Source organism: Neovison vison, chromosome 6, assembly GCF_020171115.1.
Source record: "Neovison vison isolate M4711 chromosome 6, ASM_NN_V1, whole genome shotgun sequence".
NCBI lineage: Eukaryota > Metazoa > Chordata > Mammalia > Carnivora > Mustelidae > Neogale > Neogale vison.
Genome location: NC_058096.1, coordinates 60,962,366 through 62,115,798, shown reverse-complemented (window position 1 = coordinate 62,115,798; position 1,153,433 = coordinate 60,962,366). Strand labels below are relative to the sequence as shown.

At 37.5% G+C, this 1,153,433-nt stretch overlaps 2 protein-coding genes across 12 annotated transcripts; one reads left to right on the top strand and one right to left on the bottom strand.

The window, feature by feature from the left end:
- Nucleotides 1-368,561: 368,561 nt before the first annotated feature.
- Nucleotides 368,562-1,151,163, top strand: ZBTB20 (zinc finger and BTB domain containing 20). Of its 11 annotated transcripts, none has more exons than XM_044251429.1 (13): nt 368,562-368,629; nt 370,679-370,773; nt 525,545-525,596; nt 592,992-593,037; nt 690,133-690,206; nt 799,450-799,497; nt 917,270-917,369; nt 991,927-991,966; nt 1,101,659-1,101,759; nt 1,109,519-1,109,682; nt 1,110,058-1,110,245; nt 1,137,638-1,139,242; nt 1,150,368-1,151,163. In XM_044251429.1, the coding sequence occupies exons 10-13, from the start codon at nt 1,109,672-1,109,674 to the stop codon at nt 1,150,787-1,150,789; spliced, it is 2,226 nt and encodes a 741-aa protein (XP_044107364.1). In that variant the 5' UTR covers nt 368,562-368,629; nt 370,679-370,773; nt 525,545-525,596; nt 592,992-593,037; nt 690,133-690,206; nt 799,450-799,497; nt 917,270-917,369; nt 991,927-991,966; nt 1,101,659-1,101,759; nt 1,109,519-1,109,671; the 3' UTR covers nt 1,150,790-1,151,163. The 11 variants fall into 11 exon arrangements, 10 of the variants coding, with proteins under 10 accessions (XP_044107364.1, XP_044107355.1, XP_044107354.1 ...); XM_044251420.1 differs by adding an exon at nt 699,383-699,543 and having other exon boundaries at nt 1,109,519-1,110,245; XM_044251419.1 differs by having other exon boundaries at nt 1,109,519-1,110,245.
- Nucleotides 653,210-653,829, bottom strand: LOC122908523 (protein C10-like). The gene has a single exon (XM_044251430.1). The coding sequence runs from the start codon at nt 653,802-653,804 to the stop codon at nt 653,487-653,489; it is 318 nt and encodes a 105-aa protein (XP_044107365.1). The 5' UTR covers nt 653,805-653,829; the 3' UTR covers nt 653,210-653,486.
- Nucleotides 1,151,164-1,153,433: the final 2,270 nt, after the last annotated feature.

Sequence of the window (1,153,433 nt, the reverse complement as noted above, 5' to 3'; positions counted from 1 at the left end):
CACTTTTTCTTTCCATCTCCTAATGTCCTTCATGTTATTCCTTATGCTCCACAAGTAAGTGAAACCATATGATAATTGACTCTCTCTGCTTGACTTATTTCACCCAGCATAATCTCCTCTAGTCCCATCCATGTTGATTCAAAAGTTGGGTATTTATCCTTTCTGATAGCTATGTAATATTCCATTGTACATATGGAGCACATCTTCTTTATCCATTCATCTATTGAAGGGCCTCTCTGCTCTTTCCACAGTTTGCTGATTGTGGACATTGCTGCAATGAACACTGGGGTACATATAGCCCTTCTTTTACTAAATCTGTAGCTTTGGGGTAAATACCCAGTAGTGCAATTGCAGGATTATAGGTAACTCTACTTTTACTTTTTAAAGAAATCTCCACACTGTTTCCAAAGTGGCTGCACCAACTTGCATTCCCATCAAGAGTGTAAGAGGGTTCCCCTTTCTCCACATCCTCTCCAACACCTTTTGTTTCCTGTTCTGATAATTTTGGCCATTCTAACTGGTGTAAGGGGTATCTCAGTGAGGTTTTTATTTGAATTTCCCTGATGGCTAATGATGATGAACATTTTTTTATGTGTTTGATAGCCATTTGTATGTCTTCTTTAGAGAAGTGTCTGTTCATGTTTTCTGCCCATTTTTTGATGTGATTCTCTGTTTTTTGGGTGTTGAGTTTGAGGAGTTCTTTATAGATCTTGGATAGACTGATATCAAGGAATGAGATTGAAGCAGTGATCAAAAACCTCCCAAAAAACAAGAGCCTAGGGCCTGATAGATTCCCTGGGGAATTCTACCAAACATTCAAAGAAGAAATAATACCTATTCTCCTGAAGCTGTTTCAAAACATAGAAAGAGAAGGAAGACTTCCAGACTCTTTCTCTGAAGCCAGCATTACCTTGATCCCCAAACCACGCAAAGACCCCATCAAAAAGGAGAATTACAGACCAATATCCCTGATGAATATGGATGCCAAGATTCTCAACAAGATCCTAGCTAATAGGATCCAAATGTACATTAAAAAGATTATCCACCATGACCAGGCAGGATTTATCCATGGGATGCAAGGGTGGTTCAACATTCACAAATCAATCAATGTGATAGGACAAGTTAATAAGAGAAGAGAAAAGAACCACATGGTCCTCTCAATTGATGCAGAAAAAGCATTTGACAAGATACACCAGCCATTCCTAATTAAAACTCTTCAAAGTACAGGGACAGAGGGAACATTCCCCAACTTCATAAAACCTCCCTATGAAAAACCCACAGTGAATATCATTCTCAATGGGGAAAAGCTGACAGCCTTCCCTTTGAGACCAGGAACACGACAAGGATGCCCACTCTCACCACTGTTGTTCAACATAGTACTAGAAGTCCTAGCAACTGCAATCGGGCAACAAAAAGAAAGAAAAGGTATTCAAATTGGCAAAGAAGAAGTCAAACTCTCTCTCTTCACAGATGACATGGTACTTTATGTGGAAAACCCAAAAGACTCCACACCCAAACTACCAGAACTCATACAGCAATTCAGTAATGTGGCAGGATACAAAATCAATGTATAGAAATCAGTTGCTTTCTTATACACCAACAATGAAAATATAGAAAGGGAAATTAGAGAATCAATTCCATTTAGCACCAAGAACCGTAAGACACCTCGGAATAAACCTAACCAAACAGGTAAAGGATCTGGTACTTGAGGAACTACAGAACACTCATGAAATAAATGGAAGAAGACACAAGAAGATGGAAAAGCATTCCATGCTAATGAATTGGAAGAATAAACATTGTTAAAATGTCTATACTGCCTAGAGCAATCTATACTTTCAATGTCATCCTGATCAAAATTCCAGCATTTTTCAAAGTGCTGGAACAAACAATCCTAAAATTTACATGAAACCAGAAAAGACCCTGAATTGCTAAGGAAATGTTGAAAAAGAAAAACAAAGCTGGGGCATCACGCTGCCCGATTTCAAGCTTTACTACAAAGCTGTGACCACCAAGACAGCATGGTACTGGCACAAAAACAGACCCACAGACCAAAGGAACAGAGTAGAGAGTCCAGATATAGACCCACAACTCTATGGTCATATAATCTTTAACAAAGCAGGAAAAAATGTCCAGTGGGAAAAAGATGGTTTCTTCAATAAATGGTCCTGGGAAAATTGGACAGCTATCTATAGAAGAATGAAACTCAACCATTCTCTTACACCATACACAAAGATAAAGTTGAAGTGGATGAAAGACCTCATTGTGAGCCAGGAATCTATCAAAATCCTAGAGGAGAACACAGGCAGTAACCTCTTTGACATTGGCCACAGCAACTTCTTCCAAGATATGTGTCCAAACGCAAAGGAAACAAAGGGAAAATGAACTTTTGGGACTTCATCAAGATAAAAAGCTTCTGCACAGCAAAGGAAATAGTCAACAAAATAAAGAGGCAACCCACAGAATGGGAAAAGATATTCAAAAATTTCTATCATATTCTTGCAAAGGCAGAATGACCTGAGGCTGGTCATGAGGAAACATCAGAGAAGCCCAGGTTGAGGGTCATTCTGAAGACCTCCAGTTTCCTATCAAACTTCCTACAATCATGGAAATGTCTTATGGTTATGCTGTCCCATTTGGTAACTATGAACCACATATGGTTATTGAATGCTTGAAATTGTTACTATGACTGAAAATGGTATAATTAATTTTATTTAATATAAAGTAATTTTAATTTGAATAACAAATGTGGCTAGTGGCTGCCATATTGAGCAGCTGAACTGCAGACCTTGCACTGTCTGTTGAAAATGTGAAAGACAGGAAATGAATGAGGAATTGTACACAGATTGGAAGAGACTAAAAAGACATGATAACTAAATACAAGGATTTCCTGGATGCCATCCTGGACCAGAAGAAAGGAAGAGTCATCACTGGGACAGTGTGCAAAATTGAATAGGATCTGTGTTTTGGATAAAAGTATGGTGTTATCACTGATTTCTTGACTTAAAGGCTTGTACAATGGTTGGGTAGGTAAGTGTCCCTGATTTGGTAAATTGGAGTGTTTTGGGTAATGGGGAAGACTGTTTTCAGTTTGCTCTCAAATAGTTAACAAAAGACTAATGATAATGGAATTAGAATACATTATGTATATAGATGTGTAAATGTCTATGTATGTATATATATACACACATGTATATATGGAAATATATGTATATGATGTAAATGTATGCACGTTTTTGACATACATACGGAGAGATGGAGAGAGGAGGAGGGAAGGAGATAGAGTGATGGAGAAAAATACAGTGAATTGTTAACAGCAAGAAATCTGTGTGAAGAGAGTATAGATGCCCTTTGAATTGTACTTCAAGTTTGAAATTATTTCATAAAAATTTAAAGAAGAATTAATATTAATAAAAGTCCTCTGGATGTTTGCCTTTATTTGTCTTTAACCAACAACAGTCATTCTTTCATTCATTCAACAAGCATTTATTAAGTATATGGTTTGTGTAAAGTACTTTAGGGGATACTCAAATGAATAAAATAGTTCTCTGTCCTTAGGGAATGTATAGCCCATGAGACGTGATCAAACATATTCAAAATCATTACACAAAGCAATGTGAAAAATATTAAAAAAGAAGGGCAGTAAGTACAGTGCGAATTTATTTTTTTCTATATGACTTTATATTACACAAAGAGTGAATCTACATTACACAGAAAGAAAGCATATTTGAAGTAGTTTATCTGCCTCAAAGGATAGCAAAGTTTTTTCAGATGAGGATGGTGTAAGTGGTTAGTCTAGTCAGCGTAAATAGGATCTATCACTGAAGAAACTTGAGGAACCTAAGCCAAAAATAATGACAAAGCTCAAATCCCTTCTACAGCAAGCTCACAGGTAGCCCTGCATCCTGGCTTGAATACTTCCAGGGACAGAGAAATCACTACCCTGCATAAAGCAGCTCATTCTGTCATCAGATTTATCCCTAAGGAAAAACTTCCTTATTCTAAACCAAAGTCTGTCTACGTATCTCTCACCCAATCCTGTTGGTCCTACATCTTCCATTTTGGGGCCATAAAGAGCAAATCTGACCCCTGCTCTTCATCTGTATGACAATTCTCTGCACAATTTAAAACAGCTGAATCCTCTTTTCTCCAAACTAAATCATAAATCCTCAATTTTTTTGAGGCTCCTCATGATCTTATTCATAGTTCTTTGAACATATAAAGACCTTTCTTTATCTTTCTTAAAGTATGATGAGCCTAAATGAGTTCAACATTCTTCATGTCATGAGCATAGTATTCAACAATGGTTCACTGGCTCCTGCTTTTAAGACAGGTATATGTCTACTAATAGACCCTGAGGTATTTTTGCTTTGAAGAAAGACCATAGCATGAGGCAGACTCACATAGAGCCTACAAATTACTAAAAGCTCTCCTGATTGGATTGTCTCCCATATTATTATTGGGTACTTGGCTTTTTAGGACCCAGTGTGGACCTCACATTTTATCTCTATTATGTGGATTTTCTTAGCATTCAACCAGCACTCTAGTTTGTGGAGATCCTTTTGGGTCCCAACTTGACATCCAAAATGTTTTATATCCTTCCTGGCTTTATATCATTTTTAATTGTAATGAGATTAATCACTATGTGGTTACTATTAAAATTTAATTGTAATAATTACTGTAAAAATAAATTAGAAAATGATTTATATTAAGAGATAAATCACAAAAGATATTAAAATATGGAATTATGAACATGAATGAAAAGATCTGGGTGTATATGATGAGAAATAGAGAAAGAGAACACATTGGAGAGAGAATCATAAACTAAGCAATTGGTAAAGGAAAGAGGAACAGGAATTCTACCCATGTGTCAAAAGCAATTACTCCAGAGAGAGGCACAGCTGTAACTGCCCCTGGATCCTAAGGCAGTTAATAACAAGAGCTATTTTACACTGATTCCACTTGATAAGATACTGAGACATACCAGCCAAAACTGGGGTACCTGAGCTATTGTAAATAAGGCCTTAAATCTAGTGCCTAAAAATTTCAATGATTCTTCTACCACCTAAAGACAGACTCCATATATGGCAGACAATACTCTCTACATCTGGGCCAGGCCTTATGTTTTGCCACTTTTCTCTGCGTGGAAAAATTGAATGTATATACACTAGACTCCAAATGTAAGAAGTGACTTACAGTTTCCAGAACAGATCAAACTCTGTTTGCCTCCACACCTTTGGACATGTTGGCACCCTTCCCTCCTTTGCTTGAGAAAATCTTCATTCAAGGCTTAATTAAGACACCATTTACTTTCAAAATATCTATGTTCCCTCCTCACAATCTTCATTTATTTGCCATGTCTATCCATTTCACACATATGTGTGATGGAGGATTTCTTTTATTAAATTACAATGATCTCTTTGTGTTTCTTTAAAAGCACCTGCAAGAAGGCTAACAGAGTATCTGGCATATACTAGATGGTCAACTGATGTGTGCTGAATGACTGAATGACTGGGGGGGGGGGACCCACAGAATATCAGCCTGGAATCATGTTTTTGTATTAGTTAGGAGTCTTGGTTGCCAGTATGAGACACCAACTCAAGTTAGTTTAACCATAATAATGTATGAAGGGGAGTTAGAGAAGTGTCTCTTAGAGATTCCAGGAAAGAAAGAAGCCAGATCCCTGGAAGGTCTGAAGCCAGTACTTGACAAAGCATTAGGAACATTTTCATTCTCTTTTATTCTTGCTTTTTGCAGATCATTGACTTTAGTCTTCTTTCTGGCTACAGAATAGCTTTTTGCACTCCTGTGACAGTTTCCACCATTTACATCTGGGTGTTCTATCCGCATGTCATGGCTAACTCACAATCCCTCTGTTCCACTTCAAATGTCTGGGGAGGAGATGCGATTGATCCAGGTTGTACCGGGTATCTCTCATTATCTAGTTGGTGAAGATCCAGAAGGAGGGGGCAGCACTGTGCAAATAAAGGCAGCTGGTGAGTAGTCCACTCCACATGTTAAAGTAGGTGAGGGCATTCTCAGAGAAGGGAGAGGTGTACACCCAAACACAAGCCATCAAGTCAGCCAAAGAATGCAGCGAATTGCTGCAAGGAGGGGAGCTTTGGTTAATAAGCTTGGATTTTACAAAAAGGGATTCTCTGGGGTTTTGATATTGAAATAGTAATAAAAGTTGACCCTTTTTCTTTCCTTTTTAACAATGGTTGGTCTATGGCTAACCTATCTCAAGCATCCACTAACTCAGGTTGTTATGAATTATGTTTGTAGGAGTCTAGAATACAAAGGTGTGTGTAAGTGGGAGGAACATCTTGGAGTGAAACTTAGTGATGAAATCTGCATTTTATGTCCACTGGTGATTTGTTCTGCATTTTCCCCCTAATGTTTTATATTGTATAAGACTCAACTAATTTTTTTGATGATATATTTAAAGAATAGTGAGCAATTGATTTTGCTGGAGCATAGAGTATGTGAAGAGAGTGACAGAATATAAAAGTTCCAAAGTTAGTCTAGACAGCTAAGTTAAGAATCCTTAGTTTATTTGAAAGAATTTTGGAAGTGTTGAACATTGTGGCTTGGGGAAACGTCATGATCGGAACTAGGTTTGCTGTGACGGGGTACAGAGAATGAAAAAAATTAGAAGATGATGAGTTAAGAGTCTGTTGTATTTGGGCAGAAAATGATAAAAACAAACAAACAAACAAAACAAAACAAAAAACCAACCCTGTGCTTACATGGTAGCAGAAGAAACAGAAGGAAAGGGATGAGAAATGCAACCCGTTTGAGTCAAGATACATTTCTGAATTTATGAAAATTATGACCTTTCCCCCCATAGGTTCACAGACTTCTAAATAAAGCCCATTCATGACCCTACATTACAAGCCTCAGGATTTGAAGTTTGTACCTCTTAATTCCCTTATCTATTTCACCCATCCCCCTGCCAACCTCTCCTTTGAGAGGTCCTGGAGGTAATGTAAAACAATAGGAAGAATTTTGGAACCCATCAGATGTGGAGGATAGAGAGTTTGAGTCAAAGATGCTGTGACAGGTTCAAGCCTTTGATGACCAGAAAAAGCATATTGCCAGAAACAGAAACTAGAAGGAAACTGGAAGTCAAATAGACAAGCAAGCCTTACTGTGTGGGGTGGGTGTGGAAGATGCCATGTCTGGTTTAAACGCTGCCTGAGATTCTTATGGGACAACCATGTGGACGTAGGGTGGATACCTATATTTGTTTGAACACCTACTATTTTCCATGTATATTAACTCACTGATGTATATTAACTCACTGAAGGGTCACTCAATTCCTAGGAGAAAGCATTTTCTTCCTTTGACACATGAAGCCTCTGAGGCTCTGAGATTTCGTCAACATGTCCTTCAGTCCATTAAACAGCAGGTGGACTTGTGGTCTCGATGTGCTGGACCACAGACCCGTCCTCTACAGTCCCAGAGTGCCTCCCTGCAGGTGGTTGCGAAGACCAGGCTGGGGCTTAAAAGTGCCATTCTAGTCAGCACCAGAGAGCTTAGACCAGAGGTATTCTGCAATTTTTTTGTGTGTTTGTCTGGCCTCCACCTGGACGTTATACATTCTTTAAGGGCAGACTTGGGATCATAAATTTCACTTGCCTCCTTCCACAGGGCCTCCTGCAGTTCTAGACACAGAAGAGGCCTCACTGAATACCCAGATTGATCAGGGATTCGGATCCCTGGTGATAACTACACAGCATCTACACTTTGAGGTTGTAATCCTCATGAATCATTCATCTGGAGGCCTCCCTCTCCTTGAGTCCAGCGGCAGGAATAATATAGGAGGGGAAGATGATGATGTTGAAATAATAGCAAAGTAACCAGTTTCATTCTCCACCCTTAAGACCTCTGAACCTGTGTCCTTTTCCTCATGGAAATGCAGAGGAACGATGCCTGGCCATGCTTGCTGGAGGCTTTCAGCGTCCCTGCATTACGGTATCAGTGCTCCCACCACATGTCTTCACCATTCTTTCCTGCACTATTCATTAAATACCCCAGCCATGACTGAGCTATCTGGGAACATTTTTTTTTTTTTTTTTTTTTTTTTGTGTAACTCTCTCTTTTTTTTTTTTCCAATTTATTTATTTTCAGAAAAACAGTATTCATTATTTTTTCACCACACCCAGTGCTCCATGCAAGCTGTGCCCTCTATAATACCCACCACCTGGTACCCCAACCTCCCACCCCCCCGCCACTTCAAACCCCTCAGATTGTTTTTCAGAGTCTATAGTCTCTCATGGTTCATCTCCCCTTCCAATTTACCCAAAAGCACATACCCTCCCCAATGTCCATAACCCTACCCCCCTTCTCCCAACCCCCCTCCCCCCAGCAACCCACAGTTTGTTTCGTGAGATTAAGAGTCACTTATGGTTTGTCTCCCTCCCTATCCCATCTTGTATCTGGGAACATTTGACCAATTCAAGTTTGTTGAACTCTTGCTGCTGTCGGGAATTAACGAGTGGCTACTTCCTACCTGAGATAGGGAATTTAAGAAGTGATTTGCAGAGATCATCAGACAACACGAGAGAGCTATTGGGACATTAGCACGCTTTTTAGGAATAAAAGCAATTTAAAATTGTCAGCTAGACTAGTTTTTTCCCCTATGGTTTCCTAAAGAGCATAATGCTACCAGTAAGAAGAGCTACCATTTAATTGTCTTCTCTACTATTTTGGGAGCTCACTAGTGCTTTAAATATGTTGATCTGTTTAAAAAGAAAGCTGGTTTCCCTGGGAAAATGTCTGGGTTACTCTAAAGTCTATGCAACAAAGCAGAGACGGGTGTAAAGGAGGTGGGATAGGGAACCACCTGTACAGCTTAGAGACCGAGCTACTTAGAGGTCCCTAGGTCCACACATCCCTAAAACCCTTTATGTTATGGCGACTCAATGTCCCAATATTAACAACATCATGTTTCTGTCTTGTTTCCTTTTATATCCCCTGCACCTGAAAGATAATAGGTGCTCAAAAATATATATTGAGTGGAGAAACAAATGAATCATTGCATGAAGGATTCCAGGCAAGTTCTTTCATCCATAGCAAACATGGAAGGGATTTTAAGCTGACTGCTCTGAGCAATAAGGAAAAGCAACATTTGCTCAAGTATGGCATGCTATTCATCTTTCAAATGCTGTATCCCATCAGTAGAGAGTGTCTGTTTTTAAATGGTAAATGTCTCTCTACTAGCAAAGACATATTCAGCTCTTGGCAATAGTTTAGAACACAGAGGGATTCCAGTTATCAAATCCCTTTCTGCCCAGATATCTAGCTGAGGCAAGACTACAGTCAGAGAGTTGAAAGGGGAGAAGGGGAGATAGGCATGCGGTTCTAGGATTCAAAGAAGAACCAGGGAAAGAGGCTCTGCTTGCATTTTTCTACCACTACTGCCTAATCTAGGGCCCCAAGCTGTAGCTGGTTTGAGGAGAATTCAGAGGCCCAGAGGCCATGAATTGGGCCTCAAGAGGAAGCACTGAAAACATAACCCTGAACGGTTCCACTGCTGAGAAACCTCAGGGCATGCAGGGTGAGCCAAAATGAGCTTCTGCCAAGAGCAGCTGTCACAGCAGCAGAGAGCAGCCACTGGAAGTTCACTGAGGAGAGAATGGCTAAGGACATTTTACTCTAGAGATATCCATCCTCTCTGTAACCTACCAAACTAGAGAAAATTAGAAATGATAGACCAGCTATAATTCTCCTCCCTGATAAAAGACAATGACAAATACCTGCTGAGTAAGTGAGTGAGGCCAGGGAAAAGAAGATCATATATATAATGGTTCGTTTGCAACTCTGCTTGTATTCCAATATCTTTAGAGGGTAGCAAAAAAAAAAAAAAAAAAAAAGCAGAGGCTATAAATACCAAAGGGAGACATAGCTAACTGTTCACCAAATTTTCATTTTCTTCTTATCCTTGGCCCATAAACAGACTAAATATCTTCACTTTCTTGCATTAGTTCTAACTTAAATAATTTCAACAGAGTATGGATGGAAGGGAAATATGCCAATTTAGGGCCAAGGTGTTGTAGGAAGCGGATGTGCTCTCTCCATACTCTTTCCCATCTGTATTCAGCCAATGAGGGATGACAAAGTCCTGGAGGATGGCAGAGCCATGATTCAGAAGAAGCCTTGGTTCTTCTGGAGAAGAACCTGGAGAAAGCCAGGTGCTGTCCAGAAACATTGATCTTGGACTGTGGACTGTGTGAATGAACAAAAAATAGCTTTTTGTATGGAGCCAGTGTGCAATCTGGGTCTGTTTGTTACAACAGCCTGGCTCATCTTAACCTAACACATGGTCTAAAATGTATCCCCCAGAATTATGACAAGAGATGATTGAACAAAGTTCAGGAGGAAGAAGACAAGATCCCTTGGAGAGGAAGGCTCAGCCTCTATGATTACACATGCTATGGAGGAAAATTATCATCTGCAAGGGACATTTTCTGAAGTAATCTCTCCCTTTCCCAAGAGTGACTTACAGACTTCTGGCTGGTGTCATCAGAGTGCTGGGAGAGAGTGCAATGAACATCGAAGAGTGGGTGTGATGAAATTCACCAAAGCATAATTGCTCAAGGATGAACTGGAAAACTGAGTGTCTAAGTCTACAAACCTAGATTTAGACCCCAGAGTTCAAATGGAAAACAAAAACATGGGGAGCTTTAGCACAGCCAAACCAAATCTTCCTGCACACATCACTGCCTCTAGCTTCTTGTTCATATGGTGGAGAAAAGAGAATATTACAACAGAAAAATTCATGCTAGCTACATCTCAACTTCCAGTCCCTTAAGGTAAATTACGTAGAGGTATCAGATTCCTTTAGGTATCCAAAATGGTCAAATTCTACCTGTAAAACCCAGAAAGCAATCTGCCTTAGGGTTTTGGAACATGGTGTCAAGAGACGGGCTTCCAGGACTTACTAAAGCTATAACAACAAATTTATTATAATATCACTAAAAGGTTGTTCCCAACTTTGGATTCCCAGGATCATAATAAATCCCCAAAGTATGAATGGAGAAGGGAGCTAACGAACTATTTTCAGATTTTTAGAAAGCCCTAATAGAATCAATTATATTTATCAGAGATCATGCTGCAGTAACTATTTAAAGCACTTAGGTTTTTTGACTTGACCAGAAATACATCATCTAAGCATGACAGCAACACTTATTATCTTATGTTTATCAGAAACTCTGATCAACCATTTTAGATGTGTTAAATTAAAATAAGCTAAAAAATATTAATTATTATTAGACTAAACCTTTTGCAGCATGGTGCATATTATTTAAGACTAATAACAAAAAGTCCTCTTGTTGAGAAAAGGGTTAACCAGATTCAAAAGTCAGGACAGGACTAAGACATTTAGCCCTTTAGATCCAAAGGAAAAAAATCAATTTCTTCAGTCTATCCTGAACACTTCAGTATACCTGAATTTTTCATTGGCATTCTAAGAAAATTAGTAAGAAATCCTACCAACGTGTAGATATCAGGAGGGAAGGGGTAGCATGATCAGGGAAAGAGAAAGCTATGGATAGATAGATAGATAGATAGATAGATAGATTGTGATTATATATCCCTGTTTAATAACTGGAGATAGAACTATTTTAGGTGTGCTCTTCTCCTCTGTGGGAATAAACGAAGACCACACAACTAAGAATAATTAGGCTATTATTCAGACCATGCTACACAGCAAAGAATTCAGCCGAATGTTTACAGCAGCAGTGTTCATGATAGCCAAACTATGGAAAGAACCTGGATGTCCATCAACAGATGAATGGATAAAGAAGATGTGAGATATATATATGTAAAATCTCCATAGTATTCCATTGTGTCCATATATGTGCATACAATGGAATACTATGCAGCTATCAAAAACCTGAAATCTTGCCATTTGCAATGACGTGGATGGAACTAGAGGGTATTATGCTGAGTAAAGTCAATTAGAGAAAGACAATTATCATATGATCTCTCTGATATGAGGAATTTTGAGAGGCATGGTGGGGGCTCATGGGGGGGTTAAGGAGGGAAAAAATGAAACAAGATGGGACCAGGGAGGGAGACAAACCATAAGAAATTCTTAATCTCCAGAAACAAACTGAGGGTTGCTGGGGGTGGGAGGGGAGGAATAGGGTGGCTGTGTTACGGACATTGGGGAGGGTACGTACTATGGTGAGTGCTGTGAATTGTGTAAGACTGTTAATGTTAATAAAAAATAAGAAAGAAAGAATTCAGCCATGATCACTCACATTTGGCAGAGACTAAAAGGCAAGCAGGGGAACAGAAAGGTTTACAGTGGAAAAGGGGAAGACTTCAGGTCTGTTCTGATTGGAGGTTGTTAATACAGGGAAGGTGGAGGTGGACTCACTAGATTCAGGGCATCCTGTGTGATGGGTCTGGGAAGCATATTTGGCTTTCTCTCTTTTTAGTCCTGAATTGGAAGTAGGGAGTGGCAGGACAAAAATTAGGGATGCTGCAGTCACTGACCAAGTCCTGAATTTTCTGGAATGACTGCCGCAGAGACTGACTGACGTTTGGCTACTTGTCCTCGTTGCTGCAGAGGTTGAAGGTCAGGAATGTATTATCATACGGCATCTGGCTGTCGTTCATTTGTATACAATCACACGTTTCCCTCTGACACACATTCTATGACCCAGTTTTATGCCAGGGCTTTCACTTTTTTCTCCACTTTCTACTGCCTCCTATTTCTACCAGCTCCCCATTTTTTTGTCATCAGCCTTTTAAATGCAATTCCCCCAACCTGGATAGTCCTGTACCTTTACATGATATTAAACACTGTCCTCACCCAAATGGGCAACTTAAGCCTCATTGCCAGTCATTAAGGTTTTCTTTGATAATGTTTACTTTGAGTAGTTTTACTTTTCTCTATATTCCCGCTGCATTTAGAATTTGTGGCATGTCATTAAACATTTGATTATAAAATGTTTTTAACTGATTTTCATTAATTTGTACATGTTAATCTTACCTCCCCAACCAGATTATAAATTGAATACTGGTATTATAGCTTATACTCTCTTCTTTTACTTCATGATACTTTGTAGTGCTGCAGGTAGTAAATACTCAGAAGGTAGTTGTTAATTAAATACTATCTATATATGCTCTTCAATTGAAGGGATAAAAAGAAGTGACTCATCTTTCTATCTATTACCATTCCAGGTGCTAATTTCATCCTCAATCGCTCCGATTTTCTTAGAACCAGGAGATTTTGTACACTAAAGTTTGAGGGCCCTTTTCTAGCATCAAGTGAAAAGGAGAAAATACTTTAGTGATTTTTTTTTTTCAACTTCTAAGCCCTGTATAGCAGTGAACCTTTTGAACAATTCATGAGATACATATTGGGTTTTTCAGCAAGGAAGATATAGGGTGATAGAAGGCAAGAAAATATAAAAGTCAAAAGGTTCCCTGAACACGAGGGGAAAGAAATGAGAACTCACATGACAAGCCTGATGAGTATGGATATTTTTCTAATGATAATTTCCTATTTCTTTTTTTTTTAAAGACCTTATTTATTTATTTGACACGGAAAGATGTCACAAGTAGGCAGAGAGGTAGGCAGAGAGAGAGGAGGAAGCAGACCCCTGCTAAGCAGAGAGCCTGATGCAGGGCTCCATCCCAGGAACCTGGGGTCATGACCTGAGCTGAAGGCAGAGGACTAACCCACTGAGCCACCCAGGTGCCCCGAGAATTTCCTGTTTCTGAGGGCACTTCAGATAAATTAAGAATAGCAGCTAGAAAAGAATCAAAGAGGAGAAGTTGTAAATAGTTTTTTATCCAAAACCAAAGCAAGACTATTGATATTCCATGTTCGGTGTGTGGAGAATCCAACCTAGTCTGTGCCTGAGAAACGGTTGACTGAAGCAGCTCTTTCTAGCTGGGGGGAGCACCAGTGGTGTGCTAGTGAGGCTCTTATCTGCTCAAGAGAGTCAACTGTAGGATATTCAAAAATTTCCTAGCCAGTTGTTAAATCACTGGTAGCCTGGACTCAGCCATGTTGGGAATACACTAAGAAATTAGCAAACTCTACAAATCAGGGGTTTTTCATTTTCTAGCACACTGGTAGCAGAGAGTAGGGTCATACATTCCCCTTTCCAGAGAGCACCCATCAGGGAGGTGGGGGAAAGGGGTGACCTGATGAAACCTGCATTTTCTACCTTCCATGAAGGTAGGTCAAAAGTATACAGTGTTAGAGCTAGATGAGATCTTAGAGGAACTGAAGTCTGGAAATGAGAGGTAGATTGCCCAAGATCATGTAGCTGGCTGGATCAAATAGAAAGTCTGAAGAAACATCCAGTTTTCTTACCCTCACCCATTACTTTCTGGAAATGAATATAGTGTCTGATTATTCAGGATGGTATATTTTCCTCCCTGCTTCCTCTCACATCAAGGAAAGCTCCTGCTGGTAAGACCAGATCACTCTCTTGTGTCAGAGCCCAGCTCATAAAATGCTATTAAGTGAATTACTGATGACCTAATTCCCAGCTGCAGGACACATTCCATTAGAGGTAGGCTGGCTGCCAAGTAGTGTCAGCAATGGCTGGATGGCAGGAGTGATTGAAACCATCCTGCCTTGGGTGGGTGGGCCTCAGAGAGTGCAGTTCATGGTGGGGAGGAGGCGCTCCTATTCCCCAACATCAGTCCTAGGTCTCTTTCTGGGAACTGAATTCATCAGCTTCAGAGAGAACTTTCTTGCAATAACAAGGGTCACTATTATAGAAGCAACTAGAGGTAGTGTTTCACATCCTATGTATTGAGAACATTACAAGATTTAACTGCTATCGCCCATAGCACCAAGTTCTATAAATTTTTTTTTTTGTCTGTCCACATCACTATTTCCTTCTTGCTTGTCTTTATTTTCAGGCTGTCCATCCTATCTCTATGTTTCCTTTTCATAAAGCACAATGAGTTCCTAGTTGGTGATATGATGGGGAAGAGTAGGAGCAATACTGTCTTTTTATTTTTAATTGACTCAGTACTCCACAAATAAGAGCTGGGAAAGTATTTGAGGGAAAAATATATCATAAAAAAATTAGATAAGTCCCATGTTGGTCATTTTATAACTGCTATTTTCTGCTCATAAAATGGGTACAAAGGTTAAATAAGATAAGCACTTTGTAAGCTGTAACACAAAAATCTAAATGTAAAAATGTTGTTAGAAGTTCAAGGAAAAATGGGAAAGTGTTTAAATTTGAAAAGAAATTTTGGATACCGTTAGCCTTTACAAGTGTCGGAAAGGGTGTAGCAGAACTAACAGTGGACCCAGATGCTAATGTTGGCTTCATCTCTAATCAACTCCGATATTAGACAAGTCACTCAGGTCCCCTTGACTCCTGTTTTCTCATCTGTGAAACAGGAAACCAGACTGGATAACCACCAGATCCTTACCAGCTCTGAAATTTCTATCTTTATGTCAAGATGAAAATAAATTGGAAGATCCTAACCTGCTTATTAAGTGCTTCAGACCTGTTCTATTTAGTCTTTCTCGTTTCATCTCTTGTTTTTCTACTTCTTTTCTATCTTCTTCATCTTTCTAGTTTTTATGTCTCATTTTCTTCTTTATAATTTTATTTTGTCTCCACTGCCTCTGCTTCTACCTATTGGTGGTGTCAGCTGGGCACTTCCTAAATTACCAAGCTCATTTCCAGAAACTGTCATTCCATATTGACTACCACTACAAAAAGATAGAAGTACATTTGACTGTGTTTGGATAAATGAGGTACCCATGTGTCTGTGGGTGTTTATTTGAAATTAAAAAGCCAAAAAGTTTTATTCAATTATCCAGAAGCTTGGCAGAATGGCCTTAAAATAAACTAGGAGTCCAAAGATTCTGTGGCAAACCATGTGCCTGAGGATGAAAAATTAATAAGAATGAAATTAAGTAGATTCTTGGCATTCTATGCTTTTATGTTTTTTCATCTAAAAATTACTAATACTCTACTGTATTGCCAAAACTCCAGCGAGATGTTTTTATGATAGATATGTTCCTTAACCCACTGAGAGTAAGACCTAGAAAACAAGCCCTTGGTAACCGACATCTCAATGATACACAAACTATGACTAGTTTGAGAACATATGGCTTTCCTTCTCTCTCCCTTCTAAGAAATAATTGCCCCCTTTTCATCCCTTTACCTCTTGATCTCTTCATCCAAAGGCTTAAAGCCACGAATTAGCCTTTGGCTTCCTTGTCCTTTAATTTATTCCTCAATTTTTCCTAATTTTGGAAGGAAAACTAAAGGCTCATAACTGTAAGGTATGCACTCTATTCAGGCCATAAGTGATAGGTATTTCAAAAATTTCTCCAGGATTTGTGATGCTGTCACTCATCTCTTCATTGTTACGTGCCAGGAGTCTGAAAAGGAGCCCAAGTGGCGCCAATGCCTGCTGCGTTTCAGCCCTACCTCAACTAGACAAGCTTCTCAGTGCCCTTTAAGCTCATATAGTTCTTATTCAGCCTGAACCCATATACTTTTTCAAGCATTCTTTCTCACAATTCTAGCCTCTGGGTCCATTTTAAAATGAAAACATTAAACCTTGAACTTGTAATACCAAAATATTGTGGTTTAGTGAGTGGTAAAAATGGAATAGAGGCCAAGCAAAGCTAAGACCATTATAAATTGCAGCAATAGAAATAACTCATGGGGGGGGGGTGGATGGAAAACCAGTTCACTATGCCACTTGGCAGACAATTTTACCAAATTGGCATTTTATATATCAGGCCATTTGTAAAACTTTTTTTCTAGTCTACCCCTATAGAAGTTTTCCCTGTATTTCTCTGTTTCATATCTATTATAAAAGGCTAGGCCACAGAGGCATTTCATACAAACTATTCTTTTCTATCTGGTATTATAATTAATTTCACCTCTCTTGGATTTCCCATGGTGTCCATTACCTGCTGCTTGTCACCATGGGTCATTTGTGAATGCATCTGCCTCCCCAATCAGAGCATAGGCGTCTTGAAGGCAAAGAGAATTTCACTCCTTTTGCGTGCCCTTGGCTCATAGTAGACCTCAGAAAGTGTTTATGAAATGGAATTGGTTTCTCTTTGTAAGACCAGCAGGCACTCTGATGGCTTATAATGGCTTTTTCTTTTTTCAAAGACTTCCTTTTTTGGAGCACACTGCACGTGACCCCAGTTATCTAGGGCAGTAAGTAATGTTCGAGTGATTATAGCAGAAAGCTGAGAATCCACCAGTGCTCTGGGAGTTGCAGCCAGAGATCAGCAGAGCCACCTGCTTAATATTTTAAAGAAGAGGCGCGGCCCTTTCATAGAGGTTTCTGCCTTCGATCCCCTCTGAGTATTCATCACGCAGCCACATTTAACATTCACTAGGTCAGACCTTTATTAAAGCTGACATCATCTAAACCCTTGTGCAATTCAATCTTAGCATAGATTCTGCCCAACCACTACCCCCCCTTCCTACCCTCCCCAAACCTTTTGCTAGGGATTCAGCCAATAAGCAGCAGGTAATGCAGAGCCCGAGCTTTTATACAGTGACATTACAGGGGGAAAGGTGGTGGAGAGTGAAAGAGGTGTGGCCCCCTCCTACACCAGCAGAGAACCTACAACACTTGAGACGTTCGGCCGAATGAAAAGTCTCTCTTGCTTCCTGGAAATGAAGCTGAGCAGCGTTAACAGCTGGGAGTCCCCACAAGGAAAGGGGGTTCGCAGTTGTCTGTGTAATTCTGTCCCTTACAACCCGAAATCAGAAATGAGTCTTTAGAAGATACTTCTTATGCTTGAAATAAGCACCCCTCTGCCTCCTGCTGCCTTCTTTCTGATTTCTCCTGAGAGCCCGAGGTGACTGCGTTCAGGGATTTTTCTATTCCCCTGTTTGAGTCCTTGAACGCTCACAGGCTCACCTCCATCATTCTCCCTACTCCCGTTTCCTCCCCTCCTTTTACTATCCCTTCCCCCACTTTCCTCATTTAAATACAAATGCTCAGGTTTCCGGCCGCAGAGAAGTCGACCAGACGTCACGTAGTGTCTCCATGGAAACCAGGAGGGCGCCGAGGTCTCCTGCAGCCGGCGCCGGATTCCGGGTAGAGGCGTGGCAGGGTCTGGGTGTGCTACTCCAAGACCTTCAAAATATGGATGTGAACCTGATGAGGACTAAACTGCATTCAGACAGAGAAGACGTAAAATCGGGTAGAAACGGAAGGGGCTAACAGATGAGATGCCCTCTCAATTTTGGTTTCAACCTAGGAACCCTCAGAAAAGATGAAGTCCAAGAAATCCCCAGGGTCCTTCCACTGGTCAATTTCTCATGCAACCGACAGAACTCAGCCCTAAGTGAAGAATGCTTAGGGGAGTCAGTTTCTGAGTTTACCTACATTGAAGCAGCCACACTTTACTCAAACAAAACACTTCCCTGAAAGCACTAAAAATGAGTAAGAGAGCCAACATCATTGCACTCCTCCAGTGTGCCTAGACATTTGGCATATGATACTTCATTTTATCTTCAGGAAGGTGGCGTTAGGACCCCTATTTTACAGACTAGAAAACTGGCTCAGACATGTTACTCTTCTAAACTGATATTTAGTAAGGGCAGGGATTTGAACCCAGATCTACGATCACCAAAGTCCAGACTCTTTTCCAGCTATAGTCTAAATTTCCTGGTCTTATATTTTGTTTCCTAAGTAATTTACTGTAAGGGAATCTCTCCTACTTTTTCAATGGAAGGAAATAACCATCATGACAGGTGTTCACAAAAAGACTGGAGCCGATATCCAAGAAAACTGGATTGGGTCCGAGAAGATCTGGAAGTAACAGAGTTGGGGACAGCTGCAATGGGGTGACAGTCCAAGCATGGATCTGATGATGTGTGTTCTTATTTTTTTTTAAGATCTTATTTATTTATTTAAGAGGGAGAAAGAACACAAATAGGGAGGAGGGGCAGAGAGAGAGGGAAAAGCAGACACCCCTCTCCCCAAGTTGAGCAGGAAGTCCCATGCTGGACTTGATCCCAGGATCCAGGATCATGACCTGAGCCCAAGGCAGATGCTTCACTGACTAAGCCACCCAGGCACCTCCGATGATGTATATTCTTAGAGAAGTGGTTGGAATGCTGCACAAGAGATGGTGGTTGATAGTTATTCTGTCCATAGCTTCACATCTGATACAAAGTCTTAGAGAAAACTGGACCCCAGAGCAGTTATATCATGCTGGATTTCTATTTCTTCTCCTCTTGTTTGATAGAACACATCCCAATTTTCCTTTGGTTCTTTTCCTTATCATATTAAGGATCCCTGTACTATAGCTGATCCTTGAACATGGGTTTGAATTGTGTGGGTCCACTTATACGTGTTTTTTTTTTTGTTTTTTTGTTTTGTTTTTGTTTTGCCATACAGCACTGTAAATGCATTTTCTCTGCTTAATGGTTTTCTTAACATTTTCTTTTCTCTAACTTACCTTATGGTAAGAATGCAAGATATAATACATACTCTGAAAATGTGTTAGTTGACCATTTCTGCTATTGGTAAGACTTCTGGTCAATAGTAGGCTATAAGTAGTTAAGTTCTTGGGGAGTCAAAAGTTATAAGCAGATTTCTGACTATGCAGGGGGCAGGGCCCTAACCCTCAAGTCATTCAAGGGTCAACTGTAGTTTTCTATGTGCTTTAACAAATCACAAATTTGTTGGCTTAAAACAACATAAATTTATTATCTTAACAGTTCTGGACCTCAGAAGTCTCATGGGACTGAAACCAAGATGTTGGTAGCACTTGGTTCCTTCTGGGGGCTCTAAAGGAAGACTCAGTTTGTGCCTTTTCCAGCTCCTAGAAGCTTCCTTGGCTCAAAACCCTATTTCCTCATGGAAACCAGAAACAGCATCACTCCCACCTCCATGGTCACAACTTCCCTGGCCCTGACCTTCCTGCCTCCTTCTTTTACCCATTGTGATTAAATGGGACCAATTTAGATAATCCAGGATAATCTCTCCATCTCAAGATCCTTCATTTAATTACATCTGCAAAGTCCCTTTTACTATACAGAGTAATATATTCACAGGTCTGGGGAATTAGGATATGAATGTCTTTTTTTGGGGGGAGAGCATTATTGCACATACCACAAACCACACGTCCTTTCTGTTATAAAAATAACAGAATGCCTTCTGTCCTCTTTACTTGTCACCCAATTTATCTGTGTCCATAACAGCCAAGTTTTTGTTTTGTTTTGTTTTTACAAAAATTAATCCATATTTACTATCTCTGTGTCCTCTCCTACTATTTACTTAGCTCTCCACCACAAGTGACTTCTGTTCTCTTTGTGATATAAAAACTGTCCCATCTAAGTTTAAAATTACCTTCAGATTGTCACTGTCATTTGATATTTACTAGTCTTAATTCTACTTGTCAGCAGCCTTCGACTTTGTTGAACATTTTCTTCTTTGTGAAACTCTGTCTACCCTTGGGTTCTAAGACAGTATGCCTCCTTATTCTTCCTTTCCCTGCCTCACTCTTTGACTTCCTCTACTAAGTCTTTTTTGTGGACTTCTCATTATCCGTCTGTCCTTAAACCCTAGAATGTTTTCCAGAGTCTTGCTCTGTGGTCTGCAGACCTGCAGAATCAGTATCACCTAGCAGCTTGTTCTAAATGATGAATATCAGGCTCACCCCAGACCTACTAAATCAAAACTGAAGATCCCCAGGTGACTACACAACAGTACAACTTGAAAAATAGCCTAGAATTTTGTATTTTATTCCTTAACATAGTCCCTGGGAAATCTGATCAACTACCCAATTTCTAGCCACAAGTTCCAAATTGACATCATCAGCATAAAATCACACTTTGTATATGGAGCTATATTTGTATATGGAACATCTTTCTCTAGATGTTTCACAGGCACTGCAAACTCACCTCATTCACAAGGAACCCATCATCTCCAATCCCCCATGTTCCCTGTTTCTGTCAACAAGTTTTTTGCCCAAGTACCCAACCCAGAACATACACCCTGTCCTTTCCTCATCCCCACATTCACACTGCCATCTTGTCATGTCACTTCTCAGAAGTACCTTCTTGCATCTCCAAGTCCAACCATTGGAGCATGTCATAATTGTATCATCTATTACTTCTTAGCTAGTGTCCCTGTGGGCAATTATAGCAGAGTGTCAGAACCTCCCCACAACTGCCACTCCCAGTGTCTGGAGGCTTTCTGAAACATACACACAACTTGATCAGAGCAGTATCTTGTCTTAACTCTCCTCCCCTCATCATATGCAAATAATATCTTAATTCTTCAGCACAATGACAGAGGCCCTCTTGATTTGGTCTTTTTCTTTCTTATCAGCATCCCCTCTCCACACACTGATTCTTCATAATATGCATCATTTGCACCATATATCGTCATGCTTCTTTAGCTTGTGTAATCCCTGCTGCGTACATACTCGCCCCAACATTTTCAAATTGAGAAATTCTTACTAAATCCCTTGAAACTGAGCTGAGCCACCATGAAGTTTTCCCTCACTCTAATCTCTTCTCATTCCCAGCAGAAATGGGGTATTTGCTCCTTTATGAATACCTATGCTTCTTTTTACATAGATACACACACATATGTATATACTTCTTATCTGGTGATTATAACACTTATCACAATATTTTGAAACTGGAACTGCTTGTTTATATTGAAAACTTCCCAAGACGGTGTTCGGTTTTTGTTTTTGTTTTGTTTTCTCATTACATATCTCTAAATCCTTACCAGTTAGCATACTCCCTAGCCCATCTTAGGCATTCAATGAATGTTTAATAAATTAATGAATCAAATAGACAGTGGATTAGTTGATCAACTGATCAAACAGCAGCCCCCAAGTCTCAGATTACAGTGGCATGAAAATAGGGATGTTTGGACACACTCAGCCCACTCAGTGCTCTACCAGCAACTTTAATTGGAAGGAATCCTCAAGGCAGTCCTTTTAAGAGTGTCCAGATACTCAAATAAACACCATAGTATAATAATACTTTCTCTGGTTTTTAGATTATCTCCTAAATTAGCTGGCCGGCTAAATGACTTAAATATAAATCTGACTGCTACAACATGATTAGAATTCAGCTGCTTGGCTTTACATGGAAAAATGTTTGTTTGAAATATAGAGTGTGGTTGATTTATAGTTACATATTTCTTAAGAAATTGGTGGGTTTCTACTGTGTGGGCATCCCAGCCACTGGATGTCTGGTCACACTCAGTAGGAATATGCTGCTTGCTGCATAAATGAAAAGGTCCCGTCACTATGGCTATCTGTCTGGAGCAGAGGTACACCCTTAGCCCATGAAGTCACCATAGTATCTGCTGGGACTTACTACGAAAGGGTCTCTCCCTCCTGTGGTTAGACAAGGAAGGTCATGGTTTCTGTGGGGAGCTTCAGGCTGCCATGGCAACTCCCAGTCTTTTCTGCACTTTCTATTTGTGCTATTTCACTAGGAGAGGTAGAAAGCTGTAATCTTTTCTCCCTCCCTCTTCCCCCTCCCTTTCTTCTCCACTGGGTCTGGGATGGACAGAGGTTAGCATTAAATTCTGCTTACAATTTTCTTTTCTTTCTTTCTTTTTTTTTTTAAGATTTTATTTATTTGACAGACAGAAATCACAAGTAGGCAGAGAGGCAGTCAGAGAAAGAGAGGAGGAAGCAGGCTCCCTACTAAGCAGAGAGCCCGATGTAGGGCTCCATCCCAGAACCCTGGGATCATGACCCAAGCCCAAGGCAGAGGCTTTAACCCACTGAGCCACCAGACGCCCCTCTTGCTTAAAATTTTCTACACCTTGTGAGACATTGTCCAAGTCCTACTGATAGAGACAAAAACAAAAACAAAAACAAAAACCCCAAAAAACAAAACAAAACCAAAAAAACCCACCAAAAAAAAAAAAAAAAAAAAAGCAAAAGCAAAAGCAAACCAGGATTCTACTTCTTTCTCTGGAACATTGTAAACTCTTAATCAAAACAACATACAGTCTTATAGACAGGGATCTTCTATTTTCAGTAGTCAAAATGCAGAGTGGGAGGAAAGGGAGTCAAGGTAAGTAAGGTAGGGAGAAACTAACTGGGCAAAAACCAGCTACAAAGATAAGCTGATGGTATGCCTAATCCGTTTTAGTACAGAACTGCTAGAGTTGTAGAAGGTCCTAGGGCAGGGGTTGTTAAACATGTCTGCACACTAGTACACATGCGGGGGCTTTTAGAGACATAGGTACCCCGCCACAGACCATACTAGAACCAAACAAGGATGACTCCGTGTGGTCAGCCTCAGGGAAAACCAGAGGAGAGAATGAAAATAAGAAGTTTGAAACAAAATGTTATGAGGGATAAAAACCAAATCAAGGACTTTTTACAGGAGCAAAAGGCTGGTAGGAAAAGCTAAAGTAGGCTATCAGGACAGAGAAAAAAAGGAATGGATGGTTATATCAATACAGTAAAATCAAGGCCTAAGAAGTCAGAAGTAAAATAAAAGTAGAAGTGGCCCCCAAATTAGGTTAGGATATAAATAAATACTGGTACTATACATAACCCCTGCCTCAGTGCTGAGTCTTGGTTGCCCCCTCTCTCTTTTGGATTGGTTGCCTTTCTCTGCTTCTGCAGAGTTTTTAATTGTATTCTACCATTTTCTACTTTTTGAACCATTATCTGCCTCTTTACATGTTCAAATCCCCAAAGCCTAGTACTTCCTTGCAAAGAATAGGTGTTCAAAATCTTTTTTTGAATGATGTACTCAAGAACCAATATTTACAGCGCTATACTGGAGAGTATAATCAGGGCTAGGCAGTCAAAAGTTTTCACGGAGAAGGACACATTCCCAGCCCTGTCCTCGATAAGTAGCGATGAGATGCCTCCATGCATTCTTAACAAAACCAGTGCCTCCGCTTCTGGGGGACATCAACTAAATTTGCACTGCTGTTTCGGAGGCCCGGAATCAATATTGGCTTTCTTCCATTCTATCGGGAGGCTCAGTAGTACCTAGAGTACAAATAGGTTGATAATTCTGTAACAAAAATATATAATTCTTCCCCAGTTTTCAATTCATTCAGTCACTCAACAGACCTTTTACAAAAGCGAGGAATTACATTAAATATTTGGAGATACAATGATCATTGTGTTTGTGTATTATGGATGTATTTTTTTTTTAAATTTATATATTTGAGAGAGAAAGAGTAGAAGACTGAAAGCACAAGCAGGGGGTGAGAGGGGCAGAAGGAGAGGGAGATGCAGGCTCCCTGCTGAACAGGTCCTGAGCTAAAGGCAGATGCTTAACTCACTGAGCCACCCAGGTGCTCCATGGGTGTACTGTTTCAATGTTGAAATGGGATCTTGTATAATACATAAAAATATGGATACTTACAGATAATAGTTTATGTCCAATTATATATCATAATTTAAATTTTAATTGTATAGAAGGTGGTATATATCAAGAACTGTGAAGGGCCCAAGATTTTGCCCAACTTGTAGGCTAAAAAATTACCTGCCATAGTTTTACAGATATTGGCAGAGTGAGAGACAAAAGATTTTATGACTCACAGTACATCAGGTGGAATGAGATTCATGTTTGTGTCAGTTCCCTGTGTCTTCTAAGACTCCCAAGGGAGACACAGATAGACATAGAGGAATGCTGGGAGGTAACTGTTGGTGTTTTTTGTTTGCTTTGTTTTGTTGTTTTGTTTTGTTTTGTCACAGCTGAGGAACCCTGAGCTTAAGCAACTCCAATCTTTTATGATGGGCTACAAGCAAACCTACCCAGCATTTACCCAGGAGGAAGACACTATCTAGACAAACCTGCTGTCTTCTCCGGAGTAAGTCACTATCTCAATTTTCCAAGGCTGTTTGCTCTATACATCCTTGAAAAGATAGTCTAGAACAAAAAGTTGTCAGTATTTCTGCTCACAGAACATGCAGAAATACAAAGGATTCACGGAAGGCTGTCTCCTAATAGTGTGACAGTAGAGGTGAGTGTGAGGATGGGTAGATGAAGAGGAGGGAGATAAAAAGGAGGAGGGAATTGACAAAAGCAGATAACCAAAAAGTAAAGCTAGCACAGCTAGGATAAGAAATTCTAGGTCTAATAAAGAGCAGGTGCTAGAGAAAAGCACGTAGGAAGGAGGACATATACTTGAATCATGGAGAGAGAATAACTCAGAAGATTTAAGTGGGAAATAGAGACTCTAAGAAGCTTCTTAGGGAATAGAGAGATCACCGGAAAGAGCATCTTCAGGTTGCATTGCTAGCTTGAAAGGACCATGTTTCTTCCAAAATCATGTTGCTAAGAAACAGTACCTAGCAAATCTGGGAGTAAACCAGGCTAAAGATAAAAAAGGAAAGCCAAGTTATCTCCGTAGCTATTACAAAGATACACACTAAGCCTACCCCACTCTACTTGTAATGCATTGACTTACTATAGATGTGAGGGGTGGATGTTTACCGGGGTGGTGTCCAGCTTTTTGGAGAGTCTTAGTTCTACCCAGTTTGAGGATCAGCCATCTGACCCCTCTACCTCATCATAGCTCCTCCATTTCAGGGGCTGAGTGGTCTAGGTTATGGAAAGGGGAAAGGGTTTGGCACATTTAGGGTTGATACTTACAACTATAACAAGCAGTCCAAAAACCTTATAGAGGTTTATCCCAATAAATGTCATCTCTTATTTACAAAATCTATACCTAATATTCCTTAACAGGTGGTATATTAATCAGCTTTCCTGCATCCACAAACAATCCTAAAATCTCAGTGATGGTGGCTGCAGGTTGACTGCAGACTCTGTGTCTCTGTTTAAATCCATTTGGCTCTACTCAATATGTCTTTTTATTCCCCAACCCAAGCTAAAGAATAAATGTCTGTGTGGTATGTACCATTTTCATTGCAGGAGGTAGAAGCAGAGAAAAAAATGGAAAAAAAAAAAAAAACCAAAAACCTGGCAGAATCTCACAGTGCTTCCTAAAGCTTCTGGAAGCTGGTAGCATATATATCATGTATGCTCACATTTCTTTTCCTCAAGTAATGACACAGCTGTGCTTAACAGCAATAGGTGGGATTCTCACAGGGAAGTGAATATATCTGTGAACAATAACATAACTAACAATGAGTAGTTTTCTTGGGAAATTTTTCTTCAAATTGTCCCTCAGGGATCTTTCCTCTGTATTGTGTTAGCACCATTGTTTGGGGTGTCTGTGAGATGGAAAGAAAAGTAGCTAGCAGGAAACCTGCTAGAAAGTAATATTCAGGAGGTGTGTGTGTGGAGGAAGGGACGTTTCTAAGCCAAAAATAAGTTCAAAGAGAAATATCCAGGGAGGGAAGAGGTAGTCAAAGGCATGGCTTGGGACCATATGACCATGGGGCCCTGTGGGTTGGGTCATTCAGGACACTCAGAGAAATTTTCCTGAAAATGAGACAGAGAAAAGTCATCCACAATTTGTTTTTCTGTCCCTAGGAGTTGATTGTCTGCCCCAGGCGAGGACGAGTAGACAGAATCCCTCTCTGTCCCAGCCACCAGCAGGGAATCCTTCGCCGGCTGTGTTTCTGAAGCCCAGCATTTTGGTTCCTTCAGCCACTTGGGTGGGTACACAGATGTCCTTCACCGTGTAATCATGAGTAGTTCTTCAATGAACTTTTATCTTTGTATTTACTACATGGCCCAAGTGCACAGAGGAAGTAGAAAAGAAAGGAAAGGCAGTAAGGGAATTAGTCACAGGATGATCTTTGTTGAAGAAAGAACTTCATTTTTATCTCTGGGTAGAGACAACAGAAAATTCAGACCGAGAGCAAGCAGGGAGCAGAAGGTACATGGCAGAACCATCAGACTTTAGAGATGACTCTTGCCCTTGCCTGGAGAGCTACTTCCTAACTCATCACTCAGGTAAGTAAGAGGGCTGTGTAGCTAGAGTAAGATTCAAATATGCAACAGGACATTGAGGAAATCCTTTGCTCACCAGTGCCCCTATGTATGTATCCTCTAGTCCCTATCCAACTTCTAAACTCCCATGTCCACAGTGCAGATATGCAAAGATTCATTATTTGCCTATTTATTTGTTTAATTACCTCACTTCAACATCCAGCTCAAATTGAAATCTGAAAGCTATTTAAATTGCCCCATTATTCTAGTTAAATCCCAGAGCTTATGGGAATAATGGGGGAGGCTGCGTGCATTTGGACCTGGCCCTTTAGCTGAAATTACATGTGTGCATCAATGGCCTTGTGTCCCTTCACTTCTTTATACCTTCTCTCCAAAACATTGCTCTGTTGGTTCCTTGGCTATTTAAATATCATTACAATTCTAGCCACATGTGAGTTTTTGACATTCTGAATGAACAATTTGCTTGCATATCCTAAATGGGTGGGAGATTGAAGATACTCTGGAGGGTGACAGTACATGGGACAACATGGTTTGTGAGACTCAATCGGTCATCTTTGTAAAAGGTTTGGAAGCAGCCGTGCCTCAGGGGATTCACAGAATGCCATATAAAATCCAAATGGCTCATAAGGAATTAGTGCTGTGTTTGGTAGGCTGCCTTACAAGTAGATCATATGAGGACCCAGACCCTACCTGTTTGGGGACACCTTCCTCCTCCACTAGAGGCTCAAATTTCTCTCTACACGGGCTGTGAGCAAGCAGAGACCCAGTCATGGATTATGACATGGGCCTAGAAAATGGCACCAACCATGCCTGCCCATATTCCTTTGGCCAGAACTCAGCACATGACATCACCTACCCAAGATCGGGAGGGGGGGGGAAGGAAGTTGAGTAATGTAATCCATTACTTAGAAAGGACAGGAATTTAATGAACAACTAGTCAGTGTTTGTAACAGGCTAGTCCTAGAATTCAGAATGCAGTCAAAGCGTCCTCACTTTGGATCCTCAGAATTCACAAATTATTGCCAGATATTTTCTTTCCTTCTGTTTTTCTGGGTGATGCTACTGCCCGAGAATCTTCAGTAAGCATGTAGAAATCCCAAGGGACAGGCCTCCTTCCCACCCATTCATCTCTCTTCCCACCCTTCACCCCAGCTGGTGAAGATATTGCTGATGGTAGTCCAGTGTTGCTAAGGGTGGGTTGGGGTAAGGAGCTGTTATAAAATACTGCTTGATACACTGAATTTTTAGCATTACCACTGTCCATCTACTTTTCCAACTTCTTCCATAGCTACAGTATTCTAGAGTTAATTTCTTCCTGTTTTCTTAGTCTATGGCCTGAGCTTTTTTAAAACACCAGTGCCCACCCTCAAGGTTTCCTGCCACTCACCCTATGGGCATGACTGCATGCCAACGGAGGATATGAAACAGACTTAAAAATAGTACTTCTGTCCCCACCCATAAGTTTCAAAAGAATAGGTATAGGGATATTCTTGTGCAAGATAAAATTGGTGCCTCTCCTCTGCCCTCAGCTTCCCCTTCATTTCTAATTGCTTCCTTCCTCCCACTGTTTTCCAGACTATCTGAATTGTATCAGTCCCAGGCATATGGGAAAGTGGGTACCACCGGATGGCTATTGTCAGTTAGGAAATAGCTACCATCCAAACACTGTTTGCTAATGATCATATTTAATGTGATAAAATGGATGTGAATATTAAGTTTGAACCATCTCGGCACCGTCTCAGATTAAAAAGAAAAATTAAAAAAACAGACATGAGAACTGACAGCTTTGCATAAACCTCTTTCTTTCTATTTTCTGTAATTCTGACATATTCACATTTCGCTAAATAAGAGTGAACACCACCATCCGCCCACTCACCAGGCGTTCACTTTATATATAGCTATAGATATTCAATGCAAAACAAAGCAAAAAAGGATTCATGTAACATAGAGTTGTGGTGAGGTTTTGAGCAAAGCAGGGGCTAACATTTTTATATTTAATTTTCAGTCCTGGCCTTGGTTCTATAGTACGTTCTTGGTTAAGGCACTACACATCCTTGTCCTTCAGCTTCTTGTTCATTCATTCATTCACTCATGCATTCAATATTTTTTATGTACTCTCTGAATATCTGAAACTGCTAGGTTCTGGGGATACAGAGTAGAGTGATACGGGGCTCAAAGTCTCATGGTTGCTATTATAGAAGTATATAATAATAAATGTTATCTCTGGGGATGAGAGAGTGAGAAAAGACTCTATAGCCCTGATGGTTCTTGGAAGATGAGATATTATCTACACAGAAGACTCTACCTTAACGTACGTTTATACCGAGCGCTCACCGTGGGCTAGTGCTGTCTGGGGGGTACCACGAATGTGATGGGAGCTAAGGCTACGGAAATTGTTAGGGTTTCAATTTATTATTTATTTATTTATTTTTTATTTTTTTATTTTTTTTTTTAAAGATTTTATTTATTTATTTGACAGAGAGAGATCACAAGCAGGCAGAGAGGCAGGCAGAGAGAGAGAGGAGGAAGCAGGCTCCCTGCTGAGCAGAGAGCCCGATGCGGGACTCGATCCCAGGACCCTGAGATCATGACCTGAGCCGAAGGCAGCGGCCCAACCCACTGAGCCACCCAGGCGCCCTAGGGTTTCAATTTAGAAGGCGTTCTATCTCATGCATGGATTTGGGCCTCCTGGTCTGAAGACTGTGGGTAGAGAGTCACAGGATAGTGTCTCGGAACTACTCTCCTACTCACCACCACGGTGAAACAGAAAGGATCAGGTGGCTTCAGAGGTTATGCCACTATTTGGCAACACATTTATTTATTCGCTCTCAGGTCCTTAGCTTCATACATGAGGTATTTCTGGGCCTTTTTCAAATGGTCGAGGTCATTCAGATCTATTTGTGTTCTCACCCTGAACACATTCCACATTTCAATCGTGGTGAGAGAAAACATTGCTCTTGGCTTAGAGTTGCACTCTTCATTTCTTTCCACTCCCTGGGTCTTGGGAAGTCCCTAAATTCAAACCTCATGGAGCTTAATTTGAGGGTTCTGAGAGGTCTGACTCCTAAAATGAGGTAATGTATCACAGCATATGCCTTGGATTTTTTGTAGGCACCCAAGCTCAGAATGTGAGCAGAAAGACATGAACGGTCCTTAAGCTTGTCTTCCAAGAGTGTGGGCCTAGCATCTTAAACAGGTTACATTCGGTTGCAGTTCACAGTGAGACTCCCTGCCCTTCCTCTCCAGGTCTGGACACAACTCACTGACCCCAACCACTGACCACTGAAACTCTCATTTCAAATAAATTCTGGACTAACCGTCACCTAATTCTGGCCTCAATAAGGTGATTCTTCAGAAAGCATGTTTTCCATGGAACAATTTAAATGTAATAGTTTCTTGTGACCAACCAAGAAGGCCCACTTCCTTCTCTCAGCCCTGTCGCTTATACTCAGATACCCCAGTAGTCCTGGGAAACATTCAAGCTTAAAAGACAGCCTCACATGGATCTCCTCCATAGTTGTGCAGGGAAGGCTCAGGCTCTGCCCCTACGCCCACGCTTCCCCCAGAGACATTGGGTCTGGAGTGCTTTCCTTATTACCATCCACTGTGCATGTTCTCTACCGTGCCAGTGAGAACAGGCTGAGCCAGTCCCCTCTGGGTGGGATAGTGGGAATTGCTTGCCTCAAGCTGTCTGATAGCCTGCAGCCAAGGATGCCAGCAGCTGACTCCCAGGAAGTCCACAGAGCTATGTTTGAAGGTTCAGCAACAGACTCAATTTTCCTCCATACTGGCTCCTGTGGGTAGAGGGCTGGGGCAACACTTTTGGCAGGAAGTAGCCTCCCTTTTCTCTTTTTCTCCCACCCTGACCAACGTTTATCTGAGTTGGGGAGAGTGTTTTGTTTTTAGCAGGCTGAGTTAAAATGGAAAATGCGCTGAGAAATGCCAGTCCACATTGATCTCAAGTGTATCTAAGTAACACCTCCTATGTTTTAAAGCTCCTTAGCTAGTGTTCTCTGAACCAGGCCTCCAGCATCACAGAACCTGTCTTACTGACCTCAGAGACCTTCAGGAGGGTGACTGCCCAGGCTCTCCAGTTCTCTTTTTGTGCAAAGTCTTGCTTAAGAAGGTTTAGGCATTCAGAACAAAGATCAAAGAGTTAATCAGTTTGGAGATGCCACTGAGCTCAACACAGGCTCAGGAGGGGAGCCTCTGAGACATTCCATTTGACTCTAGCATTTCCTGGGCTCATGAATTGGGTGTTTTTGAAGCACCACAGTGGTCTTCCCTGTTTGGGATTTACATGCTTCTCTGCTAGCACTAGACTAGTACAAGAAAAGCACTCCCCACCCCCAAACCTTGTGTCAATAATAATTTCCTTTAGAGACAAGAGAAAAACTTGTTTAAGAGTGGTGGGTGAGTGTTCCTTCTAGCTGCAAATAGGACCCTTCTCCCCAAATATATTTGTATACTTGTTATGTCATCCAGGATCCAGAGCTCTCCCCTTAGAAATGAGGTGATTTTTTTTTCTTTTTCTTTTTCTTTTTTTTTTTTAAAGAAAGCTGGATCAAGAAGGATGGTTTTGTGGTTCATGTTTCATGGCCCTCTTGGGGAAAATAATGAGGGTCAACAGCCTGCAGCATCTTAAAAAATAACATCAGAATCACTACCCTGCTGGTGTAGTAGCCATGAAAAACTTTCATCTTCAGTGGTTCTCATTCAGCTCTTCTGATGCCTTCTATCTTCAAGTCTTAATCATGGATTACAGGTTACTCTGCCATGTCCAGCACTTAGTGTTTCTTTCTGACCTCCTGAACTACTCTGTTGGTGACAAAGGGCCATCTAGAATTAAGTAAAAGTGACATGGGGAAAAATGCTTGGGTCTAGTCTGTGTGTGCCATTATGTCTGTGATGTAACCTAAGCTGCAGCCAGACTCCCATGTTAACACCATCACAAATGGTACCACCTGTGACAACAGCATCCTCCCTGTCCTATTCAACTCACAGCCACCTGCATGCTAATGCTCCTAGCAACTTCCCTGACTGGTGTCCCATGGGCTGTTCTTGGAGTTATAGCTGTCCTGGAAATTTGCAAAAAGTTCTTGGTGCAGGGCACCTGGGTGGCTCAGTCAGTTAAGCATCTGCCTTCAGCTCAGGTCATGATCCCAGAGTCTTGGGATTGAGTCCTGCATCCAGGCTCCTTGCTCAGTGACATGTTTTCTTCTCCCTCTCCCTCTGCCCCTCCTCCTTGCTTTCTTTCTCTCTCTTCAATCAATCAATCAGTAAATCAATCAATCAATCTTTAAAAAAAAAAAAAAGTTCTTGGTGCAAATGAAGAGATGGGTCTACTTTTTTAAAGACCAGACAACCAAGGGGCTCAGGTCCCAGGTGTAGGCAACCTGAAAGTCCCTCTTGCAGGAAGACAGTAACTAACTGCAAAGAATTCTGACTCAGGTTTCCTGGGCTCATCCATAGTGTACTTCATAGGGCAACCAGTAACCTTAAGGCCTTTTTATCTCTTGATACCAGTATTTACCATTTTGTTTCAATAAGTGATTACTCAATGCCCACTATCTGGCGGACATTATATAAGGTCAGTAGTTCTCAAATTTCAGCTTGCACCAGAATTTTCTGAAGGCTTAATAAAACACATATTGCCATTGTCCCATGGCCAGAATTTTAATTTAGATCAGGGTAGGATCTAATTTGTGCTTCTGAGAAGTTTCCAGATGATAATTATGCTGCCAATCCAAGGACTACACTTTGAGAACCTCTATACTATCTCAAACACACACACACACACACACACACACACACACAAATCTGTATGCTCCTGAAAATTAGATTATTTTCTTTTCTATCACAATAGCAACCTTGATGGCCCATTAAAACTAGAGTTCAGTATTAGCATGAGGAAAGCTGGCTTCTCTCTTCCTCAGAGCAAGATGGACTTTATCTTCAAAAAAACCATAATTCCTTGATCTTCATTCCCTGGAAGATGAAATAATCTCACCTCTCCCACAGAATGAATTAAATCATTCCTTATAATGGTTATAAAGAATAAGACAAAAGAAGTTAAACCTTCATTTTAAAACCGGTAAACACTCATTTTCTTCCACAAGGCTTTTGGGAAAAATTCTTTTGTAAAGGAGGTATTGGAAGATAGGAAAGCCAGTTAGAAGACAATTATCGCAAGCTTGGCCAATAAAAGATCAAATTCTGATTTAAGAGAAGAGTAGTGGAGGTAGCTAACAGGGTGGCCCATGAGAGAAGCTACACAGGTAGAAGTAGCTGCACCTACCCACTCATCTAGAATGTAGAGTAAGAGTGAGCGTGATGTCAAGAGCGATTTTCAGATTTTTGTCTCGGAAGTCATTCACTATACTGAAATTCATCAAACTTGAAAGAAAACAAGACTGGGAAAAAGAAGTTAGCTCAATTTTGAGGTTCCTTACACTACCAAGATGGCAAAGTTCTACTAGACAGTTTATCTGAGGAAGTAGAGCTCAGGGTGAATTCTAGGTGCAGATAAACACTTATGAGCTGTAGCTTATATATAGCAGCACCAGAAGACGGCAGTGGAAGAGACACTAAAGTCACAAATCATGACACATCACCACTGAATGAGTGGACGGAAAACATCTACAGAGAAGACTGACAAAGATTACCAAAAAAGGAGAACAAGAAGAGAACAATATTTCAGAAGCCAAAGGAGAAACTGCTTTTAAGAGAGAAGTGCACATTATGTCTACCACCATAGAGAAACCCAACAGGTTGAAAATGAAAAAGAGTTCATTTGAGTGGGCAGTGAGGTCATCATGCAGCCTTGTTGAAGAGTGAGGGATAGACATTTAATGTTAGTAGGACTAGAGTGAGAGGGACTGAAATAGGAAGGGAGGTAAGTGTACAAAATTCTTTTGAGTAGCTTGACTGTGAAGTGAAGAACATAGATGTTGTAATTTTTGGAGAAAAGGATTTTTTTTTTCCCATGGGAGGCTGTAAGATCTATAAATTAAGGGGAAGAATCCAGGTGAAGAAGATGAAAAGCTTGAAACACAGGTAGGAAAAAGAGAGATACCAAACAAATGAGAATGGCCAAGAACAACAGCAACAAAAACCATGTAGATTCTCTGTGAGCAGGAGGTATATCTCTTCCTTGACACTTAAAGGGGGAAAAAATTAGGTTAAATGCACTAATTGCTCTATCTGTACAAAGCTGAGGAAATCTGCAATGAATAATCTCTAACATTTTAATGAAGTAGGAGGCAAAGTTGCTTACTGAGATAGAAAGAGCTCCAACAGACAGTCTGCAAGGAGAGAACTTTGGAGAAATCACTGTGGGGAGTGGAAGAGTCCACCAGGGACACACGAGAAAAAAATTAGAGTTGTGCTGAGAGCCCACATAGTGGACCAGAACATGAATTAGTAATGACACCTTTTTCTCAACAGGATTCCATAGTCCAAGTAAGGAGTGGACAAGAAGGAGTGAAGGATGACTTAGTGGGTGGTCTACAACATCAGAATGACAACAGAGCTACAAAATGAAGGGTGCTGGAAGAAAAGAAAAAGCCTAATGTTGGACCATGGAATCTAGTATACTTATGGAAGTAGATGAAACTATGAATGGAATGATGGACTCAGAGAAGAGGCAGGGTTCAAAATGTTGGAGAGTGTGAAGCTAAGAACCTAAGAGAGAGGAGAAATAGTGCTCATAACTGGTGTACTTATTATTTTATATTTATATGACACTGTGATCTAAATGTTGTTTAATATTAATTTGTTGAATCTATATGATAACCCAATGAACCACTGTTATGGTTATAGCCCCCAATTTATAAATGCAAAGATCTGAGTCATGAGAAATTTACTTGCCTAAGACCATACAGATCTAAACGGAAGAGCTCGAATTTTAACCTAGGCAATTTAGTTATAGAAGTTGAACTGGTAATACTTCATGCTGCCTCTCCTTGATGCTTTAGATTTCAGAGTTGCTTTAGGCCAACAGCTGTCAATCTTGACTGCACCTTAGATTTAGCAAGTCAAAACTCAGAATTTCTGGGATGGGATCTAGGGATCAATGTATTATAAAACTCCCCAGGGGATTGCAACATGCATGCAAGGGTGAGAACCACTAATCCTAGACCTAAATAAAGAAGCAGCACAAGTTTATAGGATGATATTAATGAACAAATCAAAGTGAAAAAAACCCAACCAAGAAAATGCCACTACCTGGGTGGGATCTAGTAGAATTCAGAACCTTAAAGGACAATTAGATGGCATACCAATTAAAAATGGGGAGAAAGGCAAACATCAAGATGATAATCTCTAGAAAATAGTGACAAAAATTAATGCCCAACTTCTAACTCCTCCCCCTGAATACAGGAGAAGCTTTTATCCTTGGGTTCAGCACTACATGAAACAACTATGTGATTACCACAAGCCAGAGTACAGATCTCTTCAGTTTGGTACCAGGGCAAGATAGGGCTGTCTGCTACTTCCACTTGTGCAACCTAAAATGAAGTCTGCCAACCAATAAACTCACACAGGTACTTAGAAAGCAAATACCCTCAGAAGAAACAAGCCTAAATAATTATGTAAGAAACCCATTCCAGCTGATGTAACTCTTAAGTATATTAATAACCCACTACAGATGACCAAAGCATGTTTCATTTCAGTTAAGATTGTAACATTCATATACCACAAAAGAAAAGCAAAAGCACTACAGTTAAACTGAGATGTAGTATTAATTGTAAATTGCATCCTGATTTCAAAGATATAAAAATCTGAAAAAAAAAAAAGGAATGAGCATCTAAGAACTGATTATATTCATAATTGAGGAAAACTAGTAGCACACAAAAAAAGAAAGAAGAATCACAATAACAAAACCACTGACCTCAAAATGAAGAGGAATAATTCAGAATTGAAAAATACTTTATTTAGTATGCTCAGAGAGATTTAAGGAGGTATTGATTCTGTAAAATAAAAATAGGCTCCTATAGCAAAAAAAAAAAAAATCTGAGTGTGAGTAAGAATTTTTGGAAATTTAGAACCTGATCAACAATTTTTTTAAAAAGGGCAATAAAAGGGCTAAAATAAACACTTGAAGAAATTTCCCAGAATGTAAAGCAACATATACAAGGATAGAAAATTTAATAGAAAAGTTGAAAACTAGAAAATACTTGTAGGATACCCAACACATAATCTAATGCATGTTCTCCAAAGAAGGAAGAGAGAAAATGGAAGGGAGGAATAAATTTTAAAATAATAGAATACATTGTTTAGAACTGAAGCAGGATCCAAATCTTCAGATTCAGGGCTGCTAGAATGACAAGCAGGGTAAAAGAAAATTTAAACTTCAAAAATAGAGGGAAAAGATTTCTAAAAGCTTTCAAGAGAAAAAGGGTGTGTGTGTTGTTAACAAAAGAGTAATGAGCAGATTGGCACCAGACCTCTAATCAGTATCACTAGATACCAAAAGCAATGCAGTAAATGCCTTTTCTTTTCTCTCTCTCTCTCTATCAGGCATGCGCGCGCACACACACACACACACACACACATCACATCACATCACATAAACATAGAATATTATACTCAGAGTATCAGAAAAGCATGAGGGCAAAGTCATAATATTTTAGGCATACAATCACCTCTTATCTTTTATCCACTACTTCTGAAAGATATTTCTTTTGGAAGTACTACAGCAAACTGAAAGAGAATCCAAAAAAGAGCAATACATAGGTTTCTAGAACCAATGGGTTAAACCAAAGGTATGAGAGGTAAAAATCCCAGCGTGACTACTGAGAATAAGGCTGAAAGTAACTGAGCCAAATAAGAATAGATAATTAAAGAATCCTGAAAAAAATACGTTTCCAGCAAGAAAATGAATTTTCTATAATAAATAGTATAATCAGGACATTTAGGGATTGAGTGAATTATATGATTCTTTTAGCAACAATGAAATATTTAAAAAGTTAGAAATTTGAGAAAAAAATGAAATTATGGTATATACTTGAAGCAAACCAAAACGAGTCATGATTTTGAGTAACTGTTGGAGAATACTAAGAGTTTTTTGCTAGAGGTATATTCTTCTACAAGAGGTTCTAGTTTTTGACTCAAAGAGAATAATACCCTCTCCACAGGTACATTCACACTTACTTCATCTTAAATGAATAATATTTACAAAATTTATTGAATTTCAATTCTTAGAATCAACTCCACAAACAAAACACAGAAATACAATGGGTACTGGTTTTTTTTTACTTTACATGGTGAAGAGTCAAGAAATAGAATCTACAGGGGCACCTGGGTGGCTCAGTGGGTTAAGCCTTTGCCTTCAGCTCAGGTCATGATTCTAGGGTTCTGGGATTGAGCCCCGCATTGGGCTCTCTGCTCAGCTGCGAGCCTGCTTCCCTCTCTCTCTCAGCCTGCCTCTCTGCCTACTTGTGATCTCTCTCTCTGTCAAATAAATAAAATCTTAAAAAAAAATCTGTTAAAAAAAAGAAATAGTACCTACATATAAAGGTAGATATAGATGGATAGAAAGCTATAGTATGTGTGTATATAAATTTTTAAATCTAATGTTTGAAGTTATAAAGACAAATGATAGAAGAGTTAAAAAAATTAAAATAAGCATAAAAAGAGAAGAGTATAAATGGGCTAAACTTTATCTTTTATATCTTGTACACAGAGATAACTGTGTAGAGTTGTTAAAAAAAAAAACAGTAGAGACAGAGTATATTATTTAGAGTAAAGGAGCTCACTAATAGTAGATCTAAAAATAAAAAAAGCCCCGAATAGACTACTTGTTGGAAGTAAGATTGTGGAAGGGGGAAAAGAGAGTTTTTTTTTATTTCATACCTATAAATGATGCTTAGGTTTTTATTACCATTGCTTTCATGGTTAAAAAAATTAATAGTCAAGATGACAGTAAACATAAATGGCTACAAAAGTGAAAGTTTGTACCTAGGCATTTCCCAGTTTCCCACAGCTGTAAGGTGAACCCTGATAACTGATGTGCGGATAATCCATAGTCATATAACCAGAAGATGTGGATCTTCTGTATTGTACAATGGCTTATTTTGTTACCCACTACCACCCAAACAGGCGAATTGATTTTTCCTTATTCTCTGATCCACTAGTGGGGGTACTAATGAGCAGCAAAATGACCAAAAGGAAAGCTACTATTGGAAGGAAAAGAAGGGTGTGGTGCACAAACAATGAATTTTGGAACACTGAAAAAGAAAAAATAAAGAAGAACCTTTTTGAAAGATCTTACTGATCCTCTGACTTGAAAACGAGTTCCTGACTTGGGAGCTGTTTCAGGCATGCCTGCCTACCCTAATTCAGAGCCTCTTTACCCAACTGGAAGGATGGATCCCTCTAGGAACCTGGTAGCAATTTAATATGGCCTATAGCATCATGAAGCTGATTTGGAGGTCAGAGTTAGGGTAGATCTACTGTAAAACTCCACTAACTCCAATAAAACCCTAATAGCCCAGTTTGGAGCAAAGCACGGGAAGTGAGCTTGAAGACGCACTGCATCACAGGTGGGGCTCAAAAGGACTTTCATGACTGAGGATTAAGTGAGATTAGCAAATAAAGTCATACCACGCTTTCAGTGGAGTCTTGGGTAAACTCTGATGCAGAGCCTTTTATTGAACAAGTACCAAATGCCTCTCACATTGTATCTGACTGTTTAGTGATCAGTTGAGTGGAATGTTATGTGAAGGAACAAGGAGCCCTACTGGCTAATATGAGAGTACAGACAGGGAAGGCTTACCTTCCCATCTGCTGCTTCTGGCACTCATTAGTCACACTGGCATTCAGGAGCCCGCAGACAGGTGCGAGAAATGGTTGGAGATGGAAGCTACAGAAAAGAAAGAAAAGGAAGGTATTTTTCTTAGACAATTTTAACATGTGCTATTGATGACTACTCTATCAGACAAACATATATTTTTGTTCCCTAAGTTCCTACTCCATCCCTGAACCTGAGGAGGCAAGTGTATGGAAATTTTAGAATAACTGTCTTATCCGTGCTCTTAGCCATTAATAACTCAGAATTGAAGTCTAATCTCAGGATAACCTACCATGAGATCAAGAACACCTGTTAATGATTATAGAATGGTTATGCACATCTGGCTTAATTTTCTATTACCTGATTTAAAAAAAAAAAAAAGGATATACTACACCGAATCATTACCAGATGCCTAAAAATCTTACTGCACACTAGAATAGCAAGGTTTTCCTATAGGAAATACTGGAGTTTGTACAATTTAAGACCACAGGGAAAGGGACACGCTAGTGTATTGCTAATAGAGGAGTAGTGAGTAAGAGCATTGCATTTGACTTCTGCCGAATCTCAGTACTGCCACTTGCTTTGGGATGGCTACCTCTTCAGGTCTGAATTTTCTTGTCCCATTTTATATTTAAAAGGCTAAACTAGACTACTTCTAACATTCTTTACATATCTAAGATTACATAACAGTATGTAAATTTTGAAGGATAACTTTTTACATTGCTTAATACAGAGAGCTGAAATGTTGGAAGGGTAGGGTTAAAGTGCAATCACAATGAAGTTATTTATTGAATGAAACGGAGAGGACATGGTTGTGATGAGAGGCTTAACTTGCAAAACTCAGAAGACAGACTTAGTAACTGAATAATGCATAACTGTAACTTATTTGATTCAATTATAGTTTCACCCCTCAGATTCCTTTGCACTAAAGTAAAATAATCATGTCATGCCCTTTACAATAGAACATTTCACACTGCTGGAGACAACACAAGGTAGTGATATCCGAAGAGGTACAAAAGGGGGAAAGACCTTGAGCCCCAGTGTCGAAATCTCTGAAGGAGAAAGTAACACAGGGCAGAAAGTAGTGGTGACAGGAACTTACCCCAAGAATCAGAGAACTTTCTTTTTGTCGGGGTGAATGGGAAAAGGAAAGGAGAGAAGAGGGGCTGTTTTATTGTAATTAATTATAAAAAGAAAGCAAAAAGATGGGAAGATTTTGAGCTCAAAATTCTTAACAAAGGGAAGAACCAGTATCTCCATGGCCTCCCATCCTCCACCCCCAACCAACACCATTATCATTTCATAACCTCATTGGCAATTATTTGCTGCAATGTGGCACTCTGAAAGGTTAGATTCAACCTATAATCTACACAAAGTAAAAAATTTCAACTGAAATCCCTTTTGCCCACTTCTTGTTCTACATTAGTCTCATTTTCCTAGCTCTTCTTGTCACATGAACCAAAAAACATCTGCATTGGAGAGTCTAACATCACTCTTAATAATGCCTAGATGCTGATTTAACATAATGAAATATTTATTTTATCTCAAGGAATGATAAAATATATGAGATGTTCCTAAAACATCCAAATCAAGAGAAAATTGAGCCAAATTATCAAAATGGATGGTCTGTAAGTTTCAAAGAATGTATATGGAAGTCTCCTTCATATAATAACTATCTACAGGATACATTGGATGGCCTCCTCTGAAAAGAATAGATTACTTAATGAATTATTTTGGCAGTTGGTAATAAACTGTCTTCAGCCATCATTATTGGTAATCTCTTTAACTGATTTAAATCTTTTTAGTTAAATCTCATCGTGTTTATACTTCACTTCTCACATCGAGGCTCATGGAAAAGCAAAGACCACTTATGTTTATTTGTATTGCATAAAGATCCCTGTGCCTAGTGGTAATAGCTTAATCACCACCTAAGTACTTGGATTTGCTGACCTACGCATTATTTAACAACTCAGAAATTCTGATTTGATTACTCTGTTATTTATTTATTTATTTTTTTACTCTGGTTATTTTTAAATTTGATTAGTTCATTTGCTATTATGTCTAAATATCAACCTCATAAAACTGCTTCAATGAACAGGTGAGAATCATTTGTAATAAATGTTTTCTTTTTGCATGTCCATAGACAATAGCAAAGGCACTGAAAATACTTTTTCTATGATATTGTTTACCAAAATGTTTAGCAAACATTTTTGTAGACATTGTTATTATAAATCTAAATCCATGTATTCAAATTAATAGGTTATTAATGTAATACCAGAATTAGCTATTTGGATTAAAATAAGGATAATTAATTTTTTAATTTAAAAATATTTGTTTAAGATTTCATTTATTTATTTGACAAAGAGAGAGATCACAGTAGGCAGAGAGGCAGGCAGAGAGAGAGAGAGAAGCAGGCTCCCTGCTGAGCAGAGAGCCCGATGTGGGTCTTGATCCCAAGACTCTGAATCATGACCTGAGCCAAAGGCAGAGGCTTAATCCACTGAGCCACCCAGGCGCCCCTAAAATACGGATAATTTATTTAATCCCACACCCAGAGTGTCATAACACAAATGACAAACAAGGTTATTTCCTGACCTTTTGAGGTAGACCAATACTTTTCCAGCAGTTTTTCATAGCAGTGGGACCTTTTGAAAATAAAATATGTAAAGATAATTTCAAAAAAGGGGCACCTGAGTGGCTCAGTTGGTTGAAAGTCCAGCTCTTGGTTTCAGCTCAGGTCACGATCTCAGGGTTATGGGGTTGAGTCCTGCATCTGGTGGCATGTTCACAAGGAGGCTGCTTGAGATTCTCTTTCTCCCTCATTCGCCCTGCCCCTCCGCCTGCTCACTTTCTCTCTCCAATAAATATTCTTTAAGGTAATAATTTCAAATGAAGTTGATAAGTTTGTTTTTGACATGAAATTGTCTCATGATATCAAATTTGCAAGAATAACTTATACATTCCACTAAGGAGAACACAGAAAATTAAGTTGGTAACTACAAAATCTTTACCTCAACAATATATTTTATTTTGATACTTGATGGTAGAAAAATATCTGACTCACAAGGCTAAGAAATAGCAAAGAACTAGAGTTGGTTTTTTTTTTAAGATTGCTTTTCATCATGATATTTCTCAATTAAATCCATCCAGAAACCTAAAAACAGATGAATAAAAGCATTTTCATTCAAAAGTATAAACACTAAAATTATCCAAACAATAGGATTGTCCTAAAATGATTTCCGTGATCATCTACTCTTAAGAATCATACTATTGTAACAATTTTAAAAACCATTTGCTCTAATGTATGGCATATATTGATGATATAATTCTGCAATTGGCCCATCAGTAAATCAGGCCCAATCAGACATTATTGAATTGGATAGCCCAAATTGGTAATGGTTGAATCAAAAATTACTCTCTCAGAGGCAGTGGAAATCACCTGAATTTCATGGAACAAAAGTCATTTACTGCTAGGAAGAAGACAGTTCTCTTTTGTGTCTGAAAGGTAGGCATAATAAGGAAGCAGAAGCAAGAACAGGCACATGACATGGCCTGTCTCACCCGTTTCAAAGGATTTTCACATCATCCTCTCTTCTTTTGCCAGGAATATAACAGATATAAATGGTTATGCTGCCCTCCCAAATGCAGACAAGGATTTCTCAACAAGTAGAAATTGTATTAAAAACTTATAAGTTATACTATGTTTGTAACTTGTAAGTTATAATTTATATACTTCATATCATAAACATTATTTATAATTATTGTAAATTATAATTTATAATACAATTATTAATATGATAAAACAAATGTATAATTAATTTACAATACTTTATATAATACATATAAATATAATATTATTATAAATATATATAGAACTTACAATTTGTAATGCAATGCAAATTCTGAAGTTTTGGGAGGAGAATTAATAAGTAGAATAATTAATTATATTCCCATTATTAACTATTTAAAGGTTATGACATTATATAAATTTTTCAGTTTTCAAAAAAATCCCACGTAGCTGTGCTATGTGAAATTACAATGGTTGCTTTCTGTGTTCTCTAACGAATTTACACAATTTACTGCTACTAAATGACAGGTGTTCTAAGACACATATACTTTTTTTTTTTTTTAAGATTTTATTTATTTATTTGACAGAGAGAGATCACAAGTAGGCAGAGAGGCAGGCAGAGAGAGAGAGAGGAGGAAGCAGGCCCCCCGTCGAGCAGAGAGCCTGATGCGGGACTCGAGCCCAGGACCCTGAGACCATGACCTGAGCCGAAGGCAGTGGCCCAACCTATTGAGCCACCCAGGCGCCCCAGACACATATGCTTTTTAAAATTCACTTATTTCTTATCATAACTTACGTCTCACTTCATGAGTTAAAAAGTCATTAGTTCCAACACCCATCATGATAAAAATTCTCAGTAAACTAGGAATAGAGAGAAACCTCGGCTTGATGAAGAATATCACCAAAAAGTCAACAGCTTAATGGTAAGAAATTTGAAACTCTTCCACAAAGATCAGGAACAAGGCAAGGATATATCTTCTCAACACTACTTTTTAGCATTGGTACTAGATATCCTAGCTAATGCAATAAGAACATAATGCAAAAAGAACCTAAAAGGAAATAAAAGTTATACAGATTGGGAAGGAAGAAATAAGACCATCTTTGTTCACAGGTGATAAGACTGTGCATTTGGAAAATCTGAAAGAATCAGTAAAAACTCCTGGAACTAATAAGCAATTCTAGCAAGGTTGTAGGATACAAGGTTAATATACAAAAGCCAACTGCTTTCCTAATACAGCAATGAATGAGTGGAATTTTAAATAAAAAAAACAAATAGCACTCACATTAGCATCCTCCAAAAATGCAATACTTAGGTACAAATCTAACAAAACATGTTTAAGGCCTATATGAAGAAAACGCCAAAACTCTAATGAGCAAAATACAAAAATAAATACATGGAGAGATATTTCATGTTCATGGATAGGAACACTCAATATTGTCACCATGTCAGGTTTTTCCAACTTGAGCTATAGATTTAATGCAATCCCAGTAAAAAGCTCAACAAGATATCTTGGAGAGATCAACAAAATGAAGCAGATGACCCAGAAGAGCCAACATAATATGGAAGGAGAACAAAGTTAGAGGACTGACACAATTTGACTTTTAAGTCTTCCTACAAGGCTATAGCAATCAAAACAGCATGATATTGGTAGAAGAATAGACAAACAGATGAATAAACAGAATAGAGAGCCCAGAAACAGACCCACATAAATAGAGTCAACTGATGTTTGACAAAGGAGCAAAGGCAATACAACGAAGAAAGATAGTTCAACAAAGGGTGCTCTAACAACTGGACATCCCAGGCAAAACCAAACAAACAAAAAACAAAAATAAAAACAAAAAAACTAAACACAAATTTTATATCCTTCATAAAAATTAACTCAAAATGGATCACAGACCTAGATGTAAAATGCAATACTATAAAGCTACTAGAAGGTAACATAGGAGGAAATCTAAATAACTTTAGATTTGGCAATAGTTTTTTGGATATGACATCAAAGGCATGATCCATGAAAGAAATAATTGATAAACTAAAATTAAAATTTAATAAAATTTCTGCTCTGCAAAGTACACTGTCAAGAGAATGAGAAGACAAACAACAGATGGGGAGAAAAGATTTGCAAAGGACCTGATACAGGTCTGTTATCTAAAATATACAAAAATTTTTTTTTGTTGTTGTTGTTAATTACTTTTATTAACATATAATGTATGATTTGCCCCAGGGTTACAGGTCTGTGAATCGCCAGGCTTACATACTTCACAGCACACACCATATCACATACCCTCCCCCATGTCCATAACCCAACCTCCCTCTCCATACCCCCACTACCCCCAGCAACACTCAGTTTGTTTTGTGAGATTAAGAGTCTCTTATGGTTTGTCTCCCTCCCGATCCCATCTTGTTTCCTTTTTTCCTTCCCTAACCTCCCAAACCCCCCACTCTGCCTCTCAAATTCCTCATATCAGGGAGATCATATGATAATTGTCTTTTTATAATTGACTTATTTCACTAAGCATGATACCCTCTAGTTCCATCCACATCATTGCAAATGGCAAGATTTTATTTCTTTTGATGGCTGCATAGTATTCCATTGTATTTATATACCACCTCTTCTTTATCCATTCATCTGTTGATAGACATCTAGGTTCTTTCCATAGTTTGGCTATTGTGGACATTGCTGCTATAAACACTTGGGTGCGTGTGCCTCTTCAGATTACTACATTTGTGTCTTTAGGGTAAATACCCAGTAGTGCGATTGCTGGGTTGTAGGGTAGCTCTATTTTCAACATTTTTAGGAACATCCATGCTATTTTCCAGACTGGCTGCACCAGCTTGCATTCCCACCAACAGTATAGGAGGGTTCCCTTCCTCTGCATCCTCTCCAACAATTGCTGTTTCCTGACTTGTTCATTTTAGCCATTCTGACTGGTGTGAAGTGGTTTTGATTTGTATTTCTCTGATGCTGAGTGATGTGGAGCACTTCTTCATGTGTCTGTTGGCCATTTGGATGTCTTCTTTGCTGAAATGTCTGTTCATGTCCTCTGCCCATTTCTTGATTGGATTATTTGTTCTTTGGGTGTTGAGTTTGATAAGTTCTTTTGGATAGTAGGCCTTTATCTGATATGTCATTTGCAAATATCTTCTCCCATTCTGTCAGTTGTCTTTTGGTTTGGTTGACTTTCCTTTGCTGTGCAAAAGCTTTTTATCTTGAAGTCCCAATAGTTCATTTTTGCTCTTGCTTCCCTTGCCTTTGGCGATGTTTCTAAGAAGAAGCTGCTGTGGCTGAGGTAGAAGAGATTGCTACCTGTGTTCTCCTCAAGAATTTTGATAGAGTCCTATCTCACATTGAGGTCTTTCATCCATTTTGAGTCTGTTTTTGTGTGTGGTATAAGGAAATGGTCCAGTTTCATTTTTCTGCATGTGACTGTCCAATTTTTCCAACATCACTTGTTGAAGAGACGGTCTTTTTTCCATTGGACATTCTTCCTTGCTTTGTCGAAGATTAGTTGACCATAGGGTTGAGGGTCTATTTCTGGGTTCTCTATTCTGTGTGTCTGTTTCTGTGCCAGTACCATAAAGTCTTGATGGTTACAGCTTTGTAATAGAGCTTGAATTCAGGAATTGTGATTCCGCCAACTTTGGCTTTCTTTTTAAACATTCCTCTGGCTATTTGGGATCTTTTCTGGTTCCATATAAATTTTAGGATTATTTGTTCCATTTCTTTGAAAAAATTGATGGGGATTGCATTAAATATGTAGATTGCTTTAGGTAGCATAGACATTTTCACAATATTTGTTCTTCCAGTACATGAGCATGGAACGTTTTTCCATTTCTTATACAAAGAATTCTTAAAACTCAACAATAAGAAAACAATTTGATTAAAAAATGGGCAAAGACCTTAACAGACACCTCAGCAAAGAGGATATACAGATGCCACACAGCATATGAAAACATGCCCCACATCATATGGAAATGATCATTATATCAGGGAAAAATGAATTAAAACAATGAGATACTACTGTACGCCCATCAGAATGGCCAAAATCTGGGGACACCTGGGTGGCTCAGTTGGTTAAGCGGCTGCCTTCAGCTCAGGTCATAATCCCAGCGTCCTGGGATCGAGTCCCACATTGGGCTCCTTGCTCAGCAGGGAGCTTGCTTCTCTCTCTGTCTCTTCCTGCCACTCTGTCTGCATGTGCTCACTCTCTCTCTCTGACAAATAAATAAATAAAATCTTAAAAAAAAAAAAAAAAAAGAATGGCCAAAATCTTGAATACTGACAAAACCAAAGTTTGGCAAGGATGTGGAGCAATAGAAACCCTCATTCATTGCTGGTAGAAATGCAAGTGATATAGCCACTTTAGAAGACAGTTTGGTGGTTACTTATAAGACTAAATATATTCTTTCCATATGATCCAGCAATCATGCTCCTTGATATGTACCTGAAGTAGTTGAGAACTCTGTCCATGCAAATCTCATACACATGGATGTTCGGGAGAGTTCCATGCACAACTGCCAAAACTTGGAAGCAACTGACATGTCCCTTCCATAGGTGAATGCATTAATAAACTGTGGAGCGTCTAGATAGTAGAATAAATGAGCTCTCAAGCCATGAAAAGAATGAGGGAGACTTAAATGTATATTAATAAGTGAAAGAAGCTGATCCTAAAAAGTTACATAGTGTATGAATTCGACTATATGACATTCTGTAAAAATCAACACTACAGAGACAGTAAAAAGAGTGGTATTTGCCAGGAGGAAGGGAAGAGGAATGGGCAGAGTAGAGAGGACTTCTACTGCAGTGAATTTACTCTGTATGATACTATAATGGTGGATATATATCATTATAAAATTTTCCAAACCCACAGAGTGAAACAATGTAAACTATGGACTTAAGTGATAATGATATATGAATTTAGGTTCATCAATTGTAACAAATGTGCCACTCTGGTCAAGAATGTTGTCAATGGGTTGGGGCGCCTGGGTGGCTCAGTGGGTTAAGCTGCTGCCTTCGGCTCAGGTCATGATCTCAGGGTCCTGGGATCGAGTCCCGCATCGGGCTCTCTGCTCTGCAGGGAGCCTGCTTCCTCCTCTCTCTCTCTCTGCCTGCCTCTCTGCCTACTTGTAATCTCTCTCTGTCAAATAAATAAATAAAATCTTTAAAAAAAAAAAAAAAGAATGTTGTTAATGGGGAAGGTTTTATGTTGCATGTGGAGTGTCGGGGAGTAACTGGGAAATCTTTGCATACTTGTTCAATACTTCTGTGAACCTAAAACTTCTCTAAAAATAGATTAAAAAAATTTTTTTATCTCCTTAAAAAAAAAAAAAAGGTCATTAGCTGTGGTTGCTGGCTCTTCTGGGGTAGGGGTGTGTGTGTGTGTGTGTGTGTGTGTGTGTGATTTGTTTTATAGAAAAGTGTCACTTTATTGGCACCCTTGTAATATGCCCTTGGTATTATCTGGCTGTGTTAGTTCAGGGCTGACTCCACTCATCAGATGTTTTGTGGATTTCTCACACATCCCCTTCTAAATGCTGCGGTTTCCCACCTGAAGCTCCCTTTACAGTATAAATGCATCTTTCCAAGCTGATTACTTTATCCCTCCATTAGCCCTAGGTTGGTTGGCTGGTGTCTCCTAACTCTGCCAGGCAATGCCCATAAGCAGCATCTAAGACAACCCCAAGGAAGTTCACACCAAGCCCACATTCCCACATCTTTAGCCTACACACTCTGGGCATGAAGACTGTCCCAGAGATCACTACCACTCTTTGCTTTCTATGAGAGTTCACACCAAGCCCACATTCCCACATCTTTAGCCCACACACTCTGGGCATGAAGACTGTCCCAGAGATCACTACCACTCTTTGCTTTCTATGAGAGTAAGCAGATCTAGACATGGGCTCAAGCATGAGTCAGACACAAGCTTCCAGTTCCTTAAACTGTAGAAAAGTTACTTTTAAGCTCTTTGATTGATCCCATTGAAGTCTCTCACACCTGCAAAGTAGGAGGAACCTGCCCCACTCTCCCAAGGCAGCCATTCACCTTGGGCAAGGTGAACACAGTGAATTCATATGATTTGAATGTCTCTCTAGGGAAAACTTTTCTTAAATTCTCAACTTCCTTTCTCTAGGCCACTAGGTCTCCTTTAAAGCTGAAAGTATGTGGTCAGGTAAGGGTCATAAAACCAGTATTTTCAAGCCTCCTTTGCAAATTTTGGGGACAGGGTGCATCATTTCACTTTGGACTATGAATTCAGAATTTGCCACTTTTCTTTCAGCTCTGAACTTTCTAGGCACTCAGTATTAGTTTGAAAGAGATTCCTTTTAACATCTTGCTATCTATAAAGGTCTTTTTTTTATAATAAGTCCCAAATTTACAAGTAATACATAAAGTTTCCATACTCATGTGTGTGTAGTCATCAACCACATGAGTGCCTCCTAAACTAGGAGTGGAGCAAGCACCAGATATGCCTGAGCCTTGCTTGGCCTTTCAATTGTCTCTGTAGACAAATGCTGCAGAGATGTGTGGCTGTGCATTTTTCTGTAAAACACTAGCATGAAACTAGACTTTTCCAAATCTACGACATGTCACACAAAGCTCAAATTTATGCATGGTAATGATAGCAAAAGCATTATTCATATCATTGCACAAAACCCAGCTCCTCTGACAATATAAGTAATAGGCATGGTCTCTAATGTATTAACATATATAGCATGTTTGAGTGTGTAGAGTATCATTTACTGTAAGATTGCAGCTCTGAGAACTAAAATGCATTTAAAGAACAAAATTTTAAATCAAACAGTTGTATAACAAGGTACAGAGGAGAGAAGATAGTGGCTTTCAATTACTTTATTTAAACATTATTTAAAAATCTGCTAAGCTCTTTGGCACATTTCTATTATCAGCATAATTTATTAAAATAGGTATGATAAAGTCCTTACAATCTTTAGAAGTTGAGGTCTGTAATGTGTGAGTAAATCAATAACCAGTAAATAAATACAGAGTGGAAATTCCAATTTTGGATTTGTGATTTGCTTATTTGAAAATGTCCTTGTATCCACAATTGTCTCTAAATCCCATGAAATGCAGAAATATTTACAAGTACTCAAAATGGTAGCCAGATGAATAAAACTGAGCCAATCTAAAGAGTTTCATTAAAGGGAGTTTCCTTCTTTTAATCCCTCTGCATGTACACTTTTTTGCTATATTCATCTTCCATAGGAGTCAGCAGTCATTTTTCCATCCCTGGAGCAAGAATGCTCCACTATGTTCAGTGTCTTAAGACAAATTCTGCCGTTCCAGCCGACTTTTATCTCAATGTTATTAAATTCCTAATCTGATATCTAATATCACGTATCAAGAAGATGGTAGAAATTCTACCCAAATAGTAGAAAGTGTAAGAGTGAAATTGAAGTAGGCTTAAGACTAGTTACATTGGAGAGAAGCATTATTACTGTGTGGAACTAAAATAAATGTAGAAGTTCCAAAAGTGGAAATTATGTATTCTTGCAATGTATGGTGTAAAAGAGCATATATGATCTAGGATAATCCCAGTGAGCAAGGAGAAGGTAGTAGCCCACTCAATGTTAGAATGACCTTGGTTGTTAATTAGTCACATAGGATCTGCCCTGGATGTTAAATGTTAGAATCATAAAGGCTTTCATGGCTAATGTTGCACCTAGATTGTTATTGTTAATACACAGCTTGTGGAATCATTCACACTCTCTATCAGCCTAGTATTTCTAGGATTGAAGATATCATGCAGGCAAAAAAGAAGGAAAAGACTTTAGCCTGAAAAATTAGGGTTTTTTAGCCAGTACAAAAGCATGACACAATGCGGCATTTCAATTGAGTTGTAGAGCTATGTGAGAAGTTAAACTTGATGAGATAGATAGAAAAAAAATTGAAGAATTAAAGAGAGGCAAGACTTCTCTTTCATCTCTTACTGCCAATGTGGCCCTTTATTTTTTCTTGTCAGTTCATGCTAAAAATTTTTGAAAAGTGAAAAACGAAGAGACACTTTGTGGCACAGTTGGTTGAGTAGCCGGCTCTTGATGTCAGCTCAGGTCATCTCAGGGTCCTGGGATCAGGCCCTACCCTCAGCGGGGAGTCTGCTTGAGGATTCTCTCTCTCCGTCTGCCACTCCCCCATGTTCTCTCTCTCTCTCTCTCTCATCAGATAGAAAATCTTTTAAAAAAATTTTTTAAGTGGAAATGAAAATGATATTTGGAGATGCAGCTAAGATGAATCATAGCGCCACGTGCTAATAGCACTAGTAATCAGAGAAAAGGATCTATACATTGAAAAGGGGGAACAAAGTCCAACATTGCAAAGTCCAAAGTCAAAGTGGGGATTGCAGAAGAGAAATGCAATTATCCTGAAGGTATTAATTTGGTGCCTACATCAGGAGTTTTTTTGTTTGGTATTATTTTGCCTTTTATTTTAATTTTTGCTTGGACTTTTGAGAAGATGGTCATAGTGGTGAGAGAACTCAAAAAACATCCTCTTGGAATGATGGAATGACCCAAAGGAGTAAAGAGGGATCCGGGAGGAATCAGTCTTCGAAAGCATGACCCTGAAACCCTGGCATTTCTTCTCCAGGAGCTGATAAATGGCCAGCTCTTACCCAGGCACTTCCAGAGACTGTCACATGGTTATAGTTATTAGAAAAATCCTCCACAAACTGAGTTACAATTTTTCTTCTTCTCACTTCCCAATATTAATCTTCATTCTGTCTTCTGGACCTATACAGAATAATCACAATACTTTTTTTTTTTTTCCCAGAAGAACAACCTGAACAAACTTGGAGAAAGAAGTCAGGGCAAAATAGCCAAGTGATGGGACCGTTCGTGATGAGAAAGTAATTTCTCAGGTAGATCTAACTTTGAAAGGGAGAACTGAGAAAGATGCTGGAATGGAGAGAGGAAGCTGAAAGCTCATTTTCCAAATGAAGGGAATTTACAATAAAACACAAAAACAAAGTGGTACACTTATAAATAGAACTTGGAAGAAGGGGATCTGGTGATAGCATGAAGAATTTAGAAGAAAGAAAAATATACTTACAATTCAATTAGAGAGACAGGAAATATGTAATAAGCATAATGAATATATTACATTGAAGCTAAAATCAAGCTATGATATATCCCTGCCATTAAATCATGATTTTTATGGTAAGTATTCTAATTTTAAGTTTTGGAGTATTAAATGATATCGTGAACTGAATTCATGTTCATTCTGCAGGAGAAAACATGGAAGGAGAAATTAAGCAGCATTATGAGCAGCTCCAGGAGAAGGATAAACCAATGTGGTAGACAGACTGGCCCCCACAGTATCTGCCTCATGGTATTCATGCCTTTGCCTATCCTCTGTCCTTGAGCATAGGTGGAACCAGTGACTTGCTTCCACAGCAAAGGTAATAGGGTGTACACAGTTACATACATGAGATTGCTTTATCTGCTTTGCAAAAAGACTCCCTTCTCCTTTCTAGTAGGCTGCCATTTGGTGAACTGTGTTGGTAGAGGTCTGCAGAGTTGGAATGTGAGGATGGCCTTCAGCTAACAACCAGGAACAGACTTGATGCTCAGAGTGCAGAAGCCCACAAGCAACTGAATTCTGCCTGCAGATACATGAGCAAGGGAGCAGATCCTTCCCCTGATGAAATCACAGCCCAGCTCACACCTCAAGTGCTGCCTTGCAGAGGAGTCAACTGAGTCATGCTTGAATTCCTAACCCATGGAATCTACAAGATAGTATCTATGTGTTGTTTTTATCTGCTACCCTTGTTAGAGTATTGTCCAATAGCAACGAATAAATAATGTTACAGTTCAATGTGCTTCAGGTGAAGGAGCCATAGGAAGAACAACTGGCAACTGGACTATGACATTCTCAAACAGTCAGCTGTACTCTGGACTAGACTGCTCTAGACTTCCACAGGGGCTTGCAGTTGGGTCTTTTACTATTGATACCAAGAATCTGATTAATAAATACATGTCTTTATGTTTATTCAGCGCACTGAACTTACTTACTACAAAAGTTCCCTCTGAGAGTAGGGAGCGTGACTGGACAACACTGGATACTTCTTCAACAGAGAAGTACTCCTGCATACAGAGGAGTCAAAGCCTGACCAGAGGGTAAGTCTTATTTCTAAGAATGGAAGGGAGAAGAGGAGAAAAGAAAACAAGAAAATAAATTAGAAGGTATAAGGTATATAACACTGTAGATTTTAGAACAGTTTAATAGTGAAAATTTCTTAAAGATTAAACATGTTCATTGACAATACATGTAATGAAAATTCATGTGTGTGAAAATACTTCAAACCATTAAGGAGCTAGTTACTTGTGAGTTAGCATTATTTCCTAGAATTTGCCACAGTAGGTATTATTCAGGTCCCTGATTTCTGATTTCTTCTTTTTTTTCTCTCTGTAGTTTTCTTGTCTTTGGATTATTTTACTGGACTTGAGTCTGGGACTATTTATATTAATAGATGATTATTATCCCCTTGTTCAGTAGGACAAGCAATACTCTTACTCCCCCAATAATAATAATGAGATGCATCTCTGCCTCCAGGAGGCATTGCTATTTTCACACACACAAAACAGTATTCAGATCTCTCTTACTTATCAGCTCTCTCTTATTAAGTTTTGAAATCCAGCTGGTTGGGAAGGTTCCTGCTCTTTTTATCAAGCCTCAAAGGACTGGAAAAGAAGTGGGCAGCAAAAAGAATATCCTTTCTTCAGTTATGGAGATTAGAAACAACTTGCCTCGCACTTAGTTATCTTATAAGCTTCAGGGTAGAGAAAAATAAGTCCAAAAGAAGTTGAGTCCCCATGACCATGGAAATCATAAAGAACGAGGGCACAAAAGGTAGAATACTTTTTTACTAAAGGCAATAATTTCAAGAAGTCCAAATAAAGGATAACAAACAATCTTTAGTGTTAATCCCATCTTTTCCTAACCTACAGAAATCATTATTGAAGCAAAATACCACTAACTGAAGGAAAACAATTTTTAAGTGTTCTCACGTGAGAGTTTAGTGTTTGCTTACGTAATGATCTATACTGATGATGCCTGCATAGGGATCTGTATTCCTATTTACAGGAGAGATGACTCGGCTTTTATTTGTAAATTCTAAGGACATCCCATGTTTGCACCTAAACATCAGATTAGTCCTTCGATAGTTTCATTTCTGAATCTCAACCCAATTTTAATAAAATAAGGTTTATTTCTTCTATTGTGACCCCAGCCTCCTTTATATGCATTTTCTAGGAATGTGGTCCCTACTTACTTCATCTCACCTCTTTTCCAGCCAAGTTCCCATGTTAGGTTTTCTGGGAAGGTAGTTTTTCCTGTTAGTTCCCAGAGGACATTTTGGAACCCAGAATCCTTACACTGGATGCATACTGAGTCTCCTAACAGCTGTTTTTTCCTAATGATTCCTGCCCTGCCTGTACCTCCTATTTAATAACAACTGGGAGGCCACTAACCATCTGTCCCTAAAATTCTCTCCCTGGTTGAGCTCTCCCTAGATTGTCCATCTAGGAAATCATCAAGCTTCTGGGGTGTAGGGACATTCACAAATCACAAGTTATTCTGAGAACAGAAACAACAACAAAAAAAACAATTTATTTTGCACCACTGTCTAAAACACATTAATCCCAAATATTCCCAGTTTGGCCAGAGAAATTCTCTTATGTAAAGAATGTTTCATAGAACTTAAACCATTGTCCATTAGGAAGTAGGATATAGCAGAAAAATCAGTGACTTTGGAATGAGAACTGGATTTAAGTCTTGGCTTTGTCACTTACTGTGGGATCTTGATCTAACCTTACTGTACCCCTCTGAGCCCCAGTTTCATCATGGAGCTAATGATAAAAGCTTCCACTACCTATATCTGAAACATGAAAACAAAATTATAAAAATTGCTCCATAGACTGCTAAATTCTGTGTGCAGGACATTATAAATAATGTAATTCTATTCTACATAGAATAGATTGGTATTTCTAAAATAGGCATAACATGATGCAACATGTTATAACAGTGCAAGTAACTCTTTCCAGTCTTTTAAGCAGTTTTATTGAGCTATAACTTCTAGATTATAAACTTCATCCATTAAAGTGTAAAACTCAATGGTTTTAGTATATTCAGTGTTGTGTGATAATCCAATTTTAGAACACTTCATCACCCCAAAAAGAAACTTGTAACATACCTGTTAGCACTCGTTCCCCCACCTCACTCTTCCCTCCAGCCAGAGGCAATTACTAATCTCCTTTCTGTCCCCAGATTTACTATTGTAGGATGTTTCATACAATATGTGGTTTGTTGAGACTGGCAACTTTCACTTGGAATAACTGTTTTGTAGCATATATCAGTATATGGTAATTTTATTTCTAATTTTTTGAGGAACTGTCAAACTGCATGACCCATTTTAAATTCCCACCAACAGTGTCCAAGGTTCTAATGTCTCCATATCCTCACCAATGCTTGTTATTTTTGGTTTCTTTGCTAATTGCCAGCCTAATGGACGTAAAGCAGTATCTCATTGTGCATCTGATTTTCATTTCCTTAACGATCAGTGCGGGCAAACATCTTTTCATATGCTTATTGGAGAAATGTCTATTCAAGTCCTTTGCCCACTTTTTCATTGAATTATTTTTGTTGTTGAGTTTTAGGAGTTCCCTGATACTTCATTCCTTTTTCTTATAGAATAGTATTCCATTGTATAACCATGTTACATATGTTCTTCCATTTCCAACCATTTATTTTTATTTTTTTTAAGATTTTATTTATTTATTTGACAGAGAGAGCTAGATCACAAGTAGCTAGAGAGGCAGGCAGAGAGGGGGAAGCAGGTTCCCCACTGAGCAGAGAGCCCAATGTGGGGTTTGATCCCAGGACCCTGAGATCATGACCTGAACCAAAGACAGAGGCTAAACCCACTGAGCAACCCAAGCACTCCACCAACCTTTTAAAATTAGAAATTTTTTTAGTAGTATGAACAACAGCACAAAGGGATAGACACTGAACATCCTCACATGTTCACTATTATAAGAAAATTATGTATTCATTCAACAAACACCTGACAAACATCTCCAATATATCAAGCCCATTGGTAGCCATGCAATTTTCATGAAGGAATAGATTTGGGGTCATAATATATGTAAATATTCCAAACATCTCATTCTTGTACCAATAATATATACTCCAGGATTTCTGTTCATGATACCTGCAAGTCTATATTTTAAACAAGTCTTCAAATGGATACAAATATTATGCCTGATTCTTTGGGCAAAACTTTTCTAAAATCTGAGCAAGATAAAGTGATAGACTCTGTGTAGGCATAGTCAATGAGTCACTGTATCTCATAGTAGCTCCAGTGAATAGACAGAGTGGAAAATGTCATTATAAACTGTGTTATCTGTTCAACTAGTTTTTATAAAAGCATGCAGAATGGGTAAGAATAAATACATTGCAAGTTACAAAACATGTGAAATCCTATAAAAGATAAAGATGTAAAATATCTGAGTAGATTCCTGGTCCTGAGTAGATTCATTTTCTGTTAAAACAAAAAAAAACCCAGTAAAATCTTAACTGATTCAAAACGTCTGGAGGAAGAAGAATGTTAGTGAATGTAACTTGTGGCTTATAATACATGAAAGAAACTATGTTTTAATTGCTTTTAATTTTCCAGAAAAGCTCAACTTTGGGAACATACTGCCCCAGCACTAGCTGCACAGAAATAAATTTGGACTAAAGAAGACTTTACAAATAACGTTTCAAACACAGCACAAGCAGTGGTGGTTTCTCCTCATGTCGCAATTACATCTCTTTCGAGGTAGGTTGCTTTCCCAGTTCTGTTAAATGGGTAAATCGTTTCCTCAGCCAGGTGTTTAGTCTTCTCACTCCACTTGTTAGCTCAACCTGTTCCTGAAGAAAATGGACACCCTGCCTAGCTGTCTTCCAGCCAGTGAGGAATCGGACTTGGCAATGTTTTAGATCTCTCTTCATCCCGAGATGTTCTAGGTCAGGGGCTGCATAGCATAAATTAATGAATTTCTACTGGTACTACAAACCTGAATTAAAACATTCTCCCATATTTTCTACAACTGAATCTTTTTTTTTTTTTAAGATTTTATTTATTTATGAGAGAGAGAGTGCACAAGCAGGATAAGGAGAGGAAGAGGGAGAAGCAGACTCCCCACTGAGCAGGAAGCCCTGGGGGGACTGGATCCTGGGATCCCGAGTTCATGACCCCAGCTGAAGGCAGAGGTTTAACCAACTGAGCCACTCAGGTGCCCCGACTAAACATTCTTTCAGCACTTACTTGCACCCTTTACAAAGAGCAGGGATTGGTAACCTTTTCTATGTTTTAACGTAAAGGTTTTAGGCTTTGTGGGTCAGTCTCTGCTGTAACTGCTCATGTCTGTAGGTGGCCAGAATCCAACCATTGTAAGTATATGAAGAAATGGTGCTTCTGTGTTCCAGTAAAGTTGACTTACAAAAGCAGGTGGCAGGTCATGGTTCGCCAGCTTCTACTCTGTGGACATAATCTTTGTAGAAGGGACACACATTTCTGGAGATGGAAGTGCTAGCTCAGTACTAACCAAAGCAGAGTACATTGTAATCACTTTGTTCCTTTGGGGAGGTGGCCTCTTCATCTTTCAGTGGAAATTGGCTCTTGATGTTTCTTTAAGCTTTCACAAGATTTCTTCTTGATACCTTACATATACTGTTGGTCAATCCTGATATTTAGGACACTCGTCATAATGTCAAAGCTCCCCTAACACTTCCTAAATGCCTGTGTCCCGAACCCTTTGTTCCTGATCACTTCCTTGAAGGTGAAGAGAACAGCCTCTGCAAAACCTGCATGCTGCGATTCAGTGTTAATAGCACGAGAGCTGGGGCACCTGGGTGGCTCAGTGGGTTAAAGCCTCTGCCTTCAGCTCAGATCATGATCCCAGGGTCCTGGCATCAAGCCCCACATTGGGCTCTCTGCTCGGCAGGGGGCCTGCATCTCCTCCTCTCTCTCTGCCTGCCTCTTTATCTACTTGTGATCTCTCTGTCAAATAAATAAATAAAATATTAAAAAAAAAACTTAAAAAAAAAAAAGCACGAGAGTTGTCGCAAAGGAAGGCAAATGGAGGACAGAGTTGTGTCAGCTACAAGAGTCTAAAACTCCTCCTGAGAGGACAACAGAGTGGCAGACGGAGAGGCTGCGCTGAGAAAACAGCTATACTTTAAAAAAAGTTACCTTAGGATGCTACAGAAGGGTACTCATTCATTGGGAGCATCTACAATACAATGTGCTAACTTCATTAGCCTCAAGTCTACAAGACGGCTGTGCTAGCTCCCAGTGGTCACCAGAGAGTTCTGCAATAAAAGTATCTATGTATATATAAACAAGGGCAGTGCACTGACTTCTTGGATATGTATCTAGTGTTTAAAGGAAATCATTTCAGAGACATACAGTGTTACATCACCTCAGGAATGTGCAGAGATCAAAGGGGTCCAGACTTGTGACACTTAGAGCAAGTTGCCTAGTAGAAAGTAAAATCCTCATACTCCCGAACTGTGTAATAGAGTAACCTTTAAAATGAGGAAAGTATATTTAAATAGGTATGCTTCAGAAGTTTGTGGTCAGCTGGAAGGCAACCATTTTATAAAGAATTGGGTGAGATGCACACTTTAGTCACAGGGCTAGAGCTGAGATGTGGTGTGTGCGGTACTGACAGATTTTGTCCAAATTTCAGAGGAAGTGACTTAGGTAAGGTAGGTCAGAGATCACAAAGAATCCAGAGAGTCTTCTGGAATCCTGTGACACTGTTCTAGAAGAGTAATTAAAGAGTTATGGACTGTAGCAGGTATTATGTAGATAGCAGGGATGGATGGAGGGATGGACCCAGGTAGAAATTCTCCACCAAGACAAACCCAAAGCACAAAGATAGTGAGTGTACAAGGCTGGAGGAAAGCTCAACATAATGAAATAATATCTTGCTCCAAAAATAAACCACCAGAGCTGTTAACATGCAGTATCTTGCTTTGAATGTCAAGCAACTTTCTGCAGGACCTTGTAAGGATGATATCACTGAAACACCAAAGTCAGCCTCTGAAATGGAGCCCTCCTTTCATACTGCAGAAGAAACCTCAGAGATCCTAAAAGAAACTAAAACTTTACTTCAAAAATTTGCTTTGAGGTCTGAAAATAAAACAAGATATATTCCAAACTCTGAAAGGACTGATCTAAACCACTAGAGAGCTAGTCCTAATTTTAAAACCTAATGGCATGAAGCCAAGCTTCTGCTGGTGCCCTTAACCAGGCAAGGAACAGCGTGTAAGTAAAAAGGGCAGCAGATCACTAGCGGGCACATTCGTCTCAGAACGTACTGACAATTGGTCGGGACTTTTTCCCCTCATTGTTCTTATTACCTCCATCCGGCTCTTAGCTCTTTATGCTAATGTGTGAACACAGAAAATTCTCACTGAATACACATTCTCATTCTCTCTTTCTCCTTCTCTCTCACTATTTTCCTTAATTTTCCCTTTCTATTTCTACTTTCCTTTTTTTAATTTATTTTTTATTTATTTGTCAGAGAGTGAGAGAGATGCATGGATAAGCAGGGGTAAGCATCTGGCAGAAAGAGAAGCAGGCTCCTCGCTGAGCAAGGAGTTCAATGCGGGACTCCATACCAGGACCCCGGGATCATGACCTGAGCAAAGGGCAGATGCTTAACTGACTGAGCAACCCAGGTTATCTCTCTACTTTCCTTTTAAAATCCTCTTCTCTACTTTTGTAATTTTCTCCTCTCCTTTATCCATTTCCCTTCCCCATCACTGTATGTCTTTCTCTTTTCCCAAACTTTAAGGTTACACCATATTTTTAATTATTTCTTATGATTACTAGATTGACAGAACTCTGTTTCTAATTTTAAAGTAAATTGTATAATGTACATACACACACACACACACACACAATGTTATACTGTTCTTCAAAAACAGAAGAAAATGTAGTTGATTTTGTGCGTGGGACATTCTTCTGCTCTTTTCTTGTTTCTTTCTGAGGTCCCCCATCACATAGCATCTGGGCTATAAGGAGTAGCACCTGAACTATGAATCTGCTGCTGACCTTTCAAAAGATCAATACATATCCACATTAGCCTTTTTTTTAATCCTCTGAAATGAATGGAAACGGATGCCAAATTTTCCCTTTGCAAGCATAAGCATTTTTAGAAGGTGAGAGGAAAGGAGCTGTTCAATGTTATATTTTACAAAATTAAACAACCTGGCACCTTGGCACAGCACTCAGGGAAAATATATCATGCTTCTGAAAGAGTCTTTTCTAGTATCATTATCTTCTCCAGCCACACAGCATCTAAACACTCCTTCCATCAGGACAGTCCAGGCCACTGTGCACAGTACAGAGACCTAGCATAGTATACCACTTCTTATCTCACAACCTATTTCTGGGCTCATTTATATGCATGGAAAAGTGGGTTTCTATCCCCTGGAGAGTTGGCAGGCATCCTGCGGTCTGAGTCCTCTTGTCCCTGAACATTAGACACTCTGTTGCCAATGAAAAGCCGCCAGAGAAATCATGTAGATCGACAGTCTTGGAAATTTCACTTTTATCTCAAGTCGATTAGCAGGTTTTGTTTTTTTTTTTTTTTTCCCATTCCTACTGTCAGCACAGAAAGATGACAAGTTAAGGGAAATGTAAAGTAAATGCTGATGGAAAGCAACTTAGAAAGCAAGACTCAGGCAGTTCAGTTTTCAGTAGTAAAAAGACATATTTCTACCACTGATTTCTCTCCCACAAAAGATGGTAGAGACTCTGGCAATTGTTGCTGGAAAGTGAAGTTCTCTAAGATGAATTTCACTTTACTACTGTCTTTTATTTTGAAATAGGGGTATGTTATGCTAGAACACTTCAATTTCCCTCTTTTCAGCACCAAAGCTCTTAAGCTGGGACCTATATAAACTGGCTTCACGGTCCTGCCTATGTATGTCCCAAAGTCTATTCCTACCTCTTCCACTGGACTAAACTTCTCTCAGGTGTTGTCATTAATCTCCTATTTGTCAAGTCCGATTTCGCCTCAGTGTTAGTCCTCCTGATCTCTTTATGACCTTTTTTTTTTTTTTTAAGATTTTATTTACTTATTTGACAGAGGGAGATCACAAGTAGGCAGAGAGGCCGGCAGAGAGAGGGGGAAGCAGGCTCCCCGCTGAGCAGAGAGCCCGATGTGGGGCTCGATCCCAGGACCCCAAGATCATGACCCGAGCCGAAGGCAGAGGCTTAACCCACTGAGCCACCCGGGCGCCCCTCTTTATGACCTTTGACGCTGTCCACCTGCTCCTTGATTCTAGGTCTTCTCTTGGTTTCCATGATATTTATTGCATATTGGTAAGTGATTTTCCTTGAAAATAGTCCAGCAGTAATGCTTTATAAAGGATTGGTTTCAAGTAATTCCTTAAGAAAGGATATGACACAACCAGAGAAAAAGTATTTGGAAATACAACTTCAATGATTCCATAACCACAACTGGTCCAAAATATCTTCAACATCAAAATTAACATAACAATTGATCCGCCTTGATTTCCTATTTATATGCGGGCAGCATGCATTTCACAGGCATATAAAGAGATCTGGTCCCTAGATAAAATTGTAAAATAAAACAAATTCCCTTGATAAAATTGTGTAATAAAACTAATTTCCTTGGTGCCCTCCACGTTTCTTGGAAGAGTTCTTAGGCTGAAAAGGTAAAATCCTACAAAGGAGTGCCTTGCACAGGGTCACCTTCTTCCACAGTCTTCCAAGATCCAAGATCCCATTTTCATCTTCCCCCTCCTATTCTTCCTTTGCTTACCTCTCCAATTAACCTTCAACAGCTAACCAAAAAAGTTATTCGATTATCGTGGTAGAAACTATGTGTACCAGGATATAAATGAGTTCAGTATCCTTAAAAATGTGTCTGCTTTTAAAATATGAGCTACTTAACACCCTTGAATGTCTGGTTTTTGAGCTGTCAGAATCTGAGATTGACTATCTCATATAAGTCCTCAGTTGACTCCTCAAAACTTAATCACAAGGAAGAGGTTCATCAATTCCCCTCTACCTTACTATGCTTTGAAGAGCAAGGAGAGAGAAGCATTGTTTTCAAAGTCATTGCAGTCACCCACTGAGTAATACTCGGTTCAGTATCTTTAAGCCACCCTTCCTTCTGCCACTATGAGGGGAGGGTATTACATCCCATCTAGTTTTGTCAGTTCAACTTTCATGTTTTGATTTGCTAAGAATTTTTCTAAGTACTATTATTTGTGATAAAAATAAAAATAACAACAACACATCAGTCTTTTACCTCAAGAAGCATTCGTCAATTTTCCATTTTCATCGTTCTAAGAGGGAGATGAGCAAACATTTTTTAAAAGGTCCAGGTAAGGGGTGCCTGGGTGGCTCAGAGGGTTAAGCCTCTGCCTTTGGTTCAGGTCATGGCCTCCGGGTCCTGGGTTCAAGCCCCACATTGGGCTCTCTGCTGGGCAGGGAGCCTGCTTCCCCCTCTCTCTCTGCTGCTTCTGTGCCTACTTGTGATCTCTCTCTCTCTTTGTCAAATAAATAAATAAAATCTTTAAAAAAAAAAAAAGTCCAGATAATAAATATTTCAGCCTTTGTTGACCAAGAGGCAAAATCAAAGCTATTTTATACATATTTATATAACAAGAGAGAAAACAAAGTTCCACACATATTTTATTCATGAAATTAAGAACTTTATAAACATTGAAATTTGAATTTCATATGATTTTTATGTGGCACCAAAATATTCTTTAAATTTCTTCCTTCAACCATCTAAAAATGTAAAAACCATTCATCAAAACAGACTGGGAGGTCCTACAAAACACACTGGGAGGGATGCATGGGTGGGGATGGGGGCAGAGTGGTAGATTTGACTGTAGTTTGTTGAAATCTGTTTTTGAAAACACCTCAGATTGTACAAATGCACTCATTTAAGTCCTTATCTTTAACAGAATAAAACTTACTATCAAATACCTTTGAACTGGGTACCTCTGATTTTGTATCCCTGTCTTCTTTGCTTCTGAATGCAGATTTCATTCTTGGCTACTGCAGACGGGTCTTCTCTAGAAGGTGGAGAGTATGGTTGCAGGCAGCTTTAGGCTTACATGCCAGCTTACCAACCTCGGGAAGAGGGTTTCCCCTACTCTGGTTCTGTATATAAAAACCCAGGGAGGATCACTGTAGCTGATGCTGTCAGAACTTCACCCACATCTCTCTCAGGGTCAGGTCCATTTTTTATGCACATGTCTCCTAGTGTCTGTCACTCTTAACAGCCAACACCTGCATCTCTTTGTTGGAGGAATTGCCCTGAGGCAATTGTTCCTCAGTGGAACAGCTGGGCCTGCCCACACAGACTGCTAGACATGTCTCAAAAAATATGTCCCTGGCAGGTAGCCTTTAGACAATGACTGATAGGTGTAGAAATATACTCTAGCTCACTGAACTGAAAGTGAGGTATAGCCTGCACAGTTTCCAGAGCTTTCCTATGGGGTTGAGCCAAAGGTACCTATGTAGAAAAGCGATAACACAACAGGTCTAAAACTGCTAGCCTTAAAAAGTTCCTCTTGCAAGGTTAGCCCTGAGCTAGGATCTGGAAACTTGGGTATCAGAAGAGTTTCCACCATTAACTGTACCTAAGCTGTTGATACACACAATAGGGTTAATGCTGAACACGTGCTTTCCTTCTGGGAGCTTGGAACTTTGGTAAGTGCCTGGCAGTGGGTGCCTATGTGACCAGCTCCCAATAAAGCTTCGGGCACTGAGCCTTTAATGATCTTCCCTGGTTGACAACATTTCATAAGTGTTGTCACAGTTTATTGACTGGAGAAATGGAGTGTCATGTGGGACCCCACTGAAGGATCACTGTAGAAAGCTTTTGTGTGGTTTCCTCTGAACCTCATCCTAAACACCCATTTTCTTTTAGCTCAATTTGCTCTGTATCCTTTCACCTTAAAAAATCTTAGCTGTGCACGTGACTATATGCTCGGTCCTGTGAATCCTCCTAGTGAACCATCAAACCTGGGAGTGGTCTTAGAGACCCCTGACACAGTACTCTTCCGAGGACCCTGCTTGACACTATTTGCTCAGTGTTCTCTCCTTCCCAGTTCTACTTTTGTCCACTCTGACTTTCCTCTAGATCTTTCCTGGGATATTTTCACCAATAAATCATTTTGATAGCACTCCTCATCTCAGGGTATACTTCTGGGGAACCCAACCCAAGACAGTTTCTGATCATTTTGAGCCTTAAGCAATGACTGTAATCAGAAAAAACAAGGTGCTCTGACTGTCTAAACCCTGACATGTGGCTCCTATCCATGGCCAGGGAGAAAGGCCTTTCACCGGAAGTAGGGGAGAGGGAGGGCAGGGGCTGGACAAACACAAGTAATAGATAAACCAGAGATGATGTGGCCTTTCCTTAGATCTAAAGACCTAATTACTAATACAGTATGATATCCTTGAGGGAATATCCTCATCTGAAAACACCTTTCTTCTTTACTGGCCATTTTTTCACACAGTGAGATTTTATTACCTCACAAGAGTGATGGTATATGTAATAAGAAAAGAATCAAAGCTTTGTTGAAATGAAGATGCTTGCCCTTTTGCAAACCATGCTCACAGCTAAATGACTTGCATCTCAAAAACTAGCTTTTCAGCCTCTAACTCAGGTTTGTGCCTTAGAAAAATGACAACTTGCTTTGTATCACAAAATTTCAGTGGAAACTCTGAACATTAAATCCATAACATCCAAAGATATATTTGACTTAATTTATCAAGCTACAATTCCATTATGAAATTTATAGATCTTTAAATAGTACTGCTAACTAGGTAGAGTATCACACCCCAGAGACATCCCATCCATACTCATAAGCATTTTCTTAGTAGGTGTTTCCTTCCTACCTTTCAACCACATACTCCTGGAGCATCTGCCCTTTTTTGTTTTTTGTCTTTCTTAACTAGGATTTATTTTATGCATTTGTCAAACAGTCTGATAATAAAAGAAATACATTCACACTAGAAACATTTCAAAAGATACAGATAGGCACAAAATGAAAGTAAACGTCATTCATAATCTCATCTACCAGAGATACACGTGGTTAAGGCTTTTTAATGATTTGCTTACCAAAAAAGAGGCTCATATGCCTAATGACTAACACCATCTCGTCATTCACTTTTTTACACTTAAAAAATATGGAACGAGCATCTTCCTAGTACTTACAGGAACTTCCTAGTACTTCCTAGTACTTATAGTATTTCCTAGTACCATAATAATAGCACAGAAAGCTACATCATGTCTTTTTACAATGGCCACATAGCCCTCTATGTTATGACTGTCACCATTAATTTAACTATTTTCTTATAAATGGTGACATTTAGGTTGCTTCTAATTTTTCATTACCCAAACAACTGTGTGGTAAATATCATGGTACATATTTCTTAAAGAATTTGTAAGAGTATTACTATAGGATACATTCCTTCAAGTTGACTGGTTGAATCAAAACATATATACATTTTAATCTTAAAATAATTTCAAAATGGGCTCAAAAAAGGCTAGACCCATTTTAATCCCTTAGCTAGTGGACAAAAGTACCAATTTCTCCTCACCAACATTAAGTATTCTAGGTCTCTACAAACTTTTTCAATATGATACAAAATATATTTATACTTTAAATGTCCATGTTTTGATAATTTAGTGGTTTTAAGTATCTTTCTAATGGTCTGTTGATCATCTCTATGCCTACCACGATATATTTTTGGGTCACTTAATTTTCCTTTTTTAAAATTAGACTAATCACTTTTTCCTAATAGGAGCATTTTACAAATTTTGGATATTAATCCTTTATCATTCATATGTAATATAATGTTTTTCCTATTTTCATTTGTCCTTTAGTGATTTTATGCAAATTTTTTTAATTCCAGACTCAGATTTTCCTGTTAACCATTTCTTTTTTATTTTACTCCTATTGTTTCTCACTTTCTTATCATATAATAAAGGGCTTTCCCACTTCCATATTACAAAAATATCTCCTGCATTTAGTTTAAAATATTTGAACTGTTTATTTATAAAATAAATAAAACAAAACCGATACAATGCATGCATCTCTTTGCGTCACTTTATTTCTACTTCCAAGCTTCACCCTTAATATACGTGTCCCTTATCATCAAATCCCACTTAATCATCACTTTGTCTAGCTAAGTACATTTCTTTCCTTTCATCTTTGCTCAAAGCCAATCCTTCATTCTCATAAATTCCTTATCTGAATTTCACCCAATTTACCTAATTGGTCCCTCTCTATCCTTCTAAGGCTTAAGGGAGCGAGCATGCTTTTTCAAGTGCAGATTCATTAGTTACATGCAGAGGATGAGTGCTGCCCTTTTCACATAATGCTTTCCTTTCCAACTAAATTAATGGGGCCATGTTCTTGCCCTATCACACAAAAATTCCAAGAGGCACTCATGTTTCTATATTTCCCTTATAATGCATCTAGTGTGCTCCAAACTGAAGCACTGTCGCATCTCTACTTTTGTCCTCACCTCAACTGGGTTTGCCCTCTTGACTTCCTTACCTATGTTAATGGCACCTACTTATCTACAGTAGTAGTGTCCCAGGGCTGCCATAACGAAGTACCACAAACTAGATGTCTTCAACAACAGAAATTTATTCTCTTAGTTCTGGAGGCCAGGAGTCCAAAATCAGTATGTTGGAAGGGCTAGTTCCTTCTAAGGGTTATGAATAAGAAATCTATTCCATGCTTCTCTCCTAGGTCTAGTGTGTTACTAATGATCTCTGGTATTCCTTGGCTTATGGGAGCAGCACCCTAATTTCTGCCTTTATTTTCACCTGGCTCTCTGTTTGCCACCTACATCCACAATTCCCCTTTTTATAAGGATATCGTATTGTTTTAAGGGTCCACCCTACTCCAGTATGACTGCATCTTAACTAACTACATGTGTAATAACTCTGTTTCCAAAGAAGCTCACATTCTGAGGTATTAAAAGTTTGGACTTCAACATGGAAATTTGGCGGAGAGCACAAATAACATATAACATACAGGGCTAAAGCTACATCTTTGTCACTTCCCTTTTCAACCTTCCACTCCTTACCAATATCAGATAGCCCCCTACCCCCAAGTCCTGCACAGGGTCCTATTATCATCCCTATTTTGCTATCCAAATGTTTAGGTTCTTGGTACCCAGTCCTGAACGAGTACAAAAACCTCTTAATTTCCACCACTCAATTTACCCTACACCCTAGAAATATACTGATCATCTTAAGATGCCATTATATAAATGGTATAATTTATAGTATTATAGTATATTTTTAGTATAAATGGTAAAATTTTAGTGACTTTTCATTACCTATAATATAAAATACAAGTTTTAGCTTACCTTGGCATTCCAGTGATTCTTAGCCTTGGCATCCCTAAAATCAAAGCCTGAGACAGGGATTAGGATTCATGTCATTTAATTTTGGATGAGAGCTTGGACAACATAACTGTGATCTCTCAGGTGTGAAACCAGAAAGGATGAAATGGCAATTCAAGGATGTGTTATTGAGCAGGTTAATTACTTGGTAACCTGATCCAGTCCTCTTATGGAATCTCTGAGGCTCCATGGAGAACAGGTCTCAGAAATGCTCACGTGATGGGCAATGCTCTCAATTCTCTACTGTTGGTCCAAGGTTGCTCATACTTGTGTCAAAATGGTTAAGCAGGGGTGGCTTAGTTGCACATGAGTGGCTTAGTCAGTTGAGGATCCGACTCTTGGTTTTGGGTCAGGTCATGATCTCAGGGTCCTGGGATTAGGCCCAGCCTCTGGCTCCACATTTAGCATGGAGTCTGCTAGAGATTCTCCCTCTACCCCTCAACCCCCACCACTCACACATGCTCTCCAAAATAAACAAATAAGAAGGAAGAGGAGCAACATGGTGGAGAAGTAGGAGACCCTATTTCAACTGGTCCCCTAAAGTGAACTAATTATCTACCAGAAGACTCTGAACACCCATGAAATCAGCCTGAGATGTAGGATTATACACTTCTGGATCTCTACGGGGCAGAAAACACCAGTGGAGAAGTAGAGTGGAGTGGGAATGATCAGACTGATATTGCAGGATAAACAGAAGGGGGAGGGAGCCACCAGAAGTGACCCACTGGAAATTAATATCCCAATACAAGGGTGCCCTGTGATTAGGGACCATCATTAACTTGGAGTCTGGTTAAAAGCACTCCAAAAGAGCAAAAGATCTTAAGGGTCAACTGCTGGAATTGGGCGGTCATGGGCACGGGCCTAAGCCCATGGTTCCAAGCCCATGTTCCCAGAAGGGTCACTGCCGGTGGCCACCCATGTCAGAGAGAGTGCGGTGGAGCCCCCAGAGTTGTGTGGCTTGCACCACGGATCACCTGGGCACACACCCACCCCCGCATGAGGGAGTCTGGTGACAGTGCCAGCCTGCACTTCCTAGAACTTTTGTGTACTCCGTGACCGGAGTCAGACCTACTCCCTGCCAACACCTGAGAAAGCTCCATGTGGGTACCAGCTAGCAGTCTCTAGAATCGGCTGAGGGTCTAGACTCTCCCACCTGGGGCTTGAAGGAACTCAGTGCGATCTCTGGTCAGGATCCCTCCATGCAACCTATGCAACTGTGAAGTCTGGATCCTAGACAGCAGTCCTGGCAAAGGCAGCCACCAGAAGCAGGCTCCCTGGACCAATATTGCTCGTGGTTTTAGTGGTACAGGGGTGCAGAGATTAGCGGGTGCTTTGGGCGACCCCTGAGACTGTGGCTGGAGACATGCACTGCCTGTGGGAGGCTGCACGGCTCAGCGGAGAGAGGGGAGTCTGTGTTCTGGACCACCCAGTGCTTCTCTCTGAGATGGAGGTCTGGGTGCAGTTTGCTTTCCACTAAACCTCCAAAAAGCCGCAAAAAGCCGCCAAAGAAAAAAACACCTCCAGAGAACAAAAGCTTGAAAAACCAGTTTCCACAGAATCCAGCCCCTCCCTTGATAGGGAGCAGGAGGACTCAACCCAAACACAACTGACTAAAAAACGATGCCACAGTCCCGTTCCCCAGAAATCCAGTCAAAAGAAGGAGAGGACAACCATCACGGGGTCCTCATAAAACTGTAAAACTTCAATATCAGGGAAAAACGATATATTAAGCTCCCGGCATTGCCCTAACCCTAACCCTAACCCTAACCCTTTAGGGCAATGCCGGGAGCTTAATATATCGTTTTTCCCTGATATTGAAGTTTTACAGTTTTATGAGGACCCCGTGATGGTTGTCCTCTTTACTTTTAATTTGTTCTCACTATTCTTGTTCTTTTTGATTTTTTTTAACCCACTTAGCATTACAACTAGAGGTTTAATACAACATATTCCATAATAACCTTTTAACTTGAACTTTTTTCATACATATACCTCTGTTTTTCTTTTTCTTTTCTATTTTTTTAATATACATATAGATATAAGCTTCAAGGTAATCCTCTTATCCTAATCAATTCTATCCCTAAATAAAAACCAGTTTTGTTCTCCTTTTATCTCTGGAAAGTTGAGTCCTTTAGCAAAGATATCAAGACACACCAAAGAAGAATCAAAATAACCTTCCTTGACCACATCGAGGTTTTATAACCACCCTCCCATATTTTTCTTCTGTCAGTATTTCTGTGTATTGGTTTTGTTCTGGCATTATATAAGTCCTATCCTTGGGGTTTCTTTTGGCTGGGTTCTTTATTTTTTTTCTTGTCATTTACTTTTGTCAGTCTTTTTGTTTATCCATTTTTGTTTGTTTGCCTTATAAATCTTACCTTTGGGGCCCATTCTGCTTGGATCGTTTCTTTTTTCCCTCACTCTTTCTCCTTCTCTCTTTCTTTTTTCTTTCTTTTTGGTGGTGACTTTTGATTGCTCAGAAGCATTCCAGGGTGCACCTTGCCTGGATTATAATTGACATATACAGCTATACATCCTCTCAACCACCTCTCACCAAAATGATTAGGAGGAGGAACACTCAACAGAGGAAAAATTCAGAGACTGTGCCCTCTCCATCAGAACTATTTGATATGGACATAAACAGTATGTCAGAAAGGGAATTCAGGGTAACAATTATCCAGGCAATGGCTATACTGGAAAAAACCATTAGTGACAACATAGAATCTCTAAGGACAGAAGTGAAAGCCACCCGGGAAGAAGTTAAAAATGCTATCAATGAGATCCAATCTAATCTAAATACTCTGACAGCTAGGGTAAGGAGGCAGAAGATAGAATTAGTGATCTAGAGGACAAATTGATAGAGGAAAAAAGATCAGGAGGAGGCATGGAAGAAACAGCTTAGAAACCATAAAACAGAATTAGGGAAATAAATAACACCATGAAACATTCCAGCATCAGAATTATTTGTATCCCTGAGGAGATGGAGAAAGAGAGAAGACTGGGGGGCCTGGGTGGCTCAGTGGGTTAAAGCCTCTGCCTTTGGCTCGGGTCATGGTCTCAGGGTACTGGGATCAAGCCCTGCATCGGGCTCTCTGCTTGGCAGGGAGCCTTCCTCCCTCTCTCCCTGCCTGCCTCTCTGCCTACTTGTGATCTCTGTATGTCAAATAAATAAATAATATCTTAAAGAGAGAGAGAGAAGACTAGAAGATATAGTTGAACAAATTCTGGATGAAAATTTTCCCAATCTGGGGAATGGAAACAATATTCGTGTCCTAGAGATAGAGAGAACACCCACCTCCCCCCCAAGAACAACAAATTTAGAAAGACCTCGAGGCACTTGATTGTGAGACTGACAAATCATAATTTTAGACAAGAGCTTTTGAGAGCAGCTGGGGGAAGAGACTCCTTACTGACAGAGGAAGCTCCATCAGAATAACATCAGACTTGTCCCCAGAAATCTTGCAAGACAGAAAGAGCTGGCAAGACATATTCAGGGCACTAAATGAGAAGAGCATGAAGCTAAGAATAGTTTATCTAGCAAGGCTGACATTCAAAATGGATGGAGAGATAAAGAGCTTCCAGGACTGGCAAGATTTAAAGAGTATGTGACCACCAAGCCATCACTACAAGAAAGGGGGGGGGTTCTATAAAAGAAGAAAAAACCCAAGAGTGACACAGAAGAGAAATTTACGGAGAAAATCTGTAGAAACAAGAACTTCACAGGCAACATGATGTCAATAAAAATGTATCTTTCAATAATCACTCTCAATGTGAACAGCCTAAACACTCCCTAAAACAGCACAGGGTTGCAGATTGGATAAAATGACAGGACCCGTCCATATGTTGTCTACAAGAGACCCATTTGAAACCTAAGGATACATCCAGACTGAAAGTGAAGTGCTGGAGAATCATCTTTCATGCCAATGTGCCTCAAAAGAAATCTGGGGTAGCAATTCTCATATCAGGTAAATTAGATTTTAAACTAAAGACCATAGTCAAAGATAAAGAAGGACACTACATCATTCTTAAAGGGTTTATCCACCAAGAAGATCTAACAATTGTAATTATTTATGCCCCCAATATGGGAGCAGCCAACTACATAAGGAAACTGTTAATCAAGATAAAGAGTCATATTGATATGAATACATTAATAGTAGGGGATCTTAACATGCCACTCTCAGTAATAACAGATCATTCAAACAGAAAATCAATGAAGAAATGATCATTGAATGATACATTGGACCAGATGGACCTCTTAGATATATATAGAACATTCCATCCTAAAACAACAGAATACTCATTCTTCTAGAAGCACACATGGAACTTTCTCCAGAATAGACCACATACTGGGTTACAAATCAGGGCTCAACTAATATCAAAAGATTGATATTAGTCCCTGCATATTCTCAGACCACAATTCTTTGAAACTGGAACTCAACCCAAGAAAAATTCTGGAAGGAATCAAATTCTTGGAACCTAAAGACCACCTTGCTTAAGAATGTTTGGATCAACCAGGAAATCAAAGAAGAACTTAAACAATTCATGGAAAGCAATGAAAATGAAGAAACTTCAGTCCAAAACCTATGGGATATGGCAAAGTCAGTCCTAAGGGGGAAATACATAGTCATCCTAGCCTCTCTCAAAAAAACTGAAAAATCCAGAATACACCAGCTCTCTTTATACCTTAAAGAACTGGAGAATCAACAACAAATTAATCCAACCCCACATATAAGAAGGGAAATAATCAAGATTAGAGCAGAGATCAATAAGATAGAAACTAGAGATACAGTAGAACACATCAACAAAACTAGAAGCTGGGTTTTTGAAAGAATCAATAAGATCGATAAACCATTGGCCAAACTAATCCAAAGAAAAGAAAGAGGACCAGATTAATAAAATTATGAATGGAAAGGGAGAGACCACCAAGGAAGTGGAATCATCATAAATTATTATCAGCAGTTATTTGCCAATAAGTTAAGCAACATAGACGAAATGGATGCATTCCTGGAAAGCTATAAACTTCCAAAACTGAATCAGGAAGAAATTGACAACCTGAGTAGACCAATATCTAGTAACAATATTGAAGCAGGGATCAAAAACCTCCCAAAAAACAAGAGCCCAGGACCTGACAGATTCCCTGGAGACAGATTTCCTGGAGAATTCTACCAAACATTCAAAGAAGAAATAATACCCATTTCTCCTGAAGGTGTTTCAAAAAATAGAAACAGAAGGAAAACTTCCAGCATTACTCTGATCCCAAAACCAGGCAAAGACCCTGCCAAAAAGGAGAATTTTAGCCCAATATCCCTGATGAATATGGATGCCAAGATTCTCAACAAGATCCTAGCTAATAGGATCCAAATGTACATTAAAAAGATTATCCACCATGATCAGGTGGGATTTATCCATGGAATGCAAGGGTGGTTCAACATTCACAAATCAATCAATGTGATAGGACAAGTTAATAAGAGAAGAGAGAAGAACCACATGGTCCTCTCGATAGATGCAGAAAAAGCATTTGACAAGATACACCAGCCATTCCTAATTAAAACTCTTCAAAGTATAGGGACAGAGGGAACATTCCTCAACTTCATAAAACCTCCCTATGAAAAACCCACAGTGAATATCATTCTCAATGGGGAAAAGCTGACAGCCTTTCCTTTGAGACCAGGAACACAACAAGGATGCCCACTCTCACCACTGTTGTTCAACATAGTACTAGAAGTCCTAGCAACAGCAATCAGACAACAAAAAGAAATAAAAGGTATTCAAATTGGCAAAGAAGAAGTCAAACTCTCTCTACACAGATGACATGATACTTTATATGGAAAACCCAAAAGACTCCACACCCAAAGTACTAGAACTCATACAGCAATTCAGTAATGTGGCAGGATACAAAAATCAATGTACAGAAATCAGTTGCTTTCTTACATACTAACAATGAAACTATAATGAAACTATTGAAAGGGAAATTAGAGAATCAATTCCATTTCCTATAGCACCAAGAACCATAACATATTTTGGAATAAACGTAACCAAAGGGGTAAAGGATCTGTACTTCAGGAACTACAAAACACTCATGAAAGAAATTGAAGAAGACACAAAAAGATGGAAAAGCATTCCATGCTCATGGTTTCAAAGAATAAACATTGTTAAAATGTCTATATTGGCTAGAGCAATCTATACTTTCAATGCCATCCCAATAAAAAATCAACTGGCATTTTTCAAAGTGCTGAAACAAACAGTCCTAAAATTTATATGGAACCAGAAGAGACCCCAAATCACTAAGGAAATGTTGAAAAAGAAAAAAAAAAACCCTGGGGACATCACATTGACAGACTTCAAGTTTTACTACAAAGCTGTGATCACCAAGACAGGATGGTACTGGCACAAAAACAGACCCATAAACCAGCAGAACAAAGTAAAGGGCCCAGATATGGACCCTCAACTCTGTGGTCAAATAATCTTCAACAAAGCAGGAAAAATATACAGCGGAAAAAAAGACAGTCTGTTCAATAAATGATGCTGGGAAAATTGGACAGCTATGTATAGAAGAATGAAACTTGACCATTCTCTCACACCATACACAAAGATAAACTCAAAATGGAGCTGTGTACCAGAGACAGAGATGCTTGGTCACAGGCTGGGTAAACTCAGATCATGGACGGAGGCCAGGGAGACAGGAGTGATTGAGCGTTTTTCACTGAGGGCACACTGAGGTGTGGGAACCCGAGCTCTCCGCTCCTCCGGGCTGGAAATTGGGAGGCTGCCATTTTCATTCCTGTCCTCCAGAACTCTATGGAAAGAGCTCAGAGAACAAAAGCTCACAAAAGCGAACCAGAGCGGATTACTTAGCCTGGCCCATGGTAAGGGCGGTGCAATTCCGCCTCAGGCAAAGACACGTGAGAATCACTACAACAGGTCCCTCCCCCAGAAGATCAACAAGAAATCCAGCCAAGACCATATTCATTTACCAAAGAGAGCAACGGAATTCCAAAGGAGGAGAAAGCAAAGCATGGAATTCATGGATTTCTCATGATTCTTTAGTCTTGCAGCTAATTAATTTTTTTTATTTTATTTTTTTTCTTCTGCTATTTTTTTTAACTTTTACCCTTTCCTCTTTTAATGTTTTTTAACTAGTTTATCTTAACAATACCTTTCATTAAAAAAAATCTTTTGAACCTTCATTATTATAGTCATATATTATCCTTCATTGTACCTAACTTTATTTTTTGTATACACATAGGGTTTTTTCCTTCTAAAAAATTTGGGATACAACTTCTTCTAATAGATCAAAATATACCCTAATCTAGCTTCAGGCTTGTTCTAGTCTCCAGCCTGAGCAAATTCACTCGACTTTCTTTTCCTTTATTCTCCCAACCAACTGACTTTATCAACTCCTTTTTTAGAAATTAAAAAAAAAAATTTTTCATCTTCATAGGCATATTCCATCCCTTCATTGTGTTTACCCTTATATATGTTTTCCATTCTTTAAAATTTTGGGAGGTAGTTTCTTCTAAGAGACCAAAATACTCCCCAAATTAAGTAATTAAGTGGGTGACCCTGTTCTAGTCACCAGTTGAATATATATATTCTTTTTTATATATTTTCTTTATTTGTTTTATTTTTCAATTTTTTTTTTCTGAACTTCTTTTTATCCCCTTCCTCACCCCCATGATTTGGGGTCTTTTCTGATTTGGTTAAAGTACATTTTCCTGAGGTCTTTACCACCCTTTTAGCATTTTATTTGCTCCTTCATATATTCCTATCTGGACAAAATGACAAGGTGGAAAAACTCACCACAATAAAAAGAACAAGAAGCAGTACCAAAGCCTAGGGACCTAATCTATACAAACACTGGTAATATGTCAGATCAAGAGTTCAAAATGACGATTCTCAAGGTTCTAGCCAGGCTCAAAAAGGCATGGAAGATATTAGAGAAACCCTCTCCAGAGAGATAAAAGCCCTTTCTGGAGAAATAAAAGAACTAAAATCTAACCAAGTTGAAATAAAAAAAGCTATTAATGAGTTGCAATAAAAAATGGAGGCTCTTACTGCTAGGATAAATGAGGCAAAAGATAGAATTAGTGATATAGAAGACCAAATGACAGAGAATAAAGAAGCTGAGCAAAAGAGAGACAAACAAATACTGGACCATGAGGGGAGAATTCGAGAGATAAGTGACACCATAAGACGAAACAACATTAGAATAATTGGGATTCCAGAAGAAGAAGAAAGAGAGAGGGGAGGAGAAGATATATTGGAGACAATTATTGGAGAGAATTTCCCTAGTATGGCAAAGGGAACAAGTATCAAAATCCAGGAGGTACAGTGAACCCCCCTCAAAATCAATAAGAATAGGTCCACACTCCATCACCTGGTAGTAAAATTTACAAGTCTTAGCGACAAAGAGAAAATCCTGAAAGGAGCCTGGGACAAGGAATCTGTAACATACAATGGTAAAAACGGTAGATTGGTAGCAGACTTATCCATAGAGACCTGGCAGGCCAGAAAGAACTGGCATGATATGTTCAGAGCAGTAATGAGAAAAGCATGCAGCCAAGAATACTATATCCAGCTAGGCTATCATTGAAAATAGAAGGAGAGATAAAAAGCTTCCAGGACAAACAAAAAATGAAATAATTCACAAACAACAAAGCAGCTCTATAGGAAATATTGAAAGGGGTCCTCTAAGCAAAGAGAGACCCTAAAAGTAGTAGATTAGAAAGGAACAGAGGCAATATACAATAACAGTCACCTTACAGGCAATACAATGGCACTAAATTCATATCACTCAATAGTTACCCTGAATGTAAATGGGCTAAATGCCCCAATCAAAAGACACAGGGTGTCAAAATGGATTAAAAAAAAAAAAATAATAAGACCCATCACTATGCTATCTGCAAAAAGCTCATTTTAGAGCTAAAGACACCTCCAGATTTAAAGTGAGGGAGTGGAAAACAATTTACCATGCTAATGAACATCAGAAGAAAGCTGGGGTGGCAATCCTTATATCTGATTATTTAGATTTTAAGCAAAGACTATATACTAAGAGATGAGGAAAGACACTATATCATACTCAAAGGGTCTGTCCAACAAGAGGCTATAACAATTTTAAATAAACATGGGAACAGCCAACTATATAAACCAATTAATAACAAAATCAAAGAAACACATTGACAATAATACAATAATGATAGGGGACTTTAACACTCCCCTCACTGAAATGGACAGATCATCCAAGCAAAAGATCAACAAGGAAATAAAGGCCTTAAATGACACACTGGACCAGATGGACATCACAGGTATATTCAGAACATTCCATGCCAAAGCAACAGAATACACATTCTTCTCTAGTGCACATGGAACATTCTCCAGAATAGATCAAATCCTGGGTCACAAATCAGGTCTCAACCGGTATCAAAAGATTGGGATCATTCCCTGCACATTTTCAGACCACAATGCTCTGAAGCTAGAACTCAATCACAAGAGGAAATTTGGAAAGAACCCAAATACATGGAGACTAAAGAGCATCCTTCTAAAGAATGAATGGGTCAACCAGGAAATTAAAGAAGAATTGAAAAAATTCATAGAAACAAATGATAATGCAAACACAACTGTTCAAAATCTGTGGGACACAGCAAAGGCAGTCCTGAGAGGAAAATACATAGTGATACAAGTCTTCTTCAAGAAACAAGAAAGGTCTCAAATACACAACCTAACCCTACACCTAAAGGAGTTGGAGAAAGAACAACAAAGAAAACCTAAACTCAGCAGGAGAAGAGAAATAATAAAGATCAGAGCAGAAATCAATGAAACAGAAACCAAAGAAACACTAGAACAAATCAATGAAACTAGGAACTGGTTCTTTGAAAGAATTAATAAGATTGATAACCCCCTGGCCAGACTTATCAAAAAGAAAAGAGAAAAGACCCAATTCAATAAAATCATGAATGAAAGAGGAGAGATCACAACCAACACCAAAGAAATACAAACGATTATAAGAACATACTATGAGCAACTCTACACCAACAAATTTGACAATCTGGAAGAAATGGGTGCATTCATAGAGACATATAAACTACCACAACTGAACCAGGAAGAAATAGAAAACCTGAACAGACCCATAACCAGTAAGGAGATTGAAACAGTCATTAAAAATCTCCAAACAAACAAAAGCCCAGGGCCAGACGGCTTCCCAGGGGAATTCTACCAAACAATTAAAGAAGAACTAATTCCTATTCTCCTGAAACTGTTCCAATTTAAAATAGAAATGGAAGGAAAACTTCCAAAGTCATGTTATGAGGCCAGCATCACCTTGATCCCAAAACTAGACAAGGATCCCATCAAAAAAGAGAATTACAGACCAATATCCTTGATGAACACAGATGTGAAAATTCTTACCAAAATACTAGCCAATAGGAACCAAAAGGACATTAAAAGGATTATCCACCACAAACAAGTGGGATTTATTCCAGAGCTGCAAGGTTGGTTCCACATCCGAAAATCAATCAATGGGATATAATACATTAATAAAAGAAAGAACAAGAACCATGCAATACTCTCAATAGATGCTGAAAAAGCATTTGACAAAGTACAGCATCCCTTCCTGATCAAAACTCTTCAAAGTGTAGGGATAGAGGGTACATACCTCAATATTATCAAAGCCACCTATGAAAAACCCACTGTGAATATCTTTGTCAATGGAGAAAAACTGAAAGCTTTTTTGCTAAGGTCAGGAACATGGCAGGGATGTCCATTATCATCTGCTATTGAATAGCAGTTAATACTGCTATTCAACATAGTACTAGAAGTCCTAGCCTCAGCAATCAGACAAGAAAAAGAAATTAAAGTCATCCAAATTGGCAAAGAAGTGGTCAAACTATCACTCTTTGCAGATGATATGATACTTTATGTGGAAAACCCAAAAGACTCCACTCCAAATCTGCTAGAACTTATAAAGGAATTCAGTAAAGTGTCATAAAATCAATGCACAGAAATCAGTTGCATTTCTATACACCAACAACAAGACAGAAAAAAGAGAAATTAAGGAGTCAATCCCATTTACAATTGCACCCCAAACCATACGATACCCAAGAATAAACCTAACCAGAGGCAAAGAATCTATACTGAGAAAACTATAAAATAATCACAAAATAAATTGAGGAAGACACAAAGAAATGGAAATATGTTCCATGCTCATGGATTGGAAGAACAAATATTGTGAAAATGTCTATGCTACCTAAAGCGATCTACATATTTAATGCAATCCTTATCAAAATCCCATCTATTTTTTTCAAAGAAATGGAACAAATAATCCAAAAATTTATATGGAACCAGAAAAGACCTTGAATAGCCAAAGGAATATTGAAAAAGAAAGCCAAAATGGTGGCATCACAATTCCAGACTTCAAGCTCTATTACAAAGCTGTCACCATCAAGACAGTATGGTACTGGCACAAATACAGACACATAGATCAATGGAACAGAATAGAGAGCCCAGAAATAGACCCTCAACTCTATGGTCAACTGATCTTTGACAAAGCAGGAAAGAATGTCCAATGGAAAAAAGACAGCCTCTTCAACAAATGGTGTTGGGAAAATTGGACAGACACATGCAGAAAAATGAAATTGGACCATTTCCTTATACCACACACAAAAATAGACTCAAAATGGATGGAGGACCTCAATGTAAGAAAGGAATCCATCAAAATCTTTGAGGAGAACACAGGCAGAAACCTCTTCGACCTCAGCGGCCCCTAGGCCACTGTTCTTCCTAGGAACACTGCCAAAGGCAAGGGAAGCAAGGGCAAAAATGAACTATTGGGATTTCATCAAGATCAAAAGCTTTTGCACAGCAAAGGAAACAGTTAACAAAACCAAAAGACAACTGACAGAATGGGAGAAGATATTTGCAAATAACATATCAGATAAAGGGCTAGTACCCAAAATCTATAAAGAGCTTAGCAAACTCAACACCCAAAGAACAAATAATCCAATCAAGAAATGGGCAGAAGACATGAAAAGATATTTCTGCAAAGAAGACATCCAGATGGCCAACAGACACATGAAAAACTGCTCCACATCACTCGGCATCAGGGAAATACAAATCAAAACCACAATGATATACCACCTCACACCAGTCAGAATGGCTAAAATTAACAAGTCAGAAATGACAGATGCTGGCGAGGATGTGGAGAAAGGGGAACCCTCTTACAATGTTGGTGGGAATGCAAGCTGGTGCAGCCAGTCTGGAAAACAGCATGGAGGTTTCTCAAAAAGTTGAAAATAGAGCTACCCTATGATCCAGCAATTGCACTACTGAGTATTTACCCTAAAGATACAAATGAAGTGATCTAAAGGGGCACATGCACCCGAATGTTTGTAGCAGCAATGTCCACAATAGCCAAGCTAGGAAAGAACCTAGATGTCCATTAACAGATGAATGGATAAAGAAGATGTGGTATATAAATATAATGGAATACAATGCAGCCATCAAAAGAAATGAAATCTTGCCATTTGTGATGACATGGATGGAACTAGAGGGTATTATGCTTAGCAAAATAAGTCAATAGGAGAAAGACAGCTATCATATGATCTCCCTGATATGAGGAAGTCGTAATGCAACATGGGTGGTTTGGGGGGTAGGAAAAGAATAAATGAAACAAGATGGGATCGGGAGGGAGACAAACCATAAGAGACTCTTAATCTTGCGGAACAAATTGAGGATTGCTGGGGGGAGGGGTGGAGGTAGAGGGTGGTGGGGTTATGGACATTGTGGGGGGTGTGTGCTGTGGTGAGTGCTGTGAAGTGTGTAAATCTGGTGATTCACAGACCTGTACCCCTGGTGCTAAAAATACATTATATGTTTATTAAATAAAAATGTAATTAAAAAAAGAAATTAAAAATAGAGCTTCCCTATGATTCTGCAATCCCACTACTGGGTATTTACCCCAATGATACAGATGTAGTGAAAAGAAGGGCCTTTTGTACCCCAATGTTCATAGCAGCAATGGCTATAGTCGCCAAACTATGGAAAGAACAAAGATGCCTTTCACCAGATGAATACATAAAGAAGATATGGTCCATATATACAATGGAGTATTATGCCTCCATCAGAAAGGATGAATACCCAACTTTTGTATCAACATGGATGGGACTGGAAGAGATTGTGCTGATTGAAATAAGTCAAGCAGAGAGAGTCAATTCTCATACAGTTTCACTTACTTGTGGAGCATAAGGAATAAATGGAGAACATTAGGAGATGAAGAGGGGAGGTGAGTTGGGGGAAATATGAGGGAGAGACAAACCATGATAGATTGTGGACTCTGAGAAACAAACTGAGCGATTTGGAGGGAAGGGAGATGGGGCATGAGTGAACCTGGTGGTGAGTATTGTGGAGGGCACATATTGCATGGAGCACTGGGTGTGGTGCATAAACAATGAATTTTGGGACACTGAAGAAAATTAAATTAAAAATAAAATAAACAAATAAAATCTTAAAAAAAAAAAAAAAGAAGAATGGTTATGCAGGTTTTGCAGGCAGCCCCATGGGCCACAGGTGCCCCAAATCAGGAGGTAAGAAATGTGTGATGAAGCTGACTTGAGGCAACTGTGAGTTTATATCTTTTTGCAGCTGGTTGCAGGTGTGATGGCTACAGTAAATGGGTGAGCCAATATGATGTGAAGTGTATATCCAATGCAAGTGCGGAGAAATACAGCCTTTGCCTCTATCAGAGTTATGTACCCTCCAAAGCCCATGTTCATAATCTCTGCAGGGAGACCACAGATGAAGTAGCCTCAGGGAAGATTCCTTCTTGCACAGAAAATAGATGCCAGTTTTCTGGAGTGAAATTTAAAACTTTTCTTGGCCACTGCCTATGATAAACATATGGAATTTATGGCACTGATGCTGGTAAGGTCTTTACAAGAAACAGGGAGCAGAAAAGAAGGCAGAGATGTGGGTAGTAAGATTATGTGTTTGTTCTCTTTGGGGAATGTTGAGTTCAAAATGTCACAGGGCAGTTCAGATGGAAATGTTCATCAAACAGTGAGGCATTAGTCTAGGAACTGAGGCATGGAACTGAAAATTGAAACTAAAAATTAGAATGCCATCTGTAAAGATGTCTTAATAAGGGGGAAAAAAGGGCAGAAACATGGCTGAGATTATCAATGGAAATTCAAGGGGAAAAGAAAGAACAAAGCCAAATAAAATAATTTAAGTAACATTTACATGTAGAGTTTGGAAAGATAAGTATCATAGAATGAATCATAAAGTAGACGAATAACTCGGGGAATTAAAAGAAAGTTGGTCACAGAAGTCAAGACAAAGAATTTTGAGGAGGAAGAAGCCAATAATGCCAAATTCTATCAAGCTGCAAAGGAACGGAGTACAAATAAGTCCCCAGTTATGGGTCATCTATGCCGGTAAACCAAGTGGGGTTAGTTGGGAGCAAATATCCAGATGATTCCATAAAACAATCCAGCTGATTCCATAAAATATACTGAATGGCTGCCAAGTACTCAGTGGTGTGCTGAAACTTCATGTACCCCCTCAAGAACCTTACATTATAGTTGGGAATGTAAGAATAGAACATGTAACATCAGATAACATAATTAAGTATGTCTACTTAACATTTTAGGGGTTTAGAGACAGTTGGCTTTGTAGTATAGTATCCATCATATAAAAGTTCCATAATTGTTTAAGGAAACCTTTTGAAATATTTGGAGAATTAAAGGCAATTCTAAGAGATGATGCAGAGATCACGTGTGCTTTTTGCTCAGTTTCCTCTAATGTTAACATCTTGTAAAACTATAGTACAATTCACAACCAGGATATTGACATTGATAGTCAAGATACGGAACATTTCCTTTCTTTTCTATTGCTGAGTCAGTTTTCCATGGTGTAGCTTTACCTCAGTATTTTTTTTAACCTCTGCCCACTTGGGTTGTTTCCAGTTTGGGCTACTAGAAATAAAGCTACATAAATAAGCTAAACATTTGTGCACAGGTTTTTATGTGAACACATCTTCACCTCTCTGAGATAAACAGCCAGGGATGCAACTGCTGTGTCTGATTGTAGTTTCATGTTTAGTTTTTAAAGAAACTGCCAAACTGAGTGGCTGTACATTTTATATTCCCATCAGCAATTTATGAATGACCCAGGTTTCCCACAACCTTGCTAGCATTTGGTCTTGCCACCTCCTATTGTGCCTTAGTCATTCTGATAGATCTACAGTGATTCCTCATTGTGCTCTTTATAGTGTCTAATAATGTTGAACATTTTTTATGTGTTCATTTGCCATCTGAAAAATCTTTGGTGAGATTTCTTTTGACCATGCTCTACTTGAACTGTTTATTTTTAGACTGTCAGATTTTGAGAATTCTTTATATATTCTAGACACTAACATGCCAAATATGTGATTTGCAAACTTTTCCCCATCCTGTAGTATGCTTTTCATCTATGTAACCATCTTTTGTGAAGCAAAAGTTTTTAGTTTTGATGAAGTACAATTTTTCCCCCTACGGTTCATATTTGATGTCAAGACTAAGAACTCTAAACATTTGTTTAGGTAAACAAATGTTTATCTTTTCACCCTAAATCCTGAAGATTTTCTTATATATTTTTTCCTTAAAGATTTATAGTCTGGCATTTAACCTTTAAGTCTGTGATGCATTTTGAGTTAAATTTTCAAGAAGTGTGAGACTTCTTTAGTTTTTTTTGGTTTAGGTACTAATGTTCAGTTGCTTCTAGAACTTTTATTGAAAAGCGATCTTTCTTATTTTGCTTTTGTACTTTAGGCAAAAAGCAGATGAGTTGTTTTTGTGGGCATATTTTCAGCTTTTCTATTGTGTCTATGATCCATGTATCTATTCCTCCATCAATGCCACACTGTCTTGATTACTATAGCCATATAATAGGACTTCAAATTGGGTAGGCTGATTACTCTCACTTTCTTCTTCTTTTACCTATTCTACTTTCTTTTGCTTTTCCATGCAAATTTTTGAATAGTATTATCTGTATACAAAAAGTATAACTGGGATTTTGACAAAAATTACATTAAACTTGTAATTCAATTTGGGAAGAACTGAAATCTTTATCGAATCTTCTTCCAAATCCATGCACCTGTATGTGCCTCCATTTATTTAATCATCTTTAATTTCTTTCATCAGTGTTAGGTAGTTTTCATCATACAAATCCTGTTCATGAAAACTTTGTACCTAAGCATATCAATTTTTGGACAATTGTAAATGGTATTGTTATTATTATATAATGACATTATATATCATATAATGAATAGTATATATAGAATATATGATTATAAATGGTATTATTAATATCTGTGTATTCATTGCTTATATACAGCAATAAAATGGATGAGTATTTTTTCTGTATTCTCTGACCCTATAGAACTCCCTTAGATCTTGAGTTTTGTTTTCTGAAGATTTATCAGGTTTTTCTACATTGATAATGATGCCATTTGTAAATAGGAGTAGTTTAACTTCTTCCTTTTTGATCTGTATTCCATTTTCTTTTATTGATTGTATTGCACTAAGTAGAACTTCTAGCACTACGCTGAATTAAAAGAAGAGAGAATGAACATCCTTACCCTGTTTTTGATCTTAGGGGTAAGGTAATAGGTCTTTTACTGTTAGGTATAATGGCAGCTGTTGGTTACTTTGTAAATGCTATTTATCAAGTTCAGGAAATTCCTCTCTATTCCTATTTTTCTGAGAAGTTTTATCAATAAATGGATGTTAAATATATCTTTAAAAAAGGTTTTATTTATTTATTTGACAGAGAGAGACACAAAGAGAGAGGGAACACTCACAGAGGGAGTGAGAGAGGGAGAAGTGGGCTTCCTGCAGAGCAGGGAGCCGGATGTGGGACTCAATCCCAGACCCCGGGATTATGACCTGAGCTAAAGGCAGACACTTACCGACTGAGCCACCCAGGCACCCTGGATATTAACTATATTAAATACATTATAATTTAAAATATCATTCACTAATTCATATGTTTGGACCTATTTCAATTTTATATTATTACAGAAATACTTGGGAAAAGCCTCAGGGCAAAGGAGAGACTTGAAAAGGCTAGATGGCAGAGGGAGATGAATAAATCCAAGTGAGAGAAATGCTATGAGCAGTGACTCAGGAAAAACAGACCATTGAGGGGGGCAAAGAGAGAGACAATTTTATTTCTGAATTGTTCAGATTGACTGTGCATACATCTAATTAACTATTTGTCAGGTGCCACTGTATTCAGTCTGTTTTATCTTTAGAGCTTCCTTAAAACATATAACCTCAAATAAGTCATTAAAACAGATAAATCTATTAGAAAAACTAGGGACTAGGGACATAAAAGACAAATGATGGGCACTATTATTGCTACTTATTGGGTAGTACCTTGGTTAAAACCCCTGTTCTCTCTGATCCACTTCTCCAATATTTGTGAGATAGTATGATAATAAAACACCAAGCTCACTGGGTCCTTGAGAATATCAGTTGGTGCACTTTAAACACAGGCCTTCTCTTCAAAACATTTGATCAATTATTTGGCCATTTTCAACAACATTTGGCACTATGCCAAGTCTTTTATGGTTTTAAAAAATGTTCAGCTTTTAATTTATGTATTTTTTTCCTGTCCAAAACATACAAAATTGAAGTTTTAAAAATTTTACTGAGGTATAATTTATATAAAAAATACATATTCTTGTTGAGTTTGGATGTATGCATATGCCCATGTTACCATCACCACAAAACATATCCATCACTTCCATATTTTGTGGGGTTTTTTTTTTTTTTTGTATTGCATGTGTGTGTTAAGAACATTTAACATGTGACCTATCCTCTTGCCATATTTTAAAGCACACAAAATCATATTGTTGAGTATAGGTACTATGTTGTACAGCAAATCACTAGAACTTACTCCTCTTATATAACTGAAACTTTATGTCCCTTGAGCAAAAATCACCCATTTTCCCTTCTTTCCAGCCCCTGGTTTTATAAATAATAGAAAAGTCAAATTGCTTATTCCATACTGTTTTTCCCAGTGCTTTATTATTTCATTTTGAATCGTTTAACACTTTCAATATCTAATTTTTGGGGGAGTTTGGATTTGCTCCTCCCTCCATTTAATGCTATATGCTATTAACATGAAACAAATCTCTTTCCAGAAAATTTTTATACACTGGTCTGTGTGTGAGATATAGAATCTTTCAAAAGTCACTTTCTCAAGAACACTCCTAATGAAGCAATTTGTAAATAAGATAAGAGTAAAAGGAAGTACTCTCCATATGAAATCAATTACATTAGCTTCCAAATATAAAGGGGTGGCCCTGGGGCAGTTTTAGTTTTGTTCTCTGGAATAATGAGTATTTAACATCTGATTAAAGACAATCTGGCCCTGGGACAAGTTTTATACTCTCTCAACAAACACTATAACTTCTCTTTCTTTCTGCTCCTGCTTTATAGAAGAAAGGAATAGGCAAACTAAGACAGAGTATTGAAAGCCATATAGAATTACATAAGTGGTAGTCTATAATAAAAGAATGATTTAAGCCAATATAAGAACATACTGAAACAGAGATGTGTTTAGTAATTTAGATACCAAGATTAACCTAATTTTTACATCTACCTACCATCCCAAAGTGTATATCACCATCTTTAGTTTCTCAACATATAGAACAGTGCCTGGCAAATGGTGGGCTTTTGATGAAGAGTTGTGAAATGAATTAAACAATCAATGAGTAAAAAGAAAAAAATAAATCTGAGATTAGCTAGATATAGGTATTTTAATAGAAATCTTGGAATTGTATTTAAATTCTATTAAGCAAGTGTTGCTAAGAACTAAACCACAGGGATCTACTATATATTACCTGAGTAAAAGGGCATAAAAAAGAATGAAAATGTAAAGAAGAATAAAGCCCTTCTTGACCACACTTGCTTTAATTTCTTCATTAAACTTACCACTTTCTGACATTGTATTATATATTCATCTACCTATGTTTATTATCTGTATCTCTCTGTATCTGTATCTGTAAGATATTATTATCTGTATCTCTCTGTATCTGTAAGAATTTTATCTTACTACTAATACCTCTTGTATATAATAAGGTACACAATATAGATTTACCAGATTAAAAAGGGGTTGAGGGAGTCTTGTATATAATGACAAGGGAAGATCTAGAAAACATACAAAAAAAAAAAAAAAGCACCATTCTTAATATGTGAGTAGGAAGGCCAAGCTGTGGTTGAGGGGCTATATTCTCATTTTAATGTATATGCCCCTGCTTTGCTTGAAGTTTTGGAAATAAGTATATAATTGAATATTTGGCAATTAAAAAAACTGTATTTCTAAAAAAAAATCCAATTTTTATCTTGTATAATTGTTTTATATCCAAATCGCACAAAATATATTTTGAAAATAACATAGAATGATGGTTATTCTACATTCTTTTTTCCCATGTTTTCTAATTTTATTTCTAATACGCAATTACCTAAACTTGGTTCTTTTTTTTTTTTCTTTTTTTTGCCAATTTGATCATTTAACAAACACTTGGCTAATACAAGACAGTGAGTTGGAGTCTTAAAGCACTACAAAATTGAGTAGAATTTATGCATATAAGAGCTTGGAAGTTGTCACTCCCAACCTTACAGCATGAAAAAAAGCTGAAAAGAAATTAAATATTACTGACTTTTCTTCAGCAGGTCCATCAAAGTCACAGGGCAAATGATTGCCTGAAATCTGGGGAGAGAAGTAAATAAGAAGAATGACAGTCAGATCATCTTACCTGGAGTAGGACCCTCTAGAGTTAGTAACTGAAAGAGATGCTTAAATGGCAATTTTGATTAATTACTGGTGGCTAAGTGTAGACTATTGTAAGAGTGAGAAGATTTAGAAACTATATTCTTAGGGGTGAAGGGCATGCTTTAATGGATTTGTACCTTCAAGAGCTCCAAGAGGTTTTCATGGTGAAGAGACAAGAAAAAAGTCACTTCATTTCTCTGGCAAGGGGAAGAGAAAAGTGACCATTTGCAAATATGCTCAGAGCATTCTCCATAACAAAGTTTTGCTCCCCAATGGAAAAAAAGAAGACTTTATCATAATCTGTATTTCATCTTGAGAGAGGGACATTCTCCTGACTCTCTCTCCCCTTCCTGTTATATGTAAAGGTAAGGTAGAGGAAGTGGGAAGGGATTGAGGGATAATGGTGAAAAATATTTGTGAAGATCATAGCCTATTGACCCAGGTTTATTAAAAGACTGAAAATTAATCACAAGATTGTAGGATAACTCCCATCTCCCACTCCATATCACCACATTTACAGGGCTTCAATATAGTAGCGGTGGATTATATTTAAGGAGCTGCTCACTAATTGTGGAATATAAGAAATGGGGCAGAGGTTCATAGGGGAAGGGAGGGAAAACTGAATGGGAAGTGAGCACAGAAGGAGAAAAATCATGAGAGACTCAACTACACGAAACCAACTGAGGGCTACTGGAGGGGAGGTAGAAGTGGGGCTAGGGTATTATGGTGATGGACATTAAAGAGGGCCCTTGATGTAATGAGCACTGGGTTTTATATACAACTGATGAATTACTGAACTCTGCATTTGAAACTAATGATGTACTACTATATGTTGGCTAATTGAATTTAAATTAAAAAAATATAAAAATTTAAAAAAAAAAGTAAAAGAACTGCAAACCTTAACTCTTTAAAGAAGTTGGTCTAAGTACATCAGTTAAAGACAAAGATTACCAGAGTGAATAAACAACAAGTCCCAACTATATACGTTCTCTACAAAAAACCTGCTTTAAATATAAATACATAAATAGGTTAAAAGTAAAGATATGGAGAAAGATATAAGCAAGTAGGAGTAGCTCTCTTAATTTTAAATTAATCAGACTTCAGGAAAAGGAAAGTTATCAGTGATAAAGAGAGGCATTACATAATATAAGGGGGTTAATTGTCTAAGAAGACATTATAATCATTAATGAGCACGCACCCAACAGATAGTTGAAATATATGAGTAGAAAACTGATAGAATATTGTAGCTTGAGGGTAAAAATCTCTTTTTCAGAAATTGGTACATTAAGAAGGCAAAAATCATTAATGATAGAGTTGACTCAGATAGTACTAACTGACATTTACAGAATTTTTGACCCAACAACATCAGAATACAAATTTTTCTTAAGCTCATGCAGAGAATTCACCAAGGTAGAACACATGTAGGGCCATAAAATACATTTTAACAAATTTAAAAAAATGTAAATCATGTAAAGCATGTTCTCAGATCTTAACTGACTTAACATAGAAATCAATAATAGAAAGGTATCTGGAAAATCCTCAAATATTTGGAGATTAAACAACACACTGCTAAATAACACATAGAAAATGAAATCTAAAGAGAACTGAAAAATATTTGGGAACTAAATAAAAACACAGCTTAGCAAAATTTGTGGGATTCAGTGAAAGCAGTACATAAAGGAAAATTCATAACCTTGAAATTGATATGTTTGAAAAGAAACAGATCACAGATTAGTAGCCTAGGCTTCTACCTTAGGGACTAAAGAAAGAAATATAAGCCAAAGACAAGAAGAAGAAAAATAATAAAAGTTAGAGTAGATAACTCAAATTGGAAGCATACCATTAAAATACAATTAGACTGATAAACTTCTAGTCATGTTAACTAGGAAAAAGAAGGAGGAGGAGGAGGAGGAGGAGACACAAATTATTTATATCAGAAATAAGAGATTTTCATTACTACTGATGCACTGACATTAAAAGGATAATAAAAATCTACTATGAACATCTCTATAACCACACATTTGATATCTTAGATAAAATAGGCCCATTCCTTCAAAGATGCAAACTATGAACATTCATAAGAGAACAGCTAAATAATCCAAATCAGCCTATATCTATTTTTTTTTCTTAAAGATTTTTTATTTATTTGTCAGAGAGAGAGAGAGGGAGAGCGAGCGAGCACAGGCAGACAGAATGGCAGGCAGAGGCAGAAGCAGGCTCCCCGCCGAGCAAGGAGCCCGACGTGGGACTTGATCCCAGACGCTGGGATCATGACCTGGGCCGAAGGCAGCTGCTTAACCAACTGAGCCACCCAGGCGTCCCTATATCTATTAAAGGTATTAAATCAATAGTGAATAAAAGTACCAACCCAGATGACTTGATTAGTGAATTCTACCAATGAAGAAATAAATGATACCAATTCTCTACAATCTCTTCCAGAAATTAGAAGGGAGAGAGACTAGTTTCTATTTTGTTCTATGAGACCAGCATTACCCTAATACCCAAACCAGAAAAAGATATAAGAATGGAAAACTATAGATCAGTATAAATTTTTTTCTGTATATTTTTTCATTTTTTATTTTTTATTTTTTATAAACATATATTTTTATCTCCAAGGGTACAGGTCTGTGAGTCGCCAGGTATACACACTTCACAGCACTCACCAAAGCACATACCCTCCCCAATGTCCATAAACCCACCCCCCTTCTCCTAACCTCCCTCCCCCCAGCAACCCTCAGTTTGTTTTGTGAGATTAAGAGTCACTTATGGTTTGTCTCCCTCCCAATCCCATTTTGTTTCATTGATTCTTCTCCTACCCACTTAAGCCCCCATGTTGCATCACCACTTCCTCATATCAGGGAGATCATATGAAAGTTGTCTTTCTCTGCTTGACTTATTTCACTAAGCATGATATGCTCTAGTTCCATCCATGTTGTCGCAAATGGCAAGATTTCATTTCTTTTGATGGCTGCATAGTATTCCATTGTGTATATATAACACATCTTCTGTATCCACTCATCTGTTGATGGACATCTAGGTTCTTTCCATAGTTTGGCTATTGTGGACATTGCTGCTATAAACATTCGGGTGCATGTGCCCCTTTGGATCACCACGTTTGTATCTTTAGGGTAAATACCTAGTAGTGCAATTGCTGGGTCATAGGGCAATTCTATTTTCAACATTTTGAGGAACCTCCATGCTGTTTTCCAGAGTGGTTGCACCAGCTTGCATTCCCACCAACAGTGTAGGAGGGTTCCCCTTTCTCTGCATCCGCGCCAGCATCTGTCATTTCCTGACTTGTTGATTTTAGCCATTCTGACTGGTGTGAGGTGATATCTCATTGTGGTTTTGATTTGTATTTCCCTGATGCCGAGTGATGTGGAGCAGTTTTTCATGTGTCTGTTGGCCATCTGGATGTCTTCTTTGCAGAAATGTCTGTTCATGTCTTCTGCCCATTTCTTGATTGGATTATTTGTTCTTTGGGTGTTGAGTTTGCTAAGTTCTTTATAGATTTTGGACACTAGTCCTTTATCTGATATGTCGTTTGCAAATATCTTCTCCCATTCTGTCAGTTGTCTTTTGATTTTGTTAACTGTTTCCTTTGCTGTGCAAAAGCTTTTGATCTTGATGAAATCCCAATAGTTCATTTTTGCCCTTGCTTCCCTTGCCTTTGGCAATGTTCCTAGGAAGATGTTGCTGCGGCTGAGGTCGAAGAGGTTGCTGCCTGTGTTCTCCTCAAGGATTTTGATGGATTCCTTTCTCACATTGAGGTCCTTCATCTATTTTGAGTCTATTTTTGTGTGTGGTGTAAGGAAAGGGTCCAATTTCATTTTTCTGCATGTGTCTGTCCAATTTTCCCAACACCATTTGTTGAAGAGGCTGTCTTTTTTCCATTGGACATTCTTTCCTGCTTTGTCAAAGATTAGTTGACCATAGAGTTGAGGGTCTATTTCTGGGCTTTCTATTCTGTTCCACTGATCTATGTGTCTGTTTTTGTGCCAGTACCATGCTGTCTTGATGATGACAGCTTTGTAATAGAGCTTGAAGTCTGGAATTGTGATGCCACCAACTTTGGCTTTCTTTTTCAATATCCCTTTGGCTATTCGAGGTCTTTTCTTGATCCATATAAATTTTAGAATTATTTGTTCCATTTCTTTGAAAAAGATGGATGGTACTTTGATAGGAATTGCATTAAATGTGTAGATTGCTTTAGGTAGCATAGACATTTTCACAATATTTATTCTTCCAATCCAGGAGCATGGAACATTTTTCCATTTCTTTGTGTCTTCCTCAATTTCTTTCATGAGTACTTTATAGTTTTCTGAGTATAGATTCTGTGCCTCTTTGGTTAGGTTTATTCCTAGGTATCTTATGGTTTGGGGTGCAATTGTAAATGAGATTGACTCCTTAATTTCTCTTTCTTCTGTCTTATTGTTGGTGTAGAGAAATGCAACTGATTTCTGTGCATTGATTTTATATCCTGACACTTTACTGAATTCCTTTATAAGTTCTAGCAGTTTTGGAGTGGAGTCTTTTGGGTTTTCCACATATAGTATCATATCATCTGCGAACAGTGATAGTTTGACCTCTTCTTTGGATGCCTTTGATTTCCTTTTGTTGTCTGATTGCTGAGGCTAGGACTTCTAGTACTATGTTGAATAGCAGTGGTGATAATGGACATCCCTGTCGTGTTCCTGACCTTAGCAGAAAAGCTTTCAGTTTTTCTCCATTGAGAATGATATTTGTGGTGGGTTTTTCATAGATGGCTTTGATGATATTGAGGTATGTGCCCTCTATCCCTACACTTTGAAGGGTTTTGATCAGGAAGGGATGCTGTACTTTGTCAAATGCTTTTTCAGCATCTATTGAGAGTATTGCATGGTTCTTGTTCTTTCTTTTATTGATGTGTTGTATCACATTAATTGATTTGCGGATGTTGAACCAACCTTGCAGCCCTGGAATAAATCCCACTTGGTCGTGGTGAATAATCCTTTTAATGTACTGTTGAATCCTATTGGCTAGTATTTTGGTGAGAATTTTCGCATCTGTGTTCATCAAGGATATTGGTCTATAGCTCTCTTTTTTGATGGGATCCTTGTCTAGTTTTGGGATCAAGGTGATGCTGGCCTCATAACATGACTTTGGAAGTTTTCCTTCCATTTCTATTTTTTGGAACAGTTTCAGGAGAATAGGAATTAGTTCTTCTTTAAATGTTTGGTAGAATTCCCCCGGGAAGCCGTCTGGCCCTGGGCTTTTGTTTGTTTGGAGATTTTTAATGACTGTTTCAATCTCCTTACTGGTTATGGGTCTGTTCAGGTTTTCTATTTCTTCCTGGTTCAGTTGTGGTAGTTTATATGTCTCTATGAATGCACCCATTTCTTCCAGATTGTCAAATTTGTTGGCGTAGAGTTGCTCATAGTATGTTCTTATAATTGTCTGTATGTCTTTGGTGTTGGTTGTGATCTCTCCTCTTTCATTCATGATTTTATTGAATTGGGTCTTTTCTCTTTTCTTTTTGATAAGTCTGGCCAGGGGTTTAGCCATTTTATTAATTCTTTCAAAGAACCAGTTCCTAGTTTCATTGATTTGTTCTATTGTTTTTTTTTTTTTTTTTGGTTTCTATTTCATTGATTTCTGCTCTGATCTTTATGATTTCTCTTCTCCTGCTGGGCTTACGGTTCCTTTCTTGTTCTTTCTCCAGCTCCTGTAGGTGTAGGGTTAGGTTGTGTACCTGAGATCTTTCTTGTTTCTTGAGAAAGGCTTATACTGCTATATATTTTCCTCTCAGGACTGCCTTTGTTGTGTCCCACAGATTTTGAACCATTGTATTTTTATTATCATTTATTTCCATGATTTTTTTCAATTCTTCTTTAATTTCCTGTTTGACCCATGCATTCTTTAGAAGGATGCTGTTTAGTCTCCATGTATTTGGGTTCTTTCCAAACTTCCTCTTGTGGTTGAGTTCTAGTTCAGAGCATTGTGGTCTGAAAATATGCAGGGAATGATCCCAATCTTTTGATACCGGTTGAGTCCTGATTTAGGACCGAGGATGTGATCTCTTCTGGAGAATGTTCCATGTGCACTAGAGAAGAATGTGTATTCTGTTGCTTTGGGATGAAATGTTCTGAATATATCTGTGATGTCCATCTGGTCCAGTGTGTCATTTAAGGCCTTTATTTCCTTGTTGATCTTTTGCTTGGATGATCTGTCCATTTCAGTGAGGGGAGTGTTAAAGTTCCCTACTATTATTGTATTATTGTTGATGTGTTTCTTTGATTTTGTTATTAATTGGTTTATATAGTTGGCTGCTCCCACGTTGGGGGCATAGATATTTAAAATTGTTAGATCTTCTTGTTGGACAGACCCTTTGAGTATGATATAGTGTCCTTCCTCATCTCTTATTATAGTCTTTGGCTTAAAATCTAATTGATCTGATATAAGGATTGCCACTCCTGCTTTCTCCTGATGTCCATTAGCATGGTAAATTCTTTTCCACCCCCTCACTTTAAATCTGGAGGTGTCCTCAGGCTTAAAATGAGTTTCTTGGAGGCAACATATAGATGGGTTTCGTTTTTTTTTTATTCTGATACCCTGTGTCTTTTGATTAGGGCATTTAGCCCATTAACATTCAGGGTAACTATTGAGAGATATGAATTTAGTGCCATTGTATTGCCTGTAAGGTGACTGTTACTGTATATTGTCTCTGTTCCTTTTTAATCTACCACTTGTAGGCTCTCTCTTTGCTTAGAGGACCCCTTTCAATATTTCCTGTAGAGCTGGTTTGGTGTTTGCAAATTCTTTCCGTTTTTGTTTGTCCTGGAAGCTTTTAATCTCTCCTTCTATTTTCAATGATAGCCTAGCTGGATATAGTATTCTTGGCTGCATGTTTTTCTCGTTTAGTGCTCAGAAAATATCATGCCAGCTCTTTGTGGCCTGCCAGGTCTCTGTGGATAAGTCAGCTGCCAATCTAATATTTTTACCATTGTATGTTACAGACTTCTTTTTCCGGGCTGCTTTCAGGATTTTCTCTTTGTCACTAAGACTTGTAAATTTTACTATTAGGTGACGGGGTGTGGGCCTATTCTTATTGATTTTGAGGGGTGTTCTCTGAACCTCCTGAATTTTGATGCTCATTCCCTTTGACATATTGGGGAAATTCTCCCCAATAATTCTCTCCAGTATACCTTCTGCTCCCCTCTCTCTTTCTTCTTCTTCTGGAATCCCAATTATTCTAATGTTGTTTCGTCTTATGGTGTCACTTATCTCTCGAATTCTCCCCTCGTGGTCCAGTAGCTGTTTGTCCCTCTTTTGCTCAGCTTCTTTATTCTCTGTCATTTGGTTTTCTATATCGCTAATTCTTTCTTCTGCCTCATTTATCCTAGCAGTGAGAGCCTCCATTTTTGATTGCACCTCATTAATAGCTTTTTTGAATTCAACTTGGTTAGATTTTAGTTCTTTTATTTCTCCAGAAAGGGCTTTTATATCTCCCGAGAGGGTTTCTCTAAGAGGGTTTCTCTAAGTCCCATCTGCCTGACCTCCGGCCCCGCTCTGAACTCACCGAGCCTGCAACCCGTTCAAGGTAACCCCCAGCTGTGAGCTTACTGTCGGCTCTGTCTCTGTAGCCAGCTTTCCTGTTCCAGTACCCGCAAGCTCTGCGACACTCAGACACCCCCGATTCTTCTGTCACCCTGCGGGACCTGAGGCCACGCTGACTCCACTGGGCTTCGCCCCGGTTAGCCTGTGGAGTGATGTCCCTCAGCGGAACAGACTTTTAAAAGTCCTGATTTTGTGCTCCGTTTCTCCGCCGCTTGCCAGGAGCCGGCCCCTTCCCCCAGGGTCTATCTTCCCGTCACTTTGGATTCACTTCTCCGCCAGTCCTACCTTTCAGAAAGTGATTGTTTTTCTGTTTCTAGAATTGCTGTTCTTCTTCTCTTCGATCTGCAGGTGTTTGCAATCTTTAGATAACCTATCTAGCTGATCTCCTGCTAGCTGAAGTAGTCTCAGCCTGCTACTTCTCCACCATCTTGACTCCTCTAGACCAGTATAAATAAATCCTAAACAAAACATCAGCAAATCAAATCCAACAATGTATAAAATGAATTTAAAACCAGAACCAAGAAGAATTTATTCTAGGTATGCAACACTGGTTCAGCATTTGGTGAAAATCAGTTAATATAATCCACCACATGAACATAGTAAGGAAGAGAAAATATATGATCACATCAATTGGTAAAGTATTTGACAAAATCCAACACCTATTCATTATAAAAACTGTGAGTAAACTAGGGATATATAGGAACTTCTTCAACCTGATAAAGACTATCTACCAAAAACCTATAGGTAACATATTTAAGGGTGAGAAACTGGGGTCTTTCCCTCTGGTTAGGAAAAACCAAGCATATATGCTCTCACCATTCTTATTCAGCATCATACTGGAAGCTCTAGCCAGTCTAAGCAAACAAAAGGGGAGAAATGTGAACAGATTTGGGAAAAAAATAAATTAAAAAAATAAAAATTTAAAAATTAAAAAAGAAAAAACATTGACTATGTGAACAAACCTAAAGAGTTGAAAGAAAAAAGAAAAAAACAAAAAATCATTTGGAACTAATAAGCAATTATGGCAAGATCTCAGAAGACAAGTCTCAAATACAAAAATCCTTTGTTTTCCTATATACCAGCAATGAACAGTTATAATTTGAAATTAAGAAGATGATACCATTTAAAATAGCAACAAAGACTACAATTCTTAGGTTTAAATCCAATGATATATGTATAGGATCTCTATGTGGGAAACTAAAGAAAATTTTTTCAATCTTTGAAAGATTTTATTTCTTTTTTTATTAATTATTTTTATTAACATATAATGTATGATTTTCCCCAGGGGTACAGGTCTGTGAATTGTCAGGCTTACACACGTCACAACACTCACTGTATCACATACCTTCCCCAATATTCAAAACCCAACCACCCTCTCCATAACCTCCCTCCCCACAGCAACCCTCAGTTTGTTTTGTGAGATTAAGAGTCTCTTATGGTTTGTCTCCCTCCTGATCCCATCTTGTTTCATTTTTTCCTTTTCTATCCCCCAACCCCCCCACTCTGCCTCTCAAATTCCTCATATCAGGGAGATCATATGATATTTCTCTTTCTCTGATTGACTTATTTCACTCAACATCATACCCTCTAGTGCCATCCACGTCATTGCAAAGGGCAAGATTTCATTTCTTTTGATGGCTGCATAGTATTCCATTGTATTTCTATACCACATCATCTTTATTCATTTATCTGTTGATATACATCTAGCTTCTTTCCATAGCTTGGCTATTGTGGACATTGCTGCTCTAAACTTTTGGGTATATGTGCCCCTTTGGATCACTACATTTGTATCTTTAGGGTAAACACCCAGTAGTGTGATGGCTGGATCATAGGGTAGCTTTATGGAAACTAGAGAATTCTGATGAAGGATCTAAACAGATAGATATTCTTGACTTTGTTAAGCTGTCAATTCTTCCCAGCTCTTCTATATAGTCAATACAATTTGAATCCAAATCTCAATAAGCTATTTTTGTATGTCTCTATAAAGTGATTCCAAAGTTTGTATGAAAAGGCACAAGACCTGAATACAATTGCCAACAAAATACTGAAGGACAAAATTGAAGACTGGCACTGTCTGGCTTCGAAACTTATTGTAAGCTATAGGATCAGAACAGTGTATTATTGAAAGAATCGGAATTTGGGGGCTCCTGGGTGGCTCAGTGGGTTAAAGCCTCTGCTTTCAGCTCAGGTCATGATCCCAGGGTCCTGGGATTGAACCCCGCATTGGGCTCTCTGCTCAGCAGGGAGCCTGCTTCTTCCTCTCTCTCTGCCTGCCTCTCTGCCTACTTGTGATCTCTGTCAAATAAATAAATAAAATCTTAAAAGAAAAAGAATATGAATGTTGATAAATGGATCAAAATAGAGTCCAGAAATAGGGCTCCACATCCCTAAGGGGCTTAGTCAGTTAAGCATCTGACTCTTGGATTTGGCTCATCTCCTGATCTCATGGTTCATGAGATGGAGTCCCACATCAGGCTCCCCTCTCAGTGGGAATCTGCTTGGACATTCTCTCCCTCCTCTGCCCTTTCCCCAACTCTCTCTCTCTCCTCCCCTTCTCAAATAATAAATCTTAAAAAAAAAAAAAGAAAAGAAAAAAAAAGAAATGGAGCCCCACAAATGCAGTCAACTAATCTTTGACAAAGACAGAAGGACAATTTAATGGGGACAAGATAGTCAACAAATGGTGCTGACCAATTAGATGTTCATTTGCAAAAATAAATAAATAAATGAATAATAATAATAATCTAGATGCAGACTTCATACTTTCAAAAAATTGACTGAAAATGAATCATATACTTACATATAAAATTCAGAATCATAAAACTTCTAGAACACATGAGAGAAAATCTAGGTGCCTTGGGTTTAGCAGTAAGTTTTTAGATACAACAAAAGGACAACCAATTAAAGAAAATAATTAGAAAGTTGGGCTTTACTGAAATTAAAAACTTCGACTCAGTGAAAGACATGGCTAAGAGAATGAAGAGACAAGCCACAGACTGGCAAAACATGTTCTTAAAACACATAACTGGTAAAGATCTTATATCCAAAATACAAAAAGAATTCTTAAAAATTCAGTAGTAAGAAAGCAACCCCAATTTAAAAATGGGCAAAAGATCTGAACAGACACCTCACCAAATAAGATAATGGTAAACCAGAATACAAAAAGACACTCAACATCATATGTCATCGGGTAATTGCATATTAAACAACAATGAGACACCACTACACACCAATTAGATTAGCTAAAATCAAAAACACTGACAACAGCAAATGCTGGTAAGGATTTGGAGCAACAGGAACTCTCATTTTTTACAGGTGGGTACACAAAATGGTACTCCTAATTTGGAAGGCAGTTTAGCAGTTTCAAACTTTAGAAGATAAATTCAGTCTTACCATATGATTCAGCAATTACACTCCAAGATGTTCACCCTGATTTGAAAAATTATATTCACACAAAAACTCAGCACACAAATGTTTATAGAAACTTTATTCAGAATAACCACAAACCCGAAGTAACCCAGATGTCCTTCAATAGGTACATGGATAAACAAAGAAAGTGTGGTATATTTAGAAAATAGAATTTTTCAGCAATAAAAAGAAAAGAGCTAACAAACCATGGAAAGACACAAGAGAATCTTAAATGGTGGAGCAAGGACAGCCAGTCTGAAAAGGCTACAAATGATTTTAATTATATGACATTTTGTAAAAGGCAAAACTACAGAGATAATAAAAACATCAGTGGTTACCAAGAATTGGGGAAAAGGAAAAGGGTCAAAAACATGAAGAACAGGGGATTTTTATGGCAATAAAACTATACTATATAACACCAGGCATTGTTTGTTTGTTTGTTTTCTCCCCCAAACTTACAGAACTTTACAGCACAAAGCATGAACATTAATATATGCAAATTTAAAAAACCTATCTAGAAGGTAAGAAGATCTTATAAAGGAAGGCAGATTGGGACGAGAAGACTTAACTGTACTGATTATAAATGTATGGAAAAAGCTTACTGAAGGAGGTGGGGGAGCGCTAAACAACTTTGAAAAGTAGTAGAGCCTGTAAGACTAGCGGCCAAAGGAATTTGCACATAGCACTGTAGTCTTTTTGATAGAGTTGTCCTCATGGTGGTATAGGCAAAAAATTCTGAAACCACTGTCTATGTATACTGGAATTGACCAAAAAAGTAAGTGGAGGGTAGTTACCACTAGAGTGTAAATTTACAGATAAACAGGAAAATGAGGCTAGCATGAGCCATGTGGAAACAGATTAAAGCTAGAGCTATCAATATGAACTCATATTTAGCTTAATATAGATACAAATGGTTATATACAGAAATACTTCTAGATATGTGTATATATCTGGGTTATGTTACATACATGCATTTCTTTGCTATGTCTGCTAACATGATCTAAAAGCAACCACACACCAGTAAAATTGGGCATACTTAGCCCCAGCCCTTAGTAACAAAGACCAATAAAGAAACTAGGGCTTTTTAAAGAAGTGGCTGATTTGGGTACTGAGGCAGGAAATATCCAAGATATGCCTAGAGCATCTACAGTGCCAGCAGATAGGGAAGCTCTCAAAGATCAAGCAACAATAAAACCCCCTACACTGGTGGGGATATATTGAAGAGAGAAGCAGGAACCAACTGGAAGAACTCCTAATGGTCAAAGCTGAAACAATTTGAGAAATAAAGTGCTATTGGACTATAACACACAATGTAAAATAAATATCCAAGAGTCCATACTGACATAAACTGTTGAGTAAATTAAAAAGTAGGAAGAAGAGAAATCTCTCTTGCAGAAAAGTTCCAAATGATTTATGTAGATACTCTGCCTTCCATAAATCACCATTCCTAAGTACAGGTCACATACAGTGGCATCCTTTCAAATAGTATAAGTTGGGAATGGGAATGGGACAGGAGGTACATAACTTTACAGTAAAAAATCTTGAAAAACAATACCTTAGCTAAAGTGAACAAATATATATCAATAGTGATAAATCACATTAATATTGTGTACTTCTAATATGATGTAATGACAATGGTTCTTGGAGGTCTTCCTCCCACAAAACCTCTAACACCAGTCTAACCATCGGGAAAACATCAAATGCCACTAGAGGAGCATCCTAGAAAACATTTGATCACTACCCTTCAAAACTACCAAGGTCATCAAAAACAAGGAAAATCTAAAAACTCTCACAGCCAAAAGTAGGCTATGGAGACATGAATACCACGATATGCTATTTTTATGGGATCTCAGAACAGAAAAAGACACTTAGTCAAAAACTAAGGAAATCTGGGTAAACTATGTGTAAGGGCCTATTTAGCCAGAGCAATTCCATCCAGTTAAACAGTGATTTTTGTTGTTTATGCAGTAAAACTTAAACTCACCCTGCCCCCCATGGTGGGGGGGGGACTTACATAAAAGCAACCCAACACTATGAACTTACTTAGTACTAATGCATCAATAGTGGTTCATTAAGTGTATATAGCAAATGTATCACAACAATGTAAGATATTAATAGGAGAAATTGAAGAGGTATATAGAAACTATATGTACTACATTCTTAATTTTTCTGTAAATATAAGGCTATTCTTAAAAATAGTCTATTTAAAAAATCTGGTTAGAGGGCCATATAATGGACATTTTAAAAAACTGATTAAAACTTTTTTGTGGTGAAAAGGAACAAAAACATAGTTTTTTTTTTTTTAAGATTTTTTTTTTTAAAGATTTTATTTATTTATTTGACAGAGAGAGATCACAGTAGACAGAGAGGCAGGCAGAGAGAGAGAGAGAGGGAAGCAGGCTCCCCGCTGAGCAGGGAGCCCGATGCGGGACTCTATCCCAGGACCCTGAGATCATGACCTGAGCTGAAGGCAGCGGCTTAACCCACTGAGCCACCCAGGTTTTGACCTCAGATGCTTATAATGACTGTGAGAGAATTAGAGACAATAAGTACAGAATAAAACAGTTCTATTTATAAAGAGTCAAACAGTACAAAAGAATGGAAATAAGGGAATTAACAGGAGAAAAGACATTCTAAATTGAAGAAAACACACACACATACACAAAAAACTGGTTGGGAGACTAGTTTGGGTGAAGAATGGTTCTGAGTGGTAAAAGAAATAGAAATGAATTTAGAACCAAACTGCACAAATCTATGAGTACTGAATTTACATAGTAATTTATCAAGAATTACAGTATTTATACTGCTCACCAATGCTGTTTAAGACCCACACTTTCAATAAAAGAGTTTTATTTTTTGCTGAAATTTTTTCACATCTAGAAGAACTTTATGGAGCAGAGTTACACTTTGGGTTAGACAAGATAAATGAAGTATTTTGGAGTAGGTTAGAATTCTTCCAACTCCAAAGTTATAGAGAAAAAAATTGCTTAAGTTTTAGAAATAAAAATTAAAGTTTGCAGGCTAGTATAAAGTCATTATGTAATGTTTAATTATTAATATTTCTCCTGTTTATGTCATCTCTATTCTCCTGTAAGAGTATAATGTCTTTTTAATGAAGGATCAAGCATAGTGTTATCTAGATTGTTTTAACTGAAATACAAAAAAAGCAAACGATTTCCAAATGTTTACTTAATACCTCAAAAAAGCAGTTACTAGGGCACCTGGGTGGCTCAGTTGGTTAAGTGTTTACCTTCGCCTCTGGTAATCTAGGCGATTAGATTCCATGGGAATCCTGGGATCAAGGATCCCAGGGATTAAGCCCTGTACTGGGCCCCCTGCTCAGTGGGGAGGCTGTTTCTCCCTCTCTCTCTGCCCCCTCCCCCGATTAATGTTCTCTCTCTCTCTCTCTTGCTTTTTCTTTCTCTCAAGTAAGGAAATAAAATCTTCAAAAAAAAAAAAAAAACAGTTACTCAGGGCATACATATAGTGACTCAAAATAGAGCTTTTAAAATTATAGTTGGTTAAAAATTTGGAATCAAAAAGAGCTGAATTTTAAACCTGTTTCCACCAAGCCTATGTGACCTTGAGTGAATTATATCACCTATTTAAGCCCCATTTTTGTCTTCTGTAAGTTGAGGACAATAGTCTTTCCTTCAGTTTTCTTATGAAATTTAAATGAGAAAATATGTATATAATCTATCTCAACTTCTGGCACATAGTAAGCCCCAATGAATGTCAGGTATTATTATTTTAAAATAATAATTAATAAGGCAATTCACCAATGCTCTATAATAGTATTCATTGTTTTGCATCATGCCTTTCTATATGTGGATATAAATAACGTTCTAGTAAAAGGCATGGGTGAATCCACTCCTACATTTTATAAGCCTCACTTGGCAAAGCTCTGAACTTCTAATGTTGATAGCCAGCATTCTTGGATGGCCTCTTTGTCAGCTGGTTTGTATGATAAATAAAGGAACACAACACCATTCTCTCCCATCTCATCTGGGAACTAAGATGCTGCCACTACCTCTGCCTTGTGGGATATTACGTGGAATAAAGTGCAATTCATTAAAGGTTAAAGGCACAGTGATTCCAAGAACACAGGGTGATGATTCAAGTCCAAACTTGTTTTTAAAATGCAGCACCTCACAAATAATGAAACCAGGAGTGGTGTGAATGCAAGGAGATATTACACCAGATGATCCCCACAGTCATTGTCATTTTTATGTGCAGGGAAAGCCCAGGTTTCCAGAACGTAGGAACAGCATTGGATAATCAGTAAGCAGAGCATCTATGACAAGAGGTTTCTGGAAGCACCCTCCCCCACCCCTTTTTTTTTTTTTTAGCATTTTAAATTCAGAGTCCATTCATCACACACTCAGAAGATTTTCCTCCATATAAAGCAATGACAAAATCTAGGTGAGCATTCCTGGAAATGGACAATATTTTATATTTTTTGTTGCAGACTACCAGCTGTATGTTAGTCTCTAATTTTATGAGGACACCGTTACAAAAATGGTGGTTTCAGAATACAAACATGGGGTAGGAGGACACTTAAATATGTGGAAAGAATAGTCTATATGTCAACTAAGAAGAGACTAGAAAAAGAAATGGAAAACAAAGGGAAACTTATGAGAGATCTACCTTTAAAGGGGTAATTAAAAAGATGGAACAAAAATAAAAGTATGTAAGGGAAGGTTTGAGGTTGTGCCTGGTCACCTACATGTTGTGCTTGAGAAATAAAACACCAAAGAGAAAAGAAAGCAAAAGAAGAAAGAACATGTCTGAAGGGACACTACATTTTTAAATTGAAGCCATAAATTATACCTGGAATGTCCCTAGAGACCTGTAAATAGGAAACTGAAAGCATTTCCTTCTATTTTACAAGTACAATAAACTTTATCAGCTTTTAGTATTGGAAACTTGTGCAATATTTATAGGCTGCTTACTTCCGTTGTTATTCAGGAGATAGTATCAGGAGGCTAATGAAAAAGAAAATTGGGGTGGGGTTAGGGGTCTTTTCTCCTCCTGCCCAACAATCAGGACTTATCATAAAGATTTATCACTTTGCTTCCTGGCCCATGCACCAGAGCCAACATAGCGTGGTCTGTCTAGCCGGTGATATAATTGGATTGGTCAGAGGTACACAGCTTGCTGGATGTACAGAAGGTCATTACAGGTAGAACTCCTTGCACCTGAACAATAACCAGTGTGCTCTACACCTCCAGTGAGGAAGCATTACTAGACGAAAGACTGAGCAAAAAAGACACTCTGCGTCATTGGCCAGATCAAGAAAGAGAGCTTCCTTGCAAAGCCTCCATTTACCGGAAATCTTCAACCACCTGTCAGTATCAACAGTCATGACACTCTGGACCATAAGAGCAGGCAGGTGTCAACTTAAACGTGGTAAAAGACAGTTAGTTTATCCAGGACTTAAATCTCTATCATGAAAATTTCAACTTGCGAATTGAGCACCATAAATTTAAAACCTAGCCACTCTCAAACAACCTTTATAAAATTCTTCCCAGTGTCCCTATATTTCCAGGGTGCCAAAATGTTCTTGCCAGGTAGCAAGTATTTATGTGGCCTCCGCAGACTCCCCAAACATTTCAGGGCTTATGTGGGTAGTGGTTGCTTCCACTCCCAAATCTTTATAGAAGTTTGTATAGATCGTTAATTGTTTTTCACCTTTTCTCCAACTGGCACTGTCTTGTTCTAGTTATTCATGTAGCAAAACTGTTCATGATTTTGTCTCAAGCTGTTACTAAACCTCTCTTCATGTACCTATTGCTCATATCTGAGTAATAGCCAGTGTTTGAATAAATTTTGGAAATTCAGAATAAAAACCCACAAATTTTGCTTTAACATTTTCTATAACTGCCAGGAATTTATTAAAAAACAATTCAAAAACACTTAAAAATCTCCAATCCTTTGGCAGTCTGCTTTGTGGAGAATTAATATTAAATGTAAAAATAACTGTATCCTTGAAACAAATAACACATTGTATGTTAATCAGAAAGACGATTATCATATGATCTCCCCCCTGATATGAAGAGTTTGAGAGGCAGGATGGGAGGTTGTGGGGGATAAAGGGAAAATGAAACAAGATGGGATCAGGAGGAAGACAAACCATAAGAGACTCTTAACCTCATGAAACAAACTGAGGGTTGCTGGGGGTAAGGGGGTGGGGATAGGGTGGCCGGGTTATGGACACTGGGGAGGGTATGTGCTATGGTGAGTGCTGTGAAATGTGTAAGCCTGATGATTCACAGACCTGTACCCCTGGGGCAAATATTACATTATATGTTAATAAAAAATTAGAAAATATATAAGAACCTAAAAAAAGGTTCATTTTAAGAAATTTTAAAAAATTAAATTAAATTAAATGTAAAAACAAAGAGAAGAAAGTCAGATCAATGTAAGTCATGAATATGTTCTACAAATCCAATTGGGAGACAATTGCAGAGAAGTCTACACAGAAAAGCCTTACTTGAAGTTATTAGAGACACATGTACCAGAAGCCGACAGCCAATGGTAAACTTTGGGTCAGCTGATCCTCACAGGGACAAATACTGCACATAGGGATTGTGTAAGTCACTTCATTTCACACCCAAATCTCTACAGTTTTCTAAGTGTCACAACCTAGAGTCAAATCAGGGTGTGCTGTTAGCCAGACTAATAGTTGCTAAGATCTTAGACACCAAGAACAAAGTCTATGCAATACTCTTTTACCACCCCTAGCACTGCATTGAGAAATATATGTAAAGACATTTGTTTTGATCTTTTTGCTTTTTGGATGCTTTTTATTTTAGTTTGGATGGACATCTTCATGGTTTCCTCTGGGTCCACTTCACTAAAACAACCCAAGAACAGTGAAAGAGAGTGGAAGGTTTTATTATCATGACTTTATACCTGCTAGTCCCAATGTAAAACAAGGTTCCAAATCTCTGGTCCATTCCAGAGTCCCCCAAACGCTAAGAAATTAGGATCTGTGCTGGAATTTGGAGCAGCTGTTTTGGAGATTATTGAAGGTTGTGAGGAATCCTGTTTAGGTCTGCATGTTCCAGTCTATCCTGGGAAGTTCGTGGAGTCTGATTTCACTCAAATTCCCACTAGAATGAATGCAGTGCTTAATTGTAATGAGATGCACTAACTGAATAAGACTGATAAATTCATCGAGAAAGTTAAATACTTGATTATTTGATGCTAAACAGCAACTAAGTATTGTCCCAATTTTTCCTCATAGCTTAAAATGTGTATCTATCAATTCAAACTTTTGGTTTTCTGACTACATATTAGCATTCTAACAGCAATGGTTACTACACACATACATGGCAAGCCTTGTGTGGAAGAAGTCTAAGCAAGAGTGAAAGCCCTAAAACTGTAATTTCAAGGCCAACACGAAGTCAGAGGAAATTGAGCATCAGGGCAGCTTGTCTGAGTCTGGTGCAGTTCTCTCTATTGGAGCTTCCAAGCCACGTGCGGCTTTTTTCGCTATGAAACCTGTAGTGTTTTAAGAATTCTCATTTCAACAGCAGGAAATTACATTAGATGAAATCCTATGAAGGACTCAGGAGTCTGAGGCTATTTTGGCTAAGAGAAATTGCAAACATAGCTCCCAAGTCGCCTTTCTGAAAGGGACGTGCCCCACAGCTAGCTATGTGTGACTGAGCTCATTTTATTAAGCAAAATTTCTCTTTCATCTATAATTGATTACATAAGAATCCAAACAGCTGTACCCTTCTTGGGCACAGAGAAGGTGCCATATTTCTTTATACTCAAAGTCTAAGGTCCCAGGAAATCAGTTCACCTAATCATTGATTCTATCTACTCTCACTCAGCGCTTTTAAAATGTTGGTATGAACAGCTAAACTAACTTTTTCAATTACTCAGAGAAGCATTTGCTGTATTTCCCAGAAGAAGAAATGAAAGATGTGTTTTAGAAGCCAGTGAGTAGATCACAAACACTCAAAGAGTCGTCATTTATTTATTTATTATTTGTGAAATAGCAGCTACTTAGTGCAGGGATAGACTTAGAAAAAGGCATAGATCTTAGTCAAGAAGCTAATGACCTATGTCAGACAGACAGAACAATTTAGTCATAAAATGTATCTGCAAAAAGGTAGATCTTAAAACTCAAGTTAGAGTGGTGCCTTGAATTCTTTTCAATTTGGAAGGGTTAGTGGAGGAAAAACTTTAATGATAGAGAAGCAATGAGGCTATTCACCAAGGAAATAAGGAATTGAGTTACCCAGAAGGATCAGAGACTCTTTTATGATTTTATTCACTTATTTGATTCGCAGAATTTGTCACTTCTTGACAATATACTGATTATATCATACCTCCCTACCCTGCTCCACAATACATTATAGTCATTTTCTTAAACACGGAAGTCAGTTCTTATTCCTATTAGAGTGCATGTACACAGTATGTGCTCAGTAAACACTTATTGAATGAATAAATAAATGAAAGCTTAGTTCTTTCAAGGATTGTATGAACTCTGGGAGACATGATAAGTCTTGAACAAAGTTTTTTTGTTGTTGTTTTGTTTGTTTTTAAGCGTGCTGAGGGAACAAGCTTGAGCAAGCAGAGCTAGATAGCCTATGGAGAGGAAACTAGCAAACAGCCCCAACAAGGTACAGAGAAGGAATACATTGCACTAGTATTTAATACCCAATTTCTCTTGCCATATTTTGGAGAGATTTCAACAAAAACATAAACTGCTTTTCAGTGATTACATTGATACTGGCTTTGAGCTCCTTATAAAGCTGGGCTTGGACATGAAAGTCGTTTTATTTGGGTCATACATACGCAACTTAATTTGCACTTTACAACGTTCCTTAAAGATTTCATGAAGATATCTGAATAGTTACAGAAATGTTTTCACATTTTCATAATTCATTAACAACAGAACTGTATATAGTTCATCCCTAGGCAGTTTATGAGTAATAGGAGCTAGATTGGAAATGGGTGGGAAGAAGAGCCACCAGGATAGAGGGGGCACCAAAAAGAAAAAAAGAGACAAAACTAAAAGTACAATTTTGTATCTTCTCCATGGTTCTCTATGCTGGCTGTGTAGACACTAAACTTAAGGAGCTAAGGCATGTGTCTGAATTGTGTGGTTAGCGCCTCTGTAATGTTCCAAAGCAGCCAGCTCCCCATGTACTTACTGAATGTCAACATTAGCCATACTTCATTTGTTTTCTAGGGTAAACTCACAAGTTAGGCTCTAGAGGTATACCCGCCTGTACTTCTGTTCCAACTCCCAGAATAGAACAGAAAGGATAAGCAGCCTATGGAATCCACAGCTTGACTGGGTATAAACTGAGGGGATAATGACAAGGGGTACACCAGGGCTCTAGTGGTGGGAAGCAAGGTAAAACTGGATTGAGTTCATTGTGACCCTCACTAATAAGCAGATGTTCTGGTAACTCATTTTGTCTATTTCCCACAATGCTGTTTTTCAGATTCAGAGTAAGCTTCTAAATATGTTTTCCACTCCACCTTTCCAATAATTTGGCAATGACACAGGAAGCTGATTTGTGAAAATCCATCTCTATCTTAATAGTATGTCATGGGAATCTTGACTTATGGGATACCAAATTCAGGTTTCTCCTCAGCAGGATTCTGACTAGAAATAACACTGTAACCATAGAAACCTACTCGATGAATGGTCATGGGAGAAATGACATCACAATACCATTCAAAAAAGAAAAAAAGCAGAGAGAATTCCCTGCCAAATTTGATATAGAGAGGATTATTTCTCAACCCAAAAGCACTGTAAAATGCTCAGGTAGAATTCTGAGTTTTTTCTGACTCTCACAAGTAGACATCATTTAACACTTCATTTATTCAAAAAATATTTTTTTGAATGCCAGCCACAGCCCAGACACTGTTCTAGGCTCTGCAGTAAATGAAGCTGACCAGGGGATAGATGCACAGAATAACCCAGGGAAAGGAGATGGAGCATTATGACATTGCAAGAGGATCTATGATATTTATTTTAAGTGGTGACCGAGAAAGACCATAATGACATGGTGACAATTAAGCAAACGCCTGCGGAAGGGAGGAAACCAACAAAGCAGATTTCTCCTTCTGGCCAGAGAGAATAGTATGTGTAAAGGTCCTGTAGTGGGAAGACTTTTTGGGCATTGGAGCAAAACTTAAGAGGCTGGTGATCCCAGAATAGAGTAAAGGAGGGTGAACCAGTTGGGTGACAAGAGGGTGGTAGTGAGCTTTGATGAGGCAGGAATGCAACTAGAAGAGACTTGGCCTTTTACTTTGAGTGACAAAGGAACTGTTTGGAGGATTTAACCGGAGGAATAATATGATCTGTCTTGGTTTTTGAAGAGTTACATTAGGTGCTATATGAAGGTTAAATTGTAGTGGGGCTTAGGTGAGAGGCAGGAAGACCAATTAAAGGCCTAATTACAATAATCCAGAAGACAGAAGATAGTGACTTGGGGCAGGAAGGTCACAATACACAAAGCAATAGCAGGATTCTCAATATATTTTGAAGGCAGAACTGACAGGATTTGCCAACAAAATGAACGAGTGTGTCTAGCACAGTGCATTATGGGCACATGAATGAATAAATAAGTTCTGGTCAAATGTAAACAATCAATCAAATCCAAATTGCTTATTTTTTTTCCCCAGAGAAAATTAAAACTTAGATTAGTAAAATTACTTGCTTATTTATTCATTTGGTCTATGGATTTGTCTTTGAATTACTCACAGCCTCTGCTTTTATTGCCAGGTTCTACCTCATGGCCCACTGTGTAGATTCTTTCAGCTTTGCTTCTACTTTTTTTTTTTTTTAAAGATTTTTCATCTATTTATTTGGCAGAGAGAGAGAGAGATCACAAGTAGGCAGAGCAGCAGGCAGAGACAGAGGGGAAGCAGGCTCCCCGCTGAGCAGAGAGCCCGACGCGGGGCTGGATCCCAGGACCCTGAGATCATGACCTGAGCCGAAGGCAGAGGCTTTAACCCACTGAGCCACCCAGGTGCCCCTGCTTCTACTCTTAATTTACCCATGCTTGTAACTTCTAATTCAAATTCTCAAGAGAGGAAAGAGAGAGAATCTGATTGCCCCAGTATGCAGAGTTGTACATTTAAGGGTAAAGGTCTTAACATAGGGTGTTGGCAACCCACTCTTCTCAAAAAGGCTGTGGTTGGGGTAAGGGAAGAAAGGAAGTTAAAAGGTGAAATCCATAGCCAAAACCTACTGTTATATAACCCTTCTAGATATTAGCAGTTTAACATTCCATCCTCCCTTGCCTCTGCAACATTCTGAATGGCCTTTACTTATCTCTGACCCACCCTCTCCTTTGGCAAACACTTCTTTTCCCATTTACTCTTATGTATCAGTGTTCCAAAGGTTCTGTCCTGGTTCCTACTCTCCTTCTAAAAAATGCTTGAGCAGATTTCTGCATAATCAAAAGAAACCCTTGAAACCAAATGTGTACTATCTAAAAAAATAAATGTACTAAATTTCCCCATAGACATATTTTAATTGTTTCAAACATATGTTGGATTTTCTGTTGTAATTAGAACTTTAAAGTTAAAAAAGAGTTCTCATATGTTAAAAAAAAAAAAAAGATGGACACTTGTACACTTTCCATAGTAACCTTATCCTCATTCCCAGCTTTTGTTACTATCTGAAAACCAGTGACTCCCAAATCTACATCCCACTTACTTAACATATATGTAGAGAGAAAGAAGTAAGTGTCAGACACATGGCTATTCATTGTGGTTACTGCAATGATTAAGATACAATCTCTCTCTCAAGAAGCTCATAGTCTGGTAGAAGAAAATGATCAGGAAGTGGGTAATTATAGAGTGTGAGAAGTCCCCATTTGGAGGCAAGCACAGAGGGCAGTAAGTGTCGGAATTCTTTAAGGAACTTAAAGGATCATGGAGAACTTTTCAGAAGAAGGGATAGCTAGTTGATATCCAAAAGATAAGCAAGCATTGGTAAGATCAGTAGTTTTAAGCCATCATTATGCATCAGAAACATCAAGGGAGCCTTTGGAAAATATAGATGTTAGGGCTCCATGCCCAGAGATTCTGATTTCATCGCTTCAGGGATAGGTGCTCAGAATTTTTTTTTTTTAAGCAATTAAGTAATTTTAATGGGAAGGAAGAGTTGAAAATCACTGGCTTAGGTAAAGCTGAAGACAGGCAAGGGCACTTCAAGCTGACATATGAGCATGTTGAAAAGCCTGAAAGCAGTAAGAGCACTTACCTCAGGTCTAGTTGCTTAGAAAACAGACTCTGAGGTATATATTTGCATGAGGGTTATTTATAAAGGAACACTTTTTTAGAACAACACCAATATAAGAACAAGAGAAGAGGACTGGGTCAAAGGAGAAACTGACAGAGAACTATGGGAGGTTTGGAGCTGGGATATCCATTAATATTTGTTTGCATCATGACAAGATGCACCCTTGCTTCATCAAGTGATTCAATTAGACTGCCCCTGGGAGAAGGTATGGCTTGGACGAGGCAGCTCCCTTCAATTTTCAGAGAGCATATCAGCTATAGCTTATCAACAACAACTGTGGGATGAGTACGTTTCTTCTGAAGAAGGGATCTAGGTGTTACATCCCAGCATCCAATATGGGCCACCCTTGTACCACTTAGTGTCACCTGATACATATAGAAAGTCATTCCATCTGAAAAGAGCTCCTTCAAGTGTCTGGGTAGTCTCTCTTGCTGGAGAAATTTACAAGAGGAAAGTGAGTAAGGTGAGTGTCAGCCATTCCCAACAAGGTTGGTCTTAAGATTGAAATTGACACTCATTGTCTCCTTCTTCTATGATCCATTCCAAATTCCTTTCACCCTACTCTGGCACTTCTCATAGTCTAGGTGGCTTACCTAGTAGGATCGCTTAGACAGTCATCATTGAGTTCCTGGCCCCTGGTAACCATACCATACATGTAGCTGCTATACTTGTCCATTTCTTTCTTTTTTTAAAAAAAAAAAAATATTTTATTTATTTATTTATTTAATAGAGAGAGAGAGAGAGAGAGAGTGAGCAAGCACTCAAAGAAGTGGGTGGAAGGTCAGAGAGGGAGAAGCAAACTCTCTGCTGAGCAGAGAGCCTGACATGGGGCTAAACCTGGGCTGAAGGCAAATGCTTAATCAACTGAGTCACCCACGTACCTCTGTGCTTGTCCATTTCTTGACTAAAGTCAGTAGAATAGATTACTTGAGTACCAACTTCATTCTTTCTGTGTAGGGTAGCCTTACCTATTGTGTAGGGTAGCCTTACCTCCTCCTAATGATCAGTCAATGACCTCTACCAGTATTGTGCTTCCTTTCCTTGCTTGCTAAACTTTGGTTACCATGTGGTAGTCATAGCTTAAAGTTTAATGGGACTTTTAAAGGGAGAATAAGAGATCCTTCCTTTAGGATCCAGGACTTAGTATAGACCCACAGAGCCATGAATACATGATTGAGAATAATACACTCCTTAACTGAATCACCAGGACTGATAAGTGGAGTCATCCTGGACCCATTAGGGAACAGAGTCATATAACGGTCTTTGTTACTACTATGAAGATGGTGCCCCAACCTCATAGACTATCATCTTCAAGCCAACAACTCAGCTGCTCTTTCAAAAGTCAATTCCATCATTCTCAGACCTACAACTTCTAATTAGTACAGAATGGAATAGGCCCAATGTATACTCACTCGGTCATGTGCCCACTGCTGCAACATCATTGTTTGGTCTGAGGCTACGCTAAACAGTATATAGTGTGGGTAGATCAAATATTCAAGTATTTTTTCTTTTTTTTATTCTTGTAAACCTTCTTATGGTGCTGCTAGAAGGGGCCCTGTAGGAAAGAAAGGGAACCTATCCCAGAGTATGTCTCTTTCCCAGTGGAAATGAATTATTAACTTCCAGGATAGAAAGATTCCAATGTAATCAACTAATCACCAAGTAGCTGGTTGGTGTCCTTTAGGGATGATGCTCATAGAGACTCAGCATTGGTCTCTGTTGCTGGCAGGCTGGAGAATTAGCAGTGGTAGTAGCTTCATCAGTCTTAGTCAGTGAGGATGTATGCCATTGAGCCAATTTCTTTGACAATCCAAGTCCATTCATGCATCCATTATGCCAACACTAGAGTAGCCAGTAACAGAAACTGGATGACATCAACTGGCCGAGTCATTTTGTCTACCCAGCTACTTGGTTATTTAGTGTTTCTTCCTTGGTAAATGCTCTAAGGATTACTATGAAATGCAAAGACATTCAAAGTTCATCTCTATTGCTACAGGCAGATGCACATACCTCTTTTCCAGACCTCTTTGTCCAATTTTTCCTTCAATTATTTTTCTCCTTCCAATCCTGCAACCAAACAGGTCACTTCCTATACATTCCTATTTATCTTACTTCCAGCCATTTTTTCCTTCCTTTCCCTGCCCCCGAAAGAGGTAGAGAAATAGCTGTGACCCTCTGAAGCTGTACTCAGTGGGAGGATTGCCCCATATTGCTGACTTTCTGGGCATACCTGAAATGGAGCTATATTTTCAGCTTGGACCCACATACAAAGCCAATTCACCAATGAACCAGATTTGTCCTTTTCCTCCTATATCAGTGGGCCAGCCCCACTGGGTCCTAGGTACATGGCAAAAGTTATTTTTTAAATGATACCTTGATCTCTAGCTGTTTACTGCAGACGGCATAGCTTTGCTCTAAAATCCTAGGAGTTCTCTTTGCAATTTATCAATTAGGGCTGACCACAAACCTCAGACAGCATCTTTTCCATCACAGATACATACCACTATTTCTACAGGACCATCTGTGCCAGACTTGCTGCAGAATTCTTTCCTGCTCTGGGCCTTAATCAAAGCTAGTAGTCCTTCTGTGCCACTTGGTGAATGGATTGAAATAATATTTTCCAGTATGAAATATGCCATACCCAGGGTGCAAAGAAACCTTAAAAGTATTGTGCTTCTTTCTTAAGGGTAGAAGATACAAGATGCATTAATCTCTCCTTTTCTTTGGAAAGAATATCCTGGCATGTCCCAGATGACTATACTCCTAAAAACATACATGTCAGAGCCCTGAATCTTCATTAGATTTATCTCCAATTCTTTGGAGTGCATGTGTCTTACCAAGCAAGGCCTCCACTGTATTTGCTATTTCTTTCTCATGCAATCCAAGTGACATGTCACTGACATAAGTAGACTGATAATGTTCTGAAGAATAGATTCTAGGTCCCTTTGGATTGTATTATACCAGAGGACAAGAGAGTTACCAGAGTCTGGGGCAAGACCATTATATATGGCTATCCAGTCCACATGAACACAGATCACTTGTGATCCTTCTTCCTAAAAGGAATGGAAAAGATTCCATTGCCAGATTAGTTGCTACATATCATAGATCAGAAGCTGTGTTAATCTACTCAAGCAAAGATATCACACACAGCATAGCAGTTGCAATGGGGGCTACTACTTATGGAGTTGCAGAAGTCCACTCTCACCTTCACAGACCCACCTGTTTTTTTGTAGAAGTCATACTAATGATTGAAATAGAGGACATGATACCACCCATGAATTCATTAGTTTGCTCACAGAGAGCCAAGTAATCTTGCCAGGCTGAAAGAGGGATGTGCCAGTCCAAAGACAAAGAACCAGTATAGCAGTCCTTCCAACTACCAACTATGTCCCAATTTTACATCTAGGAATCAGAGAAATGATTATGTAGTGAGTCAACGGACCTAGTGAACTCACTGAGAGATAGAACTAGACCAGGCTTCCACTTATTAATTGGCTCCTATGTGCTTCTCCTCTAATTGATGCCATAATGATCCTGAGGTCCCGGATATCACTATTAACTTAGACCCTGTCTACAAACTTAATCAAAATAACTGGCTGTTCTCCTTTTTCCCAGGGCATGATTATTCTAATAGTCATAGGTACCTGGAGGAAGTACTAAGGCAATCATTATCACATGTGCTTAATAAGGGGTTGCAGGTCTCTCACTCCTGGAGAACTGACTTCTCTTTAAGTAATGGGATCTGGGCCCCAGAGAACTGGCTCAGTTTCCAGAAACTGAACAAGTGATTTTGATTTTTTATTGAGGTAAGTTCGCAACCTCCTGATTATCTATCTGACTCCTTTGATTGCATACATAGAGCATACCTTTGCTGACTGCCTGTGGTATACTGTGTTCTATTAGCCATTTCCTTGGCCCTCTTTGGGTCAGGCCTCCCTGGCTATTATTCAGACTGGCCACTTATGATCATTGTGACTACTTTGCTTTTAATAGTGAAGTGCCACCACCTGGCCTCTATTATCTTGCCATTGTCTTTATTGTTCTCAGGGTTCCCAACCCTATGCCAGCATCTTCCATTGTCAGCCATTGCCTACAGAGAACAGTCACTACTGAGTATCTCATTTATGCTGGTGCCTCTCTCATCAGTGCATCCTTTATCACTCTGGTAAATGGAGTGTCCAGTGGACCTTTAAGTGAAACCTGGTTAGCAAATGGATTTTGTGCTTTGCATAGTACAGCCACACCAGCACACCTACTTCTCTAAACCCTTTGATTTCTTCTTTTATCGTATGCCAGACAATGTCTGGTACCTTAAGTTAGTGTGCACCAAAGCTCTTTCCAAGCTTCTAGGAGCCATTCTAGCTACATGTTACCACTATCTCCTGGGTCCTTGACAGGGTATTAAGTCCTACACTAATGGAGAATGTTCCATATAAATTCTCCCTTATCCAAACTTATGTTTTTGCCCTCATTCCCCCACACCTTTTGCCTTGATCCAGAATCTCAGGATCAAGTCCATACTTTCTCTCTTGGTTCTATTAATACATGTTGATGCTGGCCAGTTTCTCCAGCTCTTTCAGTGTGCAGTAACTTTTTTTTTTTTGCTAGTAGACCAAACATTTCCACAGCCAGTTATGTTCTATCTTTAACCTAGTTAATGGTCTGGTGGCAAGAGGGAAGGTGGAGATAGATGAGGGGAGGTATAGAAGTATATGTTATTTTGCAATCTTACAAGCAAAAAGAAGAGATAACTTTTAACAAAAAGGAATAGGGTACTTCTATGGATTCAGAGGAAACAGGATTCAAGATTTTCAAGGGCATCAACCTAGATAATGCCATCTTAAATCTCAGAGCCTCACTCCTTTGCAATGAAGGCCATGGACTTGGCAAGGCAGATTTGCCAGGTTGACAAATTTATCTTCTCTGGAACTCTTCTGTACTTAAAATCGCATTCTAGCTTTGATCCTCAGATCTTCTACCCGTAGGCCTTCTGGTTCTCTTGCTTTGTCTTAAATTTGAGATTAATCACTCTCAGTCATTCATTGCTTTTCTCTAATGTCTGATAGCATCCAAGAAAGCCATGTGATTCCATGGTCTCTATATTGACTACTTTCCTAGAACCTCTTAATCTCCTGAGACAATACACCTTCCAGGACATTCTCTTTTGGTTTCCATCCCAGTTTACCACTGAAGAAAGATATAACTTTTGCACTGTTCTAGCATTCCAGGAGTTATCAAAATTCCACCTGCCACCAGTAATGGGGTTCTCCTTTCCAGCTAGCCAAAGGACAATATAACTTCAAAATCCCATTTTAAAGCTGCTAAGACAATTCTGGTAACAACTGTTTTAAGTCAGATTTCCCAGGAAACAGTCTATGTGGCAGAATGTGAATATAGATTTAGGGAGAGGACTCTCAGGAAGAAAAAAAAAAAAAAAAGACTTGTAAAGGAGGAAGAGGAGTAGAGGTAAAAGTTTGAACAGCAAGACAGTTCCAACAAAGAAAGACTCAGCCAGTCCTATGGGGGAGGCTCTGAGTTGGAATGGCTTTCAGAGCTGTCCATTTTGAGTACTAGGCTTTTCACCCCTGCATTGACCAGTCTTGAAATGCAGATTGCTTCTGGAGTGAGGTGTGACTTTCTGCATGACAACTCCCTCTAGTAGAAGGCAATTCCTTTAGAAATTCTCAGCTATCTGTGGGCAAAAGCCAGCACTTCTGGTAGTTACAGAAATGAATGCCTTGATCCCAAAGGAAAGATACATGTGAGAGACCACAGGATTTATCAGAGCATGTGTTTTTGCCAAATTGGTAAGTAGTTCAGTAGGGCTCAACATAGAGAGGGAGAGGGGTATAAAAGAAGTCCAGATGAGATGTGCAAGCAGTTACCAGATCAGGAAAAGCCTTTGTCCTGTAATGGCAGCCTCCAAAGAGCAGAAATACTCAATGGGTACTTGGACATAAAATCTGGAATTCAAGAGCAAGATCTTGCTCTGGAGTTCCTTATGTCTGAGACATTGAGTTGAGAGTCATTAAGGAAAGCCAGTGACCTGAGTGTCTATTCCAGCTCTTTCCCTATTACCTCAAGTCCTCTGAACCTTAATTTGCTTATCTAGAAAACCCTCCCTGGTTGTTAGGAAGAATGAAAGGGGTGATTCATATGAAGCACTTCAACAGAGCTCTCTGAAAACATGCAACCTTTACATGGCATACTAAACCACTTCCAGCTTTGTTCTCAAGTCAACCAAAGGACTGATCCTGAACTGACAAAACTTCTATTGCTATTTATCCTTTAAAAATACCCATGAAATAAGTGTGTGTGCCTGGTTGAAGGGATCTTTATTATGTACTATTTGTCTTTCATAGCTGGGAGAACTGAAGGCTGAGCTGTTAAGCTCCTTGAAGTCCCACTGCAGGATGAGTCAGGATAAACAATTCAGATCCTTAAACTCCGCTGGGCCTGTAACCACCAAACTCACAACCTACTGGGAAAAGGAAAGGACACTGATGTATCATGTTAATCCTATAACAGATGAAAGGAACTTCAGGGTCATCTTTCTGAGATGATTGCCCAGGGGTTAGGCCCCAGGTGTTGAGACGAGCAGACGTTCTAAGGTTTATTGAAAAGAATGTGACAGGGATGCATTATCAGGTGACGGGGTGATGAGGTTGGGGACAAGATTGCACCTTGGCTCTGAGGCCAGCCTCAGGTTGAAGGAGGCAGTGTGTGAGACACCCTGGTGGGCGTGAAGAATTTTCAGTGACTCCTCTCTGGAGCGAAGAGGCAAGCTGATGAGCTTCAGGTCTAAGGCAGAAACCTCCCTCTCCTGGGTCTAATCAGTTTTTAGGTTTCTTGCCTACTTAGAAACGCTGCCTTTTTTTTTTTTTTTTTTTTTTAAATATATAAATGTTTCAGGGAGGGAGAGGGGGAGCTGGAAATCCCAGCTTTGTTGCATTCAAGACAAAGCTACAAATATAACTCAGATGATAAAGAGTGGGCATCCAAATAGTGCTTTGTGGGGAAGGGGAAGAAACGTTGAAAGGAGAAGGATGGGCTGGAGGGAGAACGTGAGGAGGAGAGACAGCAACTATCAAACAGAAAGATTTATCTATTTTCTGAGAAAAGAGGAGGCAAGGTGAAAGCAGAGCTTGCTAATATAAATGTCTGCTGTAAGCCTGAACTTCAGAGTAGTGAAAACACTCCTTGATTAAAAAAGAAAAAGAAAACAGTCGCCAAACTGCCTTTTGTCTCCATCAGGGTTTCTTTTTCATTATAAGCCTAACCTCTCTTTTTGGAGTAGAGCTGAAATTGGGAAATAATATAAATCAGGGCTTCTCCCTCCACCCTACCCCCAAAACCACTCTACCCCCCAAACTGAACATTTAGGAGCACACAACTGATAATAATCATCTGCAGAGTCTCCTGGATATTCATATTTTATGGACGACCTATGAAGATTTTAATCCAGTAGGTCTGCAAATGGCATCCAGGACAATGCCTTTTAAGCCAGGTCCCTAGTGATGCCGATGTGAGGGGGCCAATGACTATACTATGGAGAATACCGTTCTGCATGGTCAGTGACCATCTCCACCTTAACCCAAGACTCAGGGACATGTAGAGGAAATAAATACATGTTTATATGGCCAATCCAAATTAAAAAACAAAAACAGAATAAGAACAGCACTATCAACATCTGAAAATATATGTTAACAATACTGAACTTAAAATAAAAAGCTTAGAAAAAAAAAAAAAAAAAGAACAGCACTATCAGTATAGACACTTCTTTTCTTTGAAGGGTTTCTTCTAAATTAGGATACAAAGATAATCTGCCTCCAACTAATTCCCATTTCTCTCCTAGAAGATAAACTTTAAAGTCAGAAGCTTTATTTTTACCTTCAAAAAAAAAAAAATACTAAAACTTCGTGTATACTCTTATGGGGACAGTGTACAATCCGAGCCCCAGACTGCTCTCCTCATTTCTCAAAAGCACATAGAACTGCCAGATCCCTTAAGAAAAAGGGTAAACTAATTTTATCCCAAAATAATGCAGAATGGAAACATAAAATGGCCAAGATTGTTTCAGTAGAGATTATTTTTCTCATCGTTGTTTTTCTTCTATTTGATTTTACTTTTAAATAATAATATTAGGCCAAATTTAATTTCTGTCTTCTTAGTTATTAACCACCCAGGAAAGCTTTCTCTTCTTCGATTCGTTGGCTAAAACTGATACTGCATTAGCAGTTTGATAAGGAAAGCTGGATCCAGCATTGACTTTTTAATAACTCAGAGTTGTAAGAGTGTGGCAATAACCATTATAAACACACATGCCTCCTGGGCACGCTATTGAGACTAGATTCTACAGGCCTCTGAAGGTTCTCAGAGAGGACCCGTCTACCTCTGTAAATCCAGGTCCTTGGAATTTTGGCCAGACACTGTAAGGCTCATCAGTGATCATTCCATTTCATGTTCAAAAATGCTTGTGTATCTCTGATCTTAGTTAAGTAGAAGAAACTGTGTCTTGAATCCAAATCCTCTTCTAAATGCTACAGCATTTCTTTTCTTCGTTGTACAACAGAACTTCTTAAAAGAATTCCTTTGCCTGCAGTCTTTCCTTATTGCCCTTCTTAGTTTTCAACTCAGTGCAATCTCATTTGCAATCCACCACTGCTTTGGAACCCTTCCTGCTAAGGTCATCAGTGTTTTCAAATCCAATGGTTCCATCTCCTACATATCTACCCTGACCTCTGGGCAACCATCAGTAGTTACTGCTCCTTTCTCTGACTTTTTGATACCAGCCTCTCTTGTTTTCCTCTGGCTTTATGGGTTTTCTTTATTATATTCTTATTTGGGGGCACGTCCTTCGCTGCTTGCTTCACCTCCTCTAGATGTGGGAGTTCCTTGGCCCTCTGCATTTATCTATCTCTATTCTCCCAGGTGATTTCATCCAGCTGCATCATTAAAATACCATCTACGGCCCAATTACGCCACAATCTATACCTGGTATACACAATCTATACCAGTCCTCAGTTCTGACCCCTTCTCTGCATTACAACCTAATGTATTCAACTTCCTACGTACATGCATTAGATCCAAACGAAACTCTCAGTCCCCCCAAATATTATATCCCACATCTCCCCTCAGTTTACAGGCCCCCATTCACCCACTTGCACAGTCCCAAACCTAGCTGCTGTTTTTGATTCTGCCTCCTTTTGTCACTGTCTGGATCCAATCTCTCTAACTGCACTGTCTACATTAGTGCAAGCTACTAGCACCTTTCGACTACGTTGCTGCATTAGCTCCTGTCTGCCACTTTGCTTGTATCTTTATCTCCCTATATCAACTGTCTACAAAACAACAGGATGATCTTTTAAAAATCAAAGACTGCTCCCTTGTTTTGCACTGGCTTCCAAGTTCCTCCTCAAGGTCTTCAAGACCCTACATGACTTTGATCCTTTCTAGGACCCTCTTCTCTCCCTTGCTTAATCTTTCCACATTAATCTTTCTGCTAGTTTTCGTTAAAACTCCAAACTCAGTGCACCTGGGTGGCACAGTCGGTTAAGTGTCCGACTTTTGGTTTCAGTTGTGATCTCAGGTCATGAGAGATCAAGCCCTGTGTTGGACTCTGTGCTTGGCACAAAGTCTGCTTGAGATTCTCTCTCCCTCTTCCTGCCCCTCTTGCTTGTACTCTCTCTTTATCCCTCTCTCTCTCTAATAAATAAATAAATAAATAAATAAATAAATAAATCTTTTTAAAAAAGATTTAAATCTTGGGGCACGTGGGTGGCTCAGTGGGTTAGGCTTTTGCTTTCGGCTCAGGTCATGATCTAGGGGTCCTGGGATCGAGCCCTGCATCAGTCTCTCTGCTCAGCAGGGAGCCTGCTTCTTCCTCTCTCTCTGCCTGCCTCTCTGCCTACTTGTGATCTCTGTCTGCCCAATAAATAAATAAAATCTTAAAAAAAAAAAAAGGAAAAAAAAGATTTATTTATTTATTTAACAGAGAGATACACAGCAAGAGCGGGAACACAAGCAGAGGGTGTGAGAGAGGGAGAAGTAGGCTTCCCACCAAACAGGGAACCCAAAGCGGGGCTCCATCCCAGTACCCTGGGATCATGACCCAAGCCAAAGGCAGACAGTTAATGACTGAGCCACCCAGACACCCCAATAAATAAATCTTAAGAAAAAAACAAAAACCCTGTAAGTTCATTTCCACTGCATGATTTTCAACCATGGCTTCCTCTGTCTAAAACACCGTTTCCCTGTCTCTTCATGTGATTAACTATTTCTCATCATTTGAATCTTCGTTCACTTGTCACTTCCTCTAAGAACCCTTTTTGCTACCCTAGGTACTACCCAGATACACTGTCACATCACCTTGTTTTGTCTTCTGTGTGGCACATATCATGACCTAAAATCTCATTTATTTGTTCATGGCCTATCTATCTCCCATGCCCACTAGACTGTAAGTTCCATGAGAGCAGTAACCAGTGTTCAGGTTACTGCCTGGCAGGCAATAAGACATAAAAAATATTGAGTTTTAAATTTTAGAATGATCATACAAATCATGCATTGCATTAAAAGCCATAGAATGTTGGCAATGAATGATCCCTTTAGAATGTCTTTTATTTTATGTATGGCACTGGGTCCTGGTTGAGGCCTACCTAAAACTTGAGTAATCTGAAGGACTATCATAAATTGCTGGGTGGGAAGCTTCTTGGTGTCTGTTTTAATGATTTGCATTAGTGGAAGATATCGTTAAAAAGAAAGTTTGTGAGAAAAATCCAAAGAATTCAGGAGCAACTCTGGAGTGAGAGTAATGAGATGAAAGAGGGAAGACAGTTTCTCAGTCAAACCTGAAGCTCTAGGGACCAAGGGAGTTACTCCTGTGGAAGGGAGTTGCCAGTTTGGTTTGTTGTTTTGTTTTGTTTTTTGTTTTTAGGAATTTTGTAAAGCAAAAAAACAAACCAACCAAACAAACAAACAAACAAAAAACCAAACAACAATAACAAAAAAACCCCATAAGCAATGTTAATTTAGTGCCCAGGTGGCAGAGTGGGCCACTGCATTGGGAAAAGGCCATCTCAACATCTCTGTTCCTCTGTGGCTCCCAGTGCAGTGTGGAAAACACTGATCCCTGGGACATTTGAAGAGTGTGCAGCTTTGGGAGATACCAGAAACAGTTCTCTGGGCAGAAAGTCAGGATCCTCCCTTCTTGGCTCCTTAGGATTGGCTCTTGTCTTGGGCTACCATGTTTAAAAATGGCCGTGGCAGAACGAGGCACTATCTCCTTTCTCATTCACGTCCAGTGGGAAGACAGTGAAAGTTCATTGGTAGGAATTCTAGGGAAAAAAACTCACCCTATTTTCTCAGCTTTGATCCCAAAGGGGATGGGCACCCCTGCAAACTAAGATTGGGAACTGTGAGAAGACTGTGGCAAGTGATTGCTTTCCATTCATTCATTGGCACTTACTGAGCACCTACCATGTTCCAATGGTGAACAAAGTGTACACAATCCTTTCAGCTGTAGCAAGAGGCTTACAATTTCAAAACCACAGACTCTATGGCTCTATCTTGGGTAACTACTCATTTCTGGAAATGGGGGAATGTGCCCAGGGTGAATCTTTTCCATACCACAGGGGAGAGGAAGGGACAGTGCAGTTCTTCTCATTTGTAAGTCTGGCATGATATGATTCCCCTGCTACAAAAAGCTACAATCACCCAGAGCAAGCATGACCTTTCCCCTGAACTCAGAGGTTGTCAGCTGCTGCAACTCTTTGTTTTCCCCCACTCTCCAAGCAGTGTTTGGAGAGTAAGGAGATCGAGAGGGCAGACATATGGATTGGGGGGTTATGGCTTCCTCTAGACACTGGAGGAACTTTGGCTATGCCCTCTTGACAGGGGAGCATTCACTGCATTTTAACAGAATGCTCTTCTCTGCAGATATGTCATTTTCGGGCTAGTGGACAAGTGAGGTATCAGAAGAAAGAATGCTGATAGAGGTTTGGCTAAAGGCAAGAGAGCTGACAAACATTTCCCTTCTGAGGCAGGGGGAAAACACCCGCATCAAGGATAAGTAGCTTGCTTGAGAAAAGTCAAAGTCAAAATGGAGTATGAATTATTGATTTTCAGTAAGTCAGGAACTAATATTCTACTTTTACCCTCACTCCATGTTCTCTAATTTTGGCAATAATTCAACAGCCTCTTTCATGTCCAGAAGCCAACCCTCAAACACCACTCATTATTTTTCTTTTATCCTCCTTTTTCATTCTCTTTATTTTCTCTCCTTCCCTTTCATCCCCTCTCCCCCTCCCATTCACATTTCTCTCATTCTCTTGCTCCCTTCTTTTCCCATCTTTTTGCTTTAGGATGTTTCCTAGCAACAGCTATTTCAATTTTAAAAGGATGGGAAGGGCCACCAGTGTTGCCAAGGTTACCAGTATTTCCTGCTGTCATCTCAGGAAGTAACTTGTGTGTCTGATCACAATGGAATCAGATACCCCAACGGACACCTTCCTTGCTATGCTGCCTGTCTCCTCAACATCCAGATAATGAGAAGGTCTTCTACAGCAAAAAGTTTTGCCAAACTATTTCATAGTGTTTTAGATGTTATCATTAGTGAGAAACTAATCTATAACCCAGATGTTTACAGAAAAGTTTAGGGAAATGTAAAATAATGATAACGACAATAATTAAATTTTAAAATCATTTTAGAGGGCATCAATTCTATTCATTTGAGATATATCATCAGACTTCCAATAGCAAAATAACAATATTGTTGGTCAACAGAGCCCATATAGTGATAATGAATCAACATCAGATAAATTGCCTTTTAAAAATACAATAATCATAGTAATTTGTACCTATATCCATCATTCAGGTGTTGTATCCACTTTAAAAGACAGAAATCTCCAAAACTAACCACCATTATAAAAAATTAAAAATTCATTTGGCGGGATCTTTTCTATTAGTCATAAAAAAATAGATTAGTGTCCAGAAACTAATTCAAAGACTGTTTACATCAGGCCTAGAGCACAAACATGAGGCCCAGAAGACCGAAGACCAGCCTCCATGTGTGGCCCTAGGTCTAAACTCACATTACCTAGATCACTCAGGCTAAAACATCTATGACTTCTCTATGTCATTGCACCCTACATTGGCATACCCCCCTTACAAAACCCTCAAACTTCCTTATTTCATTTCCATGATGACTATGTAAGGATGCACTTTCCCCATTTTATAGACAATCAAACTAAAAGCCAGGGACTTTGAGTCACTTAGTGGCAGAAGACTGGCACCAAGCCTTCTGACTCCTAACTCATGGAAAGAAATAATTTCTTCCCACCAGATGCTGATGAAATAGTACCTATGCATGGCTTCTTCCCCTGCTCCTTACTAGTTCCTCCTAAAAGCATTTGCTGCATAAATCACTTGTGCATGAATCCTCCTCTGGGGTCAGCTTTTTGGGAGCCCAACTCTTCCAACTCCTATCACAGTCCTCTTTCTCCATGACTCCAACTCTCTCTATTCCCATCCCTTGATCCTTCATGACAGGGGTTGGTAATGATTGCCACTGTTGCTAGCTCTAGCATGCTTTCTCAGGCTTGGCGCCTCTCTTAACTCTGCTCACACTCACTCTTTTAGTTCTTTAGTTGAAGTCACATGAGGTACCTTAGTTGGTTTCTGTTTAATGCAGATACCATAACTATTAGAGCCTCTTTACTGATCTCCCCAATTTCACTTTTACGTTTCCTCTCCCTCAATCCCTTCTCTATAGACTGGCTGGAGTGATATTTTGAGAGCCTTAACTAGATCACATCATTCCCCACTTAAAACCATCAATTGGGGGCACCTGAGTGGCTCAGTTGGTTGAGCAACAGCCTTCCACTAAGGTCATGATCCCAGGATTTCGGGATGGAGTCCCGCATCAGGCTCCCAGCTCCAAGGGGAGTCTGTTTCTCCCTCTGACCTTCCCCCCTCTCATGCTCTCTCTCTCATTGTCTCTCTCTCAAATAAATAAATAAAAATCTTAAAAAAAAAAATTTTAAAAACCCATCAATTGATCCCCATCATGCACAGATAATGTCCCAGCTCCCTGCCATCATGGAGTTCTTTCATGCTTCAGCTGTATCTTTAGCCACAGCTCTGACTACTTCTTTCTTGATATACTTACATTGCAGCAATACCAAACTACATGTCATTCCCAACACAGACCAGGGTTGCATCTTACCTCTGTGCTTTGGTTCAGTTCATGATGTTCTAGAACGGTACTGTGCTCTCTTCTCCTCCAAATGTCATTCATCAATTCCTCCAGTTCAAGCAAGCATCATCTCTCCAGGAAGACTGTGGTTGCTGGAAGATACAGATTCTTCATTTATTAATTTTTATACCATCCATTTCAGCCTGACACAGAATAGAAAGCAAACTGAATGAATGGCATTCAAGGAGTGAAAATAGCTACTTCTGCACTAAAAATACCTTTATAAACACTCAACTATTATTGGAGGTATCTTTGAGAAGTGAACCAATGATGTTAATAATTGCCATTTACTTGTGCCAACTCTGTACCAGACACCTAATGTATAATACTATTATTTAATCTTCACGACAAATATAAGGTCTCATTATCCTTTTTTTAAAAACTGAGAAAAACAAAGCTCACAAAGATAAGAAATGTCCCTTAGGTCACACAGCTAATAAGGGATGGACTTGGGATCTGAGTACTTGTATTTCTATCTTCACTCCAGGACTGTGCTCTCCCCTTTACAGAGAAGCATCTATATCATGATGTAAAGTAAAACCATACCTATGACTTCACAGGGACCAACCCCTCACTTCATTCCATTCCCACCCTTCTGGTCACCATGAAGAAGAGAGACACTGATTGGTTTCATATACCCATGTTTATATTAAAGTCACAAAACTTCAGCAGCATAACCAATGCTCTATCTACGCATCCATTTCTAGCTATTCTCGAAGGCATTTTGTTTGGTCGCATTTCATCTAAAGAGATGGCAGAACCAGAGACAGGCAGATATTTACACAGAACAAACAAATCCTTCCTATATACCATACACAATAAAATACTCATGGAACATTACTTCCCTGCAAGAGCTACTATGACAGCCCGCATTCCCATGAACATCTTTTACCGGTTCTCCATAGGACTCAGCAAGGCCCTGATCACATGCTGGTCACACACACAGAGGCAGATTCAGACAATTAAAGTTGTGATTTGTTTTCACTACCATCAAAACTTGATAACTAAATGGTAGCAGTGGTTAATGTAGCATTTTATAAGCAACAGTGAATTACCCATGGTTAGTGACTAATAATAAATTAGTATTGTTATACTTGACACACACAAAAATGTCTACAGATGGGAGATCATGTCACAAACATGAAAAAGAGAAAGTTGGAATCAGGTTCCACAAAAATTACAGAACAGGTAACTCAAAAAAACAGATCTGCCTGCTTTTGACTTATGCGTAGCTCAGAGTCTCCTTCTCCACTTAGTGATGTGGCTGCCACCACAGGGAGATGGCCCTTCTCTGCCCCCTCACACTCCAGTGAAGGGATAAACTTGTATTGGCTCTGCCTAGGACTTTACTGGTTTTCTTACTAAAAATTCTGTATTTACTTCTGAAAATTTGGCTTCCAGTTATGGTTAACTGTGGGAGGCAGAATACTGGCTTCACAAAGATGTCTGAATCTTATTCCCTGGAACCTGTGAGTATGTTCACTGACATGAAAGGGACTTGGCAAATATAAGGATCTTGAGGGAGGCCCTACCCAATCTGGGTTCTTAAAACCAGAGAACTTTTTCTGGCTATAGCCAGAGACCCATGTGGCTGCAAAGAATGGTCCCAGAAAATGCAACATTGTTGCCTTGAAGACAGAGGAAGGATCCCTCTAGAAACTGGAAAAAGCAATGAAATGGATTCTTTTCACACCTCCAGAAAGAAAAACAGTCCTGCTAAAATTTTATTTCAGCCCAGTGAGACCCGCATTGGAGTTCTGATCAATGGAACCGAAAAGATAATAAATGTGTTGTTTTAAGCTATAAGTTTGTGGTAGTTTGTTATGGTAGCAATTAAAAAAAAACAAAAAACAAAAAACTAATACAGGAGCCAACTCATCTGAGTTTGCCCAAGACTGTCCAAGACTTAAAACTAAAAACCCTGAAGGTCCCGGACAAACCAGGACAGTTTGTCACGCGACCCCCATTTTTCGTTCCCAGTACTGGGCTGTAGAATTCTCCATCAATACTTAGGTACCCTCGGATGAAATTACCTGGCTTCTCAAAAGATACCCTTAAAGCAACGATTCCCAAACATGAGTGTGAATCAGAATCACCTGGAGGACTTGTTTAAAACACATTGCTAGACCCATCCCCAGAGTTTCTGATTTAGTGGATCAAGAATGAAGCCTCAGAGTTTACATCTCTAACATGTCCTAGGGACATAATGATGTGCTTCTGGGGATACTTTTCAACCACTGTCCTAAGAGACAAAGACCTCAGGGACAACCATGAACTGAGTTTCATCTGTTCACACACTATGCCAGGCATAGATCAAAATGAGATGGGTTTGTGGCAGATATTAACCATTAGAGCTGACCAAATACACAATCTGAGATCTTCTTGATGTGCTAGAACATGTTTGGAACACTTCTATTTCTGCCTTTTATAAATCTTTGGGCCCTGGGCAAGTTACCTACTACTTTAACTCTCAGAATTGGAGCTAAACTATGTAAAGCAGGTGGCTTGGTGTTTACCATATGACATTGCTCAATAAATGAACAGCCAAGTGAGAAGCCAGTCGTTACCAAAGTATCATTCACACAGCTCAGACACCTAATAAGAATGCAGAAGGGAAAGGTGGTTCTTTGCCATTCACCCTTGGTGTGAAAATCTGAAGTCTTTGTTATACTACATAAATTCAGCAAATTCCCACCACCATTTGAACAAAATATATAGGTTTCCTGGATTCTCCTATTTTTCATTTATTCAGAAACATGTCTAAAGACCCTCTTATGTACAAATCACCAAGTTAAATGCTGTAGTCTCTTTGAAGTCTAAAATTCATCAATTATTCAACAAATATGTATTAAGAACTTGCACAGTATGCCAAACATTACAATGGGCAGGATGACAGAAAAGATCTGTGCTCCCAGAGAACTCATATTTCAAGGAAGCTAAACAGTGAAGAAAAGAGAGGAGAGGAGAAAAGAGAGGAATGAGAAGGTCAGTAATGTTTATGACAAGATAAAACTTGCCAGGGAGGGGCGCCTGGGTGGCTCAGTGGGTTGAGCTGCTGCCTTTGGCTCGGGTTGTGATCTCAGGATCCTGGGATCGAGTCCCGCATTGGGCTCTCTGCTCAGCGGGGAGCCTGCTTCCCTCTCTCTCTCTGCCTGACTCCCCATCTACTTGTGATTTCTCTCTGTCAAATAAATACATAAAATCTTAAAAAAAAAAAAAAAAGAACTTGCCAGGGATTGCCTTATAATAAAAAGGTAGTTTGAGATGTCCTGTATCAGGAGGTGGCATTTGAGCTGAGACCTGAACATCTAGGGGAAATCATTGCAGAGGAACAGCTAGTATACTCTAAGAAGGAAACAGCTTGGTATATACAAAAAGTAGCCAAAGGAAGAATAATGTGGATAGATCATATTATGCAATGGGGAGAGATAGGAGATAGGAGGATTCTGTGAGTCTATGATGTTGTAGATCCTGGGTTGGCATGGATCATCTTCTGAAAGGAGGAAGCTTTATTAGGAAGGGAAAAAAAAAACCGATTTTAAGGTGTAATTTCCATCCGTGGTTAGTTTCTGATGTCTGTTATTCTGATGTCTGATCTGATTTCTGCTTGTAGGAGGCATATGTTACTGTGAGTCAAACATCTCTTTTTCCTCTCCTAGGAAAGGAAGCAGTTCTCCCATTCCTGCCCTCTGGTTGGTTGGGGTAAAATTCTAATAGGAAGGTAAATAGTGTAGGCAAAACCAGTCATAAATTTTCCTGGTGTTTTCCTAAATCAAATTAATGGGAACAGCTCTTTTTCCTCGCAAGTCATGGAGCTATAAAGATAAACTCCTGGGTCAGCTTCTAGACATGGTTGCGGCCTCATAGAGAAAGCTGGTATTAATGAATGAAAAGAGAGGATCAGAGCTCAAGTATGGGGAGACAGAGATAGAGAGCTGAGGCCTTCCCTTCTCTAGATGAAGACCACAGGACCCTTCTCCCACTAGTGCCATAGTTTGATTCCCTGAGCCAAAAAGTTTCCCTATGGTTTAAGATAGCTTGAGAAAGGTTTCCATCATTTCAACCATTCTTACTGTTAGACTATACATGACATCACCTTAAACCCGAGTGTTTCCCAATTCCTGTCTTCCTGGTCTTGCCCCAGCCTTCCCAGGCATCCAACCTCCATATTTACAGCTTTCCTTGATTCGACCAAAGCTGAGAAGGAGGCGAACATAGCTGTTAGAACCAGACCTTTCAAGAAACGGATTTGTGACTGAACTTCTGCTCATTTTAGGCTAACTATGTGGCCTAAGTCAAGTCAAGTCACTGAACCGACCTGAGTTCCAGTTCCTTTGCCTGGAAAGAATTGGAGATAACACGAGTGCTTGCCCACAGCTAAGTACAACCCTTTTGGACTGCGAGATGCAGAAGCTAAGTGAGATAATGAAAGCAAAGCACACGGTACCATATGTGGTCGCCTTCATTAGAACTCAGCATTCAGATGCTCCTGGTGCCCCTTAACTTGCCTTTGGGGTTTGCTTTCTGCAACTGTCCAAAAGGAATAAAATTTCTTCATTCTTTTCATTTTCTCCCCCACTAGTGCCCTACTGACTGGATTATCAGTCCATAATCTATAAAAAGAAAATTGGACTGTGTGCCCATGTACATCTAAGTAACACTGAGGTGTGTGACCCCCCCGGTGCTGGTGCCGCATCCTTGAGATCACTGGTGCTATCATGATTCGCCGTGTCACTGCTCTGACATGAGAAAGGGTGAGGCTGTCTACACACAGTTTTACAAAGTGATAGGTGTACAGAATTGAACTATGAAGCTGTTCTACTACTGGAAGTGTTGACAAGATAATATATGCAAAGCATTTGGTGTGCTTGGAAGGCAGGTATGAGCAAAATACAAAGTGGGATTAATTATTGATTATCTGTGGGAAGGAGGAATAGAGAAGCAGAAACCCATACTTCTCTCTTGGCATATTTTACATTCTGCCTTGTGTTGCAATTATTTCCCTATCAGACTGTAAACTCTGAGATGAGGGGCTTTGCCTTATGAATTGTTGTATCTCCTATAATCCCTGGAAAATAGGAGGTTTCCAACAAATGTTGGTTAAATGAACGTCAAACGAATAACTAGAATACATGGTTAATAACAAAACAGCAATTACTTTGTGTGAAATAAAGAATAAGCAAGTAAGAAGTCAGTGTGACATTGTGAGAGAAGAAAAAGCTTTAAGTTCAAATCCAAGTTCTTCCATTCGTTGGTTTTATAAACTTAGGTCAATACTTGATATATTTTATCTTTCTTTTCATCTAACTAATAGGAAGTTCAATGCCCATTTGGCACATTTTTGATGAGGATTAAGTATAACAATGCCAAGAACTGCTATAAATGATAATATAATTATTTGTAGAATCCTAATGCTTCTAGTTATATTCTAGGTAATTCTGTTTGTATCTCTCTGCTCAACCAGGTTAATTCTCTGAATGGCCTTGGTCAGATGCTTCCTTAAAATGGCCTGTTTCCCTCAATTACAAGTGGAGAACATTGCATCCTGAACTCTTTTTCTTTCTCTTATTTTAAATGTAATTAAATCAACATTCTAGGCCAAGTTAAAAAAAAAAAAAAGACTTCACACTTACTGTACTACAACTGGGCATATCTCCTGCTTTGGTCAGGCATTCCAGATGGCTGTTGTATTCCCTTGGCTGTTCCTTTGCTTGTGAGGTTTTTCTGGGATTGAGTTTGTTCCTAAGAGGCATCAAAGCCCCTTGATAAAACATGGCAGGTGTTCTTTAAAATGCTCTTTAAATTTATCACTCAGTTAAAAAAATGCATAAGAAGCAAATAAATCTGTTTGTGGATCCAACTCAGGAAGAAACTAGAGTGAGAGCACAGATAATTCACTAGGAAGTTGCTCACTAGGCCCAGCAAACTCTCAATCCTCCAGATATTTTTGCTTTGACTTAGGAAGGCAGCAAGGTGTTACTACCCCCACCCTCCATGATGAATGCTCCGTATAACTAGCAAGTCATCCACATCTTTATTCTAGGTCAATTCCAGAGAATTTCTGATAGGCTACCAGATGGAAAATTCAGGGTTTTGGAAAAGTGAGGGGGCGAGGGATGAAGGGCTTCCATTAGCCTGAACTCTGAATAGAGCTCATAAAACCGTATCATATATCAATGGTGGTTGACCCTTCTGGTGAAACACCTTTTTTGTACCTCACTATAGTAAAAAGAAATCATAGTCTTCAATTTTGAAGCACCACACAGGGATGCCTGGCTGGAGTTGGTAGAGCATGCAACTCTTGATCTTGGGGTTGCGAGTTCAAGCCCTGTGTTGGGTATAGAAAAAAAAAAATCCAAATTTGAAGCACCACACAAAGCCTTCCCTAATATAGTGTCCCAGGTACAGGGAAAAGGGAATTTATTAAAAACATTCCTGTTTTCTCTTTTACACTCACACAATTATCATACAATACTTCTGCCACCAGAGGTGTGGGCCTTCTATGTATCAAATAATTTTCTGACATCGTTAGGTATCCTATAATTCAATTCAATTCTGACACTGTCTACCTGGGGTCAGGATGTATCCCACAGTTGAAGGGCTCAAACTCACAAGACTGCCCCAACTTCAGACAATAATTGCAAGTTGTAGGTTGTCACCCTTACTTTTGACCAACTGGCTCTAAATAGGGACTCCCATAACCCCTCCTTAGGTTTGATAATTCACTAGAATGGCTTATAGAACTCAGAGAAACACTTATCTACAGTCACTGGTTTATTATCAAGGCTATAATAAAAAATATGAGTAAATAGCCAGATGAAGAGATCGATAGGGTGAGGTCTAGAAAGGTCCTGAGCTCAGGAGCTTCTGTCCCTGTGCCATTGAAGTGTGCCACCTTCCTGGCATATAGACTTGCTCATCAACCCAGAAGCTCTCCAAACCTGGCAACTTTGGGAATTTTTATGGAGGCTTCATTGTGTAGGCAGAAAGGATCTTTATCTCAATCTCCAGGCCCCTCTTCTTCCCAGTAGATGAGGAATAGACCTGAAAGTCCCAACCTTCAAATCATGGCTTAATCATTCTGGAGACTAGATCCCATCCTAAAGCTATCTAGAAGCCCACCAAAAGTCACCTCATTAGAGCAGAAGACAATTTGTAAATTCCAAGGGATTTAGAAGCTCTGTAACAGGAACTGGAGTCAAAGACCAAATATCAGAAAAATGTTCCTACTATTCTTAACACTTAGGAAATTATAAGGGTTTTAGCTTTGTGCCAAAAACTGGAGATCAAGACCAATACATATATTTTCTATTATTTCACAGAATTTAACCACTCTATAAATAAAATACATAAAAGCAGAGTTGATACAGATGAAATAGGAGAGTCCTTTAGATTCTGTCTTTAGCTCAATTTTCTAAAAGTCAGTCTCCCATGAGCAAGCAATTGGTCAAATGACCAGCTAAAAGAATACATGTGCTGTGTAGTTTTCGTCTTCATACAGCATTTTAAGAAATGTCCAATTTGTTTCTGACCAAGCTCCCTTCTGCAGCAGCTAGAGAAAGCAGACAATAATGGGGTTTTTTGGAAGATTTCATGAGTCACAGCTGTGATGAAGAACCTTTCCTATAGCCAGGAATTCTGTGGCCTGATCCACCTCTCTCCCCACCACCATCACCATGGGTACAATGAGTCCATTGTTCGTGATAGGGGACTGTTTATCGTATAATCTGTGGGTGACTCCCAGTTTGGTCACCACCCCTTCCCAAGCTTCCAGGGCTCTTGTGCTATTTCCTGGCTACCCAAGAATCTCATCACGGTGTCTATCTAGATTCTAGCTTCCTGCCATAGCTGTCCATTTCCCTTGACCATGGTCCCTAATACCCTTCTCTTCTCTCGTGCCTTAAAACCTATTTGTTTTCCAAGGTGAAAGCTAGTTACACTGATAAATGGAATGTATTACTCCTTCTAGGAGGCATATTCATATTTTAGTGAGTGGCTTAACAGAGGAACAGCCTATAAATACTAAAATAATAAATAGCTCTCATTTATTGTGCATATAATACACATCAGGCACCAAGAACCACTTTACATCCATTATTTCTATTCTGTACCAAAATCACACAGGGAGTATATTTGCCATTTTACAGAATGAGGAAACTGAAGCAATTTGCCTGAGGTCACAGATCCAGTAATGGACAAAGCTAGAAAATGATTCTGGGTCTATCTAGTTTGATCTGATTGAGCATCTCTAATGCAGGACTTGAGGAAATAAACAATAATCACAAAGCGCTTTCAATGCCATAACAGTAAAGTAACTTGAGGGTAAATAGGGTTCTCAATGACTTTTATATCACACTTCACTGAAGCTTCTCTCCTCCATGTTGGTATAGGCAGCTCTTCTCGTCAAGTCAATCTTGATCTAAACTAAATGCTTTACTGGTCATCAATTCCAAGGTAAACAGATCTAAAGAGCTCTCTTGATCTCAAATCCCTATAGGTTCTGAACATAGAGTTTCTCTGCTTTCTCCAGTTTAGAAACGAGGATCTTATAGGACAATTTATAAAGGATTGAGAAGTCAGTTGAAAGACAGAATTCCATTAAAGCTGAGGATCAAGCCTGCTGAGCTAAAGGTACAGCTCTTTGTGACCATGGCCGTGGCCAGGTAACCCAGGAAAGCACAGCTTGGTCTATACAGAGAAATAGGATGAGACCTGTAAGGAAGGTAGACTTGGTAAATTCTCAAGAAGAAAAAGATGTAAGCCAAGAAGAGCAGGGCAGTGAATTCAGAAATGATTAGTCTTCAAGGAATCTCCAAAGCTCAGAAAAGCTGGAAGTTCTATTTAGGCAACTGCTTTTTGGTTTTATTAAGAACAAAGATTCTCACTACAGCGTATCATGCTTAGCGAAATAAGTCAAGCGGAGAAAGACAACTATCATATGATCTCCCTGATATGAGGAAGTGATGATGCAACATGGGGGCTTAAGTGGGTAGGAGAAGAATCCATGAAACAAGATGGGATAGGGAGGGAGACAAACCATAAGTGACTTAATCTCACGAAACAAACTGTGGGTTGCTGGGGGGAGGGGGGTTGGGAGAAGGGGGGTAGGGTTATGGACATTGGGGAGGGTATGTGCTTTTGGGTAAATTGGAAGGGGAGGTGAACCATGAGAGACTATGGACTCTGAAAAACAATCTGAGGGGTTTGAAGTGGCGGGGGAGTGGGAGGTTGGGGTACCAGGTGGTGGGTATTATAGAGGGCACGGCTTGCATGGAGCACTGGGTGTGGTGAAAAAATAATGAATACTGTTTTTCTGAAAATAAATAAATTGGAAAAAAAAAGTCACTAGCAAAAAAAAAAAAAAAAAAAAAAAGAACAAAGATTCTCACACCCCTAGAAAGGCAGAGTTTATTGTATCTAAGACAATAATCGTGAGAGTATCTATCTCTGCTGACATTGTACTGGAAAAGGTATGAGAAAGAAGAATATTAAAATATGTCCCTAAGGCAAAGCTAAAAAGGAGGATACCAAAGACATTGGGTTGTGGTTGTCAAAGGGCACAGCACCATATCCCCCTACCTGCCATAACTTGCATCCAACCAACTACCCATCTCCCAACACACACTCCCTTTCCCCAACCTACTCCACTGAACTGGAATATAGGGAGCATCTTTTTCATTGAAGGCCTTGATGCATTAAACAAAGGCTTGGCTCTGTGGTATTTCCTAAACACTTAGAATCACAGAGTTGCAAATATAGGCTTTTCATTCAAACAGCAGTTTCAATCACCTCTGAATTCTTGAAAGTCTCTCAAAGTCAAACCTTTGCTTCATGAGTCCCACTACAAAGTCTATGAACTTAAAAATAGCAGTCTAGAACATTCGGAGACTGTATTCTACTGACTACTTCGTATGCATTCTCTAATCCTCGTGGATACCCTCTGAGATAAGTATTATTATTCCTGTTTTACAGATGAGAAAACCGAGGCCTAGAAAGCTTAATCAGGCTGGAATATTCAAGAAGTTCTGACTGCAAAGCCCATGCTGGTATTTACCCTATTGCCTCTCACTTGCTTTCTACTAGGACAGGTGAAAGCCAGAGTCTGGTTTCACCTTTATAACACTGGTGCATGCAGACACCCTGTCGTTTCCTGGAAATCAGAGTGGGTAGAAAGCCAGGGAAGGCAACCACCCCATACAGGGGAAATTCTGGTCTTTTTAATAAATCTAATGAGATGATAACAAACAAGGAAATGGCCTTACAGAGTGGGTGGAGTCAGTCTATTTCCTGCAGGCAATAACAAACTAGATCCCTAAGGCTGGTAGAGTTGCCATATGGAGAAGATATGGAACGACTCATATTTGGAGAGCTGTCACAATGTGGACTATCTCTTACTGAGTCCCAAATCTGCCACTTATTAATTGTGTGACTTTGGTGAGGTCACAGCCTCTCTGAGTACTAGTTTCCTCATCTGTGAAATGATAATCACCGTGCCTGCCTCAGGCCTGCTATAGAACTCCACAGCAGAACACATGCAAATCAACTAAAACACGGCAAGTGCTCTGGCAAAATTGGCTATTTTAAATTTTAAGTTATTTCCAGTTCCATGGAGATTTCCTTTAAGTTCTACATCCTGTTCTGTCTGTCTCCCTGTGTCTCACTATGCCACAGTTTTCAATATTCAAGGATAGAATGATTTCTTTGTGATAAATCATTCAAACAAGTGAGTTAAAAAAAAAATGCCATATTAAAGAGACCAGGATGCTCAGAGTGACAGCTAGTGGCACCTCTGACAGCAGCTCAGGGTACCACCTTCTTTTTACACCAAGGGCCTCAGGAATCCTGAGCCAGGAGGCAGGGAATCCTGCTGTTTGCTCCTGGTTTTCATCTCTGCAGGCCGACTGATGTTCAGGGAGAGCAAACTCTCCCCATTTGCCCTGGGGGGGGGCGATGCTTAATTATGCACCATGCTTCTGATTTCCCTCTGGAAGGCTGGCGCCAGGGCCTAAACTCAGCTCTCCCCCAAATCTCCAGAGACACAGGCTCCTGGAAAGCCTCAGCCATCGCCCCTCCCCCACCATGCATGCGCACACAAAGGCTCACAGCCCGGACCCCGCCCCCCCCAACACAGACAGACAATGGCTGTTGGCATCAGTTCAACCCCACCCAATACTACCGCTCTGGGACAGGGATGGACAGTCAGGAAGACAGGAGGGGACTGGAGAGGCGCTGCTCTTCGCAGAATAGCTCTCAGGGCCCTGACCAAGCCTGTTTTAAATATTCCATTCACATGCCTAGTCTACCACTGCACTGGTAGTGTTTCCGTGGTGAGCAGGCCATGATTTTCATATTTCTTCTTCGTGCTTTTAGAGCTCTTGCCTTATAGGAAAAATCTCCCTTCCCCCCAACCCAGTCTGGTATTACCCCTGAGAACATTCCTGACTAAGGCTGTTTCCAGCTTGCATCCCCTGCCCCCTCCTTCTATTGCTTGGAGAAACTGTATAGTGAAAATTCAGAAAATATTTCATCCCCTTAGGAAAAAGCGATTTGAATGTTTTAGCAAGGAAATCACTTCAAAAGCATTTGCTTCCACCCACCCCCTCCAGCAGCCTGCGAAGCCAGGAAATGAAGGCAGATTCTACAGGACAGACATCATCAGAGAGTAAATCGACACCCTAGGGACTGCAGCAAGGGCCATTCTGTTGCTTAAACACCCAGCCACAGCCCATTAAATGGGGCTGGTTTAACCAAATCACAGGGCTTTCCTCTGGGCTTCTAACCCCAAGGGCTCCCTTTACTCCCAAGGGGCTGTCCGCAGCATCTTTCCCTCTAGTGTCTGCAGATTTCATCCATATGGTTTCCATTTCTCTTTCACAAAGTGGATAATGTTGACTCTGCTAAAGAAGAGGAGTCTCCAATTCAGTGTCATGGCACCTGCTACCAGCATCACATGCATTGCCGGCTAAATTGATCCTGACCACGTGCTTACATTGTCAGTTTGATTTTCTCTTCTTCCTTCCTCCCTCCCTTCTCTGCCACCCTCCTTCCTTCCCTCCTTTCTTAGAAAGAATGGAAGCTAGAAAGAGGTGAAAGAGATAACAAGTAAAATTATGACCTGTTTCTTTCAAATCACTGGCTCTGATCAGCCTTTAAAGCAGAGACCAATCTTGAGCTTTCTATGAAAGACTGTGGGTTTCTGTCACCGGGAGAGAGGAAAACCTGGGCACACACTTTAAGATGAATAACCCCAGGCCCCAGCCCAGACCGATTCAAACAGTCTGCACTTTAACAAGATCTCCAAGTGATCAGAACACAAGTTGAGGTTTGAGAAGCACCAGTCTATGGGGTGGTGACACATCATTATTTCTTCACCATAAACCCACACTAAGTCATAGCGAACAATCTCTGCTGCTCTGTGTATAAAATTACCAAGTTCAGGGGTCTACTGACAGTATATACATAGGATTTTGCACAGGCTCCATGAGCTATAGGGGGCTGGCGTGTGGGGAACCAAAGCACTGGGAAGGGGCCCATAGACTCTACACTCACTGACTCTAGAAGCCGGTGCTGCCCAATAGGTCCGTTTTAGCTGAGAAGACTTGGGCTGCCCCAAGCCAGGTTTTATCAGCTGCTTCAGAGCCTGTGAGTGCCTGCTGACCCCGGCATTGTGGAAACAACCCCAGACCAGAAATCAGCAGACCTGGATTCAAAGTCTCCTTTCTTCTCATCCTGGTTTTGGACAAATTACCAGATCTATCCTCAGTTTCTTCATCTCTACAGTGAGACCCTTAATACCGGCTTAGTTTGCCACACAAGTTAATTGTGAGGATCCCATGAAACAGCATATTTCAAAACACTGTAAACCATGGAGCAATAATTACTATTTGTTATTGCTAATTAGTATAGAATCATAGAACAGAGGCAGCTTCAGATTGGAAGAAAATTAATAGATCCAATCTTCTTCCTTAAATAGGAATCCTTTCTTGCTAGTGAAAGGAGAAATCACCAGCTGATTCTCTCCTGTAACCTCTGGGAAAAAAAGAATAAAAGAATGGATGGATGAATGGATGAATGAACATCTGTTGAGCCTAGTTACTGTGTTAGGTGTTTTTGCATATATTCCACAGATGCTCACGAGAGTGGAAACACACAGATATCCTGGGTGGATGCTGTGATGTACCATCCCCTTTAGTAGGAGCGAAGGACTCACTCTTCTAGCTACCAGGAGTGCTGCTGGCAGAAAGTGCTCAATTATTGCTTGCTTCGGGATATTATTTAGGCTCAAGAGAGTTGCTTTACCACAGGCTGCACCAACAACTCCTCAACACAAGGTATCAAAGGCCCAACTTTCTTCTCCAACTCAAGATGGCTCTGAAGAATTATCCCATCTGTGTTTTCCACTGAGGCAGCATCAAAGCTCTACTTGTCCCACTGCTCAGTACTGCTTCCCTTCTGTCCCTTCTCTAGGGATTCATCCCAAGAGCATTCCCTAATAACCACCTGCTTGATAATCTCCACCTCAGAGGCTGCTTCCCAGAGAACCCATGCTCATTTCTTATGCTTTGAGCCTGTCTTGCTGACCACGCACATTCAGTGAACAGCCTCGGGATCAGAGACTATCAGAGACTCATAGTGAAATGGAGACTATTCTTTCGAAGTTGAAAGAAAACTTGGGGATCATTTCACCCAACCACTTCATTTCATAGAAAAGATTGAGTTTACATATTCCGACTTAGGTCACCTTGCTAGTTAATGACAGAGACAAAACCAAACCCCAGCTCTCCCTCCTAATGATATGGTATTTTTTTTCTACTGAACAAGGACACTGCCCTCAAAAGAGAAAAGGCTTAGCACTACACCTGAGGATGAATGTAGCACTCGACATTAACTTACAAAATTGAAGAACAAAGCATTTAGGAACAAACACACCTGTCATAGTTTTTGGTATGTTTTCAAAAACAGATATAGTAACATGTTAAAATATTACTGGTTTCCCGTTCTTTTGTAAGATAGATAGCCAGGTACATCAGTTTGGTTGGGCCAGCCGCCATTGTTGATGACGTATTTGGGTTGGGAGGTGACCCAGGACAGATTCAGCAGGCTCTGTTCTGAGATCTCATAGGGCCCGCTACAGGTAAACATAAATTTTAAGGTGTCTAAAATAATTTATGTGATTTATTATCCTTCTGTAAGGCAAAATGATTATAATGTAGACTCTGGGTTAAGACACAGAGCAGGCCTGGAGAACGAACAATGAGAGCTCCAAGAGAGAGCTAAGAAAAGTCGGGACACTTATGGTTCTTCTGAGCTTGTAAATAGGGCATGGCAACTTTTCTTTCTGTAACAGATGTTACAGTCTCTCTTCTGTATACCCAGAATACCCTGTACAGTCTTGATAATGTACTGACTACACTGGATTATGATGATTCCTTATGGCCCTATCTTCCCCACTAAACAGAGTTCTTTAGAGTCAAACACCAGGCTTCCTCACCTGAGTACTGAATGAGATGTTGGCCAAATGTATGGGTAGTTGAATGAATGAGTAATGTTATTTATGGCCTCCTCATTCTTTCCTCAAAATATCTTGCCCATAAAAGCCATTTAGGGTCTGAGGATTTTATGAGTGTTGAAACAGAGAGGGACTTTGACAATTATCTTGTGTTATCCCAAATGTTTTACATATTAGGAAAGGAAGCCAGAGGGCTGAAGATGTGGAAAGACTATGACTTAATGCTATCAAAAGAATCATGTTCTGTTAGGGTTAAATGTTTAAAAAGAGTAAATAGGACCCACATTTTAATAGTCCACATTTTTGTCACTTTCCCTAGATAAAGATTTCCAGTTCTTTCTTCTTATGTTTTAAATCTCCCCAGTGAAACCCGCAATATACCTTATGGTCTAAACCTCATGATAAAACAAGAGAAACAGGGCCCAAAGTTACATTCATAGACTAGGGTCTTCTGCCATTGATCCTTCTGCTTGTGTGAGATGGAATGGAGCGCAGCTGGAATGCCTACCTTGGTCTTATTAAACAGGGAGCTAATCTGATCAGAGGTTTGACTTAACTGAGGCTGACTACATTTCCTCAGGGTTTTTGCTGTCCCTGAGGAGGAGGGGAGTCAGGAAGCAAATCAGAAATATAAGTGCTTTCACTGAGGCATACCTGGATTTGCAATTCAATTCAGCAAAGAGAAGAAAAACAAAAACAAAACCAAAGATGGAATAGACTACAGGGTTGAGGCTGAATGCCACAGGGTCACTGGGCTCCTTAGCAGTAGTGACTATTCAGAGGGTAGGGAGTCATTGACCTAGGGCAGGGTAAGAAGCACCAAATGTATTCTGTCGCTCTGGAGAGAGAAGTGGCTCCTGGAAAATGGTGAAGATTGCATCACTGGTTTAATTAGCAGAAGGAGCTGGACTGAGACTAGCTGGGGTAATCCTATGCACTGAGATTGTCTCAAACACCTCCAGCTTCTACTGTTGTTATGACTGGGGATTATCAAAGCCAAGCCAGGTGGAACTGGATAATCACAGAAATATTATCAGTCTGTTGTTTTTTGAGTTTGATTTTGTACTGTTACCAGGTTCCAAAAATGTGCTTTGCATGAAAGTATTTTTTATTGCTAGCATTAATAACGTACTTTTGAGGAGCTCAAAAGATAGTGCCAGCCAAAAAAATGGCATCAGGTCCCTGACAGTAAAGCTCAGAATACAGGTAGGCTTCCAAAAGACTAGAGGTCAGGCACCCCAGGAGTGGGGGAGCTTTCAGCAGTAGAAAATGTGGAATTAAGAAACTGCAAGATGAGAAGAAAGTAGTTGAGTGTCAAGAAGCCTTCTTTTGCATTAATTTAATTCGAGAAACAATTTACGGGTATTTATCCAAATTGCCATTTGATAAAGAATTAAGTGGCATAACTTTACTACCTGATTATTAAACGCAAGAGCTGAAACATTTTCTACACCAGACCAAATGCTTGTCTGATCATAAAACTGGAGGGACCAGTATTAAAATTCCTCCCCCTGGGATATCCTAGAGCTGTGAGGTACACCTTCCATGTATCCACCCAATGGAGACAAAATGGCACAAACTGTAATAAACTCACTTTGTTTAGGCAGAATAGGATACCAGAAGTATCCAGCATATCCCCCGAAAGACCACAAATCAAGTATAATAAACTTAATTATGCTTAACATTTGAGTAACCCTTTACATTCAAAATGCTTCTGTGGCCCTATGAGTTTCTTGCAGTTACTGCAACAAGTATGACAGCATTATTATATTCGTTTTTCCACCATATCTCTTTCCCTACTGTCATATTAATTAATGGAAAAAGCTACGTAGGTAAGTGTAGGGCCCAGATTTGCTCATTAGTTTGAGGGTATTCATTTCTTTAGAACCCAAAGCCCAGAATTTAATTTTAGACATGTGCTTTTTGAATCCAAACCACTCTCTATGCACAGTAGAGAATCTGTCCACCAGGACAGTTCATCCTGGGGAATGAAGGCTCTCAGGACATCTGCCCCTGTCACCACTGATCAATTCAGGCAAATCACTGCAACTAAATACAGCCAGAGGAGCCAAAGAGGACCATTAGTGTTCCAGTCCAAGAGTTACAATATAACCAGCAGATAATTCATACCATGTTGAATCAGCCAAAATAGAGCACACTATACTTCATCATCATGGGCTTTTGCACAATCAAATGACAGGTCCTGAAACAAAGCCAGGGAGGCATAAAGAGGAGATAAAAAGCTGCCCTTACACCCTACTATTTCATGAGACCTACCTAGAAATGATTTCTAGAAAAATCAGTTAAAAGAGTCATCAGCCTCAAGACACTTGATATGACTCCTGTTGTCTTTAGAAATATTTCTATAACTCTTCTGTAAGACAACTTTCCTTAGATCTTTGGCACAAGAAAAAAAAGTTTAAGAATGTGGCTCAGTGGGTTGGGCCACTGCCTTCGGCTCGGGTCGTGATCTCAGGGTCGTGGGATCGAGTCCCGCGTCGGGCTCTCTGCTCGGCTGGGGGCCTGCTTCCCTTCCTCTCTCTCTGCCTGCCTCTCTGTCTACTGTGATCTCTCTCTGTCAAATAAAGAAATAAAATCTTAAAAAAAAAAAAAGAATGTATGTCAAATATATCTAATATTGGTTATATCTGGAGAATAAAGTTGTGGGAGTACTTTTCTATGATTCATAATGTTTCAATTTTAAAATACTATGTATTAACCAGAAAATATCAATAAAGACAAAGAGAGACAGAGAGACACACAAACACAGAGATGGATCGACCACATAGGCTCAAGGCCAATGCTATCACTAGGATAATGCTGTGAAAGAACCAAAACTCAAAGTCAGAGAGATAATTTGGTTTGTCAAAAGTCACACAGCTAGTTTGCAGCAAAACTAGCTTATTGAGTTGACCCAAACTATTGAAGTTTTCCTCTTAGTGTCCCTGTGGTTAAAGAATGGCAGATAACTCTAAAGACACTTCTGGTTGTGATAACCCATGGTTCTAGCAAGTGGAAGGTAATTTGAAAATATCATCCCCAAAAGGTCATATTATCTCAAATGAGAAATGTTTGTGAGTGACAGGGATTACTATTAATAATTATTCCTAGGTACCAAGTATAAACCAGAACCCCCTAGGCATACTGGGTTGTATGGTGATCCTGTCCTTAATAGATGATCCATTTGCAGACCTTCATTAGGATTTCAAAATGTATATGTCTAGCTGCCAATATTTCGGAAGGCAAGAGGTGAAACAAAAGGAAATAAACTTCAGTCTGTTAGTACCTTTCCAACACTTTTGGAAACGTATGAAATAGGGGACAAAACCTGGGCAGTTCGCAGTCTATCTGTTAACTAACTAATGGAGTTAAGAATTAGACTAAAACATTAACGAGTTCTAGACTAGGACTATATGCACTGAGGTGCGAAGAAGTAAAAACAGTGATGGGGGAAGATTCTGGGTGGAAGAAAGAGGGATAGAAGACTGATGATCAATAGTGAGTCTAGTCACATGATCCCCTCAAAGGTAGTATTTGTAACAAAATCGCAAAAATAATTGCTCAGGCAACAGAGTAAGTGGATGACATTGATAAAATATTATCAAAGCAAACATCACTCCTCACTGTGACAGGGGAAGTGCTGAAATGTAAGGATGCAGGCAGATATCACTTTCATATGTCCTGGTTTACAGACTGTTAAATTCCCAGCCATGATAATACATATTCATGGGAGGTTGGAAGTTAAATAAATATAATTTGAGCAAGCCAATTCTCTGTGGTATGCTTTCTGTAACGGATAAAAAGCTAACTGGAATGATTAGTCATTGTAGAAATAAGGCATTGATCATGTAATAATAATAAGACTGAGCTTCCAAACAGCATGAAGCACTATTCAAAAGCAATCAAAGATACCATGTCATTTCATCCTCTTAGCAGACTTGAGAGGCAGGAATTACATTGTTGTCTCAATTTTATAAGCGAGATGATGGCCCAGGGCAATTAAATAACCATGCTGATTGTTTTACCTTTACTGGTGAAACTAGAACTAGAACCCACTTCTCCTGAGCTCCTGTTCACCTCAAAATCCAATTCATTGTACTTGATGCCTGGAAAAGAAGTGACCTCAAGAAGGCTGTGGGTTTAGTGACTTCTGACCATCCCTTTTGGCCCAAGTCCATCTTTTTGGTTTTCATATCCTCTAGGGATAACCCACCTCACTCAGCCCCTTACCATTCACCATCTGACCTGCCATGCTCTCTGAAAATTGCAACTGTGTTTTACCTTTGGAGTAACCAAATTCAATTATAGTTTGTGCCTTTGTGTTTCCTCAGCCTTTTTTCCTACACAAATTGATGGTGACAGCAGCGATACCAATTCAATTACATACCATCTTCTGGTTCCCAGTAATGATTCTGAGTAGGTCAACAGAGACCAGCTAGGAACAAGAATGACCGTGAATTAAAAGGAAGGATAAAGAGTGAAAGCCTGAATTAGAAACCCATTTTCACTTACTGGGAAAATTGAAGCCAGCTTCCCTCAAAGAATAAGCAGGGTAAATCATGGAAAGAGAAAGGAAAGAGTAGTTTGGTCAATTTACATAAGAGGATTTCTGGAAAGGATTAAGAGGCTTTTACAATTGTCTTGCCCTTGTGAGCAAAACCTAAGGGGTACCAAATAAAATAATATCCTATCGAACAACTGGGAGTTGTAACAAACATGTCATGAATGAGTCGATTATTTTTGGCATTTTAATTCACTGAAAACTATTTGGGAACCGAGCTCTCACCATGTAGCAGGTCTTTCTAGAATTGAGTGGAGCTACTGCCAGGAACAGATTAACAATGTCCCTGCCCCCAGGGTGATTACATTCCAATGGACACAGATGGTTGATGTAAGTACTCTGAAGAAAAAACAAAGAAAGGTAAAGGAGCAGATAGTCACATGACAGAGACAAGCTAATTTGGTAAAGGGGTTAAAGGAGGGCCTCTCCAGGTGGTGACATTGGAAAAATAAATGAATTGAGGGCCAAACATGTGACACACACCACCAGATTCTTTGAGGGCCAAACAGTAATGCCATTTAATTGTTTAACCTTTGTGTGTTTCACTAGCACAGACTTTAAAGGTTACTATTTTTATAACTATAATCCACCCTAAAAATGACCATAAGTGCCCAAACAAGAAATTGTTGTCTTTCAAAAACTAAACTGAACCCTCCACAAAGATGGAGGCAATTTATCAAATGGAGTGATTTTTTTTTTTCTCTCGTGACTGTTTTTTAGAAACCAAGTCCTAAATAGTCTCCCTTGCCCTAGTGGATGTACCTGATTGTCTACTCATGGGCAGCTACTTTCCTTTTTGTGTTCACAGACTATTTTTTATGAGTGTCCACATTGTTTATATAGGGAAAAAATAGCTCATAATCAATAATCTGTTCTGTCATTTTTTACTAAATCAGAGTTTTGATTTGCACATAATAAATCAGCTCATACTTCCATTTTATGTCAATTCAACAAATATCTGTGGTATAAATACTATTAGCAGGATAATGCGCTAAGCACAAAATGGGAGAAAAAAATGAATAAAACACTATCTTTGCTCTTAGACAACATACAACATAGTCTAGTAGACAAGTACACAAATAGCTATAATAGGAAGAATTATGTTCCCCAAATAATATATATTTTTTTAAGTTGAGAGAAGTGCAGATGAGGAATATAAATGGTTTCACAGAGGAGGAAAGACTTCAGATGAGCTTTGAGAGCAGGTTAGGATTTCAAACTGTGAAAGGAGAACCAGGAAGCATTTCAGAGCAAAGCAGCACCATAAATATATTAATGAAGGAAGAAAGAGTCTGGGCGTGTTCCAAGAAGGACAAATACTCCAGTCTGATGGACATGAAGGTCATTAGGAGTAAATTTGTGTTAAGTAGATTAAATAGTGATAATGGGCTAGGACATTATTAAAAGCCTAGGATGCTGAAAGACAATGGGAGCCTCCAAAGAGTTTGAAGTGGGAATGTCTCTAGGTGGATCTAGTACAGATTGGGAAGAAAGAGACATAAGATGGGAAACTGGTGAGGAATGTACTTCTAAGGTGCAGATGGGAGGTGGTGCAAGTCTGAAGTAGAGCGAGGGCACTAGGAACAATACTTTTTTGAAGAGAAACATAAACTTGTGATTGTACAATTGATGGGTCTTGGCAACCGATTAGATGTGAGGCAAGACTGAGAAGGTATAAAAGATAACTGAGAAGGGGCACCTGGCCGGCTCAGTAGAACACATGACATCTTGATCTCAGGGTTGTGAGTTCAAGCCCCATGTAGGGCACTGAGTTTACTTAAAGAGATAATTGAGAAAATAATGTCCCCTTTGGGGGAAAGATATTAAGAGGAAGAGTTTCAATATTTGAATATTGAGTATTTCCAGACCATGCAGTTGAAGAGAAGCAGGTGAAAATCTGGGATTGAATCTTCAGGGAGATTTGGTAGAAAAAATCTTTTTAGATGTGAGAGTTGTGGCCATGGGAGGGAACCAGGATATTGGAGGTAAAAACTGTAGAGAGCAAAGTGTCTGATCTTGGGGCAGTATTTTTTTGTTAGGCACAGCAGGAAAAAAACCAGAGAAGGGAAGAAATAAGAAGTCATTAAAGGTAGGATAGCAACTTAATTATAGAAACCCAAGGAAATGACAATTTCAAGGAAAAAAATTATAGTCAATAGTACCAGATGTGACTTTGAGATCAGGGAGGCATGGAACCACAGGATTTACTACTCTGTGATGGAGGAAAACTTGTTTGAAGTAGGGTAAGTGTAAGCACATGTATCCACAAAGGAAAAGGAAGGAGAGAGCTTCTGTAAAAAGTAAAAGGGTAAAAATTCTTAATGCAGCCCTAGAGGAAAGGAATAAATTAACATTTATCCCATGTTTACTTTGGCCCAACACTATGCAGGACACATTTATGTTTAATTATTTAGTTCCCACATCAACACTGTGAAAAAGGTATTATTATTATTTTCCATTCAAGACAAAAATCTAGGGTGCAAGGAGGTTAAATAAGTTGCCCTAGGACATACATCTAGGTCCACAACAGGCCTGAAATTCTAGCCCCTGTGAAGACTGGGCTCAAGGCCATCCCTTCTCCATGACGCCATGACACCACTGTGAGGCAGGAGACCTAAAACCAGGTGCACTATTTCCACAGGCAAGAAGACAAGCACTTCCTCCTGAGAAATAGGAACAAAAGAGAAGGGTGATAAAATACATATTAAAGAGGAAGTCATCCACTGCAAGTGACCCATTAGAAAACAGAAGAAAAATTAATTTGACGTTTGCAAAGTACGGGAGGCAAGAGATTCTATGATGGTAGCAGTTGCATAACCGAAACAACTTACTGTTGGGTCCACGGTCAAAGGAACGAAACTGATACAAAGCAAAGGTCAAGCAAAGCTTTATTTCCCGCCAAGCATTGAGAATCAAACTGACCCGCCAGGGCAGTCTCTTACAAAGAGGCGACCCCTCCCTGCCTTACAGACTAACTTTAATAGAGCAAAAGCCATGTGGTTGGGACTGGCCACACACAGGTGGCCAATGAGATTGTAACACACAGAGAAAGCTGCACAGTCATGGTAGGTCCCAAACGGGTGGCCAGTTGAATTACAGTTCACTCCACAGTAGCTATTTGAACAATCACCTTGGTCAGAATTGGTGCCCAAAAGGCGCCCAAAGGGTGGGGCCCATACTCCTTGGTACCTAGGGAGACAGTACGTATGCTCCACTGATTGGAGCATCCTCCACCTGACCTGACCTGACTCATCCCTGCATTTGGGCCGTTATCTCCACCTGACCTGACCCACCCTTGTATTTGGGCTTTGTTACCTGGGACTGGTTTGTAAGTTCCCCTGGGGGGGTGGGCAGGGTCAGTTTAAGTTTTACTGCATAAACAAAATCACTGTTTAACCAGATGGAATCACTCTGGCTAAATAGACCCTTACACTACCATGTGTTATAGGCTGGAAAAGGAGCTAGAAGCTAGAGCAGCCTTGGAGGAAGAGGAGTAGAGAGCCTGTAGATCATGCGAATGAAACAGAAGGAAAAGAAAGACACAAAGTTGTAATCACATTAGGGATTTTGAGCTCAAGATCAGGAGTGTGGGGCCATTTTTAGTGAGGTAGCAAGAATTGAAAAAAATTAAAGGCAGGCACCAGGGTATTTAGTACAAAGCCTCAACCACAATGGCTGAATCTTTTTTTTTTCTTTTTAAAGATTTTATTTGTTCATTTGACAGAGAGAGATCACAAGTAGATGGAGAGGCAGGCAGAGAGAGAGAGAGAGAGGGAAGCAGGCTCCCTGCTGAGCAGAACGCCTGATGCAGGACTCGATCCCAGGACCCTGAGATCATGACCTGAGCCGAAGGCAGTGGCTTAACCCACTGAGCCACCCAGGTGCCCACAATGGCTGAATCTTATAGAGGACTAAATCACAAGAAATGTCGAGTCGAAAAAAACATGAATAAGTAAGTAAATGATAACTGTAATTCACACATTGAATACAGAGGTGGAAGTTTTCCAGAATATGAGATTTCTATAACAAGGAAAGAAAGAAGGTGGGCAGCATGATCAAATGGAAGAAACTTAATGATGACGTCACCATGGGAGAGTGGACTAAAAGTAACCACAGGGAAGCAAGGATATACTGACCTCTTCTCTGGTGATGAGATGCACCTGGCTGCATTAGGATACAAATGATATCCCTGAAGAAAATGCCAAAAAATTGGCCGAATCTCTGTGGGCAGGTTTGAAGACAAAGGGAATTTATCTACAATCAAAGGACACAGGAAAGGAACTTGTCTAGGGATGGATAGAACCTAAGGGGGCCTTTTAAATGCAACAGGTCAACTAAATAGGGATGCAGGTATTAGGGAGGAGAATTCACACATAGGGTTAGGTCCTGAACAAACATTAGAGGAGCAGAGTCAGAAAGTAAGCTAGAGGGACTTAGCAGTAGAGCTGGATAAGCCCAAGTAATTGATTTATGTAGGCAATTGTGGAACTAAAGAGCTCCAGTTTTCTCAAAGATGTATTTATTTGTGAGAAAGATAGATTGAGAGAAAGAGAGAACACACAAGCAAAGGAGAGGGAGGCAGAAGGAGAAGCAGGCAGTGGGAGAAGTAGACTCCTGATTGAGCAGGAATCCTGATGCAGAACTCCATCCCAGGATCCAGGGATCACGACCTGAGCCAAAGGCAGCTGCTTAATGACTGAACCACCCAGGCATCCTGGGCCAGTTTTCTTTCTTTTTTTTTTTTAAAGTATTTATTTTTATTTATTTAATAATTAATTATTTTTATATTAACATATAATGTATTATTGGTCCCAGGGGTACAGGTCTGTGAATCATCAGGTTTATACATTTCATAGCACTCATCCTAGCACATACCTTCCCCAATGTCCATCATCCAGCCACCCTATCCCTCCCTCCCATCCCCCAGCAACCCTCAGTTTGTTTCACGAGATTAAGAGTCTCGGTTTGTCTCCCTCCTGGTCCCATCTTGTTTCATTTTTTCCCTCCCTACCTCCCATAACCCTCTGGCCCTGCCTCTCAAATTTCTCATATCAGAGAGATCATATGATAATTATCTTTCTCTAATTGACTTATTTCACATAGCATTAATACTCTCTAGTTTCATCCACGTCATTGCAAATGGCAAGATTTGGGGTTTTTTGATGGTTGCATGGTATTCCATTGTATACCACCTCTTCTTTATCCATTTGTCTGTTGATGGATGCCTAGGTTCTTTCCATAGTTTGCCTATTGTGGATATTGCTGCTATAAACATCCGGGTGCATGTCCTCCTTCGAATCACTACATTTGTATCTTTAGGGTAACTACCTAGTAGTGCAATTGCTGGGTTGTAGGGTAGCTTTATTTTCAACTTTTTGAGGTACCTCCATGCATGTTTTCCAGACTGGCTGCACCAGCTTGCATTCCCACCAAAAGTGTAAGAGGGCTCCCCTTTCTCTGCGTCCTAACCAATATCTGTTGTTTCCTGACTTGTTAATTTTAGCCATTCTGACTGGTGTGAGGTGGTATCTCACTGTGGTTTTGATTTGTATTTCCCTGATGGTGAGTAATGTTGAGCACTTTTTTATGTGTTTTTTGGCCATTTGGATGTCTTCGTTGCAGAAATGTCTGTTCATGTCTTCTGCCCATTTCTTGATTGGATTATTTGTTCTTTGGGTGTTGATTTTGGTAAGTTCTTTATAGATTTTGGATACTAGCCCTTTATCTGATATGTCATTTGCGAATACCTTCTCCCACTCTGTCAGTTGTCTTTTAGTTTTGTTGACTGTTTCCTTTGCTGTGCAAAAGCTTTTGATCTTGATGAAGTCCCAATAGTTCATTTTTGCCCTTGCTTCCCTTGCTTTTCTGTCCCAGGTTTGTTTTGTTTTGTTTTGTTTTGTTAATTTGATACAGAGAGAGAGCACAGGCAGGCAGAGTGGCAGGCAGAGGGAGAGGGAGAAGCAGGCTCCCCACTGAGCAAGGAGCCCAATGCAGGACTTGATTGCATGACCCTGGGATCATGATCTGAGCTGATGGCAGATGCTTAACTGACTGAGCTACCCAGGCATCCCCTGCCCCAGTTTTCTAATAGAAGTGGCAAAGCAATAGGGGAAGGAGAACTTGGTGCTTTACAAACTTTCCTCTCTAAGCCCTTTATCATACTGATAAGGATCCATACTTCCTGCTGGGAAATAAAGGAGGGCTAAAGGAACCGTATGAAGAGAACCACATGGTTGTTTGATGTCTCAGTGGTTAGGTTCACAGAAGTGACAATTGTTCAGGACTTCAGCTACTGTCTCTTTCCAAATGATGTCACTATTACTGTTTTTCTTTAGTGAACTTATCACACCTAGGGTTTTATTTATTTTATTTTGTTTTTTTATTCTCTATGTTCCTCCCCCATGTCCCACTACATTAGCTAAATGGGGTCAGAAACTTTGATTAACTCCTTGTAAGTCCCTAGCACCTAGAACAATGCTTAGTATACAGGTGATATTCAATCAATGTTGACTGGCATTTGATTGAGCGAATTAAAAAATAAAATAGTGGCCAAATGATAGTAGTAGTCATATAAAAATGTCTAATAGACAGTCCCTGCTTAAATAATAATCTCATGAAATAGGAGAAACACATCAATAAACAGTATAAGACTATGGAGGTGTGAAAGAGGGTGTGATCAATTCTGCTTTGGTGGGGGTCCTCAGAGAAAAGATTGCAGAGTAGAGAAATTGATCTCCCAAATTCAGTGCTCTTACACCAGGAGAAACAAGCCTGTCCAGGGGGGTGAAGATAAAACTTGAAAACTTCTAATTATTTTCACTTCTATTTTTATGAAGGTTTTGATATTTGTGTGTGTGTGTGTGTGTGTGTGTGTATACATCTTTTTGAATATGTAAATTAACATACCTAAATTTCAGTTGCATGCTCTTACTTTTTGTCTCCTGGAATGCACAACTAAAATGTCATCCGTAGACTAGGGGATGAGAACCCTGAGCCACATCTTGAAAGAAAACTAAAAATGGGCCTTCCAATTAGAAGTGAGACAGGGCATTCCAGAATGAAAGCAACAGCTTTCATGGATCTATGAAAAATCAAGAGCTATTCTGAGAACTGTAAGACATTCATATGTCTGGGCATTATTATGAACACAGGGAACAGAAAATAAGCTGGAAAGCTATTCTACTGGAAAAGGGGAATTGTCAATAAAGCTATAAGCAAAGGAAGGCAAAATGAGATTTTTATGTAAATTAGATTATTCACATCAATGAAAAATGAATTTGAAGGATAAAGAACTAGAGGTCTAAACACAAGAATTATTTTAGTAGTTTGGGTTAGAAATGATTCAGGCCTAAATAAGTGCTGGTTTACAAGGTAGAGAGAAACAGATTTAGAACATATTTTGAGAGGGGTGTCTGGGTGGCTCAGTTGGTTAAGTGTCTTCTTCAGCTCAGGTCATGATTTCAGGGTCCTGGGATTGGGTCCCATATGAGGCTCTCTGCTCAGCAGGGCGTCTGCTTCTCCCTCCCACTCTCCCTCCCTCTCTCTTTCTCTCTCAAATAAATAAAAATCTTAAGAAAAAAAGGACACATTTTGAGGTAAAATTGTCAAGTCTTGGAGATAACTGGATATGGGTTATATGTCACTGAAAATAAAGTTCAGCTGTCAAAACAGAGACCTAAAAATAAGTACGTCTAAAGAGGAAAGTATACTTATGTTCCATATGATACAATTTAGCCTGGGACTGGCTCACTTTCATCAGGAGCCCAGCCCCTTCCATTACTCCACTCTGCCATCCCTGATGTAGACCTTATTCCTCATCATCAAACATGGCTGCTGGAGCCTGAATCATCATCTCCATGTTACAGGCAGAATAATGGAGGAAGGGCAAAATCTGTGCCTGCTTCTTGTCTTTACAGAAGACTTTATAGAAGACTTCTGCCTACATTTGGCTACATTTCAGTAGCCAAAGCTCAGACATGTTTCTAGGTGTATCCGCTGGGAAAGGTAAGGCGGGGAAACATAATCTTTATTCCACGTACCAGAATAAACACTTTTGTTCTTCATTAAAGAAGGGAAGAGTAGAGGCAACTGGGTGGTTCTGTCAGTGAAGCATCTGCCTTCAGCTCAGGTCATGATCAGGGTCCTGGGATTGAGTCCCATGTTGGGCTCTCTGCTCAGTGGGTGGTCTGCTTCTGCCTCTCCCTCTGCTCCTCACCCCTGCTCATCCTCTCTCTCTCAAATAAATAAACAAAATCTTTAAAAATAAATAAATAAAAGGGGGAAGAGGAGAAGATATTGGATGGCAATCAGCACTCTATTAGAGAGTAAAGGAAAGAATCATGGATAAATTCCAAGCTTCTAGGTTTAGTACTCACTAGATTGTGGTGACACCAACTAAAAGTGACACTTTAAAAGGAGGAGGAAGTTGAACTCCAAGATGAGTTCATTTTTGAGTGTTGAATTTACAGTAGCTGCAAGACATACAAGTAAAAATGTCTAACAGCAATTAGACACTAAAGAATGGCCCAGAATTAGATTTGGATGCCAGCAATGTATGAGCTAAGATGACCAAGAAAGAATGTACAGAATGAGAACTGTGAGCTGAGGACAGAATCTTGGTTGATGGGCAGGATGGGAGGAGTTGCCAACACTTAGAAGGCTCAAAAAGGGAAAAAGCCTATAAAGGAACCATAGAGGCTACTGTCAAAGTTTCAGGAGAATAGTCTGTACTATAATCCAAAGGATAGAATAGGCAGTTCTGTGTAATGCAGCAGAAAGACAAAATGTAAAGACTGATGGAGGAAAAAGCCATTGAATGCCCTGATTAGAAGTCATGGATAGCACTGAGAGCAATTTCATGGGAGTGGAAGGAGCTGAAGCTAGATGAGCTGTCAATCAGACTTGAGGAGGTAGGGATGATGATCAGAGCTTCGCAAATCTTATGGGGCAACCTAGTCACCTAGGGCTTTGGTCGAAAATGCGAACCTGGGGGCTCCTGGGTGGCTCAGTGGGTTGAGCCACTGCCTTCTGCTCAGGTCATGATCTCAGGGTCCTGGGATCAAGCCCCGTGTCAGATTCTCTGCTTAGCGGAGAGCCTGCTTCCCGCACTCTCTCTCTCTGCCTGCCTCTCTGCCTACTTGTGATCTCTGTCAAATAAATAAATTAAAAAAAAATATATGCGGGGCGCCTGGGTAGCTCAGTGGGTTAAGCTGCTGCCTTTGGCTCGGGCCATGATCTCAGGGTCCTGGGATCAAGTCCTGCATTGGGCTCTCTGCTCAGCAGGGAGCCTGCTTCCTCCTCTCTCTCTGCCTGCCTCTCCGTCTGTTTGTGATCTCTCTCTGTCAAATAAATAAATAAAATCTTTAAAAAAAAAAATGTGAACCTGGTGGTGGGTATGAGGGAGGGCATGTATTGCATGGAACACTCGGTGTGGTACATAAGCAATGAATTTTGGAACACTGGAAAAAATAAAAGAAGAAAAAGAAAAATTCAAACACACACACACACACACACACACACACGAGGGCAGGCTCCAGATTCTCCATTCCTCACAAGTTTTTAGTGACTCGCAGAGTGCTCGTCAGCAGACCACACTCTGGTGAGGCTGTGGAGCAGTGGTTCTCAAACATTAGTGTGCATCAGTATCACCTATGGACTTGCTACAGCAGATTTCTGGACCCCTCCCCAGAGTGTCTGATTCATAGTCTTAGAGGGGGAAGAGAGGGAGTTCATCGAGATTACTGCCTTCATTTTACAATTGATAGTAGTGCCAATGTATTCACATTCTTATTGTATTAAACAAAGACGTCCACTATCGGGTGGTTTCATACATAATCTCAAGTTTTCCCTCTAGGTTTTTGCCACCTTAGCCTGAATCATAAACATATGGCAATTCTTATTCAGCCAACCATCTGCACCTAGTTTCACAGTCTGTAAGTACAATCAATATGTAATACTAAGAAATTAAAATATCCTAGTATCCCTAGCCAGAACAGTCTCCCTATCTTAAAGGAATGTTTTCTTCTTAGCTGGAAAAATCAACCTACTCTACTCAATTTCTTGTTTGTTGTCTGAGTCAAAATTATTGGGTTACCTACTGATTACCAGACCTGGCCAATTAGTCTGATTATCTCATCACATATTTTTCAACTTCTCCAGCTGTGAGAGTTACTTTTCATGTTGACTCTTTCAATAAAGAGCTCCCCAAGCTGAGACAAATGATGAGTAAAGTGATAAACACCCACTAGCAATTTAACCTGAATACGGACTTAGAGCAGCATAATGGTACAATTGAATCATGGATAGGATTGAGGAAAGGAATTGCCATGCTGTATTTTGAAGGCTCTGAAGAAGGACTCGGTCAGCTCTTGGCACATGTAAATGAAATTGGTGCAAATTGAATGTCATTATTATTACATGACAGACAGATAGGATTACTCTGAGAAAATATCAACTGTTATTAGATTTATTTATCTATGTCATTGAGGAGGAGAAATGAGAAGAACAATCTGGCAAAGAAATAGGATACAAAGATGAACAGGACTGGCCCTCTTTGAAAGAATATATAACCTAATATTGTCTATCCCTTATTTCTACCTCTTCAGGGAAAGGCAGTGATACTGATGAGGCCTGTTTTGCCACAGTTCCCATCTATGCTCAGAGCGGACAGAAGGGCAGAAGATCTGCCAAAACTCACAGTTCCAGCTTCTTGTATGTGGTCTCCTAGTTTTTAAGGGACAAAGTGGTTATGTTCCAAAGAGCAACCCCCATAGAAAAAAAAAAACCAAAAAACAAAAAAACTTAACCTGATGTTTTAAGTCTTTAATGAGGGCCACTTCTCTAGGAATGGTCACTTTAGGCTTTTACTCCCTCACCTAAGAAGGAGCCACCTGAGAAGCTTCCTGGGAAAAGAATTGTCTTTGTATAGTTCGGAAAATGAAAAATATCTTTATCGTTGAGACCATGCCTGCATTAACAAGGTGGCTGGCCACCACCCTGTGCCTTGTTCAAAGCCTGCATTCTCTCCAGGCCTCCATCCTGCCCTCCCCAACCCCCGCTCCCACCCCAGCTTGCTATCTGATCAGTGAGATTCTCTGTGTCTCTTCGTAAAGGTCATGGAATCCTAACAGCTGTAAAACACACTGAAGGGGGATTAACTAGCTTGATTCCTGCCTACTGGCTGCAATACATGACTCAGAATGAGAATCTCAGATTAGTACTGCAGATCATCATCCCAGATGCTAGGAAATTCAGACACCTGTGTAACCTCTCTTAGGAAACGAGTGATCAATATCATTTTCTCAAAGCTCATGGGAAGAATCAATAATGAAGTGCTCAAAATTCCCTGATGGAGATGTTCCGTTTCAGCCACAAATGTTCTAAAGACAGTTATAAGGACCAAAATTCATTCAGTGACACAATGTCTCTTGATTTTCTAGAGACTACATCTAAGATCAACATCGGAAGAGATTGGATGTGGGCAAAAGAAAGAAAAAAAATAACACCACAAGACAATTTTTTAAATTAATTAAAATAAAGCATAAACCACAGCTGATTTTCAGTCATTTGGATGAATCTGTGAGCTTGGCTAGATCAGGCAGTTTGAAGTGTGGTATACACCTAAGGAGTTTGGGAGCAGCAACGTGTTTACTTGTGCTTAAATAGAAACATAGATAGCTAGTCCAAGCAAGAACTTCCTCCACAGAAACTGCAAATAACCCATCCCCAGGCTGCCAACTCAAGGCTTATTTTAGCACGAGTAAGTAGGAACAGGATGCCCGGCCAGTCCAGGAGAATTTAGGGGTGCTCTTCCCACACACCAGGCACTCATTAGCATGTCTACTCAGTTTCTCAACTGCGTAACAGCTGCAAACAGACAATAGTGGGAAACTGTCACAGAGAAAGAAAAAAAATGTACTGGAAAAGGCTGTTAATGAAGAAAAGGTGGAGGGGGATGTTCTCTTTAGAAAGAAATGCAACTCTTCGACAGAAGAAAAAGTTTAGTAACAGAGTTTTGAGGGAAAACAACTCAAAAAAATTACAGTAAAATATATTGTCATCCTGCTCATTATGTTGAAACCACAGTCACTTGTTCCTCAAGCATTTATTGAGCACCTACTAAGTACAATGTACCTTACTGGATGCTACATAAAGAAAATAAATTAAGCCATTCCAATCCTTCAGCAAGCGGCATTTAATCACCAGGATAAAATATGTATAATCAACAACTACTACGCAAAATCTTGAATTTCAGTCACTTGGAACATACCAGCCATTCAGAACTGTTACCTTATAAGGCACACTTCCAGGTGAGCCTAAAAGGATGACAACTTAAGATGCTACCCTTGAGTCTGGATAGAATGTTACTTTTTTTTTTTTTTCTCATTTGTTTTTTTAAGTAGGCTCCATGCAGAGCCTCACACAGGCCTTGAACTCACAACCCTGAGATCAAGACCTGAGTGAAGATCAAGAGTCAGATGCTTAACAGTCTAAACCACCCAGGCACCCCATGTTAAATGTAGATTGTGGACTCGGGTTGTCTTTTTTCATTCTCCTTTGCTTAAAACAAATCAGCTCGGGAAAATGTCCTTCTGTTTATTCGTCGTTGACTCCCACCACAAGCTACAGATTATTCTCCCAACAGAGTTAAAAGTTACTATCTAGAATCATGCTGGTAAGAACACTGGGCAATGAAAATGAGGTAAAAGCCATTCTAAACAAAAGAGAACCAGGAAAAGCAAGGCAAATATAACTAGCACTCCTGGGCACCTAATGGGAAAAAAATGTTAACAAAAAAAATAAAAAAAGGAAAATCATTATAGAATTAAAAATCAGATCACATTTGATGAGAAACAGAGAACAAGAACAACTTACTGGTTGATCATATTATTCTCAATCATCAACTTATGAGGCAGTGATAGGAGTCCCATTTCACAGAAGTAATGGATACTTGAATGGGTCCATAAGCAGACAGACAGGAAGTTGCAGAATCAGAATTCACCTAATAGCCAATGAACCAACCACTCTGCCATATGAACTCCCATTTTATGGAAACTGCAAGTAGATAGTGATAGCAATGGATTCCTGAGATTTCCATTCTATGCCCATGTTTCTTCTCTTACCATAGATTGGGCCATGAGTCTCAAGCTTCTGTAGGCAAAGAACCAGCACAGAGTCTAAGTCAAGAGCGTGTCCAGTCCGTAGAAGTTGCAGACATTGCTATTTGCCATCATTCTCAACTCGCCCAACTCCATTATTTCCCTCTTTTGGGACAGTCATGTCAGAACCTTTGCTTTTCTGGGTAGGCCAGAGTGACTTGAAAAAAATAAATCACAGCAATCACAAATGATGCCCTGAAGCACAGAGACCCAGCTCACACCTTCAGGAACGAGGTCCCTTCTTTGGAGCAGCCTCAGAACATCCAGCCAACAGCTACCTACCCCTTTGGTGTCTGCAGAAAAGAGTTCAGGGTCCAGAGCTCACACATGCCCTTAAATAGAGGGAAGTAGAGGATAAGAAATGCAATATTCATCTGAGGCACAGAGTAATGCCACCTCTGTCTGTCTGCAGTTTTCAATGACTAATTTGAACCACTAAGAAAATCAAGGTTGGAGACTTAAGTAAAAAGCATGATAGGAAACATCCTGGTTTCTCACATTTTTTAAAGCCTGACTCTGAAATCAATTTGCCTAGTGTGTGGATGTGCATAAATGCTAATGTTTGAAAGAAGCAACTCCTGGAAAGGAGGCTTTGTGGCTTTTAAGCTCCAAGCTGAGTTTGTCTCCTAATACACCCAGAGAACGTATCCAAGGAGGCTTGACGAGGAGAGTGCCAGTGGAGTGGAGATGTGCTTCATGCAGATGCCACTGATGAATCACTGGGAGTTAAGATATAGATTGGATGATGGGTGGCAGATGGAATGAGGTACGTCAAATTGCTTTTCTCCTATAGATTATCGGATTAACAAGAAAGCAGCAGGCAAGTGGTAAACTGGTGTAACAAATTGCTATCATAAAGTAAATTTTTTTTTAAACTTATCCCAGGCTCTGAGAGCCGTCAGCCCTGTGGAGGGGTCCTTGAAGCAGGAATATCCTTCTGAAATGGTAGTACAGAGAATCTTCTCCACACTTCTCCTCATCTCCTCACTACTGTACTTCTGTGCATTCTGGTGAGGGGAAGTGGAAGGGAGAGGGCCAGGCTGCAGAGGATAATTAATTAATGAATGTGGCTATTAGCAGGTGCATGCCTTGCCCAGTAAATGATAAATGGGGGTTTATATCACTGCATTCTGGCAACCAATTCTGGTTGCAATCAATACTGTCCCCAACTTTTTTTTTCTTTGCTTCCAACTTTTTATTTTGAAAAATTTCAGACCTACAGAAGGCTGCTACTACAGAAAGCTAGTAATGATCACCTGATACTATTACAAGATACACCAATTGTTAATATTTTGCTGTGCTTATTTTCGCTTTCATTTTCCTTCACACTTTTTGGTGAATTATTAAGTGGGAGACATCAGAAATGCTTAACCCCTAAATTCCATAGTATGCATCTCCTGCGAACAGGGTCAATCAACATATCCATAATAGAATTTATCATTTTCAAAAAAAATTTGGTCTTGATGTGAATTATATAAGATACAATCCCTGTTCAAAATTCCCAAATTGTCCAATACCTTTTATAACTTTTTTAAAAATCCAGAATACAAATAAAAATTACGCACCATTTAGTCATCATGTCTCCTTAGTAATTTTTATTCTAGAACCACGCCTGCCTCCTCTCCCCCACCCCCTTTTTTAACTTTTAAGACACTGACATTTTGAAAAGTCTAGACCAGTTGTTTTGTAGGCAATTTCTCAATTTAGATTTTTTTTTTCCCTGATTGCTTCCTCGTGACTAGAATAAGGTTAATTATTTTCACCAGGAGAGTCCTTCCAAGAGACATAGGTTGTAAGTTTGTCAAACTTAGTGATTGTATATTTGATCATTTGTTTCAAATGATGCTGCCAGATTTCTCCAATGTAAGTATACCATGTTCCCTCTATAATTACTAAATAGTTCAGAAACTGGGTGATTATGAAGACCAACATTTTACACAATAGTTTTAGCATGCTTTGATGAGTTTTGCTTGAATCAATTATTACAACAGTAATAGAAAAATCATTATTTTATATTCTTCCTATATTTATGGTTGCTTTTCTTCTGTAGAAATAAAGCTTGCTTTCTTCTCTACATCTAGCCCCATTGTTTTTGGTATGATTATGTCCTCATGCAATTTTACAAGTAAATCTACTGTACTCCATTCCCACCATTATTTCTTCTCATATTCTAGTTGTCCAAATGTGATCAATCTGGTTTTCATATTTTTTGACATTTTACTACCAGTGCTTGAGCATTTCTTTACTTTTTGGTGCAATGTAATGTTGCAGGCTCACCTTGTACTCCACTGTCTCAGAATCAGGCAGTTTTCCAGGGAGTCTTGATTTCTTTGCATGGGAAATAGTAGTTAGAAACCAAAATCGGGATGATAAGTACATTCATTGCTACTGAGGTATAATTACTTCTAAGCCCTTTCTTTGAACCTGGCAAGAGAATATGTATTTTTATAAAGTCACGAGTTCATGACTTTATTGATAAAGTCCAATTATCAATACCTCCAATTATAATTGGAGGTATTGATACCTCCAATTATAATCCAACCAACTTCTTCCCCCTTCTATTTTTTTCTCCACTTCTTTAACATGAGAACTCCATTCCCCCAAACATGCATACAATTGCTCATTTGCTCAATTCTATAATATAAACAAAATAGTTTCAAACTACCAACAACAGTTTATCTGTAGGAAAAAACCCACTGAAGGTGGGATGTAGTCAGAGTACAGTGTTCAACATTCACCTGAAATTAATTCTGATTTTACTTCTTGTGTTCTTATCAATTTGATATATAATTCAATTCATGTGTTTCCGTTTGTGTTAAATTTTAGGATTTTACTACACACTTGATGAATTAATGTGGTTTAACAGTCAAAACTAGATTGAAAGGTAAATTTAGAAAGGTATCATTTATTATTGCTTCCATCCATTCTCAACAGCTGATCAATTTCTCTAGTCTCTCTGTTAACTATCTTGTGTTCCTTTTGAAGATATTTGATATTTTCTCTTCTTTCTTACAAAAATGGTAGTGTACTGTTTTGCTCTTTTTCATTCAATATACTTTGAAATTAAAGCTGCTTTCTAGGGGTGCCTGGGTGGCTCAGTGGGTTGGGCCTCTGTCTTCAGCTCAGGTCATGATCCTGGGGTGCTGGGATCGAGCCCCACATCGGGCTCTCTGCTCGACGGGGACCTGCTTCCTCCTCTCTCTCTCTGCCTGCCTCTCTGCCTACTTGTGATCTCTCTGTCCAATAAATAAATAAAATCTTTAAAAAAGAAAAAAAGCTGCTTTCTAAATCTTCTGATTCTGTTCTATTCAACTTCTCAGGTAATGAAATCCTATCTCTGCTCTAGGTAAAATTAGTGGTTCCTGCAAAAAGGAATTATGAATATGAAAGAGAGTAGGTCTATGTTAACTTTCTAACTGAAACAGGGATTTATGTGCATGTATTACACTTAATAGAATTCTAAGTGTGGTTCAAATTACCCCCTGAGGTAATAGGTAAGGGTGCTCATTAAAAATTCTTATTCCAAGGCCCTACTAAATCAAACTCTCCAAAGGGTACAGCTCAGGAATCTGAATTTTAAAACTGCCAGATAACTGCAAGGACCTTCAGAAAAACATAGGCTGTTGTAAATGGAATAAATGACAGGGAAAGCCACAAACATGCCTTATCATGACAAAGTCTTTTCACATGAGTGTTTAGGAAGGTTGCCTCTGAGAGAATGGATTCTTCTTCTTCTTCTTTTTTTTTTTTTTTTTTTTTTTTTTTAGTTTCTTTCAGAGAAAGCTCTCAGCACCTGTCCTCTGCTGGAGTCAGCCAGGTAGACAAATTCTGTATCCCTGTCAGATCTTTGAGACTAATTAGGCAGCTAGATGGAGCATACTAGAACCACATTGCCCCTTTCTGTAACCAGTAAATCTCAGGGAACACAGTGACACTCCAAATGTTCAGGTTCCAATCTCTGCTACATTTCAGCCAATGGAAATGTGGAAACAGGTGGGTGATAATTTAAATATCACAAAACCCTACTGCTTCCGTTGTTTCTCCCACCTTCCCTAACCCCTTCATATTTTCCCAAAATAGTATGATTTGAAAACGCCTAAGGAACACTATCCCATCTAAAATTAGCTGTTTTATAAAAGATAGGAGATATTCTTTGGGAGAAGGTCAAGGAGATGAACCATTTATTCCATTCTGAAGCTGTGAAAGTTGAGAGGCAGAGAGACAGTGGGGATGAGAGGATGACTGGCTGAAGCAGCTTCCTGTCACTGGGATGACCGGCTGGAGCAGCTTCCTGTCACTGGGAGAGCCCTTCACAACACTGTCCAGTAGTAAACCAGCTCTTCAATAACTCGGTCTTAACAGCCAGTGTTTATCAAGCACCTACTATGAGACAAGAACTTTGCTATGCGTTTTATCTATTTTAGCTCATTTAATCTTGCAGATAATATCACCATCTGTCTCTTGCAGGTGAATAAACTGCAAATTAAAGATGTTGTTACTTGCCCTGATATATATCATGAAGCAAAAGCTAAAGACTTAGCTATGTTGCTATCACCAGAACCAAGCCCCTGACTGCTACACAACCAAAAAGTTCCTTCAGAAACGTGATTCTTTAGGATACTAACCTGGGTGCCCAGCATCTCAGTCTGCTGACTGCCTGCGTAAGGATCTTCACCTAACACTCCATAGGATTTCCTTTCCAATTCCAAGGAGGCAAAGACCCAGGAAATTTGGTTGTGGCCTTAGCAAACCCACCATGCTTGCTTTGGGCTTGGTGTCCTCATTCCGTAAAAACAAGAGGGATGGATAAAAATTTTTTAAATAATCATTTTCCCTTTCACTTCTGATAGCTCAGACTCCAAATGCCAGATTCCTGATTCACATTATCAAACCAAGATTTAAATAGTTTTGTTTTCTTCCTCTTTATTGTTTTAATATTTTAATGTTCCCCTCTTTATTCCCAAAGGCATTTGAATTCCAAAAGAGGCTAATGTATTAACTCTAAAAAATGAGTCTCTAATAGTGGAATTTTCCAGGCAGAGAACCCAGTGAGTATTGGAAAGCTGTTGTATCCTGATTATACTTCTTTTCCCCTTCTGAGATGACTGTGTTCAGGAAATGCTCTCTGAGAGAAGGCTGGATAAAATGGGAACCAGGCACAGCAATCTGAAACAGAGTTGGCAGAAAAGAGGTGAGAAAACAGGGCCCACAAGCCAGCTGGCATAGATGGCAGGGGTCCCTCCCAGGCATCAGAGATTCAGGGGAACCATAGAAACCATATGTGTGAGAAACACTGGCAGAAGAGGGATAGCATATCAGAATCGTCTCCACATGGGGGTAAATCCCAGGAGATTTGATATAATGGTGGTTTCCAGTACTCTTGTCTTCCAGTACGGGGGAGCAGAAACTCCCCTGCACCCTACCCGCTAATGAGACAAGAACCACTTCTCTTGGCCTGACCCCTGTGTGGTTTCTCCTGGTTCAGGAAGTCCTCAGTGGATGATTAGCTGACTAGAAATGACCTCTGTTTCCATCCGCAAATTGTAAGTTTCATGAGGACAAGACAGACATATTGTTATTCTTCACAGCTCTGTGCTCTTCTACATAGCAGGTACTAACTGTACACTGTATTAAAGGAACAATAGAGAATGAAAGTTTTAAGTTGCAGAAACCCAATTTGTATTCCAGGTGAAATGAGGCAACATGTAAACTTAGTTCTTTTTAATATTGTTCGTAATTCATTCAATCATTCAACAAATATCTTTTGATTGCTTCCTCTGTACCAGGCACTTTACTAGAAAATTGAGGCTATAGCAGTAAACAAGATAGGCCCTAAATCCTGCCCTCTTAGAGTTGATTACATAGTGGTGGAAGCAGGGAATAAACATGTAAACAAATAAGAATTTCAGATGAGATTGTGAGTAAAGTTGTGGTACTGTGACAAATCAGAAAAATATATTTTTGGTCATTTAGATGACCAAAATATGTTTCTCATATATATATTTTGTCTTCCTCCAAGGTTTCTGGCTCATAGTTCCCAAAGTCCTTGGAATTTCCTAAGTGATGAGTGCTGAAGGTATCTTTCATTATGTTAATGAAGTGGCTTTTTGAAAGTACCTAAGGATGGGGACTGGTTGCCAGTGGAGTCAACCATGTGGTTAGAAATTGGATTTTTTAGTTCTACTCCCTGACCTCTAGGGAGCAGGGAGAGGGGCTGGAGGTTGATTCAATCACCAATGGCCAATGATTTAATTAATCCTGCCAATTTAATGAAGTTTCCATAAAACCCCAAAAGGACAGGGTTTGGAGAGCTTTGGTGAACACTCAGAGACTTAGGGAAGTGGTGTACTCTGAGACCGAAGGGAAGCTCTCTGGGCCCTTTGGCCCTGCCTGGTCCTACACATCTCTAACATCTGGCCATTCCTGACTTACATCTTTTTATAATAAACCAGTGATCGAGCAAGTAAAAGGTTTTTCTGAGTTCTGTAAGTCACTCGAGTAAATTAATGGAACTTGAGGAGGCAGTCATGGGAACCTCCAATCTGTAGCCAATTGGCCAGAAGTATAGGTAACAACATGGGCTTGCAACTGGCATCTGAAGTGGGGGTGCAGGACAGTCTTGTGACATTGAACGCTTAACATGTGGGATCTGATGTTATTTCCAGGTAGGTAGTGTCAGAATTAAGTTGAATTATGAGACACTGAGCTGATGTTGAGAGTCTTGCTTGTTTGTAGTGGGGAAAAAACTCACTCCTCACATTGGAATTGGGTCCAGGAGACCTAAGGAAAAATGAAGCCAGATACAGAAAGTGATCGAGGTACGAAAGAGAAGGTACCTTTGGAGTATCTGGGAAGACCTGTGAGCAAATGAAAGATTAAGGAATTGTAAGTGTGTTGGACATGGCCTCTAAGGAGGGTCTCAGAAAAAGTTAACATTATTTCTAAATTCATCAAGAGCTTTTGATAATAGTTATAAAAGCAATATGTATATGTGCTAAAAATATTTCTATAGCATAGGATATAAAAAAGCACTGTCCTCCCCAAACTACTACTTATTGGAATACTGTTAACCATTTTCTTCTGTATTTTTATAAATATTTTCTATCTATATATATATAGTAGTCTGTCCCCCCCCACCAACCATGGTTTTGCTTTCTGAGCTTTCAGTTACCCTAGGTTCACCCTGGTCTAGAAGCAGAAAATGCTCCTCCTGACGAATCATCAGAAAGTTAGTGGTAGTTTAACACTACATCACAAGGCCTACATTTTTCACCTCACTTCATCTCATCCTGTAGGCATTTGATCATCTCATATCACAAGAAGGGTGATATTGGGAAGGTATTTGGAGAAGGTGGGAGAGATTCATGTAAATTTTATTATAGTATATTGTTATAATTATTCTATTATTAATTATTGGTGTTAATCTCTTACTGTGTGTAATTCATCAGTTAAACTTTACCATAGGTGTGTATGCATAGGAAAAAAAAGTTGTATATAGGATTCCGTACTCTCTGCATATTTCAATCATCTACTTGGGGGGCACAAGTAAGGACGACTACTATAGCAATGCATATATATGAATGGCCTTTCTATGCAAATGAAATTTCATTTGCTTACTCTTCAGAACCACTCAGATATCCTTTCAAGAAAGAACTCCTCGCCCAGTAGCAAGACTTCATAAACTGATAGCCTCTGGCTTTTAAGGTGGGCCTCAGCTCATGAGTCAATATGGTTGCATCAGTGACTGAGCCAGACAATGGAAAAAAGGCCTTCTACCCAACTGAGGCTTCTCTAATAAGGCACATTTACATTACATCTGTTTTTGCTTTGCTTTGTTATTAAAAACAATGGAGCAATTAGCATCTTTAAACATGTGTCTTCAGACAGGAGTGCCTGTTTTTCTCCACCCTCTATTACTGTTTAGTATCTAACTTTTAATCTGTGCCAATCTGATAGAAGAAAAATGGCACTTCGCTAACATTTTAATTTGTAACTTCCTAATTATGAATACTAGGTCAGAATTATTTTATACTCTCAACTCACCATTCGGATTTACCCATGAACCTCCTCTTTGTGTTCTTTGCCCTTTTCCTACCAAATTTTTGGATCTTTTTCTTATTGATTTGTTGGAGTGTTTTGTAAAAGAAATGAACAATTTCCCACAAATGTTGTAAATATTTGTCACTGTTTCTTGTTTGATTTTTAAGTTTTTAATGGCATTTCTCCCCTCCCCCACCATTCAATAGTTTTAATTTGCATATAACTTATCTATTTTTAAGATGCAAATTTATCTATTTTTTTCAATATAGCTTCTAGGTTTCGTAACATGATTATAAAGTTCTTCTCAGCTCTAATATTTTCAGAATTGGTACTTATTTAATATCTTTAGCTTTTTCCCCTTTAAAATTGGTGTTTTCATCTGCAATTCATTTTGATGTAAGTAGTGAGGTAGGATTTCAGCTTTTTCTCACCAAATTATCCCTCATCATTTCTGACAATCCCTCTCTTCTATACTAATTCTAGGTTCCTCTTTCATAATAAACTAAAGCTATATATATCTATTTGGGTTTATTTCTGGACTTTATATTCTAATCCACTCACCTATTTTAGAATTCTTCACTGATACCCAAACTGTTTTTTATTATTATTGATTTAATCATCTTCTAATAGCTACTAGGAACTAAACCCTCTAACTAAATCCAGAACCAATGTGAGTTGGGTCCTTGGTGAATCGAAACTGTACCAGGTGGAGTTGTCGCACAAAGTAAACTTTATTTGCAGCATATAAGGAGATCCAAGATGGTTTTCCAAGCTCTGACTCCCGGAGCAAGGGTGAATGGATTCCTTTCATTTAGAGTTAAGATGAATCTTTAGATAAAGAGGCCTTGTCATTGGATGTAGAGGTTGCCATAGGCTGGGGCAGGTGTGTATCTAAACATACATTGTATGTTATGTAAATGAGGCTTATGCTCCTCCTTGGGTGGAGATTTTAGTATTATAATGAGATAAACATAGTTATCAGTCATTCTAGAGGTCAGGCCATGGTCCGTCTGCGCAGGTGAGAGTTAGGGGTTAAGCTCAAACTGGTCAGGATGATCTGGGCTGGGTGGAGTTCTTGTCAGGGCAGTTGCTAATACTGAACAGGCAGTTTGACTTTCCATTTGCCTGAATTAAAAGATGAGCTGGAAAGAGGAGCTTAAGGAAAAATGTGGGACAAAAATCAGTGAGTACAAGCAGGTGGGCAGTCAAGGTCAGGTCTTGGGGTCTAGCTGGTGACATAATTTTTAAACTCTTTAAATTCTCTTCTTTCTTTAGAATCTCTCTGGTTAAGCACTCATGTTTATTATCAATGTTACTTTTTTACATTCTTTTCCAAGGATAAGTTTTCCTTTTGGGTGAGTAGTGAAAATGTGAATCTAAAACTAATTCAATTTTTCCTTTATTTTTCCAGGTTAAGGTCAGTATTATTTCAAGTTCTCCCTCCAAATTTTACTATTTCAAATGATAGAATTGGATTTCTAGGGTAAACAAGCTTTCCCTACTATACTATAGTGTTAGAAGATGTTAACACTGAGAGGAAGAAACTGAGTAAAAGATACATAGATTCTCTCTGCCTTTTTTCCCTTAAAATTGCATGTGAATCTATAATTACCTCAAACCTATAGCTTCAACTAGTGCAATGTGCCTGATACATAGTATCTGCTCATAAAAGTTACCTTCCTGCCTCATTCCCTATATCCTTTCAATACAATTTTTTTAAGGTTTTATTTATTTGATAGAGAGAGAAAGAGAAAGTACACAAGCAAGTGGAGCAGCAGGAAAAGGAGAAGGAGAGGCAGGCTCCCCGCTGTTACAATGTGGGGCTCGATCCTAGGACACTGGGATTATGACCTGAGTAGAAGGCGGATGCTTAATCCATTGAGTCACCCACGTGCCCCTTCAACACAACTTCTTAAATGCATTCTTCATTTTCTTGGGGAGACATTCATAAATATGTCTCTAAGGCAAATTCAGTTAGCTTTGAGCTGAACTAGAAAATTGGTGTTATACCCCCACGTCTCCACAAGAGTGAACTGATTTGAAAAACAGATATAGCAATTCAGAAGTGAATATGCATTACTTCTCTTCAGTCTGTAGAAATCTTACTTCAAAAACTGTTTAACTTTCTTGTTTAAAATATCCTGTGTAAGACATGAAGGGCCTTTGATCTGAACCAGTGTAAATGTGAAACCAGCTGCTGGTAGCAACAATCTGGTAGGTTAATGTCCTTTCTATTTTGGGGGGAATCAATGATACATATTCTGGTTAAAAAAAATAAAAATAAAAAAGACTGTTCTTCTGCTCTGCTAAAAGATGAGCAAGGATAAGATATAAATTCAGCAGAAATACATATTGGGAAACCTCCCTAGTGTTGGTCAGATTGGAGATTAGTCCAGACAAAATCAGTGGTTGTGCCTGACTCATCTCACAGTGTAAACAGGTCTCGGGACAGAAGAGAGAAAAAACTAGAAAAATAGACAACCAAGATGAGGGTTTGAACAAAACGACTAATGGCAAATAGAGGTAACTCTCTAATGCTGCCAAGAGTTTATCATAGAGAAACAGAGAAGGTACAATCACTGTCCCCTACAAGAAACAGCCCCAATGGCTTTTTTTTTTTTAAATTAACATATAATGTATTATTTGCCCCAGCAGTACAGGTCTGTGAATCATCAGACTTACACATTTCACAGCACTCACCATAGCACATACCCTCCCCAATGTCCATAACCCAGCCACCCTATCCCAACCACCCACCTCCCCAGGAACCCTCAGTTTGTTTTGTGAAATTAAGAGTCTCTTATGATTTGTCTCCCTCTCTGATTTCATCTTGTTTCATTTTTTTCCCAATGACCTCTGACACCAAAATAATCAAAGCTAAATCTCAAATTTCAATAGGGAATTAGATTCAGATTTGAGTGAACAATCTGTCCAAAGCCTATTACTAGACCAGGAATAGGTTAAACTATGTCTAACTGTCATTAGAAGAGTGTAAGAAAAGTACCAGTTTCTTCCATGGGCATTTATTTCCACAGGAAAAAACTTCAGAAGTTGTTGTCAAATTTTTATCTCTCATACTGGCCAACAATAAGTTCAAGAGCTTATTAGAGTCCATTGTCTTTGATATGAAGACACTAAATGGCAGATCTTTTTCTATCTCCATATAACAATCCAAGTCTTGGGTGTTGGGAAGAGAAGACAAAAGAAAATGGTCTTTGGAGTAAAAAAAAAAAAAACCTGTTTTATGTCATAACTTACCTATTCCTAGTAGCTATGGAATCCTGAGGAATTTACCTAGACTCTTATGAGTCTTTTTCTTAATTTACAAAATGAGTAGTAAAAGGGGAGCAGTTGCGACTCCTGATCAGAGGGTTGTGAATTTGAGCCCCATGTTGGGCATAGAGATTATGTAAATAAGGAAAAAAACAGAAATAAATAAAATGAGTAGTATATTACTAACCAATAATATCTCATGGGGGACTAGATGCAGATAATATATACAAAATGGTCAGCACCCTGCAGTCACACAGCAGGAACACAGAGAATGGTTAGGGCTTTTATGATCTTGGCACACTCCAACTCCCTGTGGCCAAACATTTGTCTCCACGTGTAGCTTCTTTAGGTCATAAATAAACCTATTTTCCAAATTGATATAAAATTCAAAGAGTTATGTCAGACAATGCCACAGTTTCCTTCCCTCAGAGATGATCCTTTGCTTTCAAAAGTTCAGGCTAAATTCCTGCTGAGGTAGTTGTGGCTTCAGGTGTTAGTCCTTCCTTTGTATTGGCAGCATTTTAACCAGATTCTCACTCATTAATTCAGTCATTCAACAGCCCATCTATTATGGCTCAGGCACTGTGTTAGGTCAGGAAATATATAAATTAATAAGATCATCACTGCTTTCAAGGAGCCCATAATGACTGAACATAAGAAAAATATGTTTACAGATGTTAATTAAGACATTTACTTTCTATGATAGAATTAAATTTAGAAAGATATGCATGTATATATGTTTTATAGTAAATTTATTTATCTCCTATATCATGGGTCTGGTTAATAAAATAGAAACCATGCCAGTTATTTTAATAGAATTTATATAGGGATTTACTTAAACAGGTTTTGGAGGACTAGAACAAGGCAAAAGAGAACACCAAGATAACATAGAAGCAGAGACTGCAGAAAGCTACCAACCCTAGGGCTGGAGTAACAAAGGGTAACAGGTTCTCAGACCAAAAAAGTTTGGTGGGAGGCCTCACAGAGCTGAGAGCAGTGTTCTGAGGGAGATCACTGCCCAGCTAGTGCTGATGACTCAGGTGCTCTGAGGGATCCATGTGGAGCTAGGACCTAGCTACTAAGGGCATTTGTGAGGAAGAAGGCTGAGTATGGAAGTAGGGAACAAACTGCTGCTGGAACTTGCCCTTGTGGCTGGGACAAAGAGCCATGCCCAAGTGACAGTGAGATGAACAGGAATAGGAAGCCAACAGGAAGAAGCATGACCCTTTCTTTTTCCTCCTCCTGCCTTCCGGTCTCCCCCTAGTATTCTTTGTTGGCAGAGCCTATGAGAGTCAGCTGGTAAAGCAGCAACATGGTGAGCAGGGTCCCAGCACAGCATCAAAGAACAGGGTATAGAAGAGTAATCTGAAAAATGAGAGCTTAATAGCCAGCACACCATTTTATTTGCAACACTCTGTTATTTGCCTGTAATTCTGCTCACTGTTGCCTTGGGCCAACTTCAATAATGATATGCTTTTATGTATCCATTGAGCTAGGTAAAAAAAGAAAAATTTGAAAAAAGAAGACTCAGTAACAGTCAGGAAACCTAGGAGTCAAGGTGGCAGAGGAGTAGCAGGCTGAGATGACATCAGGTAGCAGGAGATCAACTAGATAGTTTATCAAAATATTCTGAACACCTACAAATCCAACAGGAGATAGAAGAGAAGAAAAGCAGCAATTCTAGGAATAGAAAATCGACCACTTTCTGAAAGGTAGGACCTGCAGAGAAGTGAATCCAAAGTGACGGGGAGATAGATCACAGGGGGAGGGGCTGGCTCCCAGCAAGCAGTGGAGCAATGGAGCACAAAATCAGAACTTTTAAAAGTCTGCTCCACTGAGGGGCATTGCTTCAGAGGCTAAACCAGGGTGAAGCCCATATGGGGACAGAGTGGTCTCACGTCCCATGGGGTCACAAAAGGGTTGGTGGTGTCTTAGTGTCCCAGAGCTCACAGGTACTAGAGTGGGGAAGCCAGCTACAGAGATGGAACTGAGGAGTAAGCTCTCAACTTGGGGTTACCTTAAATTGTGATCCATGGCACAGTCAGACCACTGCTCTTTGAAGAGGGACCCCACAAGTGGCAGATCCAGGGAGACCCCCCAGAAGAGCAGCAGGGATGTGCTGGGTTTGGAGTGTCCAGGCAGGACTGTGTGCCAGAGACAGAGATGCTTGGTCATAGGCTGGGTGAGCTTAGAGCACAGCCAGGGGGCAGGGAGACAGGAGTGATTGAGTGCTTTTCTCCAAGGACGCACTGAGGAGTGGGGTCCCAAGCTCTCAGCTCCTTTGGGCCAGAGATTCAGAGGCCCCCATTTTCATTCCCATCCTCCAAAACTCTATGCAAAGTGTTCAGAGAACAAAAGTTCCTGAAAGCGAACCCAAGCAGATTACTCAGCCAGGCCCCTGGCAGGGGCAGTGTAATTCCACCTCAGGCAAAGACACTTGAGATTCACTACAACAGGCCCCTCCCCCAGAAGATCAGCAAGAAATTCAACCAAGACCAAGTTCACTTATCAAGGAGAACAGCAGAACTCCAGAGGAGGAGAAAGCAAACCTCATGATTCTTTAGTCTTGCAAAGTTATTTATTTTTTTTAAATTTTTTTTTCTTATTCTAATTTTTTTAACTTTTACTCTTTCCTCTTTTAACATTTTTTAACCAGTTTAACAATATCTTTCATTAAAAAAATATCTTTTTGAAACTTCATTATTATAGTCATATTTTATCCTTCATTGTATCTAACTCTATTTTTTGTATACACACAGGGTTTTTTCTTCTAAAAAAATTTGGGATCCAACTTCTTCTAATAGATCAAAATATACCCTAAATCTAGCACAGGGCTTTGTTCTAGTCTCCAGTCTCAGCAAATTCTCTCCACTCTCTCTTTCTTTCTTTCCTCAACCAACTTATCAACTCCTTTTTTAGAATTAAAAAAAAAAAATTTATCTTTATAATCATATTCCATCCCTTCATCGTGTTTACACTTACTGTGTGTGTGTGTGTGTGTGTGTGTGTGTGTGTGTGTATATATGTTTTTCTTTCTTTAAAATTTTGGGAGGTAGTTTCTACTAAGAGACAAAAATACTCCCAAAATTAAGTAGGTGGCTCTGTTCTATTCACCAGTCTAATCTATATATATTTTATTTTTTTTCTTTTTCTTTAATTTTTTTTTTCTGAACTTCGTTTTACCCCCTTTCTTCCCCCCACAATTTGGTATCTCTTCTGATTTGGTTAACACACATTTTCCTGGGGTCTTTGTCACCCTTTTCGTATTTTATTCTCTCCATATATTTTTATCTGGATAAATGACAAGGTAGAAAAACTCACCAAAAAAAAAAAAAAAAAAAAGAAAGAAAGAAAAAAAAACAAGAGGCAGTACCAGGCTAGGAACCTAATCAATATGGACATTGGTAATATGTCAGATCTAAAGTTCAGAATGATGATTCTCAAGGTGCTAGCTGGACTTGAAAAAGGCATGGAAGATATTAGAGAAATCCCATCTGGAGAAAAAAAAAGCCCTTTCTGGAGAAATAAAAGAACTAAAATCTAACCAAGTTGAAATTTAAAAAAGCTATTAATGAGGTACAATCAAATTGAGGCTCTTACTGCTAGGATAAATGAGACAGAAGAGAGAATTAATGATATAGAAGACCAAATGACAGAGAATAAAGAAGCTGAGCAAAAGAGAGACAAACAACTACTGGACCACGAGGGGAGAATTCGAGAGATAAGTGACACCATAAGATGAAACAACATTAGAATAATTGGGATTCCATAAAAGGAAGAAAGAGAAAGGGGAGCAGAAGGTATATTGGAGCAAATTATTGTAGAGAATTTCCCTAATATGGCAAAGGGAACAAGCATCAAAATCCAGAAGGCACAGAAAACTGCCCTTAAAATCAAAAAGAATAGGTACACACCCTGTCATTTAATAGTAAAAGTTACAAATCTTAGTGACAAAGAGAAAATTCTGAAAGCAGCCCAGGACAAGAAGTCTGTAACATACAATGGTAAAAATATTAGATTGGCAGCAGACTTATCCATAGAGACCTGGCAGGCCAGAAAGAACTGGCATGATATATTCAGAGCAGTAATGAGAAAAACATGCAGCCAAGAATACTATATCCAGTTAGTCTATCACTGAAAATGGAAGGGGAGATAAAAAGTTTCCAGGACAAACAAAAATTGAATTTGTAAACACCAAGCAGCTCTACAGGATATATTGAAAGGGGTCCTCTAACCAAAGAGAGAGCCTAAATGTAGTAGACCAGAAAGGAACAGAGACAATATACAGTAATAGTCACCTTACAGGAAATACAATGGCACTAAATTCATATCTCTCAATAGTTACCCTGAATGAAAATGGGCTAAATGCCCCAATCAAAAGACACAGGGTATCAGAATAAATAAAAAACAAAACCCATCAATATGCCATCTGCAAAAAACTCATTTTAGACCCAAAGACACCTCCAGATTTAAAGTGAGGGGATGGAGTGCTCGCTTCGGCAGCACATATACTAAAGTGAGGGGATGGAAAGCAATTTACCATGCTAATGGACATCAAAAGAAAGCTGGTGGCAATCCTTATATCAGATCAAGTGGATTTTAAGCCAAAGGTTATAATAAGAGATGAGGAAGGACACTATATCATACTTAAAGGGTCTGTCCAACAAGAAGATCTAACAATTTTAAATATCTAAACCTCTAACATGGGAGCAGCCAATTTTATAAATCAATTAATAACAAAATCAAAGAAACACATCGACAATAATACAAAAATAGTAGGGGACTTAACACTTCCCTCACTGAAATGGACAGATCATCCAAGCAAAAGATCAACAAGGAAATAAAGGCCTTAAATGACACACTGGACCTGATGGACATCACAGATAAATTCAGAACATTCCATGCCAAAGCAACAGAATACACATTCTTCTCTAGTGCACATGGAACATTCTCCAGAATAGATCACATCCTGGGTCATAAATCAGGTCTCAACCGGTCCAAAAGATTGGAATCATTCCCTGCATATTTTCAGACCACGATGCTCTGAAGCTAGAACTCAACCACAAGAGGAAATTTGGAAAGAACCCAAATAAATGGAGACTAAAGAGCATCCTTCTAAAGAATGAATGGAACCAAGAAATTAAAGAAGAATTCAAAAAATTCATGGAAACAAATGATAATGAAAATACAACAGTTCAAAATCTGTGGGACACACCAAAGGCAGTCCTGAGAGGAAAATATATAGCAATAAGAGCCTTTTTCAAGAAACATGAAAGTTCTCAAATACACAACCTAACCCTACACCTAAAGGAGTTGGAGAAAGAACAACAAAGAAAACCTAAACCCAGCAGGAGAAGAGAAATAATAAAGATCAGAGCAGAAATCAATGAAATAGAAACCAAAAAAAAAAAAAAAAAACAAAAAAAAAACAAATCAATGAAACTAGGAGCTGGTTCTTTGAAAGAATTAATAAGATTGATAAACCCCTGGCCAGACTTATCAAAAAGAAAAGAGAAAGGACCCAAATAAATAAAACCATGAATGTAAAAGGAGAGATCACAACCAACACCAAAGAAATACAAACAATTATAAGAATATATTATGAGGAACTATATGCCAGCAAATTTGACAATCTGAAAGAAATGGTTGCATTCCTAGAGAAATATAAACTACCACTACAGAACCAGGAAGAAATAGAAAACCTGAACAGAGCTATAACCAGTAAGGAGATTGAAGCAGTCATCAAAAATCTCCCAAAAAGCAAGAACTCAGGGCCAGACAGCTTCCCAGGGGAATTCTACCAAACATTTAAAGAAGAATTAATTTCTACTCTCCTGAAACTGTTTCAAAAAATAGAAATGGAAGGAAAACTTCCAAACTCATTTGATGAGACCAGCATTACCTTGATCTTGATCCCAAAACCAGACAAAGATCCCATCAAAAAAGAGAATTATAAACCATTATCCTTGATGAACACAGATGTGAAAATTCTAACCAAAATACTAGTCAATAGGATCCAAAAGTACATTAAAAGGATTATTCACCACAACCAAGTAGGATTTATTTCAGGACTGCAAGATTGGTTCAACATCTGCAAATCAATCAATGGGATGCAATACATTAATAAAAGAAAGAACAAGAACCATATGATATTCTCAATAGATGCTGAAAAAGCATTTGACGATGTATAGCATCCTTTCCTGATCAAAACTCTTCAATGTGTAGGGATAAAGGGTACATACCTCAATATCATCAAAGCCATCTATGAAAAACCCACAGCGAATATCATTCTCAATGGTGAGAAACTGAGAGCTTTTCTGCGAAGGTCAGGAACAAAGCAATGTCCATTATCACCACTGCTATTCAACATAGTACTAGAAGTCCTAGCCTCAGTAACCAGAGAACAAAAAAAATTAAAGGCATCCAAATCGGCAAAGAAGAAGTCAAACTATCACTCTTTGCAAATGATAGGATACTTTATGTGGAAAACTCAAAAGACTCCACTCCAAATCTGCTAGAACTTGTAAAGGAATTCAGTAAAGTGTCAGGATATAAAATCAATGCTTAGAAATCAGTTGCATTTCTATACACCAACAACAAGACAGAAAAAAGAGAAATTGAGTCAGTAAGAGCCTTTTACAATTGCACCCCAAACCACAAGATACCCAAGAATAAACCTAACCAGAGTTGCATTTCTATACACCAACAACAAGACAGAAAAAAGAGAAATTAAGGAGTCAATAAGAGCCATTTACAATTGTACCCCAAACCATAAGATACCCAAGAATAAACCTAACCAGAGACAAAGAATCTGTACTGAGAAAACTATAAAGTAATCATGAAAGAAATTGAGGAAGACACAAAGAAATGGAAAAATGTTCCATGCTCATGGATTGGAAGAACAAATATTGTGAAAATGTCTATGCTACCTAAAGCAATCTACACATTTAATGCAATCCCTATCAAAATCCCATCAATTTTTTTCAAAGAAATGGAACAAATAATCCAAATATATGGAACCAGAAAAGATGTCAAATAGCCAGAAGAATATTGAAAAAGAAAGCCAAAGTTGGTAGCATCACAATTCCAGAATTCAAGCTCTATTACAAAGCTGTCATCATCAAGACAGTATGATACTGGCACAAAAACAGTAACATACATCAATGGAACAGAATAGAGAGCCCAGAAATAGACCCTCAACTCTATGGTCAACTAATCTTCGACAAAGCAGAAAAGAATGCCCAATGGAAAAAATACAGTCTCTTCAACAACTGGTGTTGGGAAAATTGGACAGCCACATGCAGAAGAATGAACTAGACCATTTCCTTACTCCACAGATGAAAATAGATTCAAAATGGATGAAGGATCTCAATGTGAGAAAGGAATCTATCACAATCCTTGAGGAGAGCACAGGCAGCAACCTCTTCAACCTCAGCCACAGAAACTTCTTCCTAGGAACATTGCCAAAGACAAGGGAAGCAGGGGCAAAAAGGAACTATTGCAACTTCATCAAGATCAAAAGCTTTTGTACAGCAAAGGAAACAGTCATCACAACCAAAAGACAGCTGACCGAATGGGAGAAGATATTTGCAAACAACATATAACATAAAGGGCTATTATCCAAAATCTATAAAGAACTTATCAAAATCAACACCCAAAGAACAAATAATCCAATCAATAAATGGGCAGAAGACATGAACAGACATTTCTGCAAAGAAGACATCCAGATGGCCACAGACACATGAAAAAGTGCTTCCCCTCACTTGGCATCAGGGAAATACAAATCAAAACCACAATGAGATACCATCTCACAGCAGTCAGAATGGCTAAAATTAACAAATCAGGAAATGACAGATGCTGGTGAGGATGCAGAGAAAGGGAAGCCCTCCTACACTGTTGGTGGGAATGCAAGCTGGTGCAGCCAGTCTGGAAAATAGTATGGAGGTTCCTCAAAAAGTTGAAAATAGAGCTACCCTACAACCCAGCAATTGCACTACTAGGTATTTACCCTAAAGATAAAAATGTAGTGATCTGAAGAGGCATGTGCACCCAAATGTTTATAGCAGCAATGTCCACAATAGCCAAACTATGGAAAGAACCTAGATGTCCATCAATAAATGAATGGCTAAGGAAGAGGTGGTATATAAATACAATAGAATACTATGCAGCCATCAAAAGAAATGAAATCTTGCCATTTGTGATGACATGGATGGAACTAGAGGATATTATGCTTAGTGAAATAAGTCAGTCAGAGAAAGACAATTATCATATGATCTCCCTGACATGAGGAAGTTGAGAGGCAACGTGGGGGGCTTGGGGATAGGAAACAAATAAATATAACAAGATGGGATCAGGAGGGAGACAAACCATAAGAGACTCTTAATCTCACAAAACAAACTGAGTGTTGCCAGGGGGAGGCGGGTAGGGAGAGGGTGGTTGGATTATGGTCATTGAAGAAAGTATGTGCTATGGTGAGTACTGTGAAGAGTGTAAACCTGGCAATTCACAGACCTGTAACCCTGGGGCTAATAATACATTATATGTTAACAAAAAAATTTTTTTTAAAAAATTGGGAAACCTAGACCTTAGGACTTGCCCTGCCAGTATGTGGTAATTAAAATACAAAAACAAAAACAAACTTAAAAAAATAATATAAATTTTGTGTTGTTTTGGAAGGAATCAAAGATCACCTAATCTTGTCAACTTGCTTTACAGAATACTTTAGTAATCTGATATAACACAAGTTATTCACTATCTATATGTAACCTGTTTTGTTTTTCTATGAAACAGGAGTGCTGTCATAAATGTCCAAAATATGGTTTGTCCATCTCACCACTCTGCCACCATTTTCCCCACCAACCACACCCAATCATTCAGTAATTTATAATGTTTAGTTATATTAGGCAGTATGCTAAGCCCTGAATATGGAGTTCCTGTCTTCAGGACTACTGTGATCTACAGAGGAGACAGAAGGACAAGTAGCAGATTATGATTGTTTTAGATATTCTGATGGGATGCATGCAGAGAACATTAGGTAAATTAATGGAGGATCATTTAATCCAAACTAAATGTGGAGCTTGAGTTGAAACTTGAGGGAAGAACCTGAATTAGCTGAGGAGAATAGGAAGAAAAGAAACAGAAAGCCATTCCAGGTAGAAGGAACAGCATGTGCAAAGATTAGGTTGTGAGGAAGTTGTTTTCAGTCCCCAACAGGGCATGAAGCCAAGACAGATCACAATGTGTGTCATTATAGTTTCAGCTGCAATTAAGAAATTCCTAGATAGCACTATTTTAAAAGCACTATTATTTCACATAATGAGAAATCCAAAAGAAGCCAGTTCTAGAAGTGGCTAATTAGGCAATTAACCTAACTTAACAATATTGAGCTTCCTCCTTTGCGATTCTTTATGAATTTCCTCTTTTGTGATTCTCTGGCCTCTTCTCATAGCTGCAAGCATCATATCCTCAAAGTGAAAAGAAAAGGCAGACCTTTCTCCTGACCCATCTCTTTCTTTAACCAGGGAGAAATATCCTTCCTAAAAGCCTTTATAGAGTCTGAGTTCCTTCCTCCCTCCCTCCCTCCCTCTAGGAAAAAAAAAAAAAAAAAGAGTCTAGTATAAGAGCTTGCATGGAGGTAGTTATTTTGGGGAGAAGAGCTAGGATAAGTGGAACCAGGGAGAATGCAAGTCGGTGGGAGGGAGCATTATTAAACTGGCTACCAGCATAAGCACTTGTGGCTGGGTCCTGCTGAAGTCCTCTGAAGAAACACGTAGACTGCCCCTCGCGGTTTTTAGTCCAAGACAGAAGAAGGGAACATATGTCTACCAGCTCCTGTCCCCCATTTGACCAAGGCTGAACTCGGTTTCACTTCCAGTTGTAGGAATACATGAATATTCATATTGTTCCCACAGGGAGGTACAGAGATGGTCCAAGGCAGAAAGCAAGGAATTCATGGAGACAAAAATGCTATGAGATATACTGGGATGCATATCTGCTTTTTAGAGCAAAGGCCAGGGAAAGGGGGGCTGAGAGAATGTAAGGCAGCACTTACAAGGTCTGGCACACCTCCCAGTAGGCTTTTCCTCAGTCTCCACTGGTAAGGATCACACACCACAGCCCATCCCAGAACTACAAAGGAGGGTGGAGAACAGTGATAATACAGGGCTGCGGATTTACCTTCCAAAATGTCCCATCAATAGATAATGCTTAATATTGGGGGTAAAAAAAAAAAGGAGCAGCAATTTAGGCATATTTAAAATATAGAGGTGTATCTCTAAAGAAACAGTTCTAAGTGCTGACAGAATTTGCAACTGCAGAGTAGGAAATGGGGATGCAGAACAATGTAAATTTTTTATGTCTTATTATCTTTCACTCCTTAAATAAAGTTCATGTTTGACTTTGATTAAAGAATTATTCAATTTAAAAACTGTATGTGGGAGCTAAAAGAAACTGTGTAACTTACATAATTCACATGCTTTATACCTTTGCAAGACATTGGTGGCCCTTAAAATGACCTTAGGAAGAGCAAAATATACTGTAGTGCCTAGCCTATAGTGGAGAGTCAAAAATGCTTAAAAAAGAAATGGAAAGAGGGAAGGAAAGCATGGAGGGCTGAGGGAAAAAACAACCAGCATCACCAGCTCAGTCTTCTGGTGCAGTGGAAAGGTATCCATACATAGCATAACCAGCCCGGGGCTTTCAGTTTAGAGATTTTGCTATATTTTTCTTACAATAAAGACAAGAAGGGAAGTCTTGGACTTAGTTTAATCTTTTTGTTTTTGATTCCAAGTGGATGAAATTAAGTAACAGTATCATGCTAGAGTCTTAAATATCAAGACACATAAAGAACTCCTCTGATAAACACTTATTGTCCCAGGCAACAAAATAGCCAACAATCATCCTTGCCAGATCTTAGTTATTTAGTCTTCAAATGCTGCTACATAAATTCTTCAGTAAACAGTAGATGAAAAATGAAAAAGATGATAATTCTCTTCAGCAAAAAGCAAGTAGTCAATGAATTTCTGAATACACTGGAATATCCTTTAATACAATGACATGCTGAATTCCATCTTTGTGTCCTCAGTGCTTACTATGATGCCTTGCATGTAGGAGGCACTTTATAAATTATTCCTGAAGTGACTTAAACTGTATTGAATGGTGGAATGAACTTGGCATGCTGCCCAGTTGTTCTATTCCACATTTACTCTTGCCTTTATTTATATCTTACACTTGTGTGAAGACTGGCAAGTTTTCTGAATTCCTTGCTGCAGACTTCAGTAATGACAAAGAAGAGAAAGAAGAGGAAGGATGAAGGGGGAGAGGTGAAAAATGGAGGGGAGAAAGAAAGAAAAAGGAGAATGGGGAAGGAAGAGGAGGGAAGAGAAATGGAACTGAAGCTTTGAGTAGGGTCCTTGAGGAGGAACTGGGGGTAGAAGAGAGTGGACTATAGGTAATTACAATCATTCTCTGGACATTCTTCAGCTAGTGGATTGAAGGAGGCTACTTCTATTTATACAACTTCTCAGTATCTTCAAACGTCCCTGTCCCCTTCCCACTCATTTTTTTAAAAATTTCCCAATTGTGAGTTTTTATCTTTAAAAAAGTCTATTGTCTTGATCTTCTAATTTCTTTACTTTTCAAATTCTTAGCACAAAACTTATATCAAATAGTTTGGCTTAGGTGTCATGGAAAACTTCATCAGGCTTCCCAAGTCTGATGGAGTAGATTAAAAGGGAATCTTCAGCACAGGCTAAATACAATGATTCAGCAATGGAATGATGTAAACAAAAATACTAGACTATAGAAAACTGAAGCATAGGGACCACTGAGTGGCACAGTCCACTGAGGGTCAGCCTTCAGTTCAGATCAGGATCTGAGGGTCCTGGGACTGAGCCCCATGTTGGGCTCTTTACTCGGTGGGGAGTCTGCCTGTCCCTCTTCCTCTGCCTCCTCCCCCCAGCTTGTTCTCTCTCTCAAATAAATAAAATCTTTTTAAAGAAAGCCCAAAATACATTCTCTTCTCTCCATCCTCAGCATTATTGTTCTCAATCATTAGTACACTAGTCTCTCACCAGGATTCCCTGCCTCAACTTGCCTGTATCTTACCCATTCTCATCTGGACACAATGCATTCATTCAACAAAAGCTTCCTAGAGGCCTACTAAGTGCCTAGCTCTGCTCTTGTTTCTGGACATTACCTTGCATGCAGTGTGATACCACTAAAATGTGAATTTGCTCATGTGATTCTTTTGTTTCAAATTCAATTTTCCAGTGTCTAGGGTCCTTAGAATAAAATCCAAGCCCCACAGTATAGCTTACTGGGGTCTCCATGTCACAGCCCGGTCTACCTTGTCATTGGCATTTCCTGCCATTCTCCCTTACCCCACTCTCAGTTCATTTCCCAGTGATATTCGACCATTTGCAATTCCTCCACTTCAGTCCATCACTCACACTAATATTTCAAAACACACTGCTGGTGTTTTCTCCTCTGAGAAACTTTCTTTGACCCTGTCCTACTGCCCTACCAGACTTAGGTGCTTCTCTCCTCTTTACTCCCTACATCTGCACTTACCTCTGACATAGCACACACCATGTGTATTTGTCAGTTTACATGTCTACCTGTCCCCCAAGACATTGAACTCTTTATGAGAACATGCCTTATTTTAGCATCCCTGGTTCTTAACATGTAGTAAGTGCTTAATAAATATTTGTTCACTGAATTTTTAGATAGTTAGGTGTCTATGAGATGACACTGTGAACATTCACTGTTTAAAAGGAAATATATTTCTTTCATGGTTTCATGGTTTGAGATCAGTGGGAAAAGTAAGCAAAAATAGATGAAGGGAGAGAAGCCGTTTAAGACTGCTTATCTATTTTAATTAAAGAGAAAGTCACACCTTTCTTGTGAAAGAGGTGAAAGAGAGAAGGAAAAGCATTAAGAAAGTAATTTGTGCCCTATTTTCACAGAAGTCTGAAGCAATTGGAAAAGGCACTATAGGTGTTGTAATAGCCTGAAGGAGAGATGGTATTGATGTTGTTATTGTTTCATATATATTGAGAATGAAGGCAAGTGATTAAGTTATGACGGAGAAGCAATAACTTTACCCAGGTTATGATAGGTAGGGCTGGTACCCCCAGAAACCTGATTATAGTTTTTTGCTATATTAAGTTAGCAGTGCTGAGCACAGTGCACCTGTTTTCCACCTCTTGCCCTGACTAACAATTTTCTTTTTGCATTCTGGAGACTGCCATTCCGTAGAAGCACCTGATTAAGTGAGCAATGAACAAAATTAGATAATGATACGGCATCCAAATGAGTCAGTGAGAATTCAGCCAAACCACACTCTGAACCTTAGGAAAACTATTTGCAACAAGCCATATTTATGCAGAAATGGGGAGGGGTAGGAAGCATAACGTAATCAGTATTCAATGTGATTGTGTTGGTTCGGTTAGGAAAACCTTACTAAATGTGTCAGAAATCTCATCGAACTTGGCATGAGGTAGATCTGCCATCTTCATTCTAATCAGCTGATCCTGCAGAACCATAAAACATGGAGCTGAAGCAAGCCTCTGGGATATCCTGGTCCAATTTTCTCATTTTAAAGCTGAAGAAACCAAAGCCTAAAGATGTTAAGAAGAGTTTTACTTGTAATTCACTTTGCATGTCCTCCTTTTATGGTCCAAATTAGTGAAAATTATCTCCCTACATTTCAAATGCACTAATCTTAGTTCAGACAGGATAGCACAGTTCACAAAACCTCTTGGGTGATTTCTCTGCTCCCATCACAATGGCTACATTTCCAAGCTGCCACTTTCCTGTCTTATCATCATGGATTTATATATATTAATGTCAGACTAAATAGGGAGACTACGTGTGTGTCTATACAAATTATCGTCTTTGGTAAAGACAAAGGTAAATTCTTGTCTTTGATGGAGTCTTTATCCCTAAATGCTTTAACTCGGTTAGCCTTTGTTACTTGGAAAGAAGAGTCAGAAAAAGGAGTTTGCCAACATCTGTGAAGGCCCACAAATATAGTCATAGAATAAAACTTGCAGGCAACCAAGTAATACCCTTTCCAGAACTTCTAACAGACAACCGAACTTCTAAAGAAAATATGTTGGGGTCAGAAATCAATGATGCAGCTATTAAAAATAATCTCAACCCTATTCTTCTTTTCTTAGGCTGTAATGCTATACTTGTAGGTAACCGAGAAACAAAAACCTTCTTCTTAATCTTGGAATTAAGTCTTTTTAAAATATAGGCCTGGGAGAAGGATCCAGGCTAATTCTTCTTAGATTGGAGAGCCCAGGATATTAAGTGTCTAGCGTTAGAAGGACACACAGAGCTAATCCAGACTGTCAGTGAAGTTTTAGGGAGTTGCTCAAGCCAGAAGAGGCAGTTTGGATTTCATATTCTGTTGTCTGTTCAGGTAGTGTCCTTTCTGCTGAATCCAGAGAATTCTTGCCAATTTGGACAGCGATACTTTGTAGTGTGGATTTCTTCCCAGGGAAGCTGGATAGCTACCAACTCCTGATTCACAGAGGACTATCTCCACTCCTGAGTTTTCTCTTGGTCATGAAGCACACAAAATTAAGTTTGAAAGAAATTCACACAAGGGAAAGTGGTACCAGCAAAAGCTACCAATGGTATAAATAGAGAAGATGGACTACCAGATGGTTTGAGAAGTACAAATTAGGTCAACTTTGGAAAAAAGACTGGAGCAGTGGTACAGGGAGAGCTGAACTTCACCTTGACATCCTCCTAGCTCTACATTATGCCTCTTTACTAATTATTGATGCATTAATTAAATAATTGACAAGTTTATTAAGCATCAGCTATATGCAAGATGTGCTAGGCACTGCCCCTTTGAGGGCTACTCATGCCCTCAAAGAGTACAGTTGAATACAAAAGACAACAAAACATGCAAAGTAGAACATGATCAAAATCAATAAGGTGTTATTTTAGGTGAGATGGAAGCTGTGAGAGTTTGTGTGTTTCAGAAAAAGAACCATGAGACTTGAGCTAGAATTGAACAATGGTGTGGCAGACACCAGTTGCTACTTAATATCCATTTTCCTCTTTATACTTAGGAAAAGACATCTAATTCTGTTTGTATGGAGACCAAATCAAGAAACAACATTTCCCAGCATAGTATATACCTACCTGTAGCCATGTGATTATGTTCTGACCAATGAGGTCCAAGCAAATTGGGTGTAGACAACCAGAACAGCTGCTTAAAATGACACCAATCAACAGGCAGAGTACTAGTTTTTATACTTTTATCTTTCCTTCTTTCTCTGGCCTGACACTTTAGCATGATGACTGAATGATAGAGGCCACTTTGAATCAGAAGATAGAAGTCACATTCTAGGATGGTAGAGCAAAAGGGGCATAAGTAGAGAATTTGCAGTCTTTCAAGGTTAAAAGTTTTGATATGGGGATTCCAAAATTGTAGGTTGACTAATCATTAAAAAAAAAAAATTCTCAAAACAGGGTAGGATGAGCTTTTATGAGGTTTATTTTTATCTTTTTTTAAAGATTTAGTTTATTTATTTGACAGAGAGAGACACAACGAGAGAGGGAACACAAGAAGTGGGAGTGGAGAGAGAGAAGCAGGCTTCCCACAGAGCAAGGAGCCTGATGTGGGACTCAATCCCAGCACCAAGGGATCATGACCTGAGCCCAAGGCAGACGCTTAATAACTGAGTCACCTAGGTGCCCTTTAATGTGTTTAAATATAAAACTGGAAAAATTCTTCTTCCATTATGATTTTATGAGGAAGCAGTAATCTTATAATTAACTGTAAGCTGAATGAACTTAACATGAAGAAAAATTCACATATTGTCCTTATTTTTTATTTCAGTAGGGACCAGCAACAATCCTTTTAGACAGAAGCAGCAGCAGCAGAAGTCTATACATACAAGGGTTTGGAAAACTGCCCTCGGATTTTGGAAATTTAATTCCAGAGTAGTATTTTCCCTAATGTGAGATTTAAAATGATTTTTTTTAAAAGATTTTATTTATTTATTTGACATAAAATGATTTTGATTGGAAGAGAATTAACTATTTAATAGATGCCAGATGATTTAATAAATAAGATTATTTGGGGTGGTAAATAAGGTTTCACAGTACACTTCAACTGGGCAAAAAATAACACTGAGTCACATAGTGGAAAAAAGTTATCCTGCCCTTTTTTCTGTTTTCCTTCAGTTCCTCTGATTGGAGAAAGTCTTAATTTGGTACTGGTTCATCAGTGATCCAACACTAAAGTAACCTCCCATTTCACAAAGAGGAAGTGGATATCAATATCAGAGTCTGGCAAAAGTACTGTTAAGAACAGTTAAAATATAATTAGCACTGCTGTTTCCATTATATTTTTATGTAGCGCCACCTTATTTTTCTCATAAAATGTTTTCTATTTAAACTAGTGATAAAAAGTTTCCCTTTAAAACATTTTTTTAAAAAGAGATTTTATTTATTTGACAGACAGAGATCACAAGTAGGCAGAAAGGCAGGCAGAGAGAGAGGGCAAGCGGGTCCCTGACGAGCAGAAAGCCTGAGATCATGACGTGAGCCAAAGGCAGAGGCTTAACCCACTGAGCCACCCAGGTGCCCCTTAAAACATATGTATATAAAGTTCTTAAAAAGTCAGTCTATTTAAGAAAATACATTAAGCAGCTAATCACATAATGGTACTTGACTATACCAAAACTCAAGCAGCTGCGACATGAATTATTGAGTAAATGGAAATTTAATTACGTAAGGGCCACAAAGAGTTACCTGGCAGATGGCTTCACCCTGGAAACCTGAACAACCAATGAAAGGGAACAACCTGGCTCTGCCAGAAGACCTTGTCTCATCTTTGACTTCTCTTTGGCCTCACGTTTCCTGACTCCATTGCCCTGATCTGGTTAATTTGACTCTAAATCTTATCTAGTTTTTATCCAAAACGCTGTATTGCTGTGAAGACTGTGCTCATTCAAATCCTCCTTGTCCAGTCCTGGGCTACTACCCAGATAGCTGACTTAATTTATTCTTCCTGGTAGGTAGACTGTGCCCTGTTCTGAGCTCTTAAGGACATCTGTACTAGTACATTCCCTCCTCTTAGTTAAATTGAACTCCATGTGAGGATTTACTGTTGATCTGAGACCTAACAAGTACTATTGAACTTGCACTTGAAATTTAAGAGGACAGATTACAATTAACACATCTTTCAGAAAAGCAAGGAAAAAACATTTTATATTCTATAATCTCATTGAACTATCCAGTTCAGTTTAGCCTTATTATTAGCTGTATCCTTCTACAAACTAGATATTTTCCCCAAATGTTATCTTAACAAAAAAGATTTTGATTCCATGAAATAAATGATCATTAAAGCTTCTATAGCCAAACCAAACAAAAATTTCCTCCTAGTAGATCCTAGAGAAATATTCCCTTTCTTCTGCTTTATGAAGTCCATCAAAACTCCTTCAAGTTTTCAAATAAAATTCCTTCTCTGGCTCCAGAATCTCACACTTATTTTACTGGCTCTTAAGTTTTGTGAAGATGGCAGGTTGAAAGGGTCCTTAAGGTTATCTAATTAACCTCTCATTCAATGTTTAAACTTTTACAAGTCTATATGGAAATAGCTTTCACCTAAAGATATGCTCTCCCACTTGAGAGTTTGAAAACAGTTTTTGTTTTTCTAAAAGTGATGAGACCGCACTGGGATATCTTTACACTTAGGCTGAGGTTTCTTTGAGTCTGAGAGATGGATGGCTAGGGTTGGTGATTTGTGATATCTATGGCATTGTAACCATTTTTCTTATTGGAAAACTAGCTGACCCACATAGAGATTAACTGATGACTTGGCCTCTTTATTACCCTGAACCAAAGAGTCACACAGACCAAATACTAACAATTATCATAGTAAAACAGTTATTTGGAGTGGATTTTTGTCCTGCAAAGGTTCATATGAAACTGGAAACATGTAAGTTATCACAAGGTTTCAATGTTGCCTTTTAATAAAGCTAAGTATTTGGCTATAGCTCTTGGTTTCCATTCAAAAGAGAATAAAAGAGAATATTTAATAGATTTAGGTAATTATGTCAGACATTTTCATATATCTTATTTAACCATAATAGTTGGCAGGAATTCAGTTTGAAGTACTTTGCTCAAGGTCACATAGCTAGTAAATGGTTGATCTGTGACTTAAAAATTTTTTTAAAAGATTTTAATGATTTATTTGACAGAGATCACAAGTGGCCAGAGAGGCAGGCAGATAGAGAGGGGGAAGCAGGCTCCCTGCTGAGCAGAGAGCCCAATGTGGGGCTCCATCTCAGGACCCTGGGATCATGACCTAAGCTGAAGGCAGAGGCTTAACCCATTGAGCCACCCAGGTGCCCTGATCTGTGACTTCAAGATTTAACTGTAATGGTGGATACATGACATTATAGATTTGTCTAAATCCATGGAACATACATATGAAGAGTGGACCCTAATGTAAGCTATAGACTTCAGTTAATAATAATATATAGATATTTTAATCAATTTTAATAAATGCACCATATTAATTCAAGATGTTAATAATAGGAGAAACTGTGAGAATGCACAGGAAGTCTATACTTTCTGCTCAAGTTTTTGTAAACCTAAAACTGCTATTAAAGTCATTTAAAAGATAATAAAAACAATAAAAGTTTCACATATATTTAACTGTCTAAATATTCCCCTCTAAATTCACTCTAATCAGGTTTTCCATGGTGTCACTTCTCCAGCGACATTGACCTAATCATGGTCACCCAAGACCTCCATATTGTTACATCTAATTCTCAATCCTCATCATACCTAATTTCTTAATAGCATTAGATACAGTAATCAAAACCTCTTTATTGAAACACTTCTTCACTTAGCTTCAAGGTGTCACATTCGTTTGGTTTTCTCCTCTTCTCTGGACCCTCCTTCTGCCTCTGCTGGTTTCTTCTTTTGTCTCTGACTTCTTAATTTTGGAGGATCCCAGAGCCTAGTTCTTTTAGCTTCCTTATTTCCCTATCTACCTCACTTCTTTAGTTCTATTTAATCCAATGATTTTAAATTTCAACTTTATGCTGATGATTCTCAATTTCTTATGTCCAGAGATTGGGTCTTACCCTAACTTTAGACTTACATAAATAACTGTTTAACATCTTATATAAGACTTCTCCAGAGGGGCACCTGGGTGGCTAACTGGGTTAAGCCTCTGCCTTTGGCTCAGGTCATGATCTCAGGATTCTGGGATCTAGCCCCAAATCAGGCACTCTGCTCAGTGGGGAGCCTGCTTCCCTCTCCCCCTCTGCCTGCCTTTCTGCCTATTTGTGATCTCTCTCTCTCTCTCTCTGTCAAATAAACAAACTCTTAAAAAAAAAAAGACTTCTCCAGAGGAACAGAACCAATTATTTATTATAAGGAATTGGCTCACATGATTATGGGGACTGGAAATCCAAGTCTGCAGTATGCGCTAATAGGCAGAAACCCAAGAAAGCCAATGGTGTAGATGAAGATGAAGTCTAAAGGCAGTCTATTCAGGCCTTCAACTTACTGGATGAAGCCCTTTCACATTATGAAGGGCAATCTGCTTTACCCAAAGTTCACTGATATAAATGTCAATCTCATCTAAAAATACCCTCCTCAAGTTGTCAAGTAAAATTAACCATTACACATCTCAAATATAACTTGATCAAATCTGTTCTGTCTGCTTTCTTTCCCCAACTCAATAAGAGCTCCATCCTTGCACTTGCCTGTGTCCAAACCTGTGAAGTAATTCTCAGTTTGTCCTTTCTCTTACACCCTGTGTCTAGTTCCTTCTCTCTACCACCGCTGATAGTACCCTGATCCACGCTTTTATCATCTCCTACCAGGATTATAGTGAGGGCTTCTTTTTTTTTTTAAAGATTTTATTTATTTGTCAGAGAGAGAGAGAGCGAGCACAGGCAGACAGAATGGCAGGCAGAGGCAGAGGGAGGAGCAGGCTCCCTGCCAAGCAAGGAGCCCGATGTGGGACTCGATCCCAGGACGCCGGGATCATGACCTGAGCTGAAGGCAGCTGCTTAACCAACTGAGCCACCCAGGCGTCCCTAGTGAGGGCTTCTTAACAACTGTTCCCTGGTTGTTTCTCTTAGTCTCCTCCTTAGTGTGCATTCCTGTTTTTCAAATGGTATTGTTCATGCAATCACCTGGGGCTCTAGTTGAAGGCAGACTGATTTAGTAGGTCTGGGGTGGGGCCTGCGAGTCTCCCTTTCTAACCTCCTCCAGGAAATGCTGATATTCCCAGTTCACAGACAACACTCTGAATGGAAGAAGTCAGAGTAATACCTTTAGAAACAAATGAAGTCATATTTCTCCTGTGCTCAAAGTAATCCAATAGCTTCCCATCTCACTCAATGTAGAAGTCATACTCGTTGCAATGGCCTACATTCCTAAATGATCCAATTTCCCCTCTCTCCACGGCCCCTACCTTTCTCACCACCTACTACTACTCTCTGCCCTTGCACATTCCACTTCAGCCACATTAGTCTCCTCAGTGTTTCTCAAATAAGGGAGACAAGATCCTGCCTTGGGCTTTTCCACTATCTGGGCCCTCTGACTGAAAGTCCCCTCCCCAACAAGCTCCTTTGCCTTGGAGTTCTGACTCAGTTGCTGCATTACCCCAGGGAGTTCTACCTCACCACCCTTCTTAAAACTGAAAGTACCTTCTCCTCCTCTGGTGCTTCCATCCTCCCTGCCCAACTTAATTTTTCTCCATATGCTGTAACTTGCTCCTTAACTATACTCCCTACCTCCACCATCAAGATATAAACCCCTTGAGGGGCACCTGGGTGGCTCAGTGGGTTAAGCCGCTGCCTTCGGCTCAGGTCATGATCTCAGGGTCCTGGGATTGAGTCCCGCATCGGGCTCGCTGCTCAGCAGGGAGCCTGCTTCCTCCTCTCTCTCTGCCTGCCTCTCTGCCTGCTTGTGATCTCTGTCTGTCAAATAAATAAATAAAATCTTAAAAAAAAAAAAGATATAAACCCCTTGAGGGCAAGGATTTTCTTCTATGTTCTCACTCAACCAACTGACAATAGTGCCTTGCACCTGGAAGATAGACTCTCAACCATTTATTAAATAAATGAATTCCAAAGGCCATGCTTGTTTTGGGCAAGCATGTTCAGACTGTCTCCACAAATCAAAAACTTAACAAAGCTTCAAAAAAGTAAGATTCAAAAGAAAGCCCTCATATAACTATCCAAATTCAGAAATGAATACAATTTTCATTTAAAAAGATAAACGCAGGGGCACCTGGGTGGCTCAGTAGGTTAAAGCCTCTGCCTTCGGCTCAGGTCATAATTCCAGGGTCCTGGGATCGAGCCCCGCATCGGGCTCTCTGCTCAGCGGGGGGCCTATTCCCATCCTCTCTCTGCCTGCCTCTCTGTCTACTTGTGATCTCTGTCTGTCAAATAAATAAATAAAACCTTAAAAAAAAAGATAAATGCAGGTAATGCTAATTAAATATATATAGTTAATGCCACCAATGTAGCACAAGGCTATGCAATATAATACACAGTGTGAGCTTGCTCTTATTAAAATACATACTGCATGCAAAAAGAGAAAGGTAAAATATTAAGTGTTAGCCGTGATGACTCATGGGTAACAAATACTCCTAGATTTCCCAACATTTTTATAAAAATATAAATTGGTAGTAAAGATTTTAATCTGTGCAATGTAATTCTATAATGTCAAAATTTAAACAATTATAGTTCCATTTATGGCGTGCTAAAATAGAAATAAGCTGCTACATTAATCCAGGTTCTTTGTTTTAAAACTCAGAGCCCATCTAGTTATTTCAAGCAGAGGATAAACTGATGGAAGAGGAAGATCACAGGCTCTCCAGAACCTCATAGCCAGAAAAATCAGGCTAAGGCTCAGGTCTGAGGTTGATTAGCCCTGAATTAGAGCCAGATCACTCCATCAGTTCCCTGAAGCTGTGATCTGCCCATTTCAGGGCAAAGGCAGACAGCACAGTTCTCACAGCCTAGGAGACCCAGACAGTCGCCATACCAGTAACTCCAACATGCTCCCTCTCCATGTCCCTCCACCACACCCCACCAACATGGCCAGCAACAGAAATTCTAAGCAGCACCCCTTCTTAGGTTATAGCCTCTACTCATGGCAAGGGAATCTAATATAGGAAATTAACAAAATGTAAGAAAAGCATTTAAGAAGCATTGAGCAACCAGTTATGACACAAATCTAATCTGAGTCGAGTCTGCCAAACTCAGCTCTCAGACCCTCCAACTTTTAGATCTCTGGGTTCAAAGCAGCTCTGTGCAAGAGTGTGTTTAATGCTAGCTCTCTGGGCTAGGGAACACCTGCTTTCTAGCATTTGCCACTTTCCATGCTGTCAATACTCCTCAAATGGCTGACTTCTGCTACCCACATGTCATCACTGAATTCTGGGTCTGGGGAAGAGATGTATAGCAGCACTCCTTTCCAAAGTATTTCCACAGAGATAACAGATAAAAATATCCTCAAGAGCAGAACTAATAGTGAAATACAGTAAAATAATTAGGAACTGATAATCTTGGAGTGCTTATTTTTAAAAAATAATTTATTTAATTGAAAGTTACATAACTTAATAAATGATGTTTAACACCTGGCTCATAGGTTTTCTGAAAATTAAAAAATTAGCTCTTGAGAGTCATAATAGTCAAATCCAGCATACGATAGACTCAAAGTAGATGATTTTTTTTTTAACATAGCTGGTATCTGCATATTCTTAGACTTCACAAATTGTAAGGTTTCCTTTTTCTTTTTTTTTTTTTTAAGATTTTATTTATTTATTTGTCAGAGAGAGAGGGAGAGAGAGTGAGCACAGGCAGGCAGAGAGGCAGGCAGAGGGAGAAGCAGGCTCCCTGCCGAGCAAGGAGCCCGATGTGGGACTCGATCCCAGGATGCTGGGATCATGACCTGAGCTGAAGGCAGCTGCTTAACCAACTGAGCCACCCAGGCGTCCCGGTTTCCTTTTTCTGAACTAGATAATCTCCTCCTTTAAGTTTAAACATTCCTAATGTATTCTTAAAGAAAGGAAATGGAGTTCCTATTACTTTCTTTGATTTCTTCCCATTGCCATTGGGCATCAGACTTAATTTTTTGAGTGCCTAATCTAGGGCTTTAGATATTCTGGTAAACATACTATTTCTTCTTGCCACAGGCTTGACTTAATGCTGTACCTCTTATCTCTGACTTGGCATCAAGTCATACCTCATTCCTCAAAATGTGTCAAAATCCACCTAGCTCGGTGATCCATCTGATAGATATTAGGGATTGGTGTGTTTACTCAATTATAAAAATAAGTTTTATACATTGCTCAAAATTTGGTGGACACGTAAGCTGTAGCACAGATTGAAGACCACAAATTTGTTGGGATTCAGATTCATTTATCTCCTCTAAGGGAGTCTTAGAACCTTTTCGATTCATGTTATCAATTGGGCACTCTAGTCACTACCATATGTGTATCCAAATATCACCATAAACACACACATTCAGTATCATTCTCTACCTTAAAGCAGTAGCTAATGGAAACTGGAGTTCAGGATTCATGACTGTGATTCTCAAAGGGCAGCAGTGAATTAGCAGACACAAATAATTCTGGCAACTTTTCCCTGTTATTCTAAGACACCTATGATTAGTCAAAATGAATCTAGCTATTTCCTCTCCTGATCTAGAGAGCTAGAATCCCTATAATTTCCACCTTCATTTGAAGGACAAAGACTGACATAGATTTATAGGAAAATAGAGGTCAGGTTGTGTTAGCCTTTGAACACAACAAAGAGGACCCATCATCGGTATAGGCATTTACTTTTGTTTACCCAGCGGTCAGGATGGGTTTTTACTCATCTAGTTTACACATTCTCATTTGGTAACTTTTTAAATCATACCTTGGATCTGTAAGGCTTTAGCCTGAAACTGGAGGATGGAGGGGAGGGTAGGTTATGACCTGGACTAAAGACAACACAAAGCCCTCCTCATGGCCTTGGCCTTCGCCTTATCAGCCTAATACTCTCACCTGAGAGAAACTTTATGAAACATAGAGAAACCCATGTTTTCTATGTTTCTATGAAACATAGAAAAACCATGGATCTTAGAGTCAAACACACCTAGAATGGAATCCCATTTTTGCTACTCACAAGCTATGCCTCATTGAAAAACCTATTCAAACTCCGAGTTACTCATTTTTTCATTTAAACTGAGGCAAGTAATAGTACTCCTTCCCACATTTGTGTAGGTGTGTGTGTATCGATCGGGAGACAGCACATGTTAAATAAGGTAATATATTGGAAAGTACCTGCCATGGTACCTGGCACCAAACAGGGGTTCAATTGCTAATTCGTTTTTCTTCTTTCTTTAGAACCAAACCAGAATGCTGAAAATGTTCTCTCTGACTCCTTCAGTCATGCTGGCAAAACCCTGCCCCTTTCAATCAGAAACACATGAACAAATAAAAAGTCCAATGTGGACAAATCTGTATGTTCTTTTTAAAGCAATAAAAATGAACTTCACCTTTACGGGACCTTTAACTGCTCACCAACAATGACTGCATTGTTTTTAGCCACCGCATAACTGTTCATGTGTGATGTGGAAGAGAGGTGGGTATTTTTCCAAAGTACAAATGTTATAAATACTTTGAGTACATGAATAATGCATATCCAGTTACTACCTGTCTGCTAGAATAATGTCATTTGTAAGAGCAGGATTTGGAGAATAATCAGAAGATAGAGACATTGGTAGTGAATAAACCTCTTCCCAATTTGAGGTATATCATGTAGATCCCCTTTTATTGGGATGTTATGCATTTTTTGAACAAAATAGAGCTCACTTCATAGGTCGTAGGATATTGGCATAGGTGTTTGTTGAGATGTTGAGATGAGGGACTTGTTTATGTCTCTTTTGTCTATAGGTAGAAAATTCTCAAGCAGCTTGTGCTTTTTTGTAATTTCCTGTTGCCTCGGATAGTGCTGGCCACATAGGAAGTAAATTCCATTGATTAGAAGTGAATGAGTCAGAAGCCAGAAATCTGACCAAGAATCAAAGAGCAGAATGAGTCAGAGAGGAATGGGAAGAGGCAGGGCTTGAGGGGAGAAGTAGGAGGAAGAGAAAGGAAAAACTAACGTTTGGAGATAAGAACTATTCTGGAGGAGGCAACCACTTGGTGATGCAGGCCTACTAAAATCCAGCAATCCCTCTCTGAAGCGTTAGCGAAAAAAAAAAATTCTATTTTATGTTGTCCTGTGAAAGTAAAGAGAGACCTAATTGTATTTGGATACTCCTATTAGCCTCTTCAGCTCCTTCTGGCCATTGCTCAACTTATCAATGATGCCTCCTTTGACAACTCTACTTAGAATCTGTCACCACCATTGGGACCACAATCCATCTTAGCATTTCCCATAACTTTAATTATTTCACTTTTTTCTCCACAGAACTTATCCTCATTCAGCATGCTCCAGATTATACATTCCCCTTTTATAACGTTGGTTTGTAACCACAGAATTTTTTCCCACTATTATTTGTCAATATGCAGATGCCTAACATGTGTTGAACAGTGGAAGAATGAACTAATGAATGGATGGATAAACTGAATGTCTGCTGTACCCCTGGTACTATGCTAAGTAGGTACTGGCAGTAGACAATGAGGCAGGCCCCCTTCTCTCGAAGTGTTTATAAAGGCAGACAAGTAAAATGATAGTCTCCAAAAGTTATGATTAGTGTCCTGGGCATTATGGTACAAGGAAATGAGGGTTTCTATGGGAGCACAGAGGTGAGACCTCTAACTTTGAAGGATATGGGAGGCTCAGGGAAGTCTCCCTCCAATGAGTGAAGTCTGAACTGGGACCTGGAGAATAGGTAGAAGTTAGATACTAAAGAAAGAAAAACTCGCTAGTTCTGCAACAGATGTCTTGGGTATAAATAGACGATTAACCTGAGGTGTAAGTCCCACTGTTTCATGCAAACTCTTACCTCTGCAGGCTTTAATGAGCAAGGAGAGACTGGCCATCAAAACTGGGTAGAATGACAGTTTCTGAAGCTGAAAATTAAAAATGAACTTATCTGTACAATTGAGTAAACACACCAGTCCCTCATATCTGTCAGATGGATCACCAAGCTAGGTGGATTTTGACACATTTTGAGGAATGAGGTATGACTTGATGCCAAGTCAGAGATAAGAAGTACAACATTAAGTCAAGCCTGTGGCAAGGAGAAATAGTAAGTTTACCAGAATATCTGGAACTTTATTTTGTAAGGAAATGGAATCAGTGTCACAGTGCTAATGCCCAATGAAGAGCTCTTGAAAGGGGATAAAGGTAAAGCTTAGGAGTGAAGCCAGAATTTACCTCTAGGGCCTTAGTTCTATTTATCCATCCATTGATTCTATTAATAAATGTTACTAAGAATTTGCTATATTTGATGAATGGGGACCAGTCCTGGATAGAAAGAATACTGGCAATAAACAACCGTGGAGCTCAACCAGCGCTTGGAGTCAAATGTGAAGAGCATCATAATGTACCACATTTCTCCAGGTCATGTGTGTGTGTCTCTCACCTATAGAGGGCCCACTGGGGACATTCAGTGTCTTGTAACTTTTAATTACTGATGAGCCTCTGGCAGGTGTGGCTTGCCCTAATGGACTGAAGATGTTTCAGGTGCTTTTAGTTCTCTCTGGAAAAGTGCCCCGGTCAATGGCAACCCTCTTTAATTGGGCTTTTATCAGGCCCTTTTCTGCTTCCTCAAAGAAGAGGCAGCTATTGGAATGAGATCAGTACAGGTTTTAGGGAGTGCTGACACATGCTTGTAGAGGTGAATAGAATTGGATGGCTTCTTTTGCTATCATTGAAAATCACTTGCTGGAATGAATTGGACATGGATCAGCCACAAGGGCTGTATTATTGATGGATGACACAAATGAATTCATAGCCTATTGATTGTATCTCCTCTTTATTTTGAAAATATTGTATGACCAGCAGTTTGAGGCCTTACCTCTGTGCAGGACATTTGGGAGAACTGGTTACCCCAGGAGTGAATGGGCAGCTGCTTACTTTACTACTACAGGTGCCTTAGTTTGCTAGGGCTGCCTCAAGAAAGTACCACAAATGGGATGGCTTAAACAACAGAAATTTATTGTCTCGGTTCCAGAGGCTAAACCAAGACTGAGTTTGCCGCCTTCTGAGAGCTATGAGACAGAATCTGTTCTACACTTCTAAATCTCTTCCGGTATTTGTTAGCAACTTTTGGTGTTCCTCAGCTTACAGAAACATTATTGTGATCTCTGTCTTCATCTTCACATGGTCTTCTCCCTGTTATGTATGTGTCCAAATGTCACCATATAATAAGGACACCAGCTATATTGTATTAGGGAAATACTCTTCTCCCACATGATCTCATCTTAAATAATTACATCTGCATAACCTTACTTCCCAATTAGGTAACATTTTGAGGTACCGGGGTTTAAAACTTCAGTATATAAACTTTGGTGGGGGCATAGAATGTGATCCAACCTGTGACAACAGGGAAAAAATAGACAGGGGTCACAGCCTGCTTCACGGAATGAGTATAATAGGCCACAACCATGACTGTAACTCCACAGATAAACCTCACAAAAATTTCAAACACAGCTCAGATATCTATGTAATACAAAACAAGTTATTTGCTCCTTTCCAAGTTGTCAATTCTCTGTCGCGGCCATTTTATCGAACCTGAGAAATCTGTTTTTTAAGGTTTACTTGTCGAAGTACTTAACTAAATAGGTCACTGAGGTGGAACAATTTGCTTTAGTAATATTTATATCCTATTTTTCCTATTTGTTCCATTGTAATATCGCAGGCATATTTATAGAAAACACTCATATATAATGAAACAAAATAAGAGCTACAGAAAATACTTTTAAGTCACATTTTTCATAGAAGAGTTTTATTTAAAAAATATTAATCAAAAGACTGTAGTAAATGCAAAGGAGATACTAACATGAAGCTATTAACTCATCCCAGATGCTAAGTAGATTTATCTGCCTCTTATGGTGGTCCTCTTGGTAGTTTGGCTGAGATTGTCACCAGCCTCAAGCTACACTAACATTTCTAATTCTGCCTTCAGGATACATCGTCTACTCTTTAATATTTTACCTCATTATTGGAACTTAGTAGCTGCTTCCCTCAAACATCTGCCCAGGAGATTTGCAGAGTTGTTAGGAGGAGATGATAAGACCTAATTTAAGAGCTGAAATATCTGATCCTTGCTTACTGTTGGAGCTCAGCCTAAAATCTGCTAGGACATGTGGTTGTCTAGCAACCAACTAATGTCCTATAATGATCTACAAATTGATGCCTGTGCTGAATGAATGTTCTAGTCCAAACCCAAAGCTTTATATAGTTAATTGAAAGCTAATGTCCTCATTAGTGGCTGATAGAAGGCTCAACAAGTGTAGTTTGCATGTGTTAAGTGTTGAATATTTATTAGATATGTTGTTTAATACAGAGTAGGAGGAACTGGACAACCCATCTGGTGGCAACTGTGAAAACGAAATGGTAGTTTGGAATTGTTCAATGCCTGAATGTGTTCAGGAAAGTTAATGCCCACCCCACTGTTCATGACAACTGCTTTAATCTACATCACATCTTCTTGGTTCTGGACTTCCTCCCCCCCCACCCCACCCCCCACTTATTAGGCTCCCAGTATTATGAAGTCTGGACTGCTTCCAACCTGGCAGGTAGTGCTCAAACTTCCATTCCCTGTCTGTCATCTACAGTTCATTGTAAAATGAGCAGAAAGAAAATGTACATTTGTAGATGGTATCCATAAGGTCCTGTGGTTGATATTAAAATAATGGTAAATTTAATATACATTAAAATGTAAGAATATTATGTTTGCCTTAATTTCTGCTCACACAACTACCCTGAGCTTCCAGAAGTCACCCTGACATATTCGTCTTTTGCTGAATTTTTTTTAAAATCTCAGTTTAAAAGAGAGAGCTACTTTAAGAAAAATCTGCTAAAGCCTAAATAAGTGATTAGTACTTGCGAAATTATTCAGTTGGTATACTGATGGTCTATTTTGAATTTAGAATTATGCTAGATTCTGTGGGAGATAAAGGAGAAGTAATCCATGCCACTTCTCCCTCATCACCAAGGAACCCAACTTCTTATCACAAACATGGAACGATTTAAAGTAGGATCCCCAATTATTCCCTGTACCCAATTCCATAATAAACCACTCCTTCCACAGTGCCCCTAAGAGCCTACGTCTATTATGTAGACTCCATAATAGCCTTACGTAAGTCTATCTGTTCTCATAAGTTTTCTTCAGGTCAAGGACAGTGTTTTTACCATAAGGAGCCAGCATGGGTGAATATAGTACCCAAAACATAGTAGGTGCTTAATAAATATTTGCTGAATGAATAAATGATTCTTTTCTACTTTCTCATCCAGCCTGAGTTGATTAATATATTTGTGATGCTTCTAGCTAAGCTTAAAGATAGCCCTATGTGAAATTAATGCCCTTAGTTGGTGTCAAAACTCTGCCTTATTAGTAACCTCAACTAATCAACCCAAATATCAAATCAACCCATCAGCAAAAATTAGTATCTTTTTGGTGACCTTGGGTGGCTTTGGGTGGCTTTATAAGTACTGCCCAACAAAGCCTGAGAAAATATAAATGTTCTATGTCTATACTGTCCACTATAGCAGCCACTAGTCATATGTGGCTGGTGTGACTAAGGAACTAAAGGTTTAATTTTATTTAATTGCAATTAATTTACATTCAAATAGCTACATACCATATTAGCTCACACAGTTCTTTATGGTGCAGAATGAAAATGAAATAATAATATAACTGCTATGGATCAGGATCATTCTCTCTCACTCTCCTACACACACACACACACACACACACAAAACTGTGGGACATCATTACAGTCATTTCTTGAAGAATGAAAACAAAAGTCAGCTAGTAACTGATAAGTGACAGCAAGAAAAGGAAACTCCTGATGTTAACTCCACAATCCTTACTGAATCTTCCAAAGTCTTTTCAAAATAACCACCGACTTTTCCTTAGGACCTCAAATTCAAATTTCCAGCCAGTCAGATGACTATTTATTTGGTTTCCATACATATATTCCATATTACTATTTATTTTGGTTTCCGTGTGTGTGTGTGTGTGTGTATACATACATATAGTATTTGTCTTTCTCCAGATGGCTTATTTCACTTAGCATTATACCCTCTAGATCCATTCATGTTTTTACAAATGGCAAGAATTCATTTATTTTTTATGGCTGAGTAATACTCTGCTGTATGTATGTATATACCACATCTTCTTTACCCATGCATCTAGTGATGAACACTTGGGTTGCTTCCATTGTAAAGTGTAAATAATACTGTAAAAAATGTAAGGGTTTTGTTTTAGTGTTTTCGAATTAGCGTTTTTGTTTTCTTTGAGTAAATACCTAGTAGTAGAATTACTGGATTATACAGTAATTCTATTTTTAAATTTTCTGGGAAACTCTATACTGTTTTCCACAGTGGCTGTACTACTTTGCATTCCTACCAATAGTGCATGAAGGTTCCTTATTCTCCACATCCTCGCCAATGCTTATTGTTTTTTGTGTTTCTTATTTTAGCCATTCTGACAGGTGTGAGGTACTATCTTGCTATGGATTTGATTTGCATTTCTGTGATGAGGAGTGATGTTGAGCATCTTTTCTTTTGTCTGTTGGCCATCTGGATGTCTTCTCTGAAGAAATACTCATGTCTTTTGCCTATTTTTAAATTGGATTATTTGCGGTTTGTTTGGTGTTGAGCTGTAGAAGTTCTTCATATATTTTGGATACTAACCTTTTATGGGATATGTCATTTGCAAATATCTGCTCCCGTTCAGTAGGTAGACTTTGAATTTTGTTGACTGTTTCCTTTGCTGTGCAGAAGATTTTATTTTTAGGTAATCCCAATAGTTATCTTTGCTTTTGTTTCCCTTGCCTGAGGAGACATGTATAGAAAAATACTGCTATAGCCAATGTCAGAGAAATTACTGCCTGTGTTCTCCTCTAGGAGTTTTATGGTTTCACATCTCACATTTAGGTCCTTCACCCACTTTGAGCTTATTTTTGTGTGTGGCTTAAGAAAGGAGTCCAGTTTCATTTTTTTGTTGCTGTCCAGTTTTCCCAATACCATTTGGAGACCATCTTTTTTCCACTATGTACTCTGGCCTCCTTTGTCAAAAATTAATTGACAATATGATCGTGGGTATATTTCTGGGCCCTCTATTCCATTCTATTGATCTGTGTGTCTATTTTGTGCTAGTGCCATATTGTTTTGATGACTACAGCTTTGCAGTATATCTTGAAATCTGGGATTATGATACCTCCAGTTTTGTTCTTTTACAAGATTGCTTTGACTATTCAGGGTTTTTTGTGGTTCCATACAAATTTTAGGATTATTTATTCTAGCTCTATAAAAAATGCTCTTGGTATTTTGATAGGAATTGCATTATTTGTAAATTGCCTTTATGTAGAATGGATATTTTAACAATATTTGTCCTTCCAAACCATGAACATGGGATATCTTTCCATTTTGTGTGTGTGTCATTTTCAGTTTCTTCCATCAATATTTTATAGCTCCCAGAGTTATAGGTCTTCCTTCTCCTTGGTTAAGTTTATTCTTGGGTATTTTATTATTTTTGGTGCAATTATAAGTGGGATTGTTTTCTTAATTTCTCTTTCTGATGATTCATTATTAACATATAGAAATGTAGTGCATTTCTCTATGTTGATTTTGTATCCTGTGACCCTACTGAATTCATTTATCCATTCTAGTAGTTTTTTTGGTGGTCTCATTAGAGTCTTCTATATAGAGTATCATGTCATCTTCAAATAATGAAAGTTTTGCTTCTTCCCTACCAATTTGGATGCCTTTTCTTTTTCTTGTCTGATTGATGGGGCTATGACTTCCAGTACTATGTCAAATCAAAGTGGAGAAAGTAGAAATTCTTGTCTTATTCCTGATGTTGGGGGGAAAGTTTTAAGTTTTTCATCCTTGAGTATGATGTTAGCTGTGGATTTTTCATATATGGCCTTTATTATATTGAGGTATGTTCCTCTAAATCTACTCTTTTGAAAGCTTTTTATCATGAATGGATGTCATACTTTGTCAAATGCTTTTCCTGCATCCATTGAAATGATCATATAGAGTTTTATCCTTTATTATTGATGAGATATATCACATTATTGATTTGTGAACACTGAACCACTTTTGCATCTCAGGAATAAATCCCACTTGACTGAGGTGAATGATTTTTGTAAAGTATTGTTGGATTTAGTTTGCTATTTTGTTGAGGATTTTTGCATCTATGTTCATTAGAGATACTGACCTGTGGTTCTCTTTTTTTCTAGTGATCTCTATCTAGTTTTGGTATTAAGGTTATGCTGACCTCATAGAATGAATTTGGAAGCTTTCCTTCCTCTTCTAGTTTTTGAAATGTTTTGAGAAGAATAGGCATTAACTCTTCTTTAAATGTTTGTAGAATTCACCTGTGAACCCACATGGTCCTGAACTTTTGTTTGTTGGGAGTTTTTGGATTACTGATTCAATTTCATTGCTGATAACTTTTCTATTCACATTTCCTATTTCTTTCTGATTCAGTTTTGGGGAGGTTTATATTTCTAAGAATTTATCCATTGTCCAATTTGTTGGCATATAATTTTTATAATATTTTCTTATAATCTTTTGTATCTCTGTGCTGTTGGTTGTTATTTCTCCTTTTTCATTTCTGATTTTTTTCTGAATATAGCTAAAGGTTTATCAATTTTATTGTTTCAATGAATCAGCTCCTAGTTTCATTGATCTGTTCTATTGTTTTTTGTTTTTATTTTCTACAAATGAAGTAGAAAATAAAAACAAAAAACAATAGACATTTTTGCTAGTCTAATCTTTATTATTTCTTTCCCCCTACTGGTTTGGAGTTTTATTTCTTCTTTTTTTCTATCTCCTTTAGATGTAATGATAGGTGTTTGAGATTTCTCTTGATTCTTGATGTAGGCCTGTATTGCTATAAATTTACCTCTTAGTTTAGCTTTTGCTATATCCTCAAAGTTTTGGACCACTCACTGTGTTTTCATTTTCATTTGTCTCCAAGTATTTTGTTATTACCTCTTTGATTTCCTGGTTGGCCCACTCTTTATTTCATAGCATGTTATCTAATTTCCATGTATTTTTTATTTTCTTAGATTTTTTTCCTTGTGCTTGATTTCTTGTTTCATATTTCATATATTTCATTGTGGCCAGAAAAAAAATGTGTGATATGACTTCAATCTTCTTAAATCTGTTGAAATTTGTTCTGTGGCCTAATATGTGATATCTTATGGACAATGTTACATATGCACTTGAAAAGAACATGGGTTTGCTGTTTTAGGATGGAATGTTCTAAATATCTGTTAGATCCATCTGGTCCAAAATGTAATTCAAAGCTACTCTCCTTGTTGATTTTCTGTTTGGATGATCTATCCATTGATGTAAGTGGGATGTCAAAGTTCTTCACCATTACTATATTACTACTGATTACTTCCTTTATGTTTGTTATTAGCTGCTTTATGTATTTGGGTGCTCCCATGTTGGGTTCATAAATATTTACAATTGTTATATCTTCTTGTTCTTTTTCCCTTTCTGACAATATAGTGTCATTCTTTGTCTCTTGTTAGTCTTTATTTTAAAGTCTACATTGTCTAATATAAGTATTGCTACCTGGTTTTCCTTTCATTACCATTTGCATGATAAATGCTCTTCTATCTCTTTGCTTTTAATCTGCATGTGTCTTTAGGTCTGAAATGAGTCTCTAGGTGTCAGAATATAGATGGGTCCTTCTGTTTTTTATTCATTCTGTCACCCTGTGCCTTTTGCTTGGAACATTTTGTCCATTTATATTCAAAGTAATTATTGATAGGTATGTACTTATTGCCATGTTGTTCACCTGTTTTATGGTTATTTTTGTAGTAGTTCTCTGTTCCTTTCTTCTCTTGCGCTCTTCTCTCACAGTTTGCTTGCTTTCTTTAGTGATATACTTAGATTCCTTTCTCTTTATTTTTCATATATTACTCATTTTTGATTTGTGGTTATCATTACATCTGCACATCTTATGCACATAACATCTTATGCATACATTATAGTCTATAATAAGTTGATGGTTGCTTAAATTTGAAGCTATTTCTTACTCCTTTCCCCTCCATGTTTTAGATATACAGTGTCATACTTTACATCCTTTACTTTGTGATCCCTTCACTGATTTTTATAGATATACTTAATTTTACTACTTTTGTGCTTTCTACTTTCCTTATTCCTCTTTACAGTCTATCTTTTCCACTCAAAAATTCTCCTTTAACATTTCTTGTAGGGCTGGTTTAGTAGTCATGAATTCCTTTAACTTTTGTTTTTCTGAAAAACTCTTTCTTTTTTCTCTATTCTGAATGATAGCCTTTCTGGACAGAGTATTTTGAGTATTTTTAGCTGAAGTTGTTTTGGTTTTTTTTTTTTTCCTTTCAGCACTTTGAATATAGCATGCCATTCTCTTTGGTCTGTAAAGTTTCTGCTGAAAAATCAGCTGATAGTCTCATGGTTTCCCTTGTATGTAACTGTTTTCTTTCCTCGTGCTGCTTTTGAATTTATCACATCACCACTATTTTTGACATTTTATTTCTGTGTGTCTTGGTGTGGACCTCCTTGTGTTTGTTAGTTGGGGGCTCTCTGTGCCTCCAGGATCTAGATTTTGGTTTCCTACCCCAGATTCAGGAATTTTTCAGCTATTATTTCTTCAAATAAGTTTTTTGTCCCATTTTATCTCTTACCTTTCTGGGATTCCTATAACATAGATATTATTATACTTGATGGTGTCACTAAGTTCCCTAAGTCTCTCTTCATTTTTTATTATTTTTTATTTTTTCTCCTGTTCAGCTTCATTGTTTTCCATTACTCTGTCCACCAGATCACTGATCTGTTGCTGTTCTTTCTCTAGTCTACTATTTATTCCATCTAGTGTATTTTCAATTCCAGTTATTGAGTTCATCATTCTGATTGGTTCTTTTTAATGTTTTCTGTCTCTTTGTTAAGGGTCTCAATGAGGTCCTCCACTTTTTTCTCAAGTCCAGTGAGTTTTATGACCACACTTTAAATTCTTTATCAGGCATATTATTATCTGTTTCATCTAGCTTTTTTGCTGTGATTTTGTCCTGTTGTTTCATTTGGGATATAGTCTCCTCATTTTATCTGATTCTCTGTGTTGTTTCATTGTTAGGAAAGTCAGCTATGTTTCCTTGAATGGCTTTAAAAGTAATTGTCATGAAGAAGAGGTCCTTTAGTGCCCTGTAGTACAATGTTCCATTCACTAAAACCTGGCACTTCAGGGATGTCTCCTATGTATGTATGTGTGCCCTACTATTGTGGTTGAGCCACTTTTGTCTTCAGCATAGTCATTTTCTGCCTGGCTCTTTTGCCTGCTGTGGGAAGGATTTAGTCCCTATATTGTTAGTGGGCCATGTTGGGTTTGAGCTGAGTCAGACTAGGAGTTTGCCATAGATGCAGTAGCACCAAAGTGCCAGGTGCTTTCCCTATATTGTATCCTGAGAATTTTTTGTTTGTTTCAGAACCAGCCCACTGCTAGCACTCAATTGGATGGATGTGTGTGCTTGCTTTCTCCTCTTACCTGGAGTCCCACTGGCCCCACTTGGGGCTGCTTGCACATTGCCAGGCTTCTGGTACTGTTTTGGATATCTCCAGCCAAGTGCATATCAGAGGGGACAGGTCTGCAGGAGAACAAGAGGGTGACATGCACTGTGTTAGAAAGTCAGTGGACGGTGTTGTTGCTGTGCTAGTTTCTGCAGGTGTCCATGCATGTAGGCTGGGCAGGGGGGAGGGAAAGAGAACCTGCCAGTTCTTCTGTTCCTGGAAAAGTCTCCCAATGATCTCTGTCCCTCCAGCACATGCTCTGAGATTAGTAAACAAATCTCCCTCCTGTATACCCTGGGTGTTTTTTCAAATTGCTGCCTCTATGCTGTATCTCAGTGGGACTCTTTGTTGTGATGTCTCATTAAGGGCAGGGACTCCACCCTCCCAGCTCTCCCAGAGCTGAGCCCACTGATTTTTAAAGCTCCAGGTGTTAAGCCTGACTGAATGTGAGAACTCACAATATTTGGCCCCTTTGGTTTTCAAAGCCAAATGTTGGAGCAGGAGGGAGGTTCATCTTCCCTCTACCTGAAGTGCCTGGGGTGTCTGTTTCTTTCTTCTCTTCATAATCACAGCATCCCTCCCTCCAGTGGACAGTCCTCTGGGTCCATTTAGCTCCATACCACATCTCTGCCCTTTCTACACTCTTCAATGTGGCCTCTTCTCTACCTTTAGTGGCAGAAAGTCTATTCTGCCAGTCTTCATGTCACTTTCTGGGTTATTTATACTGACATGGGTGTTATCTAGTTGTATCCATGGGAAGAGGTGAGTTTAGCCTTCTCCTAACCCACCATCTTCCCTGAAAGTCTGAAAGCTTTTTAAAAAAAATTTTTTAAAGTTTTGTTTATTTATTTTAGAGAGAGAGAGTATGACTGAGGGGGGGAAGGGGGGAGACAAGTAGACTGTGTGCTGAGGGCAGTCCAGATTAGGGGTTCAATCCATCCCGTGACCCTCAGATCATGACCTGAACCAAAACCAAGAGTCAGACACTAAACAACTGAGCCACTCAGCCACTCCAGAAAGCTTTAAAAAACAAAACAAAACAAAACAAAAAAAACAATATTGTTGAGATATAATTCATAGACCAGAAAATTCAGCATTTAAAGTACACAATTTTGTGTTTTCTTTGTATATTCACAGAATTGTGCAACCATCATCATGATCTAATTCCAGAACATTTTCATCCACCTCAAATTTCATCACCTCCATTAGCAGTTACTTCATTTCCTCCCACCCAGAGCCACAGGTAACCACTGATTTATTTCCTCTTTCTATGGGTTTGCCTTTTCTGGACAGCTCATATAAATGGAATCATATAATATGTAGTCATTTGCAACTGGCTTCTTTCACTGAGCATAGTATTTTCAAGGTTTATTCATATTGTAGCATGTGTCAGTAATACATTCCTTTTTATTTTCAAACAAGAGTCCACTGTATGGACATACTCCATTTTATTCGTCCATTCATCAATTGATGGATATTTGGGTTATATCCACTTTTCGCTACTATAAATGATATTGCTATGAACATTTGTGTACCAGTTTTGTGTGAACATATGTTTTCATTTCTTTTGGGTATAGACTTAAGAGTGAAATTGTTGAGTCATATGGTAAATCTATGTTTAACATTTTCAGGAACTGCCGAAATGGTTTTCCAAATGTACTATTTTACATTCCCATCAGCAACATATGAGGGTTCCAATTTCTCCACATGCAGTAGGACCCATTCTTATATCTTACTACATGAAACAGTTCAATAAAGGGGAATTTCACTGAAACATGAAATACAAGGAAGACTTTCCAAAAGTTAACTTGTAGTGTTGGTGAATTTTTCTACAATGACAAAGGAAAAGTTCTATACCTGATATTTGGCCAATTTAAGTCCTGCTCTGGAGAACATCTCATCAACATCAGAGGTGCTTTCTCCAAATGAATATTATTATCACTAATATCAGCTAGTGATATTATTATCACTAGCTACCTTCATAGCTATTACTATTTAAAAAAAATATCAAAACTAGTGGTCACTAACCACGTTGAAAGGTTACATTTTGTCACGATCACTTTCTATCTAAATTTTCTAAATGGCGGACATTTCAAACAATGTTCTCCACATTTCCCTCCAAAAAAACAAAAACAAGAACAAAAACCATCTCCTGGCAAAACTGGGCATTGTGTACCTAAAGTCTGTAATCTGTAAGTCTTTGATGTAAAAATGTTTACTTTAGATATTACAGCATATTTCATGGTGCCTAGCAAAATGCTGCACATTGGGAACTTGGTAAACACTTAATGAAGGGAGGAAGGAGGGAGAGAGGGAAGAAAAAAGAAGGTAAAGAAAAGGGAAGGAAGAAAGGAAGAGAATAAGGAAGTCAATTAAGAAATTTAAGGATGCCCCTGGGAAACAAAGTAATTCACTAGAGTATAAGCATATTTAGAAAGTGTACAAAAATTAAGTACCTCTAAAGTGTACTGTAAAATACCATAATATGTGAAGCTTCATCAATATCTGCCCATATATGACTAGAGATGATTATAGCTGAATTTAAATAACCTGATAGATACTTGTTTCAATGACTAATAGAAATCTGGGATCTAGGGAAATGATAATACATTATTTCTAGACTCATCACAAAATGGGGAGGACTGGGCACCAAACTTAAACAGATTAGTATAAGAAAGTGTTACTGCGGGTGCCTGGGTGGCTCAGTGGGTTAAGCCGCTGCCTTCGGCTCAGGTCATGATCTCAGGGTCCTGGGATCAAGTCCTGCATCGGGCTCTCTGCTCAGCAGGGAGCCTGCTTCCTCCTCTCTCTCTTTGCCTGCCTCTCTGCCTACTTGTAATCTCTCTCTGTCAAATAAATAAATAAAATCTTAAAAAAATAAAAGAAAGTGTTACTGCTGAATGGGATAAAAGAGAGAAAGTTCTAAAAATTATAACCCTTGAGAACTTGTAGAAAAATATGACTTTGCAAACTTTGAAATTCCCAGATATAAAGCAGAGAGATTCCAACAGCCATCACTTTCAGTCTTAGGAAAACTCTCACCATTAAGTTTGGTCTGTGTAAAGGAGAAATATACATAAAGTAGAGGCATAATGATTAAGGGATCAAGAGACCTGAGTGTAGAAGAGTTCTTTTCAATACCAAAACTATACAACAGACATCAAGAGATCATTGTGTGAAAAACAAGCCTCTCCTCAAATATCAAATGCCCACATCCTTCAAGCCAATCTTCTCCTTTAACAACCTTCCATCATCTAGAGTTCAAACTGTAAAGAATTCAATGAACTAATATGTATGAAGTACTATATTTACTCCTTCCAGGTGTATTTATAATTTATTTAGAGTTAGTACCTTCTGGCCAAGTAAATGATGCTCATTGGTACTCACCAAAGTGTTAGTGAGTGTCAGATAAAGAGATGCATTTTGAGTAGTCTGGGGAAGAAGTGTGGAGAATATGGCAGACAGGAACCCCTGAGAACATGCAACTCAGTCACCCTCACCATCTATTGCCAAGTAATTGCTACACATGTGATTGGGGGTAAACATGCTCTGTACTAAGTAGATACTGAAGCTATCAATTAATCGTACTACAGAGACACGATAGGATATTGAAGGACCAAGAAAATTTGAGGAAGTATAGAATGTTGGCAAGGGAAGAATTCATAAGTCAATTCTAGTTCCTAGAGTCAGAGTCAGGAGACATGGATTTGAGGCCAACTATGACAAAATATTTGTATAATTCATGTTTTGTTTGTGTTGTTATCTACAGTGTTAAAGCATCATTTTTTAGAAGGTAAAATCATGTTACTCATACAAATACAAAATGAACCCGTGTCCCAGATTTTAATGAGGGAGCCAGTAAGATAAAACAGCTAGTTCAAAAGAGAACTCAAAGGCCACACAACCATAGTCAGATAGGGAATGCTGAACCTATAAATGCAAAACAAGTACAACTGATCTGTAGCCATAGGGTGGTAATCAATTGCACTCTATCAGATGCATTTTTTAAAATATTTTATTTATTTATTTGACAGACATAGGTCACAAGTAGGCAGAGAGGCAGGTGGGGGGAGGAGGGGGGAAGCAGGTTCCTCGCTGAACAGAGAGCCCTATGTGGGGCTGGATCCCGGAACCCTGGGGTCATGACCTGAGCCAAAGGCAGAGGCTGTAATCCACTGAGCCATGTAGGCACCCCTATCAGATGCATTTCTATAGACAGGGATTTTTTGCTTTACTAGCAGTCTTTTATAAATTAACCTTTATTTTGGCAAAGTTGTAAAGTATCCCTATCAAATATAAGAACGAATGAGGGTACCCACCAAATTTTACTCTTTTTACTCTTTTCCTTATACTAGGTTAGATGATCTCTCAGACTCTTTCTAATACTAATATTCAATTAGTGTACCTAATCAATAAAGGGGAAAGTAAAGAGAAGAAAAAAGAGTAAATCAATGAACTGAGAAGTCTCAAAAAAAAAAAAACTTTCACGCTGGTAATTTAGTCTTGTCAGTAATAACCTTCCTCTTATCTCACATTTCAGAACTGTGTACTTACTATTACTAGATACCATACTAGTTTCAACAGAAAGGGGGAAAAACATAAATCACAACAGATTCTACATTTATTATACTCATGGATAGCAAAACCTTCACTGCATACTCACGGGATGCTAATGAAATACCATGATCCTTGGTTGAAGTAAAATTTGTTCTTGGTTAGACTGACAAGAATAATTAATGCTTCTATAGAACGAGACCTGATCCTAGTTACTTTATGTCACATGCAAGAAAATTCCCTTATCCACTCCTCCCTTGTCTGTGGTTAATATTGAGTTATGAATCACACAATGACAGCCCTGCAGAGACAGGCGACGTGGGGGCTGAGCTAACCCTGCAACACGAAGCACAGCCAGGGCTGCTGGAAATAGCATGTTCACCTTCCCAGAGTACACCTGTGCAGAATTTCCGAAAGAGGTTTTTATTCAAAAGAAGGACATCAACCCCCGCCCCCCCCAAAAAAAAGAGTGAGAAGGATATCCAGGCTTTTCTGAGGCCAGAGGTTAAAGTAGCATTTGTATGCTCTCTAGCCAGATAGACTTCTCTCCCATGCACACCCATCCCTTTTTTGTTTCTCTCTCTCCAATTAGGGCATGCCATCTAGGAGCAGGCCACACCATGAGTGCTATGACTGAAAGGAACAATTACATGGAGCTCACACAGAAGCTGTTTAAATTAGTATCTTTAAATTTGATAACATTTATTAAATACTTCCTCTGTGTCGGGCACACTCTAGTCATTATCTCATTTAATCCACCCAACCAGCCCATGGGGTAGGCTCTGATATTATCTCATCTTATAAGCGAAGGCCTTGATTAATTTGCCTGAAGTCCCGTAGCTAAAAAATGGAAAAATCAGGACTCAAACCTGGGTCTGGTTGATAGGAGACTTCACACTGTTAAGCACTGGGCACATAGCTTCATGCCCACCATTCCTCCCTAGTGAGCCCTAACCATACTCAATGGCAGGTAAAGAGCAATCCTACTTCCCTCAGAAAGGTTAGTGGTAGATTATTTTCTAGTCCTCTGTGCTGAGCATGGCCAGGCACTCTGTCCAGGCTGCAGTAAACTTCCATCCAGTAAACCGCTCAGCCTCCTGCTCAGTGTCATTTTTTTCCCTCAAGGAGCCCTCCCTAATGAAGAGAGGGAAGCAAGATTTGCTTTTTTTTTTTTTTTTTTTTTTTAAACCAAAGTTTGTTCTGGACAGTAGAGTTTTCTTTGGGAAGAATAAGTAGATACCATGAGGTCCGAGAATTCATTGCAAGATTTCACAACCCTATGTATTAGAATTCCATAATTCCTACTATAAGAAATTCTTTCCTTTGTAGCAAGCATCTCTAGGCAATGGAATTAGATCAGATTTTGAAGGAAGACAAATCTCACCAGCATCCTTTACCAAATGTGTAAGTTCCTGACCTCTCCTGAGGCCATTCTGTCACCTGTGAAAGGATAACCTAGTGATTGAGAAAAGTTGGTTGTTTAAATTTACCCATTTAAATGCTAATTTATCTGAAATTACTACCACTTTATTGTGACTTAATTTTTAAGATAGTCTTTCTCTTTAATAGATCTTGCGGAAATGGCTGTTTTGGTAGAAAAAGGAAAACTCAAAAATTCAAAGACTAAAAAGAGAGGTGACAAAATTATCAGAAATACTGTTTCCCTGGGGCACCTGGGTGGCTCAGGTGGTTAAGCATCCGCCTTTGGTTCAGGTCATGATCCCGCGGTCCTGGGATTGGGCCCTCCTGTATCAGGCTCTCTGCTCAGTAAGGAGCCTGTTTCTCCCTCTTCCTCCACTGCCCTCCCCTCCACCCCCATGACACTCCCTGTCAAATAAATAAATAAAATCTTTAAAAAATAACAAAAAAAAAAAAAACCAGTTTCCCTAAATCACAAAAATTACCTCAAAAGGATTTCTTCAAAATCTACATCACATGTGATAAAGAGAGGAGATGAGAGAAAGGACTTAATACAAAGGATTTGACAATGCAAAGAACACTAAAGTATATGTTTATTGCCTGGACAAAATCTCTTCTCAGATTGTGCAATATCACCTTCAGCATTTATATACATCTTGGACACAGCAGGTATTCAGGACCACTCAGAGCCCTAGGGCAACATTATATTTAAATAGTCATCACTGTATCTTTAAAATGGAGATGCTTCATTGATATTTCATTGTTTTTCACTTACAAAAGAAAAATAGTTGGTACATCAACCAGCTAGCAGAATAACACAGCAGTGAGTCAAAAGACTAAGTATAAGCCCAGAAGACTATTGAGGATAAAAAAAAAAAAAAAAAGCAATATAGGAACCATCATCTATCATTTCCCCTTCCAGCCCATCTTGTCACCAGTATCACTCCCCCACACACATACACTCATGTCCAGTATTTTTTACTATAACAAAGGAATAGAAGGCTTAACTAAACTATGTGTATGGCTGTGTACGATTCACTTCTCTGTTAATTAAGACTGGTGTCTTGCATTGTTGGACTCCCAGGGATTCCCCATGGCCCAACCTGTCACTAGCTCTGTATCACTTCTTTTCCACTGCTCAGTGTCTTTTCTCCCTGATGCCCATATTGGAAAGAAATTAAAAAATAATTATAATGGATGAGTCTATTTTGTTTGTGCTTCAAAGAGCTTCTGAAAATAAAGCCCATAGAGGAAGAACATTACTAGGATGATTCTACATTTAACCAAGATCTGTGGACTCCCAGTTGAGAAAAATGGCCTAAACATCACAGTGAATGTTTATCGAGAGCTTACAGGTATGCAAATACTGGATTTTTATTTTTCTGGGCAGTCACAACTTCAGACAGAAACAAAGGCACCTTTTTATTGAGGAAAAAGGCATTGGGATAGAAGTAAAAAAAACAGGGATTTTCTTCCAGAATCTAATATATTCCACTTCAACCCCTTCTGAGTTCTTCCCTTTGAATTGGATCTACCTGACAGCTTCAAAGGGTTATGGTGAGAATCAAGAGAGATACTATTTAGAAAAATGCTTTATAATCTGTGAAGTATTAGGGAAATATTAAACTGCACATAAAATTGTTATATTAACAAAAATAAACATACCCTGGAAATTTAATGAAACCAAGATGAATGCCAGTATTGCAAATAATTCCCCCATCTTAAAAAATGTACAACAGCAAGAGACAAAGCAAATATTTAAGTAAGACTTTCAGGATCTGTGTAGTTAGCTATGCTCACCCACTAGCAAAGCATCTCACTACTCCACCTCAATCTCCCAGTACACATCTCCAATCCACAGCTCAGCAAAAGTACAATATATGTCAATTTCCAGTATTGCTTATGAACATCAGAAAATGCAACATCAAACCCACTCATGTCAAAAGCTGAAGAATGGTGGCAGACAGGGTGTTTCCAAAGATAAGTGTAATTAGCACACAATGCCAAAACTTCTCCAAATTATTTCTACCAGTCTAACCCTTCCAGTCTATCTCACAAGTGTGATATGGTATGAGAATACCCTGGGGAACAAGGAGTATTTTTTCCCTACCACCAAATTTCCAAGGTGGGAATGATGGGTATTCTAATTATTAGAAACATGCTTTAACTATTGAAAATAAGGAAAACTATATAGACTGTGCTAATTGCTATTTAAATTACATCATTTAAAATACAACAGTTTAATGAAAGTAGAAAAATTTATAACATGAAATTTTTTTGTATTTTAATGTAAGTTAAGCCAATAATAACACCTTAATCACACCATTTCTACCTGGCTGACATTTTTTGTGCTATCTACATGTAAATGTCAATATATGTCATTTTGCTTCATTTGTGGCAAATGCTCCCTTTGGGGTAACTCCATGTTTCACATTGATTACTATTTCCCTGATAACTATACCCAACACATAAGAGTAGGTTCTATAAGCTATGTCTGAGAACCTATCTCCAGTTGTATTTGATTAATCTAATGGACATCTATACCTAAATTATCTCCTAAGAATTTATACTTTTGAACTAATGGGATAGAATTACTTTGGGCCAAGTATTGGTGCTTTGGAGAAACTGTCTATTAACTAAGGTCTCTAGAGCCTCTCTAGAACCTATTCTTCTCAACAGCTGCTTATTCAATTCTTGCTTGAATCTGTAAAATAGTCTAGTGTGTGTCTAATGAATTCCTTTTCAGCTTAAGTCTTTTAAAGTTAACATAGCTACTTGCAATAAAGAATTCTAATATAGAAATTATTATGTAAGTTTCTTTTTCCTTTGCTTATTGTAATTGGCAGAATTCTAAAATGACCACTTGGGATTCTCACACCCTGGTATATACTCCCTATATAATCCCCTCCCCTTCAGTGTAGGTAAAACCTGTGAATAGGATATCATTCCTGTGATTAGGGTAGTAATCAGTTGACTTTAACTTAATAAAAAAAGGATATCCTCCTGTGTGCCTGACCCAATCAAGTAAGCTTTTAAAAGACATTGGCACCTTTCCAAAGTTATAGAGATTTGAAGGGCCTATGGAGAGGTCATGTGACAATGAAGTGTGAGTGGCCTCTGAAACCTGAGTGTAGCATTTGGTTGAGAGCCAGCAGGAATGTGAGAGCCTCAGTCCTACAACCACAACCACCACAAGACTGAATTCTGCCAAAAATCACATAAGCAAGAAGACTCCAAGCTCCAGGAAAGAATATAACCTAGTCAACACTTTGAACTTTGAGAAAAGACCTAGCTAGCCAAGACCCAGAATCCTGACCCACAAAAACTGTGAGATAATAAATTTATGTTGCTTGTAAGCCACTAACTTTGTGAGAATTTATTATACAGCAATAGAAAACCAATAACAGTTATCCGTTACTTTGTCTGAGATTACTTGTGCTTTCTTTTCCTATATCTGCAATTATTTGAAAATTGTCATAGCTTTCAGTGACTATACCACTGAAACAATCTCTTACTTTATGCTCTCTCTCTTCTTTCCCCTTCTCCTATCTCTTCCATTGACACCTCTGTCCATACTTGGTTCAGCATTCCTGAGAGGCTAGGCCAATCAGCCAGGGTCAGGAGAAAAGAAATTGTGGTTCAGGACCTTGGACAGTAGCCCATGTGCTGCCCACCAATCCCTTCCTCCGTACCTGTGCTCTTCATCTTGACTAGTTATGGTTCCCTCAAGCATATGAATTATGTTGTGCTTTCTGTCATTCTTTCCATTTCATGCTATCTGTCCTGACAACCTACAATTAGAAAATCAGTGGAGGAATAAGACCTCTACACAGGTCATTGTTTGCCTTTGTTCATTGTTTACACCTATTTTCCCCAGGAAATTTTCTGTACTAGTCCAGCTTGCACTGACTTTTCTCACACATTATGTTTTACAGTACTTGTATACTTTATACAGCTGACCTAGATTACCTTAATCCCTTCCCTCCATTGACTGTTCTCTTTTCTTAACATGGTTATAACTAATTCCTTAGGGGAAGGAACCACATTTTATACATTAGTATAACTTTGAATACAGATTGGTCTTTACTGGCTGATGGGCAATACATAATATCTTTATTTTTGGTCTCAGAGAAAAAACTAAAAAAAAAATTGATGAGGAAGGATTTCCACCTACTGGAAATATATAATCCTCTTGGTGTGGACAGGACCTGTGAATATAATGGGAATTAAAACCACCAAATTATGATTTTGTGACACATCTATTCATTAAATTCTATCTTAGATCCAGTTCTAAAAAGATAAGGGCTGGATTTGAAGAACTGAAGAAATAAACTCATAGACACTGAGCAGTTCTACACCCAAACTTCCTCAAACACCAAAATGATATGACTAACACAGAGACAAAGGGTTACATCAGAGTGAACAAATTTCCCTGGGGACTCCTCCTGTTTCTTGGGGGTGGGGTGTCAAGAGGGCTGGTGTTCACAGTCAGCATGAGGAAAGGAATAAACCAGATCAGAGTGTTTGAAAAAGAGTCTCCCATGATTTTATTTAGTTTCTACAGGAATAGCCGTGAAAATGCCCGGAAACAACTTAAGCTTCCAGATAGGGAAAATTATGCTCCTTAACAAGCAGCATTACACAGATTCATTGTAAGGATTCTGAGTACTGAAATTCTTGCTTATGTGGATCCCTCTATTTCTGAATGTCTGCCTCAGGTTACACAACTCTTTATCTGACTGCATTGCATGACCTAAGCATTTTCTATTTCTGTCATTTTAAGGGTATTCTGACAACAGACATGACTATATTATGCCATACATTTAGGGGGGTTAGTTCTTTAGTTACTATACAATCTTTTCAAAGCTTACAAGAAAATAAAAACTTGTCTTCAAGAAAAGGTGGTGCATGTAAACATGTAATACAACATGAGAAGTGACACAACAGAAATATGAACAAATTTCTGTGGTAGAATAGACAAGGGGAACCCCCACTCCCGCAACTGCCAGGGAAGGTTTTAGGTTAGAAGTTAAATAACAGAATAAATTGGAAAAATCATATGAATAGAAGTTTAAAAAGTTAGATATTTTGTGGGGGGATATTGAAATAGAGGAAGCTATACTTGTGGGGAAAGGGAGTATATGGGAAATCTCTTGACCTTCCTCAATTTTGCTCTGAATGTAAAACAGCTTTTTAAAGTCTTTATTAAAAAGCAAATGAATAAACAATTAAATATCAAGAATTTGGATAGTTTTACAAATGGCACCTCATCAAAAAATAAATACATAAAAATTTCTGAACTAAAACATGTAATGTGGGGGGAAACCCCAAGATTTATTAAAAAGACTGCATGTGCCAAGGACTTGTTAAGAATGGTGAGGATGGGGGCACCTGGGTGGCTGAGTTGGTTAAGGGACTGTCTCTTGATTTTGGCTCAGATCATGATCTCAGGGTCATGAGATCAAGCCCCACATCCAGCTCCAGGCTCAGCAAGTCGTCTGCTTGAGAGTCTCTTTCCCTTTCCCTCTGCCCCTCCCCTCCTTTACCCTTTACCCCCTCACACTCAGTAAATAAATAAATAAAATCTAAAAAACAAAACAAAACAACGGAACAGTGAGGGTAAGGAGTCTTGTTACTGAGTTTAGAGTCAGATGGCATTGCCTGTCTTTCCTCAGACCATTTTTCCATACTTCTCTTCTACAGGGACCACTCTTGAGTGGGTGTTTTTGTGTTTTTTTTTTCTAAAATGTCAGACTAGGATGACACTGATCCAAACAGACACCAACACAGAATTGCAGAGGAAGCCCCACTGAGTCGGCGGCTGGCAAAGGAGGACACCAATAAAGGCACAATGGAAGCCATGAAATGCAGGAAGTGTGTGGGCAGAGGTGCGTGGGAAAGGATGTCAACACCATGAGTCAATGCCCGAGGACAGGTGGGGGTGGTCATACACAAAGAGAAGACAGAGGCAGATGGCCCAATATGGAAATGAATGGAAGAGATGAACTGAAACACAGATGTATGGATGTTAAGTTACAGGATACAGAAGAAGGAAGAGAATGAGAAGCAAGCAGAGTCCAAGAAGTACATGGTAGCAGAGGTTCAAAAATAGAGAGAGACACAGAGAGATTATCCACAATGTCAGTGCAGTGGGGCACAACTCCATGGTTGGACTCTGGGTTTCACAACACTGTCCATTCAGCATGTTCTATGGAACACCATGCCCTAGAAATATTTTCCACCTTTTACAGGACAAGACCTTTTCTCTGCTTGCTCTCCCCCTCCATATCTTCTGCCATTCCTCCTCTCCATTGTGAGATTTCAGCAATATTTCTTTGACCTTGAAAGCACACATATAAAAAGTAACCCATTATGACCAATCCAATAATTTTAATGAATTTCATGACTTTCTGATGGGGGAATTGGAACTTGTAGAAGGGAAATGTTTAGCCAATTCTTTAAAGGTAACTGTCAACTGAGAAGAGAGGCACATTAATTATACTCTTGTGATCAAGCAACAATCACTATTAGAGTAGCCGAGAACTGGGCAAGCAGTATCTGTGGCTATATTTAGCTAAGAGACAATTTCGACTTTGCACTCTAGTTCAGCCCATCACATCAAAGAGGAATTGAACAGCAGCACCATCAGGACTCCTGATTGCAGCTACAGCATAATGCTGTGATCAGATGCAAGAGTCCTTTCTGGACTTTAAAGACCGGCCACAGAAGCGTGGAGACAGAGCAGCATAGCTTCTTACTAACAGGAAAAAACTTAACTCCAGTAGGAGACAGGGGCAACAGAAAAATAGCTTTTTTTCCCTTCTCTCTGCAATTTCTAAAGTCATATTTTCTCCCTGAGACTTTAGGAAAATATGTGTTTTTTCCCAAATACTGTAAAATCATACAATGTTCCAATGACATGAACCTATCTACAGAGGTAATTTAGCCCATATCCTACTTACAGAAGATATCTTCAAACCGAAAAGAAAATTAGGCCATACAAATCCTTCATTTGGTCACTAGATTTATGATAACATATTGCTGAATTCTTCTCCAGGATAGCAGTTTCAAGCTGCAGGAAAGGTGTAGGAGACTGGGCTGGATTCCAGGTGGGTAAAAATATGCCTAAGAGACTTTTGAAATATCACATCCCAGGGTGAAATCAAGTCTAAGAACCAATCAAAACATCAATCCAACGGAGCTGGGAAAAGAAGCAGAAATGAGATAGGAAACGATGTATTCAAGACAATGGGGTCCATCCTAGGGATGGACAGGAAAGAGATTCAGGGCCCTAGGGTATAGAACTCATTCCTCTAAACCACCTGAGCAGAGAGAGAGCTAGGAGCAAGGGCCAGGTGGCACCATTCCTTGAACACTTTACACTGTCTAAAAATTACAACTTGGTTAGGCTACCCATTCCATTGCTAGGTACCTCTGATTACCAGAATAGATGATCACAAGATCAAGCCAGGAAGTTCTGCCTTCTCCCAGTTGTCTCTTATTATCACATTTATCTTTCTGAAGCAGCAGACCTTGCCTGTACTTTTCTTTATTCAATCCAAGCCTTATTCTTAGGTTTTGGGTTTTTTTCTCCTCCCAGACTGAGCTCCCACCGGACTTTTGCTTTCCTCAACTATTTTTCCAGGTGCCTGATTCTCTTTTTTGTATTCATTTGGATGTTCTTCTTGCCACTCTGAGTGTAGGTCCCCATTAAACAAGCTGAGTTTGCACATAATCTATAAAGCCATTTTAGTTTCTAACTAGATCCCCTCTTCTCCTTCTCATATAAATTATTCACAATTGTATTCAGAATTTCTTTTTCAAGAGTTCTAAACCTTTGAGCTAAAGAATAGTATTTTGTTAGATTGTTTACTATGGAAGCAAGGATAATCACAGTTCTAAGGTGCAGAGAGGGCATGCCTTGATGGCCAAATAAATACTACTATAGATGTTCCCTTCTAGGCAGCCCTGGAGACAGTCATGTGGAGGCTGAGCTGGGCCCACTCACTGGGTTAGTGTTTTGCTTCTGCTGACAAGGCTTTCAAGATGAGGGATTCTAATTTTCACTTCAACAAAATCACAATCTGAATGAGTCATGGGTATTTGGGTGGCTTTAGAGTAGGTAAAATCAAAAATGTCAAGTCCACAAATGTTAAAAGCCAACAGCAGGGATGAAAACACAAATGTTTACAGGAGCCAGGCAGGAAACATAAATGAGTAACTCAGGATGGGTGTAAGGCAACAGCAAGCAGTAAAGGTTATGTTTAATTGGGAAGGAATAATAGTCATCGTCAAAACAAACACAGATATGGCACTTACATTGTACCAGCACAGGTCGAAGGGCTTTACATATATTAACTTAGTTAATCCTCAAGACATTCCTATGAAGGAGGGGTATTATCTGCCAGTTATTACCTGCTGACTTAAAGGTAGGAAAACTGAAACACAAAAAATTTGAGTTACAAGCACATATCCCCATATAAAGGGGACATGTTGTACTCAAGTCCCACTAATTGTTGCCATTAAGATCACTGAACCAATACTGTCAAATCTGTTTTTGCAAGGTAAAAGTTCAAGTTTGTATGTGAAATCTTGGTTTTAAGTTATGGATCTTAATCTTTACACACTTTATGGTCCAAACACGTATAGCATTCAGCCCAAAGGACACTCATCTGTGTTTCTGGTATTTGGCAAATTTTCATAAAGTGATCTCCTCAAGAATGACATCTCCGCAATTAGCACTTTCTGCATTTTCTTTCTGGAAAACTATCAGAAAAGACAAGACTAAGAATTCCTTATGAATGAACAGATGAAAAACCACATGAACAAATATATAAATAAAAGAAAAATGTCCAAGTCATAAGCCCTTTGAGTAGATACATACACCACACTACTGCTAAATAAGAACCACAGTTTTGAAATTCCAGAATGGCACCAAAAAACCAATGGTAAGGCAGCAACATCTTCGACCTCAGCCACAGCAACTTCTTCCTAGAAACATCACCAAAGACAAAGGAAGCAAGGGCAAAAATGAACTACTGGGACATCATCATCTGCACAGCAAAGGAAACAGTCAACAAAACCAAAAGACAACTGACGGAATGGGAGAAGATATTCGCAACTGACCTATCAGATAAAGGGCTCGTACCCAAAATCTATAAAGAACTTATCAAACTCAACACCCAAAGAACAAATAATCCAATCAAGAAATGGGAAGAAGACATGAACAGACATTTCTGCAAAGAAGACATCCAGATGGCCTATACACACGTGAAAAAGTGCTCCATGTCACTGGGCATCAGGGAAATACAAATCAAAACCACAATGAGATACCACCTCAAACCAGTCAGAATGGCTAAAATTAACAAGTCAGGATATGACAGATGCTGGCAAGGATGTGGAGAAAGGGGAACCTCCTACACTTTTGGTGGGAATGCAAGCTAGTGCAACCACTCTGGAAAATAGCAAGGAGGTTCCTCAAAAAATCGAAAACAGGGGTGCCTGGGTGGCTCAGTGGGTTAAAGCCTCTGCCTTTGGCTCAGGTCATGATCTCAGGATCCTGGGATCGAGCCCCGCATCGATCTCTGCGGATCTCTGCTCCACAGGGAGCCTGCTTCCTCCTCTCTCTCTGCCTGCCTCTCTGCCTAGTTGTGATTTCTCTCTGTCAAATAAATAAAATATTTTAAAAAAATCGAAAACAGAGCTACCCTATGACCCAGCAATTGCCCTACTGGGTATTTACCCCAACAGTACAAATGTAGTGATCTGAAGGAGCACGTGCACCCAAATGTTTATAGCAGCAATGTCCACAATAGCCAAACTATGGAAAGAACCTAGATGTCCATCAACAGATGAATGGATAAAGAAGAGGTGGTATATATCTACAATGGAATACTATGCAGCCATCAAGAAAACCAAAATCTTGCCATTTGCAATGATGTGTTTGGAACTAGAGGGTATTATGCAGTGAAATAAGTCAATCAAAGAAAGACAATTCTCTATCATCTTTCTGATATGAGCAGTTTGGGGTTAGTCAGGGGAGGGGAAAAAAATGAAACAAGATGGGACCGGAGGGGCACCTGGGTGGCTCAGTGGGTAAAAGTCTCTGCCTTCGGCTCAGGTCATGATCTCAGGTCCTGGGATCGAGCCCCGCATCAGGCTCTCTGCTCCACAGGGATCCTGCTTCCTCCCCTCTCTCTCTGCCTACTTGTGATTTCTCTCTCTCTGTCAAATAAAATCTTTAAAAAAAAAAAAAAGATGGGACCGGAGAGGGAGACAAGCCATAAGAGACTCTTAATCTCACGAAACAGACTGAAGGTTGCTTGAGGGGAAGGGGGGGATGGGGTGGTTGGGTGATGGACATTGGGGAGGGTATGTGCTATGGTGAGTGCTGTGAATTGTGTAAGACTGGTGATTCACAGACCTGCACCCCTGAAGCAAATAATACATTATATGTTATAAAACAAACAAACAAACAAAACCCCTATGTGTATGGCAAATAGAGGGGCATCCAGTGAGTAATATGCATCTTTTATAACTGAGATTTTCAAATTCATTTCTGAACCTTCTACAAACCCAGTGCATTACAACCATCCCCACTTCCTTTCCCTCCTTTAATCCACTCCCAGATGAGATGGTGCTGAAGCCAAGGGATCACTTTCCAATCTACCTATTATTCTAGCCCACTCCATTCCCCTATACCTAAAAACTCTCCAACCATCCAAGGAGTTCAGTTATACTCCAAAACATCCCTTCTGGATATCTTGACCTTTCCAGAGTGGGGGAAAAAATAAATTCCTCTCGGGAAGATCATACAATGAAAAGACAGTGAAGGTCATAGAGTCCAGCTCCCTCCTCATTTTTTTTTTTTTTAGATTTTATTAATTTATTTGAGAGAGAGGGAGAGAGTGTGCAAGTGCATAAGCAGGGGGAGTGAGAGAGGGAGAGGCCGACACCCCGCTGAGCAGGGTGACTGGATCAGATATGGGACTGGATCCCAGGACCCTGAGACCATGACCCTAGCCAAAGGAAGAAGCTTAACTTGACAGAGCCACTCAGGTGCCCCACAGCAACTTCCTTTTAAAGGGTAAAATAATTAAGGTGTACAGAGATAAATCAACTGTGCAAGAGTTTATTCTACAAGCAATCTGTGAGCCTCATCCCGGTATTCTATCGGATGACTAGTTGGTTTACCATTTTGGGAACTTGTGGAAGAATTTTAACATATCCTAAAAGCAAATATATGCAAAAATCCAGGTAACTTTTTATTTCTCAATTTAATGCTTTTCCTTGACCCTGATACCCCCCATTTTCTTCCCCTGGGTAACCACTACTCATTCATTGTTCAAGCACAAATTACGAGTACTTACGGTGAGCCTTCTCAGACACCCTTTCCTTATAACATGTTCAACTGAGATGTTGCCTCTTTGTGCCTTACTTTCATCAGCATTCTCATTACTCTGTTCCACATGAATCTTTAGGTGTTTTCCCTGCTCCTCCCAAATCCAAAAGGATGGGCCTTTTATTGCTGTAAACATGGGGCCTGGCAAGTTACCCACAGATGCACAGTGAGCTGTCAGAAAAAGTTAGTTTAATGAATGGATGAGTAAATGCACTTCTCCGCCCTTTGGGAGACACAAGGGAGAGCGGATATCTCTACCAAGATGCTGAATGCCTAGATAAGAAAATACTTCCTCAGTGACCTTAGCAAAAAAATGAATCTCTTCCACTAAACAATTTCTTTCTCTGACGATGGACTCTAAAAGAAAGTGTGATTATTTTACTAAGGATGACTCAAGCACCTATAATACCCATTGATTTTTTACAGATAATTTGTTCTGTTTGAACATGGGCTCCTGTAGAGGGTCCTCGGCAGGAAGGAAAAGAACAAATTTAACATAAGAAGTCTTGAAAAAGACCTGCAAAATCTTGAGCACTGAAAACTACAAAACATTATTGAAAGAAATTAAAGAAAAATTAAATTGTTTAGGCTTGGTCCTCACACAAGGTACAGGTTAGAACTGGGTTTGCTTACCTCCTAAAAATTAGCTACTGTTGGGTCAGAAATCTGTATAATGCTTGTCTGATGGTGTTTTGAGGCACATTTGTGCATGTTTGTATACTTCATTTTGTTTCCCTCTTATTTTTCCCTGGACCATTCAGCAAAGCTCTTTTTCTAAAATTCATCTGATCTCAGCTGTTATAAAGGCAGAGAGTAGTTTTGCCAATGCTTGTGTCATAAAGAAAGAGAGAGCAGTGGTGTCAGCAGAAATAAAAAAAACTCAAAAGCCTGATAACCTATCTTTTGAACACCAAGATGGGTTAGAGAATATAAAAACACGATTTTTCATATACATCCTTAATATGTTTTGTACTTAGCACTTTCTTTCAATCCTCATGACCACAAACTCTATTCTGAATTCTCTATTCAGAATTGTCCCAATTTGTACCATTCCATTATCTCCTCACTCGTCTCCCAGACTCCAAATCTCACCCCTCCCATCCTCACATCCTCTAATCCATTCACATTATGCTTTGTAGTAATCTCTCTGAAAAATTCTTCTATTCATGACTAAGTTAAGCTTCAGCAGCATTCTCTAAAAGTTCTTCAACATCTTCTTGAGGCCACTATTATCATGACACTAAAACCAAAGATATCACAAGAAAACAAAAAAATTGATATCACATATAAATATAGATACAGACATCCTTAATGAAACACTAGCAAACTCAATCTAGTAAAATCTAAATAGGATTATATACCATGAACAAGGTATATTATCACAGAAATGCAAGGTTGCTGCAATATATGAAAATAAATCATACATGACATATTAATAATGGACAAAAACCATATGATTACCTCAGTAGACACACACACACAAATCTTGTGATAAATCCAACAACTTTTCATGATTGGAAAAAACAAACAAACAAACTAGGAATATAAAGGAACTTCCTCAATCTTATAAAAAATCCTCTATTAAAAACCCATCATTAAAATTGTACTTAATGGTGAAAGACTGAATGCTTTCTGCCTAATATGAGGAAGGAAGAAGTAAATCACTTTTGCTATTTCTAGGCAAAACTGTACTGGAGGTTCTACCCAGAAAAACTGGGCAAGAAAAGAAAATAAGAAGTATCCAGATTGGAAAAGAAGTAAAATGATCTCTATTTGCAGGTGACATGATCCAACATATTAAAAAATCCACCTGAAACTATTAAAACTAATAAATTATTTCAGCAATGTTAAAATGATCTTTTAACTAGTAAAATATCATAATATAAAAATCAATTGTATTTTTATATACTAGCAATGAGCAATCTTAAAGGAAGCCATTTTTTTAAATGGTACCAAAAAGAATAAAACTACCTGGGAATAAATTTAACATAAGAAGTCTTGAAAAAGACTGCAAAGTCTTGAGCACTGAAAACTACAAAACATTATTGAAAGAAATTAAAGAAGGAGGCTGGGGTAAATTGGAAGGGGAGGTGAATCATGAGAGACTATGGACTCTGAAAAATAATCTGAGGCGTTTGAAGTGACGGGGGGGAGTGGGAGGTCGGGGTACCAGGTGCTCGGGGTTACCTTACGGATTGCATGGAGCACTGGGTGTGGTGAAAAAATAATGATACTGTTATGCTGAAAGTAAATAAATGAAAAAAAATTAAAGAAAAATTAAATAAATGTTTAAATAATTAAATAACCCAAGTTTATGGGTTAGAAGATGTAATACTATTATGATAGCAATACATTGCAAGTTGATCTAAAAATCCAACAAAATACTGATTAAAAATTCAGCTCTATTTCATGCAGAAATTGACAAGATGGTCATAGAGTTTATATGGAAATGTAAGAACAAAATTGGAGGACTTAAATGTTCTAATTTCAAAACTTTCTGTAAAGCTATAGTAACCAAGAAAAGTGATAGTGGTGTAAGGTGAGATACATACATTAATGAAACAGAACTCAGATTTCAAAACTAAATCTTTACATTATGGTCAACTGGTCTTCAACAAGGTGTCAAGATAATGCAAAAGGGAAAGAAGACCTTTCAACAAATGATACTGGGAGAACAGAATATCTTCGTGAAAAAGAATGGTGCTAGAATCTTAACTCATTCCATATACAAAAATTAACTCAAAATAGAAAAAAACTAGTATAAAATCTAAAACTATAAAACTCTTAGAGGAAACCATAGGAGTAAGTCTTTATGACTTTGGATGAGGCGATAATTTCTCAGATATGGTGTCTAAAGTACAAATGACAGAAGACAAAATAGATGAATTAGACTTCATTGGAATTGAAAATGTTTTTGTTTCAAAGGTTACCATCAAGAAAGTGAAAGAAATAACCCATGAAAGGGGAGAAAATAGTCATAAATCCCTATATCTAGTAAAAGACTTGTATTCAGAACACAAAAAGAACTCCTACAACTCAACAATTTAAAAGACTTAAAACCCAATTTTAAAATGGTATAATGGACTTAACAGGTACCACCCCACCCCCCAACCCTCAAATTCATATGTTGAAGCCCTAACTCTTAATTGGACTATGTTTGGAGAGGGGGGCTTTACAGAAGTAAAATAAAGTTAAATGAAGTCTTAAGGGTGGGACCCTAATCCAATAAGGCTGGTGTCCTTATAAGAAGAGTTTTGCTTACCTAACTTCCTCTCTCATCATTTCAACACATTTATCTATTTTCTCTTAGAAGTAGGCATTCTCATCTTTATCTTCCTGGAAATCCATTTTCATTCTTTCATACCCAGTTCCAGGGCCATTTTCTCTGTATTACTCCCAGCAGACTTGGTTACATTTTAATTTATGCCCATGCTGTACATTTTACATGTTTCTGAGCATCTAATTATTTTTAAGGATGTTAGAAAATTCTTCCTTTATGGTCGAACAATAAGGGTGTTCAAAAGATTTCTTTAAAGTTCACCATTTCAGGGGGGGGGAGTCAAGATGGCAGAGAAGTAGCAGGCTGAGACTACTTCAGCTAGCAGGAGATCAGCTAGATAGCTTATCTTAAGATTGCAAACACCTACAAATCCATCAACAGATCAAAGAGAAGAAGAACAGCAATTCTAGAAACAGAAAAACAACCACTTTCTGAAAGGTAGGACTGGCGGAGAAGTGAATCCAAAGCGACAGGAAGATAGACCCCGGGGGGAGGGGCCGGCTCCTGGCAAGTGGCGGACCAACGGAGCACAAAAACAGGACTTTTAAAAGTCTGTTCCGTTGAGGTACATTGCTCCAGAGGCTAAACTGGGGTGAAGCCCACAAGAGGTCAGTGTGGCCTCAGGTCCCGCAGGGTCACAGAAGGATCGGAAGTGTCTGAGTGTCACAGAGCTTACAGGTATTAGAACGAGGAAGCCGGCTACAGAGACAAGAGCTGACAGTGAGCTCAGTGCTCGGGGTTACCTTGAACCGGTCACAGGCTCGGTGAACTCGGAGCGTGGCCGGAGGTCAGTCAGACGGGAGTTACTGGGTGCTGTTCTCTGTGGGCACACTGAGGAATGGGGCCCCGGGCTCTCGGCTCCTCCGGGTCAGAGACCAGGAGGCCGCCATTTGTATTCCCGTCATCCGGAACTCTACGGACAGAGCTCAGGGAACAAAAGCTCCTGAAAGCAAACCCGAGCGGATTACTCAGCCCGGCCCCTGGTAAGGGCGGTGCAATTCCGCCTGGGGCAAAGACACTTGAGAACCACTACAACAGGCCCCTCCCCCAGAAGATGAACAAGAAATCCAGCCAAGACCAAGTTCACCTACCAAGGAGAGCAGCAGAATTCCAGAGGAGGAGAAAGCAAAGCATAGAACTCATGGCTTTCTCCTTAAGATTCTTTAGTCTTGCCGTTAATTATTTTTTTTTCTTTTTCATTTTTTTTTCTCTTCTTCTGCTAAAATTTTTTTAACTTTTACCCTTTTCTTTTTTAACATTTTTTAACAAGTTTACCTAATATATATATATATATATATTTTCTTTTTTATATTTTTCTTTGTTTCCTTTTATAAATTCTTTTCTTTCTTTCTTTTTTTGTTTTGTTTTTTGTTTTGTTTTGTTTTGTTTTTTCTTTCTTTCTTGCTGAACCTCTTTTTATCCCCATTCTCCCCCCTCACGATTTGGGATCTCTTCTGATTTGGTTAAAGCATATTTTCCTGGGGTTGTATTAGTATTTTACTTGCTCCTTCATATACTCTTATCCGGATAAAATGACAAGGCGGAAAAATTCACCACAAAAAAAAGAACAAGAGGCAGTACCGAAGGCTAGGGACCTAATCAATACAGACATTGGTAATATGTCAGATCTAGAGTTCAGAATGACAATTCTCAAGGTTCTAGCCGGGTTCGAAGAAGGCATGGAAGATATTAGAGAAACCCTCTTGGGAGATATAAAAGCCCTTTCTGGAGAAATAAAAGAACTAAAATCTAACCAAGTTGAAATTAAAAAAGCTATTAAAGAGGTGCAATCAAAACTGGAGGCTCTCACTGCTAGGATAAATGAGGCAGAAGAAAGAATTAGCGATATAGAAGACCAAATGACAGAGAATAAAGAAGCTGAGCAAAAGAGGGACAAACAGCTACTGGACCACAAGGGGAGAATTCGAGAGATAAGTGACACCATAAGATGAAACAACATTAGAATAATTGGGATTCCAGAAGAAGAAGAAAGAGAGAGGGGAGCAGAAGGTATACTGGAGAGAATTCTTGGGGAGAATTTCACCAATATGGCAAAGGGAACAAGCATCAAAATCGAGGAAGTGCAGAGAACACCCCTCAAAATCAATAAGAATAGGCCCACACCCCATCACCTAATAGTATAATTTACAAGTCTTAGTGACAAAGAGAAAATCCTGAAAGCAGGTCAGAACAAGAAGTCTGTAACATACAATGGTAAAAATATTAGATTGGCAGCAGACTTATCCACAGAGACCTAGCAGGCCAGAAAGAGCTGGCATGATATATTCAGAGCACTAAACGAAAAAAACATGCAGCCAAGAATACTATATCCAGCTAGGCTATCAATGAAAATAGAAGGAGAGATTTAAAACTTCCAGGACAAACAAAAACTGAAAGAATTTGCAAACACCAAACCAGCTCTACAGGAAATATTGAAAGGGGTCCTCTAAGCAAAGAGAGAGCCTATAAGTAGTAGATCAGAAAGGAACAGAGACAGTAAGAGTCACCGTGCAGGCAATACAATGGCACTAAATTCATATCTCTCAATAGTTACCCTGAATGTTAATGGGCTAAATGCCCCAATCAAAAGACACAGGGTATCAGAATGGATAAAAAAACACAACCCATCTATATGTTGCCTCCAAGAAACTCATTTTAAACCCGAAGACACCTCCAGATTTAAAGTGAAGGGGTGGAAAAGAATTTACTACCATGCTAATGGACATCAGAAGAAAGCAGGAGTGGCAATCCTTATATCAGATCAATTAGATTTTAAGCCAAAGACTATAATAAGAGATGAGGAAGGACACTATATCATACTCAAAGGGTCTGTCCAACAAGAAGATCTAACAATTTTAAATGTCTATGCCCCCAACGTGGAAGCAGCCAACTATATAAACCAATTAATAACAAAGTCAAAGAAACACATCAACAATAATACAATAATAGTAGGGGACTTTAACACTCCCCTCACTGAAATGGACAGATCATCCAAGCAAAAGATCAACAAGGAAATAAAGGCCTTAAATGACACACTGGACCAGATGGACATCACAGATATATTCAGAACATTTCATCCCAAAGCAACAGAATACACATTCTTCTCTAGTGCACATGGAACATTCTCCAGAAGAGATCACATCCTTGGTCCTAAATCAGGACTCAACCGGTATCAAAAGATTGGGATCATTGCCTGCATATTTTCAGACCACAACGCTCTGAAGCTAGAACTCAACCACAAGAGGAAGTTTGGAAGGAACCCAAATACATGGAGACTAAAGAGCATCCTTCTAAAGAATGAATGGGTCAAACAGGAAATTAAAGAAGAATTGAAAAAAATTATGGAAACAAATGATAATGAAAACACAACAGTTCAAAATCTGTGGGACACACAAAGGCAATCCTGAGAGGAAAATATATAGCAGTACAAGTCTTTCTCAAGAAACAAGAAAAGTCTCAAATACACAACCTAACCCTACACCTAAAGGAGCTGGAAAAAGAACAAGAAAGAATTCCTAAACCCAGCAGGAGAAGAGAAATCATAAAGATCAGAGCAGAAATCAATGAAATAGAAACCAAAAAAAAAAAAAACCAATAGAACAAATCAATGAAACTAGGAGCTGGTTCTTTGAAAGAATTAATAAGATTGATAACCCCCTGGCCAGACCTATCAAAAAGAAAAGAGAAAGGACCCAAATAAATAAAATCATGAATGAAAGAGAAGAGATCACAACTAACACCAAAGAAATACAGACAATTATAAGAGCATACTATGAGCAACTGTACACCAACAAATTTGATAATCTGGAAGAAATGGATGCATTCCTAGAAACATATAAACTACCACAATTGAACCAGGAAGAAATAGAAAGCCTGAACAGACCCATAACCAGTAAGGAGATTGAAACAGTCATTAAAAATCTCCAAACAAACAAAAGCCCAGGGCCAGATGGCTTCCCGGGGGAATTCTACCAAACATTTAAAGAAGAACTAATTCCTATTCTCCTGAAACTGTTCCAAAAAATAGAAATGGAAGGAAAACTTCCAAACTCATGTTATGAGGCCAGCATCACCTTGATCCCCAAACCAGACAAGGATCCCATCAAAAAAGAGAGCTATAGACCAATATCCTTGATGAACATGGATGCAAAAATTCTCACCAAAATACTAGCCAATAGGATTCAACAGTACATTAAAAGGATTATTCACCACGACCAAGTGGGATTTATTCCAGGGCTGCAAGGTTGGTTCAACATCCGCAAATCAATCAATGTGATACAACACATCAATAAAAGAAAGAACAAGAACCATATGATACTCTCTATAGAAGCTGAAAAAGCATTTGACAAAGTACAACATCTCTTCCTGATCAAAACTCTTCAAAGTGTAGGGATAGAGGGCACATACCTCAATATTACCAAAGCCATTTATGAAAAACCCACCGCAAATATCATTCTCAATGGAGAAAAACTGAAAGCTTTTCTGCTAAGGTCAGGAACATGGCAGGGATGTCCATTATCACCACTGCTATTCAACATAGTACTAGAAGTCCCAGCCTCAGCAATCAGACAACAAAAGGAAATCAAAGGCATCCAAAGAAGAGGTCAAACTATCACTCTTCGCAGATGATATGATACTATATGTGGAAAACCCAAAAGACTCCACTCCAAAACTGCTGGAACTTGTACAGGAATTCAGTAAAGTGTCAGGATATAAAATCAATGCACAGAAATCAGTTGCATTTCTCTACACCAACAACAAGACAGAAGAAAGAGAAATTAAGGAGTCAATCCCATTTACAATTGCACCCCAAACCATACGATTCCTAGGAATAAACCTAACCAAAGAGGCTAGGAGTCTATACTCAGAAAACTAAAAAGTACTCATAAAAGAAATTGAGGAAGACACAAAGAAATGGAAAAATGTTCCATGCTCCTGGATTGGAAGAATAAATATTGTGAAAATGTCTATGCTACCTAAAGCAATCTACACATTTAATGCAATTCCTATCAAAGTACCATCCATCTTTTTCAAAGAAATGGAACAAATAATCCTAAAATTTATATGGAATAAGAAAAGACCTCGAATAGCCAAAGGGATATTGAAAAAGAAAGCCAAAGTTGGTGGCATCACAATTCCGGACTTTAAGCTCTATTACAAAGCTGTCATCATCAAGACAGCATGGTACTGGCACAAAAACAGATACATAGATCAATGGAACAGAATAGAAAGCCCAGAAATAGACCCTCAAATCTATGGTCAACCAATCTTCGGCAAAGCAGGAAAGAATGTCCAATGGAAAAAAGACAGCCTCTTCAATAAATGGTGTTGGGAAAATTGGACAGCCATATGCAGAAAAATGAAATTGAACCATTTCCTTACACCACACATGAAAATAGACTCAAAATGGATGAAGGACCTCAATGTGAGAAAGGAATCCATCAAAATCCTTGAGGAGAACACAGGCAGCAACCTCTTCAACCTCAGCCGCAGCAACATCTTCCTAGGAACATCACCAAAGGCAAGGGAAGCAAGGGCAAAAATGAACTTTTGGGATTTTATCAAGATCAAAAGCTTTTGCACAGCAAAGGAAACAGTTAACAAAATCAAAAGACAACTGACAGAATGGGAGAAGATATTTGCAAATGACATATCAGATAAAGGACTAGTGTCCAAAATCTATAAAGAACTTAGCAAACTCAACATCCAAAGAACAAATAATCCAATCAAGAAATAGGCAGAGGACATGAACAGACATTTCTGCAAAGAAGATATCCAGATGGCCAACAGACACATGAAAAAGTGCTCCATATCACTCGGCATCAGGGAAATACAAATCAAAACCACAATGAGATATCACCTCACACCAGTCAGAATGGCTAAAATCAACAAGTCAGGAAATGACAGATGCTGGTGAGGATATGGAGAAAGGGGAACCCTCCTACACTGTTGGTGGGAATGCAAGCTGGTGCAACCTCTCTGGAAAACAACATGGAGGTTCCTCAAAATGTTGAAAATAGAACTGCCCTATGACCCAGCAATTGCACTACTGGGTATTTACCCTAAAAATACAAACGTAGTGATCCAAAGGGGCACGTGCACCCGAATGTTTATAGCAGCAATGTCCACAGTAGTCAAACCATGGAAAGAACCTAGATGTCCATCAACAGATGAGTGGATAAAGAAGATGTGGTATATATACACAATGGAATACTATGCAGCCATCAAAAGAAATGAAATCTTGCCATTTGCGACGACGTGGATGGAACTAGAGCGTATCATGCTTAGCGAAATAAGTCAAGCAGAGAAAGACAACTATCATATGATCTCCCTGATATGAGGAAGTGGTGATGCAACATGGGGGCTAAGGAGGTAGGAGAAGAATAAGTGAAACAAGATGGGATTGGAAGGGAGACAAACCATAAGTGACTCTTAATCTCACAAAACAAACTGAGGGTTGCTGGGGGGAGGGAGGTTTGGAGAAGGGGGGTGGGGTTATGGACATTGGGGAGGGTATGTGCTATGGTGAGTGCTGTGAAGTGTGTAAACCTGGCGATTCACAGACCTGTACCCCTGGGGATAAAAATATATGTTTATTAAAAATAAAAAATTAAAAAAAGTTCACCATTTCAAAAAATCATGGTGTATCAACATAAATGAAATTCCATCCTGTTTGGCATTTGTTGATAATGTACTGCAAATGACCAGTTGATGCTATGATGCCTTACTTGTGCAATAAAGACACACAGCATGGACTTCAATGGAGAGACTGGAAATCAATTTGTCAGAAACTACTTCATTTTATGAAAATATTGTAAACTTCATGGAGAATATGCACATGTTACTGAGCAGGAATAATTGTGTATTGAAAGTTGAAAGCTACCATATCACTAAATGACAGGTTTTCAAAAGGTCAGTTCCATATGGTGTCTGCAGATGCTGTTCCAACAAATCCTGATTCTATGTACATTTCCCCATGTCTTTATCTTCATATAAAATGGGTATTTTCTGGTAAACAAATACAGAATATACTTTTTAGTGCTGCATCATGCCAGTTCCATCTTTCAGGGAAAGGATATACACCTCAAAGCCTGAATTTCTAGTATGATAGACCATAAAATGTATTCATTCTATTAGCATCACTACATTTTTATATTTTTATATAATTTTGTTTTCCAAATTCAGGTCAATTGTATTAATACATTTTTACTTCTATTAACTTAATACATTCATTAATACAATGGAATTATATTAAAGTCTTCTAAGATAAATATACAAGTATCTATGGCTAGATAGACTGCAAATAAAGTATTGGTTAGTTTTCTAGATACAATCAAGATTAAAAATAGTCATCACACTAATTTTTCTTGGTGTGTCTCGAAAACAAGAATTCAGTTTTCGAGACACAGTTTTGTGTATTCATTGATACACAAACGACTGCCTGGGTGGCTCAGTGGGTTAAGCCGCTGCCTTCGGCTCAGGTCATGATCTCAGGGTCCTGGAATCGAGTCCCGCGTCGGGCTCTCTGCTCAGCGGGGAGCCTGCTTCCTCCTCTCTCTGTCTGCCTGCTTCTCTGCCTACTTGTGATCTCTCTCTGTCAAATAAATAAATAAAATCTTTAAAAAAAAAAGAATAGATATAAAAAGATCTCAATTCCCTCTTTTTACCAAAAGACATCATGGGTAATAAAGTATAACTGAGTTGTAACAGGAAGCATTATTGGGCCCAGAGGCAGGTTCGATCTATGGCTGGCATAAGAGCAAGGTAAACACACTGTAACTAACACTTCCATTGAATTTATAAAGTTTAGAAGTCACATTCACAGACCTTGTCTCATTTCATTCTCCTAATATAACCTCTGATATTAGTAATGTAGTTGTAAAGAAATAAAGTTGGGTTTTTATCTCCATCCTATAGGTGAAAAAGCTAAAGCCAGGGAGGTTGAATAAATTCTACAAGGTCAAAAAGTCATCCACAGAACAAGAACCCAAATTTACTGCCTCCTTTCTGGAGCTCTTGGCCACTTCCCCATTGTTAAGCTGCAGAGCCCTGTGAAATGAAAGGGATGGCAAATGTGTTTAAGTACTCCAGGGTTGGAGAATACAACCTGGGGATTATATTCAGGTACAAGGTCTATAGTCTCTATGACTCCTGAGGCTCTGTGCCAGGTGCTGTGAAATCAGTGATAAGATAATAAGATGTGATGATATGCTTTTATATTTCCTAATGCAATTTGATGTGTTATGACAGAAGGAAGCCATGGAGCTAATGACAAGTGATATTAACATATACAGAGTATTGAAAGGGTAATTAAGAAATAAAAGATAAGCCAAGGAATATACATGAGATTCCTTTCCTTCTCCAAGAGAAAAAAGGAAAAGTACCTTAAAACCAAACTCTTTATGGATGGAGAGGATTTCTATTCTTGACCTATCATTACAAAAATAACAATAAACCTTAAGATACACTGATGTCCTGCCTACCATCAAGTTACAAGTTTGATTACATGATCTACTATTGATCCAGCTTTTTTTTTTTTTTTTTAGGCTCAACTCTCTCTTTCTTGGACTACTGAGTTTTGTAAGATTGATACCTATTCTGTAAAGTGCTACAAAACCTTTATATTTTTAAACTTACCATTTTAAGTTTAAAAAATGTCTTAGTCGTCTCAGGTTGCCCTAACAATATACCTAGACTTGCTGGCTTAAACAACAAAAATTTATTTTCTCACAGTCTGAAGACTAAACATTCACAATGAAGGTGCTGGAAATTTTAATTTCTGGTGCAAGGCCCCTTTCCTGGCTTACAGACAGCCACCATCTCATTTTGTCATTACATGATGTTCCATGGTGCATGTGAGCTCCAGTGTGTCTTTTCTAATAAAGGACACTAAGCCAGGGTCCCACTCTTATGACCTCACTTAACTGTAATTACTTCTTTAAAAAACCTTTCTCAAAATATAGCCTGTTAGAAGTTGGGACTTCTATGTATGAATTTTGGGAGGACACAAATATTTGGCCAGTAACAAATACTTCCTCTTAAAATATTGAATTTTTTGAAAATCATGTTCAGCCTACTTCTGATTTTCAAATTTTAAAACCTTTGGTTTTATTTGCCTTCAGACTTGATTTTTCCAAGCAATAAGATTTATCATTTATCCAAATCCTTTTTATTAGTTTAGCATCCCTTCTCTGGTTCTACTGCCTTTTGATGTCAGCTTCACTAAAATATAATTCACATATAATAAAACACACCTATTTTAAGTGTACAGTTTAATGAATATTGCTAAATGTATACAGCTGTATAACCACATCACAATCAAGAAATAGAACATTTCTTTCATTCTAAAACTCCCTAATGTCTCTTAGCATTAATTACCACACTCATTGCACCAGGCAATCACTGATCTACTTTCTCTCTCTATAAATTAAATCTACCTTTTCTCCTTATTTCACCTCTGGAATATTATTTACTTTTTTGTGTTTGGCTTCTTTCACATGGTATGTTTTTGAAATACACTCATGTTATTGCATATGTCAGTTTCTCTGTCCATTACTGTATAGTATTCCTGTATTTGTGTGCCATATAAACATCAAATACATAGGTCACAGCTTGTCCACTGCCGTATTGATAGATGTTTGGGTTGCTTCTAATTTTGTGTTATTACATATAAAGCCACTATGAATATTTGCATGAATCTTTGTGTAGACTATGCTTATAGTTCTCTTGGGCAAATTTCTGGGAGAAGAACTGGTGGGCTGCAATGTATTATGTGTAACTTTATAAGAAATGAGCAAACGGTTTGTGAAAAGTGGTTGTCACCTTTTATCTTTTCACCAACCAGGTGTAAGTGTTCCAATTGCTATATTCTCCATAATACTTGGTACGGTCACCCTTCTAAAATTTTAGCCATTCTAGTAAGTATGCAGTATTTTTAACTTTTTTTTCTTTTTAAAGAGAGAGAGCATGCAAGCATGTGCACACGTGTGAGCAAGGGGTGGTGGGGGGAGGAGAGACTCTTCAACAGGCTCCATGGCCAGTGCAGAGCCAGACTCCGCTCCATCTCACAACCCTGATATCATGACCTGTACTGAAATCAAGAGCCCAACACTTAGCCAACTGAGCTACCCATGTATCCTAGCTTACATTTCAATGAAGGAAAAAATATTAAACAGTTTCAAACATTTATTGGCCATCCACATATTCTCTTTTGTGAAAACTACCTGCAACTCATTTTAAATATATGTTATGCACATTCAATATATGCATTGTGGATATTTTCTCCCAGTCTTTGTCTTGTCTTTTCATTTTATTATAAAGAGAATGAAGCTCTAATTTTGATGGCATCCAATTATCAAGTTTTTTAGTTCATGATGTTACCTTAAGAAGTCTTCATATCGTCTCAAGTTGTGAAGGTTTTCTCTTACATTTCAGTGGTTGTATAGATTTGGTTATGTTTAGGTTTTTGATAAATTTAGACTTAATATTTGTGTATTGTTTAAGGTAACAATCGGCTCCAATTCCAAATTAACATCTGTTTTTTCCTAGTACCTTTTATTTAAAAGAGTATGCTCTCCCTCATTGAATTGCCTAGGTATCTTTGTAAAAAGTGTATTGAACATATGTATGTGGGTCTATTTCTAGTCTTCTGATCAATATATTGAACCCCACACAATAACACACAATGTTGATTACTACAGCCTGGTGGTAAATACTGAAACCAAGAAGTAGAAGCCCTGTCAAATTGCTAATAATTTAAAAACCTGTTTTGACTATTCCAGAAACTTTGCATTTCCATGTAAAAGTTATAATTAGGCCACTGATTTCTTCTTTAAAAAGTCTAAAATTTTTGAGATCTCATTGAATCTATAGATCAGTTTGGGGACAGCTGGCATTTTATTGAGTCTTTGGACATCTTTAGACGGATATTGTTTAGCCTCCTCTCAGGTGGAAGTGAAATTTTCTTGCAGCTTTCTATAGTTTAGCAGAAGTGATAACTCTGGATTTTTTTACATTGTCCCATTCTATGTCTATTGTTTTGTTCTGTTTTGATTTAATCACTGTGTATGTTTGTAACTATTTTACAGTTTTTGTCTATTAATTCTAGCATTCTGTATCTATTCTGTTTCTATTAAATTAATTTTTCTCCTGGTAGTAAGTCAGTTTTTCTTTTGTATCATATCTTCCAAATTTTTGTTGGATGTTAAACATAGTTTTATATTGTTTAGTGCCTGGATTTTATCCCTTTCTTTAAAGAGCGTTGAATTTTGCCCTTATAAGAATTAAGCTTAGTTGTAGATCCTTTTGCGGGTTGTTTCTTGGCTTTCTAACAATGAGGAGATCCAAAGTGTCCTTTACTCTAAGGACTGTTTATTCTTACTACTAAGCTGAAAACCCTTTAGGTGTAATTCTTATGAATACTTCAGGTATTCAACAAAGAGTCTATGCTCTGGCTGGTTAAAATTCGAATGTGGCCCAGTTCTGTGATAGCTCCTGGAATTGTTCAGGTTAAGTCTCCCCAGCAGTACTTGCCTAGCCATGTAGAATTGGGCTTAAATTATGCACAGACTCATAATTATCAACATACATAAGGGTCCCTATGCAAATTTTTGGAGCTCCTTTTATACATAGTTCCTCTCTATCCAATTCTCTGCTACACAAATTTTGGATATTGTCTTCATCTTTCAACCTCTGATCTCTGTCTCTTTCATTCAGTGATCACATCAGGCTTTGCTTTTTCTCTTCCTAGATTATGATCTATGGAAGATCAAGAGTGTAAGCTGCGGCTATCATAGGGCTCACCTCATTTGTTTGCCTTCTATGGGAATCACAATCCTATACTCATTTCCAGTTATCTGCTGGATTACAGTAAGAGGACAAGTTGGAACAAATTACTCTGGCATGGCCAAGGCAGAAGTCCCTTCAACTTGCTATCATTTTTAAATGTTTATAGAGTCATGCAGTATAAACCCATGACAGTTTGTTATTATGCTGAGATGGAACTTCCTAATTAAATATCATTCTTTTCTAGATGATACCTGGCACATCATCAAAATTTTTGCCATATTTAGAAAATCCACATAGATTCCTTCATGGAATGATTTGTGGTTTGTATTATATTTGTAAGTGATCATCTACTTGGAATTTCTTCATTCTTTATGAAATGGAATGTGCCAAAAGGGATTGAATTTCATATTTTTTCTTATAGTGGGCAAGGAGCCAAACACCTACAAAATCGCTTGTAAAATCTTCCTTAGGACAAACACTTTTGACTCTTGACAATAGCTTCCTTTAGAAAGGTAGTTGTAGGAATCCTTGAGTCATCAAAGATAGCCTCTTTCAAGAGGGTGATTAAATAACTCCACTATTTGAAGAAAAATGAGTAATAAAACCATTTTGTTTGAAAGGTTTAAGAAGAGAATTTTGATACAAAAGATAAGTTCCAGAAAGGGAATCCCAGCACCAGCTACTCCCTGAAAGGTGACATTAAGCTGAGTGCTAAGGCTGAAGTTTCAGAACCCCAAGCGTGGAGCGCTCTACTATAAGCCTGGATGAGTATAGTCAAATAAGCTGCATAAGACCAGTCTTCATCTGTGGAATCATTTGGCAGGAAGAAGCAACACTGACAGTATATTAATCAGACCCTAGTTTTCTTTCATGAGAGTAGTAGGCCAGCTCCCCTGTGGGATTGTGCAGGTAGATTATAACAGTAAATCCTAGTGATCTTTGGACATTTCAAAAGATCTTGATTTCCTGCTAAAAGCAAAAGTGGAGGTTCAAGAGGTTAATCAAAAATATAAAGTTGTAGGACTATACATGTGCACTACAACTATAGCACATTTCATATTACCTATAGACTTGAGCATATTAGATTATCATAAAAAGTTTCTGTACAGTATTTACATATAATTAAAAACCTATAATTTGCACAAAAAATTCTGTAACATCCTTAATAGTTCATACTAGAGAAATTATCCTTACAAGAGTTAGCTTTGAAAAATATTTAACTTTCTAAAGTAAGAAATATATAACTCCATGTGGTACTGTGATGTGTATAATGATATTTTCTATTTCTGTGATTAGAAGCAAGGGGTCAGTCTATACTCACTTCTGATTAAAAAAAAAAGCTGCTAAATACAGTGTTCAGTTATCTCTCACTTCCAATGAAAGGAAGCTACCTGGTATAGATAGATTTTATTGTATTTTACTTTATGTAGAGAAATGAGTATTATGGTTTTTAAAGAATAAATGGAATGAGGGATTCAGTAAGATTTTATATAATCTTAATTAACAAAGAGGGTTGCAAAAATGGCAAGGAATAGAAATACTATTTAAAACTAAGTGTCTGATTAATAAAATAAGAATGAGTATATTAGATATACAGGGGTAAAAGTATAAGACGTTTAACGTTCACTTTCTCTTTAACTCTTTCAAATGTTTGTCTTCTTTCTTAACCTCTTTCCAGAGCTTTAAATTCATATGTTCACTTGCCTACTTGACCTGTGTACTGAAGTACTTAATAGAGAGCCTAAATTTAACATATCCAAAATGAAATTCAATTTCCACCTCTGCCCACACTAGACCACTTGGTTCCTCCAGGAGTGTCCTCTATGGCTCCTACTTGCCCACGCTAAAAATCTAAGAGTCATTCCTAAACTTTCCAGTGAAGATCATTCAACATAAGGCTACTCTTTCCATCATGTTTTCCACTTGACTGCTTCCATGTGTTAACCTTCCCCCTTTCACCAAAGAATTTCAAATCTAATTTGAATTCTTTAGTGAAGAGAAACAACAATGTCCCCTTCTAGTATCAAGCAGATGATTTCCCATTTTCTGACCCAGAGTCAAGTTCAATGGGGTTTATCCCCCATTGCTTCTCTCAAGTCCCCTCAGCTAAATCAAGGCAGCACTTTCCAAAACTACCTGCTAGCGCTATATGTGTACTAGGTGTATTTGTTTACTATGATAGCTATAACAAATTACCCTAATCTTAGTGGCTTAAAAAAACAGAAATTCATTCTTTCATAGTTCTACAGGCCAGAAGTCTAAAGTCAGTTTTACTGGGCCAATCTCAAGGTGTCAACAGAGCCATTCTCCCTCTAGATGTTCTAGGGAAGAATCTATTCCTTGCCTCTTCCAGCTTCTGATGGCTGCCAGCATTCTTCAGTTTGCAGATGTGTCAAGTCCCATCTCTGCCTCTCTATATATGATTACATTTAGGTCCCACCTGGATAATCTAAAAATTTCCCCATCTCAAAATTATTTATTTATTCACATCTGCAACTGATTCACCCCCCCTTTTTTTGCTGTAGAAGGTAAAATTCCCCTGTTCTAGGGATTAGAATATGGATATCTCTTGGAAGAGAGTATTCTTCAGCTTACCACATTCATGCTAATATTTCAAACAATAACTTTAAACATATCACTGGATCGGATGAAGAGAACTAGGGCTGGATTCCAAATCTAACTCCAATTTTCTATTTGTATATCTAGAAGTTGAATTGATATTATCTTCCCTAGATATAGTTGAGTATAATCCTTTTTAATATTTTTCTCAACCTATCATCTCCATTCTTACCTATAACACAATTATAAATAATCAGTGTTTATATTAATTACTACAGATAATTTATTCTTTTGGGATTATTCTAGACTTGTCAGTTCCTGTCAAAGAAGGCATGCATACTGAGAGTTTCACTCAGTGAGTTAAAAATCAAATCCATCTTCTTTACCAACAGAATGTCTCATAGAGAATCTTTCTCATTAACTTTATTTTTCCAAAGGAAAATTATACCCTACATGTGGTATCTTATATCACCCTTCTTTTATGTTATTTGGAAAAACATAGTCATTTATTTTTATTTCTAGTCACTTGACAGTCAGATCTTTCAAATGCCTATTTTTGAAATAAATTTATGCTACCCTGCAAAGGAGCTCCGGTTTGCCCAAATAACCATTAAGTTTAATATCATGGATTGAGAAAGTTCAGGTAGCGCAAAGATCCTCATCTGTGGTCATATAGCACCAGGGTTTCAGTTCTGCTGCCATTTTCCCAACTCGAGTTTCCTCAACTGCTTCTATAGAGCAATGTTGCTAAGAGAATTAAATAAGTATATTTTGTGAATCACAAAATACCATTAAAATTATAATTGTGGTTACCTTTGAGATCCTTCCTATAGATGTCTTTGAAACAGGGTTTTATTTCATATGATCCTCTATTCATTAATTGGCACTTATTCATTAATTAAACACTTCCTGAATACCCATTGTATATTAGACATTGTTCTTGATGTTAGAGACACAAGAGTAAAGACAATACAAGAGGTAAATAAATTACCTCCGTGGCACTTGCATTCTAATAGAGACCCTCAAACTCTAAAATTCTACCCTTTAGAGACTTGCTGAAAAATTGCTATTTCTGAAGTCTGTTTTATTCTGATTTTTGGAGAGTCACACTTGTACTCATTGTTCATTCACTCAGATTATTGGGCATCTACAATGTGTGGGACTTTACTATGGAGGCATTCATAAAAATAACGGTCCCTTCCCTTAAGTGACTTAATCTAGTAGGTGAAATAATAATCCAGCAATTCTACTACAAAGAGAAAAAGTAAGAGCAGCTCCTAAGAGAGAACATCCAGCCCAGGCCAGGGTATCTAGTATTCTCAGAGGTGATAATATCTAACCCTGGGTCTTGAAGGATGAACAGGATTGATGAAGGAGAGGTCAGACAGGCACTGTGTAGCAGGTAATGTCAGGATAAGTAGTTCATGTGGTCATTTGAGAGGCTGCAGGTGAAAACCTTGTGGCATAGGACCGTGCAATAACACAACATTCAAAAAACATTCCTCACAAATTTTGGGATGGGTTCTCCTTTCTGTCCTCCCCAATAATAAACTACTCAGCAGTCTCAGTTTGAAATTATAATCAAGATTTAATACCTTGTGAACTGACATGCTAAGTAAATGCCCTACTTTATTTTCTAATTGAAGAACTGAATGGGGAATCAGAATATGCTCAGTTGGGTACGTCAGCAAGGCCTTTGTGAGTGTGTGTGTGTGTGTGTGTATGTGTATGCGTGTGTTTCTTTTTAAAATTATTTTTATTAACATATTATGTATTATTTGCCTCAGGGGTACAGGTCTGTGAATCATCAGGCTTACACATTTCACAGCACTCACCATAACACATATTCTCCCCAATGTCCATAATCCAACTACCACCAGCAACCCTCAGTTTGTTTCATGAGATTAAGAGTCTCTATGGTTTGTCTCTCTTCTGATCATATCTTGTTTCATTTTATCTTTCCCTACTCCCCAAGCTGCTTCTCATTTTCCTCATATCAGAGAGATCATATGAAAATTGTCTTTCTCTGATTGACTTATTTCACTTAGCATAATACTCTCTAGTCCCATCCACGTCATTGCAAATGGCAAGATTTCATTTCTTTTGATAGCCACATAGTACACTATTGTAGATATATACCACCTCTTCTTTATCCATTCATCTGTAGATGGACATCTAGGTTCTTTCCAGTTTGGCTATTATGGACATTGCTGCTATAAACAGGGTGCACATGCCCCTTCACATCCCTACATTTGTATCTTTAGAGTAAATACCCAGTACTGCAATTGCTGGATCATAGGGTAGCTCTGTTTTCAACTTTTTGAGGAACCTCTGTACTGTTTTCCAGAGTGGCTGCAACAGCTTGCATTCTCACCAACAGTGTAGGAGGGTTACTTTTCCTCTGCATCCTTGCCAGCATCTGACATTTCCTGACATGTTAATTTTAGCCATTCTGACTGGTGTGAGGTGGTATCTCACTGTGATTTTGATTTGTATTTCCCTGATGCCGAGTGGTGTTGAGCACTTTTTCATGTGTCTGTTGGCCATCTGGATGTCTTCTTTGCAGAAATATCTGTTCATGTCTTCTGTCCATTTCTTGATTGGATTATTTGTTCTTTGGGTGTTGAGTTTGATAAGTTCTTTATATATTTTGAATACTAGCCCTTTATCTGATGTCATTTGTGAATACCTTCTCCATTCTGTCAGTTATCTTATGGTTTTGTTGACTGTTTCCTTTGCTGTGCAGAAGCTTTTGATCTTGATGAAATCCCAATAGTTCATTTTTGCCCTTGCTTCTCTTGCCTTTGGTGATGTTTCTAGGAAGAAGTTGCTGTGGCTGAGGTCAAAGAGGTTTCTGCCTGTGTTCTCCTCAAGGATTTTGATGGATTCCTTTCCAACATTGAGGACTTTCATCCATTTTGAGTTCATTTTTGTGTGTGGTATAAGGAAATGGTCCAGTTTCATTTTTTTGCATGCGGCTGTCCAATTTTCCCAACACCATTTGTTGAAGAGGCTGTCTTCTTTCTATTGGACATTCTATCTTCCTTTGTCGAAGATTAGACCATAGAGTTGACTGTAGAGCTGAGGGTCTATTTCTGGGCTCTCTATATGGTTACACTGATCTACATGCCTGTTTTTGTGCCAGTACCATACTGTCTTGATGATTACAACTTTGTAATAAAGCTTGAAGTCTGGAATTGTGATGCCACCAACTTTGGCTTTCTTTTTCAACACTCCCCTGGCTATTTGAGGTCTTTTCTGGTTCCATATAAATTTTAAGGTTATTTGTTCCATTTCTCTGAAAAAAAATGGATGGAATTTTGATAGGGATTGCATTAAACATGTAGATTGCTTTAGGTAGCATAGACATTTTCCAATATTTGTTCTTCCAATCCTTGAACATGGAAAAATTTCCATTTCTTTGTGTCCTCCTCAATTTCTTTCATGAGTACTTTATAGTTTTCTGAGTACAGATTCTTTGCCTCTTTGGTCAGGTTTATTCCTGGGTATCTTGTGATTTTGGGGGCAGTTGTAAATTGGATCAACTCTTTAATTTCTCTTTCTTCTGTCTTGTTATTGGTGTATAGAAATGCAACTCATTTTTGTGCATTGATTTTATATCCTGACACTTGACTGAATTCCTGTATGATTTCTGGCAGTCTTGGAGTGGAGTCTTTCAGGTTTTCCACATAAAGTATCATATAATCTGCAAAGAGTGAGAGTTTGACTTCTTTGCTGACTTGGATTCCTTTAATTTCTTTTTGTTGTCTGATTGCTGAGGCTAGACTTCTAGTACTATGTTGAATAACAGTGGTGATATAGTGGACATTCCTGCTGTGTTCCTGACCTTAGGGGTAAAGCTCTCAGTTCTTCCCCATTGAGAATGATATTTGCTGTGGGTTTTTCATAGATGGCTTTGATGATATTGAGGTATGTACCACTTATCCCAACACTTTGAAGAGTTTTGATCAAGAAAGGATGCTATACTTTGTCAGATGCTTTTTCAGCATCTATTGAGAGTATCACATGGTTCTTGTTCTTTCTTTTATTAATGTATTGTATCACATTGATTGATTTGCAAATGTTGAACCAGCCTTGCAGTCTAGGAATAAATCCCACTTGGTTTTGGTGAATAATCCTTTTAATGTACTGTTGGATCCTATTCGCTAGTATTTTGGAGAGAATTTTTGCATCTGTGTTCATCAAGGATATTGGTCAGTTATTCTGCTTTTTGGTAGGGGCTTTGTCTAGTTTTGGAATCAAGGTAATGCTAGCCTCATCAAATGAGTTTGGAAGTTTTCCTTCCATTTCCATTTTTTGGAACAGTTTCAGGAGAATATGTATTAATTCTTCTTTAAATGTTTGGTAGAATCCCCCTAAGAAGCGTCTGGCCCTGAGATTTTGTTTTTGGGAGATTTTTGATGACTGCTTCAATCTCCTTACTGGTTATGACTCTGTTTGGGTTTTCTATTTCTTCCTGGTTCAGTTTTGGTAATTTATAGGTCTCTATACGGAGTGCATCCATTTCTTTCAGATTGTCAAATTTGGTGAGGTGTAGTTCCTCATAATATTTTCTTATAATTATTTGTATTTTTTTGGTGTTGGTTGTGATCTCTCCTCTTTCATTCATGATTTTATTTATTTGAGTCCTTTTTCTTTTCTTTTTGATAAGTCTGGCCAGGGTTTTATCAATTTCATTAATTCTTTCAAAGAACCAGCTCCTAGTTTTGTTGATTTGTACTACTGTTCTTTTTGTTTCTATTTCATTGATTTCTGCTCTGATCTTTATTATTTCTCTTCTCCTGCTGGGTTTAGGCTTTCTTTGTTGTTCTTTCTCCAGCTCCTTTAGGTTAGGGTTAGGTTGTGTACTTGAGAGACAGGCTTGTATTATTATATATTTTCCTCTCGGTTCTACCTTTGCTGTGTCCCAAATATTTTGAACAGCTGTGTTTTCATTTTCATTTGTTTCCATAAATTTTAAAAATTCTTCTTTAATTCCTGGTTGACCCATTCATTCTTTAGTAGGATGCTCTTTAGCCTCCTTATTTGAGTTTTTTCCAGCTTTCCTCTTGTGATTGAGTTCTAGCTTCAGAGCAGTGGTCTGAAAATACGCAGGGAATGATCCCAGTCTTTTGGTATCACCTAAGACCTAATTTGTGACCCAGGATGTGATCTATTTTGGAGAATGTTTCATGTGCTCTAGAGAAGAATGTGTATTCTGTTGTTTTGGGATGGAATGTTCTGAATATATCTGTGATGTCCATCTGGTCCACTGTGTCATTTAAAGCCATTATTTCCCTGTTGATCTTTTGCTTGGATGATCTGTTCATTTCAGTCAGGGGGGTGTTAAAGCCCCCTACTATTATTGTATTATTGTTGATGTATTTCTTTGATTTTGTTATCAATCGGTTTATAAAATTGGCTGCTCCTATGTTAGAAGTATAGGTATTTAAGATTGTTAGATCTTCTTGTTGGACAGACCCTTTAAGTATGACATAGTGTCCTTCCTCATCTCTTATCATAACCTTTGGCTCAAAATCTAATTGATCTGATATAAGGATTGCCACCCCAGCTTTCCTTTGATGTCCATTAGCATGGTAAATTGTTTTCCATCCCTTCACTTTAAATCTGGAGGTGTCTTTGGGTCTAAAATGAGTTTCTTGCAGATAGCATATTGATGGGTCTTGTTTTTTTATCCATTCTGATACCCTGTGTCTTTTGATTGGGGCATTTAGCCCATTTACATCCAGGACAACTATTGAAAGATACAAATTTAGTGCCATTGTATTGCCAGTAAGATGACTGTTACTGTATATTGTCTCTCTTCCTTTCTGGTCTCCTACTTTTAGGCTTTCTCTTTGCTTAGAAGACCCCTTTCAATATTTCCTATAGGGCTGGTTTGGTGTTTGCAAATTCTTTTAATTTTTGTTTGTCCTGGAAGATTTTTTTTTAATCTCTCCTTCTATTTTCAATAACAGCCTAACTGGATATAGTATTCTTGCCTGCATATTTTTCTCATTTAGTGCTCTGAATATATCATGCCAGTTCATTCTGGCCTGCCAGATCTCTGTGGATAAGTCTGCTGCCATTCTAATATTTTTACCATTGTATGTTACAGACTTCTTGTTCTGACCTGCTTTCAGGATTTTTTCTTTGTCACTGAGACTTGTAAGATGACAGGGTGTGGACTGATTTTTATTGATTTTTGAGGCAGGTTTTCTGTGCCTACTGGATTTTGATGCTTGTTCCCTTTGCCATATTAGGGAAATTCTCTGTTATAGTTTGTTCCAATATACCTTCTGGCCCTCTCTCTCTCTTTCTTCTTCTCAGGGATCCCAATTATTCTAATGTTGTTTCGTCTTATGGTATCACTTATCTCTTGAATTCTCCCCTCGTGGTCCAGTAGTTGTTTGTTTCTATTTTGCTCAGCTTCATTATTCTCCCTCATTTGGTCTTCTATATTACTAGTTCTCTCTTCTGCCTCATTTATCCTAGCAATAAGAGCCTCCATTTTTTATTGCACCACATTAATAGCTTTTTTGATTTCAACTTGGTTAGATTTTAGTTCTTTTATTTCTCCAGAAAGGGATTTTCTAATATCTTCCATGCCTTTTTCGAGCCTAGCTAGCAGCTTGATAATTGTCATTCTGAACTCTAGTTCTGACATATTGCCAATGTCTGTATCGATTAGGTCCCTAGATGTTGGTACTGCATCTTGTTCTTTTTTTTGTGGTGAGTTTTTCCACCTTGTCATTTTATCCAGATATTAATACATGAATGAGAGAATAAAATACTAGAATAATGGTAAAGACCCCAGAAAAATATTTGCTAACCAAATCAACAGGGACCTGAAACTAGGGGGAGAAGAAAGGGGAAAAAATAGAAATAAAAATAAAGAAACAAATTAAGTAAGTAAGTAAATAAATAAATAATTGGTGGTGAATACAACAGTGCCACCCACTTGATTTTGGTTGTATTCTGTTCTCTTAGACGACACTACCTCCTAAAATTTTAAAGAAAGAAAAACTTATATATATATAAAAATAAGGGTAAACATGATGAAGGGATGGAATATAACTGTAAAGATGAAAATTAAATCATTCCTTTTCTAAAAAAGGAATTGATAAGATAAGTTGGTAGGAAATAAAAAACAAAAGAGGAGAGACTGTGATTAGACTGGAGACTGGAACAAAGGCATGTGCTAGTTTTAGGGTATATTATGATCTATTAGAATAAATTGTATCCCAGTATTTTAAAGAAAAAAATACCTATTGTGTACAAAAAATAAGGTTAAATACAATGAAGGAATAAAATATGACTATAACAATGAAAATTTAAAGAGTTTTTTTTTAAAAAAAAAGGTATTGTTAAGAGGCACCTGTGTGGCTCAGTGGGTTAAAGCCTCTGCCTTCAGCTCAGGTCATGATCACAGGGTCCTGGGATCGAGCCCCACATTGAGCTTTCTTCTCAGCAGGGAGCCTGCTTCCCCCTCTCTCTGCCTGCCTTTCTGCATACTTGTGATATCTGTCTGTCAAATAAATAAATAAAATCTGAAAAAAAGGTATTGTTAAAGTAAAATAGTTAAAAAAAATTTAAAAGAGGAAACATTAAAAAATAGAATAAGAAAAAATAAAAATAAATTAACTTTGCAAAACTAAAGAATCACCATGAATTCTATGTGTTGCTTTTCCCTTTCTCTGGAGTTCTGGAGGAGTTCTGATGATTGGTGAACTTGGTTTGGCTAGATGTTCTTGCTGATCTTCTGAGGGAGGGGCCTGTTGCAGTGATTCTCAAATGTCTTTGCCCCAGGCAGAATAGCACCACCCTTGCCAGTGGCCAGGCTAAGTAACCTGCTCAGGTTCACCTGGGGAACTTTTGTTCCCTGAGCGCTTTCTGTACAGCTTTGGAGGATGGGAATGAAAATGGTGGCCTCCCAATCTCTGGTCCAGTGGAGCCGAGAGCTTGGAGTCTGACTTGTCATTGTGTCCTCAAAGAAAAGCAGTCAATCCCTCTTGTCTTCCTGGCCTCCAGTTGCACTCTCTGCTCTCTTGGTCTGTGACCGAACCTTTCTATCTCTGGCACACAGCCCCATTTGGAGTTTCCAAACCCAGCAGATTCCTGCCACATGCTCCTGCACCACTCTCCCAGAGGAGAAAGGAGGAGGTCTCTGTGGTTCTGCACTTGTGGGCTCCCTGCTCAAAGAGCAGTGGCCCAACTGTGGCTTGGATAATGGCTTAAACCTTGGATAATGGCTTAAGGTAACCCTGAGCTGAGAGCTCACTCCTCAGCTCCAGCTCCATCTCTGCTGCCAGCTTCCACACTCCAATATCTGGCAGCTCTCCCACACTCTGACACCCCCTGGTCTTTCTGTGACCCCATAGGTCCTGAGACCACACTGTCCCCATGAGGTCTCCACCCCCACTTAGCCTCCGGCTCAACGTCCCTTAGGGAGCAGACTTTTACAAGTTCTGAATTTGTGCTCTGCTGCTCCACCGCTTCTGGGAGCCAGTCCTTTCCCCCACAGTCTATCTTCCTGTCCCTTCAGATTCACTTCTCCACACATCCTACCTTTCAGAAAGTGCTCAATATTCTGCTCCTAGAATTAAAGCAGAATTGCTAGAATTCTGATCTTCTTCCATCACCTGTTGAGTTTGTAGGTGTTTGGAATGATTTGATAACTATTTAGATGAACTCCTGGGACCTAATGCTCTTTCAGTCTGCTACTTCTCTGCCATCTTGCTTCTTCCCAGCAAGACCTTTTTGACACTATCTCTACTTGGTAAGACTAGGCAGGTTTTTCGTCTCAGAACTGTCTTTGACGTTTGTCTTGATACATACTTCTAAATGACTGGCCTGTAATTTCTTATAATTCCCTTGACTAATGGAAACAACTGGAGCAGAGTTAAGAATGCTAAAGGAGAGTATATAGATTCAGTATATAGATTCAGCTACATTTTGGCAGTAGTAGTAACTAGAGCAATTCTAATGCCATTCACTCATCAGTTATTTTTCATTTCCAGTTTAGCAAATTCACATTGTATTACTTGGAAGGCTGCTGATTAACTTTGTATCCTTCGTTCTACCATTAGTTCAGCTGCATATTTATTTGGGAAAATATTATTTTTGTATAATTGCCCCAATTATATTTTTGTATAGTTTTTACTTATCTTAGGATTCTTCACCTTGGACTTCTCCTGTCTTGCATTTTGTAAAAGCTACATATTGTAAAACTGTCTGTTGAGTGACTGAAGTTTATCCTGAATTATGTCTGGATTCTAATGTGGTTCTAATGCCTTTTTATGGCCTGTTTGTGCTGGACTAAGGATTATCAAGAGTGTGGTATTGGTAGAAATCTGACAGTTTTATGCCCTTCTTCAAAAAGACAGAATTATCTCATTTTTTTTATGGGAACACAGGTAGTAATTATCCATTGGTTTGTTGACTGGATGTAAAACATGGCTTTGTTATGATGATGGCTTCTGTAGAAGTGTCATCCTTTGATTCAACCTTGAAGGACCAGATTAAGCTAGTTAAGCTTGGCACTGAGTCTTGAACTAAATCACTAACCCCATAAAGTATTCAATGAAGGGTATGGTTTTAAGATAAGAAAGATCCTCTTCTCCATTCCTCTCTGTGGAGAGGACTGGCAATCCTTCATTTGAAGTGTTAAGAATGGTCTTGGTTGTGTGATTTATCATAAGAACTGGTTCTTGGTGCTCTTTCCAATACCTCTCCTTTATTATGAATTGATCTCACACCTCCACATTTTACTGATATAATTTGTTCCATCCAGATCCTCTGAACCACTATGATTGGTTTCTTTTTCAACTGAATACATCTGGGATTTAAAACTCCCCTCTTGTTGACATAGTGCACCAAAAACTATAGCACTGGAGCAGAGAACACTTATCACAACAAAAAAGATAATCAATATAAGATATTTGGATTGGACAGAGAGCTACAATATGCTACAGACCGTGCCAGAATTTGGAGGGGACAAAATCATCTGAGGAAGAGCTATCAATCACTTCAAGGCTGTGTTTCTGTAGTGCTGTCACCAGGATGGTAAAGTAGGAGCTTCCAGCTTCTGTCCCCATACAAAGACTAATTAGACAACAATATAGGAAAAAATGGCATTGGAAGAGCTTTGGAATCCACTTAAACTTCAGAAACATACTGAGGAAAAGTTGAGACTACTTCATGACAAAGGAAATAACAGTCTCATTTTGCTCATATCATCACATTCCCTAGGAATTTGTTGCTCGATGACAAAAAAGAGAACTTCCCAACAAGAAGCAGTTCCCTTCATGGGGAAAGGGAAAGTGAGGTGAGTGATCAGGTTCCCCAGACTTTCTAGATATTGCATAAGAGAACCCAAAAAAGAACCCACTTCATTTCCATCCCCAGGGACAAGCAAAGCTGGGATAAATAGATAGCCGGGAGCAAAGAAGAAAAGGAAGAGCTACCAATACTATCCACATAGCAGAAGTGACTGCATCTCCCACTGACCAGCTCTGCAGACAATCCCAGTAGGCTTTCAGTACTGAAGAAACTCATAGAATAGCTGCTATGGACCCCTCTGTAATTCTCACTGGGTTTTTGCATGAGACATTCATATTTACTAATGGAAGACACTGGAGTCTCTCCCTCATTCTTTCTGCCCAACCGCTGGAGCCTAGGACCTGCAGAAGCAGCCAGTCCAGGCCTCTGAACCTACCTGAGTACAAGATGACAGCTTACAGTCAGGCAACTGACCCCCACTGTCACGTGTACAATGATGGCAAGATCCTGCAGCCATGGAAATATGTTGAGAGTCATGGCCCCAACAGCCTCTTTTGGGCCTGGATTCAGCCCTGTCTCCAATGCACCACTGGGCTCACCAGCAACTAGCCAACACCACCCTCCAACTGTCCAACTGCATGCCCTTACCCAACCCGCATCACTGGCATCCATTGCAATGCACAATCTCATGGGGAGACTAGGCAGCCACAGTTAGTTCAACATATGAAAACCAATTAGTGCGATGTACTAATAGAAGGAAACATAAAAACCATATAATTATGTCAATAGATGCCAAAAAAGCATTTGACAAAATTCAATATCCATTTATAATAAAAACTTTCAACAAACTTGGTATGGAATAACTATACCCCAACATAAGAAAGTCCATATATGACAAACCCATGCTAACATTTTACTCAATGGTGAAAGGTTGAAAATTATCCCTATAAGATCAGGAATGAGAAGAGGGTCCACTCTCACCACTAATATTCAACATAGTACTGAAAAGCTTAGACAGAACAATCAGGCAAGAAAAAGAAAAGGCCTCCAAATTGTAAAGAAGTAAAATTGTTTCTGCTGATAACATGATCTTATATAGAGAAAATTATAAAGATTTCAAAAAAAAACTTGTTAGAACTAATCAATGAATTCAGTAAAGTTTCAGGATAAAAAAAAATCAACACACACAAATAGGTTGCATTTCTATATTCTACCATTGGATTATCTGTAAAAGAAACAGAGAAAATTATCCCATTTATAATAGTATCAGAAATAATAAAATAACAAGGAATATCTTTAACCAAGAAATGGAAAAATCCATACACCAAAAAAAAAAAAAGACACTGATGAAACAAATTGCAGACAACACAAATAAATGGAAAGATACTCATATTCATGAATTAGAAGAGTTAATACTGTTAAAACATCCATACTACCTAAAGCTATCTATGGATTCAATGCAATCTCTAACAAAATGCCAATGCATTTTTCATCGAAATAGAAAAAAAAATCCTAAAATTTGTATGGAACAACAAAAGATCCTGAACAACCAAAGCAATCTTAAGAAACTAAAAACATCACACTTCCTGATTTCAAACTCTATTATAAGCTGTAATAATCAAAACAATATGGAACTGGCATAAAAACAGACACATAGTTTGAAATCAGGTTTGGGAACCATATGATTTCACTTATATGTGGAATCTAAAAAAACAAAACAAATGAACAAACAAAACAGACTCAGATACAGAAAACAAGCTGTGGTTATAAGAGGGGGCAGGAATTGGGAGAGGTAGGATGAAATAGAAAAAGGGGATTAAGAGGTACAAACTTCTAGTCCTGAAATGAAGTTGTGGGGATGCAATATACAGCATCGGGAACATAGTTAATAATATTATAATAACTGTGTGATGACAGATGGTAACTAGACATACAGAGATCATTTTGCAATGTAGAAAATACTAAATCACTATGGAAACACACCTGAAGCTAATAGAATATTTGTCAACGATATTTCAATTAAAACACACACACACACACACACACAGACCAGAGGAACAGAATCAAGATCTCAGAATCAAACACACACGTATTCCGTGTGAACTAACATTTGACAAGGGAGCCTAGAATACTAAATGGAGGAAGGACAGTCTCTTCAACAAATAGTGTTGAGAAAACTAGATAAATACATGCAAACGGATAAAACTACACCCCACCTTAAACCATTCCAAAAAAAAAAAGAAAGATTAACTCAAAATGGATTAAGGACTTAACTGTTAAGTCTTAAAACTAAGACTCCTAGAAGAAAACACAGTGTAAAAGCTCCATTTATCTTGACAACAATTTTTAAAGCACAGGCAACAACAACAGAAATAAAGTGGGACAACATCAAACTAAAAGCTTCTGCATAGCCAAAGAAGCAATCAGCAAAATTAAAAGGCAACCTAAGAATGGGAGAAAATATTTCCAAACCATAGATCTGATAAAAGGCTAATACTCAAATTACATAAAGAACTCATACAACTCCAAAGCAACAACGACAACAAAAAATCAATCTGATTAAAAAAATAGGCAGAGGACATTAATATGTTTCCAAAGAAGACATATAAATGACCAAAAAGTACAGGAAAATGTGCTTAGCATCACTAATTGTCAGAGCAATGCAAATCAAGACCATAATGAGATATTACCTCTTACCTGCTAGAATGGCTGTTATCAAAAAGACAAGAGATAGCAAATGTTGGTGAAGATGTGGAGAAAAGGCAACCCTGGTACTTTATTATTGGGAATATAAACTGCTACAGCCATGTAGCAAACAATATGGAGGTTCCTCAAAAATCAAAACTAGAACTACCATATGATTCAGCAATCCCACCTCTGGGTATATACCCAAAGAAGGTAAAATTACTACCTTTAAGAGAAATCCATGCTCCCATGGTCATTGCAGCATTATTCATAGTAGCCAAGATATGGAAACAACCTAAGTATCCATCATTGGATAAAGATACACACACACACACACACACACACACACAGGAATATTATTTAGCTATAGAAAGAACATCTTGCCATTTGGGCAAGATGGATAGAATTTGAGGGCACTGTACTAGGTAAAATAAGCCAGGCAGAGAAAGACAAAAACTGCATGGTATCACTTATATGTGGAATCTTTAAAAAAAAAGAAAAAAAAGACACAATATATACTTAAATATATAGAAAAAGTAGAATGGTGGTTTGCCAGAAGCTTAAATGGGGGAGATATTGGTCAAAGAGTATAGACTTTTTTTAAAGTAGTTAAAAGATGAATGTACTGTGCCAAAAGATGGACTTTTTGTAAAAAGTCAGAAGATGAATAAGTTTGAGGGGTCTAATTTATGCCATGGATTCTATAGTTAATATATTGTGTATCTGAAAGTAGGGCTTTAATGTTCTTGCCATAACAGTAACAACAAATGGTAATTACATAAGGCGAAGGATGTGTTAACCAACCTCATTTCAGTCAATATTTCACAATATACCTGTGTATCAAATCATCACAATATAACTTAAAACGTTACCAATTTTATCTCAGTAAAGCTGCGGGAAAAGAAAATATGGAAACCAATGAGAATGAAGACACTTCGGTCCAAAACCTATGGGATACGGCAAAGGCAGTCCTAAGGGGAAAATACATAGCCATCCAAGCCTCCCTCAAAAAAATTGAAAAATCTAGAACACAACAGCTGTCTCTACACCTTAAAGAACTGGAGAATCAACAACAAATCAAACCAACTCCACACATAAGAAGGGAAACCATCAAGATTAGAGCTGAGATCAATGAGGTAGAAACCAGAGATACAGTAGAACATATCAATGAAACTAGAAGCTGGTTTTTTGAAAGAATCAATAAGATCGATAAACCATTGGTGACACTAATCCAAAAGAAAAGAGAGAAAGCCCAAATTCATAAAATTATGAATGAAAAGGGAGAGATCACAACTAACACCAAGGAAGTAGAAACAATCATCAGAAGTTATTATCAACAGTTATATGCCAATAAGCTTAGCAACCTAGATGAAATGGATGCATTCCTGGAAAAGAAAATAAATGATTAGCAAACTTCTTAACAGTGTACAAAGGCAGGTCTTGAAATATTTCACAAAATATTTGAAATATCCCTTAGATAAAATTATTAATAAAAGCTGGAATTGTAGTCTATAAGACCAAAAAAAAAAAGGCTAGGTTTCCACCAACTAAAATTTGGCATAGTGCCAGGTAGCAGTTATGCTATAGTAAAACAAAATGGAACAAGAGCAAATGTAGGATACTACATCTGAACTAGAGAAGGTTGACTCTGAGTCCCACTTGTGAATGGTTATCCTCTGTTCCTCTCTGAGGAAAAACTGGAAATTTGTATTAGATCTCATCACACATCCCTTAGTTTTCTCAAGGTGGGTGTGTTAGTTTTCATTGTTGTAACACATTACCACAAACTTGGTGGCTTAAAACACCATAAACTTACTATCTAACAGTTCTGACAGTCAAAAGTCTGGGGCTATGTTCTTTCTGGAAACTCTAGGGGAGAGTATTTCCTTGCCTTTTTCAGTTTTTAGAAGCTGCCCACATACTCCAACCTATGCTTCTATCTTCACGTCTTCCTGTCTGATTCTGACCCTCCTGTTCCCTGTCTTACGACACGTATGATCACACTGAGCTCTCTTAGACAAAGTACGATAACCTCCCAATTTCAAGATCCTTCATCACATGTACAAAGTGCTTTTTACTACATAAGGTAATATATTCACAGGCTCCAAAGATTAAGACTTAGATATCTTTGAGGGACACTATTCAACCTACCACAGTGGAGTGAACTCTCAGTTCTTTTCAGACTGAGGATTAGTTAGGAAGAGTCAACAAATCATTTTCATCCTTGTAGTCTATTGTTTCTCAACCTGGCTTGGATTTGCTTGTGGTGTGCAACAGTGAAATCTGAGTAAGCAACATCCCATGTAAAATTGTTCTAGTAAGATTTTTATCTAAAACTCATGTGTGAATACATTCCTTCATTCAAGTCACTGATACAAATTTTGAACTGCGAAGGACAGAGCCATATTCTAGTCAAATGGAGACACCGCTCCTTAAATATTAAAAAAACAGCTATTAGACAAGTTACTAATTAATCTAATAATCCATGAAGTGTTTTAAGCATCTTATCCTAAATAGCATGAAGGAAAAATAACCAAATGCTACATTTAAATTAACAGGTACTTGCATTCCCACCAACAGTGTAAGAGGGTTCCCCTTTCTCCACATCCTCTCCAACACATGTTGTTTCCTGTTTTGTTAATTTTGGCCATTCTAACTGGTGTAAGGTGATATCTCAATGTGGTTTTAATTTCACTGTTGGTGGGAATGCAAGTTGGTGCAGCCTCTTTGGAGAACAGTGTGGAGATTCCTCAAGAAATTAAAAATAGAGCTTCCCTACGACCCTGCAATTGCACTCCTGGGTATTTACCCCAAAGATACAGATGTCGTGAAAAGAAGGGCCATCTGTACCCCAATGTTTATAGCAGCAATGGCCACAGTCGCCAAACTATGGAAAGAACCAAGATGCCCTTCAACGGATGAATGGATAAGGAAGATGTGGTCCATATACACTATGGAGTATTATGCCTCCATCAAAAAGGACGAATATCCAACTTTTGTAGCAACATGGACGGGACTGGAAGAGATTATGCTGAGTGAAATCAGTCAAGCAGAGAGAGTCAATTATCATATGGTTTCACTCATTTGTGGAGCATAACCAATAGCATGGAGGACAAGGGGCTTTAGAGAGGAGAAGGGAATTTGGGTAAATTGGAAGGGGAGGTGAACCATGAGAGACTATGGACTCTGAAAAACAGTCTGAGGGGTTTGAAGTGGCGGGGGGGGTGGGAGGTTGGGGTACCAGGTGGTGGGTATTATAGAGGGCACAGCTTGCATGGAGCACTGGGTGTGGTGAAAAAATAATGAATACTGTTTTTCTGAAAATAAATAAATTGGGAAAATAAAATAAAATAAAATAAAATATTAGAAACCTTGAAAAAAAAATAAATTAACAGGTACTGAATCAATGATATTTCCCAAATTAGCAATCAAAATCACAACTTTAAAATGATAAGAAATCAACATGTTTCACCCATACTTGATGAATGCATATTTGTTCCTATTGATCATCTCATTCTTCTCCAAAAGTTTATAAGCCTTCTACTTAAAATTTAATTCCAAATGTTGATAAGTATTAAAATTCAGGTGCTTAGTTAATACTTTCTGGCATTGACACATCTCCCTTTAAAAAGTGAAATAGCATATGAAAATCTCAGATTTCTTATACTCCTCATTAATGCCATGGACCTTTAACAACTTCTTATTCTACATAGTAGAATAATCATTTGGTTATCTTTTTCTTTCTAAAGCTTAACCCTATTCACTTCGCCTGTGCTTTAGGCTTCTCAGTGCTTTTCTTATATTCTTGTCATTCTTTTATATTTATCTTTTATTATATGTCTATGTCTTTTGTAAAAGTCTTTTATACACCTGGATATAGAACGGAATACCTATGCAACTATATTATTTTCCTTAGATGTCTTTTCTTTTGCCTTTCTCTTTGAACTTTCCCAAACTTTTGTACAGTCCCAATTACATGTAGAGAGCTTTCTACCCTTCATCTATTTTCCCTTTCAGAGTCAAGGAAGCATTTTAACAATTGGCTTTTAAAGTCTAGGGCACATGAATAACTAAATCCAGTATTCCTTTTCTTTGGTATTAGGCATTTACTATTATATTAGTTATCAGTTTTTCCTTCTTAGTTTCCTTCAAGTCTAGGATGGTATATGCCTATATTAAATCTTTTACTTTCTCAGTAACAAATTGTCTCATAGTCAGAAATTTATCAGATGCCCTCCTTTTGGCCAAATTAGACTTCCAACAGATTTCAAGAGAGCTGAAGTCTCCTGAAACACCAATATCTATTTTTAGAAACTGGCATTATAAGAAACTTACTTTGTCTGTTGAGGAAATCTGTGAAACAACACCCATTATCATTTCAACTTAGTTCTCTTTCTGTATCATCCAACTGCCTTCTGCCTGGCTTATGAACAAAAGTTCATGAATTTGCACATAGTTTATATTTTTCCTGGGAGGAGCTTCTCTCTACCTATTTCTAGTGGCTGCATTCCTGCCTACAATCTAAAAATATTGAACTTACTAATGTCTAAAATTGTATTTACTTCTTTGACAACACACTGGGTTCAATTTATTACCCATTTAGGGTCCTAATTATTTATCAATTTAAGGCCCAAGTATCTTTTAGGATGTTTCTATGATACTTTCACTTGATAATCCCTTTTGATGATAACCATTTCTAAAAATGGTACCACTGCATACAGCTGACGCTAAATAGAATCTGCACACATATGCAGACACGGCACAAAGCCTACCAATGAGAAATAAATTCTGGCACATTTGCCCAGTGGAATATTATGGCTTTATAAAATAACAAGTATGTGGGTGATGTCGACACATGAAAATAACTACAGCCCCGCATATGGAAAATGTTATAAGCAGTAGATCACCATACTGATTCCAACTATGTAAAAGTGAATACATAGAAATTAACCACAATTAGATCATTTGGAGAATGTAAATAGTTGATGTTTAGCATCAATAGCAGCTTCAAGGAATCAAGATTTTAAAACTGCAACTAAATAACCAAGATGTTCATATCACATACGTACAATGATACAAATTTATACAGTTAAGTCCACTCCAATGTAATCATTAGGTTGACTCAGATGTAATAGTTGAAGCACTGAAATTCTTTTTTTTTTTTTTTAATATTTATTTATTTGATAGAAACACAGTAAGAGAGGGAACACAAGCAGGGGGAGTAAGAGAGGGAGAAGCAGGCTGCCAGCTGAGCAGGGAACCCTCTGGGGCTCCATCACAGGCTCTGGGCTCATGACCTGAGCTGAAGGCAGACGCTTAATGACTGAGCCACCAAGGCACCCCAAATCACTGAAATTCTTGTGAAATAACTGGGACCAAAGGAAAAAAAATAGTTCATCTTTTATTTTTAATCTTTTATATGTACATGCATGCACACATGCCTGCATGTGTGTGTAACCAGAAAGATCAAAGATTTTAATTGGTGGGTTCATGAACTCCTAAGTTTCTCGAATGCAGCCAAAACTAACCTGCATCAGACGTTAGACTCTTTGGGGGGTTTTTTTGTTGTTGTCTTGTTCTGTTTTTACATAAAGGGCATTCCTGGTCCTGTCCAGGCTACACCAACCACAAACGCTGGAGCCTGGGACTCTTTTGTTGACATTCACCTGAGCTGATTCATAGGCATTTTAAAATTTAAGAGCTATAACTTATTATGAAAAATATCAAGGGATCCATTAACCCCAAATCCTGAGTATATGATCATTTCTTGTGATTGTCATTAGGTTTTTATTGAGTTCACGACTCCCAAAGGCTAGACAGAGCCAAGAGAAATTTTGAGATACCTCTCTCTCAAGCATATTTTTCTACTACAATACATGTGGTTAAGTTCTGGATGGCCCAGTATGCTTCGAGAGATAAAAAAAGAAGCCTCATTCCCAACTTCCTTTTGAAAAGCAACAGTTTTCATTTGAGAAACAATCCTTTCCACTTTTAGGCTCAAGTAAGATTTACTAATGGAATGAATCATCTGAAAGCTTTACCACACAGACTGATCAAGTCCAGAATTGGATTTGACATTAACAGGTCTGATTTTCCACAGTGAGAAGCCCTGTTGTTTAATAATGTAGGATTGTGAGTTATGCCTACAATATTTACCACAGATCTAAAAACCTTTCCAGAAATAATACAGATATTAGACAGCAATCTATATCATTGAGGATATTAAGAGTTTTTCTTTTAGAAATGGCAATTCTTAGATAGCAGTTATCTTTAGCACAACAAAATTTATGGCTCTGAAAATGATCAAGTTTTGTTCCAAGTTACTTTGAGACTATGGACTTCAAGCTTGATTATGATGCTGTGATGGGAATAATTTTGAGGGGAGAGAGTGAGCATATTTTGTATTTGGAGGCCAGTGAATAGACTGTGGTAGGCTGAAAAATGAAATCACATGTTACAGTTCTTTACATCAAGGAATCTATTTTTCAACTTCTCATACTGGGTAATCTCATGATTTACTTTGACCACTAGAATTTAACCAATTCTGGCATCTGGGCTGCAGCTTCCAAATTTGCCTTTAGAACACTCTACTTCTGCAGACTAAGCTACCAAATGAGAGATTGCATAGAGGAAAAGAACTAGCTTGCCAACATCAAGGCCCTAGACATGTAAATAAGACCATCTTAGACCTTCTGCCTATGACTGAAAAAGAATATGACTGCAGCTGCATGAGTGACCTCAGGGAAGACCAGCACAAAAATCATCCAGGTGATGCCAGCAAACACAGAATTTTGAAATGTACTAAATCACTGTCATTTTAAGCCAATAAAATTTTGGAGTATTTTGTTATGTAGCAATAAGTAATGCATGTTACAACTTTGTATTAAGGAAGTAGGAATAAAAACATAGGAAGTCTTAGAATATGTTTTAAGAACACTAACTTTTTGCAGTAGACAAGATTATAAGCTTCAAGGACGGACTTGTCCAAGAGTGTGGCGTGCAGTTAGCAGACAGCCTCCAAATGTCTGCTCCTTCAGTGTTTATCTCAGTTGCTGAGAAATGCCTCTCCCAAGGTCATGCCTTTTCTAGGGCTGCCCATGTTCAATGGCTGAATGAGATGGAACTACAAAGCCCACAATTTCAGTCCAAAAGGTGAAATGCTGATGGGCGTTTCTTCCTCAACTAGAGCTTCCCACTGGGTTTGCCCAAGGCTTCTAAACAAGTTTGTGAGAATGGTTGTATTAGGGGAAGTTTCTTTGGGGTTGTAGACTGTGATGGCAAACATTACCCCCAAAGGGGCCAGCTTCTAGGTTCACTCTGATGAGGATTCCCATCATGTTCCCTTGAGACTACTACTACAAGGTATGACGGGGAAGCGATGAGATAAGTCTCTACTTACTGGCCTCAGACTGCCATGTTCTTGCCAGTTAGGCAAAGAAGGAAGTTCTCACTACTTACTTGGCCCCATTAGACTTTTCAGCTTTGTTACTCATAGCACAGGAGTGAAAAAACAAATTGGACCCTGTCTTGAGATTGCACTGATTTGTTTAAAAAAATAGATTAGCTTTCTCAGAATATTGAGCTACCTACCAAGGTTTTTCAAATCATTTAATCTTAATGATGACTCATTAAGATGTTTATTCTATTTAAAAACAAAACAAAAAACAGATAAACAAACAAAAAAACCCCAACAACCTGAAACTGAGTTACTCAAGGTCATACAGGTATTCAGTGATATAGGAAGATTTCAACCCTGGTCTGTCTGACTCTTTAGCTCAGTGTTCTTTCTGCTGGCTCACTGCCCTTACAGCAGGGGCTGAGCACTGCCTGAAAAAGGAGTACAATGTGACTGAAGAATGGGCGTGGCCCAAAGGCCTACCATGCATAAATCTCTTTGTTACAACTAAGTGAGAAAGAGAGGAAAAGGGAAAGACACGCAAAAAGAATGTGCCAGAAAAGAAAGAAAAGGGAAAGAGGATAATTAAACTAGTCAACTTCATGGGGGGAGGATGGAAGGGTGGCCATAACAGGAAAGGCTTGATAGAAGCCTATAGAGTCTTACAAAAGTTGGGAGGAATGAATATAAGAGCCCCAACACTCTGATAGGTAAGACTTTAGATCTACCCTAAAACATGAAGTAGTTAATTCTAGGACAAATAAGAAGTACCACTTTATTGATTGAACTAAAGAACTCATTATCCCATTGAAATACTGGCTAAGAATGTAAGAGTTGTAAGAAATTTTCATGAGCATCAGATCTTCAATGATTTCATGAAGGAACCAAAGAAATTTGGGGTAGGGGTGGAAAGAGAAACCCATAATGCCCAGTTCCCACAGCCCTCTCCTGGTTCTCAGCCAGAGGCAGAATTCTGGGCAAAATGGACCTTACCTGACCTAGTTTAGCATTTCCTGTATTCATTTACCTGCTTCTGGGAGGAAGAATATGCTGCTCTGGCAGAATTTGTCCTGACGAGGCTTTGGATTCAATTTCCACACACTGAAAATAATCTCCCTTTCTTTCTCCCTTAAAGACAGAGTTTGTGTCCTTGTCTCAAGGTTGCCTGTTTGCTGTGTGGGGTAGGAGTAGTCCAGGGGCATCTGAGCTCCTTCCTTCCTCAACTCCCAGGGCAGTGTCCCTGTACAGTCCAAACCCTCCTAACTTGGGTTTAAGTCCTAGATTTTTTCAAATAAAAACCTCATTTCGGCCCCTCAGTTGTGCCTGTGGTAAAGGGGGTTACATTTTTCATTCTCCCTCTACCACTGGGAGTTCAATAGATTTTTGTTCTCTCCTCATCTCCTGCCCCGCCCCTCTGGGGCTGAAGGCTTGAGGTTTAAGTCTCTCTTGAAGAAATGGCCATGCTTCATTTAATCCCACTGCAGCCAGACTGCTGTGGGTGTCATGCTTCTGATGAGACATTAAATCAAGGTAAACATTAATCCCCCAGGCTGAAGCATCTACGAATAGAAGAAAAATGTGGCTTCACCTCACAGGAAACACCACAGTCAATCGAGACCCTCTACTTTGTTTCCCAGACCTCCTCCCAGCGCCCCCCAATCTCAAGAATATATATAAAATGCTCCCTCTGGAAATATATTAGAAGCCACATTTAATTTGGTGGCGAAAATATTTTCACAAATCATGCCTGAATACAAAAAGCTTCTGACAAGACAAAAATAAACACATTTTTTTGCATGAGAACAGAGTACTTCTGCTTACAACAAAGAAGACCAAGATAACCTATATTCCTGCATGACGTAGGTGCGGGGCAGTGTAATGGGATGCAGACTCAATGGGCAATCCTGCAATCCAGTTAAGTCACATAAAAAGAGTAAATCCAATTTGAGGAAAGATCGAGGAGGTACCAGTTCAGGATTTCAACTGCAGACTATCTTGCTCTTGATGTTTTAATTTTTCATGTTTTGTTCTAATTCACCTGGAACTTTGATGATCATTGAGGACATATTTTTTAAACTAATTTTACCAGCACTGCTATTTGGAAAATTATTTTTTATTCTGACATAAAACATTCATCCCAGGCCTGTATCTATATCCCTCTGTTCCACTGCTTTGCCCACTGATTCCCACGCCAGTGCCACATTGCTTTGATTATTGTGGTCTACTGTGTGTTTTAATACCTGATAGCCGAAGTCTACTTCATTTTTAAAGTTTTCATTGCTATTCTTATCCATTTATTCTTCCACATTAAAAATTCATTTTGTCAAGTTCAAATAAATAAATCTCAATGGGATTTTGATTGCTATTGATTTTGGAAAGAACTGATATGTTGCCCTGAAATATATCTCCATGAGATAAGTCCTTTCTTAAAAATGTTTCTCATTTAACATTTGTGAACAATACCATCTTCATTAGTCAAGAATTTTTGGTTACCAGAAATAGAAACTTGAGTCATCTTTAAAAGGGAGCAGGGGGTGCTATATCCAATTAACCCCAAATTGATCATAGTTACATATATAAATTCTAAAACTATAAAGTGTCTAGAAAAAAACAAAACAGCAAAATTTTCTATGGACTTGAGTTTACCAAAGTATTAGAGAGGACACAAAAAGCATAAACCATAAAATAAAACAACTGATAAACTGAATTTGTTCAAAATTTAAAGCTTCTGTTCTTTGAAAAACACCTCTAAAAAAATTAAAAGACATGTCACACACTGAAAGTAAATATTTGCAAAATGTAAATTTGTTAAAGGACTTGTATTTAGGGTATATTCTCATAGAACAGTAATAAGAAAATAAACAAAAAATGGGCAAAATATTTGATCAGACACTCCACTAAAGATAAAGGTATGTAAATGGCCAATGAGCACATGGAAAGATGCTTAACATCATTTTTCATTGAAATCATAGTAAGATTTCACTGCACATATTAGAATCAGTCAAATTTTAAAAATATACATCAGATTCTGGTAAGAAAGCAGTACAATGGGAATTTTCATTCCTCATGGTAACACAAAAAGGTATAGCCACTTTGAAATACAGTTTGGAAGTTTCTTGTAACATTAAATATATATTTACCATATAAATATATATTTACCATATAGCTCAGCATTCCTACATTTATTTACCTAAGAGAAATGAAAACATAAGTCCATACAAAAACCTGTATGCAATTATTTATTGTGGCTTTCTGCATAATTACCAAAAGCTGGAAACAGTCCACATGCCCACGAACCAGTAAATGTACAAACAAATTGTGATATATCCATACAATGAAATACTACTTAGCAGTAAAAAGGAACAAACCATTAACCGTTGCAGCAATGAGGATGGATCTCAAATGCATTCAACCAAGTTAAAAAAGTAATGCTCAAAGGCTATACGTACTTAGGGATTCCATTTACTTATCATTGCGGAAAAGGCAAAACTGTAGGGGCAGGATCATAAATCAGTGGTTACCGGGGGAAGGGTGGAAGGAGACACATTACACAGAACTTGTAGAACTTCCTGGGGTGATAAAAATATTCTGTATTTTGATTGTGGTAGTGACCATACAGTCTTTACACGCTGATCAAAATTCATGGAACTATCCATCTACAGGGTGAATTTTAATGCATATAAATTACACCCAAATAAGTATGTTCTAAGGGGAGAGAGGTATTTATTGTTCATACAGTTAAGAAGCCTGGGTGTTTTCTGGTTTCAGAGGTATTTGGAGCTGAGTACTTCAGCAAGGTCCTTAGCCATAGGTCTCTCACCCTTCCTTCCTCCACACTGACTCTTTCCAAGTGGTCCACCTCCATCTTACCGTCATCTTTATAGCTCACAAACCCAGAACGGGATCCTCTCTCTTTTCCTGTAAAGTATTTTTCTGTAAGAATTCCCCCAGCAGGACACTGATTGGCCCTACTTAGGGCTCACATCCATCTCTAGTCAATGAACATCTGGGCCCTGGACAATGATGTACCCTGACTGGTCACCTTGAGTGGTTTGCTCATCCCTGTAGCAGGAAAGATGGGCACACCAGAATTGCTCAATGTGGTAGAGGAGCAGTTTCCAAAGGAAGGGGAGCCAGGCAGACAAAACAACAGATGTTCTGACACCTTCATTCTAGATTACCACATAGATGTGATCTGTCTGCTGCTCTTTTGTTCAGCGATACACAGGCCTCCCTCTTACAAGCTGTGTTCCAAGGAATCTGCACAACATGTTTTAGTGATTTCCATCTTATAGTTTTAGGCTCTCACTTGCAATACATCATCTGCTATGGATAGGTCTCTTAACCTTCCCCCCTTTCTCTGCATCAGCTCCACCTAGGGTCAGTGGGTTGGAATGTCTCCTCCATGCTGAGAGACTGCCTTTAGGGCAGAATGCATTCCACCCCTTCCAGTTGACCTGCCATTGTGGTGACAGCAGTCCAAAGAAGTAACAGTGCTGTCCAAATTTGCCTGGTTCTCAGTGGATCCGCCGAGCAGTAGCCCTGACACACAGAAAGAGAGGACAAGCCCAACAGGTGAGTTAGACTGACCGGGGTAATTAATCTCACCACGCAAACCTAACCCACACACATGCCACTAAAGCTTTCTTTCAAGTGCAGAAACTGATTACATTGTATGATTTTTTTCTTAGGTCCCTCAGAAGCAGTTACATGTTTGGAAGAAACTTTAGAGACAACTTAGTATGAAAGTCTCATTTTACACATGAGAACAGAAACCTTGAGTGCTTCTTGCCCATGAGCTTGGACTAGAACCTGTGTCTCCTGAGGTATTGACTTGTGCCCTCACCTCTACTTTCTGATGCTTCTCTTTTTCTCAGATTTCCTTCAAGCTAATGATTTGCTCTGAACACTTCTATCACAAATGAATGTAAAGGTTTTGAAATGCAAACCATTCAAGGTTGCCACCTACTTAGTAATAAATTATGTTAGTCTGTTATCCTACAGGATGTAGAATCTAGCGAGCTTGAATTTCAGTCCTCATTATAAAAATTATTAGCTGGGTGACCTTTGTAACTTACCCAACCTTTTCTCACCTATAAAGGGGAAGATAATAGTATCTCCTTCAGAGGGATATTATGCAGAATAAATAAGATTTTTAAACATTTAGTTTAATACCTAATGTGTTGTCCTACTAAACAAAATTATCTATCCTTTGCTCTTTGGTCTATGTTTCTGTACTAGTCAAAAGATAAGGTTTAGAAAGGAGGAAAAAGCAAAGAACTTTCCAGACAATGACCCTAGTAGGATGAAGGCATCCTTCACTGTATTCTCATAACAACAGACTGTCACAACCATAGGACTTAAAATAGAAATAAAGAATAGGAAAGTGTGATTGCAGGATTTATAGAGATATTTTGATACATGTGCCCAGAGGCATTTAAAAAATATGGCCTTGTTTTGCAAAATTTAAAAAAAAATGAAGTGAATACATTAGTGATAAAGATGGCACCACAGTAAAACCCAATGGATACATTTAGAAATGATTTTCAAGAAAACTCTAAAGCTCTCAGGGTACAGGCTATTTAGTCAAGTGGGAAGTATTGTTTCAAGTAACTTGAAATTACTCGATGAAATTGAGAGATGAAAAACTCCAGTCACGGACAGTTTTGGAATTCTGGATTTATAAGGATATTTAAGGAGCCTGAAAGGGATACTTTTATTGCCTGATAAAGCAGTGTGTGTGTGTGTGTGTGTGTGTGTGTGTGTGTGTGTTTCTGTGTTTAGTAGGCAGCAAGTACAGGCATGGGTACAATGTGTGGGCATGGGGACTACTAAAAAATATCTGAGGGACTGAGTATAAAGCAAAGGATAGGATTTCAGCAATTATGGAAATCATCTGATGGTTTTTAAACTGTGATTTACACAGATCTGAAAACTCTGAGTTGGGATCTCTAGTGAATGATCTAAGAGAAAGAATAAAAAGCAAGTTTAACTAGAAGCCCCTGTACTCCTCTCAACCAAAGTGATTCACTCTGCTTTGGACTTGAGTTATGGAGATTGGTTTCCATAGAACACCTGAAACAAAGGACTCCAACATTTATCTCAGAAAAATTGTGAAGGATTTCTAAATGGACAAAAATAGATTATTGGGATTCTTTTTAAGTCCTTTCAGGTTATTTTACTTGGAGAAGCCTGAACTTTCTATTGTTTTTGAGATATTTTACAACTCTATCAGTTTCAAAATACTTAGAAGGCAAATTATTTGGGGGATGGTGAAATAATGCCTTGTGGATACGAACAAGCTTTGCATCTGTTTGTAAACTTATTTATTACCAATACAGTATATGATCTTTGAATTATATGGGGAACTAATTGTTGCATCTTAACAGCTCCCTCATTAAATGAGTTAAATAGAAGTCTTTGACACGTGCTTATTTTATATTAGTATGAGATTCATAAGTTACATTTTTAATTGTCTTTTAAAACTTACAAACAATTGGCAGCTACTGATAGAAACATAATTCAAAAAGAAGTGGCAGCCTACTGAATCTAAGTAGCTTGCTGAAGTGACAATAAATTGTTAGTGTCTGTACTATAACTATAATTCCAATTTCACAACTCCCTGTCCAGTGTCAACACTGATCACAGAGATAAACTGATGAGGAAATTTAAACTTCTTAATACAGAAAGATTTCCTAAATGTCAAAGTGTAAAGGTAAAAATTAAATTTCTCACATATAATGAAATTAGCTTTGTCTTAGCTGAGAATACGTATACGAAATTTGATTTAAACTTTAAAGAACCTTTCTAGACTGAAAACAAATTATTCTTTACTCTCCCAAGGGAGACCTCTGGTCTGTACAAACTCTCTGGGTCTAAAGGAGTGACTCTCATCATTTTTAATGCATGAACACACATGATGGATGAGCCACATGTGTGACACACTCCATGGGCACAGATATGGTGGTCTATCCATCACATACAAACTCCCACACACTGGGTAACTTCCCTTTCTTTCTATACCATAGAGCATATCAGAATGCAAATGAATAGATGACTATTAAGGGTTTATTCTGAAATAGATATTTTGAAAAGGCAAATCACTGGGTAGAACTGGGTATTTTACCACTTATAAGGAATAAATCATCTGACCATATTTCACAACCTGGGACTCAGTAGGTTACTTCACCTCCATGGTTGATCATCACTGGTTCCGAGAGAGGTTAACCCCTCTTTCGGATAAAAGGAGCAGAAACATGCACGATCCATAAATAAAGTGGAAATGCACAAGGAAAGAAAAACAATGTAAGAGAAAACAAACTTCAAAAGACAATTAGAACTGAAAGAAAATGGATTTCTAAGGGAGGGTCCTAGACAAGAAAGGATTAAAGGAGAGAAATAGAGAAAGATAAAGACCACATGAAGCCAAACCAGTAAAAAACTGATTCCAAAGTAAGTCTTTAAAAATATTTTATGTTTTCTGATGTAGAAAGTCTATACTCCTGTTATGGATTAAGCTATGCCCCTCTTCCGAAAAACCCTAATATGTTGACATCCTAATCCCCAGTACCTCACAATGTGATTTTTTTTTTTTTTTTGGAAGTAGGGTCTGTACAGAGGTAGTACTGTTAAAGTGAGGTTGTTAGGGTAGGCTCTAATCCAGTAGGGCTGGTATCTTTATGAAAAGGGGAAATTGGAAATAGACATGCACGCAAGTAGAATACCCCGTGAAGATAAAGGTAGAAATCAGAGTGGTATCTCTACCCGCCAAGGAACACCAAAGATTGCCAGCAAACGACCAGAAACTAGGAGGCATGAAACACGTCTCCCTCACGACCCTTAGAAGGAAGCAACCCTGCTGACACAGCAATTGCAGACTCTTAGTCCACAGAACTGTGAAACAATTTCTGCTGCTGAAAGCACCCAGTGTTTGCTACTCTATTACGGCAGCCCTACCAAACGAATACACTTCCAAGGCAATTGCCGTGGTCCTCAAAAAGATGCGCCCATGTCCATCTGTCAGAGAAGATGGCACTCTCTGCTATGGATCTAGAAATTGGAGAGACTTAGGAGCTGGATAGTCAGGAAACCAACAGCTGAACAGAGACTGCCAATTAGTGAAAAAGGAGGAAAATGAGACATTATGTGTATCCAAAACACATTAAAATAATAGGGTTACCAAGTGTTTCTAAGGTTCAGAATTTCATTCTTAGCAGCAAATAGGTCAGGCAAGGTGGAGTCCAGGATAAGTCTGTTAAGTCAGGCTTGTCCAGAAGTTGGGTTCTCTCCACGTCTGAAATACTATTGAGAATGGGAGTACCTAGAGCTGGAATGGTCATTTTCTGGGTAAAACAGAACAAAATTAAAATGTATGTTAACTTTTAACTATTCTCCTTGAAAACATGACTGAGCTCAGCTCTGGAAGTCTACACCAGTAACAAATAAAGAGTTATACTACTGTTCTCACTTATAGAACTTCTGGCCATTATATCTCTACATGGGAGTCCTCACACACCTTTCAAACAGGGAGAAGGGACTACTGGCGTTATCAAAATTGTGGATTAAACAAAAAATCCAATGTGTGTAAGAGTACACGAGGACAAAGAATATAATGATTCCTAAAGCTAGAAAACGTTAAAAACAGGAAAGACTGAGCAGTGAAAAGTGTATTTAACCTCAAAAGTATATGCATCAAGGGGCACCTGGGTGGCTTGGTCAGTGAAGCCTCTGCCTTCAGCTCAGGTCATGACCTCAGGGTCCTGGGATCAAGCCCCACATTGGACTCCCGACTCAGTGTGGAGTCTGCTTCTCACTCTCTTTCTCTCTCTCTCTCTCTCTCTCTCTCTCTGCTGCTCCCTCTGTTTATACTGTCTAATAAATAAATAAAATATTTTTTAAAAAAGTATATGTATCAAGAAAGTACAAGAATAATCATATACAATTATATAAAATGATTTGGCAAAGGTCGCAGTGAATTACAAGACTAGTCTGACAATACTGAGCTACTATATTATCATGTGAAAACTTCCTACCACCAACCATCCCTTCAGTCATCCCAGAATCTTGTTTTCCTGCAACAGTTCTCTACTGTCAACAAGGCATGACTACTGTTCCCTTATGTAGACATGGTCAGTATTACTATGGAAAGCAGTGATAACAGACACACTGTCCTTCCTTGAAAATGAATAAATGATTTTCTTGACTGTCACTTGTTAAATAGTTGTTACCAAACTTGTATCACAGTTCTGGTTATGCAAGATTTTCTATTCTGCAACGTGCCCTATAGACATTACGCCCTCTCTGAGCCATTATCCCTCTTTGCTTTTCTCCTTTCCTTGATCTTCACTTCTTTACTTCATTCTTTACTTCACTTCTTTACTTCATTCTCCCTTCTACTAGTTGCATTCACCTCCTAAATCACATGAATTTTAGAGCCCATTCTCCTGCTTCTCCAGAATGTGGTCAGTGGTCCCAGCACCAGTCCAGACAGACCCTCTCTTTTCATTAGGCCCATATCTTAGGTACCCTAACCTTTATTTTTCAAAAAGAGTAACAACACAATAAAAAAAAGAGTGAACTAAAAATGTTAAAAAAAAAAAAAAAAAAGAGTACTCTGATCCTAGCAGCCTTTACCCCATAGCTGGATAAATAATTGGGGTAGATGTCTCTTGATGGGGAGGAAACTCAGGTTCCTTCTTAGTATCTTTAAGCATTCACAGCCTTACTTCTATCTGAGACAAGTAAAACCATCTTCACTTGCCCATTTCTACCACCTCTCTCTCTTCCCTTATTCTTACTCCTCACTACTCTTGTCACAATGAGCATGGGGCTGGAAATCAAAACCCTGGATTTAAGTCCTAACCATTTTTTTTTTCTCTATAGAAGAACAATTTAGGAAAATCCTTTAGCTTTTTTTTTTTAATATTCTCACCTGTAAAATGGGATTTTATCATCAACCCTACACACAAAATTATTGTGACATTGCCTCAAAATGCCTGATCTGACTGAAAGTCAGCATTAGTTAGAAAAATTAGTATATTAATGAGATATTAGATGTTTTACAATCTTGCCTGAGAGAAGTCTATGAGCTGGAGGTAGGGGAACCAAACCTCATGTAAAAATTCAGAAGAAGTCCAGGTAAGAGAATATTGACCAGAAAGTGGTGTCAGATTTTGAAATGTTAAACAAATGAAAGAAAAAGATTGCAAAATTAAGACTATCTGAGGAAAGTCTGAGGAAGATGGCATTTGCCTAAAATAAATAAAAGTTTCAGGTCATGCCACTGCCCCTTTCTGGAATTCTATTCTTACTTCCTCCTACTGAGCCAAATTTTTTCCAGATGATAATTCCAGCCAACATTAACCTTGCCTCTTCCTGACATCCAGGTGCACAGAAGATCTGGATCATTTACTTGGTCCCTTAATTAATAGGTTATTGCATAGTGTCTTGGTTTCTAGGCATTTCATGTTACTATTCAAGCACTTCTTAGATCACAAGATTTATAGCAGTCCACAGGGCTCAGCACAGTGTTCCACATATTAAATGTTATGCCAGCCCTCTGTCCTTGCATGCTATCCTACGATGCTTTCACACATCTGCTTTTCTTTCCTAGCCTTTGTGTCTGTCTAGGAAAAGCCAATTTCCTCAAGTTTTCTTCTAGATCTTAGAAAATCCATTCCAAAGTATTTTTTCTTCTATATACTCATAATTTTATTCCCCCCCCTTTTGTTTTTTTTGCCGTGTTTCTCCATACTCACCACATTGGCTCCTACTATCTCCCTGCACAGTTAAGCACTGGATGAATCCTCTTTTCAGATATACAACTGATCCGGGTTGATGTCTATAACTTGTGTTTCTATAAACTTCTGTTGGGCTGAAATAACCCACTTCCTGCCATTCTGATACTTGAAACAGGTACTCCCCTGCTTTTTGATGGTTTGCATCATACTGTTCCACTTTTACAAAAGACCCACTAAGAACCTGTTTTCATTAACAAAAATTCGAAGGGTGATGTTTTTAGGAAAACAGGTAGAAAGTAAAAATGCCATTCAACATTGGTTTTGCAGCAAGTATAAAGGCAGAGTGTACCAGAGCAGTGAGACTGGCTTGGCCAAGCTTCTTTCCCAGAAACTATACACAGCATCAGACTGTCATAGCTTTCAACAGTGTCTCTGAGCATCTGGCTTTATTCTGTGTATCTCATAGCAAAATGTATCCTGAGGTACAAGAAAAGCCTAAGAGAGGTTATTTTTGAGATCTGAGAATGCTCAAAAATTTTTCATATAAACTAATGGTAATTACTTTGCTTTACACCATTTTTTACAAAAGATTTCACAGGAACACTATTTTTAATTTTCATTTACATAGAATTAACATGTAGTGTGTTATTATTTTCAGAGGTGGAGTTCAGTAATTCATCAGTCATATACAATAGCCAGTGCTCTTTACATCACGTGGCCTCCTTAATGCCCATCACCCAGTTACCCCATCTCCCCACTCCTCTCCCCTCCAGCAACCCTCAGTTTGTTTCCTATGGTTAAGAGTCTCTTTTGGTTTGTCTCCTTCTCTGATTTTATCTTATTTTATTTTTCTTTTTTTTTTTCCAATTTATTTATTTTCAGAAAAACAGTATTCATTATTTTTTCACCACACCCAGTGCTCCATGCAAGCTGTGCCCTCTATAATACCCACCACCTGGTACCCCAACCTCCCACCCCCCCCGCCACTTCAAACCCCTCAGATTGTTTTTCAGAGTCCATAGTCTCTCATGGTTCATCTCCCCTTCCAATTTACCCAAAAGCACATACCCTCCCCAATGTCCATAACCCTACCCCCCTTCTCCCAACCCCCCTCCCCCAGCAACCCACAGTTTGTTTCGTGAGATTAAGAGTCACTTATGGTTTGTCTCCCTCCCTATCCCATCTTGTTTCATGGATTCTTCTCCTACCCACTTAAGCCCCCATGTTGCATCACCACTCCCTCATATTAGGGAGATCATATGATAGTTGTCTTTCTCCGCTTGACTTATTTCGCTAAGCATGATACGCTCTAGTTCCATCCATGTTGTCGCAAATGGCAAGATTTCGTTTCTTTTGATGGCTGCATAGTATTCCATTGTGTATATATACCACATCTTCTTGATCCATTCATCTGTTGATGGACATCTAGGTTCTTTCCATAGTTTGGCTATTGTGGACATTGCTGCTATAAACATTCAGGTGCACGTGCCCCTTTGGATCACTACGTTTGTATCTTTAGGGTAAATTCCCAGTAGTGCAATTGCTGGGTCATAGGGTAGTTCTATTTTCAACATTTTGAGGAACCTCCATGCTGTTTTCCAGAGGGGTTGCACCAGCTTGCATTCCCACCAACAGTGTAGGAGGGTTCCCCTTTCTCCGCATCCTCGCCAGCATCTGTCATTTCCTGACTTGTTGATTTTAGCCATTCTGACTGGTGTGAGGTGATATCTCATTGTGGTTTTGATTTGTATTTCCCTGATGCCGAGTGATATGGAGCACTTTTTCATGTGTCTATTGGCCATCTGGATGTCTTCTTTGCAGAAATGTCTGTTCATGTCCTCTGCCCATTTCTTGATTGGATTATTTGTTCTTTGGGTGTTGAGTTTGTTAAGTTCTTTATAGATTTTGGACACTAGTCCTTTATCTGATATGTCATTTGCAAATATCTTCTCCCATTCTGTCAGTTGTCTTTTGGTTTTGTTAACTGTTTCCTTTGCTGTGCAAAAGCTTTTGATTTTGATGAAATCCCAAAAGTTCATTTTTGCCCTTGCTTCCCTTGCCTTTGGCGATGTTCCTAGGAAGATGTTGCTGCGGCTGAGGTCGAAGAGGTTGCTGCCTGTGTTTTCCTCAAGGATTTTTCCCTCCCTTCCTCTGTGCTTCTATTTCGTTTCTTAAATTCCATATATGAGTGAGATCATAAGATAATGTTTTTTCTCTGATTGACTTAGTTCCCTTAGCATAATACCCTTTAGTTCCATCCACATCGTTGCAAATGGGAAGATTTCATTTATTCTTGGATGGCCGCACAATATTCCATCATACGCACACCCCACATCTTCTTTATCCATTCATCTGTTGAAGGACATCTGGGTTCTTTCCGCAGTTTGGCTACTGTGGACAGTGCTGCTATAAACACTGGGGGGTGGGGGGCGCGGAGAGGTAGGTGCCTGGATCACTACATTTGTATCTTTAGGGTAAATACCTAATATTGTAATTGCTGGGTCATGGGTAGTTCTACTTTTAACTTTTTGAGGAACCTCCATACTACTTTTCAGAGTAGCTGCACCAACTTGCATTCCCACTAACAATGTAAGAGGATTTCCCCTTTCTCCACATGCTTACCAACATCTGTTGTTTCCTGACTTGTTAATTTTAGCCATTCTGAATGGTATGAAGTGCTATCTCATTGGGGTTTTGATTGTATTCCCTGATGCGGAGAGGAACACTCTAGCTTTAGATATTGGGGGGAAACCTGTATACTAGCCAGCACTCTCCTTTCCCTCAACTATACTAATATTATACCTGTGGATACTATGCTTCCCGTGATGCAATGCTTTATCTCCCAACTTCCTTATTATTTTCCCCCCCTTTTTTTTTCTGGTGTTACAGATTCTAACTTGATCTAAAGAAGAGGAGTCTTCAAAACAATGTGAATATACTTAAAGCTACTGAACCATACACTGAAAAAACAGTTAACATGGTAAATGTTATGTGCTTTTTACCACAATTCAAGAAAACATAAAAAAGAGAATGAGCTCTTGACCAGGTTCAAGGAAGAGGAAAAAGAGAAGACAGCATTAGGGCAACCCCCAAAAGTAGCAGATAAGTGGCAGAGGGTAGCTGCTCAAGTTTATATTTGAAACAAAACTAGCTTTTTTTTTTTTTTAAGATTTTATTTATTTACTTATTTGACAGAGAGAAATCACATGTAGATGGAGAGGCAGGCAGAGAGAGAGAGAGAGAGAGAGAGAAGCAGGCTCCCTGCTGAGCAGAGAGCCCGATATGGGACTCGATCCCAGGACCCTGAGATCATGACCCGAGCCGAAGGCAGCGGCTTAACCCACTGAGCCACCCAGGCGCCCACAAAACTAGCTTTTATGAAAAGAGAGGCAGACCACAGTTAGGTGAGGAAGGAGGAAGGAAGGTCTTCCTAAGTCTGTTCAGTTGAACATAACAAAGGCAAACCCCTGAGTCTTTCAATGTTGAACCAAAAACAGTGTAGCTAATGGAAATTCCTTCAGATTCCAGCAATAAGTGGATTGTCAGTGTCATTGCAAATTTTCACCTTTTTCTCACCTCCATAGGGATATCAATAAGGAAGAGACAACTTCATTGGGAGCCAATATCATGTTGCTGTTTTACAGAAGTCCCTTTTAAAACCTCATTAGACAAATTTCAAATCAACTTTCGTGTTTAAAATTTTTCAACTTAGAAAAAAAAAAACAGGGGCGCCTGGGTGGCTCAGTTGGTTGGACAACTGCCTTCAGCTCAGGTCATGATCCTGGAGTCCCAGGATCAAGTCCCACATCGGGGTCCCAGCTCCATGGGGAGTCTGCTTCTCCCTCTGACCTTCTCCTCGCTCATGTTCTCTCTCACTGTCTCTCTCTCAAATAAATAAATAAAATCTTTTAAAGAAAAAAGAAAAAGAAAAAAAAAAAAGCAGCCTGCTATGAAATCCCTGAAAAATTTAGAAACCCATTAGAAAGGGAGTAGAGGAAGCTCTGAACTATCAAGATGGGAAACAAGATGTTCCAGGCATTTTCAAACATTTAAAGCACAGTCTAATAACAAGGGACAAGAAGAAGACAATGCAAAGAGCCATCCTGGTAAATAAAATTCTTCTGCAACCAGCTTAAGGGAATAACTGTCTTCAGTGCTGGCCTAATGAGGGGTAGATTGTTCATTAGCATGTAGTCAACATTCTGTTACAGTTTCCAGCTGTGTAAGGGACTTGAAGAAGAGAATAAGCCAAGACAGTCCACTATTCTCCAGAACCATCAATCCGTGTATAAAGATTATGGCTTCTAGAAAAATATAATCACTCATTCCACAAATATTTACTATATATCCACAGAATCAGGTTTACCTCTTAAATGAGATCAAGCAGCTACTTCCATGGCAATAACAGGGAATTTCATCACTTCTTAATCAGAAGCCACCTTTCTTAACTTTCCACCCAAAAGGCAATGTTCCCATTAATACTAAACCCACCAGTTAATACTGCTTTTCTTATATTATATTATATTATATTATATATATTATATTATATTATATTATATTATATTAATTAGCTTATATTAACTAGCTACCAGTTTATATTATGTTAATTAGCTTATATTGACTAGCTACCAGCTTCTGAGGCAAGAAGAAGGAATCCAATCAAAAGGCAAGTCACACTAGTAGATATTTTTATCTTTATTTAAGTTGGTTTTACTGGGATCCGACCGTATAAAACCATCACATAGGTGCTGTGACATACACAGCAGAAGAAAAAGACACAATTTAGTCTTCAAAGGAACTTCGTATTGGAGAGGGAAAACTCACCTTAGCCCAAGAATCTATGGGAGAAAAACAATAGAGGGGGCAGTTGATAATGGATTAAATTGGTGGAAGTTTGTCTCAGGATGGTGTCCGGCGTGCTATCTCAACCCTCTCAAATCCTGGCTCAGCAGTGAGGACACTCTTAGAACCTTGCTTTGATCTACTGACTGGAGAAGAGGGTGTACAGAGGTGTTGCTTTTGATTCCATTCCAGCTGCCCCCATTTCTCTATCAAAGTTTGAGGGCTGGAGGAAGGTCTGATCCTGGGTAATTAACACTTGGAAATCAGAAGGAAGTCCTGACAAAGAGAAGTGTACCCCCTTATCAGTTTAACAAGAACACAGACCCGCTTAACGCACTCAATTCCAAGTACCACAGAACATAGCAAAGGCCTTGCAATGATGCACTATTAGGTGAGTAGTCTCAGGGAAAAGTAAACATGACTATCCACTGTGTGACAGGTTGATTCATTTAGTCACCTAACTGTTTCTTGAGGACCTTCTACATGCCAATCTCTGGGTCTAGGTAAGATGCTAGACAAGCCTACAACCTAGGATCGAACCAAACCATCTAAAACAGATCTTCCAAATGCCTTATTATCCACGTGTCTCACCCTTACAGGGACGCATCTAGACTGAAACGGTCTAATTCTCAGTGATTTGGACCTGTTCAGCCTTTGACCTTTGGCTTTCTTTTATTGCCAGTGACATTAAGGATTTTTCAAGATATTACCTATGTTATTAGAAACCATTAGTCACAAAATTAGAATTCATTAGCAGGCAGATAATGTGCTTGCTACTATGATGTATGGGCCTATCTTTATCCTGCAGTATAACATATCTGCTTCATCAAGGCAGGAACAGGACGATCTTTCATCTGGATGAAATAGCCTTGAAAGCTTCGTCACTGCAGTGCAGCAAGAAGCTACTAAAATGGTTCTTCCTAGCCTCTTTTTGCTGATTAAAAAAAAAAAAAAAAAAAAAAAGCCTGCACCACCTCCCAAGGGCTTCCATGCAGTTGCTATAGCAACACTACATCTGAGTCAGAACTATTAACGATCACCATGGCAACAAGTGTCTCACTTGCCATTTCCAGAAACTCATTGCGTTTGGACTAGAATCATCACACCATGTAAAAAGGGGTGGAGTTTTGCTCTCACTAGGAAACAGGATACGGTCTCCAAATAACTTATCCAAAAAAACTGTTTCAAATAAAAGGAATTATAAGGGAATCATGCTGTCATAAGCTGATTATCCTCTTTTCTGAAACATTATACTTTAATGGAAATGGTTAATATGTTAAGATGGTAGATTCACTTTTCCCCCTAGGATTCCATAGAATCTTTGGTATGTAAAAAGTTCCTATTTTTTTCTACATTCTCAGAACTGTTTTAGTGCTCTTGCCCAGATCTTTTTTGTCCCTGCTAATTTCCCTTCCTTCACTCTGTCAGACACCCTCCTGAATATTTAGCAGACCAAAATCCTTTAGAGAGCTGTGGATCACACTTGTCAATTTAGATGCAACAGAAGGGATCACATGTATTTCTGAAATTGCACCAATAATGGAGTGTGTGATACTCCATCATGAGAAGTGGTCATAGTTGAGCCATGGGCACACCCTGTTTCCCTTTACACACAAGATGGTGAGATGGTAAGAATGGGCAGTGTCCAGATTTTCATCCAGAGTGTGGCCTCCACAAGTGGTTAGACATGGAGAAGAATCAACACACCACTGCTCCAGTCTAAGAGCTACTGGATCATCTTTGTACTCCTGTCACCTCACTTCCCTAGATGTCCCAGAACACATCTTCACCTCCTGATCCCAGGACCCTCATCATTCCATGTCCTGTCATGTCACACAGTGAATTTTCTTGGAATTTGCAACCTGGATCAGTTGTTACGGCCAGATAACTTTGACCAATAGCTTTCAGAACAGGTTTTTCATGTGTATGGATCAAACAAAAAATGTGCAAAAACAAATTTTCCAAAACCAAAAGCCCAATTACATAAAATTCCAAAGTGAAAACAAGCATTCCGTGTTCTGATATGCCCTTTCTTCTCTCAGAGCTCTCACACCCTGAGGATTGAAGGTAGGCTCCAGAACAAGGGAATTTTAATGCAGAGGCCATCACTGTACCAGGATGGGAAAAGGGAAATTGAGGGAACCCTTCTTTCCACTGCGAAGCCTAGATTATTGACTCTTCATGCCTAGGAGGAGGGGAGAGGCAGGCAAAACTGAAGTGTCTCAGTAAGTCAATGTGATAGAAGTCCTTGAGGAAAGACTCGCCGTCTTGCTGTTGAGAAGTTAAAAGAACTCCAAGGTCAGGGTGACATGAGGCTGAAAGTTGAGGGCCATCCTGTAGCCCAGGGGTCAACAGTCATTCAGGAAGAAAAAAATGTTGCAGTTTTGTAATAAACCCATCTCTGAATGAGGCTCTCATTCCCCTGACTCTGGATACACCAAAAAATACAAATTGAACCTTCTACTCCAGAAAATGCAAGTGATACTAGAATATTCATATTTACTGTTGCCTCTGAAATTCTGTAGTTTATCTACAGATTACTTAATTTTTTAAATAATTCTTTTCCCATGTTCTAAATGAAAGCAAGCCAAAGACTCTTCTCCAGGAAAGAAAATTATGGTTTTTATGACAGGGTGTAAGCAGTCAAATTGAAAGTTCAGCTACATAGCAGTATAAAGGGCTTTGTCTGGGAGACTCCTACTCTGACTGGCATTTGCCATGGTTCTTTGTGTACCCAAGGGTAAGTAAATAGTCGGAGCACCAGCTTTGGATTCAAATCCCTTGTTCCTTTCTTTACTAGTTGTTAGATCACGGTGAGGCATGTGACTTGATCATACTGATCACATTTTTTTCTTCATCTTTGAGACAGAGCCAATTCTAGTTCACAGAATTGTTCCAGTGACTATATGAACTAATACATAACACGCCTAGAGCAGGAAAAAAAAAAAAGTATATTTTATAATGAACCCACCTCTGAGTGTTACTCAAGACTACTGGTACTCAATAAACATACTGTAATTGGATTTAGCTTGTTTCTATACTCAGTTTCCTACTCATACAGATATAAATTTTTTTTGCTTTAAAAATCGCTCATTAACTGGATTCATTCATCTCTTCATTCAACAGAACTTATCTCTGAGAGGCAGAGACAAGATGTAGGCCTTGCCTTGTAGGAGTTATAATCAAGAATGTTGAGAAGAGGAGTAGAGGAGGGAAAACATTGCCAATGAGATTTCAGCTTTGGAACTGAAGTGATTTTTTTTCCCAACTGGGTGAAGTAGTTCTGCATTCATCTTTGTGGATTGCTCTCCTTCTCAAACACAACTTTTAATAGGTAAAAATACCCATGGGCTTTTGTACTCCATTTGTGAAGCTATAGCCTAGGTTGTCCCAATACTGCCATTAAAATTGCCTAGTATAAAGTGTGTGCTACTCTTGGTTATAAAAATAAAAGTTCCCTATAGACTAGAACTTGGCAAACATAGTTTGATTAAGTTGGGCTATTTTTATTTTATGCTCAAAGGGAAGCAATGTGCCCTCGTGAATCAAGCTGTTTTGAAGTCACAAAATGGGAGTTTTCATTCCGACTCTGCCACTCAGTTATATTCGGAAGGTTCCTCAGTTTTTTTTCCCCATTTGAAAAAAGTGGAGAATAGTTCCCACCCCCTGTATTTTATTATAATGAAGGTGAGTAATGTTAAACGTTATAATGAATCCTAATCCTAATTCTTTCACATGTGGTCTCCGAATGAGAACTGGGATATACTGGATATACTGGTTCTGCTGCTTTCTTGTCCTACAAAACAAGAACAAGTGAATATAATCAATCCAGCCCAGCTTGGCCACATGCAAACAGACCTACCGAGTTCAGAGATGGAATCTTCTACAAGAATTCAGACATGTTTGGCCACAGTGAAAGATCAAGTAGGTAGAGAGAGGGGAGCTCCTCCTCTGAGCTCCAGTGCAGACATTCTGTTTTGTTATTTGTGCATTGCCATAGATTTTTCACAGATTTCCTTCTCACAGCAATTCCCAACATTAGGAAATAAATTGCTCTGAGATATACTCTGCCTTCATTTCCTCTTTCACGGAAGCTCAGGGAAAACAGCAAATAAGATTTATCACACACCCACCCCTAAGGCCAAAATCCTTAGTTATCACCATCTCAAGTCCTTCTGATAGAGGCCATTCTGGGCAAAATCAGCTGTACCACTGGCCTGACAAGGCAGTGACACTGTCCAGGTCTATCCTGGACTGGGAAGTCCTGTGAAAACAGCTGGTTGCTGGAAGTCGGCAGTAAATCTCAATGACAGAATTCTGCTTTTCTCCACAGTCTTTCCTGGTCTCTCCAGCTTGAAGATTCTTACAAAACCTTCAAATCTGTTTATCTGGCAAACTCTTCAGAAAGGTTACGTGTTCTCTGTGGGGAAAAACTCCACCTTATGTTTGTTTTCCTTATAGCAGCTAAGACAAATAACTTACATGCCCCTGTTAATAAATGTTTTGATTTTAGGGTTCTATAGAGACAAAAAATTGAAATACTTGCTGACTGCTGCTGATATATAGAGAAGGAAAATGATTCCATCTGGGGACAGGGCTTCGCAGTTTGCTTTGCAACCTCGCCTACTGAAAATGGGTGTTTGAGGTATATATATACTGAATTAAGAGCTCTCTAGTTATTTTGCCTTATGTATATGAATTTATAAGGCCAACGGCACAGATGACTCAACTCCATATTAATTAATCAAGCTGGGACAAGATGAAGTAAAGATCAGAAACATGGGCAAGAACAACAACATTGAAGTATTATCATTGTCCCTAGGATTTAGACCTTCCCAATGTTATCATACCATATTCAAATTGATTGTTACTACTAGAGATCCACCCTAGACGTGATGGTCCCTCTGACCCTCTGCTAGATAGTCATCCTCAGAATTTCAGTTTAAAAAAAAAAAAAAAACAATTAGGGTTCTTTCTTTGTGAGCAACAGAAATAGCTCTGGTGAATTTGAGCAAGAATTGTACTATTGGAAAGTAACCGGGCAACGCACATAATCAAACAGAAGGCCGAAGAGCCCAACTTAGACCAATTAAAAACCAGGTAGCTCCCCAAAGTCTCAGCATTATCTCCATAGATGCTTCAAATGAGTAGGTGGGGGGTTTGTTTTGTTTAGGCCGAGAGAGTGGTTAGCTAAGTTGAGGGCACGTGCTCACTGCCTAGCTATCCTAGAAAGAGCATCTAGGAGGAGGGATGTCCAGGAAGCCCATGATTCCATAGAAACAGTATGGGCACCTGAATTCAACAACCCACCAAAAATGCACCCAATGTAGGGAGAGAATTCATCCCCTTCTACCCTCCAAAGTATCCAGAAGTTTCAAGCAATGGAAAGAAGGATATTGTGTGCCTCCAAAACAACAAGCATCTTACAACAACCAACTCCCACTTTCTCTTCTGCAGTAGAGGTGGGATTGGACCTACTCTAAGTCCATAGCCCTTAATGGAAGAAGTGGGGAAATTATGTGTGCCTGCTGTTTAGAACCTTGCTAATGAATTTGACCATAAGCTAGCCTAATTTTCCCAGTGCTATATTCACACATGCTTCTGAAATGACAATTCTGCCTGTTCTCCTTGTGTCCCTCTGTATCACAGCATGCAATCCAGGTGCTCAGTTTAGTAACATTTTGCAACACTGATACTATCTCCACCTGCTTTGCTTAGAAGAGGATGATAAGCAAAATGACAGTGGCAGCTTTTAATATTTTCCAAGCTTAACAAAGGAAGGAGGATTCTGTAATATTAACATGCAGTTGGACTGGAATAAGCAACTAAAGCAACTGGCTATGCAAGGTTTATGATGTTTAAACTCCCACCAAGTTTCTATCAACTCTCCATATGTCTCCTGGTCATTGGGAGCCAAGTTCAGCATTTACAAAAATCAGGGCAATGCCTTTTCTGGTCATGATACCTGTAAGCAAGCAAATAATGAAGATGACCTACTATTCCCCAAACTGGCATGTTTAGTAGCAGTCATCCAGAAAACATGCCAGACAGCTAAGACAGGACTTGCATTCATACAAGGCTTCGAAAGAAAGATTCTGCGTGTCCATGTTCTGCAATTTCTCTCCAATATTTACACATTAGAATATGACAGCATAATGTATATTTACTCTGATTACTAGGTCATTTTCACTTCCCAGCTATTTGGCTGATAATTGCTATCCACTGTGTTTCCTAAATGCTAAATGAGCAACACGCTAGTGCTGATGAAAGTTGTATGTGCCATTTTAGTGCTGTGCCAGGAAAAGAAGTTGGAACCACAGGGGTGCCAACTGCAGAGGGTTTCTCTGTACTGACCCAACCTTACGTCCTCATGTTTTCATTCAATGCTTCAGAAGTTACAGCTTCAGGTACACATTTAAAGGACTAGAAATGATTTTGAGGATTCATTTATGCTCATGGCTAGCCAACAAACTAAATCCAAAGGATCCTGAATTGTCATGTTTTAATTGGTTCTTTATAGAGAATACACAATCCAAATCATTGCCAACTCTTTCTTCTATTCTATGCATTTATAGGCCAAATTTTGGTTATCATTCCTGCTGGTTTCCCAGGACTTCAGATGTCTGTACCAACCATACATACACACAGCTATGCTTTAAGATGTGGCATTTCCTGCCCAATAAAAACCCTTTGAAAAAAGTCTTTCCCCCAAACTCTGATGTTAGATGCACCCTATCTGCAAATTTCCAGGCCTAGGAAAAAGGAAAGAAGAAGAAGAAGATAAAAGCTGAGGATATCATGAGTGGCTTTGTTTCCTGAAGTTTTGGGTAAAGATCAGTAACAGCACTGCAGTGTGACCTAATGAGTTTCATCTGCTTCTGGTTTCAGGGGAGAATACATTCAGACATAGGTTTGCAGAATTGTGAGGAATAAAGAAATCAAACACTAAGGAGTTGAAGCAGAGAGTAAACCCACATGTCCTTCATAAATAAAGCTCCATGCCCACCTGTTCAACTGTAGTCCTACCTTCCCAGTGAGGTGCAGAGTGTTCTAGAATGACCAGAGGCCAGGGTACAATGTCAGGAAGGGGGGCAAAGCAAGGCTTGGTATTCGGCAACTCTGTTCAGGGTAGGCTACAAAATGGATAATTAATTCCAGGGCTTGCCCCACAGGTACATGAACTAGGCAAATATTATTAGATGATTAGGTTTGGTAGTTTCAGATTATGGTTGCAGAGGGGACTTGGCAACAAAGAAAACTTAATGTAATTATTTTTTTTAAGTCACAGGAGAAAAGAGACACATGGTTGTTTTAAAAGAGTATCCTAAATTGAGGTGCCTGGGTGGCACAGTCAGTCAAGCCTCAGACTCTGGATTATGGCTCAGGTAAGGGTGGTGAGATCCAGCCCTGGTCCCTGGGTCAGGCAACTTCCTCAGCAGGGAATCTGCTTCTCTACCTCTACCCTCTCCCAAACACACACATGTTCTCTCTCAAATAAATATTTTTTAAGAAGTGTCATAAATTCAAGAGTAAGTATTCTGCCACACATGCAGTTTGAAAAGTTAGAAACAGAGTAGTACTACTAATGACAGCAATAAAAGCTACTCCACAACACTACCTTTCCCAACTTTTTCATTTCACCCTTACTTCAACCTCCAAGTTCCTTCTTTGCACAGGACTATCTTACCCGGACATACAGACTATAATTACAAGATAGACATTAGCCACCATGCACTCTGTTTGGGGCTTCAGATATTCCTGGTGCATCTTGATTTAACCTTTTGTCTTTCTTATTGGTTTGCTTGCCTGAAACTTCACAGAAAGATAATTAGGCTTGATAAGAACATTTGATTTCCATTTCATTTTTACAAGTTAAGCAAGACATTAGATCCCCCAAGGCCTTGGCATCTTCATTTGTAGAGGAACATCTAATATGCCCAACTCACAGGATTATTTTAGGAATCAAGAGAAGAATACAAAAGACGCTTGATAAATTCCAAAGTGAAAAACCAATGGGAGTTGATGCTCTATGTTTTCTTGACTTTGGAAAATTTGGAAAAGAAAGAAATGCAAACATGGACAACTTCTTTTCTCACATGCACAGCTTTAAATCAGAGCTAAAGACTTTCTTTCCTCATTTCTGTGCACACACCTAGGGCAGCTCCCCTCCACTAAGGTGGCAGAATCTGTCACATTCATCTCATTCTCTGATTCTTTGAATCCAGCAAATCCATGGGACATGGAAATTCTGAGCATATACTATTGCCCAGATAGATGCCTTTCTACATTCCTTTGAGTAGGTCTTCCAAGGAGTGTGCCACGTTCATCTATACACACAAGCACACACACACAAATACTTCCTAGTCTGATGTTCAGTTATTTCTGGATGCTCTCTTTCAATGCTCAAGAGGGACTGCTAGGAAACCATTGTGTCAAAATGAGGACAACACAAAAAGCAGCATTCCACAGGACAGAAGAATACCTTGGATTTATGGTAGGCACAGACTCTGGTGATTGGTGGGTATCTCTTCAGGTCTCCTCAGGTCTGGATCTCTCATTATTTTGCTGGTTTTTTGATCTGTGTTTTTCTCAAACCCATTCCATCGGCACAGGCAATAGGGAGTATTCCCAGGCATAAGCATCAAGGTATTTATCAGTCTTCGGTGTGTGGTTGAGCTGTGTTCTCACCCTTCCTGGGAACTCAGAAGTACTTCCCCATTAAAGGAAGATCTACGGTAGCTAACTAATAACAGTCCCAAATGTTAACTCAGAGGACCTGCTTTACTCATTGGTTTCATCCTGACATGCCTGGATTTGGAATGCTGCAGCATCTCTGTCCACGCACATTTTCCATGAGACCTAGAAGTGTTGCTAAAAGGGACTTGGAGTGGAGGCTATGGTAGATGAAAGAGAACAGATACTGGAAAGCTACACAAAGTCCACTAATGCAGGGCCCACTCAAGATTCCTGGTCCCCATTCCAGTGCTCTTCCTATAATACCTGGTTTGCATTTGCTACACGCATCTCATCTATTAGATTTTCTTGTCTGAAAGAGGAATTTTAAAATCTTAGGAACAGAAAAGTTAGAGGCCTGGAAATTACCCAGAAGGCAGGGCTGTGGGTGGCAGGGAGCCAGCACAGGATGAGCCTGGTAAGCACTTCTGTCTTTCCTTGAGTAGCGGAAAGAGTTCAATCGCATTCATCAAAGATTAAAGTGCTTTGAGCTGCCCCTCCAGAGCACTTGGAAAGAGATGCCTTCTCTCTCATCCAGAGTAGCTGAAGTTTTTCCATCTATTAATTTTCTACATCTGGTATAGTTTTTTCAACTTTCCACCAGAGCTTCCTCTTAAAAACGATTGGTCAATCAGAAACATCCACCTTTCCTTCTCTGAAGGAAAGGAAGGTCAGGAAGCGGGGGAGGGGGTAGGTCTATCTGAGTTGGGGGGGGGAGCTAAGATTCGCTTTGTTTTTAAAACCCCTGGTTTCCTGCTCTGTATCATGTACCTGTGAAAATTTATCTGTAAAAACTAAGTAGAATGACTTGGGAGGAAAAAACCTGAAGCATTCAAGCCTGAGAGAATGCATGAGTCTGAACCAGGTTCAACTCATTTCAACAAGTATTGATGGACTGCCTACAATGTACTATCACAGGGGTAGCAGGCTAAAAAGCAAAAAACCTATGGAGAGGAGAGCGATTAAGGCTCTCTCACCTTTCATCCTTGGTGCCCTTTTATACCCGAATCTTGATTGACAGCTGACTGACAGCTCAGGAATTATAAGAAATTTTTGTTGGGAATTTTGCCTTCAGAGTATCTATTCCCCCTACTCCTGCCAATAGGATAACGATTTTCCTCGGGAAAATCCCCCCTTCTAGGCTCAATCAACATTTGTTACAATTGATTCCATCACCAGTAACAGGGGACAAAATGTGATGTGAGCTAAAGTGATCGGACCATGACATTCCCCTAGCTAGGGCGATTGGTTCAGGAGAGGGCACATGATTATCAGAGGAGTCTGGGCTAATACTGAGACTATTTTCCAGAGCCACCAGGAGACACCCTCTCTCTTTGGAAGTTTCTGAGAGCACAGATTAAAGGCCTGAAGCTGCTGGCAACTACACCTCCATAAAAGGAGTCTGCCTGAGAAACCTAACTAATCCAGAGACAAGCACCAGAAGAAAGAATCCCAAAATCACCATTTGAACCCTCAGAACCACCTCTTCCAAAAGCCATCCCCCTTGGAATTCCCAAATACTTGAAAGAATTTTGTGGGGTGCATCTGGCTGCCTCAGTTGGAAGGGTATGTGACTCTTGTTATGAGTCTGAGCCCTGTGTTGGGTATAGAAATTACTAAATATAAGCTTTAAAAATTTTTTTTTCTTTTTTGTAACCCAGCTTGAATTGGATATATTGTCACTCACAATTCAAAGGATACTTACAAACTTATTTCTAAATTTGACAAATTACCCCAAAGGATATCAATATTTCTTCTGTTACCCTTAGTTAATTGATACAAAAGATAATCATTAAAAAATCATATTTATTATTTTTAAATATAGTCGCATAAGCATGTAACTTAATATACCTTCCCATCAGAAGGAACCCACAAGTGAAGACCAACTCTTGTTTGTTAATTTGGAGTAAAGTGACTACACTTAAAACCACTGACCAAGAATGTACGTTCATAGGTAAGGAGAATGAATATCAGGTTGTGTGTCTTAATAGGCACCTTTGCCAATGGTTTTGTTAACCGCTTTTACCTGATATCTCTTAATAGAAGCACATCATAATATAAGCATATGGGGGCACTCCTCTCCCCCCACTACATGCAGTGAGGGACTAATTGAATTCCAAGGGACTGACAAATCTGCTCCCTTGCTCTAAAATATCCTGAGACAATATTAATTTATCTACCACAGTAGCATAAAGCTCACCATCCCTATGAAACTACTTAATTACAGAATGTTTACTATCTTCCAGCCACCATGCCAAGAGTTTTACATGCCAAACACTTCACAAATCTCTATTATGAATCCTATTAAAAATTAGAAAACGGAGATTCCTAAAAATTGAATACCTTAACCAAAGGTTAGTTAGAAATGGAGTGCTGGATATGAGACCATGTCCATATGATCCCAAACCTATAACCTCAACTATATTATTCTCAGCCCATAATATTCTCACCTTCCCATCTTTTGCTCAACAGAATCTTGAGCCAACTAATTCAATTCAATTTCTTGAGGTTTTTTAGTTTTGCTCTGCCCCCCACACTATTCTTTCCTCACCTCATTGCTAGGATTCCCCAGCTCTTCAAACTTTGATGATTTAATCCATCTCCAAGAGCAACTACCCAGGGAAACTCAGCATTGGTGTGTGTGGGAGGGTGGGGAAGGTAAGGAGGAAAGAGTATACAAGGGGTCCTCAAGTCCTTTGTAACCCACTGTCCTATTACAAACTCATCATCTTCCTCTTTAAATCAATTCCTCCTCTAAAGCACCAAAGCTCAGGTTATTGGGATAGCTTCCTCAAATGAAGGATCATTTAACCAGCTGCTAAATTCTGCAAATTCTCCCTTTAAAATTACTCCTGTTATTTTCTAATCCTACCACCACCTTTGTTGTACTACCTTTTCTCCTTAGGACTACTACAAGTTCTTCCTATCCAGTTTGTTTCTGATCTTTCCCTTCTCAACTCCTCCTGGAGGATAACCTCAAAGACCCTTTTTATCCATTATTAGCCAGCTTAAAAAAAAACAAAACAAAACTTCACCTTCTCCCATTGTTTAACAGATGATTTTTTTTTTTAGAAGTTTTAACATAGCTTCTAAGAACTTCCATAAACTGGCCCCTGTCTACTTCTCTCTTCCTTTACCTCCCTTCCCACATAGCTTTTAATTTGGTTGCTGGCCTCTAAAACTCAGCTTGCTTTCTCAACTCTGTGATCTCATTTACATTGTTTACTCTGCAGAAGATACACTTTCCCTTGTCTCCCCCCACAGCGATACTATTTCATCCATAAGGACTGAGGTTATATTCCATTTCTTCTGAAATGCCAATCAAAAATTACTCTTCTTCTTCTGAACACGTAGCTTACCAAGATCACTACTTCCTTGATACTTATTCCATATTGCCCGCACTACAACAATGCAGATGGGGGACTTCATCCTCTCCACCATGTATTAAACTTCTAAAAGCAGAACTGAAAACTTAACACATCCCTATGCACCAATATAGCACCTGGCCTGGTGCCTTGTCTATAAGATACTACACACTAACTGAATAAATGAAATAAATGAGTAAAATGCTAGGGTAGTCAACATCCAAGATGGCCCCTAAGGATTCCTGCCTCCTGGTATTCATGCCCTCCTGTCATCCTCTGCCACACTGAATAACCAATAAAATAATAGAATGCAGCTTCAGAGGTGAAGTCATAAAAGACATTTGGAACATCAAGAGTGACCATAATATAAGCTATGGACTTTGGGTGATTAGGATGTGTCAAGGTAGGTTCATCAGTTGTAACAAATGTACTTCTCTGGTGGGGTATATTGAGAATGGGGCAAGCTATGCATGTATGAAGGCAGGGAGTATACAGAAAAATCTGTATTTTTCCCCTTAATTTTGCTATCAAACTAAAACTGCTCTAAAATAATTTAGTCTTTAAAAAAAAGATATTGTGGCTTCCACCTTGTGTTGTGTTTCATGACTTGTTCTTGGAGAGGGGAGCAACTATGTCATAAGGATTCTCAGGCAGTCATACAGGTTGGCCAAATGGTGGGGATCCTAACCTTTCTGTCCACAGCTAGCACCAACTTGTCTAGTAAACAAATGAGCCATCTTGAGAGTGGATCCTCCAACCCTAGTCAAGTCTCAGATGACTGTAACACCAGCCAACATCTTGACTATACTCTTCTGAGATGGAATCACCCAGCTCAGCTGCTCTAAAATTCCTAACTCTCAGAAGCTATGATATAATAGGTCTATGGTCTTAAGATCCTAAATTTCATGATAATTTGTTACAAAGCAATACATAACTAATACATTAGTCCATCATGGTATTGATAAGCACAAGACTAAGAAAGTCCAAAAAAATTGAGGAGAAATATCTGAAATATCTGAATATCTAAGTTATGCATGCATGGTTTCTTTATTGCTAGAGACCATGAATGAAAGAGTGTTTCCAATATCCAGATCTCTGTACATGTTTCTGATCTGTGAGCCATATCTCTGGGTAATTTGTTATACTAATTATCAAGCATAAAATAAATACTAGGAACTCTCATTTGTTTAGATTTCCTATATACATGCAGAAACTGTTCTAAGATTTTCCCCCAACAACCTCAGGATATAGGAACTGTCATTATCCCCATTTTACAGAAGACGCCACTGAGGCACATATGGCCTTGCTCAAGGCTCCTGATCTGGGAGGTGGCAGAGCTGGCTTTGCCTCTAGACAGCCTGGATTTATACCCCACACTCTGAATCACTGCTGTATGAAATATAATTCTTTTATGGTTTGACAATATATACAACATTTTTTTAAAAGATTTTAATTATTTATTTGATAGACAGAGATCACAAGTAGGCAGAAATAGAGGGAAGTAGACTCCCTGCTGAGCAGAGAGCCTGACATGGGGCTCCATCCCAGGACCCTGAGACCATGACCCGAGCCGAAGGCAGAGGCTTAACCCACTGAGCCACCCAGGTGCCCCATACAACATTTTATAGAAATCATTTAGAGTATTAAAATTAAGTTTATTTAAAATTGGTGGCTAAAATCAACTCCTAGATTGGACCCAGCGACCTTCATTTGGTTACAAGATGGTTTTACTTTACTTCTTTTGATAGTTAAAATCATGAAATAAAGCTGAGAGGCTGTCTTACTCTGAATTCCCTTAAGTGACTCCTCTCGAAGCCTTGAGTGTATTTATCTCCAGCCTAGTGGGATTTGAAGCATCCTTTGATTCAAGTTGGGTGCATCAAACAGTGATGTTTGAATCCAGACTGCAATCATTGATTTTCTAAATACAATTCAATCTATGTTATTCTTTTGTTGAAATCTAGAAGGAACATGGTAAACAAAAAGAAAGTACAATTTGGGAGATATTTTCATTCAGCCTATTTTCAACAAATTCTCTTCAAAATCCCAAGAAAGATAGAAAAATCTATAAGACCCTGTCCTCAAGGAGTTTACACACTAAGAGTTATAGATTGATTATAACAACTTTCCATTATCACTAAAAATTTAAAAATTGTCTATTGTGTTTAATATATATATAATTGTTTTGTTTTGTTTTCATTGCAAACATCCAACAAAATCTTCTACAGAATGGCTCATGGAATAGAAAACCAAAAGATCCCTTTGCAATATTCTTGATACAAACTTATCCAATAAATGCAGTGAGTATTTTGAAGATGTATTTTTTTAAAATACTATACATATGATAAATACATGCTTATCTGAAGTAGTAGAAAAAAGGGGTGCCTGGGTGGTTCAGTTGGTAAGGGTAAAACACTTGATTTCAGCTCATGATCTCAGGGTTGTGAGATCAGGCATCATATTGGGCTCTGCACTTGGCAGGGAAGTCTGCTTAAGAGTCGCTCAATCTCCCTCTCCCTCTGTCCCTCCCCTCCTGAAAGAAAGGAAGTAGTAGTAGCAGCAGTGGTTGTAGTAGCAATAATAGCAGCAGTGGTAGGAGTAAAAAAGACAAAGATACTAAAAAAAAAAAGTCTCTTCCTTCACCCTTCCTCCATTTCCACTCTCTCCTAAGCCAACTAGTTAGTTTCTTGCCATACCTTGCCCCACACCCAAGGATTTTCTTTTTTTTTTTTTTTTTTTTTTCAATTTCACTATTTATATTTTATTTTTTTTTCCCAATTTATTTATTTTCAGAAAAACAGTATTCATTATTTTTTCACCACACCCAGTGCTCCATGCAAGCTGTGCCCTCTATAATACCCACCACCTGGTACCCCAACCTCCCACCCCCCCGCCACTTCAAACCCCTCAGACTGTTTTTCAGAGGATTTTCAAGCAGAAGTATACATAGTGTTTTGTGGTGGCTGTCATTGCTTTATAAAAATGGGATCGCAAGAATTATAACCTTTCAGTGACTACTGTTCCTTATAGTATATTATAGACATTCCATCAAGTCAATGGATAAAAGAGTTAACTCATTCCCGGTAAAAGCTGCATAATAGTCTAAAATTATGTATTAGTTTATTCTGCCATTCTTTTGTTGATGGCCATCCAGCTCTTCTCTAGATATTTGTCATTATAACTAGCACCACAATTAAACATTCCTGTACATATGGCTTAGATTCTGCTCCTATTTCTGTAAGATGAAGCTCTATGGGAGTAGGAGAGGTCACTGGGTCATGAATATGTGTTTTTAAGTTTCAGTGGAAATATCTAAGTTATTTTTCATGTCTACATTATAGTACTTCACATTGCCAGGTGCCAAAGCAATCTATTCTATATCCTTGCCAGCACTAGAGTGTCTGATTCAATAGTTTAGGTTAATGCGGAGCTAAGGGGAAAGACCTGGAATTCCCCTTAAAGAGGATCCACACAGAAGCCAAACCTACGATTGCAGACTATCTGTGGCCATTCAGCTGAGCACAAGACAAATGCTGAGGTCCAAGTTGGATGGATTTTCTCCTTCCTGCTACAAGGGAGGTCCTGCCTGACCTCTTGGATTTGCTTCATATCCAAACATAACTTGAGACTTCACTGAATTCCTTCTGAACTTTCAGGATACCTGTAAGCCCCTGAAACAGATGGTGTGCACCTAGATACCCAAAAGCCAATCGGTAACAGCTTGCGTTGTGAAGTCCTCAGCACATGTGTTTGGACAAGATTGAAGAGTGTGAAAACCACCCCCATTACAAAATCATTTTAAAAAATATCTCCAATGGGCCATTTAATTTCCCCAAAACGAAGAGCATATTACAAAGATTTTTAATGTTATAGAGTCAATTATTATTTCAGTATAGTTTCAGGAATCAGGAATTTTATAAGGATATAAATGTCTATAGTGAATTAGAAGGGCTGGTTTTAGCATCTAGATAGCTGAGACACGGTAGCTCATTCATTTAGTGAAAGAGTGTTACTACTTCAGAATATTACTCAAACTGATTCCTCTCAGCTTCAAATACTTCTAACCAAATGGAAAGTTAAAAACTACCCGGGGATATTTAAAAAATTATCAGCCTCTATCTTTATAATGTGTTTGGAGAGTTTTCTTCTAGAAATATCCTTCTAATAACCAACAATGGATTGGGATTCAAAAGAAAAAAAAAAAAGGAAGAAAAATGCTTTAGCCTAGAAAAATGTACCAGTCCCTGCTGTAGAAAAAAATCATAGCTTGGCCTTGGTCTTGGTCTGTACCTTCATTCCAATTCCAAACTAGAATACTAGACTGTATTGTTCCTTATCTCTCAGTATGCCAAGAAACCAATTATGTTAAATAATATCACCTGAAGGGATTTTTCCAGAGTCACTGGAGAAAGATCAATGCAGTAACGAAGGACCTTAAATGCCAATATATTAGTTTTAGGAAGAACATTATTTTTAAAACATAGTTTTGTTAAATATTTTTCAAAAACAGACTCAAACACTAACATTTTATAACAATATTCCTATTGTGATCCTTTGGTGTAAGAGCAGTTGAAAAATATAGCAGGACAAGCAATAAAGCATAAATACCAAATATTTACTGAAATAATATTTCAAGGAAAACATAAGGCTCTTATATCAATCCAAAGGGACTTGTTTAACTGACTACAACCTTTAATATAAATATCAATCAGATGGGTTGGATATTTACTCCCTCCACTTCCCACATACTGCAAAAAGCTACACATTTTTCTGACTCACATAAATAATAAATTGTCCTTGGTACAAAGATGAGCCTTTATTGTTCGATCCCTCAATCAAAATGCAAGTGCCAAAATGAAAACTATATCCCCAGGCAAGAAAAGGGTGCGCTTTAGGAGATATGGGATTTAAAACAAAATTAATACTGTAAAGTACGAAAAGAAAAGATTGAAATATATATCAGGGGAATAAGATCTAAATAACTTAACATTAGCAAGGGATCCTGTGAGAAAATAATGAGCTATTTAAAACATATGTGCAGAACTCACCACAGGCAGCATTTCTTCAAAGGAAGGGGAAAAGCTTGATCTGGTCAGGGCAATGCCTCTAATGCCGAAATTTCTGGGTTCTATTTCACATTATGCCACTGAGTTTGCTGTAAGGACTTGAAGCAGACACTGCCTGTTGGTGGGGTCCCAAGTATTTTCATGTACCCCTTCTCAATATTCATCCACTTAAGCTATGCTGTAAACAGCCCTGGTAAAGCCAAAACCAAAAACATTATTTAATAGAGTTCCCAATAGGAAATATCCAATAAATACAGCCTATTTCTCGAGTTTGCATTATGTCAAAACAAACAAACAAACCAGCAAAAACAAAACCATAAACACATGCACATGTACAGTCTCTGGAGAGAAGGAGGTAACACTTGTTTCTTCAAAGAGCTTCTTGGTTGATGGAAACATATTGATAGTCCCTCCCTGTCTGTACCCTCTCTATCCCTCCTTCATACCCTCAAATAAGAGATGGCTGACTTAAATTGTCCAAATAGAGGACACTCACAGCCCCTTCCAAATGCTGAAAATTCCAAAATGAATTAGGAATGGCCTTCAGGTTCCTTTTTGGACATTCATTGTCCCAGGAATTTGGAGATTTAAGATTTGCTACAAATATCCATACTCTCATCCACCTTACTTAGATCTCTCAACTTTGCATTCTCTTCTGCTACTCAAGGGTGTGTGAGGCCTGAGCTGTAATATCCAAGCCTGGGTTTTAGCTGGAAGGTGAAAATGATACAAGTGAGCCTTTCAGTTTCTTTTGTTTTAGCCCAGTCAATATACATTGCTTGGGAAAGGGTTTCTCCAGAGTCCTGCTAAATGTACCACGATTCTGCTTTGGAGTCTGGATCCAAAGCTCCAGTTGATAGCATATTAGTTTTTGATTCTCCTCCTTTGTGAAAATATTTCTTGGAATCTTCCTAATTGAGAATGTCCAGTAAAGACTTGGATATGGATACTTTAAGTCTCTTAGCCAAATACCATCATTATGCTATTTTAACAGCATAAAGCATAGTTAACTTGCATACCATTTTTGACATGATTCTTGTACAAAAAATGCAAACCATAATGTCAGCGTTTAAGTAAATACTTACAAATTTTCTAGGAGTTGTAGGTGGAGTCTTCTATTATCCTAGCAATAAAGCTAGTGGCCCCAGATTAAGTAGTTTCTAGTTGGATAGGGAACCACTTCTCTGAAACTTTTGCAGAGTGTAGACTGCCTAGGGCATGGTTTTTGCTAAGACCAGGAGACCAGAGACCGTGCCAGGACAATTTCCTGAGCAACTGTGGGACCCCTAAGGAATGAGTCATATTAGGTAATAACATGCCTCCCCTTAGCCTTTTTGAGAGAATTATGTAACTCCCAAACCCTTTCTGGTATTACTTTCTCTACCAATTATCTTAAAATGTGGATCATATTCAACAAATCTCTATTACTGAAAGTCTGGTATTTCTAGAACTCCAACCAATGGGCTGCTAATAGGAAGTCATAACCTCCCTCACCAAGTAGTCTCTATAAAAGCCAACTACAATTTTCCTTAAGGAGACTGACAGGTCCTTTTCTCATTTTATTGTGATTTAGGTCCATAGAATGTATTGTGATTTATGTCCATAGAATATCCAAAGAATCTCTGACCTCCAAGTACAAATAGTCTTTGGCTCAATCTAGTAGTTCTTCCTTCTGTTCCTAGAGGTTTGGCTATTACTGGCTTCTAGTTCTCCTGCTTTTGCAGGCTTTCCACTTCCACAAGGTATAGAGCAATGTTCCCAGGCCTTTATTCTTCCACATTATACATTTCTGTCCATCAGCCACTCACCTTAACATTCCCAAAGTCTCCCTTCTTCTACTACTCAGCTTCTAAGTCTCCTCGCTAGCCCAATTATTCTATGGCTAAAGCTCCAGCTTTGTTAGCTTCCCTTGAGAACATGTATGTACCTTCTAAGCCTTCTGAAGGAGTTTTGGGAGATGCTTTGCAATCATTCAAGAGTCATCAGGTAAAACCATTCCTCCTGGTGTCTCATATTATCACTTCCCTATATAGGTGTTCCTTGATACTGCGACAGGCAAAAAACCACTACTCTTATTTAGGTTACTGATTCTTCTGGGTGATAAAGGTGCTTGAAGCCCTTCACTATCTCTCAGTGCCCTCCAAACCCAGATTTACTAGGGGTTTGGCAATAAGGCCTTGTTAGTTGTCCCTAATATCTGCTCTCCTTTCTTCTCAGTCCATGACTACCTAATTAAGGACCTTTCTTAGGCTTCATTGTAGATGAAGATGAATGTGTTCATTGTTACCAACTCAGACCACTGGAATGTGAGAAGTGTTGTGTCCCTTCCAGGTCTTGCTTCTAAACAATTGGACAAGCAGTCCTCTGGCTTCTTCCCACTGGCTGTCAAGGAGATGGAAAGAAATGGAACTTCTCTCTTAAACCCAGTTGGCAGCACTGTTTTGAGAGAGAGAGAGAAAAAAAAAAAAAACCCTCTTATTTAAACTACTATATTTGGGGGCACCTGGGTGGCTCAGTCAGTTGAGCATCTGCCTTCGGCTCAGGTCATGATCCCAGGGTCCTGGGATGGAGCCCTGTGTCTGCTTCTCCCCTTCCCTCTGCCTGCTGCTCCCCCTGCTTGTGTGTTCTCTCTCTCTCTCTCTCTCTCTCTAAAAAATAAATATTGAGCTCTGTTTGTAACAGAAATTTTAATCTGTAAATAGAAAATTTCCCTCCAATTTATGTTCGTATTCGCTCTCCCAATCCTGTAAGCAGTATAGTTTTCCAAGACAAATAAGTAAGCCCAACTCTAACAATAATCCTTGATTATACAATTCTAGCATAAAGGATCTAGAAGGTGGCAAATAATAGTTTTATAACCCTCTGGGTCAACAAAGAGATAGACTACAATGCTTTTAACTGTTGAGATCTCTATTCTGCATGTTAAGCTCAAGAAGTTTTCAAGCATCCCATATTCTTCCTTTACAAGCGGTCTAATTCAGTATCCTATTGTGTCAGAACTGTAACGGAGTTTTCTTTAGTAGATGTGATTGTCTGAAGAGAGAAACAACTATGCCTCTCTTTAGAAGAAATGTAGGCATGACACCCAATCACACATCCCCCAAACGAAACCCAGAAGAGGAATTTGCTGACCAGTGATGAAAATTGCCCCCATACAGCTTCTAAATTTTTCCTTTGCATCTCTGGCTGAGTATTAAGGTTGACCCCTTGAAGGGAGATAGGCTGCAGTATTTTTCTGTCCATTGGTGATAAGGACTGCTATTTTCTCTGTGGGATACACAAGGAGATGATTTGCTGTAGCCCCCATTATTTATAAAATAGAGTTAACCATATGCTCTCATTTGAGGTAATAATCTGTCTCAATAATTACATCACATCTTTTTTTACCCTTTCCACCTTCTTCCTAGAGGGTCTTCTAACATATCACATCATCCTAGAGGTGACCCATAACTTTTAGGTAGTGAAAGTGGAAGAAAACATGGGGGCTTTTATAGCAGTTATGATCCAGGAAATATTGTGATGTCAACTCTTTGGGCTATATGGAGATATTCCCCTGGGATTTTTTTTTTTTCTTTTAAGAGGATCCTATGAGCCAGTTTGAGAAGTACTTCTTCAGGGGACACAGACTCATCATGAGACATTACTAGCAACCATTGTCTGAATCTCAGTCTCCCTGTATTAGAAATTGTGACTGGAGACAGAGAAATCCCTTACCAAGGAGCTTTCGAAAGAGAGGAAATGAAATGTAAATTTGTTCTACATTTCCCAACATCTGCTTCCAACATTTAGGATGCCTTCTAGGAACATGCTAACATCCTTTCATCTCTGTTATCATCTTACTTATTATCTCATAACAACAACCCGGAGTTCTATATGTCACTCTACAGATCATTCTAAAGAAGCCATCCCTCCCTTTTTTCATGTTCTCCCCTCCTACTGCCTCCAGTGCCATCTGTAGTATACAGTACTACCTATAGATTGATCTGAAATACACCATTCTGTCCGTGCTGTCCAAAATCCATACCGATCATAACTGATACACATCAATTCCAATATGTTTCACAATCTGTCATGCATATGCCATTTCACTAAACACTTCCAGTGAATGGAATAATAAATGCTGCCTTCTTTTTTTAAACGTTGAGTACAAGATAACAACAATTATTGTTCTCCAGTTCCTTGCATTATGGCTGGCATAACACATCGATAAATCAGTACTCCACAGGGTGACAAGAAACATTGGGACCATTTTGGAGACCAACCATAAGTCCATTTATTAAACTTCTTGCATTACTATTCAACACTAAATCTTTGGAGGCAGAAGGCTTTTTGGCTGCTTCAATATATACTCCTTTCTGACTTAATTGCCCTAGCACAGTCATTCTAATGAAACGTTCCAAAAGGACAGAGGCTTTGTGAAAAAAAATACCCTCATAAACACTAAAATGACTTCTGTACCCAGCTTCACCGTGTATGATTCCTTAAAAACAACTGATAACCAACTCCATAAAGGTGAGAGCCTATATATTGATATTCACATGCACAAACTTACAGGATTTTTATATTGTTCTTCCAAGAGCTATTCACTGTGCATCCCCTCCCCCTCCACCAAGCAGTATACTCTGCTGGAATACTGGAAGGCTGTACCCCTTTAGCAATCCCAAAACAACATCTCAGTGCTATAGCCTGCTCTTTTGATCAGTTCCTTTTCAATTCAGTGTTTAAATAGTTCACTAGCTGATACCGGAAGGGAAAACAGAGAAAAACAAAATTCTTTGAGTTGCTTTCATAGTTGGAATTATAGGATATAGAAATTAATGATCCTAAAGAATGCACATTTTAATACATCATGATGTTGAAACACTCCAATCTATACTGACACACACAGAACTGGAATACAAAGTACTTCCGGTAGGAAAAACAACATCAGCAACAACAACAAAAAAAACCAAAAACGATAGAGAACAGTGTTTTGCTGCTTTTAAATAAACCAGTCAAATAGTTCAGCCTGAAAGGCTGAGTGTGTCAGCGTGAGATAATCCTGCCCTGTTTTCCTCTCTCCTGCTTCTCCAGGGAAATGACTCACACCTGGTCACTGCCCTTGATATGATGTTTGATATTCTAAATTCCCATCAGCCCCACACAGCTAGAATGATGTCAGCACAGTTGACATTGTTAGATCCCTGCTCTGCTTACATCAACTCCCTGTCGCTCGGGAGTCAGATGAGTGTGGCAAAGGGGAGAAGGCATCGTCTTCTTAGCAACCAAGCCCACATAGTCAGAATCCAAAAATGACATCTGGCACTTTGCTTTGGGGATTTCCAGCACTTCCCAGAATTTCAGCCAGATTGGAATACTGTGGCTTGGAATTAAAAATGTATTACTTCTCCTCTTCCCATCAGAATGAGTATACTTTTATAACACTTGAGAACAAAATGCTAATCACTGGAGCACTTTTTACCATAGTCCTCACCCCATTATTTTCTCAATTCTTCTGGGATACCCTTCATTGACTATTTAGAAAGAATCTTACTTCTGGTTAAAATGGGAAAGCTAAAATGAAACTGTCTTATCATCCTTCTGCCTTAAATCAAAGATATGTATAATACAATCAAACTGGATGGAAAAATAGAAATGATTGGGCTGATTATATTAATCATTTCTTATAATTATTCTAATACAGTGTGGCAATATTTTTGTGTCTTATAAGCTATATTATACCCATCTAGCAAAAATATACAATAACACAATGAACTCAAACAATTGCAACCAACAGAGATTTAATCATATTTAATCATATTGATTATTTGGGGGAGATGGGAAGGGGAAGACTTTAGGAAAGAGACCCAAGAGGACATTTTAGAAAGTGCTGAGCTGTGCCAGAAGACCTGTGGTAGGACCATACAACTATTCTATAGCTGTCAGAATTTCCAACAGTGGAGACAGTCTACCCTCCCAAACCAGACTAAATGATTGTGGGTATCTTGACTTCATGTCAATGGTCCCAATTATTTTGTAGCTCTCTGTTCACTTATTTATTCATCCAACAGGTGTTTCTGGGTAGGATCCCTGCCTCCGTGACACTTAGAGACAAATGGGAAAGTTAGGTAAATAGCCAGACAACTACAGTATTTTGTTATCAGTGCTCTCATAAGAAATAAACCCAGGGTGCAGAGAGCAGGGATAACCGGAGCCCAAGAGAATCTGGAGCCCAGATAGGAGACATCCTCAAGGGCAGCTTGAGTCTTCATAATTCTCTGTTGTAATACAAATGATTTTCTTAAGTCCTGACACCTTATCCATCAAACCCTACTTCCAAGACTTTTAACAAGACAGCTCATTTGCCAAGCTACCTTAAGCAACCATATCCCACAAAATGAGAATCAGGTACTACATTTGGCTTCCCATGGCAGGGAAAATGATAAGATTTCAGAGAACTTGCTTTTCATATCTCAAGATATCAATAGGCGGGGGCTATTGGTTGGGGGATATATACAGAACCTTGTAGTTCCCTAACCCCTCAGCAAGATTACTTTGGAAGTCACATTGTCATTGCTTCTTTACTTATCCCTCCCCTTCAAGGGACTGAATGCTTTGAAAGTATAGTGATTCTACCTTACTTACCCCACAGTATCCTATAGAAATCCCCCCAGGCTGACTTAGGCCCTGGAGAACAGAGGACGCTTAGTAAATATGGTTGTTGAATATTTTGTTTTATGCTTCTACATCTCTTCCTGATTTGAACCCTGGCTTTACCTCTGTAGTTTAGAGCAGTGTCTCTTCACCATTTTCAAATACTAGTCTACAGAGAGAATGGCTGGGCTCATAAGACACACTGTTATAAAGGCTGCTCTAGAGTCCCAGCTGTGAGCCCCAGGCCCTACCTCTTGTCCCAGAACCTCATCAGCCACAGCCTAACCCTCCCAAGGGCTCAGGGGACTCACATCAGGGCCTAGCTGAAGCTCCTCCATTGGGAAGTGCTTCTGATTTAGAGAATTAAAAAGGGAAAACAAGTTAACCTTCCACTTGGCTTTTTGTTCCCCAGCTTTTCAAAATTTTTCAGTGTTTGCCCTATTCATTTTCAGTTTAAGAATATGGTTGTTTTGGAACACTTGAGCATTACTGGTTGGAATATAAAATGCTGTAGCCACTGTGGTGAACAGTATGGTGGTTTCTCATATAACTAAACACAGAATTACCATGCAATCCAGTAATTCCACTTCTGGTTATATACCCCAAAGAACTAGAAGCAAGGACTAAACCAATGTTTGTATATGCATGTTCAAAGTATTAGAAGGATCTATCAATGAATGGAAGAACAAACAAAATATGGTACATACAATGGAATATTATTTAGCCTTAAAAAGAAAATCCTGACACATGCCACAACATGGATGAACCCTAAAGACATTATAAGTGAAATAAGCTAGTCACAAAAAGACAAATACTATAAAATTCCACTTATATGAGATACCTAGAGTAGTAAAATTCAGAGGTAGAAAAAAAATTGGTATTTGCCAGGGATTCAAGAGACCGGGCAATGGAGAGTTATTATATAATGAATATGGAATTTCAGTTTGGAAAGGTAAAAATTCTAGAGATGGATGGTGGTGTGGTCACAGAGCAAAGTGAATGTGCTTAATGACAGAACCATTTGCTAAAAATGGTTAAAACAGTAAATGTTTAAATTTTTACATATATGTAAAATATATATACATACACATATATATAAAGTATGTTACCATAATAAAAGCTTTTAAAATGGTGTATTCAAAACACTTAAAATGATAATTATTACTATACTATGTATGGAATGATTAATGGGATGCTTGGATGCACTGTTCATTTGTCCAGACATCAGGGAAGGCACTTTGTTTCTCATCTTACAAAGTAAAGATTGTCAATAAGTGTTCATTAGTCTCAACCCCAACCCCTGCCCATCATTACTACCACCAGTGTCTGTTGTCCAGATGGGTCCCTAATATTCTACACATTATGAAATTCTCAAGTCATTTAGAACAGAGCAAAACTTGACTTCTTTGTCATAAGCGCAGACCCATACACTTTTCCATCCTCTACTTCTGCCTTAAATTTTTAATAAAATGTGATTGATTAACATTCAAATGCAAACACAAAAGCCTTGATCGACCTGCACTTACACTGATCAATGCTTCCAAGAAATGCAAAAGCTCTAGTCCCTTAAAAATGAAACACAGTTTTGGACTGACAGATTTTCATAGTGTGCCTTAGCATTAGATTAACACTTTTCTCATGATGTGTTTACATAGCACAGCACAGAGTTTAACATGACTCAAAGAGCCTATTCTTTTGCTCATTTCACTTGCTGCCTTTCCAAGTAAAAATGACGCGTTGTGTGTTTCTCTCTCACCCAGCCTCTATGCCTTCTTCCTCACCTTCATCTTAGATTCTTAATTTAGAGTCCCATTTCTTATTCCTGGATAAGAAAATCAAATTGAGGACAGGTTAAAGAATAATCTTGTTGGGAGTCAGCAGAGGGCAGAAACTGGCCGACAAAAAGTATCCAAATCTAAAGCCACAAAAACTTCTATGATCAACCCAGGAAAAAGGGTGAGGAACATGATTATCCTAAACACAGAGTTTGGAATTTTAATCTCTTGAAGGCACTATATGTAACTGAGACAATGCAATATGGAGCTTATACTTTCATTGTCTCATCGCTGTAGTTTCAACCTCTTTCAAACTGCCCAGCACATAGTAGAGCTTCAATTCCATGCCATAGCACCACCTTCTTCCAAATCAGTGACAGTAGTCACGGAAAACAAGTTGCTTAGTAGAGGGAAATGTAATCAACTTTTAACTTATCTACAATACTTTCTATACATCACTGAGACCTGGCCCCAAAGGGTTAGAAAAGGTTCCCTGGAAGAATTACTATCCACGTGAAAAAATCACCATCATCATCATTAAATAGGAGTGGGTAAGGAGGAGTTTGAGATTTGTCCTGTGTAATGGAGAATGATTTAAAGGTTTTAAGCAGGCATGGGATATGACCAGAGTTATATTTGGAAAGATCTGCCATTTGGAGATGAAACTGAATTGAAAAAGAAGAAAAAGAATATAGTGAGATTAATAATTTTTTTAATACAAAGTGCTTCTTGGGCAACGTTTTGGAGGATAAAAATTTGGTCATGGGGAAGCCCTAAAGGTTCACTGGGTCCCATAACAAATTGTGGTCTATCTTGGGCCATAAACAACTTAAAGCCAGGGATGACCCCCAAACTAGACTAAGCCTGCTCATACTTATTCTGCATCTAAAGAACTGGCCCAGCTCCCAGAGGGTATCTTCGCTTTCTAACTTTTTATGGGACTCCCTTCCTGGTTGTTCCACAGATGCCTCAAATCCAACATGCTTTAGACCAATGGCATTTTTCTGTCCCCTCTCCCTCCCAGACCACAGCTATGCATCCCATCAATGAAAAGCATTATCTTCTCTCCCAGGGTCTGAAAGCCAGGAATCTTTGTTGTCCTAGATTTCTATACACACACACACACACACGTACACACACCACACACCCTTCATTCTGTCTCCTAAATACCTCTTTAAATTCTTCTTTTCTGACCCCATTGATTGTGCCATAGTCCAGACCCCATCATCTTTAATTTCAACTATAGTAACAATTGCTACAAGGCATCACTGCACTCAGTCTCAACCGGGAATCCCCTGCCTACACCGTTGCTGCATTGAACTTTCCGATACACAAATCCAGTCACGCTACTCCCCAGTTTAAAATCCTGCAATGACAAACCAACTGAAACTCTAATTCCTTCATACAGCTCTAATTCTTCTTGCAGTTCTTGACTCCCCCCGCTAAGCTGTCTGTTTAGCATCATCTAGTGACCCCCAACTTCAGCCCTCCAACCTTAATTACCATCTCCGATTGAGAAACTCTTACTCAAAATGTTAAACTCCACTTCCAATGTCAATTTTCCTGTGCCTTGAAAGGAATTAGCCACTCTTTTAGCTCTGTGTTTGAAAAGCACTTATAATATGTTAAGGTTTAACATTATTGCTATTGATTGTAATTATTCATTAACATGCCTTCCTCCTACCCCCCAAATCCTAGGTCTTAAATCTGGTTCCACTGGCTCCAGGATGAGATTTTTTGGTGGGGGAAGGTTCCATGTGCCTTCAAATAGAATGCATAATTTTTTTTTAAGGATTTTATTTATTTGTCAGAAAGAGAGAGAGCCTAAGCAGTGGGAGCAGCAGGCAGAGCTGGCAGAAGGAGAAGCAGGCTCCCTGCCAAGCAGGGAGCCCGAAGTGGGACTCAGTCCCAGGGTCCTGGGATCATGACCTGAGTGAAGTCAGATGCTTAACTGACTGAGCCACCCAGGCGTCCAAAATAACATGCATAATTCTGTGTGCAAGTGTAAGTCCACAGACACAGACAACTTTCATCAGCTCTCAAAAGGTGTCTATGACCTAAAAAAAGTTAAATATCCATTATTGCCCTAAAACATGAGCTTTTTAAGGGCACCGAATATATTGTGTGCTTTTTTGTATAACCAGTTTATTGAAGAGTCTGATCTCAGCAGGGCATAAACATGAAACAGTTTTATTTTTCTCTAATCCTTACTTTGAACTATGTTCTGTCAAATCTTCCTTTCCTGCTCTTTAATGACATCTCAGATTTTATAGCTTTCTGCTCTCCCCCAGTTATTAAAAAGACCAGTTCAGTTGTTTGGCTCCTGATTCAAACAAACCAACTCTAAAAACACATCTTTGAAATAGTCAAAGAATTTGACTATGGACTGGTATTAAAGAATATCATAAAATCATTAATACTGCTGAGTATAATAAAATTTTAATATCTTTAAGTTCCTATGCATTGGAGATATATACAGCAGGGTTTTTGATAAAAACTAGGAGATACTTGGGATTTTATAATACTTCAAACAATACATTGATAATCATTATAGTTGGAAAATAGGTATATGGGTATTAATATCATTCCAATGTTATCTAAAATGTCATTCTCACTCATATCCAGTGGTATACTAGTAAATGTTTGAAAACCAGCTTTATAGGGGGGAAAAAAAGAAAGAAAAAGAAAAGCCCTGGTTTGGAGCATTAACCAATTCTCATAGTGTAAATACTACCATGGCCAAGTCCAAGTAACCTATGTGATATCACTGAATTCAGAGTTGGGGAAAATGCACAGAAATGCATGACTTAGATAGCATTTCCAAGATACCTGTTATAGTAAATGTAAATAAGAACATAAAGTAAAATGCAGTAAAACAATTAAGAAGTAATGAGCTTCGAGTATTTATTGCCTTTGTTTTCATACACTTTAATAGTAAATTAGCCATTACCAAGAATTAGGTTGCACTAACTGCTCACAATATTCCCCAAAATTTAACAATTGCCTTTCATGAACTGAAAGGAGCCAGCTCTGAAACACCATGGCAACACCCTCCCCTTTCTCAACCACCTGATACAATTAAAGTTAAGAACCACCTCTCTCACCTGAACATCTCCCCCTCTCCTCCCTCATTCCTGGGAACACACCCAGTTCTTTTCCTTCAGGCATAACTAGCCAGGGAAAGGGAAAGAGCAATCACTCCCCTCCATCTGCCACTCTACCTTTAGGTCCCTTGGACTCCTTGATTTGGGAGTGCCCTTTGGAGGACATCCTCATTGGCTGTCTTCCTGAACCCCATGTTTGTCTCAAAGTACTTACGCACATAAAGCCAGAATTTAAAAAGTGTTTCCACCCCTCATAAAGTAATAGTCTAAGTTTTCACCTATTTTCAAGCAGGAGGAAGAGAGAAACATTTTTTTTCCTAATAAATACTCTTAGGGTATTGAGGCCTTAAATTACTGAGTGAGCAGCACCCTGTTGGCTTAAACTTAAGCACAACATATCCATTTAGTGGTTAGAACCACTTAAAAATTTTAAAGTAATCCAATCCATGCTATTACTCACACTTGTCTTTTTCATATTCTAAATCCTGTGACTTCAATTCAACAATGAAAAAAACCATAATATATATTCGCACATCCCAACTGAGATGACAAGATTTACTTTGACCACTTTTCCCCAGAATAACATCACACATTTTATTTTATTTCATTTTTTGAAGATTTTATTTATTTGAAACACACAGTGAAAGAGGGAACACAAGCAGGGGCAGTGGGAGAGGGAAAAGCAGGCTTCCCACTGAGCAGGGAGCCCAGTGTGGGGCTGGGATCACAACCTGAGCCCAAAGGCAGATACTCAATGACTGAGCCACCCAGGAGCCCAGCATCATGCATTTTAGGGAGAAGGAAGAGACCCAGAGTTACACCAGCACAGCATTTTATCATCACTAAAACCAACAAATTTACTAACCAGTACATACCACACTTCCTACTCTTTCTTCAGTTTTTACTCAATTGAAACAGTACAAATTTACATGGATTTCCATGGTATAAATCAATTCTGAGAAGGCACCCCTAAACCACTTGGCTTACCGACAGGTGACTCATCTATACACATCGTAGACCATACTGCCATAGTCACAGACCGACAATGCTGGAAGGACTATCTAGCTGCCATCTTAATCCCCAGAGATTTTAAATTCATTTCAGAGTACACACACACACACACACACACACACACAGTCCAGCTAGTCAGTAATAAGAAATATTAGCTAGAATGAAACCCACTTATATAAATCTCATTTAATACTCAATTCTACTAAGTATTTGCCCCAAATCACAGTCTTCCAAATCTGGGGCTTCACTCTGGTCTGCTGACCTGATGATCAGCACCACAACCAGCACTACTTAAAAGCCCACATTTCAAGCTTCATTCGTGCAACTCCACAAAGGAGCAAGACACAAGCCCTGACACCCATTGGAGTAAGTAAAATCTTAAGCTCTTCCATTCCCCCAGGCTCTCCTAAACCCATGTAAAAATGAAGGTCAAAAAAGCAGTGATCTATTTTGATGTGTGGTAGTCTTACCTGTTACTACTACCACGTGTGTCAGAAGGGGTCTATAAACTAACCCATATGGTGCAGGTCAGGAGGACCTGTTAGGCTCTTCCAGCCTCCACCCCTCATCTCTGGTTTGCTGCTGAAGCCCCATCACCTAGAATGGGCCTGGACCAGCATTAGCAGCTCAAGAAATGTGTTGACTGTATAGAAACGACTCAGATGAGAAAGAATTTGAACACAGCAAGCTGCCTTAGTGCAAGATACGGGGCTCCTCTTGTGTTCTCGCATACCGATCTAAAATGAGGGGGTGGGGTGGGGACTCCTTCACACAAGAGAAGGCAATCGTAAGCTCAACAAATATGCTGCATTGCAGAAGCACAGGGTGAGATGTTGAACTGAGGAAGCAAAAGAGTAAACGTGGCTTTCCTTCTCCCAAATAAATGGTCCTTGCTTTTTACGGCCTTTATGCTGAACATTATTTAAAATATTACTGAAGAATGCAGCTAGGCTGCTGTGAGATAGTCATTCATTTGAGAATTCCCCAGAGGCTTCTAAACAAGTATGCATGATAATTTTATGTATTTATTTTTGATGGAGGCTTTCAAGGTTTGTGCCCTTGTCCTCAGCAATTTTTTAATGAGTGTATCTGTTACCTCTGAGGAAGACAATTGCTACAACTGCTTGTGATGGTTCCTCATTGACATTCAGGAAGGATCTCAGAGATACTGAGCTTAAAAGAGAATCTGTATAGCCAGCCTGTCAGGAAATAAATGACCCTGTGTGAGCGGCAGGTTGTGGACAGTTCTGCCCCAGAAGGTGGTGGTAAAAATCAAGGAAGACATACAACATACTCTGGAAACTGAAATGACTCAAAGGGATGAAAGGTCATTGAAGTGGTAAGAATGGTGCCAAATTAATACATTTGCTCTCATTTTTTACCTTCATTTTTAAAAAGATTTTATTTCCTTTTTTTATTTTTTAGTTTTTTCAAGAGAGAGACACCATGAATGGGGGACTGGAGCAGAAGGAGAAGCAGGCTCTCCACTGAGCAGGACACCAAATGAGGAACTCAATCCCAGGACCCTGGGATCATGACTTGAGCCAAAGGCAGATGCTTAACTGACTGAGCCACCCAGGTGCCCCTACCTTTTTTTTTTTTTTTTCAAATCAGAGACTAAAATGGAAACTTAGGCTAACAGTCCAAGCAAAGGGATGCTGGGCTCTTACCCAAGTTGGTGCAGGAAACCCAAAACAGAGCAGCAGGGCAAGTATTCATCTCACAAGATGGCTGTGACGTCACTAAAAACCTGATAAGCACAGTGCTTACCCTATTTCAAGAGAATCTCACCTATTGGGAGGATAACAGCTTTTTTTTCTTTTTAAACCATAACTGGAATGGGATTGATATATACGGGGGTGGGGGGGAAGAAACAGTCAAAGTCATTGTCACTAAATCCTGCGAGCCAAAGCACTCTTATTCTAGCATTCTAATCAGCACCTAATCATTCTCAGTTTGTGTACAATTCTAACACGTTTGTGTCTTCATGGTTTATAAAGCCATAGTATACTACAAGCAACAAATTTTTATCAGCAAGAAGACCTACTTGATCAAACGCCATATATTGACAGTGGTGAGAAAAGACATGTGTCGTGTCCACGATATGAAAGACAATGAAGAGTGGATACATACTCAAATATCATTGCAATCTAGACAGCGTAATGTAGAAATGAGTGCCTGGTGTACCATGATGGCCCTTAAGGGCACCACTGCTCTGCAGAATAATCATTGACATGCACAAGGAGGACATGCAGTCATCAAGAAAAGGTTAAATAATGTTCAGCCTTCTTTAATTAAGAAGGCAACAAAATGTACAATCCATTTTTGAACTATTTCTTTAATAAAAGACCTTAAGTTTTACATAAAATTTTAAGCAGATAAATCTGTTACCTAAAATGACTTATTTCTGAATGATTCCAACTCCCTGAAACTATTATGAACTCTGTGTTGTCATCTTCAACATTCCTAACCTTGTTCTCAGGGTAGAAGACCATCTGTGCCCTTCCAAGAATCTGAAATTAGTTCTTTCCTTCTCGCTTCACATTTTAGTTAAGTGATCCAGCCCTTCTCTTTAAACCTATGCCAGGGATCATAGCACTTGTGGTCACCAAAACTCCAGGCTATGTAGCTAGACCTACCTAGTACCTAGTGAGACCTAATCACTGCATCAGTGAGCCTATGGTGCTGGGAGTCATTAGGGATATGAAGCAGGGTGCAGGGATGGATTAGTAAAGGAGAAACCAGATGAGCACAATTACAGGTTATAGCCTGCTATGGGCTGATCTAAATTTCCCACCCCTCAATTCCTAGGTTTGAACACTAACTCCCAATGTGATAGCTTATAAACTAATTATAATTAGTTAAATTAGTTAATTAATTAAATTAGTTAATTGAGTTAAAAAACTCAATTCCTAGGTTTGAACACTAACTCCCAATGTGATAGCTTTTAGAGATGGGGCCTTGGGGAAGATAACTAGGTTTAGATGAAGTCATGTTGGTGGGGTCCTCATGATCAGATTCATGTTCTTATAAAACACCAGAGAGCTGGCTCCTCATCCCCACCCCATCCTACCCTCCCTGCCATGTTGAGGATGCAGCAAGAAGTACCATTGACAAGCCTGAAAGAGTTCTCACCAGAGCCCAACCATGCTAGCACCCTAATCTCAGACTTCCCAGACACTGGAACTGTAAGGAATTTTTTAGTTATCCAATCTATGGTATTTGTTATAGCAGCTTGAGCAGACTAACACATACCTGCTCCACATGACCATACCCAGCAAACTTTTATTCACTGTTTGCTATCATACCTTTAGAAAAGAATCTCAAGTTTTCACCTTTCCATCTGTAGGAAAGCATGGGAAGGAAGCAATCTCCCCAGGGAGGGGGCAGGGCAAAGGAGTGAATGATGAGGCTCATCATTCCATATGTGTTTTCATCAACTCTTTGCTCCAGCAGTCTTTTGCTCTGCCCTCATAGTCCCCTGTGGACACCAGCACTGGCAGTCTGGGCCTCTGTAGTGAAGGAGCTGGTAATAATAATCTCTCTCTTAGGAGAAGGGAAAGAGCAAAATGTAAACCACAGACAGTAACGAATAGCAGTGTTACTGGTAATAAGGCAGATTTCCACCACAGGTAAGTTTTTTTCAAATATGATCAGATAATCAAAAAGATTCCTGAAAGGGGTTACTCCTAAAATTAAAAATAAACTCAAACATTTGGGGTGCTCATTGAAAAGAAACCAAAGTTTGATCCATTGTGAGCCTCCCCTCAGGGTGAAGTCAGAAAAGTCTTGAAAGGCCATGGGGAAAAGTTGGGTTCACGTCAAAACTGAGTGTAAAGGCACCCCCATGTCAACTGGATCTCCTGGAGCCTCCAAGATTTTCAAATGCTTGCCATCCTGAATATCCAAAATATTACCAAGATAACCTGTTAATAAAACAAATCTCACTTTGGTAAGAGAAAAAACTGCCTTGACAGTCTTAGTAGCATTCAGAGGAGAAAGAGAGAAGATAGATTTATTGAGATTTTAGTCTGATTTAAAGCACATCCTTCAGTGAAAAGGTTCAGTTAGAACTGGATAGGAATCATTAGATGGTGGTTTAGGGCTCATAGACAAAGCAAAAGAGGTATTTTTTTTTAAAAGATTTTATTTATTTATTTGACAGACAGAGATCATAAGTAGGCAGAGAGGCAGGCAGAGAGAGAGGAAGGGAAGCAGGCTCCCTGCTGAGCAGAGAGCCCGATGCGGGACTCAATCCCAGGACCCCGGGATCATGACCTGAGCCGAAGGGAGAGGCTTTAACCCACTGAGCCACCCAGGCGCCCCAGCAAAACAGGTATTTTAAAGTGAAGCATTCTGAGGTTTTGAGGTATAAATGGTCTTTGATATTTCTTATTAAAGACTTGATGGGTCTTTCAGGTAATTCCTGGAATGAACAAGAAAGTTCTAACTTTCGTCTTCCTGGACAAGAGCATCTTGGTGAAGAGTAGAATGTGCTACTACAAAACAAGGCACTTTGGCATGAGTATTATTTTGAGCCAGAAGGCTATGGAGAAGCAGCAGATACAAGGAAAAGCCTTCTTTCCTGCCCCTATTTGTCTAAAAGTAATAAATCATTTGTATTACTGTCACTGGAGACAACTCTAGACTTACAGTGCAGAGATGGCATCAGAGGAATCTCATAACTTTACTAACCAGCCCTTATCTTTCATTAATTTCCCCATGTATTTGCCTTCCTATGGTTTGCTTCCTCTAGAACCTCAAAGATCTTTATATTGCCACTCTTCTAAAAATTCACTATTCTTTTGTTAAGACACTGCCTAAGCCCAAGTTCTCACCACCCGCTTTGAGTTACTCATCTGAGTGCTTCCATTTGTAAGTAAAGTGAAATACAGGGCCTCAGGTGGAGAATCTAGGAGAGTACAGGGAAAAAAGTTTCTTCCCTTACACAGGGATAATAAGGTAATATTGATGACAAAAGCAAAGAGTAAAGTCAGTTTATTTGTAGAAATAAGTTCTGTGGATGGCTTCCATTCTCAGTCCACAATGCCCCTAATTATATTCAGTTTTATACATGATGATTTCCCACCTAATAAATTGCAAGCCCTTTCAGAGCAGAGATTATACTTCCCTTCAAAACTTGCCCATCGTCTTTTATGGCCCCGCACATTGTTTCAGCGTCAAAATCATCATCTCTAAGACATGTGTAACTTCTAGAAGTTTCTATAATTCCCAACCCTTCTGGTAACCAAAAAAGCTACTACACAAGATAATGAGAAACACCAGTTGTGGGTTTTCCTAAATGAAAAACCGAAATTATCTTGGATTTCCTGAGCATGTTCAATATAATTCATTCAGAGAGCACATGTTTTGAGCTAATTTTAACATGGATTGATTGTTAAGACTTCTCAATTGTTTGCAAAACAGTGCTAAAATAAGATAGCTTGGGTATGTAAAAGTGTATTGTATTTCTTCCCCAGCAGTGCTAAGTGTTTAAAAATCACAATTGTAAAAATTCCATTTCAGTGTGTCTTTATTTTTATTACACCAGTTTGTCATCAGCAAAACACTGTGAAGTTTCCTGAGGAGAGAAGAGTTCCTTTGCATTAGAAAATGCCTAAGAAATGTTTGTAATTATAATGGTTATTTCAGATCCTACATTAGTCACAGGTGCCCCACAGATGACCTTTCCTACGACCCTTTTAGATCTTATAAAATGCTTCTCTTCTAGGAGTGATGTTGATTTTTCTTTTCTCACTTTCATTGTAGTTTATGTGTCACTTCATCAAATATTATAATTTACCTCAAATTCCTTTCCTTATAAGTTGATGGGAGGAAAAAAGGCTAGAAATGCTGCCTCAAGAGGTATGGGAGATAAGGTGAGCCTTTACCTGCTATTAAAATCTTGAATGCTTTGACTACAATTTGGAAGATAAATTCCAACAGTTGTATTTCCCAAAATGTGGCAGATAGTAATCAATAAATGTGTGAAAAGGTCACCTTCATTGCATAACTTTGAGAAAGCTGAATTAAACAAAGTTAAATAGATGACTGGATTTCTAGAGTACTTCATATGTTCTGAGGGGGATTTCTATGAAGTGTTTTCCCAGGTAATGTGTAAAATAGAACACTCTTCCACAGAATATTTCTTAGGACAACATTTAAAGAAAAACCATTGGTAAACACAGGGATAAAGAATTAGCAAATGATTCCAGGTTATGCTTCCCTTCTTTATCAAAAGCAGATGAAATTAATCTTACTAATTAGTCCCATGACTTTGTAGGAATTAGCTAAATAAGGAGAGTTATATACCTGTCCCTCATCATTTGCTGTGGTGAAGGGTAAAAAAAGTATTTTTGTTAGATGGTCTAAAAGAAGATGCCCATTCCTAGTGGTCCCACCTCTAGGAAAGTGGAAAAGGCAATGGGTCAGCTTCACCCCTATGGACTAAGTGAAAAATCATTTGTTAATACACTGGCATAACAACTTCCTTATAGGATTTTCAGCACGACGCTTGGCTCATAGGAAGTGGTGAAAGAGTGGGAACTGCTATAATCACATCAAGAGCATCCTACCCTTTCCACCTATTCAGGGCACGTCATCTAGGCTTCTAATCTAGAGCAACTGCATCCCCACTGCTCTATCCCTAACCCCATCTGCTAATTCTTCAGACTGCATCTGAATTACCTTTCAGAAATGCTTATCTGAACATAGAATAAAGTTCACCTACTCCATAGAATAAAGTTCAGATGCTTGCATGCAGGAAGGTCTCTCTGTCAAGAGTCTACCTTTCCAAGTTTATCTTCCACCATTTGCCTGGTTCCATAGTCTCTACCTTTCAGCTCTACTGCCACTCATCCACCTGAAGACACTACACATTCTCATCATTGGTCTGTTTAGTCATATCATATGCTCAAAATGAGATAGTCTTCCCTCAAACTGTAAAAAATCTTCAAGGCCAACTTAATTGCTACCTAGCCTTGATATCCCCAGTCAAACATAATCACTTACCCCTCTCTGCTCCCACATACTTTTTACCTCTATTATTGCATGCCTCACACATTCTCATATAACAATTACTTGCACAAGTATATTCCAGGTATTACTCAGAACTGGCTGTTGTAGGTGAGAGAAACCGGATTTGAACTTGCTTCGGTAAGAAACATGGAAATTAAATTGGAACTATCCTGGGTCACTCGTGTAGTTTACAGAATAAATAATCAAACTTCAAAAATACCAGACTTCTGGGGAAAAAAATTGCAACTACAGACAAAAATGCCACCAGAATTTTGTTCCAAAGACAAACATGCATCATGGTTTTTCTCTGGGGGTGGGATTTCCTTTTCTCTGTGAGGTATATGGAGGTAAAATTTGTATATAACAAAATACACCTGTTTTTGTTACACAGTTCTAGGAGTGGCAACAAACACATGCAGCCCTAAAACCACCATTATATGCAAAATATAGAATAACTTGATGACCTTCCAAAACCACCCCATGTCCTTGTACTCAAACTCTCCCTGCAACCTCAGTCCCAGGCAACCACTGATTTGCTTTCTCTCCCCAGTTTTGCCTTGTCCAGAATGTCATATAAAACCATTCCGTATGTAGTCCGAGTCTGACTTCTTTTGCTGAGCATAATGGTTTCGGAGATTGATCCATGATGTTGCAGGTATCAGTAGTTTCTTGATCCTGTCTTATTAACTAGGAGCTCGTGTATTGCTGAACAGGAGTGGTATGAATGGATATCACTGTTTTCTTTCCCAATCTTGGAGGAAAAGATTTCAGTAATTTGCTATTAAGTACAATGTTAGCTGTTCCATTATTTTTTTTGTACATGCCCTTCATGGGGTGGACTAAGTCTCCTTCTATTCCCGATTTGCTGAGAGTTTTTGTTTTATAAACCACAAGGGGATATTGAATTTTATAGTTTATAAATTGTAAATATATAGTTTTTTCATTAGTCTGCTGATATGATGAATTCTATGGATTCATTTTCAAATGTTGAACCAGCCTTGCATTTACAGGATAAACTCCATTAGTCATAACAGATTATCCTTTTTATATAATGGATTCAATTTTCTAATATTTTGATGATTTTAGCATCTGCTCATGAGGAATAATTTGTAATACTTTGTCTGGTTTTAGTATTATGGTAAAATGAGTTGACAAATATCCCCTCTTCTATTTTCTGGAAGATTACATATAGATTTGGCATTTTTTCTTTCCTAAAAGCTGAAGTACCACATTTAGTAAATACAGGATAACCTGGGTTATCTATTCTTGCGGAGTTTTCGTAGACTTGGAAGACAAAGACTATGTCATTCAGTTATTGACTGTATGGACATAGAGTAGTTTGTAATAATCCCCTACACTTTTAATGTCTAAAGAATAATGAGTGACGTTTCCTCTTTCATTGCTGATATTAGACATTTTTTTCATCTTCTCTTCTCCCCTCCCCTTGGCTCAGTTTGGGTTTATCAAGTCATTGATCTTTTCAAAGTGCCAGCTTTTTGTTTCATTGATTCTCTATTTTCTCATTTTTAATTTCTTTGATTTCTACTTTGTTATTTTCCCCTTTGTTCTCTTTACTTTGAGTTTTAACTTTTCTTTTTCTAGATTCTTAGATTACATCACAGATTCAAAACTTTTTGTAATATAAGCATTTAATTCTATAAAATGTACATATAACATTGCTCCAGACACACCCCACAAATTTTCATGTTTTGCATTATTTTCATTTAATTCAAAATATCTTCTAATTTCCTTTATCTTTAACCCATGGATTATCTAGAAGCAGAGTTTACTTTCTAAAATATGTGAGGATTTTTTAGATATCTTCCTGTTATAGATTTCTAACTTAGACCCATTATGGTTAGAGAAAGTACTCTGTAATTTCAATCTTTTAAATTTCCCTAGGTTTGTTTTAATAACCCAGAACACAATCTACTTTGATGAAGGATTCATAAGCATTTGAACTGAATGCATATTCTCTTGTTGGGTAGACAGTTCTATAAATGTCAACTAGGTCAAGTTGGTTTATAGTATTCATGTCTTTCACATCTTTACTGATTTTATCTTCTCTCAATTACTGAGTGTTGAATTCTCTAGCTATAATTGTAGATTTATCTATATTTGCTTCCAGTTCTAGCAACTCTTGCTTCATGTAAACTGAGACGTGTAGGTACATATATATTTAGGATTGTTATGACTTCTTAGAGATTGAATTCTTTGTCATTATATAATATGCATGAGTAGTTTTAAAGTCCATCACTATTTCCTCACTCAGAGGTCATGAGCAATGCCAGACCCTGAGTCTCACATTTTGGCTTCCATTGCCAAAGAATGACTCTCAAGTTAAATGGACTCAAACTGACCAATGGTTTGAGTTAGGCACTCGACCCAGGAGTTACATCTATAAAAATATAGCATCTACCCTATAAATTCCATGGTTGGAATGAGACAAGGAACAATTCATGAGGATGGATGCTGGGAAAAAAGCACCAAAGTATCTACCATACACCCTTTTAAATTATAAAAGTTTTTAAGTGGTGATGCTTGTCATATTGGTCATGTTCATCCTACAGAATCTAGCAAAATGTCTACGAAAGGAGGTTTGGCCAAGGCCTTTGTTTTGACTGCCTTGCTTCTTCCTCTGCCCAACCCTATTTCCTTTCCTCCCATAACAGGTGTAAATGCTGTGAGCACTTCTTGGTACATTTCCTGCACACTAACCTCCACTCCAGAGTCTGCTTTCCAGGAACTTAACCTGTGATACAATTTCTTTAAGAATCTATTAAAAGATAGAACTTTGCATAGAATAATAAACACTGACTTTTATAAAATTTAGGATATTCAGAGCACTCGGATTCTTACCATGAACCCTAAGAGAACAGTTTAAGCCTCTTGTTTTGTAGAATCTTAGGCCCAGAGTTATTTGTAATTTGCCTAAGGTCATATGATAGCTCAATGAAAAAATGAGAACCAAATCCTTGTTTCTAGTCACATAGCCATTTACATTTTCCATCTTGAAAAATTTGGAGCATTTGCCTATTTCTACACTTTTACTCAAATTAATAATCTATTATGGAAAATGTGTTCCAGGCATGTTAATGTTTGTTCTTATTATCTCATTTAATCCTCAGAGGAAACTTGTGAAGTAGACACAATTATCCCTATTTTGCAAATAAAGGAAGTGAAGCCTTTCCAGAATAATTTTCTAGAGGTAGAAGAGCCAACATTTTTTGTTTCTCTATAGAGACAGTTCTCAACAGCAATACTGCATATGCACATTGAAAACACTTTTGTGTAAAATACATTTTGTTGATTTTTCCACATATTACAAACCCATACAGTAGGAGGGTTTTTCAGATTTCACAAAATCTGAAAACCTGAACTCATTCCAAATGGTTGGTTTATTAACTCAGCATAACTGAGTGCTTTCTACAAGCCAGGAGTCTCAATCAATGACCAAGATATGGTCTCTGCCTATACAATATTTAAGTCTAGCAGGGAAACAGACATTATTGTAAGAATAAATTTAGTTTAATTTATGCTGTTTCATTTTTATATCAAGTCATGGTGAAAAAAAAAAAAAAAGCCACAGAATGCTATAATGGAATTTACCAAGGGGACCTAAAGTAGAGTAAGAGGGTAAGGGGAGATTTTCCTAAGGGCCAATATTCACTCTGAGAACTAAGAATGAGTACAGGTGAGTCCAGTGAAACAAGATGTGGTACTGTATTTGGCAGGTGAAATAGGGATGGATGAGCCAGGTCTCTGTTTCAGTGAAAGATAACCAGGGCTATATCAGGGTTCTGAGTGGCTTTGACTATCCAGGCCCCCATCTGTTCTGTTTTGAGCATGTTTTACCTTTTTGGAACCATGTTTTTACAGTGTTTGTTCTCTCAGTCCTATAATTACTCTGCTTGATGAATGGAAATGAAATACTGTTAGTTCTCCTTTTCTTTCTGATAAAGGCACTCATCTCTGTAGGACTTGACAAAAATACAGAAGCAGGCTTTATCCCACTCCACCACCTAACACAGCTATATTATACCTCCCACTCAGCCTCTTCATTCATTTAAGTAATGATTACCTTCTATGGTCCTCATTTGGAAAGGCAAATCCTCCTAGGGGTGAATGAAGCCCCTAAATCTGGCCAAATGATCTGATTACATCTTGTGCTTTCCTTAGGACCCCAATGAACAGGTGTCAGCAAACTGTCCCCTACGTTGGAAAGACTGTGAATTCGACGTAGCACAAGACTCAGGACGTGGTTTCCCCTGCTCTGTGATTGTGAAGGCTTCACTTCAGTCTTTGGTACTTTGTTGTGTCACTCAGAAGAAAAGTGAAGAATAGTGTTTATGCCATTGATAAAGGTGTTTTCCACTCCCCCGCGGAATAGCCAGGCATTCCCCCAGCCAGCCAAGTGACCGTCAGATCTAAGAATACGCTTGGAGCTACTCGATCTCAAGCTCAGCCCTATCCGGGGCCCACTTGATGAGAAGGGACATTTCTATTGCATGATCCTATGGTCTAAATTTATTGTGTGACCTGAAAAACTGGGAAGAGACAAGACATTCACAAGAATTAGGGAGAAAAAGGATTTTTCAGAGAGCTTCAGATTTTAAAAGAGATTGCGCAGGCCTTATTTTTCTCCACTGTAAAATAAGGTAATGGAACGAGGTGACTTCAAAGATGTCCTCCATTTAAGGTAACCAACTTTCCCCAGCTTGCCTGAGGTGGTCCTGATTTTAAAGTTGAAAGCCTCAAATCCCAGAGATCCCCTCAGTTCCTGGCAGCCAAAGAAAGGTACTCACCCAGCGTTCTCTGCTGGTCAGTGAGGACGTTCTAATTCTTCACTTGATACACATTTAAATTTATGTTTCACTTAAATGCCAACAATTCTCCACTTCACGATGTTTAACTTCAACAGAAATACAAACATTTTTGTCTTCTCTCTCACATGGGCTTTATTTTTTTTTTAATTGTTCAATGTTTTTATTTTTTTGAAGTGTTTTGGTTTTTTTTTGTTTTGTTTTTTCTTTTTTGGTCAGAAAGAGAGAGCATGTGTCAGCTCACAAGCAGGGGAAACAGCAAGCAGGGAGCAGCAAGCAGAGGGAGAAGCAGGCTTCCCACTGAGCAAGGAGCCCAATGCAGGACTCATCCCAGGACCCTAGGATCATGGCCTAAGCCAAAGGCAGATGCTTAATCGACTGAATCACCCAGGCATTCCAATTGTTCAGTGTTTGTTAGCACTCATTTGCCTAAATTAACAGTCTCAAAGATTGAGGTTTTATTTTACCTTGTGAAATTCTTGGATACACCACACGGTGTATTTTAACTCTGTGTGTCGTGGTATCGTCTACAAGTGGCAAACCACAGTGACATGACGTCATCAGTGATCTTCCCAAGAGCTGCTCTCCCAGCATCATTTATCTGACAGGGCAAAGCACGTCACTAAATCTAAAACAAAAGGTCACAGGTATCTGTTACTGCTACAAAAATTATTAGCCGTTCTTTATATTAACGTGTTTCTGTGACTCTTCCAAATGCATTCCTACTCTCCACTCAGAAAGGAAGCAATGACCTCATGCTTAGCTACTATTCTGAAATCAGTCATAGTGACTAAAACCCTTGTTTTCTTCACAAAAGAGAAATCAGATGACCTTTGCTCTGACCTTTGGCTTGATATTTACAAAAGCTAATATGGGGTGGGCAAGTGTCCTTTATCATTCAGGGACATTTGGTTAAGGTCTAGTCTTTAAAAAAAGAGTAAAGGTGCTGGTTAGAGCCGCATACAGTGTGATAAAATCTAGAAATGGATAGTTAATTTTGAATTTTGGCCATCAACATCAATTTCCTCAAAACCAATCAAGTAGAACACAGAGGCAATATAAGTCAGTCATTAAAATCGGCGTTTTGACTAACAAATCAGAATCGGTCATCTGGTGATCTGGTGGTTAGAGGTCATAGAGATACTCAGTCAGACAGCTTTAGCATTAAACCTCTCATTTTCCACCATCCACCCTTTGCTCCTGCATCAGCAAGAAAGGAACTGCAGGCAACTGTGTATTACTAAAACTCTAAAGGTTATTTGGCTAATAAAGAGAAGAATGCCCTGAAGATTGAGCGCAATTACGGATCCCCATAGTGCACAGAGCTTGTTTACCTTTAATATAGTCTTTATGCTCATAAAAAAAATTTTTAAAGGGTAAAAATTCAGAAGAGGAAAAAAAAAAAAAAAGCATTTGGTAATTCAAACAATAATGGAGGCACACAGCATTCCTTTCTCCCCAGGCTTCCCCAGACAATCTTTTTCTCAGGGTTAGAGGTCTGATTCCTTTTGTTCATTCCAGCCACCGCCCGTTAGCAATCTGAGTCTGAGCAAGACTGCCACGCCCAATCATGGGACAAAGACAGAAATAGGGGAACTCTGGGCACCGAGACAGCCTGGCTTTATTTATAGATGTGCAATATATTGGTCTCAGTGACATGAAGGTGCAAGTCAGTTGCTATCTCTGCAAATGAACAATTAAAACACGGGGCTTAAAATATATGTATGCTCTAAAATGCTATCTGATCGAAGTATTCTTTTCCTAGAAAGAAAGGGATGTGGCCAAAGCGGGCTCGGATTTTCAGAAAAAGGGTGAATGCTGCCCCCTTTTGACTGTTAAGAGTCATAGATACCATAAGCCTTAAGCCTGAAACCTAATGCAATAGATAGACTGTAGGAATAAAGATCTTGTTTCTGTCTGATCGGATTTCTGTGAGAAACCTGATTAAATCTTAGCAACTGGAGAGCAGAAGGGGGTTCAAAGTTCAACCAGTAAGATTCTTAATGGGCCTTTTCTAGCTTCCTGCAAGATTGGCCATCCTTCATCTGGGCTCCTTCCTCATTTTAGTTGTGCCTCTTTTTATAGACTCAACTCTGCCTGAATAATCATTTGAGTTTACTACTGGGTTTTCTCCCCCTGGTGATAGGCTCCTTGTGAGCCTGGGCCATGTCTATTTGCCTAAGTATTGGAGTACCTACAAAGACTTGTGCATAGTGGGTGCTCAATAAATGTTTATTGAAAGCAAAGGTCTGAGATCAAGATCATAATCTAGTTATGAATGGCTCTCTGAGCGAAGAGAAGGAGTCCATGTGGGCCTTAAAATCAGGATACTCACGTAAGTAGCATCATACTTTAATCCAGGAACTCTAAACTCTACGTACACATTCCCAATAGAGGCTATGCTTATTTATAGATTACACAGATCTACTGCTAAACTGTTCTATATTCACATATACACACAAAAAAATGGAGATTAAAAACTGAGTCATACTACACACAGGCATAACGCCCCATGAAATAAACCAGACACAAAAGAGTGCATTTCTGTAGCATTCCCTTGATATAAAACTCAAAAAAAGGCAAAACTAACTTATAGCATTAGGAGTCAGGATTGTGATTATCTTGAGGTGGGGGGCAGTACATACTAGAAGGAAAATAGGGGTGACTTCTAGAATACTACTGTGGTTTTATTTCTCGATCTTGATGCTGGCTAGGCAAATGTGTTTAGTTTGTAAAAATTCATTAAGTTATACACTGAGGATATGTGCACCTATCTATATAGTATACTTTACTAAAAAAGATTTTGAACAGTATTTTCTCAAATTCCAGGAGATGGTCTTGCATTATTTCCTAGGATCCAAACGCCTCCCCGCCCTCATTTGGGATATGTCTGCTTTAATTAACAAAACTAATCAGATTCCTTTGGCTCCTGGTCAGACATATAAAAATCCATATATACAAATCTCTAGCAGGAAAGTCGTTGCTTCAGCTTCCAGTTGTTACAGCAACTACAGGACACCGATCCTTTTTTTTTTTTTTTTTTTTTTTTTTTAAAGATTTTATTTATTTATTTAACAGAGAGAAACCACAAGTAGACGGAGAGGCAGGCAGAGAGAGAGAGAGGGAAGCAGGCTCCCTGCTGAGCAGAGAGCCCGATGCGGGACTCGATCCCAGGACCCTGGGATCATGACCTGAGCCGAAGGCAGCGGCTTAACCCACTGAGCCACCCAGGCGCCCCCAGGACACCGATCCTTGAAGAAGGCTTGTTTATCTTCCTCCCCCCTCAGGTCCCTAAGATACCACTTCAGACTTGGGAAAGTCATTTCATGCATGTGAGTCCATCTTCAGGGGTGAAGGAGAACACTTTCACAATAAAGAACCTCAAGTTTGCCTCCCACAGCCTCACATTTCTCATATCTAAAACCGGAAGTAGACTTCATGGCTTTGTGGGAAAGATTTGCTTCATTAAAATGCAAAGAGGACCGGACCTGGCAATTTGTTGACTCTTTAATAAATATAAGAAATATCCTAAGTTAGGAAAAAGTTCCTGCTCAGTCAGGGACCCAAATCCTAGACCTCGTTCTGCCAGCCATTATGGTGGAACCTTAGGTACCTCACTAAATAGATATTAGTTACTTCAACTATAAAATGACCAGATAGCCTTTAAGTCACCAAGGTGAACACTTACATGTGAATAAAGACTAAAAGAACAATCCAAACTCTGCCAGCCAGTGAGCAGAGGTTCCATTTATCCCTGCTGCATGATCAGAATTTTATGACTTGCTGGCCAGTCACTTTCTTGGCTTTTCACTTTATTACTACAATTTCCTGTGATAGTATAATTTCCTGTTTTCTCCCCTGCCTTCCTTTTACCTTACTTAACGACATTGTGTTGCTGGACCATAAAGTTTTAAAGGAAAGGACTCAGAGGAGACTTTAAGCCCTTTGTGACGGACTGGTTAGTTCTAACAGGACGTGTCCTCTGACACACTAGAGGAAAATTACGGAAGAGCAAACAAAAACGTGTTGGCCTGTGTTGAAAGGTACGGCAAGGAAAGGATATTTTAGAAGGAAGGATGTTATTAAATTTGCAGAAGCTAAGCAAAACAATGCGAACTAATTGCTATAAAAAAAATAAACTGGAGATGATGCTATTCAAGAAAAATCTAGAGTATTTTAAGCCTAAGAAAGCCAGCTTGAAAAACAGGAGTTTAGATATCAAGTATAAGTCTGCTTTTAGAGAATAATCAAGTCCTCAAAGCAAAGAGGAGCGCTGCTCAAGGTAGAAGAACACAATTCCAGAAAAATACACTGGTGCCAAACATAAATATTTAATAAGACTGCAAGTATGTGAAAAGCTGTAAAGGGGTCAGGAGCTATATAAAGATGCTGCACACTGTTCCAGACTCTGGAATAAGTGAATAGAACTAAAAGACAAACAAAGGACTATGGATTTGTTGATATGCAGCCTTTCAGATTTATCTCATTAATATTCTTGCGACAAGGGTTGAGTAAAAGATTAGACTATATATTAAGGGCAGTGTGATGGATGAATAGAATTGCAAAGACTATAAGAAAATGGGAAATTAGAGTCAGCTTTCAAAGACAGTAAGAGTAACAGAAGCAACACAAGATAAGTATCCCTGTAGAAAAGAACAGATTTAAGAAGAAAAAAAAAAGGCATTTTCACTGGGGAAGGCTGAGAGGCCAACGCAAATGCCAGAACTGTCCATGAGAAATGTCAGGACCTTGATGAGCAAGGCCACCTCCCAGTTGGAGGGCAGCTGCTTTATGCTTACTTTAGAGAATCCACCATTTGAAAATTACCTAGATTCGGGTGCATAAATGCCTTTAATAAATGATTTCTTCAGAGTATCAGACTCTGTTATATAAGGCAATCTTTTTCTGGATGGCAGAAAATCAAGTCCTAAAGCTGTATATTCCATTCCTACCTATGGGAAACACTGCTAAGCGTGTGTTCCAAAAGCGCAAAAACTAAGAGGTGAAATATCTGCTGCACCAGTGCTTCTCCAGCTATATTGTAAATATGAACCACATGGGGGTCTTGTGAAAACGCAGATCCTGATTCATCAAGTCTGGAGCCGGAGCTTCCTCATTTATAAGAAGCTTCTGGTGATGCCCATACCTGCATAATGGTCTATGGGCTAGACTTTTCGTAGTAAACACGTTTTTTTTTTTTTTTTTTAAAGATCTTTTTTTAAAATTTTTAATGTAATCTTCACCCCCAACATAGGGCTCAAACTCATGGCCCTGAGATCAAGAGTTGTATGCTCCACAGACTAAGCCAGCCAGGTACCCGAAACATGCACATTTTACAAGGGGAAAGAAACATCGGTAGTATGAACATATACCAAATGACCATTAATTCCAGCTAGAAGCTGAATGCTTCCTTTAGCAAACAAAGGTAACTAGATTTACAGCTGATCCTTGAACAACATGGGTTTTGGGGAGTCAAGTTATACACAGAGTTCTGACTGCACGAGGGTCAGCACTTCTAACCCCCATGTTGTTTGAGGGTCAGTTGCAATTCCAGCCCTCCAGAAGTTCACTATTTGAAGATCTTTCATTGTTTCTAGTTGTCCGTATGACCAGGCACCATATAAATAATGGTGCTTACAGCAGCACAGAGACAGGGACCTGACTGACAGGGTGGGGAAAGAAAAATAAACAGCTTCTACAAAAGCACAGGGGCCAGGAACCATAGTTCCCCCACTGGCATCCCAGCTACTCTCCCAGGGGTCAAACCCTCTCCCAGTCACTTTAAAACATTGCTGGTTTCTCCACCATTCCTCAGAGGCTCCATCTTTTAGGTTCCTGGACCCAATTCCAAATTTGGAGGGAGGAGTTCCTACAACAATAAACAATTCTCCAACACCACCTGGGTGTCCTACCATTCAACTCCTTCTGACACTATCTTCCCAGAGACTGCATCAGATTCCCGAGGGTTCAGTTCTACAAGATCACTGCTGCCAGCATGTGTGCCCATGTCCCCCCCTCCCCTCACACCCCGCACATACTTCAGAAGTCAGTCACAGCCTAGCTTGTTACCTGGGCTTTTGACCAACAGGCAACCAATCACAGGTTCCCATGAGCCCCTCCTTGGGTTCAATTAGCTTGCTAGAGCAGCTCACAGAACTTAGGGAAACAGTTTACTTATATTTGCCAGTTTCATGTAAAAGAATCATCAAGGATACAAATGAACATACCCAGAGAAGGAATGTGGTGAGGAGCACTTCCCTGCCCTCTCCAGGGGCACGACTCTCCCTGCACCCCATGTTCACCAACCTGGAAGCTCTCTGAACCCTGTCCTGTTGGGTTTATATGGAGGCTTCTTAACAGAGGCCAGATTGATTCAATCTTTGGTCACCAGTAATTGATTCAGTGGTGGTTGGGGCGGGGGAGGGTCTGAAAGTTTCAACCCTCCTTTCTCCAGGTTCTTTCTGGCAACCCTCCCCCATCCTTAGGTGGGTTCCAAAAGTGGCCTCATTAACATAACAGACACCTTTGTAAGCTCACTTCGGAAATTCCAAGGCTTTTAGGTGCTCTGTGCCAGAAACAGGATGAAGACCAAATATATACTTCTTATTATAAATCTCAGTATCACAGTCCAGAACACACTTACCTGCCTCAGTTGGGCAGAAGGCGGGAGGAGTTCCTGCTTCCTACTGCATGCTGGCTTTTGCCCACTCTTCTGTCACAAGACTCCGCTCCCACTGGCATGGTCTTGTAAAACCTGGTATTAAATAGTCACTTATGTCAGGAGTTTAAAATGGAGCTCAGAAGCCAACAAAGAGGTGTGCCTTATGCACCTCCTCACCAGGTGGAGCCGGGAACTTCTGACCTGGACCAAACTGAAAACACTCCAGGGAATCAGCACAAACACCTGCAACTTCCTACAGTAACAGACTTTTGGCTTAGTGAGAGCCTTATCAACCAATTAGGTTTAGACAGGGTTTAGTTTTCCGTCACCAACACCAATCAAAGGTCTTGGTAAACAACATCCACAAGCACTCTCATTTTGTCCACTAATTTCCCTGACTTTTGCTCCCTAGGGGATCACTATTTGGGCTGCTGCCCAAATCTGTGCACCCTGAATTACAAGACTTTGATCCAAATAAATGCATTTGCCTACTTACTGCCTGACAAATTTGGGTTGACAGTCTTCCTTTGTGTCCCGTCCTCACTCCTAAAGATTTGCTTCTATCCTTACCTCCTTTCCCCTGCCTTCCATCACCATATTCGGTCCCCATTCCTGCCTCCAGATCCTAGTTGCACAGCAAAATGCCACAGTAAGAATGGATATCGCTACAGCAGAGACCACTTTAATTGTGAAAAGACCCAGTACCCAACTGAAATGCTTTAAGTGCGTTAGAAAAAATAAAATTCTACAAAATGTAATTCATATTGTATTGAATTGTATTGAATTGGGTATTGAATTGTATCTCAAATCCAGGTTATACAAGCCATGGCAGTTACCAGAACGAGCCCTGGTCACAAGCATACCTTAATTATTAAGGGGAACTACTTTCTCAAATGTCAACAACATCTAAATGGTCAAGTACAACATCTTTTCTTTCTACATTGACTTTTGTGATATTAGATACTATGGGTTCTCCTTTGGGTATTAGTTTTCCATTGCTGTCACAACAAATTGCCCCAAACTTAGCTGCTTAAAACAGCCATTTATTACCTCACAATGAGTGGGTCAGAGGTCTTGGCACAGAAGAGTTCACCAGGATTCTCTGCTCAGGGCCTCACAAGGCAGAAACCAGGGATCAGGCTCACCTCTTACCTGAAGGCTCAGAAGATTCCACTTCCAAACTCATTTTGGTTGTTGACAGAATTCAATTCCTTGTGGCTGGAGGGACTCAGTTCCCTCTTTTCTTGACTAAAACAAGCCCCGTCATCCTTATACCCACATGGGAATTTCTTTCTTTCTTTTTTTTTTTTTTTAAAGATTTTATTTATGACAGAGAGAGATCACAAGTAGGCACAGAGAGAGAGAGAGAGGAGGAAGCAGGCTCCCTGCCGAGCAGAGAGCCAGATGCGGGACTCGATCTCAGAACTCTGAGATCATGACCTGAGCTGAAGGCAGAGGCTTAACCCACTGAGCCACCCAGGTGCCCCCATATGGGAATTTCTAATGCTTCTTTGACCTGAAGCATCCAACTTCTCCTCTAACTTCTCCCTTCTATCAGAAAGAGCATGCTCTCTCTTCCTAAGGGCACCTATATTTAGATTAGGTCCACCTGGATATCAGGATAAGCTCCCTATATTAAGACCCCTGATTAAGAGCCAAAATTACTTCTTCAAAATCCATTTTTGCTACCTAAGGTAAAAAATTCATAAGAGTAACCCCAGGTGGTAAAAGTTATCATGAGGGCCAAAATTTTGCCTAATACATTCTACATCACTGCAACTTATTGTTCATCTCTCCCTCTCCTAAAGTTTTCAAATCTGAGTGCATACCACAATCGCCTGGAGAACATTATGAAAATCTGATGCCCAGCCCCTAAAACCAACTAAGGTAGAATCTCTGGGAGTGAGACCTGCCTCAGCAGTTTCTAAAAGTTCTCCAGATGATCCTAATGGCAGCCCAAACTGAACCACTGATCACTCTTACCTGGATTAGTTTATTAATTGATGTGCTTTTAACCATCACCTCTATGATAATCCTTCTCTGATCTGCACCTTCATCTCTGGACCCTCTTGCATTCCAGACCCAAATCGCCAGAACACCTACTCATGAGGAAATCAGCCCCTCCATGATCATTAGACCTTCATGTCACAAGTTCTAAAAATGTCAGTCACAGCTGAAAATGATCTTTAATATCTGTATCTCCTAGGAAACTGCTATAACTCCTTCATAGAAACAATATTTTTACTTATATGTTCCCTTATAACCTAACATACTTTTGAATGGATGCTGTCAGTACCTTTTACAAAAAGACACTTGAAGTTTGCTTACCCATAACAAAGTCCTTTTCTCCTTTAATACTGAGTAGTCATTTGGTTCCGTATTGCCCACCTGAATGTTTCTGGAGAGTTCTTCCTCTCCCCATGGCTAATACAAAGCAAGTCTCAGAGAAGCCCAAGGATATAGTTTTGTATAAAATAAAGCATGTAATCTGAACATTTTAAGGAACGAGGGTATGATAGTTCTCAGCCTTTGGCTGGGGAAACTCCCTCCTTCCTTGGGTAATGCCAACCTTATGAACTATAATCTTGATTTTAAACTCTGAGTATGTTTTCCCCCAGAACACTCTAGAATGATTCAATGTAGATATCCTATAATGTCTTCAAATTCAACATATCTAACACAAATTCACCAACTAGTGTGTGGATTATTCAATTGGCGAACTAGACTACATAACTAAAATATTTTTTACCAGAGATTAACTTTACACAGAGCTCTCAACTGAGTCGAATGTTATTTGAAGAAAACAACGGGCATCCACTCTCCACAGATATAGATTTATTTATTTGTTTGTTTCAGGTTAAATTTTCAGAAAATTACATATCCTCCAGGAAGCTAAGAACAATTATTACATTCGTCAATTAACATTGTTTTTGTACGATGAAAATGTTAATATTACAATCAAAGAAGCAATATAGCCCATTGTTTAAAACGCTAGTCCTACAACCAAACTGCTTGAGTACAATTTTCAGTGTTACTTCTTTGTGATCTCAGACAAGTTCCTCATTTTTCTAGACTTCTTTCTCATCTGCAAATTAAGATAATAATGGTAAATTTTTAATGGTGGTGGTTCTGAAACTTAAATGAGATAATGCATGATAAAGCACTTACAATAAGCATTTTTAAAAAGCTGCCATTAAAAAACAAAAAAGGTGAATTGCTTTGAAAGATTCTTATTTATTTTAATTGAGAGAAAGAGGGAGCATGTAAGCACACCCATAAGTGTGGGGGAGGGGCAGAGGGAAAGACTCCCAAGCAGACTCCCTGCTGTGGCTGGAGCCTGACATGGGGCTCCATCTCACCACCCCCAGATCATGAGCTGAGTCCAAACCAAGAGTCTGATGCTTAACCAACTGAGCTACCCAGGCACGCCATGTATTTTTTTTTTAATTAAAAAAAAATGTTATATACTGAGTTATAATGTTATAAATGTTATATACTGTTATATATGTTATATAAATGTTATATAATGAGACTTATTTAGCTTAACCCTATGCAAATATTATCACCAAATTAAGATGACAGTCTAGCAGAGTAAAAGAACAAAACAGATTGCCTGGTTCAGATGCTAGCTCTGACACTTATCAACTATGTGACCTGATGTAAAAGTGCGTAACCATTTCCTCACCTGTGCACCTGGGGTAATATTAGAACCTATCTCATGGGGCTATCTTCAGATTAAGACAGTTAGCATTTGTAAAGAATTTAGAACAAGACTTGGCACATACTAAGAACTATGTAACCATTTACTATATTTTAAAATAATTAATTTCTCAACTTTTACCAAGGTTTAATAGAGTCAATATAATAGTAACTAAATAATTTATATATTCAAATTTATGAACTTAGTAACTTTTAGTTACTTTCTAAAAGACAGAGTTTATCATTTCTTTTCACATTCTCTCTTCTTATATTTTGGAAATTGGCAACTCTTTCTGAAAATTTCTTTCTTAAATTTCTAATGATAAAGCAATTGAAAAATTAATATCAATATTCAAATCACCTTAAAAATAACTTTGATTTGGTCTCAAGTTTCTATTTTTCCTTAAACTGATCTTTTTGGTTCTGGGATTTTGTTGAAAATTATTTCATATATCTCTGGAGTAAAATATTCTTTCTATCTTCAGAACAAAAAGTTAATTTAGTTAAAATTACCTAAGAAAAATGAAGCTTCATGTATATCCTCCCCCTTTACTCTAAGAATGAGATTAAAAACCATTGAAATCTTTGTATCTATATAGTTTTGTCTACTTAGCAGATTGAAATACAACTTTTAAATACTAAAGATATAAGAACTGAATGTGTAAGTATGCCTGGGTGGCTCAGTCAGTTAAGCAGCTGCCTTTGGCTCAGGTCATGATCCCAGGGTCCTGGGATCTAATCCTCTGTCAGGTTCCTTGTTCAGCAGGGAGCCTACTTCAGCCTCTGCCTGGTGCTACCCCTGTTTGTGCACGCACTCTCTCTAACAAATAAATGAATAAAATCTTAAAAAAAAAAAACAAACCACACAACTGAATGTGTAGGAAGTCTTTTGTTGAGAATATCTTCTGATTAGAACTCAAATCTTGAGATATCTTTTATTTCAATAAAACGGCATCTGTTGATTTTGTAATACAGTTTCCATGTTCTAAAATTGTTTTTCTTCCTCCAGTATTCCCAATTATCTTCAGGTCAAGATTTCTAGTTTATTTCTATTTCCTTTCTTCCTTTCTTCCTTTCCTGTTCTGTTGTTTTTTTTTTTCCATTACTTTGTTTTTATAAACCAAAATGTATTTTTGATCTATTTATAATAATAGTCCTTATACTTTATTTTAGTCCATGTATAGATTTTCTTGACATTTTCACTTTCTGTATATGCTAAGCACAGCATTTCTGTATTACATATTTCGTATTACATAATATCAATTGTTCCATTATTTGAGGACAAAAAAAAAACCCTAAAATTCAGTTACTTTACTTAATAACATTACTATTTCTTCTTCAAAAGTATATGTGTATAATTATTGATATTTGTTTTGCAGGTGTTTGGAAACCTTTTACTTTATAATCTTTTCTTTCTCCTCTTTCTCATTTAAAAAAATTAATTTATTCAGGCATGACCACTTTGCATCATTTAGCACTACATTACTCTCTCATAGATCTAGACCACTTTGCACATTACTATATAAAAGTTATAGATCCTCTTTAAATTCTTGGAGCATCTTCTCAAATTGTAAAAGCCTCAAAAACAAAAACAAAATAAAAGAAAAAAGTATTTTTGGGGGGGAACAATTCTGTGTCTGTGGTCGCCTTCAGATGTGTCTCACAGTCCTCCCCCTCCAACTATAGCACATGTAACCCACCAAGGTTCCCCCTACAATGTTTTGAGATCCACCTCTGTGGTTGCCCTGAGGCCATGCTTTCCAAGGGCTCCTTCCAGCCATACTGAACTGGTAGGAATACTAACAGGTCCATTCCTACATCTGCAAGCCAACTTTGGCTCTAGAAGCCCTCAGTGGTCCTTGCTTAGGCTGTTCTGCCATCTAGGATGCTTTCAACAAACTTCTTTCCTTTTGTCCTTCACGTAAGAGTCGGACTTGCATCTTTTGTGATAGCTCACTCCTCCACCATTTTCTCACACCAGCCCTTTCCCTAATTAAATACATTTAAGGAATCCCTTCTCGTCCTCTGTGTCTTAGAGGAAACAAACTAACATGTTGCCAAATACATAGATATATATATTTGGAAATGCCTACTATGTAGGTATGATGCCAAATATAATGGGTTCCCTAAAAGGAAACAAGGAAAAAGCAGTACACACACCATAAAGCATTGCTCTACTTAGGTCTTTAGTTCACAATTCAGTAAATTTATTCCATTCTAAATTAATCTGCCTTTTGCGGGTGGGAGTGAGTACCGCATGTGGTAGAGGGATGAGGTCGGTATGATTTCCCATCCACAAATCAGTCTGCCTTTTATTAGCTTCCTATTGTGTTTAAAATACAAACTTCTTATCACAGCCACAAAGCTCTGTAAGGATCAGGTCCCTGCCTGCATCTCCAACCGTATTTGGAACGATTATCACCCCCATTCTCTGTCCTAAGTACACTGACACTTCACTTCCTCGAACACACTAAGCCCTCTCCTCTGCCTCAGAGTTTTCCTTCAGGCTGATTTTCCAGCCTGAATCCCTCCTGCCTCCACTCTATCTGGTTAACTTCTGCATCTTTCAGTTCCTAACTTATATATCCTTCATCAGAGGCTTTCCTTGCCCCCTACCTCACAAAATCAAAGTTATAAGACCATATTGCTTTTTTTTTTTTAAAGATTTTTATTTATTTATCAGAGAGAGAGAGAGGGAGAGAGAGCGAGCACAGGCAGACAGAATGGCAGGCAGAGGCAGAGGGAGAAGCAGGCTCCCTGCTGAGCAAGGAGTCCGATGTGGGACTCGATCCCACGACGCTGGGATCATGACGTGAGCCGAAGGCAGCTGCCTAACCAACTGAGCCACCCAGGCGTCCCGACCATATTGCTTTTCTAATAGATTGTTGTCTTGACCTCTTAACACTATTTGCAACTATAATTACTGTATTCTATTGTGTCTTAAATACCCACTGGATTATAATTAGTGAGCTGTCAGGAACCATGACTATTTTGTTTCCCTTTGTATAAAGTGTCATATAGGGGCACCTGGATGGCTCAGTTGGTTGGGCCACTGCCTTCAGCTGAGGTCATGACCCCAGAGTCCTGAGATGGAGTCTTGCATTGGGCTCCCAGCTCCAGGGGTTGTCTGCTTCCCCCTCTGACCTTCTGCCCTCTTGTGCTCTCTCATTCTCTCTCTTCCTCAAACAAATAAAAAAAAAATCTGTAAAAATAAATAAATAAATAAATAAATAATAAATAGAGTGTCATACAGTTCCTAGTAGTATCTATCCTATCCATTCAAGTTGAATGAATGAAAGAACATAGTTCTTAAAACATTTTTTGAACAACTAGGGTCATGTAGCTTGATGGAGTATTGTGCTTATTCTACTTTCTGATAATGAAGTAAGAAAACCTTAGCCACACTACAGGATACCTTTTGGCCTATATCCCATAAAATGTATACAGTATATGTCATCATAAAATCCCAGAGATACATGTTTATCTTCTTAGTAACCAGATTACATGTTTCCACATTTTCTGGCTTGTATAAAAGTGGTGGTAACTGTTACCTGCTCAAATCCTTAAGCACTATTCTGGAAAAACTTCTCTACACTGATATCTGATATCTATCTCCCACTTGTCATTATTCCAGAGAGTAGACATAGTCTTTCAAATTGTTCTTAATTTGATTAGCAGTGACAGATACTCCCTGATAACAGTAATTTCTTAAAATCCAGCATTAAAAGATTATTTTCCTCTATGGAGAACATTTTAACAGTTCAGTCAAAATTGTAAAAGCATATTGACCAAGCAATCCACTGAGGAATACTATACTGTCTTATCAACTAATTATTCCCATTTGAATTACTAAATTTACCCTTTGCTGATATCCTAATCCACACAGGTTTCATACACATCCTGGAACTGTCTACATAGCAACTCAATTAGCAGTCTTTCCTTCTGTGACAAATGTCTATCTCTGCTCTGTCTATCATCTCATTTTTGTTAAAGTTGGTAATAAATTAGTGAGGCTGCATTCACTAGAACAGGATTCCAATCCTGTAATCTCCAAGTAAGAAAAGTCTCAAGTCCTCTGTGAGAGAAAAAAGAATGCCTTCATCTCAACTGGGAGATTCCTAGCCCTTCCATACATCAGCATTATTATTCTACATGTTTGAGAGTAGAAATCTTATCTCTGTTGTGACTGTCTCACTTGTAGAAAACCAACAGGTAAAGGCTTGGACTTTTAGAAGTCCTCACAGAGCCATATAAAGCTTTCATTTCCATCAGTGTTCTGCCTCCTTCCCCAGAACACAGAGTTGTGTAAGAAGTTCAGTCCCGCAACACAGCAGCATTCGCAAGCGTCTTCGTTATCTCCTTCTTTTCTTCTTTAATTTAATAAAAATTTTTATTAACATATAATGTATTATTACCCACAGGGGTACAGGTCTATGAATCGCCAGATTTACACACATCACAGTACTCACCATGGCACATACCTTCCCCAATGTCCATAACCCAACCACACTTTCCCTACCCGCCACCCCCAGCAACCCTCAGTTTGTTTTGTGAGATTAAGAATCTCTTATAGTTTGTCTCCTTCCCGATCCCATCTTGTTCCATTTATTTCTTCCCTACCCACCAACCCCCCCACGTTGCCTTTCAACTTCCTCATATCAGGGAGATCATATAATTGTCTTTCTCTGATTGACTTATTTCACTAAGCATGATACCCTCTAGTTCATCCACATCATTATCTCATTCTTTCTCAGACCTTCAGCAATGTGTCCCAACCCACATAGACTCTGTGCTCAGGCATGCAATTCTCTAAATAGCAAGAAAAAGGCAATGAAAGAGTTAGCCAGAGCAGAGAACTGAGCAAAGGGAATTAAGGTGGCAGTAGGGCTGGTCTCAAAGAGGAGTATAAATTCAAACCTAGTCCTGGCTGATGCCGATATGCTTAGGAGACTCTTAGGAAGACAGGGAACTATACAGAGAGTCTCTGAATCACTGGGGAAATATATTGGTTGTAGTTAGGTTAATCCAGGTTGAAAGAGGACCTAAAAACAAGGGCCAGCCCACAGGAAAAGCAGATTAACAGAAAAAAGAAAGAGAATCAGAGCACCGGGTAAACGGTGTATATATATTAAGCTAAGGCTACCGTCCCAGCAGGAAGCTGGACTGCACACCAAAAAGGAAGCTGAAACCCTGGCATATGGACTAGTTACATATGTTGAACATTACTGGGCAGATTGCCCCTCACTGCAAAAGCAGGTGGCAATGAGCTTTGCCCAGGATACTAAAATTCAGACTAAAGGCCACAGACTATTCCAGACCTTATTCACTTGTTAATTTAAGCAATTAAATCTGGTCTCCACTGGTTCAGGTTGTTGCAGAATTGAGACTATTGGAAAAAGGGCATTAGAGCTTGCAACTGGACAAGACTGAGAAAGCAAGTAAGCAATTCATATCCCAGAGTAAATGAAGGCAAAAGGACTAGAAGATACTTACATGCCTATAGAACTCACATATACTACTTCACAGAAACTAAAATGCTGCCTTTCTATGGCAGAATGTATTGAGTGATTAAAAAGAAAATCTCTGTTCATCGTTTTTTCCTTTGTCCTTGTGAACACTCCCACATCTTTTAATTATAAGATCTCTCAGATACAGGTCCCTTATATAAAGTTTTTATTAATGCTTTGGTGTCTCTATTTCCCTCCTGAAAACAGGTTTAAAAATGAATGATAAACAATTCATTTGGCTAACTGAAATATTGCAAGCTATCTATTTTATTTTTTTTTAAGATTTTATTTATTTATTTGACAGAGATCACAAGTAGGCAGAGAGGCAGGCAGAGAAAGAGGGAGGGGCAGGCTCCATGCTAAGCGGAAAACCAGATGAGGGGCTTGATCCCAGGACCCTGGGATCATGACCTGAGCCAAAGGCAGAGGCTTTAACCCACTGAGCCACCCAGGTGCCCCTATCCATTCTATTTCCTTACTGAAGGTACACAAGGTATCCATAATAACTCTCTACAGTGAAAGCAAGTATCTTTGCTCAGGCTGCTATTACAAATTGCCATAGTCTAGGTAGCTTCAACAAAAATTTCTATTTCACACAGTTTGGAGGCTGGAAAGTCCAAGACCGAGGTGTAGGCATTTTCAGTTCTGCTGAGAGCCACTTAATGGTTGTCTTCTCTTCATATCCTCCCATACAGGCTCTTACCCTACTTCTTATAAGGGCACCAATCTTAAGCATGAGGCTTCCATCCTCAAAACCTAATTATTTTTCAAAGACCTCACATTCTTATACTATCATATTGAGGGATAAGATTTCAAAATACAAGTTTTGGAGGACACAAATATTTAGTCCACAACAACATAATAATCTGTCTAGCTGCTTGCCTTGATATCTCCCTTCCATACTCTGCTACGGTCACTTGAAGGCCACCAAGATGTGTTCTCTTCTGGCTGGGAAAAATCAAGAAGCTCAGGTGACAGCCAACCTACCTTACTACTAGTTTGGTCCTAAGTTCTTTGGGAAGGGCCTTGAGCTTTGAAATTGGGAGTAATTTAATGTATAGGTAATTAGTGACATAAGTGGTTAGCAGTATAAGTAGTAGTAGTAAATTAGTAGTAATAACTGAGATCCTGTCTCACTTCTGTGACCAAACCCTCATTTCCTACCATAGTTCGAGTAATTGGGTCTATCTTGTTTACTGCACCTAAATGATTTTATTGATCATATATTTCTTCATTCATTCATTCAAGAACTAGTAATTGAAATCTAGTCTATGATAAGCATATTCTAAGTGGAATACAACAGGTGAGTAAACAGAATCCTTATCCTTGGGACTTATATTCTAAATGAAAAGTTATTAGGGAGAGAATTATAGCTGAAGAAGTGTATACACAGAGGAAAGTGAAACAAGATGAAGTAAGAGAGATTTAGTAAAGAGTCAGATCACATAAGGTTATGTAGATCATGGTAGGGAGTTTGGATTTTATGTTTTGTGGGATGGGAAGCTACTGAGCAGTTCTGAACATGAAAGTAACATGATCTGGTATACATTTGAAAAGAATCACTCTGGCTGCTGTGTGGAAAAAAGTAGAGTGGAAGCAATAAGAAGGATTAGGAATCCTTTGCAGTTGACCAAGGAAAGATGGTACTCGTTTAGACTAGCATGAGATGAAAAGTGTTTGAGATGAAAAGTGATTGATTTCTAGCTGGATTTTTAAGGCAGAACTGACAGAACTTGTTAGTGTATTGAACATAAGACAGGAACAAAAGAAACTGGGAATGATTCCTAGAGTATTTACCTGAGCAACTGCAGGAAAAGACGTGCCATTTGCTATAGGAAAATCAAGTTTGGGAGGCTCAATTTTGGATTTTGAAGATGTTAACTTTGAGATGCCTACCAGACATTCAGATGAAGATATCAATTAGGAAGTTGGACAGAGCCTAGAAGATGAGGGAAGAGTCATGCTGCTAGAGATATTTGAGAGTCACCAGTAGTTTTGTATAAACTTTCAAGGAAATATATGTTACAATGCTTTCAGGGAAGAATTTATTTCCCTGTGATGAAAATATGGTGTTTCTTGGCAATATAAGTCCTAACATAGAGCCTGTAATTGTTATATTCTTTTGGTTGCAGGCATCAGCAACTCTTCCTGGAAAGTGCAAGCAAAAAGAGGAAATGTATTGAAAGAAAACTTTGGTTCTCTCACAGAATGAAAGAAAAAGTTGAACTCTCAACTCAAGAAGGGCAGTACAAGGCTTCACCTTTGTGGTAAAAGTTTGATAACATTAATACCATTCAGTTCAATGAGTTTAAGTCCACCAGGGTCCTAGTAATGCCTTGCAAAGCCATGTCTTCCCACATTCAATTCCTCCATCTATTAAACAAAAGGTTGGAATAAATCGTCGCTATTAAAAGTGTAGTTTTTTGACCAACACCTTATTTGGTATGTGAATCTCTGGTCACACACCATAGACTATCATTCAGAATTTTCATTTAACAAGATTTCCAAGTGATTCATAGGCATATTAAAGTTTGAGAAACACAGAACCAAATGATGATCTGAACTGGTCAGGTGTTTCATATATTAGCTACATTGAGGAAAGTTCGTTGGATTCCTACCCATTTCTATTCAGTTGGTTGACTGTCCAACTTTTGATTTTAGCTCAGGTCATGATCTCAGGGTTCTGAGAGCCCACATTGTCCTCAGTCCTGAGCATGGAGTCTGTGTAAGATTCTCTCTCCCTCTCCCTTTGCCCCTCCCCACCCCACCTGTGCTCTCTATCTCTGTCAAAAAAAAAAGAAAAAGAATTACAGGCATGCCTGGGTGGCTTAGTCGGTTAAGTGTCCAACTCTTGATCTCAGCTCAGGTCTTCAGGTCTTAATCTCAGGGTCATGAGCTCAAGCCCCACACTGGGCTCTATGTTGAGTGTAGAGCCTACTTAAAAAAAATAGAATTACAAATGGTTTTGTATTAAATGATCATAAACAGTTAAATTGTATGCTTAGTGTACACCTTGATTATATACAGGTAGGTATGTTATATCTTGTAGAAACATGATAAAGTTCTAGCTATACATCTCATGACCTTCCTTTCCAGGAAGTTTAGAATTACTTTTCAGGCAAACTTCTACTCTGGTGATCCATATATTTTTTATATATCATGCAGTCCTATAAAACTCATAGATTTGATATCTTGATTGTGTCCATGTGCTCTGAATGAGTGTTTTATTTACACCATATAGTTGCTTTCATTGATCAGAATTCTGCATTTGTAATGTTCTATTATTTGTATTATTTTGTCATACTTTTGACATTATTCTTGAAAACTCACACTATCTACCGATTATAAGAATAATAGGAATGAGAGGAAACCTATAAATATTAATGCTATTTGAGGGAAAGGCATAACAATTGTTATCTGAGGGAAGTAAACATTGGCAAGTCATTAAAATTTTGGCTCAGAATGTGGTCCAGAAAGCCAACAGATCTTGAAATGGAACGTAACCTTTTTATGAACTCATAGTCCTTAAACAACTTGCATGATCCCTTAAATAATCATGTCCAAAATTTTCTCTTAGAAATATATCTAGTAGATATGATTTAAAGAAAATAGGTCAACTTTTTAGAGTAGACTATTGAAACTTACTCATAGCACTGTTTGTTAAAATGTGACCCTTAAATCTTTTATATTAGAATCACCTGGGAAGCTTATTAAACTACAGAACCAGACCTACTAAATCAGAATCTCTGAGGGTGGGGTCCAAGTCTGCATTTAAAATAGGTGAGTCTTATCACACTAAAGATGGAAAATTACTGTATTAAACATTTAGATTTTCAAGTTTGGTTTTCCATTGATGTTAGTGTCAACTTCCAATGACCAAGCAAAGAGTTCACCTTTATTGTTTCACATTCTATTTGTTCAGACTCTCCATGCTTCATAATGGTATGACATTTTGACAAATGCATGGCTTAATTTTTTCCCCTATTTTTCCAAAGGCTTTAAATGGATATTTCTTCTTGATAACTCATTAAGACAATATGTGCCAAGGCATAGCACTTCCAGAACACCAAAGAATAATGTCTTGGCCAGGATTGAGGATCACTTTTTATAGAGGATCACTGATCCACAGTTGTTGGGGAGGGAGAAAAATGTAAGGAAAACCAGAAAAGAAAATATTAATTTAATATTTTAAAGTAGACAAGTATTCATCTTTTTAAAAATTTAAGAAAACTCTTCAAAAAAAATTGATGCAACTCCATTATTTTTTATCACACATACTTCTTAAATCCACAATAAAGAAGATGGAAGTTCTCTCATTATCTTATACCCCATATAAAATAATATGAATATTTCTATAGTTCCTTAACAGTGCTTAGCACATAGAAAGTACATACTGTCGGGGTGCCTGGGTGGCTCAGTGGGTTAAAGCTCTGCCTTTGGCTCAGATCATGATCTCAGGGGCCTGGGAATGAGCCCCACATTGGGCTCTCTGCTCATCAGGGAGCCTGCTTCCTCTCTCTCTCTGCCTGCCTCTCTGCCTACTTGTGATCTCTGCCTGTCAAATAAATAAATAAAATCTTAAAAAAAAAAAAAAGGAAAGTACATACTGTCTCTCTCTGTCTTCCTCTATATATATGTGTGTGTGACTATACATAGTTTGAATAAATAAATGCATCTACAATGTGTACATTTTCACACACTTTTTTGAAACTGATTATTTTCCAGTTATCAATACCACAGGATTTTTCTGTAGCAATAGAAATCTAATACTCTATTGTATTTGATGTGTCATAATTCATTTAACCAATCCCCTGCTAATGGTCATTTACTTTCAATTTTGTAGTGCTAAAAGCAATTCTGAAATAAACCATTACACAATTGTCTGGTTTTTTTTAATTTTTAACTTTTTTAAAGATTTTATTTATTAGTTTGACAGAGAAAGACACAGGGAGAGAGAGAACAGGAGCATGGGGAGTGGGAGAGATGCAGGGCTTGATCTAGGACGCTGGGATCATGACCTGAGCTGAAGGTAGACGCTTAATGACTGAGCCACCCAGGTGCCCCAGTTGTCTGGTTTTTGAGGGGACAAATTACTAAAATGGAATTGCTGAATCAAAGTTTATGTATCTTTAAAACCTTAATACATATTGTCCTCCTGAAATGTTGATCCAATGCCATTATGATTTATAACTGACTATTCTCCCACAATGGGTATCTTTGTCACTCTGATAGCCAATAAATATAATCTCATTATTTAAATTTGTATGTACCTAATTACTAATGAGAATATATCCATTTTATAAATTTTTAGCCCACTTATTTCTTTTATGTACTGTCTGTTCATTTTTCTAGTGGCATGGAACAGGAAATTTTAATTCCTAATTAGTAAGTATAATACCATATAAATCATAAAAGACAAGTTATTTGTAACAAACTGAAATCAAATAAAAGTTGAAAAAGCTACATAAAATGAAACACAGAAAAAGAAAGTGAGAGAGGAGAACAAAGTCATATAAGCAGAGGGATACATTGAAACGGGCATAGAAATCGAGAACACAAACTTCTGTCAATCTACATGGACACACAGACAAACAGACACATAGATACAGCGACGTGTGGAGAGCCGCATTGGTAAAGCACAGATGGAGACCAAATGTAAATGGAGACACCCAAAGAAAAAGTAGAGTAGGCACACATGCATAGGGCCAGAGAGTGATAGATGCGTATACACAGCAATATATAGAGAGAAAGTCACCTAAAAAAAGATAGCATGAACTCACGGAAAAAAAAAAAATCTGTACACAAAAATCCAGAACAGAGAGATGCAAGAAAAGATATGCAGAAAGTAGACCTAGCAACATGAAGATAGGCAAAATCAGAGAGGTGCCTTTCATGAATTAAAACCCCATAATTTGGTTGTAAAAAATATACTTACTAAGGCCTTTTAAGTGTATATGGCCTTATCAACAAAGTTAATATGCCCTGTTTTTTTCTTCTGCAGATCTGCATGATCTAAAATCAAGATACAATCACAGACTTAGATTTCCCTCTTTATTTTTAAAAAACACAAAGAGGTACCCTACTAATAACACATACACTAAATTCTTGTTTTAGCTGTTCCATGTAAACACACACATAAAGTATTCATTTTGTTTCTTCATTTAGATATAGTTATGAAACAGGAAACTTTAAAAAGTGATGTAAATCCTGGGGTACCTAGGTGGCTCAGTGAGTTAAAGCCTCTGCCTTCGGCTCAGGTCATGGTCTCGGGGTCCTGGAATCGGCCCCCCAGTTGGGCCCTCTGCTCAGCAGGGAGCCTGCTTCCCCCTCTCTCTCTGCCTGCCTCTCTGCCTACTTGTGATCTCTCTCTGTCTGTGTCAAATAAATAAATAAGATCTTAAAAAAAAAAAAAAGTGATGTAAATCCTATATAGGAACCTTAGGTCTCACTAAAACTGCTCCTTTTACTAAATCCTAATGCCAAAATCATCCTAACAAATCTACTGTTTCCTAAATTACTGCTGGGAAAGAGATGAAGGAAAGAGCTAAAATAACAACTGGGATTCAAGCATCTGAACAGATTACAGTAAAGCTAATCTAATTTGTTCATGACGTTCTTTTCTCTGAGAAGGAAGAAAGTTCAAACACCCCTTGTTGTCACAGCCACCCTACCAGAGAGTTAATCAAAGCGGACGGCATGGAAATTCTATCAAACACTCATCAATCAACCATTATGAATGACCAAAAACAAACAAACAAAAAGACTTAACTAGAAAACCATCAATTCAGCCTTGCTATACAGACACCGCCAAAGTATTGCAGGGAGGCATAAATATTTTGAAATATGTTTAAATAATGTGTCCTGACTGCCAGTAAAATTTTTCCAAGCAAATGTTATTGAAAATGTTTGGGCTATCCACAAATGTTTTTACAAGCATTCCTACTAGGCGACTACTGAAGCCTCAGAAAAAATTCTGGCCAACAGGAGAATTCATAAGAAAGAAGTGCTGAGTCGAAAGTGACCCAAGGAAATCCAGTCAGGAATATCTGAGCTGTTGGGATGATTCAAAAACAAATGCAGGTTTCATGGAAGCTCTAGAAACAAATAGCTACGGGTAAAAACAAACATTTGGACAGTGAGGACACACCCAACAAAAATGTTTGTTTGCTGATACTAACATTTTATTTGGCACATATTTGCCAGAGCAGAAGCGGGCAAAAATAAGATAAATGCAAACATCTCACAGAAGGCAAAATCACAGTAAATTTATAAGTGTAAGAAATATGAGAACATTTGTTTACTGAACAGAGAGCAAAAAATAGATATTTATGGCTTAGTTAAAGTAATGACAATTTTACTAGCCTAAGTCCAGAAGCCCCCCCAAAATCCCTAAATATTAATTCTGTTGTACATTACTGCAGCTTTTACATTCGTGCAGTGCAGCAGAGTTCTTTTCAATTCACTCACATAACAATCCTCTGAGATCAGCTGATGACTAATATTATTATCTTTATTTTACAGATGAAATATGTTAGCTAAGTAGGGCTGTTCCTTGTCCCTTCTCTCATATTTGCCTCCCAAAAAATATTTATGCCATACACTATTGACTTAGATCGAGAAAATAACTCAGATGATATAGGAGAGAAACTAGGAATTGTAGGAAAATATAAAAGCTTATTTATTGGTGTGTTTCTTTAATAGCAACTTTTAGAACGCCTATTGTCCACTCTGTATTCATCCTATATCATACTCACTATCAGATTAAGTGTTACAATACATAAAATACTATTTATTTTTCCATTTTTCTCCCTCAATTCCTTGATCTAACCAGACCCCAGTTCTAAATGTTGTAGACAGAAGCCCAGGCTCAGACACAGCTCTCTCCACACTATTCTGACCTCGGATTTCTGATATTCTTTCCCTTCTATTTCTCTTTTCCCTCCTACCTTTAAAAGTAGTCCATTTCATAGGTTCTGGTATCACTTTTGTTCTTCCATGCTGATTCCTTGCTAACTCCAATCCTTCCCAGGCTTCACTGGTAGACTGGGAAGAGAGGGAGAGTACCTTTATCCTCGTACCACTTGTCTCATAGCCAAACCCTTCATTTCCAGCTGCATAACGGAGATCTCCATTGGTGTTCTCCATTAGCATACCTAATTCAAAATGTCTAAAAATACTCATCAATTTCCCCCCAACAACAAGCCAACTCTCCTCCATGTTCATGGATGGCAATACCATCAACTATAGAACAAATGTTTGTATCTCCCCCAAATCCATATTGAAACCCAATCCCCAGTGCAATCCTACTTGGAGATGGGGTCTTTCAGACATGATTAGGGTCAGGTGGGTGAAGCCCCCTAGAATGGCATGAGAGCCCTTACAAAAGAGAACCCAGAGAGCTCGGTTGTTTCCTTTCCAGGTGAGAACACGGTGAGAAACCGAAGTCTATGAACCGAGAAAGATCTCCCACCAGACACCAAACCTGCTGACAACTTAATAGCAGGCTTCCAGCCTGCAGAACCAAAAGAAATTTCTGTTGTTTATTAGCCACCCAGTCTACGGTATTTTGTTATAGCAGCCCAAATAGGCTAAGGCATCACCCTTCTAATCACCTTCTAAATATTCCTCCAGCTCCCACTGTCTATAGATCTGTTCACTAAATCCTATTGATTTTACCTCCTAAATACCTGTAACAAACAACATTCCTTCTTGATTTTCACCAGCACTATTCCAGGTCAACCACAAAAATCATCAATTTAAAATTAATATTAATATCATTTTACAATCTTTTCAATTAGTCATCTTCATACTCCAGCAAACTGAACTGCTTTCTACATTCAGAGTGGATTCTACACTTTCAACTTGTGGATTTTTGTTCAAGGTCTTTACTTGAACACTGGAGTGTTTACAGCTCTCATCTCCACTTATCCAACTTCTTGCATTCTTTATGATATAAACTAGTCATTATGTATTTGGGATATTCTTGTGTAATGCTGTGTAATAACTTTCTTTAATCTTTTAAAATTGGGTTCTAAATATTTTCCTGTGTCATTAAATTTTTTCAAACATATCATTTTCAGTGACTGTGAGTAATTTCTCACTTGGCGTTAAACATTTTCCTGTTGTTGGCCATTTATATTGTTAAATTTGGTTTTGCTATTATAAGTAATAGTTTAGTGAATATGTTTTATTACATAAATAATTCTTCACATCACAGATTAATTCCTCAGGTTAAATTCCCAGAATTATTTTGAGTTTAAAAGATATGAATGTTTTAAAAACTCTTTATACATATCCATGGTCAAATGTCTTCTATAAAAAGAGTTCTGATTTAAAACTTTCAACAGAACTCACACAATTGTGAGATGACTGTTTTCTCCAAATCCTCATCAACATTGGGAATTCTCACTGTTTTTAATTTGCCTATTCTAGGAATTAAAATTAGGACGTAATTATATTTAAATCTATATTTCTTTGGTTATTGATTATGGTAGTAATTATCATTGCTGAGTTTTAATACCTTATATATTTCTCAACTGTTTGTAAATCTCATTTTACAAAATGCCTGTTAGTGTTCTTTGTCTATTTTTCATTACAGCATTCATCTTGTTCTGATTTTATTATAAATATTACTTTCTTTCTCTGAATTGTTTACCATGTCCTTAAAATTTTTTATGTACAAAATTAAAAATAAATTTTAATGTAGTCTAATCATTTGGGTTTGTTTATTGCTAAAATCCATTGAAAGATTTTCTCTTACTACAATGCAGGCTAAATTTTCCTAAATAACCTTCTTATTTGTCCATTTCTCTTAATCACACTCAAATCTCCATCATCTTTCTATTCTTGCCTTTATAGTTAAATCTTTATAATCTCATCAATTGCAATAATGTCCTATCTTCCAGCATACTTTTCTGGCTCCATAGTAATTTACTTTTCATAGGGAAATCACAGACATCTTTTTACATTTGTTAATCTGACTGGATCTTTCCCCAGTTTAAAAATCCCCAATGACTTCCTATGGTTCTCAGGGTAAAAAATAAAATCCTTCGCAAGATGGTATGCAGTATGGAACTTGCCTAACTAGCTACCTATCCCATCACACTCCCCACTGGTTTCTATTTTTAGTTGGCTTAACATCTTTCCACAGATGGCCTTCACATGGACGGCTTGCTTTGCCCACTGTGGTCCTTTTAACTCTTTTCCCACCTAACCTACCTACCTAAAATCCTTGAGGTCTTTGCTGAACTGCCATTTCCTCCAGTTAGTCTTCTCTAACTCAGTATAATTGTGTTGTCACTGTTGTAAACAATAGCTACCCTCTCAAACAGACTGTAAACTCTGTGAGGGCATCTATAATGTTTGACCTCCTCAACACTATTCTTAGTGCCTACTAAAATGATCAAAAGTATGTATTAAAAGAAAAAGGGAGAACATGTTATTTTACCAGTGCTACACTATTTTAATAAATATAGCTTTATAATAAGTTGTAAAATCAGGTTGGATAATCATTACATTTATTTTATTTTTAAAATGTAGCTTGCATATCTTTGCTTGTTTATTTTAAATGGTAAGACATTTCATCTAATTTAAGAAGAATGTTACTTGTATATTTGGAATGATTTTGAAACTATAAATACATGTGGGCAGAAAAGATACCTTGATATTTGTTCCTCTGACCCAGGAGTATGACAGGCTCTGCATTATTTAAGTCTTCTTTTACCTTCTTATTTAGAAAAATTATTCATCTAGAAGCTGCATATTTTTTAATTTTGGGAAATTTTATACATTTTTTGTTATTAAGAATGAGACCTTTCTTCAAGTATTTTATAATAAACTTTTATCTTAGTCAAGTTTTACATTTAAATAATGTATTGTGAAGATAATAGAGCTCTTCTTTACGTCTCACTCCTTTCCCTCTGTTATTAACATCTTATATTAGTATGGTTCATTTGTCATAATTAATGAACCAATACTAGCATGTCATCATTAACTAAAGACCATGCTTTATTTAGGTTTCCTTTGCTTTTACCTATGTCTTTTTTCTGTTCCAGGATACTACATTATAATCAGTAGTCACGTCTCCTTTGGCTCTTCTTGTTGTGATGGTTTCTCAAACTTTCCTTGGGTTTGATGACCTTGACAGTTTTGAGGATACTGCTCAGGTATTTTGTAGAATGTCCTTCAGCTGGTATTGGTCTGTTGTTTTTCTCTAATCATTGATTACATTAGAGTAATGTGTTTGGGGGAAGGAATCCACAGAGCTTAAGCAATATTCTCCTCACATCATATCAAGGGCACATAGTGCCAATATGATTTGTCACTATTGATGTTAAGCTGAGTCACCTGGCTTGAGGTAGTATTAGTCAGGTTCCTCTACTGTCAAGTTACCCTTTTTAGTCTCCTTTTCCATACCACCTACTCTCTGGAAGAATCTCTTCTTATATTTTTAACTGAATATTTTTTTATATAATTGAAGGTTTATCGACTTTAGCATTGATACACTATTTTAAAAGAAATTATCAAAACATTTATCATTTATAAAATATCAATGAGAAATCAAAGTACTCACATAAACAATGCTCAAGGAAATCTAATTGCTTAATCTCATTTTACAAAAATAGACTTACTTTGCTGTGGCTTAGCAATATTTCTATAATTTCTGGAAATACTGAAATTATGATTCTAATATATTTAATGATTTTATAAAATTAGAATAAAAATTCATGGCAAATATCACATTATAAGACCCAAGGAAAGCCACTCTGAATAAAATTTGACTCATTCAGAGGCACTGATCCTGTATATAAACAAAAAGCAACTTACCCATCTATGTGCCTAATGTGCTTACTGTGGTAGATTATTTGATTCTTCACCAAATATTTCAGTTCCTCTGTATCAGTTGTGTATTGCTATATAAGAGATTATCCCCACAACTTAGGGGCTTAAAACAATAAACACTTAATATCTCACACTTTCTGTGGATCAGAAATGTGATGGCTTAGCTGAGTCTTCCACCCATGGTCTCACACTGGGTTGCAATCAAGTTGTCAGGCAGAGCTAAAGTCATTTCAAGATTCAACTGAAGGCAAAACTGCTTCCACAGTCACTCAATGGTTGTTGGAAGGATCCAGTTCCTTGTTAGCTATGGGACTTAGTAGGAGGCTCTCAGTTCTGTGCAGGCTGTTGGCCAGAGGTCACTCTCATTTCCTAGTCACAAAGGCTTCTCCAACATGCCATCTTGCTTCATCAATGTGAACAACCCAAGAAGACAAGAGAAAGAATGAGAAAGTGCCACCAAGAGAAAGAGTATTAGCAAGATAGAAGTAATAATTATGGAAGGCCTATCCCATTACTTTGCTGAATTCTATTTATGAGGAGCCAGTCACTAAATCCAGTCCAGACCCTAAGGGAAGGGATGACACAGGGTGTGAGTACCAGAGGGCATGACCATTAGGAACCATTTTCAGAAACTGCCTGTCATATCATCTCAGTGATGTTCTGCTAGAGGAGGATTACACAGCCCTATCTTGTTGCACAAAGAAGTGACCATAGTACTAGCTTTGGCTCATGTAACCCAGACAAAAATAACACATTTTATAATGTTTTCAAGCATTTAAAACCCTATGTTATGAAAACTGCCTCAGAGAGACTGGGACTTCTAGAATGGTAGAGTGAGTAGCTTGGCAAATCCTCCCCCCAAAAAGCAACAAGAAATCTAGACACTTAGAAAAAAAATACTCTAACTATGAAAATTAACCAAAGGCATACAATTAAGAAACATCTATTCGAGAAAAACTATCAAGTCTTGGGAAGTACCATGGAGTTAATGGCATTCTAGCCAGGAGATGCTCCGACACCATCCCCAGGACAGGCAGGCCATGAACACTATTATCTTCACAGCCCAAGTGGACTGACTTGATATGGAACAGAGTGGAAAGTGTCTATGTCCAGGGCACTGTCAAAAACAATAGTGATCTTGGTGACATTTAGGAGGGACAAGATCACAGGTTGCCTTAAGTTGTGATTAAGGTTAGGGCAAGCAGACTCATGGGTATTGAGGGGGGCACGATTGCATGGAACACTGGTTGTTATACACAAACAATGCATCACGGAACTCTACATCAAAAACTAGTGATGTACTGTACAGTGACTAACATAACATTTAAAAAAAAGGTTAGGGCAAGCAATAGACTGGCAGACTTGTTAGAACCTAATAGGGAGAATGAAGAGTAACATAGCTTTCTTCATACTAAACACACAAATTAACTCAAAATGGAGTTTAGACCTAAATATAAGCATTAAAACTCTAAAACTTGTAGAGGAAGATTCAATGGAAAATCTTCATGACCTTGGGTTAGGCACAGAGTTCTTAGATGTGACAGCAAAGCATACTTTATAAAAGAAAGAAGTAGTTGATAAATTGGATTTTGTAAAAACAACATTTTGAGGGGCTTCAAAAAACACAAAGATAATGAAAAAACAAGCTACGAACAGGGAAAATCTGCCCGTCATATGTCTGGTAAAGATTTTATGCAGAATATACAAATAACTTAAAATTCAGTAAGAAGAGGACAAGTTAAAACACTGGTGAAGGATTTGAATAGATACTTCACCAAAGAGATGGTTAATAAGCACCTGAAAAGATGCTTAATGACTTAGTCATTTGAACAAAAAACTGCAACAAAATACCGCTCCATATCACTGGAATGCCTAGGATAAAAAAGGCAAAAAATAACAACTGTTGGTGAAGACAGGAAGAAAGTGGAACCCTGGTGTACTTGTGGTGGGAATATAAAATGGCTAGTCACTTTGTAAAAGTTTGGCAGTTTCTTAAAAAGTTACACATGAGGGACGCCTGGGTGGCGCAGTTGGTTGGACGACTGCCTTCGGCTCAGGGCGTGATCCTGGAGTCCCGGGATCGAGTCCCACATCAGGCTCCCAGCTCCATGGGGAGTCTGCTTCGTTCTCTGACCTTCTCCTCGCTCATGCTCTCTCTCACTGTCTCTCTCAAATAAATAAATAAATAAATAAATAAATAAATAAAGTTACACATGAATTTATCTTACAACCCAGCAAGGCTACTCCTGGGTATCTATCCAAGATAGATGAAAACATGTCCACACAAATCTTGTACATTGAGGTATGCAGCAGCTTCGTAGGCAACAGCCAAAAACCTGAAACAACACAAATGTCCATCAGCTGATGAAGAGCTACAAATGTGATACATCCATACAACAGAAAATTATTTAAAAAGGAAGCAAACTACTATACATACTGTGGCCTAGAACCTCAAAGACAGGCTGAAAGAATTAGACATGGAAGATTCATATTGCATGCCCCCTTAATACAGAATAGCCCTAAAAGGCAAGTTTTTAGACAGAAAGATTGATGGTTGCCCCAGGGCTGGGGGCACAAATGTGGGTTCACTGTAAATGGGGACTGGAGATTTCCTGGGAATGACAAAAATGAAACGTTCTAAAACTGGATTGCAGTGATCCGTTGTATGGCTCTGTAAATTTCCTAAAAATCATTAACTTGGGTGAATTTATGGAAAAGAAATTGTACCTCAATAGAGCTGTTTTTTAAAAGTAAAAAGTCTGTGTTGGTGTAAGTCTCTCTTCTCTGTATCAAGATGACCATTTATGTTCCAGATAAACTTTACTTCAACAGCCTGAGTTGCAAAATGAAGACTTGAGGAGCAGAGCTGTAAGTAAACCATGATAGATGTGAATAAGAAAACAACCTTTGTTACTGTAAGCCACCAAGATTTAGGCATAACAGAACCTACCCAAGTACATTTATTTTTTAAAAAATGCATTATGGCATACTTACGTTAAATTCTTCCATGAAAAATTTTCATTTAAGAAGTAAAATTGTTATTAAATTTTTTTGTAGTTTCGTAACTTTACAGTTCTTTAAATTAAAAATACAAGACTTTCTGTAATGGTTTATTGTTTCATGCAACTCTAAATCATATGATAAAATTATTTATACATATTTTCAAAACACCTTACTTATGAATAGGAATATCCTAATGAACAAAATCAACACAGCCCCTATCTTCACAAATCTTATAGTCTAAAAAACTGTTTATTTTCTGTAAGCTTTGTATAATCTATTACAAATGGATTCTAATTTTATTTTCATATTAATATCAATTCCTTTTTTAAAATAAAGAAACAGTAATTGTCCTTTCAGTCTAAATTTCTGTGACAATCACTTGACTTACCAGGTAATTTTTAAGTTGTAGTCAGTTTTTATTTCCACCAGCAGGTGGAACCCTTTAGATTTATTTTATCTAACAGCAATACAGGTCTTTGTGATTTTTCATTTTTAAGAATTATTTTTTCTTTCACTTAATCTTTATTTCTAGAACAGAACTAAGTGACAGTAGGCAAGAATGGTCATTCCACATTCCAAAAAATGTCTCTACATTAATAGAATGCGCATCAGCATATTCAATTAAACTTTTAAGTTCACAGACACTTAGTCATGGAACACTAGTCATGGGGTAAAAGCTTAAGATAGACTCTATACTTGCAATGGAGAAAAAATGCATATTAGATAAGTTTTTTAAATTTATTTTTTAATTTAAATTCAGTTTATTAACATATATATTTGTTTCAGGGATCTGTGATTCATCAGTCTTACATAATACCCAGTGCTCATATAAGCTAAAATTTAAGAGGCTTCTTTCTCTCCATCAGAGGTTGACAATCTTTGTAAAGGATAAGGCAGTGAATATTTTAGTCTTTATGGGGCTTAGGGTACCAAAACTACTCCAATTTGCTGTTGTAGCCCATTATAGGCACCATAAACAATGAGCAAAGCTGTGTTCCAATAATACTCCATCTATAATAGGTGGGCAGATTTGGTCTTTGAGCTATAGTTTGTCCAGCCCTGGTTCAGGCCAGTGGCTCTCACACTTGGGCATGCATCAGAATCACCTGGGGGTCTTGCTGAAACAGATTTCAAGGCAGCATCTCCAGATATTGATGAGGCAGGTCTCTAGAGGGGTTCGAGGAACTGTATTTCTAGCAAGTTTGCTGTGTGATGCTACCGGTCTTTGAAACACACTTTACTCAGGAAACCCTACTTTGGGCACTATTTCACAATTTCTGCTGCTGTGTTTTTGCAACATTTCAAAATAATTAAAATAGACTTTTTCTTAACATAAACATTATAAGATTTCTTAAAGAGATCATTTGACAGGGGAAAAGGTGGAGTAGGTGAGAAGTAAGACTGTGTTGTGACTTCTGGTTCAGTCATCACCATCTATTACAGTGCTGAGTTATTTTGTAATTGTGGGTGATGCTATAGAAAACACATTTTGCATAGAGTCACAAGCTGGAAATGTGCTGACAGTGCAGAAAGGTGGAAAAGGAAGACACTGCTTTCATCTTGATATAATTTCTGTATTTTTAATGCATATTTTTACATAATTAAAGTCATATTATAATGTTATATATAATATTAAGATCATACTATTACATAATATATGAATATGTAATTCATAATGCATTATGAATATATTATGACATGACTATTATAATAGGATATATAATATATTAAGGTCATATTATAATATATAATTTATTATATAAATTATATAGAAATACATATAATGTATGTTAATTATATACTATATATTATAATATGACATATTGCATCTAATCTAATATAATATGATATGATCTTAATTGCCGTGTGATGCTACCGGCTAAGACCGGTAGCATCACTATAGCCTATCCAACATTGAGAATCTCAGGCAGTTTTCTTAATTTATATATAAAACAGATAGGGCTCAACTTTCCCTATCATATTACAAAAGAATCTGTTTATCCCTTCTATCTCTAGCACAAACTCTATCTCATAGTCCCTTTCACCCTCTCTCATTCTTCCCACTCCCATCACATACAGGCAAACACAATTGCAAGATAACCTGGCTTCAGGCCCAAACACTGCCTAAGGTTGCATCCTCTCTGGTGTTGCCTTACCTGGCAGAAACACTCACATGCATCTCTGCAAAGGTGCAGAGCAAAAGCCCCACTCACAGGCAAATCTACACCAGAGTATGGCACTCCAAAGAATGGTCAAGGGACAGGGTTCTCCAGCACTGCAGCTGTCCCTTCCCCCAGTGCACAGCAGAGGTTCAGTTGAGCTATGGTTGCTGGGTGGAAGCCAATCAGCACAGGGAAAGGAAAGGATGATCAAAATTCTACATGAAGTCACAGATGTGCTCCCATGCGTAAACCTGCCCCTGTCCAAGAAAATTTCTCCCTGAATATTGAATAGAGAATAGGTGAACTTTATAAGCTTCTGCTTGGCTCAGCTTTGAAATTTGTTTTTGACAAGCTTATGGAGAAACATTGAAAGAATCCTGTTGTCAGGAGAAATGAAAACTCAGAAGTGTTCTGTGCTGATAGACAACTGAAGAGCAGATGAGAAAGAAGCTGTCCCTTAAAATGCCAGGACTGATAGATGACAAATTATGTCAAATTCTTCCTCTACTCCCTTCCCATGGACTGCTGGGAGAAAAGGGGTGTAACCCCAAAGTGATTAAGTTTCCACCATGCAGCAGAACGGAGTCTGAAAGTTGAAATAAAGTTTGGTTGAGAAATAAGAGATGAGAGTTATATTTCTTGCAAGCTGGCTATGTGGACTGAGATTCTAGCCCAAATTCCTGTCATTTTCTTTTTTCTTTTTTTTTTTTTTAGATTTTATTTATTTGACAGAGAGAGGTCACAAGTAGGCAGAGAGGCAGGCAGAGAGAGAGGAGGAAGCAGGCTCCCTGCTGAGCAGAGAGCCCGATGCGGGACTCAATCCCAGGACCCTGAGATCATGACCTGAGCCGAAGGCAGCGGCTCAACCCACTGAGCCACCCAGGCGCCCCTCCTGTCATTTTCTGATACTCTGCCACCCTGTATGATCCCAGGCTCTGTGGCTTTAGCCTCCATGAAAAAGATCTTCGGAACTGATGATGGATAAAATCGAGGTGAAACCAGGTCTACACAGTATGAATGTTTTCAAATAACTGGCTTGCTGGTGGAAACAATATTACACTGTGTGTTCAACTGAGTTAATGGTTAAGGGAAACCCAAATAGTTGATCCACAAGGTCACTATGATCGCATTCTTGACAGCCCGACCGAATTCACAGAGAATAAAAGCACCAGAACCAAGTTTCTGTATTTATATTACTTGCTTGAACTTTATGATGAAAAACATAAAACTGTTCTGAGTTATTTTAACATTAAACACATTCATCCTTGGAATTGGAAAATGCTAATGCTTTCCTATGTCCATATGCTGAATAAAATTGAAAGTAAACAGAGCTAGCATATTTTGGGAGTTGCTACTATAGTCATCAAACCAATTAAAAATTCACTTCAAGGTGGTTATTATAGTAGTATTTGTTGTTATTTATATGTCTGAAGAAAAGACACTTCTGTAGTAGTATACTTATACTACATATATTAACAATATAAAAGGAAGTGAGAAAACTTCATAAATGCCAGAATTGTTTCTTAAGTCCTAAACTGTTCAGAATCAACATCTTTAAAAATTTTTTTTGAAGATTTTTATTGATTTATTTGAGGGAGAGAGAATATGTGAGTGAGAGAGAGAGCACAAGTAGGAGAAGTAGCAGAGGGAAAGGGAGAAGCAGACTCTCCACTGAGCAAGGAGCCCAATGTAGGGCTGGATCCCAGGATCCTGAGATCATGACCTGAACAGAAGGCAAACACTGAACCAACTGAGCCACCCAGGTACGCCAGAATCAATGTCTTAAGGATGAAATCCTTTCTGCACCATTATAAGTTTAACATTTTCAAGTAAAATTATGTGTGTGGTCATAAAAGCATAATAAATTAAGAATAATAATGTTTGATTGTCTGACTCATATCTATATGAGTCTTTATGTGACCAGATTGCCATAGCCTACTCATAAATTAAAAAGCTTTTAAGGAATTAATAGTACAGTTTGTCCTAGGCTATAATACAGTTTATGGTTTCTAACATATTTACCAGTTTAAAGGGAAAATAGAAGTTCTATTGTAAAAACCATACCTCTGTTATGCTAAATATTATCCTAAAATATTTTATAGCCTAAGACTTTGCTAGGAATTTTCTCAGCCAGTTAACATTTTCCCATAATTAATAGTTGTTTTATTTTAGGAATTTTGTCTGTTCAACTAAAGGTAAACAGATAGAAGACAGAGAAAATGTTGTACCTTGTTCTTTATAGTTCTAAGAATCATGTACTTCTTCAGGTTTGAGCCATTATACATGTCAGAAAGCTTTACATGTACTCTTCTCTTTTTCTTGAAGACACATTAACCATAGAGTACCAAAAAGGGTTATTTAAATAAAAGCAAGCTGAAAGTATTAAGAAGTGTGTGAAAGGAAAATACCAGTACTGGCTATTATGCTTACAAATGCTGCAAACACAGCAATGGTTGTCATTTTTGCCTTGTGCCATGACAAGTGATGGCTATGATGAGTCTTTGTGTGGTCTCAGCCTTCTCCAGGATGATGTTAACAGTTACACTGACATGCCCAACCAGCCTTACAAACCCAAGATCTTTCCCCAGAGGAAGTCCTGTTCTTGGATCCTGGATTCTGGCCCAAGTCACAGCTGAAATTCCATATTTACTTCCTAACCCCATAAATATCTATGTTGTTTGCATTTTCTACAGCTATCCATGAGTATTGTTTAACATTATGGAAAGGTATGAGAGTCTTGGCTACCTATAGATTTGCCCTTCCAATAGATGCATGGCATGCCTTCCCTTGTGGTTATATTGCCTGGTTTTATAACCATTACATTGGCCTTCTTAGTCATACTTAAAGCCTAGAGTAGCAGGGATTGAGATTTCTGTATATTGTATGTACTTATACAAGGAGACACATCCTTCCATATTGGAATTTTTTTGTTTGATCAGTCTTTTGAGTTGTCTGCAATCTCTTTGTTTTGGGCTTTAAGCGAACCACTTCTGGAAGAAAGTCTGTGGCACTTTGAGCCACTGCCACAAAACCGTTCTGGCTGAAGCTTCCACATCCTCAGGCTTATTTTGAAGAACTAAGGGAAGTCTGTGGCACTTTGAGTGCCTGCCATTCCCACAAACCCATTCTGGTTAAAGCTTCCATGGCCACAGACTTATACTGAAGAAATCTGCCTGTGTCGGTCAGCTTGTGCTGTGTGACAAAGATCTTTAAACTTCAGCAACATTTATTTAGCACATGTGGGTTGACGAGAGGTTAGCTGATCTAGAAGAGCCGAGGGGAGTGAGGCAGTTAGGACACTTACACTCTGCAGGTCTCTCATTCTTTTCCTGGATCCAGCAGACTGGCGGAGGTGTTTGCTATGACAATGACAAAAGCACGCAAAGATTTAAAAAAAAAAAAAAAAAAAGCAAGTCCTCTTGACTTAGGCTTACCAATGACACAGTGCCACTTCTGTCTCACTCCTCTGGCCAAAATAAGTCACATGCCCACATCCCAAATCAAAGAATGAGAAAATATATTGTACCTTTTTAGCAGGAAGAATGTGAAGTCTTATGGCAAACAGCACAAATACAGGGAAAGGTAAAGAGCTAGAGCCAATAATACAATTTATCACACAGCCACCAGCTTTTCCTTACCCACAAATTACCTTGCTGAGAACCCCAGGATTACACTATCTTTGTATCACTGAGTTATGAATTAGCATCTGATCCAATAGCAGCTAAATAGCCCTCATATATGTTCTTTATTAATTGTAACTATTATTATTAGGATTTTAATGCACATTAGATCTGACTAATGTTTCAAAATTCTGAGAAGAATAAGCCTAGTTCTCTAACAGTCACTAGTGTGTGATGCTGGGCAAATGTTTAGAACTTTCTGTGTCTCATTGTTGCCATTTGTAAAGCAGCAATGGAAAAAATAGTATCTACCACATGAGATTGTTGTGAGAATTCAAATAGATAAATATTATGTGCTTAAAACAGGGGTCAGTCACTTTTTCTGAAAAGGGCCAGACGGTAAATATTTTAAGGGTTTATGGACTGTAGGGTCTCTGCTGCAGCCTCTCAGCCCGGTTGTTGTAGGGCAAAAGCAGCCATAGACAATGTGTAAACAAATGGGAGTGGCTGTATTCCAATAAAACCTTATTTACAAAAACAGGTAGCAGACTGGATTTGAACAGGGCCAATCTGTGGAGTTTGTCCAGCACTGACTTAGAAGATGATTGGCACATAATAAGTTCTAAATAAATCTCAGCAATTTTTTGGGCAATTTTTATAATTATGTGGTGTCACAGCAGGTACGAGGAAGTAGACCAAAACTGATGAACAAAAGTTTTTCAGGAAACTTTAATGTTTGGTTTGAGTTACTTTCCCCTATAAACGAAGATGATGGTTCTCACTGGCAACTTACAAAGACCAATGAAGAAATTGGAAATCTATGCAGATAACAGGTCCTTTTTTCCTCATAATAGAAGTCATGCCTCTATTGAAGAAGTACCCAGAATGGTACAGAATCCCACCCAATTGCCAGTATATACCAGAGGTCCCTGAAAGAGCTCTTGAAAGGACAGTATACAGTATTCTTTTTTTTTTTTTAAGATTTTTTTTTATTTATTTGACAGACAGAGATCACAAGTAGGCAGAGAGGCAGGCAGAGAGAGAGGGGAAAGCAGGCTCCCCGCTGAGCAGAGAGCCCGATGCGGGGCTCGATCCCAGGACCCTGAGATCATGACCTGAGCCGAAGGCAGAGGCTTAACCCACTGAGCCACCCAGGTGCCCCAGTATACAGTATTCTTGATGGTGCCTGGGGGATCCTACAATTCTGACCAATGTGGAGGTACAACTAGAATTAGAGTCTAGGTTCCCTCACAAACTTTCTTCAGTATTCAATCCTAGAGAATTTCAGATAAGCATATCAGCATTTCAGACTTTGAAGGAAGGAAAGCCAAAACTAAGCCCCATCCAAGAAGGGAGGCTTGATAATTTCTTTGGTGTGAAAGGGAAAATGGAAATGAACAATTTTTGTTACATCTGCACAGTACTTCTTTTCGAAGTATTGACTTCCTCAACCCTGGCAACAATAAATTTACAAAGAGAAAGATGCTTTATTTCTAAAATGGGATCCATCTCCTTGATTTGTTCTGGAGTAGGCTTTTGGGGGAGGTTTTATCCTGAAAATTTTGTATGAGGGAACTAAATAAAATATTTCCCGTCTATGTGCCTGGCCTAACCATAAGTAGAAGCCAAGGAAATTTCTCTGTACCTTCCCTGGAGCAGTAAGAAACTGTACTTCTAATTCTTTCTCTTTGCTGGGAATTCTCCCACTTCCTTCTTTTTAGTTCACGTGGGAATGGCAATGTAGTTAGCGTATGCCTATCTCCACTTGGAGATCACATCTCTGCATAAAGACCCACTCAATTAGTAGGGAAAAAAAAAAAACAAACCTGCTTCTGGCTTCACCACCACAACTAGAAAATTAGTCCTTAATCAGACTAATTAAATGCTATAAGTGTTTTTGGGCTCACAGTCAAAATTTTAAAAGTTATATTAAAAATGTGTCCCAGTTACTATGGCTAAAGATAAAGGCTGTTTTGTAGCTATTACTGAGGCACCCCAACACTTTTATATTAGAATCCCTTCTCCCTACTCTCTACAATCTAGACTCTTGCTCACTGTTCAGGACAAAATTCAAATGCCTATTTGCCATGAAATCTCACTAGGCTAAGAATTCCACCTTCTTTAATGTCACACTGCATTTATTAGCAATATGCTTAACTGTTGTTTTCATGTTGTTTCTGCTGTCCCCTGCCACACACTCACAATGCCTTGTGGAAAAGGCAGCCCAAGGGAGGAGTGCCTTCACAGATCATTCCTCCAAACAGCAGGCTCATGTACCCCTTTGGCCAATGGCTGGGGAGTAGAACTCAAGCTCAATGAAGTTTGAATTAATTAGCTAAGTCTAATAGATTCTCTCTCAGGAATTTGAACTCAAACTCTACAAAAGAAGAAAGTGAGAGAAAAACAGAGAAAAATAGACCCAGAGAGTAGTCATATCCCATTAATTAATGGTAGACTATTGGTGCTAGGGTCCTACCAGATGCCTTGAATTCAGGACAAGTCTCCAGCCCTTATCTTCCTATAACACCATGGCATGGATCTTTATCCTGGAGTTCCATGAGATTCCATCTCTCTTATTCAGGGTCCTGGGATCGAGTCCCGCATCGGGTTCTCTGCTCAGCAGGGAGCCTGCTTCCTCCTCTCTCTCTCTGCCTGCCTCTCTGCCTACTTGTGATCTCTGTCAAATAAATAAATAAAATCTTTATTACATGAATTCTAATGAAAACCCCCAGTGAATCTCCAGGACTGGAAATGAAAATATCTAACTAAAACACTAGCCATATGCTCTCCCGTGTCTTTTATTGCAAATTGCATATCTGGTTGTTGTTTGTTTGTTTGTTTGTTTTTTAATTTACTGAGACCATCAGCTCTTTGAAGGCAGAGATATTATTTATCTTCCCAAAGGAGCTAGCCCAGCCTTCAGACACATTGAGAGCCCCCCAGGAAGAACATATTAAATTGGAGTGACAACCAATCCCAACATTCTTTCTAAAACCAATTTAAAAATTATTCTTAATGTATCTGTTATATCTGTTTTCAGTAATGACAGCTGAATACTTTCTTTCAGATATAAGATGTCCTATAAGATTTCTTCCCAGACAGCCGAAAGAACAGAACAGTTTATCAAATCTATTATATTTTCCTGCATTTAATTTACTTACACTAGAGACAAGAGAATCAGCCAACTTCTTTAAACCACTACTCTGTATTCATAGCACCAAATGTTCTGCTGGCAAAACTTTTCATCCCTTGGTTCTTTGCACAAATAAAAATCATACCTGGAGGTGAAAAAAGTACCATGAAGAGGAAGAGTGAGAAATGAGAGTGATCTAAAAAAATATCAGGTAAGTGTATCCTCAGTTGTTTGAATGCCCCACCATTAGCCACATCCACCTTAGGGAACAGAAGCAGGGGGTAGGGTATTATCGCTCAGCCTTCATCTCCACACTGCATTCTGACAACACACTAGAGGCTCATTATATACAAGTTTACAGAGTAACTCTGCAAGGCTTTAGTTTTCCTCGAGTCTGTGATGTTTTGACATTTCAAACTATTAATCTTTAATAGAAAAGATAAATCAAAGGCAGGTTACCTTGGAAGGATTTTATTTAGCAATATTCTTAAATTACATCTCATAACTTTGATCTGTCCCTGGAAGTCTATACTTGAATCTAGAACTTTCACAAAATTTTAAAGCTTTAACTTTTAAAATACTTAATAAAGATGCAAGAAAAACAATCACATATTTTTAAAATGTATCCAGGATCAAATTGCTTGTACTATTTATTCTAATTAATAAAAAAAAGAAAAATTGCATAAAAGTGGACTATCCTATTCTGTATGTCCTTTCATTAGAATCAAGTCCCTCTTTCAGCCATCACTGTGTTTCTGCCCTTTGTAAGCTATGCTAAATCTTGCATTTTAGGAAAGAATTGGGAGAAACAGTCATTTCCTACCAAATTCCTAATACATGATTTATTCTCTTCTAGCTTTTGTTTCTAGAAAAACAGATACTGCTTCCTTCTGTGTAAGAAATGCTGTTGCTACAAGACTCAATTTCCCCCCTCCCACTAGAAAATATTACCTAATCTTTTCAGACTCTAAATAAAAATTCAGCTGTTAGTACTCAAGAAGTTTAAAATGTTATTTTTCTAATTATGTGTCTAGGACATGAGACAAGAACTTCCAGCTTCCATCTAGAAGTTAAAATAGAGCAATCGGAGATGTGATTTGTAAGTATTTTGTGGTACACAGCTATTGTTTGTCCTGCTGCTAAAATTCGTCTCTGCCTGTGAAGATCCACTCACTCTCCTCTTTCAGTCTAGTGGGGCCTATATAAGCCTGAGACAATGGAACTCTCCAATGGGAAAATCCTTCAAAACTTTTGCTGGAACAATAAAGAAGTATGCATTCTGTGCTGTGGTTGTGGATATTAACTTTTCCAGTATCCATCTCACTTATCACCTGTTACATAGCAGGCATTTGGCTCGGATGGGACCTTTACCACCCCCAACACCAGATATGGGTCCTGATTAGTATGAGCCAATCAGAAGAATTCCTATCTGTCTAGCCGGAAATATTGGTTCCAGGATGGGTGATGATGTAAGCTGGTCCTAACAGAATTGAAATGCAGTATTTCCATCCAATCACTGAGGGAAAAGATTTGTTCTCTTACTCTGACTGATGTGCTATGAATCTGTGAGGCCTAGGACCCTAAAAAGGACTAAGAAAATCCCAGAGAGTTTGACTAAATCACATCCCAAACTGTACTACACCTGGATGTCTATCTGTTATGTGATCTAGTACACTTATTATTTAAACCAGTTTCTGCTTAAGATCATGTATGCCTGAAGTTTTCATTACCATCTCTGCTGTTACATGGAGATAGCCCACCTGAGAATAAAGCCAAAGTAAAGAAAAGAAGAGCCAGGAAAGAGATCAGGAGAGAATGATTGCTGGTAACAGCAATGATTAATATAGTATCCTTTCTTATTTAATATAGTAATTAATATAGTATCCTTTCTTATTTAAATTTATTTGAGCTGAGTTTCTTCTACTTGCAAAAGTGGACTCCTGACTTATTCAGCAGTGTTTCTTATTTGTACAATTTATTGGCTCCCAGACCAGATTATTAGTCTATTGGAGGGGCCATCAAAAGAATCGGATTTGAAAACAAAGCAGAGATGAAACAAATATTATGATCTTTCAGAACTAAGTTGAATATAATACAACCATTGGTCAGAAAAACCTTTATTTATTATTCAGAAAAAATCATCAATTTCCTACTTTAAGGAATAGTACACAAAAAGTTCAAAAATGGCTAAGATAAATTACATCACTTTCTCAATACCTCACTAGATATTCATTCTGTATGCTCCCATTGGGAGATTATTATCTATTTTATACTCCAGGCTGCAAAGGAGGCTCAAGTCTTCCTCTCTCTTCACCACCACAATAAGTAAAGGAAGACTGCATGAATCAAGGCCAAGTGCTCTGCTGGACTCCAGTGCCAAGGGATAGCACTTATAATATGAAACAAGAGGTTTGACGTTGCTACAGCTTCATTACTCTCACCATAGTTATTTATTTATTTATTTTTAAACCTCCTCTTTGGGTGTTATCTTTATGGGGGGATCCTGTTCCAGACTTTTCTTTTCTCCCATGCATCTATTATTGTCACAGGAATTTTGGACCCTTTTTTTCCAAGAGCTTTTCTACTCCCATCACATTTAGTCCCCCTCACAAATGGACAGATCAGAAGAGTCAGACAAGAAGGCTATAAGCTCAATGACTAAAATGCAGGCTGGAAGAGAGAGAAGCTGTATTAGATGATATTTCAGCTGGACAATCAAAAAATATCTCATGAATCAATTCAATCCCATGATAAAGGATATCTCAGTGGTAACCTTGATGTCAGCCACAGTAAACTATTTGACATTCCCTGAGAATTCACTATGCTTTTAAGCTTGCTGAGCCTCAGTTCTTCATCTGTTTTAATGGAGATGATAATTGTACTTAACTCATAAAGCTACAGAAAAATTAACTGTATGTGTAGTCCCTAAGAATACAGTAAACATTCAATAAATATTCAGTTTAAGGCGTACCTCCACCATGGTCCTTGCAGTAGAATTAACATGCTACTTTCAACAGACTGTGTAATAGGTAGACTATTAGGCCTATCATAGACTATATGAAGGTCGATACTCATGAATATTAGTAATTTGTATATATGTACCCAATATTTAATAAAATTAGGAAGTTCTGAATAAGCAAATGTTAAATAGATAAATAACTGAATGTTTAGTGTTTAAATTTTGATTGGCCATGAAAGAGAATGCCTTACAGATATCTTAAGTCATATATAAATCATATTTAAATCATCATATATAAATTCAAATAACAATGTACTAATGTGACAATTTTCAAGATTTCTGTTTTGCGTTCCTTACAAATTCAAATTTTATATCATCTCTGATGTGAAGGGTAGATAGTATGGACAATAAAGTATACAAGAACTTATCCAGTATATACAGACTAAAGAAAATCAGAATGTTCATACTGAGAATCAGGAAATAGGCCTAAATGCCTTTCCTTTTCTTTCCCCTGGTCTCTGTCCTTCTATGAAGAAACACAAATTTGACTTCTCTTACACTACTGACATGGGAAGCACTAAAATGTCTGAGGATTGATAAAAAGTAGAAGAGCTAGCAAGGGATGTGACTCTATGCTCCTAGACCTTTTGTTTATAAGCAACCACTCATTCGCTTGTCCTGTAAATTGAAATAATCCCAAATTTCTGAGAATATGATGATTTACGGCAAGTGTTTAGTTCTTACAATCTTTCAACAATATCAGTCTTTCAATGAAATCCTTGAACAATTTTAAATCTTTACACTTTGAAAAAATAAATAAATAAATAAATAAATAAACAAATCTTTACACTCTGAAACCAGCCTTACCCCAACCAGAGTGAGCTTCTCAGCAGCACCCATAGTGACAGATGTGTATGAATCCACTGAAAATTTTTCATTCAGAATGACAGTCCAACAGTCTCACCATGTTGAACATTATTTGCAAAGTATATAGCCAACAAAGGTTTGAAGGAAATGGTAAAATTAGAGGGCAAGGGAAACATTTTTCATGATGATTTATTTTAAAAGTAGGGAAAAAAAATCTTACCTTTTTGGGGAGTTTATGATCTCTAAGTAGGCCAAGAAAATCAAGTTAAACATTATGTGCTTGCGTATCCTTAAACAACCAAGTTTACTGTATATCTGTAAAAGGTGCTGAAAATAGGCATCATATTTTCAAATAGCCAGCCTTCAAACTGAAAAGTTTATTGTCATTTCCCCCTGTGGCTTCTGTACTTGCCAAAGATTTTTATGAGGATAGCTGTTTAAACCTGAATCTCAGGAAGGCATCCTGTTTTGAAATTCAAGAAAAAAAAAAAAAAGAAAAAGGAAAAGAAACTCAAAATGTCCTTGGCATTTAGAATATCATTCATTTAGGTACATTTCATTAGCCTGGAAACATAAAAATTCTAAGATGTTCAAGAAACAATGGAGTTACTAAAAAGAAGTTTTAAACCAATCTTCTCTGGAAATTTAATACACAGCAGATTAATTTTCTACAAAAATAGTTTAGAGATGCATAATTTGAAAAAAAAAAAAAACCAAACTCTTCCTTTCTGCTTTTCCCTATTAGGTGATGACTTTAGTATTTCTTTACATAGAGGTAATATCCACTTTTTGGATGGTTCACAAAGATAGTGATTTCTGTCATAAAGTCATATTTTTCAAGAAAAAAAAAACAAATCACCAAAGGTCTTTTTGTCCCTTTCTGTGAATTACAGATAGACAAAAAATAAAATAGCTTTCTCTTAGAGTATATACTTCTGAATTTGCAAAGGGGAACAAAGAAGGACCGTGGTGAGGCTCATGGACTTTCTTCTGACTCTAGCTTCCTGGCTGTGATTCTGGATTAGACACCAATGCATTTTCCAGTGGCCTGTGAGAGGGATGTCATTAATCTTTGACAAACTGAGCTATTTCCAGACTGTTACATGGGTTTGAAAGATCTTAGAAGAATGGATTTAGGACTGTTCTCTACAAAACATGTAGCAATGGAGAAATCCTACTTGCTTTCTCTACCTCATCTACCCTAATGTCTATAGCTTAGGAACTAGTGCAGAATTCTTTGAGCTGCAGAAATTGAGTGGCTCAGTTTTGGGGTTTTGGAATTGCCATATAAAAAAGATTTATTACAGGGGTGCCTGGGTGGCTCAGTGGGTTAAAGTCTCTGCCCTCAGCTCAGGTCATGATCTCAGGGTCCTGGGATGGAGCCCCACATTGGGTTCTCTGCTCAGTCGGGAGCCTGCTCTCCCCCGCCCCCACCTGCCTCTCTGCCTACTTGTGATCTCTGTCTGTCAAATAAATAAATAAATAAATCTTATTAAAAAAAGATTTATTCCAGGACTCTTGCTAAGATTTAGGAAGTTATGTTTAGACTATTAAATTGGATTCTTAAAATGAGAACCATATATTCCTTGGGATTTTTTGAGAGGATGAGGATGTAAGAGGCCTTCTGTGATAGGATGAATATTTAGCCCTCTGCCAGAGAGTCCCATAATCTAATCCTAAGAACCTCTGAATGTGTGACATAACAAAGGAGACTTTGTAGATGTAAGTAAGAATCTTGAGATGGGAAGAATGCCCCAGATTATCCAGAAAGCTCAATATAGTCACAAGGATCTTCCTAGGAGGAAGTCAAGAGGGTCGAAGTAAAAACAAGAAGAAAATAGAAGTAGAGAGAGATTGGAAAATGCTATGCTGCTGGCTTTGAAGATGGAAGATGGGGCCAGGAGCCAAGAAATGCAGGTGGCCTCCAGAAATCAGAAAAGGCAAGGAAATGGGTGTTCCCCTAGAACCTCCAAAGGAACAAGGCCTGTAACAACCTTGATTTTAAGACTGATTCTGGACTTTTGATATCCAGAACTGTAAGATAATAATTTTATGTTTTGAAGCCACTAAGTTAGTGATAATTTGTTACAAAAGTAATAGTATCTTCCCAATGTATACCATATCTATGGACATTCTTTAACAGCAGCTATGAGGCTACACCCGAGCAGAAATTTCTTGCTTGAGAGACAAAGGACGGAGTTCAAAGATTGCTAAAATGGGGAACCTCTAAACACCCAGTCTTTCATTTGTGCCCCAGAAAGGCTCAGCCTATGGAAATCAATCTTCCTCAAAGAGATTGTTCTTGAATAAACACTAACACCCACCTGCATCAGTATCAAAGTGATCTGCCCGCCAACTTGTGTACACTTAGCCTCCATAATTGTTCATCACCATACCAGCATTCAGTAAAAAATTATATGACATATTAAAAAAAACAAGAATGAATGACTTAAACCAAGAGAAAAACAACAGAAACAGGCCCACAGATGTGGGAGTTTTACTTAAACAAGTATGTTTTACTAAATAAATTTAATATGTTTAGAGTAAGAGGAAAAGATGGAGAATTTTGGCATAGATGTGACTCCATCAATAGGAATCAAATGGAAATTCTACAACTGAAAAATATCTGAAATCAAAACTAAAATGTTAAATTTCTGCCTCCAGCCAGGATATAGAGATAGTAACAAGCTGTAACTCCCACTTGAACTAGAAAAAAAAAATTACATAAATTACAGAACTGTATTTTTTAAAAACACCAGAGACTTGTGGATACAAAAAAGAATTGAGGAACTAAAATACCAGAGAGAAAAGAGCTTCTCTTCGGTAAGCTGAATTTGCCAACAACTTTTTCCTGGGAAGTATCTGTTACATCTGTGCTTATACTGAGAATAAGGCCTACCACAGACAACGTGACTCTAATAATGTAAAGGGGAAACACGTGGAGCTTTTGACATTTGCATGATCTGGAGTGAAGCCTGGATAGCTTCAATAGGTGGGAAGTCCAGTAGAAGGCCACTCAGCTGAACCCAGCCCAAATTACTAACTCATATAATCAGGAACAAATAAAATGGTGTTTGTTTTAAGCCACTAAATTTTAGAATAGTTTGTGACATAGTAATAGATATGGTCCAAAATTCTCAAATGTCCCAGTGTAGGAAGATGATTTAGATGTCTGTAGCTAAGGAAATTAAATTGTAAACACAAGTATATAAACAAATATATAAATAAAATCATCTCACAAAGAAATAAACGTGATGCTATCAAAGACACTGGTTCTGGCCACTTAAAAAAAGATGAGTGATTAAAAAATAAAACAACACTATGTAAATTAAAAAGTAAATTTGAAAATTAGAAAAAATTGAATTTGGAAAAGGAATGTTTTTCTAAGAAAATTTAAACTATTGAAATAACTCAGGAGGAGGTAGATAGGCATAGTGACCAAAGACTACGGAATTGAGAAAATAGATTAAGATCTATTCTTTAAAAAAAAAGGAATAAAAACCATAAATATGGTAAAAGACATAATTTTCCTAACTAAATCTACAAGGCAAGCCCAATTTAAAAAATCTCAAAATTAGATAAAAACTGAACAAGGTTCATTTTACCTATGAACATCAATCTCTGAAGTTTGCAAATTCCAAAATAAAAATACTAGTAAATTAAATACATTCTTTTAAAAACAGTAATAAAATTAAAACATTTATTTGGATATGGAAGAATGGTTTAGCATGAGTCAATCTATCATTGTAATTCAATATATTAGCAGAAGAAAGGGAAAATAACTGATTATTTTATACATTTAGAAAAGATATTTGATAAATTTCAATACTCATTCATGATTTTTAAGCTATAATACTTTGGAAACTATGAATAGACAGCAACTGCTTTAACAGAACTTTAAGCAAAAAACAGAAAGGCACAACATCAAAAATTCAGAAATAAGTCAAAGATGTACCATAATATAACTACTATTCAACATTTTGCTCTCAGTCTGGTCAAGATAAAATAAGAAAAAGAAATGATAGATAACAAACACTAAAAAGACAGAAAAGTTAATACTATTTTAATATGATACGAATTTTGACATAAAATCAAGAGAAGTAACTGATAACTGTAAAGTGTTTACTAAGCTCCTTCATATAAACTCAGTATGTAAACACGAGTAATTTTTCTACATGTAAGTAATAAAAAATGGTAATGGAAAAAAATCCTTGTTTACAATTGTGGAAAACAACTATAGACTGTTTTCAGTGGTAATGATGAAATTTTGTGTGATCCATGTAAATAAAACTGTAAAATTACCAATGGATATCAGCTAAGACTTACAAATGCTTCATTGCAAGTGACACAAACCCAATTCAAACCACCTTAACCAATTAAAAGAAAATCATTGACTTGTGATAATTCAGAATGATAAGGATATAGTTGGTCTAGGCATAACTGGGTCTAAGGACTTAAGGAGATCCCTGGCTTTTAGCTATGCTATACATTTGTTTTTGTTTATCCTGTGCTCGTTTGCAAGAGTGTTCCTCCCAGAATCCAGTCATGAGATTCAGACAGAACCATCAATTATAGTGCTCATCTCCCATTTACAGGTTAATACATAATCTAGCCCCTATTATGACCTGAAATTGATTTTTATATCTTTTTATTTTTTAAAGATTTTATTCATTTGAGAGAGGGAGAGAACAAGTGTGCATGAGTGAGGGGGAGGGGCAGAGGGAAAGGAAAAAGCAGAGTCCTCACTGAGCAAGGAGGCTGACTGACATGGAGCTCATTCCCAGGACCCCGAGATCATGACCTGGGCTTAGGGCAGATGCTTAACTGACTGAGCCACCCAGGAGCCCCTGATTTTTATATCTTTTGTAAACTTGAGATTCAGTTTCCTTTATCCCCTATTTTCCTAATACCATTTACCGAATGTCTCTTTTTCTCCCAATAATCCGTGTTGATGATGTGTAACATTATCAAAAGGCTATTTATGCATAAGTATGTTTCTGTTTCTGGGTTCTCTTCTGTTTTCATTTGCATATCCTGGGCCAACCCCACACTAGTTAGTAGATTTCTTCTTTTCCACTCCCTCTACTTTCCCTAATATCACAATCTTTGACCAAGTCCATTATATTTTCATTATGTAAATGAAGTTTTGGTGGAAACTTACAGGTCTGCTGTGAATTTCCCATTTAGATCAATGGCTTGGGGCAAAAAAGAAAACATGCAAGGAAATGAATGTCTGGGTACAGAAAGTTAGGAAAACACAAGCCCCTACAAATCCAGTGAAATAATTATAAAGGGCTTCATGTTTCTACCATGAAGGTGGAGGGTGTCAAGGCAAATTTTAAATAAGCATCCAGGGCCTGAATAACTTCTGTCACACTTGGGTTAACTGGACTTACAGAAATCTCCCTTTAGCTGCTTTGGATGGAACTGTCTAACATTAATAACTGGCACATTATACTAACACATTTTGATGTTTAACTAAACTTTATTTCATGATGAAAGACTCATTTTTCTTTTAATATTTTTATTGGCTATTATCTGCTCAGGTTAATAGTGAGCACAAATATAGAAAAGTAGTACTTGTCTTTGAGTAGATGGCAAAAAAAAATATCAAGTGTATTTCATATATGGTTTTATGTGAGGAAAGGTGCTAAGTTCTTTAAGACATTCTTCAAAGACCATTTCAAAATTCACTTCTTCTATTAAGATTTTCCTGATTTCTTAACCCCATTCCTCAAGAGGTAACAGGATTTTGTTTTCTGACTTCCCATAACACTTTATTTATTCCATCATTAAGACTCTTCTTGTTTCTCTTAGGAATATAGTTTTTTACTGTTTATGTCTAATTAGTGCTCTTATTAGACTCTAAGTACCTTGAGAGCATGATCTAATTTGATTAACTTTTGTATTCAGTACAGTGATAAATTCAGTGTACTGCAAATATTTCCAAATTCTTAAGGATTAGGCATTCTTTCTTCTGTATTCTCATGCATATATCACATATGTACACAAGATAGTAATTTGTTCCTTTACATCTATCCTAATACACAGTAAACTCTTTGGAGAAAAATGTCAAATCTTGTGTATCTTTAGTTCTAAGTTCCTGGAGACTTTAAATCCTCATAAATATACCTGTTATGAGGAAATACCCTTATTTCTTGAACAAATGGATGAGTAAATGGCATAGTGAAAAAAGGAAAAGAGACTTGAGTTTGAAAACAAGTTCTGCCCCTTGGTGGCATGGATAAAGCATTCAAAGTCTAAGTGCCCTCATTGGTAACCTTGGGAGAATTCACTTACTGCTAGAGTTTGGCTTCTTTTAATGCACTTTGAAACTTCAGGGAATATATACTATTTAAGATCTGTGAAGGCAACAGGTTAGGAACCTGAAAGACATTTCTTATAAATTCTTCCCTAAGAAATCATCACTTTTATTTTCATTTTCTATCACTCATGCCTTCATCACCCTTGCATTCTTTGTTACCACATAATTTTTACTGTATCCCTTTTCTCAGATATGCTAATTGCTAAACCAGGAAAACATCTTCGTTGCCCTTTGATACAATTATGGAATTCTTGCTACATCTTTTAGGATGTAGGATGGGGGAGTGGCTTGGTGGTTGAGGTCTGTGTCTCTGTAATAAAATATAAACCTGAGGTATTCCTTATAGAAAGAGCATTCTAACTCCAGATTCTCACAACAGGAAAACTGGATATAAATTAGAATACTTCACAAATATTTATAAATTAGAATATTAGAATATTTTACACTGCTTTCCTAATGATTTATCATTATAATCCTAACAAGTCTCATGCCAGTACATCAAATAATGCCATTAAAAACTTGCTGAAAAGGAGGAGTTTTAAGTAATACATAGAGGGAGTGGCCATTGTCCCTTGGAAAAGTTAAAGGAATTAACTATTTAAAAACCTTTCTTACATTTTACTCTATTTTCTCATGTAAAGTTTATTATTCTATATGGGATATTTGTTAGTTACTTCATCACTTTTCTGCCAAGATTTATACACAAATTCTAAAATATTTTGGCTTCCAGATTTAATAGCAATTTGTACACTTTAGTGGACTTCAGACTTCACACCTGGTTCAGTAATTTGATAGATTCTGAGACACTCATATTTTCCTCAAAAGATAGATATAATTGTATTTACAAGGTCAAGGCTTTGCACATTTTTTTCACCAGGGCCAATTTATTTTGTTTAGGTCCTGCCAAAGATGTCTAATCAAAGGCAGTCAGTCATCTGTGTGCTTCCTTGTAAAATCCTGTTTTAGCAAGAACCCTGCTTAGGTCAGTTTAGCAAGGACCTATCCCAGATATCCCAATCTGATACCTCTTCCTATTTTAACAGGTTCCACATCCTTCACCATTCTCCAGGTGATGTGTGATCATTCTAGCCTGTCTTCAGCAAGAATAATTTTAGGTTGGTTTAGCCAAAATTCCCACTCACCTCTAATGTTTCCTTGTAGTAATTTTCCCTACAGTGACCTTCACCTTACTCCTTGGCTGAAATTCTCACTTACCCATGATGCAGCTGAAGTTCAGGCCAATCTCCTGACCCACCGCAAAATTCTATCATCGTGGTTCTATCTATCTAAACCTATCTCAATGGTCCTGAATAAAGTCACCATCTCTAACTAGTGTCATGAATAGCTTTTTCTTTAATGCATGCTCTATGTGCCAACAAAGTCTTAGATAAGACTCAGAGATCTTAACACCAAATACCTGTTCCATAAAAAATATTGTTTTCAAATTGAAAATATAAATTCTTTGTATGCATGGCATTTTTCATAAAGTCTTTTCATTGTGAAAAATTCTTAGGAGTTCCCTAAAAAATGCAACTTTCTTTCAGAGAAAAATTTTTTTTTCCTTTATATAGCGAAAGGAAAATTTCCCCCCATGTTACCCCTTTTTAGGAATCCTTCCTGAGCATCTTGCTGGCCTTGAGCCTCATTTTTTCCCCCCAATGTCTAAGCACTGGACTAACACTTGGTAAGAATTTGGCTCTGGGGAGTGCTATGTTGAGTGACAAATGGACGAGGATGAAGGTTTTATTGAAGCATCTGAACCGCATTTAATTTTCCGTGTTGCTTTATTTGTTCCTTCTAGCCCTCAGGATATTGAATTTTGTGGGCTCCGGTTGTGTCGTCGGTACTTCAGGCGTTTAGTAATAAGAAACATAATCTGTTTTTCCCGTTAGGATAATATCCTCATTTTTATTAAGGGCGGCTTACTACGAACTGTTTCACACAGTGTTTTTCTAAACCTCCTGAACGGACCAATTTTCCCTTTGAGCCCTGGCATTGCTTCGGCGGCCTCTGCTGACCTCCTGGCTTGGCAACCCGCAGCCTACCCCGCAGGAATCAAGCCTGACCTAGCGTGGCCTTGCGCGCCACCGCCTCGCCAGACCCTCGCTCCCGCTTTCCTTCCACCTCCCTAGATCCAGATTCCATCCTGCTGCCTCAGCTGTCTGCGACAGCGACACCCCCTCCTCCACTCCGCGGCTCCCCCCGCCAGCTCGCCGCGCCAGACAGCGGGTAACCGCCGCCTCCGCTGGGGCATCCCGGCTCCACAGGCCTAGCGCGCTCCAGACACCTGCCTCTCACTGGCCACCGAAGCTGCCCCTCAGCCCGCAGCCCCCTCGGCAATTGGCCCCAGGCCGTCCCTCGTCATCCTCGGCCTCGCCGCGAGTCCCGCCTCCGTCGCCGGGTCATTTAAGTTTATCGCAAATAAATAAATAAAAGAGGAAATAGAAATGCGTAGAAAGTAAAAGCAGTCGGGAGGGGGCGGGGTGTGGAGGAAAAGGGGAGGAGGAGCGGAGGAGTAGACAACCAAACATGATCGTGTCGGTGCTGACCAATCATGGTTCACTCCAATCCGGTCTGACGGGCGCTCTCAACCAATAGCCCTCCACCTCTCGGATCACTGAAAGACGAGTTACGATTGACCTCTCCAGAGTGGGCGAAGGAGCGGCAGAGGTGGGGGGGAGTGGGAAGACTACCGACCAATCGCCTGTTAACAATTCTCTGAGCGAAGTTTCCATGCCCCAATGGGTGTTTGAGATAGCGGATTGGGCCTCTTCTAGCCCAATCGAAGGTGGTAGAGATGAGGAAAGCAGCAGATGGGGGCGGGGACAGGGGAGAGAAGGAGGAAGAGTGCATTTTGTTTATGGGCGGCAACCTCACGAGGGGCGTCCCACTCTTATTGGCCCACTGAAGTCAAGAGTGGCATAAGAACAACCCAATAGCGGGAAAAGATAGAGGGTTCGCGGCGTGAGGCACCCAATGTGGGCCTTCTGCCGAAGAAGTAGGGGCGGGGGGAAGTTTAGGAGTTGAGGAAAGAAGATTAAAGAGCGCGAGGAGGTAACCCCAAAAACTCTAATTTGTTGTGGGGCGGGGGGAGGGAGGGGTGTGTGCGTGCGAGAGGGATGAGGCGTCTGCGAGGCACTGGAGTAGGGGGCGACGGGACGGGAAAGGAGGGGACTGGGGTGGGGTTGAGGGAACGAGTTAGAGTGGCGAGCCCGCGGGCTGCCGACTGGCCGAGCGCGCGCGCACCCGCGCCCCGCCCCGCTCGCGCCCCCTCCCCCTGGGCGCCCCTCCTCGCGCCGGGCGGCGGCTACGGCCTCGCGCGACCCGGCGGGGAGGGAGGGAGTGCTGGAGGGTCCCGGGTCCTTGGAGCGGGCGGGCCGTCCCGCAGCTGGAAACGTGTGTTCTGCCTTCTTTTCTCTACTCCCTGCGCCTGGAGTTGCCGCTTCCAAGAAGAGGAGCTGAGGGGGACTAGCCGGGGCTCAGGAGCTGCTAGAGGCGCCGGCTTGTCTTCCGCCCCCTCCCTCCTCGCCTTCCCCCGCTTGCCGTGGCTCTCGCGGTCTCTGGAGTGTCTTCAGAGAACTGGGGGGGGGGGGCGGGAGGTGTCCTGGCCCCAGAGCCGCTGGACGCCCCTCCAGACACCGAAGCTACCGGCCCCCGCCTGCTTCGCTGCTACGACTCTAGAGGAGGGGGCTTGGGAAGGGAAGACACGCCTCTCCTTTCTCTCCTCCTTTGGGCCCCTTTGGAAACATTAAAAAAATGTTTACGCTTTTCGATAGCAGAGATAGAAGGGTTGGAAGCTTTTTTAAAGTTTAAAAGAAACGCACTCTCCCACATTGTTTAATGCATTACTGTCTGTGTGGCTTTCTGATCCTCTCCACCACCCACCCCACGCCCCCTCCCACGCTCCCTCCTCCCCCCCCACCCCCGCACCACTCCCCCCGCAGCTGTTATCCTTTTTAAGGATGCTGAAGAGGCAGGAGGCAGGGATTTTCTAAAAGTTCTATTGATAAACACACTTGCACAAACATATGCTAGGCACACACATAAACTATAAACATTAGCGAAAAACACAATATGGCGTACAGCTACACTACCTACCGCGGTAATCTGCTGATCTCTTAACACTGAACCCTGCTGAATGGGGTCAGTAGCAAGATGACAGTTCTCTAATAAAAATCTAATTGAAACAGGAAGTAATTTGGATGTCTGTGGGTTAAATAATATCCTCAGAATCTGCATTGGCCTCAGCTAAATTGAACACGTCAACTTTCTAGACGTGTGAAAACTGTCTTCACTACTCTAGCCATTGAAAATACCAAGATGAAGCTAAAGGCGAGAGATTTTCTCTCTGTGTGATCGTGTGTAAGTTTCAGCTAATAAAATTAGCAGGACTACTCGTTACCCCATGTTTTCAAGCTAGTTATGTCCTAAAGTTACTGTCGTAACTTGTTGCCATACAAAGTTTTAAAACAAATTGTGACGAACGAACATTTTGTAAAAAAATTCCATAGCTGTGAACACTACATTTAAATAAGCAGTAACGTTAGCAAATTCAGTTAATAAATGGTTTACTTTCTTACCTCTTGCTCCTAATCCCAGATACCATTTGTTGTCACATGGGAATAGGTAAAATATACGCCCCACTGCCCCTCATAGAAGTTTGACCAGTCCAGATTTGGCTACTTTCTGCATTTCAGCTTTACATGTAGGTATTCCTGTATTTCTAGGAAAAGAAAAAAAAAAAGCAGTTTACACTTTTTTGAAAAAGCTGCTTTTTTGTTCTCAATCAGAATGTATCAAAGTTGATACACAAATAGTGCATGGTGATAGCACTGTGCCCTCTTGGGAATGGTCTTCCCTCAGAAAAGTTTTTGGAATTGCCCTTGAAGAATTCCTGATGTTATTCATTGTTCAGACCTCAAGATTTAATTCCTAAAATTGTGGTTGTGATATCCATTGAGCTCAATTTTGGAGAGCTTTAGGTTTAAGAATATATGGTGCTCAAGTAAACAGGTGAGAAGAAGAAGAAAAGTGAATTTTCTAGAAATATATTAGCTGCTCAGTGAGTCCAGCAGTTGGGTGTTTTTGGTTTTGTGATTTCAGATCTCACAGACCAGTGGAATACAGGCCTTTTGCATATGAAGATCAGGTGACAAGTTTACTGTGCACCAGCCTCCAAAGCAATACGCCCTTTCATGGTGAGGTCCTGATTTTAACAGACTAAAGAAAAAAGTTTAAGGTTAAAAAGTTGTCAAATTTTATCCATCTTTGGGAAGAAGTCGTTATGCTTATCTGTCTAGTTCAGTTAAGATGCCAGTATTTTAAGAGTACGACTACAGCAAAAAGGAGAGAGTTCATGTGTATGTATACTCATTAGCTACTGAAAGACAATATGAGTTTAGAGAAAAGAAAAACTTATGTATGAAAGTTATAATTTTTGGGGTATGTTTAGAACTACTAGATGTGGTGCCGGTTTACTATGTAGTTAATTGAGAAAGTTTTTGTGACCCACAGGTACCCAATTAATCTTACCATCAAATTAATAAGAGTTTGACTACTTGGTATTGGAATAAAAATCTAAGGAAAAATCCATTTTAAATGAATTTTTTTATCTCAGTAGTGAAAATCTGAAGAGGGCTTTCTAACCAATTGGACTTCACAGAAAAAAAGACTTGACTGAATAATTAGGTCAATTTAGAAGAGCATTAAAAGATACAACTTACTTACTGTAAAGGATCTAAAATTTGTAAGTGAATTACAAATTATCTCAAATATTTTAGAATGAGTGACAAAGAGAGACTTATTTAAAACATTTGGAATACAGAAGTGGAGCTTGATGGGCTCTGCTTTATTCTCTGAAATAATCATGCTTTTCTGAAATGGATGTTTAAATTTACGAAATTGTTCTAGACACTTGGGATGTAACAGTGAACAAGATATAAAATAACCTGCCTTTGTGGAGTTTATGTTCTAATGTCACATATAGTTTGCATACTTCAGATTATTAGGAGAAGAGATTTTTGTATGCAATTTTAAAACCTACCAGTTTTTTTCATTTTAGAGAGTACAATTTGAAAGAATTTACAGAAGTTTGAGGAGCAGAGAGTTGTTTACTAATTGCCAGTGATAAGAAAGGAAGAGCTAACTTTACTTGTACCCTTAGTTTTTGTCGTGAAACATTCTCCATACATTTCAGTAGGTCTTTTTAATTGATAGAGGTTTTATTTTTTTCATAATTTTAAGCAAACCTATGAAATAAATAAAATGTTACTTTATATTAAAAAAAATCTGTGTCTTGGAATTTACTGTAAAATTCCGATGGAGCTTTTTATCTTGTTAGCAAATTGTGGTGAAATATAAGCTAGAATATCTTAATTTTTCAGTAAGAATTTGTTTTAGGAGTATATCTGAAAAATGAACTGCCTAAATCTTTTTCAGTTGTGGTTTTATCAAGAGAAGATGGAAATTTGTTGTAATTAATTTATAGGTGACATTAAAGAGAGAGAAAGAGAGGCCTGCAAAAAATGCTTTGTTATTTAAACCTTTCTTTCAAACTACAAAAGCATTTGATTGGCACTTCTCTGATTTAATAGACCATTTGTAATGCAAGAGGAACGTTACAGAAGATTTTAGCATTACTTTAATCATTTAGTCTGTAGGTGTAAAAATCCTAGGTTTCTAACAGAAGGAAACTTGGTGCTTGGTTAACGGAGTGTATGATTTAACACTGAGTTTGTTGCTTTAAATAGTGGGTGTCTCACCTTTCCAAAACCTAGTTCATAGTTCTAAAATAACAAGTTCTGATTTTTTGTTATTTTTCTCTGTCCCAGTGAGTCTTACTTTGTTAGCCAAATCAGTGTTCATTCTTAGGTAGGATAACTTCTTTTTTTTTTAAACACACAATTCTCCCACCGCCAGTCCTCCCATCCCCTGCTGTGAAGGGCTTGAATTTCTATACCTACATTAGATCTCTATTTATGCTAATTTGTAGCATAATCACCTCCTCCAGAAAGGGTATGTATTAATGCACTTTAGAGAACAGTCGAGGTTGCTTCGGGTTATTTGTATACAGACCTGCCAGCATATGAAAGGTATAAATAGGAAGATTTAGGAAGAAAAGCAGAGGTTATACTAATGGAATATTATTGTCTTAGATGAAAACTTTTTTTAAACAGCAAAGTGGAAGAATGGTTGCTAGAATGTTAAAAAACAAAGAGCTTTTTCTATTTTTAATGGTTGATTAATGTGTGTTTATCTGTATCTGAGTATACATTTATATATGAGCATTTTTGAAAAAAGATGTATTTCCGTATTGGATAAATAATTTCAGTACTGCCTCGTGGTCCTTAATATGTTCCCAGGTGATTTTGTTTAACTCACTGTTACCTACCCAAACTTTGCTCCAAGCAACATAGAAACATAAGCTAATTAAATCTTTGTAAATTTTGTAATAATTTTGGATTAAAAGTTTTTTAATTTTGGAAGTTTTTTTTGAAGCATGATTAGCAAGTATCCCCTGAAATTAATGAAATCTAAAGTGAAGAGTTCTTAGAATCCTGGATTTACAGGACAGTTGAAAGTTTCAAAAATGGGTATTCATAGGGCAAAAGACAAATCTTGATATCTGTCAGATTTTTATAATAATAAGCAATAAAATCAAATGACTATTAATATTCATATTTTTAAGGTAAGTGTAAGTATGTGTACACTGCATTTTAAATAAAAATTTGGGGTGTTATTGGCTAGACACAGTAATTTCTTTGCCAGAGATACTAGGCTGTGTGAAGGCTAACCATCTGTCAAGTGATGGAGACAAAGAAAGGTTTAATATAGTAGTCTAAAATATCTACAAACTTGTTTTGAATTGTATTGTCATTTTGTTTTGGCCTTCGTACTCCGTGTTGAATATGCACTGGGTCAGTCACCCCACTTTGTTTTGTGAACAAACTACTCAAGGTCTAGATAAGGTTCTCATTGCAGCTGATGTGATCCAGAGGCATGATAAAATATGTTTTGATTTTGCTTTCATGTGATGATCAAAAACTCACAAGTGGGCCACCCACCAGCAGTTACACAAATGACTTCAAGCACACTTATTTTCACCCACCCATTATGAATTTTGGGTGTCTTAACTCTTTTGCTTTATATATTCAAGCCTTGTATTTCAAACCATTCCTGAACTGTTTGGGGTGGGGTGGTGGGGAAGTAGCAACAGGAATCCAGATTGCCTGTTTTAGGTACAATATGGTGTGATGTGAAATTGAAACAGCAGATTGGTGAGAAACTTCAGTTTCAAACAAATATAAACTAGTTTGTTTAGTGAAGTCCTACACAAAACAGTAGTCTCTATTGACAGGGCAGTGTTTTTTTCCCATACCTTCCACATCATGAGGTTACTGTGGTTCTTTGGGCCAGCGTTCTATTTCCAAATCATCATTTAGGAAAAAGAAGTCCTAATACTGCTGATTAGAATGATATACTTAGATATAGCAGAGTGAAGAATTATTTATAGCAGTGCTAATTATATCAATAAAAATAGCAATATTAATACTGTGAGTGTCAAAATCCATTCTTGACAGTATGAGGTAAACAGAACTATAGTCAAACAAAGCAGCCAGCCTGTTTCTACTGTCAGCTCATGAATATGCACTTCAGGAAAAATATACACAATTGGTTTACTGATTTAATCTCTTTTTCTATTACTTTTGACTTTTTAAAAGATGTTATTTCTAAATTCAGACAGTATTAAAAAGATTTAGATTTTTAGTTTTGAAATTCTTAGTACCATTTTCTTACTGTCATTAGTAAGTTTCTAGAGGCTTATATGTTCATAGTTAAGTACTTTCTAATTAATTATCAGAAATTAATTTTCTGTGTACCCCCATTTTTAGAACACAGATTACCATTGCACAGGGAAATTGGAAGAACCTTTAGCAATTTGTAAAACAAAACAATACAAAACAAAACCCACTACCATACATGCACACAGAACCAATAAATCTCTGGCTTTATTTAGACATTAAAAAATACCCGTTTCCATGGTTCTGATTTAAGGAAAAGCATAAATTTTCTTTGTAGTTTTCATTACTTCTCGTCAGTTTTTACAATTTTATGTTATTTAAAACTTATTTTCCTAGTAATACAAAATCATGTAAGTAGAAGTTATTAAATCCAAAGGTTTTCAGCTTGAGGGGACAACATCTAATCTTTTTATTAATCCCTCATCTGTTAGATTTAACTTTTATTTTATTGCACATTGTCAGAAATCTCAGATGTGGAGTTAGGAGAGATTGTTCCAGGCCTAGTGCTGCCACCAGTTGTATCATCTTGGGCCTGTCACATAATCTGAATCTCTGCCCTCTTCATCTTCAGGGTTTCTTCCAGCTTAATAATACCAGTATGTTTCTTTTGACACTTGGATCCTTATTTTAGCTTTAAGTATAATGACTGGAAGTGATATGTTAGGTACTGGGAAAGAGCACATGTAAAATATTTGATTTTGCTTTTTACTTTTAGTTCTTGATACAAGTTTCATTTTAGTGATACTTGCTTTCAAATATAGCATATCTATATAAGTATAGATACATAAAAATTAAGTACTTGTAATCTTTGTTTATAACTATAATAAACTTTCTATTTTTCATGAATTTTTCCTCAGCTCATTTACACTCATGAAGCTATGTTGTTAACAGAATTTATAAACAGGATTCCTTGCATTTTATTCCACATAGAGTTGCTTAACTGGAAAAAGTGGGTAATAACAGAATGAACTAACTCAGTCATTTTATCATTCTATGAAATATATAGATAGAGAAATAGATACATTTTTCAAAGAAGAAAGGTGAACTTGGTTTTTGTGTTTCTCTAAGCAAGAAATGTACTCTGAGTACTCAGGAGCCATTATAATTTTTAACTCCTGCATTTGAGTTTTGATCCTACATTATACCTATCCAGAAATAGATTCACATAGAATGGATGAAAAGGAGACAAAGAAAGTTGACTCTTATTTGATGAAGAAAAGTAGAAAGAATCTGTGTTAGAAAAGACCTAGCAAATATTGTACTGTCATATATAGAAACAAGGCCATAGAGAATTCATTTGTACCTGCTTGTAGGTATTTATTTAGTGATAACCTCAAACTTTTCATTTAAAATTTCACTCTCAGTTTCTTTTTAACTGACTCACATTTCTTTTGCTGGAATGGTAGTGAGAGACTAAAAAACATCACATACTTTACCTATTCACAAATGGAAACCACAGTCTCGAGAAAGCTCTACAATCCCTGGATCCTTCCTGTTCCCTATACCCACCCAGAGCTGTAGATGCTCTGGTACTAATTATAAATGTTTTATAAATCTCCTCAGAGGTGGAATATATGTAAATTTTCCAGTGTAGTAGGTAATGCTAACTATTCTGGCCTACCAAATATCTAGCCAATAGTGAGAAATGGCAAGAAAATGATTAGTTCCACCGTAGGGCACAAAAGATGATATGAGTGCTTCAATGCATGCAAATAGATGAAAAAATACATTAAGGGATATTTAGAAGGGAAGCTGATTTTAGACTATTACTTAGCTGAAACCTGGCACATATATTGAGGAATTAATGTAAACTCTATTCTAAAGGCACTGTGCCAAAAGACTTATTGGTAGGAAACAGTGAAAATGAAATAAAATACATCTGTCATTGTACTAAAATAATAACAACGGCAGGCCACATTTATTGAGAGCTTACTCTATACCAGGAATTGGTTATAGCTGCATATTTTCCCATTAATTCCATAATCCTATGAGACATGTACTTTTACTATGGCATTTTTAACCCACTGAGCCACCCAGGTGCCCCTTACTATGGCATTTTTAAAGGTAAGCAAGCCGAGACTCAGAAAAGTTAAATAAGTTTTTCAAAGTCACACAGCTAGTACATAACAGCTGGAGATTCAAACTCAAGTTCAGCCTAAATTCTTAAGCACCACCTCACCATGACTCTATTCTGGGACCATTTTCACTCAGTGCTTGCCCAGATTAGTACTGGTAATTTTATTTCAAGAAAGGCCTAGTGGATTTGGAGAAGGCTTCAGAAAAGGGCACAAGGTGAAAGCTGTAAGTGGGAGGAATGGTTGCTAGGTAGAGTCTGTTTTTAAAATGTAACTCTCCAGTCTAGAATTACAAATGCTGAGAGGGAATTTGTCTAAAGGTTTTACAATGGATGGACTGGGTAGCTGCTGCCTGATTCGATTCTGTGAACAACAGTGGAGCTGGGTAACGTGTCAAAGAAAGCTGAGGAAATCATGAGTAGGAGCAAGGCAAAGGAAGCATTAGATACTGGGGAACTTGGAAGGTAGACATCAAAGAAGAGAACTAAATCTAAGCAGATATTGAGTAACAAGAACCAGGGAATCATACAGGAAAAAAGGTTGAGGCAGAACAGAAACAATATCTTCAAAAGTGGGACAGATTTTGCTGACTTTGGAAGACCCTTATGTATATTGTTTGTCCTCTTGTTTGTTTCAGAAAGCAGCACCTGGCTTAAGTAGGGGCCACCCAGAGTTTAGGATACAAAGATTGCTGTATTTTTGGCACACACAAAAAAACATGGTCATCAGTAAAAAGAATTAGGCAGTAAGTGTAGGTCTATCTCAAAGAAATGCAGTTTAGCACAGAAGTCTATGTGGTAAATCTGAGAATAGCTGTCATTTATTGAGTATCTACTCTGTGCCACTCAATTCTGAAATCACTATTTCCAGGGACATTATTTGCTGCGTGCTGCCCAGTTTTCAAGTATAAGAAAACACCTGTTAGCTTTTCTAAGAATGTGAATGATGAAATAACTAATACTGTAATTTCATTTCATTATGTAACTTAGCTTTTGATCTCCTTTCCACAGTATTGGAGTTTTAAACCAGGCTCCACAAGGCTTAAGGTGGAATAGAGTCTAGACTTCTCTTATGTAACTGTAACTTTTCCTTAATTTGTCACTATACTGAAAGAAAGCTTCAATCTTATTTGATAGGATAAATGCATTTCTGTTAGAGTTATAGGCTCACACGACCAGCCCCAGTTAAGTTAGCATACATGAGTTTGGATTATATTTAGGATCGTCAACATGAGTTAATGAAAAGGGAACTATAGCAACTTTTAAAGTGAATTTTTGTTACTGCAAATAATTTTAAAAACATTAAGCTAATTATAAGCAGCTATATATGCCATGCCCTTTATCTACAAGGTACTAGAGACTTCAGAGGTTTTTAAGAGATAATACTCATTGTTGAGCTGTATCATATGAGTTGGACTATCGGAGTGGAGACAAAGAATAATCAAAGTGCTGCACCACTACTTATATGTCTTTACTGTAGTTTCTTATGACAATATCTCTGATCTTTTCTTCAGACTCTTCAGTGCAGTAGGAAATACAGTGCAATGATCATTTTGCATGTTTTAAATGGTCACCTCACTAAGAACAATAGACTGTGAAGGTAGAAAGATAATATTCAGTTTATACATGATACCTTTCCCCTTCAGGTTCATTGTCATGGATACTCTTGTTCTTGTTCTTTTGGCATCTTTTGGTACCTAGTCTTTTTAACAGCTATGTTGTTTGCATCTGACCTTTCTTTATATATACGACCCTTAGAGAAATACCTTTGAAAACTCATGCTCTCAGTAATCTTTCTTGTTCTAGTAAAGGGTTGAGAACAAGGCAATACTGTATTAAAATGGGTAATTTAAGCTGAAAAACAGTATGGAAAAAAAACAGGATTCCAGGCTTTTCTGATTCAGATATTTGGCACTATATTCTCAACATTTGTTATAAAGTGAATTTCCAAAGTGTATAAAAACCGAAAATAAATGATTGTTGCTTTTCTATAATTGCATGTTATAGATAATACCTCTGTTTCTATTATTTGTGTAATGATGAGTTTTATTATGTAAAAATGGGTATATCTAATATAAAGTAAATTTTTATATGCTGTTTAACTCATGACTCAAATTCTTTGATATTCATCACTCAGGAAAGGTAGCACTGAACTGTGCTTTTTTAAGGGCAAGTGCCATGTTTTGTTCCTCTTTAAAGCTCTAGTGCTGAATATAGTACCTGGTACACTGGAGTGATTCAGTGTTGACCAGGCTCCTCTGTAGCTGTCTTAGGAAGAGTACTTGGATCCTCGCTTTCCAGGCTATCTATTTCCTTATTTTCTGTTGACCGGTTCAAATTTAGCATTGTTAAAATTGTTATTAACTATCATAGACCTTCTCTGTACTTTAAGACCCAAACATTTTCTACATGCTCATGATCTTTCATTCTTTTAGATACTTAATGAAATTCTGTCATGGCAGAAGTTTCAATATAAAATTATATTTACTGTGATTCAGAAAAGAAATATATCAGATACCACCCATCAATGGTAAAGCAAATCTATTACAATCAATTCAGGATATTGTGTTGAATAGAGTACACAGAATTACAGTACCTAGTGATTCAAGGATGAAACCCAAATTTCATATCCTATATGATTCCTATCTTGATAGTAGGACAAATAACCCACAGTATTTTTTGCACTTAGTAGATTGCAATTGAGATTTTGAACATTTTATATGAGGTTCTTAATTCTTTAAAAAAAAGTTTGTAGAAGTTCATATAATTAAGGGATAGAGTGTTAGCTTATTTTACGTTATTGTCTAAGTTGTTTAGAAGTCTAGTCCAGAGAAACACTTTAATGTTAGGTGATAGTAGCTCTTCCAGAAAGCAAAAATGGTTATTGGGCTGTGAGCAGTATGGAGGATAATGTGAGGTAACCACCATGCAGAGTGCATGTTTAATTCCTACATAACACTGACATGCTTTTTCATATTTATAAGACTTACTAGTTGGATTTTGGGAAACTTACATGGTTGGGCAAAGTCATAATTTGTCTTTCTACTAATGGAAACTACAACACATTGATTTGAAACTGTTTCTAAAACAAAAGATAATTATGTCCTGAAATAATTAAAGCTGGGATTGCATTAAAGCTTACTTCATGTGATTAATAGCTGTAGTATATTTTGGGATCTGTATCTAAAAGCATAAAGAGAACACACTGTCATTTTTATATATTTAGGAATATTTTTTTGAGGACAGTATTGGTTCTTGACAGTCATCATATAATGAAGTCCTAAACACAACCCAGATCCACATACCTCCCTACCTACAACATTTTTAAAATTTAGGATTCTGAAAACAAGGTGACCTACACATATGGCTATCTTCCCCTTCACTTCCAATTCCTGACTGTCTTTCTGAATACAGTTGCCATGACACCCCGGGCAGAGACACTGCTTTGAAACTTCTACTTTCACTTGGGTAAACAACTAGAGAACAGTAATGGAATTCAGAGGTAAAGATCAGAAAACAGTAGACATTGAGAAGAAGAGCTTGGGCTTCAGGGATGTGTGAACCACTAGGGGGAAAATACCAGTATTTGTCATTTAAGTGTCTAAATCTCCCCCACTGACAAATAAGCCAAAGTTTCTAAACGTGCTGGCTGAATTTTCTCTGTCCCGGAGATTGAAAAGAAATAGATAAGACAAAAAATATCTTTTTCCTTATGCCTCCGCAGGGAGCCAACAGATTCTACCTTTGCATTTCACCTCTGCCATTGAACATGCTACAATAACCAGAACTGAGCTCCAGTGAACGATCAGTGAAAAGTAACAGTCCATTTAAGGGGACCTACTAGTGAGGGAGATAGGAAAATCAGGTAGGAAAATGAGAGTACATACTCCAAGCAGCAGGTGCTGTTGGCAAATAAGTACAACCTGAATTTGGGGAAAAGAAAATTTAAGGAAACTCAAATTCAGAACAAAAAAGAATTTCAGATCTTAATAAAAAACATATCTCAACTGAACAACCCAGTGGAAAAACTGAAGGAGAACATTATTGCTGTTGAAACATGAATCAAAGGGGTGCCTGGGTGGCTAGTTGGGTTAAAGCATCTGCCTTTGCCTTAGGTCATGATCCCAGGGTCCTGGGATCAAGCTCCACATCGGGCTCTCTGCTCAGTGGGAGCCTGCTTTCCCCTATCTATTTCTGCCTGCCTCTCTGCCTGCTTGTGATCTCTCTCTGTCAAATAAATAAATAAAATCTTAAAAAAAAAAAAAAAAAGGCATGAATCAGTGAACTCAAAGACCGAATGCAAGAAATATATCAAAGCATAGAACGGAGGTAAAACATGATGAAAATCCTGAATTAAGAGGGTGAGTCTTTGAGGTCAGATGAGAAGTCAAAACATGTGAATAATAGGAACTATAGAGGGAGAGAAAAGAAGAGATGGAGGAGAGGTAAATTAAATGATAGAAGAAAATTTCTATGAGATTAAGAAAGATCAGAGTTTGTGGATTGAAAGGGTTTACTAATTTATGGTCTTGACTGAAAGAAAAGACATATAGTGATATCCTGATAAAAGCTCTGAACTCTTAACAACAAATTGAACTATCTTACAATCTCCCAATAGAATAAGTTTCTATAAAGGGGGAAAATATCAAAGTATTATAGAACTTCTTATCTGTAACATAGTGAGTTAGAAGATAGTGCAATGACATCTACAGACTACAAAAGAAAAATGACTGCAATCCAAGAATCAACACCCCCCAAATTACTAGTTGCTAGTGAAGGTGAAAGGAATACATTTAGGGATAATTAAGAATTCAGAACATAAAATTACTATATCCCCATCTGAAAAAATGCCTCAGATGGATTATAAGCAAACAGATGAATCAGAGCAAAGACTTCAAGATGAAGAAGATGATGAAGAAAGGAATATAGTGGTGAATAATAAGCATTTTTTTTGGTGTGTGTGTGTAATTTCATTTAAGAGATAAAGCTGGGGCACCTGACTGGGTCAATTAGTGCATGTGACTCCTGATCTCGGGGTCATGAGTCCCAAGCCCCATGTCAGGCATAGAGATTACTTAAGTAAAATTAAAAATAAATAAAAACTATTTTAAAAAGTGATATAGATAACTAGTAAATATGTAAAAACGTAATTTCAGACTTTCGAAATAAAAGTACCAAATTTCTGTAAAGAAACTTTTTAAAGTACTAAACTGTCTGATGAAAACTTAGTTGGGAGTGCCTGGGTGGCTCAGTTGGTTAAGTGTCTGCCTTAGGCTCAGGGTCCTGGGTTGGAGTCCTTCATCAGGCTCCTTGCTTAGTGGGGAGCCTGCTTTTGCCTCTCCCTCTGCTCCTCCCCCTGCTCCTTCCCCCACCCAAACTTGTGCGCTCTCTCTCCCTCCCTCTCTCTCTCTCTTAAATAAATAAAATCTTAGGAAAAACAAAACAAAAAAAACTGAGTTGATGGAGGGGATGGGCAGAAGGAAAATAAAAGAGGAAAATGAGTAGTGGAGATGAAAGAAGGTTGAGAAGTGGGAAGAAAGTGAATGTATCATGAAGATCTCATCTATTTAGGGGGAAAGGAAAAGGAGATAGAATCTCATGAGGGGGGAAAAAGTGTTCATTGGAGCAGAAAAGGGAGGTAAAGAAGGGAATACAATAGTGTACCCTAGAGATCCTCAGTATTAGCAAGGAGAAAATAGAATGCAGACCCACTTGATTAAAAAAAAATATGAAAAAGGTAACAAGGAAACAAGAATATAAAATAAGAAAATACAAGTAATTAGAAGAGATAAAAACAAATGCATCATTTATTACGTTTAATGTGGATGGACAAAATACTCCCATTAAAGACAGATGTCAATGAGTTTAAAAACATGAACCACTCAAATTATATTACAGAAGTAAGACCTATGACAAAGTTAAAGAGAAAACTTTGTAAAATGGTGGGCATAAAAGACATCACGCCAATGCAAACAAAAGGAAAATTTTAAAAAAAGTGACAGCATTGATACTAAAGAGATACTGTACTGATAAAAGGCACAGTTTATGAAGAAAATAACCACATAAATCTGTATTCAGCAAGTTTATTTATAGTAAGTAAGTACATAAAGCACAAACTACTGGAAAGGTGCAGATGGTTCTGTTAAACACAAATAATGACTAAGAGAAATGGAATATAACTCATAAAAATAATATATATGTAAAATCTGATGTTTATATATTTCTTTTGAATATCTCTGTGTTTAGGTACCAAGAAGACTATAAATTTTAGAAAGATTTTATAAGCATGTTTTCTGATTATAAGTTAGTGCAAGTAGATTTTAATTTAAAAGGTAACAAACATTATTAACTACTTAGAAATTAAAGAAAATACTCCTGCATAACCCTTGGTTAAAGGGAAGTAACTGGAAAAACAATGAAAAAGAGACTATTTTATGTCAAAACCTATGAAAAATAGCTAAAGAGGTTGTCAGAAGAAAGATGATAGCCTTATATGCCTTCATTATTAAGAAAGAACATAAAGGGAAATCTATTAACTTTAAGAAATTAGAATAAAGAATAAAAAGAAGAGGGGGAAAAAGAAGAAGTGGGAATTATTTTTAAAAGATGAAATTAATGAAATGGAAAACAAAATCAATCTAAAAACTGGTTCTTTGGGGGCACCTGGGTGGCTCAGTGGATTAAGCCTCTGCCTTCGGCTCAGGTCATGGTCTCAGGGTCCTGGGATCGAGTCCCCCATCGGGCTTTCTGCTCAGTGGGGAGCCTGCTTCCTCCTCTCTGCCTGCTTCTATGCTACTTGTGATCTCTGTCAAATAAATAAATAAAATCTTAAAAAACAAAAAACAAAAAACACTGGTTCTTTGGAAAGACAAATATAATACATGAAGATAAAAAAACAAAAAAGAAAACAGGCCCAGCAATTCTGTGAAGTGGAAGAGAATTGAAAGCATATGTTCACATAAAATTTGTGTTCACATAAAGCAAATCTTCAGAACAGCATTATTCATAGTAGCTAAAAAGTAGAAGCAACTCAGATGTCCATCAACTGATGTCTGTATGGATAAACAAAAATGCGATGTGTCCATATGATGGAGTATTACTCAGCTATAAAAAAGGCCACATATTGCATGATTCCACTTATATTAAATGTCCAAAGTAGGCAAATCCATAACAACAGAAGATAGATTAGTAGTTGCCAGGGCCTGGGGGAAGGCAGGATAGGGAATGACTGCTTAATGGGTATAGGATTTCTTTTGTAGTGATGAAATATTCTGGAATCAGATAGTTGGTGATATTTATACATCCTTGTGAATGTAGTGAAAGCAACCAAATTATACACTTTAACATAGTAAAAATGGTGAAGTTTGTGTTACGTACTTTTTATCTCAATGATAATAAAGTTTATTAGAAAAGAGAATGAGCAAACTAGATACTAATTGGGAATGAGAAAGATAAAACTGGAATATGAAAAGAATTTTAAATCAAATCTAAATGCAACTGTCTGGCAATAAATTTGAAACCTGTAAGAAATGGAACATGTTTTATTCAAATGCAAATTATAAAATTGATCTAAGAAGAAGTAGAAAACAGATACCTATTAGTGTAGAAGAGATTAGAAAGATGACCAAATGTGATCACTTAAAGGAATAAATAATTTTGATGTAATTTAAATTATTCTAGGTCTTTGAAAAATATTGAAACCTCTCCTAATTTTATTTAAAAGCTAACTGATAAAGATTATACAGAAATAAATTATAATCCAATCTCACTTATGAAATAAATGCAAAATTTCTATATAAGTACTAGCAAATAATGTCAGCAATGGATAAGAAGAATAATATAGCAGTACCTAAAGTTTTGTGTGTGCGTGTTTTAAGTAAGAATTCAAGCTTGATTTAATAATAGGAACTATATCAGCATAGGTAATTATATCACCGAAGAGAAATACATTATTTTTAATAGAATTGCTTGAATATAATAAAGTGTTTTCATTTACACCCAACAGAAAATATAATCCAAAACGGTTAAATCCTAAAAATACTTCAATTAACATCAGAAACTAGATAAGGAACCATTTATCACAGTTATTTAACACCAATGAGGAGGGCTTAGCAGATGTAGTAGGCAAATGATATGGGTAACGCTAACAGTTGTAGAGCAGAGCCTACAGTGTCTTTTTGACAGATCTTTCAATTTAAAAAATTTTAGAACTCTTAAAAATCTAAGGAAGTTACTGAGGTTAATTGAAGGGCATTTGGATGGAAGATAATTGAATGAAAATCAATAGGTTTTCTCTGGAAGTAATAGGTATCTAGGGAACTTTTGTCCCAATAGGAAAAAAATATTTCATTTCCCATAGAAACAAAAGTTACCAAATGCTTATTAATAAAATTATGAAAAATTGTATATGACCTATATGAAAAAAGGGTAACATCTTATTTAAAGACAAGATCTGATTAAAGCACAGATTATATTTTTGTATGGCACAATAGCAAAAGGCTAATTTTTCCAGTTACCTTTTATGTTTATATATTAAATATATATATTTAAGCAATTACAATTCGATTCTCAATGAAGATGTTTTTAAATTAAAAATCTTTTTTCAAAATTATATGGAAGATTAAGTGCTAGCAAAACAAGAAAATTTGAAAAAGAATGGCGAGATGCTCATGCTTAGGGAAATAAGTCAAGAGGAGAAAGACAACTATCTTGTGATCTCCCTGATATGAGGAAGTGGAGATACAACAAGGGGGGTTAAGGGGGTAGGAGAAGAATAAAAGAAACAAGGTGGGATTGGGAGGGAGACAAACCATAAGTGACTCTTAATCTCACAAAACAATCTGAGGGTTGCTGGGGGGAGGGGGGTTGGGAGAAGGGGGGTGGAGTTATGGACATTGGTGAGGATATGTGCTATGGTGAGTGCTGTGAAGTGTGTAAACCTGGCGATTCACAGACCTGTACCCTGGGGGATAAAAATACATGTTTATAAAAAATTAAAAATTAAAAAAAAAAAAAGAGTGGTGAGATGCTAGAACATACTAGAACATGTTACAAAGGCAGCTAACCAAAACCATGTGATAATGGCATAGGAATTGACAAATAGATCATTGAACAGATTAGAGGATCCTAAAACAGATGACAATTTAGTTGGAAAATAATGATCATTTAGGTAATAGGATTGGCATAACAGGAGATCATCATGGAAAACAGTGAAAGTGTATTTCCATTTTGCACATTAACATAAAAAATAATTTATGATGAAAGGCTTAAATGAAAACAAAAAACTTGCCAAAAAATCTAGGAAACTATTTAGAAAAGAAAAAAAGAACTTTTTTTTTTTTTTTTTTTTAGTGGACTCCACACCCAGCATGGGGCTTGAACTCATGACCCTGAGATCAAGACTTGAACTGAGGGGCACCTGGGAGGCTCATTCACCTGAAAGCAGTTGCCGTCCTCTCAGGTCTTGATCCCAGGGTTCTGGGGCTCCCTGCTCAGCCGGGAGTCTGTTTCTCCCTCTCTCTCTGCCCCTCCTTCTTAACTCATGCTCTGTCTGTGGTTTTCTCTCTCAAATAAAAAAATAGAATCTTAAAACAAAAACAAAATCCTTTGCTGCAATCAAGAGCCAGATGCTTAATCAACTGAGCCACCCAGGCTTCCCTAAAATCTTTTTAACGAGAGTGAAAACCGAGAAGTTTAAAAGTTAACAACTTAATTACATAAAAATAAAAATCTTTTACATAAAAATAACAGGAATCGTTCGGAAAATGTAGATTTGGAAAAGTATCTGTAATGTATGTTAACATGAAAGGTTAGTAACAAAGATCTCTTTGATACTGTTAAGAAAAAGGTTATGAAACAATCCAATGTAAGAAGAAAAGACAATTCACAGAAAAGCAAATTCTTTTGGTTAACATACGAGAAGATGCTCAATTTCATTAGGAATTAGAGAAATTCAGATTTAAGGAATAGTGAGGTAATGTGTCTTAGCATTTAAAATTTGTGTTAGTCTGATGAGTTTAATGTTTACTGCCAGTAGAGATATGTGGAAGGCGACTCTTATTTGCTACTGGTGGAAATATGTGTGTTGTTTTGAAATGCAATCTGGTAACACCTATTACAAATTTCACTTCATAATATTCTTTGATTTAACAATCTCATCCTTGGGAATATATCCCATAGAAATAAAAGTATCAATATTTAAGGACATATATATTTTTTGATTTCAAAGTTGTTACGGCTTGTTTGTAGTGGTTAAGAGTGGAAGAAAAAGTAATTCCATTAATAAGATAATGCTGATAAATAATGGAAATTTATGCCATGGGTTATAGTGCAGTCACCAAAAGGTGTGAAATTATAGTTATCTCAGGTGATCTAGAAGAATTTCCAGGAGTCATTGATGAGCGAGAAGAGCAAGGTGTAGAAGAGTGTGTATAATGATAAATTTTTGTACAATTAAAAAAAAAAGTCCCTGAAAATGTGTTTTATATGTAAGGTATGTGTATGTATATGTCTGCTTTATACAAAGTTATTTGCAAAGGGAGAAGAATATGGAAGGATGCGTACTAAGTTTTAAAATGGATTATTTTGGGTGGGAGGAAATGTAGAGGTAGAATAGCAGGTAGTCAAACAATGACAGGAAAAGAAAAATTGCACCAAAATCATGTTCAAAATCCCATGTATGCTTTTTAATAAAATTAATTAAATTTGAATACATATGTATGAAGAACTTAAAATGTTTTTAAATACTATGACGAATTTTGGTGGAACTGACTTCATATTTCTGAATATTGACACTTGGGGAGTGATTTTTTTTCTTTACATTTATACCATACACTTCCAGAATTTTCTACATATTCTAAGAAATCTTTACATAATTGAGCAGTTCAGGCCAAATAAACTTGTCTACAAATGATTGGTAGTTTGAAATCAAATCAAAGCCTGAGTCCTGTCCATGTCAGGGGTGACAAGCAGCTGATTCCCTTTGGTAAAACTTAGGTGATATGTTTCAGTTTGATCAAGTGTTCATTTTCTTTGGTTGGTACCTTCTGTTGTTAGTTGTTAAGTATTTTTAATATTACCCCTGTCCATGTTACAAGTTAATTATAACAACAACTATGCATGATTGGAAGTCTTGCACCCAGAAGTTGCTTATTAAATACCTGCTGACTTGACATAAACTTTAGGTATGATAATGACTTTAACAAGGCAACAAATGTGGAAATAAATATATTTAAGGGTATTTAAAAATAAAATTAAAAGTCAGCTTATATACATATATATGATTTTTAGACAAATAACTTGCCTTCTGTGTCTCAGAATCTTAATATTTAAAATCAGCATATTTTCCTCACTTATTTCACACAGTTTTTAGGTCAAGTGAAGTAATAAATGTTTAAGTAGTTTGAAAAACATAATACATTGTGCAAAAAATGATGAAAATCTGAGGGCAGTCATTTTATATTCAAGAGACATATATTTTATTTTATATATATATTTCAAGTAGCATGTTTGATATTAAGCCTCTTGACATTTCAATAATAGAACATAACAGACAGAACAGTGGGATCCATGGAAGGTGTGAATACATTTAATTGCTTAAAAGTCCAAGATGAGTCTCCAGAACTTCCTTGTTTAATTTCCTGGTGATTGTGGGGAAATTGTTTACTCAGGTATATCTCCTGATGACCTCTTGTTCTTATATAGAGATATTAATGTTTTGTGGGATGTCTGGGCCTTCATCACATCTGGACATAATGTTAATGTTGCATTGTGTTTTGACTTAATAAATGGCCTTGAATAGCTAAGCACAGCTGTGTAATCTGTTACATTTTATTACAAATTCTCTTCTTGTAATTTATAGCTGCAATTACTAGTGACTGTAACATGAATACTTCAAATAGTAAAATCTTTATTATCTTTTAGTTGCCAGACACCACATTTGCCATTGGCTAATTTTTGAGGGTATGCAACTACCAGGAAATACCTACATTATAATGTATCAGAAACAACACTACGAAAAAACATATTTACATTCTTTTATTATAGAAATGTAAGTATAATCTTAATTTTTTAGGATCTATACTATAGAATACTGTTAAAGACACCTAAATTCTGGTTGGAGAAAATAGAATTTATGAACATGTTCAAAGTATATTTTTATACCTGACACTTTGCAAGAATACATCCTTATTTTAAAATTTTCTTGCCCCAATAATTTGGCTTTCACTATAGATATTCTTGTGATTTCACTGGTCTAATTTCCTTCAGTTTCTCGACTATTCTTCCAGTAATGGAGACAATGTTATAAAAAGCTGAAAAAATAGATCTTAAAAGAGATAACGATCTTTGCATTTCTTTGACGAGACCTTCTGTGACACTAGTAGTAAAAACTACCTAACTTGATTCTTTTTGATACAATGTGTTTCACATAATGAAATCATTCTAATCAGGCATATTTGCACTTTCTGTGTATTGATTATCTTTATTAAATATGAAATTAACAGCAATTGTGATATATTTGTTAATATATCTCTCTACTCTTGTTTAGCAATACTTGAGTTGCTAGAGCAATAGAAGTACTTTTTAGAATATGCTGCATACAGTCTTGGACATGTATGCCATTGAAGTCATCTTTTTTGTTTTTCTGCCTCCTTTCAAGAAAATTTCTAATCATAGTGATTACTCCCTCAAATGCAGGTTGTAGTTTGATAGAGAACAGTGAGGGAATCTTTAACAACGTTTATTCTCATCCTAAAGAAACCAAAGTGATCTTTCTTTAATTCTTAAGATTCTTGCAGTTTCTTCTAACCCAGGAAAGAAGTTTCTTTCACTTCAAAGTAAATGCTGAATCCCAGTATCTTTTTTTTTTTTTTTTTTCCAGTGAATCCCAGTATCTTTTATCAGTATCTTCTGGTTCACTTTGCAATGAGGTGGAACCAGATCATTATTTCCTAATAGCATAATTAACTCTCCAAAATATGGCACCTATCATTCCAAAAAATCATTTCCAAAATATGGCACAATATCATTGAGTGGTCAGGTCAGTTTATTTAGTTTATCCTTTCAAGTCTCTAAATTTATTGAGTGAGTGATGCTCAATCTTAAAACCAATGTTATTTATATTTTTTCTGCTTATTTCTTTTTTTGTGATTTTTAATTTGACCAAAGAAAGTGCTTCCATGATTAGACCATTACATAACAGGCTTTACATTTATTGTTCTCTTGAGTGTATCAATCTTTTTAGCTTCCATTGTACTCCATACTTGGAAATCAGTGGATGGTCTGTAAAACCAGCAGTATCCACATGTGGGAGCTTAGAATGCAGAATCTCAAATTCCACTCAGTCCTAATTAATCATCATCTTCATTTTTAATAAGATCTCAAGTTATTCATGTGTCAATTCAAGTTTGAAAAGTATTGCTAAAGTGTTGTCATTTTTCAGTTGGACTTAAGGTTCATGGAATTGGTTAATTATGATTCAGAGTCATTGTTCCATTTATTCTTTTAATGTTCTTTTATTACATTCATTCATTCATTCATTCATTATTTTTAATCAAAATAAATATCTATGAACCCAAGATCCAATCAAAGAATCAGAACATAACTTAAAGTCATCTCTATACTCTTCCGCAGCTCCCATTGGTACTCCCCAACCAAAAGTAACAACCATTCTGAATTTTGTGTTTATTTTACATTGTTTTTTCAAAAAATAATATACATAGCCATACCACTTACAAAGCTGTGACTAAATAATGTTAATATGCTGTATTTATCTCTCAACATTAAATTATTAAGATTACATATGCATGTTTTTGTAATTATAATTCATATGGTTAATTTTTACTTTTATATGATATTTATGACAATGCCAAAGTATATTTATCCTTTTTCCAATTAGTGGGAGTTTGGGCTGTTTTTCATTTTTTTGTTAATATGAGGAGTGCTGGTATAAACATTCTTGTGTATGTTTCTGGGTGGTGATTGTAGGACATTCTCTTGAGTATATACTGAGACTCGAATTGCTGGATCATAGGGATGTAATTGCTCAACTTTGCAGGAGACTGTCAAAATATTTTTCCAAAATTGTATTACCCATTCATATTCTCATCAGTGATGTATACGATATCTCTGTTGATCCATATTCTCTTTTACATTGTATTTTGTCAGATTTATTAATTCTTGCTATCTGGGTGGATAAAAAAATATCTCACTGTGGTTATGATTTGCATTTTCTAGTTGGCCATGGAGCTGTGAACATGTATATATGTTTTCTCTTCTGTAAAATAGTTGTTCATGTTTTTTGCCCATTTTCTTCATTTAATTTTTCATGGGCCTTTTTATTGATTTGGATGAGTTCTTTATATATTCTAGCTACTAATTTCTTCTCCTGATTCATAGCTTGTCTTTTCACTTTTTAAGGGCATTCTAATGAATAGAAAAATCTTAATTTTTATCCCTTTAGAAGACAATTTATATCTTAATCTCTACATAATGCACCAAAATCACCTCTAGAGTAAGCCACATTAAAATATATAAAAAAGCATTAACTATAAAAAATAATGAAATAAGAATAATTTAGTTTTGACTCTCTTACTCATTTGCCTTTTTCCATTCTAAGATGTCCAGAGTTTGCACAATGGTGTACTTGTCAGAGGATTGACAAGTATTCTGCTTAATGTTTCTAGTAAAGACATACTTCTTTGACAATTTAATCTGTCTCCGTTCTTAATCTTTTGAGTTTCTAGAATGTTTATTTCTTTTGTTTCTAGTCTCTGTCTCTATTTTGATTTTTAAAATAAAAATATACAGTCATATATGGGTAATCATGTTTTATTAATAACTCATATATGAAAACATATTCAGCTATTATTTGCTATTCTGTTATTTATTAAATTATGTGAAAGGCAAATGTTAAGGAGAAAGAAGTTTCTGTGGGATGGAATGAAAATAGGTGCTCACAAAAACTTAAAGAGATGGTGGGCACCAGGGTGCCTCAGTGGGTTAGGCCTCTGCTTTTGGCTCAGGTCATGATCTCAGAATCCTGGGATCAAGGCCTGCATTGGGCTCTCTGCTGGGCAGGGAGCCTGCTTCCTGTCCCCCCTCCACCCCACCCCCCTTGCCACCCTGCTTGCCTCTCTGCTACTTGTGACCTCTCTCTCTGTCAAATAAATAAATAAAATCTTTAAAAAAATTTTTAAGAGATGGAGACAAAGAGCTGATACATGAGTGTTTTAATATTTTTACTGTGTGCTGACCAGATGTCTTTGGGGGATGAAGATTTAAGAAAGCAGAGGGAAGAACCTTCACTGAGTCATAGTAGATGCAACAGAGAGAAATGTAGGAGAGCACAGCACACAGAACTAGCCTATGACAGATCATTTAAGAAGGAGCAAGAATTAGAACTTTATGGAAAGTCATACATGTTTGTCATTATGATTGGAATTTTAAGGTAAGTTACTAGAACTTGATCTTTAACTAATACATTTTTGCCTCAGGAGTGGGTATTTGGTATTAGAAATTAGTGTGTAGGGAAGCAGAATTTAGAGGGGTAAGCAGGAGTTGGAAAGTGATCCAGCTATGTGAATGGAAAGGAAATTGTCAGCAGGGGATGGACACTTGAGATGGTTAAAATGGGATATAAGCCATGAGGGGTAGCAATATATTAGAATGCATGGCAATTGTAGGATGTGTGGTCAGAAAGAATGAAGAATAAGATCAATGTTTGGATAGTCTTTATAAACAACTGTTCTTTGGAAAAGAGTGAGCTTGGACTTTTTGGAGAAGCAGGGCATATAAACCATTATGAGATTATGAAACTTTTGAATGAATTAAAATCTATGGAGAACTAAGAATAACCTCAGAGATGTAGGACTGTACAGATATAAAGCTTAATTTATATGAAACATAGGAAGGAATTTTTTGATTGAGAAAATTTTTATAGTTTAAGAGAGAATGGAGAGTAAGAAACAACTACACATGTTTTGCTAATGAAGATGGAGAAAGAATTAGTTTCTGTTCATTGCATTTGCAATCTAAAATCAATTAGGTGAGTTCAGATTTGAGAAGGAGAATGTGTATCTTGATATCTGTGTATGTATTTACTTATTTTTCAAAACCAGTGAAGCTTTATTGGCTCACACAGTGGACACTCTCATTGTCCAGCTTGCTCCACATTACCTGCTAGAACACCCACTGGTATCTTGATATTTAGATAATATGCTTTGAAAACTTAGTTGGACCTTGCTAGTTATGTCATTTTAACTTCCCTTTTCTTGTCATTTCCCATCTCTACCTGCTAATTTTTGCCTTTTGTCTCATGATGGAAAGTTGAAACAGTTCAGGATAATGTTGTTCATCTTTTCAATGAAGATGTTTTAGATGTGCTTGTACTTGCTGCACAGCTAGCTGCTAATGGTCTCTGCCTTCAACATTTACACAAGAAACTGAAGTGAAATTCTAAATGTGTGGAAGAGTCCTTCAGGGTCCAGAAATGTATATTTTCATTAAGATTACCAAAGACCATTGAACTTGACAAAGACATTTTATATTCTAATTTAAAAATTTTAAATCTAAAAATGGGAAAACTCAAGTACACAGAGACTTACGGAAAATAAAATGTCTTACTATAAAAATAAACTGAACTTTCAAAAGTAACTGAGTCCTGGTGATATTGAAATTTTTTCAGTAGTGCCAACTTACTTTGTTGTATAGTATATAGGTGCTTGTTGGAATATAGGTTTGTGATTATGTGAATGTAAACATGATGAAATCAAACTTTGTGTTCTTCAGAGTTAAACTCATCTTCAGAAAGTATAATCTCAGTGAATATTTACCATTCTTACCCCACTTCTTTGTGTCAAACTGAAGAAAATTCAGAAAACAATTCTTTAAAATATCCTCCTTCCAGGGTAGACAATAGTTCCATTGGTTGTCAACTAACATATTTAGACTATCTTACTAACAGACTTTAACTTTATTATCCCTGGCTTGTATTTATTTGCCTCACAATCTGGAACCTTTCTGATTTAAGTCTCAGTGGACAGCAGACTGAAAATATTGCTTCTCTTCTTTCTTTCTCCTTTTCACAAGGATGGTTCTGTTCTTCATCTTAAATCAGTTCAGTCACTTCAGGGGGAGAAAATAGGTGGTGGTGGCAAATAGGCAAAATGTGTAAGGTAAAATGTGAATTACTGAAATTGGATAAAGGGTATAAGAGAATTCCTTCATTGTAGGCTATTTTTGTATGCTTGAAAATTTTCATAATAATTTCTTTTAAATATAGTAAGAAAAATAAAACAAATTAGTCCAACCAACAATGGGTTTGTTGCCCAGTTAGAACTAGATATGAATTTGGGATTTCAGGGTGCAGACTATAAAACTGACCTTATCTCAACAAGTTATAATTTATTTTATTTAGTATGGTTAGTCCAGGCTTTAAGGATTTTGAATTATTACCTGAAAGGCAACAGCTCGGATCTGAAACCACCAACCAAGGAACCTGCCATTACTTCCCATTAATTCTGACATTTCATCCCTTGTTAAATGTCTAATTTATTTTTTTTCTCTTCTTGTTAAAGCCATTCCTTGCTATACTAACAAGAATACTTGAGTCTGATCCAAAGGTTTTCCATTTTGTCGCTTTTCCCCCTTTAGTTTACTTTATTACTGCCTTGAGTCAAACATGTTCTTATGTGCCAATCTGTTATAGTAAAAAGAGCACTGGATTGAGAGTCCAGAATTTTTAGTTCCAGCTTTCCATGAAATAACCAGAAAATAATTTTTCTGGGTAATTATTTCACTTTTTAAAACCTTCTAATCTGAAATTCTCTTTAATTTATCATTTGGGGACTTTGACCATTCAAAACTACTTCTTAAAAAATGCCTTTCCTAGATTAAGGACCTGACACTCTGGCATTTGCCTTTTTGACTTAAGTGCATTCTGGTGGTCACATCCCTTCCACTCTTTATTTTATATGTTTACATTTCGAAAACAATTCCTGTTGACTTTTTTTAATTGAATTTTTTCAAGTAGATGTATTCTTAGAACAGTTTTAGATTTATAGAAAAAATGAGAACATAGTACAGAGTTCTCATATATCCCATACCCAGTTTTTAGTAATATTTTATATTAGAATGGTATATTTGCCACAATTAATGAACCAGTGTTAACATTATTATTAAGTAAAGTCCTTGGTTTATTTGGATTTCCCTTTTTTTTTTTTAACTTAATGTCTTTTTCTGGTCTCGGATTCCATGCAGGATACTACATTACATTTAAAGACTTTATATATTTAAAACAGTTTTTGGTTTGCAATAAAATTGAGAAGTTACAGAGATTCCCTGTATACCTGGTAACCACATGTTCATGGCCTCCCCCATTACCATCACTCACTAGAATACTAACATTTTTTTTTAAACCAAGCATGAACCTACATGGACAATCATAATTACCCAAAGTCCATTTTTTAACTTTGGGGCTCACTTTTGGTGTTCTGTGGGTTTGGACAAACGTATAATGTCATATATTCCTCACTATAATATTATGCAGAGTATTTTCACTGCCCTAAAAATCCTTTTTTATAATGATATACAGTAGGGTAAGAGCAAGGAATCCTGAAATTGTAATATTTGAGAGCTACTTCATTCAACTTAGAGCTGTAAAATAAGAAATTCACACCTTCGGGAAAGCAGAAATAAACAGAAAACACAAGCCAAGATTTATTAAGTGCCTGGCATTGAGCTCATTGAATTTAGCCTTAAAGGGTATGTATTTAGAATTAGTCTGCTGGATTTAAATCCTGGTTTAGTGTTGCGGGACCTTGAACCTCACTTTTTTCATCTAAGGGATAATAGGAGCACCTGGGTGGCTCAGTTGGTTGAATGGATGCCTTCGGCTCAGGTCATGATTCCAGGGTCCTGGGATAGCCCCACATCAGGCTCTCTGCTACGCTCTCCCTCTGCCTGCTTCTCTGCTTACTTGGGCGCTCTCTCTCTGTGTCAAATAAATAAATAAAATCTTTAAAAATAAATAAATAAAAGGGATAATAATAGTACTTATAGAGTTTTTTAATTATTAAATGAGATTATATATATATAAATAATGTTTAACATGGTGTTCATTATATGGTAAAATGCTTGATAAATGTTACTTATTATCAGTATTTGGATTATTTCATTTAATCATTACAAAAACCTGTTCTATAGGTACTTTTATTTCCCCCAATTTAAAGAAGAGGACAAAAGGCTTAATGAAATTAAGGGATTTGTCTGAAGTATATGTATATATTGTGAAATGATAACCACAGTCAAGGTAATTAACACACCTATCACCTCACATAGTTACCTTTTTCTTTTTTACTTTGTGGTAAGAACACCTAAGATGTACTTTCTTAATGAATTACAAATATACAATGCAGTATTATTAATTCTAATCACTATTCTGTACATGCTCTCCTGAGAACTTACTCATCTTACGATATCATTTAGGAAGAAATATATTGATTATTGAGGATACTTAGTGTATTACTGAAAAATATAAAATTACACTTTAAAGTTTATTTGAAAGTCATTCTTCACCATGAACGAGACTTGCTATTATTAGTTTTCATATGGGTGTATATTCCTTAATTCATTGTTTTCATAGAAAGCTCTTTTCTAGGGAAGTGTTAGCAAAAGCGTTACAGAAATATTTGGCTGTACCACTAGAACCACTAGTGATAATAATGTGATTATGTCCCTACTGCACTTTGTGCCTAGGGAAATAGTTTAATAATATTTATTATCATTAGAGTTAACTTTCTTAGTATAAAACATTCTTTTTATTGGTTCTTGCTAGGAATTTTTTTTTTTTTCAAGTATTTGGGTAACCAGACTTGATGGAATGGAAGGTGAAGTTTCAATTTGTAACTTACTACATGCAAGATCTTACACAAATTATTTACTGCCTTTGAAGCAGAAGTTACTCCTGTACAAAATTAGGATAATGTCAAATTAGTTCATAGAGTACTAGTGAAAATTAAATTCAATAGTTTATTTGAAGAAATGTTTTCAGCTGTTTTGTAGTCCATAATCTTAAAAAAGATCCATAGTGAAAAAAAGAAAAATTGAGACTCTGGTTTAGGAATTAAAGGAGGAAATGAATTATCATTTAATGAATTTTCACTATAGGTCAAACACTTTATATCTGTTTTTTATTGAATATTTTTGCTCATCTTTTCCCAATGAGGAAAGTGAAATTCAAGGAAAATGAATAAATTATTTTAGGTCAGAACTAGTGAATGTGGAGACTTGATTCAAACCCAGGCTTGTTTGACTTTAAAGCCCATGTTCTTTCTACCCAAACACTCTGCCTTCTGTACACTTAGAAATGGAGTGTACTGTTCATGAATAATTAAGAGAAAGATGAAAAGCTAATCTTTCAGGTTCTCATTAAGTGATGCCTTACATTTATTATTCCCTCCTTTACTTTCTCTAAATATTTCAAAATGATTTGCTTATTTTTTCTTTATAACAGCACTATGAGTTGGGTAGAAAACTTTGTGAGATTTCATATGTAATTAAGTGTATCACCAGCTGGTTTTTCTCTACCTCAGGTCACTTATCTGGGGGAAAAAAAGTCATGAAGAACATTAATGGTTTATAGTTCACTCTACAAGTGAATAAAATATTTTACAAAAAAATGAAAATTATTTTAGTGAAGCAAATAGTGTATACCATGTCTTTTAATCAATTTTTTATAATACCTAGGCAGTCATGATTTCAAATTCACTAATGAGAAATACCTACTTTAGAGAAAATATCTCCATGAAAATCAACATTTAAACATTTCTTATCCCTTAGGGAGAGTTTGAGAAAATGGCAAGTTCCATGTAGTTTGAGTAATCAAAGTGGTGTAGGTTATACGTAAGAGTTAAATAAAAAGGTAAGATCACAGAAACTGAATTGCATTCAGTTTCTTCCTAAGTCGGCTTTTCATAGCGTAGCTTATTTTGTTGTAAGTTCATTCTCTTGTATAGAATATTAACATATTCATAGTCTAGTATACTTACTGAAATATTTCAAAATCCTAATAGAAATTAATTTTGGGTTACCAATACCTCACTTTATATCTATACAAGAAATCAAGGGTTATTATATTTTCAAAAGCTCTGGAGAGTGTTATCCTTACTGCAAAGGTATAACGGAGTATGTATAAAACCAATAGCATGTTTTGCAATGTATATACAGTTAATTGATCATGCCTGTCAGCATTGGAGTTGCCTGAATTTTTACAAACAATAAGCAACAAGTTATGGGTGCACCCTATGTAGATTTATTCAACAACATTCATTTAATTATTGAGTACTTAATATAGTCAAAGCATTCTGTTTTGCAGTCTATTAAGATAGAAGGATGGCTACAACATAACTTTGCTTCCAGGAAACTTGAAATTTTATAGAAGAGTTAAATTGTATTGTAAACAACTAACTCTGTTTGCCCTAAAAAATATTCTTGATTTTGTACAATTAACCTCTCTCTTTCCTGGGTAAGAAAACTAATTTTTTTTTAAAGATTTTATTTATTTATTTGACAGAGAGAGATCACAAGTAGGTAGAGATGCAGGCAGAGAGAGAGAGAGAGAGAGAGAGAGAGGAGGAAGCAGGCTCCCCGCCGAGCAGAGAGCCCGATGCAGGACTCGATCCCAGGATCCTGAGATCATGACCCGAGCCGAAGGCAGCGGCTCAACCCACTGAGCCACCCAGGCGCCCAGAAAACTAATTTTTTATCAAGTGTTCACTATGTATAGACACTGTACTCAAGAATTAATGCATGCAGTGGGCTTTGAATAATGCCTTCCACTTTGTAGGTGCTCAACAAATACTATCTGTTATTCTTATCAATCTAATCATCAAAGCAATTATATGAGATAGCAATTCTTATTCTCATTTTATAGATGAACTATACAAAGACATGGATAAGTAACTTGCTTAAGGATACATAGCCAGGAAGTATTGTTCAGATCTGAGTCTAATGCCTATACTCTAGAACAGTGGTCTGAAATATAGTAGGCATGTACCCTAGGAAATATGCAAGAGGACATATTAAGGTTTGAGAAGATATAAAAACTTTCATGGATTTTTTTTTATTTAACAAGATAAAGGCTAATGTTTACTAATGTTTAGTTAAAATTTACTAATGTTTAGTATGTAAGTTGTTGGCAATCTCAAAATATCATTCACATGCATTGTATGTTATACAAAGCATCCTGAAGGGAGAGTGGGAGTTGATTTGCTCTAAGATTTGAGGGAACTGAATTTTATTTGTGCCTTGTTATGAGAAGTCACAGTTTAAACTATCCAGTTTTTAAAAAATTTAACATTCTTTCTTTTTTTTTAAATTTTATTTATTTATTTGAGAGAGAGTGCAGGCTTATTTATTTGAAAGAGGGGGAGGAGGAGGGTCAGAGGGAGAAGCAGACCCCCTGCTGAGCAGGGAACCAGATGGGAGACTCAATCCTTGGACTCCCGGATCATGACCTGAGCCGAAGTCAGTCGCTCAACCAACTGAGCCACCCAGACATCCCTAAACTATCCAGTTTTAACTAAACTAACTCTTACAAAATAGACAACTGACTGAAAAAATAGAATAAAGATAGAATTATAGTCAAGCATATTTGAATAAGAGTATCTAAAATGCATATGAACATATTATCAGCAATATTACAAAGTAAAGACAATGATGACTTAATCGTATTTGACAATAAGTCAGCCAAAATTAACTATCAAGAAGTCTATTTGGAATGTGAATTTATATTCACTGTCATTAAGGATGAACCTCACCCATAGTGTATGATTTACCTAGAACCAAAGTGGCTGAAGTAATGTGTAAAAAATAAGGGGCAACAAATTATATCACAGTTGTCAGCAAATGCTGTTAATAGATGCATAGAAAACAGTGCTATAGATTTTAAAAGCTAAGTCTTTTTACAAGACTTAGTGAAATGAAACTTAATTAAAGTAGTGCTATTTCTAATATTTAAGCCAGTGGTATTTGTTAGGGTGTATTTCACTAATACAAAGAACTACATTTTTCTGAATCGCTGAAAGGGTTCAACAGGGGGAAATACCTGTTAGGGCTCAACATACTCTAAGTAATGCATTCTGAAAAAACTGTGTTAACATAGTTTTGGGAGACTGGAGTGATTGGCTTGGGTAGAATGGAAAAGAATTCTGGGTAAGATTACAGAGGTACTTCTACATATGAATTTCATTTGCTCATCATTTATTTATTTATTTTTAGAACTTATTGCTCTTTTTTTAAAGATTTTATTTTTATTTGACAGAGATCACAAGTAGGCAGAGAAGCAGGCAGAGAGAGAGAGGGAAGCAGGCTCCCTGCTGAGCAGAGAGCCCAATGAGGGGCTCGATCCCAGGACCCTGGGATCATGACCTGAGCCAAAGGCAGAAGCTTAACCCACTGAGCCACCCAGGCGCCCCTGCTCATCATTTATGAGCAAGCTATTTTAGCAAATCAGTTAAAGTCAAAAGTACACACAAGTGCTGTAGGATGTCACTGATGTGGTTAAATTCTCTTTAACAAACTCTTTACAGTCTAGTAGAACACAGAATCAAATATGGAAGGTTCTTAAAATTTTAGTAGAGATTCTATAATGCTTTGTAGAAAGTGGAGTTTCACTGGTTATTCAGTGGTAGAGTACTGAGAAGCAATATAAAATCTATGGCAGTTATGCATTTTTCTTTTACAGAATGGCAAGAGTTCTAATTTTGCTGACCTTTTTTGTCAGACGGGTGGCTGATAATACTATGCCCTCTAACATAAGTTTTTGGTAAAAAAGAAGCATACTTGACCGCTTTTTTAAAAAAAAAGTAGTGGTACTAATAATGAGTGAGAAGGTAACTGCTTTTTGAAGAACCCAGGGTATGGGGAGAATGAATATTTGTAGTTATTTTCATTATAATGTGATATTTTGTTGTCCAAACTAGTGTAATTGTAAAACTCTGATTTCTGCATAATTGAAAAACTAGATAAAAACAGTCTGAATATTGCATGTTGCAGCACCACATGCAACATGGGGGCTTAAGTGGGTAGGAGAAGAATCCATGAAACAAGATGGGATAGGGAGGGAGACAAACCATAAGTGACTCTTAATCTCACGAAACAAACTGTGGGTTGCTAGGGGGAGGGGGGTTGGGAGAAGGGGGGTAAGGTTATGGACATTGAGGAGGGTATGTGCTTTTGGGTAAATTGGAAGGGGAGGTGAACCATGAGAGACTATGGACTCTGAAAAACAATCTGAGGGGTTTGAAGTGGCGGGGGGGTGGGAGGTTGGGGTACCAGGTGGTTGGTATTATAGAGGGCACGGCTTGCATGGAGCACTGGGTGTGTGAAAAAATAATGAATACTGTTTTTCTGAAAATAAATAAATTGGAAAAAAAACAGTTTGAATACTTTTTAAAACTTGGAAGAGAATTTTATAACTTGTTTCAAAATCTTTCAAATGAAACCTTTAAATAGGTGTTAACATTATTTTGTTAAGAAATTTTTAAAAATACGACATATACCTTTTAGTTTATAAGAACAACTGACATCTGGAAAGATGAAAATTTACTAGACAAAGCTCTAGAAATTTTTTTACATAATTGGTGGTTGGGGATTGCAAATTGAGTATTGTGATTTAATAAGCACAGCCAATGATGTTCTTCTTCCATTTGGAGCTATGTATTGTGAGGCTTTTCTCCCATTGTGACAGCCATTACAGCAGGTATCACAATAACCTGAATGTAGTACCAGATTTTCAAATGACTCTTTCACAAAGTGTAAAACCAAGGCAAGGTATAAAGAGCGGTAAATATTTAACCAAATTAGTCTGTCTAAAATTTTATTTTTTAGTGAGGGCAAAAGTGTTTTAAAATTGCTACTAAATACAACAAAATTAAAACATTTAAAAATAGCATTTCTTCTTTTCTCATCCTTTTAAGAGGCTATTCATATGTTCTGTAATGTATGTAACATGGTAGTCTAAGTTTATGGCTTGTAAATAATTATATATATTGAGGTATAGACTTAACATTAACCAGTGTTGAGTCAGCAAAACAGAAGTGACTCAAAACAGAGGGACTTTAACCCAAAGAATTGGTTATAAATGTTTTGGAAAATTGGGTGGGAGGGAAAGAAGGTGACACTTAAGTGATACTTAGCAACGAAGATCTGTGGAAAGAAAGGGCAAGTTTTGTTACCCAACACCAGTACCCACGGTGCTCTTGAGGCAGCTGGAACACCGCTGATGTACTGTTGGAATCACCCTTGCCACCGCTTTGCAGGAAGGTAGGCACCTGCACTCCTACCGCCATGGCAAAAGAGCCCAGCAGCCCACAGTTCCACCGATGCTGTTGTCCTTGCTGGGGGCTGTTAGAGCTTTGCTGCTCTTCTGCAACTGTAGTACCATTGCTGCCATCAGCAGTCTCAAGAGCTACATCCCAAGAGCTCTGAGCTGCAGGGCTACGGAAGCACCATTGCCGAGATTGCTAGTGCCAAAAGCAGAAGGAGGGAAAAAAAAGGGTCTCTGATCTTTAGCCAGTGCTTCTCATTCTGGCAAAGCAATATGGGACATGTGGTTTGCGGGTTCCATGACAGCAGAGTATGGAAAGGGTGGGAATGGAGTTGAGAACCAACAGATAAGTGATCTTTGTAGACTTCAAAAATATTTTTAATGATGGGATATAGAATTTTTAAAAATTGGAGAATCCATTGCTCTAGAGTATAGCAGTAGTAAAACTACGTCTTCAAATTTTATTAACTTGTTTTAGAAGATGGATTCTGGTTTGTTACCTAAGACTAGGGTTGTTACTCAGGAAGGAAATACTGGTACTGTATCATTTATTTACAGCCAGTATCTGTTTTGATTAGTCACAGTAACATTTCTTATTGGTCTATGCCCATGCTTTATCAGTTATGAATATTTTGTGTATCACCCACAACTTCGTAAAATCTGCTCTGATTTATTATTTCTATATATTTATTAATTTAACTTTTCAAATAATAGTAATAATGAAAATGTAGCACCTGGAAAACTTCAGAATTTGTTTCATTTATAATATCTATATTTTGTTATATCTATTGTTTTATTTGAAAATATATTTTATTATCTGATTAAATGCTAAAGCATAGATTATTTAATGTCACACATTAATGAATTTATTGGTAGACAGAGTTTAGGTGAAATTTAATTGTTTTAGGCAAAACCACATGAATTTTATTAAAATATTAGCTTAGAGTGGTTTTCAGTTATTTCAATTGCAGATTTCTAGATATGACATCATAAGAAGTGTGTATTGGAGTCCCAGACCATTAAATTTCTAAAATGAACTCCATAATGATGATTCATTTCTTTCATAGCCCTTTTCATAATTAATACAGTTTAATTATGGGCAATGTTCTTCCCTTATTGATTACTAATAAAACTGTTTCCTTAACTGGTGAGACACTTCTTTTATGTTCATATTCTACATAGGTTTAACAGATGTTGGGAGTATTACTTGTGTTGCAAAAGGTCCCATTATTACATTTTAAGTAGCATAATGTCGTCAGTTTGAAACAGAGTAGGACAGCTTATTTAATTGAGAGATAAGTCTAAATTTATGGATTTTCAACATGAAATAGGATTTTTTGATAATTTGATAATTTTGAAGTACCTGATATAATTATTAAAACAAAATTTAATTTAATTAATTTCAAAATTTCTATTTCATAAGAATCCTGTACAACATTATACATTGTGATCTATCTGTATATCTATATACTCTGAATAATGAGATATTTCTGTATTTGTTCTTTTCTTTTCTATATTCTTAATAGAAATGAAAGACTGATATTTTATGTAGGTTCTTTTCCAGGAGTTTGATATGTCCTTATATGTCTGAAAGTTTGTGGTTTAAACCTGTAAGTTATTGGGCTAAATGAGCTTTCTTAAATAAAAATTAGAGATACTGTTTCTACCCATTTTGAATCATCCCAATGGCCTGTTGCCTCACAGGAGTTAGCAGGCTGTTATCATGCTGACTCTGTTATTAATAACTGGCTTCAATATTCCTGGACAGATTGTTATTAATGTTTCCAACCCTTTAATCAAACTGGTTCATGGTATGTTTCTTTCATCACTTTACAATGTTGCTTATATGCTGTTTTTCTTTGTTATCTTTTCTTTAAATTTTACTTTGAGACAATTAATATGATTTTTCTTAAATATATGTGAAATACATATTGAAATTATCTAGGGAATCCATATGCTCTCAACCTGTGTCTCATCATTAATCTTTTTTCAAAATTTCTTCCTAATCTCACCAGTTTATTATTCTAGAAATTTTTTTAGAGTGATTTTGTCAAGCCCCTCTCTTTATCCCTCACTAATTCCATCTGGATTGATTTTAGGCCTGACTTGTGCCACCCTATTAGCTACAAGTCTTTGGGCCTCAGTATTCTCATCTGTAAATGAAAATATTAATATTGCCTTTCTTACAAGGCTGTTGGAAGGGTTAAATGACATAGTTTATGTAGCACTAAGCACAGTTCTTGACACATGTAATAGTGGTAACTTTTTAAGAATGAATCTTTACAAATAGTAGCAGCTTTGTAGATAGAAAGAATATGGAGACTGGGTTTCACATGTAGAATCACCCACCAGGACATTGGGGATCTCACCTGGAAAATAACAGCCATAGCAATTAAGATGCCTCCTTTATATATCTTCTGTGTGACTTTTATTTTTACTATAGAATACACTCTGTAGTTTATGTTTCTTTTTCTTTGGGTATTGAATATAACCTGTACATATGAATAAATTATTATGTAAGTGTTGAAACTTTAAAGACAGTTGCCAGCACTGTCCTAGATTGTTTAGGAGAGAGAATTGAGCAGGGAACTGGAAGAGTTCTAGTATACATGTCTGATACATTTTTCTAGAGCTAAGGAGATACTACAAATGACATTTTTATGTTTTTTAATCCTTTAATTCAGAATTTATTGTGTCTTGAAAGTACTCTCTTCCCCTATGTTTCTGAAGATACTCATAGCATTTAAGATCAGTTTATGGAGGTAGTAACAATAATGAAATTACAACAAAATTGTAATTCAGACATTAATGTATATGCTTCTTTTCCTATATGACCATATTACTCTTATATATTTGTGGAAAAAGCTGACTGACTCATATCTGTATCTGAATCATTCTGTGTTAAAGATCCTTTTGACTTTTTGCTATTCATCACTCACCATGTATTAGCTACTATTCACAGTGTCACTGGTCACTCCTTGGAACCCCTGTCTCTCCCTTAAGAAGCTTCTGTGTATGGGTGAATTTATGTCATACCTTCATTTTCCATCCCTGTACTCCTCATTACACTGCTAAACAAAGCCATACAATATATCAAGCTTTCCAGAAAGTTTGAAGAGAAGAAGATTTGCATTGCAAAAATGTAAATGTCTTAGAAGTTAATATTAGGCATCACTCTCTTAAAAAAAATCTTTTGGCCACCTTGACATTGTGAATTTCTCAGTGTCCACGTGTCTTTCTTATTTATTTATTTATTTATTTATTTATTTATTTATTTATTAAAGATTTTATTTATTTATTTGACAGAGAGAGATCACAAATAGGCAGAGAGGCAGGCGGAGAGAGAGAGAGGAGGAAGCCGGCTCCTTGCTGAGCAGAGAGCCCGATGCGGGACTCATCCAGGACCCTGAGATCATGACCTGAGCCGAAGGCAGCGGCTTAACCCACTGAGCCACCCAGGCGCCCGCCCACTTTTCTTCCTTGTCGTTCTCCTTCCTCCCTCTTCCTTTCTCATGTCTATGCACCCCTACCTTCAAATTGTTACTAATTTCTTATGCAGCACACTTTGATCCCACAAGAACTGTTCAGTCCCACTTTCTGCACCTAACCTGGTTACCAAGGTATTTTTTATCAAAGGGGAGTGTTCCTCTCCTATAAGGAATTTTAGGGCCAACTTCCAACTTATATTTGAACACCTTAGCAACAGAAGTGAAAGAAATAATGGATATATGAAATGTGAAGACAAGCTGAATTTTCTTCTCAGAGATAATGCGAATTAAAATTCTTCTGGCTATAGGGCAATACCTTTTCCCCCCCAACATTTTATTATGAAAATTTTCATATATAGAGAAAAGTTATGGAGAGTATTACTTTTTGCTCTTTTATAACCATTTTTGTTTTTCACAACATCTTTAAGTAAGAAATACTTTATATGTAATTTAAAACATTTTAAATGCTATTTAGAAGTTTTTTTACTCTTAGAACTCAAATTTATTAAAGTTTTTCATTAATTAAGGTTTGCAAATTCCATGTATTATTATTGCTTTGTTTTTTTTTTTCATTTTTTCATTCATTCCTTTCATTCCTTTATTCTTTCATTTAAGAAAACTCTATTAAGCTTTAACTATGTTTCAGGTATTCTTCCAGATAGTAGGCTGGCCTAGCTTAGTAAGTAGAGCCCCTGTTTTGGTAGTTCCCTCAGTCCAGTGGCAATGGGAGACATATTAAAGGACAGATGACTATAGATAGTACTGCAAGGGGCATAATAAAGGTACTCCCAGTGATGTAGTTGTCATGTAATGTTTTTGTTTTTGTTGTTGCTTTTTAAAACTTAAATATTTGTTGACTAGAATTGAAATGCACATCTTCCCATGTAAAGATCATACTACTGACCTACTATTGGTAAGCTATGATTTATCTATAATCTCTACTAGTTTTTCTTGGGACTAATGGGATACAGTTTTAAATCAGATGACCCAAATTAAGGATTACTATCTAATTATGCCACATAGAATTGACTTTATGATGGTGGTCTCAATGACAAAGTCTGTCCTTAGTATAACACTTACTCATTTTGACCCATTAACCCCAGTCTTTGCTTTTCTACCCATGTACTGGGGCTAAAACTCCTGTTCTGTCCTTCATTGCAGCATGACTTTTTTTTTTTTTTTTTAATATTTCCTCTTTTTCTTTTGGGAATGTTCTTATGAACAGTCTTAAAGTATTTCAACATTTTTTTCCTGTTTAGCCTTATGTGATGTAAAAACATTAATGATGCCTGAAAAGGACTTGGCCAAAGTCTATATGGGATAGTGGTAAATGCTTTTGAAATTGGTTGACGTTTTTTCTTTCCAAATGAAAAAAAATTTTTTTTACCCTTCATGTACTTTTGGAAGTATTCATTTGCCAAAGTACTTCATAACTTTAAAATTAATGGCATTTTATGCTCCAGGTTAATAGCTATTACTGATCCCCACAATCATTTAAGAATTTCATGTACAGTGTATTTGTAGAAGACACTTTAGTAGGCACCTTGGGGGCAATGGATAAAGTGTACTCCATGCATCTATAAACCCCCTGCTATAGAAAAAACGGTTTGTCTCCAGTCTAACCATAGTAGTTCCCCCTGCTCCATAGTTGTCTCTAATCTAGCTTCAGTACCTCCCCCTGTTACACATTTGTCTCCAGTCTGACCTCAGGACATCCCCTGCACCATGTGCTCATGCACACACACATCTTTCATAAGCCACATATTGAATTTAGGTATTTATATTTATTTTGCCAGATTTCATTTTTAGCTTTCTAAGGGAGAAGCACAAAGTTTAAGGCACTGCATTACATGGCACATCACAATATGGAGTGGCAAGATTATTTCCTTATATTAGTATTGTTGACATGCCTGTCTCCCACCAGCCTCTGGAGTCTTCAAAAACAGAAACTAAATCATACGTTTTATCCTCATTTTTCACCCCCAAGTATTGTGAATGGCACATAATGGGCACATAATCCATGTTTAGTTAATGCACAGAGATTAGAGAAGGGCAAAATCTTTCTTGCAGAATGAGTCATTAGTATCAAATGTTCAGAATATATCTCTAAATAATTCAAAGTTAAAACCAAGTATACAAAATCAAATGATGGTATTATTCAGTATCTCTTATAAGTCATTTATAATTGAATCCTTGCTTTTTCCATGCTTTTTTTCAGGCTATTGGGAAACAGGATATTTTTTTATTTTATTTTATTTATTATTTGTTTAGTTCTTTAAACCATTATTTGCATTAGTATTAGATAGCTGTTTTTCAGTTCAACTTAATGGAAGCACATATTTATGGAAATTTGGAAACAGAGGTGATTGAATGGCATATGTGAACTTTTAAATAGAGTTTCTAGACTCTTAAACCAAATGTATCGAGAAAAATGTAAATTAGAGGAGCAAATTTGCACTATATTGTATTAGTAAGCGAGGTATGAGAAGTCGTCAGGGTGTGTTGGGTTTGACTAATAAGCACAGAATCTTATGGATAGATGGGACTTAGCTGTCATTAGGTACTGGGAGAGAATAGAGTGCAGGGAGTAAGCACATGATCTGTAAGCCAGACAGGCTGGGTTCAAATCCTGTTCCAGCAATGCTGTGTGACCTTAGGCAAATCACTTAACCTCTCTGTTTCTTTACTTGAAAGTGCCACTAAAAATAATCTCTACCTCATAGGTTCACTAGGATTTAATGAGTTAATAAATGAAAAGTACTTTGAAGAGGACCTGGCAAATAGTAAGCACCTAAGCATTAGCTGTCATCCTCATAATTATTATGTTATCTACTTCAGTTCTTTCCTTTTAAACTTAACTTTATTATTTTTTTATATGAAGAAATGGATACTGAGGATGGTTACATGGCTTGCACAGGCTATACAAACTACTTTGGCAATCCTGAAACTAAAACCAGTCTTCCGCTCCCACTAGGATCTTTCCACCGGATGAAATTGCCCCATGGCATATCAACATACAAAACCACTTAATTTAACAACTATAACTACCAGAGTCTGAAAGTCCATTAGGATTATTGTTTGTGATAGTCAGTATTATTGTTTCAATACATGGGTCTCCTGTCCCAGCAAGAAGAGTGTATCCTGAACTCCAGAAAGTACCAAGAATGTGCCACTTACTGTGCTTGGCATCTAGTAAAGTGTGCAGATACAGAAAAAGCATTGAGGTGTTGTACATTTTCACTAAGCCAAAATATTTGTTTTTCTTTTTAAAATTCAGCTAGCTAGTTATTCTTTGAAAAGGTGAATAGCTTTCATGGTCCTTTACATTCCTTTGACTCCTGCTGGTGGAACTCAAATAATGTCTTCTTATTCTCCTTGCGTTAAAACAAAATGAAACAAAACAAAAATACCTAGAACCTTATTTTAAAAATCAGGACATAGTAATATCTAATTTGAATCAGTCTGTCAAACTGTGAGGCTTGTGTGCTTTTTTAAGTGACATTTTTCTTCAAACATTTGAATAAAGCTTTAGAGAAACAATAGGGCAATAGTAGAAAAACAGAACATGCCAGGCTGAGCAGTAAGGGGTGAGATGCATGCTGGTACCTCAGGCACACTGAGTGGATTTTAGAAAGATTTTTCTTAAGACATGTGACCAAAAACATATCCCTTTTCTTTTATTACGCCCTGTGTATGTCCCCTCTTTATTAAGCTAACCACCCTTGAGAGGGGGTAAAGCACTATTGCAGCACCTGAGAATTGGAATTAGTGGTTTATACTGAGAGTAGAGGGCTGGACTCTTCATTTCCTACTGGAATTTTCCCAGGACAGTTTATGCAATGTGTGGTTAGACATCATCTTCTAATTTCTATGCTATAGGTTGTCTACTCTTAAAACAGCTAAAACGAAACTGATCTCTTTTCTGAGCATGACCCAAGATGTAACTGATTTTCTAAAATATTTTTGTGAATCAGGTGAAAATACAGTTGGTCTGTAAGTTATATATTGAAGTAGTTAAGTTATATTTTATTAACTAAAAACTGGTTTTTAAGGGAAGGAATTTATGCTTATATAATACAGTAGTTTTGTTTATGCAAAGGAGCACATTCTAATGTTTGAAGTATGGTAACACACTAAACCATATAAAAAAGGTGATTTTAAAATTAATATACTTAATATACAATTAATTATTGGTGCCCAGGTTCCGGGTTTGAATGGGTCAGATGCATTCAGGTTTTCATTTTTATGTAAATTTTCTTTAGACTATTTAACCCCTATTGTGATGTTCCTAAGTCCCACCTAAATGACAAACAGCCAAACTGTACAGAAATATTTTAAGGAAGGTGGTTGTCTAGGTAGACAAGCAGAGTCTAGTTTTAAAAAATTGGGGGACAAGAAGAGCTTGTAACTTGTTCTGTTTTCTGTTGTTTGTAATTCCATAGCTGAAAATATATCACTTAGGGGAGAGAAAGGCACCTGGGAGTGGGGAAAGCGGGTAGGGATCTTATGATGTGGTGGAGAGTGTAATACCAGCATTATTTTGCTTCTAGCAAATGAAAAAAATGCTTAGAGGTATCAGACAAAGAAAAACAGTTTTGTTTTGTTTTTCCTTTTAAGGAAGATTTATTTAGAAGCATTAATTTTATTTTCCCCTCCTAATAAAAGAACAAGGGGTTTCTGCTATGGTTTCAGACCCATATTCTCTGAAATCTTGTCCTGCTTATGATAGAAGCTCCTTATGGGATTTATTTTTGTTGTTGTAACATTATCTACTATATGCATTGCACCTGTTCACACAGAGTACACTGCATTGTGATATTTGTACAGATAGATGCTTCAAATAAGAAACCAATCTGTCTCTTCTAGAGTACTAGTCTATTAGTTACTTAATTAAACTTGATTATGTTTTTGTCTGCAATTTTGCATATGGTTTTGATTTATTTACTGAGCAATGATTTCTTCTTTGCAGTTATCAGTTTTGTCTGAGATCAGTTTTCCTATTGTATGGAGTCTTTCTTTCAGAGCCTCCTTTAAGACTGCCTCTGACTTTAAAATCATTACTAGGCTTTTGTCAGAGCAGATTTGTTGACAGTCTCTCACATTAAAAAAAAAGAATTAAAAGATTGCACAAATAAGCTATGCATTTCACTATTTCCTGCTAATATGCAAAAATGTATTTATGATAATTACATGTACTGTGTGCCAGAACTGAAACAATACATTCCTCATAATGGAGCATAAATAAAGAAGGTGGAGCCAGCTGCTCTTAAACTGTTTATTTGCAAGCAGTAATGATATAGAGAATATACCTTTTTCACTCTGTTAGTCTGGCAATACTGAACCTGTTGCTGCATTAGACGAGTTGCATTTTGCTGGATAGGGGAAAGAAGGCTGTCTGCTGTCTGGTAGGAGGGCTTTGTCTGTGCCTTTCTCTCTCTGTTTCTTTCTGTTTTTCTTTCTCTCTCCTCTTCTCTCTCTCTCCCTCTCACTCGCTTGCTCTGTCTCTGTCTCTCTCTCTCCCTCTTTGCCCCCCCTCCCTCCCTCTCTCTTGCTCTCTCTCTCTCTTCCCGTCTCTGTGGTTTGTAAGGTAGGTTGCAGTGTGTGTATATACACAACATCAAGAGCAGGAAAATGGACTCATTAGGGAGGCAGGCAGTCATTACCACTCACACTGTACTTCCAGGGAGACACCGATTATGAGAAGAGAAACTCAGCGCTGGGGAAGAAGGTAGGGCAGACAACTTTCATAAAAAAATCCTGCTTCCTCAATCCCCCCTTTACCTATCATCTCCTTTAGCCCCCAGTGCTTTTATTCTTTCTTCCTTGAATTTTAATTTCCAGATTTAAGTTTGACAGAGCTGTTGCTAGCTTAAAATTTGGAACATTTATAGGAGGCCTACCCTCTACTAATTTTCTTCTTACTTATTTAAGGGTGTGCCCTTGTGATTCAGTTTAATTACTTTAAAAATAATTGCAAACAAACCTATTTTTCTCACTAAAGTACTAAATAAATCAGTATCTTTCACTCTTCTATAGCAGACCCCTCCGTATGTTTGTTAGTCTCTTTGCTTTTCTTGTCTGTTTATGCAATTCCATCTGTCTGTCTATATATCATGTTGTCCTTATTTATTGCTAACTGGGTTTTGTTAGTTATGTGCCAATGAGTTTTAGCTGCAGTGCCAGTGCGGGTATTACTAAAGTGAGACTCTTGTTCTTTGTTTTACATGAAGTTTAAAGTCCATATTTACAGTTTAAATCCTTGAAGCAGATTGAATACTTTTTGCCAGCATATTTATTTAATAGCATTGGCTATAAGGTGAGGGGTCGTCACAGGGTGGTTAAGAATCTAGTAATTATTTTTATCATCACACACTCTTCTGTATTACATCTGGGGGGTTTATTTTGAGAGGAACAAGGTACTCTGTTTTGTAACTTTTATTTTGCAGATGGACTTTCGCATTTATAGGGGTATCACTGGGATTAGTAAGAATGCAAACTTTCTTAACAAACAGTTTTTATCCTAGGACAGTTTCCTTTTAGTATGTTACTGTTTATTTATGCTTGGGGAGGGAGAAGTGGGGGCTGGCCATCTTTTTATGAAGTGGAAGCTATGAAGTGTATCAGGCCATCTTATGCAACAACTGCAAGTATTCATTTAACATTTCGGGGACTATAAATAATGCATTTGTTATTTCAAACATAGTTCTAAGGTGCTTTGTTTTTCCTTTATTATTTTTTTTCTTTTTTATGGTGGGAAAAGTTGCATTTGACAACTAGCTGACATTGTTGAACAGTTTTCCCAGAACAGTGTTCTTCAAAATTCAAAGGAGTAAAAGGGTTCATTTGAAATGGACTCTTAATGGAGTTTTATTCGGATTTGTCCGAAAGTAAAAGTGCCATTCATTTGATAAAAATTAAGTCAGATAGTAAGATACGCAGATGTTTTGAGCATATACAGGAAGAATGATAAAAAATGGATGTTGATCTATACAGATCTTTGATAATAACAATCACCTTTTTCATAATAAATTATTTATTTAATAGAAGTGGCGGACTTTTTTTTTTTTTTTTAATTCCATTAGGCCTTTCTGACAACACAAAGAAGTCCATAAAGCAATATTCTTAAGCCACCTGGGACGCTAGAGCAGATTCCCAAACATATTCTCAAGGTTCAGACCTAGTAAAATGTTTATTAAAAATCCATTATTCCAAGAGGGTGGTGAACTTTTGCTGCTAAAAGTCTTTTTTTTCCCCTTTCTTTTTAAAAATTTATTTGGAGACTTTTAATTTGCTTCTATTGCCTAAAGTGTCTTTTAAGCTGGAAAGAACAGCTTTGACCAAGAATAGAACAAATACTAAGTACACTCAGGTCCTGTCAGAGAATTTTTTTCCCTCAAAGATCTAAAGGGAAACTTTTGGGGGAGTCTATTGAAACCGTGTGTTAATGTAGGTACACAGTATATGGTGTTTCAAGTGTGATTTTCTCCATTTTAAACTCTTGACCCAAGAATTTGTTTTAAAACTAACATGTCAAAAGTGTGCATGTCTCATGCACCTGTCATTTTCTATAATAACATTGTAAGGACTATCTAAAATTCTACCTTGTTTTCGAAAGAATCTTTCATTATCTCTTGATCAACAATTCTCTTTTTCTGTGTACATGTACGTGTGGGGATATCTGTGTGCATATATGTGAATGCATGTATATATTCTCACACGTGTATGGGTAAAGAAATCAGATTCTTTGCAGATGGAACATTTAAAAATTTAATGTTAAGCATATTTATGTTAATGAGAAACAAAAAATGGAGAGGCTTTTAGGAGAAGATGAAAATTTCTTTTAACCTTCTAGAAGGAATAAAAGAAAGTAAAAATTTAGTCATATTTATGGTTGGCTTCATTTTTAGAATGTGTATGTGTTTTCTTTTGCATTATAATTCTTAGCCTTCGGTAGATTTAAAATATTTTTAGTATGAAAAGTCATCTTGGCCTTTTTTGGGAGGGGCTGTCACAATCCAAATATTGCAGGACATTGTAAAATGTGCATAAGTAAACTTAAAACTAGTGTACTCTGCTATCTAGGGCTTTGAAAACCTGAAGGCTCGTGTCACAGGAGGGCTATAGAAAAGCCAGAAAAGTCATTAATTAGGCTTACTGGTTATGGTAGACCTTTCCTATCAGCACATGAATTCTATTGAGAGCCCCAAAGTCTTGGTCAGGTCACAGTGGGTTTCATTTTAATATCAGAGCGGACAGTTATCTAACACACCCACATGAGGAAGTGCTCTAAAGCAGTTATTTCATGCTTTGCCATGCCCTGTAGCTAAAACAATTTGGTACTGAGTGACGTGTGTGTGCTTTTTAACTTCTCTCCGGTAAAAATCAACTTTGGCTTCTTGAAAAGGACCAAAACAGTGGACTAGTAAGACAGTATAATTCATATGCTAAGCATATGCCGTTTTAAACTTTTTTTTTTAATGTTACGGGAAGAATTACTATGATTATTTTTAATATAAAGACTATATGGTAATTTCCTGGATTTTACTCATTAAGATTTCAAAACTTACAGATACTTTTCTTCTTCACATTTTTCTCCAGAAGCCTACATTCATCAAAAGGATCACAGCTGCATACTTTCCCCTGAAATGTGAACAAATAAATGGCATTCCTGTTTATTTATCTATTTTTGAATTTTAATGATTAGTCCTTGTGCTAATTAACAAATTCCTATATTCATAAAAGCTGGCACTTCATAAATATCCAATTGTGTGATTATCTACAAATGTCCTGGCTTTCTGTAAATATAGAAATTATCAGTGGATGTGTTTATGGCCTTGCCCAAGCCTGAGTTAGTGGTTGGCCATGCTGCCACGTAGGAAACCAAGTTCAGACCCTGAGCAAATGTGTTGTTCCAAGGCCTGGCAAGGTGTGTGGAAGTAGCATATTGCTAATGTTACTAAGTAGTGATTCTTTTCTGGCAAAGGAAGGACTGATGTTGACAGTCTTTGAATGCTGCTAGTTCCACTCTTCTTCAATCTTAAGGCTGGGCTCTTTAGGTCTAAAAGTTGATAATGGATATTAAAGCTGACTTGCATTGGAGGCCACTTTAGAAATATGTTTTAACAAACTACATTTTTTGGGAAAATATACTGAACTTGTACAAAAGAAGTAAAACTGTATGTCCATCCCAAGTTCCTTAACCAGTGAGAATCTTACTAGCAAGAAGAGTTGCATAGAGCTGAAAAGAAAAATCTAATTTTTTTTGGTTTCTATGGCTGTGTAACTATTGCAAGCAAATTAGAGAAATCAGATATCACTTATAATAGGAATAGGACAATAAATACTATCAGTTGAGCCAGTACATACATATAAGAGTTATCATTAAACTAGAAATCAACTCTTTTAAATGGTTTTTTTTTTTTTCGTATTGTATAAGCCATTTTAGTTACCTTGTACAATCATTAGGTATTATTTACAATGATTTAGGATTCATCACTGGCCATTTGATTCTTTGCTGTAAACTTTCAAATCCCATATAGGATTCCTAGGTATTTGGCAAACTTGAAACTTAAAATATTCCTTTCAAACTTATATTTTGTACATTTCCAATACTTAATTAATTTCTAGCATTTTGCAGAATCCCCAGGGATTATAGTCATGTCAAATAGCTAGTAAAATCCTTTTAATTTTCACCAAATACCCAAGGGCAATATCTATATCTAGAAATTCTAGAGAATGCCTAAATTTATAGATATTCTTATAATATAAGTATTATACATTTAATCATTAAACAACATTGATGCCAATTACATTTAATGTATAAAAATTATATTCTTTGAGTTCTTTACTTCTGATTTCTACATAGGCAAGCTTTTGAGGCTGTGAGAAGAAATAATGCTACTATCATTACTCTCATGTATGTAGTAACCACTGTAACAGATGTTGGGAACAACATTCCGGAGCCCATAAGTAAAAAGGGCTTTTCTGCCACTCTAGCTGTTCAACTGTAATAATAATTAAGTGGTGTGCAAATCATGCTCAACTCTTCATAACCTCTCCTCCACTCTAGGATCAAGCCTTTGGTGATTCTACAGTTCTCTTGAAAGTAATCAGCTTGAGGACATGGTACTTGCCTTTATGGAGTCTTTCGATACTCAAGTGAAACTCAAGCCAGGGATGTTTTGCAGTTCAGTTAACCAATGCAATGCTTTTACACCTACTCTAACTTAGGGAAAGTTAACTACTGACTTCCAAGTAAAAATACTGGGACAAGGAGCAAGGGCTGAATTCATTGGCCCACCCAGTGACTAGATGGAAACTGAGGATATTATTATTAATTTCTGAATATTCAGTCTTATCTTTGAAACTGATGGAAAGGGTGATCATCATGATCACAAGCATAATGTATTTACTTCCTTGATATCAGAAATAATTTAGCATTTACGTCTGTGTCTCAAGTATAATGAATTTAATGTACATATCATATATTATACATTTAAAATATTAAGAATTTACTTGAAAACTTTCACTATTAAGAAAATAATGTAAAGATTTGCATTCAGTACATATAAAACTACTTAATGGAATTTGGAGTTATTGGAAATTAAATAGATTTCTGGGAAATTGAAACTAAAAATGGTAATAATTATGAATTTTATACATAATGGTATTGTTTTGTTCATAAAAAATTCTTAATCTAAACTTTTTTAAAAACCAGGTTGAATTTAAATTATTTAAATTTTAATTCTATCTAATGGTTAAAAACCTTTAGTTTTTTACTAAATGAGACTGGATATCTGCTATTTTTACCTTTCCTTTCAGAAATGTTCTCTGAATTACTGTTGTAATCAAATTGTGATTTGTTGTTGGCAAATTCCTTTTATAGTATGAGCTTCTTTCCAGTAAATGAAATGCATCTGGGAGAAAATTAAAGCAATGTTGTCAGTTTGCTCAGGTACCAAATTAAAACTTAGAAAAAACCTACTGGCAAGAAACTATGAGTGTTCTAGGCTATGTAATTTTTCTGGTAGATGTATGTATGTATATGAAAACTGTATGGCTACTCTTGCAAACAAACAAAAACACCTTATTCGGACACCAGACCATTTAAACAATGAAAAAGTTATCTTCTTATGTTTAAATAGGAATTAAGCAAATATAGTTGCCAGGGTAGCTTTATACTGTTGGGTTTTTTGTTTTATTTTGTTTTTAAATACTGAACACACTACAGTGACTTTTGGCCAAGTACTTTGGGTTTTCACATACTTACGAATGTCTCCATCTTCATGGTCAAATGCACCTATCACCTGCACTTTAGGTTGGGTCAAAAGAGCTGGAATAGTTCTTTCTTTATCTAGTTCCTTGAATCAACCGTGGTATTATTGCTTCACCTCATCTGGAGAGAGGAGAAGAATAGACATTACTGAGAAGCACATGGAGACAAGAATAAAAGTGAAGCTGCGGGTGGAGGGGTAGGTGCTTTTGAAGTTTCTAAATTTATAATGAAAGAAAAAGACTTTCTTCCCAACCTCAGTAGAAGCCATCTGACCTATCCAACAAAACACAAACTACCTTCTACATACATCTCTTGACAATAGGTCTGCTAAATTCCAAAGGTGCCACCAAAAGATTATAGAAGAGGAAGTCATAACATCTCACATTAAAACTACCATGTTCTCTGCCAGGATTTCTTCATACCTTTTGCCTTTGAGGCCTTAGGTTTGGAGTTATGAGCAGATTTTCATAGTTGGTGGACAGATTTCATTTGTTTTGATAAGAAGCCTTCCCAACAAAGAATTCCCAAGGCATGCGGCAAAACAGCACCATGAGTTTAATTAAAATGGATGAAGTGATCGACTGTGTAAATTTGTGTGTGTGTTTCTTCTCTTAAAATAAAATGAAGTCAAATACTTTTTATATAAAACAGAACAAAAAACAACTCTAAACTTCCTGTCAGGCTGAATGGATTTAGGTTTCTTTTTACAAAATGGCTTTCTGAAACCATTTCTATGTAGTGGGTTGGACCAGCACCTTCTACTCTATTCCCTGCTACTTGCTACTTTGCTTTCTAAATGTTGAATGAATGTAAAATAAACAAGCAAACAAACAAATAAATAAATATTGAATGAATGTGAATAATTTGTTAGTTTAAAAAAAAAAAAGAAAGCGTGTTCTTAAAACAGGTTCAGAATATATCCATGAAGGTGTGTTAGGACTTATATACAATAGCTTCAATCCTATCAACTTAGCATGAAACTATGTGAATAAAAGTTTTAGAAACTAGTTATTTTCCTAGCATGTAAAAACAAAAACAAAAACAACAACAAAAAACCAGCACTGCCTTGGAGAACAGGAGGCATTAATTAATGCCAAAAAGGATGTAAAGTGGTTAAATCTGGAGGCCTGGTTTCTAGTCCTGTCTATAGTGACTTTGAATAAATCATAATCTCTCTGTCCCTCAAATTCCTTGCTTATAAAATGAAGAGAAAAGCTCCTTTTTAGATTTTCTTTTATCTGTAAGAATAGATGATTTTATTTTAAATAACTGTATGTAGGTAATTCTGTTTGCATTTTCTACCTATAAGTCATAAACATCTGGAGAGAATTTTAGGTTGGTGATGATGGAAGATTTATAAAGAGATTTTAGTTGAGCTGAGAGAGCACATGTACTTTATTTTTTTGGTCGTTGTTCTTAGCTTAAGTGGATATCACAATGCATTATTGGGTCTGTTTAATGATTCAATTAATGCAGTAAACCCAAAATTGCCATTTGTCAGACAAAGTGACATAATTGCCTATGGTTTGTTAAAGGACCTGCTTTTAACAGAGTGAAACACTATGGTTCCACTCCTCCCCACTGGCCACTAGATGGAGAGGTGGTCCATGTCCACGGCCTTGTCCATGGTAAACAGTTTACTTCTGACTTTGCACTGGCAGAGGGGCACTATATTCCTTTGGAATTTCCATGGACAAGGAAGAAACCATGAGAGTATATGTTCTCTTCTGTACAGGCATCATGTGATATTCATGAAATGCAAAACGATTTACTCCTTCCTTTGCCGCCATTATTGCTTGTAGACCTAGGATAAGACCAGTAATAACACTCTGGTTTTAGTTGTCACAGTAGGGCCTTTTGCCTCTTTCCAAATTGTCCATTTAGAAAGGGCTCTGAAATGAATGTCAGCACGACAGTGCCACCTTGTGTCCCTGACGCATGAGCCAGTGAAAAGGAAAGAACAGGACATTTGCAAAAATTTGGCAAATTGTTTCAAGGTCTGCTTTTGCAGTAGCTGCACAAAAATCTATGTCTTAGTGTGTTTGGCAACTCTTACTACCCAGGGAGAAATTAGGATGTGTGCATTTTACCCCTACCTTCATCCAGCTCTATATTAAAAATACTTTAAAAATTACAGGCACAAACAGGGATGTGTTCAGTTAGAATTGGAGATGAAGAAGGCAGGGATTGTCAGAGATACTCGCCTAATCACCACTTAGAAAGCCTTTGGCCAATCATTCCCGACAGTGAGGTGGTCCTTCCTGTTTATTCTCAGAGCAACTTTCATATGCTCTGGTAATATCACTTTCACACTGTATTGTTTGTAATACATTTTTGTATTGTTTTGTATTATTTGTAAGCGTATCTTCCAACTAAACCATGAGCTTCTCAAGGATATAGTCTGTGTCTTATTCATCCTTCTGCCTCCAGAACTTTCTATGGCATTCAGCCCAGAGGCACTCAGATGTTTGAGATCTGACTGAATGATTATGTCTGGCTGGTTTATAATTTATTTGTTTTATTTTTATTTTTTGTTTTGGTTTTAAATAATCTTAGGGCCTTTTTTCTTTGGAAATACACTTCTGATACCACCTCCTCCCCAAATTTCTCTTTATAAATTTACTTTCTCTCACATTAAAATGGATGTTTGTTTTTGATTATGAAAAAATTGCACTGCTGATTTGCAAGTGTATATTGTAGTTGACTTTGGGATAAAGATACTTACTTAATTTCTAGTTTTAGCTTTATATCAAATTTGTTGTATTGGGTAAGATACTTAACCTTTCTAGGTCTATTTCCCATGCATAAAATAAGGAGGCTGGACTAGTTGATCTTAAGGTACTTTGTACTCAGGGTTTTTGTAGGGGTTGGACACATGTTAGTATTACTCTAGTTGTATATTTGGTTTAACAGCTTTTAGAGTACCACAATAGCTGAAAATTAAATGGCTACCCTTTGAAAGTGCTATTTGATATTCCAGTTTTAGAATAGGAAACTAAGGGGCGCCTGGGTGGCTCAGTGGGTTAAGCCGCTGCCTTCGGCTCAGGTCATGATCTCAGGGTCCTGGGATCGAGTCCCACATCGGGCTCTCTGCTCTGCGGGGAGCCTGCTTCCTCCTCTCCCTCTCTCTGCCTGCCTGTATGCCTGCTTGTGATCTCTGTCTGTCAAATAAATAAATAAAATCTTAAAAAAAAAAAAAAGAAGAGGAAACTAAGGCACAAGTTTTTCTTACAGAGAGTTGAACTGCAAGTGGGCAGGGCAAATTGTATTATAACTGATGGACATTCCAATTTTTTGGTTAACTTCTTTATTTGATTTTGATTAATTGAGCTCCATTTTCCTTCTATCCTTTAATCATAAAATAAATAAATTACCATAACTTCAAATGGTAAGATAAACCCATGCTTTGGTATGGGACTATAGACTATTTGCATTTTAAAGACTTTTTCATACTATTTTGATTTTTTTTTTTTTTACTAACACAAAAGAGTGTTAATTTTGAATTTTAGAATTTTTGCATTGGAATTTTCATCTGGGATTTCAGTTCTATGCATTACCATAAACAAGCAAACACCAGTCTGACTTTGGCCAAGTTGCTTCAGCTTTTTTACTTATTTGTAGAAAGGTAGTAATAAATGTTACCCTTCCTATCTACCTCACCAGGTAATTGTGAGGATTAAAGGAGTTCATGTATATGGACTTTCTTCATAAATAGTAAAGCCCTGTACCAATATTAGTAATATTCATTATTATTACTGTTCTAATTAAAGGAGGATTGGGTAATAGAAACCGGTAGATAATAATTGGATAATAGAAACCAATAGAAATAATAGTTGGAATGTTTCTTGGTGGTTGTAGGTTCTGGAGATACATGTTATGTTTACCCCATTACCTATGTTTTGGTTTAGAAACCTGTAATAATAATAATGATAATGTTTATGAATCTGAGATTCATGTTTTCTTTGGATAAATTTTTACCTATCATAAGTTCATTTTTGATGGTGATAAATTTATTAAAATAGAAGTGAAAACATTTAAAATAACCAACTAGGATACAAATTTTATATACCTTTTTTGATATTGTAGTATTGGACTGCAGTCTAGTGTTTTTTTAACTTTAGTGAACTCTAAAATTACCTAGGGTGGGGCCCCTGGGTGGCTCAGTGGGTTAAAGCCTCTGCCTTCGGCTCAGATCATGATCCCAGGGTCCTGGGATCGAGCTTCGCATCAGGCTCTCTGTTCAGCAGGGAGCCTGCTTCCCTTCCTCTCTCTCTTGTGATCTCTGTCTGTCAAATAAATAAATAAAATCTTAAAAAAAAATTACCTAGGGTATTTGTTACAATTCAGATTTTTGAGCTCCATCTCTAATAGGTCTGGGATAGAAATCCAGTATCCTGGGTTCTTCGTGGTTAACACAAGTTTGAAAATACTACTTTTCTTGGCTGTTGTACATCATAATCAACTGGGGCCTTTTTAAATGAACAGGTTTTTAGCTTATACTCCCAGATATCCTAAATCAGAATCTTTAGATCTAGATTTGGACATCAATATTTTATAAAAACAACTTGACAGATTCTAGTAAAATTGCAAAGTTGGGAATCCCTGCTCTATTTTTATGATGTATTGTTCAACCATATTTCCTGTTACACCTGAGTTCGTTCTCATAATTCACATTATTCTCTAATGAAGTATGATCTCATTTTACATAGAAGAACAAAGTTGGTACAGCTGTGTAGGAAAAGTTCAGCCTTGAAAAACAATTACCACTCTTGCCCCTATAGCCCTAGAATTAAGGGAAAAAAAAGTTAATGAGACCCTTTCACATAAATTGCTTCATTTAGTCTTTACAATAATTCGGTTGTATACCCTGGTTTTCTGCCCCTGTTGTAGACAGAAACCCCCGCAAAAACCAAAAAGGAGGGACGCCTGGGTGGCTCAGTTGGTTAAGCAGCTGCCTTCGGCTCAGGTTATGATCCCAGCGTCCTGGGATCGAGTCCCACATCGGGCTCCTTGTTCAGCAGGGAGCCTGCTTCTCCCTCTGCCTCTGCCTGCCTGTGCTTGCTCTCTCCCCCTCTCTCTCTCTGATAAATAAATAAAATCTTTAAAAAAAAAACCAAAAAGGAAGCAAAGAGTGAAGCTCATAGAATAGGTAGCGAGTCTCACACAGCTGTTAAACATCAAAGCTGGATTCAGAGCCTATACTCTTTTCTACTATATCATATTATTTTCCCCCAATCAATAAATCTTTACCAAGTTCCTTTTATGTTAAATGATAATGTCTAGCCTTGAGGGCCATAAAGTGTATTGCTGTTACAGTATAATAATTATTACTTTCACCATGTAAAATTAATTGATACATTTTTTTTTTCTTATTCTGCCATTGAGAAATAACTTTTAACCAGAGGTAAAGTTCAGGTTTTCTGAGTGGTCAGAAGGGGTCTAAGTAGTAATCGTAACCATAATTATTGATCTGTTAAAGAACAGTGTCTATGGGATCTCCTTTAATCCCCATACCTTCGCTGCGAGGAGTTTCTTAACCCAGTTTGCAGATGAAGAAAGCCAGAATTGGGATGGTTAAGTGACTTACTGAAGATTGCAGTCTAGTAAGTGGCAGAACCACGTTTGAACTCTAGTTCAATCTAAATTTGACAGCAATTGGTGCTCTTAACTACCAGTATATGTAATTTCTGACTGTCCAGTTAACCTTCAGAGTCAGGCTGTTTCTCTGTTTTGTAAGTATAAGCCACTAAATACTAATTAAACTTTGTGGGACTTAAGTTCATTTCATTTCTAGAGAACAAACAATTTTCCCACACTTAATCTAGTAATTTTTTTTTTTTGAGTCTTGTAAAGTTTGGTGTTATTACCTAATACTTTAGGGAAAGTCCACTGAAGTAAACAATCTTTTGTTCATATTTTTATTTGAGAGAACAGATTATTTGAATGAAAATTTTAATCATATCTATTATGACATGCCAGGAAACACAATAATTTCATAGCATAGCCAATGTTGTTGGTCTTAAAATAATTTATTTATATTTAAGATCCAAAGCAAATATAAATAGTTTCAATGTCACAGTGATTCCTAAAATCTAAAAACTGATTCCAGAGCATTTTTGATGTTTTCATTTAAAAAAAAAAGTTTAAAAAAAACTGTACGACTCATAGTATAAAATGATAGCCTAGGTACATAGAATAGTGTACAAATTAATACAATTTCTCATTTACTTAGTAAATGAATTGTTAAAAATGTTATGTGTACATTTTTTAGATTTAACAATATTTTAAATACAGAAGTATTAATAATTTAAAGGAGCTCTGAAATGCATTTTTAGGTGTAAAACTAATTATGATTTTATAAAGTTTAATATGCATATATTTGGGATATACACTTAATGCCTCTGTAATTATATTTTAAAAGATACGTTTTTTAAAAAGACCCACTAACCAGGGGATATAGTTTTGTCTTTAGTTGACTTTCTAGTTTATTGGAAATTTGGATTCTATTTTAACTTTCTTCTCTAAGGATAGTCTTTTCCCAAATGGCATTCTTTTACTCTATAAAGCTAATGAATGCTCCCATAAAGAAAGAAGGGTGAAGATATATTGTGAAGAAGTTTGCCTATACTCCTTTTTCATATGTAGAAATTAAACATGATTTTTTAAAAGTCCCATTTAGCAGCAGAGCATAAATTGGAAAATTTGGTCAGTGATTTATTTAGACTCCACAGGGAAAATCCTGTAGGGTGTTTTTTAATATCCTAAATTTATTTTGATTTGAGACCAGCTTAAAGGGCATGTCTATCTTAAAACAGTTCTCCATTTTCCTGAGAAAAATTCCAGTAGAGCTAGTTGTGGGAGGTAATATCCCAACAATGAAACTTTTGGGGCCAAGTAAGCAGTTTCACACAACTTACTCCATCCTTTTCCTTAAACTGAAGCCTGTCTTGCCCACTGGGCTTGTTTAATTTTGACTGCTAATTTTATTTCTCTGCAGAGGCAAAGGAGACAGGAAAAAGGAGGGAAAGTAACGGATGGCATGTGGGTGAGGTTTTGGCTCAGGGGATAAATTTTAAAAGATCCTAGCCAGTGTAGGGCTACAGAAAGCAGTTGGTATCTGAAATTTACCCCTATTTTACAGATTAGGAAATAGATGCCAATAGAGGTTAAATAAGTTGGCTAAATTTACACAGTAGTTGTCAGTGTTGAAGTCAGTCCTGGGAACTAGGTTACTCATTGCTTCAATAAGACATTTGGTCAGTGACTTTCTCTGTTGATCAAGCTTTCCTTTTATTTTTATTTTATTTTTAAAAATATTTTGTTTATTCATTTGACAGACAGAAATCACAAGTAGACAGAGATAGGCAGGCAGAAAGAGGGGTGGGAAGCAGGCTCTCTGCTGAGCAGAGAGCCCCATGCAGGGCTCCGTCCCAGAAACCTCAGATCGTGACCTGAGCCGAAAGCAGAGGCTTAACCCAAGGAGCCATCCAGATGCTCCTCAAGCTTTCTTTTTAATATCCCTGTTCCCTTTTACTTTCCCCTCTTTTTATTTATTTTGCTGCTACTATTTTTTAACATCTAAAAAAGCTTTCTGCTTATAATTTCAGGTTTAAAAGCTAGTTGAACAAGCTTAATTTTGACTATTAAGACCATTTAGAACTAGCTGACCTGTAAGGACGGTGTGTATCTTGTTAAGTTTTCTGCCTCTATTTTATTGGTGTATGTGGCTAATGAACATGGAACAGAAAAAAAATGGTTTGAATAAATTAGTTCAGAGCTCATGGCATACTTCTAAACATGTAAAAACGTGGTGGGCACCTAATAAAAGGTAGGTTCAGTTTTATCCTTTAGCATACATCCAATTTTCTCAGCTCCATTTATTGAAGAGACTCTTCATTCCCTATTATATATTCTTGGCTCCTTTGTCGTAAATTAATTGATTATATAGATGTAGGTTATATATATGTAGTTTCCCTGTTCTGTTCTGTTGATCTATGTGTCGATTTTTAAGCCAATATAATACTGTTTTAATTACTATAGCTTAGTATTATAGTTTGAAATTGAGAAGCATGATGCCTCTAGCTTTGCTCCTCTTTCTCAAAATTGCTTTGACTTTCAGGGAGTTTTATGATTCCGTTCAAATTTTAGGATATTTGTTCTATTTATGTGGAATATGCCGTTGGAATTTCAATAAGAATTACACTGAATCTGTATATCTTTTGAGTGGGTTATGGGCATTTTAATAGTACTAATTCTTCTGCTCTGTAAGCATGGAATGTCTTTCAATTTATTTGTTTCTTTGTAAGTTTCTTTCACTAATGCCTTATAGTTTCAACTTATAGGTCTTTCACCCCCTGGATTAAATTTATTCCTGGATATTTTTTCTACAATTTTAAATGAGATTGTTTTCTTAATTTCTCATTCTGATATGTCATTATTTGTGTATAGAAATGCGTTAGATTTTTGTGTGCTGATTTGTATTCTGCTTTACTGAATTTGTTTGAACTCTGACAGTTTTTAGAAATATATATGTATTTATTTGAGAGAGAGAGAGAGCGCACAGGGTGGAAGAGCTGACAGGGAAGAAGAGGAAGAGAGTCTTAAGGAGACCACACTGCGCGCACAGCCTGACTCTGGGCTCAATCTCATGACCCTGAGATCGAGACCTGATCTGAAACCAAGAGTTGGCCATTTAACTGACTGTGCCACCCAGATGCCCCAATTCTGACAGATTTTTGATGACATCTTTAGGGCTTTCTTTAGGGCTTTTCTATGATGTCATCTGCAAATAGTGACAGTTTTACTTCTTCCTTTCCAATTTGGATGCCTTTTATTTTTTTTTATTTCCTCATTGCTATGACTAGGACTTTCAGTACTATATTGAATAAAATTGGTGAGAGTAGGCATCCCTGTCTTATTTGTGATCTCAGTGAAAAAACTTTATGATGTTAGCTGTGGGTTTGTCATACTATATATTATGTTGAGGTATGTTCCCTGTATACCCACTTCATTGAGAGAGTTTTTTTTTTTAATTATAAATGAATGTTGTATATTGTCAAATGCTTTTTCTGTGTCAATGAGATGAGCATATGATTTTTATCTTTTGTTACTGTTGTATATCACATTGACTGACTTGCAGATGTTGAAATATCCTTGAATCCCTTGAATAAATCTCCCTTGACCATGATGTATGCTCCTTTCAGTGTATTGTTGAATTTGGTTTGCTAATATTTTGTTGAGGAATTTTATATCTATGTTCATCAGGGATATTGGCCTATAATACTCTTTTCTTGTGCCATTTTTGTCTGGTTTTGGTATTAAGGTAATGCTGGCCTTATTTAATGAGTCTGGAAGAGTTATCTTCCTATGTTATTGGAAGAGTTTGAGGAGGATTGGCATTAATTCATCTTTGAGTGTTTTATAGATTCACCACTGAAGCTTTCTGGTCTTAAACTTTGTTTCTGGGGATCTTGGGACATTTTTGATTACTGACTTGGTTTCTTTGCTAGTAAAGAGTCTATTGAGATTTTTTATTTCGTTATGCTTTAGTGTTGATAGGATGTATGTTTTTAGGAATTTATACATCTCTTATGGGTTGCACAGTTTGTTAGCGTATAATTGTTCAAAAGTAGTCTCTTACGATCTTTTGTATTTCTGTGCTATCAATTGTAACATCTCCTCTTTCATTTCTGATTTTATTTATTTGAATCCTCTCTTTCTTGGTGAACCTAGCTAAAAGTTTGTCAATTTTGTTTATCTTTTCAAAGACCAGCTTAGAGTTCAGTTCATCTTTTATATTGTTTTCTTCAGGTCTGTTTCATTTATTTCTGCTCCGATCTTGGTTACTTCTTTTCTTCTACTTTTGCTTATTCTTTTTTCTAATTACTTGAGGTATAAAGTTAAGTTGTTTCTTTGAGACTTCTCTTATTTCTTAAGGTATGCATTTATTGTATGACTTCCCTATTAGAACTGCTCTTACTGCATTGCATAAATTTTTATATGTTACATTCCACTTTCAGCTGCCTCATGGTATTTGTTTATTTCTCTTTTGATTTCTTCTTTGGCCCACTGGGTGACCCAGTAGTCACCACTGGGTGGTGACTGGGTGGTGACCACTGGGTGACCCAGTGACCCATATTGTTTAACCTGCAGATATTTGTGAATGTTCTAGTTTTCTTTGTATAATTACTTTCTGGCTTCATACCATTATGGTCAGAAAAGATGCTTAATAGGATTTCAATCCTCTTAATTTTATTAAGACTTGTTTTGTGTCTTAACATATTATCTATCTCGGAAAATATTTTGTGTGTACTTGAGAAGAATGTGTATTCTGTTGCTTTTGGATGGGATGCTCAATAAATATCCATTAACTTCATCAGGTTTAATGTGTCATTTATGGCCAATGTTTATTAATTTTCTATCTGAATGATCTATCATTTGGTATAAGTGGGGTATTAAAGTCCCTTACTGTTACTGTATTGTTGTCTATTTCTCCTTTAAGGTCTGTTAATATTTGTCTTATGTATTTAGGGTTACTATGTTGGATACATAAATATTTACAACTGTTATATTTTCTTGGTGGATTGACCCTTTTATCATTATGTAATGCCCCTCTTTGTCTCTTATTACAGTCTTTGTTTCAAAGTCCATTTTGTCTGCTCTTAGTATAGTTATTCCAGCTTTCTTTTGGTTTTTATTTGCATGGAATATCTTTTTCCATCCTTTCACTTTCCATCTATGTGTATCCTTACATCTAAAGTGAATTTTTTGTAGATAGCCTGTAGATGGGTCTTGTTTTTTTAATTCATTCAGCTACTCTCTGTCTTTTGATTGGAGAATTTAGTCCATTTACATTTAAAGTAATTACTGATAGATGTGTGCTTATTGCCATTTTGTTAATTATCTCTAGCTATTTTTGTAGTTCTTTATTTCTTTTTTCTTCTCTTGCTCTTTCTTTGTGGCTTGATTTTAGTTGTATACTTACATTCTTTTCTCCTTATCTTTTGTGAGTTACCATGAAGTATACATTTACATATAGTAAATACACAAAAGATAAAGAGAAGGAAATCTAAGCATACAAGTATACTTATTGTCATGAGCACTGAGTAATGTATAGAATTGTTAAATCATTATAGTGTACACTTGAAACTAATATAACACTGTATTTAACTATATTGGAATTAAAATAAAAACAACAACAAAAAATATAAAGATACTACTAAGGCCATTATTTTTAAAAGTCCTAATTACAGTATATCATAGGATTTTGAAATGAATATTTGCTACATTTTAATACATTTTCTCCTAAATTGATGTCATTATATGAGTTTAAGGTGAAAAAAGAGACTTCGGTAGAAATATGAATCACAACCTTAGTCTTCCATAAAGGGTTTATAAAACCCCCAAATACCCCTGTTTGGACCACATGGGAAAATTACTTCTTGGCCCTAGTATCACTTTGCTGACATGGTGGGTATGTATTGAGTCAATTTTTCACTGATATAATGAATAGTTCCTTTAAAAATAGATAAAACTCTTTTGATGTTGAGGTGCCTGTTGAGTATTACCAACTACCTTCTAATGTCAGTAATATGGTTCTAGATTCCAAACAAGCTCAACTAAAAAATGAGTTGTCTTTGGTTATTTGCAACTAACTGAACAAGTATCCAACAGAGCACAGAAGTAATGTCATGATATCAGACCCACTACAAACAGGTTCCAGTGCACTAACAAATCCTGTAAATTTTTATTTGGAAATATTTTAAGAGTTATTCAGAGTATCAATACCTCAGTGTAAGTCAGGTATATGTCGTTATGTTGACACATCCTCAAACTTGGGTTCTATTCTAGGAATTGCAGTTTGAAGTAAACGAGGTCAGAAGAAGCTACACATTTGATTCACCAAATATGTCCTATCTACTTGTAAATAGCAGCTTATTTCCTTTTAGGGTCTGGTATAGTTGTTGTTGTTTATATCTTAGTAACAGAGCCTTTGGCAGCAGCACACACAGGCTAATTGCTAGAATATAAAGCTTTGTTAGAAATGGAACATAGGCTTTTAAAAATATTCTTAAATTCATCCCAATTGGCAGGAAATGAAATATGGTTCTCTAGGAAATATATTGCTGAAGGCTTAAACTAGAAGTGGTTAGGAAAAAAACCTTCTTCATAGGTATTTAGTTATTTCCTACCCCCAAAAAGTAATTTTTCTTTTATATACATCTTTATTAAAACTTCAGATGAAAGGGGAAAGTGGCAGCCACAGAATGATGGTGACCTAGAAGTCTAAAATAATAGTGGAGTTTGGATCATCTTTACGACACATATAACTCAAGATATTTATCGATGAGCGAAAAGGGGAAATGCTGTTTTCAGGATACTGCAAATAAAATGCTTAATTAAAATTCCTTAAAAATATAATAACTTGTTCCTCAGAAATTACTTTGCTCCTGAACAAATTAAAAGTAGGAAAAAAAAAAAAAAGAAGAGGAAGAAGAAAGAAAGAAAGAAAGAAGAAGCTGGTCATTACAATATTTTTTTTTTTTACCTGTAGGTGCTTTTAATTTTTTTTTAAATTGTTTTTATGAGTGAGAGGGAGATGGGAATAGATTAATTACCATTTAAATACGCAGTTCCAGATTTGTAGTCATCCTTCTGAAACAGGATGGAAAGACTGTAGAAAAAATTACGGTATGGAAATTATATTTCATATGGTGAGACACAAAGTCAAGAAGTTTTCTGTTCTAATAAGGTGAAAGTGGTTACCAAAGAAACAAAAGTTTCTTATCACTGTGCCTGAGGCAAATGTGGCATATTAAGCTTAAAATGAATTCTCCTCTCCTGAATGCACACAACTCTTATTAATGTCTTAGAAATTATGCACACATAGGAAAAGAGGAATAAGATTTTCTGGATACATTTGAATAAACATCCATTAGGGTGTAGGGGTTATCTAATATCTATGGCTATGTTAGTGTCAAAATGGCCCCAAATCAGTTTTTGCTATTTTACCGTTTACTTGGGTTTAACTTTAGATTGAATGACTTGTTTTCATCTTAAAAGAGGCCTTTCTTTTAGTGAGAGTTAGGTTCCCTGGTGGCCTGAAAGAGTTAATGCAATTTCCAAGAGTGTCCAACTTACTTCCAGGGAGTAGTGCGTGCATGTGAGAGTCTGGCTCCAGGATATTTGTTCACATCCCAAAACCAATTTGGCACAACTTAAAATGTCTGCTAGGGAGAGGATTCAGAGTGTTGTTAGGCCACGCAATTAGTGCTTTATTTCATGAGCACCAAATTTACCCAGTAGTGTTTTGTTTTAAAGAGCCTGAAATTCACAATAACGGGTTTCATTTATCAGAGCCATATGGGACTCACCATCTTTGGATATATTTGTAAGGCTTTCACAAAGAAGACTCCTTAGGCATCTCAGATTTCACGGATTGGAGGGCAATCTGGATGAATATCTTTTTTGGAAATGATGAACTATCTTTTTTCATATGTAGTCTTCAATTTCAGTAATCCTTCAGAAGCTCAAGAAAAAAAAAAAAACAACAGGAAAGAGTTAAGTAAATCTCAGCTTATTAGCTTTTACTGGAAGACAAAGGCCATAATTCTTAGATCTGGTTCAAATGCCAAGTATACCTTTGATGTTGAAATTTGGCCACCTAATCTTTGCAGTTTGTGATGTGGTATTTATGAGAAGGAGGTGGGTCCTAAATCTCAACCTATTTTTGCACTTTTTGCTAGTTCTGTTGTGGTCATATGTCAGTCAGTTGATCATTGTAAAGCTATCTGCAACATGCAAACTGATAATATTTAGCATTGTGGGGTTTTTTTTGGTGTCTACCCAAAATTATTTCTTTCCTGTCTCCTCTTTTTCCATACTTTTCTGATCATTAGGGGTCTATATTAATGCAATATTTTCTTAAAAATATCAATGTAAATTGATTTTTTGAAATATCTCATATTTTTCTAGTGATCTGTAAATTCGAAGGTTTAAAAATAAAATCAAATTGATCTTCATTTGGATTGCTAATACTTTCTGATTCCCAGATTCTGTTATCTGATATATCAGAATCTGATTCCCAGATTCCATTATCAATGACCTATAAACAAATATTTAAGTTTACTAATTAAAAATGAATATATTTTTATTTTTATTTTATTTTATTTTTTTTAAATGAATATATTTTTAAAGCACAACACATTCTCTTGTGTTCTGATAGGCAACCACTAGAATTTTAGGTTTCAATTTTTTGTTTTGTCAGTTCTCTAGAGTTTCTTGTAAAGGGTGTACTTGATTCTGTTTGATAAATCTGGTAATTCAGAATATTTGCAAGTGATAAATGGTACTATAATAGCGGCTATTGACAAATATAAAGTCTACGTAAACTTCATAGGGATGATTATTTTATTTTATTTTAAACTCTTATGGCTAGTTGGTAATTACTTGAAATAACTCCTGTTCATCTTTAAATACCATTTTGCTGTATTCAGCCTTATTTTATTATCCTCTAGTTTCTATAAAGAAAAAAACTTTTAACACTTCATTTGCTATGATGTTTATATTAGCATGTTTTAAGTTTCCTAAAGAATGTCCACTAAATTTTGTTCTGAGTTATGAGCATGTTGAATAACAACATTAAATTAAAATAAATAAAATATTAAATTAAAATTCAATATTCTTGGCTACCATTTAAACTTTTTATTGATACTAGTATCATATATTTTAAATACTATTTCATAAAGATTCAAAAATCTACTCTCTACCATTTCTTCTCTAATATGCACTAAGACCTTTGTTATACAGCATACCTGTAGAGTGCACACTTGTATTGCTATATGTCATTGGCCCCCATAATAGACCAATGAGGCTGCTAGACAATAGGTAGAACATTGGAATTTTAGAAAGAGTTATACCTGCTTAAATCGACTGGGGCATTAATTGTGCTGGATGGTTGAGCATCTCCTATTCATTCTATATTTCATTCGTAGTGAAACATTCTAAAAATCATTTAATGAGTACAATCAATTATTAAAATACTCTTAGGATTAAGTTATATTATTTCTCTTTTCCTGCAAACATAGGTATTGTGATCCAATGAAATTAAATATTTTTTGATGACTGGAGAAGTCATTATGGAACTAAATGTGATTTATTTATTTATTTATTTTGCTAAAGCCTTCTATCTTCCATAGGAATTTTGAAATATTTTCTTTGGGAAAATGATATAGTGTTGGTATAGTGGTCAGTAGTAACAAAGAAATTAAAGATGGCAGAAAGACTCAGGGTAGAATGTGTAGATATACGTACAATGGTATTTCGTAGGGCTTTGGATTTATATAAACTATTAGGCTGTGAAGAGAAGATAGATGCATGGATCCACAAGAAAACGTGGCTGTAATGATCAGTGGTTAATTCTTTATGAAAATTCCTCCTAAAGGACAGATGATGGGGGAAAGAAGGACAATTTGGTAGAATGTACGTGTGAATGGTAAAATAGACGCATGTTGAGAGGAGAGTGTGAAGAAAAGAGACAAGGATTACATGTGGTTTTGTGGCTATAATTGCCTACTTTGCTGCACTTAACACTGTTTCTGTTGTAGGGATGAATGGTTCCTATATACAACGTTCTTGGTCTAAGTAGAATTCATAAATCATTTGGGTTGAGCAGGAATTTTATTTGCTTGTATAGATAGACCTGTTTGATTTGAGGTGTGGTTTGCTATTATTCTTACCTTATGGTCAGTGTAAAGTTTATACTGTTTTCGTTCAAATTAAGTATAATTATGTGGAGCAGATTGTGTGTGTGTGTGTGTGTGTGTGTGCATGTGTACACATGTAAAGAAGGACACTTTCACTTCCGTCTCTTTGTTTATCTGTCTCTTTCTATCTCTCCTGTGTCAGCTGCTTTTGCTTGCCAGTTTTTCTTTGTGTCTATCATTTTTATCATTGAATCCATCTGGGTGAAAAATAGGATGCTTTGTTTGTAAATTTTTAAATGATTTTTAATTTTTTGTTATTTTTATTCTTTTGACTTGTTTGTACCTCAAGAATTAAGACTCAAGTATAAGCTTTTTATTTCTCACATTCAAGAGGTGTTTCTGTTTTCTTTCTTGTCCATTTGTCCATATGTTTACGGGTCTCTGGTAGGCTCTGCAGTGAGACAGCAGTTTACTATCTGTGTGTGTGTGAAATTAGCTAATTGGTGTTAGCAGAAATATTTTCACATGTTGTATAAGCAAAGTGCAGCAAGGTATATAAATGTAGATATGATCCAGACACGCGCACGCTCACAACTGTCACTGCTCATGCATAGGCGCTCAGAAGTAATTAATGTTAATAAGATTTTAATGTGCTTGTGAGATCATAATGAGGAGAAATGAATGCTCTGATTAGGAAAAGGTAACTGTGTGTGTGTTTTGGCTTAGAACAAGATTTCAATTTTTATAAACCGCAATTTTAGAACTTGTTTGTGATTGCATCAATTGGTTTTTATTTTCAAATTAGAGGTCTGTTTAGCCATTTGAATGATTAACCAAATAAATGGGTGAAACCCTGATCATAAGGAATACCGCAGGTTTTCATTTGCAAGGCAATGTTAGTGTACAGCAAGGCTGATCATGTCTTTTGCCAATGTACCATTTTTTATGTTGTTTTTTAAAAAGCTTTTTCAGAAGCTAGTTGTGGAGATAGAACCCATTTTTATAGATGTAGGTATTATCTATATGTTCTGGAGATAGCAATCAGACACTGTTAACTATTGTGTCTGAGATGCATTCCTACCAGTCGGTCATGGAGCATTTGGTGTCCAAAGAATCTATGTTACGCTACTCAAAATGTTTATTGGGAAACATGTAAAACAACCAAGGTAATTCCTTCCTTAACGTCCTCTTTACAAATTTTAGAGGTTTGACATCTTTGATGGTGAAGTAAAAATCCCGAAGTAAGCAAAGATGCTGTCTCATCATGGACTCAAATGCTATGCAGTCAACAGCCACACTATAGACTGGCTTGAATCCAGCTGGACACCAGGGGTCCTTCTCCACAACAAATTTTTTGAAGATTCAGTTTACAGAGCTTTGGCATATATTTGCATCATTATTATTTTTAATTATAGGATAAGTGTAAATATCTATTAAGGGCCCTTACCCTGTAGCACATAGAAATTACTTACACATTTGTTCATATAAGTAGTGGGTTAAGGTATTCAGAATATAATCCATTTTAAAAGTAAGTCCAGTGCTGAAATCCAGAAAGTCTTGGATATGAATTGGCATATGGGGGAGTGCATTTCACTTCCAGCTAAATCCAGCAGATGTGGTTAGGTTCTTTCTCCCAGGTTTTGGTTATATTAATAAAAATCCTTCTGCTAGAGTTTAAAAATGGTGAAGAATGAGAAGGTATTAGAGTTTATTGTATTGAACAATTCTGTAATGTCTGTGATTCCCAGAGGTGTGGTGGATTTTGCTTTCCATCCATACAGTCCACAACAATGTTGATTATCTGACCAAGAGTGGCATTTGCCATTAATAATACTTACTTGACTTTCTTGGGACTTATGTCATTGAGACATAATTTTATTACAAATTTTGCCCACTTGCAGTTTGTAAAGGAATTCATTGACGCTTTCTTCCAGTATTTGCATGGTTTCCTATTGGAAATTTTCCTATACAATCATACATATTTTTAGATTTTCTGTTTTCTGCCATGGGTCTGTCTGTTCATATGCCATTATTACATTATTTAAATTATGGAGGTTTTAGATTATGTGTTAATATCTGAAGTGTTAGCCTCCTTCCTCACCCCCGTCAGCACACTTCTTTTTCAGGGAAGTCCTGGCTTTCTTGCCTTCTTCTTATTCCAGATGAACTTTATAATCAGGTAGCAGGCCTTGAAGGGGGGAAAATCTTGATGGCATTTTTATTGGAATTATTTTAAATTCACGAGTTAACATAAGGACAATTAATATTTTTATAGGGTTGAGTCCTCTTATTCAAGACCTGCTTCTTCTTTCCAATTGTTCAGTAGCTTTAGTGTCTTTCAAAAGTGTTGTACTTTTTTCTCCTTATAGTGGTCTTAAAAATTCATTACTAAGTTTTTTCCTTAGTGTTCTATTAATTTATGTAACTGGCTATTTATTAATTTTTTTTTTACAAACTTGCCCTCCTAAACAGAGTCTTCTCTTCTTTTTTTTTTTTTTTTTTTTAGAGTCTTCTCTTCTATAACATTTTCTAAGTGGCTTTTTGTTTTTTTTTTTATAGGAAGGCTATTGATTTTTGTATATTAATTTTGCAAACTTCCACTTTGCAAAATTCTCTTATTATTTATAGTAGTCTGAGGTGGGTTTTAGCCCTGCTTCTAGAACAGTGTCTATGAGATGATGGACAACTTATTCTAAGCCACTTTACTCTATATAGAACACAGATGAGAAAACTCCAAACCCCCAGACTGATGGAGACTAAACGAGATCATATAGTAAAGCATCTAATATTTTACCCAACATTTAGTTGGTACTCAGTTACTGGTATCTATTAATAACATAATGTAATGTGATATATCATAATGTGATGTGTCATAATATAATATAACATCATCATTATTATTCAAGTATGATGAATATGTTATTGGATCATTGAAGGTTTATCATATCAGTTTTTACTACAAGAATAGGGTGAATTAAAGAAATGAAAAAAAAAAAAAGAACTTCAACTTTCTGATAAACCTTGGTTATTTAAGATGCTTAGGAGCCAAAGATTAATTCTGAAGTTAAGGTATTTTATAGCTGTGCATGTATATTTCCATTGATTCTGCTTTAATTATGATTATTGCATGTAAGACTCCTTAGCCCTGGAGGGTAAGTGAGGGAACTTCTTGATCATCTAGAGTGATTATTCAAATCAATTCATGGAGTACATTGATTCTAGCACTTGTTAACTACCTAAGTGGATGTGAACATCTAATTTAAAGTCCTGTAACCATTATGTTCTCCCTCAAGAATCTGGCAGCATTACTTAGTAAACAGTGCACTAACTTGTGAATGAAATTTTGTGGAGTAAATGTAGAACATATATTACTGATGTAAGGAGAATAATAATGTTTGTCAGCCCATTATATAATACTTGACATGAAGTTGATGAAAAATAATAATAATACAATAAAACAATAATAATAAAAGATAATAATAATGTAGTTCATTCTAATTGTCCCATGATTTCTCAGCATCTGCTATAATTTAATAAAATGGATACTAACTTAGCAAATATACTGTTAATTCATCTGACACAGTCTATTGCTAAGAAACGAAAATGCCAGAATTTCAGGGCTCATTTTATTCCTACCTCATGATTGTTTTGAGTGTTAAATGGGATAATGCACTGGTATTATAATGCTGTTAATAATGATGATGATAAGGCAGGCACCTGGCTCATGGTAAGTGTTTGAATATGGTAGTTGTTTTTGTTATTTTTATTTTATTATTACCTTGGCTGGCTTTTCACTCTCACCCCCACATACATATTTTCCAACTGGATATAATCTTACTAGGAGTGTTGTTCTATGCTTAAAATAAATTTAGGAAACATGTCTCATCATGGTCATTAAAAATAAACATAAAATAATATATTTTATACAGTTTTTCAATTTTGAAATTGGCTAGGGTGGGTAGTAAGAACTCCATAGCTGGAGGATGCAAAAGCTTTTATGCTTGTGGATGAGATTTCTGAAGAGATGCAAGAATGAAGAATGATTTCTCTCAAAGAATTATAGGTACATTTTGCCCATAGGTTAGAGTTTTCTGAAGTTCTGGCTTAGCACTTAGTATAATTACTCCTCCACAGCCCCATAGAGCTCCTTTGTTCATTCATTCATATGGAAAATAACATAGAGTATATATTTGGGTAGTTCCCGGTAGTATGAAATATACAAATAGCAAGATTAGTTACATGAACTATCCCTACTCAAGAAGTCTAGTAAGTTGTTCAGACAGGAAACAGAGGGTTATGTGCAAGGATTTTGGAGCCAGATTATTTGGATTAAATCCCTGCTCTGACACTAGTTGTGTAACTTTAGGTGAGTTATTTAGCCTATCTGTATTTCATTTTCTTTACCTACAAAATGAGGCTGAAAATAGTATCTACTGTTTAGGATTGTCCTAAGGATTCACTGATTGGGTATAGGCACAGAATTTAGGGCTATAACATAAGCTCTCAGTAATGTTGGTTAGCATTAGTATTATTATTATGTAGAACAGAATTAAAATTAATGCTGTAAAATAATGAAAATAAGGTAGTGCAAGGGCACCTGGGTGACTCAGTCAGTTAAGCGTCTGTCTTCAACCCAGGCCATGATCCCAGGGTCTTAGGATCAAGTCCCACATTGGGCTCCCTGCTTAGCAAGGGAGCCTGCTTCTCCCTCTGCTTCCACCCCTGCTCATGTGCTTGCTCTTTCACTCACTCCGTCTCTCAAATAAACAAATAAAATCTTTAAAACAAACAAGCAAACAAACAAAAAATAAAGTAATGCAGTATTGTAGAAGATGATAACAGTAATTTTCACTATGGCTGGGGGAATGAATTAGAGGCACTTTATTAGATAAAGTAATGTTTAAACTGAAACCTTGAAGCATGAATTCTGTAGGGCAAGGAAGTATATAAGGGTAGGGATAAAATGATTTCTAGGTTGAGCAAATGGTCTAAGTAAAGATTTAAAAGTGGTAGAGAAGTTAAAAATAAAACTTAGGGACTTTGCAACCAGAGACTCATTTCTGAAGCCCAGCTGGGCTTGTTAACAGCATGGTCCTGGGCAAAGCAGGATCCGTTCATGTTCTCTCTTCCTTAGATGTAGTCTGGTAACTCTCTCTGGATAGTGAGCTATAGCTGTTGTAGGGTTGACCTTGGCATGTGATGCCTGTTGTCCAAAACCATTATTTTGTCTGGTTTGTAGTAGTTTGAGGCAGGAGACTAAGTCCTGTTTCTGTTACTTCATCATCTTCAGAAGCAGAAGACTAACATACTACTTTCACTTTTCTCCTCCTTGGGTTTGTGACCTATCATCTAATTATGTTAGCATCATGTAGTTGGTTACTTTGTTCTGTACTCACTACACTGCATTACAATTTTTAGTTAGCTTATCTGTGTCCTTATCACACTGGCTTCTGTGAGCTCAGGCGCTACGTCTGCTTCATTTTTATCTCCACTACCAACCCACTACTCTTTGGAGTCTGGCACATAGCATCCAGTTAATGGATATCTTTTACTTTCAATTTAATTACTACAATTTGTAGTTTTGTGCCATACTGTGAAAGACTTTGAGCATTACACAAGAGTTTGGATTTTATTCAATAATAAACCACTCAGGATTTTTAAGGAGGTAAAGGAAATTCCTTGAGCATTTATGTTTATTTATTTTTTATATTTTTATTTTTTAAGAAGATAACTCTAGAAGCATAAAGATGGATGAAAAAGGTTAGCAGTTGAAAGTAATTAGATTACTTAGGATTTTAAGCAACAACAGTGGGAAAAGAAAGAGCATTGGCAAGATCTGGGAATTGTTTGGATGGGTGCTGCTAAAAGGAATGGTGAGAAAAATGACTTGTTTTAAAAAATTGTTGATCAGGGACGCCTGGGTGGCGCAGTTGGTTGGACGACTGCCTTTGGCTCAGGGCGTGATCCTGGAGTCCCGGGATCGAGTCCCACATCAGGCTCCCAGCTCCATGGGGAGTCTGCTTCGCTCTCTGACCTTCTCCTCGCTCATGCTCTGTCTCACTGTCTCTCTCTCTCAAATAAATAAATAAAAATAAAAAATCTTTAAAAAATTGTTGATCAATTCCGTTGGAATGAAATATTAGGTTATTTTGTCTTCTTTGGCACCTAATTAAAGGATTTTAGTGTAAAAATTGTGAAAAAAATTAACAGTATAAAGAAGTAATTAATGGTAAGGGTTTATCTAAATTCTGTTTTCATTTTTTACTAGAATAGAGCCTGAATTTAAGATATTTTATAATTCTTAAGGGAAAAGTGGATTATGGGCTTTATTTTCTTATGTAGGGATAATTTTCCATTATACTACAAATATCATTGTCTCTCTTTATATACATTTTCCCTCATTATAATCCGTTTTCTTTTTAAAAATATTTATTTGAGAGAAAGAGAGAGAGAGAGAACAAGTGGGAGAAGGGGCAGAGAGGGAAGCAGACTCCCAGGACCCTGGGATCATGACCTGAGCTGAAGGCAGATAGATGGTTCACTGACTGAGCCACCCAGGCTCCCATAATCCATTTTCTTTGGAATGAAATATCTTTTCCTGTTAGTTTTCTTTTTCTGAAAGATTGCTTCTTTTTGTCTTAAGAATATATTGTTGGTAATGAACTCAGGGCTAAAAGTTCATTTTGTGCAGCTGAGTGAGATAGTCCATGTAGAGTGACTGAGAGTGAGAATTAATTTTTCTCAAATATATTTTAACTTTGATTTTGTAGTAATACTTCTCATTGAAAAATCTTCTCTTTTTGAGAGGAGTTGGAAGAGCTAATGAGAGAGTGGAAACATTGCTAGAAGTGCAGCGGGGGGGGGGGGCGGTGGTGAGTGGGGGCGACAAGAAACATTAAAACAACTATGGAAACCCTCCAGTGCCAACATTTATGTATACAATATAATAGTAGCTTTTTGAAACGTTAAGATACTTGTAACAAGAACATGTTTGCAGTGGTCTGAAGGACATTAGTTAGAACTAATGGGTTGAATATGTGGAAGGAAATATTTTTTCCAATGAGTTCTATTCACTTTGGCATAATCCTCTAAGGAAGTAATACTTCTTAAGAAGGATGATCTAACCTAAGAAAAATGACAGAATGTTCAAATCAACAATAGTATCCTGACAAGGTAGGGGAATATTTTTAATATTATTATCTATTTCTCATTTTAGTTCTGATGCAAACTATTTCTTACTCCTCTTATAGAGGGTAGCACAGACAATGACTATTATTTATTGAATCACTCTTTGTGCTGGTAACTGAACTATGAGGTAAATATTATCTTATTTTTCACAAAAATCTCATAAGGCAGATATTTACATTTTATCAATGAAGAATCAAAGGCCAAATTAGATGAAGTAACTTTCATAAAGCTACACATCTAGTTATAGTGGAATTACTTGGAATCATTGGTATAACAGGTGAAAATGGATCACAAAGTCTAATTTGTGTACTGTTATGTATGATGAAAGGAGTTTCTCACTTTTATCCAGTAAACAGAGGAAGATGAGCTTTTTGGAACTGGAGTGGAAAAGGGTCAGGAAGGGAGGGCAAATATTTGTGTTTTTGACAGTGTAAGTTTATCAGAGAATAAGAAGGCGAATGCCTCACAGTGGCTTGTCGAAATTTGCAAGGCATAGATACTACCATTGGTACTCCATTAGACAGTCATGGCCAGGGCACCTGAAAAACAGCATTATGCCTTGCTGAGGCCAGCTGAGAGGCCAGGAATAATGGTGGCCACAGCAAAGTGTTCTTATAACTCTTAACTCTATTTGTAGTACATTTTGTGGGCAAAGTTACTCTGTTAGAGCCCACGGGACTTGATGCCATATAGTGAGTGCTGCATCATTGTCACCATTGATCTGACCTCAAAGTCCGTGGTCTTAACCACTATACTATTCTGTATAACAAGCATATTATTCAGTATACTTGCATCACTTGCAGAAAAACCCAACACCTATTCCTGCAAACAGTGTTAAACTCCAGAGTGACATGGAGCTGTATCCCAAAGGGGGAAACAATATGTAGTATGATCTCTTAGTATGAGTGGGGAACCCCCCCAATGTATAAGCAGTTAGAAACTAAGTTTCTTTTGCTTGCAAGAATATTCACATCTAAGTAAATTGAAAATATTAAAAAACCCTGACTCTCAAGTTCAGCTATTAAAGAAGTCTAGTTATTGCTTAAGTTTCAAAAGAATAGTTTCTGAAGTATTTCAAAATGTTCTACTGACTGCCCCAGCCATTCTCTTTGGAAGCTTCTTTCTCCTCCTCATGGCACATCCCTCTGGCATGCATGACCAGCTGCAAGCTAAGCCCTGTGGAATAAGAATTCTTTCATCCCTTTGTGTGATGTGTTTCATTTTCAGAGTTTGGATGATCCTCTTCGGCAGCAGCAGCAGGCATTGTTAGTTTCAATAGGCAGTCTGGATGCACAAGAACAGTCATCATAGAGGGACAGGCTCTAGGGTCTGTCCCTTCATGCCATGGTGCTGTGTTAGATCACTTTCCTCTGCTGGATTAATGGCCAAAGAAAAAGGGAAACAAACTGTACCCGAAGCAGTTCAATTAAAGTACTTGAACTTCACTGACATCCATCCTATTGTTATCTTAACTTCCTAACCTGTGGTTAATTATTCTGACCAGTAGAAAGGAATAACATAAATAAGAGAATTATCTTAAATTCCCTATTTTCTTTAGTTTGACAAGTCATCAAATTTTGTTATCTAAGATGAAATAATAATGTGTTTGATAGAGTTCAACTTTTTTTGTTGCTGTTAATCTATCTCTTTCTTAATATCTTCACCAAAGTCACTGCCAGGACTTATTGTACAAAACTGCTCATCCTTTAAATATTTATCTCTGTTCACAGTCTACACTGCAGCATTAGTTCATTCTGAGCACTTTGGTTTCCTTGAATCTCCAGTTGATCCCACTCCCATGACTGTGATATTCTTTTCCTGCTTAATCAAGAATTCTCTATTTCTGCTCTGTCATCCATGCCACGGTAAGTAGGAAAGTAATTTAGGTTTTTGGCTCTCAGCCTCGTCATTTGTGAAATGACCTCCCCTGACTCTGACGTTCTGGGTCCAAAATACAAACTAGGATTTCCAGTCATAATAATTTATATGTATATGATTACTGATAGTCTGCGGAGTGTTTTCATATATTTTATTTTATATAATTCTGACCATAGTTCTGTGGGGAGGACCTCCTTTTTCAGATAAAGATACTGCAGCTCAGGGAGGTGAAGTGACTTTACCCACATCAAATAAGTGGTAACTGGCTGAATCTGAACTTTAAATTCAGAATTTTCCTCTAGTAGGAAGAAATTTTCTTTCTTAAAACCTAAATTTCTTCAGTGATTAATTACAAGTTTCTGTGTGCATGAATGTGTGTGTTCATGCTTTGGGAAGGGGCTTCCTTGTACTTAATTGAATTTGGGATACAATTTGTCACCCTAGTTTTATCACTGAAGGAGTCTCCCAGGATTCCTAATTAAGGAAGATAAGAAGGAATGTGTTACCTTTCTAGTATAGAATTCTGGTGTTGTTGTGAACTCCTCTGTTAGAATCAATTGTATTTTCCAAGTGTAATTCCATTCTGTCAGAAACCCAATATACCCATATACCTATTAAATAGTATTATTTGCAGTTAGGGAAGATATGAGTATAATAGAAGCCATCTTAGCCAATTCCTGATTCAAGCAAATAGGATACTCTCTGAAAAATGGTGTATTTTGTTTATCTGTTTACCTGATGTTATGCTTACTTAGAGTCATTTGTGTTTGTTTTCAAGTTTGTTTATGCCTGTTGAATGTGCAATTATAATTTAATTATGCAAACTGATGAAATAGGAATAAAAAAGTATAAAGTGTTGCTGATTTTATGAAACCTAAGTTGAGTGCTTTGGAAAGACTTCTAACATTGAATCACTAAAACAGATTACAATCTAAATAGGTGTGTAAATAACCCTGTAAGATTGCCCAGGTTGGGGGAAGGGGACGAATGTAAAAATTCTGGAAGGATCTTGCAGTGAATTTGCTTTGCAATTCTCTTTATTTAATCTCTCACTGATTTTAAGTAATCCAAAACCTTTAAACTCTCACTGATTTTAAGTAGATGATATGATGTGGTACAGTTTAGGTCGGAAAAGTAATGTGATTTAGCAGACCAAGAATCAATGACCAGCCCTTTGGCCCTTCATCAAAAGCTTTGAACTTTACGGGTATAAAGTTTTATGCTTTACTGTTAAATAAACTAAATATGTTAAAATTGCTTTAACCGGCTTCTTTCTATGTCTCAGTGTCCTGTGTAAAATGAAGAAATAAAAATAATTTTACCTAACAAGGATTTTTTGGAGTGTGTGAGGATTAAACGAATAATACATGCATAGCACCTAGAACCATGCCGGTCACAAGTACTAAAAAAGTTACCTATCTTCATCGTCACCATCTGAGATTATCTGATGTAGGGCTTATGTATACTTATATTAAACACATAATTTCTGGATCATTCCTGCCAGTGATTAGAATATTTTAGTAGCAAGATAATAATTGTGTTTGGGTTAGCGGCAAAACTGTTTATTTCCTACTTTACGTTGTACCCTTTTTTCCAGGATTTATGGGAAGAGGGAATTTGACTATACCAGTTCTCAGGAAATGCTAAGACCTGAAACTGTGTAAGTGAAAGGGCTAGGTGTAGTCTCAGCTGAAGACCATCAAAATGACAGTTTAACATGTATTGGTGGAGCTGTGTGGAATGCGTACACTGTCCCTACCCACCTGGAACCTAGATCTACCTCAGGCATTTCTCCTGAAATGAACACTAAGCTTCATGATTGCAGTCTCTCACAACTGTAAATAGCAAACAAAGAAAAAGGAAGAAAGAAAGAGTGCCAAAAAAACCCCAAAACAAAAACCACACACTTTAGTTGAACTTGAGTAGTTCTGTGGTAGGCAAATACTGACTGCAACAATTGCTCCCTACTCTATGCCTGCAATTTCTAAATGCTTCTGCTAACTAATAGGTTATAGATTTTCATTGCTGAATCCACATTTAGAAATTGCTTTTTAGAGGAGGATAAAGTTTTTACCTGCTTTCTTTCTGAATGCTGGCACACGTATTTTCATATCATTTTAGTCCTGTTTTTCTACCTAAGAATGTGCTCCTTGTAGGAAAGAAGCTTGGGCTTTGGGGTCAGAGATAACACTAACACTGGTGATAGTTTTTTTACCTTGGTTTGGATGTTATAGTGATTCCAGTGCCATTAGAGTGAACACATTATCAGCTATTTATTATTATTGTTGTTGTTATTCAAATAAGTAATATAATTCACTAATGATTTACATAGCACTTCCATAAAAGTAAAGAAAATAGGTAGCAAAGTGGAATTTAAGACATTTTCCAAAGTTGAAAAAATTTTAAGCGGTATAATCTAAAGTTATTAAGTAGCCTTTTGTATTTTAAAATAGTAAAAATATTACCATTGATCACTTCCATGGCTGTTTTAGAATTAGATCTATTTGTTTTTCATATTGTAGTCCATCCTTACCTGTCGTAATGTATTTGATTTAAATAAATAATGTTTTTCTATTTCATGACTCATCATAACATTGGGATTACCTCAGCTCATACAACATACATTTTCTTACCTATGAATGTTATTCAAATTTCTCCTCTACTCTGTCTTTCCTTTGCCTTCATTTCAATTATTATTTGTCCTTCCAATTTCAGCTGTCCTCAGCCTTTTGCCCTCAGGTGTGTATTCATTCATACGTGTGTGTGTGTGTGTGTGTGTGTGTGTGTGTGTGTGTGAATTATGTATATATACATATATATTTGTTTATATATAATATATATTATGTAATATATATTATATAGAATATATATATTTCTTCTGTAAATAATCTTCTTCTGTAATCTTCTTCTGTAAATAATCATTTGTTAACTTGTATCTCTCTTTCTAACATACACTTTTATTCCTTAGTTTGTTGATTTAAATTTTGCCCACTTTTTTCTTTAGCTATACTATTTCCATAGAGTTATTTTACATGAAAACAGTAGTAGAACTTATAAAAACTAGGCAGTATTCTAGAAAATAGCAGTGTTTATACCAAAGTACAATAGGCTAGGTATTCAGGCTTCTGTGCAATGAGGACTTACCCATTATACCTTCTCGTTATACAAGATACTTTTAAGGAGGTAGAATTCAAGAGAATTTCTTTCTTCATATGAAATTCCCATCAGTCAACATGATACTCAGAACCTCTTGCCAAGCACCTTTCCAGGCAGAGAAAAGAGTCAATCTGTTTGGATACATTCAGAGTGCTAGGTGACTCATATCCCTGGGAACCAGCTCTTTGATAGTTTAAATTTTAGGTTGTGGGTTAAGGTATTTCTGTAACTGACTTGGGCTGTTTTGCTAAACCCCAGGTGATAGGTTAATAACTCATTAGCATGATTCCTATGACACTAAAATTGAGATAGGTAAACAAGTTGACATTAGTTGACATTAGTGAATAATATTGGTCAGGATATCATGAAACATGAAGTTGATATCATTGAAGAAATGTAAAATTAGGCTTATATATACATAGAGTGGTGCTATTTCTATTTTGCTTAGAAAGAAGTTTGGATATCCTTGCAAATGGTATGAAATATGAAAGGCAGTAACTTGATCAAAGTTCTTGCTAAGTTCTTATTTCTCTGTATTGCAGAGATATACTCCTTATTGTAGGGAGGACAATCAAAAGTAAGAATATTAGCAACGGGAGTATCTTTCTTTTACTTGTTTTTCAAATAGCATTTTTTTGTTATCTTGAAATTTTTTGCTTAGTTATATGTTGAATGATTGGACAGATGTTCAAATAAAGATCAGATTGATGTTGATTGTAAAGATCTGCTGGATATATATATATACTTTTAAAAAATATGTATTCATAACATTTGTTCAAGTTGATCAGCTATTAAGTTCCATTGTTTATCAAATAGCAGATAAGCTATTGCTGCTTGAGTTTTTTTGGCTGATGTTATCTATAATTTTATTTAGTCATTCATTCATGCATGCATTCATTCATTCTTTCACTGGGTACCTATTATGTTGGTGATTGTATGTGGCATAGTGGGGAAAGCAAAGATGATGCCTATGAAAATTTATAGTCTCATAGCCTTTATATAAACATTCTTAGATATGGCCTTTACTGTACTATACGTTGGTCCCTTAACTATGTACATCCAAAAGGTCTAAATACTGTTGTTATTATGAGATTTTTAATTTGCATGTTTAGTGTTCTATGTACTGAATGTAATGCTAATACCTTTAAATAGATTATAATCCCTAAAAGATAACATAAAATATTACAAATAAAAATCTAAAATATTATGATAAACAGAACTTTATCAAATACTTTTTATGGATTTAATACTGATTTTTAATCCTATCACCCTCTTTCCTTTCATCTGATTCCTTCTTTATTTGGGAGGGGGGATGGGAAAAGACAGTTGACATTTAGTAGTGAAAATCCAGTTGAATAGAAAACCCAGCAGAAGCCTTTTGGTTTCTACCTGGTTTCTAGTTCTATAAAATGCAAGTTAGGAGCCACAGGAGATGAAGGTGGAGAGATGTGCAGGTGCCTACTATTAAGTACCTTCATCTTATATATGCCATGCTAAGGAGCTAGAAATGAGGTAGGATCCACTAAAGGGTTTTAAGTGAGGAAATGAAAGCTTAGTTCTGTTGAGAAAAACAGACAAACAAACAACAACAACAACAACAAAACATTTCAGGTAAAGAGAAGGGACTAGAGTCTGTGAGACCAGACAATTAACAGTAATTAGGATGAAGTACAGTGAGGGCCTCAACTGAAACAGGAGCTGTGAAGCTGTGAGGAACATCAAGAAGGATGGATTCCAGGGACTTTTGGAAAGTGGAATGGATTTTTAGAAAGTGGAATTTGGGGTCTGCCTAGCATGGAGTTGGGTGCTATTAAGGAAAAAGAGAAGTTTAGGATGAATCTCAAGATTTTTGCTTGATAACCTGGGTAGTGCTGTTCATGGAAGAAAGGATTATTTGGCCATTCTGAGGTTGGAGAAGGTGAGGGTGGGAGATAAAGAAGATATAATTTAGTTGAGCTTAAAACATAAATGTACTTTGCTTTGAGAAACCATGGTGTGAAGCTATAACCTGAAAGAGTAAAAATTATGGTAAGTCTACCATGCTGAAGCAGGCTAAGGAGAATGAATTTCATGGGAGAGTATTGATTAGGGAATTGTAATGGAAAATAGAAAATTTAGACTCTAGTATTTTTTTCTTAGAATCCTAATTTGCCAAATTTTCCTTAATGATAGCTTTCCCCCATTCTGATATCCAAAAGCTAGACTGGCTTGTTCAAATGTTTTAACTGTATAATGTGTCTCGGAGTCCTTAGGGAACAGCTACTTTAAGGATTTCTTTATGTGAGGAGGCAGTAAGGAAATGAAGGCAAGTTCAAGTATTAGCTATATGAATTGCTAGTTAAATAACCTTGTACAAATTATTTATCTTTTTTAGTTTGAATCAGATGATCTTTGAAAAGCTTTTTAACAGTAAAAATCCTATGATTTTTGACCCTATGAATGGAATGACTACACCTATACGATTACCATCTTTGGAAACTTTAATAAACAAACTTCCACTGATACCTGGTGATTGAACACATGTTTTTCCTTGTTCCCTCCTAGTAAAGAACTAAAATTATAAATAATAGACTAAAAAATAAAAGTCTAAAAGATGAATTCACCAGCATAAGGAAGAGGAAGCAGCTTATGAAAGACCTACAATTTTTGGAAGGTGTAAAGGGGTTGGAGGAATTAGTAGAACTGAGAAAGCTAAATACAGGTGCCTGGAACTATTATGCCAAGGAGAAAACAAGCCAGTTCATGCCCCAGAACTGGCTCAAGAATTGGAAGACAATAGCTGAAGTAAAAATAAATTATAATTACTGTATTCAGAGAGATAGGAAAGATAGTACTTCCATGAAACATGACAGGATGATAACAAGAATAATCAGAGAATAAGCATTCTTATAATACTGATGAAATAACTTTAATAGAAGGATCAAAATTTTCCTGAAAATAGAGCAAAAAATGAGATAAATGGAAAATGGAGAAAAAAGATAAAATCGGACAAATAATGTAACAAGCCCCAAATCTGATTAATAGTTTTAGAAAACAGGGGAGAGCAAAGAAAATTATAGGGAAGGAATGGTCATAAAATTATAGGGAAGGAATAGTCATAAAATTATAAAAATTTTCAGAATTGAAGGACATTAGTTTCTAGTTTGAGAGGTCTGCTGGGTATCCATAAAAAATGGAAAGCAGATCTATATGAGGATCCATAACTGGAAATTTTTAGACTACCAGCAATATATACATAATAGAAACTTGTAGTTAGAAAATATAGACCTTACACTTTGGCTTAAGAATGACATTAGTATCTGATTTTTTAATGGCTACATTCAAAGCTGACAGATGGAGCTTTAAAATTCTGAGGGAAAATCACTTTTAACTTGTAATTCTATACCTAATCAAACTATTAATCAGGTGTGAGGGCAGGAAAAAGACATTTTCGACAACTGATCCTCAAACTTTACCTTCCATTGTTGCTTTCTCAGGAATCTTTTGGGAGGATGTGCTACATCCAAATGAGGAGAAACTGAGAAGGAAAGGGGAAGACAGAGGATACAGGAAATAGGTGATGGTATGAGGTGAGAAAGGTCAAGGGAATTACCTGGACAATATCTGTGCTTTGGTCTTAAGAGTAACCAGTACTTAGTTGGGCAGGAAGATGAAAAACTCCAGAAATAGATATTTTCAGAAGGAAGAATTAGAATTGATAGAATGCTTTATTTTAAGGGTGTGAAATATATTCAGACAGGTCTAACATTTCTGTTGTAGAGGCTTGGAATAGGGTCAAAGTGGAAATATTAACTATAGGAAGGATACATTATTACTCAAGGAAGGAAAGGTATTAAAAATACACTAGCTGGCTGAATATTGGGAAGATACAAGGAGGGAAAGTGGGTGTGAAAAGAGAGCTAAATCTTTATCTTTAATGATAGGAAAGTAATAGATTGTCTAAAACTTACAAATAAAAATTAAGAATAAAGTGATATTATGTAGGGATAAAAAGATAAACACTAGAAATAATTTTGATGGGGAATCGCAAATGTTGAGATATGGGCTGCCATTACTTGTTAAATCTTGTACTATTTAGTAAACTATATAGATGTATTACTTTGGAAACAAGAGAAATTACAATTTTAAAATTTAGAAGATTAGGAATAGAAGCATTTTGAGTTTTGATTTTTTTCATATAGAAGAGTAATTCTTGATGAAGTATACATATTTTATTTATCTGGAGGAACTAAATAGTTTATACCCTGGTGTTGCTGACATTTGGCCATTCTGTTTCTTGAGAATAACTATTATTTGGAGGGTTTCCTCCCATCCCTACAAGGTACACTTACTGTTTGCATGGTGAAAGTTATGGTGAGAAAGTTAAGGTGAGAGTTTTTGCTATAATTCTCAGACCTTAAGTATATGTTCCAAATAAAAGACAGTAAGTGTTACTGAGGGCTTATGTGAAATAGAAACACGATGGGTAAACTTCCATTTGATTTAGTAGATATAGTTGTATAAGACAAATTAAACATAGTTTATTTGTTGAACAAAGAATAGAGTCCCCTCATTTCAAGTAGTCTAAATACTTAGGATTTTTTCCTATCAAAAACTTCACATGGCTACTTCATGTATTCTTATGGAATGCTTTTAACTGTTCACTGACTCATTACCTATTCATCTATAGCTAATGTAAAACCACTTTTGCTGTAGTTTACAAAAATACGGAGATTATGTGAGTCTGTGCACGCAGTTCAGAATTTAGGTTATCTTTCAATAATCAAAAAATGCTTTGCCAAAAATCCAGTATGAGTGTGCTCAAAATATCAAGTTCCTTTTGAAGTTTTTAAATAAAAAACTCCAACAACAAAACGCAACAATAAACAAACAACCCCCGCACCCAGAACATGTCTTGTAAATGAAAGGGTTTAGCAGACATCCTTAAATCTCCTTGAAAGAAATTTTAGAACATAAGAGAAACCAAAACAGAGAGTGAGGTAGAAAAAGGGAATTTCTCCTTGATTTTTTTTTTTTGAACCAAGAGCATTTGGTGTTGAGAAAAGGAAGAGAGAAGAAATGAAGAAAGAACATGATTTGTCTCAAAGATTTATTTTATAATTGATTGTAGCTTATAAAGGTTTTCATTGATGGTTGTATGGGAAGAAGAATTCTAAGTTTCAGTGCTGACACTTTGAAGAGTTGCCCTGTTGTTGCAGCTGCTTGTGGCAGCTTGCTCTGCTTCCCTGTTTCTGATGGACATTCTCCAGGCAGTGAAGGGCAAAGGGGCTCGCATTGCTGGTAACTGGTATAATAGAAGTTGTTGGACCAGTTTGGAGTGTATGTGTGTGAACTGACACTTAATGACAGCTTCTGTATTATGGTCAGTCTAAGTTCAGGGTCAGAAAGTACTTTCTGGTCAATTAATAGAGGTGGGGACATATATATTCTATATGTATACACTATTCTATATAAATATATACACACACACATATATATATAGCTATAATATAAATAGATAGATACAGATATCTCCCCTTTTTGGCATAGAGTGCATATTATTTAGTTTTTAGGTAGTGGTTGGTAGAAGGGGCTCTTTGTGGCCTAAAAAATGTTCAGTAGATACTCAGGTATAAGTAAACTGAAATATTTCAATCATAAATAACTATCTTTCAGTGTTCATTATACTTAGTTATTGATCTTTTAGGTTATTTTAATTAAACATTTTCTGCTGTTTGTGAAAATCTGTTCCATTTTTTTCAGCTCTTTTCTGTATGTCCAATAACACTCGAAGTTACTCTTTTAGAATCATAAACTTTTATAAGGGATAGGAAAAGTCACATACTAAATAGATAGGGCCATTACTTAGAAGAATATGGCATAATTTTAAGAGGTGATACAGAGAAGGAAGAATTGATGAACATGTACTTTGTTTATAGTTTTTCTGCTAAGAAGAAAAATCTTTAAATTGGAAGATGGAAATGGAAATTAATGATTGAATTGGTTACCAAGAGGCTATTTTGGTAAATTAAAATTAAAGTCCTTAGGGTTTGGCAAATTCTATTCCAAAATGATAGTATTAACCATAGTTTTTTGGGGAAAAAAAGCACCCTGCACATTTATATAATGTGTTTTTCAAGGTGTTGTTAACATATATTTTCACTAGCTCCTTATAGTGATCCTGAGAAGTAGCCACTACTACTTTAAATAGTAGACACAAGGTCATACCTTTTTATTAACTCTCATTTATTATCCACTATACCTAAGAAGACACTGTTACCTCCATTTATAGACATTGTTAACTGAAATTAAATAAATTTTTCAACTCATAGCTATCCATCAAAGCACTGGGAATCCAAATCAAAGGATTTTTCTCCGAAGGCTATGATTTTTACACTGAAATTCATGAATTCTAGATATGATCACATTTGGAAAGTTGGAAGGTATAAAATACCAGATATAAGGAATTGTGTAAAATCTTAAAGATAAAATAAAGATGAATTCTGTAATCTACAGAGTTAACTTTATCTCTGGCAAAATTCTGAAGTGAATTAATCAGTTCACCCATGTCAATTAAATATCATTAAATGCTTTAAACAGTTAATTAAAAGACAGAGGTAGTCAGAATAGATGAAAAAAAAACAACTATATGCTGTTTATAAGATTACTATATTAAATGGAAAAGCAGACATAGATTAAAAATGAAAGGATGGGAAAAGTTATACCAAGCAAGCATTAATCATAAGAAAGCTGGAGTAGCTATATTAATAACAGAAAAAAGTACATTTCAGGACAAAGAATATTGCCATAGATAAAGAGGATATATGTATCATAAAAATGTATGTGTCTAATAACAACTTCAAAATAAAAGAAGGATAAAACTAATAAAAATGAGAGAAAAATGGATAATTATACTTGGAGATTTAAACACATTTCTCAGTAATTGATAGAATAAATAAAGAAAAATCCCAGTAAAAATGTAAAAGACTTAAATAACACTATCTAATCACCATTTATAGACTCTTACATCCTGCTGTAGCAAAATATACATTCTTTTGATGTACACATGGAACATTCACCAAGATGATCATATATTGGGCCTTAAAGCAAGTCTTAACAAATTTTAAATGATACAAATATACTGTGTATATATAACAGAACGAATTTAGAAATAAAGAGCATAGAGAAAGATGGGAAGGGCTGAGGTGGTAGAGTAGTAGGAGGACCCTATGCTTGCCTTGTCCCTCAAACACAACTAGATAAATATCAAATCATTCTGAATACTCAAGAAATCAATTTGAGGACTGACAGAGCAAACCACACAACTAGAGAGAGAGAAGAGGCCACATCATAGAGGGTAGGAGGTGTGGAGGCATGGTTTGGGAGAGAAATGGATTGCAAGTGCTGCAGAGAGGAGGAAGCCCTCATTGCAGAGAGACATGCAGGAGAGACAGAGAGAGAGAGAGGAGCACTCTCCTCCTCTTTGAGAAAACACTTTCTCAAAGCCATTCACCGGGAAAATGAGAGGTACTGATTTTTAAGAGTTTCTACAACCATCAGGGCTCAAAGGCTGAAGTTTTGGAAGTCCATGCCATGGCTGGTGCAGAGCCCTGAGTGCACTGCAATGCTGCTGTGGAGAAGAAGGGCAGATAGCCTGAGGGCAGGTGGCATGATCTGAGGATCCCCTGGGATGCACTGGGAGAGAAAGTTTCCCCTTCTTGGAGTGCACCTGGGAGAAGTGGCTTTGCCTCTCTGGGGACAAAAGTGCTGGCAAGCCCCATTTCCCTCCCCTGCCCATTACTACAAACTAACTTCAGTAAGCAGCACAGCACCAACTGTGGCAGCCTAAACTGTTTACATCAAGCCTGGCCACCCTGCACTCTACTGGTGCTGCTTTTCTGGGCAAGTGTACCTGAGAACCAGGGCACTGGACTCCCCCCCTCCCCCCCACCAGAAGACCAACACAAACACCTCCCCTCCTCTCCAGGCACCATGTCTACTGACCATAGAGTTCCGAAAGGCTTCAGCTCTACTGGAAATGGCATCAGGTCTCTTTTAACAGCAGACCAGAGTACACCTAGTTAAAACTCACCACACTCTGGCCAAAGTCCAAACACTGCCACTGCAGGTAAGGAGGAACTGCAGAGGACTGACCTGGGGAAAAGAGCAACCAAAACACAACAGTAGAATGCACATAGCATACACCAGAGACATTCCTAAAGCACCAAGCTCTGAAAAGTATATGACCTTCTTCATGAAACCAATACTCTTAGGAGCAGGAAAGTTAACAGGCTTTCCTAACACACAGAAGAAGACAGAAACTTAGACAAAATGCCAAGGCAGAGGAATTCACCCCCAAAAGGAAGAACAAGAAAAGGTCATGTCCAGGGATCTGATTGAAACAGATAGAAATACTATGTCTAGTCCAGAATTTAAAGCAACAATCATAAGGATACTAGGTGGGCTTGAGAAAAGCATAGAAAACATCAGGAGAATCCCTTACCAGAGATAAAGAACCTAAAAACTAGTCATGCCAAAATGAAAATTGTAGTAACCAAGATTCAAAACCAACTGGATTTAATGACAGTGAATAAGTGATACAGAAGATAACATTATGGAGAATAATGAACCTGAAAAGAAGAGGGAAGGAAAAATATTAGAATGTAGACTTGGGAAACTCAGTGACTACATGAAGCATAATAATATTTATATTGTAGGTGTCCCAGAAAAAAAGGAGATAGAAAAAGGGGCAGAAGGTTTATTTGAGCAAATTATAGATGATAACTCCTCTAATCTGGGGAAGGAAACAGACATCCAAATTTAGGAGGCACAGAGAACTCCCATCAAAATCAACAAAAGCAGGCCAACACGAAGGTATGTTGTAGTTAAGTTTGCAAAATATAGAGATAAAAAAATCTAAAAGCAGCAAGACAAAAGCAGTACTGAATTTACAAGGGAAAACAAATAAGGTTAGCAGCAGATCTATCCACAGAAACCACAGGCCAGAATAAAGTGGCACGATATACTCAATGTACTGAATGGGAAAAATATGCTGCAAGAATACTCTATCCAAAAAGGCTATCATTCAGAATAGGAGAGATAAAGAGCTTCCCAGACAAATAAAAACTAAAGGAGTTTGTGACCACCAAATCAGCCCCACAAGAGATATTAAAGGGGACTCTTTGAGTGGGAAAGAAAGACCAAAAGTGAAAAAGACTAGAAAGAAACAGAAAATCTCCAGAAACAATGACAAAACAAGTAATAAAATGGCGCTAAATTCATATCTGTCAATAATCACTCTACATGTAAATGGGCTAAATGCTCCAATCAAAAGACATAGGGTATTAAAATGGATAAAAACAAAAAAAACAAAAAACAAAAAACAAGACCTATCTATATGCTGCCTCCAAGAGATTCAGTTTAGATCTAAAGACACCTGCAGATTGAAAGCAAGGGATGGAGAACCATTTATCATGGTAGTGGATATCAAAAGAAGGCCAGAATAGCAATACCTATATCAGACAAACTAGATCTTAAAGCAAATACTGTAATAAAAAATGAAGAAGGGCACTATATCATAATAAATTAGTATATCAAATAAGAAGATTTAACAATTATAAACATTTATTCTATCAACTTGGAAACACCCAAGTATATAAAACAATAACAAACAGGAAGGAAGTCATTGATAATAAAACAATAATAGGGAACTTTAATACCCCACTTATATCAAAGGACAGATCATCTAAGCAGAAAATTAACAAGGAAACAATGGCTTTGAATGACACACTGAACCGGATGGACTTAACAGATATATTCAGAACATTTCATCCTAAAGCAGCAGGATACACATTCTTTTCAAGTGCCCACGGGACATTATCCAGAACAGATCACACACCAGATCAAATATTAGGCCTCAACAAGTACAGAAAGATTGAGATCATACCATGCATTTTTTTTTTACCACAATGCTGTGAAACTTGAAGTCAACCACAAGAAAAAATTTACATCCTGCTAAATAAAGAATGAATGAGTCAATCAGGAAATTAAAGAAGAAATTTAAAAAAGAGGAAACAAATGAAAATGAAAACATGATGGCCCAAAACTTCTGGGATGTAGCACAAGCAGTCATAATAGGGAAGTATATAGGAATATAGATCTACCTCAAGAAGGAAAAATACTCTCAAATACACAGCCTAACTGTATACCAAAAGGAGCTAGAAAAATAACAAATGAAGCCTAAAGTCAGCGAAGAATGGAAATTATAAAGATTAGAGCAGAAATAAATGATATAGAAACAAACAAAAAACCCCCATAGGACAGATCAATGAAACAAGGAGTATGTTCTTTGAAAAATTAATAAAATTGAAAGTCTCTAGACATACTTATCAAATAGAGAAAGGACCCAAATAAATAAAATCATGAATGAGATAGGAGAGATCACAACCAACACCATAGAAATACAAACAATTATAGGAGAATATTATGAAAAAATTATATGTCAAGAAATTGGGCAATCTGGAAGAAATTGATAAGTTCCTAGAAACATATAAACTACCAAAACTGAAACAGGAATAAGCAATACTTGAACAGACCCAACAACCAGCAAAGAAATCAAATCGGTAATCAAAAATTTCACAACAAACAAAAGTCCAGGGCCATGTGGCTTCATAGGGGAATTCTGCCAAACATTTAAAGAAGTGTTAACACCTATTATTCTCAAACTGTTAAAAAAAAAAAAAAAGTGGAAGGAAAACTACCAAACTCATTCTATGAGGTCAGCATTACCTTGATTCCAAAAATAGAGAAAGACCCCATTAAAAAAGAAAATTACAGGCCAGTATCCCTGATGAATATGGATGCAAAAATTCTAAACAAATACTAACAAATCATATCCAACAGTACAGTAAAAAAAATCATTCACTGTGATCAAGTGGGATTTATTCCTGGGTTGCCAGGGTGGCTCAATATTTGCAAATCAATCACTATGATACACCACATCAATAAAAACTGTATACACCAGATCAATAAGAACTATATGATCCTCCCAACAGATACAGAAAAAGCATTTGACACAGTATAGAATCTATTCTTGAAAAAAACCCTCTACAAAGTAGGGATAGAGGGAACATATTTGAACATCACAAAGGCCGTATATGAAGGACCTACAACCAATATAATTCTCAGTCAGAAAAACTGAGAGCTCTTCCTCTATGTTGAGGAGCAAGACAGGGATGTCCACTCTCACCACTATTATTTATCACAGTAATGCAAGTCCCAGTCCCAGCAATCAGACAACAAAAAGAAATAAAAGTCATCCAGATTGACAAGGAAGAAGTCAAACTTTCACTATTTGCAGACAACGTGATACTCTGTAGAAAACCGAAAGACTCCACCAAAAAATTGCTAGAACTGATACGTGAATTCAGTTAAGTAGCAGGATACAAAATCAACATGCAGAAATCTGTAGTATTTCTACACCAATAATGAAGGAGCAGAAAGATAAATCAAGAAATCAATCCCATTTTACAATTGCACCAAAAACCATAAGAGAGCTAGGAATAAACCTAACCAAACCCATAAAACATCTATACTCTGAAAACTATAGAAACTAGTAATTCCTTCTAGTAATGATACAAAGAAATGGAAAAACATCCCTTGCTCATGGGTTGGAAGAACAAATATTATTAAAATGTCTTTATTAACCAAAGCAATCTACACATTTAATGCAATCCCTATCAAAATACCACCAGCATTTTTCACAGAGCTAGAACAAACAATCCTAAAAATTGTGTAGAACCACAAAAGACCCTCAATAGCCAAAGCAATCTTGAAAAAGAAAGGCAAAGCTGGAGGCATCACATCTAGACTTCATGCTGTATTACGAAGCTTTAGTGATTAATACAGTATGGTACTGGCGCAAGAACAGACACATAGATCAATGGAACAGAATGAAAAACCCAGAAATGGAGCCACAACTATATGGTCAACTAATCTTCAACAAAGCAGAGAAGACTATCCAGTGGGAAAAAGTCTCTTCAACAAATAGTGTTGGGAAAAATGGACAGCTATATGCAAAAGAAAGAAACTGGACCACTTTCTTACATCATACACACAAATAATTTCAGAATGGGTGAAAAAATCTAAGTGTGAGATAGGAAACTGTCAAAATCCTAGAGAAGTACATAGGCATCAACCTCTTTGACATTGGCCATAACAACTTCTTACTACACATGCTTCCAGAGGCAAGGGAAACAATCAACAAAACTAGAAGGCAACCTACGGAATGGGAGAAGATATTTGCAAATGACAAATCTGATAAAGGGTTACTATCTGAAATCTATAAAGAACATAAAAACCTCTTTCATCCAATAAGTAAGCAGATAAACAATGTATAAAATGTGAACAAAATATTTGTCTTCCTATGGTTTTGGATTAACTTTAGCTTTCTGTTCTAATTGAATTTTGTAGTAGCTTTTAGCTTTCATTTTATTACCACCCTTTTATTGTTACTCGTTTCTGTAGATAAAACTATGTAGTGATGGGGCGCCTGGGTGGCTCAGTGGGTTAAAGCCTCTGCCTTCGGCTCAGGTCATGATCCCAGGGTCCTGGGATCAAGCCCCGCATCAGGCTCTCTGCTCAGCGGGGAGCCTGCTTCCCCCCCCCCCCCAGCCCCCGCCTGCCTCTCTGCCTACTTGTGACCTCTCTCTCTCTCTCTGTCAAATGAATAAAAAAAAAAATCTTAAAAACTATGTAGTGATATTCTAGCCATATGTCCATATTAGTTGACATATTATCATAGCCTTTAATCAGAACTAGCATCCATACGTAAAAATTTTGTTGAAAAGTTCCCTAAATTTATATGCCAATTAGCCTATATTTTTGAGATGGTACGTGCTTGAATATTTATGGCAGGGATTATAGAAAGTGAAATAAAATTCAAGAAATGATTGTGAGATGTAGAGGGTCAACATGTAAATGCACATATTTGCTGTCTTAATTTGTAAAATGTATTATAAATTGTCCTTGCATAAATTTTTTGTTAATGAAACATTTTTGATTTCTAAGAGAGGATGGAAGAGAGCTTAGTTCATTCATTCACTCATTTAATCATATATTTGTCAAATTCCATAGATAAAAATAAGATATCTGACTGTAAGTCAATGGGTTCCTTGTTTTAAAAAGAAAGGAAAAAAACTTTGGGTTAAACTTTGGAGGCAATAGACAGATGTTTACTTATCTAACTTGGTAATTTAGGAACATATGTATAATTAAAAATAATGTCACATAAAATGATATTATAATATACTCATTATTTGTTCAATTCGTATTTTATGGAAGTTTCATTCAGATTCTTCACATTTTTAAAATTAGCATCTTTTTCAAAGTTTTCTAAAGTCTCTCTTCAGTTTTACTTAAGTTTAGTTATAGTATATTTTAAATCCAGGTTTGATGGTATCACTTAAAATGTCATCATAAGACACAAATGACATTTCCATAACCCTAGGGAATTTTTTATAACACTTCCTTAAGTGTATATCATGACCTCTATAAAGAAACAATATAATTCTTTGCTTTTCTAAGTGATGTTTGAAAGTCTTATTTACAATTACATCTAATAGAGTTGTGAATTAAATTGCCAGGAAGAAACACAAATGCATTAATTTTTTTGTCTCCATTTTTAACTTTCCTATCAGAATGAACTGTAAGACCATCCAAAACTAATACTGATTGAGGTCATTTCTAACTAGTATATCTTTCCCAAATAGTACTTTGTTAATTGGGAATGTGTTTTATAATATGAAACCTCTCTTCTGAGAAATAACATTGAGTAAACAGTTTGCTTTGTATCCTGATATATTTAGTTAATACTTCCTATTTGTCCAGATGTTAGAGGAATAAAAGTAATCACCAAATACTCCCTGTCCTCAGAGAATATATGGTGTAGAGGGAGAGGCATGTAGGTCATCAGATATTTTTAATACTGTATAATAATTGCTATTGAAGCAAATTACTACAGAGAGATATAGAGCCATATAGGATGGGTACTTAACCCAAGCCAGGAGGGGCTTCTTATAGGACATGCTGAGAGAAATGGTCCTGAAAAGGTGAGTAGATATTAACCAGAGGAGGAAATGTTAAGGGTATTGTAGGAAGAAGAAATAGCTTGTTCAAAAGTTTGGAAATTAAAAAAATAAATAAATAAAAATAAAAAATAAAAGACAAAAAAAACCCAGAGTGTGTGGCAGGCTCATGGGTGTGCAGACTCTTCATTGTGACTGGAGTGAAGTTTGCAGGTCAGAATGTGTGAACATGTGAAAGATGAAGTTATAGAAGTGAGCTAGAACATGCATGGATTACTATAAATCCCTTTTTAGATAGAAGTCTTTAATATATATTCTTTCTTTAATATATATTCTTTCAGGGGCGCCTGGGTGGCTCAGTGGGTTAAGCCGCTGCCTTCGGCTCAGGTCATGATCTCAGGGTCCTGGGATCGAGTCCCGCATCGGGCTCTCTGCTCAGCAGGGAGCCTGCTTCCCTCTCTCTCTCTGCCTGCCTCTCTGCCTACTTGTGATTTCCCTCTGTCAAATAAATAAATAAAATCTTTAAAAAAAAAATATATATATATATTCTTTCATAGATCATCCAAAATTACTATTTTAAGAGATGCTCAATTAAAATGTAAATAAAAATTTAAAAGTAGTCACATCTTTATAAACAAAGGACAGATTATTGGTTTTACTTCCTATGTGTGTAAGCAAAGACTGATGAATGACCTTTCACAGTAGTCCTTAATACTTAAACTCCATGATAGTAACAGTTGTTGAGTTTGATTCATTTTGTGAAGCTTATGCCTACTTTGAAATGTACACAGTAATAGTCATCTCAACATTTGGTTTAATTCAGCCATGATTATTTATTTTACCTGAAATAATAGATACTTCTGTTGGGATATTACAATTATCATTATCATTCATCAGCATAAATCATATGAACCCAAGGCCCTGACTTTGGCATAGGATTTAAGCCATATTAAGTAGGGTGAAATAGATAAGGGGATTAAGAGTACACTTATCATGATGAGTAATATATAGAATTATTGAATCATAATATTGTATACCTGAACCTAATATAACACTGTATGTTAATTATACTTCAGTAAAAAAATTTAAGGGCTGACTCAGTAACAGGTTTCGTGGGGTCAGGCTCCAGGAACAGCAGCTCAGAGGGTATCTAGGTTTAATAATGAAGCAGAGAGGTCCTCAATAAAAGTCATCTAAAGAACCCAGAAGAGCAACTTGCAGGGAGAAAGATATAAGTAAGCATGTCACACATGGACATCATTAAGGACCCGAGAGAGCTGAATAAGCAGCACCCAGATAAGCAAAAGGATTTTGCCCCTTTCCTTCTAGTTGCCTACCTTCCTCCATCACTGATCCTAGAAAAGATGCAGGGCAGCTAGGAGATGGAAAAAATGAAGAATAACAGCTTCATATTATTGAAGGCAAAGGAAGGTGGGCAAGAAACTGTTCCCTATATCAGCTCTCACTGACTTATGTCCATTTAATAAATCCGGTTGCATAATTTTGAAAAATAAAAAAAAATAACAGGACTTAAGGTAGTTTCAGAATGGACACACTTGTGTTGGGGACGTTTTTCTTTTAGTCAAACTAATTCAGGAATAAAGACTAATCGGATGGAAATAAAAATAACAGATTTTTGTCTGTGTGTGTGTAGATATACTTCAAGTAAAAAGAGAATTGGTATTTGATATTGAAAATTTTATCAGCCATTAATAATTATTTGTTTTGTTTATTCCAACATTATGATCTCAATGTTACAGGATTTCTGTTCCCTCAGTACCTTAGGTTCTTGGGGATGCTGCTTCAAAGAATGAAGAAGTAGGCCAAAGAGAGGTGGGCAGCAAGGCAAAGTTTATTGAGTAATAGTGCAAAGCTCCCCAGAGATGGATGAGACCTAAAGGGTTGCCATTTTGGTGTTTTAAAATCTAGGGGTTCTTATGAGCTCTTTTGCAGAACTATCGTAATATCCTGAGTGTGGGCCCCTTGTGGATTGGCTGCTAAGGCGTGCTAATCAGGGCTTTGATCAGGCACCCTTCCACCTACAGGGTTATTGTTCAAGTGCTGATAGTCTTTGGGTCTGACATTTGGAGACTAACTGCCTCAACTTGTGATAATGACCAATGTTTTATGGTTAATTTTTTTGGTCTCAGGATGTTTTGCAGAAGTCACTTCTGCAGAGGATGCTCTTGTGGTCTTGCCTAAGCTGTAAAACAGGATGCTAGTGCTGTTTTGACTTAGCTGTCCTTACTCTATATCTTCTTGTTAGGGACCCTGGCCTTGACTTCCTAACTGTCCAACTAACTCCGTAACGGTACTATAACGATACCGTAACGATACTGTCTCTGGGATCAGGGAAGTGCCACAATTCCAGGTAACTGCACAGGCAGCAAGAGTTGTAAACACCCAATTCCATCATATGTAAGGCAAATTTACATATGAGAGCAAGCTCTTTACCACCAGTTAAATCATTATATGTTTGTGTTGAGTGAATTGTGACAACATTCTGACATAGGTCTATATTCTTTTTCTTTTCTTTATGCTCTGTTTTTCTGAGTGTTTCCTATGAAATACAATAATTCCAACCTTATATCAGAAAATCCTCAGGATTTAATAAGTAGAGACACAAGATATAGTATGTACTCTTGAGTATTTTCTAAAGCAATTTTAGTTGCAGTATGTATAGAGTGAGCAAACTCAGCAAGAGAAGAGTAGTAGGTAGCTTCTCCATGTTACATTTTTCCACTACCTGTCTATAGAACAACTCCCTGTCTTTTTTCCCCCAAAGTAGAAACCTTTACAGTGTTCCGTTAGTGAGTAGAAATAAGTTTATTAACAATTCAAACATTGTACCAATACTGCAGTAGAAAAAAAAAATGAAGAAAAGAATTGATGAAACGTAATACCAAGGAGTAGGAAAGTACCTGTTGGTTTTGAAAGAACCCCCACGTCATATCTACAAACTTCTTTGCTCTTGGTTCTGCTATCATACCCTCCCATTTTGCAGTATTTTTAAAGAATTCATGGTACTGTGACTGAAGTGTGTGGCTCTTAGAAGGTGGGAATTTACATTAGGATTTGTATATTCAAGTGCCACACACATGCATGAGTTTGCTATAAAAATAAAACTGATATTTGGAAAGAAAATCTTCTGAAATTAGGTCTGTGATGTGGTGTTCTGTTCTGCTTGTTTGAGCTATTGCTCAAGAGAAGATGCTTTTCAGATACCATACAAGCCATTCTGTGGCAAGGAACCCCATTTTTATATAGACTAGACTAGACTGTGCATCTAAGTTTTATTACTGAAGAGATCCATTGAATGTGATTGCGTCTGGTGCTTTCTTTCAGTGTTTCATAACAAGGTATTTGGATGAAGCTTGTTTCTCAGTCACAGATAAATGCAAGGAGGATTGTTTATGATGTGAATGGGTTGCTACTGAAAGTGTCTCAATTACTTAGTTTTTTAATGTTCAATAAAGATCTGTCTTCCCTGAATCACCTGTCCTAACTCAGACTTAGACTTTTTGTCCTTTTATAAGAATTTCCTTCATTTGTTGCCTGTGGATCTAGCAATTTATCAAGGGGCCCATGAATTTCAGTAGTTTTAGAGAAAAAGAAAAGCAATGAAACAAATTTGTTCACATTCATTTCACAACATAAGAAATTATATTTTCACAAGCTTTTATATACATTCACATATTATGTATTGTTCACATATTCATATTACAAAGAGTATCTCTCAATAATGGGATACAGTATGTGACATATCTTGGCTAAGATGTCTTTATAAAACTTTCAGATTGTTGTTACTTTTCTGTTATATTCCCAGTTCACAAAAATGTATCAGTAGTTACAAATAATAGTTAAAAATAGGTTCATTGAAATAAAAAAGGATAGGTGAAATTTTTAAATAATTCATAATAATATTATAAATATAGTGAATATTCTGGAAAAATGTTAAATGTATATTTAGTGTATGCTGGTAAAAGTGAACATGCCAGTGTGATGATTATATCCAAGTATTTTAAAATTACAAGTAGAAAAGCCTAGTGATGAGTATCAGCAGTCCTCGCCTCCTAGTTCCTAGTACTGTCCCTCTCAAACTTTGTCAGATAATCAAAGGAATTATTGAAACTTTTTTGTCCTTTTTAATGCTTTCTGGTACAAAGCTTGATGACTTTTGTTTCCAAGGGTGAAAAGATCAAAACTACAAAAGCTTAATTCAGAATTGTAGTCCTCAAAGCAAAAAGAGATACAAGTAATATACACGATTGCTTTAAAAACCCGTAAATCAACCTTAAAGTTAGTGGCAAATATGCTTCAAGACAAAGGAGAAGAAACTGTTGATACCTTTATCAAACCACATTGTTTGATTTTGGATTACATCAACACATTAATGCATTGTGGAAAAATAGATATCGTCTAATGTATGTGCTAGCAGATAATTAAATTTCAAGTTGGAAGTTCTAAATCAGCTCTTGGCATTTGTGCCAAGAATATCTGAGGGAGAAGTGCATGATGACTTCTTGTTTTGCTTATCACTAAAACCCCATACTCTACAATAGAGATTTGTGTTTGTTTTTAATAATGATTTTCTGAGCTGCGATGTGGACTGGAAGTGTCATTGTTAGAGTATGGGGTAAGGAATCTTGCTCATAGCAAGGTGAAGTTTTGTTATACATGAATCAAAACAGTTTCTCTTGAAAGCTAATTCATAAGTTATCTTGGCAAGCATGAATAAAGGAGAGAAATAATTCTTCATAATACTTAAAATGCCTATAAAAACTATTCATATAATTGCAAGTAGCATCATTAAGTTGTATGTATCACTTCTTCAATAGCCTTAACTTACTGATTTAAAATCAACATGATTTTTAGTTAAGATAAGAAAGCAGAACTTTTTTTAGAATACAAACCCTGGTGCTAGTTTCTTCTTTAAAAATTTAGTTTTAGAAAAGTATAGTTTCTTTGTATTTTTTAGTGGATATAAGTATTATTTGTTTAATTCAAATGACAGTAACTGTGGCTTTACTTATTTAATAATAGTGTGTGTTTCTTGTAGAAAATTAAGTTGCTACACAAAATTATATAGGCAAAAGAAAAATTTCTATATATGCATATATAAACATGTATACTTATTTTATATATGCATGTATATAAATAGGACTGTATGTTATGTGTTTTGTGGTTGGTTGTAATTTGTTATAGAGAAATAGAGGAAGAATGTTCAAGATGACTAACTGAATGAATGGGATTAATCAGTTCTTCCAGAAAATTGAACCCTGCATTCCGCAGAGCTTTTTATGATCCTGTTTGTGGCATGAAGATACTTCAGTAAGGTAACATCTATCAGAGGAAGCCCAAATATGATTTGCTGCTTTACCCCCATCTTCTGGTATAGCACACTGCTTGCTAAGATTGATGTTGGAAAAATATTATTCCTTCTTATTCACAGGAACACTGTGTCTTTTCTCTTGCACTGATAGGCCTGATACCCATGCAGATCAGCAAGAGTTCTAACAGCAACAGCGCCAACAAATATTTGAATGCATATTGTGTCACTGTTTGGGCTCCTTATAGGCATTATTTCATTTAACCCTCATAATATACCCATAATATAATCATTATGCCTGTTTTAGAGTTGAAGAAACAGTCTTCTAAGTTAAAAGTAGGCTGTGTTCTTTTTTTTTTTTTTAAAGATTTTATTTATCTATTTGACAGACAGAGATTACAAGTAGGTAGAGAAGCAGGCAGAGAGAGGAGGAAGCAGGCTCCCTGCTGAGCAGAGAGCCCAATGCGGGGCTTGATCTCAGGACCCTGGATCATAACCTGAGCTGAAGGCAGAGGCTTTAACCACTGAGCCACCCAGGTGCCCCTAGGCTGTGTTCTTAATAACTGCTAAATAGTCAACAGCACCAACAAAATGCTATCCCAGGTATGCTTTAAACTTGGCTCTGCCAATTGAGATTTAATCAGTATAGGGTGGGGCTCTGGCATTAGTATGTTTTAAAAGGTTCCAAGTGATTCTTATGGTTAGCCGCAATTTGAAATCACTGATACAAATAATGACCAAAGTAACTAATTTTTCACACAATTTTTAGATTTTGTTTGTTTGTTTGTTTATTTGACCAACAGGGATCACAAGTAGGCAGAGAGAGGCAGGCAGAGGGAAAAAGGGGGAAGCAGGCTCCCCGCTGAGCAGAGAGCCCGATGTAGGGCTCTATCCCAGGATCCCAAGATCACGACTGGAGCTGAAAGCAGAGGTCTAACCCACTGAGCCACCCAGGTGCCCTTTTTCACACAATTGTAATAAATGTAATTAATGTCCATGAACAAGAGTCATTTGATTTAGTTGTTTTTTAAAGAATTATTTAAAATTTTTAAAATATTCTTTATTTTTGCCCTTTAGATTAACCTGGTAATAGAACTGAAACACATTAGGTTTCTGATTTAAGGTCTGAATCTTAGAGAAAAGTATGTGTGATACTTATAGTGACTGTTTACTTCTGTAAATCAAAACCAGCTTTATGGATTAAGTAGGTTTTTTCCCCTCAATGGTGAATGAAAGCAGGTAAACCAGCCTGGCTGGCAACAACATGCCAAAGTTCAGTATTACATTATGTGAAATCTCTTGGAGAGTAAATCCTGGAAGAAAGGCTTATGAATTCAAGGCAGTAGAAATGATGGAGGAGGGATAAAAGACAAAGTGTGAAGTAAAATTACCTTAAAACTATTCTGATGTGGTCGGTGATCTCTTCTGGTTCCAACTACTTTTTTATATTTCATTTAAGGAAGTTTCAACTCTTTCAGAGAATGTATTTCTAGGGTTAAAATATTTGTTTTAAAAATCTACCACATATAAGATGTGCCGATTCATTGTGATATCATAGAAAATTTGTGAGTCAAGATGTGAAATGTTGCTAGCATGAGACTTTATGGATAGAAACACTATTTTCAGAGTGAGGCAAGGAAAAGGATGTACATTCCTAGAAAGATGCAGCCAAAAACTGGGAAAACTAGAATTTCTGGAGATAGAAGGTAATGAAGAATTTTCAAATGAAATGTCTTCAGTTAATTATTTTCTCTTTTCATGTTAAAACCAAAAGGTTAGATTTAACTTTGGATTACAACACTTATGATAAAATATATTGATCTCTATTCTTCTTTGCATAACTTTTTGTTGTAGTTCAGTTGTAAAAATGGAGTATGGTGATAAAGCATGGAAAGGTATAGCTTCCTGATGCAGATCTCATTGACATTTTTCAAATGTTCAAAAAAAGTTACCTCTTATTGCTGGAATAACTCTGAGAAAAGAAAGAACTCTTTATTTTCATAATCCAGGATGAGTTATTATAGTTTTTTCCCCATAGGAAATAGAGGGAAAGAGACCTTCTACTCTACTAAATATACAATTTTACTGTTAACTGTTCAAATTTTTGCACATAAATTTAAAGGTATGATGACATGAGACAAGGAGAACTGATTTCTCCATAAGGAATTTATAGTCATTTGAAGTTTTTTTGGTCTTAAGTTACAAATCATTTATGTGTTTTGCTACTTATCTCATCAACAAATTTTCAACTCCAACCTCCCTCCCCCTGCCAATTGTAAAGAGCTTCTCTAGTAAATTCCCTGATGACCCAAAAGATTGGTCATCATTTTCTTTGGCATGAAAATTCTTCCAAAATGATTCTCAGAAAAGCATGCAATCCAGTTTACAGTATTTGTACTCTCTTTTTCTCTTTTTTTCTGCAGAATTGCATAGAATCATTTGATTCTTTCATCTCCTTGTCTTACCCTTGTCATAGTTTTAAACCATTTTTCAGTTGTGAAGCATGATAAAGTGAACTGAGGACTGGACCTATAATCACAAACTAGAAGTTTGATTTTGACACTGTCATTTATTAACTGTAACATATAACTGGGCAAATAATTTAATTTTTATGAGCCTCAGTTTTATTCCTGATAAAATGAGAATAGTAGTGTTTATTCATATTGTCATGGTGGGGATCAAGGCAGAGAAGAGAGATGGTAATATGAAATTGCTTTACAAATTTTAGGTGGTATACACATTATAACTTCAAAATAAATGGCAGCTTCTGCAAGAGAAGTTTAGAAGCCCATTGAGTGCAAGGTATTTCTCCAGACATTTTTATCTTCCTTGAGTTAATTGCCTTTTCCCTGTTGTGCACCAACATAGTCTTTAACTCTTCAAAAATGCTTATTCATTTTATGGTAGTCTACTTCATACTAATCAGTTTAAATCTTGTTCACTCATTTATGGAATTTTTGAATAAAAGGATCATTTAAGTCAAAATACAGGTTCAGAAATAATAACTGATATTATAAAGAATTGGGTGCTCTATGCTGCCATTTGGTATTTATTAATTTACCCTTGCTGGTGCCAGTAGTTGAAAGACTCAACTCCCCCTGAAATATTTTAAAGCAAAAACTAATATTTGAAGGAAATGAATTCCTCACACTGATGCTCATGAATTTTCTAAAATGCAAATCTGGTCATGTCCCCCTTCTACCTGGAAACATCTTCCCTTTACATTCAAGGTAAATCCAAATCCTTATATTGTCCAAAGGCACTTAACCATAAACTGCTTTGTCAGTTTTTTAAATATTTTCTCCTTACTCTCTATCTTACACCTTAGCCTTACCACATTTTTTTTACCATTTCTCCTAAACATGCTCTGTATTTCCATGCCTCAGAGCACATGATGCCTCCTCTACCTAAAATACCGTTCTCTTCCCCTACTATCCAGTGAAATCCTAAACTTGTAAAACCCAGCTCAAATCCTGCCTCCTCTGCAAAGTCCTCCCTGATTCTCCTTGGAAAGTTTAACACCATTTCAGTATGCTTCCAGAGCACATGCTTCTGGAATAGGAGCCGGTACTTTATAAAATGATTTTTGTGTGTCTACTTGACCTAATAGATTTTAAGCAGAGGCCAATCTTGTTGTCTCTTTTTGTCTGCCACCTTGGAGCCTTTGGCACATATCTGTCTCTGAATACGTATTTGTTGAATGACTGACTGACTGATTCAGTCACTGGGTCGTTTAGCACTTTGTCAGGCTGTATTTCTTGAAGTAGAAAAAAACCTCACAACTTTTAAAAAGCAATCTCCCTTGCATACACTACTTAATAACTTGGGGAAAGAACAACTTTTTAATATTTTGCTAGTAAAAATCAAAACAATAGATTGATAACTGCAGACTTCAGGCAGCATCAGAAAAACATGTATAGCTCAGCAGGATTAAATATTTTAATTCTTAGCTTTCAGAATAATCATTGAGTCATATGGAAAAATTGCTCTTAAGGATACTGTAGTCCAACTTCCCACTTTTTGAATAAATATCTCCAGTCATTTATACTCTATGAGCAGTTAGGATGTTAAGTTCTTACTTACTTTGAATTGTATTTACTTTGAATAGTATTTCCAACACATTATTTTAGTATTTCCCTTGATACCATGCAAAATAAATCTAATATGAAGTTTTAAACATTTGAAAATGTTCTACTCTAATTATTTTCCTAGCCCCCAAAATAGTAACATTCAATACCCTTGGTTCTTTCAGCCATTCCATGATTCTAGTCTTGTACCCTTCCTTATCTCCTTTCTTAGGATATTATAGTGATTCTGGGTAATTCTGTATCACGCTATTGATCATGTCATCTGACCATTGCTGATGAGAGTGGAATTGCTATCTCTCTCATTCTAGATAATGTTATTCTGCTAGCACAGTTTAAGATTTAATCTTTTTTTTTTTTTTTTTTTTTTTTTTAATGTTCATATCACACGGTTGAGTCATATTGACCTTACTGGAGATACTATCTCTTCCCATCCAAGGATACAGTAACAGGTCACTGAGATGTTATCTAACAATGATGTCAAGAAGAAGCCAGTGATCTTCAGTAAAGAGGGAGAATGCAAAAAAAGAAAAAAATATATTAAAAACATAAGGGTGAAAATTGTGTGAATTAAATATAAATATGAGAAAGTGGTTAAAAGCTGTTGAAAAGATTTTGCTGCATTTATATTGCAGACATGTTAAGCAAATGTCAATAGTATTGATTTTAGAACTACTGTCTAATTACAATTTTTTTTTAGCATTTCTTTTTAATATAACAACCATGTTGATAGTTTATCAAAACATCTATTTGCTTGAAATTTGCGATTTCTCCAAGGTTGGACTAATTCTTTACATAGAGAAATAAACTTGTTTCAGGAAGATACACCTCTGATTTTTTAATAAAAATTCAAGGAAAAATGTGATTTACGTAGCAAAAAATATATTAAGGAAACTTCACTGGGATGAGTTTAATCCATTAAACAATTAGTATGTTATTTTTGTTCCTTTGTTAAATATTTAATAATTTACTAAGTATGTGCAGTATATTTACTCATCTGGCTATGTGTGTTTCTGTCTATTTGGGATTTGTTAACTTTCTATTATAAAATCTATAGAGCCAAGTCATTTTTCTTGTGTTGTACTTGCTCTTATAGTATTTTATGGGGTTATGCACACAAGGAACAAGTTTTGTTATTGGAGATTGTTAACTGGGTTTGTGAGCGCCTTCAGGATGCAGGGTGTGTGGTATCCACCTTGCTCTTAACAAATGCATCTTGGATTAGTATGTGCTGGTTAACCAACCTTAAAGCTTACATAAATTTTCTTTGTACATTCGAACCTATGACATTTATTGTCATACATAGGCTTTAAATTGGAAGTTTAACCCTCAAAAGCTGCTTTTAAAAAAAATACATTTTGACTATATATGTATTTAAAAATATATGTGTGTATATATATGTATATATATATATAGTCTATATATGTATATAGTCTATATATATTGACTATATATGTATTTATAAATGTATTTAAAAAAATACATTTTGGGGCGCCTGGGTGCCTCAGTGGGTTAAGCCACTGCCTTCGGTTCAGGTCATGATCCCAGGGTCCTGGGATCGAGTCCCGCATCAGGCTCTCTGCTCAGCAGGGAGCCTGCTTCCCCCTCTCTCTCTCTGCCTGCCTCTCTGCCTGCTTGTGATCTCTCTCTCTGTCAAATAAATAAATAAAAAATATTAAAAAAAATACATTTTGACTATAACCTGGTAGTGTGTGACTATGTAAGTAGTACTGGCACATGTGAGAAATTTCATTGTTTGAATATAGCTAAATTTTCTGTAGTTAGAATAACAAAATTAATTATTTAATTGTAATTTTCAGCTCATTTGTGCTGCTTAGATATTAAAATAGAGTTCTCTGTATTAAAACGACAAAGACTAGGGGTACCTGGGTTGCTCAGTCAGTTAAGCCCCTGACTCTTCATTTCATTCATTTCAGTTCAAGTCAGGAGCTCAGGGTCATGAGATGGAGCCTTAAGACCAGCTCCCATAGAGCAAGGAGTCTGCTCGTCCCTCTCCCTCTGCCTATGTCCCTCACCTTCTGCCCCTCCCCCAGCTTATAGGCATGCGGGACCCCTGTGCTGCTCTTACTCTCTCTCTTTCTCTCAAATAAATAAATAAAATCTTTAAAATGATGGCAAAGAAGAACTGTTTTCTAGTGGATGTCTTTATCTGAAAAAATAGCATGCAAAGCAAGATTTAAAGGAATAGCCACACTGAGGTACAGTTATGTGGTTTTTGTACTAATCTATTAATCACTGCTTAAACTTCCCAACTCACTCCAGATTAAGCCATCCATTGTATTCATACAAGGATTTAAGGCTTGTATGCAGCTCAGCTCCAGGTGTTCTTTAAAACTTCAGCTTCAGGTGTTCTTGCAAGAGGATTTTTATTTTAAACTACCACGAGAAGTTCTCTTTACCTAGTTAAAATCATTTGCTTTGGATTCAGATAGATGTAGGTTTTTTTTTTTTTTAAATTAACATATAATGTATTTCTTTTTTCAAAGGTACAGGTCTCTGATTCATTGGTCTTACACAATTCACAGCACTCACCATAGCACATTCCATTCCCAATGTCCATCACCCAGCCATGCCATCCCTCCCACCCCACTTCCCCTCCAGCAACCTAGTTTCCTGAGATTAAGAGTCTCTTATGGTTTGTCTCCCTCTCCAGTTTCATCTTGTTTCATTTTTCCCTCCCTTCCCCTATGATCCTCTCTCTTGTTTCTGATGCAGTTTTAACAACCACTTTTGTCAGTTTTCTTGATCTCATGATCTTTTTTCCTAAAATCACCAGATTGTATCATAAGAGAAAGAATTGTAATATTTTATAAAGAATGTTGAACATTGTGTTTGCCATTAGTAAGAGCTCAATGAATAATAATTATCATAACTGTATTGCTATTCAATCAGATTTCTCTTTGTGTCATGCATTTGAATCAGTAACTTGCATCTCTTTAAGATTATCCTAAATGCACTTCTCTTTTCTTGTACACTTCCTTCGGGGATGAAGCTGAGTTTTGTTTCGGTTTACTTGCTTTTAATTCTATAGAATGTTCTTGGTTTGTTTGTTTATTTATTTATGCTTCATGATAAATTCTCTGAGGTCTTCGGGTTTTTTCAGAGGATATTTTTTTCATTCTCTTGGCCAAATTAGAAAAAGAAAATAACTACTATTTCTTCCATCTGATGCATAGCAGTGTGAGTTCTCCGCAGTTATCTTTCCCTTTGAAAATAGCAAGTGAAAAGCTGCAGAGCTTTGCTACCATTTTTTCCCACTTTAAAAACTGTGGTAAAATACTTGTAACATATTTGCCATCTTAACCATTTTTAAGTGGCAGACATAATGTTGTGCTACCAACACCACTATTCATCTCCAGAATTCTTTTCATCTTGAAAAACTGTAACTCTATAGCAGTTAAGCAATAGCTTCCCATTCCCCTCTCCCTCTAGCTTTTGGAAACCAACCATTTGATTTTGACTACTCTATGTACCTTACATGAGGGGAGTCATACAGTATTTATCTTTTTGTGATTGGCTTATTTCACTTAGCATAATATCCTTAAGATTCATCCATGATGTAACATATGTGAGAATATCCTTCCTTTTTTAAGGCTGAATAAGATTGCATTATATGCATGTACCAAATTTAGCTTATCCATTCATCCATCCATGGACACTTAAGTTGCTTCTTTGTTTTTGTTATTATGAATAATGATTCTATGAACATGAGTATACATATCTCTCTTTGAGATCTGGCTTTCCATGCTGGATCATATGGTAATTCTATTTTTAATTTTTTGAGGAACTGATGTGCTGCTTTCCACAGTGGTTGTAACATTTTGTCTTCCCACCAGTAGTGTGCAGGGGTTCTAATTTCTCCACATCCTTGTCAACACTATTTTCTTTTCTGTTCTGTTCTCTTTTCTTCTTTCTTTCTTCCTTTCTTTCTTTCATTCATTCTTTCTTTCTCTCCCTCCTCCCTCCCTTCCTTCCTTCCTTCCTCTTATCTTTCTCTTTTTCTTTTTGTTTCTTTTTTCCCCTCCCTCCCTCCCTTTCTTTCTTTCTACCTCCCTCCCTTCACCCACCCATCTTCCTTCCTTCCTTCCTTCCTTCCTTTTTCTCTTTCTCTTTCTTTCTTATAGCCATCCTAATGGAAGTAAAGTGGTATCTCATCATCTTGATTTGCATTTCCTTAATGATTAATGATGTTAAACATCTTTTTCATGTGTTGGCATTTTTATATATTCTTTTGAGAGATGTCTATTCAAGCCCTTTGCCTATTTTTCAACCAGGTTGTTTGTTTTTTTATTGTTGAGTTTTAAGTGTTCTTTATGTATTTTAAATATTAATCCCTTATCAGGTACATAATTTGCAGATATTTTCTCTCATTCAGAGAGAATGAGTGAGTACTTTTTTTACTCTGTTGATTGTACCTTTTGATGCATAAATTTTAATTTTTTTTTTCCATGAAGTTCACTTTGTCTACTTTTTCTTCTATTGCGTTTGGTGTCTTATACCAGAAATCACTGCCAAATCCAATATTGTGAAGGTTTTATCTTGTGTTTTCTTCTAAGAGTTTTATAGTTTTAAATCTTGCATCTATGTCTTGGATCCATTTTGAGTTAATTTTTGTATATGGTGTTAGGTAAGGGTCCAGCCTCATTCTTTTGTGTATGGATATCCAGTTTTCCTAGCATCTTTGATTGAAAAGACTATTTTTTCCTCATAGAATGAGGAGAAGATACTCTGTATAGTATCTGTCTTCTTAAATCTATTGAGACTTAACTTGTGACCTAATGTATGATCTATATTGGAAAATGTCCCGTGTGCGCTTGAGAAGAAAGTGTATTTTTTGTGGTTGAGCAGAGAGTTCTGTGTATGCTATTACCCCATAACTGTTTTTTGTATCACTAACACAAGTGATGTGATAGTTTTTTAAATCTCAGACATTCACATTCTTACTCCCAGCAAATACCTAAAATATTTTATGTACTTTGCTCTCTTTGTAGTGACTGTATAATATATCTTCTCCTGCCTTTTCCTCCTCCCCATTATCTCCCGCATCTACACACTTTCCTTTCCCCAATACTCAGATTTTAAAAGGTTGGTTCCTCTAAGGACCTTTAAGTGATTTGTTCATAATAACCAATGATATCACTCATTCAACCAATAATTTATTGTTGTGCTCACTGTCAAGGCCATTTTATGGAGAGAATTCAGTCTGCACCATATTACATAAAACAGATGCTATTATTTTGCCTTTTATTTGATGCTAAAAATTCTACAATGTATTAATATATATTGTTTTGCTTTTAAAGCAATGGAACTACTAAATAGGCCAAAGAAGTCATGATTCTTACCACTGTTTAATTTAACTCATTTAAACAATTTAAATTTTCCCACTTCCCTTGAAACTCATAGGAAGACAGTTTTGTCCTGAAAATATGACACTCTTATCTTTTGATAAGGATGTTAAAAGCAACCAGTCTGATGTACTCAGGGTTGGATAGCATGCCCTAATTTTTATTGACTAGTGACCTCTAAAACATATTACATTTGAATCCACTTAATACCAAGTCACCTGATGAAAGCACATTTCTTTCCACCAAATTATTTTGTACTAATTCAGTACAATTTTGCCCATTTAATATCAATTGACACTAAACGATTTCCTGTGCAATGTCAATTGTAAATCACTGATTTCCTGCTAATACAGCACTTAGTGTCAATTTCTGTGTGCAGCAAAAGCATTTTTTCAATTAACTACACCATGTAATTTTTTGTTTTTAGTTGTTTGCATGGCCTCTCTGATAATAGTTTTGTGAAACAAAGACATAAGAAGGAGAAAAAGATGACTTTCTTCCTTGGCATTAAATAATTTAAATCAAATCATTTTATTTTCAGTCTATAGGAGGTCAAATAGCTCATTGGAAAACTTTGGAATATATCAGACAATGTGGTAGTAAACTGACATTAGCTGTAAATAAGATTGTGATTTTTGGGGTATTGTATATACTAAGCTATATGTAAAAAAAACGTTTTGACTAATAAAAAAAATCCTCACTAGTACATCTTTTCATGATTTAGCTCAGGAAGACCTACTACTGAATACTTATTAGTGAAAATTACTCTTTTTATTGCAGAGAGATAAGCCAATTTAAATACTCAAATATATTCTTACTAGAAAAATGAGGTGACATTACCTCCTCTAATTCATGAGATCTGGGAAATCTTTGTGGCCTGGCACAGCTAAAAGTAAGCATAGCTGAAACTGTTCTCACTAGGTAGTATCAGGTTTCCTCAGTAAGTCTATGTATTTCTGTAATTCTCAGTGTATATCCACTATTCTGAATGGTACTAGGTAAAGGAAGAAATTAGAGTTGACTCCTACTATCCTAGGGAATTAGGTAAGCATATACTTAAAAACATAGAAAATCATTCAAAGCTATAAATAAAATAAATATATATTGGATGTTTATTAAAGTACTAAGCTATTTAGCTAAATGTATTATAGGATACCTAACTACAATAAGGCATGGCCTCTTCCTATAACAGAGCTCAAGATTTGATGAAAAAGAAAAGATTCATAAATGAGAAATAATTAAATAACAATAAACTTTAGGTGATAAATTGTGGGACACAATTTGTAAGTAGCATATGTCTTTAGAAAATCTTTTTGAAAAGATCAGTATATACCTGGGATACTCTAGGGTGAATCATTTAGTTGTAGCCTGAAGGAAGCTTCTGGTATGTCTTGGAAAGATGTATAGAATGAATTCTCATTAAATAGCTCTATTTTTTTTTTCCTTTCAGCCTTCTTAATACTGTTTGTTCCTTCTTAAACTGTTTAGCTTCCTGTTGACATTAGCTGTGTTTGGGAATATTCCTGATTAGAGGAGATTTCAACAATAAAAATTGATTTCCAAATCAATTTTTTTAATGTGACCCACATGATGGATATAGTAACAAGCATTAATGATGCAGAGAGAGTAGAATATAGTTGTTTTTTTTTTAATTCTCTTGAAGACTTTAATCATATAGAGTGACATATATAAACAGATAATATTAATATTATAGGACACTAAGTTAATGGTGTGCAATATCGTGCTCTGAGCAAACAAAGGGCACCTATTGTATTCTGATAATTCAGGCAGAAGTTCTTGATGTCTGAAAAGATGTGATGTCTGAAATGATCTTTGAAAAATGAATATGAAATGACTGGACACTGAGAGAGAAAAGATCTCTTTGGTCAGGAGGAACTGCAAGAGTAAAACTATGGAGGTTATAAACAACATAGTGGAAGGGGGGAGCCATTATACCCAAATGTACAAATATTTTACAAAGCTGGGATCATAATGTATATACTGTTTTATAATGCTTTCTTCATTTAATAGTATATGCTAATCATGTTTCTCAGGTCCTTAATTATTTTTCATAAGGCATTTAAAGACTAGTACATGGTATTCTGTCCTATGTTTCAAATGATTTTCCTGAATTTTTTTGCCCTTTAATTTTCGTTTTTGTTATGTAGACCTTTTCTTTGTTTTATGTGTTCAAATCTACTATTTAAAAAAATCTATTACATTTTTTCTTTATGGCTTCTGCCTTTCTTTGTTTTTATGCTTAGAAAGTCCTTCTCCAACTTAGATTAAAAATTTTCCTATATTTGCTTCTAGTTCTTTTATGGTTCCATTGTTTACATATAACTCTTTAAGCCATCTGGAATTTTATTTTGATATACAGTGTGAGATAGGCTCTAAATTTACTCTGTTCTAAATATTTAACCAGTTGTCCCAGCACCATCAATTGAAAAATCTCTGTTTTCCTCGTTGATTTGATATGCATTATTTATCATATGCTAAATACTTAATTTACAAATGGATTTGTTTCATGCCTTCTATTCGATTTCCAGCCTTTCTGTTTTTTCTCTTAAGTTCTATCAGTTTCTGTATTCTTTATTTGGACTATGCTATTTTAATTTTTGTGGCTTTTACAGTACAGCTTAAACCTATTAATGAGAGTTTCCTTTTATTATTTTTCATTTTAAAAGATTACTAACTATTCTTATCTGGTTGATCTTTCATAAGAACTTTAGAATGATTTAATCAAGCTCCTTCTGTCTCCTTGACATAGAAGCTTGTCAGGTGGAATTATTGGGATCCAAAACTTTATATGATGGGTCCAGTAAAGTTCTATATAACTATATAGTAACCTGGAAAGAAATGCATGCCTTTGACAACAGGTGTTTGTTGTTTTTTTGTTTGTTTTTGTTTTTGTTTTTTGTTTTTTGCTATTGTTACTGTTGCTTTTCATTTTCTATATTTTCCTTTTTAAAAAGTCACATTTTTTAAATCAAAAGAGTGAATCCTCTGAGGGGCCTGTAGGTAGTGCAGCTGGGTAAGCACTGGACTCTTCGTTTTGACTCATGTTGTGATCTCAGGGTCCTGAGATGGAGCCCTGCATTGTGCTTTGAACTCAGTGGGGATTTTTCTCAAGTTTCTCTCTCCCTCTGCCCCTCCCTGTCTGTGCTTTCTCTCTCTCAAATAAACAAATAAATCTTAAAAAAAAAAAAAGTCCTTTGAATTTATTTTGTTTATTCAATGAACAGAGGTGAGAAGAGGAAGGAGAGCTGTTGCTAAAGAGAAGCACTGGGTCAAGGGAGATTTGTATAGAGTGAAGGTGACTTAACATGTTCTGAAAGCAAAGAGCCAGTGGTGAAGACATTGAAGATTAGGGGAAAGAAGTGATGATTAATAGAACAAAGTCCTGGAGATTTTAGGAGATTACAAAAGTCAAGTATACAAGTGGAGGTGGTGGCCTCAAATAGAATGATAGTGATTGTGGGTTGGCAGATAAATAAATGAAATTATGATATCCATGGAGTGCATCTGATTATAACAATAGTTTTGTAATATAGATATCATTGACCTACAGGTGGGAAAATTTAGTTATAAAGATATAGGTGAAAACAATTAATTTTCAAAAAACTTTGGTGAGATGAGATCTGGATTTGTGCAGTTGAGGTAAGTGAGGCATTTATACATTATAGATGAAATGATTTCAAACTACTAGGAGTAAGTTGGGATAGATTATCAGGAAGTGCAGTACAGTGAACATGCAGAAAGTGGATGAGGGGGAATTGTCATAAATAATCCTAGTCAAAATGGATCTTATTTAACTTACTTTAGTTTTCTTCATTTCTAAATTTCTTGCATTGCCCCCCAAAATGTTGAAAATTAGTTATTTATTAAACTTTCCATAGAGCCTTGAAATCTGTAAATATATTAATTCCTTCATCTTCCGCATCTCTCTTAAATGTCTCTAGATATTTAGATATACTCCTGACTTCGCAACATTCATTTACATTAATGTGTTTTTCTATTCATGTAATCTTCAATCTATCCAGCTAAATTCTATTAAGCCACTTACTTTGGGTTAGTCATTTTGTTAGTATTGGGTACACAAATATAAAAGAGGTTCCTATTATTTATGCAGACTTTTCAATTATGATATTGCAGAATCTATAAAATTTCATGTCATATAAGAATTGTGATATATTTATGCAAGTATTCACATATATATCAAGCCTGGAAACAAACATAGAGTTTATTCTGATTTAAACCCTTTATTTTATAGGGGAGGAAACCCAGGTTCATAGATACTATTTTTTCCTATAGATGTTATATCAAATAATCCCTGTTTTTCTCAGTAGATGCAATTTTGATTTTGTGATTGCATTAATTTTTTTCTTGATATATCTAAACATGTCTAATCTTGCTTTCTTTCTGTTATTGCCAAATCATGTATTTGTAATTAGAAAACAATCCTAGGTTATTTTTATGTATCTGATGTAAACGCTCATAATAACATCAAAGAATAAGGACAACTTTGATAATTACAATCTGTCTTTTAGAAACAGTAGTTTCTAATAGTAACTGCTACTACTACTACTAATAGTAGTAATCAGATTCAATTATATTTCTTAAGTGAACAAGTATATGGCATGCTGTGTTGTTTAAAAAATAATAATGTCAGTGCTATATAAAGGGAAGTTTCATGTAGAAGAGTTAACCTTTTGCTGTCGTGATTGAAGTGTATGAGAAAGTTCTTCCTAAATTTTTTCTCCTAACAGCTTTCTGTACAGTTCTTGTAATCCCCACTATTTAGCAACCAGTTTTTTTTCAAATGGAGTGACTTATTAAATCACTCCATTTGAGAGATGTGATGTATGTGCTTTACTCATTTAATATCCAGTGTGAGTTAATTTGTGAGATTGTTTTCCCAAGACACCTGTCCAAAAGGTGTACCTTGCGGGAAAATGAGCTTCACCAAAAGTTAAGTTTAAACAAGGAGAACAGAGAGGTGGGTTGCAGGTACAGGGAAAATCCAAAAAATAAGACAGAGAACTCTGGGGGCGCCTGGGTGGCTCAGTGGGTCGGGCTTTTGCCTTCGACTCAGGTCAAGATCTCAGGGTCCTAGGATTGAGCCCTGTGTCTGGCTCTCTGCTCAGTGGGAAACCTGCTCCCCCCCCCCCGCCTGCCTCTCTGCCCTCTTGTGATCTGTGTCTGTCAAATGAATAAATAAAATCTTTAAAAAAAAAAAAAAAGAGGACTCTGACTAGCCAGATGCATAATGAGGATAGCAAGCTGTTCTTACTTTCATTAAGGACCTTATCAAATTATTATATTGCAGTTCCATTCCTGCCTCTCCACCTAAGTGTAAGCTTCTCTATGTCAGAGAAGGCCTAATCAATAGCACCTACCACAGTTCCTAGCAAATAATTAGGGTTCAGCAAATATTTATCAAATGAATAAAAGAAAAAAGGGATCTAGGACATCAGGTTTATTACAAGAAAGAAACAGGGAGGGTCTGAAGACCATTAAGCCCATTTTTTTTGCCTCGACTCATCTTGCTTTCTGGCAACAGTAGTCCTCTGATTTAGTCCTACAAGAAGTGGAGAGCTACAGAAGCTTTCTCTGTACTCTAAATCAGTGCAGCATAGTTGGGAAATAGAATGTAGTTAACAAATATAAATGACTTGGTTTCTCCAAAAAAATAATTTAATAAAATATGTTTATTTCCAAACTACTAATCATTTGATATTTGACTCAGAAGAGAGAGATAACTTGGATTCATTTTTAAAATCCTAATTGACCCTGTATGGTTGAACTGGCAATGTTTGGAAATATTGCTTAGTAATGTTCTGTTGAAAATAATATTTGCCTTTTTAATTGTCATTTTCACTCTCTGGGTCCATCAGCAGTGTCATGTAAAATTAGGAAGGAGAGAAAGGAAAGGGAGAGAGGAAAAAAAGTGTAAAATTTGGATATAGTGCAAAGAAATGAAATGAGAGAGAAGAAAAAAGGAATGAAAGAAGTACAAAGGGAAGGAGTTGTTGAGAACTCCATACTGTAAAATGTAAAAGCTTACCCAAGTTTGAGTTTGTCTGTGGGAAGTATTTTCAAACATCAAGTGAAAATGCTTTTTCCTTCTTTTCTGCATTGCTATCTCCTTCTTCCCTCCCTCCCTCTCTTCTTTCCGTTCTCCCTCACTTCCTTTCTTCCTTGCTTCTTTCCTTCCTTCCCCTCCTCCCCGCTTCCTTCCTTCCTTCCTCCCTTTTTTCCCCCTCTAGGAAGCAGGGTATATGTATATTTCATTAGAAGATAGCTATTGGGGGTTTAAATGGCAAGACCTGATACTAACTCTCAGAAAACAAGTTTCTGTATAGTATAATAAGTCCTTGGGCTTGTGCTTCTTTTCTTTTTTTTCAGTTTTATATATTAAAAGGAAAGACAAAAAAAGAAGAGTGTCTTTCATTTGCCACAGTCCCCTTCCTTGGGCTCCATTTCCTTCTTTGTTCAGAGATGAGGACCTGACAAAGACCTGACCTCAAGACCTGACAAAACTCTGTCTACTTCTCTATCTTGGTGCTGTAGTGGGAGTTACCATGATCTCCAAATGGGACCATTGAAGTATTTCCATTTCTTTCTCCATCTCTGTGTGTTCTTCTCACACAGAACATGGATGGTTTTTCTTTTACCCTATTCTAAAGAGTATAATATTTCTTGAACTGAGGGACACAATTTACAAGGTAATTTCAAAGTGAGATTTTAATTTGCTTGTCATTTTCATGGAAGATTTCTCTAAATTTTTGGCAAGAGATATTTGGTTATAATTGGTCACATTTATCTGTCTTTATTTCAAGGATCTCCATGGTACTGAAATTTCTGTTTAAAGAATTTGAAGAATGTTCAATTATATATAGCCCATGCAGTGTATTTACTTCTTCCCCCTCTATTGTGTCAGCTATTCCTTTCCAAATGTTAAACAAGATTGCTAAAAGCTCAGTCTCTCTCTCTCTCTCTCTGTGTTTGTGTGTGTGTGTGTGTAGCAGAAACAGAGGGAAAGTGGGCAGTCATTGCATTTGAACCAATAGGCACATTTCTAGGGAAGGGTTTTATGCTGAAGAATTTATTTTTTATTCTACCCTTTTAATATGTTTTTAAAAAGTTTACTACAATGTTGTTAAAACTAATTTAAATAGAAATTTCTACCTTTTAGATTTATCTTTTGTTGTAATCACTTGGGCATTGAGTTACTGTCTAACTTTTGAATGACCCCAAATATTTTATGAGTCAAAAATCGAAACACTTTTCATTGTTTTCTCAGAAATGATACATGTTTTGAAGCCAAAAAGTTCATATCCGACTGGATATTTAGTTGCTATCACTATTTTAAACTTGGGATGGTCATTGTTTTTAAATAGGTATTTGTAAAGAACTAAGATTTATTGAAACCTACCTCATTTCATGTGCTTATCATGCTGTGTCACACACAATACTCTGAACATCTCTTTGCATTAATATAATTAGCTCCTGTTATTTATATATAGCCCCTGTGAGGCTCACAGAGAGTAGGTAACAACTAAGGTGACTCAAGACCTGACAAAACTCTGTCTACTTCTCTGTCTCGGTGTTTTAGTGGGAGTTACCATGATCTCCAAACGGGACAATTGAATTTGTCTTCCTAACTTGCTTCTTCACTGACTATTTTGCTGCCTTCAACCATTCTGCATGAAAAGCACGTCTGTTCTTGGATTATGTCCATGAATTCCAGTGGCTTCCCATTTCACTCAGAGTAACATTCTTTATGGTCTCTCTCCATTTCTCTTTAACCTCATCTCAAATCCACTGTCCTTTTAGTTCAGGACATTCTAGCCACACTGATGTCCTTTTTGTTCCTAGACAATGGCAAATGCTTTTTTCTTTAGAGCATTCATACGTGCTGTTCCCTGTTCTGGTCCTCTGCATCATCACATTCTTTTCATTCTTGAAGTCTTAACTAAAATATCACCACTTAAAACAGAAATCTTCTCCGCCTTGCCTGGGTCTTTGTTAGTTATTGTTAGAGGACCTTCTTAATTTGTAATTCACTGATTTGTTCGTTTACCATCTATTCTTCCATCTTCCCCACAGTACACTGAAATCTTTCTCGGGACAGAAATAGTCTGTTTTATTTGTTACTCTTATACAGTGTTCAGCACTGTAGGCACGCAGTAAATATTTTCTGGATGAAGAAATGACCAGCTAAATAAATAAATATATAAATGATAAATATGCTTTCATGTTAATTAGATTTGTAATCATAAAATTTATCCACTTAGCAATATATATAATATTCTTTACCATTTTGTGTATTTTTGTTGTCCTTGAGTAGTTTGGAATATATGAAATTATGGCACTTCTTTTTTTTTTTTTTTTAACCTTTGCATATTTTTCCTAACATGTCATCTTCCTGCTTAGCCAACCCAAAATATATTGTAGCTTTATGTTTTAGAAGAATGTCTCAAAGAATCATAGAATCATAGTGTCATGGAGGTGAAGGGCCTCTTCAACCTCATCTATTCCTATTATCCTGCTGGGGCCTGAGCCTCCTCTACAAATCCTCCACCAAGTGGTCATAGGGACTATGCTTGGACAAAACCAGGTCCAAGGAACTAAACACTTCACAAGGAAACCTGTTTAGATTTTAATGTGTTTTGGTAGTCTGACATTTATGTTTAAAGTTATAGGTATTAAATCATTCCAAGTTTCTCCTATTGAATTTTCACTATTTATGCCCTTAAATTAGTTTGAAATCTTTTCAGTTTAAGCTAATTTTGTTGTTTCTTTTTATTTAGAAACTCAATTAAGGTGAGTTTTCCCCTGAACTAATGTAGCAGTGTTAGAAAATTTATTTTTGATTCAGTCTTTTAGATTATTAGTAAACTTAATGATAAGAGTAGGAGTATTTGGAAATTTTCTGCAAAATATTTCCATTTATATTTGTTTCCATCTCTCATTGTGCCAATTCTGTTCTTTCAGCCAGTCATTGCATTTATATCAGAATTGGTTTAATGTTTTAAGTAAATTTTTGAGATAAATTTGTGTTCTTCTTGCTTCCTCTGAAAAACAGGTCCATTTTATTCATAAAAGTAAGTGAAATATCATTTCTGACTTCAGCCTCTTCTTGAGATATTTTTTCCCATATGTGCTCCACCATTTAGTTTACCAAATAATGCCTACTAAATTTGAATAATGGAGGGATACTATTTTCTGAAATCAAAAAAAAAAAAAAAAGAAAGAAAAAGAAAAAGAGAGAGAGAGACAAGGAAAAGAAAAGGAAAGAAAAGAAAATTAGGGACTATTTTAAATAAAGTGTGCTGTGTGTGTTCTGAATGCCACGACACTTTCATTTGCCTGGACCCTCCTAAGTCACAATTAGCTGCAGAGTAAATACTTTACAACACTTACTATTCTAATACTTATCCCTTTTTATCAACTCCATACTGAACCGTTCCTTCCTTATTAGCTCTTTCTTCTTAGCATATAAACTTGTGCAAGTATCTCTCTCATCAAATACAAAAACAAACAAACAACAAGATAAGAAGGAAAGCCTTTTTTTGAAGATTTGCTCTGTTACCACTTTCTTCTCTTTCATTTCTATTCAAAACTTCAGGAAAGAATTTTTACTTCTTCACCTCTGATCTTCTCTACAGCCCATAGAAAATTATTTCTGCCCTTGAAATATAATTTAAAGTATTACCACCAAGATTATAAGTCATGAAATTGTCAAATCCAATAGAATATATTTAGTCTTGACCTTACTTTATTCCTCAGATGTTTTTAATGCTTTTGACAACTCCTTTCTTTTGCAACTGTGTACTATTGGTTTCATGATACTTTCTGGTTTTCTCCTCTCCCTGCCTTCTCTTAAGTTTTCCTTTGCAGTTGTCTTCTTATTCCTGCCCCTGTGTTTCTTCCTCCTCCTCCTCACCCTCCTTCTCTTTCTTTTTTCTCTCCTTTTCCTTCTTTCTCTTCCTCTTCTTCATCTCCCATATCTCTCCTCCTCCTCCTTCTTTCCTCTCTTGCTCTCACATCATACCTCTTCTTGGGTGATTAGATTCACATCTTTTGTTTCAACTATCATCTTTATGATGATGACTTTCATATCTATAGCTCCAGCACATATGTCAGCCCCATCCTCCTTCTCCAGACTTACACTAACACCTGGCCACTGAGTATTTTCAGCTAAATGTTCATTCCATAGGCACATCAAACTTAACATGTCTCAAACTGCAGATATTTATCTTCACTCTAAAATGTTTTATTTCTCCTGTTCTTTTCATCTCTTTGAATAGAATTATCATCCACCAAGGCGGTCTGGAAGAACCCTGGTTTGCCCTTTGCTTTATTTCCCTACAGCTACCTTATAGATCTGTATGCTTGCGGTCAAGGACAGAATCAGGGAAGAGTGTATGACTCTATTAGAAGAAATTCGCCATCGACATCCCACCAATATTGGAAAAATAACCATGAAAATGCTCCTCATAATGAGTAGGTTAAATACAAAGGACAATCTTTGTAAGTAACATTGAATGTTTGAGAGGTGGAAGTATCCTTGAACATTCTAAAAATCCCACACATTTATCTTACATATGGAGAAACAGTCCTAGAGAGGGAGATGACTATTTAAGATAAAGACAAAGTAATGAAAGAACATGGATTAATGTCTATATTCACTTATATAATTTTTGCATCTTTTTAATATTAGAAATAACTAATTCCTCCTTACCTCCAATCTATGTGATGACAAACCTTTTTTTTTTTTAAGATTTTATTTATTTATTTGACACACACAGAGAGAGATCACAAGCAGGCAGAGAGGCAAGCAGAGAGAGAGAGAGGAGGAAGCAGGCTCCCTGCCAAGAAGAGACCCCGATTTGGGGCTCGACCCCAGGACCCTGAGATCATGGCCCGAGCCAAAGGCAAAGGCCTCAACCCACTAAGCCACCCAGGTGGGGGATATATTTTTTTGGTGGGGGATAAATCAAAGCTAAGAGTATAGGAGGCAGAGTCTAAACAAACAAACAAATAAAATATGTATACATGTAAATATAAATTTCTGTTGGTTGAATTTACCCTACATTATAAAATTTGAGAGTTCTATTAAATTACTTTCCAGAAAATTTACACTGTTTGCTCTACCCACCATGTATGATATCTGTTTCCTATATGGTCACTAACCCTAAATATTATCCAGTTTTAAGAAGTTTGTCAGTCTGATAAAGGAAAACGGTGTATCTGTAAGATTGAACATATTTTCATGTTTCTTGCACATGTATATTTTTTTCAATGAACCATGTTTCCATGTTGTTTGACTGCCTTTCTATGGGATTATTTATCTTTTTCTTTTTTGAATTTTCTCAAGTTTCTTGGATTAGTTTTTCTTCTGGAACATATTCTTCAGATACATTTTTTCAGGCTACATATTTTTTTCTTGGGACTATTTTTAAATATTTGTTTCCTTTAATATAAAATACACAAATCACTGTATAGTTCTTAATTTATGTGTTGAAAAATTTTGTGGATAAACATTCTTTGGTGCTCTTCCTAGCCTATCTGAATCCAAACATGTTAACGTATCTTCTGAACTTTTGATTGAGGACCAAAATTTTACTTTGACAGAGCCAGTCAGCCCAGATGTTTATATTTTCCTATTCATCTATTCTCTCCCGTCGCCACTGTCTCATCCTTTTTCAGGCAGTGAGGACAAATTAGGTAAAAATCATTGGACTTTGCTATTACAATTAAACCCTGTCTTAGCTTGAGCTGCAGTAAGAAAATGCCATACTCAGGTTGCCTTATTAACAGAAATTTACTTCTGACAGTCCTAGAGGCTGAAAGTCTGTGATCATAGTGTCAGCAGGGTCAGATTCTGGTGAGAACCCTCTTCGGGTTTCAGGTCACTAACTTTTCATTGTATCCTCAGGTGGGGGAAGAGTACTTTGGCTCTCTGACCTCATCTCATAGGGGTACTGATCCCATTCATGAGGGCTGCACCCTCAGACCTAATTACCTTCTAAAGTCCCCACCTTCCAATACTATCATATTGAGGGTTGGTACTTCAGTTTACGAATTTGGAAGAGACACAGTTGGTTCACAACAATCTAGAAATGCCAAGTAGGGGCTCTGTCACTAACCACTAACTTTGAGAGGTGGCTCTAAAGTGCAAAGTACCTATTCGTGTGGCTTTTCCTTCCAACCTTCTTTTTCCTCAGTCTGCTCCACGTTATTTTTCTCCTTTGTTTTACATTCTACTAAGTACCTGTTTATTAGTAAAGGTAATTAGCTTTGGGAAATTATCATGGTTTGTCTTCTCTTCCCTATTTTCTTCCCAGTGAAGAAAAAACAAAATGCTGAGCATTGGTCATTTACCTGTCCCAGCTAAGGAAGTTTGGAGGGCTTTCTAGTCCTCTCTCTCTCTCTCTCTCTCTCAAATACCTATACTCCCATAATAAGGTTTTCACACTTCTAATTAAATATTTTTCCAAAGTGGGGGCTATTAGTAAAGTTTTGGTTAGGATTTTGTCCACTCAGTTTTTTAAAACTATTTCTGATATGAGAGAATGTTGCAAATTAGGAGGTGTACTAGTTGTCTCTCTTTCTTAGGCTGCTGCTGCCACTTTTCTACAGTTAAGGAAGTTTTGTCCCTTCCTTTTATTAATTATTGCTGGAAGTTATATTCTTTGGGGAAGCTGAGAAAAGTTCTTTCAGAAGCCTCCAAATTCATTTTATTTTACTTTGAAGATAATAAAATACATAATGTGGGTATTCTTATTTTAAAAAAGATTTATTATGAACAATCTCAAATTTACACAAGAGAATGATATAACAAGCCACTAAGTGTTCATCACATAGTTTCAATACTTATCAATGAGAGACCAACAAACCACACCTACCCTCTAATTATTTTGAAGCAAATTTGGGATGTCAGAGAAATTCACTCATAAGCATGTTAGCATTTCAGATACAGTTTTTAAAGGTTTCTAGAAAAATTTTCTTTCTTGGCTTTAAGTTAGATTACCACTCTAATTCATCCATAGCCTATTTTATTAATTTGTCCAATGAGAATACACAGAAAGTATAGGAACAGAAAGATTTGCAGTTTCAAACCGCTTGCCTCTTAGGCCCTGGTCTGTTGTTTTGTTTGTTTGTTTGTTTGTTTTTTCATTTAAGTATGTAAACAAATTCATTCATTTTAATAAATATTTGTAGAGGCTTTAGTGTGAATCATAGGGTTTCCTATATAATGCAGTTACTGCGATGAACCAAAATAGTGCTCTCATGGAGCTTATAGTCTAGTGTTTAACTTTGAGATGTGGCTCTAAAGTTCAAAGTGCCTGTTTATCAAAGAATGTTTCTGTCTTTTATGTTGTTTCTGTTTAATTTTTTTTTTAATTTTTTTTTAATTGATTTATTTGACAGAGAGGGATCACAAGCAGGCAGACAGGCAGGCAGAGAGAGAAAGGAGGAAGCAGGCCCCCTGCTGAGCAGAGAGCCCGATGCGGGACTCGACCCCAGGATCCTGGGATCATGACCCGAGCCGAAGGCAGCGGCTTAACCCACTGAGCCACCCAGGCGCCCTAATTTTTGTTTTTCATTTGAGGTTTAAAATGTTTCTTATTAAAACATTGGTGTAAGCATCTTGTCAAGGAGTCTGGTGAAACAAAACCAAAGAAGACAAAAACAAAAACAAAAACAAAAACAAACCAACTAGCTCTTCATTGTATGGTCTCTCTTACAAGTTTATAAAGTTGCAGTCACTTATAAGAGCCTGTGGAAAGAACTTCAATGAAAACCTTATTGGCTGGTTTAATGATATCGCATCTTGTGGTTCTTTTATGAGGGGCAGAACATGGAAGGAGTAGGGAGAAGTTAGCTAGAGTTCTGTTTATTTACCTGCTGTGTGAGGGGTCTCAGATGCCCTATACATTACTGCAGGTAGGAATCATTGCTTATTATTTTAATGTAAGTTTGATTGGGATGTGACTAATTACATAAGAGAGTTATACAAGAAACATAAATTCTAGATCTGCTAATTAAGATAAGCAGTATGAGGTAAAAATAAAGTATGGTTTGTGCATAAATAAAGAAACATACTGTTTCATCACTGTATGATAGGTTTGATAAAGTGTTTTTGGACTCAATTGCCGATAAGTTTCTTCAAGAATAGTTTTTGGGGTAGTTTAAGATGACAGTCTTCATTGCAGTAGGCCAAGGAAAAGACAAAAATAAGCTGTCACAGAGAGATGTAAATTAACTACCTATTGAGGAAGTATGTTACCACTGAAGTTTCCCTGGGATTTCTTTTATATTAAAGATTTTAAAATTTTAAATGGTGCACTATTGCATTTGTACTGTTACCTACTTATAATTGCTTTAACAGATAATATGTTGAGTAGATACTGTGTTATAGGCTCTGTGCTGGAGTTTGGAGATACAGTGTGATAAAATGAAGGATGGCTTGTGGACCTTATAGCCTAATTGAGATAGATTTGTATATTTCCACACATACATATGCACATAAACATTAAATAATAAAGATATATTAATATTTATTTCTAGGTAATGCTACTAAATTGTGGATAGTTTTGTACTGGCAAGAAATATATGGCTCATTGGGATTCATATTTCAATGACTTATTTAAAAAATGCCTAAAATTTTTTTATGCCTAAAGCTTTTTTTCCCCTCTTACAGTTCCAAATACAAATTGAATAATTGCTGGTTGGTGTCCATGAAAGTTACAGAGATGTCTTATTTTGTAGGAAGTTAGTCAGAACTGATATTTTCTATTATTACTAAAAGAAGCCTCAGTTGCCTTAAATTTATGCCACCAAGAGAAAACAGTGAATAGTGAGTTAAAGTGTTAGATCATTGGGTTAATTATGTTCTGATAGAGTATCATTACTATCCTTTAAATAAGAAAAAAAATTTAAGTTAGAAAATTTTTAACAAGTTAAATTAACCAGGGACTATAAAGGAAAGTAATTTCAGCAGGATTATTTATGCCCTCAATCAAAGTTTAACACAAATAAACAAATAAACCAAAAAAATGTGTGTATGTGGCATCTCCTTATTTTTTGAAGATGATTCTTTCCATCCTTTGTTCTTTGATCTCTACATGAGGAGAAGCAAATAAAGTGGCAATGGGGGCAGGGGTGCTAGATGTCTTGGCACTCATTAACTATGGCAATTAGCACCATTTAGATTGATATATTTCCAAAACGAAAGCATGACTTGGAGCAGACAAACAAAAAATCATGATGGCATTTGTGAAGGTGGAGTGATATTGACCAACAAGAAACAAAAGAAACAAAGCTCAACTTGAAAGTCTTGGAATATTTGAAAAATTGGTTACATGATAAGACTGTTTCAACATAACTATAATTCTCTGAGGACTTATTAATGCTTTGGTAGCATTAAAGTAAAATGAAAAGACACCAGGGCAGTCCGCTTTAATAGCTTGCTGGCTTGAACCCCAATACATAATGTTCTTGTAATAGTTTATGGGTGACTGCAATAAATTGGTAGCAAATGTTTTCCATTTTTTGGCTCTTCATATCAGATCTGCTCTTAGAGAACATTTTGTTCTGAGAATATTATGAAGGTAATTGATCTACTTTAAAAGTTGCTTGACAATTTTAGTGTAGTGTTAACTTTTCTGCCCTCCAGATTGTGTGATTTTTGCCCTTTGAGCTAAGGTCAAATTAAAGTTTGGACCTTCACTGTTTACTCGCTTATGACTAAATACTTTGTAAGTACTGCCAAAAAGAAAGAAAAATCTATTTTTTCCCAATGCTTTAGTTACCTGTCTGTCTTTTAGATAGTAGTTTAAATCTGTCCTTTTTCTTGACAGAGAAGACAATTTGAGATGGATTAATTTTGAACCTAGTTTGTTGATGAATCATTAATGATCATATTTAGGGGTTGTATTAGAAATAAAAAAGAGAATTACGATTCACCAAAAGAAATTACTGTATTTTAAACAAAATGAAGGCTGAGAACTGTCTGGCGGTTAGTGAACTGAAGTATCTAATATGGGGTGCTCTGAGGCATTTAGTGCATGCCTAATATGTTTTTTAGTTTTTAAGCAGCAAATATTCATGCTGTATATACAATAAAAACAAGTTACAGACTTAATGTAAATTGAAATGGTCTCAATGTTAACATTAGACCCATGGAAAATTAGAGGATATCTGAGTACCTTATTCATTCTTTTAGTGTTCAGTGTGCCTAGGAACATTTGTTTCATATAAAAGTTATATTACAAAATTAATGGACTAAGGGCGGAAAGGGAATTTGGAGGAATGTGAAATAAAGTCTGGTTATATACTGAATGCAGGTGGAAGATGTTTGAGGAACATTTCTGGAACACAGTGCAGTCTCTTCCTACCAAGGTCCAGGCTTCCAAAAGCGACAGGAAGAGTCCATGTGGTAATATAAAACTGCAAAGAAAATTCTGGTTGTACAGAGAGCCCTTAAGAGGTGGTACTGAAGCAATAGAGGGAAAACCTGAGCTAATAAGAGAAAAATGTGAGGAGGAGCTAGAAATAATTAGAGAAGAAATCAAATGCTTCAACAACAATAGGAACAACAAAAATTCAGGAGATGTTGATGCAGAGCAGTCCCCTGAAAAAGGATTTTAAACTTGTGTATGCAAGAAGCAGACAACATGATTGGAAGTGAAGTATTTAGTTATTCCTGTAAGAGCTGACGGGCAAGGCATTCTGGGGGGAACACAACTCCACACTAGGATTAGTTGCACTTTCGCAAATGTATTTTGAAGTAAAAAGCTGAAAGCCACATGTCTTCAGCCACATGAAGCACCCAGGGTCTTAGGTAATATATGTATGCCTGTTGTAATTTATGGCATACACAGGAGAGACGAATTACATTTTAAAATTGATAGGTGTGTGAGCATGGTTATTCTGCATCTATGGAGTACCAAAAATAATATCAATAATAGTCAATCAACATAGTCAATTTAGTCTCCGTATTTTAAAAACCTTTCAAAATGTTTTGTTAAATACCATGAAAGTGGTTTCGGTGACAAAGGTTTCAGATCTTTGCAAATGATAATGAATTCGGAGACACATAATGAGAAACACTGTAGTGAGGTCTAGACAGATTTAGATAAATTAATGACCCGACTAGTTGATGGCAGCCACAGTCTCTAACTTTGAGTAAAAGAATCTTAAAAGCAGCTCAATGAAGAAATATTTTTTTCTCCTTTTTCTTTTTAAAACATTTAATTGTCTTTTCTAAGGGTGATAAAGAAGATGAAATGTAGAGACTTCATTGTACTGTACTCATTGTATTCTCTCTCCTCCCTTATAAATTAATCTATTCTGCTTCTTCACATTGATTCACCTTTTTCTTTAAATGAACATATATTGCACACATAATATATACTTTTTCTATATGAAAGCATATGTCATAATCTTTTCCATTTATGCTCATATATTAAGTCTTTTAAGACATTTGTTGAACTATTTGCTTTGGGTGGATTGATTTTACATCAAATAGTTTTATTACAAATGAAAGACTTTCCTTCTATTGAAGGGAAACTTCTTTTAATACCAGAATGAGGCAGAATATTATTGCTAAAGTATAACTTTGGACTGTACATATATGTATGTACAGTGTAACTTTGTATAACTTTCTACAACCAGTAGGATATCCTATTGGATGTAGAACTCTTACAGCCTGTTAGATTGAGTAAAGGACAGGATGCAGTCAGGGACTGCAGGTTTTTCATTTCTCAGTTATTTCTATAATTCACACTTTAATAAGCAATTTTTATCTTATGACAAAAGTCAACATTACATTTTGTATGTTATATGATTCTTCCTTCATACATGTGGAATGCCATTTGTAATGTATGGTGTTTTTAGGGGAAATCTTTAAATATTCTTTTCCTGGATAATAGCTTGCATGAGTATAAAGAACTTCATGTTTGAACTTTAGATATAATCATTCTGATTTCTCTTTGAAAACAGGTTTAAACCTATGACTCTTAGCAACAGAGACAAAAGCAACCTTATTTACTGAAAGAGCGCTATTATTTTCTAACAGCTTACTGTAAAGATGGGGACAGTATATATATATTTTTTCCAGTATTTCATATGTATAGTATATATGTTTATACACATAGTCTATTAAAACCTACATTTATGTAATACAAAATAATATTGCTACATCAAGTTTCTGTGTAATGAAGCTGCTCTTTTCAATGATGTCTTATATTGTGAAAATTTGTTGAAAAATTTTTGTGTAATGAATCCAAACATGAACCCTATTAAAAAATGAACATATTTGCATATGTTCTGTACAAACTGAGGAGGTCTGTAAAAAGGATAATGCCATCATTCTGTTCTGTCATCACTAAGTTCTACTTTTACAATTCAGTTTACTCTCCTCCATACTCAAAAAAGTCACCATCACTTAAAAAAGGTATGTTCTTACAGTTAAAATGTTTGTATCTTTGTTAAACTAAATATTATGTTAAATATTTCACACATTTCTACAAAGAATGTTGTCCTTGTCCTCATTTGAAAAAAAAAAAAAGAAAAGAATACTGAGAAGAGACATTTTGAACATGGTTAGACTTTCAGATCAAAATAAATATGCAATTTACATATCAGTATAGCAATTTTAAGAATTCATTACATTTTGAAACTTTTTTTCTGAATAGTGGCAGTATTTTGGCCTTTAAGACACAGCATTCAAAATATTTTGAATAAAAGCTAAGAGAAATTTATCCAAAAGATTAGAATCTTTCCACATAATAATTCAGGTGATCTCCATCTTTAAAAATCTAATTTATGAAAAGTTAGGATTTGCAAAAAGATAAATTAAGGAATGGTGATTTATGGAATGGTGTTTATGGAATTATGGTTTGCAAAATAATTTAAAAGTATCATTTCTTTATAAAGTTTGACTTGTACTTATTAAACATAAAAAAAGAATCCACTCCATATTCTAAAACTATTTTTTTTAAACAAGTGCAACAGTCTATGATGTAATGGAACTTTATGCAGCCAAATTATTATTATTCTTTACAAAGTAGTCACCTTGGAAGATATTTCTTCATTTAAATAGTGCAGCCATTGTTCTAAACATTCTAATGTGTTGAAATTGCCTGTAGAGCCAAAAACATATCCTTTTGAGTATTTTCATTGACAACTACTTTTTAATTTGATTTGATTTTTAGGAATAGTCAAGAGTAATTTAGAATGATGTTGACTGAATAGAACCAAGTTTATTGCCATCATAAAACCTGGCGTATTCTGACTGGAACAGTTCTGCAAATCCCTTATCATTTCCTTACCTCCAGTTCTACAACCTACTCCAACTGAGTGCCCTTTGTCAAGTCCACTCCGTTCACAGTATTCTTAAAATTCTAGGACTATGCCCTGTTTTGCATGATCAACAAGGGCATTACAAAAAAATTACAGAATTTATAAAGCCATTTACTGGTGTGACTTTGTGCAGTCTCTAAAGGTGATTTCAAAAGAGAGATAATTTACAGTGCTTTGAGAATGGTAGAATTATGGAATAAAAGTATTATATTCACTGCAACAGAGGATATTTAAGTCTGTGATTTTTGGATACCTGATATGTGACTTCAGTTCAGTGTAGTAAATATTTATTGAGCATGTATATTATGTAAAACACTATAGTAGGCACTGAGGCAAAAATGCAAAGAAAAAAATAGGGAGGGGAATACTTTTCAATGACTCTACTGCAAGATAGATGTAAGTGTTCTCTTTGAGTGACAAAGCACTACATAAATATAGGAGAGGGAGGGATTCATTTTAACTGGGGCATGACAATTAAATTGAACCTGCAGGGACACAGATGGAAACCTTGGTGGGAGGGGATGGAAGAAAGGACATTCTAGGAAGAGGTAACTCTTTCAATTATACGGCATGGTTTATGTCTTTCAAAAAATGAAATTTTAACTTTCTAGTCATAGTAAAAACAGTACCTTTTCAACTTTACCAGCACTATAGGATTTGCCTTGATTTAATTCAGTTGAATCTCACACTCTTTTGTTTCATCCTCCTGTGTGTGTGCCCTGTTTTCCTTAGTGGTCTTATCTGTGTCTTTCTCTTAATATGTGTCTCCTTCCTTTCCTTTTATCTTTGTCTTCCCTTGCCTATCTTTTCCATTCCTTTCTCTTATTCTTCTTTCCATCTTGATTGTCTGTCATAGGGAATTGAAACATACATGTTAAAATTGAAACATACATGTTAAAATTGAACTATATATCTTTTCCCATTCTTAATTTTAGAAATGGGTGGTTTAACTTTTTAATTTTTTAATTAATAGACTTTATTTTTAGAGCAATTTTAGGTTTACAAAAAAAGCAGTAGAATGTACGAAACTCCCAGGTACTCACTTGCCTTCCACCCCCCACCCCAATTTCCCTATTATTAAATAGCCACATTGGTATAGTATATTTGTTGCAATTGACAAACCAATTTTGATACCTTATTATTAACTAAAGTATATAGTTTACATTAGCATGCTCTCTGTTGTATTCTGTGGGTTTTGACAAATACATAATGTTATGTGTCCGCCACTACAGTATCATACAGGATAGTTTCACTGACGTAAAAATTCTCTGTGTTCCACCTATTTATCCATTTCTCCTCTACTCCTTTCCATGCCTCCAAATGCCTGGTAACCTTTATAGAGTCTCTAAAGTTTTACCTTTCAGAATGCCATATACTTGGAATCATACAGTATATAGCCTTTTCAGACTGGCTTCTTTCATTTAGCAGTATGTATTTAAGATTTCTCCATATCTTTTTGTGGTTTAATAGCTCATTTCTTTTTTTAGTGTAAAATAATGGGCCATTGTATGGATGCACCATGATTTGTTTACCCATTCAGCTGCTAAAATAAAAATACCTTGGTTGGTTGCAATGTTTGGCAGTTATAAATAAATCTGTGTAGACATTTATGTGCAGGTTTTTGTGTGGACATAAGTTTCAACTAATTTAGATACACACCAAGAAGCATTATTGGTAGATCATATGGTAACACTATGTTTAACTGAGGAACAAATTTGCAAACTGTATCCCAAAGTGGCTGTATTATTTTGCATTCTCGCCAGCAGTGAATGGGAGTCCTCATTGCTTCATATCCTCACTGCCATTTGGTGTTGTCAGTTGTTTTGTATTTTAGTCATTCGAATAGATGTGTAGTGGTATCTCATTGTTATTTCATTTGTAGTTTTCTGCTGACCTATGACATTGGGCATCTTTTCAAGTGCCTATTTGCCATGTCTGTTTTCTTTGGTTAGGTGTTTGTTCAGATCTTTAGCCCATTTTTAAACTGAGATGTTTTTCTTATTATTGAGTTTAAAGAGTTCTTTGTATAATTTGCATACTAGTCCTTTACCAGAAATGTGATTTGCAGATATTTTCTTTTATCCTATGTCTTGCCATTCACAGAATGAAAGTTTGAAATTTTAATAAAGTCCAATTTATAAATTATTTCTTTCGTGGATCATGCTTTTGGTGTTATATCTAAACATTAATCGCCAAGCTCAACATCACCTAGATTTTCTATGTTATCTTCTAGATGTTTTATAGTTTTGTGTTTTACATATAGGTCAATGGTCCATTTTGAGATAGTTTTTTGATAGGCATAATATTAGTGTCTAGGTTTATTGATTTATTTATGCATGTGAATGTCAGTTGTTCCAGCACTGTTTGTTGAAAAGACTATTTTTGCTTTAGTGTATTGCCTTTGGTATTTTGTCAAAGATCAATTTAATATATTTATGTAGGTCTATTTCTGTCTATTCTGTTCCATTGATCTATTTGTCTGTTTTTTCACCAGTACCATATTATCTTGATTACTATAGCTTTACAGTCATTTTGACATCAGGTAGTGTCAGTCCTGACTTTGTTCTTCAGTGTTAAGTTGGGTCTTTTGCCTCTCCATAGAAGCAGCTTGTAGATATTTACAGAATAACTTGCTGGAATTTTTATTGAGATTGCATTGCATCAAAAGATCAAGTTGAAAGAACTGACATCTTGACAATACTGAGTCTCCCTATCCATGAACATGGAATATCTCTTCATTTATTTTGTTATTTAATTCGTTTCAGCCAAGTTTTATGATTTTCCTCATGTGCATCTTGTACCTATTTTGTTATATTTATACCTAGGAATTTATTTGATATTTTGGTGCCAGTGTAAATATTTTGTGCTTTTACTTTCAAATTTCAATAGTTAATCTGTGGTATATAAAAAGCAATTGAATCCTATATACTTTCAATGCCTGACTCTTGCTTTCTCTTAAAAAAAAAACAAAAAACAAAAAACAAAAAACAAATCCCCAAGTTAGTATAAATACCACTTAATTACTTTTTGCTTTTTTCCCCGATTGCTCTATTTTATATGTGACTAGAAAAGACACAGCCTCCCATGATACATTTATAATACTGCTATTGGTTAGAGTCTCATATTTTAATTTCATATTTGAACATTATTCTTGAATGTATATCCAATATGGCATAATATATTTCCAACCACATTATATTCATGTATTCTATTGGAAATAAAAGAGTAGTTCTGATTTTTTCTTAAAAGTAGAGGGCTATAATTTATCTCATAATACTTTATTTATAGAAAAATTAAAGTACTCATTTTAACAAACCTGGAAAACACTGAAAAATACATTTTTTTCCCAGAATTCTACAATACTGGTAATATTTTGGAACATAGGTTCCTGTGGTTTTTTGATTTGTGGAAACAATATCAGGATTAGAGAGGGCACTCTAGACATCATTTCTTCCTAGTAATCATCAAAGGTCGGGAACTCACAAGATGAAAGTTTAAGCTAGTTCTCTTAAATGTAGATATAATCAGTCCCTTTAATACTGCCAGTATTGAAAGAAGAAGAGCTGTTACCCTATTTCTTTTCTCCTGTTTTGAAACCATTGTTTTTATGGTTTTTTTCTTGACTTCTCACTTATTATTTTTGATTATACTCTCTGTATTACTAAATTTAATAGATACCTTTTTGATAATTCACATATCATAATATCTCACCCACTTAAAGTGCTCAGTTTGGTGGTTTTTATTATGTTCAGAAAGTTGTGCAAGCATCACCACAATCTAATTCTAGAATATTTTCACCACCCCAAAGATTCTGCAATGTAATCCCAGCAGTCATTCTTGGAGATCCAGGCTATAATATTCCAGTGATTTTGTAACTGACTGCTCCTCTATCAACATAATACTCTATCAAGTATATGTTGATGCTGGAGATTTCTCTCTTTGTCTTCCTTTTTTCAAGCCAACTCTCCCTAGTTGTTTCAACTGCCCCCACTATTTCAGGACTTCCTACCATTCTCCATGATTTTCTTTCCTTCCTTGCTTTTTTCTTTTTTTAAAAAAGAATTTATTTGTTTATTGTCAGAGAGAGATAGAGAGTGCATGCACAAGCAGGGTGAGCTGCAGGCAGAGGGAGAAGCAGGCTCCCTGCTGAGCAAGGAGCCTGAGGCAGGACCCAATCCTAGGACCCTGGGATCTTGACCTGAGCCAAAGGCAGATTCTTAAACCAAACTGAGCCACCCAGGCATCCCTCTAAGTATTTCTTTGTAGGCTTTTTGATATTAGCATGTCCTTATCAAAATGAACTGTCTAGAGTAAGACACAGACTGTATGGTTTTGCTAGTGCACATGGGATAATTGCTGTCTTCTTTAATTTAATATTATGGCTGATATTATTGATCGTAAGTCCTTGATTGATAATGAAATTCTGTAGTCTGTCAACATTCCCAACACTCCCACAATATCTGTAGTTTCTTGCTTCTAAGAGGTAATAATAATGAAAAAAAATATATATATATTGGACTAGGAGAAGGCAAAGGGAAGAAGAATGTGGGGGAATTGCAACTAACAAAAACTTAATGTACACCCAACATAACTATAAAGCATCCACTGATTCACTACAATTGCACTTCTGAAATTGTTAGTATCCTAAAAAATAAACATATTAAAACTAAGGTTGGTAATAAGTGTATATCTTGTAATAGGCCAGAAATCTATGGGGTTTGTTATAGTACTAAATGGATACATGTGACATTATCTGCAGTAAGTAAAATGAGCAAATAAGTATACTTTGAAGGAAGAGGGGGAAATTGCTTATATCCCATTTCTGCTGAGAGTTTTCCCAAAGTTGTCAAATAAACACAACATTTATGACTTAGGGTGAAGCTTAGGATATAGAGGTTTTGCACTGATTTTTTTATTCTTTAAATGTTAGGCTACTACCAGTGGATAGTTTAATGATTCTAAATCAGAAACTGTGTAAAAGCAGGTCTCATAGTAACCAGATGTCCTGGGAAAGTAACTTCCTATATAAAGTCTTTGAAAACTTACAGTACTTGTCATTTCTTATTTTCTTTTATGAACTATTTCAAAAATATAATAAAACACAGAATTAATATAAACACCAAATACCATCACTCATTTTTAAAATGTTAGTATTTACCATATTTGCTTAAGAAAATGTTACAGAAATTAATCGTTACAGAATTAGTTGAGGTCCTCTCCTGTTTACATTTCCCCATTTTTGTACCCAGAGGCAGCTCTTCTCCTGAGGTAAATATATATCCTTTCAGTCCATGTTTTTTACTATTTTTATATTGTAATTTTCCTTGTGTGACCCCATGAAAATTTGGGGTAGTTTTAGATACCAAAAGATATTTACATACATCATACCTCATGGTATCCAATGTCATACCTTCCAGTCCAGCTATCAAGGTGCTCCCAGAGTGCCACAGTGAACTTACAGGTATGCTGTGAGGTATTTTAAATTTCAGGAAAAACATTGCAGTATTCAAAATCTTTCAGACACCAGATCAGCTACTAGCTTGAGGTAGTTTCCAATTTCAACATTTTAATTTCAGCACATTCTTCTTGATTAGCGTTATGTCTTTGAGAAGCTGGGTTTGGTAAGTGCTGTCATAGAAAGCAGTGTGAAGATTGTGTGAAAATCAACACACACCAGGGAAAAAAGGTGGCAGTGTCCAATCCAATTTCAAGGTTTGAGAGTTGTGAAGTGCTCAACAGGCACACACATCCCAATAATAACTAATTTAAGGATGGTTATGTAAGCATTGAATTAAAATAATATTTTCCTTGCATTTTGCGTTTATTATTTTTTTGTATGACCACTAAGTGGGTAGGACATAAATACTTATTGAGATGTTTAGAATTAAATTACAAAATAAACGGTTCTGCTAGATATGTTTTTAGGCTAAGTTTGCTAAGAAAACATTATTAAGACACTCAGGACTCTATTAAAAAATGATAATGAGACATTGAGAGTTCTTATGAACTGAGGAATACTGGGTAATTCTGCAACATATTTTGGTTTCACTTAACATTAAGTTCATGATTATCTGTTTTGATACATACGGGCCCAAGGCATTTTAGCTGCTATATATAGTGCTGTGTGTTATTCCATTGTTTGACTAAGGGACAATTTATCCATTTTCTGTTGATGCATATTTAAGTGTTTCTTCTCTTCCTTTCCCATCCCCTTCATTCCTCTCACTTCATCATTTCCTTCCTCTCTTCTTTTCTTTTTTCTTTCTTCTTCTTTATTTTTCTATTATAGTCAGTGTCACAGTAAATATCTTTGTAAATATCTCCTTGTGTAAATGTGAGAGAATTTTTGTATTTGCATTGCTGGGTTTAGAGAATATATTTTTAAATTTACAAGGTAATGGAAAATTGGTCTCCATCAAATTTTTCTGAATTCCCCTTTCTCCATACCTTTTCCAGCAATAGATATTGGTAGATTTTAAACTTTGCATAAGAAGATTGGAGTAGTGTATCTATTCGCTAATTTAATTTTATATTTTTTAAGAAGTTGAGCTTCTCTTCATATTTTTTATTAACATATAATATATTGTTTGCCCAAAGGGTACAAATATGTGAATCATCAAGCTTACACATTTCACAGCACTCACCATAGCACATACCCTCCCCAATGACCATAACCCAGCCACCCTATCACTATCCCCCCAACCCCAGCAACTCTCAGTTTTTTTCATGAGATTAGGAGGCTCACAAGGTTTGTCTCCCTCCCAATCCCTTCTTGTTTCATTTTCTCCCTCCATAACCACCACAACACCCTTCTCTGCCTCTCAAATTCCTCATATCATAGAGATCATATTGTCTTTCTCTGATTGACTTATTTCACTTAGCATATACCCTCTAGTTCTATCCACGTCATTGCAAATGGCAAGATTTCATTCCTTTTGATGGCTGCATAGTATTCCATTGTGTGTATATAAACCACCTCTTCTTTATCCATTCATCTGTTGATGGATATCAGGGTTCCTTCCATAATTTGGCTACTGTGGACATTGCTGCTATAAACATTCAGGTGCACGTGCCCCTTTGGATCACTACATTTGTATCTTTAGGGTAAATACCCAGTAGTGCGATTGTTGGGTTGTAGAGTAGCTCTATTTTCAACTTTTTGAGGAACCTCCATACTGTTTTCCAGAGTGGCTACACCAGCTTGCATTCCCACCAACAGTGTAGAAGGGTTCCCCTTCCTCTGCATCCTCACCAATATCTGTCATTTCCTGACTGGTTAATTTTAGCCATTCTGACTGGTATGAAGTGGGATCTCACTGTAGTTTTGATTTGTATTTCCCTGATTCCGAGTGGTATTGATCACTTTTTCATGTGTCTGTTGGCCATTTGGATATCTTCTTTGAGGAAATATCTGCTTGTGCCATCTTCCATTTCTTAATTGGATTCTTTGTTCTTTGGGTGTTGAGTTTGATAAGTTTTTTTATAGATTTTGAATATTAGCCACTTATCTGATATGTCATTTATGAATATCTTCTCCCATTCTGTCAGTTGTCTTGTGGTTTTGTTGATTGTTTTGCTGCGCAAAAGCTTTTATCTTGATGAAGTCCCAATATTTCATTTTTGCCCTTGCTTCCCTTGCCTTTGGTGATGTTTCTGGGAAGAAGTTGCTGCAGCTGAGGTCAAAGAGGTTGCTGCCTGTGTTCTCCTCAGGATTTTGATGGATTCCTGTCTCACATTGAGGTCTTTCATCCATTTTGAGTCTATTTTCGTGTGTGGTGTAAAGCAATGGTCCAGTTTCATTCTTCTGCATGTGGCTGTCCAATTTTCCCAACACCATTTGTGGAAGAGACTGTCTTTCTTCCATTGGACATTCTTTCCTGCTTTGTCGAAGATTAGTTGACCATAGAGTTGAGGGTCCATTTCTGGGCTCTCTATTCTGTTCCATTGATCTACGTGTCTGTTTGTGCCAGTAGCATACTGTCTTGAAGATGACAGCTTTGTAATAGAGCTTGAAGTTTGGAATTGGGATGCCACCAACTTTGGTTTTCTTTTTCAACATTCCTCTGGCTATTTGGGGTCTTTTCGGTTCCATATAAATTTTGGGATTATGTGTTCCATTTCTTCAAATAAAATTGATGGTATTTTGATAGGTATTACATTAAATGTATAGGTAGCTTTAGATAGCATAGACATTTTCACAGTATTTGTTCTTCCAATCCTCGAGCATGGAACATTTCTCCATTTCTTTGTGTCTTCCTCAATTTCCTTCATGAGTACTTTGTAGTTTTGCAAGTACAGATTCTTTGCCTCTTGGTTAGGTTTATTCCTAGGTAGCTAATGGTCTTGGGTGCAATTGTTAATGAGATCGACTCCTTAGTTTCTCTTTCTCTGTTTTGCTGTTGGTGTATAGAAATGCAACTGATTTCTGTGCATTGATTTTATATCCTGATACTTTGCTGAATTCCTGTATGAGTTCTAGCAGTTTTGCAGTGGGGTCTTTTGGGTTTTCCACATAAAGTATCATATCATCTGCAAAGAGTGAGAGTTTGACTTCTTTGCTGATTCAGATGCCTCTTATTTCTTTTTGTTGTCTGATTGCTGAGGCTAGGACTTCTAGTACTATGTTGAATAGCAGTGCTGACAGTGGACAGCCCTGCCGTATTCCTGACCTTAGGGGAAGAGTTCTCAGCTTTTCCACATTGAGAATGATATTTGCTCTGGGTTTTTATAGATAGCTTTGGTGATATTGAGGTATGTACCTTCTGTCCCTACACTTTGAAGAGTTTTGATTGAGAAAGGATGCTGTATTTTGTCAAATGCTTTTCCAGCATCTGTTGAGAGTATCATATGATTCTTGTTCCTTCTTTTATTAATGTATTGTATCCAATTGAATGATTTGTGGATGTTGAACCATCCTTGCAGCCCAGGAATAAATCCCACTTGGTCATGGTGAATATTCCCTTTAATGTCCTGTTGGATCCTGTTTGCTAGTATTTTGGTGAGAATTTTCACATCTCTGTTTACCAGGGATATTGATCTGTAGTTCTCCTTTTTGATGGGGTCTTTGTCTGGATTTGGGATCAAGGTAATGTTGGCCTGATCAAATGAGTTTGGAAGTTTTCCTTCCATTTCTATTTTCTGGAACAATTTCAGGAGAGTAGGTATTGATTCTTCTTTAAATGTTTGTTAGAATTCCCCTGGGAAGTATCAGGCTCTGGGCTCTTGTTTGTTGGGAGATTTTTGATGACTGCTTAAAAATCTCCTTACTGGTTATGGGTCTTTTCAGGTTTTCTCTTTCTTCCTGGTTCAGTTATGGTAGCTTATATGTCTCTAGGAATGCATCAATTTCTTCCAGACTGTCAGATTTGCTGGTGTATAGTTGCTCACAAAATGTTCTTAAAATAGTTTCTACTTCTTTGGTGTTGGTTGTGATCTCTCCTCTTTCATTCATGATTTTATTAATTTGGGTCCTTTCTCTTTTCTTTTTGGTAAGTCTGGCCAGGGGTTTATCAATCTTATTAATTCTTTCAAAGAACCAGTTCCTAGATTTTTTTATTTGTTCTAACTGTGGTTTTTTGTTTTTATTTTTTTTTCCCCCTTGTGGTTGCTATTTCATTGATTTCTGCTTTGCTCTTTATTATTTCTCTTCTCCTCCTGGGTTTAGGCTTTCTTTGCTCCTTTCTCCAGCTCTCTTAGGTGTGAGGTCAGGTTGTGTAGTTGAGACCTTTTATTGCTTCTTGAGAAAGGTTTGTATTGCTAATATACTTTGCTTTTTGGACCGCCTTGGCTGTGTCCCAAAGATTTTGAACAATTGTGTTTTCATTTTCATTTGTTTCCATGAATTTTTAAAAATTCTTCTTTAATTTCTTGGTTGATCCATTCATTCTTTAGTAGGATGCTCTTTTGCCTCCATGTATTTGAGTTCTTTCCAGCTTTCCTCTTGTGATGGAGTTGTACTTTCAAAGCATTGTGGTCTGAAAATATGAAGGGAATGATTCCAATCTTTTGGGACTGGTTGAGACCTGATTTGTGACCCAGGATGTGATCTATTCTAGAGAATGTTCCATGTGCACTAGAGAAGAATGTGTATTCTGTTGCTTTGACATGGAATGTTCTGAATATATCTGTGATGTCTGTCTGGTCCAGTTTGTCATTTAAAGCCTTTATTTCCTTGTCGATTTTTTGCTTGGATGATCTGTCCATTTCAGTGAAGGGGGTCTTAAAATCCCCTATTATTATTGTATTATTGTAGATGTGTTTCTTTGATGTTGTTATTAATCAGTTTATAAAATTAGCTGCTCCCTTGTTAGAGGCATTGATATTTAAAATTGTTAGATCTTGTTGGACGGACCCTTTAAGTATGATATAGTGTCCTTCCTCATCTCTTATAGTCTTAAAATATAATTTTAAGTAATTATGTAATCTTAAAATGTAATTTATCTGATATAAGGATTGCCACCCAGCTTTCTTTTGATGTCCATTAGCACAATAAATTGTTTTCTACCCCTTCTCGTTAAATCTGGAGCAGTCTTTGGTCTAAAATGAGTTTCTTGCAGATAGCATATTGATGGGTCTTGTGTTTTGGTTTTTGTTTTAGTTTTTTTTTCCTCATTCTGATACTCTGTGTCTTTTGGTTGGGGCATTTACCCCATTTACATTCAGGGTAGCTATTGAAAGGTGTGAATGTAATGCCATTGTATTGCTTGTAAGGTGACTGTTCCTGTATATTGTCTCTGTTCCTTTCTGTTCTGTTCCTTTTAGGCTGTCTCTTTGCTTAGAGGATCTCTTTCAATATTTCCTCTAGGGCTGGTTTGGTGTTTGCAAATTCTTTTAATTTTTGTTTGTCCAGGAAGTTTTTAAAATCTCTTATTCTGTTTTCAGTGACAGCCTAGCTGGATATAGTATTCTTGGCTGCATATTTATTGCACTGAATATATTATGCCAATCCTTTCTGGCCTGCCAGGTTTTTGTGGATAGGTCTGTTGCCAAAGTAATATTTCTACCATCTTATCTTATAGACCTCTTGTTCCAAGCTGTTTTCTGGATTTTCTCTTTGTCACTGAGACTTGTAAGTTTTACTCTTAGATGATGGGGTGTTGACCTGTTTTTATTGATTTTGAGGGGGCTTCTCTTTTCCTACTGGATTTGATGCTTGTTTCCTTTGCCAAATTTGAGAAATTCTCTAGTGTAATTTGCTCCAATATACCTTCGGCCCATCTCTCTCTTTCTTCTTCTTCTGGATACCAGTTGTTCTAATATTGTTTCATCTTATGGTATCACTTACATCTTGAATTCTCCCCTTGTGTTCCAGTAGTTGTTTGTCTCTCGTTTGCTCAGCTTCTTTATTCTTCATCATTTGGTCATCTTTATCACTAACTCTCTCCTCTAAATCATTTATCCTAGCGTAAGAGCTTCCATTTCTGATTACCCCTCATTAATAGACTTTTTTTATTTCAACTTGGTTATAGTTCTTTGATTTCTCCAGAAAGGGATTCTCTAATATCTCCCATGCTTTTTTCAAGCCCAGCTACCACCTTGATAATCATTATTCTGAACTCTAGGTCTGACATATTACTAATGTCTGTATTAATTAGGTCCCTAGCCATCAGTACTGCCTATTGTTTTTGGGTTTTTTTGTGGTGAGTTTTTCCACCTTGTCATTTTATGTAGATAGAATAGATGAATGAGAGAACAAAATACTAAAAGGGTAGCAACGACCCCAGAAAAATATACACTAACCAAATCAGAAGGGACATGAAACTGGGGGGGGGGGGAATATATATATATATATATATATATATATATATATATTTTAGACTTGTTAATAGAATAGAGCCACACACTTGTTTTTTTGTGTATTTTGGTCTGTTAGAAGAAACTGCCTTCCAAAATTTTAAAGGAAGAAAAAGAAATATATATATATGTATATATATATATTCTATATATATAGATATATAAATATATTATATATAAAATATATATAAAATAAATTAAATAAAATAATAAATAAAATAAAATAAAATAAATAATATATAAAAAATAAAATCAAATAATAAATTAAAAACATATATAGAAGAAACTGCCTATATATAGAAGATACTGCATCCCAAAATTTTAAAGAAATATATACATATATATATAGCATATATATGTAATAATATAATATAATAATATCGAAAAATAATAAATTTAAAAACGTGTGTATATATATATATATATATATAAAGTTTAACACAATGAAGGGATCGAATATGAGTGTAAAGATGAACATTTAAAAAGATTCTAAAAAAGGAATTGATGAGAAGAAGTGTTAGAAAATGGAAAAATAAGAGGAAAGAAAGGCTGGATACTAGAACAAAGCCATGCATTAGATTTAGGATATATTTTGGTATGCTAGAAGAAACTGTTTCCCAAATTTTTAAGGATAGAAAAACCTATATGTATGCAAAAAATAAGGTTGAATACAATGAATGGGTAGAATATGATCATAAGAATGAAAATTTAAAAAGATTTTTTAAAAAGATTTTGGTAAGATAAAATTGTTTAAAAAGGGTTAAAATAGGGTCGCCTGGGTAGCTCACTGGGTGAAACCTCTGCCTTCAACTCAGGTCATAGTCTCAGGGTCCTGGGATCGAGTCCCACATGGGGCTCTCTGGCTCAGTAGGGAGCCTGCTTGCCCCTCTCTCTCTGCCTGCCTCTCTGCCTACCTGTGATCTCTCTCTGTCTCTCTGTCAAATAAATAAATAAGATCTTTAAAAAAAAAAAAGGGGTTAAAACAGGAAAGAGAAAAAATTAAAAAAAAATAGAGTAAGAAAAAAATACAATTAAAAAAATATAACTTTGAATGTCTAAGGAATCATGGAGTAAGAGCTGTGAATTCTATGTGCATTCCCCCAGCTCTGGAGTTCTGCAGCTCTTATTGGTCAGTGAACTTGGTCTTGGCTGTTTGTTCTTGCTGATTTTGGGGGGGAGGGGCCTGTTGCAGTGTTTCTCAAATGTGTTTTCCCCAGGCAGAATTGTACTGCCCTTTCCAAAGGCCATGCTAAGTAATCTCCTGGGGTTTGCTCTCAGGAGCTTTTGTTTCCTGATAAGTTTACATACAGCTTTGGAGGATGAGAATGAACACGGTGGCTTCCCAATCTCTGGCCCTGGAGGAGCCAGTAGCTCATGGCCCCACTCCTCAGTACACCCTCAGAGAAAAGCAGTTAATCCCTTCTGTCTCCCTGGTCTCTGGTCGCACTCTATGCTCACTCAGACTGTGACTGAATGTTTCTGTCTCTGGTGCACAGCGTTGTTTGGAGTCTCCAAACCCAGCAAATTCCTGCAGTATTCTCCTGCGCCACTCCTCCCAGAGGAAGAAGGAGGAGTCTCTCCAGATCTGCCAATTGTGGGGTTCCTGCTCAAAGAGCAGTGGCCTGACTGTCCCTTGAATCATGGTGTAAGTCAGTCCCAAGCTGAAAGCCCACTCCCTAGCTCCATCTCTAGCTTCCCTGCTTCAATTCCTGGGAACTCCGCTACAGTCAGATACCCTTGGTCTTTCTGTGACCCCACAGGTCTTGAGACCACCTTGTCCCCGCGAGGGCTGCACACCCTTGCTTAGCGTCTGGATCAATGTCCCTTAGTGAAGTAGACTTCTAAAAGTTCTGATTTTGTGCTCTGCTGCTCTACAGCTTGCTGGGATCTGGCCCCTCCCCCTGGGGTCTATCTTCCCATCGCTTTGGATTCATTTCTTTGAACATCCTATCTTCCAGAAAGTGGTCAATTTTTTGTTCCTAGAATTGCTGTTTTTCCTCTCTTCTATCTCCTGTTGATTTTTAGGTATTCAGAATGGTTTGATAACTACCTAGCTGAACTCCTGGGACCTGATGATATTTTGGTCTCCTACTCCTCTTCCATCTTGCTCCTCCCTCCTGTTCATATTCTCTTTGACCAATTAGGTGTTATTTTCTCTGATTTTTCCAATTGTATTTTCACAGCCACTTTTAATGTTATAATTCTTAGGTGGATTTTATGAAGTTGAGGAATGTTCCTTCTATCCTTGTACTCTGAAGAGTTTTAATCAGGAAAAGATGCTGTATTTTGTCAAATGGTTTTTCTGAAACAAATGAGAACCATGTGGTTCTCTCTTGACTTATGGATTTGTTCTATCATTGACTGATTTGCAAATGTTAAACCCCCTTTTCATCCCAGGGATAAATCCCACCTGGTCATGGTGGATAATCTTTTTAATGTACTTTTGGATCCTATTAGCTAGGATTTTGTTAAGAAACTTGGCATCCATGGGTGCCTGGGTGGCTCAGTGGGTTAGGCCTCTGCCTTCGGCTCAGGTCATGATCTCAGGGTCCTGGGATCGAGTCCCACAACAGGTTCTCTGCTTGGCAGGGAGCCTGCTTCCTCCCTCTCTCTCTCTGCCTGCCTCTCTGCCTACTTGTGATCTCTCTCTGTCAAATAAATAAATAACATCTTAAAAAAAAAAAAGAATCTTGGCATCCATATTCAACAGGGATATTGGTCTGAAATTCTCCTTTTTGATGGGGTCTTTGCCTGGTTTGGGGGTCAAGGTAATGCTGGCTTCATAGAAAGAGTCTGGAAGTTTTCCTTCTGTTTCTATTTATTGGAACAGCTTCAGGAGAATAGGTATTATTTCTTCTTTGAATGTTTGTTAGAATTCCCCCAGGGAATCCATCAGGTCATGTACTCTTGTTTTTTGGGAGGTTTTTGATCATATTATTCAGCCATCAGAAAGGATGAATACCCAGCTTTTGCATCAACATGAATGGGGCTGGAAAATTATGATGAGTGAAATAAGTCAAGCAAAGAAAGTCAGTTATCGGGCACCTGGGTGGCTCAGTGGGTTGGGCCGCTGCCTTCGGCTCGGGTCATGATCTCGGGGTCCTTGGATCAGGTCCCACATCGGGCTCTCTGCTCAGCGGGGAGCCTGCTTCCTCCTCTCTCTCTGCCTGCCTTTTTGCCTACTTGTGATCTCTCTCTGTCAAATAAATAAAAATAAAATCTTAAAAAAAAAAAAAAAAGAAAGTCAGTTATCATATGGCTTCACTTATTTGTGAGACATAAGGAATAGCATGGAGGGCATTAGGAGGAGGAAAGGAAAAAGGAAGTAGGAGGGGAATAAGAGGGGAGACAAGCCATGAGAGACTATTGACTCCTGGAAACAAACTGAGGGTTTCAGAGGGGAAGGGGTGGAGGGATGGGTGAGCCTGTTGGTAGGTATTAAGGAGGGCACATATTGCATGGAGCACTGGCTGTTGTACATAAACAATGAATCTTGGAACACTACATCAAAAACTAATGATGTATTGTATGGTGACTAACAACACAATGAAAATTTTAAGAAATAGATTTATAATGCTTGTTTTTTATTTTTTTGCAGCTTTTTATATATTTTGAATAGAAATACATCACTGGTTATGTATGTTGCAAATATCTTTTCTTAGTCTATCTCATGTCTTTTATCCATGTTTATGTTTGGAGTATTTTGTTTGTTTATATTGAGAAAATGATGGTTTTTCTCATTTAATCTCTGAACATGGTGTTTATCACTTAATATATTTTCTTTTTTATTGAGGTAAAGTTGGTTTATAAGATTATATGGGTTTCAGTTGTACAATATTATAATTTGATATCTATATACACTCTAAAGTGATCACCGTGATAAGTCTAGTTACTTCCCATCACCTTAAAATTAAACCCCTGAACCCATTTTACACAACCCTCTCCTTTCTGATAACCACCAATCTATTCTCTGTATTATAAACTTATGTGTGTTTTGTTTTGTTTTTTAGATTCTATATATAAGTTGAAATTATATGGTATTTGTCCTTCTCCATCTGACTTATTTTACTTAGTATCTCCTCCAGATCTATCTATGTTGTAACAAATGGCAAAAAGGCATTCTAAGGTGTAATTCCAGCAGAACTCTAAAAAAAGAAAAGAGTGAATCATGAGGCAGAAAATACTTCAGGATATGGGGCAAAAAAAATTAGTAAAGATATAGCAGATTTGTTTTTTTTTTTTAAAGACGCCTGGGTGGCTCAGTTGGTTAGGCAGCTGCCTTCGGCTCGGGTCATGATCCCGGGGTCCTGGGATCGAGTCCCGCATCGGGCTCCTTGCTCAGCGGGGAGCCTGCTTCTCCCTCTGCCTCTGCCTGCCTCTTTGTCTGCCTGTGCTCGCTCGCTCTCTCTCCCTCTGTCTCTGGCAAATAAATAAATAAAATCTTTAAAAAAAAACAAAAACAAAAACAAAAAAAAAACAGAGTAGTATTCCATGGTATCTATACTACATCTTTATCCAGTCCTCCATTGATGGACACTTAGATTCTTTCCAAATATTAGCTATTGTAAATAATGCTGCAGTGAACACAAGAGTGCATATATCTTTATTAATTAGTTTTTGTATTTATATTTTCTGATGTTAAACAATTCTTACATTCCTGTGATAAATATTCTATCATTGTTATGTGTTTATATGTGTACATGTACAGAAATGCACATGCATTTTGCACATTTGGTTTTCTATTTCCTTTAGAATTTTTGCATCTAATTCTTAAGTGAGATTTAAGATTTAAGATCCACTTTCTTAAGTGAGATTAGAATATACATTTCCTTTCTTGTGTTCTCTTTCTTAGTATCAGTTTTGCTATCAATTGATCATAAAGTTACTCAGGTTTTCTATTTCTTATTGTATTGATTTTGTTATGTTGCATTTTTCTGGTAAATTGTCCATTTCATTTCAATTTGTAAGTTGATTGCCCTTTCACTGTTTAGTGTATTCTCTCATAATATTTTAATGTTTCCTTTATCTTTAGAGATATATTCTCTTCCTTCCTAAAGCTTCTAATTAGTGCCTTTTCCTTGCTTAATATTTAGTGATTAATAATATTTTGATCAGTATAGATTTTATTATTAGGTTGAATTTTGAAAATTTCACATGAATTAAACCAACATTTTATTGTCTTTTTAAAGAGCCAGTTTTGGCTTTTTAAAGAATCTGTTTTTGCTCTCTATTGTATATAAGTTCTGTGTCATTAGTTTTTGTCATAATCTTTATTATTTATTTCCTTCTTCATTTGTTTTTATTCTGCTATTATTCTTTAACTTGCTAAATTAGATTCTTAACTAATTAATTTTACAGCTTTTTAACATATAATATATGCATTTAAAGCCATAACTTTTCTACTAAGTACCACTTCAGCTGCATCCCACAGGTTTTGATATGTAGTATCTTTATTGTTGTTTAGTTTTAAATATTTAATATTTCCATTATGACTTTTTTGACTCATGGAATATTTATAAATGCGATTTTTAATTTCCAAATACATAGGGATTTTTAAATTGTCTTTTCAACCTTAATTCTTGATATTACTGCACTGTGGTCAGATAACATGCTTTGTATGATATGAATTCTTTGGTGTTTGTTGAAAGTTCTTATGGATCAGTAGTCATTGAATTTTATAAATCTACATGTTAGTTTGGCAAGAACATGCAATCCTTGAGGGGAAAAGTTTCTACACGTCAGCTAGTTGAAAATTATTAATCATATTTTAATTTGCTATGTCTTGGGGCACCTGAGTGGCTCAGTTGGTTAAGCTGCTGCCTTTGGCTCAGGTCATGACCCCATGGGTATTGATCCCAGAGTCTGGATCCCCACTCAGAGGGAAATCTGCTGTTCCTTCTCCCTCTGTCTGCCCCCCCCCCACTCATGTGCACTGTCTCTCTCTCTCTGTCTCTACTCTCTCAAATAAATAAATAAATAAAATCTTTAAAAAAAAAACAAATCTGCTATATCTTTACTAATTTTTTTTGCCCCATATCCTGAAGTATTTTCTGCCTCATGATTCACTCTTTTCTTTTTTTAGAGTTCTGCTGGAATTACACCTTAGAATGCCTTTTTGTGAGCATTCTGTCTAAAATACCTACTTCTTCAGATCTTCACTCTTTCCCTTTATCTTGCTTTTTATTTTGGCATTTATCAATACAGGACCTTGTATTTTATATTTTATATTCATTGTCTCCTTTACTAGAACACAAACTTGCCAAAGACAGGAATGATGTTCTATTCACTGCTGTATCTTCTGGGTCTAAAATCATACTTGCCTTCAACAGGCATTTAATATATAGCTGTTGACTAAATGAACAAAAGAAGAGCTGTTTCTGATATTTCGTTGAGCTTCTTTTTAGTTGAAGGAAGTTGTTACATGAGAGTTCTGTAGCTCCTTGCAAAGTGTTTTAGCATTCCTTTCTATCCTGTTGCCCTAGATCTGTGCCCATTAGAATATAAAGAAATCCAGATAATTTTTGTGTTAATTTTTATGCTTAGATTTTATGTTCTAAAAATAGAATGTAAATGCTGATTCCTAAGGCACCCATGGAATGTATCTGGGTTTCACATTTCTTCATGTGACTTTTTACCACCTAGCCCTAAGAAGAATTAAAAGTGTTTTTTACTGTTTCCTCATGGTAGTCTGTAGATTTTCTTCTACTCCTAATCTGATGGATTAGACATCCATTAATAAGCATGTCTCATTTGTTCTTCCATGTCTCTCTTTGGCTTTAGGTCTTGTCTGTTGTCCACACATTGGTGTTATCACCCAAAATATCTGGGTATATGTGAATCACCCAAAATATCTGGGTATATGTGATTATGATGCCCTAGCATCCAACAAGTCTTCTTACCCCATTTCCCCCTTTGGCTCTGGCTTTGAATTCTTTGTTCTGACCCTCAGAGATGTTCCTTTCTATCTTTTATTGTAACTTGGCTCAGTTTTTAATTATCAAAATTATCCTAAGCATCTGTGTATTTGAAGGGAAACAGAGATACAATCACATTAGTAGAGCCTGAAATATTTACTGCATTTAATAGCATAATAGCCTGACTTTACTTCCAACAGGTCTGTTAGGATCTTTATGTGAATCTTTGTCAAGTGTGTTTATAGCATGGTAATCTACTTATAGTAGATGCGTAGTAAGTATACTAATGTGTCTAGCTCTTGATTTGGATCCTGTTGCCCTATTTCTTCACTGGCTGACATCCTGCTGTGCTGTCATATCAATAATCACATGTGATTTTTTCCAAAGAAAATGTCCTTTAAGTTAACAGTTAGCATCAGGCAGTGTGCATTTCTGTGTGTGTACTCTGTGTGTGTGTTTGTGTGTGTGTGTGTGTGTGTCTGTGTGTGTGTGTGGTGGGAGGGAGGGAGACAAAGAGAGAGGTTAAAGGGTTTAAATGGGAAGAGAGACTGTTAGGAAGAAAACAATAGTTGGGGAGAAGAGGAGAGCTAAGGAGGAGATGGGAAGTGGGTGAGAATACAGTAAGATAAATTATAGCTAACAAGACAAATCTTTGGCAAGGTTGGTTTAATTCTTTTCAGTGAGGCAGATGAACTGTAGCAGAGGCAGCTTAATTATCCCAATACCAATTTGCCCTTCCCTTCAATTCCTTGGACCTGACTTCTTTTCCTGTGTAGCTAAACTGGTCCTTTTTGCTGATGCCTGAGTGAAGTTGAGAGGTTTGATTGCACTTACACTCAATTTTAGTACTTTGTGATTTGTGCTGTGCTTATGTCCATAGGGGAAAATTGGTCCCTCTGAGTACACAGCAAGTAACTATCATCCTGATTGTATGTGAAAGCTTCTGTCTTATCATGTGATTATTATCAGGAACACAGGATCAGCAAATCTGTGTTGTTTTGGAACTGCTTTTCTTCAGCATTCTCAATACATAGCAAGAACATAGGTAAAAAAGGAAGTATTAATGTCTCACAAGTGAGACATGAGCTCTTCATCCTCTTTTGCAAATATTGTAGTGTTTTGTGATCTTTCATATCAGAAAAGAGAAAGAATCTTCAGTTATTTCTTTAATGAATCAGTTACTTTATGTAGCTTTTGAAAACGCTATTTTGCAGATAGATTCAACAATCTTATCCCTATTGTGTAATTTAGTGGTAAGCTTTCTGCATTCATCTTACCTGGAAAGGTCAAGCTTTTTATGACCTTCAAAAATCTGATCCTTGTTTTGTACAGACAATTACCTAAATGCTCCCATTATTTAGAATTGATATTTCAACCATTTCAAGGTTTACTTTTTCCTAGAATTCTCAAGTGTTTTCATTTATTGAATAGTGAGTCCAACTGAAGCAGTTTTTATAATATTATCTAAAATCTTATATTTTTTCATTTTATTTTAAAATTTGTGGTTGTATAACATGGGATATAACTTAATAGCAAACTTTACATTTAAATGTTATAGCTTTCAAGTTTTTACAGAAGTCTGGTTGAAGCTAGAAACAATGTTATAACACCATAGGCTTTAGTAATTTATGTTGCCAGAAGAGATGAAGTGGAATTGGATGGCAGAAAGGTAGAGTATTGATTATCACAAATAGAAGGGCTGATAGCTTAATGAAAGCTGATCGGCAGTACAATTTATTATAACAACTTTAAAGTGGAAAATAGGAAATGATAGTGCTACTGATTAATAAGTTATCTCATCATAATGTGGATCAACATACTATCATTTAGAATCTTTTTAAAATTTATTTAAATTTATTTTTATTTTTTTGCTTTTTTATTATGTTAGTCACCATACAGTACATCATTAGCTTTTGATATAATGTTCCATGATTCATTGTTTGCATATAACACCCAGTGCTCCATGCAATACATGCCCTCCTTAATACCCATCACCGGGCTCACCCTTCTGCCCGGTCCCCTCTGAAACCCTGTTTCCTGGAGTCCATAGTCTCTCATGGTTCATCTCCCCTCTTATCCTCCCCCCATTTTTCCTTTCATTCTCCTAATCCTATTCCTTATGTTCCTCCATCCTATTCCTTATGTTCCACAAATAAGTGAAACCATATGATAATTGACTTTCTCTGCTTTATTTATTTCACTTAGCGTAGAATCTTTACACACCAAATTTTAGTTTAATTGTGTGGCTATTTTGGTGTTGGAATACAGTTTTGAGGAGCATAAAATGGGTTTTAGAATGCCTTTTGAAAATAGTTATTAATCAAGTTAAAGGGTATTTAGTACTTTGGATAATAAGGTGTATATTACTTAAGAAATTTAGAGGACCTGAAAAGATTTGAGGAAGAAAAAATTCTTACAATAGATGTAATGAAAATGTAACTTGAAATGGCCTGACAACATTTTCAATAAAACACTGGAAGAGAAATCAGTAAACATCTTGAAGACAAAGGAATCATGAGCAATGAACAAAATGAATTTATTACAAACAAATCATGCCTAAAAAAATTAATAGTTGTTTAAAATAGAATTGCAAAAATTAGCATGGATAAAGGGAATGTATTTTTTAAATACATTTATTGTGGCTTTTCAAAAATAATTTTAATGTTAGGATACAAATAATATGATGGATTGGATATTTATGGAAAGATGATGATTCTATATAAGGCCAAAATGTAATGTCAAGAATATACATACCTAAACTGATTATGGGATTAGGTGGCAGTGACAAGGGTAACTTGAGGGACTTATGTCCCCTGTAATTCCTATCAATTCCCCCAAAAGTATTATAATTCATGTAAAATCAACTTGCATATCTTGCAAAAACAGCTTCTAATACAAGTCCTCATAATACCCCTTATAATTAAATTTTGATGCTGAGTCTCCCTTATATAGAAATTCCGTAGGCTTTACTAATGAATTTAGACCAGAGGTCAACAAATCTGTCCTACTGTTCTTTTTTTAATTGAGATATAGTTGATATATAACAGTATGTTAGTTTCAGGTGTACAACATGATTTGATATATGTATATATTGCTAAACATCACCACTAATAAATCTCATTAACATCCATCACTACACATAGTTACAGTATTTTGTGTGTGGTGAGAACTTTTAAGATCTAATCTCTTAGCCACTTTCAAATACACAATATGATATTTTTAACTACAGTCACCATGATGGCATGTTACATCCCTAGCGCTTATTTATTTTATAACTAGAAGTTTGTACCTTCAGACCACCTTCATCCATTTCATGTGTAACCCAAACCCCTTCTCCACCCTTCCATCACACCCTGGCAACTACTAGTCTGTTCTTTGTATCTATGAGTTCAGTTCTTTTGTTGTTATGTTGTTTGTTTGCTTATTTTTTTTTTTAAGATTCCATAAGATTCCGTTAGATGTATGTAAGATTGTACAGTATTTTTCTTTTTCTCTATGATGTATTTCACTTATCTTATAATACCCTCAAAATCCATCCACGTTGTTGCAATAGCAGGATTTCCTTCTTTTTGATGGCTGAATAATAGTCCATTGTATATACATGCCACTTTTTAAAAATGCATTCATCCATCTATCAATACTTAGATTATTTCCATGTCCTAATTATTGTAAATAATGCTACAGTGAACATTAGGATGCAAATATCTTATTGAGAGAGTGATTTCATTTCCTTTGGTATATACTCAGAAGTGGAAATGCTGGATCATATAGTAGTTCTATTTTTAATTTCTTGAGGAACCTCTATATTGCTTTCCATAGTGGTTGCACCAATTTACATTCCCACCAATAGTGCACAAAGGTTTTTTTTTTCTCCACATCCTTACCAACCCTTCTTATTTCTTGTTTTTTTGAAAATAGCCATTCTAACAGGTGTGAGGTGATTTGGTTTTGCTTTGCATTTCCCTGATGATCCTACAGTTTTTGTAAGTAAAGTTTTATTGAAATATAGACATGTTCATTTATTTATGTATTTATTGCCTATGACTGCTTTCATGAGGTGATAGTGCAGTTGGGTAATTGAGACAGAAACTGTATGACCTACAAAGCCTAAATATTTATCATTTGGCCTTTTATAGAAAGTTTACTGATCCCTAGTTTAAATGAATGCCTTTTTTCTTAACCTTTAGAAACATTTAGAATATTAAGATCTGAGCATGTTTGTATACTGTATGAAGGAGGCATTGAATCTCTATTACAATACTACTCTTACTTGTATCCTGATTCTTCCATGTTTCATGGGACCGACTCATCTGTTTCAGCAATAAATATCCAAATAAGATATGTGACACTGTCACCACCTTCATTCAGTTTTATTCAGCCATTCTTGACATTATAAAAGTTGATAATGATGTATCAATAGGTTTAATAGAGGAATGTGAGGGAATGGTGGTTGAGAAAAATAATGTTGTTAGTCTTAAGTTTTAAGACAGATGGGGTCTAATTCTCTGACAATTTATTTTGTTTAGAACTCTCTAAGTGGGGGTGCCTGGGTGGCTCAGTCAGTTCAGTATCTGCCATCTACCTTTGGCCCAGGTCATGATCTCAGGATCCTGGGATTGAGACCCACATCGGACTCCATGCTAATTTGCTTCTCCCTTTTCCTCTGCTTCTCCTCCCTACTTGTACACTCTCTTTTGCTCTCTCTCTCCCTCAAATAAATAAAATCTTTAAAAAAAAAAAAAAACCTCTCTGTCACCAATTTGTATTGGATTTTTCTCCCAAATATAATTATGTTAGGGGCAGAACATTCCTCAGCCTGTAAATAAATAGTTGATAAATATTTATGGTTGAATATAAATAATTATTTTGTATGTATTTATTTATTCTTCAGATATGTGAGTGCTTACTATAGCCAGGCATAATGCCTAGGGACAAGCAGTTTGGCACTGAATTATATGTAGCTAAACTGACAGGATCCCTAACATAGGAAGATAGACAGTGAATAAGTTTATAAGTAAAATAGTTGTAGAGAGTAATAACCTGTGAAAAACAGAAATCTGGGTAGTAGGAAAAGAGTGACATGGGACAGAAAGTGTGGGTAGCAGGATAAAGAGTAATGAGGTGCCATTTGAGCTGAGATTGAATGATGAGATGGGGAAGCCATCATGAAATGATCTGGGAGAAGAGCCTTAAAAGAACAAACTCAAAAGCCCCCAGCAAGTGTGGCCTGATAAAGGAATAGAAGAAGACAAATGTGGATCCTAGTAAGTGTGTGTGTGTGTGTGTGTGTGTGTGTGTGTGTTGTGTTAATTTAAGATCCACCATATTTTGTGTTTGTGTGAGAATGGTAGTGGGAACAGCATATAAGGTTAGGCCTCTGTATGTATTTTTAGTTATATAAATAACATACTTTCAACTGAAATGTGTCTGAGCTAAAATGAGAGCAACTGAACTGATTATATCTAAATCAATTTTTGTAGAATCCAATGGAAGACCGTGCATAGGTTTCTGGATAAGAATAGGAGAAGAGTCAGAAGGGAAAGCATTGAGATAGAGTTTTTGGAAAAACTGGAGATTAGCATTTGTTCTTTGGCTCCAAGACCATGTAGATTTCAATTACATGAATACTCCTTAACATATTATAGGCTTCAATAAAGATTTTCTGAATCAGTGTATACTGTTTTAATCTGATTGGATTCAATGGTACAATTTCTGATTGGATTGGAGGATGCAATTTCTGCATTAACTGGAAGAGAGGATGCACAATGGAACCAGATTATGGAGGACTTGCAAACCAAACACATTGGATTTAATAGTGTAAGTGATTGGGAATTATTTATAGGGAATAAGGTAATAATAATAACTAGGTGATTTCTAAGTATTTGTTTTATTATGGTATGTAGGATGAGTCAGAGACAAAAGGAGCTGAGGATGGTATTTTGTTCCAGATATACTTTTTATTTTAACCAGGTTTTCTTTCCCAGCCTGGCTTGGCTGCAGTAGAATCAATTACTTCATTAAAAGTCCCTGGATCTAATGAAGAAAAGCTGCCTCAGTTACCAAGATTCTTTCTTGTTATGCATTCTTGCAAATACATTGCTGTTTGCCTTTGCTCTGCTTTCTTTCCTGTTTATCTGATCTTTAACCATTTTCAGGACTCCGAACATTCTGCCTTATTTTTCCCTTTCATATTTGTATCTTACTGGTATCTACTTGATTCCATTTATATGTAGGAAGTAATTCAATAAAAATTAGATGGAACAAATTTATAACTGAAAACTTTTCTGTACAAACAATAAAAAACATTTCTCTCTTCCTTTCTGTCTTCCTTTCTCACTCTCTTCCTTTCTTTCTTCCTTTTCTTTTCTTTTTTCTTTTCTTTCCTTTCCTTTCCTTCTTTTCCTTTCTTTTTTTTTCTCTTTTTCCCTTTTCTTTTCTCTTTTCTTTCTTCCCTTCCTCCCTTCTTCTTTCCCCCCTCCTTCCTCTCTTCCTTCCTTCCTTCCCTGCCCTCCCTCTCTATCCCTATCTCTCTTTCTCTTTCTTTCCAGCCTTTGCTCTTTATGGGATACTGAAAATATTAAGGTTGGTACACTGAAAGCAAATGAGATACAAACTTGTTGCTATCTCTGGGAGCAGCAATCCCTTGCTGAGACGGATACATCAAGAAAATTTTCATGTTGGTGCAGCTTTAGCCACAAAAGCAACTTGTTGGCCCTCACCTTGTGAACTGTTAAAACAATATGGGCCACTTTTCCTGTTGTCTTCATTGGCCCATAGACTATATAATCATTCAATTTTGTATCTCAAGAGAACTATTTCCAAAAAGGAAATGAGGGGTTAGTTTTTACTGTAGGGCTCCACATTTACTGACATAGTGATGCTTTTTTTTTTCCCCCAATCTGGGCATTTGATTCTGGGAAATTAACAACGCTGTATAACTGCCAACTGCACAAAAGTGGTACCAGTTTTGTCAGCAACTTATGAACTACTCCCCAAATGCATATGTCTGGGGAAAAAACAGTATGAATGTGTCTGGCATAATAGTGAAGAGGTGGACTTGTGTTACAGATAAAATGGCAAAAGAAAAGCCATCAGCTCATGATTGAAACTGAAAATGTAATACTGTCTGTAGAAGTGAAGACTCTGGCCAGATTGACTAGGTGTAAATCCTGGTTCTGCCATTCAGTAGAGAGGTGATCTTGGGGAAATCACATAATCTCTCTATGCATCAGTTTACATATTAATAAAATGAGGATAATGACATCTGATATCTAGCTACCTACCTCCTAGTTTTTATGAGGTTTAAAATAAGCAAATATACATAAAAGTAGTTAGAATAAAACCTGAATACAGGGAATATTTATATATTTGTGATTATCTGATAATCTTTAGAAGTAAAGGTGAACATTAAAGAGCTTTCTCTGTCACCCTGCCTCCTCTAAGAGAAAAGTGTAAAAAATTTGTTGTCACTTCTAGAATGTGGAATGATTTGAAAACAGCACTATTTTGTTTTAAAGCTGAAACTCTGGTAGTGCAATTATCTTAAAAGGAAACATGCTTAACCTTTAACCAAGACTAAATTAAGCAGAATTGTTTTTACACTCCCCTTTTAGAGGGAAACAAATCATAAGAAAATACTTCATTATTAGCGATGTCTTCAAAAAGCAACTTTAAACATCCTTATTATGCCTGGGGTCACTGTGTTTTCAGTACAATCTCCAATGTCTATAAATTTACAATTTTATAGAATTTGAAGGCAAACACTCTCTTGGTGGGTCCCTGTGGTGTGAAAATGTTGGACTTCAAGAAGGAATTCTTGAGATGTCTTTGGTGCAAAAAGGTGATTTTGTTAAAGCACAGGGACAGGACCCAGAGGCAGAAAGTGCTTCACTGGGGTTGTGACAGGTGACTGATTAATATACCTTCAAGTTGGAAGGGGCTTAAGAATAGGTCATTTATTACTGTCTAATAAAACCTTAGTCATGAGATCCTTCAGATGTGTATCAGTGGGCCATATGCTTGGAGGATGATTGCCAAGATATATCTTGGGGTAGAATGTGGGGGTAGAGATAAAGGAAGTTTCCAAAGGAAATTAGTATATGTTTTATATGTTAAAGTAGACTTAGAGGATCCTGTGGTGGGATCAGGATAATGTTAAGCTGAGATTGCTTTTTCCTAGCAAAGTGTTGACATAGAGACAACAGAGTTCCTAAAGGAAGATCACTCTGCCTGTTTCAACGACTTGTCAGTGGGCAATAAGGAAGTTTATTTTTTTTCTTTTGCCATTGTTTTCCCACATCACCTGGACTCCTAGAAATTTACATAAAATTTTGTGAACATGTACACTTTTCTAAAGAAAGAGATCCTTGGTTTTCTATCATTTTCTCAGAGGAGCTTATGACCTAAAGATTAAGAACCATCCTCTATGGCAGAATAAATTTTCCATCTTTAATGAAGATAAAATGATAAAACCCTATTTACGAAGGCAGGAAAATCTGCTAGTGTATCTTAGGTTTTAGTTAAAAGAATCAAGGCAAAAGCTTTATTTTCTCTGGTATACCCTTGGGTAACCAGAATTTAATTAACCAGCATTCGAGGTAATCAATGCTTACTTGTGTCCAGCAGCCATTTTTCAATATATTAGCTGAACTAGTATTTCATCCAGAGAAAATGAATTTTATTTATTGTTCATTCTTTCCTTTCTGTCATTCTACTTTTGGAACTATTAACATTTTCCACAGTTTTGTAATTATATATTTCTTATGATATGCTTGGGAATAAAAACTTATATAAATACTCCAAAACCATTATTATATCCATCTCATTAATATAATTTAGTAGAGAATATTTCTATTCATTTTGTCCAAGTGTATTGTGGAATAAAGTATTTGAAAGAGAACAAGGGACAGTTGGAAAGAAGGGAATTTTACTGACCTCTGAAATCTTAAAAATGTGTTGCATTTCTCATGTACTATGCCAATGTTTAAACTCACATTAACTTTGATGTTTTTAATTGCTTTTATTGAAATGGCTCAATAGAATATTTTAAAATAATTGATTTATAGATTCCTAGAAAGGGTACACATTCCAGGCTCAAAAACTTTAAAGTTTTTAGTTGAAGGAGTTTAAGTAAATAATTCAGAAATGCATTCTGTTTACCTGTTAATAATTAAGCAGGTTAGACTGTGTACTTTTTATAGTCATTGAGTTTTAATTTATTTATTTGTTGGTGTGTTGGTTTTTAAGAATTTATTTAAGCCATTCTGCTATTGGGAAATAAAATCGAACAGAATAAAGCTGCACATAATAAAGGAAAGGGATTGGGTTACTTTTAAAGAGACAAGTGACAAAAAAAGAAATTGACTGGATTTTAGGATTAAAAGAAGTATTTAGTACATAATCTTTCTGAAGATTTGGAGGGGAAACTGAAATATCTAACAGCAAGTATGATGGAGTCAGTTGAACAGTCTTTTATTGTTGCCCTAGAGCCTGCTTCAGTGGAACTTGATTTGATCTTAGATGGCTTCATTATGGGGTTTGGCCAGGTTACTTTGATGGATTCTTGGAGAAGTCTACCATAGAGTTTATCAGATTCTCTGGTGCTTTAAAAACTCTGGTAATACCCAAAGCCAGAATGCATATCTTCGTTCTAAGAAGCACCATTATGGACTAGAACTGAATTGGTCTTTCCAGTCTTCGAGGGACTGCATCTTGTCCTCTTGACCATGTACGTGTATGTTCTTCCTGATGTTCCTTAAGAATTGTAAATCAGTTTTCATTTGCTGTTTTTGGTGAAATACAAACAAACTTCATATTTCAATTTTTATTTAATGACGACTTGTTTTATAATCATCAGTAGAGGATAGCCTTCAACACATTCTGTTTGTTTTGTTTTAAGGTATCATTTGTTGCTTTTGATTTTTATTTATTTGAAATTTTAACTATAATGGTCCTATCACTGAAATTGATGCATGTTCTATTTGCTTTCTCTTATAATAAATAGTATGCTTACTATATAAATATAACCTCTAACTTCTTAAGTTTTCTACATTCCAGGCTGTGCATTTCTTTGAAAATTTATTTAAAGATGTGATCGATTAAAATCTGACTCCTAGGAATCTAAGAAATACCGTTATAGGTGGTTGCTGTTTCTGTTTGTTTTTGGAAAATCTTAGTTTTCTTTCTTTTCTTTTTTAAAATTTTCTTTATTCTGTCTTCCTTCTCTCCTTGCTCCATCTTCTTTCCTTCCTTCCTCTTTTATTTTATTCTTTTCAATAGAAGTGCCTTTCAAAAATAGGGACAGATAGATCTTTTCAACTGGCTTTCTTAACATTCAGGAAATCTAGTAATATATCATCTAATCTTTTTTCTGCAACATAGACTAGCTCTTGTTTTAGTGACTTTAATGTTTATAAAAAGTAATTTGTGTTTATTGTAGAAAATTTGGAAGGAAATCACAAGAAGAAAAATATCTGCCATAACCTTAGTATCTGAGATTAGTGCTAGGAATAATTTAGTATATAGATTCTTACATGATTTTTCTAATGCATACATGTTTTTTCTGATACATAGATAGACACATGCATACAGATCTACATATATTCACAGAACCAAACATTGTGTATAGTCTATATATATATCACAAAATTACTAAAAAATTATTATTAATATTTTGCAACCTGCTTTTTAAGCTTAATGATGCTTTATAAATTTTCACTTACTGTATTTTATGAAAGCTCATAGTTATACCAGATGTCATTTATTTAACCAGTTCACTGTTTGGAATATTTAGGCTATTTTAATTTGCATTCCTTTCAGTACAGATTAATTATTACAGAATATTCATTACAGATAATTATCTATTGCAGATTAATATTGTTTTATATGTATCTTAGTTTGCATTTCTTCTATTCTGAATTGCCTATTCATTTGAAAAAGATGAGATCTTTGTTTTGTTTATTTATAGATTAATAATTCTATGATGTCCTATACATTAAAAATATTTATGTGTTTCATTGTTGGCCTCATATTCAACATATTTTTTGACTGAAAAATTTTTAAGTAATTTTTAAGATTCATAAATCTTAATGATTGTTTATATTCTACTACTGTCTATGTGGCTTAAAAGGCATTCTCACCTTGAAATTCAGAAAATTATATACATAGGTTTTCTAATAGATCTTTGATTAGTTATTATATTCAGATGTATCAATTTGCTTTATTTTTGGTGCCTGATAAGAGGTATGAGAACAAAAAAAATTATTTTATTACATAATTAGTCTCAGTGCCGTGAAAATGCTACCTATAATACTTAACCCATATTAGAGTCCCTGTGGTCTGTTCTACTGATTGGTTCTTCCAACTGCCAATACCACACCATTAGCTATATTTCAGTTTTTGGTGAAAACTAACCTTGTTTTTTGCTGCAAGGTCAAAAATCAATACTTATATTTTTTTCTGTTATAATCTCCGATTTGGTTTATTTATTTTTTTAAATTTGAACTAAAAAAAAAGCATTTGAACTATTAACGATAATTTTAGTTCATCTTAGTTCAACAAAGACTTACTGAATGTTTGTTATACACCAGTCCCTGTGCTTGTATTAGGAACACTGAAATGAATTGGAAACTGTGTGGTAGAATCTTTGTGCTAGAAAAATATATTAATCTGATGGAGGCAGACAGAGTGTGTAAATGGTCAAGATAGTGGCCTAATATTGGTAATTTTATTTTTTTCTGATTCTTTTTTACCTTTTTTAAATCTACAACTTAATTGACTCTAGTCATTTTTTTATCTTTTCTATCTTTCCTTTAAACCCAGAGAAGATTAGATGATATTGATTTAACAGATTGTCTCAGACATATGAAATATGATGACATTTTTCATATTCATATAGTCTGTTGACTTTTTCTAACTAATGAACTGATAATTGTGTCTTCCTATTTTCAGTTATGTACATTTTTATTGAATATTTGCTAAGCACTATTTAAGGAGCCACAGGGAAAGGAAAATGAATGTCTTTAACAAATTTACATTTTAGTGGGGGAAATTCATTATTTATAAAATAATAGCAATATAATAAAATAATACATATTGAGAGTATTGTTTGCTGTGTACATTGTACAAAGCAAAGTAATATATATTAACTCGTTTACCTCTTATAATAGTCCATCTAGTCCCCTAGATACTTTTTGTTCTAGATACTTTTTTGACTCTTTCACTTCATGCACACTTGCCTTATTGTCACTTCCTCTGAGAAGCTTTCCTGTCCAAACCAATTTATAATATCCACCCATGTCATTCTCAGTGCCATTACCTTACTGTTGGCACTTATGGTACTAATTATATGACATAATAAGTTCAACAACCTACATGCTTATTGTTTGTTTTCCACTACTAGAATGAGTATTGAATGGCAGACTAAACAATGGGTTGTAGAAGTTTGTAGTTGTGAAAGAGGAAAGTATAGTATATAAAATTTAATTTCACTAAGTCTGAATTTCTTTATATGTAAATGGATGCAGACTTAGTGCTTGTCTTAGAGTTGTTCAGGTTGTTCATTCTTTCATTCAATAAATATTCATTGATCTTAGTATATGGCAGACACTCTTCATGAAATTGGGAATACAGTGGAAAAAAACAATGTCTGCCCTTATGGCACTGCCATTCTACTGGGGGAGATAAAGATAAATAAAAATTACTTTTATAATATATCATGTAATGGCCAAATTAATTTTCTCCAAATTAAATTTCTCTACCTCATCCCCATAATCTGAACATTGTTTTTCTATTTCTAGTTATTGTCTGTTTATCAATGATTAAGAGTTCTAATCAACTCCTAGAAGATTTTGATTTTCTCAAGTTTGATGTTGCAGAGTAAATGTATATTACTCATGTATTCTGACTATAACAGGACTTGCACCTTCCTTTCCTCAATCCCATTTACTAGTACAGCTTAAACTTGGGTTTGTTTTGGTTTACTGGTATAGTTTGCTGTTTGATTCTTTGTTTTCCCTTCCTAAAATATTATTTATGCATATTAAAGATCCAATCAATTAAAATCCTTAGATTTTTTTTTTTTTTTTTACTGTAGATGCACTAGCTGATGAGATTGGCTTTTGTTTATGTATGTGTTTCCATTAGTCAAACTGCTTTTGAGATTTTGAATGGCTGAATCTCTGTGGAGATTATTAGTAAATATGACATTAAGGTCATCATTGAAATTTCATAGCAAATTTAGAGGGATAACTTTCCAAGGACATAAAATACCAAATTCAATTTTTAAGAAGAGAATTGTTTCTAGTTAATTTTTTTATATTGAAACTCACCAAATTGGGTTTAAAGGTACTTCAACATCCTGCCTACTTTACTGCTCCCAGTACTAGCTTTGAGTATATACTATCAAATACATGTGAATAAAAAAAGAATTTAAAAGTGACTCATCCATTTGTTTGACATTCTTGCCTCCAAATCTGAGTAGGACCCTACAATAATAGCCTTGCTTGCTGAGACAGGAAACATAAAGCCATGTTCTAATGTCAGTGCATTACTTACTGGATCCCAGTTTGAGCTATATTGAACGTGTTACCCTCTGCTCCCTATTTCTTTCCATCAATTTACTTTTCATTTTCTGCATTATCTTCCTTTATGCAAATCTCTTTAACCTCACTCATTATTTTGTGGATAGGACCTGTGTTTTATGTTTTTATTTTTCCTAACTCATCAGTACTTACCAGTATATTATACACAGTAGATCTTTGCAAAATCTCTGATAATTAAGAATAGACAAAGACATGGGATAAATCTATTTGGGATTATTTTTTTTTCAATTGCAAAAATAAATGTAAAAACTTTGTGTAAATTAAGAAAGCTTCTGATAGTACTGTAATAAATATCCTGGTCTACATCTAAACCCTGTTCACATAGTGATTTAAATCATATATTTGTGTCATACTTTACTATGTACTTGTACTGCATATACAGAAATGAATGTGGTAGTCTTTTTATTTTTTTCTTTTGAAAACTGTAGATACTAGTTGACACACACAAACCCAGCTACCTACTTTTCACGACGAGTTATAGACATGCTATGGAAATGTTAATTGCTTCCTTGGAAGATTTCTAATTTTAAGTATTTCCTTTTTACAGTCACACAAAAAGAAGTATTAAGGATTACCCTTTGAGACTCTGAAGACTGAAGGTAATGTCCAGTGATATTTTCTTGAAAGGCTTTTGTCTTCTTGAAAAGTTTCATAATATTTAAGGCCTTGGCTTTACTGCCTCAGGTGTTTATTGCCCTTTAACACATTAAATATCTTTTTCTGTGTCTACCTAAAAAAAATCTGAAATTATAAATCAAAAAAGAAGAACCCTAACGTCATGTAAGAATGTTTCAGTCTAACTGGGTTTTGCTGTACTTCTTTCTTCTATATGGAAATTATTAGGGCCCTTCCCTATTTTTTAAATCAGTTTGGAACTCTTCTGATTTTATACCTTGCCCTTTTCTTAAATAGACATATTGACTCAAAGCCAAAAAGTCAGCATCCATTCCTCCTCAGGAAGAGCTTTACAACTAACTATACAAGATAAAAATGCATTGGTTACAAGCAAAAAACCATGCAGGAAATCATTCAGATGAGATTTCATGGCTACTTGTAGTCAAAAGTCCAGAATCTCAGGCAAGACATATACAATAGTCTTGTGTTGCTGCATTGTGTATAAAGAGCTCATAGGGATTGAAGAACGTTTCTGAGACAAGAGGGGGCTATAATTACTTTGCTTCTTACATGCATGGTTAGATCTTCCAGCGAGAATAACGTGGTAGGGTAATTTATTATAGAAGAGTAAATCACAGATTACATTGGAGGGGGATGGGGTGCTGATCCAACCATCAGTTTTGTGAATACATACACTTAAGCATGTGTGATAGCTTGTTTTTAATTTCTTTACACCAGTGCACACCTCAAACATTCCGTTTAGCAGTGGGATATGCAAATTGTTCCAAATGCAGCAGCAGTACTTTCACCTGAATGTCAAAACTGTCAGAGAGCTTTAAATCAAATCTTTATAACATTTTTTAAAAACCAGCCAGCCCAAGATTGAGGCACCTAACTCCCTGAAAAAACTTGATTCCCATGCTTTCAAAATGCTCCAGTATGTCAACAGGGTAATGTCAAAGTTCTAATTCACCTGCTTTCTAATTTTAACCTTTTAAGGATTTTATTTTATTTTGCTTAATTACGATATTTTCTACAAATTAATGATAAATGCCTTGATTAATAAAACCAAATGTCAGAGAAAATGACAACTTGATGAAAAATTAATACTCGGCAATATTTTAAGGTACAGAAGTACTAAAGATGTACTCTTAAACCTCATACTTCATCAGCTCTTTTTGAAGGTGGGTAACAGCATTATTCTTTTTTTTTTTTTTTTTTTTGAGAATACTGATTAAGAGCCATACTCTTTTTTTTTTTTTTTAAGATTTTATTTATTTATTTGACAGAGAGAGATCACAAGTAGGCAGAGAGGCAGGCAGAGAGAGAGAGGAGGAAGCAGGCTCCCTGCGGAGCAGAGAGCCGGATGTGGGACTCGATCCCAGGCCCCTGAGATCATGATCTGAGCTGAAGGCAGCGGCTTAACCCACTGAGCCACCCAGGCGCCCCTAACAGCATTATTTTTGCACAGAAGTTTCCATAGCCACATGTGTAGATGCATTTTAGCAATATAGTTCTCAGCTATTGTTTTACTACTAGCTATTATAGATAGAAATATATTCATAATTTTTAGTCTCTCCTTTTTCTCATGATATTTTTATTTTTATTTCACAAAATCAAGGTAAACTATATTTTAGGTTGTTTCTAGAGATGAGGCTACTGTATTGAGTATCCAGATAACAACCTGTGTGTGTGTGTGTGTGTGTATGTATGTATTTCAAGAGATCTCATGTTATAAAATGTAGTAGTTTGCAACTGGATATCTGTTAGACTGTTAATTAATCTGGTTATGAATATTTCAGCTGGAATATCTAAAAATTATTCAGTAGAAGTATTAAATACAGAGAGGGAGCACCTCTATTTCAAAGGGAAATAGACTTTAATATGGGGATTTACGTTTTCTCAATGTTTTTTTCCTGAGTTTTCATTAAAAGACCTGAATAGCAATGAAGAATAGTAATTTGCTTTTTTCCTATAAACTCTTGGTTAGATTTAAAAAAACCTAAAGATCAAGAAATGTGACTATTTTCCCTTTACTGACGGTCATGGAGTTAAAAAAATTTTAAAGATTCTGTATATTTTTCCATCTTCACAAACATCAGGATAACTTTTTGATATGAATGCTTAATTATTTGATTAAATGTACTATGCAGGAATTATAGTCTGTGTTGTTTTTTTATTTTCATATTTCATAGATGAAGCTGCCAACCAAATGAGGGAAGGCACAATGGCTTCTTCTGTGTTGTGCTTTTGTTTGGTTTGGTTGTTAAGGGATAAATAGACCCACATAATGCACTGTCAGTGAAATGGACACACTTTGACCATCTGTTCATATAATGACATGATGGCCATACCTATCAACAGAAATTTCTGCCAACTAATGTTAAAATCACTTTTTTTTTTTTTTTTTTGGTAATATGCTGGGAATTTCTAGATAGTTGTTTCAGGCATGTTATGCATAGTGAGATATATAGAGGTAAATGTTGGTCAACATCTTATAAACACAATTATGCTAATCTCAAGGAGAAGCATTCTGTCAGTGGAGATTTCTGGTACTATTTAAAATTGGAGATGGATTGTGCTGAATCTTCTTTAGTTGGCTATAGGTTTCATTGTTTTTGTGTATTGTCTGGTTCCAGACATCCAGTTTGTACTTGCCAAGCTGCTTGATGAGTAGGGGCCACCAACATTGCTTACATACCTGCTATGAATAATAGATTTTTCAGCTAGTTAATCATTGCATTGTAACTATCTCTGTTCCTTCTTAGCTGATCACTGCCCAGAGAAGTTTAAGTTCCCCTGTAGCACAAAGCTTCTATTATGTTTCTATACCTGCATTTATTTGTATACCAAAGCATCTATTATTCTTTTTTTCAAATACTGGTAAATAAGATATGCCACACTTCTTTGCCAATTCATCAACTACATATTAAACAATGTACTTCCCTCCCTCCTTGTTAATTATATCCATCTGCCTTTTACCAATTTACTTCCATATACAAACCAATTAACTTTTATTCATTAGTTCCAGGATTTGGTCAAGGAAATACTAACACCTACATCACAATTCACAGCTTTAAAAGTTTCTCATTGAAATTTTAGTTATTTGAGTCAGTATTGTAAGAGAATATCATCATTTTCCCCAAAATGTTGATGAATAAAGGAGGTAGACTGAAACCCAAAATAGTCTTAAAAGACTTTTTGCTTCATGTGACACTGTTTGATCACAGAAATGAGGACAACTGACCAAACCTTATACAGTTAGATTCTTTAGTTTTGGGAAGTTGGAGTTGATTTTTTAAACTTCATGCTGGTGTGAACACACAATGACCAGTAGTGTTCTTTGAAGAATCTAAACCTTATGGAAAATTAAACCTGCTACACTATCTCTGATCCAACAGGGGGGGAAAAAAAAACCCTAAAAATAAATGTTTTCTAATGGACTTAATATACATAAATTTCCAGGTTGAGTACTTATAATTTCACCATAACCTTCTCTCTAAATGATTTTTTAGTCCTTTTGGAAACTGCATTCTCACCTTTAAGCTCACATTTTACTTTGCAAGCTCAAGTAATTGAGACCTTACTGGTTTGAAAAGATTAAGGCAGCTTCCAGAGTTGCCTACTGTATAACTTAAGTACCAGTAGAATGATCAGTTTCTCTCAATAGGATTCATTTACCTTCATTTCCTTTGCAAGCTTGTGTTTATTAATGAATAAACTACACTCATGAAACACACTGCTAAATAGATCAATCAAAAGATATCAAGAAAACCATGAACATTGGCCAAGATATATAGGGGATTTCTGTTTCCTGCCTAAATGCTGCTTTCATTCTTCCTCCCTATCTACCATCCCCCTAATATCCAGGTCTCTCTTTGTATCCTTTATTGATGACAAGATGTTTTTTATTCCTCTAATGAAGTGGGAAACAGATTTACATGCTTTCTTCTTGGGATTAGATTACTTATTGTAGTACTGCTCAACGTATCTTTGTAATACTCCCCAACCTCTACCCACAACTAATTAGTGACTTTCAGAATTAGGGAAAATCTTGGTTGTGTGGTGGCTCTATATTTACCAGTGATCAAGGAAGTGTTACTAATACACTTGTCAGTATTAAAAAAGAATTAAGTAAATAAAGGGCCAGATGGCCAAGCCCAGGACCTATCAAGAACCCAGTATGTGTGGGCTGGTCCAATGGAATAACAGAAGTGTATTACCAGGCTAAGTGGAATCAGAGATAGGCTTTCACTTACAAGAAAAAGCATATTTTTCAAATGAGTTTTCTTATGATAATAGTGATTTACATGTCCAGACCTCATTTGTACCAGTAACAATTAAAAGCCTATATTTCCCTTTATATCAAGAGACAGGAGTGTTTATGTGTATCAGAAAAGTCTCTTGGAATAGGACATAGTGGCATCAAAGTAATGCAGTTACCATGTAAGCATTTTTGCTGGTTCAGAGAATTATTCTGCTTTGTTCTCTCACGAAATCCTATGTGTTTACTGTTATGACTTACTTATTACATTTTATTTTAACTGAATATTTGTCTCTTCCAATAGACTCAACTATGGCTTATGATATAAGGAACCTGGTTATGTAGAGGTTGTTGTAGTGAATGGCCAGATGAGGGACTAGTAAATATTCTCTAAGTGTTTTCTTACAATAATAGCATTACAGTAGGGGCACTTGGGTGGCTCAGTGTGTTAAAGCCTCTGCCTTCGGCTCAGGTCATGATCCCAGGGTCCTGGGATCGAGCCCTGCATCGGGAATCTCTGCTCAGCAGGGAGCCTGCTTCCTCCTCTCTCTCTGCCTACCTCTGCCTACTTGTTATCTCTGTCAAATAAATAAAATCTTCAAAAAAATTTTTTAAAAAAGAGCATTACAGTAGTGGTTATAGTAAGATTAACTTAAAGAAATTGTGAAAATAAATTCCCTTCCTTTCTTATGACTTAATTTTCTTTACATGTATACATACATAAATATCTTATTTCCTACTGTAATTTCCATTTTCATTTATTTTCTTTTATCTTGCAAGTATGTACTTTCGGAAGACATTTTAAATCTTTGTGATTTCTGGGATAGATCGATGGATCAGAGAATTGCTGGGTAGGTAAACTGACTAAAGAGAATGTACATTTTTTGAGGGGAGCCTGGGTGGCTCAGTCTATTAAGTGTCTGTCTTTGGCTCAGGTCATGATCCCAGGGTCCTGGGATTGAGCCCCTTGTTGGGTTCTCTGTCGTCAGGCTCTTTGCTCAGTGGGGAGCCTGCTTCTCCCTCTTCCTCTGCCTCCTTCCCCACTTGCTTCTGCTCTCTTTCTCTAATAAATAAATAAAATCTTAAAAAAGAAGAATGTACATTTTTTAAAAGATTTTACACCTCACGGCTTATACAAATAATGGAGAAAAGATTAGCTAACCGTGGGCCTTCCATCTTCTTTCTCGCCATGCCTTCTTTCCAAACTCCAGCAGATATTTAGTAGATGTCTGCTCTGCCAGCAACTTTCCAGGTGCTAGATATAATTTCTGAACAATAGAGACATAGCCCTTATTTTTGCGGGCCCTACTCTCTAATAGGAAAATATAATAAACATATAAATAAGCATTACAAACATAGATATATAATAAAATGGCATATTTTCCTGGATTTCTCAATTCTGGCATGAGTTAGGGAATTTATAGTGGAGAAATTATCTTCAATGACCTGCCATATTAAGAATCGTAGATCACTTCTAGATTTTAAAAATGCACGCTGGCCAAATTATTTCAGATTATGTTTCATGGGGTGGGTGGCCTTGGGATGAAGATAGATAAAGCAATACTTGCTTTCAAGGTGAATCAGAAAGAAACCAGCTTTGTAAACCTGGCTTACTAGATATGAGGTAAGTGACCTCAATGTGTTTCAGATCTCAGATTGAAAAATCATGGGAATTTTTTAAATGACAAAATATTATCTCTTGAAAAGATTGTTTATGAATAGTCCAGAGTTTACCTGTGAACTGGGTTGTAGTAAATAGTGATAAAGGAGTAGGTGATAGAAATGTATATTTTTCCTTTCGCTCTTTGGTGTGAAATATTTTTGTTTCTGATCAGATTGTTCATTATGTTCCCTTTGGATGTGTGGACTGTTCGGCATTCCAGACGTGCATGCTCATTCAAAGGCATTCCAAGTCATTATGCTGGACTTCAGCCTTGTTCAGTAAAAAGGCCATTTCCTCCATCAGCTGTCCACTTGGACATACATCCTTTTTACTCTCAAAAAGATTTTATATGCATTCAGAGTATATTAGATGGATTTGTCAAATTACTCACAGATAATCAGTTTTTTAAAGTTATCATTTGAGCTATGACCTCTCAAACTGTGAATTATAAGGTTTGACCCTTTGGTTCACTGTTTGACACAGCAGCCATTAATTACAGTTTTTAAAGGACATTTTATTTCAGTTAGAATTTGTGTTATGAAAACAGTTTAAGTATTTTTTTCCTTTAACTTTTAGGAATAAATGCTGAAGTGTAAATGTATGTATGTGTGTTTATATATATATATATATTTATCTATTGTATTTATTAAATATTATATATAAATATGTTATATATAATAGCTATTTCTTATATTTGACTATAAGTATTATATAGTATAATACTTATATAAGTATGTATATTATATATACACTTGACTACAGCATGCTTATGCAAGTTAGCTATTTCTTATATTTGACTATATAATACTTATAGTCAAATATAAGAAATAGCTAACTTGCATAAGCATGCTATAGTCAAGTGTATTTATGCATATTTTTACCACTACATTAAATCTGTTATACATACCCATAAAAATTTTTCTGTAATAACCTGTGATTTAAGACTAAGATCATTCTTATTTTATATAACTCTGCTATCAGGAGGAGAGTGACTTTTTAAATATGTTTATCAGGGTGACAGAGACTTTATTATTTTTGAATCTAAGCTTTTCACTTTTCCTTGACCAAGGGTAGACCTACCTATGAATGCCCAGTGTCTGATAGTAATTTGAAAGTCATCTAGATGGTTCAAAGTAGCATGATGAGGGAGAATATAAACTGGTCTGGTGCATTTCACAGATATGCGTAGCTTAAGGTACTGAAATGAAAAGGACATAGCAGAAAGGTCAGTTTAGGTAAATGCAGAAAGACATCCAGATGTATGGATTTTTTTTCTGATTAAGTATATAGCTTAGATTGTATTCTTTTCCTTTTAGACCCATTATTTGCGATTTTTAAGGAGATGTTTACCTCTATTTTCTAAAAGCCAAAGTAAAGGCAATATGTACTAACTAATTGTAGAATTCTTAACAAGACAGAAAATATCTCAAATTGTAGGGAAATTTTTATTTTATTAAGTACATTTAATCATTTTCAGATATCCCAGACTGTCCTGGGATATGAATCTACTAGCTCTTCCCCCCAGTAGCTTCTATTAATATATAATAAAACAATCTCTTAGATAGACACATTTTAGGAATTTTATTTTCTCATGGCAAAAAAATAATTCTTTGAACTAAATGTAAGGGCTTATAAATACATCATAGAGATTATGAAATTTGAAAATAGTTTTCAGAGATGAGTATGCTGAGAAAAATTCAGTTTAATTTTCAGGTTTTATACTGACCTCCTCCTTATTTGATGAAGATACCTATTCACCTTTTCTTATTCTTCCTATTACTTAAAAGCTAATACAGGATGACACTGAAAATTATTTTTAATTTGGTCCCAGTCTACTTCTTGAGCCCCTAATTTCCAAACTTCTTTCCCACTATTCCTATCTTGCCTCACCTTCTTTCCTTTAGCACACAACTCTTTCCACCCACACTGCACCATTGTTGTCTTCTTTTTTTTTTTTTTTAGATTTTTTATTTATTTATTTGACAGAGATCACAAGTAGGCAGAGAGGCAGGCAGAGAGAGATGAGGAAGCAGGCTTCCTGCTGAGCAGAGAGTCTGATGCAGGACTTGATCCCAGGACCCTGGGATCATGACCTGAGCCAAAGGCAGAGGCTTAACCCTCTGAGCCCCCAGATGCCCCCATTTGCTGTCTTCTTAACATACTTTGTCCTTCCATGTTTTATGCCTTTGCTCTTACACTTCAGTCAGCCCATTATGGCCTTCATGTGGCCCAGAAAACTGCTCTATTTATCCTCCAAGGCAGAATCAACCCGTCTTTCCTTAGTGTTTCCTTCACATTTGCTCATGTGACTATAACACTTACCACACTATACCATAGTTTTACTTGTGCCTGTCTCCTTTCCTAGATGGTAAGCTTCTTAAGGGAGGGAAATATGCCTTTTTCATCTTTGTGTTTGGCTCAGATCAGGTACTCAATAAATGCTTTTTGAATTGTCTGGTCTATCAATAGACTTAGAGAAACTATATCATCAATCGTATTCAGAATTTATCCACAACACAAACGCAGTAAAAAAGTGATCCTTTAAAAAATATGTGTATTAAATTTTCTTTGTGTCATTACATGATTTTCTTTAGGTCTCAGTCCTTGTTCTGGTACTTATTTCTGTAGCTCAGTAAGGGAACAAAAGTTGTGTCCTATATGCTGTAATAAAGTTAAGTACCATTTTAAGACAAAAGATGTTTATTAGGGGGAAAAAATAGGACAAGGGAGTGACTTGTCAAGGGAGTTTTAGATCTTCACAAGTGAAATAGCATGGAAATGGAAGGATTAATACAGAAAGTCTTAGGAGTGTTTAATACTCTAGAATTTTATACCTACCACTACTGATGATTATACTTAGTTTGAAACAGCTTTGTATATGTATAGACTTACCCAGGACCTGAAATTAGGCAATAATTAGCCTCTCAAATGGATCTGTTTGGAAAGCATTATAAAATAATAGCTCCCCTCCCAAAGAATGATGCTGCTGTGTTCAGGCTGCACTCATTTAATGGTGTCTCAGCTGAAACAGGTGCCTTACTTGCTTTGTTCTCCAGGAGCAGCTTTATAGATTTAAGCACTGAGTATACAGTACACAGTGGCACTATTAACAAATCAGAATGAGGCCAAGGGAAAACTCATCTAGGATCCACATACCTAAATGCAGTTAGTAAACAGAGACACTAACTCTCATTAAGCATAATTAAACCTAATATTGACTGTAAACTGTTACTTACCTTAAACTTCTCTGTAGAGAGTGTGGAAAGGGATTAACCTAGCAGATTGGGACATTAATTACTACCTCTTTCACATTAAAGTTACCATCAAGAAGGGCTATATTCATAAATAAAACATAGAAGGGATTGAGAGACTGAAAATATGTAAATTTACTTTATAAAAAGGAAAGAAAAGCCTAAATTAAAAAAAAATAATAAGAGAGCTGTGAGCGACGCCAACCCCAGCAAAATGGAACTCTGGCTAATTACTACAAAAAAAATAGGCTGAAATAATCACAGAAATGTGTCCTTGCCTTCTGACTGACAGAATCTGTTTCACAGGAGACTCTGTTAAGCTGAGTCCTCTTTTTTCATGCATAGCTTCCTCCACTGCTGAATCTAATGTGGGGTTTGAGGAGCCCGTGAAGGGACCTGGGAGAAATAGAATTTCTTTCCTTTTTTCCCCTAGTCATTAATAGCCCTTTATTTATGAAATTGATTATAATGATTGTATAAATATTGTTAGATTTGTCAGCGAGAAGGCGTAGTGCTTTTTTTGTTCGGTCAAAATGGTCTGGTAACTAGTCTCTTGCTACTATTTAATAATCTCCTTCTTGGGTGCAATCTAAAGAGTATGTTGTGAAGGATATAAAAATGTCAGCTAAATTTAAGATCGACTGTTAGGTTTTTATATTATACTGCTGCCCCAAGGGGGAGGCCAGGATCTGGGAGATAAGAATTTAAAGAGAAAAGCAAAGTAATGACAATACAAACTTACCTACCAGCCTTAGAATCGTCTTCAAAATCTACAGCCTGACTTGCTTGCCATGAATGTATTCTGATTTCTATTACCTGTTTCCTGTTTCCTTTCCAATAAAGATCCATATACTGTACTTATTTCTTCACCAGGGTGAGGTTCTAATTTTTAGAACTGAATCCATCCTCCAACTTTGCTTATTTAACATGTTAAGCTTCTAGCCAGATCCTAGTGCTGTCATGCTAAATTTTATCTTTCAGGTGCTCTTGAGCACCAGAGCAGTGTAGTAGTTGTGCATGGGAAAGAGAGAGCCTAGAAATTAAGTGTGGAGCTTGTGTTCATTTTAAGAGGATGTGAGGTTTAATTTTAGAATAAAACCCTTAATTTTTTCCCATGAATTTGAAGCTAGTTTCACAGCTCATGAGATGAACTAATGAAACAGAAATAATTAATGGACAAAAATCTATCCTTCATTTTCCCCATTGAACAAAAATTCACAAACTGGTTGGATGACAGAGGATGAACAAAAACAGTGAGAGTAAGAGTACTTCTATCCTCTGTTCTTGTAACAATCGTGACATTACGAAATAACCATAACAATGGCACTCTTATTAATCAGACATATTTATACAGAATTAGTGTTGGCTTCTGCTCTATATTACCTTTAGTTTTACATGAACTTTTATTATCTGTGCATATCAAAAAAGACATGGTGAATGAACAAAGAAGCCCTGTTATGAGACAAGTATTATTTGACATTTTGGGAAGCTCTTATTATAGGGTTTCCTCTTAAGTGAGAATAACGGGAAGGTTGTCATTAGTTGCACTATTACAGACACTCTGGATTGTTAAAAACAGAAATGGAGCCCACTTTTTTCCTTGAAGAAGATTCATCAGTTAGAACAGTTCGAATGATCCAAGACTTCTGTGACTTGTTCCACACCGCCCCCCCCCCCGCCAGTCTTCTCGTTTTAACATGTGAAACAATGATCCCAGAAGGCATCTCTTAAGATCTTTGTTTTTCCCTTGGTTTACAGAGCTAGTTGGCTGGATGCTTCTCTCTCTCTCTCTTTTTTTTAAAAGATGCATAACCAGTTCAGATTTCTGGAAAATCTTTGATTAAGCCAAAATGCAAACTCTTGCAAGGTCTATGGCCCTACGACAAACCAGATGCCTTTTATACTCTATCCTAAAAGAGGGAAGCTGTTAGTAAGTTTTTCTGAGGTATTCTCCCCATGCTTACAACAGGTCTGACTGGGAATTACGGTGAAAAAAAAAGCAGGTTTGTGGGTAATAAAGAATCTCCTCTTAAAATCATTGGGCCTGGACTTTTAGATTGATCCATGGTCATGGTTTTGTTTGGTTTGGTTTGGTTTTTGGTGTGTGTGTGTGTGTGTGTGTGTGTGTGTAGTGTGTGTGTGTGTTTGTTGTTGTTGCTGTTGTTTGTTTTTCCACAGCTTGGAATAAAAGTTTAAGTCCAAAGAATAAAAATATCACTGTTAAAAAGAGAATAGGTGAGTCACTACACTTGCAATACATCTGTTGCCTGAATAAGAACAACGATTCTGAAAGTGGAGGAAGTAGAGATCAAAATCACCACCCCTGGGGTCTTTTCAAATGACCCTTCCCCAATTTGACAATTATTGGTGTAGATACTTGTCTAAGAGCCAAGGATACTAGAAAACAGTTTGACCAACTGATAATTTTGCTGCTTTTATTCTTTTGAAGTTTAAATATAGAGAATAGAATAGAGATTTTATTATTGCAGAATTTCCCCCTACCCTACATCACCTCTTCCTGTCTTATGTTAACAGACATTGAGTTTGGGGGTTCAGGGAGAAAAACAACAAAACCCCTAATAACAGATAAAGCTCTAAGGAAGAAAAAAAAGCTGCTAATTTTGGGGTATTTAAACAGATGTAAAAGTAAACCAAGTTTTCTGAATGAGCCACAAAACAAACAAAAAACAAATAAACATTAAACTTCTCCTATTCAACCATCTATCCTGCAAAGCAATAGAACAGGCCAAAACTGTTTTGTAAGTTTTAAAACACTTTAACTGAATCCTTTTTAAAAAGTTGTTTACTTGCTTATTTGTTTTTAATTTCCAGTGTTGTCTATTATACATTTTCAATTGGATGTTAGAAAGATAGGCAAAGCAATTTAACTTGTGGCTATTCTACTAGCCCTAAGTAGGAGGATACTTAAAACCTGTTTAAAACAGGAAAGATCATCCTTGTCTGGAGTCAAGAGATTCTTTGGCTTTGAATACTAGAAATGGTTTCATTTTAGGGACATTCACCAAGCCATTTATTCAAGACAGGATCATTCTATATACTTTTTTTTTTTTTTTTTTTTTGCTTTTTATAAGGCACTTACTGCTTAAATAGCACTGGAAGATGGCTCGAAGCAGTATATATTTCCACATGTCTTAAATCCCCTACTAGATTATGAACTGTGGGAGCAAGGAATGTATTATTTATAACTTTATATCCTTGTTAGTGCTGTGGATATTGTAGGTTTGGAGTGCATTTTTAGGTGATTCTTTTTTTTAATGTGGACAAGCTGAGGTCAGTGAAGAGAGTCACCAAATTGAATGGTAATTCAGTGAACTTTTAAAATATCAGAAAGTGATTCATCTTACTTTTCAAATACATAAAATTTTCAAGGAGTTAAGTTCACCTGTGACCCACAAATCACTAGTTTCCCCTAGTTAGCCAATTATGTATTGCCTACTTATGACCTAATCTAAAGCTAGTTATACTTTGGGTTTGTACTATGTCCTTAGTAACAAATCCATCCTTTCATTCATTTAAAAACATTTATTAATGCTAACTATGTGTGAAGCATACAGATGAAAATACAGGATGTTTGCTGTCAAGACACCTATGGGCTCCTGGGGTCTCAAATACAAAAGAATTCTGTGAGTATTCATACCTTAAGAAGGTACTAAAAAGGTTACTATGGGAACATAGTAGGTCAAGGGAGAATTCATAAAGATAATACTGGAATGGAGATTTGAAAAGTGAATAGGCGTGTGATACATGAAGGTGGGCAGGGGTGGCAGTGGTGGGAAAGTGGTTGTATTGGAGAACATTCTAGGAAATGTTCTAGAAAACATTCTAGAAAACGTTAACATTCTAGAAAACGTTAACAGTGTACAAGAAAGCCTGGAGGAATATAAAAACCTGACTCATTTAACTTCATCTTTGGGTGGAAATAAGAAGTAAGGTTAGATGGGTAATTTTGGTCAGATTATAAAAAGCCATAAATCCTAAACTAAGGAGATTGAATTTTACCCTGTAACTGTTGGTGAGTCATTGGAAGATGAATGTAAGATAATATATTCACGAGGGTGGAGGTATAATCTATACCACATAATAATCAAATAGGTATGGAGGATGGCGGAGGGTGAGCCAGCTTCCCAGCTTTGGTGAATTTTAGTGTCATTTATAAAAAGATAGAAAATGCTGTTGGCTATTATTACCCCCTCTCTTTTCCCAACTACACTTAAATTTCACCAGACTTACATTTTTCCATTTTTCCATTACATTTTTCCATTTCCATTTCCTCACCAATATATTCACCAGATCAGATACTTGTCTGTATCCGAGATCTTTATCACTTTACCAAACTCTTATTGAGATCTCTTTGGACGTTTGATCTTGCTGCTCACTTCCTTCTTTTTGAAATGCTTTTTCTGGCCTTATTTTCCATGGCTTCGTGCCCTCCTGATTTTTTTTCCTATGCCTTTATTATTCCCTGATATCTCCTTTGTAGGCATATTCTCCCATATCCAGCTCTTATACGCTGGTAATCTTCAAGGTTAGATGCAAAGCACTTCTGTCGATGCCTAGCATTTTGGGTATCTTTGTAGCCACAACACATTGAGAGATGTTTAAAGCCTTTTTTGGAGGACCATATTACAAAGGTAATTTTTAAGTACATGTTATTTTATTCCTTATTATAAGTGATGTACAATATTCAACACATGCTGTAGGGGAAGTTATATGGTAACTTTGGTTTTAATTATACATCCTATAAAATCTTCCTGTTTTAACCTTAAGCAATGATTAATCCTCCTTGAATCTTAGTTTCTTAATCAGTATTATATGGGCAGCCATCCTAGCTCTTTAGATTTCATGATGCTGTGGTTGGTATTTTACAACTTGAAAAGGATAGTGAACTCGAAAGGATGTTCAGATGACACTTCGAATTCCATAGTCAAAGTTTATAAAATGTTCAACTGCCTTTTCCACATCTACATTTCACTCATTGTTTACTTTAAGATAATTCCATGCTTATGGAAATACATATTCTGAATTCCATGTTTACTTAAAAGCTCTTAGACAGTTTTTGCCATGACATTTATCAAAAGCTTTTTGACAATCTGAATAGATTGCGTATTCTGGTTACTGCACTTACAGATGCTTATTTAACCCCACAGGTAGCCCAGATATAAGATGTTCAATTAACCGCCTGGGGCTTAGGCTTTTGGGTGATCTTACCCTTTTATACATATTTTCCTTGTCTGTCTTTGGTTACCAATGTTGCTTTTATACTTCCTTTTTGTGACTGATTCGCATTGCCAGTGTTTTTTAGTACTCTGTGAAAATGGCCACTTTGAGGGCAGGTTAAGTTACATATTCAGGGCACAGTATTATCCTTGCTCAGTGCCCATTTGATGCTATTGATTTATCTACATCTAGCTTATTAATTAATTTTAGAATGACCTTTGTATTTGTTATTATTTGAATCTAGAATCTCCTAATTTGTGTGCTCAAAATGTATTTGAGGCATGGGAATCTCCTTAATGTTTTCCCACTAGGTATGTGTGTGTTTGGATGTACATACACAGATTTCTTTTGTTATTAATTTAGTAAAACTAATCTTCAAATGTTCCTACTTATTGATAGCTAATTTATTATTTTAGCATGCCAAAAAAAAAAAAAACACAAACTGAAACAATAACAAAAGAAAGCTTACTTGGTATTGGTATTGGTGTCTCTTGCAAATTTGGCCTCATTTTTCTTATTTGTTTACCTTACCCAACATCTAGCAGGTGTTTTTTTCTCCCTTAGGATAATTTTTATTACACACTCACAATGTGCAGTCTACCTGGATTATCCCCTTAGACCTTCTACTCTGTGGCCTTTTACTCATCTGAGCAATTTTTCCATTTGAAAAATAAATGATCTTTTCTCTCATATTTCTTTGTTCTTATCATTTAAGCATACAGTGTGATATTCTCCATTTCCATTTTTCTCTTCCTTTGTGCCCAGTTTTTGGTCCTTGACATTTTTATTGTATAAAAAAGTAAATGGTTGAGCGACTTGTGTGATTTTCTGTTGTAAAAATACTACTTTAAGGGTTGCTCTCTATCTCTAACTAATTGTCCATTAGTGCTCTTTAGCGGAAGTGAGAGATCAGTTTATCTTAGGTTCTGGAAGGAAAAGAGCTGAATAATTAAGAGTATTTATGACTTTTAGCTTATGGCCTCTTTAAATTATAGTTACACATAGTTTGGTCCCAAGCTTGCCAGAAATGGGAGAGTTTGTGAAAAAATTAAGTGCAAGTTTACCATTTCTGCTTAGTTTATAAATTCAGATTATTTCTCTTGATATTTTCAAAATGTCATTGCAAACTTAAAAATCTATAGAATAAAGACTTTATTCTGCTCTAAATAAGAAAAGTTCCCCCACTCAAGTTCAAACGTAAATATTGTGCTGCAGTACAATGCTACCTGCTGATTTAACCTTCATTTAAATTTTTTTTTTAATATTTTACTGTTCCTTGATCCTGTGGGTAAAGATAGCAGATGAAGCATTATGAGCTGTTTATCACTATCACACAAAGTCAGTCACAGGAAGTAAAAAAATATTACAATATAAATTCTTTAGACTAGAAACCATGGTTCCTCCATGGATCTTTTCTGTAGAAGGTCCACCAAAGAATAAATACTCAGTCAACGTAAATTGGTGGTAAAAAGTATTTGCCTCCATCAAAAAGGATGAATACCCAACTTTTGTAGCAACATGGATGGGACTGGAAGAGATTATGCTAAGTGAAATAAGTCAAGCAGAGAGAGTCAATTATCATATGGTTTCACTTATTTGTGGAGCATAACAAATATCATGGAGGACAAGGGGTGTTAGAGAGGAGAAGGGAGTTGGGGTAAATTGGAAGGGGAGGTGAATCACGAGAGACTATGGACTCTGAAAAACAATCTGAGGGGTTTGAAGTGGCGGGGGGGGGAGGTTGGGGTACCAGGTGGTGGGTATTATAGAGGGCATGGATTGCATGAAGCACTGGGTATGGTGAAAAATTAATGAATACTGTTTTTCTGAAAATAAATAAAGTGAAAAAATTTTTAAAAAATTTCTAGTTTCACTTTGAGAGGGAGCTTTTAAAATAACGAATCTTGGTTAACTTTGGGGAAAATCTCTTTCCTGAGATGGTACATATTGAAAAGCGCAGGTAGTTATGGAGGCATTCAAATAGAGATGGGTCATTTTTAGTACATTGTGTGGGGAGTGACATGCATGGAAGTCCATTAATAGCAATATATGTTGTGTTTCTTTCATTTTATTTTGCTAATGAATTTAGTATCAGATTGATGGGTGCTTGGAACAGAAGACAATTTGCAGAAGTAGGTAGAGCAGTGTACATATCCCACCTAAAGGCCTACAAAGCGATCTTAATTGGAGGTTAAGCTCTAGATACAAAAGGAGAGGTGGAAACACATGCTTCTCATCATGCATGAATTGAACTAGTAACCTTTTGTTTTTGGATTCATATTTCTTTACAGAGGGTAACATCACCTCCTAGGTAGCATTTGGAAATGTGTGGCTGGAATCACTACTGTATTTTAGTTGACAGGGTTAAGAGATGACTTTGAGTCCTGTGATATAACAACTGATTACTTAGAAGGGAGACTTGACCAGCTCTCAAAGTCAATAGCATTCTTGTAGGGAAATGCTATTTGGGCAATCAGATAGGTATCCTTTAGAGCAGTAGTTTTCAAACATTTTCATAATAACCCACTGAGAGAAACACAATTAAATCATAACCTGGTACACACAGAGACATACAATTGAAACAAAAATATCACAAGACAGTATTTACCCTTTCTATGTATGACACCGACATATATGTTACATTCTATACTGTTTTATCTCATTTTACCTTATGCTATTTTTTCCTTTGCCTTAAAGGTCTACAACCCACTATCTTAATTTCAAGACCACTTATAATATAGCCTACAATTTGAAAAACAGTGTTGTAGACATCTTTACATTTCCTGGTAAGAACAAGATAAAGACATAAAGACTGAAGAATTGCCTCTAATATGACTTGGTTTCCTTTTACCCTAAGTAGAGCAATCTGATACTAAATTCATTACCAAAATAAAATGAAAAGAACACAACATACATTGCTATTAATGGACTTAATGCATGTCACTCCCCACACATGTGTGATTGTGGTCCAGTTTTGTTTTAGAAGCTGGGCCCAGATGCCAACCTCCCAGGTGTAAAGCCTAATTGCCACCTTTGCCCTCTGTTACCATGACAATGAGGAAAAAGACCCTGGAAACACTATCTCCGTTCACTCACAGCATTTGGATGTAAAAACTCAATGTTGCGTCTGTGGTGCATATTAGGAACTATGTGGTATTATGTTAAAATGAACAGGATTCAATGAGATGAGAGTGAAACACTGTTCTTCCTGTTGAAGTGAGTCATCCCTAAATTGTGGGATGGTGACTTGATATATTGGGCCTCTCCCTTGAATGTTGTTGACTGAAACAAATGTGAAGTCAAGTAGCCTGCATGTTTTGGTGCAGTGCCCAATTTACCATGGTTGTATAAATTCTTGGTTTCTTAGAGTATTATCAGAATATTGGCTTCTCAGAGTGTTTTTAAGGGGCATGGTTACTGATGGCAGGCCTGCCATTGCACCTTAATTTTCTTCATGTCCTTCACCTGAAGTGATTACTCCAGTTAAATCTAGTCCACTATCCTCAGCTAAGGGAGGAAAAGGGTAATTGGGGAAAAAACAGCTTTTGTAGTGATTTTAATATGTGTTTCTAGTAAAGGACCATTATTTGGCTGTCCAGAATACCTACCCTGTTCTCTTAAAAGTCAACAGTAAATAAGCAGAACAACATTTAGTCACATAGTGGTGAGTTGAGCATGGGAAGTTTTCTGCTATCATCTTTCTGGTTCATGTACTATTCCCATGAACATTTGTCGTCCTGCTTGACTGAAAAGGCTGGGATTTAGCTTCATCCTTGATTTTGTCATGTTCATCTAGTGACAACTGCAGAATGGCTGAAGTAATGAATTGGAGATTTATATCTGTAGGACCTGGGTGAGCTCTGTGAACAGAGCTCAGGAAACTGTCCTGTTTATTTTGGTCCTCAACCACTTGATACATAGATAGATATGTCTGAGTTTTAGTTAAATTGTCCAGGTAGATAGCAGGAGGTACAACTATCTTGTTTCTGGCTCTTGCCATTTACGGACTTGCCCAGAAGTCTCTGGAGCTGGAGTTGTCAGAATTCATTCAGTTATGGGGTGGCTCATGTTACTGTACTAGTTACCCTGGGCTGGTGAGGGGGTGAATGCTTGATTTCCAAAATCCAGGTAACCATAATAGCAGTAGTACTGGACCTACCAGCTCTGGTGGGATAGTTGTGTGGGATGAAGTACAGTCCAAGACTCCCACTTGTTAGCCATGATAAAAGTGGTTTTCTTCAGAATTGCTATTAGCCTTTCTATAGTAAAGGAACTTTGCAGCAATGGGAGCTTCAGTTGAAGGCACCATTGTTTCCCTTGTTCCCCAGTATTAGACAGGTCAGGGTAGAATCTACCTAGCTCCACAAGATGTTGTTCCAGCCAAGACCCAGTATCTATTCCTCTCCTATTTCTCTCAGGGAGTGAATGGCTTCTCATAGTATTTGCTGTTGAGTGTACTTGCAGTGTCATGAATATTCTTTTACTTTAAAACAGACTTGTGACTGTTCAGTTTTTACTTTCTCTCATGTTTTTATTGAAGAATGCTGGAACTGGCCCTTCTTAAACCCACTCTTTGTTTGGGTGGATCCATCTTGATTCCATAGTCTCAGCTTAAAAGACATCTCTCCAAAGCAACTTTCTCATATCATTCTAAGGTAAGACCCTCTTGTTAATCCATACTGCAGTAGCATGATTATTTCCTCCTTAACGTATATAACTCTAGGAAACTGTAAGAGTGTGAGTGTATGTATATGCATGTGTATCAATAACTGCATTTACATTTAGTGTAACTATTGACTTTTGAATTTATGTCTTATATTTTGTTTCCTGGTTTTTTGTTTTGTTTTGTTTTTTGTTTGTTTGGTTTTTGGGGTTTTTTGTTGTTGTTGTTGTTTTTACTTCTCTTTCCATTCCTCCATTTCCCATTTCCTGCCTTGTTTTGGGTTACTTGAATTTTTTTTTTAGTATTCCATTTTAATTTCTCAATTATGCTTTTGACTATATATCTTTGTATATAGTTTTTTAGGGTTTCTAAGGTTTCCAGTATGCATACTTAAGTTTTCATAGTCCTCTTAGAATCAGTATTTTATCACTGCAAGTTGAATGTAGAAATCTTGCCACCATGTAAGGTCATTTACTGTCCCAATTTTGCATTATTGTCGCAGGGATCATATCTACATAGATTCAAGCCCCTTTAGATAATGTTATATTTTCACTTTTAACTGTTAAACATATTTTAAAGAACTCAAGCAGAGAATAATAGTTCATTATTTTTACTTATATGTTTATCATTTCTGTTACTTTCTCTTTATTCTTGATGTATAAAGTGTCTTTTTAGTATCATTTTCCTCCTGTCTGGAGTAATTCCTTAAGTAATTCTTTTAGAAAAGGTCTCCTAGCAACAACTTTTCTTAGTTTTGTTTTCATCAGAGAAAATCTTTATTTCACTTCATTCTGAAAAGATATTTTTATTGGGTATACAGTCTGTGTTGACATTTTCCTTCTCTCAGCACTTTAAAAAAAGGAGTGTCATTTCCTTCTGGCTTCTATAGTTTCTTTCTTTTTTCTTTTTTTTTTTTTTAAGATTTATTTTAGAGAGAGAGTTCAGGGATAGGGAGGAGGGACAAAGGGAGAGGGAGAGAGAAATTCTCAAGCAGACTCCCTGCCTAGTGTGGAGCCAGCATGCGGCTTGTGGGCTTGCGGGGCTCCATCTCATGACCCTGAGATCATGATCTGAACTGAAATCAGGCACTTAACCAGCAACCACCCAGGCACCCCTGGCTTCTATGGTTTCTGTTGATATGCACTTTCATTTGAATTGTCAGTCCCCTATAGGTGATATGTGATTTCCTCTGGATGCTTCCAAGATATTTTTTTTCTTATCTTCAGTTTCCACACTTTAAAGTTCAGATAAATTGAAATGCTGTATTGGGCATGGATTATTTTTGTTTTTATCCTATTTGAGGTTATTACACTTCTAGAATCTTTAGGTTTATCTATTTCACAAAATTTGGAAGTTTCCAAATAGTTTTCAAATATTTTTTTCAGCACTGTACTCTTTAACTCCTTTCCTTCTGATACTCTAATGACAGGAATGCTAGACTTCTTGTTATTACCCCATAGATCCCTGAGTCTTTTAATTTTTTTTTCTCTTTGTTCTGCATATTAGATAACTTCATTTGATCTATCCTAAGGTTCAGTGATTCTTTGTCATCTTCATTTTGTCATTGAAAGTATCTGTGATCTTTTTGTTGTTTATTTTATATTTCTGTTTCAAGACTGTTCCTTGTTAGAACATTTTTGTAATATCTATCTTAAGGTCTTTATCAGACAGTTTCAACATTGTATCATTTCAGTGTTCATGACTGTTAGTTATCTTTTCTCATGTGAATTGAGATTTTCCTGGTTCTTCATATGCCCAGTACTTTTTTTTACTAGAATCTGGACATTTTAAATATTATATATGTATAGTTTAAATAAATTAAATAATTTATATCTGTTATGAAATTTTGAGTCTTGGAGACTCATAAATTATACAGAGAATGTTGATATTTTTGTCTTAGCGGGCAGTTGATCTAGTTAGGTTCAGGACAGAAGTTACAAGCTGTATTTTGTGGTTCCAATGCCAGCTTTATTTTCAGATTTGTCCTGTGTATGTACCAGAGGTTGTCTTGGACCTAGGCATGGACCTATGTGTTATTTTTTTTCTTAATTTCTTTTGTATGCTGATTAAAATCAGATCCATATACGTGCAGCTTGTGGATAAGCCCAGAATTTAATAGCAATTTTATGGAATTATTTTCCTGAGCCCTTTTCTCTCCATGATATCACTGTTATTTTTTCAGTTCCCTGCAGCTGCCCTTTTTGGCCCTCCAGCTAGCAAGTGATGGCTTTATTTACTGCACTCTCATGCACATTTCTGTAACTGAGCCCATTTTCAAGGCCAAGTGGTGAGAGGACAAAGAGAGGAAAATAAAAACAATGGGATTTCACCAGACACTCATGGGACCACAACTATTTTTTTAAAGTGCAGAAATTATAAGTATGCATCTAGGTGAGTTTTCATAAAGTGAATATACCCATGTTAGCAGCAGTCAGACCAAGAAGCTGAGGATCAGCAGACCACAGAAGTGCCATCTTTTTTTCCCTACTCCCCAGGGGTAACTGCTATCATGACTTTTAATACAATAAATTAGTTTTGGTTCTTTTTGAACAGTACAGAAATAGAATCATGTGGTATATTTTCTTTTGCTTGTGTTTGTGAGATTCATTTTGTTGTTGCATCTGCATGAAGCTATAATTTTTTTTAAAAAATTTATTGTTTTATGATAATTCCTGTGTTAGAATATAATAAAACTTATTTTTAAGGCTATTCTATGGTAGATAGAATTTTGGTTGTTTCCAGCTTAGAAGCATTATGGACAGTGGTTTTGCATTTCTATTTAATGTATACTAAATGTATACATAATTTAGTAAACTAATGTATACTAAAGAATCACATTGCTGATATGCCCATGTTCAGCTTTAGTAGATATTGCCAAATAGTTTCCAAAGTTATTAAACTAGTTTCTTCTCTCAGTATTACTACATGAGAGTTCTGTTTGCTCTAATCCTTGACAACACTTAGTATTACCTGTCTTTTTCATTTTATCTTTTCTGGTATGTGTGACATGGTAGACCATTATGGCATTAGTTTGCATTTCTCTAATGATGAGTGAAATTAAACATCTTTTCATGTATTTATTTTCCAGTTAGATATCCTCTTTTGTAATGTGCATTTTGAAGGTTCATTGCCCATTTTATACTTGGGCTTGTTACTGTTTCTGTTATTGAATTGCTGGTGTTCCTTTATATGGTCTGGATATATGTCTTTGTCAAATACACATATAACTGTATGAGGTTTGTCTTTTCATTGTGTTATAGCTGTCTTTTGGTAAACAAAAGTTTTCATTTTAATAAAATTCAAATTGTCAATCTCATTTTTATAGTCATTTTTTAAATAATCCTGTTTTAAAAGGAAAACCTCTGCCTGCCACAAGATCATGAAGACATTCTCTGTTGTTATCTTCTGAAAACTTTATTGTTTATCATTAACTTTTAGGTCTGAATTTTCCCTGGAAGGTTTTTTTTTTGTGTTTGTGTTAAGTTTGAGGCTGGGGATTGGGTATACAAGAGTCATTTAATTTAGTTAATTTATCTTTTTAATGTAGATGTCTAATTGATCAACCACCAGTTGTCAAAAGTTGGCTCTTTCTTCAGATACTTTAGCAGTGAATTTATCATAAATCAAGTGCTTACATAAATAGTGGACCCACTTCTGGATGCTCTTTTCTGTTCCATCAGTCTATTTGTCTATCCCTGTACCAATAATACATTGCTCATTAGTGTAGACTTAGAAGAAATATTGTATTTGGTGGTGTAAACCCCTTACATATATTCTTCTTTCAGATTGTTTTGGTTATTCTTGGTCCTTTGTGTTTCCATAAACATTTTAGAACCTGCTTGTCAATATCCACAAAATGAAATTTTCTGGGATTTCGATTGAGATTGTGTTTTGGGAAAATTGATATCTAGTTTCTAAATGCATTATATTTTACACTTATTTTAGTCTTCTTTAAATTTCTCTTAGTAATGTTTTAAAGTTTTCTAAGTAGAAGACTCTATACTTTTGTTGGATCGATTTCTAGTATTTGATTTTATTTTATGCTCTTGTAAACTGTGTTTTAAATTTCATTTTCTTAATGTCTGTTTGCTAGTATATAAAAAAACCATTCATATATATATATATATTTATTTATTTGTTTATTTATTTACTTTATAGCTAGGTATTTGCTAACTTCACTTAATTCTTTTAGATTTTGTGGGTTCTCTTAGAGTTTTATTAAAACAATCATCATTTCTGTGAATAATTACAGTTTTGTTTCTACCTTTCCTGTCTGTGTAACTTTAGTTTAATTTTCCAGATTTATTTAGATATAATTGACATATAGCATGGCATAAGTTTAAGGGGTACAGTGTGATGGAAATGTGATGGAAAATGATTAACACAGCAGGATTAGTTAACACCTCTGAAACCTTACGTAATTACCAATTCTTTTTTGAGGTAAGAGCATTTAAGATTTACTCTCAGCAACTTTCAGGTATATCCCCAGAAGTTATTTATCCCCAGATGTTATCTTTTAACTGAAGTCTGTGTCTTCCATATACCTTTAATTTCTGTTTCTTGTTATATTAGCTAGAATCTCTAGTACAATATCAAAGAAAGGCATAATACTTACACTAGGTTTTTTTGTCTGTTTGCTTTTTCATTAAAAATGCCCCTTATCAAACTAAATAAGTTTTTTTTTTCTTAATTTCTCAGTTTTCTAAGTTGGCTTTGTATATGTGTGTGCGTGTGTGTGTTTAAATCAACACAGGTTTTTGAATTTTATCACATTCTTTTCTGGATATATTGAAATCTTTTTTTTTTTCACCCTTTAATATGTTAACACTTAAATTAAAATAATTTATTTTTGAATGTTACTCCACTCTTACATTTCTGGAATAAACCCAACTTGATGTTGATGTGTTATCTTTTTTTTTTTTTTTTAAAATGGGGAACTGGATTGAGTTTGCTAATATTTCCCTTAAGATATTTTTGTTTGCATTCAAAAAAAGAGATTAGCCTATAATATGTTTTAAAATACACACACACACACACACACACACACATATATATATATTTATATGTCTCAGCTGGTTAAGCGCCAGCCTTCTGCTCAGGTCATTATCCTAGGGTCCTGGGATCCAGCCCTATGTGAGGCTTCCTGTTCATTCAGGAGTCTGCTTCTCCCTCTCCCTCTGCCTTGCCCCGTTTGTGCTCTCTCCCATGTACTCTCTCTCTCAAATAATTAAATAAAATCTTTTTAAAAAGATAAATAATATAGATATTATGTTCTTGTCAGGTTTTGGTTGCAGAGTTATAGTATTCTCACAAAACAAGTGAGGAAAAAAGTATTCCTCTTTTTCTACCCTTGGGAAAGTATATGTATGATTGGTACTATTCTTTCAGGAAGAATTTATCTGTAAAGCTATGTGGGCCAGAAGTTTTCCCTATGGAAAGATCTTAAATATTTTAGTTTCCTTCTTTGTGGAAAGATTTTGAATTAAATATGCAGTTTTTTTGTGTGTCCATTTTCATAAAATGTGTTTTTCAAAAGATTTATCCATTTCATCTAATTTTCAAATTCATTGATAACTTGGTTATCCTCTTATTATCTTTGTAATAATCCTCTTATTATCTTTGTAATAATTTCCTTTTCATCTGGGTTTTCAAATTTTTGAAATTTGACATTACAGACTTTGTAATGTCTGTAGATCCATAGGAATGCCTCATTTTTCATTCCTATCAAGGTTATTTGTGCCTGTTTCTCTTTGCTTTAAAATTCAGATTTCTAGAGGATGATTTTATTTGTCATTCTAAAAAGGAATTTTTAGATTTATTCTTTATATATTGCTTTATTTCAAAATACTTGGGGTATTTTGTGATTAACATTTTGTTATTAATTTTGAGTTTATGGTCAGAAAACATATGCTAAATGTTCTAAATACTTTGAAATTTATTCAGACTTCTTTTCTGAACCAGGGCAATTTTAGTAAATGTTCTATATACACCTGAAAATAGTGTGTATTTTGTAGTTTTTGGATGTAGGATTCTCTACATATCAATTAGATTAAATTTGTTAAATATTGGTGCTCAAAACTTTTATTTCTCTGTTGAAATTTTTAACCCTGTATTTTATCATTTACTGAGATTTATCATTTAAAATTTACTAATATGATTGTGAATTTGGCTATTTATCCTTTTGTTCTGTCAGTTTTTGCTCTTGAAGGCTGTATTATTAGTTGTGCACTAATTTAGAATTGTGATCCATTTTATTAGATTAACTAGAATTTCTTATCACTACTAAATTCTTTTCCTCTACTATATCTTGATTAGGTATAGATTCTACTTAGACTGATGTTATAATATATATAGTTATATTTATAGTTTTAAACTATAAATATAAATATTGATTGGATTGTTTGTTCCTTGGGTGTTGAGTTTGATAAGTTCTTTATAGATTTTGGATACTAGCCCTTTATCTGATATGTCATTTGCAAATATCTTCTCCCATTCTGTAAATTGTCTTTTGGTTTTGTTGACTGTTTTGCTGCGTAAAAGCTTTTATCTTGATAAAGTCCCAGTATTTCATTTTTGCCCTTGCTTCCCTTGCATTTGGTGATGTTTCTGGGAAGAAGTTGCTGTAGCTGAGGTCAAAGAGGTTGCTGCCTGTGTTCTCCTCAGGATTTTGATGGATTCCTGTCTCACACTGAGGTCTTTCCTCCATTTTGAGTCTATTGTCGTGTGTGGTGTAAGGCAATGGTCCAGTTTCATTCTTCTGCATGTGACTATCCAATTTTCCCAACACCATTTGTGGAAGAGACTGTCTTTTTTCCATTGGACATTCTTTCCTGCTTTGTCGAAGATTAGTTGACCATAGAGTTGAGGGTCCATTTCTGGGCTCTCTATTCTGTTCCATTGATCTACGTGTCTGTTTTTGTGCCAGTAGCATACTGTCTTGAAGATGACAGCTTTGTAATAGAGCTTGAAGTTTGGAATTGGGATGCCACCAACTTTGGTTTTCTTTTTCAACATTCCTCTGGCTATTTGGGGTCTCTTCGGTTCCATATAAATTTTGGGATTATGTGTTCCATTTCTTCAAATAAAATTGATGGTATTTTGATAGGTATTACATTAAATGTATAGGTAGCTTTAGATAGCATAGACATTTTCACAGTATTTGTTCTTCCAATCCTCGAGCATGGAACATTTCTCCATTTCTTTGTGTCTTCCTCAATTTCCTTCATGAGTACTTTGTAGTTTTGCAAGTACAGATTCTTTGCCTCTTGGTTAGGTTTATTCCTAGGTAGCTAATGGTCTTGGGTGCAATTGTTAATGAGATCGACTCCTTAGTTTCTCTTTCTCTGTTTTGCTGTTGGTGTATAGAAATGCAACTGATTTCTGTGCATTGATTTTATATCCTGATACTTTGCTGAATTCCTGTATGAGTTCTAGCAGTTTTGCAGTGGGGTCTTTTGGGTTTTCCACATAAAGTATCATATCATCTGCAAAGAGTGAGAGTTTGACTTCTTTGCTGATTCAGATGCCTCTTATTTCTTTTTGTTGTCTGATTGCTGAGGCTAGGACTTCTAGTACTATGTTGAATAGCAGTGCTGACAGTGGACAGCCCTGCCGTATTCCTGACCTTAGGGGAAGAGTTCTCAGCTTTTCCACATTGAGAATGATATTTGCTCTGGGTTTTTATAGATAGCTTTGGTGATATTGAGGTATGTACCTTCTGTCCCTACACTTTGAAGAGTTTTGATTGAGAAAGGATGCTGTATTTTGTCAAATGCTTTTCCAGCATCTGTTGAGAGTATCATATGATTCTTGTTCCTTCTTTTATTAATGTATTGTATCCAATTGAATGATTTGTGGATGTTGAACCATCCTTGCAGCCCAGGAATAAATCCCACTTGGTCATGGTGAATATTCCCTTTAATGTCCTGTTGGATCCTGTTTGCTAGTATTTTGGTGAGAATTTTCACATCTCTGTTTACCAGGGATATTGATCTGTAGTTCTCCTTTTTGATGGGGTCTTTGTCTGGATTTGGGATCAAGGTAATGTTGGCCTGATCAAATGAGTTTGGAAATTTTCCTTCCATTTCTATTTTCTGGAACAATTTCAGGAGAGTAGGTATTGATTCTTCTTTAAATGTTTGTTAGAATTCCCCTGGGAAGTATCAGGCTCTGGGCTCTTGTTTGTTGGGAGATTTTTGATGACTGCTTAAAAATCTCCTTACTGGTTATGGGTCTTTTCAGGTTTTCTCTTTCTTCCTGGTTCAGTTATGGTAGCTTATATGTCTCTAGGAATGCATCAATTTCTTCCAGACTGTCAGATTTGCTGGTGTATAGTTGCTCACAAAATGTTCTTAAAATAGTTTCTACTTCTTTGGTGTTGGTTGTGATCTCTCCTCTTTCATTCATGATTTTATTAATTTGGGTCCTTTCTCTTTTCTTTTTGGTAAGTCTGGCCAGGGGTTTATCAATCTTATTAATTCTTTCAAAGAACCAGTTCCTAGATTTTTTTATTTGTTCTAACTGTGGTTTTTTGTTTTTATTTTTTTTTCCCCCTTGTGGTTGCTATTTCATTGATTTCTGCTTTGCTCTTTATTATTTCTCTTCTCCTCCTGGGTTTAGGCTTTCTTTGCTCCTTTCTCCAGCTCTCTTAGGTGTGAGGTCAGGTTGTGTAGTTGAGACCTTTTATTGCTTCTTGAGAAAGGTTTGTATTGCTAATATACTTTGCTTTTTGGACCGCCTTGGCTGTGTCCCAAAGATTTTGAACAATTGTGTTTTCATTTTCATTTGTTTCCATGAATTTTTAAAAATTCTTCTTTAATTTCTTGGTTGATCCATTCATTCTTTAGTAGGATGCTCTTTTGCCTCCATGTATTTGAGTTCTTTCCAGCTTTCCTCTTGTGATGGAGTTGTACTTTCAAAGCATTGTGGTCTGAAAATATGAAGGGAATGATTCCAATCTTTTGGGACTGGTTGAGACCTGATTTGTGACCCAGGATGTGATCTATTCTAGAGAATGTTCCATGTGCACTAGAGAAGAATGTGTATTCTATTAATTTGGCATGGAATGTTCTGAATATATCTGTGGTGTCTGTGTGGTCCAGTGTGTCATTTAAAGCCTTTATTTCCTTGTGGATCTTATGCTTGGATGATCTGTCCATTTCAGTGAGGGGGTGTTGAAGTCCCCCACTATTACCATACTATTGTAGATGTATTTCTTTGATATTGTTATTAATCAGTTTATAAAATTGGCTGCTCCCATGGTAGAGGCATAGATATTTAAAATTGTAATATCTTCTTGTTCGATGGACTCTTTAAGTATGATATAATGTCCTTCCTCATCTCTTATTATAGCCTTTGGCTTAAAATGTGATTTATCTCATATAAGGATTCCCACCCAGCTTTCTTTTGATGTCTGTTAGCATGGTAAATTGTATTCCACTCACTTCATATCTGGAGGTGTCTTTGGATCTAAAATGAGTTTCTTGCAGATATCATGTTGATGGGTCTTGGTTTTTTTGTTTGTTTGTTTGTTTGTTTTGTTTTGTTTTATTCATTCTAATACTCTGTGCCTTGTGATTGGGGCATTTAGCCCATTTACATACAGGGTAACTATTGAAAGATATGAATGTAGTGCCATTGTATTGCCTGTAAGGTGACTGTTCCTTTATATTGTCTCTGTTCCTTTCTGCTCTACTATTTTTAGGCTCTCTCTTTTCTTAGAGGACCTCTTTCAATATTTCCTCTAGGGCTGGTTTGGTGTTTGCAAATTCTTTTAATTTTTGTTTGTCTAGGAAACTTTTTATCTCTCCTATTTTCAGTGACAACCTAGGTGGATATAGTATTCTTGGCTGCATATTTTTCTCATTTAGTTCTCTAAATATATCATGCCAGTCCTTTCTGGCCTGCCAGGTCTCTGTGGATAGGTCTGCTGCCAATATAATATTTTTACTGTTTTATGTTCAGACCTCTTGTTCTGAGCTGCTTTCTGGATTTTCTCTTTGTCACTGAGACTTGTAAATTTTACTATTATATGATGGGATGTTGACCTATTTTTACTGATTTTGAGGGGGATTCTCTATGCCTATTTGATTTTGATACTTGTTCCCTTTGCCAAATGAGTGAAATTCTTTATTATAATTTGCTCCAATATATCTTCTGCCTCTCTCTCTCTTTCTTCTTCTTCTGGATCCCAATTATTCCAGTATTGTTTATCTTATGGTATCACTTAACCTCTCAAATTCTCCCCTCATGTTCCAGTAGTTATTTGTCTCTCTTTTGCTCAGCTTTTTTATTCTTCAGCATTTGGTCTTCTGTATCACTAATTTTCTCTTTTGCCTCATTTATCTTAGTGGGAAGAGTCTCCATTTTTTATTGCACCTCATTAAAAGCTTTTTTGATTTCAACTTGGTTAGATTTTAGTTCTTTTTTTCCTTCAGAGAGGGGTTTTATTTCTCCAGATAGGGAACCTCTGTACTAATATAGTATGTTTATTATCAGATATAATATATCTAATATATATCTAATATGTATATTATATGCATATATTAGACCTGTGAAAGAACAGAGCCACACACATGTTTAGGGTATATTTTGGTCTGTTAGAAGAAATTGCCTCCTAACATTTTAAAGGAAGAAGAACTTATTGATATACAAAAATAAGGGTAAAAAAATGAAGGGATGGAATATGACTGTAACTATGAAAATTAATAAAGATTCTAAAAAAGGAATTGATAAAAAGTTGTTTGCGAAAGAAAAAAAAAAGAGGAAAGAATGTGGTCAGTCTAGATACTAGAACAAAGCCATGTGCTAGATTTTGGTTATATTTTGACCTGTTACAAGAAACTGCATCCCAAAATTTTAAAGAAAGAAAAACCTATATGTATACAAAATAAGTTTAAATACAATGAAGGATAGAATATTACTGTAACAATGGAAATTTAAAAAGATTTTTTAAAAAAGATATTGGTAAGATAAAATAATTTAAAAAGGTTAAAATAAGAAAGAGGAAAAAATTTTAAAATAGAATAAGAAAAAAATACAATTAAAGAAGTTTAACTTTGAATGAGTTCAGTATCATGGAAAAAGAGCCATGGATTCTATGTGTTGCATTCCCCCCGGCTCTGGAGTTCCGAAGTTCTCATTGATCAGTGAACTTGGTCTTGGCTGTTTGCTCTTGATGATCTTTTGGGGGAGGGGCCTATTGCAGTGATTCTCAGATGTCTCAATGGCGGTAGAATTGCACTACCCTTTCCAGGGGCCAAGGCTAAGTAATCTGCTTGGGTTTGCTCTCGGGAGCTTCTGTTCCCAGAATGCCTTCTGTACAGCTTTGGAGGAGGAGAATGAAGATGGTGGCCTTCCAATATCCAGCCCTGGAGGAGCCAAGAACTCAGAGTCCCATTCATCAATGTGCCCTCAGAGAAAAATAGTCAATCACTCCTGTCTCCCTGGTCTTTGGCCACACTCTGAGCTTACTGAGCCTTTGACGGAGTATTTCTGTCTCTGGCGCATAGCACTATTTGGAGTCTCCAAACCCAGGAGATTCCTGCAGCACACTCCAACACCACTCCTCCTGGAGGAGGAAGAAGGGTCTCTCTCTGGATCTGCCATTTGTGGGATCCCTGCTCAAAGAGCAGTGGCCCAACTTTGCCTCAGATCATGGTTTAAGGTAACCCTGAGCTGAGAGACTACTCCTCAGCTCTGTCTCTGCGGCTGGCTTCCCTACTCTGATACCTGAGAGCTCTCCCACACTCAGACACCCGTGGTCTTTTAGTGATCCCAAATGTCCTGAGATCACACTGTCCTTGCAAGGACTCCACCCACCGCTTAGCCTGTGGAGGGACATTGCTCAGTGGAGCATGTGGAGGGACATTGCTCAGTGGAGCAGACTTCTAAAAGTTCCGATTTTGTGTTCTGCTGCTTTACTGCTTGCTGGGAGCCAGCCCCTCGCCCCACAGTCTATCTTTCCATTTTTTGCCTTGGATTCACTTCTCCCCACGTCCTACCTTCCAGAAAGTGGTTGCTTTTCATCTTCTCTTTGATCTCCTGTTCAGTCTGTATGTGTTCAGAATGGTTTGATAACGATCTAGCTCAACTCCTGGGACCTGATGGTATTTAGGTCTCCTACTCCTCTGACATCTTGCTCCTCCCCTATTAATTTATTTTTGAGAGTGAGAGAGCAAGCACGCAGGGAAGGGGCAAAGGGAGAGAGACCAACCCCAACCAGACTTCACACAGTGGACCCTGACATTGGGCTCAATCCTATTACCCAGAGATCATGACCTGCGCTGAAATCAAGAGTCCAACACTTAACTAGCTGAGCCACCTATGCACTGCAGTCTTGCTATTTCTTATTCATTTATTTTCAAGTTCATGAAATCTCTTCTTCTGTTTTGTCTAATCTGCAATAGCTGCATCTTTTGAGTTTTTGATTTCAGTTATTTTTAACTCTAGAATATCATTTAGTTTTTCATAGATCCTATTTCTCTGGTAATTCTCAATATTTTCTTCTACTTTTAAAACCACATTAATAAAAAATACATTAATCACAATATTTAAAAGTTTCTGCCTGATGATTCTCTTACCTGTTACATTTTTTTTTTGAGTTTATTTTTTTTTCTTTGTTTTTGGTTATTCAGTTAGAGCTCCTGGCTTGCCTGATGATGATCTTTGCATGTGAAAATTGAGAAGACTTTGTGTGACATTGTGTTTTCCCAAGGATGATTTAATTTTCTTCTTGCAGATAATTACAGTAAAGTTAATTCATCTTGCTCTGATCAGGAATTGATCATTTGAAGTTGGGCTTCTATATTTCTGTTAGCTAGATTCTCTCTGTTTGGCCTTTACTACTATAAATAATCATTAGAGGTTCAGATAAGATTCTGGAATGATTTTCAAGTTGGTCCCTAACCTCCAGTTTTTGCCTTCTTGACACCATAAGACCATAAGAACTTGACACTATACATTCTGTTCAATTTTCTAGTATTCAGGTTGATGCTTTCTGCTACTTCCCCCCCCCAGGGGGTATGCTTTTCACTGCATGAAAAGTATCTGGCAATGTCTTAAGGGTGAAAAGTGTGAAACAACATAGTTTTCACCCTATTGCATTTACCTACTATCCAGGATCTTCACTCCCCAAGTCATGGGTATCTTCACAGCTCCCAAATATATTTTTTGTTTCCACTCCACTAGAGTACTTAATGCTCTGATCCAGAGCTTTGTGTTCCATGTCTCAGCCCAGTGCTACTTAGGATCACTAAATGTCTTAAGTGCAAATGTTGTAAACATCATAAGGCTTAAGTTACTGTTTTTTCCTTTAAAATATCGAGTTTTAAGATAAAACCACTTTGGTCGGTTCCTGTTCCCTTCATCAAATGGTTTTTCAAATTATTCTTATTTAGCTTGTTAGTTTTTCTCAGCAGTATGGGTGTTTTGATATAAGCCACCCAATCATTGTAGAACTGGAGGCCCTCCCATGATGCCATTTTGGTTAACAGGTTATTTGAGAGTGCATGGTAGTTAACCATTTCATTAGTATACAAAGTAATTTATGAAGATGCACTGCTACTTTCAAATGTATTTATACCTCCCCTTTATATGAATTCCTTACATCTATTTGGACCTAAATATGATTTCTTCAGTATTTAAAAGTACAAAAAACTTTTTAGTGAAGTTCATTTGACTTGTACAAATCGATTTATCTACATTTGAATAGTTATATTAATCACCTTAGTTAAACCTACTTTGAAATTTAAGAATCACAAAAATGTCGTTGCTATTTTCTGGAAGAAAGTTGTACAAAGGATAACTTGTAGTTTAGGTAAGTATATGCATTCTTAGAGTACAAATAATAACAATGGTTTCAGTGATCTATAATATTCTTCCCCATTTTGCATTGTAAATCACAATTAGTTTTCCTTTTTAATAACCTGGTGCTTGTTTTCTTTCACAATGGGTTAAGGGGTTTAAAAAGGGAAGTTAATGTTATTTAAAAGGTCCCATCCATGTGTATCTTGTGGTGATAGCAAAGAATAACTAGGCATAGAAAATAGCTTTGTAAATGAGGTATAAAGAATTTTTGAAACTATTTTGATTTACTCATTTCTTTTCCTGACATTTTCTTGTCTACCTGGATAATGTGATTAACGTAATAGTAAAATCATCAACAGCAAATATATCAGTATTTGTCCTAGTAGATATAGTACTGGAAACTTGGATAAAATGAAACTGTTACAGTGAGAGTTGAGCAGTAAAGACCTAGAGAGGCATTCTATTTAGACATCATGAAGATTTATTTATTGTTATTAATAACCCACTGTATTTTATACTAATGAAAGCCTCAAAAGTTGAATACTTTCTGAAACAAAGAATAAAAAATAAATAAAAGTACCAAGTAATTATTTTAGGGGCTATAGAATCCTTAGGTATCTTGTGACTTATCTTCCATTTGGCTCTGCCAATCAGAGACATAGTGTTGTTTCTATCTTTCTGTTTTTGTCTGTATCATAAATGATCATAAAATCTATGATCATAGATATTTATGATTCTAAATGGTTTGTACATAATTTAGAAAGACGTTGAAAATCATGGACTCTTTTGATTTGAAAGTATTAAAAAACAAACCCGGAGGTAGGAGTCAGGTAGCCAGTGAGCTAGCTACAATAACATGTTGCTGTCAGGCGAGGCTCTTATTTTCTCTGGATTCCCAATTTCCTCCTCCATAAAATGAGACGTTGTAAAGCATTTACCTTACGTTCCCAGTCATTACAAAGACCAGATGAAAAGTTCTATGTGAAAATCTTTTCCCAAAGACTATTATGCAAATTCAGGTGGTTCTTATTGTTATCCTCCTCATTATTGTTGGGGCCAATGATGATGGAGGGCTATAACGCTACTCAGAAGCATAAAACAATTTTGAGACAAATTTTCCAGTTTTCCTTTTGATAACTATAAAGTCTGCCTTCCTTTCTGTAACTTAGTAGCGTCCAGTGTATTTTTGTTTCTGTTATTCTATTTGTTTTAAAAAATGGTTCCAAATTTGCTCTGTGGATTTTAGGAGATCAATCCAGTAACATATTTGGATTTCTTATTTGACAGTAACAATGAGCTATAATTTCATTGAATTTAACAAACTGGGATGGAACTCTGTGTTATTCAGAATAGGTCCCCTAAGGTCTCTGAATGTATTTTACTCATTGTAGAGTGGAGAAGCAATAGGCTCCTTTGGAGCAAACTTACCGAATTACAAAGGGGAAATCATTTATCCTTGAACCATTATGAAATGCAGAAGGATGATATTCATACAAGGCCAATTTTGTAGCATAAACATAGAAAATATTAACTTCTTTAAAGGGATGTGCATTATATTAATTTGTATAATCATTAAATTAATTACTTAACGATCACAGATCATTAGTTGATGGATTTTAAATGAAAAAAAAAGCATGCTGAATAAGAAGATAGGTATGCATTATATCAGAGATGTCATAGAAGTATACCTAGAAAACTCACTTGTTTAATTAGAGAGCATGACAGCAATCAATGAAACCAGTGCTTGTGAGTAAATAGAGTTCTATCTACCCTGAGAGGGTTTGGCTCACTATAACAGGGTTCAGGATACTTTCACAGTCAAAAGAGAGTCAGAAATTCCAAGAGTCAGACATTATCCAATGTCTTCCTTTCCTCATTTATATGATTTAATCAAATTGTAATCAGGTTCTGTCACTCATGTGAGTATTATAGAAAATCTGAAAAGCATTGAAATGCATTGCATTCAAATGGACAGATATCTGAGGATGAGGATATATAAGTTTGAAATATGTATTTCCTATAAACAATTTTAGAATACAGGCAAGCCTCAGAAGAAACAGGAGGATTTGGTTCTAGGCCATCGTATAAAGCAATATTGGAATAAAGAGAGCCAAATGAATTTTTATTTCCCAGTGCATATAAAAGTTATGTTTATACTATATTTTAGTCTATTAAGTGTATAATACATTATGTCTGAAAAAATAACATACATTAATTAATGTTATTTTATTGCTAAAAAATGTTAGCCTTCATCTGAGCTTTCAGATAATCTTTGTAATCTTTTTGCTGGTGGAAGGTCTTGCCTCAGTAATGATGGTTGCTGACTGATAGGAGTAGTAGCTGCTGAAGGTTTGGGTGGCTGTGACAATTTCTGAAAATGCAACAGCAATGAAGCTTCTGGATCTCCTTTTCATGAACAATATCTCTGTAGCATGCAGTGGTATGAAATAGCATTTTATCCAGAGTAGAACTTTTTATACAATTGTGCTCTCAAGACTTGCTGCTGTTGGGCGCCTGCGTGGCTCAGTTGGTTGAGAGATTGCCTTCAGCTCAGGTCATGATCCTGGACTTCAAGGATCGAGTCCTGCACTGGGCTCCCAGCTCCTTGGGGAGTCCGCTTCTCCCTCTGACCTTCTCTCTCATGCTCTCTCTCACTCATTCTCTCTCAAATAAATAAATAAAATCTTAAAAAAAAAAAAAGCTTGCTGCTATTTATCAACTAATTTTATATAGTATTCTAAATCCTTCATTGTTGTTCCAACAATCTTCTTTGTATATTTATCAGAAGTAGATCCCATCTCAAGAAAACACTTTCTTTAGTAATCCATAAGAAGCAACTCCTCATCCATTCAAATTGTATCATGACATTGTAACAATTCAGTCATATCTTCAGGCTCCACTTCTATTCTAGTTCTCTTGCGTTTTTACCATATCTGCTATTACTTCCTCCACTAAAGTGTTGAATCTGTCAAAGTCATCCATGAAGGTGGAGATTCTTCCTAACTCCTGTTAATGTTGATATTTTGACCTCTTCCCATAAATCACAAATGTTCTTTTTTTTTAGTTTGGAAGAGAGAGAGAGAGAGCACAAGAAGGGAGAGCAGCAGGCAGAGGGAGAAGGAGAAGCAGACTTCCTGCTGAGTAGGGAGACTGATGTGGGGCTTGATCCCAGGATCCTGGGATCATGACCTGAGCTGAATGCAGACGCTTGCTGACTGAGCCACCCAGGCTCCCCAAAATGTATTTCTTAAGTAATAAGACTTAAAAGTCAAAATGACTTCTTGATCCATGGGCTACAGAATGGATGCTGTGTTAGCAGGCTTGAAAACAACATTAATCTTATTGTCCATCCCTATCAGAGTTCTGGGTGGTCTGGTTGCGTTGTCACTGAGCAGTAATATTTTGAAAGGAATCTTTTTTCCCCCTGAGCAGTAGATTTCAACAGTGGGTTTAAAATATTCTGTAAACTATGTTGTAAGCAGATATACTGTCATACAGGCTTTGTTGACCTATTTACAGAGCATAGACAGGGTAGATTTAGCAGAATTCTTAAGGACCATAGGTTTTTTAGACTAGTAAATGAGCATTGGCTTTAACTTAAAGTCACTAGCTGCATTAGCTCCTAACAAGAGAGTCAGCCTATCCTTTAAAGCTTTCAGGCATTGGATTCTCCTTTCTAGGTATGAAACACCTAGATGGCATCTTCTTCCAATAGAATGCTATTTCATCTGCATTGGAAATCTGTTATTTAATGTAGCCATTTTCATAAACTATCTTAGCTGGAGTTTATGGATAACTTCCTGAAGCTTCTACATCAGCAATCGCTGCTTCACCCTGCACTTTTATATTAAAGAGGGAACGATGTCTTCTTTCCTTAAACCTCATGAACCAACCTCATAGCTTCAGACTTCTCTTCTGTAGCTTCTCACCCCTCTCAGCCTTCCTAGAATTGAAGAGATTTAGGGCCCTGCTCTGGATTAGGCTTTGGCTTGAGGGAGTGTTGTGGCTGGTTTGATCTATCCACACCATTGAAAATTTCTCTGTATTTGCAATAAGGCTGGTTTTTTGTTGTTGTTGTTGTTGTTTTTTTATCATTCATGTGTTCACTGGAGTAGTATTTTTATATTCCCTCAAGAATTTTTCCTTTGCATTCACAATTTAGCTAACTGTTTGATGCAGAAGACCTAGCTTTTGACCTATCATGACTTTCGACCTGACTTCCTCACTAAGCTTAATCATTTCTAGCTTTTGATTTAAAGTGAGGGACATGCAACTCTTCCCTTCATTTTAACATTTAGAGGCCATTGTGTTGTTACTTGTTATTAACTGGCCTAATTTTGATATTGTTATGTCTTGGGGAACGGGAGGCCCAAGGACAGGGAGAGATGGGGGAATAGTTGGTCAGTGGAACATTCAGAACTCAACATTTAACTAATGTTAAAGTGTTGTCTTATATGGCTGCAGTTTGTGGAAACTCAAAACAATTACAATAGTAACATTAAAGATCACTGATCACAGATCAAGAAATATAGTAATAATGGAAAGTTTTGAAATCTTACAAGAATTACCGAAAAATGACACAGAGACATGAAGTGAGAAAATGCCGTCAGAAAAATGGCACTGATAAATACGTTTATGTGGTGTTGCCACAAATTTTCAATTTGTAAAAACCACAGTATCTGTGAGGCACAATAAACTGAAGCATAATAAAACAAAATATGCTTGTATAGGACTAAAGCAAACATTTTGTCACATTACTCTGTAACCTTTGATTTACTTTCATAGTGCCTGGCATATGATGACTCTCAGAAAATTGTTCAATTGTATGTTGAAAAACAACTGCACTAATGAACACACACATGTACGTATGCAGAAGATAGCCCTTATAGTGATGGTAGACCACCTATACCGAATATTTATAGAAGGCTGTATAGAATATTAGTTTTCATTCAAATACCCAATACCATGATTAAAATAAAAACCTTCCCCTTTCAATTCTTATCTTGGCTTTGTTTGATAGTATGTTGGATCCATGAAGCCATTTTCTAGAATTCTTTAAGACAGTGTTCTTCAAAACTTTATTTGTCCTCTTTGGTTTTTCTTCCATATCTTCATATTTCTGTTATTTACTTTCTATTCTAAATTATTTATTATGTTTTTTCTTTAATTTTTCATGCCTTAGTCCTCCAAATAAAGGTTTCTTTATAAAAGAAAATTGAAAAAATTTGAAGGCTCAAATTAAGAAAAATATTTATAATACCATATTGGCTCACTTTCTCCCAGTCTTTTCAAAGGTTTTAGTTTTAATGATTATACTATGTTGTTTCTTTTTAAAAAGATTTTGTTTATTTATTCATGAGAGACAGAGAGAGGGAGAGGCAGAGCCAGAGGAAGAAGCAGGCTCCCTGCGGGGAGCCCTATGTGGGACTCAATCCCAGAACTCTGGGATCATAACCTGAGGCAAAGGCAGATGCTTAATGGACTGAGCCACCCAGGCACCCTATGTTGTATCTTATTTTTAAGATTTACTTAAAATATAAGTACCTTTTCCATTTTATTAGTTACAGCATATTCTGTTGAGTAGATATACCATAGTGACTTAATCACTATTTTTTGATATTTACGTTGTTTCCAGCTTCAGCTATTTTTAAAAAGAATGTGATGACCTTTTTATGTATAAAGATTTTTTCCCCTAGCATTTAGATTATTTCTTTGAGATAAATTCCTAGATTTGGAATAAAGCCACATGTAGTGAACATGGTAGTGCCCTTTTTTATTTTTGTTTTTTTTTTTTTACTTTATTTTTTAAAAAAGATTTATTAATTTAAGAGAGAGAAGTGGGGTAAGAGCAGAGGAAAGGGACAAGCAGACACTTCATGCTGTGTGTGTAGCCCATCGTGGGCTCCATCTCAGGACCCCAAGATCATGCCCTGAGCCAAAATCAAAAGTTGGACACTTAACCAACTGAGCCACCCAGGCATCCAAAGATCACCTTTCAAGACAAGCTGTTTTGGAGAGCATAGATAATTAATGGCTTCCAACTGCCATAGCTTTAGATTCACCACAGCATTCAGGTATCCCCATGCTTCTCCTGGACTGCTCTTAGGCAATGACCGAGCTTATCAGAAGCATTCCTGCACTTTTCTAAGGGGTAGTTTTGGCTCGAAGACTCTCCACCAACCTGGCTGAGGCTTTCTCAGAACTGCTCCTCATTTGAAACTTTTCGGCCCTCTTTCTTTTCATAGGTGTCAGACTTGCATCATGGTCTGGGAATTTTCCTTGCCTAAGTTCCTGCCTCTTATCACTCACAGTTTATTGCCCCAATAAACATTTTACATACCCAATTGCTATTGGCACCAGAGGACCCAAACTGACACAGTATATAATCATTATTCCGGGTCTTGATACATAGTGCTTAATTTCCTTTCAAAAAACTTTGTACGAATTTCCATCCTTACTGAGTGCAATGTTAACACTGGAATTTTCTTTCCTTTTTTAAAAAATTTAACTCTCATTGATTTGATCAATGAAAATACGGTATTTCACTTTTAAAATTTCTATTTCCCTCATGAGATTAAATATCCTTTATTTTCCATTTGTGATATATTAAAATTTATTTCACTAAAAACTTGTCATATGATTTATGTTTATAATACTTTTTAATCACTTTTTTGACTTTTTTGACAGTGTATTTACTTTTTTTTTTTTTTTAAAGATTTTATTTATTTATTTGACAGAGAGAGACCACAAGTAGGCAGAGAGGCAGGCAGAGAGAGAAAGAGGAGGAAGCAGGCTCCCCGCAGAGCAGAGAGCCCAATGCGGGACTCGATCCCAGGACCCCGAGATCATGACCCGAGCCGAAGGCAGTGGCCCAACCCACTGAGCCACTTTTTAATCACTTTTTTTTTACTTTTTTTGACAGTGTATTTAAATGAGAGTCTCATTCAATACTAGTAGTTGAGGTAAATTAAGAACAAGGAAGAAATATCATGATCACTCATTTATTCCAGACTAAACTAAAACCACAGATGCTATCCTAGAATCCAGGTCTCCTGTATGTCTCTAGGAAAGCCATAGAGTTTTTAACATTTTTGTAATTAAAATGTGTGTATGTGTAAGTGTATGTTTGTGTTTGTGCATGTGCCTATGCACATACTGTGCATGTGTGCATCCACACACTCATGTATGGATGTGTGTCAGTGTGCAGAGTTTGCTGAGTGAGAGGGAAGGCTTAACATTTCTTCATGTTGTTGTCTTATATTTTTTCTCACTTTTTTTCTTTTGTTTTTCTTCCACTGTCTTTTCCCCACATTTATTTCTAAAGTATCCCTGATCATCAGTACTTATTAGGTTAAATTATGCACGTGCCAATCTCTGTGTCCCCAAACACACGTAGCTAATCAAGAATAAAACCATTTATTGTAAATTTACCTCTAGAATGAATTCTCCTTTCTCTGATTTTGAGGATGGATAGATGCTCATTATGATCTGATAGACAATTATAACATGCACATTTAGAGTGTAGGTTGAGAGAATAGTTCTATATGTAAGGTGTGAAGACTTTTATTTTACTCATTTAAAGACAAAGATTTAAATGTGCTTGTTTAAATTCAACAAGCCCTTAGAGCCATGAGGCCTTGGGGGTAAGAGGTGCTTAAAACCAAATAGCACAGGAGCTAAAGAAGTAATTATATGCCAGACTGAAGGTAAAGCTGAACAAAGAATGAGCTGATCAGGGAACAGGGGATGGAAAACTGAATTATATCCCGGGTATCCACAGACCAAGAAAACAGAGTAAGAAACATGCTTCTTTCTGTATTTTACCAAATTTTATAAATGACAATGCTTTTCAGGTGGTTTGTTAATCTGATACCACTTTTTTCTTTGCACTTTTGCTTTAATGTGAATTTTTAAAACTGAATTAGCAGAATGTTTTTAGTGAAGAACACGAAGACTTCATAATGTCACAAATACTCTGGATTTGAGGTGGCAGGAAATAAAAATAACTGGAGTGGAATTTCAATGACCTTATCTCCCTGAAGACCAGCCAGTAAAAGCCACCTTACCTCCCTCACCTATTCCAAAAGGTGGCATGATAGGGAAGGGAGAAGGTGAGAATCACTCTGAACAGATTCCAGGTATTCTAAAGCAGTGAACTTTATTTCATATTAATGACTTAAAATATTTCACATTCCCAGTTGCTGAGAATATGGTGGGGAGAAGGCAAAGAGAATATATTCTTTGTTCCAAATCCTTTCCCGGGAAATCTGGGCTATGGTTTAAGAAAAAACTCTAAGACTAGGTACGAAGGTTTTCAAATGACCATAAGCCCACAACTTTTTTTTTTTTCATTTCTGTTGAAGTTGATTGCTTATTTTTTTGATGAAAATAAAAACCACACCTGTAAAAACTGATGTTGACAGGCCCATCAATCTGATACATAAAAAAGGAGGTTGTTTTATATTTTTTAGAAACATTTGCTTAAGCTCACTCTGAGTATACAAGTATATTTTCTTACCTATGAAAACCCTTTGAAGACTCAAGAAATTGTGAAGTTTTGATGTCGAGAAATACAGCTTCCATTTTAGAAGCTAGTGTTGGAGTCTTTCTCCGTAGCATTATAACAGGACAAAAAGTTCCAAGTTAGCAAAGGATTCCTGAGCTTCTGAGCAAATAAGCAGGTGCATTTTGCTTTGTTATTTTATTTTATTTTTTTTACTAAACTGGGCAAATTGAAAATGTGTCAGTAGGATACATTCTTATAGAAGAATAAAAAGAAAAAAGAGAATGGAAACAAGGGCCACAGTATGCTTATATACTGCATGCAGCTTTCACTAAAATTACTCTGGAATGGCAAGAAGAGTAGAATAAAAGGGCCCTATTCATTTACTTATCCAATAAATATTTATTATGTACCAAATACATTCCAGGTAGAGAGACTGTGGTTCAAAAATTTATGAGACAAATATCTGATTTGGAGGACCTTACATTCAGTGGGAGGAAAAGGGGGAGCATCAGGAAAGGAGACGTGCAATTTCAGCATAGAGCAAATGTGATAGGAATAAGTGTAGATTGGGGGAGTGGTAGACAGCAAGGTTAGAGAAGGCTTTCTTGAGGAGGAAATAGCTAAGTTGATGCCTAAAGGATGAAGAGGAGATTGCCAGGGAAGCATCTGGGGGATGGGTGAGGAAGAAAAGAGTATATTTCAGGTGATAAGAACAGTATGTAGGATTTCAGTAATTCAGGGGCTTGATCAGATTAATGTGTTGAGAGAGAGAGAGAGATTGGGCAATTACCCAAGAGGGGCAGAAGCCTTAAGGCAGAGGATTTCAGTGATGGTGAGGTGGATGGATGAATGCAGGATTGTGGTTGACCCATTCCTGTGGCATTAGTAGGAAAGGGGAAATAGATGGAAATGAATGCAGTTGGTTTGTAAGTAAGGTACCAAAAAGTAGATCTAATGGTCTTAATTTTCCCACTGGGATGGGTAGCAAATACAGAATGGGCAGGGGTTGGAGTGGAAGATATCAGGAAATAGGGAAGATTTGAAATAGATGTCATAGCAGAAGTGGAACAAATTGCTTAAGGAAATCAAGGAGGATTGTTAAGGCACTTTGGGCCCAGCTGTGTGCAGACCGAGGATGCAGAGCAGTTACATTCTGTGTGTTTGTAAGGCCCTCTGCTGCTCCTGAACTCTAGGAGTGGAGAAGGCAGGTGCTCCAGGATTGGGTCTTCACCAGTGTCAGCGCTCTTTCTTATTCCGCCCACTGCTCATCTCTTGTCACTGAGGACTTCTTATGGCTGATACTTGTGACTTTCTGCCTGAGGGTTTTTTTTCTGGATGTGGAGCAAATTTGGCTCAGGTTTTGGGCAGATTTGAAGTCCCAAAGATTTCATGTCACTAGAAGAAGCCTTGAGCAAGTAACTGGTAGTAATTTGGTGGATAAGTTCCCTAGGGCCCTCCCCCTTTACATGGGTTAACTGTGAGGCATGTTCTGCACCATTTGCCAGCATAGTCCAGTAGGATTGAGCTCTAGTTCACTGTAGCAGTAAACTGCTTCATAAATGCACCCCTTAGTGACTTCCTACATGTTTCATTTATGGCTGTGTAACAAACTACCCTCAAACTCAGTTGCTTAAAACAATAAGGATTTGTTATTTCTCAGAGTTCTGTGGGGAAGCTGGACTAAGCTGGGGTATTCATCTACTCTGCCTAGTAATACCAGAGGTCACTCATGGAGCTGCACTTGACTGTAAATTTGTTTTAGGCAAGAAGGTCCACCCTGGCTTTACGTACAGGTCTGAGGCCTCAGTGCAATGGGCAGCATAGCTGGGTTTTGTCTGGGCCTCTTTCTGTCCACATGGTTTCTTGTCATTCACCAGTCTACTCACATATTCTTCACCTGGTGTCTGTGTCTCAAGAAAGCAAAAGAGGAGGCTTCCAGGATTCTTTCAACCTTTGTTCAGAACTGGCACAATGTGACCTCTGCTATACTCTATGGTCAAAAGGTGGAAGTCCAACCCAGATCCAAGATGGAGGGAAACAAACTCTGCCTCTTGAGGTGAGGGGCAATATCCAGGAACATGGATGTGAGGAACTGTGAATGGTTATTTTTGCTGACAGTCTATTTTATTTCCCTTCTCTGTCTCGCTTCCTTTACTCCTTACTAGTGTTTCCTGGGGTTAGGCCCCAAATAAACTACTTACACTAAAATCCTTAACTTGGGATCTCAACCAAGAGAGCTTGGTAAATGAGACAGAGCAAAACCAGAAAGTGAAGTGAGAGTATTAACAAAAGAATAAAGTGATGGGTCATGGGGTTGGCACTAGGTTAGAAATACAATATAAAAGGAGTTCAAAGAGTAGAAAGTTTGTGAGGGCTAGGGTTTGACAATGTCTTTGATACCAAAGAACTAGATATGATAAATCATGTTTGGCTTGGAGAGAAGCCTGGAAGGAAAGGAGACTGCAGTCATAGTTCCAGCAATGGTAGAGTCACCCCGGGACTCCAAAGATCAAACACTAGTGGAACAAGAACAAGATTTCATTGATCAGCCTCTAGACAGGCTGCTGCCACCATCTTAGTTGTGAGGCTCACCACTTTTGAAATCAATTCTCTGGTTGCACATTCAGCAAGCACTCCTTCAACCTAAATTTGTTATAGGTAATTTCTTATAAGTAATTTGTTATAGCTAATCCATGGCACTAGCTAGCTCTGGAGAGGAGGTGACCATTAACACAGTCAGTGCATAACCTCTGCCCAAAAACAGATTGAGGGGAATCTCCTGCCTACCAGAGCTGTAATCATAAGGAAGTATGCTACCTTTTAACAGTGGAACCCGAACAAAAATAAGATGTATGGGAAAGAACAGATGCTTCAGAGTCAAGCTGGGATCAAGTCATGGTGTTACTAGTTACGTGACAGGTGATGTCACAAAAATAACTTTGCATTTTAAATTTCCATTCCTTTCTTGTATTGCATGGTATTAGTGCCTCATTTGATTGTGACAAGATTAAATAGTAAAACATTTGCCAAGTGCCTAGCCCAAAGTAGAGTATAACTAAATATTGGTTTTCTTTCTTTCATTCTTCCTTTTTCATCCTATAAAGCAAGATTCATGGACAGAGGATAACATATCTGCTCTTATAGCTTGTTTCTGAAGAAGCACAACATGGGTAACCCACAATATAGTACGTTGTGGCCTCAAGGGTTCACTGTGTCTCCCTTTTTGTTCACTATGAGACAGTGACTAGGGAGACTGTAGCTTAGTGATGATTGTCTAATCTGAGGAAACAATTTTTAGTTTGAATAGACTATAAGAGTATTCATTTGTACTAAGTAGCCACACAATCTTCTTGGAAGGTATTTGGCATTCATGTGGATTTTGGCAAGAAATAAGCTTCATCTGAACTCTGTTGTGCTCTTATTCATTTTGTTAAAACTGATGTTCAAAATATTACAGTTATATTCAAGTAAGAATAGGGAAATTTTCACCACATAATTTATGTTTGTAGATTTTTATGAATTGTAAATTAAACTTGCAAGCTCTTGGCTAAAGTATTTGCCTCTTCATTTCAAAGGAAGGAGTTAAAATTATTATTCTTATCATTAGTGTGATTATGGATTAATTTGTTCTTACTGCCCTTTCAGAACAAAATGAAGACCAGTGATATTTGGTTCCAACCATTTCATACTTAAATAGAATGATTTATAAAGGATGCAACTGAATTGCACATATGAAATATATAAATAGCCTTTTAGGGAATAGGAAATTATAAACAGGAACTTGAAGGTAATTTTGTCCTCATCTTCAGGTTTAATTTAGCCTCCCAGAATTTGCAAACTGATAAAAATTGTTACTTGTTCATATAATTTCTGCTTATATTGACATGCTCATGAAGCGGAAAACTAGACAAACTCAAAATTCCTTCTTCTGTGGTTTTGCTCTTATTTCTTAAAGTCTTTTTCTCATAATAGAAAACTTACTCAACTTACCTCTTTTCTCAACCCCCAGCTTCACAGAATCAACTTTGGGGTCCCTTCAGGATAGTAATAGAGGAATTTTATCTTCTAAGTGGACACCTGTAGGATCTTTAGCTGATTACTGGTCCTCTAGGTCCATAGTTCTGCCTGTGTTTCTCCAGGCTCCTCTAGCTGGTCCACTGTCTCCTGTTTCACTAGCTAACTCTGAGTGTCCTTTAGGATGTGTGGTTAGCACCTCCTGCAGTATGATCCCTACTTGTTAGTTCCATGCTGGGAGCAAAGCCTGAAGCACAGGGCTCTCTCTTTTCCTCATAGTATTAACCTCTTCCTGCTATGTACTATTACTATTTATGTCTGTATGTCTTCTAGTATGTATTGCTTCTAATAAATTGTAAACTCCCTAAAGGCAGATGTAAAATTCTTTCTTATAGGTATATGTCTCACAGTGGACAGTATAGCGCCTTGTACCAACCAGGTGTTTAATGCATACTTGGTAAGGTTATTTGGATGAATATAATCTAGGCAGTTGTAAAGAGCATTGCACTGCTTATCATCCCACCTTTTATTTCTAAGCAGAGTCTTTGTAAGGAGATATATCTAAAGTTCTCAGAACCTTAAATAATATTGTAGCATCTTTTTCTTGAAATTCATAACAAATTTCCAATTACCTAACCTTCACATTTAAAATTATTTAAACACACCATTCACAAAATTATTCCACTCACCTGAAGTACTGACATAAATATGGTTTCTTCCTTTGTAGGTATGACAATTTCTATGTCAGTTGATGATTTACTTGAAGTTGTATGTGGGAGCCTGCATTTTTTTTTTTATCTTCACATTTCTAAAGAGGATAATCTCTCTCTTCTGAAATCTCTTCCATAGGCCCAGTATCTGAGGAATTTGTCATACCTGTTATGCAGAAATCATACATTGATGCCTAAAACATTGAAGAATCCAGAAATAAGGTTATGTATAGTCATAGAATGCTACAGTTGGAGAATGGAAACCATCTATTCTAGCCTCAGATTTCACATGAGCAAACTGAAGCCTTGATAGTGAAGGGACTTGGCTAAGGTCCCATAGCTACTTAATGATGGAAGCATACCTTCTCATGGCTGAAGGAATGCTGTTGTTTTTCACTGTACTATGAAAGAATTAGATCCAGAGGCATACCAAAGGAGAAAAGAATGAAATTACTTCAAATGATAGATATCTTGCAGAAATTAGATTCTTGCTGAGTTTTCAATGAGATTTTTTTCTTAGTATTTGATGTTATCATGTCCTATAATGTATCAAGTCTGAAAACAGATCTTGTAGTGATAAAGATGTATGGGCTCTGTTTTCTTCTGTAAAGTGAATGTGCTTTAGTTTCATTTTTTTTTAAAGTTACATTTGAGTATGTGCTTGTTTTTAATTTAGAAAATATAATTTAGTTGGGAACTTAATCATTGTCAGTTCTTCAGATAGGTTTTCAAGCTTTGAGAAGTGTTGTAAGTTACTGTAAATGTTAGCAAAAAAAAAAATGACTTTGAACAGAGGTTCTTTTATCATTTGTTTTTCCTACTTTGGTTCTGAGATCTGATGAAAAATGTTGGTCTTGAAATATTTGACTGACATTTTTTTCCACTTCCAAAACTTTTGAGGATTTGATGTACTTGAATTTCATTTTTATTTTTACTCATTTGGTAGCACATATTTCTTTATGTTTATTACCCTCTTTATTGCCCCTTTTCTTCATGTGTCCAGTCCTCTCCCAGAAGCAAGTGGCGTATTTCTAGCCTGTTTACTGTAATTTTTATCTATACTTCCTGATACCTTTTTAGAGCCTTCTGTTCCCCCAGTTAAATAAGAGTTTTACTTCTTGTATGGAAAAAAAAAACTTCTAACCAACAACTCGCTTGCAACAAACACCATAAACTCAGAACAAAAGCAAAATAAATAAAACAAAATAAAATGATTTGAAGGTTTTGGAAAGTGCACAATAGTAGGATGATTTTAGAAGAGAGCTAAAACTTGGATTAAGCAACTGGTGTGGAGTGGGGTGAGTTTTATATTTTTGTGGCTTTTCCTGAGGGTATCTGCAGTTAGAGTGGCAACAGGGCAGCTAAACTCCAAAAGAAAGCCCACTGCTTTCTAACTAGTGGAAACCTGGCAAAGAGTACAGATGCCAGAGTGTGAGGGGCAACTCAGGAAAGAAATTTGAGGAACCTCAATTTCTGTATATAAACTGTGCCTAACTCTGACTGGCTCCTGAAAAACATATGTGTAGGACATACTGAAAGAAATCTGATGAGAACAGAACAGAACAGAGTTTGAAGTTTGAGACTAGCCAAGTTAATGGCCTGCTAAGATAAAAATATCAGCACTTGCTGGCTCTGTTTAATAGAATTCAGTATATCCACAATTAACATTGACAGTATCCAAGATAAAACCCCAAATTAGTTCAAATACAAACAAAACAAAATGAAAAAAAAAAATTCTGTTTCTCAAGAGAAAGGAAAATCTACAGATGATAGTCCTGAAAGGACCCAGATGTTGGAATTATCAGGCAAAAAAAATTTAAGTAGCTATTACAACCATGCTCAATGAGGTAAAAGAAAATACTGTTGAAATGAATAAAAAGATTTCAAAGAGAAATTTACATATCTTTATATATCTATATCTATATATGTGAATACATAACCAAATGGAAAGCTTAAAATAGAAAAATAACTATCTGAAATAAAGTATTAGTAAGTTCAGTAGCATAATGGAGGTGACAGAAGAAGTTGGTGAACATGAGGATAGATCAATAAAAAGTATCCTATCTAAAAAAGAGTAAAGGGGGGACAAGATGGCGGGGGAGTAGGAGGAGGCGCCTTTTCAGCCGGTACCCCAAAGTGAGCTGATTACCTACCAAAGAACTCCGATCACCCATGAAATCAGCCTGAGATCAGAATTATACACGTCTGGATCTCTACAGGGGCAGAAGACGCCAGTGGGCAGGTAAAGCGGAGTGGGAACGGCGACTGATATCAGAAGATAAACAAAAGGGGGAGGGAGCCACCAGAGGCAACCGGTGGGAAAGTAATACCCCAATACAAGCGAGAGTGCCCTGCATCTGGGGACCAGCAGTAACTTGGAGACTGGTTGAAAGCACTCCAAAAGAGCAAAGGATTGCGGGGGGAAATTGTGGGAATCGGGGCAGCTAGGGACAAGGGCTTAAGTCCCCGGTCCCAGACGGCCTCCCCGGCGCTGAGGCAGAGAGAGTGCGGCGGAGAAACCAGCTCCTGGTCCCTAAGCCGCCAGCACGCCCAAGAACGCGTGGGTTCTGACTCCTGTGAGGGGATGGGAGCTGCGCCGGTCGGCAGAACACGCGCTAGCCCTACCACAAAGCTTGAGATACGCGCGCACGTCCCTCATGCTCCCCTGAGTTACAAAGGCCCGGCTGGCGCTCTTTGACCCACGCCATTGTTTCAAAGCCTAAGCCGCGTGCCCAAAACTCTTCCCCTGACAGAGGTGCACAAAAGCCCAGCCTGGGGCTTACGGACCAGCACCCCGTTCTCAGTGCCCAAGACGCTCGCCCGACCCATAGCCGCCTCTGAAAAGAGGTGCGCGCAAGCCGGGCACTCCCAGCCCGGGCCGGCGGCAAAATCTCAGTGTGCAATCGTTGCTTGGAACCTCTCTGGCAGTCAGGAGCTCCCAGACAGCTGCCACTGCCTTGGCTTTGGGTACGAGCAAAAGATCTTGCACCCCCAGGGTCTGCAACTTGGAACCTGCTCTGCCGGCGGCCAAGGGGGAACTTATTCAGGTTCTGTACCCAGACTGAGGCTTCTCTCTGAGAGGTAGATCAGGGTGTGATTTGATTTCCTCTAATACTACAAAAACCATCAAAGGCGGTCAAGGTGAGAGAAAAAAAAAGTGAACAAGCATAAAAACCACCAGAGAACAAAAGCCTGAAAAAAACCAGTTTCCTCAGAGCCCACCCCCTTGAGGGGGGCGGGAGGACTCAACTCAGGAAACATCATTGACTGACAACCCACGTGGCAGGCCCCTCCCCCAGAAAACAAACCAAGAAAGAAAGAAAAAAAAAAAAAAAAGGACTACAAGAGAACAACCACTACTTCATAGGAAAACTTGTATTGTTCACTCGTTCCCACTATTCCAGTTCATTTTTTTTTTTACACATACGTAATTTTTTTTAACCTATTTACCATCACAGCAAGTTGTACAGTACATCAAATTCCATAATACCTTTCTAACCTGAACTTTTTGATACATACACCTATATTTTTCTTTTGCATTTTTATTTTTTGAATTCCTTTTTTAAAATTTTAGTTTAGTTTAGTCTAGTTTATTCCTTTTTATTTTTATCCTCTAATATTCATATAGAATTAAACTTCAAAGTAATCCCCTTTCCCCAATCAATACTACCCCTATAGGTAAAGCAATTTTTAATCCCCTTTATCTTAGGAAAGTTGAGTCTTTTAACAAAGATATCAAGATACATCCAGGAAGAATCAAAACAACCTACCTTGCACACACTGAGAATTTATAAGAACTCTCCCATCTTCTTCCACCAGTGTTTCTGTGTTTTTTGTGTTTGTCCTGATAGCATATAAATTTTACACTTGTGGTTCTTTATGACGACGTTCTTTCTTTATTTGCATATATATATATTTTTTTTTCTCTTGTCATATACTTGTATCAGTCTTTTTATCTCTTTTTTCTACTTCATAAATCTTACCTTGGGGCCCATCTGGGCTGAACCTTCTTTTTCATCTTCCCTTTTTTTCCTGTCTCTCTCTCTCTCTCTTCTTTTTTTCTTTTTCTTTTTCTTCTTTTCTTTTTCTTTTTCTTTTCTTTTGTCTCTCCTTTGGGTGGGAGATCCTGATTGCTCAGAAGTGTTCCAGGGTGCACCTTGACTGCACCAGAGTTGATACATCCAGCTACATCTGTTCAGTCATCTCCCACCAAAATGACTAGAAGGAGGAATGCCCAACAGAAAAAAAATACAGAGGACGGACCTTCTGCAACAGAGCTAACGGCTATCAACATAGACAATATGTCGGAAAGAGAATTCAGGCTAACAATTATCCAGGCAATAGCTAGGTTGGAGAAAGCCATGGATGACCAAACAGAATTGATTAGGGCTGAACTGAAAGCGACCAGACAGGATGTTCACAATGTTCGGGCGGAGCTTAAAGCTACCAGGGAGGAGGTTCACAATGCTGTCAATGAGTTCCAATTTAATCTAAACTCTCTCAAAGCTAGGGTAACTGAGACAGAAGATAGAATTAGTGATCTGGAAGACAAACAGATAGAGAAAAAGGATCAGGAGGAAGCCTGGAACAAACAGCTTAGAAACCACGAAAACAGAATCAGGGAAATAAATGATGCCATGAAGCGTTCCAACCTCAGAATTATTGGAATCCCTGAAGGGGAGGAGAAAGAAAGAAGTCTAGAAGATATAGTGGAACAAGTCCTTCATGAAAATTTTCCCAATCTCGCGAATGGAACCAGCGTTCATGTACTAGAGGCTGAATGGTCTCCACCCAAGATTATACATTCCAAAAAAACATCACGACACCTGATAGTCAAATTGAGGAGTTATAATTGTAGGTATAATCTCTTGAAAGCCGCCAGGGCAAAGAGCCTCCTTACTTACAGAGGGAAGCCCATCAGAATAACGTCAGACCTGTCCACAGAGACCTGGCAAGCAAGAAGAGGCTGGCAAGATATATTCAGGGCACTAAATGAGAAGAACATGTAGCCAAGAATACTTTATCCAGCAAGACTGACATTCAAAATGGATGGAGAGATAAAGAGTTTTCAAGACCGGCAAGGCTTAAAAGACTATGCAACCACCAAGCCGACACTGTAGGAAATATTAAGGGAGGTTCTATAAAAGAGGAAAAAATCCCAAGAATAGCATTGAACAGAAATATAGAGACAGTCTACAGAAAGAAAGACTTCAAAGGTAACTCAATGTCAGTAAAAACGTATCTATCAATAATCACTCTCAATGTGAATGGCCTAAATGCACCCATAAAAAGGCACAGGGTTGCATATTGGATAAAATAATAGGACCCATCCATATGTTGTCTACAAGAGACCCATTTTGAACCTAAAGATACACGCAGACTGAAAGTGAAGGGATGGAGAAGCATCTTTCATGGCAATGGGCCTCAAAAGAAGGCTGGGGTAGTGATTCTCATATCAGAAAAATTAGACTTCAAACTAAAGACTGTAGTCAGAGATACAGGAGGACACTACATAATCCTTAAAGAAACTATCCACCAAGATGATCTAACAATTGTAAATATCTATGCTCCCAATATGGGAGCAGCCAATTACTTAAGAAAACTGTTAATCAAGATAAAGAGTCATATTGATATGAATACAATAATCGTAGGAGATCTTAACATGACTCTTTCAGAATTAGACAGTTCATCGAAGCAGAAAATCAATAAAGAAACAAGAGCATTGAATGACACATTGGACCAGATGGACCTCATAGATATATACAGAACATTTCACACTAAAACAACAGAATACTCATTCTTCTCAAGTGCACATGGAACCTTCTCCAGAATAGACCACATACTGGGTCACAAATCAGGACTCAACCGATACCAAAAGACTGAGATTATTCCCTGCATATTCTCAGATCACAGTGCTTTGAAACTGGAGCTCAATCACAAGGAAAAGTTCAGAAGGAACTCAAACACCTGGAAGCTAAAAACTACCTTGCTTAAGAATGCTTGGATCAACCAGGAGATCAAAGAAGAACTGAAACAATTCATGGAAACCAATGAGAATGAAGACACTTTGGTCCAAAACCTATGGGATACAGCAAAGGCAGTCCTAAGGGGAAAATACAAAGCCATCCAAGCCTCCCTCAAAAAAATTGAAAAATCTAGAACACAACAGCTGTCTCTACACCTTAAAGAACTGGAGAATCAACAACAAATCAAACCAACTCCACACATAAGAAGGGAAATCATCAAGATTAGAGCTGAGATCAATGAGGTAGAAACCAGAGATACAGTAGAACGTATCAATGAAACTAGAAGCTGGTTTTTTAAAAGAATCAATAAGATCGATAAACCATTGGTGACACTAATCCAAAAGAAAAGAGAGAAAGCCCAAATTCATAAAATTATGAATGAAAAGGGAGAGATCACAACTAACACCAAGGAAGTAGAAACAGTCATCAGAAGTTATTATCAACAGTTATATGCCAATAAGCTTAGCAACCTAGATGAAATGGATGCATTCCTGGAAAAATATAAACTACCAACATTGAACCAGGAAGAAATCGACAACCTGAATAGACCGATATCTAATAACGAGATTGAATCAGTGATCAAAAACCTCCCAAAAAACAAGAGCCCAGGACCTGACGGATTCCCTGGGGAATTCTACCAAACCTTCAAAGAAGAAATAACACCTATTCTCCTGAAGCTGTTTCAAAAAATTGAAGCAGAAGGAAAACTTCCAGACTCTTTCTATGAAGCCAGCATTACCCTGATCCCCAAACCAGGCAAAGACCCTACCAAAAAGGAGAATTTTAGACCAATATCACCGATGAATATGGATGCTAAGATTCTCAACAAGATCGTAGCCACCAGGATCCAACAACACATTAAAAAGATTATCCACCATGATCAGGTGGGACTCATCCCTGGGCTAAAAGGATGGTTCAACATTCGCAAATCAATCAATGTGATACAACAAATTAATATAAGAGAGAAGAACCACATGGTCCTCTCAATTGATGCAGAAAAAGCACTTGACAAAATCCAGCATTCGTTCCTGATTAAAACGCTTCAAAGTATAGGGATAGAGGGAACATTCCTGAACCTCATCAAATCTATCTATGAAAGACCCACAGCAAATATCATCCTCAATGGGAAAAAGCTTGCAGCCTTCCCGTTGAGATCAGGAACAAGACAAGGATGCCCACTTTCACCACTCTTGTTCAAAATAGTATTAGAAGTCCTAGCAACAGCAATCAGACAACAAAGAGAAATAAAAGGTATCCAAATTGGTAATGAAGAAGTCAAACTCTCTCTCTTCGCAGATGACATGATTCTTTACATGGAAAACCCAAAAGACTCCACCCCCAAACTACTAGAACTCATACAGCAATTCAGCAACGTGGCAGGATACAAAGTTAATGTGCAGAAATCAGGGGCTTTCTTATACACTAACAATGAAAATACAGAAAGGGAAATTAGAGAATCGATTCCATTTACTATAGCACCAAGAACCATAAGATACCTGGGAATAAACCTAACCAAAGAGGTAAAGGATCTGTACTCGAGGAACTACAGAACACTCATGAAAGAAACTGAAGAAGACACAAATAGATGGAAGACCATTCCATGCTCTTGGATCGAAAGAATAAACATTGTTAAAATGTCTATACTGCCTAGAGAAATCTATACTTTTAATGCCATTCCGATCAAAATTCCACCGGCATTCTTCAAAGAGCTGGAGCAAATAATCCTAAAATTTGTATGGAATCAGAAGAGACCCCGAATCGCTAAGGAAATGTTGAAAAACAAAAATAAAGCTGGCGGCATCACATTACCTGATTTCAAGCTTTATTACAAAGCTGTGATCACCAAGACAGCATGGTACTGGCATAAAAACAGACACATAGACCAGTGGAACAGAGTAGAGAGCCCAGATATGGTCCCTCAACTCTATGGTCAATTAATCTTCAACAAAACAGGAAAAAATATACAGTGGAAAAAAGACAGTCTCTTCAATAAATGGTGCTGGGAAAACTGGACAGCTATATGTAGAAGAATGAAACTCGACCATTCTCTTACACCGTATACAAAGATAAACTCAAAATGGATAAAAGACCTCAACGTGAGACAGGAATCCATCAGAATCCTAGAAGAGAACATAGGCAGTAATATCTTCGATATCAGCCACAGCAACTTCTTTCAAGATATGTCTCCAAAGGCAAAGGAAACTAAAGTGAAAATAAACTTTTGGGACTTCATCAAAATCAAAAGCTTCTGCACAGCAAAGGAAACTTTCAAGAAAACAAAGAGGCAACCCACGGAATGGGAGAAGATATTTGCAAGTGACAGTACAGACAAAAGGTTGATATCCAGGATCTATAATGAACTCCTAAACCTCAACACACACATAACAGGCAAACATATCAAAAAATGGGCAGAAGATATGAACAGACACTTCTCCAATCAAGACATACAAATGGCTATCAGACACATGAAAAAATGTTCACCATCATTAGCCCTCAGGGAGATTCAAATTAAAACCACATTGAGATATCACCTTACACCAGTTAGAATGGCCAAAATTAACAAAACGGGAAACAACATGTGTTGGAGAGGATGTGGAGAAAGGGGAACCCTCTTACACTGTTTGTGGTAATGCAAGTTGGTGCAGCCTCTTTGGAGAACAGTGTGGAGATACCTCAAGAAATTAAAAATAGAGCTTCCCTATAAACCTGCAATTGCACTCCTGGGTATTTACCCCAAAGATATAAATGTCGTCAAAAGAAGGGCCATCTGTATCCCAACGTTTATAGCAGCAATGGCCACGGTCGCCAAACTATGGAAAGAACCAAGATGCCCTTCAACTGATGAATGGATAAGGAAGATGTGGTCCATATACACTATGGAGTATTATGCCTCCATCAGAAAGGATGAATACCCAACTTTTGTAGCAACATGGATGGGACTGGAAGAGATTATGCTGAGTGAAATAAGTCAAGCAGAGAGAGTCAATTATCATATGGTTTCACTTATTTGTGGAGCATAACAAATAGCATGGAGGACAAGGGTTGTTAGAGAGGAGAGGGGAGTTGGGGTAAATTGGAAGGGGAGGTGAACCACGAGAGACTATGGACTCTGAAAAACAATCTGAGGGGTTTGAAGTGGCGGGGGGGTGGGAGGTTGGGGTACCAGGTGGTGGGTATTGTAGGGGGCACGGATTGCATGGAGCACTGGGTGTGGTGAAAAAATAATGAACACTGTTTTTCTGAAAATAAATAAATAAATTGAAAAATAAATAAATAAATAAATAAATAAGAGTGAAATAAAGAAGGAAAAAAGAAGACTCTCGGAAGACTGGACATTTAAAAAGATCTTGCATATAAGTAGGTAACTGAAAATAAAGAATGAGGCAGGAAAAAATTTTAAGACTCAAGGTTAAAACTTCCCTGTAAAAGACATACATAGATTCAAGAAGCTTAGTGAACTCCAAACAATAAATTTGAAGACAACAATGCCTAGGAATTTTATAATAAAACTGCTGAAAGCCAAAATTCTGTTGTATTAAAAAATAAGATTTAGGGGGCGCCTGGGTGGCTCAGTGGGTTAAAGCCTCTGCCTTTGGCTCCGGTCGTGATCCCAGGGTCCTGGGATCGGGTCCCGCATCGGGCTCTCTGCTCGGCGGAGAGCCTGCTTTCTCCTCTCTCTCTGCCTGCCTCTCTGCCTCCTTGTGATTTCTGTCTGTCAAATAATAAATAAATAAATCTAAAAAAAAAAAAAAAGATTTAGTGTTATAAAGACATAGTGTACTATTTGAATGTACTTTTAAAAAGATGAGGAAACAGTAGGAGGTAGTATTTAATTAATAGGCTTTAGTCTGCTACCACCAAACTCTGCCACTTTTTAGCTCTGTGACCTTGAGCCAGTTTCTTGTCTCAAAGAGAAGAGCATCACTTGAGCATCACTTTCTTCTTTTATAAAATGTTGATAAAGATGAAAACAAAACTACCTTACCTGGCTAATGTGCAGCTTAAATTATATATAAAACTCTTGGCAAAACACCTCATAGGAAGTATATAAATGATAGTTATTTTTATCTTTTATCCCTGAGTGTGCTTTGCTTGATTGTACCTCTTAATCTTCATAATTGCAAATAATTTTCTTTCCTCATGACACCTTTATCTAGTTTTGATATTGATTCTTAATAGTCTTATACAATGAGTTGAGATACTTTCCTGTTTTCTCTGGTTGTTTTTATAACATAGACCATAACTGGGTTTGAAGGTTTACTAAATGTCTTCAAATTTATTTGGGTCCTAACTACTCATGTAATGTTTTTACTTATAGTAGTCTATTTAGCTTTTCTAGCTCCTCTCAAGCCAGTTATTATTTTTTTCTTTTCCTTTTTTTTGGGGGGGGGATAGAAAGAGAGGGAGAATTTAAAACAGACTCCATGCCCAGTACTGAGATCAAGGTGGGGCTCAGTTTCACAATCCTGAGATCATGACATGAGCTGAAATCAAGAGTCAGCTACTTAACCCACTGAGCTACCCAGGCTCCTACCACTTATATTTTTCAATAAAATTGTCTTTTCATATAAGTCCTAAAATAGCTTGAATATTTAGCTTAAATAGTACCATGAAGTTGTACATAGTATTCAGTAATTATTTTAAATCTCTAAACAGGTTTGTTCTTTTTTTTTCCTTTTTAATGCTATTTATTCATACATTCTCTTTTTAATATAACTTCCCAACAATTTATTAGTCTTTCCAAAGAACCCAATTTTATTTTGCTAACTGTTGTTAGATCTGTTTTTATGTCATTTTTATGATATTATTTTGTTATTTTCCTGCTTTCTTTTTATTTTACTTTATTATTGTACCTTTTCTAATTTGATAATTTTTAGCTTTTTTCTTTTTAATATAAAGATCTAAAGCTATGCATTTTCCTTTCTTTTTAACATAAAAATCTAAAACTGTGCATTTCCTTTGCTTTGCATGCCTTGAGTTTTGCTATATGTTGTGTTCATTTTCATTAAGTTCTACATATTTTCTATAATTTTTAAATTTTCATTATTCTCTGACCTATGACTTATGTGAAACGTTAATTTAAGAAAAGATCCCACTTAATTGGTGGTATTTAGGGGGCATAAAATGGTTTTGTTATTAAAATCTGAATTTATGCTTTGAGAAGATAATATAATGATTTTAATTCTTTAGAATGTGTTGAGACTTACTTTGTGGCTTGATATAGGGACAGTTATTGTACATTTTTCACGTGTGTTTGGAAGGCATGTATATCTTTTAATTCTTATGTGGAGGGCTTTACATTTCTTAATTAGATCTGCCTTATTGAATTAGCATTATTTTTTTGAGCTGCTTAGTTTTGCAATTAATGATAGAAATATGACCAAGTTTTCTATTACGATTGAGAATTTTGCTTTGTTTTACATATTTTAGATCTATGCTGTTAGATTCTTAGACAGTTTTCTCTATCTTATTGATGAATTACTTCACTTTCATTATGTAATGACCGTCTTTATTATTTAATAATGTTTTTACTTAGAATCTAGTTTATTAAAAAGTGATATGCCTACCTTATTTTTTATTATTCTTGTAGTTTCATTCTCTCTCATATATTATCTAAGTCTCTCATAAACAGCATGTAAAAGGACTTTTTAAAATCCAAACTGCCCTCATTCTCAAATACTTTTTTAGACACTTCAGATCTTCTTGTTCTTTTATATCCCTTAATCTCTTTTTTATGTTTTTCATCTTTTTATTCTGAGTAAATTCCTTGGAATTATCTTTCAGTTCAGTAATGCTTCTTTTAGCTGCATCTAATGTGATATAACCTCATTTCATATATTAATTTTAATAAAAATTCAATTATATGAATGTCTTCCTTTTTTAATCAATCTGAGTTTTTCATGTTTTTTTCCTCCTTATTTTTTTCCTTTTTCTTTTAAAATTTCTTATATTTTAGGGGCACCTAGGTGGCTCAGTTGTTAAGCATCTGTCTTCAGCTCACATCATGATCCCAGGGTCCTGGAATCAAGCTCCACATCAGGCTCCCTGATCAGTGGGAAACCTGCTTCTTCATCTCACTCCTCCCTACTTGTGTTCCCTCTCTTGTTGTCTCTCTCTCTCTCTGTCAAATAAATAAAATCATTTAAAAAATAAAATTTCTTATCATTTTAAATATTTGTCCCACTAAAGTCTGAGATTAATATTCTGTCACTTCAGATCTTAAGACTGTGCTCTGTTCATTTTCTAACTTAATGTTCATGTTTGACATAAAACACTTGTATCTGCTGACTTATTTATAGAAAAACTTTTCTTTATGTGTTTGATATTTTTGATATGTGAGTTTTTCTTCATTGTGGTGTGCTTTTTCTGTGAGACTCCCACATGGCCTGGGTTGTTGAAGGTGTCCTAGCAGAGAAGATTTGCTTCTTCTATGTACTCCAGGTATATTATGTGGTTGCCTTTCTCTGTGATTGCAGTTACTGTAAAACTGCTTTGTGTCCCTGAGATCCTCTGGTTATTACTGAATTGGATAATGTGCCTGGGTGTTGTGGTATCATCCTAATAATATGTTTAATTATATTCCTTTTTCTTTCTATCATTTTGGAATTTGAATTTCTTTTCATGAGACCAAACATTTAAAAAAATTTTGTTTGTATATGTGTTTGTGTTTTTTTTTTCTTTTTAAATATAGCACTTCTGTGTTTTAAAAGGAATATTTCTGTGACTCTAGCCTGATATTTTATAGGAAATAGAAGAGCATACTCTTCTCAGAGGGCCTTTCTACTTCTATTCCTGTTTGAATACCTTTTCGCTAAGAATATTTTCCTAATTCATTTCCACATTTGTTTGAGGTATTTACCTGAATGTGATGATCTTTCAATTATATCATTACAAGTTGCCCTATCTAAAATTTTACACCAACCTCCCCAATTCCAAGACTTATTTCTCCCTTCCTAGCTTTATTTTACTTCCCTAGTGTGGACCATTGTCTATTATTCTATGTATTTCAGTTATTTCTCTTGCTTATTGTCACTTGCCACACAAAAATATAATCTCCATGAAGTCAGAAATTGTCATCTATTTTGTTCATTCCTATATCTTTACTACCTAGAAGAATGACTGCTGCAGAGTAAATACTCAATAAATTTTTGTTTAATAAATGAATTAAATATTCAGTTACTGAATATTGGGTGCCTATCCCTGTGTATTGGTGATGTGGTAAATAAAAATAGAGGGGCACCTGGGTGGCTCAGTGAGTTGGGCTTCTGCCTTTGGTTCAGGTCATGGTCTTGGGGTCCTGAGATTGGGTCCCACATTGGGCTCTCTGCTCAGCGGGGAGCCTTCTTCCCCCCTGCTCTCTCTCTGCCTGCCTCTCTGCCTACTTGCGATCTTTCTCTGTCAAATAAATAAATAAATAAATAAATAAATAAATAATCTTTAAAAAAAAAAAAAAGAAAGAAAAATAGACACATTTTCAGCCCCCATGAAGATAACAGTCTTAGAACATAGACTTAAAAAAAACCACTTAATCACCACAGATGGGCAAAGACTATAAATTCCAATGGACTCTTTTGATGAACTTTTTGATACCAGCTGGGCATTTCTTGAGGTAGAAGTATGGAGACATGGTGGTTACTTTTGGTATGCAATGCATCTAAGGCCTCTTATCCTCTTTCTTTTTGTAAGAACAAACCAAAGAATACACACACACACACACACACACGCAGAGACTAGGAAGATAATGATTTAGAAAATAATTTTACTAAGGGAGCTGACATAAGTTTGACTAAAGCAGTGAAGAAAAAAAAGGACTGAAGTGTGAAAAAAGAATTTCCAACAAAGTTTTCACGATACCAAGTTTCTTCTTCAGTGTTGGTAACCACTGAATGCAAAGAAAGGCCTAATTCTTCAGTGTTGGTAAGCACAGAATGCAAAGAAAGGGCCTAATTCTACATTCTGGGGCCTTGTAATTGTACCTAAAGATCAAGTACACATTTGCCTTTTATAACTCTGCAGGTAGTACCTACAGGAGGATATGCTGTTACTTTATCATAGTAAATAATAAAGTTCATGGCTATATTTACACAGGCTGAGTTTCCAGCATGTGAAATCATGGGAAGAATGTTAAACCTCTAATATGTGTTTAATGTACATTTCAGTTGATCTTTCTCCTAACTATAATAGTAGCAATTATTTTATTTATATGTGGGGAAGGCTGTGTCACCCAAAGGAAAAAGCTAATAGATTTCTTGGCAATTTTTCTATCATGTTAAAGTCTTTTCCATTTCTAATTGTTGTTATAGTCCTATTACTCCATTTTATTTATTTATTTTTTTTAGTTACAGTCTCCAGCACCTACTTTTTTTCCTTCCTTTGACCTATTTCTTCCATTTTTCTCTATCTAAAATGTCTGTTCCTGGGCTTTTAGTTAAATCATCTCTCTGTCTTGCTGCAGAGTGGCTGGCCAATGCAAAAGAACTAATTTGTAATGAACCCCTTTTCTTAAGTGCCATAAATTATACTACCAGCTGCTTTCACATATATAATCTCATTCAATTGCCATTAAAAACTCCGTGTTAGATAAAATCCCCCCATTTTAAATAAGATGAAACTGAGTATTAGGGAGATTATGTTAAGTTCCCCTAGGATACACGCTTTGTAAGCTGAAATTCAAACCCCAAACTTCTAATTGGAAGTGGTTGCTGTTCTCATTATAATTCTATTGCTTCTCCTAGATATTCCACCTTCAGCCTATCTGGAATTGCCTTTCAGGCTTTCCTGATTTGCCGTTGATTGAATGGGATTTATAATAAAAGCGTTCTTGCAGTACGGAGGTTTCCAGGTGGTAGACAGAGTTGGAATGTAGAAAAAAATAACGATAGGGGTTGCTTTTACCTACCTAATTTTACAGTCTATTATGATTGAAAACTGCTGCTCCAAACCTCATACTTATGCATCTAATAGTAACTGAGTGTTTATTGTGTGTCAGGCACTAAACTAGACCCTAGATATCGAGTGCCAGACAAAATAATGTGGCCTCTGTGGAGTGTACAGTCTAGTGGGGTGAAAGAGAATAAGCACATAAACCAATAACCACATGAGTAATTCAAACTGCCATAAATGCTATGAAAAAATAAAATAATGGTGAGATCTGTCATGAGTTGGCCCCTCAGGAAGAGTAGAAGAACCCCACAATTTGTTGGGGACTGCAGAACTCTTTCAGGGAACTCTGACTCAGCTTCTATCATACCGTACCAGGTGTCTGTTAACAAAAGGGATTTGGAGCACTCACCCCTGCCCACCGTGGGGCCAAACCAACAAGGCTTTTTAATCTGTTGTGAACATTTGAGACTAGGACTCTCACCATTTGGTTTTGTACTGATTAAGGGGAAGAGTAGGATGGAAAGTAAAAGAAGAGGTTCAGAAAGCCAGTTCTTTAAATATTGAAAAGTAATTTGTTTAGGAATGTAATTCCTTATTTTTTTTTAATGCAGTACGAATTTCTTTAATCTTCAGGAATAGATGGGAACACAATTCACTCAACATTTATTTAACCGTTATGTAAGCCATACCTACTATTTTTTTAGGTATTGTGCTAAGGACTAGAGATGTAAGAGTGAATAAGACAAAACCCTCATGGACATGCCTATAGTTTTATGTAAAAGACAATTATGCTGAGTGAAATAAGTCAAGCAGAGAGAGCCAATTATCATATGGTTTCACTTATTTGTAGAGCATAACAAATAGCATGGAGGACAAGGGGCGTTAGAGAGGAGTAGGGAATTTGGGTAAATTGGAAGGGGAGGTGAACCATGAGAGACTATGGACTCTGAAAAACAGTCTGAGGGGTTTGAAGTGGCGGGGGGGGTGGGAGGTTGGGGTACCAGGTGGTGGGTATTATAGAGGGCACGGCTTGCATGGAGCACTGGGTGTGGTGAAAAAATAATGAATACTGTTTTTCTGAAAATAAATAAACTGGAAAAAAAATAAAAATTAAAAAAAAAAAGACAATTACAATCCAGTGTTACTATTATTATGCTAAGATTAAGGACAGGACATCAGATGCTGGGGGAGGAAAATATCTAAATTAATACCCCAGGGATGTGTACATGCAGGTCAGTAGAACTTTCACATTGCCTGAGAATAAATCCTTTCCATAATCATTATTTCAACTTGAATATTGAGGGTATAATTATTAATTATAATTAAATATGAGGGTATAATTCTTGATGTTTATCTAAATTCTAGTTTGATTCATTTTCTTGACTCACTCTTAAATTTTGATATAAGAATTAAAGCTTTAAAATATCAATTTTTTTTATTTTTTAAAAATTTTTATTTGACAGAGATCACAAGTAGGCAGAGAGGCAGGCTGAGAGAGAGAGAGGAGGAAGCAGGCTCCCTGCTAAGCAGAGAACCCGATGCGGGGCTCGATCCCAGGACCCCAGGGCCATGACCTGAGCCCAAGGCAGAGGCTTTAACCCACTGAGCCACCCAGGCACCCCTAAAATATCATTTATTTAATAAAACTATTTTCTCTTTAATGTACTGTGAAGTGTGGATTGTAGAATAAATAGAGTTATTCGCAGCATATTATAGATCAGATTTCTGTATGAGAGTTCAAATTCATCATGTTTATACATAAAAATTGATATTAAATTGTCTCATTTTAAGTGGTAGCCATTAATACTAGAAAATTCAAACCTAGCATTTTTTTTTTATAAGCTTAGTTGTAGTGGATTTATTATAGCAAGTCTGACCTAAGGTATAGACAGACAAACTGTGCTCTTGGCCTAACGGGTATTTATCGTATGATTTCCTTTTCCTTCCTTATTGTCCTTTATCTATTTCCAGTTCACAGGGTTGATACATAGATAAATGATGCTTCTCATACTTCCTCTTTCTGATAGGAAGAAAGATTTATGTGTGAAGGGCTAAATCTAGCTTAATAATTTACAAAAATAAGCATAATTAACTAGTTTTTTCAAGTCTACTTTTAAAATTATAATTCATCTTACCCTTCATAGGCTTTCTGTTTCAGATAAAACCACAAAAATTAGGGAAACCCAATTAAAAAAAAAAGAAATAGGCTTTATTGATGATTAAATTCAACATTTAATAATAACAATATAATAGTGATAGAACTTTCAGCTCTGCTCAGTAGTCGGCATAGAAGTAAACATATATGAAATAAAATTAAAATATTTTGGTTTACAAAGTGTCTTTTCTCAAAATAGGTCAAACTTAACATGTAAAGCACTTAAAATGTTCCTAAGGATGCTCACTTGGTCACTGGGGAAGTAGTTTGTGGTCTAAATTTAAGTCCAGAGCTCTTTTATGGAGCCACTGGTCCCTACAGAACCTGCTGAGGCCATTTTCAGTGCCTTAAATGAATTAGCTGTTTGATTTATTAATGGCCAACGAGGTACCACTGAGGACCCCTTCTTCCATCTCTAGCCAGGCCTAACCAGTATGGAGGGAAGATAAACTTTCCTGCACTTCACAGCACAGAATTGGACTTGTTCAGTTCCCCCTGGGGAATACAGCTGTGCCAACCTGGAAGTAGAAAGAATTTAACAGAAATCCTCTATAGTATATCTCCATCTGGAATGGTGCAGATAGCAACTTCACCCTCATGTGACCCAAACCACCCTAGGGATTATATCATCTGCATGCGATTCTGGAGATACCATTTAACAATTCTGGATCTGTGCTGTCCTCCAATTCAAAACAGAAATAAGGACTATCAGAACAACATCATTATTCCTTCACTTATATATTCCAAACGAGGAGAGAAAAACTGACTCTGTATTTCTATTTGCATACCTTATATTATTTGCTCAGGTCATTTGTAGGATCTCCCTAGATAACATAAAGAGGTGCTTTTGCCACTTGTGATTGACTGTTAAGGAGTCCACAACACCTTGGCTTTGGTCCTGTTGAGTAATTACATTTATTTCATCCTTATTTTCTGTTCCTTGATTGTTTCAGTAAAGTATGAAAAATAAGCCCTCATGTTTCACTCAGAAAAAATGGGCAGTATTGCTGCCCATAATACTGAGATCCTACTGTCTGCTCTTCAATAGTAGGAATGGTGCTTTAAAAGGCTGGTTAGAGTTGCTTATTGTGGTTATTACTGTTGTTACAGTGTTTCCTGATTCAGAGATACTCTGTGAACATCCAGCACCTGACTGGCTCTGGATGAGCTGTAGAATATAGAATGATATCTTGAGTAAGCCATCTTTCTATCTCCTTACTCCTGCTTAAGTTAGCACTGTAGCTTAAAGGGACAGATATCCTCTCCTTTTCTCAAACAACTAGAGCAGTACTAAGAGCTTCCCTTCAACAATGCTTACTTTATAGCAGGCAGTGTGCTAGTTCCTTTACATTTCTATAACATGCAATAGGCACAAACACTCCTATAAGGGTAGGTAACATGATCTTCATTTTACAGACAGGGAAAATGTTACTTGCTCAAGACCACATGACTGAAGAGAGAGCCCTGGAATTCGATTCTAGGTTTCTCTGAGGGTAAAAGCTACTCTTTTAACTACCGCACTACCTCATATAATTGCTGCTGGGCGGAGCTCCGTTGAGCTCCAGACCAACAGATCATTGCTCACATGACTAGCTTCTCTTTGTTCTTGTCACCTCCTCGTGCAAGCTGACCCCATTAAAACAATCCTGTGTTGCTTCAGAGGGGCCAATGCTGGTTACAATATGGTTATGGGCCAAAAGGAAGCTGAACTGCTATTAAGAGAAGCTCTATTCTGCATCATTTTAGCCACACGATAAAAATGGTCTCACCTACCCCCATCACCACTTCTGGCTGTTAGAGATCCCCTCAGCTTTCATCTCTCCAATCCTGTCTCCTTTCCTTTGCCTTAAAGACGTAACAGTGTCTTTGGCAAGGTTAGCAAGTAACCACTTCTCTACTTCGGTTGTCAATAAATTGACTATAGCCTGTTAATAATTGTGCATATGTTTTGTGTGGCTTTAGATAATCTAAGACAGGCTTAGATATCTGGCATCTGAGGTTGGATTAGATATGTCTTCGTACCTGGTCTCTTTTATATAATTCTCTGTTAACAAAAAGTAGGTCATATAACAAACAAAATTAAATACTTAAAGGGATTTATTAGGGCATTTTATAAGTGATATACACTTGTGTACTCATGACTCTTTCTTGAATGTTACCTAAATATCAGTTTTTGTGCAATAATATGAAAGAACAAGTCTGATATATATTTTCTCGTTTTAAAATGTACCTTATCTATCGCAAATACCTTAAACTATATTGTATTTACATCTCTATGTGAGCTATATATACGTATTCCTTGTTTTCGTTTTTTGTTTTTAAGAACAGTTTTGGGTTTCTAGCCAAAGTTAATAGGAAAGTATATGAGCATATTTTTTTAGCACTTTTAAATAGTTAGCTCTATGAGGGTAAGATATGGTCTGTTTTATCTTTTAGCATATCATAATGCCAATACAATACTTTGCATATACTATATGCTCACTAAATATTGTTGACTTAGTGAATAAATTAGTCTATAATAGGTTGAACAGATTTGCAGTCCTAAATTGTTCTTGCCATCATTTCACTCTGCATAATTAAAGAAGTTTAACTAAGATGATTAAAAATGTGTTATTGAATTACTGGTGTAGATTCTAAAGCAGTGGGATGAAAGAGACCCTGGCTGTACCCCTCTGAGGAAATAGTGAAGATGAGTTTCTCACTGTAGGTATACTTAGTGGATTTTATGTGTGACTGAATTAATTTATTTCACTTAGGAAGGTTAGATTTATGATTTCCATATGGCACTCTATTACTTTTTTCTTTTATTCCTACCCTGCCAGCTAATATATTTTCCTATTGTAAAAGTAATGTTTACTGCAGAGACTATATGCAAAAATAAAAAGCAAAAATTGAAATGATCTGTAATCTAATTATCTAAGATCTAATCATTTGTAATATTTTTGTGTGTTCTTTCTGTTTTTTGTCATCTACACAATTTCATTATGTCCATGCAGTTGGTACCCTACATGTTTATATAACATTATAGTACCACAAGTTACCTTATGGATTGTTGCAAAATATTCCTTTACATAGATGTGCTATGCTTTAATTACTTTTTCCACTGTTGGAACATGTAGTTTGCTTTTAGTTTTTTTGCTATCATAATTTTTCCTTTGCAGATTTATGGTTTTCAGTCATGTTAAGATAGATTCCTAGAAATAAAATCACTGAGTAAAAACTTTAAGTTCTTGATACATCTTACCCAATAGTTTCCCAAAATTTCTTAGCAATTCAAAGTCCCATCAGAAGTGTATAAAGATGGTGTTTCATTGAATTTAACCATCAAAATTGATTATTTCCTATATACACTTCTAGGCAAGTGTGTAGACCTACTGACTTTTTACCTTCATTAACCATGCTTAGAAATACGTAAATTAAACATTTCAGTTTGCTTTCAGAAAGAATTATGGTATTTTTAAGAGTCCAAGTTATCCAGAGGCCACATGCTGCAATGCAGTTTCCACCTACATACAAATATGTTTCGGGTCTAATCATAAACTCTGCGTACTTTGAGCTCGATTTGCGTAGTCTTCTGTATTGATACTTACTTCACTGGCAGTTTTCTCAAAGTGGGCTGTCTTGAGGCATTATATCTGGTGTGACTTTAGCCTCCCCTCTTGTAGAGAAACAATCTCCTATTTGCTGTTGTAACCTAAAGTTAATGAACATTCAAAGGTTTTATTTATTTATGCATGTTTGTGGATTGCTCTACAAAAGCACCTTTCTTCCTTACCAGTATTCTATCCAAACTGAGTGCAGATGAATCTGAGTGGTTTCATTTTAAAGAGTAACAGTCATATTTGTTTTAGGAAGGCTATGGTGTTGGAAGAATACCAAAAAAAAAAAAAAAAAAAAATCATTTTTAAGTGTTTGCTTCGTCCTCTAGTGAAAGCATTTTCATTTTAGGGGCCATGGTGAGTCTTAGTCCCTCACTGGTACTTGCTTTTGATAACAGTGCTAAGGGACTCTTTGTGTGTTTATTCACACATATGAATTTGGGGTGGTCTGAAAGATCTGCTGGGGAAAATATAGATATAAAATTATTCACCTCTTTAAGGACTGCTGTCTTTTCTACTTCTCTGCAGAAACTACCTCAGCATAAATACTGGCTCCACTTAGAAAACTAATTTTTACTTATATATTTGTTTTGCATTTCAGAGTGCCTGATAAATTTCACGTCTGTCTGTGCCCCATAGCTACACAGGTATGTATTTGAATTACTTATAGTTATGTAAATCTATGTATTAACTGACAAGTTACTAGTTTTGTGTATTAAAATTGCTTACAGATTTCAAAATGTGAAAATGTTAATTTTTGAGCACTTATAAATATTGACAGCTTCAAAGGAGAGTGCATTTTATACATACCTTGCATTTCATTCTATTGTAAGAACCAAATAAACATTTCTAAGATTTGATGGGGCAGAATAATTTTAATTACAAAGCATTCATCTGGTGAAGAGATTAGACAGTGTTTTATGGAACTGTATTATTAAAGTGACTGCTGATATGGGGTCAGAGACTATAGCAAAACCACTGTTTTTAACATTATTGTTTTATTTTCAAACTTCTTTTTGCTGCTTTGGAGTTTATTTTCTGTGGTGATTTTAGGTAAGGAGTGGTTGCAGATGTACTGTCTGCTGTACTGTCTCAAGCACTAGAGGAATGGAAAAAAGTTTGCACCTGTTTAAAATCTCAACTGTGCGGTGTTGTGGTTCCTGGGCAACAGGCAGGAATTCTCAAAAGCTTGGTTGCACCTGCTCGATTGTTTCTTGCAGCTGTGTCATATGAGTGAGCATACAGAGAAGCTTGTTAGCAGTTTGCTCTAGCTGTTACGTATTTTGTGTACTCTGAATTTGAAAGATTCTTATTTGATGTAGACCTTGAACTATTACATTGGTTTATTATAAAACCCACTATTTTCTCCAAACCCTTCATCCTAGTCTCAACATGTTTATTTTATTTTATTTTATTAGCTGTTGACTGCTGTAGATAATGTGCATGTTAACCTCTCTAAAGGATACCTAGGAAAAGTCGATCTCTCTGGATTACTGGGTGGATAAAAATTTTTGTCCTGGTAGAGACAATTTGTGTTTGGCTCAGTTTCACCATGTTGGCAACCCCACTATGTGAGACTGGATGTAGTTATTGATCCATTTAGCTGAACAGATTTGAAAGCATTTGGCTATTAGTGGACACATGGGGCATATTCAGAGAATTTAAGTGTGTATTATAAGATGATTTCTTGATTTGTGCATGTGTCTGTTGCAGTTGGGTGGAAGTGAGAGAAAGAGAACAGTAAAACTTACTTAATGGTAGTCCTAGGAAAGGGTCTGAAATCTGGCTGTAGATTTTAAGTCTGGAATATTAACCTTTACTTTTGACAAAATCCCTGTCACCTGGTATTTTTTCCTAAGTGTTGCTGTTTTAGATGTTAATAGCTCTACCTACTTTCTGACAAATATCTACAATTTTAGCGTAGACAAGCTACTAGAGACTAGTTTATACCAATTAAGTCAAGTTCTTTACATGCAATATAAAAATGGCAACTTAATATAAAAAGTATTTAAGTAAATAATGTATTTGGTAGTCCCAAATTCCTGATATTGAAAACTTTTTCAAATAACTTGCATTATTTTCCTTAGCAATGCTATATTAAAGGATAAGAAGTTGCCATTAATATCTGGTAACAAAAATCTTAGAGCTAGTGTATCTTGTCTTTATATTGTTCCATTTAAGCTGTTTTCATTTGTTTTTTTTTGTTTTCTTAATCACCGTAATATGAACTTAACCTCTTTGGGAGTAGGAAACGGGTACCGAGATAAGTAGAGGACTATCCACAGCCTTTTAATACAGTGCTTTATACAGAGTAGGTGGTCAGGAAATGTTGGATGAATGTGTATATGAATAAAACGTCTGGAGTTGTATTGGAAATAGAGGAATAGAGAGTCTTAGAAATGTGTTACTTGTTATATTCTGGATGGGTCTTTGGACTTCCTTTAGTTCTCATACTGCTGAATAGACAGAGATGAGACTACTACTGATAAATTCTATCTTAAAATGAGGAATGAATATGTAAGAATTGATCTTCGTTATAATCAGGACTTTACATGACACTATTTGCAATATACTTTATATTTATTTTTGCCATGAGAAAAGTTTTTAGACTTATTTTTCACACAATGCTGAGCTATTCAGTGACTAAGTTACTTCTCACTTTAGATATACTGTGCAGCATAGGAATAAACAAATCAGCGTTAATATGTTCAATGCTATCAGTTTCCTGAGATATCACTTTCTCTTCACCTCTCCCTCTCCATTTTTCTATCACCGGATCCCCCTGCCCGGTCTTTCCCAATCTCTACCTCACTGAAAACAAAAATGTAACGTATGTTAACTTTCTTCATGTCAGGTAAGATCAGATTGTATTAAAAATCTGTAACTGCTTTGGCTAAACGTAAGTAATGGGCCCTATGTTTACTGTATACACATTTATAATTATGGTTTCTGTTATTCACTAAATTCTAACTGTAAATAAGTAGGGATGAAGCCAAGTAGAGGTAAAGTCAACATAGGGTAGTTAAGACCCGCTTTGGAGAGGCCGCTCTAGAGATCCGTTTTGTGCTGCATTTGGCGGTCACATACAATAGCAGAGGCTGCAGAAAGGGACAGTGTCTAGTGCATCAAAACATTTTGTTTAGGGTTCTCAAATTTTGATACCACTAGTTAATGTTATTCATGGATGTCTTTAGGCCTGGAAGTACGTTTCTTCTGGGAACAGTTCTTCTTTCACCTTAGTTTATATCAGTGCGTTAAGAGGCCACCATTAAGGGCATTCTTTTTTCCCAGAACATCAGTGTGATAGAATAAACTATATTCTTCTGTTAGTCTCAACATCAGAAATTAAGAGATGAGGCAAGAGTATTGATTAGCTAGAATACTAAACTAGGTAACAGTAGCTGCTTCACTGACTTGTAGCGGAAAATATAGTATAGAATCCCCAGGAAGGAGAAATTGCCAAGCCCCAGGATGCCTGGCATAAGTGTAGATTTTTTCTGTAATTTCAGGGTTAAAGTAATAAGGGAAGAAAATTAACATTTAAGAACATAGCATGTCTAAATATCCTTTCTTTTTCTCCTTTCTTCCTTTCTTCTATGTCAATAGAGCTCTTTTTGGTATCGCCACTTATGAGTATAGACCCAATCAACTTATCTAATCTTTCTGTTCCTTTGTTGCTTCTTTGGAAAATTGGAAAAATAATAGTGTCTACCTCATCTATTGTTGTGTTGAGTTAACTATCAGACAATACATGTAAAATTCTTAGTTTGGTGGTTTGCACATAGCAAGTGCTCAATAAATCTTAGCTATACTACTATTATTTTTATCACTACCATCATTATTATAACTTAGATACCAAAGAAAGACCATCTAATTGCCTGAAAGCAAGTAGATCCTGGCCTGTGCATTGTCACATAGATTGTCTTAGAGGTTTTATCCAGTGTTATCTAGGCTTCTTATACTTTAGAAGAGATTCTCAATGTCATATAGTGTTAGAACTTGAAGGGACCTTAATGGTCATCTATTTAACATCAGTGTTGTATCCATGATGAGGGAATAAGCTCAGAAAAGTTCACGTACCTGTCAGTGTTATATAGTCTAATAAGTAAGAGATGCAGAATTTGAACATGGAGCTCTTGATTCTTGATTCTAATGTAAGGTATCTCACGTGGAATACCTTCCTACTAGAGCTTTGAGAGGTGATTGCTTATCTCCAAGAAGTAAATGGACTATATAAAGTTCCTGGAATACTAATCATAAAAAAGCTGCCACTGTACTGAATCTAAAAGACCTTCAGTATTCTTTTTTTTTTTTTTAAGACCTTCAGTATTCTTATAATGAAATTAATTTTATCTAAGTTGATTGAAGTTTGTGTTTGTAAATAACTGATTTCTTCTTAAGGAGAATAAACTGGGTCAGATTTAGCAAGATATCTGCTATCCACGCAACTTCAGATACTTTAAAGGAGGCTGTAAATTGCAAATACCTTTTAGGATATTTGGATTCTAAATCTTTTTCCTGAGTTTGAATTTAGGAGCTTTGGAGTCCAAATTGCCTGCAGTGAAGTCCCAGTTCTACATTGCAGTGGCTGTGTGACCTGACCAGAGTTGCCTAACCTTACTAAACTTCAATTTTGGTGTAAAGTATGGTGACAAGGATATCTAACTTTTAAATAATAGATGTGAGGATTAAACTAGATTAGGTATACAAAATGCTTTAGTTGGTGCACAGCATTAATTAGTATTCCTTACATATTAATTTTATTTTCCCCTCTTGTTTAATTTAATTTAATTTAATTTATTTATTTGAGAGAGAGAGAGAGAGCAGGCATAAGTGAGGGGAGGGGTAGAGGGTGAGAATCCCAAGCAGACTCACCCTGACCACAGACCCCAACATGGGACTTAATCTCAGAATCCATGAGATCATGACCTGAGCTGACATGAATAGTAGGCCTCTCTTAAGCGACTGAGTCTCCCAGGCACCCTTAAAATCACCATTTCTAAGCACATGTGCTACATGTCTGTAGAAGGCCAGGGCTATTTAAAGAAAAACTGAAGATGAAGATAATCACATCCCTTAAATGTACATGACTATGGAAATGTACCTTTCAGTGGAAGGGCTTTGATACAACTCCCAGACAACTACCACCCCTCTTTTGAAAGTCAGAGACCCTTAAAACCAGTCTCTTGCAAACAATGAAGAACACAGCTTCCTCAATTAAACCATGTATGTTCCATGCATCCTAGTGACTTAGTTGGTTCTGTTGGGAAGGTTGTCACTAAGCAGCCTCAGATTTTGGGGGCATAGTTGGCAATGAGTAAATGGCTGTATAAGTCTTTTTTTTTTATTATTATTCACTTGAGAAGGGAATTAGTATGGTAAAATGTCCTGATACTCTCTAATGCAAACTCTCTCAACAGTAGAAAAGTGAGTTACATGTGTATGGTTGTGTGTATGATTGTGTACGATTTTCCCTTAATTATCTTTAATAAAAACTGGATGATCTTAAGTAAACCAGTTTTTTTCTGCCATCCTGTTTATGTTGTAGCAGTATCTGCCTTAACAGCAATCAGAAAGAAGGAAAAAGCACTAGATAATATATGGAGTAGACTATTACTCAGCAGAGTTCATAAAGTTATCTTGCCTAATGTCAGGTGTACAGCTTAGACCATGATGGGTCAAAGTAAACATTGATGATTAATGAAATTTTTAATTAGTTGGGTATTATTTAGCTAGGCTGCATCATAAACTAGACAGTTTAAACAAGAGAAATTTGGTTCTCACAGTCCAGAAGTTCAGTATCAATGTTTTGGCAGGGCCAGTTCCTTCTGAGGGTTGTGAAGGAAGGATCTGTTCCAGGCTTCTCTCTTATACACTTAGAGATGGCCATCTTCTGTCTGTGTCTTTTCACATTCTCATCTCTTCATGCTTATCTGTGTGTCCAAATTTCCCTTTTTTTATAAGGACTCTAGTCATATTGGATTAGGGCCCACTCTAATTATTTTATTTTAACTTGATTACCTCTATAAGAACCCTGTCCAAATGGAGTCCCATTTTGTGGGACCCATTTTACTTTGGTTAGAACCCCAACTCTTTTGAGGGCTCAATTTAACTCATAATAGTTGGATTAACAATTAACATTTATTGAGTGACTTCTATATTCCAGATGTTTTATCTGTATTATTGATAATCCTTACAACAATCTCTTAGGTGGATGTTATTTCCCATTTTACAGGTGAGAGAACTTGAACTCAGAGAAAAGAAGCAATATGTCCAAGGTCACACACAGCTAGTACATGTTAAATTGCTAATATTTGAACCCATAGAATTCCATGCTGGCTTTTTAATGGATGAGTTTTAAACGACTCAGTCAAAACCTCCCAAAATACTTTGAGCCTTCATTTAAGGTTCTTTTGGGGGGGGGATCATCATTAGGGCTTGTGCCTAAGAATATTTTATCCATTAAAAATGGTGCATTGTGCTTTTGCTAAATGCACAGCATTGGCTGCCTACATCTTCACTCCTGGATTTTTTTGCTGACAGTCGTCTTTGAAAGCTTAGTGTTTTAGCTCTTCTGCACCTGATGAAGCTTTTGGACAGGATGGATTCTGAACATAGACTGCATGGGTTGATTCTGGCCCTAGTTGGTGTGGATGGCACTGAGAGCCAAGTCATGCCCAGCGTCTGATACTCAGCACATGTGCACTCTCCTCTCCTTTCTGTCTTTCTTCTCCCTCATCCTTGTTTTTCACTCTTAACAGATAGTTTGTGATTCTTTTTCCTTTTCTACAGTCGCTGCCATGAGTGATAAACATTGAAAGGGATGAGGTGTGAAGAATGACAGACTAAGAAATATCTCTGCTTCCATGAAGACTAGTGTCCCTGTAGGTATTTACTGTAAACTAGCTGTAGCCTTGTTACTTACTCAAACTGAAGAGCAAGGGCATTGTGTACCTTATTTAAGTTTTCTCTCTTATCAACAGAACAGTTTGTTTCTGACTTTGAAGTTTTAAAACAGAACTTGCTCATGACCCAATTTCGCTAATAATTCTCTTAAGTAACCCTTGTACTCATTTATAAGATTTTTTTCCCACCTACTGTCTGTCTACCCTGGTTTAAAAATTTTATATATGTACTTTTGAAAAATTGATTAGCTGGAGAGCTGCCCATTTCTCTGTGCTGTATAATAAGGATTTAAAAACTGCACAGTGAATTCTGTATAGTGTAATTAAAACTGACCCACATTTGGACCTGAGTACACCAGGACTTAGCCAAACTTGCCATGAGCTGAGTTCTGGTGGCAGATGGGAACTAATGAGGACACACTCCACTCCAGAATTTCCCAGCTGCTTGGCCCCTTTTTGTACAAACAAGGTTTGGAGCGAAGTCCGGATCCCAAGAGCATGTTCTGTAAATGTGCTGTACCCAATGATTTGGGAAATGTTCTCACAAAATCAGGCTATTTCAAGGTATCCTTAAGACCTCAGCTACTGTCAGATTTTAAACATGAAAATTAGAAGGGCCTTTTTTGCTGGCTCCAACCAATTTTTAAGTTTAAAGTGAATTAAAATTGCATTCCCCATTCCCCTGCCCCCAACCCGTCTTTTCCGCTATGCCTAGGGATAGAACAATCATTCATCTCCAAACCTGGAGATTTGCAGGTGGTTGTCTCAGGACAGACTAGATCTCCTTGCAACCTATGGATCTCTTCAACTGGTTTGATGTCCTGGGACTATTCAGGCAGATGTAATTGAATCAGTTTGAAGCAGCTGTAGCTGGCATGTGGTCTCTCAGATTGCTAGCACCTGCTTGTTTTTTTGCAACTCACTAGAGTGAAAGAAGTGCCAAAACCAGCATTGGTCTTGGAGCAGATAAAGCACTTCAGACCCTATATTCCATTCTCCTTCCAATCTAGCCACATCATCATTGGTGCCTGAATTAATAAAGCCCCCTTTCATCATTATGTCTGAGGTATACTTTTCCTTCTCACTCTTCTCGGTATGGGGATCCTGACAGTACTGACCATGCTAGTCCAAAAAAATAATAGTAATAATAATAATAAGTGAGTATAATGGTGATCAGGTGGCTTTGGGGCTCTCTTATCATTAGACAACTGGGTAGCCTGCGGTTTGCAGAATCATTTAAATGAACACACCAAATTCATTTGCTGTTCCAGCACAGTCTTATTGGCACAGAGAATGAGCAGTTAATGTATAACAAACTGTGAGCTGTTATGGAATATGATAAATACATTTGCTTAGCAGGGGAGAATGTAAAAACTATTTTTCTAATGTAACTCTAATTGACATGGATTTCTTCAACACTTATTACGTCCAGGAAGATGCAGTCTACTTAAAAAGGATAAAAATTCTAAGATGTACTAAATATATAAAATATATTTTAAAAGAAACATATTTGGAATTTTTTTAATGGTTAAAATCCACTTAAAATGTGTATTTACTTTATCTTCTCTTCTTCCCACTGTATTATTTAGTAGGCATATGTTTAATTCAAATATTATCAATTTCCTAATGTTTCATTTGAACCTGGAGATGACAAAGACAGTGTATTAAGTTTATAGTTACAGAGTTCTTTCTGACATGGTTTTGGCATTGATAATCTTTTGAGAGAAACTAAGAGACAAATTGAGTTTATGAATAATAGTAATGAGTGAATTCCAAAAAAGTTATTTCATTATCATCATCAGATGCCTACTTTGCAAGGCATGTCTAGACACTATGGACCTAAAGAGTTGTATATGGTCCTTAACAGTAAGAATCTTACGGTATTCTTAAAAAGACATGATATAAATTTAAAAATAAAATGAAATAAGTCACTCTCGGTATTAAATGCACACTGTAGACCTGGATTTGGTGTCAAATGAATGCTGTAAAAGTGAAAATATCAGCATTCCTGTCAAATGAATGCCCTGGACCTGATGTCCTGCTTCCCCTCCAGTGCTCATGAAGGACATCACCCATCCATCATGGTTCCCTCTGCCACTAGACCATAACTTGATCAAAGACTCCTCCTGAAGACAATACTTTAGACAACTATTACTAATTGGTGGAAGCTGGATGTAAAATGAAACCCATTTGCTATTGCTGATTAAGTCATTAAGTACTGAAGATATTCCATGGAGATAGAGTGTTCAGTGAGCTGCAAGTAAGAAACGGGGCTTGAATTAGACCTTGAAATAACATGAAACATAGGACATAAGATGTTTGAAAGGAAAAAGGAGATCATTTTTAGGTTGAGGCATCATATAAACAAATGAGTTAAATATGAAATTGTGTGGCTTATCAACGATAATGAATAGTCCTCAGTCATAAATATGTAGGTGGTTATGTAATTATTAGTTTGAACATTTTTCTTCTATGCTAGAATTATAAATTCTAGAACAGATTTTCTAGAAATTTCTATAAATAGAACAAATTTTATGCAGTATTATATTATTGTTTATTATAACATACCTTCTCAGGGAGAACTTCATTGATTCTTCCTATCTGAACTAGTCTCTCTTACATTTCTACAGGTTCTTACTTTTTACCTTCATAGTATATAATTCACCTTCACCTGATGGTTTGGGGAGCACCTTCTTGCTGCCAATATTCTATATTTAAAATTGAGGGTGATTCAAAGAGGACTTTCTTCCTATAACAACAACTTTTTAAAACCTGTGCCTCTCTTGACACTAATTTGGAAGATTTTAATTTTTAATTTTTTTAATTTGGGGGGGTTTGGGAGGAGATTTGTATTTTAATCATAGGATTTAATAATTTTGTGACATATTTCTAATTTCAGGGAACAAAGAGACAAGACATTATAGTGGAAGGAATATGAGGTTTAGAAATAGAAGATCTGTGGGGCGTCTGGGTGGCTCAGTTGGTTGAGTGTTCTATTCATGGTTTCAGCATGTGTCTTGATCTTGGGGTCATGGGATCAAGCCGAGGTCAGGCTCCAAGCTCAGTGCAGAGTCTGCTTGAGATTCTTTTCCCATCTCTCTCCCTCTCCCTCTGTTCCTACCCCCCACCATTTGCAAGTGTGTGTTCTAAATAAATAAACACACAAACAAATATATAAATAAAATATTGAAAAAAAAAGAAATTGAAGATCTGGATTTAAATTTCTGCACATCTTATTGGCTATGAGATATTGGGCACACCCTCATGCACTTTTAGTCTCAGTTTGCTCATCTGTATATCAGAGATGGCAGTATACCAAAAATACAATATAAAAAACTTTTTTTTTAAAGTACAATTTAAAAAAAACTTTTTTTAAATATAATTAGCCCTTTTCCTTCCTCTCCTTCCCTTCTTCCTCTTCTTTCTTTTCCTTTATCCTCATTATCAAAATTATACCCTAAACCATATACTAAAGTGTTTATCATGGTTACTATATAGATCCTTCTTTCTCTACCATTTTTAATATTTGCTCTAGCTCTCATAGTTTTATTGTGCACTGATTTGAGCATTACGCTTACCTAAAAAAGAAGCAAGAATTCAAGAAACACTACATATCCTAGTCCTTACTAATATTTATCATTGAATCATTTGTTCCTGATTGCCAATTCTTTCTTTTGATATATAATTGTTTGATATTAATAATTTATATATTTAAAATAACTTTTAGATTGATCCATTTTATTTTTAAATTTTTATATTGATCCTTTTTAAGCTTACCTTTTTTGTATTTATTTATTCATTCATTCAATAGAAATTGTTCTGGCTATTGATACAACTGTGTTCACTTTCTACCTGATTGCATAAACACCTTAATTATCTATATTTTGCTGAGCTTATAAAGTGTTAGTAGACCAATGCTCTAAAAACAATTAAAATATAAATAGACTCATCTCTGTGTTGTTAGAACCATTTATTTCCACCTTTAGTATACTTGGTGACTAGAAGATTGATTAGAAGGTTGACTAACTAAAATGTATTAACTACAGAAATAATTTCATTTACTAATCATTACTGCACATTTCTCAGGTTAAAAAAAAAGAAAAAATAATAATTGATGTTTAATGTTTCCTAGAAGGATAATTCCTTCAGTATTTTCTGCTTTGAACATATAACATTTAATGATGGATATCTACATGTGTCATCCTTATGATTTTGAGGGTCTTTAAGGGAATTTTTGAAAATAATTTCTTATTTTTAAAATATATTCATTTCTTTGTATTTGGGATAAAATGTGTGAATAGATCTTTTATCCCTCAAAATATATTTCTTTAAAGTATTTGCACCTTTCACACTATTTGCTGTTCTCATTTTTTGTTAAGAAGATCAATTTAGAATTGTACTATAGGTCATAATTTTTAAAGATAGAAAATGTAAGTGAATTTGGGTCTTTTGAATTTTGAGATTTAGTAAGCATAGAAACATAATGCTGTAAACAGAAAAAATAGGTAAACTGAAAATTATCTTAAAATGTTGCTTTTATAATATCATAAATTTATATAGCAAATTGGAGAGCTGAATTCAGTGTTACTTTAAAAAATGGTTAATTTGGGGTATTAAGAGACAAACATTTTTTTAATTAACATATAAAGTATTATTTGTTTCAGTGATACAGATCTGTGATTCATCAGTTTTATACAATTCACAGCACTCACCATAGCACATACCCTCCCCAATGTCCATCATGCAGCCATCCCATCCCTCCCATGCCCTCCACCCCAGCAACCCTCAGTTTGTTTCCTGAGATTAAGAGTCCCTTATGGTTTGTCTCCCTCTCTTGTTTCATCATGTTTCATTTTTCCCTCCCTCCCTCTATGATCCTCTGTCTTATTTCTCAAATTCTTTGGATCAGTGAGATCGTATGATAATTGTCTTTCTCTGATTGACTTATTTCACTTACCATAATACCCTCTAGTTCTGTCCATGTCATTTAGCAAATGGCAAGATTTCAGGCTTTTTGATGGCTGCATGATATTCCATTGTATATATACCACATCTTCTTTATCCATTCATCTGTTGATGGACATCTGGACTTTTTCCATACTTTGGCTGTTGTGGACATTACGGCTGAGGTCGAAGAGGTTGCTGCCTGTGTTCTCAAGGATTTTGATGGATACCTTTCTCACATTGAGGTCTTTCATCCATTTTACGTGTATTTTTGTGTATGGTGTAAGGAAATGGTCCAGTTTCATTCTTCTGCATGTAGCTGTCCAATTTTCCCAACACCATTCGTTGAAGAGACTTTTTTTCCATTGGACATTCTTTACTGCTTTGTTGAAAATGAGTTGACCATAGAGTTTAGGTTCCATTTCTGGGCTCTCTGTTCTGTTCCATTGACCCATGTGTCTGTTTTTGTGCCAGTACAATACTGTCTTGGTGATTACAGCTTTGTAATAGAGCTTGAAGTCTGAGATTGTGATGCCACCAGCTTTGATTTTCCTTTTCAACATTCCCTATCAAAATACCAACAACTTTTTCCAAAGAAATGGAACAAATAATCCTAAAATTTGTATGAAACCAGAAAAGACCCTGAATAGACAAACATAGTTTTTACTCATCCTGGTCTGATGCCTTAAGCAAATCAATACATACTTACTAGTATCTTTGCCAATGTCAGGATAAGATAAACCCTATGCCAAAAGAAAATTTATTCTTTCCCCTGTGTATTTGTCACTTGATGTCATACTTAAATTTCCATTAGTCAAAAATGGGTATATTTATTTTCTGAATCCAGTTCTTCAACAACGTAAATAATTTCTAATTTGTTGGCTTATTTAAATTATTTTCACTTGGGGCACCTGGGTGGCTCAGTAGTTTAAATGGTTGACTCTTTATCTTCACTCAGTTCTTGATCTTAGGGTTGTGAGCTCAAGCCCTGCATTGGGCTCCACACTGGGAGTGGAGCCTACTTAAATTATGTTCATTTAAGTGATTTTTAAGAATATGTTTGCTGTTAATTATGTACCATCATAAAATATTATTTATTCATGTCAGTATTTTACTAAGGATTCTAAGAAATATAAATGTCATAATTTACTTTTTAAATATTTATTTATGTATTTAAAATCTCATCATTTTCTTAAAAAATGACTGATACCTGTTTAGAGCAGTCTTTGACTTTCTTGAAAGTATGGGATTAGAAGAAGTTACATTACTTTGGGATAGCATCTGTCTATAGGATTTAAGAGGGAACAACTCCAGATGGAGGGCAGTATTTTCCTTTTAAAGTTGACTTACTACTCCCAGCAACCACCACTGCAACCTCCCAGTAAGTTTTCTCTTTGTTCTTTCCTTATACTTGTATGTTCCTATCAGCTGGAGATTTTGACGTCACCATTTACGCTTATGAAACTGCTGTATTTGCTTCCACCATGTCGGAGTACAGAGAGAGTATAGTAGTTTCTCAGTACGGCTATGACAAATGGCCACAAACTGGGTAGCTTAAAACATTTATTTTCTCATAGTTCTAGAGGCCAAAATTCCAAAGGCAAGTTCCGGCACAGCTACAATCCCTTTTGAAGGCTCTAGGTAAGAATCTTTCTTGCTTCTTATAGTTTCCAATGGCCCTAGGTATCCCTGGCTTTGGCAGTATAACCGCAAACTCTGCCTTCATCTTTACAAGGCCATTTCTTCTGTGTCTCTCTCTTTTCTCCTCTTCTTCTTCCAAAGACATCAGTCACTGGATTTAGGGCTCACCTTAAATCCAAAATGATTTCATCTCAAGGGGCTTAACTATTTACATCTGCAAAGGCCTCATTTCCTAGTAATACTATATTCTGAGGACCCAGGTAGACATGAAATTATGAGGGAAACTGTTCAACCTACTAGAGAGAATAACTTTATTTTTTTATCGTAAATATCTATGGAAGGCCTATTTACAAATTCACATATTAATCCTTTCTCCTCTCTGTAGTTGACACAGTTTATCTGCTCAGTTTTTATTAGAATACTTGTTGCCTTAGCACCTTAGTATTTTTTATGGATTTTACTGAATCATGAATGATTCTCTTGTGTATTCTTTTCAACTACTGAAACGTCTTTTTATTATAAATGCTAAACTTGAGGCATAGAATAGGTAATTAACAGGGTTATAGTCAGTGCAAATTTCAAAACTGACTTTGGTGTCATTCGGCTTTTTTGTGAAGCCATGTGTGCTGAGATACCAAATATCTCATGAAATACACAGAACTTTAAAATAACTTTACTTATAAATTAAATCATTAGTTTCAGAAAATTTTTTCATAATGGCCTCCAGATTCTGTAAGCCAAGTATGCACCTGAAATTTAGTGTTGCAGGGTGACAAAGACATTGCACTAGATTTTAGCTGTTCAAACCATGAGATAGCTAAACTTATCTCTATATATTTAGCATAGGCAAGGCCTTTATTAGACAATTATGAATCTGGCTATCTATAGAAATACACATCCATTACACATCCATTAAGTGATAATTGGAAGTCCCGAGTATCCAGGACCAGACTGAAAAAGCAGAGCTCAGCTCAGAAAAGTCAATTTTAAACTTTAAGTACCCAGTTAGTGACCTGAGACAGAATTTTTTGTGCTTCTCCCAAGTTGAATCTCAAGTTGTTGAAAGTGTTTTTGTTTCCCATGATAAAGTAAGCGTTGGCATAAGGAGCAAAGTAGAGCCATTCCTAAAAGAATTGGAATAGAATTGGAAGCATTTGTTTGTCCTTTCCACAATATCTCCCTAAAATTGGACAAACATGTTGTTTGTGAAAGCCAAAGTTAATTAGAATTCAAAGGAATTAGATTCATTGCTACTCTTAGCTGTCCTTGTCAATTTCATGTCAATTCCATGATTATGGGATATTACAGATGTGTTTTCTTTAAGAATACTCAATAAACCAACAACTTGAATTTTAAAAATATACTTATTAGTAGAGTGATTATATGAATTATGTGAAATATGAATCCATAGTTATATGAATTATTACTAGTCTTATCTGTTGGACAGTTCTTTTAAGTTACAGCTTTTATGGTATACTTCCTTTCTGGTGCACATAATATATGGTGCACATAATTATAATGTATATAAAAGCTTGCTCATGGGATAGCAAAATTTAGAAATAAGTATTAGACTTCCTTACCAGGAAAAAAATAAAGATTAAATAGAAATTAAAATTAAAATTAAATTATCTCTGAAGTAGTGATATAGTTAAATGTGAAAATGTGATTGTGATTTATAAAACTGATTAGCACCCGAAATATATTAATTGAATTCCATCTAGTTTGTGTTGTTCCTGTTGCTATAAGAACCAAGGAGAAGAAAGTCTCCTTCTGCTAAATTGCAGATTTCTCTCTGGTCTGGATCACTCTTACACCATGGAGAAATTCAGAGCTAGTTCTAGGCACTACAGATAGAGCTCTAAATAAGAAGACCCCAATCCTGTACCTCATGAAGTTAAAATGGCCATGGGGTGGTAATGTGTGTGTATGGGAGGAGACCGTAAACAAATTCACAAATACATAAATAGGATGCTTAGGAGGTGGTATGCGCTTTTCAAGAAGTACAACAACAAAAAAATAGGATAGAGGATGGCTGGGGTGTGGTGGGAAGTGGTCATGGGTGGGCTTTCTGAGGAAATAATACGGAACTAAATTAATCTAAACTTTATCTCTATATTCTTTTTTTAACATTAATGTACAATGTATTATTTGTTTCAAGGGTACAGGTCTGTGATTCATCAGTCTTAACACAATTCACAGCACTCACCATAGCCCATACCCTCCCCAATATCCATCATGATCTCTGTATTCTTACAGGTTGCTCAGGATTGTGGTACCGAAGTGTATATGTATTAGAGCAGAAGGGCAAGGGGATGCCTGCCCTGACTCTTCACTATTAACAAGGTGCAATTAAGAGGTCTGCTTCAGGGACAACCGGTTGATGTTCCTTTTTATCCTGATAGTAAATAAAGCAATAATAAGCATTCAGAAATGGACTAAAGACGGTCAACAATATCTCTCTAAAATTGGGCAAACATGTTGTTTGTGAAAGCCAAAGTTAATTTGGTCTCAAAGGAATTAGATTTATTGCTACTCTTAGCTGTCCTTGTCAATTGCATTGTCTGCTCTGGTGCCAAGGATTGGTTGAGGAGCTACAGGGGTTCTTGAACCATCATTTCTCCTCTGGCAAATAATTTTTCCTAGTAGTAATATCACCGCCTTTCCTCTTTTGCCATGTATCCAGGCAGTACATGAAAATGGAAAGTCAAACTAAATATCTTTAGATTTATTTTTTTTTAAGTATTAGTTCATAGCAGACCACCATTAAGCACAGAACTTTTTAGGAATATGTAGTTAACTTTCCATTTGTGATGAGCACAGGAAATCTGTTCTTTTCATCTTTACTTTCATTCTGAAGTAGAAATTTTTCCAAATGCTTCATTCAAAATTAAATTGTTTATCTCTAACTAGACAAGGACGTGTGGTGGTAAATTATTGAAATTGATGAGATTTGATTGAATTTTCCTGAGTTTAATGTGTCTAATCAACATTGCACTCACGGCACTATTATTTTCCCATTGCTTGCTGCTGTAACAGACGACAGCGTCACCATGACCCAGGCTGATACTATATGAAAAAATGCACAAGGAGGTAGACAGTTTACTGTGGGCACTTGAAAAATGGAGCCAAACAACATTTTCAGAGATTATTAAGTTCTTAGATGAAAGGGCTTAATTTTTTCACTAGAGAAACTAAAAAAATATATATAATTTTTGATAGGCTTTACCTTCATTCCAATTTGTAAACTAAACTGTGATGTGATTAATAACACAACATTGTTATCAGTTATACCACTGAATCATGGTTCTGTTCTTATCACAGTCCTAAAAACCAGAAATGGAGGAAAGAACTACTTTCTCAGAGAAAACATGGTGCAAAATTTCCACCATGTAACTTAAGTGGGCATATTATTTGTCCTCCAAACCATGACTGAGAGGTTTTTTTGTTTGTTTGTTTTGAGAGGTTTTGCTTTCAAAAACAATGATCCAAACCACAAGAATATTAAGTCATGATGGAAGATCATTATCATACTGAAGCTTCAAATACCACAAATTAAAAAGATACAGAATACTTCTTATAACTCAAGAGCATGCACTATAATGTTACAGAATATCACAAATTTTTAAAGAGTGCATATGGCAATACTTACCTGAAATTATAAACCATTTAGACATTTTGTTCTACTCATGTTGTGTATTTGAGAGCATAGATCAAGGATAAAGTCAAGTAAACAAGGCAAGGTTAGAAGTTAGCAGTAAAATATATAAAAAATACATTTGTGATCAGTCTTGTTTGGCATGTTTCAACACCTTGGGACATGTTGATACCCAGAAATACTACTTGTATAGTGAGTACATTCAGTTTACTCAGCCTGTCAAAATTTTCAGCATTATACATTGTTCTCTGTTATCATAAAGATGTGATGACAGTCTGTCTACAAAGTACAAATAGAGATTTGTTAATTGTACTAGCTGTAGATGCTTAGTAGAGACTGAAATCTCAAAGATGTTTTTCCATTATTCTGTACTTGATTCTTTTTTTTTTTTAAGGTTTATTTATTTATTTGACAGAGATCACAAGTAGGCAGAAGGGCAGGCAGAGAGAGAGGAGGAAGCAGGCTCCCTGCTGAGCAGAGATTCCCAATGCAGGGCTCAATCCCAGGACCCTGAGATCATGACCTGAACTGAAGGCAGAGCCTTTAACCCACTGAGCCACCAAGGTGCCCCTCTGTACTGGATTCTTAAGATAAAAATATAACCTGTAGAATTACAAGATAATTTACATACTATCTTTCTAGTGTAATTCAATTATTTTACAGGAGGAAATGGAAACAATGAATAGGTGTAGCCAAGTACAGAGTGAAGGATCCAGAGATTCGGTATAGAGTACTTTTCACCATTTATCACTACACCAAACAAATGGGTTTTTTCTGCTTTTATCTTAAAAATTCATGGTAAAATTTTTTTAAAAGTAAATTGGTACTCAAGGATATAAAATGAAAAATATTTCTTCACCAACTTATAGTGCTATTACCAGAGATAAATAGTTCCAAGTATACTTGTGTACAGAAATTTACCAATATACCTCTATTTTAAGAACAGAGGGAAAAACAAGTAAATAAAAATGAAAAGAGAATCATACCATTCAAGTTTTCTTTGTATTGTTTTGTTTTGTTTTCTTAATACCGTATCTCAGAGATTTTATGGTATTTATACTATAGTATATTATTCTATATCATCTTTTTTAAATAGCTGCTAATACTTCCACTTTATAGATATAACAAGATGTATTTAACCACTGCCTAATTTGTGGACATTTGGTTATTTCCAATTTCTTTTTTGCTCAAAAAATATCGCAATAAACATCCTTCTAAATATATTTTGTACTTATTTTAATACTTTCTGAGAATAATTGTGTAATTAAAATGTTTACAGCTTATTAAAAATTTTCCCTCATACACATTATTTTAATATATATTTCTAACAACAGTGTATGAGAATTCCTGCTTTCCCACAGCCTGACCAAAACTGAGTTTTAACATTTTTTCTAAGCTGAAAAGTGAAAATTATATTCTATCATTATTTTGATTTGCATTTTTAATGAGTTAGATTAAAAACATTTAAAAATTTTGCTAGCTATTTATATTTCTTTTTCTGTGAATTGGCTATTAAATATTTTTTCACTTTTTCTGTAAAGGTTCTTTTTAATCTTCTATTGATTTTTATAACCTTTTTGTATATTAACAGAAAATAACACTTTCTGTAAGATATGTTTAAAATATTTTTTAGTTTTTGCTTTGTACTTTTACTATAGACTTTTTATGTGGCTGGGTTTATCAATCATTTCCTTTGGGGTATAGAAAACTCATCAAAAAATTATCCAAACTAAATCGATGGTTTAGTTTTTTTTAAAATCTCCATCTTTAATTCAACAAAAAATTACTTTTATGTACCACATATTTAAAAAATATTATTAACACTTATTTTGGGGCATGCAAATAAACTTTTAATCACTTTTTGTTCCATGAACTTTTTAGGAAGCACAGTGCACTAAGTCCAAAAAAAAAAAAAATGTGCTAGAATAAGAACTGAAATGTCAAAATTTGCATATTTTTCTTTTATTTATCAATCACTGATGTCTTTTGTTTATGACATAGGAAAATCCCAAGAAACTTTTTTACCTATGAGAATAAGTTATTGTATTTTGATAATCTAAGCAGTGATTAAATCAGTAAAAGCATCATAGAATAAATCAAACCCTAGAGAGATACTTTTAACAGCAATTCCAGTTGGTATGGTAATGTTAATTTTACTTACTTAAGAGAAGCACTTGCTTATCAGTAAGACCTTATAACTGTACAAATAAAATCAAAATGTGAATGTTCTAATTTTAAGCAGGATGCAATAGCCAAGTGATAAATAGACATATTTGTACTTTGAAAAGTTCACTTCAAGTCATCCTCATTACTGAAGGGCAGTTACTTCGTTTGGTTTTCTAAGCTCAAGAAGCAGCTTGGAGACTACACCAATTCTCATGGCTGACATTTTTGTAAAGTTTGTAAATAAGTAAAGGATCCATTTAGCTAGGAAAGTGGAATATTTACACAGTAAAAGAACATTATTCTGTTTAACATCTATTATATTCATGATTGGAATTGACCAGGAGAGAAGTGAAGACAGATGAGATGTGAACTGTAAGTGAGGGAGAAGAATCAGGAAATGTAATTTAACTTTTCCCTACCCTTTATTTTTAACAGAGTACTCATTTTTCAATTATAAAAGTAATACACCAGCATGATAAAACCATTTAGAACACACAATAAAAGCAGAAAAAAGACAATAAAATCATCCTTGATATAATTCCCACATAGAAAAAGGTCATTATTAACTTTCTGATGTGTGTATGTATATGTGCATGCAAAAATGTAGGATTATACTCTGCATGATTGTGGATTCTGATACCAGCAGTATATTGTGAACACTTGTTTCTGTTAATTTATTTTCCCATGGCATGATTTTTTATGGATTATATAGTATTCCACACAATGGATATGTTATAATAATTTAGCCAATCTCTTATTCTTGGACATGTAACTTGCTTCCAATTTCCCTCTATTAGAAATAACATATGAATATTATTGTGTACACATTTTTATGAACACCCCTGATTATGTACTTAGGATAAATTACTATAAGCAGAATAGCTGGGTCACAGATCTATCTGACTTTCAAGCTTTTGATGCCTTTAGCTATACCTCTTACAGGTTGCTGTGCCTTCACCAGCAGTCTCATCAAGTGCCTGCTCATATCTCCATCGGTTCCTGGTCTATAACTTTATTTGGCCCAAAGAAAAGCTATCAGTGGTCTGGGAAGGATGAGTACAAAGAGGAAGGAAGAGGTCAAGCAGAATTAAGTGACGTTTTTGTCTAAGAGATGTTACAGGCTGTCAAAGGCTGTGGAGAGTAGCTCCAAAATGAACTTGCATTTTCAGGAACACCTCAGACTCTGGTAACTTGGCACAGATGAAATGTCCTTATTTGCTTTGAGGCAATGGCCTGGCCTTTTAGACACATCTCGTGTATTTGGTGATTGAGACCACTTACTCATACTAATCACTGCACACAGAAAATACATAAAAGATTTGTATTCATCACTCAATGTATTTTGCTCCTCAAGTGTCATGAAACATTCAGGGTATATTAACTGGCAAATGCACACCTGGAGTATGTTACTTAGCTTTAGAAATTGCTAATTTAAAAAAATCAAATATTTAATTTTGAGGAAAAAATCAGTTTTGGATTTTGAGCATATATATCATCTTTCATTTTGGCCCAATTAACCCAGCAGGTGTGTGCAAATTAGGTCACTACTTTGTCACCGTGGTAACATGCTTTGGGGAGGTGGATCTTAACCACATCCAGCACAGGTGATGTTGGCTGAGTTAATATTAAGAGATGCTTTACAAACAAACAAGGTAGAATTTAATCTGTTAAAGTGTAGAAAATAGGTCTGGTGCTGGGTACCAACAGATAATATTCTATGACATGACAAATAAGTACAACCTCAAATTTATATCAACAAGAGAGAGCTAATGAACCTTAGAAACAGAACTTTCATGTAAAACTTACTGATAATCCCTCATGAGGTAATTGCCTTCGTCTTCATCCAGCCAGGGATATGGGGGTCAGGGTCAGTTTCCCTGGAATTTAAGGCTGTTTTTAGAGCTAAGCCATGGTTTTCAGAGGATCATCAACACCTTCCTTTCTTCTCATTATAGGGACTAGAATCTAGTTAGTACCTAGGGGATAGTGTCTAATTTTAAAAGGACAGTTTAAAAGGAAAGTATCTAATCATTTCTTTTAAGTGCTATTTTAGATCATTATTCAGAATTGCTTATGGGTTAGGAAGTTGGCACACTTGGTCTATGCCAGCACTCCAGCATTAATACAAGTCTCTAACTCAGGCTTCTTCTCACCAGGTGGAAAATCAGACATGCTTCAAGATCGCTGGTAGAGATTGTGCAATCTGTTTGGCTGCTGAAGGTTCCAAACCATGTGGGCATTCTGCAGCCCCACAGAGTGGTAGAATTTCTTCACTTATCACTGACAAGTTCACACCTCTTTTGGTCATTAAAATTGTAAATCTGAATTATCAGATGCAGAAAATAGGCCAAACCAAGTATTAAGTATATTTCTAAGAAAATGCATCTTCCATGACCACTTCCAGCACCCACTTATGGATTATATTTCCATTCAGCCTGTGGGGCCACTTCATATGTGGCTTTATATTTTTAAGATTGTCCTAGTTCCTTGCCTTGTATCCGTATCATTTGTTGTAATTTTGAAGCATTTTTATGTACCATATTTCGTTTTTGCGGTATTTTACACATGGCATTTCAGAAACTGGAATCCCTCTAGTGTTTATTTTCATTGGTTGTGACCGCAGCTTTATTACTTATTTCATGTGTTTTCAATAGTTAATATTTACAAAACACTGAACAAACTCTTCAAGATTGCTTTCTATAATCTCCCTCTGGATGCATCAAAGATGAGAGGTGCACTGAAGAGTCATAGTGACTTACCCGGTCACAGAGCATAGGAATTCACTAGCAAATGAGGATCAAGGACCCCTGTTTCCAGTTCTTTTTCTTTTTTTCTCTTTTCTTTTTTAAATCTCCCAGTAGTCTTCTGGGTTTGGAGACTTAGAGAGGGGTGGCATTGCAAAGTGGAGACAGTTGATTCAACTCTTTATTTCTCCTTCAGCATATACTCCCTATGTTCAGGTCCTCCTTTCCCATCCCCAATGGATGCTGGAAACCATTTCTTTAGAAGAGTTGGTTCATAACATAAAGACCAGAAGTCTCAGTAAAATCTATTCTTACTGAGGGTAAGGGTATACATTTTTAACTGGAGAACAGGATGTGTCATATTTACCCTGTCCCTTAGTGGAACAAGCCGGGTGGCAGCACAAATTAGCATAGCATTGGAACAGAGCTTTATCACAGCGGAATCCCAGGTTGTTTTAGAAATCAGACTTGAAACAAAAATATGTGAAGGGATTGAATCCATCAAATCTAATGAAGGAAATTTTCGTAGATTCAGGGAACCTGGACCCTTGAATTGTAGTAACCAAGCTGGGGAGGAAATGGGCAGTTAAACAGAGTAGTGCTGTATCTTTCATTGTTTGATGAAATAATTTTTGCCCCTTTTAACTGGTATGTTTAAAAAAAAAAAAAAAAAGCCTGGTATATCTGAAACAAAGAGCTTACACAGTCACTGAGCTGGTTGGTTTTTATACCTTCCTTTACTGAGTATTGTCCTTCAGTACAATACAGAGCCATTTCTTTGTTCTCACAAGCTAGCAGTTAAATTGTATGTAAATGTATGCAAATTAGATGCTGTCTAATAAAGAGAGTCATTAGATGGAAGAAATATTTAGTTTAGGAAAAAAAAAAAGCAGGTGTATTGTGTAAAAGAAAATGTAAGGCTACAAAAAAGCCCAAACTTTTGTGGACAGTTATAGAAAAAAATTATTAAAATAGATTTTTAAAAGACTTACGTCTTCCTGACCTTTCCTTTGTGCTTATATATATGTGTGTGTTTTTTAAATATTTACATATAAAACTAGGGGATTGGCTTCTTTCCCAGAATTACTGGAAGCACCTTCACCAGGAACATTTGGACTTGAATAATCTCCACAGCAGCATTTTCTTTCTTGAATTAAATGAATTGTAAAATGGATGATTGGCTCAGGAACACTGACTGCTTATGTGGATTCCTTTCCTTTAGATGGAGAGGCTTATGACTCCATGGTGGGTAGCTTGCAACTGATGATCTTTGCTACTTTAAGGTTCCCCTTCCAGGCTACTCCACCCTGGCCTTCTAAAGGCTACTCTAGGCTTTTTAAGAGGTATGTAGGCTATAAACTTCTTTAGAGAAACCAACAGTTCCTTCTGAGCGTGATCATGCTGCATTGAATGTTTAGCACAATGCTTAACACTTACTAGGCACTCACATTTATTTTTGAATGATTAAGTGAATAATTGAGTAAATAAATAAATAAAAATAAAAATAAAAAGTAACTTGACAAACTAAGTTTGGTCAGTAAAGTGGTTATGGATATGTCAAATACCTTTGCAGACAGTTAGTGAAGCAATTGTTGATTTGTATATAGTAGTTACATGATAAGTAAAAGCACTTCACTGTCCAGTTTCCTCAGCTCAACCATAACAAGTGTGTTAAGTGCTCACCAAGTGCATTGGGGGGACAAAGGTGAAAAGGCACGGTGGTTTCTCTCTGGGAGCTCATCATCTCCCACAGGAATCAGACACACACCCACTTAAAACACAGCAAAGTGTACACAGTAAAGTTACAGATAAAATTGTCTGGGAGCACCAGAAAAAAGGAGAAATTCGGACTGAAGAGCATATGAGGTAAGTTCCTGGAGGAAAGTGGGATTGAACAAAGCCTTCAAGGTCGTCAGGAGCAGATGGTTGGCTGTGGTGGGTGGAGAAGAGCAGAGTTGCAAAATTCTCCTCCTTGCAGTCCCCAGTTAATAGAAACATACTAGATTTTCTTCTCTTCTCTTATGAATTTCCAGCAACAGCTTGATTTTAACCTCTGTGGAAACACAAATGAGGGCTGTGATGGATACAATAATGACTAAGGTTAAATTATAACTCCAAGTCAAAATTTTAATCACTTTCAGCTATTGAATAGGAAGCAAGATAAAGTATGCAAAGGAATTTTATAACTTTTGCATTCCAAGACATTAAAAATATAAAATTTTATTATTTTTCATAATGTCTAAAGTTTTCTGTGGTAGGAAATAAAATTTAGGGGATAAGAGGTTTGGAGACCTAGAATGGAGTATCTCATATATGTAGTACCTTATAGTTTACAAAGTACCTTCCTAAATTACTGTTTTATCCTATCATCACAACAGCCCTTGAAGCTTCAGGACTAACCTCATTTATTTCCATTTCACAGATGAGAGAACTGAAGTTCTGAGAGGTTGTGACTGAGCCAAGGTCACACAGTAAAAGTCAGAGCCAGGTTTTCCTGAAAGGCTGTCCAGTTCTTTTCATTTACCTCATTATCACCCAGAAACGATGCATAGGATAATTCTATAGCTATATAAGAAGTATACATCTTGATTCTAATTTGATCTCAAATATTTTTTATTGATATGAGTAAAATAATGCAAGACTGAGGAAGGCACACATGGGCAAGAATGATTATTTTGATAACTGCTGTGGGTATGAAAATCATGATGGGTCTATGGATTGAAAGCATTTTAAGTTATTTTCTTGACTTTTGAGTTAAAAAAAAGATTTCAATGAGAAAGTGCGAAATATGCTGCACCAAACTCATCTTGGAGGTAACCAAAGGGCTGTGGGACTAACAGCTTTTGATATTACTTAGTGCTTATTATTGTTATTATTATTATTTCTTTTTAATTATGCAAAGTGCTAATCAGTTTGATTATGCACAGTGCTAATCAGGTTAATTATGCAAAGTGCTAATCAGTTCTTCTTGAAGCACACGAGGAGAGCAGAGGTGCTGGCGGTGAATGGCGTTGGTTGATGGGGGTAGTCACGGCAGTCATTCCTTATTAAGATAGGAGTAGACAAGATAGCAAGGGGGATTTATCCATAAAAATGAGGAGGAAAGGAAAGAGAACTAGAAGCACACGGAAGATTGTGGTTTTGGCAGGACGGTGCTTACGCATAGAAAGCTGTTTTTCCCCCTGTTGCATAGTTTGGTTGGATAGTCTCTGCTATATTTTGAAGGCACTCATTTGAAGCCAAAAAGACTGCAGAGGGAAAGAAACAGAGTATTGTATAGCTAGACAAGTTGTCAAAACAAGTTATTGTAGTTGGCAAGCACCAATTCCTGGGAGGACAGTAGAGGAAGTAGAATCTAATAGACCTATACATGAAAGAGGACATCAATAAGGAGAATTGAAAAATTAAAGGAGTGCCACTCCGATAAAATAAACAGGGCCATCTCAGCACCGCACTGTTATTGGGATGGCCGTCTGTATAGCAGGTTTCCTGAGGTGAACTGAGGGCTTTGTGGTGCTGGCAGTTGTCTCCACTGAGAGTATGATGACGAATATGACAATAAGAGTTTTATGTAATAGCTCCTAGTTGGATCAGCTTTGTTGCTGCTGAAATCAAAGTGAATTTTAATATTAACTTGCAGGTCTGTGCTTATTAAGCTGGGTGACTTCCTGTGAAGATGAGTTTATAGCAATATGTTCATATGTTTTTATAGAACAATGACCATGGAGCTCCCCTAGGAAAGCCCTTTTGATTCGCTCCTCCTGTTCTGTTCTGTGGTTTGATAAGCTATCAGTGAAATGCGTGGATACCTACTTGTTTGAATGTATTCAAAGAGCAGAAAGCATTTCAGGATTACTAAGTGAATATTCATTTTTTAAAAGAAACATATTCAGTCCATGTGACTTTTCTTTGACTCTGGAATTTGAGCAGAAGATTTATTACAAGTCATTTGTAAAAAGGAGGGTTTGCTTCCCCCTTTCCAACCTGGGGTTTATTTACTTTTCCTTTTCAGTCCTCTGCCTAAATACCACTCATCTTCACAAATGCCTGTAGTGAGCTCAGTTTTTGGAAATGTCCGAATAATGCTAAGACTCCTGCAGAGGCAAAGTCATTGGTGGTGTCTTCAAAATAGGGCATATTAATGAGGCATTTGTCCAGACAGCACTGGGATTTGGAACAAAGACTTGCCTTCAGTTTTCATTTTTGTTTTAACCAGGACCAATTTCATTTTAAAATATGAAGAGAATGACATAGATCTTTGGTTTCCAAGGAGAGTCTGGAAAGGAATAGATTGTTAGAGGACAGCGCCCACAAATTGAGAAAGCCTGTTGGGGGCCCTTTGAGAATTTGGCTGGAAAACTCTGTTATAAGCAGTCCTTCTGCTCAGCTTCATGGGAACATGGTTTTAGAAATGAAATATTGCTTCTGTGTTCCCCAACCCCCCAAACTAAAATAAAGATGAAATGTTCATAATACCACTTTATCAAAATCTTTCAAGTTATTTCTTAATAAGTTAAAAAAAAAAAAAAAACTTCTGATGATTCTACCCAAAGGAAACCATGCAAAAATTCCATTTATTGATGGTGTACTAAACTCTTGATTTCTTATTAAGTCATTGGAAAGCAAAGATCTTGCTATGTAAGGCATTTAAGATGTTGCTGGAAAATTTCAAGGAGAAAATGATGTGAATCAAATGGCAGACAAAAATTAATTTAGTAGTATTCAACTAATAGTCCAAACTCCTGATTAATTACATACTTGCACCCATATCACACACACTGTCCCACATAGACTCACTCATTTCTTCATGAAACTAATATTATTTGGGCAGCTCCTTTTGTAAAATGTGTACCCTGTACTAGTAACAGTATGGTTTACTGTCCTTGATAATGGAGATACAATTATTCAAAAATAAACAAGTGCCTAGCATTGTGGAGCACACCCACACAGGAGATAAGATAGTATTTTTCTCATGATCTTTAGCTTTAGGAACAAAGAGTTTGTGCTTTATTCCTCCTCAGAACTTTTCTCCTTAGTAATCTATACGAGTCAATTAGTTGGCATTAGTATCTTCAATATTTGCAAAATAAGAGGTTGTACTAGATGGTTTCTGAGTATCTTCATCTCCAATAAGCAGTGTTAGAGTTTATAGCTGATTATATTATAAAATGAATTTATTCTTTATTACCATGTGAAGAGCTTCGGGATCGTACACAGTCTCTCTTACACTTTGATCTTTGAGAAAATAAGGTAATTTTTGGCTAATTTTGTGGACACAGACTCCTTGGATTTAGGCCAAAATTGAATCTATGAAGAGTAGACTTTGGAATCCACTCTTCCTGAGTTTGAATTCTGGCTCTTTCAGTAACTAGCTGAGCAAGTCCTAACTGCTTTGAGCCTCTGTTTCCTCAGTTCCTACCTCACAAGATGGTTATGAGTATTAGTTGAAATAAACTATATAAATCACTGAACTCAATGCCCAGTGGCACAGTGGAGCATAGCTTTGCTCCATAGTCAGTCCCTTTTTCATTTCTGGCAACTGTAGCCTTTCTGGCTCTTGCTACCAAAAATATCTTGAACTAATTCAACTTCCTTTCCCCAAGCTGCTTTTTCTTGTATTAAGCCTGTACTTCAATTAACTCGGTATTTTTTCTTTTTTCCCATTACATCTTTATAGTTTATTTCTCCTTGATGTCTTTTGATGTCCTTCTTATGTACATTGACTACTTCCCTGCTTTTTGTGAGTCAGCTTTGGAGTACTTGTATTTATTATATATAGTATAGCCTTGATTACAACAACAACTACAAATATGTGCAACATAATTCCAGTCAATTATATAGAAATATGCTGTCTATGTCAGAGCTGGACTGTAGTTGTTTATGATTTTGAATTCTTGACTATACTGGAAACTTCTTGAGGGCAAGGTTGGTATCTTTAATTCTTGTATTCCTAATATTTATCATATACTCTATCAAGAAGAATTCCAAAACCTAACAAGGGGCAAGAATTTTAAAGGAGTAACACATATGATCTACTAATAGCGGAAGTGTTATGTAAGTGGGGATATTGAAAGCTTCCTGGAGCAGATATTGGGAAGGCTTCCAAGAGCAAATGATATCGGAGTTTGCCTACTTTATAAAAAGTTCTTAATTTCTTTTTCCTCGTGGAAAGAGGGAAGAATAAATAAGGCTTTTGCAGACATAAGAGCTTAATGTGTTCAAACAGTTGATTGGTAGCAAGAAGACAGGGGATCAGGTGACAGAAAGGAAGACAAAGTTAAGTTGGGAGAATATTCTAAAGGATGTATGAGTTGCTCAGTGTTTTGTGTGAATAATCTTAGTTTTGCAACATTAAGTGTATATTTGTGGTTAAGAGAACCTATGTTGCAAGAATATAGACATTGGCTTTTTGTGTGTGAGAAAAGAAATGGTAAGATTTAGCCAACAGTGAATGCAGGAAAAGAACAATGAGGGATCATGCCTGAAAGAAGGTCTGAATCCAAGTCTAAGTTCGATTCCATACTTGTTTTATGACCTAAATAATTCACTTCATCTTTCTGAATCATATATCCTTTCACATCACATCCTACCTCTCATTTAAATGTATATGAGTTTAAATCACTTCTATTGATTATAACTAAAGAGGGCTTTTATTTTGAATGCTTTGGATCTCAGAGATTGGTCTTGTTGAATGAGAAAGGTGAATTTTGTACCTTTTAGCACAATTAGGTTAAGCCAGAGGTAGGATATTTGGGAAGAAAAGAACAATGAATAAGAATAATATTGTTCTGACCAGAAGGTGAAAAGGCCTTCTAAAAATAAAAGTAAAGTTATGGCTATCAAAAGACTGTAAGAAGGCAGAGCTTTGAAAGATGTGTTTAATAGATTTTTGCATTGGGAGATGGCTATAGACCCATAGACCTGGAAAAAAAAAAAAAATGGAGAGAGAGAGAGAGAGAGAGAGAGACCAGGGAGTATCCTAATTTCTCTACCCTGTATGTTGTAAGTTAACTCCTGTGACTGATAACTAACCAAAAGATCAAGACAGGAGAGAAGATGTGCAGAGGAGCTAAGAAGAGGGCACTGGCACATGGTTTGCAAAGCTTCGAGGTCTGCATGTCTTCATGTAAGGGCTCATATCCCGAGACTTTCTTCTACCATAGCGGAGGACTCCTCTCAGTTACCCTCCTCCCCTTCCTTCTGAGCATTCTGTTTATGCTGCTGAAATGTCAGGACTTTGGTTATGTAGAACCAGGAGAATGTAAAACAACCGGGAAATTGACCTTGGCTGGACAAGGGAACAAATAACTTATCCAAAAGTGGCAGGATTTTACTAGAGTAACAGGAAAAGAACAGAGATGGGAAGAACAATGAACAGGTGTGGGGGCTGCTTGTGAAAAATAGGTTGGAGAGAGGTCTGGGCCAGGAGGTGCAAGAGTGTAGAGAGAGATTCTGAGGCACTATTAGTGACTGTATTTAATGTATCCAAGACAGAGAGGAAGGACTCTTTTCTGCCTCTTTTTGATGCTTTTTTGAGAGACTAAACAAAATGGATTATTTTGTTTTGTTTTGTTTTTTAGTATGTTTCTAGTTTTGGCAGCTATTATTTTGGATCAGATTAGGTAAAACCTGGACGACAGTTTTGTTCTCACATTCCCACCTCCATTACCAACACAACCCAGTGAAGAAGTGAGGCTCAGAATTATCCCAGTGTTCAGGAATCTATAGACTTCTGTGATTTATGCTGTGTTTAATGGTTGTTACTGATGTTGAGTTTAATGCAGAAAAATATAAGAATAACAATGATGGCCAACCAGTATGTGATTCATATCACATGGTAGTTCTCTCAAGATGGTCTAATTTCTAGAACGTTTCACCTACATGCTGATCCTAATTCATGTTTTTTACTTGTTAATAAAAGATCTACAAAAGATTTCATATTAACCACAACAAATTCGTACTTCGGTTTAAGAAGAAAACACTACATCTCAGACACTACTATGTTTTGGAATAATCCTTGGAAGATTATAGAGGCAATTAATCAAGATTCCCATAAGAAATGTTAGCAAGTAAACATTATCCAATAAAACACTATTAGTCATCATCGTTATTTAGGAATTAGATATGGTTCAGTCAGGGTAAGTGTTGTGTCATGAAATCATTCTCTGTAGATTGATTACTGACATATGTGGACATGCTTCACTATGATATGTCTGATACGTCTTGTGCCACCCCAGGGCTGGGCTTTCCAGCTGTGAAGATTGTGTAAAGACTTGCTAACATAAATAACAATTTTTATAAGGTGAATTGTATACATTGTCTAATGTCTGTTTTGGAGATTTTCTTTTGTTTTTACTTTTTGACATGAAAAAAGGGATACAATTTTTTAAATCCATTTATTTTATTGTTTTTAAAAAAAGGGATTCCCATTGGATTGTATGACATTAAACATACAGCTACACAAGAATTAGAAAAGCTCTGGCCATCAGGAATAAATATTGGTAACAACACTGATGAATTTCACACATGTAATTTAATGTGAAAAAAGTAGAAAGACTTCTTAGAACTTAGATAAGAGTTCTAAGATAGGCTTGTTTCTTAACAAAAATATAAATGAAGGCATTTGTTATTAAAATGGTAGCCTTTGAAATTCCTGCTTCCTGCTTTTACACAAGAGAAAACACTTTAAGTCACATGATCTTTATTATCTCTGATGAGAATGAAAAATAACCAAAACAATCTATACACATTTTATTATGAAAAAAATACTTGGAAGAATTCTATTGGTATAAGCTAATGCGAGATGACAATTTGTTTATTAAAAAGTCTTTTGCATGTCTTCTATCGACCATGTGCAACTGGTATAAACAAAGATCCTATGTATGGAAGAAGTCTTATATTTGCGTTCCTTTGCATGTTTAGGCATTCTTTAGCAAGATTTATTTTTCTGTTTATTGACAGTTCTTCTCGGATCTTTGTACAATTATGTGTACATCAGCAGTTGTAACACTTGAGTGCAGTAAGGATAGGTTCTTTAGTCAAAGTAGCCAAAAGAATAGAAAAATTCATTGTATTGGTTTTAGTGCTTTGGGTGAAATAGATTTGTTCCATGAGCTTCCCATTGCACAGAATAAAATGCTATGTTCAGAAGACATGAAGGCAGCTAAAGAGTCAAGAAAAGCTGCATTGGTTTTGTTTGGGGAGTGCCTGGCTTTTCATCTGCCTGGGAAAGAAACAGGCCTTATTGCCAGTTGCCAAGTGCTCTAATGCTAAGAAGTGTGTCAGCTGTGGTTACTCTGGGGATTTGGGTGACAATAAGCACTTTTCCTTGAGAAAATCAGCATAGATGCCACACACTAGAATTGGACAAATTGCTTTTATTTTCTATTTCCTTTAAAAATTAAATTTGCAAAAAGGGATTTAAATTTTAAAAAAATTAAATTTGTTTTTTCTTCTTTTCCCAGCTGTTACAGCTTCCTTGGTTTTTAGCTCAGATGATGGGAGAAACACATGTTCTCTTAAGAGAAAAACCCATTTATTTTTTTCATATGTGAACTCCTTGAAGTCACATTACTGGCTAACCCTAACTGAAGAATGATACTTAGGAGATGTTCAGGGAGGGATGTTCGTGAGTGATGGCCGCAGTGGAGAGGAGTAATTAAATCAGTATTTCAAGGGTATCAGTGTAAATCACATGCTTTAGGAAACTTGAATTTACCTTTCTAGGATGCTTTCAGTGGAGAAATGTGGAGGTTTCACCTGCTCCATAAAGAAGTCTTTTTATTCCCCATTATTTTATAGCTGGGAACAAAGTACATATGTAGGAGTTGGATTGGTTGGATTTGTGCACTGTAAGTCAGGCATTAAACCTGACCTTTTCTGTCAATTCTTTCACTTTCCCTCTAACCTTTTACCTCTCTAAGGAGAAGTTCACATCTGTATTCCCACTGAGCTTGTCATAATGGTGAAGAACCAAAATTCCCTTTCAGGTTACTTAGGGAAAGATGCACGTAGCTTTTGTTCTTGATGTCTAGATCAAACTTTCTCTACCATCTCTTATTCTACACAAAGAAGCTAATCATATGGCCTGATGCAGACTATGTTTTAGAATCTCCCCCACTCCATTCTTAAGAGTCCAGGGCCCACAGACTATTTATCCTTTCCTCTGGACATATCTTTGCTCTCCTTATTGAAGGAGGCTTTGTTATCTTATAATTCTCTTTATGTGGGCCTTTCTACAGTAGGCACTTTACATGCCATATTGGTCAGGGTTCTGCAGAGAAACAGAACCAACAGGAGATATAAATGTGTGTGTGTGTGTGTGTGTGTGTGTGTTGTGCATATATAGTTATTTTAAGGCATTCGTTCACATGATTATGAGGGTTGATAAGTTCTAAGCTCTGCAGTTGGCAAGCTGGAGACCCAGGAAACCAATGGTGTGGTTTTAGTCCAAAGGCTAGTAGACTCAGTTCTCTGGAAGGACTAGTGTTTTAGTTGGAATCCAAGGGAAGGAAAACACTGATAGCCCAGCTCAAAGACAGTTAGGGGATTTCCCTATTACTCCAAAGAGGATATGTCTTTTTGTTCTATTTAATCCTTTAACTGATTGGATGTAGTCCACCCACATTAGGGAGGGCAATCTGTTTTATTCAGTCTACCAATTCAAATGTTAATCTCCTCCAGAAAGGCTCTCATAGATACACATAGAATAAAGTTAGTCTAAATATCTGGTATTCTGGGGCCCCGTGAGGCTGACACATAAATGTAACCATCACACACATGGTTTACCTAATTTAATCCTGACCAAAATATAGCCCCAAACTCCATGAGGTAACTACTATTGGTTATCACCAAACTTAATGATTAAATGTATGGTTTCTATAGGGAGCTTGCCCATCAGTTAAATTCTGTCTCTGCCACTTAGGATATGACAATGTGCAAGTTACTTAGTTTCTTCATCTCTAAATTGGAGATAATAGCATTATATACCTTGTTGAGTTATTGTGAGAATTAAATGAAATAATACATATAAAACACTTAGCTTTAAGACTGGCACATAGCTTAGTACTCAGTGAAGGCTAGCTACTTTTATATGCACAAGGAAATAAAGATTCAGAGAGGTTAAGACTGTTGTCAAAGCTTACACAGCTAGTATGTGGTAAAATTGGCATTTGAACTTATGCTCTCTGTCCCCAAAATGAGGCATTTAGTCATTCCTTTCTGCTCATCTCTATTTAACAGGGAAGCAATGTAATGTAGAGGGTTAAGGCTCTAGCGTTAGACTCCGTGAGTTCAAATCCTGGCTCTTCACTCACCCAAAGACTTTAGGCAAGTTATATAGCTTCTCTATGTCCTAGTTTCCTCATCTCTAAGATAGGCATAAAATAGTACCCTTCCCAGAGTAACAAAGAATCAAAAGATTTCTGGGGATATTGTCTTCATCTATAAATTTTAAGTGATAGAATTTCAGGTGCAGAAAGACTGTAGAGGAGAGATTTCTTCAAATGCCCTTGAATTATCCCAGCTTTTTCTAAGATGGGTAAGATTAATGAAATCTAGAAAAATATTGAAAGCACATTAATATATTATAGGTAGAAATATTTTGAAACTAATTTCTTATAAAAATTTTTGTAAAAGAGAGAGATAATAAAAATAATGTTTTTCATTTAGAATAATTGTATATGTCCTCAAAATGAAGTTGAAATCCATAGATAGGAGATGAAAGGAAATCAAGGAGGACTCCATTGTGGGATGAAAATCCCAGGACCTCTTTTTGTGACTCTCTTGCCTATTTATTTATTTATTTGTTATTATTTTTTAAAGATTTTATTTATTTACTTGACAGTCAGAGATCACAAGTAGGCAGAGAGGCAAGCAGAGAAAGAGAGAGAGAGAGAGAGGAGGAAGCAGGCTCCCCGCAGAGCAGAGAGCCTGATGTGGGGCTCTATCCCAGGACCCTGGGATCATGACCTGAGCCGAAGTCAGAGGCTTTAACCCACTGAGCCACCCAGGTGTCCCTCTCTTACCTATTTAATAGAAAGCATGAAAGGTTCACTACCTGGAACCAACTATTTCTCTCTCTAGTATATAAAACAAGAAGACTCAGAATTTCAGAATGTTGTATCTGACCTCTCATCTGTCAGCCAAAAGCAGCTGAAAGGCAAGAGCCCTAGAGAACTGTTTTCCTACATATGTATTTGTTTTTAGACAAATGTGTTTGTTTGAAGGTCTGAACACCATGGAAATGGGCACCATGGAAATGCATAGTTGAGGGGTAGAAGCCCTAGAAGTATTGACTCAATCCTTGATCCTTCTGTGTGATGGATTAAATGCCACATGGTTCAGTTTGCCGTGTGTGGGGTCTTTCAGCACAGTTTATAATAAACAGCAATCCAGTATGAAGGACATAAGAAATTTACTTTTTTTTTTTCCAAGAGATTAATGAGAGGTTGGTTGTCATCTGGATGTTGCTTATGGAAAGAGAACTCCAGAGAAAATCATTATGTGTCTTATTTTTCCCCCTCACTCCAAAATGTTTATTTACTTATGAAATCAGGTTAAAATTAATATTAAAAGCAGTCTTGAAGGGGAATCATAAAATGCATTGTGCAGGTTGAAGGGAATGTGGAAACGAAGGTGAGAAATGTGGAGCACCCTCTTGCCCGAGAGAGTGGGGGAGAAACTGGAGGCCAGTTGCATATCATCCTCAATACTTTTGTATTCTCTTTAATTTGTTTTTATTTGTTTTTTATTTTTTTACTCTTTCTATATTTTCATTTTTTTATTGTGTTATGTTAGTCACCATAGAATACATCATTAGTTTTTGATGCAGTGTTCCAAGATTCATTATTTACGTCTAATGCTCCACGCAATACGTGCCCTCCTTAATAGCCACCAAATTTAACTTCTGAAGCCAGAGCTGGAACCCTTCCTTAACAAGTTTCTCCCTGAGTTACTTACCACCCATATGCCTCCTACAATTTGGAATCTTTTGAAAGTAGGCAAGGGTTTTGGATATTGTTATGTGAAAACTAATGGAATCAGAGGAAAAATTTATGGTAAACATAGGATGGAAATGTCTTCTTTTGTATGAGGCAGTGGTTACTTTATCATACCCTTATTTTCATAGAATTATAAGGATTATTTATTTATTTATTTTTGCCAATTGACATAAACTACATCACTCAACAACAAAAAAAAATACTTAAGAAATAGGAGATCAGAAAGGAAAATGTAATTGTATCTGGAAAGCTTTTTGCCTCAGCTAAATAAATAAGAAATGATAAGTACAATACAATAAGAGATGAGAAAAACTGAGGTTCAAGCAGACAGATTTATTTAATTCCATTTAATTTTATTGGGTTGAATTTGACAGAGACAATGTCAATGGACATGTACAGGGAGATTGGTAGTAGAATGCCTGGGGCTGTTGTATCACTGACAGAAACGTGTATAAACAGAAAGGGAATGTTGAGTAATTCTGAATAAAAGAGTGATTTTTAGATAATCACATTTCAGTTTTATAAACGCATACAGCAGCCGGTTGAAACAGATCTGTTACCTGTATTTAGTTCTTGATTTCAATACACTGATAATCAACATGTCAGTATATTTTTTCCTTTCAATATTTTTTTTTCTTCCTTTGCCAACAAGGGTTTAGAATGTTTCCTGGAATTGCTGAATTCCCAGCTAAAATATATATATATATATATATATACAAAAATATATATATATATATTATATATTTTAGCTGGGAATTCAGCAATATTCATATTCATATATATATATATATATATATATGCGCTTTATTTTTAGAGGAGGCATTAGCCTTAAGTAGACTGCTAGCAATCATTAAACATCAAACTTAAGTTGCCTTGGACTCCTTGATTTTCTTATCAAACTCAGCTTCCATAGCATACCTGAAGGGTCCATTTACAACAGAAATCTTTGCAAAAGCTTGATTTCATATAAAAGTCAAAAGAACTGAGATAGTTTTAGAGAAACCAGACGTCTCAAGTGAATTATCAGGGTGAAATAAATTCAAGTATGTACACATAAGCTATACTCTAGTCAGGTAGGCTTTGAGAGAATTTTTGTAGTGGACAGAAGGAGCACATGTTAAGGTCCTAGAGGGGGAACACAGATGAGACTGCCAGCCTTTGTAGCAGTAGCTTTCCTAATTAGACCATGCGTGATAGGCAGTTGGTAAGACCTTATTTATCTTCTATTATTTTGTGTACTTCCTTATTTCTTTTCATTGAAATGGTATTATGCTTAAGCTTATCCATTAATAACTGCATCTGGATTCCAGTTTGGGGCAGCCCAAATGAAGCTAAAGACTTATGTAGATAAAGTTGAGAATTGACAACATATAGAGCTAACATAGGTAATTCATATCTTCCAGAACTCACCCTGATGTTGACATCAACTTTTTATACAGTGATTGGTTTGTCTAGGTAATTGTCAGATAACCACTCCTCTTTATGGATATATGTTTTAATTAATCAGTACACCTACATTTTGCTATGGTTTCCTCACAGGCTGAATTATCGAAGCATTAGCAAGTTAGGATGGTAAAATGATAAAAACAAACAAACAAGAATCACTGGTTTATAGAAAGTTCTTACCTCGTAATTACAATATATACAAAGACATCCTCCTCTCAGATACATAAACAATAATTTAAGCTCTGCAACAACAAGCACCTTGTCTTTATTTCTAGAACCTCTTATAATACCTGGCATATAGAGTGTTTTCAATAAATGTTTGTTAAATAAATGAACTCTATTGTAAAAAGGCTCATTGTTACCCTAGATTTAGTTACACCCTGGGTCAAGTCAAACCTCTTCCTTGTTCCTTCACTTCCAAGAGCAAGTGTTTATATAGATGGTTCCCAATTTACAAACAGGTTGTGTTAAAAAATTTAGACGCGGGGCGCCTGGGTGGCTCAGTGGGTTAAAGTGTCTGCTTTCGGCTCAGGTCATGATCCCAAGGTCCTGGGATCAAGCCCCACATAGGGCTCTCTGCTCAGCAGGAGCCTGCTTCCTCCTCTCTCTCTGCCTGCCTCTCTGCCTACTTGTGATCTCTGTCTGTCAAATAAATAAATAAAATATTAAAAAAAAATTTAGACGGTTTAGTCATTTGGAACCAGGAATGCATCTCTCATTCACACATTTATTACAAGTATGTATTCAGCATGCATTCTGGCCCAGACACTCTTCTACCTCTCAGGAAACAGTGGTGAACAAGAAACAAAGTCCCTGTTTCCACTAGCTCTTAGAATAGTGTCCAACACATAGTAAATGCTCCGTAATTGCTGACTGCTACTTTTAAAGACTGACACTACTTTTTTCAGGGGTGTTTATTCAGACCCCCTGGCTTCTGTATCGGGTTATCAGCTCATGCTAGTTTAGGTATATTCTGACTTTATTTCATTAATCTTCCCTGGGTACCTGCTTTCTAAAGTGAAGGATCTTGCTCTTTATTTATTTATTTAATTTTTTTTTTTTTTTTTTTTTTTTTTTTTGCTGTTTGGTCTTGGCAAGTTATGGGTCCTTCCATGTGATTCTTACCTGAAAATAATGAAGATGTGATAATCTAATTCACATGGAGAACACAGCAGAACTTTGTAAATTAATGTTTGCATAGTGCTTAGAAATCTGAGGTCAAATTTACTAAGAGAAATGCACAGGACTATTATTGCCACTAAAATTATGATAGACATTTTTTCCTCTACCAAAAAATACCTCAGTTAATTGGTGTTTGTATTTTAAAAGTTGAATGCCACCTTAAAGAAAATGTTCATTGTGTATCTAGAGGAAAACAAAGATCATGTCATTTCATTATTATGTGATATAAAAAATTTCTAAGGAATTACTAGTTTGGGGTAAGTAAATGGTATTTAGGACTTTATTATTCTCCAGTCTGGACAGATGGATGATTGCTACTTTTAACATAAATGACAGGTGGCAGCTCTGGTGAAATGGTTTCCAAAGGTCTTCTGATTTTCACCTCTCTTCTTTAGCTGTTGTTGGCTTAGAATAAGTAGCAATCCACTCCTATATCCACAGTCAGGAGGGCTTGGGTTTTTTCTCTGTGTGTGTGTGTGTGTGTGTGTGTGTGTGTCTTGTCAGCTCTTTGGTTAACTCCATCCATTCAGTGGTCTAACTAAAATGGCAGACTGTAAATGTCACACAGCAACAGGCTGTGATTTTAAACCAGGTCTAAACACACTCTTCCCAGAATAGTGATTCTTGCATGTTGCCTTTGTATATTATCTAGACTGTGAAAGGTCATTGCACGTGATGCTCTCTCATCAGAAGATGAAATGAGTTTAAACTGTCACATTTAAAGCTAAGTATTTTAGCTAGTAAGTTTCATTTATTTGACAAATATATAGTGACGACCTACCATATACATGCGGCGCAGTTCTCAACACTAGTGATACCGTAGGGAATAAGACGAAGTCTGGCTCACTAGCCTTATATTTCAGTAGGGAAGATACATAATAAGCAGATAGATAGGTAACTTCAGGGAAGAATAAATACTATGAAGAAAACAAAGCAGGGTATGGTCGGGTGGGGGTGGCAAGCTCTTTTAGATATTATGTTCAGTACAGGTCTCCTGAAAAGGTAAGATTTTAATAGAGACCAGAATAAAGAAAGAGTGAACATGCCAAACTCTGGAGAAAGAACTTTCCAGGCCTCAGTAATGAAGTTCTCAGAGCCTGGGGTGGGACTTGGTTTGGTGTGTCCCAGGAAAGAAGAAACGCTTTACGAACTTTGACAGTCTTCAAACTCCTAAAGAACCACGTAGAAACTGACCCATATGATGCACACTTAGTTTTCCTTATACAACTTACAGGGCTGGAGGACATTAAAGCATCCTTGCAATGTGAGTTGCAGTCTCAGATTTTAAGGTGTCTTCATGTTACTTTTGATTTTAGAAAAACCATAGAAGGACTGAATGCCTTCAGTCAAGTGGCACAGGACTAAATCAATTCTGGAAGTTTATCCCTCTGAAAGTGCTTTGGAAAGGGATGCCATGAGACAATTAATGTATCTCTTACACCGGTGAGATGAGCCCTGCATCACCAGTGTGAGAGATGCAGCAAGACCGCAGGGCGAAATAGATGAGTGCACAGCACTATAGGTGCTGCTTTATTTTTTAGCCTTTCTCCACTTAGAAGACATCTACCCTCACAGTCATCTGTAATCACCTCCTGCGCATTGGTTTAACTGATGCACGAGTATGAGGAACGTCTGTTGTAATGTTGAATCTATAATGTTGAGTTGTTCTGAGTCTTCTGAAAAATTTTGACATCTCTTACATTATGACAACCTTTCTTTAAAAACTTTTATGAAAATAGAAGAAAATGAAATTTTGACATACTTGGAGTTGCTCTCTCCTCAGTGGAGGCCAAAGGCAAATCGTGTTGTGAAACATAGTCAAATCCTCACTTTGTCATAATTTCAGAATTTTGTGTATTAGCTATTCTCAGTGACAGGCATCGGCAGAACAGATTTTTCTTCCAGTACCCTCTGTGATATTAGAGCGTGAAAGGCAGGTTAGTTCCTTGTACTGTTTTGTCTGTTAAAGATTGCTTAAAACCGCACACTTGAATCTTGATATGAAGAACAGCAAGGGGCTGACGTCATTAGTGGCCCTGTAGTTGTGAAGTGCAGTTTGAACCTTGTTTTCTCGAACCTCACTGTTGTTTACTCTGTTCTTTTACAAAAGTAGTTGAAAAAAAAATATTTCTTCACTGGCTGTTGCAGTCTTTCAAAAGACTACCTTGCTAAGGTTTATCAAAGACTGCCGTGGAATATTGGAGGCTGTTATAGGAATGCTTGAAAATAACTTGATACCTGAAGGATAGCTGTAGACGACAGAAGAAAAAGAAAAAAAAAAAGAATGCCATAATAATTCACCCAAATTCCCCTCTAAAACAGTGCTTTGAGTAGTAAAAGCAAATGGATTCTGAAACAAGAATATCATTTGCTTACTCAAAGTTTAATACCACCTCTCCTGAATTAGAGAAGAGAAGGTGGAGGGGGATGATGGGAGGAAGGAAAGAAGGAAGGAAGGGGAGGAGAGCAACAGAGAGAGGAAAAGAAAAGAAGATAAAAAGGAGGAAAGGGGAGGAATGCTTCTCTTGGCATGTAAAATGATTCTATCGAATTCTTAACACATGCTCTGTTCTTTTAAATATTGTTTTGTCTCACTATAAAACCTCAAAAGTTTAAAGTTGACTGGTATACTGTAAGAAGCATTAAGTAAATGCAATTTCCTTTTTTAATAACGATAGCTCAAATTTCATGTGAGCTCACACCAGCCCTCCAATGTAATTAAGTTTATGGCTTTCTCAGGCACTTTCAAATATCCACAATGTGTAGTTAACAGTATTTTTTTTTTTTTTAGATAAGTATTAGGGCACCGTAACAGTGATGCCTCAGTGGCTAGTGTCTAGCATAAGGTAGATGCAACCAGATAATGGAAATTACAACACATTCTGTTGTAATTTGTCTAAAAAGGTTCATGACAGAGAGGTCTGTTTTAGTTGGATTTCCAAAGTGAGAAAGGGCTGGTGTGTTTGAATGAAGGAAAGGGGTGTGAGGCAAAGACTGTACTTGGAGGCTGCAGACGTCTGCCCAGCACAGGTATTCCCAGAGGGCTCAAACGTAACTTTATGGTAGGGAGTGTGTATTAGACAGACGTGAGGCTAGTAGCTCCCAAAACAAATATGATGTCCCACGATTTCTTTTACATCAGAAGAAGAAAAAAAACCCACACAAGTAGAAACTGCAGGTGCTCCCTTTTTATTGCACTATGTAAAGAGAAAATGTAAAATGGACAAGCTTTCGACAATCATGTTCTCTTCATCAAGCTGTTATTGTTATTTTAGTGAGTCCACTAAAAAGAATTATCTAGAGCTTCTTGTTTTTACTTCTTTGTGTACTTGATGAATATGATTACCATTTTTACCTCATGTATTTAAACCCCTCTGCCATAATCCCATATTCTGCCTAAAAGCCATATCTGTGGGAGCTTTTCCTCCTTCCCTGCAGTAGTTTTTAGGAATATGACTGCATTTAAGCAGGTGCAGTAAATGCATTTTTGGCGATTTTCACTGTTGTATGCAAGTGCAAAACGTCTGACATAATTAAGCTGAGATTAATAGAGACTATTAGTAAAATAAGCTTGTTTTATGAATGAAGACCTCACATTCATTCAATATAGCCTTTCTTTGACAAATGCACTGCATTCACTTATGTAGCACCAAATTGTATGCCTGGGAAGTGAATAAACGTTTGTCAGGCTACCTTCCAGAATTTTCCATTAACCGTCTTCTAATTCCCTTCTTGTGGTCTGCAAAGGGAATCCGATTTTATTTTTAAATGGAACAAAAGGATTGGCCTAGCATCACAAAGGCCAGTGATTGTCAGAATCACAAGAAATCTTTAGTTAATTTTGGTCCTGAATTGTTCTTAGTCCTGTGTTTCTCTCACTTTAGAATTTAAAGCATCCTATTCAAAATGGCCACCATACAGAGGAGGAGGGAGCAAAGAAAATAATAAAGAACAGTGGCAACTGAGTTGATGCCGTATAAATACGCACATTTGCTGTGTCTCTGTTCTGCAGTCTTTATGTCCCACTGATGAGAGAACTGGTTTGAGATGTAAATTGCTTCCCTTTGATTGAACCAGGGAGGAGATGTCATGTAACTCATCTCATCAGCATAGAGCATTGTGCTCCTTTGGTGAATTATAGGATAACAGAGCTAGGAAGAATTCCTTAACCTCTCTCTGCAGCCCTGTTCCAGTGTTTAATAACCACCAAAGGGAAGTACTTCCCTTCAGTTTACCTGACTACCTTATGTGCTTTGAGCTCATTTCTTCTGATCCTGTCCTTAAATATTTTGTAAAGGATCACTAGAAAGTACCACTGTTTTAACTTGTCAGCCAAATCCTGTAAATTAAAATATAAAGTTGTGGTGAGCTTTTTGTTTGTTTGTTTGTTTTGTTTTGTCTGCTTATTTGTTTTAAGTAGAGAGCATTTAAAAGATCCCTTTGGAAAATGAGAAAGGGGATGAAGAAATGACCCAAATGCAGTATTTTCCACAGTGTGTCTCATGTATTGAGTTTAGGATTAACCTGGAGGGGCAGCTCTCCATGAAACTGAGAAGGGAGGAGGGTGGTAGGAGTAGGCATGGAAATAGGCGTAAGAGCTCCCCGTGATATCCATGAGGTTGTGTGCTCTATGCGCAAATAATTACTAAATTAATTTAAAACAAAAGAATTGGAAATATGCCTGCAATCAATCTAGCCTGATATCTTAACAAACCAGGGACTATATATATATATATATATATATATGTATATGTACAAATATATTTATTTATATATATGAAATTCAGGGCAGATATCACAGCCCTATCATGACAGCACGGCCTTTTCTTCCTCCCCTTCTATTAAATCTACATTTTGAAGGTGGATGGTGCTGACTCATAAATTAAATTGGAGTAATACATACTGTGTATATATATTTCTGTCACTTTGTCTCAAATTAAACACGAACCTTCTCCCCTGACAAGATGATAGAAAAGTTAATTGCTCGCCCTGGCTTTAAATTGGAATTTGAATTTGCAAAATGCTAAAGGTTTATGAGATCTAAATCATGAGGAGCTTAAATTACATTCCTGTGATAAAATATTAATAAATCAATTAAAACATAAGCCGAGTATAATATTACTTTTTTTTTGTAGGAACCTTGAACACAATAATTCATTAGGGTGTAGTGCAGTAACAATTATTGTATCTTTTTTTAATTTTCTTTTTATTAGTTTTTTTTGATAAATACATCATCAGATAACATTCCACATGGTGGATTATCATTACCCCAATGCGGCATCCAGAAATTCTGTTGCACCCCTAAACAAGAGCTCACAGCCTAAATTATCTGCTGTTGCTTATCCTTGTTAGCATCAGCTGCTTCTTTTACTGAAGGGGTATTTCCTCTTGGGAACATCTGTTCAATGCCAACTCTGCCATTTTGTGGTTTCTGAGTCTCTCTTCTAAAAATGGGCATAATCATAATAATACTACCTCAGAACTGGCATGAGGATCAAATTAGCTAATGTATGTGGAAACCATTTATAGGTGGTAAAGCACCATCAGATGTTAATTATTACTATTATAAACTGGAGAATTTTTACCTCTAGGAGGGCTCTTAGACATCACTTAATAACCACCTCCCTCATTTTAAATACGAAGGATCAGAGGTCCAGAGAGGTTAATCCACTTGTCTGAGGTCACACATCCAGAGAGTGAAACTGCTGAAACTAAAATCAGGTCTCCTAAATCTCAACTCCGGGTGTTTTCCACTCTCCTCCCTATGCCACCCTATAAAAATGCTAGGAGGTCACATTAAATTTGGTATGTTATTACTGTCCACATTATTTTCCTTTTGAAGCTGAGGTTTTTTTTTTTTTAATTTACAAAACATTAATAATTTTAGGAGTAATTTTCAAAGAGACTTGGTGGAACAAACACATTTCCCCACAGCTGTCAGGAAGGGGTTCATTTGGCTAAGGAGAAGCTGCCTTGTCCTGCTGCTCCCCAAATGAAGACTCAGCAGTATGTCTTCCTCTCCTACAGGTTCTGGAGGAAGCCTCAGATGAGAGAAGATAGTGGCCTTCCTTTTTAAATATTTCTTCCATGTAATGATGGATGAGGATTCATCCACAACCAATTTTATCTCCCTTATCTTCTTCCTGCTCTCTGGCCCTGGCCTGTGGTTTTCCTGCCCTCTTCCCAACTCTGAGTTCCAAGAATCACTGGGATTTGCTTGTTACTTATTTTGAAAATAAAGAGAACCATCTCTTTATTACTGAACAGACCTTTTCTGAATAGTGATATTTGGAAATGAATCAATCTGTTTCTTCCTCTGGTGCTAAGGGAACCCTAGCTCAACAGGGTATCAGTAGATCAGAGAATAAGAGACTGAATGCTACTCCTGTTTTTCCTCATGGTATGGGATGTGCTATCTGACACGTTTTCATCATTCCATCTCTGTTTCCTCTTCTTGCCAATAATGATAACAAGATCAGTCTATACTAGTGTGTTGAAGACCTCCATTAAATGATTGTGAAATGTTTGCAAAATGATGAAGGATTATATAATCGCCATATAGTAATATTCTGTGATCTTCTAGGAATGAAAGAGTGTAAGCTCAGACAGAGTGGATAAATTCTGTGAAATTAAGAATATTCACACTTATAATCATTACCTAATAGTGGTATAGTTTTTATAGAATATCCAGTGCATTATGAATGGAAACAGCATGGTCTTTGTCCTGAGGTTAAATTTAGGATATATTATTTTAGAAGAGAAAAAATGTTAAGATAAAAAGATGTTACTTGAGACAGAAACTTTGGGAACTATGAATTAGCAAGGACATCAACAGAAAGTAGTAGATCTTAAGGAAAAGAAGAATATCTGGTGCCATTTAGAAAAAAGTGAAATGGTTCATGGAATAAAAAGATATAGATCAAACCATGGCAATAGATCAGTTGTCAAGTGTCATGAAATCCCGAGAACATAGAAATAAGCAAAATAGTCTTTTAAGAAAAGCAAATGAGAGTTGATAAAGTCCAAGAACTTTATATATTAGATAGCCCTTCAGGGAATTGCTAATTTTGAAATCTGTTTATGGAGCTCAAACTATGTAGCAGACCTTATGTAGATATGATCTAATTTTTCTCCTAACAATACTCGTAACATTCATTTTATGGATGAGGAAACAGATTCAGGGATGTTGACTGATGAGCACAGAGACCAAAGACCAAGATTCAAACCATGTCTGTCTGACTCCAAAGCTTCATTCTCTTGTTAGTACTATCTTGCAGGGCAGATTTAAAGCAGTAAAAAATACCAAGAAATAAACAATACAATATATAAATGTATTGGGAAAAAGGAAGAAGGAATAGAGAAAGTGTTATTCCTGGAGGCAGACTCATAGAAAGCAGTGAGAAAGGAAATGGTAGTTTATAGAGTCTAGGTGAACAATTAGAGAAAGCACACAAAAGGATCACAAAGTCGTATCAAGTTGAGTAGGGTAGACTGCACTGTATACCTGTATTATCTTTGACAGTGTTGTAGGTCCTTATTTTTATTTGGATAATCTCTTATTATTAAGTCCCTTATACTTTTCTGATTGTTTATTAGTTTGCAAAGCATTTTGATATATGCTATTTCATTTGCCACTCACAGAAAACCTATATGGTAGGAAAAAAAGAACTGCTATGCCCATTTTACAGATGGAAAACTGAGGCTTGGGTAGCTTAATTAATTTGCCAAAAATTTATTTTCCACAGTGTTTAGAAGTCCAGTGTACTTACTCCAGTATACTTTCACTCTATTAAGTCATTTATTTCTTTTAAAAAAACAGAAAATAATTATAAAGATTTATACCTAATGTTTTAAAAGGAAACTGTTCAGTCAACTAGAAAACTTACTTTCTCCTGTTATAGAAAGAAAATGAGTCAGTGCAGTACCAAAGTCAAGAGATTAAAGCAACTCAAACAACTTTATCACTTGCTGACATGAAATAATGTTATAGCTATTAATTGGGGTCCTCTGCTTCTTTCCTACATCTACCATATTTCTTGTCACTCTACAACCTTAGCTTCATTTCATAACCTCATCTGGAATCCCAAAGCTTAGCATAGGGCTTAAAGTTCCCTATTTAAATGCGAATATGCCTATGAAGAAAGACATGCAATGATCAAATATTGAATACTGTAGTTAACACCTTTCAATGGATTAGTCCAGTTTTGGGGACAGGGATGGCCAAGTACTTAATCGAGGAAAGGGTTAGAGAGGAGTTAATAAGTGGAGTCCTGCTTTTGTCAACTAAAAGGACATCCATAGAAAAAAATGCAAGCCCATTTTATATCTTCTTGTGCAAAATGCAAACAAAGAAAAACAACACACATAAAAAGTCCCTTCCTTTAGAAGCGGGTACAATCCCAAATCACAAACTGTGGAATAATACTATGAAATTTAGACCAAGTCGGGGTGGGGGGGGGAAAGGATGTTGAGAGAAAATTAAATACACACAGAGGGCAGAACCTCCAAAAATAAATGGAATGACCGCAAGGGACACATGCTATAATTTCTTACATGGAACAGGAAAGTATGAGGTTACAGGTGGTTGGCAGAAGCATCCGTGAGCCTTATTCTATAGCAGAGGTTAACAGAGAAGGTGGCAGTGAAGGAGAAACGGCCTCAGTTTGCCCATATACCAGAATTGGCATGTGAGGGTGGCAAGGTGGGAATAAGAAACGACATCACCTTTGCCTTGTAGACCACATTCAGGAGAAGAAAAGGAAACACTAAATCATGACCTGTGAGATGTGTAACATGCAGGACTTCCTAACAATCCTTTTGGGCTATAGGGGAAATCAATGAGCAGAGTCGTATCCCTTGGGCAATGGACACAGTGGAGTTAGTGAGAAAGCTCTAATGTGCCAAGAAATACATCACCAAAATGAAACTCCCTAGTGCTGCCATTCATCCCCCGCTCAGCCTCTCTTATTCAGCAAACAGCTGATCAAATTGACTAAAAATTGAGAAATAATCAAAAGAAACCAGCAATGAACCCATGCATACCTGATTATAAGACAAAAGTAACATTAGGAAAAGCAGATTAAGATATATACTAGAAGAGTTATATCAGAAAATAATATGTATTTTTCATAGTAGCAAAGGAATAGAAGAAATTGTAACATCTTTAAAGTAAGAAGTCAAAGAGGGGTGCCTGGGTGTCTCAGTTGGTTAAGCATCTGACTCTCGATTTCGGCTCAGGTCATGATCTCAGGGTTGGGAATTCTCTCTCTTCCTCTGCCCCTTTCCCACCCTCCCTCTCCTACTCTGCCCCCCTCAAAGAAGTCAAAGACTAGATATATAGGATCAAAGAGGTAAGACAACAAAAAGAAATAAAATGAGCTGTGAGAGAACAGGAAAGAAATGGAAGAGAAAAGTAAAACTGTTTTAGGATGAAAAGCCACATTAGATGCAGAAATTAGAGTGAGAAAACTAACAATGCCACCAGAATTGTAGGGAGGAAAATTTTTAAAAAATAATGAAGAATTTTAAAATAGTTTTAAAATGATGGGAGAAAGTATTAATTATGATTGGCAACTCATATCTCAGACAGAAATATAATTTCTCTAATAAATCAGAGTTCCTGCAAAAAAAGACCAACAATTCAAGAGGAAAACTGGCACAAGATATCCGAATGGCACTTAAACATATTAATAGATATTTAATTCATATATAATGAGAGAAATAAAGAATAAAATATGCATGATAAGAAATGCAAATTAGAAATACATCAAGATGCATTTTCATCTATCAAAATGCCAAAAATAACAACTTCAGATTGAGGTAAATGTTATGATATCTACTAAAATAACAAGTACATATACTATTTGACCCATCAGTTCTGCTTTTAAGAACTTATTCTACATGAGTAAAATAATATATGCACAAGATTATTCATTACAGTGTCATTTGTTGTTGGAAATATTGGAAACAATGTGAATGTTTGTCAGTAGGTGACTAGATTAATTAACTATTGGATATCCATCCAACTGATATACCTTAAGTGAATATTCAAGATGTGGAGCAGGGTGTATAATGTAAAAATATACACATAAAGAATATATTTTTATTTTCATGGCATATCTGTTTTATTAAATTTTTATTTTTGCATATCTGTTTTTTAAAAAACAAACTAATAGCCGTAGTTATCTGTCAGAAAATGGTCTAACAACTGGGTTGACAGAATACAGGGTAAAAGAGAGACTTTTTACCATGTATCATTTCATGCATTTGTATTTTGGCATCATGTGAATGTATTATCTATTCAAATTGAATAAATGAAAATTTTATGTTATATCTTTGGAAGGTAAAAAAAAATATAGGGACAACTGACATTTGTGAAGGAAGAAAAGAACAGAGCAAATGGAAAACAATTTCAGTGTGTAAAAAAGTACAATTTTTCTGGAATTAAGGTAGTCCTGAATCTTTATATTGAAAGAGTACCCTGTATTCCAGCAAAATTGTGGTGATGAGCAATAAATAGTGAGACCTATCTTGACCAAGTTACAGCACTTCCAATTTTAGTATATGTGCTGCCGAAGCGAGCACACAGGTCTTAAGAAATGAAAGCTGGAAAGAAAGCATACAGAAAAAAAAAATTCCAAAAACGGAGAGACTGGATTTGCCTCAAAATTTTAAAATACAACTGCTCAGAGACTATAACACCATGAACTATTCTGGTAAACAAATAAAACAAATCAAAATGTTGAATGATATATTTAGGCTACTAAAAGATTGAGAGAAGCCATGATAAACAAGTGGATTTGGCAACTCAAAAGTAGACTTCTGGATAAACAGTGGGTGTGAGTGGGGCCGATATCACAGAATGGAAGGTAAATGGTATAACTCTTGGTGATACAGATATGATACCATGGCAGAAGCTGAGATGTCTGAAAGGTATAGAGGAGGTAGGAGGTAGAAAGTGTGTACTAATTCATGGCAGGGAAGGCAGGGTCAGTACTGTCCAGAGCTGGCCAACTACAGAACAGAGATGTCAATGTGGATGGCGACATAAAGAATTAAAAGTAAAAATTCAACCCAGGTCTGGTGGTGAAGAGGAAGGAGAGATGGGGGGCCAAAGGAAGTGTAGTGGAGTATTTTCATAATTTTCTAGAGAATCCCAAGTTGTATTCTAAAGTCATCAAATCCTGTCCATTTTGGTATAAAATTTGGGTATTCATCCTTTCTGATGGCTGTATAATATTCCATTATAGATATGAACCACATCTTCTTTATCCATTCATCTGTTGAAAGGCATCTCGGTTACCCAACTTTTGTATCAACATGGATGTGACTGGAGGAGATTATGCTGAGTGAAATAAGTCAAGCAGAGAAAGTCAACTATCATATGGTTTCACTTTCTTGTGGAGCATAAGGAATAACATGGAGGACATTAGGAGAAGGAAAGGAAAGGTGAATTGGGGTAAATTGGAGGGGGAGATGAAAGATGAGAGACTATGGATTCTGAGAAACAAACTGAAGGTTATGGGGGGGAGGGGGGTCAGGGGTTAGATGAGCCTGATGGTGGATATTAATGAGGGCACATATTGCATGGAGCCCTGGGTGTGGTGCATAAACAATGAATCTTGGAACATGAAAAAAATAAAATTAAGATGTTTTAAAAAATAAAGTCATCAAATCCAAAATAGGACTTTACCTCCCTTATTAAAATGTTTAAAGTTAACCATAAGAACAGTGTACTCGAGTAGGGTCATCAGATCATTGGAATAAGTATTACAAAGGTATCTCAGGTTAGACCTACTATACCTTAGGGTGGAGAGAAATGAGGTTTGGAATCTGTGTTTTCAGTAAATCCTCTAGGTCAGAGAAACCCTGCAATTGCCAAACTATTAGGAAGAAAACTTACCACGGTAACAAAGCAAAACATTAGGAAAGAAATGAAGCAATTTTTAAAATACTGTAAATAAGATGACAGAATTAAGATCAAGCATATACTTTATAGCAATATGCATAAGGCTAAAACCATCTTTTAAAAATATATAGTTTAAGACTATGGACTCTGAAAAACAATCTGAGGGGTTTGAAGTGGTGGGGGGGGTGGGAGGTTGGGGTACCAGGTGGTGGGTATTATAGAGGGCACGGCTTGCATGGAGCACTGGGTGTGGTGAAAAAATAATGAATACTGTTTTTCTGAAAATAAATAAATTGGGAAAAAATATATATATAGTTTATTATTAGGAAGTCTACCACTACAATTAACCATATCAATAGATCAAAAAAGAAAAAAAAATATGGTGCCTAAAGGACATTTGAAAAAATTCAGGCCATATTCTATTATAATGTAGTGGGTTAGAGATTGATAGTGGGAAGAAAAAGTTAAAATAATATCTCTGTAAAATTAAAGTTTAAACTTTCAAAATCCATTTTTGAATTAAAGAGATAACAGAATTTACAAAGAATAAGCATATATGGAGATAGATCAGTGTTCATAGGAAAATCCATAGCTTTAAATACTAGTACAATGTGGAAAAAATAATTATTAATATATTAGCATTTATCTCAGGAAGATGTTTAAAAGGGAAAAAAAATAACAAATCTGCAAAGCAGAAATAAAGAATTGATAAAAATAAAATCAGAAGTTAATGAATTAGGAAACAGAAAAGAGACACTAATAAATCAAAGATTTGGGTTTTTCGAAGAGAATAACAAAGCAATAAATAAAGCAGTATCACATGATTTAATTACTAAAGGAGAAAGCCCACAAATGCACAAAATTAGAAATACAGAAAGGGAAGTAACCATAGAAATAGAGGAAATTAAAATAATTATAATGAGTACTTTAGGATAAATTTGAAAATTTTAGATACAATGGATGATTTCTAGGTAAATATAAATTGATCTGAGAGAAATAAAATTTAGAAAGTTTCAGGGCTGCGCTAAATAAAGTGTGTGTGTGTGTGTGTGTGTGTGTGTGTTTGCTAAGTAAATCAATTTGTTAAACTTTGTTAAGAGAATATTTTTTCTTCGTATCTCTTAATCGTGTCTTCAACTTTTTTCCATTAGCACTGAGTAGTCAAGAACAGACTCCTCTGGCATTTCTTTTCTTTTCTTTCTCATAGAGGATATTTTTTTCTAATTGTTTGCTTAACTGAGTTGTGAGGAGATGAGTAGAGGCATTCACAGTTTCTGTGTCCTTCACTCAATTTCTTCTGCCTCAGAGGCCCGCTGGCTGACACAGTTAGGACTTAGAGGGTAATGAGAGAAGCCTTGGTTTCTAGGTTTGGTTCTGCTACTTGTTGCTTATTATATGTAATGTTTGCATTCACTGAACTGGATTCCTGGTTCATATTCTTTTGCTCTATGTTTGTTTGTTTGTTTAATCTCTCAGCTAGGGGATTTGAACTAGATTCCTGGTTCATATTCTTTTCTCAGAAAGCTGTATCTATTCACAAAATTAGGATGCTTCACAGTTTTACTAGATCTCCTCTCCATACCGGAAGATTTTTTTTTTTTTAGACTTAGGTAAGAGGCATGGATCCCGTTCTCCTTTACACAAACTTTCCCACACCCATAGGTGCTTCCTCCTTCTGCCAAAACAAACTGTTATACCAAAAAGAGAAAAGAAACCTTCATTTGTGTACAGTCAGATATAAAGCCATCTCTTTTGACTCCTGTGCATATATTTCCTCAACTCAGGATTACAACACAAAAGTCAGGCTGGTTTGCCAGACATGCTCTGCCCATGGCAGGGCCAAGGAAAGGATTCTGGACCCATGCACTAGACAATTTTAAATTGCTTTATAAGCCTCAGGGACTGCACAGCTTTAAAGTGAACACAAACCTCAGATGGAATGATTATCATTGTGAAAAGCGGAACAAACCTGGTGGTGGCAGTTTGTCTCTGGAGCTAGACCACTGTAGTTTACATTTCAGCCCCTTTGTTTACTTACTGCAAGACCGCAGGCAAGTTACTTAACTTCTCCGTGCCTCAGTTTCCTCTTCTGCAAAGTGGAGAAGATAATGGTACCCACTTCATAGGGTTGTTGGGGGAGGGAGATGTGTGTTAAATAGGTATGTACGTGTGAAGCTCTTAGAAGCATGCTGTAGAACAGAGGATGTTCTCCACAAGTGTGAACTGTTATTAGTGTCTGCCTACCAGTTGTGAAGTGTGTCAGCACAGGGGTAAATAAACATCATTTGTCTACTCATTGTGAACCTTCTCTCTTCACATTTTGGCCATAGCCAAAATAGCACCATTCCCTGTGTGAACCTGTGATCGAATCCATTTCTCTGCTATTAACTAGTAGTTATGAGCATTGTTATATGCAGGATGCTTTGGAAGATGCCTTTTAATTCTAGAATTACCTTCCGTAGTTTGGGGTTGTTTATTAAGCATCTCTGATCAGTAGAGGAAGCAGTTAAAGTAAACTAGGGATTAACTTCATTTAAAAATGGAATTGTTTTTTCATACTTTCTCCGTTTTTGTAAAGTTTTATTTATTGTGTATGTGTATACAATCTATGAGCTAAGGATAAACACTTTCTTAGAAAAACACAATAGAGTGAAAATGTAAAATTCTGATCTTATTTAACTATATTCAGCATGTATTTTTTTTGATGGCATTTAAAGTTGAGAGCTTATTATATAAGCATATAAATATCAGCTGTCAATTAGAAGACAAAAACAAAAAATTAATATACACAGTTTCAAGTAAGATATGCAGTTTGCTATGTCTTTCTCCTCTTTGGTAGAGAGCATTTGGTGATTTACTCATGGTCATAGAGAAAGTGTATCCAAGGAACAATTAAGTTTCAAAATATTGAACTAGCTTATATGGAGCCAGTTTTATCTCAAATTTATAAACAGTTGTATAGAAAAGAGTCACATAAAGTATCAAAGGCTGCCTTGGTTGTATATCGAAGATAAAAGCCAAGGTTCTTACATGAAAAGAAATGTTGATTTATGTTGAATTTCAAAGGAAATGATTAGATTATCTGTGTTGCCTAGTTATCACAATTGTCTCATCTGCTCTGACCTTAGTTTATTTTTTCAGGAAAACACAGTGCTTTTCTGGGGAGCCAAAGACTATCTCAATACTACCTCATGTTTAGTTTTTTTTACATCAAATTTAATATTTTGAAAATGTATAAACCCACCATGACTACTTTCTCTACAGGTTTTATGTTGGGCTGGTGCCATCTGTGGTTGTGAAGCCAAGTGTTCTGTTGGGGCAGAATAATCAAATCAAAGTTAATGGGGTGACCATCTAAGCAGGGCTCTTTGTCATTAAGGTCCACTCTTGTGCTAGTAGCGCATTATCCTGCTGATTGGATTTGTAGGAAGGCATCCACCTGTGGCCACGTTGGCAGAGAAGAGACTTGCTGCGAGGCAGTCCTGGCCAAGTAGGAGGTAGCTGTCCTGGGTAGCAGATTCTTTTGCTGGAAAGCCAAAGCGTGCAGGACAGCATAGCAACATTAGTAGATGGGTGATTCACACATTATTTGGTTGATTTAGGTCCCAAACAAAGTAACTAAAAGCAGAGGAATAGAGCCTCTATCACTGAAGAGGAATGACTGGTCTTGAGTGGGGGCAAAGCAAGTCCATGCTGAGACGCTGAGAGGACGATCGGACAAGCCTTCAGTCTGTGGAGCCCTTTACCTCCATCTCAGGAATGCTTTCCTCTGTTTGGACAAGAGCTCTTGAAAGAATTTCCATGTCTGTTGGGGGCACCGAGGCTCTCGCAGACGATGGTAAACACGATTTGGCTCACATGCTCTCATAATCAGGCTGACTTGCACTGAAACAGAGAGTGCTCTATAGCAGTGCCAGGCCTCTAGCGGTACCAACTGTTAAATAATAAACAGGCCCTGTTTGTTGGCAGCCTCTTCCCCTCCCGCCAACGTGGAGTGCCCATTCTCTAGGTTTACCTGCCTGCGTGTGTCCAGACACTCAGAGCAGTGTGCGTGGTGTGTGAGGTGGTGGCAGCGTGGAGGCATCAGTCTCCATCTCCTCGGCTTAGTTTATTCCCCTCCCAGGGCCTCGGGTGAGCTAGCAAGCACGCAGGGCTCTGGCAGCCGGAACAATGGCTCTGCTGTCATCCTAGATAATGTTACAGGCTTTGCCGAGTGCATTGGCTAATTGTTTTTCTTATGTTCATTTTCCCTTCATATTCTTTCTCTTCCTTTGAATGGGTTTAGAGGGAGTAGGGATCCTGAAGGGTGAGAGTGCTTCTGCCAATTTGCTACTTTACTTATGGGAAGTTAGAGAGCATTGGTGTTCGTTGTTTTATTTTAGGAGCAAGATGTGTGTGTGTTTTATTCACATCCATACTGAGTCAGACATCCAGTCCATCAGCAGATATGTACTGAAGACCCACAGGGTACACAGAAGCCCACACTAGGTGCTTAAACTTATTGTGTTTTATTTACTGTGGTACTATACAACAGCCGGGGTGAGGTTGGAGTTTTCTCTCAGACTCCAGGTACCAAATGACTGTATAGACCCTGGTAGAGCAGCTCAATAAAGAGACAAGCCAGTAACACACACGCACCCAGAAGAGAAATGGTACCTAAAACAGCTCTGTTTGGTCATGGAGAATTTTTCCCTTTCACTAGGTCTGAGAACAACCACCTCTGGATAGTCTTAGTTTTCTATTGCTTTTTTGGCCAAAGGAGTTTGGTATGCCATGCAAATGCAATGCTCAAAAAATAGACTTTCTTAATTCCTAGAAACCCTCTCCAACTCCAGCAAAGCCCGGGAGAAATAGTCTATGATACCAATCCCTAAGAGGAGGGTTCTAATTGATCAGTGTAAATGAGGCACAAAGTCGGGAGGCCAGGGCCAGGTAGTGGTAGAGAAAAGGTAACTATGAAGCAAAAAGGACTGGTTTTTCTCATGAACTAATTGTAAAGGCAGTGCCCTATCTTTCAGATAATGACAGCATCCCTGGAGGAAGTTTCTCCCAGGATGACCACTATGAAAAATAGTCTTTATTAGAGGTCTGTGTTATAATACATTTAGAAAATCCAGTCACATCCCTTTATAATGATGGCTCCCATGTGAGCGAGCTGTCCTTTGGCTGGAATACCAAAACAATTTGCTTGAGTGAAATGAAACTTCTTCTACCTCACTAAATCATTAAATATGCTTTCATCTGTGGGGTAATCATTTGGTTTCTTGGACTAGCATAATTTTAGATCAAGAATATGTATTTGAATTAAGAACTCTGGTGATAGCTCAGAGGGTACTGCAGAAAGTCAGGATAGTAATCCCATATTCAACTGAATTTCTCCTGAGTTCAGGGCCTAAATGTTGTATATGGGTACATTTGTGGTGTTCTTTTCCTTTTATGAGAAATGCAAAACCCTATCTTCTCATTATCTTTTTGAAAAGATTTAGCTAATTTATAGTGTCAAAAGTGGTTTAAAAAATTCAGGTAAGGGCGCCTGGGTGGCTCAGTGGGTTAAAGCCTCTGCTTTCGGCTCAGGTCATGATCTCAGGGTCCTGGGATCAAGTCCCGCATCAGGCTCTCTGCTCAGTGGGGAGCCTGCTTCCTCCTCTCTCTCTCTCTCTCTCTCCCTCTCTCTCTCTCTCTGCCTGCCTCTCTGCCTACTTGTGATCTCTTTCTGTCAAATTAATAAATAAAATCTTAAAAAAAAATAAGGCAATAATTAATTCACTCAGAATGGTTCACAAATACCTGGTGGCAAAATTGATAGGGAGACACCCATTTAAAAAGCAACCAGCACTGGGGCGCTGGGTGGCTCAGTCGGTTATGCATCTGCCTTTGGTTCAGGTCATAATCTCAGGGTCCTAGGATTGAGGTGCTCAGCAGGGAACCTGCTTCTCCCTCTCACTCTGTCCACTGCTCCCCCTGCTTGTGCTCTCTCTCTCTCTCTCTCTTTCTCTCTCTCAAATAAATAAAATCTTTTTTAAAAGAAAGAAAAAAACCCAGCACTATGTAACAAGATAATTTATTCATACTTGTTATTAGTCTCCTGTTGGATCCATATCCCCTGTCACTGGTTTCATCCAAAAGGACTCCCTGATTAGTTATCCTTTATGCAAGAAATTTTGCCCATGTCCATTAGGCCTTCTCCTGACCAGTAGCCCTCAGTGCTTCTTCCAGGATACTACCTGGATGGGCTCTATCAGAGCTCTCATTTCTCCCTACATCAAGCAACTTGAAGCTGGTAGCAACCACAAGCTCATCTATACTCTTGAATTTGATTTGTTGTTGATGGAAGTGCAGAGACCCAAAGTTTTTAGAATTGTGTCTAAAATGGAGAATGTATAGACTCAGAGAGGGCGTGAGGAGCTCTCTTAGGCATCAAGCTCATCTATGTGGTGAAATCCGTTGATTGCCTGACCATTTTCTCTCCTGTGTACCACTAAGTTCAGTTTTGATTTTAAACACGTACATACTGTATAGGGAGGTATAGTTGCACATATAAAATATTATATGCTATAAATATGTATGCCTATAACATTGTGTATTTATCTATCTACCTATTTATATCTCCTCATTGTTCTTAGTGATTTAGATGCTAAAATCTAGAAAAGAAGCCCGTGTGGCAGGGGTTGTAGGGAGAGTATCTGCTTAAGCACCACATATCTAGAAGTCCTCCAGGTGCTTATTCAAGATTCCACCAGATTTCATCTGGTCAAGACATGTGTAATTGAAGACCAATATATTACATTACTTTATTACTTATTAGAAAAACACTTCACTGCCTACTGTAGTGTTTCGCCTAATATAAGAAAGTTTTGGTGTATTTAATAAAAATATGTATATAGTTACAGTTGACTTTGGTTGTTGGGAAAATGGGATTGCTGGGACAGCACTTAAATAAAATGAATAGTACTGACCTACTTAGAAGAATTAATTATGAAAGAAAAAATAATGGATTATAGTTGCAGATAATGGTTTTGGGGATGCTGCTGGTTGAAATCCATCCTGAGGCTTATTTATAATTGGCACAATTAGAGTTTTCGAGAATTCAGCAGCTTTGATTTATTTATAGGGATTAATACAGTATTTGAGTTATTGAGGAGGTGGGGGATGGAAATGGGTAGGGGGCTTACTGCTTTACATTGAAGTTCCATAGAATTTCAAATTAATATTTTGGGAGAGAAAGAATTATCTCCAGGAAAAGCACCAGGCTCCTTAACTGAGAGAACTTAATGTATTTGGGTCCTTTTATCAATAAAATTTTATACTAGATCACATAACAAAAATTGAACATGACTTTGCACTTAAGACTACTTTATTTTCTATGGGGCCTACAAACTAAGTTTCCACAATTGCATTTCACTCCTTGAAATTTTTATTTATTCATCAGATGTTTACTGAATACCTACTGTGTATTCAGGTACCATCCTAGATACTTGGGATCCACCAGTGAAAAAGATGAAGTGTGTTAGGAGTTGGTAAGTGCATGAGCCATTTACTCATGATCCATAAAGGAATACATTGGACTTTATCAAAATTAAAAACTGCTCTTTGAAAACATTATTGAGAGAATGAAAAGGGAAGCTGCAGACTGTAAGATCATATTTGCAAAGAATATATCTGATGAAGGGTTTGTATCCAGAAAATATGAGGAACTTCCAAAACTCAAAACTTCAGGGATAGACTGGGTATGACTTGTTAATTCCTGTATCCACAAAGTATCTGGCTTACTAGCTAATTTTTGAGTAATGAACAAGTGTCCTTAGAAAAGAGAAGATAGAGATGGAGAAGGTAGGAAACTCAAAGTGCCAAGAAACAGTTCTCCCACTTCATACTTTGCCTTAGGTCAGCCCTCTGTCCCAAGAGCAGTTCCAAATGGAGAAATTTTTGATATGGTATGTGTGTAAAGCTTAACACCTTCAGAATCAATGTGCTGTTGCTCATGCTGACACTAAGGAAGAAGCTGGATGCCACTAATGCTTGGGAGTAGAGTAGCATCATGGAAAGAAAACACAGCTGAAAAAAAAAAGAGGCCCCACTCCCAGTCATAACATTGGCATACAGTGACCTCAGGTCCAACTTCTTGGAACCTAGATTCTCATATGTTAGGAGTTATACTGCCCACCCTGCTTCCATAATCTTGTCTGAGAGCCAAAAGTGAGAATGGATGTAACAAGTATTAAATTGCTGTGGGAAGGTAAGGGTTTCTTAGGAAGGGTGACAAAGTCCCATAAAGGCAATCTAAACGTAACCACTGCAGTATTAAAAATTGATGCTCTCAAGACTCTCTTAGGCTTTCTCATCTCTCTGGACAGTCCTCCTGGTCAGTCTCATTCACTTCCATAGCTTTGATTAGCATCTTTATATAGGTGACCACCACATTTTTCTCTTCAGCTCAGGCTTCTCTCTGAGCTCTACTAATGCTTCCTCCTAAGAGTTCTTTAAATCTGTTCCCTCCTCTCCATACCAGAGCTACCATGCTGATCTACAATATCATCTTTCTCACCAAAATTATTGGAACATTCTTCTTGGTTTCCTTAATACTAATCTTAATAGGCTGGTGCCTGTCTCTGGTTGTAGCATGACTCAGATCACTTTTTCTCTAGCATTCTGTCCTCTAATCATACTCAACTTCTGTTGTCTTCAATGCACTCTCATTTCTGGCCTTTGCCTATGTCCTCTCCCTTGTTTGGAATACCCTCCATACCTCCCAACTTACCCCTTCTGCTCAGATACACTGAAATATCTTAGCAAGTCTCAACTTAAATCTCATTTTCTCTGGGATGCTTTCCCTAATTCCCCAACTAATTAGAATTGTCTTACATTGTACTTCTTTAATTCATGCTTTATTTTTATTGATTGTTTTGCATAGATCACCTTTAAGATAGGAAATAATCATCTCCCTCAAGGTTGTGTCTTTGGTGCCTAACACAATGCCTGGTATTGATTAGGCCTTTAATAAATATTTGTTGAGTGAATGAATGAGTACATGAATACATAAATAAGTAAATTTAATAGGCATAAATAATGTTACGGCTATTCCATTAATTTTTTCACTTTAATTTTTTATTTTTGTAATATTTGCCCAGTTTGTCACTAGAAAAGTAAAAACAAAACAAAACAAAACAACAAATAAACAAACAAAAACAACAACAACCAAACAAGCATTTCTTGAAAATGTGTTTTACTTTAGTATATGTATTTTGAATGGATCTCACTAGAGTCTCAATTTTCTGGTATTAAGGGTTATTCCTGAATATGAAATACCAGAATTGCATGATTCCAATGTTTTTTCTCTAGGAAAATCACTGTTAGAGCTCCTTTTATTTTTTTTTATCTGCCTTAATATTAGGGATAACTGAAGGTGTCCACGATTGGTATGAATCTGACAACTTTATCCTAGAGATTATTATGCTGTTGTCAATTTTCTTAGACTAACATTTAGGAAAATTCTATTATCACAGTCTTTCCCTCTACATCTGGCTGTCTTAAGCCCCAGCTAGATGGAAACATTTTTCAGTAATACTCTGGCATTGCTTTCCATTATTTGTCTATAAGAAACTGGGGAGGATATTAAAGATGAGACAGTGAGGAACCTGACAGAATATGGTTCCACTGACAAGCGAGGAGGTTGCTTAAAATGGCATAGTCAGCTTGCAGTAAAGGTTCGTCAAGACATTTGGTATTGCACAGCCAGTTTCCACATTAATCAATCCCTTATGCTCTAATTAATACCTTGCTAAAATGTTGATTCTCAAGGAAAACAACAGTTTTTAACTTTTATAGATATCTGACACGTTTCTGAATTTATTATTAACAGGTTAATTGAATATTGAATATTGAGCAGAGTAATATTCTGCTGTCAGAATGCTTCCAGCAAGTGAGGCATTTTACATACCTCCACATCCCACAGTGATCCTACAATGAGAACTTACCACCATTTTATTAATGAACATCCTGAAGATCAAAGATATAAAATAACTTGCTTTTAATATCACACAGCCTGTATAATGAAAGCCCAGGCTTAAATCTGAATCTGTCTTGCTTAGATGCTTTTTCTACTCCATTTCTTTACTTCTCTGTGAAACAATGACTTGTTCTGGGTATATTAGTTTCCCAGGGTTGCTGTAACAAATTGCCACTAACCTGATGGCTTAGAACAACAGAAATATTCTCACAGTTCTGGAGCCCAGAAATCAGAAATCTGAAATCAACAAATCACCAAAAACTCTAGGGGAGAATCCTTCCTTGCTCTTCCATCTTCTGGTGGCTCCAACTGTTCCTTGGCTTGTGGCTGCATAACTACAACATCGGCCTCCATCTTCACATGGCCTTCTCCTCCGTGTCTGTGTCTTCTCTTCCTCTGTCTTTTATAAGAACATGTCATTGTATTTAGGGCCCACCTGGATAATCCAGAGTGATCTCATCTAGGGATCCTTAGGCTGGTTAGATCTGCAAAGATGTTTTTTTCAAAGAAGATCATATTCACAAGTTTGGAGGATTCAGATGTAGATGTATCGTTTAAGTAGCCATCATTCAACCCAATATACTAGGTATTGTAGGAACTCTTTGGCCCTCAGAACAGTAGATATCTTTGGAATATTTACTAGTCAAAATGCAGAAAGCTAAATTTCACTTACGTACATAGATATTTGCAAATGGCTTATTGATGCTGATTTTCCATCAGGACCACCAGTAGAATAGTGAGTGTCATTCTCTCACTAATAGGACAAGAATGATAACCTCTTATAGGATGCTGTTTATGCTTTTAGAGGGGCTTCACTAAAGCTGTGACCCATCTTGCCTATTTGGTTGTAAATAGAGACCTCAATAAATAGGTTGAAAGACATCTAGTTTCCCTCCCGAAGCCAACCTCAAATCTGTATACTATTATTGTCTATTTTGGTATATTGACTATGAATTTCTACAATTACTTACTTAATTGTTGAATCTTTGCTACCTTTCAAGGTAGGCATTCTTTAAAATATGGAATAGCACTTCATCTTCTGACCATATTTGTGATTCCCCAAACTTGAAGTTTGTCCTCTGGTGTTAATTTCTAGGATTTTGCAAATAGTTCTGTGCTTACCATCTTCATAACTTTCATAACTCCATTATATAACAGATCAGTGTTCTGTGCCCTTCCTTTAACTCTTCAAGAAAGTTTAACCCCATGTCATACTGTGGATATACCATTTCCAAAGCTGCACACGTCCATCTCCATTTAGCCTTTCATGGGTTGTACAGACTAGAAATGCATTATTACACATGTTCAAAGATGTGCTAATTTTACATAAAAATGGACAAACCTTTCTAGCTTGTTTTCAGCACACTTTATTATGCTTTTTGGCCACTGGTTCATATTAAAATATTATCTTTTTTTTTTTTTTTTTTTTTTTTAAGTCACAGGCACGTTTATTATCCTCTGGAACATTAAGGTCTTCCCTGCGTGGGATGGCCGACCCTCAGGAGGCAGCCACACTGCCGCCAGAAGCAGGTCCGTGGGGAGGCAATATCATGGGGGGCAGGGACAGTGCCTTCAGCTTGCCGTACAAGCTAGCAATCTCAGGATCCTGGGCTTCGTAAGACTTGACCAAGCGGGCAAACTTTAGGACACCTTCCCCGTCGCAGCTGAAGCCATAGGCCTTGATAACCTCCTGCTGAATCTGCGTGGCCACGGGCAGCACGAATTGCAGCATTTTGCCCATGTCGTTGCACGCGTTGTCCCGAGTCAACGGGACAAAGTCAAAGTGATTCATTGATTCTTCTTTGAGTTGTATCATAGCTCAAATGCCATCATCTTAAAAATATAACTTGTGTTATTTTCTCCCAAAATGTTTGGATTGCATTTATTCTCATTAAAAATAATAGCTAACAAACAATAGCAACAACAAAAAGAATAATAGCCACCATTTATGCAATATCTTTGATTTGTGAGGCCCTATATTAAACGTTCCATATGAGCTACCTCATTAATGCTTCAACAACATGGTAGAACTAATTCCTGTATTTTACAGATGAAGAAACTGAGGCTGCTCAGTTTGCTGCTGCTTTTTGCTGTTCACACAACCTGATCTTCCTACTGGTTATCTCTTAGATTTGAATGTCACTATTTTGATTTTAAGTAAGATTTTATCTACTACTTTCTCTTCTCTATCATTGGCACAATGTTGAATTAGAAATATGTTCAAGTACTAATCCATGGGAAATTCATTTATTATTCATTTGTCCACTAAATTTCAGGAACTGTTCTGCACACTAAGAGTATAGTGGTAAACAGTTGTGATAAGTAGCTTCTAAGATGACCCCCAATGATCTCCATATCCTATATCCCACCTCCTTGTGTAATTCCATATCCTTTAGTATTGACTAGGTCTAGTTTCTGGCTTCTGAAAAGGACAAATGTGATAGGCTGTCACTTCCAAGATTAAGTTAAAAAAAAAAAACTGTGACTTTAATCTTGAGTACTTCTTTCTTTCTTTGTTGGGTTGTTTTCTCTGGGAAAATACAAATGCCTTGTCATGAGGCAGGTCTGCAGATAAAACCAATTGGCAAGGGAGCAAGGCATGCTAGCAACCAAGTGAATGAATTTGGAGTAGAATCCTCCATTCTAGTTCAGATGAAACCATACACTTGCTTGAGTTTGATCCCAACGTAAAGAGGGATTTGACCCAGAGGCTTTGACCCAGATTTACCCAAGCTGCACCTAGATTCCTGACCCACAGAAACTATGAGATAATAAATGTTTGGTTTTCTTTAAGCTACAAAGTTTTAGGATAAGTTCTTACACCATTAGAGATAACTAATATAGCAATACTGCTAAGAGAACCTTATTCTCATGGATCTTAGACTATAATAGAGACTATACACACACACAAACATACACACAATATATGAATGAAGATGAGAAGTAGTTATTATAAGAGGAAAATAAATCAGGGTACAGTGAATTGGAGATGCTTTGGATATCATGATCAGGGAAAGGAAGACCTCTCTGTGAAGATTATGTTTTAGCTGAAGGTAATGAGAAGGTATCAGTCAGGTGAAGATAAAACAGGACCGTCCAAGCAGAGGAGATAGCTAGAGTAGGGAATAGTAAGAATAGGCTTGGCTTGTGTGAGGGACAGAATGGGCTACTGAGGCAGAAGCACAGTAAATTGGGAAGAGTGGTAGGAGATAACATCAGAGAGGTGTGCAGGAAAGATAATGGAAGGACTTACTGATCATGATTTTGAATTTGAATTTCATTCTTATTGCAACATATATACACTGTGGGTTTTGTATAAGGGAATTATATTATCTGTTTTTCATTTTAAGCTCACTCTGGCTTCTGTTTAGAAAGTGGATTTTAAGAGTCAAGAGTGGAAGTAGAGAAATCAATTAGGGAATCAAATAAGAGCTAATCATGATTTAGGTTGGTGATAGAGATGGTGAGAAATGGCTGGGTTTAGAATGTAATTTTGAGATTGAGTTAGTGGTGATTATTGGTGGATTAAATATGTTGGGAATTCCAAAGGCAAAAGGAATTCCATGGCTTCTAATGTCCAGCCTGATCAACTGGATGGATGGTGGCATCTTTCACTGAAGAAGTGCAGTTTGATTGGAGGTGGACATAGCACGTGGGTGCTATGAAGTCAGGAGTTTGGTTTTGAAAGTATTGTGTGGAACTACAAGAGGAATGCTCATTAATCTCTTTTCTGTGGTTCAAGCCAGTTTCCTACTCTGGAAAGCCACTTTAACATCCCACAGTATCTTTTTTCCTCCTAAGTTTTGTTTTTCTCTTGTAGTCTTTGTGGTTGAATTGTATCATGGGCTATTTGAATGCTAACATAACATATGTTGACTCCGTCCTTTCAATATAGTGAGTTAATCAGACATAATTTCTCTTACAGAGTGCTACAAAATCCACTGAGGAAAAAAATCAGTGTGGTATTTTGGTTATAATTTATCATAACCGAAATACCATTAAATAAATATTATCAAATACAAGTCAGTACTGTCTCCTTGATCCAGACTTTGTTATAGCTTCTAATCATGCCATATCCCTATTCATTGGTGTTTTTCTCATGCTGCCCAGCTCACCTTAGAAGTTTGTTATAGCTTTGCTAACGCTCCCATAAGTGCAGTGGGGGATTTGAGTGGATCTAAAATGAGAATAACTACAGTTACATACATACATTTATCCCATAAGATAAAGTGATCCAAAACTCCAGAAGAAATGCTAACAATGCCAATCGTAATGAGAAAGGGAACAACTGTCAAACTCAATGTCTTACAGAATTAAAAAGAAAAAAGCTAAAGCTCATTCAGGCTACTTGAACATCAGTGCCCTGCATGAGTAGTTAGCAAAAATGTCTTTAGGTATCTATGTGTTGCCAAATATGGAGTGATTCTCTAGCGCACTAGGAAATATAGAATTGACTCTCAAATACTAAAATATGAAACTAAGGAGCATAGTCTTGATCTGTTATTTCTGAGCCAATATATTATAACTGCTGTGCATTGCGAGATACTAGTATGAACTGGGATATTATAAAATTAAATTGTATTGTACAGTACATTGTATTGTTCCGTCAGATTTTGATATCCTCACTTTAAATAATTCATGGGAAGAAATGATCACTTCATAATGCCACAAACTCACAGCAGGCAAAACTAATTTTACACAATATGAAAACAGATTTTATTTATTTAAAAGGAATATTAAAAAAACACAACAACAACTTTTTTGACACCAGCTGCTGAGAAATAAATAGAATACTTTATGACAAAAAAATCTAAATCTATAAAAGCTGTTCCTGGGAGACCAAGTTGGGAATTGTAAAGATCCATTTAAATGCCCTGGTCAATGCTGTAAGCCTTATTTTGAGGAAAAGGAACTCTTCCACCTTGCTCACTCCCTGGGGAATAAAATGGTATTGGGAGATAATTAGCTTTACAAAAACTCCCTGACACCTACAACATAATGCCAAGGCAGTGGCAAGCTTTAGTTATCACTCCAAGGATAACCTCCGCTCCCCCATTAGTCCAAATAAACATCTATAAGTAAATGGTAACTAGCGTCCTTAGCTACAAACTAGAAATTACTGCTTAGCTTTGTCAAAACCAGATCGTAACTAGAAATGGAAGGAATATTTTGGAGTGACCACACTAATTTTCCTCTAACTGTGGCTTTAAGAGTAGAATGAGAAAATAGGGTGAAAATATAAGATGTTTTCTTTGAGAGAGTTTATTAGACAAACATTTTTGCATACAAAGATACATTTTTGCACAGTAAAAAATCTGGGCTTGCTGTTCAGTTTGATAATAACTCCATATCTGACTCCCTCAGATACTGGTTTCAGACAAAGAACGGGACCCATGCCATAGGTAGGTCTGGGTTTAATCTCAGAAGCATAAGGGTCCAGGCATTCAAATGGTGTGCAGCCCTCTTCCCTGAAGCTTCAGAGAGACAACAGGGATGGAGAGGGGCAAGGGTTGGAGCAAAGGAGCTAAGAGATAGAGGAAAGAGAGAAAGATGAGAGTAAAGTGGAAAGAATCAGGCACCAAAGCAATGAAAATACATTCCTTTGGCAATATAAACATTGTTTATTGAATTTTTACTTTTAAAAAGTGTTTCACTGAAAAACTCTTGCTGACAGTGGGAATGTAAATCTGAGGCTAAGAGACTGACTCACCAGCAGAAGTTTATTATTATCTCTGATAACAGCTGAATTCCAGTCTTTGTGTACTGTAAAATGGGGCAGATCTGTATATCCATGGCGTCATAGGCACCCTTAACAAAGGGCTTGTCTCTGGTTTTGTTATAAGTTGCCTTCTCGAGTGGTTACAAGTCAGGAATTCGAAAGTTATTTTAGATTTCTGAGGCTTACAAATGTGAAGGGATGCAAATTGGGTGCTATTTCCCCCTAACTCTTAAAGATTTAAAATACTTTATAATGTAGCTGAGATTTAAAATGTTTAATAGGTGTTACCAAACTCTGATGGGATAGTGTTTTTAATACCATTCTGTATTTTCAAGGGGCAGTGGTTATACAGAGATAATAGGTTTCCTTTATCCTTAGTATGTCAGTGCAGTCTAACATATACATTAACAAAGCTGCTTCAGGAATAATAGGAGGAGCGCTGAGGTTCCAGTGATCTAAGTTCAAAGTCTGGTTTCATTCTACTTGCCAGTTGTTGGCCTTATGCAACTCATTTTAACCTTCTGTGCCTTATTATTTTTTTATCTGTAAAATGGAGTTAACAGTACCTATCTATAAGGGTCTCTAACCATTCAGTGAAATAATGAAGTTCTTAGGGAAGCTTAAAGTACTATGAAAATATTGCTTTAATCTTTTGACAAATATTATATAAATTCTATTTCTAAAGGCAACAGTGTTGCATTTTGAGGGATGGCTTTGGCATATGTAATGCAATATATATATAAATGACTCTGTTTCTGCTGAGCGTTGTGCTAAAGCATCACCAGTTATCATGCAAACATTAACCAAAACAACGCTGGTATAGCAAAATTAGTGTTAGGCAAACTGAGTAATATTGTAATGATTTTTTGGTGAATGAATATATGTCAGGCTATTTTCTTATGTATAGGAAGATATAAAACCAGAAATCCCAAAATCTTTAATTTCATTTCTTTGATTTTTCTAAGATTTCTACTTTCCAGATTATAAAGTTCAGATCCTTTTTACTGAAATCTTTCCTTCAGCTTTAAGCTTTTCTTCACAATGCAAAAGCTACAGATAGAATGATATTTAAATATTATTTAAGCAGAATTACTTAAAGGCCATATTAGTGTTATGAAATTGTAAATATCCTGAAATAAGTTGTCACCTTTCTACCTGCTCAAACAGATGCTATAAGTCAATTATCAAAACAGAACACACACACATAAGCACACACACACACACAAACACACATACGTGCATGCAAAAAAAAACAAAAACAAAAACAGAAAACAACACAAAAGAGAACCCTGACCTAAAATATTCATCTGTTTTATGTAGGAACAAGAATGGTCATACCTAAGTGGAGGAGGGTAGTTAAATGCAGATTTAGTATTTAAGATTTGAAACATCATTGCTGCCCATACAATTAAGAACACTTAATTAAACTTAATTATTAATTTTGAACATAGAGAATTTTAGAAATAGAAAAGATAATGCTTCATAACTTTAAGTAATACAATGATGTCATTTTTATTGATAGGAAAATGCATTATGCTTAGTTACAAAATGTCAAAGATTTTATCATTTGTGAATTTTGAGTTGTTGCCCTTTGCTACTTTGTGGAATTTACTTTGTTAGACTAGATTGCCACACTCTTTGAAAGACAATTGGTTTGATATTGACACCTGTCACCATGCCTTCATTAGAGATAAACAATAAGGTATATGGGTAGCACTGGGACATTCAGCCATAACACAATTAGGTGAACATTATATATACATATATTACAGAATGAAATAATTTTAGGGAGGAAAGAAGTTGTCCACTCTGGATGCACTTTTGTGGAAAAGAACACTAATGACTATGTACCTATTTGGCATTTCATCCAAACCTGAGATTGTGTTTATCCAATGGGCTGCTCTGAGATTCAGCAAAATGACTGAGAATGGATGGGCCCACTTGGGCAGAGAGAGGTCAGGATTCTGCTCACCTGGAGGAATAGGGTTTCAGGTTATCACCTCAAAAATAACATTAATTCCCTTTCTATGCAATTATAACATCTTTCATTTTCTAGGAGACCTGTCTATAGAATCTAAGAGGCTTATTTTCTTTCATGGAAATAAAGCAGTTAAGCTGCTTGAAATCTCAACAGATTAATATAAATGTTCAGATAAAAAGTTAGTATTTTAATGGTAGTCTTCAGACATAATTAGCAATGAAATTTAAGCAGGGCTTGGGAGAATAGAACTGTAGAATCCTAGAAAAAAAAATCATATCCTTTTGGAGTTAGAAGGATAGTCCTGTTCCCTTGTGTAGTAGATGAGGCAGATAAATGACTGGTCCAAGATCTTTTACTGGGAGTATGTGGAAGAGCAGAACTAGAAATATGTCTCTGGCCTCTAGTCAAGTGCATATTCTAGTAGAGCTTGACTTTTTTATATTTGGACAATAAAATCAATATCATAGAATGATATTGATCATATATTTTTTCTGGGCAGGTAAGTGTTCGCCCACTCTTATAGCATGAATAATAATGACAGACATTGATAGAACTTACAACCTTCTTAGAAGGACCCTAATTGGTTTACTTACAGTCCCTCACTTAAATCTTCATAAGAGCCTTATAAAGTGGGTACCATTGCTATTTCCATTTCATAACTGAAGGAGGAAACTGCAGCACAGCACATTGAGTAAATTTACCAATGAAACAGACCAATTAAGTGGTAAAGTTTGGATCTCAAGCAGTCTGGGTTCCAGAACTTCTGCCCTTAACCACTGTGCTGTGCAGCCTCCCAGGCATATTAGTTACATGCCTGTTTGGAAATGGTACGGATAAGTTCTCAGTGCTCCAGAAGAACCAGTTTCAAGAAGGAATAAAATATATGTGAACAGCAGACATACCCATTATATAAAATAAAAGGTTCAAAGAACTGGAGAATTTTACCTACAAAAGAAGAAACCATGGAAAGAATGTGAGAGCTATGGGGAAAAGGGATTCTAATCGTTTTCAATGACAACGGAGCAAAGCTAGCACCAATGGGTGGGAATTATAAGGAGATAGGTTCTGGCTCAATAAAGCAGTGCAGTAATCAGAATAAATAGTCTTGGTAGTAAGTTCCCTGTCTGAGTATACAGGCAGCATGTCTCGTTCTTCTTGCTATAGACGAGATTCCTGCACTGGTATAGTACATCAGAGTATAGCTATGCTCAATTAAGTGAGAGGTAAGGGGTGATAAATTTCATCTGAAACAATGCTGTAAGGAATGTAGGGGCTAGAGCTCTAGACAGATTTGGCATTGAATTCTGGCACATGAAGTTAGATTCAAATTACTTAACTAAGTCTCTGAATCTAACTTTTCTGAATCCCAATTTCCACATCTATAATTTGGAAATTGTATTAATCTCCTAGACTTATGGTGAGGAGGAGTAAATCAGATCATTACATAAATGTTTAGCACTGTGCCAGGCACATAATAAGTGCTCGGAGTGAGAAATTCATTAAACCTTTCAAAGATGAACTACAGTGCTGATTACTCGTTCATATGGAAAAGGAGCTTGGCCTAGCAGGTAATAAGTGGTACGACTTTGCCCACCCGTCTTTCACTGCCTTTGGATAGGGGACCATGACTCTGGAATGTGAGAAGGCCTTATAAAGGAAGCTTTGTAATACGACTTATTTTGAATGCAGTAGAGCAGCTTATGATTTAAAAGCATCCTGTGGTGAATGCTTTTGTAATGTGAATAATCACCTCCTAATTTATCTGTTGGGTAAGTTCAGAATTTGACTTACTGAGTCTTCTTAAAGCAAAGCGTACACCTGCACTCTTCTTCCCACAAGGTAGCAGGATTTTCATGCTGGGCTGACTTTCAGGGAAATAAGACTGCCTCCAGGATTCAGAATGGCAAAGGCTGGGTAACCGCTAAAACATAACATGGGTGCTGTAGTCAGGGAGAACATTAATTGTACTCGATGATGTATACATTTTTAATGAGCATGGAACTCCTATAAGTCAGCTGACCACTAGACTGTTGCACATAGGGATGTTGCCTAAATTGAAGAGTTGATTACTTAAAAGTAATTTTCCCCATATCTCTTTTTCTTCCTCCGAAATTTCAGTGGAAGTCAACATGAAATTATGATATGATACATAGATCCTTTGGGAAAAACTGAACAGCATTGGAAGGTTGTGTAATAGAAAGATCACTGGGTTAGGGTCTCCGAATAAGACCTGCCATGTACTAACTGCATGGCGTGTGTTAGGATGCCCTTTATTTGTCCCATATCTTATTGTCTTAGTTGTAAATAATCAGGTTAGACTTAGATCTGCTGTGTAACATCTAACTAAACATTCTAGTGCATCTGATTCATAAAATGAGGTGGAACTATTTTGTTTCTTTCCAAAAGAAAGACTAGAATAGAAAATCATAGAAAGAACACTTATGAATAGTTAAGAGGTTTTCTTATTGCCAATCAGCAATACTTGTCACTCTGCCTCAGCTTGAACCCTCTTTTGCAGATGTGATGATTTATAAGATATTTTATTTTGCTATGATATAGAAATGAATATGAACGTGGGCAAACTCAAACCAAATAAGTCTTTTCTCCCACCGGCCAGCAAACATTGACCTGTGTTTGGAGAAACTTGAATGTATTTGAGAGAAAATGACCTCACTCACAAATTAATTACATCTAGGGCTAAAATAATTATATCTTTTCATTGATTCCCTTTATTTTCACAGTATTCATGGAACTTTGCCAATTTTTTATAGAGTGCTTTAAACTTATTTATAACCAACTTGGATGAAGCATACTTTGAATATATCTAGAGACTCGATCCTCTACAAGTTGAATGGAGGAATAACATGCATCAGATGTGCATGCTTAAACTGTCTGGTGCTTCTTCTTCTTCTTTTTTTTTTTTAATCTTTTAATTTTTTTTTTTTTAATCAGTGCTTCTTAAAGAGAGCCCCTTAAAAGTTCGGACTCCAATTACAATTTTCCTAACTTTTCATGCTGGTTGCAATCCATGTAGGATGTCAAAAGGAGCCAGAATTCATAAATGACACTGACTTATCTTTTATCAAATGAGAATTTAAAACACATTTCTATACAGTTTCATGCATTATAGAGAGCTACTATTCAGCCCTGAATTTCTTATTTGTCAGAAGCTTCAAGCCAATTTTTGAGAGAAACTGTTAAACTTAATTCAATTAAAGAATAATGAAACTTCAAATTTAACCAGATGGAAAATGCAGACAAAGTCTTAGTATTCCATAATCATCTTCAGAATGATCCTGTCAACTCTAAAGATGCTAAAGCCATCAAGATTGCAAGTATGTGTGATGAGAAGTCACCATGATGCCAGACATAATGGCCCGTGACCATCAGTGGTTTAGAACTCTTTACATTCTGAAGGTGAAGAAGAATTTTACTTAGACTTTAATTTTGATTCCTAAGAACATTGCCATGTATGGTTATATGCCATTAACAGCGTTTTAATGTGTAGGCAAAAAACCTCCTCAGTCTTCCTAATAAATAAAAAATAAACATTTAAAAGTTAATCACAGAAAACAATTTCCATGTTCCATTTTCTTTTAAGAATGTAGCAAAAATAGGAAGCATATAGAAAGAAGCTATTATCGGGAATAATTAGAATAAGTCATTTAATATAAATTCAAGAAAGGTGAAAACTATAGTTATAGAAAATTGTCTAACATATGGAGTAGGAATCAAGATTTAATTATATGACGTCTGATCAGGAATATACTATAGAAGTTTCTTTATGCATTCAAAGATACAGACACTTATTGAGTACTTATCCAATGCTCAATATTTGATGTTGTGATTAATACAAGTAATAAATACATAAGTAATTGCTTCAGGTTGATTCTATTTGACGGTAAGATTGTATCTCCAGATCCTATAGGATAATGAAAATCTTTTCAGTAAATATATAAATTATGAACCAGTTACAAGATCAAAATTGTGTTTGCAGAAATACACTTGCAAAAATAGCTTCATCAGTTAACCCCATTTAAGCTCATTTTGATATCTCAGGAAGTTTCCGTAGTACATAATTAGAATGCAGACTTTTGAAGAAAGTCTCACATTTGTGAAGCCTACAAGTTTAATACCAGTAGAGACAAGTCAGTTTCAAAGAGAAATAAGAACCAGGCTTGAAATTTGCTAATATTCTTACATTGATATTGAAGTATTGGCTATGGGTTCCATGATGGAGTTCAACTTATGTTAAGGCAGAACATTTTGTAAGCACTACTTGGTTTTCTTATTGGAGAACTGACAACTCCTAAAAGCCCAAGAGCACCCTCTAGTGAAATTTTTGGAGTAGACCTATGGGGTTTGCTCTTGCCCTCCGCTCTCCTTTCAAATGACCTTTGATCACCCACAATACAGAAACTGGATTTCTACTATCTGATTTTATCTTCAAACAACTTCAAACAATTTCCAGATTACAACAAAAGTGGTATGCTTGTCAATTACTTCTAGTGGTAGAAATGCTGTAATGCTGGAGCCTAATACTCCATATTCCCATGACTTTTTAAAATTTTACTTACAATACCAGCCTGCTGCATATGACTTCTGCTATAGTGGTATGTTAAAATTGTTCTGGGACAAATATAACTAAATGAATAGTGGGAAGCATGAAGAATGGTACTGAATGATAATACTCCTGAATGATAATACTCCTGTCCCTACCTTCATCTGTCTTATGCTTGCCACTCTTGGTGCAGGTACACTATATCCAAGAACTTCTCTGGTACGTGGCAATATTAGAGGTCAAGGGGAGCAGGCTGAGATAGTAAGTAGAGGTCAAAAATTATAGACGAGGTCAAGAAGATTAAGTGCAAGTATTCATGCACTTCTGATTTTTTATATTATCTGATTACTGTCAAGATATATTTTTGCTTAAATCTTGAGCAGGAATGAAAATGACATATCCCACAATGTTCAAGATAGCACCTTATTATATCAGAGCTGCAGTTAGAGAGATGATTACAAAGCAGGCCCAGTCTTTGCTGTAAATTAGTTAAAGCTGTGAATATAATACAATTCATTTACATTAATAACTGTTATGTAATAAATGAAACAAAGCAAATCACTACTTGACTTTGTAGATAGCATGCTATAGAATGCTATTGTTGGAAGGGAACTTTGAGATCAGAATCCCCCCATGTTAGAAAAAAAAATGGGTGCACTTAAATGTTAAGTAACTTGCCCAAAATTATACACTCTGATAGTGGCAGCTTCAGGACTAAAATATAGGTCCCTTGTGCCTAATCTAGTGTTCATTATACTATAAGAATCCACTTATTAAAGAGCTTACAATGTTCTTTCAAACCGTTTTATTCTCATTGGTTATTGGTTTTTATGCCTCTAATAATTTATGGATATATCTTCACACTTTGAGTGAGAAAAGTGTGTGTACCTTCTAATTTCATCCCTTTTCTATCTCTACTTTCATGTATGGAAGAATAAGTTACTCTTTTGGTTACTATTAGGAAGAATACAAAAACATAATCATTTGATATGAGTGATATTGTTCTTGAAACACAGTGCCACGCTGCGTTAACTTTGCACGCTAAAAAAAATGGGGAGACCCATAAGTTAGGTTTTTTTTTTTTAATATTTTATTTATTTACTTGACAGACAGAGATCACCAGTAGGCAGAGAGGCAGGCAGAGAGAGAAAGGAGAAAGCAGGCTCCCTGCCGAGCAGAGAGCCGGATGTGGGGCTTGATCCCAGGACCCTGGGATCATGACCCGAGCTGAAGGCAGAGGCCCTTTAACCCACTGAGCCACCCAGGCGCCCCCATAAGTTAGTTTGATAGTATAGCATTACTGATAACCACCTCCATGATTCTGTGTTCTGATAGTACTTACTCCCTTGTGTTGATGGAAGGATTGCCAAAGTGAATGCAATTAAAGCATGTGGAACATAGTTGACATTAATTAAATGAAGTATCTATGTTAAATGTTAATATCTATTTAAAAAAAAAGAATAAAAATAAGAAAACTACATTTTTAGGATTATCCAGTAGAAGCCAGAGGTATGAACTCTGTTAAGTACTTTTTAGCATTATAGTCTAATTTCTTGAAAGTAAGAACAAAAAATTGCCAGATTCTACAAGTTATTATTTTTAATTGAGAATGATTATATAAGAAATTGCCATTTGTTAAAAGCATATCATATATTATCTTGGTAGAAGCTTATATTTTTTAAATTTCTCATTAATTATTATATTTTTAGTCTTGGCTTTAACCTTAATCTTACCACATGTGACCTTAGTATTCAACCTTTTACTCATATTATTTATGATGTTTTGTAGGTGAAGTGCTTGTGTATGGCAACTCAAGGCACAATTATGTAACTTTAATTTTGCTGTAAACTTAATAGTTTAAAAAAATTTTGTTCCTTGCTCCTTGCCTACTTTGCTACTCCTCAACACTCAGTATTGGTATTTAGAATGATAAAATAAGCATTCCCATTATAATGGGAAGAGATCACAGAGATCAACAAGTCAGATTCCTTCCTCGGACAGATTAAGAAACTGGACACCCTAACAGCAAAGATAGCTGCGGGGGGGGGGGGGTTGTTATTCCACATACTGACTGTTCTAGTAATAGAAGATCATAGTTTCTTATCTTTCTAAAAAGAATTGAATCTGTTCAATTGATTGTTTAATTTTACATTGATAGTCTGAACCAATAGATTGACAGTATAAATCAATGTCACCTGTGAATAGACCATACACAGTATTTTAAGCCTATCCAAGTAGGACAGTAGGCCACCTATGCTTGCCGGTTTTGTAATCCCTGTAAATTCACAAAGATGTTAAAGCCCACACTGAAACTCTTAAGTGATTATCTTGAAGAATTCTTCTCTAGCCGTGTAACTTAAACAGTCTGGATAATGAGACTACATGGTCTCTGCATGGTCTACTAAATACTTCCAGGAAGTGGAACCCCCTTCTGGAGTTATGAGAGAAATATCACTTCTAAAATGCCTTTAAAAGTGCTCCAGCATAAACATTACACTGGAACATTTCATTAGCTTTTTGAGAACAATAAAGAAATGTGGAGCATAATAGGCTAATATGTTTAAGTGGCCTTGGTAGAACCCTACTTAACTCAGTGGGATTTTCTGCAGCATGCAGAGGTGGAAAACCATTCCCTACATATTTATTCTGTAGGACTGCCTCCTTTTTTATTGCATGCAGTTTATATCAAAGGGAAGTGACTTTACCTGTAATTCTAAAACGAAGAAAGTCTCAAAATACAAGTTTTAGGAAAATCAATATTTAGATATGATGATGGACAACCAGCAGTGCTAGCTTTTGGCACCAGGGCTGTCTGTCAATAAAGATGGAAGAGAGGCCAACTCAATCTCATTATTTTCTGGCGTCATAAGACTTAAGTAACCATCAGGGTATTAAGATTTGTAAAGTCTCTAAATTCCTAAAGAAAAAGGCAAGATGTAAACCAAACCTTACCGGTCACAAATTGCAAGAACTAATTAAATTAATAAAAATTTTCAGTTACCTAAGTCAGCAGTAAAACTTTTCTGCACAATATTTTGAATTAAGTAAAATGATAAGTTAATGAAAAATGTAAAATGGTAATTTTTATGGTTTTATTAAAATTCCAAGTGACTGCTCTGAATATATTGCTGGACTTGCAGTATGATCCTTTCCAATACTCTTTATCTCTCTGAGCTTCTATTTTCTCTGTCATAAATTGGGACTCATTAGTCTTAGCAATAATGTGATCATTGTGATTTTTTGAGCTTGTAGGGGAAAAATGGATGTAAATTAAGCCCACAATTATAATATTTTAAGTAAGTTCAAATAGACATACATGATAACAAATTAAAAGTTTCCCTATAGGTGTTGGTTTCCTTTGTGTAGACAAGTTGTCACCAAAATTTATTGAAAAGTAAGAATTCCTGTTTGTGTGGCATTGAATTAATGATACCAAAAAAAAAGCCTCTTGACTGACAGCTCTAGTGGCTGAAGTGGCATATTTAAACCATTATGTTTGTTTGTTTCACTTACTGTCAAACTCTGTCTTAGAAATACTATCAACTGGTTATAATGATAGATGGAATCTGTCTTTCAGTTCCAGGATATGTTTTGTATCAAAGTTTCTCTTCATTGGTTTTTGGAATCTATAGGCAAAATAATACATAAACACAAATGTAAATCCCAGCTGTAATTGTTTCTTAGCATTTGGTGACATCATAAATCACTTAAGATTTATACTCATATTGTATTATAAATATCACTAGAACCATTCTAAACAAAACTTGAAAAATAATGCATATGCTTCTCACTATGAGGAGCGTTTCCTAGCTACCCTATTTACCCCAGTGGAATTTTACAAAAATGTTCCTGGCTCTCAAAGTTAATATAACAAAGAATCAAGTGGGTTTAATTTAAAATTCACCCCTAATATGTTTACTGGTTTTGAAATTCTGATTTTGTGCTTATGTAATACAAAAACAACTTTGGTTTTAAAACAGAAATTGGCAAAAAAAAAAAATAGTAGTGCATTATTATGTTTCTAATCACGTATGGTGTTTTGAAAAAAAAAAGGATTCAAAATTGACAAAATTATTTCATTGGCATTGCAGTTCAAATGCATGGCTTTTCTTTCTTTTAACTTGCATAAAGTAAAAATCAAATCAACAAATATTTCTTAAATGAGTAATATATAAGCTTAACTAAATTTTATAATATGTACTCTAACAATGGCACTATAGACAAATATTCATTCTGTGTTTTTTATCCTTTGCCTTACAAAGTTTATTGCTTTACAGTTTATGGTCAAGTCTGTGATGTGCTTTAGCATCAATTTTAAAGTGTCTGGGGTTTTTAAAAATGTTTCCCCAGTGATATGGATAATGCTCAGATTCTGGTATTAATAGCCCAGCTTTCTCTGATTTTTCTTATAACTGCTTTTTTTTGGGTAAAATACATAAACTTAGAAAGAGAAGTTTCCTTGGCTCATATTACACTCAAGAGACAATGATGATACTGAAGTCCTTTTCATAATCAGGGCCTTTGTAGAGATTGTCCAGGTAGTCTTAGCCAAAATATCCCTCTCATTGTACTCTACTCCAGGGCAACATGTGGCGTGCCAGCTGGATGCCCTCCCTACATGCCTCAGGTGGCCACATTTCAATGGTGTCTATAGAGCACAGGCCAAATTCTCATTCTCTGTGTTAATCAGTGGGAGAATTCCCATAGAAAATGGGATGGGAGCATATTTTAGGAAAATTCAAAGAGATTATCCAGATGATTAGGCCAGGACATTGTAAATTCGGGTTTTATGTAGAATTTCTATAGCATTATCTTACTTGACCAAAGAATGCTAGAAAATTTGGGTATATTTAGAAATTAAAAATAATCATGCTTTTTATTCCACTATGCTTTCTCCAAAGAGAATCCTGCAAAAATTTTCTTTGGATATAATAGAAGCTCATCTTGATTCCTAACATCAAAGACAACTGATGTATCTAGTAATATAATTTGATTGAACTTTTTCCCATGATCTTGAAAGGATCTGAATTCTACTTATAGAAGTCTCATTATACCTCTCTTTTCAATTAAATTCTAATCAATTCTACAAACGTTTAGTAAGTGCTTACTATGTACAAAGCCCTGAGATAGATGCTCTGAATAATTCTGTGTATGATGCTTTATGATGTGTAACATATTTTCACATTCATTATTTATGTGGTAAAGATTTGCCTTATAATTATTACTTATTTAAATTGCCTAGGTGATGCTGTCTTTCGAATTTAGGGTAGAGTTTTGTTTTTGGTGAGTCCAGAGGCCATTGTAGAAATACATTTATTTTCCCTTGAATGTAAGATAAACCCATATCATTGTATCATTATATTAAATTGAGTTGGGATGGAAATGGTGGTATTTCCTGAGATTTTCTGTTGGTTTTATATGTCACTAGGCTCAGTCTAAAGTGCATTTTTAATGACCTAATTGAAAATATTTGCCAATGTGTTCACAAAAATAATTTATTACAATTTTAAGACAGTATTGATTTATTGTATTTCATATGTCTTTTTTAAGATAAAAAAATTTGATTTTTCCAGAAACTATTCATATTTAAAATTATGTCCACTTCTGCTGTTCAACCATGAAGACTGTAAGTGCTTTACAACTTCTGGAGAATAGGTCTGAAAGCTATTATTCTCTATTTAGCATGTACACTATTCTCTAATATTGTTGCATCTAATGCCTATTGAAATTTTCAGTTTCTCTACTAATATTATAAAGTCTTGTTTCTACATATTTCTGAGATTTTTTCAAGTCATTTTCTCAAATTTACTTTGTAAATACTTTAAAACAACCTGTTTTATTTTTATTTACCTTATTTCTCTTATCTATAGTGTTGAAATAGAATTTATCATTTAGCATTTTTAATATTTCTAAAAAATTTAAAGGGAAATCGTCTCCATTTTTAGCACTGAACACATCATTCTTTTCACAAACCCAAAACTCAAAAACTGATAGGAACATCTTTATTTGCTTTATTTCTAATATCAAATGTGCAAAATGCCACTCTCCAGGTAACCTTCAGCTATGTCACCCTGGGTGTTTGGGCAGAGGGCAGTCATGTTGACCCCATCTGCAAAGGCTGGCTAAATTAGAATCTTGGACTACTAGAATCCCATTCATCAAGGTCCACATAAAGTAAGGTAGGTGGGAAGCAGGAGCACAGATGGTAGGGTCGGCAGCAAGGAACTTGTTTGTTGACATTGATATAGACCCTTCTTCTTGCCAGAGTGACTCCATGGACTTGTTTTGGCATGGAAGACTAGGCCAAAGCTATCATCTTAATAGAAGGTGAGCGGCAGGCAAACAGGAGAGATCCATGCACAGTAGGTGTTTAGGGTTGGCTTAGGTTTTGTCTATCAGCTTGACTGTCATACAAACTTGATTGATGTGCAGTGGGGCTTGAAAGTGCTGCATTGATGTTGAGGACTGTGTCATAAGGTTCCTGATATGGTGCACATGTCTGAATGGAGTTGGACATTGACTATCCTTGCCTATGCCAAGCAACACCAGACTTGAGTGCATTATTCTGCAGTTGAGTAGCAGATGGTGAGTGCAGACGTTTGGAGGGCGTGTGCCTTCAAACACAATATGGAGCCAGCAAACTTACTTAGTAGGTTATTGCATGTCTTGACTTTGGCAGCTATTTTTTAAGCACTGATGAAAAATCCAAGTCCCATCCATTGTTACTCTCAGAATATTCAGCATTGTTGGTGTTCCGGGCAGAGGAGATGTGAAAATCAAATGCACTATTCACTGTGTTGGTCACAGTTGGTTGAAGGTGACTCCTTGGTGTTGGCTAAATGGACTAAATAAACATTCTCAGACTGAATATTACTGAACTTGATATCAAAATAGTTAATAACAAAATAGGTAAACTTCATCTAGAAGTGGTCAGAGAAAGCACCATCAAAGTACTGGAAGCACCTTGAGGCCAAACATGGTATTTAAGAGTAACTTTATTTTCTTTGATTTTTAGTTCAGGGAAAAGATGATGTTCTTTGGAAATAAAAATAAGAAAATAAAGTATCTCAGTAGGGGTTCCTTATACTCAGAATTAAGGAGATCCATAGATGAATGAGCAAAGTAATTCTGTATATATAGGAAAAATGGTTTTTATTGGTGGTTGGTTTTTTTCCCCTGAGTGGGTTCTGACTGAACACATATAAATTCACTTTAGGTTTAAAATAAAGGGTTTTTTGGTTTTTTTTTTTTTTTCCAGATTAAAAGGTAAAGTATACTCATTGCATATAATTATGGAAATAGAAAAAATATATAGCACATAAATTTAAACCAAGTATGAACAATTCTAAGATTTTGTTCTGCTTCCTTCCAATTTTTTGTACATTTCTAAGTGGATGTGGATGTGTACCTATTTTTAAGTAAGAATTTGGATCATATAGTTATATTCTGTTTTCTTCAAGTAGCATTAATTATGTTATTAGTTCTCAGTCAAAAAATACCCATTCTTAATGGTTGTATAATATTATACCTTATTTATGTACCAAAAAATTTAAACTTCTCCATATTTGATATGTAGGTTATTTTCCACCAGTATTCCTACTGCTCTAAGGGCTATTCTTATATATACACTTTTATCTTGGATTATGTTCTCAGCATTTTTTTTTAGAAGGTTGATTTCTGGGTTAGAGGAGGTAAACTTCTCAAGGTTCTCTTGTCAACTCCTTCCAAACTGTATGTGAGTGCTTTTCTAAGAACACTCTTACCTGCTTTGAATAGTATTATTTTGTAAATATTGCTAATTTAGCAGGACACAAAAACCTGGCTTATTTTATTTTAATTAGCATCATTTTTCTTAATATGGAGCTGAAATATCTTTCATATGCTTATTTGCCATTGTTTTCTTCTTTCTATAAATTGTTTGCTCATGTTCTTTACTCATGTTGTCTTAATGATTTGCAAAATTTTTGAAATGTTAAGTCACTACTTTGTCAAACATGATGCAGCTCTCCCAATTTTTATATGCCATTTAATTGTTCTTGTTGTGAGAAAGTGTTAAGTATTTTTTTAAAGATTTATTTATTGGGTGCCTGGGTGGCTCAGTGGGTTAAGCCGCTGCCTTCGGCTCAGGTGATGATCTTGGGGTCCTGGGATCAAGTCCCACATCGGGCTCTCTGCTCAGCAGGGAGCCTGCTTCCCTCTATCTCCCTCTCTGCGTGCCTCTCCATCTGCTTGTGATCTCTCTCTGTCAAATAAATAAATAAAATCTTTAAAAAAAATTTATTTATTTATTTGAGAGAGAGAGAGAGCATGCATGTTAGTGCATAGCAGGAAGGGGCAGAGGGAGAGAGAGTCATAGTCCCAAACAAACAATGTGCTGAGTGGGAAGCTTGACACTGGGCTCTATCTCATGACCCTGAGATCACGAGCCTGAGATCACTACCTGAGCCAAAACCAAGAGTAGGATACTCAACAGACTGTGCCACCCTGGGCATCATGAAAATGTTACGTATTTGTACAATCAATTCTATTTTATTTTTTTCCATATGACTATGGCCTTTGCTTTTATCATCTTTTTTCATCAGCTTAAAATCAGATAAAAATTGCCATTTTTCTAGTATCATCATGCCTTTATTTTGTATTTTTAACTCTGTTCCTTCCAGAATTTATTTTAGTCTAAGGTATGCAATAAAGAGCAAACTATTGAGTTTGCTCTCAATAGTTAATCAGTTTGTCCCAACCCCATTTACCCTTTGGTGTCATATTTATTGCTTACTAATTTTTATCAACATTAGGATCTATTTTTGAATTATCTGTTCTTCCACTGGTTCCATAAAGTTTCCATTATAGCCTCACAGTAAGTTTACACATCTGCTAAGTCAAATCCTTCCTTATTTTTCTTTTTTTCAAAAATACTCTGACTATTGTTATCTACTTATTCTTCAAGATTAATTTACCTCATTCAGTTCATAAAAGCCTATAAATTAGTATCTTCACAATACTGTCTTCACATTCAGAAACATCCTATGTTTCTATTTATATGATGTTTCATACATAAATACATTATGTCTTTCTATTCATATAGGTCCCCAAATTCTTTTTATTTATTTATTTTTTTTCTTGTTATACTTAAGTGTAGGCATGCTGTGTTCTTGTTATTGTCCTTATTTGTGAATATTCCATTTCCTAATTATTTGGTTAAAAAAATCTTCTTTATAATGGTTTTGTTATAATTTGATTTACATGAATTTTTAAAATGATTACTGTAATAGGTTCAGCTGACATCCATCTTTTCATAGATACAACAAAAAGAAAAGAAAGAAAATGCAAAAAAAAAGTTTTTTCTTTGTGATGAGAATTCTTAGGATTTATTCTAACAACATTCCTATACATCATATAGCAATGTATGATATTTACTACGTAGCTACTTTATTCAACTTTCTTAATAATTTCAGTAATTTTTAGAAGTTTTCTCAAGTTTTTAAGGTCACTCAATTATCTGCAAGCAATGATGACTCAAGATATCTTCTTTTTTTCCTTCTTATTTCTCTTTAATGTCTTACTTCATTGACTAGAATTTCTACAACAGCTAAGTAATAACGAAGACTGGAAGTATCCTTGTTCTTGATTATATGGTAATGTCTCTAGTTTTTTTTTTTTTTTTTCACAGTTTTAAGGTGGGTGTTTGTTGTTGATTTGAGACAGATATTCTTTTTCATATTGGATTAGAATACTATTTCTAACCCATTTTTTATTAAGAATGAATGTTGAAGTATATTACATGCCTTTTTGGATAAATATTTTTAAACTCTAACTGATGCACATAGACTTTTATTGCGATGTCTCTTTCAACCCAGAGAAGTTCTAACACATATTTATTCAGTACTTACTATGTGCCAGAAATTGTTTGCTGAGCATTGGAATTCAGATGCATATTCCCTTTCTTTAAAAACATAGGATAATTCAGAACATGATAATTTAGCAATGGATTTATAGTAATTGATTTCCCATTATTAAATTGCCCTTACATTACTAGAAAAACATCACATTTAGTATTTTATGAAGAACACTTTGAAGGCTTTTATAATCTAATTGTATGCCATGTCAAAATGTGGACTTTAAAAATTGCTAAAAGTAAAATTATTATTTATAATCAAACTTATGGGTTTTTATATCTGAAGTAATAGTGTTCAGATTCTAATGAAAAAAATCTATAAAGCTTAATAATGTCTCAAAAAATGTATAGCTCTCTATAATATAGATTGTTTACATTCTATATAATCAAGAAAATGGAATTTCCAATCATACTTTATCACTTCTTATATCTTATTACAGAAATGATATGAGATATTGGGACCTATCACTTTCATGATGGCAACATTGTGTTTTCATTTCTCTGGGGGTCTTCTGCATTATCTGTGGGATTTAAGTATACATTTAGATTGATCTATTTTCAATTGAAGTTTATTTTTTTATTGTATTGCTTCAATGTAGTTTAGCATAATTTATTTTATTTTTCAGAATTCTTTCTTTTGTTCTTTTATACAATATGCATGAACATCTGCTATTTAAAACTTTACCCTTTTGACCTGATTCTTTATGTTTCACTCAAATCAAAACAGCAAATATTGATCAAGAATCAATTTTCTCATTAGCATCATGCTAGTTGTTACGAATTGTAGTATAGAAAAACATAAATCATACACTGTCAGGAAACTTATTTTCTAGTTGGTAGATAAGACACAAACAAGGAAAAAATGCAAAAACACATATCCTAATGAAATACTTATTTTTATAGTAGCTAATATAAATACAGTCATATTCTTGTTCTATATTTAAGCAAATGTATTAGAATTCACAACATACCTTTTGTATATTGACCTCACCCTGACTTCTTCATGCTTTTCCTATACTATTGTACCTTTACAATTATTTCTTGCCTTGCTGCTTAAAAATTATATTTACTTTTGCAAGATTTTTAAAATTCTCTTTGGAACAACACCAGATAGACAAATGTCATGCACATTAATTTCTGAAATATTACCAGTGATAATTTGTCTCACACAAAGGTGACCCTGCTCAGCATTTGGAAATAGGAGTAGTACAGGCCAATATAATTGTAGGCTGAAAATCATTGCTTTTGGAATCTCTTATTTCATTAAAAAACTTGCCCTGATTTTTCGAACCGTTCACAAAAGAATTAACATGTAAAGTAGGAGAAATTCAAATGCTAACATGAAGTGAGCATCTCTACTAAATGGGAATTTTAGCAGTAATCTTTGGTACATTAAGGAAGTAGAGTCGTATCCTTTGGGCTTTGATGAGATTTTTATATCATGGGACATTTATTTTAAATTTTGTCATTTGATCTATGTTCAACTTATAACCTTAATTTTTTTCATATTTTGGAAAATTTATATCCCCCTCAATTTTTAATGCCTGCATTGCATAATGTTTGTCACAGACCACAATACCTATCCCAGTGGAACTGTTATACTATCTTAATTCAGAAGTAATACTATTGATTAAGTAATACTTACAGCTTCCAAACTTCAAGGCATTTTTTCAGCCACCATTCTCCCTAGCCTCACTGTGAGCTTCCTGTGTGGTATCATTCATCTGAGGTCTTATTAAAATGTAAATAAATTACACCCAGTGCACTTCCTCTATTTGCCCAGCTTGTTACCGTATCGAAACAACTGTCTTAATGAAACACATATTGATATATTGTGTATTTCCATGCTAAACCAAAGTGAGAAGGAAGTTATGTGAATATATAATAGAACTCATTTCGTAACAGTTTTTGTTAAAGCGTTTTATGAATTGGAGATAATCTGAGCCATGGGAGATGATGTAATTCTACATGACAGAGCTCACAGAAAGAGGATAGCTCCTCAGATAGAATTGGATTAGACTCTTGAGATATATGCTTTCGGGCTTTTATAGTGCTTTACCTTTATAAGCATAGCTAACTTGCAGTTTTCCTTACTAATATTATAGTATTGTGGTAAATATGGTAAAAATAAAAATAAACAACTTTGTTATCTAAAGTAATTTCTTTTTGGCCTCTGTATACAATATTTGACTTTTTGACATAAAATTTACCATCTTATTTTTGTTTTCCATTGGTTAAGGAAGCTATTTCTAACATCTGCATTATGGAGTAGAAATGGTCTAACACTTGTGTAATGTCATACTATGTTATGTATAAAAGATAATCTTCATAGGACATGATCAGATAAAAGCTAACTCATGTAATAGTAAGCAACAAGAATGAATAATAATAAGCTTGAGTAATAATAGTAGACCTATGAATACAATGGTACTTGGTTAATTGCTCAATTAGTTTGTCGAAAATAACTATTACTGCTTGAGTACATACCAAATAGGGGGAATAGGAGGCAACTGAGTGATGTGCTGAAGAAAAAGAAGAAGCGAAACTGAGATTAAAATTTGTCACATTTGATGAAATATTGACATGCCAGTAGTAATTGATCGTCTCTATGATCAGACTTTCTGGTGTTTATAATTTTTTTCTTATACTTTCCTTTAGTTTCTTTTTTTTCCTTTTTCCAATGAGCATGTATTAATTTTGTAGCCAGAAAAAGTTAATGTAAAAATGTGTTATGTATTTTATGTTATCCCCATTTGCAAATAATTCATTGAATGAACTATATAAAGTCTCCCAGGGAGAGTGGAAGCCACGAGCTAAATTTAAAGGCAAAGTATTCCATTACACAAATAATCCATTGTCTCAGAGCTTATTAAGTTTTGTTATCACTTTCTCATTGTTTGAAAATTCCAAACTGAAGACTATTTAATTAAGGAAATAGTAATAATATGAGTAACATTATGTTCTGTACCCACTTTTTCACTCCACTTAGGAAGAAAAACTTCACTAAGGTGAAAATATGATCTGATATATGTTGTTGTCATCTATGGAGAAAGACAGTGTTAGAAGCATCCTTTTTCTCCTGTTCTGTTTCAAAATCAGTTTCCCTGAGAACTGTATATATAATTAACATCTTGTTTAGCTCAAGTCATGGGGACTCAAGTTCATGTGGTGAGGGCATTACTAGGAGGCTTACCTGAATATTCATGTGACATGCAGCAGTTATAGAGCCAGCTAAATATTAATGGAATTAATTATATTTTGTTAGAAATACTATAGAAGTATATTATACTGGGCCTCTTACTTACATAGAGGGTTAGTACAACATAGAAAAATGTGACCTCTTTCAGAACCTTTGTACAAATTATAAAAATAATTTGCTCCAACAGATGTATCTTGGGCCAGGGAGCATGGCTTCTAGAGTGGAGCACACCTCTAGATTGGGGGCCTTGTACAGGGCAGAGCCTGCACACTCACTCTTAGCTGCCCTGTGTTATATGCTTTATTAATGATTTGAAAATAGTTGCTGTTGCTCTATAGGTTCCAAATTGTTCTTCTCTTGCACAGAAAGCCAAGAATCACCTTCAGGTGACTTAGCAAAAAGATGCTTATCTAAGCTTTAAGTTAGTCTGGGACTCTGATGATACAAATCTATTACTTTGCTTCAGATATCTGATTTGAATAGCACTGAGGGTAGAAGGAAATGAAATAAAGTTAGCACAAAGCATAGATGAGTTTATCAAGTCTGGCTCCTGAATGATCTAGGTTGCATTTTGAAATTGCATCTAAAATTTGGGGTTATATTCTTATAACTTGAGATGGCTTGATATACAAAAGGGTGGATTAAAAGAGATACAGATGGACAGCTCCTTGTTCTGAAAAGAAAGAAAGGTGGTTTAAAAGGATACATAGGTACGTGTTATAAATGTGTGTGTGTGTGTGTGTGTGTGTGTATTTGAAGGTAAATAAAATATAAATGAAGTATATGATACAAATTGAAAACTGAAAACATATGGGAAAAACATAAGAATTAGACCTATATATTTTTCAAAAATCCTGTGAAGAGTTTTATATACATTTACAAATATGTAAATATGTAACATATGTTTTGAAGAAATACATTGCTGATACTCATACTAGAAAGAACTACCTTCCTCTCATACTCTTCAGTATATAAAGGGGTCACCGTGAATACCATGATCAGTATTCACTTTTATGAGAAACCAAGAATATTTTATAGGTATACCTCTATTATAGCTCTCAATATAGATTGATAACGTCTCAGTGATGTGCCATTTGGTATTCTCAGTCTTATAAGATACAGACCAGGTAGATGACACTACATTCTGATATAGTTTGAAGAAAGATTTTAGAATATATCTAGATCTAACCTCCAATGGAAGAGCTGCAATTTTTATAGATAATATTTTTCTAAGTTATGCCTGTAACTGTTAGTAGACAACAGTGAATTCTAGATTGTATCACTGGAACAACAGCTGTTTTTGTTAGTTAATAGCAGAAACAATACTCAAGTTAGGGGTTGGATTGAAATTCTCTTATAGAAATTGCAAAGTCTCTCAAAAACACAAAGTCAAAAAAAATGTCCACCCACTTTACCTGAGAAATTAGCTTGAGAAGTGTCATTTCATAGGACCAAAAAAAATCTCTTTAAACATTTGTTTTTATTCTGCTCTAATATATGGACAAGTGGGAGATGGAGGCTCCAATTTATTCTTGGCTATAGCTTAAATATTGCATATTGCAATTCTCATATTACAAGGTGAGGGAATTTTATCACATACTACATCACCAGAGTTTCTTGTGTCCTTAAGCAATTTATGTGATGTTCCATGCTTTATTTTATGATTAGATTCCTTGTTTTCCAAATAGAAGTGCTAATATTTGCTGTTACAAGTTCTTGGGTTAAAGGTGAATTATTACGACATTTTCATGAGATGAAGTTTGGTGAATACTTTGATTTTTTCAACACTTTGTAAATGTAAGGGATTAATGTCGATCCAAAAACATCAGTAAGATATTCAAAGTTAATGCATCATACATTCTAAATTTCTACTGCACAAAGTTTGCTGATTTTCCCTTTCCTTTCAGTCTCTATGAAAAAAAAGTTTTGAAAATCCTAGGAGCAGATACTACATGTTTATCTCATTTTATGTGATGAGTGATTTTCTAAATCTATTCATAATTTAAATGCTCTAGGAGAATCTATTCTCAAGGGAATTTTATTGTGGATCATTATGTAAAGCAAAAATCATTTTTAAAGTGCATATTACTCCCTATTTCAATATGGGAACTTTCTGATTTACAAGAGTTATTTAAGTGCCCAGAGAAACATATCCTTTTAGTATGTTCCTGAGGAGATATAGCCTGGGCACACCACAAAACTGTGAGGGAGTAAACTGCAAATACTAACTTGATTCACTTAAGTATTTGAACCTGTTTAGAGAGATTGCTTAGCTACTGTTTGGTATGAGATTAAGTCTAGATGATTTGGGATGAGTTTATTCTAGCTCCGCCCAGCTCCAAATTTTCTAGCAACTATGAACCATGAAATGCTAGCTCTTCTCATTGTGTGGTTTCTCTAAGCTCTGTAAAGTCATGCAGAATTCTTAATCTCCTAAGGGGGAAGTTTTTCACCCTCATACTCATCCTCCATCCACCTCCCAGTTCTCATGATTGGTAGAAATTCCTAACCTCCAGAACTTTTAGACTTTTTAGAGGTATAGTGGAACAGGCAGTTGAAGATTTCCTATACACATGTAACCATCATGGAAACTTTCATTCAATGGCAGTTTGGACCTCCCCCACCCACCAATACACACACCCCTGCAACTGGCTTCCAAATCTTGCATTACAAGAAATAGAATTAGGCAATGGTTATTTGCTGAAGGAATATCATGAGTTTTTTATGCTCACCATATAAAAGAGATCATAAATTATACCACCCAAACTTGATACTTTGAGAGTAGAAGGGGACATGCTAGAGATTATGGTTAAGCAACAGGCATAAATGAGATCTGGTGTTTTAGCTGGGACTACCTCCACAGCTTACCCTTTCCCAAACCCCATTGGCACAATAGACCTACCAGGCCAGGCCAAACCATGAAAACTCACAGCTTCCTGCTGAAATAGACTGACTTGATGATGGAATAGAACATGAAAAACCACATGTCCCTAGGTGTCACAAACAGCAGCAATCTCAGTGGCAAATAAACAGGGAAGATAAACATTACAGCTAGCCTGAAGTTGTAATTCAGATAGAGGCAGGCAGTAGACTGGCAAATTGCCAGAACTTTAACAGGGAGAATTGGAAAAGGAGACTGCTGTATTAGGCATTGATAAGCACATATCCCTCGTAGTTTGGAAGTCTGCACATATTCCAGGAAAGACCAGAGAGGGTCCAAGTTATCTACATGCCCAAGGCTAACCCTAAGACCTTGTGCAAAGTGGAGAGAAGAGTGATTCCAGTGAAAAGTAAGAGCCAAGGAAAACATGTAAAGTGCCTGAACTTTGAATGCATTTCCAACCCATACACATATATCAGCAAAGGAGTTAGCTTATTGCCCTCAAGGTGTTTGAGTACAACTCCAGACCAATCATTAGATACTGTGCTGACACAGAGGCAATTATTTAACTAAAAAATAAAATTAGGAATTATAAAAACTGACCAGAGACATCAGCAGCTACACAGCATGAAGGAGATAGACCCCACAGAATTAGATTGGTAAATCACCAAACAAATTAGTAGCAATAACAGCAACTATCTCCTGGAGGGAAAAATCAGGAGCCAGAGTTGCTATATGTATTGTATAAAGTGTCAACTTGCAAGAAAAAAATCATAAGACATGTAAAGAAACAGGAGTGTGACCGATAGAAAAGCAGTCAGTGGAAACTGTCTCTAGGTTGGACGAGGAAGAGCAGATGTCAAATTTAGCAAAGACTTGAAAGCAGCTATTATAAATATATTCAAATAACTAAAGGAAACTATGTTAAATAATTAAATAAAATATTAATACAATTTTAAAATAAAGAGAATCAATATAAAGATAGAAATTATTTTTTAAAGATTTTATTTATTTATTTGACAGAGATCACAAGCAGGCAGAGAGAGAGGAAGGGAAGCAGGCTCCCCGTGGAGTAGAGTGGCTGAGGCAGGACTCCATTCCAGGACCCTGGGACCATAACCCGAGCCGAAGACAGAGGCTTTAACCCACTGAGCCACCCAGGTGCCCCTAGAAATTATTTTTAAAAGAAACAAATTCTGGAGTTTAAAACACAATAACTAAAATGAAAAATATTCTAGAGGGACTCGAGCAAATTTGAGATGGGAGAACAAAGAATCAGTGAATTTGAAGATAAATCAATAGAAATTACCTAATCTCAAAAACAAAACTTAAAAAAAAAGAAGAAATAGAGCTTCAGAGATCTGAAATACCATCAAGCATACTGACATGTGAATAACAGAAAAGGAGATAAGAAGAAAATGAAAGGATGGAAAAAAAATATTTGAGGTAATAATAGCCCCCAACTTGCCAAATATGATGAATAACATTAATCCACACATCTGAGAAACTCAACAAATTCCAGGTATGAAAAATGCAAAAGGATCCATTCATAGACACATTCTAGTCAAACTTTGAAAGACAAAGAAAATGATAAATTCTTGAAAGCACCGAGAGGAAAAAAGACTCATTCAATATAGGAAACAACATTCTGATTAACATTTGACTTCTTATCAGAAACTTAAAAGTCAAGTCAAAAGGCAGAGGATCAACCTATTCAAAGTGCTGAAGGAAAAAGATTTTTAAAGTGACCATCAAGAATTTTATTTTTAGCAAAACTTTTCTTCAAAAATGAAAATGAAATATTATATTAATTAATTTATATATTCATTTATATTAATAAAGCCTGAAGTGGCTTGTTGCTAGCAGACCTGCCTTCCAAGAAATACTAAAGGAAATCGTTTAGATTGAAAGGAAATGACAACAGTAACTAAAATCCACCCAAGCAAACAATTTGCACTTATAATATTATTACATAGATAAATATAGATATGGTATAAATATATAACAAAATTCAATTCAAGAAAAAGGAAGAAAATAATAAAGATTAAGCCAGAAATCAATGAAATAGAAAACAATAAAATGGTAGAGAAAAATCAATGAAAACAAAAGCTGATTCTTTGCAAAGACCAATAAAATTGACAGATGTGTAGATAGAATGACCAAGGAAAAAGTAGAAAAGATAACAGATTACCGAAATAAGGAATAAAAGTGGGACATCACTACCAACTCCATAGAAATTAAAAAGATTAAAAGGCAATACTATGAATAAATAAATTCCTAAGACAACTTACTAAAATTATCTAATTACTGGAAATGTGCTAATTACTGAAACTGATTGAAGAAGAAATAGAGAATCTGAATAGATCTATAATAGCAAAGAGATGGAATTTTTGATCCCACAAAGAAACGTCTAGATGCAGATATCTTCACTGCATCCTATCCATTACTTAAAGCAAAACAATACCAGTATTTCACAAACTTTTTCAGAAAATAGGAGAAGGAACATTTTTTTAAATTCATTCTATGACAATAATATTATACTGAGACCAAAGCCAGACAAACGTATTTAAGAAATCATTATCCCTCATGATATAGACACCAAAGTCCTCAACAAAATATTCACAAATCAAATATAGCAACCCAAGCAAGTAGGATTTATCCTAAGGATACAAATTTGGTAAACATTAATTAATTAATTAATGAAATATACCATATTAGTACAATAAAGGAGAGAACCCTGTGACTATTGCAGTAGGTACACAAAAAGCATTTGAGAAAATTCACCATCTTTGACAATAACTTTCACAAACTAGGACTAGAAGAGGACTTCTGTAACCTGATAAAGAGCATCTATGCAAGATCTACAACTAACATCTTACTTAATGATGAAAGACTAGCTGGTTTAACCCTGAGTTTGGGAACAAGGCATGGTTGTCAGATCTCACCTCTTCTATTCAGCGTTATACCAGGGTGTCTGTCCAGAAAGATGAAAATAAATAAATAAATATAAAGAAAAAGAGAGGAAAGAAAGCAAGAAAAGGAAAGAAAAAAAGATGGAAAAGAAAGAAATCAAAGGCATTTAGATTAGAAAGTAAAAAGTTATCACTTTTTGTTTTCAGAAAATAAGTTATGTAGAAAGGCTGAAGGAATGCATTCATACACACAAATAAATGACTTCAGCAAGTTTTCAAATTTTATTTTATTTTGTAATTATACAAAAATTATATAATATTATAATACCAAATATATATTATTTTATAATTATATGAATTTTAATTTTATTTCTATATACCAACAGTGAACAATGAAATTTTTAAAAAATTCTATTCACAATAGCATCAAAAAGAATAAAGGCATTTTTGTAGAAACTGACAAGCTGATTATAAGAAAATGCAAAGAATCCAGAACACTGAAAATAATTCTGGAAAGGAAAACAAAATTAGATGAACTATACTCCTAATTTTAAGACTTACTATAAAAACTATAAAAGGAAGAGTATAGTACTATCATATAATCAATGGAATGAAATTATAAATTCAGAAAATTAACCTTTATGTTTTGGTCAATTGATTTTGACAAAGGTTCCAAAGCAATTTGATAGGGTAAGAAATAGTTTTTTGTTGTTGTTCTCAGTAAATAATATTAGGACAATTGGTGCTAGGACTATATGAAATATAAATGAATATTCGTGGTGCTAGAGCTATATGAAAAAAATAACTTTGTAGCCTATGTCAAACCATACATAAAGATTAATTCAAAATGGATCATGGACCTAAATGTAAGAGCTAAAACTTAAGACTTCTGTAAGGAAACACGAGAAGAATCTTCATAACCTTGAGCTACACAGGGTTCTTAGATATGGCACCATGATACAAAACTTAAAAACATAATGATTTGTATTTAATAAAATTTAAAACTTTAATACTTTAAGAGATACCACTAAAGAAATAAAAAGTGGGAGAAAGTTTGCAAGATTTTTTGTTTGTTTTGTTTTATTTAATTTTAGACAAAGAGAGCATGAGGGTGAGCAGGGGGAGGGGCAGAGAGAGAAGAAAAGGGAGAGAAGCAGATTCCCCACTGAGTAGGGAGCCCAACGTGGGGCTTGACCTCATGACCTTGAGATCGTGACCTGAGCTGAAAACAAGAGTCAGTCACTTAATTAACTGTACCACTCAGGTGCCCCTGCAAGATTTATTATTTGCAAATAGATACCTCATAAAGGGTCTTTGTCCTCATAATACATAAAGCATTATTCAATAACAAAAAGACAACCCAATTAAAAATTGGGCAAAATTTTAAAATTTTTGAATAAATATTTTACCAAAGAAGATATAAGAATCACTAATAAGAATGTGAAAAGATGCTCAATATCATCAATCCTTTAAAAAAGTATGTTAAAACCACAGAGAGATACTGCTTTATGCTAACTAGAGTGAATACAATAAAAGTACGCATGCAATAACAAGTATTAGTAAGGATGCTGAGAAATTGGAACCCTCATACATTGCTGGTTGAAATTTAAAATGGTACAGCCACTTTAGAAAATAGCTTAGCAGTTCTTAAAAGTTAAAATAAACTAGGGCACCTGGGTGGCATAGTTGGCTAAGCCTCTAACTCTTGGTTTTAGCTCAGGTTGTGAGATTGAGCCCCTTATTGGGCTCTGCACTCTGTGTGGAGTCTGCTTGGGATTTTCTCTCCCTCTGCTCCTGCCTCTCTCTCTCTCTCTCTCTAAAAATAAATAAATAAATCTTTGAAAAATATTTTTTAAAAAAGTTAAAATAAACTTACCATGATTTATGACCCAGAAATTTCACTTCTAGATATCTACTCAAGAGAAGTAAGAACATGTGTCCACACATGGACTTGTATATATGTCAGTGTTCAGAACAGAATTATTCATAATAGTCAAAAAATAAAAACAATGCATATGTTCATCAACTAATAAGTGGATAAACAAAATGTGGAACATCCACACAATGGAAGACCATTTGTCCATAAAAGGGAACAGACTACTGCTACATACCACAACATAGATGAATCTGAAAAACATCATGATAAGCCACATGCATACACCACATATTGTATGATTGCTTTTATATGAAATGTCAAGGAAAAGTAAATGTTTAGAGACAGAAAGCTGATGAGTTATTGTCTGGGATTGGGATAAGAGTGGGTTGACTACTGAATGACATGAAAGATCTTTCTCGGGTGACAAAAATGTTCTAAAACTGGTGATGATCACTCTAATTTTTTTTTAAGATTTTATTTATTTATTTGACAGACAGAGGTCACAAGTAGGCAGAGAAGCAGGCAGAGAGAGAGGGAGGGGGAAGCAGGCTCCCTGCTGAGCAGAGAGCCTAATGCGGGGCTCCATCCCAGGACCCTGGGATCATGACCTGAGCCGAAGGCAGAGGCTTTAACCCACTGAGCCACCCAGCGCCACTAATCGCTCTAAATTTATTTAAAATCCTTAAGTTGTACATGTAAAAGGGTGAATTTCATGTTATGTAAATTATACCTTAATAGAGTGTTAAAAGGGAAATTATGCTAATTTAAACTAAGAAGAGGAAAAACCTGGCAGACCCTCCCTTAACCAAATGACCAAGATTAATGTCCCCAGTGATAAGTATATCAAGCACGCCCTGATATGGTGTTACAAGAAGAGCTCTTCATTCATTTTCATTCTTTGCTAAAATTATAATCCCAATCTAATAATGAAAAACATCAGATGAATCCAAATTATTATTTAGATTAGTACAAAAAATATCTGACCACTACTCTTCAAAACTATCAGCATCATAAAAAACAAGAAAAGACTGAGAAATTGTCACAAATCAGAAAAGAGTTAGGAGAAATGGCAACTAAACACAATGTGGTACCCTAGAATAAAGAGTAAAGGTATTATCAGAAAAACTGGTAACATCTATATAAAGTATGTAGTTAATAGTATTGTATCAATGTTCATTTCTTCCTTTGACAAATTTACCATCATTCCATAAGATGTTAATGTTTGGTAGTGAAAAAAATACAGGAATTCTCTTTACTAACTTTACAACTTTCAATAAATGTGAAATTGTCCCAAAATAAAAAGTAATTTTTTTTAAAATGAGGGATTTATCAGTTAAAAGAGAATTATGATTTAAATGTAATGTGTGGATCTTACTTAGATCCTGATTCATACGAACCAGCTATAAAAATGAACAAAGAACAAAAAGCATTCAAAAGTCAATCATTTGACCTAAGATATTTAATAATATTAAATAATTGGTATTATTTTTGATGTGGGAGATGATATTATGATTTTCAGAGGCCATTACTTTTTAGTACTACATACTAACATATTTGTGGGTAGAACGATAGAGCTGGAATTATCTTTGAAATGAGCTAGTGGAAGAGAAAGTGGGTGACTGTAGATTTAAAAAAAAGATGGCCTGTGGATGATAAGTACCTGGTAGCTCATTTACTCTGCTTTCTACTCTTGCACGTGTTTTAGATTTTCCATAGTAAATTTTTTTAAGTGAAAAAAAAAAAAAAAGACTAAGAGAAATAATTAAAATATTATGATTTCCCTCTACACTGACCACAGACAGGGCTTGTCTCTTAAAAATCATCTGAGCAATATCAGAATGAACAAATTATAAGAGAAGTGAGGGAACTCTCAAAAACAATCTGGGTAAGATACAATCGATGCTGAATAGTTGGGAGAACATTAAGAGAAATGCCTGAATTACCATAGTCTTCCTAAACTAGAATGCTTTGTTGTTCTTTTCTTGAAGTTTTGTGACCTGGTGATATCTAAAACTCCTATGCATGTGAGGATTTTTTTAAAAAAAAGTAGAGTGTGGACCGAAGCAGCCCTATGTTACTAGTCAGTGTTACGATCTATAATTCCTCACCCCCCTTCAGTTTTCTTTATTGTCTGGGGCTTTGTTTTTTGGACTTGTGAGTTACAGGATAGGTTACTGTAATATAATGCATTTGCCACTTCTCTGGAAAGCCATTCAGAATCTCTAACTAGTGCAGAATGTACAACTCTTTTGCTAAAGGGTCTCTGCCAAGAGAAGCATTCTTCCGGGCTTTGTAATTTGCATTGATTACTGACTGAGCTGTTTCCCAGTGCATCACTGGGTGTTGAGTGTAATCTATAAAGCCTTACATAGTTTTGTCCTGATTAAAGAAGTCTGACACTGGTGGTCAATTTTAATAATGACCGAGATTGATCCGGATGACTTTAAAAAATTTTTAACAGATTTTGGGACCTGAAATATCAAGAGCAAGTTATTCTTATTGATCACACACACTCTGGAAATCTACTGTTTTAAAGGTGGGTACAGTGTACCGTACCGAACTTGTAAAAAACAGGAAGTTGAAAAGTAGAGAGAATTGCCAAAAATGTTCGAGCCCTGACTTTGTGCTCCCTAATCTAATCCGACATGCCTTGAAAATATTTCACTTCCTTGATGACCATTTTTCCAGTTTCTATCCAATACTGACCCCCACTACATAGTGACAAGAGTTAATGATTATCTCATGAGGCAGATATGAATAGGAACAGTATTCATATCAAAGACAACTGGTCCCACTTCCAGGTCCATCTTTGGGCCAAGATATGTAGTCGCCAACAGTGAGTTGGCGACTGTATTTTTTGAGTCCTGGCGCAAAGTAAGATCCATCTGTTTTGCCCAGCCGCTTGCCTGAGTGCCACAAAATGGTCCTGTTATTAGTCTTATTTGTGGTCCTATTTGAGGTTAGGGGATAATATAAATAAACTTCAGTCCTCCTTGTGATGAATGTAGCATGGGAATTAAAAGTGGTGGTGTTGGTAGTGGTAAGTGATGTTGCGTCTCTATTTTCTCAATTGCTCTGTTTTCTTTGGATTGGGAAACAGACATTTAAGAATGAGTTTGTCATCTGGAAGGATAGTTGTGACCAAGTTTCCCTCAACAGGATACAAGATGTTATTTTTGAGCTTCATTACCCTCACCAAGGGGAAAAAAAGAGAGGGAAAAAAATAAGGAAGAAAGCGAAAGTAAAGAAGAAACATGCAGGAAAAAGAAGTGAGGAGAAAGGTCAAAGAGGATGAGGGATACATGACGAGACAAGAAGAACGTAACAGAGCAGACTGCCTGTTCATAGAAATTACTTGATTATTTTGAATGGATAGTTCCGTTAACTCAACATCTGGTGAATTGAGGGAAAGAAAATCTGACTGATCAAACTGAACTTCTAGTTGTCAGTTAAATAGTTTATATATAAATATGCAGCCTAGTTTCCATCCCACTTCCCTGTATGAACTAGATAGTGAATCAGTTTTTCACTAACCATATTTGAGCGGTGAGTACAACAATACCAATCGGTGATTCAGATTTATGTAGAGGTGGGCAGTTTTTGTATTTCTGGATTGTTTATTGGGGATTATTGTTATCCATATAATTTCTGAGCATGAGTTATTTTTGTCAGTTTCATTTATGAATGTTTTGTTACCTTATAAGGAAATATGTGCACTCCCCTCCTCTCATTCAGTTGTCCCTGGTGACGCCTCCATAATTTCTGTCTTTACACTGGTGCATTTTTAGTCTAATTCAAGCATGTGAGAAGCAGGGGAAAAGTTTAGTTAGTCAATGTCAGTGATTTTTTTCTGATCCATTCATGGATGGATTTAGTGAATCTGTACCAGTTTGCATTTAAAATCTATATATATCGAATAGACACAATACTTAAAATATTCTTCCCTATACTAGAAGGGAAAAAGAAAATAGAATTCATAAGTCAGACGAGATGCATTTTCTAATAATAGATGCAATTTCAAGGGTGATTTATGATCATGCTCTCATATATGGAGATATTAAAATATTACCTTACATTCATGTGAAGGTGGACATAAACATACCACATTTAGTGCTACAAATATATTTTAAAAATGTACTACCGTGTTGTGAAGTAAAAGAAAGATAATTGTATTATCTTCATTTTACACAAGAAAGCTATATTTTTCTAAATCCTGTAGTGTCAGTTATCTAAAGCTAAAAATAGGGATGACTTAATCTAGTCTGTTTTTTTTTTAACTGTTATCTTATTTAGAGATGGTGCTGTATGAAGAAAGAAGGGATTGAAAAAATAGTGTGACATTTTAAGCCCAAATATTTATGACATAGTTGGAGATTTTAATGCCTGGACTCTTAATTTGAAGATTAAAAATACATATTAAAAAATGTGGTTCAGTTATTTAAAACCACGAGGTCCAGTTCAAATCCTGATGGTCTTCTCATGCTGCTTCACACCGCAGCGGCAGCAACTGATAAGATATATGTAGATATGATGTGGTATCCGGCATGCTAAGCCCACCATACATTGCAATGGGCATTCTGTATTGCTAAATAACGTTCATTTACCTCTGCTTCACCATCTGCCCCACCACCAATGCAGCCACTTGAAAGTAGTAGATCTAACATTTTTTTTTCCAATTCTATTTGAAGTCATAATTTCCCTTCAACATGTATATTCAGATAATAGATTTTATTCTTTATTATCTAAAATTAACATTTTATGTAATCTTTAGGCTGTGAAATTGTTGTTGAGGAGTTTTTAAAAATCAGATCGAATTTAGCTGAAATTCAGAGGCACTGAGCTTCTAGTCATATCATTATGAAGTCCTAAACAGGGAGGCATATTTTGTTTTTCAGAATTGCTTTTTTTTTTTCCTCTTTAGATCCTTTTCTTTTCATTAAAAAACTACTCTGGGAAGAGGGTTTTTTTTTTTTTTTTTTCCTTAACAGAAAAAAAAAAAAAAAAAGCCACGCTTGACTGATAATGCATTGCTTTGGATGGTGAAACATTATGAAAGTTTAATTTTTAATTAAATCTGAAATACCAATTATAACTGAAAGAGATTTTAACCTGTTTCTTTTCAGACTGCCTGAAGTTACATTTAGAGACTGAAATCACTGCACCTTAAAAACAAAAGACTGAGCTGCACTGCATTCCTGTAAGTGAAAGCTTCCTGTACCTTCTTCCTCTGTGATTTTGTGACCAACCCAAGAAAAGACAAAAACATTGGTAACATAGTAACCAGGCATGAGTAAAAATTTGAATATCCCTGAAGAAATATATGTTTAAATGATTTCCTTCTATAAAAAAAGAAAATTTGTTGGGCTCAATGTTCAGTATGTCTTTTTTATTCAACCTAAATTGTGAATCTTTTTTTTTTTTTTTTGCCTGGTTTGAATTGCATTAGGGAGGGTGTCACCCACTGTGCATCCGCACAGTGACATACACCGTGACAGGAGGGATTCTCACATTTTTTGTTCAAGTCTCATTGAAGGTAATGGATTTCTTATGGAATCAAAGTAGATTCCTGTTTCCTTTGTGATGTCATTAGAAATTTTTAGCCTTTGTGTCAATGGAAATGGAGAGAAAAAAGTTCATGATGACATCACAAGATTCTGTTGCCTTGAGGACTTTGGGCAAAACTAAGTAAAATGCATAATTCCCTTGTGTGCGTGTGTTCCCCATTCTGCTATGAAGCAGTCAAAATAGCACATCTTATGTCTTCCCGTGAGCTACAAGGCTGTCTCTCAGAGCCCCATTGTTCCATAAATGCATGTCAGAGTCTACCACAGTCTGGTCTACCCTTATTTAGCTGCTGTTTTGTCAATGTACTTGGAAGAACAATTAACACTTGGGATTTCAATGTCTGAATAACAGGCAGTGAATAGAACCCGAGCATATAAAAGATTCAGACGCCCAGGGTAAGAAAACAGAAGCTTATAGTTGGTGGGGGAAAAAAGAAAAGCATTTTAATGCTGCACTCAAAGGTTGTGAAATACTATGAGAAAAGTCAATCTTTTTTATTTTTTAATTTTAGATTAAAATGTATGTTTTGGTAATGAAATCCAGAAGGTTATGATGTCTTCCTAAGTTTTGCAGTTTAATGTGTTGCAAGGTCTTTCCTTAGAGAGTCTTAAAACACTGAAATAACACCCATCTCCTTGAGTCATTGTTGGAAGGCCGGATGCAGGGTCTACTGCATCGTGGTTTTCAGAGTGCCACCGTGTCTGTCCCACAGAGTGCACTAAAGGTGATTCACTTTCTTCCATTTTCACTTTGATTCACTGTACTCTTTCATTATTGACTATAGTGCTTATGTGTTGACTGCAGATAGTCCAGAAATTAAGCGTCTCTACGTATGGTCTGAATTTCTGCTAGGTCCATTTTTTGGTGGGAGGAGAGAGATGATGCATGGACAGAGCAAGATCACCTCACCATCAGGGTATCTGATAAATGGAAAGGGAGCTTATTCATGGTGCTCACTGAGCACAGTGCTTGACTGGTGTGAGGGAATAAATGATGTTTATTGTTGCTTTTGTCATAACTACAACAGTTCAAACCCATAGACAGGAAGGTCTCCAAAAGCAGGGTCTGTTTCTTACTCATTTTTTTTTTAAATTAAAGATTCTATTTGATTATTTGACAGACAAAGATCACAAGTAGGCAGAGAGGCAGGCAGAGAGAGAGGAGGAAGCAGGCTCCCCGCTGAGCAGAGAGCTTGATGCGGAGCTCTCCCAGGACCCTGAGATCATGACCTGAGCTGAAGGCAGAGGCTTTAATCCACTGAGCCACCCAGACGCCCATCTTACTTGTTTTTTCAATCTCCAGTGTTTAGCATAATAATAGTAATGAAGAGATGGTTACTGTTATTAATACAATTACAAAATGTGTTAATAAACTTTAAGATTTATTTTGTCAGAGAATATATATTGTGAAGAGGGGTTGAATAAAGTTCTTGACAGTCAGAAAGACAATTTTATTTTATTTTTTAATTTATTTTTTAATTTATTTTATTTATTTGACACAGAGATCACAAGTAGGCAGAGAGGCAGGCAGAGAGAGTAGGGGAAGCAGACTCCTTGCTGAGCAGAGAGCCCAGTGTGGGCCTCAATCCCAGGACCCTGAGATCATGACCTGAGCTGAAGGCAGAGGCTTAACCCACTGAGCTACCCAGGCTCCCCAGAAAGACAATTTTAAAGGAATTTGTCAAAGCAAACCAACTGTCCATCATATCACATTAGGCGTCCATCTCTGAGTATTTCTCCTCATTGACTTTACACTTCTTTTTCATCACCATGATGAGGAGGGCCTAGTCATATCATATCTTTTTTTCTGTGAAATCATCTCCAGTAGTTTTCCATTTAATTTGCGTGTCTTAGATCCCATACTTTGGAGTTGTCTCCAGAGATAAATCTACCTGACTCCAGGATGGGCTCTTCACCTGTTGGTTTAATTGCCATGCAGTGAATTGTGCTTGAAGGAAAGAGGCACATAGAGGCATGTGGTATGATAGGTATCTGGGCAGTTAGCCTGGGGAAGTCATCATTAGAAGCTTCAACAGGCGCATAAAATAAACCAGGACCAGTTTCTCAGTTTCTCAGCATAATAGGACCACAATATTCTTCAGAACTCAAAATGATTTGACCCCTTCTGATCCCTTCAACATTTAGCTTCCTGGTGATTTTTTGTTTTGTTTTGTTTTGTTGCTTGTTTGTTCTTTGCATAAAGTTCTCTGCCCTCCCCCACCAATTTTAATTTATTTCGAAAAGGGGTACCTTCATTTTTATTAAATCAGCTACAGCTGATGCAAATTAAAGCTTTCATAAAACGTGGCCTCTGAGGCAAAACTAAAATGATAAAATTTAGGCTTAGTGAATTGTACTGTTATCATGTTGAATAACATTTAAGGATATCAAAGAACTTTATAAACACATTTCATATTTTTTAAGATTACAAAATTGAGGTGAAAGGATTTAAGGGTAGAGCTTCATCAAACATTATAGGTACAAAAGCTGTAAGAAGCAGAAGTCCTAATAATCTTAATTTTGAAAGAAGTATATTGAGGCCCAGGGGAGGGCATGCAAGTTACCCCAGCCATAATGACCACCAATGTAGATCATCCTTTAGTCATCTAGACTTGAGAATAGACCTGAATTTAGACTCTGGGGCTTTGGTCTTTACTCTGTGGGAAAGGTCTGAGCAGTGTTTGAGCAGTGTTTTCTGAGGAACAAATTGCCTTAGGCTTATTTTATGAGACCCATGGAACTATAGTCTCCTCCACAGACTAGCCCAAAATTAATACATAAGGGGTATTCTGGAAATATTCATTGTTATCTTAAAAAGGTTGTTGATGTTGTTGCTGTTTTCATTTTTTATGTACATTTTGATATCATGCCTCTGGTTGTGTAATGAGTCACACAGAAGCAAATTTATTTGGTTGACTTAATATTCTTTATGACAATTTACAAAGTAGACAGAAGACCATTAGAAACTTCAGTAGTTTAATTGTGCTTACAGGCACGATAAAACCAGTAATCTGAACAGAGCCATTGTGACATGGAATTCAGACTTCCCAAGAGTGTGCATCACGCATGGTGTCAGAATGTCACTGTTGCCAGAGGTCATTTCTGTCAGAGAAAAGTTTTTAGTGTCTGAAAAAAAATGAAATAAACTTTAATAATTTAAAATGAATTACTTGCCCTAGTAATTTATTTCAGGTTGCCTTTATTGGATTCTGTCATTTAGCAATCCGAGGAGACCAGCGTTGGAACTTTTCTATTATTTTACCCAGAGCTAACTCCTGGATATATCTTAGTTACTTCCTCAAATTTATTTTATACCCTCCCAACCTTCCCATTCCCACTGTGAAGAAGGTCAAGTTTCTATGTACAAAATATTAGTGGTTATGTCTTTGTGCCCAGATGAGGAGATGGTGTTCTGCCTTAAAAAATTCCATGGAAGCTTTAGCATATAGAGAAGGAAGAATTGAAGCATGAGGATGCCAGCGCTGGGACTTGGATGTAGGTGCCCAACAAGATTTTCTCCTCAGAACTTTTTTCTCTTTAACAATAAATTAAAACTTATTCTGTGCCTATTATGAACAATCTTTTTACCAGGGTAAATAATGCATACTTCTATCATCAGGTTTTCATGTCAAGTTCATAATCTGTTTGGGCAATAAATACAGTTAAAGACAGTTATGTTGAATGGGTACAGTAGAGTAAGCAAATATTTATCATTTCCTTTGGACCATCAAAAAATTATCTGATACTTACCAGTAGCCCAAGTAGAGGAATTAATAAAATGAAAGTTGAGGGAACAGTGAATAGTAATGGTGTGATCTGAGGATAGGATGCTAGTTGGAGCCAGTGTTTTCAAAGTGTGGGTTGAGAACCATTCATAGGTCATGGAATCAGTTTAAAGGATCACAGTCAATATGCTTTTAATGAAATAGTACCAAAGGGAGAAATTCATAAAAAGAGTGTGTTACATATTTTCAAGATAATGGATTGCAAAATGAGTATATTTCTTACTGGGAATTGTGCCACCAAAATATGAAAGCATATATCAAGAAGATTGGTCTTTTAAATACTCACATAATCCCAACTCAGGGATAATATCATTTTCTCCCTCTTTGTGGAGGGATTAAGCAGTTTGCCCCAGGTCATAGAACAGGTGAATGTAAAAGATAGAATGTGAATAGGTGTGTCACTCCATATACATACCTTTCCCATCATCTGACACAGCTTTCCAAGGTTGTATGACTTCAGTTATTACACAACTGATAACTCACACATTTATATCTCTAGTCCTGATATCTCTCCCAAATTCCAGTCTTATATTTCTAACGTTCTTATTTAAATCTTCAAATAGCTATCACACTGGTTTTTTCCAAGTCAGTACATCAAAATTGAATTTATCCTCCTAGTGAAAATTAATCATCCTCCTTTCGACTATACTAATTTTCTTCATCTCAATTGTCCAGGTGATCCCAACTCAAAATATATCATTCTTGCTTTCCCCCCGCCCCTCAGGTGTCCAGTAAGTGGCCAGGTCTTATTCATTCTCCATCCTTGGTACCTTTGTCTTAGGTTTTCATGTCTACTTGCTTGCAATAATCTCCTAATTGAGGGAGACAGGGGGAAGGGAGACCAGTTCATCCTAAACACTGCTGCCTCATTAGGTTTCCTGAAGCAGGAGTCCTAAGATTATATCACTTTGTTCAGACAAAACTTTAGTAATTCTAGATTAATTACCGATTTCTAGCCAGTGTTTATGACCATCTAAAATCTAATTCTAACCTAATTTCTGACTTATTCTTATGGTGTGATATACCAAACACTCAGGCCAAATTTCCTCACCACCACCACCAGCCTCCCTTATTAATATTGTTCCTGCCATCTGGAATTCCGTTATTCTGTTTTTCCATATGCAAATCTAACCCATCCTTCCAGGGCTATTTTAAATGCTATTAATTCCATGAAACCTTCCCTCTTTGACCTACCCAGGAATAATCCATGCTTTTCTGCTTACTAAACCCATTTCTTACCTGTACTGGCTCTGCTGACAATTTGATTTTGGACTTCTATCCTTCAAAATTGTGAGAGAATATATTTCTGTTAAGTCAAGAAGTTTTTAGTAATTTGTCACAATAGGCTGTGAAACTAATGTAGCATTTGTCTACACTTTTTTTGAGACTTGAATTACTTTCTATATTTTTAATGATATTTATGTGCAGACTTTATCTCTTTACTACATAATAAATTCTTTGGGGATAGAGTCCATATTTAACTAACATTTCTAAACTCTACAAAACCTACCACAGTAGAATCACTACTTCATTACCCATCCATGGTTAATCTGGGGAACATAGAAATGGTCCTTCAGGCTCTCATGGAACTTACTGTGTCCTAAGGGAATCAGACATTAAATAAGTAAACAAATAATTACAAAATTACAAATTATAGTCCATGAAAAGAGCTGATAGATATGCAAGACAGTAATGCATGGGGAAAATCTATTATACTATCCACTGAGTAGTGAGGAAAGAATTAAAATAGAAAGTGTAATTTAAGTTGATAGGAAGAATCAGGCAGGTGAAGAATTTGGAGTGGGGATAGGAACATGCAAGGAAGAGAAAGCTCCAGGCCAAAATAGCATGGACAGGGCTCTGAGGCAAAGACAAGCTTTGTGTATTCAAGGAAATAAAAGGATTCCAGAGTGGCTAGAGGAAAGTAAACAAAGGAGGGGACTAATTGGAAGTGATATCAGAGGAGTAGCAGGGTGATGAATTGGAATTTATTTTGAATCATTGGAAAAACACATAATAGATGTGAGTGTGTGTGTCTGTGTGTGTGTGTGTGTAATATTATATATATATTAATTGAATAGAAAAAGATGAAAATAATTCAAAGTTAAATAGTATATACAAGCTCAGAGCAACTACACATTTACTTTAAATCTTTGCCAAAGGTTCACTTCTAAGTTTGAGGGCGGCTTGGATTTCTGAAACTGAGGTCTAATAGTTCACAACATATTTCCCATCTACATAAACCAAAGCAGATTCCCAACAACCTTCTAAGATAAGGTCAAGTTAATTTTATTTCCTTTCTAGTTAATAATTATTAAGATTCTGTTGTTGGTTAATGAATCTCTTATTTTTGTTTATTTTTAAGTGTTCATTGCTCAATGTAGGAATGAATACCAAAAATGTGTTTTACTCCTAGGATGTATTTTTAACATGTTAAACCTTGATCTGATTTTTAATTGCGGTGTATTTTATCATGTGCAATGACCAGGGGCCTGGAGGCACAGAAAGCCTCCAAATGAATCATCATTATCCTCATTATTACTCTTTTCATTATTACTGAATTTCAGGATTAAAAACAATGCAGATTAATTTAAAGTATGATGCATTAATATCATGGAATTACCACTAAGTCAGAAAGGAGATTGGTTTGTTTGCAAAATGATAGAAATTATCCCCTTTCGTCAAAGAAAAAAAAGAGAGGGAGAAGAAAAAAGGAAAAAAAAATACAGTAGAGGGAATGTAAAAATCAAACCATAGAGAAGTAGGTTAAACTCTAAAGATATGAGGATTTATCTGCTATAACTCAGTAAAAACACACTAGAATCATAAAATATTATAGCAACAGGGAAACTTAGGAATTATTTATTCCAGCCTCCTCGTTTTAGAGATGAACAAAATTCAGGCCTAGAATTCTTATTTCAGACATACAGTTAAATAGTTAATGTCAGGGCTGGAACTATAACCCTAATTCTTAGGAGGTAGATTAACACGAGACCAGCTAATCAGTGATCAACACCCCTACCATAAACCTTGCAAGGTCTTGGGTAGAAAAAAGAATATTAAGTACAGGAGATAAGTCTACAGACAAGCTTTAATTAATAAAAATCTGAACAATATGTATTACTCACAATCTGTTTACTTAATGTACCAGATGCTTTGTGAAAGTTGTCTTTAATCCTTGCTACCACACTCTGCAACCACTCTGCAAAGTAGGAATCGTTTCCATTTTATAATGAGAATACTGAGCTCCAGAAAGATTAAGTAACATCCAAGATTGCAAAGCCAGTAAGTGAATTTGTATTGATGCCAGGCCTAACTGATTCAGACTCTGTACTATCTGCTGCTTGGTGTTTTATCTATTGCATTTTGTTATCGCCTTAGCTCATGTGGTCACATAGGTCATTAGTTCTCTAATAGTCCAAACTTTTGAAATAAAAGTTAGGAAGAAAAGGAAGATTTAGCAGGTGCCCTCTCTGCATAAAGTTCTTCTCATTTAATTCTGTCAATAGTACCTCAAGATCAATGTTCTAATCCTCAGTTTAAAATTTACAAAACCAAGGTTCAATGAGATGAAATTGTCCCACATATCTTTGTAAAAGCCTGAGCCAGAATTCTAACACACATCTTTCTGATCCCAGGCGTTGTTTCCATTGTTCCATCAACCTCCAAGTCTGCTTTTCTCATGGATGTTGGTTAGTCTTCTATGGTCCTCATACTCAGATCCTTATCTGGCAAAGGAGAATGTAATGTAGCTCTCATCAACTTCCCAAGAAGTAAGAGAGTGTGTTGAGAAGGTGCTTTTATAATTAAGTTATATTACCTTATCTGGAAATAAATATAATGCCCCATCTATGATTCTTTCTTTGAGAAATGAGGAACTAGGAAGATAGGTCAAATCTGTGACATTACTCTTTCATCTCTTGATTCACTCTGTGAATCACTCTGTTATCTTGATTCACTCTGTGTCTGTGCCCAAGACCCCAATCATATCACAGATAACGGTACTACTAGCCTATATCATACTTGAATACACCTTTGAAAAGTAAAAGAGGTAAAATTACTGTATTTATGAGGCCAATACGAAGGAAGAAGTTTTACATTTCCCTTCTCAAAACTAACGTATTTGAAGACTTAGAAGCCTGATTAGAGATACAGGTCAATGAAAGAGCTCATTGTTAACTTCTTCTAGAAAAAGTTCAAAACTGAAAATCCAAACATAGTTATGAATTGTTAGATTGTTTTCTAATGACCAGTGAGGACTACATGAGAAGTGAATTCTTGATAAAAGCAAGAGAGAGAGTGAGGGAGAGGGAGAGGGAGGGAGGACAAGTTGGGAGGGTAGGCGGGAAGGGGAAAAAGGGGAGGAGGAAGAGATTGGAAACAGTTTTTTTAATGGCAGCTCCCACTCAGACATGATCCTGAATTTCCTTCTATGTGTCAACTTTAGTGACACTGCATGTATACATGTATACATTTCTGAGAAGGTCAGTTTCTATTACTAGAGAGTACACTTAATCATTCTAAAACCAATTATCACTATGGAATGGCACCAATATACATAACAAATTTATGATAATTAGAAGTGATGCTTACCTGTTAGGGTTCTGCAGCTGTTACTTTATCCTCTCTGTTTCTTGAGTTTGACTTCTAAGTCTTCCTATGTGAAAGGGTCCACTCAAGTCTTTTAAAATAACTCCATGAAAACCATCTTTTCTACTTTGCAGAAAGGACTTTGTTCTTTGGCCCATCCTTGTACTTTGCAGTATGTTGCTAGTAGCCCTAAATCAGAAAGTACATTAATATATCTTTTGAACTGCTGGGTCTCATCAGGAGAAAAAATATATATATTTTCAACAATCTTATAATACTTTGTTAAAAATCCAATTCTGGTTCAATGTTTTGTTCTCAAAGGACTTTTGAATGAAGAGAAGCTTTTGTAAGAGGAAGGAAGCTTACCTAATCTCTTCAAGACTGGTGAGAAGCCATCAGGAGACTTGTGACTCTGAAACAGTTTTCCACTTCAGGTTGCAGCACATTGGCTCTAAATGCACCCCTTCATGTCTCCCAAATGGCAATGTGAAAGCACTATTCTTTGGGTCAAGTGGAGAAGGGAAGAGGCCATGCTAAACCGACATTCTTTCTGGAGATCACGAGAAATTGAATACAGAATGAACTCAATCTAATGGTTAGTATCAGATTCTCAGAATTATAAAATTCCTATGATAAAATGTCCTCAAAGATATAGGAAAATAAGTTTGTTCATGATGATAGTTATAAGGACTTAAAGATTAAGATTCTTGACAGTCATTTACTTTTTTGCAATGGCACTTGACCAGATGAAATTTGCTTAAACTTTGCTACAATTTTACTGAACTATTCTTTGTTTAACTTACTTGAATCTTATAGGACTTTATTAAATAATCAATATATGTCTAACATTGTTATCATTGCCGGTGTTGTTACTATCAGAATTCTTCTCTGGACTAGAGCTGGCAGGAACCCCTGAAAACCCGGGTTATACATTTCATGCTCTGTCTGTCTGATCTTCTTGCACCACTGGAAAGTGGGAGGGGCCGACTAGCCTAAATGCTCTGTAGGTTAACTTGGATTCACCCAGAAAACTTGTCAGTGCAGCTTTGTTCATGAGTGCTTTTAGCAGATAAAGAAATAGTTTGAATGAAAAACCGTTGTTTTTTAATAAATACTGACTCTCTCATGCTTCATGAGACTTTCTGATTGATTACATCATACTATCCACATTATCATTGCAGTTACCACGAGGGAGGCCCAAGTGTAATGGAAAGCGAAGAGCATGGGGCTGACTATCTGGAGACTTGATCCAGGCATCGTCAAATAGTTTTGTCTTTAAGATCATTTTCCTTATCTGTAGGGGACACTTTTCTCGATCTGTGCAGACATTATTCAAAGAAGTCAAATGATATATATGAAGTATTTAGAGCTCTATGGAATAAAGGAAGTTCATAAATATCATGTAGTACTATTACAATAAAAGTATTAGCAGAATTATAAATCACTTTGAGGTCTCCAAAGTAACGTGCTTTATCTGAGGTCTTCCTGCTTAGAAATTAGTTTGTTTTTTGAGTTGCCATATAGGGAGGTACTCTTTTGCTGCTAAGCATTCTTCATACATTGGAAGAAATGACTAACAATGAATTGCCAGTAATATGTTAGTCTTTTTATTAAAAAAAATTATCATTATTTTTTAATTCTTTTTAAAAATTTATTTATTTATTTGTCAGAGAGAGTGCAAGAGAGCACAAGCGGGGGTGGGAGGGGGTGTGTGGCAGGCAAAGGGAGAAGTAGGCTTCCCTGCTGAGCAAGGAGCACAATGTGAGACTCAATCCCAGGACCTTGGGATCATGCCTGAGCCAAAGGCAGATATTTAACCCATTGAGCCACCCAGGTGTCCCTAAAGATTTATTTTAAAGGCATTTTTTACAGTAAATTCTCTGAGCAGTTTCTCTTAAATTAAAAAGAAAAATTAACTGTTTTATCTTTCCTTATTAGAGAGTGAATTATTTGAGGTAAGGAACCATGAGTAATTTACTAGTTTTCTCATTTATTAAAACTGGCACTGGATAGATATTCAGTGTTAGTTGGGTATCTTGTGTGAAAATTTAGTAAAACTTTAATAAACATTTTTTTGAAAAAGATACTGAATTTATTAATTTGACTACATATATACCATATGGTAGGGACAGGTATTATTGAAGATTATACAGCCATATGAAAAAGAATGAATTATATCTATTGCTATTGATCTGGGAGGATGATCATAGTTTATTAAGTGAAAAGAACAAATTTTCAGGGTAATGAATATTTATGAATAGGTTTATTGTGCATGTTCTATGACCATATATGGTCACAATGGTCATCTCACAGGGTTGAGAATAAAAAAGGATTGATGGAAGATGATTAATTTTTTCTTTAAACATTTTTATTATTTCATTAGTTATAGTGAATATCTGTAAGTTTGAAAATGAATATATAAAATTATTTTTTAAATTGCTACCTTTTATTTCTTGGAAAATCAGCCTGAGAAAAATAATCACCATGCAGAACTTTAAATTTCATTGTATTACCTCAACCTCCATAATACAGAGTAAAGCACATACTCTAAATAGAGTGGCTCATTTACTCAATAAATATTTCCTGAGCTCTATGATGCTACTAGTTCTTGTTAATAAGTATGATGCGTGTGTGTGTGTGTGTGTGTGTGTGTGTGTAGCTGAGCTCTTTCATGATGCAGGTTCATACATGGAATCATATACAAAGAACTAATAGTTGAGCAAGCAAAAGTTGTTAGAAGTAATTTGAGTCTTTAGTATAGTTTCTCTGTATATATAACCTACAGATTCACCAAAAAACTTTTTTTGGGGTTTGGTTGTTTTTGTTTTTGTTTTTTGTCTATTTCTGTCATCCACAATACATCTCTCATAATAGCTTCCCTGAAGTTTCTGTTGCCTCTCTCTCCTTGTCAAGGGGCGCCTGGGTGGCTCATTGGTTTAAGCCGCTGCCTTCGGCTCAGGTCATGATCTCAGGGTCCTGGGATCGAGTCCCGCATCGGGCTCTCTGCTCAGCGGGGAGCCTGCTTCTTCCTCTCTCTCTCTCTCTCTCTCTGCCTGCCTCTGCCTGCTTGTGATCTCTCTCTGTCAAATAAAAAAAAAAAAAAAGAGCTCTCACTAATCCTCCTTGGCCCAGGTCAATTAACTTTTCTGCTCACCTCCCAACTCCTTGCTGGGTTTGTCTTTTTCTTCCCTTTCTGATGATAATCTCACTAGATTTTCGAGCTTCCTTCACTCACTGAGGAGGACAAGAATGGATGAATGAATGGGAGAGAGACAGAAAGAGGAAGGACGGAGGGAGGGAGGGAGGGGGTGAAGGAAAGAAGGAAGGAACAAAGAAAAGAATAAGGAGAGAAAAGAAAAAAATACTTCTGCAAGATAAGGTTTCAGGACTATATTCCCAACAGAATCTTCACAAGAGTTTGCTTTGTTTTTAAGATTTTATTCATTTATTTGTCAGAGAGAGAGAGAGCACAACCAGGCAGAGTGGCAGGCAGAGGCAGAGGCAGAGAGAGAAGCAGGCTCCCTGATGAGCAAGGAGCCTGATGTGGGACTCGATTCCCAGCACCCTGGGATCATAACCTGAGCCAGAGGCAGCGGCTTAACAAATTGAGCCACCCAGACGTCCCTTCACAGGAGTTTTAAGTAATCAGAGGGGCAGACCCTGATGCCTTAGCTTGAAGATATGCACCAAAGGCCCCATTTAGAATGTACTTAAATAGGCCTGAGCATATGAGTTAGGCAGTATATCTGAACTGGAACAAGGCAGGAGAAGACTGTACAGTCTGAGAGACCATGTTTCCCAGAGTTAGTACATTCTTTCTTCTTCTTTTTTTTTTTTAATTTTATTTATTTATTTGACAGAGAGAGAGAGATCACAAGTAGGCAGAGAGGCAGGCAGACAGAGAGAGGGAAGCAGGCCCCCTGCTGAGCAGAGAGCAAGTGCAGAGGGGCTCAATCCCAGGACCCTGAGATCATGACCTGAGCTGAAGGCAGAGGCTGAACCCACTAGGCTCCCCAGGCTCCCCAAGTCAGTACATTCTACATCCCATCACAGAGTAGTCCTGACAATGTCTGACCTTTTACAGATAGAGAACAGACATACCATGAGCTTAATTTAAAACACAGGAAAGTTGTAATATGATAACCATGAGTAGTGATACACAGGCATACTTTACTTCATGTTGTAGCCAGTTATGACAGAGGCTTTATGAAAAAGGAGAGAGGGAGGAATGGAGAGAAAAGAGGGAGAGAGGAATAAAAGGAGGGGGAAAGAGAGAGAGACAGAGATAGAGACAGGCAGATAGCTAGACAAAGAGAGAGAGTCCCTCCTCCCAAATGAAAATGAGAGTGTGTGGAGAGTGGAAGAAGGTGATTGGCTAGGAGATTAGGAAGCACGAAAAAGTAAAATAAAATGTATTTTGACACTCCAGCTATTTCTTTACATTTTCACAAATCTTTCCTGGTCCCTCATGGGTTCTACCCTGGGTGGGCTGGCTCTGCTTGGCACGTCCAGCCAGCCAGCTGTCTCCTCCTTCCATTTAGAGAGTGCTGACTCAGAGTAAACCATTTACAGGTGTGAGGAGATCTCTAGAATATGCTCACAATTATATTTATTGCTCCTAACCTTAGGGAGCTGAAGAAGTCAATGAGCAGCTGGTCATGGAAAGCTTGCCCCAAGGGGTAGGTCCCCTTCTTTACCCTATGCTTCCAGTTTAGGGGATTTACACAAAGAATATGAATTCTTATCTGTTATGTGACTCCTCCCTGTGCCCCAATAGTCTGGTGAGAACAGTAACTCTAGCTAGAAAGATGTCAGATAATAGAGGTGTGATTAGAAAAACATAGTGTTTATGAAGAGATTTTAAAGAACTAAGAAATGCTTATATAATGTTTAAGTAGAAAAAAAGTCAAGACATAAAACATATGTTAGTGTTCATTTCTGAGAGGTCATTATTCATTTCTTTTCCATTCTTTGCATTTTCCAAAATGCCTCTCTCTCTCTCTCTCTCTCACACACACACACACACACACACACAAACACACACAAGAAAAGGAAAAGTGCTCTTGGGCTATCCTTCCTTATTTGTCATTTTGGTTTTTTGCTTTCGATCAATGTTAATTTTAATATTGGTACCTCCTATAATGAAGAGATTTCACCTCAAGTTTGAGTGACATAATATTGTTGCTGGGAGTTTTTAATAGACTGTTATTGTGGTGTAATGTTCTGGTCATTCTTAATGCTCAAGTAGTCCTTCAGCTCTGGTGGAATAATTGGGGGAAGAAGGTTGTGAGGGAGAGGACTCATTTTCTAGTTACTGGTAATGGATTAGTGTAGCACAAACAGGGCTCTGATCACTCCACCTATGAGAAGCCCAAAGAAGTAAGCTAGGTCGATGGATATATTCCAACTATGCTTTTGATTAGAAATGTAATGTGTATTTAGATGATAAATGACTTCATGTGACACCTATAAAGTTCGGTTACTACAAACATTTACATGGAATAAAAACTACATACAATCAAGAAAGTTGATATTTCCAAAACTCTATAATCTCCTGTTCTTCTAAATATTTACCTATTTATCTTGTTCTCACCTTATGACTTTCTCAGACCCTTTTCATGGCTTAACTTCTAGGTTAGGTCCTGGAGCTCTTTAGAACCTAGGTGTTAATTATTATTATAATTGACACCACTCCTACTCTTCTGTTTTTACCTAAGAGGCTACTTAATTTCTCCCTGTTTGAGTGATTCTTCTGCCATTTACAATTCTGAATTTCTCTTCCCTTCATTTTGATGCTCCAGGCCCCAACTACTTTTTACAGGTGCTTTTACTTGATTACTCTTAGCTCTTCCTAACTTAGAATCTCTTTCTTTAGCTCAGAGATTCCTAATCCTGGCTGCATATTAAAATCATCTATAAAGTAAAAACAACAACAAAAAATGCACACACAAAAAAACAGCAAAAAATGAAACACCAAAGAAAAACAATGCATTGGCCCCACCCCAGATATTCTGTTTTCATTTGTCAAAGGTGAAGTTTCGCGCAAGTTACAACTTTAAAAGGATGAAACTCTTATTTCATCTCAAAATTTTCCAATTCAGGTTTGGTTTAACCTGCTGCTTCACTCTAGAAAATCATTTTTCTAGATAATGACCACCTTCCTAGCCAGACAATAATAAAGCTTTAACATTATGCATAATACAGCTGTATGCATCTTACAGACATGCATATCACACAAACATTAAGCTAATGACCAAATCTGAACAAATATTTGATAACATAGAATTGCTATTACCATAATAATTATTTAGAAACTAAGCATAGCTGACCAAATTTTCAAAGTTCTCTTTAAAACTATTGTAAATGAAATGCCTTGCATTGCTAAAGGGTATCAGAATATGCCTTGAGTCTGATTTATGGGGGAGAAATGATGGCTGACTGCAATGTCAAAGGAATGTACATTTGATCTTTACAAGGTGGAAACAACTCAAGTGACCATTGGCAGGTGAATGGATAAACACAATGTGGCATATAAATACAACAGAATAGTACAACAGAATAGTATTCAGCCTTAAAAAGGAATGACATTCTGACACATGCTACAACATGGATAAACCTTGAAGACATTATGCTGAGTGAAATAAGCCAGACACAAAAAGGACATACTGGATGATTCCATGTATTTGAAGTACCTGGAATAGTCAAATTCATACACAAAGAAAGTAGTCACCAGGGACTGGAAGGAGAGAAGAGTGGGGAGTTATTATTTAATGGGAACAGAGTCTCATTTTGAGAGATTAAAACATTCTGGGGATGGATGGTGGTGATGTTTGCACAAAGTGGATGTACTTAGTGCCACTGAACTGTATACCTAAAAATGGTTAAGGGCGCCTGGGTGGCTCAGTGGGTTGGGCCACTGCCTTCGGCTCGGGTCATGATCTCAGGGTCCTGGGATCGAGTCCCGCATCGGGCTCTCTGCTCAGCAGGGAGCCTGCTTCCCTCACTCTCTCTCTGCCTGCCTCTCCATCTACTTGTGATTTCTCTCTGTCAAATAAATAAATAAAATCTTTAAAAAAAATGGTTAAAATGGTAAATTTTATGTTATATATGTTACCACTAAATAAAATAAAAGGAATAAAAACAAACAAACAAAGGAATGTACATTTTAAAACTTTCATGATATTTCAGTAAAAATGGATTGTAGTTACCGGATTCAGAGACACAATTGAAATGAGTAGTCCGGGGCACCTGGGTGGCTCAGTCAGTTAAGCGTCTGCCTTGAGCTCAGGACAGGATTGAGCCCCACTTTGGCTCCCTGCTCAGCTGGGGGTCTGCTTCTCTTTTTGACTCTCCCCCTTCTCATGCTCACTCTCTCCCTCTTTCTCTCAACTAAATAAATAAAACATTTTTAAAAATGAGTAGTCTATTCACAGATTCATTAGGGTTTATGAAATATAATACTTTATTAGTTTAAGTAATAGTGTTTACTTTGCTATTGAGGGCTGTCATATGTATGATATTCAAGTGCTGATAGTATCCTTGATTCATAAGCAGTAATGACTAATAAACTACAGAGACTAAATTCTAAATAAATAGGATTATTATTAAATGCTTATAGCTATACTGGAATTCCCATTTTTGTTAACTGATGGGAGAGGGAGAGCTGCAGGTTTCTTTTTCACTAGCAATACTATCTCTTACCAAATTATTTTCTTGGTAGGACAAGCCATGGCTTTGTATAAGTCTATATTTTTTAAATATTCCTTATTTTCCAGTAATCCAGTATGTAAACCAGTTGCTTCCTTTTGTTTTCTCCTGAAAATGTTGAACATTTTTGTTAATTTTTACAAATTTCTTGCTTTACAATTCTATGAATTTTATTACATGTATAAATTTACATGTGTAAATGTTATAGCTGTCACCACTGTCAGGATATAGAGCTGTTGCATTACTCCAAAGAACTTCTTTATGCTTGTTATCTCTCCCCCAACCACCAACTCCTGCAACCAATGATCCCTTTTTTATCCACTATAGTTTTGTGTTTCTGAGAACTGTCATTCACATGAATGGAGTCATATAGCATGTAACCTTTTGAGACTGGATTCTTTCACTCAGCATACTGCATTTAAGATTCATCCATATTGTTGCATGTATTAATGATTTGTTTCTTTTTATTGATGAGTAGCATTCCCTTATATGGTTGTACCAGACTGCTTATCCATTCACCCACTGAAAAACATTTAGTTGTTTGGTTTTCTTTTTTTTTTTTTTTTCATTGGAGGGCAATTATTATAGAATTGCTATAAACATTTGTGTACAGGATGTTATGCAAACATGAATTTTCACTCTCTAAGGTAAATACCCAGGAGTCAGTTTGTTAGTTCAGATGATATATGTATATTTTGTAGGAAACTGCCAGACTGTTTTACTAAGTGGCTATATCGTTTTATATTCCCATCAGAAATGGATAAGAGTTCCAGTTGCTCCACAACCTTGACAACACTTGGTATTATCAGCATTTTTATTATCTTAGTCATTTTATTATCTTAGTCATTGTAATAGATGTGGAGTGGAAATACTTTTTTATTTTGACTACATATTTTAAAGCTATAGATGATAATGTGATTCCAGAGCCACAATCCTTCCTGACTCCTATTTTTAGAGATATTCTATTCCTGTGTACTTTTTTCTCACAGGAAAGTGAGGTGTATTATTTTTAGATTTCTGATACTGTTACTTTTCCCCTACTCTTCTCAGAATTGCTATTTTTCCCTATGATAGTGCATTCATTTAATTTTTCAGAAATTTTTTTCTTGAAGATCTAAAAAAATTGTCTCTTTACATCTAAATTCTAACATAGCTTAAAATAGTGTATGTACCCACATAAATGCTAACTATAAGGTATCAGAAAATTACTATACTCATTCAGTACATTTTTTTTAAATGTTTGCTATATCTTGGCCAGTTAGGTGAATAATATGTGATACAACAGGAAAGGGCAATCTGGGGGGGAAAAAAGCAAATTACAGTTCTGTTTGTACTTCTGATGTTGAGGCAAATTATATTTGAGAATGTGGTTCCTAAAATAAAATTCTTCGAGATCAGCATATCAGGTGTTGAATGGGTCTTAGTCTCTACTTTAAAATAACATTTTGGAAAAATGAAAACATATTTATGTTAAAGAGCACACATTTGCTTTTAGAGAGAAGAGCCCTGTTCTGGGAATTAGAAGACCTGCATCATATCTCCAGTTCTGCCACTTTGTGGTTTAGTTGCTGGGGCAAGGTATTTCCCCTCTCCAAATTATCTCCTTGTCCATAAAATTCTCTCCAGGTTAAAAATTAAAAACTAGCATTGTGTCTTTCCAGGACTTACATCTAGCTACCAGTGATGACAAGAAAAGCAACATTTTTATTGTTCTTAACAAATATTTACTTTATAACATCATGTAGCATAATTAACTAATTTGCTTCTTATTTCTTGCTGGAGGACATTGCCTGTACCCTGATAGAGAGACCTATTCTCATCTTATTCAACCTGTCAGAAGCATTTCAAAATGATCTAATACTTTCGTGTGCAGGTTGTGTGTGTGTGTGTGTGTGTGTGTAATAATATCTACCCTTGGCTTCTATGTCTTCACACTCTCTGATTTCCCTCCTACCTTACTGATTTGTCAATTTCTTGTGTTAGATCTCCTCTTCTCTATTATACACCCAGATGAACTCATCCAGTTTAGTAGCTTTAAATACTCTTTATGTGGTGATGATACCGGATATTTATCTTAGATCTGACCTTAACCTATCACCTGGGCTCCAGATATAAAAGCAACTTACTGCCTTTTACTTACTATCTTCAATTTGATGGCCCACCATATATCTTAAATTTAGTAAGAGATCTTGAGTTAGTAAAAGATCTTAATTTTTCTCCCCACCTCTGGTGAGCATCACCATTCTGCTGGAAGAAGCCTGCTCCAGTTATGCTATATCTCTTTTTTTTTCCTTATTTTCCTTATTTCTTTATTTTTCCTTATTTTTATTTGGCAATACAGTTTCTTCAAAAACGTAGTTGGTCTGGTCCTTTGTTTCAGGTAACTTCTGTATGTGAGTAATCACAACAGAAACTCTCAAGAAAGCATAGTTTTTAAGCCTGAAAGCTCTGTGTTTATTTTTTAAACAGACCCTGTGTTCTCCCCATCCCCACCTTCTTCAATTTAATAGTGACCATCTGGGGGCCATTGGAAACAACAGGCAGAATGAGAAAGCATGTTCTGAATCTTCTCTTGCTCTAAGCAACTTCCTATTGTCTATCTGACAGATAATACTTGAAGGGATATTCTTTTTCCTGCTAAGGCTTCCGTTTTGTTTTAGATTTCAATACAGAAGAAGTTGGATCTGTGTTAAGCCTTTTTCATGTTAGCCCTTTGCAAAGGGTGATCTTTATTTTCTAGTCCCAGGCTCACCAGATATTATTTAATATATCTCCTCCAGCTAGAGGGGTCTCTTTCTTCTTTTTCCTTCCTAGAAGTGATCAATTCTGAGTGAAGAAAATGGACCAATCTTTTACTCAGAAATCTTCAGACTCCTCATTCTTGTAGAGGAGCAATCCAAGTCCAAAGTGTGACAATTAAGGTCCTTCAGAATTCAACTAGTAGAATTTCTATATGTAATAAACTTCACATACTGAAATGTCTTAATGCACTTAAAGGGCATGTCATACTGCCTAGAATGTTAGGTATATTATTTTATTAACAAAATTGCTTGGTGTTTTAAATGTTTAAAGGATCCACTGTCAAAAAAAAGTTTCTCAAAGGAATATGTCTTAAGGCCCAGAAACCCATTTGTAATAATCTTTCCTTAAGAAATACTTGCACATACATAACAGTTTTCATTGCAGCTTTATTCATAATAGCAAACATTTCAAAGCATACTTGATTTCTGTCAAAAGATAAATACAGAAAACATTGTTATATTAAACTATATCAAACTATTATAAAGCATAAAATAGATCCAATATACTGCTCTAAAGAGATTTGCATAATGTATTTTAAGTTTAAATAGGAAGTTGCAGGTTAATATAGGTAATTTTCTTATCTTAGCCTTGATGCAGAGTGAAATACAACTGTCTGAAAGATACAGGAAGAACTTACTCCAAACTGGTTATCTTAAGTGGTGACTGAGAAGGATTGAAGGTACAGAGTGAGATTCTTATGCTTCTTGTTAAAATTTATTTTTAAGTGGTGGAATTGTTCATAATTTTTTTAAACTTTATCTTTTGTATGTTTATGGGAGGAGGGATCGTTTTCACTAATTTCAAATAAAAGGTTTTTTTTAAGATTTTATTTATTTATTCGACAGAGAGATATCACAAATAGGCAGAGAGGCAGGCAGAGAGAGAGAGGAGGAAGCAGGCTCCCTGCTGAGCAGAGAACCCGATGCGGGACTCGATCCCAGGACCCTGAGATCATGACCTGAGCCGAAGGCAGCGGCTTAACCCACTGAGCCACCCATGCACCCAAAAGTTTTTTATATTAAAAAAGCCCCTCTCAAAATTAAAAATGTTACCTTGGAAGAGCCATTAGGAAGTATATACAAAATAGCATTAATTGATTTGTTGATTCATTAGGAAAATAAACTGTAGTATTTAGGGAACATACAAAATAGAATTTAAAGTAAATGAAGCTTTTGAACACTTAGCAGCTTTGGCAGGACCAACCTTATTTAGGACCGTCAAAAAATTTGCATAATAGCACCATTTTTTAGATTTTTAACTCAGTCAGGAACCAAACACCAGAAACTTACTTCAACTATAAGTTTGTAGTAAGTTTTCCACAATTGTTAATTTTCTGTTATTTTGATTATTACAGAAGTGCTCAGTTACGCCTTCAATGATTAACAAATTATGTGACATTTGACCTCAAGTATTGTAAATAGACTTTTTAATTTTTTTAAAAGATTTTATTTATTTATTTGAGATAGAGAGAGAGAGCAGGAACAGGGAGGCAGAGGGAGAGGGAAAATCAGGCTCCCCACTGAACAGGGAGCCTGACCTGGGGCTCCATTCCAGAACCCTGGGATCATGACCTGAGCCAAAGGCAGAAGCTTAATAGACTGAGCCACCCAAGTGCCTCCTTTTTAATTTTTTTAAATATGCAGTTGAGACTAAATGAACGCGTGAAAATAAGTTCTTGATATTTTAAGGGCAAGAAATTTACTTCTTTTGGTTTGTGTTGAAAAGATTCTGTGTATGCTGGAGGCCATCTGTTTTTACTACCTTCTATGAAAACTGACAAGGAGCCTAGAAGCTTCTTGGGAAGTTCATGTGACTAGCCTAAGGAGTTTCAATAATAATAGTAATAGCAATACCAAAACAACAACATAATAATAAAACAATATAACAACCACAGTTCACAAATCCAACACCAATTCATTTGAAGTATGAATTTAGATTATTAGCTTAAGATACCAAATATTAGTATAGAAACACAGAATTAAAACATATGGAGATTCCCTGCAGTAGAGAAACTATCTGTATGTTGTATTTACTCTTTTCTTATTTCTCTGTAAGGCTAAGCTGAATTTCTCTCTGCCTCTAACATACCACTCAAAAGCCTTTTCAACAGAAAACGTATTTTTCTGTAATGACAGGGGCTGTGAAAATGCAGTGAAATCTAAATTATCCTGGTAAGATTAAGACAACAATAATCTGTAAGACAGTTACAAGTATTGATGCTACAGTTGCATTCATCTATCCAATTAATTACCAGAACATATAAAGTATAGATAGGATTTATAGATTTCACTTTTTATCAGAAATGTACTGAAGGCACTGAAAGTCAAAATTATTATGCCTTTAAAGTAAGACAGAAATATAAAATCTTGAACTTGGAAGAGTTTGGAGAAATACAGTACAGTGACTTTGTTTTCTAGACTAGGAGTTGGTAAGCTGTGGCCAATGAGCCAAATCCAGTTTGTTGCTTGTTTGTGTATGGCCTATGAGGTAGGAATGGTTTTTACAAATGAACATTTGCAAGTGATCTTCTGCTAGGGACACTGTTTTTGAACCCTGATTACGCAAAATGATATCCTTTGGAAAAGAATCCTATTATCACTAGTAGACCTGAATGGAAAAAAATATGTATGTACTTTATTATTATATTTTAAATTTTGTTAAAATAACAATTTGATTTTTAAATGAAATAATTTTATTTTAAAAATATAATGTGATTTGCTTTCCTACTTGTTATATAAGTACCAATATAATAGAACATTCCTAATTTTGCCTCTTGACCCACAGAGTCTAAAATATTTATGCTCTGGCTCTTTATTGAAAACATGCATCCACCCCTATTGTAGATGAAGGACCTAAAGCCCTGAGAAGTTCAATAATGTTCCCAAAGTATTGATTAGACCCCTTTCAACTCTTTGGGTCTGAGTATTCTAATATTGTAAGGATTCTGGAATGTCTGCTTTGTTTCCTAATTCCACTTTATAACTAGCCTGTTGATCATCAACAAATTGCTTAACTTCTCTTTGCCTCAGTTTCCTTATCTGTAATATAGTGTTGTTGTGATCATGAAATGAGATGATATATGTGAAATGATTGCAGTAGTGCCTTACATGGTTATTGCTCAATAATTGTTATTGTGACAATCAGTGTCAATGTATTTAATTAGTAGGTGATCCTTAAAGGAAGGGACTAATACACATCTGATCCTATCTTTCATTTTCTTATAAGAGAGTAAGCATATTCCATCTTCCATCTGGGGAAGAATTGGCATTTATTCACATTCTCATTCTTGCAGCATGATTTGTTCGTCCTTTACAATAGCTCCACAAGTTAATCCAAAAAATTATGAACTTCTAAAATGCAAACATGAATACATAATTTATAGGATTGATCGGAAAATTTAAATACAGAGCAGTTAAATGACAGCCACACAGCACATCAACCCTGAGCCCAACAAATGTGAGAGAGACTTTTTTGCTCCCTCATCCCATGAGATCCTATGGACATTTTCACCATATTTAAGACCACTTGAACTGGTCACATTTCTTTCAATGATGGGGCAGAGGGCCGGCTGTTGTTGCTCTTCCCTTTTTAAAAAATAATCATATTTAATTATATTCTGTGCAATGGTGAAGTGTTGTACTTCTATTCATTATTTTCTATGCTATTCACATAAAACATTATTTGCCCAGCTTATTGACACTTTTCATCTAGTGCTTAGACTACAAAGCCATGATGCTGAACTAGATGAAATCCAGAGAGATAAATGCCCTACATATTCAATCATTTAGTATTTTACCCTTAGTCCCCAAACCCATGGCAGGTCTAGTTAAGCATACTTTTTCATGAAAAAAAAAAAAAAGGCATTTTTGTTCCTCTCTAAGGTTGAAATGAAAAAGGACCACATGTTGTCTGCTTTAATAAATCTTGAGTTTTGATTTTTAATACAGACCCATGGTATGGCTGATAATTTGAGGGGAAATTTTTGTTAAAAGGTATAGGTTATAACTTGGATTTGAAGAAGAATCACAAACAAAGAGACCAACTCACATCTTTGATAAGGTTTTTGTAGTAAGAATTAGTATTGCCTATAATTGCTTCCTCTGACTCCTGTGTTGTGTTTGTTCAATTTAATAGTCCAAACAAGATGTTACTTTTCTTAGGCCTATAGATATAATCTCACAAAAGAGAGCGTATTTTTTTCTGTTTCATACATTGTGACCATCATTTTCTTGAGGTTTGCTGTCATTTGTAATGAAAGATGTACCTTAAGGGAAAAATAAACACCAAGGTAGGGAAAATGCTGCCATGCTTAGTCTTGAAGAGATGTATTTTTGCTTGATGTATCCATAATTAGATAGGTGTTCAAAGTACGAGATTTTGAATAGCAAACAGTGTTTAAGACCCACATATGGCAGTCTACTCTGTAGATAAGCAACACCAAATCAGATGAAATCCAAGGTCAATAAAAACCACTAGCACTTTATATTTGCCCAAATAAAGTTCTGCCATATTTCTGGAATGAGTTAAAATCTAAATAGTTTACAGTATGTTTTCCTGTAATATCCAATTCTTTGCCTAATATCGACTGTATCATATCATAATTATTAATTTATTGTCTGAATGTACTGCTTGGGCAGAGAGCCTATTCTGTCTTAACCACCATGATATCCAGTGTACTCAGCATAGTTCAAAATTTGATATGCAGTAGGTCCTCATATTAGGTTGAAAGAATGAATGGATGTATTCATTAATGGATGAATTTTCTAAGGGGCATTATTATTATTTCATTTACTGGGCTGATTGCCATTACAGAGACATATATATCAACTAATAGCCAGCTTTCCATATACATTGATACTTTGAGTTTGGAATGCTTTTAATGGTTGTATCATTCATTTGCAGATACTTTCACATGTATCTGCGCCTCATTCAGTTTCCAGAGTAAGGGCGTAATGTTCTATTTTCACAAGTTTAGATTAATTATTATGATAATATTGAGCTCAAATATAGCCCCCATACTAAAATTATCTTGATTCTTCTAGCTATAGATAGTTACTTATTCTTTGATCTACCACAACACATTATCTAGGACTCTTCTACTGAATTTATTTTCAGACATTTGCCATGGCTTGACAGTCAAATTGTATGTGTACTGCAAGTTGCTCCTATGTATGCAAGTTCCTATGCCTTGTAAGGTGCTACATAGTAGATTCTCAAATATTTGTGAAATTTTTAAAGAAGAAAGTTATCATTAAAAAATCTTACAAAACTTATAGAAGTTTAAACTTCATATGTATTTTATGCTTACTGAGAGCATTTGTCTCTAGCACAGAGGTCAGGAATCCATAATGGCCAGTCACTTCTACCTCAACCCTTCCTCCATTGAGTAGGAGTATCTGTGAGAGCCTTAGCTCTCCTGTTATAGTATTAACTAGTTAAGTTATTCATTCAGTGGATATTTTACTAAGCAACTATTGAACAAAATTAAATGGAACAATTTTTGTCCTCAAGTAGATCACTATATAATCGAAGATAAAAATGTAAACAGATAATTACATAGTAGAGGTTAATTGCTTTGAGACATGCATAAGATACTATGAGGCATATAAGTGGGGCATTGGCTTATCAGAGAGTCAGCACCTTCAGTTTTTTCTGAGTGTGTTCTCTGATGTTCCCACAACATCAGAAGATATATGCAGCCTGCTAAGCTGCCCCTGCTCCCTCATTTTCTCCTTTGCCGTTTAAGAATCACCTCTCAGTTACTTAAAGCCAGAACCAAATGCAGCCTTTTAGCTTATTCCTTTCAAAAGGATGATAAAGGATGATAATCCCTGTCTCAAACACATCTAAGCAAACTAAACTGAGGCTTTCCTCATACTATTTCATTATTCAATCTGAGATAAAATATTGGCATAAATTAAGTAAGGCAACACACTGAAACACAGAATACTTAACAAGTCTCATTAATGAGAATACCCTTACCCCCTGAAAATGTTAAACAGCCTTGTATACATAGTAGTAAGAGATATTTATTGAGTAATTAGTATGTGCCAGTTCCTGTTCATGTGTATGTAAAGATCTATGATTCCAATCTCACTACAGCTCTTTTATTTTTTTTTATTTTTTTTTAAAGATTTTATTTATTTATTTGACAGAGAGAAATCACAAGTAGACAGAGAGGCAGGCAGAGAGAGAGAGGGAAGCAGGCTCCCTGCTGAGCAGAGAGCCTGATGCGGGACTCGATCCCAGGACTCTGAGATCATGACCCGAGCCGAAGGCAGCGGCTTAACCCACTGAGCCACCCAGGCGCCCCACTACAGCTCTTTTAAATAGTTGCTCTTGTTATCCAGATTTTACTGGTGAGAAAACTGAGGCACAGAGGAATAAACTTGCTCCTTGCTCAAGGCCAAGTAGGTGAGAAAGTCAAAATTCAGTCCCAGGAAGTCTGATTCCAGACTTTGCACTTTAAACAAGTTTACATACTCCTCAGTAGCAAGTTTCCAAATTAAAATTTATCTTTGTACAACACGAAAAAGTATTCACATTTCTCTGTTTTTATGGGATAATCTTTTTTTTAAAATAGATTTTGAACATGGTCATTGTGTTTCCTTTCAATTTACATGCACTGGGGAAGGAAGTTGTGATATATAATACAAAGGAGTCAAGGGTTATCGTGTTACAAATATAGAACATGCTTATTTTTGAGGAGTCATGTAATTCTGAGAGGTATACCTGTCTAAACTATTTATATGTTAATAATCTAAGCAATTCTTTCTTTTTTTTTAATGGATGCTACCCTCTTTGTAATATATAAGCTAGTCTCCGACAAAGACCAGGATGCATATTAGAGAATGAATCTCTGCTTATTGCCCTACTCCATGAAAAAGCCCTTCTCCTTTCTTTTTCCTCTCCTTCATTAACCTTCTCCTATTAAGCCTTTTTCTGCTTTTCTCTTCAAGTAACAGCCATTTTTTTCTCACTACAAATCTTCAAATAGGCTTTATTAAAACACATATTGTTTCTTCATCTGTAAAACGAGGCATTGGATTAGGTAATCTTGAAGTTCCCTATGGGAAGACTAATCTACCTATATACTTGATGGAGATCCAATTTTATTAAAAAAAATACAGTAATCTATAACCAAGATGCATCATGACAGTCATTAATATAGGACATTTTTATCCAGAATTTAAAGTCTGATTTTCTTCATTATGGATTTTTTGAATTCACTGAAGAGCTTCAAAGAAAAACATATTACCTTTACTTTTTTTTTATGTATATAATTTGCCTATGTACAAAGGAGCTGTATAAATCTACCCAATTTGAAGATCTAAGTGCATAATCAAGGGGTGTTTATTGGAAAATTTATACTAAGTAACTGATAACCTGGGATTTTGATTAATTCAGGTCCTGGGAACATGATGACTAAAATACTAGAGATGAGTCCTTGTCCTTTTAAAAACTACTCAAGTGCATCTTATATCTTCCTAACTGTCCTTGACTCTTGATTTTTAAAGCCCCATTCATCTCAACCATTTCCCCACCATAGCAAACTATCATACTAAACTCATCCTCCTGTATTTGTTATGGCACAGTATATTTGTTATGGAGCGGTACAGATTATTAGTTTTCAGGATTATAAAAAATGCTAAGAGAGTTAAGGTACTTTTGTATTAGGATTTTTAAAAATCCTTACATATTTGATCTCTTCAGCACTCAGTGTTTTATTACAAAGTTCGCAAAGCTAAATGGGCCAATCCCATCTGATCCTGGCCACCGGTACACCTGTGCCTTGAGTTATATGTCAAGTAGTTACTTAAGAACATACTAGGAGCTATAGAGCTAAGGGGAGCTAGTTAAAATTTAAAAAAATATATAAATATATATAATTTAATATATATTTTATAATATATATGTATATGGATGCTCTTTGGGATCTTATAGAAACAGGTGGGGTGCTGATAAATGAGAATGTTAATAATTGCCTTCTGGTTTTTTGGAGGGTTAATAAGTGAGTAAATAGTAATTGTGGTTATATGGTCCTGTGAAAACCTGCACCATGCTCACAACAAAGATATGCATTCTGTTCTTCCAAAGATAAGGTGAACATAGTGTTAAAGCAAACAAAACAATGAAGCGTGGTAATATGAAGGTGGAATTTATATTGATTGCACTTCATTCCAGATCGCAAAACTCTGAAGTCCTGAGACCTTGAACTGCCTCCGGTCAGGACACAGCTAGTAATGGTAGCAAATGAAAAAGAGCAATGCACTGAGATTCTCATTAATGATGCTTTCCCACATGTATGTGCATGGGATAACTACTGTTTTTTTTTTTTTTTTAGCCTCCTGATAGTTTGGATGCCTTGGGATGTATTTCTTCAGTGCAATAATAGTATTAATCATCAGATTATCATTTGCTTATTTTGTTAAAAATTAGAGTTCTTTCTGTTTTTAAACCCACTGTCCAATGAATGCACTGTGGTGACTATATGAAAGTAGCAAGAAGTAAGTGCCAATCTTTTACATATTCAGTCTTTGGAGTTTTATCCTCAAAAGGGGAACTCAGTCTCTACTTGATTTTTAAAGGGATTAGAGAACAGAGTCAGCATTTTTCTTAATTTTTAATTCTTTAATTCTTAAATTCTTACATTTTAATTCTTTACTTAATTTTCTCAGTTCTTCTCATTTGCTGATTGATCTAGAATCTCTTCAGGCCCTCCAGAACTTTATTTCTTCATCTGTATAAGTGGTCTACAGACATCATGATGATTATGAAGATTAATGATTTGGTTGTTGAAAAGCCCAATAGCTGAAAGAATCATGGGAACTGAAGAGTCTTCTTTGTCCTTTTTAATGATGCAGCTTCTATGGATTTTTTTCTGATGATCTAGAAAAAGTGATAAACTGGGTGATTTCATCATACAATAATTTTGGTTTGGGTAACTTTTTGAGATTTAAGTTACTGTTTTAGTACATCTACTTAAAAAAATTCTTGGGTTTAGGCACCAAATGATCTTTTGGGTTAATCTTTAAAAATCTATTGTCTTTTAAATAACTGAAGGAAAGTTACCTCAAGTGCTGACAGAGGATCTTCACTTTTATAGCATAGTATATATGTGTCAAATATACTATATTCATGCCAAAGCAGGGGTCACTAAATTCACCATACTGGCCATTTGGGAGGAAAATGACTGGTAATACATTATATATAAACATTTATTTTAAAGGGAAAAATATGATAGACTTTTCCTTCTTCATAAAATATGCATTTCATATTAGGAAAGTGGAGCATTTACTTTCACAATCCATAAAATGCTCCGATGTACTCTTTTTGCTCTATTTATTTTCACTTATGACTTGCTGTAGATCAAGAGTTCTCTTAAGAACCCAAACATCCCTATAAAAAATTTTTACTTAAAGTCTTGGGACCCTATTTTCCACACCTCCTTGAACCCAAGACTTCGGTGATTTCAGTAATGTGCTCAACAGTGGGGTCTTGAAGTTACCCTCTGCATTAGTTTCTCCATGCTGCTTGAACAAATTGCTGCAACGTTGGTGACTTTAAAACATCAGAAATTTATTCTCTCAAATTCTGGAGACCAGAAGTCCAAAATTAGTATTACTGGGCTGAAATCAAGATATATTTCTTCTGAGGACTGTGGGGGGAAATGCACATCTTTGCCTTTTCCAGCTTCTGATGACTGTACTTTTTCTTGGCTTATGGCTGCATCATTTCAGTCTCTGCCTCCATGCTCACACAGAGTAGTTGTTCTCCTGGGTCTGTGTGTGAAATCTCCCTCTTATAAGGTTACCTGTGATTACATTAATTTCCCCAGCTCCAAATTCTTAACTTCATTACATCTGTAAAGTCCTTTTTTTCTGTATAAGATAACAGTCACGGGTTTTAGGGGTGAGGATGTGGATACCATTGTGGGGAGGGGGTATTATTCAGTCCATTACATCGTCCTTACCTAGGTACCTACTTTCCATTTCCTCGCTTTCTCCCTTCTCATGTATACTAACATCCTTAGCTAGGCCAAGAAAATACAAGAGATGTCCAAAGACTTTACTTTCCTGGCCACTCTTTATACTTTATACTTCAGATGGAACGATTGGACAAGTAATACAAGAGATCCAAGTAATAGTACTTCATAGGATTGAGTAAGACTAGGTCCATGAGCAGTGGTCTGCAGATTTGTTTATTTTCTTTGGCATGGTTCACATAATTTCCATCTTAATTCTAAGGACACTTGCCTAAAGAGGCCCAGTCTACCTTCCTCAGTGTTAACCTTCCTCCATCATTGTGCCTAAGGCAAGGACATCCCAACAGCTTAATCAAATGTCAATTCCCTGTCACACTCCATTCAGGAAAACTGTATGCTATAGCAGTGGGTCTTGAGTGTTTATTCTTATGCTACATAATGAAGAGGGACATTGCAGAAAGGTGGCTGTGGGGAAAACATCTGGAAGAAATAAATTTCCTAGGATCAAAGGGCTCCGTGTGCAGCCCAGAGGGTCCTCCGGGTGCTCCTCAGAGCAAACAAACAATTCTCTTGATGAGTCACTGCAATTTTTTTCTGCCAAAACCCCACATGTGTTGCAAGATCTCAAGGAAAAGGGGTGGAATAAGGAGAGAGAAGGAAAATTAGAGAAGGCAATGCAAGTGATTTTAAAAAGAGTCTAACCATATGAATAAAAGAAATCCTCAACATTGTATCACTTCTGTTGCTGCAGAGTAAAATGAGGTATAACAAAATAGTTTTTAAAACACCCACCAAAAACCAGCAGGGCAAAGAAAGGATGTTGGGGAAGAATACAACACTCTGAAACAAGATGTTTTTTTGCTCTAATACATGAAAACTGGCAGAGGAAGGTGAAGCCCAGGACTATGTCCCAAACCCTAGCCAGTGGCATTTTACTGAGAAAAAAAAAAAGTTACTTATGAATCAGTACAGCCATGCTTTGTTCTGCATGAGTGTTTTAATAGAGCGAGTGTAATATAAGGATCAGGTGGGCTCGTGGGAATGGAACAAAAGGTTTTGTAAAATTAAAGCAAAATAATTATAGCTCTAGGTGCAAAGCGAGCATACTCCAGCAGTTGATAGCAAGGACCTGCTCAGAATGGAGAAGGGAGGGGGCATGCTGGAAGTTTTTTCTTTTTTTTTTTTTTATTCACTAACAAAGGCTTTTAATAGGTAACAGTTGTAAAGCATCTTTGAAAGTAATTAATGCACCCACACAAAAATTTATTAAAATGAAAATTTAAGGAATTGTCTAAAGTGAATTAATTAACAAAAAAAGAACATCATGCCTTTCTTATTTTTTAAAGAAGGAGAGAAGGTTAAGCAAAGCAGATTTTTGTGAGATTGGATTTTTAAATGTTCCTGGTTTATTTAGTATCTGAATAGCCCTAAAAAAAGAGAGTTGGCGGGATTTATTATCCATCGCCTTTAGAAATACTAAATTGGGACAGACATAAAATGGGGATTAATTTGCTGTGTGTGAGCCTCAAAGTCCCTCAAAATTATGATATTTCCTTATAAAATGACCAAAGTTTTAAATAAGTTTTTGGAGGCATGTAGGAAGCAGAATGTAGGGTTCACAAGAGGAGGGAGGTGTTTTGTTTTGTTTTTTTGTTTTGTTTTTTTCCTTCCAGTGGCCTTCTCCATCCTGCATTGCTCTTAACCACGCCAGGATGACTGTGCTCCCTGTTGTGGCCTCGTGGAATACAAAAGGAAAGCTGCACAGTGTGTCGTTAGTAATTTTTAGTGTATTTTCTGTCTCTGCAGAAAAAAACAATTAACTGCATTTATCCTGTTTCTACAAGTATTTTTAATCATTATATTTGTTTTTCCTCCTATTTTCTTTTGTATCATTTCATACTGTGATATAATTATAAAGTAGGATATGTACAACCTGCTGAGAATTTACCCTTTACCATGAGAATCATTTCTAGCTGATTACAAAAGTATCCATTTTCAGCTTCTTGTTGTTACACCTCAAAGAGTTTTAGGTTGTGAACTTGAGTAAATCTTTGAAAGTCAGGTTCTAAACCTTCCATGCTAAAAAAGTCACTGGAAATTATTGCCTTTCTTCCAATATTGTTATGTTCTGTTGAGGCCCCAATCTGGCTTTAGGAAAAAAATGTGAATAAGAAAGAAAGATAATTTGGGAAGGTACTTTGAAAAGTAGCTCTGGTGATGCCACATAAATGACAGAATTACAGTTTTGAAAATGATTTCCTTTATATGGATGTTTATAAGACAACTCACGTAGCACACCCTAGTATACATATGGTCTATGAATTTTGTACGTGGTTGCTTGGATTTTCTTTACCTTCTTTTCATTGTCTTTTAAATGAACATTTTCATCATGTCTTTATAAACCTTTGACTATTCTAAGATTCTGATTTTCATTTTTCAAGACAGTAGATTTAGTTGGTATGAGTAATGTAGCATTATCAGGGTAGTGCTCTTGCCTGTGAGAAAAGGGGCATATTTGTGAAGCTTCTTGGTGAGGACAGTTGGCACTAAGTAGATATCCACTCCTCATGATCTTTGTCCTTCAGTACTGTGTTATTTCATTTTCTCTAAGGATGTGACTATAAAGAAGAAAATCAAGACAAGAATTCATTCATAGTATACCAAGAACCTATGGTGTTCATAATAGTGGTTCCCGTTCCAACTCTTTACCATATAATTTTAAACTATTGTATCTTTTTGGTCATCAAATTGGAATGGTTATATTTCTTTTCTATTGCTGCTATGACAAATGACCACAACTTTATCAGCTTATAATGCCACAGATTTATTATTTCGCTGTTCTGCAAACCAGAAGTTTGGGTTGGTACAACAGAATCTTCTGCTCCAGATTTCATGAGATGAAAATTAAGGTGTGAGATATCTGGCTTCTTAACTAGAAGCTCTGGGAAGAATCTGCTTCCAAGCTCATTCACTTCCTTGTGGTAGTAGGACTATGATCCCCATCTCTTCATGGCTGTCAATAGAAGGACATCCTTCATTTCTTGCACACAGGCCCCTGCATCTCAGTGCCTTGAATCACACTTGCAATCTCTCTGACTTTCCCTTTACTACATCCTATCCACCACCCTGACAAATTCCAGCCAGAAAGTGTCCTCTGCTTTTAAGGTAATTAGATTGGACCCCTCTGGATAACCGAGGATATTTTCCCTATTTTAAGGTCCATGATCTTAATTACATCTGCAATGTCCCCTTTTCCATGTAGTGTAACATTTTGCCATGTACTAGAGGTTCCGGGTATTAGAGAGTGGACAGTTTTGGGGTGCAGTTATTGCCTACCACAGATGAATTATAGAAGAATGGGTCACCTCTATTACATATTTCTAGAGTACACTGAGTATTCTTTTTTTTTTCTCTTGAAGTAGAGGAAAAGACTCAGTATGAACACTTACAAAATATGTTAGTACATTTTCTCCTAAACATTGATCCTTATACATATCATGGGACTTGGTAATAGTGTTTTTTTCTTTCACCTGATAAATAGAACAACTAGGGCACAGGAAACCAAGCTGACCATTAGGAACTGAGCTAAAGTAGAGGTTTTCTAGCTTGTGGTACAGATTTTATTCATCAGCACCCTTTTATTCTCCACCAAGCATGCTAGAACCATAGTTGTAGCCCAACTGGAAAAGGGAAGTAAGCCAAGATTGAGTGAACCAGAAATGGGATTACTGAAATATTAGTAGAGATGATTTACATGGAGGGCTGAGATAATGCAGTTATAATTTGCCAGGAAATAGGGAAATCTCAAGTCTCTTGCTGATATTTAAGATAGTGTGCTCTAATAAGTGCAGGCATGGCACAAGTCAGAGTGAAATTAAATAGATGGTAGCACTTCAATTCCAGGATTGGCAAATTCAAGGACATAGTAAAATAAGGGCCTCCGTTTACAGCTGTAATGAAAGCGGGAGGTTCTAGAACCCCAGGGAAAAGAGAACATAAATAAATCTTTTGATAAGTTTGAAGGAAGGACTAAAAGGATCAAAAGGAAACAAGGTCAAAGGGAAATAAGGGAGAGTAACTGGGGACAAGCTTCATCTACACTTCATATTTTGGGGGATGCCCGAGTGGCTCAGTTGGTTAAGTGTCCAACTCTTGATTTCAGCTCAGGTTGTGAGAGCAAGCTCCATGTCCTCCATGCTGAGCATGGAGCCTGCTTAAGATTTCCACTGGCTCTTCCTCTGCCATCCCCACCCCACTCAGGCATATGCGTGCTCATGCACACACATACACACACACACATACAAAAAGGAAGGAAGAAAGGAGGGCAGGCAGGCAGGCGGGCTGGCTGGCTTCACAATTTTTCTTCAGGAGGGTTCTGATATCTGGGATGTAAGACAGATTTGTAAATTATTTGTCAACATGTGCCACTACTGAATGCAAGATTAATAATAAAGTGCAAGTTTAACTTCACAATATTGTTTTCTAATAAGATGACTAAGTACAACATTAGTTCCCACACACACATGCCTGGACACACACATATACATGTATCCACCATAGAGAGTTTACGTAATGTATTCAGTATACATTTAAATATATCTATGTGCACCTCTAAAATAGCTAACATACTTTCTGTCTCACTCTGTAGCATCTGCCACATCCTGGTGTGGGAAACAAATGGCGTGGATATGAACTCATTTGAGGGTATATAGTATTTTCCTCATTTTCAGGGCAAGACAACGTAGGTGCCTAATAAGTTAGTTATGTGTAATGGACATATTTTGCGTGAAGTATAGGGTAGTAGAAAAATCAAAATACTGGGATTCTAGTCTTAGTTTTGCCACATGTTACATATGTGATACTAAACATGTCATTTAATCATTTCTAGCCTCTATTTTATCACATAAAATCAAGATATCACTCCTATTTACTTTCTAGTGTTGATACCCAAATAAGATGAGCTAAAGATACCTAAGGCATTTAAAGATTATGAAATACTATGAAAATTATTGTGTTTTAAACAAATATCAACAATTCTCATTATTACAGTTATGGCATGGTCTTTGTCTTCAAATATGTACAGTCTAATTAATATGTTGAAATTAGTTTATTATTCCTTTTTTGCATTTTCATTGCTGAATCTTCATGTCATTTCTTGTGTGTCTGGTGAGTTGCTATTCACAATATTAAGTAGTCCTGGTTTTCAATGCTATTGTATATGTGAGAGCTAATGTTCAAAATCAGGACAGTATTACATGTCAGTGCATTACCAAAGGCAATTAACAGGGAGAAATGTAAAATTAATGATTAAAAACATGCAGAATCACTATAATATTATATATTCTGCTCTATGCTTTTATTTTTGTTAAATAGTTCATTAGTCAAGTCATAATTTTCTGTGCTCTAAGTTCCAAAAATAATGAAGACAATCAGAAGCTTAAGAGGACTTAGGAATGAAAAGTTGGCACCTTTTTTATGGGTGTGTTGGTTGGTTGGTTTTACTTCCCATTTCTCCATGTCCCTATCCTCACATACGTATTTCAGCTTGGTCCTGATTCTAGAACCAGTGGTTCTTTACATAGAACTAATGGATGGTTAGAGCGCAAGAATCAGTTCAGAGTTTATATGCAAATATACTTTATATGTATGTAATGAATATGTGTATGTATACTTTATATGCATTTATAAATGTGCCCTTTCTTTCTCCCTTGGAGAGGTTCATAACTTTTTTATTCTCAAAGGAGCATGTGAACTTAAAAACACTTGGACCCACTGCATTACAGATTTTATACCCAATTGAACATTAATTCTTTCCTCCCTTCTTTCCTTCCTTTCTTCCTTCCTTCCTCCCTTCCTTCCTTCTTTCCTTCCTTCCTTCCCTCCCTTTTCTCTTTTCAATTACTCCTATTCAGAGGAGAAAGATTAAGTAAGCATTATTTTGAGTAAAGGCAAAACCCATTTTTTTAATGCTGTAACATTATCTCTTTGCTCATCCACTTCTCATTTATTTTCTTGTTGATGTGATTTTACTACCATCTCAGTTTGGAGAGCATTCTTCCCTACCCACCAGAAGTAGTGATGCTCTGCAGAAGGCATTTCTATAGCAGAAAAAATTTAGAAATCAGTAGAAAGAAAAGGTAATACCCACATAAAGAAATATCCCTCACCTCCTTTTCAACATTTTTGCTCCCTATTTGAACATCATTATCTAAGCTAAAATTTCCCCCAATGGAAAAAATAAAACAAATAATTAAATTGATTTGTGAATTGTTTAACATAGAAAATAGATTAAATTAAACTGTAATTCTTCTATTTAATGATATAATTGAGTTATTTTTGAGATGTGGACAGGGCCAGCTCCAACTTCTATGAAGAATAGAAAAAGATTACAGCTTTGATCATCCTGAGCAACAACTTCCTATTACCATAAAGAGTGAATAGCTCTCTTCACTTTTTCATTTCATCCAAGAACATCTCTGTACCATCATTAGTGTTTTTTTTAGAGAGAGTGAGTTTGGGAAAGAAAGAAAAAGATGATTGTTATTATTGATTTCTGTTGGCAGTTGAAAATGTGGCTGTGGAGAGTTTTCCCTACACCCTGTTCTTGTAGGATTTGAATTTCCAGTTGGATTGACTTGGCTGTCAAAAAGTCAAGTTGATTTTTCTTTCCCCAGATTAAGTTGATAATTGGCAGAGTAAAATGTTAGGAATGATTAGGAGAGGTAAGATTCTAAAGCCATTTAACACAACAAACAAACTTTATGGGACTGTGTTGTCCTTGTCCATTTTTTATTTTAATTTTTTGTAACTTCTCCAGGGAACACATTGTATAAAGTTATACTTTCCTGTTTCATGAAGTATTTCTTCCTTGACCTACCTACCATAACTGCTTAGTTTACACTTAAAGAGAAAAAAAAGTTTCCATTCCACAATTGGATCCTTTTGAAGAAAAATCAAGGTACAGTCTTTCTTTTTCACACAAAAGCATTCAGAGCACTAGTTTTAAAGAAAGCTTAATTCTTGGGCTCAATGTTTTTGACTGTCTTCCTGCTCTTTGTTACCACCTCCAGGGCTTTTTATCATTTTCTGTGCCCATTTCAGATTGTTTTACTCTCAATATCAGTTAGCCTTCTTTCATATCTCCTCTGCTACTGTTTCCACTCTTCCTTACCCTTCTTTGCCCCAGTTTCCTTATTTTCCCCCAGTCTTCTTCATACTTAGGATTGTCTGTAGCTTCTCATCTGCATGAACGTCTCTTAATTTTGATCTAAACTCGAATTCCATTTCTTAATAGTCTCTTCTATGTAGGCAGCTTCTTTGTACCAACAACTTCTCTTGACTATGTATTTTAAACAAATAAATAAAAATAAGTTAATATTTATCTACCTTGCTAATTGAAATGCTCATTGGAAGTTGGGGACTCTTTCTTTGGTGTCTTCTATAGAGTACCTGTTGCTTTGTCTTTTTAGTAAAGGTAGCAATATTTTGTTGAATTAGCAAACATTAAACACTGTACATTCCATGTATATTAGTCATCTAGCTGCCCCTCAAACATTAAAGGACTTATTTATTTAAAGCATATTAATGACACTTTTTATGCAGTCAATCTTGTATTTTTTTAACCTTCTTAAACAAAGAAACAAACCAAAAAAAAACTTCTATTTTTTAACCTTCTGAACATGATTTGATCTTCACATTATAATCCCCCAGTCATCATTATTGTATTAGTTTCCTAGGGCTGCTAAAATAAAGCACCATACACTGGGTGCCTCAAACAACAGAAATGTACTGTGTCTGATTTCTGGTGGCTGGACGACCAGAAGAAGGTTCCTTCTGAGGACTGAGAGAGAGAATCTGTCCCATGCCTCACACCTCACTTCACATGGTTTGCTAGCAGTTTTTCGTGTTCTTTGGCCTGTAGAAATATCTCCCTGATCTCTTTCTCCATCTTCATATAGTATTCTCCCTTTTTGCATGTCTAGATCCAAATCCCTCCCTTTTTACAAGGATACTATTTATATTGAATTAGGAGACTACCCTTCTCCCATATAGCCACCTCTTAACTCATTACATCTGCAATGACCCTATTTCCAAATAAGGGCACATTCTAAAATACTGGGGGTTAGAACTTCAGCTTATGAATTTAGAGGGGACAGAACTCAACCCATAAGAATTATGAGTATTATTTCTTTGTGTAAAGCTCTACCACATTGACTTCCGAGAGATTCAATCATAGGCATGTTTGCAAGGTGCACATAGCTCCCAGCCTTAGATACTTCCTCCTCTCCCCTCCCCTCTGCATCTCCTCTTCATTCAGAGATACAGGGTGGTTATTGCTTACAGTTATCAATGTGTTTTTCTCCCATTTATTGTGAATGGAGAGTCCCAATAACTTTTCCTGTATATTAAGGAAGAATATACTGGTTCCAAGTTGAAGGCTTACTGATGAGTAAAGATGAATTTGGTCAATAGTGTGTACTTTATAACATTTTTTAAAGTTTTTCAAGGACTCTATTTTCTCTTTTGTACATTGTCAACTCTGTTAAATTGAGACAGGCCTGTAAGTGAATATGAGCATGCTGGGTAATTGAAGTATTAACATATTATTTTCTCATGACAGATACAAAAACTAAAGACATGTATCTGATAAAAAAAAGAGAAATCTGATAAAAGTATTGGAAATTGAATTATCTTGACTACTAGTTGCCCAACATTTTACCCATTAATGTAGGAAAATGAGAGCTCTACATGAATCCTCTAAGGTGTGAAACCTTTGTGGAAAGTAATTATGCTTTTGTGTGATTTGTATAGTGTCTATCATACTAAAAACATTCAATAAATATAATACTAGCATAGAATTGTGTTGAAGTCAAATGCTGTGAGTGGGTAAGGAAATGTGCACATTCAGGTTTTAGCAGGTGGTCCTCCTAAGCAGAATGTGGGGCTTGTACCCCCAGGTGCAGACCTACCAGGAATGGTCCATGTGGTTCTCAGGCACCATGCTGATGAGCCACCCACTGTGGCAGATTCCAGTTTTGGCAGGCATAGTCAAATCGGCACTTTGATCCTTGGAGTGGCTTCTGCTACAACGAGTGCCTCTGTTTGGTTTACCCCTCCCTTTGGTCACTACTGTGCCCACCTGGCACTATAGGACAAAAAAATGAGAGGTGGGAGGGGGTTGTGAGGGGACACTTCAGATACACAGCTCTGCCAAGTATGAAAAGCTGCTTAAACAGTTCTGGTTCTGCAAACACATGTGTAAAATTTCTGCCAACCCATTATGAATATATTTTATTTTCTATATTATTCAACAGTCTGCTAAAAATCACTTTCCTTGATTCTGTTTTCTCATTCCTGGAGTCTAGGATCTACCATAAAAATACAGCCACACAAATAAAAGATTTTCTCCCATTCTTTTAATAGTCTCCTTAAGTATCTGAACATGCTTGGAAATGTTTACTGCATTTTATGCTTCAATATTTTAAAATCAATTCCTCTGCTATATTTTAAAATCAATGTTAGTGGCTTGATGATATTGGTCAAAATTTTTACAGTGTATGAAATTTGTGTTGAAAGTTTGAATAGATTATGCAGTAGTTTCTCCATTGCAGTACAGTGGTGGAAAATGTAAACATGACTATACCCATTTTAGATCTGAAAAAGTAGAGACACTGAGGAGCTAACTATGTTATTTACAGGATGTTAGTGTCAGCCAATTGTGTCATTCAGATATTCTGGAATTTGGGTTTTAGCCTATGCTCTATGAGATGATCAAAATACTCAATCCACATTATGTTCATAATGTCTTTTGGGTGGGTAATGTGGGTAAGAAGACAGATACTTGAGGGGTGCCTGAGTGGCTCAGTTAGTTAAATGACTGATTTTTTAAAAATATTTTATTTATTTATTTGAGAGAGAGGGAGAGAGAGCAAGAGCACAAGTGGGGAGAATGTCAGAGGGAGAAGCAGACTCTCCACTGAGCTGGGAGCCTGATGCAGGACTCCATCCCAGGACTATGGGACTCGATCCTGAGACTCTGCAATCATGACCTGAGCTGAAGGCAGTTGCTTAACCAACTGAGCCACCCAGGCGCCCCTAAATGACTGATTCTTTGGCACAGGTCATGATCTCAGGGTTGTGAGATCAAGCCCTGCACTGGCTCCACATCTGCTTGAGGATTCTCTTACCCACCCTCCACCCCTCCCTCTTGCACTCTCTCTCTCTCTCTTTCTCAAATAAATAAAGAAATCTTTTTTTAAAAAAAAGACAGAAAATTGAGACATAAGAGGATATTCAATGACTTGTAGCAAATCACATAGCAAGGTCACAGGTAAGCTGATAAGATCTTGGACTCCTTCACTCTGTGTACTGGCCATGACTAGTTCTCTGACAAGAAACATTTTCTCCTTCATGGAATCCCAATTTTCACATTTGTAAAGGTTGGAGGTTTTCACCAAGAAACCAATGCCTCAAGGGACTAGGAACTTCTGAAAAAATTTAAGGTTTTTAACCTCAGCCTAAGTACAGCCTAATATATTGATCAGCATTGAACAATTTCAGAATGTTAGAATTCTAAAATTTTTGCTTAGACAGAAATCTAAATTTAAAACGGAAAGTAAATCATCTTTCCCCCTCCTTTGTCATCTAGTTGTCACTTAGAAAACACTTAGGTATTAAGTACTTATATATGTATGCAAAAATGTGTAAATTTGTAAACTATAAGATTTATGGGATTTATTTGGGAAAAGGTTATAAAAAAATAGCATCTACTTTGAGATGTTTCTGTAATAACTTCCAGTTGTCATCATTTTTTACCAGAAGATTCAATTTCCAATATGAGGCTGGTGACTGAAGCAGTTAGTAAGGAAGCATGGACCAACCAGGCCAAAATTTTACTAAGTCATCGTTACCAATATAGGAAAAGAGCACATGAAGTAGTTTTCCATACTTCATTTTTCTACCAATTGAGATTCCCAGTTGAGAGATGAGCAGATTCTAGAAAGATCTAGCTGCCCAGGTTAGTGAGGAGCAGGCAGTCCTTATGCTCACTAACTCGTCTGCTAGATTTCCTATACAAACCTGATCTTAGCCAGAAACCATAGGCTAAAGACCAATAATACAGGGTCTAAGCAGCCCTTTACCTCAAAGAAATCCCCAAGGAGAGACTTTACATACACATTTGAGTAAGTGAGAAGAGCCTTCGTGAAGCCCCTCCAACAACTCCACCATGAAGAAATACTCCATGTCACCTAGAACGAGCTTTATCACCATCAACAAATGTGTTCCAGTAATATTTCCAGGAAATGGAGATGGCTGGACTTAATCAAGGGCCAAGAGAAAAGAAAATATGTGAGAGGGCACCAGAGCCTGGAGTTGGAGAATGCTGATAGTTAGCAGCATTGGGTTATGTGAGGAGAGCGAATGATTGAATGATTGTGCTGAGTGCTGGCTTCCCCAGTGAATGCCAAATAAGGTTTTCCCATCTCTATGAAAGAAAATGTAATATTGTATTAATCACTTGGAAAAGTAAGAATTTTTTTTTCTATTATTAACTGGTAAACTTCCGTGTCATCTATTTTTCTGTCAGCTGTTTTCTTAAACATAACCATTCAGCTATATTATAAACATTCTCAAAGGAAATTCTGCCAGATTACCAACTCCGATTTGCATTAGCTAAGACTTATTTACATTTATTGTCTAAGGCAAGCTTGGATAATTTATGTGTTATTTGGTCCAGAAATAGTAAATCTTAGTCATATCTGCTAAGTTTAACTCTGGATACTTGAAATGCCATATATTGTGTACATATTCAGAGCTAGTTTCTATGCTATGTACCTTATATACATTATTTCCTTTAATTTTCCCTAACAAACCATTTTAGAGATGAGAAAATTGAGCCTCAGAAAACCTAAATAATTTGGGAGGACCTCCCACTAGTAATTGGCCAAGCTAGGATCCAAACATAAGCCTTTCTGACTCAAAGTCTTCTCCATCTTTTTATTTTTTAATTTTTAAAAAAAAAATTATTAATTTTTTTCTCACTATAGCATATCCCCTCCCCAATGTCCACCACCCAGCCAACGCATCCCTCCTACTCCTCTCCCCCTCTAGCAACCCTCAGTTTGTTTCCTGAGATTAAGAGTCTCTTATGGTTTGTCTCCCTCTCTGGCTTCATCTTGTTTCATTTTTTCCCTCCCTTCCTCTATGACTTTCTGTCTCATTTCTCAAATTCCTCATATCAGTGAGATCATATGATAATTGTCTTTCTTCTCTGATTGACTTATTTTGCTTAGCATAATACCCTCTAGTTCCACTCAGCATCAGGGAAATATAAATCAAAACCACAGTGAGATACCACCTCACACAGTCAGAATGACTAAAATTAACCAGTCAGGAAAAGACAGGTGTTGGCGAGGATGCAGAGAAAGGGGAACCCTTCTACACTGTTGGTAGAAATGCAAGCTGGTGCAGCCATTCTGGAAAATGGTATGGAGGTTCCTCAAAAAGTTGAAAGTAGAGCTACCCTATGGCCCAGCAATTGCACACTACTGGGTATTTACCCTAAAGATACAAAGGTAGTGAAGCCAAACTATGGAAAGAGTAGGTGCCTAGATATCCATCAACAGATAAATGGATAAAGAAGATGTGGTGTGTACACACACACACACACACACACACACACACACACACACACACACGGGAATACTATGCAGCCATCAAAAATGAAATCTTGCCATTTGCAACAAAATGAATGGAAAGCTCCCCTCTTTTTTGCCACTCACTCAATCTGCTCGTAAAAATGGAGAAGATTCTGAATTACCTTCTAGGAGTCTGTTGAGTTTTAATAAGGGAGAAGGGGGCTGCCATAGCATATGGTTTTGTGGTGCTAGTTTTAAATTGCATAAAAATACCTATTCAAGCTTGTTGTCAGTTAATCTTTCAGTGCAGCCTACATGCCTGTTGATACCATAAACACTATTTTCTAAGTCTTCTTTTGTGAGACATGCCTCACAGTAGATACAGTTTAGCTTAATTCTCAAATTAAGCTCAATACCACCTAATTTTGCTAGATTAAAAATAACATAAGCCTACATGTGACTATGTAACTATAAGGTAATGGAGCTGATTTTTGGTGGGTATTACTGGCACTGGTCTGCTAATTTAGAATGAATCCATATAGTACATATCCAGATCCACTATTATTGAGTTTCATAACCTGTTAAATGGAGATGATACTAGTACCCGACTTTATATATTATTGTGAAGATTAAATGAGATAATATATATAAAATTCTTAGATCAGTTCCTAACAAATAACAAGCACTCAATGAGGAATAACTATTACTATATATGAACATTATAGGAATAAAAATCAAACAATTGCTGGTAAGTATGTGATACATAGCAGGTGCTCAATAAATATGTGTTGAATGGATTAATACATTGTGTCAGTTCTTCAAACCGGCTCTGTGTTACTTATCTATGGTAAATGCAGTATTCCACTTCACATTGTTGAATTTAATATAAAATAAGATGTTAAATGTCTTTAAGAATTATACACAGTTTGCCGGAGCATTTATTGATTCTGAAAGAACCTTTCTTGGTTCTTGGGAGGTTGGGGGGATCATTTCTTTTCCTCAGAATTTTCACCCATAGTACTATATAGCATACCTTTTGTTACTAGAGTTATATGTGTGACCACTAAATAGATATAGATTTCCCCCCTTCCTTTAATGGTCATGCGGATATGATTTATCTTATGGTACAATGAAAACAGAAGCTGTATAAGTATGTACAGTAAAACAAGATAAATGGCCTGGAAGGAACAAAAAGGCGATGTGTGTTGTGAATGCTTGTCTGACCCAACTGAAACTCACCAAAACTAACACACTGAAAGTAAGATATATATTATCACTGTTTGTTCTAGTCCTGGAGATGCTGCATACTTTTCTGGTGGTATCCAGATATTATAGTTTGGGGACGCATTTTTTTCTTAGGAAATTTATTTTGAAATCCTGAAGTGTTTACTGTTATGGATCTGAAATTGTCGTGCTTTAAGTACCAGTTTCTAACTGGTCTAATTCCACTAAGAGTTTTAGAAAGGATCCAAATGTTTGTCTTTCCCTAGAATATTCTTCCTACCAATGATATTCCCACTCTACCTTTCAGCTAGTCCATGTATTGCTTCCAGTGGCTCTGCCTCCTACTTCTGTGTATATTTGTGTTATGGCTCCTGCTATATTGTATTCTTGTGTTTTCTGTTTAGATATGCTCCTTCTCTTTTAGAGTCTAGTGACTAAATTTTGAGCTTCTTGAAGACAAGGGCTGTGTGTGTGTTTGTTTTTAATCTCTGGATACACTGTATTACTTAGTAGTTTCTGGAATAAAGTAGGTATTCAATAAATATGCATCCAATAAATTAATGAAGGTGCAATCATACACATACACACACACACATTAGATCAGGGTCATGAATAAAATTTCCTACGTGTATTTCTCAGCTGCTTGTGAATGTTTTAACTCGCTTATGAACAGATCAGTATGTTTCTGAGTTCTCTAGTCACATTAAGGGAAATTTTCTAATTTTTGAAAAATACCTGTTTTTACCTATTCATATTCTTTGTTTTTACTCTGAGCATTCTTTTGCACGTGGACTCAAGTGTGCTGTCAAGTACTGATTACTTGGTTGAACCACACAGTGTTACGAATCTTTATTTTTATTTGCACACTATTTGGTGGCTTTGTTCAAACACATTATCTGTATGTTTAAAAAAAAATATACAGATTGTGTCACTTTGCTGGAAAACTCTTACTTCCATAAAAAATTCTCAGCATTTTATACAGAGGTTGGCATATAGTTGGGATTCAATAAATGTTTGTGGAATGCATGAATAAATCAGCCATTATTATTAACTGTTGTAAAGAGGAGGTATGAAATTTCTTTTAAAGAAACGAAAGGAAATGCCCAGCAGGGTAAGAGTGAGTAAAAGTGAATCTGACTCTCATAATTCTTACCTCTGTGTTTCTGGACTGTTACACGGGCTCACTGAGAAGTGCCTTATATGTTTGATTTCTCAACTTCACCCTGCAGTTAACTTTTGCAATCTGGAGGCTAGAGACCTCTTTTGTAAATGTTGTCTGTCTGAACTGCGTTGGCACCAAGGAGGCCTTAGCAGATAAAGTGGAAGAACATATGGCTCCCATCTGAATACAAATCGGTGGACATAACGTGGTAATTCAGCTGAGATGTCCTCTATATTGTAAACTGAAAGAGTATGATTAGAGGTGTTTATAAACGGCGTCTGATTTCCCCCCACACACCCCTCCCCACCCCCTTCCACTGTAGTTTTATCGGCCTGAATCATAGCCATCCAGCGTTCTGGTCTCACTGCGTTATTTGTTAAAATGGCCAGTGTGAGGAATTATTAATTAAAGCTAACAAATCACCCTGACGAGCTGTGCCCTGGCATGGCTGAAGGTTGATTGGCGAAAGTGTTCTCCTTTGGAGAAAAGACTTTTTGTGCTCGTGACGCAGTCAGGGACGGATTATTGAATATGCAAGTTAGAAGAAAAATCACAGGACAAGCAAATTGAGTATTTACTGGCAAATAATTGCTCTCCTAAGCTGTGGCTCTCTTCCTAAATTCTTAACATTCCCGAGGGTTAGAAAGAAACACAGAAAAATGCATCGGTACAGAGTACATTTCAAAAAAAATACATAGACTGATGTTTCAGACTTGTGCAGGTAAGTGTGATTGTGTGTGCATGGAAAGTGAAAGAGCAAGGGGATGCAAGGGAAAGATGGGGGTAGTTTTTAATTCGGTGGGTTTTTGAAAATCAGTTTGTTGTTTATTGAAATACTGCTCGGCGTATATCTAAGTTGACTGAGAATTTAGTTTCAGTGCTGCATTTACTGTGAAAGTTGGAGAAACGAGAGAGAGAGGGTTTTCTCAGAGTTACTTTATGTCTTTATCAGCAGAAGGATATGTTAATGTTTTGCCCCAATAATAGTTATAAAATTTGCTTGGTTATTTGTGGATATATGTATAAAATTGCCTTCTGAGTTAGGGTTCTTTAGTTATTCTCAACATTTAAATATGACCGGTTTTAACAGTGTCCCAAACACATTTGGATACAACTATTGCATTTATTTTTCCAAGTAAACTCGATTTTCCATTTGCACCAAGCTAGTCCTTGTTCAGAATTTCGAAAGGGACATTACAGTTCTGAAATAGTTACTTAAATTTCAGGCTTCTGTAATAACAAACGTGTCCTTATTATCAATTGTGTGGTCTTTTTATCTGAAATGTTGATCAGATTACTAGGTTTTGTGGACCTTGTGAAGTAAGTGAGAGGAGTTTAGAGACTATTTCAAAACCAAACTAGAACACATCAAAATGTTAAGTGTGGAAATGAAAGCTCATTCTATGTATAAAATATGGACAGTAAGAAACAGAGATACTTTCCTAAGTACAGCTAGGTTATGTGAACAGCATTATCAAAACATTCGTATCCACTGAAGATGAATTTCATATTCTGAAAAACCTAGAAAATATGCTTTCATTGACAACAAGCTGTTTTTGAAATGAGAATAATTGGCTGGTGAAATAGCATTTTAGAAGTATGAATAACATGGATTTAAAACAAAGGCATAAACATAATTTAAACTAAATTAGCTAATTAATAATTGCAAAGTGCTTTAACAATAAAACATCTACTGATAGTAATAATAGTCAGAATAATAATAAAAATGGAAAATCTGGCAATCACCCAGAATTTAGATCAGATGACTCATAAAGTTTTAGAGAATCAGAAATTTAAAATATAAATATATAAAACTTATATTTTACCTTCTAATCTGTTCCTTGAACCATGTGATATTATGCTGGTCAGGATTTTTCCTTACTATATCCTACTTTACTAAAAAGTGTAGTTTATCTTAGTATAGAGTAGAGCTCATAAGAAAGTTTAGAAAATATATATTTTTTAAGGTTTATTTCCCACTGGATAACATTCTGTCCTCGGTTTTCCTCCTTAAAGTTTCTTGTGACTATTTGAGGGCACAATTTGGTCCATTATTTTGAAATAGCAAAGGGGGCATTTAAAGCATATGTTCAGAGACTAAACCATCTGCCGGTTTTATTATGAATACCACAGAATTATGAGGACTTGGAAAGGCTCAAAAATTGAACCAGAGTTCTATTTAAGATTTAAAAAAAAAAAAAAAAAAAAAACCCCTACAGCACCTTGATTTTAAAAAGTGTTTTGCAACCACTTACTTTTGCTAAGTATTTTCATTAGTCTTCTATAGGAGAATAGTATCATTACACCCTTTTGGTATATGAGGAATGCATGGCAAAATGTAGTTGAGTGACATGAACCTATGAAAATGTAATGATAATATTTTCTCTCTGATTTAACCCACTAAATTTAAGTGCCTTTTGGAATTTGGGGTGGACTTGTCAATAGTGAAACTTCCAGTGAATAGGAGAAACATAAAATGGTGACTGCTGGAACAAAAATGAAGTCCAGCTGCTAGCTTCTGGACTATCTACAAATGAGTTGCAAGAGACATGGAGAGGTCAGACTAAAGAGCACTTCTGTAATCCAATTGTGATGTAATGGAAGTATGAATCAGCTATTGGTTGCCCATGCTGGGGGGAGCCCGCTCGCCCCAAAATGAGCATAACTTGACATTATTCCAGGGTATTACTATATTCCAACATTGCTTCAAGATGGTGTCTGGAAGGATATGAGATCTAGAAATTAATACAAGAACAAAAATCACATTTAAATCCCAAATATAATAGTATTTCAGCCCAGAGCCATCACATAAAGACAAATCAAGATGAGTAGCATCGTGCCCAGTTAAAGTTCTAACTAGTGCCCAGTTAAAGTTCTCTTAACTTTGCCTAAATTTCACTAAAATCAGTCTGAGGCTAGCTGGATCATTATTAGAGGAAATGTAAAAAATAGACCAGCTTGACAATGAGCTTTCAGTGTTGAGATGACTTATCCTTCTTTGTTGCTTTAATGAAAAGTATTTAATTAAAGAAAATAATGGAGGCAAAGGACTGAGGTGTTTGAAGTGTCTAAGTAAAATGTGTGTATGTGTGTGTAAAATACATGTAAGGAAATAATTCAGGTACACATATTATTTCATGTATACATATGTAATTTCTTAAAAGTATTTTCAGAATTGTGCACTTTGTTAGACTGGTTAAGCCCAGGACTGTTTCTTATACAGTCAGTCTAAAGACTGAACACACATATTTTAACATACCTATAGTTGGCTTTCAGTATTTGAAGGATGTCAGATTTAATGATCTGTTGCTGAGAATACCTATGTTGAATTTTATATGGATTTTTCTCTTAGAGGTGTTTTCATTTTATGCCTCCCTAAATTGCAATCCTGAAAGTAATCAAGTGAATCTATTAGCCCAAAGACTACAAAATGTACAAAATGTCTCTATTATTTCAGGAGCTTAGTTTTTATTTTATATTTTGGGTGAGTTTTATATATATTTATACCTAAAACACACATACACTTTTTGTTTTGTTTTCTTCATTTCTTTCTGCCACCTTATTCCAATGAGGGAGTTAAAATGGCTGACAAAGGAAACGAAACAGATAGTACAATGAAATACATGAATTAGAAGTAGGTAAGAAAAATAAACAAAATAAAACCATAAACAAGGGCAAGGACATAAAAGTGGAGTCAGGAGTAAAGTCAATGTACAAATTACATTCAGTGAAGTGTTATACATTTGCCTTTAAACTTCTTTGCAGCCAAGACAAAGAGAAAACCATGACCCGTCATGCAATTTACAACATTCATAAGAATAATAAAATAATTTCCATCTTTCATTACTAAAGCTCTTAAAAAATGACAAACTCTGAGTGTTTGGGAGCTTAGTGGTAAGACATCTCCCATAGAAAATAATTAGAGGCTGCAGAGACCTAAAGGTCAAGGCAAAAGCAGAAGCCATACCTTCCCTGGGACATGTGTGGAGGAATACACTAATCTCCTTTCAATCCCAGGGGATAAATTTCAGTGTGGGGTGGGAGAGGAGCTACTATTAGTGCAGTGATGTTACCAAGACCAAGATCTTCTGGCAAATTAGGAGTTAATAATGTATATATTTTAAGAGTAAACCAAGGATTTAGAAGGCATCCACATTTATAAAAGCCATTAAAATGAATTTTACCAAGTAAACCTCTAGAATCAACATTGCTTCCCTGAGTGGATCAAGAAACAATGCTGCACCGCTGCCATACTTCTGCTTTTCCTTTAAGCACCCTGCCAGAGTTTGTCAAGTTTTAAAAAGAACCCTTTCTAGCTTAAACGTAATGTTCCTTGCCCTTGCATCCTCCCTTGGTTCATTTTCAGAAGTTTTAGCAAACTGCTTGATCTTTTCACAGGTAAATTTGATAGTTGAGTCACATTGAATAGGCCAGTCTTTTCTCCATATTGAAAAGGGGAAGCATAAGGGTTTTGGTTTTTTTTCTTTTGTTTTTGTTTTTGTTTTTGTTTTTCACATTATCTTTGTAACCCAATCCACAGTAAGTTGTCCAAGGAGCACCTGTATAAGAATTTCCTAGGCTGCTTGTCAAAATGAAGATTCCTGGGCCTTGTTCCAGAATTTCTAAATTAGAAGCTCTGAAGAGGGAGTCTGGAGGTCTAGAATTTAGAAAGCTACCCAGCTTAGTAATGCACAGTCAAGTTTGAAAACCACTGTTTGAAGATTTTGACTTTAAAATTTCTGGTGTATGAACATAAAATGGTACGATTTCTATGCCACAGTTTATGAGAGTTTTTATATTAACGCTAAGACACTAATCCATGTTCAGTAATATGTGATGGTGGCCTTGCTGATGAAACAGAAAGATCAAGCTTAGAAAAACTCTGCTTTTGTTTGACCCTTTAAGTCATATCTCAGGATTGTATAAAACATTTTTTAAAGTTTTTAACTATCCTTTATTGAAAACTACTATATTAAGTCATTATAGATTGTCATTGTATACTAAGTCATATGTTGAGTCTGGGTACTAGAGATACACAACGAATAGGAATGAGAAAGTCATTTGCCTGAAAAAAAACTCAAAATCTAGGATCACTTACTAGAATATTATCTTCTGCATAGTAGGGAATTACCACATAATCTCCTCTTGAGTAAAACTCAAGATATTCATTGTATTGTAGCAGTATAATTATACATTTGCTAATAGCAATTTCACATAGTAGGATTTTGCTACAATTTGGAAGCTGTAAAACAAAATTAAACCTTTTAGGGTCTTCCATCTTCCCTCTCAGCCGGAAACTGTATCCTTCAAGACTGGGATGGGAGGTATCACTGGGACCTTCTAATTCCATTTGTATCATCATCACCCAGTGATCTGCCATTACTGTCCTCTTTGAGAGGAGGTGTTAGTAAATGTGCCTAATAATAGGAAAACTTAACTACCTCTTTCCAATTTCCCTCTAGGGGCTCAGCTGACTTGTAGGAAATGCTGGCGTCTCTGTGACAGCAGCCTCCATAGTTGGTAGGTAGGGCAAAATATAGGGATTCTCAAGCTGCTCTCAGCTAGTACTCGGTAGCTCCAGGAACTGGGTATCGGTAGGCTAGCAGGGACATACTGTACATGAAGGAATTTGGTAGTTGGTCTGAAGAACAGGATGAGAACTTGCAATTTCATTGCTGATTCATGTTTTTCTGGAAAAGTACTGAAAACACCCACCCCTTTTATTATTTCCAGAACAATATGAGAAATATTGTGAGAACTTCTGTATCTCTTTCTTTTTTAAAAAACATGTACTTCTTGAATATTCAGCACCATGTTCTTTTCTAGGAACTTGAGATACAGTGGTGAATAAAATAAAGTTTATACCTTCATGAAGTTTATATTAGGGAATATAGTATATTAGGGATAGAAAGTAAAATTGCTAAATATAAAATGTATAGTAATATAAAGATAAAAACATGCTTCATTTTTGATACTTGCCTCCTTGCATTTGCCATGACTTCCAATTATATTCATGATATTTCATAATGGGTTTTATGAATGTGTGTGTGTGTGTGTGTGTGCACGCATGTGTGTACCTTAATGCATTTATAAACTTTTATGGTAACAGACCAGTCATTTCAAGATACTCCTTGTTGTGGGAAGCACTTTTTCATGGAGACCTGCACTTAATGTAGAGGAAGAAACAAGACACGTGCAAGGACCAAAAAGTGTGCAGTCAACCACAAGATTATTCTTTTTCATTTTTTTGCTTGTTTGTGTGAGTGTGTATGTGTGTGTGTGTGTGTGTGTGTGTTCTGGGTTGTTTGTTTATATTTCAATGAACTGAATGCAAGTCAGCCTAGATGCCCAGGGGTCTAAGATAGTATTCACAGGACTAAAGGTAGGTGAAAAACAGTTACCAGTAGTATGTGGGTTTCATAAAGTTCTGTGGAGGACAGAGTAAAGAGTACCATCCTAGAATAGATCAGAAAGTAGAGCAACTACAAAGATTTCCCAGCAGGAATCATTATTTAACAGAGACTAACAACCTAATAGTTAAACAAAACACAAAGAATTTTTTAAAGTTAAGTTCTAGTTTTTTACATGCTCACCTAAGTACCATATGCCCTTGGTGAAAATATTTTAGGCAATTGGACAACGTATTTTCTTAAAAGGAGGTTGGGAAGGGAAATCACCTGTTAACTCAGCACTTAGAGAAACCATTGTTAACATTCATCAGATACTTTTTTGAACATGTATTATGTTCTAGGGTTATGCCAACCAGCCACTGTCTTCTCAGAAGGGAGCATTTTAATTAGCAGGCAGTAGGAATAGCAGCAACTCAAATTTTAAGTCCTGTTAGCTGTCTTCAGATTTGGGCTTATGAACCAGCTGAGTCCCAGTTCTAGTTGTTGTAGACAGAACAGCACAAATGCGGTATTCTTGGCCACGCACATCATAACATCTGCTATTACGCACACCTAATGTAAGTATGAGAGACAGACTCATTGGGTTCAAAGTATGGCTCTGCTTCTTCTCTATCTGTGTGATCTTGGGCAGGTTATTTGACCTCTCTGTGTCTCAGCATCCTTCTCTGTTAAATTGGATTATTAATAGTATATACCTCATGAGATATTTTGAGAAATGAATAAAATAATGCACATAAAGTGTTAATCACAGTACTTGGCACATAGTAAAGTATTCAACAAATGGTATCATTATTATGATGCTAATTACTATTATTATTATTATTATTACTATTATAGTTATTATCATTACCAAGGAAACTTGCCAAAAATTTATTTTGTCCAGTGCAACTCTTATTATCACTACTGACAAAACAACTCAAAACACATTTCCTACTGGGGGTAGGTCAGAGATATCATCTTTGAGACACACATTAAGAATCTGGGTTTATAGCTGACAATTATAATTTAGCTCAGTAGATAAATGACATTATGCAGACTAATTTTCTGTTTCTAGGTAGAAATGATGGTTAAATCTGCCTTAACTGACCTTCATGTTACAGATTTTGTTTCAACAATTTGCGACTAACTAGGTTTGTTTTATTAAAAGAAAATTTTAACTCTAGAGCTCATGTTTTTCACATGGTTCTACATTTCTTTAGACCATCAGTGACTGAAAAGGATGAGAAATACGATTTTAGCTAAAGAGGCATCTTCGGGAAGGAAAAGATTCTACATTGTAGACCTGTATTTTAACATGATAGCGAACAGATACCTAGCCTAGAATGGGTCACATAGTAGGTGCTTAAAGAATGTTTTAAGTTGAGTTACATTTAAAAAGAAAAGTCATGTGAATGTCAGTGTAGATGTTCTGTGGAAGTGTAAATGATTTTAAGAGAATGATGACACAGTGGAATAACATTGTATGAGAACAAAGCCGTGGTGTGAAATCTTGACAACACATTGTGGTAACTTTCTAAAACTGTAAGCTTGCCTGCAGGCAGAACTACATAGTGAAAAGGACATAGGTTCTGTAGTTGCACAGCCATGTTTTTGGTTAGCACCTCCACCGTTCAAATCATGTGCCCGTGGATATGCTATTTCTTGTGTCTAAGACCTCAAATGGAAAATGGAGCATTAATGGCCTCATTACATAGTATGTGTGTACAATGCCTACCAGAGTTCTTGGAACATAATAGATACTCAGTAGATGATATCCATTAATGACAGCAATAAAAACAAGATGACATAAAAGCCCTGGGTGCACTGAATAGAACCTCATCATATATATGTGTGTCTGTGTGTGTATATATCTCTGTGTACCTATATGTAATTCATACTTATTAGCATGAAAATACTAATACTTAAAATTGTCTTGCTTAATGTTTGACGCACAGTAGGAACTCTGTGAGTAAACTTTACCTGTTTAAATGCCTTGATGCAAAGATTTGCTTTAGCTATTCTAGTTAAGTGAAAACAGTTCAAAAATCTAAAACTAACTTTATCTTCTGGAAAAAAAATAAGAATAAAAGCAAAAGCGACCAAAGGATTTGTTACTAAAATAGTCAAATAATTTGGTCTTGTTGACAATAAAGAGCAGGGATAGCACTCCACTTCAAGTGGAAGAAAAAGTGAATTAATCTGAGAAACTCTTAGTTGACCCCTAATTTGAATAGTATTAATTGGAAGTATTTTAAAGATCAAAAGGCTATTATTGCTCATTGCAGTGGTAGCTACATATGGAAAATGGCTGCAGAGATTCACAATACAAAAATAGTTCATTGCTAAATTCGAAATTCTGTTAATGTCACAAACAGTGGGATGTGAAACACAAATGAATTGTGATGACAGTTGAGTCCCAAGCTGCCTATTTTTTTCCCTCTGAGCTGCCCATATTTGGTTTTATATTTTCCTCAGTCCTGATTTAACCCATCAATATTTGTATTTTCTGAAGCTAGCACCACCTTGGCACATCCACTTAAGGATTTTATTCCTAAATGCTTCTCAGTTCCTAGGAATTTTGCTCTCACTGCTTTTTCTTCCCTCAGGTATGTATTCTTGAATCCATATCTCTCACCTCAGAGTCAGAGTTTTGATCACTTCACAGTCTTCTAGGACTTGATATTGCTCTTTATTCCACCATTTCTTGCAGGTGTTGCAAGTTTCCTTCCAGTCTTCTTTATCTGCAGGGCAGATTTCTTCTCCATGTTGCTTTGACTTGGGGACACTTCCTGTCGTCCTGATCATCTGCATTCATTTTCTACCATACCTTTAAGAGACCTGGTTTTCTAAATGTCACTCTTATCTTTTATGGTTAAAGGTCTTTATGATACCAGATTTGAGGGAACAAAACCAGATACACTATTTTATGAACTGAATAAAGCCCCCTTTTAAGTGCAGCAATTCCATATAACCATAAGTTAGCTTGACTTTTGGGAAATGTCACTTAAAAAAAAAAAAAAACTTTAAAGAGTATTGTTAAAATGACTAACTTATTTCAACTTAATGGATTTTGTAGCATGAATAGCAGATCTACCTTCCAGAGCAATAGTCCTGGTTAAATATGTTTATCTGGATTTTACTTCAGGCAGCAATTTTGCTGCCTTTTACTGAGTGACCTCTCCATACCAAACATTTTACATTTAATTCTTAAAATAATCCTGTGAAATAGGTACCATTATCTTTACCTAATAGTTAAGAAAACATCAACCTAGAGAGGTTAATTGACTTATTAAAGGGTGGAAATAGGATACAAACCTGAGGTTCTAAGACTCTAAAATCCATCCTTTCCCCATTACCAAATGCTTATGCCTGGTTTTATGTTTACCTTATTGGTAGTGGGAAAGAAGTTTGTAGTATAATTTAATTGGGTGCATGGCCAGTTTCATCAAAGCAAAACAAAGTGAGATTTTACTGGGTTATCATTTTAATGGAACTATGAACCTAGGGCTCTGGGTTCACTGGATCTCCAAAAGGGTAAAGCACAGGAGTCCAGGCAGGTTTCTTTCCTGCCTCCTTTGGTTTTAGGAGACAGGTTGTAACTAGTTCTCATGGATCAGGGTGTCCGACTTCCCATGAAAGACTTTCTGTGTCTTGTTCTCATCTTTTTCTCCAGAATTAAAATCTGCTTATTCTTCCCAACAATTTTATTCTGTAGACCTTTTCCCACCAACTTTCTGGAAGGATTAGTAGTACTAAAAGTAGTAGTACTAGTAGTATTTAGTATAAAGCAAACATTTAAAACATTTTTTTAAATTTCTTTAAAAAGATTTTTTTTCCAATTTATTTATTTTCAGAAAAACAGTATTCATTATTTTTTCACCACACCCAGTGCTCCATGCAAGCTGTGCCCTCTATAATACCCACCACCTGGTACCCCAACCTCCCCATTTAAAACATTTTAATCCATTTATCACCATTCTATACGTTTCTCTTATGAGGAATGAATATCATTCTACTTATAGATGTCTCATACAGTTTACAACTTGGAAAATATATACCAAAAAAAAATATATATATATATAGCACATTGTTTTCCCTTAAGTTCACTGAAAATAGAAATATATAATTTAGCAATGTTTTCCACATACAGTAAAGCAGTGGTAGGACTACCTTTCAGATTGAGAACCTTTATTTTCCAGGGTAGTACCCAGGCCTGCTTTTCTTTTCTTTATTTTAAGATTTTATTTATTCATTTATTTTGGAGAGAGAGTAAAAGAGAGAGAATAGGGAGAGAGGCAGAGGAGGAGGAAGAGGGACAAGCAGACTCCCTGCTGAGCATGAGCCCACTGCTGGGGTCCATTTCACAGGGCCCTGAGATCAGGACCTAAGCCAAAACCGAGAGTTAGAGGCTTAACCAACTGAGCCACCCAGGTGCCCCATAAACCTAATTTTGCACTTGTGCAGTCTGACCAGTGAGTACCAGTTTGCTCTCTAAGGCCCAAAAACCTTACTTTAACAGGGACTTAGGGCTTGTAAAGATTGGCTGAGTTTATCACTTTACCACAACCACTTAACTTCATCTGGGTCCAGTCTTCTAAGAGAAGCTCCTGAAGTTTCCCTAGAATTTAGGGTAATATTCTAACACAAGAAAGAAAGAGAGAAAGAGAGAGAGAAAAAGAGAAAGAGAGAGAACAAAAAAAAAAGAAAAGAAACTAACACAAAAAAAACATGGAACCATCTTTCTTCAAATACTTCCCTGAAAGAAAATAGACAAACTTTATTATATGATGCTGAATTTTGGATTATACATCATGGGTTTTTCCTGGGCTGTATCTTTCATATTCACCTTTCCTCCAGTGGCAATGAACGTTTCAATATCCTTCTCTCAAATTTGAGCCATTGTAGTTTCGATTTGTGTCTGTGCTATTACTTATTATTTTAAATTTAAAATGAGGTGGATGTTTCATTATTTCACTTTTGGAATATTCAGAAAGTTTTATTGTGTATTTGTCAATACTCACTGTAAAACTTGGCCCCAAATCCTTGTTTTTTAAACAAATATTGCCATTTTCTACAAATCTGAATACCTTTGTCTATTTTCACCCTTTCTCTTAGTCCCTAAATTCTTCAACTTTTATTCTTCTCTGGAAAGCATTGAGTCCTGGTTAAGTGAAAATTAACAGTTTTAGAAGATGAGCATAGGAAAGAGCTATTTTCAGTTGTTTTCAAAATGGGCTTCCTGTCATGCTGTTTGTATCATTTTCACAAATGTGATATTGCATGGGTATTACATAGACATAAGGCATATTCACAGGTATCCATTATTAAAAATATGGAGAAAAATCCCACATATAGATGTCCTCCCCTGACAATGAATTTTGAGCATAAGAAAATATCTTTCCAAGAGTGGGGTCTCATGTGCTTCATGAATTCTAGCATTTGCATCCCTTGGTGTTCATGTTTGTGAAAAATCTTGAAGACTTATGACCTTTTTTTCTTTTTAGCTGCATAGGCTCAATATAATACATTTTGAATATAGATTCAATATGGTTATAATCCCAATCACACCACAGTTAAAAGCAAAGTTCTAGACTGTGTTTCTCTGCCAGCATGACTCCTCAAAGAAAACGAAACCAGCCCTAACAAAACCCTCCTTAAAACAGAGTAAAATGGGGCTTACAAGAGCTGTTTTGAAAAATGGTTTGAACAGTGACTAACAACCAATTTTTCAGACACCATTGTAGCCATTTCAGCCTGTAGAGTGGACAGTCCACGGGGGAGAATCAATAAAGGCAAAAGATCTCTGACACAGGGGGAAAAAAAAACAAACACTAAAAATACCATTAAGACCAATTCCCTCTCTATGCATCTATTATTGCATTCCACTAAAAGGTGCTGAAAAAAATCAACCAACTTCTACTAAAACGAAGTGTCCAGACAAGCAAGTCTGTAAATGATTAAAAGAATAAACCAGAGTAGAAAAAAGGGAATGGGGGTGGGGTGGGGAGGAGATCAAGTGCTTAAAATGTTGAATGTACCAAAGAGCAGAAAACTCAGGGAGAGAAAGAACTTGTTCTTCAAAAAAAGATACTTTCCATCCTTCACCAGTAACACAGAATTGATAGTCTGATAATAGAAGCCCTTTGGGTAAGGTTGGTGTGAAGAACACTGTCTTCAAAAAGGCTTCACTAGGTATTCAGTTGCCTGGGACAATCTGATCAGAGTGTCCTTGTTTCTAGAGTTGGTAAAACAAATCAGGATGAACAACATATGGTTTAATAGTTAACTTTTAGAACAAGGGACAGGAAGATGCTTTTATGCCACAGTCCCAGCATTCATTCCAATTTCATTACTAAAGTCTGTTCTGAGAGCATTTACAGCTTTCCGGAGCGTCTGACTTTGGCTGAATCCTGAAGATAGAAATATAACCTTAACGACCTCCTTGTCCTGGAGTCTCCCTTAATGCAGGTGAATCTTTGTGATAAAACATACTGTAGGATCCCAAGTATTCGTATTAATATCATTATTAACAACATTTTTACTCCTTTCTTATGTTGGCAATTATCTCTCCATTTTCCTTTTCTATTCTAGAAATAAGTGAAAGTTTTGTGAATATGCAGAGTTGCTTTCTCTAAGTTTCTCTGAAAAAGTTTGTGTCTTCTTCCAAGTTGGAAATTTGAGATACTTTGAAATATAGTTATATGTGCCAGTCCAATCCTGCTTTTTAAGAGACAGAAAAGATTTTAGAAACAATCTTTTATTTGACAAAGGGAGAGGACAAAGGAAGGCAGAGAACTGTATTTTTTGGCTGATTAAGCTTTCACTGCTCCGTGTTGTTTGGCTAGTAGTGTTTTTATCAAGGTCTCTGCTTCTAAGAATCCTGATCAGACTCTTCCCCATGACTAAAGAACCTATCTCTTAGCATCTTCTCCATGTCTTCAAAAGTTGAGTAACCGTGGGCTAGGATTTAATATACCTAATGAATGGGTTTTGGGTTATAAACAAGTACTAAGGGAAAATAATGTGAAAATTGAAGGCAAATTCGTGATAAACACTGGGTTGGAAAACTATTGGAAATAACTGGCAGGGATTTGCCGTTAGTGATAGAGCTAAACGAAACTGCTATAGTAACAACAAGCAAAAACCCGTACTTGTCACTCCCCTCTCCCCAATTCCATTTAAAAAGAACCACCAGTGTAGCAACAGCCCAGCAAAGAGACAGCACGGTTCTGGATTTTCACTGTGACCACGGTGTATCCTCATTGCAGGTACTCTGCCATACATTAATAGAATTACTTATCCCTCATGTTTCTCAAAGATCACCTTTCTGCATATCTCCAAAGCTAATGTTACTATATGCCAATGTTACTATTCACTCTTCTTCATTCTCTCTCCTTATTTCAGCTTTTTTTTTTCTTTTCATGTGAGCAAAGAGGCTCTTTCTCTAGCCTCTTTAACACATTCACCATTTCCTTAGGCAGACAAGTGTTTCTATATGATGTCTTTTAAAGGGATGAGATAGCAAGAATAGATTTTGAACCATATTTTATCAGTATTATGAAAAAATTAGCAACTGTATATTCCATATATATACGCAGAAGCTGCATAAAATGCAAATTTTATTCATGTCTGATCTCTCTGCATTTATATAGTGACTATTGCTGTGGCATCTAGGCACTTTATGTTATTTCCTCTTATTATTATTTACCACCTGATCATTGCAAAGTGCTTTTTACAATCAGAGAATTTCATTAACAACCCATTCGCTCTCTCTTTGTTTTTCTGCACCCTTGCAAGTGAAAGTATCAAGCATCTTAGTAGCTATATCAGATAAATTACAGTGAAAAGACAGAGTGCTGCTGACAGAAGCGTGGGGGAGAAAACCATCCCCAAGCATCTCCTAAAATCCAGTTTATGTTTTGTAGTATCCAAATAATAACATTGTAGAAATAATTATAGAAATTATAGAAACATTACAGATTGAACCCAACCACTAGCTATGCACTTTTATTTATCATGGCTTCCACCATTGCAATGATCAGAAATCGGAGAAAGGGGAGTATGGTCTTCACACATGGAGGGGTCTGGTCAATTCCACCTCCTTGTAGAAAGCCAATGACTTCTTATTGCCTCATGAGCTGCTTCTAGCCTAGAATCATAGAAGTCAATCCATTTTAAAACTTGAAAAGGTACTGTTAAAAAAAAATTAAGCTAAGAAGATCCAGATTTGTTTATAAAAGGTTCATTGTGATTATAGATGAAAGTGCGTGGTTGGTACTTTAACAGTTTGATTGAATTAAAATCAAGTTCACTCCTGGGTTTCCTTCTCAGTTCTACTCCTTGCTTTCTCTTTGACTCCAAGCTAATTGCATAACCTCTGGTTGACTTGTTCCTCGTCTACACATTCAAAGAGAAATTCAGAAGTGAGGTTATTAATCTAACTAATGTAAGCTCTAACATTATTTCTCTAAGTATTTCTGTGAGAGAATTTGTGATTTCTGACTTAAGCAGACAGTAATAAAAACTAACAATTCTATGCACAATCTCCTCTTATCCTTAGACAACAGCCCTATAGAAGTGGTTGCATCAGAATCACTTGGAGTGCTTGTTAAAACACAGACTGCTGGGCCCCCCTTCTAGAGTTTCTGATTCTGAGTCTAGGATAGGGACTGATGATTTGCATTTCTAACAAGTTTCCAGATGATGCTGGTGGGAACCACACTTTAAAAAATCACTACACTGAGAGAGATGTAACTTATGTACAGAAAAGAAAGTCAAGGCCATGTGGTCTTAAGTCATGGCAGTAAAGTGGCAGAGTACAGTCAGAAACCTAGGACCCCTGACTTGAAATCTTACTTTTACTACACACATTTTTCTTTACTTCCATGTTTTGAATGACTATCAGTTGCCTTGAGATTCTGAGTCAAATAGCTTTGTAAATGGATGGTAATTGGATCTTCTCCCCTTGGATCTAGTAGCTATTCTTATTGGATTTGTGAAAAGAGAGGAGGAGGCCATTCCTAATCTTAGTGACTTGCTTTGGTGTGAAGGCCTTTTAAGACCAGCCTTATACTTCCCTTTTGGGGATAAAAGTAATAAACTTGAGTCTTCTTTGTGTTCATTCATCATAGCCCATAGATAGAATGAATAGGTTCTCTTCGCTGGACTTTTGACCATATTCTGCTTTGACAATTCCTTGTAAAAATTTCCACCTGAATATTACTTCTTCAGATAGTCATGATGAATGAATGTGGCAAGGAATACATGGTGAAGCAGGGGAAAAGCCACTGCAATGAGCTCGAGGACACTGTTTCCAGTGTTACCTCATCCTGGCATGAGTCTACTGATCTTCACAGGGAGCAGGGCAGCACAACAGTGGTTCGCAATCCAGGCTGTACATTACAGTCACATAGAGAGGTTCTAAAACAAACAACCATGTCTGGGCCCCATGTGCAAGAAATTCTGATAAATTGTTCTGGGGATAAGATCTGAGCATCAGAAGTTTTTAAAAGCTTCCCAGATGATTCTAATATGCAATCTGGGCTAAAAACTACTGGCCTAGTGTTTAAGAGCCTGGATTTTGAAATCAGAAGAATCTAAATTCGTATCTTGGTGCTTCTACTTAGTTACTCTGCAACCTTGAACATATTATTTCATCTCTTTCAGCTTTAGTTTTCCTGTCTGTAAAATGCAAATAATAACACTTGCTTTGTAAGATATTTGTGAGCATTAAATGAGATGATATGTTGAAATGTTCGACATAGCTCCTGGCTTCTGGTAAGGACCTATTTACATGTTAGCTGCTACTAATGTTATAATGTGCTTTGATTTCCTTACCCATACAATGAGAGAGCATTTAAACTCATGAAATAGAGGATAGGGTTCTCTATTTAGATACCTGTCTGTGCCTTATACATAGTATCCTGCTCCTTTCCATCTCAACCTTTTATTCCATAAATATACATGTTTTGTTAGATGTACTCTTTGATAGACCCAACCTTTATTATTTTATTTTACTAACTATTACTAGTCTGTCTTCCTCCTTCCTGTCAATACTAAAAACTTGAAAAATAGAACAAGTCTACAGAAATCCCCATATGGGGTAATAGAGGTATGGTGTATGGTAAGAAACAAACGGCAAAACTTTGTGAACACGTACAAAAACATGGCGTTCTGGTTGATTGCTCTGTTTTCTGCCATCACTCGCTTGAGGAGTTCAATCATTGGTAGCTTTTGTCACAGAGGAGGAAGGGTACCCCCACCCCACTTCTTAAAGATTGCAGTTTCAATTCCCTTCATTTTCCTTGATTTCTTCCCATAAGTCTAAAAGAAGCCTTAAAACATAGATGAGTAGTGACAATTTCCAAAGGCAGCCATGGTTTTTCTAAGCCTGTTTGCTTTACGTGTGTTGACTAGGTTATGTGTTTCAGATCATTTTATATCACCAATTCAAAAAATTAGATCCCTTTTGAAAAAGCTCCCCTTGTTACTCCCTTAAAATATATAAATAATGTTTTTGGATGGACAGAGAGGAATTATTAGACTGTCCAATAAAAGTACAGATGGTTCCATTTTCCTTGACTCATCTCACAGCACACATTAGTCAGGTCACATGCCTATTTGGGAATTTTTGTAGCACTATGTCACTTGCTGAGCTTTGGGGCACATAAAAGACTATTTGCCTGGCTTTTAAGTTTGTGGATCTTACACTGTGCCTGGCATGGAGATAGGAAGGACATTTTTTTTCCATTAAGCTTTTTCACTGTGTTTTGAAAGGAAAAGTTGAAACAGAGTCCCTACTGAGATTTTAACATGTTCCATGGTGGTAACCATAGGAAATAAGGAAACAGAAAGTTTTTGGACAGAAGGAAGCCAAGGAGTCCATCTCAGCTTGTCCTCACCTCTCAGATACCAGTTGGACTCTACAGTATTATTTTTATCTAGGTGTATATCTAATGCTTTGTATTTCTATAGCTTGTTTTCTGATAGAAGGGAAACATTGCTACCGATCATCTTGAAAAAGATTGCTCTCTAAGCCGTACTCAGTTCCCTCTCCTGGACAAATCAATGGAAACATTCGTTCAGATGTTAATAAAGCTAAATCATGGGATTTTTTATTTGGAAAAATCCATTTTGATGTTTAAAGGGATTCTCAAAGGGTGTTACAATAGAGCCTATGTAAACTCCGGTTATGGAGAAGAGTACTTGTTTCATACAATGATATATAAATACAGAATAATGACATTTTTCTTCATTAAGTTCGGGGTGCTTAAATTCATACAAGACCACACATCCCAAGCCTCTCCCCCCACGCCATACATGCGTATTCTCTACCTACTCTCCTTTCCCTTAGCTTCTCCCCCAGATCTAACCTCTGGGGATCAAAATATACTAAAATCTAAATCTACTCCCATTTTGAAAGATCCTATAATGCCACTTAAGTAAAAGTGCTTGACAAACAGATTTATTGGTCTTCTTCCCTGAAAACTTAAATATAAACATTCTGATATATGCTCTGTGGTGTGTGTGTGTGTGTGTGTGTGTGTGCGCGCGCGTGCGCATTTGTGTGGTTTATTCTTTCTACTGATGACAGAGAACATTTTTCAGAGAACATTTTTCAGATAATCTGGTCTGATAAAGCTCTATTGAAAATTCACCAGTTCGTTAACATAATACCTATGCTTATGGTTTCTGTTTCCTTTCATTATATGGCGCTTATTATGAATGAGATTCTAGAATACCACTTTCCATGGTTACATTAAAATAGTGAAATATAGCTAACCAACTAGTAGTCAAGGCTATCAGTAATTTTTTGATACTCATTCAACATGGCAGCAGTTATATTTTATTTCTTAAATCTACACTAGCACCAAACCTTAAAGTGAATTATGGAAATTCAAAACGATAAGTTTTTTAAAATCAAGCTCTTAACAGGTCAGAAATAGTACCTCACAACACTGGCACCAGCCTTGCTATTATTGCTGTTTTAAACTGGACCACCCCAGATTGCAAAATTCTATGGAAACATGGTAAAATTAGTTTTTTTCATAATGCCTTTTTGAAAGATAAACGCCAGTACACAAAAGTATAGATGAATTTTCTCAGAGCTGCAGAGCCCATAAAATGGGAATTTTTCCACAAGACAGGCGAAGGTTTGGTCAAGGAGTAGGTTGAAAGGCAGGCCTGTATAATGTTAAAATGTCTACTTTCTGGTTCAGATGCTACCACTTAATGAGTTAACCTAAATTAAAGGATTTAAATTCCCTGTGCATCAGTTCCCATGTCTGGCTCATGCCCACCTACAACCTCCTACACTTTAATAATGATCAAAATACTTATGGTCACCAAATTATTTTGAAGTGTTCAATGTTATATATAAATACAGTATGTTAATGGTCAAGTTTTAAATGGGAATTGGGACCAATCCTTGGGAAAATTTCCTTGTTCCAAATGATGGAGACTAATTGGGTGACATCAAAGCCTAAATGTTTTACACAGGTTGACAAGAAAAGTAGAGCCAGAGAGAAGGAGCTGCCTTAGGCAGGGCAGTGACAGTGGACTATGGTCCTTAAATTAGTAGGAGAAATGAGAGATGCTGAAATCTTTGAGGAAGCATGTTATTTGATCAAATGTGTTATGTTTCGTGAATTCTCCACTGTTCAACTTGAGTTGAAAAAGCTTACCTGAAAAGGGAACCTCTGGTGAGAAGCAGGGGTTTCAGCATAAGATATTCTCACCTTAATTTTACCTCAGGGACTAGCTGTTAATGCAGATTCTAGGGTCATATCCCTACAGATTCTGATTCCACAGTAGCTCTTGGGTGGGCTTGTGATTCCTCATTCTAACCAGCTCCTCTGGCGATTTGGTTGCTGATGTCCGGAGACCACTCTCTTGAGTTTTTTGCCGTAGCCGTTGGTGCTGTAGCCTTCAAATTCTGTGGCTTCCAGTTAGGGGGGGGAAACTGAAGGAGTCGGAGTCCTCTAATGCTCTGCAAAGCCCTACAAGACAGAACTTTTTATTTGTTTTAATGGAAATTCCATATCTTTGAAATTCTCTGTGTTTGTTCCTACTCAATTTGCATGTTTTAGCATTTAGGAAAGAATACAAATAGATCTGTTTGGTCAGAACTTTTACTTAATTTGGCACTATAGGATCTATCAGAATAAGGAGTCTCTTAGAAATTTTGTTATTTTTTGTCCTCTTTTTATGCATGTGCCCAGCTGTCTTCACAAAACTAAAATGAATTTTAAAAACATAAATGAACAGTTCCATTTAATATGTTTATTACATGTTGTCATACGAGGTACTGCTGCCATCTGATCTAACCCCCCTAAAATTCTTGGGTCCATAAGGCTAAGCAAGACATATCCCCATTACTAAGAATTTTTTTGTCATATGAAAGAAAATCTCTCTCTGAGTCCACATATTCAATTTCCTTGTCATTTTACATTATAAATAAATAACAAACCAATTTGGCACATGCCCACCGATTAAAAATAAAAGTTGTCAGAGTGAGAGGGGAAAGACAAAAATATGAATTATTAATTATAATATTAAGCAGCACAAAAAAGCCTAACATGAAATGATATCACCTAAAAAGAGATTTTATCAAAATGAAAGTGGGACAGTGATATAGTCTTTATTATACAATTTGCATTGTTGTCATTTTAAGCCAGAAATATATTTACTAGATCTGATGCATTTATATCAAATTAGATGAAAAGATATTTTAATCATGGCAGAATAGAGAAGTTATTTATAGAATAGTAGATTAAAGGAGAGCTCAATTTTAAAGTCATACATTAAATTAGCATATTGACCTGGTGGTTATATTCACTGTGACATCATACTCCTGCATATTGTTATTTTTAAAATGTCCAGCTACTGAAAAACAAAGCAAGAGTACTTAATTAAAAGAAGAGTGATATTTTTCTTTTCAAGATGATTTTAGGAGTTTACATAGTCCATGTTAGAATGGGGATGAACAAGTTTTGGGGTGTGTGTGTGTGTGTTTTCCTAAGTGGAGATTTCAAGTGAATACACATTGAGTACTGGTTTATAATTAAATATGGGTTTTTAGGAGAGAAGAGTGATTTCTTCTCAAGAGGGAAGCTATCAGGGCTTTAATGGAGATACTTCTAACTATATCTCTCTGAGTCAGTTTGTGAGTGACTTAACATTTGTGACTTAAGTTTTCTTTTCTTAATTAGGCTAGGCTTTTGGTTTTGGTAAATTGTTTTTGATGAGGTTTCACTTGTTTTATCGAATGGCTTTAAATTTCTTTAAATTTCATTTGGGAACAAGGGCAGTTCTGAAAAGAATCTCCACATTTGGAATAATCTCATAGGAGTTATCCGTATAGCTTCTGAGGAAAAAAAAATTCACTTGTTTTTCCCACGAATAGCAACTTTGTTTCTGCTTAATAGTATTTTTGTTTTAATGCTATAGACAGCCTCCTTGACTTGAGTTAAGTTTACTAGTCCCATTTCAGCTGGTTTTGCTCATTGCTTTGATGTTTTTTTCTCTCAGGCATGTTATAGGACCATCTCAATTTCCTTGGCAGTATTTTTGTTTTTACTTTTTAACTGAATTTAGTGCTTATGGAAGTTGAAAGGCAGGTCCATATCTAGGCACAAAGGACAAAGCCATAATTCTGTATGCATCTTTGCAGTAAACAGTTTGTTTGTTGTTGTCATTACTGCCTAAGTGAAATATTTTTCAAATCACTAAATCCTTATAGTCCTATTTAAGAAAAGCTTTCATGTTCTAGAATACCCTGTCACAATGTCTGCTGAATGGGTTCTAATTTTAATTTATCTTGTCCATGAATTTCTAACTTTGGCTCTTAAAGGTATATCATTCTCATTGCTATTGCTATCAACACTAAGCAGTTTTTTAGTTATCCCATCTGTATCAGCATCTACGAAGATGTCTCCACAATGCAGGTGATGCAGTAATGAAATCAATGCAGTAAAAATTTTCGTTTGTCTTCTTTCTTATTCTGTTCTTGCCAGTAGTTTCCACTTGATCAGAGAAGACCAGTCCTTTCAGTGTTACTATCTTGTGCAAATATTCATCCAGAAATGACTTCCCTGGCTCCTATAGTCTAAAGAGTCTGTTCATTAAGCTTAGGCTTATCTTGTAAATCATGTAAGTTTCATGGCCTTCCATTTTTTTTTTCTTTTGTTTCTTTGGGGTTCACTGATTCCCACCATGTACAGCCATTTCACAGCTGCTGTCATCAGCTGCTCTCCCTTGGTGTGATTTATTTTTAATAACATCCTTTTTTGCCCAATTTTGATAACCATTAGTCTTAATAAATTCCTCATAATGTTTAGTTCTTCTTTGAGTTTTACTTTTTAAACCACTGAGTAGGAACGAGAAAATAACACAGGCAGTGACAGAAAAGCAAATACAGAACTACCAAAATGAAGCCCTGCAATCCTATCTGATTACTGGGGTGCAGGTGGTGAGCCAGAGAGCATTCTAGAAACAAAAAGAAATCTAAATAGAACATTATTCCAGAAGGGAAGAACAGATAATCAATAAGTTATGAGTAAAATCAGCTCAGAGGAAAAATCAGAAGTAAACAACTGGCTTTTAGGTGCTTAGCATTTTTAATAATTACAGTTAATATTCTTAAAGAGCATTTTATGTGTTAGGCAACATGCTAAGCAACTTTCATTCATTATTTTTTAGATTCCTTTATTTCTTACTACAAATCTATGAGAATCAGTATTTTCTTTAAAGGTTTTATTTATTTACTTGACAGAGATCACAAGTAGGCAGAGAGGCAGGCAGAGAGAAGAAAGGAAGCAGGCTCCCTGCTGAGCAGAGAGCCCAATGAGGGCTTGATCCCAGGACCCTGGGATCAGGACCCTGAGCCTAAGGCAGAGGCTTTAACCCACTGAGCCACCCACGCGCCCCTGAGAATCAGTATTTTTTTAAATTTCTTCCGTTTTACAGAAGTGAAAGCTGAAGCTTAGGCAGTTTAAGATGTTTGCCCAAGGTCTGATAGCTAGGATTGTGGAGCCTGAACAAAAACTCAGGTATATTTGTAACCTGTATACTATGGCACCTTTCAAGTCACAGCATTTAAGAAATAAATACACATGCAAAAATTCTGGTTTGACTATGTAGTAGAGGCCATGAAAGACCTCAATTGAGTTTATTATTGACTTATACTTCAGTGTTAAGAAAGTTTGAAATATTTCCATATTGGAGCATAGTTCAATTTTTGGAAAAACGGATCTTTCAGATGAGGTTTGCTTGTTTCATTCTGTATAGTGGTGGAAAATCATTTTTGGCTCACTCTTTTTTTTTAAACATTAAGTAATGACTGATTAATGTTAGGAAAAAGTCTTCTGGAATCTTTTGATATAACACATTTTGGGTAAATGTAAAATAAATGAATAAACGTTCACATGTTACATAATTAATAAAAGCAGTGCTTCTTAAATAAGTTTCCATTGACTTATTTTTTGGTTAGTACTGTTAAATTTTAAACTATTATATTACATTCTGATCATCTGCCATTCTAAGAATATCTGGTAAATTTCATGTACTGAGTAAACTTAAGGTGACTTCTTTTGATGCATGGTGTTTTAGGATAAATAATCTATGCCTCAGTGTGAAAATATCATCTTAAACTTGAAGGGATAGTAGCCAGTATATGAAAATCGGGTTTGGGCCCAGTATATCTGCTGTATACAGTGATTTAAGCCAGAAAGTCATTGAATTCAGAAATTGGGCAGTATGGAACCAGAATCATGAGAATTATATGACCTCAAATTAGGGAGATCATATAAATATTTTGATTCAGAGATTTTTCATATTTCTTTTAAACAACAGAATCCTCTAGCATTTGGTGTTATGTTCAACTGATGAATCATTAAATTCTACCCCTAAAACTATTAATACGCTACATGTTTTTTTTAATATTTTATTTATTTATTCGACAGAGAGAGAGAGAATCACAAGTAGGCAGAGAGGCAGGCAGAGAGAGGGGGAAGCAGGATCCCTGTTGAGCAGAGAGCCCGATGTGGGGCTCGATCCCAGGACCTTGAGATCATGACCTGAGCCGAAGGCAGAGGCTTAACCCACTGAGCCACCCAGGCACCCCAATACACTATATGTTAATGAAATTTAATTTAAACAAAAATAAATAAATAAATAATAAACAATAGCATCCTCTTTTCAAAATAAATATGATTAGAGCCTTTATATATGAACCAGTAAGAACAGTATTTTATTAAACTCATTTTATAAATTAAAAATTTTTATTATATTAAATACTATAAAAGTCAGTTACTAAGAATGTAAAGGTGAATATGCAAAGAAATGTAAACTCAGAAATGGATTATTATATTGGCGGAAGCTCAGTGTATTTTCGTATGAGGGATGGAGTACTATATGGTGTCAAGAAAATCACGAGACACATAATCACTTGCATGTATCCACAGTTTTGGGTTTGCTTTTAAACAGCTTGCCTTCCATTCTCAGGGCCTTAATTTGAGGCCTATATGAAAACCTGTTAAACTTTCTTTTTTTTTAAGATTTTATTTATTTATTTGACAGAGAGAGATCACAAGTAGACAGAGAGGCAGGCAGAGAGAGGAAGCAGGTTCCCCGCTGAGCAGAGAGCCCGATGCAGGTCTCGATCCCAGGACCCTGAGATCATGACCTGAGCCGAAGGCAGCGGCTTAACCCACTGAGCCACCCAGGCACCCAACCAGTTAAAATTATTGTACATATATCATGATTAGCAAGACGTCAATCTCCAATATGTTTTTTAAATTATATAAATACATTTAACCCAGCCCCCTGCCCACTTCCTTTCTAGCAACCCTCAGTTTGTTCTCTATACTTAAGAGTATTTTCTGGGTTAAATGGGTGATGGGTATTAAGGATGGCACTTGTGATGAGTGCTGGATGTTGATGTAAGCAATGAATCACTAAATGCTACACCTGAAACTACATTGTATGTTAATTGGAATTTAAATAAAAACTTGAAAAAACTACATAATACATTTAATTTGCATGTCATTTTTATCACAATTATAAATTGATACAAATATATAATTTTTAACATTTACATTTTAATTAAATATTTAACTGCTCAGTCATCTCTTTGTAATCATCTGTTTGTAAGGTTGGGGACCATGAAGGATAGTTTGAAAACCACTAATTTGGTTCAAAATTTTAGGAAATAACCTTATTTTTTCTCTCTGTTCCTCTATTATTTAAGGACAATTCAACACTTTGGGGATGCTTTTTCAGGTGGGTTTTTGTATATTCGAATTCTTTTTTCAACTAGAGGTTAAAGTCCTAAAGGGCAAGCATCTTGCTTTTGCTTTTTTGCTTTGTTCTTTTCATGAGACTAATATTATACCTTGTGCATAGACACAGGGTTGGCCCAGTCACTAGTTACCATCTGTGTGCACACTAGAGAATTTTTAAAAAGGGCCCAAATCTCAGTCTCGGCCCTCCTCTCATCTATCATTCTATGTTTCTACATGATGATTTTGATAACAAAAACAGTTCAGTGAATTCTCTGGGCTTCTGGTTTTCTGAGCTCCCAAGATGGGCCTATGAATTGACACGCTGTGTCATTTACATGGTGGAACTTTGAAAGAATAAGTGTGCTAGAGTGGAAGCACAAGGCTCAGGGACAGGACCTTCTGCTGAGCTGGAGCAAAGGGAAGGAGGGAGGGGGCTTCAAGGTAGAAAAGAAATGAAAAAGTTAGGTAAATGTTAGTGTAGAAGAAGGAACCATTTACAGGATAGAGGCAAGAGAGTTCTTTTATTATCAGTGCCTTCTTTAAAAGCTTTGAAGTGTACAAAGGAGTTACCAGAATTGACCATCTGGGCCACAAATAAAAAATCAAGTCCAAAGAGAGAATGTGGTATATAAGCTGTGACACTAACCAAATGACATCAGAGCCAGAAGAAGAAGAATGTGTGTAGAACCCAGAATACTCTGCTGCTTTTCCACCTTGCATCAGGTTTTGGGTGTCCAGGTAGGCTTGGCCTTTACGGAAGTCCCTAGTATGAAAGTCATGCCTTACTGAAACCATTACTTAATGAACCAGTGAGGAGACAGAAGAAATATAGTGTGCTGTGAATTCTCAGAATCCAGACTAAGTCTGTTTCTATAAATGGGGAACATTTCCACTAACTTACTTGAAAAAAAAAAAATCCGTAATATAGGTGTTTACATGAAACCAATAAAATGCCTTGTGTGTGTTAGAACATTTTGCTTTCATGTGGTAGACCATTTACCTTCTCTGCAGAATCTGTTGAACATTTATTTTATATTCTCTATTTCATTCCTGTTGCAGCATTTATGTATGATTTGTTTATTACTTTTATCAGTTGATCTTGCCCTCCCCATATGCTCATTTCTTACTGGCCTAGTTTCCCACATTCAGTTTGTGATCTCTAGCCCTTCTTAAATATTAATTAGTATAATTGAATTCCCTCCAGTATTTCTAACCTCAGGCACCTGAATCTTAGTGTTTTTATTAGAAGTGATTTGTGCATTTGAAGTCCAACCTGCCTTCCCATTTCCCCTCCCCACAAACAACTTTTCTCGATTAGGTAAAGGTCAGGGTACATGCCTGCCTCAGAGAAAGTCTTCATGGGAAAATAAAAGTATTACATATCACAACCTTTCTCAGTTAAAGACTGAAAATATAAAGCTGTCCTGAATCTCTGGCAAAGGAAATCATCCAGAGTGAATAAGAAAAGAATGTAACCCTGTCCAGGTGCACAGCTACAAGTCAAAAACAGAAGCCAGGCAGAGCCCTGCATAGAGATGAAAGCAAAGCTTCACCTAATCACAGCCCATTCTCCTCTGCCAACACAGCCAGGCCCAAGGAAAACACTTTTAAGTTCTCCCTACTCTTCCAGCTTGCAGATCTACCTCTGACCAGTATGCCATCTCTGGATGCAGTCCATGATCACATGGGTGACTCTGTTCCTTGGCAGGAAACAGGACAAAGGAAAAGGAGAAGAGCCTGAAAGTAAGGCTAGAGAACCAAAAGCTAGTGAGAGGATTTGCCAATAAAATTACTAATTATTGCCATTCGTATCTAAGGAGAAGGGAAAAAAAAAAAAAAAGACGACTAGGGTGTAAAAAATGTTCTGATTTTTAGAAAGAATAACAAGGTGGTTTATAAGGGCAAACAACATGATCTCAGTCCTGAGTAAAGGCTAGATGTGTTATTCAAACAATAAATCATACAGCAGTGGTCTATGATGCCCCTGGAAGAAGTGAGGCTTGCTAAAAACCAGAATGGCTTCAGTCAAAGCACCTCTACAATACATGATCTGATCTCACCTGGTTAGATGTACGGATGGATTAGTAACTGAATAACCACATTCTTAAATGCAAACGAATGACTCAATATCACAGTAGAAGGCAGTCCTATGGAATAAGTCAGGAGTATCCTAACCCTTATCTTGGCCACCATTTTTTTTTTTCAATTACTTGGATGAAAGCACATCCATCAGAGTTGCACATGACATGAATCCAAATACATAGAAAAATTGTTGAGTTAAGTAATCATGTTCTAAACATCTTAAATAACGAGAGCAATGGGATATATCCAACTAGAGGAAATTTCTAAAATGGACAAAGGCAAAATTTTGTCTTTTCATTTTTAAAAGACTGTTCATGAACTATATGAGTGATATATGGCTTAACAAGTCAGTATAAGAAATCTAAATGAATAGGAACATCTTCAGAGGAAAGTGACCAGGAAGGTAGGGAAATGAAATGTGTGATATGAGGAATGGTTAAGGGAACTAGGATTATTTAGAAATTCACAAAGAATGAATATGGTAACTATGTTCAAGTATATTAAGGACTGTCACATAGAAGATAAATTACGTTGTTTTCTGTGACTCCAAGTAGAACACAAGCCAGTGATAAAACATACAAGAATGAAATATTCAGGTCAATATAAAAACTAACTTCTTATATCCTTATGTGCTCAAAGGTGGAAAACCAACCAGAAGGAAAAAATATTATATAAAATATTATATAAAATATCTGGAAGACAAACCTAGATTAAACCTTGGTTATGCCACTTACTGATTGTGTGTCTCTTGAGACATGTTTTGAATGTCCCATAATCTGTTTCTTTACCTACAAAGTAGATTTAACCAATTCATACTTGGCAAGTTGTAGAACTTTAGTTCCTGTAATTAGTTTGCTAGGACTGCCATAATAAAATATCATAGACTGGTGGATTAAATTACAGTAGTGTTTTCCTTCATCTGGGAGGTCAGAAGTCCAGGAATTGGAAGTGTCACCAGAGTTGATTTTTCATGTGATCTCTCCCCTTGGCTTGCAGATGGCCATCTTCTCACTCTGTCTCCTCTGCTCTGGTGTCTCTTCCTCTTTTTATGAGAACACTAATCCTGTTGGATGAGCGCCCCACCCTTATGGCCTCATTTAACAGCATTTATCTCTTTAAAGACCCTATCTCCAAATACAGTGATATTAGGGGTTAGGACTTCATCATGTGAATTGGGAGGTTGAGGATGGGTCATATTCAGTCCATAACAGTCCCTAATATCAACAAATATTAAGTCCCTCAGACCAGGGTGTTTAAGCATGGACAGCCACTTTACAGGGGTGTTTTATAGGGTGTTAAAGCCTTAGACAGATAATTGTAATATATAATTTTAATGAACACTAACACTAATATTCTGTCATTATAAAAATAAAATCTCCAGTGGCGTATCGAGTCTGAAATTCTGCAATGTTCTGAAAATGCTCAGTTGTGAGGTAGTTGTTCACTTCACACAACAATCTTCTTTAATAAATGTTTTCATTCAGGATTCAAAATTTCAGTCTAATTTCACAAATATTTACTCATATACTAGACCTCCCTTAACTTCTTCAGTACAAACTCCCAAGATGCATTCAAGGTGAAACCTCTGTGTCTTTTGTGGGAAGACATTGCTTTGCCAAACCTTTAAATGCTTTAAGTCAGAGGTTGCACGTACATTAAGTAAAGGGAGAATGTAACTATCTTAAAACAAAAAACAAAACAGGCAGGTTGTAGAAGTAATTGCACGTAAAAACTGAAAAGAGCAAGAGGTATGGTAGTGTAGTCCAGAAGTTTCAAAGTATGAATTGAGAGCTTTGAGACTTGTGAATTCAGAACAACAAAGTGAATGATGTATTTCATGCATGCATCTTATGCTGTTATTCCTCATTTTAATATGGCCACATATTTAAAAACTAATAGTTTAGGGGCATCTGGGTGGCTCAGTCAGTTAAGCGTCTGCCTTCAACTCAGGTCATGATCCCAGGGTCCTGGGATTGAGCCCCACGTCTGGCTCCCATATCTGCTCAGCAGGAAGCTGCATCTCCCTCTCCCTCAGCCCTTCACCCTGCTTGTGTGCTCTCTCTCACACAAATACAGTCTTTTATAAGAAAGAAAGAGAGAGAGAGAGAAAAGAAGGAAGGAAGGAAGGGAGGAAGGAAGGGGAGGGAGGGAAAGAGAGAAAGAAAGGAGGAAGGAAGGAAGGAGGCGAGGGAGGGCGGGAGTAAGGAGGGAAGGGGGAGAGAGAGAGAGAGAGAAAGAAAGAAAGAAACTAGTAGTTTAAAATTGAGCCTGTGCCAGAAGCCAACCTTTGAGGCTGGTTAGTCTTTTGGTTTGTCTTTCGTGTAATGACTGTTTCAGTGGAAACAGGGCTGTGTTGTTTCTTGTGTATGTAGATAGTTGGAGTGAATTTTAAAAGTCAGTATTCTAAGCCAGTGAAAATAATACATTCTCTTCTTCTTCTCTTGACAGACTAAGTAATATTATAAAGTTGCACACCTTCTCAGGGAGTGTATACCTTTTTTGTCAGATGAACTAAAAACAAACAAAAAACCTGGACACCAGTAGTGGTTGTAACAATTGGCAGTTGAACAATCTTCCTCTTGAGAGGGCTAATTACTATAACTAGACATTTACAACTGGGAGTCAAGTGTATGGTTTAGAAAGAGCATGGTATCTTAAGCTGAATTACCTGTGTTCTATACCCCTAGTTCTACCATCTGTGACCTGGGGAAGTCTCAGATGCTCTGAGCCTTTTTCATGTTGTGTAAAACTCTATGTTTGGGCTTCTTTTCAGGTCTGCATAGAGTTTGACCCAATGTAATTTATTTCCTTCTTTGATCCTTAATTCTCTCACCTTCTGATGGGTATAATATTAATACTTTCCCTGCTTACCTATCCCACGGGATTGTTGAGACAATCCAATAATGTAATGTTTGTGAGGGTGCTTTATAAACTGTAAAACACTATACAAATGCTATTTCTTTCTTCTTATGAGTGGATGGGGATGCTTAACTTGAAATGGAATTGGGACCAGCCAGGAATTAACGTTGATACTGTTTCCTAAGAGACGTTAGAGGCCTCATGTTTTTGTCTATTTAAATTGCCTGAACTGATCTGTAAAATGAAGATCTTTAACAAGAGGTATTAAAGTTTATTGTCTATTTTTCTATGGTTCTTTCCAGGGAACACAGGAAAGATTTTTTCCCTTTCTGTTTTTTTCCCTGTATTATTGGGCTGTTGTCTGTTCTTGAAAATACTAAGACAAATTCTTATCCTTTGTAACTATGGGGATCTGGGCCCATGGTGCTTACTATCATTATTTCTGTTGTACTTGTAGTAATTGTTGCTATTATTATTAATTATATTTTGTAATTATATAGCTCCTTATTTTAAGGAAAGATAAGTGGCTAAAAAAAATAAACAAGCTGCTGTTATTGAGAGATTTTTGGAGTCAAACATTTTAAATCCGCTTTTGGCCTTTTTGTGCAAAGACTTCTGCGTGAATCTTAAAATAAAAAACATATATATATTTATTTATATGTGTGTGTGTGTGTGTGTGTGTGTGAGTATCTATCTGCCATTGAAAATAAAATGCTAACTAGTGAAATGGTGGTACCCTTGGAGTCATGCATGAGAAAATAGAGTCAGAGCCTTTCATTTCCTCATTCTGCCTTTTAAAATATTTCTTAAGGTATAGTTACTAAATAGTGGAAGTTTGTTTAGGAGAAAGAGTTTGAAACAAGAGGTGAAAATACTTGAACATTGACCCAGGCCGAAGTAGAGAGGTCTTGTAGGCCTGACTCATTCCTGATTGCCTACTGAAGAAAAGAGAAAGGTGAAGGGTGACCTGAGGGGGTTGAATATAGTTTGTGGATCATGGGATAGGCAATCAAGTGTAAACCAAGTACAAAATGTGCGTCTTGGATTGATAGAGGCTCTTTGGAATAGAAAGTCCACCCACCGTCTTTAATCTCTTGGCTCTATTATTTTCAATTCTTAAATATTCTAATGCTCATGAAGTGTTCTTTAAGTTTCCAGGCTGATTGACCTTGGGCACCATGGATTGTGGGTCTCCTCCTTCCCACAGTTAAAGACCTGAATCCAGTAGTAAGAGTAGGAGGTCAAGGTGAACACATTTGTTTTTCCTTAGGTAACCTCCATGTAGGTTCTTCTGTGCTTTGGTGTGCAAGTGGGGATGAAATTTTGCAGGAAATAACGAAGGTTATTTAGTTATCCAATTATTTCTCACATTGAGGTAAACCCCCCTCCATCCAGCAGTCATCATCCTCTAAAGCAGTGGTTCTCAAAGTGACCAGCAGCATTGGCACATCTGGGGGATATAACTCCTGGGCCTCACCCCAACCTCCTGAATGGGAACTTTGGGTGGAGTACAGCAATCTGTGCTTGAACAAGTCCTCCAGGTGATTCTGATACATAACAAAATTTGAGAACCACTGTTCTAAAAAGATGTTGTATTACACTGGGAAAATATTTGAGCAATTAAAAATTCTACCAAAAACCTAAAGTGACTTTTTGGAATTTAGAACCTTCTATTGTTTTATCCCAAATTACATTTTATCATTTTATCCTGAACACTTTTACCTCTAACCTGAGGTCATACCAACATCTCCCCCCATCCTAAAATGATCTCTGTCTCTTTTCCTAGACAAATCTTATTTATTCTGAATTAACCAACTCAAATACCACTCCTTGCAAAAACCTTATTGGTCCTGTCAACATGCTCTTGATTTTGGATTTCTTTAGCGCTCAGTTACTTTACCATTCATGTAAGTCTTATCCGTGATATATCTTGTTTAATAAACTGTCAACTATTACAATTAACAACAGCTTGTATTTATCCAATATCTACTATGGTCACCACAGCCTTCTGAGAGAAGTACTGTGCCTGAGTTTCTGAGATCTTAAGTAGCTTACTCTAGCTCACACAGTATGTATCAAAAAGAAGATTTTCCTTTTGCCTTATGCTTGACTACTAGGCTCTATTATCCAGTAATATTGATAAACTTTTCTCACGTTGGTATGTTTTTTCTCCACAGCTTAGCTATATGCCCAATTGGAGTAAAAGGCCATAATTCTCTTCTCTTTACAGTAACTTTTAGAATATAGAGAATTAATGCACATCTGTTAGCATGTTGTACTACACATTCTAAACACATTTCTGGAATTTGTCTTTTCCTTAGGAAAAGCTTTTTTTTTTAAGATTTTATTTATTTATTTGACAGAGATCACAACTAGGCAGAGAGGCAGGCAGAGAGAGAGAGAGAGGAGGAAGCAGGCTCCCTGACAAGCAGAGAGCCCAATATGGGACTCAATCCCAGGACCCTGAGACCATGACCCAAGCTGAAGGCAGAGACTTAACCCACTGAGACACCCAGGTGCCTCTCCTTAGGAAAATCTTGAAAGTGAAAGTTTTAAAATTTCCTTTTAGATCCAGAATAGTCTCCATTTATGGGTGGAGTATCTTTATTTTAATAAATTAATTTATTGATTATATTTAAAATATTTAACTTGCCATTGTGCATTGATTTTTATCATCAATTTTGATAAATGCATATCAGGAATACTTTATAATGCCTTTAAAGGAGGAAATAGCTACTCTTGTTATTTAAAGAATTTACCAGTTTTCAGGATGTTAGTTTATTGTTTTGTAAGAAGAAAAACAATGAATTGAAAATGAATCTGGGGGCACCTGAGTGGCTCAGTGGGTTAAAGCCTCTGCTTTCAGCTCAGGTCATGATCCCAGGGTCCTGGGATCGAGCCCCCCATCGGGCTCTCTGCTCAGCGGGGAGCCTGCTTCCCTTCCTCTCTCTCTGCCTGCCTCTGCCTACTTGTGATCTCTCTCTGTCAAATAAATAAAATCTTTTAAAAAAAAAAAAAAAAGAAAGAAAGAAAGAAAAGAAAATCTGACCCATGCTGGTATACTTGCATGTAGCCAGTGGTGAAGGAAAAAAAAAAAAAAATGAAGATAATATTATCAGCTAAGTACTAATTATTCAGGAAGTATATTTTAATTGGGGGGAAAAAAGATGTTTTGATTTGGTGTTTTTGTTGTTTTAGATTTTATTTATTTGAGAGATTGAGAGTGAGCATGAGCTGTAGGAGCAGCAGAGGGAGAAGCAGACTCCCATTGAACTGGGAGCCCGACACGGGGCTAGATCCCAGGACCCTGAGACCATGACCTGAAATGAATTTCATTTCAACTGAGGCACCAGGCGCCCCGGTGTTTTGTTTTGTTTTGCTTTGTTTTAAATCTCTGTGAACATGTTATATTTGTGCATAACTTATTTTCACCTGACTGAATTCTGACCTAAGGAAAAGAAAGCATAGCCTCTTCTAGGTCAGGCTACACTGTGTGGCTATTTCGGGTATAAATATTTGGCTACTTTGTTTTCCTTTATAGCTGTTTTATCAAAGTGGAAATCCTCAACCCTTAGTCAAAATCAACATGGATGGTTGCATTTTCTTGGAGTCCACCCCTACATACTGAATCACGGTCTCTTGGATTGGATCCCTGCAAGTTACATTTGTAACAGTCACTTCCAGTTAATGGGAATGCACAATTAAATTTGAAAGTCATCCTTTTGTTTTGTTTTGTTTTGTTTTTGTTTTTTAGTTTTTTTGAAATTCATTGTTACTTGCATTCATTTTTTTCTCTCTGAGGGATCAAGTCTTCCAGAAAACTAAGTGGTGTCTCAAAACTGATGTCTTTTAGTCATAGAGCCTCAGTGACAAACTTAGTCATTATTGTATTTGCTTTTAACAGACTTTTTATTTGGTTCTGATACTTTTGTTTGCCATCTACTCTTATCTAAATAAAATAATTCAAAACCCAAATTGTTCTGTTACATAAGAATTCTTGGCCCCATTTTAAAGATGTGATCATTGAAGCTTTGAGAAGTAATTACTTTTCTGAAGTCCCCCAACTAATTAGGTTCAGTTTGACTCCAGAATGTGTGTTCTTAAACTCCAAAACAGGACTTGGTCACAATTTTGAAATCAGATCTTTTCAATCCTGCATTTTCTCTTTCTAAAAAAGACAGCTGTGTAGTAAAGATGACCACAGCTAATTCCAAGTTTGTGTCCAAACTCTGAGATATTATGATGTCATCTGAAATTATTGGTTGGTAGCTGATCGGCTCAATCAGTAAACCATCACCTTCAGTGTTATCAGATGGATCAATAGAAGCATCATCAACATAAACCTGTTTTATAGTCTTCTTTGTCTCCTGTTGTTCTTAAGAGACTAGATATATATCTATGCAAAGGTTACTTAGAAAAGACTTTTTATCTTTTCTAAGGGATTTTCTTCATTTCCCTCAACAATGATTTGTTTTGATAAATCTTTTGCAAATACAGCTGGTACACTGTAGAGCTGACTCGCTGGTTCTTAACCTTGGCAGCACATTCAAATCACCTATGGACTTTTAAAAATATACAGATGCATAGTCTAACTCCTACAGACACTGAACTATTGGGTCTGGAGTGGGGGGTAGATGCTAATTGTTTACAAAGCCTCACAAGTGTTTCTGTAGGCATCCAGGATTGAGAATCACTGATTCTCTAATTCATTACTCAATAAAGAATTTGAGAATATCTTATACATTAAAAGAGCAATTGAAGGACGCAAAATCCTTCCATAAATCCTACAGTGAGTCCTTTGAAATAAAAGTGGGACTTGTGAGCAGCTTGAGAAGCTGTTGCTTGGGCTATCTAAATATTCAGATTTGACTCTCAGATAATGAAAAGGCAAGAAATAAGAAGCCATTAGAGCATGGTACTAAGTGGAATTATAGGAAACCATCTGTAAAATGCTGTGGGGTTTGGAAGGACCTGTTCTTTTTAATAGACATTTTTGTAATAGAAAACAGAGTAATGGAAATAACAGCATATTTTAATCTATCTGCATTTCCTTCAGATAAAAATAAAATAAAAAGGAAGGGCATAACCTTGCAAATGTATCTTGATCTGATATTATTTTTGCAAGTTAGACAGATATGGGGCCACTAGTCAGCCCAACTCAGGGCTAGCTATCAAATTAGAGCTCACTCTTCAAATCCCAGCACTAATCGAGATGATAAAGAGCTACCTTTCGATTAATCCTGCTCTGGACTTTAGACGAAAGATACTGCAGTTTAATTACTGAGTGAAATTCACTTTGTCTGATCTGCCTGTCTTTGCTGTAATGTCATAATATAATCAGCATCACCCCCATCTGAAACATGGGGCTGTGAAGTCCAAGGACCAGTATGATTGGAAGAAATAAAATGATGCTCAAACAACAACAGTTTGAGCCGCAGTGCAGTAATTATTCAAACCTTGTTTTCATCTGTATGTCATTCTCCTATTGGCTTGTCATGACAGCAACTGAGAAAAGGATGGGAGAGTGTGTGATTGAAAGGGAGATTGACCTGAAGGAATCAGATCAGGTGTGGGAGGGAAGCACCAAGCTGTATAAAATCTTAAGGCTAATTAAACTTGGTTTTTCTCTAATATATATCCCACTGGCTGCTCCTGATCCCACAAGTCCAAACTAAACCATTCAGCGGATATGTCTCTCTGCAATTAAAATCTCCCCTTCAGTTGAAACTCTATAGCTTTTACTTCTCTGAAAATAATTTATTTTTCTTTTAAAACTGGCAATTACTTGACAGATTTTTTTTTCTATAAGTCTCAACATAGATTTGTAAATTAAACTCGATGAAAGAAAAGGGTTCAGATTTTCTTCTGTCAGAGATAATGGCCTTTGCAAGCATTCTTTCTAGGTTTGCGTGGACCCACTGCCTTACATAGAAGTACTGAATCCAGAAAGGTACCTGGCTTCCCTGTGAATTGTTGCCCTATCCTATACAAAAGGTGTAAAGTAACTTGCCCTAGGTCCTTTAGTTAGAGAGTGGCTGAGCCAGGATTTGAACCAAGATTTGTTTAACTCTGAGTCATGCTTTTTTGATTCTATTCTCTTTCCTCCCTTTATTCTCACTGATTTATGGTTAAAACCCCTCCAATTAATTCATTTAACACATTGCCAAGCACCTCCTACATGCCAAGTGCTGTGTTATACTCCACATATATGTCAGTGAAACTTGGAAGGAAAAATGAGCTAGTATCTGTCTTCAAAGACTTTTAAGTTTGGTGGTTCAGTTGCTTTTGTGACTTTTATTGTAAATTGACATTTTAAATCCAAAGAGCAATTGGACCATTAAGAACAAATGTAAAATATGAAGTCCAGAAGGTCTTTTCTATTTTCCTGTTTTTATTCATAGTATCGCCATTCTACCCATTACCCCCAAAATCTCAGAATCAAAGTTCCCAAGAATTTTAAGGTCTTATGACTGAGATATATATTGAGATATATATATATATATATATATATATATATATATATATAAAATTTGCCATATATGATCCATCATCAATGCCCTTAAGCATCAAGGTTAAGCAGGCAGACTCTGGAGTCAGATGACCTGGGTTTGAATCCTGACTTTATCCTTTATTAACTGTATAAACTTGAAAAAGTTGCTTAATCCTCATCTTTAAAAGAGAAACAATAAAGTGACTTGTCTTTTAAGGTTGACATGCAGATCAAATGCTGTGTAAATCTATATAAAGCACACAGTCCAGTGCCTGATACATAGTAGAGGTTTAATAAATATTATCCTTTCTTCCTTTACAGTCTCGCTAGAATATTTCATTTCTTTTCTATTTCTACCGATGCTGCCAAGGTCAGATATTTACCTCACAGTGACTGGATTATTGCAATGGTTTTCTCTCTCTCTTTCTCTGTCCTTACCCTGGGCTCTCCCTGTTTCAAGGTATTCTGTCCACCATTCCCAGTTACTTATACTAAAATACCACTGTGATGATGCCAGTGCCCTACTTATAAACCTTTAATAGACCTTTTTTGCCCACAGAATAAAGTAGATTAGATAGTCCGATATTCAAGGAACCCCTTCAAATTCCAGGCTCAACTTATCTTTCCAACATTATTTCCTATTCCAATTTCTACTAACTTGCTTGTTGCTCCCAAATACGTCTTTCATTTTTCTGCTTCCATGCCTTTTCTCAGGCCCTTCTCTTAACCAGAGTCTTCTTATCACTTCCTTAATCTTTCACATTTTTCTTAGTTCAACTTCATTTTTTCACTGTAGTGAAGTTTCCCATTGTCAGCCTCAATATGAGATAGTTCTCTTTAAATCCCTATTTTGGATACCGAATTGCCTTGTATTACAATTATTTTTTTACATTATCTCAATAATTAGGTATTAAGTACCTCAGACATAGGTCGGTGTCTCAATATACATCATTGTTTGCCCAGTGACATCCAGAGAAATTCAAACATAGTAAGGATACAATGAATATTTGCCAAATAAATAAGAGGTATGAATTTGGAGTTCCTTCCTTGCTCTAGGCACCTGTTCTTTCTCACAAATCACTCTGAATTTTGTCCTTTATTCCTAGGGTCTTTCAGGTTTTGAATATTTTAAAACTTCTCCCTCCTTGCTTCCCTTCTCTGATCACTCACTTAATGTGTCTTTCATTCCACAGTCATTCCCTCGCTCATCATGTTCACTCCTAAGCTGCTAATGGGTTCTGGTTCTTCTAGTTCAGTCTGTACCAACTACATCAATGCTAGGGTAACTTACTTATCTATAGAACAGAGATGGTAGAACCTGCTCTTTTGCTTTTTGGAGTTGTCACAGATGACAGTATATGTATATAGATATGACAGCATTTGACAGTATATGACACTATTTCATAAACTGCAAAAAGCTCTACAACCATAAGGTATAGTCTTTGGTGTCTGAATATTTTCCAGTAAGCCTGTAGTCATGTATTAAATACATAATTAAAAATATCTATAGTCAGGTCTGATAAACTGTACCATTTTTCCTATGTCTAAATAAGATACACATGTGTATCTAAGGATTATTCTTTCTATATTTTTATATCTCCTCTCTTTTCATCTAATCCCACTCTTCTCTTGAGCAACTCACATTATTTGACCTCACCCCATCAACAGGGCAGATGGGAGTCTTCCTTAAAAGACCTTCACTAGAAAGAGTCTTTTTTTTTTTAAATTTATTTATTTACTTTAGAGAGAGAAAATGAGTTGGGGAGGGGCAAAGGGAGAGGGAGAGGGGAAGCAGACTCCCCACTAAGCAGGAAATGGGGAGCCCAAAGTGGGCTTGATCTCAGGATCCTGAGGTCATGACTTGAGCCAAAACCAAGAGTCGCATGTTGAACCAACTGAGCCATCCAGGTGCCCTTAGAAAGAGTCTTTCTTGATGATTTTTTTTTTCTTTTAATCAGCCGACAGGACTGATCCTAACAGACGTACAAGAAGAATCCTAACAGTTCCTAACCACTCCTGGAAGAGCATGAAAAAGAAATCAACTCTATCCTACAGCACAGAGATCAGGATTATGCAAATTACTAGCCATGTGCATTTTCTTGAAATTTTTGAGTCAAAAATCTAACCAGAGGACAATAATTATGATAACATCATTCAAACATTGGTTCAACTGCCTAGATTCAATTTTTCCTTAGGTTGTGTATTTCTGTTAATCAGGGAATGAATTGATAGACAGTGATAGTGGCTTAGTACTTGAAATCACAGTCCCTAACAACCCAGTACTACACAGAAACATTTCAGCTTTATTTATTATCAGATGGAACCAGGACAGGCAGATCAGTCTTAATTCCATGGTTTCTAATGAGAGAGTGGTTCCAGAATGTTCCACATTAAGGTTTAGTGGCAGGCAGGCAATGTGAGCCAGCTAGCCTTATATTGGATAGCTTACCTATGTTTATTTAAAAAAAAAAAAAAGTGTCCATATTCTTCAAGCACATACCTTAACTGACCCTGAATTCCTGTGGATATTATCAGTGAATTCATATTCCCATGGATTTTCTGTTCCGTGAGGTCTGACCTCATTGCTCTAAGTTTTGAGATTTTGATGATAAGCAGTAGGTGTCTTTCAGACTCCTTTCATGCTTTCGCGTACCTCACCCCCAACTCCACACATCATCTAGTTGCCCTCAAAATACTCCCTTGCCTAATTCTGTCACTCTCTTTCAAGGGTATCTGATAAAGCAGAGGCAGTAAAATCTTTACTTCTTCCTACTGGCCTTTTGGCTCCTCCTGCTTGTTTGGAGTTTTGAGTTAAATTTTTCAAGTTAATATTTAACTCATGAGATAACTGTTTACAAAATTGTTGGTTGGCAATCAGGGATTTTTCCCCCTGGATTAATATGGTTAAAGTTTAACTTAGTGGAACGGTTCATAAAAAAATAATAAATATATGTATATAATTAAATAAAAGTATTAACTCTGGGAATTTTGCTGATACGTTTTCATGACTCAAAATGGAATATTTGTTCTAGTCTAGATAAAAGAAAGACCTTGGTTATAGGCCTGACAAGCCGACTCTGTGGAAGAATTTAAGCAGAAAGGGAAGCCAGAGTCTACTCCTGGGTGGCAAATTACATGCAAATAATGAGAACATCCCTTATTTTTCCTTAAGAAAATACCCTTTTTTCATATTTTTGGTAATATCACATTCAAAAGAAGTTGTTGAGATTCTCTCTAAATAGCTTATTTGGATAATTTTAGGCTTTGATTAGTTCTGTGCTATATTGTGATATTTTGCATTGTCAGTGACCTTATATGGTACAATGTTATCAAGACTTAAAGACAGATGTGGAGAGAAATCACTCTTTTCAGGTATTCCCCTTCAGCCATATCTGCAAGTCAGAAAGGGCTGTTTCTTCGTCTGACACAAAGACAAACCCAAGTTCCATTTGATGATTGCTAGAGCATATCTTGTGTTCTTATGAGAAATCTTCATGTTTTGCTAGGGTTCATGGGTACAACCTAGAATTGAAACTGTATTCAGGTTATTTTAGTTTACTTGGGAAGGGTTTTCAGCTTTTTGCAAGGAAAACCTCAAGGAGCAATTGTTGGAGAAACTGGGGGCAATTCAGTAAATCTGATAGAACTGTGAGGGGCTGCATATATGAGATCTTCAAATTTAACATGGAGTTCTCTGAAATTCTGTACCATTGAAGATACTCTTATGAGTTGGCCATATGTAGAAATCTGCTTGGCAAGTTTCTGGTTAAAAGATCATTTATGGAATTCAGAAATCAGTTGTTAATAACTTTTGCTATAAGAATAAATGGGCTTGAAGCCAAAATGAGAGCTAGATTTTCTGCTCCATTCTGCATTTCAGAGTCATAAAACCAGACGTTCAAAACCTGAATATCTCACAAGCACTTTCTAAGAGTTTGTTGTTTTACCAAATATGCTGTGTTTATCCCAAATCAGAAGCCACTTGAGATAGAATTGTAAGTAATAGATTTCAAATTTGAAGAAATTTAAACAGTAGATTTTAAGTGACCAATAACGTAGTACCAAAAACTAGGAAGAGAGGTGTCCCAGAAGATAGCCACAGTGTTTCAAGTAGGAGGATGTGGTTAACCATGTTAAATTGCTGCTGAGAAGTTGAGTAAAATGAGAATGAAAATGTGAATATTGGATTTGGCGAGAGCAGACATGGTAGAGTAGAATGGATAAAAACCTCATTGGAGTAGGTTGAGGAAAGAATAGAAAGTGAAGATATGGTCATCACTAATATAGACAGTTCTTTCAATAAATTTTGCCAGGAGAGGAATAAGACAAATGGAAAGTAACTGGAGAGACACTTGGAATCAAGAGAATATCATATAAAGATACACAAAGCATGAATACACAAAGTTTTTTGTCTTGTGCAAAGTTTCGTTTCTTGTTTTATGTTTTGTGCTTGTTTAATCCACTTTCCCAGTTGAAAAACAACACAAATAAGAATCAAAGCCTCAAATCTGGAGTAAAAAGAGATGTAAAGACAAAATCAGTCTGGTAAAATGTAAAAGGTATTGGGTAAGATCCAACAGATTTTGGTTCTAGGTCAAGTTCTATTAGCTACCAGTAATATGGCCCAAAATAACATTTCTGTATCAGTCTACTTATTTATTGATAACATCTAAAGTCCACTTATGATGTTCTAGTTCCAGAAAGGAAAAAATAACAGACATATTTCAGAAATCCTTCTCTAATAGAAATAAAATTTATATCATTTTCCACCATTGATAAAGCTCTGTATTATTTAGAAATCACTCTTATCCTGTTAGCTAACCCTCACAAGACTGCTGCAAGGTAGATGGTGATACTGTTTTACTTAACAGGTAAGGAAACCAAGGCGCTAAAGATTAAGTAGCTGGCAAAATCATACAGTGTGTAAATAGCAGAGGCAGGAGTGAAATCCAGAATTTTAGGATATAATTAAAAATATATAATTTCCCACCCATAGTGCTCCCTATTTACCTCTCCTGTAGTGTTTAGTTTTGTTTTGCTTTTCCCCCTCGCTTTTCCATGAATCCCCCTCCTTTTTAAAAAATTTTTGATCCACTTTCCATTATTTTTATTTCTTTCCATCCTGCTTCCCCAAGGATTTCTGAGTCTGACCACCTCCCCCAAATATCTGCATTTCTCCATAAAACAGAACCAAATGCATAGGGTTGGGGGTCTGTATTAAGTGCATAGGAGTAACAGTCCCACATCAAAACCTTTTACTAGTCTAGTGATACTGCGTTTCAAATAGCCCATGGAAAATCAACGCTCTTACCACAATCACCAGTGTTCGTGTTGGAAACCCCCTTGTAGTATCTTATCATTTGGCCTTACCAGCTTTTAAAACCAAAGAATGGGAAGGGAAAGCAAGAAAGTAGGAGGAGAAAATCGGAAATGGGAAGTAGGAGAAGAGATGGCATGGAGGGGTAAAAGTGCTGCTTAGTGTAGGCCCTGCAGACCAAAAATTATTGTGTTTCTAACACTATTGATTTTTTCAGCAGCTGATATTTCAATCTGGGTGCAGTGTGTCTGTGAGTCTACGCACACTGTCAAGAAGAAATATGATAGTGTCTTAAAAGATTAATAATATCGCTGGTCCTCTGGAGGCCTGTCTTAATTCACTGGCCTGTTCCCTGGCATGTACTGTAATTTATCTAGTCTGATTTGAATAGCAAATGGCAATCGGCTGCCATTAGGGAAATGGGCATCATTCTTATTGATCCAGCATGGGCTGGATTTTATTTAAGGAGAACTGCAAAATGTTATTACCTTCAGGAAGAGAAACGGAAAAGGGAGCTTTTCCCTCGTGTATTTTGGAAATGTTCTACCTTTAAAAGGGGGGAATGGATTGTGGATTTAGGAGAACAGAGGGAGATGATGATCCTATGGTGTGAACAGGGACATGTACAGGCTGTTTACAGTATAATTGTTTACTAGCAGGAAGGAGTGCTCATGATTATGAGAAAGAAGACTATGGTTTCAGAGGTTAGAACATTGGAGAGTTAGTCAGATCTGATCTGTTTCATTGTTCAACTTTGTGAAAAGCCCCTTGTTGCTTGGAAGCCACTTGTCAATCTGTAAAATGGGCTTTAAAAAAATCTATTGGCCATGTGTAAGGTTTACTTAGAGTTTGTTTCACATCCTGAGAGCTTGGATAAATAATGTTGGGGAATAAAACAGAAAAAAACAAAGAGGGTCTATTTGACATTGGAGGGTGGAGTTTCATATTTGTTATTGCTCTTCACTTTGAACTCTTGAAGGGACAGGTTATGTGCTGAATGGAGCATGACGAACTGGCCCCATAATTCTCGTTAACCATAATAAGCATCTCTCAGGTGAACACTGAATATATTGACTGTAATGTTCACCTGTTAGTGGCAGATCTAAACCTGCACTTAACCTTGTTCTACAGAATCATGGAAAGCGATCAGCATTATGGTAGCAAATGTGGGTGATAGTTAGACGACCCATTCTGCTGACTCCCTATCTGCTTTGTCACAGGGCCGGGGCTGAAAGTGCCATTCCCATTAGAGCAGTGGAGATTTGCTGGGAAGGAACACATGCTATTCCCAACCTGTTTTGGCAGGTTCTGAAGGGGAAAAGGTATGACAAAGGTGGCTAGAGGAAGTGCTCATTGCTGCTGAAATTCTTCTCCATTCCACCTCGGGTTGTTATGGAAAGAAACGATAATGTGCTACAGGAAATGGCCAAGTATAAAAGCAATAAAATAAATTGAAAATGACTTTGTTTTTTTGAGCGGCAGTAATTGCTATATGTTGTGATGTTTGCATAAGGAATTAGTTAATGTGTAGCAGAATGGCATGTGATACTTTTTATTTGCCTGATGACTATAGTCTCTGAGTGAATGACTTATTAAGGTTAATAAAGAAAAATTTGCTTGTGACTTGTAATGATCCAATTGCTAGAATTTAGCATCCCCTTATGCATTGTTGCCTAAAGGGGAGAAGGAAAAAAAAAACCCCACACACATTAATGGCCGACTGGCTATGATTTTTTATAGTGGTGTGAGAACAAACAATGTCTTCTAAATTGTTGGTCTGTCTATCTTTCTGCCTGCCTGGGCAGGAACGTTATGGCTTTCTTAATTCTCCTCTGTGATTTATCATCCTAAATTCATTGTTTTGCATAACTCTGCTCAAAATGAAGAAATGTCATTATTTTGCAGCGAAAAAGTTGTCATTTGCATAATGCCTGCCATTAATTATTGTGAGACTAATGCAGTTGTTGATATTTTTAGGGCACAGTGGTACAGCCTGCACCTTGTATAATGTCATTCTGAAAACATTGGTAGTTAATAGGTGCCACAACATTGCACAAATGGAAAAGAAGATGATGAAGAAGAAGGGGACACAATGGAACAGGCTGTGATCTTTATTTAGCTTTTTTTTTTTTTTTTTTTTTCCTGAAATGCTTGGTGAGGAAAGACTATAAAAGGAAGCGAATAGAGCAGGGAGCTGTGACATCCAAGAGAACAAAGGGATTGAAAAGCAGAGGTTTTCTATTTAGGCTGAATTAGTATAACCTGGGTTCCAGCCAGTTTAATGAAGGAAGTCTTGCTCCTCTCTTTTGGCTTACCTACTTCACCAAAGCTCCAAACAGAATGTAAGGTTGGGCTTTTTGAAACCAACAGTTAAGGGTTCACTCTGAAACATGCTCATCTTGAGGGAGAATTCTCTTAGCTGGGCACTTGGCCAAAGTGAAGACAACACACCACAGTTTCATGGAAGAGAGCAGAAGACTCTGTTTCTCAGGTTTTGCTTCCTCAGTCCTCTGTACTTCACTTATGTCAGTATTGGTATCTAGAGCCATGGCTTTCTTTTCCTGCAAAAAAGCAGAGGAATGAATACAGGAGCAGCATATTAGGGTGATTTTTTTTTTTTTCTCCCTGCTGTTCCTTGCAATAGAACTAACTTTTGCATCTGATTCTTTAGGGCAAGAGCCTACCAAAGCTTTCTGTTTCACAGGTAAATGAAAGTCAGTTATAAAAATTCGATCAGAGATGAAACTCATTACACTGAGTCTGGGAGGCATAAATATTACAAATGTAGGTAACTGTTGATCTTTTTAGTCATGGGAGCTTAAAAAAAACAGACTCACATCAAATAGAATTTTTTTTCCTAATTTCACTGTTTCATGTATATTATAAATTTAGATCTTTCCTCTTTATCATTAAATTTAAAAGACATAAAAGAAATGGAGCCTCAAAAGTAGGTCTAGTTGCTAAGACTGACCAGAGATACTTAGGAAGATGTTGCCCTTCAATGTTTAAAGCCTGGCACTGTAAACACTGCAAAATGCAATACTTTTCATGCTGTAATCCAGATTCTGAAGACTATTCCTTGCCCAAAGACTGGCTACTATTTTGGACCTTGCTAAGACCAGATGATGCTTGTGAGGGGGCCACTGGGATGTGGAGGAAACAATGAGGGGCTGTCCCAGTTTGTCTTACAGTAAAACCTCAGCAGAATTCAGGCTAGAATGCTTTTGACAGGTCTCACCGTGGATTTTAGAACTTAATCTGCATGTGTTCAGTTCTGGAATACGTAGAAAACACACATTCTGGGTTAGGAAAATTTTAATTCCCTACAGTGACATCACTGTCATAAATTACCACATTTGGGGTTGTAAAAAACAGATGAGTCCATGCGTCAGTGGAGACCAATCTCCATTGCTGCTCTCACTTTTCCCTTTCTTCTGGAGAAAAGGAAATTGTCCTAACACTCCAAATTAATATCCTTTGACTTTAATAAAATCAATATGAGCATAGAATTTTAAAACATAAGAAAGAGGTCCAACATGGGAGGAGGGGCATGGACAGAAAATAAAAAAAGGGATTTGTACTTCATATAGTATACTGGAACAACACAGGCTGACTCCTCCTTAATCCTCTCATGTTTGTGGCCAGACAATGTCCAGTGTCTATGATAGTCTACATCCATGTATAAATCCTATATGTAGATATACATGAACACGTGAAAATTAAATTAACATGTTATGTCAGGATTAGGTGGCCAGGTCATGTTGACTAACCTAGAACTTTCCCTATTTTAACACTGAAAGTCCCACATTCTAGGAGTCTTAGTCTCTGATAAACCAAGGCAGTCAGTTTCCCTGAGGCCTATTGATGTGATAGTTTGATCTGTTTCATCTTGTATTTGAAAAAGCCTTTATGTTTAGTGAACAACCTGCTGTTGGGAACTATTTTTTAATAACATTCTTTTGCTGAAGCATTTTACCTCACTATAGGAGAATGGAGTAAAGAGGTATAGACTTTCATGCATTGAGTGTCTAGCACTTTGATCAGCAATATTCTGGAAAGTAGCAGTCTCATAGTAAATAATCAGCATCAGCTCTGATCCCCTGTGTTCAGGAAATAATTTTAGAGCTCAAATCTTCCATAGAAACAGGGTAGGAATCCATATGTTAGTTGGCATGATTTTCATCACCTAACATCTGATAATCATGTCAGACTGGCATTCTTTAATACTCACTGATTCCTGCCAGGACTTCTAACTTCTCTATCCTTTGCTTTGGAGTTTTTCTCCTTTTGCAGCCAGACATACTGCTAAGAACCAAGGATAAGACATGGTCCTTCATAAGGAGTTTTTCAGCTTAATCTATGAAGGCGGGGGAAAAGCTGCAAGAATGAGTTTTATAAAGTAGCCATCTAATTGAGACGCTGAGATTCATTAATACTGTCGCAAAGCTTAAGACCGAAGACTAGCACTTAAAATTGTTATTGTGTGTTTCATAGATCAGTCTGTTCATTTGTTTAATAAACATTTATTGAAGCTCTACTATCTGCTCAGCAATGTTCTGAACATTGTGGACACAAAGATGAGTCATACTTGGTGGTTTCACAAAACAGAGAGTACAAAAGAGTACCCCCACTCCCCCTCCAGACTGGGAGTCCTTCAAGTTCAAGATCGCCACTTCAGCATTCCGCACCAGCCTAGGACATGAGGACCGGTTGGGCTGGGAAAACACCTCCCTTTATAGACTCAGAGGAGACATTAGTTTTAGTTAACTATCTGATTTCACTTCACTTTTCCCAAGAACTGTATTCTAAGACCTGAGCTGCAGCATGTAGGTGGGTACCCAGATTGGCTTATGCAGTCAGATGGAAAGAACAGAGGCGTTTGGGACAATCCAGAGCAGCCACTACACCATGCAGAATAAAAATTTTCTATTTAAAGATGATATGACTGGGATGAGATTTGGAACACTTTATTCATGCATGTATTCATTCAGTCATCTAGTATCTATCAGCCACCTATAATGTTTCATACATTGTTCTAATTACTGGGGCTATAGTGATAAATTAACCCAAGTCCCCTAGGAAGCTTACTTTATAATGAAAGGAGAGAAAAACCAATAATTAAATAAGCAAAAATATATCATTTTAAATAATGATACGATCTAGGCAGAAAACAAGACAGCATATGGGGGTAAAAATAGATGATGGAGAGAGTGCCCTTTGAGATAGGGCAGGTAGTGAAGGTCTTGCTAAGCAAGGGACATTTGAGCAATGATTAAAATAATGAGAAGGAGCTAAGAATGTGGTGATCAGGAGGAAGAGGATTTGGGGCACAGGTAATAGATACTATAGAGTGTAAGAACAACTTGAAATATTCCAGGAAGAAAAGAAGAAACGTGTGGCTCAAGTGAAATAAAGCATGAATGATCACATAGCTAGGTATGGATCAGATCACACAGGCTATGGTAAAGACCAACAGGAAGCTGTTAGCAGGCTTTAGAAAGGGTGTGTACTCCTGGTGACTCTCAGTTTCGAAACAGGTTGTGATCTCAGGGTCATGGGATCGAGCCCCATGTCAGGCTCCATGCTTGGTGCAGAGTTTGCTTGAGATTCTCTGCCCTTCTGCTTGTTCTCTCTCTCTCTCTCAAATAAGTAAAAATAAATGTTTAAAAAATGATATGTGCTCTAGTTTAAAAATTTAAAAAAAAAATCTTTGGCTACTCTTTGGAAAATAGGCTAAAAGGGTCAAAGGCAGACTAGAACACCAGTCAGGAGTTACTCTAGGAGCCCAGTTTGTGATGGGCAATGGGAGCAGAGGGGAAGGGAAATAGTTCAATTCTGAATAATTTGAATGTAATTTGCAAGCAATTGCTGAGGGTCTTGATGTGGTCTAGATTGAAAAGAGATATCTCAGGTGTGATGCATCCTTGGTGTTTGCTGTTAGGAACTGGATGAATAGCAATATCATGAACTCTGTGGAGTTGGGAGCTATGGAGGATATAGGGGAAAGAGCAGATTTGAGGGCAGAGATAATTATGAATTAATATGGGACATGTTGACTTTGTAATTCTGGCCCAAGTAAAGAAATTGTGTAGGTATTTGGATAGATGACTCAGGAACTCAGAAGAAGGATTAATGCTAGAGAAACAAACCCTTCTTATCCTTTTTGTTTTCACTTCTGCATATGTATTTTTTTTAGAATGTAAGCTCACAGAGTGCAATGCATGGATTCTGAGCAGTTTTTGAAGTAAATATGTATCCCCTATGTCATTTGATGATGAATACACAGGTGCTACTTTCATTCATTCTGCTGTCTTTGGAAAGTCCCAGATGTATATAGAAAAGAGGTCCTAATGAAAACACATGAAGGGGCACCTGGGTGGCTTGGGTTAAAGCCTCTGCTTTCGGCTCAGGTCATGATCTCGCGTCCTGGGATCGAGCCCCACATCAGGCTCTCTGCTCAGCGGGGAGCCTGCTTCCTCCCCTCTCTCTCTCTCTGCCTGCCTCTCTGCCTCCTTGTGATCTCTGTCAAATATATAAATAAAATTTAAAAAAAACATATGAAGACTTCCTGAGGATTCATATGGTTTATGATCTCAATGAAATGTAAGACAAATATAAATTATTGTATCCATAATGATATAAGACAGAAGGGAAAGCACATACTCTGTAATTTATTAATGGAGGTGGAATGTATGTGAGTTAGAAGGAAGGTAAAACTTGAACCCAATTTTGGAAGTGGGGAGAATTTAAACAGGCAGTAAGGAGCACGCACTGTATTTCATATTGGGGAAGTTGAGAGTAGATGTATGAAGACATAAATTCACTTTCTCCTTAGAGGGAAAGCAAGGTTGGAGAACAAGGAGATTACCCTGGCAAGAAAAGAATTTGTGTGTTTGTGAAGTTAGGGAAGATGAATTTATAAATGTTAAACTTAACCCAGTGGCACACTGGTCCTTGTCTCTAGAGTATTTCAGAATCACTTTTGGAGTTTTGAAATGTGGATGCCTGGCTATCACTTCTGGAAATTATGATTCCATAGGTCTTGGGAGGCCCCTGGCATTTGTACTTTTCACAGGGAGCTTGTTCTGGAACATACCTCCTTCCCAAAGCTTTGATTATTTCCTAGGGAAAATAGACCTACTAGACTCCTAGCTAGAGCTTTCTCCAGTCATCATTCTAGTGGGGGCTCCCAAGCTGGCTCCTCTGGCTTCCATTTTATTTCATGACTCGTGCAGAAATTGAAACGTGTAGTTTTCTCTTTTAGCTATGCTATAGACAGAAGTGGTTTTAATTTCTCTCCTTGTTGATCTACATTACTTATAGAGAATATTTTGATAGTTCAAATTTAGTTTGCTGCCATTATCTGGTAGGAACCCAGAAGTCTGCAAATTTGTTTCAAGAGTAACTTCCTGTCTTAGTACCTGGTTGCCACACTGCATCATTTACAGATAAATTTATAATTCCGTAGACTTGACATAGAAACTTGTGATGCTACATTTTAGCAATTTAAAATTTCTATGGTGAAATAAGAAACTCAAGCTTTAAAAAAGTCTGTCTTTTGGATTCTGTTGAAATGTCAAAGTTTGGATGTCTGATGTTATTGGTATAATTTTCTTTAAAGGACTAGAGACTCAGTTGGCTCAGTGGTGAGGATATGTTTTTGAGATATACACGGCACAATAAAGGAGTTCTGAGGAGAGGTTCTGTTGAGGGCATTCCAGATGCAAGGCTGTTCCAGGGACCTTTGCAGCAGGGCTTCATGGGACTTTAGTAGACTGGTTAGCAGGGCTTGGCCTCTTTTCACATCTCCACCCAATTCTTCTGTTGGTACTAATAGACTGTACATCCTTTACCTCTTTTATGACTTGGAATCACTTGTGACCTATTATGGCTCCTCCATTTTCTTACTACTTAATAGTCCCTCACACAGTAACCTATAGCTAGGTGCGGGTGTACGCATGAGTAAAAACTGTGGAAGAAGTGGTATCTTTTACTAGGATCCATGCGTGCAAGAAACACCACAATTATTACATTGAACACTGCTTAGGGAATTAGATTGCATTCAAGTGAACTCCTCTTTACTTGGCCAAATCTATGATGATTTTTCATGAATGACCGACTATGTTTCATGTATTCTCTATAGCATCAGCATCTATGAAACAGATATAGCGCTGGTGAAATAAACAAGAGTTTGGAAATCAAAAAGGACAAAGTGTTATGCTGCAGGCCTAAGTAATATAACTCAGTGATATGAATTGCTATAATGAAGCCTAAATTGAATGCAAAATTTAGGACTTCAGGAGAAATAAATACAATAGCTCAGTTCTGATTCCAAATATTCCACATCATTAACTCTCAGGCCATTAGAATTTTTTCTAAGGAGAAGCCTAAGACTAAAATCATAAACTATTAAAGGTTTCTATTTAAGAGATAAGAGTATCTATTATAATTATGTAGTAATCTCAAACACTTTAAATGTTTGAAAACAACACATAATACCTATAAAAACAGGAGAGGGAAGATTCCTAGGCATAAAAGTGCTCATAGAAAGTCACTTTTTAGGCACTTAGGGAAGGAAGTTTTGTGTAGATTAATAATTTAAGTAATATTTTGTTACACAGGTAATAAGCTTTCATGATGGAAAAGTTCAAAAGAAAGAAAATTATTTAAAATTGTCTTGCCCAGAAACAACTTTTAATGTTTCCATATATATTTTTCAGACTTTTTTCACTATGTGTGTACACATTTATCACACCTTAAAAAAATATTTAACTTGGCAAGGTTTACTTAAATAATAGATCAACCTTTCCATATTGTTGGCTAATACACCTTTTAATTTCCAAATTATTCCATAATATTCCAAATATTCCACAGTATTCCAAAATCATTTTCATGTCATTGAGTGGTATTCAAAATATGATTTTTAATAACTGCATAGTATTCCAACATATGGATGTATGATCATTTACTTACTTAACTTTCTTTTGTCAAAAGATTCCAAATTTTCACAATGGTAGTAAGTACTGCCATGATAAAAACTCTAGATTCTAAATTTTTGTGTAGATCTTTGGTTATTTCTTTTAGATAAACTGCTAGATGTGAAATTTCTGGGGCCGTTAGTATTTCATATCTTTTTAAGTTTTTGGTGCATGTTGCTAAGATGCTCTCCAGAGAGTTGTACCAATTTTATTCTTTCTGTGGTAACATCTTAAACTTGCCTTTTAAAAGAAAATTCCATTTAAAGTGTGCCATTAGTTTTCTCGTGATCCTCTCTGGTCCACCAGTTACAGCAAACTCACCTTAACTCTTATGTCAATGTTATATTTAAAGTTATGGAAACGTGTTTGTAGATCAGTATTGCTGCAAATAAGATAGTTTAAGGAATATAATCTGACAGTGGATTAGAATGTGTTCCTGTTTTGTGCCTGCTGTGTACAAGCATTCTGCTTATATTAGATAATAATCGGACAAAGAGAAAGGAAGAGAGGAGGGAGGGAAGGAGAAAAGAAAAAAAGGAAGGGAAAAGAAGAGAAAGGGGAAGGAAGGAGGAAGGGAGGAAGGAACGAAGGAACGAAGGAACGAAGGAAAAGAGGAAACCCACCTCTCTTATTTGGGCTAATTGAGCACTCACGGTATGTTAGGCACTGAACTGAACATGCATGAGTCCTGCACTCTGCCTTACAATTCCAGGCACCATGAGTCATAAGGCACAATATGAACAGTGGGCTACTAGACCATATGGGAAAGCCAACTACAGGACACCTGTGCTCCACACTTGCAGGTGGACTGTGTGAATAAGTCTTCCTATCTGAGGAGTCTGGGAGAAGGGAAGGTTTGGGTATCTGTTTCGACTCTGTAACAGTGGAGAAACTCAAGGGATTCTTGCAGGAGTAAGTAGAGATAAGTGGTAGACTAGAAGTAAGTGATGGCATGGGGAGAGAAATAAAAAATCTCGTTCCCACTTTTCCCACTGTGTCCCCTCCGGGTCAGAGGAGGCCAGGTTCCTCCATGTGGTAGCTTTGAATTCCTGAGGTTTTCAAGACTTCTCAGGGAAGGCGATGACATGAATATAGGCTCTGTTTTCTTGTGAGGACAACAGGACAATATTTAAAAATAGGGCCTCTTGTGAATAATCAGAAAGGTTGCTGTGGACCTGGGACATCCTGGAGAGCCAGTACCATAGAGCCAGTGTGGTTTGTCACACTGCAGGGAGGTGTGAGGGGGCCAAGGATTGCTTGATTGAGAATTAAAGAAGCCAGAGTGCCCATCGCACTGCATGGACTGAATAGGCTTTCTGACAGTTCCTAAAACTGGTATGAGTTAGAGGGAGGATTGTAACAGTGACATAAAAATTCCAAATAGCCCTTCTGCAGAGATACACATTTTGAAAATGCATAACAAATGACATATAGTGAAAATGTAAACAAGCCATTTAATAACATTTTAATGCTTGATTCTGATCTCTTAATTAAAATGTGCATAAAAGAAAACAATGGTGGAACATCTGTGTGTGTTATTGGGATAGCAGGATTTATGCTGCACCCTGGGCTTTTTTGTCCGCTTCTCAGTGTGTATGCACGTGGGAGGGTCTCCTCTTTGAGGCACAGTTCCCTGCTGGATCCCTACCGGGTCCCTGCTCCCACCCACCACCTCTCGCCAGTGGCTGCCTCTTCTTTTCTTTCCTCCTACATTAAATACTGTGTGGCATGTTCACTGCTGAAATGAAACTGCTGTCAGCATTCGATCTGAAAGCCACACTTCACCCCACCCCTCTAACCTGAAACCCTGACCTAACCCTGACTCACCCTTGTTATCTCAGCAGATGTACACAGCATTATCTAATGGTTCTGGCCTCAGTGAATAATCTCAAAGAGCTCTGGGGAACCATGGCCCTTTGTGTCTGTGACCTTGCCACAGTTATTACTCAGCTGAACACTATGTGGCTTAGATGTTAAAGACAGAAATTCTACTCACCCCTGGTGGTGATTTTTAAAAAATTATTATTCGTCTGGGGGATGTATCTCTGAGCTTCATTTGGCCCAGTTGTTAAATGAGAGGAGCCACAATCGCAGAAGTCGAGGGTTTGTTAAGTACTTTAAGGTCTTCCAGTGAAAATGTTATGCCATGAAATGCTTTTATTTCTATCATCACTTGGAACATACCTGATCACCAAAAAGTTTGTCTTTGATTAAACCAGCATAAAAAGGACCTCACGTGTTCTTTTACTCCCAAAAGAACTGTGTATCATTTATGCAGTAGAAAGCCACAGCCAAAAGGTCTCCTTAAACATATAATACTTAATATTTAATGCCCCTCTTTATTAGAGAGACATTGCTGTGGGACTCTTTCTCATCCACACAATGTTCCTGCAAAATCGGTGGTTTTATTCTTCATTCCACAGGCAATGAAACTGAGATTCAGATCCATTTAGGTGATGCACCTAAATCTATATTGTTAATTGGTAGAAGACTTGGGATTCAAATTCAAGTCTCTCTCCCAATCTCTCTCTCTCTCTCTCTCTCTCACCCATAATCCTATCCACGCTGCCCTTCCACACTATCCTTTTCAAGGATAGCTCCCATTTCCTAGAGACAGTATTGAGATGGTGTTCTGAAAGAGTTAAGTAAAATGCACCCTGTTTGTGACAAATGTCTGAAACTTGTTTTTATAACTTGGATTTAATTCACAAATAAAGAGTAATTATCAATATGTCACAGATGAAGAGCTGCATGTATGGATCAGGGTAATTTCTGTTCCTTGGCTTATGGATGCAGTATGCCCCAGGGAATTTCACAAATCCACATGGCATCTCCTAGTGCTGGGTGCTGCGTAAGCTTGAACAACGAGTAAAACTCCCGTGTGTCGGGGTAGCTCACCACTGGTTTACTATCTGAGGAAATCTGTATGAAATTACCATAGACATGGGTGCGTTTCTGATTTTGTTCTTAACACTCAAGTGGGGGTGAAATACCAATTTTTGGTACTGGCTTTGTATTTTTTGATCACTATTTATTTTTGGAGATGTTGTCCCAAGAGAAGAAGAGGGGTGTGGTTCGTTCTTTCTTTCTTTCTTTCTTTCTTTCTTTCTTTCTATTACCCTCCCTTCTCTTTCTTGTGCCTCTATTTCCCATCTGATTCAATTTTATCAGTTTGCTCTAATCTTTTGATGAAAAAGGACATAAAATGTTCATACACTAGAAGTTATTAAGACTTTAAATCACATAAGACTACCCTTGGGGTGGGTTTTTGTGGTTTTTTTGGCCCGAATTTTGCATGTTTCGGTTTTCTCTTTGAGGGTTTGGGCTGTATACTAGGGGTGTGAAGCTGATACCTGTTCTGCTTCCTTTATTTTTGTCTCAGTCTGACAGAACCTCTGTTTTAGGCCTTCTACGCATCAGCCCAGTTGTTAGATTTATATGATGCTTAGGCTGTGGTCCTCGGGGGTTTGAAGGGCATTCAGACGTGTATTAAGGAAAGCATTACGATCCAGCGGGAAAAACACAGGCTGTGGAGGATCAGAGGAGCTAGGCTTCTTGGCTCACTAGCTGTGTCACTTTGAGTGAGCGATTTAACAACCAGGCCTCAAGTGTTTTCTCTGTCAAATGGGCATGAACAAGAATACCTGCTTGATAGAGCTGTTGTGTAGATGAAATGATACAGCACATTTAAACACTTGGAACCGTTCCAAGTGTTTTGAATGAATTGCTTCCATTTCATGCAGCAAAGAAAGGGGAAGAATAGGATAGGATGGAAATTAGAAGATGATATTGGGTCTGAGAAAAATGTTTTCATCATCTCAAGCCAGCATAGCGGAGGATTTATCCAGAAGGCAGAGGCCTGGGTGCTACTTCCAGGTCTGCCACCAGAAAGCTGGCGGACCTTCTCTCTGAGCCTCAGTGTCTCTTTTCCTTGTCTTTAAAATGAGTAAGTCAGAACGGATAATCTCTACTTTGTTAGGTAGTTTTGCTTTCTGAAGAGTTTTTCTCCTTCCCAGAGTAGTCTATGGCTGTCACTGCTGAGTGTGTAAGTCTCAAGGACTGTAGACAGACCTATTGTTGAGATATGCTTTTTCCTTTTACAACTATGTTTACATGTACATCTATGTTCTTGGTCTATTTGTCATGTGTCTGAGTATTTATGCACCTGTATGCTTGTTGAAATAAGCACACTAGCATACATTCATACATTTTTTTGTGGGTATGTGTGTTTATATATAACCTATATATATATATATATATATATATATATATATACAGTATGTGTGTATATATATAAATATATGTCTGTGTGTATGAGAAACAGATGCACTGTAGGCAGATAAAGCAGATAAATATAGATCCAAATAGAAGCAAAGCATATAAATATAGATGTTATATAGAGTGAAAGCAAGCAGATCAGCACCATTTCATTATTGCTTGAAGTCTTTGTAATAAAAGAGTTGAAAATCAGTAACTGACATTGAAATTATTGATTGAATGACACTGTCAGATCAGAAGGCACGGTGTAAGGTAAGAAAATAACCTGTCTTTCAACTTTGAGGAGCAATTAGCAGGAAGATTTGTTACTTTTAATTATTTGATTTATGAAAGTTTTTAGATGCTCTGTAGTGTGCTGTTTGTTAAGAGTACAGATATATCACCTTTCTTGAAAATACTACCTGGCAACAAGAAATCATACATAGGGAAAGAACACCTACTCCAGTCCTGAGAAAGGACTTGACAAAGGTGACAAGATCCCTTTCGTGTGCAGGCTGTGATTGGCAGCCCTTTCCTGTTTCCAGGTCTGGACAGACAGTTGGTTTAACGTTATTCTTCATACGCCCTTTGAAGTCTGTAAGGAAACTCACCTAAGAGAGATATTTTGAAGCACAAGGCCAAAGTCACCATTGTTAAGTTATTTTTGTGGGGACGCTTGCAATTGTGTTTAGTGAGTGTGTTGTGTGAGTAAAACTGGGCTTCCATCTGTTACTTTCATGTCACTGTTTTCACCAGTCAAAATAATTGTTTGTGAGTTTTTGCTTTATTTTGTTTTGTTTTAGTGGAGAGGGTATTGTGAGTTATTTTTAGCAGGTTTGAGTTAACTGTGTAATTTTTTTTTTTAACGTTGCAAGTTATATCTTGGTCATGCATTTAAATACTGTTTGAAAATAAGGAGCGCCTCCTATTTTCCTCCAGATCTCATCTATTTCCCTAAACAGATCGCATCTATTCTTCAGCTTTGTCGTAAGACCATCCAGAGAAGCTAAAATTTGAAGAAAGCCCCTTGAAGTTGTGCTGAAACAAATCTTGCTTTTTCCTAAGCCAAACTGTCAAAGTTGTTGCTTTTTTTGTTGTTTAGTTTACTATTGCTTTTCCTTATAAGGATAAGAAAAGAAGGCTAGGAAGATGTTCTAGATCTCGGCTCTTTTGTGCTTCTGCTAAGCCAGAAGCTAGTGTTTCTTCCTTCCTGCTCCTAATCAAATCTAGACTTAAAGCACAAAAGGAGGGCAGGACAAAGCAATAAGAACGTATTAAAAGTTGAGGAATAAATTCATGCTGCCTAAAGAATTGTTCATTTATCCTTTCAGATCTGTTTGGCTACTGTTACTTTATTATTAAGTTCTCTCCAAGTCATGATTTAAAAAATACATTAAAAAAATCCCAGTGGTTTTAGGAATAGGACATCTCTCTCTCTCTCACTCACACAGACACACATTCCTCTTCTTTTCTTTGTCCTTTCCTTTTCTTCTGCCTTAACATATTTAATCTGTTTAGCTTTTGTCAAGTACTTTATATAGTAAATTGCCAGAAATTTTGACAATTAAAAAAATTTATAGACACATGCACACATATCATATACATACACATACACACAGTCATATTAAAATTGTTGATGTACTAACCATCGGATCTTATATGCATTATATTTTAGCTATTGTCTAGTTATTTAGTATAAATCTTTAAAGGGATTTTCATAAACACTCAAATATTGGGTCTGATTGAAAGATTGCTGGGAAATCGTGCGTTTTCTTTTCTATGACAAAAAAACATTTTCCAGATACACATTTAGAAAACAGGGATTTATCAGAAGCAAGAGCAAAGCAAGAACCTGTTTCTTTTTAGGAATCATTTACCCTTCCCATCGCCTACTTAGAGCATGTGGTGGCTCTCATCATTGGCATGAATGGGTTTGGGTTGGTTTGGGTGTTTTGTTTTGTTTTGTTTTGCTAGATGGCTTCATATTCTGCTGCTGACTTTGTGGTGCCTTACAGTACCTGTGGGCCTGGGAATCAAATAGGTCCTGATCCTCACCTGCACAACTTTTTAATTAGCTCTGTGTCCTTAAGCAGGTTAGCTAACAGCTCTGTAACTAGGTTGCTAATCTATGAGACTTCAGCCAATCTTATTTACTTCACAGGGGGTTTTCATTAAATGGAATAATGCTAATGAAGTACATGGCATGTAATATGTACTAAATAAATGCTAGTTTCCTCCTGGCCTATTAATTTTAATGTGTGTCTGTTATTTCCTCCTCCTGTCCCTTCTCACTAGTGGCAGAGCATTTACTGTAGCTGTTAGACATCACAGCCAATGCTAGAGAAATAAGAAAAATTGGTTTTAAAAAAATTATTAATTATCTAATACCCACCCTGAAGACGGGAATATGGAGGAAGAGATCTAAAGAAACCGTTAGGAATTTTTGCCTCCCATGATTGTTAAGTTTTCCTAGTTAGCAAACAGGAGTGGAAGACTTTTCAACACAGTGTTGCCAAAATCCTACTCACATCAATAAAATGGAATTAAATCTATCCAAGTGATGAACATTACCTTTATTTTATTTCCCACTCATATACTAGGTTAATGTCCTTCATTCCACAGTGGATTTTGTTCATCTTAACTCACTGTAGATTAGGCTCCTTAATTAGCACTTACTCTTTAAAAAAAAAAAAAAAGTTTATTTATTTATGAGAGAAAGGGCCAGGGAAGAGTAGAGGGAGAGGGAGAAATAGAATCCTGAGCAGACTCCATGCTCAGGGCGGAGCCTGACATGGGGCTCAATCTCACAACTCTGAGATCATGACCTGAGCCAAGAGCAAGAGTTTGACACTTAACCAACTGAGGCCCCTGCACCTAGTCTTTTTTTGGAGAAAGGTATCAGGTCAGAATCCAAATACCACTGAAATTTCTGAATAGTTGCTTTATGTTTTCTCTTTTAGGGAATAAAGAAAGGAAAAATTACTTCCCACTTGAAGATATTTGGAGCTGTGTTCAGCCTAGAGCTGATCATTTTAGCTGCATTGTAAACCCCATAAGAGTTAACATTTTATAAGGGAAACAATGACACAATCTTAATTAGATTCTGGCAGCAACATTCCTGTTATCCAGGGACCTCATTCTCATGTCCAAGTTCTCTTTTAATCTCCTCAGACTTTACTTTCCTTGTAACTGCAAATTTTGTATGTAAGTCTTTCTGACTTTTTTTTGGGGGGGGGGGACATTGAGAGGGTTTGGCCAGTATCATGAAGCCACATTAAGCCACTGGATTTCTCTGGACTTTCTTCTGCTATGCCATAATCAGTCCCAAAATAGTTGTATCTCCGGAATGGAAAGACAGGGAAAAGAAAGGTGACATGGTGAAGTGGAAAATGAGTGGTGTGGAGATTGTGAGCTTTGCTCTCCGTCTGATGAGATTCCTTATAACATAGGCTCCAGTCTCACTGACAGGGCCGGGGTTTACACAGCTGTAACATCCAATGACAAAGCCTCTACATTGTTAGTATCATGTTGCAGATTTTATTTTTTAATTTGAGTATATGCAAAAAGCCTATGTATTGTATAATGTTAAATGCAAATTTTTTCTTCCTTTATGTCTTCTAAGGATCTCAAAGCACATGAGCAAAACAATGTTTTTTATGAGGAAGAGTAATAAACAAAAGTTGGAGAAAGAGATGCAGAGTGAGAGAAAGGAAAGAGCTGAGATCAGGAATGGGAATAAGTGAACTAGAAAGAGAGTTAAAAGTGACTGTATCCAAATATCCAAAGAATAAAAGCAAGAATGGAAAGAGGAGGAAAGATTAAAGATAAAAAATGAAGTATAAAATAGCTTTAAAGTGAACATTGTTCCATAATGTAAAGATTTCTTATAAAAGAATCTTTTCAGATCTTTCTCTATGGCATTTAAAATTAGATTCATCCTGAAACTAATATGTTACTATATGTAAACAAATGGAAATCTAAATAAAAACTTGAAAAAGAAAGAAAGAAAGGCCAAAAAATAAAATAAAATAAGATTCAGTTGATACAATATTACTTATTCTATGCTGTGGAGAGAGGAACTGGGAGCTTTAGCTACTAGTTCCAGCTTTGTCTCAAAATACATATCCCTGAGAAGCTTACCTTCTGAGCTTCAGAATCTTCATGAATAAAATGAGGGGTCCAAGCAAGTTCCTATTCATTTTTTAGAATCCATGAAATGGCAGAGCATGTGGGATGGTCTTGTCAGTATACTGCCAGGATGCTTATTTAAGGAAGTTGCTAAATTTGATTAGATTATATCATTGATCAAAGTAAAAAAAGTAAAAAACAAAAAACAACTTTTTGAAGGTTTTGACTAAAATGTATATGCCCGTTCCTAGATGAATTAGCAAGTTGGTAGCCCCACTATTTAAAAATTACTATGGCTGCCACTGCCAAACATGCTTTTAGTTGACTCTTCAACTGAAATTTTTGAGAGATTGCCCATGCAACTTTTCCTCTAAAGGTCTCATTCACCAATTCACTGAAAAATGGCATTTCTGACTCTCTAATCCAGAATATTTTTCTTATAAAACTCCTGTTTAACCAAGAAAATGGAAATCAGTACATTCTTGGTTGCCCTGCTATTAATTTAAATTTGCATAACCTAATCAAAACTCAACCTGCCTTGCCCTTCAACAAAAAGCTATATTCTCTCCCGTTACTAAATGGCTACATTCTTCTCAGTATTTTTTAAAAGATGAATTATGTTGATATCCCATGACTTTTCCTTTAGAATGTGTCCGTGGAAATTAAAATGGACTTTTCTGTGCCCAAGACTGAAATGAAAAATAGTCCAAAAGGGCTAGTGGAAATGAACACAAAACTTTGCTGATGCTATCAGCATTATAATTTTTGTTAAGCTTTTTTCCAACAAAATGGAACTGAACACAACTGTCCCCAAATAACTGTCTGATACTTCCTCTATACCATCATTTTGTGTATGCAGATAAATCATAGAGTAACATAGCTTAAGAGTTCCTGTAAATCATGGGAATGTGTTTTTCTTAGGCTTTTTTTTTTTCTTTTTTCTTAGGCTTTTTAAGCTACTTTTCTTACAGAGATGTTTCTCCCTAATCATTTTACGGTTTCAACAAATACTTGCTGAGCATAGAGAATGTGCCAGGCACTGTGCTAGGTGCTCAACACACAGCATCCATTATTAAAGCGACCCTGACAAATGGATGAGTAGGCATCCATTTAATATTTAATACACTAAATCGGGTGAAAAGAGATGATAGGATGATGAGAAATGAAAGCTCACATTCTTATTCTTTCTTCTGGCTGTGATTTTTCCTAGGCCCCATTTACAAACCCACACTGAGGAAGAAAACAAGCTCCCTGCCTTGTCCTTGAGCTGGCTGCTAGTAACAAGAACTTCTCTTTCTCTTCCTCACCTTACTAGTTGTTCTCAGCCATAGGAGGGCACTCAGGTACAGGAAGGCCCTGTACTTGGCAGCAGAACCAACTTCACTCTTACTTTCTGGCCTATGATTTAGGAACTCACAGTACGGCATGGGAAACACTGAGGGCTAGGAATGTCTATCATCATCTTGGTCAAACGTTAAATTTTAAGTGCTCTACATGGGTAGAATGTAAGAAATCATTTGAATTTCTTTTTCAAGTGTTGTTCATCAGTTTAGAAGCTTTCCTCCTTTTGTCCATTTCTCATTTTGATTATCCTGTATTAGGCAGTTCTGGGTAGCCAAATAATTGGTGGCCTATCTTCTTCCGAAATAAAACAGTGACCTCTTCAAAGATTTCTAAATGCATTCTTCATGCAATTTTAAAAGGAGATGGGCAAGGTAGAACGTATTTCTACTTGCCTCGTGTGTCTTTCAAATAGTATTTGGGACTAGGTAAACTAGTGGGACTATAGCATTGGCTATCACAGATACAGAGGCACAAATGCATGGAGAGAATGATAGTAAGTGCACATGGAGAAGTCTGACAGTTGAGTGGAATTGCTTTCAAGTAATTTGACACATTAGTACTTTCATACATTTACCTACCAGTAATCCAAGTTAGAAATAAGGTTGGAATATTGGGGTCACTAGCTCAAAGTCCATTTTTCTGAGACCTGAACAATAACCAGAAGTCAGAGCTAGAGGAAACAAGAATGAAACTATTCTAGGCTTTAGAACTGTGTCTCTAAATAAGCTTTCTCTCTTTCCTCTGTTCTTCCTTTCTCCTCTTGCCGTCCTCTTCTTTCTTTTTCCTCCCTCCCCCTCTCGTTCCTTTCTTTTTAGTGCTATGAATTCATTAGATGGCATAGTGTAAATCAATAGTAAACGCTAACCGCCTACTCTGTACTCAGTTACGCAACATCACATAACCGGTACACAGAGACAAAAAGGGAAAAAGCACACACAGCCTTTACATTCAAAAGCTCTTGCATAATTTTACTTTTCCACAGCCAAAAAGAAAAAAAAAAGGAAATAACAGATGGGGAAACTTACAGTTTTTTTTTCCCTTTTCTCAGACTGTTGAGGAGGGAGTTCGTTAACATCCGTGGCCATTTCTAGTTGCCCTAGGCTGCAGCAAAACATCCCATAATTGTCAGTGCCTTCACTGACTTTAAAACAGGATTTTGTGACCCTCCATGATGTGGTGAATTTTCCAAGTAATACAAGACTGAAATTATTCTGAGGTGTTTAATGCTGACTTGGTTTTTACTTGTTTTGTGAAAAATCAACAACATTTAAAGTATGAAATGAATTTTAAAATAGAGAATAAGGAAGACGGCTCTGTGTGTGTGTGTGTGTGTGTGTGTTTTCGTTTGAAATGTATCCTGATGTAATATTTATGTAAAAAGCCAGTTATATAAACCCTGTCTTTCTCTCGCCTTTTACTTTGGGGGCTGTAGAAAGCTCTAATGTTTTGGGGGTTGTTTTGTTTTGTTTTGTTTTCTCATGACAAACTCCAAAGTCTTAATGAAAGAAGAAACATCTAGATGCTATCGCACAGACACTTAGTTCAAACTCCCTATAGAATTCATCCCCTAAACAACAGTTCCGCTAGGAGCCTGCAGTTCCTGGGATTTCCATTTAGAACTTTCTGTCACACTCTTCCCTGGCACAGGGAATTCATTGCACCACCTCTAAGTCTCTTTGTCTCTTTGTAGCCCTTCACTCCTTTCCCACACCGCCCCCCACCCCGACTTCTTCAACAGAATAACTCCCTACCCAGCTTAAGCGGGAACACAGTGAGATTTGTATGAGGTCTATTAGTCTCCTGTCCCCGTTTATAATATTTTATTTCATTTAATGGACTGATGTCCTCTGGGAATCAGACATGCACTTGATGAGGGAAGTTGGAAGACTTTCCGGTTTTGTTTTATTCTTCCTTTGTAGTTTCTGCCTATTGAATGTTCATAAAATGGGTGCACAGGCCTAGGCACTGTTGGGTATCTGCTAGGGGAAAATATGTGTGAGAGGTGGTGGCTGGTACTAGTTCCGATCATTCATAATGCAATCCAAGACGGGGAGGCGAGGAAATGAATCTCCTTCTACTGGAGATCAGGAACATTCCTCCAGGTCATATTTTCTTCTGGATGGAAAAGCCAGATGATATTGGTTCATTTGACTTTACTGAAGGTAAGCAGTGAGTGTTCCTTCACTTAAAAAAAAAAAAAAAAAAAGATTTTGGCCATGTCCTATTTTGTTTACCTTTCACCTATGTGTTAGCTATTAAATTTAGGATTCTCTCTGTATGGAAAAATCTGGTGCATAAAGATAAAAAGCATAGCCAGGAGAGTTTTATCTGGTTTTTAAGGTCTCAGTGCCTCAATGTGTGTCTCTCTTGCAGCAACTGAGTGATCAAGAGGATTGGGATTATCATGTCTCGGTATCTGTGACGATAAAGAGGCATCTTTAGTTGTCTTAATGTATAATGAGTGAGCTCATATATACTTTTTAGGTATTTTATCAGTATGCTTCCTGGTTTGTTTGTTTTTTTTGTTTGTTTTTGTTTTTTCCTTAAAAGGATCTATAGCTCAGGTAGATTTGTTTATGGAAAAGTAAGGAAAGTTGGTCAGAATACTCTGTTCTTAAACCAGGAAATCATATTCCTAGGTATACATTTTCTGAGTGTCCCTCTCCATGTGTCATGGGTGAGTTTGGATTCCAGGAATGCAATTCTGTACGTATATACCTGCATCATGTAAAATACCATACTTTATAATACGATTTGAACATGATTAGTCATCTATAGCCAAGCACTTAGGAGTCATTTTGTATATCCTGAGTTTCAGACGGGCTGCCTGGATTTAAGAGAAAACGTAGAATTCTATAGCTAGAGCGTTTTCTTGGTTGTCAAAAAGAGTTGAAGTTGTGTATTATAAAAGAAATAGAGGAAAATGTCTTCAAGTAAAATATCTTTGAATTTTTTTTTCTGCCTCTTTCTCAGAATAGCTTCTGTTTTCATTTCGGTGGGTTTTTACACTCTCTGAACCGTACTTAGGGCAGAATTGACCTTTCAGCGTCCGATGGCTGCCAACTGATTCAGGTCAGCCCTCATTTTCACTTGTAACCAGGACCTTGGAAACATATAGGCTACCTCGAGTTTTCCTTTGGTGATGTGGGATCCAGGCTTCTAAGGGCCAGCAGGCCTAAACTTTTGTTCTCAAGGCATCCAAGAAGCCAGGGAGAGTTTTAAACAGTTTCTAACTCTTCAGAAATCCTTCGTAACACTTTCAACCTCGCTTCTCCTCCCTGTTGGCAGTAGTAATAGATATTTTTAAATGTTGCAACAAGAACCTTAGCCACTGACTTACCTTCCCAAGCAGAATTACTCTAGCTGTGCCTTGCAAACAGTAGCCCCTTCATAAATATTTTACCACGTTTTTGTGAGCTGGTGAGGGACCTTCCATAGCCATTCCTTCACAGTGCTTCTGCAGGTGAGCAGCAAACCTTGAGAGGAAGGACGGGTGAGATGAAATCTGATACAGTGCTCTTCAGGTCCCAGCGATGGACAGGTCACCCCATTTTATAAGAAAGCCTTTATTATCCTGTCTCTGTCTTTATAAAAGTAGCAAATTGCAGAAGGCAATTTTATGTTTCCTAGAGGTCTTTTTCAGTGGTCAGTGTTGCATGGAACAGTAGATCATTTAAAACATAATTTTTGGCAAGCTACTTTGGTGGTCCTCATTAAGTGCCATAGGCAGATGTGTTGGGAGCTTGAGATTCTGGGTTTCAAACACATTCTTCTTGCCCTGTGCCCTGTGCCCTGTGTCCTTTGAATCTTGGCTTTTCTCGTTTTCCCTTTATTTATATAAGTGTCAGGATGAAGGCCATAGACAAATTTTTATAAAGTTCTTCCTTTACGTAGAGTTTCACTACTTTTAGTTACAATAATTCCAGATCTTTCTAAATCAGTTTTTACTTAAGTTAGTTATGCTGGTTGTTTTCAAGGCTCCTTTCTGGTGGTGATATTGAGGGTGGGAGGTGATCTCTGGTAAATCACCTATGGCTTCTAAATTATAAAAGCAGTGAGAAGACAAGCATGTGGAATCATTGATAGACTGCTGCTCGTTAGGCAAGCATTTTTTTAAATGCAGATTATATAATATTGGGGGATTTTGTTGCTCCACAGTAGAAGCTTTTTAAATGTTAATTTGGGGTTTGTTTTGTTGCTCTGTGACTTAGCATAAAAGGTTTTGGTTTTAAAAGGTTTCAGTTCAGTCGTTCCATTTGTCTTACAGGACTTGGAATTTAATACTATACATTTATTTATACTCATGAAGGAGAATAAGGCCAGTAACTCACAACTCATGAAACCAAGGGTAAATAATCCATAACTCGTTCTCCCACCATTGCCACAATATTTATATCCAGAACACAAGTAACAAACAACCAAAAACAAGAAGAAACCAGTTTGTTTTTATTTACAAAAATGTTTAATCAAAAGTACAGTAAAGTTCAAATGGAGCTGCAAATCCTGGTGGTTCACAATGGTTTGATTTATTTTTTCAAACAGACCATGGATAATTAACCATAAAACATAACTTTCCCAATACAAGTTACAGTGAATTGCAAAAATGGGCAGCAAGTCATCCACAACTGGTTGCAACTGGTTCGGGCCCTTAAAGCTGAGTACGCAGACAGCTGCACACACCCCTTTCCCAGTGTACACTTGTATGTCCTTCCCAAAAGGAAGTCTCCTTTACTGTCTGTGTAGTATCACTGAGTCAGCCTCCCAAGGTGAGAAGCAGATGGGTTCCCCCCCGCCATGATCATCGTGTTGTCATGCATTTATTAAATGCCCAGCATTTATGATATTCTTTTCATTTCAGAATGTTTCGCCATCATTAACTGGATATTCCTCAGAACTTTGCTGTCCGGTGAGTAACTTCTGTTATCCCTAAATGGCAGTCTACAATATTGAGGTACAAAGTAGTCAAGTGCATTTCTCCCAGACTCTGAAAGAATTCGATGTAAAGGTTGTGGTGTGTCCATCACCTCAAATACTAAATTTGAATAGAACTTATTTTGACATTGGTGAAGGGTACAGATTTTATATCCAGTTTGTTTGTTTGAAATACCATCATTTAAAATGATTAGAAACATGATCCCAAGAGCCTCTGATCACAGATTTCAACAAACATTTCATGATGATTTTGCCACCCAGAGGTAGAAGTATTCAAAGGACTTGTTTGGCAGGCTCTCCAGGGATACAGATATCCAAAGGAGATGCCTGAATGGACAGAGAGGGTGATGTGGTGAGGTTGGAAACTGGTGTTTCCCACGTGGAACGTTGGATGCTTTGGCATTAAACAAACAAAAACAGAACCTTCCAAATACATTTTGTGATACTTTGAACTACTTATTATTATTCTATGATATGCTAAAAATTTGAAATGTATTTGCTTCATTTGAATCAATCTTAAAATCAGACATGATTGCTCTTGTTTACACCCACAAATGGAAGGGGAAGTGTCCTTTAGGATCATGAATACAGATAGCCACTTCTTTTATGAGCCAAGAGGACCAAGACCAGAGCTGTGAGTAGGATTAGCTTTGAAAGCTTTGAGGGTGTGTGTGTCTTTTCATGGAAACTGGTGAAGTTTCAAAAAGGTTGGTATCGTATATGGCCTTCTGGAGTTCTTGAGATTTCAGTGGCTGGAAGGAGAGTGCAGGTCAGGACTAAGGGTGTACTCGTAAAGCATCCTCAAGTCAGAAAGAGCCTAAAAGAGCTTAGCGTTTGCTAGAGGTTGGCCAGCGTTGAAATGTCCTGGCAAGTGTACTGGAGAGGGAGGAGGACCAGAGGGGGTGACTTGCCTGGCATCTGATGATATTCTGCCTGGCTCCAGCCAGGCTTATTTAGTCATGAACATCATATTCATCCAAACCTTTAAAAGTTATACTCTTGACTTCACTTTATATGAATGTGCATAAAATGAGGAAAATAATCTCTTGGGGTAATAAAGAGAGCTCTCTAGCGGGGACTTTCCATATCCACTGCACATAATCCATAGTTGTCGCTATATTTTTGTTTCTCATTCTGTCGCACATCTACCTCTGTCTCTCTGAACATACCCATCTTACCAGTGAAGGCCTCCAGCCTTTAGGATTATAACCACTCCCACCCCCCAACTCCCATGCTTTATTTCTTATGCTGACCAAAAAGGAACTCCTATAAGTGAGCGTCAGGTCTCAAGGGACAGGCTTACTTGGTAAGTTAAATTTGTTGCTCCCATTGCTTTCATCGCAAAAGGATCTCATCAAAAAATGGCCTGAATTTCACTCTTTCTGGCTTGCAGAGAAGCTGGTTCCTCCCTTATTTCTGTCCAACACACAGAAAGCTCTTTATGTTTCTATGATCAGATAAAAATCTGTATTGACATTTCTTTTCCTGTGGGTGTATTTCACTTCTAGGTATGAAGATTTAAAGTATCTAGGCAAAGCTGTGTGTTTGCAGTTTCTCTGTTTTAGTGAAAAGCTCCTCGGGAGAGGAGAGCACATCTTATCCACTAATGAATAAAAATTTATTTTCATTTGAAAATGATACATGCTCATTAGAAATAATTTGGAAAAACACATAGGAGTAAAATGAAGAAAAATACAAGTAATTATTTCCATAATTTAAATCCAATCATTAATAACCATTGATGTATTTCTTTACTCTCGTTTCCCCCTGAGGATATATTTTTTAAAAAACACATTGTAAACATACTTTGTACATAATTTTGTGTCCTGCTTTCAAAATTTAACCTAAGAATTTTACATGTAATTACATGGTTCCTATGAACATCAGCTTACATAAGTATATATGATTCCTGAAGAGGAATCACTTATTTAATCTAAATATGCAACAAGAGTATTGTGGGGTTATTTTGTTTTGTTTTGTTTTACTTTTTATGCCCGCACCGTGTCTTGCATATAAAGAGTAAATGAATCAATCAATAATGACTGAAGGAGTGAAAGTTCAAATCAGTATATACTTTTGAATTTTTTGTTATGAAATCTTGCAAATATGTGAATGTTGACACACTACTCCAGTGAACTCTTATGGACCCCTCCCCAGGCTGGTCTGCCATTTCCTATGCTACTATCATATCATTTTGAAGCAAACCCCAGACATCATAGCATTTAGTCCATTGAGATTTTAGGCCCATAAGGACTTTTTCACATGTTCATGATACAAACATTTAGATAATAATTCTAATCATTGTATATAGGAGTATTTTTCTTCTGAGTATCTGCCATTATATTTCTTAAAATGTTACAATTGATCATAAAGTCCTGACATAGTGTCTCATAATATTCTTAGGTACACCTGTTATCCAAAGGGCAATTCGGTTGACCAGAGAGACATTTGACAGATTTGGCTAGGCTTCTTGGGGGATCTTTTTTCGGGGGCACTATTCTTACTTGATTCAAAATGATGATTTGCTGCTAGTTTTATCATTATGGGATATATGCTGTTTATATACAATTCTGTATGTGAGGTAAAAGGAAACTAGAGTGTTCTGACTACTTTAGAAGCCCAGTGTGGCTGCAGCTAACCCATAGTGGATAAATATGGCCAATCTACTTAAACCAAACGTAACACTGGATTTAAAAGCATCGTTTTTTAAAAGATTTATTGGCAGAAAGGAAAGATTTCTTCCTAACGGGCACTCACGAAGTCTGAAAAGGGAGGAATTTATATTAATAGTCTGAATAATTAAAAAAAGAAAAATGCTGTTTGGGGAAGTGAGGGTCAAAAGAGACAGTATATTGCTGAACAAAGGGCACTCCCTATGTGCTTGTAAGTCTTGCTCTAGTTTGCTCTGAGAATATTTAAAGAACCTGGTTTTCTATGGCTAGATAGATCCTTTGCACACAGAGCTCCACAGATGAAGAGAGCTCTGTGCAAATTATGCTCTCTGTAGAGATCCTAGAGTTAGGGTTTAGTCTTGTCTCGCTGTCTTTGAATTGTAGTCAGTGATGGTTCAGTAGTAGTGTGTTGTCCAAAAGGTGTATTCCACTCATCAGAAATTCAGGATGTGAGTAACTATGTAACATACTGCATCAGTATAAACTGGATTTATGTGTTACTCAGGTCTATTTAATCTTAGCACATTTTCCATTGGCCTCGAAAGTGAGTAGCTAGAATATTGATGTGCCTAACCCTTGGGGAAGAAGAAGGGGGGAAAAAAAGTGCTCTTCACTACACTAAATCTCTACAAAAAAATGAGGGCTTACAGTATGGACACATACAAAGTATTTTCAGCCAAAGTTGGTAGAGGGAAGCACATGGAGGAAAAAGAAAAGAAATAACATAAGCAATAAACTATCCCAAGCAAACAGAAAGCATCTGTAAAATTTGCCAGACTAGATGGTGTAAACAATACAAACTTTTTTTTCTTCCCATTTCATTTTTTCCCTCTCAGTCTTCTGATCCTATTTCTCCTTTACCCTGGTTTGGTGTTACCACTATTAAAATGCCCTGAAAAGGTCAGGGAAGGATCTAATGGCTTGGCATTGAGACAGGCATTCCAAGGAAAGATAGGTGGGTTCTAGCCACTAACTATTTTTTTTGGTTTTTATTTTGTATATTTATTTTATCATTCATTTATAGACAGAAATGTCCAATAACGAGTTCTATAATTTAAATATATATTTTATGCCACTATTTTAAAGCTGCAAGGATATTTTACCATACCCCATAACACCCATAATTTAAATTAGCTGACTTTTTCATCATTATTTTTAAGATTGATATTAACAATACAGCAACTGAAATAAAGGTATAAGTCTTCATCTCTTCCTGCATCCTGTTATCATAAGTGTTAATTATGTAACTCATGACATATAAACCAGAATACAAACTGCCTTTTAAAGATAAACATAAGTTTACCCTTGGTTCTTTCTAGCTAATGTATTATATATTATACCCAAGTGATCCATCAATGCCTCATTCTGATAATAGCTGTAATAATAATTATTATTATTAACGATAGTGTTTGCTTCTTGGTATATGTGTGTGGGGTTTCCTTATGTTCTGCCTTTGGGTCTGGTATTTGCTCAATTGTTGTTATTTGGGACCATATCTATCCTCAAGCTATAAAGCATTTCTTGGAATAAAATAGTATTCCAATCCTCTACTTCCTCTCCCTAGATAAGTTCAGAATCATCATTGGATGATTCTGCTTATACAGGGCAAGGAATCATTTGTAAAGGCCTGTGTCAAGCCAGGATTTTCATTTTAGACCAAAGACATAGATAGTTGCAAAAGAAAAAAAAAAAAGGTTTAGTCATATGATCAGATCCATGTTTCACTAAGTTGGCATATTTTCTGGACAAACGTTATTGGATGTGTAATACATCATCATATGCAATTACCATCAGGATAGGAATTACAGCATTCTCTTAGTGATATCACTAGGGTGATCCTGCTTTACCTGGAGTGGCGAGGGAAGATTGAAAACCCCATGCAAGACAGACACTCAAGATGTTTTTCCAGCCAGCTCAGTCCTTTTACATTGGAAATGCTGAAAAAAAGTCTTAACTTTTTCTTCCTTCATTAAAGATGACTCAAAGCCTCTGATACAGACAACTTACTTGGGAGATGGTCTTCTCTTTGGGGGACTGCTCAATTTGTAAACCATGCTAAGGTCCACAGAGAATTAGTTCTGTTTGTTCTGTCCTACCCTGTGAAATATTCTTGACATGCTGTTGATAAATATTTTTTGGTCAAAAGTAATTTGCTTTCTGGTTTTTGAGGGCCACTCTGTGAATCAACCTAATGTATTTGTGGTGTGAGGAACTGTAACCTCTGAACACTAAGTTTAAAGACTTTTATAATTAATTATTTAAAGACATTTTAGCCCTTAACTCTCTCTCTCTGTCCATGAACAAGTTGATTGGTTAATCATGTCTTATTTTTATTGTTACTGCTATACACATTGTACATGAAAAAGGAAAGAAAAGAACTGTTTATAAGAGCTAATTATAATGGCAAAATTATACTTTCCCTAACTTTTCTTATTTTCTTTTTGATTATATCAAGACCAGCACTCTAAGAAGTATGTTTCAGTTTTCCTAGTACATGACAGAGGAGAAAGATAAATCCAGTTCTATAAAGTGGTGTCAAGCGTAACTTGGCACAATAGCAAATACCAATAGTTCGTTCAGACCCTAGTCCTCCACTCATGGAGGACTTGAATTTCTGGCCATCCTTTGACAAAGATCCAGGGCAAGGAACAGACTCTTGGAGGTCTCATTTTTTAGGAGGAGATGACAACTCTAGTGCATTCTTAAGAGCCTGAGTTATTTCTGAGACAGCGTATCTAGCCCTTGGTAGAATCAGAACTCAGGTTTTCTATAGATCAAATAAAAAGCCCAGGGGCTGAGTCCTTAAGATTATCTCCAGATCATTGTTTGAACAAACTTTTGCGGTTGCTTACTGTGTGACAGGTAAATGTCTCCCTTCCTTCCTCCCTTCCTTCCTCTTCCTTCCTCTCTCTCTCACCTTCTAACTCCTTTAATTTTTTTTCTTCCTTTAAGCAAGGAGAAATCTCCTTTTAGCTTGCTAAGGGACTTGTGCATACTTGCATGTAACCAAAGATTCTGTCCCTTCTAGGAACTCCAGTTGTCAACTGGTGATCTTGCCTTTGTCTTTTCTTATAGTTCTGCCTGTGGCGCCTGTCACTAGCAGTCAAATAAGGACAATTTTACCATTCTCTCCTGCTGCTCTAATTTTTTTAGTGCCGGTACATGAATTTGTTATTCTTTATAATTCCCTTTGAAGTTGGAAATCCAAGGGGAATCTAAAACCGACCAGATGTTTCTGCTGCTGGAGAGGGAAGAGAGTAGGATTAAGTTTAACAAAAACTTGGTCTCTCGGAAGAAAAATCATTTCAGCTGGAAATCATCTTTAAATGCACTCATTTGCTACATATCTGTTAGTTAATTTACATTTACTAGTCCTTTGTAGACAATATCGCTTGTCAATTTACCCAGGAAAATTCATAAATTTTGTGAACAAATAGATTCATGCTGTGGTTTGCTCAGGCCTAACGTCCTCTTTGGAGTTTCAGTTCTTGCTATTGCTCTACATCTTCCCCTCGCGTGCTTTACGGTGAGGGTTGTCTGTTATTGTGGTTGTTGATGTTGCTGAAGGATCCCCATCATGTCACATTAGGCCGGGAGGCTAGTTCGGCAAACTTTTGCAAGAGGGTGAGGTCAGTGCAGCCTGCGGTTAGGGAGGGAAGGAAAGGAGATTTGCCAAAATGCTTCGCCTTTCTTTATGCAGAACTTCATCCACTTTAGGGATGCGTAGATCAAAACAAGAATAAGACTGATGAAGACCTTCAGGGTAAAAAAGGAAAGTTTTGTCGTCCCTCAAGGATTCAGCTGATGTTGCAGACAGCATGAATAAACAGATTGAGAGATGAAAAATGGGAGAGAAAGTTGAGCACATGAGAGCAGAAGAGAGAAAAGGGCATCCGTGAATTGACATTTGAGGGCCCTCTCCCACGAGGTGTCGGGGGATTCAGGAGCCTGAACAACAGGAAAGAATGGTTAAAAAATCAAATTGGAGGAGAGTCTTAGAAACCAATCAGAATGTTTTGTTGGTTTCGTTAGCACTTCACAAAGCATTGGATCACAGAGATGCATTTTTATTTGCTGGCTTCCTGCACAGCATCTGTCACGCTGGCTCCTTACGTTGCTGTCAGGATTTCCTCGGTTTCCCTAGGTTTCCGAGGGGACAGAGAGCCCTGTGGATAACTGCTTGAAACCCCTTACCGTGTGCAGTGGACTAAACGTTTGGAAACATTTTCCATACCTCTAGAGGGACGAATACTCACAACTCATAGTTTTTATTGCCCCAGTCTGTCTTCATTTTAAATAGAAAGTCAGAGTCCTCAGTAATTATATTAAGCTTCTTAAGCAGCACATATCAATTGCATATACCATTTTAAGCATTTTTTCAGCCTCTCAAAAGAGAGTAGGGGAAGAGACAGAGAGAAATCACTTAGCAGCTGATTCACTTATTTTAAGCAGCTTTCCCCATTTTAAAATATAAAAAATTCAGGTCTTGGAACATTGGGTGATTTGAATGTTCTGTAAGGATTTGAAAAAAGATTTTTAAAATATCATATGTTCTACACTCAGGGACCCGAATTTTCAATTTAGTTCTAAAAACAAAACAAAGCAAAACAGGTTGAAATGAGGGAGTTTCAACCTAAACAGTTTCTCCTCTTTCTTTTCATTTATTATTACTAATTATTATTAGTAGTAGTAGTAGTCAGATGGAATGAAAAGCATTTATGTTGGTCTCACTGCTGTGACAGAGCTTAACCTAATAATCCAAGACTTGGAACTTAGTGTTTCAATAGAGGAAACAGAGTTTGAGGTATTTTCCATTCAAGCCAGCATCAAAAGTTTTTAATTAACACCATCAGAAATTAATGGGCTACATGCAGGACAGGGTTCCTCCAGACCCAACTACCAGGAGCAAGACAGCAAGAGGGACCCATTGTGCATGTTTTTATTTTATAATGCATTTTTATTTACTTGTGGAAGCAGAGTCCCAGCTGCACGTCATGTGCAGAGCCACAAGAGCGAAACCTGCTAGGGCTGCTTCACTCCAGCAGTTTCATTTTGCTCACTGATTATTGTCCTGAGTTCTTTGTGATTGTAATTGGTTAGAAAGTTTGAAATTAGCAAGTCCTTGTCAGCCTCTGAAAGCTTTGAAATCATGAGGCTCCATACAGCTATCAGCCGGCTGAAGCCTAATCGCCTGTTGGGTTGAAGAGCCCCAGAGGGGTGAGCGCCCCTCCTCAGGCTTTGCCCCAGTCACAGTCCCCCAGGGGACTGGAGCTCTGTGTGTTGGACGATGGCTTTGTTTGAAGTCCTTTCCTTTCTGTCACTGAAGCCGCTTTGGGGATGAACGCGGGGTGGGCCTGACTAATGGGGGTGGGGAAAGTGAGCGCAAATGGAAGAGAGGGTGAAGTAAAGGATCAAGGGAATCAGGAGGAAGGAAAAGCAGAAAAGGCACGAAAGAAAAAGGAAGCAGGATAGAAGATGGAAAGAGCTTTGTAAATATTGACTTTTGATTTCTCTGCAACGAGATTTGATGTCTTGGGATGGAACCCATTGACAGAGCCTAAATGGTCCCTTGGAGCTTTTCCTTTTCTCTTTCAGAACTTTTTTAAAGACTAGCCCACTCATTGTCAGGGGGAAACCGTGTATGTTCATATAAGGGACCATAACCCACCTACTACCACCACCACATTTTCTAGGGATTAGGAATCCAGTTCCTTCTTTTATACATTATAATAGAAGAACATGGGGTCTATCAGTTCTTCTCCTATGACCATGAAAGTATCTGTTGTTCCACCTGGGGCTCTGGACCCCCAAACCAAAATTCCCCAGAAGATTCCTACACTGTTTGGTGAATTGCAAAATAAATTCACCTTCACCCATATAGCAACACAGAAACTGCTTGGGCAAGGTTACCTAAAGTGGATCTTGTCAGCAATGATGAAATGTTTATAGAAGCTTAAAGGTCTGAATAACTTCCTGTAAAACTTCTCATTTATGTTCAAAGCCTTCAAGCCTAATACATTTAGGTGCAGTTTTTAACCTTTACCCATTTCTCCTCTGCTTTAATACAAAACAAAACAAAACAAAACAAAAATGCAAGCCAAATACAGCAGCGTAGATATTACTGCCATGAATTCAGAATGTCAGGAAGTTTTTCAATAGGCCCGTCATGACAAAATGATGCAAAATGTATCACCATTTTTGGAAATCTTGGAGCAGTTCAAAGATTTCTTCCCTGAAACACAGGGAGATCGATACATAGCACCTTCTAGGAGGTAATTGGTGAATGAGTGTCAGAATTTTCACAAGAACTGCTGAGTCCAATCTTGACATCCTAGCCAGAGAATCAGGTAAGCCGATTAGCAAATCATCATTTTTCTGTTTCTTACCTGAGTAGTTTCAGAATTTACTGTCGCCAAGTTTGAGTTCTTACAGGAGTCAGAGGCTCTTTATGTGGAATATAATTAGTAAAAAGATGTCATTCTAACCTTCCCCATACCATCCTTTAGGGGCTGCTAGATCAGACTGCAATATATTATGCCCCACTCCCCAGAAGTCTTTGTAGGCTACTCGGGCAGATGTGTCTAATACTTATCTCAGCCCCTCAGCTCACCTCTGATTTCAGCTCCACTTGCAGCTCTGCGTTAGCCCAGAGTCCCACCTCAGGAGTACTTTTCCCAGGACCTTTTCCATGGCTAGGGGAGCTCAAGAAACCTACACTAGATAGGGGAAAACGTGGGGTGGGTGGGCAGGGTTAGCCACTTAATGCCCTGGAGCAACTCTCAACCAAAGAAGGAATAGAACTGGAGAAAAAAATGTGCCGGCCTCTGTTTCTTTCAAACCCATACCTCGGATACCTCTGGAGACATTAGGCACAAGTCTCAGAGATACTGGTTGAATTATGCTCCGGTTGATACACTGGTGGCTGGCCCCTTTGACACATTTTCATCGTTGCCTTGTCCTCTGCTCTGACTCACTCACCACTCCTTCATGCCTGCCTTCTTAGATCACCTTCCAAATTACAACCTGTACCCAGGTCCTTGTTGCAGACTCTTCTTTGGAAGAACCCAAAATGAGACAGGTACCCAAATTGTTTGCTTGTTTGTTTATTTGTTTTAAATAGTCAATTCACAGCCCCTTCTTCTCTGCTGTCTGCTTCCTCCAGTGAATCACTGCCCATTCATATCCTGGTTCCCAAAGTCCAACAGAAGCCCAATTGCTCACGTCAGTACTTGTTAACACCTAAAGAGACATTGTTTTATACACCTGTGGTCTCCTGTATCTAGCACTGTCTTGACATATAGTAAATGCTCAATTAATGTTTGTTAGATGAATGAATAATTCATAATTTATACTAGTGACTTCTATTGTGGGTAATAAGAAACACTCATGAGTTTCAATCAAGCATGAGATGCATTACGATAGATTTGTTATGAATAATAAACTTACGGAGTTTATGTATTTGATTTACTCTTTTAAAAATTAAATTGCAACAAACACAAGATTATTCCTATAATGAAGTTTTACTCATATACTTGTGTTTTCTAACATGCTTTATAAAGTGGGAGCCAATCGTAATGTTTTAGTTTGTGCCCCAGAAGTTGCAAATAACTCAAAGTAAATCCATGAGAATGTGTTAGAATCTAAATATCATCTTTCTTGTACATGGTGGAGATGGTGTACATGGTGTACATGGTGGAGAAAAAAATGTTGAGGACTTCAGGATCAAACGGTAGGAATAGTGGCAGGACCTGCTACCAATTGATGTATCTGGTCAAATTCAACAAGCTTTTGAATGACTCTTGTTTAGGGATATTTATTGCTACCATCATGTGAATCCAGTCTAGAATGAGACATGGTGAAGTCTTCTTGGTGCCTGTTTTCTAGGCAGAAATGCAAATCCACTATATCTATAATCAGCACCAGGGAAGAGTCCATCTTCTGTGAGAGAAATTAATGAGGCCCCAGAACGCAAACAATGAGATGGAAAGTTTGAAACTCTCTTCCTGCTTCTCAATGTCCAATTTTAAAGCTATTTTCAGGGTGTGGTGACCAAGAAGATCACCCTACTACCACAAACCTCCTCTTTATTACCCAATGACCCAGTCCGGACTGAAGGAGGCAAAGGATGAAGAAAACTCCAGGAAAAGGCATCTCAGTTTTCCAAGTAGTGTATCTTGTCCACTTGGGAGTACCAAAGGACCTGATGTTGCATGTTAGCTATATTCCTGTGGAAAAAAATATTTTCTTCCCTTCTTTCAGAAAAAATGTTAAGGTTTTATTCTGAGAAGATAAACTATCGGCAGTTCCTAAATTTGTCTCAAAAAAGAAAAGTATCTGTCTCAGGAAGAAATGGTGATTCCCATTTACTTTATTAACATCCCTTGTGATACCTGGATATGTCTAAAGTTTTAAAAATTTAAAAACATATCCTTGAAGGAAACTATCTCATCTGCTATTTCCTAAAGTGGCTTTCTTGGAATTTATACTGTGCCTTACAGTATAATTTTCTAAATATCCTCATCTTTTCTGTAGTGGTTATTGATCTGCTGCCTAGGAAACCCCTTTACATACTCGTTTTCCAGAAAATATCAGCTCAGTTATGAAAGATCTGAAATGAGGCTCAGAAACAGTGGTGGTAATTGGTGATACTATTTGTGTTCTGTAGAGGTTTTGGTTATATACAGTGTATAGTTTGCCAACTTATGTGTGATGGGTATGGATCTCCTCAGGGAGGCCAAGGGTTACTCATATAGAGCTCAGCAGAGCCTCCTCTAAAGCCCCAAGTCTCTCCTAGTTTATTCCAGTGAATAAGACAATATTAACAATATTACCCTTTTCTTTCTTTTTTATTTTTTGAGAGTTCTTTACTTATTTTAGGGAGAAAGAGCACAAGTGGGAGGGCAGAGGGAGAGAGAGGCAGAGAGAAAGGGAGAGAGTCAAGCAGACTCCACACTCAGTGTGGAGCCCCACGTGGGGCTTGATCTCATGACCCTGAGCCAAAACCAAGAGTTAGATGCTTAATTGAGTGAGCCACCTGTGAGCCCCTACCCTTTTCTATGTATGCCATGACCTGAAAAAATTAGAGAAGTACTAATGTTATGGACTGAACATTGTGTCCTCTCAAAATTCATATGTAGAAGCAGGTGGGGAAGTAATTAGGTTTAGATGAAATTATGACTGTGGATCTTCCATACTGGGATTAGTGCCCTTATGAGAAGAGGAGGAAGAGGAAGAAGCACCAGAAATTCCCCTCTGTGAGGAATGGTAAGAAGGTGGCTATCTGCAAGCCAGAAGGAAGCCCCCTTACCAGAATTCAGCCATGTCAGCATCTTGATCTTGGGCTTCTTATCCTCCAGACTGAGAGAAATAAATTTCTGTTGTTTAAGCTAACAAGTCTATGGTATTTTATTATGGCAGCCTGAGCCAACTAAGACAACTAATCTAATAGATTTTAGTTGAGTAGATGAAGTGTCAAAAAGAGAAAATAGAGAAATAAAGACACGTTTGCTGTTAGAAAACTACATTTCAGAAAGTGAACTTATATGTAGGGTTTTTCTATAAATGAGTGCTGCAAGGTCATTAGTTTATCAGTATATATTTAAGGGACAGAGAGTATCTATGTTCCTATAGAATGCCCTGGGATGCTACATTCACACTGCTTGAGTGGGATTCTAGTACTAGTCATAGCAGGCATGCACATGTATGTGTATGTGTGTATGTGTGTATATATACACACACATACATACATACATATGACCGGGAATCTATACTCACCATTAACATGAGGGCTGTCATTTTATTTGTTTGCAAGGCCCATTTCCTTTGACTCTTCTGTCTCTTATATAAATTATTTCATTATAAGATAAAGATAAACAGTTAGTCAAAATTATTTCCATTCTAGGTTGCATACTGTTCCAGACTGTCTTCCCTGTTTGTGGCTATTTCCTCCATATGACTACCACTGTCTGTCTTCCCTGCCTTTGCTACTCACAGTATAGTAGTATTAGTAATATCAGTACCTCCTAGGAATTTGTTTGAAATACAGAATCCGAGGCCTCACTCCAGACCTACTGAATGAGAATATGCATTTTAATAAGATCCCAGATGGTTTTTTTTCTATGCAGTGAAATATGAGAAGCACATATATGGCTAACTAAAAAGCATAGTAGCATAGTAGCTTCTCCACTTATGAACTTTCAAATGACAACTTTTCCTCATGTATTTGTGAATACATATGCTAAATATAGTGGGAGGTTTTCTACGCTTGTGAGATATATAGAATGATAGGGAGATAGGGAGAGAGACACAGTAGATGTATACTATATATATACATATATATATGTATAATAGTATATATACTATATAGAGACAGATATAGATATTTGTATAATACAAAACCTGCCACCATGGATTACATTTATAGTGTTTGTATATTAGTTTGCTGTTGCTGTGATAATGCTACATAAGATCTATGTGGAGTCTGAGAAGCTCACTTTCAGGCTGCATTTCGGTTCATAACTTCTCCATATGCTTCTTATTCTGGGACTCAGGGTGAAGACACCAGATAGTTGAGACAAAGTTTCCTGATTGCAAATTCCATGGGCATAAGAAGTCAAGCCAAATCACTACTCATAGCATTTGTGCCAACATTCCATTGGTCATAGCAGGTGACTTGACCAAACTCAAAGCTAGGGGACAGAGTTATAGTCTGTTCCCCACATTAACAAACACTACTGAGAGTTATAGTAAAGTCATGTGGTATGTGTGGATATATAGTTCTATTATAGAAAGAGTGTGAAGAATTAGAGAAAATCAGTCTGCCATATATAGTGTCAGTTTGGACTCAGGAAAAAAATGGCTTACACAGTTACATAAGCAACTTAAGAAGCCTGGTGTGCTAGGACACCTGTGTGTGTGTGTGTGTGTGTGTGTGTGTGTATGTGTGTGTGTGTTTGTATGTTCATAGAACATTTGCACTCACAGCACCTCTAACCACCCTCCAGAGGGTCTTCTTCACAGGTTAAAAATTTTATTTTTTTTAAAGATTTTATTTATTTATTTGACACAGAGAGAGAGATCACAAGTAGGCAGAGAGGCAGGCAGAAGGAGAGGGGGAAGCAGACGCCCTGCCGAGCAGAGAGCCAGATGCACGGCTCGATCCCAGCACCCTGAGATCTTGACCTGAGCCAAAAGCAAAGGCTCAACCCACTGAACCACCCAGGCACCCCCATAGGTTACTTTTAAATTCCTTATAATGATAACCAGTGGAGAGAGAATAGGGTATAAGAGAAAACACACTGGGTTAGAAATGAGGAATCTTGGGTTCTATTCAAGCTCCATCTCTGAACAAGTGTGGAATTTTACACAATTCTAATATTTCTGCTCAGTGTTGTATCAATAAATTCAGAATGTTTCTGACACAGATATTCTTTTTAATTTTATTTTTCTTATTATGAAAAACATACATAGGCATGGTAGAATATATAGAATAAAATACAAGAGGACAATTAAAATCACTCACAATCATCCAGAAATAATTTCCTTTAAATTTTGGGGCTATAACATTCCAGTTATTGTTGTTGTTTCTTTGTGCCTTTTAATTTATGGTACAACACCGTATACACTGTTTGGAATCATACTTTGTCACTTAACTCTATTTTATGAGTAACATTTAGCAAAATGTTAAATACTTTCAACACCATTTTAATACTAGTTTACTATATTCTACGTTCAGCACCCTATTTTTATGAAATCGAATATTGTTAAGTCTTTAAAAAGCATAATATACTTTAAAAATAAAGGTATCATTATTACAATTATAAAATTTTAGAGATTGAAGAAAAAGAGGGACAGTAACATTTAATAAAAGCCTACTCTGTGGCATGCCCTGCTCTCAGAACTTTATTTAAGCTGTCTCCTTTAATAACCTTTTAGCCTAGGGCTCCTAGGTGGTGCAGTTGGTTGGGCAGCTGACTCTTGGTTTCAGCTCAGGTCATGTTCTAGGACTGTGAGATCAAGTCCCAAGTTGGACTGTGCACCCCGTGTCGGGCTCCCCATTCGGTGCAGAGTCTGCTTAAGATGCTCTGTCTGCCCCTCTGCAGCTCTTCCCCACTCTCACTCTCTCTAAATAAATAAATCTTAGGGGGAAAAAAAAAAAAACCTTTTAGCCTAATGAGTGGTACATGATGATTAAATTCTGAGGGCTGTAATTCTGACTGCACAGCCACTTACTAGCTTTGTGACTTTGCGACAGTCTGTTGTCTTCTCTTTGGCTCAGTTTCCGAACTTTAAAGTTATAACAACAATAACAATAGTACTCACCTCCAAAAACATTGTAAGGATTAAATGAGTGAATAGATCCAAAATGTTTAGAACAGTAGTATTCAATAAATGTTAGCTATTACTTTCTCTTTTGATGCCCACATTAAAGTCTTCCATAAAACTTTCCCTTAAAATATAAATCTACATTGATTTCAACTTCTTTGGTTTAGAAGTAGGCTCTAAGAAGTAATTTAATATAAATGGAAAACACTAAGTAAGGGCTTTCAGCTTTTTAATTCTGGATCCCCCAGCTTCTTGGTAAAGTGGCCTCTGGGAATTTAGTTAAGATTCTCACATTCAGTTATGTTTTCATTTAAAATGGATAAATACTAGCCATTTTAGTGTTTTTATGAGGATTTAAGTGAGATAATATATGTTTGGAATCTACTACCTGACCTAGACAATAAATAACTTTGTAAATGTTAGTGTTCTCTTTCCCTGTATTGCTGTGAAATTGTTTCATTTCCTTTCAGTAGCATCTCTGGGCAGGTGATTCATCTACTTTTGCCAGTAGGACAGGCACTCATGCTAGTATGAAATAGTAAAATACCTATAGGCTATATTGAGGCAGTAATGTTAAGTGGTGAACTGGTACATTTCTCAGTTTTCCACAGTTTATAACCCAGTTTTCCTGACTCTAGCTTGGGAAGTACTAGATGTATCCATTATTTATTTGATTTGATAATAGTAATCATAATATAATAGACTTCTTTTTCTTAGCCTGTTGATTTGTAAAAGATTTTTTCTTTAAATGAACAGAAAACCTTTTTTATAAAGCAGTCTTTAGTTTCTTCTTTGAGCAAGTAGAATTAATGAATAATTAAAAAGAGAGTGAATGATTGAATGAGTGATTCTTTTTTTTTAAGATTTTTTTTTTTTTTTTGACAGAGAGATCACAAGTAGGCAGAGAGGCAGGCAGAGAGAGAAGGAGAATCAGGCTCCGTGCTGAGCAAAGAGCCCCATGCAGGGCTCAATCCCAGGACCCTGAGATCATGTCCCAAGCCGAAGGCAGAGGCTTAATGCACTGAGCCACCCAGGTGTACCTGAGTGACTCTATATTATCCATATAACAGTTATTGAGCATTGGTTATGGCAAGGTAGCAACTGGATATCATTACTTGGCCAAGTATATTAATACTCCATGCTTCATTCCCTTTTTTGTTTGTAAAACTTAGGTGAAAGATTAAGGTCAATACCCTCAGTTGTTAATCTTCTAGATTCTAGGAGAGGGACTTGGAAACAAAGACCTTCAGTGTAAGTAGAACAAAAAAGACACTGATGTAGAAGAGAATAGGGGAAATGCTGTGGGAAACTAGACAGAGTGGTTGAATCTAAGATGAATGAGAAGGAAAACCCAGAAAGGCTGTGATCTTTTAGGCAATGTTGGAGAATGAGGTTTTCACCTGGTAGAAAAATGTGGACTGAGGGACTGTCAGAGGAACTGAGGCATGAAGACATATTAGAATCTGGAATGGTGAGGGTCTAGTGTGGCAAGATATTAAAGCATTATGGAATTTAGGGGGTGAGTAAAGAGTAGTGACATCCAATCTATATTTTTCCAAAGCCAGATACTACTTAATTCATAGTGAGTTCTATTTGGCGATGAACTCTGGATCAGTTAGAGAATCACAGTTCCACCCAAAAAAATCACATCCTTATGGTGTTGTATAATGATACTATATCAAAATGAATGTGGTACATAAACAATGAATCTTGGAACACTGAAAAAAAATTAAATTAAATTAAAAAAAATAAATGCAACACCAGAGTTACCTTTAATTCATCATATCATTTCCCTCCTTAAAAATGTTTCCTCATTATTTATAAAATAAAACATAAACTTTATTATATAGCATTACAAAACCCTTTATAATCAATCAACACTTTGACTTTTCACATCTTTGAGAAGATTATACCTATCCTGCAGGGGTGGAATGAAGTGGTTCATATTGCCTTGATACATGACAGGCCCTCAACTCGTGGAAGCTGATTGTAATCACTTTTATTATCTCTTCCCTGTTCTCTCTCACTATGCCCATTTATACCCCTGCTACTATTTTTCTGATCTAGTTGTTTGTCCTTGTATATTAGAATGCTTAGCATACAGTAGGTACACAATAAATGTATCTTTAATGAATTAACAAATGCTAACTTCTGAAGGGCATTCTTACGCTCTAGATATAAAATACTCTTCTCTGGCATTATATTTTAAATAGTTTTGATAATTTGAAACATTTTATGACAGAATTTCAGGAGAGCTTTCTTTAACCAAAAGTCCCTCCTTTTGAAATTATCAATCCCATATAACCTAAAGTCCTACATAGCAAATAATGATTCTTCAAAGTGTACCTGAACACTACCAGTTTTAGAATTATCCACTCCAAACCTTAGGTAGATATTTTTTAAGGTCACAGACAAAATGCCACCTGTACCTTCAGTGCGGAGGTGAGGAAGTATTGACAAGGTCTGCTGCCTGACTGAAGAGTTTGATACAGCAATGGTTATGGTCTTCCATTGCCCTGAAATGTTTTCTCTCCTTAAGACAACAGGCTTGGTGTTGTATGAGTTCTACACATGCATTTTTCAACTTCTTTTTTCAACCTTTTTTTAAAAACAGAATAGAAACCCAGTTTTCAGAGTGATGCTGAAACTATTTGAAGACGCCAGGCATCCATGAAGGGCGTGTTTTTTAAGCTGAATATGTTCTTATTTTCTGGTTTGTTGATTTTAAAGCCAATCTAAACATGTGAAGAAAAAAATTCAAATTTTGCTAATTTGAAAAGAAGAAAAATAGCTAAAGCCTTCTTTTAAAATTTCAGTGCCTTTATGAGAATATTACAGACAAAAGATTGTACATGAAAGAATTTTTAAAAAAAAAATCAGATTGCTTTGCTTTTCTTTAGTCACTTCAAAAGTCTTTGTCAGATATGAAAAGGAAATATACTCAAAATGAAGAGTAAATATAATTAAAATGGTTCCTTGCCTTGACATATAAGCTTCTTATGGGCAAAAATCTGTATAAATTTAATACTATGAAACTTGGGTTTAAAAGAAAGAATAAGAAGGAGTGGGAAGGGAAGGGAGAGAGGAAGTTCGATTTTTCTAAGAGTAGGCATCACAAATGGAGGTCGTGAAATTACATTACATTTTAATTGCTTTTGATGAGAGAATTTTAGATCCATAGTGTTTTTTGTTTTTTGTTTTCTTTTTATTGCCGAGACTTGGCATGTGTCTGGCACACAATAATCTCTTTTTAATAGTTAACTAATGAATGAATGATATTGCACAGACCACATTAGATAGCTATAAGCACAGAGTTTCTGGTGACAGAAGGAAGTGACTCAGTTGATTCACCATCAAGACCAAATATTTATGAAAACCTGCCTTGAATTCATTCTTTAGAAGGTAGTAGAGGGTTGTGGTTAAAGGTTCACATTCTTGAACACTTAGATCTGTGACCCCTTTGAGCCTTGGTTTCCTCCTGCGTAAGGTGAAGATTTTGAAAGTACCTCTTTCAGAGGATTATGGGGAGAGTTATATGAGACAGTGCCGTCATTAACTTGGTAGAGCTCCTAACACACAGTAAGGTTTCACTGAATTTTAGATATTTCTATGAATGTTACATTACTTATAATATTCTGAATTAATATATATTCTGATAGAATTGTTGTGACGATTTAATGAATTAATACATGTTATTATGGTGGCATCTAGGACATCTAAGAGTTCAACAACATATATTAAGCACTGGAAAACCATACACAAAACAATGAGGATTCATATTGATTATCTCTCTGAAAAGAAATACAATCTAGTTGAGGAAAGGGATCCCATGTATGAAGAGATTAAAAATCAGTGATAACAAAGCTAGCAATTATTAAACATCATTGACCCTCCACTGAGCTCAAATGGGCATTCTCCTGTTGAACCCTTATAACAGCATGAAACTAGTATTAGTCCTGTTTTACACAGGAGGAAACTGAACCACATACATCAGAACCACATACATCAGTAGAGTAAGCAGTTCTGATATGTGGGGATAGACCCTTGTATCTGTCTCCAAAGTCTGAGCATTACACGCCTGTGGTATGCAAAGGAACCTATGTGCAAACAGGTGTGCAGGTATTTAGAAGGGAGAGTGAATGCTGAGAGCTGCTCAGCTGAGGAATTGCTTCAGGAGAAATAAGGAGCACTGAGCTTAAGGGACCAAGTATTCACTGTGTAGCAGCCTCTGGCTCCCTCAGTTTACATCCTGACTCCTCTACTCCCTGGCTGTGTGATCTCAAGCAAGTTTTAACTCTCTCTGTGCCTGTATTTCCCCATCTATAAAACGGGAGTAATAATAGCATTACCTCATAGAGTTGTTGTGAAGATGTAATGAGTCAGTCAGTATGTGTGATTATAGTGGTACCAAGAACACCTAGGAGTTCAACAAATATTAGCTTAACTGTTGTTAGTGATTGCAACACTTTGAAAATTTTTCCTTCTTAATGAGTTGGCATTCAAAATTTAAGGAGAGACTAATATTTCAAAGGCGTAGATTATTAGAAGACTTAAAGCATTTTTTTTTCCTACTTTCAACCAAATAACTAAGTTTCAGTCTAACATGATGGGAAAAGAAAACACATTGTGTGAGAGATCCATTGTATATTTGGATGAAAGAAATTCAGCAAGAGGGTAAGTTTGCTAGCCTCATATTTTTTTTTCTTTCTTTACTGTATGCCAGCCCATTGATATTTCTGTTAGCCTTCTTAGGAAACAGTAATATCAAATAAAAAAATTATTGTCATTTTTACTTCTTCTGTACATATAAAGATTGTTTTGAAAAGTGTGCACACAGAAACCTTAGAACAGAATCTTGGGAATGCTAAACCACAGCTCACACTGTCACATTTGGTCCATTTCATTAAAGGAACAGTAATGTGCTTAGTGGCTAAGTGTGTAGAAATAAAAAAAAAAAAGTACAGTAACCTTATTCGTGAGAAGAATATGATAATATTCATTGACAAGGGAACTACAAGGAGCAATTATCCCAAGCTGTGTCTTTCAGACAATGCTGTCAGTTTTTCTACTTTGATGAGTACAGCTGGGCTTGTGTTGCAGGGCAAGAAATTCCAATATGGCTATAGGGCCAGGCGTACTGGCTACCATATTAGTTATAGGGAAGGAAAAGTATCTGTAAAGGAAAGATGGATTTTTAAAATGTTTATAACAGAAACATTATTGGCAGCACTTGGCTGAACTTATTATCTACTAGTGACCCTTCCAGAAGCAGTTTGTCAGAAACCCTTTTTCTTTTGTCCTTTTTAGAGGCCCTTTGAAGCCAGAAAGCTATACCAGAACACCCATATTTTTGGCATGTGTTTGTATGTGTGTGTTTGCCTGTATAGTATTTAGACATACATCACGTTTGGAAGGCTTTGCTGTGTTGGGTATTATGTATCTTATGACTTTTTATAAATCAAAAGGCATTTTTTATATTTACTGCTTCGTGCAAAGAAAAGCAGTTCCAACTCTGGCTTTTAGATTTTTGACTTTCTGCCTGTCATTTTGTCCTTTTTCACTCCCTACCCTATAAACAAAGTAAAGCTTAATTTCAGTATTTTCAAGGTAATTTGAGTTATACTCTTTAACTTTATTTTCTAATACTCATTCATGTTAGTCTGCACCTGTTTATACTCAATACTGGATTTTTTGAAAGTGTAAATCTTTGCGTTAATTATTAAAAATAGAGCCAGGTACCACATATTCATTCTTCTCCTTGCTTGCTTTCTTTCACTTTCAAAACACTCAACTGCAAACTTTATTGCACGGAAGTACAGTACCTCTTTACATACACATCAAAACTACTTTGTGTGTGAGCTATAAAACAACTAGAATTAAAACTTGTCCGAGGCCCCAAAGCTTGTTCTTCACAAAGAACCTTTTTTGCCCAATTTAGAAAGTGTTTTGAACGATGCATAACTAAGTAGAGTAACTAAACAATTGCTTTTGAGCATCTGAAGCTTGCCCATTACGATTTCTATAGCCTTTTTCTTTTGCTTTTTGTGGTTTAAGAAGTGATTCATGTTCAATATATGAAAGTTCTGGGTTCAGCCCCTTGAGCTTTTGGTGGGAGGGTCTCCATGAATCTAATAAATAAAATAAATAACGTAAGAACTGAGGGCAGTTGAGCTTGGGTGAGCACATGTGCCAAAATATTTTTTTCCTGGGAAGAAATGGTATCTCTCATATGTTCTAGTTTCCTAAATTCAAAGATAGAAATACACCCTGGTTTTCTTAAGAAGATACACAGGAATCAAAGTTAGTAAAAAGCTGATTCAAATATAATCTGGAACTTCATAGAGTAACATCAATACTTTTTCAGTATTTATCTACCTACCAGTGGGGGTAGATTGTGAACATAGTCCACCTAAGCAAAATCCTAGTCAGGTGCCTTACTCTTGCTAAATTTTAGATGTTGCACTGATGAGATATATTCCATATAAATAAAAGACCAAAGTGTATTAGACCTCAGGATATGTGCCTGACTTAGAATTATAATGCAGCTGTCACTTCTGCATTTCCTGGCTTTCATGAAACAAGACAAGTGATCCTCTGTCATTTAAGTCAGTGAAGAACATGGATTTATCTTAATTTTCAACCTTTGTTTCCCCTTTTTGTGATAAGTTATGAGATATGATGATGTACAGTGTTTCTACTTAAAATGGTTTCTGCCTTGTCCCTTGGCAGCCTAAATCTTCTAGCTAATTCACTGATCAGTTAAATAGTCAAGGTTATTATTATTATAATTATTATTTTACATTTATATAGCACTTCCCTCCAAGGGGCTTGAGGCATTTTACCCACAATAAATTACCAGATAGGAATTAATCCTTATATTGCCCTGTGGGCTAGGTACAGTCACATAAATGAAATTCTACAGAAATACCGCCTGTGTCACAACTGAGCTCTGCTAGCCCCCCCCAACCCCCTCCCCACAGTGAACCTACCCTGCCTAACTGAAGATGAAGTGGAATGCTTGTGGCCTCGCAGGGTATGGGTCCAAGCAAGATCTTTGGGTAGATGGTCCTGTGACCTGGCTTTGGTGCTTTGAGCTACCCTGGAAAAGGACAATAGTGAGAGCAGCTCAGCATATATGTTTTGATTTGCAGTTCACAGACATGTTTCACCAAAATGGTTTAATTTTACCCTGACTTGAGACAAGTCAGAATGTGGCTCTAAAATTTGAATGTGCAAAAATTATTTGGGAACTAGGTGTCAAATAAGATTCCAAGACTTTCCAGCTCACAACAAGTCTAATTTAGTAAGTCAGAAGGGAGCCTTGGAATCTGTATTTTCATCTCTGGTGATTTCAAGACAGGTGATGCTTACTCATGCTTTGAGAAACCTGAGCTGACTGAGGAAGAATTGTTAGTCTCCTATCTGCATATCAGAAAAATGATGACTCAGGAAGGCAACATGTCACGGTATTTGGCAGAGTTGGAACTAGAAACCAAGTTTTCAGATCCCAAAACCCTGTGTTCTTTATGCTACAATGTTTCCCAGAAAGAGAAATCACAGAAACAAATAAAATGGGATTTAAGTGTGAAGGAACAAAGAGGTTAGTTCAATGTGCATGTAAAACACATTGCACTATTATGGACTGGTGTCTGCTGGCTCCTTTGGAACCTCAGGTGATTTGTGATGCCTGGACTGGGAAGATGCCATGTCTAGGACATGGCTAGGCTGAACACAGCCTGTTCCTTGATCTTAGAGCCACTTTGCTCCTTCTACCCAAGAAGTCAGTCAACAAACTCTAATCCAGCGGGTGCCTGATGGCTTTGCAATGTTTTTGATTTTTCACCCAGCCCGCAAAAAGAGTCCTCTCCTTAATAGGTGCTGCCACCAAAATAAAAAGTGGGCTTTGCCAGAAAACCAAGAAAAGCTCTTTTAATAAGCTTCCTGTTTACATGAGTGGGCCCTTTATGGGATGGGATGGGTTTTACATTTTTTATTTGAAGCATTCTTACTCCATTTCTAAGACAGAGAGAAAAAATATAACAGGAAATGGTTATGAACAATTTAACTATTATTTTTCAATTTAGTATTCCATTTGGGGTAATTTCACTCATTTCTTCTTGAAATAATTTTTATTCAGTTTTCTTCAAAAACTGGGACAAGGCATTATAGGAAAAACTGCAGACAGACATAGTGCATCTAAAGATTTTATTTTGTTCTGAACCTCTTCCTCAGAAGTGTTAGAATTCCATGGTGGGGTTTAGAGGTGCTTGGGGATTTTATTTGGGGTTTTCAGAAACCAGAAAACAGACACGTGGTATTCCTCATGGTAGAAATTCCCACACTCTGCATAAACTCACCACCTTTTTCAGTAGGTACTACTGTAAATTATACTGAGAGAATTTCCATGTCCTTCCTCTTTTCAAATACATGTATCCCTTAACTAAGAATAATAATTATTATTGTTTTAGGAAAAATTTTGTGAGTTTCCAACGTACCTTTTATTCTTAGGAATTACCTTCTACCTCTGAATTTTTTATCTTTTTTTTAAAAAAACCAAAACACTATGATTATTCTCAGTCATGGAATAGACAGAGTTTGTATTTAAAATAATCTAGTAACCTTGTAACAGTGGGGTAAGATGGCATCTATTCCTTGGCAGGAGTGGATGGCAAAGACAATAGAAGGCATACAATTGAAGATGTGATTTATATATCCTTATAAAAGTACATTTTGTACCCTTCTCAGAATTGACTTTTCAGGACTGTCAGGTTTGATCCCTTCAAGGTTATTTTATATTCAGGGTGAATCAAGATCTTGCCAGAAGCTTAAACTGTTTGGGGGATCCTCAGTAAGAAAAAGAATACAAAATTATAATTACAAATTAACCTACAGGCATTTGCAAGGGACCATGCAAGCAAGGGCCCTGAAGTTTAGGCTTTATTAAATTCCCAGTAAATCTAACTCTGCATATCCCCATTTTGGGCTTTACAGAGGCATCTATAATAAATACTACTGTTTTATGTAATAACAAGATTATTTGAGAATAACATTCTTTAAATGTTTAGTCTTTAGGTTAAGAGTAATAATAAAACATTCTTTAAAAAAAAAAAAAAAAAAGCAAACCTCCTTACAAACAATTTGACCAACTAGTTCCCTGTGATGTTCATCGCTGTTTATTGAGGCTAACCCTAACCTAGTGCAACAACAAAATCAACAAAAATCAGTAGAGCAGACATTTCTGTGTGTAGAGATGTATTTCAAGCAATACTTGAGACAATAAACGACAGGGCAGCAAAAAATGTCAACAGTTCCTCGAAGTTCTTTCTAATGGGATTATAGTTGAATTATGAAACTAATATCAGAAACTAGAGTAGGTTGCTTTTGACCCATTGTCTCTTTCCACTGAGCTGGAAAACATGTAAGAGGCATGGCTTTCCCACAGCATTTTGCTTCTACCACCCATTTTCACGCTTAATTGTACTGTTTCCTATTGTTCTTCAGTTATCTTAATTCATCTTTCTCTCTAGAACAAGACTTAAGCATCATGAGAGCAGAAATCAGATTTTTTCTCCTGAATCTTTCATAGTGCCACAACACTGCTGTTTCCTTTTGATTTTTTTTCTTATTTAAAATCCCTTCTTTTGCTTTGTTCTACAAATAATTGATACTTGTGGTCTCTCGATAGGAGGTATTTAACAGTCTAAATTGAATTGCTATGAAACCTATAACCATCTCTACTCTCCCCACCACTATCCTTCTGACTCTAGAACTTCCCCTTAAGGGAGGAAAAAAACAAATATCTTGAAGCTAAATCTAGAAATTAAGATGGAAAACAAGGAGAGGAAAAGGTATTGGCCACTCAGAAATTAGTGAGTTTCCATTCTCTGTGCGGCTAAGTCAGTTTCCCCTCTTGTTTCCTCATCAGTGAGAAGTGCCTGCCTAGGAAGCAAATTCTCGGGGTTCTAAAAAACAATTTTTCTGTGGCCCTCAATACATTTTAATTTCTTGTACCAATGACCAAAATAAAATTCAAAAGCAACAGGGTGATTGCCGAGGTGAGTAAAAATGTACAATCTCACCCACCAGGAGTGTCCAAAAGCTCACTGAATGTCAGTTTCAGGCATCCTCTTTCATCAGAAAAACATGTGTTGCCTTGGACAAGAAACCCCTTAAAATATAAAATGGCACATGTTTGAATCCTAACCATATTAAAAATAATTTTATTTTATTTTCCTCATTTTCAAATTTCATTTTTACTGGTTTTTCCTTTTGTTAACTGTTTGCAGAAAAGAGGTGGCTCACTGAAAAAATAAAATTCACACCTACCTTAGAGCTCGTTGTCTTCCCTTTGCTGAACATGACTCTTGCATGGAAACCATTCTCAAACTCTGAGCTTTAGCCTGATTTGTCTTCTGAGAGAAGCAGTGTTCCATTTCGGGGCTGCAGTCTGCACAAACGTATGCTTGTGAGACGTATGGAAAATACCGTGTGTGGAAATAACCAGCCCTAGATCAATGACTCCTAACTTTTCAGAACTCATTCGTGCCATCTTTTTTTTTTTTTTTTTTTCAGTGTTTTTACTGCCTTTTAGAAACCATTTCAAAAGATTTCTGTGTTAGGATAACATTGCATTAGTTCATAACTTCGTATTTTTAGACCCCTGTAATTAAAAAAGGACGTTAATCTGGTTGACTTAATAATATAAAATAATCTGTTTGTAATAGTTGACATAATAAGCTACCAAATAACTCGTTTTACCAGTTTTTTCCTTAGCACCATATCCAGATTTGTCAAATTTTCGTGTATTTGAAGTGGTGCTTCTTGTAGGCATATTCTTCAACTGTCAGACTATCCCATAAATGGGAGTCTTTTTTTTTTTTTTTTTTTAAGATGAAGTCTCTTAAATATTGATGTGGCTAATGGTTTAAGGCCACTGTCTCTAGGGTAACAGGTTAGTACAAGGTTTCTTAAAGCAGCACTATGGCCATTTTGGACCAGGCAATTTCTGGGGAGTGGGTACTATTGTGTGTAATGTAGACATTCAGCAGTCTTCCTGGCTTCTACCCTCCAGATGCCAATAGTACCTTTAACTTGTGATCATCAAAATTGCTTCCAAACATTGTCAATTTTCCTTTAGGAGGGAGGGATCAAAATTGTCCCCTGGTTAAAAAACAACTAGATTAACAATATGCATTGCATATAATCAGAACCATGGTTTTTGTTGTTGATTTGGTGGCGGCGGTGTTGTTGTTTTAAGGGAGTATAGAAACTTCTGATCTGAATGAAGAAAGTTGGTAGTTCTCAGCTGTGGATTTCTTCCATAGAACTGTGATAGGTTCTATTTTTTTTTTTTTTTAAGATTTTGTTTATTTATTTGACACACAGAGAGAGATCACAAGTAGGCAGAGAGGCAGGCACAGAGGGAGGTGGAAAGCAGGCTCCCGGCTGAACAGAGAGCCTGATCCGGGGCTCGATCCCAGAACCCTGAGATCATGACCTGAGTCGAAGGCAGAGGCTTAACCCATTGAGCCACTCAGGTGTCCCCGATAGGTTCTATTTTTAAATGTCAAATTCCATAGTCAGGACTCAGAGTTGCCTTTAATGTTATGTGTTAGAGAAAGGATTCTAAGAGTCGACATAGATGTATATTTTATTCTTTTTATTTATTTATTGGTCTCCTTATTATGGTGATCTTTCTGAAAGGCAGATCAACCTGGCACACTGCTATTGACTTAACTAAATTCCCCTTTCAACATTTACTTACTTCAAACAGTTTAATAGCTGATATTTTATCCTTAGTAGCATGTAGCTAGAGAGAGATTCAGTGAAAACTAAAACCGACACGTAAATTCATCCTGGCTTTGAGACTGAAAGATGGCAAATACACAAGAAGAGATTCACTTGACTCATTTCAGAAGGTCAGAGACTAGAAACGCAATCTGGAGATCACTAGCCAAAAAAAGAGACCAAAGTTATGCTTAACTGAACTAACCTGATTTCAGTAACTTTCAAAGATTCAGAGAGGCAGCTCCCTGTTACTGTATGAAACTCAGTCCTCACAGTACGCACGGGAGGCCTACACTGCTGTTAAGCCATTCTCAGAGATGAGGACACTGAGCTACTGAGGTCAGTGGCTTGCTTAAAGACACACAGCCTGCAAGAGGTAGACACAAGTTCCAAATTAGCCAGTACTCCATAGTTGTTGGTCTTCTGAAGTCCTTTACAATATTTCAGAGTTGAAAGGGAAACTGATGGATGGATATTTCAAGCATCCATGAACAGGGTATTTATGCAAAAGAATAAATGAAGAAAATTGACCCTTCAAATTTAGGGGAGAGAGAGATGATCAAGAAGAAGGGCTACTTACATACTTAATAATCAGCTCTGTTATTGTATGACACTATTTTTTAAATGTATAATATTTACAAAATTTTCATATAATATCTGTTCCATCCACAGAATTTCAAAGTGTTTTCTAATGCCCCATTTCCATTTGCAGATTGAGAGATTATTTTGCTTTTGAACATGGTTGGCCTGCAACAGATAATTTCCAGTCTCCTTCATTAACTGTCAGATAATGCTTTCTCTCATAAATACTTTTTCCAGAAAACACAAGAACTTAGACCATAAGGAAGTCAGAGTCCATTATCTTTTTTAATTATGAATTTTCAAGCATCTTTTTTTAATCTACTGTACCCACTAAAACATTCATAGGTCTGGAATACTGTGGTTGAAAAATTATCTTGATACTTTACAATTTTCTAAGCATCAATATTAGTCAGTAGGTAAATACCCTTCGTTCTTAATTTATATCCTGTAACATTCACTAAAACATTTGGGTCACCTCTTTTGATTATTTGTAATTTAAAAAAATAATGCCAAAATGATGTTTCACCCTGTTCTTTAATTTATTGGCTGGAGGTGAGGCTGCCGTATTTTGTGCTGGAAGAGGAGTAGAGGGGTGGGCACTTTGAGAAGCATAGAGTAGACCCATTTCTTTCCAAATGTGTTTAATCACAGTAGCCTGCTATTAGATCACATTTTGGTTGATAGCAGTATAAGCTGATCTAATCCACTGGTTACCTTCAAGTCTAATGACATTCATGTTTCTAGAAATGATGAAATTATCTATGTAGACTCATTCTTTTAAAAATTATTTAGCTTACAGTTGTGCTGTGCTTATCAAGGCCATTCTTCATGAACCTAGCAAAGTTACTTTTGATAAATGTTTTAAGAGGCATGATTATCATGCAGGAGGGAAATTCTGATGTAGCTTAAAAATATAAGGAACTTTTCATTTTAATCTGTTATATATTTTGTAGGTGATCTAAACTATCACAGTAGCTTTGATTATTTTCTACCTATATTTTTAAATTATCTTGCCCAGCTCATATCTGTTTTTAGTATTTGCATCTCCCTGGACGAGGTATTGCTAGTATGTCCCTTTGTAAAGCATTGTTAGAGATGGGATTTCCAGCCATGAAAATGAGTGAAATACCAAACTCACTAGTCTGTCCTATTTCTAAAGAGAACCTCCTGGATAGTTTTTAAAAAGAAAGCCAAGAGTTTATCATATTATTCCAGAGACTCTAAAACCCCATTTAAGATGTATGTTTGTTCCTGGCAGATGAATGGAACAGTGTCTCCTCTTTTATTTAAGAAGTCCTCAGCAATTTACCAATCCCTAGCATGTGTAAAATCACAGAACAGAATCACTGTTCTCAGATTCTGAACTCGGAGTTCCTGATAATTGAACCGTGGTTGCCAAATTAGAGGAAGGTTTTGAAAGCTATCACCACTTACCAGAAGTTTTTATAAGCAGAGAAAATCATACTTCTTTCTGTCTGCATACAAAAAGAAGTGGCTAATTAATCTTTGTTGCTAGGTGAATTAACTATATCCAGAAGAAATAGGCAACTTGTAGAAAGAAAGTCTAACGAGTATTTTAGAATTCTGTGATAAAGTTTAGCAACTGATGTTGGAGTAGATTGCTATTGTGGTTTATAACAGGAGAACCACTGTTAACTTGTAGTGTATCTACTGAGGGAGAGCAAATCAAATCATTCTTGACTATGGAAAGTATATCGTATCTCTTCAACAAGGCAATGTGTTTGGGGCTGATGGAGGTCCACTCTACATAGCATTATGCCCACTGCTAAGAACTAGACAGATTCTCTACTCCTCATAGGAAGAAAGGGCTGGGGTAAAAGGAAATAAATCAAGGAAAATAAGTGGAAAAGAAAATGGGACCAGGAATCTGGATGTGTAATCATGATAGATTACCTTAAGTAAAAATTAGGGAATTTAAGGGATAAAGGAGGCATGGGGTCCATTTAGGATAGTGACAGCTTCTAAAGGATCCAATCTAATCTCATCAGGCTGGTACAGCTAACGGAAGAACTCAGTAAACGTTTGTTGAATGGGTTAATAAACATAAACACCCAAAGCTGCAAGATCACTAGTCCATAAGCTCAGAGAGTAGAGAAAATCAGACTTACTAAGAAGATGCCATGACAGCCAGTTATTAAGAAATGTCAATATGATGCCTGCTAAATAACGTTTAATAACAACCATGTCATTTGCATGTTTCTCATAGTAATGAATTGTTATGATGTCACAAAATAACTTATTCTCTAACAGCTTATGTTATATTAATCCAGTTTGAATTCTTTAGTGACTGCCCTGTGTGAGAAACTCTGGAATGTGATGTCTAATGGTACTCTAACAGCAGAGGGTTTTATATAAAGGAAGTATAACTTACTTTCATTACTTAAAGTGAAGTGAAGTGAAGGCCTTTCAAGGCCTTTTTGCCTAAAAGAGTTCAGTGGCCTTCAAGTCCCTTTCCTAGTTAAGATTTAAAGCTGTCCTTTATATATATATGGATATTTTGGTTGTCTATGTACATACTGCCACCTTTCTGCACACCTGGACAAGTGCTGTGCCCCCTCAGCTGAGCTTTTTTCTGCTCAGGGAAGTTTAATGCTGTCCAAGTGTATCCATATTATTGTGGGCTTCTTGTTTCAGATTATTCATTCATGCATTCAGCAAAACTTAACTGAGTTTCCACTATATGCCAGGCAAATTATGAGATGCTGGGGTGACCAAGTCATTTATAAATGTATTAAGCAAGGCTGATCCTATTACCAGTTCCTAAGGAATCCCAACTTGTTCTCTATATTCACTGCTTTCCATTTACCTTTAGCTTGCTCCAAGCTTATTTGGATTCCTTGCAATATTATATAAAACCATGATGACACTAGTTTTCTCACTTTGACCTTCTACAGTGCATATATAAAGCATCTGCTTAGTAGCTCACAGACGCACATTTAACTCAGGAGCCACAGGCGAGAGAGAGATTCTAGAAAGAGATTCCATGGATATGTGGGGGGAATGTGTACATTCGTGTGTGTGCATGCATGTGCGTGTTCGGAAGAAGGGTGAGTAATAAACCTATGGGAACTGTTTCCCACAAATCCAGTTCAAGTACTGCTTCAAGAATTATACACACGTGTTCCCCCATTGGTGCCGAGGGTGTCCTTTGCTTAGTTTTGTTGTAATGATGGGCTCCAAAGTAATCTATTGATTCAGTACTATGTTGGTTTCTAAACTCCAGTATTGTTTAATTTCTTCTTGAGGCTGGTATATTTTTAGGCTCTCGGTTACTTGTTTTTTTTAGCATTAATCCTAATGTTCTGTCTAAAGTATAGTAAAGGTTTCCTTTTGCTTCAGTTCAGCACAGTACTTGAGAGGGAGTCACCCTAAGTAATGATTTTGCTTCATCTCTCGACAGTGCAAGCACAAACTAGACAGTGGTTCAAAATCTCAGGTTTTGCAAGGGATTGGGGGTGATTATACGCAGCTTCAGGGAGCCGCTAAAATGTTCAGATTAATTGTCTAGATTCAGTTCATGAGTCTCATGAACATTTACTTTTGAGTTAGAGGAAACTCTAAAATCACTAAATCACTATTAAATGTCAGGGTAAGCCACACGGTTTTATTGGAGGAAAATGGCATCCACTAAGAAGCAAAGTTCTAATATCTAAGATAGATTTAATGTGGAATAGCACATGCAAGGCAGCTTCCATGAAAACTGTGGCAGTAATTTTGGCCCCTGGAGACTGTTCCACGTAGCTGTTCTTCCCTTTTCCAAACTCACATTATGGACACATTTTTGTTTACTCAAATGAATAGACAAACTTGTGAAATGGTCTCAAGCAGCAAATGATTTTGGAAGTCAGAGAGAGTAAACTCATCTTTGGTTTATAAACGTGCTGTGATGCTAAAGAATGGCTACATTAACAATCAACTTAAACAAGAAGCCAGGGATTTGAGGATAAGAAGCTGCAGTGGATAAAGAAGAACAACAATGCTAACAGCAAATGACATGCCTAAAAAGTAAACTTCATCATTCGAAGGAAGATTATGTAAAATACAGCTTGAAAATAGTGAACAAGAAGGCCAACTTGGTATGTTTTAAAGAGAGTCAGTTGAGAGAAGGCGTCAATTTGGCTCTGACAGTGCTATTGCTAAATGTGGAGAGAGTGGAGTTCACATCCCCCAAAATCACATCTTTCAATTTTTATTTACACTGAGCAAAGATAGGAAGAAGGTATATTTTCCTCCCTCATTACCAGACTTTTTCTTTTTCTTTCTTTCCTTTTTTGTCCCCAGACTGTAAATCAGTTAACTAGGCAGGGTCATTTTTGAGAGCATTCACAATGCCAAAAGACACCAAATGGTGAGGTAGATCAAAGGGACAAAGAATTATAGAGGCATTGAGCCACTTTCCTTAGGACCCTGAATACAATGTGAACAGTCTGCTTAGCTCTAGGCCCCAAACCAAGTATTTTGCAGCAGACCCAGCCTGGATTTCTTGGGAAGTTCTCCCTGTTGCTTTTCAGAGTTCAGATAATCCACACAAACAATCCTGATTAAATCAGTCGCCCCCAGGCTATGGACAAAAGCATAAATGGTTTTTAGGAGAAAATGGTTTTAAAGCCTGTCTCTATGTGTGTGTGTCTCTCTCTCCTTCTCCCTCTGCCTTCCCCCTCCCTCTCTCTCACTCACTCTCTTTCTCTCTCTCTCTCTCCTTTACTCTGTTCTCTCTTCTTTACTTGTATATTTCCTTGTTTTTCAGTTACTCGGTTCCATTTTTTCCTCTAAAATTCTATCTAATGTAATGGTAAGTAGAAGGTATTACCGAAAAGGTACTATTCCCTACTTCGCTTCATGATTCAAATTTTGATTTTGAATTGCATTACCTGTCTTGTGATGGTTATGAACAGTTTTTTTGAAAGGCTGTCATCTAGAAGGTGGTTATCCAACAATATTATGGAAGGTCACCAGGCATTTGTGTCTTATGTATGATTCCTTTTAAACCAGTCAGTTGCTCTATCATTTAATAATCCTTGCCTCAAAGTTCACTTGAAAGAAAGCTCGTAAGATTTAAGGGGAAAAAAATCCCTAAAAATAAAAGTTAGGCTAGACTAGGCCAGGGTGGGAAATTCCATTGTGGCTAGAAGCCCATGGCAGGTAGAGTGGAATTTAATGAAGGAAACTGCTGTGTTTTTGTGTCTTTCTGTATGTTTTTCCTTTAAAACCAAGAGCTGGGCAGGCATCCCATTCGACCTGACGTGACCCAAGCAAATTGCTTCTTATATAAAAACAACTGCAGACTCTGAGAATGTGAAAATGCACTGTATCCTTCTCCAACTGAGGAAAACGAAAGCCTGAGAAACGGGACGGCCCTGTCAATACTCGTTGAGCAGAACTATCACTCAAACCTGATAAAGAGAGATTAGAACAGGCTTCCTTATGCCAGAGGAATTCATTATAAGTTGGACATTTTTATTTATTTTTTATTTTTTTGAAACAAGCTCAGTAATAGATGGAAAATACACGTCTTAAAGGCAGGTTTTACATAGGAAATGATAGTATGCACAATTTTCAAGTCTTTTCATTGAACTATTGTTTTTTAATTTAAAAAACTAATATTAAAATTAAAAAGACAAAGAGAAGCATTTTCCTTTCCTGCCACAGTCTTGGACAAGCAAAGAAGAGATTCAGGGTGTGTCCACTGATATTGCATTCAGATGTGTTGTGTTGGCTTGTGTACTGACAGATTTATTTTAAAAACAAAGTTTAAAAAATGCATTGTGTGCTAGTGAAGTCACTTCATAAATCTTTTCCTTTATGAATTATTTTGATCACAAGGCTCGTTGTTTGAATCACTGAAGGACTATTCTTCCTAAAAGAAAAATGCCTTCATTTTCAAACTGTCAGTTCAAAAGCCAGCAACTTCCCCTGAACAGCATGCAGGGATCCAGAGGGGCAGAGAAAAGGGGACCACATGAGTTCCGACTCTAACATAAGGCATAGTCCAGTTTAGATTTGCTGTGGTTCACAGAAGAGCCATGTTTTGAAAATTTGGACCCAGACTCCTTCCTTTTCTAATATATGACTTAGTTCAAAATCATGATTCTGCTTCAGGGAAAAAAACAAACAAACAAGGGAACACAGCCTTTGATGCAGCTGGCCCTTCAGAAGGCGGAAGGTTAGAATTAGAATACTCTTCAAGCTGTTGCTGAATAATGAAGGGTAGGGCTTCCTAGCTGGGCAGTGACCATAGTCCCCTGGGAGTACAGAGGACAAATATTACCTAATGTGTACAAAGACTTTAAAAAAAAGTTAACTTGATTACAGGCTGAGTGAGGAAGGTTGGATGAGGCAGCAATGACTAGTTGGAGCAGAGAGATCTGATAGGAGACACATGGCTCCACTTCACCCTCAGCTCTGAGGGTTTAAAGGGTTGGGTACCCGGGCACCTGGGTGGCTCAGTGGGTTAAAGCCTCTACCTTCGGCTCAGGTGTCATGATCTCAGGGTCCTGGGATTGAGCCCTGCCCCGGGCTCTCTGCTCAGCAGGGAGCCTGCTTCTTCCCCACCCGCCTGCCTCTCTGTCTACTTGTGATCTCCATCTGTCAAATAAATCTATAACATCTTTAAAAAAAAAAAATAAGGGTTGGGTACCAGTAGAAAGTCAGTGAGGTTCTTGAAATGAATAGCTTGCATGAAATCATTACAAAGAAGGAAGAAAAATAAAACAACATATTGGAATATATATATACATAGAGATTGATGAGATATGTTGGATGAAATTTACACTGTAGGTGATGGGTAAAATTTTCCTTACCAAAGTGTAATGTGCTCATAGCTAAGAACTTTGTCTCATTCTTCATTTATTTCCCACACAACACCTTGAATAGTGTTGAAACATAAAATTAGATAATTATTAATCGCCCTGTGATATCAGTTTGCCAGGGTAATTGGTCAGATGGAGCAGTAGGTTGGTTCCAGGCTAAACACTGGAGGCCGTCTGGAAGAGATGAATTTCAAAGTGATTCTAAAGGACAAGAGAGGTGGGCAGAACTAGACAAGCTGTTTCAGGTTCATTGATTCCAAAGGTATTTCTCAGCCACTCCCTGCTTCAATCTGAGATCTCCACTTTACTGCTCCTTCATGAAATGAGCAGTATTGTATAGGAAGGATGGAGAGCAAGTTTGCATGACAGAGGAAGCAAGTTGCTAACATAGGAGATGGGAAGAATATTAATAGAAGATACATATTGTCAGAATTAGTGATGAATGTTATGAATGAGTTTGATGTTAATTCTGACTAGGCAATAAGAAGGAATGGTTGGAATTTAATTTGGAGTCTGACTACCTGGACTACTTCATAGGTTCATCTATACAAATTACTTAGCAAATGTTGGTCTTAGAATAGGGCTTTAAAAATGGGGAGGATGGAGTTACCCATTTTTCCTAGATAGCTGTAGCTATAACTACAGAGAATTTTCAGATTCTCTGTTATAATCAGAAATACCATTACTCTCCTAAGCATGTTTCTTAAGGTGATTTTCTTTACTTGTAACTCTATTTCACATCATGCATCTAGTATTCTGTGAATTATTTTCTTAAAAAAATAAATAGTGTTTTCTTAATAGTATTTTCTCAATAATAATACTCTTTTTGAGTATTTTGAGTAAATATTCAAAACAGTATTTTCTCAACAAGAAGTCTATTAGAAGAGGAAAATCTATTCACACTGGTTTTAATGCAATTTTCCAAATCAACTTCTAAATACTATCTACCATAACACAATTCTTCTCATAGTTCTGATTTTTGTAATGGAGGAATAACTTGTACTATTCCAGGAAGAACATTTCCTCAGATAGCAGTACCAAACCCTGGTTAAGTTTCTTTAAAAACAACTAAATTACAATTAAAAACTAACAAACAATTATTTGAGGCATTGGAGAGGGACCAAAGGCAGACAAAATCTGGAGTAAACTGTCCTGGGTGGAATCCACATTTATCAGTTTTTCCTCCAAGGAACTTTCCAGTCTACGTGGTGTGGAGCAGTTAGAATTCTAGAAGCAAGTTACAATCTTATTGGTTTGAGGTGCCAGAAGATTGAGTTTGGTGTTGGCAGAGTGACTGAAATTGAGGAAGGAAATCTTTGGAAAGAATCTTTGGAGCCACAGAGGGAGGTTACCCATAAATCTGTGTATAAACTCTCCTAATGTCTTGGTTGGTTGGTGAACTGTGCATGTAGAGGGAAGGCTATAAGTACCTGGAGAAAAAGAAGGCTGAATGAGCTGAGCAAATATATCTGATGAAGGGAAGACAAAAGTAGGAGTTTGAGTTTTACTAAGGTAGAAGAATTTGGTAAATGTCTACAGCTTTACTTAAAGCCCAGAAGGGCCCTGCCTTAGGAATATAGGTGAATTACTCAGAACTAAGAAATAATATTTTTTAAAAAGGATTAAGTTGCAACATTGAAAGGTTCTAAGAAAGCATAAAACTAAGACACCTAATGTCAAAGTGGTCAACCAATAATTTAATTGTTTGCTAGAATAAAAATGCATTATTTAGGGAAAGGTAACAGAACACAGAGTCTTCTACAACATATCATACACAAGGCCCAAATGCAATTAAATAATGATTGGACATGAAAACAGGAAAAATGTAACCTCTAACTTAAAAAAAAAAAAAAAAACAGTTAATAGAATCAAATCCTAGATTATCCAGATGTTTAAACTAGCAGACAAGGACTATAAAGCAAAATATATTCAGAACTTAAAGGAAAAGGTCATTATAATGATGGAACAGATGAGAAAACAAGCAGAGAAATGGAAGTTATTTAAAAGAATCAAAAAGTTAAGGCATATATCTGAAATAAACAAAAATAATTAGAGGGACTTAACAGAAAATGTCAATAAATTTGAATACAGATCGATGGAAATTATTAAAGAATAGAAAGAAAAAAATCAAAAGATTTGCTGTCATTGATCTGTAGAATGATATCAAAGAGTTTAATATTCTTGGAATGTCTCAGAAGCATGTAAAATGATTGAAATTATTAAAAAGAACCAAAGGGTTAAAGTACAAGAGTGAAATAAAAATAATTCTTAGAAAAGGCTTAATAGCAGATTGGAGATGGTAGAGAAGAAAATGGGACAAAAATGACATTTAAAGAAATGATAGTTGCAAATATCTAAAATTTGGGGAAAAAACAAAAGTATACTAGAAAAATCACATGCAGTCATTGTATTCAAACTTCTATAAGCCAAAGATAAAAAGAAAAATCATGAAAGGGATGTGGGGAATAGATTGTCTATAGAGGAACAATTAAGTAAACGTCAATTGATTCCTCATTATAAATGATGGTGGCTAGAAATAATGGAAGCCATTTTTAAAAAGTGATTTAAAAAACTGTCATCCCAGAATTCTATATATAGCAAAGATATCTTCCAATAATGAAAAAAGTAAAGAATTTTCATATAAACCAACCTTGTCAACAAAACTTTTATAAGAAATATGAAAGGAAACCCTGAAGGCTGAAGGGAAATAGAATCAGACTGAAAAACAAAAAAAAGATATGTATATACTTTATATATACATATATATATATACATATATATATGTAGAGAGAGAGAGAGAGATGGAAAATCTAAACTCAGCCATAGTGATAATGTCATTCAATGTAAATGGTGTAAACACTACAATTAAAAGGCAGAGACTGTCAGACTGAATTTAAAAAGTAAAACACAACTATATAGTGTCTACAAGGAATGCACTTAAAGTATAAAGGTAAAAATATCTTGAGAGTGCAAGAATGTGGAAGTATATAGAATACAAATAGTACACATATGAAAGCTGGATTGGCTACATTAGTACTAGACAGAGTGTGCTCGCTTCGGCAGCACATATACTAAAATATACTAAAACAAGGAGTATTATTCAAGTTAAAGAGGGATATTGTATTATTTGTTTCAGGTGTACAGGTCTGTGATTCATCAGTCTTACATAATTTACAGCACTCACCATAGCACATACCCTCCCCAGTGTCCATCACCTAGCCACCCTATTCCTCCCACCCATGTCCCCTCCAACAACCCTCAGTTTGTTTCCTGAGATTAAGAGTCTCTTATGGTTTGTATCCCTCTCTGGTTTCATCTTGTTTCATTTTTTCCTCCCTTCTCCTATGAATCTCTGTCATGTTTCTCAAATTCCTCATATCAGTGAGATCAGATGATAGTTGTGTTTCTCTGATTGACTTATTTTGCTTAGCATAATACCCTCTAGTTCCATCTACTCATTGCAAGTGGCAAGATTTCAGTTTTTGATGGCTGCATAGTATTCCATTATGTATATATCACATCTTCCTTATCCATTCATCTGTTAATGGACATCTAGGCTAAGGAGGGATATCTTATAATGAAATGTGTTAAATTATCATGAATACATAAGTAATAAACAGGTACACATAAAATGTCAGAAATAGGGAAATACATAATAACTATTAGAAATTTTAATACCCTTCTCTTAATACTTGATTAAATAGACATAAAATCAAGAAAGATATATAAGATATTTAAAAAACCATAAACACCTTGACCTATTTGATATTTGTACAAAATTATTTCCACTTATAAAATATACATTATTTTGTACATTTACAAAATATACAAAGATATACATTCTTTATAATGTACATTCTGTACACATGGAATTTTCTTTTTTAAAATAATATTTTATTTATTTATTTGACAGAGAGAGAGGACAAGCAGGGGGAGTGGCAGGCAAGGGGAGAAGCTGGCTCCCTGCTCAGCAAGGTGCTGATGTTGGTGCTAAATCCCAGGACCCTGGGGTCATGACCTGAGCCCAGGGCAGATACTTAACTGACTGAGCCCAGGCACTCCTCCACATGAAACTTTCATTAGGGTAGACAAAATCTGGGCCATCAAATGAGTTTCAAACATTTTTCAAAAGATTGAGATATTACAAAACATGTTCCTTGCTCAGAATGCAGTTAAACTAGAAATAAAAAACAACAAAGTATCTAGAAAAGACCATTTGGAAATTGAATAAGTAAGTTCTAAAAATTTGCATGAATAAAATCATGAGAGGAATTATAGATTAAAGTCAAGTTATATTGAAAATTCAGTATGGGTTAAAGAAGGGCTTAGTAGAAATCTAGAGTTTTTATTCCCAAATCAGAAGAAAGAAGGGTTTAAAATCAACAACATAGGTTTCCACTTTGGGTAAGTAAAGAAAATATGATTACATTAAATTCTAAAGTAGTCGAAGAAAGGAAATAATAAAGGCAAAAATCCAGAAAATAAAAAACAAACAATAAAGATTTACAAAGGCAAAATTTATTAGAAAAGATAAATAAAACTGATAAACCTCTAGCAAACATATCAAAAGAAAAGATAAAAATTACCAATATCACTAATGAAAGAGGAGGTAGATTTTACATACCATACAGATACTGAAGGGAACTTGATAAAAACATTATGCCATTATGCCAATAATTTCAGGAACTTTAATGAAATAAGTAAGTTCCTTGAAAAGTATGTGGCCAAAACTGACACAATAAACATAGAAAATCTGAATAACACTATATTTATTTTAAAAAATTGAATTTGTTATCAAAAACACTCCTAAAAAGACAAACCCAGGCCCAGATAGTTTCAATGAAAGATTCTATGAAATGTTAAAGGAGGAAATAATATTAATCCTATACAAATTCTTTAAGAAATATGGTAGGAGAAGACACTTCCTGAAATGTTTTATGAGTCAAGAATAATCCTATTAGCAAAACCTGAAAAAGATCTTATCAGAAAACTATAGGCTATTATTCCTCATCAATCTGGACACAATAATCTTTTTAAAAATATTAGCAAGTCTAGCAATATACAAAATGGGCAATAACTCATAACCAACTGGAGTTTATCTCGGGAATTCACGTTTAATATAACATTTGAAAAGAAATCAATGTAAATTCACCATATTACTAGAATGCAAAAGAAAAATACGATCTTTTTTGAAAAAGCATTTGAAGTAATTTAACAGGCATTCATAATAAAAACTTTCAAAAAACTATAGACGATACAGAAACTTCCTCAATCTGATGAAGAGCTTCTGTGAAAACCTACTTTCATATCATTCTTAATGATGAAAGACTAAATGAATGCTTTCCACTTAAGATTTAGTATATGGCGAGGATATCTACTTTTACAATTCTGTTCAGCATCAAACGAAAGATCCTATCCAGGGTAATAAAGCAAGAAAAATAAATGAAAGGCATAAGGATAAGAAAGGAAGTAAAACTGTCTATATGCACATATACTATAATTGTTTACATTAGAAATCTTAAAGAATATACAAAACAACTACTGGAGCTAATTGCATTTAGCAAGGTCACAGGATTATTATACAAAAATTGATTTTTTCTTGATACAGTAGTGACAAATAATCTGAATATTAATTTTTAAAGTAAATTTACAATAGCAAAGAAATATAAAATACTTAGGCCTATAAGCCTTCAAGAGGCCTATACTCTCAAAACTAAAAAGGCCTTAGAGAAATACCCATTATTTGGGGATGAACACTCAGGTTGTTCAAGTGTTATTTCCCTCTAACTTGATCTTAGGGGTTAATACAGTCTGAATCAAGATCTCAGTGGATTTTTTTTTTCCTAATTTTTGGAAAAACTGTTAAGTTGATTTCAAAATTCATGTGGAATTCCAAATAACCTAGAAAAACAAGAACAAAGTTGGAGCACTCACACTATCTAATTTCAACACTTTCTATAAATATGTAGTAACAAAGACAGATTATACCAACCTCCCCCCACATAACACCTCTATATATGTAGTCAATTGGTTATCGACAAAGGTAACAACACAATTTAATTGGGAGAAGGAAAATCTTTTCAACAAATGTTTGAACAACTGGAAAAAAATATGGAAAAAAAAATCTTGGCCTCTGTCTTATACTACATATTATAATAAATTTGATATGTATTAAACCTGTAGGAACTAGGATTATAATGATTCTAGAATGGGGGACAAAATCTCATGAGTTTGGAGTAGGTAAAAAATATTTAGAGGACACAGAAAGCCCTAAACATCAAACAAAAACAAAAACAAAAAAAGATAAGTCAGATCTTATCCAAATCAAAAACATCTGGTTATCAAAAAACAATGTTAAGAAAATGAAAAGGGGAGCACCTCGGTGGCTCAGTCAGTTAAGCATTTGCATTTGGGTTGGGTCATTGTCCCAGAGTCCTGGGATTGAGCCTCACATCAGCTCCCTGCTTGACAGGCAGTCCACTTCTCCCTCTGCCCCTCAGCCCACTTCTGCACTCTCTCAAATAAATAAAATCTTGAAAAAGAAAGAAAGACATAGAAAAAGAAAGAAAGAGAGAGAGAGAAAGAAAGAAAGAAAAGAAAAGAAAAAAGAAAAGAAAAGAAAAGGAGAAGAGAGGAAATGAAGGGAAAGGAAAGGAAAGGAAAGGAAGAAAAAGAAAGAAAGAAAGAAAGAAAGAAAGAAAGAAAGAAAGAAAGAAAGAAAAGAAAAGAAAGATGGAAAGGCAAGCAACAAACTGGGTGAAAATATTTGTAAAATATATTAACAAAAGACTCATGTCTAGAATATGTAAAGAATGCCTGCACATAAATATCAAATAGACAAATTTTTAAATGGGCAAATGACCTAACTAGGCACTTCACAATAGAAAGTCTAAGCATGGCCAATAAACTCATAAGTAAAGGTACTCAGTATCTTTAATCATCAGGGAAATTCAGATCAAAGCCATAACAAGATTATAGTTCATGCTTATCAGAATGACTAAATGAAAAATGACTGACACATTAAAGTGTTGGCAAGGATGTAGAATACTTGGCATTCTTAGGCATTTGCTAGTGGAGAATGTTCTGATTCGGAAAATTGGGTAAATAATCTTACAAAATTTAACACATATACCTACCTATGATTTAGGCATTGTGTTCCTGACTATTTAACAAAAGGAAATGAAAACTGTGCCCTCAAAAAGACTTATAAAACTTATACATGAATGTTTATAGTAACTTTATTCATAATTGCCTAAAAATGGAAACAGCTAAATGTAGAAAATGGATATACAAATTGTGGTATATTCACAGAATGGAATACTAATAAGCAAACAACACAAAACAAAATAGACTATAATACATATAACAATGTGGATGAATTTCAGAAACATGTTGTACAGAAGAAGCCAGGACCCAAAAAACCTCGCATTGTATGATTTTATTTATATGAAGGCAAAACTAATTTATGGTGATAAACATCAGAATATTGGCTGTTTATGAAAGATGGGAATTGACATGAAGTGAGCACAAAGGAGCTTCCTATATCTCTGTTTAGGATGGTGATGACACAGGTGTATGCATTTACCAAAATTCTGTTGTACACTTTAAAATCCTCAAATTTTGCTTTATATAAATTTTACCTTATTAAAGAAAAAACAGTCCTTGTCCCTAACTAACTTTCTCCTGAAGTATTTCATCCATTATGCTAACAGTGTCCCTGGACCCTGTTTCAACTGACCTGCGAAGCTTTATGAAAACTTTTATTTTCTTCCTACTGCCTTGAACGCAGAGGATGTGGGTAAAACATAAAATTGTCAAAAGGTGGAAACCCAGGGAATGTTGAGGGTTAAGGAAAGAGGTATCTAATAACAAATCCCAGACATGGATTTGGACAAGCATTGCTACTTCAGGCAAGTTTTCACTGGTCCTGTTCACTTTTTTTTTTTTCCTTTGCAAACGATATTGTTTTCTAAATGTGTTTCATTCATTTCTTGAGCAAGAAGAATAAAGTCCTTCCCATTTACTTTTTGTTTGATTACATATTGCAAAGTTAATAGCAAACTCTAGCTTAAAAACTTGAGAGAATGTCAGGATTTTCAAATTGTTCCTTCTTTCTACTCTCCAACCATTAGTTTTGTTTATTCCCTGGTTTACTTTATACTTTAAAATAGTCATAGTCAAAGAAAAGAATAATTGAATATTCAAAACTGACAATAAACAAGATTTTTGTTTTTTTCCTCCAAATGTAGGCTTTCTACTTCCTTGTGCTTAACTGTGAAGCTAGTGTTCTGGCAGTATCATCATACTTGAGAATTCTGCTTTACCTACAGCACTTTTTTGTTTTCCGCTTCCATAGGTGTCGTCAGGTCTTGTCTGATTTTACTCTTCTCCACCCACCCCAACAAATCTGTGAATATCTTTAACAAACATTGTCCACGTCTGACTTGTAATGCAGCCTTTCTTTTGTAGTGAATATTTATTAAAGTATTTAGTACCTGAATTATGAAATGTAAACAAGAGCACATTAACCTGGCTTAGTTATTTCCTTTCTTGTTTTTCTTTTTTAACACATATTCTAGCCCAGTCTATCAACGCCAGATGGCAACTACATTTTGATACACTGAATATTTACCAAGTCATGTGGTATGCTTTTGAAGTATTTTTTTTTTACCCTTTCCGTCAAATGAGCTGACTCATCCCTCATTCATTTATTCCTGCTTTTAACAAGTTTCATTTTTAGAAACTTGACCTCAGTCTTATCAAAATGACAAATGACGTTTTAAAATGATGCATCCGAAGTTCTGAAGACCTAACTATATCTTGTGTCCTGTAACTACCTTGTATATTGTTTCATTTTTAAATGTTAATGAAGTACCAATTTCTCGCATATATTTTAATGAAACCTTTCTTCAACTGCATTACTGTGTTAGCACAGAGGAATGTGGTGGGAGTATATTTGTACTTAGACAGCTTAGGGATATTCAGGGAATTAAAGCATTTATAGTTGAAATAACTTAAAATGATCATGAAAATAACAACTGAGCAACTGATATTTATGGCCCAGTCCTAAATAAAGAGACCTGTATTTCGGGTCTAATGAAAGTTGCAGCCTATCAGAAATAGGTGGTAGGCCTAAAAATGGTAAGAAAAAATAATAAAGGGACATCAGAATACTTTAACTATCAGGCTTTCTTCTTGTTTTCTTGGTTTCATAGGAATATGCATTTGTAGGCACACTCTCAGGATATTTCTGTAAACAAATGCTGATATTCCTTAGTCTAGGGATATGAAAAACAACAGAAGAAATTTTTGATGGATAAAAGTACATGACATTGAAAATTGTGGGTGGAAACCAATGCATATTATAAGAATTCTTGGACTATTGACCTCTGAGGAATATTTTCAATTATTATTTAGGTTTTTATGACTACTTGTCAATGATTTTTCAGAAATAGTAGAGAATATTGTATGCCTTAAAAAAATTAACCATTGTTGCTTTTATAGAAGAGTGGCAGTTTTCTTTATGAATAATTTTTTTTCAAAATTTTTATAGTTTTTTTCTTTTTAAAAGCAGACATTAGAGATATTTGGAGAGATTCAGAGAAATATGAAAAGACCTATTCAGTTTTACCAAAAATCCCCTGTGATAATCTTATCCATTATATTTTCTAGCTCTATTATATAATTAAAATTGCTTCTGTCTTGTGTGTGTGTGTGTGTGTGTGTGTGTGTGTGTGTGTGGCACATTTTGTATAGTGCCTAGTCTGGAGTAGGTTCTCAAAAGCATTGATTGCTTTATTAACTTATTAAGGCATGTAAAACTGTTAGTGAAGTACCTGATACATGGTGTGTATTCATTTATTCATTATTACTGTGTGAGTATTGTTGTTTTTATTACTACTTTCAAAAGAAAATCTTCAGTTGGCCTTTAGAAGTTATCATTTAGCTTATCTTTCTATAAAAGATTTGAGGAAAAAAATAAAAATTTAAAATTTAAAAATCTACCTAGTGTAAATTTACTTTGATTTACTTACTTTTTACCTAGTGTTAATTTAAAATTAAATAAATGTGAATTATAGTCTAGAGGCAGGGAAAAAAAGAAGACCAACAATGGTACTGAATTCATTAAGTTTGGATTAGAACTCATTTTTTTAATATGTATATGGAACTTGAGATCAAATACATTTTATTCCTCTGACACATGTGGAATTTCTTTGTCTGTAGACTTTGTGATCTTATTCACCTATATGACCCTCTAAAAGAGGAAGCACATCCTGTCGAAGTATACCCATGAGTCACAAAGCAGGGACTCGAGTCCATTGTGTACTCTTGCAGGTTTTGTAGATCTACAGCATTGTCAGTAGTTTCTTTAGAAAAGAATCTCATGGAATTGCACAATCTCTTATTAAACGAGCTCAGAAGATTTTCTACTAACCTTTCACTTTTTGTAACCCTTTCATTTTTAAGAGTGAAATTTTGTGTATAATCAGCTTCTGAAGAACTGGAAATTCTGGTGTCTATTTATCTTCTTTATTTTATAAATTTCACTTGAATGTTAGTAACTTCATGGAGACTCATGTGATTGAATGGTAACATTTTGTATTCAGTCAGCAAGAGTTACTTGTACAGCATTACGATGAAGACACACACATACACACACACACACCAGGTTTTCCATGAAGTTTATATTGTTTTCCTTACCCTGATGTAAAGTAACAGTGAAAGAATATCATATTTTCTTTGATTCCTCTGCCAGATTAAACTGTGGGGTAATCAAGTTTTTATATTATTTGGGAAGATAGGAAATGGATGAGCATAGGTTATATTTTTGAACTTGAGACACTTCAGATGTAATGAGGATTATTTTATTCAGTAACATATTGGTCGACTGCTTAAAGTTGTATTATTTTTAAATCTTTAAATGTTTGATTTCTGAGCCTGCTCCGTTACTTAGAAGAGTAAGAGCTGGAATAAATCATGATATTTACTTTACTTTTATTTTGGGAGGTCCTACTTTCTATATCTTTCTATTACTTCAGCTTGTTGCCTTTGGGTTGAAACTTAATGATAATCCCCTGACAATGTCAATGAACTTTACCTATTATGTTTATGAACTCTCAAATAGATTGGGACAAATTCCAGTTAACCTGAAGTGTTTGGTTTTTCTAAATTCTCTCTGTATTTCGGACGGAATTTCATTCCTCTATTAAGCTGTTATTCTCATGGATTCTTATGTATAGTTTATCAAATGCTATCTTTTAGGAGCAGCTTTTCAGTCCTGTGTAATGTAAGATTATTATTGCACATAGCACTAGCGTGTAAAGTAGTTAACAGTACACTTTTATGAATGACACTTTCTTAATTTAAGATATTACCATCCTATTCTGTCAGTGCTTGGAAGACTGGCTATGGTTAGTTTTCCTTTAACAAGAAAAGATTATAATGTCTCTACATTTATCTACTGCTCATTAGGTCTTTGAAAGTATTAACTGAAAATGTATATAAAATGCTTAGCAAAATGTGGTGCACAATAAGCATTCAATAAATAGTTTCTATTATTATTATATACAATATGTTTATAGCTCTTAATGATATTAAAAATACTAATAGTGTGATGAGTGCAATATCTAGTATATAACAAATAATAAATATTAATTATGTTAATTAATCAGTCCCTTGGTACATTTTTTATTAGCTGGGATGCTAAGACAATAGTGGGAATGTCATAGCAAATCCAGTAGTACAGGTAAAACAACTAATCAAAAGATAGCACAAAATTTAGTCAAAATTTACACTTAATGTACTTTTTACTCTTCTGGTAGACAAGCAGATCAAAGTATAAGTAGAGAATATATTCTACAATGTGAGAACACTAAACACCATATGTTTGTGAAAAATCTCTGAAATATTAACCTTAAAAATAATCTACTGTTGTCCTCTGTTTCTTAGTTCTGATCATTAGTTTTTTTCAAGTGATAGAAGTTAGAGATTAATCTTTTTTCTTCCACTTCTAACATTTCATCAATTGGTAAATGAAGAGATGTCAGCAAAGTACCATCTGGTCAATCATCAAATGACTGTTACAGCAAGCGCTCTCAGGATTAAGTCTCTTTTCTTTCTTTCACATAAATGTCCTTTTACTAGCTCCTTACTCCAAATTCAGTTTAAAGAGATACTAGAGAAGTACAGAGTACTGACTGAGTACCTACAGGGTATATGTAACACAGATTCCATAGGTAAGCATCATTTTAGAGATGACTAAACTGAAGTTTAAACAGGTTGGTTAACTTGCTCAAGGTTACACTGATAAGTAGTAGAGTTTGGCTTCAAACTAATGGCTGTCTGATCCTAAATCCATGCTCTTCCTATCATTCTGCTTTTTCCCTCAACCTAAGTAAATTCCCAAAAGCCTTTTCTAGAAGTTAAACCTCACTTTAGACTTCTGAGACTTCCTAGTTGTCCCCTCTGGCTTATTATTGTGAGGTCTTTTATTTTTAAGTCACCAAAGGAAAAGCTGTGGAGGTGGAAAGAAGAAGAAAAGGAAGGTGTGTGTGTGTGTGTGTGTGTGTGTGTGTGTGTGTAGGTGGGGTGGTGGGGGAAGAGATGATAAACATTCCTCTCTGCTTCCTCTTGATGATATTCCCAAAATGAAAAATGTAGAAGTCCTCCCTTCCTGGGAAGTATAAAACTGTCTTGACTGAGTTCCTTTCCATCAGTGATTGACTAGCAACTGTAGCCCAGAATTCTAAATCTTTTCTTCTCCTTTCCAAGGTAACTTTTAAACTTTCCCTTCTACTTAATCTACTTAATCTTCATATTGTACTGAGGTTATTTATCTTGCAACATTTTGTAGGTTCCCCTAGGAATGTCCTTAGCAACTGACTTCCATACAAACTTTCAGAAAGTTTAAGGGGATCAAATCCCTTATAACTAAACAAGATAGAGCATTTGAATAGAAATTTAATAGCAAAATAGATTGGTGTCATTACAGAAAGATGAATGTAACTTTTGTTTTTTTTACATTCACAATAAATATTAATTAATATATATAATTAATATGAAGTTTATTATTATTTATTAATATAATGAAGTACATATATAAGTATATAATTAGTATAATAAAGTATATAAGTATACATTCACAGTATATAAGTCAACAAACTCTCCATTATATAATAGACTAGAAGAAAGAGATTATTCTGTTTTTTTACTTCTTATACTATATAGCTTGTTTTTACCACATCAACCTCCAAAGCACATCTTAAACCTGATCTCTCTTTCCCATTGCTATTGTCTGTTGCCTTGTGCCTTGACTATTTGCAAATGTTTCTAGTGGAGTGTTCATTAGGAATGAGAAGTTTTCATTAGAAGGAAGTAGACTTTTCCTTCGCCAAATACAAATGCTATACAAGGAAGAGAAGACACTTCTTTCACTGTCTTTAAACCAGGGCCTCAGGGTGCCTGGGTGGCTCAGTGGGTTAAAGCCTCTGCCTTCAGCTCAGGTCATGATCTCAGGGTACTGGGATCGAGCCCCGCATTGGGCTCTCTGCTCAGCAGGGAGCCTGCTTCCCGTCCTCTCTCTCTGTCGGCCTCTCTGCCTGCTTGTGATTTCTGTCTGTCAAATAAGTAAATAAAATCTTTAAAAAACAAAACAGGGCCTCCACTTGTTTTCATTCCCTTATGAAAGTTTTCTAAATTTCTTCCATCTACCACAAGCCTACTGAGAGAAGGCATCAAGGCAAGAGCTGGCTTGGGTGCCTCCTTTTTGGCCCGCAGACTCCTATCATCTTCCCACTTAGGTGCTTTTCAAATAGTCCTTCTTTCTTGTGTAGAGGCTTTTGGAAAAATGACAAATATGAGAAAAGTGCATTCTTAAATGTGTATGTCATTTTTTTTTTTAAATAAAGGGTTTTAAGGAAGTGAATAGGAAAAATGGTGACTCTTCTCTATCAGTACTTCTGATCACCTTCAGTAATTCTGCTAAGCCTCTCCATTCTCTTCTGGCTTGCTCCATGCTTTGGACTTCATGCTGTAGCTGAGGATTCTGTTTCATCAGTATTTCTTTTCCTTCTGTTCCTTAAAGCTACATCATTTGTTTAGTGAAGAACTGAGAATGAAATATCCCTTGCTTTATAGATAATTTTCACATACGTTCTTAGTAATTGTGTCAAGTCGAAGAAAAGTGTTTGTGTCTATTTGATAAAGCCAAATGGCTAAATAGATCCTAATTTAATGGATGAAGTTAACTTGGCTACTCTATATCAAAAGTCTCCTTGTACTGGAAGTCTGTGTGGCTTAAGGAGGCATATTAAATCTCTATGAATCAGCATATCTCCATGAGGCACTGGTAGCAGGGTAGGGATAGGGGATTCAGGAGTACTACTAATATACTGATATTCAACAATACTATCTAATATCAGCCAGAAAGATACCAGAAAATAGTTGGCTGACACAAATACAGTTATTTTGGGAATTAACAAATGAGTCTAGTTTCTGGATAGTACTTGACAGACAGGAATATGCTCTTTGAATGGAAGAAGCTAAGAGGTGAGATTGAGAGACCCTCACCATTTGGATATATAATTAATTAGGTTTGTCAGTAATACTTTAAACTGTATTCATAAAGATTTGAAGTAGACATTAAGTAATCATATTTAGGAATTCTTTGATAATGTGTGTGTCTTTGAGAATAGTTGGTAGTAAAGAAAATTCCTGTACATAAATATTATTTGCATACAAATGTATCATATGAATTCTTAAGGAAAAGATAGATCATCTTTGTAGTCTCTACCAGTGTAGTCTCTAGCAAAGAATCCATCAGAACACTAGCATTTTATTTTTATATAGGCAACTCTTACTCTATTTTCATAGGTCTTTAAAGTTTATAATACTCACTTCAAGAAGCATCTGTATAATCCATGGTTTATGTGTGTGTATAATAAACTGCATTATATTTTAAAAGAAAGAATATATTACTAAAGTTTAATATTATCCATAGGAAAGAATTTTTTAACATCTAAATCAATTTTCTGGTTTTTTTCATGCCTCGAGCTCATGAATTTATTTAAATTATATCCTAAATGTGCTTTATCCTGCCCACCCACAACTATATAATTCTGTGATGTAAGGGCTTATTAGTCTTATTTTTCTGTCTTACTGACTACCTTGGCAACATCAATAATTAGACACAAAATGAACTGCAGTGATATGCAACAGTGTGGATAAATCTTAACAATATAATATTAGTGAAAGTAATTAAATCTCAAAGCATTGTATGCAGCATAATAGCATTTTATAAAGTTAAAAGCAATCAAAATATATACATATTAGATACACATTATATATATATATATATATATATATATATATATATACACACACACACACACACACACAAACATAAATTTAAGCATAGCTATAGACATGATAAAACTATATGGAAAGGAAAACAAATAAATAGTAAAAAGAATTAGGATAATGATTATTTTAGGTGGGCGAGACAAGAATATAAGATGGGGCAAACTATATGGAAAGATGTAGGTTATTATGAAGCTCCTAACTCTTCTTTTAGGGACTTAATTCGCTAGTATTTATCAATTCTTTAAAAAAAAAAATAGCCAACTATATGAATTAAAGTAGGCCAAGCATGGACCAATAATGACTATGCATCATGTGCCAAGGACTGTGATTCATCCAGTTCTGTGCACCTGAGGGGTGAGGGTGGGGGTAAGTCATAATCACTCTATTAGTTATCTATTGTTATAAAAAAAATTGTCTTGAAACCTAGTGACTTCAAGCAATAAGCATACATTATCTCTCAGGGATCTCTCATCAGGAATTCAGAAGCAGCTTAGTGAAGTGGTGCTGGTTTCAAACCTTTCATGATGTTTCAGGCAAGATGTCAGCCGGGGTTACACTCATCTGAAGGCTTGACTGGGGCTAGAGGATCCACTTCCATGATGTTTCGCTAACAAGGCTCGTAAGTCTGTGTTGACTGTTGGGCTCAGAGCCTTATCATGTGAATCTTTCTACAGGGCCACTTGAGTGTCCTCATGACATAGGGGTTGGCTTCTCTAGAGTGAGTGATCCAAACAACTAAGAAGACGCAGTACTGGCTTTTCTGACCCAGTACTGAGAGTCATATACCACCACTCTTACTACATTATCTTTGTCACACAGATCAACCTGGTACAATGTAGGCAAGAGTATGAAAGGGTATAAATGCCATGAGGCAGGGATCAGAGAGGGGTCACCCCACAAATCAAACTCACTTACCTTGAACATCTAGCTTTTTTAATCTACTGCAACTCTTAAATTCCAAACATTTCTCCTATTCTGTTCTTGGTGGCTTTGGAGAATTTGTTCTCTCCAGAGTTGGAACAATAAGAAATAACTTTCTGCCTTGATATAATAATACTAATTAGCATTCTAATTTCAACTGTTCCATTTAATGTTTTAATAAACAATATAATATAGTAGCTTTTTTCTGCATGTGCTTTCAATTGTGTTGAGCTATATTTTTTTTCTTTTCCAATTCTAGAATTTCTCATTTTTAACCTTCTAGGTTACATCCTTCCTAAGTATCCTTGGAATTATTAATCATTTTGTTAGTATCATGGATATCCCTCCAAACTATAGATGTATTGATTTGCCTAATTGAAAGTTTCCTATAGTTCACTTCATAATATTTACCCAGGTGGTTTTTCATGCATTCAGCACACATTTATAGAGAACCCATTATGTGCCAAGAATGTAGAATCTCACCATCATGCAGTATTGGAGTAAAAATATATAGGGAAAAGCGGTGGCATGTTATAAGAGAAAGTAAGGGCAAAATATAAAATAAAAAATCAAATTACATATCTGGAAAAATTCTCAATTGTTTTATAATCCTCTTTTTGAGGATTTGTAAGAACTATTTGAAAGAACTATACTTTAACCATGCCAATTCAATAGTTGACTCTCACATTTACAGGTCAACTGAGAATCATGTAACAAAACTCCAGTTCAGGTTCTGTGAAATTTTAATACCTCTGGGACTTTCACTCCTTTATGGGTGAGATACCTTAAAATGGGGGTTCACAGATCTGATGGAACATAAAAATGTGTTTATATTTATGTTTAATACTAAGACAAACTTGTCTAGTACTTTATCAGTAACTGAAAATTAGCCACACAAAGAATCCCTCTCCCATTATTGCTTTACTGGTTTTCAAAATGCATTCAGGTGAGTAAACCACAGAGTGATCAACTGAAGAATGTGCAACATGTTTGTTGTCCCCCAGTGTCCTATATAACTTACCAGCTCACATACATGAAGAAAGGGATTTTCATTAAAGGCCTTCTTTTTTTTTCCTTATTAGAATTCATTTCGTTAACAATAGGATAGAAAGAAAATTATTTAGAATAAGAAGCTATCAGCACAACAAAAAAAGCACATGGAACAACTAAGAAAATTCTGTAGCCTCAAAAGAGGAATACTCATAAAGGAATAAGCATGTTCCAAACATATGTTTTTGTGTAATGGTTTACAAATGTATCCAACCACATGAAAACTAATAATAGCCATTTTGGCGGGAAAGATGACCCCTTTTCTTAATAGTGAAGATTTTAGCATATTTATTTTTCATATAAACGGAGAGATGATTAATGATGTTGTTAAAATGTCATAAAATATTTTTCCTTGAATTTTTGCTTAGCTAAGACTTATAGCTTAAGTCACTTAAAGTCTAATCCAAATTTTGTAGCTTTTTGATATTAGATCAAGTACTACTTACTAAAATGGATATGGAAATAACATATCTTATATTCTTCTGAAATTGCTTACAGTATGTTCTAGGATTACATACCATAATCTCCAAAGAAGTGAATGACTAGCAAGACAATGAAAAAGGACTAGCCCACATTCACTTATTTTGGGAATTCATTTATCAAGTGAGCTTCAAACCTGGGAGGTTGAACCAGAAAAGTCTTAGAATCTAAGGTTGCCAAGTTTTAGAGATAGAATTAGCTAGAAGGTTTTCTAGAAAAGACTAAACTCAATTAACTTGCTATGGCTAAGCATTTAAAACCTGAAGTTTGTGGATTTCCAACCTGTTCTGATCTCAGCCAGATATTGGCAATCAAGAAAAAATGTTCCTTTTGTGGTACTCCAGTTACTGCCACTCTCCTAGATGAAAACTGCAGAATATCAGGGTGCCCTATTGCTCACATGAAATCCTTACCCTGCTGCCCCCAGTCCCACTCCACCAAAATTTCCCTTTTCCACTCTGAGCTATTTGTTCATTCTTGGATTGCCAATATCAGTTAAGTGTTGATCATATTCTAGAACATCAGAGTAATTAACAATAAGGTGTGAAGGAGGTTTAGAGGTTCACAAGGCAGATTTGCATTTTAAAAGAGGGTCTTGTTAAACACAAATGAACTTCTAATAGATGGAATGTGTGAAAGAGATTTTTCTCCCCAAGGGATGGGAGAAGATTATCTAGAGCTCTTTTTAACCCAGGTTTACCTACCTGTTTCTCTCTTCAGTCTTTTGTCATTCACTCCTCTTTTTGTCCTAGGGCTTTTGCAAGCAGAGTATATTTTAAATTGGGAATCATTGGTTAGAGGGTGAATTGATAGAACCTTCTACAAACTGAAAGATCATTGAGGCCTCAAATTAGGTATAAGAGCCCCAATCTCAGAGGAGTCAATTTAAACATACAAAAATGCTCTGCATTATAGGATTAGTTCTTCCTTTAGGTATTTACCTGTCTAATTATTGGCATGAAGAATAATTCATAATAACTTATCCTATGATTACTGAAAGCTCTAAAGAAATGTCTTTTAAACATTGGCAAGATGAAGGAAACTCAAAGTTTTTAAAAAATAAAATTATTATAACATTTATAAAGATGAAAACCTGAAACCACTCCCCATATAATTTTTGATGTTAGATAGATTAAAGGAATTAAGTCAGCACACCCAAAGGTTTTTCTGGGCCAGAGAATTTAGAATTTCAGAGAAGAAAGAGCAGAACATAAAAATGGGTTAAGCATCTGCCTTAGGCTCAGACCAGGATCTCAGGATCCTAGAATTGAACCAGGCATCATCCTTTCTGCTCAGTGGGGAGTCGTCTTCTCCCTCCCATTCTCCCTCTGTGCCCACCCTCTCTCTCTCTCAAATAAATAAAATCTTAAAAAAAAAATAAAATAAAATAAGTTCAGCCTTTCATGCTCCGGCCTCAGTAAACAAGGTCCTTAGTCTTTGTTCCTTTGATCTTTGTGGGACATCATTGTCTATGTACAGGGGTCACCCAGAAATGTGATTAAACTGTGTCAGTGGAGAGTCTAACCAAAGACCCCTGCCCTCTCACCTGTGGCTCAATCTTAGCTACTGTTGGCAATTTTTCTTCAGTCATAGAAGGGTCCTAGAAGTTGTGAAGAGAAAAGCCGTTTTTATTATTTAAGCAAATAGTAACTATGTTGAAAATATGTTACCTTTTACTGTATTTATAGTTGTTTTACTTCTGGCTTCTAAAATGTCCTTGAAGACAGTTTAGAAGGGGTTAATAATAATGATGTTCACAGAGATTATTTGAATTTGCCAATTGAACAAATAGTTGAGTTAGGATTCAAATCCTGGATTCAAAGAATTTTATTTCAGAGCTTGTGCTTTTTTCATTATAACAAATTTTAAGGGGAAATAAGCCTTCTTGTTTGAAATAGGGCTGACAAAAAAGCCAATACTACTGAAAATTAGGAATCCTAAATAATTCATTGAAATACGATTTCCCCAAATTACTCTCATCTTACAATAAACTGTAAATGGCAAAATCTCTCCAATTGAATCATCGGGATTAAAGAAATAAGCTTTTATTTTATTTCTCTCCTTATAGAAGTTGACCAATAGCAATTATTTTTTTTAATTTGCGCTAAAGAGAGTGATTATCACTGCAAATGGTGTTATAAATAACTTTTCTTAAAACTTTTATATAGGATAGCCCCATAATTTATCATCCAAACTGGGGCACTTTTGAGAGTAAAAGTGACCACTATTAATAATTGAGCTTGAACAGTTGGAACTAGAATTATTCTGAGTAAACTGGGAGAAATACCCAATTTATAAGACATAATTCTGAGTCTGAGAGTGATGCATTTTGCGTGAAAAAAGGCCAGCAGAATGAAAATCCATGTATCCGACCTATAACTTGTCTTGATTTCCCGCTCCCATGAAGTTGCACTATTCAACACCTCAGCCTCATGTTCTGCCCAAGAGGTGATAGGTCATTGCATCCATTTAAGACCAAGTCAGCAGGAAGAATGTCACCTGCTAAGATTCAAAGCCTAATTTTTTTAGACCACTCAGTAGCTGAGGGCTCCCATCTGAACTTTGACTAGGCATAACCCAGACTCTCAGACCAAAAGACAGAATACAAAATGCAGTATTCCTCAGAAAATTTTAGCCACTTTTATGAGGGTCTAAGCGACAGATATTAAACCAACATTTGGAATGTTAAAAGGGAAAATCTTTCAGCAGTAAATTTCAGTGATTTCAGTAAATCACTTTTACAGCTGATCAAAATAAGATTATATAATGGAAGGGTTTTAAGTTAGTATATAATAAAAATAATTACACTGCTAAAAAGTAGATTTTCATATATCAAAACTAATTACGATAGCATAGGAGTATGTTTAATCTTAGAACATCTTTATAACAGGCACAAAAATAAATTTTAATCTGAAAAAAGTTACTGTTTCTGAGAATGGACTGGTATGTATCATCAATGTAACAGTCTTCTTTGCCTATAAAATGAACTGTTGAAAGGTGACCCTCAGAGAATGGTACAGTCAACAAGGTAACACTACCAGAAAATGATAGATCGAGAGAGTTTGACATTATTGCTAACTGTTGCTGAACTATTTGGAAATTCTTCAAATGCAATTCATTTTCTCCACCTAGCTTAAGAAGTATTTTCTCAGCCCGTATAAAGTTCACATTAATTTCATTGGGTTCCTGGAAAAAATGTTCGTTGTTTTGTTGTTGTTTTGTTTTGTTGTTTTTTTACACTTTAAATTTTTATTTAAGATAGAAAGTTTCCCTTCTGGACAAATTGCAGCCTGAAAGTGGTCAAAAGTCTGGGGGACGGGGGGAGGACTAATGAAACTTTGTTGTGGAGTAGTTCACAAAGGAATACAAGAAGCATTACATAATGCAGCCCTTTGTTTGTGGAGCCTCTGACAGAATCCTGCAGTTTGAGCTCCAGCTGAAAGCGGCCACCAAAGTCCTCCCTAACTCCAGGCAGCTCTTGAGTCTTTCTCCCCACCTCCTGCTATGATTACTTTGGCTTCTGATTAAATCACACCTTATATTTAAGGTCACTAACCTAAAAAGACCCAAAGCTACTTATTTCTCTCCAGAGTTCCCCATTAACTTGTAATATTTGGAAGGCTTGAAAATAGCTTCTGTCCCAACTTCTATAGTCTCTTCTCCAAAAGCAAGTGCTATAACAATTTCCTTAGACAGGGGTTAAACCTCAGGTGAAAGATTTTGGAAGCTAATTAGCATGCTAAGGACTTGAGCCTTTGGGTGAGTCACAGTCATGCTACCTGGGGAACAGAGAAAGTGTCTCCTTATGAGTGATATTTAGCAAATGCTGCTTCCTCACTTAGCTTTAATACAGTTGGAACTGCATTGCATTGTCTTCTTCGTATTTAATGGAAATCTTGTTTATATGATCTCTTATTTAAAACATCCATCCCTTTGGGGCTTATTCTAATGTTTTACTTCTTACTTAAAATAAATTTCTACTAATTTTGGAAAACTTTTAAAAGTTTCTTTTACTATATGAGTAACTGAATTGGTTGTAACAGTTTCTTCTCATAGAACGTCTTATTTTAGACTCATGTGTTGTTTTTTTTTTTTTCTCTTTTAACCTGGTTTAATTCTCTTTTCATATCTTAGTACAATTATGATTTTCCCCTTTGCTTTTGGAATGGGAATTTCATTACATGTATTGAATGTCTAGTGTATATAATCAAGATGTGAAGCTAATAAGTATTTATTAAATGCCAAGAATATAACCAGTGTTTGCCATCTTGTTAGGAAGAATAGTTGGGATAATTTAAATTATGAAAATTCTTTCTTGGTTAGAAAACTGTTCAGTAGCAGAAATACTGATTTGAGTGGCTTAAACAAATAGGGGTTTGTGTTTCTCACAGAACAGGAAGTTCAGAGGTAGGGAGTCGCTGGTGTGTGATAAAGCCAGGGCCAACATCTCTGGGATTCTCTTTGCCTTTTGTTCATGCTTATTGCTTTAGGATCACAAAATAGTTGCTGCAACTCCAGGCATCATGTCTTTGTTCAAAGAAGGAAGAGGGGGAGGAGTATCAGGTATTGTAAACAGTGTTGAATCACTTATAGTACACCTGAAACTAATATTACACTGTGCATTAACTAACTGGAATTTAAATAAAAACCTAAAAAAAAGAGAGAGAGAGAGAAGGAAGAACGGAGAGAGGATTGCCTTTTACCTCTACCTTTATCAAAAAAGAAAATGCTTTCTCAGAAGCCAGCAGATTGCCACATAGATTTTACTGAGTAGAACTGGGTCCCAAAGCCACCCTTTGTTGCTAGGGAGGCAAGGAAATCAGGGAACAGATTTGTCATAATTGGCTCAGAAATATCGTAACTCATCATGCAGGACTGGGCACATTGCCATTCTGAACAAAATAGGGGTCTGTAGCTAGGAAGAATTGGGGAATGGGGATTGGGTAGACAAGAGTGTCAACTCTAGCTGTATAGGCAAAACAAAAGGGAAGTTAATGTAGAACACAAAAACTACAAAATCATTTATGTAGAGGTAGAAAACAAGGTAACTAAAGCAATTAGATCAATAAAAGAATAATAAGGTAACTAAGGTAAGAACAACTAAGGTAAGAACAAAACCTTAAAAGCAGGAACATACATTCTGTGTTTGGGAAGTAGCCACTACATTATGAATTCCTTAGTTCTTTGAAGGCAGGAAGTAAGTCTTATTTCTATTTATTTTCCTGGTGTCTCACACACAGTAGATGCTTATTGAATCATAGTAAATGAATGTGTACTATTCCAACCCAGAAGTCCAGACATGACTTCACAAATTATGGAGATAACAGAAGAGAAAATTTAAAATTTAGGACTCCCTTGACAATACCAGGATAAAGGCAAACACTAACACAGACCAGCTATACTCTAGAATACTTGTCGGGAGGGATTGGAACCTGGGATGCCTAAGCAAGGTAGAGCAAGAATTGGAAGCAGAAATGCCAAGTTAATAAATTGAACTTGATCTTTGAAAGCCTGATTATGTTTCTGGAATCCAATTTTGGTAATACACAAACAGCAGGGTCTGACAGGCCCTCCACGTGTTAGAAGCACCAAGCCTGCTGCTGTTGTTTGCTCCTTTTTGCTCCCAAGTTCTGCTCTCTGTGGCCTTCAGGGATTTCCAGTGTGCTAGGAGCTTTGGAAAAATGAAATGTAACTCATTGGAGATTTCCTAGATGACTACAACAGTTGAAATTTTACATTTATTTAGTGCCTGTTGTATGCCAGTCACCCTCCTGCAATTTTTAGGAGATTATGAAAATAACCCTGGCTACAAATTATTTACATTCTAATTAATAATTTAAAAGTTTTGATTGATTCAAGATAAAAGAAAGGAAAAAAATTATACCATTCCAAAAGAAGAAGAAGACATCGAAGAAGGAGAAGAAGAAGAAGAAATCAAATCAGTTAAAAGGACAGGTTGATTGACTTTTATTGTTATGGTGCTGACTTAACCAGACAACTGAGCCAAGCATTAAACTCGTTTCTGCAAATACTATACAAATAACTTCCACCAAAGGGAAATTGTCTTTCTTGCTATAGGCCTGCCTTTTTTTTTTTTTTAATTTAACAAAGGACAATGTTTCTTGTTTTATTTCCCAAAACCTAGAATTTAAATTTGGTTTACAGTCTACAATATGACTGAATAGCAGACTGAAATAATAGATTAAAAAAATTTCATTTTTGAATTACACCTTCATGAATCCCACATAATTTCAAAGATTTGGCATTACCTTTTGTTTGTACAACCTTGATTTTACCTGAGAAATATGGCAACAGATTGGGGGATTGGCACAGTATTAAAACAGGCAACTTTAGTTACTTGGCATTTCTAGCACACTTATGGTCTATGGCCATTTAATGAAGTTTACTTGTTACTTTAGGCTTCAGCCTCCCTGGTTAGATTAGAAGACTTAAGGTTTATTTGAGCTGAAGAGTACTTCTTATTTGACAAAGGAACACCTATTTTGTTTTAATTGATTGAGTGATGTATTTTCAGTGGCAGATCTTTAACAACTCCTCCAAAGACTTGTAACATTGCTAATATTGTACTTGAATAAGTTATTTAATTCATCTGTGCATCAGTTTTATCTTCTGCCAAATGAGTTAACTAGACTTGTGCGATCTCTAGCTACTTTCAGCTCTGAAACTGTATGATCTCATGTTTCAGTTAAAGAAATATTAATGAAACATTTACATAATGCAAACCAATATGGTAGAATCTAGATGGATACAGAGGTGAATGACATGATCTTTTTATGTAAATAGCTTACAATTTGAAGCATTCAAGGTTGAAATGTCTATTTCCCAACACATCCTAGCTCCTTATGTTTGGGATGTTATTTATGAACGAGGGTATATAATTTATTCCCAGAGGGGTGCAAATTTTGTCATTTGTCAATGTTTTTCATACCTAGATTTGAAGAACCCCCAAAAGAGTCTGAACTATCATGTTAATAATGTGCATTTGTATCCTACCTTCACTTCAAAGAGTTTAGAGCATTTCAGAACTATTATCTCCTTCATCCCTAAAGAAGCCCAATGCATGCAGAAAAGGATAAATACAGTTATTCCCATTTTTGGGGATTAGAAACTGGATCCTAGGCTTCCTGGAGTTCCTACACTGAGCCAGTGAGTGAGAGTATGATAATCTTGGCATTGTCACCCAAGGCTGCACAGCCAACTTCACTTGAGGGCAACAGTTTCTTTTTGGAAGTTCTGTAGGGCCCAACTGCTAAATTGTCTTCCACACCAGATCCTCCCTTATTCCCTCTTCAAATAGCAGCTTAGCCATTGATGATTTCAGTTGTATCAACAGAGGGAAAAAAGGTTTAGGGCAAGAACGGCCTTTGTGCAGCAACACTGTGATAAGGAAGCAGTAATACCATGCTATAATGTTTCAGTGTCGGGTGTGCATTAAAATTAGAAGTGGAAAGGGGGTGCCTGGGTGGTTCAGTCGGTTAGTGTCTGCCTTAGGCTCAGGTCATGATCTCAGGGTCCTTAGGTCATGATCTCAGCGTCCTGGGATCAGTCCCACATTGGACTCTGTGTTCAGTGGGGAGTCTGCTTCTCTATCTCCCCTTGCCCACTATGGGTGTGCACTCTCTCTCTCAAATAAATAAATAAAATCTTTTTTAAAAAATAAAATAAAATTAGAAGTGAAAAGAAGTTGGGGACTTCTTCATCAATCTAATCAAACTACAGAGGACCAGCAGCCATAAAAAACCTCAACTTATGCCAGCTGAGAACATCATTCGAAACATGCCACCCTGAAAACTCTGCCTCCAGTTTTGGTATCGCTAGGATTTTTCTAGTCTGTTTTTAAGAGGTGTCAGGAACACAAGAAATTTCTTTTTTCTTTTTCCCCATTTCTTTTCTTTTCTTTTCTTTCTTTTTTTTTTTTTTTTACAATTCTAGCAAGCAGCTCCTTGGAAACAGGTGATTATATTTCCTTCTTTACGTAAATCTTCCTAGATAGTAAAAAAGTCATATCCGTGTTTCATCTCATGGTTTCCTTAGTCAAAAAATTTGCATCTGAGGTTTAGGAAAATGTTTGGCCTTCACAATTGAATGTTTAAACAGGTGCACACCGCACTGGGCTGACTGAAGAAAGGTAGTCTCCTCCTTCTGGAAACCCTGACATTAAGAGAATGATTCTTGTGTTGGCTTTCACAAGTGCTTGTAAAGGAAAGTTCAGGTGAATCTTAAATCCTATTACCTGATTGCTAACCAACTTGCCTCCCCCCTATTTCTGTGTTCTCATGAAGAAATTGATTTAATAGATTCAAGATATTATTAAATACATTCTGCATTAATATTATATGTCCTCTTTGAATCCAAGTGGCAATACAATAGAATTTCATTTTATAAATAACACCTTTCAAGCTAACACCACAGGGCACAGTACAAAAGAATCAAAATAGAACACAAATGCTGTAATCAAATGCAGACCCCAGGAAGGCTGATTAAAAAGGCATGTTGCTAGTAAGAGCAGCCGACAGGGTAAGTATAGTGGGTCAGAGCAGAAAAGCCTGCTGAACAGAAGGGCAAACTAAAATAAAACGGACTCGCCTGCCTGACTCACATGGATTCACGGCTCTCCTTTGTCATTATCCCTCTTTGGACTCAGGAATCACAAGGGAGATGTGTGTGTCTATTTGTTGGGGAGGTAGGCATCAACTGTATGTAGGGTCATTAGGTTTATCCTCAGTCCTTATACACAACACAGAGGAGACACATCCTAAAGACAACTGCCTCCAGCTGGCAGCGATTGAGAGACAGCCTGAGGAGGCTTGCTTTGCTCAGCGAACCACTGGTTTTCAGAAAACACAACTGTGAGGAAGCAAACAGGTCCTTCCCATAACATCAAGCACAGACAGTACTATTTCTGGCCAGGCATGGGGGAAAATCGGTAAATGAGTGAGACACATGCTTTGTGGCCTTAGCCTGGTGACAGTCTCCTCTCCACAGGACCCGCTTCTCACCAGACCTGCTTTCTGTGTCTTCGGCCCCTCACCAACACAACCTTTCCTAATGTCCTTTTGTGTTTTAAAATCGGGAGCCTGCTTCCCCCTCTCTCTCTGCCTCTCTGCCTACTTGTGATCTCTGTCTGTTAAATAAAAAAAAAAAAAAAAAAAATTTAAAACCCTACCTCTTATTAGAGAATAAAAAGTTCAGGCTCTTTTTATTTTTATTGTTATTATTTTTTTAAAGATTTATTTATTTATTTGAAAGAGAGAGCGCAAATGTGCAAATGGCCGGGGGGGGGGGGGAAGGGTAAAGGGAGAGGGAGACTCCCAGCTAAGCAGGGAGCCTCATGAACAGCTCCTTCCCAGGACCCTGCGATCCTGACCTGAGCTGAAACCAAGAACCAAACCCTTAACCAACTGAGCCACCCCAGGTGCCCCCAGGCCTCTTTTTAAAGGAATTAAGGAATTAGGTTAAATAGCATCAGTGTTTCAGCAGGATACCTCCTTAGCTATAAGTAAAACCAGTTCTAAGAGTGATCACTTTTAGAAGTGCACCAAATTGGTCATTTTCTGATGTTTCTTTATTTGATATTAAGACAAGAACCATAGGAAAAATTTCCTACTAAATACATGACCCATTTTTCTGAAAAATAGCAACCTATACTTAACAGTCTCCCCCTGCCCCCCACCCAAAAAAATGAGTCAACAGCGAATATGGATTCTTGAGTCAATAAAAAGAAAAGAAAAAATTTTAAAAAATGATCTTTGAGACAGTTTTTACCTCTCTTGAAGCTGTGGGTTGTTTGTAATGACTCTCTGATTATCATTTAGTTGAAACTCTGGACTGGGCTCACTGATGCATAAATTTAGGTCAATAGGTTAGCATTTCTGTACATCTTTTTCTTAATCTATAAATTATAAACAAAACACACACGAGCAGCACTTGAGGGGAAAAGGTTATTATACAAATACTAGTATTGTTACTTTAAAAAAAAAAAAAAGATCTTATTTGAGACACAGAGAGAATGGTGCAGGGAGGGTACAGTGAGAAGGTAGGTAGGGAGGGTAGAGGGAGAAGCAGAGTCCCCGAGGAGCAGAGAGCCCGATGCAGGGCTCAATCCCAGGACCCTTGTGATCATGACCTGAGCCGAAGGCAGATGCTTAATCGACTGAGCCACCCAGATGCCCTGACTATTGCTACTCTGACAGTATTCATTTAGCTATGCAGAGTCAATTTATTAGTAAAGGTGAATAACATTACAGTAAATTGAGAGCTTTGGATTATAATCAGCAAAGTGAGTATTTTTATAAAATATGTGAGCAAATAATGATAACTTTGAGTTATCATTGCATTGCCTCTTCAGCCCAAATTTACCCTTCCTTACTTCTCTACAAAAACATATCTGAGTCCTTTAAATATGTTTCTTTTTCAAGCTAGTGTGAGTGCACTTTGTCAGTAGCGGGTCCAGAGCGACATTACAGGAAGAAAAGGTTTTGCTTGCTGGTTCCTGGGTATTCCTTTGGCAGAGTCCAGCAGTGTTCATAGTTTCTCCAGGGCCTGGCTCCTGCAGCACACACAGCTGCTTCAGTGTCCAGCAGCTGAAGAACACGTAGCTTCTCCAGGACCCAGTGACCAGCAGCCTCCCCCAGCACCCAGCACACGTGTGTATGCACATGCACATATGCATGCATGCACACACACACACTGGGTAGTTTGTGTAGTAGCGTGCCTCCGATGAGACACCTCCCTGTGAACAGCTTCTCTGTTCCCTACAGTGCAGATTTCCAGCAAGATCTGCTAATGCAGCTCTCTAGCAACTTCCCTGCCATTCATTCATCAATATCTGTGCCTGGTCCACCAAGATCTGAATCCCACCACAGGACCGGAGGGGACTCTCTCTGGGTACTGATTCTCAGCCCTTACAAGTAATCGTTGCTCCTTATATTTGCTATTCTTATATAATTTAGAATTCTCTTTACTTCTTACTAGCTACTCCCTCATTACTGCAATGCCCTGTTATAGTTAATAATTCTTTATATTAAACTTCTCCTGTTCAAATTGCTGTGTGGTTTCTGTCTCCTAATGGACCCTGAGAATATTAGAATAATCTGTATTCTTTGGGAGTATGGAAAAGTAAATATGATAAGCCATCGCTTTATGGAATGGATTAACATTGGTATAAGACACCTTATCTAAGCCTGGCTATTAGAAAATCAAAACTTTTGAGAGGGTGCTTGGGTGGCTCATTCAGCCCCAGGGTCCTGGGATCGACCCCTGCATCAGGCTCCCTGCTCTGTGGGAGCCTGCTTCTCCCTCTCCCTCTGCCACTCCTCCTGCTTACCCTTGCTCTCTCTCTCTCTCATTGTTAAGTAAATAAATAATAAATAAAATCTTTAAAAAAAAAACTTTGAGAATCTGATGCTAGATTGAAAAATGATATAATATGATGTTATGTAGTATTTTAAACTACATATTGTTTTAAGGACCATTTTTAAAATATTTTACTTGATATCACTGAGAATTTCTTATATGGGAGCTATAATAAAGCAAATCACAAAGGTCTAGATTCAAAAGTAATTCGCTGACCTTGAAAAGATGTTGCAGGGGCGCCTGGGTGGCTCAGTGGGTTAAGCCGCTGCCTTCGGCTCAGGTCATGATCTCAGGGTCCTGGGATCGAGTCCCGCATCGGGCTCTCTGCTCAGCAGGGAGCCTGCTTCCTCCTCTCTCTCTCTCTGCCTGCCTCTCTGCCTACTTGTGATCTCTCTCTGTCAAATAAATAAATAAAATCTTTAAAAAAAAAAAAAAAGAAAAGATGTTGCAAAGTAACACTACAATGTGAATTGGTGTATTATTAATGCTAGGATAATAATGATACCCATCACTTACTGAGAACTCAGAAAGTTCTTAGCATTTTACATTAATTTATTGAATTCTCATAGCAATAGAGTTGGATGCTATTATTATCCCCATTTTACCAGTGGGAAAACAGAGGCTTGGAAAAGTTAAGGAACTGGCTAACATGGTATGTGTGGTAAGTTTCAGAGCCAGAATTTGAACCGAGATTTTCCTGTGAGCCCTGGTTCTTAACCACTACCCTCTGCTTCTAGAACACTACTGCTAAAGCAGATAGCAAGTTCCCTGGGAGAACAAACACAAAAACTTGTTTTTGTTGTTTTCATCAAATATCGGGGGGGGGTGGGGTGCAGGGAATAACAACAACAACAACTCTGAAATATCCCTAAAATGTGCACCACACCCTGCCCTGAGCTATTTCTGAGACAGGCAATCTCTCATTGTACCCAACAAGATGTGGACAAAACTGGACAAACACTGATGATCCAGTCCCCAGAACCAAAGTGTTAACAGTGTATCCACCACCTAGCAGCCTTTATTCCGAGCTGAAGTGAAGGCAGATGAAATATTAACAGCAGTTCTAGCAGCACAAAATGAAATATGAGATCCTGTATCAGAAATTATTAGTAACCTGTTAAAAGAAATGCTGAAAAATGGCAGTTACCAAATTAAAACTGGGAAACAGAGCCCAAATGGGAAATTTCGAAAAGTTTGGAGGAAAATAAATGACAGATTGTCCTCTTGGCTCTTATTACTATGCCATCCTAAATCCTACTTGGCAATACGTGGTGGAGGTGAAATAAGAACTGCATCACTGCCAGTGCTGGGCCTCAAATTTGTAGTCCTAAGTGTCTGGGATGATGTCTGAGATTGATTAGAAAAGTGGTTGGAATTTGGTAGCGTTTAGCTTTATCGAAACTGAAGAGTCTGGAGACTCTTATTATGAAAGGCTTCCTCTCATTTGTGAATTGGCCCCTTTGCTCCACTTTTGGATGGCTGGCTTCCTCCATGCAGAGCTACACTAAATGCTCTACATGGGAAAGCTATTCTCCTTAAACGCCTTCACATTTAAAGCATCTATCTGGTTAGATTCGTGTTTCTGACTCCAAATAGCTAGCATCAAACAGGGAGGGGGGGTTACAAATACCAAATACCGGGCAGCAAATGAAGGAGCTATTTTTCCATCAGTAATTGAGAGCAGAGAAAGGACTATAAGCAGAGTGGTTGAGCAGTCGATGCCAGAGAGAAAAAGGAAATGAGCTATAGGACCATACAATCTTAGTATTGGCAGAGACCATGGAGTTCATGTGGTCCTACCCTATCATTTTTCAATGAAGAGACTGAGACATGGGGAGTTAAGGGACTTGACTTGCCCTAGACACAGAGTTGTTTACCGACAGCCAGGCCAGAAACATTTCCTAGTTCCCAGTCTGGAACTCTGCAGTTCAGTGTGCTATTGCCATCCTCTACTGAAAATTAACACTAACCCAGCCTGGAACATAGAAGAATTCAGCATCTGTGGGGAACAAGAAGCATGATGAATTTTGAGATGGAAATCAGTCTGGGAAAAAGAGGGGAAATGGATGATCCTGCTCGGTTGTGACTCATTGGCCAAGCTTGTGCAAGACAGTTTGTGTCCGTTTACTCCCTCGTGCCTTCCCACGAAAAATAATAAAACCTTCGGTTATAATCTCCCAGGGTTTCTATTGATGCATTCAGATTTGATTTGCTTGGCAAACTCTCCTGCGTGCAGGCTACCCCCAGGTATGGATCGGTGGCACTGGTGTTGATCCCTGTGATTTACAGGAGCCTAACTTTCCTTCTCTAGCAGGGAAATATGTTCTGGAGTCTTCTCCAGAAGACACTCCTAACTGAGGAACAGAGTAGGTTCAAGATATAAGAATTATCTTCTATTAACCCTTGTGTTCTATTAACCTCATGGAGAACTTGAACAACATTTGGGCCTTTTAATCAGGCTCATGAGTTAGGTGGACTATATATATAGAATTTGGAAGCACAGGTTACTTTAAAGCAAAAGAATAGCAAAGAAGATACAGTAAAAACATCTCAACAGGATTCCCTGTGAAATAAGCAGTACAGGTCTTTTAAACCGAACATTTTTCAGAATAGAGCAACCGGAAATGAGAGACTCTGACAGTATGATGAAAACTACAGATGGAATGCTTTGCATGAAAAGTGATTATAGACAAGAGAGGACTCAGGAGTGGGTAGGCGTGGAGTTGGGAAGGAGGAGGTAACTGAAATAAGAGAAGATAATGCTTGACCAGGTCTAGTAAAATATTCCCTGCCGCAACCACTGTTCCATGAAGAGATTGAGCCAAGAGGCCTGAATAAACTAACCTTAAGTTCAGAGTTGCCATTATTGTGGGAGGCATCGGGGAGAGCACATCCGGATTTGTGTTACACAGTAATCACTGCTGGGTGTCAGCATTCATCAGCCAGATGGTCAGACCCACAATTAATCAATTAGGCTGGGATGATCAACCGGACTAAGTTTTCCCCTTTGGTAAAAAACCCTCATCATGCGGTCAAGGCCAACAGCACTTTTATCCTGTTGCTTTTGGAGAACCTTCTAAAAATCCCTCTTTTCTTTTTTCGGCTCCTAGTTACTGGACACAGTTAAGCTTCAAACTGCTTTGACAATATAGATACCCCAAATTGGGACTTTAACATAATAGATTCTCAGCATCCTCTGTGTTCAAGGATAATGTTTAACACCCCCAGACAGAAATGAGCTTTTCAAAGCAGCATTCTCGGAGGAGTGTTCCCCAACTCATTTTACTGGAGCCTTCATATGGGTTCCATTCCGTCCAATGGAACAACATGGGAAGTGACTCTTTCGGTGGGCACTTATGAAAATGATAATCAAAGAAAAGCAATACCAATTTATTGAGTGCTCTATGTGACAGACACTGCTATGATAAGGACTGAAAAACGCTGATTCAGTCCTTATAAATAATTCAACAGTGATAGTATTCCATTTCAAAGACAAGAAAACCGAGGCTAGAAAGTTCATCTGCCCAAGACTGAGCATTTAACAAAGATGTGTTGAAATAACATATTACACTCTGGAATGAAAACTAAATTGATTTACTCTCCATTTTCTTACACATCTTATATATGTGTGCATCTCTAAGACATAAAAATTAGGAATGTATACTGAGTCCCTATTATTCCTTGTCAACGAAATATTTTATTAGTGTTTCCCAGCTCTGCAGATCTTCTTCTCTTCCCAAGCCATTCTTGCTACACACCATCTGACTTGAGTCATCACTATTATTTGCTGATAATTCTTGGTCTCCACCTCAATCTCCTTATACAGATACGGCTCCTCTAAGGTTGTTTCAGATACTAAGATTTTTCCCTATCCGTTGGCTCATAGGGCAGTTTGCCTCCTCTCAAACAAAATGTCTGTTACTGACTGATTTTTTACGTTGAACCTTGTCTTTCCCTCTGATAGTTTATTTTCCCTCTCCTCTTAGTGTATTATGGCAACACTGCAGGGGGAGAGATGTTGGAAACTCCTGTTGGTGGGAAGCCTCTATTTATGATGGACATCTATGCTGACCCCACTGAGTAGAAGTACGGACACCATGTCATATGTCCCTTGCGTTTTGTCATTGAACTTGGCCCTCTCTTTTCTCTCAGCTCTTCTCTACCCCCACCCAAGCTTGACTTAAGGAATACTTCTCTTTAGCCATTTTGTGACCAGTATTCACAGGTTATACAAGGACACTATTGACTCAAATGTACGTCCTTTTATATAATTACATTCTTTTATGGAGTAGGAGGCTTCTTTTTGTTATTTAACAGCAGGGCTTTCCTTTAATTTTTTTGTTTTGCTACTTACCAAATTGGGAAAGCAATATCAAAATGCCAGGATAGTATATAGGTAACCACTGGTTCTTAAATCAAGTGCAGGAGCACATGGAGGGGAAAAAAAAAAAAAAAAGGTATTCCAGAAATCTTAATGAACCTCTTTTCTCCTTCAGGGCTCTCACAGTGCCCTTTTTTCCTAACTGTGTTACTTTGATTTGCTCTTGTTGTGTTTGGTAGGCAGCTGTTGGCAGTTTTTCCCTGGCTGCTCCTTTTTCTGCAATCCTACCATCTCCCCCCACACGCCCCCCCCAGCCGAGGAGGCTCTTTCATTTTGCCCTGCAGCATCTCCGTGTATTGCAGAGCCGAGCCCTGCCATCTAGATTGCCTTTCTGCTTCATTTTGCTCCTGACCTAAACCCCCCTGCTATTCCAGGCCTGGCCTCTCATGACCAGAGACTGCTGACTCATCCTGGCCTGTGCCAAGCTGTGCAGTCGCTTAGCGATGTGGACAGGAGTCGAAGGACTAGAATGAGATCACTGAACTCATTTCACTTGTTGCTTACGGTACAGTCCAGCATGAGCTGGAAATGTAGGAACCTCAGCCTCCCGAGCAGAAAGAGTAAGTAGATTACACACACTGCATCACCAAGTCCTCAACAAGCAGTGGTCGGGAGGTGGGTGGGGGCCGGCTTTCTCATGGCCCTGGCTGTGGCCAGGGCATTCCGGTTCATCAGGAGTGTTCCTTTGTCCTCTCTTCTTCCTCTCCTCCACAGTCGTACCCTCCCCCGCTTCCCTGAACTTCCCTTCTGAAAATGTCCGGATGGCACAGCAATGATCTGGGCAGAAATGAAATTTTGCTAATAAGCAGGCTCTGCAAGAAATCCTGGAACAGTGACACTGTTGAAACTGCTTCGTTTAGTTTGTCTACTGGGAACTCACATGAACTTCCCAACAGAATTCAAGGGGATAAAAAAAATCATTTTTGGTGTGTGTGTGTGTGTGTGTTTTTTTTTTTTTTTTTTTTTTTTTCCTTGATTCTCTTTTTCTTTCTGTTTTGAGGGAGGTAGTTTCAGGAGACATGGCTGCATTCTGGTGTGGTGTAAAGTTTTCCGTCGGGAGACAATAATGTACATTCCTCTGGCAGGACGGGATGGGGTTTTTTTTGTTTCTCTTGCTGTTGTTTATTTATAAGACATTTCCTCTCAGTTAGTGGAAGTTAGATCGTAAGAGGCTCCAGTGATTTTCCTTCCACCTCCCCTCCCTAATTTCTGTGCTTCAGCACTCTGGAACACTGTGAACTCGACAAACTAATCAGAGCAGGGAGCTTAGCAGCCAGGCCTGGACACTCTCAAGAGACTGTGCTGATTCTCAGTCGACACTCCTTGGGATCAGGAACCACAGTCCTGGTGAGTGGTGAGGTTCCAGAATTTGATGTGTCAAGGATTCTATTCTTGGTGTCTCTGAGGCAGTCAGGAAATAAAGGGTGTTTAAAAAAAAATACATTTTTTTTTTTAAACGCTACCAAACAATTCAACGGAATGATGAAGATTTTAGTGTGCACAGCTGAGAGCACTCTGTAGACAATGGCAGAGCCTTGAGTCCGTTCTCAGGAGGATCCTGCAGGCTTAGGCTTCATGCTGCCACCGATGGATGTCAGCCTTGACATGCCTAGCAAACATGCTTGTGGGAGGAGGAAGGTAGGTGAGTGTGTGAGGGCAGGGAGGTAGCTCTCGCGGTGGTAAGAGGGGGAAATGAAAGTGAGACTCATCGTTCATTTGGAGTTTCTCTCTACCAACTTCACGCATCTCTATTCTGGACATTTACATTCTGCTCAGAATACTTACCTCCCCAGCTAAGCAGGAAAGAAAAGTAGATGCATAGCAAAGGAATATTGTTAATACTGTTCTTCTAAAGATCGCTTTGCTAAGAACTGGTTGCTTTTAAATGTGAGGGAACCTCCCCTCACCCGACCTTTGGAAAATATTATTTGTCACACCCTCTTCTTTATTCTTCTGCATTCATGGTATCAAATAGAAGAATGCAGTGAGAATCCTTATTTGGTTTCAGGGAAATTTATCATCCTGACTTAGGAAAACTAGATGACTGTCCTCTCAGTATTAAACCCAAATATAGTATTGTCCTCAATATAAGAGACTCTGATTGAGTGTGCTTTGGGACGTTGTCGAAGGAATGGAATGGGGGTGGTTGCATCCTGTTTGATATGAGACTAGCAGAAGAGTCAACAGACGAGCTTTTAGAGCCAATGTGTGCCTTCCATGCCCTTACTAAATAACTTACACTCTCCCCGGAAGTGGAATTTCAGCTGGAATGTGTATTTGCCCTTTGCCATCAGGTGCCTACTTTACTGCGTTTCAAAGATATTTGATCTTACCATGTTTTCTTTTCTTTCTTCCAATTTCAAGAATCTGGCATATTCCAAAATATTAGATGTGAAAAAAATAATAAAACAAACAAACAAAAAAACATGGTGGCCATAAAAGCATTTGAGTGTGTGGCAGCATCTGAAGTAAATTGCTCTTTGGAAAGGAGGGAGGAGTCTTTGATGTCCCCAATATGGTTCTCATAGGCTAAAACTTCCAAGAACCACAACCCAGCCTAAGGGGCGCTTACTCGATGTTCTTAAATATTTGGAAAGAGATGCTATTTTATTGTTTTAGTTGTCCTTGCTGTTAACGCGTTGCCAGTAGATTTCTCCTAAAAGTTGAAAATGCTGTAGCAATTGTCGATTTTACATTGAACCAGATGTGTTTTGTGTGTGCCTGCTGTGTGCACCCTTGTCCAAGCTGGTGCAGTCATCCAACATATTCCACTGGTACTTAGCTTTGGAATTTTGTCTGCTACTCTGGACGATTCAGATTCTTAACCAGAGAACTCACACTTGCTCATATATATAAAGTTCTCTGTAGAGGCTGACCTCTGCTACAGCCTCATTGAGGACTATCATGACCTCTAGAACAGAGTCAGGCTCATATCACGATACCTCTGATTTGTGAGGCACCCCAAATTCCTCACCTGTCATCATGATAGGAAGCGGTCTCTACATTTTATTAGGATAAGTATGATAAACATTTCAGTAGTACGTAACGGTAAAGTTTGCCTATTTCAGTTAGACATGCTAGTTATGGCCATACTATTTGTATGTTAAAATGTCTCTTGGGGGTTTTCCATTAGTCTTGTTTTCTAAAGAAAAAGATTGAATAGGAAAATGGTGTTAAAATTTTTAAAATATAGTATAAAAAATGTAACGCGCTTCTAGCCCATTACCACCAAGACCTATGTAGGGGGTTGTACTTCACACAGTTAACACTCAGGCTGTAGATTCCCAGGAGAATTATCTGTAAGTCTCTGGTAAGGATGTCTATTTAGGACTACACCAAAGGCAGGCTGGATCTCTAACACTTTGAAAACATTTTGATGTTGAAATCTCCTACATCTAATATGTAAAATTTTCTGAGCATTTTTAAGCAGAGAATAGGTAAACATGAATATCTAAGAGTGTATCCCAAGAGATGACATTTTAAAAATATAACCTGCCAGAGAGATTTTCCTTATTATTGGCAAGATCTGGAGGTCCACGTGGCTCTAGAAGAATTCAGCGGCTAATTTGGAGTATATAAGTCCAAATATGATCAGTTCATCTCTGAAAGGCAATATAATGATGTGTTTCTTTCTGTTTAAATTGTTGTATTAATACCTGATTTTTTTCATTGCCTGTGTTACAAACCTTAATAGCATACTATCAGTAATTCAGTTTTTCAGTGCTCATCGCAAAAAACTGTAATGTCATTTCAGAGGATGTATGCTGTGCAGTGTATATTTTCCTGTGTGCACATTTTAGCTATAAGTGCTTTCTGCATGTTACATTCATTTAATTAGGTAGTCACAATTAGACGAAAATGACATCGCTTTATGATCACACTGATAAGAAATCATTCTTATTTATTTAAAAATGCTTTTTGATATTTATGATTCCTTTAAAAAGATACATATTTTCAGAAGTTAAAAAGAAGGGGTTGATTCATTGTATCATCCGAATGTGTATGTATGTTAGCTTGTAAGTGCATATATGCTTGCATAATGGCATACCTATATTCAACCACTGAAAACAGGAGTGACTACTGGCTAGGCTTACTTGCTTTTTAATTCAATCAGAGGTTTTGGAGATTGACCTTAAGTGAAATGTAGCTGACATTTTATCACACTGACAACACAGAAATTTTGTACAAATATTTATGAACAGTATAGATACCAAGGGGGAGATTTGGTTAGCCAAAAAGGTGAGTAATTCTCCTTCATCAAATATACATGTTAGGTTATAAACCTAAATTTTATTATGTACAATCTCAAAATAATAATTGTTATGTGTATAAAGTAGTTAAAATTAAGTAGAAATTAAATTGTTATTAATTATCTTAAAGTTGAGGCTATATTTAATGAATTCACTTTATTTTATAAGAATGAATTTATATAAAATGTCCCAATTTATTCCAGTTTCTCAGTTACTTATCTGTACGCTAAATACTTTGATGCTGTATTTACATATCAGCATCGGCAACTATAATTTTTCATACACCTTTTTAAGACACCCAGCCATATCGTGGCTTGCCAAGTCACACTTGTTTCTCTGAAGCTGTTTATGATAATGCAAATAAAAGCTAACTTCCCTTCTGACATGGATAGCATTTTAAAAATCTCTAGGTTTAAAAAAAAATCTCTAGGTTTCATTGGCACTTGTCATATACTGCTTTGAACTGAAGTTTTTTTATAGATGTGAAACTACAGGTGGTTAGAAGGCAGGTAGTACATTTTATGTTCATCTCCCTCCAACCAATGTCAAATTGCTCAGTCTGAGTAGAGGATCAGTGAGTAGGTGATTAATGAGTATCTATACATCAGTGCATTGGCAATGTGTATGTCTTATTTATCATAACAAAAGGGATATGTCCAGAAAACAAATCAATAGATTCTTCTCTACCTGAATCCCTTAAGTTCCCATATCAGATCTGACTTGCTGATAGCACCTGCTGCTGTCTGCTGAGGTACATTCTCAAATTTCCAAAACTCACAGGGCACTCCTGACAGAATATGGGGTCTCGAACTTGCAGTAGTTCCATCCATTTTCCAGGACTCTTGAGGGTGGCTACATACCAGCTTGTTGTACTCCTGGAGTCTGAAAGGGCCAGACTCACCTAGAATGTATCATATTGACCAAAGGTCTCTCCAGCTTACCAGTTACTCACTTACAGTCAACCAGTGATTCTTCCTTTCTTCAGATGCAACATCTAAGGAGCTCAGGCTGATGTCAGACATGGACAGGCATAAAGACTGCCTCAGAATGCCCTGTGAACCAGATAGTGGGGGTGTGAGGCCAGACAGCACAATAAAGAAAGGGACAAAAGGAAGGGCAGCCAAATCATTTGCCCTATCTTAACAGACACTAATTTAAGTGACCCTTTTATGCAAATAATAGCGAAGATAGCTAAGTGCAGCTGTTTCTCATGGATGAGTAGAGAAATTGGTGGGATCTCTTGGTGCTGCTTCATTCATTAAGCCACAGTACACTAAGGCACCGTTAGTGCTCTGGGGACATCAGAGGAGAAGAGAAATTCCAGCACCTTACATGGCACCTGGCTGACATGAAGTACATTCAGAGAGTAACTTCATATCCTACAAACCAACCCTGATAAACAATAACTGAAAAAAAACCACAAGATATTGTGTAAAATGTGCTTTGATTTTGTCTGTTGTCAATGGTCAGTCAACTTGGCAGTCCTCAAACTACATCTAATTCTGTTTCCTACACCAAATTCTTTTCTAGAGCTTCTAATGTGTATAAATGAAATGTAGTAGTTTCATTTGCATCTTTTTTATTTTCCCTACTTATCCTTTAGTAAACTGAATTCCTAGATGTAAGCAGCCAGAGGGAGAAAGAGAAGAGGTTCACATAATGGATAATTAACCCTTGAACAATGGAAAGTTAACTCTCCATAGACATGCCAAAAACCAAAATGTTTTGCTGTTGAATTTGTTCTCCTTTGGGTGTTAACACATTAAAGACACCTCCATTAGCACAAACTTGGCATCAAACAACCTGTTCATCCTCAAGATACAAGTGCCACACTCACCTTCCAGTTCATTCTGGCAGGATTTGTAGCCTGATGTCCTCTTGGGTAGCCATGTACAAACCACTCCGAGGGGCAAAATTGTATGAGTGCCTAATCCACTTTTGAAAATGAAAGAAAAGGATCTGCCTTATGAAAGGCACCTCATAAGGAAAGACACAAATTGTAATAAAAGGTATTAGCACCTTGCACCTCCCGTTAATTGCCTTCCTAGTCAAGAGGAACCAAAATAGTGTAATAAATGTTAGAGCTACATCATGAACAGAGTGCAAAGAATTGTCTTTACCTTTTAGTACTGAAATGAAAAGAGTAGCAAACCTTAAACTACCTATGCAGTCTTAATTTAGGCTCCTAACCTTACAGTTACTTCATTTGTCAAATGAGAATACTACTACCCACTCAACTCACTTACTGGTGTTGTTATGAGGATCATATTACAAAGACTATTCTTTAGCACATTCATAAAGTGTGGATTTAACATTAATTCATTCACTCATTCATTTATTTATTAATTCAAGAAGCACTTTGAACCCCTACTCTGTGTCAGGTATTATTCTAGAAACTAAAGATCAATGCATTTATTAACAAGTATCTATAGGGGAGCACATGCCATACACCCAGAGCTTTTGCAAGGGCTGGGGATACTATAGCCAACAAAACAAACAGAAGTCTCTGTCTTCATAATGCTTCCTTTTTAAGTCAGGGAAGAAAAACAATAAACAAGTACATATGTCAAAGATATCATGCTGGATAGTGATAACTGCCACAGAGAAAAACGAAGGAGGAGAGAGAGTGAGAGTGTGTGTGAGGGGTGAAGTTGCAATTTTAAATTGGAGAGAGAAAGAATACCTCATTGAGGGGGCAGCATTTGAGAAGGGCAAAGAAACAAATTTTATAGTTATCTAGGCAAAAGCATTTTTGACAGTGGCACCAAGTGAAAAGGTCCTGGACGAGAATGTATCTGGCAAGTTTGACTGATAACTGAGTAGTGTTTGTGGCAGAATCAGAGTAGGCAAGGAAAAGCATGGTGGGAGATAATGTAGGGAAGGTGGGGCCTGAGCATGTAGGTCTTTATATGCTGTCATGAGGCTTTTGACTTTGTCAGGGACAATATGAAGATGAATAAGACATGACCTCAAGTTGCTCCACAGGAGAGACAGATAAGCAAGCAAGTTGGGATGATGCCATATGCTAAGTATCGTAAATGAAGGATGTTCAAGGAACTTTGGAGGTGCAGTATTGTGGTTTCAGCTGAATGTACCTTGGGGCAGAGGGTCAGGGAAAGCTTCACAGAAGAGCTAATGAATCCATTCTGGGCCTTGACAGATTTTCCCAGACGGTCAGAGGGAGGAAAGGCTGCAGGGTCAAAGGCACTTCAAGAGGAAATAGCATGGCGAGTCGAGAATCAGTGTCGCTGATGTTTAGCAGAGGAGGAGGGAGAAATGGTGCTGTAGAGGTAGTCCGGGAATAATCACGTTGGGCCCTGATCACCATGCAAAGAAGTTTTAGCTTCATCTTATGGCATTTGGGGAGCCATTGAAAGTTTTAAGTATGGAAGGTTAATGATCAAATTGTGTTATGGAAGATCGCCCTGGCAGCAGGCTGGAGGATGGATTGGAGGAATGGGAGAATGGGGCAAGAAAATGAGTTAGGAGGCAACTGAAATTGTTCAGACAAGAAACGATGAAGCCCTGAACTAGGACAGTAACTGTGGGAATAGGGAGAAGGAGACACGTTTAAGAGATAAGAGACAGAGTGAGCACAATCTAATAACCTTCGGGCTGGGTATTGAGAGAAGAAGGCATTTTGGATTGCTCCCAGGTTTCTGCCTTACACAACTAGGCAAGGAAAGCTCGGAGGAGGAGCAGCAGGTTTTGTAGGCTGGGGAAGATGATAAATTTGCTTTTGAATGTGTTTGTTTTGAGATGTCAGGGGGGGCATCCAGATTCCTGGTAGGCCATTGGATTTAGTCAGGAAAGCTGAAGATAGGTCAGCAAGAGACTGAAGTTGGGCAGTCATCTGAATTGTCACCATCACGGTAGCAGTTAAAATTATGGAGTGGACTTTTCTCAAGGAAAATTTATTGACAGAGAGCAAAAGGGAGCAGATCCTTAGGGTATATGACATTTATGGAACAGAGAGAGGAAGAGGAGCCTTAGAGAAGATGATGATTATGAGCAGCAATCATGGGCTAGTCGTTGTACCAAATGATGGGGGAACCAAGATCATTGGCACGCAGATGCTACCCCAAAAATACCCACAGTTTGTACAAGTGGAAGAGGTTATCCTCCCTATCACCAGCAGTCATGGGACAGAGCTAACCCAGGAAACCCCCGTGCATAACAGAGAAAACCGTGTGGAATACTTAATTAGCATCAAGGGAGATTATTATAAAGGCAGAATCCTAGAATGTTTGCTGCATGCATTTTTGCTATACAGTTCATTTCTGATTTCTCTAATACTCGTATGTGTATGTTCCACTGTTAGCATGGGTTCAAGCTATTGGCAAAACAAGCCAGGTGTAAATTATGGTAGAATTGAAATCGATAGTGCTTTGAAGCACTGGAGTGCCCAGTTCACATCAGGGCGTGCGTCTGTGTTCACTGAAACATGGCTATCAAGTGCACCCCGAGTCATTAGATGTGTTATCCAGTGAATAACAGCATAATGATATTTTAGCAGAGCAGCCTTATGATAAATTCTGCTTTAGTGGAACTCCGTATACAGAGCAATTTCTCCCAGCCGTGTACATTGCATGGCAAAGAAAGGATATCCTGCTGCGTATCAGAAGGCTGTAATTTCATTTAGGGGTTCTATTGACATCGTAAACTGCAAGATCAGAGCTCAAGTGGCTATTTAAGTCATAGGAACTTCAAGCTAAAATTACTGCCTGGTCCTAATCGCCACCTCCAGGGGACTCCTGCCTATACATACGTGCTTTATATTTCTATCTTTGTGTCTATAAATACTCAATCACTCCAGGGGCTGAGGTGATAAGCTGTCCCAAAATATGGCAGGTATCAGTCACCTTTGTAGCTAGTACAGACTAAGGGCCAAAAGCAGCTATATTATTCATTGAAGGTCAAATGGTAAAAGGGGCCAGAAATCCCTGACGAGTTCAGAGGTCGGGGGTTCCCATTTGTCTACTTGGAAGATATTCTCTACCAAATTTAAGGTCGGTTTTTCTAGCATGTTGAGACTAGAAAGTAGGGATTTTAGACTTACACATGCAGTCAGTCTATAGCCAGTAAGTCTTCACCCTACTTTTTCCCCCTCTCTGTTTTGATGCAGATCACTTATGAAAATAATAGTACTGAATAGTCTTAGTACCTGGAAAGATACAGGTTATATAGAAAGAGTCAAAGCTAAGTATGGATTTTTGTTTGTTTCTTAATGAAAATTTTATGTTCATAGTCCTGTTAGCAATCAACTTTGTAAAGAGTAGACACTACAGAATTGGACACTGGAGTCCAAAATTCCGTAACCGGGAGGCTACTGGTCTTTTGTTTGGTCCCTGGGCTTGGGATTCATCATGCTGTCTTAATAAGAAATTCCAACAGAATTATCATGGCTAAGAAAACCACAGTAAGAATAGAACTTGTGATTTCTCATAAGGTAAATGTGTTCTATAGTCATCTGATTAGCCCTTATGTCACACTATAGAGAAATGGAGGAGGAAGAGGTAGAGAGCTGAACCCACACAGCATGGCTGACTGAAACTAAAATTGTCACTTTCCATATCGACCGGCCTATTTCTTTATGGTTTAAATAGCATAATGAAAATTAAAGTCCACAAGAGCCAAATCTCTCTCATCTGTTACCACTGTAGTTTCATTATATTCTTGAACAACATAATATGCCATTGTTAAACATTTCTGAGAAGAGCTACTGCTTTAGTAAGAGTATCCTCAAATCATTTATATTTATGGGAATGTAAAAAGATATTATGTAGACATAGACAAGCTCTGACCTGAGATAATACAATCCTCCTATTGTTCCTCTGGATTTAGGCAGCATAGCACAGTGATTAAGAGGGCAGACTGCCTGGGTTCTACCAACTGACTAGCTGTGTGAGCTTGGAAAACCTAATTCTCACTACATCAGTTTCTTAATCTGTAAAATGGGGATGATGATACCATCGTCATAAAATTATTGTGGGGAGTAAATGATCTAATGAATATAAAATATTTTAACCAATATCTGGTATATAGGAAGCACTCAAACATTAGCTCCTGTTATAATCACCATTATCATCCTCCTCATCATTTATTCCTATAAAGTTATGGTTAATACCTGTTAGGAAAAAAACCTACACAGTTGTGTGCATGTCCACGTATACAAACACACACCCACACACCCCATCTTCCTAGGAAGGCTTGCTTACCCCAGCTGTGGGCTTGAGCGACACCTTCATGTTAATCTCAATATCTTCATAAGCAGAGACTATATGAGGAATTCATACTTTGAACACAGTGGGTTTGGTTCTAAGTTTAGCCTTAACACTGGTTTCAGGTACTTGATACACAATTACTGAGATGTTGGACTCACTCCTATTACCTACTCACCCCAGTTGCTCTCATTTATCGTTTAAGTCCTTACTAACTATGGATTCTGTTAAGCACAGTCTAGTCCAGATCTATTGATCAGTTCACAGTTATAGCTCAATAAATTATTTTATAAGCTCAATAAATAAAAGTAGGATGAGTGAATGAATGAATGTTCTACTTAGAGCCTTTTCACTTAGGTCATAGTCCTGGCTACCTGATATTCTCACTCTCTACCTAGGTCACTGTATTCACTATCCCTGACTATTATTCTCAGTCTTCTAGTCCAAACTCTCCAAGTTATTTTTATCTTTTTGACTGATTTAAACCTCTCAATACTCATATCCAAAAGATATAATAAGCCTATCCCTCTATCTGCTTCATTTTTTCCTTCATGGAACCATGAATACCATCTTTAGAACTGTGTTCTCTATGCTTCTATCTATGCCTTTTTCCCATTCAAAATTTGATTTTTAATCTTATAAGTGATTCATTATCGATTCACATTTTAATCTGATGTCCTCGGTTCTGACCTCGATTTTGATCTTCATGTCCTGTTGTTCACATTCCCCTTTCTGTTGTTGTTATATTTTGAGAAAAATATCTCTATATCAATAATAAGTAATGCTGCTATCAAGCCCTATTTGTAAGAAGTAGCACTCAACCTTGGCTGACTGCATGTTGAACTATTTGCTATGCTTCCCACAGTGGTCCTTAGCTCCTTGAATTTTCAGAGATCTTATATCCTGAACTTGGTCTCAGTTGCCCTATAGCTGATCTACCTCTAGGTTCGTGCTAACAACATCCAAATCTTAATTAGTGTAAAATTTAATTGGGCAATGTTGGAATTAGGGAGGAGTGTGTCCAGTAGTAAATATTGCATGTGAGAAGGGGAGGAACCAACAGAAAATGCAATATTGTTGTAGCCAATGAAGATCATTAACCATTGTATGTTGATATATTTACTGTGTTCCCTTTATTGTTACTATTTTTTGGACTCTTAAAAAAGGGAAGAGGTACAATTTAAATTTAGAAACAAGTATGATGATAATCTTAATTAATATCTATCACAATAGTTAACAGTGTTACTGATTATCAGTACTGATTATCAAAAATATAATACCTGCTTACAAGGAGCTTATAGTTTGTGTAGTCTTGTTGCAGAGATTAGAATTAGATTCTAATTTTAGAATTCTAATTTAGAATTCTAAAATTAGAATTAGATCCTAAAACTAATTAAGTGGAAATTACTAGCCTATTATTATGCACCAAAATGAGCAATAGAGAAAGATAGTTTCTGCTACAAGAATTCACATTGGGGTTGCCTGTACTAGTACATGGAAGTCTTCATAGTAGAGGGAGAGCTTTAGCTATGTATGTATATGTATATATAAAAGCTGAGCATTGAAAAATGGAGGAAAAAGGGGCTTTTGGGAAGAAGGAAATACAGACTGCCGTGGTGTGATGTCAGAAAACAAAGAAGTAGTGAGAATGAAGAAAACTTTCAAACTGGAAGAAGGCATGGCTGTGGGAATGAAGTTGGTGTGCACAGAAAGTAATGAAATTAGAGATGAGATCCATGTTGGTGAAAATTAAGATACGAATTTCGAAAGGCATATGGAATCCAGAATTTATTCTTTGTGGGTGATGAGAACATATAGATGTACAATTAAGACTCAAGAAGGGTTTGCTGAATAATTGAGCAAGCCAAAATAATGAAAGCAGTGTTTTAGGAGTTGACCTGGCTATAATGTGCAGAGTGGTTTGAGAGGGAAGAGTCCAGCCAGAGATGGCAGCTGGGAGAAAATTGTAGTCATTCAGATGTAGAGCAATCAAAACTCAAATGTAGTCCTGACTGGAGATTTTTTTAAAGGAGTGGGGGTGATATTTCAGAAACACATTAACAACACTCTGCTCGTCTCTTCCCTACCAGCCCTAACCCTGGTCCCACTTAACCATCACTTTAACTGGAAAATATCTCCTAACTGCAGGGTCCTCCTGACCTTTTGGTTTGATTGTAGTGAAGCTGATTACTACTTATAAGGCAGAACCAGATTGGAGAATGGACCCTCAGGGTCACTCAAGCCTCTGACCAGTGAGGGCTTTATTATATCCCTGAACAACATAATATGCTCTCAACGTTTGCAGGGAATAAACTCAGGGGGCACAAACTCCTCTGGGTTCCCATTTGTGAGTCCTGGATATGCACTACTCTGCAGGAAATCTCAAATACCATAAAGTTCTGATCTGCTCAGGGGGGTTCAGGAGGAAGGTTCTTTTTTGTTTTTGTTGTCATTGTTGTTGTGGTGGTGGTGGTGGTTTTGTTTTGCTTTGTTTTGTTTTTTTTCTGTCCATCTCTATGCTTTTTTTTTTTTTTTTTTGCCCCCAGGGGGAAGTTCTACATAGTTCCCGGCTCTCACTACTGACTCCTAAATAGCAATAGAAACATTTTCCTCCATTTTCTCCCTTCCTTCTTCAGTTCCGCTAGATCAGTACCAACAGACTATATGCTAGCAGAAATCTCAAGACCATTCTAAGCTTTGTCTTCACCCTGGAGGTGAAGTCTCACCTTCCGAGACCTAAGGCAATCTCAGAGACCCCAAAGGTATTCTCACACTTCGTTATGAGAAACAATGCTCATTAATGTGTGCTTTGCTGTGTCTAGTCACCCATCACTATCAATCATGTACCCAGTTGGCCTTTCATGGGACAGTTCTGATGCTTCTTGAAGAGTAACCATTTTGCCAACATACCACACCTATATTCAACTTTCCATTGACCAAAAATTGTATGTATGCATTGCTATGTTCTATTCTTTCTTTTTCCAATTTATTTATTTTCAGAAAAACAGTATTCATTATTTTTTCACCACACCCAGTGCTCCATGCAAGCCGTGCCCTCTATAATACCCACCACCTGGTACCCCAACCTCCCACCCCGCCGCCACTTCAAACCCCTCAGACGGTTTTTCAGAGTCCATAGTCTCTCATGGTTCACCTCCCCTTCCAATTTACCCAAATTCCCTACTCCTCTCTAACGCCCCTTGTCCTCCATGCTATTGGTTATGCTCCACAAATAAGTGAAACCATATGATAATTGACTCTCTCTGCTTGACTTATTTCACTCAGCATAATCTCTTCCAGTCCCATCCATGTTGCTACAAAAGTTGGATATTCATCCTTTCTGATGGAGGCATAATACTCCATAGTGTATATGGACCACATCTTCCTTATCCATTCATCCGTTGAAAAATGCTCATCATCATTAGCCCTCAGGGAGATTCAAATTAAAACCACATTGAGATATCACCTTACACCAGTTAGAATGGCCAAAATTAACAAAACAGGAAACAACATGTATTGGAGAGGATGTGGAGAAAGGGGAACCCTCTTACACTGTTGGTGGGAATGCAAGTTGGTGCAGCCTCTTTGGAGAACAGTGTGGAGATTCCTCAAGAAATTAAAAATAGAACTTCCCTATGACCCTGCAATTACACTCCTGGGTATTTACCCCAAAGATACAGATGTCGTGAAAAGAAGGGCCATCTGTACCCCAATGTTTATAGCAGCAATGGCCACAGTCGCCAAACTATGGAAAGAACCAAGATGCTATGTTCTATTCTTAAAGTGAGTGCCCCTTTAATGCTATAGTTATTTGAGGGTGTTTTGTTTTTTTGTTTGTTTGTTTGTTTTTTGGTTTTTGGTTTTTGGGTTTTTTTGCCTACTCAGATCTCCTTTTAGATAAGACCATGACTTACTTTTCTATCTTTTGGGTTTAGCATAATGTATGCCCCATGGTAGACCATCGGTATACTTTCTTGGACACTCCAGACTTCATGCATTTTTTTAAGTAAACTCTGTACCCAACGTGGGGCTTTAACTCACAACCCCAAGATCAAAAGTCACATGCTCTACTGACTGAGCCATTCAGGTGCCCCTACTTTCATGTATTTTGAACAGGGACAACCCTCCATGAAGTTTTGAGTCTCTAATGTAGAAAACACCTCCTAAGTATCAAACTCTTTTGCCTCTCCAGCCAGCAGTCCCAGATATATACTAGGTCTAATTTTTCCCAGCAGTTAGCATAGGGAATGCAAAATTGATGGCTCTGCTTGTCAAGCCTGTCTGTCTGCACAGTGTAGAGTAGCACCATTTAGAGGAAGGGTGTTTAGAAAATTAAACAAGGATTGTCTGAATAGGAGACCTATCGGCCTGCAATGGAATGACAGGTTTCTGCCCACAAACTGGGGTTAAGACCTGAATATTGATGCTTCTTTTCACCCATTTGTGAGTAATGGGTCTCACCCCATTAGTGGGTGAATGTGTTACACCACTGGAAGTTGTTATGCATTCTCTGTAGGTTTGTATGAAGGAGCCGTAGATATACATAAATATGTACTTGCCGACAGATCTCTGTATTTATCTGCCTGTCAGTGGGAGCAGACAGGGCAAGCTCTTTGATGGGCAGGAACTGCAGGTCAAAGCTGTGCTCTGGCTCTTGCTGCTGCTGCTGTGGCTTTATCATTGGATTCCCAAAGGAGGCTAGGGCAGCTTGTCAGTTGTCGTTCTAGCCCAATCCAAGAGGCCAGCTCTGGTCACTGGCATAATTAAAGAGACCTTGCAAATGTTGACTGCCAATGTTGTTGTGGCCAGTGGAGATAGACTTGTAAAGCCATGGCCATCTACCATCTATAATCTTTCAGTTGTGCCTCAAGAATCCCTACCTCGCTGCTACCACTGGGCACTGTCTCCAATGCTGTTCTGATGCTGTCTGATCCTCCCAGATTCTGACAGTCAGGTGCATTTCCTGCTGCAGGCTGTACCCCTCTATGTCTCTTAGCCTCTACCCTACTCAAGAGACACACCCTGTCGCAGTTGGAAAAATTCTTGTGTTTTAAGTTTCTAAGGGTAATAGTCTACTAAATTAGGTGCTTATTTTAACCACAGCCACAGCCCTACAAATACATACATCACTGAGCGTGGTCTTGATCATCTCAATATGAAATATTGAGAAACAGAAAAATAATTTTTTCCTCCAAAGTAACAATACAGTAGTTATGGCAAACTGAATTTATTGTTACTTTGTATATAACTGAGGAAAATAAGCAGAGCAAACTTGTGTTTTTAATCTAGGCCCGTTTACCAGTTTAATTTGATAGTGGGAATTAATTGTGCAATTCTTAATATAACTACAGTACAACCACAATTAAAAGACATTCTTTACAGTCATTGTCCCTCCCTCTCAAGCTTATAAGAGGGTGTGGACTGTTCTTTTCCCCAAAATTCAATTTTCCTCAAGATTGTGGAATTATTGCAAAAGAAGTGACAGGAGTATTTTTGTTTTTCGGTTGGTTTGCTTGGTATCCATTTAATAAGGGTCTGACTGAAAGACACAAGGAAGGGAGCTCATCTTAGACAGTGTTTTCTGACTGTGCCTTTTTCTAAAAGGTAGTTGGAAGAGCAGAAGAGTTTTGTCTCAGTCAGAACTTGGAAGGAAAGAGAATAACTCATCAGAGAGGAGAGATGATGTGAAAGGGCTTATTTCTGAGTGTCAAAAAGGTGGAAGACAGATGTTTCACTGAGCAGGAAGGGTACTGGGCTCCAATGTGGAGTTTTCTATTATGAGTTATTTTTGTTTGGTATGGTTTCTTCTTATTACTATTGTTAATATGTCTGGGATGCAACAGAAGCAGACTGGTTTTTCTGAAGATCACCTCCAAAAGGATAGAAATTAGTAATTAGATCCACCAGATTGAAAGACAATTAAATAAAAACAACAACAACAAAAAAGAAACCCTGCTTACAATTAAGGATGTTGACTGAGCTCAGGCTTTTTTTTTTTTTTTTTTTTTTTAAATATATTTGGGAGTTAGAAGTTGATGCTTCAGTGGGAGTGAATTAGTTAAGAACCCCATTTGGCTTTTTGCTATTGCTAAAAGCCCTACAACTCAGTAAATATATCTAAAGCTATTTTAAAGGAACATATGAGTTTGTAGTTTTGCTCTGAGAGTCTGCACCTGCTTAACATCTTGAAACGCAATGATTCATTAGGAATGAAGAATTTTTTAGCTGCTCTTGCAAAGGTTTCTCTAGGACAGTGTGTCTTGCATCCTTGAACCTAAGAATCATCAGGGTTATCTGTGAAATATGCACATTTCTGGATCCCACCTCAGACAGAGAATCAGAAACTTTCATGGAACAGTCTCAGTATTTGTATCTGAAATAAGAAACCTAGTCGATCAGTATGACCAGGGAAGTTTGGGAAACATTACTCTAAGAGATTTTTTTTAAACACATGGAAAGAGGGAATGATGTATCAGTTTATTGCATATAAAAGTGATCCCATATATACCTTTCTTTCGTGTTCTTCTCAGGAATTCAGAGGCATTTCAAGTGAGTTTTTCTCTAGACCAGGGTTTGTTTGATTTGTTTTGTTTTGTTTTGTTATAGCATCTCACATCTCTCCTTGTCCCTCCATATTAGTGACGCTAAGACTTTGTATTCCCCTCCTTTCTACTCCTCATCTCTTCCTAATAAGTGGTCATCATGTAAAATAGAAGTTCCTAGATTATGAATTTGTAGCTTGAACTCTAGCTCTGGCTGAAACTCTGAGCAATGTTACCTTATACCTCCTCATAACTTAAGTGTTCACTTTAGAACAATGATGAAGTTGCACAAAATGTTATTTGTGAACCACTACCAGCTTGACATTGTTACGTATATTAAATAACAACAAAGTTGTAACTTTGTTTAGGGACCATAACCATAAATGACGATTTTTGTGCTTGATGGGAATGTGTGTTCAGGTTTAGACATGTGCATAAATATTATTTCCAGACTTTTTACTAATTTCTGAAACCAAGTTATGTTATAGTTTAACATGACAAACCTGAGGCGCCTGGGTGACTCGGTTGGTTAAGCATTCGACTCTTGGTTTTGATTCAGGTTATGATATCAGGATCTGGGATTGAGCCCTGCATCAGGCTCCCTGCTCAGTGGGGAGTCTGCTTGTCTAGCTCTCTCTCTGCCCCTACCCCCTGCTCATGTGCGTGCGCTCTCTCTCTGTCTCTCTCTCTCTCTCACTTGCTCTCGTTCTCAAATAAATAAATAAATATTTTTCAAAATAAGGTATTAAACTCTTTAGAAAACTTACATTCTGCTTCTAACTGTTAGAAGCATCTTCCAACAGGAATTATTGACAAGGGTTTGTCATATTGAAGCTACATGATAGTTAGTTTTTGTTAAAAGAGTAAGAGAATTAACTGGCCCATTTAAAAAAAAGAGTAAGAGAATTGAATGAATGGATGGATAAATGAAAGAATGAATGAATGAAATGAGTGAACAGCCTGGTGCGGCTACCTGTTCTAGGGACTAACACTTTCAAGTCTATAGAGGCAAGGAGAATTAGACCCTTCACATAGATGTTGGAGGACTGGTAGTGAAAATAATTTTTAAATACACATAAATGGCCATGTCTTGGGATTGTTACAAAGCTATATGAAAATTACATGGCTGGGTGCAACTACAAAAATAGGAAAGGGAGAAAATGCTGCTCCAGAGTTTCAAAGGTGAAAACACAGAAGTGTAGTGGTAGAGGTTTACGTTTCCTAAACTCCCTTGTCAGCTCAGCATGTCCTCAGTGTAAATACACATATGACAGTGGCCTATGCACTCATTCACACTTCAGAGAAGCCCTTGGTTTCCTTTTCTCCCTCCATTTTAGCAGTGGGCAGCCTGCAGCCTTTTGATGCAGCTGACTTTGTACATTACATGACTGAACTCAGCTATGCCAAACATCCTCGAGGAAGTTGACATTTGTGTACTTTGAAAGAAAAAAAAAGAAAAGTGAATCCCAACTGCTTCCTCCTGCCCTTTTGATTAAGAGAACGGTAAGTCAGCAGGAGAGGTGCTGCTTTTAACAAGCAGGGGTGTGCAGAACTGATTGGTATCTTTCTTTGAAAAAAAGTAGAAAAGATTGATGTTAAACAACACTAATCAGAGTTGATTACAGGGACTGAATGAATTCATTGATGGGAAAGAGCCATGGTTCCAGAGACAACAAAAGAGATTAGATAATAGTCAGGGGAATAGTATTTTGGAATTGTTCTGCTCATCTCTGACACCCAGGAATCAGTTCCCCTAGCTCTTTAAGCACTCTTTGGAAGAGACTTACCTGTACACCGAGTGCTCTTCTCTGCTGGGAATGCTCTTCTCCCTGAGCTTTGCATGGCTGGCTCTTTCTCTTCATTCAGGTCTCAGCCCTCCCTGACCATCTTACCTAGAGCCGTGCTTCCATCACCACTTGGTGGTGATGGGCCCTACCCACCTCTGGAACCTCATTTTCTGCTATTCCCAAACATGACCTAGTACTCTGTCGGGAACCACCTATGGTTCTCTGAATGGATTATATTCTACCTTTCTCAGTAATTCTAAATTTTTAAAAATTTTATATTTTGTATATTTGTTCTTACCATCACCCGGTATTTCTTTCCATCCTCTCTAGTCTTTGCCTGATCAGTTCCTCCTGTTCTACAAGTTTCAGCTCAAGCATCATCTCCTCTAAACTTGTTATTGAGCCTTCTCATTAAAGGTTAGGGTCCCATGCCTTGTTTCCACATAGCTATTTATGCTGAATTCAAGGATAGCAGTTACTATCCTATGTCATAACTAGTTGGATTTTACTTTCCTTTCTCCCCAAAAAACTGAAATGTTTGAGGGCAGGGACTATGTTTATCTCTATCTTTAATGTGCTAGCAAAATACCCAGAGCATATTAGGTGTTTATTAATAAGCAATCAATCAAGACTTCGTTCCTACATTCCTCCATTTTTATTTTTTTCTCCGTGTTTTAAAATGATTGCCTGAAATAAATCACAACCCGGAGGAAGAAGTTCTTACACAGAATGGATAACTCACCAGTTATCTGTTTACCAAAAAAAAAAAATAATAATAATAATAATAATAATAGGATAAAAGAAGTGGGGAATCAAATTTAGGAACTTTTATAGCTTGTTCCAAATAACACTCTGACTGTAAATGAGGAAACTTCTGGGGAAACAGTTTGTTGAACTAAGGCTATAATTTCTGACCAGTGAATAATGTGTTGCTTATTATACAAAAATTAGACTGCTGTTATTAAACTTATAATTAATATAATATACTGTTTATATAGGCTTCTCCTTTAGGAACCCCCAAGTATTCAACATACATCATCAGCCTGATGCTATAGTTTGCATCATGTTCATAATCTTGCATACTGAATATACCACCTGACTACCTTGATAAATGTTATCTAGCAATGAATATATTATGCTCATTATTTTTAATAATTTCATACACTTAAACTCCTACAGAAAAGGGTTTTCTTCTTATACAGTAACAGGTGGGTAACCAGATCTCTATTCAACACATGGAAATTACATCATATGGGGAATAAACCCAGGCTTTTTCTTTTTAAAGATTTATTTATTTATTTGGGTGGGGTGAGAGTGCAAGCAGGGGGGAAAGGCAGAGGGAGAGAATCTTTAAGCAGACTTCCCTCTGAGGAACAAGCATGATGCTGGGCTTGATCTCGTAACCCATGATTCATGAGATCATGACCTGAGCCAAAACCAAAAGTCAGCCCCTTAACCAACTTAGCCCCCATGCACCCCTCACCCTGGGCTTTTAAATGGAATTTATTCCAAAAGTTCATGATTGCAACATTTTATTTATTTTTTTAAATTCTAGCTAACATATAGTGTAATATTGGTTTCCAGAGTAAAGTTTAGTGATTCATCACTTACATACAACAGCCAGTGCTCATCACAAGCGCCCTTTAATCCCTGTCACCTATGTAGCCCATCCCCTGTCTACCTCCCCTCCGGAAACCCTCAGTTTGTTCTTTATATTTGAAGAGTCCCTTATGGCTTCTCTCTCTCTCTCTCTCTGTGTCTCTATCTCTCTTTTGCCCTTCCCCTATGTTCCTCTGTTGTTGTTGTTTTTTCTTTTTTTTTTTTCCAATTTATTTATTTTCAGAAAAACAGTATTCATTATTTTTTCACCACACCCAGTGCTCCATGCAAGCTGTGCCCTCTATAATACCCACCACCTGGTACCCCAACCTCCCACCCCCGAGAGGTATCATATGGTATTTGTCTTTCTCTGGCTGACTTATTTTGTTTAGCATAATACACTCTAGCTCCATCCACATTGTGGGAAATGGCAAGATCTCTTTTTTTTTTTTTAAGATTTTATTTATTTATTTGACAGATGGAGATCACAAGCAGGTAGAGAGGCAGGCAGGGAGAGAGGGGGAAGCAGGCTCCCCACTGAGAGCCCGATGCGGGGCTCGATCCCAGGACCCTGATATCATGACCTGAGCTGAAGGCAGAGGCTTAACCTACTGAGCCACTCAGGCGCCCCCAAGATCTCATTCTTTTTGATGGCTGAGTACATCTTCTTTATACATTCATAGTTGGTGGACATTTGGATTCTTTCCATTATTTAGATATTGTTAACAATGCCATGATTGCAACATTTTAATGTCATTTTAGATTTTACTAGTAACTTCATTGGGCCTAGAAAGGAGCAGCTATTTAATAACTTCTTAAGAATGCTATTGAGCTAGGGAGGGAAGAACCTAACGCATTTTATTGTTCAAGGTGATAGAGTCCCAAGGAAGCCAAATACTGGTCTACCACATCTGCTGAAATGTTAGTTGCGCCAGTGGCTACAAGATGGGGGAGCACAGGAACCATTTATCATTGCCATGAAACTTTTGTTTTTCCTTTCATTTGAGATTATTCTTTTTTTTTTTTTTGGCATGCAAAACTTCTTTTATTATAGTACTTAGTCAATCAAATTTACTGAGCACTTTCTATGTGGCAGGTACTCCTCCAGGCATTTGGAAGTCATATGAGATTATTCCTGAATTGGTCAATCTCACATATTTCAATGCAGTTCTCAACCTTACATTCTCCAGTGTATCTTGGAGAGCTTTCCATATCAAACCAGGGAGAGCTACCTTAACTTTTTTATTCAGCTGCACAGTATCCCATTACATAACTGTGTCATAGTTTATTCTACCAGTCCCTACTTATAAAGAGTTTTCATGATTCTAAACAATGCTCTAGTGAAAAACTTTGTACAATTAATCATTTTGTAGATGTGCTGGTTTTCAGCAGGATAAATTCTCAGAAGTAAAATTGCTGGTTCAAAGGGTTACATTCATTTTAAATTTTGCCAAGTTGATTTCCAGAAGGGTCGTATTAATGAGCAGTCCCACAGGTAATATGTGAAAATATCTCTTTATCCCCAGCCTCAACAAAATAGTATCTTTTTAGATTTTGGATTTTTGCCAGTTGTATAGGTGAAAGATGATATCTCACTATATGTTTAATTTGCATTTTCCTTATTATGAGTGATTCTGAGCATCTTTTAATGTGTTTGATAATTCAGGTGTTTATTTTTCTATAATGTGTCTGTTTGTCCCCTATACTTCTTTCTGTTGGATTCTTGGTCTTTTTCTTATTGATTTCTTACATTTATACATTAAGGAGATAATCCATTCATCTATATGAATATTGCAAATTCTTTTATCTACATGAAAATATTGCAAATATCTTTCCTAGTTTACTTTTTTAAAAAGTACTTTGTTTATGGTGCATGTATTTTTGCCATACAGGAGGTGTTTTTTGTTTGTTTGTTTGTTTGTTTTAGTGCAATCTTTCCTATTATGGCTTCTAGATACTGAGTCATAGTATCTATGTATCATATATCTATTTTATCATAGTAAAAAGCCCTCCCCCATGCCAAGATTATGGAAAGACTTACCAATGTTTTCTTTTAGTACTTTGGTAGTTTGGATTTTTATATTGAAAAACATGATTTATTGAATATTTTTAATCCAGAAGATATTTTCAGGATAAGGGAGGCTCTGAGGAAAGAGAGGCCATAATGTGCTCAGAGGTTACTGAGCTGTGGCTGACCTACATCATTTCTCTAGTATACTAAATCTCATTGTTTCTGCCAGTAAGTTACAATACAATTATGATGAAAGAACAATCCGGATTTTAAAATTAAACTTAAAAATGACCATGTTTAGCCTTTTGAAGTGTTCACCTTTCTTCTTTCTGTATTGCTCTTTATTTTTATTTCTTTGAGAAGGCCATCTACCAGTAGAGAGACCTTAAGCTAATGACATTATTTATTGGTTTCAAATTCTAGCATATTATGCAATTCAGCACTAAACCACTATGGCTTATAAAATACAAACTGGTTTAAAATAGTGTATAGAACCTAGCCCTTAGAGTCAGAGGCCCTGAATTAATTTGCTGTATCCCAGAGCGTCTCTCCTTGCCATGATTTTCCTATCTATAAAATGGAAAGAAAGGGATCATTATTTCAATTAACAGTAAGAAAGTGAATAGGTACATTTTAGATAGTGCTTTAAGTTCTACAGAAAATTAGTTCATGGGGCACCTGGGTGGCTCAGTGGGTTAAAGCCTCTGCCTTCGGCTCAGGTCATGATCCCAGGATCCTGGAATCCAGTCCTGCATCAAATTGGGCTCTCTGCTCAGCAGGGAGCCTGCTTCCTCCTCTCTCTCTCTCTCTCTCTGCCTGCCTCTCTGCCTACTTGTGATCTCTGTCTGTCAAATAAATAAAATTTTAAAATCTTTAGAAAATTAGTTTATGAAGTTATTAGTTGATATTTTCAAATTATATGATATATGAATTTTTTGAGGAAGGCTTTAGTTAGAAAGCTTCTCTCCCCATACTCCAGTTAGTATTTGCTTACTGTCTTCTGTATTTTGTTTTCATTTTCAAAAGTAGTCTTCCAACAAGTATCTGCTCTAGGTTCTGGGTAAACAAATTAAACAAATAAAAAAGTTGGTATTGTCAAAGAGCTAGTATTTGGAGAAGAAGGGTGGAAAATAAATATACACATAAAATATCAAGTATATTAGAAGTCAGTAAGTGCAATAAGCTATAAAGAGGGAAGGAGATGGGAAGTGTTGTGAAAGGGATATTTCTATGATGTCTAGAACCAAAGAATTCTGTATACATTTAGCAATGGACCTTAAAGGATATCTCAGGGTTCCAAATACACTGAAATGACTCTTTGTATTATAGGGAGAACCAGAACTAGAATAAGTAAGTAAGCAATTGTTAATGAACATACTGGTTCTATTCAAAGTCACATGACAGCTTATGTCAAACTTTTCCACAAATATTTCACATGTACACAGATACTCATCTCTCTCATCTGAGCCAGACTCACCGTCAGCCTTTAAGCAGCTCAGTAGGATTTGTTATTGAGAATGAAGGACCAATGCTGATGTAGTTAGGCGCTGGTGAGATTCTTGTTTAAGTCATGTGATGTGATTAACCAATAGATGGAGCATGATAATCTCAGCTGGAGTAAGACTCACTAGATATGAAAACGTTTTCTCTACCACTAATGTAGCATCTCCCTATGAACTCCAAAATCTCAAAGGCTGTGAGAGGTTATTCTCTACTGAAATTGTGATGCTAATGGGTTGTTTACCCAATTTTCCTTAGATTTATATTCTCTTTGGTTGGCACTTAAGTTCCCTTGTTATCTATTCCCGATTTACCTAAAAATTATCAATTTTATTTATTGCCACTCCCTTTCACAAAGTAAGTGATTTGCTTTTTATTTATTTATTTATTTTTAATTTAATTCAATTTTTTTGTGTGTTCCAAAATTTGTTGTTCATGCACCACCCAGTGCTCCATGCAGTACGTGTGCTCCATAATACCCACCACCGGGCTCACCTAACCCCCACCCCCGTCCCCTCCAAAACTCTCAGTTTGTTTCTCAGAGTCCACAGTCTCTCATTCATGGTTTGTCTCCCCCTTCGATTTCCCCCAACTCACTACTCCTCTCCATCTCCCGATGTCCTCAGTATTATTCCTTATGCTCCACAAGTGAGTGAAACCATATAACTGACTCTCTCTGCTTGACTTATTTCACTCAGCATAATCTTGTCCAGTCCCATCCATGTTGGTACAAAAGTTGGGCATTCATCCTTTCTTTTTTTTTTTTTAAGATTTTATTTATTTATTTGACAGACAGAGATCACAAGTAGGCAGAGAGGCAGGCAGAGACAGAGAGAAGGGGAAGCAGGCTCCCTGCTAAGCAGAAAGCCAGATGTGGGGCTTGATCCCAATGACCAGAGCTGAAGGCAGAGGCTTTAACCGACTGAGCCACCCAGGCACCCCAGTATTCATCCTTTCTGATGGAGGCATAGTACTCCATTGTATATATGGGCCATATCTTCTTTATCCACTTGTCTGTTGAAGGGCATCTTGGTTCTTTCCACAGTTTGGCAACTGTGGCCATTGCTGCTATGAACATTGGGGTACAGGTGGCCCTTCTTTTCACTACATCTGTATCTTTGGGGTAAATACCCAGTAGTGCAATTGCAGGGTCATAGGGAAGCTCTATTTTTAATTTCTTAAGGAATCTCCACACTGTTTTCCAAAGTGGCTGCACCAACTTGCATTCCCACCAACAGTGTAAGAGGGTTCCTCTTTCTCCACATCCTCTCCAAACTTGTTTACTGTCTTGTTGATTTTGTCCATTCTAACTGGTGTAACTGGTATCTCAAATTGATTTGCTTTACCCAATGAATGATGACTTTTTTGTTCATGTGGTTTATTCTGCTTGAAATGCTTTCTTTTTCCTTTCCATATTTTGAAATCCCATCTATTCTTCAATACTTCTGCATCTGGAATTTCCTTCATTACCAATTTCTTAAGGTCATGAATAATATGTATTTAATCTAGTTAGCTATTATTTATCTATTTACCCATCTATCAGTATGTTTATCAACCATCTGCCATCTGTCTATCTACTCATTATCCTAATGTACTTGGTATTTATTGTGTAATGAATAAGTGGATGAATGGTGAAGTGGGGATAGCGGACAGCAATGGAAATATGAATGAGTAGTAAAATAAATGTGATTTTGAGTAGATCCTATAGGCTGCATATGACAAAATATTAAATGAAATATTAATGTACCTTATTTTAATTGGTCTAGAACCAATTCAGGCTATCTGGTGGCTTCCCAGGCTGCTGTCATGTGTAAAATAATCTGGAACAGGTTTCCTCTTAGAATTTATAAGGAATACTTCTGGCTGATGTGTCCAAGCTACCTCATAAGGATGTAGACTCTGCTAACGTCTCTCACTTGATACTTGTTGGCATGCTAAGGTTGGATCTTGTTTCCTACCTGAGCTCTAAACATAAGAAAGCTAATACATTTAGTAAGGCTTTTGTGCTCCTAATTAGTTAAATGTAGTGTTTTCAAACATCATTGCTTTTCTCAAGATCTGAGCAACAGATGGTTTATTTTTAAAATTCCATTTTTTCTGAATATTGTCCACTAATAAAGGAGTCCTGACAGAAGAAGAATCACGGCATTAATGTTTAAGTCCTAGTTCTAGGACTAGTTCTAGTTCTTCATGAAAAAACAAGCTCCAGGATGCAGCTGGTTGTTAGAAAGAAGTGAATTGTGGGAGCTTGTAGCTTGTCCTCAGTCAGTAACATAACACACTCATGTCTGATGAGACTAGAGAGAGAAAATAGCACTTCAAGCCCAGAGTCAGGTTCAGTTATGAGTTGAAGGTGAAGTCAGTACTATTTAAAGTTCCATTTTATTTATAGGACTCATTAGTAAGTATAGGGTTTCCAAGAAAGTAGAAGACATGGTTCCTGACCAAGAAGCCTTTCAATATAATGAACATGATGAATCTAATACAAGTATTATTACTACTTATTACTGAAACTTAGAACCAAACATAAAAAGTAAGTACGTTACTAATGAATTTATCCAATTGGGAATCTCAAATTAAAGAAATTTTCTATTGTATATCATGTGTGGGGTAAGGCCATCAGGTGAAGTATTATTGTTTCACACAAATTCCACTGATCTCATAACCTGCAAAAAGAAAAGAATGAATTCATCTCTGGAAACTGATGGAGTAGATTCAGGAATTACCAGATCAAGAAGGCTGAGGACAGGGAGGCAAGAGGCTCTAGAAAGTGATGCCAACACACAGACTGCTTCCAGTATAACACTCATAGGGACAACCTTCACCTGAACCCCTGCCTTACATCAAGTCTTCATCACAATCTGTTGGAATCTTTTTCTGTGATTTTATAATGTAATTTCTCTATGATTTGATAATAGAAGTTAAGCCTATGTATTTCCATAATCACCTTCCCCAGAACACATCCATTATGCAAAGGAGGGAAACATGTATAGCAATAATGACAATGTTTTATTTTAGGTGTACTAAGTGCTTTCACGTGTATTATCTCATTTGGTCCCCATAATAGATCTCTGAGATAGGTGTTATCCATTTTAGAGGTGAGGAAAATGGAGTCCTAGAGAAAAAAATTTTATATAGTATTTTATTTGGAGTTCTCTCTCATACACACACACAGAGAGAGAGAGAGAGAGAGACAGTAATAGAAATATTAGAAAGCAAAAAAGAAAGCTCTGAGCATGCTTTGCACTTCTGTCATGTAAACCTATTCTTAAAAATGATCTTAAGGGAGGTTTCAATCAGCCCAATGTAAATGTGAGTCTTACCTACCTGTTAAGGAATTTGTGACATTTGACGAGTTTTTCAACATTTCTAAGCCTGTGTTTTCTCATATATAAAATAACAATAATAACAAGAACAACAAGAAAAACAATAGTGGTATTTTGAGAATTAAATAAAAATAGTGTAAGTAAACTCCCTAACCCATAAAATCAATCAATGAATGTTAGCGATAATAAAAATAATGATTATCCTTATTGTCTTATTTTCAAGAACGGCAACACCAAAGGTGGGAAAATTCTTAAATTTGTTGAAAATAGGATAAGTTACTTAAAAGATGAATGGCAACACCCAGGTGTTTTGCATGGAAGAGAGAGTGAATACCCTACCTCAGAAAATCATCTTCAACCAAAGTAGTACTGAAAGATGCTATAATCTGTAAGTCAGTTACCTAAGAAATAATACGAAGTATATACCCTCTCTGTTCTTCTTTCAACTTCTTAGCTTTGAAGAAATTCTAAGACACAAGTACCTTGCAGAGAAGCATTTCTGAGCCCTCCAGAAACTATTCTGGTCCAAACACTATAGTAATTGTAGAGCATCATGGGGCTACTTTTGCTTCCAACTCCATGAAGATCACAAGATCTCTATAATGAGATTCCAGATACTACTATGAAGTGGTGCTGGAATCATGCATTTTGGGGAACAATGCCAGAAAGGAAAACCTATCCAGTTTTGAGATGTGTCATATATATCCTGTGCTGCTCCAACAGCATCCTAGCAATCAAAAACAATGTACTGATGGAGGGTGGCCAGGAAGATATATAGCAGAACAGCCATAATGCTGTTTGGGGCCCTTCCACCTTAAAGAATGTAAAGAATCTTTCTACTTTCACCAAAGTTGAAGGAAGAAAAGACTTCACAAACTGGACTCAACCCACCAAATATTCAACAGGGTCATTGTTAAGCCAGAGAATTACGAGGTTTTTTTTTAAGGCTTATTTCCATTTTTTTTTAAATAACATGAATTACTTTTACATAATTTGTTTTAGAGATGATTCATTTTAAAATACCATATAAGTATTTTAATACAGAGGAAAAAATAAAGAAAAAAGATTCATCATAACGTTGTCACTCAAATATTCTTACTGGCATTGTTTTTTAAGCATATTTTTGGAAATTCAAACAGAACAGAAAAAATAAATATAATCAAAAGTAAATATCTCCTTGTCCCTCTGATCAAAAGTGTCTTGTATATTCTTCATGAAAAAAAAAATGTTTATGTATATGCCAGTATATAAACACATATGTCTTCATTTTTTTCATGCAAGAGGATTATTATATGTGTCATATATCTTATCATATAACATATAAATCTATCTTATTCTTTTTTGGCAACTTCATAGTATTCCCTGTAGGGGTGCGATAGAGGTGTACCACAGTTGTTTAACCAGTCACTGAATATTTGGTGAACACTATTACATTTATAATCAGAAAAATTTAACATGTTTTTTAATGTGTTTGCTAGACCTTGCCCTAGCGTAAACTAAAACTTTCTGTTTATTATATGGTCACAGGAGAAAAATCACTGCATGTGTATGTATGTATGTGTGTAACATATTGGAGATGATTGCCTTGATCTATAACTTTACAGTATAAAATGTCAGAATGGCCACAGGCAAAGTGGATAATATTTCTTTTTAATCCTGGCTGAATTATGGCCTCACATAGAAGTTGGCATACGTCTAGAGAGTTTTAATGCACACTGATTGCAGTGGCAGGGATTTTACTTCAATTTCCATTGAGTTAAAACTCATTTTGTCTTCAAAACAAGTCTTTGGACTTCTGCAAGATGTCAGTGTAGGAAGATCCTGAACTCACTTCCTCCCATGGACACATCAAATTCACAGTTTCATATGGATCATTTCCCCTTGAAAAAGATCTGAAAATTATATTAACTGTTCTCCACAACAAAGGATAAAATGACCACATTGAGATGGATAACAGAGGCAGGGGCATAGTCTCACCAAAAACCCCACTGCTGGTGTAGTGGGAGGGAGCTCACCAGTCTGGCACTTATCCTGAAAGAGTGAGGGAGTTGGTGTCACACATCAGATGTATCAGCTACTGTAGCCCCTGGGATCTGTACCAGAGATGTGAGCCCCCAAAATTTCTGGCTTAGAAAACCAACAGGGCTGATCCTTTTAAAGGGTTCGCATGCTATCTCACTTGCTCTGAGATCCAGAGGAAAAACAGCAGTTTGAAAAACACCTGAACTATAAGTAAAGGACATTTATTTGCTAATTTAAAATCCTATGCTAAAGCAGTAGGGATCACTTGAAATGGCCTATTGGAGGCCCTGGTGGATACTATTTTTACACTTTCCACCTACCCTGTGGCAAAGGCAGGTGAGCTCAGACTTGGCACTCTCTGACCGTCTTGATAAGACAGGCAGGGCAAGTGGTCACAGCACTATTCTGCTGCCTTGCTGAATCAGGAGAGTGGTGGTTGCAGGACTACCTCACTCCCAGGCTGGAGTTGGTGAGCACGGTTGTAATATGCTCTTAGCCTAAAGTTAGCACACAGTCAAGACACTGTCCCACTGCATTCTTGAGACCATGGGTGCACCCAGTCAAGACATTTACCTGCTGCCTTTCTGAAGTGGGCAAGTATGCCCTGCCCTTATACTTTCCAGCTGCCTAACTAAAGCCAGTGCGTGTACCAATCCACACAGAGGATGCCCCTTAATGGCCCAGCCCTGGAGGCTAAGGGTACTGGCATTCTTGAGCTCCGTGGATTCTGAAAGATAGTTCTTAACAGTCTACCATCCCAGGGTACTGAACAGATAGTAGACTAAAACACAACCCCAGTCTTCCTGTGTAAAAGACCTATATATTTAGCATGGGCTTCAGCCTAAAGAGTAGGCTTTCATTTCCCTCCACTTCTAGAAACTAATATAGTGCTTCTACGGAATGTAAGCAGGGCAGCACCATCCTTATACAACCTCTTGACCTCACTTCAGATTGACAAGTCTCCAGAAAGGAGCCTGTGCGCTCATTAAGAGCCCAAATATTTGCAACTGTTGCCCAGCAGATACCTCTAGAACTCCTGATCTGTTTTGAAGGCCAGCAGTGATTATGATTGCAGAGCCGAAGGACTGTACATGTTTATATACTTTAAAAGCTACTGCCTGCATGTCTGGCTTTCAATCATCCTGAAAATAGGTGCTCAGTTAAATTCTTCTTCTTGGAACACTGACAGGTCTTGGCATTCCTTCAATGATGGAGATATATCAAGAAAATCAAGTGGTTTAGATAATCACAAACGTTTAAAGGACAACAAAGAACTAGGGCAAAGTTGAACAATAAAGTTTATTACCCACATAGTCCACTCCTTCAAAACTGACGGAGATAGCTGTTTTGCCTTGTACGTAAAAGCAAGCACAGAGTAGTCAAGCATAACGAAGTAACAAAGAAAATGTTTCAATGAAACAATACAAAACACCAGAAAAAGACCTTAATGATAGATAGATAGATAGATAGATAGATAAGTAACCTACCTGATAAAGAATTCAAAGTAATGGTCATAAAGATGCTAACCAAATGGGGAAAGAGTGGATGAACATACTCAGAACTTCAACAAAGATATAAAAAATTAAAGAAAGTACCAAACAGAAGTCACAGAGCTCAAGAATGCAATAGCTGAACTGAAAAATAGACTATAGGGATTCGACAGCAGACTTGATGAAATAGAAGACTGGATCAGCAACCTGAAAGAAAAAGCATGAAATCCCCCAAACAGAGCAGGAAAAGGAAAAAAAAATAAATAAATAAGACAACTTAAGAGGCCTACAGGACAACACCAAGCAGAATAACATTTGCATTATAGGGGTCCCATAAAGAGGAGAGAAAGGAGCAGAAAACTATTTGAAGAAATAATTTCCCTAACCTAGGAAAGAAAGAGACATACAGGTCTAAGAAGCCAGGGAATTCAAAATAAGATGAACCCAAAAAGATCCACACCAACCTTTATAATTAAAATGTCAGAAGTTAATGATAAAGAGACCCTCTTAAAAGCACCAAGAGAAAAACAGTAACATATAAGAGAAACCCCATAAGGCTCTCAGCCAATTTCTTAGTAGAAATTTTGCACACCAGAAGAGAGTGGAATAACATATTCTCAAAGGGATGAAAGGAAAACACTTCCAACCAAGAATACTCTACCCAGCGTGGCTATCATTTAGATGCAAAAAAGAGATAAAGAGACAAGCAAAAAGTTAAAGGAGTTTGTCACTACTAAACTGGCCTTACTAAAGGGACTTTAAGCTACAAAGAAATGGCACTAATTAATAACAGAAAACCTATGAAAGTAAAAATTTCACTGGAAAAGACAAATATATAATAAAGTAGTAGATTAATCACTTACAAAGATACTGTGAAAGTTAGAAGACAAAATAGTAAAATTAAAACTATAATCATTAGGGGAGATAAATAAAAAGATGTAAAATGTAACATCAAAAATATGAAATGGTGGGAGTAAAAATATAGAGCTTTAAAATGTGTTTATATTATCAACTTTAATAGACTGTTATACATGTAAGTTGTTTCTGTAAGCTTCATGGTAACCGCAAACCAAAGGCTTATAGTTGGTACAAAAAAGATTATGAGAAAAGAATCTAAGCATACCACTAAAGAAAGTCATCAAACCACAATGGAGGAGAGCAAGAGAAAAAGAAAGGAACAGAAGAACCAGAAAACAATGAACAAAATGGCAATAAGGTCATACCTATATATAATTATATATATAATTACTTTATATATATATATATAATTACTTTAATTATATATATAATTACTTTAAATGTAAATGGACTAAATGGACTAAATTCTCCAATCAGAAGACAAAGAATGGATGAATGAATTTTAAAAAATAAATAATAATAATATTTTAAAAAATAAATAAATAAGACTCATCTATATGTGCCTACTACTGTAAAGACACATGCAGACTAACAGTGAAGGGATGGAAAAAGATATTCCAAGCAAATAAAAATAAAAAGCTAATATATCTATAGTCTTATTAGACAGGGTGGACTTTAAAACAAGGACTGTAATCAAAGACAAAGAGCAGCTGGTGGTATGTAACAATAAACAAAGGGGTCAACCCAGCTTATAAACCCATGCAAATGTACATATGAACCTAACACAGGAACACCAAAATACATAAATCAAATATTAACAAACCTAAGGGGAGAATTTGGCAGTCATACAATAATAGTAGGGTACTTTAACACCCCCACCTACATCAATGAATAAATTTATCCAGACAGAAAATCAATAGGAAAACACTGGCCTTAAACAACACATTAGACCAGATGGACTTAATAAGTATATACAGAACATTCTGTCTAATATCAGAGGAATACATATTCTTCTCAATTGCACATGGAACATTCTTCAGGATACATCATATGTTAGGCCACAAAACAACCCTCATCAAATTAAAGAAGATTGAAATCATGTCAGAAATATTTTTGGACCACAATGGTATCAATTACAAGAAAACTAAAAAAACTGCAAGTATATGGACACTAAACAACATGTTACTGAACAACTACAACTGTGGGGTCATAGAAGAAATCAAAAGATTCCTAGAGACAAATAAAAACAGAAATACTAAACAGACATACTAAAATCGACAGGATACAGAAAAAGTGATTCTAAGAGGGAAGTTCTTAACAACACTCTTCTACTTCCATAAACAAGAAAAATTTTAAATAAATAATTTTTCACACCCAAAGGAACTATAAAAAGAACAAATGAAGCCCAGAGTTAATAGAGGGAAGGAAATAATTGATTAGTGCAGAAATAAATGAAATAAAGACTAAAAAGGTGATAGAAAAGATCACCAAAACTAAGAGCTGCTTCTCTGAAAAGAAACAAAAGTGACAAACTTTTCACTAGACTCTCCAAGAAAAAGAGAGAGGGCACAAATAAATACCAAGTTATAGAGGAGACATTACAACTGATAGTACAGAAACATAAAGGATCATAAGACTACTGTGAACATTTACAAGCTAACAGTTTGATGACCTAGGAGAAATAAATTCCTAGAAACTTAGTCTTCCCAGAGTAAATCATGAAGAAGTAGATATTCTGGAATAGACTAATAACCAGTAAAGACATTGAATTAGTAATGAAAAGCCTTCCAAAAAACAAAAGTTCAAGAGCAGACAGTTTCACTGGTGAATTCTATGAAACATTTGAAGAATTAATACTGATTTTCCTCAAACTCTCCCAAAAAAGAATAGGAGAAAACATTTCCAAACTCATTTTTTGAGTACCCATTACCCTGAAACCAAAAGCAGACAGGGACATCAAAAAGAGAAAGGAAAAGGAGAAAAGAGAATAAGGAAAAGGGAAAAGGAAAAGGAAGAAAGTTACAGGTAATAGCTCTGATTAACAATAAATGCAGAAATCCTTAATAAAATAATAGCAAATCAAATTCAGTAGTGCATTAAAGGAATCATACATAATCATGATCAAGTGGGATTTATTCCAAGGATGCAGGCATGGTTCAATACCCACAAGTCAATCAACATGGTACAACACATTAACAAAATGAAGGATAAAAATCATGTGATCATCTCAGTACATGCAAAGATTGCATTTAACAAAATTCAACATTAATTTCTGATAAAAACCCTCTACAAAGTGGTTATAGACAGAAGATACCTCAACATGATAAAGACATATGATGAGCCCCCAACTAATGTTATACTCAATGGTAAGAAGATAAATACTTTTCCTCTAATAACAGGAACAAGACAAAAATTCTTACCTTTCTTACTTTTATTGAATATACTATGGCAAGTCTTAGCCATAGAAATTAGTCAAGAAAAAGAAATGAAAGTTATCCGATTTAGAAAAGAAGATGTAAAATTGTCACTGTGCAAATTTCTATGCTATATACAGAAAACCCTAAAAAGTCCACCAACAAACAAACAAACAAACAAAATTCCTATGGGGCACCTGGGTGACTCAGTCAGTTAGGCATCCAACTCTTGGTTTTGACTCAGGTCATGATCTTAGGGCCATGAAATTGAGCTCTACATTGGGCTTATTGCTCAGTGAAGAATCTACTTGGGATTCTTTACCCCTCCTTCTTCCTCCTCCTCTTCTCTTCCCCCTGCTTGCTCTCTCTCTCTCTCAAGTAAATATATAAATAAGATCTTTTTACAAAAGTATTAGAACTAATGAATGAATTCAGTAAGGTTGCAGGATGCAAAATCAATATTCAAAATTGTTGCATTTCTATACACTAATAATGAAATACTAGAACCCCAAATCAAGAGAAGAGAGCCTACCATTCAAATTTTCATCAAAAAGAATAAGCTACCTAGGAATAGGTTTTTTTTTTTTAAACCTAGGAATAAATTTAACTAAGGAGATGAAAGACCTATACGTTGAAAACTGTAGAACACTGATGAAAGAAATTGAAGGAGATACAAATAAATGGAAAGATATTCTGTGCTTATGAATTGATAAAATTAATATTGTTAAAATGTGCATATTACCCAAAGCAATCAAGAGATTCAATGCAATCCCTATTAAAATTTCCATGACATTTTTTTTTTACAGAACTAGAACAAATAATTCTAAAATTCATATGGAACCGTGAAAGAAACTGAATAACCAAAGAGATCTTGAGAAAGAAGAACAAAGCTATGTGATATTGGCATAAAAACAGACACATAAATCAGTGAAACAGAATAGAGAGCTCAGAAATAAACCCACATGTATATGGTCAATTAATCTACAATAAAGGAGATAAGAATATACAACAGGGAATAGACAGTTTGTTTAGTAAATGGTGTTAGGAAAACTGGCCAGCTAATTACGAACAAATTAAAATGAACCATTATCCTACACTATATGCAAAAGTTAAAATAGATTAAAGACTTGAATCTAAGACCTGAAACCGTAAAATTTCTAGAAGAAAACATAGGCAGTAAGTTCTTTGACTTGGTCCTAGCGATGGTTTTTTGAATCTGACTCCAAAGGCAAAGGAAACAAATGGGACTATATCAAACTAAAAAGCTTCTGCAGAGTGAAAGAAACCATCAACAATAAAAGGCAACTCACTGAATGGGAAATGTTTGCAACCATATGTTCGATAAGGGATTGGTATCCAAAATATATAAAGAACTCATACATCTAAATAACAATGAAATAAAAAGTACAATTTAAAAGTGGGCAGAGGACCTAAATAGATATTTTCCAAAGAAGATATACAGATGGACAACAGGTGCATGAAAAGATACTCAATATCATTAATCATCAGGGAGATGCAAATCAAAACCACAAGATATCAACTTACATCTGTTAGAATGGCGATTATAAAAAAAGATAAGAAACAACAAGTGTTGGCTAGTATATGGAGAAAAAGGAACTTTCGTGCAATGTTGGTGGGAATGTAAATTGGTACAGCCACTATGGAAAACAGTATGAAGGTTCCTCAAAAAATTAAAAATAGAATTACCATGTGATCCAGCAATTTCACTGCTATCTATCTGAAGAAAACAAAAACACTAACACAAAAAGATATAAGCACCATTATGTTTATTGCAGCATTATTTGCAATAACTGAATATGGAAGTAACCTGTATCCATCCATAGACAAATGAAAAAGATGTGGTATGTATACATGATGGAATACTATTCGGCCAAAAAAAAATCTTACCATTTGCAACAACATGGACGGACCTTGAGGGTATTATGCCAAGTGATATAAGTCAGTCAGAGAAAGACAGATATCAAATGATTTCTCTTGTATGTGGAGTCTAAAAAGCAAAACAAACTAAACAAAACTCAGAATCATAGATACAGAGCACAAGTTGGTGGTTGCCAGAAAGTATGGGTGAAGGAGATCAAGAAGTACAAACTTCGTTATAAATTAAATGGCATGGGGATATAAAGCATAGAAAATATAGTCAATAACATTGTATTAATTTTTTATGGTGGCAGATGGTAACTAGACTTATTGTGGTGAATATTTCCAGTGAATACAGATGTCAGATCACCATGTTATACACCTAAAACTAATATAATAATGTATGTCAGTTGTATCTCAAAAATAACCAAGTCTCTAAAAACAGAAAATAATTTTATTCCCATGGCAGGAAGTCTAATTCCTTTCATTTTATCTCCTAACATAAACAAAGAAAACTACTAAGAAATCATTAAAAAGTTGATGCAAAAACAAAACCCCTTTTGAATATATGAGCTATATCACTTTATTCTCCAAGTACTTGCTAAGGTTCCAGGTACCCAAGACAGAGCCAGGTGCAGGAAAATAATTCATACCAAGAGTTATTGTAATGCTAGTAAAAAGGCAATTGAGGCTTTCTGAAGCCATATTGCTGTGAGTTGGAAAAAAACTTTACCTGTGTGCTTTTGAATAGAAGAAAGAATTTTGTTTGTGGGCATTGGCATGATTGTTCTATGTAAAATGTGGAGATTGCACAACTCTAATACAGAAAAGAAAATGTGTAAGCAAGCCATATTCTAACCTTGAATATGTGGTTGCTTTTAATGACACAGTGCATCAAGATCAAGAGAAGGTGCCCTCAGCAGATGGAAGACTTTCCAAACTGAAAAAGCTTCACTTACATTTAAAATATATTGCATTTCACATGATTTCTGAAGAACACTTGGTTCTTCTAGTTATAACGTTGCTTCATTTCTGTCATCATGTGTCAGGTAACTGACTCACCTCATATCCTTCCCTGGGAGGTGTTTTCTGTGGAAAGGCTGGGAGAAAGAGGTGGAGGAAGGTATTTCTTGGTGTCTTATTACAAACCCACTAGGTGTCACTGCTTTCAGTGGGACTCGGGAAAGGAAACTGTCAGAGGACATGTCTGTGTCTTGGCAAAAAATAGACTTTCATGGCATCTTGACTTTTAACCTCTAAAATACTAAGAGAACTGCTTAGGACACTTTCTCGTGTTTATTTGTGTCTGTGGTTCCATTATCTTGATTTTTTTCCAAGATTGAGTTCTGCAGTATTTATATTTGAATCTTACTTTGTTCAGAAATAGTTTGTTGAAGCTATTCTAAAGTATCCACCTTAACTTTTTAAATACACAATGGAATTATTAAAGGCATTTGAGTACTTTGGTAACTCAGAACACATTCGTAAGGTTTCATCTCACAACATTTGCAAGGCGCTTTAGAGAAGAGATGCCACAGGCTTTCGTGCCGGTAGTATGGAAGCGATTTTTTTCTTTCTTCTTATTATCCTGCCTCTCATTCTGTCTTCTTTTGCTCTTCTTGCTCTTCCTTTCTCTCTCCCAGTTTCATGAAAATTCATTTATCTGTGACATTTAAAGACTCTGTCTGAGAGGTGTCTGGAGCTATGGCTGGCTGTGTACATCAATAGTTTCTTGGAACCTGGCACTCTGTCAATATTTGGGGGCCTCGGTAACCGCACTTATATGCACTGCCTGCCAGCCATCACTCTCTTCGTGTCTCAGTAATGAGTCTGAATGAATGGATATTAGCATGTCGACTTCTTTCACAACTGGCAACACTTTGTTGACAGTATATGGACATCTTGCATTTGCCTGCCGCACCTTTGTGTTTGTGTGCTTCTTTTATATGATGTCCTTTTCATCTCCATGTACAAAAATAGGAATCTCTAAAACAGACTTTTATGAAACTGAAATAAATGGCATCATTGTATGATCTCGGTTTGGTGGCTTTTATAGGATATAGCTATATGCATAGGCAACACAGTCTTGATTATATCCTAGGTATTTCTTTCTTGGGTCATATTTGGACCAAAATTGTTCTTGCTATTTTAGGGTAGAAATATAGATGTTGAGACTTCATAGGTGACGTCTCAATAGTTCATGTATGCACCTCATGTGGTAGAGATTTAGCTACATAAGGAAAAAATATTATTAGGTTGGAGAGAGAAGATTATCCTCTGAAACAAAAACAGTTTACATTTTCAAACATTTCTCAGTTATCCTTTTTACTCCTCAGTAGAATGGCCCATTTATAAATTAAATCATTGAAGTGTTATGATGTCAACTTTCCTATGTACTGCCCTAGATAATAGCATTATGGCCTTTTGAGGTTTGTAAGAGAGACCAATAGCAGAGCAACATTTTAGTTTGCTAATGTATTGTGTGCTCTCAGCCCATGTATAATCACTACCATATCCTATGTGGGAATATATCAGAAATGGACTTTAAAGAAAGAAACATGGAAGGTGAGGGTTTACCAGCAACCAGTCTTACCTTGAAGATCTGCATCCAACCTAGGATAAGTACAGAAGGATTTGCAAGCTTCAGGTCATGCTCAGATTAAATAATCCAGGTTTCCTATATCCCAGGGACTATTCTGAAACTATTAATGCTTCTGGATGGAATTATTAACTGCTGCTTCCTTGGACTCATTGCACCAGTAATAATTCCTAAGATGAATGAGTTCACCCAAGCTTTGTTTCATTCACTGATCTTTCCCATTCTGGATTTTCAGTTCAGGTCCCTAACATATGAGTGAACTTACTTTCATATAGGATCCTCTATATACCATGGCAAATTTTCTTGTTAGCACTGAAAAAAAAAAAAAGTACCTAATGAACATTACCAATTCAGTTCTGGTACAAATGAACACAAACTCAGGACTTCTAGGGCTCTTAGTTATATTTCAGAAAAGGAGATAACACATATTTATTTGCTTCATAATATGAATCATGTGTAAGGCTAAAAGTTTGTTTCATCGGCTATAAATGCTGCCTCCAGATTTTATGTCATAATATGTAAATCATTGTTTAAGTCTAATCAGTCATCATCTTTGGTAGGATGAAGTCCTTTTGGGGGGTGTCATATTAAACTAGACGCACGGATGGACAAAGAAATGTCACAAGGACTCCAACCACCAAAAGTCATCTGACAGTATAAGAACAGGTCTTGAATTCAAAAAGGAAAAAAAAGGCACAAGGATTGAGAGAACAGGAAAAAGGAAAGCGTAGGTATACATGGATTTGTAATATGGCCTGCATCAAGGAATTTAGTATTTTCCTTCATAATTCATTTACAAAAACATATATAGTAACATGTATGGGTCCTAATAAAGAAATAAACAGCTGTCCTGCCTTCATCTGTACTTAGATTGTTTTTGTGATCCCGTAGAAAAGGGGAATATCCAATATATGGCAATAATCATAAGATTTTTAAACTGCCAAAACCTCAAGATTTAGTAGAGCACATTTTCAGCACCTTCCATGAACGAATTAGAAACATATCTATTACTATCAGTAAGACTTATCTGCTGGGCTAAGAACTTAACCTCCTCTTGCTGTGGATTCAGAATTTTATGAATATATATTATAACTGTTGTTTATTATATACTGTTTGTTTAATGTTAGACACTAATCCTTTCTGGAGCAGAGGAAGAAACCTGAATAAGATGAGAACATAGAATCATCCTGCAGAATTTATAGCTAAGGACAGAAGGAATTTTGTTTTCTTTTGGATCCCTTTAGACACACTTTGGAACTGTAGTTGAAATTTGATGGGCTGCAATTTAACCATCTCTTTCTGTTAATACTAAAACGTTCTCTTAACTAAAGCAGGAAAGATATGGGTTCTTCTTTCTTAGAAATCCTAGCAACTTCTTCAGCTCTTTCTTCACTAATATATATTTCGTCTACTGATCACAGAATAAAGTGACAGAACTGAGGACCATAGGATGGAGGTACTGAGGAAATACCTCTGATCCCACCTCAGCAGTGAAGGCACATAAATTGACTCTTCAGCGTTAGCTACCCCTGGCAGAAAAGAAGTAGCTGCCTGACTGGATGACTGATAAGCAACAGAACACTTGAAGGGGTTCTTTACAAGGTCTCTCTTAACGTAAGGTGAAATATACTATTGTCATGAGGATGAGGTATGTTGGAGATGAGGTATGTTGAGCTGTCACTCAAAGAGAGACTCACGATCCCAACCCCAAATGGCACAAGAGGTAAATGGCCTATCTAGCTCTAGTTTTGTTATGACCCCATCTCTGGGACATTTTTACTCAGAAATCTGTCTCCCTCTATTTTTTAGCCAGCAAATTATTATTCTTATTCTTAGTTTATGAATTACTGAATGATTTATATAATGATTACTACCTTGACCTTCCTAAAAGTCTATTTGCCAACTTTCAACTTAAAAAGCCCCCAAGTAAGAAGTGTTATTATTACTAAACCAGTGCTTTTTAGGACTCAACTCCAGATCTAGCATAAAGAAAAGTGAATAATGAATTTTGGATGTGCATACAACAGAATGGGGGGTATTGCCTTTGTTCTTTTTGAAAAAAAAAATGAGCTTATGCTTCCATATGCTTCTCTATAATCAAAGCCCTCTTTTCCCCAATAATTACCAAGTATATACTTTTCAGTTTCTACTCATGTAATAGTGACTTAAAAGCTACCTGCTTAACTAGCAGTCATGGATCCAGTGACCATTTATGTGTCCAGAAGTAATGAATGTTTGATTTTGTACGTTACTCTCGTAGAATTGTATGCTGGGAATAGACTAGATTAGGGCTTAGACTAATAGATTAAGTTAATTGTAACAGGTATAAGAATAGATTATCCTGTTAGAAAATATACACCATAGAGATTTTTAAAAAGATTTATTTATTTTTTTGACAGAGAGAGACAGCGAGAGAGGAAAAAGAAGCAGGGGGAGTAGGAGAGGGAGAAGCAGGCCTCCCACTGAGCAGGGAGCCCGATGCAGGGCTTGATCCCAGGACCCCGGGATCATGACCTGAGCCCAAGGCAGATGCCTATTGACTGAGCCACTCAGACACCCTTACACCATAGTCTTTTATAGAATAAAATTATATAAAAACAATAGGCTCATCAAAAGTTGAGAATAAGTGTCACCTGAGTGGCTCAGTGGATTAAAGCCTCTGCCTTCGGCTCAGGTCATGATCCCAGGGTCCTGGGATCGAGCCCTGCATCGGGCTCTCTGCTCAGTGGGGAGCCTGCTTCCTCCTCTCTCTCTGTCTGCCTCTCTGCCTACTTGTGATCTCACTGTCAAATAAATTAATTAATTAAATCTTTAAAAAAAAATTGAGGATAGGTTGGGTAAAAGAATAGGTAGGACAAAATATTTTAGAGGAGGATTCTCTAGAAATTTAATAAATAAGCTGCTTGTTAAAAACATTGTCATATTTTTATTTAATGTATTTTAAAAGCAAGATCAATATAGAAAATCAGACTCCTGGCCAGAAGTGGTACTCTGTGGCCAATGACCCAGGAAGGTTGCTGTTAGGCTCTAATTCATCTTACAGGTGATGATACTTTTACATCTACCTTCATGGTCTTCTCTGCCAAAATGAAACTCACTATTTGGGAAACTGTACCTGAAAACAACAATTTTAATATTTCTATCTGCAAGTTACTAACATGGAATCTAACTTCCATGCAAGGAAATATCCCAGGCAAACCCTGGTAAACTGATTTGCCAATCATCTGACAATGCTAAGACAGTAGGTAATAACCAACACAATGCCATTTTAATATGTTTTCTTTCTTGGCCCAATGAGAATTCTGGTGAACTAAGGCAAAAGTAGAGTTATGGTCTCACTTCACTTAACTAGCAGAGCTTTGAATTTTGTCTCAAATGACAATCAATTGATCAAATTTCTAATCTATTTATTTGGTACTAAGCACTTCAGAATCTTAAGGAAATGTTTATCAGGGGACGGTCAATATGGAGAAATGTAGAAATGGTATGCCATTGCCTGGATTCTGGTCTTTGATTACCTTGATTATCTAGACACATGTTTTCCAAAAGAACAAATTCATTGTGGTCTATATTATGATTAGCAGCATTTTGATATGTAAAAAAAACTATTTTAATTTAAAATTATATTTTAAGAAGGAGTAAGCAGGGAAAAATGTTGCAAAATCACATTAACAACAGGACACCAGAGATTCTGCAGCACATATACTAAAATTGAGATTCTGAATGATTGTAAATCACTATTTTAGATGTTGAGGACAGGGAATACATGCTTTCAAAATACGGTGCTTTTATGCACAGTGGCCAAATAGCAATAATTTGAGACTTCAGAGAAAGGGCAATCATTTGAAATAAACACTCAGTAAAACAGTAAATAAATATAATGTCAGTAAATTATGATTAATGTTAGCATTCTTCACAGGAGGGAAAGCAAACCTCCCAAGTGGCAGTTCATTCCACTTCTCCATCACCACATATAAATATATATAGAGAGAGAATTTCATAATAACTGTACTAGCTTGCCTGTGTTAATAGCTGCTGAACTAATACCACACACCTGAACATACATATCGATGTTGCTTAATTTTTGTGGAATATTTTCCTCTCTCCACAAACTAAAGAGTCTGCAAGGGTAGGCATATTACTGTGTTTCTTCTGAACCTTCTTGTAAGTCTTGTATTTTCCATTACCCATGATGGTTTGGTAAATCTCAGTAATGGACTGAAAATAAAGAATGACTAGCTCTGTGGGCAAAATAGCATCTAGAAGTAGAACATAGAAAGTTAATCAAGAGTGTGAAAGGCAAAACAGAAATTTAAAAATAGTGGTAATAGTGAAATGTGTAAGAAGCATGCAGAATATAGACATTTCTACTATTTCCTCTGAGCATAGGTCAGACACTTAATCATGCTTGTTCTGAATTCACTAAAATTTGAATGAGCATCTTAGAGAGAAAAAGTTATAAAACACCCTCCCAATAAAATTTAAATTTAACATTTTGAGAAAAAGTTCTTTAAGGAAAAGTCAAAGACACTGAGACTTTTTTACTCATCTTAGAAAAAGGAAGGTTGAGCTACTGGGCTAATGCCAGTTTTTAAGCAAGTTAAGGGAAATAGGAAATGAGACCTTCTCTTTTTTCTTCACTGAGGACTATAGTAATAAAATATGCTTATCTTGTGATAGAAAAATCTATAGGTTTGTTAATCAGGTAGGTTCTTGATAACGAGGCCTCTGAATACTGAAAGGGAAGTTGTGAGACTGTCTCCTGTGAAGCTCTTTTGTTTAAACCAGATAGATTCACATCTTCCTGGAAGGGTCTACATGTGTCAGGGAGAAGAGAAGGAATGATTTCTCAAGGTGGTTCACATTTTTCAGGAGTTTCTTCTCTCTCTCTCTCTCTCTGTCTTTTAGAGAGAGATAGTCTAATGCAGGTTCCACACTGGGTGTGATTTGATCTCACAACCCTGAGATCATGACCTGAGCCAAAATCAAGAATCAGAAGCTTAACCTACTGAGCCACTCAGGTGCCCCAACTTCTCTCTCTTTTTTAAAGTCACCGTTACTCACAGGCAAAAACTGCTGGAAGCTACAGATTACTAAATATGCTTGGCATATGTGAAAGCAATAGCAATGCCACCAAGGTTTTAGTGGACAATTCTCAGGAATCACAGGATGTTAGCCTTTGTTACATGTGGTCACATATGTAGCCATCACACTACGTTCTGAACATTTCCTATAACACTTGCTTTACTACAAACTTGGAACCGTGGGTACAGCTGCTGAAAAAAATTTGCTTGTGAACAAAGAGATTAGAGCATATTGTTCAGTGTTCTATAAAAAGTTATAAAATTTTAGTGGAAAAGTTATCGCATTTCACCCTCTGCTTGTTGCTGTCAGTTCTCAAAGTCAAACCCATTACCATTGAACTTACACCATTCCCTTCCTACTGTACTAAGTGAAATGTTTTTGATTCATCCCCCCCAAACATGAAGCCAGTAAGTGTTGGTGGTGTTTGCTATGAAAAAATGCCCTTGCAATTAGGGAAAAGACATCCTCAGTTAGAAAAAAAGGGGGAAAAAATCTGCCATACTCTTTCTACTTGCCTAGCACTCATCTAGGTACTGGAGGGACACAGGTAAGTAAGTTTCCATCAGGAAAGAGTGCTCACAAACTAGTGAGAGAAACAAACATGCAAACAGGTAATTGATACAAAGAGGTATATATTGGAGTAAAGGCATGTGCAAGGTACTGTGTAGATTTGCCTGGGACAATTCTGGCTTGTGACTATGGTCTTGATATAATTATTCACAGGGGCCTTTCACAAAATATGTCCTGGTTGGACAATAAATTATATGGTTACCCTATAAATAGCTATAACCGTCAAATCTGCCTGAGGTTGTCTGGCAAGATATTCCACAGATTAGGACAGAAAATCAGAGATTAAGAATTCTTTGCCACACATGTTGTCTACATCCAAATGGAAATGAAAAACTTAGTAGACTGTCTGGCTTTCATTTCTTCCGGTATTTTCGGAGGGATAGAATGGGAATTTAACTCTTGTGGGGTGAGGAGAAAAGGACAAAGCAGGGCAATCTAAACCCATTTACTGGTATATGATATGTACAAGGGGCGTCTTTAAGTAAGCCATTAAATTATGGATCCCATGAAGCTCTGAGGATTGAAAAGTGGTGTGAGAAAAGACTAGAAGCCATGGAGGGAGTTTTAGAAAGACAACTTAAGGTTCAACATAAGGAACCTTATTTTGTACAGAAGGGTTCTAAAGCAGTGTGGGATTGCCTGTGAGGCCGAGAGCCCTGTGCCCCTATTGGTGTGCCACAAAGGCTAAATGGCCACCGTGAGCAAGCTCAGGCACTAGGTGAAAACTTGGGCCACTGGTTATTTAATTGCTGAGCCTATTATTTTACATTATGCAAGGGGTCTTTTTGAGTAGCTTTTAAGGAAGAATCCTATGCTGGGGAAAATGCCTAGAAGCTAAAACAACAATAACAACAACAAAAAGGTGGAAATATCATTAAAATAAGACAAACAAAACAAACAGAACAAACAGAACAGTTTGTATGAGCTAAAGGCTCTTATGACCCACTCTGAACACACACTAAAAAGAGACCAGGAAATGTCAATACAGATCTCACTGAGCTTATTCTTTGCCACTCTTTCAAGCAAAGCAGCTTTTAGACACATAATATTCAGAAGACACACCTCCTTCAGAGGTCCCTACATCTTGGACACATACTCACTTGAAGACGGAGCTGCCAAGAAGTCTCTCACCAGTTTGATTTGCGTAGTTCCGAGTTGCGTGGGAATGGGACCTGTGGCAAAGCTATCATTAAAAAGAAACAAAGCAGAAGACTGAACAAAGGATACATTCTGTGCAAAGTTTGAAGTTTATACTGTCTTAGCGACCCTTGTCATGGTAAGAAAGATGTCCAACCTTTCTCCACCTAAAAAGAATAGCAGAAAGTGACAAAAGGAGGCTCTCTGGAGGTAACATGGGAGCAAAGAGTAGGGGGAACAAAAGACTGTACACCTGAAGACAGAGAAAGGGTTTGGCATGGACACAGGAGATGCAGCCAGACACCCTGCATTCACAGCAAAGATGCGTGACTAGGTTGGAATCACTTTCACCTCTTCCCCAGGGTATGCAAGTAGGAATAGGTCAGGCTGGGGCAAAAGGAATGACATCTTCACGAGGCTCAACTTTCCCAGGGGCCTAAGAAAGATGGCAATACAGCTAGAGCCAGAATATTCTCACTGGTCCTTTTATATGAAATCTTGAATATCTGCATTTACAGATTAAAATGTTTTCCAGTATACCAGAGAAAGAAAAGTCTTTTGAAGGCAGTGGAAATGACTTTAGTTCTCCAGTGGTTAAGAGTGTAAGGGCTTAAGAGTGAGGAAAGCTAGTTTCAAATCTCGGCTACTTAACAGATTTATGGTAACGTATTTAAATTTCTCTAAGTCTTAATTTCCACATGTTAAAAAAAATGATAATGCATACACCATTGAGTTCATGTGAAGGCTATATTAAACATGTAAATTGTGTAACACAGATAGTGTCTGGCAAATAATTATTGACAATAAAATTTTTATTTAGTGAGGACTGTTATCTATTTCCATAACATTGTCTGGTCAGCTATACCAAGCTCTGCCTCATTCTATGTCATTACTTCCCATCTGGTCCTTGACATTCCACACTATTTCAGCTTTGACCTACCTCCCCAAATACTGTGGTATTCTCTCTGCTTCAAAACTTCATGCTTCTGTGTTCTTTGAAAAGTCTACCTGTAATTATTCATAAATTCAGTACTAACAGTGTGCAAATATTTTAAATCATAAAAAATACATGGCTTTTAGGAAATACTATTCTTGTTCTTGAACTCTGAAGGTACTCTTCATCTCTGATAATATTGACCCTGAGCCCAATTCATGTTGAGTGAACAAGGTATTATTATTTTATCCCTCTTCCTAAGAGGTTAAAATGACTCACCAAAAGTCACTCCATGATCTCAGATGACGAATTAAATGAATCAGTCTTGAAATCTTGACCTAAAATGGAGACCCCATTTACTGAGAAAAAGTCAGCCTAGAGAAGATGATCCCCAGTAAATTTTATATTATATTACTTTTTTTTAACCACATGCTTAAAATGTTTTCTGGATTTGGATTGGCCCTGTGATTACCCACAGAATACAAGGAGAAAGCTGTGTAAGTTCCCTTCTCAACAATTAAAGCAGTCCTTGTCACCAAAACTATCATATGTTAGATCACATGTCAGTGTGTGTGACATAGTCAGTCCTTGGCTTCTCAGGATCCACTCATTACAAGTGAATTTATGTGCCTTGAAGCATATGGCCTTGATATATGATCCCGGAGCAAAAGAGCAAGGTATTTCAAGCTGGCCGCAATTTTATTGACTCTCACAGGCTTGCTTTGTAGTCAGTCCAATAAACTAGACGAGAAATTTCTGATGCTCCAAGCTATCCAGTCTGCAGGACTCCATTTCATGATTCAGAGTCCAGCTAAACAACTCAAGAGTGCTTTTGTGTGACACTGTGACCACAGGAATAAATAATTGCTTAGTAATTCTCTTTGAGGCAGAAAATTCTAAACATGGAGGAACCATTTCCCCTTAATGGGAGCCAGAAATCCTGTAAGTGCTTGAAATGGCATTCACAAGTCTGAATGGTAAACAGATAAAAACAGGAGCGCACCAGTTGCACAAATGACTTGCTTGTCACAAACTTGTCATTGCAGTAATCTAACATTTCTTTCACAGAGCCCGATGGAAAGGATGGAACAAACAGGCCCTGCTGACGTTTTGGCTCTGCTAAGCCTTCCTCGGAGCTAAAGCATCTGCAGCATCTTCCTGTTCTAGACCCTTTATCTGCTGAAGTTAGCTGATACTGTACATGTCAAAGAAATGTTTGACTATTGCATTAACAAGTTGATGACAAGCAAGTTATTCCTGCAACTGAAATACTGCTGCTTTTAGCAGGCTGCCATCTTGACCTTCATCTTCTCCTACAGAAGAACCCTAACAGAGCAGAGCACTAGGGAGATACCAGTATTGCTGCCCTAGGCTGTCCAGATAAACAGGGACCACCTGTTTGGAACGTGGGCACCTTGGAATAGGGGACGCCCCAGGCAATTCCATTTGGGCTATGGATAAGATTTCCCAGTAAAACATAAACATTGCAAATACATTCCACTGTCCCAAGGATTCTCTCGCTGGAATAAAGGGAGCTGCACAGAAATTCATTTTCTGCTGCACCTCCTTCATTCTCCACACACGTGGGGGGACCCGTATATACTTTATAAAATGTTAATAGCTGGGAAAGTTAATGAAAAGTGTATACCAGCTTCAAACATCATTTTTGCCAGTTCTTGGAGTTCCTCCCATCAGCAGCCTCTTTCCCAACCTCCTCCTCATTCAGGATAGCATCTGGATCCCTCTGCACCTTGTCAGAGCCATGCTCTTGTCCCTGAAAAGTCAGATAGGTCCATTGGCCTCCTCACAGAATCCTTCGACAGCCCTCTCTAAGACACTACCGCTTCATCTCCAACCTCAGCTGCCAGCAGGGAGTGCTCATATGCTGTGCAACTTCCAATTCTTGCCTTGCTGTCTGAGTAGCCCTCCTCCCTTGGGGACCCACCCTTGGTGTTCCTGGAGTGAGCAGTGTGGTGGGTGCCAGGCTTATCTGCACGCAGAGCTAAGCTGAAGCCTGTAACAGGAGCCTGGCCTGTTGGGCCAGATTATTCTGCCTCCACTGGTGCCATGGGCATATCAGCACTGGGAACAATGGAGCCTTCGCCTTAGGACTCTGGCCTTTCATCAAGTTGAGCGTCTCTTACTCATCAAAGTGTCAGGTGCCCCGTATTTTTTTTAGACCCTCGGTTAAAGGTTCATTGATATTGTCTTGTCTGGCTTAAATATCGACGAGAAAACCTTGCATTCTCAGACTTATTTTCTGCTGTTGCCTCAGGTGCTTTCATTTTTAAAAAGTCTTGTGTAAAAATCGTTATCATAGTTTAGCCGTGAGAACCCATATTTCTTGCCAAAGTAGTGAGGGATTTACCTTGCTTTTCGATTTGGCAAACTGACCACAGTACTGTCTCCCAGATGAAATGCTCTACTCCCATCCCAAATATCTCACCCTGCAATCTATACCTCCGCTTTGTTACCTCAGAAGACAGGTGGGAAGGGTATGAGAGAGGGTCCTGTGTTTTCCACAGTTAAGGATATTACCCCTGGAAAAGGAGGTGAAGGTAGTTTGAGGCAGGGCACTTATATTTTCTGTAAAAGAACACATGTAAATGAACTATTTGAAATTTAAATGGAGTTCTAGTGACTTTTTCTTTCTTTTTAAAGTTCTTGATAGGATTTCTGTAATGATTTTGTGTTTTATATTTTTAATAGAACTTAAATGGCAAAGAAATAATATGCTATTTTTAATTCAGGAAAAAATAAAAGTCTTTTTTTTAATGGGAACTCTCTTTTTAAATACGCATTAGGGAATAGATAATGGCACCAACAATAAAAAAATGTTCTCTCTTTCTAGTCTGAGGGATAGCTGATTAGTGTGTGTGTATGTGTTTTTAGTATGTATTTACTTACATGATTGTCTATTTATTTTAATAAATGAAGGAAAAGAGAAAAAAATTCTAATGCTAGAGTAATTTCATTAGATTCATAGGGTTTTAGGGCTGGAAAGGAGCTCGATGATAGTCGATGACTTTGTATCACACTCAGGCTTAATGAGACCCAAAGATGCTTAATAACATAAACAAAGATAAACAGGTTTGTGGCAGAGCTGGGCCTCAAAATTTCTTTCAAAGAAACAGTCTCATTTGAGTAACTTACATTGATGTACTTAAGTCTAATAGGGCATTTGTTTTTGGAATAATGGGGGTTGCTTCCTGGCTAAGCCAGTTTAGGGATATATGTGTTTGAATAGTTTGAAGACATTTATTCCTAAGCCGTATTTTATCTGAGTCTCATAAGGAACCATTACAATTTCAATTAAGATTTTTCTCTTATAAAATTTCAAAGAAACACTTTCCCCATTCCCATTTTGGCACCTGAAAACATATATTTTTAAATGGGTCTGTTCCTTTAGTAAGTACTCATTTAAGTAGGTCATATTCTAACATTCTTGGAGATAAAAAAATCTTTTATCAGATTAAAAGAAATCTGGTTTTTATTCCCACCTTTAGCCATTTTCTAGTTGGTCCTTGTCAGTTTCAACAAAACACTGATTAAGTTAAAACATCAATGTTTTTGTTCGTCTTGGCTCTTAGTTTAGCACAAGGGGAAAATAAAAAAATGCATTTACCTTTTTGCAACCATGATAATTATATACTCTATTTTTCATTTATGCAAAACTTTATTTTTGAGGGTTTTCTTTTTGTTTCATTTCTCCGTTTTTGCATTTTCCAAACATCTGTACCGTGGCTGGTGGCAAGAGCAGCAGTGGCTGGCACTTTTCCTCCACGCCTTGAGAGAAAGAGAATTGGCTGGAATCAAACCTTGCCTTCCATATGGTCGACTTGAAATACAGCATTGAAAAGGTATCGTCTCTTTTTTCTTTTCTGAAACCAGAGGTGAAACGCACGAGCAAATAGCAGTGTTGATGCCAAACCACCTGTTGATTCATATCAAAAAAGTCCTTGGCAAGGCACCCCCCGCTTCATCTTTTGAAAACCTGACTAGATGATCTCTGTGCATTGGTAGCATCGTATCAACAACATATGCTGCTGGTCACTCACTTCAGAAAGCCTAAATTCTACATGTAGTCAGGAGCTGAATGGAAAGTTTTGCTTTTGCTTTGACAAAACACTTTGTATGTTTGGCTGTGAAGTGTTTGCTGATTCCTGAAGTCCTGGGATCTATTGTCAGGGACAGTGAAAAGAAGGGGACACTAGAGCTTTCTTTCTCCTTGATTAATTCTAGTTAGGAAAAGCAGTAGTTTGTCTTATCAATTGTTTTAAACTAAAATACTTCAGGCCCATAAAAATATAAAGAATAATGTGAACGCACAAGAATTCACACCCAAATTAAACAAATATTTGGCACACTTATTTCTAAACCTGTTTTTTATCTATTGTTATTCTAAGTTACAGAATATGATATACACAAATTAAGTATATAGTTCAATGAACTTTTATGTAAGTATATATCCATGTGACAACACCCAATCCAAGATACACAACATTCACCATACCTAGGAAGAGTCCCTTGTGCCTTCTTGAGTGTGATATTCTCCAAACCTTTAACAAAAATTTTTTTTAAAAAAAGCAAAACTATTCTGACCTCTGTCATTATGAACTAGTTTTACATAAGCCATAAGCCATTGTATGGCTTCTATAAAGTGTATTCTACTGTGGAAATTTGTTGAGTCTCTCATTGTTAGATGCTATTTTTTGTATTTCCCAATCACAACTAATACTGCAGTTAACATTTTTATACATGTGTTTACATGTAGGAGGAATTGCCTAACTATAAGAAATGTGCATTTTCAATTTCACTAGGAATGTAAAATTTCTCTCCAAAGTGGTAGTAGCAATTTATATTCTCATTAGCCATCTGTGAGAACTTCTCCACATACTTCATAACATTTGGGATGGCTAGACTTAAATTTTTTGTCAATTTAATAGGTATTAAATAATATCTCATTTAAAAAAATTTTTTTTACTTATAAACCATTGGATTTCTTTTGTGTGTTGCCTGTTTGTATCTTTACCCATCATTCAGTTGGGTTATTTGTTTTGCTGTTGTTATTTGGAGCAGTTTAGGTTTTGGTTTTGATTTTGGTTGTAGTATTCTGGATTCTCGTTCTTTGGGCAATAGGGCTTACAAATATATTTTCCTAATCTATGTCTATTTACAAATATATTTTCCTAATCTATGTAGCTTATTTTGGAAAAGTTTCCAATTTTAAAGTACTTAAGTTATTGATATTTTAATTTTTATAGTTTGTGCTGGGGCATCTGACTGACTCAGTAGAGAATGCAAGTCTTGATCTCGGGGTTCAAGCCCCATGCTGTGTATGAAACCTACATTTTAAAAATAATATATTATATATATGATGTATATAGTGCTTTTTTGTCATTTAGAAATCCTTACATATGACATATGGAATCAATCAATGTACGCTTCCATATGACAACCTTCTTTTATTTTCTTCATTCCTTTATTTTCTTCTAACAGTTTAGAAGATTGGTCTTTTATATTTAAATCTCTAAACTTCTTGGCATTTATTTTTGTATGTGATATCTTACATGTACCCTATTTTATTCTTTTTCCATGGATAACCCTGTTAATCCCAGCACCATTTAACAAGTTAGCCATTCTTACCCACTAATTTACAATGCTATCTTTTGCCTACATTAATTTTTTTTCAGGATCTTTATTTCAACCAATAAACTATTTCTCTATTCTCGTGCTAACACCACAGTGCCTTAATTATTGTAACTTTATAGTATTCTTGCTATCTGGTAAGACAAATCTCTCTACGTTGTTCTTTAAAATTCTCTTGGCTCCCTTGCCTTTTGCTATTCAGGATAAATTTGGGATTAGTTGGTCAAGTTTTACAAAAATCTTGCTGAATTGTATTTGCAATTATATCAACTTCAGAGAATAATCTGAGGGAGAATTGACATTTTTATAAAATTATGTCTTTCTACCCATTAACAGACTATATTCCTCTACTAAATCAGATCTTCCTTCGTATTCTTTTTTTTTTTTTTAAGATTTATTTATTTGACAGAGAGAGAAAGATATCACAAGTAGGCAGCGAGGCAGGCAGAGAGAGAGAGGAAGGGAAGTTCCTTCATATTCTTTAGTAATGTTTTATAAGTTTTACCATAAAGGTCTTGCTAGAACCTATTTTGTTAGATTTCTTCTCATATTACTTAGATTTTTGTTCTTTTATGTATAGAGTCTGTTTTCTGGTTCATTGTTTATTAGTCATTATTGGTGTATATTTTGCAACTTTACTGAACTTTTTTATTAGTTCTAATAACTAAACTGAAAATTCTCTTAGATTTTTTTACATAGGCATGTATATCTGTAAGTAATGACAGCTTTTCTCTTAAATTATGATTCTTAAGTGTTCAGTTTCTTTTTCCTGTCATATTGCATGACTGAGGACTCTATAGAGTACTGAATTAAAGCAATGATATGGTGAATATCTGTTCTGTTTCTTACTTTAATGGTAATTTGGAGAATAAATTGAAATTATTGAGTTGAGAAAGTTTCCAGCATCTATTTATAGTTTGCAGTGCATTTTTAATCAGGAATACTAGACAAATTTTATCCAGTGCATTTTCTACATCAATAATATGATAAAACTACCCATTAATATGGTAATATTTTATAGGATATTAATATATTTCTGGATATTAAACATTTCTTACATTCCTGGAAAAAAAACTTTACTTGGTCCTGATGTGTTTTTTAACCTACTGTTGAGTTTAATTTGCTGGTATTTTATGTAATATGTTTGTACGAGGAGATTAGTCTTTAATTTTCCTTTCTTAAACTGTTACTGTAGAGTTTTCATGTCATGGTGATATTAGCCACATAAAATAAGTTGAGCAACTTTCATTTCTTTCCTTTTTTTCCCTCTGTTTCTGAAATAGTAGTCATATTAATAGGGATTGCCTACTCTGAAAGTGTTGTAAAACTTGCCTGAAAAATCATCTGGACCTGGTATTTTCTGTCCATAATGGAAGGTAGAGTAGGGTGGACTTACGATTATCAATTCAATTTCTTCCATGGTTATTGGTTATTCAAGTGTTCTATTTCATCTTAAGTCAATTTTAATAGGTTTTTTTTTTTTAAAGAGTTTATTTATTTATTTGACAGAGAGAAATCACAAGTAGAGGGAGAGGCAGGCAGAGAGAGAGAGGGAAGCAGGCTCCCCGCTGAGCAGAGAGCCCGATGTGGGACTCGATCCCAGGACTCTGAGATCATGACCCGAGCTGAAGGCAGCGGCTTAACCCACTGAGCCACCCAGGCGCCCCTAATAGGTTTTTTTAAGATACACAATTAACAGTTAATCTACAGTTTCAAATTTATTTGCATAAAATTGTTCATAATGCTCTCATGATTTTTAATTTTATTTTTAATATGCCCCCTCTTATTCCTAATATTAAATATCTGAGGCTTTTTCCTTACTCATTGTTAGAAATTTTCCTGTTTCACTTTTTTTTTAAAACCTGTCTTTTTGGAACTAGAGGGTATCATGCTTAGCAAAATAAGTCAATCGGAGAAAGACAACTATCATATGATCTCCCTGATATGAGGAAGTGGTGATGCAACATGGGGGGTTAAGGGGGTAGGAGAAGAATGAATGAAACAAGATGGGATTGGGAGGGAGACAAACCATAAGTGACTCTTAATCTCACAAAACAAACTGAGGGTTGCTGGGGGGAGGGGGTTTGGGAGAGGGGGGTGGGGTTATGGACATTGGAGAGGGTATGTGCTATGGTGAGTGCTGTGAAGTGTGTAAACCTGGCGATTCACAGACCTGTACCCCTGGGGATAAAAATACATTATATGTTTATTTTAAAAAATAAAATAAAACCTGTCTTTTATTTTATCTACTGTATTGTGTCTTTGTATCATTACTTTGTGCTTTTATCAAGATTATTTTCTTCAGTCTACTTTCTTAATAGTTTACACCATTTTTCTTTCTCTAGATTCCTGTGTTAAATTATTACTCATTTAATTTCAATGCTTTTTCTTATTTTCAAAGATGAATTTTACTCTCTAAGTTTTCTTCCAAGTTTTTCATTAGCTGCATAGCTGGTTTTAGTATGTAGTTTTGTTCAATTTTAAATATTTTGCAATGTCTGTTTGATTTATTTTTAACCCTTGGGTTAAAGTGTATGTTTTTACTTTCTAAACTTAAACTTACTCTATTTTTATTATTGATCCAGAGTTCAATTGCATTATAATGAGAGGATATCTTTTATATGAGTTCAATTAAAAATTTTTTGTGACCTGGACATGGATTTTCCTGCTGAGTTGAAATTTATAGATGGCTTATCTATTTCTCTAGTGCTCATATTAAAGTTTTACATGTATACCTAACTATATATTTTTCTAATAAAAAAGAATCCACCTTCTAGTTTTTCTGGCATTCTCCTTAATGTAAAAAAGGTGCCTAGCATGTTTTATCTACTAATTATCAATCTGTTCTAATTATTGAATGGAGTTTTAGTTTTACATATTTGTTTTAAACAGACAAAAGTGGTTATCAGTGATTTTTATAGTTAATGTCTAATTATATTTACTCATATATTTCAGCTATTGCTATGTCCACCAGTATTCTTGGATGATAAGACTTCCTTTCTGGGTTCACTTTTCTTCTTGTTGAATTCCATCTTTTAGTAATTCTTTTGGGAGAACCCTGGGGAGTATACTCTTTTATATATCTAAAAATGTTTTTATTTTATCATTTATCTTAAATAGCAATTTATCTGGGTATTTTTGCTCAGCAGTTGAGGATATTAATCAATTAATCTTACACAATTGTTCTTCAACTATCATTACTTAAGAGGAATCTGCTATCAATCTAGTTTTCATCTCTTTGTAGTAGTCTGCTTTTTCTCCTTGGTGACTTTTAAAAGTTTTTCTATATCCTTGATGTCTTATAGTTTCTCTCAAATGTGTCTAGATATGGATTTATCTTGAATTATCAGTCATGAACTCAGGGTATACTTTCTAACCTCAGGACTCTAATGCTAGAAAATTCTGTTACTATCTTTTCCTTTATTGTTTCTTTCTTTGTTATTACCTCCATTTTCTTCAGGGATTTTTATAAGACATATATTGGTGTTTCCTAGTCAATTTATATATTTCAATTGCTCTTTTATTTTCTAAAGACATATTTTACTTTCTGTGATTTTTTTGAGTGCATTCCTTAGTATTACCTTCCAAGTCACTAATACTCTCCTTGAAATTGCCCAATCTTAAATTATCCTATTGCATTTTTTATCTCATTGCACATATTTTTCATTTTTAAGATTTCTGATGGGTTCTTCATTCACCTATTCTTATCTTACTACTCTCTATTGTTATTTAATAATTTCTTATTCTTTTATGGGTATGATCTTTTTGTCTCTGAGCATTACAAACAGATTAATGTTGAGGTCATTGTCAGACAATTTTATAAAATCAAATTCACCTGTAGTGAATGTTCTAATTATTAATTTTATTATTCACTTTCATATCATTAGATTTCTTGCTATGTTTTAGAATTTTGTTTTGCAGGTTAATGTGGGTCATAAGGCTTTTTTTTTTTTTTTTAACTTGTCTCTTGGGGTTTTTTTCTTCCTCTTTATTTTTCTTTGTGCATACATCCTTGACTAGTGGCTTTGCTGTTACCTCTATTGGGATTCCTGGGTTCCTAGTCCCAATCCAAATTTTGTAGTGGTAGCTTCAGATTTTCTCTTTAAGGGTACTTGATCATGAATCTGTGTCTTTATCCTTCCATCTCTCAGTGCCTACAGGTCTATAAGCTATTGCCCCAGGCAGCAGTTAGCCAAATTTATTGCAGCCTCTTGCTGAAGTAGTGAGCCAGGCTCAGGTCCACCATTTCATATGGAGCCTTTTGGTTTCATTACTTCCAGCCACCTCTCTGTGTTTCTGGGTCCAGATTGAGCAGGTTTATAGATTCAGCCCCCTTTGCTATCCTTAGTTTCCAATGTAAAGATTGTCACTTTCTTTTTTAAATTTCACTCTGCTTCTTCAGTTTTCTCATTTTATGCTGTATCAGTTTTTTTAGTTAACAGTATATCTTAAGTGACGCTCCTTTGTATTTCACCTCTCTTTAATTTAGGTGTATCATTTTAAAACAAATATTATAAGTAACACTTATGATTGAATGTTTAGTTGGACTGGACACTGAACTTCATGGATATTATCTTGTTCTGTCCTCTCTATAATCAGTTATTTTTATTCCCACTGTATAAAGTAGGAAATTGAAGCAAATAAGCTAAATAAACTCCTCCTTAGGAAAGAGGTTATAACTAGTAAATGGCAGAAGTAAGATTTGAACTCAAGTTTCTCTACTACCAAAACTAGTGCTCTTAAAATACTACTCTATGTTTAGATATTGTATTTAAAAAAAAAAAAACAAACTCTGCAATAGCATTTCTGTTTTATTTTTAATAAATTAACTATTATTTATTCTTGTAAAAATATATCTGGTCCTACCTCAGAAATTTCATTGTATATTATCTGTGTTTTTATATATCCTTGGTCATGTCTCTATCCCCCTCTTTTTTTCTCTCCCTCTCTCTCTTTTCTTCCTCTTTTGATATATGATGGTTCTACTTGTTATTAATCTAGTAAATTTAGAAGTCATAAGGTATAGTTTATTCTTCAAATAATGATTACTATTATTTTTAAAAATCCAGTCCTGTTTTCTTTAATTATCATCATTAATTAAATTGTATGCTGTATGAAATGAGAAATTTAGGTTGCCATTTCTTCATTTCTCCTCCTATTCAGTTTCCCTTTTTTGTTATAATACATTAGGTCAGTTATAGATTATTGTTAGTTTTATAATACAGCTATAAGAGAGGATAATCACAAAAAAGTTAAACCACTTATTTGGGTAGTAGAGAGCTTCTAACACAAAGTAGGTACTTAGTAAATATGTGCTGGGTATGAAAAGAATGTACCTGTTTTCTGTATACACAAATGCATACAGAGAAAGAAAATATAGTTGAAATGTCATTATAGTCTCCCTCTCCTGCTAGATGACCCACCTATTCATTTAAACTTTCAATTTTATAAACTGTTGGGCCACTGTACGATTTAATATATACTCTTTCTTCCAGTTCCTTTGTTAGGCAAGCACATACCTTTGTTTGGTTCACAAAGAATCAACCCTTTGTAATCAATGTGCTTCTATCCAAGTTAGTCCCACTCATAGCTACTTTCATCTTTGCCCTTACAAATAATAAATATATCTGGCAACTCCCACTCCCACATCAGCAACTACCCTTAAGTTTTCATTTGCCAAATACTGTGTGATTCTTGAAATGAAATAGTGATTGAATATCAATAATTGCATCATATTCAATTGCTAATAGCCTGTGTTCTTCCAGAATACTTCATGTTGTTTACTCTTTAAATAGGAGAATTTTGAAGTAGTTCTTATTGCTTTATTTTTTAAGGATAGTTCTTAAAATCCCCAATTATAGTCAAAGGAAATTCATTACAGAAGATGGTAAGAAAATTGGATTTCCTTTGAATACCACTAGATATTAACAAGAAACTTAATGATGATCTGTAACATGCTAAAAAAAATATGATGCTTCTATTGTAGCATAGTAGATTAAATAAAACAATGTAGATTAACAAGAAAAAAGCAAACTAGTATAAACTGGGTCATTGCTGATGTGCAAATTTTATGGAAATTTTAATGGCACATTTGATCAATTTATAAGAAGTGCATATTTGTGTTTATAAGAACACTCAAGTTTCCTATGTGGCATGATTTTAACAATCTTTTCTATGTAAGAACAGATTGAAATTTAAACTGCCTTCCTAGCTGTTTCTATTCTTTAAATTGTAAAAATGATTTGTATTATTCTCTATCTTAAAAAAAAAAAAAAGTCACTGAACTGGGAATCAGGAGACTTGGTTTCTGATCCCAGTTCTGTCACTTAACTAGCTCTATTCTCTTGAGTAATTTATTGAACACTTTGAGTCAGTTTATTTAAAAATATAAAGAGTTGGACTTGATGCTCTGAAAAGCCCCTTCAATTTTCATGTCTAGTATTCAGCATTGTATCTGTCTATATCTCTCTCTATTATATATAAATACCCACATATAAAAACTTAACTGCATATAGGCTCCATACATCAACAACCTAGGTTATTCAACAGAATTCATAAGGAAATATCCAAGAATGGGATTAATTTTCTCCTGAATAAGGCAGTTGAATTTAGTTGATAGATAAATAACTGGGACTTTGGTAGGTTATTGATCTGGATAAAAGCATGATATTTTCAAAAGTACTGTTAGGCAGCAGTGTATAGAATGAATCAGAATGGAAGAAATTTGGAATAAAGATAGGCAGAATGATGCCATGGTTCAGGATGAGATAAGGAGAGTCCAGAATGTAGTGATAACATCAGAGATGGAGTGGAAGCAAAAAATATGAAGATGTTGAGATAAATATTTGTTTAAAAAATATAAAAAGATTATGAAAAGAAAAATCACAGAAGAGGAAATACAAATGTCGAACTAACATATTAAGAAGTATAACTCACTAGCATTTTAAGACATTATTTATGACAATAATACTTTCAATGCTAGCACATGTGCAGTTAAACTGGCACTCATATAGTGATGGTGGGGATATGGATTGACATGAAATTCCACAAAATAAAATGGTATTATATTGTCAAGAAACTTTCTTTAAAAATGTATCTTTTTGACCCACTAATTTTACTTCTAGAAATCTATCGGGAATAGAAACTCTAGACTGAGATTGATGTATAAAGATGTTCATTACAATGTCATTTACAAAAGTGGAAAAAGATTTTAAAAATCCTAAATATTTCATTGGAAAAATTATTAAACAAATTATGGGACATCCATAGATATCATTGCATATATACCATTGCACATTATTACATATCATTACATATCATTCTGTTCATGAAATAATGTAACAGAAAGTATCTGATCCAAAAGAAACTTGTACGCCTAACATTATCCTAAATTTAAAAACTGAAAGTATATGATTACAATCAAAGGAAATATATTAAAATGTGAACATCTGTAGGATGGAATTAAGTGATACTTTATTTCTTCTTTTTCTTAAACTTTTGAAATGTTCTAAAAATACTATAATAATTAGAAACATAAAAATTTTAAGCAAATAATTTAGATAATATTAAAAGTAAATAATTTAAATAATATTAATCCCAAATTTCATGCTAATTCAATTTAAGAGGTGAATACATGTTATTTAATGGAATTAAAATGTTTTGCTTTTCTAATTTATTAAGCTTTTGAAATGTCTGTGATACAGATTTTTGGAATCATATCATATAGAATAGGATATGGCATGTATTTTCTGAATCAGACTACATTGTTTCTATTGCCCAGTGCTTCTCAGAGTCTCTGGTTTTTTGCCTGTTTGGTTGGTTTTTTTGGAACCTTGTACATTTGCCTCGAGTTATCATGACATTCTAGAACTCATCTTCTTTAGTCTGTCAGTCGGTTCTGACATTAATGTACTCAAAGCACATGGACGTGTATATGAGATTATCATAAAAGAAGTCTAGATCACTCTTTATGTTTTCAATTGTTTTTAACTTCTAAATTCTAAATTTCTCATCCTGTAAAAACCTCATAATCCAGTAATAATAGTATTTTGAGTAATTGAGACACGTGAAAATGGAGTAAAGGACACAGCCATTATGTCAGCATGAAGTCACTTTTTGTGGTAGAATAAACTACGACTGATAAAATTTATCAGACACCCATCTCAAGAATAGAATCTTGGCTATGTATAAGAATGAATAAACATAACAACTTACTTGGCTCTGTACACAAAACTTAGCCAAAAAAGAAGCCAGTTAGGTGCCAGAAAGAATGAACCAGATAAAGTTTTATTGGCTCAAAATACACAAGTAACTTTGTCCACTCCTTTTCTAACAAAACTGTTTAAGTAAAAATATAACCTTTTTTAAAATCTAAACTCTTTACACAAGCCAATGGCAAAGTACTGAAGTAACTAAACATTTCCAGACTGCACCCTCTTTCCCTTCTGCCAGGAAAATGAACCACTTTCTCTCCACTCAGGCCTCCACTGATTACAAGTTAATCCAGAACTATTTATACGCAAGCTCATCTCATTTTCAGATCGGTAATTCCAGTGAAGGTAGAAGTTATGTCCTACTTATCTTTGTTACCTCAGGTTCTTGCAAAGTGCATGTTGTTGAATGAACTAATGAAAGAGTAGCAGCTTACGTTAGATGACTTTAGTATCTGTAAAGATAAATGAAGGAAACATTAACTTGGTTTCAAATGTTCCCACCCTAAGTATTATTATGTAACCAGTCTAACTAGCATCTAGACAAGTTCCTTTACAATAGAAACGTCTTTCAAGAACATATTTTTCGTGGCTCCTGGTTAAGTGATCAGTTAAGGAGCCGACTCTTGATCTCAGGGTCCTAGGATGGAGCCCCACATCAAGCTTCAAGCTTGGTAGGGAGTCTCCTTAAAAATTTCTCTCTCTCTCTCTCTCTCAAATAAATGAGCAAATCTTTAAAAATTTTTATATAATTTTATATAATTTTTTTATAATTTTTGCAAGGCACAAGGCTAAGAATTAAAGTAGTGTAGTTCTTAAGAGCTCTTACAGTGTCTAATATGAAACCCACATTAAGCTTCTCAATCTCTGAATTTCAGTTTCTTCATCTAAAAGAGGGGAAGAGTAATAATGCTTACTTCATAGTCCTTGCGCTGGAGAGTAGATGAGATCTTGCATATCAGAGAGCATCATGCCTGGCTAAGCCCTTGGGCTATTATTACTAGAATTAATTCCTCCCAGGACAGCTGGTTGTACTTGCACATGAAACTTGGGACAGAGGGTAGGTGTACCAGCAGGGCTCACACTGGATATAGAATCAGAGAGCTTAAGTGCATATGCCAGTGTGTTTCAGGCTTTAGAGCCGAGGAATTACTTGGGAAGCTCATTTAAAAGGTAGATCTTTGAGTTCCACCTTGACATACTAATTCAGTTGATTTGCTCTGGGGTGTAACCTTGGTATATGTCTTTTTAACACCCTCCTCAAGTGATTCTGGTGTAGCTGGTCCCAGACCAAACTCTAGGTAACCCTGCCATCATGACTCCATCCCAGTCTCAGTTGCATATCACCTCCAGCCCTATGGCATCATTCCCCAGGACTTACCCTATTGTATACTTATGTGGCTTTGCTACCCCCACTCCTTCGTCCTAACCCATGAAAAGCAGAAGAGAAGAATAGGAAAGACAAACTCAATCAGGAAAACTTAAGTAGCTGCAATAAATTATTTGTTATTTTGTATTAGTTAGACTAATGGTCTTTTGCATTAGTCCAAAACTGAGCTGACTCGACAGGTAAGCTTGAACTTTAGAACAGTAGTTTTCCTCCAATAACTGTAAAATGATTGGCCATAGTGAGGTTTACCTCCTGATTTTCTTGTGGAATTGTTACCTATAGAACTTAGATGAATAAGCACAATTGAAGTGCAAAGTGTTAAATGCATGCTTTGATTTAGTCAATGCATTTGCACATTGAAGTAATTAGGATGTATTTAAAAGCATTCTGCTTGCAATACTTTGTTCTCCATTTCCTACAAATCAAATTAGTGAGGGTAGATTTGATTTTGACATCATTTTGAAAATATTTTCTTTTTCTTTTTTAAATTTTCTGAGTATTACATTTTTACAAAGTTCAAAACACAACCAACTGTGACTAAATTCATAAAAACAAAACAAAAAGTCCAAAGTGCAGGAAAATGAAAAACAGCACAGAGTAATATGCAGTAGAACAACATAAATCATACCTCACAAATATAGTTGTAATAATACACCTTATCCATGTCTGATCAATTAACAACAAATACATGTTCCGATAGCAAATAGCTCATTCCTTTCCTTTGATTGAAAGCCCCAAATTTAATTATTCATCTCAGTCCAAATAAATATGAAAAGGTATCCAGACCTTCTAAGAAAAACCTTAACCATCTCCTATTTTCATTGTAGTATTTGTAATGCAGTGAACTATTGTGAAGAAAGACTATAAAGGGTGTTTTCCTTATTTGCTAATAAAGCATTCAAGCAAGATTTTTTTTTTAATAATGTTAGACTTGGTAGAACCAAGAAATGCCTGTGGAGACAAATTATTTCACCTCCCTGAGCCTCAGTTTTCATATCTGTAAAGTGAGGGTAATAATATCTACAATTCAGCATCACTTTCTTAACATAAAGTAGTGTATTGGAAATGTCTGGAATTTAATATGGATTTAACAAATGGAAGTTAATATTATTAATTCAGGAAAGAAAATTTGAAGGGATAAGACCCCTGAATCTGCCGAGGAAAAAAGACCAAACAAAAATATTCTGTGTTCTCACGTTCTCAGAGGCTATTTACAGGAGTCTCAGATTTTATCCCAGAATTGTATCTGCAGAAGAGATAGTTTTACCTTTATAATTTTCTTGCCACCCAAATTGTTGTCCTTAATGTAAATCAGTGACCTCAAAACACATGTTGAGAAATACCATTTATACCTTCGAAGTGCATATTTGAATGACTATAATTTTCTAATACAAATTATTATCATATTCTTTCATTGAAGGTAAACAGTACTTTGGACTGGGTGCAGATTACATAAATCCAATTCCTCTTATTTTTTCTATACTAACCTTGTAGTTTAAGAAATATATGTGTTTATGCATAGAAATGAAGGAGAGAGAGAAAAAATGGACAAGAACAGTAGATTCATTTGTGCTTCATAGGAAGCAGGGAAGCTATCTTGTTTGATTCTATCATCAGTGACTAGCTCTTTTTCATATATAGAAAATGCTCAATAAATTATTGTTGAATTAATACATGGGGAGAAACAAAATGCTAAGAAAATATCTGTATAGCATAAAGGGGCCAGCTCAAAAGTATGTATGCAAATAGTAAGCAGAGAGCTTAAAACTTTCTTATGAGTGTCAACACTCCTTTAGCTAGGAGGGTTCCATGTGGAACTACTCTTGGCCATTTTTATTCAGAACCTCTAATTTTGACTGGAGAAAGCAGAAAAACCAGAAGAGCCAACTGATTCTTAATCAGAAAGCCATGACACGACTTTCATAGAGCTGCAAGGAATCATAGAGATTTGCTAGTATAGGGTCCTCATTTCCCAGCTGAAGGAAATGAATGATTTCCCCAAAGTTGATTGGTATTCCAACGTCAGTTTCCTGATTCTGGTCCAGTTCAGTTCATATATTGTACCAGGTTGCCTTTGTGTTAGCAGAGTTCCCCTGGGGTTCCCATATATCTACAGTGGCTTCTCATCTTTTGACCAAGACACTGCAGTGGAGTATCTAGCAGTGCCTCTGATTAGAATCTTCTCACCTTGTCTGGTATTTTCCTTAGATCTAAGAGGCTTCAATAAAGAAATTCTTTCTTTGACTCTTTAATTCACTTTTTTTTTAAAACAAGAAATAATCTATATTAAATTATAATTAACCACAGAAAGTTCAAACTACTTTAGCTTCTTTCAAATGATTATTACAAGACCAGTGCTCTAACCCCTGAGCTATGGAGCCCAAATGATTATTAATTGGAGCCAAAAGGAATGGAGAAAAAAAGAACCATTATAATTTGACTGGAGGAAGAGAAAGAAGAGTTCTGTCCTTGAGATACTACCTAGGCCAAAGCAGGGCTGGGTAGGCTGTGACAGGGGGATCCAGAGTACCCAGAAAGTCACCAAGAGATTTGAATCTCAGAGAAGAGGGAAGAGAAGAAGAGGTGAAGGGATAGAGGGAAGAAGTGAAAGGGGAGTGGGTGCTGCAAGTAGATGTCATAATTTGGGTTTTTGCTTCATTATTTACTGTATTTGTTACCCTTGTGCCCAGGGGGAAGGAAACCTTGGGTTCAGGTCATTTGTCCTGTTATAATTTATATTGCTATTGTCAAGCAAGAACTAGAGTTCCTTGAACCAAGTATTAACGACATCCATGAAAGAAGAAATAAAGCATTTAATAGGTAAATATCTTCCCCTTCCACCTAAAGAATGGAGGAAGTGTTGATGGGCTGTTGATGGAGAGTTAAGCTGGCATACCAGGAATTTTTATAAATGGTTTTCCCATGCTCCATTGAATCTGTGGCTGAGACTTTAGTTGTATACCAGCTGTGCGTGCAAAATCTCATAATTATTCTTACTGTATTAAGCATTTTATAGCAATTTTAGCTCTAAAATGCTATGCAATAGTTTTTATGCAAGTGTACCAGACATGTAAGCTGTTCCAATGAAAACATTTCCTTTCATTTAGACACGTGGTTTTAGGTTTCCAAACATAGCTCTTTGCATTGATGGAAGAATCTTTAGGCCAGACATCAGGTTTTCTGATGGGGAGTTGGATTTTCTTGCACATACTTTAATTCCCTAGGCAGTCTCATCAGAAAAGTGGGGTTTCAGTGAGTGTACACAGTGATATTAGTGAATACTGCTGCTGAGTACTAGCTCCTCCACAGCCCGACCCGTTGAGAAAGGCACTGGAGAGGAAGCTAGGTTTATCTCGGCATCCCTCTGGGGCGTAATGACAAGCAGGCGGAAGGACTTGGACTTAACCTCTCTGCAGAAGGCTGACACCTTTAACACTGCTGCACAGGCTGCTGCGCCCTGCAGTGGCAAGTCTTGGGCCTGAGCCCAAAGCTGGTGTGGAGTTTGAACCCTTGGCATTCTGGCCCAGGGCCAAGTGCTATCAATGGAACCCCACTGACACCTTTAGTTATTCTTGCTAGATTAGGATAGTAATTTACTTGTCTCTTTGATTTCAAGTGTCTGGTTTTGTTTCCAGATGCCTCCCAGCTCATCTGTATTCCAGGGGTTTCAAAAGACTTTAACCTCATTGGTTCTTTCCTTTGTCAGTTCCATTTGGTGAACACAGGAGGGATACAGAGACTACAGAGAGGCGAGGGAGGGGGCGGTGTGCGCGTGATGTAGGGGGCATGTAGGGAGGGCTTGGTGAGACTGTAGGAATAAATGAAAGGCACGTTCACTTTCAGAACATCAGCTATTGTACCAGAGCAAGTCAGGGTGGAGTGTAAGAGGTGATGTGTAGGACAATGTAGTGAAAAGTGTCATTAGATGGATTTGTGGGTAAAAGCCCTCGAAACAGCAATAATCTCAAACTCCCCTAGACGACTGTAATATATGAAAGAGATGGAGAGACCATAGAAATTTTATCCCAGTGCCAAAAAGGTAACAGCACTTGGATTTTAACATGCTATGGTAGGAAAAGGCATTTATGCAGGGGTGTCATTTCATATTTACAAGGGCCTGTCTAGCACTGTTTATTGATTTTACTGCAGTTCTTTCCCCAGGACCCTGTAGATAGATAATTGCTAGAAATGTCCATCATTAGCAGAGCAACGAGTGCAACCATCACACTAGGAAAAAGATACACATAGGACCCTGCGAGCAGGCATCAAATGGGGGTAGGAGTCACAAAATAACACGTGCAGCTATAACTCCAGGCAAACACACACACAACACCCTGTGTAGCCATTGCACTGAGAAAATACACATAGCCCCCTGTGCAGCCATCACGCATCAGGAAAATACACACATGACACCCCTATGCAACCATCACACCAGGCAAAAGCACAGACATAAAATGCTAAGTCAATAGGAATGAACAGCTCATAAAAGCCTACTGGAATAGATCACATCACAGCCAGGTACATCTGTTCTCAGCACTAACCATTATCGTTAGCTTAAAATGCTTAAAATCACTGCACATCCTCAGGTCTAGGGACAGATTATTCCAAGAAGATTCTGCTAAATAGATTTGGCAATGCAGTGAAGGGGACCTCTACTACATTAAAGTGATGCATTTTGCATCTCAAAGGCTGTCAACTGTATTTAGAGGAACTCTGTGATTGAAGAACTGTGCTCTAGGATGGAATAGCAATTTCTCCAGCCCTTCAAACTCTGGGGGTGATTTTTACCCCAACTTGAGTTAAGTGTACAACTGAATGGGCAGCTATCAGATGGGGAGGTGACTAATAAAAGCAGAATTGGAAACAGCTTTCATCTGTGCTGCAAAGTAAGCCACTCCATCCTGTTTTAAACTGGAGCTCTCAGGTGGGATATCACATCCAGAGGTCTTTGTGAGGTCAGACTTCAAGCCATCAACTGGAGATAAATAAGTTGGAACTATAGTCCTTGCTTCAGAGGGTTGTCCGCCCAACTGGGGGGAATAAAGGAACCACCCACCTCTTCTTTTGCCAGAGCCTTCTCTTTATCCTCTTGCCTTGGTCTGTGATGTTATCCTAACTGTGTGACACAGGGTTATAGCACTGCAAGGGAAGCTCTGTGTGTCCTTCTGAAGACTGGCCCAAAAAAAAATAGTTAGAAAGAGTTTCAAGCTTACAGTTCCGTGTTTCAATTACAGTGGCGTTATATGTTTCTACTGACTGAGACAAGTTTCAAGCTAGCTTGTTAAGAATGATTTACACCATAATTCGAGGAAAAAACAAATGTGAGTGACTGAGATTTGAAAGGGAAGAGTAGGGGGGAAGTGCCAGACTAAACGAATCCTAAGTAAATAGGGTGGGGTGTGGTGGTGGGTGTTTTTGTGTGTGTGTTTTTTTGGTATTTTTTTGTTTGTTTGTTTGTTACTTTGTTTTTTTAGAAGAAAGAAGGAAAGAAAGAAAGAAAGAAAGATATATATATAATATATATTATTATAGAAAGAAATATATTTATTTATATATATATATATATATATATATATATATATATAGTTAGTTGGTAATTACTTCCTCACCTGGGTGGAACGAAACAAAAGAAAACAGAATTGCTCCATTTGCTCCTTAACCAAATTTTTAAGAGAGGACAGGTGTTTCTCTTAATTCGCATGACATCTTACTGGGAATGAGCAGTACTAGAAATGAGAACTAAGAATTCCACTTCTTTTTTTTTTTTTTTCCAAATGTGGTGGAAAGGTTTTGTTAGAGAGAGAGAAAAGCATTTTCCATAAAACAATGCAGTAGTGACACGAGGTAATTACATGGTAATGGGGACACACCGCATGGCATACTGGAGAAATTGCATGATACCTACGTGATAACTATAGTAACTCTAGTTATCGCTACCGTATTATCTCCTGATAACTATATAATTAGTTTGTGTCACAAAAGCACCCTAAACGTATGCCTGTTCCAGCTACTCTGGTAGGAAAAAAAATAAACTTTTTGCAAAGGGAAAAAAAGCTAATGAAGAAAGTTGCCAAGAACAGATATTTTGTAATCTGTGCTAAATCTCTGCTGGAAAACATGAACAGTAACGAAGCTGAGAAGACAGTAAAAGAAATTCGGGGCAAGGTGCCAGACGCCCAGACGGAAGGAGAATGTGGACCAAAAGATTGCGACAATCGGGTAATTATGGTTTATGAATTTCAGCTTTAATCTGTAGTTCAGTGAGTCCTGATTAAATATCTGTTAAACACAATTAAAGTTTGTTTTTGTATTTCACCGTCTTGATCAGAATAATTAGAGACTGCGTGTTTCATGTCAAAAGTAGCAAGAGGAATTTTAGTGAATGAACATCGTTTTTAAAAGCCATTTGTAGCACCAGCTGTTGGCATTATTTTATATTTTAGTGTTATCAGCATAAAGATGGTCCTCTGGATGCTGAATAGTTTCCAGCAGGACAAGGATGTTAGGCTGTCATGATGGGCCTGTGCTGCCGAGGCTTTAGTGGTGGAAGGCTCATATTCACAGGAGGGAGTGGACGGGGAGATGTAGGTCAGGGAAGGAGATATTTTAGGTGAGAGAAGAAGGAAGACATTTGAGTTACATTTATCCAAACAAGGAGCTGAAAGAGGGGATTTCTCTTGGTGTAGTCATTTGCATGAACACCTGAAAATGCTGGTGAGCCTATAGAGACAGGTTGTATATACCTGGTGCCTGGGGGAAGAGCACAAGGAAGGTGTGATCAACTATACTGAAACATCATCCTGGTTGGCTCTTGGCTAGAAACCTGGATATTTTATTCCTGGAGTTGATAGAAGGTGGTGCTGAGAGAATTTGCCATACTAATCATTCTTTGGCTAGACATAGCAGTATGAATTCTGCAAAGAAAGAACAAGTTGGGATATAAGGATTAACTAAAACTGGATAAAGGAGCAAAATAAGACTGCAAACAAAAACTAAGACTATGATTTCCATACCAATGGGCCAGAAGGGAAGCTGGGGAGTTATAAATTACTATCTCTTAAAAATTATGTGAGACTATATGTGAATACTTCTGTGTAGTTTACCATGATATGAGCTTTAAAGAAATAAAATATTATCTTGCTTGCTATTTTAAATTTGGGTACCTGGAAGATTTTGATCCCTGTGAGACAAGGATAACATGATAACAATCCTCCCCATCCTAATCCACAGAACCTGTGAATATGTTGCCTAACATGACAAAAGAGGCTTTGCAGAAGTTAGTTAAGGATCTTGAGACGGGTGATGATCCAGATTATCTGGGTGGTCCTAATATGATCACAACAGTCCTTAAAAGATGAAGAAGGAGCAGTAGGGTCAGAGTCAGAGAAGATGTGACGATGAAGCAGAATCTTAGAGAAAATGAGATGAAAGATGGAACATTGCTGACTCTAAAGATGGGAGAAGGGCCATGAGCCACGGAATGCAGGTTGTGTCTAGAAGCTGGAGAAGACAGAAAGGGGGAGTCTCCTCTGGGGTCTCCAAAAAGAATGTAGTCCTGCACCTTTCTTTAAGGACTTCTGACTTCCAGAACTGTAATCATTCCTGTTTTGTAAGCCGTAAGCAACAATAGGAAACCAATATGGAACCCATGACTCGGCTCTGTGGATTTCATCTCCATGTAAAAGTTTTCCAGTTCAAAGTGCTTCTGGGAATGAGAAAAACAACCAGCCTCTATGAATTTTATCTTCTATAGCCCATTCTCCAGGCTGTCTTTCAGATGTCATTTGGAGGTAACTGCCAATGTATTATAAATTAAAATCATGGGCAAATTCAACCCCACCCTCCAATAATACTTTTGACGTGAGTAGAAATATTTATAGGATGAGAAGACTATAAAGTAAAAATAATTTCTCCAACAATAATAGCAGTTGACATTTGAACACTTAACCACTGGTTGAACCATTTCTCCTTGTCAATTTCCACCTCCCGAAATGGCAATTTCATATGGTGCCACATACCCAGTGTTATCTCATTTAAACTTTCAAGGACTAAGATTAAAAATTCCTCCCAAGATTGTAAAATTAATAAATGTCAGAGTTATGTAGAGGTTAAGCTACTAAAATGCTCATGCAACATATTCAGGTAAAAATTAGATTAAATCCTAACTGGCCAAAGGTGTTTTTGCAGAGTTGAGGATGCAGACATGTCTCTCCTCTGCTATTCCACAAAATGACAGCTTGGTCATGAGAAAGCTGTAGGGTAAAGTGAACATAACCTAAATAGACAAAGACAATGATTGAAATTTGCTACCTAGCATCTTTATACTCGAAAGAACATAAACTACCACAGAGGAAGAGGGCATAGCAAGTGCTTTAGAGTGGTATTGCTAAAGGATTTCTGGCTTCTTTTGGTTTAAGGCTTCCACTAGTAATCTCCTGAAAGCTGCGAACTGTCTCCCCACAAAAGGACAGCATCTTGTCAAAGGATCCACAGGCCCCCTCAAGCCTATTGATGGACCTCAGATTAATTACCCTTGGTTTACAATTTTGTTCCAAGAAAAACACTGTGAACTGACTGGCCTGACATAATTTAAGACCAGAATTATGCAATACTTATTTACCACATGATTTTGGACCGGTCATCAATGTACAGTAAGGTCCAAGCTTTTAATTAGCAAAATTAGTACTTTTGATGCTAATGTGCTAGGAAAGTACATTTTTGTTTTTAAAACATTTGAGGTGCATCTAAAGACCCACTGAAAAACACTGATATTGCTCTTGCTTGCTGTCCATTATTTTATCATATAGTCATTTATTTATTCATTCATTCAGCAAATATTTATTGAGCCCTTACTGTTATAGGCACTGGGAATATAATAGGGAGCAGGACTCACAAGGTCCATTTTCTTCACGGAACATTCTAATTAGAGGAAATAGTTAATAAATATGTATGCATACTAACACATGCCAATGAGTGAAAAGAAGAAAACAAAGAGTATAACTTAATAGAAATAGTGTGTAAGGAGATGGCATGTGGCTGAGACTTGAACAATGTTAGAAACCAGCCACATGAAAATCTGAAGGAAAAGCATTTCAGGTAGAGTAGAATAACAACTATAAAGACTATGAGATTAAAATGAGCTAGGCATGTGAATTATGAAAGGTCGGTGCATAAGGAGAAGTATATTGGAGAGGTGATCAGAAAAGGAGTCAGGATCCAGATAATACAGGCTTCATACTGAACAGTTCAGATTTTATTCTAGTTGCAATGGTCAGCCATTAGAGACTGATATGGAAGGGTCTGATTTCACATATAAAGAAATCATTGTCGTTGCTATATAGAGAAGGGAGTACAGAGGAACAAGAGAAATAAACCCAACTAACAGTTAAGAAGATGCCCAGAGCTGAAGATAACAAGTGGTCTCATGGCCATATAATATATTGCCTCATAGATTTGACATGTCTCAAGTTGAGCAGCCAAGAGAACAGAAACTGATTTATGAACTATAGCATCTCTTGTGTTTTTGGTCTATTAAAGGGTTGTTTTGGCCTAAAAATGTTCTTCCTGAAAGGGAGAGGAAAAAGACATCTGAGTACAGTCTAATGATACTGGCAAGTGAAGCAGTTGTTTGGTGGGAAGAGGATTGCTAAGGTAACTGAGAAAGTCACCAATGACCGGGAACCTCGTTAGATAAGGGTTTGGACCCATTTCACTAAGGTTCATTACAAGTCTGCTTCTTCTGTTTTCCTGAGGCAAGCTTAAAATCACAAGTCTTCCGAAGTCTCTTCTGCCCTTTAAAACATGGATTAGGGGCATCTGGGTGGCTCAGTCAGTTAAGGATATGACTCTTGATTTCAGCTCAGGTCATGATCTCCCCATCCTGGGATCAAGCCCCCCATCTGTCTCCACCCCAATGTGGAATCTGGTTGAGATTCTCTCTCTTCCTCTCTCTCTACCCCTCCCACTGCTTGTGCTCTATAAATAAATAAATAAATAAATAAATAAAATCTTTAGATTTAAATGTCCTGCTTCTCACCACCATTTACTCCTCAAAGTAGTCCCCAGAGAAGATCACAACAGAGATTAGGGGCAAATGTAATGTAACTTGAATGAACATCAGGAAAGGAAGAAATTCTGTTGTTTATAGGAGTTTCTCAATAGAATTAGATATTTGTGCAATGTATTGGGGCTTTAGTGAGTCACCAACATTACTTGAAAGAAGTTTAGTTCAATTATACTTTGTCAGCCAATTGAAATCCTTTAGTAAATGGCAAACCATAATAAATATACCCAGGAATAATGACCTGTATAAAAATAGTGATGTAGTGGTAGTTTATAGACAACTTATTTTCACTAATAAGCTAGAAAGTTATATAATTCATTGCTCAATGACATTCATAAATAATGCAAATTAATAAAATATGCAACTATATATAAAAATATATTTAGAAAATCATTCAGAAGGCAAGGGGCAGGAACCTTTTCCAACTGGCACTCCTGTGAGACTCTAAGTTACAGCTCCGGGGTTAAGTGTGACAAGGTGAGAAAACTGCCCTAGAGTAAGAGTAACCAACTGAAAGTGATGTTGAACTTCATAATCAGGGTTCCTAGAATGAGTAGAATGCAAATTATATTTCCAGGGAAACATGAGTATAGTAGTATAGTATTATGGAATAGCTGTATTCCATGGACCAAAAACAATTAGGTACTATATATCAAAGCTCAGTTGCAAATACAACATGCATGGAGCTTATGTTAAGTGAAGGCTTAACAAATGGTTATTACTGTTGTTGTTTGTTGTTGTTTTAATTAAAGCTGAAATCCTATAATAGAACCTCCTGCCCTTCACCACCTCAGGTCTTTATGCTGTTTTAAACCTTTCCCTCCCTCCAGTTCCCAAACTGCCCTTTCTCTGGGGAGCAGAGTATAAATTATCCTATCTAAATTTCGAGAATGACTATTCCCATGTGAGAGAATATCAAAGCTGAGAAGAGAATACAGAACTCTTAACAACCAGTACTATTCACGCCAGCTCATCTGCTACCTCCTAATAAAACTGGTTGTTAATCTTCCCTGATTTGTCTACATCTTTCAGGTAATAAAAGTGTCTAAACCATAATGCATTCTTCCAGAGAAGATAATCAGGTAACTTAATACCTCTCTGCTCAGCAACACAATGTCCCTTTGTATCCAGTCCTGAATTGGATTGACATTTCTAGCTGACGCTTTACATCAAAGGTCATTTTGCTCAGTTCACTATCTGATCTTTTTTATTGTCTTCTAGCATATTCCTAATTCTCAGAAAGATTTCTTCATCCCTGGCAGTATACTGAGAGCTCCCAATTTCATTATCTCATTGGTATATTTCATTAATTATTAAGATCTCTCTAATTGTAAGTTTCTCTTCCCAAGAAAGTGTCTGAGCCCCATCATTAGAGATATTAATGAGCAGAATTTTGTGAACACCCAAAGTATAGTTAAGTTGGACATCACCCTGAACTGCCAAGGGAAGAGATCTCCCAAGTAGAAAAAGCTCTTTGAACTGTAATGATTTCATAAGGGTGATTTATTACTTAGTAAATTTTCTTAAAAATGGAACGAATCAATGTGAGTAAAAGATTTGGTTTCCTTCATTTACTTATGTTGAGCCATTCCATTCATACAGGTTGGGAAACAATTCCCCAGGTAAGAACAACTAATGTGTTGTGAATTAATATAGATGCTGCATCCTGAAGGGTATTGTTTATTTACTCTTCAGTTTTGGCTGTCTCTTTTTTACCACCTAGAAAAGGAAAGGCATAAAAATATTATGATCTAATAAAATAACAGGATTTTCAAAGTTTATTTACTAAAAATTAAACTGCAGCCATTAAGTGTTTAATACTATCAAAGTTGTAAACAAAGAAGATTGGACAGGAATTAGAAATCGAAAATATGTTAGGAAATCACATTACAGAAATATGAAAAATATGGTGCCCTTTCTAGAATCTAAAAACCCTGAAGATACAGTATTACTACTAGAACTAAGGGAGATAGGATCAAAAGAGAGATCACAAGAGAATATCCAGCTTTTAATGGGTGTCTGAGAGCTGAGGAAGAGCTACATTTTGGATGAAACTTTCATAGTGATAGGGCATTTACCAAAGTACAAATAGTCTATAGAGTGCAAGGTAGCCTATCTCCCAACAAGATTTGACAGTAAATACAGTTGAGATTAGGAGGGTTGAAGGAGGGTTGAAAGAAAAAGCTCGACATATGTTAGATGAGGAAACAGACCTGTGGGAGACACTTTGAAGATCGCCAGTTCATATTACATAACTGTTTCTACTTTGTAGAAACAGTGTGTGAACAAGTCCAGAGGTGGGGGAAAGCCCACGGGAAGGAAACAGTTAACTTCTCACTGGCACGTTTATTCTGTTCTTTAAAAAAAAAAAAAAAAAATTGTGTTTATATTGGATGGTGGGATGTTGTTACCTTCCATTGAGAGAGGATAAAAAAAGGAAAAGCAAAAGGAGTGGAAAGCAACAATACCTGTGTTATCTTCCAACGTATTTTCGAATGACTCTGATCTAACTTCAGTTTCAAGCTGTTTAAATCTATCTCACTGACGGGTCCAAATCTAGTGCTCACATGTTTGGGACAATTAAAATCAGCAGGGTCTGTGGCTCCCTAACCCAGGCTTTATTGTATAAGGGGTAAACAGCCACTTGTAATTTAGTGAGTAAGTGCAGGTCTTTCATGATGCACATACCAGCCCCACTGAAAACCGATCAATTTCTGTGCTTGGCAGTGGCATTCATAAGGCCCCTATGGAGCATTATCCCATGCCTGAGGGTCATTACTCTTCCACAGAAGCACTGACAGTTGTGATGAATGGCGGTACCTGGGAAGAGGAGTGTTTGGATGTTTAAACAGATTACATTTTCCTTTTAGAGCAGTAGACATTAGATCACGTCTTAGACTGTCTACCCATGTGGACAGTGAGGATAAAATCAGAGCAACTTGTATGTGACCCAGTGAGATTCAGGTATCCCAGTCATCACTTCTGTTGGGGAAAATGGACTTGACTTTGCATCCTGTCACGATACTGTATGTGCTGGCAAGCAATGGGTGATAGCCACATACACCTGCTGAGATGCTAGGCTGTCAACAGGCATGAGATTCCGTCCATCACTATTATCTACAACAAGACTCATTACCTGCCAGCCAGTAAACATCCCACTTACACCATCTGCAATGAATTAAAAAGTGACGAAAAGAATCAGTATCTGTTTGAGTTGCAACATGATTGTCAAGTTCATTTTCATCTCTGGAAGCCCTTCAGTTCTATGAGAGACTTTGGGGAAAAATATATGATGAAGAAACCCAGGAATAGCCTGGCAGTGACAGTTGTCACTGACAATTGTCAGGTTTTAAAGCAGGCATTTACAAATACAATTAGCTTCTTAAAGTGTAAGAAAAGTCCAGGCCTCTGTCAATTCCCTTTTTTCAGTTGTTCCCTCTCTGGTTTCCTGGTGTGCTAGATCTGGGACTCAGTGCTTGATACTCCTAAACTGATGCTGACTACAGTGAGAAATATTTCATAAAAATGTATATTTCAACATAAACTCTGAAGCAAAGCTGCCACTGTATCCAGAGAGGAAGTGATGATTAGTTTCTAATTTACACGTGCAGTGATTTCTTTGGCAAGTGTGAATTCTATGTCCTACAGTAAGGTTCTCTGTAACTCTTCCTACGTGAGGCAGCTATGGGGGTATTAAAAAGATGCAGAGGTCTACTTGCACTTGAGGCTATTTAATTCATATATAGCTGTCTGTCCAGATTACATGTGTGGATGGTCAGGGGTGAGAACTGCAGAGCAAAAATCAAATAGAGGTGTCACACACAAACCACGTGAGAAATAGTGGAAAGATTTGACATTTATTCATGTGCTTCACCTTTTAATAGCAGAATCTCTTGTTTTGTTTTTTTTTAATCTTCCTTTTTTTTTTTTTTTTCATCAGTTATTCCGATAGCAAGGAAATGACTTTCATTCCTTACCTTGAGGATCAGGGGGTTCTCAGTGCTGATCAGGGTACTGCTCTGAGCAAAGAGACCAATTCTGAAATGAGGGTATTGAAGATAAGCCCTTCTGAAAATAACCCTGGCTATGTAGTAGGATTTCACTCCCAGAAATCCATCTCTTCCTCCCACAAACTGCCCTTGTGGAGTAATATAGGAAGGAGATTATATATTACCTCATCTCCTTACAGAGAAAAGGACAAGTGCTATGGGAAAGCTTTGTTTCTTTTAATCATTCCAGGCATCCCCTGCCTTCAATATTTTTACTAAAGAGGTCCTTGGTTGCCTCTGGAAAGACACTCTAGTGAGAGAGAAAGAAACAGAGTAATGAAAATGATGACCTCATCTGGAAAGGCTTTCTAACCCAAAGGGATAAGCTAGTTATGACCCCCATCCTCAAATCTGTGAAGCAGACAAGGACAGAAAGCGTGGTATGAAGTTATGACTACCTCCTCAAAATTGTGCTAGGTAACTTTTCAATCTGATACTACAGTTTAACAGGAAACATCTTTTTCTCGCAAGCTCATCTTTATGTTTTTATAAGGGAGTGAAGACACAAACCTCTATGTAAAAGATCTTTAAGGCTACTGACTTTGTGCTAGAAATAAGGAAGAGAAATGTCACATTGTGGGAATAAGGAAACTATTTTGAAGAACCTAGGAAGGGAGTGGATAAGTTTCATTCTCCCTTCCTCTTTTCACCTACCCATTCCCGAACTTGTACACTGTATTAATTCCATTAGGGAAAGGTTAATTGATGATGGAGACTTTGCTTCTCTCGAAATAAAATCTTTTTATATTTGAGTCATTTCGGTCCTGAACAGCACTTTTTCAAGCCACAAGTAGAAGGAATGTACCAGATAAGTTATAGTGTGAATTTATGGTGTTCGTTTTAAACAATAAATTTGACCAGCCTAATAGTAAAGTTGGGTTAGGAAAGCTAGAATCCATTCCTAAGAGCACCAGAAAAAGGAAGCCTAGTATATTGGTAGTAAATGTACACATAATCAAACACAAAATTCTGTTTTCACTGATCTGCCAAAGACCAAAGAAATACTCTAAGAAGGAGGTAAAAAGAGGTTACCTGTTTGGGGAAAGTAAAGTTAAATTATATTTAATCTGTTATATTTTTTTTCTACAAAATTACCTAATATACATGCCAGAAATTGATCAAAGTTGAGCTACTGTGCTCATAAAGTGTTGACTAACACTTTGGATACCACATCATACCTCTATATAGAATACAACATGGTAGAGCTCTTTAAGTCTTGAATGTGTCACTAATATCCAGTTATTTTGGTAGTCCTGTGGTAAAGTCTTGGACTGGATTGCTTCTCAAGTCTAAAAACCCAATTGAACACGAGGCATTACTCCCAGTTTTTTTATTAGCAAGATACCATATAACTGTCCCATAAAATAATTTGGAGAGAAGGTAAATTTTTGAAGCTAACTTGAGAACACATCTTTTAGTGACCCCATTATCAGTGGTCGAACTTGGACTTATTTTCCATGTTTATATTAAACAGTGTTATTGAAAACAATAATTCTGAGGGCAAAAATCTAATACAAAGTAATAGGTACCATGTTCACATGTATCAAACTTCTAAACTTCTGCCTTAAGAGCAAATAGAGAGAGATCATATTGGAATACCTGACCTTTGTGCCTAGCTTTGTCTTTACCAAACACAAGAAGATTGTGAGTGTGTGTGTGTGGCGGGGGGCACCGGGGATGTGGGTGTGTGTACACACACGCATGTATGTGTTTTAAAACAACTACAAACATAGGTCAAATTGTCTGGTAGAGCAGCCAGCGGCCACATCTGCAGCAAAGACTTTTTTTGTGGGAGCTCCTAAAGCTTATAACCATGGAGTGAACCATAATTATATTGTTTAGAAATCCATGTCAGAGAAAAAGCTCTTTTGACTTTAACCATTTCCTCCATTAATTTGGAGCTGTCTGGAACCTGGCCATAGGAATATTTACTTGAGTCTCTGGAATTTCCTCGTATTTCAATGGTTCTAATGTAGAATTGATTATCAAATGACTAAAAGAAATAAAAAAGCAGAAGTCAAGTTAAACTTTAAAAAGGTGTCACTGTCCTTGACTTTGTGATCTTTTTGGATTAGATTTGCTAACCCTTGATGTCAATTCCCATAGAACTTTAGCTGCAGACAAAATAATGAGATATGGTTAAGCTGTAATAGTAAGTAGATACCCAGGTATCTAGAATATCCATGTTTTTAGCTGCAGATGAGTTTCCATTTATTTATAGAATTAAAAGTATTCTAAAACCATAAAAGTTGTATGAGTTGTATTTCCTTGGAGACCATATTGAAAAGTTTATATACACATCTGGGCACAATCAGGGTTTGTCTAGTCATACTGTTACATCTACTTACATCCTTTCTGACTTCAAAAGTAATGCCATTATTAGGCTCGAAGAATATTTTACATTGAGTGCCATGGGGTGAGTGGCAACTTTACTTAGAATAATTTATAAAAATAAAATCCAAAATATTATCTATGGTTTCCATAGAAGAGCATTTCTTTCTGAATAGCCCACTTTTGATCTAACACTCTTAACTTGGTTGTTTGTATACATCCCATCTTCATTTCTTTCAGTCAAATATTTAGACCCATCTCAAATGCCACTTCTTTTATGAAGCTTTTCTACTTAATCCTCTTCACCTCTTTCTGTAGCAAAAGTCATTCTTCCTAAAAATGTCCCCCAACAAAATTTTGGTGAAATTTTATTTTCTGAAACTTATTACTTAATTTGCATCATAATCTGTAATTTGTCTCATCCATCTGTGAAGTATAATTCCTCAAGTGAAATAACTTTACTTGGTATGAAATCTGGGTGGAGATTCTCAATAAATTTTTAACTACAATTGAATCTCTTTCATTAGAAAGAGAAATTTTTCTTGAGAGATTCCCATACTACTTAAGACAGACTGATAAATAAAAACATCTTTAAATTTTAATTAGACAATGAAAATAATTTTTAATCCTTATCAGTCTATAAGCTCCCTTTGTTTCAGATGCTCAGGCATCTTTTACTCCAGATCCTCTTTTAAAAAATCATCTTAAGACTCTGTATGTTCAAACTCATAAATTATGACTGTTTAAAGGGATAACAGATACACAAACTGGAAGAAAATTAAGAGATTAAGAATGGGACGAGAAAATAAAAAATTAAAATTTTCTTCCTAAAGGGTGAACAAAAATCCTTAGAGACAAGGAAGAAAGAAAGAAAAAATGAAAAACTAGAAAGCTAAAACTATATATTTATTGTCTTCAAGGCTTCCGCCATAAATGAAAAGGAAATAAAATTGAAGAAGGGCAGACTTGTCTGGTATCAGGCTTACAGAAAGCTATAGACAAATTGACTCGCAATTTGTGAATGTGAATCAGTTAGATAAACATATATGCTTTGTGCAAGTCACCAACCAAACTATGGAATAGTGATATAAGTACAAATAAACACTGAACTAAAAGGTACCCAGGAAATATTTTAATTGCATAAGAAAAATAAGATTGAATATGATAAGTGAGGGAAAATAATTAAAGAAGATAAAGTTATATAGAAGTAGAAAGAATATTTTGTGGAGGGAAAACTGAAGAAGCACAGTGATAAAAGCAAAATAGTGGAAATGGAATGGTTGGAGTCCATCACTCAAACAAGAAAAATGTCAGGTTTGAGATACGCTGCTTTCTAATCTCAGCATTAGTGAAAAAAAAAAAATTAAAAATAATCAACTTGTAACTCATTATGGAATCAACCCTGCCCACAGCTTTCTAGGAAAGAATATTCTTAGTATGATGATTAGAGAAATGAAAAAAGGGAAGGCTCAAAGGAGGACAGTAGTAAATTGTTTATGTCCTAAATCGGGCATCATTAGCACTTTTATAGTTTGATGGAAATTGCTGCGTGAAAGCCAAATTTGTGTTTACAAAAAGAAAATGATGCTGTAGTAGAGAATGGATTATACTGCATGGATTTAAGATATGAAGAGCCATCATGGTACTAGTAATACTACCCTAGTGAAAAAACTCAGCAGTGAGGATATACATTGAACATTCAACAGGATATTGCCGTTAATTTGGTAGTGTTCTAGTAAAGTAGGTAGAAATAAAGGACTGATAGAAGAATTAAATATAATTAAATAGTTAAATATAATTGTCCCACTCTACTAGGTCATACACTACAAAATTAACAGTGAATCTATCCTAAAGAAAGCATTTAACACGCTAACATACAATGTGGCCTGCTTAAGAAAAGGTATTATTTGTAGTTATAAGGACTGGTGAATAAGATTATCTAAAATGAACACAAAATTCTCTTTGGTTGGATAGATACTTAGTGAAAATTCATTTCTTTTTAAGATTTTATTTATTTTTATTTAACAGACAGAGGTCACAAGTAGGCAGAGAGGGAGAGAGAGAGGAGGCAGGGTCCTTGCTGAGCAGAGAGCCCAATGTGGGGCTCGATCCCAGGACCCTGGGACCATGACCTGAACCGAAGGCAGAGGCTTTAACCCACTGAGCCACCCAGGTGCCCCATTTAATGAAAATTCTTAAAGGGATTTTCTTTCTTTGAATAAGAGGAACATCTGCCATTATATAGAATAGCTATAGAATTATCATCCTTTGTGTTTTGTCTGTAGCCAAAGATCAGAAATCAATATAGTCATGCCTTGGTATATTTAGAGGGTTTCATATGTTCATTTATTTCTTTGGGTACTTTTTCCTTTAACCGCTGTGAAGAAGTGATTTTCTTATCCATGACTGGTTTTCTTCAATATAGGTTTCAGGTCTTAATAATTAGGAAGGAATGAGATTCTGCAAACATTTCCTGTGCTTCTTTGGCTTATATTATTGTTTAAGAAATAATCCAGCCATATTTTTGAAACTTCGTTTCCTCTTGGGGCACTTGTTGATGAACTGAATTTTGAGACTAACTGATCTCCTGGACCTTAGTCCCTTAGATACCAGCTGCATGAGATAAGTGAGATGATGTAGGAGACCAGTACTGCTGGAAGACTTGCCACAAGTTTTCATCATACCTGAATAAAGGATGAACAGAAGCTACAGCCCTTGGATTCCTGCACAGTGCTTTGCGCAAAATAAGCATGAATTTTCCTTTTTCCTCTCATCCCCAAACAAGCAGGAATCCAATATAATCAACAGTACTTCTGATTCCATGGCAATAAGCCCCAAATCTGAGGGAGGCATAGAATATTCACATACACATGTATCCCTTACAGGGAACTACATGGTTTTTGATCAGGGCTGATCTGCTTATAAATTTAAACCTGTTGTAAAGACACCTTATTCACTGGTTTCATGTAAATGCATAAATGCTATTTGAGAAAAAAAGAAGATATCCAAGTACCCTAAGAAGAATTACTTGATTATAAATCGTCCTATGATGGCATATCTCAGCACTACTATGTCTGGTTTAAGAATTACAAACAATAGAAAATAGTATAAAAAATGAAAATGCACCTTTTAAATAATGTTGCAATAACATTTAAGCCATTTTCCATTTAGTGGTGGAACTTTTATATGTCCTTACTGTAAGCCTTAAGCATCATCTTCTTGTAAACCTTACATATAGCATACACATTTAATAAATGCATCTTTAATAAAGAATTAGGTAATTTAATGAAAGTGGTAGCTGTCACATAACTTTAGGGAATAGGAGGCATTACCCGCAAATCTGACCTGTATGTCTGTAGTTTATACACACACACACACACACACACACACACCCCTAATTTTTAAATATCCCATCGTTGCCTAAAGCATTTTCCACTCCAGCCATCCATTTACTCATTTTCTTTCCCAGTTACTGTCCATGACACCCTTTCTGTAGACCCTAGCACTAGGGTCATTTTAAAAGTCTCTTCTCGGGGCGCCTGGTTGGCTCAGTCATTAAGTGTCTGCCTTCAGCTCAGGGCATGATCCCAGGATGCTGGGATCCAGCCCCCACATTGGGCTCCTTGCTCAACGGGAAATCTGCTCTTCCCTCTCCCATTTCCCTGCTTGTTTCCCTCTCTCTCTCTGTTTCTCTCTGTCAAATAAATAAATTAATAAAATCTTTAAAAATAAATAAAGTCTCTTCTCTTACCCCTCATTTCCCATTCAGTCAGTCACTAAATTCTGCCAGTTCTCCCTCAAAAATATCTCTTCAATTGACCTCTTTCTTTTCATTTCCAGTACATCCCAGTGAGTCTAGGAAAAGGTGGCCCTTATCTCCTTTCTGAATTTAGAAATAGGCCACCTTTCCTTCAGGATATTTTCATAAAACATTTAAGCATCTAAAATAATTGCTCCCACCATCATTTTCCTTATCTCATTTCTTGACTAGGAAGCTACACTGCTTCATTCTACATATAAATTAAAATCCAAATTCTTCATCTGGCTCTAAAGTTCTTCTATTATTAGTTAGTCTCCTTGGCCTCTTTTTCTTCCCAGACTCTAAGGTCCTTATCACCTTCTGTTTCCTCTAAAGTAGAATGAACAAGGGTTTCAGTTGGACATCTTGGCAATCTTTGTGAGCCGGGTGAGTCAGTGCCCCCTATATCTCACTGGACCTGGAACTGGATGCTTCTGTTCTTCATTACCCTGCTTTAGCCAAGCTGGAGGATTCACCCTTTCCCACTTCCCTGTCCTTGTTTATGCTCTCTCCACTGTATGATGTTCTTCTCTGTCACTTCAGAAAGTGTATGTCCACCACTCCCTTCCACATCTTTTTATCCTGTTGATTACCCTCAAGAGTTAATATATTCTGTGTACACTCACTTTTGTGTTGCTCTGGAAGTGTTAAGTAGTTTTGCCCGTATAGACTTATGTTATTGCTTGATTCCCAACAAGATTATAAGCCTCTTAAGGGAGTAGAGAGAATCTTCTTAAGTATGATACAGAACTCTGCATAAAAAACTTATTCAGCAAATGTTTGCTGCTGACTTCTTAATGAAATATGTGACCATCAGATCTCAGTGAGACATTTGGATTTTTCAGTTGTGACTAAAAATAGTCGTATGTTGCAGAAGGACTCACTGTACATCCATAACCTGCTGGTCCAGACCAAGAGCTTAAAAATATTTGAGGGTGCTGTTATAAGTGAAAAAAAAAATATTTGAGGAACACGTAAAGTCCTCGAGACTCTCAGGCAGGGTATTGAGTTGGAAGGCCTTGAATGTGTTCTATTCTGTGAAGAATGTCCAAGGTCCTCTGTTTCTTGGACAAGCAGTAGTTCTCAGAGGCAAGTGGGGCAGGTTCACTATTTGGTAGAGGAAGCTTGCCAAATGTTGCGATCATTTTCAGATGGGTTTCTCCTTAAATGAGCACATCTGACGAGCATCCCCACCCAAGCTGCTCTCTGAAGATGTAAGTGGGCAACAAAGCACAAGTGTGACTCAGTCAGCTGCCAGAGACTGACTGGCTCCCAAAACATCCACACCCACTACTTCACACTGTGCAAAATGTACTATTTTGCTTTCATTGTGCCAGCCCAATGTTTGAGATGTATCAATGAATCAGGAAAGGAGAGAGGCCATCAATTTTATGGATCTAATGTTAACAGACTCCATACTGGTCTCATGGGGACACCTGTTATGTAAGGAAATCTCCTTTGGACCCTATTTTAGCCCACCTAACAAAAGCTGATGGCAGCACATGGGTTACTTCAGGGAATATAGTTCTATGGTTAAGGAGGTACTAGAATTAAATTTTATTTCTTGCTCCCAAAGAAAAACTTTCTGAGAGTATATGGAAAGGCCTTTTTGGCCGTGTACTAGAGAACCATTTTAGAAAGATGGTTCAGATCTAAGATTTGAAGAGAACATTACCTTAACCAGAGGCTTGGATTGTGTATTCTTAAGTAATGAAAAAGACCGCCTTCCTCCAACCTGATGAAGAAAAGCAGTCTATTGAGAAATGCTTGGTGTCCATGCAAAAGATTATCAATGATAATAACACTTTATACCACATCTAACCTCTACTTCACTGGAAGGTAGGTATTATTTTCCCCAACTTACAAATAAGAAAATCAAAGCTCAAAATGGTCAAGTGGCTTACACAGGGTATACGAGTATGTAAGTGTCTTTGATAAATACCCTGATCTCTTCGGTGCCAGTGACTATGCTCTGAATCCCCACACTGCTGCCTTCCAACTAAACAACACAAAGAACATGAAAGCATTTTACAAGCTATAAAGTGGTATACAAATGACAGTTTATGTAGGAGACTAAAAGTCCTGAGGACAATTTCCAAATTACCCTGAAAAGAGCTTTTGTAAGTGGCTTCTATTCTGAATACTTTAAAGATACTAGCAGCCCTTTCTGGTTATATACAGAAGGCCATCAGTTGTTCTTCTGTGGCATCCAGACCATCTAGTAACAACAGAATTCCTAGTCTTTTTTGAGTTGCCTAGCCAGGAGTATGAATATCCAAAGTAGGTTTTCCCTCCTTCATATACAGGGACACTTATAGATAATGCCATCCCAAGGACAAAGAACAGGTGTGAGCAGAATTCTTGTATTTTAATATATGCATCAACTTCGTGAGCCATTTCATTTTAGTTTTCTGTCAGGATTTCTTCGTGATAGCCACATGAAGTAGGTAGTCGTTCTTCTAAATTTACGGTTGGATAAAATTAGCTACTAGAGATACTATCTCCCATGTTCTGGATACTAAGTAAATACAGATTGAATGAATGAGTCACAGAGTTTTTAACATAGCTGGAAGATACCCTACACATTTGAAAATCTCATTTTTAAGAGCACATCACATAATTTTATTGGCCTTAGGTAATGTGCCTTTTTAAAAATTTTTTTATTTTATTTTTTATTTGATTTCTTTTCATTGTAACAGATTTCATTGTTTATGCACCACACCCACTGCTCCATGCAATACGTGCCCTCCATAATACCCACCACCAGGTTCCCCCAACTTCCCACCTCCCTCCCCTTCAAAACCCTCCAATTGTTTTTCAGAGATTTCCTCCCCCAAATCATGTTTTTTTTTATTGATTTGCTTTCATTATTTCAAAAATGGTTCTGTCGTGCTCAGAATATTAGCAAGAAGATAATTTGTAAACAAACACTTAAAATGATACAAGTAAACTATTATTTTAAAAATTCTTTAATGAGATGAAACTTAAATGCTCACTGTTTTGAACTTCATTTATCTCTATGACCAAACTCAATAAGCCTAACTATGGCTAGTGTTTTCTCAGTGATGGTAGGAGATTGTGTTGTACACCATCTGTGAGAGCGGAAGCCTGGACCTTCTTGTTCACTGCCTTGCCTGGTGCCAACATAGTGGGTGCTCAATAAATAGTTCCTGAATTAATGAATGGATGGTTTCTAATTTGTTTGTCATTTAGTTTAGTAAGGTTTCCTAGAGTGAGAAGAGAAGTGTTTAAATTAACAATATTTATCTGTTTTCTGAGACTTTTCATGCTTGCTCTCAAAGGTAAATTTTACATTAAAATCTTTAAAGAAAAAGACTTCAAAAGACTTTTGAATTAAGGTATTATAAAAAGAGAACTCTTCCCTTTCTTAAAAAATAGTTGTTACTTTCATTTCTATTTTTATGACCATTGAAACCTTACCTTTTTTCTTGGTCTTAAAAGTGTTAACTATATTATTATAAATAAATGCTGATGTTGTTAAAAAGCTTGGGAAGGGCGCCTGGGTGGCTCAGTGGGTTAAGCTGCTGCCTTCGGCTCAGGTCATGATCTCGGGGTCCTGGGATCGAGTCCCGCATCGGGCTCTCTGCTCAGCGGGGAGCCTGCTTCCTCCTCTCTCTCTGCCTGCCTCTCTGCCTACTTGTGATCTCTCTCTGTCAAATAAATAAATAAAATCTTTAAAAAAAGCTTGGGAAATATAAGTCTTTGGGTGTAGACAGCTATAGTCCTTGGCTTATTCTGGAAACAGCCTATTTTCTAATAGAATTTATATCACCTAAAGGTTTTATAGTGAATTCACTACTTGTTGTTTAGAACATGAAGTGCCAAAAGGTAGACAAGTTGGTCCATATCATAGGTAATCAAGATGATACGTGATGCTGACCTCACCGATCCAATTCTTGCCCCGTTCCTCTGTTCAAAATCTCCTCTACACCATTTATTTAAGACAGGAGAAGCCAATAGGACTCAGAAATTATTGATTAATTTCTTAATTTCAATTAAAAAATTGATTGTTTATGTTTTCCTGGGTACTGTATGTGTGTGAGATTTTTTGGTTTCAGTCATTGTTATCAATTGTGATTCATGGTTTCAGTATAGATATCTCTGCCTTTCATTTGAATCCACCCCCCTTCTTTTTTTTTCATTGTAGTAGTCCCCGGAGCAAATCCTGGCTGTGAATGTGCCAGGAGCTATGCAATAAGTTATCTGTCTATTGAATAAAGCTATTGAGGAATCAGTATGTTTATATGTTTATATGTTTGGAAGGGAATTTGGCTGTGTTATTTCTGAGTGGGTCTGATTCACCTGAACCCTGCCTGTGTACCTCACTGCCAAAGGAGAAAAACCAAGTAGGTGGAACACATGTATCTTTTGTGTACAAGTCTGCTAGACCTCAAACAAGATTACTGTTGACAGGGAAAAACAATTTCCTTTTCATTCTACAGGATAACTTAGCTGCTTTCAGATGCAAAAGCCCTTCCCCCCAACCTCCATTCTCCCTCCCGAACCCCCTCCCCTTTAATTCCTGTCTGGAATGGATTCCTCCCAAATGAGGATAATCCTGCCTTAGCTGTTTACTCACTTGGTTACCTTCCTGGGCTCTGCACCGTCCACAACAGGCTTTGCTGCTTGTGTTCATTCCTGCCAGAATGCACTTAGGAGTTTTTATTATTGTTTTGGTTGAGGTGGCACTTTAGCTTTAAGCCCTCATATTTATGATTTAAAACTTTCTGTCGAAATTGCCTGTTGGACTAGAATTTACCCAGCATATTCTCTGTTTAGACACAAATGTTTCATAAAATTTTAAGAAAATGTTTGACATGGCAGCCCAATATTCAAGAATTCATTTCACTCACCTGCCTTCAGAAGTAGCTGATATACCTCTATGCATTATGTATTGGACATATCTGGACACTCAATAATAAGCCATAGACACATACCTAACCTTAGGAAACTATTATGAAAAAAATTCTACATACCTTTTAATAAAATGATCCATGATCATTGTATGGTGTTTCAGAAGTACCCTATGGCATCTTGGCTGGTAGGTAACATTAGAAGGTCTGACTCCTTATCTACCCATCTCTAGACTCTTTGCTTATTCTATTAGATGTACCCCTAAACCTGAGCAGTCTGAGATACTTATTCTTCTTAAGTAATAGTCCTCCATGAATACTTTTTGTCATGTGTTGAAAGAACTGGCCCATGTGTACTGTCACAGCCCACAGGTTGTTTTGTTTGTTTGTTTTTAAATATAAATTATCTTTCCTTCTTTTGGGGATGGGTAGTTTATAATCAGAAGCGAAGGTTAAAGGATTTATAGGGGAAATGGGTAAATTCCTAAACTGGAGTATGGTAATCGCTCAAATGGGGCATCATAATTTAAAAATAATTGCACTTTCCTAGTGTTGTTGGTTACATAAAACTCTAAGCAGACATCTACAAATTCAATCCTAATCTATTGTGTTTTATATTCTTTCCAATGAATTCCATCACTGACACATTTAAGTTAAACATATATTGTAAAAAATCATGTGAGGAATGTTGTAGAACTGACAGAGAGTGGCACTACAAACCTTAATTTTAAATTTCATGACTTTTGTGCAATTAGAAGTTCAACCTTAACATTGCATTAACTTAGCTTTTTTGCATTTAATTATAGATATTGGGTTAAAGCTATGGAAGTTAATATTTTAAGCCTCCATTAATGGTTGTAATCGATTTTTTGTATTATTTTTTTGCTATAATAATCAAAAGAGCACTTAACCTGGACCGGAAATAAATCTGGGATTCTGGAGATTAATGTTATCTGCTAATGTATTGTCCTACCATTCCCTGGGAGCCTAGGTTATCTGATGCTATATGCCAGACCTTACAGGTGACAAGAGTCTCTTCTAGGTTTCAGTATTTCTCTTTGAATTGTCATAACAGCATTGTTTTTTTTAGTTTCACAGTGGGATGTATTTTAAGCAAATGGAGGGTGGGGATTCCAAGATGAAAGGAATTGACACAAAAAAAAGCTCAAGGAATTGCTTAATTTGTAAATTTAATCCTGTATCATGATTCCTCATTAGGGATATTTGCTGTTCTGATTCAGTACCAAGCACAGGGGGCAAATGGGACAGAAAGGGCACTAACTGTATTGAAGACGGCACTAGAGATTTGGAGGGCTCTTAATCATTAGGTACTTAAGCTCACCTAGAGAAGTGATTAGTGTTTAGAAGTGGAGACATGGCTACGGGAACACAGATAAATTAGACGGGAACAAAATGTCCAGTTTGCCACAGTTCTTTTAAATAATTGTAGCCAACGCCAGGGATGTGGCAATGCTGTCTATGCTGCTCACAGAGCCCTCACAGGCTGCTGAGTCCCGGTACCTCTGACTGTGTGGTACAGGGGCAGCCTGAGCATGAGGATCCCTGGCTTTGTGTTTTTTCTGCTTCAGGTCTCCGTCACTGACTCACTGGATACTCTCAGATAAGCTGTTCACTCTCCTAATTTTCCATTCTTCTACTTGTGACATGGATGAAATGCCTTCCTCTCAAATAATACGAACGTTTATAACACATTCTTTAAAAGCGTGGGTCAAAAACAGTTTACAACTAAGAGATGATGAACACTTCTAGCTCAGAGTCACTGGGCAAATGCGTAGGAGGATCTCACCAGAGGCTTCAAGGTGCAGATGTGGATGAAATGTTGTCCTTGAGTAGCTCTAGTGAGGGCTGCGTGAACCAGAAGGGTGGATACAATCTAGAAAGAGATCAGGTAGATAGGATAGGAATGGTATCAGTGCAGTCGGAGGAGGGCCTAATGGTAGGATATTTGAAAAGCAAGAATAAGTAAACAATATTAACATGATGTAGAGGAGAGAACGCTGGAACAGAAGTTTGTGCTGGCCTCGGCTGCTTACCATGCATGCTCCAGAATACTGTTCTCTGTTACTGTGTTTCTTTATCTATAAAATGGGTGTACTGTCTGATTGCTTATGCCACAATGTATACTGAGAGATCAGAACTACACCTGTGGCAGCACTTTGAAAACTTTACAGTGCTATGTGAATATCTAGCATTATAACTATCATATTACCAAAAATGGTGGAGAATCAACATAATTCAATAGATGATTGAATAATTCAATAGGTGATTCAGCCAAAATTTATTTCACCAGAAACTTGCCAAATAATTGTGGCCGAAGTAAATGTTGGTGCCTAAATCACATGAATAATGCCTCTGACTGAAATTTTGTGGTATGGAACTGAAATGTTGGGGCCACAGATTAACAAAGTAAGTCTGACTTGCCAAAATTATAATCTTCTGAAGCTAGGAAAGAGAAACTTAAAAGTGGAAAAATCCTGGACACTTATACATTAAAAATGACAGGTTGAAAAAGAAGGAGGACTGTGCTTTTCCAAATGTCAAAATTTGAAATGCTAATAAAATCCAATAAATAAGATATTTACCATGGCTACAACAACTAGCAAAGGTTAGTGTGGACAAGGACTAGAAACCATTAAAAGTACTGAAGAAGAACAATCAATGAGAATGCCAACCCTGGAAGAGTTTTAATCTCACTGGCCTGTGCTCAAGTCATAGAGCATCTTTCATAGACTGAATCCAGCTGTAATTGTTATTTAGAAGAGATTTTTTAATACACATATGATTTCCTTACTGTGCTGCCTTTTTTTTCCATAGCAGAAGTTACTTTTGAATCAAAGTAAGAAAAGTGTTTTTACATGATTTAACTCCAGCAGTTTGCGTCAGATGACAGAATGCTGAGACACAAACAGGACCTGTCTCTACACATCTTAGACAGAGAGCAGAATATTCAAACATGTGTATCTTGCACTTAATTTAAACTGCGTGCTTGGTTACCTATCTCTTTGGCAATTCAGTATAAAGTTTTATTACTGTGAAATAGAATAGGGTAGGGATTTATGTCACACAAAAATGAATTTCCATGGATGGGAACACACATGAAATAATTTAGGTAAGCAGTATGTCAAATGAAAATTTAAGATGTTAGAGCTGGTGGTGCAAAGGGAGGAAGCAAAGAGGAGGTTTGTGTAATAGATGATAAATACATCACCAGGGAAAGAAAAAGGACCGCAGTTGCTATAGGAAGTTATTACTGATGTTGAAGAATTGAGGAAAACACTGAAGAATGAATTTTAGGACCAAGAAATCAAAGCAACTAATTAGATGAAGGGAAATCTCATTTGAATGTCAGTGGAAAAATGTAACACTTAAAAATAAATGCGAACCTTTGTAGTTAGATCCAGGAATGAATGAAAACCATGGGCCCTGAGGTTCTATGGATTTAGCCATTAGAAATATTCCTTTAAATCTTTTTTGCAAAGTTACCAAAGGAATGGCGATCAGCAAAGCTCCCGTCCTATCACTTCTGCAAAAATCCTTCCTTTCATTTATTCAATTTTGCTTTAAATCAGTCCCAATTTTGAGAAATGGAATGTGAGAATGTTCACTCCCATGGTTCTCTGCTGGCTTATAGTGTAACTTAGGTATGATGGAAGGGTATGAAAATCTTTTTTTTTTTTTTTTGTCATTCATCCTTCTTGCCTTTTTTATGTGTTTTTGTGAAGAAATTTAGTAAGTAGTAAGTCTCTGACATTGTGGTAAAAGAAGTCCTATTTTTAATTGGCCTTCAGTTCTCCAGTCTTTAAACTTAGGCTAAAAGTCTCAAAATAACCAAAAAGACACTTATTAGGATTTAGAACTTAATTAGCTAATTTAGATAAGGGACGAAGAGGTGGGTTAGGAAAGTTTAAAATGTCTAACTTGATGTCATTTGCCAAGAGAGGTAACATGGAAGGAAAAAGAAGAGGTTTGCCAAGAAAGGCAAGTAATGCTTTTCATTTGGGACTTGTGTTTAAGGTTGCTGCAAGATGCTTAGATTTTCTTAAAATTTCCAGGGACCATAGACAATACAGATCTGGAGCTCCAGAAAAAGTGCTAGGCTGGAGGTAAAGATTCAGGTGTTACTTGTCAGGAAGTAGTAGGTGAAGCCATATAAGACTGGATGGATGACATGATTCTAGAAGTTGTGAGGAGAAAACCCAGTACAGAATAAAAGGAAATTCTAGTACTCAAGGAGTGGACAAGAAAGTGGAGCCAAAGAAAAGACAAGAGAGGACTGTCAGTGACAGAGAGTGGGAAAATGAGGCTAGTATCGAGGAAACCAAGGGTGAGGTGTTGCAGGGAGGGGCTGTGGTGAGGCCAACTAAAAATAAAACAGAAAATGTCTAAAGAGTTTGATTCAGAAGAGGTTAATACTGATACTGAGAGAGGTACCAAAAGTGCAGTGCTCTTTTTGAGATAATAGTTTATAGCATTAATTTCATTAGTGGTAATGGTGGTAGAAGCCCCATGGAACTCACATTTTTTTTAATCCCTTTGTTATGTTTCTCAGTTTATCCCTTCACTTATCCCTTCCTTTGGTAATGTTTTAACTTTTCAAAATATTTAATTTGCGCTTTATTTGGGGAGCACAGTTCTTAGGAAGGTAGTCTACAAACTGCATGAAGAGGCTGTGGATATCATATTAACATTTCTACACCAGAAAAACCCATCATCCCTACCTTCCACCTAAATAAGAGAAGACAAAAAGCTAGGGTTGTTTTGTTTTGTTTTTAACCACCTTTTATAATTTCCAAAACAGTTATGTTCTATTCAACATTTTTCAACTAGAGTTCTGTGGAGGATGAGAAAGTGAATAAAACGTGTACTGTCCTTGAACATCTTACACACCAGCAAAGAATTCATTACATGGTGAAAACATGGTCAAAGAAACATAAGTAAAGTGTCTGGAGAGACAGCCAATTTCTGGCTTAGGGGAATTCTTAGTTAAGATAATATTGGCTTTTATAAGACATAAACAATAAACATAACCAATAAACATAACCAATAAACATAAGCAATAGAAGTTTCTCTTTTGCTTATGTAAAGACTGGCCAAGGATCCAGGTTGGCAGGGATTCTATCATCCATAGCACATAGCTTCCAAGGTCAACTTGGATGTGACTTCCAGTCAGAAAACTGTTAAAGAGAAAGAGCAATAATTGCAAAGGATTGTTTTTTTTTGGGGGGGGGGCAGGGACAGGGCAGGAGTAGCTCATGTCATGTCTGCTGACATCCCACTGGCCAGAATTTGGTCACAAGGCTGTAGCCATCTGCACAGAGGGCTGGGAAATGGAATTGAGTTATGTGCCCAAGAGGAAAAGCAGAGGGCTTTTTCATATTAGCCAGAGATTGCCTGGGCTCAGGGAAGGTCCCAGGGGTATGATTTAGACTTAGAGGCAATGGAGGAGTCCATGGAAGAGTGATACAGAATGGGAAAAGGGAGGGTTGAAGGAATGAGCTGTTTCAATTTCACCTCCATGGGTTGGGTCCACAATGGCGGTAGGGACGTGTTAGCTTTCCATGTTAGCTCCTTGACAACAACATTGTTCTCTCATCTGAGAAAATTCATCTATTTCAGAGAAAAAAAGGTCTGTAATGCATACTAGTTTACTTCACTGGATATTAAATGCTAAAGCAGAGAGGAATCTTGGGCTTTTTTTTTTTTTTTTTTTTTTTTTTTTTTAATTTCAGAGGTAAGGAGAAGAGCCTGGGGAGCCCATGCCCTCTGGGTCTCACTCTGTGAGGCATTGTTGAAACCAGGGTAGAACCCAGGCCTCAGCTGCTGTTCCAGAGCTCTTTCTATGAGGGAGGTACAATTTTGTACCAACAAAATTTTGTAGAATTTTTGCGGGAGAGGAGTGAGGGTTAAATTCCAGTCACCACAATTATGTAGAAATAACCATGGAGCTTCATCATAAATTGTTTCTGTCATCATATTTTAAATTCCACTGCCAAACTAAAGGAAGTCAGCTAGTACTGATGTAAAATCTCTTCTTTGGTAATCAGGATAGTCCATATGTACTTCTCATGAGAAAAAGAAATCTTTTCTTTTTTAATCTGAGGGCCACTGTATACGTCCTCTTCTTCTCATGTCTCAGGTCCAAATATACAGAGCCAGCATAGATGAAATCAGCATGTTTAATGTCAGTCTTTTACCTTAATTTCAAAGGATAAAGGGAACCAAAGGTTATTGGTAAGTGAGCTGGATGGCTATAATTGAGTTTGTGTTGCTTTCATTGTTATAAAATTTTAATTGGTATCAATGCTAAAATGTATATCAGAATGCATGTCACAGTTTTTGTACAAAAATACAATTGACTTTAGAACATATTTTCTTAAGTGAGAATGATAAATTATCTCAGAACTTGTGATTCTTTACTTTTAAAAATCATAAGGTCAATTCTTTAATTAAAAAATAAATAAAAGTGCTCAGTGTCCATGTAATCAAATCACTTATATCAGGATAATCTGCTAACAACAACAAAAAAAAGATTAAAAAAAATTGTGAAGGGAGGGATTCAGTCTATCTTTATAATAATTTGCCTCAGAATGACTTCTTTTATGGTCTCATAAGATCCATTTTTTGAAGCCTCCCTTTCAATGCAAGAAAAGGGAAATGCTACTGGGTACAACAAAGAATTTGTCCTAAATTTTTTCATGTCAGTTTCAGTCATGAGGCTTATTTTTTTTATTAAATAATAGGTCTCATAGATAAACATTCCTTTTTCCAAGACAATGTGAATATATGGTAAGCCTCTGGTATAGAAAATATAGATATAGGAGCACCTGGGTGGCTCTGTCAGTTAAGCATCCAACTCTTGGTTTTGGCTCCAGTCGTGATCTCGCTGTCAGGGGATGGAGCCCCGCATCAGGCTCTGTGCGAAGCATGGAGTCTGCTTACAATTCTCTCTCCCTCCCACTCATTTTCTCTCTCTCTCTCTCAACCAAATAAATAAAATCTTTAGAGAAGAAAAGAAGATATAGATACAGGTACAGATCTAGATAGGTATATACCAAGATATAAAATACCCAGTTGGATCTTCTGATAAATATATATTAAGTGGTACAGAGTCCAGCTCTGTGTATTGCCTGCCCGCCTATTTGAGATCTGCCTACAGAGGCAGATTAGACAATGACTTTTTATACCTTTGAGATTATGGCAAGGCATGACAATGACCATTAGATAATGAAATACAGCTGAACATTTATAAATACCAGACCTGAGAATGTTTGTTGTTGGAAGTCCCAAGATGAGGTGCATCTGGTATGTGAGTATTGTGATGACAGTACGCTACAGACCTTGCTGTTAAAATGCTTTCCTGTGAAGTGATGTGGATATTGTCTTATCCACCAAAGAGAAGAGACTTCTTGATAAACCAATACCAAACTGAATGCCCGAAACCTATTTCCCATGTAAGAATTGCCCTCCAGCAAGGCCCCAGTCAGGTTTTTGGACCTGCCATCTAGTGGCCACTGAAGTAGCAAGTCAATTGGCACATTTTGGTTTTCACTTTAGACTGGAATTTAAATGTGGCTCATCTGCAGATAAATAAGGAGGCGCTCCAGGCATTAAGCACAGTCCCCCTTTTTTGTTAGACATACTGCCGTTTTAATAGAGCAGCTTCAAGCAGAACATTTGTTAAATTCACAGGAAAACAGATTTTCACACAAAATTATATACTTCCCACCTGAAATTTAAGAAAAAAGAGATCAAGAGAGAGAAAGAGAATAGAGAGAAGAAGGGAAAGAAAGAGGAAGGAAAGGAAGGGAAGGAGAGGGGAGGGACGAAGAGGGTGGGAGGAGAGGGGAGAGGGAGGGAGGAAGGGAAGGAAGGAAGTAAAGGGGAGGAAGGGAGGAAGGAAGAGAGGAAGGGAGGGAGGAAAGAAAAGAGAAAGAAAGTCTTTCAATATTGAAAAGAGCTGTGGAGTGCTGAAGGGAAAGGGGAGGGGAGAGGGAAGGCTGGAGAGCAGGCACATTTTCTGTCAAGTAGTTCTACTTGTGAGACTAATTCTTACAAACTGTGCACCCAGCAGAGTAAACCTCTTATTTTGCTGCTTTTGCTCTGATCCCCCACATAGCTGTAATGTTCTACTTGTTTTTCCCTGTCCTATAAACCACATAGGCATTTGATATGATACATAATGTTGGCAAAGGAACAATTTACAAATGACTTAAGTAGGTAATTATTTATTAGAATATCGGTCTATAGAAGTCTATGTTACTGTAGCAAAACCTGGTAAGAGGTTAGTTTTGTCTCAGCGTTTCTATTATAATCCTTGTTTATTAGTTTTCCTTTTTCCAGGGACTTAGGAGTGGAATGTAAAAATGCACAGTGGGCTATTATTATTATTTATTATTTGTCAAAGAAATATGAATATACAGAGCAAAGGCCAGTTTGTGAACTATGCCAGACAGTCTCTAGCCCCAAAGACCTCACAATACAACTCTGAAGCAGGTCCTGAAAAATGCAAGACAGAATGAAAACAGATGGATGAATGATACTTATTCAATATCTTAAATATAGAACTCAGTGGTGCAGGTGCATCTTCAGATGTTATTTGAAAGAAGAGACAGAATATCTTGGCATTGTGTCATTTATTCATAAATATTATAAATTTTATATTATTTGAGAAACTATTCTAAATATACAGGGTGGTTTGAAAGAAGGTGTGAAAGCTGATTCCCTCAAATGAGACAAAGGGCAAATCAAGTGAAAAGCAGGGACCGAACATAGTTAGAAAAAGTGAAGGAGAACAAGACCAAGAATGGAGCCAAAGAAAAATAAACCCCAAGGGGATACATAAAGTTTGATGAAAAAGAATTGCAAGAATTTTTTTTTTTTAAAGAAAGAATCAACCAAGAAGAAAGATGGCCTTGGCAGCTATGTCCTGAATACACCAAAATTGCCAAGAGACCCCAGGAACGGTAATGGCAAAGACAATGATTTAGTTACAGAAATTACAATGCAAGGGTGTAGAATTCTGTGTGGTTGGATGAAGGGCCTGGTCTTAAACACAGTATCTATATAGCAGGAGGAATAGCCAGATTTACCTAAATGCAGAAGTAAAAGGTAGGACGGGAGTCAGGTTTATCAGATTGTTGAGGAAGACAAAAGTCAGTGAACTGTCCAATGAAGCCATGGTATTTTTTTTTTTTTGAACAAACCTTATCTGTCCTACATTATGTTAGTTCTTTGGGAGTACAGTATTGATGTAAGTCAGGATCCCTGAGACAAAAATAAACCTATGCTCAAAGTGAAAAGATAAGATTGACACACCTTCAGCAATTAGTAAAGATAAATCTGCTGGTGTTATTAGGCATAGCAGAATTTTCTGGAAGAGCAAAATCAGCCAGCCTTAGAGTAATCATGGAAAAGCCATCCAGGAGATGAGACCCAAGGTGAGAATTGAAGAATTGGTATATAGGGAACTGACATTAAAAACAGGGAGGAAAAAAAAAAAAAAACAGGGAGAAACATGATGAAATTGTCAGGATGGAAATCAACAGGGTGTATGGGGGGTGGGGGTTGTAAAATGCCCCTGCTGAGTGAGATGGATAGTTTGAGCAGGAGAGTATGGAGAAACAAGTAGGATGGTAAAGGGGGCCAGTGTGTGAAACTGAGAAATGAGGATTCCTCAGAACATGATGGGGCCACTGATGAATTCATTCTAGAAATATCTACCGAGGGCATATTATGTTTCAGGCGCAAAATAGAGAAGGCTTTTCCCCCTTATGGAACTTAGATTCTAATGAAGGAAGATAGAACCTCCCTCCAGCAAAAAGCAAGCAAATAAACAAACAAGGTAATTTCGGAGAGTGATTAGTGCCATGAAGAACATTAAACTCAATGATGGAAAAGAGTGTGACTGGCAAGAGTCGTGATGGCCCAAAATTGGGAGAAGAGAGTAAATATTTGAAAGTGAAAATTCTTAGGACGTATATGTAATTTAAAGAGAAATTACAAAGTGATGTCAGGGGTGATTTGTAGCTCTCCAGGCTGGGAAATCAGAAGTTTGCTAATGCCCGTCATACCAACTGAGAAGATGAAAAGTAAGGGAGGAAAAGTTGGGGAGGAGGTCAGAGAGTTCCCTGCTCCCATAATCCCTCCTTCTTGCAGGGATCCACTAAACCTTGGTCGCCACCTCCAGTTTCTTACAGATTTTAGTCACTGACTCACTAGCGCTCTTTTTGTCTTTCCCTCATCACAATTCCTGGTCATTTCTACATTAAAATATGTAATCCTTCCACCACCCAGGGTCTCAATTCCTTGATTGTCTCGTGATCTGTCCTTCACCCTAACATAGCTCTTCACTTCTGCAGTTATACTTTAGACCTTGTCATTACTAATAATCACAACTTTTCCATCATCTCCATTTCAAGCATCCCACTCTTCAGCTACCACCTCATACTTTCGCAGTTCCCTTAAGGCAACAACGCCAGAATGTACTGGAGCTCTCATTCATCAGTTCTACCCTTCGGCCCTCATATTCTCACTTCCTCATATAGTTTAGATTCCTTGGACAATGATTGTAATCTTTTTCTTGCACACACCCTTAACGTCCTTGATCTTCTCTTGCTTCACTGTCCTCTCCTGGCAAATCCCAACCATCATGATCATATGCAACTCCGTGCCTTCTGTAGGCCTGCATGCCAGCTGACTGTGGCTGGAGAAAAACATGCAGGTAAAGTGATGACTTTTCACTGTAAATTCCTGATCACTCCAAGGGGTTCTTAGTGCTGCCCTGCAATGATATTGTGCTTCCCTGTCCGTTTACTTCCCCATATCTCCACAAGAGCATTTCATATCTTTCCTTCTCTCAAACTTTCAACATTTCCTTCCCTATTCTTACTCTCAACTTATGACCCTCCTTCCTACTTCAGTGAAAAAATAGAAATAGTCAAAAAAGAACTTGCATGAACACTGGCTCTCCAGCACACCTACCCTCCCATCTGCATGCATGCCCACACATTGTCTTCTCCCCTATAACTGTGGATAATCCCTGTGTGTTGCTGTCTCAGCCCACCCCTCACTGTGCCTTCAGTCAGTCCCACCCCACTCACACATTCATACCCAGTGCTCCTGAAAAATCTCCCCTCTTTCTCATACTTTTCCAATTTTCCTTCTCTTCCAAATCTCTCCTATAAACATACAAACATGTAAGTTCTCTCAGTCTAAAAATTACCCTTTTCTAACCCCACACTCCCTGCCAGCTACTATCCCATTCCTTTGATTCCCTCTATAGCCAAAGTTCTGAAGAAATGCCTACAATCACTACAAGCACTCTACTTCTACTCTCTAATTCTCTTTTGATCCTTCTCTAACTAGCATTTGCACCCACCATTAAGATTCACCAGTAACTTCCAAGTTGACAGATCCGTTAACTAATTCAGTCTTCATCTTTCCCCATCTACCAGCATTGTTTTCCATGGCTACTTCTTGGCTTTCAGTTCCCCACATTTGCTTGATTTTTACCCCCCCATCTCTGGGCCATTATTTATTTATTTATTTTAAGATTTTATTTATTTATTTGACAGACAGAGATCATAGGTAGGCAGAGAGGCAAGCAGAGAGAGAGGAGGAAGCAGGCTCCCTGCTGAGCAGAGAGCCCGATGCGGGGCTCGATCCCAGGCCCCTGGGATCGTGACCTGAGTGGAAGGTCCCAGGACCCTGGGATCATGACCTGAGCTGAAGGCAGAGGCTTTAACCCACTGAGCCACCCAGGCGCCCCTCTCTGGGCCATTCTTTCTCAGACTTCTTTGCTAATGTACTCTCATCTCTGCAACATGCAAATCCAGAAGCTCCTAGAGCTCAATTGTTGAACCTTCTCTTTTCTTTATCTCCATTTACTTCTTCAGAGTCACACCCCAGCTATGGTTCAAGCTTGTACCTCTGGTCCAGGCCCTTACCTTGAATTCTAAGTTCACATGTTCAATTGCTTACTCATCGTCTCCACTGTGAGCCTAATGGACGTCAGGGACCCAACAACTCCCAGTGGAATTCCTTATTGTATTCAGCAAATATGGTTTTCCCCACCTTAGTAAATAGCACCTCCATCCTCAGAGTTGCTCAACTCAAAAGTTCATTTCTCTCCCAGCTTTTTTATTTGTCACAAATTCAACTTACCAATGAATTCTGTAGTTTTGTCTCCAAAATACATTCAGAATCTTAACATTTTCTTATCCTCACCACCGCTACTACCCTGATTCAAGCTACTACCATCTCTTGCCTGGATTACTGGAGTTGCCTCCTAATTATCTTCCCTGCTTCTGGCCTTCCACTTACAGTCTATTCACAAAACAGTAGCCAGAGTGATCTTTGTAAGGTATGTAACATAATTAAGTCCGACTTTGTCACTTCTCTGCTCAGAACTCTCTAAGAGTCCCCATCTACTCAAAGGAAAAGCCAGAGTCTTTATGGTATTCCAAAAGGCCCTACACATTGTTACCCCTGTTAACTTCAGTGTTTTTTTTAGCACTTGATCCCTCACTCACTCCTCTCAAGCTCCCTTTGCCTCTTTGGCTTCCATATCTACTGTACATGATTTCACCTTTGGGCCTTTGCACCAGCTTTTTTCACTTCCCATAATGCTTTTTCCCAGATGAGTCTTGTTTGCTCACCACCCTCAAGTATTTGCTCAATTTCCATTTCTTTTTTTTTTAAGATTTTATTTATTTATTTGAGAGAGAGTATGAGCAGGGAGGAGGGGCAGAGGGAAAAGCAGGCTCCCCCCCACCACCGCTGCTCAGGGGTGGTGGGGGGGAGCCTGCTTTTCCCTTGTGATGTGGGGTGATCCCAGGAACATGGGATCATGACCTGAGCTGAAGCCCGACATTTAACCAACTGAACCACCAGGCACCCCTCAGTTTTCATTTCTAAGTAAGACTTTCATAACCACCATATTTAAAATGGTGCTTCCCACACCCCAGTTTGCTTCATTTCTCTTCACAGCATTTACTCCCTTCAGATATACATTTTAGTTACATATTTATTCCCCCAAGATGGAATATAAGCGCAATAATTATAGGATTTTTTTGTATGGCTTTCAGGATTTTTGTCTGGTTTGTATTTTAAGAAGTCCCCAGTGTCTAGAATAGTACCTGGTATATAAAGGTGCTTAGTAAATATTTCCTGGGTGAATGAAGAAAGAATGAGTGCTTCTTTCCTTGAGTTTGCAAGTGTTTTTATTAAATGCAAAACTTAATACTGTGGCATGGGCCCCTTGATTCTCCATGGCAAAATTTTAAGGTTCTTCAAAATTAATTTTGAAAGTAAGTGCACTTTGTGCAGGTTTATCCTGAATATTAGATAGGCCACTATTTCTGTTTAGCACCCAAAGCAGCAACATCTAAAGTACTTATTTTTTTCATTTGGTAAATGTTTATCAGGGAATATGAGCATTCTAGACACAAGTAGTGACACGTGCTAAGGCTCAGAAACAGAAGAGAACATAGCACAATGGACTGTTACAATATTACAAGTGACAGATAACAGAGGCCTGAGCTAATGTGGTGCAATGGGAACAAGAGACCTAGAAATGTGAGAAACATCAATAAGTAAAAGGTCACTAGAATGAAGAAACCTGGTTGATGAGGAAAACAAAATACTGCCTATCTTTATCAGGCTACGAAGTGGAAAGTGATTGTGAAAGAAATAGGTAAGAGTGGAACTTGAACTTAGAAGACATGTATTGTAAAAGTCATTTTGTAGGATATAGACTTAGAATCACTCATTGTTATAGTTCTACAAAAATATTCAGTTGTTCATTGGTGACCTTGTTAGAATGATTCCAGAAAGTATTCTGAAAGCAGGCCCTAACTCTCATTCTTCTAACCCTCTTACTGACAGTTGAAATAGTTTAAGGTTCTAAATTTTCTACCTAGTGACCTCACCCTTCCTAAAAGTTTGTTTTTCTTATTTCATACTGAAGTTATTAGATCAATAGAGTAATGTGTATGTATACAGAGATACACACACACACACACACACACACACACACACACACACAATAGTTTTAAACCCAATTAACTGATTCTATGCATAAAAGCCTCCCTCAGTTATTAAAAGAAATTACATTAGAATTACAAATCTGGTGATTATTTGAGGGGTGATGAAAAAGCAACAGATGGTTCCCAGGTATGGGGTTTGGGCAGATGGGTAAATGGTGATCCTGTTCACTCACATAAGGAACATAAGAAGAAGAGAAACTTGGAAGAAGATGATTCAGCTTTGGACATGTTGAGATATCCAACTGGAATTGTCCAGTAGGTCTTTTGATACAGAGAGCTAGAGGTCAGGAGAGAACTAATGGCTCAAGACACAAATTTGAGAGCTATTAACATATTGATGATAACTAAAACTGGGAATCATGGGTATACAGTGGGCAGTGGACATAGTAATGTGAAAGTATATGTAATAAAACATTGCCAGATATGACCTGGACATCAAGGATCTTCTGATCACTTATCTGACATCTTCCTAAACTAATTTTCTCTTAAATGCACTCCCACTCCTCCCCTACACCAGCCCATATCCTATCCCCACCCTCCTTTTTATTTAAAAACATCTATAGTTCAACCCCTGAGCCGTTTACCTTACATACATGCCTGATCTCTGTAACAACAGGATACCTCAAAATTGAATGCAGAGAAAAAGAACATCTGTTAAGATCACACTGTTAGTGAACTCTAAGCTCTCATTATTTTAAGAAACTATGGAATAAGCCTATTTGCATTATGAACAATGTCCCCTGATTTATGTATTCACTCAGAGTTTTTGTCAGATTTTCTTTGACTGGCATAGATCATATTTATCTGTCATAACACAAACCATTGGGCTATTTAAGAAGACCTCTATTAACAAATGAGAGGTGGATCATCTTTTTTTTTTTTTTTCTTTCCACTTGCAGTGAAGTAGAAAGAGACACTTAGAACTTAAGTTACTCCCTGAGGGCCAGCCTCTCTGTATGTCAGCCATCCTACAGAAATATAACTTCTAATTTTATTGTGCTCTTAGATTACTAATTTTTCCCTTCCCTTGAATTATATAAATATGTTTTCTGGCCATACCACTTTTATCACCTCTATGCCTTGGTAGGTTCATTTATTTACCTTTTCATTTTAAAATGTTTTGTATCTGTTCTTTCTCCTCATACTTGAAATTTTCCTGAGAGAAGCAGCCTTTGAATGGAAAGGGTATGTTATTTTAGAGTAGTAGTTGTAATCTCTGTTGTCCCAAATTTCTAGAATCTGATTGTCAGGGACTTCTCTTTGCTGTGCCTCTTCATTGGCAGTCTCACTTTCTTTCTTGTGTCTTATCTTTATCCCTCCAAAAAAGCTTCTGTGAAATGTGTCTTCCCCACCAATCTCAATGCTACACTGTTAGTGTATGCAGTCTCTATGGTAACTGGGACACAGGCCACAATACCAAGATTACCGGAGCAACCATCATAGTGGGGAAATCGGCACATGCACTCCTTTGGCACCATGGAGGTCCCCCCCTCATTGAAACTGGGATCAGATAATACTATTTTAATATTCAGGCAAGGAAGGGAGCAGAGGAAATGCTATGAACCCAGTCTTTCTACCCAGGCACATTGTTGGGGTTTGTTGGAATTCGTGAAGTTGATCTTAGTTGTCATGAGTAAAGCTAGACTGCTGCATAGTTTCTGACCAGACGTGGATAAACTGGTTGACTTAGGGGAGGATGACGTGCCTTATTCTTAGAGATATATGACTAGTCTGTAAACAAGCTAATTTTACTGAAATCAGGTTATTTTCATAGGGAAACTCCAGTAAGCTATAAAAATTATTCACTACCATTGTAGAGACAGACTTTTTCAGGTGGTTTCCCCCAAAACAACTGCAGATTGACCCAGTGAGGGCAAAGGCAAAATGGTTGTCTCCCACTGTGCCTTAGGGTAGAGACAGTTCTGTTAGGAAGGAAGGAGAATGAACTAAGAAAACCCTTTTGGTTGCTTCCTCGAGGACTCAGTTTCCTCTCAGATATATGGAGATTGAACTCCCAGGTACAACCCAATAGAAACAAAGGGCCTAAGGCAGCATTTTACAACCTTGGCCTTGTTGACCTTTGGAGCCAGATAAATCTCTGTTGTGCAGGACTGTCCCATACATTGTAAGTTATATAGCAACATCTCTGACCTCCAGCCACTAAATGCCAGTAGCAACTTCTTCAGTCTTGATGACTGCCAAATGTCCCCTGGTGGGGGGCAAAAACTGTCCCAGAGTAAGACCCTAAGGCAAGATGTGACTTGAGTAAGAAAAGAAAGTTAGAGAATTCCTTCAAAGGCCCAGAATATTCATTCAGTGGATACTTCAGCACATATCTGTTGAATCTCAACTACCTTCCAGGCACTCTTCTGTTTATCAGGGCTGAAATAATGAATAAAGAAAGCCCTGATCTCATGGAGCTTACATTCTAGCTGATGTGAGCCGCCTGTTCCTAATCAGCTGGAACCCTTTGCCTCGACACAGCCTAACAGCAAATGCTTTGAGCCAACTGAGGGCCAAGAAAAGAAAAAACAAGTTCGTATTTGAAGACTCTTTCTCAGTTTATGAACCTCAAAAACGGCACTGATTTAAAAATGAAACTTGGCAAGTGATTAGTTCATATGTTTTAGTTTATAATATGTTTTAATCATTTTGGGTGTTTTCAAAACAAATGGTGAGATTAGGGGGTTTTTTTCTTCTATTTTTGGCCTCTTTCCTCTGGAGAGTCCTCCTCTTGTGTTTAGTTTTGGTGTTCTTAGTATATTTGAAGAATGCTTTTAAGTGTTTGAAATGTGTGCACGTGGATGAAAGGAGATGAGGAAGAAGAAACATAAGACTTTGTGATCCCTGATCAAACAAACACCCCTACCCCAGCCCCAAAGCAGTGTTCAGGCATCACTTCCTCAAGGAAGCCTTCCCAGAAAATCCTCATGGCAAAGTTCCCCACCCCAGTTGTTCTCCTAACACTCTTCATATACCCTTATAGTAATCAAAATTAAGGAACGGACTGTGAAATTAGTTGTTCGGGTATTTCCCTGTCAATTATAAGCTCAGTGTGGCTCAGCATCATTCTTGTTCTACCCACAGTTCTACTATCTTCAGCACAGGGACTGGCACACAGTAAGTGCTTAAGAAATATGTGTTGACTGACTGAGAAACCCAGTCTTTGAGGTGCCCTGCCTACACTTTTACCCCGTATACTTCTTGTGGGTTACCCTACACCCACTATCAGACTTGATTGTGTTGATCATTATCTTGTAGACCCTAAAGTAACATGTAAATTCCTAAAAGCATTCTTATATCAGAAAGTCTAGAGAACAGCTTAAGTTCATTAATCTTAGGGATCTTTCAGGCTTATTTAGAGATTGTAGGACTGTAAGGGAAAGAACAGGGCATGATATTTAGGAATATTTTTAAATATTACTGACGTCCTGAGCATTGTTCAAGAATTACAGGGTTTAGAGGATAAGCATGTATAATTGTCAGTGTGGGGCACAGAGAGAAATTATGTGATTTATTTACTAGTTTTCTTCATTGATGTCTTTTTCTCGCACTAGATTTTAAGCTCCATGAAGTTGGAGAACTTGTCCTCTCAATAACTTTATCCTCTGTGCCCAGAATGGTACTTGACACATAGTAAGTATTCAGTAAATATTTGTTGAATGAATAAGTGTAAGCATTCATTAAATCAATCCTATGTTGTGATAGAATAATTGCTTATTACTGCATCAAAAATGCAGGAACACAATCAAGTTCCTATTCATTCATTCAACAAATATATTTTGATGTCATGCATCCTAACATCCTAGAACAGTATCTAGCACATAGTAGGCACTTGTATTTGATAAGTGAATGAGATAATTAATATTCACATGTACTCAAAGATGGTTCATTTCCTAAGTGTGTCCATTTACTAGTGATGCCGTAGCAAAGTGCCATAAACTGGCAACTTAAACAACAGAAAATTATGTCTCACAGTTCTAGAGGCTAGACACCCAAGATCCACAGTATCCACAGTAGCCATAGTATCCCGGGGTCAGTCTTTTCCAAGGGCTCTAAGAAGAATCTGTCCCTTGCCTCTCTTCTAACTTCTTGGGGTTTGCTGGCAATCTTTGATGTTTTTTGGTTTGTAGAAGCATCACCCTGATCTCTGACTTCATCTTCGCATGGTATTCTCCCTGTGTCATATCCAAGTCCAAATTTTCCCTTTTATAAGGACCTCATCATATTAGCTTAGGGGCCCACCCCATTCCAGTATTATCTGATCTTAACTTTATTAGTCACATCTACAATGACCCTATTCCCAAATATAGTCATGTTCTGTGGTACTAGGGCTAAAACTTCAACATATGAATTTGGGGAGGACACAGTTCTCAATAACACTAAAATAACAAATCTTCATTCAGGTGGTACCGTTTTGATGGTTAATTTCTATTTTGAAAACATCAATTTGTCAAAATAACATCTTGTTTCATGAGTCTATGTGGAAATTGATATGATGATATTAATATAATCTACTATACTACACTAAAAATTGTATGTTTGTAACATAGAGAGGGAACATGGAAAACGTTCAAGAGGCATGAATGTACATACCATATTTTGTTGAATAATGTGTGACCAATAGTAAGTTTTGTGGGGAAGACTGCTAAAGATTCTGAAGGAAACTGTGTATGAATCAAAGGCATTTGGTCTTTATTTTATAGACATCAAGGAACCAGTACAGAATTCAAAACTTATTGAACTATAGAAGGGTATTAAAAAGGGTGAATTGTGTGTAAATTATTCATCAAGGAACCTGACTTTAAAAAGAAAGAAATAAAATGATGAGGTTGGAGAATGGACCTTGGGAACTAGCAATTCAGAGTTTTTTGGTGACCTTGGAAGTTTAATTAGAAACAGCTCAAGAAACCAGATTTTAATACATTGAGGAATAAATCTGGGTTTTAGGAAGCTTGGAGGTGGTACAAAGGAGGGAAAAATCAGGTCTACGGAAGGTGGTTCATTATTTGTTAATTTGTTATGGTTGCTATTGTTTTAAACGAGGGCAGCTGAAGCATGTTGGCAGGCAGCAAAAAAAAAAAAAAAAAAAAAAAAAGGAAAAGACAGAAGAAAGAAGTAATTGATATAATAAGATCCTGGAACAGGTCATCAGCACTAGAGAAAAAGGTCTCTGAGATGTGATGGGTGGATTCTGACAGAAGTGGAGGGAAGAGATGTTATTTGATGACCTCTGCTTCTCTGTGAAGAAAAGAGACAAGGTTACTTCAGAATGAAGAGTAGGAGGTAAGTTAAGAGTTAATTAGAGTGATAAACATAAGATGGGAATAAAAAAGGCAAATGACTGGGAATAATAAAAGAACCGTAAAGCATTTCTGAAACACCAGCTGGGAATCAGGAATCTGGAGAGGCCCCAACCTATACAGTTTGGGAAGTCCAGCATTGTTCAGCAGCCTGGGAGCTGAGGACAACACACATGAGTGTGTTCATCTGGGCTCAAGAACTAGCTGGGTACACCTGAGAACCATAGATGAGGGAATTAATGGAGCCAGCAGAAGTCTTTAAAGTTAACAACCTTGGGGTCCTGGATGATAGAGAAGAAACTGGAGATTAATAGTCTGGGGGGGGAAAAAGAGGGAAAAAGTGAATGTCGGAAAGTCTTTGGTGAGAAGGTTAAGTTCTTGTTTTCTAGAGCCATGTATATCCTAATAAGGAAGCCTGCCCATACCACACATATCTTTTGACATCAGTCTGAAAGAAATCACAGAAAATAGAATGAACACTTTGGAGGGCGTAGACTAGACTGAGAAAAAGCCTGCAGGTTAGGATTTCATTCCCAACTCTGCCAAATAACTTCATGTAGCTTAATGGCTTTGCCATCATTAACACCATTGTTTCAGTTTGAGGATCCTTCGGGAAAGCATGTTACTGGTATATATAAAAGTAGAATAAATGGGGCAATGATGATAATAATTGACAAGAGGCAAATATTTTTACTTTTTGCCTCAGATTCCAAAAGTGTACTGTTGTTTCCCTCAAAGCATGCTTGTTTATTTCTCTCATTCTAAAATTCTCTATTTATTTTACTAGTGAGTCTCCAGAGCTGGCAATCTCTCCTTTGGCACACATTCTCCCTTTCTGTGTGTCTTTTTCCTTGTTTCCTCCTGCCTTTAGGCATTGAATGTGATGGTTTGTCTCAGCAACCTTCCCCCCACTCAGTGACCAAATAAAGTATTCTCATAAGCTTCGGATTGGAATTTTTTTTTCCAAGAAGACAGGGCTAAAAATTTGGTGCTTGGTTAGAGAATACTTTCAGGTACATCCCAGATGACACTGTATAGCTAACCCCTCATGCCCTATGCATTCAGATGAACCCTGGTATCTCTCTGTGGTATTCGTAAGGAGAGCCCTGTTCCCAGGGACCTAGTCTCCAGATGTCAGATTGGTGAAGTAGCCAACCATGTTATTCACTGTGAGATACCATGCTCTACTTATCCTCTACTTGCTTGAGTGACTGGGATGAACATAATACACTTGGGTTTAGTGGTTTCCTAAGGCTGTGAAAATTTTTACACTCCCTCTTTTGATATTGTCTGTGTATAAGTTAAAAAAAAGAATTTGAGGGGCATTTCAATAAACAACCCTAATGAAGTTCCTTTTTTCCTTGCAAATATAAGTCCTTATAAAACTCCAATTTTTCCCTTCTCATGACTCTGTTAAAGCTCTTTACAGCACAGCTAAAAACCTGCTGGCCTAGAGATTAATATGACCAGACATACCATGAATTTTTTAAATCTCAAAAGTCCCAGTTTCTAGTTCTTGGTCAATCAAATATAGGTTGTATTTGCCTGTATATATATATATATATATATATATATATATAATGTAAAGTCTATTGTCACAAGTCTTCTCTAAATTCTTTTTCGGTTTTACTATCCTCTAAAATTGTCCCTACATGATTCTGTGTTACAAAGAGGAAAAGGAAAGAACTTGAAGAATGGAGAGGAGAGAGTATGTCATGGTGGAAAGAGAAAGCACACTAGGGAAGAAGGAAAACCAACGAGGAGATGAAACAAGTAGAGACCCTTTGCCCTAGTCCTCTAATAGTGCTTTTATGTTTGGTTGTGATATTCCTCTCACCTAATGCCCCAAATGGCCTCCTCTGAGCCATTTGTTCTACAAAAATAGTCTTTTCACTGCCTACCTATGCCACAGGTCAGCTTAACATCCTCTCCAGCTCCTCAAGCCCCTTACCCGTGGACCCTGGGGAGTCAGACCTATTGTCATTAGTTCCTCCCTCCTATCCAGTGCTGGCATGGAGAGTGTTAATGGCTGATGGAAATCTGAAAAGCACTCTACAATAATTTGGTTTTACATTATTAACATTCAAAATATAAACAGGTAAACTATCAGTTGAGTTCATTAATTCTTCCTGTATTACTTAGAAAGATGAAAACTGCATTTTTAAAGAAAGGATTGATTGGTGTCATGTACGTATTTGTTCACTTCTGTTTATGCAAGATAATAAGAGTATTAACATGGAGGTAAAACAATGGTATTTATAATTCCATCACCACCGTTTGTAATAAAAAGGAAATACCTAAAAGAAGTGGGGAGAGAACACTTGCTGCTCTGTACATATATTACATTCTTCCATTTTTTTAAAAAAGGCGTATGAGGAAGAAAAAGTTTAATAAGTTGAGGAGGAGTTAGTGTTCTTTATATCATGTTCACTGACACTGACCTAAGATTGCTAAGTTTAGAAAAGACTAAAATATAATGGAGGGATACCTCCTTATAAGGAGCCTAGAGACCAGAGACATGTGCTCCATTAAATCCTCTCTGAGATTGAGATTACTTGAATGAGACTAGGATCTTTTGGGGGGTGCTGAAATGTCCTATCTTGGAAAGTAGTGAGTGCTGTGTCTGGCAGACCTGATTCATAATTTGCCTGTAACTCAAGATATGCTTCCTAGGGGCTGAGGCCCCCAAAATGAAATAAGTTTGTAGTAAGCTTGTTTGAAATAAGTTTGTAAGGACCCATTTCTAACACTTAAATAGTTCTGGGCAGACTTTTATAACATTTTCTCTGCTGTTTGCGAAAGAAAATAATTGGTGGTGGAGAAGCAGTTTCTTACCTAAGTAGGAATTAGCAGAGTTGACAATATAGACCATAATAAAGAGGTCATTCATGAGGGCTTAGTCGATGTCAAAGAGCAATTGGAAAGAACGAATAAGGAACAAGAGGGGTTGTTATGTTTATGATAACTTACCTAAGTGGACTAATAAACCTGTCAGTGGTAATGGAGGTATAACTTTCGAAAGTATACATTAGAATGAAAGGTCCTTGAGAGCAGGTGTGCAGTCCAGTTAGCAAAGTGGTTAAAAGTAGACTCTGAAAAAACATTTGTTAAGTTAATGAATTAATACATGCCTCCATCTGAGCAGTTCTTTGCATAGTCTCCCTTACCTAACCAATTCTCAAGAAAAGTTCAGAAACTTCGTTAGGTTCCCCAATGAGATAGTTGAATTTTAACAAGGGTATAAAATGACTAATTTTTAATTTATTTATTTTAATCCCATTCACAGTCCTGTTCTTGTTCAATCTAGGTAACCACATTCTATTGTTAGTTGGAACAATTTTACAGAAAAGTGATGGGAAATAAGTTCAAAGAGGTGGTGAGGGTTTGGGCTTCATAGGCCATGGCAATAGCTTCAGAATCCCAAACATCAGTGAGGCTGGAAAAGTCTGATGGGCAGGAGCCTTTGAAATCACAACAACCCAATTTTAGGATTACCAGATGAAGCACTTTCAGCCAAAGGCTAGAGGCACACATGAAAGAGCTTGATTTAGGATATATGTCAAAAAATTTCTGACCACTGAAGATAAAAAAACAAAGTGTGCCTCACTGGACCCTCTACTTTCCATCCTGAATCGGTTTTACTCACCTAACCCTCCCAGTTGGCACCCATACCTACCAGAAGTTTAGGGAGCAATAGTAAATGTGTTTTAGAACTTTCACAAGGTCTTTGGTTCCAAAGCATAGTTTTTAAGACACTTCAAACAAGAATTTTAAATATTAGATAGGTTTCATTTCCCCTTATACTGACTGTCCGCTGTGCTAAGAACTATGGAATTCTTGGGCATTTATTAGTATGTGCATAAAGCACTTTGCAGAGGGAAAGGAGGTTGAAAGTTCATACAAAAAGTGCATCCTATATGACCAAGTCCTACCAGAATGAGCCAACTTAGCACACATGCTGTTGAGAATGTGAGAGAACTGATAGTCGGCCTAAGATGGGACATTCAGGGGAGGTCATTTTCTTGTTCATTTATGTATAAATCTTTAAAATTCTGAAGCCACAGACTAGTATAACCAAAGGAAATAGCCCAGAATTGTTCTTATCATGTAGCAGAGATGACAGACTTAAAATCTGATGGCTCTTCCAGAACAAGTCCCTAGTTCCAAGCTAGGGACTTGTCTGGTTCTGTTTGTCCGCCAAAGAAGTATTTCCGTAATTTATCCATGAGGGTTTCTAGCAGAACCTTACACTTACTGTCTAAATTAATGATACTCCTTTCTTTTGCCATGACAAAAACCACTCTATGCTATATACATTACGTTAAAGACTTTTTTTTATTTTAGCATGTGGACATATTCTGTAAAAGCATTTTCAGTTTCATCACATTGACAAGCTGATTCCATTAAATCACCCACCATCATCATGTTCACTTTTTTCTTTTTTGAAAAGTTAGAAAACAGTGATCATCTCAGAGTTTTCAAGGCATTCACTTTGGCAAAAATAAATCTGGGAAAACCTGAGCCTGTTCCTTGAAGTGGGAAAAAAAAAAAAAAATAAGATGAGTTATATCATTTTCTCATTGGCCCTTCTCTTGAAGCTGCTAAAGACAAGGAGGGAGGCTGGGTCTTTTTTATCTTTTCTAGTAAAATGAGATGTAAAAAAAAAAAATTATGGATATAGATCAAACTTCTCTACCTCAGTATTTATTATGTATTATCTGTTATTTAAAATAGAAACCTCGGTATGTTGAACAAGTAACACAAAAGTGTTTAATTCAAACTTTTTTTTAGCATTTCTGCACCCTCTGATAAAATGTTATTTGGTTACTTTCGGGTTACACTGCTGTTTTGAATTAGAGCAGATATACCCTAGGTCTCCTATCACTGGGCTTTCCTCATGGAGAAGAAAAAAAAAATCATCTGATCATGCTACTGCTGGGTCATTTAAAGCATTGAGTGGATGTGTGAAATGAGGGGAAAAAACGCTCAGTATGGGGTTAATTAGCTCTGTGGAGTTGTGGGTGGGTCACTTCCTCAGGACCAAATCATACAGGAGGAAGCACGTGCAGACGTGTAAAATTAAAAGAAACCCATGAATCCTCAGACTCTGGGGGACAAATTGATTGCCTTTGGAGACAAGAATGGAACCCTTTTGCACCAGTGCTTAGGGCTTCGCTGGTCAGAGAAGAATGGAATTCCCTCGAAATGTCTGATGTAGGCCTCTGTCAGGCACTAAAAAATACAGTTGCAGTTGAGAAAACCTTGGCAAATCTACACTTTTTGCAACTGACCTCCACTGGACTCTTTTAAAAATCATGTTATCTGCTCACTTTCTTTAACATGCCTTATTTTCTGTGTCTCATCTTGGAAACAACGTGCTTTCTTTTTGAAAGTCTGGGCAAATCCTGTTTTCCTCATGGTGTTTCGTGGACTGCCACAGGTTCCCTGGCTGCTGAGCTCAGCTCTGCGTGGATTAGGCCTGGAGGATCCCCATCAGCTTGTTTATAGTCTAAGCCCTTCCTGAAGCAGGAGGTGAAAAAACAGGCAGGAAGCATCCTCAATGCCTAGATCATTAATAGGTGAATCTGAGAATTCAGGTATTTACAGGGAAGTTTCACAGGCAGAGTTTTGAGAGATATTGCAAAAAAGACTCCTTCAGTATATGCTAACCAAAGGCCCAGAACCAGTGGAGATTAACTGTGAGGAAATCTTTACTGAAGAATATTCTAGTAAAGTGTCAGTACAAAACATTCCTGTTTGCTTCTTGAGTTGAAGAAGCAGTAAAATTGAAAATTTTGAAAATTCCAAAGCAGAATCCACCACCACCACCACCTACAAATAAAATTGCCATACTTCCTCCATTGCCTGTGGAAAAACCTGAATCTAGAGCTTATAAAGAGAGTTAAGAAAAAGCAGATTCCCCTGAGAGGAAGTGTTGAATTAAATTAATAGATTTTTCAGATAACTGAGAACAAGTTGGACTTGAGGAGGACAGAGAGCTGACCGAGAGTGTCCCCACAGAGGCAGTCCCAGTCAGATTTGTTTCTTTTTCTTCAACTGTCTGATATGATAGGCATGTGGAGGTGAAAATATGGATGTGGGAATAAGAAGAGATGGAGACAGGCCATTAGTAAGTTCTATGAATGCTTTTTTTTTGTTTTGTTAATTGAGGTTTCATTGACATACATTATAAGAGAATAATATATTGGCTTCAGGTACACAACATGATGATTCAATGTTGGTATATATGGCAAAATGATCACCGCAAGTTTAGTTAACACCTGTCACCATGTGTAGTTCCAGAATTTTTTTGGTGTGATAAGAACTTTCAAGATTAACTCTTTTAGCAACTTCCAAATATTCAATAGTGTATGATTAACTATAGTTACCATGTGGACATGTACGTTATATCCCCATCACTTATTTATATTATAAATGGATTGGTGTACTTTTTAACTACCTGCACCCATTTTGCCTACTCCCCAATCCCCACCTCTGGCAACCACCATCTGTTTTCTGTATTTATGAGCTTGGTTTTTGTTTTTGTTTTTGTTTTGTTTTTTGAATATCACTAGTTAGATCGTATGGTATCTGTCTTTTTCTTATTTGTCTTATTTCACATAGCATAATGCCCTCAAATTTCATCCATGTTGTCACAAATGTCCTTTTTTTGAGATGACTGAATAATATTCCATTGTGTATATATATACCACATTTTCTTTATTCATCCACTGATGGACATTCGGGTTCTTTTCATATCTTGGCTATTATATAAAAAAAATACTGCATTGAACATGGACATGCATATATATTTTTGAGTTAATATTTTCATTTTCTTCAGATAAATATCCAGAAGTAGAATTGCTGGATTATATAGTAGTCCTATTTTTAATTTTTTGAGGAAACTTCATTCTAGTTTCCATAATGACTACACTAATTTGCATGCCCACCAACAGTGCACAATGATTCCCTTCTTCCTACATCCATGCCAACCCTTATTTCTTATCACTTGGATAAATAACCATTCTAACAGATGTGAAGAGATATTTCATTGTGGTTACGACTTTCACTTTCTTGATGATTAGTGACATTGAGCATCTTTTCATTGTACCTATTGGCCATCTGCATGTCTTCTTTAGAAAAATGTCTATTTGGGATGCCTGGGTGGCTCAGTTGGTTAAGTGTCAGACTCTTGGTTTCAGCTCAGGTCATGATCTCAGAGTCATGAGATGGAGCCCTGTGTTGGGCTCTATGCTCAGTGGGAAGTCTGCCTGGGATTCTTTCACTCCCCCTCTGCCCCTCTCCTCACATATATGGCTGCACATACACACACTCTCCCCCTCTCTCTCTCCAATAAATAAAATCTTAAAAGAAAAAAGAGAGAGAGGGAAAAAAAAGAAATATCTATTCAGATCCTCTGCCCACTTTCTTAATCAGATTTCTTTTTACTATTCAGTTGTATTAGTTCTTTATATATTTTGGACAGCAACTCCTTATTGGATATATAATTGGCAAATATTTTCTCCCATTCAGTAAGCTGCCTTTTCATTTTGTTGATGGTTTTCTTTGCTATGCAGAATATTTTTAGTTTGACACAGTCTCACTTATTTATTTTAGCTTCTGTTGCCTTTGCTTTTGGTATCAAATTCAAAAAGTCATCGCCAACACCAATGTTAAGGAGCTTACCACCTATGTTTTCTTTTAGGAGTTTCTTCTACATTCAAGTCTTTAATCTATTTTGAATTAATTTTTGTGTGTGGGATAAAGTAGTGGTCTAGTTTCATCTATTGTGTATGGCTATCCAGTTTGCTCAACACCATCTATTGAAGCTACTATACTTTCCCCATTGGATATTCTTGGCTTCTTTGTCATAATTAATTGACCATATGTAAGTGAGTTTATTTCTAGGATCTCTATTGTGTTCTATTAATCTGTGTGTCTCCTTTAACACCAAAACTGTAGTGGGGTTTTTTTATGTGTTTTTTTAAATATTTTTAAATTTTTTTAATACCATACTGTTTTGATTACTACAGCTTTGTAATAGAGTTTGAAATCAGGGACCTTGATGCCTCTGGTTTTGTTCTTCTTTCTCCAGATTTCTTTGGTTATTGGGAGTCTTCATATTTCCATACAAATTTTAGAATTCTTTCTTCTATTTCTGTGAAAAGTGCCATTGCAGTTTTTATGAGATTGCATTGAATCTGTAGATTGCTTTGGGTAGTATGGACATTTTAACAATATTAATTATTATAATCCACAAGCACAGAATATCTTACTGTTTATTTGTGTCTTCAGTTTCTTTCATTCATATCTTCTAGTTTCCAGTGTACAGGTCTTTCACTTCCTTGGTTTAATTTATTCCTGGGTGTTTCATTCTTTTTGATGCAACTATAAGTGGAATTATTTTCTTACTTTCTCTGATAGTTTGTTGTTAGTATATAGAAATGCAACTGATTTCTGTGTATTGATTTTTGTATCCTGCAACCTCACTGAATTCACTGTTAGTTATAACTTTTTTGTTTTGTTTTGTTTTGTTTTGTTTTGTTTTCTGGTGGAGTCTTTAGGATTTTCTATGTGTAGTATCATGTCATCTGCAAATACTGACAATTTTACTTCTTCCTCTCCAATATAGCTGTCTTTTATTTCTTTTTCTTAACTGATTGCTCTGGCTAGGATTTCCAGTACTGTGTTGAATAAAAGTGGCACAAATGGGCATCCTTGTTTTGTTCCTGATCAAAGTTTTCAGCTGCATCTATTGAAATGATCTTATAATTTTTATCCTTTTTTTGTTGATGTGGTGTATCATACTGATTGATTTGCAGATGTTGAGCCATCCTTACATCCCTGAAATAAATCCTTTTTGTTATGGTAAGCAAACCTTTTGATTTATTGTTGAATTAGGTTTGCTAATATTTTGTTGAGGAATTTTTAGTCTATATTCATCAGGGATATTGGTCCGTAATTTTCTTTTCTTATGGTATCTTTGTCTTGTTTTGGCACAAGGGTAATATTGGCCTCATAAAATGAGTTTGGAAATGTTACCTCTTCTTCTGTTTTTTGAAATAGGTTGAGAAGAATCAATATTAATTTTTCTTTGAATGTTTGATAGAATTCACCAGTGATACTGTCTGGTCTGGGACTTTTGTATGTAGGGAGTTCTTAAATTACTGATTTAATCTCCTTACTAGTAATTGGTCTGTTTGAATTTTCTATTTCTTGATGATTCAGGTTGCATGTTTCCAGAAATATATCCATTTTTTTTCTAGTTTGTCCGACTTGTTGGCATATAATTGTTCATAGTAGCCACTTGGGTCCTTTGTATTTCTGTGGTATAAGTTTTAAATGTCGCCTCTCTCCTTTCTGATTTTATTTATTTGAGTCCTCTGTCTTTTTTTCTTGGTGAATCTAACTAAAGATTTTCAATTTTGCTTATCTTTTTGAAGAACCATCTCTGGTTTTATTAATCTAGTTTTTTGGTCTCTATTTCATTTGTTTCTACTTCGGTCTTTGTTACTTCCTTTCTTCTAATAACTTTGGGCTCTGTTTTTTCCTTTTCTAGTTCCTTAAGGTGTAAAGATAGGTCATTTTTATTTGAGATTTTTCTTTTTATATGAGATTTTTCTTATTTCTTGAGGTAGGCATTTATCACTATGAACTTTTCTCACAGAACTGCTTTTGCTGCATCCATAAGTTTTGGTGTAACTTTTATAAATTCAAACAACCGATGTTATTGCTTATTGTACCATAACTTTTCAAAATTCAAGCTAGTGGTTAGCTTGACACCCTTGCTGTTGAGTTCACTCCGGTCATTTGAAACAGCATAAGCAATGGCTACATGCAGCAACCATTATCCCAGTTAGGTTGTCAGAGTCAGCTTAATGACTTTTTTTTTCTTCTGTAGTGATATTGAACAACAGAAACAACAACAAAAATGTTTCTTTTGAACACTCTTAGACCTCTATCCTTCCTAATCCTGATCATAGCATAACTAGCCCAAGAAGTAATTAGTGAAGACTAGAACAATATCCCATAACAAGTTAGCTATGAAGAAATTGGCATAGTTTATCTCTTTGGTTCATGTTCTTATGAAAATAGTGTGTTGCAATATAAAACTATATTTCTTTCTCCCAATCTTTTTTTTTTTAAACCAGATTATTACAAGTTACATTGGGATTGATTTTTTTACTAACAAAGTTTGAATAACACTCAAAGGCTTTGGTAGCCAAAGTCCTTCTTTAGAAATAGCTTTCTTCTATAATGTACTGCCAATTTCTTATGTGTGTGTATTTTGACCTTCCTGATGCCTCTGCTATGGGCTGACTGTTGATTGGTACATGTTAGTGCTTTGCTTATAAGAGTTGGGCAATAGTTCAGTGATCCAGTCCAAATGTGGGCCATAGATAGAATAGGCTCATCTTCTATTTAAGAAATGTATCAAACTGCTTTAAATGAAGTTGGTTCAGACAAGGACATTGGAACTGTTCATCTAACCCTGTGTGCTGTATGTAATGGACACCTGCGGAGCTCCAAAACTGCAAGGTAAATAGACAAGAAATCCAGTAACTTGCCATCCCTGTGAGAGCTTTCTCTTAGTCTGTTATTAGATTTACATTCTTAATCTTATGGGGCCCATTTTGGTCATTTAAAAGGACTTGTTCACTGGTTCTCCCAATGTCTTTGAACATAGTCCTGGGAATAATAATAGTGAGTTCTTATACTATTTTTCTGGTCTTTTCTAACTTTTTGTTTTAAATTGGAGATTGAGTTAATATGCATATTCATACCAGGTTTATGAAATATTCAGCTAAATTTCTTAGACATGAAAGCATTAATTGTTAGAATGTTTTACTCTAGCTAATCATATGTTTAAACTATAGTAGGTTCAAGTACGTTTTTCCTCAATTCTATTTGTGACATATACACTTGGCAAATTGAATCAAGACGTAAGCATTATAGATACTGTTTTGAATTCAGTGACTTACAGATTTTTTGTATTGCCTAATCCTCTTCAAACTGTAGAATGTATTTTACTCAACTGTGTTGTGATTCTGTACAATTTTTAGGATCAACATGTTACAGGATTTTGTAGTCATAAAGAGCTCACGATGAGAGAAGTTATTGAATCTATCTCCTGACTGGAGGCAGAGCTGCATTTATTCCATCCAAAATAGAAGAAGATCTTTCCTATTTTTAAATAGCCATGAAGATAGAAATTTCATAACTGCTCTTAGCAATCTATTTGATTATTTACCACTTGCACATTTAGGATGTTCATCTTTAAGTTTTAACTTAAATTCCTCACTGGACAGTTTAATATCATTATGCCCTAGGACAAAAATATCAATCATTATCTTCTTTATAACAACTCTTACAGCCATAAAACCATCAAGATATACCTCAGCTTTTTCTTTCTGAGGCAAAATTATCCCAGTGTTTTAAACATTTATTTTTGTTTTCATGGCTCTTTCTGTATAAGAGTGGCAAAGGGGACTATTTTAAAAAGTTCTGTCATATATGAAGCCTCTGAGAAAGACACTGCATATTTTAATTTCACTGTGCTGATGTGGAAGTAGCCACAGATTTTTCATTATATGCTGATGGACAGAGCATTTGTGTTCATTTAACCTTGAGGTTGAAACTTGTTCCCAAAAAAGTAACTGACTCATAGCATTGGCTAGACCCAAGAATAAAGAGCATCAGTTTTCCTAATCTTAAAGCTCATCTTGCCCCCACTCCTAAAACGCACTAAAATTAACTTTTCCTTGACCTCTCTCTTGTGCTATTTATTTACTGATATAACAACTTTTTTCTATCATCTTTGTCTCCTAAAATAGACAGACAGCATTTATTCAACAAATGTTGGATGGTCATGCTGTGTTTAGGACACTATGCTAGGCTTGGGAGATTCAGGTATGAACTGTTAGCAAAGGCTCAAAGACAAAGATGTCCTAGGCATGTTCAGGGAGGAGCCAACAGCCTGTCACAGAATATAAGGAAGCAGCAGTGTTGGGGGGCAGTGGGTGGTGGGGAGAGCCAGAAACAAACAAACAAACAAACAAAAACTGAGAGAGGTAGATTGGGGCCAGATTGTTAAAGATCTTGGATTCTCTTAAGCAAATAGTTGATGGTGACAAGGACAAAAGTAACATTTTTCGATCTGTATTGTAGAAAGCTCTTTCTAGGTCTTTAAAATACATACTGTGCCCATGCTGTCTTCTTGGTTTAATATCTAACAGATCATTGGGTATAAGTACCCACTTAATTTATAGCTTTTGGTTTAAATTTTATGTCGTGATTTTTTTCCTTTGAATTAAAAAAAAAATTTTTGAGGAAACCATTTGAGTAAAGACAGCCTTCTGTTCACACTGATCTGGATGTTTCTTTCTCCTGCTGTGCCTGTATTTATTCCAAAGCCCTCTCTACCACTAGCATGTTACTTTCTGTGTTTACACACTGAGGAATCTCAGGATGAGTTTCCCTTGCAATAGATTCAACCTTTTTGTGCCAAATGACATTAGTGGTGGTCTGTGAGCAGCATTATGACCAGATATTTCCCATTGATTGGACCGCATGATAACAATGCCAGACCTTTTTAGCATCCTCTAAAGGATATCAGTGTACTATAATAAAAGGTCCTGGTATACCAATCTGTTTGAAACCCATGAATCTACAATTTCAGGAGTTTGAGATATAGAAGGAAAGGTTGGTTGGGATCAGATTGTAGAGAGCTCTTGACTGCCTTCATAACAGAGTTAGGTTTATTTTAGAAGCTATAAGAAATCATCCTGAATGTATTAAACGAATTCAGTCCCTGCCCTGCCACCCCACCCAGCTCTCCAGCTTTTATTTCATTCTTATCTTTCAGGTCCTATACCTGTAAGAATCAGAGAGAGTCAGGAGGATTTGTATGGGATGGGGTGGAAGGTCAGTTTGTGTTAGCAATGTCTCAGACCTAGAAACAGTCCTAGACCTAAATGCTTTAGCTTTTGAATTCTCTCTTTTTATTGATCATTATTTCATCACCTAATTTTTTTTTTAAGGCATGTGCTTTTCAGATTTAACAGAGCATACTAAGGAGAGGTAAGGCACCAGTGATTTCCTTATCATTCTTTTCAAGATGGATCTAATAATGTGATGGTCTTGAAAAGCTGATCCTAAGATATGAATGACCCATTTGTGGCATTTATAATCTTCTCAAGACTGACCAAAAGGAATGAAAATACTTCAAGAGCCTTGTCTTCGGGAGACTCCAAAATCTAGCCAGTGGGAGATTGCACATGTTCTGTATGCACTTCCGAATAACGCTTCCATCTGACTTTAACTTGTAAACCTTTTGCCAGATAGAAAATAGGGAATTAAAAACCTCTGAATTCAGGGCGCATGAAATGTCATTAAATCTAGCATAAAATTTCTTGAATCTGTCAGATAAAGGAAATCATGTATCCATAGAGAAGATGGAATATCAATTGACAGGAACCTATGAAGCTGGCACTTATTCTGAGAGACACGTGAATCTAAAAATCCAATAGTGCCTCAGCCTTTGAAAACACAGAAGCCAGAAAGGTATTGGGAAAATCAATAAGGTAAAAATCTTCATCCTACTGTTTGGAATGACTCCCACATAAGAATTAATTAACACAATACTTCTAGAACATTAAAAGGATGTTAAAATATTATCTCTACCCATAGAAAACAAAGATAAAAACCCATCTAACTTCTAGAGAGAGGGTTGAAGAGAAAAGACTGGAAAGATTACAGGCGCATGTAAGAGGTCATTTCTGTCCTGTTGTCACACCATTTACCCTCTTCAGATACAAGGATAAGTGTTGAACTTCAGTTCATCTGAATTCCTCAGCTCTATCATCAATGCTGTGACACATTCTAATTTTCTGATTCATTTGTGATGAATAAGCTCTCTCTTTTCTATTCACAGTGCTAAAAGTAACCAGTTTTCGTGAGTGAGTTATGATTACTTATTTTCCATTTTTGTATTGCACTATTATTTTCCCTTCGCAAAGTTTCTCTCACTCTTCTCCACCAGTGTGAAGCCCATGTACAAAAAAGCCCTTGGACAGTACTGCTGCCGAGCCTTCAGTCAGTCAAGAGGAATGAAAGACTGACAACCCGATTCCGTTTTTAACCCAGCCAGATACCTCAGCTGGCAAGTGGCTCGGCTTCCGCACCATAAAATGGGTATAATAATAGCTTTCCCTTACCACTGTGAAATATTTAGAATGCAAATGAAGCCAAACCTGTCTCCTTCCAAAGGAGAAGCTTAAGCTAGCCTACGAAATCCTGAATGAGCCCAGATTTCAAGGGGAAACGTAAAATGGGAAGTACCTAGATGTAGCATAATTGAGTGGCTAAAAATATGTAAACTTTGGAATGGTACAAACTTATTCAAATCCTAGCAGCTGTGGGATTTGAACTTAGGGTAAGTTCCCTAATTTCTCAAATCTCCCTGATTTTGTAGTAAATTGGAAGTTAACACTGTTTTGCTCTTCTAGTCAAGATGAAATGATCTACAGCTAAGGTTGCTTTCCAAACTCTTCCACGGAGGTGATCCTCAGGATAGAGCGAGTGATCGAGTCCGTCCTCAGGCTGCGGGCCATTGCTTGAAGCAGTCCAACACACATGAGACTTTTCAGGGAGCTCTCAGGGTTCCTCCTACAGATACATCACATTCTTCATTCTACTCCACAATATGCTCTTACTTGTTTCACTGAACCGGAAATTCCATGAGGACAAGAACAGTGGCTCTCTTATTTCTTCTATAACATCCAAGAAATGGTTATCAGATAAATCAACATATGTACAAATAAGAGTTTAAACTACTTAGCCACAAGGACAACCAACCCTCCAAAAAGACAGTCATGTCTTGATTATGTATTCCACGGCCTGGTGCACTCCTATTACATTGCTCCCCTCCCTGGGTAGGCCCCCATTCAAATCTGAGAAGCATTTCCTTCGCAGGATGCCTGCAGCCGCAAAAGGTGCTGAGTAAATAGCAGCTCCTCTCATTTCTCTGCTCGCTACTCCTCTACCTCACTCTTCCTAAGCCTCTGTGGACTTTTTAAAACAATAAATACTCTTTATTTACAATAAAGAGTAAATTACTCTTTATAATTACCTATACTTTACTATAGGTAAGTCAGAGTCTGGGAGGCCTTGAGAGGAGTCTGTGTGTCCCTAGCTGTATGCACCCATGTAGAGCTCTATTTTCTTTTATTTGTGGGAGGGGTCCTTTTTTTTAATTTAAAATCAATTAATTAACATAGAGTATATTATTCGTATCAGAGGTAGAGTTCAGTGGTTCATCAGCCCCATAGAACACCCAGTGCTCTTTACATCACGTGCCTTCCCCAGTGTTCATCACCCAACTATCCCATCCCCCACCCCACTCCCTTATAGCAACCCTCAGTTTGTTTCCTATGCTTAAAAGTCTCTTATGGTTTTGCTCCCTCTCTGATTTCATCTTGTTTTATTTTTCCTGGGTTTGTTTTTTTTAGTAACTAGAATCATGTTGTATGTATTGTTCTTTGATGTGCTTGTTGGAATGTTCTCAGCCTAACACATTCCTTTTATCCATTATATATGCCACAGAATTAGTCTATTTTCTATACATGTTGTTTGCTCCTGGCTCCAGCTTATAGTGACTTGTTCAGCTTCCTAGAGGTGATAAGCAGTGGGATTTCATGGGCTTTTTCTCCCCTCTCCTCTAGGCCAAGGGTAGCTAAACTGGAATTCATGGATGACCTTCATGGAGTCTGGAAGATTCTTGGAATTTGGTGTTTTTAAAAAATTTCTTTGGGGAGGGATTCTTACAGGGATCCGTATCACCTCAAAATTTTGGAAACCATTGCCCTTGAACATTACATAAACTGAAATCAGAATTGACTAATCTTTATTAATAATACATTTAATTAATAATACATTTAGTTCCTTAGAGATTGACACTATACAATAATTTCTACTGGGAAATCACAGAACACAATTAGACTTCACCATAAACCACCCCTTTTCCCCTCTCTACTCTTGCCTCCCCCACCATGTTTTAAGGTCCTGATTCATTTGGGCTTTATAGTTATGTATCCTTTGCTAGATATTTATGCTTTGAGCCTAGCATGCTTAATGCAAATGTTTTTCATTGTATGCAAAACTATATAGATAATTCTTTGCATTTCAGATGAAAACAGCTTACAGACATATAAGGTGAATATCACTTAGGCAAAAAGGGCATACATATCAATAAAATAACAATTTGAACTGAACAGGAATAAACCTATGTAGATTAATACATATTCTCAAAATTGCAGATTGTAATTCAATCAAGAAGTAGGGGCCTTTTGACGTTTATGAACATTTATAAATTGTATAAGAACTCTGAGATTAAATTTTTAGTCTTAATATTAAATTTGGGATAGGTATTATTGTTTTTTATTAATATATAAAGATGACAATTATATCCAATAAAATCTTCAATTTAACTTGGCTTTAATTTGTCTTAGACTGCAACATACACACTGTGATTTTTCTCTCCATCTTGGATTCCTGTCATTGGCAGTCTGTGTGTCACTTGACATTCCAGAAAGACATCTCTTCTTCATTCCAGACCTTAGATGTATTAGTCATTCTGGGTACAATTTACATTGATCTCTTTTGACCACATGATCTCTTTTGACCACATCAAAAATTTAACTTTGACTGATAAACTTTTATGAATAAATGCTCCTAGAAACTTGAAAAGGAAAGTTATGTGCTCAGATATAAGAACATAAATGCTATAGTTTTAAAAAAGCATAATGTATTATTGAGAGTTATTGGGTTTATAACATGCAACAGAGAAATGATAAGTGAGCATATTTCATAGATAACCACTAATCATATTTTTCTCCTTTTTCACAAAGGTTGGGGGAAAAAGCAAGCTCAAAAAAGTTGGGAAGAAAGGAAAAAAAGGGAAGGGGGAGAGGGGGAGGAAGGAAGGATATTTAAAAAATAGGCTGGCACAATGGTCTAGGATCCTTGTTTGTAGAAGGGACTAGAATGTAGCAAAACTTAGAACTTTAAAATCTTTGAAGACTAGTCACTCTTCATATATTTTTCAAGTGTGTGTGTGTGTGTGCGTATTTCCAATGAATCATACGTAATCTAATTATCTTGCTTAAAGTTTTCATTAAACTCATCAATTTTGTGAAAGCATTGGAGACTCCCAGCCTCTCTTGTGTTAGCATACATTATGATCCAGGCTGCAGATTTTCACCTTAACTCTTATTGTTCAAGGAAGGAAGCACCATCCTTCATATTGACATGTGCATAGACAGGGTTTCACATTAGCTATAAAGAGAAAACTTTTCCTTTGTAGGAACCTCCATGATGGTGCACTTGTCTAGAAGACTTGTTTAGTAGTGAAATCTCTTTAATCAACAGGTTTGTTTGTGTTTGCTCTAGCTTTGTTCTATGCTGCTAACTTATATAATCAGATCCCCTACTTGATCTCTTTTAGTTTGATTTATTTTGCATATTTCTGGAGACCTTCTATGAAGTGGTTAAAATCATGGTGTCAGAGAGGCAAAAATTCAGTCAGCATACATTAAGTCCTTGACGTATCCAAGTAGAGTATGGGTAGAGAGACCTGCTTTGTTTTCTCAGTATCCCTGTTTGTTTTGTTAATCTCTCAGGGATCTTTTGTTACTTCAGTTTTATTTTTCTATAATAGAAGCTGTCAAAACAGTGGTGAGCAGGCCAGTCTCATCATAACTCATTTGGCTTATGAGTTGAAGATTACAAAGGAGAATTACCATATTTGAAATACAGAAGGAAAAGCTGTTAAGATCAACTCCCCACAAACCTGGGGTTTTCATCATTAGAGATGGGTTTGGGGAGAGAGATGTTTTCATTTAAAATCATTCTGTCAGAGGTGACACTCCTAGGCCAGAGAGAAGGGGCTGAGGAGGCAGCATGCGGTCCTCAATCCTCACCAAGCCAGCACGAGGCTGAGTCGTATCAGGTCATCTGCTGAGGAGCAATGATGTGTGGAGGGTTATCTCTGTCCAGAGGATCTTCTGGGCATTAAGCATACTGAATTTACCCTTAAAAGAGCCAAAGTTTATCATCAGAGTTTTATTCATCTTTGTCAAAATTAGTTTAAATGTGTCCTGTGCTATACAGTAAAGCCTTTACTTGTTCTCCTCAGTGTTGCCCAATAGATATTTATGCCGTGATAGAAATGTTCTACCTCTAAGGCAACCACCAGACACAGGTGGTTATTGAGCCCTTGAAATGTGGCTGGTGTGACAAAGGAACTAAACATTTCGATTTTTTATTCAAGTTTAACTAACGTAAATAAATAATATATATAGTGGCTACCATATTGAAGAGCGCAGCTCTAGAAAATAGCCATACCATTTGGATCAGAATGAAGTTAACGAAGAAAGAGGTTGGCACTCCTTGTATATTTTCTTGCCTGGAAATACTATGTTGGTCATATAGCAGGAGGTCACACCTTTGGAAAATTTTGTGGGGCTGGATCTCTTTTTTTCCTTAGGCTACAGGTGATAAAACAGGCTCCTACTGCCCATCCTCAGGAACAACCAGTTCTGTCTATAACTTAGATTGGTTTTCCTTCTCCCTGTGGTATCTCGGGGTTTATTTTTAATTCTTTGTTTTTGTTTTTGTTTTTCCAGTTCTGTGACCATCAGTCTGTGGCCTGACCCTTCTCTTTATGTAAGTAAAAGTGGTTTCTTTACTTTTCAAGAAGGCGTCGCATTGGGGAAATTCTATCTTTGTTGGCATGTTTTCTCGTTGACTTTGTTGTGGTTTCCTGCACTTCGTCGCTACCTATTAGCTTCCTTTGGGTTTGGTTCAGTGCTGTTGGTGGTGGTAGTAGTTGCCATCCATGAGGAAGCTGAAAAGACCGGGGCCTTAGGCATTGGACTCCTATAAAGACTGCCTTTTACTCAGCCGCAGCTGCTATTTGCAGAAGTCACTGCTCCTCTACCATGGAGCTTACATTCCTCAGCTAGATATCTTCAGCAGTTGGGCTTTTGGTCCAGTGTCAGTAAATGGGCAATTATTTTTTCTTCGTTTACACACCCATCTCTAGGTCCAATAGTTTTTAATTTCAACTTCTGGGTCAGAGCTTTCGTTTATGGACTAAATTTCCAATACCCTTTTACTCAAGAAGTACAAGCGTGAACTATCAGGCTGGATCCATTTAGGCTAAAATTGTGTCTGTCATCACAAGTCCAGAAAAAAGAGAGAGAGAGAAATCTGGCATTACATGTGCTAAGAGGGGTATGGAAGGTACTGTCCTTTTTTAGAAAAAATGAGAAGTCATTTGAAAAGGAAGAAAAAAAGAGACAGAAAAGTTGATTCCAGATGAAAAGAGAGAACATTTGTTCTTTAAAGCCTAAACCAGGCTGCACGGAATGGATTGGATAAGTTTTATGTCAGGCTGCTCATAAGAGTTTCTACAGCAGTGAACCCAAATAATCATAGTTACTCACTACATGAGACACCGTCCAAACATGCTACAGGTCCAGGGGCAGTCACCTTACCTGATAAATAAGCATTGCATTCTACCCAGCTGCTTCAAGCTCTCTGATGAACCCTGTCCCCTTTTCGCAACATCTGTCTTACTTCACTGACTTCTCACTCTGAAGTATTTCTTGTGTGGTAATCATTTGCACAGAAAGGGGGTTCCCCTGGCTTGCCTGCATGTGCATGGCTTCCACTAACATTCCTAGAAGGTAGTTGCAAATATATTCAGGTGAGCAGAATCCCCCAAAGGACGGACTGTAAGGCTAAAGTCCAAAGTGACAGCCATTTGACAGAGAAAGGAGATTGGCGAAACTCCCAAAAGACGACAGGGACTGTGTGTAATGCATTTATACAGCAGGGGCAGATCTTCCCTGCCCCTGACAAGTCTTGTTATTCCTTATTCTCTGTGTTGATAGAGCAGGTCTGTCAATGCTTTGGAGGGTGTCAATGGTTACCGCTTTCTATTTCCGCATCCCAACTTCAGTTACCCAGCACTGCCTATTTCTAATCCTCTGACTGGCAAATCATTTTCGTTACAGTTCTTTTGTGTAAAAACAGTTCACATAATAGCTCCGTGTTAGACAAGGCATTAATCCTCCCATCACCAGGGATGAGTCAGCACGGTGCACTCCTGCCCGCACGGCTCAGCTATTATGACGTCAGCACTGTAGGGCAAGCCTCAGACACAAGCAGTACAGGGGACTGGAGACCTGTGTCACAGATTAGAAATCGAGGGGGAGACCTTTGAGATAAAAACGTAATTGAAAGGCTGTTTCTGGCTCATAGGAAAATGTGAAACTGATTCTATGCTACATCAACCATTAATCAGGCAGCTTCTAGAGAGATCCTAGTTTTTAACCAGAGACAGGGCTGAGAGAATGATCTGTAATGGACTGACAGCCCATTTCTATACCCTCTAACCTTGTCTCACCCCCCAGGCCAGGCTTCATGCTTGCTTGGGTTGTTCCAAATCCTGAGGCTACTTTTATTTCAAGGGTGACACAGCCTGTGACAGTCCTGCTGTCCTCGAGTGCCCCACAGACACAGCTGATGGCTCCAGGGGTGGTGCCCCAGATACCTATCAAAGGTAAAAGAAAAGCTTCTTGGGAACAGATCAGAACATTATCTCCCCAGTGTTTCTAGTTCCCCAGTGCCTCTTCAATGGACTTCTCCAAACAGATGCAGAATTCTGCCTTCTCTCCCAGGCACTACGTTTAGTCAAAAGTCCCAATCTGGATTTGACACAGATTTCAGTGGGAACTGAGCAGCTTCCAGATGTTCCCCCCAAGAGTTTTCCATCCCATTACTCTTTAGCGGAAACAATGAGAAGCCCTCCATATCCTGCAACACTGCCTTAAAGCAGGTAACACAGTCTTAACCTATTTGAGAAACCAAGTTATTTTAAATTAGACCTCTCTACAGTTCAGGCTCAGATTCATTCTCAGAAGAATATCTTTCAATATTGAAAACCCAATATTGCAGAGGCTGAAAATTTCACTGCCTCAGTGACATTCTCTGCTAATGAGACATTCCTCCATCCACACCTCTGTCCCTCACTCTTCCTTTCACCCCGTGATAACCATCAGAAAGTGCCTTACTGCTGCGATCATCTGCCTTCATTAGATTGCTAACAGGCTCCATGCTTAGCTTATAGAAGCTAATGCTACTGCTTGGCTTAGTTTTGATTAATTACCATGCACAGCTCTTGTTCAGTTTTCAGTCAACAAACATTTATGGAAAAGTAGTCACTGTGCTTGGTTCCTGGAATGCCACGATAAATAAGAAATACTCCCTTTTGCTAACAATCTCACAGTCTGGTAGGGATGATACATAGTAAATAAAGGCTGTAGCATGTGGTGGACACTGGACTGGAGGCGTCACAAGATGTAGCAAGAGGAACCAGAAAGGAGTGCCTACCTGCAAGCTGGGTCTAAAAGTCTACAGAATGATTTCAGTCTACCAAGTCAGTGTAGGGGAAAGGAAAGACAGGGAGATTGTAATATGGAAAAAGCAAGAGCATTTCCAAAGTCAGGAGGTGTTAAGCAGCAGCCAGCTCTGGAGGACAGTAGTTCAGTGTGGCCGGAGCGTGGTGGGAGATGAGGCTGGAGAGCGGGTAGGAGACAGATTGTGGAGGGTCTTGGAAGCTGTGTGAGGGAGTTTGGATGTGATGTGGCAGGCTTGAGGAGGCTTTGAAGAAATTTAGGCTGATTTATGTTTTAGAAAAAGAGCACTCTGACCATGTAGAGATGGTTGACTGAGAAAAGAGAGATGAGGTCAAAGGTAAAAACCAAGGGCTTGGACTGTGCAGTGGGGGTGGGAGCAGAGAGGAGAGACCTTCTGATAGTGTTGACATAGACACTGACATCTGCGTGATGACAGCATATGTTGGCCTAGTGCACAATCCTTGCCTTCTAGGAGAAAGGTTGATGTGTTGTGTTGGGCCAAATTTCAGACCAAAGCACTCAACAGGAGACAGGAATTTGAATCTGACCTCGCACTGAGCTTCTGCCTGCTGGTCTCCAGAGAGGTGTGACTCCTTCTCCCCCAGTAGATTTGGAGGAGTGTCAGACAGATAAGGAAGAAGCCATTTCCAATGTCTTGCTTTTCATTTCTTTCACCTGAAATCAAGACATTTCTTAATATCCTCCTAAAGTTGAGCAATACCCAATTTCCTATCATCTTCCTATGCTGTCTTTTTCTAAGAAGTTCCAAGCCATTGAGCTGAATGGCAACGTACGTGCTGGTGGTGTTGAAATAGTTCGGTATGTCTCCTACTTGTCTCTGAATTAGAGTTCACCATAAATGTGCTTTTCTCTAGTTCACTTTGGGCTGCCAGGACAATTTAAAGGAAATTTTCAACAGCTTATGCTTCATGGACCATGTTCTCTTTTGTAAATGGGAGGGTTCGTGTGGGTGTGTTTAAGTCTTCTCTATATTGCTTTCTGGAGAAAGGTTTGAGAAGATGAACAAGATGAGGAGTAGGGACCTATTGAAAACCCAAGTCCCCCCAGTGACCTGAATGCAGACTGTAGGCTGGTGATCAGATGGTCAATTATGTGTTTGTCAAAACATAGTGGGCTGCATTCCAGACTGCCAGCTTTGGAAGCCCAGCTTCTGCCAACCAAATGTCATTTGGGAACATGCAACACTGGGCACTGTGAAGGAGTTTGAAATAGACCATGCCACAGCCAACCTACTGCCAGTCTTATAGCACCAATATGGCATGCACAGCCGGGCCCCATGTTTCAGAGCTCAGGAATTCACTGTACTAAATTCAAGAGGTCAGATGGGTTCATGTTTTCAAAGCCCCCGTTCTCTGCTTTGAACATTGTGACTTGCTCCTCAGTGATTTCCAAGTGATTTTTCCAGTCATATCTCTGTGGAAACCACCCTTTTTGTGATGGTTATGAGAGCCTTGTAGAAGTCCCAAAGGAAAGAAAAAAAAATAATAAATCCCTCTGACAATGACTGTGATTCCAACAGAGGGATTCCAACTCTTAGGAAATTACATTAAAGGTGCATAGCTTTTAAAATATCAGGAACCACCTTGGCAACTTATAAAAAGCAGAAGGGCTTTGCCTATTTTATAAAGTGATTTGCATATACCTGCATAAATAATGTCCCCACCTGTACGTTTATGCATTTAGGTTGAATAAATTAAATTCAGTGATCTTTAAAATATTCACTGTCTTTCATTGCTCAGATACCATTTTCAGGACCCTTCCTTCTAATTTTTTTTCTGTGGTAGTAGTGGCTATTTTTTTCAATCTTTTGACTAATTCAGAGAATCAAAACACTCTGCAGACCAGCCTACCACACCTAAGAGCATTACCTCCCTCTGCTTGCATTTCTCTTAGCCTTTCTGCCTATCAGACCGTGCATTCCATATGCTTTTTATAAAGGAAAATGGGGGGGGGGGAACATTACCAGGATGAAAACTCAGCACATAATAGGATTAAGCTTCACTACCTGTATGTATCCAGACTGTGCTCATACACAGCTCAGGGACATACTCACAGTAACGTTTTTTGTTGTTTTTGTTTCCCCCTTTGGCCACTGCCACCACCCCTTCAGAAACCATCTAGCCACTAAACTATATTAATTATAACTTGATCCTTCAAATCACAACCTGGTCAGTGGACCAGCCTCAAGCACAACCATCCCATAAGATATTATTAAACACTTACCACACAAAAAGATTTGTGTTTAGTAAGGAACTAAAACATAAATCTAGGACATTGCCCTTGCCTGCTCTTAAGGAACTCAAAATTGGATTAGGAAAAGAAGTTATGACTGTTGAGTATTCCGTATACATATGAGACAATAAGTGACAATTCCAAAAGGAATTATACAGTCCAGTAGGTACTATAGGATTTCATTCATGAAAGAGGACCTTGAGGGCTGGAAAGCTTCATGTGAAATGTGATTTAGCTGGGGCTTGAAAAATGGCTGGAATATAAAAGAAGGTGAACACCAAAAGAATGATATCCCAAGCAAAAGCATAAATCTCAGTGTTAGAAACTTTCAGGGAGTCCAGCAAATGGCACTGCGTTTTCCCACTCATGTTCTAAACCCATTGAAAAATAAGACAAAAGAACTGATAGCTGGGGAATAAGAATTTACTACTGAGTGAGATGAAAATGAGGACCATAGCCAAGAGGCCAAACAAGGTACTCATCTAAGGAGACGTACCTGGGGTAACCTGTAGTCATAGAATTATTGGAGATCTAAACTAAGGGTTCCTTTTCAGACTCTTAGAGTTACCTGAATCAAAACCCAAGGGAACAGACGAGAAATTGAGATAATGGACTAAAACCTCATTGGGAAAAAAAATACAAAAACTCTTATCTTTAGTTAAACTAATAATCACAAAAGAAATAGCATGTGTTGAGTGCTTCCCTTGCTTTAGGCACTGGAAAAAAAAACTTTTAACAGCTACCTGGTTTAACCTTTAAAACTACTCCTATTTCCATCCACGTCATCGCAAATGGCAAGATTTCATTTCCTTTGATGGCTGCATAGTACTCCATTGTGTATATATACCACATCTTTAAAAAAAAAAAAAAACTACTCCTATTAAGGAGATGCTGTTGTAATCCTAATTTTGAAACAGAGATTGAGCATGTTTGAGTAATTTTTTCAAAGATGCCTAGTATGTAATATAGAACTTGAAACCAAAACTCTCTGTCTTAAAAGCCTTGACCAAATATCATCAAACACGAAGCGAATGTCTATAAATGCAGAAGATATAATGACAAGCAAAACAGACATGGTCTCTGCCCTATTCAACTTACAACCTGGGGGATGGAAGACATATTAATCAAATGGACACACAAAAGAACTTATAATTACAAACTGTACTTGCTGCCATGAATAAAAGCTCCAGGAACTCTAGGAGCAAATTTAAGAGGGGGATCTAAGTGAGTCTACGAGTTCATGAGGAGTTTCCCTGGAAAGTGATATTTGAGCTAACATGTGAAGATGAAAAACAAATGAGATTAGGTGGTGGTAGAGGTTTCTAAGCAAGGGATGCAGCATAGATGAAGGCATCAAATATAGTTGGGTGGAGAGAATTTAGTGAAGAACAGCCCAGATTAAGGTTGAAAAGATAGATGATGATATCAGGATCTTTGCAGGTCACATTAAAGACCTTCCTAAGGACAATGGGAAAGCAAACTTAAGGAATGTAACATGATCAATTTTGTATTCTAAAAAGATCATGCTACTCTTGCACATTTATTGCAGACAGATGGAAACATATCTGCACAAAAACCTGTACACCAATGTTTATAACAGCCTTTTTCGTAATATCCCCACACTGGAAACAATCCAAATTACCTTCAATGAGTGAGTGGTTAAACAAACTGTGGTATAGCCATACCATGGAATACTTCTCAGCATTAAAGAGTAACATTTGGCACAAAAAATTTGGATTAATCACAAAGGTATTTATGCTGAGTGAAAAATACCAATCTCAAGATTACATATTCTATTTATATGGCATTCTTGAAATAACAAAACTATAAAGATGAAGAACAAATTACTGGCTAACAAAAGTTAAGGAGCAGGGGAAAGATGGAGCTGCCTATGGCTATCAAGGGTAGCACCAGATAACCTTATGATGGCGCTATTCTGTATCTTGACTGTGGTAGTGCTCATGCAAATCTATGTGGGTGATACAGTTGTGTAGAACTAAATATACACATGCACAGACATGCACACACACACAAGTGCATATAAAACTGGTGAAATCTGAATAAGGTGGATGGATTGTACCATTGTAAAAAACAAGGCCAATTTCCTGATTGTGATATTCTACTATGGTTATATAAGATATTACCACTAGGTGAAACTGGGTAAAGGGTATACAGAGATCTCTCTGTGTTACCTCTTAGAACTGCATGCTAATCTGCAATAATCTTAAAATTAAAAGTTAAAAACAAAAAAGATCAAGCTACTCCATTGCGGTGAATGGTTTTGCAAGAACAAAAGTAAGGAAGCCCTTGTAGCATAGCTTATAAGGACTAGGCTAATGACTGGGAATGGAAGAAAAATAATGGAAAAGAGAGATAATACAGAACCAAGATATACAGGATATTCTCATGGATTGGATGTGGGAGATGGAGGAGAGAGAAACAGCAACTGTGACTACTGGTTTTATGCTCATAAAACTGTTTGGAGTTTGGTGCCATTCACAGTTGTATGAAATACCAAAGGACAGTGGGAATTGAGGGAAGATTACAAGCTCTATTTCTGAGATGTCTAGTGTGAGGTGCTTTTGATAAGATAAGTGAGCATATTGACTAGGCAGTTGAATATATACAACTGGAAATCAGAAGTAGAGTGAAGGCAAGTGAGGCTTTTGGCATGGAAGATACTGCCCAAGCACGGGAGTAGATTTAGGAGAAGGCCCAAACCGAGACTTGAGTAACTCTTACTATTTAATCAGAAGGGAGCAAAAACTGAGGCTATGAGAAATAGCCTCAGAAGGACCAGCTAAGGAGGTAGGAGGAAAACCAGAAAACACTGGCACAGTGGCCAAGAGAAGAGAGTATTTTGAAGAGGGTGGTCAGTAGTGAGACGTGCTCTTGAGAAGTCAGGTCAGTCAGGGACTGAAAAAATGCATTTGATATATTAATGTGGAGGTTGCTGACTTTGGCAAAAGCTGTTTTGTTGAAGTGGTAGAAGCAATAACCTGTTTATAATATTATGGGGAAAGAGTGAGAGGTGAAGAAATAGAGACCACAAGTATGGATAACTCTTAGAAGTTTTGCTTCTAGTACTCTACTTTACTAATCCAGAGAGTAGTTTTCCAGATGATAGCTCCTAGGGGGCAGGGTCTGCTAAAAATAAGTGAGGTGGAGATTTGAGGGAAGTGGAAGTTCAAAATAGTTCTTGTGACAAATGGGATAGCAAGTTGACCAGACAGTCTCCTTGGCAGTGTGGAAGCCCTAAGTGAACCTGGTGGTTTAATGTTGATACCCATTTGCCTTGGGGTGATTTTTTCCAGCAGCTCAGTGACCAAGCTGGAAGCTCAGAAGAGATGTGTGTTTGAGTTCAAATTAAAATGGGGTTTTACCTAGTATGTGTGAAAAGACATTAGGGGTTTGTTTCTTTTTTCTTTTTTATCCTAGATGAGGCTAATATAGGAGGCAGTAAAAAAGGCTCAGTTCAATTCTCCAGGTAGCTAGTGAGCATTTACATTACACCAAGCACTGTGTTGCATACAGAAAAAACCTGTCCTCAAGTAGCTCATAGTAACAGGAAGTTTGAAGGTTGCCATTTGGTCCAAAAGGCCAGGAACATATAGTTAGATAACTTTTGTCAAAAGACACAGAAACCCATGCTGATCTTTCTTTCTTCTGCCACCTCCTTGGTCCCATGCTGGCATTACCTAGTTACTTTCTTGCTTTCTCAAAAAATATCTACTGCCTGCCTTATTGCCAAGCCTCTAACATGCATCATATACACTTAAGTGACAATTCTGACTTCTCCCATCATCATTTTGCTAAAATGTGATCATTTAGGAACAATTAAATGTTCTACTTGAAGTGTGGTGTTAGTACTGTATGAATTTTCTCTAAATTTTAAGAGCTGGCATCTAAGAAAGGCTATGTACTTAAAAGAGGGAGGGAGAGAAAAAGAGTGGGTAGATAAGTGGAGGAAGGAAAGGAAGAAGAAAGGAAGAGGGAAAGTAGCAAAGGAAAGGAAAAGAAAACTAACTACAGAAGATCTTATGTAGCAACCCATCTTTATTTTTAAAAGAATAATTGAGCCTCCATTCCCAGTAGTGACCTACATCATCAACCTCCCAAAACAACTTCCAGACATAGGGGCATACCAGAATACTGTAGAATAATTAAATTCCACCATCTGGCAACATAAGAAGAAAACCTAAAGAACGTGGAAATTCCTAATTTCCAGTAGAAGTAGGATTCCTTACTCAGGTTTATTCTAAGCATTAAGAAATGGTAACAGAAATAGGTGGCAGTAATGGTAGCTTTCCTTTATTTGAACACATTCCATTCTGCTAGATTCCTTTAGGAAATGACATTAGGGCCATTTGACTCAAAACTAAATTGCAGATACATCTGGGGTAGGATTTGGCAGCTGTTGAGCAAAGCAGCTGTATTTTTTTAATATTTACTTCTTTCATGACTCTATAATTCACACATAATATCAAATATTAAGAAACTATAGAGTACAGAGAAAACATCTATAATGTCACTATACAGAAACAACTACTATTAATAATTTTTTAGATCACCTTCTAGTCTCTTCTCTGGATTTTCACAGAATTGGGCATACATTGTATGTACAGAGTTGCATCCTATTTTTAAATTAAATATTATATAAGTGCTTCCTGGTATAATTACAGACTCTCTTTTTAAGTGCCACTGTACTATCTAAATAATTGTTATCAGTTATATAACCCCATAGAATTTACCGAACTGTGCCTTCTATATAGATATTGGGTTTATTTCCAGAATTTCAGTTTTAAAGTCCTATAAGGCAGGAACTACCATTGTCCAGCCTGGACATGCAATTGTCTAGTCTAGCCTGGAGGAAAGTTGAAGCAGGCAGTGATGTCACCCATCAGGAAAATGGTCAGGCAGGAATGTCATCCAATTAAGAGTGTTACTAATTGCTAATGACGAAACTCACATTTGAATTTTTAAGTAGCTGTTGCAAGGTTTATCTAAGCTCTTTTCCCTCCAAAGTAAAAGTTCTGGCTTTGATTTCTAAAGAGCATACACATAGTTTTGTTTGAATTTATTACGATGATGATATAAAAAGAACATAAAATCCATTCAAAATCTCACCTCCCAGAGAGAACCACTAATAACACTTTGGGAAATATATTTCCACACTTTTCTATTCATCTGTCTCTTTTTCTTTTTCTTTCTCTTTGTCTTTCTCTTTCCGAAATGGAAGGAAGAGTTGCTTGTTGGCTGGTAATCTGCTTTTTTACTCAAAATTCTAATAGTCATTTTCAATTCCATAAATCTAGATCTACATTATCTTTTTGATAGCTACATTGTTCTTTAGTTTATGGGTAATTTATTGAGTCAGTCACTTATTGATGGTCATTTAGGATTTTTGGACTTTTTTTCTAGCTAAATAATGCTGCAATAACTATCTTCATACACATACACATTTTTTAAATGTAGTTTCCTGATTAGCTCCTTAGGATAAATTTCTAGTAATGGAACTGTCAAAGTAAAATTTATCTATTGCTAAACTGTCTCCAGTAAACATAATTCAGATTATACCCCACCAATGAAAAAGGAGACTGCCCATTTCCCTAAATCTTGTAAATGCCAATTTTTGTAATTTTGTAAATGCCAGTTTTTATAATTTTGTGTATAAGTGAATATTTTCATGCTGGGAAATGGGATGCTTTTTCCAAGCATAAAACCAAAGTCTAAAATCTTTTAATTAATTAATTAATTAATCATATATTTTTTAGGGAGGGAAAGAGGAAGGGCAGAAAGAGAGGGAGAGAGTGAATCTTAAGCAGGCTGCACGCCCAGCATAGAACCCCATGCAGGGCTTGATCTCACAACCCTGAGATCATAGCCCAAAATAAGGAGTTAGATGCTGGGGTGCCTGGGTGGCTTATGGCTTAAAGCCTCTGCCTTCAGCTCAGGTCATGATTCCAGGGTCCGGGACTGAGCCCCATGTCAGGCTCTCTGCTCAGCAGGGAGCCTGCTCCCCCCTCTCGTTCTGTTTACCTCTCTGCCTACTTGTGATCTCTGTCTGTCAAATAAATAAATAAAATCTTTAAAAAAAAAGAGTCAGATGCTTAACTGACTGAGCCACCCAGGTGCCCCAAAGTCTAAAATCTTAAAGAAAATATATTAAATTTTATTATGTGAAAATAAAAGTCACTGTGGTAGAAAAAAAAATTTTTAACTGGGAAAAATATTGTGACATATCCCTAATACTTTAAGAGTGGCTATAAATCAACAATGAAAAGGTGAATGACAGAATAGAGATTTGGAAGGGCAGCGAGAGGTCTAACACATGTTTAACTGCTTAGTCTCTTTCTTTCCTGCAAAGGCAGTGCTCCCTAAAGTCCTATGAGGGCACCTCCAGTGCGGTTTGCTATGCCCTGGTGGCATCACCCACCCTCACTGCCCCCCTGGGAAATACAGTGGAGAGCAAAGCACCAGTCAGAAGACCTGAGGATCTCTGGGCGGGGGACAGTTAGTACTTCCCTTGATTACATACATTTATGTTTATTTGGCATCACCATCCCCCCAAAGAGGCAAGCTAATTGTTCACTCACATGAGTGTAAAAATGATCATCTGAGCTCTGCCATCAGACTCCAAAATCAGTAAATTATCGGGAAGGGAAAAATACGCACTGGCAACATTGCCTGATCCATGTCTCCAGGGCAGGATTGACACTATTCTTCTACCAGATGTAGATAGAGATTTCTGGATGTTCTCATAAATAAAGTGCTAGAGGCCATGTCATCCATGTCCTCCACCTTTCCCTCTCTCTTTCTGAGTCCCGTGTGTATTACTACATACTTAATGACATGGACTATTTTTCAGCAACTCCAGGGAAAATGAAAGATGCTGGAGAGGCAGAAATGCCACACTGACAGCATCAGCCCCTGCCTCCACAGTACAAACTGTGACAGGGCGCCTTCCCTGTGTTTTGGGATAGGGAGCGTCTGGGTTGTTGGAGTGAGTTCCCCGAGCCTTTCAGAGGAGCAGGAGTTGTGCAAAGCTGTTCTGAGTGGTAACTGGAGCATTCTTTCAGCACGAGAAGTTCACTTGCAGATGATCAGGGATGGCATGTGTTCCAGGGCATTCTTTCTCTGTCTTCGGCAAAAAAAAAAGCTGTGTACAAGAAAGTTGCGTGTGCCTTACATCCTCAAACCATGTCCAGACAGAAAGAAGAGAGGACAAACATGATAAAGATTATATGGAAGCCCCATTACGCCAGCCACAAACTGAGGCAAGTGGTGGGAACCAGGGCTAGTCAGCAGCTTGTTCTCTACCTGAAGTGGGAGGATGTGGTTAAGAGCCAGGTATCAGTGGTGCCTGGTGCTGTTACAGGCCACCAGCTGGCTCAGTGGACCCAGAGCTCAGAGGAATGAATGTCTGGCTTTCTTGTGCTCTTAGAAAACTTCACCTTGGAAAATTTCACTTATTCACCTGCCTCTATAACATAGCTTACACTTGGAGACCATATGGGGGTACAGTAACGATGATTAACATTGAGTGCTATTAAATACCATTATGAGTATTCCTCTTATTCTTTATCACCTTCTCTTTTCCTCCCCAAACATCATGGTGGCTGACTCAGAGCTGGGGAGGGATATATACATATGTAGCATATAGAGATGGTACCTACACATCCTGCTTGTTCAAAGAAGCTTTCTGCTAGGGCACTTGCAGAGGCGTCTTGTGCAAGAGATCTCTGTGGTGATAAAATTAAGATTTTTTTTTTTAAATGCATTCTTTCTCTAGTCTCTCTGCAATTCTTCATCTCTCCTAGTGTGGGGATACTAGACAAATCAGGTTAACTTCCTTATCCCAGAGAATCATTTCCAGGTATTTATTTAGAATGGGCCACCTTACCCCTAACACTTTGGTAGGCTAAAATGGATTCCACCTTTAGTTCCTCCTTGTGAATTTCTAGGCTTTTGGTCTGTGGAAAATAATTATCACCTCTAATTTAAAATTAACCCTGTGTTTTGGGTAGGAGAAGTATATGTCTCATGACAGAATTTGAGTAAAAGTTACACCTAAATCCTTTAATAATGTCCTTTGGTCTGGTATTCACAAGCAAGTCAAGGATGCATAAGAGAAGTAATAGAAATCTCCAGTTAAAAATCCTCTTCTGAGGACGAGTGGGGTGAGGCAGTTGGTTAGGCATCTGACTTTTTGTTTTGATGCAGGTCATGATCTCAGGGTCATGGGATTGAGCCCCAGATAGGGCTCCACGCTCAGCTCAGAGGATGTTTAAGATTCTCTCTCTCTCTCTCACTCTCCGTCTGCCCTACCCCCCCCCAATAAATAAATGAATTCAAAAAAATTCCTCTCCTGGGATTTGTTTCCCTTTCTTCTTTCCATCATCCCAAGGCTTGAATAGTGTCCACTACATTGGTTCTTCACTAAGAGCTTTCACGTACTCCTCTAACCAGTTTTCTAACAGTACATTTCAGTAGACATTAGAAAGAATCTTAATACTGTTACTTTTCCCAAAATGCATGAAGTATCTGTTAACAGAATGTCTGCATACTGTCTATGTTTCTGTGAATGAAGAATCAATTTCTTCATCATCTTATTACCCCCAGCCATTAACATCACTCATCTAGAATAGGGTCAGAGAGCTGCCACCTCGTAGCAGGCTGTGTGTTTACCACTCTGCACTAGCTCTGTAATGTACCTAGGGAAAGGGTTTCTGAAATACACACTAACATCCAGAAAACTTACTTGAGAGATCTGAATCTTGGTGTAGGAATTCAAGAGAAATCTTCTTGGCCACTGTTATTTGGAATTTTTCCCTTTTACCCAAACAACAAGGAACTACAGCCAAAATACTTAGAAGAATTCCTTTTGAGCCATTTTGGTGTTGGGTTCTGGTTTGTTCCTTCTTAGAAAATGGGGGATTACATTTAAATTCCTGATAAATGTTTTTACCTAATAAGAAACGAATGTGTAATTTTTGACTGCTGTAATAAAATCATCTTTCATGAAGTGCAGCATCTAACACTCATCTCTACTCTTGGATGACCAAGAGATGACAGGATGAAGGTCTTCTTTATATAGGAGACAGAGAGGAGAGCTCCCCCCAAAATGCAAACTTTAAAACAGGAAAGGATGCAAGTAGAAACCAGAAAAACAACAGAGCACACTGTGTGCACATTAACAGCACCAGCAACCCTAAAATGAATTGGGCTTTAGTTATAGTGAAATAAAAGCATACATTCTAGATATTCATCCATTTCAAGGACTGTGCAGAGTTAGGTTTATTCTCCATTCTTAGCAAAATTCTTTTTGTAAAAATAACTTGATCTAAGAAGAAAGATTTCCCCACACCACAGTCAGATTATTTCACGGGAACAGTACACCCATTGGCAGACTGCACTGACTTATGGACCAGCCTGGGGATCCAGGGAAAATAGACTGAGTGACCCAGAGGGACACAGTCAGGGCCAGCTGTGGACAGGAGTCTTTGCCATCTTCCAAAACCTACCCCGAATCAGCCATTTATTTCCTTTCTCAACAACAGGCATTGGAAAACTTAAAAGATGAAAGTGCCTTTTAAGGTCTGAGCTCTTGATGTATTTATATAGCGATTATTTCTAGGTCAGCTGCAACTACCTTCTTCTGTGGCTCAGGACCTCAAAGCAGTCCCATACAGGAACACAAGCGCACGCATACACACGCGCACACCCGGTCTCTGATAGGAGCTTTTCTCCTGCTTATTAGATGCATTACAAATTTGTTTTTAATGGGGCCTCTCTGCATTCCAGCAGAAATATTTCTGGATCTCTCCTGGCTCCCACAACATTTGCTGGGTGCACATTTAATATGTTTTAGCTTTACTGCCTAAAGATGGAATCAGGGACATCTACCTGCACATGACAGTGCTTTGGCTCTTGCAGTTGCAGAACTTAATGTATGTATCAGTAATGAAAATCTTAATTAAGAAAGCTGCATCATTGTCCATGAACACTCATTTTTCTCCCCCTGCAAAGCCCTTTGTGTATTGCAGTATATACCTGGTCCAGACAGACAGAGCCCTCGAAGAGCTTGTCTGGCAGATCTTCTCTTGATTATTAACAGCCAGCAAATGACAAAGTCTCACTCTCCTTTTGTCTTGAAGCTGAGGCTTGGAACGGCAGAGCACACAATGTACTGTAGGGTTTGTTTGTGTTTTTTTAAACTTGCTTTTATTACGTTGGTGGGTTTAAAAATCCGACAGTGTTGATCAAAACTAATTTAGGTAACTTAGAGTTGCCAAAACACTAGCAGATGCATATTTACACATATACTCTCAGAGAAATGTAGTTTTCCATATAGAAACAATGCACAAACATAAAAAAGGACAATTTTAAGCTGTCTGCCCGTGTTTCTGGTGCCTTTGGCCTCCAGTGCTTGAAGCCTGCCGTATCCCTACTTCTGTGACCTTAGCAGTTACTTCTTTGCCTGTGCCAGTGTGCGTGTGCCAATGTGTCATGTGTGGAGACAGTAAGAAGCTTCGGAAAATGAAATAACTTAAGGGATACAACTAACGAAACCCATAAAAAAATTGAAAGAACTATAAAGAAGGTCTTTTGAAAAGGTGGCCTATAATTATGTCTATGAACCCATGTCCAATTATAATACTTTAATAATGCCCAAATCATAACTTCCAAAACATAAAGTTAATTTATTTAAAATTCTCTTAAAAGAGGCGCCTAGGTGGTGCAGTCAGTTGAGCATCCAACTCTTGTTTCCACTCAGGTCCTGGACTCAAGTTCATGGAATCAAGCCCCACGTTGGGCTCTCTATTCAGCATGGAGTCCGTTTGTGATTCTCTGCCTCTCTCCCTTTCCCTCTGCCCCGCCTACTCACGCTCTCTCACAAGAGCATGCGCACACTGCCGCTTCAAAGATGCTCTCAAAAAAACAAATCTTTAAAAATAAATAAATAAAAATAATTTCCCCTAAAAGCCTCAAAGCATTTCACTCCTCAAAAGTAGCAACTCCTACTATTCATTTCATGACCTTGAACCATGACCTACATCATAAAGAGGGAGACGAATGTGTACTGTTTAGTCTTCTGCATTTTCTAAGTCTCTATAGCATTAACCATTTTCTGGAAAGTCCGTGTAAATAATTGAATTGGGCTCTAGCTATATACTTATATATCACTTCTACTGGAACAGGAGGACCTGGCCACCTAAGCAAGATCTAGTAATAAATATTTAGGACCTGTCTTCTTACTGTATTCATACTGTCCTCATCAAGAGGGGAGCAAACACATTGTCTGATGGTACTATGTGATCTGTTTATTTACTCTACTTCTTAGAACTTAACATGCTTTAGGTCATTGATTTTTAGAATCGCTGTAAAGTAGGTATTGGTCAGTTTTCTGCATTTTTGTAGCACAAAAAAGAATTGTATAAGTTTTCTCTGTGTATCATACATGAGGAAGACCTTATGGGAAAGTTGTTTTTGAATATTCTGACATTAAAAACTCGTGATTGCACTCAGTATTTTTAATTGAGCTTAAATATGAAAAGTAAATATAACTAGACTTCTGATTTTATACCAGAACCATAGTAAGAGGTTAGAAGAGATACTACCAGGGCTCTTGGCTGCTAGATAGGAAACACTGTAAACAGGTTGTTTTACTCAGGAAGATTTTCCTTTTCAAGGACCATCTGGCCAACCCTGCCATAAATCCTAAAGCAACCATTAAAGTAATTGGGCTAGAAATACGTTGCAGGAATGTAGTGTGAGGCCTATAGTTGGCTACCAATAAATGTTTGGAAAATGAATAAATTAATATATTATGAATGAATAAAGGAAAAATGAATTTGTTGGCATTTCAAAGATTAAACTAGAAGATCAGGTACTTTCCTGAATTTTGGAAAGTCCTTGATTAGAAGTTTGATGTGTGCTGAATTTCTAGACCTCGATATTTAACTCTCCAAATAATAATATACTCAATAGAATTATGAAGAATCTTTTAAGGTTTAAAATTTGGGTAGATCAGTTTCTCTCTGCCCCTGAAACACACATACACACACATCTGTATTTCATTGAGATAGATCTAGATGGATGGATGGATAGATAGGTAATCCATGTATGTGTGTAAACAATCAGTGGATCACAGTGTAAAACCTACAGTAAAAGTGTTTGGAAAAAAAAATTGGTGGATCAAGATAATATCTTTTCCCATTCAGCAATCTACAATTTGCTTAAAACTGAAGAGTGCCTAGGCCCAGTAAAAATGGCAGGAGGCAGGCCTTCTGATGATTTACCCTCATCCCTGCCTTGCTGCTATACCTCAATGTGTTTCTTCATCATTTTTGTGCTTGAAATACCATATGTTGTATCAACTTTGGCCCAGTCAAGAAGCTGAAGAATCAAGCAGGTTTGGGGCCAAGAAGTCTCATGCAACTGAAGTAAAAGGTCTTTCAAAAGCATACTGACTCTAAGATGATCTTCAGTTCAAACCTGGCCACTCCTTGCTCTCACACACAAATACATTGACTAGCAGGATTGTAAGTGATCCTGTCAGCAAACGTGTATCAGTGGTCTTCTAGAACATCGTATTGATGTTAGCGCCCAATGAGACGTTCATAATGCAATGTACATTCTATTATATTTAAAAGCCTATGAGTTCTTTATTTCAAAAGCAAGTACCTTTAAACATAGTAATGGCATTTCTCTATATGCAAACCTCTGTACATAAAAAGGTTTACATTTTAAAACAAACATGTTTTTGAGTTTTATCCAAATTCAAAAAAAGCATCTGAAAAATTTAACAGCTGAAAAACACTTTCTCCTCGCTGGGAAAACTTAAACCTTGCTAGGCTTTATGCAACTTAAAAAAAAAAAAAAAAAAAATCACTTCTGTGCTGAGAACTAGCATGAGAAATCTCAGCATGAAAGGTTGTTGGAATTTTTTTTTCTTCATAGAGCTAAAACCAATCGTTGGTTTTAGAGTGTTACCACAATATGCATATGCTTTGTCAGGAACAAATAATGATCTAATTTCAAGGGCATCCTCACCAAAAATTAGGTGGGGGGGGGGCGATGATAAAGGCTACTTATAAGCAGCAATCCAGTGCCTGAAAGCAAAGGTTGAGAATATCCTTGACCATCGAGGTTCAGAAAGGCTGCTAACCCTGAGCTGGTTGTTGCTGTTTGAAAAGCCTGCAGGCATCTGTTTCGTTACTGTCTCACGCAGTCCTTACTTAGCCGAGAGGGTCTCACAAGAAGGTGCTGCTCTGCTATGCTGTCCGGGATTTGTTTTCTCTTTGCTCCAGCCCAGCAACAAAGGGTCCGGTACCTGCCGTGATGACTGGCATGCCGTTGCTGAGCAGTGTTTCTAGTCAGAACAAATTGTATGTCTGTGTTTCTAGAAAGCTGAACCACTTTCAAGATAGTATGGAATTGGAGCCACGCGTGGACGTGTCCATGCAATAGTATGTTTATCCGGGGCACATGTGTTCAGGCCAATTCAGGCAGATAGCAAACAAGAAAACAGGGTGAGCAGCGCAGACATAGGAAGTACAGCTTGTTCAAACACGCGCAGCCCATGCTCCCAAGTGTCTACACATGTAGAAGTGACGTTCCGAAGAAGGCCCGCGCTCAAGCTCAGTCCTCTTAGCACTCCCCTGGGAATGAAGAACGCGGTGTGATTTTTTTTTTCCCCCCCGCAGCATATTGGCTACCTTTAGACTGTGATACTTCAGGTAGTGACTCCAGGGACCAGGGATGGAGAGGAGACGACAGCACACCTCTACTGTTCACAGGGTGATTTTTGAGAGAAACAAGTCCTTCCTTGAAGACAGGCTTCGATATTTCAAGACCTCCTCAGAAAAATTTTTCGGCACCTTCTGTGCTCCAAATTGAGGCAGTTTGTATCATGTTTCAATATAACTGAGTAACAGGCTGGCAAATTCCCTGCTTTCTTATTCACCAAAATCCAAAATAGAACTCACAAAAACTCCCTCTTTCCAACCCCCACCCCACAAAAAACACCCCCACGGCGGCCCCCCAGGGAGGAACAGACCAGTAAAAAACAACCAGTAAATAGAGCCAGCCCTGAAAGACAAATCCCCAGCTGTAAACTGTGGCACTTTGCTCAGTACTGTGAGCTTGCTAGAGCTGGCACATTTTTTATAATACAGATGCAGAAATGTGCTGTCTGAGGCGGAGGGGTGGGAGTAGCCCCTTTAGTGTTTCTTGTCTAGAGTATACTGCACAGGAGTAGCCTCCCCCAACCCAGAATAAAAGACTTAATTTGCCATTAGACTTTATTTTTAAATTACAACCTGTGACTTAATTTCCATCATCTTCGTAGGAAACCACCTTTTTCAGACTTTGATGGCATTTTCAAAATTCAGACTCTCCCTCTCTTTGTCTTACACAGACGCACGTTTACAGATGACATATTTAAAGTGAACTGTGTCAACATGGACCACTTGAGAGGTTTTCTAAAGAGCATGTGTATGTGTGTGTTGGGTAGTGAATTGTTTTCTCATGAACGTAAGATAATCAGACCAATGGGAAATCATGGTTCAAAACCAAGATGGACATTAATCTTCCTGGACCGTGAGATTCACATTCTTGAAAGAGCAGCTAATTTTTTGGAGGACCCCTTTTTTCTTCTCTAAAATTATTTTCTAGAATGAAATTTTTAAAACAAATAATACCAATGGAAATGAAAGGAAGGAAAAATGTACTCCTGCCACAGATCAGTTAAACTTTCAAAAATGGGGCCAAAATGTTGTCCCAAATTCAAATCTGGCCTCTAAAGGATATAGATTAGAAACGCTGAGGTCTGTGCAAAAGGGCCCAAGATCCAAAGGCCATTTCTAATAGCTCAGGGACAAATTCCAGGGGCTCTGAGTTGTGTTTGACAACAAGCCCTGCCTATCCCTGTGTCCTTTGGGACAAGTCGATTAATCTTTAAACCTCAATACCCTAAACTATAAAATAACAATAGTAGTAGTAATTCCTTTCCACAACCCTTGTGCAGATTAAATGAGATGATCCTTGTGAAGCATTTAGCCCAGGAGCCCCTACATAGAACATGCTCCATGAGGGTAATTCCTCACCCAGCTTATTTTAGCCTGTACACTTTAGTTATTTCTGCCATGTTTCTCAGTTTATACATGATGATTTTTTATAACCACCACACATACAATGATGCAACCAACATTTTGTCTTTTCAAGGTGATATGCATTACTCACCAACAGCGGACCAGGCACTGCGGAAAGCATTTGATGCACACCATCTCATATAATGCTTATAGCAGTCTTCTAAGTTACCTTTATTATACCCATTTTGCAGATGAGGGAACTGAACCTGAGAAGGCATTTGCTGCCTGCCGCACGGTTTCATAGCAGAGTCAGACTTTGAACCAGCCTGCTAGTACTAAACTCTAAGAAAATGATTACAAATAAACAGAAACCATTATAAACAAGACGCTTATCATAAAGAAGTATATTTTTACCTTTTTATTGTAAACATTTCAAACATTTACCCAAGTAGGAAGAATATCATAGTGAACCCTTGTTGAGTTCCTCACTCAGCTTCCACAATTTATCAGAACACAGCAAATCTTGCTAGATATAGCTATATTATAAAACTGGAAATAAACTATATATCTAATTCTAGAGGGCTGGTTAAATGTATTATGACATATCCACTAGATAGAATTTTATGAGCCATTAAAATGTTGATAAAAAGCTTATAATAACCTGGACTTTTTATGTTACACTTTAATTAAAAGGTGATGTACATAATTTACATATTGTATAATCACAACCACTTATTTTAAATAATAGATTGTGGATCTTAGAAATCTGACATTTTTTAAAATCGTTTTGTCTTACTACTTTCTGACATTTCTGAAATTATATATTGGGGCATATTTCATTTTTAATGATACCAAAATTATTTCTCCAATATTTAGGAGAATATAGGTGTACTTGTGTGTAAGGAGAGAGATATTTATCTGACTTCACTTTGGAAATCAGCTGATGTAACAGAATATTCCATATAACCAATAAGTAGAAGTTTATCTCCTCTTAGTTATCAAAAGATTTTTTTACTTTATTAAGTTTTGATATATAGTGTCTTAAATTTATGTGCATATCCAGCTTTCTGATCATATGCTTACCATAATTCAAACATTTCTTAACAACTCAGGGTCATCATTTTTTTAATTAATTTACTTATTTTATTTATCTATCTTTAGGGTCATCTACTGTTTTGTGTGTCTAAACAACTGCTTTGTGTGTCTACTGGTGCTAAGTATAAAAATAACACTGTATATTTGAATATTATTTTGTGGTTTCAAAGCAGTTCCACATGGCATTAACCATTGGTCGTTAGTCTATAAGATTCTTTACTTCTGTGTTTATTTACCCTCAGACTACTATCATATTTTTAGTCCTCATCTCTTCTTTTTATAGTTTTTATTTATCTTCTTTAGCTATCAAGTTACTTCTTGTTGTGCAAGCCTCTAAGATCTTCATTCCCTCTCGAATGCACTACTTGTAATCCGGTTTGGACCAGGGAAACAACCAACCAACCTTGTTTAGGTTGCATATAAAGCCCTTCCATTCACTCCTTCACTGGACAAATATTTGTGAGCAGTGTACTATGTTTTCAGCAATGGAAAAGATACACAGATAAACAAGACACCGATCCTGCCCTCAGCAAGCTTTAATGTAGCAGCAGAGCCGTGACATGGGCCTACTTTGCTAGCATCCATAGTAGAAGGCGCCAGTCTCTATGGTACAGATAAAGCGTTCCTCGAATTCAGAGAAGGGCTACCTGGGGGATTTACCAAAAGAGCTGATACTGGATTTGGGTCTCCAAAGGCAAAAAGGACTTGAGCACACAAAGATGGGGAAAAAAGAACATTTCTGCAACCATGAGCAATGCCTGGAAGAATCAGTGGGGAAAGATTCTGCAGAGAAGTAGTTGAGTTTAACTAGACCATGTCGTGTGTAGAGGCGAGTAGTGGGAAATAAAGTGGTGAAAGCAGATCGAGACCAGTAAGTGAGAGGGCTTGATTAGCAGGCCAAGGAATTTGGACTTTATTCAGTAGACAATGGGGAGCTATTGAAAGTTTTTAGCAGGAGAGTAACATAATCAGAGCTGTGCCTCAGAAAGATTAATCTGGCAAGAGTGAATAAAGTAGATCTGAGTAGGGAGTGACCAAAGGACACAGGTCAGGTAGGAGACAGTCAGCAGTCCAGGAAAACGCAGTGAGGGCCCTAACTAGGGCAGAAGCAGAGGGAGCAAACAGAGCTGGTGAGCTGATTTATGAGACATGGCAGAGAGAGGATTAATCCATCATGTTTGGGGGGCAAGAGGGAGGAAAGCACTGAAGACATGGCTATGATTTGGAGCCAGCGTGGGACCATAAACAGAAGCAGAGGGCTGTGGAGCAGGAGCAGGAGCAGGTACGGAAGAGGAAGATGCGAGTTTAATTTTGAACACACTGAGTGAAGATACTGACTGGGGATCCATGAGAGGTCCTCTGGGCTTTTGGAGACACGAGACTACAGGGCAGCAGAAAGTCAGGCTTGGAGATGGAGATGTTCAGCCACCTCTGTCTCAAAGACAGGGAGGACAAAGAGGCAAGAGGCAGAGCCCATCAGAGAAACTTGAGGGATTTCTGTGTAATTTCCCTTATGCCACTTTGGGCTGTTTTCGGGTCTTTTTACATCCTTCCTCTTCTTAACCAGATTTGGAAAGCCACACAAGTGGCTTGCCGATGAAGGAATTATTGCATTATACAGCCAGACATACAAAACATATTCTAAAGTAATGAAGTAATTTGCAGTATAGCAAGGGGTCAATTTCACATTAGCCAGAGTCATCTTCATTCATAATATACTCCTGTGTGACCTTAGAGAAGTCACTGTTCCTCTCTGGGTCTCAGATCCCCCGTCAGTTAAATGAAGATCCTCAGTCCCCATAACTGGCCCTCGACCACCAAAACTGATACTATATCAGAATCATTTGGAGAAGAGAGGGGAGGGAGCCAAGGCTCCGGATCTTATTTTTTAAACCTTCCTCAATGATTCTAATATGCAGCCTGGGTTGGTAACCACTGGGCTCGGCTTCTCAGCTCTTACGTTCTCAAGTCTTTTCAATATTTAGACCGAATGCGCTTCTTTAGCCACAACTCACAAATAATCCAAAATAACAAATTTACTGTCAAATTCAGTTCATCTATAATAAAATACTCCCCCTCTCCCCTTTAGTTAGGAGTAAAATATAAAGTGTATTTGAAAAGCACTCTATTCAGAAGCCTCCTATGGCGTTTTGAAATGTGAAAACTGCGTGTACGGGGAAGACGGAAGGGGAGGAAAACAGAAGAGGATCCGGCGACGCGCAGGCGCAGCGTGCTCTTCCCGGGTCGCATCCGGGGATCACCCACGTACCCAGAATTCCAGGCTGCCGGTGCTCCAGAGCTGGTGTTAGTGCTCCGGCTCTGCTTGTTGAAGCGCGTGGTCCTTGTGCTGCCTTGTATTGTACCTGTCAGATTGTACAGAGAAGCATTTCTGCGGTACTCGTGCAGACGGTCTTAGCCGTCCAGGCTGCTGTAACAAACCACCACAGACTGGGTGGCTTATGAAAAAAAAAAAAAAAAATCATCTCCCACAAGTCGTGGAGGGTGCAGGTCTGAGATCAGGGTGGCACAAGGCCCGGTGATGGTCCTCTTCCGGGTGGAAGACTTCTGTTTGTATCCTCGCGTGCAGAATGGGCTGTGTGGCCTCTTGGACAAGAACACGAATCCCATTCAGGAGAGCTCTGCCTTTATGAGCCCCCCCCCCCAGACGCCTCGCTTCCTAACACCATCACACTGGGGATCAGGATTCCATCCTGTGACTCTAGGGGGACTCAACCAGTCACACCACAGCACCGGCCCAGCACAGGTCTGAAAGAGAATAGAGGAACTTAATGAGGTTCTAGTGGGGGCCGACGAGTTGTCTCATTAATGAGCGTGTCCTTAACGTATCCCTTTGTTTGGTTTTCATCACACACCTCACGAGGTAATTTTTCGTAGCCCCATTATTACAGCATTGCCTCAGCATTCACAGGAGTTCCATTCTGAAGTCCTCACAAAATCTAGAGCACGCTGTACTAGGCCATGGAGGCAGGACGAAGGAGAGCGCTGAGGTATCAATTCTTTCTCCACTTTATATGTTCTTTCTCCCTGCCTCCCATGGAGCAAACAGTTGGCTGCACCTGACAGGTTGGACTGGATTAAGCTAGACTGGAGAAACAGGTTGGAATTTGGGAATCTGAGAGTTTCCAGCCTCCAAACTAAGTGTGATATCCCATTTATTCAACAATTATTTATTAAGGAACAGCTACAAGTAGGGCATTCTGCTCAGTATTTACATCAGAATTCCACAACCAGTTGTGATTTGGATTTCGCCCAGGCTGCTACCAAAATTCTAAACATAAGTACAGAGTAGAAGTAATGATAAGTAAAGATCTATGTTAAGACATAGATCTTAACAGTATTTGTGCAGAATTATATTTGGTGCCTTCCCACTCCCCTCGGGAAATCCTTCTCATTTGTATCACTGTCCAGACCCTTTTTCCATGCTTCAGCTCTGGTTATCCTTATCCGTTTCCTTGCCCCAAACTGTGGCTTTGCCACTTTAATTATACTCAGGGGGTCTAGTAACCTCATTAAAGTAGTTTACTCCAAGGTGTGAATGACGTTTGACCCTCTTGGAGAAATCTGTATTTTTAAAAAGAAGCTCGTTAGACAGCTGGGTTTCTTCCCCCCTCCAGTTAGTGACATGTGAAAAGAGATGTTTCTGACTCTGTCTCTCAGATACATCCTCTTTGCCTTCTGTCCCCCAACACACAAAGCGCTACTTACATTTGTAAAAGAGAACAACATAGGCAGTCAGCCAAGCATCCCAATTTATCTTATCTACCACCCCCCCCACCTAGTCTCTCTATATTCTCTCTCTCCTCTGCATGTTGCTGTACTTTTAATGTCACGTGAGACCCCACCCCACCCCGTATCTGGCCTCATGACCTGCCCTACATCAGAAGCCTGCAGACCTCCACCATGCTGGACTCCTCGCCTTCGTTCCTACTCTGTCCCCACTCTGATTTCTGAGTCGTGCTCCATCTCCTATTTATAATCTCATAACTGTTCTTTAAATTTACCTTTTTAGGTCTTGTTCTCCTGCTTTGGGAGATAGTTTAGTAAAATGAGTGAAGCTTAAACACTGGAGACAGATGCTCCTCACCAGGCACATGAATATAAGCAAGTTAATTATCATTTCTAAGCCTCTGTTTTCTCATACATGAAATGGGCATATTGTGAAGATTAGATGTAATACATAGAATCAGCAGCATTTTGTTATGTGTCCAGTTCATGCGGTTACTACTATTAAGATGATTTACCATCTCTGCTCCCCTCAACAACTTTGATTTGGATTCCCTCTACTGGTTCTACCTTGGAGGATCCAGTTCTTCAGTGTTCTGTACTGGTCAGAACAAGCTGCCTGGCACGTTTTGGCTTTACACACAAAGTAGATGATGAGAGACCTTATTTTCTGAACGTAGACAGGGCCTAATTTTATAAATATAAGCATACTTGTGAATATAATAAAGGCAATATTTGAAACTAGGTCTGTCCAGGAAATCACAGACTTACAGCTTCTGTATCTTTTCTTAGACTATGAATTTTATACTCTGGATGGAGATGAATTTCAGAATCACAAGGTAGTGCTAAACATAATTAAGACTGTGACCTCCCTGATAGTCCTTTGTATCAAGAAAGCAAGGTCGATTACACAAGGAAAAGCATCTACATTTCAGGGAGACATTTTTCTTCCCCCAAAAGAGAAATCAGAGGCTCTGAAGTCAGATCTGGGGTTGCCTCCAAACTCCATCATTAAGTGGTGGACAAAATAGATTCCCAACACCTTATCATTAATCTGTTACTGATAAAGAAACTGGGGCTCTGATAAGTCAAATAATTTGACCAAGATTAATAAATCCATGTTGCAGACATATTATGAAGATTAGAAATTATGTGTAAAATCTTGGCATGTTGTTTGGTCTAAATAAATACATTTCCTGGAAATCTAGAGCCAGGTTCCTCTTCAAGATGAGAAGGGACTGAAATTATGCCCACGTTCCTTATAACCAGGCTCTATATTTTAAAAACAAACAAAAATTTAACTTATTAGTGTTTAACAATGGAAATAAACATTTCCACATTTACATTATTAATCTCAATTTGTCCAATAAATATATTCAGATAGGTTGAATATAAATGAAGTACTTTGCAACATTGACTTCTAAAAAGAAAGTCTTCAAAGGATTCCTGAAATACTTTAGAAGTATAGAAGTATCTTTTGTGTATAAGGGAAACATAGGGTGATCTGAGACTGTGTCATTAAAAAGCCATAAAAAATAGTCACTTAACATTTTATGGAGAAATATGGAGGCACTTCTCACAAAGAAGAAAGTGTATTTCAATATATTTAATGCCTAATTTCCAAGTAGAAATATTACTCTTATCTAAATAAATCTTGAACATTTTAGATAAGCTGAGAAGTTGTATGCTGAGTGGTTTTTGTTTCTTATTTCTAATGAATCGGTAATTTTGTCTTGCATTCTATATGCCTCTTTAATTTATGGTGAATAAAGTCAAACTGATTTTTCAAAAATTAATACACAATCTCAAGTCACAGAGTTTCCAAATTATGATATTTCCAATGGCAAATGAATAACATGCTGTCCGTGCAGTTAGTGAGTTGAGGCAATTTGAACATCATGATAAAAGTGGGAGGGGGGATTACAGGCAGTGTTATAATTAAAGGTCTGTTGATTCTTCAGTTTAAATGCCATTGTTGAAAGATTTTTCACTCAGATGTCAAAGTCTGTGGCCAGCCAAAACTTGGCATGCTAGAACTCAGCCCAGGGAAACATTGTGTTCTACAGATTTAAAAACCAAAATCTGTTAAGAACAGAAATGTTGGGCTTGGGCTGATTTCTCATGAATCAGAACCAGAGCATAGCCAAATACCACCTCCTCTTTACGAAAGGAAGTAGTGCAGGTGGATGTTAATGGGAAATGTTTGTTCAGATGGAAAATGAAGGGAAATTAGCATTAGATGTCATAATACAGAGCACTGGGTTAAAGTTTTGCGTAATTAAAACATGTTTCCTTGAGAAGTTTGAAATATTTTAGAAGCTTCTAGTTCATGGGAAGGAATATTTACCCCTCTTCCAAATTTGTGTATTGAGGTTCAGTTTCTCCACATTGCAGTCCTTATTACTGGAAAAACTTGAAGCAAAACTTTATCTGCTTAATTCCCTATATACTCCCTATATAGAAAGGTTTTCCAAACATCATGTTTCCCTTTCTCTAATTTGAAGGTTATAAACCAGTGGCCAGTGAGCTGCGTCTAGCTTGCCGCATAGACTGTGGTTCAGGCTTGGGAGGGGAACCAAGTATCTTAAAATAATTTGAGAGTTTGAGCCAAACTTTTTTTTTTATTTTTTTTAAAGATTTTATTTATTTATTTGAGAGAGAGACAGTGAGAGAGAGCATGAGCAAGGAGGTCAGAGGGAGAAACAGACTCCCCATGGAGCTGGGAGCCCGATGCGGGACTCGATCCCAGGACTCCGGGATCATGACCTGAGCTGAAGGCAGTCGTCCAACCAACTGAGCCACCCAGGTGTCCCTGAGCCAAACTTTTAAAGATTAATAGATCTTACCAAAAAATCAAGCTTTTTTCAACTTCTTCTAATAATTTGGAGATCTGACAATATTAGATCTGCATTCTTACATAACACCAGTATCTGGACCCAGGCAGGGGCTGCTCCCTGTGGACAAGCCATGGCCTTTCCAGTTTGACAAAGTTCCTGTCACCCCATATTTTATGCCAGACTCACTTCATTGTTTACTCTATCACCCTGGCTCCTGGAAGCATTTGATTTTTCTTTCTTCACTTATGGCAGATGTATTAAGCGAGTTCCTTGCTTTCTTTGCCTGTTGTATTAAGATTTAAATCTTCCAAAAATTTCTTCCCTATAAATAATAGCATTGAAAATGCTATGCACAATGGTAATCAACAAAACATTGAAAATGATAAAAATTGGAATGTAACCAAAATGTCCAAAATTAAGGAATTGCATAAATATATGTTGATGTATTTGTAGGAAGGAATACTACACAGGACTTAAAAATATATGTCTTAAAAGAATACAGGTTACAAAACAATGTATACAGCAAGATTCCTATTTTGTAGGAAAAAATTCCTACAAAATTCCTATAAAAGATTCCTATTTTTTAGGAAAAAAGTTTGCATGTAAGAAAAAGTTTAAAGCAAGGTAGTATTAGAAAACTATATTTATAAGCAAAATATATGCAGATAAGCTAATAAATAAGTCCCAGGGATAGCTTTCATAGATTACTCTCCCCAAGGTTTCCTTTTTCCATTTTGACCAAACAGTTGGAACATTATATGGAGTTATTTTTCAATTTTCTTTGTAAAGCTGGGTGGTTGTTGTTTTTTTGTTGTTTTGTTTTGTTTTGCCTTTATACATTAGGGGATACAATCAAGAACAAGATTTCCATAGTTGTTTTAAATACTTGAAAAATATTCCTGCTTGGAATGCCTCGGTGGCTCAGTCAGTTCAGCATCTGCTTTGGCTCAGGTCATGATCCCAGGGCCCTGGATCGAGGCCCACAGATCGAGTCCCACATCTGGCTCTTTGCTCAGAGTGGAGCCTGCTTCTCTCTCTGTCCCTTCTTGTGTTCATGCACATGTGTGCGCTCTCTCTCTCTGACAAATAAATAAATAAAATCTTTAAAAAAAAGAAAAATATTCCTGCTTGACCACTATACTAGACTTAATCATCATGGTAAAGCGAGAGAACCAATTCCTGTGTTGGCCTGGAGTGGCTTTGTTTTTCTATAGCACCTTTTGCTAATACCAAAAGTTATTCAAAAATTTTAAAAGCATCTTGGATCAGAAAAATACCATAAATATGCACTTAATGACATGAACATAAAAACTCTTAGTGGGCTGGAACTGAAACTGATCGTCACAAAGGCATCAATTTTGTCCCATTTGATCACCCATAGGAAGCAAAACTCACAGGTAAAAGCCATCTATGCATTTATGGAAATTCTTCTGATGCCAGCACTTAGTACAATGCCTGGCAAACAAAACAGGCTCCAAAAGTATTTGTTGAATAAAATATGAATAAATTTGCACTCCCACCAAGGAACAATTTACCCACACATCAAAAACTCAGTCACCTTTTAAACAAAACTTGAGCAAAAAAATTCGGACTTCACCCATAAAACTTCCAGATATAGTTTGAGTTAATAACACCATAACTTTTTTTCCAGAAAAGGGAAATGTTTGTTTACATGTGTGGTTGAGTACAGGTATGAGTTTGGGGAAAAAGTATAAAGGAATAAGAGGTGGCCCTTTCAAGGATGGGTACAGTGATAAAGACTCCAGCTCTTAAATATACCTCTTTCTCAGCAGTGCTAGCTTTACTGTTTCCGATTTGGATATTTTGTCCATCTGTCTCCACTTCTCTAGAACATTCTTCACCTTTGGGATCCACTGACTCTGTTTTCAAAATTCTCCTGTTCACATAAATGATCCTTCTTGCTCCTTTATCCATTCTTCCTTCATGTACCCACAAAATGTAGTTTGCCCTTCTTTCTTGAAGTCTGTAGGCAGTTTCATGGGGCCCATACAGCTACAACAAGACATTCATATCACCTCCCGGAAGATTTGAATACGTAGTTCTAATCTGTCGATTCTAGCACCATGAAGATGGGTTTTCAGCTGCCACTGGATATTTCCACTGGATGTGCCACCCACAGAGATCTCAAACTTCTGCTGCTATCCTTTGAATATTCTAGAAGTAATCAAATCAACCCCAAATACACCCTGTGCTTTCCTACCCTCATGCTTTTATTCTGTGTCCCTTGGCCTAAAACCTCTCTCTCCAAATTCTAACTGTTGGAATTTTCCCCATATTCCAAAGTCCGTCTCAAACACTGCCTTCTTCATGTAACTTTCTTCAGTGTCCATCATCTAATGATATTCCTCAAGCCACTAAACCTACAGATTTCTGTTGGCAACCTTTTATGGTATTTGCCTTATTTTGTTTTGTATTTTAGTTATGTGGGTTTATTTTCTTCCAAATACTAGGTTTATGGCTTCTTATTTATCTTTGTAGCTATTTTCTAGAGCTTAGATCCTAGCAGAGTCCTTTGCTCATAGCAGGTTCTCATTAAATATTAAATTGGTTGTATGTAATAAATTAAATTGTGTTTATGTGTTAATGGCTGTACATGTGTTATAATTTGAAAGACCCAGAAAGTCCTCCCACCCAATGTCTCCCCTACTTTCTGGGCCATAATGTCTGGCTTTAGGGACTTTCTCTTCTACAAATGGGGATTTTCCACTAAGTTGTGTCTTTTTTTTTCCCCTAGCAATTAACTATTGACTAGGTAATATTTGAATTCTCCTGCCTTCTAATATTCACTCATTATCACCTAAGAAAAAATAAAGTCTTAAAAGAATAGACCAGAGGTCAGGTATGTTCTCAAGGAGGTAACAAATAAGTAAAGCTCCATTGTGGGAGAGGGGGCGGGTAATGAAAGGTACCCTGGGCTATGCCACTTACTAGTTGTATGCCTTTGTTTTTTCATCTATAAAACTGGACGATAATAATGATCTACCTTATAGAGATGTTCTAAGAACTAATAGAACTAAATACTAAATAACAAAGTGCCTAGAATAATATCTGGCACATATAAGTGCTAATAAGTGTTCATAGCATATATGATCATATGTATAGTAAGTGTATATACATTATATATACATTAAGTATATATACTTAATAGATAATACATATACATATATGTATGTATTTAACAAATATTATAATTGTTTCAATTGTTATTTCACCCCATGTACCCGATGGCAGATGCCAAAGAAACTCTTGAATAGCCAGAGACCTTACGCATCCGGGAATGGAACATTTAAAAGAAAAGAGAACAGGGACGCCTGGGGAACTCAGTTGGTTAAGCATGTGTCTTCGGCTCAGGTCATGATCCTCGAGTCCTGGGTTGGAGCCCAGCATGGAGGTCCTTGCTCAGCAGGGAGCCTGTTTCTCCCTCTGCCTGCTGCTCCCCTGCTTGTGCGCTCTCTCTCTCTCCCTGACAAATAAATAAATAAAATCTTTTTAAAAAGAGAGAGAAAAGAGAACAGGCTTTGTCAGACAGATGAGGGTTTGACACACAACTCTGCCACCTCTAAACTGTGCACATTGAGGACGTTACTTAACCTCTTTGAGCCTCAGATTTTTCATCTACAAAATCTGAATGCCTATCTTTTAAATTTAAGGATTAAGCAAGCTTTTGTTCTCCCTAATCAGTTTGAAATTGAATCTCATTCTTTTGGTGATTTCTATCATTTTGCTGAACTTCACATTTGTTTTCTTGATGAATCAGATTCTAGACTTTGTGCTTTGGACCAGGTTTAGAAGAAACAGTAGCACTGCTTTGGGAAAACAGTGGCAGTACCAGCTAATAATTTCAAATTATTAATGATTTAATGCAATAGTAAAATGTTAAAAAATGTACCAATTAATATGCCAATCTAATAGAGAACAAATACTTACCAAATTGTGGCTAAATCCTTAACCTAAAACAAACTTAGCAGTCCAACCAGGTTTTTTTCTTTTTTTAATGAAATATATTCTACCTATGGAAATAATTAACTGTACTAATCCACAGGTTTTACCTTGGTCATTTTTCAAAAGTACAAGAATTTAGATTTTCACTGAAAAACAAAAAGTCCCTTCCACGCAATCCTGCTTGAAAGGAGTATGTGGGTCTGGAGGGGACGTAAGGAGAAGGAAAAACAAAGAAGGAAAAAGCAGTCGTGAAAGTACCTCTAAACCCCTGAATATTTGGATCTGAAAGAAAAAGAACCTTGTCATGTACCTTCTCACATTTAGTCCTGTTCTTGTAGTGCTGTGATATGGCACTTAATGCTCTAGGGGACCTAGAGCAAGTGTTACAAATGCAACCAAAAGTCTCATGAAAATGAGCCTCTTAACAGTGTGTGAGCTGGTCTGCAATGGCCTCAGGAAATCCCCCCAGCTATTCACGTCCTTTTTATCCACTACATTCTCTGACTCAAAGGGAAACCTCACTTCACCTCCTTGACCAGAATTGAGCAGACATTGATTTGGTTACCTAGTGCTTTATTTATTCCTTTATTAGTCTTCATCATTTGTATTCCACTAGAACAAAAGAATATATCTTTTATTTGCATTAGTTTAAGTTTAAAGATGTGCAAGTGTGTGTTTGTGGCAGAGTGCCTATTTATGTTTGTGTAAGTTTATGAGTAGCTTGCTTTAATTTAAAATATCTTCCATCGAAGCTGTGGTACCTAGAGCCTCACCATCACCATCATTGTCCTGAATGGCTCTCTTTGACATTCCTAAAACCGTGGCATGGAAAGGGAGCTCTTTAAAAGAGAATCATGTTTTTCTATTTGCTTACATAATTAGTCAGGTCAAGTGTCACAGGGGAAAAGAAGTGGCCCGATGCATAATTAAAAAAAAAAAAAAAGAATCACAACTTTACTTTAGTGATAATGATGCATTTATCTATGGGCATTTTATGTGTCTTAATTGCCCCCAGGAAAAGCCAATAAAAAGTGAACCCAATTAAACAGCAGATATGTTGGAAGCAAGTGCTCTGTTTAAACCACTGGTAGTGGAGGCAATGGGAAATTCAGAGAAATAGAAGTCAGGGTTTATCCTCAGGCAGCCTATCGTCCAGTTAAGGATACATGACAGAAAAATTGGAATTGCACACAACTGAAGATTTAAATAACAGTGAAGGGTATTCACATGTGTTTTTTGCACAATTATATTAATAATTTATATTAAGATATACCACACAGTTGATTTCTGTTCCATTGGGAAGACTCACTGATTGGGTAACATCTATCCATATAGCCACCAAAATGGCAGCAGTCCATAAGATCTTCATCCAAATGTGAATCACAGATTCGTTTAAACAAAGTTTGGACAATTTGGAAATTCACATTTGCATTGTGACAAAACACATGTCCCTGTAGCTGGTAGCTTTATTACAAATTTTCCTTCAGGAATGCTCATTGAACTACAAGCTATTTCTAAGTAGACATTTGGTGTTAAAGTAACCAAGGAATGGCCTTTGAAGAGATACCAGCTTTGGATGAAATGCTTTCTTCAGTTTTATAATACTGAATTTGTTCTTACTCAGGGAATATGTTCAAAGTAGAGTTGGCCAGAACACAACCATAATAAATTCTGTAGCAGTTTCTATTTAATGTATAAGTGATCATAATCAACCCAGAGATCATACAAGGGCTTAAAGGAAATAACGTCATTAGTTACCACTTTACTCATAACTGACAAAAAGATTCATGTAAGTTCTGGGGTAAAACCATGGAGATACGCGTGACTTACATGTCTAAAAGTATGCAAACGACCATGCGAACATTTCTGTACCTACCTTTACTCTTCTGCTGAAGTGTAAATAATACTAACATCAGTGATGCCAAGCAAACGGGATCCTTAGGTTACAAAGCATTCTAGATACATCATCCTGTGATCCTCAGTGTGTGATCTCAACAACTTGTGAGATTGGCAAGGCACATATTATCTACATTTTACAAATGGAAAATCTGTGAAGTTTAAAAGGACAGGTGACTTCCTTAGGACACAGAGCTCTTAAAAGGTACAGCTGCTTCTGATGCTCACATTGTGACTGGCTCAGAGGAAACACCAAACCAGACAAGGAGTCTTTGCCCACCACAACTATCCTGCAAGGTACGCGGAATAGCCAAAGTGCCACCTGTTGACTTAAATCTTCAGAGAATGGAAGAGCCTTCAGGCCAAAAGGCATACTTGCTATGATTTCATGTGAGAGGGAAAAAGCATGGTTAGCTGTCTTTTAAAAAGTGCTTTTCCCTCCACTCATATAGAGTCCTTGGTAAATTCTGAGAATTTTCATACTTATTGATTGGATAAAATCCTGATGATTTTCCATGAAAATCATGGCTTTGTCTGCTCTAGTTGTGTCAGAGTTTTTTTCCAACCCCCTAGGAGCTTAGGATTTGATATCTTTAAAAGTTTCCTTTTTTTTAAAGATTTTCTTTTTATTTATTAGAGAGAGACAGAAAAGAGCACACGCAGGGAGAATAGCAGAGGGCGAGGGAGAAGTGGGCTCTCCGCTCAGCAGGGAGTCTGACCCAGAGCTTGATCCCAGAACCCCAGGATCATGACCTGAGCCGAAGGGAGACACTTAACTGACTGCCACCCAGTCATCCCTGAAAAAAGTTTTAATCCTAATCTAGATATTCCTCCCACCTGTCAAAATTTATGTCTTTTCTATTGAAAACTTTGTGAATAAAATCAGTTGTCTTTGAACTGGCTTCCTGGCGCGTCTTACTTATTTGAAAATATGGTATGGAAATGATGGAGATCTGGGGCCACTTTACTAAAACTGGATGTCACTGGGAATTGATAAAGAAGTGTGGCTCTGAATCCCAGAAGCCACAGCCTTCATTGGCAATATAGAATTCAGAGCTGTCACTAAATTTTGCTACCTGATGAATAGAAAGGTGGAGTTTCAAGTCAAGAAATTCAGCACTTAGTTCCAGAGACTAATAACATCAGTGGCTCCTCCGTTCAGTGCTGCATCCGCTACAAGTCTACAGATCCAGCCTTCATTTTGGCTTGCAGAATTAGACCTGGCATCTTGAGCTTTTGAATTTTTAGTATTATTACTTCTGAGCCCCAGCTAATGCAAACAAGCAAGGCAATATCCCTAACACCTTGGTCTTAGGACACTCATGATCAAAACGAATGTTTCTTCCATAATGATAGCCCTGCAGTTATAACATGTTTTCATATTCATGATCTTTTTAAGTCTTACATTAGCTTTATGCATGGACAGGGGGACCTAGTAGTAGTAGTAGTAGTAGTAGTATCAACATGATCATTCCCATTTTATAGATGAGGAGATAAAAAGACTGAGAACATGATCTGTGGGCACATCGCTGGTGACAGAGCCACAGTTATATCCAGGTGAGCAGGTGACCTCACTCATAGCCCATGTTTTTCACCAGGCTTGCCAAGGCTCATTGATTTGCCTTATGACAGGGGTTCTCAGCCAGGCTTTAAAATTACCTAGAGGGATTTTAAAACATGGACTCTGACGTATCCACCTCTGAATGTGTGATTCGCTAGGTCTGCAGTAGAGCCCAAGAATTTATTTCTCCAACAATTTTCTGGGCAGTGCTGATGTTGCCAAGGAGCACTGTTTTAGGAGCACTGCTCTACAGATTATATGCTGTGACTGAATGGCAATGATACATTAAGGCAACTTAGTCTCATAAGGAGAAAGTCTATTTTGTGTGATGCTGCCTCATGCCTCATTCTTTTCTCTATTTCTGACTTCCGCTGTGAAAGAACAGAATAAATGCGGGAAGAGGGGCTGGCAAAAGGGCACCTCACTGTATAGAATACTGAAGAATTGGAGAGCAAAACCCTTCAGTTTGCTTCTAACTAGTAGAACCTACTGTCATTGGTTAACTTGAAGGTATGATTGCCAACCCAGCAATGAAGAGCTGCTAAGAGACTGGACATGTGGAAATGTGACTAGATGGATCTGTAGACAGCTGATCCATTAATCAACAATCTTTAGAGGGATTTCTCCATGTCAGCCTAGAAGGATGTTCTTAATGGCAAGAGAGAGAGAACCATTCTTGACCTATCCTAGTCAATATTTTTCTGGAGACCGTTGAGAAGTCCCTATATCGCCGGCTCATTTTGAGTCAACAAGGTAATACATCTGCTAAATATGTAAAGAAAAATATCTATATATCTTTATCATCTGCTAAATATACATATTAAAATATAAAAAAGAAGTAGCTTGCCTTTTCTAGCTTCTGGAGGCCATCTGTACTCCTTGCCTTCTGACCCCTTTCACAAATAACTCCAGCCTATTGTCTCCGTAATCGTATCTCCTACAACTAGCTCTCATCCTCCTGCCCCTCTCTTATATGAGGCCCTGTGATTACATTTAGAGCCTACCTAGATAATACAGGATAATCTCCCCATTTAAGTACCCTTAGTTTAACCACATCCCTTTGCCATACAAGGTAACATTCATAGTTTCTGGGTGTCAGGACATGGATATTTTTTTGTGGGGTCATTATTCAGGCTACCGTTGTCCCTTTGTGATGTGTTTCTCGGGCTACATTAAGAATCTGGTACTTCTTTCTCGGCATGAGTATTTAAGAGGTTCTTTAACAAAGAAGAGTGCATGATACCAGGAAACAGAAGAACCGTGTTCCCATACTGGCTTTGTTTCCACCAAGTTGTGTGACCTTAAGCTCCTCTGACAAAATGTTCGGGGGTGGAGGGTGTTTCAGCTCTTCTCTGTAAACTGACAGAACCAGAGAATCTCCTGAATGCTTCCCATGTCTGAGATTCTGTGCTTCCTTAAGCCTAGCCACCTGTTTCTAGATGATATTTCAATGTAAAGGCAAGAGCTTGCTTACCATCTCTAATATTCAGAATAAATCTTGTTCACTTTTCTTTTGAATTCAAAATTCACTTAAATTTTGGATTTAGAATGTGCTGTCTGAGGACCTCAAGCTATAAAAATCATGGCAAAGCTAGAAGAATCACCAATACAAGTGATTTTGCTAGTTAATTCTTAAATATCCTATCCAGTAGTATTACTTTAGTCTAAGCATCAAATCACCAGTCTTGTACATATTGGACACGTGAAGCACCGAAGGAATACACTAGAATTTCACATGAGGAACTAAGGACAGTCGTTGCTGCTAGCTCCTTTGAGATACCGTCTACCACCATGGGCAGGTACGATCCTGAGCAATACATTAAATATCAAACAGAGGGTAAAGACCTTGTCCCAGAGATCTCAGTCTCAGGGCATGAATGACTGTTGGGAGCCATGAGGCCTGGTCGAGGGCACTGCCCCACTAGGTTAAGGTTTGAACTGATGCAGGCCTAATCCTGCCGAGGGCCGGACAGCCCCGCAGATAAGCATGGTCTGATAGTCTCTTGCGTTTTCCTCTGACCACTGTATCTCTCTCAGACAAAGAGCCCCTTGCTAATTTGCCGCAAACATCTCTCAGGCTCAAGAGCAGGAGCAACTCCAAGGAGGTAAATTACTCTGTGCGTAGGACAATGGAGAACTTTAGATGTGTACCACAGCAGATGGTTTCCTCCCTAGGTTGATGTTTTCCAAGGCTTTCACAGCCGAGCCAGTGATATACATCCTGCCTCCTGAAAAGGTGACGCCTTCTCGTTCCTACATCTCTCCTATATACTTACTTTCTCCAGATAGCTTCTCGTTTTCCATTAACCTATATCTTGTTTTCCTACGGTTCTTTACTATCTAGTTCATCCCTATAGCTTCTTGTTTTCCATTAACCTATATTGTGTTTTCCTGAAGACCCCAGAATAAGTTACCAAAAACCACATATTTGTGCTACCTCCCATGGCTTTCTGAGGGACATGATTACTCAAGAAGCAAGACCCTGTCCCCCATCCCTGGCGCCAGTCTGTACCCATTATAGTTTAGCTAGAATAACATGTGCTGAACAAAGAGAAGATATCTGATGAGTGCTTGAGTCCTTAGATGTCCTTGCACAAATGTAACCCCCTACCCCAAGTAAACTGCCTATGTAAGAAGCTCTAAAATCAGAATAAAGATGGAGATGTCTGACTGCTGACCAGAACTCGCTCTGTGGCTCTCATTCCTCCTGCTGACACCGCCCCTCCTTTGGGGACACCTGGACCTGCCGAAGCTGGACCCTGGCAAATGACACACTAAAGGATAGTCACTGAGCACTGTCATCATTGCAGGGGTCAAAGAGGTGGCAAAGGGCTAAGATTTTATTCTTTTTTTTTTTTTTTTTTTTTTTTAATTTTCCTTCTCAGATAGGGGCATGGAACATGACCAGTGATTCTCTAAAGAAAATAGGGCTAGTTTGGTACAAATCTCTCTACAGCATTAGTCATCCCACAAACATCCATTTTCAATGATGATTTACCGAGGGCCACAAAGAATAATTTGGAGGAAGTTTATAGGAAGGAAAGCTTTGAGAGCTGAACCAGAAAAGGTGCTTGAAAGTAAATCAAATAATGGCATACATTGAGTTATAGCATTTATTATTATGTGCAGAGTATGCATGGAATTTTGAACTAAAAGCAGAAGAAGCAAAGGTTCTAGAAACTCATGCATAGTAAATAAATTAACCCTTTATTCTCTTACTTTCCATGCTCCCTATATTTTGTGACTTGTTCATACACATGTACACTGAGAAGGACTAATAAGCCATGCTCTACCCTGGTACATTCAACTATTTGTGTACATGATTCAAATACATGCCTGCAGGAGATTTTCTTCGGTCTCCTGTGGACACAGTCAGTGTTTCAAAGACCAAGAGTTCTTTGGGGAAAAAAAGAAGTGTTGTGTGTGTTTATGACTGTCAAAGTTTCCTAAGCTTATTAAGTTGGGGTCCTTTGTCCTTTCCTTCTCTAATTTGAAGATTATTCTAGTAATATGTTTGGCGAAGAAAAAACCTGCCAAATAAGTCAGGGTCTGATAACTGTATTAATGACTACTCGAAAACCCCTGAGTTCAGTATACTATACCATTCAGAACCTAGTGTTACTTTCTACTTTAAAAGATCAGTTTTCCTTGCTGTTGTGTTGTTTTTTTAATGCTAGAAACGATACAGTATAAGGAAGTCGGCTTATCATGAGCAGGTCATCAGCTCTTGAAATATCTGCCCTTGAGAAAAAAAAAATATATATGATTGGAATCCTGTCACCAAGGAAATGGTTTAAAAATCTGTTTATTTCAAATATTAGCTTCAACTAGTTATCTTTATTTTTGCAGTGACTTCAGTTCTTTTGCCCATTCACTTATTTATTATGTGGCCTCTATACAGTAATCACTTAGAAAAAGGAATACCCTATATTACTATGCAAACCTTAAATATAACTATATGTTTTTGTGTGTTCCCATGCTTTTTTAAAGAGCACATTTGTGACAGGAAATGAAGAATGGCATAGTCGGGGAAAAATTAAAGAGACACGATGTAATTATCCGAACTGGAATTAAGCCAATTAATAACCCGTGTGCTAACACTACCCTCAAAGTGCTGAAAATGCCGTCAGATATTTAAATGTCCTGGGTGGCCAAAGGCAGTCATCTTCACCTCATCCATTTTCAACACCACACAGGGACATGCCTCACCCTGGCTTCAGAGGATGGCTTGCCACTTGAAGCGGGCTGCCGAATAGATACAGGTACAAATTGTATAATCTGAGCACAAGACTCTCTCCAGTGATTGTGCACAGATTTCCACTTAGTTTTTAATGAAACCAAAACGCTGGTGTTGTGTGCACTTGCTCATTTATTAAACACATCGTTACTGGATGAGCCTACCGTGTGCCCACCCAGCGTCGTGGCTAAAGATACAGGCTTCAGAGTCAGATTGCCTGGATTTCCTCCCCAGCTCCACACCTACTAGCAGCGAGCTCTTGAGCACGTGACCTAACCCTTCTATTCCTCAGTTTCCTTTTCTATGAAATGAGGCTTCGTAGTGCCTAAATCTTAGGGTCGTCGTGACACGAAAGTAGGAAAGAAATGTAAAGTACTTAGCAGAGTGCTTAGCACAAATCAAGTACTCGGTAATATGTTGGTTATTATTATGAGCTGGGAAATAGACCGACGTCTGGGTAGAAAGAGATCAAACAGTCCTCAGATGATCTTTGAAGTCTGAATTCTAGAACTTTGGGATGCTAAACTTGATAATCTCTACTGCCAACCCTTTCTCATCGAAATCTGTATATAAGATCCTTGCTTTGCTTGACGATTTCTGTCCTGAACCTACAACGCACTCAGCACACCCGTAGTGTGTAGTTTTCTTTATTTACACCCTCATTTTATGCCTGCCTCCCTAGTAATTACCATGTAATACCATCTATGGACTTTATATATGTTAGCTTATGTCATGCTCAAAAAACCCTTATGGATTAATAGTATCACCTTTTACAGATAGGGAAACCGAGGTTCTGAGCGTGGCCATGACTTCTGCAGTGTTGTAAAGGTCTGTTTCACTCCAAAGCTCATTCCCTTTTTCACCTGGTGCACCCAGCATGAATTTACTGCGCACTTCCCCGCTCTGCTCTGGGTTCTTGCCTATCGGGTGCTTTGAGGCATGCAGGAGGATCCAGGACCCACCAATGTGAAAACCAAGAGTCCCTCCTCCCCCTAAACTGACTGACTGTGGGCCCTGTGTTTTAGACACGTCACAGCAGCCATTGTTAAAGCAGTTGATGTGCAAATTAGCTAAATGACTCTGGCTAAGGCGTCTCTCAGTTTACTTGCCCTCCAGTGGGCTCCCAGGTGCCTGACATTTCTTTCCGTTTTCTTCTTCCACCCTAAGTAGCAACAGAAGTATGACTGAGAGAGAGTGTTCGCTTTTATACACACCACGATTCTTGTTTCAGGACAAGAGACTTAATCTGCGCAGGAACATCTGACGGCTCTGCTATCTTCATAAGCACCTCTTTCGCCCCTTTAAAACAAAAAAGTACCTTTCGTTATCTGTCGTCAGCAGGGAGATCCTTACTGAATATGATCATACGTGTGCCCCTCAAAAAAAGATACCATCGAGTATGTGGGCAGATAATACAGTTTCCCCAGATTTCCTATTTTAGAAGCTCGTTTCAGTTGAGATATCTAGGAAAAGTTGCCCACAGCTAATCTTCCAGGTAGCAAAGCTCATCAGTGATTTAGAAGGGCATTGTAGGTTGAAAGCCTCAATCTTTCACCCACAGTGTACCTATATTTTAAAAAATGAGTTGTGGGAAAGAATGACATCTTCCTACATGGTGATACACAGCAGGTGAGAATCGCAGACTCTGGGAGAGGTCTTTGTAGACAGACCCACTGACCTTGAGCTTGGAATGTGGCAAGACCAACTAGCTCTATGTTGCTGAGACAGGGGCTTCTACAATGCTGTATTTTTCTGCTTTGCTCTGAGCCTGAATTAAAACTTAAATCCCTATCTCTAGAATTCAAAATGGACAAGAAAATATTTCCACGTAGCTGTTTAGACATTTTAAAAACTGGAGGCTTGTGCACTCACTCCAGAATGGAGGAATCTTGTTATTCTAAAGACAAGGGTGACATCCATTCCTGTTGGGTCAGGGTCTGTGAAGGAAGCTGTGGGTTAGCTGGGATGACAGAAAGAGCACCAGCCTGGTGGGCCGCTGGGGCCCTGGGTTCCAGGGTCGACCTTGCTACTGCCTTTGAGATTGATTAGCCTGAGACTCTGGGCCTCAGTTTCCTCGTCTGCTAAATGAGGGCGTTGGGGAGATTGATCTCTGTGGCTGTTTCCGGCTCTGGTATTCCCTGGGTCTGCGAAGCGCCTTCGGTGTCTGCCACAGTCTGCCTTACCAGCTCTGTTTGTCACAAAGATTAATCCATTTTAACTGTACCTTCGAGCGCTCCCGGGAGAGAGGATGGATGGATTGTTTTGCACCTATTATTACATCAGAACTTTTGCCTTTTTAGACGAGATCGTGCCGTGCCTAAAATCTGCCTGCCTGTCTGCCCACTGACTTTGTCTGTGCTGATGTCTTGCCACGGTGCCTCTTCTTCCAGCATCCATCTCCCTCCAAGATCTAGACTCGGCATCTGACTGTACCTGTCTTGTTCTCTGCAGCATCTGTCTGCTACACTCCTAGACCATCGTTAATAAACTTTCACACATTACACGCAGACCCTAATATGCTGGCACCCGCGCATAAATACCTACCGTTCATAAAACTCAGGGAGAAACTCCATTTTTTTAAAGACCTCTATCTAGTGCCATTTGTATTTGCACTTTTTGTTTAGTTATAAGTTTTAATAGTTCCCCCTTTGAGGATTTGTCAGTACGAGCAGGATTGCTTATCAGAACACACCAACAGTCTTTTTGTAATATTCGCTTTTCCCCTTTGGTTCAGCCGAGCCTGCTGACAGATCATTCAAATTCAATTGTTTTATGTCTAAGCCGAACAGCTAATTAAAGTAGGGATGATTAACCTGACTGGCAGTGTCGCTCTCCCTCGCGCTCTCTCTCCCTCTCCCTTTCTCTCTCTCCCTCCCTCCTGTTCCAATCAGTCTTTTTCTCACACTCTCTCTCTCCTTCCGTGTGTGTGTCTCTCTCTCTCTCTTCCTCTCTCTCTCTCTCCCCCCCCTCCCTCTCTCCCCCCTCTCTCTTCCTCTCTCGGTCTCTCTCTCCCTCCTTCGGTTGGTCTCTCTCTCTCTCTCTCTCTCTCTGTCTCTTGCTCTACTGTTTTTTTTTCCTCTCTCTCTCTCCTAAACGTGGTCTGCTTGCTGATGGCAGAATGGCACTCGGAGATTTGTGCATTGTGTCTGGTTTCCTACGGGCAGGCTGACCCAGTGCCTCCAGGGACTTATCAATAGACCACTCAGAAGAGACACAGACAGGAGAGAGGAGGAGGGGTGGGGGGAGAGAGAGAGAATCAATATCAAGAATAGAAGGAGCTCCGAAGCCATTTTTTTTTTAAAGAAGTATCGGGACTTGGGAGAGGGTGACAAAGAAGGTTTTTCAAAGAGGCAGTGGAGGAGGTTCTAATAAATTTGGAAGGAAACAGTTCCCTGTCTTGGGAAAAGGAGAACTCCTGACTGATTAGCATTCACACCAGGTATGAGATGTTCGCTACCCCTTATCACTGTGTCGCAACCGAGATGGAAAAGCCTATTTTTTTTTTTTTTTAAGGAGACTGAGGGAGCATGTATTTCGCTGTGTTTGTTGTTGGGGGGTAAGGGGGGTGGCGTGAGATCTGTGGGCATTTGTGTATGGGAGCAGAAAGAATGGAAGCAGTACAACGGGGGGTGGGAAAGAGTATGGAGTATGTTACTGTCTTCCCTGTCTTTGTGCACCCCTGGGGGGTTACCCAAGTTCATTTCTAGCAGGTGGATTTGGACGGGAGTTACTTAACGCTTGACCGCCAGTTTTGAAAAAAAGAAAAAGAAAAAAAAACGTTGCTTCCTATGTCTATTAAAGGAAGCTCCAATTTCTCTCTCTCTCTTTCTCTCTCTCTCTCTCTCCCCTTCTCTCTCTCTCTCTCTCTCCCCTTCTCTCTCTCTCTCTCTCCCCCTCTCTCTCTCTCCCTCTGCCCCCCCATCTCTCTTCCCCTCTCTCCCTCTCCCTCTCTCTTCTTTTTTTCCTCTTCTAACCAGACAGCGGGAGGGTTCCTGGCTCCCAGCCAGCCCAAAAGCCTCTAAGTGTTTTGCACTTGTTTCAGGGAGTAGCTGCCCGGGGATTTTTCAGCATTTTCACTAGAGAACAAAGAGTTCTTTACAAAGGGAAGGGGGGGGGGAAGTGAGCTTAATGTCTGATATATGTTTTTCTATTTTTATTAGTTTTTCGCCTAAAAAGAAAGAGACAGGAACAGAACATTCACTCTATAAAGACACAAAGACATTCAAAAGAAACCGAGTTATCTTTTCTCCCCATCACCCCAATATGTATACATAAAAAATAAAAAGGAAAAAGACTAATGAAGTTGGATATGTTGCTCTTTTCTCCTCTTTTAATCTTTCTACATCCAACTGTTCTTATGCTCACTCTATATGCTATTTTTTTCTACTCACAATAAAAGTTGTTCAGGATGCATCTTCTCTTCTCTCTTTACCCCTTCTGGGTCCCCAAAATCCTGTGGAGGAGAGAATGAGAGTACAGCTAATAACCGGTGTAGTGGCGAGAACATCTTCCACTTTCACCACTTGGGTAAAAAGTTAATGAAGGAATTGGGGCTCCCCAAATACCAATGGGGTGCATTAGTTCCTCCAGCCTCACAAGTTCTTGCATCCATCTGTTTGAAAGGTACCGCCTGTGTCACTTGTCAGTTATTAAGAAAAGGTACAAAGGGAACAGATAGTTGTATTTTATTTTGGTTTCCATCTAATTACGTCAATGACAAAAAACCCCAGAGAGATCACTTGCTCCGTCCATGATACACCAGTTTAAGCGAAATGTGGTCTGGACAGAGATTTTTCTACGATTCTGATTGCCATGTAGCTTTGTGTCCGCCACTTGATGTTTTTGCCTATGCTTGTATATTTTTACCATGAATTTGTGTTTGTAGCAAACATTCCAGAATGCTTATCATTTTCAAATTAATGCTCCGACAAAAGGAAAAAGAAATCAGCCTGTGAACTGTATGTGCAAAACGTACTGAGCAACCTCATCGTTTATAAATGGGTTTACATCTCTATACTAATATTCTTGAATTATAAACTCAAGAAAATGTTTTCTTTCTAAAAGTTCTCCCCCTAATGCATTTGTATCTTGATTGTCATTTGGAAATCTTCTTAAGGTACATAATAGACATGAAACTGAAAGAGGGGAGAAAATGCAAAAGCACTAGAAAAAAATGCTTAAATATGTATTAGGTACAATACCTAAGTACAGATAACTGTTTTACTAAGTGAAAATGAGCTACAACAGTTGTTTCAAGATTCAGAAACTCTTTTCTTTCTTTTCTTTTCTTTTTTTCCATTCACTGAAAATATAATCTATTCCTGTCCCTGGGGAGAAAAGCTGTGGGGAAAATATAGATATATACATTTTTCCATATTTTTAGAATGCATTTATGTAACTGCTTCTTAAGAGTGTAACACACATCAGGGGAGAGTGTGATGTCTACTAGTCAGTAAACCCTTCTGGCTGGGAGGTGTGAGCGCCTTATGTTTGAAGTAACTTGATAACAAGGAGTCTTTTCGGGAAACCTTACTGTGTATGTGTTGCCTCAGTAATGACCCTCCGAGAAAAAACAAGAGCTAGGTGGCCACTTGAACTCTCTGAAAGACATTAGATTTAGGGGAACTTTTGACAAATCCAAAATTTTTTAGGGTAGCTCCCTTCTTATAGTTGTGTTTTCTTCGGGAAAATTCTTGTATTGCCTCCAGACTTTTCTATCTTTTTGTAAAGATTTTTAATGCTTCTAATAGTGCTTCCAGAGAAAAGGATCTTTAAAAAGAAAGTCATCAAAATAGGAGAAAGCAACTTGGTCTTTAAAAAGTTTTATATTGAAGGCAAGAGCTCCCCCCCCACCCCAACTCCATTTGGCTTGTTTCTGATTTTTTTTTTTTCCCCTGAACTCTTTTGTTGCTGTGGGCTGTTGTGCTTACAGTTTTGGTTTTTGTTTTGTTTGGGGTTTTTTTGCTTTTGCTGTGTGTGTGTGTGTGTGTGTGTGTGTGTGTTCTCTCTCTCTCTCTCTCTCTCTTTTTTCTTTTTTTTTCAGTATGACCATGGGGGTCTGTGAAAGGGGCAGAAGGGTTGGGTAAGAGGCTGTTACTGAGAGCTGCTCTAGCCCCTCTTGATCCCAACTCAGGCAGCTCCTATCAGCTAGTTGTGCCGCCAAGACTACAGTGAAAGGTGATAGCTGTCATTCTGGGATTCTTCGTGGATCTGACCTGAGAGTAACACATTCACAGTCGAGGAGAAAAGGGAAAAAAAATAGAGGAGGAGGAAAGAAAAGCTCTTTGAGCTGGAATACACTGGCCCTTTCTTCCTGTAGGCAATCCGCTCCAGTTCTTGGCGACGTGTCCTGCACTATCAGATATCATATGACTTTTTATTTAGATTCCTTTTCGGAGAATGGCCTGTTAGGACTCTGTTTGTTTTCTTTTATTTAATTTCCTTCTCCCCTCACCCGCTAGTCTTGTGTATCTGTGTGTGAGAGAGAGTGTGTGTGTGCGCGCATGCATATGTGTGTGCAATTTTTATCTTTGTTTTTGTTCTGTTGATCTGATGCTTTTTTTAAGGACAAAGCTTTAATTATTTCAGTATACTGGTTTAATCATTTGCCAAAAAGAAGCCTCATTCTAGGCTTTTTGGGGGGTCCATTTTTAAACACATCCATTAACACAGGAGGCTAGAAATCTGAAATGCCTCCTGGTCAGCCCTTGGCCCACTCCTCACCTTCACTTAACCCTCCCTTCATCAGCATGCAGGGCAGTGGGAGTTAGGAAACACCTGTGCTGAGTTCAGAGGGAAATAAAAGTAGAAGCAACTTCTTCAAATCTCCACTCCTAGTTTCACTTTAATAAACTTTTTTTTTAATCGTTGGGCTTTTTTTTTTTTTTTTTTTTTTTTTTGGCACCCTCTGTTGAGTTTGAAAGCATCAGAGATCCTGAACGATGTTTCTGTGGAGCTTTTGTGAGGTCAGCTGGGCACCCCTGGAAAGTAGAGCAGGGGCTGAAAGTCATTCAGAGACTTCAGAATTAAGTGGGAGATTTCAGTAAGATCTGTGAGATCTGTGGGCCGTGCAGGGCTTGGTGATAGATGGTGAAATGGAATACTTGGGGATCCTCAAGGAGGAGAAAGAGAGAAATTCCCAGGCAGGGGTAACACAGGCATTCCTGCTGCACTGAGTACTTGGAGAATCACAGTCAATCACATTTTTATTTTATGTAAGTTACAGTTTAGCCAACGGATAGGCAATTACCTTCTCTCCTTGCTTCCTATATAAAACAGAGGAATTAAAATAACATTATTACAGGATTTCTCCTACATTTTCGATGATTTTTCTTTTTCAGTTTTGGAGAGTTCAGATTTTAGTTAGCAAAAGAAAAACATAACTTCTCTAGCTGGGTAAATGGTTGGTTTGCCTATATGTTACCTTATCTATACATGACATGATATATCCTGTTTGTATGAGGATTTTTTGTTTTACATAGTAACGAGCCAAGCTGCTCTGAGCGTTGAGATGACCATTACATTCTTTAAACCCATAGTTCTTAGTTCCTTGTTACTTTCTCTGAAATGATTTTTCACAGACCTTCAATTTCTAATGCTTATCTCCGCCAGAGGTGAGTTCTGTTGAAACTTGGAGGGAAATTTATTCCACCCCTTTAAGAGTACCCAAAAGGGAAGGGAGAACTATTTTTCGTTCAACAAAAAATTTTAGAAGCCTTTTTCCCCCAGCGGAAAACTCCAAAACAGCTTTGTCTCAGAACGTTAAACTTGGCATGGGTAAGAAATGTGAGTTTTGCTTTGTTTGAGGAAATTTGTTTTTGAAACAACAATGTTATAAATATTTTCAAATTGCCTGCTGAGCATGCGCTGTATCTGACTTTATTCATAGTTTTAAACACACACCAAAGTGCAGTCTTCTGAATGGCCACAGGTAAGGCTGTTGATTTGTATGATCTTTCTCAGAGCTACCTTCCGTGAGTCTACTCTGTTTTCCAGAAGGGAAAAGGGCGAGAGCTGAGGTTAGACCTGAACTCCCTTCTAAAAATCATAGAGCAAATGTAGATTCCCCCAATAAGGCTTGTACATTATACTTAGGGTAAGTACTGTTCAACTTTCCTTTCTTACAGGAGTCGCTTGCCTTAACTTTTCGGCTTAATAATAGCAAAGGAAATTAGGAAAAAATTTAACTCAATGAGGTATTTGACTGAAGTTGGAAATTTGCAGATTTTTTAAGGACATCTATTGTGCATAAATTTGGGGATACGAGAATTTGCCAGTGAAATGATAGCAGCTCTGTGCTTACAGAGAAAAGATGTGCTAGTCTGAACATGCCTGATCTCATCTGGAATCGAAAGCTAAATCTAGGTGGGCCTGTAATAATACCAGAAAAGGAACACATGTATCTTTTGTGCAACCTTTTTTTCTTTTTCTTTCTTTCTTTCTTTTTTTTTTTTTTTTTTTTTTAAGCCAGTCTTCCAAAGGGAATGACAAAGAAGTAGGTTCTTCTCTTGCTTAATAAGCAGTCCTATTTTAGCTTCTGGAGATATGTGTTTTCATTTGTTTGGGGCTGTTTTGTTTTGTTTTGTTGTTGCCACTACTCTTGGAAGTATATTCTTTCCTGTCAGTGATTGTTAACACTTTCCATTTTTCAGAAGGGCTTTATCTCCATTAACTCCTTTTGATGTTTCCTCACTTGGTTACCTTTCTCATGTCTGCGATGACCCTCCCAGGCTTCGCAATTCTGATCAATTCTTGCCAGAGTGTATTTATTCTTTCGCTGTTTGTTATAGTTATGATGGAGATAATCTCGTTTTTCAGGTCATTATAAGTAGCCAAACAAATTTCATTTTGAGGTGAAATTTCTCATACTTGTTCTTGACTCAGAACTGAACTTGTCCTGGAAGGGTTTTTTAAAAAATGCAATTAGCCGTTTTGGGGTTTTTTGGTTTGTTTGGTCTTTTTTTTTTTTTTTTTAAGAACTAAATATTTTAATAAATGCAGAGGGATTATTTTACAAAATACCTACTGATGTGCAATGTTTTTCCAATTTGTCTTTCTTTTGATGCTTTTAAAACAGAACCTGAAAATTAAATGTATTTTAAAAAGGAGAAAAAACCCTGCCAGGTTAATGCTGGTATTTTAAATGCCCAATTTAAAATAATTCAAAGTTTTGATTTCTATGCAGCTTATCACCTTGCAAAGTCAGTCAGTAATACTTCGTGCAGATATGCATATATATACACACACATACACACGCAGAGACGCAACTCCATTTTACATTTATATTAATTTTATTTTTACATAAAAGAGGATTAGCATTAATGCAAACTTTTATTAATTTATTATATTCTATTTTTTATAATTTATAAATTTAGTTAACTGTTGCCTCCCTCTGATTATTTAATATATGTATACACTTATAATGTCTATTTGTATTCTAATAAGGTATCTTAATTTATAGAGTATTTTTAGAAGTCATTCACACTCGAATTTTATGCAGCTATATTAACATTTGAGTTTATTCAGCTGTGGTTTGCTTTGTTCCATATCTGTTACTATGTTAAAAAGTTTTTCACTTTCCCAATCTGGAAAGACTATGGGATTTTTCCCTATATATGACTTCTGTGTATCTTCATTATTCTGAAAAAGAAACTTTCTAACCTTGTGATGTCTGGAAAGCCTTCAAACAAGTGGGGGAAGTAATCTTTACCTTGCGACTCCCCAAAACTCCCACAGTGTTTGCCCTCCTTGTACCACCACTAGCAACCCTGAAAAAAACAACAATAATAAACATAATATGATAATTTTTCTGATCACAGAACCAGGAAATACCAAAGAAAATTGTGGCATATGTAGGCAAATGCCAAGAGCTCCTCCAGTAAGATCAGCTGTTTTTGTACTTTTTTTTTCTCTCTCTCTCCTGAATTTTGTTTGTGACTTTTTTGGCTTGCTGAAGCATATCCCCATAATCTTACGAAGCCACAGCAAATTCCCAATGCCACAACAACATTGTGCAGCTGGGGAGAGCCCAGAAGACCTGATCCTGGGTGGCTGCAGACTTCCCCGCAATGATGCAAGGCAGGAGTAAGTAGGCTATGCTTCTCTTTGCTTTTTACCTGGGCTGCTCAGCCAGCCAGGTAGAGTGATTTTCTCTCTATTGCTTTCCCCCTTCGCTATATAGGGCTTTTCCTTCAGTAACCAATGGCTTCCTGCCTCTTTCCAAGGATGGTTTATATAGCAAAGCATCCCATTTTTCTTTTATTCTGAAACATAGAAAGCTTTGGAGATTGGGAAGGGTGAAGGAAAGGGGCTCAGAATATCTGGGAAATACTCAAAGTGGCCTGACTCAAAGCGGTTTGGGGGCTATAACTTTTTCATTCTCTCCAGAGCCTCTGAGAGGTTGAAACTAGTGAATGGGATAACTGTAGGGTGCAAACTGTGATCCAACTGATGCAGTAGATGGAGCTCTTCCCCCTAAGTCTGTATTTAAATGAACGTCCCACTCTAGCTTGTGGGGCTCTCTGTCTCAAGGTGTGTCATTACTACACATGTAAAATCAAGGGCCCAGAGAGCTGGAGAGGAGATTTCCTGGCACTTTTCAGAAGAGATGAGGCATTTGTTCCAAAACGCGAAGCATAGTGCAGGCGAGAAGACAGACCGGAGTGGGAAATGAAGTTTGTGTATCTAAATTCCTCCCTATGTTTGTTAATAGTCCTAAGTGCGAAGTTAAATCCTAACACTTACTATCCAAGTGATTATTACTTTAAATGTAGAAAAATGTACGGAACATGGAGGATTTGGGCTGTGTTCGTTACAGATCTTCCAGGCTCTCTGAACTGTGCAGATCTCCTCTCATTTGATTCTGCAAAGGCATCTTAACACTGCAATGCAATTGTTTCATCCAATTAGTCTAGAGAACCTGGCTGAAATGTTACAAATTCTGAATTGTGACAGCGCAGAGGAGGGCAAAGCAGCTGTGTTAGTAAGGTGCCTTTATGGAAGCCAAAATATTTTCAGCAATAACTGAAAATAGATCTCCAGTATCTGTTTTAATATGGAAAGAACTGCTTGTTTATTTCTTTCTAAATTAACTGAAATGAATAATTGCCATAAAATCCGTGTCGGTGTTGTTATTCTCAGCACCAGTAGAATAAGTTCGATCGTGTCCCTCCCTGCTTGCAGGAGGGAAAATATATGTATTCTGTATGTATTCTGTATGTAGTAAATTATCTTCCTTAGTGAATGTCTGCTCACAGATTGTAGATATTACTGCATATCTCTTGTTAAATCTTGATAAGATCATTTGGCCAAAGTAGAACTCAGCTTGGCTTTAGTACCCAAAGAAATAGCATTTTTAAGGGACTTGGATTTCCTTTGCATACCACGTGTCTGAGTCTGATACGGTCCAGGAAAATAGAGAGGATGAGACAAAATTATTCCTAAGCAGCCGCCGTAGGCCAAACACTGAAACAGTGCCAACCTGGACCAATCAGGCTGGCTTCTCAGAAGATACACGCTTTTGTCGAACACTTATATGAAGAGAAAGAGGGAGGAAACCCTTGAAATTGCATTCGTATGAATGATTCCTCACTAATTTCAATAAAGTCCATGGTAATAAATTCATGATTTTTTATTCTTCTGTAAAGTAGAAAAATGTGAGCTTTCTTGTCCAGCTGAGGATCTCTAAAGGTTGTACTCTGACATCTTTTGAACAAAACTATCCTTTCGAATTGAAGCAAGTGAAAAACTTCTCTCAGAGAGCAAAGAGTAAAATTGACGGAAACTCAAAATCAATTCCAAACCCATTTCTGGCATGATGAGAATAACATTTGTGCTGTGTTTAAAGCAGTTTAAAACAAGAAAATGATAAAATGATCAATATACTTAAAGCCAAAAATAACCAGGAGAGAACGATCTGTAATCCATTCCCATTCCTGAAACCCTCACTTTTGATCGAGCAGGAAAATAAATGAATATATCTTTTATAAGGTGGCATTGTCAGCCTTATAATATAAAGCAATGATGAGATGCCAAGCTTTTGAGTCTATTAGGCTATGTTTTCAGAGTTTAGCCAAATTCTTAGTTTTAAACTGTTGTGGATTTATTTATTTTGCATCCCCTGACCCCTGAGCATAGAGAGAGCAAAGTTAAGGAATATGTAGAATGTCACAAGGAACCACATTGCTACTTTACAGTCTATGTACTGTATTTATTAAAAAAAAAAAAAAAAGTTTAAGCCACAGCAAAAAGAATATTTTCAGTTCTATCTGGAAATCGGTGAATTAGTCAGTGTGGAACAGGCCAGAGATTTTTAAAAAATACCTGACTCTCGACGAGTTTATTAAATTCCACACACACATAAATACAAATCATGCATATTTTATGTTTATTGCTTTAATAGACTGAAAGACTAAGTTTATGCTAATAAATTTTGGACCTGTGGATTCAAGATCAGTGAAATGCCACTGTCCAGGTTTATAAAAACCACTCTAAATACAAGATTTTGCCCCAGTGAATGATTTTTCTACCAATTTTCCAGAGTCATTTGACTGGCTAGTTACATATTGATCAGATAAAATAAATTGTCCTTCTGGATGAAGAAGCCCTAGCTGAAAAAATTAAAATGACAACAAATTGCATAAGCACATTTAATCCCGTTGACCTAGGGTGCAGTAGAAATGATGATAATTCTAAATGAGCACTGTGGCGAATGTCACTACAAAGAAGCATGTATGATTACATCAGTAAGGATGAACTCAACGGGCAAGGTTAGGAGGGTGAGACACGGGAACTCCGACAGAGTGGGGACTAGTGATTCAAGTTCCTGGAGATGTTTCCAGCCTGTGGTTAGCTGGAAAATTAACACCCCCCCACCAACAAAAAAATGAGTTAGTCAGTTTTATAAGTAAATGGGAAGGCAAGACTTTTGCCTATAGGATATAATTAACTGAAGAATTCACCTTTGCTGAGAATTTTCACACCCTCCTAAAGCTTGGGCTGTCCGGTGTGATCCTAGTTGTAAAGAGCTGTTGTCCCCATCTGCCTAAAGATTCATATAAGTGTAATTGTTATAGCAACTTGTTATGCTGTTGTTTGAAGTTGAAAAGCTCTGCTTTAAGTGTCGACGAAGCAAATGTCAGCATCATAGAATCATAATCATTGCATCTTAGAGCTTGAAGGAGCCTTAGATATCTCAATATGGGTGAGGGGGTGAGCAAACTCTCCAGAAAAAAAAAAAAAAAATACTGAATACCTGCTTGCAGCACCCTGTAGAATTTGAGAAAATTGGTATTTTTATGTAGTACAATGACTTATATTTTAAAACAAATTAAAGGAAAGCTCCTCCAATTCCTCTTGACTAGTGGTGCCGTACAGTGCATTCTGTGAACCAGGGGTCTGACTAGAGAAGAGTGAAAAACATTCAGAAAAGCATAAGGTTTTATTTTCATCAAAAGGAAAGGGGTGGGAGGGTGCATTGTTAACAGATTAAGAAATGCTATTTGGGCTGAAACCACTTACTTTGCTGATAGGAAAATTTAAACAGAGAAGTGACAAAACTTTCTCAAGATGAGAAAGGTAAATTGTATTAGAACTCTGGCTTTCTAGCTACTGCTCCTACACCACATTCTGACCCCTAACACAATTTTTATAAAAATAAAGAGTAGATGATATACCCAAAGTAATTGAGGAAGAGAACAAAGGATCCAGTCCTTCTGGGTTCCTACCACTGTACCGATAATCTTAACTTAATGGGGCAGGGGCAAATACAAGTGTTAAGGATCAGGCAGTCTGGGGAATGAAGGAAAATGTACCCACATCTTGCACTCTTTGGACATTCTCTGCTGTTAATAGTGCTCCCCTCACACTCATACCTCCTCCGGGGTTACTTTGTATTTCATTTCTGTTCTGTCTGGGCCCACCAAAAGAGAGAGAGAGGAGGAAAAGAGAGGAAGAAAGAAAGGCAGGGGGGGGGGGGAAGGGAGGGAGAAAGAAAGAGAAAGAGACAGGAAGGAAGGAAGGAAGGAAGGAAGGAAGGAAGGAAGGAAGGAAGGAAGGAAAGGAGGAAAGAAAGAAGGAAGGAAGAGAGGGAGGGAGGAAAAAAAAAAGAAGGGGAGAAGGAAAGAAAGGAAGAACGGAAGAGAAAGGAAAAAAATACGAGAAATAGTAGTCAGATCTTTTGGAAAGATGTCCTTCTTCCTAGAAATCTTTTTGTACAGATGGGTGTATCTTATTATCTTATCAAAGTATGAGTTATAATCAGAGGGTGCTGAGTCAACAAGTTTAAATGCATTACAGACCAGGCTATCCTTGTTTCCTAAGCACATGCCACATTTTCACATCCCTGTTCCTTTTTCCTGGTGTTATTTCTACAATACTCTATCTTTTAATGGCTCTTGTCATATTCTGTCTTATAGATTAGTCATCTTTGTATTTATCTGTAATGTTAAGTATTTACTTGCAACGTAAGGAACAGGTTTATGTAATTTGGGGCAATGCGTTTCATTTCACTGGGCCTCACTATGCACATCTGTAAGTGGGAAAATGATAATCACCTTGCTGAAACAGTGTAAGAATTTTATGAAGGAGTGTATGACATGCTTGCCAGAAAAACCAGCATGTGGCCATCATCCTATATCCTTGTTGTTGTTACTACTATTGTTATTAATATTCCCTTCTCTGCAGTTCTTTCCCAACAACATTCTTCTTTGGGTCCTAGGCTGATCTCATTGAGTTCATTATCTCCTCAAGCAACAAACACAAATGCAGTGACTTTTCCATAATAGGAACTGAATAAAAAGTATATTGAATCTTCTTGTGCAAGTCAGTAGGGTCTGTTACTTCCTAACGGAGATCCTTACTTTGTTTCCTGGGAGTTTAGAATAGTGACTGCTTGTGGCCAGTGCCGCATTCTCATTTGGGTTCCCCACGGACCCCCCAACCACTGAGGATTGCTCTTCCCAACATCCCCAGAAGTGTCAGCTTATAGTCCTGGTTCATATGATTAATGAGTTTGTTGTACCTCTGTCTGTAGCCTGAACTAGAAACTTTCACTTTGGAGAGCAGGTCAAGATACTGAATTTAATTTTAGTTGTATCTGTTATAAGCCAATTGTGTATTCATTACATTTATAGATTCCCTCTCCAGCCATATATTTTCATGGCTGTTGAGAGCACCTGACTCTGTGTTGAATGTCCTTAGATTTTCCTTTGGGGACCTGAAAATGAGGCAGTGAGGCAATTTTGATAGCTAGCTATCATCTTTGGCATTTTTTTCCCTTTATATCTAATCTGGTCTGTTTGAAGAAGGGGGCCCATTTAGGCTTTTTATCTAACTTGAGTATGGCATGGTCATTCTGTATGAGTGATGGCTATGGTCAACGCAATTCATCTACACATTTCTGTCTGTCCTGGCATGCAACCACATTCTCTGGCAAGGGGAAACTTATGAAAAATGCAAGTGAGAAAATAACCATAGGCTGGCCAGGGTAAAGAACCAGCATTAAATACACAGGTTCAGCTGTAGTGCCTTGGCGTGCAAGGTGGACTCGGGGTACATACGGACCTCACTGGTCCTTTGAGATTCCAGCGAATGATGAGAACATGTTAAAGGAGCAGATCACATGACTGTGGCCACGAGAGAGTGACAGCAGGGTATGCTCAAGTCAGAAAGAATGTTGTATTTTACCCAGCCAAAAGTTCCATTTCTTTCCGAGTGTGCTGGTATTCCAGAGGGGAAAGGGTCACATTTAGTAGAACTGGTAATTCAATAAAGGGCTCTCACTTTGCCAGAGTAATGGGGCTGGCATCAAGAGAAGAAAGTTTTGCAGATTTCTGTGTGTGCACTTGCTGTTACTGGTGTTCCTGGTGGGTGGCTGAATCATCCTGATGGTATTCAACAGGAACCAGCTGCTGAGAATATTAAAATGCAAGCATTTATTCCTCCAGAGAGACAGTAGCATCTGCAGAGTTTTCCTATCTTGATAGTACAGATAATCCCAGGGAGCATTCTCTAGTAGTTTTAACTTTCTATTTATTTATACTTTTTTTTTTTCATCAATATTGTCAGTATCTCAAGTTCTAACGGGAGAGAAGAACGCCTGAGTCCACACCAGGTTGTAGAGACAGATAGTAAGCACTTAGCCCAGGACACCGTATAGCCTCTGGGGCTTTACCCTGAATTTGGATTCTCAAGAGGAAAAATGGGCATTGCCCTCCCTTGGCCCGTCTTCACGGCAAAGAGCCGCCCAGAATCTTAGTCCTCAGTGAGCCACAGCGGCAGGAAGCCCCACTCTCAAGGCAGGCTTCTTCTTTGGAGCTTTCCCTTTTACTCATAAAAATTGTGAATTTGTTGCTTTCCCTGTGTGATTTGTTGTTGTTACCGTTGTTTTGAGCTAGCATCAACAGTTGGGGGAAATGGAGGTGCAGGAAGGCGGTTTGGACTCAGTAATCTACTAGGTCTTTTCCATCTCTAATATTTATGAATAATGTATTGAACTGATGGGAAAATGTTGAATATGTTCATTATGAATTATATTCACCGGCGTGTTGCCTGGAATATAAAAGAGCAAAGCCGTTGCAGCATAACTAGTTCCTTACAATAAATGTACTGGTACGACAGAGCTCTGTGTCCCTTCCTGGCCCATTGTGTGTTGTCCCCACGCACACACTCTCCACGTCTGAGTGGCAACTGCAGACTGGGTACCTGATGGGATGACAGCCAGCAAGGTTCTGAGGACACGGAGGCCACCCTCTGTGAAGCCTGGGTCCTAAACAGAAGCAGCTTTCTTGATCATGTTGATAATGCCGTGTCCTCCAGGAGGACTCACCGAAGCTGGCTTCGCACAGCAGATGGTGCTTAGGGGCTAGTGTGCTGCAGGGGTGAGAGCTCTTATCACCAAAAAATAGACTCATAATTCTGTCCCTTCGTTAAAATAAAACAAAACAAAAAAACCTTCGTATGGATAACCACTTTGTCAGCTGTGTTACATTCTGATGATATAAATGAGTAAGAACGGCAGATATTTCAGAATTAAGTAACTTGCTACATTTAACTTCAAAATTCACTATCTATGTTCTTCCCTCTTGGTTTTCTTTTACAATTATATTTTGTTTAGGTTGTATTTAAATAAAATTGTATTTCCTACAAATGTACCAGATAACGTTGGGAAACATTAACCAGAAGCATGAGAAGTGGCAAGAAACCTAAGATAGTTTTATTCCCACAAATAGTCAACAAAAGAGGTAATAAGGAGTTAAAAAAGAATACCAGAATAGTCTTTCCCTGGCCAAATAACAGTCAGGCCCTTTTTTTTTTTTTAATCAAATACAGCACCGTAAGTGACATGCAAATATGTACCAAAATAGAGAAAGACTAAGGTCAGGACTTAGAGGATGCAGCCTTAATGTACAGTGGAGAGCAGCAAGTTAAAGCAGAAAGAGGCAGCGAAAGCTCTGACCCTTTTTTGGGATGCCAAGAGAACAACAAGTGTATCGATGAGCAGATCTTGCCTCCCAAAGCCCTCGCTCCTGTTATACCCCTTCAGAGCTCTGGACTAGCTCTTGTGAAACGGGAGTCCGAGACCTCACTTGTACCAACTTCCATGAGGGACATTAACTCAAATCCACTGTCCCAGCTTTATTTATCACGATTTTGTTTATTTTATTTATCTCTATTTTGGAGGTAATTTTTTTTCTTATCCCCTCTTGAGAACTAAAACCCATTAGAGCCCATGAAGAGCAAGGATAAACATACAGCAGCCACATTTATCAATTGTTTATAATAATCTCAGAGGGAAGAGATAATAAGGAAGTATGAGAAAGAGAAGAAAGAGTTAAACTTTTTTTGGAAAATTGCCTTGCCCCACCTTTCAATCAGGTAGCCTGAAAACAATAGTGGCTGCCTGATTCCAGAGTGGTGTAACACTGAGAGTTGTGATGGCAGGTGGGGGGGGGGGTCCCCCAGCTCCACCTTTCCTAACAGGACAAATCATTTAACCCAGCTATGTAATAGTGCATTTGTCAAATAAATAGAAAACCATCTATCCTCATCTCCCTCACAGCGGTATTACTAAGGCTGATTGTACACATGTATATAAATGTATATATTATAGTTATCTATTTACAGCAGGGAAGAACGATTTAAAAATAAACAAATCGGGATTTCGTATATGCAACTGTTGTGAAGGTCAATCACTTTTTTTTTTTTAAAAGACCTTCTTAGCTAATTACCAGTCGTTAAAACACTTGCAAATGATGACTGAGCCTCTGTCACTTCTGTGAAATGGAAGACTTTTGGAAATCTAAGCATGATTATAGAGATTCAAACACATTTCTATCTACTTATAGACCCGTGTGGCCTTACTAAAGGCAGTACAAGCCTACTAAGCAAAACAAATGATTAGCTTTGCCAATAGATACAGTAAAAAAAAAAAATCCTTAATCAAGGTATAGTATAAAAGTACAACTCTGGCTGTAAGAATGAACTTGTTCTCTATATTAGACAGTTATTTTTTAGAAAATGGGACAAGGATAAGGAGAGGATAAGCTTTAACCTATACAGACATTCTAGGCATCTGCCGAGGCTATGGGTCTGTCCCAATGAGAGTCAGACTTAGTTTATATTAAGCCCCTAAGATCATTGGAAAAGAGGCCACTTTCATCTATTTTGTACTGCTACTGTACTTTTGGGTTCATTTTGCTTCTTTTTCAATCTCTGCTTCCTATACATAGACCTCAGTGGAATGGCAATGACTTGGCGGGGGGGTGGGGGAGGGAGACAGGTGAAGATAAATAAATGTGATATTGTTAACATGATAGGTACCCTCTGCTAGCTTTTCTCTGGTCTGTTACAAGCATCCAGGAAAGAGAGACTGGCTTCAATGGAAAGTGAAGTCACAGTTCCAATTTAGCACAATAAGGAGAGAGAGAGGGAGAAAACATACTGTTAGTGAAACAAGGAGTTTCTACTGGGCTATGACCAGGTTCTCCTGTTTCTTGTATTTTTCCCCAAACTGAAAAGAGTCATTGTGGTGATTTACCTGTGCTTTGAGCCTGTGTGCACTTGTTCAAGAACTGCTCAAGGTAAGGCCAGAAAGATGTCAAGGACAAGACTTACATCCAGGAAACTCAGCTTCTTTTTAGTAACTTCTGCTTGTTTTGTTGTGTGTGTGTCTGTGTGTGCATGCGTGTGTGCGTATGTGTGTGTGTGTGTTTGTGTGTGCGTGTCTGTGTGTTTTCCCGGAAATTTGTGTTTTCAGAAACTATGTGTCAATTCCCAGACATTGATATCCTGGGCATCTTTGGGTTGTGACAGAAGTGGGGATCAGTGCCTGTGACAAGTGTAGCAGAAGCCAGTGCCGTTGCAATCTATCAAACATGTTGGCAGACCCCAGATTTTTCTGATCCTTGCTGCAGGATTCCTTTGCGTCCTCACCCTAGGAAGAGAGAATTGACTGAGAGCAGGAGTGCACCTTTCTTAATTTTGGTCTTGGTAATTATGGGACTGCCTTGGCTTTGTGAAAACAGTAACTGGAATCAGGACCACCTTCCTGGGATGCACAACCTGCACAGTTGCTCATGGTCCCATGATTAGGAGGGCCATGTGCTTGGTTTAATGCTCTGCTGTTGCTGTCTTGAAATTCTTAATGGTTTTTGAATAAGGGGCCCCACATTTCCATTTTGCCTTGAGCCCTACAAATTATGTAGCTGGTCGTATGTGGAATTTCAGTTTTCCTGGCATGTCCACTGAAGGTAACAGGCACATGTCTTTTCTTACTGAAAATGATCCTCTTTTGATTCATCAGAAGCTAATTTCAGTGTTAAACTTGGAAGATTTCTGTCCATATAATGTGGTTCCGAAGAACCCATCACTCTTTCCATCCTCCAGACAACTTGAGATGATTATAATCAAGATGGTCTTGTCTTGTAATCAGAAACTCAGTAGTAGTTGTCTCAGCCAAGTATCTTTTCGCTAGAGGTTGATACTTGGAAGAAATAGTTGTGGTAGTGAAGTCTTTGCCCTTTATTGGGTGATTAAAATAGGTGTCAACCACTACATTGAGACTGAAAAAAGAACATGGAACATTTAGGTTATCTTAGACTCGGACTTCCCAAGCATTATGCTATTAGACACAACAGGGTATTCTAAAAACAAGTTGATCTCCCAGCTCTGACCCTGGGCTTCTGTCTCTTAGACTCCCACCGTTGCAGGCCACTATAGCTCTGTGTCCCATCCTTTTTACTTCCTCTCCTGCCTTCAGCCCATAGCAATCCTTTCATCCTTCTTGCTGCAAATTGTCATCAGAGAGATGAAGTTCCTCTCTTTAGTCTATTTAAGGCACCTAATAATAGTTATTTTTGCTAAATTTTGTACATACACACCAACCCCTGTTACCACCTCGAGGAGTGTGAACGACAGAATTTTAAGATGGGTCTGGATTAGACCCCATGGAGATTCATGGACCTGGCCACAGTGATAGTCGTTAGAACCAGGCTTTCACCAGAAGAACCCAAGTCTCCGGAGTCTTAGCCAGGTACGCTTTTGACAACTCAGGGCATCCTCAATGTTCCTAAAATATCTATTCTTAATGAATGGTCCACAAACCAATTTCTAAGTGTCCATAAGCAGGTAGAGGAGGAAATATGCAGGAGGAACTAGGAGCAGGGGGAGTTATGTGTGAAAAAGAACACGACTGGTCACCTTAGGCTAGCTAGCTTCTGAACCTCTAAAAATCCTTCCTACCACTGATCATGCCTCCAGTGTTGTTGGGAGGATCCAGACAGAGGTTCACTTAATGCTAAGCCTCACTCCCAGCAGAAACTCAGGAAGGGTCAGCTTCCTTCACCTCTCCCGGCTCCTTCCCCCAACCCTCTTTTCCCTAGGTTTATTTTCCCTTCCTGTGAAAGGAAGGAAAGCAGAGGAATCTGATGGAGAGATCCTAGACGGTGTGGTCTTTGTAACTTTAAACTGTAGATTGGAATACCCCATCCTTGCCTGAACGAGGCAGGCCAAAGTTTGCAAGTTTTTAAATCAACGTTGCTCGGTGTCTAGCACCAGCGCACCCATGGCACAACGGAAGAGCGCAAAAGCTTTCCTCATCAGCCAGGCATCTCCAGACAAGGCCCCGGGGCAAAAATGGCAAAGGAAATTGAGTCCTTTTCAATCACAGCCACTCCCTTCCTCTTTTCCTCTGCCTCCAGGGCCCGAAGTCCGTATGTTAATCTGACTTCCTTTTTCTGCCTCTCCATCCTTTCCCCTAGCTCCAGCTCAGAGCTTTAAACCAAGGTAGCTCTCCCGGGGTTGAAGTGCTTAGAGCAGGAGGTATGTGAATGGCTTAACCACCCTACAGGATGTTTGCATTTCAGAAGAAGGGTTGGAAATTGAACCGACCCTTATTAACAAGGTTGTGTCTGCTCCCTGCTTACTGTAGGTGGCTGTCCCTTCGGAGCTAAACTCCTCTGCCTAGAATCCCCCAAGTACGTGTGCAACTGTACCCACCCACCCTCATCTTCTTCTTTGGTCACATATGTGATGTGAACTCAGAAAAGCAAACTTTCTTCCTGGGTGAGCGAGAGAGAAGGAAAGAAATGTAGGTTTACACAGTGAATAATCAAACCCCAGATGATTGCAGAGGGTCTCTGTTACAAAAAATATGTCACAGTAACATTTTTTTAAAGATTTTATTTATTTATTTAACAGAGAGCGATCACAAGTAGGCAGAGAGGCAGGCAGAGAGAGAGAGAGAGAGAGGAGGAAGCAGGCTCCCTGCTGAGCAGAAAGCCTGATGCAGGACTCGATCCCAGGACCCTGAGATCATGACCTGAGCCGAAGGCAGCGGCTTAACCCACTGAGCCACCCAGGTGCCCAACATTTTTTTTTTTAATATGAAAATAAGTTTCTATCTTGGATAGTCAAGGTCCTAATGGGTATGGTTATGAAAGTAGAGTAAATAAGTTTAAAACTGACTGCTTTGTGACAAATCAAGGCTCCTACCTCTTGTGAACTCAGAGCATTTTGCAGATTTGAATAATCAGTCACCTTGAGTTTCCTTTTTTGTAGAGATGGGTATTAATACTTAGATGGGACGTGGCTTTTTTCCCCTGGTCACCCAACTCACACGCAGAGCTGAGTTTGGGGCCCTCAGCCACGAGGAAGATGTAGCTCTTCTATCTAACCATTTAGGGAACTCCTAAGAGCACCTCCGTTTGCCTCTGTGAGCTTTTCTCCACGTTCTAGTCTTTTCTTTTCACTAGTTGTTGCTGCTGTGATGTGAGAGAAAATGTTAGCAGGAGAATCAAAGGCCTGCGATGGAGCATTAGGAGAACATTAGCAACTATTGAAAAGACATTTTGACCTATTTCTGTAGTTACCAATTTAATAGTATTTGTTGCCAGGAAATGCACTGATGGCAGGTGGGAGGTTGGATTGCACAAGTAGCCTGCTCTCAGGGGCCCTCCAGTTACAGGAGGTGGTAATTCTAGTTAATAAAAGGGTGAACTTCAAACACATTTTAACCAAATCAAATTGTAGCGGGAAATATCATATTACTGATGTTCAAGCCGACTCACAGCTGGTAACATTAGTCCTCGGATAGGCCCCAAATTCCGACTTTTCAGCATTTTCAGATGAGTTTCTGGCCATGAGAGAGCTCCCTGGGCACAATGTTATATAGGAAGAAGATTTTTAACTAATGTAGGAGCTGGCATAAATGAAAAATTCTTCATTCTTGTTAGACTTTCTATAAGATTGTCAGATACTCAAATATGAATCCAAGCCAAATTTCAGGTGGTAGATAGGAAATCTCCTAGAGCCAGGAGTTTTAATTTTTTTGTTGTTTTGGTTTTTTTCTGTGACATGTTGGCAAATGATAAAAGCAATTCACTCTGCTAACCAGAGATGCTGGGCAGAGTTCCTCCATGGAACTGATTCCATGCCACAAAAAGCACAAGGCACAGAGAGGAGCACAGACTTTGTGTCCCACCACTCAGACTGGAATCCCAGTTTAGCCCCTTCTAACTGTGTGACGGGAGGAGAGTCACCTAACCTCTCTGAACCCTAAACTCCTTACAAAGAGAAGGGGCAAAATATAAATCTTTCCTAGTTGGTATGAGGATCAAATAGAGAGCATATGTGAAAAAATCCACATACAAAAAACCTGCTGGGCACATACCAAGTATTCAGAGGTGATCATTGTTACCTTCTATCATTTGTGCTTCCGTGTTTTGCAAGGACTTTTTTTTTTTTTTAAGAGCTTCTCCCCCACCCCCCAAAAAATGCACAGCTTTTAATATGATAATAAAAGCAATGGGGCTCCTGGATGGCTCAGTTGGCTAAGTGGGTTAAATGTCTTCCTTTGGCTTAGGTCATGATCCCAGGATCCTGGGATGGAGTGGAGCCCCCATATCCGGCTTCCAGCTCATCGGAGAGCCTCCTCTTGCACGCTCTTTCGCCCTCTTTCTCTCAAATAAATAAAATCTTTAAATTTAAAAAAAAAAAAAAAGCAAACACTGCTGCTGCAGTAGCTGCAGACTGATCTGGTCATGTTTTTGAGTGAATAGATATTGGCCATTTTCTCTTGGCCCCAATTAGCGTAGACTTCCCTTAGTTAGGTTCACACAGTCAGACCACAGGACAGGGAAGTAAATCAGCTGGACCCTCTCGCAACAGAGACCCCAGTTCTATGTGTGCAGGTGAGACAATGGATCATATGAGGGGCTAGAACTCTCCACCCCCCTTCCTTACCTGTCATGCTCTAGCTCACCTGGAATTGGGAAAGATGTCAGACAGCTTTCCGTGGGATTGCCTCTTGCCCTGGATTCCTTTCTAAACTTTTTCCATGTGCCTGAGTCTCCATTTTCACAGAGATTAATTCTGATTTGGTTCGCCTACACTTTTGAAGCTCTAAAAGCTTTCCATTGTGGGCAGATTGTCTCAAATACTGTATCTGAGGATGGAAAAAGAAAACTCTGCCCAAATGTAAGCACCATTGAATCAAAGAAACAGTAGTTGTTTTTTTTTTTTTTCCAATTGCATTCTTTGAGGATCCAGACAACCTTGAATTCTTTACAAAAGCACATCAGTAATGCCATCCTCCCCCTTAAATAGACACACACACACATACACACACATGCACATCAACTACAGAAGGCCACTATTTATGATGCAAAGGGCTAGAGTATCCCCAAGAAGAAGAAAAACAGAAAAAGAAGGTGGTTCTGTAGATAGAACCTTGATCTAAAAGCCACGACATCCAAATTCTGTTTCCTCGCACATGGGACCTGCCTTCTTGTAAGGACCACCACACATGAGCCGTGCCCCTTTTTCACTGTCATCCCTTCTCGAATGCATGCGCTCTGACTCACCATCCTGAGGGTCTGGCAGGGAATTCATTTGTTGCTGTTCTGACAGACACTGTGATACCTATACCATGGACAAAGTGTTTCCTCACTTGGAAGGATGAAACCCTGACTCACACCTTCCATCCCTCTAGAGTGGGTAAAGGACTAAACTTTTCACACAAGTATGGGAAGAAAATCATGTCATTACAATGTCAACGTCTAATAGGGCCTTGATGATCATTTAGATCTAGGACTGATGCGGGATCACTGACCCGGCCTGGCATCCACGTGGACTCCTCTTTCATCCATGCACGCTTTCGGTAAACATCAGCTATAGGACAATTCAGTGTGAGAGGTGCTGTGGACACAGAGTACATATCCCTCCCCTCACAGTCCAGCTAAATCCCTCTGTGCAGTGATGGCTAGTTAACTTGAAGCATGGTCCAGGTCCCTTCCTTTTGGTGCACTGAACCGTTTTAGCAAGTCTGTGGAGGGGTTGTTCCATAGCCAGAAGGTCTTCCTTCTTCCCAACTGTTAAAGCACTTATTTATATGTCTCATGTGGCACTGATTACATACTGTTCTCTACCAGAGTATGTTTATATGTGTCTCATTCCTCCTACCACTGCACAGTCAGCTTCATAAATACAGAGATTGTGTTTATACACAGTTTGTATCCCCTCCAACACCTAGAAAGTACCAGCAGAATTAAAAGGTACATAGTAAATACAGTAATTTTAATAAGTCAAATTAACAATAGCATGCAAGGATTTGGCAGCAAACTCTTTTCGAACTCCATGAATGCCTGCCCAAAAGCTAGCCTACAGAGAACAGCACTCAATTGTATCTGTAAACGTAAGGATTTTTTTTTTTTTTTCAAATTTAGTGTTTATAGGTTTAATTCTTCCCTACTCTTGGCTGGCAGTATTTGCACATAGTAGGCTTTTAATAAATGATTATTGAGTGATTAATTTAAATCATAGAATAAAGCAGCGATTTCCCATTTCTTTATGTTAAAATCATCATTTTGAGCCCCATCTACATGTTTATGTTCAGACCCTGTCAACCCCCACAGTAGTTGTCCTGGGACTTCATTCCTTTTTTTTTTTTTTTTAAGAGTTTATTTATTTGACAGAGACACAGCGAGAGGGCAAACACAGCAGGGGGAGTGGGAGAGGGAGAAGCAGGCTCCTCACTGATCAAGGAGCCTGATACCGGGCTCCATCCCAGGACCCTGGGATCGTGACCTGAGCTGAAGGCAGATGCTTAACGACTGAACCCGCCCAGGCGCCCCCTGGGATTTCATTCAGAGCAGTACCTGGCATAGGCTTAAGAATGGTATTGAGCTTCAATTTGGTCTCTTAAGCTTCTTACGGGGCAGTGGAAATTCTTTTTTTTTTTCTCCTGTCTCCTCTTCCTCATAGAACTGTTACATAGTTTAATGAAACCTACGTCTGTATAAAAAAATCTTTTAATTCCTGGAACAAGCATAATAGATTCATAATGTAGATTGAGGAAGCTTTGGCATCCCAGCGCACCAAATAATTGCGTACATCTTATGTTTTGAACTTTTTCATGAAGCCCAGGGGTGAGGGGCTAATTTATTACTCTAAGCTATCATGTTAGGTGCTTATACTCTGTATCGGCCCCGTGAACTGTGTCCTCAGCCCAAACGAGACGGCCGATTTCATCGGTTCTCTCCAGCCACACAAAAGCGTCACCATTCCTCTCTAACTTGATTAAATCATAAATTTCATCCACACAGACTGATCTGAAACCAGTCACTTTCGTGCTAGGTCACAGGACGTGATATGGCAAAGCATTCCAAAATAGATACAAATTATTCCTGTTTTTCCTTGGTTCTTCCTCAGAGAATCTGTCTTCCAGAAAGCCGGGGGAGCCAGTCCCTCCTAGGCTAGACATTCTGTTGAGTCATGTTTACTGTCCCCCTCAGAAAGGTTCCAAAAGCAAATGCGAGAGGTTGCCGAAAGCGGGGCCATGTGGCGTGCGCGCTACTGAAGTGAGAGGCATAGCGCACACCTGCTTTTTGGCTGTGGCAGGCCATCTTGACTGTGCCATGCCACAAGTTAGCATTTTGGATGAGCAATTGCCATTCTGTTGTTTTCTTCTCAACACATGGTGTTCAAAAACAGTTAAAAGAAAACTGTACCCATTTGCTCATCCCAGAAATCTAAAATTTCAAAGAAGCATGCCAAATTAATTTTCACATAATATTTTCCAAGCTTTTTCTTTGCACAGAGGAATGATTCTTCACTTTTTGAACTCTTGGTGTCCCGGCCTGAGGTAAATGGGTGCAGTTTCTCTTTAAATGGCATTAAACATATCAAAGCAGGATTATATCTGTCACCGTCTTTTTTTTTTTTTTTTCTAATGGAATCAAAATCCTTCAGGGAGTGTCCTAAATCCACATTAATGTCTTTGAGTGCTAATGTTTCCACTGGGACTTTTACATTAGCAAAATACAAGTGTGTGGTTTCCCCCCACCTCTTCTGTCTGTACAAGAAAGAGACGACTGCTCGTCCCTTATTCTCCGTGGCCTTCAGCTAACCCATGTCACAATGGTCGAAGATGACTGGAGATTTGGGGTGCTAATGCTTCCTTTTCTACCCTTTCCTTCCCACGCGGGTAAAGCTGATGTGAGTGCTGTTTCCAGCATGGGTGAATCTGTGGAACCCCAGCCACAAATTTGATTCACAAAAGGCTCACCTGCAGAGGCTGTCAATGCTATCTTTTGAGGGCCATTTACAACCTAAATCTCACCTTTGGTCCTGAGTTTGGAAAAATTAAACAAAGACCCAGGGTTTTAGGACCTCGCTATTGACATTTTTGTTGTTGATTTTGGGATATCGGTCAGGTGTTCTTATCATTACGATACGATTAATTCCTGTCTACCTCAATTGCTCTTTTTTATTTCTTTAACAAGGCAGTGAGAGTGGCATGTCCTGATTACCAAGGGGGCACTGAAAGCCTGCAGTGTCATAGTTAGATAATAATTATAAATAAAGGATTGTAACATAATAAATAATAAATTATTCTCACGTCACATTTCATCTTAGAGTGCACCTTTTTCTTGCATTTGAAGATATTCTGGAAAGTTACAGTTTTTTCAGAATAATGATTTTTATATGTGGTATAAAGGGGAATGGAAAACTGTAGCATCATTTGGCAACCTCTGTCCAGTGCCTGCCCTCTCTCTGTGGCATCCTGGCCACAGAGGGCTTTAATTCTGGAGCTGATGGTAGCAGCCATACACCCCCCCACCCCTCCACCACCCCCCTCACCCTCACCTCTAGCTGGGAGGCACTCTGCTGCCTCAGCTCACTCTTTTCTTACTTTCACTTCATGCAGCCCTCTGGAGGTCACCACCACTTCCCACCCTATCCTTCCTCTGTCTTCCTCTTCTACACCCTTTCATGCTTTTCTTTCCTTCCCTTTCTTTTTCTGCCCTGCATGAAATGAGACGAGGAGGCTCCTGTGTGTGGGTGGTGGAGCCCAGGCAGGAGGGGCATCTCCCAGTGCCCCAGCCTACCACTAGGAAAGAAACTCAGTGTTTTCATTTAAACCACCTTTCCCCACAGCTAAGCCTTTATTATGTGGAAGGAAAACCTAAACCTTTCCCTTTCCACGCTTTATAACGGCAAGGTAAGCAGAGACAGTGGTAATGTCAGCCCTGGACTGAACGTGAAGCCCTTAAGTACAAACTGGAGGCTCACCTTCAAATATTTTTGAGGATAAATCACTGTCTTTTGGCAATTAACAAAGAATTGACTGTGCTAGATTTTTGTGGGGATGGCACATGTTTTTCTTGTGTTGAAAGATTTGGGGGGAGAGGTTTGTTTGTTTGTTTATGTTTTTTAGCATTAGTTGCCTAAAATCTTTGCAATGTCAGGTAGACTGACTTTATAACTTAAAAAAATACTCTTTTGTACATGAATCATTTGAATTTTCCACATTAATATTCTTTTCGGTGGGTCCAATGTCAGTTTGTTCGTGTTAGCATATTTAAATGTCAAGGTGGCAGAAAATGTGTGTTTATATTTGTATAAACTTCTGCACACAGTTTAGCACCGTATAGCAGACACTCACTAAAAATACTGCCCGTGGCACTCAGAGTTGTTTCATCTTTGGGTTTCCCTCTCAGTAAACTTTGGCCAAGAACACAGGCTTTGTAGATGGACGAACTCGGATCCACACATGAGTGCCACAAACTGTGTTCTGCTTTGTGAGTCTGATCAAACCACAGTCTTGCTGAGCCTCAGTTTGTCTGCCTGAAGAAATGGGGATCATAATCTCGACTCTGGAAGGTTTTTATAAGGCTTCAGTGATATGATATGTGTAAATCCCCCTAGCATAGGCTCTGAACATGGTAGGCACCCAAATGTTATTATTCTCCTCCCTTCTTTTTAAGAGGAATGCCTGGGTGACAGGATCATTCCTTTGGCTTCAGCTTACTACTAGTGATTTTTCTGCATAACCAGGTTGCTTCAACCCAGCGGGTTGTCTTCAACCCAACCCAGTCTAACCTAGGTATTCATTAGGTTTTAGCCACTTGGTGTCTGTTCATCTGAAAGGAAATTCACGTGCTCTGCCGCGTACTAACATACAACTATAAGGGAGATGACTCTGAGATGAGGTCGTGTGCGGGAGCTGATGGACGCAGGCTCAGCCAGGTTCCTTGCTTGGTCCCCAGCCGCACCCTCCTCCTTGACCTACATACCCTCTCGGAGACCAGGCGGAAGCAGAGCGGCAAGGCCTCAAGAGCCCTGTTTCCAAGCTTCTTAGGCCAGGGAATTTGGTAGATTCTGAAGGGAAAAACACGGCCAAGTGCTGGGAACAGCTGAAATCGATGGCTCAACGTCTAGATTTGTGGGGTTAGAAATATTCCAGATTATTTCCAGTCTCTGCCTAAAGTGTAATGCAGAGTTTGTGCCTTCTCTCCTCACTCAAAAATTAACGATTACGTTTTATATTCATCCAGAATGGCTACTCCGGATTGTTCTGGGTGGTTGTGTTGCAGATGTAAAACTCTTTGAAACAACACAAACCATACCTAATCGTACACTTTTCACTTTCATAATACTTGCATATATTTGGAACTCAATAAATGTTTGTCTAATGAATAAATTAATTGAGCCACTGGCTTCTTGACCACAGTCGTGACAATGTTACAATACAGGATCCTGTTTTTACTGCCCCGCAATATATTTTATACACATACATCTGTATCTGTAGATCTTTCCCCCCTCTCGGGGTGTGTGTGTGTGTGTGTGTGTGTATTCTTTGTTTAAATAAAAGTCCATAAGGGACCCAGTTCCTTCAGATCACTGATAGTCCTGAATCCGTCTGTGGGCTCATTACTGATAAAATTGCTAGCTACATAATTAACTCTGTGACCATTGGCAAGTCCTCAGTTTCCTTATTTACAAGATAACTAGATTAAGTAATCACAAAGGTAGGAAAGCCTTCCAACTTCAAAATTCTATTCTTTCTCTCTAGTGAGAAATGTCATGTGTTTTTGAGAGATGTGCTATTGTTTGAACTTAGCGCAAGTTTTTCCCCTAATGCAAGAATCACAAATGAACTCTAGCAGGGAACTGGAAACTTGTACTTGCTCTTAAAACTCAGGGCAGCCATGGAAATAGGTGTCTTTTCATTTTAATTATCATTTAAATACGGACTCAACATGGTGTGGGCAGCCTGACCCCCAGGGGAGCCTGCCCTGTTTCTGTAATTCCAAAAGGAAGGCAGAAAGCTTCCAGATCCCCCTTCTGGATTCTTTAAGCGTACTCAAGTGTACCATAAGTGGAAGTGGTCTGCCAGTTCCAGTGTCGACTCATAGATGTTTTTCCAGACTCACAGAGCATGCTTGGTGTTTGATATTAACGATACAGTCTGCCTTAGTCAGCCCCACCATTTCCAGAGTGGGGTGTTTCTGGTGGATTTTTTTTTCCTGTTAGTACCTGTATATTTAAATGTTGTATGTGATGGAGCCTGATTGTCCTCATCAAGCAGGTAGGTTTTCATGTCATCAATACACTGATTTGGCTCATTAAAGAGAGTGTAAACTGCCCCGTATGGTATAACACTTCTGGTTTGTTTTTTTCCTCTCCCTCTCTCTCTCTCTTTTTTTTTTTTTCCCCTCTTCCTTCACTAAAAGAAAAAGACCTTAAATTGTGCCCTTGGAATTATTGGCTTCTCCTAGTGCATTTGCATTTCAAAATCCTCTTTAAATGAGCAATTCTCAGGGTTTCCATTCTGACAGTTGCCTTTGGTCGCGTCCCTGGTGACTTTATGGCTGTGGACAAGTCTTGCTTTCAGCTTTTCGTGAATATTCTATGTTCTGGCCCTCTCAGAGTCACCCTGGCATCCAAACAATAACTTCTTCCCTGGCTGGTGCTTCTTGATTACCAAAGTGACCGTGCCGTCTCTGTTGATTTATCTATTTTCCAAATGCTCCCTGCATTCCTGAAGGAAAAGAAAGTCTTAACATTTGATTTCTTCCATGAGAAGTTTTGATAAGCACCCAGGTCTTTGATTTTGATGACTGTCAAGGAGAAGACCCAGACAACAGACACCAACTCTTATTTTTGGAGACTGCTTTATAATATAAATGTACAGCACTAGGGAGTACCTAAGTCTTGCACATTTGAATGAATGAACAGGGTTGCGGCCTCGTCTGTGTCAGGATCTCATCCTCTTTGGCCTGCAGTGCAGTCCTGCTTTGGCTTAATTAATCCATTAAGGTCTATCTTAACCCTAGTCAGTAATGATGGAGGGGCTCACCGGAGCCATCTAGAATGGGAGAAATTAGATGGATAATGATTTTTGTGCTGATGATGTGTTCTGTCTTTTTATATAGTTGATCCCATGAGGGGCATATTTCTTTGGTGTATTCCTGCTGATGTTCTCAAGACAGATATATTACAGAGAAATAAATCAGACTATGAGATTTTGCTAGTGTCTGATTCTTGGTGTGTAAATTTAGTGTTTCAAATTCAAAGCTATTTTGAAAGTATAGTTTTATCTGTACAATATCAAATAATCAAGAGGATAAGAGAAATTTGAGAAACTCTTACTTGGGTATTATTTTTCATTACACTTAGATGTTATTATGGAATATCAATGTTAATAGTCTTCTGATTACTCCTTCCTTCATGAGTAAACTGTGTAAGATGATTCCTCCTCAGTCCAACTCAACAAGTGTTTACCAATACCTCCCACATACCTAGAAGTTGACAGTTCTCAAAAATCAAATTTAAATGGCTTTATAGGTCTTAAAGTAACAAAACTGGACAGTTGGGGTTTTTTATATACAGCTATTTGAAATCAAGTCCTAAGGTTGCAATGCAAGAAGTTAACCGTAACTATGGGTTGGTTACCTACAGCATTTTTCCTGTTGTCAATGGAATTTACAAGCAACTACAATGTACATTTAAAATACAATAAGTTTTTTAAGTATGATAAGGTAGATAGAATCAGTTTTACTTTGTTTTCATTGGCTGATAAGAAATCTTGGGGCTCCTGGGTGGCTTAGCTGGTTAAGCAACTGTCTTTGGCTCAGGTCATGATCCTGGAGTCCTGGGATCAAGTCCCACATCGGGCTCCCAGCTCCATGGGGAGTCTGCTTCTCCCTCTGACCTTCTCCCCTATCATGTTCTCTCCCACTGTCTCTCTCTCAAATAAATAAATAAAATCTTAAAAAAAAAAAAAAAAGAAATCTTGGAAGTCTCTCTAGGAGAAGCAGGGTTTAAGTTACCATTTGAAGGAAGGAAAGATGTTCTTCAGTGCATGAGGGATTATGCCACATACGCAGGCTTATAGGGGAAAGTTCGTTCAGAGATGAACTTTCCCCACATAAAGAGAAGAGTCTCAATGGCAAGAAGCCAGAAGGCAAAGGAGATTTGCTTCGTGGATATAAGTGGGCTTTCGTGGCACCATTTTCTGACATCTTAGATGAGCAAACCTAGAGAGCGCTTTCAGTGCTGGGAGTTTGGAATTCACAACTGATCTGAGGTAGGATGGAAATCCACTGGAGGACTGAAGAGGGAACTATGCCAGTCAAACCACTGAGAATGTGTTTGCCGTGAGGAGGCAATTTCCACATCTTAGATACAGTGTAACCAGAAGCTGCCCAAGGATAATATTTTAAAATGTATATTTGAGTTAAGATCATTATAAGAAATTTTCTAGGGGAGTTTGGGTGGCTGAGTTGGTTCAGCATCTGACTCTTGATTTCAGCTCAGGTCATGATCTCAGGGTCAGGACATCAAGCCCCATGTCTGGCTCTATGCTCAGCATAGAGTCTGCTTGTCCTTATCCCTTTGCCCCTTCCCCTGCTCTCTCTCTTCCTCTCTCTCTCTCAAAAAAAAAAAAAAAAAGAAGAAATAAAATCTTTCAAAAAAAGAAATTTTCTAGATTTGATAATTGTCTAATATATGAGAAGCAAAATATTTTAAAATGTGAAAGTTTAGCAGAAGTTTGGGGCATTGTATCATGTCATGGACTGTGGTTATATAGAATTTGGATTGTGGAATGATTTCAAAGGAGAGAGAGAATGCTCTAGATGGAATTTGAGTTGCTAGCAGAAGATCTGATCAGAGATATTCTGAAGAGGAAGCATTAACTAAGTTAACTTAACCCTTAACTAATAGACATAGGCTATAGGAAATGATAGAGGAGTGTGCCAACCCCTCAAATGCATGCTGTCAAAAGAAAATACTATGGCCATGGGGGCTTTTTGTGGGACAGCATATTTAGGAGACAGTAAAGGAAGAGTGAGGGAATAATTGAAGATTGAGCCAAAATTTTAAACTATAGAACCAAGGATGAAAAAAAGGAAGCCATTTTGGGAAACTTTTTAGGAGAAAAACAAGCTCAAAGGGGCCTTGCAGGATCATCTCAGTCAACGCCCAGATTCTGTGTCTGGGGAAAAGGGGGCCTAGGAGAGAGAAATGGAAGAATTTGTAACTTGTAAAAGAACCAGGACTTGGGCACAGAGGTCTCCTCCTGCCGCTGTGCTCTGCTACCTCAGTAAAGGACTTACCCACTCACCTCCTGCAAGTGTCAGAGGAGTTAAGCAAGAAAGGCTGAATCTGTAGGGGGTCGGGCTAAACACAAAATGACTTGTGTTTATCCATTGATGAAAGAAAAGGAGAAAGTGATATTCAGATCTCTGTCACTACCTCCATTGTGACCAGCATGATCACCGGAAGAGGGGAGTCAATCCTTTTGAGTATTTCAGAACCACTTCTTGTTCCCCACCAAGTACCCATACCACATGTGTCAGAGGGCACTTAGAGAATCACAGCGACACAGTTTTGCAACCACAGAGGTGTATTTATATTTTATCTAAATATCACTCTTCAACTTGGTTGTATATTAGTGAGGGGAGATTCTAGGGGTTGCTTGAGTTGTTAAAATTGAACCAAGATTTAGTTGGTTAATACAAAACAAAACAAAAGGACAGACATGGAAGAAGCCTTCACTAGAACCTGAACTAAGAAACTGGTTTGCTTTGGACCTTGACTGGCTTTCTTCAGTCTAGCCGTGCAAAGGCTCAGCCAACGTACGATTCAGAAAACATGCTTTGGTTGTTAAATATTTTTAAATTGGTCCCTTTTCTTCAGGAAGACCTCCTAGGTTTTGCCTGAGGAAGGACCATAAACTTGAGCCCATGTTAACTACAACAGTTAAGGTCTTCCAAGGGATGGAGGAGATTCGGCGCCACTGTGACACATTGAAGGGGGCTCCCCTGCATAATGTGATCTATGTCTTTAGGAATAGAGCTTTGCTCCCATGTTAATACATTCTGGAAATTGCTCAAGAGGCAGCTTTGGCATTAGAATAGCAACTTTCAAAGCAGTGAACGTCAGCACTTCTATTTCTCCTTCTTCTTGGCGTGCGTTACATGAAGCTGGAAAGACTAATTGGCTAAATGAAGGGACTCAGTGTCGCAGAGTTGAAATCCTGGCATGTACGTGGGGAGGTGGGGAGAGACTTTGCATGCATATCTATATGGCCTCCCTTTGTGAATTATCATAATAGACATGGTTCTGCCCCTTCTCTAGTTTCCCTGTGAAATGAGTTGGGGTGTGAAGTGCATGGCACAAAAATTCACCATGCTTTGTATCTATGATTACTTGTCTCTGTGTGCATCTTTTCTACTCCTCAATTACATGTTTACCTGAGGTTTCTGAATAATACATTATTTTAAAAGATGTGTCCCCAAATTAAGGTTATTGTATGACAATTATAATATGGCTGCATACAACTGAATACTATAAAGGAAAAAAATCAGTAAAAGTCATTTTTTAAAGCAAACAAGGAAATCTCTTATTTGTTTTATAGGTATTAAATTTGTTTCCTTGACCTCTGCCAAGCATTTATAAAGATGGATCGATAATGGAATCAAAACAGTTCATATGTGATTGGTTCCCTGTGACAGTAGTCAACCTAGCATCTGGGCTGTTTCAGTCCTTGTGTCCCATATATTCTTTTCATGAAAGAATATTTCAAGATAAGCTTTACCACTCATTTTTAACTTTTATAAAAAGCCAAAGGCTAGAACTCATTTGGTTCAGCTGGCCTGCCTTCTAGCTACACTTTACCTAAATTGTCACAGACAAAAGGAGACCAAATGTATTTCGTAAAACTTATAATAGGACATCACAGTATTTCATATGAGGATTTAACATCTCGTGAAATATGTCAGAATTTTGTAACTAAATCAAATCCCCGACGCTTCTTAAGGTTTAATCAGAATTATAGATAAAGAACATCTATTAACACATCATCTTACTGATAACCATTATCAAATCACCTCTTAAAATATTTTGGGCAAGGAAGGAGGGAAAGTTCTTTGACCTTTGCCCTGAACCCTCTCTAAGCTCTTCCCATTTCCATTAATTACAGAACTTTGAATCCCAAGGTTGATGTAAAACATAGGGTGAATTTAAGTTTTCCATTTCTTGTTAGCTTTTATCATCATTTTATTTATAGAGCACATTTTATGATTAGGGAAATTTGTGAGAGCTGAACCTCATACAGTGACGGTCTGGAATATAAACACCTCACAAACTAATATTTGTTAAGCTGTTGATCGTGGAGAAAATAATTCAAAGTCACTGGGTACCATTGTATGAAAGTTTATGGTTCAGGAATGTTCCATTGGTAGCTAGATGTTGAAAGAGGGTCTTGGTGACTTAACTGAAAGCTAAGTAAGCTTTAAACATTGGTAAAACCAAACATGAAAATTCCAGTTTTGATTCAAAGATCAAATATTAAAATGTCACTATTTGACCACAGAAGGAAAGGGTTTTTCATATGGCTAGGGTCAGGTGCTTGCAGCCAACAGATAGGAAATGCCATTTCTATCAAATAGGGGATAAAATGCAATGAACTTTGACCGGTCATTGGTCAGTCATTGGTCACGACACTCTAACTGTGACTGACCTTAAGTATATATAACAACTTTTTGTCTGGTAGCTATCATATAATTTTATTCATTTCACCAGTACATGAATATGAATGAATATAAATAATGAGTGAATATGAATGGACAGATATCATGCTCCCCAAATGTGAAATGGGAAAATTAAGGCTCCACAAGTTTAAGTGCCTTGTTTACTGTTACCTTTATAATCAAGAGTAAAATCAAGACCAGAACCAGGCTTGATGTCTGGAATCTACAGAGTGTTGTTTTCAGGGCCAAGTGGAGGAAGTTATGTTTAGTTTGATTTTAATCCACTTCGGAATCTGGACAACATCTTATAAAATGTCTGGTTGTACCATTTTTCCTGTAGATTTCTAGAAAGGGAGTTACAGTTGGGGGGAGGGGTAAGCCTATTTTCTGACAATGAAATGTTTTTGCTCTCATAATCTCATCAGCACAATTATCAAAAAAAAATTCCTATTCTGTGTCAGACTCGCATAAGGTAATGACTGAGAGCGATATATTTACAAAATGTACCTTTTGCTGTGGGTTCCTCACACGTCAGACTAGAATGGCTCTCACAGAGCTCTAACGTGATTATATGAGGTCCCACTTCACCACCACGAAGTTTGTAGACACCAGAGAAGTGGCGGCAACAACTCCAGAGGGCCCTCTGCCCTGTGTCGTCTTAGAGCAGCTGCCTGATATGCTTTGAATCCCTTTATGAGAAATCCCCAGGACAAGGTAGAAAAGTCACAGTTTGAGCAGAGGATACAGTGGTCTAAGCAAAATGTCATTAGTCTTCTATTTCTCTTCATTTTTTGCCTGCTGTCATGCCCAAGTGAGAGAGAAAACTGATTTTAAAAGAAGGAGAACTCCTCCAAACTTTGTCCACTTCTCTGTTCAGTAGGGCTAAGGAGGGGGCTGCAGAAGCTGTGGGACAGAAATACCCTCATGCTCGCCCCATTCCTTGCAGCAGATTATTCTTCAGGCCATTCTGTGAGAGATTGCATGATGATATGGGCAGAAGCAGAGTGGGGGTGGGTGGAGGATAAGAGACAGATGTCAACCAGATGAGGGACACTGAGGGAGAAGGAATATTTTCCTTGAGAGGTTCACCAACCACAGAGAGTTTAAAAAAACAGCAACTACAGTCTTAAAATGACTATAATGTCTTATTTTTCCCCTTCATCGGGAAATTAGCATCCCGCAAGTTATGTTTCTGAGTGTGTCTTGATGTATGTCTAAATCACGAGTGCATTTTTATGGCTGGGTTGTAAACCCATCATAATAGTGAGGGGTTAAAATGGAATGCCTTCAAAAGATAACCTATACCTACTGCAGGCCTGAAACTCGATTAGCCCAGCTATTAAAACCAGGAGGACAAACTGTTTCTTCCCTGGATACAAAAGCTGTTAGGCTACAGCCTGACCCAGTACAAAAGTTTTCTGAATCTCTCTCCACTTTACAAAACGTCGGCTCATTGCTGCCGGCTGCAGTGAAGCTGTTTACAGCTCTGTGCTAAGTGGAAAGTTCAAATCAATTATTGTCCATTAGAGTTTAGGTATAACTGATGAAATATCCCCAGAGGAGTATTGTAAATGTATCAAGACGTCCTTCCCCATTATAGAAATGGGGACGCATAGTGAATTACTTACCTTCTCTCTTACCCTTAATGCCTCTGAAAGGCTGCTGGGCAGACAGAGTTTATCTTGTCTTGCTGGGGTTTAAAGTAAGGACTTTGCCATTTGGTGAACATGTGTAGTAAGCTGACAGAAATTTCAGCTTCCAACTCCTTTTATGCCCCCCATAAACTTCCTTGTAGACATAAAGGACTAGGAAACAAAAAATACCAAACAAAACAAAACAAAACAACAACCAGAAAACCCTAAAAAAAAATATGAAAACTTGCAACCCAGAAGTTTCCTACCGTCAGATTCTTTCAGAAATAGTAAGTTTCTGATTAACAAACAAATGGGAAAAACTTGGGCTCCAAATTCTCAGCAAGTGACAGTGAGATTTAATGCCAGATATCTTGTGCCAGGATGCTTCTTTCACAACACGAGGTCTCTATGTCAAGGGTCAACAGGGCAGAAAAGGAGACCCACTCACTGCTCATGTTTAAGAGGGATTAATTTCCCAGATTCTGTTCTTCGGTTACAGAATCAAACAGTCCTTTCACCCTGTCAAGACCAGAACAGAGGGAAAAGAGGGTCTGATTTGTGATCTGCCATGACAGGAGATGGAATAGAAGCTCTTGACTTCCTTTTAAAGTTGTCGTTACTTACTCCTTGCCTTAGTTCTGCCACATAGCAATCTCTGTGCCCTAGAGATCTGGAAGCTGAAATGTGTGTGGCCTCATCTTGTCCTGGAAAAGCTTGGATATTATTTCTCAGAGTACTGTGAATTTTCAAAAACCAGAAAGTGACAGAGAAAGGTCGAGACCTCACTCTCCTGTGCCAACCTTGCCTTCATCCACCTGTACAGGTGGGCCAGCCATCTTTTATTTAGAGATTTAGAGGTGGCACTGTTCACCCCCAATGGCTGCACTACGGGGAAGCAGTGGAACACAATTCCAACACAGTTCTACAAACCAGTCCTACTGGGATGAAGAAACATCTTTAAATTGTAGCACTGATGTCTGGGTAGATTCTCTTAACTCCAAAATGTTTCTTTCTGCTGACAGCTCTGTCCGTGGTGCTAAGTAGGAGATGGGCTGTATCTCTTCCCTGTGCCCCATACTGCTTACCCCCATCTCTTCCTGGGGCTTCCAATCACCTGTCTGTAGAGATGCTAATTGCTGTATGGAAATCTGGTTGAGATGAAAACCAAGCTCCCAGGATATTTATTGGGTCAGATTTTCTTCTAGGTCACTTAGGTAATGAGAGATTCCTGTTGTTTTTAACCTTTATCTAGGTAGGTCTGTTGACTTTTTTTTTTTTTTTAATTTGAAAAGGACAAGTCCTTTAGAATCTATCTTTGATAGCTAAACCAGCAGTCCTTACCAGTTCACCTACTGTGAAAACTGTACTCTCTCAAAGGGAGCAATCTGGCTCCATGCCCAACTAGATCCACCTGCCCTCAACTATATATCTAGCCCCACATCACCAGCTTCTAATAATTTATGTTATTTAAATAATTAGTCCATCTCTTCCCTCCACATTCACAGTAATGGCCATTGGCTTGCTGCACTCAGCACGCATAGGGTATGTTTCTCTTCATTCAGATTTCATTTACTCAACCCAGTATATCACTTGTTTTTGCAACTCAGATTGTACAATTGTGTCTTCCCAGTATTTTAGGAGAATTATTTCCCACACTAAGTTTGAGACTTAAATTTAGTGATCAAAATCTAAATCCTTTAAAATAATTAATATTATACAAAGAGATCTGCCTTCAGATTTATCCCGTGACTTAACAACAAAATGCTGCAGAACTTACAGATCCATATCTTTCTTTACTGTAGAGTAGAGCATCTGGATTATGTACCTGAAAAGCAGCCTAAATGTGGTATAGCATTAAATATATACCCCAGGACCAAATGTTGTTTGGACTTACTTTCCTAGATAAGAGTACGTTCAGTTAGTCCTTTTCAAAGGAGCTTCCCTGTTCTGAAGCCTGTTTGCCTGCCCTCTTCTGAGTATCAGCCAGCACACCCATAAATTGCTAATATGCTTTAAGGAGCAGTCCTGATTTTCAAGTTTCTTCTAGCCATTATTTGTGTTCCAAATTATCTTACTGCATCTGTATTAATTTTCTGTTTCCAAAAGTAAACTCCATGTATTTCAAGGCAGCACGGTTTCTTTTTTACATTTTCCAGGGAACTGGTGTTTTTAATGTCATGTGAGGACAACATTACACAATGGATCTTTGGCAGGGATACACAGAAATGAATACCGTGTGCGAACAAACATTAAATGGCAGTCTTAATTACAGAGTTTGACTCTGTTGTTTTTAATGCCCTTCAATTTTATAATTTGATGGAAAATGCATCAACACAGCTATTTTCTTTCTACCCTAAATGATTAAGGATTGATATACCCCCAAGCCATAGTAGCTTGTTAGATCGGTCTGATCAGGTAGGTCTTACATTTCATCCACTAGAGGGCAGTAGGGATACACATCCACACCAACCAATATGTGCAACATATGGTCGATGTGGAAACATAGTAGCCATAGCTTTCGTGTGTATGAAAAATTCCCATTACAGTGTTGCTTCACTTATAATTATATTGAAAGTAAACACTAATTCACAGACGGGCTACGCATATTTTATTTCAACATACCCCACTAGTGTTTTGTCTATTCTAGTTTAAAATGCCCCAACGAAACTACCACTACTTCCCCTGGGAAGTCGTATCAAAACCCAACTTTTTTCATTGCTTTATTTATTTTTTTTTTAATATAGCCAACATCTACTACTTTTCCTGCAGGTTCATCTAGACTCTATTATGCACTCCCTTTTCCCTTGCAATAAGGCTAGTTCTATTCTGGAAAGCAAGTGTTTATCTAGCTTCTACTATGTATAAGGCATCACTAAGTGAATGAATGGCTACAATTAACAAAAGTTGCAGCACTGCATTGGATGGATTTGCATGAGTCAGAAAGCTAAAGGAGAAGCATTCCCCAGTTAAACATCCAAAGGAAAGTTGGTCTAAATCCTGAAATGAGTGCCATCCATAAAACTGTCACAGCTTGGGAAAATTTTTATTTGTGCTTAAGTTTCTGTGTCAGAACTCAAAAGGTATTACAAATGCAAGAGAATATCAGATATCACCTAGAGAACTGTGAGGTGTGCAGCTGACATGACAGTGGATTCATGCCAAGCAAATGACCTGGATATTTACTAATGAAGGTTTGATCCTTCTTCCTTTTGCAGCTGGTTGTCAGATTAGCCTAGAAACTTCAGAACCTATACTGGGACTCTTTATCCCCATTTACGAAGGATAGGAAGTGGGTCTTTGACTCTCCCAAAGATAGGGGCACCTTGCTGTATATAATGTTGTATTGTCTCTTCTCTGTCATTGACTTTCTGGATCCAATCTTAGTCACACTGTACACACTACACAGCGGAAAAGAGGTCCAAGTTCATGTGCAATACTCTGGTTTGCATCATTAGTTTCTTGGCATATACTTTGATTATTAAGTATCTGAGAGGAGGTTGGAAGAAATCTAAGCCAAGAAAGTTCCTTTAAGGCTAGAACTCACAATTACACAGTTGTTAAAAAGTCTTTTTTTCCCCCTTACATTAGAGACATAGCACAATTTTTTGCTCTATTGGGTATATTCATCTGGAAGGATTTCCATAAGCTGTCCCGATCACCAGGAGCAATCCCCAGATAGACATGTATGCAAACAAGAACTGTTCAGACTCTTAAGAGCAAAAATTGAACATTGCAAAAATTCTAGAAATGATACTATTTTCTATTAACATCCTTTGAGCCTCTATACGAAGTAACCTATTCTCCAGAGTTTTTGAAATAAAGTGCTTTCCTTTGCCAATTAAGAAAGCAAGAATGCAGTTCCATAGACTGTCTTTCTTTAGGAAAATAATAGGGAAGGGTAGAGAGTCTACACAATCCCATAGCCCAGGTTTCTATAGCAAACAAAGCTTAGACTTGAAATTTATGTCACCTGTAATAAAATCCACATGGATATTTTATATGGAAGTAATTAAGTACAAACGTGCAACAGCCATTTTGGTGTTTTTGTTTGTTTCAAAATACCAGAGGTGATTAGGCCATATTATGAACTAATTACTTACTTAATTTATTTAAGTTGAAATGAGTTTTTGAGTTATACAGGGGCCAAAAACGAGAACTCATTAATCCATTCTGCACATCACTGAAAGGAACAAAACAAAGAAGTTAACGCCTTTATTTTATTATGTTACAACACACCAATATTTTGAACACTGATGAGGACCTAAGTGGTCAAAACATCTGTATTTGGTAAGAAAATAAAACAAATAAACTCTTCCCCCCCCCCCACCATTTGGTCCTTTCACTGGCGTGCTGAAATTCAGAATGAATCATTAAAGGTATTAAAATGGCATGTCTTTTTTAGTACGTTTCCTATGGAAAGTTTAAAAGAGTCTTCAAACATTTGAAAACAGTAAACAAATAACCTACAAAACTCAATATTTTCTTAAATTTGGAAGCAAACCACAGTCCTTCTGGGGCTTGGGACTCTGCACCAAGTTTCAAACCAGAGCATATTTTGGTATTTTGATGGTTGAGTTACAGCCCCCTGAGAAGAGGGACTGCTTGTGTGCAGTAAGGACAGCTGCCCACGGAAATACAGCAGAGCTACTAAAATAAAACCAGTGTTTACTTGTCACTGCTGACCAGGAGATGAGAGACTCAGTAGATCTGTTCTGCAGGCCATGAGAGGAGCTCTGTCAACACTGTGTGACTGGCTTTCCCCCTCCACATCTATACTTGGCCAGGTTCTGGAAGGAGAGGAGAAGGGGAATACAATCTGCTCACTGAACCCAAAACAAAAGAAAACAAAACTCAACCCTAGCTGTTGGAAGCACACTGAAGATGTCAAAGAACATTTATGAACCCAGGTTACTTGTTCTAATGCTTGAGCTTGCATCTTTCCGGTTCGAATTCCTCTTTTTAGTTCGTTTTTAAAGTATTGCCAAAGAATTCAAATTACGGTATATCGGACCACACTGATCAGGTGGTTGATACTGTTGTCTCAGTTAATTTATAATTTACCCATCCTTTTATCATGATTCTCATGAGCTGAGGCACATGATCGCTGCCTGGACCATTGGGAATCCTGAACATGGGCAAAGCCTATACTCCAGTATTTTACAAAAAGGTAGAGCTTTAATACTGGCCGACTTGTTTCCCACATCTGTAGGAACTAAGGTGACCTGCAGTGGAAGCAGCCTTCTCTTTTCCTGCGAGAGAAATGGAGACAAAAAATCTCTGTAATTTGCATACCTCAACTTAACATTGTGGAGGAACAGATGAGCTTCTCGTGTAATCTCAAATTCAGGAAATTCTCTTAGGATTACTATCTTTCTGGAAGAGGGTTTTGGGAAGTATACTCTCAGTGTATCTGAGGAGTAACAAATGGCAACCTTGTTCTTACACCGCAGCTAGCTCGAGCGACACCACTAGCTGGACATCAGTGAGACCCATATTTTGAATTCTTTTTCCCAGGGGCTCAGATGCTTTGGTACCAAGCCCTAGGGTCTCTCTCGACAGCTCTCCATTTTCACCTAAATTAGAATCTTTGACTATGAAATCTTTCATTATACCAAGACATTTATTCATTGAACAAATATCTATTGAGCCGATACTATGTGTGAAGCACTGTACAGGGCCATCTTATTTGTATGAGAACTGAATTTATGATGTTAACCTCATGAAACCCACGTTCTAACCAAGAACACCAGCCAGACAAGGCTCACAAAATCAGAACTCTAGGTTTGAAAGGAGTCCTTCACTTTGCAGAGGAAGGCATTTAGCCTAGACAGTTCAGTCATTTTGTCCATTTTGCCCAACACATCTAATTAGCATCAAGAGCCAGAACCAGAGCTCAGAGCTGCTGATCATCACGCTAATGCTCTATTTGCTAGACGCCCCTCCTCCCCCAAGTCAAAGGACAGGAGCCAAGAAGCAGACTTAGCATTGTTAGCATTCAATCCAAGGGGCTGAGCTAACCAGTCTTCACTGGGGTTTTATCATTAGGAAGAGGCTATGAAAAATAAGGATTATAGTCAAGATTGCTTCCAGGAAGGAGAAGGGAGTCCAATCAGTACATGATGGTGTGAGCCCTTAAATCCATTCAAGGCCTTCGTTGGGGAGTTTTTTCCCGGAGTCTAGACAATAATCCCTGACACTATCCTCATACTCTCTTTCTTCTGTGGCACTGATCAATTTCTTTAGTTCAGTTAAGCAGTGACATTATGACATAACCTGGCCAGGTTCCATAATGCCACAGTCCCCAAACTCACTTGCAGTGAGATTGTCAAATCTGTTGAGGGGAAGTAAATCTTCATGTAGGACGTGTTCTTAAAGAGTGAAAAAATTTCTGCTCAGAAAATTATTTCAGTCCTTTCTAAATAATATTAAACCACACTGATTTTTCACTGGCCAGTGATCGTCACTATTTAGAGAGCCCAGCTCTGAGGGAAAATTGGTGAAAGCAATGAGTTGCCAGTCAGTGTTATAGAAACCTGTTCCATCTGTGCTAAAATCCTAGGGGTGGGGATGAGGGGAAGAAAAGAAAGGGAGCAGAAATGTAAAGAAGGAAAAGGAAGAGAACCCTGCAAAGAGACTACTGATGCCTTTACTTTTACCTGAATTTTTCATAATACATATAAATAGCTCCTATTCATTGTAAACATATACAATAATTTTGAGTATATCTTTTTAAATGGCCTCATTTACAGGGACAGAACTTAAGATACAGGTATTCACCAACATATTCAAAGGCATAAATAATTTTGAAAGGCTTTTTATTTTTGTTATGAGGGACAGAAAGCTCCTTAAATATGTTATCACAGCCTTTAGGCTAGCAACATTCTTGCATCACAAAACCTCCTGCAGCTGAATTTAGACTCTTCAAAATGTGGAGAAAACCAGGCTCAGGAGGATTAAATCACCCAGAGTCTAGGAAAGTAAACTCTGGATTTTTCTTTAATTTCTCTTCTTCTTCCAATGCTTCTCCTCCCCACCCAGACATTTCTTGAGCATTTCATCTTCCATTTTGATAATTTATTCAACATTAGAGCTCATCAATCAAGGAGGTTTTTGGATCCATGATAGTCACTCACTTCCTGGATGTTACTTTCACTGAAACACGTGAGTTTAAATTACGAAAACTAAGAATGAATCTCTAGTTGAGTTGATAGAGAAAGTTGCTTTTCATTTATATTGTCGTCCATGGTCCTCTATGGCAATCCGCAGCTGCACGTGTTGCTAGCTACATGTCATTACCTTCTCATGATCAGCTTGCTTCTCTTATTCCCTCTTAATGAGAGCTGGAGACATCTTAAGATAAAGCTGTAGATGTTTATGTAGTTTCTTAGTGAGAAGCTATGGCACACACTGTTGAGATACTGGGAGAAATGAAGAACAAGACTTCGTATAGCTTTAACAGGTTACTCTGGCTACTTGGGCAGAAAACAGAAGTGGTATGGTAACATAGCTTTGGAAACAGATAACTCTGAGTTCAAATCCCAGGTCTGCCTCTTGGCAGCTGTGTGACTTTTGTCAAAGTACTTTTCCTCTCTGAGCTTCTCTGATCCTTCGTTTTCTCATCTGTGACATGGAGATAATCGCTCTTGCTGCAGAGAGGAGTGGCGTGATGTAGGCAGCATGACATGTAGGGCTGTAGGTGCAAGAATTTGTGGCACTTCTGGTCCTAGCGTGCCTCAGGTTAGCACGTCAGTTGGCCCCTAATTTCTTATGCCTGTATGATTATAAGAAAAGCCTCTGCTGGGCCAGTCCCCTGAACCTTTTCAGCTCAACATTCACCTTCTGATTATAGGCCCAGGAACGTGTGATATAAGACACAGTTGTCCTTGTTGCTAACTTCAAGAATCAGGGTGACTTTCCTCCAGACATCCTGGTTTCCATGAGTAAACCGCTATCAACTTGTTATGCATGAGTTTAGCTAAACCTTTATGATACTGTTTCTGTCATCAACCTTTAAGGAATTTTAGTAAGTTTGCTGCCTACTGTGCCAAGTAATTTTTTACTTTGTCTTAAGCCCTTTCTTTAAAAGAGGAATAAGATAACTTCTAATTCGCATACATTAGAACTGGATAAACACATCTATATTCACTCTACTCAAGCCTTTTGTTTCCTTGTAGACATATACCATATCCGTTTCCGGATTTGATCACTATGAATGGAAATCACCGTCTTTTATCATGGTTATCTCATTGATTCTGAGCTTTCTCCTGTCCACATTTGTGTGTGTGTGTAGGCACACATGTACGCACACACCAAAGCACTCCATCCAGAAACACTGTCCTACACGTGGGCTGCCGCTGGCTTCTTCCAGAGCTGTTGTGACTTAACTTCCCCCTTCCTCTGTCAAAATTATTATCCTAAGGAGGCTCTGGGCTCTAACCAGAATTATCTTGATGTGAAGGCAACTATATCTGGGCCACGGTTCAGCTTTCAAGGAGTTGGCAAAATGTTCAATCAACATGACCAAAAGGAAGAATGATAACAGAAAATGTGATGCTGTCTGTAGCAAAGAGAGAAACTCGCCTTAAGGAGCAGGTGGAGACTGAAATTGCCACTCGTTTTGGAGATCCTAAAGTAGAGGTACAAGGCAGTGCTGGCCTAGCCAGTTTGTCCCATTGGAACTGGAAGTTGGACTCGGTACTTTCAGGGGCCCAGAACCGAGTCTAGGTTGAGCCAACTGGCCTGAGTTGCAGTGAGAGGCTGGGGCTACCATGTCCACAATGCCAGCAGAAATCTGTCACTAAAACTACTTACCTCTACATTAGCATTAGCATCACTAGCATGAAGAAAGATTTGAACTTTCTATGACTCACTGTGAGTGGGTGGCAACCTACTGTGGAGGCAGTCTGTGAACCCGAGGTCAACATCCCCGGTGAGAAATCCCTGCTGGTAGCAAGTCACACAACCAGTCAGCACTGAGATAGGAGATCCGCATCCCCCTCAGCTTTGTCAGAGCCTTTTCTGCCTTGTTTCCAATCCTGTTTCTAAGCATATTTGGCCAAGTGTTTCGCCTGTACCAGGCACCACAGTCTTCAGGAAATAGGGATATCTTATAGGTGTACAGTGTTTTAGAGGACACTTTTACATAGATCATCTCACTTCCCAACTCTGTTCATGTGCCTATTTTATGGATGAGGAAAACTGATCGAGTTAAATTCTGTGTACAAGTGTAGCTAGTCGATCGTAGAACGAGGATGGGCTAACGATACTAAGTCTTATGTCCTCTTCCTGTCACCACCACGTCATAACCAGGTCATCTCTGGACACCAACAATAGACTTTCTTCCATTTTTCCTTGAATGTATCACATTACCCTTGCTTTCTACTAAAGTCGATCTGAACTGTTTTGGACAATGGCAGGGCTCATCCCAGAGATGAGACCTTTTAATACCCGGAATACCAGTGACACAGAGATTTCCCTGAGTTCTGCAACATCCATACCCTGTGAAGAACATCCAGTAAGCCCGCGATCACTGTGTGTGGATATTCAATCCAGAGAGGAGGTTATTTTCTTCTTTTCCTGAACCTCCTTTCCATAGTCAGATCCCACTCCCACTCCTTAATTTGAACGCATTCCAATATTATTTTAATAACTGAGAGGCCCCTGTAACTTACATCTTTCTGCACCCTTCCCTTCTTCCCAAGGAGCAGAATCTGTGAACGACACTAGCAAGTTCTGAAAAGCCTTAGCGGGGTAGATAATGGGTAAAGATCATTGCATCTCAGCTCCCCAAGATCCATTACACTCCGGCCTTTCACCAGCATGCAGAGTGTTGTGTTTTTTTGTGTGTGTGTGGTGTTTTTTTTTTTTTTCCTAACAGAATAAATTAAATATGAAAGAGAAGGACTAATGTAATTCAAATAAACATGTTAATGACCCTATTTTTCCATTTGGTAACTAGACCGGATGTGGTGGAATGCCAGTTTTTTACTGAGCCTGTAATTTAAAACTTTCAACAAGGACACTCTTTTCCCTTTTATTTCCATCCTCCACTCCCACCCCCTTTTACTCGTACAGACACTCCTTACTGTCCAATTAGTTTTGGAACATGAAAACTGTCCTCACTGCTGCCTGGAGTCATAGGGGACCTGGGGTGGTTTCTGTAAGAAGGCTTGTAAATCTCTGGGTTCACCGGCAGTTACCCTGCCGGAGCTCGGTGCTGCTCAGGGCTGTGGGCGAGGAGGTGACGGGTGCATTTCACGAACCTCCTCTCTGGCCCCAAACTCCCCATCTTGTGTATTTGTTTTGTTTTGTTTTGTGTGTACAAGCTTGCTGCTTTAGGCGCTGCTTGGGCATTCAGATTCAGGAAAGGAAGAGCTTGAAGTTTTTAACCCTGCAAATAGCCATTGGTTTCAGCGAGAGTTTTTTCAAAGAGTCACAGCCATGTCCTGAGAGCTCGTTACATTCCAAACTGAAAACCTAACTGAGTCAGTGTGTCCGAGACAGCTCCCCAGTTTATTACCTCTGCTGCTCTCCTTGAAGTCACTTGTCCCCCTGTGCACCCCAGGAGTAGTCATTTCCCCCAGCACCTCCCACCCCTCCTTCAGAAAACGGACTGCCCGAAATGAAACCCTTCCTCTCCTCCAGAATTCAAATTTGCCACCTATCTGCTACATTAGTGAGCTGCAGAGTCTGACTTTTCTCCAAAGCGTGCAGGTTTAATCCCCAATTTCTCTTCCACCCCCAAGAGCTGATGGCCCTTTGACATTTTACCTGCTAGAACTAGCTCTCTCTTATTTCTTTTACTTGGGTCACCTTCCAGCATTTAAAGGAAAACTTTTTGATCTGAATGCATTTCGGGTTTGTTTTTTGGTTTTTGGTTTTTGGGTTTTTTTTTTCCCAGTTTTACCCAAGAGGGAGGAATGGAGGGGAGAGGGGGCTCTGGCCCTGTTACTTCCTGTTTGTTTTTGTTCTGAAGAATGCAGACCATCTGTGTCTCTCACAAGCCAGTCGACAGCCATCGTGCTGATTCTGATATTTAACTTAGTTTTTCTCTCATTTCTCTCTAAATAATTTTCTATTCCTCCTCCCAAAACTCCTAAGCCCCTCATTAAATCTTTTTTCCTGAAATTTCTTATCTTAGTAGTACCTCTGGGTACATCTCAGTCTCCATTAAGGCCAGGATTCAAATCAAGTAAACAATAATGGGAGAGAAAAAGGGGGCAGGGGGCAGGCAAGAAGCAATAGGCGCAAGAAAAAAAAAAGTTCACTTTTTAAAACTGGATTTCACCAATTCCCACATCCAGTTCCTGTGTCCTCAGATCCATTGTGAAACTACAACTCACCTGTCAGACTTTGCATTTTCCAAAGATACATCTGTGGCTATTAAGTCTTTTTAAGAGTGACCTGGAGGAGTCCCTCCCTGGCATATTTTTCCAGCCACACACTTTGATTAAGGTTGTACTTTCTCATAATAATCCAGATGGTTATTGCCCAGAACTAGTGGAGATCTTCTCACTTTTCTGTGGGCTGCCCTGTGAACCTCAACAGATAGTCACTCTACATAAAAATCCTATATTCTTTCTTTTGTTGTTTTTTTTTTCCATGCAGTTTCACCAACTGGGGTATTTAGCCCCATCCCCTTTGGGTAGTTGACTCTACCTCTGTAACTTAAGAAAATGTAACTCTTTCATAGTGCAGTTTAGTAGGCTGCTTCCTGCGAAGCCAATTTCCACCTTCATTGCCAATGTCATTGCAACTTAGAACACAATATTTTCCTCCCCCATCCGTACTTTTAAAAAATCAAAGAGCTTTGATTTTTTCCCCCTTTAATTCTTAAGGTCAGAATTAAAAAGCTTAAATGAATTCCAGGTTTCCAACACCCAGAATCATATTTCAACTGGTTCAAGTCTACAGTGTGCTATCTGCAGTCCACTGGCTAAGGGCTGGTACTTGTGGCCTTCTCAGAGTACCGAACATAGTGGAAGCCTGTGGGCTCTCTGGAGTGTGGGCTTTGGTTTCCTGTGTCCATTCCTTCAGCAGCTTCTGCTTGTACTGCTGCAGTGCCTTCAGCCATGAACATACCATTTAATCAGTGGTGTATTAAAATGGACCTGGTACAGTCAGCAATAGCGAGGCCAAAATCGATTGGCTATTTTTAAAAGGAGAAAAAAAAAGAGGACAGAAAATTGCTCATTTAATCTAGGTAAATCAAATCGTGCCTGCCTGCTTTCCACCTGTAGCTAAGTGTAGGCAAGAGCATTCAGACTGATGATAGTACTTCTTTGTGTTTCTTTATTCATACTTATCCACTTGGGGTAAAAGCACCAGGGTATCATCAGAACGGAGTTTTTACATTCTCATGAGAGAGCTTGTGCTCTTTTTCTCGTGGAAAAAAAAATTGTCTTCCCTTTTGCCCTCTCTTAGAAGATTTGAATAAAAGCAGAATACATTCAACCTTTTCTGCCTTTTTGGTTTTTCCCCGCCATGAAATCATATCTGACTGTGACATCACAGTGTGTTGCTTTGGGCAGCCCTGTGATGTAGGAAGGCAAGGACCTTAATTGGGTTAACAGAGCACACCGGGAGCCGTGGCAGCAGAGCGCTGCTCTCCCACTAGGCAGTTCTCTCCTTTAGGCGGTGAGAAAGAAGCACAGACCAGCTTGGGAGGAGCTCTTTTTCCCATGGATTGTTTTTCTATTTTCTGGTTTTTGTTTTTTTTTTTAAACTCTGGGGCTTTCTCTTCTTTTAGTATATTACTAACCAATGAAATTAATTTTTAAAAAGAAAACTGCTTTGTTTTTCAAACTGCAGGGTGGGGGAGAGCAGGGGTGGGAATGTGCTGGCAGGTTTGTTCTATAGCATTGATTTGTAACCAACAAAGGAAATGTCTACTTACGAGATACAAATCAATGCAACCAGACTGCGAAAGTGCAAACAGAGATGTGAGAAAATTATTCAATCATTAGTCTTCTATGGAATTTGAAAATGTGGAGTCTTTTGATTGTTGAAAGAAAGAAAGAAAAAGAAAGAAAGAAAAGAAAGAAAGAAAAAGAAAGAACGAACAGAATTGAGTAACTAGAAGATAGGAAGAAAGGAAGGCAGGACATGACAACTGGTTCTAATTTTGTCAAGGTTTTTCTCTTGTGATTATGAAAAGGTCAGGCAAGGTTATGAGATTCCTAAAAGATTAACAGTGTTGTGAATGAATTTCAGAACTCATTAACCATGTCCTTAGATGGTGTTGTGGAAAACTGGTGGAAGATCAGTTTATGCCTGAATTTCTGCTTTAGTCTGCAGTAACCTTGATTCTATAAAACCGACACATTCTTGCAAGCTCTCTTTATCCAAAAATAATCTGTAACAAATAGACCTAGCTCTGACATAGTATTTTTAATTGTATAAACACATTACAGAAATTAACAAATCAAGTATAATATGTAACTCTAGAAAGCTAAAGATGTTTATTTTGTACAACTTCACCAGTTCAGACCCACTAAGAAATAGACAACTGATCTGAATTTGCTGCACATGAATCCTCATGGAGTATTTTTATGTGGTCTGAACTGAGATTTCAAAGTGTTTAGAGTTTCTTGAGAACTGACTTCATAATGAAGAATTATCAGTAGTTCGTCAGATATGTGTATTTTAAAAAAATTTCCCCCCTCATAGGTTAAACATAGTTCTCCCTTTTCCTTCCCAAACAATCTTTTTCCTTTTTTAAGATTTTATTTATTTGAGAGAGAGAGCGAGCACACAAGCAGGGCGAGCTGCAGGCAGAGGGAGAGGGAGAAGCAGGCTCCCCACTGAGCAGGGAGCCTGATGCGGGACTCCGTTCCAGGACCCTAAGATGACCTGAGCTGAAGGCAGATGCTTAAGTGACTGAGCCACCCAGATACTCCGTCCTCAACAATCTTAACACTGTTTTCTTTGAAAACCAAAAATCTCTATTGCTTAAAAATCTCTATTTTCAGAGATAGGGAAAAGGTAATTTTCAACACAATCTCTATCCTAACTATCACAGATTGTGAATTATGCTGATTTACCCTTGGGGGAAAGGGAGAAAAGATGATCAGATGTTACTTTTCTGAAAACTTAAATTAATATGAAAAACATCACAATTTTTAAAAATCTTTTCACTGGGTTCAGTAAGGCCAGAGTCCTGTTTGAAACCTAGGGAAAAACTGGCAGTCCAGAAAAATGTTCTTATTGGACTATATATTTTTGCTTCCATCCCTATGATGAATTTCCAAGACTCTTACCTTACCCTGAAAAGTGTACTCTTTCTTTACTTCTCAAAGTTATCATGTTAGTCACATTGCCTGCAGAAATCAAGGGAGGGAAGTGGAATGGATCAGAAACCTACAAGTAAACAAGAATGGATTACTGAGGGGCATCTGGGTGGCTCAGTCAGTTAAGTGGCTGAGTCTTGATTTTGACTCAGATCATGAACTCAGGGTGATGAGATGTGTGATCTCAGGGTGATGAGATCGAGTCCCACATGGGGCTTTGCACTGGGCATGGAGCCTGCTTCAGATCCTCCCTCTTCCTCTCCCTTTGCCCCTCCCCCACACTCTCTCTGTCTCTCTAAAAAAAAAAAAAATTTTTTTTAAAGAATGGATTGCTAAACATCTTCTTTGTTGTTATTTTTTTTTTAATATTTGTTTATTTATTTTAGAGAAAGAGAACACATGAGGGTCAAGGAGGGACAGAGGAGAGGGAGAGAGAATCTCCAGCAGACTTCCCATTGAGTACGGAGCCCCAAACAGGGCTCTGTCGCACACTCCTGAGATCATGACCTGAGCCAGAACCAAGAGTAGGTCGCCCAGTTGACTGAGCCACCCAGGTGCCCCAACCGGGCAACTTCTTTGAAATTAAGAACACTTGCTGTAGAAGAGCATAAATGCCACACTCTTGTTACACAACAACACCTCAAAGTTTGATTTCTAGCAGTTCAGACTCTTGAATTACAACCCCTAACAAAGTAGTAAATAAAGACTTTCAAACACCCAAATGAGTGTGCCAAAGTCTCTGACCAAACCCTGCTTTCAAGCAATATTGTCTCTACAGCACTCATTGACCTGACATTCCAACCCAAAGTAGACTAGAAAATGTATCTAGCATAGATCTTTGGAAGGAGATGACTCTTTAAAAAGCAGGGACAGCGACACTAGCGAGCCACAGCAGCGGATAGCGGGCTGCAGTTTAGACTGAGCCGTAAGGGATGAGTCTGGTTCTCAAGAAAAATAGAAGTATATTACTGAAAAACAGGAGCAAAGAGTATTCACAAGGATGACCCTGTACCATTTGAAAAAGATGTGAATGATATCGGGATCTCTGTTTATAAAAGCAGGGGTATATAAAAGTTTTCTGTGGAAAAAAATATAAAATCTGGCTTATTGCTTAAAGAGGCAAGTTTACACCATTAAAACTATATATATGGGACATTTCATTTCCCAGTATCATTTGTTGTTGTTGTTTAATTTGGAAAAAGAGAGTTTTGCAGTGATATTAAAAGCCTAGAATCTAGCCAGAGCTATTCAAGGAAAACACCTTAGAAGGAAGGCTGTTTATTCTTGAATATTTGTTCAAGTACAGATCTTTTAAAATAAAGATGTTCGCTGTCACCCATCGATCTCAGTTATACAATATACGGTGTCGTCTGGAGTTAGGCCCAGTTGCTCATATTTAGCTGGTTTACTTTGTAATGCGTCATTATAAGTGACCAAAAACATGGTACAGGAAGTTGTTTGTGTGTTTTTTCCTTGCTTATGCAACTTCCAAGCAGAAAATGTTCTTGAGACCAGATGGTAAAGAACAGTCAAGTGCAAGTTCTATTCTCCAGATGTATTGATGTTTCATGTCTTCTTGAAGCCAGTTCAAATGCATTTGTAAATTCAAGTCTTAACTTCCAGTAACCCTTTCACTCCTGCTAGTGCCTATTTCAATGGACAAAGAATTGGGGCTGGAATATTTAATTACAGGCTCTCTAAAGCCAGCTGTACCGTGGAGTGGCAATGCCACGGCCACTACGTCAGCTGAGCGAAAGTTGATCACACGTGCTTTGGCACGTATCTAGTCACTGAGCTACAATGATGGCTGTGTGTTTATGTTTATGGGACCCAACCTCTTTTCAACTTTATCCTTTCCAATAGTGCACTTTGTAAAGACAATTAAAACACACACACACGCACGCGCACACACACACGCACGCACACACACACATTTACCCAGTGTTTCTACTTGGCATGTCGGTGGTTTTTTTTTTTTTTTTTTTTAATCTGCTCAGCAATTTGGGAGTTTGCTTGGAACACAGATGAGTTAAGATAAAAAGCTGTTTTTCAGAAAATGTCCCTAGTAAGTAAAAATGAAGATACTATATCTGAATGAATGTGAAAAGTTGTCCCCTTGTATATTTTTAAAGCTTCCCAAACCATCCCCAGTTCTCAGCCAAACACAGCCTACCCAGATTGTCTTTAGGAAAGTAGCAATTCACAGAGATTTGCAGTGAACCGTGCATCAAACTGCACTCTCTCTTCAGTTCCTGCTCACAGCTCCACCATTTTAGAATATGGTGAGATATGCCAGAGCCCTACCATCTGTTTAATGGGCTAATTATGTTTACCACATGCCTACTTCACAGGAATACCATGAGTGAGGTTGCCAAACATCATACAAATATATATGTTTGTATATATAGATACAAAAATACACACATAAATAAAATCATATACATATATAACAGCATCCAGCATTTCTGAGCTTCCTTCTATCTTTTACTATCAGAATATATCATGTCCCTTCACTGAAGCCCAGCTAGGCACTGTCAGCGTTTATCATAATTCATGGTGTGACCATCGGACCGAGGGGGCTTGGGGTTAGGTGAAATGCAGATTCTATACACACACATCTGTCTGCCTATATTCACTGTGGCTCATATTCTCCCTATTAAACTCTTGACATCTGAGCTTCATAATTTGTACAGTCAAACTTCGTGATACTGTATGTTCCTATATACAATGCCTTAACTCCTTCTTCTAAGAAAGAGTGTTTCTTTTCCTTTATTTAAAAAAAGAAAAGAAAAGTGAAAAGAAGTGTCAGGCCGTTTGAAAACAATCCCTTCTGTACAAAGCTGCAACTTTCCTTTACAATCCTACAGCTTTTCTCTTATGGACCACGGCTCCTATATTGGGCTAGTTCCTAAAGCCTTTTTTTCTTTTTATGAGGACCCTTCAACCCTTAACCATCTTTTTCTCTGGTATTCTCTGAGCACTTCCTAGATAGCCCAGTTGTCACGTGGGGTAGTTAGCACTTGCCAGCCATGAAAATTATCCCTGGGTCCCAAGTTGGGTCAACCAAAGTTGCTTCTTGGAAATGGGGTGTAAGCTAGGTGGGTCTCGAAAGATGGGAGGAATCTTGGGCAGGAAAGGGAGGCAAATGGAGGGCATTCTAGGTGACAAGAATAAAAACAGCCGAGGAACAGGAGCGTGATGAAAAAGAGCGAGTCTTGAGTAACTGCAGTTCCTAGTCAGGATATGATCTAAGCTCCAGGTACTGGGTTTTCTGTGTGGCTCCTTTGTCTACGTAAAGCAAGCTCAGCAAGCTCCGGGCCTCCTTGGCTTCCAGGATGCAGAGGCCTGAGAAATATTGGGAGAAATAGCCAGGACTATACACAGACTATAAACCCAATGCGTAGCATTCGCTTTGAAAATGATGAAACAGTAACAACAGATGAAACTATCATTGATGTAACATTTTATTTGGTCTTTTCTAAGATACAGGAGTCTTTTAAAAAGCTTTTCTTTTTCCCCGAGTGCTACAGTGTTTTCTTACATTGCTTTAGCTGAAGTAAATTATTCAAACAGAGCTGTTTTGTTTTATTTGTTTGTTTTTGGTTTTGCAGCTTTATGCTTACCATGGATTTCAACAAGTTGAAAGAGGAGAAAAAATAGCCAGGACGTAAATGCAGAAATAACCCAATCAAATATACTCACATGAGCATGAGTGAGGGCCTGTGGTGAGGATGAGGAAGAACATTCCTCACAGCCAGGATGCTCATGTTTTTATTCAACCTATAAATTTGAGAAGAGACATTGACAAGAAAGACAGGGAGAATTATTCCCGTATTATTTTCCCACATATACAAGGGTGGGGGCAGGAAATGACACAATTATTTACTATGTGACATCCAGAACCCAGAACCTAAACCCAAACCAAACGCCACAAGCACAGATCAGGAGAAAGCAACATGCTTACCACAGTGAGAGGAAGGGGGAATGACTGTGCCATGTAGTCTTACTTTAAAATCAGCAAATGTTAAACTGGAAAGAAACTTAAAAACCATCTGATCCAACACGCCCATTTTATGGATGAGGAAGGTGAGGTGGAATGCAAGAGATGTTTATGACTTCTGAGATCATGCAGCTGTTGACAAACATGGCTGGGGACCCAGACCCTCTGATTTATAGTCAGAGGCCTTTCAGCCGAGCCACTCTGCCATTTCTCCAGTTTCTCTGCAACGGGTTTAGAGAACTGTAACTTTACCTTATCCCACCAATGTTGCTTTGTGTCTCTTGATTGTCAATGAGCATCTCGACTAATTGCTTTGGACTGAAGTTGACTTTATAATAATAAACTGTTGGATTCTTATAAATGATTCTAAAAATTAAGATGGGTTCTCAGAAGTTGTCTGAGTATTCTACAAATAGGGAGGTGCTCACTCGATAAACATCTATGCCTCTTTTTTCATAAGAATTTTAGCATTCCTGTAAACATGGCGTGATCGTATTATTTTAAAAAGTTTCTGGAGTTCCAGACACTTGTTGGAATACATAAAGCAGACCAGACCTGCTCATTTACCCCCTCTGAATTGTCCCTGAGATGATCTTAAACTGCTGTGCCTTTATAAGGATGTCATCCCGACTACCATCCGTATCATCGGCGCCTACCATCAGCAGCCTGACCAGTCACTATGCACTGACTGTCCATCAGGTTAAAAAAAAAAATCTGTACTTGGTTTTACTGATATTTCGTTCAGTGTTAGAGGAGAGAGAACATGGTGAGAGCCTGGCATGGACCATAGTACATCGCTGACAATAGGCATTCGATAAATCCTTAATGAAGGGGGGAAGCATCCACCATTTCTCTTTTTCAAAAAAAAAAAAACCCTCTAGATCATCTGAAGATATGAACTCTAAGCTTCTGATACAATGTCATCTGGTTTATTGTACCACATGTAGTTATTAGGATCTAGTTGTCAGCAACAATCCAGAAATACTCTTAGTATTGCAGTGCAAATAATATAATAATCCACTTGTATGTGTTCAATGTGTCTGGCCCACCAATTCCTTGCTCAGGTGCCAGACACGACAAGGCACTGGCTGAAGTTGTGCCCTGAAATTTCATGTACGTGTAATCACCTCACAAGCACATAGGAGAGGCAAGTTCATGAGGCTGGGAGGAGGAGACAAGGCAAAACCCCCAGCTCTTCCAGAAGCGGGAATCCTTCAGCAATATATTCACAGTAGTGAGAGGGGAAAGGCTTTTACAAGGAAAACAGTGGTGTCTCCTGGCTGTTTTTATTAAAACATTTAGTCAACCGTTGCACCAGCTCTAAGATCAATTGACTTCAGTAAATTGTGAATGAAAAGAAGCGGAAGACTCTAGCCCCGTCAGCCACATCCCACCACTGTGGTCCTGTTGTTATGTGGGGTGATTCAGTGGTGACAATCCCTCCTGTTCTGCATTTGTATATTTGTGAGAAAAACCTAGAACTCATTTCCTCCAGAAGCCACATCCATATGGCACGGAGCGAAGACCATCAAAAGAAACAGCAGTAGAGGCTCATTATGCATCCCAGCCAGGTTTGCAAGTGGGGATAAGGGAACATTAGGAATTTTCCTTCTTCTTCCTCTCTCTTTTCTTCTTTTCTCTTCTTTCTCTTCTTTCTTCTATGTAAATGGACTTAGAAAGTATTCTGAAAGGAAAATAGGCAGAGTAAATCCTGTTTGGAGGGAACACATACCACTTTGACATATAACTCTTTCCAAATGTCTTTTTTATATCGCTAGCCAACTCACGAGCCCCAGAAGAGCCCAGGCCCTGGTTTCCAAAGCTGGTGTCTCCAAGGATGTTCTTTGGTTTGAATGAGCCTCGTCCACCATTTCATGTGATCGAAACAGAGAAGAAAGTTTTCCTTCTGTACTCCTGACCCAAATGAGTGGCGGGTTGTAGCCACCATCTGTAATTTCCCATAAACTCCTCCCTGGTCCAGTTTAGACAATATCTAGAGTGACTGGGCTCCTGGGAATGCACGTTCTAAAAATTAATGCCTGTGGCGATTATTCTTAGGTTGGCCATGATGAGGCAAGTGAAGAACTGAAGAAATGCGTGTGGCAAATTTATATGATTTTTCCCTCATGCATTTCTTCACTTGCTGTCTGGAGCCTCACTTTTTTTTTTCCTCACATGGGCGGTTTAAAGGAAAACTCACCTTTATAATTTTCAAGTCATCTTTTTCAGGCTGCCCTATTATTTGCTTTTTGGTAATCACCTTAATGGGTGGCTGAGTGCAGATCGTGTATAAAAAGACCTCATCGTGTCTTACAAGGCAGAGATTACGCCCCTGTGAAAAATACAAGTCTTCTGATGCAGGGTTCTCTCTCCCAAAGCAAGGGACTCAGGTTACAGTGCCTGACACAGTGTCACCTACGTACTGGGACACGGCAGCCATGTTTTCAGTTGCTTTTCACTCTCTGGAATTTTATGGAATGACTATAGCCTAAAACCTTTGGACCATCTCTCTCTGGTCAGGCAAAAAGGACAGGAGAAAAAGTACTTTGAAAATTCAACCTAGCTGGTGCTAGCTAGTAGCCAATTCAGTGAAAAGTCTGACCTGCCTCCTACCCTTCAGACCCTGCCTTCATCTTTGGGGCTTGGGGTTTTTATAGGGCCTGTAGAGTGGTAAAGAAGGTTCTATCTGGTGTGTGTAGGGCTTCTGGCTATTTTAAATTCTTTGAAGGAGAATGGTTGTTGCCTTCAGTTTATTAAACTAGCTCAGTTAAACATACCAGCCATCAAGCCCTGTGATGCATGATTACTCGATATATTTTAAAATTAAAAAAAAAAATCAATTGTGCTGTCCCCTTTCTCCCTCTGCCTCCTCCCTGTCTGTCTCACTTTACTGTGAGGCACTGGGAGGAGAGAGAGAGAGAGAGAGAGAGTGTGTGTGTGTGTGTGTGTGTGTGTGTGTGTGTCTGAGAGGAAGACAGACTCCCTACCTGTAAATGGCTTGCTATTATTAGACGTTCAGTTACCAGGGGTTATGTAAGACAATTGAAGCTCTGTTTTTTAACAGAGACATGATTCATGCTGCTTGTAGTAACAGTAACCACCTCCAAACGAGACAGAAACCAGACGCAGACAAAGGCTGGAGAAATCAATGCCGACTCGGTACAGCCATTCTGCTGATACCCTCTGCCTTTCAATCCGAGCGGCACTTAGGTTATCAGGAGAGGAGGCTCCTGCTCATTCTGGGTCTTTTCTGTCTCCTGGGGCTGCGGGTAAAATCATGGGGGTAGAGAGGTGTGCAAGACAAAACTTTGGGCCTTGGGAGCAGTGCTGTCTGACCTTCCTCCCCAGCTCCCTGGACAGCCTGTCCCCAGGGTCTCCCCAGTGTTTCAGATGCACCTGGAGGAACCGGGATTGCCATCTGCACTGAGGCTTGGAAACCTCTGGAGCTTCTGCTCAGAAAGGCTAGAACTTGGAGGTTTTAGTCACCCACTCAAGTAACTTTGCTTGAGTGATACTCCGCAGCAGGCTGGAAGAGGAGGGGATAGAGTGGGATTTGACTGATGGATTACAGCTTCTCCCGAAACCTGAATGGAAATGGACTGGGCTGTCAGCTCCCACATACCCAGGGGACCCATTCCCGATTCTTCCAGTACTCATTGTTTGAGACTACAAGGATTCAGTACTCCAGTGAATGCAGAGTACTTCCACATGCTCAGCTTACTTTAGCCTCACAACGTTGTGAGATAGGCAAAGCACACATTTTTAACCAGTGCATTCGACAGGCGAGAGGTTTCACAGCTGGAAGGTAACTGCCATGCATTGCTTCCTTGCTCATGATTTTGTAAGATTCAGAAGAGTTGACTTGGCCATGGTCACATGGCTGCTTGTTCTTATCAGATCCAGAAGACGAGGCAGATCTTCTGATTCTCCACCTAGTTCTGTGCTCCTGAGATTTGCCACAGAGTTCTTTGGCAGCCAGGATATTTTCACAGGGAAAAAAAATGGTGGGGGAGGGGTGGGGGAGGGGTGGGTGGAGGAATTTTCTTCTGAAAACCTTGGTTTTATACTAAGCTTTATAGCTCATTATCTGGGCCACTTAAATCTTTCGTCCCCACCTCAGTCTTCTCTCATCTATGTGACTCATGATGGGGGGGAACTCATTTTTAGAGAGTGTCCATGAAAGTATGAAAATACTGCATAACCTTTAATGTGTCAAAATCAATGTAGAGCATTGCCAGGAGTGTCCCCCATCTCTGCCACAGGTGACATCCTGGAGAGACAGGCAGAGATCTCAGACTTCACCCAGAACACAAGTAAACACCTATTTTTACTACAAAAAGAAGAAACTAAGATATTTTACTGTAGAAACTGTCCACGGCTCTCAGAAAACAGCAGCCTTGACCCAGTGGCCTATCACACATCCAAAAGGCAGGCCACCACTCATTTTCACTCTCAGATGTGTAAATTGTCCAGAAACACAACTCGAAACAGGAGCATGGCAGAAAATATCAAAAGCATTTAGCTTCACTGACCCAGTAAACTCCCATAATAAAAATTCCAGCTTTAAAAATATCTCTTTATTGATTACTACTACTAATAAATACTCTAACACATCCTTAGGAATTTTAACTAAGGACCAACACAGAATTTTCTTAAAAAAAAAAAAAAGATTTTTATTTATTTATTTGAGAGAGAGACAGTGGGAGAGAGCATGAGAGAGGAGAACATCAGAGGGAGAAGCAGACTCCCTGTGGAGCTGGGAGCCCGATATGGGCCTCAGTCCCGGGACTCTGGAGTCATGATCTGGGCCAAAGGCAGTTGCTTAACCAACTGAGCCACCCAGGTGCTCCAGAATTTTCTATTACAGAATTTTAACCATTATCCTACTATTTTCCCACATTATATGATACAGTCTCTACCTTTTCTAAAGTAAACGTAAGTAAACATTCTCATTTATAAATAGCTTTTCACTAAATCTTTGTTTGTATAACACTTTTTATCCCGTGAAGTCCACAGACCGGACTTCAATTAAATGCATTTTTCTCTTTTGTGAAAACATGAAAATCATTCATTGCTGCCATTTTAAGGAAGAAAGCCATACTGCCTTCTCTCACTCCCTGACCAGGCACCAAGAGACAAAATTTTTAGTCCTAGGCTCACTATGAACTCACTAGTTCATAGAAGTTCACAGATGCAACTTCAGATAACATTTAATCTGAAAAACTCAAAGCCCTTTAATATCTGGTTATGGCACCCTTGCCTGAGACAGACAGTTGCTATGTGCTCTTATGTGTTGTGGCACTGAAAGAAGTTTATGGAAAAGACGGGCTGCATTGTTTTGGGGAGAGTTGTGTATTGTGCTGCTGGTAGACAACTGCCCAGACTCCACCATTGTGTCTCCACATTAACCCAAAGCAGGAGAGCTCGAATATGTGTGGAAGGAGGAGCACATTCAGTCCTCTGACATTCTGCACATGGTCGCTACATACTCTACACCAGGCACATTGTGGATCCTTGCACAAGACTGCTCCTGACTTGGGCGCCTGGGTGGCTCAGTTGGTTAAGCCTCTGCCTTCAGCTCAGGTCATGATTCTGGAGTCCTGGGATCTTGCCCTGTATCGGGCTCCCTGCTCAGCAAGGAGTCTGCTTCTCCCTCTGCCCCTGCACTTGCTCTCTCTCTCTAGATCTCTCTCTCACTGTCTCTTATGTGTGCCCTCACTCTCTCTCTAATAAATAAAGTCTTAAAAAAAAAAAAAAGAAAGAAAGAAAAGAAAAAGACTGCACCTGACTCCACCCTGTGTTGGAGAACAACATTTTCTTTTTCATCAGGTTACCATGGTTTAATCATGAGAGGTAATCTCATCTTTGGTAGAGAGGCCTTCCTGTGGTACCTTTCATGGGTCCTTTGATGTTCCTAGATGATTTTACCCTTCTCCACATTGGATCTCAACTAATGGAAATTCCTCTTTTCACCTAAGGACAGAGCTGCCCTTACTTATCTAGATCTAGTCTTCATCTCCTCCAAGCATGGGTGTTATCCTTTGAAGAGGTGATGACAGTGATGGTAGGTGGTATTTCTTCCCCAACAAGATGATGATACATTCCACCTGGGTCTTTAGCCTGGTAAACTATCCCAATCACTACAGAAATCAAATTCCGACCTGTTGTCCCCCAATATCATCCGTATCTATCTGTGGTAGCCTTTAATATGGTTATAACCCCATAGAGTGCCCTGGGGACTGTAGATTCTGTAGTTTCTGTAACATGTAGAACAAGACCCATGCCATACAGAACAGACATTCTCCCCAATGACATAGAAAACAGGTGTTAAACTCTATCCATTTATTTTAGTGCTCAGTGTGTGGCAGAGCTCAATATGGACCGAGATGGTTTTCACAAAGAAAAGTTTCATAAGAAATACATCATTCTGTATAGGTCTTGAGGGAGGGGAAAGGTCTCGATGAGGAAAAGGTGATAAAGGCACTCTAAATAGCCAAAATGCCATGGTCAGGGGCCCAGAAATACAAATATGCTCAGTCTACCCAATACCCTGTAAATTAACTGGGTCAGACCAATGGAATATGACAGAAAGGAAATCTAAGAGGGCTTATTTGATATAGATTCAGCAAACTTACATACCCAGGCTTAAGTATTTGGGACCAGGGAAATCCATTAAAGCGTCTTTCCCTAAGTATATTCTGAGGTTGATAAGTGTTCCATTAAGAAGGGCTAAGGGATGGTCTGTAATCCAGTAAGTTTAGAAAGTGCTGGGGTCTTCAGCACCGTTAATATCCTCATGTGCATTATAAGTTTGCAAGAGAAACGTATTGCATGCAGGGTTTCCTATATTTCTTCAAACAAGGAACTTTCTTTGAGGTACATCTTGAAGTTCTAGTGTTCTGTAAAACTCATTTTGAGATATACCACCTGAAAATATTTTTAAGGGCCAGGTTGAAGGTGGGGCAAAACACTATATTGTGATGATTAATCTGGTACTATTTTGAATGGATATGTCATCAACTACAGAAAAGAAGATATCATTGACGAAACCAAAGGGAAGGTGAAAGATCAGAAGTAAAGAGGATAACCTCCAAGTTAGGAAGAGAATGTGGAAAGAGGTATATATACATTCTGAGCAAACAAAATGACGAAAACCCTGAGATAATTGGACAAGGAGATGAAAGCCAATAAGCTTACCACACTGGATGGTCTAGACCATGTTACCAGTGGAGGAGCCAAGATCATCATCTCTTCTAAAGAAGAGAATGGAGAACAGATTTGGTAAAGTAGGACATACTAAGAAAAAACTACTGTAGGCTTGTACTTAGAAGCAAGCCTGAGCAGGAGTGAGGGTCCAGATGGCATGCATGTGTCAGGTTTTGTATTGAGAGTAGGAGAGAATGATGTGGTGATACGGATTCATGGTTGAGGAATAGAAAAAAAAAAAAAAAAAACCTGTATACAGAAGGTCAGGGAACAGGAAATCTGAAGGGTTACTGAGAGCAGTGTTGGGATGGCTGATCATGGAGTAAGGTCAGGCTGGACAAAGACATCCAGTGAAGGCAGCCGGAGTCGACTAATGGGCCAGGAGAAAAGAGGAGATTCCTTAGGCACTAAGAAAGAGGAGTTCTCAAGCAGGGATCAGAATACCTGAAGTCAAATGTGAAGTGGAAAGAGTACATTGAAAAGAAGAGGAGGTCTACAAAGTAGCTAGAGAAGATGGTCGTAAAGATCTATGGCGAAAATGGTAATGAGCTTTGTATTGAAGCATCGATTGAAATAGAGATGGAAAACATAAATCAAATGTAGAAGGTTTTGGAGAAAGTTAAAAGCAGGTTCAAGAAGACAGCAGAGGACTGTGCTGGAGAGTCTAGTATGAATCTCTGGCAAGGACCTCAGGACGAGGATGCAGTCAGGAGAGCACAAGCTCGCTATAGATTAAAACATAGAGCACTGTGGTTGAAACCTGCCCATAAAGTCCTGCTTTGCTAGCCTCTGGCTTTATGATCTATGGTAAATAGTTTTACTTTCCTAAATGTCAGTTTCCTCATCTATAAAACGAGAATAGAATTCCTACCCTTAAAAAGAGCCATTATAAGAAATAAAGTTAAACAGGGCACCTGGTTGGCTCAGTCATTTATGCCTCTACCTTGGGCTAAAGTCATGCTCTCAGGGCTTCTTGCTCAGCAGGAATCCTGCTTCTCCCTCTCCTCACTTGTGCTCTCTCTCAGTGTCTCTATCTCTGTCTCTCTCAAATAAATAAATAAAATCTTAAAAAGAAAGAAAGAAGGTTAATGTATGGAAAGTGCTAAGCACAATACCTACCACACAGTCAGCATTTGGTTAATGGTCCTGTGGAAGTGACAGAAACAGGAAAAGGGGAGTGATTGTCCACCTTGGAGACAGTGATGGTGTGTCCTCCAGGATTATGTCATTTTGATGTTTCTTGGTATCTGTTTCTCCATTTAGCCACAAACCATAATTAGTAGTCCAGAAAACATACTCAGTGCAAGAAGCAAGGTACGGATAACTCTGATATAACACAAATTACGTGCTGCACCATAAATCGTGTTGAAATCCTCATTATGTAGTTTAAAATGACCTTATAACCAGGACCTGTGGCAGGCTTTCTGATCGGAAAGATTCCAGTGTCAAGTGACTTCAAGAAGGAGTTCCCATCACCAGTTATTCATTAAAGCCAGAAAAATTATTACCATTAGTATGTGTGTGTCTCCATGTGCATCTGTATATGGATGGTATGTATGAGTGTATTGAGATAGATCTCTTTCACCTGATCCCAAAGATCTCTTATTTTAAAAACAAGAATCAACTGTACCTGATAGCTCTAAGTCTCTTGGGACATGCAAGTGTTAATAACAGAGTTTGTGAATTGTCAAAGAGGAATCAAGAGGTCTCTATGGAGGAAATTAACATAGATTTAATGTGACAAACAGCAGGACCTTCTACTGGCAGGGCCATCCCAGGGGTCTTTAAGCCATCAGAGGTATTTCTTCTGGACATGGGTATTAACTAGTGGTTAATTAAAGAACTTAAATGTGTGTTTGTTTGTTTTTTTAAAGAAGCTAAAATATTTTAAAGTTAAACATTTCTTACAGCATTGGAAAGCTGAAGATGGGGTTGATGATAAGTTTATGTGGCCATAATGCCTTTGGTACCTTCTTCATTAAATGGTTTTCTCACCACTTGGCAGTGAGGCGGGGTTAGTGATATAGACTTGGGAATTCATTTCAGGTAATTAGTTAAAAAGTTAAAAGTCAAATAGATTTCTTTACAGGTGTAATGGTAACAGGTTGATGAGCCACTTAATTCCCACATCTTTCTTCTTAGGGGACTATTAGAACTTTAAGGGTCCTCAAAAATCATAAAATCCGTATTTTCTTACAGATGGAAAAGCTGAGTCACCTAAAGGTTAAATGACTCATCCAAGGTCATCCAGCTAGTTCTGTCAGTTCACTTTCCCTTTTCATCTTCTTAATCCCCTTAACTCTTTTTCCTCTCACCAGTATTTTGTGCCCTTCCCCCACCTCTGTGCTGATTACGTCTTAGATTTTCCCTGCCTTTACAAAATTTCTGATGCCGCAGATTGTGAGACGGTGGGTCTTGGCCAATTAGTAAACCTTCGCCACTAATTCATCACTACATTTGGGGCAAAGAAAGGAGGGTAGTGGAACAATTTTAAATTTACTGTGATCTTTGAGACAGTTTTATGTACGCCTGGGAATTGCTGTTAGACAATTAAGGTTAGGAAAGCTCATTGAATCTCTCAGAGGAAAGGTGTTATTTGAATTATTACCAGATAATTATTGTTAAAAATAACAATAATGTAAAAAATAGGAACTTTACATGTTAGAGACATTATCATTTTAATTTCCAGTGAGGGGTACAAGAGCCCTGGGGGATCTAGCAACAATTTTTTTCCCCTCACATTGTGCTCTATGCCAGAAACTCCTTGAATTCTGTCTAATGCCTGATGACCTGACAAACTGGCCCAGAATCAGAAGCCAGTCGTGCCGTGTGAGCTGTTAGCCAAGTTATTCAGCTTCAACTGTTCCTTCGAAAACAGTAGGAAGGCAAGTGTCAGACATAAGACCTGTGGCACCCAGACCAGTGTCATCAGTATTACCTAGGAATTTTCTAGAAATGCAGAATCACAGACTCCATCCCAGACATGCTGAATCAGAAATCCTGCATGATTCATTTGTTCGTTAGAGCCTGAGAAGACCGATAAAAGATGTTTTCATCTTCAAATAGAAAGGAGTTAGGCAGCAGCTCTACTTACTGATTCTGAAAGAGTTCCTTCACCTGAGGTCTGTGCTCACAGTCTGAATCATCATGGAAATAGCATAAGCCTCTTTCTTGTGCTGAGGTCACAGTGGGAACTAGAAATGTATCATGCTGTGTTGGAGCAGTTGTTGTGTGGTAAGAAAAAACAAAACCAATCCCCTCCCAGACTTAAAGTCGGAGAGATCTGGCTCAGATCTGACCTTGAATTCTGACCTCACTATGGATTCTTAAGCTCTCTTAGTCTTACTTTTCCTCATCTGTAAAATGGGCACGCCAATACCTCTAGAACCAGCACGACAGTGCTATGAGATTTCAGTGAGAATGTATTTACATTCTCATACAAAAATTCCCCTGTGGAGTCCCCGACAAAATGCAGCTATCTAACAAATGGTAGTATTGTGGTTACTATTACCTTTTCCGTAAGCTTTAAAAAATTTGGTGTGATTTCCGAAGAATGGAAAGAGCCACACTGAAATGAGACCTCCACAGAAAATTCCTTGCAGTGATGTGTGGCGGTGTGTTACATAACAGCTCTGCTCTCTGAGGGCTTCCAAGAGAGAGCTGCAGAGATGTCAACATTAAAACAGACTGGATTGGAAGTGACCCACTGTCTCCTCTGCCTCTGACACCATCAAGAGTGTTGCCAGCTGGGATCCAAGAGCAGATTCTTTATTACATGATGATGTAAGAGGCAGAGAGAACAGCTGGCTTTCCAGACTCTGGGAAGAATGTGTAGCCCCAGCAACCTCTCAGAATTATCTTCACTTAAAAACTGTGTACATTGGGTATGGAAGTCATTGCAATAGAATAAATACGAAGCCTCATGAAGTCATTTTCACGGAGTCTTTTTTAGAGCATACACACCCTTTAAGCAATAAAACATGACCCACTAGGCAGTAGTTCTGATTAATAGACCCCTAGGTGTGTGCTGAGGCGGGCGGGGAAGTAAGGAGAGGGGGAGAGGTGACCGTTTGCCAAAAAAGGAAAGGCAGATTACAGCAGCGGGATGTGGGGCTGGGAAGGAGTTTGATTAAAGGGCAGAAAGATTATGTCTCCATTTAATTATAAAATGCGCAATTTAAACCCAATGTTAGGCATATTTAAAATGTACACTTCTCTAATTACACAATGGATTTGTATGCTTCCAGGTGATTTTTCATTGCAAGGTACTAGACATATCGGTCAGCGATACCCTTTATCATTTTAATGGAGTTGCCAGGGGGAGAAAAGAGAAGGAAGCTGTGTCTGCTGAGGTGTCGATAACCTGTCCAGCCATAGGACGGTGTAGTAAGAACTATACAGAGAGAGCTCTTGAGCCCCGTTTGCTGTTTATGTGGCCACTGGGGTGTTCCTGTTGAATGGATGTCTCAGTGCATAGCATGGCTCCCCACACTGGCCAGAAAGAATCTGACTGATAGTACCAGGCTTTTCCTCTGGTGAGTAACAATAAGGAAGTACTCGCCTGGGAGAGGCAGATGAAGTCTTACAGCACTGGAGGCTAACATGTAAGAGCTGAGCTTTTCTGGCCAAGTAAACACTCCGGAGATTCCCTAGAAAAGTTGACATTATCCCCATGTTTTCTGGGGCGGGGTGGGGGGGCGTGGTTCATCTTTGGGTAAGAGGAAAGGATTCTGTTTGAGGGTGCGGCTAGAAAGGAGATTAAACAATGAGTGCTTCTATCCTGAGAGAAGAAGAAGGGAAGAAAGGGGAGACTTGGGAGCACTCGTCCGGACATTTCCACAAATAAATTGGTGATACAGTGAAAGAAAACTCTGTGAAAATTTAAACAAACTTACAGGATCAATCCCATGCAGGGCTAGGTGAAGATGAATGGCTGTGGGTTGCCTCATAGCAGCATCACCAATGACTTCAGTTTCCACGAGGTCGGAATTTAACCATAGAATGACTGTGGCATGTTCTTACCAAGAACTTGAGCTGAACCCGCTGCTTTTTTAAAGCGTGAGGGATTCCTTCATCCCGGTTTTCACCCTTAGTTTGTCACCCTGGTGGCGTTTGCAACATTGTCATATTGTTTCTGCTGATGGTGTTAGAAAGGTTCGATCCCTTGTTCTTTAAATCCCCCCTCATTTTCTGACATTATTTATCTATAAAAAGTTAATTATTATTTCGGTTTACTGAAATGAATCAGTGAAGCAAACTCCTTTATCTTTTGGAACCCAGTCTATCCTTGCTGGCTATGCACCCCGTGAGCCCCTCACTCTCTCTGGTCTGGTGACTGTGGATGATCTGCTGGGCCGGTTGGTGCGGAGCAAGCGCGGGCAGATATTTAAAGATCTGTGACCTGGTATTGCCGCTCGGCCAGGAGCAAGATTGTGGCCTTGAGCGAATCAGTTCCCTTAATCTCATCTGAAAAAAGAGAGGCGATGAGCTTTCAGGTCTTTCCAATTCAGTCTCGTTTCCATGACTCTAAGCAAGAATCTTGATTCCTTTTAACTTTGGTTCAGCAGACATCAGCCAAGCGCAAATCTCTGCACAAGGCATTGCCTACTGTAGGGCGGTAAAACTTGTCTCTGCTTCCTAGGAGCTTATAGGGGGCAGGGCGCATCACACAAACAGTTATAAGAGTCCACAGAACATGCAAAGGGAGTAGGGCAGAAAGTGCTTAAGGACTCAGCTCGGGCACTTCCCTTGGGGCGAGGCTTCCTAAGCGAGGTGGCATTTGGATGGGAAGGAGTGGGACTTCGCTGCAGTGTGGGATGGGCTGTAAAGAGGGAAAATTAGACTGGGTCTGTATTGTAGGGGCCTTGAATGCCAAACTGAGAAATCGGAATTTCATCCAGTAGGCAAAGAGCAAAGGAATGATGTGTTTAGAGTGGTACTTAAGAAAAATTAGTGTGGTATTGGTGTGAAGGATGGGCTAAAGGTAAAAAAGAACCTGGAAGAACTGAAGCCATTCATTGGAAGGCTCTCACAAAAGTCCTGGCACAGGTGACTAAAGGATAAATGGGTGCTGGGAGAGAAAGGAAGCACAGCCTCCAGTCTCTTAGCAGCTGATTGGATATGAGAAGCAAAAGAAAAGGAGGAACTGAAAATGACTCCTCAGTTGTAGGACCAAGTAACTGGGTGAAGACGGCAGGAAATCGACCATGGCAGGAAATGGGAACATATTTTGAGGGAGAGACAAAGATTCCTGTCTTAAAGTTTCTGATTAGAAGTGCCTATGTGGTATTTCATGGAGGTATGACCTTCTCAGAGTTAGAGGCCCTATCTTATTCATCTTTTCCAGGTGCCTGATAGATACTATGCAAACACTGAATGAATGAATCAATGAATGAATGAGTGAGCAAATAAGTGAATGAACCGATAACCAGAGGTTATTAAGATGTGGATGTGGAGCTCTGCAGATAAGCAGGAACTAAACGTAGCCACGTGGGTGTTCTCTATGGAGAAGTAATTGTTGAGGTCATGCAGGGTGGGTGTAGGCAAAGATTGAGAAGAGAGTCTTCAGGAATATCTACGTTTATGGAACGGGAGAATTGAAGATGAGCCAGTAAAGGAGGCAGAGGAGAGAGCCGACTGGTGGAAGGAAAGTCAGGATGATGCGGGGTTCCTGGGAGAAGGGAGGACAGTTTCAGGACTAATGTGGTCATCGGTATGAGGGCTCGGTGTGGACAAAGGGCAAGGTCTGGGTAAGGACCTCTGGGTGCGAGGCTGGAGACAGACAGAGGTCAGTCCTGCAGTCCCTAAGGCTGAGCGCCATGTGTTAGAGGTCAGGGGAGACAGTGGAGGATTTATAGTGAGGGGCTGAGGTGCAACAGGAGCTCAGAACGTGGCCAGGTCCCTGGTGCATTCAGAGCAGGTAAGAACTGGGCAGAAGAACAGGAGAAGCGCCAGCGGAGTGGAGAACACCAGCAGAAGCATTGGCTGTGATAAGTTTGAGGGACAGTGCCCCCTACCCCCACCCTCCACCTCAGCTTCCATCTTCCCACCACAAAATCCACTCCGTCGTCCACACAGACAGGGTGCTGTAGAAGGTCTCAGACCACCCCACCGTCAAATGGGCATGCTGAGAAGGGAGCCTGGGTGACATCCTCTCTTCTGCCTCAGCCTCCCCTGGCGGGCTGCTGTCTGGTGCAAAGGGCAGGACCGGACTCTTCCCCCAGGTCCCACGGTTCTGTCTCCATCAGCATGACTGACCATCATCACCTGTCATTTAACGGCCTTATCTTTCTTCCTTGTCTGCTCTAGATGCAGCCGCTCTCTGTTCCCTGCCCCAATGAACATCTGCACTAGGCCCAAGCCTTGGAGTGATTTACCTGAAGAGTGACACCATTTATTTGGAAACTACTGTGAGTACATTATGCCTCCCATGAAAGGCTTCTTAACTCACTTAGTTTAATTAAAAACAAAACAAAACAAAAAAACACTTCACACAATTGTAAATGCAGATGCAATTCTAGATGGCCTCGTGTCTTGACCACAGCGAGGTCACGAGGCTCAGTGCTGAGGTGCCCGCAGTGGTCCTCAGCTGCCAGCCGGCAGCTCCGCCCTGAGCAGCAACGTGCCCTCCTCGCCAGACGTGGGCCAGATCCGGGCCCACCTCACGGGGCCCGGCGCTATTCTGCTTCATCGTCTGCACCCTCGCTGGAAGTGGTGGCAGCTCCCACCCCACTCTCGGCCCCTTGTCACCTTCTGTGCCACTCTATTGAATCTCACCGCAACTTGTCATTTCATGCCACCCTGCCCAGGTCCAGGGGCCAAGCTTTCCTCCTTGGCATCTGCCTGTTGTCTGAGTTGCATCTCTGAGCCAATGCTGTTGCCTTCTTGCTACTTTAGGGGGGCCAAGCTTCCTTGGGGACTCTGGGCCGCATCTCTCACCCATTGCTTCCAGCTCTCCGCCCTGCCCTCTGGATGCACGGCTCTGTGCGTGTGATGGAGTTCCGTCTGTGCCGGGCATTTATGTCAGAGAAGTACAGCCCTTACAAGGCAAGGTGCATAAATAGGTTGGAATAGGAACCATAATGTCTACACGACAGTACTTACGAAAGATGGATATCATATATTCATTAACCATTGCTAAAAGTAACAAATGAAGAGATGCTTTTTTTTCTTTTAGGCAAAAACCAGAAAGTTAAATTATTTAGAGGCTATGCATGCAAAATAACTTCATTATACATTTTAAGACAAAACCTCGTTCTAGTTGTATTCTCAAGTTTTCCTATATACGGTAGGAGGTGGGTCATGGGGTGGTTTTTATAGACCTCTCTGTTGCTGGAAAACACTAACCCTGGGAGAGAACCATCCCTGTTAGGATTTTGGGTAGGATTTTCACATTCGTATTTTCTGTGTCGTTAGCTATTTGGGCATAAGTCATACCCAAAGGGACAAAGCCGGAGTTTTTGTTTTGTTTTGCATTGCTGTTCCCCTTTAACGCTTTTAGTCACCTGGATTGTAATCAGTGGCAGTGGGGAGATGGGGCCCACCAGAGTAATCTGCGGTACTACTGCTTTCAAGGGACTGGGGACTAAAGACACGATGGAAGATCAAAAATAGTTTCTCCATACCCAGGCGAGGAACTTGCTTGTGTGGACACCATCATTCATCCTCAAGTTGAAGTGCATGGAGTGCCTTAGACATTCCCATGTCTGGATGGTTTTCTGGGTTTCTCTGCATTATGTGAAACTAGGCTGGGGGCAAGTAGCACGGCTGAGCTAGGGTACAGCCAGGGTTCCCAGGGTCTGTAGCCTCTGGAAGAGGGAAGAGTCTTTACTGCCCCTACCTTCCTGCAGAGAACTCAAATCCAGACCCAGGAATCAGGAACTACAGTTTTCCGGAAAATCATGGAGAGGCCCAGCAGTGAGCATCTGTGTCAGCCCTAGGAAGCTTTTAACCTGTGCCCAACCCCAGGGCCTGCTTTCAGGCTCTATAGGTCCTACCAAGGACAGACAGGGCTCTGAAGGTTGCAGGCTCTGCTTTTCAGAAACTCAGCCCTCTCCTATATAAAGAAGAAATAACAGTAAAGTTTCCACACTTGCTAAGTACAAAACCAGTATGGTGAATAAACTAAAAAAATGTGGACGAATTACACAAATGTTTCCTTCCTGTGCATTAGCAGTGCCCTGGACCAGGTCTCAAGGCTTAGGGATGGGAGGGGAGGGGACAAGTGTTAGATTTAAAAACCTACCGGCTCCCACATCACTTACACAATGATGCTCAGCAGCCCTGCCAACTTAATCTGGATAGTTGTAATACTTAAATGAGAATAATATGCATATAATGTCTGGCATAGCAGAAGTGAATATATTTACTTGAACAACTGAAATTCACTGGGCATATTCCTCTGTGTCAGACACTGTTCTGGGGACTAGGGATGTGGCCGCTAACAAAACACACAAAAATCCCTGCTCTCACAGAGCCCACGTTCAGCTTTCTTCCCCCATAAATGGCAAATAGACAAAATAGGTACATAGATGCCAAGAGAACTGACTTCACTTCATTTTGCCGTGTCTTGCTTTCCAGAAAGTAAAATTGAGAGGGGAGGGTGAAGGAAATGGAGAAGGGAAAAAAGAGGTCCACTGATTCGTCTCCCCTCTATACAAACACAAAACCCTGAAGCCCTTCTCTGCCCTGATATGTGGCCCAGGAGGCCAGCCTCTCTGGTCTGCACTCCTAGGCTCTCTCCCACTCTGGCTCCCCTTTGAATGTGGCCTAGAAGAACATCAACAAAGGATGTGTGAGTAGGAGGAGAGTGAGGGCCGGCTGTTGATTTGTCCAGCCCCCTTTCTAACTGTAATTCTGACTGAACTCAGAGAACACCACTCCTTCCTTACCCCTTGGAGGTAACAGTTGGAAGCTGACTTTCACAGCTTTCCACCACTGCTTGCCCCGGTGCTTCAGTCTCCCTTGGGCACCCGGCCACCTCCTCTGTACCTCACTATACAGTCCTTACATTAAACTCTCTCCAGCTAAAACCTTGGAGCGTGCCAGCTGTTTCTTGCCAGGATCCTGACGGATACAGCAAGGGAGAAAAACACCGAAACACATAAATTGGCCTTGCTGAGAAGGTTAAAAAATCTGAGAGAATAAAATGTTTTAATTACAAAAACATCTTAAATTGATCTGAGAACATTAGACCAAATAGTAAAAGGATAAATTGTGAGGAGAACGTGATACGCGAGAGTGCCAAAGGTCGGCTTTGACACACAGACCGTAGTCCCAGGTTTGGTGAGCTTCTGTGGCTCAAATGTATATTGCTTGACCCTCAAGTTCGAGAGGGGTTCTTGGGGTAGCAACAGCAATGACAAACACGTGAATAGAAAGACTGTGTCAGGAGGGTGATACGGTAAGATCAGAGTGTCGAAGAAGAGATTGCTTATCCTTACACTCTTTCTGCCTGTGGCTACAATGACAGTCCATTTCCCCCTGCTGAAGTCTAGACATTTAAAAAGATCACTAAGGTCGGGGAAGTGGCTCCTTAGAGCTGACAAAAACTGTGGAACTGATGCTCTCTCAGAGTTACTACCATCATTGAGCACTGACCCTGCACCATGGCTCTGCCAGTCGGTTGACATGAATTATCTCAATTATATACCTACCAACCCAATAATACCTACAAGCCCAAGGAGGTAGGTATTATTATCCTATTATTTCCACTAAGGCCCAGAGAAGCACAGTCATCTGCCTAGGGCACACAGCTACTTGATGGTAGAGTTGGGTTCTATTGGGGGTAGAGGGTTTTTACACCTCTGCTCTCTGCCCTCCCCACCAAAACACACTCCTGAGCCTTTTCAATATTTTGTTGGGAAAGAGAATAAAGAAGTGGTTACCATTCAAAAAAAAAAAAAAAATTGGAGGGGAGGGCATCGTGGATCTAGATTGTCATGATTCAATGACTGAGTAATTATTTATCAAAAGGAGGTTCTGACTAATTCTTTCCTATCCAACAGGCTGAGAAGTGGAAGGCATGTTAATGTGCAGGAGAGGCGGGGGTGGGGGGCAGTGAAGAGAGAAAATTGGGAGAGGGAGATAGAAGAGAGCACTCTCCTCCCAACAGCCCCAGGAGCCTGATAAGAGCTCACACAGATAAAATATTTATTTTCCATATGTTGCAGAAAGCACTGCCATCATGTATGTGTGCAATATGTGCAAAGAAGTGTGAAATATATACATCAAATGCCACCGATCTGGTTAATTTCCACGCATTTAACATGCCTAATACTTACCATCTCATCAATATGTTTCAATGCATATTTCTTTCCACATGCAATATGTCTAGGAAGGAAGGAGCCAACATCATCCACAACCTCAGTCACTGCTATGTTTCAGCCCAAAACTTGTTGCCAGGACCAGCACAATGAGAGTTAAAAACCAGCCACCAGTCACCTTAAAACGCCTTTCCAGTTCTTGAAGCAGCCCTTTTTCTCTCTTAAGAGAGATGTTTGCAGTGGGGAGATGAGAATGATTTTGTTCTCTTCGGACAGTTGGGAGATATTCAGGGAGAATGTCAGAACTGACCGTTGAAAGGCAGGTGCCTGGAGCCACACTTTTTTTTTTTTTTGAATGCAGGGCTCCATCAGTGTGGCGGGAGGAAGTGCACAATGATTGGTCTGTTTCTCTGTGGAAGTGTTCAGGGTACACCCAGTTTTGCTTTGCATATATTTACGAAACATCTGCCCTTTTCTTGTTCTTAAATCCTTCCCCCTCACCAGCCCCCTTTCCCCTTTCTCCCGGTTTCTTTCTTTGTTGTTGTTGGCTTGTCTAACTTTTTCATTGGAGCTTTCATTTTCCGGTTGAGGGGCGACTTCATCTGAGTGTATAATTTTAACATTGAGGGAGGGAGGGAGAGAGGGAGGTGAGAGAGACAGAGAGAGGGAGAGAGAGAATGAGAACTGAAAAGAAAAAAAAGAGGCTGAGCGGCCAGAGCTTGGCAAACCAACCTTTGGCATGGTGACCGGGAGGAAGGTTCTGGTCTGGTCGGGAGTTTGCCTCTCTGCCTTGCCGCCCGGAGTAGCCTGTGTGCTGCTGCCCTCTAAAGGCTCCAGGGAATAATGCGTCGCCACAGAGGCTTGGACAGACTTGCCCTCAGATGTGCCCTGTTTATGTAATTCTTTTTGTACAACCGAAGAAGGTATTTCCAATTAATTACTACAGGCCTTGCTTTTTCCTCCTTAATAAACTATGAGCTGCAAAAACGGTGTCAGCATAACAGCACCTGTGCACGTCTAGACGGACTGGGGCTGTGTTTGTGTGTTTCTCAGCACCAGAAAAAGGAGTCCTACAGAACTATCGGAGAGGGTGAGATGGGAAATGATTGCTTCTAAGGACAGTCAGTGGCTCTGTATCATCTGTGTAGTTGGGAAAAGCCCAGTGGTATCAGGATAAGCAAATGAGGGGGTGAGCCAGAAGGTTGATTTTCAATATGTTCATTTTGTGGGGGTGGCTTCCAGTGCATCTGTATTGTCATAGGTGATCCTTGGGACAACCAGGAGGAGGGTGTGGTGTAAGATGCCGGGTAGGAAGCAGGAGCAAATCTAGGGAAGGAAGCAAGGGCATTTATATAAAGAATAGTACCATTCTTGCAGTGTTAAAAGAGTAATGCTGGTTGTTTGGTCATGTACTCATGTCTGAAAGAGAGCTTTTTCAATTTCCTGAAACAGAAATCCCAGACTAGCTGAGGCCTTGTCTATAAGCATCAGAAATAAATGTTAAAAAAAAAAAAGAGAGAGAGAGAGAGAAAGAAAGAAATGTTTTTCTGTTAAGTGATATCTATCATTAGTACTTCATCCTGATATTTAACAGACTCATGAGGACCAATCCAGTTTTGTTGAGCAAAATGGTCCTACTCTTAGGGCGCCTGGATAGCTCAGATGGTTAAGCGTCTGCCTTCAGCTCAGGTCCTGGGATCCAGTCCCGCACTGGGCTCTCACTCTCCCTCTGTGCTCTCTCTCTCTCTCTCTCTCTCTCGCTCTCAAATAAAAACAAAGCAAAAGAATAGAAAAACGTAATTGGGATTTAGATGATGACTATTCTCTAAATACACCTTTATTTCAATCCCACTTCACTCCATCAACAAACGCATGTTGAATGACAGCTTTGTTGAAGCCACTCTGCTTAACCGTCCTCTCTAGAGAACAAATTTTGGGAGGAAAGCCACCAGGCTTGCTGTGTTTCCTAACTATGCCGGCACATTAGAGGTGCATGATGTTTTAAGATAAATATGTGACTAGATGAACGGTGGGAGGGAAGGAGGAAGGAAAGAAAGGATGAACACAGGGAATTAAAAAATAACCAAGACATTTCAGAGAATTTACAGTCTCATGAGAGGTATCACCACATAAATAACTATCATTGAAACAAAATTTAACAGGTAAAATAGGGAGAAGTAAATTTTTTTTGTGGGGGGAATTTCAGAGAAAGGTGGGACAGAGTTCAATTTCAGAGAGAGAGAGAGAGAGACCATCTATCTGGTAGAGGTCAATCAAGACGGTTACAAGATGGAGACAACCTTTAATAAGCAAGAAGGGTAAATATGATTCCATAGAGTTGTAAAAGGGACCTTCAAAGCAAGGGAACTAACTTGAACAAAGATGGAGAGCCAAGGATGTAGATACCCCAAGATGTTCTGAGAATTTTCACAAACTTTGAGAGTCCTGTGTGACCAACACTTAGTTGGAGCACATATCGAACTATGGGGTACTGGGCTAACCTGGTTTTCTCAAAGGGGTCAAGGAGGATAGAGAGCCAGTAAATAAACAACAGTCTAAATAAAACTGTTAAGGTGATAGTGGTGAAAATGGAAAGGAAAAACGGATGTGAAAAAATATGAAGGAAACAGAATTGTCAGGGCTTGATGAATCGGTTTTAAGACAGGGAAAGCTGTTGCTCACCTGTGGTTTCCACCCTGATGACAAAGCTGGTGATAGAGGACAGTGATGGAAGTAGGGAGGGGCCTGAGGGGGGGGCACTGATTTCCAAGGATAAAAAGCAGTTGAGCTTTGGAGACTTTAGTCTGGTATATAATCCAGGGCCTGTAGACAGGTCTCTGACCCTGTCCCTGTAGACACTCAAGACTTGGGGGTTGATTGCATAGTCACCCAACCAACAAACAGTTGGTAAAGCATTGCAATTTGTTGCTTCTCTTATATTGGCCTACTCCATACTGAAAAATGTGTCTGAAAGCTTCCCCCTCTCTCTTCATCTTTACCATGCCATCTCTGCCTCCTGCCCTCTGAAAAAGCAGATTTGATTTCACAACCTGTTGGGCCAGAAACACAGCATGCTAATCACAGCACCATATTCTGCGAGGGCAGATTTAACTACCCCGTACCACAAATTCCGATACAAAATACTCTGTATGACAAGTCCATTGCCAGGCTTATAGAAACAAGAAAAACATGGAAACAAAGCTACTTAAAACAAATTCTGTTGCACGCATAGTCTTCCACCAAAAAATAAAATAATTCTTCTGGTCACCATCCACATAATGATAGAAGGAGGCACAGAGCTAAGGAAATTGGAGGGCATGTTCAGGGCATGACTAATAACCCAGTTTGGCTAGGACCTAGGGTACATGCAGTGTAAGCTAAGTAGTTCTGTGTTTATGTCCGTTTTATCATCCCAGAGGGGGAGGACACCAGGCCGACCCATACCTGAGCTCTTCTGTTTCCTATTACGAATTCCAAGCAGCAGTGGGCAATAATTTCTCTCTAGTTCCTTCACCCGTCTCTTCCTCCCACCCCAAACACACACACAGTCACGCTCCCATACTCCAGAGTCATGTCCTCAATCAACAAACAAAGAGAATCTTCAGCTTTGGATGACTAAAGATTTGGAATAGAGGATCTCCGTGTGATACCTTAACTGCTTTACCTGCTAGAAGCTAAGCTCATCTTTTCACTTTTCATTTGCTACTTTAACAAAAACCTCCATCACTACTCTGTCATCTATACAGTCTGCAAACTTAGATTGTGATTGGAAGATATGTGTGCATCTAAAGTAAAATGTAACAACGGAAAGCAAGTTGAATGTTTCATAATGTGTTCCATGAATAGACGCTTCAAGCTGGAAGGAACCTTTAAGGCCTTCTAATCCAAGCCCTTTATTTTACAGATGAGGAAACTGAAGCCCAGAGAGGTGAAGTGAGGTGCCCAAGGCCACACAGCAAGTTAGAGGCACAGCTAGTACCATAGCTCAAGTCTCCTGACTCCCAGTCCAGTGCTCCTCCCATTACTCCACGGGTCCTGTCTCTAAGCTTCCTGACAAATGCTAGAACGGTAAACCTCCACTAGTATTTTTCCAGACCATGTTAAAACTCTTAAGGGGGAAAAAAGGATGCTTTCTTGGATAATGTCAGCCATACGTAGCTCAATCTGTCTAAAGTTCTGGGACAGGGTCTTTTTATGCAGCCAACAGAGTCCAAATGTGGTGCTGTTTGCTTGGCCCATATGCTTTCATGTGTTCCCAGTTAGGCCATTACTGGAGGGAAAAAAACAAGAATCAGCTTGTTTTAAAACAAGGGACATACTGGACTCCCTCCCATCCCCCCTCAGAAAAAAAAAAAAAAATCAAGTTATCTTTAACAGATTCTAAAAATGCCTTTTCCCAAATATGCAGTCAGTTCCTTCAAAGGGCCCTTTGTTTATTTTCAGGAAGAAACCCAAGACAGCTGAAAACCAGAAGGCATCTGAGGAGAATGAGATTACTCAGCCGGGTGGATCCAGCGCCAAGCCGGGCCTTCCCTGCCTGAACTTTGAAGCTGTTTTGTCTCCAGACCCGGCCCTCATCCACTCCACACATTCACTGACAAACTCTCACGCTCACACCGGGTCATCTGATTGTGAGTACACCAGTAAGGTGACGGTGTCTTCGCGGCACTGGGAGCGTGCTTCTTCCCTGGGTTCTGGCTTTTTCTTGCGTTCCGAATGAGCCGTGTCCGTGTGGTCTTGTAGAGTAGCCGAAGGGAACTCGCCTCCATCTTGATTCAGCCAACGTCGCTGTTTCCAGAGCCCGAGTGTGTTTTAAAACCAGGTGTCCGGCCACTTGGCCTCGAAAGGCTGATTCATTACAGGAACCACATTTTCTTTCAAAACATTCACTCAAAAAAAAAAAAAAAAAAAAAAAAGTTGGGTTATTGTTTTCTAATTATTCTTTTGTCCCCGCGATCTGAATAGCAGCGCTTCCACCATGACTAAACTGAACCACCAAATATGGACCTCGAAAAGCCAGTAGACACAGGAAACATCCATTTTGAAATTACATAATACAAGTCAGCTTTGCATTAATTATTGGAGTCTCATTTGGCTTGGCTGAATTTCCGTCCTTCCAGTTTTTAATTTATTTTGAAGTGGTTAAAGGATAGCATAAATTTACAGAAGAAAAGAGAATGGCTTCCAAGAATTCAGAATCCACCCAGACTTCACGTAGCCAATAAGAATTCAGGTTAAAAATATTTTTTAATTAAAAAAACTGCCTACGGGCTAAATTTGGAAATGGGCAGCTTAATGAGATCGTCGCCATTGAAATCACTCCATTGCTGTTTATTTTTGCTGTCTTCCCACTAATCTGGGAGTCACTTCTTCAAATTCTATTTTAAGAAAGTTGATAAATCATGTTTTGGAGCTTTTCTCTCTTTGAAGTGTAACCCAATACTTCAAAGAGAAAGGAACATGTGTGGTGACAATGGAAAAGAATGGAATAATTTTGGGGTCCAATCTGAAAAAAATATTCCTTTTGGTCTTAAGATACCCAGCAAGTATTGTGAACTGCCCTCCACACAGGATGTCCAGTAACAGGCAAAGAGCTGGCGTGTCCTTCTTTAGGAGGAAGAATAAGACCAAGACAGTCTTGTTTTGAAAAAGAACTGCATTTATCCGGTCCATGAACAAAAGCATTATTAATTAGGAAACGAGAGTCTAAATCTCCTGTTGTTATTTTTCTGACAAAACAAATGTAAAACTCTGCAAAGTGGGCAAGATGTGCCCGTGTCTGGAAGATTCCATTCCCTACTTACTTCATCATCCTAGTATCATAGGTAAAGGGACAAAACCCAGGGGTTGAGGTTGGGGTGAAAGGAGCTTGTTATTCTTGGTGGCTGGGCTGAAACCCTGCTCCAGCTGTCGCTAGAAAATGAAACAAGAAAGGACGGGATCCAACTCTCTAGAGCCTCTGTGATAATACACTAAGTTGCTGCTTCTGTAGACAACCCTGGGGATCGGGAGCACGGACTGTGTTCTGTGGACCCATCATAATAATAACATCCTTGGCCCTTCTTGCCTGGCAGTCTCCAGCCTAATAGTAATTACAGGAAGAATTGGAAAATAGCGTGGCACAGCGCCCGTAGGCATGTGCGCACTGCCCCTACCTACCAGGAAGGTGGCCGGTTCCTGCGGAGAAGGGCCTGGAGCTCCTGCACACGCACCTTCATCGCCTGGCTTTCTGCCACACCTTATGGGGAAGATTACATAGAATGGCCTTAGCCCAGAAATCCCCTGTTGCAGCAAAACGACTGTTTTGCTGAATAGAGAAGGCACCGGGCTTCACTGATTGTACTTTACCATAAGCATCCTCCAGCCAGGTCTTGGCATTAGCCTGGAATAGAAGCAAGAAACTGTAGGAGCGTGATAGCTGCCATACAGCTCAGACGTGACCCAGAGGGAGCCAGGAGGTCGGAGCTTTCAGTGAGGTATCTGAAGGCTGTTGGAAGGAAAACAGAGAGGGAGGAGACACCTAATCTCCAGCCGCGTAGAAAGTCATTCCGATTTTACCATTAAGATGTGTACATCCTCTCTGTCCTAACCTCTTGTTGAAATCGATCATGCTTTTCTCTAAATCTATTTGGATCGTAGTTTGTCCTGATTTGAGCCTACACTTAGAAGAAAATTGTTTTTAGGAAAGATTCACAGAAATCTGTCCATTTGGAGATTGCTTGAGAGAAGACAGGAAAGAGGTTTATTTTAAGCTGTTAAATTTTTTGGATGCTCTTCTTGCATTCAAGAAGATTTTTTTTTTTTTAACTTTCAAATGTCATTCTTACCATAGATTAATTTAAAAGCCTAATTTCTTTAAGGTAAAATATTCTGTTCCTATTTAGAACTAACAGATTTGGGGCATTTAAAAATAGTGCCCTTGACTTGTTAGTCTCTTTAACTTCAGAAACATTCCACCAGTGTGTGGTGTTCCAAGCTTTCACAAGTGCCTGAATTTTTATAGCACCTTTTTATTTGTTATGTGTTTAGCAAAATTATTCTTAGTCATGCTCTAATGCCCATTTCCTGTCAGTCATTGTAATTCTTCCCAATTTACGGATGAGAAAACTGAGAAAATTGACACTTCTGTCAATGAATGACTTGCTCTCAGTAGTTAACTCATTCAGATACTGAGAGATGTTTATGGATTTGCTCTCCCTGTGAGCAGCCTGAATCCTCTGTTCCAAGCCCATAAATGGCATTCTTGAAAATGTGCAACCATCATATTGGTGACTGAGTTCTAAAACACAGTCGATCAGCATCCCCACAAGAGTCAGCCGTGCCTATGAACCAGTGAGAGTGGGTAAGACGTAGTGTTGTCGCATCTGAAGGACGCAGGCCCATGTTTTAGACAAGTCTGACCCCTAAGATTTCAGCTGGCTGCTTAGCCTGCCCAGCGACTTCAGATTTTGCAAAAGATCCCAGGAATATCCAAACCAAGAAGGACTAGGGTTGAGAAAAGCTTCCCCTCGTGAAATGGTGAGGTTAGTATCACCGCAGCGCGCCCACTGACAGTGACCTCCTAGCAACATTCCCCCATGACCTTCTCGCTTGTGGCCTCTTCACCTTTTCTAAAAACCCGGTGGTAAATGGACTCCGATGATGAGAACTCACGGCATTGGGATGAGTTGCGGAAGGCAGAGGGTACAAAAGCTCTAGGTGTTTGACAGACCGGTTCCCCGCGGAGGAACAGGCTGAGGAAGAGCTGAGCCAAGCTCTCTCTGCTCAAACGCGTGAACAGGCCCAGCCCAAGTCAGCAGAGCAGATGAAGCCGTCCCTAGCTTGACAACTGCCAAGCTGTGGCACGTCACCGTCGTGTACATGCGACAGACTCGACCAGAGCGACGACTCGCGTGCTCCTTCCACTTTGTTTTCCCCCAGATAAGGCTCCGCCGAAGGGAGAAGCAATTCTCCCCCCACCGCTGCCCCCCCCCCCCGCTACGTGGCAGTGCTACCGACTTTTGGCCCTAGACCCACCTATTCTGATGTTGTTGGTGGGAAGCTGATGTCCCTGGTGACTTACCTTCCGGTGTTTCGAACTGGCCTCAGCAGGCTGTCTCATCTTTTGGGTCCTTGCCAAGAGGCACTTATGCGTTAACAGTTTTTATTTATTTTTAATTTAACCTTTACACATTACCAAACTGTTGTGTGGGTGGGTTTAACTTTAGCTCCGTAGGTAGCACAACTCTGCTGGGGCTGAGCACTGTCTGAAGAGACTGCGGGCCCTTCCTTTCCCTCTCCGGCCGTCCACCTTCATCGGTCTTTCCCCTCCCAACCCTTCACTTCTCCCCGCCCCTCCCCGAACCCCCATCACCAGGCCAAGTGCCCGAGATTAAAATTTTTAGTACACTTGGTTCAGTTTGAACTTCTAAGCAATTTTTTTTTTTTAAGAGAACAAAACAAAGAGAATTTTTTATGGCCAACTCCATTAATGCCACATTAAGGCTGACATTTTAATTATCCCAAAGTCAGGAAATGCAAAGTTCAGGTTCCCACAGCAACAGAAACTGTCCCCTTGAGTGCCCACACCATAGCAGATTCTTTCTTTCCTGATTACACAACACCAGGCGTGGGGACATTGTTCGGTCTCCATGTATGTGGACAGGAGCATGATTTTTACCCTTTGTCTCTCTCCTGTAACTACAGTTGAGGATATGGGTCTTTAGCTTCCCTCCCCAGACCATCTATACCTATTATCCTGGAGCGGAAGCCTGTTATGGCCCTACATGTGCACACGGACAGAATTAAAGTTGCCGTGGGAACATTAACTCTGATTTCCGGACTTCCGTGCCAGTCACATTTAAACCATAATGTTGTAATTTTTGGCATGTAATAAATGTGCATTTCATGTACACAGACAGAAAGAAGCATAAAATGTATTTTAAAGAGCAATTAATTACTAACTTTGTGATTAAAAAACATTTGGTGCATGTTCCTTCCCATTTAGCATCAGCTGCTGGTCTTAGCCAGGCCTAATAGATGACATACTGTGTCTCATCCTGTATTTCAGATGTACTTACTGTATGTTCCTGTTCTTCGAGATAATTAATTCCCTTAGTAAAGCTGTAGGGGGAAAACAAAATGGAAGGAATATGCAAGCATGTAAATAGGGTAAAGGATATTTTGAAGGAAATGATTCATTTCTGCAAGTAAACCCCTTAGTCCCTGATAAAGAGCCAGAAATCTGCTAAGTGGGTGTAGACAAAGGTTTCTGGCCACCTTAGAGCATCTGGTCCAGGACTATAGGAACAACTTGAAAGCAGATTTCCCCCTGAATTCCGGGCATGCCCGAACCGGGGGGGCGGGGGGTGAGTTTACGCTGTAATAATTTTGCAGGCTTCAGGCTTAAGAAGTTATTTTACTCTGTCTCCACTTTTCGGTTTATACCCAAACTGGAAAAGAAACGGTGTAGGGAATCGGGCAAAACATGGGGTTCGCGGCAGAGCCCGATTTAGAGCGTAGTGTTGTCTCTTCCTGGGTTTGAATCTGATTGGCCCGTTTGTGTCGGAGAAGGACGTGTTTCAAAATAGACGTCTGAACAAGTTTGTGAGTAAAAGGAGTGGGTAGCGAGACGCTGAAGGTACGAGTGTTTCAAATCACAAATGCTTGGGCGCGCACTGGAAGCTGGGTAAGGCAGCGTTTTACTGAGACGATGTGTCGCCTCAACTCCCCAGTAGCGCTTTAAGGGGGGCACGCTCGCTCCTGAAACGGTTTGCGCTTCTGCTCTTGCTATTAGTTCGTTCTCTCCTGTCACGCACTCCTTTTTGTTCAGTTTGCTTGCGTATGGTATTTAACCTTTAAGCAAGATACTGCAGTTTTGCAGGGCTCTGATTCGCTCTCACTTGGGCTGTCTGCATGTGTGAACGTATGTCGGTGTGAGTGAAAACTGCTCAAACAAGTTTGAAGGTCTCCTTGGCAAACTTGACTGTGCGTTCCGAAAGTTTCCAATCAGAAAGCCGATGCAGTGTAAAACCGTCCAAAAACTTCCCGAGGCACCTGTTCACACGCGAAGATGGGATTTCTGCTGGAGGTGCTCAGAAGGCAGTGTTTATAACCGAAGATCTCTGTTTGGAATGCCAAAAAATGAAAAACATTTTGGCCCCCAGAAAACCTCCGAAAATGTTCAAAACGTATAATCAAACAAAAGCTTCATTTGGATTCAAATGCGTGTGTCTCAGCAGATGTGTCTAAACTCACTGGAATCCCACAGGAGCAGCTGAACTGGGTTTGGGTATGTCTTGATAACCGAGAGTTATTCTTAGGCTTTGAAAGGACAAAAATGGTCCATCTGTGAAGAACCGTAATAGAGATATGGCAAAAAACAGCATCCTCTGAAAGAGTTTATTTATGGAATTTAGGACAAGTTGGACAATCCTGAAAACATTTTGGGGTCACACTAATTTGCAGAAGAAACATAATCAGAATGGGCTGGGATGAGCAACCACAGAGAGCTATTATCCTATGGCTTTGCTATTAATTTTCTACTAGATTCCACATCGGTTTAACAGCAAATAGAACATCTTTGGTATAACTGAGTGTTCTCATTGTCCCCAGAGTGCCCTGCATCCCTCTTTATTCTACTTCCTATAAAGAATGACATATTTACCTCTTTATAGCTAACAGTTTCAACTATCTTTCTGCAGTGTCGTTAGCCAGGTAGACCTCTTACCTATTAAGTGTGGATTTATTCCTTTAAAGATAGTCTTGCCCTTTATAAACAGTCACCTTTCTGCCTCTGAGTTAATTGATACGTAATCTCTTTGGAATTACTTTTGTTACCTTTGATGCCCTTAAATGCCCTCTTATTTAGAGGTTTCAGTTCTTAGTCCAGCCCTCGTGCATCAGAAGGCCAGTTAATGTCTTTATTGGCCCAAATTCTCAGAGTCACTACTTAGCGTATCTGGGGACACATTTATTGTTAAAAGTCTTCCTGAAGTTTCATGTCACAGTCTACCTCTTTTTATAAAATTCTCCGTCCTTTTATCACAACTCATTCTGTCCCTACACTGCTAATTTAACTGGATGTCTTCCGTGCTCCCTTCATGCAATAATTTCTAATAGTCCCATTTCTCATTTATGCACACATTCCTTCTTCTAGTTGTTCATCAAATGCTACTGAGCCCCTGCTTCTATGCCAAGTCCTCAGTGAGCCCTAGGGATGAAGACACCAACAAGACGCCATCCCCCCACTTTAGGAGCTCAGTGTTCCCAGACGCCTGGCTAAAACTAGAAATCTCTGAAGGGAGATGTACAAATACAGTGCTAACGTGTTCCTGAGGAGGGGCCCTGAAGCGGTGGGAAGGGGACATTAGACGTGGATCATGAAAGAGCAGGTATGTGTAAGGTAAAAGAGGGAGGGAATGGCATTCCAGGCAGACGAACAGAAGCAAAGCCAGAGAAACAAAACAAACAAACAAACAAACAAACAAGGCAGGATGTTTTCAGAAAACGGAGCAGTTCTGTTACAATACTCAGACCCTCTTAGGTTTCACCTCATTTTAATATAAACCCATGGGGCACTTTATATTTGGGTAACATTGCCTGTCATTAAAATTCAGCTGGTCTGAATTGCCTATCCTTTCTAGAGACTTTTCCTTCCCTATTAAAAAATAAAGCAAGACACCCACTTAGTTTCTAATAAGCAAAAGTGCCCTCTTTCATAGAGTCAGTAGATTTAAGAAAGTATTGAGGAACCTAGTAATAATTTAGTGATGAACAGATTTCAAAATAACTTTGCTTATTGAGAAAGAGTCGTTCTCGGAGCCGCGGAGTCACCTGTAAGTGTCATGCTGGAACTCTGTCACTGACTTGCGGTCTTTCCAGTTCTAGCAATCTGTCCTCTGTTGAAATTCTCCCAGCTCCCTTGGCAAATCTGGTCTCAGGACCCACTGCTTCAAGCTACTCCATGCCATACTGCTCTCCCAAATATTGCATGAAGGTGCCTGTAATTGTCCACATATAATTGTTAAGACTTACTGCTGTTTTTCAGAGCCCTGGTCTTCATCTTGCCATCCCATATCTTGAGAGAATACATCTTTAATTCTTATCTGCAGCAGCTAGTGACAGTCTCATATGTGCTTTCTCCACGCGTGGCAAGTTTCATTATATAAAATTAGTGCTCCTCCGTATCTGTCAGGGATTCTCACGTCCTGACTTAAAAAACAAAAATTGCCCTCAGAGAGGGAGCATCGAGAATCTGTTGAGAGTGTGCATGAAGACTCTGGGAATTCCTTGCTTTAAGAAATTTCAAGTTGAATCCTTCCACCAATCACCTCACATCAAGTAGTACCACAGTCAGCTCAACCCCCTCTGTTGACACGTCAGCTGAATAAGCACTTTTCGCTTTTCTCCTGCCTCTGTATCCTTTGTTCTCTCTCAGAATGTGTACCAGTGAGCCCTTTTTATTAGCACTGGAAGAGATGGAAAGTGATCTGAATCTACTATTATTCAGATGAGGAAACAGGCCCATAGAAGATATGTGTTCTACCAAGAGGTTTCCACGTAGTAAGTCAAAGAGCCAAAAACAGAACCCTACTCCTTCTCCCACCATACTATGCTCCCTGCTACCCAGGAGAACTTAATGTTTTTCTGAACAGGAAGAGAGTCAAGACTGTTCATCTACCAACTTACTGAATGCTTTCAGTGTGGAGGACCAGAACTATGTATTGTGTAGGATGCGATTTTATAAACTAGAGCCCTATGTACAGAGATTTGGAATCTCATAGAGAAGATCAGCTACCTTCACAAACAGCTACCTTGCAGAGAGGTTAATGATATGTCCTATACACCTGGATCCACCAGAGCATTGATTCATTCACTTGGCAAGAGTGTGTAAGGTACATCTTATGTGCCTGGCCCTAAACGGACTTCTATGGGCATATAAAGGTAGAGACAACCAGACTTTGCCACCAAGAATCTTAAAACTTAGTGCAGGTCCTCAAATCACCATTATCTGAGATAGAAGTTAGAAAGTTCATAAAGTTTATAGTAATATCCAGTTCAGTTTATCAGGAAAGGTTCCATTTGAACTCTCTTGAAAAATGAATAGAATTTCTTTCGAAATAAGGCACAGGCGTAAGGGATAAGGAGTCTTCATTTTGATGTAAAGCTATGGGTGGGTTTTAAGTAGGAGCAGCCATGCTCAAGACTTGGCTGTAAGAAGCTCTAATTTAGCAGCAAGGGTGTGGAGCATGCATGGATGTGGGAAGAGGTGGTTGGGGTAGGAGAGAGCCTGGGAAGCTTTGTCAGTAGTTCAGACTTTGGGTAACTGGAAGGGGGCTAGTGATGAACCAGGCTCAACAGACTTTATGGATGAGGGTGGACAGATTTAACAACTGATTGAGTGTTAGTTAAGAGAAATCAAAGGAGCTAACTCCAAGATGTCAGAAAGAGGAGACAAGAGGAAATGTTTAGAGGAGTAGAGTACAGTTCAGTTTTAAACAACACTGAGAATGAGACACCAGGGGTAGACCCAATGGAGACAATTAACATAGAGTCACAAATAGATTTTATTTTTTTTTTTAAGATTTTATTTTATTTATTTGAGAGAGAGAGACAGTGAGAGAGAGCATGAGCGAGGAGAAGGTCAGAGGGAGAAGCAGACTCCCCATGGAGCTGGGAGCCCGATGTGGGACTTGATCCCGGGACTCCAGGATCACGCCCTGAGCCGGAGGCAGTCGTTTAACCAACTGCGCCACCCAGGCATCCCAAATAGGTCATGGAGCACAGCAGGAAGATTTGAAATTAGGGCCAGCGAATGCTTTCACCAAGGGGCCAACCTGACGCCATGAATATGGGAGTAAGTTCAAAGAAGACTTTGTGGAGAGAAAAAAGAGAAAATAGAATACTTGCAGGGAGTGGTAAGAAAGAGAATGAGGAGCAAGCGAAGGAGGAGAAGAAAAGAAGGTCTGAGATACAGGAGGAACAGCAGAATAATTTCGAAGGACCCTTGGGGAGAAGGGTCAGCAATGCTGGGTGCTGCATACACCAAGGATTGGTGACTTCCTGGTGGCTGTTAAGACAGCAGAGCCAGCTGCATCACAAAAGTACCATAAAAGGGGGTTCGAGAGCAAAGAGAAGATGAATGAGAAAGCCAACAGCTCGGCACTACTTTTTCAAGAGGTTTAATATTTTACAAAGAAATAATGAACAGGTAATACAAAAGCAGGGTAGGGAATATTTTTATGATGTGAGAGTCTCAAGCCTATTTATAGACTAAAGAATAAAAACCAGTGTTAAGGGAGACTCTGCAATTAAATAGGTGAGGTGAGAGAGAATTAGATCTTCCATGTACACAGCAATTGAAATGATAAATATGTGAAAAAGAAATGTGAAGTCACTACCCAAGCCCAACTAATCAGTGATTATATTAGTTCTTTCTCTACTCCTTTCCAGCATGGCTTTCTCTTCCTTTTAGCTAATAAGAATGAATGCTCTGTAAGAATTGTGTGTGTCTTCTTCAGATGGCTTCACAAATATTCACTCATCCTTTATATATATATATATATATATATATATTTTATTCACTCATCCTTAGTAATCTCTAAGTATTAGCCAGAGCCCAGGTACCATATACTTTGAGCCCTAAAATTTTCCCCCAGAATTTTAAAACAAGTTCTCTTAAAGAGTAATTTTTTTGAAAATATCACATTCTGAGAAATTCTTTTATGAGAGGTTCAATTCAAGTAGCTCTGTATTACTAACAACAGACTTATGTGTTGTTCTCATGTAATTCTTACCACAGGACATCCTCAAGTTCACTATCTTGTGGAAGTTTTTAAAAACTTTTTATTTGGTCTGTATTGTTCTCTTTGATGGCCGAAGACATCCCTTAAGGCCACTCTCCCATGGACACACAGTACCTGCAATTACTTCTACTTCGTGTTCTGGAACCATCTAAATCAAATGCTACTTTCCTCTGCTATTAAATTACTTCTAAACAAATAAGAAAATTATTTTATCACTACTAAGAATTATATAAACAACCACATGGAATAACTGTGAATATGAGTCTTTGTCATTTCACAAGGAAGAATGAATTCATAGTTAGTGCCAAAATGGACTTTGAGTTTCCCCTTTACTGTCCAACTCCAAAAAAGAGTTCTTCCCACTTATTTGTCTTCAGTGCTTTTAACTAGGTCCATGGTACTGGTTTTATACCAAAATCTCATGCAGTATTCAACCAGGCATACATGATTTTTAAGAGTGCTTGACATGGCATGAAGAACACCACATGAATAATTGCAAGAAGTGAAATTAACTTTGTCATTAATTTTTTGGTAATCATTTTCTTTTCTGTATAATCACTTATTGTCTCTCTGCCTTGACTGGGTACTTAGATATAAAGGAGACAGTAGAAGAAAGGTATATATTCACTTGAGCTATAGAGCATAATTCCATGTCTCACAGAAAATACACATGCAAATTCTGAACTTCAACCATCAGATGTTAACTCCAGGGAAAAGGATGCATAGCTTTTCCTTGGGGAAATACTGCAGGTCTCCGCATGCAGTAAGGGCTGATTAGGATTTTCCCCCCCAATTTTAAGGAAACTCCCAGAAATCTGACTTACTCCATTTTATTCCTGACCTAAGGGTCCTGGAGGAGTGGTTGGATCCTGGGTTTCTGAAGTAGACATTAATCCTGGGTTAACATGCTGAGAGGCACTCCAAGCAGACCTGGGCACTGTTCTTGGGCAGTGATCCAAGCAGAGGCTTCATGCAGAGGCAACCCTCTCCCTCCAGAAGGACTCCTCTAGAAGAGGAAATGTTGGCCTGGAGGCTTGGTATTATGGTACCAGACCTCCCTCTCAGAGTCTGTGAACCTCCTAAGAAGATATACTCACATGTGTGCTTGCCTATGTGGGTATTTTTCTGGGACACAGTGTATAGCTTTCTTCAGGCTGGGGTCAGAGGACAAAAAGAAGGAGAGAGCCACTTCCCCCATGGTATATCCCAAACAGAATCTGCATGCTCAAACCTGACCCCCAAAAGTAAACTCAGAAGCAAGTCCGATGTGAGCATCCAAATGTGGACTGGTTCCTAAAGCTCTTTCAAGACCCTTCAAGATGCCTGCAGGCGGAGGCAAGTATAATAACAGACTTCTAAAGCGACTTCTTCAATCTCTGATCATGGAATAGATTTGGACCATGTGTTGCTGAGAAAATGTGTTCTCACCCCCACGGTCTACATATGTGTGCTTTTTAATGTGAACTTCAGCCTGTGAGTGCCTTTTACGTGTCTTTCCCTAACCTCCCTATATTTCCATTTTCTCGTGTGCATAATGAGAATGCAAATAGTATCTGTCTCCTGGAGTTTATTATAAGGATGAGGTGGAATGCTATATGGAAAGCTCCTAAAACAGCACTAGAAGGATAGCCAACACTCAGTGATTCTGAGCATTAGCTCTGGTTGAAATGTTTTAAATTATTAAGTAAATATGTACTAAAATTGATGCAACATAAAAGATGTATGTCACAGTAGCAGAGCCCACATCCTCCCCACCCTCCAGCCCCCCGAGAGTGACTAAATCGAGGCCCGGATCTGTAGGAGAACACATGGGACAGGGACCCTCCTCACTTCAAGAAAAAGCCAGTGCCCCCCTCCTTACCCTTTCTTGGATTCAGGCCCAGGTAGACTGAGAAGCCTCTCCATTACCTTTTTGCCTTCCTTCACTCCCTCATTTGTCTTGGTTCGGTTTTTGTCCTAAAACTGGTAGAGGACTAGTATTTACTAAGCATCCACTGTGTGTCAAGTACTATCATTCTTACAAAATGTTCCATTTTAGAGATAAGGAAACTGTAGCTCAAACAAGTTAAAAAAACCTTTCTGGCGTTTTTCTTCTTAGTATAGGGAAGGTTTAGAGTTTATTTATATGATGATTCAGTAAGATAGTATTGATCTATTAAATTCCTTCTTGTCCTCAAGTGCATTCCAGTCAATGAGAGATTTTTGAGTTATAGGGAAGGGATCTGTGCGCTGTCTAAGCTCAGGATACGTCTTTGTAGAAGCTGGACCTGGCCGTGCTGTGTATCCTCCTTCCACAGAATCACCTCCCGGCACTGACGGCTGAAAGGGCCAAACGAGCAGGTCCTGAGAATGGGCAGATGCTGTGCCCCCACATCCCAGGGCCCTTCTCCAAAGAGATGCATCTTTCATCCTTCCGAAAGACAGTCTGCCTGATAGCTTCAGAGTTTTTTGAAATAATTGGAAACAGAGGCAAAGTTAGAAGAGTGAATGTGTTTCGCTGCAGAGAAAGATTGCTCTTAATCGCCCAGCTCACTCACCTTCTTCCATCCCAAAGCAGTTTGCAGGAGTTGAAAAAAATATAAATATTCTTAAGAAATTCAGTAAGACTTGCTGGCTCCTTACACCAAGTAAGCCCTTCCTTTCCCTCTGGTGCCCACATAGTTTTTGGTAATGGAGATCATTTTGGATATTTGCTACTCCAGAGCATTTTGAGTATAGCATTCCAGGGACATGTGGGTGTGGAATTTGAGCTATAAGTCTCTTAGTAAGAGGTGCAGATCAAATGCTAAACTAGACTGTATGAAGTCTCTATAAGCCCCAAGTCAGAGCTTTAAAACAATGAAGTACTGAGTTGTGATTTCTGTGTCTCTTATATAGTATTCCTTAAATTGTATGTTGATGCCTAATCAGCAGAATCCAAAGACACAAATTAGATGGTACGATATTTACAGAGAAAATATTTGTGTAGCTTGAAAAGTAACAATCCCTCAAGGTTGCAGTCCCACCAAAAGAAAAAGGAAAAGAAAAAAGGTAGCAGTTGTGATCTGAACTCTCAACATTGTAGCCAAGAAATAAACAAAGATCACAATAGAAAAAGAGGGAGTCAAGACAGAACATCTTAGTTAAAGGAGACTGGAGCTTCAAGAAATATGTTTGAGAAAGATTCAGAAGAAATTGTAGGTAAGACAAATCATCCCTGTTCCTTGAATAACATGCTGCAAGTTAAATTATTAAATGCTTATTTGGACCAAGCAGAAGAACTGGTGAGGGCAGAAATCCTCTCTTGTTCGCTGCTGGATCCTTAGTACCTAGCAGAGTGCTTGGCCGTAGCAGGTGCTCAGCAAATAGTTGTTGAATGAATGAACGTGGTGGGGAAGAGCAGAGCAAAAGGAAGGGTAGACCGTGTTTGTGAGCGTTCTGTCCATGGGTGAAAGTATAAGTACGGATTTCTTACTGTTTTTTGTTTTTTTTTTTTCTTCAGCAGACCTACAAAACAAAGTGCATCGTAGATACCCTCTGGGTTTTATGCTGGGAAAACAGAATGGTTTTCTGTTGGATGTAGGCTGCTACATGTTTTGATTCTAGTAACAATATGGCAGGGTTAAGGTCAAGTTTGTAGTATAATCTGGTGCCTGTTTTTGATAGATATCATGAAAATAGATACTTACTTTCAAGATGCTCAAACAGATGATTAGGCGAAAGCTCCAGCAAACCTTGAAACAAGAAAAAGGAAAGGTTTTTCCCACTCCCATCTCCCATTACCGTACCATCCTGCAGAGTTTTCTGCGACCCCCACCCTCCTCCTTGTTTCACCTTTTCCCCTGGTCTAATCCTTGTCTAGGGGACACAGCGTGTGCTGTCAGTCGAGCAAGGAGGCCATTCTTGGGAAATCTACCCCCCACGCCGTGCTCCCCAGCTCCTCTCATGGGACTGGCGTGATCTGATCAACAGCAGGCAGAGCTGGCCCAGGGAAACAAGAGCTTGGCTTAAAATCCCAGTGCCCTCCTGCTGGAAGGGCCCTCAAGAGAGTTCTTCCCACCCATCCTCCCTCAACTGGCTGGACACTAGAAGAATGTGCAGGAAAACAGACTCCTGGCTGAATGAATAGAGGATTAAATGAATGAGAGATGAGTTCACTCTTCTTGAGTCTCCACCAAAGAAAGCTAACTTTGAAGCCACTCTGTTCTCCATGGCACGATTTTGTATATACTCAGCTTTGAAATATGGTTGCCATCTGTGGCCAGTGCATTGGACTAAGGAAGCACTGGGGTGAGTAGGGGGGGTGGCCAGGAGGGAAGAGAAAGCGACATTTAAAACGCGCTAATGATTTCCTTTGTGTTGGAGTCTAGGTTTCAGAACTTCAGTCTTATACTTCAAGAACAAAAACACCGGTGAGCCTTAGACCACACCAGGCGCCGGTACATCAGATAAAACCTGAGCTGTGTGGTGTTCAGCCACTGAGCCTCAAGAAGTTTTGAAAGTGAAATTAAAGGAGCAAACTGGGGAAACTGAACGGAGTAAAGGCGTAGGGGAAAACACGATCAGGAAGGCTCTGTGCATATATGTCTTTGGGGTTACAGTGGTTCAAAAATGAATCTACTAATTAAAGAGTTGGAAAATGCTAGAAATCCCAGGAATTTAAGAATCTTTAGAAGAAATGGGATACTTCTCCATACACTCAGCGTCCATTGTGATCCTTCAGTAGAATCTCGGGGTGCAAGCCTGGCTGTTGTGCATTGTTGAGCGTTTAAACGGTTGATGGAGAGTTACAGACAGCTGTATGAGAGGCATGGGCAGGTGGTCTTTTAAAAACAGAAAAAAGCTATAAAGTAAAGCCAATAAGACCGGAGAACACCTCTGAAAGGCAGTGAAGAGCTCACAGGGCTTCCTAGTTTCCCTGATCTTATCTGTATGAATTGTTGGTGATGGCACAGAATCGTATGGATGATTTATATACTAAAACGACATGCCAGAGAATAATAATTAAGCTGAGGCTATACACTTGAGGAGAAAATGATTGCAGCAGAGTTCACTGTACTTTTGAAAAAGGTTAGCTAGTTGATTATGTCCAACAGCGGAAGGCAAGTATTGTTAAATGTTTAGCAGCAGTGCCTATATCTCAAGAAATTTACAGGGTAGGGAGATGGAAATCCTTTTGGCCTTGCAGGGAAAGAATCTAATCAGGGATATATGTGATAGAAGTTTAGAAGCATTGACAATCCTAGGCATGCACAAATCCCTTTACAGAGCACAAAGTGATGGCCGAACAGGGTCACTCTGGTGCCTTAGAGTGGTTGAGTCAGTAAACATCTGTTGGCTACGTGTGCTCTAGCCTTGATTTGCTGCCTTCTGCCATCAGGAACGAGACACACGACGTCACTCAAGGACAGTTAGAATATTAGTACTGCCCTAAAATCTATCAGGTATAGTTTCTTTTCCTAGGAACCTCACATGCCTCCATATTTTGTTTTATTTCCCCTACCACATCGCAGTGAAGCAAAAGCATCTTCAATTTACAGGTGTGATAACTGGCCGACAAAGAAATAATTTAAACCTTTGTCTTTAAATTTGAAATGATTCCTAATCATTATGTGACCCTGTTCAATGTACTGTTTTTCCTCATTATTATAGGTTTCCAGGAAAAGGACATATTTTATCTTTCTCATTATTATTTTTAATTGGTTTTCAGAGAAGTTGAGATAAAAACAGAATCTAACAAATATCCCATGGAGATATTTGGTGTTCTCTTTTCTTTTAAAGATTAAATTAAGACCTTCTCTGCTCCTCTCTCCAGGCTCTCCACACAGATAGTCAAAATCCCATGCCAATTTTCAAACAAATAAGAGCTCATTCTAATAGCTGGATCACAGTCCCCTCTGTTGAGGAAATGGCCTTGCAAATTCTGTCTAGAACCTGCAGTTACTTTGGTTATAAACCTTACCAATTTTACCTGAGCATTTATAAACTACCAATATCTGAGCTGGCTCTAAGTTCCGTAGTAAATTTCTATCCATTATGTGAAAGGCCAAAGAGAAACCCACTGTCTTTTATTCCCTCTGGTGACCTACAATAAAAAGCATGTATTTACTTATTTACTTTGTAAATGAGGACACCCAGTGGCCACCAAGTGAAAATATTCTAAACAATCTCCCTCCGACACTGTTGTTGCAAAAATAATGCCCAGTTATCAAAGCTGATTGATAGATATCTCTGTAATATGTGTGAGCAAGCAGTTTAACTCAGAGAAGCTAAGAGCGGTGGGGGTTTGGCCTGATCATTTTTATATCCCTTCAGAGCTTGGTTGTCTCTTCGTACTCTGGGTTGTAAGGTATTGGCTCTGCTTTGAGCTCCACTGACTCCTCAGAAGACAGGAAGACCTAATGAGCTGCCTCTTGGGCAGAAATGGAATCCAGGAGTGGGGACACTAAGGCCTGTATCAGAAACCATAAGTGAATGGGCACAGAATGTGAGAAACTTAGTGAACACCTGAAAAACCAAATGCCTTAGACCTCAAATTCATGCTGAAAATAGAACTATGACTATTCCTTGAGGACAGGTAGTAGATAGTAAAGGAGAGGGGGAAGAGCATCACACAAAACTGCAGAGACAGAAAGAAAAGACCCCGCAGGACTATCACATATAGACATACCTCAGAGAAGAGGTGCCACCGGAAGTTCCCAGCTACACTGGCAGCATGTTTGGGAAGTTCAGTGGAGACCTGCCCTGACAAATACTCAGTTAGGACCTCCTCAATGTAAGGAAACGTGTTGGGCAGTGTGAAGGGTCCAGTCATTTGCAGTTGTAGCTGTAGTTACAGCAAGATAAAGAACTAGCCTGAGGAAAGCTGGAAGTCCGTCCACCTCAGTGTAACTCCAGAGCACCAGCCCCACCCTCTTCACCCTAGAAAGGGCCTAGCTTAATTGTCCTTAGAGGGCCTCGATTCCAAAAACAAAGCCCTCTATCTTAGGGCTTTGTCTCGAAGGCTTAACTTCTGATTTGGACTCTGAGGCCACAACTTCCTGAGGCAAGGGAGCCCAGAACCGTGTACAAGCTTAGCCTTTCTTAATTGCCTTATTGTTAGGAAAGTTTTCTCGTTTAGTGGGGGCTGGGGGAGACCAAAACAGAAATTAATGTTTCACTCTCTTACCTCACCAACCGGTTGGCACTAAGGAAAGAGAGAACTCAGGAGGGACTCCAGCAATCAAAGGCTCCACAGAGAAAGAAGAACTTTGAATAGGATTTTCAGTGGTGCATAAGGTTCAGTAAGTAGGGAAAGCACAATTATTTCAGTACTCAGGACAAATTCAGCAGAAGAAGAGAATTAAGAACAAATGCAATACATGCAAAGGATGGCAAAATGTCCGACTTCTTATATTGGTGCAGAGATTTTATTTGGAAAAGTGAGAAAATAAGATCAAACGAGTGAAGTAAGATGAGATCATTAAAATGTTACCTATAGCTAGAGAAGACTGTCTTAACAGCTTAATATCCTTGCTCTTATGACATGTAAATAATATAAAAATATTATATGAAAGTACATATAAGAATACAATAAAAATTAAATATCTTATTCCTTATTAGAATAATTATGAAGTATGCCTTCTACTTCATTTACTTACCAGTGTCTCCCAAGGTTTTGAGTTCCAATATTTATCTAGGATCTTCTTCATCTTAGCATGAGCCTAAAGGACTTACGGGTTATTCTTTCTTAAGGAAATCCTGAGCCTGGTTTTATAATGGATCACCCTAGGTGGGCTGTTGAGATGTAGTTTCAGCTACTTCTCTTAAACTAGCCCACATCAAACCACCTCTGTGCCTCTCACTTAACTCATAATCCAGCAAATCAAATTTACCTTTTCCTCTGGCTTTTTCTTGTTGCTTTGAGATAGAAGGCCTTCATTTTTTCAGTAAAACCATCTATCATGGCTTAAGCCCACACCCTCTGTAGAGACATAGCATAGCCCCCTTCTACCGACAAACTATACTTGAAAACCAGGTGTCACATCGGAAGGAACTCATTTTTTCTAGGAAGACATAAGCGAAGAGAACACTTGAGCGTAACTCTCGAGATCCGCTTCAAAAGCAGTTTCAAAATATTGCAACAACTGAGGACCAAAGGAAGTTCTGTGGCTTGGGGGAAAGCTCTGTGATTATTTTAGTAAAACAGCTTCTTAAAATGACACGATGGGGTTCTGTTTTCTCACTCGTTGGAGTTCAGATAAAAGTTTCCCCAAAGTTGAAAAATTAATTTCTTACAGAACTATACTCTAACACCAGTTGATATTTTCCAAAGGAATGCCCTTCCTGGGAGTTACACAGGATCTTTGAACTCACTAAAGATAAAACTTTATTTTTCCTTTAAAATGAGTATATGATGATCTAGAGATCAAAAGAACAGATTAGTAAGAAGATGCTGGTTTTTATATAAACAATTTTTAAAGGTATAATTTCCTTTCAAGAAGAAAAAAAGGACCTAACTTATTAACTGCGCATTTGAATATAAAGATTCTTCTTTAAGGCCTATCCAAAGCCAAGTTCAAACTGCAAACTTTCACTGTGACTTTAAGTAGATCCCTTTGTTCATTTTTTATCCACCCACGGATGCAGCATCTCTGTGTTTTTGTTCCCCAGATTTAGTGAACAAAAGAAAAGGTTACAATAGGGCAGCAGCTAAATTTGTAAGGAAAGAGCTTTATAAAAAAAAAAAAAAAAATCAAACTCCTAAAAGGTGTCTCGAAAGGTTTATGATATAAGAGGATTTAAAGGCATCAACCTCAGATTTCACTGACTTTCCTCCTTAGTCCCAGCAGGTCCTCCCTCCTCAAGAAGAAGCCATTTCGTTTCAGCTTCGGAATGAGGGCATAGGTGTCTTTCAGAATGTTGTCTAGAATTATAGCTGTCCAGTGCCTTTGTTCCCAGAGTTAAAACTTAGCTTTCACAAGCTGTACTTGTGAGAGAATAAAGAAGGTGTTTGAACATTCAGTGTTCTATGCCACTGGAATCAGATGCTTAAAGTATAGAAATCCATAAAGTGTGTAGCTTGATAATACCTGAAGCCGAGGTTTTAACTTACATTTAGAATGGGTTCCATAACGTTGATGTTCAATTACTTCCTGATTGTTTGATTATATCCTCACCTGATAACTAAAAGGATTTCAGTTAGCTTAAAAGGATACTCAGTACATTAGCAAATTTGGGGGAAAATATACTTTTACATAACTATAAAAAAAGAAATCAGTGGTGAAGTAAAATAAGGAATTGACACTCAAATGAGGCTGGGTGTAAGTTTTACTTAGAAAAGCATACCATGAGGTCCCATATCATTGTGAAATGTGAAAATGCGACCTAAATTTTGATTCTGAGCTACAGGTACGATTTTCACAGGGTCCACAAAGATAAAAGTAGAATCAACTTTTCCTGGGCACCGAGGTCTGAGAGAAGCTGATTGATTAATGTATGTTTCAAATATCAAAGGTCCTTATGGATGAATTTCTTCCGCTGTTTGAGATTTCAGATCACCTATGGCCTTATGGATCCATTTACACGAGGGTATTCTCAGTAAATGTTTCACTCATAAGTTGGTGAAAATTCAAATGACCCAAACAGCTTCATGTATCAATCCATTATATTTGTAATGTTAGGTGCATAATCGGGCATTTCTCAGTCCCTTCTTGGAGGTAACAGCAGCATGAATGTGGAGTCAAGCAAACCAAAGGCCTGGGCTGTCTGAGGAAAACTGTGAAAGCCTTCAGAGCCAAGTAAAAGGGCTTCCCTGGGACTTTTCCTTTGGCCCTGAAAGTCCCACTAGTATTATCAGTCTCTTCCTATCCTGCAGACAAAATGTAAAACTCTTACTTTTTGGCAGAGGAAGAGAGAGGAAGGAATGGAGGCTTGGTCCAGATTTGGGGATAGGCCTGAAGATCACAGGGCCAATGTGTTCTTACTTCACAGTTTTGCCCCCATGTTCCCCGTACTTGAAGTTGAGGAAAACTTAATGGTGTAGCAGAAGGAAAGAAGGAGGGGTGGAGGACGGGAAGGAAGGGAGAGGGAGGGAGGAAAGAAGAGAGGGAAAGAGAAAAACAAAGACAGAAAAGCTGACCATCAGTTTGAAATACTACAGACTTACAGGTGATGTCTAACTTGTTGGCTAGATTAGCTTAAAAAAAAGAAAAAAAGAAGAAAAGTGTAGGTTAAGTTTATGTTTATTCATACCACAGTATCTCACTTTTCACAGTGAAAAACCATTAAAGGGTGTTTCCTAGTTCATCCGTGGATTTGTGTTAACCGTTGAAAGGGATCCACCTGCTTAAAGACTGTGTTTGGCCCCAGCAACTGTCAAACTATCTAGCTCTGCGACCTTCTTCCAGATCTCAGCTAGCATTAGTACTTTCTCATTCCTGTTCTCTGTTTCCTCTCTTCCCCTTCAATCCTCTTTTTATGTTTAAGTCATTCTCTTCAGAGAGGCAACTGCCATCACTTTGGCCAAAGACTGTTGAGTTGATCACATAACTTAAGTAAAGGGGATGCCCCAGCCTGCCCGAGGGCTTCATCAGATGAAGGCAGCATCGGTTTCAGAGGCTGTGATTACTCAGAGTAGTTGAGAGCAGCCTAAGGAGAGGATACTGGATTCTCGATTCACAGGTCTTAATTTGGGGAGGAACACACACCTCTTTGAGATTCTAAAGAAAGCCACTGACCTTATCCCTGTGAAAGTAGGAACATGCCCATTCATGAAAAAATTGGGTTACCCCTGAAGCCCACACATACACTTCCTAAGGACCTTCCAATATTTAAACTGTACTCCAAAATGAATGGAAATTTCTTAGACGTATGAACGAAAGTTCAAGGAGTAGGAAAGACATATCCAACTATAGTACTGAGATCATAAAGAGAATGGTGTTGTAAACACTTGAAGCAAGTTAGGTAGTTGACTATTTCTGTCCACCTAAAATAATAAGCAGTGACTACAAAAGTATATACAGACCGTTCCCAACATTCCTAGGTGGTATCTTCTAGAAAATGTGTTTGAAAGTCAAATTTCTTGAAAGTTGAACAGTTATGTTTTATGAGAACCAATGGTTAGGAAGAAAAGAAGGGAAAAAAGAAAACAGCCTTTAATGGTTCCTGTACCTTGGGCTTAGACGATAGAGGTCAAGTCTCACCACAGGGAGACAGCCCAAACATCCCCTTTACACCCAGGAGTGGGTGCATAAGGCAGTATAGCTCTCCTTCCTGCAGGTTGATGACCCTCCCATGGTCCATCTCCGGGGGCAATGAGAGCTGTGCTATACTAGGTGTAAGAGGAAGTCTTGTCCTGCCTGCCACCTTCCACTTGTTTAAGTGGTTTTCCCAGTGCCCGCAGCCACCCTCCATATGATGCCTCGGGCCGGTTTGTGGGTCCAGAGACAGACACACAGGATCAGCCTAGAAGGTCCCTGGCTATGCTCAGGGTAGAAATCAAATGCAAGCCAGCAGGAGGTGAAAGCAGAGTTAACCGAAGGTATAGAGAGAGTGCAGGCATAGAGAGTGCAGGTAAGTCTGGGAGACGTAGGAAAGGAGGAAGTCTCACCATTGCTTGAGGTCTGGGGGTTTTTACTGACAACTGTGGTCTGATGCACGTGTCCTCTCAGGCATCCAGGAATGGGTCAGAACAAAGACAGAGTCCAGGTGTCCACCATAAGTCACTTACTCCTGGAGCCAGGGGGTCTTGGTGTCGAGACGTCTAGTGTCAGTGGTCTGGAATATGCACATGATGGCCTCACCTGGTCACCCCTTAGATGCTATCTGTTGTGCTGGGAGACTCCAAAGAAATCATTAACTCCTTGCCCCTTATAAAGGGGACATACATGAAGGCATGTGTAGTGGAGGGGTGCAGGTCCTAGCAAGAATAGAAGCAGGAAAGGGAACAAAAAGCAGGTTTTTATGGAGTCCTTCACTTTCCTTGTCTCACAGAGATTGTGATGTTGCCGGCAAGATAGAAAGCCTGTGTAGGCCCATGTGCTTTAGACAGTGAGTGAGCGAGGTCTAGCCTCCTGCCACGTAGAGGCTCAGTGGTTGCCCCCCACCCCAGCACAGAGGTGACATGGACGTGACTGAGGTCTTCACCCTGGCAGTGGTAACAGATATAGATTTGGGGAGGAAGGAACCTGAGTTACCACATGCATCCTGCTTCCTCAGGAGAGGAATGGGTCTTTCCCTAGCATGACCGACTTGGTAAGTTGCTTAGGACCACCACTAATCACCTCATATATGAAAAGGCAACCTCAACACCGTAAAGGTACCAACGTGCAATGTGGAAAAGAGTGTGATGTGAGACGCTGGGCTGCGGAGGCCTGGCCACCCCAGCCCTAGTTCATGAGCTGACCCACTTACCTCATGTGAGCCTGGTGGCCCAGATTGAAAGCTCAAGGGCTTTCCGGCCCTGCCATTTGACTTAGACATGTGGACTTGACCGAAATTCATGTGGGCTTTAATTTGAGAGCTTGTGTTCCCTCCCGAATCCCAGAGACTTGAAATTCCCATCTGCCTCTGTAGCACCTCACCCTTGCACTGGTCTCATTTTATATATCCGGGCTGAGAAAGGACTGGATTTCACACCTAATTAAAGGAGATCGTATTGCCTGCTGTTTCCTTTCTTGTTCATTTTCCCTTGCGCACAAGCAGTTTTTCATTCTCATGCTAAGTCCTGTCCCCGGACACCCGGGGTTTAAGAGACAGGCAGGAGCTGGGTTCCTACAAGGCAGAGCGGGCCCTCCATCCCCTCTTTCACCAGGAGCCGATTTCCCCTTCAGTCCTCACCCTGCTGCAGCCCCGTCCTTATTGTGCTAGCTCACAGAACACAATCATTCAGCATACAGGACCGCTCCCGGTGGTAGGATTCCTTGCGTGTTTCTAGTGAATGCCATCTCAGGCTGACTCTGTATTTTTACTCTAGTGGAAAGAAGGTTGGTTATTATTTTTAAGCACACAGAGAATCATTTTTATCACTCTTTTCATTTTCTGCCATCAGTTCTATGTGCAAAATACCACTGTGGGGGTATTTTTGGGGTGATGTGGTATCCCCAAATATACATAATCTTTGTAAAGTTGTATGGTTTTGTGGAGTTGAGAGTGTGGTTGGTGTTTTCTTTTCTTTCTTTCTTACTTTCTTTTTCTTTTTTTTTTTCCTTTCTTTTTTTTTTTTTTTTTTGAATAGCCCAAATGCCTATTCAGTGCCAATCTAGGAAAGAATGGAGTTAGCATTTTCACACCATTCCTTCCTATACAGTCCCTGAATAACCATCTAATCAAGATTTGTTTTCAATGGGGAACAAATCTTCTACAGTAGAGTATTTCAGATTTATTCCATTGGAATCTATACATTAATGCCCATTGGATGAAAGGACCTGCTTCACAAAAGCCTGGACATTGCCTTGCTGTGGCAGAAACTTTTTCCCACTGTATTAGTGTGAAATATAAAAGAAAGCCTGGGAAAGAATTGCTTCAGCATTGTGTGCGGGAGGCACGAGGCGTGCCTGAATGGAGAGGCAGGGTCCCCCATCGCATCTGTACCCGTATCAGCAAAGCCCATTCAGCCTTTCATGGCTGCTCACTGTGGTGTGGGGCCAGCATACTCAGGGAGATGTTTAAAAATTGTGTCTATAAAAATCCAGCTAGGCTTGCCGGGTCGGGTTGTACACGTGTGCAAGTTTGAGTTTTTTCTCTGTGGTTTTTAGTGACGTTGGAGACATTACTGCAGGAATCATAATTCAGACCATTTCACAGTTTTTTCTGATTATCTCTATAGGGTTACCTGATTGGTTAGATAGACTCGGCCAGTTCAGTCAAACAAGCACTTTGAATTTTTCTCATGAGACTGCAAGTGTGTGCATGGGTGTCTGAGTGTGTATAGCATGAGGACACCTTCTGCTGTTGATCGTTTCCCTCTTTGACGCAACCTCCATCATCCCTCCCAGTGTTTTTAACTTTTCTTCTATGTCCTGAAGATTAGGATGGCCTTAGAGCCTCAGGAAATCTGAGTTTCATTCCTCAGTGATCCAATGTTATTGAGTGGAAAAAAAATAAAAATAAAAAGCATCCAGGGGTGTGGGTTCTAATACCAACCCTGCATCTTACTAGCTCTGTAAAACTTAGGGTAAGTCACTTAAACACTTTGATAGCCTCAACCTTTTCTTACATCAAATAATAATAATAAGATGTGTCCTAAGAACATATAGGATGGTTTTAAGGAAAGACCAAGTTGTTTTATGTGAAAGAGTTTTGTACACTGTGAAATGCTACATGGGTAATAATTATTAGGATATTTGTTGTAGTTTCTTCCCATAATTATCAGAAACAAGACAACTCTTCGTCATACATGGCAAATCTAATGATATTGCTGTGACTGGTGCTAAGAGCAAATGTGTGTTTAAAGAGTTTTTTCACCTGTGTGGGAAAAAAGTCATCTAATAAATTCATCCTCCTCAGAGATGGTTATTTTATCAGACTCATCCAGTTATAGTGCTTAGTGTTTTACTTAAATGAAAAGACTTTAGTGATAGTAAAACTATATCCAGAAAACTCTACGTTTTAATGTCAAGACAAGTTGTTTTATCTCTTGTGTTGTTTCATTTATAAACTAAAAAAAAAAAAAAAAAAAGATGTCTTTTAGATTTACTGAGACTATGTCCCAAGGCCTAGAAACATGAACACCATGCTAATTCAAGGGTAGGTCTAGAAGCAGCTGGAGAACATACTGAACAGACTCTTTCACACAGCCTTACAGTGGATGTATGGACACCCAGGGGCCAGACTTCATTTAGGGCAATGCATGCAATACAGTAAAGCAGGCAAGAGTGAAAACTCTAGAGCCAGACCTGCCCAAGTTCAAATGCCAGCTCTGCTACCCATTGCCTATGTGACTTTGAGCAAACTTCTTCATATATATGGCCTGTTTCCTCATTTGAAAAATGGGGATAATAATACTACCTACCTGGGGCGCCTGGGTGGCTCAGTTGTTAAGCGTCTGTCCTGGCTCAGGTCATGATCCCAGAGTCCTGGGATCTAGTCCTGCATCGGGCTCTCTGCTTAGTGGGGAGCCTGCTCCTCCCTCTCCCTCTGCTGCTCCCCCTGCTTGTGCTCTCTCTCTTTCTCTGTCAAATAATAAGTAAATAAAATATTTTTTAAAAAAATAAGAATGCTACCCACGTGGTAAGGGTTGCTGTGACGATTAAATGAAATAATCTCATAATACCCAGTAAGTGTTAAAAAAAAGGAATGTTTGCTCTTGTTATCCTGATCTCTGTGCATGGGGGTACTCGGCAAGAACTTAGAATTTGGTCTGCTGACTGATTCCTGAACATCTTCCTGGGTTATTGGAGCCTTTCTCTGAGGCTGTACTTTGTATTAGCAAAATCAGAAAGGATTCACCATGATTCTTTAATCTGGCAAAGACAGTTTGTTTTTACAACAGTGAAAAAAATAGAAATTGGAGCCCAGTGCATTGTTTTCGGCACTTCACAGACCTAATGGAAGTCAGAACAAGAAGGAACTCTCTTATGTAAAAATCAGTGCAAATCCTATAACTGAAAGTGAACATAGAGCCTCTAGGCATGTATTAAGTTAACTGGATATATGTGAGGCCAACAACATGTAAAGATGGGAACAAAGGAAATGAATGAGTATATAAAAGGATGCGCTCACACCGACTGAGCTCAGACAGCATGAGGAGATCGAGTGCAGCCAGGCAGAGGTCGTGGAGCTCAGAATTTCCTGAACTGGACCTCTCTTCTAGGGCAGAGAAGAAAGAGCCCGAGGAGGTGGTCATTCCTCCCATCTGCCCAGGTCATTACCTCTGGGGGGCTACCCTTCACAAGACACGGGGATCCCAGCCATGGGCCAACAGTCAGTGTTTGGGATGCCTGGTTGTGAAAGCCCACTTACTTGGCCTCTCTCAAGCTGACTGTTCAGTTGCAAAGGCAAGAATGGGGACTATAAATGAAGAACCGTTTGGAGAGAGGGATTCTTTAGAGTCATTTGAGAAGTGAAGCAGAAAAATAGGAAAGCCCTAAGCCTTCATGTTACAGCCACTCATTTTAATTCTCAATCTGTGATCCAAATGTAACTGTTATCCCTTGTCTCCAGAGCCCGGGGTTTAAGGGTGACTCTGGGTCAGGCTACGGACAGCTTCCCCATAGCTGACTGTTGCCTTCCTACTGGGAGCCCTTTGATACTTCCCTGTAGCAAGTGCACAGGATACGGAATCGCCTAGGGTGATCACACAGCCCATTCCCCGTTTACTCCTGCTGTCCTCACCTAATTATTAACATTGCTCCCTTTCACTCTCAGAAGTGCCCAGTTTGAACACTAAATATGATCACCTAGAATATCAGAGTCTCCCAGGTCAGTGCTGCCATGTCTGACCTTTTGAACATTCCTTCCTCATTAAGCTTCAGGAAATGCAGAACACGACCCATGTCACATATCACCAATTTAGAAAGTCCTCAAACAGATTGTGGGAGGTGATAAGAAGAGTGTGTAAATACAGAAAGCAGTGGGTGAGCGCCCCTTTATCTAGCAGGCTGTGTCCTAGAGTCTGTCCCTCAAGTGGAAAACATGGCGGCAGCTGTTTGGTGGATATCTTGGTCTTCATTGGATTTTCCAGGGGTTTTTCCATAATATGGTGTGGATTGAGAAATATACATTTTAAGTAATAAATAGGAAGGGAGTTTGTTTGTTTGTTTTTTAAATTATGAATATTGTTGCTATGAATAAAATTGGGAGTTTTGAAAAACTGGGGAAAATGTAAGCTTTCCCAAAGGACTTCGGCTTAGACCTATCTAAAGTAGAAAGAGAGTGTTCCATGAGAACCAATCTTCCATTTGTTTCTCAGTTCTTACGTGCTGAAGTTGTAAGAAGAGCAGGCAAATGACCCATCTGTTTATTAGGCTGTCCTACTTCAATTGGCAACCCTGGCTGAAGCTCTAGGGCATTAATAGGGATTCAATACCCAAAATAGCTGGGATATTGTTGGAGCCAAATCCAAGGCCTCATTCCCGTAGGCCATCATCCGCGCGCAGCCCAATCCTTGTGCAAAGCATGTCCACCTCGCCACAGAGCCCGCGTGTGCCTGCAAGGTCGGGGGTGGGGGTGCTTCCAGGAGCCATGAGCGTGACCCACCTGAGACCTGGGTGTTAGGAATGCAGCCAGCTAGCTCTGACCCACACACCCTGTCTTGTGTCTGTCTTGCCACCGCGCAGGTGACATCAGTTGCAAGGGGATGACCGAGCGCATTCACAGCATCAACCTTCACAACTTCAGCAATTCCGTGCTCGAGACCCTCAACGAGCAGCGCAACCGTGGCCACTTCTGTGACGTGACGGTGCGCATCCACGGGAGCATGCTGCGTGCACACCGCTGTGTGCTGGCAGCCGGCAGCCCCTTCTTCCAGGACAAGCTGCTGCTGGGCTACAGCGACATCGAGATCCCGTCCGTGGTGTCGGTGCAGTCGGTGCAAAAGCTCATTGACTTCATGTACAGCGGCGTGCTGCGCGTCTCGCAGTCGGAAGCCCTGCAGATCCTCACGGCCGCCAGCATCCTGCAGATCAAAACAGTCATCGATGAGTGCACGCGCATTGTGTCGCAGAACGTGGGCGATGTGTTCCCGGGGATCCAGGACTCGGGCCAGGACACGCCACGGGGCACTCCCGAGTCGGGCACATCGGGCCAGAGCAGCGACACCGAGTCGGGCTACCTGCAGAGCCATCCGCAGCACAGCGTGGACAGGATCTACTCGGCGCTGTACGCATGCTCCATGCAGAACGGCAGTGGGGAGCGCTCCTTCTACAGCGGTGCGGTGGTCAGCCACCATGAGACTGCGCTCGGCCTGCCCCGTGACCACCACATGGAGGACCCCAGCTGGATCACGCGCATCCACGAGCGTTCGCAGCAAATGGAGCGCTACCTGTCCACCACCCCCGAGACCACGCACTGCCGCAAGCAGCCCCGGCCAGTGCGCATCCAGACCCTGGTGGGCAACATCCACATTAAGCAGGAGATGGAGGACGATTACGACTACTATGGGCAGCAAAGGGTGCAGATCCTGGAGCGCAACGAGTCCGAGGAGTGCACGGAAGACACCGACCAGGCGGAGGGCACTGAGAGTGAGCCCAAGGGCGAAAGCTTCGACTCGGGCGTCAGTTCCTCCATCGGCACCGAGCCTGACTCGGTGGAGCAGCAGTTCGGGCCCGGCGTGGCACGGGATGGCCAGGCCGAACCTGCCCAAGCCGAGCAAGCCACGGAAGCTCCCGCCGAGGGCGGCCCACAGCCGCACCAGCTAGAGACAGGTGCCTCCTCCCCGGAAAGATGCAACGAGGTGGAGATGGACAACACGGTCATCACTGTCAGCAACAGCTCCGACAAGAGCGTCCTGCAGCAGCCTTCCGTCAACACGTCTATCGGGCAGCCATTGCCAAGTACCCAGCTCTACTTACGCCAGACAGAAACCCTCACCAGCAACTTGAGGATGCCTCTGACCTTGACCAGCAACACACAGGTCATTGGCACAGCCGGCAACACCTACCTGCCGGCCCTCTTCACTACCCAGCCCGCGGGCAGTGGCCCCAAGCCTTTCCTCTTCAGCCTGCCGCAGCCCCTGGCAGGCCAGCAGACCCAGTTTGTGACAGTGTCCCAGCCTGGCCTGTCGACCTTTACTGCACAGCTGCCAGCGCCACAGCCCTTGGCCCCATCTGCAGGCCACAGCACAGCCAGTGGGCAGGGCGAAAAAAAGCCTTATGAGTGCACTCTCTGCAACAAGACTTTCACCGCCAAACAGAACTACGTCAAGCACATGTTCGTACACACAGGTGAGTGCACAGGCCCCTCTGGAGGCCTAGAAACAGGCCATGGGTGTGAGGAGGCTGTAGGAAAGGAGGGGCAGGACAGCAAGTGCAAGGGAAGGTTTGGAGTCATCCTTCAGATATAAAGGAGACCCCACTGTCAGCCATCTTCTAGCAGTCCCAGCAGCACCCCCATTGTAGGCATGAAGCATCTACCACCAAAACACAAAAATCACAGAAACCCTGTGGAGAAGGGCCAAATGCAGAAAAGTCTGACAGAATTTGCAGGCACAATATCCCTTACGCACATTGGACTTTGTAATACACTCTTTAATTCTAGGTGTTTAGAGCTAGAAATGTCCTTCGACATTGTTCACTCCAGGCACTTCACTTTATAGACCGAAGTCATAGAGGCAAACAGGGTTGAGGGTTTCCGTCTGTAGCAAGTTCTGTATGAACCATCAGCTTAAAGAGGCCACAACAAGGCTGGTGCAAGCTTAATCTGCATTTGTGGTCCCCAATATGGAGAAGTAATAGACTCACTCTATTTACTATTGCTTATTCTCTATTTTCAATATCTAGAGACCACAGTCTAGTCTGGGCAGTACCTTTTAAAAAGACACTAGACTGGGACATACTCAGAGGAGTATAATTAGGATGACGAAGGAATGCAAAGCCATGGCATATCATGGTTGAAGGTCAGAGGGCTGTTCAACCTGCAAAGAAGACAACTCAGGGCATCCTATAACATCCAAGTATTTGAGCTTCAGGGGCAACATAATGTAGTGAGGCTGGAGCTCTGCAGGCTACATTGCTTAGGTCCGAAATCAGCCTTAGGCACTGTGGAACTTTATCAGCTTGGGAAAATTGCTTAATCTTTCTACACTTGTTTCATTGTCTCTATAATGGGAATAACAGTAATATATCTTTCTCAGAGTGTCGTTTTCAGGATTAAGTGAATTAATAAATGAAACTCTTAAAACAATTCCTGGTGTATAATCAGCACTTTATAAATGGTAGTAACGTTAGCACTGTTCGCTTTTTTTAAATGGTTGGGAGGAGAGAGACATTAAATTTGTTCAGTTTAGCTTCGAAAGGTAGAACTGGACCAATGATTGGAAGGTATAAAGGAGAGTCTTTCAACTGAATAAAAAAAAAAAGGTTTGTAAACAGTCTTAGCTGCTCCCAGATGGGATAGACAGCCTCCAAAGGGACTGAGTTTCTATAGTTAGGAGTGTTCAAGGAGAGAATGGATGAGTTTTTCATAGTGATGTTGTAAAGGAGCCTCAATCATTAGGTGAGTAGTTGGGTGAGGTGGTATTTCATCTCTGGATTCCATGATTCTAGAACTAAGATCTCCTGACTGCCTAGCTAGTGCCCTTTTCCAGCTCAGTAATGGAACAGGCAGAGAAGTGAGAACTTCACATGTGCTCTGCCATAGAAGTGACTACATATGTGGTACGATTCACATAGATTCTCTCGCATGTGAAAATACCTACCCCAGTGATAGTCACCGTATTTGAAATTCCTATCATGAGTCCCTCTTCTGGTATACCTCTGGTTCCAGAACACCCCTATTAAGTGACAAATAAGTTGCCAGAGAAATTTACTTACTAGAATCAAAATACATGAAAATAAATTGGTTCCTCTGAGCAACCCTGTTTCTCAGATCAGCTAGCAGGAATCTAGGAGATAGGACATAAGGCACATAAATTTAAGTTCGGAAATAGAAGGGATGGAAAATAACAGACCCTGAGAAAAGGTGCCCAACATGGAGGTGAACAGCTAAAGCAGAATGTTACTTAGGATGAACTTTGCCTTCTTCGCAGTCAACTCAGTCAAAGCATTAGGTCCATCTGTGTATGTGTCTTTGTGTGAATCGGTTGATTCACAATCGGTTGATAGTTTTCACAACTCCATATCAACACAGTAACTCACTACTGAATTTAGGAAGAAAATCAGGTAGTAAGTCAGTGTGTTAATTTAGGGTAAATGTGACTGCACTTATAACCTGAGATCAATTAAGGGCAATTTTCTATGTGGTATAGGTATCATCATTACTTGGTAAATTGATCAAATGGTTGTATTTCTAGTTATGTGGCACTTTATGGTTTACAGAGTGCTGTCACATAGTCTGTCATTTCTTCTTCTGAATAGTTGTCATATAAACCATCAAATTAAAGGTTAGGGAGGAAAAAGAGATCATCTGTGAAAGTGTCTTATTAGCTGAAGTTCACTTTGCTGGTCTTGGATCCATAAACATTTCTACCCTCCTTCCCCCCACCTCCCACCCTTGTGCATCTCTTCCAGTAGACCTAGTAGAAATAAAATTCACATATTCTATTAGATCACATATTGAAGTAAGCCTTAACTTTGCAACATAAAATTTTCAGTGCACTATCAAAAATTGTCTTTTGCTATACAAACACAGTCATCCAGTGGATTCACTAAAGGATTCTGTGGTTAACCCAAATAACTAGATTTGCCCATGAGAAAACCAGCAATAGGTTTGTACATTTAGACATCATGGATACAAGAGCTACAAGTAAAGTCATTTTATAAATCTGAGTTATGCTCAAAGTGTAGGCCTTCAGATCTCTAGTAAAATATGAAGATTTTGTATTGGTGTATATAACATGGCCACATCTGAGAACAATTAATAATACACAGATATCACTTGGGCCCCTCATTTAAAAGAAGTGAAATTATTCCCATTTACTCTGAATTATTTGGCAGTGGCAGTTTGGAAGGGCCATCTGTCTATCAAGACTTTTGTCTAGCTGCAGGAGTCCCTAACCTAACAAAGTTAAAGAACAATTGGTCTAGATTTCTCAAAAGGCAAGACAGCCTGAACATGTGGAAGTGATTCAGGACCTGGATTCACTGCAGCCTCCATTTCAAAACAAAGTTCTCTCCAATTTCTTACGAAAATATTAAAAAACAAAAAAACAGGGCCTCCCAACTTCCCAAGAGCCCAGTGGAAATTATAAAAATCCAGAGCAAAAAGTCTAAATGTCGGTCTAAAAAGATTCTAGAAAGTACTAGGGATACTTGGAAGAGTAGGGATGGCTTCAGTATTCTTAGCTACAATCTAATCTAAAAGAATCTTGCTAAGAAAGAGTAGCTTACCTAAAAGGTAAGCTAAAAGGAAAAGCTAAAAGCTAAAAGGAAAGGGATCTCGGTTCTCTGCATTATGGCTATTATGCATGCTACCCGGATTTGCATTTCAGCTACTCCAACTTTCATATCAATAGTACTTCGATCCATAACTGCAGAGAATCTATTTTGAGACGTGGACTCCAAATAAAATTCTGTGGGGCTCTGTGTTAATGATCCACATATTCACTGAAAGGAGGTGTTTGAAACAAATAAATCATCTGTTGTATTGACTTTGGAGCTAAGCTCCATAGTAGAGAACCAGAAAGCCCTTAGCTCTAAAGCATATTCCATAATGATAACACTGAAACTTGGAGTGGGGACATAAGTGAAATACAATTATACCAGAATTCAATTATTTGGGTTCAGTTTTGGTCCCTTTAATTGGCTGTGTGGCCTTAAGCAAGTCACTTAGTTTTAAAACCATCAGCTCCTTTGTGTTTATAATGGGAATAATAATTGTGCTGCCTTTTGAGTAGCTGTAAAGGTATGGTGCAGTTAAGAGCTTTTCATAAAATGTAGAGTACTAGTTAATGTGTAAAAAAAACCCATCGTCATTAGTACCTGAGCCCCCTCCATCCAAGAGACACTGACTTTCTTTGCTGTATCTCGTGTCTCTGAATAATAAGCTCTTGACAGATTTCCTTCCTCTATGGAATTCAAACATTGAAGTCACTTAATACTTCCTGGGTTTCCCCTGAACTTCCTTAGTAACATCAGCATTTTTTTCCACTTCTTAATGACTTTTTTAAGAGTGAAAAAAAATCCCTCACCTGACCACTCTGTCTACTCCCAAACAAGCCACAGTGGTACTCCATTTCTCCTAGGAGTGTCTCAAGTTCACTTTAGTACAGCTTCATGAAAGCTGTAAGGTATGAAACCCAGAGTAAAGAACATATTTGAAAATAAGAGAATCAGGGCACAGTGGGTGGCTCAGTAGGTTAAGAGTCTGTCTTCGACTCAGGTCATGATCCCAGGGTCCTGGGATAGAGTCCCCCATAGGGCTGGCTCCCTGCTCAGTGGGGAGTCTGCTTCTCCCTCTGCCCCTCCCCCTTCTCTTGCACGCTCGCTCTCACGTGCTCTCTCTCTCTCTGTCTAATAAATAAAGTCTTAAAAAAAATAATTAAAAGAGAATCAGAGAAAACCAGATAACACAAACCATCCTGTCATGGAACCAAGCAGGCTCCTCTATGTCCCCTCCCCTCAAGAGGAAAAACAAAAGTCAAAGGAATGGGAACAGAAGGGAAAGACAGAGGACAGAGAAGGACAAGCTTTGGTGTCAATGTCGATACAAAAGGCAGGCAATAGGGAAAACTCAAAGATCACCCTGAAGCAGTGGTTCTTAATGGCATGATCTCCATACAGTAGTACCAATTGTCAGGTCCATCCAGACCTGAATCAGAAACACTGAGGGAGCCCAGCAATCTGTTGTTTCAATGAGCCCTGATTCGCAGTATGTTGGGACTCATTTTCCTAGAAGGCTATAGGCCATGACGAGGATGGCGTCAGGTAGCTTTGGTTACATAACATTGTTCTCGAAAATTCCACTCGTAAGAACCTATGCATTTGGAAAAAGAAAACCAGTTGAAATAACAGCTTGATTTTATTGTGGATAAATTATAATATGGAGGCAAATACCTCATGAATAAGAGGTGAGTTAAGTCTCTCAAACTGCACAAGGACCACGCAAATGTTCGCCTGCTGGCACTTTAAAGTACTGACATGTATTACCATTATGTGGTTGTCTCCACACCTTCCCATTATAATGTGAACTCTGAGATCCAGAAATAAGTGATAGGTAGGTAGATAGATCAGTTGATCTTATTCTTCAATATAGCTAACATAATACCTTACATAACACCTTACATAATAAACATTCAATAAATATTTGATAAACGAATGAATCAAATAACCAGGATGGCATTGGAAGATTTATATGCCACTAGGTATAGGCTGCCCAAGTTTAACAAACAAAAATACAGGAGGTCCAGTCAAATTTGAATTTTGGATAAACAACAAGTGTATTTTTAGCCTAAGTATGTCCCATGCAGTATTTGTGGGACGCTTAGACTAAAATATTATTCATTGTTTTTCTGAAAGATTTAACTGGGTGTCGTGTGTTTTATCTCACAGTACTATCCAGGTAGAACTCTCTTTTAAGACCCAATCTTAGGACTTTCTGATTTAAAATCTGCATATGGGGGTCTCTAAGTGACTCAGTTGCTTAAGCATCTGACTCTCAATCTCAGCCCAGGTCTTGATCTCAGGGTCATGAGTTCAAGTTCCACACTGGCGTGGAGCCTACCTAAAAACAAACAAAAAAAAATTAAAAATAAGTAAATAAATGAATAAATAAATAAAATCTATATATGAATACAGGCTAGCATATGTAGTTGCTTAACAAATACTTTTTGAGTAAGTGAATGAATGTTCAGAAATGTGGGCATGCTTTCCAGGCAATTTAATTCATGGGACTTACACATAAATGCATTATTTTCTAGCAAGACTTTGATTTCCCTTTCTTTCTTTTTTTATTTTCTAGAGAATTTATTGTATTTGCATTTCTACTTGTCTTTTTTTCACTAACAATGGTAGATGTTTGGGCTTTTTTCTGAATTGTACTATCAATAGCCCATTTATTGGTGACTGGTTTTGGTCCATTAGTGTTCTCTGCATAGATGATAATTTTGTCTATTACTTTGACAAGCTCAGCTATTTCAGCCATGAATTTGATGTAAAAAGATATAGGAAGAGCAGTAACATAACAATGTCAGAAATAGTGTAAAAATACTAGGATCAAGATAATAATGTGATAGTCTTCACCCAAAATTTGGGCTATTACTTATATCAAGCCAGTGGAGCACTGAACAAGTATATGATTTGGTATGAAAACCTCAGTTTTATCACTCTCAGAGTGACCTTAAATAAGTTCTACAGTTAACCTGAGCCTTAATGTTTTTGCTACAAAATATATAGATCTTAATACTTTATGTGCTCTAAGAATCAAATAATATTATTTCTGTGGGAGCACTTAACCCATAAATACTGTAAAATCATCAAAGGCATTTAAGAACATGTATATTATAGTTACAACACCATAAATCTTGCAGAATAATCCAGAGATCAGGAAATCCTTAACAGGAGGAGGAGGAGATCATCTGGCTAGGCTAGTTATCCTCTCATCTGTTACTGACTTATTGGATGACCTCTCTATTGGAGAGACCATCTTCTGGGGACATCAATGTCTCACAGAGGTATAAGAAAAGTTAAGTAACGTCGATGAAGTTTCCTGAGATCTTCGAAGTTCTGCCTCACACCAAAATATGTTCGTTGTCCCTGAAGCCACAGATGTTTTGTAAATGCAGCCTGTCCCCCAGTAGGCAGTCCCTCCCCCCAGTCAGCCTCACAGTCCAAGCTGGTCACCAGGATTGCACCCTCAGAACTGGAGGAAGGCTGGCAGGCAGTCCCCCAGTCTTATCTCAGGGGTGTAGGCCTCCCTTCAACTACACCTCTCTGGTAGAGAGCAGACTCTTCAGCCTGTGAAAGCTCTGAGTGACTGTCTGAGCGCCCTTCCATTCTTGCTGCTGAACCTTTCCCATTTTCTTGTCCCACCTTGATGTTCTCTATTCAGGCACTCCTTCTGCTTTATTCGCCAGAGACCACCTTCCCCTATCCATACTCTCCTCTTCCTTCCCTGCCATCTGCCCTCTTCCCAAACTCCCAGTCTTAGTTTTCTGGTCCCTCAGCAGACTCATTGGAAGAGGAGGGGGTTGTGCTTAGAGCAGATGATGGAGAGGCCAAGAGAATGGGAGAGACGGGTGGGCACATCGCTTCCGAAAAACATCCCAGTAACAGCATTCATTGTTCTTTCTGCAAGCCAGGAGAAGCCTGGTTAGAATGAGAAAGAATCAGCGGAATAAACGGGTTCTTGCTCAGCCCCCACTACAGAAGCGACTATTTAGAATTGGGGTGTCTCGGCCCAGTCGCATATCTTCTACTTGAACTTTGGGCAGATCCTCTGTATCTATGAACCTAACAGGATGTCTCTTCCTTTTTTTCTTCCTCACTTGTCAGTCTTGGTAGAGTGTCAGTGCTGGTCCACAAGAAGGAGTTTAAAAGAGGCTCTTTGGAGAACAGGCATCAAAAACTGGAGAAAAGTATATGTGTTTGCCACTCCCCCCACACCACTGGAATCGTAAAGGACACTGCCACCCCCTTGGTTTCTCCCCTTGCTGTGTGGTTTCTTGGGCTCCAGAACTCAGTTGTCACCTACTCAGAACCCCTCTGTCAAAGCTACTTACTGACGTTTTATTCATGGTATCACTTCTTTGATTAGCATATGTAATTGAGAGCAGACAGTACCCTTAACTCTGAATCCTATAGCTGCAATATAATCACTTGCTTTATTGATAAGCTGAAAGTTTTGTGTTTTTTGGTTTTTTTTTTAAATCCTGGGTTGGCCTCCCCCATGTAATGCAAGTTATTTCTCAACTGATTTCATTTATCATCAGTTCCTTTCTACTGAAAAGAACGGTTGATTTTTTTTCCCCCTTCAAATGATCACATACTCTGTGTAAGTGCTTTATCTCTTTAATTTTCAAAATGCCTTCACAAGTCAGGTACTTCTGTATTATTTTCAAGTTACAGATAAGGAAACTGAGGCTTATAGAGGTTAAGTAACATACCCAAGCCACTCAGCCAAGGAAATGGAATTCATATCTTACTCCCATATCTGTATAGCCCAAAACGGAGCAGTTTAAAGTGAAGCGGCTTATATGAGCTTCTCCCTTATGTTATAATTCTCGTATCTGCTTTGGACTCTGTGTCTCTTCCTAACACATCCAAGGACTTGCTATTCCTGGCCAGAGGCTCAGACCTGAAAAGCCATCTACTCCCAATCATCTTAACTCTTCATTTCTCCACATTGAAAGCAACACTTAGCAAACCTCCTCTGTCTCATGTACAATGTTGAAAGCCCTCTTAGGGTCCCTATAAGCAATATGCAGGAAAAGAACAAGGAAGAAAAACACTAACATTTCTACTGAGGGATACTGTTTCAAATCCGCACACATATATAAATGAAAGCTGTGGCTGCCTGATTAATCTGAAAATAAGCCCCATTTAGTAAGACAGTTCTTGAAATACCAATGTTCTACCAACACAGCACCTTAATAATTATAGAGAGCGTTTTCCTTTAAGGAGCTCCCAAGTGCTTTGCAAACATTTTTCCTCATTAACTATCATACCATTTTCTGTGGCAGGGAAGGGAACAGCGTATTTTGTCCTATTTAAAATGTGGGACTGCTAATGCAGTGAGTGATGGAAGCAGTCTGCCCTCAGGTCATGTGCTGACAAGGCCTAGACTCGAGTCCTCAGGGGTTGTGGGTCAGGATGGGCAGAAGGCCACTAAATCTGCAAAGGGCTACGGCAAGGGCTTGGTCCAGCTCCTCACTTTCAGAAGGGGAAATGAACCCAGGGAGACTTAGAAAAGCCCAGGGTCACACAGATAATTAGCAGCTGAACCAATACTACGTGCGTGCAAACAACATACAGATGTATGCTATGAAGGGAAAGATAACTACTGTGAAGAATCAATTTATAGTCAGATTAGAAGGTTGTGAAAGCAAAAAGCCTTCAGAGTGACCTTGCCTGAGGAAAAACACACTGTAAGAAGGTGAAAGTTTCAAGCAGCAAGAGCATTTTAACATAAAGTTTCAACTTTGTAGCAGCCAAAATAGCATCTGGAACTTAAGAAGGCAAGTTGCCCATTAAAGGTGACAGGTGAAATACATTTTAAAAGATAGTTGACCAGCCCATTGTCGCCTCTATAAAGTGTACTCAAGGCACATGGATGGCAAAGACCAGCCCGAGTTCAAGCATGCTTACAGCTGTTCCAACTAAAAATAACATGCATGACTGTCTCTCTTGGGGAATCTCTCATTTCCAAAGAATGTATCTACATAAACACCATGCATAGCCTAAATGCATCATTTGGGAATGAGGCTTCCCCAGATTCGCCCATTTGCCCAAAAGTGAACTCCTCTTCTAACCTGTGATCCTACTGACCATCCTGTCCCATCAGTGAGAATGAAAGGAAAGAAATCAGAAAAGAGTCTAGAGGAGAGGGAGCTAAGCCAAACACATTTGTGAATAACTAAGGGAAAGAGAGTTCAAAGACCAATGACCTCAGTTAAGATTTGTGGAGGGAATTCCTGAACAAAACAGCCATTTCTTACCATCCCGCCCTTCAAAACATACCCTTGAAGTTTACAAACACAATGAAAAAGATTTCTGATGAGATAAAGTTTCACAAAACAGATTCTGAGCATAAAGTGCGAACACTGGCCCTGACCCAGACGGAGCACCGAATGCATGCTGATTGTTTTCCTTGCTGTTATTACTGTGACGCCTCAAACCTCTTCTGCTTCATAATGGGAAAAATGGAAACCCAGTCAAGGCCCATATTTTAATTGGAAGTTAAATCTGTTTTAAGAAATAGATTTCCTACCCCGATACACAATCCAGATGTTGAATAACAATAACCCTAGAGAGTTTCAAAGGCTTTGAGCTTTACACTGGGTTGTGGAAGAGTACAGAAAAGGACTTTCTTCTCCGAGGTGGGTGCCTCCACTAGGCAATCGGTAATGAGGTGGGACAGAAGGAAACACCCTAATGCATTTCATCTAACCTGTCAAGGGCAAAGCTGAGAACTAACAACACCAACAAAATCAAGGCTCTGTTTATCCGAAGGGTTGTCATAAGCCCATGGACATTACTTATAGAGGAATACTTCATGTGGTCAGTTGGTAACAATATTTTTATTTACCTTAGTCTCTTTTACAAGCTTGAATGTTTGGTTTCTAAGCCAACAGCAAGCCAAAGCAGTAAACTGAAGAGAAAGAAGAGTTTCAGCCAACAGACTAAGAACAAAGAAAGAGAAAGCTATTTTTTATATTGACCCAAGAGTTCAAAAATGCGTATGGAACCATTTAATTGGGGTTGGGGGGTGGAGAGGATAGTTTTATAATAAGAATACCATGCAAGTATTCCCACACCACCCTTGGTGGTCTGCAAAGTGATTTCATATGGATTTATGTCAACACCAGCACAGTGAGGTAAGAAGGACGGTATACCTCAGAGGCATCTGGAGATCTGTCAGAGTTCCGTGCCGAGGGTCGGAGCCCAGATTTGAACAGGACCATTTGACTCTGAGATCATTGTGTTGTCTACCACCTAGTCAACCTCCACACCACACAAGGCCAGTCCGCAGCTCAGGGCACTCAAGACAGAATAGCCAATTATCTCTAATGTTACATTTCAGGAAGATTTCTGTCAAAAATAAATAAAATTGAAAGCGTAGCTCTTCAGAGCAACTTGCTTCTAAGGTGGCCAGTATTTTCCAGACCTATCACAGCAAAGTGCCTTTACTAGACAGAATCCTGGAAATAGAAACCATCCCCAAAGAGCCGGGCTATGTAACCACCATCCTTAGTTCCTAAAGATTCTGAAGAACCCGAATGCTTCGAAGATCCTTCCTCTCCCTGATTTCTTACATGGGTTTGATAAAATTAATGGGAAACGCAGGGTTAAATCCACACATGAGTGACGACTAGGAAAAGGAACCCCTAAATGTAGCCCTCCCTTTTCTCCACAGAATGACCTTTGAAAACCCGTGGTGGGGAGTGTCTTGTAGCTTTCCAAGAGAGCCATTTTCTGGCATGGGGAGGTGGAAGATTAGCTTGTTCGGGCATCACCCAAAAGCAAGTTTTCTCAGAACAGGAGAGGCCAGGAAGGACTGAATCTTTCCAGTAGAGGGTGAACCAACCAGATTTTTTTTTTTTTTTAATTTTTCTGTTTGTGTGCGTGTTGTGTGCGTGCATGTGTTTTGTTTTTTGTTTTTTGTTTTTGTTTTTTTGTCTTGTTTCCCTGTCTCTCATTCTCCCTCTCTGGCTGTGTCCCGCTCTGTTCCGCTTGCTGTCTCCTCCCCCACCGACAGGTGAGAAGCCCCACCAATGCAGCATCTGTTGGCGCTCCTTCTCCTTAAAAGATTACCTTATCAAGCACATGGTGACACATACGGGAGTGAGGGCGTACCAGTGTAGCATCTGCAACAAGCGCTTCACCCAGAAGAGCTCTCTCAACGTGCACATGCGCCTCCACCGCGGGGAGAAGTCCTACGAGTGCTACATCTGCAAAAAGAAGTTCTCCCACAAGACCCTGCTGGAGCGGCACGTGGCCCTGCACAGTGCCAGCAACGGGACCCCTCCCGCGGGGACACCGCCCGGCGCCCGCGCTGGCCCCCCGGGGGTGGTGGCGTGCACGGAGGGGACCACTTACGTCTGCTCCGTCTGTCCCGCCAAGTTTGACCAAATCGAGCAGTTCAACGACCACATGAGGATGCACGTGTCTGACGGATAAGTAGTCCCTTTCTCTCTTTCTTACGAACAAAACGACAGAAAAGAAACAAACAAAAAAAAAGCTATGGCACTAGAATTTAAGAAATGTTTTGGTTTCGTTTTTACTTTCTGTTTTTGTTTTTGTTTCGTTTCATTTTGTACTACATGAAGAACTGTTTTTGCCTGCTGGTACATTACATTTCCGGAGGCTCGGGTGAATGAGAGTTTTCCCAGCCTCCCTCGGATGGTGGCCTTAAGGCCTGGTAGTGCTTCAGGAGGTCCACTGGTTGGATCTCTCGCTACTGGCCTCTAAATACAACCCTTCTTTACAAAAAAACAAAACAAAAACCAGAAAACAAAAAACAAAAAACAAAAAAAAAAAAACAAAAAAAATCTTTAAAAAAAAGTAAAAAAAATTTTTTTTTTCACTTGTGAAGAGCACTACAAAAATATATAACAAAATCTAAAAGGCCTACTGTCTTTAAGTACACCGCTTGCAGTGTTTCAGTGGACATTTTCGCAATTCTGGCCGCTTGGACTTCACAGTAACCAGTTAAAACTGTGGAATATCCCTTCTGGTTGAAAACCCAGAGGAAAGGCCCTGCTGTTTTCCACCTACCACATTGTCTGATTTCATAAAAGGGCTGGGGGGTGGGGGGGCTGGGAAGGGCAGTGGGTCCGGTGGTGTGGGGAAGGCAAGTGGCAGGCTTCTCCCCCAGATGCTGCCCGCACCCACGCACCCCAGCCCACCTCCTTCCTGTCCCCCCTTTCGGCAGAAGCCAGGAAGACTTGGACAAGCATCAAGCAACAGTGGCTATCGTATTTATTCAGTGTCTTCGCTGAGCCACAGCCTCAGCACAATCAAGAGGGACTTTCATGAAAGGCAGGAATGCAGATAAAACAAAGATATCAGAGGTTTGCACCTACGTTTCTAGGTACAAGAGAAGGATTATTTCCCACAATCTTTGCAAAAAACAAAAACAAAAAAAAGTGTCAGGATATATTCTTGTGGAAGAGAAAAAGAAAGAGAAATGGAGGGTGGGGGGGATAATAAAAAGTTCTTGAGGCTTTTTTAATTCAAATTTTATAGAGGGGCAAAAGTGACGTTTACCAGATAGAATGCTGATTTTTTTAATATATTTACAACAGTATTTGTGTAAAAAAAAAACAAAAAAAAAGTGAGATTGTTAAAAGTAATTTTCTTTTCGTTTTGGTTTTGCATACACTGCCACCAATCCCTTCTCTTTTATTTTATTTCACACACATATATATATTTTTTGGTAAGTCAAGACTGTTAAGGTTAGCGATACTGCTTCCAGATAGAAAGAATCAAAGGCAATTAAAGTTATATTTGAAAGAGAGGAAGGATATTTTCTTCATATTTTTTTTAATTTTTTCTTAATTTTTATTATTTTAAGTATTGCCTGGGTTGATGAGGGCCCCTGTGGCCAGCCCATCCCTGCTGTAATTTGAACTGCTGCTTTGTATTTTGATATGTAGTTCTTTGACTTTTAGCAAGCTTAAGTTGCTCCACTGACTTTTTTTTTTTCAACTGATCCATCTAGAATTCTGTTCTTTTTCATGGGAGGACTTTATCTTTCAGAAACAGATTTCTTGCTTCTCTAAAATATCATTGAGGTCTTATGATTCTAGACTTTCTCTTGACTTTACTTCTTTTCTTGAATGAAACACTAGTAGTCTAGAGGTCGTGACAAATGGGTTTTCCTTTCATGGGCAGCCAGGAGGAGCAGCTCATGCCTCCTCACAGCTGCAGAGAGCAGAAGCCTGGTATAGATCAGGATGCCTTGATGCCAAAATTACTTTCTTCCTTCCAAATACCACCTTCTGACTACTGCCACCATGGTTGAGAGGGCTAAGTAAGATGATCCTCCTTTAGAGGGTATATTAACCCTTGCTTTCTTGAAAGGTTTTTAAGGAAATCAACAAAAATTTCTCGGATACCAACATCCATCATTCAGAAGGCCATCAGTTCATTGCATCATCCTAGATGCCACTCTCTCTTCCTAGTTGGGATTTCTCTCCTCGGTCCTGAGCAAAGTATTGTAACAGGGATTTTTCCATTCTAGACAGTGTTCAGAAGGGACTGCAACTCAAATATGAGAATTCTTAAACCTAACAAAAACTCCAAAGGTGATTTTTATTGCTGGGCATGGTTTAATACTCTTAAGGGGGAAAAGGAAACCTTTAAACAAAGCAGAAACACCAAACTGTAATTTTAAAAAAGAAGCAAAGACAGAATTTTAATTTCAAAATTACTATGCATTTTAATTTTTCTGTCAGCAACTTATTTGCAAAAACTGTGCAACAAATGAGGAGAAATCTTCCAAGGGAAGCAACTCGATAGTGACTAAATTGGTTTTACTCCTATATTTTAGATATTAGTTAACTTGGATCTTTCCCACAAGTTCTTGGTGATGTTTGGTAGGGTAAGTGCAACTAGAGTGCATGTGGGTTTTATCTGGTCCTTTGATCCTTAAATCGGTAATTATTTTGCCAGCAGTTTAATGTAAACTTAGATGGTTAACTGATTATTGGGTATCGCTCATTGTGATTTCTAAGAGAAGTCCTATCAAGAACTATGTGTCCAAAATTGACCTGTTTTAAAAGTTAGTGGGAACCAGCTTCAAAATTAAGTCCATTTTTCT

What these genes read in the sequence shown, in the direction of transcription:
- LOC122908523 (XM_044251430.1), bottom strand. Translation starts at nt 653,804, where the DNA reads ATGATACAACTCAAAGAAGAATCAATGAATCACTTTGACTTTGTCCCG.
- ZBTB20 (XM_044251419.1), top strand. Translation starts at nt 1,110,017, where the DNA reads ATGCAGTCAGTTCCTTCAAAGGGCCCTTTGTTTATTTTCAGGAAGAAA. An exon ending in TCACACCGGGTCATCTGATT is followed by an intron (nt 1,110,246 to 1,137,637) that starts GTGAGTACACCA and finishes GCCACCGCGCAG; the next exon opens with GTGACATCAGTTGCAAGGGG. An exon ending in GCACATGTTCGTACACACAG is followed by an intron (nt 1,139,243 to 1,150,367) that starts GTGAGTGCACAG and finishes CCCCACCGACAG; the next exon opens with GTGAGAAGCCCCACCAATGC.